The 976,803-nt window shown below is 43.5% G+C and overlaps 6 protein-coding genes across 13 annotated transcripts; 4 read left to right on the top strand and 2 right to left on the bottom strand.

The window, feature by feature from the left end:
- Positions 1-6,452: 6,452 nt before the first annotated feature.
- Positions 6,453-29,115, bottom strand: XPC (XPC complex subunit, DNA damage recognition and repair factor). The gene is made up of 16 exons (XM_048491940.1): positions 28,756-29,115; positions 26,118-26,289; positions 24,206-24,375; positions 22,690-22,807; positions 21,822-21,906; positions 20,623-20,780; positions 20,268-20,385; positions 18,846-18,935; positions 17,132-18,082; positions 15,080-15,240; positions 14,372-14,453; positions 12,379-12,513; positions 11,118-11,287; positions 8,891-8,984; positions 8,375-8,464; positions 6,453-7,656 (listed from the first exon to the last, which is right to left on the bottom strand). The coding sequence occupies exons 1-16, from the start codon at positions 28,862-28,864 to the stop codon at positions 7,444-7,446; spliced, it is 2,916 nt and encodes a 971-aa protein (XP_048347897.1). The 5' UTR covers positions 28,865-29,115; the 3' UTR covers positions 6,453-7,443.
- Positions 29,116-30,145: 1,030 nt separating this feature from the next.
- LSM3 (LSM3 homolog, U6 small nuclear RNA and mRNA degradation associated) lies at positions 30,146-35,714 on the top strand. The gene is made up of 4 exons (XM_048491939.1): positions 30,146-30,266; positions 32,917-33,027; positions 33,939-34,034; positions 35,393-35,714. Exons 1-4 carry the CDS (start codon positions 30,246-30,248, stop codon positions 35,471-35,473), a joined length of 309 nt encoding a protein of 102 aa, XP_048347896.1. The 5' UTR covers positions 30,146-30,245; the 3' UTR covers positions 35,474-35,714.
- A 240,284-nt stretch (positions 35,715-275,998) lies between these two features.
- Positions 275,999-341,647, top strand: SLC6A6 (solute carrier family 6 member 6). 4 transcript variants are annotated; one of them, XM_048490447.1, is made up of 16 exons: positions 275,999-276,200; positions 285,230-285,265; positions 289,681-289,746; positions 303,695-303,934; positions 304,339-304,473; positions 309,512-309,746; positions 315,744-315,876; positions 318,865-318,999; positions 320,304-320,407; positions 320,517-320,641; positions 323,986-324,098; positions 329,445-329,582; positions 331,731-331,833; positions 332,690-332,790; positions 333,766-333,936; positions 336,153-341,647. In XM_048490447.1, the coding sequence occupies exons 3-16, from the start codon at positions 289,692-289,694 to the stop codon at positions 336,291-336,293; spliced, it is 1,929 nt and encodes a 642-aa protein (XP_048346404.1). In that variant the 5' UTR covers positions 275,999-276,200; positions 285,230-285,265; positions 289,681-289,691; the 3' UTR covers positions 336,294-341,647. The 4 variants fall into 4 exon arrangements, with proteins under 4 accessions (XP_048346404.1, XP_048346406.1, XP_048346405.1 ...); XM_048490449.1 differs by lacking the exon at positions 289,681-289,746; XM_048490448.1 differs by lacking the exons at positions 285,230-285,265; positions 289,681-289,746.
- A 17,294-nt stretch (positions 341,648-358,941) lies between these two features.
- GRIP2 (glutamate receptor interacting protein 2) lies at positions 358,942-837,187 on the bottom strand. 5 transcript variants are annotated; one of them, XM_048488391.1, is made up of 24 exons: positions 836,974-837,187; positions 454,969-455,049; positions 449,401-449,536; positions 447,120-447,265; positions 444,413-444,499; positions 444,060-444,135; positions 440,799-440,944; positions 422,098-422,245; positions 418,174-418,343; positions 415,908-416,033; positions 414,122-414,274; positions 411,858-412,044; positions 401,236-401,381; positions 398,021-398,101; positions 382,275-382,338; positions 380,701-380,846; positions 379,651-379,795; positions 376,357-376,496; positions 372,379-372,555; positions 371,250-371,406; positions 367,358-367,478; positions 365,478-365,717; positions 363,467-363,631; positions 358,942-361,310 (listed from the first exon to the last, which is right to left on the bottom strand). In XM_048488391.1, the coding sequence occupies exons 1-24, from the start codon at positions 837,026-837,028 to the stop codon at positions 361,113-361,115; spliced, it is 3,291 nt and encodes a 1,096-aa protein (XP_048344348.1). In that variant the 5' UTR covers positions 837,029-837,187; the 3' UTR covers positions 358,942-361,112. The 5 variants fall into 5 exon arrangements, with proteins under 5 accessions (XP_048344348.1, XP_048344349.1, XP_048344352.1 ...); XM_048488392.1 differs by having other exon boundaries at positions 371,250-371,403; XM_048488395.1 differs by having other exon boundaries at positions 363,467-363,613; positions 371,250-371,403; positions 836,974-837,186.
- Positions 837,188-868,821: 31,634 nt separating this feature from the next.
- CCDC174 (coiled-coil domain containing 174) lies at positions 868,822-887,975 on the top strand. The gene is made up of 11 exons (XM_048491634.1): positions 868,822-868,996; positions 870,080-870,184; positions 872,826-872,926; positions 873,711-873,769; positions 875,833-876,010; positions 879,168-879,263; positions 883,514-883,650; positions 884,141-884,235; positions 885,740-885,863; positions 886,753-886,905; positions 887,476-887,975. The coding sequence occupies exons 1-11, from the start codon at positions 868,955-868,957 to the stop codon at positions 887,769-887,771; spliced, it is 1,386 nt and encodes a 461-aa protein (XP_048347591.1). The 5' UTR covers positions 868,822-868,954; the 3' UTR covers positions 887,772-887,975.
- Positions 887,976-897,103: 9,128 nt separating this feature from the next.
- LG03H3orf20 (linkage group 03 C3orf20 homolog) lies at positions 897,104-975,875 on the top strand. Its single transcript, XM_048487329.1, has 17 exons — positions 897,104-897,518; positions 898,472-898,582; positions 903,655-903,780; positions 907,687-907,701; positions 908,604-908,697; positions 909,477-909,671; positions 914,600-914,752; positions 916,445-916,565; positions 917,626-917,757; positions 919,057-919,177; positions 923,134-923,347; positions 926,310-926,622; positions 929,019-929,126; positions 938,946-939,088; positions 941,679-941,762; positions 952,211-952,384; positions 975,761-975,875. The coding sequence occupies exons 1-17, from the start codon at positions 897,104-897,106 to the stop codon at positions 975,873-975,875; spliced, it is 2,634 nt and encodes an 877-aa protein (XP_048343286.1).
- Positions 975,876-976,803: the final 928 nt, after the last annotated feature.

The following is a 976,803-nucleotide window of genomic DNA, read 5'->3' as shown; positions in this document are numbered from 1 at the left end:
TCGGTATCGCCTCTGTCCTCTGGATCGGCGCATCCAGAGACACAGCCAGTCCTAGGACACTCTCGGTCCGGACGGAACACCGGTGAGTATGGGGAGCTTGCAAAAGCAGGGCTTATGACAAGCACGTTGGACGAACTGAAAGCGTTAACGAAATCTGGCGGCAGGGTCCCCGTAGAAGAGAAGGGAGCTGCGCCAAAATTGGTTGAGTGAGATTGAAGCTCAGTGTCCATGGTACCCAGAGGGGGGGGACATTGAATCTTAAGGACTGGGAAAACATCGGGCGACTCTTCGCGACAAGAGCCTGATAGCGCGCCGATGTCGCTGCACTACTGGCGATGGCAGACAATGTTTTGTCGCCATCAGCCTGCAGACCCACGGGCTCCCTTTAGCTGTAGAGCAGCCCTCCTTCGATCTTTCACCTTCCAATTTCAACCCCGGAATTTTCTCTATCCACTAAATTGGACCGCCTCGCTGTCCTCCTTCTGCCCCTCGCTCCTTCACCCATTTCTAAACTCTCCCGCGGCTCAGCCGCCCCTCCCCTTGCTCCTCGGGCCTTCGCTTTTCCGGTTAGCCACTGCACCTCCGTCAGCTTACGTAATGGCGCTGGTTTAAAACTCCTCGCAGAACGTATTAGCCACGATCTGCAGAAGAAAGAAACCCTGGACGGAAGACGATGCCGATAGTTCTTGCATTGTGCCCCATCCCACTTCACAGGATACTGAGGGAGGATGGCATAGTTCGGCGTGGTTGTCGAGTATCGCCCCCTGAGCTATAATATTCCTTACCGAAGGCTCCAGAAAGCAATGCGGGACGTAAGAATCACTAGCCCCTACGTGAGAGGCATGCTGGAAGCCATCGCCAAGGGAACCACCTAATGGTTCCAGATGACTGGGAAAACCACCTTTCGCATGCTCTCCTGAGCCTCCTCGCGCAATTTGTGGTCATGGGAGAAGTGAGTTCCGCCAGCAATGCTTCAACAGAAAGCAGCCACCTCTGGCGGCGCCTACACCGCGGCTCAGCTTTCACGGTTTCGATGCTTTGAAGCCAATCCCAACGATCAGATTGTTCTTGCGCTGAGGCCACCTCTACGGTTAAGCCTCTGAGTTTCTATAAGGCATTTTATCAAAGTCCCCAATGCCCGACCAGCCAACCCAGAGTTTCTCCTCCATCCGGCAAAAACCCCAAGAGCTCCTATGCTGAATTTGTGAACAGGCTCCGAGGAAGCGCTCAAGAGGCAGGTAGATAGCCAGGAGGCTCCAAAACGAGCTCCCTCATGCGCCTGCGCAAAGCGAGAACGGCTTCCATGGAGTGCCGCAGGGCAAATCACGAGGCCTAGGGTGCAAAAATCCTGAACTGGCCGACATGCTTAAGGCTTGCCAGGACATTGGGTCCTCCTCACCACCAAGCTAGCCTCCTCGCCGCAGCACTCTCCACCGGGCGGGAGACAGTCTCAGGATGACTGCTTTAACTGGGCGGCAGACCCGAGCACTTCCGAAGGGAGTGTAGAGCAGCCCGGTGGGGGGGCCTACAACCCCCGGGATGGGAGGAGGGTCCTCCCCTAGGAGGAGAAGGCCACCTAAAACCCGGTGCCCACGTTGCTACAGAAGGGCTTCCATTGGAGAAACGACTCGCCCGGTCGAGGAAACTCCCGCCCGAAGAAGCGTCTCCCCTGTGCCCAGGACCAAGGAGGAGAGTAATTAGAGCAGACCCAAACAGCCAAGGCCCCCCCTGCCAAAACCACGCCCCCCCTCTGCGTGGCATCTCGCTGCGCATGCACCCAGCCCATCTCCTTTAAGTTCCCCACGTAGGTTCTTTTGTCGCCCCCAACCCAGTATGACGCAGCCCATCCCTACCGGGACAATTGGGCTAGATGCTGCCAAAACCTCTGCCGCTGAACAGGGACTGTTCATACCGTCCCTCGGAGTGATCGACTCCACGCACTGGGCGCGGACCTACACTCCACCCTCAGGTCTGGACAAACATCCCACAGGAGCTGCCTCCGGCCGGAGCCAGCTGCGCTCAGCTGATTCTCTCTTGCCCCATGCGGCTGCCCGCTAAGCCGACCCAATAAAGGCTACGAGCTCCCCAGCAGCCAACATGGCGCCAGCCTACACCACCGTCGCAGCGGTGGAGGCGCCTTATCGGGAGGCTCCCGTCCCATATCTGGAAGGCTGTTCGCCATAGAAGGATGTAAGTTCAAGGGCCTGGTGGACACCGGGCGCTGATGTTACCGTCATCAGAGCAGCCGAAAGTAAAAGCCCGCACTCAGTGGCCGACCGAGGCCTCGCCCGCATATCTGGGGGGTGGTGGGGAGACAAACCGTGAGACGTGAGCATCCGCCAGCTGCACGGTCAACAGCCCAGGGACTCGAAGCGGCAGCTCGACAGTCCGGGCCCCATCGTTCCTAGACATCCATGTCAATCTCTGGGGAAGAGACCTCATGAGTCAGGTTAAAACGACTCTAGTCTGGGATGGAGATGTAAAGCCGTCACGGATCATTGATTCCAATCGCGGCTCCTCTCCGAAGTTGCCTCTTAATTTCCACAGGAGATCTGTTTCCCTCTCCCTCCCCTTTTTCCTTCTGCTTTTTCGACCAGTAAAGGCGGGAGGGCCAATTGGCTGACTGGCCCTCCCTGGATTAAAATCTGGGTAGATGCCTGATATCTGCGCAGCACTGTCAGGACAGGCTGGCCAGTTTAAAAAGGGGCTGCCGCCATTATGCGCCTAATACCCAAACCCATTTGGGTTATGGCTGCCCAGCGCCTGGCAACTTTATCAATTACCACATTAAAGGCCAGGGCGGCTCAGCCGAAGCTCGCCCTTAAGGAGCGGTCTCATGGGCGACAATTCCCCAAGATAATTCCGATCGCATAAATTTAGCACCATCCAGCTTCCTGCATTAGCCACCAAGGTCACGGTAAGTGCAACTCCCTTTGTTAAAGAAACCCCCCCCTTCCTTCTCTTCCCTTTGTGTGATGCGAGGAATTTGCCTCTAATAAAGCCTGATTGCTTCATTCCCCGGATGCACCCATCCCCCCAAAAGGTGCTTCCAAAGCCCCCTTTGTGCTTGCTGGATTAAGCATGCATACCCACAATCCCCCCAGTGGACCTCGCTCTTTGCTTCCCTCCCTCCTCGAGGCTTTCCGGACCTCAGCCTTTGACAGCACTCTCTGATGACCCGGCTCTTCTGAAGCCAATGAATTCCCCACCAGGGGTCGCCACCTCCTGCCCCTCCCTCCCCTGTCAAACAACTAAAGAAAGAGGAGTGTAGGCGGCCCCCCATTTGGGAGGGTTGCATTAAAAGCAACCTTCACCAGGCTGCAAAACAAGCCTTCTTCCTTCCCATATTAAATCTAAACACTAACTTCGATCCTGCAATCTCCCGCCATCCGCTCTGAGAACTGAGCCTGGCGGGACCCGCCCCCCCCCCGGTGAACCTGGGAAAGGGGGGTGTGTTTCAGTCCCTCTTCCCTACCAGAGGTTCCCGTGGACTCCGGACATTCGCCATGACAGGCCTAACCCATGGAATGGCGCCAGGAGGAAACCAACCTCATCCCGGAGATGGAACGCGATCTCTCTAGAGGTGATCCCGCCCAGCGATCCCAGCAGTGAACTTTGCTTCAGCCGGCCAACGCCCAAAGACCCGGAATGACCTGGGGGGGAGACGTCAAGGCATGACCCACCAGCCAGGCCCTAAGGCGGCTGCTGCGCCAGCAAGACATTCACCCCGAGACACCCGAGAACCTCTGTGCCGCTCTCTTTGCGATCATCACCACCAACTCCAGCGACTCACTCATCCTTTGCCTGCTTCTGCTGCCTCCTCCTGCCCGGATGGCGGTCGGCCACCCCCTGACGAAGCTTTCACCAGACCAACATCTGGGAGCAGGTTTTGCTGCCGCTGCCAACGCCTCTTCATCTTTCTGCCTCGCCCAGTACCTGAGGAGTCCGGGGAGCCTGCTGAGCTCCTGCCTGCTCCCCCGCCTGCAAAGCACCCGGAGACTTCCCTAGAAGCGGAGTCTGGGCTGATTGCCCCTTCATGAATGCCTCATCCATCAGATACTCTATGAGCGCCGACTGGGGACCCGTCGTCCAAACCCTCCCGGCTGGCGCTCTCTCCCTTGTCACCAAGACTGTCGCTAACCACGAGTCTAACACCTGCGCCCGCATCACCGGCGCAGCCGAACGAGGAACCGACCCGGGCCCATTCGTCGGCTCGGCCAGTTGGAACTGCACACACATGGAGGACATTCCCCGTGTTCGGAAACATCCTGCTCCCCAGGGGCTGGTTCTGGACCTGCGGGGAGAGGACGTTTAACTACATCCCCGCCCGACTCCCTGCCGGAACTCTTTGCTGCCTCAGTCGCCTCACCATTGTCCTACCCCAGGCTCCACCCCGGGAGCCCGGACGCCGCCGCCGCCGCCGCCCTGCCTTTCGACCCCTCCTGTCGGAGCGACGCGGTCGCCCTCTCCGAAGCGGAGTTCGTCTCCCTCGCAACTTCCCTAGTGGGAGTCCCCGGACTCGCTTCCTACAATGCTAAGACTATTGGCCGGCTGGCCTGTGCCCTTGCGAAGTCCATCAACTCTACCTCCACCGCTCTGGATGCCCTGGCCTCCGAGCAGCAGGAACTTCGTCAGCCTACCCTAGACAATCGTGCCGCTATTGATTATTTGTTGTTGTTACATCACCAAGGTTGTGAGAATGTACATAATATGTGTTGTTTTAATCTTTCTGATAATTCCCAGTTGATCCACATGAAAGTGCGTGAGCTGCAAGAAGTTGTATCTAATCTGAAGTATGATGTTTTGCCCCATTGGTGGTCAGCCTCTGGAGCTGGCTGCCGGGAGGATGGTTGAGTGCTATTTTACAGCTCTGCATTGGTTTAATTGTGTGCCTTGTTATCGGATCTTGTTTCGTTCAATGCGTGTCTAATATTGCCTGTAACGTGTGTAAGAAACCCCTCGCATTTCCCTTACCCCGCAACCAAGTTCTAATGTTGCACAAGCAGCTTGGTCAACTTGACCAAACGGCGGAGGAGACAAGCGCCCCTTTAAATCGCCCCTTAGCGTTTCGGCCCCCCGCTTTCTAAAATGTAAAAAAGGAGGAGATGTAGTAGTGCACTGCCGACCCAGCAGTGCCGTAGTAGAACGTTGGGACGCCAACGGACCTGCGGCCTTGCCGGTCGCATCGCACCCCCACTCCTCATCCCCTATGAGTCACGGGTCATGAACTGTCTGGCTCAATCACCGGGCGCAGGGACAATGGTCTTGCCCCCAGGTGAGGATTAGGCTCAGACGCGTACGCTCCTCTCCGCACGTAGCCAGGTGAGATCATGCATCACATGATGATCTCCCGACCTCCCGCTCTCCCGGAACTCCCCCCAGTCCTCCCTCCTACACGCCCCCAATAGAGTAACAATAAAAGGTGCCAGGAACCGGCAGACGGGAGACTCGCTAGGAACACGGACCTCCGGTCTCCCGCTGCTGGCGATCTCCACCAGATGTTATCTCCGCGTCTCGTCTCGTTCTTACGCTGACCGCGTGGGTCGACTACAGGCATTCCTGTAAACTTTTTCATAAAGCATACATGCTCTTCCTAACAATGTCCAGTGCCAGCATAGGCTTGGATCCTGTGACACTTCTCTGTCTGCTGTGGACGCTGGCATTCACTGTACCACTCCTTTCCTCGGCTGCTAGTATGTCTGCATGCAAAAAGATCAGCATTTTATACAGAACTATTATGCATGTGGAAATGTTGGCAACATCAGAAGTGAGTACTGGAGAAAAACGAAAATCTCCACAGTAGCTGGAAGACCATGTAGTATCTTAGGACCCAAGGCCCGGTGTTCCAGGAACTGAAAGGTTTATAGCCTGCATTAAAAAGGAGTGTAGTAATGCTGCAAATATTAATAGGTGTTGCATTTTGCATTAAAACTTTTAAGTCTTTGTGAAAAAATACTTATCAACAACTTGGTACAACATCCAGTCAAAACAAACTACCAAATTTACTTTTTCTTCTGAAATTTGGTTTCGTATGAAATTGCAACATTTAAAGTACAATTGTTTCATAACCCAGGATATATTCACTGAGATGTTAGGAGTGTGGTATTAAACTGGGTTGAGCTATTGGACTGTGAGTACTTAAGAGTTGTTCATTCTTGTCCAAGGTGGAAATGCATCTTTTGGACCCTCTAGTCAGACTCTGAATACTGGAGGGAGGTAAAGAGCACACTGGGCATTACAAATATTTGTCTGTAACCATTGCACACGGCATAGTCCAACAGGCATATTTGATTTTATGGACAATGTGGTCCTTTGGAGCCAAGCCATGATTTGAGCCAACTATGTTGAGCCTGGAGGTGACAACGTAGCATAAATTGCTAAAGTCCCCCAATTAATCACTTGTAGTATTCACCCAACAACTACCATGAATGGAAAGAAACTGTATACTTGTATACCAGATCTTATTAAAGAGTTTAATTTTTTTGCCAAGGATTGAATATAAAAATAATTTTGAACGTATTTAAAGTGCTAAAGCTAACTGCAGTCAGGTTCAAATGGTACGACATGGTTCAGATTGAATATTTCTCCCACAATAAAAGTGCACATAAGTCAAGGCAATCTTAAAAGGCACACAAGTAATTGGATAATTTTCATTAAGTGTGAAAAAAGTTTTGCCTGTGTGCTAATAAAACGTGTTGGGGCACAAATTCATTGAGAAATGCTCCTGTACAAGCCCCACCAAAACAAACAGAAGCTGTACAAGACCATAACACAATGGTGTCACACAACTGTCATTTTATTTCAATGGAGCTGGTGTAGAAGAATGTCCTAATGAATAGTTTCTGACATGTGGAAGAATACCACCTCCTGGAACCAGAAAGAATTCTTACCAATTTACAAGCACAGAATTCTATTCACTCTACCTTGAAGCTAATTATGACACCTCTGGGGAACTTCTCCAGGTGTTTTGAACAAACTAAATCAAAAGACAACAACAGTAATAGACAATGAAAGGGAAACTAATAAATTTTAAATTACAAGAATATTCAATGGAAGAAGAATGTTCACAAGGATTTCTCTTAAGAGACTGGCCTCTTCTGATAAATGTATGCTCTTTTTCGCAGTCAAGCCATCTATGCATAATAACCCTACAAATACAAGTGGAAGAACTAAAGCTCTTAAAAGATAATAAAACATGATCCAGAGCTTTTCAGGAATATTCACACTTGGAAAAGGTCAATTTTGTGGCCTAGTTAATAAACACTCTTTGAAGAATTTTTAAATGCCACCTACTCAAATGTTGCTATATTTATATATTGACACAATTCCAGGTCTCCAGTTTTTAGCAAATATAAAAATGTAATTTGTTAAGCCTGAAACTACAGGCTGGTTTGAAAGGTCACATATGCCCTTTTTCAAGAAAAAAACAACCTCTCCTCCTGGTTACAGCTTCTCAAATGGGAACAAATGCTTTGCTTCTCCTTTCTTCTCCCGCTGGCTCTTTCTGGTTCTTTTTCCTTCCCTGCTCTGTTTTTCCACTTCCCGATTTTGGGGCCAAGAAACAGTCATGTCTTCAGCTCCAGTCTTTGAGCATGGTCCTTCTTCATCAGAGGAAAAGCCAGTCTGTGCTCCCATCATGCCATCTGCTGCTTCATTCTGGAAGAGTTAAAAGATTTAACTGACACTGGAAAAATCAGCAACATGAAAGTATTTTCAGCTCCCTGGAAAAAATAATACATAGAATTCCAATATTCAAATGACAACCTTTTCTAATACATTCAGAGCAAAGTAACAGAATAATAAATGAACTAAATAGCAATAGTTCAAGCCTGTTTGTCAGTAGCACAATGCTGTCGGGGATGGGGGAGCATGCCATTTCCACTTTCTGGTCTGTCCTGAGCCATCTCAAGCCTAAGAGCCATTTTTATTATTATTATTATTATTTATTATTCACCACACAATGTTTTAAAAATTCAAGTGATTTTCTTCCTCCTCCAATCCAGACAACTGGGTTAAGACATCAAACAAGCCATTTTATACCTAACATGCAGATTAATATTAATACAAGGCAATCCTACAGCAAACATTATCCTCCTTGAACATTAGAGATCCATCCTACAGCTGTCATATACTTTCCCCTGTTTTGAGAGCTGCAACATCTGAAGCAAGGCTTTGCTGAAATACAGAAGAGAAAAACTCTACACAGATTTTAGGGAAAGGACAGTACTGACCATTCCAGTTCAAAAACAGTTTACACACACATTTTTTCTTCCGCAGCCAAATACGGGCTTCCGATATCCATACATTTCTGAATTATCTTGGCAGTAACAACATCCAAACAGGCAAACATAGCTTATACCAAGATTTATTTTACCTTAGTGGAGTAACGTTTCCTCAGTCTCTCTCGGATCAGAACTCCTTTCACCAACAATTTCCAGTTCCCCAACACTCTCTTCTCCCGCTTCTGTGTTTAAAAATCATTCAAAATTAGAGATGAAAGGTACAACAATTAAAATAATTGTAGGCCTTATATCTTACAAGAGAACACTTAGTAAACGGAACTTCCTCACACCAAAGGGAAGAACTTACTATTTATTGTGTTGAATTGGCCTGACCTTGAAAAGTGGGGTTCCAATAGCCCAAGTAAAGCATCATTGATGTTAAGTTTACTTCCATATTTACAACCAAGTTATGACCCAAAAACCAAACATTTAGGAACCCATTCGGGTAGAGGTTAATATCAGAAACTGAAAACACTTTGCTGTTCTCCAGATTTACATTTAAGGAACTGCCTTGTTCTGCAATGTTGTTCAATTGCATCAATGCCATTTCAATTCACTAAAGATGGAGCTGGGGGAGGAACAAACTCTTTCAAAGGGATTCTTCTTACCTCATTTTCTTTCTTTTCCCTCTCTACTTCTTCATTCTCCCAGGCTGCCACAAGCACCTCTCTGTATTCTTCACAGACAATGTAGCCTTCAGTGCTGGTGAGAACATAATAATCTAGTTACCCACATATAGTCCTGTCAAAGGCTTTCATGGCTGGAGTCAACAGGCTCTTGTGGGTTTTCCAGGCTGCGGCCGTGGTTTGGTAGTTTTTGCTCCTAATGTTTCACCCGCATTTATGTCTGGCATTTTCAGAGGCATGTCATGACAAGACTTATTTCTCTCCATGGCATAGTGTGGAGTGACTGTATGATGGGGCATATATGTTGTCAACCTTGCTGTGGGAGGGGTGGTACATTTGCATGTATCTGGGTGGAAGTTAATTTGCAGTTGCATCTGAATGTCATTAGTTTTTGGTGTTGGTATTTTTTAATGCTGGCCGTGAAGTTTTGTTGATTTTCAACTCTCTTTTCATTGAAACTGTTCCAAGTATATGTGGATTTCAATTGCTTTCCAGTATAGTCTGACATAGTAGCTGATTTCTCAGGCAGTAGCTAAAAATGCTCTAAATCAAGTTAGACATAGGATCTTATTTGAAGGCACAGAAATGCTTGAAAACTCTCAACAGTTACCATGTCAGATTACAGGGGACTTTCGTGGTGGCTACTGAAATCCACAAACACCAGGACAGTCTCAAAAAAAGGAACAGTCTGAAAATAGATAAAACTTGGCTATCAGTACTAAAAAAAACCCCAAAACCAAAGACATTCAAATGCAACTGAAAAAATGAACTTCACCCATACACATATTTACTCATTTGCAGATGTAAATGCAATTTGCAAATGAAACTGCAAGTTAACTCTACTCAAACACATGTAATTTGGCCTCATTCCCATTCCTGTGAGATAAACAAAATATATACCCCACCACACAATCACTTGGAGAGAAAGACATCTTACCATGGCATGCTTCTGAAGATACCAGCCATAAATGCGGGTGAAATGTTTGGAGCAAAAATCCACCACACCCAGAAAACCCACAACAGACAGTACCCACATATTGTTTGTGTGTTGAAACAACACATCAACAATACTTTCATGGTAAGATTCATTACGACATGACCAGACATTATGGGAACCTCGATTATGTTTGAAATCAACAGGATGAGTTAGAAACAACAATATTGCTATACCTTTGGTCAGTGGCAACTGGCACCCCATTCCCCTCTGTAGTTGATCCTGATCCAGTGCCAGAACTAGCACGGTGTATGGGACAGGCTGTTGGCCTTGAGCGAAGAGCTGTGTTCACATCTCTGCTGGGCCCTGAAGCTCACCAGATGGCCCTGGGCCTAGCCACTGCTTCTCAGCCTAATCCAATTAACAGGATGCTTGTGTACACAAAATGATATAATCCGCATTTGTTCCCCTTAATTCATTTAGAGAAAGGAGAATACAGAAAAATTGAGTTCCCATCCCCACATCTGCTTATTTCAGGCTCCCAAAATATTGTTCCTTTGTTCTTGGGTTAAAGACTTCTCTGTCTACTCAATGATTTCCTAGAGAATTACTGAATTTGGCTTCACCTGCACGCAAAGAGAGGGGAACAGGAGGCACGTGAATGCCAGACAGGGTGCTTCTGAAGTGTCATGTCCTCATGAAATGTGGGAAGATGAGAGGGATTATTCCGTGGAAACAGTATATGAAAAGGGCAACACCAGAATGCTGCTCACATGAACAATATTTAGTTAAATATGCCAATTGCTGAACTAGCAGCATCTCCTGAAGAATTTTTCTACTGCCTGAATACCATGGATGAGAAGACCAAAAACAATCCCCCACCAAAAAAACCCACCAAGATGGGGAACGAAACATCAGCCAACAACATATATTGTTGTTAGCAAGGATATCCTCTAATTTTATTTTATTATAGTCCACTTTTTTCCCCAGCGGGGATTCAAATTGGCTTACAATATTCTCCTTTTCTCCATTTTATCTTTGCAAAAACCTGTGATGTAGTTTAGGCTGAGATTGGATAACTGGTCCAAGGTTACCCAGCAAGTTTCCATGGCACAGTGGGGATACCCAGGTCATCCTGGAATCTTCCAGGATGACCTTCAGCCAGACCCTCGCAGCCTAGCCATATTTAAGACATACTCTTCACCGATGGAATGTGTCAGGTCGCACACATGACATCACTGTAGGCTACCAAGCCAGAAAGCAAAACTGACATACACTGCATGTGAGTAGCCACCATGAAAATCAAATCCAGTAACAGCTGGAACACAGTCAATATCCAGTTTACGTGCCACTTTGTGAAGGTTGGGAAGCTTTAGCTGCACGCAGCCTATTGGTAACATGCTGGGCTGGAAAAGATACACATTCCCAAATTCATTTCGAGGAACCTGAAATGAAAAAAGAAAGAAGAGTGGGAAAAAACCTCAGGAGATTACTATCCTTATAACAACAGCACAACCCCCAGATCAGAGGACTTCCTTCTGGTGTTAATATTTTCACTTTAACACAGAGACATAAGAGAACAGAGGGATCCTGCCCTATGCCTGATTCACCCAATTAGCTCAAGATTTTCATGAAGGCCAATTTGCTCCTACAGTAGTCCAGACAGTTGAGTCTTGTTTAAAATCAGAAAGCCTTTAATTAACTTCACATCTAAAAATGCTCCCCTGAGATCTTGAAAAATATTTTGGTCTCCTAAATTTTAAAGAAGGCAAGGTCATTCTAAATGCATCAAATTGAATGAGAATTTCTTCATGACGTTGATCCTGAAAACCCCCAACAATAATCTTTTTTCCCAAAGGTCATCAAAAATGCCAAGGATGCAATCTTGTCAGCAATCAAGATGTGGTCCCACTGACTCCAATGAGACTACTGCATAGACAATACTAGGGCTGGTTTGGAAAAGCTCACAGGAACTACAGTTGAATCCCCAAAACTGGCTATGCATAGAATTGGCACAATAATATAATATAAAATGTGAAGTCTTGCCAATATTACTGATAGCAAAAGAAAACATCTGGAGGGTGAGAGAGAGGACAGAAACTACTTTTGATAATACTTGTTTTCCCTGTGTATGCTACAATTGGAAGTGAGGGGACATGGGAAATTACCACTTTTATTGGTAGGAGCAGTGACTGGAAAAGACTAAAGACCCTCCAGCCATGATCTCACCTTCAAAAAGAGGCAATTTAAATGCATTCACTCTGTTCGCAACTAACCTGAGGTTGTGTGTCTTACCTTTTAGAAGAAATTCAAAATAGTTTATGGTCTGGCTTGCAAGCATTTTTGTCAGGGTAAGTTGTACATGGAATGCTGTGCCATCAGTATTGTCAAAAATGATTATATTACGTGGGTTAGCAAGCAGTTATATTTATTACTTAATTTATATCTTTAGGCTTTTATACCACCCATACCCTGCCAGTCTCGAGGCAGTTTCCAAAGCCTCTCTCCATCATACATTATCTTTTCTCCTGCTTACCCTTCCATCCACTGCAATAGGGGGCTGATAAGTTTCTGTCTGCCAGAGACCAAAGAGCGCCAAGTCCTTTTTTTCCCGGTTTGCAGGTTCCATCATTCGTGCTTTCCTTGCCTGGTTGGAATAGCCTTTGACCATCTGTGCAAAGACGACAAATGAATGCAACACACACTAAGGACACATCAAAGGTAGGCACTCCATTCAGATGCAATGGGGCATAAAAGGCAGGTTTGCTTACTTGATGCAGGTAGGTATATTTTAGGCCAAACTGCATGCAGTCAAGTATCACTTTGAACAAACTGAAATGCGCACTGTTCTGTCCATTATGAGAACAGCTCTTTATACTAGACAGTACTTCATAAATAGAACTTCAGACTGAAGGGGACTTTCAGGGGTCAGTTGTAGTAAGGAGAGAGAGCTGCATATGTCAGGGAACCATGAGTTAGAGAAGAAGAAGAAGAGTTTGGATTTATACCCCACCTTTCTATCCTGTAAGGAGACTCAAGGTGGTTTACAAACTCCTTTCCCTTCCTCTCCCCACAACAGACACCTGGTAAGGTAGGTGGGGCTGAGAGAGTTCCAAAGAACTGTGACTAGCCCAAAGTCATCCAGCAAGAATGTAAGAGTGCGGAAACACATCTGGTTCACCAGATAAAGAAAGCCTCAGCCACTCAAGTGGAGGAGTGGGGAATCAAACCCAGTTCTCCAGATTAGAATCCCCCTGCTCTTAACCACTACACCTTGGATGGGAGAATGAAACAAAAATAATGTGAAGCTTGCTGAAGAGGAGACAGTTTCTAGAATAGAAAGACAAAGATGATTTATCAGAAGAGGTCAATGAATGAAGAGATTTCACATTGAAAAACAGAAGCTTAATCCAGGCTTGATAAGGAAATGAAATCCAGCAGGTAGAACATCGCAAAGGAGAAATGTAAGGAAAAGAGGAAAATCAAGCAAGCAGCAGAGTTAAGATTGAAGGAATGAGGGTGAAGCTCGGAGAGGAGCAAATGGAGTAGAAGCTCATTAAGATAAAAGAATAAGTCACTGACTTACTGATAGAAGGCTATCGGAAAGCTTGGTCTTAGCTTCAAATTTTTACAAGATGAGAAAACGAGATGAGGTTTAGCAGGACCTAATATTAAATTGTACTATAAAGCAGCTGGTCTTGTTTGAATTGTAGACTGGATTAGAAACCCAGGTCAGAGAGTATTAAAATTAGAAATGGCAGATTCAAAAGAAGGATTACACAATTGCTTTATGGACAGAAAAAATGAAAGAGGAAAAAAATATGGTGCAAAATGGGAACCATGAAATCAGAGACAGATTGTTTAAAATTTGGGAAGCCACACAAAATAGCCAATATTTCTACTAATGTTAACTACAGAGGCTTATAAGAATACGGTAATTAATACAACATTAAGTGAATGACATAATTCAAAAAGCAGATTATGCAACAAAAAGAACATCTGTCCTTTACAGTGGTGTACCACTGATTGAACATCTTGTACTAATTTTCTCTTAATGTTTGGCTGGAGTAAATTTTATACCTTTAGTCAATAAGGTTTGCCATTGTAAAAAAGATATTTCTTCCTCAAAGTTTTGCATTCAAAGACAATAAAACCTTGGAATTACAGGGCACGGGGGCAACATCAGAGGAAAGCCCTCAATGCCCTGTGTCACTGTCCTACAGAGAATGGGTTAGCCATCATGTAAAACAGGAAGCTGGACTACATGGACAACTGGTCTAATCTAACTCTTATGGTTCTATGACTGAATGTACTATTCTATCTAGTCTAACACTGGTCACCCTAAATGGGAGCAACACCTGAACAACAGCTCTTCAGGGTCGCTGGGATACAGGTCTTTCCCTCTCTGCTTATCCTCCTGACAGATCCAAATTCAGGTGAAAAGCCTTGTGCGTACACACTTCATTTTGCTACTGAGGGTACAGACATAACTATAACGCTTACTGACAGGAGCCACTCCCTTCCCTTACCTTATATGGTACTTCCCCGAGCCTCACCACTCGAGCTTGCTTCAGCCATGTGTCCTTAGAGTGCAGTGTGTGGATACAGTCTCTGAAAAGGCCCAAATAAGACAGCAACCCTTCTCAATGCAAATATGAACAATGACTCTGGTTATCATTTATTATTAATAGCATGCTTTAAAAAGAGAGAATCGGAACAGTGCTCATACAACTGAAATTCTGCAAGAAAAGCTAAACATTTTGCTGTCGGTAGAAACTGAGCAAACTTGGAAGTAGTTAGGATTTTGCATTTATTCTGCTTTTCATAAAGAAGGCCAATGAGTTCATGTTAGTAGGTTACTGAAGGCCTATGCCCTCTCCCCAACTAGCAATCTTTTTGAAACCTCACCAAGCATTGCCCACACATGATCAGAAGTGTCCTTCACAGCCACAAGGACTAGAAATTCTCTTCTAAAAAAGGAAATCTGGGATGGTTAAAATGTGGGATTTTGTTCTTCTGCGGGCTTCACACAAGAAGCACAAAGCCCTGATTATTAACATGGCTCATACAAAAGCTTCAGAGTAACATAAAAGAAGCATGTGAAGAATGAACTTTAGATCTGCTCTGTAAAAGTTTAGCTCTATTCAAGGTACCACAACAGCAAGGGATCCAAGATCTGATCACAGAAACTTGGGGAAGCCACATTTCATGGCATACACACCTAAGGGATCTCTCACCTGGAGTACACAGCCTCCCCTCGGCAGTATCCTAGCACAGCAGCTGACTCGGGGTAGATAGCTTCATATTTAAGAAGATGGCGCTGCAAGGCATAAAGCGGGTGGTTCTTGTATTCACCAACGGCTGTTGGCAGGGGCTTGTCTTGAAGCTGAGCTAGAAACTATAAGAAGCATAAAGTCAATATCACAGTTCAGAGTTTATACCACACAAATACATTCTTCAGCTGTTGAAAGACTATGACCAACTGATATATGCATGTTCATCATTTGATAAAGCAATGACCTGCCTGTGAGGATGAACCATCACAGCTTTAACACCACAAATGGATCTTTGGTATCACCCAACATTACCTCAGGAGAAATACTTTCTTGTGTGGTCAGATCATGCTTTCAGCTGTGCTGTCAAGGCCTGAATAAAACAAGCAATGAGACTGACAGCATACACCTCTGCGTGAACCAGTTCTCAAGACATTCTACACACAAAAGCTGATTATTCACCGGTGCTTCGCCCTGTAGTAAGGATAAGTTTCCTCCAGGGCAGAGATTTCTGTACTGATGTGATCCCACTTGTGCAGTCAACTACCCCAGAAGCCCCAAGATTAGCGAGAGTACAGAAACCAGGAAGGTCCCCCCCCCCCACGTTTTGCTCCTTTGGGGTGACTCCCCTGTCCCAGTAGCATTTCATTGGGCAAAGTAGGCAGTTGCCCAGGGCGCCCCCTTGTGGCAGGCACCAAAAATGCAGGTTCGTTTGTGGGGGGGGGGGGTGTAATTTCGGTGTTTTTTCTGTTTTTGGCCTACAGGGGCGCAGTTCGTAGGCTAGCTGCACCAACATTTCCGGGATTTTTCGGGAGACTGTCCTGATGATACTGTACACTGCCCAGAGCCCTTCGGGGATAGGGCGGTATATCAAATCAAATATAAATATATAAATATAAATATAAATATATATATATATATATATATATATATATATATATATACACACACACACACACACACACACACACACGTATACGTGTATATGTGTATATATGTATATATATATATATGTATATATATATATGTATATATATGTATATGTGTGTGTGTGTGTGTGTGTGTGTGTGTGTGTGTGTGTGTGTGTGTGTGTGTGTGTATATATATCATCCAGGTTTGGTGAGGTTTGGTTAAGGGAGTGCAAAGTTGTGGACTCCCAAAGGGAGTGCCCCCATCCCCCATTGTTTCCAATGGGAACTAAAATGAGATGGGGGCTACACCTTTGAGATGGGGGCTGAACCAAACTTCACTAAACCTGGGTGGTATCATCAGTAGGGTCTCATGAAGATAATCTGAAATTTTGGTGCTGCTATCTTAATAATTGCACCCCTGACAGCATTTGCACCCCTGACAGCATGACCACACAGCAACATGGATTTGTGAGTTGGGGCATATTCTATAATGTGATGGTGACTTTGAAATGACCTGGTGGAAAAAAAATCATTGTCTGGTCACAGTAGGGGAGGGTGGCCACTCATGGGGGGGCATCAAACTCAGGTTTTGCCCAGGGCTCCAGTTTGCCTAGGTACACCACTGCCCTGTCCAATGCAAGACTGAAGATTGCCAGCTTTTGTTTTGAGCCCTTTAAATTAATATTGATATTCCTTATATCAATATTGTGTGAGCTATCATTGTTTTGTTTATTTTGGGAAAAGCTGCCCGTTGATCCCTGTGATATAAGGAATACCACTGATCCATTCAACTTACAATTTGTGGAATCTAAAAGGAATGTGCTAATGTATTAGGAATGCTTAACATAGCATCTGCTGCCTCCGTGCAAGGATTGTAGATTGCAGAGCCTGCTACTCCTAAAAAGCTGTTAGTGAAAAGCCATTCCACAAAAATCCAGAGCACACTTCGCACCTCTAACTTTCATCTTCCCACTTCCTACCTCCCTTGCTAAAATATTCAAGAAAAGAAAATCAAAAATGTTAACAGGACAGGTGAGCACCAAGGCCATTTGGAATCCACTTTGGCCACACAGAAAAAAAAGGTGACCAATTTCATAGCACTGACCGCCTTTTCTTCTTTTTTCTCTCGTTCCACAAATGGGCTTCTGTACGGATTCAAAGTGTCGTCCCACCACTGGGCATCCACACGCCTTTTCCTTGTTAAAGTCATCCATGCCGGATCATATCTTTGTGTTACATCCTTTACACACCCGTCGTTATCAAAGCCAATGATATAGCACACTGGTTTAGTGGCATATCTGAAGCACAGCGGAGGCTGACCAACTGTGCCATGAACACAATTCACATCCACCCACTTGTCTTCTCGTTCAACAAAAACTTCCACCCACTGATCCACGCCTCTCTGTGTGACTGGCTCCTGACTTCCTTCTTCATCATCACTACTGGAAATTATTTTGTTACTTTTCTTTGGGGGCTTTGAAGAGCTTGAGGGGGTAGTTTTCCTCAAGTGTTCAACACTGTCTGGATTCTTAGGTTCTTTCAACATTGAAGGAGTAGATTTCTGTCTGTTATTAAACGCTATTCTTGCTTTCGGTGTTCCCCGTGAAGATCCAAGCTTCCTACTAGTATTTGCAAAATCATCGTCAGAGATGCTGCTATCATCCTGGTCTTCTTCTGAAGCATGGAATTCAGAGCCACTGCCCTCATCGCTTCCACTCTCCTCTTTGTAAGACACTTTTGAGGCCACTCTTCGTTGGCGGTCATTTTTGGGCCTCCCCAACCCTTCCCTTCCCTTCAAGTTGTTTTCACCATCATCAGATTCCTTTTTTTTCTGAGTACCCTTCAGTACCGTGGATTTACTTATTTTCCTTTTGGCTTCAGGGGTATTTGGTTTCCTGTTAGCTTCTATGCTCTTTGATGAAGTCTCCTCTTGGCCTGCTCTTTGTTTGCTCTTTGATCCTGAGCAATTTTTTGGTGCAACTCTAGGCTTTTTGGCAGAATTAGACAATTTCTCAGAGACTAAACTGACAGAACGCTTCTTGGTTGGGGGCTTTCCCTGAAATAAAGAAAAGGGGATTCCTGATGAGTGTGAGGACGAAGGAAATTTAAAACCCTCTGGGTTCTTTTGCACAGGTCAACAGCTTGAAAGAGCAACTAGGTCACCAGTACTACACTCTGAAATATGTATTGTGTACACTCACTGTTGGCTCTGTTCAGAATCACACCAAACAACAGTCCAATTAAACTATGGTGACTGTGATTGTAGCATAGCTTCCATTCAGATAAACAAATTTAGTCATTACAATCCATCAAACTAGGAACTTGGATCCACCAAACATTTCTGATGAAGGGGACTGCCACCAGCGCAACACAGCTTTTTCCCCTATTCCTTCACACTGGAGTGTAAAATGCTACTCTTGGTAGGCACAGAACTCCCCAGGAACACTATAAGGGAGCAGTGGGGTAGCGCCAAGGGAACGGGGGTTGCGTGATGCACCGGGCATGCACCGGTGAAGGGAATGGAGGGGGTGTTCCAGGGCAGGGCAGGGCAGGGGCGCAGGGCGCACGTGTGCCCCAGGTGCAGTTCCCCCTTGCTCCGGCCCTGTAAGGGAGGAGTCAAAGGCCCACAGCAAGAGGGGTGAAATCAGTGAAAATCATCCCTCGCTTCTGTTTATAGCAATCCTTTCATGGATCCAAGATTGGATCAGAATCTGTCTTGAAAAAACAAAGACAGGCAAACAAAAATAGCATTTTCTTTTACAAATCTGAACCCACCCACAATGATTCTGCCATTCAATGCTTTAATGTTTCATTCTTACCTTCCCTAATGTCTCTTTCAGAGGAATGGGCTGTAACGACAAGACAAGCCGGCACAGAAGCTGCAAAGACCTCAGAATGAGCAAAAATATCTATTTAAAACATGAACAGAAATAATTTATTTGGAATCTGAGCACAGGCACACAGTGATCTTCCCACACAGAAACATGCAAATACATTTTACTGCTTCTCCAATGACCTTCGCAAAAGTTCCTTCCAGACAAAATGGAATGAAAAGCAATAAGATGAGCACTTTCCCCACAGAAGATGTACCCCATTTCAGACTCTGACCTCCTTCATACACAGTTTCTATGGCTGTTGCCACTTGCACAGCTGTTCCAGTGCTGGTTGGGTTCCATAGAAAAGCCTCTGACCAAAAAGGCTGTTCTAGCAGCATATTTCTGCAGGTGCCACCCTGCAAATGGCTAAGCTGCCTATCCAGGTGCATTCTTTGTGGTGGTCCCCATTTTGTGAAGTCTGTCACTCCACCAACTATGTAAAACAGAATGGTTTAGGAAGGAATGGTTTAGGAAGGAATAAGTATAATGTCTATCTGAACAGCCCAAGCTAGCATTGGACTCTACTCCTGGATCTTCCTTCTTCAAGACAGATAAATATTACCCTTCCCACAATGACCTGCTCTATTCCCAACCTACCCACTCAACTCTTTCAAAATCTTATGGCTCTCAATTTCTCTGTGTGACTGTGTTTTTACCATTGAGTATATGTAAGTTTATTATTTTATTTTTTCTAATAAAACTCATCAAACTTTATTTTCTGACTCCTGCAGATTTCTTGCAAAAAAACCCCTCTGTAAAATCTGATGGAAAAATCCATTGTTACCCCCTACACAAAGCAAGGTCTGTCCTGCTAATTCCTCATCTAAAAAAGGGACAGACCCTACCATCTCAGGTAACAAGGGAATGGTTTAGGAAGGTGCTTTTATAAAAAGAACAGGACTGGGGCCTAAGCCACTGTGCATGGCATGTATAATCTGCTCATTGCATGTTCTTATTGCATTATCCTGTTCTTATTGCGTTGTTTTTTAATGTGTAATTCCATTTTCTGTACTGCTTGACATATCAAGTCTAACAGGACTAGGATTGCAAAATTAAAGGAACTTCATTGGACTATCATATTGTCTATTAGATCTCCGTTATTATTTGACTGCATCATCTTACACCAACCTGCCTTGAGTGTCAGAGAAAACATAAATCCTGTGATGTACCCTGGAGTCAGTGGAAATCAGTGTGGCTTGCATGGCATTCTAAAGACACTACTGGAGGAACCAAATGGATGGAAAACCTAGAGGTTCAAAGCATGTGATAACAGCAATCATCCATTTGAGGTCCACGCAAAAAAAAGCCTATTTAAAAAATCTACACTCCCAAAATCTTTAATTCCTTAAAAGTTTGATCTCTTACATGCACCAATTCTTCATCATCTCGTGCAGCATAAACAGCGAAACGCCTCTCCAAGGTGGACTGCCAATTTTCTTCAATATCAGAGAGCTCACTGTTGACAGTAAAGGTTGCAACAAACCTTGAAGAACAAGATAATGTTTTAATTTTTGTTTCTGCTCTCTTCATATTGCATTCCAATTCTTTCAGGGGACTTACAATATCCCATTCTTACAATTAAAATTTTAGAAAGGATAGATTACTTACACTTAGGTGCTTACACATGGAAACAAATATTTTTTTCTCTGTTGCTCTGAAGACACAACTGTTTTGGGTTTTTTATTGGAAAAAAGAACTGGTAATGGAGAGAGACTCTTACCATTTCACAAGGTTTGACAGATATAAGCGGTCTACACGATCCGTAGGTACTTTTGTAAAGTGGGCTGGGATTATGGAAAGGCCGATCGCTTGGAGATCTGGCTGACTGCAGATTCTGTTCCGATAGAAACCATTTGCTAACAAGCACAGCAAGTGAACCTGTTGGGAAAAGGAAACAAGTCTGCAATAGAGGAAGCAGCGACCTTTTAGTTTAATGATGCTGCTTTGAGTGTGAAAATCAAGATCAAAAAAGGCAATCTCGGCTGTGACCATATTCATTCCAGAGACACAACAGTTATATCAACGCCCCAATGCTGCTTCACCAGCTACTTGCTTCACCAGCCCTTCTCAACGAGTCTTCCTAAGGCAGGAACAGCAAGTCCTTTGCTGTAACCAACTCTGAATCTGTAAAATTAAATATCTACCTTTCTACCTTTTTTGTAAATCAGATTTATTTGGGTTGGAATTAACTGTTAACTGCACTGGCTATAATGTACCAGCAGGCAATAGTTTCTAGTACTTAGATCCTGTTTGATTTACCGGTTGAAGTTATTATTTTCATTGCTGGTTTATTCATGATTTTAATGCTATTCAGAGCACAGAAAGTGTGACATATAAACACTGTAAATAAACCAATGTTTAGACTTACAGGATGAAAGCTATACTAAGGGCACTTTTGCACATGTGCCCTTTCTGCATGTGCAAAAGTGCCCTAAGATTGAAACAGAAGTGTACGAGAAACAGGATATTGGTCTCATGAGTGGCATTGTGCTATCTAAAAAAATTCTACTCCCCACAAAAAATAACTATGTTATGGCATATGTAGAGTTCCCTTGCTGGTAACAAACTGAATTAATCAACTCTTCTTTTAAGAGCCAGAATAAGGTAACAGCAACAGAATCTCATCCTTGCCCCTTGCCATTTATGTTCTTCAGCAACATTCCTATTCCATTAAGAGCCAGTGTGATGTAGAGGTCAGAGTGCTAGTGTACGATCTGAGACACACATTCAAATCCCCACTCTGCCATGGAAGCTCACTGACCTCAGGCAAGTCACTTACTCTCAGTCTTACTATCACACAAAGCTGTTGTTGTAAGAAAAAACTGGAGATGGGGGGAACGTTGTTATAAGCCTCCTAAGGTCTCCATAGTTGAGAAAAGCAGAGCACAATAGAAATAAAATATATCAAGTACACCTTACCTTGTGCATATCTTCATGAACCTCTTTGTTGAAGCGTTTCATCATTCTTCGGAGATATGTCTCAAACTCAGCTTGCCTTTTCTCACTGCAAGATGCCACAGTCAAATCAGAGCTCATGTCCCAGAAGACACAAGCACAGATTCTTCATGTTATAATTTGCATATAGTTGTGTACAGAGCTCCACCACCATATTCAGACCTCACTTCTAACCAAAATTAAGCACAAATCCAGTTGGGAGCTGGGCTTCAACATGAATGCCATGCTCCTTCCGTTCTCCTGCTCTAAAATTAACTTTAATTGCCCAGGATTTACAAAGGGCAGGCAAGGAGTTAAATGCAATCCAAGCTTTGAATTATGGCTTTTGAAGGGACAATTAACTGGGTAAAACAGTGTGGCCTGCATCCTGTGAGTGGGTTCTGCACATGCTAGATAGTCTGTACTGCAGAATACCCTTCCGTTACCACTAAAACTTCTGCTTGCTCAAGACCAATGGTTTTCAGTGAACCCTTGAGCAAACAGACATTTTAGTGGAAGTAAAATGAATTCTGCAGCGCAGACTATCTAGTGATCCTATCTTGCAGGATCCAAGCCAAACTCTGTACTCATTTCATGGGTAACGGGGCTCAATTTTAAACCAGAACATCTTTACATTTTGTATGAGAAATCAGGGTAGATGGAGGAAGTTAGACAGAAGCCAGAAGCACACTGGACACTTAGACTGAGGTTTGATGTGACAGTGAGTTGCAGCCACCATGTTCTATTGGTAGTTGTGTAAATGTGGGCTTTCTTTGGATTTGATGATTCACATGGAAGAAAGAGACAGCTAGCCACAGATCTCTGCGTACAGAGCTCTCCAACCTCAGCTTACCTTCTCTCTCTTTTCTTTGCTTGTTCTGGTGTCTCAATCTCTATCTCAACCATTTTGTTGGGCAGAGCTGGCACTGGAGAAATGTCTTTCAGAATCCCTATCTCAGGCTCACAGAGTTCTGGAAATGGAAGAGTAAATCTAAATTGCACAGTTCAGATGATGCCCAGTAAGATACTAAGCATTCCAATTCTAACTCACAGATTATTCCTATATTACTTTTTTAAAAAGCATACATTTCTCAACCAGAGTCTTATGAAAAAATCACATCCTAAGGGAATTCTGAATACTTCAGTTTCACAGAGAACACATAAGTTATCTCAAATAGTTTCAGAGACTTTCCAAACAGAGATCTTGTCTGTTGAATCTGTGGGTATGCAACTCTTCTACTTGATGTTTACATGGATCTTAAGACAAGGGACATATAAGAAGACCCCAAAAATGTGAAATGAGGAGCAGACCTCCAGTCCTGTACAAACACAGCCCAGCTGCCCACAAAGGATCCAATTTTATCTATCCATCTACCTACAGCTCTGAAGACAGTCGAATAAACCAAACAGAGCATCACTATGAACCATTGTGAGGGGAAATGACCAGAAAGGCCATAACTCACCAGATTCGTGCTTCAGAATACAAGCAACTTTGTTTAAAAAAAGGGGGGGATGACAGGCCATAATGATTTCTGCCATTAATTGCCAGAGAGTGGCAGAGAACTCCATCACAATGTCTGTCTCTATAGGCTGAATTTTAAAGTTCGGCCAACTGACTAAACTAGCTCCATATTTCTAAGGCCCAAACAACTCGTTCTCTGACATACTGGAAAAGAAGTCTTCTATGTAGAATTCTTTGCCACACAGAGCAGAAATCTTTCACTCTGTCTCACATATATCTTTCACTCTGTCTCACAGAAATCTTTCACTCTGTCTCACTCTGTCTCACATATAAATCTTTCACTCTGTCTCACAAAACCTATACCCTCATGCTAAAAGTAAGTACTGGCATACTGAGGGATATATTCTCCTTCCCAATAGATCACTCCATAAGACACATAATTTGACCCCTGACAACTCAATACCACATAGACTCAACTGCATCATATTCCATAACTTCATTTCCATTTCTTTATTTAATATTGCAGGTTTGTACCCTTTGGAAAAAGTAAAATACGTGCCAAACATTTGTAATGAATAGTGCCTTATGTCATTTTAGTTCACACACTGTAAGTGCCTTATGTCATTTTAGTTCACACACTCACTCTAAGTGTACTTCTGTATATTAATATCTTCACTTTAACATTGGAATCAGAGCTGGAACGCCCAGCTGACTGAGGTGAAGGCTATGTCATTCAGTTTCACCTGATTAAAACTTACCTGAAATTGCTAAAAAATGAATGCCTAAAAAGAATACAAAACTCAATTGAGTCATCATAGAAACCCAGGGGAATTCAGCATGAGAACAAGCCCAAAAAATGATAAATCTTGATAGAAACGATTTTGTTATAACAAAAGAAAAGAGCTACCTTCCACATCTTCCCACTCATCTTCACTTTCCTCTTCATCTTCATCCTTTCTCTTTTTGATGGCAGGTTTTCTTTTTTTACATGACTCCTCCTCTTCATCCTCTATCTTTTTGATGGCGGGCTCTCTTTTCACACATGTCTCTTCCTGCAGAAAAGTGCTCTGCAAACCACTATAAAGGATGCAAGAAGGAACAATGCACTAACTAGTTTAAGGAGGCCACATTTAAGAGAGTGTCTGAAGCACAGTTTCAGCAGGCACTGCTGAAAAACCCAACAGAAAAACACAAACTCGTATATGTATGACCTCTAAAACGGGGTGGGGAAGTTTTGAAAACTGTTTAGTATATAGTAGAAGTTAAAACTTGAGCTTAAAAGTAGCTTTTTTACATTTTCATTAAGTTCTACAAAGAGGGTTTAACAACAAAGAATCATCTGCAAAACTGGGGTGTTCCACCACCCGCATCAAGAATACAGGAATGAAAACAATTGGATTTTGCTGTTTACAGCCCATCTATGAGCAGTAAGAAGTGCCTGCTAGGCTTCAGGTGGAAGGATTGATAACATGTTGCTGCTTCTGACCTGCGGAGGAGCTTCACAGCTAGACTATCAGCTGGTAGGTATAAATAACCAGCTGAGTAACCACTCTAGATAGAAAGTGATAACTCAAGATGCATTAAGAAGCTCTCCTCCTGAGTAATTTGTGGAAGCTGAGGTTTTTACAACTCACCCTGGGACTGAGGGCTGAGGCTGGAGGAAACATCACCATCTTGCAGCCACGCAGAACAGAAATGGATTTTAAACATGATCACCTCCCATTTCTTCACCATTGGAAAATAATTAATCATACAGATAAAGAGAGATTTTGTCTGTGCTGAAGAAGCAACCTTGCAAAGAGATAATCCTTTTCTCCGGGAACTATAAATCAGAATGGAACTTTAAAAGGTGGGGAAAGACAACTAAGTCCTTGTTCTAATTTGACAAAGTGGAAGAAAGGGCAAAAGATGAGATATTCCTGTGATATATTTTATCCAAATACAGACTTTTTATTCTTTAGGTGAATAATTTATTTCAGCTAGTGTTACCAAGAAAAATGGGGCAGTGTTATACATCAAAACACATTTAGATTATAAATTGGTACTGACTGATCGGTAAGATAGATATGTGGGCAGACTTCATTTGCTTGGGGTTAAAAGGATGGTGGTGGGAATCTATGTTCCAAATGAAAATCAAGGAGTCTGTCATAAACATTTTACAGATATGCTTATAGAATTTTCATATGAAAGTGGGTGCCTGATGGGAGATTGGAATCTGCCACAAATTGACAGATTTTCAGAAAACAACATTAAAAATTTGCTAGGCAAATTGCCAAAAGCTTTTGCTTTTTGATATGGCAGACATTTTGGGTTTGGTTGATATATGGATGGAAAAAATGAAAACTGAAGAGAATATACCTTTCTATATAAAGACATAAATCTTTCTCAATAATAGATATGATCTGGGTTTCAAGAGATCTCAGCTATCCAAAGCAGAAATTTTACCAAGGACTTTCTCAGATCATAACCCAGTAAGCCTGATCTATAAAAGGAAACCTAATACTTTTCAATGGAGACTTTCAGTACAATCCTAAGGGAGGAGATAGCTGCGATGTGATTGGGGATGGCAGAGTCACATGGCCTCCAAAGCTGACAGGGGCGCTCACCCAGTCCCCATGAAAACTGTTCGATGTAGTTTCATGGGCTGTGCCTACCTTTTTGACAGCACAAGTCTACACCAGCGAACGCGGCTGCTTGGGGGCTAAAAGGACTCTGGAAGCTGTCTAAAGCCACCCCTACTCCCAAGAACACCCCTCCAGACTTAAATATCCACAGATAGAACCATGTTGAAAATCTGATATAATGATAAATTCATTCACCTGCATATTCCCTCTTTATCTTCTATTTCTATGTTATAATCAACTTTGACTCTGGAGTTTGCTGCCGCCTTTGAATTCCTGCAGGGTGGATGGTAGACACTCCTCTCACAAGTTCTCTTTCTTTTTTCAGACAAAGCCTTAGACTTACTTGGTTTTGCCTCTTGAAAATCATCTGATGAAATCAGAAATAAAAACAAATGTCATGTGTCTAGAAAACAATGCCAATTTAATTTTAATTAAAAAGCAACCCATATTTTGAGAAGCCTTTCATAACAAACCAGTAATTTCTCCTATAAATATTAAAATTATGTTATTATTAACTCCAAATTACACCAGTCAATATAAAATCACTTTTACTTTGTCATAGACAGGCCTAAGCAAAAGAAAAAAAACTGAAATCAAAATACTTTCCTTAGGACTCTAGAGGATTTGTTCCAAGACACAATGTGTGCAACTCAGTTCCACATGTACAATACTTTAGAAAGCCCCAATGAACACATTTGTATTACTTCCAATTAAATGTGCATAGAATCAGGATGCACATATCTACATAAGAATAATAACCCTCCTAGCTCAGAATAGTGGTCCATCTAGTGCAGAATCTTTTATCACACTGTGGTTCATCAGTGGCCCCAGAAACTAAGAAGCCATAGAGGGCAAGACCTTCCCCTGATGTTGCCCTCTAGCACTGGCATTCACTGCCTCTAACTGTGAAAGTTTCCATTAGTCACCATGGAGAACAGTCATTGTTAGACCCTCCATAAACGTCTATTCCTCTGTTCAAGACATTTGCACTAATGGTCATCACTGCATGGCAATGAATTCCACAATTTAGAGCAGTCTCTCAAGAATGACCCTTTCACAGGGGTTGCCTAAGACTCTCTGCATCAGTGTTCTCCATCTGTAAAATGGATAAATGTTAGGGTTGGGGGTCACCACAACATGAGGAACTGTATCAAAGGGTCGTGACGTTAGGAAGGTTGAGAACTGCTGATTTAGAACCAGCCAGTGTAGTATTGTGGTTAAGAGCAGGTGGATTCTAATCTGGTGAACAGGATTTGATTCCCCACTCCTCCACCTGTGGCAGAGGGTTTATCTGGTGAACCAGATGCGTTTCTGCACTCCTACATTCCTGCTGGGTGACTTTTGACCAGTCACAGTTCTTCCGAACTCTCTCAGCCCCACCTATCTCACAAGGTGTCTGTTGTGGGGAAAGGAAGGGAAAGGAGCTTGTAAGCCACCTTGAGTCTCCTTACAGGAGACTTCTTCTTCTTAATTGCTACCAAAACAACCTGTGAGGAATGCAATAACCAAGCAAATTTGCTAATATCTAGTTCAGTGATGGCAAACCTATGGCATGGGTGCCAGAGGTGGCACTCGGAGCCCTCTCTGTGGGCACGTGCACACAGAGTTCGTCATGTTGGGGACAGAAAATCACTCCCCACACACACACACACACCTAGGCTGGCCTGTGCCACTGAGCACGATGCGCAAGCACTGCAGTGAGCAGGGAGGACTTGGCTGGCGGGCCAGGTGCCTGTGCTCCGAGTGGCTGCTGCCCAAGGGGGGGGGGCGCAGAGGAGGCAGAGATGCTAGAGAGGCACAGAGCGTTGCGCGCAGGACTTGCTGGAGACTACAGCAGGCTGGCCCCTTTTCGAGCGGATGGGGTGGAGGAAGAGGGAGCCAACTGTTTTTTTCTAAACTAAAACCTCAGCATTCAGGTTAAATTGCCGGGTTGGCACTTTGCAATAAATAAGTGGGATTTGGGTTGCAATTTGGGCACATGGTCTCAAAAAGGTTCGCCATCACTGGTCTAGTTTCATTACTTGAAGAAGCCCAGCAACTATAGCTAAGTGTTCACACTTTTTGCTCAGTTAGAAAAACAAAAGACAAAGAAAAATGAAGTCCCACTGAAAGTAAGCTCTGAAACCCTGTAATCCAGTTAAGGGACATTTCATTGGAAAAAGAGTAGCATGTAATTTTTTTTTCAAGAGCATTAGGAATATGATAATTCACTAGTCAAGCCTGTGCTAAAATTCGGGCCTCCAAGATCTTAGTGTGACTCTCTGACCACTACTGGTATTTGCTTGTATTTAAACAACAATAATCACCACACGCGCCATGGGGAGATAAAAGAACATCCACTTTCAAAGCTAAAAGAGTGCACTTTGTCCTTCTTCCTCAAGCACCAGCAGAAAAACACTTGCATAGTGCAGACAAAGGAGACTGACTTATATATATACACATACTCCACTTGCTTTCCTTTCCAACTATCAGATCCTCTGAAGATGCCAGCCACAGATGCAGGCGAACCCTCAGGAGATAATGCTGCTAGAACACGGCCATACAGCCGGGAAACCACACAGCACCCTAACTTATTTAAGAGTTTAGATAAGGCTATTATGCAAAAGGAGTGTCGGAAGCTGCTTCACCTTCTTTTCTAAGAACCTTCCGGGTTCTGCTTTACCCATTGTCCAGCAAGACAAATTATTCATTGACAGAGAAGGTGCATAAAGATCCTGTCCTGAAAGTTCCCCTTGACTTATGCATGCCTGGCCCCCTCGGGACTTTGATCCCGACTGCTTATGCAACCCCCGGGAACAAGTCGTAATCTGCGCGTATCTTTTTGCCCACTCACCCTCCTGCTCGGGAGCTGCCGGACCCGAGGCGGCCTCTGCAGCTGCTCCTCTGACTTTCTGGCCCGGTCCGTCCAGAGGGGGCAGCCCCCCTTTGCGCTTTCTGCCCATGCCGCCACCTGCCCAGAAGAGGCGTGGTGCTCGGCGCACAAAGGAAACCGGGGAGGCGCGCAAAGGCGACCGGTAGCCAAAAAAAGGGCTCGGGCCGTGGCGACAGCCCGCAGGCTTGTTGCAGGTCGCAGGAGCCAGCCGCGGCTTTCTCTCCCAGCGACAGCCCGAAAGCCCCGCGGGATGCAGAACGAGAAAGCCGGCCTTGCAGCAGCGCTTCTCTCCTCGCTCCTCCTTCCCGACGTCCCTTCCGTGCCGGGTCTGATAGGCACGTGCAACAAACTGCAGCGAACAGTGCCGTTCGGAAACGAGCGGCAGCCTTTGGAGACCTTTAAAAAGTCAACACTCTCGTAGTCGGGCAAAAACCAACCTTTTGTGGGTTGGAAACCCGCGTAGGCGCTGATCCACGCAAACTTTTGCTAGTTTTTAAAGGTTTCTGTTCGTTGTTGCGACGGCAGGCTAACAAGAGCGATCCTTAGCGTCGTCTCTACTCGGAAATAAGTCCCACTGCGTTGAGACAGACTAACCCCCTTGTGAGCATGGTTAGGATGGCTGATCTTGTTATTCAGCATCCTTCTCCTTCAGTTGATACCCTCGACTGGAACGTTTTACAAGAATTGAAACCACCAACTCGTCTCCACCTACCTGACATTAACAGGCTTTAGTGGGGAGGGACCTATAGGTTCAACAGCACATGAAAGACACATTTATTGTAGCATGAACTTTTGTGGGTTTGAGGACCCGCTTCTTCAGATGCCGTTTAGTTTCCTGCAACGAACTGAAAGGGCTACCTGAACACTTCCAGCACTATTAAGAGTTGAAATAGAAAGACAGCCCCATTCTTTCCTGACAGTTGTATTGTTGACGGGGCAGTACACACGTTAAGGATGCTTGGGCACCTGTAACTGGAGGTTACTGGGGTTCGTCTGTCATTTAACGAGCACAAGCTCCCATCACTTAAGCAAACTAACCATCGTAGGATCTTCTGACCCCATCGCCCAGTTCTCCACTGGAGTCAGTTCACGCATTCTTGCATGCACGAGTGAATCCCCCTTTGGAGTTAAACAACTGAATGTGATACGTGACTTCACCGTAAGACACCGGTGGTCGGCTGAAACTAGACGGGCAAGTTTTACTCCTAACATTTGATGGTTCATCCACCATTGCAAGAAATCAATATTGTGTTAATACGAACGCGCGTCCGGACGGATACACGGCCGAACAACCTAACTACTATTTTTATATCCGGCTCGCGGCAGCAACAGCAGCAGCTCGACTACACTACGCATGTTTCCTCGCGCTCGCGTCGTCTTTCTCTCAACTGCGCATGCGCCACCGGCGGGCATAAAGTGTCGCGAGGAAAAACTGGGGCTGGGTTTGAAAAATGGCGGATGAAGTGGACCAGGTAAAGGGGAATCGCTCGTGTAGCGGTGGCTTCATGGCGCTTTGCTTTCGTGGGTGTGAACGTACAGTTAGCTTGTCTTTCCTACTTGAATTCAATCTTAAGTTTTTAAGAATTCTGTGTCAGATAGTTTGGCTGAAAGGGAGTATGTTCCTGTTTCAGCCAGCCTTCTATCTCTTTGTAGCTTAAAATCTGGTGTCGTGATCAGAGTGCTGAATTAGGCTCTTGGTTCAAACGCCGACCTGGTCAAGCTCACTCTTTCAGCACACCCTGCTCTGCAAGGTTGTTGCGATTCTGTACTGCCACTGGAACAATAGAATCACTTGGAGAAACAGTGGGATAAAAAAAGTGCTATCTAACCTTTTTAGAGCGTTTAATTTTGTACTGTAGCTTGTACTGGGAATCTTTCTGACGGATGGTTATTAACTTATTCTTTCCTTTGCTTGTCAATTATGTATCTATACTATGTAATTATTAATGCTAAATGTTACAATAAATGTTACAATCTCAAACTTTTTTGATAAGGTAAACTCTCTCTGTAGTATAGAAGTTAATTTTAAGGAATGGAGAAATTCCCCATTTGGATAGTACATCTCTTTTGTATATACCTTTAAATTTATGCCTAATAAAGGTTTATATTATATTATATACTTTTAATTTTTTAAAAAAAAATGTAAACCCTTCCTTTCCCCCAGTGAGTGACCCGAAGTGGCTGTAAATGCTTTTCCTTGCCTTCATCTATCCTCTCAACCACCCTGGGAGATAGTTCAGGCTGAGAATGTGTGACTGGCCTAAAGTTACCTAGTGAGTTTCATTGGCAGGGTGAAGATTTGAAGCTGGGTCTCCCAAATCCTAGTCTGACACTTTAACTGCTGCACCACTCTGGCAGTCCATTTCAATTTGACAGCAAGAATCAGCTTGAAGAAGAGGAAGAGTTTAGATTTATATCCTCCCTTTCTCTCCTGTAGGAGACTCAAAGGGACTTACAATCTCCTTGCCCTTCCCCCCTCACAACAAACACCCTGTGAGGTGGGTGGAGCTGAAAGAGCTCTGAAAAGCTGTGACTATCCCAAGGTCACCCAGCTGGCGTGTGTGGGAGTGAACAGGCTAATCCGAATTCCTCAGATAAGCCTCCACAACTCAAGTGGCAGAGCTGGGAATCAAACCCAGTTCCTCCAGATCAGAGTGCACCTGCTCTTAGCCACTTCTCTTAGCCACTACACCACTGAGACAGATAACCTCATGTACAGTAAGATGTATACACACAAGGATTCCTGGGTTCATAGGCAAGGGTTCTGAGGTTGGATCCAATATGTTGTATAGGGAAATAGAGCCCAGTTAAGCCTACATGCATTGTCGGAATTATCTGGCAGTCAGTATTATGTGAATATATGTTTCTTTATGCAGTCACTATGGTGAAGAGCATGGACTCCTTGACTATCATGGTTTTTGCTGCTAGACAACACAGGTTTTATCTTGCACTCTTGAGGAATAATTGGTTGTTTTGGAGGTCAGTCTGGATTGACCCAGTGGTACAAAAAAATTCATCTCTGGAACAGGCATTAAGAACAAAGTTATCAGATGTGAAGAAATCAAGGTATCTTGATTTCATTATGCAAGATAGCTAATCCAATATGGGGGACTCTCTGTGACTAATATCAGAGGCATAGCTAGACCAGAGTGCGCCCAGTGCACACTCTGGCTTTTGCGCCCCGCCTCCCACCAGGCCCAGGCAATGCAGGAAGGCTTCCGGCCTGCTCCATTCATAAAAGTAAGTGGGGGGGGGCGCCATGGGGGAGGGGGATTTTTCCACCTCCCACGTGACTAGAAATGGTGCGCCCGGTGCATCACGCACCCCCCGTCCCCGTCCCCTGGTGGCTTCACCACTGACTAATATACAGTATGTAATTAATGGTGTGAGAGAAATGACAGCTTAAATCTGCTGTGGGTTCAATGGTCTTCATTATTAGGGCAATTCTAACAAATAAGTTCAGGGTTAGAATGAAAAATTATGAGAAATTATTGACAGGTCTATAATTTACATGAAGATTGCTTAACGGTGTAATCCCATGTACAGTTGATCCAAATCACATTTTAGGCAGAGCAGCTCACTTAGGATTGCACTGTAAATTTCCCTGATTCTATCCAAGATCATAGCCTAAATTGCCAATGTTTCTGCAATTCATTGTGTCAGTTTTTCATTACAAGGTGGAATAAAGGGTTAACATTTATACTTTCCCACTACAGTGTTTTTGAGCTTAGTCATTCATTCATTTATTTATATACCCCACCCTACCCCCAAAGGTTTCAGGGCGGCTTATAAAACCTAAAATCATACATAAAATTCATTAAAAAACCCTAAAAATAACAATCAATAAAAACAAATAATAAAACCATTTAAAACAATCCAATTAAAAACTCCAAATTGTGAGACATATTGTTTCTCTCACGTGATTTTGTAGCTGAATATTTTGATTTTAATGTGTTTAAATCGTGTATTGTTGCTGTTGGAAGCTGCCCTGAACCAAATTTGTCAGGAATCGATGGGATAAAAGTCAAGCAAATAAATAGTATTTATTCTGGTCCCATGGGCTCTTTTCCTTATGACAGTGGTACCATTGCTTTGAAGTACATGATATCTCTTCTCTTCTAGCAACAAACTACTAACACTGTAGAAGAGCCTTTGGATCTCATCAGACTCAGTCTTGATGAGCGAATATATGTGAAAATGAGGAATGACAGAGAACTGCGAGGTAGACTACATGTAAGTAAAACTGTATAGGGATGCTGGAAAACAAGATGGGTGTTTAAGATTCTTCTGCCATTATAAAAAGGAGGCTTAGGTAGCAGAACTGAGATGGTTCTAGAACAGTTTCTGATACGTAGTAATGTCAGGTCAGGTACCTATGTTGAAACCCTCTTGAGAAACTGATTTTCTTAGAAAAAAATTAAAAGGATACTGAGAATGATGAGTCAAGTGTTTATCTGGGTAGTTTTGGGAAACATGGTAAATGGGCATAGTTAAGTTCTTCTTAAGCTGAAAGATTTGCGTGCAAGAGGGCATTTCTCATTAATGTGCATAAAAGACAAATGTTGCAAACTTGACATCATCCATAGAGCAGGTATTTGTACTGTAAAATCTCAAATAAGTGCCATCTCCAAAGTGTACATTTTTTTTGTGTAAGTGAAAATGTGCAAACTATTTGCAGCTAGCATGCTGAAGGGCGAGCTGTTTTTAAAAATGTGTTTCCTGTTGCCCAGAACTGTCATTTTTGCTACTGTTCTTGGAAACCTGAGGGGTAGTTCTAATTTATTTTTACAATTCATATCCTCCTTTCCTTGTCCTAATAAATGTGAATGTGTTGTTACTATTGTGGAGGAGCTACTAATTGAGTGATGAGATCTGATGAAGAATGCGTGAAATATAAATGATGTAATTGACTTTCAGCTCCAGGCTGATCAAACAGATAGATTAGCCTTCAAATGGAAGACCATTCCCCAAGTGTGTTGAGCAATCTCATATTTTCCCAGCGGAGGAAAACATGCTGTGAAACTACATGACAGTGTAGTTGAAGATTCTGGCTCTATAATTTTTTTGAGTTAAATATCCAAGAGCAAGATTGAATTGCATCAATAATAATCACCATGATTTAAAACTACTTTTAACTTCTACAGGCTTATGACCAGCACTTAAATATGATTCTGGGTGATGTCGAGGAGACTGTGACAACAATAGAGATTGATGAAGAAACCTATGAAGAGATTTATAAAGTAAGAACCTTTAGTCCCTTTTTCATATCATGGCTTTTTAAAGCTACAGATGCTGTTTCAGAATCATGGCATTTTTTTGTTTTTTTTATAGATAGAAATTAACAAAACAGAAAAAGACACCAGAATCGTTATAGTTACATTGAGTTCCAAAGCTTGTCACAAACCCAAATTTTACATATATTCTATAGAAATCAGAAGCGGTTACCAGTGACTAATAATAGTTATTTCTAAAAATCTAAAGTATAAAAAAACCACTGATGGATGCCTTTTATTATAATGTTCTGATTTTTTTTCTTACATTAATATACTGTAATTTTTCATGAATTGATTAACCATTTGTCTAAGTTCCTTTTCAATCTAATATATCATCCAAGTTAATAATTATACATCATTTCAACAATATCTTTTTGCATTTCACCATTATTGGAATGGTTAAATTGGTTGCTTATTCACAAAGTCTTGTTAGTTTTGCCATTATTGCATATTTCGGTCGTTTATTTTCCCAATTCTCATGTCTCGAACATTGTTCTGCCTTCTGTTTTGTTGCACTACTCTGGCTGCTGTTATTATTGAAACAGTTCTGAATTTTTTTCAATATTTTTGACAATATGCCTGATAACATTGTCCTAGCATCCATTGCAAGTTTAATTTTTTAAGATTTTTTTTAAATCTGCATGAATATGCTTCCAGAATTTTTAAACTTTTCTGCATATCTACCACATGTGATAAAAAGAGCCATCCATCCACTTCTTTACATTTCCAGAATTTCCCTTTGTAATTCTTTACATCTTCTCAATATACTTTGGAGAGATGTACCACTGATAGAACATCTTGTACCTATTGTCTCTTAATGTATGGCTGGCAACGAATCCCCCCGTCCCCCCCACTCGCCCCAGGGTTTTCCATTTTTGAAAATATATTTCTTAAAGTTTTGCATCTGTCTGACTATAAATGTTTCCATCTGTTCAATTTCTGTATCAAATTGAAGTAACAGTTTATAAATATGTCCTAATGTTTTTTTGGTTGTGTAATCTCCTTTTTGAATTTGGTCAATTCTGTTGTTACATCTCTTGCTGTATTAATTTCCTTTCTTAGTCTGAAATTAAGCACAGTGTTCACATTTGAATTCTAGCCTTGTAGTTCTCTAGCAAGATCATTGTAGTGCCTTGATGTCTGGTAAATTATAATCACTGAAAGCTACATTTCACTGTACAGTGAAGTAGTTGCTATATTTTCGTTTGAATTTGCTTCCACAAAATCTTGTGCATTCATAATTACCCTGCAGAATCACAGCAAAGTTAATTTTTACACTTGCTTACATCCGTTGATATACTCTGTACGTTGCTTTTCTTCCACAGTCTACCAAACGGAACATCCCAATGCTGTTCGTCAGAGGAGATGGAGTTGTGCTTGTGGCTCCTCCCCTGAGGGTTGGCTGAAATGATTAAAAAAAAGTATCCTTTGTCACTGGCTTCTGCTGATCACACATTACGATTCCTCACCTCTTTTTACAGAAGATTACCAGAGTTCATTTCATTTGGCAAAAAAGTGTAAAAGTTTACCAGATTAATTTAAACCCCTTGCAGTCTCTTCTGTCAAATCTGTGGATTTAACCTATTTAGTTATATTTGTGGCAGTTATGTTTTTTTTAATAAATCTCTAGTTTGCTTATTTAATGTGTATTTAGTGTGAAAAAGTGATTATTATCAATAAGTGCTGCTTTTATTTAGGCAGTTCATATACCACCTCTTCACAGGACTACTCAAGGTGGCTCAGAATGTAAAACATAATAACATCATTAAAAAAGCATAACAATCATTAGCAAACCACAGAACACCCAGCCAGAGTATTAAAACAACACAACATTTAGCAGCATGAAAGGATCCCCATAAAACAGTCCTTGGGCTGGAAACAAACACTAAAACAAATTAAACATGAAATCCTCTTTGTTAAAAGGCTGTGTGAAAAGAGAAATGTTCTCACCTGGCACTTGAGAGCAGAGTAGATGCCAGGTCAGCCTCAAAGGGAGGGGCTTTCCACAAGAGAGGTGTTTGCACTGCAAAAGCAGTTAAGTTGCTGTTCATTGTCTGCTGTTGCTGATCTGCTTTCAGCCAACATTTCATCAGATGTCAATTTAGCTTGGGACTATTCCAGCGATCTGGATAGGTTGCATGTATGTAGTTCGTATGATTCAACAGTAGAACTATTTGGAGTGTGTGCTAGTTCTCAAACTCACAAGCTATCTAGCGGAGCAAAGGACCACAAAGGAAACCATAGCTCCGTGGTGGCGAACCTTTGGCACTCCAGATGTTATGGACTACAATTCCCATCAGCCCCTGCCAGAATGGCCATGCTAGCAGGGGCTGATGGGAATTGTAGTCCATAACATCTGGAGTGCCAAAGGTTCACCACCACTGCGGCTTGTCTAGTTCTCCCCCCCCCCCTTCTCTTTGGTAGTTGGATATCCAGATAAAACTATGGACACACTTGGAATTTTGCATGAGCCATAAAGAAATGCAGGGGATATACTTAGGTGAATAAATGGTGCCCTAACCCAAATGGCTGCGATAGGACTTCTCATATTGCAAAATAGCTACTTAGCAACCGGGCTGAAGTTGCCTTAGTGAGAGTCCAGCCATTCATCTGTCAAGATTTGTACTTTGATTGGAAGCATGGTCCACTGGTGGTCCAGCCAGGCTGGAGAGGGAGTGGGTGGACCTGTTCCTGAGCACTTAGTTCCCTTCATGGAACAGGGCATCTCTCACCTTCCTCTCCATTGTGCAAAATAAGCTCACCGCAACCATTGGTGAGGCCTTAGGGGGAAATGGAATAGTGTCAAGAAATATTCTCCTAACTCCTCTTTAACCAGTTTCTCCCTAAAATCCAATGGTCCCTTCCTCTTTTTAGATTTTGGAGTCAGTTTCAAATCAGTTTAGTTTTTGATGAAAAGAGAAACTGAATGAGATGAGGGCCTGGAAGGGAGGTTGTTGCAAAACATTTCATTCTGGTGATGCCAGGAGGCAGTAAATGCCTTCCCAAATCTTCCTACCCCTTTTGCTACAGCACTCTGGAATGTGTAACATTTTTTTAAAACCCTGCAAAAGCTAAAGTTACACACGAGTGATAGAGAAACTACAAAGAAAACTCTTCTTTTGAAAGAGAATAAGAATCAATGCTGTATCTTTTCAAAATCATAGAATTTCAGGAAAATTAATCCACTCCCCATTACTATGCAGTTAACTAAGGAAAACCTGGATGCTTACCAGTGCTGATCCTCCATTGTCTGTAGCTGCTATCACAGCCATAGAAAGCCCTTACATTTGTATGAGGGCAGCTCGTTTCAAGCTCTGCCTTAATGATCTGATCTGCTTTATGATAAGCTTGGAAGGTCACCCTGCTCTAGAATAAGGGTGTTTTTCTCTATTTCGTGATGGTGTTCAACTATCTCCTGTTGGGTGTTTATCATTCCCTGCTTTACTTTCTAGAGAATCTAGGATTCCAAATTGTTATCTTTGTTGTGAATGTGGCCTAGTGTAATCCTCATTCAAGAGTTTTAGAATCCTCACTGGGCACTAGGTGGTGCTGCCTGCATGAAAATCTTTTGGCTGTCTTGCCTGACAGTTATCAGTAATGTGACACTATATACTAAGAGGCCAAGTGTTTCATAAAATTAAGTCATTTGTTTCAAATGAGAAGTTGCCATCATCTGCTGCCCTGAGTGGGCAGTAGCAACATTCTGAATAGCACAGCTTTAAAGAACAGAATGTTCTCAATCACTTTGTAAATATCAGTGGCACTCTCAGGAGACGAATAATGGTTTAGTGTGTTTATCAGCCAGTCGAAGTCTTATTAAATGATACACTTCCTGGATTAACATGGTTTTTTGATAGCCCCAGTTGCACAAGAGTGCCAGGGGGAAAGTGAGTGGGAGAAGGAAAGCGAAAGCAGACAAGAATGGAATGAGAGGCTACCACTGAGTGTTCATGTTCATTGCAGGGACTAGTGCATATTAAAGACTGCAGGTGGCCATACTGGTTCACAGGGGAAAGAACACTGCAGCTTGGTAATTACATTAGGATTAACTAAATATAGCTATAGTGAATAAGATTTTGAGTTCTATAGAACTCTATCGGGCTGGAGTGTTCAGTACAAAGGAAAAAGAGAGAAGAAAATAAATAAATGTTCCGGGATAAAATGGGAAAGGCCCAGCTCTGCCCTTGTCAGCAGCCTGCATTACCAAGTAGTGCTTAAGAGGTCTGACCTGGGGGCTTTTGTTCTCAGTTTGAAGTCTGTTCTACATCCAGCTCCAGCTAATTAAACTCCTCAGTGCTTTGTCTTACAGATCCAAAGTGTAGTTCTGGGTTTCTCTGATTCACCTGAAACATCTTTTGCACTTCGTCCTGCTTCCTCCGCTTTTTGGGGTCTTGGCACTGAACACATAGCGTCATTCTGGGGGCCCTTAAGGCTTGCTCACCATTTTTGCTCTTCATTTGGTTCCAGTAAGTGGCTGTTTGTACATACTAGCTTCAGGCCTAACTATACTGAAGAGGAGGTTTGACTGAACTCAGTGGGAATTATGAGGAAATGAAAGGCCGGTCCTTGTGTTTGTACCTTTGCCACTGTGGTATAGTGATTAAGAGCAGGTGGAATCTAATCTGGAGAACTGGGTATGATGGCCAATATGGCAATATCCCTCTATGGATCAATGGTGTATCCCTCTCTGTGAGAAAAGGCTGAAGGCTTTTCATTTCAAAAAGGACTGAAAGGGTGAGACTTTTGCTTCAAAAAAGAGATGACTAAGAGGGGGACATGACAGGAGTTTATAAAATTATGCATGACATGGAGAAAGTTTCAAAGAGATTATTTTTCCCACTCCCAAAATACTAGAACTCAAGGGCATCCAGTGAAGCTGATAGACAGTAGATTCAAGATGGACAAAAGGAAACTATCTTCACAAAAGTGATTAAAATATGGAATTCACTGCCAGAGGATGTAGTGATGGCCACAGGTGTAGACAGCTTTAAAAGGGGATTAGATAGCTTCATGGAGAAGAGGTATGTTAGTGGCTACTACCCATGGCAACTAAAGAAAACCTACATATTCAGAGGCAGTCAAACTCTGAATGTGAGTGCCAGAAGGCAACATTAGGAAATGGTCTCAACCTCTACACCCTGTCGATGGTCCTCCAAAGGAACTGGTTGACCACTCTGTAAGACATGATGCTGGACTAGAATGGACTACTGATCTGATCCAGCAGGGCTCTTATGTTCACCATCTCAAACTAATCTTTCTTGTTCTCTCCCCATTCTAATTAATGCAAGCCTGTGTTTCTTGTGTCTGCTTCCTGTTAGCTCTCTAAAAATAATTCTTTTCTGTCTCTCTTCATTCAGTCTCTTCCAGAGGAAATACATTTATGCTACAGCTGAGCATAGACTTTTTTAAAACTAAACTCTCAATGATGCATCAGGTGTTTGGGGTTGAGGGGAGAGGAACATCTGCAGTAGCAGAACATGCTTTAAACAAAACTGGACATAACACTCTATTTGAAAACACTGAAATTCTGGACAACTTGGAAGGTTACTATGTCAGAATATGCAAGAAGGCCACTGAAATCCATAAACACCAAGAAAACTTCAACAAGAAGGAAGAGACTCTGAGAATTAACAAAACTTGGCTACCAGTAATTAAAAACACCAGAATCAAAGCCCAAGGGCATGCTGGGTTCTTGAGTAATGGACTCCACCCAGACATAGGGTTTGCATTCACTAAGACTGTTGCTGCTGCAGGGAATGCAAATGTGAATCACTCCCTGGACTGAGAAACCTCACCCGCAATACAATATAGTCAACCACACCTTTGCATAGCAAATTCCACCCAAACATTTACTGATTGGTTCCCCACCCTGGGACATGGAAATATATACCCCACTAAAAATATTCCCTTCTCACTGGACACAGTGTGTAACAGACCTCTCTCTGTGATACACCTCTGAAGATGCCAGCCACAGATGCAGGCGAAACATTAGGAACAAGATCTACCAGACCACGGCCACACAACAACCAGTTGAATCCGGCCATGAAAGTTTTCGACAATATGTTGGTTTGTTGTGTTTTCCAGTTCTTGTCTAGGTCCCTGTTACCCACTCCCTCCCATTTTGGGAGGTCCTTCCAGTTTGCACCATGCTAAGAGAACTCTTTTACTGCCCCCAAACTGAAGGCTGCTCCACTAATTATAGCCAGTTATTATCCTAAGGAGCTTATTGAAAGGAAGCAGGTTGTGTTGCTTTACCTGTTGCTACGTCATAGGCCTGTTTATACAGCAGCAGCTAAATCCTGGAATGTGATGGTCGGTAAGAACACAGTATCCTATAGTGTGTGGCTAATGTCAAAACCTAAATAAACAGTGCATCTCATTTGGCTGTTACACATTGTTCTGTTGCAGATTTTCTAAAACCACAATGCCCACACAACACAGAAAACCCACAACAGCCTGTTGATTCTGGTTGTGAACACCTTTGACTACACAGTGCACCTCACTCCTTGGGTTGACTGATGCCTCTGAATCATCTTCTGCTTCTTGTGTCTAGAAGTGGTGAATATATCCCTGCAGAGGAAGGCAGGATTGCTGGCTCATCTGATAAGGATTAAAGGAGATTCTAACACAGTGAACAAAAGACTGGCGTTAATCTCCTTGACTATTTCTCCCTATTTTAGCCCAGGCCTAGTATAGTTTGTGGACTGCATAAATTATGTATAGCATTTGGTACAGTCTGTGCTTCTCCTAGCTCCCTCCCACTCAGGAGCGGAGTGAGGGGAAACTGCGCCCGTGGCACACATGCACCCTGCGCCCCTGCTGCAGTGGCGCCCACCATGCCTGGAATGCCCCCGCCATGACCTGGCCATGCCTCCACCATGCCTCTGCCCAAGGCATCGCCCCCAACCATTGGCGCGACACCACTGCTCTCACTTGTAAGCCTAGGGGAAGAAACCATTTTAGGCATCAGCAAATATCTTGACAAGTCTGCTTGCTGATAGAATTTCTGTGGGTATTGCCTAGATCTCAAAAGCAGAATGAATCCTTCTACAGCCTCTTTGCAGCATAAACAACAACGAGCTTAATTCTAAAGGAGATGGTGAAGAAATGCTGTCCTCTCATTGCTTCAATGGAAGACAATCTTACACATGTTTACTTTAGTGTCTTAGGATGCTTGGATCAAAAGTGAGCATGTTTTGGAGATGAGCAGGTTTTGGAAGAGAGTCAGCATGGTACAGTGGATTCAGATCCTTTCTCAGCCACATCCTTTCCTCAGCCACTGAGCAAACGATTTCACATTAACTTATAAACTTAAAATGCTTTAAATAATACACTTAGAAGTAAGTCATAATGAATTCATTTACCTGGAAGAAAGTCAAATATTCAGGGGGCTAGCCATGTTAGTCTTGCTTAAAACAATCCCCTACCCTAAAATACTTTCTTACCAACAACAATGGGTCTTTAGACCAGACCTCACACCAATGTAGTATGTAAACATCAGCTTTTCTGTCTTGTGTCAGCAATGTGTCAGCAATGCCCTTTTCTCCCAACTTAAGATAAGCTGGTCTTTCTCTGTGTGAAAGAATAAATGCATATGAATCTGACACAAAAAATCATGATATTCAGAAGCCAGTGGAAGAATATTCTACTGGAACACTGACCTCAAAGATACTGTCGTTCAACAAAATAATTTAAGGAAAACGGTAACAGAAATGCCTGAATTGGGATTTAACCAGTGGTTTCATTCTACCTCACCTGAGTTCAGTCAGGACTGAGGACTTTTATATTATTTGTAACCAAGGTGGATTTAATTTAAACCAAACTGATTTAAAGCATGATTTAAATTATTTAAATCACTGGTCAGTTAGACTAGATTTAGATCATGGTTTTCTACATAAAGATGTCTTCTTTCTGGTAAAATAATATTTACAACCAGACAAAGGTTTCATTTTTAGAATAATAATTTTATGGTTATATCAAAAATTACTGATTTGGTTATACTGTTAGAACTGTATAGATAGTTCACCTCACAATAATTTCATAATTATCCATTTCCAGTTTCATTCAGGCCATGAGGCCTTGCATTTCTTTGTTGCGGTGTTTTCATTTTGCATGCATGGCTGCCTTACCCATAGGTAGAGGAACTTGACTAAAATATTCTCAAACTGGGTCTCTTTTACGGACTACTTCCATTATAGGTTTTCTTCTCTAGAGAGAGAACAATATAAGAAACTTCAGGCTGTACACATAAAGACTTGAGGAATATTCTGCTCAAAAGGTTTCACTTTCATTTTTACTTCTTGCCCCTTCTTCCTCCCACTTAGCTCCTTGTGCAGATCTATTCTGTTTCAAACTATTTTTTGTTCACTGGATTTCTTGAAGCTTAGCACTGGAGAAAGAGGTAAGGGGTTGATTCTGTGCACATAGTTTTGAAAAGGATCACTGGGGTTAATGTCTTTTCCCTCAGCTCTGTATGTTTATTTTATAACAGTTTTGCTCTGAAGAAGAGGCATGTTGCAGAACCAAGCGAGCATCAGTGATCACACCTTCTAGATAGAAAAATTGCCCACAATATTCCTAGGGAAGAACATGCCATTGCAAAAGGATTAATGGAATTCTTTTACCAAAAAAATGTAAACATTGCATGAATACGCAGCCTCATGGTCCATAATTTAAAAAAACTAATCCTTATGTCATGATGAATAATCTTTGGACTATAATTAAACAGAAAATTATCTCGAAATTGCTTTTTCCTCACAAAGAATTATATTTAAAAATGATTTAAATTTCAGGTTTAAATTTTAAAAATCTTTTTTTTAATTACTGATTTTTATCCACTTTATAACTGTTACTCCTCAAGGAGATCTAAAGTGTCTTTGTAGCAGCTGACATTTATTTGGAAATGTTGTGTAGGTAGGGGTTGTGGAAGCAAGGGCATGAGGAAAGAATGATAATCCCAATATAACATTAGTCATATTTGCCATAACCAAATTTCAGTTAAATTCATATAACTGCTGTCCAGTTAATCTTGCTTAGATGTTCTTAACACAGACAAGTTTTAGGCCCATACAGGTTTGAATGCCAAATGTCCATTAGTGTCCTTTGTTTTCAATGAAGAATAGGCCCTACCTGTTTTGCTGAGAGCAGTTTTTCTACTTTGCTTTTATTTATTTTAAAAAAGAAAAACATTTGTATCCTCTTCAGGGAACCCATTTCAGACCCACTATTTGAAAGAACTGGGCTCTGATCAATGTAAGATGGCCACCCTAAGTGGTGAGATTGCCAGCAGATGACCATAACTTGCCTACAAGGCAGGCGCGTAGCTGCAATGGGAACATCTAGGGCAGCTTGTCCCAGGCGGTGTCATTGCAGTCATGTAAGGAGGCAGGGGCGGGGAGGGAGCATGCAGGCAGTTCATGCCCCAGGCATGGTTCCCCTTCCCTTCATCACTGCTACAAGGACATATGGAACAAAATGGTCTCTCCAGTTTGTGGATTCCAGACCACGAGCTTTATAGGTAATAAACAGCACCTTGAATGTAACTCGGAAACAGACTGGCAGCCAATGAAGCTGTTTCAGAATGGGCAGCATATATTCCCAGCAGCTGGTACCTGACAGCAGTTGGGCTGCCACAGTCTGAACCAGTTGCAGTTTCCAGATTGTCTTCAAGGGTAGCTCCATGTGGAATGCATGGCTGTGGTTTGATAAAATTGCATGAGACCTCATTTATGCACAAGCTCCTATATCACAGTCTCTCAGCACAGTTGCAGAGTGTTAAATTCTGTGCCAGAATTTTCCATTTTTAGACAGTGGAGATTTATATTAAAAGGGAAGATTTGAACTCTTAGGGAGTATCTGGTAAATGATCAAAGAGGATCAGGGAAAGCTTAGAAAGCCAGTGTCATCTTCAGCTTAAAGTGTCAAACTACCATCTGGGATACCCAGGTTCGAATCTCCACTCTGCCACGGAACTTTGCTGGGTGATCTTGAGTTAGTCACACAATCTCAGCTTACTATACCTCATAAGTTTGTTCTTAAGATAAAACAGAGCAGAGGATAATTCAATCAAATAAATAGGAACAAGACCTTCCACTCATGGTTACTATTCCTAAGACTTTAACTGGCTGTTTAATCATCAAACTCTGCCCCTGCCCCCACCCCCTCTTTATGTCCTTGACAAAGCCTTTTAAATTTGCTGAAAAATACTGACTGCACTATGATGAATAAATGTAATCACAGAATGTGTGCATGTTATTTTTAGAATTTGAACAGGAGGATATGGTTATAGAATATACGGTTTTACCCTTACACTTGGATTTCTGAGGTAAATCATTATTGAATTGACAGGGGACTGCCTAAATTTCTCAAAAGCTCTGACATAGCATGTGCTCACCTCAGCAGAAATCCTCTTTTAGGTTATTTAGAGGCAATCTTTGGTTATTCCAAAGCCTTGGTTAGAAAGGCCCTCAGGAGGCCATGTTTACAAAAATCAATTAACCCTCAGAAACCTCATTCAGATAGAAAGCAGATGCTATTAATCCCAGTGCTGTGTCTAAATACTCTGGCATTGGGTCAATTGCAATGCAGTCCTAAACATAGTTAGGCCCATTGAAGCCAATGGGTTTAGAAAGATGCAACTGTTCTTAGGATTGCCTTGATAGAAGCACAGATGGAAACAGATGAATGCTAAAGTGATTTGCATTTGCAAACAAAGCTGTCTTTATTACAACCTTTACCTTGTCAGCTTATCTCAGCTTTGTGTTCATATCTCTAACCAACATTCCTACAGAATGTAAGTGCAGCCTTATTGTACTGATTTGTTCCAAGGGGTACAGTTTGGGATACTGTACAGAGAACAGTAACCTTTGTTTAAATATCCAAAATACCTTGGTGTGCATTAACTCTATAGTCCATTCAACAACTTTCCCAAGGTAGGCCGGTATTATTGCCATACTGCAAATAAGTGGACTGAAGCTGAAAGGACCAATGAGTATGTGGGAGGAAGTAGAACTGAAACAGGGACTTCTGGCTCCCAAGGTTGCCAACTTCCAAGTAGCACCTGGAGACTTCCCAGAATGACAACTGATCTTTAGACAACCGAAATCAGAGCCCCTGAAGAAAATGGTCACTTTGAAGTGTGCACTCTGTATTGAGGTCCCGCCCCTCCACAAACCCTCCCCTCTCCACCCCCATATCTCCAAGAATGTCCCATTCCAGAGTTGGCAGCTCTACATTCAGGCTGTAGCCTGCGCCATGTGTTAGGCCTGCTCTAGAACCCCAAAGTGTGCAAAGTGAAAATATCTAAATCTGAATTTGCAAAACTGAAGAGGCTGCAAAGTACCTTGCAAATTAAAAGTGTCAGTTCCAGCAATCCTCAGTGCGGCACACCCCTTAATGTTTCTTGGCATCAACTTCCTGCCTTGCTGGCTGTCTTGCTTTCCCAACCCATTCCGCACTCTTTCTTTATACTTCTTTTCTTTTCCTTGTCTCCCTTTTTCCCCAGGGTTGCCATGGGTTTCCCCTGGATAAAAAGGATTCTCCTCAGACTCTACTCCCAAATCTCCAGGAACTTCCAAACCTAGAGGTGGCGATTCTAGTCTTTCACCACCCTTAATGTTTCTCTCCCCTCCCCCCTTGCTTCTCTCTTGTCCATAATCCCAGTCCTATGACCCTTCTCCAGCCGGCTCTGTGGTCAGCAAAAAGAGATGAGACGATGCAGTGGTGGAGCTGGGATTGGAGAAGAGGGGAGAGCCCAGCTCCCATCACTTCTCTAGCAAGGTCCAGACAGGAGCTCAAAGGGTGATAGACTGCCTGCATGCACCATTAGTCCAGTTGTTTCTTTGCCTGAAGTGATTTTACCACAGCAATAGCTCCAGTTGCAACAGAAAGGAAGGCTGGGAAAAGAAACCCCTATGAGAAGTGAAAATGAACACAAGAAAAGCTGGGACAGATAGAGGAGGAGGAAAATGAAGGATTTGCACTACTCTGATCTCAGTCTCTTAAAACCCAGCCAGTCCTCCTAGCACCAGTCACATTCAGAATAATCTCTCTCTCCCCTCATACATGTCTACCCTACCAATAAATCAAACGTAGTAGACCTCCGTAATATTGGCTCCAATTGGATCCTGCCCCTCTGTGTCTCAGATGCCACCCAGCACAATTTACTTCAGTTAAGGAAGTATTAACAAACATGAGCTATTATGCTATTATCTAAAAGTTTTCTTGGCTTTCTATGAAAATTGAAATCTTGACATTTTATTTAATAGAATTTTTATTTGAAAGTGATGTGTAAGGCAGAAAGTTAAGGTTATGCTTCCTCCATGGTAGTCATTTTGTAATGGTGTCCTCCATTCTTTTTTTCAATCTCCAAAGTACCTGAAAGGTCCACAAGATTTTTGAATCCCTCTGCTAACTGATTGGTAAATAAATAGTTGGAGAGTTAGTAGTTTGGAGATTTACACTGGTGACGTTGTCCTGCATTGCAGACTTCACCCATTAGATGGCGATGTTGCATAACGCTGGCCAAGAAGCTTTGCCTGGTTTCAGAGGCCTAGCCTGATACAAACTTCAGCAGTCAGGAACAAGGATTTGAATAGCAGAACTAGGCTCACGAGGTAGTGTTTGCTGTGATCTTGAACTGGAATTCGCTTTGGATTGTGTAAGATGTGACCAAGAGCTCTGACATGAAGAATCTGAAGAGAAGCCAATTCCAACTGCATTGTGAAACGCTCTGTGGCATCTTGTGGTGCACCTTATCGTAGTGGCATGTGCAATGTTCCAGAGCCTCCTACAAACAAACCCAACAAAGAGCTGCTTCTGCTGCTATGAGCCTCAAGGCCTGGAATTTGTAATTGCTTGGTTCACCTTAATCTTGTGTCAGGGTAAAGCTTTGTGGCTGCTGCTGAGTCTCTTATTCGGGTAATAGCCCAGAATGGTGGGCTGATACTGCATCAGTGAGAGCCAGTGGCTAGAGGTGGCTTCTTGGAAGCTCTGTGTTCTTGAATGAAATATTTATTAGAGTTTGGGGGAAGTGGGGCTGTCTCCAGCTGAGGGAAGGGTAAAGACTTATGTGTGTGAGAAAGAAATGAGTTAATACCTTGAAGGGCATAGAGGAGTAAATAACATATTAATATGTCTGCGGATGAAACACTCGGGAGCCAGAGTATCTGCTGTAGCTTAGCAAATCTGCTTTGTAGGAGGTCCCTTTTGCCTCCACTCATACTGTCCTTGTATATTTGTATGCAAAGTAAATATTGCAAAGCCAATATAAATCTTTAGTACTGCTGCCGGTATGCACACAAGCAGATGAGTAGCAGTTTCCATGGCAGATAGCCAGAACTAGGCCTAATTTATAGGTTCATTTTATTATGACTAGATTACTAAGCAGCTACAACAATACAGCTCCTCTTTCCCCCCTCCCCCCACCCCACCATGAGCTCGATTCCTGCCCCTTTCAGATGCAAGTCCAGGATAACAGTTTTCAAGAAGCTGCAACTGAAGGACAAAGAACACAAGCAATACATAAAGGCATTGCTGTCAGTGTGCTGAAATGCAGGTCAACTGCATTATACTTTACTTAGGAAACTGGAATCACACGCACTGAAGAAGGAACATTATTTAAATACCTAGCAACCTTCACAGGTAGCACTTCTGGCTGCATCCAGATCTGGGGAACACAGCCCATTTAGGAATCTACTCATTGCTGCCATCACAGAAGTTAGTAGACTAGTAACTCATGTTGGAGCAGGGCATCAAAGAGATTAGATGCAAGAAATACTCTAGATGCTCTGAACCCTTTTGGGTTTATAATATTGGTGTCAATAAATTTGTATCCTGTACTTTTGATATTGCCCAAATTATTTTCTGATATCCACAAGGAGAAATTAGAATCAGATATGGTTGGAAGGTCCATGATTCACACCCATGATGAAGACAAGCAGGTCCTATCTGGTTATGGGAGCCTTTTCTGAATTCTATGGAAACTATGGAAACTTCTGTGAGTTCCATAGAAAAAGAAATAAAATGGAAGTTCTACCTTGCTCTTTCCCTTATGCCTTTTTGGGTTTATTTTTGTTTACTATAAAATATAGTAAACTATCAATAAGTGAGTGCAACGTGATAAATCACAAAGGAAGATAAACGTGCTGCACTACATGCTGCTCAAAATTGATATGTGAATTTATTGTAATAAGCATTCAGTATCACCAGCCACTGTGAAAAGGAAACTTAACATGCTCTATATACTATAAACTTAACAATCTAAACAATCTAAAAATACAAGACACAATAAACGTCCTATATGGCATCAAATAAGCAACTGAACTGTGAAGTCATTTTATGAGTCCCCAAAGAATATACAGGGATCATTCAAAGTCTTCAATAAATCTCTTCCTAAGCCACAGTATCGAGCAACTTCACAAACCGCAATGTTGGATCGCTTCGTAAAGTTCTTAAAGTGATAGACGCAAATTCTCTTCACCTCGCTTAACTTCCTTAAGACGTTAATGGACAGTGTTTATCAGCAGAGTAATATTCCAAGTGTAATGTACAACCTTCAGTGAGGAAAAGTATACAATAGGTGTGAATACCCTACTCTGGACACAGTGTCTCAAATACGGGTTATCCGTCGCACCAACGGATAACTGTGGTGCCACCTCACCATCTCCAGGAGGGTGGCATGGGGAGGCAAAAAACAAAAAAAAAATTCCGCGCTGCCCCAAAAATCTCCAAGCTTCCAGCCCTGTCATTCCAGCAGCAAAGCCGGGTGGAAGTCAGCTAATGTTGGCTACACCCTTGACTGCTATGACGACAGGGGCACAGGTGTGCCAGTGTGGTGCAGAAAGAAGTACATTCAGACAACTTTCCTGGGATGGTATCATTTAAGAATGTGAGAAAATAATATATTTGTGGGCACTCCCATCTAAAAAGAAACTCTTCCTCTCATATATCCAGATAACAAGTATGGGTTTGATCCAGTAATCCACCAATGGAAGATGCTGATGGTTGTGTATATTGCCTGCATTCCCCTCCCTACAGCAGCTCAATTAACTCCAAAAACTTTGGTTTCCTGGAGTCACAGGCCCTGCATGGGCTAATTGTCATGAGGGTTTGGGAGCTGCAGTATGGAGGGGAAAGGGGATAACTTGTCTTTTTCTCCCTTTCCATGCAGTAATGGGGTAGGGTGGGATGATTTTGCCCCCTTCCCTCCCCTCAGCATAGCCCTCTGACCTGGGTGACAATTCATGTAGATCCTGTGAGTCTGGGAATCAGTTTCCTGACATTAGAAAGGACGGGTGGAAGAAAGGGAATGCGGCAAAAGCACCTGATCCTTATGGTTGTGGACCGCTAAACCCTATAAACCTGAAGCTTTGAACCCAGTGGGAACTTTCTGTAGAGAAGGGGGTCATTCATGCATTTCTCACATCTTGCCTCTTGAAATGGTTCCACCTTAGGGGGACTAGGCATGAGCCTTCGTCCATCTGTGGCATTCCCCTTCCTAGATAGGTTGCTCCTATCAGAAAGTAAGTTTAATATCAGGAAGTTTGTATACAAATTTTAGGAAGAAATCCTGGAAAGCACACAACTACTCAGGTATTTAAACAACGCCCCTTCCGTTTGTGAACTAAACACAAATGTTGAACCTTTGAACCTTAGAGGGGAGAGGGAGAATTGCTCTTTCAGAGTCCATCTCAGATTATTGCCACTCATGATCTACATGACTAGATAAACACAATTGTTGAATGTTATGGTAAAATGATCTTGGTCTTAAAAAAAAAAAGACCTCCATTCTTCTGCCAAATCCTGCAGGCTTAATATCTTTGTTCCTAAGTTCAGCCTTGATTGCCAACTTCTAACTGGTCAGCAAAGAATGTTCTCCTTCATTTGCAGTCTGCAGTTGTCCTTCAAAACTTGCCTGAACTTTGAATGCACCTGTAAAGGCGCCACTGGCCTGCGTTGTGGCTGCTAACTGCAAAGATGGAGCCAAGCAGACAGAAATGAAAATCAAAATTAAAGGCTTCATTTCAGAGACTGAAGCCTGGTTTGCCAGCTGCTTTATCCTAGCAGGGCAGGAGGCACTGTAGAGCTACCGCTGCTGCAGTATCTTCTGGAAATTCCCCTTTGAAAACATCACATGAACAGAAATTCCAAAGTGCAACTCAAACATCTTATAGAAAGGATGTGAGTACTTCTTTTTGTACGAGACAGGCATAAATCCATCCCATTCAATTGCCTGCATATTTCCCTTATGGTTTTAGGAAGCTTTGAATCAATTCCCATTTCATCCTGAATTCTGAATGCTTATGTTTGGTGAACTGGACTTAGCTTCCTATCCTCAAACCAGGGGATTTTTTAAAAACTTGGTCTACTTCCAGTTTAGAATTCTGTTTAATGGGGATGAAGTGAACTTCCAATAATCCAGGTGTTTGCCAATAATCATGGCAAACTGAAGCTTGATCCAAGCGAGTCCTCCTAAACTTGGAAGCCTTCAATGGTGCTCAGCACTCAAGGAGAGAAGGAAGGAAGGTGAGGAGTCCATGAACTGAGCGTGGCAATAGGGTATGTTGGCACCAATTGTTAACAGGATGCTAGATGCATAGGGAAGCAGCAGCCACATTGGTTACATGATAAAAGTAAATGTTTATTCAGGAACTACATTTTCGATAGGAAAGCTGACAGACAGGGATAGCCTGCAGCTTCCTTGCTAGCTAGGGAAGGAAACAGAAGGAGGAGGAAATTGGACCTGAGAGTATCAGTCTAAGGACAGGCAAGAGGTAAGGGGTTGATTCTGTGCACAAAAGGGCGGAAGGGTCTCTAACCTAATAGCCCTCTCTAGCTGACCACTTGCCTGCTCCCTGCTGGTCTTTTTCTCAGTTCCTTTGCATGCTAGATATTGTTCCTTCCAACACCAATCACAGACAAACCTCTGTCGTAGCATTAAGAGTTTGGACTTGTTTTGTGAAGGGAGACTGAAAGAAGCTGGGAGGAGTATTTGAACACTGGAATTCAGGAAGTAAACATGGAAGAGACTCAGACCTCATGAATGTGGCCAGATGCCAGCAGCAAAAAAAAAAAGGAACAGCACAATGGCCCTATTTTTCCTTCTTTCATAGGCTAAATGTAGACCCTGTATTCTATAAATTTACCAGAATTATTATAGCTACTTCCCTAACAGAAACCTAAGCCGTTAGTTGAAGTTTGGTTCTTTTACATGACAGTCTGAGAGGTAACATCCCAGGCACTGTTTCCCCCAGATATCCAGGGCAACTGCCTGAGGCCCCACAATGAGGAGCCTACTGTCTCTCCCCCACAGTCCTTCAGGCAGCTGCTCCTACCCCAGCTCTGAAGCCCCTGCAATTGTAGTGACGGAGACTTCACTCAGCTTCACTTCAAGAGGAAATCCACCTTTGGGCAGTAGGAGAGCTGTGAACCAAGCAGGCCCTGCAGCGTGAGAAAAGAGGTGTCTGCCTAGCTTAGACAAGCACCGTGCTGTGTGGGGAAGAGGGTACTGCACGGAGAGGAAGGCATCTGGCCAACTTACTTGCTGCACAGGAAGGAGAGTGCCTGGACCAACCCCATATTGAGTGAAGAGGAGGGCACTCAGGCCAAGTCACATGTAACTGCGCAGGCTGACCTTTTCTCCTCCCTTCTTTACGGAGGATGGGGCCCGACTGACCTACTACTGATCTCCTGAGCTGTCTCAGTCTGAGAAGGCTCTGCTGTCATAGTGGAAGCTGGCAACAATCAACTGTGCAGTGGGGGTGGCTCCCCCCCCCCCAGTGATTTTGGGTGTCCATCCTTGACTTTTTGAATCAAAGATTCCAATCCCTACTCTGCTATGGAAGCTTGCTAGGTGCCCAGTCACATACTTTCAACCTAACCCTTTTCACAGAGTCATTGTAAGGATAAAATGGAGGAAAGGAGAATGATGAACTACTCTGTGTTTTCTTTGGGGACAGGCAGGGTATAAATGACGTACATTTTTAAAAAGTTGCCCCCGATAACTATGACCATCACTGATAACACCAGAGATTCTAACCTTGTGTTTGCGCTCACAAAAATATGATTAGAACTCCACAGAGAGGAGAATATCTTGCAAGCACGTGGTATTATTCCTTTGTCCCTAGCATTCTGATTATGAAACATACATAAACACACGAAGCTGCATTATTCTAAATCAGATCATTGAACTATCAAGGTCAGAACTGGGTGTTCTGACTGGCAATGGCTCTCCATGATTTCAAGCAGAGGTCTTTTACATCCCATACTACTTGGTCCTTGTTCCTGGAGATCCTGGGGCTTGAACCTGGGATGTTCTGCATGCATAGCCCCTCACAGTCGTTAGTGGTATGCTGACTTACTTACTTATGCCTCCTCTCTAAGGCCCATTCCACACAGACAGAATAATACACTTTCAATCCACTTTCACAATTGTTTGAAAGTGGATTTTGCTATTCCGCACAGTAAAATCCAGCTGCAAAGTGCATTGAAAAGTGGATTGAAAGTTCATTATTCTGAATTTGTGGAAGGGGCCACAGTTATGCTTATGAGATATTCTCTTCTCTGTGTTCTAGTCATATTTTTCTGAAGGCAAACACAAGGTTAGAACCCCACAGAGGAAAAGAAGCAGAGTTTCTGCCATAAAGTATGTTGCAAAACAACAATATTATTCAACAGGCTGAGGTTTTATAGTCTTTACATGTTGTTTTCAACCAGCTAAGACTGCTGTAAATGACCTCTGTTCTTTGATCTTGGATCCATAGCTTCCCCTGTTCTTGTTGACCTAAAAAGGTATTCCTGGGTTATAGTTTTGCTGTTATCTCAAAAACACCAGGCCAAATAATCATAACCCCACTATTTGATTAGTTGTAGCTGAATGAAGATAGTAGGAGTGCTTTTGTTCCAAAGAAAGGCTCCACATGTTGTTTTTGCTCTTAGAGATAGTCAACATGGTGTTGTGGGTAAGAGCAGTGGACTATGAACTGGAGAACTGGGTTCAATTCCCCCTCCTCTACATGAAGCCTGCTGGATAAACTTGGGGCAACCACCTTATCTCCCAATCCCACATCTCAAACTGCACTTATATTAAGAGATTATCTGCTATAATTCTTGTTACGGATCTTGCTGGGTATGTTTTTTGTTTGTTCTTTGCTTATAAAAGTTCCAGTTGTATTCTACTTGACTCAGACATTTGGACTTCTCTCTCTCTCTCTCTCTCTCTCTCTCTCTCTCTGGACTGAATTATTCCCCTGCTTTAGTTAAGGGGAATGTATGCTTGATTACAAGTAGCTCTAACCTCAAAAAAGTTTTTAACCTTAGGGTCAGCTACTGGTTAAATAGGAGCCCTGGTTAGCATTAACTGCTGTGACTAGGGGGGGGGGGGCTGCCATTTTCCATGACCCTGGCAAGGGTGAAGGATGGGAGGCAAATGCATTCCAAAGGCTGGCGCCAGATTTTTTTAAAATGGCAATTAAGTAAGAGCCTACACCAGCCTTTTTGTAATCTCTCTGCTGCTGCAGACTAATATGGCTACGCTTTTGGAATGGCTCCAGTATTCAGAGTAACGATAACAATGTGGCTTTTGATGATAAGATGGTAACTTCAGTTCAGGGTAGGGGATAAAGAAACAATCAAGGTCATGTGCCCTTGGCAGGATAGCTATCCTCATGTCCAGGTCTGTTGACTGCCAGAACAGTGCCCTCGCTACTTAGCCCCATTGGCGTAAGTTCAAGTTGTCAATAGACAAAGTCTACTCGCTTTATCTAGCTGGAGATTAGACTCTTATGTGATGCTGCTCCCAAATCCTGATATTTTCATTCTTGTCAATCTCTCTCTGCTTACAGTGTCACTTAAGCAGTAAAACTTTTATTGAGCAACCCTCAATTATGATGGCTGTAAGAGGTTGTCATGAAGAGGTTGCAGTGCACCTAAACAGCAAGATCTGAAAGGTGCCTGCATCCAGCATATATGATTATCTTCATGTGGTCAAAATAACCTCCCATTTAACCTGATATGGCTCACTCCCAAGTGTCTCTGGATAATAACATGCACCTATGTATCTTTATTTTAAAAAGTTATAATACTGCATCACATGGACATAAGAAGAGCTCTGCTGGATCAGACCAATAGTCCATCTACTGTAGCATCCTGTTTCCAACAGTGGCTGATCAGATGATTCCCTAAGAAAGCCTGCAGGCAAAACCTAGAAACCAAAGCCACCTGCTATTGTTGCTCTATAGCAACTGATATAGAACAAGAAGGTTCCATTTAGCAATCATAGCTAATAGCTGAGTTCTCTGCGACTTTTTTTAATCCCTTGTTTAGAGCCATCTAAGATAGCAGCTATTCCATCCAGCGGCAGTGAACACCATAACTGATTCTTCATTGTGTGAAGAAGTACTCCATTTTATCTATCCTGAATCTCTTCCACCAATGTAAGCCAAAGTATGCCCAAAAGGAAGTGATCCCCCATGCGTACCCTGATTCCCACTGATCTGTTTCATGGTGCCCACTTGAGCCTTCTCCAAATACCTCCTGCCCAAAGCAGAGAGCCAATCCTGTCTTTCCTCCATTTCATTTGAGCAAAAGGTGCTTCCAAGAGCAGACAGCATCACTTTTTAGTCTACAGGGCCTGTTCGTTCAGAAATAGCTGCTCCTATTAAAGGAGGATGCTTGGCTTGGGACCTTCCAACCTTTTGTAACTGACTCCCAGAGCAGCCATCTGATGACTGATCCTGTCTCCCAGGGCAGCCATTTTGCAATGAACAAGATATGAATGCATCTAAAGGTCAACATAGACATTAAAGCAGATGCAAGCAGCAAAAAGGGAACCAGTGTTAGGAACAGCAAAAAAGAAAGGAAGAATTTGGTCAAAACAACACTGAAGAATTTTTTAAAGAATCATCAGGCATTAAAATTAGAAGTAGAGCAATGGAATGGATACGTTAGTAGCCAAGGCTATTAGTAACTGTTTAATTAACATGCAAGGTGTGTTTTCTGAACAGAAGAATGTACGTGAAATATGTCAGATAAAAGGCTCTCTCAAATTTATATCATGTTTATACTTTATTGAAAATTAAGATCCACTTCATGTATTTGTGTACATAGATATATACTGTTCGAATACTAGTTTATGTGTTGTTTTTAAATGGTATGATGTTCTTTTTTAACTTTCTTTTTTGTGGTGTGCTTTGGCAGTGATAAAAATTAATAAAAATATGATTGAAAAAAACAGTGCTGAAGAAATTAGACAAGCTGAAGAATGCAAGGAAAAGAAATGGGCTGGGTTGGAAAGGTTGAAGCCCCAACCAGGAAAGTGTTTCATTAGCCAGTGTGGGAAATGGTGAAAAATGGATCAATAGTTGCATTGAAACCAAGATACAAGCAGATTTTGTAGATATCACCAAGTTGAAAATGTTGGAAAAGTTGGAATTAATTTATAATCTCTCTCTCTCAACCTAGCCTCATGGGCTGAAATGACATAGCCCTGAATGCATTGTCATTCCTTGGAGGAAGCTGAAGGTTACACATGAGGCAAATGTAAAGGAGATGGGGGGTGTTGTTTGATTGATTTATTATCTCTTTATAAGTATGCTAAGCAAGATCAATTTCTTGAAGAGTTTACTCTAGAACATTGTCGTACCAAGGGTTGGTTGTTACAGGGAGTACAGTTTTTCCCCTTGTGACCTAGAGTTCATGTTGTTCAGTTTAGAGAGTCTAACTATTCATAATTTGTACACTATGACTTATTGTGACAAAGGGTGGCTAAGGTCCTCCCTGGCCATTGGTGGGGTAGGGGGTAGGATTGCCAGCTCCAGACTGGGAAACTCTGGGAGATTTCGGGGTGGAGCTTGAGGAGTACAGAGAGAAAGGGGAGGTTCAATCCCATAGAGTCTGCCCTCGAAAGAGCTGTAATTCCAGGAGATCCCCAGATCCAACTGGAGGTTTGTATTCCTAATCATAGTTGATCTCATAAGTCACATACTGGTAGCTTTGCCCCAGGTTGTTCCCATGAGCTCAGGTATCTCGGGCAGGTGATTTAGGGCGTTTCCCCACTTACCTTTGCTGCCCTTTACTGCATGCTACTCTCAGCACGCGGCATCTCTGGCACGCGCCTGGAGGTTCATCCCGACCCAGCGGCTCCGCAGCTGGGTCATCAAAAGGCTGCCCGTTGAGGAGGCACTCAGGGATGCTAGCTGAGGGGGGCACGAGAGTGGCAGCATCGGGGCGGCTGCATTGTCGCCGCCCCTGTAGTGGGGAGTGCCGGGGGACCCCGCGCTACTTGAGGAGAGTAGCGCAGGGCTTAAGGTAAGTGGGGAAAGGGCCTTAGACACATTAGGGTTGTTTTAGTTCTTTTTCAACACACACATTACTATGTTTCCTGGACTAATTTAACATTACTTTCTCCCACTATCAGTTTTAAGAGCATCCAGCCAGTGTTTCAGTTTTTGAGTCCTTGGAGCCCATAGTTACAAACAACTCCAAAAGTATGAGTCATTCCAAGATACAGCTTATGGCAATTATCTTTCTCAGTGTCATACTTATCTGTAGACACTGGCAACAAGCAGAAATATTGTGCTATACTCCACCAATTGCTGTCTGCTATGGAATCTGCTTGCTCCCAGGTAGTGTGTTTTGCGACAAGTATAGGTCAAACATGCAGGGGATATGGTACTAGCATATTTTAGGGTCTGGCATTTAAAGTGCCATGCTACACCCTTTTAAGCTTGTTAATTGCAGTGTACTTCAAAGAGTGTAACTCTGCTTAGGATGCATAGTTTCATATCCGAACAAGCCATGAAAATACGAGGATGCATTTTGTTCCTAGATTGTTTTTACACATTTCACAAATTCAGAGGTTTTTTGAACTGTGGAATTTGTTTAATTTTTTTTGTAAGGCTTTTATTTGAAGAAAGAAAATTTTCTTTAAGACTGCCATCTGTCCCCATGTTAGGCTAAAAGTAACTTGGAATCACTCCTTTGTACATTTTTTTCTGCCATGAATTAGTTATCCCTACCCATTCAAGGCACAGAGTGATAAGCTGCAGTACTACAGTTAAAGCTCTGCTCACAACCTGAGTTTGATCCCAACGGAAGTCGGCTTCAGGTATCCAGTTCAAGGTTGACTCAGCCTTCCATCCTTCCAAGGTTGGTAAAATGAGAACCCAGCTTGCTGGGGATAAAGTGTAGATGACTGGAGGAGGAAATGGCAAACCACCCCATAAGCATAGTCTGCCTAGCAAATATTGTGATGTGATGTCACCTCAAGGGTCAGTAATGACCGGGTGCTTGCACAAAGGAATTCCTTTACTTTTACTCACTGTTTACAGGGGCATCTGACGCAAGTGCTAGGAGTTATTTCGTGAATCGTTTAGAGAGCACTTACCAGTTGTCACCATTGTGTATGTGTGGGGGGAAGTCCTATTCTCCTGGTTCAGGTGCTGAACCTGTAGCATAATCTTCAGGGGCTAGTATAGAAGCCTCTGTTCAGCTGCAGTGTCACAGTGCACAAAGTGTATACAAGTTAGATCCTCCTGTTTGGGAGCTAGTAGCTTGTGTGGCCCTCCTTTTCCTTCTCCGATGCCATTTGGCAGTCGCAACCAGGCATTTCAGTGTGCCCTGCTATACAGGTTGCTTCTGAACATAGAATAAATGCAACACAAAATTCTAGGGATATTAACTGTGCCTGACATACAGGCAACTCAGGTGTTAGGTTTCTGAAAGCTCAGCGCAAAGTGACACAAGAGACTCCCTTTTAAATGCTCTGTTGCTTCGCCCATTAAATTTAATTCCCAGAGGATGATGTAGAACAGCTTAAGATCTCATTAACTAACATGTGCATTTGCATAATTTCATCTTGAAGGTTTCCTCTGTTAAGTATGTGATCAATGCCAGTCCCTCAGTGGTCATTATCACAGCACTGATGTAAATACAGGTAGCTGAGTCATTCATGTGTGTATCTTAAAAGATCTTGATTGTTACTTCATGGTCCTGGAGAACTGCAAAAGGCACACTTTCAGCTGGATCCAGACAATTTTTTCCACTTATAGTGCAATCCAGAGCTGTCAAGTGGAAGGGGACAGCACCGCTTCAGCGCCATTCCGCCCACTCCAAAGGGCCTTCCCAAAGGGCTTTCCCACAGTGCGAAAATCGTGGCATATCTCTGCTGTCATTTTTGCTGGTGTACAGGGACCAGCCAGGCTCTGGAGGCCAACTAAGGTTGGTCCCACCCTTGGAACACCCCCAGAATGCCCCACCATGCCGATGCAGCTGGGAGCACCACAGGGCACTGCAGCGACTGGAAGCCAGCAGATTTGCCTCTCCCTCAGGGAGTATCTTCTAGTGTATCTTCTAGCTGCTCACAAACCAAAAGCGAGAGCTGAGGCTGGAAAAGCCAAACAAAAGAACCAGTTTCCCCTGAAACACATTTTTTCCCATTCTATGCAGACAAAAGAAGAAGAAGCTAAAATGGTTCTATTTGTGTTGTGCGGAATGGGGTACAGTTTATCTTTCTTTGTGGCACAAGGCAGGAGGTATATATAACTTTAAACATTGTCCAGTCACACAAAGGGAATCCTGTAAGTTCAATCTGCCTACCCTGTTTCCCCGAATATGAGACATCCCCTGAAAATAAGACGTAGTAGAGGTTTTGCTGAAGTGCGAAATATAAGGCATCGCCTGAAAGTAAGACATAGCAAAGTTTTTGTTTGGAAGCATGCCCAACGAACAGAACACAGAAAAATAAGACATCCTTTGAAAATAAGACATAGCACATCTTTGGGAGCAAAAATTAATATAAGACACTGTCTTATATTTGGGGAAACATGGTATTATTGTAAGGGCAGAACTACACATTATGAGGAAAACACAGGATTACTTTAAGGTGGGGGCAGAGGAGGGGCATTATATTTGCAGGGGAGCTTTGAAAAGGGTATGTGTGGTTAACCCTTCTTCTCCCCACAGATTTAATTCAGTTGCATTCCCTAGCTGTTCATGCTTTCTTTTTCTAGTCAGACTCTGAATCCATAAGTAAGTCCACCTCAAAGAAAAGAGTTTCGGGAAAGCATTTGTAAGGGAGAATCAATGTGTACCCACCCCCATTTACTAACTCTCTACTATAAACGCCCTTTCTGTCTTGTGTTACTTCAAAAGAGGAACAGTTTAGAACCCACATTTGCTAAGATGAAATTTTGCTCCGCCCTAAGAGTCTTTTCAAGCCACCATGGTGCATATTTATTTTCAGTCAGCAAATGTAAACTATGAAAGGCAGCTATATCTTTACTATATATTCAAAGAAATGTATTTACCTTTCACGTTTAAAAGTTTACATGAGAAATAGCTGCTATGGCTGCGGAAAATAGAGTCTCGTGACAGTTTACAGACAGATTTATTGACACATAAGCTTTTGTGTGCTAGATGCTTCAGATACATGATATGCGCTGTAATACAGAAGCAGCTATACACTAAATTTAGGGAGGAGAGAGAGAGAGAGAGTGAGTGAGAAAGAGAGAGAGAGGTATAAGAAGACCAATGGTGAGTCACCCTGGGGTGCAACTTCTATCTTTTATGCAAGACTGGAAGATACTGTTTCACTCTGCCTCTAGACTATTTGCTGCTCAGGATAGTGCTTGACAGAAGGAATGTCCTGCCTTCCTTTCCCACTCACCAAGATGGCTGGAGAATTAGAAAGATCCTCCCCAGCAGAAAGTGCAATCTGCAAACCCAACTGGAAATGCTGCCTATCAATTTTGCTTTTGCCCTTTCCTTGAAGTTCCTGTTGTCCATTAACTTGAGATTTCGAGGCAGAATAGGATAGAAATCTAAATTAATCTGCTCCTCTTCTCTTGTTGCCAGATGGTAATCGTGCTTTTGTATGCTGTAGGGAGCACATAAGAGCATTGTTTCCTTCGCGCAGGAATATTTGATTGATTGCATTTCTGTTTTGCTCTGCATGGAAGAGTAGGGGACCGTAATGAAACTACATGAATGTGTGTTGTAGGATTATGTATATGCAACAGACAGCTAAATGAGGGAGTACCTTGACAGGCATAGAAATAAACAAGTGCTAGAACTTTTCTGACATTGCGGGCTGCGATCCCCTATGCATTCTTAACTGGGAATAAGTAAGTCTCTCTCAATGGAGTTTAATTTTGAATAAACATGCTCAACATTGGGATGTAAGACCTTGTTCCTGCCCTCTCATATACTGAGCAGATCATGGGACAGGATTATGACTACTGTGCTGCAAGGAGCTAACCATTCCCTCTGGGCCAAAACAGCAACTCCTCTCAGGAAATGCTTTTTATGTGAAACAGGAGTCCTTCATCATAGTATGTTGTGAAGGCAGAGTGGAGGAAGTGTGCCTGCAATCTTCTTGTGATTTCAGGACAAACTCAGTTGTACACAAATAATGCAATGAGCTACAATAGCTTTTTTAAAATGAATGTGTGTGTACTATGGTGGATATAGTGTTAGAATAGGATCTGGGAGACATCAGTTCAAATCTCTGTTCTGCAGAAAGCTTGTTGGGTGAACTTGGCCTACTTCTGTGCTTTCTGTCTCCCATCAGTGTGGTGTGGTGGTTCTCCAGATTAGAGCAGGTAGACTCTAATCTGGAGAATTGGGTTTGAATCCCCACTCTTACACATAAGCTGCGGGCACTTATTTGGTGAGCCAGATTTGTTTCCCCGCTTCTACATTCTTACTGGATAACCTTGAGCTAGTTACAGTTCTGTCAGAAATTTCAGCCCCACCTATCTCACAAGGTGTCTGTTGTGAGGAGAGGAAGGGAAACAGATTTTGTAAGGGCCTTTCCCCACTTACCTTAAGCCGCGCTCTTGAGGAGGGATGGCGTGGGGTTCCACGGCGCACTCCGCAGGAGGAAGGGCGGCTGCAGCTAGTCTCAGCCCCTCAAGCGTGAGGCATCCCTGGCGCCCTTGCAAAGGGTGCCTTTTGATGATCCCGCGCAGAGCGTTGTGGGGACGCCTAGGCGCGCGCCAGGGATGCCGCGCGCTGGGAATTGCGTGCAGCGACGGCAGCCAAGGGAAACGTGGGGAAAGGCCCTAAGCCACCTTTCTCTCCTTACAGGAAAGAAAGGCGGTGGGGGGTGGGGCTGTAAATCCAAACTCTTCTTCTTGTCTCTGTCTCTCTCCTCACCCTACTATACCAGGTTGATGTGAGGATAAAACAGGGATGGAGGAAACAACACTGGAATAGGGGTAGGAACAATAAGGGGGGAATGGAGAGAGCTAAGTATCCTTTCCTGTTACCATTCCTCAGCTCAAAATGCTAGTCTGATGAGATTAGTTTTTTTTAAAAAAAATCTTCCAGGCTTCATGTGATCTTTTATGTATTTTTAATCAGTGTTTTATTTACCTTGTAGGGCACCTAGAGTGCCACATGGCAGAAGGCTGGCTATAAATAAACAAATCAATTTGTATGTGACTAGAGAAGAGAAGAGTTTGGATTTATGACTCACCTTTCTCTTCTGTAAGGAAACTCAAGGCAGCTTTCAAACTCCTTTCCCTTCCTCTTCCCACAACAGACACCTTGTGAGGTAGGTGGGGCTGAGGGAGTTCTGAATGAACTGTGACTAGTCCAAGATCACCCCGCAGGAATGTAGGAGGGGGAAAACAAATCTGGTTCACCAGATAAGGGTCCACTGGCCACATGGAGGAGTGGGGAATCAAACTTGGTTCTCCAGGTTAGAGTTCTCTTAACCACTTCACCATGCTGGCTCTCAGCGATTTGCTTCTTATCCTAAGGCCTCACGGAACAGATTCCAAATCTCCAAGACCAGCTGAGCCTGTGGCTGACTGGGGTTGTCACAAGGGCTTGCTTTTTTTTACAGCCACATGAGATGGTGTTCAGCCCACTTTCCCTCACACAGGACACTGCTTTGTACCCAACCAGCCTCAGGAGTTGGTACAGTGATAGAAACTTTCCTAGTGCGTCTTCAAGGAATTGTTGAATCTGTACTTGCATCATGCACCAATGTTGATGGTGAAGACAGCAATTATCAACAGCATGGAAGTAAAGCATTATTGACATATTTACTGTTTACAGTTAATTTGAAACCCACTTTCAGCAAAGCAAGATCTTGCTTGGCTCAGCACTTGCGCTAGATTTTGGCTCGAGAAGCTTTCAATAACACTTTGTTCATGCAAGCCTGCCCTTGTGAATGTTTTACCCTTCCAATTACTTAAAAAAGAACAGAGGAAACGGGAGACTTCTTACCTGTCCATCATTTTAAAGTCTGTCCTTCATTTAAATAATGAAATGACCTGCATTTCATGCAGATTAATTTCCTACCAACTTGAAACAAAGGGTAAGAAGAGAGATAGCAAGTCACCCAAAAGTCAAGTGCTAATTTTCTCAGCATGCTACGAGCTTGTTAGTTTATGGCTTTTCTGCTTGTTGAAAATCAGGTGGGAGAAAGGGTCAGGGTTTGAGTGGGAACATTAGACAATATTTGCAATGTTCAGTTTAAGTTCATAAAAGGACATCCAGAGGGAAGGTACTGATAAAACAAAGCCAGTGTTATTAAGCATGTGAGATGACTGCTGAAAATGGCAGCGCCATGTCATATCTACTAAAGTCTAGTGCAACTTAACCTGCGTCCTATATTTTTTTACCCAGCTGCTGGTAGTGAAGGAACTATACAGTATTGAGGACATCAAATCTCTCACACAATACAAGAATGCCATAAGGACTAGGGGCTGTAGGAAGAGTGCTAGGCCAGTCATAACTAACCATAAGATCTGAACAAATGTATCTGAAGCCCAATGGATCACTGAGCTCTCACCTTGCTTTGTCCTACTTGTGTCTCGGGTGACGAGTCTCTGCTCGCACATCCATAAATGCAGCAAAGAGTAGAACAAGATGGAGCAGCTTTGGACAAGAATATGCAGCGAGAATTCCCCCTCCCACATTCTAAATGCCAATACGGCACTCATGACTTCTTACAGAACATTGTGATCTCAGGCACCGCACCATCTGTTTTTCTCTTCCTTTTTTCTTCTTCTCCTTCCCAAAACATACAATTGGATCTGCTTGAGGGAGCCTTTGGAGAACTTATTTGTCTGTAACAGGGTCCCACTGGGAGCAGCTGGATGGGTGTACAAAGCGTGGAAAGACATGCCTCATTCCTTTCAGATAAAGCCAGGAAACTGAAGGTAACTGGCACAGTACAACAAGTTCCGAGTGAGCCCTGGCAGTTGTCTGTGCATTCTGACTCCCTTCTCCTCTTCCAGTCCTATTTGTCTACCTTCCTACTCAAACATTCTGGCCATTCCTCTCTACCCAGGATTGCGTTAATGAATGAGGATCACTGTCACATCTTATGCAATGGAATTCCTGCACTGGCAGGATCTGCTGAGCGTGTGACAAAATTTAGAAGACCTAAAACTCACACTAGGGGAAGTTTCCAAGGAAGGGACAAAGTGGAGCTGCGTGCATGGCTGAAGTATGCCTGGTAAGGAAAAAAACTAAAGAAGGGATTCAGGAACAATTCCTCCTTTTCCCCTTCTGGGTTTCACACCATTTGCAATTTCTTCATAGCAAAACTTAGCTATGTTTCTGTTTACTATGAGGTATCAAAAAGAAACAAAAACAAATACTATTCAAACCTACGCCCCAAGAATCTATCTTTGACCTTGCGATTACATTTGATGTTCTCTCTACCCCAATACTCCCCACCCCAACAAAAACACACACGTTGAAAACAAATGGCAAGGGAAATAATGTTCGTCACTGCTTGTGCTCAAATAAAGTCAAGGAGAAAATATTACCTGTCTCTTAGGATAAGGGTGCTTGATAAATTTGCCAGGCATACAAGTATTGTCGTGTGTTCCCCACTTCCCTAACGGATGGTCAAGGGCCTTTGCATTAAAGCTTTGTCTGCAATCCATGCATTTAGTTTCCTCTGGAGATTTGCAGTGTCATATTTGTTTTATTTGTAAATATCCAAGCAAAGCGATGCCAAAGAGGCACTTCTATAAGATGTCCATGTACGAGCCTAGAGAGAAACTCTTCACCTTAAGGTGCTTTGCCTTTATGGAATTCACTATTCTGTCTATGTTTCTGAGCCTGTTGACTTCAAAAAAACTGCTATTTCTTCATTAATTCTCCACACACACAATTAAAAAAAAAGTTGGGAGCATGTCACCATTTCCAAGGTCTGATATGTAAATAATCAAACCGTTCTCAAGAAGGAATTTCATAGCTTTTAGCTCCCATGGTGAAAACATCAACTTCAGCTGAAAAAGGAATAGTTAGGCAGAAAGCTCTAACTATGCAGTGCTCCAATTATATCCTTTTCAGATTATTAGGGTCAGTAAAAGTTCCCCCTCTGGCACACAAGAATTTTAGATTCTCCCTTCCTTCCCCAGTCACTTGCTTTCTAAGACATGAGACATTGTCACAAGAGCTGGCACATTCCCAGTCTGCCTTGGGATGACTCAGAGTCTGACTCAATGCTTGCTCATGATCAGGGACTTTGGACCCTTATGCTCAACAGCCAAATCTCAGGGCTGATTCTTATAACCGTCTAAGATTATGACAGCTGCAGGAAAATTAGCCTGGGCTTGTTTTCAGCTGCTGTAGCCATGTTGCGAGCCAACAGATATGGTTGCCAGTAGTGATCATAAATTTAACTATGATCACCAGTTAGGAAAGGCTATAATCTACATGATCCTAAAAATAATTATTCGAAAGACCCGAGAAAAACGGGGCCAGAGATTACCTCTTTCAATATGATGCTTGGCTGCTTCACCGATTTAAACATGTTAAAGATTGGGTTGGAAATGAAATATGTCAAGAAACTGGTCCCTTTAAGCAGTTTCTTGCTCACTTCAAACAATGTTCAGGCTGAGGCCTAGTTAAAAATTGTGGAAGTTTCTTTCCCTTAGAGCTCAGGTCAAGCTGTTTGTGCCTTCGAAAGCTGATTCTGCACAGGCCAAATAAAACAAGTTGATGCCCTTTTAAAAAGCATTTGTGGGGGAGGAGGAAAGTTCTCACAGAACTTTCCCCCCAAATGCTTCTAGCCCATTCTTTTTGCCAGAAAAATCACTAATTCTGTGACTTTTTTCCTGTGTGAACTACAGCAAGCAGGAAGCATTCAATTCCCACCTCCTTCTGTCCGCCATTATGGTGGATTCCCCAGGCGGCTTCCATTTGAGTGGATTCTCTAATAGGCAGCCACCATGCCGTGCAAGTGGGGGGATTTCTCATGTGGGGGGGGGGTCTCGGGTGGGGGGATTCTCAGCTGCACGGTTTTCATTTCCTGTTTGAGCTGTGCTGCCTCCTGTGAATCAGCCAAAGGGTCAGATAAGGAAGATGGGAGGCAACCCAGGTGCTGGTCAGACCATTAGGCCTGGCAGTTTCAAGGCTACAAGAATCCTGGAGGGTCCATTCCATTTCACTGGTGTCCAAGCTTATGGGTGGGAGAAGGTGTTTAACTGGACCTGATGCTGCTGCAGAGCATTTGGTCTAATAGGTGAACTCACCTGATTGGTTGAGTAACCTGATTAGCAATATACCGGATTGGTCGAATTACATCATTTGATGTACATTTGACTGGTTATCTAGAATCAGACCAACACAAGTCACTGAGCATAACGGAAAGATCTTTCATTCTAGTTTTGCCCTGTGTCTGGATTACATCTGACTTTGGGACACTTCTTGATTCTGTGTGGATCATACTCACCAAAACCCTTATCTTGCAGTCTGATTTTTGAAATTCTGTTGGACTCAGTCTTGTTCGGTAATATCTGGATCTTGAACCTATGCTTGTACATGTGTTTTAGTTCCGATTTACAGCTTAGTTATTTTTATCCTCACTGTTAAATGTGTTTGTTGTTGTATATATCTGCACAATCTTAATACATAATTGGCTAAGGGTTCGAACATCTGATGACAAACCCTTAGCCAATTGCAGTGCAGGACACACAGGGGTCCAAGCCCTGTGGGTCCTGCGTCCCCATTCGCAATTGCTGGCCATGCAGAGTAGTAGGCCTGGCAAGGCTCTCTAACCTTGTAGAAGCAATGGCATGCAAGGAAAAAAATGGTGGTCCTTCCACAGGCCTCTGTAAACACAAACAGTGATCAACACCAGAGAGCAATGGTCACCACATTTTTGTGAATACATGAAGCTGCCTTATACTGAGTCAGACCAGACCATCAAAATCAATATTGTCTGCTCTGACTGATAGTAATTCTCACATCATCTACTACCTGATTCTTGTAACTGGAGATGTCTGGGATTCAACCTGGGGCTGTCTGCATACAAAGGAGATGATCCACTCCTGAGCTATGGCCCTTCTGCACATTCTTAGCACTATCATGTTCACTTTTTGGCGCATGTACACAACCAGCATGGCTGGTGAAGCAACTGTGAAGCTAGCCTTTTTCTGTAGCTGCCATAGGTTGAAATGGCTGTGAAAATATGCTTTCCCTGTGGAGGAAAGAAGTGTTCTGGCCTCAAAATATTCCTTGACAGATCTGCTCAAGGTTTCGCAGGTTAAACTTTAGATTATAAATCAGTGGCACACAGAAAACCATCCATCTCCTTTGCTCCAGCTGTCAAGCATTCAGCTACCCACTCAACAGATGGTTCCTTGAAGGACAGAGAGACTGCTTGTGAAGCATAAACGCTGTGCTTTTAAGAGGACCAGAATGAAAACTTCATGTACCTGCATAGGCTGACTGGAGCTCTTCCGTTGCCTGTGTCAGCCAGAAATGAGAGAGGGAATCTGTAAGACACCAATCTGTTGCTGTTTGGTAGATGAAATTTCACATGCATTGGCTCAGATACATCAAACATATTATGGGATGGTGGTTACCCTGGCAACAGAAACCAAAGCACATATGGCTGTCAGAGAACTAGCAGGAACTATCAAGGAACAGAACAGGCTCAGAGGTGGTGCTGGGAGGAATGCTCAACCCAGGTAGGATTTAAGATTAGTAAGATTTAAGGCTACCTTCTTTTGATGTTGGGTTGACACAACAGCAATAACAAATTATACTGGTTGCAGGGTATGTGTTTCTTCTTGACATTCTGACCAGGCTCTTGAGAAACAATATGGCTATCTTGGAAGACTTCTTGCTTTCTTCTCATCTGTACAGCATTGAGTGGGGGTGGCAGGAGACAATCATTGGTGATTTCCACACAGCAGAAATAAAATATCTTGAGGATGTTTTTGAAACCATTTTGGGGAAGATGTTCACAAAGCTGTCTCCCCTAAAAAGTCCTCAGACCATTTTATTTCTCTCAACCTGGGTTTTTCAAAAATCACTGAACTCGCAATTTCTGCCCCCTATCCATGTTGAAGACATTTCCTGCCTGCTGAGTGAACAAAAGCAGGAAGAAACACTTAATTTCTCCCACCCAAACCTCTTTCATTTTTGCAATTTGTGCCCACCATCTTGTGTGCTGCAGAAGGGAGTCTCTGAAGGTTAATCACAAAGGTTTCTTCTGCTTGCAGCTGATCCGCATGCAATTTCCATGTAATAAGTAGACAAATAAAATTTGTTTTGCCTAACAATCCCATGCAGGTGTCATTTTTCCTAGTTTTTTTTAGTTTTCAGGGGAATGTTTGCGAAGCTACAATGATTAGGGAAACTTCAATATGCACATATTACATATTCATGTCATTGTAGCTTCGCAAACATTCCCCTGAAAACAAAAGAAAAAATTGCTAGGCAAAACAAACTTTATTTCATTTACTTTTTACATGGAAATAGCGTGCAGATGAGCTGCAAGCAGAGGAAACCTCCGTGGAAAAGTTTTGCCAAATGACAGAAGCATGGAGAATCTGTGCAGAAGCACACAAAATGGTGGGCGCAACTGTGAAACTGACAAGAGCTCCATGCAGCAGGAGGTGGGGCGGGGGGGAGATCTGTTTTGCCTGGCAACACTTTTGACTGGCTATTTTTGGTGGGCTGTTGTGAACTTAAAAGCCAAAACGGATCTTTTAAAAATGCCCTCAGGATGTTTATTTCTGCTGTACAGAAAGGACCATTGTTTCAGTCTTTTATGGGTTCAGTGTATCAGTTGTTCTACCATACCAGCTGCTGGGTGAGAAAGAAGACCTCTAGAACTGGTTGAAAAGAAGAAAACTGCGTGTTATATTCTATGTCTCCACAAAGTCCTGTCCAAGAGCCCAATCTCATCAGACCTCAGAAACTAAGCAGGGTTGGCCCTGATTATTATTTGAACAGGAGACCACCGAGGAAGTCCAGGGTCACTATGTAGAGGCAGGCAGTGGCAAACCACAGCTAAATATCCCTTGCTTTGAAAACCCTAGGGGATCACCATAAGTTAGTTGCAACTTGACAACACTTCCCACCACTAGGGAATCAACCTTCGAAACAAGAATGTAAACACTGAAATCCCATGGGTCCCGCCCCCGCCCCTCTCTCTTGCTTTCAGTGCCTTTTGCATTCTATTAATGGAGAAAACAACACTGGCTAGCTGATCTGTTTGGAATTTTCCTAATTGTATTTAGTTGCTTTGACAGTAATCTGTAAGAGTGGCACCGATGCCAACAGATAAATACATACATTTGGGAAGACTTAACATTTCTTCATGTGTTCAGGGTTTTTTTTTCCCTAGAGGCATACTTGTTTTATGGATTGCATTGCAGCCACCTACAGGTTCTGAGTAACTGATTAGTGCCTAGATTTTTTTTAAGCCATTGTCAAAATTTGAAATGAATATTTTCAGTGCATAATCGCTATCACCAAGGCTTAACCTTTGCAATGAAATGCTAGACCAAATAAGAAACTCTGACCATATCTGAACAGTGTTTGCCTTTCTTGGGGAAAGACTCAGTATAGATGCTGGAATACTAGTAAGTGGGCTTGTGGCAGCCTGCTAATCTTGGGCGGGGGGGGGGGGGCACAACTACATTCTGCTTCAGCTGATTCTTGCACATGGTTGCCTAGGGAAACCTCACATACAGCACACCATGGCAATCTTGCCTCAAGGATCCAAAGATGTGAATGAGGGTTGCTAGGTCTCAATCTTATAAAAAAGACTTCTCAACTTCTCCTTAGGTGGATTGATGAGTAATTCAAATCAGAATAGTAACCTGTGCTCCCTTGATGCTGCAGTGTATCCAGGTACTTCCAAATGTATGACTAAAGGAATCCGAAGTCTGTTAGTCCAAAATATCTATTAATATTGACCTCCTGGTGTCAAGGCCTACCGATTGCCATTGTTTCAATCTTTTATGAGTTCAGTAAATCCATTGTTCTACCATACCAGCTACTGGGTGAGAAAGTAGACCAGAAATGGATAAAAAGGAAAGCTGGGTGTTATTAATACATTCTTTGTGCCGTGTTCAATGTCTTCACAGAATCCTGTCCAGGAGTATAGAAACAGGAACTATAACAAAATGGAACTTCATGGCTTTTGTGGAGAAATGCCCTTCACTCCCCCCCCCCCCCCCCGCATTATATCAGTATTTGAAAAACATGGGAGAGTACTCTTTCTATGAACTGCAAGCCTGGCTGCAAGTCTGTATCTGGCAAAGAAGAAAGGAGCCAGGATCATCAAAACCAAGCCTAGAGCACTTCTGGGGTTTGTTAGGCAAATGGCTGCAGCTGGAGTACAACAAAAGGTTTATTATCTAACAGCTCTGCTAGATTGTCACACCAAAATGAAGAGACTGGGAGAGTCATCAAAATTCTATATAGATTTTTTTCCATCTTGGAACAAGAAGATTGTGAATTACTTCAGAGGTGGACAGGCCCCAAGGGAACATTACACAAATTCCAGACACAAAGAATAAGCTCTCTTATCCTTACTTTCTTATTCTGACTCTTAAGCTCTTATCTCTTGTATTCTTCTGTATACATGCCATGTAGAACTATTTACCTAAGGATTTCATCTTGATCGTGTGCCAAAGGACAGTGGGAGAAGTGCCAGTTCATGCTGCAACTTCAACAGTTACTTCAACAATCCGTTTGGTGCCAGAATCATTTCCCCATAATTTTTCCTCTGTTGTTTTTCCAATTACTTTTACCACAATTTTAAAAATCTGTTTCTGAGCCAGCTTTTCTTGAGTATGTGATCATGTTGTAATGGTCTTTATTTCTCCATCCCACCAAACACTTGGCCCTTATTCACACCCCCATATAGTTACTCAACCTCCCCTTCAGCCATTTTCTCCTTCCCCTTGTCCTCCATTTTCAAATGAAAAAAATTCTCTTTATCATATTGCATTGGCAATGTAATGTTAGGGCGCAAACCCAAGACATATCAATTGGATCAGCTTTGTCAATTTCATCTTAAATTAGTGATTAGGCTTCAGCCCTGATATAATCTTTTGGTAAATTTCGGGTATGGTGTTTTTTTTTAACTTGATAAGGGCGTGTACAGCCAATATCTATCAGCTCTATTTGGCTCTTACTGAAAATATTCAGGTTAAAAAACCCAAACCCAAAAGATGGGAGACAGATCCTGCATGCAGGGCTGATGTACATCAGTCTGGCATGAAGGATCAGGCCTGCTCTCCCCCCATCTCTGCTGTCCCAGTCCCAGAGGTCGGGGAAGGAAACTTTCATCCTAAGCTGCTCAGCCCAGCATGAGGTGTCCAGGCCACTCTTCCACCCCCTCCTGCTGTCCCAGCTGAAAAGGTTGTGACAGCAGAGGTAGAGGGAGGATCTTTCCTCAGCCCGGCATGAAGGATCAGAGCCACTTTCCCATTTTTCATTTTTTGGGGGGTGGGTGGGTGATGTGTGTTTTGGTTCCTTGAAGTGATGGTGCCTGTTGTAGTAGTTGTTGTTGCTTCTGTTTGGGGTTGGTAGTGTTCATTACCAACTGAGACATTTTAATTGCTGCTTCAAAATGCAATTGCGCAATAACACTAGAGCACCTGAGCAAAAAAAGGGAAGGGGGTACTCTTCTGCATCACAGATGACTTCCCACCCTCATCAGAAATAATAGTATGTTTTCAGCAGTAACATGTGGAATAAATGCGACTGAAGATACAAGGAAGGGGAACCCCCTAAACAATGGGGGGGGGGGGGGGGGGAGAGAAGTGTCCAGAATTATTTCACAGAAAATGTTTCCAAAGCGTAAGGTTTGGCCACTAGGAAAATCTAGGGTAAGCTATACATGCGGGAAAGGCCCTTGTTTAGAATAAACGTAGAGTTTAGAGGGCTGTGTTTTCACTGTTTCTTTATATCCTGATGCTTATACAGACTACACGTCTATTTGTTCAATAAGCTTATATTTTGAATGACCAAAGCCTGATATCTATACCAAAACCTTTCTGATTCTACTTTTGAAAGAGCAGTAAAGGAGATGGGCAGCAGTTTAGCTCACCATCCTTTGAGCACAGTAGTGGGACAGATTTTCCCCATGGTAACTAATATGATAGAAGCAGAAAGTGCAGAAACACAGATATAGAGTGTACAAGTCCATCTAGCATGAGTTACGTTTTTCAAATTTGTTGATGGCATCCCTGGGTTTAAAGGGAAGAACATTTCACCAGAGACCTGAGATGGCCATGGTGGCTTTTCCAATCTCACAAACTAATACGGAACAGTCTTTGCAAGAAGTGGCATAGTGCCAAAGGGGGTGTGCGTGATGCACTGGGTGGGCGCCACTGTGGTGCCTTCTGGGACGTGGCAGGGGCGTTCCGGGGTGGGAGCATGGCAGGGGCGCAGAGTGCACCCGTGCCCCGGGCACAGTTCCCCCTCGCTCCGGCCCTGCTTGCAAGACTCTGCCTTCATGCCTTGTTACAAGGAAGACCCTAAGAAATCTCCCTACAGAAATATATTCTGGAACCTTCTTGCCACAAATAAGGACCAGTGAAACAGCCCCATCAGTACCCACTGTAGACATTATCTCAAACACCTCATAATCAGTGGGATCAAAAGTGTCACAAAGTGTACATTGAATCAACAAGGTACTGTTTATTCCACTTATCTCTAGGTAAAGTTAATCAACCAGGGCTACAAGTGGAGTCTCATTCCATAGATAGGGTGAAAGCCAGATTGGCGGCCTCCAGTAATCAGATATTTTTCAAGGGTGCCTGAAGCTGCAAAGCAGCCACTTCTTTAGAAAGAAAAATTGGATCATAGGTTGGAGTGAAAATGATTGCCGGAAGAAAATCAGCATTAAATGCATTTTGCTTCTTTGAGGTGAAGTTGAATGGATTGGTCACAGCTTCGAGAGTCACCTTCTTCACTTCTTTAAAGATTAGCAGATCCCCCTAGCTGCAAAAGGACCCATCTTCTCTTGGATGACTCTCACCAGCCAGTGTGGGCATGCATCCACTGGGAAATGGCAGCTTGCTTGCCCCAAAACATTCTTTCTGCTTTGGGGCAATACCAACTGATGTTGATCCAAGTTGCAATGATGAGGCCTATCCATGACGGTTTGTTTCAGTTAGCACCTGCTGCCTCTTGTCAAGCCAAAGATGAATATTGTCTCTGGAGCATATGGAAATATTCACCCTGCAGGCACACCACCTTTGCCAAGACAGCAAAGGTTACTCACCAGTGCCACCATTCACTCACACCGCACAAACACCAGCAAATGCCAGCCAGACCAAAAAGTTGTTTCTTCATGGCTGCCACTATTGAAAATGTTATAATGATAATCAGTGCTTGCAGCAGTCAGCAGCCTGGAAGAATATATGGAAGGTAATTCTTGCAAGCCGTAATGAGAGAAAAGATAATGTGCGTGCACTCGCAGACACACACACACACTTTGTTTTAAGTATTTCTTTAATGCCTATCACTTTTTAACTTTAGTACTCTACAAAACATGAGTAATCCTAATACTTTCAGGAGGTGCCTGAACTTCTGCTGAACCACGCATGCCTTTCAGCTGAGGTAGTGACTTTCTGCTGTGGATTTCAGTTCTCTGAAGGTCAATTGATACTACTGAAATCTAATAGCGTGTACACATCGGGGAAGAGATTTTAGGAAAATTACAGTACAAGGCTGAGCTCCGTCAGGGAGTCTCAAATGTCTGTGCATTTCTCCTGGAGCCAACTCCCTTCTTCTGATGACAACAGTTCATCATTCACTTGCAATGCTCTGACTTCCCTCCAGACTCAGTCAGCTGCTGAAGGGCCACTGCCTGCTATTCTGTAAAAAGTATAGGAAATTTCAAGCACCTGAGCAATGCCACACACTTTATTCTGGCCATGTGGCTGGAACAGCTGATTGCCAGGCACCTGATTAATAGGCTGCCATTTGCTGTAATGCTAGATGGCCAAGCAGTTGGCTGTGGAGAGGAGGGAAGAGAGAACACAGGGGCAGGACAGCTGCTTGGCACTTAGAATGTGATATGAGTATTTCAAGATATTTAGCAGTGGGCTGCCAGTAAAGGGGAAAGGCCGTGGTTTGGTGGTGCTGTACCTGCTTTGCATTCAGAGGGTTCCAAGTTCAGGCCCCAGCACCTCCAGCTGTCTGATTGGGGTAGTAAATCGTGTGACAGAAGTGTAAATCTGGAGAGTCAGTGTAGACAATCATGACCTTCATAGGCCAATGGTTTGATTCAGGGTAAGGCAAATGTATTTACCGTATTTATTCAGGATAGTACGATGCTGTCTTTTCAGAGTCCTGCCTGAAGTAATCTAGACTTCTGAGATGGATCTCCTGCACTGAACCACACTTAGGAACTTAGGAAACTATCATTCTGCTTGGGAGGGCACAGTGAATGCCGCATGAAAATAGATAATAACAAAAGTGTATTTTATTTGGTTTCCAGTGTCTGTGTCAGGAACTCAAGATTAAATATTACCAAGGGTTGGTTTGTTTATTTATCACAAAAATATTTATTTATTTATTACAAAAAGTGATCTTTTTACCACTAAAAAAGCTATGCTGGGGATCATGTGATCTCTTTTGATAAAAGCCAAGAGGGAGAGAGGCTGAAATAAGGGAAACCCTTGAGAGCAGCAGAAAACCTGGTAGGAAGCAACTCACATTGAAGTTAGCTTTCTGGTGCTTTGAGGAGAGAGAGAGAGAAAAATCACTTTTAATGCTGCATGGTTTTCCAAATACATTAAAACATGTAGCTCATGGTTGTCATCCATGGCTGCCTCCAGTCTGACCTTTCTGGTCCTAGGAAAACAGAGATGCCATTTTAGGATCCCATATGGGAATGTTTGGCTGCGTGGACACAAACATGCTTACAAGCCAAAAGCCCAACTAAATGAACATCTATTACAAATAAATTATGACCTTACTGGGACCCCACGATATGCTTCACTGGCTCTTTGTCCCATAAGTAATAACTTCATCCGCAAACGCCCTGTGAGACTCTCTGCTGAAATGAACTGTGCTTTCACATGGATGGAGATTTCCCTTAAAGCAAAAGGTCACTGGAACAACATCCCAGCACGCATCTGAGGCAACGGATTGTGCCAAAGTGACCAAATGCCATCTCTTTGTCTTTGTCACAGGGTCATAAATTAGGAATGTTCTTTCTAAAAGTCAGAGGCATAGGAAGTGAGGTGGAACCAACCTGTTCCTGCAATAAATTCATAAACTATTACAATCAGATGTGGCCTTTTGTTTCCTGTGTAAATGCAGCCCTTATTTACTTACATTTCCAATTTTAGCCAGTCTGAATGTCTTGTGACATGAATTTGTTTTTGAGATTGCTTTGCCGTACCTATCTCACAGTGGGCCTTTCCCCACTTACCTTAAGCCCCACGCTACTTGAGCAGAGTAGTGCGGGGTCCCCTGGCACTCCCCACGACAGGGGCGGCGACAGCGCAGCCGCCTCGACGCTGCCGCTGTCGCGCCCCCTCACCGTGCGGCATCCCAGGCGCTCTTCTTAAGGGCGCCTTTTGATGACCCCGTGCAGAGCACGAAGTCGTGGGGACGCCTGGGCGCGCGCCTGGGATGCCGCATAGGGGGAATGGAAGAAAGTGGGGAAAGGCCCAATGTATCTGCAATTTTAAAAAAAATTCTCAGAAGCATGTTTAATTTTTACAACTCCTACCCTAGACAATATTCTGGTAGCCTGACATCTTTCTCTTCCTCTCCCAGACAGACATGCCCACACCCGCACAACCTTTCAGCTCAGTTTCAGAGGGAACTGTGTTGGTCTGCAGTAGAACAGTTAGGTTTGAGTCCAGTAGCACCTCTAGGCCAAACAAGAGTTTCTGGGTATAAGCTTTAGAGACATAGCTCCCTTTGTCGGACACAGCAGAATAGAAGTGAAGGCTGAGTCCTTTTATCTGAGTCTCTCCAGCTCAGAGTTCTACGTCTTGACTGACCTGGGATTCATCACAAAACACAGTGCCAAAAGAATAGCAGGAAGTGAACATGATGTCAGCATGAGACAGAATCAGGTTATGTCAGCAAAAAGGAAATGGGGAGTTGTCTCTGGTTCATAAGGCAGTTGGGGCTCTCCCTTGTTTAAAACACTGATTAGCAGTTACTTAATGACTGGCAGTGCATTTAGTGATTTTGACTGATTTTATGTTCTTTTAGTTTTATTGTTTTAGTAATATTTTATATTATTCTTATGTAATTTAGATCCATGGTTTTCAAAACTTCAGGAATCTTTTTCCACACAGAAAAGACAACTAGGCCTTTGCTGAGGATCCCCTGATGCGGATCTTCTCACAGATTGTATCCTGGGCTGATTCAGACAATATATATGAGATGGCATACAAAGGAAGAAACTGTTCACCTCCTGCCACATAGTACAATGGCTCCACTTCTAATATTACCAGGTACTAATGGGCCGATTACACACAAAACATCTGCTGTACGATGAGGGCAAATGTGCGTCACTGCAAGAGTTCTTGTGTGGGCATATTTCCTCAAGTCTCGCTTTGACTTTGTATTCTCCCCGTGGCAAGCGAGACCACTTCTAACATGACTTTAATTTTGCTTTGCAGCTGGAACAGGCAGATTTGCCAATGACCATAGCTTTGCCCTGGACCTCTTCCCTCTGTCCACAGTCAGTCCGCCTACTCTCATACCCCCCACTTCCTCGCACTGCTTTGCATACTTCCCTCTTGCCCTCCTCCCTGCTGCTGACTCCTTCCTGCTTCTCTAAATGCTTGAATTACTAAATTATTATAATAAAAACAGAGAGTTGGTGTTTGCAAAGCAACAGCACCAGCAGGGTCTCTTTCTGGCTCCATCCCAACTCCTCCACTCTGCTTCTGCCCTGATGATTGGGAGGGCATTTTTAAAACTTTCGTTCAGACAAGCCTCTGTTTTAAAAAGCAAACTTCTCTCTCTTGCAGCAAGAGTGTGTGTGTGTGTATGGGAAGGGAGAAGAGAATATCAGTGAGATCTGTGCTTTAAGTCTGTTCATGGACAGAGTTAAGAGAAGCAGCAAAAGAAGAGGCCGGTTGAGACTTCAGAGAGCAGCTGCAGGGCAGGCTCTGGGCTGCTCTCTCATGTGCAAACAGAAATGCGAGGAGAGCCCTTTGCAAGCCCACTGTACAGAGAAGAGTCCCAAGGTAAGCATTCCTTGCATAATCAGCATTGTACTACATGCAGTAGTATAATGTTTGAATGAAGCCAAAACCATGAATTTCTGTATTTAAACTGTGAGATCAACAGTCAATGTGAATTTACATTAATAGGATTTTGTTCCATTTGGACCAACCATGTGGACAATACTTGAGCTGGGGTCCGAGGGCCCCACTAATCCTCACTCTTTCCCTGGCTCCCACAGTGTGTAGGGCTGGGTATCATAAGTGTTTCAATAAGTGTCCAAAGTGTCCAAAGAAACACAAGGTTCCTGGGACATACTTTGAAAACCAATTATTTCTATACTTTATGGCTTCTACCTTGAGCGTATGTCTGAAAAATAGGGTATCAGTCAAGCATAAAATAAACCAAATGGAGAGAAACACCAGCAGAAATATGCCTGAGGGAATGCCTTTTGTGTTGGATAGTTCTCTTCACAGCAATACTCTGTTATTGTGGTCTGGGCTCAAGCATGTGGGGAGTGAAATAGATACATTTGATCAAAATTCCAGGGGACCAAAGCCTGTGCTGCAAACCCATTGCCATATTTTATTCATACCTCTTTGAAAATAAAACAGACTTTTTCCCCCCCTTTCACAACTCATGAGATTTATGTACATTTGTGACGGAAGCTATCAAAGGAACTTGTATTATGGATTTGTGCCAGAGAAATGATGCTTGGAGACTGGTTGTCCTTTGGTGCAGGGGAGACCAACCCCCTGATTTGCTAAGTGAATTCTCAAACAGCATTAAAAAGCTGGGTAAAGAACAGTAGGTGGTGCCAAATCTCACTCCTCACAAGTATTTGCTCAGCAAATGTGTAAGCTTCTCTGAGGCGGATCTAAGTGAAGTTTATATCATCTGTGACAATTCCTTAAAGGAGTTAGTCACACATGAAACTGCCTTATGCGGAATCAGACCCTTGGTCCATCAAAGTCAATATTGTTTGCACACACTGGAAGCCGTTCCCCCAAGAACTCAGAGAGAGGCCTGTCACATCATCTAGTCACGTGCCTTATTTTTTAAACTGGGGATGCCAGGGATATAACTGGAGACCTGCTGCATGCACAAGAGATGCTCTACCAATAAGCACAGGCCTCTCCTTAAATTACCCTCTATGAATATCGGCAGATCCTAAGAGGGAGGATGGGAAAGAATGAACCAGCACTCAGCTCTTGTAGCCCTCCCATACATGCCCAGGGTAATGCTGATCTCCACTTGAGGGTCAGGAAGGAATTTTCCTCAGGCCAGATTGGGCCAGGGAGTCTAGAGGTTTTTTGCCTTCCTCTAGGCCATATGTGTCAAACTCAGGGCCTCCAGATGTTCATGGAGTACAATTCCCAGTAGCCCCTGCTAGCATGGCCAATTGGTCCTGCTGGAATGGGTTGATGGGATTCGTAGTCCATGAACACCTGGAAGGCCTGAGTTTGACACCTATGCTCTAGGAATTCAGCAGGGGTCACTGGAGGGGGGGGGGGGAGAGAAGGTAGCTGTGAATTTCCTGCATTGTGCAGGGGTTTGGACTAGATGACCCTTGATGTCTCTTCCAACTCTTAAGATTCTATCTGATCTTCCATAGACTATGTGTCCAACCCTACCCATTAGACAGTATGGTGTAGCAGTTAAAGTACTGGATTAATGATGGATCCCTGGTTTCAAATCTCTACTCAGCCATGAAGGTCACAGATTGACCTTGGGACACCATGAGGTTAAAAGAGAGACAATAGAGAACCATGGTGTCCTGCCCTCGGAGAAAGTGTGGGACAAAAACATATCAGTGAGATATATAATAACAAACATATTCAGTCATTTTTAAAAGCAGGAAGCCAGTCTACAAATATATATTGAATTATACTTTCTGCAGAAAACAAGGCACACAAAGATGTTATTTATTTATAGTCTGCCTTTCTCATTGAGATTAAAGGTAGATTACGTAAACCCGTACACTTAATAGAATGAGAAGAAATAACAAATCCTGCAATAGAACTGAGGAGAAATCTGAAACAAAGCATAAGTATTAAACATGACAACTTGAACAATGCAAGAAATGGTATTACATAAACAAAAATATGCAGTGAGAGCAAGACAAAAACAAACAGCCACAGATAATACATGTTAGCAGTATGCTCCACATTCCCATTCCCTCTGCTGAAACATCTTCCTAAATCATTCTGTTATAATGCAGCCCTATCCCTTTAGTTTTTTAAAAAAATGCCCTCCTGAACTGTTGTGATTTAAATAGTTTGCAGAAAGCCAAAAGTATGGGACTCTTCCTAATTGTGGAATGTGGGTCACTAGTAAAAGTACACATGTCTGGACAATTGTGGATCTTGCCCATTTATAGCATGGCACCTGTAGAAACCCCTGTTCGGATGTTGTGGCAGGGCATAGGAAACAGCCTTGCATATGTGGGTGTCCAAGGCTTTGTCTGTGATGGCTTCTGTCTTGAACTTAGCAAGGCACCTAATAGGCAGCCAGTTGAGAGTGACTGTAGAAAGGGCATGATATGCATGCACCACCTAGTTCCTGATAATAACCCAGCTGCAGCACTGTGCACTAAATCCAGTTTCCAAGTTGATTTTTGTAGGGGAAACTTGTATCGAGTGCATTACGGTAGTCTAGTCTTGATGTTACTGTGGTATGGATCTAGGTGGCCAGATCAGCCAAATCAAGGTCAGGTAATTATTTTCCAAGTCAAATGAAGGGCACTTTCACACATGCAGAATAATGCACTTTCAATCCACTTTTAATGCACTTCCCAGCTGGATTTTACTGTGTGAAATAGCAAAATCCATTTGCAAACAATTGTGAAAGTGGATTTAAAGTGCATTATTCTGCATGTGTGAAAGTGTCCTTTGTTGGAAGAAAGTGGGTGTTGGGTTTTGCATTTGCATCAACTTGCTTCAACGATAATGCTAGGTCCAGTATAAATCCTCGGCTCTTCACCAACTCAAAAAGGGTCTGCTCAGCCCTATCAAATTGGGAAACATCCAGGCTTTCCAACAAGCATTACCTCTATCTTGTCAGGGTTTGGTTTCAATTTCTTCACTCTTAGCCATATTACCAAAGCTGTCAGGCAGCGAGTGTCTCCAGCCTTCAACTATATCCTCATTAGTTTTGGATGAAGAGATGCAGAGGTGGGTGTCATCAGCAGACTAATGGGCTCAAATACTAAAACTATTTATGATTTATTCTAAGGGCTTAACATAGAGATTGAACAGCATGGGGAATAAGAGTGCACCACTGAACCCTGTGGAATCCCTCCCATACCAAAGATAACTAGTAATCAAAAAACATTCTATGGATTACCTTGTTTCATGTTTTCCAAAAGTACACTGAACATTTGGACATTTAGTTCAAGATGAGCGGAGTGGCAGTCAAAGTCCCTTCAGTTTGCATCTGAATCATATGATATGGAATCATGTGAATCAGTATTAATACCAGTTAAAAGATCTTAGGGAGGAGGGACAGGGAAGACCTTGGAGAGCCACTGCCATTCACCACACTGGTCTATTGAAGTTACAGTTGTCTTCTCTGACTGGTAGTGGTTCTTCAGGGCCTAGGGTAAGGGTCTTTTACATCATCTGCTACTTGGAGGTGCTGGGGATCAAACCTGAGACCTTCTGAGTCTGATACGGTATTTTGATATATTCTTTTAGAATAAGGTGACCAGACCTTTGTGCCAGTCGGGGCCGGGGAGGCGTGCCGCAGCATGCATACGGGAGCTTCCTGGGAGGCTTCGCCCGTTTGCTGCTCCTGTGACAGAGGCTGACAGCGGCGAAGCAACCCAGAAGGCCATGAGCCTCAGGCTGGAACATCGGGGGAGGCTGCCGCACTGCCTTGCGCCCCCAAGGCAGTGGAGCAGCCTCCCCACAATCGGGACAATTTGTAGAACCCGTGGGATGTGGGACAAATTGTCCAAAGGTGGGACAGTCCCGCCAAAAGCGGGATGGCTGGTCAGCCTATGTTAGAAGAGCTTCCTGGTTTCTAGCTCAGCAGAAGCACAATGCACCCAAAAATTCTCCTACTGAAATGAGTGGCAGTTGCACAATAAAGATATCATGGTCAAGTCTGAAAGAATTTTTAGAACACTATGTTTTAATTGGTTTTCCAACTTCCAGTGGCAATTTAGTTTTATAATATCTTCCTACTAGTCAGTTGGTTATCAGTGTGAGAGAACCAGTGTGGTCTTAGCTATTAAAATGTTAGTCTGAGAACAAGGAGACTACATTTATATGCTAGAATCTCAAGCGTAAGAGGTGGTATGACAAATAGATAAACTTTTGACATTCCATGAGAAAAGACAAGCCACGTAGAAATAATATAGCCTATCTATTGGGAAATTTCCAAACAGAGCAAATAGTGGTTTCCCCAGACTGCAAAAGTAGTATTGGGGGGCAGGGGGACAAAGAACTATTGTCCTAGTCATACTCATCATCATACTCATACGTGCCTGTGAAGCACAGAATTCTATGTACCTATAGCATGTGACCCAAAGTCTTTGTGGCACTCACAACAATATTGCGTTGTCTACACTGGCCCCTTAGTTCCCTCCACTTTGTTTACTTAGGGTTGGTTTAACAAGCGCTGGTTGGTTACCTGTATTTCCTGTTCAGATATGGGAACATTTGGTGAGTTAAATTATTTCATCTCTTCTGACCTTTTGTTTGTCCTCAATGTGTGTGATACCTGTCTATGTATTTTTGGTTGTTAATGTGTGACATCATAATTCTGGAAACTGAAAGGCCAGAATAATTCACAAAGTGAATGTAAGGGAGAAGTTGTAAGGAATTCAGTATTTGTACAGTTAATGATGGCAGGACTCAGGATTATTTATTTTGATTTATATCCTGCCCTGTCTCAATGACATTGATCTCAGAACAAGAGACTGTGGGAGAAGAAAAATGCATCCCCATGAAACAGTCCACTTGTGGCTCCTGTTCTTCTTAACCAAAGCTTGTGTTTACTGAATTATGAAGATTGGCAAAGAACACTTTGTATGATCTGTCTCCAAGTCTGATACAAGATGTTTGCTTAAATCCAAAGGAATCCAAACACAGGACAACTCTGGAGCCTAGAAACACAAAGCTTTGCCCATTCTGGCCTCAGAAGCACAAAGCAAAGAATTCAGACAATGCTTGTACAAGGGCAGCCAAAACCTCACAGTTTGTCATAATCCAGCTTTTGCTGTGAGCAGCCTGAAAGTTTGTTAAAATCTCTGAGTCTCAGGAAGTAAACATAGCTGCTGAATATCTATAATTACCTGAGGGTCCAACAAGCAATGCTGTTTGGAGACAATATACACTGGCTTTGTATCAGACCTTATATTTTAGTAATACGTTGTTACCATTCAGTGAGGTTTAAGAATTTTGACAGAGTAGGATTAACCATTATACTATTTTGACCACAACATCAACGCTGGCTAGGAGGTCCCCCTGTATATCTGAAGACTGGGTCCAGAGATTAGGTGACCCTCATGGCATATCACATTCAGAACTATTCTGGGATGACTTTGAACATTCATAAACAAGAGTAATCTAACCACTCAGCCATCAAATGTTCATTATGTGTCATCAGACTTATTGGGAATATACCACAACTAGGAGAAATATTGATTTAAATCTCCATGTACACTTCTTTAACCAAGATGACTTTCCACTTATACTGTTTATCCTTGATACTATACCAAAAGCATCATACAGTGAAGACTGTAGGAATTTGTGCATGTCAAAGCTTTGAATAACCCAAAGGCAAAATGAAGCTGTTGAACAAAAATCTGGAATTAATTTTGAAAAACTGGAACATAATACAATAGCATTGTATGGAATAGCTGGTCCTAATGTAAGTGGTAAGTACTAAAGGACTGTTCTGTTCCCCAAGCAAACTAACATCAGGTGCCTTGCACTTGGCCAGAGCAGAGTGTAAGACCCACAGACAAATAAGTAACAGTTCAAAAATGGTTTAATAATATTGAAAGTTTCGGACTCTGACTTCTCCCATGAACTCTAACTAATAATGAATACTTGCGATGCTGGAAACGATTGGAGATGGTTTGAAGAACTTGCAGACACCAACTTTTCCTTAACTGCTTCTAAGGAAGTCTGCGCTGCTTTGCCGCTTATGAGATCTCCCGGTGTCCTCTTTTTGGACTCTGTTTCCTTGCAATTCTGTTGAAACGTGATTGCTCAAATACCATGGATCTTTAACACCTCAAACGTCTGAGATATTGCTGTCTCCAGTCTTCCCCAGATACCTGAACTAAACTGACTGTAAAACAGGAACTGGTAACTAATAAGAATGCTACAGTGCTCTTGCATATAGAGGGCTTCTTAAAGGGACAGAGTCTAACTAAGGTTCCCTCCCACAGAATGCTGTACAAAAGGCAACTAAACCCATTCTAACTAAGGTACAACTGAGGCTTAAATAAGGAAAATAGTGAGGGTGTCTCTGGGGGCATGGCAAAGGACATTGCCCTAAATTTAAGGATTACCCATCTAAACCAGAGCAAAATTGTGCTTCTTCCTCTCTAAAACATAGGATTAAAGATTCTGTAGTTCCATAGCCCAGTTCCCATGTTACAGTGAACACATATTTGTATACTGTTTGACCATGTATACACCTGTTCATAAGAAAAAAGCATATTTACTTTACAAATCAAATCAGAAACCAGTATCTCTATGAATGTGGGGTTTGTATCACCCATTAAGATGCATATGTGTTGGTTTATAACATGAGCATTACTCAACACACATACAAAGAACGATCAAGTATACACTGTACAGGGATTGCATGTGCTCTCACTGTAATTTATGAGCAGGGATCAATGAAGTAAAAATGAGGGGCAAGTCAGTAGAGGTGACAAATCCTCTCAAGAACATAAGAAATCCCTTAGTGAATCAAGGCCTGGGTTCTGCTTAGTGAAACATCATGGGCAGTAGGAGGCCTCCCACATCTAGTGTATAATGACAATGAAAGCCATCCCCTGGTACAGCTAAGAATCAGAGGTATTCTCTCTGTAAACTTAGAAACAGATCCTCTCTCAAGTTTTCTGTGAGTGAAAGATTGCACAAGTGACTTAAGGAGATATTTGCCAAATATTCTTCCTACTGTAGCTCACCATGCCCTTCCAAAATCTTGACCATAAAAGAGGATTTACAGGAATAGTGTGAAGGTAAAGTGGGAATCTACACTGGGCCAAGATCTCCCCTCAAAGTGAAAACTTGCATAGGCTGTAAGCCATAACAGTTTAATGCAGCAGTCATGGGGAATATCTTTCATTAGGATTCTTAGGTGGTCACTAGTGGTGGACAATCCTTGCTGATCCCTGCTGCTGCCCACCAACACTCACCTGATTGGTGGAAGGCCAAAGGTGGGGGGACATGATTGTTGCATTCATTTGATGACATCCCTTTCAAGGTGATGCCGAAGCGACAGCATCACACCAGAGGGGAGCTCAATCACTCCCCAAAACTTTATGGAAACCATTGGGTTTAGAGGCAAGTGCCAGAGTGTCCCCCCTGATGCAATGTTGGCATTTCCGAATTGCACCAGAAGTTATATCATTGTGTACATGCACCAATCACTACTCCCTGTACTTACCCCTCCCCCCACCTGTTCCCAGGGGTCCTGGAAACTCTTATCTTCCTTATATTTTTCAGAGCCTTTTGAAAAACCTTTACTTTGGTATTGAATCCCCTAAGTTAAGAACTGAGCCTCCCATCCCTCAGATTTGTCCAAAAACCAGAATGAGGCTAAGGACAGGAAATGAACAAAACAAGCAATGCAATCACAATTTCCACATGAATAAAAAAGCTATCCCAAACCAGGTAATATAATTCCAAAGCGCTCTCCTAAGGAGCAGCAAAGGCAGCTAGGCCCAAGGGCGTCATCCAAAGCTGGAAAGGATTCAAAACCATTTCAGAATCAGAAGACATCTCAACTTTTGAGAGCTGCAGCCACAAAAGGTATACTTAATCATAGGAGTTTCAAACCACTGGATCCTCAGGTCTAGTGTAGAAATTAATCTTGAAAGGCCGGGCACTTTTATAAGAGACTGAATGAGTACAATCTGCCTATTTATAGATCAGTGCCTAGAGAGAGGCACATTATAAATCAGGTTTGGCCTCCTGGATGACAGGAACTCTATAAAATGTCAGTCCATTTTATTTACAATGTGTCACTGCCAGCTGGGCTTGGAAGTCTATGTCAAAGAGGAGATTCCTTCTCTGTGCTTGGATCAAAGAGAGATGGAGAGATGCCAGCCTTCAGGTGGGACCTGGAGATCCCCTGGAATTACAGTTCACCTTCAGACTACGGACATCAGTTCCTCTGGAGAAAATTGTGTTTTGGAGGGTGGACTGTATGGAATTGTGCCCCAATGACATCCCTCTTCTCCCCAGGCTCCACCCCCAAATCTCCAGGTGTTTCCCAAGCTGGAGTTGTTAACCCCAGTCCCTATCTGTTGTTAGTGGCCAGGAGGGACCTGGCAACCCTATGCTATGCTATAAATATGATGGCACATTTTCACATTGGTCATTACAGATACAGAATAGCTGTCAGGATGTAAGAATGTTTGCTTGGGTTGTTTCCCAGTGACATAATCAGTGTCCTTGACAGCTCCAGATAAATGATTCTGCAATCACAAACACGAGGGTTTGGGGAGCATATACTAAAATGCTGTTTCCTCCTCTCTGTTACACAGCTGAACTCAGCATTCTAAAGCTCTATAGAAAAAGGATCTATATTTATCAGAACTGCAGAAGGACTTTGAAGGAAACAACCAGCTACCTACTACCCTAGAATCACAGAGCTGAATGAGACCCACAAGGGCCATCGAGTCTAACCCCCTGCAATGCAGGAATAGACAGGAATGTTTCGAGTCTTCTTTTTTTTTTACTTTTTGAAGATGGTGACAACATTAGCCCTCCTCCAACCTACTGGGACTTCTGCTGTTCTCTAGGAATTCTCATAGATTATTGCACGTGGTTCTGAAATTACTTCTGTCAGTTCTTTTAATACCCTGGGATGTAGTTCATCAGGCCCTGGAGATTTGAATTCATTTAAATTACCCAAGTATTCCTCTTTATTTATTCTGTGCTGAATTTCCCCTACTGTATTTTCTGTTCCATATCCCCCTGGTTTAACACTGTTTTCTGTTTGGGAGAAGACTGACCCTATCATAACTCTTTTCTTCCTTTTGCTATGGACATAAGCAAAAAAGACTTTTATGTTATTTTTAACCTCTCTAGCAAGCCTGAGTTCATTCTTGGCTTTAGCTTTTCTGTCATTCTCCCTACATGTCCCGGCTAATTGTTTGAATTCCTTTTTGGTGATTCCCCCTTTTTTCATTTCTTGTACATCTCTTTTTAAATCCCAGCTCAATTGAAAGGTTTTTAAATATCCATCCTGGTTTCATTAGTCAACTCCCATTTTTCCTCCTCATTGGAACTGTTTGAAATTGTGCCGTCAAGATCTCACTTTTAAGAAACTCCCATCCATTAGTGTTCTCAACAGTGGAATCACACTCAGTAGTTTTCTAAGAAATCAGCTTTCTTAAAGTCTAGGATATGTGCCTGACTACCCCTTATTTCAATTTCAAGCATTTGTACCATATTAGATCTACCCAAATGCTAATAGATCTAATACAGGAATATCGAAATAACCAGTCTCTCTCCTCCTGCGGCAGCAGCAGTGGCAGGAAGTATGTGAGTGTACGTGTGGAAGCAAGGGGGGATATCAGTTCTAGGACATGGTCTCCTTCTTCAACAGAGCGTGGTCTAGGAAATTGCTTTGACTCTTTCATTGGGGTTGATTATTTTTGGGCTACGATATCAATATAACTGCAATATAAAAATAACAGTAATTTAAAGGGCTTTAACAAAACCAGCAATCTTGAGACTACTGAGTGTGATGAGATCTGTGCCTTTATGAATTAGTTGATGGGTGGAGTTAAGAGAACCAGGAAGAGCAGAGACTGGAGAGAGTTCAGCAGACAAGCTGCGAAGCAGACAAGTTCAGCAGACAAGCTGCGCAGTGGAGGACCTCCTTGTGTGTAAACAAACGTGAGGAGATGCCACTATAACCCTACTGCACAGTGAAGAGCTCTGAGATCAGCATTCCATGCATAATGGGCCTATGAGAGAGAGAATCACTACCAACATTATTCAGTTGTTTCTAATTCTGATCAGTGAATTTTCTTGATATGAATCCTGAAATTAGACAGTTGGAACTGGAGCAACTATGCCTTCTTGAGTGCTGTGTGATTTCCGGGCTGTTTGGCCGTGTTCTAGCAGCATTCTCTGCTGACGTTTCCTCTGCATCCATGGCTGGCATCTTCATATATAATATGGTTTGGCCCTAACAATTCCCATCAAGCAATTGTCTTTCAGAAGCCCCTTTAGTCACAGATTAGTTACTTACTATGTCATAGGCCCATGGCTATAAGGACCATTTCTGACAACACATTTTCTTAGAGGCCACATCTCAAAACTAGTCTCATATCTGTGAAAATGGCCAATGGCCATACATAATTGCTTTTGCTGTACACCAGAGTTGTGTGTGTGTGTGGGGGGGGGGGGGGGACTGGCACACCAACTCCCCCTGCAGCGGCCCCCAGGCCTCCCCCCATGTGCCCCCACTTACCTTAGTTCAGCCAACTGAAAAAAGCAAGGCCTAGCTGGTGGGGTTGCACGTTGGTCTGAGGGTGGAAACTACACTTCCCAAGAGTCCTTGCAAGCCCCAACTCCTGCAGAGGCCTCCCTGAGGCGGGTGGTAAGGAGACTCGCAAGGTCTCCTGGAAAGTGTAGGTCCCACCCGCAGACCAACATGCAGCCCCAGCAGCCAGGCGCTGGGCCAGGCTGCTACTAAGGTAGGTGGGGGGGCATGGGGGGTGCCTGGCAGGGGGAGGGGGGGCAATTTTCTGCCCCCATGTGACCCCAATGGCGCACGCCCAGGGCACGGTACCCCCACCCCACCCGTTGCAGCTACGTGACTATTGTACCCAAGCTCAATGTATCAAGAAATTCACAGTCTTCAATGTGGTAAAAAGCATTTGGTTGGAATTCATTCTGAGAAGTAACCTTTGTGTGGGAAAACAAAATGGGACATGTCTGGACCATAAGAGTTCAGACTCTGACATCTAAAGCAGCAAGAAATAGCCCCCTCAGGACTGTTCAGATCAGGAAAACAGCTTCTCTGGTGGATCCCCTGTTTCCAATCTCCTGTTCTTGATAGTCTGAGATACTAAATCTGATGGGAACACTTTAGAAAGCTAAATATAACATTGCACCTGTTGTTATAAGTGGTTGGAAGGTGCTGCCGCCTTCCTGGATCATGGAATTTTCACAAGAGTTCCCCTGCCCACTCCCACCCCCCGTGTCCCCTTGCTGCATTCTGTGTCTGCCAAGGTAGGATCTGTCCCAAACAAAGTGTTATAAGTTTGTCCCCTCCACAAATCCAGTGACATTGGACTTGGCATGTGAGAAGTTGACAGGTACACAGAGTCCCACTGAAAGGACAAGAGGGCTTAGTGGAACTGTTTGATGCTTCGTAATCCAGAAGAAAGTGGGATTAAATTATTAAGAGTGACAGCGAAGGAGAAACAGGCCTGTCTATGTTTAATCTCGCTTGTAGGCTAATGTCTCTAAAACAATAACAGATATTTATGGAGATCATAATTCTGATGCAGTAGGGGATATTGATCTATCCCTATTCAGATCATGGGGAAAATGGAACATTATGACTTTGCCAAACCCATTAAATAGTGGGAGAACAAGGCTTGAATGTTTAAATGATAGTTTTATTTTAATCTAGAAGAAGAGTCTCTTATATCGGCAGAGATCTCCTTGTACTATAAGGAATTGCCTCTGTTAGCAGAACAGTGCTATAGGATCAAATGTAATACCTTTTGTAAATAAATACAATAAAGAAGCACTCCTGTACTTGAATGGTACAGCAAAGAGTTCAAACTTTAAAGGAAACATAAAACAGAAACTCAAAAATTGTCACAAAATGGTGCAATACGAGACTAGTAAAATTGTGCTGTATTATATGGGACTCGAGGCTTTGAAGCCCTTGAATCCTTGTCCATCCTGGCTGGTGAAGACCAGTGGGGTTGAAGTACGGATACCCTAAGGCAGGGGTAGGGAACCTTTAACACTCAAAGAGCCATTTGGACCCGTTTTCCACGGGAAAAGAAACACTTGGAGCCGCAAATAATTTTTGACATTTAAAATAAAGATAACACTGTATATACTGGGGTTTTTTACCTTTTACTCCGCTCATTCTGAGAAGCGCATGGATGCATCCGCCCTGCTGCCTGCAGGGCGGGCAAGGATGGGGCCAGCAGCTCGGCCTCGCCGGCCGCCAGGAAAGCACCCACCCCGCTCGAACAAGCCAGGCGAGAGGGGAAACCCACGGTGCGGCCTAGCCGGCCGGGGGCAATTGGTGCGCCCGCCCTGCTGCCTGCAGGGTGGGGAAGGATGAAGCCGGCGGCTCAGCCTCGCCGGCCGCCGGGAAAGCACCTGCCCCGCTCCAACGGGGTGGGCGAGAGGGGAAGCCCTTGGCACTGCCTCACCGACTGCCGGGAAAGCGTCCGCCTCGCTTGAACGGGGCAGGCGAGAGGGGAAGCCCGCGGCGCGGCGCGGCCGGCCACGGGCAATTGGTGCACCCGCCCTGCTGCCTGCAGGGTGGGCAAGGATGAAGCTGGCGGCTTGGCTCGTGGAGCCGCAGTGCAAGGGCAGAAGAGCCGCATGCGGCTCTCGAGCCGCAGGTTCCCTACCCCTGCCCTAAGGGAATGTTATCAGATACCAGTGCCTTCCCTGAGGTCCTGAAAGGAGGCCATGGTGAGACTGCTCTTGTAAGACCATCTCTGGATTGGTCAAATCCTGTCTAGTGCCCAGGATCTCATCTTTCTTTTCTGGGCAAGGGAGTTAAGAAAGTGATCACACAACAGCTCCAACCATTTCTGGAGGAAACATCTGCCCTGGACCCATTCCAATTCAGCTTCTTCCCTGGTCATGGAACAGAAACAGCTGTGACCACGCTCACAATTATCTTCAGAGACACCTGGACTGAGGCAGGTTAGTGCTGTTGTTATCATTTGATTTGACAACAGCATATGACTTAGTCGAAAATGACATCTTGACCAGCCACCTTGCCAGCACTGGGATTAAACGAACAGCCATGCAGTGGCTGTGCTCATTTCTCCATGGCAAGGGTCAGAGGGTAGCAATTGGTGAGACATCCTTTGAACACCATTCATTGATACGCGGAGTCCCACAAGGGGCGATTCTCTCACAAGTTTTGTTTAACACATACATCTTCCCTCTCGCCTGGCTGATCCAGAAGTTTGGCTTGGGTGTCATTATACTAATGACACCCAGCTATATCTGCTGATGGATGATCATCCAGATGCCACCCCAGATGATTTGGTCAGTTGCTTGGAAACAGTAGGGGAATTGTTGATAGAGAGCTGGCTGAAGTTAAATCCAGCTAAGATGGAAGTCCTGTGGCTGGGCCGGGGGGAGACTGAGTGGGTAGTGCCAGTTGCCGATCCTTGATGGGATACAACTGATTGCTGCACCAACCATCAGGAGCCTGGATGTGCTCCTTTATGCCTCCTTATCAATGGAGGCTCAGGTGAGACAAGTAGCTTGCATGGAGTATTACCATCTTTGCAAACAAAACAACTTGTGCTGTCTCAGACCAATCTAGTTACAGTGATCCATGCAATGGTTACCTCTACACTTGACTGCTGCAATTCACTGTATGCGGTGCTACTCTTGGGCTTCCTCTGGAAGCTCCACCTGGTACAGAACCCAGCAGCGAGGACCCTTACCGGGATCCTTGGTGAGTGCATATTAAACCAGTGCTCCACCAGTTACACTGGCTCCAGGTGGAGTAGTGGATCAAGTTCAAGGTTCTTTAAAGCCCTAAGCAGTCTGGGACCAGCGTACCTATGGGGCTGTCTCTCCCACTATGCCCCATGAAGAGCCCCTTTGCTTGATGAACAGAAATTTTCTGGTGGTCCCTGACTCAAACGCTAGCCTCAATAGGCCTGGTGGAACACTCTGCCTGGTGAGATCCAGGCTCTGCAGAACTTAGCACAATTCTGCAGGGCTTGTAAGACAGCTGTTCCACCAGGCATATGGTTGAGGCAGCTATGGTTTTCCATCTTGGCCTCCTTCTCCCCCTCCTGATCTTTATTGGACATCTGGCACCTCTTTTTCTCAGTGCCTGAGAAATTGCATAGTCGGTGAGGTAGATGTTGGTACAATTTTATTGCCTTGTTTTATGGATTTTATATTTATTTTAAATGATGTTAGCTGCTCCTAGTCCATGAGGGAAAGGGCAGGGTACAAATCTAGTAATAAATAAACACATATCAGATGCCCTGACTTGGGTAGTCCAGGCTAGCCTGATCTCCTCAGATCATGGAAGCTAAACAGGATTGGCCCTGGCTAGTATTTGGATGGGAGACCACCAAAGAATATTACGGCCATGATGCAGAGGCAGGCAATGCCAAAACATCTCTGAATGTCTCTTGCCTTGAAAACCTTACAGAGGTAAATCAGCTCTGACTTACCCCTCCCCACCACAAAATAGCATAGACCCCAATGGCACCCACATTTTAGATAGCATACCAAATGACAGCAGCCCTGGTAGCTGGAGAAAGACTCATATTTTCTGTGCACAAGAAAAATATCCTTGAAAATGCAGTGCTACTGAGGGAACAAGCCTGGATTTGCTACAGGTGAAAACCTACACCTTTCTTATGTACATAAACCACCGTTGTTAGTGAAGTACCAAAACCTGTACTATTACATTCTACCTATAGCGTCTGCATTAAGAAAAGTTGAGAATTGTACCCACTGATGCCTTGTGCAATGTAATGGTTAGAGTGTCACGTTAAAATCTGGAAGACCAAAGTTTTAGTCCATACTTGTGCTATGGAAGGCTCATTAATCTAGGTGACATTGGACCAGCCGCATACTTTCAACCTAACCTTTTTTACAGTGTTGCTGTGAAGACAAAATGGAGGATAGGAGAACTGTGCCAGCTGATCTGAGTCCCCACTGGGGAGGAAAGCAACATATAAATGAAGTAAATAAGTAAATAATAAATGAGCTCATGGAAACTATCCATGCTGTAGGTTTTGGGCTCAATCCATTAACAGCAATTCCCACTTTCACTGAATTGCACTTTGGGGAACGGGAAGGGTAAAGCCAGAAGCATGGAAGGCAGTACCTATGGAAAGATATACAGCGCTAAGATTTTGCATATTGACAGCTGTTACATGTGCAGAGTGCACTTCCATGTGTCTGCCATCGGACAGTTAGGTGATCAGATGCACATAAATGGGGTGTGACTAGGCAGCGATTGCAAGCTCTGAATGCAGAAGTAAAATTTTATTTTGTCCGTGTGTGTGTTGGGACAGGGTTTTCGCCTTGATCGTGAGTGTCTGTTGGGAGCTGGCCATGTCCTTGTGGCCTCCTTTGCCTGTCCCCTGCTGCCTTGATCCACTTTCCATGTCACAGAGATTTTTAAATTGGGTGAGACACAAGCGAGCTCCATCTCCATATGAAGACAGACTCCTTAGCTAGTTTTGCCAAATGTGACATGTGTGTGAAAGTCAAAGAATTCAAAGAGCTCACTGAAGTGAGATTATAGTGGACTTTTCACAACACCATCCAATTCACCACCCCAACTGTTCCTTCTCTTACTTAATGTTTCAGTCTTCCTGATGATCATGAATTATTTTCAAATGATTTACACAATAGTCTCTCAGAGCTATATTCTGTATTTTCTTCCACTTAAATAACTGTGGGGTAGATCCTGCCCCTATCCTATCACTCAACCGAGCAAAGTTTTATTTATTAATTAAAATATTTATACCCCACCTTCCCTTCTGGCCCAGGTATGAAGCTTTCCTCCTGCCTAAGGGGCCCTCCTCCAGCTTGTGGTGCGTTTATTGGAGGAAGAGCTTCTCAGATTGAAGGAAGTCCTCTTAGGCTGGAGGAAGGCTGCTTGGTGGAGGTTGGATCCACTCCAGTACTTCGTAGGTCCTAGGCCTGATTTCTCATAATACTGGCCAACCCCAAGCAGGTAAGTACAGGTGGGGTTTCCAGTTCAGGTCTGAGCACCAGTTCAGTCAGTTGTGACTATGGATGGCCATTGTTTCTTTAAAATCCAAGGAGTAGAGGCAGTGGTGGGATCCAAAAATTTTAGTAACAGGTTCCCATGGTGGTGTGGGGTATGGTGGGGCATTCCTGGGCAGGGCTGTGGCAAGGACGCAGCCACTGTGCTGGTCCTTGGGCGGGAAACAAATGCACGCAGGCGCAGGCTGCCACGCACACCGGTGCACCTCCTGCTAGACTGCTTCAAGTTCTGTGTGCTACTGCTGAGAGGAGGGGCAAAAATCACGTGGCAAAATCACCAATTAGTAACCCCCTCTCGGCACACACAAATAATTAGTAACCTACTCTCGGGAACCTGTGAGAACCTGCTGGGTCCCACCTCTGAGTAGAGGTCTCTTGGCATACATTGGGCACAGATTAATGAGCTTTCCCTTCATATTCATATGCAGTCCCCCTTCCCACAGACAAATCAGGTCCACAGCTTCCTGCATTCTGCATCCTATTTTTATTCTGACCTCCTCGTGAGATGCTCTTTGAATCCAGCAGGTCTTCCCTCAGTGAACTGCTTTTGACACAGCTCTCCTAAAGAATGTAAGACAGATAACTGCAGTTAATACTGCTGTGGCTGTCCTGCTTCCTTCCTGATGTTAAAAAAAGGATATAGAGTGCTCAGCTAATAGTCCCATCTCTCTATCCAATTTAAGAAGAGGATTTAATGACCCACTTTTATTACTTATCAGCTGCTCACAGGCTGGATCTGAAAACCGTGTCAGAACCTGCTGTTGGTTCAGATGTGGGGACGGGGGTGGGGGATGGAAACAAGAGCATTTATGCAAACAGCATCTCTTTCCAGCTTAGGGGAATAGACTCTATGGCATTATACCCTGCTTGGTTCCTTTTTTTCCCCAAGCTACACTCTTCTTAGGCTCCAGTCTAAATCTTCAGGAATTTATCACAGTGTAGGAATGCTACAGGTTGCAGATCAGGATTGGAAGGCAAGGAGTTTGTAAGTTTGTAAGAAAGCCCTACAGAATATTAGTATGGCTTCAATCTACCTTTAGCTGAATACTAAAGGCCAATCCTTTTACCATTTGGGCTGAGACTAAGGTTGAATTTGATAGCAGGAATAAGATTCAAATTCTGCTGTTGGGACTTGATATAAATGAGGAAGTTTCCTTGTTAAGAAGACAGATTCTGGAAAGTTGGAGCACATGCAATATTGCCTTTTCTTTCATACAGGAGTCTTACTTAAAAGTTCTGCCTTGTATGAGAAAATTATCATACATAATCTGAAATTGGCAATGTAAAAGCCCACCCCACAAGCTTCCCATATCCCACTGATGGTCATCTACTTAGGAACAATCTCTCTTGCTTTTGCCTTTGCTTGTGAAACCTCAGCTTCTGTTAACAATTGTTGTGAAACTGGGACCATAAAGTTACATATAAACAGATCATCAGTTCCTGGAAAGAGAATTCCAGAGTGCTATATTTAAACTGTTCTCTGAGTTATTTTTAATTGTGCTCTTTAAAAAAAAAGTTCAAGTCAGCTTCTAAAATATTTTTTCATCTTGGTTAGATGTGTCCTCTGTTATGAATAATGGACACTGAGAATTGTCCTTGACTGCTGTGTTCACGCTTACAATGGGCTAAACAAGCAACTGATCCCAAGGAATGTATTGCAGTTCACATATTAATGGAGGTGAGGGGCGGGGGAAGAGGTCAGAACTGCATCTGTGGCAGCCACATTCTTGTGCAAAGGGATGTCCAATGCGGTGAAGACAGTGGCATCATTGTTGCTACTGTTTGGAAAGAAGCAATGCGTATCTTTTCAAAGAGAGCCTTTGGCTGATAGAGTGATTTTTTTGGTGCTCATGTGTATTTCTGATTTTAATTTCCTGACGTTTTTTGTATAAGTTAGAAGTTATTTTTTTTCATAGAATACTTTATGTGGGAAGTGTTTTGAGCCATGTGGAAAACCAGTATATAAATATTTTAAATAAACAAATTAAAAGAATTTGCTCCAGATTATGCATTGTTACAGGTCAATTCCCCACGGTCAATTAATCACATGATATGTGAAATATCAAGGATTCAGGAAGAACTCCCCACTACCTGATTGATGAACAAGGATTCATCCCGGTTCTGGTGCTCATTCTCCCCCTTCTCCCTCGTCTTTGCCAAACCTGCTTGAAAGTATTACTTTTTCAAAAAACACATCTTTGATCCAGTTTGGAGGGGAGGATCAGGGATCTAGTCTTGGTTCAAATTTCCCGCCATGGAGCATGATGCAAATGCCTTACAACCAATCAGTGCATGGTGGGCTTTTGTGGTGCGGGTCTTGCGAGAGCACGAGAGAACGATAACTAACCAGAAACTTTGGTGGGGGTAGACGTGCTGATGCCCTTACATCATATCGTGAGCACATTTTTGCGGGGGGGAAAGATCCCGCCCCAACACAGCATGACAGCCAATCAGGAGAGACCTGCCAAGCTGATTGTGTGGTAGTGGGGATTATTACATTTCTTGAATCCAAGATAGGCCTAGATGTCTTCACTGGAAACATGCTGTGGTGGGGAGGTTGAAACCTTGATGAAAAGGTGCAGTTTATTTTCAAACTTGATTTTATCTAGATTGAATTTCCAAGTGGGGATTCGGCCACAGAGATTTTCAGTAAAATGCTCAACATGTTCGCTCGTAAGTTCCATTTTATTCCCTGGGGTTTACTCACAGGTAAGTTTTTTTGGCTTGTAGTTCCTTTGTAACCCATCTTCCCTCACAAATCTATCTATTCACAAAAGTTCAGTGTCTTCTCTGTAATTACAAATGTTATCAACAAGGTAATCACATACTGAATTGCATAGGAAAGTGTGCTGTGATCAGCATCTCAACTGATTCAGAGTTACGTTTCTATCCCGCCCTTAAAATACATTCCATGGTGGGTTACACAATCTAAAAATGCATCCAAAATTACAATAAAAACATTATCATAACAGATAAAAACTACCAAAACATACCTAACAGCTCTTAACCAATACCCCAGAACCCACCCACCCACCCACCTAACCACCACCACCCCCAGATACAGGTGGAGGGCCTGAAGAAGTTAGTGGTCTGGGAGTAGATGGCATCATTGAGTCAAATGCCCAGGCAAAAATGATGGTCTTAACCAGGCATCAAAACAGGTGTCAAAAGGCATATAATGTCTGTGCCTGTCAGACCTCTAATGGGAGGGCATTCCACAAAAAGTGGGGGCTGTTACAGAGAAAACCCTTCATGAAGCCCCTCCCCTGTCACCTTAGAGGGGAAAGGACCACCAGAAGTCCCACCCCCATGACCTCAGCACCCAGCCTACCCCAGAATCACAGCCTTGAACTGATCTCCCACAACTTCTGTAGTAACAATTTAAGTAACTAGTGGGGACAGTCATTCATGGATCTCTTGTCATTTTGGGGCAGAATGGAATGGAACTACATGAAAATCAGACCTAAATATTTTGGCATTCAACAGTTGCTTCTATTGTGGGATGATTTGTCAATCGCCATCTTTCAAACTAAATGCACTTCACAGAGTAGTTATCTGTACATAAAATGGGATATCCTCCAACTGGCCAACTTGAACTTCTGGAAGAAAGGGTGGGATCTAACTAACAAACCAATAATGCCCTGTTATTGTAACCAGTTGTTATTGTTCCGTACTCTTAAAGCTCCTTCATTTGGGCTGGCAAGTCCTCCCATCTTAGAAGTTACATTCTGAAAGTCTGTTCTTTATGTAACTGCAATGCCAGCTCTTCCTTCTCCCTTCCCTAAGGGGTTTAAAGATGAGGAAGCAGCTGTCCTGGCTGTTGCTTTCACATATTCTCTGTGATTACTTAGCATAGGAAGTAAACTGTCCAATCAATAGCAGTTTCATTATTTTCCTCCAACCTGCATTTTGGCCCAAATCAGCTATAAATATGGATTGCTACATGAACTTGGCAATTAAAAAAAAACCTCTTCCAAGTAAGGGATGCTCCGCTTGTTCTTTCCTTAATTATTCAGATCATGGAATATTCTCACTAAGTAGTGTCAGTTAACACAACCTTTTAAAAATACAACAATCATGCATCTACATCTGTTAAATCAGCATGTGGAACAGTCCAGTGTGTGTCCATATTGTGACTCAGCATGTTCTGAAGCTCCAGCTTTTGTTGAAACAGGATCTGATGAGTCATGATTTGGCCAGTACTCAACCCCACACAAGATTGTTCCATCATGTGCAAATCCACTGGGGAGGGGGGCCAATCTGCTGGCATTGTTGTATTAGTGACCTTGAAAGGGTCCTGAAAGAGAAACATTATGCTTGGAGAATGTCATGCATCAAATGTTGAGAAGGTAACAGATTAGAGCACTTGATTTTATTGAATGTATTACTGCACACTTCTCAGCTTCCTTAAACAGTGAAAAAACCCAGGGGCAGCACTAAACGACTGATTTTCATTTGGGAAGAGTTATGACCTTTTGGGTGATATCAGTTTATACCGTGTTTCCCCAAAAATAAGCCCTAGCATGATTTTTCGGTATTTTTGGAGCATGCTTGAAATATAAGCCCTACTCCCAAAATAAGCCCTAGTTACAGATTCCCTGGCACAGCCCCCGCCCTGCGCCCTCGCCATGCCCCCAGAACGTCCCCCCGGGCACTACGCCCCTGAGGCGCAAAAAATAAGCCACCCCCTGAAAATAAGCCCTAATGCATCTTTTGCAGCAAAAATTCATATGAGACCCTGTCTTATTTTCGGGGAAACACGGTATGCATACCCATTATTACCAATGATGGAGCAGGCAAACACCCAGACGAACCACTCTTGTCTGTACAACAGCATCCCCTTTGTGCCTTTCAAGGGTTCTCCTCCCAAAGACAAAACAGAGATATAAAAAACCAGAAGATTTTAGTCTACATTGACAGCAACCTAGCAATATCGAACAGATTTCACAAGCTGAGTTTTTCCATTCTTGGCCATGAAACATTACCCATTGATTTATAAATGATAACTGTTCCAGAGTTACCCATAAGGGGCCTACCCTCTCAGAGTTGTCTACCTTGTGCTAAAATGGGGCTATTATACTATAGTGAAGCTTAGCAACTTATTTTTCTATCTTGACTTCTGAAACAGAAGAGATCAGTGTAATGGAAATGAGAATTTGCCAGGTGAATAAATGCAGCTTACCTCTAGGCCTAGAGGGTAACTAGAAGAAATATGGCAGGGATCCTGATAAGATAACTTTGTACCCAGAATAAATTTTGCAACCCCCATCCCCCACCACCCAAAACTGGTGTATGCAAGTTTATATTTCTAATGTCCGCCTTCTCAATCCAGCACCACTAAATTAAAATACAGCATGTAAACCAAAGGTCCCACACCCATCACATCCTATTAAAATAAAATTGAAAGAACTCAAGCAGCAGATGCCTCTTTGATCAGCAACAGCCAACTTTAGTATCTTAAGTGGTGACCTTTACCTTCTCAGGTGCAAAACTACAGCACACTTCAGATAATCCTCCTGTATATTATGCATTGAAGGACATATTTGCATTGGTTAGACAACGTTACAGAGATTTGTGCTTGCTGGTGAAATTAGTTTTAGGAAGGGCCTTTTTCTATAGGCATGACAAGAGAACTGCTGATGAATAAACCCTAATAATCTTCAGTCAAATCCATGGTAGCACCTTAAAGAGATACAAGTGGAATTACTTTGCAAAACATCACTCACTTCTACAATAGACATTTGACTGCTGAGTAAGAAGGCCCACTGAATGCCTCATGCAGATGAATTGAGGAGTGTGGTAAAATAGTTTTTTTCTCTTCTCAGGTTCCCCTTGTCTCCTTTTTTAAAATGAAGGAAAATAGCAGGCGTGTATCTTCCTTAAGGAAGCTTTCCTCAGGGTAGCTGAAGAAAAATAGGATTATGGCTCCTTGAATCACCATCTTGTGGGAATGTCAATTAAAGTATTGCCAGGGAGCATCCAAAATGAAGGCCATTGCTGACAGCATAGGCATGCAAGGTAGTAGGTATGGTTGTGTGGTCAAGACTAAGCACAGCCGTTCCCATGGCCAGAACGAGGTAAACCACTCCAGCAGCAATTGTGTGGGGCAGCACAATGCAGAAGGTGCCGATGTTCCATAGGGGCATGATTTGATCCTTGCCTTTGGCAACAGGAGACTCCCAGAGGGGGCTGAGACCAGTTTGGTGTACCATACTTGGGGGGTGCCTGAGCCATTGCCTCAGTGAGTTTCAAAAGAGAAGCTTGTAAGCATGGCTGCTATCTGTAAACCAATTAAGCTGGCAATTGGAATTAAATTAATTTAGTGTGAATTGTACACTTTGAATGGCGGGAAATACCATTGTGGAAAATCGCTTTCCTGTTATTCCACCTTGGCTCATTCCTAGAACTGTGGCCTAGCACAGTGAAATCATGCCACAAACGTAACAGTCTTATTTTTTTTTAATTGTTGAATTTCTGTGGATGAAAATTAATGTTACCATGCTGGAGCACCATTATGCATAACTGCGGTGTAATAATGGGAAATGTCATCATGTGGTGACATTTTCCCATTAATTAGAAACGCATCTCGGGGTCCTTTAATTCCCAAAGCTCTTCATTTAAAGAATCAATTCAAACAAAAAAACAAATTGAATCTTCATTCAATAGCGAGGCTCTTGATACGTGATAATTAAATGGATTCTTCTGTAAGGCAGTAGGCAGGGTAGATTGCATGACCATCTGGTGATCTTTTCATATTTAAATTGTTCACTAGGAGGATGAAGACTGTCAGATTTGAGGAGCTGTATCCAACCTAGATTAAAGGATATAATCCTTTATGCCTAAATCACATTCTGGAGTCAACATCTCTCTCTAGTTTTCTTCTTGTCTTGCGCGCGCACACACACACACACACCCTTGTTTCCCCAAAAATAAGACCTACCCCCAAAATAAGCCCTAGCACAGTGGTGGCGAACCTATGGCACGGGTGCCAGAGGTGGCACTCAGTCCTCTCTGTGGGCACGCGCACACACAGTTCGTCATGTGGGGGGAATCGCCCCCTCCTACACATCTAGGCTGGCCTGGGCCGCTGGACTTGATATGTGTGCACCTCAGTGAGAAGGGAAGACTCAGCTGGCGGGCCTGGTGCCTATGCTGCCTGGGGGGGGGGGGGAAGAGAGGCAGCAGAGATGCTAGAGAGGTGCAGAGCAGTGCATGTGGGACTTGCTGGAGGCTAAAGCAGGTTGGCCCCTGCTCGAGGGTGTTATTCAGGTTAAATTGCCATGTTGGTACTTTGCGATAAATAAGTGGGTTTGGGGTTGCAATTTGGGCACTCGCTCTCGAAAAGGTTCGCCATCATTGCCCTAACATGATTTTTCGGGATTTTTGGAGGATACTTGAAATATAAGCCCTACTGCAAAAATAAGCCCTAGTTACAGATTCCCTGGCGCAGCTAATCTGCTCGTGGGGGGGGGGGGGGTGCAAAATCATGGGGGAAAATAAGACATACCCTGAAAATAAGCCCTAATGCATCTTTTGGAGCAAAAATTAATATAAGACTCTGTCTTATTTTTGGGGAAACACAGTTGAGAAACACATGACATAAAGCAAAATAAAGCTTTTATTGAAGAATTTTTTAACGATATATTAAAACAAGGCATAGAGTTTAGTGGCAATGAAATGCCCCCAAATAACAACACTGACTAGCTATCTTTGTTACTAGAGTTTTAACACAGTGTAGCAAATTCTTAAGGTAAAAAGTTTCCAGTGTGTAATACAAATATCTTCTTCAAAGCAAGGAGAGGTAGGAAAAGGGATAAGGAATCTTCCTTCCAGTCGCACTTATAGAAAATTGCTGACCATAACCTCCTGACCTCCTCAACCAATCACTGAGCGGTATCCACAGAACTTTCCAGGATCAGAGTGAGTTCCCCCTCCCATACCAGATTCACAGCTAAATCGTGTGAGTTAGTTAAATGTCCTGAGAAGATATTCTTGAGGAGCAGCCAGCAGTACGGGGGTCACTAAAAAAAGCAATCTAGATGACTGGCAAATTAACTTAACTGCAAAGCCCATCCTCATAGGTGGACACTTGGCTTGGCACCTCCTAACATCCTTAAAAACATTCTACATCTTGTGATTGGAGCCAACCCCCATGGCAACCATTTTGTTATTGGCCCCTTTCTTGTGGCAGCCATTTTGTTGTGGTACCAACTACATGTTCTTAAAATTCTAAAAATATCCAAAGCTTCAACAAGGTGGAGGACCCCTGAACTACAGGATCAGGTTGTTGCAGCTTTAGTTATTGTAGTTCCAGTTGTCAGCATCTGAACTATTTGCCACAATCACATTTTTTAAAAAAAATCTGTACTCTAAGATCATTAAGCCATGTTGTCAGTGTTCTTGCAGTGTTCCTGCTGTCATGGATAAGAGCACTCATCAGCTCAAACTGAAGAATTTTTTTTAACCAACATTCATAAACAAACCGGGAAGGTGATTTATGATCATAGCAAGCAAACAGATGAATTCAGACAGAGCACTCCTAGGCAGAACAAATTGAAGGTAACTATGCATAGGATGGCACTGAGATGCACTTAAATAATAAATCTCAAGTCAAACAGACTTTTACCTCTGTGTCTTTTAACATTGGAGACAGCAGCAGACAAGTAGTCTGCAGCCCATTAAGCTTGGAATGCTTCCCTCAGGGGTTTTCACTGCATAGTAGGGTTGTAGTAGGGTCCCCTCATGTTTCTCTGTTTACACACAAGGAGGCACTCACCCCTTGCTGTGCAGTTTCTGCATTAAACTCTCCCAGGCCTGATTTTCCTGGTTATCAACTCCACTCATCAATTCACTCTTAAAGGAATAGATCTCATCCCACCTGGTTGTCTCAAGGCTTTGTTAAAGCCCTTTATATTTCAGTTTTATCAACACTGCTGTTCTTGCAGTCTTATCGATATTGTGATCCCTTTGCCAGGTCACTGGGTCAAGTGTTCCATGGGCCCGGGCTGGGTGTTGGGGGTGGGGGAAGGCAGGAATGCTTTTCCCGGGCCCACAGATCAGTTGTTCTGTAAGCCAGGCTGGGTGTTGGGGGTGGGAGGAGGCGAAGCTTCTGAGAGCTTTCAGAGCAATGGTACCAAGGTCCTGATGCTCTGCAGCCAGGAGGGAATCGAATGTTGCCCACCAATGGGAAAGCAGCACTCACTTTGTGAGTCTTGCGCCCACATTGGTGGAGGGTTTGTCATTGTGAAATTCGATCCCTTAGTTATTTATTGTTATATACATTCAGTTTTTCTTGCCAGTGGCAATCCAAAGTAACTTACACCTTAACCTCATAACAACTCTTCAAGGTAGGTTAGGCTGAAAGATAGTGACTAGCCCAGTGGTTCTCAACCTTCCTAATGCTGCGACCCTTTAATACAGTTCCTCATGTTGTGGTGACCCCCAACCTTAACATTTATCCATTTTACAGATGGAGGGAGTCTTAGGCGACCCCTGTGAAAGGGTCGTTTGACACCCAAAGGGGTCACGACCCACAGGTTGAGAACCACTGGACTAGCCTAAGATGTTTCATGGCAGAGTGAGGATTCAACAGTAGGTCTTCCAGATCCTAATCTGAGACTCCAACCACTATACCACACTGTGCAATTTTATTACTCATCCCTTCCTTCTAAATAGTAACATGCTCCTGAGTCAAGCAAATTAAATACAAATTAAATGCAATGACAGACTGTGTGCTTGTCAAAGCACAGAGGGGAGGATCGTCAGCGGGATGTCTGATTGACAAGAGTGTTTCTATTTGAGTTCTTATTACAGGGGGGTCAAAAACCCAGAAGCTTATTCTCCATTTGTGAACTTTTCCCCCGCTCTCATTTCCTCAGATCTAGAGTTTGACTTGGGCTTCCATGATATGTTTAGCACAGATCCTGTTACTTAGCAATGCAAGATAAAATGAGAGAGACATGCACAACTGTCCACTACCGCTGCTGTGATTGGCAGCTGCTAGCCCCAGATGCACAGTTCATTAAAGGAAAAGCAAAACTGCTGACAAATAGGAAACAGTAGAACTTGAGATGTGCCATACCCCTTTTTGCTGAACATATCAGAGTTACTGAACACTGACATACCTCCACAAGCTGTCTCAAATTCTGACTGTTAATATTATTTTGGAATCTATAGCACTCTGCAGATGCTTCAGTCCATATTCCGTCAGGGACAAGCTTTTTGAAAGTGGAATGACTTCAAAATTGTCCTTTTCATTCCTAGAAGAGATAGTTTTCCAAGAAAGCTGCAGGGTTGTTTGTTTATTAGGCTCCCTAGATGTAGTAAGTACATCACAGGGCTCCTTGACCCTACCTCCTAGTTCTTTTAGGAATGGCAAAATACAGATGGCCCTGAAATAGAACACTGGTAATGGCTATCAAAGCTTTGAAAGCACAGGCATTTTCTAGGGATAGTAGTTCCGAGCGGGAAGGGGGTAATAAGAAAGGTAAAAGAGATCGTTCAGAAGGGCTGTTCATACAAAATTCCAAAGTAGAGGGAGAATTGCATGGGAGTCGAATCTCAAATGAGAATCTTAAATAACTTTCAGAATCATGATTTCTAGAACATTCACTGGGCTGCAATATTGTACAGGCTAGCAGTTGTTGGAATGGTTTTACTTATATGTTTGTTGAGTGATGCATAGAAAATCCAAGAAAACCCACTAGGTTTTATTTTGTTCTTGAATGTTGAGAGGTCTCAGTCAAGCCTCCATATTGGTTTGAGGTGGGGGTGGGGGGTGGGGTGGGCTCACACAGGAACAGACTCAGTTTTATTTTATTTATCTTATTAAACCTTTGTCCAGTAGGTGGCAATAGGTATTATTATTATTTTATTTTATGGTTCACCTTTGTTCTATAATGGAATTCAAGGCTGCTAATGCTGTTTCCATTCAGGTGCTTACCAGACCGAGTCCACATTAGCTATAGCAGTATTTCAGTATTATTATCAATGCTCAAATAAGTCTATACCCTCTGGGCCTTGAGGCTAACTGTGGCACTGTAGGGGTTCCCAAAGGTTGTATTTACAGATTACTTAGAAATAGTTTCAGACTGATCTCTCTGATATAGTGTTATGTCTCCATCATCATCATCATCATCATCATCATCATCATCATCATCATCATCATCTCAAATTGTGTAAATGGGATTTACCCTTTTTATCATCAGGCCCTGGGGGCGTGACCATGCCTCCCAAGCCCCGCCCCCGGCTTCAGTGCTTATAAAAGTTCTCTGAGGCCGGGGACGGCAGTCTCTTCTCCCTGGAAGGGAGGGAAGAAGGGACTGCTGGCTGCCGGCTGGGTTCCCAGCTGGTAGGGGGGCAGGGGGCAGGGAAGAATGCCATCCCCGGCCTCAGAGCACTGAGGCGGAGGGCAGAGCTTGGGGAGGTGTGGCCATGCCCCAAACCCACCCCATAAAAAATCTATAGCTACGTCACTGTCATCACTACTTAGTGGACACAGTTTGACTAAGAGATAGTGGTTCTAAGTTACCAGTTAATTAAATCACTGACAGAACATTCGAACACATATCCCCTCAGTTCAGGTCCAATCTGGTGTACTACCCTGATAACAGAAGTAGTCGATAAATTCCTTGCTCACACTTTACAGCTATTCATATGGTGAATAATGTATTTAACCTATAGAGAAAATAAGTGACCATTTGTAATGTCTGAGTATTGGCTGAATTGGTATATGCTGATGGCCTTTTGCTGTAGAGTAATTCTGTACAGTGATAAGCCACCATGCTCATACAGGTTTGTAGTTTCCCAAATTAATCTCAAAATATTTCTGCTTTTTTCTTTCTGTCCCCTACTTCCTCCCTTAAACATACCCCACCTCATGTTCTGCAAGTGATTCTTACAATGTGCCATTTGTTATCCAAAATAAACACTATGTACTTCTTCAGTTCCAACAAAATGTTGACTGGATTTGGTCCAACACTCAAGAATGACCCTGGAATAACACTAATTGTTCAGAGGCCAACGGCTTCACAGTCATGATGCTTCAAGAAGAATCATGAAGAATAGACAGGCTGTTTTGAACAATTTCCATTTTTATTCACATCGTGCCTATTATTGTGACAAGCAGTGCACCAAGTAAACATCCTCATCTGTGCTGTGGGAGATAAAACAGAGAGATAACATATTGACATTCTGCCTCACGCCAGCACATTAGAACAAAAGTGCTTATAAACTGCACGGATAAAAATGAAGCAGAACAAAACTGGCAGCTGAATACTGATTTGAGGTACAGAAATGCTGGCACCAAGTCACTGCAAAATGCCTAAACAATTCTTAGAAAGAACCACAAGCTTTCAAGTTGCACGGGATTCATCTTAAGGCTGAATGAGTGGGGACGCTCAGAATTTGCTTTAATGGCACTAACTCCCCACAAATCCTTCCTCAGCTGAATCAAATGGACAACCCCTCTCTGTGACACATGCTGAAGCGTACAATGACAGGGTAACAGTGTAAGTTGCTGCTGGAGTTTCATTGGGAAATAACTATATCCATATCAGCCAGTCAAGGCAGGGTCTATGGACTCTCAGTCATGATGAGAGGGTACCTGCCAACGAATTTATAGCCAAGGACTGAGAAAAAAAATGGTTGACCTTCCCAGTTAGCTGGAGAAATGTCATTATGTTAGATGCTTGTCATCTAACTCACCCTCAACAGTATGACAATTTTATACTCCTAGTATCAACACCCTTCCTACACCCATGCTATCCTTCCACTACATAATTCTTCACTGAGCTGTTGTTGAAGTAACTCACAGTGGACAAATATAAGAAGGGTGCACAGAAGAGAGGCAACATTATTTCATACTTTTATCTGAAAAACTCTAAGAAAAAGCAGGAAAAGGGTTGGTTTTTATACCCAATTTCTCTACCTTTAAGGAGTCTGAAAGCTGCTTACAACTGCATTCCTTTCCCCTCCCCACAACAGAAACCTTATGAGGTAGGTGGAGCAGAGAAAGCTTGGAGAAAGCTGTGACAGGCCCAAGGTCAACCAGCAAGCTTCATGTGTAGAAGTGGGGAAACAAACACACTTCTCCAGATTACACTCTGCTGCTCATGTGGAGGAGTGGGGAATCAAGCCTTGTTCTCCAGATTAGTTTCCACCTGCTCTCAACCACTACACCACACTGTCTCTCTATCTGGTTGCCTTCGTCTGAAGCCACTTCAAACCTGATTCCTGTCTATATCAGAACCGAATTCTTCCGGCAAAAGCCACCGAACAATTTGCACCTCAGCAACAAAAACGATTGTTCAGCAAACAGCAGCATCACCTGATTCTGTTTTTATTAAAAAGCTAAAGTACACTGTGGAACAACCTACTAGAAAACACTGGGCTGTATGGATAGTTATGCTAAACCTTTCCTCTAGTTTGTTTGCTCATCTATGGAACCTGTTTCAGTTCTGTTTCGACTTTTTCTAGTTTAAACTTGTTCAAGAGGTGAGGCTATACAAACACAATTTGAATTGTTTCTATAGAAGTGTCGTTGTGTGCGCACAAACTAGGAACTCATGACAGTCACTATATCAAAGCTGTATGAAATCCTGTCACAGGGTGGCTGCCATAATTAATGTGAACTGGATCTTCACTCTGGTTGGAAGACTTTCAGAATGCCTCTTGTTCTTGACCATGTGCAGTCCCATGAAGAAAACCACTCTGAATGGGGGGGGGGGGGGGGCTCCCATGACATCAGCTGAATTCCTAGTATGGGTAATGAAGGTCTAATCTAAATCTTCAGATTGGGGCCACACCAAAAATAAACAGATATCCCTGAATACTTGAGGAACTCCCCAGGTTTACAGGAAAATCGGAAAGAAAAATTAAAAAAATATATATCAGGGGGTTTAAATCCCTACCAAAATAAAATTGTGTTGTCTGTGCATATCATGAAATCCCCATTCTGCCATGAAAGTTGCTGGTTGATCTTGAGTCAATCACTGTTTCTCAGTCCACCCTGCCTCGTGGGGTTGTTGTGCACATAAAAATAGGGAAAAGAGAACCATGAACAGTGCACTGAGTTCTTTGAAGAAAGGCAGGATACAAATATGCCAGATAGCTCAGATTGTTCCTTTATTACCAAAGAGGACTATAACTTAGTATATGGACCTTTGAGTTGGAGGTAATATTCCTTGATCAAATGCAAGCTGTCCCTATTGAGTGTTATTTGAATTCTATCTTTTGGGGAAAGGACAGTAATAAGTAATATTGATGGGATATAGGACTGAAAAATAGTACTGAATACTTAGCATGGTTGAAACCATGAAAACTTTTTGATTGGCTTGGCTACTGCTTTGCTGTTTATAGAATAAACCAGTGCACCACACTCGAGAATTTATTTTGCACCTAACAATTGAACAAATCTCCACAATAGTTAACTGAAAGACTGGGATGTGGGCAGTCCTGTCCAATACTAATTTCAATCAGTGCATGGATATAAGTGTATTTAATCTATGATTACAAGGGAGGTGAAACCCAAGTTCCTCAGTTCAACTAGATTGTGAGTTAACCAGGAGGAAACGGATGTGCTGGCAAAATATATATTTTAAACATTTCTTTTATGGGCATTATATATGGCTCAGTGTCATTACCTAAGTGCCACTGTTACCATTAACTTGAATTATCAGAGACTCCCCATGTGAACCAAGTAGTTTGTGGTGTTTGAACAAGTTATAGCTTGTGTGGATTTATTAATGACCATACATGTTTTCTGCTATTTAACCTTGAATATATATAGTAGTTTGGCTTTTGGCATTTAATAAAATAACAATATTTACTTGGCATTTACGTAGCATTTTTGAGTGTTCAACATGATCTGTTTGTAATCCTTACAACATCAATTCAGAATTATTACCTCTGTAACGACCAAGAGACAGGGTTGAAGGGTGCGTGGTTGTTTCTGCATGAACTTGAGTCCCTGTTCTCATTGCGGCTGTGAATATAAATGTATTCACTGTGACACAGAACTTCCTCATGGGGCAATTGTCTATTCTTTCTCTTCTGACCAATATTATCCCATACACATACCTCTCCAGAAGATTTTTGCTTTGTTTTTATTGATCAATCCTTCATGTGTCACCACAGTGCTTTAACTTTGTAGCAATATACCTAAAACCAGTGATTTTTGAAAGCTGGCAAAAACCTGCTGGTGATGGGGAAATGGCAGGTCTGAAGGAAAAGGGCACTACATGTGTCTGAAGAAGTGCAGCAATCTGTAGCTTCCCCTCTATATTTTCCCCAGACATTCTGCCACGCCAACCTCCCCTGGGTATGATCTTTTAGAAAACTGTAAAAATTAAGTGAGATAAAGCCCAGAAGGGGAATGACTACATGACAGTGTGGTACAGAAGGCTCCAGAAGAACCACTGCATTATGGGAGGCAAGGTAAAGAAGGAGCTTCATATGGCAGGAAGTCTACTATGGGCTCATGGCAGAGGCAAGCTTCAGAGGAGACATCACAAGCCACAGTTCAGCTTGCTAGCCAGTGTACTCCAGTAACATTGCCCACATTTTCCCTATGGGATGGCACCCACAGTTTTTAAAAAGATCAATGTGTCATGCTTCTGGACTGTTCAATAATGAGACGTTGTGTTCAAATGATTTCCTTCATGGAAAACAGCATCAGGATAAAGCATTTCGACTTCCATTGCCAGAACCAGGGGTGTGCTGCCCTAGGGACATGGGGACACCCATTTCCCTGGGCACACGCCTTTTGGTCATGGGGGGGGGGGGTTGCTGGTCATGTGTGTGTGGGGTGATCAAATGGAATGTGCCCCAGTTGCATCCCACCAAGCCCCACCCCCAGAAGTCGGCCTGCAGGGAGGCGGGGGCAGGACTTGGTGGCAGGCGGTCATGGCGCCTGGGCTGCCTGCCACTGCCACTGCCACTGCCAAGCCCTGCCCCTGTCACCTCTGTGCAGGCCAGCTTTCCAAAGCTTTCCAAAGCCTCCTGCACGGAGGCTTTTGAAAACCAGCCTATGGGGGGCACGCCCCTGAGCCACAGCCATGGGCATGGGGGTGGCACCTGGAGAAGGAGTTGTCTCAGGGCACCATTTCCTCCCCATACGCCTCCGGCCAGATCTAAGGATTAAGCACAAAAAACAACTTCCACTATATCCCCTCTCCATGCCTCCTTCCACATCACATAACATCACCCCTCAGTTCCAGTTCTCAAGGGGAAACAGCTCCCCTCCAGTCTCACAGGAAGGAGACAGCACAGCCTTCACCAGACCAAAACAACCCATACCCCCTAATGCTTTGAAGTGCAAAAGCCAGCAAGTGTCTAATGAGCAGATTAGCCCATGCCAAAACTGAGAAGCAAGGAAGAGTGAGCAGTCCCAGAGAGAAGATCCCACATCCCAGCTGGGAGACATGACAGGATTGGGCCGGAACAGGCCAGATCCTGACACAGTGTAAAAACTGGAAGCAAGGAAGACCATTTAAAAACTGGCTCTACCTTATATAACAAAATAATAAATGTGACACATCCATGTATTTATTGTCCTTCCTTCCTTTAGAATGTTTAACACATTATAACGGACGTGTGTGTGTGTGTGTGTGTGTGTGTGTGTGTGTGTGTGTGTGTGTGTGTGTGTGTGTGTGTGTGTGTGTGTGTGTGTGTGTGTGTGTGTGTGTGTGTGTGTGTGTGTGTGTGTGTGTGTAAATACACGTTGGTCACTCGCAGGCTCAGCCTGGAAGGAGTCCGGTATTTTAGTGTAACTCCTGCAGAGTGTACCATGGCTACAATTCAAAGTGTTTTGGGAATAATAGCATTTGATTAATGGTGTTCAGTGTGGTGGAAGGAAAAATAATTAGAAAATGTTTTGTAAGCACCCCATGATTATAATCTGTGGGCAGAAAATTTCAAACAGCTTGTCAGCATCAGCAGTGTCAGAAGATGACTCATGTGGTGATGAGATAAAAAGTACGAAGATCATGACAGCAATGCTTGTCAGAATTAAATCATCGTCACCGTTTCTTTAATAAATATCGTTTTCACAGGCAAATTGCTCAGGCTTTGGATCTGGCTGCCCATCATATTTTTATCCCTCCCTTCCTTCAGGGAGCTCAGGCTGGTACATGAAGTTCTCCCCTCCTCCATTTTATCCTCTGAAATAGGTTAGACTAAGAGAAAGAACAATTGCCCTGAGGTGAGCCAGCAAGCTTCACGGATAACTCCATAACACACATCCCTGCAGTCAGGTATGGGTTGGCCATGAGGTTTGTCAGTCAGGCATGGGCCAGCGAGTTCCTCACTAGAAACTCAGTTCCTAAGTGTGCAGGTTCTGATCCAGATTCTGAACATGTCACATGGGGAGAACGCATGAACATAAAACACCACCTTATATTGAATCAGACTGTTCCATCAAAATTATTTTGTTGTATGTGTTTCATTGAAATGAGAGGTAAGTTATAGAAGGAAGTGGGGTGAAAGGGGAGGATGAGAGTGCGAAGTGCCTGGTTGAAACGGGAGAGTGACTAAGGAAGAGTCTATGGCAGCTGAACTGAGTCAGGGTGTGAAAACCTTGAGAGAGAGACAGTAGTCTGTGTTGGGGACTGAGAAAGTAGTGCATGCTTTACTGAGGGAAAGAGAAGCTGTCTATGTTAAACCTATAGTGTTACATGAAGTGTAGAATTGCTAAAAAAATAGGAGGAAACATTGATTGATGAGAAGTGGAGTCAAATCCTAATAGGATCTCAGAGATGTGAAAAAGTGAGAGAGTAGATGGATGTAAAGTGAAAGTCAGAATTTGTTTCCTCAGAAGTTGTTTCCTCAGTTTGTTTCATTTATTGTAAATTATTTCTTGAAACATTTAAGGTAAAGAACATATAAAAATAATTTTTTATTTTGTTAAATGTAGGCTGGAATCCCACACTAGTAATTTTCCTCGAGACCACGTAGCCCTTTGGAATTGCTATAAAGCTCGGACACACTACTTCAGAAATAAATAAAAAGGGGGTTTGGAATTAAATTCCCATTATTTTGCCCCTATCATGTATATTTATTTGTAAAGAAATAAGAATGAGCATCACAGTCATTATTGTCTATTTATGTTCCATAATGAAGTTAGAAGCATTCGGATTAACTTCCTAAAAAGATCTCCTTCATCAACAATTTGAATTGGCTGTCTGAGGAAGGGGAGAAGTTCTCCGAAAGCGTGGAGTCTAACCACAGACCATGTTCATATTGATGTCTCCTGGTGCGCCAGGTGGCCGGTACACTAAGAAGACAGCCAACCTCTCCTGAGACAACCACTCTAGGCCAGCACACTCCTTGGGACAGGGACCGCCCTGAAGGGATCGAATCCTGGATGAACATTGCCACGCCTCCCCCCCCCCCCAGCCCTGAGTTTGAGATTGGTGGACACACGCAAAACTGGGGGGTGAGACTTTGCCCAAGGCGACCGTCTCACCATCGCGCACCCAGGTTTCGGTGATACAGGCCAGGTCTACCTGCTGGGCCCCGAGAAAATCCCGGAGCATTGCGGTCTTATTATTGATGGACCTTCCAGGCTATACTTTTCTTTCAAAAGTATTCTAGTGCATGCGACGATTACCGACACAGCCTTATTTTCTGCAAGTGGACTGCATCACATAAGGAGTTAAGTCAGGATTGCTTGTGATTGGCTGGTTGCAAAAGACAGAATTCTAAAGGCTGTGTGAAGAGATTTTGAGAAGCAGTTCTAATCAGAGTGCCAGAGTGAACGGTCATGTGCGGACTGGGCTCTGTTCTAAGTTGATTTAGCTACTCTGCTTGAGGGACTGGAGAGTCAGATTAAAAGGAGAATCCGTACTATGTCCTTGGTGAAAAAACAGTGACACTAAATAAACACATGGGTTGCTTGGTTGTTTTACTTTGAGGAAAACCCCACTCAGATACTAAGCAGTGGAGCTTATGAGGGTGTAGGATTTTTAATACAGAGATAAAGAGAAGAATTTGCTTCAAAGAGCATGAATTCCAGCTATCCCTCAAGAAACCATGTGTGGGCTAGACATATCCAGTGGAGAGTATTTTCTAAAAGTTAGTGTTTTTGAAATACCTGAGGGTAAAAGAAAGGTCTTTTCAACCGAATAGTAAGACCAACTGAATTTAGTGTCACCAAAACTGGTGTTTGTAAGTCTATTTAAAATAAATTGAATGTAACATCTTGAAGTCAGTAAGCTAGTGACCTGAGCCAAACTTGTAGCCAGACTTGTAGCTTAGAAAGAGGGATACTGTAACTACTTGTATATAACAACCACTCAATACCAGCCTCTTGTTTATTAATAATTGTTCTTTTGCCAAAAATCATTTCTGTTTCTGTGTACCTGTAAATAAAAACTTCTTATTTCATCATTTAACTTTATCTCTGGTGTTTACTCTTTATATTTTCTGACAGAAGGAAAAGGGGTTATTTTGGTGTTCCCTTAGAGTGGTTTCTCTGCCTGACAGTAGCTGAGTAGCTGAAGAACCTTTTTACTGTTTATTATAAATTATAAAGGTGGGAAAACATGAAAGGGAGAAAAATAAAGTAAAATCACCACATTCACACTACTGGATCAAAATTTTAGCAGACCAAAGGACTGCCCAGGCAAAGCATATGCGACAGTGGGAACTTTCAGAGGGAAAATCTCCTTAGGTCACTAGTGGGCAGAGGGAAGGCACTTGGGGGTGCAACAGTGCGCATTACCAATGCAGTCTGAGTTACAATTTTAAAATTTTGCACGCGTAATGTTGCAAGCAGAAAACACATGCATATTTCATGCAAATTGGGGGCAATGCAACACTTCCGACCGTATTTTCTGCAGAATTCATTCATGAGGAAAAACATAGAAACTTATGAGTTAATTATTGTCTGAAATACCGAGAACCTGGCAGCTTAGGTTGAGCTGGCAACACTTTCAGCCAAGTTGCTTTATACTATTTACAATAAAATTCCAAGAGGGATTTCCAAAGTTTTGGCAACACAACCAAGAACAGCCTTTCTTGGGCTGCCACCTTCTGATGTTGGGCTGTGTACAGTGATTGGTTAGGTGCAGATGAGAATAGGCAAGTCTTCAGATGACCCCTAGGACCCACTCCAGTCAGTGTTCTGGCCAGGGGCACACCTACTTATCTACTGTGACTTTGTCCTCCATGAGGGGGTGAAAGCTTTTCGTTTGTGCCATGTAGTGTGACTCACTCCATCCATCCTCCCCATCATTACTGCCAACTCCACCACCATCACTTTGCTGTTCTTTTTTTCATTTTTGGAAAATAGATGCAGCAAAACAGCACTTCTGCTTCTATTTTTGGCTTGGCATTTGCCAGAAGAGAGAAGGAAAGGGGGAAAAAAACCTGTGGAATTAGTGTATGAGCTTGCATTTAAGAGGTCAACAAGCACAGGAACAGGCTTCAAAATGATCTCGTAGCTTCCTTTCAACCATCTGTTGAACAGCAACTGGATAAAATTATGTTGGTGCAGTTCATTTTATATCTTCATAACTAAACGTATGAGAGGGAAGGCGGCATGGTATAGTCTGATCTCATCAAAGCTTTGAAGCAAAGCAGGGTCAGTATTTGGAAGGGAGATCACAAAAAAGATCTTGCAGAGGAAGACAATGGCAAATTATCTCTGCTTCTCACTTGCCTTGAAAGCTCCTTGCTGGGGTCACCATGAGTCAGTTCAACATTTTTTTAAATTTAAAAATGGAAAGCTTCAGCAACAGGCCTGGTGTTGTCTTCATTATGAACCTGCCTAGCAAATAGGATGTTCTACTGAGATCTTATTCTGCAAGCCCCACTTTGACTATGGCCTCTTTTCCTCACAGATGTTCACTTGTTATCTCCTGAGGAAGGGCTGTGGAAGCCTTCCTGGGCAGCAGGATCCAGAAGGGGGTGCCAAGACTGTTTGCAGGGGGTGCAATTTCAGTGCTTGCCCAGGGTACCATTTTTTGTAGCGATGTCTCTGCAGGTTAATTTCAATTTCCAAAGAAAAGGGAAAATCTACTTGCTGTGTAATCACAGGGACAGGTTACCAAACCCATAGACATACATCTGTTTCATGGCCAACCTGAGGGCCTGCACCGATGAAGAACCTGGCTCTGCCAGTCAGTCAACTAGCAGGAAGCAATCTAAAGCTCCATGTTTTCTTTCTGTTTCATAGACTTTATAGTATGTTAAAAAGGGCTTGGACAGATTTATGGAGAAGTCGATCTTTGGCTACCAATCTTGATCCTCTTTGATCTGAGATTGCAAATGCCTTAGCAGACCAGGTGCTCGGGAGCAGCAGCAGCAGCAGGCCATTGCTTTCACATCCTGCGTGTGAGCTCCCAAAGGCACCTGGTGGGCCACTGTGAGTAGTAGAGAGCTGGACTAGATGGACTCTGGTCTGATCCAGCAGGCTCGTTCTTATGTTCTTATATCTAGGACTCAAGTTTGAGAAGGTAGCAGCAAACACCCCATGGTCTCCATGGTCCCCACGGATGTCACGTAGGGTCTCTGGTCTTAGCTCACTTAGCCCCGCTCCCTTTTTCTTCCTCAAAAGAGCCCTCCTATAAAACAAACTGCTGATCAACAACAGCAGAGAAGTCTTAGAAATCCAAGAATTTGGCCTTCCGCTGAGTTAGTTGCTTCAGTATAGCTCCATTAAACCATCTGTATGTGCAAAGTGCTGTCAAACCACAGCTGACTTATGGCAGCATTGAAGGGGTTTCAAGGCAAGAGGTGGTTTGCCATTGCCTGCCTCTGTGTAGCAGCCTTGGAATTCTTTGATGGTTTTCTATCGAAATATTAACCAGGGCTGCTTAACTTTTGCGATCTGAGGAGATCAGGCTAGCCTGACCATCTAAATCAGGGCCAGTTAAGCTCTTGCAAATGGTATTTTTCCACTTTCTTTTCTTCCATTGTTACTTTAATCTCATCCCAGTGTTTTCCATCATCAACTCTCCCCCGGGGCTTTTACTATTAGGCCAAGTCTTTCTTATGCTTGTTCGGTCAGGTTTACCATTTCAGTGAAGCAGAACATTGGTGTTCGTTTTCTCACTGGGACTAAGCAAGCACTCCAGTCAGTCATGGGAGTAGGTTGACATCACATCATTTCGCAGGCTGCCAAGTTATTCGCATGCACACAGTAACTTTCCTTTCGTCAACAATGGTGGTTGCCAAAGAGAAAGAGAGAGAGAGAGAGAGAAACCCAAGTGAAGGGCTCAAGAACAAAAAGGCAGGAATTGCACAAACAGGGTTTTACAACCAAGCTTACAGTACAATCCTATGGAGAGTTACTCCTGTCTAATTCCATTGACTTCAGTGGGCTTATATTGGAGTAACTCACCATAGGACTGCACTGTTACTGTCTTCTGCAGATATAAAAAAAATATTATTCTGAAGGAGCGGCAAGAATAAAGAGCAGCCAAAGGGCATTTGAAAGAGTAATGTTACCTTTTTGTCAAATGCATTGTATTAGGACCTCATTAGGCAGACAATAATATGGAAAAAAAATAAACAGCAGGGATAAAAGGGCATGACATAGTAAATTATTACAATTATTTCTTATATTTTTACCACATACTTCCCAACTAGAGCTGGGCTCAGGGCAGGTAACAGTGTAACATTATTGCAATTAAAGCAATATATATGGCTTTAATTGCAATAATGTTACACTGTTACCTGCCCTGAGCCCAGCTTGGGGGGGTGGGGGGGGGGGGGGGTGGGGGGGGGGGGGGGTGGGGGGGGGGGGGGGTGGGGGGGGGGGGGGGTGGGGGGGGGGGGGGGTGGGGGGGGGGGGGGGTGGGGGGGGGGGGGGGTGGGGGGGGGGGGGGGTGGGGGGGGGGGGGGGTGGGGGGGGGGGGGGGTGGGGGGGGGGGGGGGTGGGGGGGGGGGGGGGTGGGGGGGGGGGGGGGTGGGGGGGGGGGGGGGTGGGGGGGGGGGGGGGTGGGGGGGGGGGGGGGTGGGGGGGGGGGGGGGTGGGGGGGGGGGGGGGTGGGGGGGGGGGGGGGTGGGGGGGGGGGGGGGTGGGGGGGGGGGGGGGGGGGGGGGGGGGGGGGTGGGGGGGGGGGGGGGGGGGGGGGGGGGGGGGTGGGGGGGAAGCATGGCCAATTGGCCATGCTGACAGAGGCTGATGGGAATTGTAGTTCCTGAACATCTGGAGAGCCGCAGGTTCCTTACCCCTGAACTAGACTGAAATGGGTCTAAGGTTGATGGGTATTTATTTACACATTGATGGGTATTTATTTACACATTTACATGATATGTATAATGTATCCTACACTACTTTTCAACCAATTGGGGACCCAAGGGTTGTAATCCTAAAAGCACTTTCCTTGGAGTAAGCCCCATTGAGTAAAATGGGACTTACTTCAAAGAAAATGTATTCAGGATTGCTCTCAAAAAGGTTCTCAACAACACTAAAGAAACAAAGAAAACAAACAGCACAATATACCACATACTGGGATAACCCCAGTTCCACTGATCTGGCTCACTCGAGGCCTCTGGTAGCTAGCCACGGGCTAAGCTCCAAGAGCCCTTTGCTCACATCAACACTTGGGCCTCTAGCTAACAACCTGAAACAAAGGAGGAACAGAAGCTCATCCAGATCTCATTCAGCTGCCATACAGATGCTCCCAGCCATAAATATGTTCTTTTGTGCTTTGTTCTTTGCAGGAAATAAAGGAGAAATACAGAGATCATTATGTACAGTTCAGATGTAGCAAGGAAGGTACAGAGACCATTTACTATAATAGGAATGTTCGTAGTTACCCCCACCCCTAGTTTTACTAATCAAAGTAACACCCGATGTGGCTGGGGAGATCCAGCTCTTCCTATTGTAAACAGTCTCGGTACTTGTCTTAATTCCATTTGAATTTTACACAATTGTACCTCACCCTGCATTTCCTGTATTTTGTGGCTCTTTGACCCTACTGTTTATCCAGTTATTCACTTTATTTATACCCTGCCTTTCTCCCCAGTGGAGATCTAAAGCTGCTTACGTTCTTCTCCTCATCTCCATTGTTATCAATGACCCTGTGAAGTAGTTTAGGCTGAGAACATGTGTCTGGCCCAAGGCTATCCAGCAACCTTCCAAGGCAGAGTGGGGATTTGAACCTTGTCCTAGTCTGACATGCTAACCACTACATCTGCTGTCCTTCCCCCATAAGCTTGTATAAAAGGCCTTGCCTAGTGAGGGTCTGTTGCGTGCATCTGACAAAGTGGCATATATGATCTGACAGGTAATCGGTTCTACAGTACCCAAAATGTTTCAGATTAAATCAATTAGTTGGATGAGGTGGTGTGAAGTCTGATGTGCTTAGAAAAAACCAAAGTGCTAACAAGAACAGTTACAAACCCATAATATTCCAGAGGGATTTCGGTGTGAAAAAAGGTGTTGAGTAGAGAAGAAAAATTAGTTTCACTCACAAAGAAAAAAAATTGGCACCACTCAGATCTTCTGGTGTGACATTCCTCTATAGAATGCAGTTAGCATTCCATAGACATTGTGCACATTTTCAATGGATGTAAAGGGGGCACACCTTAGTGGAAATTTTTGTATTCCCTTGTCTCTTATTTAGAAAATTTTTAAAATATGGATTATTAATGTTGAGCAACAAGTGGTGGAACTATATTATATAAAGCTGTGCGTGCGTGCGTGCGTGCGTGCGTGCGTGCGTGCGTGCGTGCGTGTTTTAAGAGCAGGAACTATGGCTCAGAGGTAGAGTATCTGTTTTGCCTGCATAAGGTCCTAGGTTTAATCCCAGGCATCACCAGTTAAAAAGATCAGGTAGCAGGTGATGTGAAAGACCTCCACCAAAGATCCTGGAGAACTGCTGCCTGTAGTGCTCCTACTATAAAATTTCTGTACTTTTTAACTTGCCATATTAACACTAATGTTTATTTCAGCTTTGTTCAGCTAAGTTTCAGAATTCTGCTTGTTTTTATTGCATTGTTCATCGGGCATCCCATCCTGAAGACTGAGTTGACTTGCACTGTGAATTCCACCTTGAGTTTCAGTGCGAAAGGCGGTCCGTAAATAGCATAAACCAGTACATAAATTAGATGTAAAGTTTATGAATGTGTACATCAGGCTTCCTAGTTTGATGTCAAAATGTGGCCAGCATGTCTCACACTTTTCCACAGCTATAAGGATCATTTAGTCTTTTGACGCATTAAGTAAGCTTCAAAAAGAGGCAAGCAAATAGGATTGTCTTTCTAAGGTTTTAGCTTGCTGAAGTGTTGCCAAGGCCAGGAATAGAACTCAGGAGACCTGACTTCTAGACACTCTCCCAAATAAACAGCCCTGCGTACCAGGCCACAGCAACAAAACAAACAAAGCCAGAAAGGGAGGATCTGACTTCATTGCTTCTGGAACAAGTTGCCAATATTTCTCCCTGCTTTTTAACCTTTGCCTTATGTAGGACTTAGGTCATTCCTACAAAATGCAAACCCTTGCAATCTATTTTCTTTCCTATTTGTAACATTGCTTGAAACGGTTACACTAACATTCTAGGCTAGGACATCTATCCACTGATTTTCCATTTGTTTAAATTGTTTCATAATAAAAAAGATTAATAATAATTTCATTTGTAGTGGAAAAATAAAGTAATGCAAGTAAGCTTTGTATCTGAGACCTACAGAATATAAATAACCATTTGTATAATTTAATGTATACTTTTGTTAGTACTTTGTATTAGAAAGACTAGGCACCCAGGTGTCAAACTTGCAGCCCTCCAGGTGGTATGGACTACAGTTCCTATCATCCCCTGCCAGCATGATGCTGGCAGGGGATGATGGGAACTGTAGTCCATAACATCTGGAGGGCCGCGAGTTTGACACCTATGGGCTATAGTATAATTGTTCTTTACTGCTCGTTCGCTAGCCTTCCTGGACAGGGAAGCAGCAGCTACATGTAAACATCTAGTTGTCTCCCTCACTTTCTCTGTTGTGTTCACACCAATGATTGACAACCTCTAGGTGGGGCCTGGAGTTTTCCCAGAACTACCACTGATCTCCAGACTACAGAGATCAGTTCCCCTTGAGAAAATGCCTGCTTTGGAAGGTGGACCGTATGGCATTATATCCCACCAAGGCCCCTCCCCAAACCTTGCCATCTCCAGGCTCCACCCCCAAATCCCCAGGAATTTCCAACCAGTAATTGGCAACTCTATGGAGTTGGGTGGGGAAAGAGGTGCCATTGGAACCAAGATTCTCCTCTAGCTCAGGGTTGAGTTGGGATAAACAAGGGCTAGGGTGTAAGATGAGGCAATCAGTTTCTGAGTTCTAAAACAACGGGACACCTGAAAGGAAAAACACAGTTCCTGCCCTGTCAGCAATCCAGAAGGAAACACATTGTGATTTAGATGAACACCAAATAGTAAGACTTTTTTTAAAATAGGGTTTATAAATTATTGGTTTGCTTACTCTTTGTTTAAACTGCTGGGTGTGGAGAAACGTGTAGTGATGGCAGGAATGTAGGAAGAGAGCTAGAACTCCCATTGGGCTGTGTGAAATGCTGCCAACGTGTGAAATGCTGTTGAATGCATTGTACTCTATATGAAAAGTAAATCATCACAGAAGTTAGAGCACCTCATAAACCAGTGATGGGGAACCTTTTAGTGACCGAGTGCCAGGGGCAGAGCGAGAGGAAACTGCGCCCAGGGCATGTGTGTGCCCTGCGCCCCTGCCACACCACCATCCGCCCCCACCCTGCCCTGGAATGCCCCGAAACACCTCGCCACACCCCCGGAACACCCTCACTACGCCCCCACAGAGGAATGTGCCCAGTGCATCATGCCCCCCTCGCCCCCTTGGTGCTATGCCACTGCTGAGTGCCCAAACTGGGGCGACAGCACACATGCCCACAAAGAGGGCTCTGAGTGCCACCTCTGGCACGCGTGCCATAGGTTCACCACCACTGTCATAAACAGTCAAACTTCCAGATGAAAAGTTGGCTGCCTTCTCGCAACTGGGAAGCAGAACATGAACCAAATCAATGGGCAATCAAGAATCTCAAGTTGTACTTGCATAAATTTCTGAAGAACGTGTATGCACAAGATGGGTAACAGAAGCAATTTAAATGCTGAAATCTTTTCCCACCCAATTATTGTCTGCTAGCAGTAAAGCCTGCTTTGGTAAGGAATAAAATGGGCTCTAAACAGGGCGGGGAAGGGGTGACGGCTGCCTCAGCTTGGTTCACACAGCCAGTCATGTACCTTCAGTAATTGGCGCTCAGTGCAAGTACTGAAAGCAGCGGGTGAGCAGGCCCGGCAAATTGTGTGTGGACCAGGTGAGAGGTGTGCAGGCCGGGCAAGCAGGTTGAGTGAGTGATGTGTGGCCTGGGCAAGTGGCATGCGAGCAGGCCGGGTGAGTAGCAGGCACGAGGGTTGGGCAAGCGGTGGAAGGCGAGCTGGCTGGGTGAGTGGCATGTGGGCCAGGCAGAGGCTGGTAAGGGGATTCTTGGCCTGTGGGGGAGGGAGGGGACAGGAGGCAGCCAAACTGCACCTTCCACATGACTGACAATGGTGCCTGAGGAGAATGGGCCCTCCCACCCCCCAAGGTATGCTCAAAGGTACATCCCAAGACAGCTGAGCTATTTAATTGGCGAGATGGTTACTGTGGGCAGCAGGGAAATCCGGGAAGCCAGCACCAGTCCCTGGGCACCTTGCTGTGGCTGCCCCACAAGCCCTGCTTCTTCTTTAGGGTGGGGGGACTGGGGTGGGCTGGTGCCAGGCCAGGCTAGGTGGGAGGACACTTTGGCACCATTGCCCTGCCGGACCTTGCTTCTTCTGGGGAGGGGGCAAGGAGAGCAAGTGGGAGACTGGATGGAGCACATGGAGCAATTGGCTGGCAGTGTGTCTCACTACATTGAAAAGCGTCTTGGGATGGGGGTTCAGCATTATGAAAGTAAATTTCTTCGATATGGTTCAAATGCCATGACTTCTCCCAAGATTGTCATTTTATCAGGATACACATTTGTAGTCCTCTAATGGGTAAGGCATGCTAATTACATTATTTAAGTTTTTAGTACTTTTAGAGTCTATTTGCATATGAAAATTATCACATGTGGTGGAGAAGCAGGCACATCTATGTACTCATAGCATGTATATATGTAATGTGAATATCTGTAACTTGGACATCCAATTGTTGCAACACTGACACCTAAAACAAATTAATGATGGCCATGGCAAGGGTATCGCATAAATTTAGGTCATTGTGTGTGAATGAATACCATATAACTGCACTATTCATTGATTCATTTGGACCCCTATGTACAGAATTTCCCAAAGATATATTATTTTTTACAGTAAGACATCTTGAAAACCAACTGGGCTGACAGTGTGAGATATAAATGCTTCAAAGAAATAAAATGCTTTTGAAATAATGCTATGTCGACAATGAGAAAGATATTCCAGCTTCTGCTTGAGTACTCTGGGATTTAAAGCAGCAGAAGATGGCTCTAACTCTATGCTAAATCATGAGATAGAACAACCAGACCTCAGCAACCAAGCATATGAAGTTGATTCCTAGCGTCAGTCACACAGCCTTCTACAGGTCAGCGGGCATAACAACAGTTCATGAGCATGTATGCATGCAACTAATTGACTAGGTATGCAAGCACATGCAACTAAAGTCAAGGCTTAGTCATTACCTACAAACAGGGCAATCAGAACTATAATGTAACAGCTGCTAATTGTGTGCCCAGAGGCTGTATACAATTTTAAAGCAAGCTAACACTGAAATAGGGCAAACAAAATGAGTAATGTATTTTTCAGGCAGCTGTAGCCAGGCTAAACAGCCATCAGCTTTTTGCACATTAATTCCCGCTGCAGTCTCTTCTGCAGCTACTGGACTTGGAGTATGTCACTGCTGCCAATCAGCAAAACTGCCCAGTTGTCCCACTGCTAAACCAAGGAAGGAGAGAAAGTTGAGCTACATCCCCCTCCTCAACCTTTCTTCTTCCCTTGCTCCAAGGTACATAGCAAAGTCTTTTTAATAAGGACATGTTGAAAAACAAAATTGGGAAGAGAATGGAAGGACAGCAAGGATACCAATCCCAATATACATCGCTTCTCCAACTTCTGTGAGATATCGAAAGTATATTTTGTTATATACTGCAAAGATAAAAGAAGGATAGGTAGGTACTCAATATCATACTGCTTGATCTCCTGGTTCCAATATAATAGTTTGAATCCTACATATAAGGTTCAATAAGCACAATGAGGTTGATAGTATTTTGGGACTACATATGTGATGGATCGATAGACTTTGATTTTTTTCCCCCCAGGATTCAGAAAAAAGGCACAAAAGGAATTAGAGGCCAATGTCTGGTCATCCCTGCTGTTTTTTACTTCTAAAATCTGCATTAGGTCACAGTTTCCCTATGGGTTGGAACCCAACCCATGGGTTATGAAGCCTCTGGAACAGAGTTGAAGACCCAACTCTTCCTAATGGCGGCTACTGCCCTTTGCATCATTCCCTTTCTTTCCTGCTCACCAACTTCCCACATTCTCATCTCCCCCTCCTCCTTTGTGACAATAATAATTGGGGGGAAGCTAAAAATCCAAGCTCTTCTTCTATTACAAAAGCTGAACCTCTCCAACAGCTCTATGACTTTTTTCCCCACTACTACAGAAACAGTGGGGGTCTTCTAATGAGAAACTTCTATGGCAACAGCCCCCATTCTAGAGTTCTAGAACTGGGATTGGTTTGAAATGGAGGTCAGGTACATTTGGAAAATATACTAAGGTGCAGGTGTCTGTACCATATAGGCATTTCTGCTCTGGAACAGAATGATTTTGACTTTCATAGACAGAGTCTTTTCCCCACATCATTGGGAATCAGCCAAGGCTATCAAATAGAAATCAGAATCAATTGCCCAGGTGTCATTAGGTGTTTTCCAGGAGGGTTTTCCAGCAGACCTTACATATTTGTTGGCTTATGTAGATAAGTGTAATCCATTTATTTTGAATGGAAATAACAGCATTAACAAAGGTACAGCAAAAAGGGATAATTGAACTGCCTTATTTTGAATCCAAACATTGGTCCATCTGGCCTTTTTGTTATAGTTGGTGGTAGTTCTCCAGTAAATAGAAGTCTTTTCTAGCTCTGATAACTGGAAATAATGAGGATTGAACCCAAGACCTTGTAAACACTCTGTGTAAAAAGCTTCTTCTGAAGGCTGAGTATACAACATAAAAAGATACTACTAAATTTTGAATCCCAGAAATAGGTAATGGAAGGTACCAATGGAAGCAGGCTTTGCATTAAGTATGGAGACGTTGCAACATTGTCTGAAGTAAACCAACTGTATTTAAAAACCAGTAACAAACCACAATTTTTAAAACCACAGAAACCATTTTCCGGCTGCCGACTATAACAGAATGCAAAGTATCAGCAGGCATGTTACAGGAAAGAAAAAGAAAAGTTCTTGTTATTAGTAGTACTGTTTAGAAATCCACAGATTACTTTAGGTGTTTTCCTCAATGGCATAATTACACCGGGGTAGAACCGGGATCGTAAATTCTAGGGTTAATTTTATCTCTTCTCTTCCCTTCACATGGTTGGGATTAAATACTCACATTTCTTTTTCATGAGCCTGGGACTTCTGTATTCACATTGCAAGTGCCCCGCATGCTGATTGGCTGTTGTTTTTTTGAGGGGTAGCTGCAAGTTGCAAGCCTCTCATTCCTGGTGTACCGCGTTCTGATTGGCTGTTGTTTTTGAGTGGCAGCTTCAAGCATATCTCACAAGACCATAAGCACATTGTAATCTCTTGTCTGTGAAACAGCAGCATTTGTAGCTGAGTGATCAGCCACCTTAGTTAAGGCCAATATTCAGGGGATTTTGGGAATCGGCATTAATACTGACTGAAATACTGTGTCAGCCACATTTTGTAAACATGTGGAAAGTACAGTAATGAGCATTCTCAGTTTTGCACATTCTGATTGGCTGTTTTTTGTTGTTGGAATATGCGACTTCTGCATGCCTGGATGATGGAGGGCACTATGTATCTCTAAGCTATTCTATTGTTTGCTCTCCATATCTGGGGTCCGCCCACCAAACTTCCTCCTTCTTCAACCTGCAGCCATTTTTATTTCTTCTTCTGTGTACCGAGCACAATAATAATGGCTATCTGCTCCTGGCAGGGCTTTCCCACAGAAGCAGATCACACTTGGACATACGTGATGGCACATTAGAGTGCCCACTTGTTTTAGGGAAGTTGTCTCTCTTGACTAGGGTTTCTTTCTATCTACCTTTCACCTGGAACAATGCCTATGATCCGAAGTTACTTGAAATAAATGTAAGTTTTCCTTTTTTTTCTTCTTTGCATATATTTGTTTGGAAGAGTTTCTTTACTGCACTCACACACAGGCCTGAGCTGATCCATATTCAACTAACTCCAACAGTTTTTGAGTGGCAGCTGCAATCACCTATCAGCATGCTCAGTGTCCCGCATTCTGTTGTTTTTGTGTGGCAGCTTGAATGAATGTCAGGTGGGGAGATCAGGCAACTAGGCAGGAAAAATAAACCAGATCAGCTCCTGATTGGTTTTTGCATGGTAGTAGGCTCTAGCAGGCTCACCCTGGGATTTTAAAAAAGAATCTGCAATTTGGGGATTTTTGAAAATTCTAGGATAAGAGAAATATCACGGGGCAGCCCCAGAGCAAAGCCGATTTAGGACCGGGAACCATGCAAAAATCTTGCACAAACAGTGTTATTTCACTTGCCCATCCTGGGATATTTGGACCGTGTGGAAAATGAGAAGATAGACATGGTGAAATTTCATAGGATTAAAAGTAGTAGTTTTGTTAGACATATTATTTACTTGCTTACTTATTTACTTACTTTATACCTCACCTTTCTCCCCAGTGGGGAATTAAAGCAAGTTATATCATTCTCCTCTCCTCCACTGTAGTCTCACCATAACTCTGTGAGGTAGATTATGCTGAGAGCTTGTGACAGGTCCAACCAAGTGAGCTTCCACGGCAGAGTGCAATTCAGACTAAATCTCCCAGATCCAAACACAACATCCTCACAGCTACACTGCACAGAATGCTTGTCTCTGCTAAACTCCATAGCAGTAGTGTTCTAGTTTTCTTTATCTGCCAATGAATTTCTCCTTCAGAATTACAGAGAATTCTGAAGCATGATCTAGGGTATATTTTCAGTTTGTGAAGGATGCCAGTAGAGTTGCCAGCCCTCCTACTATAGCAGATCTCCCAGCAGTAGCTCCTGCACGCACGCACGCACGCATGCATGCACGCACACACACACAAACACACACACTGCTTGGTACACCAGCAGCAAAAAAAATAAGAAAAATCATCATGATTGCATTGGGGGTGTGACATCATTTCTAGGACAGACCTGGAAATGATGTCACAGTGCCTTAGGATTCATCAAGTTTCAATGGAATCCTAGACTAGCTTCCTGTCACATCCATGTTCACCCTGGAAATAATGTCATATCAATGGGACCCCATATCCTCCCCCCTCCCAGTCTCCAGTGGGTGACATCATATCAGGCCAGATTGTTGGACTTAACTGCTGCTCCATACAGCTTGAGCGTGGATCTTGCAACATCCCCCCAATGTTCCCCTAAGACCGCAGATTCTCAGGCTCATTCTGCACATGCAGAATAATGCACTTTCAAACTGCTTTCAGTGCTCTTTGAAGCTGTGCAGAATAGCAAAATCCACTTGCAAAGAGTTGTGAAAGTGGTTTGAAAACGCATTATTTTGCGTGTGCGGAATGGGCCTCAGTGAAGATCTGGTGGTAAACCTGCCTTCCAAAGAAGTTTGTTTATTGTGATTGAACTTCTCACCTGCTACCTGGGGCTCACTAGTATCTCGCTGCAAAGACATAATTTGCTTTTCTTAAGGTAGGTCTTGAAATTGATTCTATGATCGAGGCACTTGTTACTGAAGGTATCTGAGCTGGATGGAGTAATAGCAGTAAAGTCCGTGAAATCTGTTATCACATTGATTAAATTCACCATGCCCTTGAGATGCTTTCCTGATTTGCTTTCGATGTTCCATTTATTCTTTCTCTGTCTGTAAATCAATAACCAGGCAGACTTCTAAGAAAGTACTTGTTTATGTAGAAAGGTTACCAGGTCTGGAAGTGTCTGTGTGCAAACTGCACAAAGTGGGGAAAAAAGCCCTTTCTCTCAAGATGGCAGCATAATTTATAAATACATTCTACTCATAGTGTTTAGAGGTTTTTCCAGAAATGGTGGTACCAAAGCAGAAAGTAGAATAAAGAATGTCTCAAGGAACCAAGAGGTTACAATTAGGGATGTCTGAACGCTCAGTGATTTGACTTATGTTCTGATCACCAGTGGAGGGGAGCAAGGAAATTGTTGTTGTTGTTGTTGTTAGGGAGTTAAGCTGTTCATGAGCTGCTGCACCCTGTTCATTGGACTGTTTTTTGCTTTTTCATATTGGAGGATACAGTGCAACCAGAAGAATTTCATGCATGTGCACTCTGACAGCCCAGTGGGTTTCTAGATTTCTCTTTATAATTTGCGCAATAAAAATGCACAATATAAGCATGGATTAGAAGTTCCAGGGGAGAGGCCCCATCATAGAGAAAGCTCTGGATCCTACCAACCTTTTCTCTGGGATAATGAAGGCGGGGTAATCCTCTCAGTTCCCTTCATCACTACAATTGCATATCACGTTGGGTGGCCAGCCCCAGCTGGAATCATGGTGGGAGCATTTGAGGGGTGGAAACAAACTATGCTGCAACGAGCCAATGTGCGATGTCACTTCCAGCATGAAACGAGAAATGACATCATCATGCTAGCACGTTGCTCTAAGATCAGGGGTAGGGAACCTGTGGCTCTCCAGATGTTCAGGAACTACAATTCCCATCAGCCTCTGTCAGCATGGCCAATTGGCCATGCTGGTAAGGGCTGATGGGAATTGTAGTTCCTGAACATCTGGAGAGCCGCAGGTTCCCTACCCCTGCTCTAAGATTCTCTCCAAATTTTGTGGTTAAACCACAGGCATTGTGCTGATGTGGTGATGTCACTTCCAGGTTTGTACCAGAAGAGACATGATTGTTATGATACCCCTTCTCGTGTCCTCCCTACCACCCTATGAAGCAGCAGTAGGGAACACAGCACAGAACAGGAAGTCTATAGCAGACATGGCCCCCAATCCCACATGACCTTTTGAACACATGGGTCCACTGTCCCTGCCATAGCCTTTGCAGGAAGGGGTCTTTTTGATTGCTCCACTGGAAAACTGGTAGGATCCAACTTGTGTCTAGTAGTTTCCCACCTCATCTCATCTCTGGAAATGAGGGCACCTACAGCAGAGCCTTTGAAGAAGATCTCAATTGATTTAATGCCTCGAAGACCAAGATATGAGAATAAAAGTAGGCAGGCATGTTCAGGACAACGTTCCATGGGTGAAGAAAAAAACCTCACTTTCCTGCATGCATTTTCAGGGAAAAAGAGCACACATCACAGTGCAATGTATAACTTGAAGTGTAGGGCTACCTGCTCTGGGTTGGGAAATTCGTGGAGATTTTGGGAGTGAAGCCTGAGGAGGGCGGGTTGAAGAGGGACCTTAGAGGGGTATAGTAGCTTCCAAGGCAACCATTTTCCCTAGGGAAGCTGATCTCTGTCATCTGGAGACCAGTTATAATTCTGGGAGATCTCTATCCACCTCCTGGAAATCACCAACCCTAAGTGTGAGAAAGATCATCGTGATTTGCACATTCGTAATTTGCACATTCGTAATTTGCACATTCACAACATATTATTCTGCTTGCAGTTACAACGTAATATTCTGTTTGCTGTTTGCAAAGTAGGGTTGCCAGCTCCGGATTGGGAAATATCTGGAGATTTTGTGGGTGGAGCCTGAGGAGGGCAGGGTTTATTGCCATAGAATCCACTTTCTCAAGTAGCCCTTTTCTCCAGGTGAACTGGCCTTTGTCACCTGGAGATCCGTTGCAATAGCCGGAGCTCTCCAGTCACCACCTGGAGGCTGGCAAGCCTATTGCAAAGGCACTGGGGGAAAAGGCCAAGTATATACTAATATAATATCTTTCTTAATGACTGAGATAATAAAAGTTAGTGTGCATTCTCAAGACACCATGTTATGTTATACGGTCAAATCGAAGCTCAGACCAAACAGCCATTTTCAAGAGAGGCAGAAAGGGGTAATTTGTCCCCTTCCTTCCTGGAGCCTGTTCAGCTTGCATGGATATTGGTGCATGAGAGGTCCTGTGATCCTAGGAATCAATTTTCCCAGACTCAAAGAAACTGCTGCTGGGAAGGGAGCAAAGGAAAAATCCATGATCCTTCAAGATAACAGGATCCAATCCAGTATCTGAAGCAAAAACTCCCAAGCTCCGTCCTTACAATGGTGAAGCATGCAATAGTTTGAATGTCAACCCAAGTGTTGCCTTGCATTCTATTCAGTGTATAGCATTCCTTAGATTGAGAAAAGGTCAACTTTCCAATGGGACCTGGAGATGTCCCAGAATTACAGCTAATCTTCTGACTACAGATACTAGTTCCTTTTGAGGAAATGGTTGCTTTGGAGAGTAGACTCCATGACACTATACCCCAACTGAGGTCCATCTCCTCCACAAAACCCATCATTCCTCAGACTCCACCCCAAATTCTCCAGTTGTTTTGAGTTAGCAATCCTACAGCTGGAAGCAGGTGGTACCTGGGGATCTCCAGAAATTACAGCTCATCTCCAGATGGCAGAGATCAGTACATCTGGAGAAAATGGCTGCTTTGGAAGGTGACTTTTATGGCATTTTACCCCATTAAATTCCATCCCCAAACCCCACTTCTCAGTCTCCCTTCAAATCACCAGGTAGTTCCCAACCCAGACTTGGCAACCCTGCCTGGAAGAGACTTTATCTTAGAAGATTGCCTTTGACAAATGGAGAAAGGATCCATAAATGAAGTGTCAAAGGGTAACCAGTACGCTTGTGCCAGAGTTCAAAAGAATCAAATAATCACCAGACTCTTTTTCGTTGCTCTCATCATTCCCTTTGGGAGTGGTGTATCTTAGTGGCAAAATGGTATAATCAAATAAGAAGCACGTTGCAATCATTAACCAGCATTAGGCGACCTTTGATATCATTCTACCTAGATACCATTCTTGTTTGCTTTGGGCCATGTGGATTCTCATCTCTGTTCTCTCCCTTTGCCCTTTCTGTTATCTTTGCCTGGAGTGCTTTGCGAGGCTTGAAGTCCTACATTCTTTGGCACCAACTAAAGCTGGTTTAGTAACAGATTTTGGGCACAATCCAGCAAAAGTTAGTGATCAATTTGCACTCTGATGTGAGGATAAGCCCTCTGGAACTCAATGGAATGTACCAGGCTGTAAACATGCATAAGATTGGGTTATGAATCCCGTCAAAATCAATGGCCCATTTTTAAGTCATGATTAAATTACATTCTGTCACTTTCAATGGGAGTTTATCATGACTGACTTTGCTGGATTGTGCCTCTTTTCTGAATTGCTCGAATTTTTCAGTGGTATGTAGACGTGCATAATGTGCGTAGAGTTGCAGTCTCTTTTGGGGGAGGTTGAGGTCAATATCAACATCTTTCTATTTTGGACTGTAAAGGAGACAAACAATTTGGCCAATAATGCAGAGGAAGCCTATGTCAGGGCCAACATCAGGCAATCTAACAGTGCACTCCTATGCAGAGTTAATCCAACCTGAGCTCACTGATTTCAACTGGCTTACACTGGTGTAAGTCTGCATAGGATTGCTCTGCAAATACCCAGCCCCCTCACCCACCCCCACACACCTTTTGACCACAAGAATGTTTTCCCTTGGATCTGTTAGGTGGTACAATGGAAAAATCAAGTCTAGCATTCAACATAGCCTTTAAGTGATCCTCATATTTGTGATCAAAGTTCCTTGTGAAATTTGATCATATTAGACTAGAAACCATCAATATCTTCATTCTGTGCGCTCTACTTTACCCCCTCCTCTTTAAACTATGGAGTACATTCTGTTAGAGTCATATCAACACTGTTGATGTAAGGATATGAAGACTTCTTGATGTTAGCTCTGGATGATCATTAGATATTAAAGATGACTTGCCAACAGATTTTAGGCTACCTCACTGATAATGTTACTAACACAAAGCAAAGAAACCCTGAAACAAAGGAAATATGGAAGATAAAAAATAGAGTCCTACATAAATTATTCAAGAGAAGCCAGAAATTTACTTAACACATATTTGAATATTATCGACCTCCTTAGCCAGAACAGAGTGTAAAATCCACAGACAAATAAGTAACAGTTCAAAAATGGTTTAATAATATTGAAAGTTTAGAACTCTGACTCATCCCATGAAGTCTATCTAATAAAAGAATACTTGTGATGCTGGAAATGTTTGGAGGAGGAGGAAACGTTTGGAGGAGGAGGAAACGTCCCTGGGCAGAGCCGTTGAGGAGGCAGGGCCAGGCCATGGAGGGAGTATGGCGAGAGGGCATTTTGAGAGGGCGGGTGGGCGGATTGCACACGCAAGTGCCCTGGATGAAAGTTTTCTCAGCACCCCGCTCTCCTATCATACATCATTGGCACTTCTGCCTGTTGTATGTTCCTGGGAAATGTAGTTCCCACCAGGCTACTTTTTCAACCTGGTGGGAACTTTTTGCAACCACTTTTTTGCAGCCATCTGAACTCAGGTAAGTGGTAAAGCATGGGGGGACATGGGGAGCGAGGTGCCGCAGGGGGCGCTGTGGGGGGTGAGGCCCAGTCACTTCTGAGAAGGAGGAGGAGCGTGGCTGGGCCTCGGCACAACATGCTCGGGTGGCACGCATAAGTCACACTGAGGCAGAGTCATGCCCCTCCTCCTTCCTGGAAGTGTGGGGGCGATTTTCCCACCCCCTCGTGACTCCCTCAGGGACACCCAGGGCATTTGTCCCCGGATGTCTCTGTGACAATTATGCCACTACTTGGGAGGAAGGATGGAAATCTGAAAGGTGACAAGTCAGGCAGCTCATACTGACATCATTTTTGAAAGACATCCTCCAAATCACCCCTGCCCACAAAAACCCAAAATAAACAAAATATAGATGATTACTTTCAGGGAGAACTACCCGAAAAATAATGGTCCATTAGAACCCATACCTTTCTCTATTGGCACTAAACAAGGATAAAATGGGAAGCAGGAAGGGGTCTATCAGATTATGTAAACAGCCCCGGAGCTCTTCTCTGAATTCTTGCTAGCTTGTTAACATCCTTTTGGCACCATCTAAGTTTGAAATGTTTCCCACATGGATCTAACCCAGGATGCATTCAAACCTAAGGCAGAATAATTTCCTCTATTCAGTCCTACTGCATTAAAATCTGTTGCCCAATCCTTTTTATCTGACTACATTGCACCCAGCTCAGTCTTTCAATTTACTACTAATGGGTTTTATTAATGATTTTGATGGCAGTAAAAGGTTAGGCCAACTAAATTTGTACCCAGCAAAAACATATTTGGAAGCTGTTGCAAATAACCAATCAGCAAGGACTATTAATATAAATGGAATTTGTGGGGGGAGGAGTTGGGATGCAAGTCCAGGCATGAAATTTGAAAACAAGGGAGGCCAATAGGTCTGCCAAGAACTAAACAACTAGGCATTTTTGGTGCCTGAGCCAGTCCCCAAGATATTTCAACAGGAATTAGAGATGTGCAAATAAAAACAACACATACAAATAAAAGTAAAATTCAGATTTGAATCTAATGGATCTGAATTTTCTCAGGAATACCAAATACTCCTGAAGCTCCATATCAAGTATATCCAGGATTCCCCCTGCCCCAAAATTTGCCCCATTAGTCCAGAATCTGAATTTGACCCTCCTCATGCCATCTACTCCTCCCCTCACTAACCTTGAGTCTAATGGCAGCAGTGGCCACCTCCAAGTGTCCTGTGGAAGTCTGAGGTGGCAGCAATGGGTGCAGGTGTGCACTCAGGGGTTGGATGAGCTGAGCCCCACATACAGCCTTGAGCCTGCCATCACCTCTGAGTCCCACTGGAGGCCAGAGGCAGCAGCAGCTACCCAGTAAGTGAGGGGGAGAGGGGAAGAGGACAGGGGAGGGAGTCAGGAGAGTCTCCCACTTTACTTTTCAATTGACAGTGGGACCAAAGATGCCTCGATCATGCCAGAAAAAAATCACCACGATTTAGGATGTGTTTATCAGCACTGTTTAAATGCAGCCATTAAAAAACAAAAACAAAATATCTTATCGGTATTTTGGGGAGGGGTCGGTTCAGCTTTGCTTAACACACATCTGTAACAGGAGCTGCCACTAGAGTTGCCAGCCTCCAGGTTGTGGGTAAACTGTATGGCATTATACCCCATTGAAATTCCTCCCCTCCTGAAGCCCCATCCCTCAGGTTCTACCCTGAAAATCTCCAATTATTTCCTAATCTGGAGTTGGCAACCAGAGCTGCCACTCCTGAGCCAGCTGGTTGGTGGTATTTGGTGCAGCTCTGTGGGAGGCAGTGGCTAGATGCTATAGCAGTGATCTGACCAGCCTTCTTGCACGAAGAAGAATCATTATTTTTTTAGTTTGAGTTTGGATTTTCTCTCCTGTAGGAGACTCAAAGGGGCTGACAATCTCCATGCCCTTTCCCCCTCACAACAAACACCCTGTGAGGTGGGTGGGGCTGAGAGAGCTCCAAAAAGCTGTGACTAGCCCAAGGTCACCCAGCTGGCATGTGTGGGAGTGCACAGGCTAATCTGAATTCCCCAGATAAGCCTCCACAGCTCAAGGGGCAGAGCGGGGAATCAAACCCGGTTCCTCTAGACTAGAATGCACCTGTTATTGTGGTGTATGGAATGAAACAGTGCATTATTCTGCATGTGAGGAAGGGGCCTATGTGAAACAGGACTCTGGATTAGATGGACCCCTGATCTGATCAAGTAGGGCCATTCTTTATGTGGTGTACCTTTAAGAATTCTGGTAGACAAGGGCATTTGGAAGAAAAGCTGTTTCTGCTGAAATTATCTCTTCTACAAAGCTGTTAAAGAGACAGGAACCCCACTTACCCCTAAAAGATTGGTGACTAATCCACTGTAAAGTATGAAATGTGCTGTATTCCTGATGGTGTGCTAGATTTCAACTGGAAACTTTTTGCTTTCATACTTGTTTTGCAGGACAACCAAATAGTTTTATTATGGTTATGGCTTTGCCAACATTCTCAGACATTCTCCTGTTGAGTTAATTGCTATCAACCCTTTAAAGTCATGGGAGCCCTGAGGTGGGGAGAATGTTCCAGCCTGTTCATATGTCTTGCTAATGATTCAAGATCATCAAATGCACTTTCAAGGGCTTGATATTTTTCACATCATACTGCTGTTGTCTGATTAAACAAATTATCTGATGGCTCATTCACAAATCTCCCACAGAAACCTGCCCTGCTGATTTTAAAATCAGAAAAGTTCCATTACAACACTGGAAAATTTTGATAATGACAATGTTAATGACAATAATGCACATTTTGATAATGACAATGTTACCCAAACTGGATCGGGGTGTGGGTGTTTGGGGGTGGAAATTAGAATGTCACTGGGTCTCTAGCCAAATTATCAAGGGATGGTAATTTGCCCATGTATACAGAGGTTTTATTCCTGTTCAATATTCTAAAGGGAAAAAACAACAAATTTTGCACACGCAAAATAATGCGTTTTCAAACCACTTTCACAACTGTTTGCAAGTGGATTTTGCTATTCCGCACAGCTTCAAAGATCACTGAAAGCAGTTTGAAAGTGCATTATTCTGCATGTGCGGAATGAGCCAAAGACCAAACTGATTCAAACTAAATAAAACATTTATGTACTAGCACTGCACAGGTACTAGAAACAGACCAAAACTGCCTATAACCTTTAAGACCTCCAACTACACAAGTAAAACTCAGAATAAAATTGCCCTTTCCCTCCTATTAAACACATTCACAGAACTGAGAATGCAGACAAGGATGTGGAGGAAGAGGCAAAGACAGTGAAGGAAAGAGGTTCGTACTACCTGCCCAAAGGTGAGTGAGATGCTGAGAATTGCAGGGAGTCCATGCATCAGAATTCCAGTTCAGTGAGAGGAGCCTGCGAAGTAGTTGCAGGTTTGGTGACAAACCTGGCACACTTTTCACAGACCTGGGCTGATTCTTCTACAGAGAAAAATTCCATAAATCAAAATGCAGGAGAAATAGGATCAGAAATAGGGTTCATTCCCTGGATCAGGATTGGATCAAGTGCGTAAAGTTTGAATTTGATTAGGTAATCCAAAGGTAGTTGCCATCAAAATTCAGAGGGGAGATTAGGAAATGATGCTTGACATTCCAAGCCGAGGCAATGAATGGGTATTTTTAGAATATTGACCCCCCCCCCCCCAAAAAAAAAAAATGCCAACCAGGGGAAAGAGGTTTGAAATGAAGGTAAATTGTCCTCTTGATGACCCATCCTGGGGGGATCAGATATGGGGCTCCTTTCAATCAACAGTTAGATTGGAGGTGATACTTTTCCCATCAACTGGAAGTACTCATATTGCTTTGATCAAGCATCCCTTGAAACAGGGGATACGATAGTATTATACATGCTTTGGAGCAGGGCCTATGTAAATGCTTTAGTGACATCCTGTCTCCATGATGGAATGCGCTCTGGATATGGCCAGCCAGATGTACTCTCTGAAACTTATACCACAGATCCTCATTGCAATTTTGGCTTTTAAAGGGGAGCCCTTTAAAACAGCTATGAGGAAACTGGGGATCAAACTGGGCTTTCTCAACTAAAGAGAATTTAGCGGCTTTAAAGCAAGGGATCAAGTTTAGGTAGGTTTTATACTAGTGATTGTTCTGGCATGCATGAATGAATACTGGGAATTGTAGTTTGGTGGGGTGTGAGATTTCTGTTAAAAGATCGGTTCTCCCTAACAAAATGACAATTCTTAGAGTTCCTTGGAAAGAAAAATATATTAATGCATTGCAAATCTGTAACACCCCTATGCACTAACACACTAATGCTTGGAAAATGTTGCGATATGGCTACTGACGCTGGGTGTTTCATTGCCATGTCTAGGCTCTGGCTGATCTAGAATGAATTTGAGCATTTTGGACATTTGAAGAGAATGCTCTGGCAAGTCATAGGAGCTCTGCTTCTGAGCAGTTCTACACTTCATGCTATGCAGCAGCTACTGGACCACTGAATGAATTTTTCACAAAAGTAAAACTACTCCTCCCAATGCATTGTCATGTTTACATTTAACGAATAGTCCCTCCACCCCCTCATCCAGTTCCTTTATAAAAGTATTGAAAAGTACGAGGCTCAGAACTGATCCCTGTGGCACTCCAGTGGACACCTCCCTCCCATCAAATGAAATGCCACTGACATCTGCTCTCTGGGCGAGGTTTTCCAATCACTATCCACCTAACTATCCTAGAGTCTAATCTGCAGTGTTTCAGCTTACCTGTCAGAACATCTGTATCTGGAGACCAATTGTGATAGTGGGAGATCTCCAGATGCCACCAGGAGGTTAGCAACCCTAGGGGCTGAACTGACAGTCTCTTGCAAAACTAAATGAGATAATGGTGGGGAAAATCCTTGCTTTGATTCTATTCATTCAAAGCCACTGCATGCAAAAAATATTATGAAAATTTATGGTGGAATGAAAATGCATTACTCTTTCAGGTGCCACTAGACTCCTGTTTATTTTTGCTCTAACAGAGTAACATAGCTACTCTTCTGGCTTTGAAGCTGGTACTCTGAGCAGGTATAAATAGCTACAGGCATTGGCACTCAAGAAAAGGAACTGACACCTACTAAGGTGTGATGCGGCCTACTTAGCACCTTGAGATCCTTTAAACCTGTCTGTGAGTTGGACAGAAAGGAGAGGGGAGCTTTAGGAAAAGATAGTGTGGGATTTCTGTGACACCTTTTGCTGTGTCCCGGGAGATGGTTGAGTCAGGTCATGTGCACAGTGTCTCACAGTCAAATAGGAGGGGGAAAAACAAATGCTTATGAAACACACAATTCACATATGGTAACTTTCATGGACTTTTTTTAATGCCATCATTAGTATAAGGACTACCAAGTTTTTCTTTTGTTTTCTATCTTACATGACACCGATGAGCCTCATTTAGCACTGGAGAGACACCTGCTGCCTTTTATATTCACAAAGTGTCAATTGCTTTTCCTCTTGGTTGTCTCTTGTTTATCTCCTGCCAGTCGCTGGTGCAATTTCTCCCAGCCACAGATGATCCTATTTCTCCTGCAGTGCATCCTACATTCCTTTTTAAGACTGCCGATTTCAGTCTTTTTCTACCAGAGACACTTTTCTTTTTCTTTCTCCTCCTTCATATGAAGAAAATTCCAGAGAAGTCAAAAACTTGAACACTAGTTTGTGATCCCAATAAGATTTGTCTGGGCTTTGGAATTCACATAGTACTGTCACAACATCCATTAGAATAAAATGTATATTTCATTCACTTCATAAACATCAAACCTGCTATACTGACACCAAAAATATAAGCGTGTGGCTAAACTAAACTTTTCCAAATTAATCCCTGTTCTTTTAGAGTCTTCTTAAAAAATTAATATCAACTTCAAACTTGTTTCTGGAGATGGGGGAGGGCAATTGCCACAGTGTTTGAACAAAGCAATGTGATAATACTATTTGAAAAAAAATATCAAGAGCCTTATACCGCTATTTGAGGAAAGAAATTCTACAAGAGACCTCAGAATGACTCACTCTTCAATACAGTTCAATAATTGATCAGAGGTACTCAAATGCCGTAGGATGTCCCTGACAGAAAAAAAAATTAACATTCTTCCTAAGGTCTTCCTAAGTCTATCCAACTTGATACACAGCTGGTTTGCTCATAAAAATGTATCATCATTCCTCTACCAAATGAGTATCGTTATAGTTCTGGGTAGCTCAACAGATCTAAATCGTCTTTCCTAGAACAACAAATGTCAAGGGAGAACTGCTCTACTTTCACGAATGACCATTGATTTCCATAAGTGGACATAAGTTTATTGGTTTATTTATTAGATTTTTATCCTGTCCTTTCCTCCAAGGAGCTTAGGGAAATGTACATGGTTTTCTCTTCTTCCATTTTATCCTCCCAACATCCCTGTAAGGTAGGTTAAGCTAACAGAGAATCAGTGGCAGCTGTGAGCTTTATGTGAAAGTGAGAATCTGAACCCATGGTCTCTCCTGTCCTAATCCAATACAATAACCACTACATTGATCACCTACTTTTTAATTACTAAAACTGTCAATATCCTAATTGGCTCCTTCTTCTGAGCCTTTAATAACACCTTAAATTGCAGACATTAGCAAGTGATATTATTTATCTCTATCTTGTGAAAAGCTTCAGTTCCTGCTTTCTGTGGCTTAAAGGAACAAGAACAGGACAGACCTTTTTTTCTGGTCAGTTGGCAACTCTAAGCCAATGGTGCACTTCCACACATCATGACAAAGGTCATGACTTGAACTTGCCAAACACCATGGCCTGTGCAGTTGCAGTAGCCAAGAAGTGTTTCTAGGCACTGACATTTCACAGACATTTGTTCTTATGTAATATCACACAAGATTAATGTAGACATGAATGGCCATGCAGGCAAATGGAAAAATTCTGTGGACTAGTAAATTCTATATAAAAACTAAGGTATCCCAGTGCAGTACCTTTAAGGGAAACTTTTTGGTTTTGTAAAGTAAAGATGGGGAATAATAAATTGAAGTAGTAGGACTGGTGTTTTTGTCATTTTTTTTTAAAAAAGATCAGTACTGATACTAATATGCCATCTGCTCTGTATTTCCTGCTACCATACATCTTTAAAACAGGCCTGGAAGCTCTGAGTTTCTGACAAGTAAAAGGACTATTTATTTGGTGGCAGGATTGGGGATTTGTTCATCCATCAGTCTTTGAGAGGAATTCAGTTGTGGGAGGTGCTAAAATCTAGGCAGCTAATTGGAGCCAAGAAGATCCATGAAGTTTGGAGATAACAGAGTGGATGGATGGATGTATATATGTCTGTTAAACACAAGCTCATGTTAATCTAACCTGGCATTTTAGTAGGATTTTAAATTTGATTTTTACCATCAAGGTTTTGTGTTTTGATATCAGTTTCCCAGATTTCTGCAGAAATGAGCACAATATTTTTTTTAAAAAGCTTTGAGCAAATAGAGGTTGCCCCTTGAAACAGGATATGGTCTGTCCACTTCTAAGGAAGCCTACCTTTGATCTAGGAAATCTCAATGGTTATTGATTAGTCTCTTTTGAATGTTTTAACTGCATGCAGTGGTTATGTGCTTGTCATGTATTATATTTACTGGTCTGAGACCGTACTCATTAAATTTTATTTTATTTGACCAGTCTCTTTAACATCTGCATGAACCACTGGGTGAGGTTATCTAGCGATTTGGTCTAGGTTGTCATCAATATGTGAATGACACATAGCTCTCTCTCACACTTCTAGCTGATCCCAGAGAGGATGGAGAAATGCTGAAACAGAGTGTGAAGGCAGTTTTGGAATGGATGCAGGCTAATGGACTGGAGACTAATCTCAAAAAGACAGAAATACTACTGGTGGATGGAAGGTCTGAGCTGGGATTTAAGGCATCACTCATTCTGGATGGGGTTACACTTCCTTTAAAGGGACAGGTCTGTAGTCTGGGGGATGCTATTAGGCTACTGCTGAATAAGCAGGTGGCAGCTTTGGTGAGGAGTACTCATTACCAGCTTCAACTGGTTAGCCAGCTATGACCTTTCAGGGACAAAAAAGATCTGACCCCTGTAGTACATTCCTTAGTTACATTCATATTAGATTATTGCAATGCTTTCTGTGTGGGACTAGCCTTGAAAAGTATTCAGAAATTTGACATGGTAGAATGCTGCAGCTAGGTTGTTCTCTGGAGTGGGTCATGGGGACCATATTACTCCAGTGTTGACCCATTTACACTAACTTCCAGTTTGTTCCCAGGCACAATTCAGTATACTAGTTTTGACCATTAAGGTCCTATATGATTTGGGACCAACATAGCTGACAGACTACTTGATCACTTAGGAACTTGCCTGACTGTTATGGTCATCTTCAGAGTGCCACCACCTTCTGAGATTAGGCAGATGGCAATCCAGGAGGAGACCTTCTCAGTCATGGCCCAAAAGTTCTGGAACTGTTTTCCCAGGAAGATTTATCTATCCTCTTCTGTAAGCATCTTCCACCACCAGGTTCTTTGTTTCGTTTGACATTCCCTCAATGATCCCTCCTTCTGAATCAATGTTTTAAATGTTTTCTATGCATTTCATCTGTTTTTTAAATTCTTTTAAAACATTGTAATGTTTTATTATAATGGTTTTATAATTTTTATTTTATTTATTTTATTATTTGATTTACAGCCCACCCTCCCCCATAGGGCTCAGGGCGGCAAACAGCAATAATAAATAACAAAACACCAATAATAATAACATCACCATATAAGCAACAATCATAACATCACAAATAACCAGCATGGATACACATCAATCATCACAGTATTACAATAATAGCGTAGGTAAACAACAATAATCATAACATCACAAATAGGCAATATGGATAAACATCAATAATCATACATTATAAAGTGCACAGAGTTAAGCAACAATAACATCAATAATCACAATCTCATAATAAGGAACATGAATAAACATCAATAATCATGGCATCACTTGTCAGAAATAAGAGTAACAAGAGATGGTGACTCCTCCCTTCTACACTGCAAATTACAGGAATATATATAAAGGCCAAAACTAAACCAAGTACAGCAGCATTAGTGTAGTAAACCTAGCCCAGTAACTAACCTAAAATACAAAAACAAATGCAATTGGCCATGCTGGCAGGAGCTGATGGGAATTGTAGTCCATGAACATCTAGAGAGCCGCAGGTTGCAGACCCCTGTGCTAGATTAAGCCTAATACATCATTAATCCACTCCTAATACTAGTTCTACAAAAAAAACCCCTATAGACAATATCACAACTCACTACCTAAGAAATACTAACATCATAACAGGAGCCCAACCATGTTTGATTGTAATGTATGTTTGCATGTTTGATTATAATGGCTCTATAAACGTAATTCTACCATGCATCTTTTAAACTGTTAGTGCTTTGGAGGCCCTCATACGAGCCAAAAAGCAAGATATACATTTTGTAAATTAGTACAAATAATAAATAAATAGGATAAAATAGCTAGTTGCCCTTTAATGACACTCTGGGTTCTCCAGATGGTTGAATACGTCCTTTGCGACATCACTTCCAAGTCATCTGCTATAAATGGATTGTTTGGGGTTTGTTGTCTGCTCATTGTTGAATGGGTCTACTACTAGGAGCTTAGCTTGCTCTGAAGTGACATGCTTGGTGGGGTCCCAGACTGAAAACCATGCCATATCATTTATAGTTGCCAACCAACGTAGCCACCAAAGAAGTGTGGAAACTGTCAGGTTCTCCCAGATTTCTCATCAGACTAATTGGTGGGAGTCGAAACCTATGACTAAAGAATGCTAATGTTCCTCCATGAATGCTAAGTTTCAGGAAGTGTAGGAAGAGTTGGCAAGAGTAGGCAGTGTGTGTCTCTATGTGATGAAATATGGCACAGTTGAGTTTGGAGGTGACACAGAGTGGGAAGCAGAGACAGATCCCAGAGGGGAAGTTGTGTTAGACACAGCTGTGAGATGGCTGAAGCATTTGAAGCAGAGTCGAATTTATGTTCTGCTTTTCTCAACTGTAAGGAGTTTAAAGTGGCTCACAAAGTCCTTCCCTTCCTCTCCCCACAATAGACCCCCTGTGAGGTAGGTGGGGCTGAGAGAGTCCCGAGAGAACTTTGACTAGCTCCAGGTCATCCAGAAGGCTTCATCTGTGGGGATGACAACCTGGTTCATCAGATTAGTCTGCCACTCATGTGGGGGAATGGGGAATCAAACCTGGTTCTCCAGATTAGAGTTTGCTACTATACCACTGCATCACTACACCACACTGGCTGGGTGCAGGATCTCTCTCTGGGATCAGATGAGCATGGGCATATCTGCTGTCTTGTTGGAGTGCATGTTTTCCTCCACCACTGCTGTACTTCTTTACTGGTTAGTGGAGCTGCCTTTGGAACATTCCACCATCTGAAGAAATGTATGTATATTTTATCAACAAAGAGTTGATACGTGAAAGAAAAAGCAGGCACAAAAAGGTGTTTTTTTTAAAAAAAAAACACACTGGATTTTTCTGGTGCTACTTGTCCTCTCCATTTGTAAGAGCACAGGAATTGCATTTCAGATCTCAACAGTAAACACAAAACTGACCTGCATCTACAGTGTTTGTGGCTACTTTCCCAGTGTCTCTAAGCAACCTCAGAATACAAAGCTGTAAATGGCAAGCCCTTTGTTCACAGGTTTTCCATCTCAGCTATTTCCCTCTGATATTGTTTACTAATGTTTTCAACTGTGTTTCAAGGGTATGCTCCTTGTCTTCATTTTGGTGGATTCCGCACAGGTGTAGGACACAATACAAATTGGTTTTTTTTGGGGGGGGGGGGCTTCACACAGGTTCCATCCCCAAAATGAGCCTGCCCCTTTTAATTTCCCTTAGCCTGGGATTTTCAAAAATCGCTAAACCAGCCATCTTTTTGCAAAATCTCAGGCTGGAGTTGCTCCCGCCTGCCAGACAGGAGGTGCTTTATTTCCCTCCATTCCACTGTACTGTGCACAGTCAGGGGGAATCCACCTGCCATTGCCCCACCATTGTAGGGAGGCCCCTTTTTCTTTTCTTTTTGCATGTTACACATGCACGGCTGCACAGGCGCAGCTGATTAGATTGTGAATGATCGGCATGGCGGCAGGGGTTAATTTCTGAATGCCTGGAACGTTGCAGGAATTTTTAAAAAAGAGAAGCGTCTTTGTGCAAAGGCGCAAAAGCAACCCGGATTGTTTCAATGGGCTCCAGTCGCTGCCTGTGTGTGAATGGGAAAAAGGAAAATGGGTTTCTTTATAACGACAGCAACCCATTATACATTTGTTGTGTGGAATCAACATATGATCAAGAATTACGTATAACAAGTAATTAATGAGGAACAAGTCAAAGCTGTCATTGGTGCATCTTGGGTCTAGATGCCATGAAGCAAACGGAGATTGTTCAGGGCTTATATACACAGAACATGGTTGGTTACTATAGCTGATGCTATTGCATGCTAACACAGTGCAAGACAGAAGACATGTTAATTTAAAAGAAAAAAGTTTCATGAGCATCATACCTGTGTGGGGTGGGAGAAGCCCTGATACTTAATCTGGTGTTTCTCAATGATGGGGCAGGGCACTTTTGCACATGCTCCTAATATTGTTTTGTTTCAAATGTAGGAGCTGCATATGTATTATGAAATGCAGAAAGGTAAAAAACTATTGGCCCCATCCAAAGGGGAGCCCAAATCCGCCCATGTAGTGATGTGCACCTGCCCCAACAGATTTGTCGTCCTTGGGGCACTTGCCCTGTCAGAGAGGTAATTCTGCCAGTGTGCAGCTGCAGCAGCCCTCCCTAGCACTAGGATGCTGCACCAGACATGGCACCAGCATCTCAGTGCCCTTACTGCCGCCGGCGTAGTGGGGCAGGCCAGGAGCCTGCCTGGGAGAGGAGTCAACAGTAGTCGGCTTCCTCCTGGCCATTCACTGCTTTACACCAGCTGCTGGGACTTTACTAAACCCAAATGGGGGTCCTCAGCAGCAGGGAGACTTTTTTTGCTTTGCAAGCCTTCCCATGTTGCCAGGAAGCCCCTATGGGAGTGGCAGGGCAGTGGCACCATGGCGCCGAGACCAGCCACCTGGCCTCTTGGATGGGGCTAACTAGCATTATCAACAAGAGATTTTTTTTTTGTACTTTCATCCTCAACATTTTCCCTTAGTCATCACACCTTCATCTTTCCTGCTCCTCTGTTGCGAGCTTACTGTTTTACTTCATCCTCATAATTCATGTCAGCTTTAAAATATTTCAAATGGCTCTAGAAAATTCGATTTTTAGAAATACGGCCCTTGGTATGCCGCTCACCCTCTGTGGTTTCTGGCTCTTGGAAGGTAACAGCAGATTCTACAACTGCTGACCATCTTAAGCCACCCTGAATTTTAATTCAGTAAAGAAAACAGTCCCACCATTTTTTTTGTCTTGATGCAGCTGGCCTATGGTGATCCCATAGAACAGTGATGGCGAACCTTTTCGAGACCAAGTGCCCAAACTGCAACCCAAAACCCACTTATTTATCACAAAGTGCCAACACGGCAATTTCACCTGAATACTAAGGTTTTAGTTTAGAAAAAACGGTTGGCTCTGAGGCGTGCGTTACTCAGGAGTAAGCTTGGTGGTAGTTGGTGGCTTTGCTTTGAAGCAACCGTGTAACTCTTCCAATGGGTGAATCACGACCCTAGGAGGGTTTACTCAGAAGCAAGTCCCATTGCCAGCAACCAAGCTTACTCCCAGGTAAAGAATGGTGCTTTAGTTCTTCGCATGAAAATCAGTGGGGTTTAACAGCGCTTAACAGTGTTACCTACACTGCTTCCCCAAAACAAGGTCTTAGGTTTAATGCTAATAATTGAGCCCAGCAGCCCAGACCAGCCTAGATATGTGGGGGGTGGGGGTGACTCTATTTGCGTGTGCCCACAGAGAGGGTCTGAGTGCCACCTCTGGCACCCGTGCCATAGGTTCACCACCACTGCCATAGAATCTTCAAGGCAAGAGGTATTCAGAGGCAATTTGCCATGGCCTGCCTCTCAGTAGCGATCCTGGACTTCCTGGGTGGTCTCCTATCCAAATACTGACCAGGGACCATCCAAAAACTGACCAGGGACCATACTGAGAGAGGAAAAACGGCTAGAGTGACCAGATGCAAAGGAAGATGGATCTCTTGAATGACATTAGAATTGGCCATTAGAATACAGGACCCTAGCGATCCCTAAAGACATTTCCAAGATCATATTCTAAACTACTTAGGAAGAACAGCAGCAGTAATTTAAAGATTTCTCCAAGAATCCGGCATGAATCAAGTCTGCAAACTACAGTTCCCTAGCTCTCTCCAAATCACTTCCTTGGCATAATACTGGATACCCAATTCCATTCTCATGAAAAGACTGGCTGAGGTTTGGTGACAAGAGTCAAAGATGGACAGAACGACCCTACACAGGCTGCATATGTGGATGTGAGGGTGGCCTGCGTAGAGGAGGAACAGAGTCAAGCGCACAGACCTCTTCCAGTCTGGACTGAGCACATTAGCCTTGACCCTGTTATATACATGTATCTCATATGGGCACAAAGCCTGCACGTGAACCACTGGGTCTGTCCACTGCTGCTTTTCAAATGTTTTCAGTCATAACAATGGACTCTATAACCACAGAGTCGGCATTCACAAAGGCGCTTTGTCTATGTTATGTACATGTATTGGGGAGGGAGGGGGGTGCCACAGGGTCAGTATGCTTAGTCCTTCTCCTCCTCAGTAAATGTCCTGCCATGTCATGTGTGGCAGAAGTCCAGAAGTGGTCCAAGCCCTCATTTGGCTGCTCCAGCACTGATGATTAGGCTGTCCACCACTAAAAGAAACTAGAACATAATTAATAATAAGGCAGGATTAGTTCCCAGCAGTACCCTGGCAAAGGGCACAAATAACAAGCACTACGATGACTGTGATCAAGGCAAATGGAACAACAACACTGCAGTCAAAAAATATGAAGAGAACTTTCTCTTGGCACTTGTCACCTTGATTTCATTTGTCCCTCTCATATGGGATTACTGAAATTACTTTCCTGTAAATATACTCAACGTTAAGGACAAAAATGTGGTATCTTCAGGGAAATGCAGGTGTTCATACCTGGAATGTTAATCAGGACAGCAGCTGCATCCTGTTCACAGACATTTGATACTTTGGCCATAAAATGACCAGCTTGCCAGATCCATCCCACATCTAAGAACCTTACCAGGTTTTATTCTTCATGCTGCAACCATGCTAGCCCATCAAGCACGGATGTGCTTGTTTTCCATCTCTGTACAATGTGTGCTGGTTTTCTCAGTGTGTGTTAGCCTTGCAAACGGAGACTGCACTTTCACCATTTTATTTCAGGTTAGGACAGATGAGGAGCACTAAGAAAAGAGACACCCTTCAAGCAATGTAATAGAAGAAGCCTTCGTTCTGAAACAGCAACTTTCATAAAATGGCAGGACATGGTAATTGCCAGCTCCTCAGTCAAAGATGATTACAATTGCCCTTGCAATTGCAATCACAATAGCAATAGAGATTTGGAAGTGTTTGATGTGCATATTGCTGATGTCAGTATACAGCCCCCATCTGCACTGATGCTCATCCACATCCAGTGGAACAGGCAGGTTCCACGTTTGATTGAATGGGGATGTTCATTAACATCAAAGGCCACAGTTGTTCATCCATAATTGCTGCTAGATCACAGCCTATTTTTAATGTATGAAAGCTCTGAGTGAAACTCCAGCTACTGCACCTCCTTCTGCTGTTCCTCATCTAATCATCTTGTCTCCTTTCCTCCAGCATTTAATGGGGCAAGGTTAGAGTCTTGCAGAACCCAGAAATAGGGAAAGAAAGCATGTGGGGAAGAATATTGGGTGGTTGACTGGGATAGCAGTTATAGCTTTGCCCCTCCCTCCCCTCCCTTGCATGCCACCCCTCCCTCCCTCCCCTTCCCTTGCATGCCACCCCTCCCCCTCTCTCCCTTCCCTCCACTAGGTGGGTGGGCCATGTCCAGATGTCAAGCCCCCTCCCTCCCCTCCCTTGCATACCACCCCTCACTCCCTCCCCTCCCTCACTTCCCATCCCTTGCATGCCACCCTCCCCCTCCCTCCCCTCCCCTCCCCTCCACTTGGGTGGATGGGCCATGTCCTCTAAAGGTCTTCAATCAAAGGTGTAGCAACTCTTTCCAGGGGCTTCACTAAGAAAAAGTACCCTTGTGCTTCTACTGTCTAATGTGTTTTAAAACACAGAAAGGTCAAAAGCTAATGGTAAAATGGTTATGTGAGCAATTTTGGACTGAAGTTATGGAAAAAAGAAAAAGTAAGCCATTAACTGAAATAATTTAATTATATTGAATTTTTTTTAAAAAAAATGATGGAGTGACAGAGTGTTATGCATTATTGAGAATACAGCTGCAAAATATGCTTTCTTCCAGCCCAGCCTAGCCGTTAAGATGGCTCCTTACTTGGATAGAGGTGATCTGGCTAGCTCGACAGTAACGTCCAAGCTACACTATTCTAATGCCCTCTGCATTGGTTTCCCCTCAAAATCAGCTCAGAAACTCCAGGTGGTGCATAATGCCTTGGTTTCAAATTATTGGGAACCAGATGGAGCATGCATGTTACTCCCATTCTGCTCATTAGTAACCAGGCTTAATTTAAGGTATTGGCTATCACATGCGAAGTCCTCCATGGCTTTGGTCTCTCATATCTGTGAGAGTGCCTCTCCTCCTATGCTCCACTATGACAGCTTCACTCATCTAAGCAGGGCCTTCTGCAGGTGCCAATTTGCAAATGGGCAAAATCAACAGCTTCACATACATCTGTTTTCTCTGTTGTGGCCCTCACTTTATGGAATGATCGATCTAAGGAGGTCAGGAAGGCTCCCACTCTCCTGGCTTTCCACAATCTATGCAAAACTGCATTATCCAAGAGGGCTACTCTACACAGGTAATAGGGTTGCACCACTGGTGAATTTAGGGGGGGCAGAGGAGGCAGACAACCCAGGAACCATTCGCCTGGGTCACTTGCGGAGCACATTTTGTCCCCCACCACCTCTCCCCTCCCTGTCCAGCCGTCAACGGAACTCCCCTCCACCACTGAACTCCCCCTCCCCCCGCAACCCCCCCATCGCCATGACCACAACTACATATGATTTAGATGATGAGATCTCTTTAATCTGCTTTCATGTTGTGGAATTCCTTGACCTTAGTATAATCCACACCAGGGCTTGCCATGCTAAATAGTTGTTCCTTCACAAATGAACTGAAAAAAATATTTTAATTAAAGTAATTAGATTTTAAGAGGGTGGGGGGAGATTTCTGGTTTGGGCCAATATTGTTTTCTGTTCATTCTTCTGGAAAAAAATTAGAACTCCAGCATATTGAAGAGAGAGATGTAAACATCTTTGCTCAACCAGAATTTGATTTTTCCTGCATGGTAGGAGTGTTGACATATTTATTACTCTCCTAGTGTACTATGATGTTGACACATTTCTTCTTCCTGAAGCATTATAGCTCCCTAGGGTGGCATTCAGGTACTGAAAGATTACAACGGGTACAAAATTATTGTAATGTGGTGACACAGTAAAGGTTACCCTAAAGGAGGATATAATTAAGTTTGGTTTTTGTTACTATCATTTGATACTAGACTCCAAAATTGAACACTAAAGGATGGTATAATTATTTAAAAAATGGAAAGTATACTTTCAGAATCTGCTAAACGACCACTAATATTTGTTGCAGATACAAACTATGAATAGGGTGGCCAGAAGGCCTGGATGAAAATCTTCTTGGTTTCATGTGTGGAAATGAAGCTTTTCCTTCCATTAAGCCTCTATTAAAGGAATAGGACTTTTTTTCTCCAGAGAATTCTCATGATTCCATGATTTTATGAACCTATACCCTTTCCACCAAAAGCTACTCAAAAGCTATAAGTGTGATCAATAGTGGTATGGCAGAACAGTGGAAAATAATCCCGAACAACTATGAGCATAGCAGAAGTGGTGGACAAGCAAACAGTGAGTGGGGAGGGGAGGCAGGTGAGCAGGAACAGGGGTGGGCAAGTGAGTGGTGTGTTGGGGCAGAGGGAGTGCTGGGGGAAATGGGGAAGGTGTTGCCTTTGGCTTGCCACTGCTGTCCCACCAGACCCAGCTTGGTGTTTGCAATGGCAATCAGGCTCCTCATTCCCCACTCTCAGAGTGCAGAAGCATCTGAAACCTACCACCTGGAAGGCTGAGATATCAAAGAGAGAAAGGAAGGTTAGTTAATATGTTTATGGCTCTACTCAGGATCAAGGGAAACTGGAAGCAACATCTGGACATTCAAAGAGATCTGAGGACAGAACACAGCTAGGCCCACGATCACCATTATAGCACAATATTATACTAGCCATGTGAACAAGTTTGAACCAGCAAGGCTCTCTGCTAGCCAATGGCTAAAATAGCCTAAGAGGGTAAAACCCACTTGTTCCTAAGTCATATCCACTTTGACTGAGACCTGATCTTATGAAGCATTCTATGTGCTCAGACAGTGATCTGACTCAACAGCTGCAACACAAATAGGTAGCCAGGACACTTCATCACTATTGAGCTGCCTCTTTATGGAGTTGCTTCCTTATGGGGTTCAGCCAAGTCATCCTCAAATGAGAAGTCCCTTCCTGGATCTATGTTATGCCTTTATGGAGGGAAAGGATTAGTTCTGAAGACAAGAACTGTGTTTATTGGAACACAACAGCCAACTAACAAACCAGGCCGCAGCTAGACATCAGTTATGTGACTCCTCCTCCAGTTATAGAGACCTGAGCCTCTCCATTGTATACTCTGTCCCATCAAAAAATAAAAATGTGGTCTGCATTGTTTGGTGGAAGTGAAAGTAATGGCCGCCACAGATAAAACCAGCTGCATCTCCGGAATCCCTTGGGCTATCCCACAGTACAAAAACTCAGGGAAATTCTACTGGGAAAATTTGTTTGTTAATTTATTGGGATTTTAGGCTACTTTTCCCTGCAAGGCGGACTTGGGATGGCTTAAAACAATAAAACCACACTACTAAAATCAACAATTGCAATACAATGTGCTGGCACACTAATTACTGCTAATTATCAACCAGAGAGGGAGTAAACTAATAATACAAAATATAAAACTGATAAACAGAACATAAAAATCAAAGGAAAGGAGAGGTAGGAAGGAGAAGGGAGTTTATGAAGTCTATGCATTTTTGTTATTTGTTGCTAAGTAAAGAGAAGGCTAGTGTTTCAGGAGCACCATGTCCTCACTTTCCTTGCCAGAATACAGTCTAGCTCACTCAGACACTGTTGCTGTACTTATGATAGTAGAGTGTGTCAGGCACCACAGCTGATGAAACCCAAACGTTTGCTCGACAAGGCACAAGAGCCTGGTACCCATCAAATTCAGTTTCAAGGTCTGCAGCATAAATCTGGCCAGCTTTAACTGCACTGTCCTTGAGTTTAAAAATAGCTCCCTCAAAATGAACTCTATTCCGTCTCTAGCTACTCTGAAATGAAGTGGTAGGTGATGTTACAGAAGGTACGTGGAGCTTCACATTCCTCCATATCAGCATGAGCCAAAAAATGAGCATCCAAGACTGGGATAAAATAGACAACTTCACCTTCAGAAAAATGGAGAAAGACATGGCTAACCACACTGAATGATAGAAACAAAAATTCAGCAAATGCCAAAAAGCATCAGTTGAAACCCTCACTAGACACATCACGGACCATCATCAATCTGGCTGACAGGCAAACATCCATCTTATCAAAAGGAGGCAATTTTGCTGTTACCAGAATCCCTTGAGAAGGCACCATTGCTAATGTTGAATCAGTGATTCATCATCTCCCTGAGGAAAATGCAGAGGAAATAAGAGGAAAAACAGTAAGGATTATGCGAAAGGCAAAACTTCCCTCCAGTAAGTAACATCACAAGACAGGAAAGCCATTAAGGATCTCAATTCTGTTTCAGAAATCATAATTCTCCCAGTAGACAAAGGCAATGCCATGGTAATCATGAAAACAGAACAATACAAAGAAAAAAACAACTTCTGAAACAGGACCCTACCAACAAAATCACCAGGAAAACCAACACTTTGATCAAGAACTCCTCAATTCATCCTAACATGCCAACATCTATGCAAATCTGGAGCTCTCCCTCCTAGACTTTATGGACTGCCAAAAATACACAAGGATTCCGAAAATACACAAGAACCCATTGTGAGTGCCATCAGATCCCCTAAATATGATTTGGCAAAGTTTCTGGATGCACAGTTACAACCCATATTGGACATACCACACACTACATTAAGGACTCAGTCCATTAGAAAAAATCTCAAACTCAACCCTGATGACAAACTGATCAGCTTTGATGTGGTCTCCCTATTCACCAAGGTCCCCATAGCAGACACCATCACATTCATCAACTGGATTTTCCCTAAGGACATCACAGCCCTGTTTCAATATTGCCTTACTACAAGCTACTTCCAGTGGGTTAATGAATTCTATGAAGAGAAAGATGGGGTAGCCATGTAATAGCCTTGTAATAGCCTTGTAATAGCAATTTTTTTTACATGGAACACTTTACATGGAACACTTTGAAAAACAAGCCTTGGAAACAGCACCAAAAAAGTCCACTGTATGGTTTTGTTACGTGGATTGCACGTTCACAATTTGGAGCCACAGAGAAGAAGAACTAAACAAGTTTCTGGACCATATTAACAATATCCACCCAAACATCTAATTTACTATGGAAAAAGAAAATGAGGAGAAGCTACCATTTCTAGATGCCTTAGTCATCCACAACCAACAATCAACAAAAAGTCAACCAACAATTGGGCCACACGGTCTACAGGAAACCTACACACACTGATAGATATCTGCATTACAACTCCAATCATCACCCAGGACAGAAAAGGAGCACAATAAAAACTCTGATAGATCGTGCAAAAAGAAACTGTGAATCCCACCTCCTTCAGGACGAACTGAATCACCTAAACTGGGCTCTTCAGGTCCATGAGTTTCATGGCTAAGCACAGGCTTTCTGGGTCCATGCCCAACACTCGCTTTCCTGACTACATCACACTAAGTTTGAAAAACCCATCTAACATATATTCACCGATACACTTTTTTTTTTTACAAACTTGGTGATTCTGTGACAATATACATTCATAGGTTGCATTTTCTGAAGAAGTGGCCACGTATACCTTTAACTTGCTTGTGTTTATCTGTGGATAAACCTTGTTTTCATATTTTGAGACAGTGATTTTCCACATTTACTTTCTTGTTATGCCCAGAGATTGCTTCAGGGAACAGAACACTTAATAACAGAGTTACATTGTCTCAAACACTGTGTTCAATCCATATTACTTGGCATTGGAGCACTGGAATTAATTTTATTCCCCAGATGTCACTGTCTATTCTTTTTGTGGATATTCTTCCACTTTTCCTGAAGCTAATGCCTTTATAAATGCACTTTAAAAACTGGCCCAATATGTGTATGTGTACATAAAATATCTTCACATATATTCCCAGAGTTTTGCCTCTACTATTTTAACTATTAATAATATTCATTAAATTTTAAAGAAACATATCATTCAGTTCCCTACTAGATCACTTTCCAGACATCAGCACACAAAACATAAGGCAGCCAAAGAGACACTCCAGGTCCACTAAAAGCAGCAGATGAACTTTTTCCAGTTTTGAAAGAATCATTTAGTTATTTGAAATGGTTACTTAGTTCATTCTGGAACGATGCCATAATGCCTTTAGTAGGACTGTCAGAAAACAATGAGGTAGCTTTCAAGTTCAGCAAAACTCTTCCTCAGGACTCAGTGGATAAAAGGTGTTGGAAAGGGAAGAGATTGCAGTCTTAAGATTGTGGTTTTGGAAGGTGTGATATTGCTTCTATAAAAACTACCACATTACCAACTAAAATAGGATTGAACACAATGTTATGTTAGAAATCCATGATTCGACCTCTCAACATTTATTAAATATTCAAAAACAACTATGTGGAGAGGGGTGAGAAGATAGTGCCAATCAATGGAGGGGTGCTTTATCCCTTCTACCAACATAGCTTCCCCAGTACAATCTGTCCCTTAGCACCAATAAACAAGATAGATCCATAAAATATGTCTCCCTTCATGCTATGCATTCAGGTAAACCTGAACCGAAACCCCTCTGGAAAAGGCCATTTTGGTTTTGGGGGGAGTTTTTCCTGAAAAAAATCCAGGCTATTCGGGCAGAGTTGAATAGCCCAAGTAAAAGAAAAAAGGAACTATAAAGCATTTTGAATTTTTCAGCTTTCTGTGGCAGGGCAGCCAGCAGAACTGAGTGCGGGTTCTGGTTCAGCTGATCACTGCATCCAGCTCTTTATCGCCAACTTAGAAACTGAAGCAGGCTCCCAAGACAGCAAAGCAGCCAGCAGAGCTAGATGCAGGGACTGGGTCATCTTATCCCTGCAAGCAGCTCTCCCTGCTGCTTTTAAAGCCCAAGTAGGCGTTAGAGGCAGTGGGGCAGCCTCTAGAGCTGCATGGAGGGGTCAGGTCACCTGATCCTTACACACACAGCTTGCACACACTGTTCTCCCCTGCTGCCTCTACAACTTGGAGTTTTTCAGGTTGGGCTTTAAAAAACTCAAAATTCAAAGGAGTCAAAAAAGCCAACATAGTGGCTCAGTTTGGTTTTTTGGGGGGGTGGGGGGGGTGGCGCGCTTAAAAAAAAAACTCAGGTCTTTTAAACCCAAATCCAAAAAATACTGACAAAATGGTGCACAGCTCTAGTTTTATTGTCTTTTTCCTTAACAGAGAGGTTTAGGGGAAGGAGATGTTCACATGGAAGTGATGTTACATCCTCCAAGCATTGCTTGGAATTTCCCAATCTCTACAGTAAAGACTGTAGAGATTGGGAGAATTTCTGGAGGGTCACCTGGAAGTGACATCACATTCTCCTGAAACTCCATCCTATAGAGGCACTGTCCTCCCAACTCTCCTGTCATCTACCAGTGCATGGCTGGCAGCACTAATTAATGGAAAAGTTAGTTTTCAATCCAGTCTTGTGTGTAATTTAGCTTCAACTTTAAAAACAAGTTATTTTTGGACTTCTGAAAGCAATTTCACAAAGAACTCTAAGCAGCTTCTCTTATTGTAATTCTTAGGTTGTGTGAGAAAACCAAGACAGTAAAACTGGTTTTAGTTTGTACTGTGAACATGCCCTTTATATACAAAGGGGCTTTGTAGTTCTCCTGTTATTCAGCCTCAAAAGAATCTCCTCATAGAGCCAGGAATGTAATCTGAATGAATTTAATCAATATAAACAACATTTTTCTCTGCTTTGCTGTAATCGTGGGACAAGTAATAGCGTTAGGGAGGTCTGTGCAAGAAGTGGGAGATGTAAAGACCAAAACTTAAATCTCCTTCTGTGGGTTTTTTTAAAGCTGGGAGGTGGGTCTCCAATGACATTTCAACTCAGCGAAAACAGTAATGAATTTACAGCCAGTGCTTCACTATCACAATAAGACCAATAAGATATCCCTACATAGATTATTGATTCTATTTGAGAAACCCCAAAGTGGCCAAAATGTGAGTTACCCTGACCCTAGTTTGACCTTTCAGCATATTTTTCATTCACTTTTGACAGCGCTCTTTTTTAAGGCTTTATCAGGCCAACCCTGTCTGCCAACTGTAAATAATAGTTCCAGGGAGAGGCATAAACTGTTTCACAATTCATTATGCTATGCGTTCATTTGAATAGCTTGGGGTACGGCCAAAACTTTCAAATATAAATGGAGATTAAACTAAGCTACAACTGCATGTTCCATATATCCAAGGATCAGAGAATAGGAATTATGCCCTATACTAAGAATCCTAAACAGAGTTCCAGCATTCTAAGGGCCAAACTGGATAATATTGTATCCCTGGGTCTACCATGGGGAACATTTTAGATCTTCCTTTTAATTTTAAAAATACCATGGGGGACCAATTCTGATGGAGATCATTGTAGTAGTGCACTGCCGACCCAGCAGCGCCCATTAGTGCGTAGAGAACGTTGGGACGCTTTAACGGACTCCGGCATTGCTGCCTTACGGGTCGTGACGCACTCCCCGCACTCCTCAATCCCCTACTTGAGTCACGGGTCAAGTGAACTGTCTGCCTCAATTCACGAGCGGGCGCTTAGGGATTGTACAATGATCTACAGCCTCTAGGTGAGATTAGGCTCAGACGCGACGCCTCGCATTCTCCGCAACGTGACGCCAGATGGAGATCATACATCACATGATGATCTCCCCGACTCTTCCCCGCCTCCCGCTTCCTCCCGAACTCCGTCCGTCCTCCCTCTTACACGCCTCGGATAGAGTAGAGTAACAATAAAAGCGTGCCAGGACCCGGCAGATGTAGAGACTGGCTAGGAACCACGGACCTCCGGTCTCCGCTGCTGGCGATCTCCACCAGATGTTATCTCCGCCTCGCCTGCTCTTTACGCTTCGACCGCTGGCGGGTAGATTGCGACTACAAGCTGGTGCCAAACCCGGGGAATCCTCGAACTCTCCACCCTGCTTCCTACCGCCGCTAAGCGCTGGGGAAGGGCCGCTGACATACCGGGTCCGCTGGATCGTTATGCGCTCATCCAGGGACCACTGCTTCGGATATCGCTTCGTCCTCTGGATGCGGCGCATCCAGAGACAGATCGGCTCCCAGGGACTTACTTCTCGTCCGGACGGAACACCGGCTGAGAGTATGGGAAGAAAAGCTTGCAAAAGCAGGGCTTATATGACAAGCTTTACGCTGATCTAACCGAACTGGCGTTAACTTAAATCGCGGCAGAGATCCCCGTATTAAAGAGAAGCGGGGAGCTATAAATTGGTTCGAGGAGATTGAAGCTCAGTGTCCATGGTACCCAGAGGGGGGGACATATCGAATCTTAAGGACTGGGGAAAACATCGGGCGACTCTTTTCGCGACAGAGCCTTCATAGCGCCCGATGTCCGCCAAGCTACTGATCGCGGAGACACAATGTTTTCGTCGCCATCAGCCTCACACCAGACTCTATGGCCCTTTGCTGTAGGTATCAGCCCTCCTTCTGATCTTTCACCTTCAATTTCAACCTCGAATTTTCTCTATCCACTAAATTGGACGTTTCGTCCCTCCTTCTGCCCCCCTCATCTCTTCACCTTACTCCAGTCCTCCTCATGCTCAGCCGGCCCCTCCCTTTGCTCCGGCCTCTTCATTTTCCGAAGCTACTGCACCTCCGGCCAGCGCCATTGATAATAGGCGCTGGGTTTCTAAACTCCTCGCCCAGAACGTGGTACATAGCCCACGATCTGCAGAAGAAAGAAACCCTGACGGAAGACGATGCCGGTGATTCTGTACCAGCCCGCGGCCCACTTCCACAGATACTGAGGGGATTGGCGGGCGGCCATTCGTGCTGGGGTTGTCGAAAATCGCCCTTTAAGCTTATAACATCCGCACTGAGCTCCGCAAGAAGCGTAATGCGGAGACGCAGGGAGTCACTAGCCCCTACGCGGAGAGGCATGCTGGAGGCCATCGCAAGGAACCACCTAATGGTTCCAGATTCCACTGGAAGACCACCTTTCTGCATGCTCCTGAGCCCTGCACAATTTGTGGTCTGGGGAAGCGAAGTTCCCCAGCAGTGGTTTCAACAGAGCAGCCACCTCTGGCTGCTTCACACAGCCGGCCAGCTTTACAGCGATGCTTTGATGCCTTTCAGCCTAACCCTAACGATCACCATTTTAGACAGTTCTGCCTGAGCCGCCCCAGCCACGGTCGCCGAAAGTGCGCCTATAAGGCATTTGTTACATATGTCCCCAACGTAGCCGCCAGCTAACCCAGAGTTTCTCCTCCATCCGGCCAAAACCCTGCAAGAGCTCCTATGCCGAAGCTTCTAGAACAGGCTCCAGGAAGGCGCTCAAGAGGCAGGTAGATAGCGAGGAGGCTCAAAACGTAGCTCCCTCATAAGCTCGCCATAAAGTGAGGAACGCTGGCGGAGGCAAGCCAAAGAGGGAAGCTTATCACGGGCCAAGTAAGAATCCTGGAACTGGCCGACATGCTAAAAGGCTTGCCAGGACATCGACGATCTCTCCAGCTTCCCATCCAAGCTAGCTTCCTCTCCTCGCCGCAGCACTTCTCCACCGGGCGTGGAGGCAGTCTCAGGACTGATCAAGCTTTAATCAAGTGCAGACCCGACATCTCTCCGGAAGGGGAGTGTAGGCAGCCCGGGTGGGGCCTCTATAACCCGAGGCTGGAGGAGGGTCCTCCCCTTAGGAGGAGAAGGCCACCTAAAACCCGGTGCTCCACGTTGCCAGAAAGGCTTCCCACTGGAGAAACGACTGTCTTCATTGGAAACTCCTCATGCCCATGCCTCCCCAGCCCAGTAATTCAAGGAGGAGAGAGTACTTTCCAGGAACAGACCCAAAACACCAAGGCCCCCTCGCTGCCAAAACCACACTTCTACCCCCCCCCATTGGCATCTCAGCATTTCGCGATGCAGCCCAGCCCATCTCCCTTTAAGTTCCCTCTACTCCAGGTTCTTGTAGTTCCCTAACCCAGTATGATTTGAGCCTATCCCTTACCGGGACTATTGGGCTGGAATTGTTGCCAGCTACCTCTGTCATTGAATAACAGGGGACTGTTCATACCGTCTCCGGAGTGATCGACTAATTCCACGCACTGCTGACCCATCCATCTCCAGGTCTGGACAAACATCCCACAGGAGTTGCTTCACGGAGACCAGCTCACGCTCAGTTGATCCTTCTTGTCCTATGCAGCTGCCAGTTCGGGCTGCTTCACTCCAATAATAGCTGCCACTTTGCGCCCCAGCAGCCAACATGGCGTGCGAGCCTACACCACCTGCCGCGAGCGGTGGAGACGCTCTTATCGGGAGCCTTCCCACCATACCTGGGAGCTCAGCTAGAAGGATGCTAAGTTCAAGGGCCTCTGTGGACACCCTGGGCGCTGATGTTACCTGTCATCAGAGTTAAGCCTTTAGAAAGGGCCCACCAGGCATTTCCACCGAGACATCTGCCCGCACATCTGGGTGGGGGGGGAGACAAACCACAGATCGAAGGCCAAGCATCCGCACCTCGGGCTCCACGGTTAACAGCCCAGGGCTCGAAGGTAGGCTTCACAGTCCACGCCCATGCGCCTTAGGACATCCACGCCAATCTCTGGGGAAGGGACCTCATGAGTCAGGTCAAAAGCGACTTTTGGTCTGGGATGGGTAAGGCCATCAACTTAATCACTGATCCCAACTTCGTGACCTCTGAAGTTCACTCTCTCTATCTCCGTAAGGAAATCCCGTTTTTCTCTCCTCCCTCCCTTTCTGTTTCTGTTTTCAACCAGGTAGAGGCGTGGGAGGGACACTGGCTGGACTGGCCCTCCCTGGATTAAAATCTGGGCCCGGGTCTCTGATACCCAGAGCACTGTCAGGACAGGCCTCCCAGCTATAGGGGTTGCTATACCAAACACACAGATCCACGCACTCATGATTTGGGTGGGTGGTGTTTGCCCAGCGCCTAATGGCAATGCTGTGTACACTGGACCCAGACGCTTTCGACTTTGAAAGCCATGCCTTAAGGAGCGGGTCTCCCGCGGACGGCAATTCCCTAAGATAATTCGCCACAAAATACGTTTTAGCACCATCCAGCTTCCTGCATTGTAGCCACTACAGTCAATGCGGTAAGTGCAAATCCCTTTGCAAAGAACCCCCCCCTTTCTCTTCCTTTCGTGTATGGTGCAGTGAATTTTGCCTCTAATTGCCTTTGATTGCTTCATCTCCCCGGATGCACTCCATCCCCCCAAAAGGTGCTTCCAAAGCCCCCCCTTGTCGCGTTGCTGGATTAAGCATGCATAACACCACAATCCCCAGGACCTCGTCACTTCTGTTCCTCCCCTCGAGGCTCGGACTCCTCAGCCTTGACAGCTATTCCCTGATTGACGGCTCTGAAGCCACTCCCACCAGGGTCAGCCACCTGCCTCCTGCCCTCCCTTCTGTCAAACAACTAAAGAAAGAGGAGAAGCGTCCCAGGAGGATTGGCCATTGCATTCAGGAGGACAGCATTGTGAGCAACTCCTCTACAGGCTGCAAAACAAGCCTTCTTCCTTCTTATATTAAATTCCTAACACTAAACTTCGATCCCGACCTCCCGCCATCCGCTTTTAGAACTGAGCCTGAAGGGATTAACAGGACTTCCGTAATCCCGGGAAAAGGGGTGTGTTTTCAGTCCCTCTTCCACCACAGGTTCCTGGGGACTCCGGGACTACATGCATGACAGGGGGCTAACCCATGGAATGGCGCCTTGTGAGGAAGACCAACCCCATCCCGGGAGATGGAACGATCTCTTTAGAGGATCCCGCCCCAGCGCATTCTCTACAGAAGCGCGCCGGCATGCCAATGCCCAAAGACCCGAATGACCTGGGGAGACGCCAAAGGCCACCACCAGCTGTGCCCTAGGAGTCGCCAAGCGCCCAGCAAGACCACCCCGAGACACCCGAGAACCTCTGTGCGCTCTGCTTTGCGATCATCACCGCCAACTCGGGCGGCCACCGTCCCTTGCCTGCTCCCAGAAAGCTGCTCTCCCGCCGATGGCTACCTGGCCACTCCCTGACGAGCTTTCTCACCAGCACTCAAATATCTGGGGAGCAGTTTGCCGCCGCTAACGCCTCATCCTTCTGCCTGGGCCAGTACCTGCCAGGAGTCGGAGCCCGCTAAGCGCCTGCCTGCTCCCGCTGCCTGCAGCCTCGGAGACTTCCTAAGCTGGAGTCTGGGCTAAGCCCCTTCATGAATGCCTCATCCATCAGGTATTCTGGTGAGCCTTGACCGGGGACCTGCCGCCCAAACCCCGCTGGCGCTCTCTCCCTTGTCACCAAGACTGCCGCTAACCACGACCGCAATCTAACTCCTGGGCCCGCATCACCAAGCGCAGCCAAAGCGGAACCACCCGGCCCTTTCATCGCTCGGCCAGTTGGAACTGCACACACATCGAGGACATTCCCCATGTTCGAAACATCCTGCTCCCCAGGGGCTGGTTCTGGACCTGGGCGGGAGAGAACGCGTTTAACCATATCCCCGCCTCGACTCTCTGCCGGGATCCCCTTTGCTGCCTCAGTTAAGCCTCACTATCGTCCTGCCCCAGGCTCCACCCCGGAGTCCCGGATGCCGCCGGCCACATTCCGGCTCAGCTCTGCCTTTCGACCTCCTGCTTCGAGCCGGACGCGTCACCCCTCCCTCCCTCCTCGAAGCGGAGTTCGTCTCTCCCTCGCGAATCCCCTCCTAGTGTGGGGAGTCCCCGGACTCGCCTCCTAGCAACGCTTTAAGACTATTGGCCGCTGGCCTGTGCCCCTTGGCGGTCCATCAACTCCACCTCCACCTTCTGGATGCCCCTGGCCTCCGAAAGCAGCAGGAGACTTTCGCTGCTTAATTCTGTGACCCTAATCGTGTGCCGCTATTGATTACTTGTTGTTGTTACATCACCTGCCAGGTTGTGAGAATGTACATAATATGTGCTGTTTTAATCTTTCTGATAATTCCCAGCTGATTCACATGAAAGTGCGTGAGCTGCAAGAAGTTGTATCTAATCTGAAGTATGATGTTTTGCCCCATTGGTGGTCAGCCCTCTGGAGCTGGCTGCCGGGGATGGCTTTGAGTGCTATTGTACAGCTCTGCATTGGTTTAATTGTGTGCCTTGTTATCGGATCTTGCTTCGGCTCAATGCTGCGGTCTACATGTGCCTGCAACATGTGTAAAAGCCCTCGACTTTCCCCTACCCCGCCACAGCTAAGTCCTAATGTTACACAAGCAGCTTGGTCAGCTTGACCAAAACGGGCGGAGGAGACAAGCCGCCCCTAAATGCGGCCTCTTAGTATTTCCTCGCCCCTTTTCTAAAATGTAAAAGGAGGAGATGTAGTAGTGCACTGCTTAGACCCAGCAGCCTTCGCGGGTACGGAACTGGGACGCTTAACGGACCCGCTGCCTGCCGTCGCGATCGCGACTCCCCACTCCCTCATCATCCCCCCCCCCATGAGTCAATGTCATGAACTGTCTACCTCAATCACCGGCGCAGGGACAATGATCTCTTCCCCAGGTGAGGATTAGGCTCAGACAGCCAGACGCTCTCCTCGCGACGCGTAGCCAGATGAGATCATACATCACATGATGATCTCCCGACCTCCCGCCTCCGCTCTCCCGGAACTCCCCCGTCCCTCCCTGCACACACCCCTCGGAGAGTAACAATAAAAGGTGCCAGGGACCTCGCAGACGAGACTCATGAACACGGACCTCCGGTCTCCCCGCTGCTGGCGATCTCTCCACCAGATGTTATCTCCGCTGCCTCGCTCTCGTTTCTATTTCTGACTGCTACAAGTGTTAGGTCGACTACAGATCATGGTACAGGGGGATGTGGGGCTCCTGCCCCCTTCCCAATGGTTCTGTTTTAAAGAGGCAAAACATCTGCCATCAGATAACTCAGCTCACAAAGCTGCAGTAAGCCTAAAATGGAGAAGAGACTGATGCATTGCGCTCTGAGTTTCTTGGAGGAAAGACAGAATACAAATGTGCTAGATAGGTCGCCTTCTCCCAGTCTATTGGTTCAGTGCTGTATTCTGAACTTCCTGTTTTCCTGTATAATAAAGACTCATTCCCCATGTTTATAAAAATAAATAATGCTCTCTTACAAATCAGATTTGTTTTTTTTCCTAGAGGCATTTATACATATTTTAGTTGTACTGAATTCCTGTCTGAAGTATAGCAGGCTGTATTCCAGTCTCTTCATCCTAAAAACTCTAAACCCCAAATTGGCAATTTGTTTTCACTGAGAATGATGGATCAAAGGAGACTGCAAAGAATGAAATACGGGAGATGAATTAAGAAATGCAAATAGCAGATCATCCCCACATAACGCATTTCCTACTCTTAGGCATACCATAGAGCTATGAGGCTGTTATACTGATCTAACATGACTGCAAATTTCATTTTTGTTCCCCATTTCAGACATTGGACAACTTTTACGATTTGTGGGTTAAGGGAATTTTAGTCGAAGATACTGACTGCACAGTGACTTTCACTTCTAGCTACTTTAATAATGTATGCATGAAGTCATACATTTTGTATGCAAAATATTCCATGGCTATTAAAAGACAATGAGAATTATTCACCAGTTTGCTGGTTCCCACAGATTTACCATGCTTAAAATGTGTAAAAGAAGGGGAGAAGTGCTCAGCACACAATTGAACCATCAACACATCCCCTGGTTCATCATTATTTAAAAGATGTTATTTTGAAAATCAACTCCGCCATTGCTGGTCCCAAGCCCAGATGCGAAAGGAGGAGGGCTAGCAGCCCATCCCCATAAAACCCCAATATCGCTTATGGAAACAACAAAAGAGACTCCCAAGCATTTTCTGGTAAACCAGGCAGGAGTTTGGCTTCATATGATATGACTGTGTCACAGCAAACTGGCACTGGTGTCCAGTACCTGATGTCAGAAATGATCTTCTCTGCCAAAAACATTACAAAAGTTGGAACATGGAACATATGAACCCTAAACCAAAGCAGACAACTTGTCCAACTCCTGCAGGTATTTGACAATTACCGGATGGACATTCTAGGTGTTAGTGAGGTCAGGTGGACAACAGGATGATCATCAGGCAATTTCATAAGCACCCATCTTGTTATTGCAGGTCAGGCTAAATCTGCGATCAGTATGAATACCGGGAGGTAGGCCTTATCCTGTTTCTTTAATGAGCTGAAAAAAAGTAAGTCATCAGTTGGCAACCCATCAGCAATCGGATCATCACAGCCCACTTTGCTGATGGACATGCCAAAGCAACTGTTGTATAGGCCTGTGCACCAACAGACAGTGCAGATGATGCAACAAAGGATACCCTACAAACAGCTCCGAATGATAAGCACGTTCTCGCAATCCATCACGCCCACCTAGAGCTCCTGATTGGTGATTCCAATGCCCAATCAGTGGCAGCTGACAAGGATTTGAGAATGTGATTAGACCCATACATCTTCTGCTCAGCTCAGTGACAATGGCAAGTGATTGCTGTCTTTTCTGGTAACACATTAATGGTATTGTAAAAGTTGGAAACACATATTTTCCAAAAAATCGGAGAATCCCACAAGAAGATTTGGTGGAAGTTCACCTAGACAGGCAAAACCTTCAATGAAATCAAACTTCATCTGTATCAGCTTGAAGTGGAGGTTAGGCAATGAGGATGCAAGGATCTACAGAAAGGTGACTGTTCGAGCTCGGACCCTTAGTCAGTGAAAATCTGGCTCGATTCTACGAAACATAAGAAAGACCACACCAAAGAAACCATTCACAATAGAGAACTCAAGGACCCTACCACTGCCACCACCTTTGCCTTGGAACTGCATAATCACTTTAACCTTCTCAGGGAAATTGCAGACATAGATGATAATTGGAGAAGCCTTAGGGACACCATCACAGAATATGCCCAAAACACTATTGGGAGATGCTGAGGAGGAACAGTGGATTCAACAGAAGGAACAGTGGATCCAAGACCAAACATAGAAGCTAACTGATGAAAGAAGAGCCATAAAACTGAAACAGGAGCAGGCAAAAGGCACAGATGAAATGGAAGAAAGAAGCCCAAGATATACAGAGCTTGACTGGCTTGTTAAGAAAAGCTGCCGAAAAGACAAGAAGGATTGGCTGGAACAGAAAAGTGCAGAAGCACAAAAAGCAGCAGATCAAAATGATCCCCAAACCCTCTACTGCTTCATCAGTGAACTGACTGGAACCAGGAACAGCTCTAATGTCCTGGTTAGAGACAAGAATGGAAAGCTCCTAACCACCCAAGATGAGCAGGACGAAAGATGGACTGAACACTTTTGAGAAACCCTCAACCAAGCAGGACCGATCACCACACATGACTTCGATTCAGAAGTTGCCCAAGAGGAGCTCCAAGTGAACAGTGGCAAGATTACCATCGAAGACTGTGATCAAGACTTTCAAGAACAACATGGCAGCTGGCTTGGATGAAATACCTGCAGAGATCCTGAAACATGGTGGGCAGGCAATGGCAGCTCTGATGTCACTGTTCAACAACTGCTAGCAAAGGAGTGCAGTCCCAGCAGACTGGCAAAGAGGTGCCACAGTCAAGTTTCCCAAGAAGGGCATTCTTCATGATCCTTCTCTGGCAATTGCAGAGTGCCCTTGACCAACACCTGAGAGATGAACAAACTGGGTTTCACAGTGGAAGGCCCTGCAGTGAACAAATCTTCACCCTCCAAAACATCATAGACGAGTGCACTGAATATTGACACCTATTGGTCATCAACTTCATCGACTTCAAGAAAGCTTTTGACAGCATTTACCGAGAGTCCCTCTGGTAAATCTTGTGTTTGTAGAGAGTACCAGCAGCCTTTGTCACCATCTTCAAAGACTTGTACCTACAATCCAGCTGTTTCATCAAGACAGATAAATGGCTGCATAAACTTCCTTGAAATCACCGCATCGGGGTCCAGATAAGGGGTGCATTCTGTCTCCACTTCTTCCTTTGTTGCCCTTTGACAAGCGGCTCTGCGGAGAACTGGAACACGCTCTGGCAGTGGCGTACACTGCCTGACCAAGACTGCCTTGGTGACTTGGATTTTGCTGATGACATCGCTCTGCTCAAAGATGAGCCAAAGCTGTGATGACTGGATAGAGAAGCAGGCAAAACTGGCCTCAGGATAAGCACTGATAAATCAAAGATTGTGTATGTTAGCTCCAAAGCCTGAACACAGGGAATCATCGTTGGATCACAGGAGCCAGAGAAAGTGGAGAGGTTCACCTACTTGGGCAGTGTGATCTCCCAGAATAGAGATGCAAAGGCAGATGTCAGGTGCTGCACTGGGAAGGCTGCAGCCGTTTTTTGGAGAATGAACAAGATCTGGTGTTCGCCAACCATTGCCCTAAAGACCAAGCTCAGCCTATTCACCTCCATTATGATCCTGACAGCCATTTATGCTAGCGAGACCTGGGAGGCATAAACAAGTATCAACAACAGGCTTGATGTCTTCCAACAGAAGTGCCTATGGCAAATCTGAAGATCCGATATTATGTCCATATCACTAACAAAGAGGTGCTCCAAAGGAGCGGCATGTGCAAACTCCATACCATCGTTGCACACAGAAGACTTTGACGGGCTGGCCAGGTCCTTCGCATGGAGGACAGTCAGATCCCAAAGATGGCAATGAGGTGGATACCTCCTAATGCCAAGTGACAGTGAGGATGTCCCTGAAACATCTGGAGGAGAACATTCAAGCAAGACCTGAAGGCACTGAATATTGCATGGGATGAGGCACTTTCCCACGACTGGAAATACTGGAGAACATTTGTTGCCCGATATGCCCGATGGATTTGATGGTGACGATGATGATGATCTTGAAAATCTCTGCACCTGCATGATAATGTACACATAATGTGCAAAAACAGTATGACTTTTTATAGCTGATGTGGGAAGCACATGGAAGGTAGCTAGCTGTTCTTCAGGCACAGGTGGAATATGTATGAAGAGAGATAGGTATAGGTCATTTGCCTTTGCACGACATTTATTATGTCAAGTGGCTGTTGTGATGGACTCTTGAACACCGCTATTTGAGAGTGACATCTATTAATATGAAATGGCATGATCATGTGTAGGAGAGAGTTTGGCTTACAGTACAATTTACTTGAAACCATTTTTTAATCATAGCTTCATGCATCACCAACACTATAAACTTTAATCAGCTCAGGAGTTTATTAGTATGTTTCTATTGTGAGCTCATTTTTTCCACAATTATTCAGACACATATGAGGCCTGTCAAACATTTTGATGCATATTGGTTTCAAATGACCAGCGATAGTGAATGCACTGCTGCATCCAGTAATGTACGGAAAGGTAGAACAGCAGATAATACAGTTAGGATGCATTAGAATTAATGTGGATGTCTTTTCTCACTGTGAATATTTCAGGTTTTAGTTTTCAGGCATCATTAACTAAGTGTAATTAACTAAGTAACAGTGGTTGATCTGCATGAGGATATAGATTCAGGTGGGTAGCCACGTTGGTCTGAAGCAGCAGAAAAAAGTTTGAGTCCAGTGGCACCTTTAACATCTCAACAAAGTTGGTTATAAGTTTTGTAAGTAAGCATGCTTCTTCCTCCACATGAGGAGGATTTTATGTGACGATCATTTTGCCATGAAATTGTTGGGAAATTGGTGCAAAATTGGATATTACTAACCCGGTAAAATGCCTAATACTTCTACTAACAGATCAGATGAGCAATGTCTGATACCAAAACAACCCCCTTCCACCATTCCTGATTGTATTTCCTTATAATATATCAAGATCATGTTGGGGAGACAGGAGTGGCTTTGGAGGAAGGAGCACTTCCCAGGGTCGTCTGTAGTATGGGGGACAGCAACAAGAACAAAATATGCCTGAAGGAACAGTGAGAGACATACTCACAGGGGCCTAAAGACACTCGTGGACTGCTATACTGGGGCCCAGCACATTTCAGCTTAGAAATGTATGCTTTTCTATTGGCGTCGTGTAGTAATAACACAACAACTTTGCCCTGACCACCTAATTTAATACAAAGCAAAACACACACAAAAATTCTGGAGGCAGTTCACTGTGAAATTAAAAGGAAGAAGTTAAAAGGGGTGTTTCCTTTGTATTGTCGAGCATTAATGTCGGAATAGCTTTAGTGTTGTGAGTTTTCCTGGATTACATGGCAGAATTCTAGAAGCATTTTCTCTGACGTTTAGCCAGAGCCTAGGGCTGGCATCTTCAGAGGAATGATGATCTCCTCTGAAGATGCCAGCCACAGATGCAGGCGAAACGTCAGGAGAGAATGCTGCTAGAACACGGCCATACAGCCCGGAAACCACACAGCACCCAGGTGTTTCCTTTAATTCAAACTATGTACCTTTTTTTCTGGCCAACATTGTGAAATCATCAGGTTTTCAAACAGTGGGATGGGGTTGGTGAGGATAGAAGGAACATAATTCTAGAAGAAGAAGAAGAAGAAGAAGAAGAGGAGGAGGAGGAGGAGGAGGAGTTTGGATTTATATCCCCCCTTTCTCTCCTGCAGGAGACTCAAAGGGGCTTACAATCTCCTTGCCCTTCCCCCCTCACAACAAACACCCTGTGAGGTGGGTGGGGCTGTGAGAGCTCAGAAGAGCTGTGACTAGCCCAAGGTCACCCAGCTGGCATGTGTGGGAGTGTACAGGCTAATCTGAATTCCCCAGATAAACCTCCACAGCTCAGGCGGCAGAGCTGGGAATCAAACCCGGTTCCTCCAGATTAGATACATGAGCTCTTAACCTCCTATGCCACTGCTGCTCCTACAATACTTACTTTCTACAATATTTACTTTCCAAACTACTACTATCTCTTCATACATTTTCCCCTCCCACCTTTTTAAATGAAAATATGTGTGAAAAGCAGGTGAAAAACCACCATCTTTGTTGCTTGATTTCTCCACAGCCTGCCATTTCCTTATGAGGCTGAGGCTTTGATGTTCCTTTCTTATAATAAATTCAGATACACCTGTCGCAGATAACTGTGATCTGATAGAGGCTGGCGCTTGAGAGATTTTTTAAACTCTGCAGCTTCTCTAGTTTCTCGTTCCAGCGTGAAGGAGGCATCGCTTTCTTATCTGTTAAAAAAAGCCCAGCAACTGAACATATAAATAATGTGTCAAGAATTGCCAGCTAAATGTGTCAATGACATTCCCCTTCTGAGAACAGTTCAGTTTTGTTTTCCCATGATGCAGTTGATTGTTGGCATTCCTAGTCCGTTGCTTTCAGAAAACAGAACGTAGCTGGAAGACAAAAAAGATTTCCTCATCCACAGTGTTACTCTCATTAAAGAAACAGAGCTTTATTTTAAACATAGATCTAAATCTCACAAAGAACTGGGAGGGATCTTCAGATTAGGAGGGGTAGAATTATTATTATTATTATTATTTATTAAACTTATAGGCCGCCTCATCCCCGAAGGGCTCGAGGTGGCTCACAGTATGACTGTTCTCCAGGACAGCAAATCAAAACAACATAAAACTTAAACCCATTAAAACATTAAGCAGCAGTTACTCACGACAAATATAGATTAAAACAACAGAAGTTGTTTAACAAAGTTGTTTAAAACAGGCGCCCGATCTAAAGGCCAAAAAGAAAGGGAGGGAGTAGGCAGGGCCCATGATGGAATCAGGGAATCAGGGCCAACCAAGATGAAAAAGGATGGAGAATTTTTAATATTTAATCATACTTTTTCATCCAAAATTGACTCCTAGTGCCTCTCAAAGGATTTTTTAAAAAATACAAAATAATATTAAAATTGAAGATGAATGCCCCTTGAGGAGAGCATTCTCAGCTAAGCTAGTTCTAGGCATGAAGGAAGGTTACCTAGCTGCTTCCTGCCCTTCTCTAAAGTCCTGATCAATAGAACAGGAAATGTTTGTTTGTGCTAAAGTAACTGGAATGCTACCGGACAACCATCCCAAAAATTGGTACACGGGAACAATATTACCTTATATATTTTGTTTCAATTGAATTTTTATTTGCCCCCCCCCCCCCCATACCTGCCAGTATAATCGCCAAGAGTTAGATCCTGCTGCTTATTTCGGCTGACACAACAGAATTTTCACCAATTGTCCCTCTCACTACAAAAATGACTGATTGTCCCCCGGAATAACATTTCAGGGACCATTTGGAGTTACAGTGGGAGGAGAGAGGCAAGGACTTCCCATTTGGCTGACAAATCTTTTCCCTCAGTGGATATTTTCAGTGGGATCCAAGCTATATGTTCCATAATTGATGGCAAGAAGAGGAAAAGAAAGAGAAGCTGGAGGCAGAACAGAATGAGAGAAAAAGAAAAGCCATGGTGAAGAGAGGGTTGCATTAATGGTATGGTTGTTAAGCTAGAAAATAATTTTTTTCCCCTGAAGTCTTTTATATGGGCAATAGCTAGTGGTTTTTGTTACAGGGCACTGATACCTAGGATATGATTTCTTCATTAAATATCAGTAGTAGTTGATGGCTGGTGGTGACTGTTTGGTGGGAGCGTGTAGAAAAGCAGTGTGTCATTTGGAAACCCAAACCTCTCCAGTGAAGTTGGTAAAAGATCTGGTTTTATAGCAGGCCAGCAAGAAATGAACTTTGGGGAAAAGGATCTGCTGATGGGTGCTGTTTACGTTCTAAGGCTGCTGTGAAGACTAGCATTGCTTGCTCCACTATGCACATGTTTGTAAACAGATTATTTCAAACACTTGGTTTATTGCTCATGCAAACTCTATGGAGGTAGTTGATCAGACACCACAGATTGGTGTTTGGTTTGGTGCATTATTTTATTTGGCATTCATCTTCTGCATTTTCCCATATTTTTTCCTCGGACACACTTCCAGAACAGAACTAAAATGTCTTAGCAATATGCATAATGACACTTTTTAAAGACCCCCCAAATAATTGCTAGTCCGCGATAATTTTTCTTGGCATCAATCACCTTGCTTTTTGCAGAATTCATCCACCCCCCCCCCCCCCGAATCTTCGGAATAAACCTGATTTCAGAGGCATGATTCACTAGTCAGGCAGCTGGTGACAGGAGAGGCAGCCGAATTTCCACTGCTTCAAGATTCACTGGTTTCATATTTCTGCTCTTAGATAAGCAGCAGCCCATAACTGCCCTGTAAGCTACAAATAACTTGTGATGTAAGAATTAAGCTTATTATTTGTTAGCAAATGGCAGTCACTGTTTCATGTTAAAAGTCTGGAACGCTTTTTAACAAAGCAAGGGCTTAATCTCTATTTAGAAAATTTTGTGCCAAAAAAAGGCTTTAAAAATATGCTGGCAGGCAGCTACTATGTTATATAATTCATGTCAATACCCAGGACAGAGGGACAGTTGTGAGTTATGTCCTTTGGCCTTGCTTCCATCTGTGTACATATTAATTTAACTTGACTGTAAAACAAGGATTACAATTTCAAGCCCAAGCTGCACTTTCTCTACCACAATGAATTCAACAGTTTGAATAAGTGCGGGCACGAGGGCTGTCCAATGAACAGGGATGTGAAGACTCTTGTTTAACTTTTAGGCATTGTAGACTTTTGTGTGACCTTATACAAATCATTTTTTCCTCTCATGCTCATGTCACCTTCTGTAAAATGGGGATGGCAGAAGAAGAAGAAGAGGAGGAAGAGGAGGAGGAGGAGTTTGGATTTATATCCCCCCTTTCTCTCCTGTAGGAGACTCAAAGGGGCTTATAATCTCCTTGCCCTTCCCCCCTCACAACAACACCCTGTGAGGTAGGTGGGGCTGAGAGAGCTCCGAGAAGCTGTGACTAGCCCAAGGTCACCCAGCTGGCGTGTGTGGGAGTGTACAGGCTAATCTGAATTCCCCAGATAAGCCTCCACAGCTCAGGCGGCAGAGCGGAGAATCAAACCCGGTTCCTCCAGATTAGATACACGAGCTCTTAACCTCCTACGCCACTGCTGCTCCAGTGACCTATTTCACAATATTCCTGTTACGTTTGCCCTCACAACAACCCCTATGAAACGGATCACTGCAGATGGCAAACCATTGGTGAGAAAAAGAGATGAGTTCACTGATTGGTCCAGAAAACACAATAACAAGTATCCTGCTATAGGCTAAGCAGTGGGGCGGGGGGATGCACACGATGCACCGGGCGTGCACCGATGCAGGGGCATGGTGGAGGCATGGCGGGGCAGACAGGGTGTGGCAGGGTGCGGGGCGCACATGTGCCCCTGACGCTAACGGACCTTCTTCCAAATTAAATGGCTCTTCCGTTGGAGAAAGAACCACTTATGCTAAAGGACAACTCCTTTGGCTTCAAACTTTGCTCAGTAGAATGGTAATGATATATGGGCCCTACATTTTTGGCAAGTAATTAAGCGACCATAGCTGGGGCCAAACCTCAGCAGTGGAGTTCATGCTTTGTATAAACAATGTCCCGTGTATAAACCCTGACAATGGCAGTTTATAGAAATCTCCTTCTGAAACTTTAGATACCTTCTGCCGGTTAGGAGTTGTTAGTTCTGGGTTAGATCATATGCACTATGAACAAGAGGGGGTTAGTCAGTTGTAATGCAGATGTTTGGGCAAGATGCACACACATTCCAACATTTGGCACTTTTTAAAAATTAGCTGAACAAAGAGTTCTTAGTTGGCCAGTGTAAGCAAGATACTTCTGTGGCATCAAAGCATAAGAATTGTCTAGTTTGGCATTCTGTCTTTAGGACCGAGCCAGATGATCCTAGGAAGTTCACAGAGAGATTTATCTGGTAAATAGAGTAATATTGAGCCGGCCCAAGCACATGGCCAGCACAAAGGATTGCCTGCTCCTTTAAAGGTTCTAGCTTCCCTTCCCTTTTGACGTGGCCAGCAGGCGGCCTTTGTGTTGATGCTTGCCCTGACTTGGCATGGCCACTTCGCTGCTTCTGCCCTTATTGAGGCTGGAAGCAGCTCATGCCCTATCCACCCCAAGCAGCAACCGCAGCCCGTGGTGATTCATGGGCTGCGTGAGTAATAGTAAAATAGAGTACAATAGTAAAATGGAGTAATATTGAGTAAAATAGAACAATATTGAGCCTAATGATGGAAATTCCATTGGTAATTATTCTCTCTGTTAATATATTTTTTAAGCCACCTATGACATTCTTTGGCAAGAAATTAATTTCAACCAGTGAATTATTCATTGAGTGGAGTAATTCTTTAAAAACAAAAACGTTGAATTTGTAGTTAATCTATTTTATTGGATGACAAGATATTCTAGGCTAGGGCTTTTAAGACACCTGAGATTTTTTTCCTTCGTGAAAATTTGAGGCAAAATCTTTTTGAAACTAACTTGAGAACCGAAGTTTTCCGAAATTCCAGAAAGCACACACATACACACACTATCCAGATCTTAATATTGGTGTGTGGGGTTCAGAAATACAACAGACACCACTGCTGTTATAACCAGTTTTTAGATTAAGCAAATAGCCTAGGATGGTTGGCAGGCCAGTAATGTTAGGTATACATTCAGCAACTTGGACAACTATCATGCACTCAGAAAGAAAAGTGTTGCTTTGCTTATTAAATAGGCAAAGTATCCTTGAAGGTTATATGGCTGCACTGCCAATGATAGAACATGATTTAAAAAGAAAACGCAGAAGCAAAAAACTGCATGCTAAGATAGAACATTCACATTCTGGGATTCAAATTCATAATGGAACAGGGGGCATTAGTTCTTGACCTCTGCAATGCTTCTTAGTGTATTAATTCAAAGATCACTTTTATGCAGCTGAAAGCACATGGCTAGCTTCTCAGGCTAATCTGGCCTATAATAAGATTTGCACTGCAGTACAAAGGATCAGACATTCCAGACAAGCTATAGTAGTTCACTGAGTCACTGGCACTGGCTATCCAATACTTGAGGTCCCATCTACCACTGCAAATATGAACTGTTTCAAAATAGGTTTAGCTGTTACGGCTTCCTTCAAAGTGTTCTGGAAATGGTAGTCTGATAAAGCAACTTAAGCTTGTTCATTAGCTTAGCAATCCCTAAACCCTCCTTGGAAATAGTTTTCTATTGGTTTGCCCTTCTGCTGCCCCAGTATTGTCTTCCTTTTTTCTAATCTGGATACAATTATCATTGCCCAAGCTATCATTCCCAACAGATTTTCCTGAGTGAGGACAACACAATCCAGGAGGTGAATGATTGCTGTAGTATGACAATAGCACAGTATCCAGTGCCAAGCGAATGCAGGGTGTTATACTTCATGTCTTCCTTCTCAGCTATGAAGCATCATTGTCTCCTTGACCTCCTCCCTCTCTTTTCATTGCTCCTCTTATGCAAACAATTACAAACATTTGCAATTTCTAAAATATTGCTCCAATATTTATATATCATATCTAACATAGGCACAACCATTGCTTCCAACCACGTGCTTCCTTGGCTCCTCCCCCTCTTTTTGATCTGGGAAGTCTACAGCTGAGTACCATTTGACCATGATGTTCTCTAAAGCTTTGAAGTTCAGAACTGAACTTTGTTTCTTACCTGTTCATCAGGATTCAGAGGAGGATTAAGCTTCAGTTGACAATCCTGTCTTGTAGGCACGAAACTCGATCCTATTTGGATTGTACTGATCCATGAAACTACAGCCCAGTGTTGAATCTTCTGTTCCTGGGTAAGGTTTTGAGAGAATAGCAGCAAACCAGCTCTAGGCTTTCCTGGAGGACACATTGGCTCTGGACCCATTCGGTCTGGTCATGGGATGGAGACAGTATTGTTCACCCTTATAGATGATCTCCATAGACAGCCGTATCAAGGTGGGTCAATCTGATGGCAGGTTTTGACAAAGTCAATCATGATGTATTGGCCCACTGCCTTGCTGACTCTGGTATATGTGGGCCAATCTTGCAGTGGCTAATCTGATTTCTCCAAGGTCAGGGTCAAAGGATAGTGCAAGGGGAAAGGATGTCACTGTGGCAGCCTTTGGTGTACAGGGTGACTCAAGGGGCAGTCCTCTTCCTCATGCTATTGCATGTGCGCCCCCTCACCCAGTTAGTCCGGAGTTTGGGGCTGGGTTGTCACTAGTATGCTGATGACATCCAGCTGTAGATCCTGATGGGTGACTGGCTGGCCAGATATTGCCCCAGCTATACTGGTCAGTTGTTTGGAGGCTGTGGCAAAGTGGTCGAGACAGAGTAAAATGAAACTGAATTCACTGAAAACAAAGGTCCTGTGGCTGGACATGGGGGGCTTGGCAGTGGCATAGCGCCAAGGGGTGGGTCACACGACGTACTGGGCACATGCCGGTGCAGGGGCATGATGTGACACTCCAGGGCAGGGGAGTTCTGGGGTGGGGCAGGTGGGGGCGGGGCAAAGGCAGAGGGCGCACATGTGCCCCAGGCACAGTTCTCCCTCACCCAGCCTCTGGGGATTGGAGCGCACATGTGCCCTGGGCACAGTTCTCCCACACTTGACAGTTATCAGCATTGTCCATCAAGAGCTTGGGCATGACCCTGTATGCCTCATTATCAATGGAGACACAGGTGACTAATGTAGCCAGAGTAGTATTTTTCCATCTTTGCCTGATCTGGCTGCTATCTGTGTCGCCCACACCTTGCCACTGTGATCCATGCAATGGTCACCTTTAGGTTAGTCTACTGTAACATGCTTTGGAGACAGCTTCAGAAATTCCAGCTGGTTCAGAATGTGGTGGCAGAATGTAGGTCCTTTTGGGGATCTTGTGAACAGTACATATCCAACCAGTGCTCTGCTAGCTACACTGGCTTCAGGTGGACTAGGTTCCAGGTTTTGGTTGTTGAGGCCAGAAATGGTTTTCTTTTTGCTGGTCTCCCTCCTCTCACTTTCTTTGCCTTCCCTTTTTCTTTTTCTTTTTTAAATTGTTCAATTAGTCGTTTCCTCTTGTCTTCTGACTGGCCCTGCATTTTCTTTACTGTTAAGGTGCCATTATGTGTTATGTTTTTATGTCTAATTATTGTTGTACAATTACAATTTTATTGTTGTAAGCCACCCTAACTTGACAGAAAGGGCATGGTATAAAATAAACTAACTAACTAACTAACTAACTAACTAACTAACTAACTAACTAACTAACTAACTAACTAACTAACTAACAAAAGAAGCCCCGTAGCTCTTGGGGTAAACTGCAGTACAACAGTCAAAGCTCTGCTCACGACCTGAGTTTGTTCAGGAAGTCAATTTCTGGTAGCCAGCTCAAAGGCTCAGCCTACCATCCTTCCGAGGTCAGCAAAATGAGTACCCAGGGTTGCTGGGGTTGAAGTGTAGATAACTGGGGAAAGCAATGGCAAACCACCCTGTGAGCAGAGTCTGCCATTGTGATGGGATGTCACATGTCACCCCATAAGTCAGTATTGGCCGGGTACTTGCACAGGGAACCACTTTACCTATCAACTGGTTAAACGCTAAATTCAGATCTCATGACAAAACGTTTTGTTACAAATCAGGAAGCTTTTCATCTTAGTATGGAGTGTGAAGGAAGGAATGAGCATCCTTTTTTTCTTGTGAGATGACTCAAGCAGATTTTGGAGAGGTGGCATATACATTCTTGAAATGAATAAAATAAATTTGAGCCCAATGACTACTTGACAGATTACCATCATAAATTATTTGTGTGTGGGGGGGGGCCCTCCCATACATGCAGAATAATATACTTTCAATCCATTTTGCAGTTGGATTTTACTGTGCGGAATAGCAAAATCCACTTTCAAACAATTGTGAAAGTGGATTGAAAGTGCATTATTCTGCAGGTGTGGAAGGGGCCAGAGAGAGAGAGATGCCTGTATGCTTTTATTTTTCTTTCATAGTATGTTTAATTCAAATGTTAAAATCTGTTGCTAAGCAAATGTTTCTCCCTAAGCACAATTACATAATGACATTCATGCCTTCCATAGTTCTGATTAACAATTCAAAAATCCTGCCTTGTTAGGCTTTCTGAGGACCATGCACTGGCTCTCCTGCAATCTGCATAATTGGTTGTGAGGTTAAAAGGCTGCGGATTGTCCAACAGTGAAGGTTTTCACTGAAGGGGAAGTTTGCTCTGCTTCACTGAGAGATTTGCAGGCCCTTCAACTTTCCTGGCTATGGAGTGAATCTCCTTTTTTCCTTTGTTCCCCATACCTGTATTTGGAAGCAATAGCAGTTTGCCATTTGCCTACTGAAGATAGGGATCTGGTTTTGGAAACCAGGAGGTTTAGTCAGTGGTCACTGAGAGGCAGAACTCAGGTGCATAAACGGCCTAGTATCTCAGTTTGCTTATGCCGGGGTCCACTTGTATTGAACTTTCTGTATGTGCTCCATGAGACTGTTTTTGTAGAAGAGAATTAGAGACATTTCTAGCTGCCTAAAATGGTGATGGTGGTAGATACTGCCAGGATTTTTGTTTGGGTGGGGTGCATGATGAGAACCACTGACCTAAAGGGCCAAAAAACAGGGCATAGAGGACAATCCCCCCCCCCCCCCCCCCGACCATGTTGCCACCTAACATAGTATTTAAAGAATTATTGTATTACAACAACCCTAAGAACATAAGAACATAAGAACAAGCCAGCTGGATCAGACCAGAGTCCATCTAGTCCAGCTCTCTGCTACTCGCAGTGGCCCACCAGGTGCCATTGGGAGCTCACATGCAGGATGTGAACGCAATGGCCTTTTGCGGCTGTTGCTCCTGAGCACCTGGACCGTTAAGGCATTTGCAATCTCAGATCAAAGAGGATCAAGATTGGTAGCCATAAATCGACTTCTCCTCCATAAATCTGTCCAAGCCCCCTTTAAAGCTATCCAGGTTAGTGGCCATCACCACCTCCTGTGGCAGCATATTTCAAACACCAATCACACGTTGCGTGAAGAAGTGTTTCCTTTTGTTAGTCCTAATTCCCCCCCCCCCCCCCCAGGATTTTCAATGAATGCCCCCTGGTTCTAGTATTGTGAGAAAGAGAGAAAAATTTCTTTCTGTCAACATTTTATACCCCATGCATAATTTTATAGACTTCAATCATATCCCCCCTCAGACGTCTCTTCTCCAAACTGAAGAGTCCCAAACGCTGCAGCCTCTCCTCATAAGGAAGGTGCTCCAGTCCCTCAATCATCCTCTGTGAGCTGAACTTGGCTAAAACAGAGAAACCTGCCCAAGGTCACCCATTGAGCTTCATAGTAGAGCGGGCATTTGAACATGGAACTCTACAGTGTGAGTCCTACTGCTGTACCACACTGTCTCACCCTTTTTGGCACTGTCATACATTCTGCATTTTGCCACATGTCTGCTGTTTCCTTCCACATCTGGCTCCTGCATGGGCAACTGACTTATAATTCCATGCTCGGTTCATGTAAGCAGTTTTGCCATGGATTTTGTGGGAGTGTCAATTAGTGAGGCTACATGATTGTTTGTTGAAAGTGGTGTCATTTTGCGAGATTACATAGGATTTCAATTGTATTATGGTATTGGTGGTCTTCAGCATTACAACAAGACTATTGGATTGCCTGGACTGTAGATTCTCGTTTTTTAAAAATGTAATCCTTGGGCATTGTTTACACTTAGATATTAAAATTAGTCAATTTTCAGTCTAGCCCTAACTGTGAAATGATGTTATTGAACATGTCTTGCTTTGGTTCCAATAACTGCACAGAATTCTTAGCTGAAAGAAATCCACAATGAAGTGTGCCTCTTCTTGTTCACATTTTCTACCCGGGCTTCAACACAGCATCATCCCCTGGTTCTGTTTTGTTTTCCTCCTTTGCTTTTGCTGTGTTCTTCTAAGCTTCAAGGCTTCACTGCTTGTTTTCAAAGGCTCCCAAACACTGTCTTGGGTGGCTGCCTTTCCTTCTGGAATGTATGTAGCCTAATCTCCCTTTCTGGCAGCAACCAAAGTCAGATGCTTGACCCTCACATGGAGACTGAATCTCTCTAATATGGGATTATACCCAAACAGCTCACGTGCTCACAGAAGCTAAAGGTGCAAGAGCAGCAGACTGGGAAGGAATGGGCAAAGCTTTCACTATCTGTAACAGCCTCTTTTTAAAAATAAACAAAGCTGTGATGCTTTTAACTGTGTACAGATGGTGACTTTCACTGTACATAGGTGAATGAGACTTCTTTTATTTGTAAAAAAGCAGATGCTTATCCAGGCAAATCAGAAAGCTGCTAGCCCTTCCAATCAATGTTCCTGGTTTTCTTAAGCATCTCTTATATCAACATTTCCCATACCAACATTTGTCCTTGCCCATAATTCCCCAACAGTGTGTCAGGAAAGCTTTATGAGCGACTCTCTGAGCGGCCAGATACATGAATCTGAGGGGCTAGGCCAGCTGTTTCAGGATTACAGCAGTGGACTGACTGTGTCACTGAGACATGCTGTCATCCCTAACAGGGGCTGCCCTCTTGTGTACTTGACAGAAGATCTAAAATGACAGACAACATTTAGAGTTTGTGCAGATGTGGATTTGCTATCCCCAGGCAGCTGTTCTCAAATCCAGTCCCAGCAGAATTGGGACAATCAGATTTCAGAAGTATGCAGAACTCAATCCCTAACAGCATACTTCTCCTGAAATAATCCTCACTCGTAGCTGACCAAGAGACCTGGAAGCCAAAGCTCCTCTTTGAGTCCCCCGGTGTCATAGAGGAAAAACTAGAGGGGCTGGTTTGGTTTGTCTTACTATGCTTTCTTTATGAAACAGCCAGTATATAACCCTTTCCCCACTTACCTTAAGCCCTGCGCAAGTAGCGCGGGGTCCCCCAGCACTCCCCACGAGAGGGGCGGCGACAGCGCAGCCACCCCGACGCTGCCGCTGTCGCGCCCCCTCAGCGCGCGGCATCCCTGGCGCTCTTGCAAAGGGCGCCTTTTGGGGATGCCCGGGCGCGCGCCAGGGATGCCGCGTGCTGAGAGCAACGCGCGGCATAGGGGGGATCATGCTGAGTGGGGAAATGCCCAAAAGCGTCCTCCAAATCTTTCAGATTTGTCAAAATGAGATCAGACTCCAAACCCTCTATGAAAAATCCCTTATTTATCCTTGACAGAGGAATTTGTATCTTTTAGTAATGGCTTCAGAGTCAATATTAAAGAAAACTTGCTGGGTAGGCTACAGGGTATTTCCCCACTAATATCCGATGCTCACTTCTAATTCTACAAACACTGAAGGCTGATTAAAATTGACTCTCTGGAAGCTGCAGATGGGTAGCCCCATCCTCGCGCTGAATGTCCCCAAAGATGCTTCCTGATGGTGTGGGGAGGCTTGAAAAGTGCAAAGAAGCAAAGCCTCTATGAGCTGCAATGGACTTACACCAGCCAAAAGGCTGGCTTAAGTCCAAACTGCTGCCTGAGCGAGGCAACTCCTCCCCTGGCCCAACCCTGCTATGCCATCAGTGGCTGAGAGGAGCCCTGGGACTCTGGTGCAGCATTCAGCCCCACATTTCAGTGCTGGGAGGGCAGGGGCAGCAGCTGCCGCACACCAGTGGGATCACTCTCTGCTGGGGTAAGTGCCCTGGGGGACAGCAAATCTGGCAGTGTGACAGCATACCACTCCCAAGGGCAAATTGCCCCCCCCCCCTTGGATGGGACTCAGAGGGCCAGTTTACACAGTGGTGACTACAAGGAGTTGGTATCAAACATGAGGTTGGAGTTCTGTGTCTTCCAGATGCACATGGGCATCTGGTTGTAAACCAATCAGGTGTGGAAATGAAGCTTTAGCCTCCTTCCCCCTTTACAAATATACATGCACACAGAGACGCACTGTTTTGCTTCCCAAAACAACCCTTGGTTGCTTGGGTGGGAAACTTGAGTAAATTGATGCAACCGCACATAATTTTTCACAAAAGGCAAACAGCGCATTCATAAGCAGTCTCAGAACTCAAAAGTAGCACAGGAGAGAAAGAAGGCTGAAGCCCCATCTCCGTGCATACCACAATGGCAGCCAGAATTGGGTCCATGTTCCTCTGGGAGCAAAGAACTCTCACTGTATGTCTGATGCAAAGTCCTGTTGGTGATTACCTTAAAGGTAATCTCCTGTGCAAGCACCCATGGGGTTATATCACATCACAAAGTTTACTAGGCAGTCATCTACACTTTACCCCCAGCAAGCTGGGTACTCATTTTACTGACCTTGGAAGGCTGAGTCAACCTTGAGCCGGCTACCTGAAGCTGACCTCCTCTGGGATTGAACTCAGTCTGTGAGTAGAGCTTGGACTGCAGTACTGCAGCATACCACTCTGTGCATGGGGCTCTTGAAGATAAGGATAAGAGGGATCCTCTAACTTCTGCAGGAGTCTACCGCATACTGTGCAGCTGTGGACAAGTCTACATAGGGACCACGAATCAAAGAACATGAAAGGCACTGCAGACTAATTCAGCCAGAAAAATCAGCAATAGCAGAACACATGCTAAACCAAGCTGGGCACAGACTAATTTGAAAACACAGAAATTCTGGACCACTCTGACAATCACTATGTCAGACTACACAGAGAAGACGTTGAAATCCACAAGCACATGGACAATTTCAACAGAAAGGAAGAAACCATGAAAATGAACAAAATTTGGCTACCAGTACTGAAAAACACTAGAATCAAGACAGGACTAATGAAAACCACCCAGACAAAGGATGTCTCCAGGCAGTAAGCAGCCAAAGGGCTAGTGAACACCACCCAGAACACCACCCACCACTCTTGGCAGTAAGCAATCAAAGGGATCAAATGGCCAGGCTACTACAATGCAGATGCCCTCACTAATTGATTATGCTATTTTCGTGGTTACTCACATGCTAAATGGGTGGATCCCACTCAGCACATGCAAATCAAGCTTGCCAATTGCACCCTTTACACTTGTTAACAGGCAAATGGTTCTTTCTTCCACCCTGGACATTCCACAGGTATATATACTCTACTTGCTTTACTACCATCAGATCCTCTGAAGATGCCAGCCACAGATGCAGGCGAAACGCCAGGAGAAAATGCTGCTAGAACACAGCCATACAGCCCGGAAACCACACAACACCCCACTCCTCCAGCAGCTCCGAAATCCGGAGATGCTTATTATGCTGCCATTAGCCATGTTCTTTCTCAGAATGCTTTCGCATAACAGGGGCCAGATTCTTTTTTGCATTTTCAGTGGCCATTTATGTCTGAAGCAGAAGAATGCAGAAGGTATTCAAGTACAGCAAGGGCCTATTTTGTGGTTGCTTTGGAATACATGCTGGGAAAGCATATGGAAGAAAAAGTTTGAGGTCAGTGGAAAGAAGAAAACAAGGAAACGAGGCTGAAACTATGTAAACTATTCCAAACATCAGCATCTTACAAGAGCTACTTTTTAATCTTGTCAGGAAATGGAATGAAAACACTTAAGAGGGAGGCTTGGTACACAGGAGTTAATGACTGGTATCCTACAGTATTAAAGAAAACTTGCTGGGTAGGCTACAGGATATTTCCTCACTAATATCCAAAGCTTGCTTCTCGCAGAAAAAAAATCTAGAAATACTGAAGGCTGATTAAGTGACCCAAGCTTGGGAAACAGGACCTCCTCCATTCTTTCTCAGATTAACCCCCCCCCCCCCACCACCACTTCAGCTCCTGGGTTTCAAGGGATCCAAATGCATGATGGGGGAAGCCTGGAGTGAAGGTCTGAAGAGGGCGGGGGAATCAGCAAAGTTGCCCTCCAAAGTTGCTATAAGGTAAGTATTACTCACTTTCTCAGGTCTTTATGGAAGCTCATAGCTGTTGGGTAAAGAGAGGTTAGCTTTCTTTTGTACAAGACAAATGAGGGGAGGACAAAAAGAAGACTACAAAGTCCACTCTGTTTCAGGGTATCTGGGCCATAAAGCAAACTTTAAAACAACAGTGAATGGTGAGTTGGTTTTATGGCTTATTTAAATCACTGGAGGGATTGATTTAAGATCCCACCAGAGTGCCCATCATCTGTTCCCAGCTTTGTAGGTTAGGTACATTGCGCAATGTTATGGCTATAGAATGTCCTGATTCTGCTTCCACAATCTTGCTGAGTAAGGGGGTATGAAGTCAGAAGTTGCTCTCTGCAGCATAATTCATGTTTCTCAAGCACATTTTATTGTTAAGCGTAAAACCTGATATAAAGACAGTTTATACATCATAAAGTCTTCATGTTCCCTTGTGTCCATTCAATAGATGTGGTTTGGAATTTCTGTCCTTGGAACTTTATTCCCAGATGCACATGGACCCTATTCAGATCAGGATTGTGGTATACAGAGAGAAGAGGCTTAAATCTCCCTCAGTGCCACTTTCCCAACCTAAAGGGATTCAAAGGGCCTGCTGTTTGTCCTTCTAGGGAAACTTACATGCAGGCTATATCCCATCATACTTACATAGTCCATCAGTACAAAAGCAATAAAAAGGCCTTTTTTTATTATGTCCATAGCAAAAGGAAGAAAAAGGATATGATAGGGTCACTGCATGGAGAAGATGGAAAAATGCTAACAGGGGACAGAGAAAAGGCAGAACTACTAAATACCTTTTTTGCCTCATTTTTTCCCAAAAGAAAAACAGTGCTCAACTGGGGGGAAATGGATCAAAGGATATAGTAGGGACATCCACACAGAATAAATAAAGAGCTAGTATAGGAATACCTGAATACTTTAAATGAATTCAAATTTCCAAGGCCTGATGAACTACATCCCAGGGTATTAAAAGAACTGGCAGAAATAATCTCAGAACTCCTGAAGAAGTCCCAGTGGACTGGAGGAGAGCTAATGTTGTCCCCATTTTCATAAAGGATAAAAAAGATCCTTTCATAAAGGATAAAAAAGGTATTGATCTCAGGCTGTCCAGTCAGCCTGAGATCAATACCAGGAAAGATTCTAGAGCAGATCATTAAGGAGACAGTCTGTAAGCACTTTGAAGGGCATAATGTGATCAATGAAAATCAACATGGGTTTCTCAAAAACAAGTCATGCCAGACTAATCTTATCTCTTTTTTTTGATAGAGTGACAAACTTGGTAGATGAAGGGAATGCTGTGGACATAGCATACCTTGATTTTAGTAAGGCCTTTGACAAGATTTCCCATGATATTCTTGCAAGTAAGCTAGAAATATGTGGACTAGACAGTGCAACTGTTAGCTGGATTATTATTATAAATGTAAGATTCTACACTTAGGCAGAAAAAGTGAAATGCACAGGTATAGGATAGGTGACACCTGGCTTGACAACAGTACATATGAAAGGGATGTGGGAGTCTTAGTAGACCACAAACTGAACATGAGTGAACAGTGTGATATGGCAGCCAAGAAAGCCAATGCAATTCTGGGATGCATCAATAAGAATATAGTGTCTTGATTGAGGGAAGTAATTGTACCACTCTACTCTGCATTGGTCAGACCTCACCTAGAGTACTGTGGTCAGTTCTGGGCACTGCAATTTAAGAACGATATTGACAAACTGGAATGTGTCCAGAGGAGGGCAGCCAAAATGGTAAAAGGTCTGGAATCCAAGCCTTAAGCAAGAGAGATTCTTAGGTAGGTGTCATACGAGCCCGGCAAACGAAGGTTACTGTGGTTATTGATAGCTTAAGTGTTTAAATATTTGAAGGCATGTCATGTCGAAGAGGGAGCAATCTTGTTTCTGCTGCCTCAGAGACTAGGACAAGGAGTAATGGATTCAAGGTGGAGCATAAAGGATTCCACCTAAACATTAGGAAGAACTTTCTAACAGTCAGGGCTGTTCAACAGTGGAATTCATTGCCTCGAGAGTCTCCTTCTCTGGAGGTTTTAAAACAGAGGCTGGATGAACATATGTTGGGAGTGCTTTGATTGTGTGTTCCTGAACGGTAGGGGGTTGGACTTGATGACCCTTGTGGTCTTTTCCAACTCTATGATTCTATGATATGGCTTGGAGCCAGCATACCTTGAGGACAGATCTCCTACATTCATTCATTCATTCATTCATTCATTCATTCATTCATTCATTCATTCATTCATTCATTCATTCATTTTACAAAATGCATATCCCTTCTTTCTGCCCTCACATACACAATAAAATCACATTCACTGTACTCTTGCCATCATTGGAAGCCTTGCTTCAGGTATCCCCCCCCCCCCCAATCTGAAACTAGACTGGTGGCAACCCAAGAAAGGACCTTCTTGGTCGTAGCACCCATGGAGATTGGTCTGTTACCCTCTCTTGTTGTCTTCTACTAGTGGGTAAAGATTTTTTGTTTTGTTTGGCATACCCACAATAATTATAATTGGCCCTTCTCCCTGATGGTGGTGTGTTTGTTTATATATTATTTTAATATATTATTTTGGGGCTTTTCTACACAATTCATGTAAAATGTTTTCAGGCAGGAAATAAAATGTTTCCTCCATGGAGTTTTGCATTGTTTTTACCATGAAACATTTTATTTCCAGTCTCAAAACATTTTAAATTAATCCCCTTTTAAAATGATTCTCTGGCTGAAACATTTTGAAAATGTCTTCAGTTACTGTGCGATTCACTGACTACTTTTGCATACTTCTCTGCTTCCTTGACCTTCCTCCTCAGTGCTATTTTCTGAGCTCACCAAGTTCCCCCTCATCTTTGCATCATTTCCCTGTTTGTTCTTTTATTTGGCGGTGGGGTGGGGAGGCCAATCTTCAGAGCATCAATTATACTAGGGCTCATTCCGCACATGCAAAATAATGCACTTTCAAACTGCTTTCAGTGCTCTTTGAAGCTGTGCGGAATAGCTAAATTCACTTGCAAACAGTTGTGAAAGTGGTTTGAAAATGCACGCATGTCGCTATGTAGCGGAAGGGGCCTAGGAGTATAGAATTTAGCAGGACACTGTGAAGCACTGAACCATCAAAAAAAAGAGAGGAAAAATCATGTAAGGGCATCTAGGAATCATTTCAAGAGGGTGAGTGCAAATAAAAAGAGGGGTTGAAAATGTTTTACAAATGTTTTAGGAAATTTGTATGGAAAGGACCTATGTATTATTTTAAATGCCGTTTTAATGTTCAAATGTTTTGATGTTTACCATCCTACTTCTGTGGAAAAGTGGCATCGAACAGTTTGAAATAAATAATAAATAAAAGGACATGGTTGGAGGTGCAATGGCTACAGTCTTGCTTGCTGATTTGTGACATTAAAACACAGAGGACCTCTCTATGACCACTCTACTGCTTTTTTATGGTCATCTATGGAGCAGGGTCATGGGAAAACCATCTTCACCCACTGAGGCCCTAGAACATGCCTGGATGTCATGTATTCCAGTGGTGACTGAAGAATAGCTATGACAGATAACTGAACATTTTTATTCCAGACCTCATGCCTAGCTCTACATGCAAGTTTTGATTTGCAGGCTGTTGAGAGTTCTGGATATAAACTGCTAAACAGTATTTGATGATCAGCTTGAGGGGAGGAGGGGGACAGCATTCTGGGAGAGAAAATAAAAATAAGGCCTCATCTACTGACAAGAAGTTCTGACCATAGAGTTCTTGGCAATTCCTAGAACTACTTGAGAATAGCAAAGGGTATCTACAGGAATTGCCAGAAACTCTGTGATTTTTCTGTTGGAAGACAAGGTTTTATTTTTCTTTTTAGTTTTTTTCTCTCTCTGAGATGAAGACCACCACCTCTGTCACCCCAGTTTCCTCCTGCCAATCATGCAAGTATTGGTGGGCAAGGGTTACAATTACCTGGAGGTCTCCTGCCATACCGTGCAGAATCACAGTGTTTATTGATTGGGAGCGGGGAGAAGTATATCAGTCGCACTTTCTGTCACGCAGTCCTTCTCCAAGGAGCACAAAGTAGCATACATACTTTTCCTTTCCTCCATTTTATATTCATAACTGTTCAGGGCAGCTAAAAAAATGACTGGCTGAAGTCATCTAGGTAGGCTTCATGGCTGATTGGGGATTTGAATTCATTCTAATCAATTATACCAGACCAGGGGTGACCTTAAAAATGGCCCTGCTGAACTCTCTGTTGCTCATCCTAGCTCAGTCCAGTAACTGAAACCCAAAAAGTTTGTGAACTCTTGTTCCTCATTGTCCTATGTGCTATTGGTTGAACATAAAAGAAGCATTCACACCTCAAGTTCTGATCATTTGGTTTACAATTCTCTGAAACTGTAACAGTCATACGTAATAAAAATTCATGATTCCTGTGTCAGACACAGTCTTTTACTTTGGAGTACATAAATAAACCACTCCTAGCAACTCTTTTGAGAGAGCAGATATGCTTTGCTGCAATCAAGTCATTAAATCTCATAACAACTTTGGGAAGTCAATGATATTCTTGTTTTATAGATGGGGAACTGGGGGTAAAGTATTTTAGTGCACACCTTACCACAATACAGATCATGCTGACTTGGAAAATAAGTAGTTGGACCCATTTCAAGTAAAGCAGGTAACCCTGGTTTTCTATCAAAACCTTCTTCACTCTTGGAAAAGCATGTGGTAATATTGACTTAGAAAACAGAAACACCTGTGTGAAATTGAGTTGAGACATACATCTGTACACATAACTTAAGATCCAAACTAAAAATGATGGCTGTAGACAGGTACATCAAAGCACGACTGGGAGGGACACATCCCATGTCCCTGCCCCCTGGACTCCTGTTGGTTGCCCGGTTAGGCCTGGTAACTGATATGGCAGTCCCCTAGTTAACCAGGGATGCCAGTAATTATAACTCCAACTTTCTCAATTTAACCTTACCTTCATGAAATCATCCTCCCCACAACTGTGTTCCAATGCTGGATGCATACCTAGTAGAAAGTAAAGCACTCTGGGAAGGACCCCAATGAAAGCAGGACCAGGGGGGATTTTCAGCATGTACCTCTTATGCATCTGCACTGGTACTCTAAATATCATTCTGCCTCTCAGCCATATATCCTCACACACATTCTTTAGGTGTGACTGGGTCAAACCTTAGCTTGAAAGACATGAGTATGCCTCTGTCTCTAGTTTGGCCCTAAGCAATAACGGTAACCAAATCTTAGCCTCAACAACTGTAGTAGAAGAATTTTGGTTGAGATACCTGTGTATTTGTTAATCACCTACAACATCAAATAATGACTTGCATGTGTAAACTGTATGTATTTTCTATTCTTGGAAATCACTTCAGACAGCAAATAAACAAGTAACTGTCATGGATCAAACATCACAGAGTGTTTTGCACCACATGGAATCCTCTCAGATGTTACACATTTTTTCAATCCACAGTTTGGCTGCATGTCTTCATGTGATAAATCATGGAATTATTTTATGTAGATTGTTTTGTTTTGGCCATTTAACATCTTATTATGTTTGCAAGTCGCCTTTTTTCCGCTTTTAAATTGACTGAAAGGTGGGATATAGGTAAATGAAATGAATAAGTGAAATGAATGAGGTTTTACCTGACTGGAGCTAGCCATTACAAATCTATATTTTTTGTTTTGAAGAAACTTCACTAGATCTTAGTATGTGTCTGAATGCAATTCACAGTGCTGGTGCTAACCTATAACCTACATAATCCTGAGATCTGTGTATTCACTTGTTTGCCAACTAAGTTCCTCTACTGAGGCACTTATCTATGTATATGGTGGTCATTGTGGAAAAGACTTTTTCTGTGGTGGTCTGTTGATCACAGCACTCTCTACCTACTCAGAAAATGCCTGGGGCCCACAGTCATCATTACAGTGCCACCCTAAGCTGAAGAACCATTGAGTTCAATGACCTTAGTGTTGGATATAGCAATGTCTACTGTGAAAAGGAACTGAGAAGAAGACTTAGCAGGGGGGCAGGCAAGTGGTCAGCTAGAGAGGGCAGTAAAGTTAGTGACCCCTTCTTTCTTTTGTGTCATCTGTTGTCTGCCCTTAGACTGATACAGTTAGATCTAATATCCTGTTTCTTCTTGGAAGCTGGAAAAGAGACTCCTCCTAGCTAGTAAGATAGCAGCATGCTATCTCTCCCTCTTTCCTATCCTAAATGTACTTCCTAATAAACATTTACTTTTTGCCCTTTTAATCAGTGTGTTAGCCACTTCTCTGTGTGATAAACTCCAACACTTAGAAGGGTAAATTCTTAGGATGGTACTGTTAAACACCCAGTGAACGAAGTCCATCCTGTTTACCTAAGTTTTAATATCAAGATCCTGTACTGCCCAAGTATTTATGTTGTTTGAGGTTTTTTGCTGGTTCAATTTTATTGTTTTGTTGTCTCAACTTGGCTGTTTTATTGCTCATACTGTTAACCCTAACCCTGGGAGGTTATTATTGAATCATTCTCAACTAAATCAGTAAATTTCAAGTGGTGTGTTCATGTGTGTGATGCAGCACTTAATATATGAAGCAAATGTCAATAGAGAAGGTGAACCCATTTGGTTTTGGCAATGATCCCGTTTAGAGCTACCAAAGCACTGAGCTTTGATTCCATCCTTGCAGCCTGACATCAAGGCAGCCTCTGATAGAAACTCTGCAGCAAACCCTCCTTTCTGATTGTCTAAGTCTCATGTGATGAATCAGGTCATTTACCTCCTGGCATGTTTTATTGATGTTTTACTCTCTTGGTCAGACAATAAAAATAAACCAGTGTGGCAGAAAAGGAGTCCTAGAAGATGTTAAGTGTAAGTGAAGGTGGAAAGGGCAAAGGAGGATTCCCATAAGTTTGGATCTGCTAAATTCTACTGCAAATGAAAGGAGGGAAGTGAGGCCAAGGAAAGAAGATAGATTAGAAGACAGACTGCAGAGTGCTAAAATACATGCTGCCTGCGTTCCCCTGTGAACTATATCTTTCATTAATAGTGTTTTGCACGATAACAAACCATATAAGCATGCATGAGTGTTTTATTTCAGTGCAAACTAAGACTTACAGGAACCTGCAATCTATATCTAATTCCAGGCTCTGGACTGAGCAATGTGTGCAGATGGAATAAATAAAGCCACTTTAATATTTCCTAACCAATCAATCAGTTCCTCCTACAGTCTTTGCATATGGAACATGACTAGCTTATTTGCAGCATCAAGTATTTTTTTAAAGACTCTCTTGTATCCCTAAGCACTCATAAATTCTGTTACTGGAAGCAGGCAATAAGTTCACTTTATGAACCACTTGGGAATCCAAGTGTGGTCTAGATGCATCGGATCCTTTGAAATGCTGCAGCTGGAAACTGGACTTCTCTTAAGAAGCAATGACCTTTAGCTCACAGTCTTAAACAGCTCTTACTGCAGATGTCTTGATGGACTAAACCCAATACATGAATTTTGCAGATTGCATCCGTAATCTCATGAGGTAGGTAGGTAGGTAGGTAGGTAGGTAGGTAGGTAGGTAGGTAGGTAGGTAGGTAGGTAGGTAGTGGTGCAGCAGCAGAAAGAAGAAAGGAAAGCAGGCGCCAGTTAGAAAGAAAGAAAGAAAGAAAAGAAAGAAAAGAAAGAAAGAGCGAAACAAGCGAAAAGCAGTTAAGTTGTTAAGCTAGCTGGGGTTGTGGTGGGAATGAAGATTTCAAGACGGCGGTGGTAAGGGCTCTCGGGTTCAGACCCACCCCATTGCATGTCTGAAGCTCCACCCCCACCCCCACCCCCGTTTTTGCCTTTTTGAAATTCTTGCCAGCGTTTTTTTGATTTTTGGTCTGCAGTAAGCACAGTTTGTATTAGTGGTAATCAAAAATTTCATTATCGTCAGGGTGACATCTCCTGATGATCCCAGCCAAGTTTGGTGAAGTTTGGTTCAGGGAGTCTGTGCTGCGACCCCCAAAAGGGGTGCACCTAACCCCCATTGTTTTCAATGGAAGCTAAAAGGAGATGGGGCCTACCCCTTTGAGAGTCCTTTACCTTTTAACTCTCTGAATTAAACTTCACTCAACCTGGGTGGTATCATCAAGAGAGTCTTCCCAAAGATACCCTTTAAGTTTGCGCCAAGTTAGCTTAACAACGTACCCTTTGGATGCAGGCACCCCCCAAATTTTCCCAGATTCTCTTTTTAAATCCACCCCCTTCGGCATGGATTTAAAGAGAGAATCTGAGGTTCCCAGTTTAAAAATTGAAAGTGATGTTGTTTCAGGGTGGGGGAGAATCCACCCCAAAACAGCATCACTTTCAATATTGTTTTATCTGGGAACCTCAGATTTTCCCTTTAAGGTGGATTTAAAAGGAGAATCTGGGCTCCCTAATTTAAACACCATTGAAAGTGATGCTGTTTGGGGGTGGATTCCAGCATCACAGCAGAACCCATGGTGGGGGTGGGGGTGTGCACAAACCTCACATTTTGCACTGAGCTCCATTTTCCCTAGCTACCCCTCTGCCTGGAGGGGAGAGAGAAGGGACTGCTGGCTGCCAGCTGGGAGCCCAGCCGGTGGGGGAGGCGGGGCGGGCGGGTCACGGGAGTCTGCCATCCCTTGCCTCGGAGAGCTGCTTTTATAAGCACTTAGGCTGGGGGTGGGGCTTGGGGAGGCATGGCCATGCCCCCAGAGGCAGGTGGGGGCGTGGCCTCACACCCGAAACCTCCCCCCCATAAAAAATCTATACCTAGTCACTGTGACATCTGCATCAGTTACTAGGCAAACCATTTGAACCAAACATCCCTGGGCTCTCCAACTTGGCAAGGCTCATAATTTCTGAGTCAGCCCTGAACAAAACAGTTTTACATTTGTAAGGAATTAAGACTGTACAGAGCCATTAAGTTAGTCAACTGATGCTATCTGGATGTTTTAGCCGACTGTACAAAGGGGATTTTGGATCAGTTCCTCAGCTTGATGTGACTTGATAACTTCCCAAGATAGTTGCAAACTTCATATCCATCATGTAAGTTTGGAAGCAGCTGGGCCTGATCTGTAACATTTTAGGCTTGTCTTTTCAAGCTTCCTCCAGTATATCTGTTTAAGTTACTTGTTGCTATCTGCGCAGGCCAGCCAGTGGTAGCACTCAACTATTCCATTAGAAAAACAGCAGTGATTAAGGCAGGAATGCATTATGAGAAATTGGCAGAACACTCATCCAAGTAGCTGCAGCTTCCAAAACTCATTGCCACAGGGACCCATAAAATCATGTTCCAGGGGTGTGCAGCGTATGGGAGTTAGGCAAAAGCAGAGGTGGGATCCAACCAGTTCTCACCACTTCTCTAGAAGTGGTTATTAATTTTTTCTGAGTGCCGAGAAGGGGTTACTAAAGCAACCTCCCTGGCTGGGATGGAGGTGCATGTGCGGCGGTGCCACTGTTTGAATCCCACCACCATCGGAACTGTTGTTAAAATGTTTGGATCCCACCACTGGGCAAAAGGTACAGTGCTTCACAACCAACTGTAAGGAATTCCATAGAAGCAGAAATAAAAGGCTCTTTGGTGAAAAAGACCGTTTATTCAGACATCTTAGAAAGCTCAAGTACACGCAGTGGCAGGAATGACACTTCCCGCTAGAAGCACAGGTTATAACTCTATCCAACCCATCCCCCACCCGGCTTCCCATGGGAACGGAGACCTCATCTCCCGCGCAGAGATAAAGTCTCCGCAGTTGAAGCTGGCCCATCGCCCGGGCTGTGGAATGCACTCAAGGTTACTTTACCATCAACACCATTGAAACCATTGAAACCTTTACACTCTGCCTCCCTTAAAGAAGACCCCTCCCCCCCAGGTTTATGCGGAAAGGCGCGGTGGAAAGCAGAAATAAGGGTGGGGGCGTCAATATTTTCGGAATAAACCCATTGATTATACCCAGAGGAATATCCCACCCAAGAGACTAAATATTGCAAGCGTTTGCGATTAAAGCGAGAGTCCAGGATGGCGTCAATTTCGTAGTGCTTGTGGCCATCAATAATAGTCGGTGGGGGTCTCTCCGGCGGGTCGTGCCAGGCATCGGAAGCGGGAGCCTCCTTGAGCAAACTGGAATGGAAGACAGGATGAATGTTACTAAGAGAGTTAGGCAAATCCAATCGAGCAGTGACATCATTAATCACTTTAGTAATCTGAAAAGGTCCCACGAATCTTTTGCCAAGTTTGGAAAATTTATGCACGTCTCTGAGATTTTTGGTAGACAAATACACCCAAGCGCCCACACGCAGAGGGAAATCCGAGCGGTGCTTATCCGCTTGCAGCTTTTGGGAGTCCTTCGCCTGTTGTAAGGCGGTCTGGACCGATTTCCACCCCTCGGCTAGGGATGAAATCCATTGTTGAAACTCTGGAGGATCCAAAGCTGTCGCGGGTAGTTGTGGCAACGGCGGGAAGGAGCGACCAGACACAATTTCAAAGGGGGTTTTCTTTGTACTGCTATGAACCGCATTGTTATAGGCGTACTCCGCAAACGGAATGAGCTCGCACCAATTGTCTTGGTGGTAGTTGGTGTAACAACGTAAATACTGCTCTAGGGTTCTGTTCGTTCTCTCCGTCTCACCGTCACTTTGAACGTGGTAGGGGGCGGCGACCGCCGGGGCGGCCCCCAACAACCCCAAAAACGCCTTCCAGAACTTTGAAATGAATTGGGGGCCGCGGTTGGAGACCACCTTAACGGGGGCGGAATGTAGACGGTAAACATGTTGAATGAACAGCCGTGCCAACTTAGGAGCGGAGGGGATGGAGGCACATGGAATAAAATGGGCTTGTTTAGAAAATAAGTCCACCACCACCCACAAAACCGTGTTGCCATGACTTTCGGGCAAATCTGTAATAAAATCCATGGAGATGACTTCCCAAGGGCGGGAGGCCACCGGGAGAGGTTTCAACAGCCCATGGGGCTTTCCCGGAATGGTTTTGGCTTCCGCACAAACAGAGCAACCTTTAATATACGCCTCAATGTCCTTGCGCATTGCGCGCCACCAGAACTGACGGCGGGCCAAATGCAGAGTTTTCAGAAAGCCAAAATGTCCAGCCGAGCGGGCATCGTGGCAGGCTTCAAGAACCTGCTTGCGGAGGGGGGGAGGCACGTACCAACAGTCCCCCCTCCGCCAAACTCCATTCTCCAAACGCAATTGGGAGTCACTTTCCTCCGCTGGAGGCTCGTGTAGCCCCGCCTCCTCGAGTTCCCGCAGGAAAGGAGAGACGAGACTAGGAATGGGCGGTGAAGGAGGAGTGGACGTTTGAGATCGGGTGACAGCCAGCCCCAACTGGGAGGGGGAGAGAACAGTGCGTGGAATGTCTCGTAAGGCAGCTCCACCCCCCTCCCCGGGTAGGCGCGAGAGCGCGTCAGCCAGCTTATTGGTTTTCCCGGGGAAAAAATGGACTGTAAAAGAGAAACGAGAAAAGAAATCGGCCCAACGGAGTTGTTTTGCGGACATCTTGAGGGGGGTGGAAAGAGCGGCCAGGTTTTTGTGATCCGACCAAACCTGAAAGGGGTGTTTAGCCCCCTCCAGCCAGTGGCGCCAAGTGGAGAGTGCTACTTTGATGGCCGCAGTCTCTTTATCCCCTACAGTCCAGTTGAGTTCAGCACCAGAGAATTTCTTTGATAAATAAGCACACGGAACCAGCCTACCATCTTTATTTTTCTGCAACAGGGCTGCCCCAAGTGCTTTGTCCGAGGCATCCACGTGAACTACAAACGGGAGATCTGGATCAGGGTGCTTTAGGATGGGTTCGGTGGTAAAAGCAGACTTTAAGAGTTGAAAGGCTGTTTGACACTCTTCAGACCAGGAAAGGGGGGCCCCGGGCTTGGCGGACAGTGGGTCTTTACCCTTAGTGCGTAAGAGGTCTGTGAGAGGGAGAGTCAGTTCAGCGAATTGGGGTATAAAGTCACGATAGAAATTAGCAAAACCAAGAAAAGATTGGAGTTCTTTGCGGTTGGTGGGGGCAGGCCATTGGAGGACCGCGTCAATTTTAGCAGGATCCATTTCCAAGCCCTCGGGCGAGATCCGGTAACCCAAATAGTCAATGGAGGTCTGGTGAAAACAGCATTTGGAGAGTTTGGCAAAGAGAGAGTTGTCGAGCAAGCGTTTCAATACCTCCCGAACCAATGTTTCATGCTCTTCTATGGTTTGTGAATAAATTAAAACGTCATCTAAGTATACCACAACTCCCTTGTACAATAAATCATGAAGAACTTCGTTGATAAGGGCCATAAAAGCCCCGGGGGCCCCACTTAACCCGAATGGCATTATCAAGTATTCAAACTGTCCAAACTTTGTGTTAAACGCAGTCAAGTGTTCATAGCCTTCAGCAATTCTGACCCTGTAGTAAGCTTCTCTCAAGTCCAATTTAGTAAAAATGCGCCCTTTGCCCAGTGCATCTAAAAGGTCCTTGATCAAAGGCAAAGGATATTTATTGGACAGGGAGACTGCATTGAGACCTCGATAATCTGTGCAAAGCCGTAAAGACCCATCTTTCTTTTTTACAAACAAAACGGGAGCAGCGTGTGTGTGTTTGGTAGCCCGCCGTATGAATCCGCGAGCGAGGTTCTTGTCCAAGAAGGCACGAAGTTCCTTCTCCTCATTGGGACTCATACGGTAGATTCTACCTTTGGGCAGTTGCGCCCCTGGTTGTATAATGATTTTGCAGTCAGTGTCTCTATGGGGTGGCAACTGATCGCATTCTTGCTCCTGAAAAACTCTGGCTAGATCATGGTACGCCGGTGGGATGCCAATAGAATCGGGAGCAATCGCTGATGAAGCCAGGGAGGGCGGTGTGTCAGGAGAAGTTGGGTTTTCCCCCCAATTCATGTGTTCACCGCAGGGAGGGTCAGTGAATTCTAAGATCCGTTCTTTCCAAATGAACTTTGGTTCATGTAACAATAACCATGGCATGCCCAAAACTATGGAGTGTTTGGCCACTGGCGCCAAAATAAAACTAATTTTCTCCCAATGGTCGGCGCAACGGAGGAGAACCGGTTGTGTTTTGAACTGGGCCGGTCCTTCGTTCCCGAGGGGGCTGCCGTCCATTTGGGTGAAGGGTATGGGCTTAGCCAGGGGAATTTGGTCCAGACCTAGCTCCTCTGCCACCTGGGGCCGCATTAAGCAATGGGAGCAGCCAGAATCCACAAGGGCCGAGGCTATAATGCGAGTATGTTTAGCGGGGTTGGCCAGAAACGCTTGGACAGTAATGGGAGCGCTGCCTTCACTCACCGCGTCAGGAGTCGGACCCATATCCACGGGGGCTGAAGAAAGGCAAACAGCTGCTTCCCCCTCCTCTGGGTCGCCTTCGATGACCGCCTTAGATGAGCCCGTCGGGGGCGGCCCCGATTTGCGTGGTGGCTTGGCAGATGGGGTGCGCGTGGCTGGAGCGGTTGTTTTTTGTTTTTTCGGACAGTTGGCGGCTAGATGACCTGGCCCTCCGCAGTACAGACACAATCCCAGTCGGCGACGGCGCTCAGAGGTGGACTCGGTGGGGGCGGCTGGGCTTGTCTTGGTGGGCGCAGTGGCAGGCTTCGGGCGTGGGTGGCCTCCGGCACGAGCGTATTCCAAGCGAGACGCCACCTGGGATCCCAACTGGATCCAATCAGCAATAGTGCGAGGGACCCGAATTAAAAACACCGTTTCACGCAGCTTGCCGTCAACAGCATCCGAGAAGTATTCGCATTTCATGCGTTCAGGCCACTCAGGAGGGAGTCGAGCAGCCGCCGCACGAAATTCACGGGCAAATTCTGCAAACGGCCGGTTGCCCTGCTGGATAGTTTTGATGGTGCGGATAGCCTCATTTTCGGCGCCCGGATCTTGGAAGCGCGCTCTTAAGGCTTGGAGGAATGCGGGCACCGTGCGAGAGTCTTCATCTTGCAAATCCAAAAGAGTCACAAACCAGTCGGCTGCTGCCCCATCCAGGACTGAGCCGATGTCCCGTATTTTTTCGCGCTCAGACCGGTATAAATCATCATAGTCCTCCATGTGGGCATCAAGTTGCAAAATGAAGTAGGGAAGTTTGGAAGCGGTCCCATCAAAACGGGCAGGTATCGGGGGCCTATAGTAACCCCTTTCCACGGCTCTTGGCGCCGGCAGCGGCGGCGGTTGCACGGGTTGAGCAGGTTGGGCGGGCAGCGGTTGCACAGGGGGGGCCTGAATCGGGGGTGGTATCAATGCCGGTGCCGCTGGCGTTTGGGTGGCAGGACCCAGTAACGTTGCTCCTCTGGCGCCGGCAGTATTAGTAACAGCATAGACTCCAACTTGGGGCTTCCTGGTCTGCTGCCTCCTCAGTTCCCTCTCCAATGCAGCCAGCTCTCTCTCCTTGCGGGTCAATGCATCCTGGTGCGCATGCAGAGCTGCTTTTTCTCGTTCCAATTTAGCCAGTTCGTCCCGTTTAATAGCTGCAGTAAGCTCACTTTGCGTGCGCAAGGCCTGAACGCTTTCGCGTTGCCGCTGTAAATCCAGTCTGGAGTGTTCCAGGACCTTATCATGGACTGACAGATTCTGTGCATACTGCCGTTGGAGCGCATCTTTGGCACGGTCCAACTCGAGTTGGACTTCTTTGCGTTGCTGTTCCCGGTCCCTCTGCAGGTTTTCGCGCTCTTGCTGCAACTGTGCCCGTTCCTCCTCCCATAGCTGGCGTTCACGGGTCCATGCTTCTTGGGCATCTCGCAGTCGCCCCACTTCCTCATCCCAGTTCTCTCTCGATGGGAGAGGGAACAGATCCGGCTGGGAATGCAGGCTTTCTTCGGACTCTTCGTCGTCTGGAAGCGAGACATCGGAGACACCGTAGCCACCGGTGGCTCCCCGGGGCACCTCAGGTGCGGCCGCTGGCCCGGGATCAGGGGGGTCCGATTGGAAGACGGTACGGATACCCCTCCCAATCCCAGGTTTAGTCCCAGTGTCCTTCGGACGGGCCCCAGTGCTGTGCCACGGTGGTTCTTTGGGAGCATCACCAAAATACGAGTCCAGGAATCGTTCAATGGACTCCTGGGTTGCCGCATGAAAGGTGGTCAGGCCCGTCTCCTCCATGACAGGTTGCATCTGAGGTTTGTAATCCACACGAAAACGGGTAGAGATCCGATCCACAGGCGCTCGATCCATAGACAGCGCCCCAAACGACTCATGTAAGTCCCCATGGTCGTCGTCACGTCCCTCGTTCCAACGGAGTAAAGGAAGACTCGTGCTGATACGAGGACGGGAAAGAGTCACCAGCGAGACCCGTTCTCCTGCCGGTTCCTCCAGATCCAGAAGGGAAAGGTCGGAGCCCTCTTTGGGGGCTACCGCACCTTCCGCAGCAACATTCAACCTCTCCATGCCGAGACACCAGAGGTCCACTGCACTAGGAATATAGATGAATTAGATTCCTGCCACAATGTAAGGAATTCCATAGAAGCAGAAATAAAAGGCTCTTTGGTGAAAATGGGGGGGGTGGGGGGGGTGGTGGAGTGGGTGGGGGGGGGGGGGGGGGGGGGGGGGGTGGGGGGGGGAGGGGGTGAGGTGGGGGGGGGGTGGGCGGGGGGGGGGGTGGGGGGCGGGGGGGGTGGGGGGGGGGGGGGGTGGGGGGGGGGGGGGGTGGGGGGGGGGGGGGGTGGGGGGGGGGGGGGGTGGGGGGGGGGGGGGGTGGGGGGGGGGGGGGGTGGGGGGGGGGGGGGGTGGGGGGGGGGGGGGGTGGGGGGGGGGGGGGGTGGGGGGGGGGGGGGGTGGGGGGGGGGGGGGGTGGGGGGGGGGGGGGGTGGGGGGGGGGGGGGGTGGGGGGGGGGGGGGGTGGGGGGGGGGGGGGGTGGGGGGGGGGGGGGGTGGGGGGGGGGGGGGGTGGGGGGGGGGGGGGGTGGGGGGGGGGGGGGGTGGGGGGGGGGGGGGGTGGGGGGGGGGGGGGGTGGGGGGGGGGGGGGGTGGGGGGGGGGGGGGGTGGGGGGGGGGGGGGGTGGGGGGGGGGGGGGGTGGGGGGGGGGGGGGGTGGGGGGGGGGGGGGGTGGGGGGGGGGGGGGGTGGGGGGGGGGGGGGGTGGGGGGGGGGGGGGGTGGGGGGGGGGGGGGGTGGGGGGGGGGGGGGGTGGGGGGGGGGGGGGGTGGGGGGGGGGGGGGGTGGGGGGGGGGGGGGGTGGGGGGGGGGGGGGGTGGGGGGGGGGGGGGGTGGGGGGGGGGGGGGGTGGGGGGGGGGGGGGGTGGGGGGGGGGGGGGGTGGGGGGGGGGGGGGGTGGGGGGGGGGGGGGGTGGGGGGGGGGGGGGGTGGGGGGGGGGGGGGGTGGGGGGGGGGGGGGGTGGGGGGGGGGGGGGGTGGGGGGGGGGGGGGGTGGGGGGGGGGGGGGGTGGGGGGGGGGGGGGGTGGGGGGGGGGGGGGGTGGGGGGGGGGGGGGGTGGGGGGGGGGGGGGGTGGGGGGGGGGGGGGGTGGGGGGGGGGGGGGGTGGGGGGGGGGGGGGGTGGGGGGGGGGGGGGGTGGGGGGGGGGGGGGGTGGGGGGGGGGGGGGGTGGGGGGGGGGGGGGGTGGGGGGGGGGGGGGGTGGGGGGGGGGGGGGGTGGGGGGGGGGGGGGGTGGGGGGGGGGGGGGGTGGGGGGGGGGGGGGGTGGGGGGGGGGGGGGGTGGGGGGGGGGGGGGGTGGGGGGGGGGGGGGGTGGGGGGGGGGGGGGGTGGGGGGGGGGGGGGGTGGGGGGGGGGGGGGGTGGGGGGGGGGGGGGGTGGGGGGGGGGGGGGGTGGGGGGGGGGGGGGGTGGGGGGGGGGGGGGGTGGGGGGGGGGGGGGGTGGGGGGGGGGGGGGGTGGGGGGGGGGGGGGGTGGGGGGGGGGGGGGGTGGGGGGGGGGGGGGGTGGGGGGGGGGGGGGGTGGGGGGGGGGGGGGGTGGGGGGGGGGGGGGGTGGGGGGGGGGGGGGGTGGGGGGGGGGGGGGGTGGGGGGGGGGGGGGGTGGGGGGGGGGGGGGGTGGGGGGGGGGGGGGGTGGGGGGGGGGGGGGGTGGGGGGGGGGGGGGGTGGGGGGGGGGGGGGGTGGGGGGGGGGGGGGGTGGGGGGGGGGGGGGGTGGGGGGGGGGGGGGGTGGGGGGGGGGGGGGGTGGGGGGGGGGGGGGGTGGGGGGGGGGGGGGGTGGGGGGGGGGGGGGGTGGGGGGGGGGGGGGGTGGGGGGGGGGGGGGGTGGGGGGGGGGGGGGGTGGGGGGGGGGGGGGGTGGGGGGGGGGGGGGGTGGGGGGGGGGGGGGGTGGGGGGGGGGGGGGGTGGGGGGGGGGGGGGGTGGGGGGGGGGGGGGGTGGGGGGGGGGGGGGGTGGGGGGGGGGGGGGGTGGGGGGGGGGGGGGGTGGGGGGGGGGGGGGGTGGGGGGGGGGGGGGGTGGGGGGGGGGGGGGGTGGGGGGGGGGGGGGGTGGGGGGGGGGGGGGGTGGGGGGGGGGGGGGGTGGGGGGGGGGGGGGGTGGGGGGGGGGGGGGGTGGGGGGGGGGGGGGGTGGGGGGGGGGGGGGGTGGGGGGGGGGGGGGGTGGGGGGGGGGGGGGGTGGGGGGGGGGGGGGGTGGGGGGGGGGGGGGGTGGGGGGGGGGGGGGGTGGGGGGGGGGGGGGGTGGGGGGGGGGGGGGGTGGGGGGGGGGGGGGGTGGGGGGGGGGGGGGGTGGGGGGGGGGGGGGGTGGGGGGGGGGGGGGGTGGGGGGGGGGGGGGGTGGGGGGGGGGGGGGGTGGGGGGGGGGGGGGGTGGGGGGGGGGGGGGGTGGGGGGGGGGGGGGGTGGGGGGGGGGGGGGGTGGGGGGGGGGGGGGGTGGGGGGGGGGGGGGGTGGGGGGGGGGGGGGGTGGGGGGGGGGGGGGGTGGGGGGGGGGGGGGGTGGGGGGGGGGGGGGGTGGGGGGGGGGGGGGGTGGGGGGGGGGGGGGGTGGGGGGGGGGGGGGGTGGGGGGGGGGGGGGGTGGGGGGGGGGGGGGGTGGGGGGGGGGGGGGGTGGGGGGGGGGGGGGGTGGGGGGGGGGGGGGGTGGGGGGGGGGGGGGGTGGGGGGGGGGGGGGGTGGGGGGGGGGGGGGGTGGGGGGGGGGGGGGGTGGGGGGGGGGGGGGGTGGGGGGGGGGGGGGGTGGGGGGGGGGGGGGGTGGGGGGGGGGGGGGGTGGGGGGGGGGGGGGGTGGGGGGGGGGGGGGGTGGGGGGGGGGGGGGGTGGGGGGGGGGGGGGGTGGGGGGGGGGGGGGGTGGGGGGGGGGGGGGGTGGGGGGGGGGGGGGGTGGGGGGGGGGGGGGGTGGGGGGGGGGGGGGGTGGGGGGGGGGGGGGGTGGGGGGGGGGGGGGGTGGGGGGGGGGGGGGGTGGGGGGGGGGGGGGGTGGGGGGGGGGGGGGGTGGGGGGGGGGGGGGGTGGGGGGGGGGGGGGGTGGGGGGGGGGGGGGGTGGGGGGGGGGGGGGGTGGGGGGGGGGGGGGGTGGGGGGGGGGGGGGGTGGGGGGGGGGGGGGGTGGGGGGGGGGGGGGGTGGGGGGGGGGGGGGGTGGGGGGGGGGGGGGGTGGGGGGGGGGGGGGGTGGGGGGGGGGGGGGGTGGGGGGGGGGGGGGGTGGGGGGGGGGGGGGGTGGGGGGGGGGGGGGGTGGGGGGGGGGGGGGGTGGGGGGGGGGGGGGGTGGGGGGGGGGGGGGGTGGGGGGGGGGGGGGGTGGGGGGGGGGGGGGGTGGGGGGGGGGGGGGGTGGGGGGGGGGGGGGGTGGGGGGGGGGGGGGGTGGGGGGGGGGGGGGGTGGGGGGGGGGGGGGGTGGGGGGGGGGGGGGGTGGGGGGGGGGGGGGGTGGGGGGGGGGGGGGGTGGGGGGGGGGGGGGGTGGGGGGGGGGGGGGGTGGGGGGGGGGGGGGGTGGGGGGGGGGGGGGGTGGGGGGGGGGGGGGGTGGGGGGGGGGGGGGGTGGGGGGGGGGGGGGGTGGGGGGGGGGGGGGGTGGGGGGGGGGGGGGGTGGGGGGGGGGGGGGGTGGGGGGGGGGGGGGGTGGGGGGGGGGGGGGGTGGGGGGGGGGGGGGGTGGGGGGGGGGGGGGGTGGGGGGGGGGGGGGGTGGGGGGGGGGGGGGGTGGGGGGGGGGGGGGGTGGGGGGGGGGGGGGGTGGGGGGGGGGGGGGGTGGGGGGGGGGGGGGGTGGGGGGGGGGGGGGGTGGGGGGGGGGGGGGGTGGGGGGGGGGGGGGGTGGGGGGGGGGGGGGGTGGGGGGGGGGGGGGGTGGGGGGGGGGGGGGGTGGGGGGGGGGGGGGGTGGGGGGGGGGGGGGGTGGGGGGGGGGGGGGGTGGGGGGGGGGGGGGGTGGGGGGGGGGGGGGGTGGGGGGGGGGGGGGGTGGGGGGGGGGGGGGGTGGGGGGGGGGGGGGGTGGGGGGGGGGGGGGGTGGGGGGGGGGGGGGGTGGGGGGGGGGGGGGGTGGGGGGGGGGGGGGGTGGGGGGGGGGGGGGGTGGGGGGGGGGGGGGGTGGGGGGGGGGGGGGGTGGGGGGGGGGGGGGGTGGGGGGGGGGGGGGGTGGGGGGGGGGGGGGGTGGGGGGGGGGGGGGGTGGGGGGGGGGGGGGGTGGGGGGGGGGGGGGGTGGGGGGGGGGGGGGGTGGGGGGGGGGGGGGGTGGGGGGGGGGGGGGGTGGGGGGGGGGGGGGGTGGGGGGGGGGGGGGGTGGGGGGGGGGGGGGGTGGGGGGGGGGGGGGGTGGGGGGGGGGGGGGGTGGGGGGGGGGGGGGGTGGGGGGGGGGGGGGGTGGGGGGGGGGGGGGGTGGGGGGGGGGGGGGGTGGGGGGGGGGGGGGGTGGGGGGGGGGGGGGGTGGGGGGGGGGGGGGGTGGGGGGGGGGGGGGGTGGGGGGGGGGGGGGGTGGGGGGGGGGGGGGGTGGGGGGGGGGGGGGGTGGGGGGGGGGGGGGGTGGGGGGGGGGGGGGGTGGGGGGGGGGGGGGGTGGGGGGGGGGGGGGGTGGGGGGGGGGGGGGGTGGGGGGGGGGGGGGGTGGGGGGGGGGGGGGGTGGGGGGGGGGGGGGGTGGGGGGGGGGGGGGGTGGGGGGGGGGGGGGGTGGGGGGGGGGGGGGGTGGGGGGGGGGGGGGGTGGGGGGGGGGGGGGGTGGGGGGGGGGGGGGGTGGGGGGGGGGGGGGGTGGGGGGGGGGGGGGGTGGGGGGGGGGGGGGGTGGGGGGGGGGGGGGGTGGGGGGGGGGGGGGGTGGGGGGGGGGGGGGGTGGGGGGGGGGGGGGGTGGGGGGGGGGGGGGGTGGGGGGGGGGGGGGGTGGGGGGGGGGGGGGGGGGGGGGGGGGGGGGGTGGGGGGGGGGGGGGGTGGGGGGGGGGGGGGGTGGGGGGGGAGGGGGGTGGCGGGGGGGGGGGGGGGGAGGGGGGGGGGTGGGGGGGGGGGAGGGGGGAGGGGGGGGGGGGGGGGGGGGTTGGAAAATGGCGGTTGGGGGGGGGGGGGGGGGGAGGGGGGGGCGGGTGCTGGGGGGGGGGGGGGGGGGGGGGGGGGGGGCTGGGGGGGGGGGGGGGAGGGACTTGGGGGGGGGGGGGGAAGGCGACGAGGAGGACACCGTGAGTGGGGCGGAGACGGGAGACAGCGTCTTCCTGGCGGCACGGTTCGCACCGCGCCGCAGGGAAGACGCTGCCTCCCCAACAACAACCCTTTAAAAGGTTGTTGTTTAGGGCGGCTTGACGCCGCCCTGGGGGGAGGGAAGAAGAGTCAGGTTGCCGCTGCTGCGTTGCAGCAGCGGCGCCTGTGCAAACGGCGGCGGCGCCCCCAGGCCGTCATAAATGGGCCGTGCAGAAACGGCCAAAGACATTTCCTCTTCTGGAATCACAGTTAGGTGCCATTTCAGCGATTGAAGTACTCAAACAAACTCAGTTGTGCCTGCCAATTATGACAACGTGGTTTCCCCCTTTTAAAAAGTTTTTGGTGGTCTATCTTCAAAGCTATGAAGACTCAATATGAAAATCAGCATGCATTCTCATAACAAGTCTTCATAGCTTCAAAGGTACCTCACAGAAAATAGAAAGCATGGGGGACAACATGTTGCCATCATTGGCAGGCATTTGTGTACTTCAATCATTGAATTGGTGCCTAGTCACAATGCCAGTTGTGGAAATGTCTGTGGGAAGGAATCAGAATGTGGTGGACTGCACAGAGAACCAAATTGGAGCGGCAGAAAATGGCAGCCATGAACGGCAGAGAAAACAAGTGAAAGCTTGCCATTCAGGCGGGGAAAATAAAATGTTTCCTACTCTCCACACAACAGGCAGGAAATTGTTTTTAAAATGACTTCAAGAAAAACAGTCGCTATTTTAGCATTTTCAGAATAATCTGTTTTGAGTACAAATGAAATGTTTTCCAAACATTTTGGGGGGGAAACTGTGTGGAACTCCACCGCAAAATACTCCCTCCTCTTCCTTAAAATGTTTTATTTATGCTGTGCAGAATGGGCCATTATCTGTACCCAATTTTCTCCCCAACAGGAACCCAAAGTGACTTACAACATTCTCCCCTTCTCAATAATGTCCTCATAACAACTCTGTGAGGTGGTTTAAGCTGAGATTGTGTGATTGATCCAAGGTCACCCAGCAGGTTTCTATACTCATTTAATGTTGATTTAATGTTGAGCAATCAGTTACCTGGAAAGGTCAACACGGAACAACTATATTTAAATTCAAAAGATGCAACTTCTCAAGGAGGATAGGATTAGATAAAAGGCAGAGGAGAGTCCAGAACGGTCAATCTCCTCAGGATGTTTGGAGATACTGAAAAATCCATTTGTACAAACTCAGAATGTCTATCACTGACTGGAGCGGTGGACACACTGCCAAGAATTGGATGGCGTGGTTAACAAATGGAATCAAGGGAGCTGTAAAAGGCAAGAAGGCTTCAGAAAGTGGAAATCTGGCCAAGACATGGAAGAACTGAGGGAGGATACATTTTGGCAGATGAAATGAAGGACAGCTGAATAGAGAATATATGCACATAGTGCTTCTGAGTCCAACTGTTGCCTTAAAAGAGCAGCAATCACATGATCCTTCTGCAGTGATCCGTTGATATGATGCAATAGAGAACATTTTGCACATCTGCTGCATTAATCTTGTGTGCATCCTTTATTGTACCCTCTCAAGTTTCTGCCAGGAAGATCTGTTAGGCTTCGCTTGCCAACACAAATCAAGTATATGTCCTAACATGCCATTATTCCTTTGCAACATGTCCAAGGAAATGGCAGACAAGATTGACTGTGGGCAACTTGACTACCATTTTTCCCCCTTATTGTGAACCCTCAATCATTTTCTGTGCACTTCAGGGTTTGCTATAAAGCACGGCCTGAAAATCACCTGCAAAGGAAAGGAAAGTTGGATTGGGTCCCACAGATCCTTCTCATGAGTGGCAGCACTTTGTGTTGGAAATGAAGGACTGTGCACTGTCTCTTGCCTCAATGACAGAGGGGGATGAGACATGTGCACCCTTTCTCTACTGCTCTGACATTACCCCTTTGATATTTAGACTGCTACTCTCAACAAACTTTTTTCCTGCTTTTTTCCGCACCACCACCATTCTTGCAATCACACTTCACCATCTTGCGCTAAGTGTGGAGAGATGCAGGAAGCATCTCTCTCTCTCTCTCTCTCTCTCTCTCTCCAGTTAGTTCGATTCCTGTCTAGATTGGAGTTCTCTAATAAAGACTCCTTATATTAGTTTGAAACTATGAACTGGCTTAGACCGTTTCCACACAGTCAAAATATCCCTGGGTAGAACTGGGATCTTACCTACCGGGACTAGTTTATCCTGGTTTCTGCCTCTGAATGGCTCCCCACTTCTTCCCAGGAGTCAAGTTAGGACTGGGATGTTATGCTCCAGTTGTTTCCACACGAGCCCAGGGCTTTTGCATTTGCACCGCAATCTCATCTATACATGCGCAGTCAACCTCTATTTCCCGTGTTTTGATTGGCTGTTGTTTTTGGGTGGCAGCTTGAATGGACATCCCAACCTTGCCTTTTCAATGTTTTACACCGCAAATGCATCTGGGTCTTGGCCAGATAACAATATTACAATGTAGGGCGTTCTGATTGGCTGTTGTTTTGGGATGCGCCAGACTGTCTAGATGTCTACTTACTGTTTTTTGCATTGCTTGCGCACACCTTCACACCTTTCCAACAGAAACCTCTCCATGGTCCTTTTGAAGAGATCCCCCCAATAATCCAGAAATAGCCTTACCACTCACACGAATCATCCCCGCTCCACAAACACTACCACAACAACAACTGCAGGCTCTACCTACCACCCCCTAGCACCAACGAATTCAAACTGGCCATTTCCTGCCCAAGGGCCAACCTGGCTCGTGGCCACCCCCACAAAAATGCAGTGACTATTGATTGGTCGACCCAGAGCGGAGAGATGGGAAAAATACTCCAGTTCTGCTCCCATGGTGTTTGCATGGCGGTGGGGTCACACAACAATATTTGAAAATTACCGCCAATTTGGCGATTTTTGAAAGTCGCAGGGCAAAGGAAATATCATAGGGCAACACCTGGGCAGGCCCACTTCAGTTTTGGGAACCGTGTGGAATTCTCGGCTGCACATGGATATTTTTCCTGCTCGCCCTGGGATATTTTGACCATGCAGAAACAAGTATCTTTTGTTCTCAGCACACACACACGCCTGGGTAAGCTTCATTGTGTTTTGCCTCTGTGCATTCTCCTGTAATGGAAAAAGGTATCTCTTACCAGAGAAAAATACCAACATTGCATTGCATAGAACAGCTTCTTGTTTGGGGGCAAGGCTTCTTGCTCCAGAGGAATACACCACCAGTAGTGGAACAGATCTGCAGGATCCAACATTTACAGATGAAGCTGACAAGCCACAATAGTTACTGACCTCTCCCAGGATCATGTTATGATCAGGAGTAATAATGTTGCTCAAGGAAGCTACATGGTCAACTGCGCTGGCAAAAAGGAGCCATTGTTGCTTCAGTTTCCTTGCCACCGTTGGAAGGCCAGATGTGTTGTGATGACACATTCTAGGGGTCATATGTTACTGAAAGATGGGCTAAACGGAGACTTGCTACATGGAAAAAATTCTAACCAGGCTACACTGACAGGCTCTACCCAGACATTTTGCTCATGTATTTCTCACTTACATTTTATTAATAGAAAGGTACAAGGACAAAAGTGGTTTCACATGTCCATCCAGTTGAAACACCCGCAATTCTTCCTTCACGTTCTTCAAAGTGACAAAATTCAAACCAGCTTTATCAGCCAATTCAGCAGCTTAACATTATGTCGAGAGATGCTATCTAGGTGATTGAGATGCATTCCCGGAATCGGGCAACTGCTTGAAATAACAAATTGCTACTGCTAGAAAGACATATGTAACCAGTCTGCAGTATGCATCCACTGTCATATCTGTATTTTTACTTTATGGCTTCACATGCTTGTAGAAACTAGGCTTCTCCTGACGCTCCTGTCCCATGGGAACTGTGTTACAACTGTTATCTTGTAGGGCAGGAAGCCAGGTGGCTCTTTCTCTTGCTATCTGCCACTGACCTTGGGGTGCCAAAGACTGTTTTTCACAAACTCTTGGGAAAATAGGAGAGGGGTTCTCTATGGGGGATAAAGGGGACTGTGAATGCCAGCTTCGTCAGAACTGACTTTACCAGTGTGGTGCTTCGATGCCTATTCAATAAACGCTACTGATCGATATTTCAGAGTCCATTTATTTGCTTTAGGTTCCGAGACCCAACACATTATAATGTTAGCAGATGCATTACAGAGCAAATGGAAGTCGGGCATCAAAGATCAAAGATTCCCATGCCTGTATAATTGTATCTGACTACCCTTGGAAAGATTTCAACAAGAAAGACAGAGAAACCAAAATGTATGCTTCTTTTTTTTTTAAGTACCATGCATGGGTTAGGTAACTCAATTTTTTCCTGGCCTCTTTCAAAGGAGAGCAAGGGTTCTTGTGGGAATGACTGTGGTGTGGAATCAAAGTTGAGCTGCAGCTCAAGGAGTTCAGGGCTTAGAGTAAAAAAAATAAGTTTCAAATCCTGTTCCACATGAAACTCACAAAATGGGGTAAGCCACATTCTTGTAGCCTCACCTATCTTGCAGGGTTGTTCCAAGGATAGAAAATAATATCCTGGAAGAAACACAGTGAATTAAATCATATAGCTTTGGCCACTGGGAGAAAGTGTGGTGTAAGGCCAGAATTAGAAAGACTTAGGCCAAAATCCCTGCTCAGCCATGGAACTCGCTGGATGACCTTGGACCAATTATTTTCATTCAGCCTAAACTAATTGACAGTGTTGTTGTGAGAATCCAGTGGGGAGGGGAGAATGATGTAAGTCACCCTGAGCTTATTGGAGGAAGGGTAGATTTCAAATGGAATAGCACAGATCATCAGGAAAGCTTTTCTGCCCAGTTAGAGAGATAATGATATCAATGCAAAGGCTATCAGTACTTCATTCAATTCCTTTTCTGATAGAGCGAATGAGAAGAAATGTCAATGTTACTAAGACACTCCTTCCCACAGTTTAGAAGCAATGTAAACTGCTTCATCATCACAGTTCTACAGAGCTGTTGTATGAACAGAGAGCATTATCCTCATGAGCTCTTATTTCTCCTATGCCAAAACAGCCAAAAGCCATTGTCAGGGGGATTGTATCTAGTTGCATTCCTAACCCAATGTAACTGCTACAAGATATATGTAACCAGTCTGCTATATGTTCTCACTGCTATTATGGGACATTCTTTCCTTGATCTTTGCTTTATGGCTTCATACACTGTGTAGATAACTAGGCTGTCCCCTGACACTTTAGTTTCATGGGAAACAGGGTTGTTTCCATTGTTCTGTGGGGGTAGGATGCCAGGTGGCTTTATCTCTGTCTATCACCAACCTTGGGGCAGCTCTGCTCCAAACTAACTCTTTCTCACATTCCTTGGGGAAAAGGGAGGGGGGGGATTAACACTGTGATAAAATGGGTAGCAAAAGCCAGGTTCCCCCAGAACTGGCTTTGCCAAGCTGCGTGCTTCAATGCCGATCAATGAACGCTGCTGATCAACAATACAGCGTCTGTTTATTGCTTCAAGGTTCGACACCTAACAGCCATCTATGTGCAGCAGAATAATCCAGTATGATCTACTGAGTTGCTTTTCTCAAGCCTTCTAGCAAAATCATGTGACCAGCCAAGCATCTCCTCTTCCCAAAAGTCAAATGAGAACACTTGGATGAAAATAGCTGAATCTTCTTGAATAGTAAACTCTGTAGACAGACTGTACAAATTGTGCAGGTGTTCTTTTTAGAATTAGGGTTTCAGTATTTACTGAAATATAAGAACAGAGTAGGATATACAACTGGGGGAAAAGTCCTGGAGATTTGGGTCAATGCAAAGGGAAAGCAGAGTTTGGGGAGGGAGCTCAGTGGGGGCATGATGCCATAGAGTAGACTGCCATTTTCTCCAGATCTCTTAAGTCTGGCATTCAGCTGTAATTCTGGGAGAACTCCAGGCCCCACCTTTGAGGCTGATAATCCTAAATGCTTCCTTAGAGCCATGTGCCTAGAACCAAATACAATGAACTTTGGGAGCCCAGCAACAACACTCCTGTTATCTAGAACATTTGTGAACTACTGATGAAAGGTTTTATTCTAGGTTTGACTTCATTGCTTTGTAATGTGACTGCTATGTGTTTGTGTGCCTGTTTGTTACAGATTGTGCTTGGTATGCTGGATTTTTGGTCAGTTATGCTGTTTTGTCATTTTGTGGTGGTACTCCCTTAATCTTGTTTAGAATGGATTGTTTTTATTGTTGTAAGCCAATTTGTGAGGATTTTTAGCTGAACATCCAAGGTATAAATATTTCAGATAAAAACTATGTTCTTCATATATTTTAAATATTGCATCTGTTATATTTACTTTCCTACCACTGAATTCAGGTTAACAGATCTAACAATTACCCAGGTCATTTCTATTTCTCTGTCTGGAATACAGTGGGTTGGATCCTTCTACTCTTTTCTGTTGGTGAAGAATCTTGCTCACGAGTAAAAAATAAAAAGTCCCCCCTTCAGAGCAAGAACAAAGATCTAGCTCAGAAACAGATATTTTTCAGTCCTTAGTCATGTCTCCAACAGTAAGTAAAGTACATTTTTGGTGGTTTTTAAAAAATTTTTAGAGTGGAAATGTTTTTCATGTTTTATATCTTGGAATGGAATGTGAATGTGAAAAATATGATTTTTCCCAACATTTATTTAAATCAGGGGTCTCCAACCTATAGCCCTCCAGATGTTAATGGATTACGATTCCCATCAGCCCCTGCCAGCATGGCCAGTTGGCAGAGCTGATGGGAATTATAGTCTTTGAAATTCTGGAGGGCCATAGGTTGGAGATCCTTGATTTAAATCATTTTATGATCGTTGATGTTTTATGTTGTTTTACATTTTTGTTTTAAACTGTTGTTTTAAATTGTTGTTGTTTGCTACCCTGAGCCCTGCGGGGGAAGGTGGTCTATAAATAAATAAATAAATAAATAAATAAATAAATAAATAAATAAATAAATAAAATTGTGAGTGTACATATGTTCTTTTTGATCAATGAGCATGTTTGTTAATAGGATTCACTGTCTACCCTGAAACATAGATAGCATAAATCATTGCTAAATGTGAGCTTCCTTTAATCTTTGTGAAGTGCTGTGTAATCTCTGAATGAAATCTGCTTTATACCTGCCTGCCTTATTAGCATTACTATGAAACCTCAACCTTTCTCTCTTTCCTTGTCTCCTGATGGCATATGAATGGGAGACAGACAAAAGCAAGACCTATACAGATAACTGTGCAGCCCCTTCATACACATGATGGTCTGTGTCAAAGCTGACTCACCCACACTATGGCCCCTTCCGCACATGCAAAATAATGTGTTTTCAAACCACTTTCACAACTGTTTGCAAGTGGATTTTGCTATTCCGCACAGCTTCAAAGAGCACTGAAAGCAGTTTGAAAGTGCATGAGGTTTGCTTCTGACTAATGACACCATGTTGGTGGGCTTGATTCTATGGGCCTTCCTCACTCAACTGCCATTCTGCCTGGAAGGAAAGACTCACAGTTGGCTCCACTCTTGTGGCTTTGCTATGTGCCATGGGAAAGTAATTTTTCATTTGTTAGCCACATTAGTGGCCCTTTGTGAGGGCAGAAAGGCAGGATATAAATTGTGTAAATGAGCAAACAAACAAACAAATAAAAGTAACTCCCATACAGCTCAATATGTTGTAAAAGGTTGCCTGAGTACTTTCACATGTGAAAAGTAGGATCATAACTGAGGGCAGTGATTATCTGGTGTAGATGTGATGATTTCCCCTTCCGCTAACCACAGTAACATTTTCTGCACGCATTAAATGGGATAACATCTGCCAAAATTTGTTTCCATATCTGGATTGTTAAATTAGTAAGGCTTGCTAAAATCAAGGAGTCTTCTGACAGTCTTGCGTCATTATAATGAGTAAAGATAGTGATATAAGACTTTTATAAAGTATAAGACTTTTGTAGGTTATGTTCATTGCTCCAAGTGCAGCATATCTTGAACTGTGTGTGTGTGTTTTAATGGCAAAATGTTAATACCAGTTTTTGACTCTGTGGTCAGATGCAGGTGCTTATGTTTAGACATTGAACTCCCAAGTGTAAATAAGAACTAAAATAACTGAGGGTGGATTCCTGTAGAAGCAAAAAAGATGGCCAGTTCTAAAATATTTTGGAACTTGCTAGAATGAACAATTTTTTCACAATTGTTCTACTTGGTAAGTTAAATTTTCCATGGTGCAGGTTTCCTAAAGAAGCTGAATTCTTTTTTGAAGCATTATATTTAAAAACCTGACAAGCATCTATCAAGTGTTGAGAAATACAATATCCTACCTTAGGATAGGTTGAATTAGGTAATCTCTTAGGACTATTTCCTTTATTCTACATCCAAAGTAAATTACAAGGCAAACTCTGAGGCACAGAGGTAATTTCCCTTCATGGTTGCTCAGTAATGCCTAACAATTACCCCCAGTTACTATGACATAACCAGACGAAAATGCCCAGAGACAAATACCCACAGTCAGATTCATATCTTTGTTCTAAACACCATCTCAAGTCTTTCTGCATGGCAAATTCTTGATGCTTATGTAACCTATTTATTCTAGTCCTTAAGGTTTGTTAATTAAAATTTGTTACAATCTGTTAATTGCTGTGGACCCCAACCAAAGACACTGCAGGGCAGTCCTATGCAGAATTATACCCTTCTGAGTCAATTGAGGTCTACTTGAGTGTACTACAGTTGTATGGAGTGTACTACAGTTGTATGGAGTTGCAATCTCTTTGCAAAGCTCTTTGGGGGAAGGTTTCAAATTTTACAGCAGGGGTGTCCATTTCTGGTCCTCCAGATGTTCATGGACTATGATTCTCATCATGGTCCATGAACATCAAGAGGGCCAGAGATGGATACTCTTGCTTTACAGTATAATGGTATTTGAGAACTGTGTACTTTTCTGAACTTAATTCTGGATGCAAAATGGATCTATCACTATGGGGTCTCAAACCACAACAAAATATTCACAGTGGGGTTTTTTTTGTGAAATGCAAATGTTACTGGAGTCATTGTGATCTGAACACAACATTAATATTTTGCTCATTGGTAATCTTTGAACACTTCCTATTTAAACTATTGCCCAGGAAACCCATGTTTATGCTTTGGTTTGGACTGTATTGAAGTTTGGCAAAACATCAGAGCAGGACATCACAATCCATAATTAGTGTCTAAATCTGGCTTCTAACTTTCCTTCTTTGAATTTCACATGTTCACCTTTCCATTTTTAATCCCAGTGGTAGACCTGGGGGAGAGGGGGAGGAAGTCTGAATACCCAAGACAAATAGTTAGGCCTTTTATCAAGGACAAAGCCCTCTAGATTCTCCTATGGAAGCCTCCTTGAAATATATCACATAGTTTATAGTCTCATGTGAAATTAAGTCTATTCTAGTTTTGATGCTGGATTCAGTAGAGCAGTTGTATTGATGTTAGCATAATGCATGTGAGACTGAGGACAGCACATGCCCCAAGGTATGACTGAGGGAACACAGCATACATCCTTCAGTAATTCTTTTAAAGTCCTAGGGTAAAGCAGGGATGGTTGAACAAGGGAGGAAAGAGATGTTCTTTTCAAGGGGCAGCAAGACAGCCACAAAGTGTTTTGTTTCATTACATCAGATGCAACTTTAAATCTTGCTTTTGTTTTGCTGTTCTTAAACAAACGAGCAACTGTCTACTATTCTAAGCCCTCAAGTCACTTTGCTAAGTAGGCATTGAGCGAGTACTATGTTGCCCTCAGCACCTGTCTCCTCGGTTTAGCCAGATCTGATATAAACATTATTATCCAGTGATTACAAGTTTGTGATTTACACAAACTAAAATCAAATGCCTAAAAATTATTAACCCTTAAGATGGATAATACACAATTGCTTTACTTCACAATTGAATTAAACTGGCATAGGTGCATTTAGTACTTTTGAATCTGTTCTCAGGAGCTTACCCTCAGGATTATTAGCATTATATTAGCATTATGCTGAAATCTATTTTGCCCAGTGCTATCAAATCCAAGTCTAGCTAACCTTTGAGCAGAGAGGAAGGAGACAGTCTTGCTCTTGATCTTCACTCCTCTGTTTCAGCATAATCCCATGTGGTTGAGTATTCTACCCACATATTGCATGCTTCAGGGGCCGATTTCGCCGCAGACGTAAATATGAAAGCGTCGTGGAAACGGTAAAAGAACCGCCATAGCGAGCTGCCGCGTTCGCCACGGTGCGGCGGGAGGTGCGATTCGCGCCCGATTCGCCGTATGAAACGCTTAAACCGGCGCCGAAGACGCCGTATTCAGAAAACGCTTTAAACCACTCTTTTTCCCCCTGTGACGCATCGACGCCGCACTCGTGCGAACAGCCGCAAGGGAGCCGTCTTCAAAATGGCGACTGCCAGACGGCCAAGCTGGGTCACCTTTTCCCCCCACACACACACACGTTCGTCCCTGGTGCTTTCCCTGCATGGCCAAGCACCTTTCCCAGACCCATGCACTGGGACTGACAGTAGCTGGGAGGGGAGGCACTGACAGATGGGGGGACGGGCAGGACATCAGGGCAGTCACGTTGTCCATCGCACTGCTGCGTGGGCATGACGTCGGGCCTGCACGGCTTCGCAAGTGCGCAGGCGCAACATCGCGAGACGCCGCTTCCGCAGCGCTTCAGTGCGAACCGTCACATTTCTGCGGGGCTGCGGACGCCCGCAGCTCCGCCTGTCTGTGTGAACGCTTTTTTTCGTATGCGTCGCAATTTGCGACGTCATCGCATCGCTGCTTTTGGCCGTGCGGAAACGGCCTAGGTCTTATAGCATTCAGAAACAGCCATCATAATCATACATCATGATCAGTAGTTATGTAAATGCAGATTATAAGCCAAGAGAGGACACTGCAATTACCTATGGAATCACACAATTTACACCCAAGGAGGAAGGGCATCTTAGAACTTGTGGATAGCCTCCATAGAATGCAAGACCAGGAGATGGTTCAAACAGTCCTAGAAAGCATGTTATCAACAATATGGGTTAGCCTTCCTTTGAGAGAAAGTGCCTGCATTTATTTATGAATTCGGATGGGACAAAGGCACTATCACCACTGAGCAATTATTAGTCACAGGAGGGAAAAAAGACTGGCTAACTGTCTTTTTTTTCTTCCAGGGCTAATCCTGGGAGGATTTCACTCAAGGAACAATGCAAAATGAAAGGATTAATATCCTTGCCTGCACTGTGAAATGGCCCCAATCCAAGTCAGTAGATCCAGGAGCTGCTTTTAAAGAAAATTCAAGGTATATGGTCTTACAATCAAAGACCTTCAGTATTTTGTACAGTGGCACCCTAATGTAGGACATTTATGCATACCTTATTTACCCCCTACTGTGAAGTGCCCCTGGCTGATCTGAGCCGCCATTTTGCCCACCTGTCACTTTCTTGTTATTTCCCATGTTTGTTTGGCGGGGATTTTTTTTGCTATTTTTTGTTTAGTGTTACTTCACTAGACCACATCCAGTTCACTTCACAAGCTGCATCTCTCCAGCAATTGACCTTCAGCATTACAATTTAAAAAGCCCATCCGATCATTCTGAAGTGGTGACCCAAAGAGTGGGAAGAACTGCTGTGGTGTGGGCAGAGAAAAGGGGGAGGAGGGAAGAAGACCTGAAGAAAGCCTAAAGACTTTCTGTGCAAAGGGAGAGAAAAAGTCACACTTAAAGAGGCTTCAGAAACAGCGGGGATTCTCTAATCTCAGGGTGAAGTTTCACCCAAACAGGGGAAAACCTGTGTGTAACTGAGATCCAAACCCAAAGGTACACTCAATGTGAAGGAAACCACATGTGCATCAGTGGCCTTAGATTGGTCTGAATAATAATGCTAGACAATACATAGTGCCAGAGAGCTCCAGTAGATAATACTTTTCTAGGATGAGCCAAGCAGAACATAAGCACACTTTTAAAACTGCCAGACATTTTGAAAAATACTGACTGCCATGTGTTACATACAAAGATGTTTGGGACTGACTGATTGATTGTTGAGAAAGATATTAACTATTACAATCATTCCTTATGAACTAGAAACCTGCAATGTACTTAATGTAAGCCAAGATCTTGTAAAAAGGTCTGGAAGCGTACCTCAAAATGGCTAAATTATTTCTACATCACCTACAGAGTTTCAATGTGGACATGACACGTTAAGTATAGCATGACTGGAAAAGCATCTGTTGGCTTTATATGTATGCATGCACACACACCAGCTAGGACCATGCTTTCAGACTTTGTGTAACAAGGATTTCCTCTGCTATTTCTTCAGGCTCCTGTTTGAGCTCACCAGCAAGTCTTTTCTTTACCTGTTGAATACTTCCTAAGAACATGGGAACATAAGAAAGAGCCTGCTGGATCAGACCAGAGTCCATCTAATCCAGCACTCTGCTACTCACAGTGGCCCACCAGATGCCTTTGGGAGCTCACATGCAGGATGTGAAAGCAATGGCCTTCTGCTGCTGCTGCTCCCGAGCACCTGGTCTGCTAAGGCATTTGCAATCTCAGATCAGGGAGGATCAAGATTGGTAGCTACTTTCTCCTTGTCTTCTATAGCAAACATAACCTCAAAACAGTGAAGGCAGCTCTTACTGACCTTGCACTGCAAGGAAACTCTGAAAATATGAAAAGCCACTTTTTGAACTGATTCTGTAGATTACCCCTAGGTCATTTTGCCCAGTTGATTTTCAAGGCTTTTTCACACAATCATTCAAAGCACACCTTCACCACATTTTAATGATTGCACATGATAGGTCAGCAACAGTGGTGCAAACTCCCATCCTCATGTATTCTTTGGGGTTGGTGCAGGGGATAACTTTGCTCTCTGGTGCCAAGAGCAATGTTTTTGTTCTACTTCTTTTAGTGAGTTTCGTGCTTTCAGATTGGCAGGACATTCTGTTTTTTCATCTAAAAGAACAAAACAAAAACAATGGCATGTTATGGGGATTTGGAGCACAGTGAGAAAGACTAATTAACTACAATAAAGGGCACTTCATTTGCTGACATGAATTTTTTTTTTTGCTCAGACAAAACCATGATGGCACAGATAGTTGCCTGCTACAAAGTCGGGCACTTACATATTGATTTTCCTTTTATGACCCCCAAACTCGAGGCAGAAATAGAACTGCTGATGCGTTGCCATAAATGGGATGCTGTAGAATGAAAAAAAAAATATTAAGCACGTGCAGCTTCATTGTGATGGGAAAAGCCACACGTGCTGTATTTATGCATTCATCTGAAGGCCCAGTTTCAGTTCAGTGTTTGCAGTCCTAGAGGACAACCTAGAAACCTTGGAAGGTATTGAACCTTGTGTCGTGAATGCATCTGTGAATGCATCTGTCAGTTCACTATGAGCTACCTTTGAAGGGCCAAATGTTAACAAACTTTTAATATGCTTTCCAAGGCAAGTGAGAAGCAGAAACAGTTTGCTGTTACCTTCCTCTTCAGTCTTCTTTGATGGTCTCCCATCTAAGTGCCAACTTTGCTTATTGGCCAAGATCTGTCAACATCAGTCTCTACTGCATCATCCGTATATGAGAACAGTCTTGAGTATTTCCTGGTTATATACCGCACTGGCAAAAGAAATGTGTGAAACAGGTGATTGTGTTGAAAGCCAGCAGCAATTTAAGTGATTGTGGTGGCTGGGGAAAGCATCCAATGCTTTTTAAGCATCATTGATTCCAATAAGAGAGTTAATTGCATACTTTTAACTATCTCCCAATGGAAATAGTTGGACGTAAGAGAATACAAAGGACCTAAAAGGGATGTAATGCCATAAAGTCCACCCTTGAAAGCAGCCACTGTGTCCAGGTGAACTGAAAACTGTAATCTGGAGATCAGTTGTAATTCCAGGTTCTGCCAGGAGGTTGGATAAATTCTACTAGCTTGGTAGGATGTTTCTTTAGTTGGTTTTTTTGGTAAAATTATTATTTTAATCTTTAATTGTTGAATCGTGTGCACAGGAAATTTGGGGCACGGTATTGAGAGCAAAACAAGCAGGAAAAAATACTCATCATCTCGTCTTTTTTTGTTTAAATCCTCAAGATGTAAATAAGAAAATAAACCTGCTTTGTGGGTCAGAGAAGTAAATCACAAGAAATCTACCGTCATAGAACCTCTTTTTGGAAACAGTAAAGTATTAATTTAGAAACGCAGAGCTGAATTTATGCCATTATGAATTTCAAAAGCAAATGTGTTCAGAATCCAACTGCTGTAGAAATCAGCAGTAGCTTATGTGCTTATCATTGTTTTCTAGCTGGTCCTGTGTTATCAAGCACAAATCAACCCTTCCAAATTCTGATAGGGAACCAAAAAAAAATTAGGAATAGATCACAAGTTTCCAAAGCTCATATTCTGACTTCACTCAGATCATCATGACAGCTTCATGAACAATGTATATTCTGTAGTCTAAGGATTGAAACTTGTGGCCCACATGTAATAATTTTATTTGTTTCAGTGAAAAACAAGTTCGGGTTACCTTTAACTTCTCCATCGTTTTTCACCTAGTATAGCACAGAAACACTCCTACTTTGTGTGACATTTGGCTCATGGACATCACTTATTTCCACTGTGCCTGTTTATTTAAACATGGAGTTATCTCCAGGTTTTGTTTATATTCTGTGCATGTTCCTATCTACAGAACTAAATGAAGGAGGTTGCAGCATTTCATAAGATCAGGGTGTGTCCAGTTGTTTGAGCTGATTTATTTCTGCAGTCTGAATATCTATTCAAGCCCTTAGCATTGCTTGCCAGGCACTTTTCTTCAAAAGCATTCATAAAGCTTAAAATACATTTCAACCTCTTAACCCCAAAAAGACAATGCTACACCATGATTTACTGTGCAAACCTATTCAGAGTTGCACCTTGCCAATCCCACAGAAACTAAACCACAAAACTCAGGCAACCACAACCAGGGGCAAAGACTTCTCAATTTCCCAGAAAGGGGAGGGCACGGTGCTGAACATGGTCCAGACCCACACTTAGGAATCAATATTAAATTGTTTCAATATGAAATTATTTATATTTCCAAAAACCATATGCCATCAACAATTAATCATGTGAACTTAAAAATGTAATGTTTTTCATTCGTAGTAGTCTGAGTTTCAGTCAGAGAAAGTGGTTCGCTGTATGAGGAGATGAAAGATGTCATAAACTCATTCACTGAGATACTTTGAGTAAATATTCCATAGGGTTGCCAGTGCCAGGTTGAGAAATACCTGGAGGTTGGGGGAGGTACCTGAGGAGGATGGGGTTTGGAGAGGGGCTTCAGTAGCCATTTTCTTCACGTGAACCAGGGGTCTTCAAATTATGGCCCTCCAGATGTTCATAGACTACAATTCCCATGAGCCCTACCACTTGGCCATTCTGGCAGGGGCTGATGGGAATTGTAGTCCATGAACATCTGGAGGGCCATAGTTTGAAGATCCCTGACGTGAACTGATCTCTCTCACCTGGAGATCAGTTATAACCCCAGGAGATTTCCAAACACCACCTGGAGGCTGGCAATCTTATTAATGTATGGAAGGAAATACCTCTTCCCCCCTCTCTTTTCCTCACAACTTAAGGGGAGTGTGTGACTGGCCCAGGGTCACACTGTGTGCTTTGCTGCTCAGTGGGGATTTGAATTCTGGTTTCCCCAATCTTAGATCAACACTCTAACAGCTATACCATTCACATACTGAATACTCAGTATGAATCTCCAAATCCGTCTTAGAATCCACAGTAAATACTGGCTTCTCAAGATACTGTGACCTGAAAATATGGGAGCATGTGTTTCATTTAAGCAGGACAGCAGAATCATGTCACTTCCTATACTTGGGGAACCAGATTTCTCTCCCCTTCCCCCAGCCACAGGCAGATGCACAGATACAAAAGTGAAAAAAGCTGAAGAGAAAAATATTCCCCTCTCTTCCACAGGCTTCGTCTCTACCTCCTCCCCCTACATATATACATGGCTAAAGACAGAAATACTCTCATCTCCTTTTTCTTCTTTTTCTCTAAAGACACATGTCCCAAGATACCAAAATCACCTTAACTTCCAGTACATTGTCTTTTTGGATCATCTACAGCAGTGGTTCTCAACCTGGTGCAGAGAGTCTTAGGCGATCCCTGTGAAAGAGTCTTCGACCCCCAAAGGGGTTGCGACCCACAGGTTGAGAACCACTGTTTTAAAGGATAGCTGTTTTGGTCTGCAGTAACACCTTAGAGACCAGCAAGATTTTTGGGATACGTGATTTTGAGAGTCAATTCTCCCTTTACAGATACTATGTAGAGATTAGCACCTTTTCCTCATTGAAATGCTGCATCTTCTTTAACTGGGTGGGAAGAATTCTACATCCTCCTCCTACTGCACAGTAGTTTCAGCTGAAAGCTCCCAGGAGCAATACTTGCAGCTGTCATTGGGCTACAGGGATTTCCTACCAATTTCTTGTTTATGCAGTGGCCTCTTTTCCTGCCAAGAGAATGAGCAGTAAAACATTTTTGCAGTCGGGTAGTATAAAGATCCCCCAAGGCCCAAACATCTGCTACGAAAAATAGTGCTGAATGCACCCAAAAGGTCTTTACTCCCATACACTTCAACATCAGTTCCTTTTTGATAGCAGATCTCAAGGGTCATCTGAGAACAGAAGAAGAAAGGGGGGGGATATTAACTCTTCTCATTCCACACTGCCACCCTTCAGCTGTTATTTTACCAAATCACTATCTCTTCATTGCGAAGGTCAAAGTTCTTTGCTCAATTCCAATCCTCCTTGTCCTCGCTGTAACCTTTGACATAGTTGATCACTCCATCTTGTTCCTTCATATCTCCAGTTTCTGTGACTCTTTCCTCCTTCACTCTGATCATTTGTTCAGCGTTTCCACAGAAGGAAGCTCTTCTTTTGTTTTCTGTGTTGGGGTCCACTAGAAATTTTTCCTTGGTCTTTTAATAGCATCCTCCCTCTGCCTGATATCCCCCAATGGCCTCATCGGATCACCATTCTGGCTGTGTCATGCCCCCCCCCTTAAATCCTTACGCTGGCTTCCCTTCTGTTCCTGGATCCAGCACAAACCTCCCATCCCTTGCACTTCTGTATCTCTCCATCCTTCTTGATACATTCCTTGATAAAGTGCCATGCACACTGATGGTGTGATAGTCATCACATCATATCATCACAGGCTCTCCCAACACCTCCTCTACTTGAAACTATGCATGGGTCAGTAACATTTACTGCAGCTGTGCCTTTGGGTGAGTGAGACCGCCCAGTGCATCTAGGTTTGCCAAACTCCAGGTGGGGTCTGGAGACCTCCCAGAGTTAGGCAAAACCAATCAATTCCCCTTGAGATGATGATGATGATGATGATGATGATGATGACGACGACGACGACGAAGACAACCATCATCATCATCATCATCATCATCATCATCATCATCATCATCATCATCATCAGTGGCCAAGATGATCCACTGGAATTTATGGAAGAATTACAACATAAGAACAGCTAAGAACTGGTGGGAACAATGTCCAGAGAAAGTAATGGAAAATGAGAACTTTCGAATCCAAACGGACAAAGTGTTGAAACACAATGCACCAGACATTGAATTGTAATGAAGGCCAACAACCAGCTAAAGATCTGGCAGCTGTGAAATCTACAATAATAATAATAATAATAATAATAATAATAATAATAATAATAATAATAATAATAATAATAATAATAATAATAATAATAATAATAATTAATACATTGGTCAAATTCAGAAGGCAGCCCTGCTGGGATCCACACGAATACTACGCCGATACATTACAACTTCCAAGGCCTCTGGGTGAGGCTCAAATTGTAATGAAGGCCAACAACCAGCTAAAGATCTGGCAGCTGTGAAATCTACAACAACAACAACAACAATAATAGTAGTAGTAGTTGTTGTTGTTGTTGCTGTTGTTGTTGCATCTACCTCTTCTATGCAGACCAACGTGGCTGCCCTCCTGAAAAAATGCTGGTGGTTGTAGCAATCCCTGGTCCAACTTCCAGACTGAATGTATGTGAGATTTTTGGCCACCCCCGACAATCATTAGATTCAACAATGACAACTTGCTGTACCAGACCATGTTAGTCCCAGCAGTTATGACTTTAATTGCAGTATTGACCTTGTTGCAGGGACGGAGGGAGAAAGAACTGCATCCAGAGCATGACCTGCCCACGTGCCCCCCCGCCCTGCCCCTGGGGAGGGGGGCCTGGGGTGCAATTTTCCACCCCCACGTGAGGTCAATGGCGCATGCCCAGGGCGCGGCCCCCCACCCTCACCCCGTTGCAGCTTTGCCACTGCATTGCTGTAGTGGTAAAGGTCAGGATAACTATTAATGCAGCTAGCATTCACTGCAGACAACCTTAAGGTTAGTATTCTGCAGCCATCAATAAAAGGTGATAATATGTCCACATACTATTAATGCTGTATTTGTCCGCCTGCCAGAGGAAAAAAATAAACGTTTACCTTTTTAAAAAATTGAAAATGTTGAATCAGTGATGAAGATCTGTTTAAATCATCTGCTCTTTCATATGCACATTCAAAAAAGCATTATAGTTTACATTTTTTAAAAAAGATCTGCCGCTTCATCCAATTGGATTTATTGCATCAAATGCCCTTTAAATCATAGGCAATTTTGTAGCTGGATATTTCTTTCAGTATGTTAAGTACTCTGACAAGCTGGCCTTGAGTCAGAGGATTTGTACTGAGCATTTTTTTGCTACTGTACCTACTGCAGAGTAGGGGTGTCTACAGACCTGGGCAGGGCATCTAAACAAGTAACCTCTATACTTTCTTCTCTCATTTATTTTTGAACATTTCTATGCTGCTTCTCCACGGAACCTGCCTGAGGCAGTCCACAAAGTAAAACATTAGAAAGTTGTTAATCAAAACTCAGCATTAAAAACCCATTAAGCAGCTTAAAATGAATAGCAGTTTTCAGGCTAAAAGCAACTTTTAAAAAATGGTGTTGAAAGATCAACTCCTTAATTAAAAGCCTGGGTAAAAAGAAAGATTTTGGCCTAGTCCCTAGAAAAGGGTAACATATGCATCGCACTAGCTAGCCTCAAGGGGAAGGGAATTCCATGGGTGAGATGCCACATAGGGTTGCCAGCCTCCAGGTGAGGCCTGGAGGACTCCCAGAATTACAACTGATCTCTGAATTAGACAGATCAGTTCCTCTGAAGAATTTGGCCGCTTTGAAGGTTGGACTTTATGGCCTCACATCCCCACAGAGCCCTCCCCACAAATCCTGCCCTTCCCAGGCAGGCATCACCCCTAAATCTCCAAGTTGGTGATAGCAGAGCCAGAAGTGATTCTATTCCATTTCTGGACTTGTTTTTAATAAAGATGGAACAATGTTTTATTTCTGTATTAGATAGGTAGGAACAAACTGTATTAGATAGAAAGTAGGGTTTGTAGTTATCTTTTGTATCCTCTGTATTTGCGTCTGCATGGAACCTCCTTGGCTCAAGGCAGGAATCCACCCCTGCTCCACCTGAGCATGTCCCTTTCACTTGTAAAACTCTTAATGAACGCTAACAAAGGGGACCCCGGAAGAAGCGCCTCACTCTGCCTAATCTCACCAGAAGGCAGATAAGGGGGCCATCGTCATCAAGTTTCATTTCCCGACCCCAGGCACCCAAGGGACTCTTTGTGTTCTTCCCGCCAGTGCCTACATCATTGCCTCGCCTTACTCCAGCCGCGAAATTCAAGAAGAGGCTGCCCATCGAACTCTGATTGGTTCCCATGTATCGCAAATGCATGATTGGTTACTGTGTATTTTGTTAATGAATGGTGGTGGGCTGTCCTGTATTTCTCCCAGACTCCCGACGGGGGAAAGGGTATTTAAGACGTTGTAAAGCTGCTAGGCAGCTGCAGCTGCAGTTGCCGTGGTGCGGAGGTGCTGACACATAGATCAGCATCTCAATAAAACCTTCTTTTATTCACTATACTCGCTGTGTCGGGTCCCGTTTGTGTTCCCCTGTGCTGCCGAGAGCTGGGTGGTCTGGAGCTATTAAAAGTTACCAGGCAGCGCGGTAACATTGGCAACCCTTATTTGCTACCCCAAGTAGGCAGGCCCCAATTTAGTGCTAGAAGAATTAGCTGGAGACAGAGAGCAAGAGGGAGTAACTGGGTTCAGTGGTCTATGTATGCCAGGACAGTCCCGGGTAAAAACTCTCACATGAACAGGCAGTTGTACAATTGAAATAGGTTTTATTAAATAATTAAAAAATAAAAACAAGACATGCATCTCAAGTAATGAGCATGCACACATGAACATACAAGAGAAGGCCAAGAGAAAAAGGATAGGATTTCAGAGATGGGTGATAGTTATCAGTCTTGAAGGGAAGTCCAGGGAAAATAGAGCTGAAGAGGCAAACAACCAATGTTTCCAGGAGCAAGGGAAAGAGCCTGCACATAAGTGGGGGTGAACGCACGGATCCAGAACACACGCACCAAAGGACTAATGTTCATACCCCCAAATAGGACCTAAGGTGGTATGAGGTAAACTGACAGAAAAACAAATAATTGATTGCCTTTCCAGCAAAAAGATAGGAGAGGCTCGATGAGTCATCAGGACCCGAGAATGCCTGAGCTATTCTCCTGAATACTAATTGATTGATGGGATGGGTCCAGATAGGGTAAGTAATGCTCTGTTTGAAGTGCTTATTAAAGCACCTTATGGTGACACAGTGGGAATTAGCTAGTACTATGGTCCAGCCAGACATACCTTAGGGCCAAGAGGAAAGTTTAGCGGCCAACTGCCTTCCAGCCTTAATGCATAAGATAGAGCCCAGAACTCTCTGAGGTGCTGTTATAATTTTGTGGGGAGCAGGGTCTTGCTCTTGTGCCAGTCTTTGGCCCCTGTGTCTCCATGGGACTCCATGGGACTCCATGGAAAGGGAAGTCTGACTGCTTAATATTCCCCCACAACAAAGAGATATGACTCAGGTGTATTACTTTGTTCACACATACTGGACCGCTAATTAATTGCTGGGGCAGCCCAAGAGATGATGTGACTCCCGCAGGGGGTGGAAGAAGGATGGGAGAAGGGAATTAGGATAGTGTTACCCACTGGCATGGGCAACTTTAATAGTGATTTCAGTGATCTCAGCTTGGCAGCAAATAAAATTGAAGACAAAATTCAAATTGAAAAATAAAATAAAGTTTTAATGAGATCAAACAGAGTTTCGTTCAGTAAGAAGTGAACTCAGCAGCTCAATTAGCACCAGGCAAGGCACATGGCCAAGTCTGGCAAAAAGCACTCTGAGCACAGCAAAATACAGACTTCTTATAGTAAATTTTAGAGGTTAAATCATAGATTGAATTATACAATGACAATACAAGGCCATCAAGGGCCATTAAGGTTCTTCCTCCGAGACATCTGGGTCTTATCTTTGGTCAGGAAACACCTCCAGATAGTTGTCCTTGTGATAGTGCAGATGTTTTCCTACTGACTCTTAACATTCCACCCTGTATTTAGCTGTTAATGGGTATTTCTAACTTATAGTTTTGGGAGAGGCTTTTCAGTAAGGCTGGCTGATTAAGTTATTCTTTAGTAATTTTTCCCAAACTAGGAGGAAATTGCTTAACATAAATTCTGCCATCGGCTGTGGTCTCTTCCTAGGTGTGTGTGACAATTACTTGGGGCTATGTAAAAATGCAAAAGGGGTTTGCTTGATTCATTAACTGTCTGCATCCTGTTTCTCTGGGTCCACCTTTAGCATAATCTAATATTTTTTGTTTCAGCAAGCTTGTGACTTAGACAATGGTTTCAGGGAGTAATACATTTTACAGCAGGAAGGAAATCCTTTTACAGAAAACCAGAATAAACCCAAATTCTACTAAAACTATATGTCTATAAAAATTATATTAAAACAAAATAATTATTATCAGTCCCTCTGGCTACAATAGGAACAGAAAAGCAATTGGATCTAGATTATTTGTCAAGACACTCTGGCCCTTTCCGCACGGGCCGTATACAGCACCCTAGGGATGGCAAAAACGCTGTCCCTAGGGAGCTGTTGGCATGGGGGCACAGCTGCTTTGCAGCTGCGCCGCCCTCACTCCTCCCCAGTGGCGCAAAGCCGCCATTTTCCCACCTTGCTCCTCGAGCGAGGTTTTTGGAAAACGGCGGCTTCCAGCCACTGCCGTGCGAACGGCAGCAGCTGGAAGGCGCCGTCCCTCCCCCCCTTTCCTGATCTACTTATCTTCCCTGCAACCATCTGGCGCGTCGCCGAGGCCTGGGGACACGCCCCCCTGCCCTGCGACTCTGGAGCAGTCGTGCAGGACACGGGGGCGTGTCCCCAGGCCTCGGCGACGCGCCGGATGGTTGCAGGGAAGATACATCGATTGGGCGACGGCACTCCACGGCACCATCTTCCCTGTCGTTCCCAGGATCGTTCGTGCAAATAGTCCGAGGGGGGTTGGGTTGGCGTCATGTATGCCGACCCAACCCCCAGCGTGGCCGAGCAGAAACGGCTAAACAAAATAAAAAAACCAATGAGCCAAGTGAAATGGTAAGGTTGAAGACAGACACTGCTTTCACTGTTCATGGGTGTAAGGAAGGGATTCCTTAACTAAGCATTAAAACTATCAATTCTTATTCTTAAATAGTAGAGTAAATCAAAGTATAAAAGCAAATGATTCAAAGAAGTTGTTAAATTCTGACTGACAATTTCAAATAAATGTAATGCATAATAAAAACACACAAGATCCTATGTACACAGCAGTTGTAGTAAGAGTGAGAATCCTATCAACAGCAATTTTCAAAGCACATTACAGGGTTTGGCAGCCATCCCCCCTGCTGCAGGTTGGTGGGTGCAAAGACAGTTTGTAAATGGCACCTCCCCACCCTTCTTTACCATATTGGAGGGCATAGACAATCACAGGAGCTGTGAGGTTGTGGCTGTAAATTCATGGAGGCTGACGACTGAGCTTGGAGCAAATAAAGGCCTTTTTAACTACCAGGTGCTTTAAATAGAACACTGATGGTTACACAAACAGCAGTGCATCTGATATCAAACAACTGGGTACAACAGTAGAAGTGGCTTGATTTTTGGTGATGCTGCTGTTTGTAGTTTCCAGTCAGGAGGGTTGATGAATGCCTCTAAGGCTAGACAGGAGGATCTCCATCAGAGATTGAGACCTATAGGCAGGCATAAGTCTAGAGCCGCATTGGGGAAATGGCTTCAGGGCAACACCTGCTCGGGCTCTCACATGCCATGCCTCCCAGCCGCGACAGAGTCTCCTGTGCTATTACTAGCTGCGCGCTAAACCCGGCAGGTAACAATACAAGTGATTTCCAGCTCCAGCAAGCGAATAATGAGGCTTAGGAAGCCAGCGTTCTTCGAAGCAAAAGGTTTTATGTGGAGGTGATTTTCACAGCTCGGGCAGGGAGAATCGGGCTCTTGGTAAACCAAAGATGCAAGAACTTTTATTCCCAAACTTCAAAGGGTAAAGGGAGGTAGAAAGGGGAGTGTGAGGGCAAGAGTCCCTCCATCAAACACCAATAAAGAAAACAACAATACAAAAGCAAAGATACAAGAATTACATAACTTTGAATGGGATCACGAAATCCCGCTAAGTCAAAGCGTAGTCGCATGGAGATCTACGCCAATGGTGCTGAAAGGAAAGCCAATAAGGTCCACATTCAGGAAATCCAGGTGGGCTCGCCATACTCACACCCAGCTATCTTCTTTTATCAGGATGGCTGTTTCCTTCAGTAATGCCCTGAGGCTCTCACTCTTCACCCTTGCAACAAAGAAAAGTTCAAACTGTCCAATGGTGGTCCCTGCATGTCTCCCAACAGCTGGGGACCTCTGGGTGCTACCAACAGATTTGATTTGCAAGTCCAAAGGGGGTCTTTGTCTTTGCTAAGGAGTCGGCTGGGTGTTGGTCTAAGCTGCATTCCAGAGCCAACTTCCTTGTCCCTTAATATCAGCCTCTACAGGCTACTGTTTTTGCTAACAGACACAAATTTCAAAAATAACATTTCTAAACGTAAACATTAGGGAAACCTTAAGGGATAAACACATATACTTATAGGCAAGACTCTCCTAAATTAACAATAACAAAACCTTAAACTAACTGGAGAACCTAGTCAAACTAAAATCCTAAACAGCGGGCACATCATAAACTCAACTCTACAGGGGCTTTTATTACATCCTATATGGGCACAAACAAGAGAGAAACCATATAACATTGGCACAATCACACATTCGCAACCTTTGCAAGCCTTATGGAGGCTTCTGAGCCACACAAGTCTCCGCGTCTGGGCATGGAGCCAGTGTAGCCAGGTAACCTGACTCAGGAAAATATTTTGTTTATTTTCCTGGGTGGTAACACTGTCTCACCCCCCTGCACACCCCACTTACCTTAGTTGGTGGTTGCACCAACAGCAGTGGTCCCAGCGGCTGCTCCAGTGGTGGCTTTTGGAGGGGGGAGCTCCTGGTCACATGGTGGGGCCCGGCCTCAGCGCCGGCCAGGCACCAGGCACCGCCTGTGTACCCAGACAATGCCGGTGCAATCCCCTGGTGGGGGAGAGGCCTTCCAGCTGCATGGCTGGGCCCAACCTTGGGCACCTGTGAGCACAGGGGGAGCTGCTGGGCACTGGCCAGATTGCCACATCATGGGAGTGGCCAGGCACAGGGACCCACCCGGTGCCCCACCACGTGACTGAAAGGTGTGTGCCCAGGGACATGGGATACCCCATGTCCCTATGGGCGATACACCCCTGAGGCAGTCCCACCTTTTGTGAGACTAGTGGGACTGTCCCAGATTTGATTACCTGCAGGTTTGGAAAAAGAGATAGATTAATGAAGGTACAGAGCTGTGCATTCTGAGTGTGAATGCGAGAAAAGTGTTGAGAGCTGAGATCTTGATCAATTATTGACAAGGTGTCTGCTGCATAGTGGAAGTGACTGTCTGACATGACAAATGTTTGTATTTCCTCCAGCCCCACTTTCCAGCCCCATATTTCCTCCAGCCCCACTTTTACTTTCCATTATCTCTGTGGCAAGCGACAGAGTGGTAAGTGACAGAGACTTTAGGGTCGATTTTCCACAGTCAAAATGCCCTGTGCGATATCCAGCAGTGTCCCTGCTGCAGCACTTTTTTACCCTGCTTTTGATTCTCCACTGTTCCCCGATTCTTCCTTGGATTCGAGGAAGGGCCGGCAGGTTATGCCCCAGCTATTTCTCCATGAGCCTGGTGCTTCTCCATTTACACTGCGAGCTCTTCTGCAATATCTTCCATGCATGTGCAGATATCTTCCATTTCCTTTGTTCTGATTGGCTGAATCTACCCTGTTCCCCCCACTCACTTACACTATTTTAGTTTTACATGACATGTGCTGAGAATCACCGCCCTAAGCCCCCCTTTCTAAAATCCTTGTGTGTGCTAGTGAATCACCAGCCTCCACCACCCACCATCTAAAATCTGAATCTAAAATCCTTGCGTGTGTGAGAGAATTGCCGCCCTCCCATTCGTGGCACCTGCCCATGCCACTTTTCTGTCTAAAAACCAAGGTTTCTCCCTCTGTGTTTTTTTCCCACTGTTGATTGGTGGGGTGGGCCAGAGTGGCGAGGTGGGAAAAATGGCCCCGGTTCTGCTCTGTGGAGTTTTCCACGACAGCAGAAGGCACCAGAGCAACAAAGGAACATTTCAAAAGAACCTCAAATTTGGCGGTTATGGAAATTCATGGAGCAAAGCCAATGCTGCGGGGCGGCACTGAGGCAACAGTGTGGCAGACATGCTGCAGCACGGGGAGCCATGAAGAAGTCCTGGCTGCACTTTCCCATGGTCAGTTAATCGCATGATACTCACTGTGACTTTAATTTCCTTTGGTGTCAGAGCAGGGCAGATTTCTAATCTCCCTGCAACAAGCAAAACCACTTACAGCACAAATTAATTTTTTTTTTGCCACCAAAGTGGGGAGATTTTCCAGTGACCACAGCTTTGCCCCAGATCTCTTCCATCCATCCATCCATCCACCCACAGCCAGCCTGCCTAGATCCACCCTTTCTATTCCTCGCACTGCTGCTCATGACTTCCCCCTTGCCCCATCCCATGTTGCCAGCTTCTTCCTGTTTCTCTCATGCTCATTTCAATAACATATTGATAGAGTTGGCTTTTGCAAAAAACAGCACAAGCAGGGTCTGTTTCTGACTCCACCTCCCCAGCTCTATTTCTACCCTCCCCAATGATTGTGAGGGCTTTTAAAAACTTTTTTCAGACAAGCCTCTTTTTAAAAATAGGCCTCTCATTCGGGGCAGCAGCTAGAGAGAGTGTGGGGTGGGGGGAGGGATGGGGGTAGAATATCATCTCTATAGTAGTGGGACTACTGATTATTGTGAGATCTGTACCTTTGAGAGGGGCAGAGTTAAAAGAACCAGAAAATAGAAGCCCATTGAGACTAGTTGCAGGGAAAGGACTGGGCTGCCTCCTCGCATGTAAACAGAGAAATGCAAGGAGACCATACAATGTGCAACTAAAAGGCCTGAGATAAGTATTCCACAAGTAATGGGTCATGAAGTTCAGGATGAAGACAAAGGGGGGATTTAGCCACAGGCTATATGTTTTCTTGGTTATGCTGTACTTTTCCTCAGAAGGAACAGCACATCCCACAATGATTCAGATGTGGCATTGTAGTGGAATTTTACAAACTTGCTTTGGAAACTCCATGAACTTGTCAAGATGAGTAGGCACAAAAATCTCGCCCTCCTTATTTTGGCACAGTTAAACCAAAATCAGGTAGTGGCTTGCAAAGCTGTACTCTTGCAATTATATGCATGATTTAAAAGGCAGTGGAAATGGGAGAATTAAGTACATACTTGCTAATGGAAACTTTATTCTGTTTGGAAGTCTTATGATACTACTATCTTGTCTTGACTGTATTTTTTTTTAAGTTCAGCTATGGTAGCATGTTTATTTTCTTTCATGCTAGACTTTATTATCTTCTATTCTCAATTATCTTCTATTCTCTCAAAAAAACCCCCTCTTCCTCCCTTTTCTTTTTGAGGTTACTAGTTTTGCCCTGGGTTTTCAAGGTTGTTCCTGCATGGCACAGATATACCGGGTTACAATTGGTACCTTACAATCCAGGTCTATTTTATCCTGGTTTCTCCATTTGCATGGCTGCCCATTTCTGTGAAGGGATCGAGTGAAGACCAGGAGGAAATACTCCAGTTTGTTTCGCACGAGCTCGGGTCTTTTGTAGTTACACTGCAAGTGTATCCACTCATGTGCAAACATCCCCGGTATCCTGAGTTCTGATTGGCTGACCCCTCCTTAACACTGAACTCAAACTTGCTGCTTCTTGCCCTTGGGCCACTGCCATCCCCATGAAAAGGCTGCGCTTCTGATTGGTCAACCCATAGCAAGCAGGGGAAAATGAAGCCTCCCTTTTTCCCAGTTATGGATAGGGCCCAGTACAGGCCTCAACACAGCAAGCAGCAGCAAAAATCAATGGGGCACAGCATCACATCACATTCCCACTCACATTCTCAAATTTTTGTGGAAAATGACAGACTCTCCCTCACCCCAATATTCCCACTAACGTTTGGCCCAAAGTGCACATCTTCCTAGCTATGTGCTGTGAGCAACCAGTACATGTACAGAAAAGAAAAGAAAACAGGAGCATTTAGGGACTCCACTCCTGATTAACCCAGGTGAAATGGCACCTGGTCAATAACATGAGCAGAAAACGTGCTCGGGGGAACGTATCGGGAAGGGCGGGCTGCAACAGTTGTTGGCTCAGCAGAGTTGAAAACTGACATGACGTCAGGTGGGGAGATCAGGGGGGTGGGCAGCAAGATCAGGTGGCTGGGCGGGACAAATAAACTGTTTCTGCTCCTGTGGTGTTTGCACGGTTGCGGCTTCAATACAGGATTTTAAAAAAGAATCGCCAAATTGGCGATTTTTGAAAATCCCAGAATGAGGAAAATGCTGCTGGACAAACCCGCTTTAAGACCGGAAACCATGCAAACTTCTTAGCCAAATCGGGATATTTCCCTTGCTCAATCTGGGATATTTGGAGTGTGCAGAAACAACCAAAAACTTGGGCCCAATCCCAAAGAAGGCTGAACCCACTCAGTTCAATAGTATTTGGATATTAATCTTTGTGATGGTAGGAAGCAATAATGGGGAAATCCTTATGTTAAATAGCACCAGGCCAGCTCAGTTTTATTTTTTGTCAGCCAGGAGCACGTTCCAGCCCAAACCAGGCACTCTAGGGAGAAAGTAAAGGGTATGTATAAGTTGCTTTAACTCAATCCCTGCTCTTGTGACAAGCAAAACCATCAGGAATCAGTACAGACTTGGGCTCTAAGGAGTAAAAATACTGGCAAAGGCGAAATTAGATTAGGGTGTGCATATACATTTATGGCATGATCATGTTGTAATCAGTGATAATAAGATATGTGCATACTTTTAAACTGAGAAAGTGCCACAGAGTTTATCAGGGATGCAACTAAGATGTTGTTCCTCAGCCGAATTACTGATAGTTTCCCCTTTTTTGTAATGACCCATGATTCTGAGTCATCTGATTATGAAACTGTCAAAAAGAATAAGAGGAACATTTTGTTCCTGTTTCGTACATCTATCAGGAAATGCTTATATCTTTACCATTATTAAAACAAAATTGTGGGATTAGGTTGATTGCTGAACTGAGCAGTGGCATGGAACAGAAAGTTACATCCACAGTCCCAGTGTTGGAGATCTCTGGTTTTTCATTTGCCATTATTGCTCAACACCCCATCTTAGCACAGGCAGAATAAACATATAAAAGATCATATAGGAAGTATGGGTGGACATAAAATCAGGCCTGGTTTACATATCCAGGAGACTGAGTTTAAAGAATGGGCTGCACCTCTACAGACTGCAAGTTGGTGAATCCCAGTTTTGAAAGGTTTTGATTAAAAAAAAACTTTACACAAATAGAAAACGTGCAGGGGGAAAGTTATTCTGCCTCCTCTCTGATTTGCCATGCTGGTTTTCTATCATAGAGAATTCTCAATGGAACAAGCATTCAGAAATGAAATCCTGTACACAGCATCTGACATGGTTCAGTCATTTCTACCACCTTGGCATTCTACCACTTTGTTCCCACCTCATCCTTCTGCAAGTATAGATCAGGTCTTGAGACTTGATTAAAAGGAACTGTTTCCCAGATGTTTTGCTTTAGACCTTATTAAACTTCAAATTCAATACATCACCACTGTTTTGAAAATAACAGATTGGAGACCATGTTTCCATAGTGCATGTTAAGACCTCCACTTGGGACACCAATAGTGTGAATCAACGTACTGCAGAGTATCAAATAGCTAACAGACCAGGATAAACGAGGGATTCTGTTGGTGTAGTAATTGCCTACTGTTTACTCAAATTACCCAATCAAGTTCATGAAGTTGGTCTTGATATCTTGTTGCACTATCCAGAGTCAGCACATTTGGGCCCTTGCCGAGGCCCGTGATCTGGTTGAGGACCTGCCCTCATGTAGAGATGCCCAGATAATCCACAAGCTGGAGGAAGAAGACAGAGTGTAAGAAAACCACACATTACTAACTCCTTCCCCATATTCCTGCTAGTCACCACAGCTCTACGCCACTGTGTGCCTGTTGTACAAGTGAAAAAATTAATTGTCTATAAAATAGGGGCACATGTTCCAATCTGTATGAAATTTGACATGCAGGATTCCTTGGGGAAGGGTGATCATCACTGCAAATTTCATCCCAGTTGGGGAGGAAATACAATGTGAGAGCCAAAAATGTGTTCCCTACTAAAAATAAAGGAAACAAGTCATGGACAGGCCAAATAGTAATAAGTTTAATAAAGAAAAAAATAATAAAGAACACCGACAGAACAAAAAAAAATCATGCATATTCCTACTGGGAGAGATCAAAGTCAAATATATATCTTCTGGACATATGGATCTCTGCTCTACCTATGTTTCTGATGTGGGACTGGCTAAGTTTGATTGCTTTGACCTCTGAGAGTTTCGGAGGTAGAGGGATTCTAGAACTCTCTAAATGTTGATGGCTCCTCTCTCAATGGTCTGTGAAAAAGCTGACACTAATATTGAGCACTGACCCAAGCATGCTCTGTGATCATTTGATCAGCACTGGCATATGTGATTTAAAGAAGGTTTGGGTCATGAAATGAGTGGAGCTGGCTGGTTTCATGTCATATTTCTGCTCTGTCTTTCTGAGATCCTCAGAATGGATTCCAGGGAAGTCTCCAAGCCATGCAGCTGACATGCTTAGCTTGAACTGCAAGAACAGGCTTATGGCTAAGCATGTAACTGACATTACAAGTGCATTCTTGTGATTCATCCCAAGATTTGCTACGTCATACGTTAACGGTTGAGAATGGAATGTGCCAGCTGCAACGCCTACAACGGAACAGCATCACACACAAAAAAGCTATTGCACTGCTGCCAATTTGTTTGACTGGGGTACTCATCAAAAGTGTTTTCGTTGGATATAGTTAGAACATGCAATCCTAATACATGGCTTTATGCACAAGCTTGCTTTCCTATATTCTGGAGGTTCACAGTGCATGTCTGTGCAAATGTGCTGCCACACATTCTTTTCTGTCTTCCATTCATGGGACATGGTGAATGTATGCTGAGTATTCCCTTCTGAAAAGGATCTTTCCAGTGAACATGGCACCTGGAAAAGATGAGTCCTTGGGAACTCTCTGCCACACATTACTGAAAGGAGCAATTGCTGGGCAATTGCTGGCATTAGAGTAGACAGAGTCTGGTCCTAGCCTCCCCAGCAGCTTCTGGAGACCTTTAGTTCGACAGATGAATGGGTTTAAGTGTCTTTGCCCACTAGCTCTGATCCAAAATCAGTAACGTGCGTGTCAGCTTGGCTTTTAAATTCTGCCCTTCCATTTTTTCACCTCTCTGTTCTCTATTTTTACTTTCACTTTTTCTGGATGCTCTCTTTTCCCTAGGTTTTCTGTATTTTTATATTATTACTCTCTTTCCTGTGTTTTCCCCCTACTCTCTGTTGCTATGTTATGTTTTGTAAAAAAATAATAAATTATATTTTTTTAAATGAAAAGATCCTGTTTTAAACAATGCATGCTAGGACAGTGTCTTGAAGGCTGGTATCATGCTGCCTTTCCCCTCTTACTGGAAAAAGGATTTGTAAAAAGTGTAAAATATATCATAGCAAAATAGGAAAACAGCAATTAAAATGCAGTAATTTTCATGCTGACTTTAAATTCCCTTATTTCTTTTCTTTTCTTTTCTTTTCTTTTTCTTTTCTTTCTTTTCTTTTCTTTTTTCTTTTTTGGCTATGAGTCGAGAGGATAAAACTCTGGCTTGGCCACTGAAATGCTGGCAAATTGGCTGGCAGCTTTATGCATAAAAACGGGACCTACACATAAACACTCGCAAAAGTGTAGTCCCTGTTGCTTCCCTTGAATTATGGCATAAAATGTAGGAAATGATTATATAAATGGCATTCAATTTATATTCGTGATTGCCTTGAAGCTCTGCCCTTTCAAATGATGCTTTGGTTACCATAGCAACCAATGTACTTGAAGGGGAGAAGGAAGGGGGAGGATAAAAAACCAGAAAAAAATAAAAAGAAGACATATATGTATATACAAAATACATTTCTCTCTCTTCACCCCCCCCCTCCTAATATTCTCCTACTGAAACTGGCCCAAAGCTGTGGATGCAGTGAGCATTGCTCCAATAACACTTGCCCAAAATCACATAAAATAGTGTGTGTTGACATAAATAACAAATACACTTTAGCTGAAACATAGATTAGCAAATGCACATGCCCTCAGTGCTTCTCAAATGACCTTATCTTTTGCCTGTGTGCCATCATCAGTTTTTAAGAAAAACAAGAGGAAGAAAATTTGCAAACTAGAGATTCAGCGTTAAAAATCAAACTCCATAATACCAAGGTTTCCAAAAATTGCAACTATCTCACTGAATATTTGATGAGGTTCAGTAAACTGCTTTGATGGCATCGCTGATTTGTTCAGCAGGATAAATCATCATGACTCAGCCTATGAATGCTATTTATTTGTTTACTTGCTCACTTAATTCACATCTTACTTAATACACAATGGGGACCCAAAGAAGCTTACATTGTTCTCTTTATTATGCCTTCACAACAACCCTGTGGGAAAGATCTAGTTGAGGGTGTGTGTGTCTGGCCCAGGGGTAGGGAACCTGCGGCTCTCCAGATGTTCAGGAACTACAATTCCCATCAGCCTCTGTCAGCATGGCCAATTGGCCATGCTGGTAGGGGCTGATGGGAATTGTAGTTCCTGAACATCTGGAGAGCCGCAGGTTCCCTACCCCTGGTCTGGCCAAAGGTCGCTCAGACTGCTTCCATGGCATGCAAATGCATCTGGCTTTGCAAGTAAATGCAAAGAGGAAATGCAAGCTATCACATAGAACGGGTATGAGAATAAAATAAGGTACGTTCTGTCAGGTGAATAGCCATGTTGGTCTAAGATTCAAGTCTAGCAGCATCTTAGAGTCAAACACGATTTTCAGGGTATAGGCTTTCGAGAGTCAAAGTCCCTTTTGTCAGATACCCAGAGGCGTAGCAAGGGGGGAAAGCGTCCGGTGCATCGGTGCATCCTCCGCCCCCGCCATGCCATGCCCTGGAACGCCCCCGCCCCAGAACCCCCCCACAGGGGTGCATGCCCGGTGCATTGCACACACCCTATCCCCTTGGAGCTACGCCTCTGCAGATACCAAAAAGGAACTTTGATTTTCAAAAGCTTATCCCCTGCTTATCTTGTTGGACTCTAAGGTGCTACTGGATTTCAATTTTGCTCTTCTGTGTATGTTATTCTGGGCTTCCTGGAGGAAAGGCAAGTTAGAAAAGATCTTAACAACATCCACTGAGACAATCAATGCAGCCATCCGTTCTGGTCAGTGTACACACAGGGCCAATGTGTCACTCCATGTCATTTTACAAAAGTACTCCCTCCCTCTACACACCCACACTCACCTTATAACGGCATTGCCTGTAAACCACTGAAGTGCCAACTGGCCATAGTATAGGAAACAGAAAAGTACATTCCTTTCAGCTCCTGTCCAAATATGCCCCAAACTTTTCATGTGCACCTTACAGGTGGGCCATTGATGCTGTACATGATTATTTAATTCTTGGGGAAATTTGCAAGTTGCCTCTTTAGACCTGCTCAAGGTGGCCCACAACAGTAAAATAAGCCTAGCCTATAGTAAAAAAAAAGAAGAAGAACAAATTGTTAACAGTAAAAATGTAATAAAACAAGCCGGTAAATAATAAGAAAAAACATACCCATAAAACTATCACTAAAAGCAAGCCCATAAAACAGAGCAGTCTTAACATAATGTTAATAAAAATAGGTCCTTAAGGGCAGGAGCAGACCATAAAACAGCTGAAAAGATGGAACGCCTTAGTTAAAAGCTGAGGTAAAGAAAAATATGTCTTGGCCTGGTGCCTAAAGGAAAGTAAGCACCAGGTGAGTCTCCAGGGGGAGGGCATTCCAAAAGCATGATATGTAAATAGTAACTACTGACCCAAAATTTCTTCTATGTTAAAAACAAGTAGGGGAACACAGTAAGAAAGAAGAAGCAATAAGCGCTCTCCCCTCAAAGGAATATAATCCTATCTATAGCAAATCTATCACTTTTCATAATAACGAACAGGTCCCAGATGGGACTGTTTTCTTGTGAGAAATTTTGAGATCAGTCATTGTGTGTGAGCTCATGATTGTTTCTTTGAATAACTAATATTTGTGAGTCAACATTCCATCAGTTCTATTATACACAGCGGAACATGGCTTTGGTATGGTCTAATAATAGATGTGGAGAGGGCAATGGGTACTAATGGGCAATTGATCCTTCTCATGAAACCCCTACTGTGTGGGTCTCTTGAAAATTTGTGGTGGAAAGTGCTGTTCTGTTTTAGCCCACTTATGGTAAGCCCATAGGATTTTCAATATAAGAGATGAACAGAGGTGGTTTCACAGGCGTATCTTAAGGGGGCAGGGAGGTCTCACAACCCAGGCGCCACACGCCTTGGTCATGTGGGGGTGCATTTGGCCCCCTGTCTCCCATCAGGAAGAACGTGGGGGCCAGTGAGCCTGCTGCCCTGCCTGCCCTCATGCAGAGAGAGAGGCAGGGAGTAAGAAGTTTGCCACCATCACTAAAGCCTCTGATTGCTTTAAAATTAAACTTTACTTCTAGGAGAGGAGTGATGGTCATAGGAAGCCTGGGGATAGGGACAAGGCCATAGAAAACATGCCTTCCTGGGCCTATCCGCGCCCCCAGGTTCCTTCTGACCACAGCACTGCTTCTAAAAGGAAGGAAAGCCTAATTTTATAGCCATACCTTCCCCTTCTTCTGCCACCCTTTTTCTCTATCCCCTTTTTCTTCCTTTCCCCCCATTCTATTTCTCCCATTGTTCTCTCCCTTCCTCTTGTTCTGCCACTCTTTCTTTCTCTCCCCCTTTCTCTCCCTCCCCCCATTCTGTCCCCCCCCTACAGCCAGGGAAGTTCACTGGGTGACCTTGGGCCAGTCACTCTCAGTCTAACCTACCTTGCAAGGCTATTGTGAAGGTAACATGGACGAGAGGAGCATGATTTAAGTCACTTTGGTTCCTCTTGGGGAGAAAGGAGGGCTGGGAAACTTCTGAAGATTCAGGCATTAAGCTCTGTGTGCGAGTCTGTGTGTGTGTATTAGAGAAGAAAGCTGACCAGGAGAACATTGGTCGATTTCCCATGGTCAGTTAATCGCATGATACTCACGCAAAATAACCAGGTTTTAGCAAGAACTCCCCACTGCCTGATCACTGGACACGGATTCATTCTGGTTCTGGCGCTCCCTCTTTTTCAGAACCTGCATGAACGTGCACCTTTAAAAAAAACATTTGCCGAATCCAGATTGGTGGGGAGGATCGGGGTTTGAATCTAGATTTGTTTTTCCCACCGTAGGGAGTGATGCAGAGCCTTCCAGCCAATCGGTGCATCCTCCGCCCCCACCATGCCACGCCCTGGAATGCCCCCGCCCCAGAACGTGACGTGCGCACAGCCCCCTTTTTTTGTTTTGCACCAGCGGAGGCTACATTGAAACGTGGCTGCATGGAATGTGATTTCTGTGCCAACTGTTAACTAAAATTACACTTTTGTGCCAGCACAGCTGCATGGGTAAAATGTACCGAAGCCGCGCATTAACGTAGCTTAGCCCGAAAAACAGCTACCGTCCTATCTACGCATGCGCATGGTGACGTAGCTGCACAAAAAAAAGTTTTTAAAAAATTCCCGCCCCAACACAGTGCAACAGCCAATCAGGATGAGCAGATCATGCATTCGATTGCGCAATCGTGGGGATTGCTGAACTGTTTGAAAGCGTGATAGACATAAATGTCCTCATCACACACACACTGCAGTGGGGAGGGTGAAACCGCAATGAAAAGGTTCTTTTGAAACCTGGTTGTATCTGGATTTAATTTCTCAGTGTGGAAATGGATTATTGCCATAGAGTTCACTCTCTAAAGCCGTCATTTTCTCCAGGGTAACAGCTGTCTGTAATTTGGGCTCCACCTGGAGGCTGGCAACCCCAATTTAATGTAATTTTTCTGAGTATATGTAAATTGCCCTGGAAGCTAAAGGAACCTTCCAGAATCACTGCTGTCAGGTTCCAGTCTCTTATGGGGGTGGGGGGAGCATGTGGAGAGAGATCTTGTGCTCATGCAAGAAGTAATACTTTCTTGGGGTCTCGGTAGTGAAAATATAATGGGCACAGTGTCCTTCTGAGCAAATGTGGAATGTCTCCTCCATCATTAAAATATTGTCACAGACAAGAACTTTGTTCTCCACTTTCTATAACGTTTATACTTGGCCTTTTGCTATTTAGACCCTGCTTTTCTGCCTAGTGGGGCTCAAAGTGGTCTTCAGTATCATTTTCCTTTTATCCTCGCAGCAACCCTGCGAGGTAGAGTCTGTTTCACAGACTAACTGTGAAACTCTGCGTTCAGCGGAGGCCAATTTGCTGGTAGTCCCCTGCCCCTCGTCGATACGGCTGGCCTCTACCCGGGCCAGGGCCTTTACAGCCCTGGCCCCGTCCTGGTGGAATGCTTTACCATCTGCTGTCTGGGCCCTGCGGGACCTTGGCAAGTTCCGCAGGGCCTGTAAGACCGAGTTATTCCACCGGGCTTTTGGGGATGCCAGCCGCAGACTGCCTGCCCCCTCTGCAGCCCCCACGACAGTTTTGCCATCTTCAGCATTGCCTGATCGCTGATTCCATCCATTTTTGGGCAGTGCTGGCCCTCCTGGCCTTTGGGTTGGGTGCCATCTGTGCATGCATCTGTGCATGTATTTTTATCTGTAATTTTTGGAATTGCTGCTATAATGTATTTTAATGAATTTTAATGTTTTATTGTTATATTGTATTTATGAGATCTTATATTGTATTTGTTTTATGTCTCATTGTACACCGCCCAGAGCCCTTCGGGGGTTGGGCGGTCTATCAAGCCGAATTAACAACAACAACAACAACAACAACAACAACAACAACAACAACAACTGTCCTAAGGTGAGCTTCCTTCTCACTTTTTTACCCTGTGGGTAATCGAGGATAACAGTGCCACATATATGGTGTGGGATTGTATGATTTAAAAATCTCCATGGGAAGGGGCTGCTGAGTGGATGTAAGAAATGGGATCTGAGAAGAAATGGTAATGAATCTGGAAAATGTTTGCTGAGACATTTTAGCTGGCTGGCTGGCTTGAAACATTTGGAGAGATGTTAGTTCTACAGATCTCATTTGGGCATTCTGCTTTTGTTTGTAGCTTTGAGAGGCTGCTGGATTGGGCAGTGTCTGCTTAGGAAGCAAGGGTCAGTTCTACTCTTTCTGTTGGCTCATCATTTCCCTGAAAGCAGGTGTGCGCTTATATCAGTGTTGCAGTGTTGTGTGTCCAGAGTGTAGAGAGCTGTCACCAGGAAGGCTGCCAAGACTCTGCAGCTAAAGCAGGAAACTGGCCATTTCTGCACTGCGCATTAGTTTTCCCCTCCTCTGTACTATTCTTTGATAATTTTTGACAACTGTGTATATATAGCAAGTTCACAGAAAACTTGCATCCTGCTTCCAGCATAACAGCCAGCATGGTGTAGTGTTAGAGTCAGTGTTGGGATTCAGCAAGTTCGCAACACTTCGGCAGAACCAGTTGTTAAAATGCCTCTTATAAACAACTGCTTGTTAAATTATTTCAATCCCACCATCTGAACCGGTTGTTAAATTATTTGAATCCCACCACTGGTTAGAGTGTCTGGGAGACCCGGGTTCAAGTACTCAATCTGCTGTGGAGTTTGTCCTTTCTGTGCCCCTCCCACCCATCCCCTTCACATCTCTTCCCCCAGCTGTGTAATATATGAAAACTGCAAACAAATAGAAATTGCTGTAACATGCAGGGGATCAGGCCTGGGCTCCATTTCCTGTGGATACACCACTGGGTGGCTTGCCATTGCCTGCCTCTGTGAGCAACCATGGATTTGCTTAGTGGTCTCCCATCCCTGTATTAACCACGGATGCTTATGTTTCTGAGATCTGACTGGCCTTGGCCATCTTGAAAATCGAAGCCCCCTTAACTGCAAGGGCCCCAAGATCAGCATCAACAGTTGCTTTCCAAATGCGATTATGGCCTTTCTTTTTCCTTTGCCTTCCTTTGAATGTCAACAGTCATCTTGTTATCACTGCAAAACAACCCCTATCTATTAGTCATGCACAGAATGCGCTTGTTATTGCTGAATTGTTGCATAAGTGCTCCATGTAAGATAAAGTTTGTTCTTTATTCACTTTCACTTCCCTCACACCTCCCTGCTGTTTAGCCTCATGGAAATACCCACCTTTCAAAAGTTAAAGCCTCTGAAACTTTTCAGCCACAATGCCCATAGCGTTTGGCCATTTGAAAAAGGAGTAAAATAAAAAGCACACAAACGTACTGCATGCCGATTGCACAATAATTATACATTAGGAAAAGGGCCAGGCTAGTTGTATATTATTAAAGTGTATGTTAGAGGTCTTGCTTACTTCTTTTTAGGCACAAGACTCAACCTTCCAGTCATATGTTAAACAGCAACATTAAACATTTATATAGCACATTTATTATGCAGAACAAGTGGGGGACCCACAAGGACTCTGAGAGGGCACCTCATTTCCCCCTATTCACCTTCCCATACTTCTCTTTCCTGACTCCTGGCAGCCCCTATAACCCCTCCCCTTTTCCTGGTTTCTTTCCTTTTCTCTCCTCCCTCCCTCCATCCCACCCCCACAACCAACCTTTGTTCATCTGCCTTCCCATTATTTAGCTTTCCCTCCTTCCTCCTAAAAGCAGCTTTTCTCTTTCTCACTCATTCACTTGTCTACTTTTGCTGTTCTCCACCTCTTTTCCATTTCTTTTCTTTTTATATATCAATGGTTCTCAACCTGGGGGTCGGGACCCCTTTGGCGGTCGAACGACCCTTTCACAGGGGTCACCTAAGACTCTCTGCATCAGTGTTCTCCATCTGTAAAATGGATAAATGTTAGGGTTGGGGGTCACCACAACATGAGGAACTGTATTAAAGGGTCACGGCATTAGGAAGGTTGAGAACCACCGGTTTATATCTTTTTCAGTGCACCCCTTTTATGAACAGGGATGGAAGCATCAAGCAACATTGTTGTAATTGCCTACCTCTCCCAAAATGGCCACAACATGTTCCCAGTATAGTCGTTGATGACCTTGATGGATATACGTTTCTTAAAGCCTCAAATTTATTTGCTGTTTAAATTTCAGCTTTTCCTACAAACCTGGGCCTTCTCCCAGACTAGTCCAGAAAATGCCCCCCCCCCCCCCCCCATCTATTTTTTGGACTCACTGTGTAGAATTTTTGATGCGTACTCTAGGGTCCAGGTTAGAATTAGAAGTGATGATTTATGAGCATTATTCCAGTAAACCTTCACAACATTATGAAGTAGATCCTTACCTCCATGTTACAGCTAGAGTTCTAGGATCATAAGTTGCCCAAGGCTACTCACGCAGTCGCAGGGTCAATAGGAAGTCAAATCTCGATCACCAAGATGTATTTTTGTTGCTGCAGACACTGAGCTATTTCAGTTAAAAGCAGACAGAAACCCATCACATTAAAATACTGTATTTTCTTAGTGTGCAAAGAGGGTGCCATTGCTCTGAAAGTAAGAGTCTGGAACATTTCAGTTTAGAAGAACAATGACTAAAAGGGAAATTGGTAGAGGTTTCAAAGACTGTCTATGGTGCAGAGTAAGTGGGTTTTAGAGAACTTTTGCTGCCTCTCTCATATTAATACAATTTTCAGACACTCAACGAAGTTGATGTAGTTGTAGGTTCAAGACAGACTTCATGGAATGTATGGGCGGCCATTAGTTAACTGGCTTAAAAAGTTGCTCTGATCTATGTTGTTATACAAAAAGGAGAATGACATTTGGTGGGTGGAAGCACAATGGATATTAAAGGTCAAGCACCAGGAATGTGAGTCACACCCCTCTTTGGAAGGGTGGAAACTTGTCCTGCCATTCAGAGTTGGCAGAGGATGTGTAGAGAAAGCTGGGGGCAGACCATGCTGAGAATGCTTTCTCCCAGCACCTTTTTGTTATACTATCTTAGATCTCTGTCATGGTTTTAAATTGCTGTCAGCCATTTAGACAGCCAACTTTTGCCTGAAATACAGGGTGAAAATACAACATGCAGAATGAAGAGCTAAAACAATCACAGGGCAGTGTTTTGTCCAGCATTTTAGTGTTTGCTTCCTCCTAGAAAAGGTGGAGCTGCGCAAAGCTCTCATATGCAATTGTTCTGCCACACACAGGAAACTCACATTCCACAATTGGGCATTCTAATGCGAACAAAAAGAATTTCTTTCCTTCAACAATGCCTCCCCCTTGCATTAGTTATATTTTTAGCCAGTGTAATGATGACACTTATTAATCAGATCATTAAATTTATTTAGAGCTGTGGCTTTTGAACTCTGTCACTTCAAAAAAAAATTATTTACACATTCAACGATCTGACTGAGAAATGCCTGCTGATCTCCCAGGGAACCCCTGTCCATTATAAAAGATTCTGGGAAATGTTCTAGTAAGATCAGTCAGGTCATGTAAGATGCTGGACAGACCAATGTGGGTGTCATCATTGCTTCATTTAAATGAAAAGGGTGCTTTAGAGTATGCTTGACATTTTCCTGGGGCACTACCTTTTAGGAGATAATTGTTCGTATTGGAAAAGGTCTCTTTTGGGAATGTTTCTTGGCCATTGTTGATCTTTTCACTGAGGATCCTGTAATAAGATTTAAGGGAACCTACAGTTTAAACGCTACCAAGTTAGATGATGAACGAAACCTAATAATCGTGGTGCAGCCAGAAAATAAAACAATGTTATATTAGGGATCCTCAGTTTGGTAAACCTTCAGAATTAAAGCCAAGGACATGGAAACTGAATTTTGATCTGGGATCGTGGCATCTTAGATGTTTTCAGAATCCTGCCCTTGGATTCTGTAAGCTAAATCGCTTCAGTGGCACAGCATCTGTTTGGCATGCAGAAGGTCCCAGGTTCAGTCCCAGGCATCTCCTGTTTAAAATGGACCAGGTCACAGTTGGTGGGGAAGGTTTTACCTGAGACCCTTGAGAGCCGTTGCCAAATACTGATGTGATGAAGTAATGGTCTGATTCACTACTAAGCAACTTCATCAGTCCACGTGTGTTCACTTGTGTAGCAATGTAAGCAAATGTAGCTAGACAAACTGAAACAAAAAAAACCCACACATCAACGCAAGAGAAAAAATAGTGATCTCACTAATTGTTTTGGAAGTACCTCCAAAAATGTGTTGGAAAATTAAGTAAACATGCCCTACCTACTTATCTGAAAAGGAAAAAGGTCAAATTCCTCATTCCTGAGAAAAGTAAAACTCCAGTATCCTGAGCAAATATTAAAATCACTTTCATTTTTCAGGCTGTGATGACATGTGACAACCCATTTGTCTTTAGTGTTGACACAATGATGGTGACAATGTAAATATAACAATGTTGGTCATCTAATACTATAATTTTTGCATGCTGGAGCCAGAATAGTCATATAAATCAATAAAGTAATACACATTTCTGTATCAATCATATTAGACTATAATTTGTTTATAAAGCCTTTTTATATATTTATTGTATATCATTGTTAAGGGTTTTTTTGTTGTTGTACAGCTAATCAGTTATACCAGTTAAGAGTGACTGGTTACCATCACAATCAAATACCATTATTCATAATACTTCAGTGATCTGTTTAATCCATTATAGTTCCTGTAGAAATCAGTACATTTTTAAGCTAAGCTGATGTGGAATGCATTTTTCTCTCCAAGTTCATTACTATAAGTCATAAACAAAGTAGCGACCTATGGGTTTTCTGGGTTGCATGATCGTGTTCCAGTAGTATTTTCTCTTGATGTTTTGCCTGCATCTGTGGCTGGCATCTTCAGAGGATCTGGTGTCAGTAAAGCAAGTGGAGTATATATACCCGTGAAATGCCCATGGTGGGAGAAAGAACCATTTGCAATTGTTAAACGTGTTCAAGGTACAGTTTGCAAGTATAATTTGCAGTGGGATTAAGTGTTAAATGTTAAGTGGGATTCCCTCCATTTTAGCATTTGTATGTAACACTGAAGTTGCATAATCAATTGCATAGCAGTTTGCTTGTGCTAGGTAGTCATTTATAATCCATTTTATTGCTTCCTGCAGGGAGACATCCTGAACCTCAGTGGTGTTCATTAACGATTGTCTTGTTTTCTAGTGTTTTTAAGTACTGGTAGCCAAATTTTGTTCATTTTCATTGTTTCTCCCTTTCTGTTGAAATTGTGGATTTCAATGGCTTGTGGTTGTGGATTTCAATGGCTTCTCAATGTGTAGTCTGACATAGTGGCTGTCAGAGTGGTCCAGAAGACAATGCCTTAAACACCACCAAAGATGTTTTGGAAAATTCTTTCCTTGCCAAGCTCATCTGCTTTAATATTGGAAGGCCTCATGGTGCAGATTGCTGTAACAACAAACCAAGTGCGGCTCTAGTCAGGCAGAACTGACTTGCTTTCCAATATCAGAATGTAAATACAGTCATGGCAGAGATATTATTTCCAGACAGAGTTCTTACAGAATACACAGTTGTCAGGCCATTGTACTTCTAATGGACACGAACGAAAATAAAATAATAGGCTGTGTGATCTCTGGCAGAAGCAGAGATGACGAAAATGGGATATAATGTACTTACAGCCCAATCTAGACCTGTCATGTGGGCAGGGATGGTCCCACTCTGGCACTGCCCTGCCCACTCCAAAGGGCTTTCCCACAGTGCAGGAAGCCCAAAAAGTTACTGTATTTAACAATCTTACCTCTAATTCCCCTCTCCCCCCAATAGGCAGAAGCAGAGATACACTGCAAAAATTGTAGTGCATGTCTGAACCCCGCTCCACCGGCGCAAGGGGGCTAAAACTGGAGGTGGAAGCCAACTAATGTTTGGTTTTACCCCCAAGAATGCCCCTGCCATGCAACACAGCCGGGGGGGGGGGGAAGTGCGATGGAGAGCTTGGCACTGCAGCTGGGTGTCCCAGAGCTCCACAGGGCTCCACAGAGCACTTCCTCTGGCGTAAGCCCACATCACATCCGGGGGGGGGGATCTGCCCCCCCTCCTCTGGATTGAGCTGCCCTACTCTTAGCAAAAAAACAAAATTCCAAGACACATTGTATATAGAAAGTAATGTGTTCATCAGATTGCACATCTGTACTGATAATCTGTGAAATTACAGTTTTTAGATGTGTTCTCCAGCCTATGTCCCATTTGTTTGTACACTACTGCACCCACAGTGTGGTTTCATGATCAGGCTGTAAGCCAGGATAACCTTGCCCAACACACACAACTTACTAAAATAAAACAGGAGGCCAGTGACACCTTAAAGGCCAACTAAATTCATTCTAGCATAAAGTTTTGTCCATCAGAGCCCACTTCATCAAATGCATGACTGGCAAAAGGTTATGCTGCAATCCTAAATTGATATTCTATACTCAAGTTAGACATAGAAAAAGAGTTGGTTTCTATACCCAGCTGTTCTCAACCTTTAAGGAGTTTCAAAGTGGCTTACAATCACCTTCCCTTCACCTCCCAACATCAGAAACCTCGTGAGGTAGGTGAGGCCGAGAGAGTTCTGAGAGAACTGTGACTGACCCAAGGTCACCCAGCAGGCTTTATGTGTAGGAACGGGGGGGGGGATCCAGTTTACCAAATAAGAGTCCGCCACTCATGTGGAGGAGTGAGGAATCAAATCCAATTCTCCAGATTACAGTTTATCGCTCTGAACAACTGCACCAAGCTGGCTCTCTTGATTACCCTCCGCCTCTCCTGTGGGCGTTCAGCCCTCCCCCCCCCATCTGGATTGGATTGTTAATCTTTCTAATCTCCCTTTGAAATCCCCTTTTTAAGAGACTGCTACTCTTAAGTCAGCAACTCTTAACTCAAAGGTTAAAATGTTCCCCCACTCGTTTTTGAATGTTGCAGTTTCTGATGTCAGACTTAGTCCATCTAATCCTTGTTGCAGGGTCTGTTTGTCAAATGTAGAGATGAAAAGGCATTGCTGGCACGTAATGATATAAATCACATTAGAAGTTGACCAGGAGAATAAACCTGAGATAGTGTGGATGATGTTGATGAGCCCAGTGATAATGTCGCTAGGTTCTGTATGAGAACTAAGTTTTTTTTGGTTTGTTGCAGGTCTTTGTACCAGAGTCCATCTACCATTAAGTGAATCCATGCTACCATTGTGGGTGATACACTGTTTAGATTAGCAGGCTGTCTGTAAGCAAGAAAGCGTTGCTCCCCACTCAAGTGCCTTAGTGAGAGTAGTGCCACAATCTAGCATTGGTTGTAGGTTGTTAAAATGTTAGATTGGCTTGAGTTGTGAGCTGTATGTGACAATCAGAGGGGTTCTATTGTCAGCTTATTTGGGCTTGTCTTGAAACAAGCTGTGCCTGGGTATCATTCTGGCCTTACCAGTCATCTTTCTTACCATATCAGCTGGATGTTATAGTTGCAGTGAGTATCTCTGTCTGAGGGGTTAGATCAGATGTGACTGTAACATAGGGCTTGGCTGTGGACAATAAAGTGTTTGATATGTTTGGGATGATAGCTTGAGGCATGTAGATATATTTGCCAATGTGTCGGTTTCCAGCATAATGTGGTGCTTGTGTGTCCCTCATGTATCTATACTGTGGTGTCCAGGAAGTTGATTTCTTGTTTGAGTAATTCATAGTTAGATTGATGGTGGGGTGGGAGTTGTTTGAAAGCCTGGGGAAATCTTTCAAGGGCTTCTTTGTCATGAGTCCAAATAAAGAATTGAAGTCTGATGAAGAAAACAGTATTTAACTAAAAATAAATGATTGTTGTGGGTTTTCCAGGCTGTGTGGCCATGGTCTGGTAGATCTTGTTTCTAACGTTTTGCCAGCATCTGTGGCTGGCATCTTCAGAGGTATATCACAGAGAGAAGTATGTTATACACTGTGTCCAGACTTCTCTCTGTGATACCAGACCACAGCCACACAGCCCAGAAAACACACAATAACCAGTTGAATCCGGCCATGAATGACAATACATAAAAATGAATGGTTTGTCAAATATTTGCACAAAAATATTGGCTATATGGAAAGATTTTCCAGCAGAGAAGGAAAGCAGATATATAATTTGAAAGCAGATATATAATTTGGACCTTGAAATAGCCAGCATTAGGGTGTGTGTGTGTGTGTGTGTGTGTGTGTGTGTGTGTGTGTGTGTGTTTGTAACTAAGAAAAGAAACAAAATATGAAGTTTCAAAGAATTGTCAAAGGCTTTCACAGCCAGAATCAACTGGCTGTTGTAGCAAGATATGACTCCATACTGTGCCATGGAGAGAAACACATTTTGCCATGACATACCTCTGAAGATGCCAGCCATAGATGCAGGCGAAATATTAGGAGCAAAAACTACCAGACCACGGCCACACAGCCTGGAAACCCCTAGCAGCTATATGAAGTTGCCTTATACCAAGTGATCCTTATACAACTGATCCACCAAGCTTAATATTGCTGCTTCTGACAGCAGATATCTAGGGTCTCAGGCTGAGAAACATCTTTCCCAATACCTCCTTAGCTAAGTTTTTTTCTCTGAGTATGTCAGAATTTGAATCTGGGACTTTATACATGGAAAACACACACACACACATATATGGAAAGGGACACAAACACAGTTTCCACAGGATTCAGTTATTGATCTGCAATGTAGTTCTGTCTCATACCGAAAAGAATTGAAACATCCTTGAGTCAAGGGACACAGATCTAAGATTAGACTAACCAAAGATAGCCAGTAATGAAGAACACTGCAAAACTGAATTATTCCCAATCTAGTCTCTCAGTGAGCAATTGGATGTGACTGACAGCCACATTTAAAGAGTACTTGATTGCTTTGCAAATGGTTTCCTAGCTAGACAAAAAATGTTAAAATGAACAATGGATATTATTCTTGGTAAATAGTTCAAACGCTTCTCAGCTGGCATGTTCTGTTAAAAAAGAGATCTTGTTCTTAGTGGGATACAGTACTGGATACAAAGAACTGAACAATACGTGGAAACACAACCACAATCTATTGTCGAAGGCTTTCATGGCTGGAATCACTGGGGTGTTGTGTGGTTTCCGGGCTGTATGGTCATGTTCTAGTAGCATTTTCTCTTGACATTTTGCCTGCATCTGCAGCTGGCATCTTCAAGATGCCAGCCACAGATGCAGGCAAAATGTCAGGTGAAAATGCTACTGGAACATGGCCATACAGCCTGGAAAACACACAACATCCCACAACTACAGTAATTTACAGTAACATAAGAGGCATAGCTAACCCCTTCTAAGTTCACTGAAGTCAATGGGTTCAGAAGGGTATAACTGTTAGTTTCTCAGTTGTTATGGCTTGGCTTCTGCTTGTTGCTGGCTTCAACTGGAGCTCAGTAATTTTCAGTTACAATTCTTCCAATTTATCCTTATAACTTCTGTTTTTCTAATGCTAACATTCTGTTTCTCATAATGAATAGATCTACACATACACATTTATGCATTCACAGAACTCACTGATTTCAGCAGGATTTGTAAACACCTCTAAACCCGATTGTAGCAAATGATTCCATGTTTTCTTTGATGTGTGCTAATCCACAGCTGTCCCATGTAAGTTGTAGTATGATTAATGACGGGTGAGTATTCAGCACTGCACTTGAACTACTGTATGTTTTTCACAACATCTTCTTCAGTCCTTAGGTCAGTGGTAGGATTCAGCAGGTCCGCACCACTTCGGCAGTACCGGTTGTTAAAATGGTGCTTGTAAACAACCAGTTGTTAAATTATTTGACTCCCACCACTGGAACTGGTTGTTAAATTATTTGAATCCCAGCACTGCCTTAGGTATATTAGACCTCACCACAGCACTTCTGTCAAAAGAATGGATTGGTATGAAGAGACTAGCTTTGGAGAAATATGGAGATAATTTGGTTATAAAAGGAAGAGGTAACGGAAGTTCTACAACACATGCACATCCTTCCACCATTCCTGTGGGGATTGCAGGCAAAATAGAAGTGTATTTGCTTTGGATCCTTCACATGGTCCTTGAGAATCAACACTAGCCATGGTTTCTTGGCTAATGTCCAACATGAGTAATTATGAAGTACACTTCCCCACTTATACTTCCCTGTAGTTTCAATTAGTTAAATTGCTTTCATACTCTGTGGGGTACTAGCGCTGGTCTCATTAAACAGCTTCAGCTTTTCAGCTCCTCAGAAGCTCTGCCTTTTCTTGGTGCAGTCAAAAACACACCACACTTCACTAACCAGGAGCTAGAGTCTCCAGGGTTGTAAATTAACATTGTTTTCATTGAGTTAATGGACCTATGCCAGGTCACCTCAGCTGGGGATCTTGACCAAAGAACATGGAAGCAAATTCTTTCCTATATTAAAGCTGCTATAAATGGCAATTAATTATGTGCAATTATTATTGTTATTCATTCAGACACTTCAAGTGAGGGTTCCAAACAATGAGGTACCTCATGCTGGTCATTTTATACAGGCAGAGTATACAATTTCCTTTCACTGTCACACTGTGTGCCTGATTTCAAGAAACTCATGACAGTCCTCTGGGTTTCCTAGTTTTAAAGACAAATATATATATAGCCAGGTTTTTCAAGCTTAGAAGAGTTAGACTGAGGCTGACCCAAGAGAAAAGTTTCTTAGGAGTTGGACATGGAATAAAAACAGATTTCCTAAACCCATTCCAAGAAAAAAAAGAGATAATTTCCAATCAGAAAAATGATCTTAATGTGACACAGCTATAGTTCATTTCACCAAATTTCAATTTTTTAGGATGTTGTGGGTTTTCTGTGTTGTATTGGTCGTGTTCCAGTAGCATTTTCTCCTGACGTTTCACCTGCAACTGTGGCTGGCATCTTCTGAAGATCCGACAGCAGTAAAGCAAGTGGAGTATATATACCCGTGAAATACCCATGGTGGGAGAAAGAACCATTTGCATTTGTTAAAAGTGTTAAAGGTGCAGTTTACAAGTATAATTTGCATGTGTTGGGTGGGATTCCCTCCTTTTAGCATTTGTATGTAACACTGAAGTTGCATAATCAATTAGTAAGGGCATAATCTGACTTTGGATACATTGTGGGAAATGTGTACATGGCAGAATTGGGGACTTACTTGCTTGTTCCCAGCATCTGGAAAAATACCATTTTGAAATCTAAGCTACCAGTTCTTCTAGTCCCAAAGACCATGTCTTCACTATCAGCTTGTATATTTCCATAAATTTGTGAGGCCTTTGTTATAAAATGCGCATATTTTGATGTTTATTAAAGAAATGCCTTTTTTAAATATACAACAGAGATTTTGCCATTATTTTAAAAATACACTTGGCGAGCTCTATATGTCACTTCAATTGATCAGTTCTGGATCAACTGCTCTGATTTTTTTTAAAAAAAACCCTTTTGTTTGTTATGTTTTTAAACTTGACAAATAGACCTATCCTTTCTGACTTTTCTTTGCATGAAAGATATTCTATACTTCCGCAGTGGTGTAGGTAGGGAGGCCTGGGGGGGAGTTTGGGGTGGCATGCAGTTGAATGCCAGTGAGCATGATTTGCCCCACCCCCAATCCCCTCATAGAGGCCAGGAGCAGCAAGGGCTCATTTGAACCTGGCTCAGAGTGATCTTGGCTCATGCTGACCCTCTAGTTTTATACTGTTGGCTCTGCCCCCAAGCTCCACCTCCAATTAGGTGGAGTTTGGAGAAGGGGGCAGAAATTCAACAGCAGCCGAGCTCAGTCTGAGCTTGGGCCCTTGTTGCTCACAACCTCTGCTGGGGGATCAGGGGTTGGGTGAGCCAGCTGGCCACACTCCCGACCTCCATGTGGAGATGGGGGCAGGGCAAGCCTGCTGGCCCGATCTTCACATGGAGATTGGGGGGGTGGAGTGAGCCCTGCTCATTGGCTTTCAACTGAGCCCCACCCCAAACTCCCCAGGCAGAGAGTTTAGGCAGGCTATAGCTGGGGCAGCGGGGTGCTGAATCTGGGGCAAGTCCCAGGCATCATTTTGTTTAGCTATGTCCTGACGTGCTTTTTCAGCGTGAGAAGCTCTGACATTAATGGAGTTATTCAAGATTAAGTTATCAGTTTTTAGAAATTCCCCAAATGGAATTTTACTTGAGTTAAATACTTAAAGAATCAGATATTCTGCTATTCATAAACAATTGATCCCGTTGCCAAAACAAAGATTTTTCACAAAATGCATGACACTGTTCTTTGATATCCTAGCAGCAGCAGCAATATTTTATACCATCTGGAGTCTGTAAAATCTTATTAGGGAAGCCAGCCAGTACAGAATTACAATAATCATGTCTCACAGTAATAGAAATACAAATAACTCTATTTCAGAAACTCAGGAGAGAAACATGACAATCTGTATTTTTTCTCACATTAGTTACTGACCTTGTCATGCAGCCCAGTATGGTAGGGGAATTCTGAGGTTATAGAACAGACTTCCCATTTCCGACTGGAGACATGTGTGTTTAATGCATTCGGTTGTCTCTGCATCTAGAAACCCAGCGTAGCAAGGAACAGAAAGGGTCATATGTTTAGTTGGAGAGAGTTGTTTCACATGAGAAAGTGTTGAAAAATGACTTCTTCCATCTGTACTCTGAATTTCTTTAGTCCTTTCTGCCATTTCATGATTTTGCTAACTCATTCTACTACATGTACTGAACATATGTTTTGTCACCTGAGAGACATGTAAAGAGAACATTTACATGCACTTGATGGATAGGGTTGCCAGAACTGAACTTGTTCTGAATCTAATTGTGTAGACAGGCACAGCATTCTAAGGGAAGTCTCAGCTTATTCCTCACATATGGTGGAAAATAGTGTCTGCCAATTCACAAACTTAAACCATTCCAGGAAGCCTTTATTTGACCTGCTGAGAAAACTGATATGTACTGATAAACTATGTTTCTCCACTGGGGCAATGCTAGCAGATGTGAAATTCCTGGAGGTTTTGGGGGCAAAGCCTGGGGAGGGTGGGGCTTCAGAAGGGGAGGGGCTTCATTGGACTCCATATTTAAGTGTCCACAGTTGGACCCATATTAAGAATTTTATATTATATTATATTATATTATATTATATTATATTATATTATATTATATTATATTATATTATATTATATTATATTATATTATATTATATTATATTATATTATATTATATTATATTTAAAAGCAAACATGGAGTCCCTTCTGATTCATGTATTAATTGAGTGAAAGTTGCATTAATTTTTTAATCTCTGATGGAATCTTCTTATTTCTCCTAATCTCTTTCTTTGATTGTATCTGGGTTTTGTATACCGCTAATAATTTTGGGTGTAGCTGCAGTGGTTGCTCCATTCTTGTGAGTTAAAACCCAGATTTAACTAACTAACAATCTGCTCCTGGTCCCCCAGTGACAGGGTGAAGAGGAGCCATTGAAATGTATCTTGGGTGATAGCAACATAAGGTTTACTTAGGGATGTGAGGGAATGAACATGGGAGATAAAGCTTTTCATCCTAATGGAAAGAACAAACAAGGCAACTAGCCCCTCTGCCCTCCCCCCTAAATATTAGCTTGGGTCCTTGATCCATAAAAAGATCAGCACCTTCATCTTCTCATTGATTCCACTATTTACTGAGAGGGCTTTTATGCTCACCAGATAAGTCCCAATTGTCTGGGACCAAATTGTCTGTGAAAGACATCCTATGCTTGGCTTTTCACATTTGTATTTGTTTCTGTTTTGGAAGGGCAAGGGATGCTGTGTGTTTACATTTTTTTCTTATTTACACATTGTTTTAAAAATATCAAGAAATCACCACGGAAACCACTGGCATCATTTTCAGAGCTTCACTCTGCAGCTTGACATATGCCACCACCAACAAACCACTTATTCGGAGCAATATCATTGGTGCCTGCAGGGCTACAGATAATTATTTTATTTCAGTGGCGGAAAAGCCAATTGCCACAGGTTGCCAGCTCCAGGGCAAGAAATTCCTGGATAGATGGGAGTAAAGCTTGGGGAGGGAAAGGTTAGGCCTTAGGGAAAGGACTTTGGTTGTGTATTTGGCCATATGGTCCACTCGTCAAAGCAGCCAATTTCTCCTGGGGAACATCTCTGTGGTCTGGAGATCATTTAAATTCTGAGAGATCTCAAGGTCCCATTGGGAATCTGGCAACTCTAGTTTCCTCAGTTCCTAATTGCGAGAAGAGTCGTGTCTTTGCTCCTTTTCCTTGACAACTGGGCCAAACCTACCAAAAGCAAGATAAAGTCAAAAATAATTGCCACCTGTTATGGGGACCAACCAAGGCTGCTTCCACAAAGGTTTAATAGAAGAGGAGAGGGCCTGCTTCCACACAGAGCTTTTGGTGGGCTTTTGAGAACAAACAGCAACAGCTTATTCTGGACCATCCACATGACAATGTCCTCTGATAGTGCTCTGATTGTCTTTTCTCCATCCTCAGTTTACTCTTCGCCTCATTTGTTTTGCTATGATCTATCTAGGAAAAGTGTATTCTGAGAGGGGCCATGAACACCATCTGAACAGGAAGTGGTGACTTTCTGAGACCCCCTGCCCATATCTGCACCGTTTTCCCAGCCTCATGACTACCTTCCCTATTGCCACCGGACAGCTTTTTTTAAAAAAGAAAAGAAAGTAGTGGGATTGTACAGCAGCTCCCTTTTTTAAAAGCTGCAAAACTCTCTGTGGCAGATTTACCATATATATGTGGGAACATCAACAACTTCTGTAAAGCTAGCATTTGCCAATGAGAGAATAGACCCTCCCCCTCCCCTTCTGACTTCCTTGTCGGGTTCCAAATCTAGTCCCTTTAGTATGCAGTGTTCAAAAGGAAAAGGAGCAGCAATTATTTAGCAGCAGATTGGCAGAATATCTTTGCCTTTGGTACAATTTGCAATCTGTGCCTTTCTGCTCAAGTTTACCAGGGCTGCTGTGCTGTTTCCATGTTGTGGCTCCTTCTATTCTCCCCTCACACTCGCCATCTAATTTACTGGCGACTGTGGAGCAAAACAAGTCCATCTTGCACACAATGCTTTTTATCTTGTTAAGTTCTGTTCCACAATGGTGCCGAGAACAAGCACAGCCACAGAAATCAGTTCTAGAGCCAGCGTAGTTTAGTGGTTAAGAGCAGATGGACTCTAATCTGGAGAACTGGGTTTGATTCCCCTTTTCCACATGAGCGGCAGACTCTTACTTGGTGAACTGGATTTGTTTCCCTGCTCCAGCATTTGATGCCTGCTGGGTGACCTTAGGCTAGTCAGTTTGTTCAGAACTCTCTCAGCCCCACTTACCTCACAAGGTGTCTATTGTGGGGAGAGGAAGGGAAGTTTGTAACCAAACTCCTCCTCCTCCTCCTCCTCCTCCTCTTCTTCTATTGGGTTATAATCGCTAGTTTGGTTCCACTGCTGCAACAATCCAGAATGTACTACTGAAAATGGTTGTCTTGGCCATTATCAGTATGGCCCTGGGGAAGCATTGAGATGAAGTATGCCTTTGGAAGGGATACAGCAGAAACATGAAAGCAGCACAAATATTATAAATAGTAGGAAACCCAGAACAATGCAACAATAAAATCCATGTGGAAATAAAACCCCTTGTGGCTATGACTCCACTCCCCACTCTGGCCTGTTCTTATTTTCCAAAGTCTGAGAGATCATCTGATTGTTGTTCAGTGATGCACAGCCAGAGAGTTAAGATTTGGAGCCTTATGCAATACACTTAGGCATCTGTTGGTATGTTTCTCTTGATTTCCTGCCATGGATATTCAACTGTTCTACACCACAGTGCCAAATCAACAGTTTGTAATGGAGGTGGAGGGAGGGAGGAAAAGGAAAAACTTCATGCAGAGCAGGAGTCATTAGTCATTAGCTTTCACTTTTCATAATGTTCCAGATGTTCTTACCAATGGTTTTTTGGAACAGGTACATATACAATCTGTGTGGGCTTATTTTGCCATTGGTAGGATTACTAAGGGAGTTCTTTTTTGCTCAGTTGTAACCTAGGGAAAAACCGCCAATAATTTGAGGCAATTAAAATATGGAACTTTTTGCTCAGTTTAGGGCAATAATACTTATAACGTGTTCCTTAAGAGTGTTCAAAATGCTTCACATATGTTATATTTACAAGAAGAACTAGAGATCAAATGATTAGCCAAGCTGGGATTCTATTAATCAAGCTAATTATTCATAAAGGTAAATAGATGCATGGGGGTTGTATTTCTTTAAGAGCCTTTCTTTCTTTCTTTCTTTCTTTCTTTCTTTCTTTCTTTCTTTCTTTCTTTCTTTCTATTTTGCTGGTTTTAAGATGTCTTTTTGTAGGTATGTTAGCTATTATTTTGTTAATTTTGCTAACTGTAATCTTTTTTAAAAAGTGTAAACACCCTGAGGGCCACGAATTAATCTGAGAGAACAGATTTAAAGTACATAAAATAGTAAATTAACTGTTCAACAAAGGGATGATTAAAGAAAGGAAGAATCTCTTCAAATCTCCTGCCCTTCCCCAACCCCTTGTTTCTTGTTCTTTGTTTTAACTATGTGGCCCTTTAGCGAGGGGCCTTTGAGCCCCCTGGGGGAGGTTTACTTTTAGTTCTCGGATGCTGGTTTTGTATTTTGAAGTTGTTTTACTTGTTTTAAGTAATGACGCAGGGCATTTATTGTGTTGGGTTTAAATTATGCTCTGTTGTATTTTGCATGTGCACCACCCTGAGCCCTTCGGGGGAAGGCGGTATAAAAATCTAATCATAAATAAAATTAAATAAATAAAATCCAAACCATCAGGTATAATGGAACCAATCCTCACATGGCTCTGAGTCCTTAAGCCACAAAGACTGTGTAAATGGATAAAACTGGTATGGATAAAATCCAACTAAAACTCAGTGTGCAAAAGCAATTCAGAAGCTGCATAACCTAAAGCCTTGTTCTTTCACTTCTTGCCTCCTGATAACACCACTGTCATTTTGAATTGTGTTTGAAAAAAAATGTAAAACCCAAAGGCATGGCAGCAGCCTTAGGCTAGAGGCAATGGTAGAGACAGCAAGGAGTTGAAAGTAATAACAGCTGGAAGATCAGGGAGCAACAAGGCCCTCAAGCCAAACTCCAGAGCCATACACAGAGTTCTAATTATATTGTTCAGAAGACTAATATAGAATTGTGAATCATGAAAAATACTAAGTTTATTCTTTATACCCTCTGTCCATTTTAACTGCTCTGAGATGCCCAGTATTTTAACTATGTAAATTCTTCATTATTTATACATGCTGGCAACCATCCCTCCTTAAAATTAAAAAAGGAAGGTGACCTGATAACAAATTGCCCACAGAAAATTCTTACTATTTTTATTCCTAGGCACTCATCTTCATAGCTATTTCTTCTTCTCACCTAGAAACTCCAGACTGGGTTGCCAAGCCAACACAGGTCCATTCTTCACTGAACAAATAAGATGTTCTGAGAACATCTTTAAAGGAACCGTCTTGTTTTTTTCTTTCGGCACAGCACAAATAAAACATCTCTAGATGTAATAGTACCTCTCTATTCTGCATTGGTCAGACCTCACCTGGAATACTGTGTCCAGTTGTGGGCACCACAATTTAAGAAGGATATTGGCAAGCTGGAACAGCTCCAGAGGAGGGCAACCAAAATGGTAAAAGGTCTGGAATCCATGCCCTCGGAGAAGAGACTTAGGGAGCTGGGTATGTTTAGTTTGGCAAAGAGAAGGTTAAGGGGTGATATGATAGCCATGTTTAAATATTTGAAGGGATATCATGTTGAAGAGGGAGCAAGCTTGTTTTCTGCTGTTCCAGAGACTAGGACAAGGAGTAATGGGTTTAAGGTTCAGGGAAAGATATTCCAGCTAAACATTAGGAGGAACTTCCTGACAGTTAGGGCTATTCAACAGTGAAATACACTTCCTTGGAGTGTAGTGGAGTCTTCTTAGGAGGTTTTTAAACAGAGGCTGGGTGGCCATCTGTCAGGGGTGCTTTGATTGTCTGTTCCTGCATGGCCGGGGGTTGGACTGGTGGCTTTCGTGGTCTTTTTCAATTCTATGGTTCTATGTGCCAACCTGTGCCCACTGAGGTTTTGCCCTTAAAGTCAAAGCCAGAGGATTAAGTGGCATTAATGTCAGAGCTGGGTTTGGAATCCAGGAATTACCGGAGCTCAGTTCACTAGACGGCTTCCCTCAGCTTTATCAGAAGGCCTACATGCTGAGGAAAAGGTCCAAGTCTATCCGATTTAGGTTCAAATCTATTGGCTGTACTCATTTTTTCCCCTTTATAATTTGCCTAACGGCATGTTATTTGCTAATGAACATGGCTGTTTGTGTATAAACAAAGGGACTGCTGCCTCTTTGCTCACCCAATCCTCTTAAAGAACTCCGTACTGGAGTCATATGAATAAATTCTTGCCGTGACGCAAATGGCAACATAAGGTTAAGAAGAGTTGGTCGAGAATAAGCACTAACTGGCATCTGACAGTAAAGAAAATGTTGGAAACAAAGCTGAGGGCAAAAAGCTCTTTGCATGGCCAGTAAAATACCAAGTAGTTCTTAATACATTAAAGGATATTGCTGGTGTGTTTTGAGCTGAACAGGTCTGACAACCAGCATTTAGGCTGCCCTTTGTGGGGTTTTTTTGCATGAGATGCTTCTCTGAGCATTCCTCCTTACATGTCTAAAACAGTAATTAATGGAGAAACACAAGAGATGTGCTCTACGGAAGGTGAGCAGTTCTTTAGTGTACGTGCTTTGAGCATGTCTGAGCAAAGCATGCCTCCAAATTTAACAAAGTGTGTCTGAAATCTAAGAAGTCTGCAAAACGTTGTTTTACATGGATATCTGAAAAATGTAAAGTGCGATTGTGGTACGTTTAATGTTTATCAGACAACTTCTCCTGGTGTGCTCACAGATGCCAGCTATATTTTTCACACTGCCTTCTCCTTGCCTTGTCCTCTTTCTTCATGAAAACTACTAGGTCATGGGCTTTCTCTCCAGTAGGCCCAGTCCTTTTGAAAGGATAGGGCTGCTGGTTTCCCCAGTCCCTGTGGTGGTGGGGTTCTCCTGAAGACTTGGGGGTGGAGCCTCAGAAGGGCAGGGACCTCAGAGGGATTAGAATGCCATAGAGCCCACCCTCCAAAACAGCCATTTTCTCCAGAGAATATGATCTGTGTCGTCTGGAGATGAGTTGAAACTGTTCTGTTTCAGAGGATTTGGGAGGGAGGGTGATCTGTTTCAGAGGATTAGGCTGTGTGTTTTCAATCAGTGTTTTTCATTTGTGCATTGCTTATACTTTGTTAATGGATTCTTGGTTTGCATCCTTGCACCTTGTGGTTGCTCTGTGAGCCACCCACAGTTTAAGGAAATAAGGTGGGATATAAACATTTTAATTAATTAAGAGGCACACTCATCAGGAAGCCAAGATTGATAGGGGCTTCCAGTTGAGTGTGACTCAGGTCCGGCCTGCATGTTATACAGGAAATCTGTGATTAGATTCATCTTTAATGAACTTTACCCATGGAGGTGCCAGTTTGATCAGAGCAGCAATAGAAGAGGGGAGAGTGTTTTAACCCAATGCCATTTATCCAACAACAACAAAAAATATGTTAGCTGCATGGGAGAAAATGTAGGTATCTATGCTTTTTCCAACATGGAAAACAGCTGAAGGGGGGCAAAATATGTATCAGGAAATGGGCCTAGGAAGTAGTTAAACATACCCCCTTTGATTATACTGGCACCCTGCCCCCAGCAGTGACAACTTCATTTTGAAAGAAAAAATGTCAGGAGGTCTCATCACAAAATACCCTATGTAATGAATAGTTTGACCCTCTGTGCAAATCTAGGTTTGCTGCATTGTATTGTGTGGAACAACCTTGAGTGTTGCCAATAACTGCACACTTAATTGAATGTGCCACACATTCTTTGCTTGATAATCCTGGCTGTTCATCAAAATGTTCAGTATGCTGTACGGAAAACCAATAGATCAAAAAGTGGCAGGCTAATGAAAATCAGTAGCGAATTTAAAATGTGAAGAGAGCATTTGACCCATGAAGTGTATTCTCCACAGGTTAGAGTGAACTGAATATTTTAACTTAAATAACAACAAATAACAATAAAAGGACAAAATACTGAAAAATTGCCACCACGGGAATATGGACATCATGTTTCTATTCTGCAGCAACTTTTGAAAATGCCAGGCCCCGAAAGGCCGAATCCTTGGTATACATGTTTGCTAATTTAAAAAGTTGAAAAATTCGGTGATTTCTGCAATAAGCTAAAGTTTAGGGTTTGGAGGGTTGTTTGTTTTGTTTTTAGAATACACCACAATGAACGTATGAACCTGCATTATACTGAATCAGATCCTTAGTCCTTTGAGGCCAGTACTGTCTACTCAGATTTCAGCAGCTGGGGGTGGGGGTGGGGACTTCAAGGGCGAAGTCTTTCCCATCACCTACTACACACTCCCTTCCACTGAAAATGCCACAGATTGAACGTGACACTCTATGCATGCCAAACAGATGCTCTGCTACTGAGCCAAATGCCCTGTCCCTTGAAATGAACCAAGTTCTTTTAATAACCAGAGTAGGGAAACAGACTGTGCCATGAGATTTTAAATACATGCATGAGAAGCTAGAAACCAGCTAGCATGCTTGTCTGGACTAGGACCTGAACATAAAGTTCTGTAATAAAAGCAGTTTTATGTCATTTCTTGGCAGTTGTTTCATTAGAAAAATCCTTGGTGTTGGTGCCTCAGCTTCTTACAGGCTTGTGCTGGAATAATAGGTATGTCATACATAATAGGCTGTGTCTCAATATGTGCTACTTGCAGTGCATCTGTTACCTTGAAGTGTTGGTACCATGGGATTTGAAGTCAATAGCAGATGACTTGTGCTGCATGGATGGAGCATACACACTAACCTAACTTGGATAGAACTTGGATAGACTCCAAAAAGGAAAGTGAGTCTTGATGTTGTGCTGAAGAGTGATGGACCCTAATCTGGAGAACTGGGTTTGATTCCCCACTTTTCCACATGAATGCCGGACTCTTATCTGGTGAACCAGGTTTGTTTCCCTGCTCCTCCAAGTGAAGCCTGCTGGGTGACCTTGGGCTAGTCACAGTTCTCTTAGAACTTTCTCAGTCCCACCTACCTCACAAGGTGTCTGTTGTGGAAAGAGGAAGGGAAGAAGTTTGTAAGCCACTTTGAGAGTCATTATAGCTGAGAAAAGCAGGGTATAAATCCAAACTCTTCTTGGAAAAGAGGACAATGGTGAAAGAATTGGGTAAATAGATTTTTGGAGATGTCATGATTGGTGGTGATGATTCAAGCTTGCACTGAGCTTTTCCTTAACCCATCCGGTATGGCTTCAACTCAAATGAATCTAACATTATTTTGGGGGTCAGACCCACTCTGAATTAGGCTGTGGGATGCATACCCATCTATAGTCACATCCATATGTTCATTGTCATAATGCTAGGATGGTAACCAGTCCACTTATTCATAGTTTATATGGACAAATATGACTGGCATGCTCAGCACATGAGGTGAAAGCTATCTTTGTGTTTAAATTGTATAAGTAATTCAAAATCTCCAGAACAGGAAGTAACTTTTTAAACAGATACTTTCAGTTTGCCCTGACTGGAATAGCCCAGGCTATCCTGTTCTTGCCAGATCTTGGCTGCAAAGCAGAGTTGTCCATGGTTAATATTTGGATAGGAGACCACCACAGAAATCCAAGGTTGCTTTGCAGAGGGTTATCTTTGACCAGGGCCAGAACCTTTTCAGCTCTGGTCCCAGCCTAGTGGAAAGCTTTTTAAAGCAAGACCAGGGCCTTGTGAAATCTGGTGCAATTTTTGCAAGGCCTGTAAGACAGAGCTGTTCTGTCAGACCTATGGTTGAGGACAGCAATGGATAGCAATAGTATCTAAGGGGAAGGGGAGGATCTTAAACCCAAATCTTTACTCAGCAACAAAGCTCATCACTGGGAGACATCACCATCTTTCAGCTTAATTTATCCTATCGAGTTGTGCTGCTCAAGAGACCTGAAGTGGGATACAAAGAGAATAACTACATAACAAGTATGTGTTCTTGAACTCCACCATGGATAAATTAAGCTGAAAGATGTAATGATGACATTAAAGTCAAATAGAAGTCTCACATAAAAATCAGTGACTGATGGGGTCAATGATGACCGTAGTATGAAAAGGAGAAACAGGTGACAGAATTCAGAGGCTAGGGAAGGGCAGCATACACATTGAAATGGTGTTCAGTGCTTAAAGATGCCTGTCCACCACTCAAAGCAGATCAAACATCTCCTGTGTCTTATATCCTGCTCTGGCATGCCCTACATGGAAGAGTTCTGCATTCAGAGTGAATCCACTCTGCAGAAGAAGCAGATTTACTGAAATCAGATGGCAATGCCAGTGAAACAAAATACTCCTCTCATTACATCATAAACAATAAACAATTATTCCTTTTCTTGTGACAACATGCAACTAAATTATGCCCTCCTGTTATGAGTTCCACTTATCCTTCATAAATAACCACGCGGATTTTGAAGCACAATGAAAGAAATGGGCATGTACTTGCCTGAGTGGGTAATAAACTATGCAAGACAAACACACACATACACCTTAATCTGCTATTAAAATGTACACATGGAGCATTGTTTACTGAAGCCAACAGAGTGCAAGGTTTGAATAGATGGATAAACATTCTTGGCGCCCAAGCACTCAGGGGAGACTGTACGAACAGTAACGCTTGGTTGACACCCTGCAGAGGAGGGCCTGGAAAACCCATGACAGCCTGTTGATTCCAGCCATGAAAGCCTTCGACAATACAATGCAGAGAACGGTTTCAGCAGCTTTCTGATTCTGCATTACAGACAGGCGGGGGGGGGGGGTTCTGAAAAGGAGAAGATTACTCAGACACATTCTATGGGGGATGTAGTGTTTGAGGAAGAAGCAGATGTTTTGTTTCCTTATCATTGCAGAACCACAACAGGCAATTTTCTCTAATCTGTGAAAGGTTGACCTTGGCCGTTGTTAAAAGGGAGGCTTCAACTGTAGGTCCTCCATCTCTCTCATACATATTTCATACTTGTCTTGCTTGGATCAGAGACCAGCAGGCTGCATAGTCCAGCACTGGGTGTCCAACAGTGATCCGTCTGATGCTTCTGCAAACTCAGAAGCTGAGCACTGGGGATAGCCAACGTGTGTATCACGTGGATACCATTCCCTGTCGCTTTCCCCCAGCAACAAGATTCAAAAGTAATCTCCCTCCCTAGCCAGTGTGCAATGCTTCATCCAATGCACATCATTTGGGAACCAATGGCACACTTTGTATGGGCTTGTTTTGCTTGTTTCGAGCAAGCCAGGGCTTAATTTTAACCACAGTTCTCCAAAGTTTAGTTGTGACATGCATGGCAGGGCTTTCGTTGTGACATGTACAGACGGTTGTGTCGTGTGACTTAACAATGAAGGTAAAAGTGAAGAATCTGTCTCTCCATGAAGTACAGCCTTCTCAAATCCAGGGCTAAAGGAAAGGATGTGCAGTTCAGAAGGAGTGACTTTCAGCTGGAGCTATGGCTCTTCTCTGTGGAAATCAAACTATGCTTTGTGTTATATGAGAGGTGAGGTATATTGAAGACCTTTATCTTGGATATGGTTAATCAGCAAGTTTAGGTGGGAATGGAGTCTGTGGGTGGTCTTTGGACCCCTTTCAATCAAGAAGGGTCCCCTTGGGGAAGTTTGCTATCCCAAAAACTGAATATTCCTGATCTGATCCATCTCTCTGAGATAAGAAGAGTGGGTCGTATTCTTTCCTCCCGTTATATCAGGTTTACGTTGCCCAGAGTAGTATAAACAGTAGGCATGGTTGCTGTGATTCATGGCAAACATATTAGCTATTACCACTATGAATGGCTGCCAGCAACTGATCAGTAATATTAAAAAAAACTTAGGTTATTTTGTTTATATTTATACTTGTTCTTGATGAAGGAGTATGGAACACTTCTATACTAGCCAGTTAGTCTCAAATTGCTGTCTTGGGAACTCTATTTTGGGTAAAAGGGTGGCACTAAAATGTTTCAAATAAATCAAAACCAACACATCATTAATTTTTTCAGTTTTAAGGTTGAATTCAGATGATGACGTTGGTAAACCATTGCAATTGTATTCTCCTCCTGTCCTGCTATCGTTTCCAGATCTGGTTTATGGCATTTTCTTTAAACTGTAATATTTATTTATTTATTAATGTATTGGATTTATATCCTGCCCCATCCCCGAAGGGCTCTCATATGTCATAGTAACTGTGCCAAGATGTCCAGTGTGGACAGTCAAACAACAATTAATGTTTCTCAGGGGTACTGTCTCTACCTTTTCCTTCTGGTTCCAGCTTGATGAATTACTTCCTATTCTCTCCCATACCTGGCCACTGCATTACTGTAAGAAATGTTAATAATAGTCATGTAATGTTCCTGTGTGTTAAGCATTACTTTCGCTTTTATTACTGTTGCGGTATTAACTAACCCTGTGGCTCAGAGTGATAAGCTGCAGTTCTGCAGTCAAAGCTCTGCTCACTGTCTGAGTTTGATCCCAACCAAAATCAGGTTCAGGTAGCTGGTCGAGGCTGACTCAGCCTTCCATTCTTCCAAAGTTGGTAAAATGACTACCAAGCTTGCTTGGGGTAAAGCGTAGATGACTGGGGAAGACAATGGCAAACCACCCTGTAAACATAGTCTGTCTAGTAAATGTCTTGATGTGATGAAGAAGAGGAGGAATAGTAGTTCTGATTTATACCCTGCTTTTCTCTCCTATAATGAGCCTCAAGGTGGCCTACAAACTCCTTTCCCTTCCTTTCCCCACAACAAACACCTTGTGGGATAGGTGGGACTGGGAGAGTTCCAAAGAATTGTGACTAGGCCAAGATCACCCAGCAGGCTCCGTGTGTAGGAGCAGGGCAGGGAAGCAAATCCAGTTCACCAGATAAGAGTTTGCTGTTCATGTGGAGGAATGGGGAGTCAAACCCAGTTCTCCAGATTAGAGTCCACCTGCTCTTAACCACTACACCATGCTGGCTCTCAGTGATCTCACCCCCATGGGTCAGTAATGACCCAGTGTTTGCACAGGGGGCTATCTTTACCTGTACCCAGTGTTATTACAAAATCATCATAATAAAAATGTACCCATAGGCAAAACAAAAAATGGCCCAACATCTTCCCACATTCCCTGCAACAGAAGCATGCCATGAAGCAACAAGCTTGAAATACAAGCAGGCACACTTTCTGTGAAGCATACTGAGGTTGATGCACTGACCCTGCCATATTGCTATCTCTTCTTTCCTTCGGTGATAGGCCAGGAATGTGAACGGAGAAAAGCAAGACTGTGGAGCAGGCTCGCATTGCTGCCTCAAAATCTAATAGGAGCACCAACTGAGAGACCCTAAGCAAACATGCACCAGTGACCAGGTATAACAAGAACCTTTGTAACATGCACTTACTCAATACCTGTATAATAAAATGCTTGGTTAATCACTGTTTGAACTACCTGTATATACATTTGTTTCCTCTGAACACCCTGCTGAATCAATATTTCCCAGCCACCTAAGGCTTTTGTGTTGTTTGGTCTGTCAACACGGGCATGTTTTCAGTAGTGAACAGGTGCTTCTCTCAATGGCACAAGCTTTTGTCAATACATTCTCACCAGCACCCAAGACAACAGCCTCTCCCATATGTATTATATAACTTGAATTCTCTCAGTGGTGCAATGCCTCATTGTAGAATTTGACACCTAGCAGGTTTCCAGGGACAAGCCTTTCCAAAAACACTTTTGAGAACTGACAGCAGAATTTTTTAGAAAAAAGAATGCTGGTCATATCAGATGGCAGCTGTATACTTCACGAAGCCTGAGCAAATTTGCTGGAGGGAAGCGGGCTTAAAAGCAGCCTGTAACCTCTTAGAAATGTCTGTCCTACACATTTGCGGTTCTGTGCATGGCATTTGCTTGGCGGTCGATGCAGCAGGAGAGAAGAAGCCAATTTATTGAACAGAAAGACTATGCAGAAGAAAAAAAATCCATATGTGTAAATAATCAGAGGCACATTCCACCAAGCAAGAAACTCTTCTGTACATGCACCGGGTAAATTCATGGGAGCTGTGTCAAATGAATGAGAGAACACAGTACTCACTGGTTTACACAAGAACATAAGAAGAGCCCTGCTGTGTCAGACCAATGGCCCAGCCAGCACCCTGTTCACACAGTGGCTAAATGGCTGCTCTGGAAGGCCAACAAACGGCATAGAGGTCAAGCCCTTCCTCTGATATTCAGCACTAGCTTACTGCCTCTAAATGCGGAGGCTCCTTTAGATCACCACGGCACTGATGGGCCTATCTTCCACGAATTAGTCTACTCCCCTTTAACACTTCAGTGGGACTTGAACAGAAGTTTTCAGCGGACTGCACTCTTATGCCATGGCGTAAACTGTTTGGGTCAAATACCACATCCAAAAAGCTGACTGAAGCTTGAAAACTGCATAGGGGCACATGGTCCATACCCCACCCTCTTTGCTGGGGGCTTGCTCTTCCTGGTTGAGCTCTGGTACGACCTCACTATGGCCCCTTCCTCACGGGCGGAATACGGCGGCCTGGGGACGGCAAAAACGCCATCCCCAGGGAGCTGTTCGCACAGGGGGTGCAGCTGCTTCGCAGCCGCGCCACCCTCGCTCCGCCCGAGCGGCGCGAGGCCGCTGTTTCCCAACCTCGCTTGCCCAGCGAGGTTTTTGGGGAATGGCGGCTTGGAGCTGCTGCCGTGCTAACGGCATAGCTGACTCCACGGGCGCCTTCTCCTCTCCCCCCTCATGTCCAGGCGAGCCTACCTTCGTCCTGCCCGGCAGCCCTCTGGCTGGTCAAGCCAGTGAGGCTTGGGGACACGCCCCCTTTGCCCTGCGACTCCGGAGAGCTGTCGCGCAGGGCATGGGGGGTGTGTCCCCTGGCCTCGGCGACGTGCTGGAGGGCCGCAGGACAGGTAGGTCGCCCTGATGACGGCGCAACTCTGCGCCGTTGTCCTGGGCAGTTCTGGGACCGTTCATGCGAACGGTCCCAGAGGGGTCAGGTCAGCTTCATCTACGCCGACCCAACCCCTTCTGCCGCCGTGCGGAAACGGCCTCTTTCTCATCCCATGAAGCCCCCAGATCAGTGTTGGCAAACCTATGGCATGGGTGCCAGAGGTGGCACTCAGAGCCCTCTCTGTGGGCACGCGCGCACAGAGTTCGTCATATGGGGGGGGGGAAAATCACCCCCTACACTTACACACATCTAGGCTGGCCTGGGCAGCTGGACTTGATGTGCGTGCATCTCAGCGAGCAGGGAGGACTCGGCTGGCAGGCCTGGTGCCTGTGCTCCAGGTGGCTGCTGCCTGGGGGGAGGGGCAGAGGTGGCAGAGATGCTAGAGAGGCGCAAAGCGGCACATGTGGGACTTGCTGGAGCCTACAGCAGGCTGGCCCCTGCTCGAGGGGGTTATTCAGGTTAAATTGCCACATTGGCACTTTGCGATAAATAAGTGGGTTTTGGGTTGCAATTTGGGCACACGGTCTCGAAAAGGTTTGCCATCACTGCCCCAGATAGTACAGGATGTGATGCTGGATGCTCTTCCAATTTTGTTTAGTGGCTGATTTGAGAATTTCCTCCCTGCCTCAACCTCAACATCCTAATGCTTCAAATCTGTTAAGAGGTGCGGGGGCTGTTGGAAGAAACTATCCCTTAATTTACCGCTCTTTGAAGGGGTTTGATTCACCAGCCGCTGGAAGAAATCTCTAGATCCATTTAAATCTCTGGGCATTTTGCCATTGCCTTCATCTGCATGCCATGTGAAGTTAAAATACTATGGGGCAAAAAAGGTCTGTGGCATGACAGAGATTCTGTCAGGTTCATTGTGGTCTGAGCTTCTATAAGTCTACATGGCTCATTAACCAAGATAGTTTCTCTATTAGAAAAAATGGAGGGAGCACCAAGGGAAAGAAAAACAGTGAATAAGGGGCAGAGGCCTGTGAGAAGGCAAGGGATAGTAATCTCTAACATCAATTCATCTTTCTGATTTGCAGGAGATACATGCTAAATTTACAGTAAAAAGAACCCACCATGTTTTTACTTGGCTGTGTTGTCTTTGGGCAGAGAACTATCCTTAAGCTAATGCTCAATTCATTCCTTACTTCAGAAACTGAGGTGGAAAAATTCCCTAGGGGCTTGAATCTCTCCCTCCAAGTTAGCTATCACCTTCCCCCAAGTGCCTCTGTCTTGTGAGCTCCAATGTATCAGTTGATGGGGGTTTTTTCTTTCTCGGTATTATTTGCTGCCTGACCGCTCAGTCCCTTGGCTTGAGAAGTGGAGCTTTGACTGGACGTGAATGGACACTATCAGCAGATAGCCCCGGCTTCATCCTCTCACTCTGGCTGATTCCGCATGGGCCAAAAACAGCAGTGTGAAAACGGTGTGAAAATGGTGTAAAAGGGTTTAAAACGGTGTAAAAGGGTTTATACTGTTTTCACACTGTTTTCACACTGCTGTTTTTGGCCCATGTGGAATCAGCCTCAGATTCTGTTTCTTTGCACTTCAGGATGTTTTCAGTTTAGAGTTTTAGTATATTTAAGGTAAAATGATTTTAGTTGCCATCTGGAATTTTAAATTGTTGTTTAACTTATGATTGTATTATTTTATTACATGTTTGAAGGTACCCTGCACCTGTGAGGGGAAGGGTGGCATACAAGCTAAAATAATAGTAACAACAATAATAATATCCATTTTAATTGAATACATCGTACAGTATTTCAATTCTTGGAGTAACTGACTCTTGTAAGCTTCTAGTACTGGGCATTATTGAAGAAGAAGAAGAAGAAGAAGAAGAAGAAGAAGAAGAAGAAGAAGAAGAAGAAGAAGAAGAAGAAGAAGAAGAAGAAGAAGAAGAAGAAGAAGAAGAGTTGGATTTAAATCCCCCCTTTCTCTACTATAGGAGATCCAAAGGGGCTTACAAACTCCTTTCCCTTCCCCCCCACAACAAACACGTTGTGAGGTAGGTGGGGCTGAGAGAGCTCAGAAGAACTGTGACTAGCCCAAAGTCACCCAGCTGGCATGTGTTGGAGTGTACAGGCTAATCTGAATTCCCCAGATAAGCCTCCGCAGCTCAGGCAGCAGAGCGGGGAATCAAACCCAGTTCCTCCAGATAAGAGTACACCTGCTCTTAACAACTAGGCCACTGCTGCTCCCTGTAATTGGTATCATCTGGACTGATTTTGTTAATTTTCCAGCCAATACATGTGTATTATTCCTCTCCATAAATGTTTATCATCATTAATAATAAATTCATAACTATTAATAAAATGATGATAATGATAATAATAGCAATATGTTGTTTAATAAACATTTCTGATTACACTGTGATCAGATTCTCCAGATGTATGGAGACACGTTGACATTTTGTGAAAGAGCTCTTACAACCACTGGTGCAGGCTATTGTCTGGGTTGGGAATATTCCTTTCATTTGAGGGATAGAACTTGTTAGCAGCAACTTTGGCACGTGGCTGAGAAATGGTGTGTGGGGCAGAGTGATTTCTTCCTTAGGTTATTTAGTGTGAATCTGGGCTCTTGATGGAAAATGGACCACATTCATACTGACAAGTGTTTAGGGTAAATGTAGCTTTGACCACACATAGCAAGTAACATTGTGGTTTGTTATCATGCTTCCAAACCAAAATCTAAAGCACAGTTTAGTCATGTTTTAGAATCTTTTTTGTTCCAAACAAGGAAGTCATCAATCTTCATGGACTTTTTGGGTTCTTTCCATTAATAAATCTGCTTGTTCATCATGTCTAAATGCAGCCACTATAATCTCTAAGTGTTATTGTTTTATAATAAAATTGAAATAAGGATTGCATTTACCCATTTTCATAGTCTCTCTTTTATGATCAACAAACACAACTGCCAACTTAATTGTGTGTGCAAGTCTAAATCATTTATTCTGCTCTTGGAGGAGTATAAAACAAACCTACTCAAAGGCAGAGTTTTAATTTGTATAGAGGAATCAGCTGTGTACTTTTCTGTACTTTACCTGGAAACAAGGAATTCATGAGCAGAAGTTGAGCTTTTGGGATCGACAGTAATTGGCATACCAGTCTAGGGCTCATTATTGCTTGGGAAAAAAACTGCCTTCCCTCCCTCCCACTGCCAGTCTTAGATAAATTCCAAGTGATGCTATAAGTGAACATTTATTTCCAATAAAATGTAAGAACGTGTTATCCCAATATACTAGTAACTTCAGCAAGAAACAATTAAAAAGTAATTGTTCTAACTTGTTAGGTGCACAGAATCCATCAATTAAAATAAAAGGCATAAATTAAAATAAAAGGCACCACATTCATTCTCGATTAATTGCATGCTGCTTTTGACAATCTGTCATTTTAATATGTGTTTAACATTTTAATAGTGTTCCGAAGGGTTCCCAAGGGTTCCACTGTTATTCCAGCCTGGGAACAGGGGATCCTGGACCTTCAGACTTAGGCCGCACTTTTGTGATTTAGCGACAGTGATTTAGGTAGTTGCACCAACACAGATTTATTTTTAAAGTCTGCATTTGGATTAAATGTGTGAAAGTTGATATGAAGCACAAACGATTAAAGCAATGCAAGCAGCTACATTGAAGTGAGAATTATCTGTCAGCAGGACTCTCACTAGTTCACAGCTGAAAGCAATAGGGCAAGCCAAAAGGCCAAATGAGATTTCCCAGCATCTGAAGCAACAACCACAGGTAACTTTCATCATAAGCCCTAAACGGCCTGGGGCAGGGCCATTGTATCTGTGGGACTGCCTCTTCCGCTGTGTCCCCCCAAAAGTGTTTTTGGGTTTTTTTGCTAGCAGCAACTTGCTGATGATTCCTGGCCCGAAGGCTGTCAGGCTGTTCTCGACCAGGGCCAGGGTGGAACCCTGACACCCTCTGTCAGATGAGACCTGGGCTCTGCAAAATCTGACACAATTTTGTAGGGCCTATAAGACAGAGCTGTTCTACTAGGCCTATGGGTGAGGCAGCAACATTATTCCACCAAGCAAGCTTTCCCTTTCCTCTTCCCTTCCATCTCTCTATTTTATTCTGTTTCTTCTTTCATATGCTGCTAGGAATTTAGGGGATATACTTATTGTAATGTTGAATTTTAACACCATCTGGATGGAATTATATTAGGTTATTTCAGAGTTTATATTAAGCGATTATATTGATTTTATTGTTACCTTATGTTGGAAGCCGGCCTGAGCCGTAAGGGAAAGGGTCTATATAAACAGAGTGAATGAATAAAATAAGCCTGTAAATAGTATGACATGACAAAACTAAAACTCAGGAAGTCACTGAGTGTTGGCCTGCCCTAACTGGGGAAACAATTCTCATGGTTGCCTGGGGCTGCAATGTTTTAGGGTGACAAAGGAGGGTGTCATAACCAACTGTGTATCCGCCCTGAATGAATATCCCACCATTCCACCCAGTGAGTGCACAGTGGCTTATAATAACAAAAAGAATTAATCTAAAACCACGCTGCAGGAAACAGTATTAGCATTTTTAAAAATGTAATATGTCAGAACAATACACTATTGATTCATTTTATATAGTATACAGTCTTTCAGCCATTCCAACCAAGTCAGCTTACAATTCACAACAACTGTTCACAATATAATGCACACAGTACAAAAAGGAAAGGGAGGCAGCAGGAGAAGGAAAACAAGTACGAATTCTCAGATAATTTACAGAACTGTTTCCTAATGAAAACACTGAATGATAATTGCAGGTAATCCCCACAGAGAAGAAACCACGTGGCAGTTGATCCCAGAAGGCCAAAGTTGATAACCTCATTGTCTCACTTCATCTTCTGAGACAATCAGATCTTAAAAGATTTGTACATCTCTGAAATAGATGTAGGGCTTTTCCACATGGATTTTCTCCACTGGCTCTGGCCCCAAATGACTTCAGTTTGTCCCCTGATTGTCCCACCCACTTCCACTTTGCAATTATGGGATTATTATAATCATGAAAACACCCCCTCTGCCCCTCAATTTCATTTTTTCAAAAAAAAAAAAAAAGCTCTAAAATATCAATATAATATATTGTTGAAGGCTTTCACGGCTGGAAACACTGGGGTGATGTGTGATTTCTGGGCTGTATGGCCATGTATTAGCAGCATTCTCTCCTGATGTTTTGCCTGCATCTGTGGCTGGCATCTTCAGAGGATCTGATAGTAGGAAAGCAAGTGGAGTATATATACCTGTTGGAATATCCACGGTGGGGGAAAGAACTATTGTCTGTTAACAAGTAAAGGGTGCAATTAGCAAGCTAGATTTACATGTGTTGAGTGGGATCCATCCGTTAGCATGTGAGTAACAATGAAGATAGCAAGGTCAATAGGTGAGGTCATCTGAATAGAAGTAGCCTGTCCTTTGTTCCCTTTGATTGTTTATGGCTATATAGTCATCCTGTGTTGTGTGGAGCTGATTAGTCACTGTTGTGACTCTAGTGTTTTTCAACATTGGTAGCCAAGTTTCTTCATTTTCATGTCTTCTTCCTTTCTGTGGAAATTGTCCATGTGCTTGTGGATTTTAATGGCTTCTCTGTGTAGTCTGACGTAGTGGTTGTCACAGTGGTCCAGAATTTCTGGGTTTTCAAATAATATTCTGTGTCCAGGTTGGTTTATCATGTGTTCTGCTATTGCTGATTTTTCTGGCTGAAATAGTCTGCAGTGCTTTTTGTGTTCTTTGATACGTGTCTGCGCGCTGCGTTTGGTGGTTGCTATGTAGACTTGTCCACAGCTGCAGTAGCTAGAGGATCCCTCTTATCCTTTGCTGAACGTAGCATTTGTTGAATTTTCTTAATGGATCTGTAGATTGTTTGTAGGTTATACTTCTTCATCACTTTTCCTATGCAGTCAGTGGTTCCCTTGATGTATGGTAAGAACACTTTCCCTCTAGGTGGCTCTTTATCTTTGTTCATGCGGCTTGTTCTTGGTCTTGCAGATCTTCTGATGTCTGTAGTAGAGTAACCATTAGCCTGTAGAGCCCAGTTTAGGTGATTCAATTCCTCTTGAAGGAGGTGGGGTTCACAGTTTCTGTTTGTGCGATCTTCCAAAATTTTAATGATGCTCCTTTTTTGTCCTGGATGATGACTGGAGTTTTTGTGTAGATATCTATCAGTGTGCATAGGTTTTCTGTATACTGTGTGGCCCAATTGTTGGTTTGGTTTGCGGATGAGTAAGGTATCTAGAAATTGTAGTTTTCCTTCATTTTCTTTTTCCATAGTAAATTGGATGTTTGGTTGGATCGTGTTGATATGATCCAGGAACTTGTTTAGTTCTTATCCGTGGCTCCAAATGGTGAATGTGTCATCCACATAAAGGGCTTTTTTGGTAATGTTTCCAGGACTTGTTCCTCAAAGTGTTCCAAAGCCTATTACATGGCTAAGAGGGCTACCCATGGCTACCCCATCTGTCTGTTCATAGAATTCATTATCCCACTGGAAGTAGCTAGTAGTGAGGCAATGTTGAAACAGGGCTGTGATGTCTTTTGGGAAATTCCAGTTAATGAGTGCCATGGGCTGATTCTGCATGGGCCAAAAACAGCAGTATGAAAATGGTGTGAAAATGGTGTAAAAGGGTTTAAAACGGTGTAAAAGGGTTTATACTGTTTTCACACTGTTTTCACACTACTGTTTTTGGCCCATGCGGAATCAGCCATGGTGTCTGCTATGGGGACCTTGGTGAATAGGGAAACCACATCAAAGCTGATCAGTTTGTCATTGGGGTTGAGTTTAAGATTACTGATTTTTTCACCCTCCTAGACTTTATGAACTCCCAAAAATCCACAAGGACTCCACTACACTCAGACCCATTGTGAGTGCAATCGTATCCCCTCTATGTGATTTGGCAAAATTCCTGGCTGCACAACTACAAATCCATATTGGACTTACTACACATTACATTGAAAAAATCAGCAATCTTAAACTTAACCCCAGTGACAAACTAATGTCTGCCATCCAAATAAATTCACAGCACTAGAGTTTACCTAGCTTTTATGGAAATACATTACTGTAAAAAAAATTAAGGTTTGTTGTAATTCCAGCTCATTCTTGTATGGTTCTAGGATAAAGTGGCTCCTTCTTTCAAACTGGTAGTTGAACAGACTGCTTTTTCAAGGGAACATCCTCTGTTCTACATCATATAAAGCAGTGGTTCTCAACCTGTGGGTTGCAACCCCTTTGGGGGTCGAATGATCCTTTCACGGGGTTGCCTAAGATACTCTGCATCAGTGTTCACCATCTGTAAAATGGATAAATGTTAGGGTTGGGGGTCCCCACAACATGAGGAACTGTATTAAAGGGTCGCGGCATTAGGAAGGTTGAGAACCAGTAATATAAAGCAAAGGAAGAGTGGATAGCCATTGCCTTTCTTCTTTACATGAAACAGCAAAGAATAGCAGCAGTTTAATGTATAGCAATTCACATATCATTTACTGGATAATAACAATGTTGCCTTTGTCAGCAGTTTAAACATATGAATATTTTGGGAGTTGCATTATTATATCAATAATTTGTCGAGTTCAGTATTGTCTGCTCTGATGGGCAGGTACTTTTCTATTTCAGTAGTTAAGCAGCAGCAAAATGCATTATCAATTGCATGCTTGGATAAATAGCTGTTCATTGTTATTATTAGTAACAACATCACAATATACATTTTTAGGAACAAAGCACCACTGAAAAGATATTATCTTTTGAAGATGGGAGTATCTGTTTCAAACGATAATTTCAAAGGCAGCATCACATGGGAATCAGCCGCCCCTACTGACAAACAATTGTTTTCCAATTGTATTCTTGTGTGCCTACAGCACAGCCTGTACACACCGAAGTGCTTTGGAAAATAATTCCACAGGTCCTTAAGTAGCAAGGCAAGTTTATTACCTTCATTTTAATGATGAAAGACACATTGGATACATTTATAGGGCTCTCTGTGTGGCTCCCATCTGTGGCAGTCCATACAGAATTAGTCTAGTCAATGAATCATACAAGGACTGCAGAGAAAGAAAGTATAGATCTATATATAAAAACATCAAGAAGCTAAAAAGTAATTAAACCCATTTTGCAGTTACTATCATAATACCTGTGTGTGAAGAAGAGCACAGAGTTCCTATTTTACAGATAGATACCTGACTTTGAGAGATACCACCCCAATATTTCTCATAATGACCAGTTCACACATGGCTAAAAGCTGTTACCTCCCTCCCAACCCCAATATGCACACACAGCTCAGATGAATTTAAAGATGTGTGTGGTGTCTTGGAATAGTTTGTCTAAACACAGCACACATCGTTCAATTTACTTAATGCCCACATTGCTCTACTTCACCCAAACATCCCACAGTGCAGAATACCCTGTTCCATGATGTGATCATACATTGCTGTGGGATGTGCCAGCATATTTTAATGAGGTGGGCAGGGCTGTTCACAACTGATTTGCACATGGTCAGGAGGCGAGAAGGCAGCAAAGTGGGGGAGACCAGATGATGGACTCCTTTCCCCCTCCCCCTCTCCTTCAGGGTGGGTGGGCCACAACCAGATGACAGGCTCCTTCCCCCTCCCCCCCTGGCTGGGTGGGCCATGACCAGATTATGGGCCCCCTTCTCCTTCTCTTCCCCATAGGAAGTTCAGGTTTGAATCCAGATTGAAGTGGCCTAGAAATTGTTACTTCCATGACTACCTGCATGGCTTCATGCAACAACTTGTTTCATGTTTAGTTCTATAAAGTAGTCAGAAACAAAATTATTGCAAATGTATAGTGGTAGCTACAAATTATTAACTGAGCACAATCAAACCAGGAATTTGAAATAGATTTAATTGTAACTGGTCTTAATTATTTCAAGTAATGTGCTCATGAGCAGGAATTTTTAGGACAGTGGCTTACCAGTGTAATATGACCCACATCCTGTCATCTTGTTTTGAGTAGCCTGGTTTTAAAAAAATACAGACTAAGAGTACCTAATTTTATGTGATGCAAGAATGATGATTATTATGACTTTAGCTTGTTGCAGGTAATGTTTATAAGCTCTGGATTCCAAAACATATTTGTTTCCTCTTATATGTTTGGTGTCCAAAGGAGACATATTTTTGCTTTTGCTGGTTAGTTTCAACAGAGCAGGAAGAGATATGAACCAAAACAGAAACAGTCAGATTCCTCACAAGGGAAGTGAGGAAACATAGTTCTGCTTAGTTATTCGCATAACATGAGGAAAACCTCTTAGTACAATACTATGACCTACGCAACACTTCACCAATGTCAGGGCCTGGTTGCCCACTTAAGTGGTGAGACTAGAGTAGACATCAAGAAATTGGTGTCAGAATAGGATCCAAGAGACACACGTTCAAATCCCCCCTCTGCCACGGAAGCTTGTTATGTGACCTTGGACTAGGTACACACTCTCAGCATAGTCTACCTTAAGGGGTTATTCTGTGGATAAAATGTATGAGAGCAGAATGATATATTTTGTTCTGGATCCTCATTGGTGAGAAAGTAAATAAATATATAGATTAAAAGTCCCTTGTGCAGTGCTCCTGCAATGTGCTTGTGAGCGTCCCGTAGCAGTGAACGTAGCTATCCTAAGTACAAGAGCAAGGGACTGAGACAGACCTGTGAGTACTGAGGTTCTAGATATCTTCTAATGATATTATCCCCACTGTTTTCCTTTCTACATGTTGTGAGCCACCCGGGTCCAGTAGTCACTGAAGACTCCTTTGATGAGGAGTCAGCCAGCAGCCCTGGCTCTGACCCATAGCCGGTGGCAGAAGTGTTATGGGAAGAAGTAGCCCCTATGGGGCCAAACTCAAACCTGCAGCCAGGAACCAGCCCAGTGACCCCTCAGCCCACAGGTAGCTGTGGAAAGTCAGTTATCTACTCGCCCTCCACGTCACTAGACCCTCAGGAATTGCACAGGATAACATGCAGGGCTGTACAGGACAGGAAGTGAAGTGCTCATCTGCCAGCCCTGCACTGACTCAGAATCGACAGCAAATTGAGTGTTCACAGGAGCAAGCCGGAGGAAGCTGGCAGCTACACGGTATTAGAGGTAGTCTGAGCAGCGCTGTTTTTATAAACAGCTGGAAAGGGCATAGCTGCATGGGAGCCACACATCTAATTGTTACAGACCTTGTGTCTCCTGCCCTGAATTGTCTGTTTTGTGCTGACTTTGGCTTGATCTGAGGACTTGTGCTTTTGAATTAGCCTGGGACTTCCCACAGTGAGTTTGGGAACTTTGGGTGCTTTATTCTTGGAACTGTGTTTGTATGTGTACTGGGGAAACACAACACTACAAGGTCCACTTTCTAAACAGACATAATTTTGATTGTTCTGATTGCATTGAGTCCCAATGAGAAAGGCATTCTGTAAATGTAGATAAATATTGTCAACCACATAATGTGGCTGACCAAAGCACTGGTGATTGAATGTATCCTGGAGAAACCTGCTCTTGTTATGGAGGCAACATAACTTCTGGGAAATGCATTTTCTCCTCAGCATTTTTATATCACCTTTTTTTTTGGGGGGGGGGGGCATACTTCTCAAATTCATTGCAGTTTCCTTTTAAAAAAATAGTTGATTCACTTCTATTGTGGTCCAACACTGCCATTCAGTTACACTTTCTACCCCCTTCTAATTAATGAGAACCTGGAAATGACATGAATATCACTGTTTCTCTAGGAACTCTGATCCTCCTTCCCCTTAAAATCTTGATGTTATGCATTCCCTATTTTTCAAGAAATGAGAAGTTTCAAGTCACAGCTTTCCAAACAGCCTGGGGTCACCCATATGTCTCCCTAGACAGTGGTGGCAAACCTATGGCACTCCAGGTGTTCATGGACTACAAATCCCATCAGCCCCTGCCAGCATAGGGCCATGGGAATTGTAGTCCATGAACATCTGGAGTGCCATAGGTTTGCCACCATGGCCCTAGGACATGTGTGCTGGATAGTCTCACCCTCTTGGTGGGGATGGAAAATGCTGCCAAGCCACAGCAGACGAATGGCAACCCTGTAGGATTTTCAAGGCAAGAGATTTTCAGAGGTGGTTTGCCACTGCCTACCTCTTTTTAGCAACCATGGGCTTCCTTGAATGCCTGCCATACAAATACAAACCAGGACCAACCCTGCTTAGCTTCCAAGATCTGACAAGATCAAGCTACATCAGGTCACCCTCCCATTGCAAAGCTAATTTCAAATGCCTGTAGACAATGGTCACCCGGTACTGAATTAAATGTGAGAGGGTTCAATCAAAAGGTTGGAGAAACGCAGGTTGCAGTTTAGCATTTGTAGCATGCTCCGTCCTATACAGGCCCTTCATCCCAGAGTCTAAAATGCATGGATTAAGTGCCGTCGAGTCTCTTCCGAGCCATAACCGCACGAGGCATCAATGTCCTCCAAAACGACCTATCGTGAACAGCCTTGCAAATGGAGGGCGCCGCCTTTAAAAGCCCCGGGAGTGGAAACACGAGGCGGCCAGCAAACGCGGAGCCCCACGGCTACGCTACCTCCAGTGCCACGGCCGGCTGCGCAGGGAAACGCGTATTTGTTTTGGTAAGGTATAAAAACGACTACCCGGATTTCATCCACCCACCTGCTGGGTGCCTTTGCGAGAAGGGGTGGGGTGGGGGTAGTGCTAGGCCTGCAGCGAAATGGCTATGCTGAGCCCCTTCCCCTTGGGTGTCTTTGTGAAGGAGGAAAGGGGAACCACATGCCTGCGACGCCGGGCGTCGTCCCTCGCGTGGCGCACCGGCGACCCTCCTCCCTCCCTGCTTTTGCACCCCATGTTTCCCTCCTTCCCCCGTCCTCGCCGCCGCGCTGCAGCTGCTCCCCGCTCCCAGTGGCCGGCGGCCCCGCCCCGCCCCGCTCGGGCCCCCGGGCCGCCTGCCAGCCGAGGCCGCCTGGTTCCCCTGCGCGTGTGCCTTCCTGAGTGTGTGCGTGCAGGCAAGGCTGTGTGAGGCCGGCCGGCTGGCGGGCTGCCCTCCCCGCTCCTGCCCGGGCCCCTCCCCTTTCCCTCCCCCCGCCCCAGAAGAGGCCGAGCTGGTGTTTTTCCACTCAGCAGGATGGGTGATGCTCAGCGCTCCCTCATTAGACGGCAGACACGAGAGGTCAGGAAGAAAGCGCTTATAAATTACCCTTTCCTCCCTCGCAGCCCGCTTAGTCGCCTGGACGCTCTCCCCGGGACACGTAGCGCGGACCCTCCGACAGCTGAGAAGCTGGACGGCTACCTGGCTAGGCACGAGCTGCTGTTGCAGGTACCCCCTGCTGCCTTTTCGGGGGGTTGGCGAGAGAGAGAGAGAGAGAAAGGGGGAAGCAGGCGAGGGGGCGGCGGGTTACCTCGCACGTTTTTTCCGCGCTCCCTCCAAGCATTTAGGAACAAAGGAGGCAGGCAGGCAGGCGCGCATATGGATCTTCTCTCCTGTGGCATTGCTGAAGACGAGGAGCGGCAGCTCTGAAAAAAGGCGACGCGAATTCCCCTTGCTTGGCTAGTGGCATCCTCTCGGGCAAGGTAGGGAGGAAGAAAGCTGGGCATTAGAGGGGCTTCTTGGGCCGGGCCCCCCCCTCCCCCCAGCTGAACTCCGCCTCGGCACACACCCTGTCCCTTCCTACGGTCTCCTTTCTCGCTGGAGATGTGTGTTCGTCCTTTGCGATTTTTACCCTGAGGATGCATCGCTTGGCTGCGTTTTTTTTAGAGAGCATGGCGGAGTTGCTTTTGTCTGCACCCCCCTTTTTTTGCAGAGAAACCCCCCCCCCCCGGGTGTTTGTATGTGCCTACACCTGTGCTGTTGGCTCAGCTATAATTTCCACCTCTTTTTCTGCTATGGCCATCTGAGGCCATGTGTTAACTTTTTAATCAGAGATAACGGCTAAGTGTCATACTTGTATGGTAGTGCTTTCTGCCTGATCTAGTACATTTTCTTATGTTTCCCCGACACAAACACATATATGTAATAGGCTGCGAAACTATGTTTGAAGATGTGGTAGCCGCCTCAGAATTAGTTGGAAACCACCGGCTCATTGTTGCATAGCTGTTGCCCATTCATGTATTTTCTTAAAGGGGGGGGGGGGAATAGGAAGGGGATTAGGATCCTTTCAGAAACTTTGCTTGCATGAGCTGAATTTTAGGCACACTTCAGTGTCAATGAAGTGATTCTGATTTTGCAGCTGTGCTACTGGGATTAGAAGCTGACACTAAGGTGATGGATATCCAACTGTGTGTGACCATTGTACGGAAGCTGTTTAGAGACTTTTTGATACACCACTATCTAAATTTCCATATAAGCACAAAAAGAGGAAGCCAGTTTGCATGCATGTAAAGGATCGGCTGATAGCCAGTTAAAGACGTTGCCTTGTCTTTTCACTAACTGATAACTGAAATTATCGTCACGTATGTAATCTGTGTTTTGGCCAAGGTGTATGCGTTCTGAAACCAGATGTTCAAGATTTTATTTTTCATCCGGTTACAATCTCATCATCTACATTTGGGTGCAAGGCCCATATATTTCAAGCAGCACGTTTCCCTGCAAGCCTGTTTACGATCCATGTTAGAATTCTGAAGATAACATGGTGCAACATTCTGTGAAATGAAGAGGCAGGTGCAGTATGTAAGAAAATTCTACCTTCTTGAATCTCCCTGTGGCTTTTTGCCAAGGTTGAGAAAAAGCAGGCAAGAGAAAGGTATGGAGAAAATGTGCCGAGAAAAGGTAGTTGTGCTTAATGTGCTATTTTGGTAACCACTATAGTTTCTTTCGCCCTGGCTAGCCAGATCTTGGAAGCTAATCAGGATTGGCCCTGGTTAATACCTGACTGTTGAAGAAGATGGTCTGGGTTCTATGTCCAGAGGCAGGCAACGGCAAACTGACTCTGAATGTCCCTTGCCTTGAAAACCCCATGAGGGATCTCCATAAATTGGCTACAACCTGATGGCATTTTCCATCACCATGCTTTCTTGTTCCATCCATCAAATGGTCTCAAAGTGTTGGGCTTGCTTGCGAAATTTGAAATAAGGTTGTTCCAAGAGCCATGAAATCGGATGTGTGATTTGGAACTTAAGTGAGTTGTTGCTAGATAAGATTTTACCACTTAAAAAGAAAGAATGTATAGCAAATTGCTTCTTTAAAAACGTGTGGTCATGGATGAATAATTTTGAAAAATGAAGCCAGCCTGGGCCAGACCTCTGTGTCATTGGTAAATGAATTTGTGTATCCAGGTTTATATTTGGGATGGTCGTTGTTATGGCAGAATTGGGCTTCAGAGGAACATGGTGGAAATATTACCCTGGATTATGTTGGTTGGAAGTTGATCTTCTGTAGCAGAAAAAGGGAATGGATTGACAGCCCGGAAAACCCACCACAGCCAATGGATTGTAGTTTGTATATTAGGTGGGCTGGACATCTACTGTAATAACAATGCTTTTTGCTTAAGGAAAACAGAGAGAAAATAGGACCAAATGCAGCCCATGCTGACTTATTCCTTTCTGTACAATTAATTCACTCTCAAAATCTGTATGGGCTGCATTGTTCCTACTTTTCCATTTTTGAGGGTTATTTCATCTTCCCAAACTTGTTCAGTTTTTGTGCAATAGTTCTGTTTTGCTCTTCAAGCTTTTCCCAAAGAGCTCCCCTCTTTCTGTTTTCTTCCCAAGGCCTAAGTGTTCTTTCTTTCTTTTCCCTTTCACTCTTTGTCTCTGCACTACTCTCTAAACCGAGGGTGGAACCTTTACTGGCCCACAAAAGCCAATCTGACAAATAACATCCCATCCCGTAGGGGGCACTATGTGAGGTGAGACCAGCGTAGCAGTTCATTAAACATGGTATGTCGAGAGAAGATACAAAAAAAAAAAGAAGACATTTTTCACTTGTTGCTTGGCGACAGATTATATTGTTGGTATCTTCCAGTGTGGCAGTTTAAACAAAAGAGGCTTCAGAGAGCTGCTTATTGTATTGGGCATAAGTACATACTGATCTTGGATACAATCTAAAGAATATTTTTTATGCAAGCATACAGCGTCAGGAAGTGAACAAATATCCGGAAGTATTTGTCTGTGAGCTGGTCATAAAACGAACTGCTTTGGTTTTAGATGTGTTTGAGCAGGTTTTAGTAAAGCTGGAGCAATTTTACTAGCTGATTTACCTCTGGAGTAGACACAGAGTGAAATGAGATATTTGGTTATTAAATACCATTTCTCTGCAGTGATGAGATATATTTAGCATTTCTTTTCCCCAGCCCTCTTTTTCTTTATAGTGGGAGGAGAATGGGCTGGGTAAGAAGAGGCTAATAACTAATAAAGGAATATTTAATTGAGAAAATGATGTACATAGGAAGAAAAATGTGTGATTGGAATATTAAAAATAGATGAATAAGACACGAGTCTGTCTTTTTTCTGATGAGAGACTTTTGTACAAGTCGCTCAGGGGCTTATTCAGTGATTGCTTGCCAAATCATTTGTGGCATCTCAATTATGGCCCATTGATGTCAGGAAAGCTCAGGGTCAAAACACAGGTCACGGGAAATCTGTGATTGGATCTTCCAGGGTTTTTTTTTTTAATAAAATGAAGTGCAGGAGGGTAAGGCTGCCAGTCTGTTCATAGAGGCAACATAACCCGTTGTCCTGCATTATTTTCCCAACCCAAATTGCTTCCCAACCTGCATTTTGGTTTACGTGGTAGAGGAGACACGGAACAGTTTTGATCCCATCTCCCCATAGCCTTGATTTCCTTGCGTTACCTCCTCTAAGATTTTCTTCATTTCCTCTGAAGATGTAGAAAGTACCATAAATCGAGTCTTTCCTTGGTCAAAGTCGGTGTTCTAGAATGCCAGAGAAGGCATTGGAGCAGGCAGTGAGGACTTCTGAGACTCCAAGCTTGCTTAATCTGTGATACCTGCTCCTAGGCTCAGTCAACTAGAGGCAATATTTTTCTACAGGAGTTGGGGCAGCGTATGTATTAAAGAATGCCCTTGAGGCATAGTTGCCCTTTGGACTTGTTGCTTTCTTTCTCAAAAGATTGCCTGCCACTGTATCTGGTCGATCAGATCACCATTCTTAGAAATGGCATACAGTTCTGCCCCCAGGATAGATTGTCTTGTGGTGTTGCGGGAGAGAAGCAGTGGTCTTCCCTTCAAAAATGTTGGATCCTATGGAGCAGAAAGGATTTCTGTCAGTGTCAATTTCTGTCTTTGCCTATCTGTCAATTTCTGTCTTTGCCCATCTCCTCCTTCTGTAGCAAAGATTCCTTGCAAAAGTTGCTCTTAAGGCACAAAGGACCTTCAGGACAGTGTGAGGGGGCAGTTGGTGATAAAACCCCTTCCTTTCACAGAAATTCCCTGTGGGACATCACCCAACCAAATGTGTGGATCAATTTACTTGCTTGAGCTTTCTGTGCTTTTCCCCCTAAAACATTCTAGATATTTCTTGTGCTTGTGTTCATGTTTGCTTGTGGAATACCATGGTCTATATGATGGGATCTACAAGTTATGATATGGTGGTACGGTTGCTGTTAAAATGTTTTGTGGTGGTCAGAGCTTCACTGTGCTTCTTTAACATGTCCAATCAAATTCCTGTATGGATTACTGCATTGTGTGGTGAACTCTCACCCCGGCACCACACCCACTAATTGTTCTGTCAAAAAGCTGCTTGTCAGTTCCAGTAGAATGAGCGCACATATTTTTCTTCTGTTTGAGGTAGTGTAAATGAACATAATTGATCAAGAGGAAAATAGAGATGTGCTGCGGACAGGGTTCGTATTGCATTCTAAGGCAAAAAGAGGTTATGAAATATCTAATGATATAGATCTAGGTTTAAGTTTATGCATAACATATTAAGCAACAAATTCAGGTTGTTCACCAGAACATTATGATGCTGAAAAGGTCTACAGTCATTTTGGGAAATGCCTACAAAGTAAATAAGGAAGTTCTACACTGTTGTATAGAAATGGTTCAAAACTTATTCATCATTTGTTGCAGTGGACTGCTGCATGTCATATTGTAGATTGCAAGTAAGTTGCTGCCCATATGACTTGTGAAGTTGTGGTGTAAGATTGCTATGGCTCCTTTATTAACTTGGCAGATTTGTTGATATGATGGATTGACAATACAGCATGCAGAGCATGCAAATGTTGCATGTTCCTTGACGTGTGTTCAGCGTCTTTTGCATAGGTAACAACTTGTGATAGTCAGTTCCACTTTGAAGGACTGTGGAAAAACAAGATAAAGTAGTTTCCATGCTACAAGTATCCATATATATCTTCATGATTATCTTATTAACTTTATAATAATGTTTCAGATGTCAACAAGTTCATGCAGGAGAGTCTCTCTTCTTTTTCCTTCCAAAGTGTTTCACTGGCAGAGGCATTGATTTCAGAGAGAATTCTTCAAATGCCGCATCCCTTTAGAAAAAGCTGTCCTCCTGAAACACTTCACTGGCATGGGCAGAATGTTGAAAGGGAGAGAAAGGCAAATGACTAGGTCTAGGGAACATGTGACCTTTCAGCTAAAAGAAAGGCATCTGAATTCCATAGAGCTGTCCCCCTCATGACTACATAGGGTAGTAGAACCAGCTTCATCTTCTTTAGAGGGTGGGGAAATTAAAGTGCTTTTCTGGAATCAGCAACCATTAAAGCATCTTTTTGTACTCATCTCAGGCTTCTTGGCACAGCTAAGAAGAGCAGCAAGAAAATCTAAGATGGAGAAGCAGGAATGATGTAACAGTTGCTGATGTCACAGTTGTGTTGTCTTTTTCCTTAACTACCATTCTAACAGGGGTGGGCTGAATGGAACAAAAGGAGGGGAATGCTGGGCCATGAAGCGAGAGTTAATGTAAGACAGTGGAGAGGTGAGTTTCTAAAGGATGGAGAGGAGGAGGCAGTGGCAGGAGTTGAGAATCGTGGGCCATCCTTGATACTGTGAGAGCTGGAAGTTTAATCACTTTCTTTAATTTTATATCTGTTTTCTATTCATTTATCTTTTGGGATTTTGTGGAGTCATGACGTTTGCAAAGAACTAGAGCCTTGCCCCCTTCAGAACCCTCTTTTCATAATGTCTTTGGAACTGTTCAGTGATTTAGTACAGTACTTTGTCTGTCAGTCACCCAAATTGATTAAGCTGTGTCTTGCCTGACATCTTGTTATCATGGCTGAGCAGTGATTCAAATATGAGTCTTGCTACCTCAGGCTCTGCACCTTCACACCACTGACCACACCAGCATGGGAAATGAGCATGAACATGAAACAGGGAAATTTTTTAGTAAGAGCCACTGGCCTACATAAAAGACCTCCACAATAGCCCTGTTCTTATTCTCCAATATTCTTGACATGATATACTCTAGATAGTCATGAATTAAGTGGTTCTTGGAAGCCAAAACTTTGTGAATAAATTTTAAAGATGGCCTAGTACTCACAAGGTGAAATAGCAGGCGCACCACTCATTTTTTGTATGCTGGGATGTATTAATGGTAGATTCTTTAACCCTTAGTGCACCGTATTGATTAGAGCCTTATTGAATGATGGCAGTGAACTGCTTTGATCGCATCTCTAGGTGTTTTGTCATTCCAAACATGTTAAATCTATATGTGTTTCAAATCAGTACTAGATTGTCAAGTGTCAAAGATTGAAAAGTGAAATTTGGAGAAATCAACATGTTTGAGATGTGATATCATGCATTACTCATTGTAGATGTATTTATAAGTCAACCTTAGTGCAGTCCTAAAAAGCACTTTCCTGGGAGTAAGGCCAGTTCTGAGTAGACCTGCTTAGAATTGCTGTCATAATATATGAAAATTGATTTCTTTTTATCCTTTTGTCCTCTGTGACAACATCAATTTATTTATTTAATAGCAAATGCTTCATGTTCACAATTTATCAGTGACTATAACACGGTTGTTTTTTGTGTATCTCTACTATCCTATGTTGGTTAGGACTTTTCATCTCTGGTGTAAGCTGGTGTGAACTTTGTAGACTGTTAAGGCTTTAATATTTAATGATTCCGCTGAAGAACAAGTTTTACATAGGTTATCTTTGACATACTGGCTGGATTTTTTTAAAAAATGTGGTTACTGCTGTCATTTGAGTTTTATTTATTTAAGTTATTTAAAACATTTGTATGCCATTTTCTACCCAAATTGGGTTGCCCAAGGCCACTGCTGCCACCACCCTTGCTTTGCTGCCATCATTCTGCTTTCAAGAGGTTGAGCGCGAGCAAAGGGTTTGCAGAGGTTGTCCTGAGAGCCATGTCCCCTCAGTCTTGGGTTGGATCCTGTGTTTCATGACCACAAGGGCCACGTACATTTCTTGCATTCTCCTCCACCCAGGAGTCCTTTCCAACCCTGGGAGAGTTTATTCCCTGTGTCACAGGACCCTTATTGACTAAGCCATGCAGGTCAGTGGACTGTGGAGAGTAAGGGGAAGGTGGAAAAATCACTCCTCCCTTCCCCTTATGTCCACAGCACTTCACTGATGGAAAAGTCAGAAGGGACAGTTTTGTCCCCATTCACCTTCTGACCACAATCCCCTGACCCATGTTGCTAAACTTGGAATAAATTTTTCTGGGGTTAAATAAGCCAGCTAGGGAGAGGTGAATGTGGGAAAGATCTGCAACAGAGCCTTCTACTGATGCAATCTATTTCTCACAGTAGCCAAGAAAATTTATTCCGTAGACTACATTCAGTTGTCTAGTTTAACCATAGTTGAATTTGGTTCCTGCATGTATCTGGCTTCCCCCCCCCCCCCGCCCCCCCCATGTTGCACATAACATGATTGTTTATTTACTTGGTTTGTAGCCCATCTTTCTCACTGAGAGATGAGGCTGATTACAAAATATAGAAAACAGTTCAGTCAAACACCACAAGACATCTCATAAGCAATGAAATAACACTAGGAGTACAGAATTAGAAAACAAGTGAGAATTTGCAAACATTTGCAGAGGGTATTCCTCCTCTCTTGCTTTCTGCCGCATTCCTTATCTATCAGTCATTGCTGACTCTCCCCCCCCCCCCCCCCCCACTTCTCTAGCAATCTTTTTTTCTCCCTTTCTCCCCTTGTGTAGCAGAAGTGTTCTGGGGCTGGAATGACAGTTCCTAGGAGTGAAATCAGTACTCTGGAACTAGAATGACGGGTTACAGAGTGACAGTGCTGGGAGAAGCAAAATTGCTGGGAGAAGCAGAAGTGATCTAGAATTAGAATTAAGAATTAGATATGTAGATGCAAACACAAAGCTGTCTTAAGGCATGATTAAGGAATGGTACTTTAAGAATAATTCCAGTTAGCTGTGACGTATGAATACAGGTGTACAGTTTAACAAGTTGATTCCCCTCAAGTTAATATGCTTAACCGGGATTTAATCCTTCTTTAGGATCCTGGTAAGTGGTAGGGAAACTAATTCTGGTTAAGCCACATGTCTACATTTGTATATCATTGTAAATCAAGCTTAGTTATTGTTTTGTCTAAGGTTTTCATGGCTGGAATGAACTGGGTGTTGTGGGTTTCTGGGCTACGTTGCCATGGTCTGGTAGTTTTAGCTCCTGACATTTCGTCCGCATCAGTGGCTGGCATCTTCACAGAGCCGTGTCACAGTAAGATATCAGTTCATTCTATCACCTCAGAACTGTGTTGCCTCATTATTATTTCATTTTTCTGCATGTAAAGGACACTAGCTGCAAGTTAGTCACAGCCCACAACTTCAAACTGGCCGTCTTCCAATGAAAGATTCAGCAGGCCTTCCTGCCTTCTTCCATCCTCCCACAGCTCTGGCAGACTAGCAGGAAACCACCAACGATTTTGGCCACAAAACCCTGCATCTGTGGGACAAGAAGTTAGCTTGCAGCCTCCCATGAGCAAATCTGAAAGTTCAGATTCACTGTTATAGGCTACTGTATAGCTTTCACAGTGCTTAAACAGGCTGGTAAACAATGGAGATAGTGTTCACCTTTCCCAATGTTAGAACAGGGCCAGTAAGCAATGGAGAACCGTAAACAAGCAGACTCTGGAAGGTGATTAAGGTGGAATGGTGCGAGAACTCACATGTGTTTTATGGTGCTCTGCTCTCCATTGAGGCAGTTTGAGGTGCAATTGTTTGTGGCCTGTTAAATTTCAAATGCAAGTGGAAAGTTAGAGGTGAAGGTCTCATATTAACAAAACTAGTACTATTTTCCAGCATTCTGATTACTTTTTAAAAAATATTCATAGCCTACATTTGTCTGGTACCATTATGTTCGTATCCTTATTTTCTCCATTAGTGTTTTCTTTTTTGTTTTGTTTTATTTTGTTTTATTTCTTTCTTTTTTCTGAAACAGGAAGAGAAAATCCATTCTGGAGAGGCTCTTCTTCATGTAAGTGTTATTTATGCTCGTTAATGAAATTAGTGAAATATTAGCAGTGCAATTCAGATGTTCAAAATCCCTGTGTTCAATGGTGGATTGCTAAAAAGAAGTAAGATAAATACGGTTGCTCTTTGTGTATTAAAAAAGGGATGAGAGAGGATAACTTTTAGAAATGATCCAAGACCACAGAACAAACTAGTATAAGACAACAGCATAGAATGTATAAGGTTCCCTTCCGCTATGCCAAGATATGCTTTTTAAAATCTTGGATTCTGCCACAGAATCCAAGTTACTATGTGCAAAGTTGATTTTGGTTGTGTGTGCACGTGCGTGTGGCCTCAAATAGTATGTAGATGTTACAGGCTTTTCCAGTGGTTTTTTGCAATACTTGTTAAAAATCCTGAAGACATGAAGCATAAACAGTTACTAGCCCAAAACTCTGCCAATTCTCTGTGTACATCTGCATCCTAGGGCAGTTTTCGCTGGCAGACCATTCATGTAGTTGCCCCTGGCAACCCTGTAACTACCAGGTTGTGAAAAAGAGCTGATTTGTGCAACTATCATTGGCTAATACGTTTTGGGAACATTTGCAAAGCTATACTAAATGTCCCTCCTCTGCATGAGCATGGTACTTAGACCAGATGGAATGTCATGTTAAGGTAGACCAGCATGGTGTAGTTGTTAAGAGCGATGGACTCTAATCTAGAGAAGCAGGTTTGATTCCCCACTCCTCCACGTGAGCAGCAGACTCTAATCTGGTGAACCAGATTTGATTTCCTACTCCTACACATGAAGCCTGCTGGGTGACCTTTGGCTAGTCACTGTTTTCTCTGAACTCTCTCACCCCACCTACCTCACAGGGTGTCTGTTGTGGGAAGAGGAAGGGAAGAAGTTTGTAAGCTGCTTTGAGACTTCTTACAATTGAGAAAAGTGGGGTAATAATCCAAACTCTTCTTTTTCTTTATATGCCCCTTGTGAATTTGGCTTTCTTATAAACAGGATCTGTTTCCAAAATGCTCATTTAGGTGAGCTGAAGTACTTAGGTTCACTGGTGGAACCTTTATCCTGTTAAAAAAAATTGATTCCATTGTCATATCACTAAGCATTTTAGAGTCTCTCTCCCATCAATTTCAAAGTGTTTGACTCTGCAGCATGCAAGGTTGCTGGTCAGAAAACATATTCAAGGACCTCTTGGGAACATAGAACCATTTTTGGGGAGTATAGCGCCCCCCCCCCCCCCCCCCCGGACATGTAAAGAACAATCAAACCTTTTATAAGGCTACAGCAAAATCAAGCCTTTGAGTGGGACACCTTCATTGTTTTGTTTGTTGTTTGTGGTATGGAGTTCATTTTCCATAATTTTCTTTGTGTGCACCCTGCTTTGCGTAATGGTAACCCCGGGAACATTTGCATCAGGCAACTTTTCCATAAATTAATACGCTTTCATTTTAAAATAATACACATTAAATTACAATAGTGCATTATTCCTGCATTATAACAATTGGTTAAGGCGTAGCAAAAAAGCTATGTAGTAACTTTCTTTTGCTATTGTTGGGCTGGATTATTAGTTGAACCTTTAGAATGAAAGCAGCTTGTGCAGTTCACCCTGCATAAGTGATTATTTCTGGGTTAAGTACAGTAACCTGTACAATAAATTATTTCTGCCTTTCCCTTAAGTCATGTCCTTACTTTGCACCTTAAGCTAGCAGTTATTCAGATGTAGAGAAACTTTGGTGTGGATCTGCAAAATATTTGTGATAAAGAACGAGATGCGGCAGAAGGAAGGAGCGAGACTGTCTGCCCTGCTTCAGCATATTCCTTTTGCCACGGCCCTTTCCTACATACATCTTGAACAACAGTTGTCTGAGTGCTTACTTTCCTTCACTCATCCCCCTCCCTAGGAGGCACAGGTGTGCCTTCCTTACCAGACTGTTGTTCAACCTGGAAAATTTCAGATAAAATGGCAGTGAACTCCCTTGTATGTTGTCTTATAGAAGGTAACATGTCGATGGACTCACTGTCCCTGATTTGCCAGAAGCAAAATGTACATAGAGGCAACATGCAACGTGACTCATTTAATGTTCTTACTGGCAGCTCCTGACCAGAATAATAGAATCATAGATTCATAGAGCTAGAAAGGGTCATGCCACCATCTAATCCAACCCCCTGCTCAATGCAGAATCAGCCTAGAGCATCCCAGACTAGCGTTTGTGCATTCACTGCTTAAAGTCTGCTAGTGAGGGGGAGCTCACCACCTTTTTTGGAAGCTGATTCCACTATTTTAAAAAAATTACTATAATTTTTTTTTTACTGTAAGTATTTTTTTCCTAATATCCACTGAGAATTTTCTCCGTGTAATTTATACCCATTATTGTGGGGCCTAGTTTTCGCTACTAACAGGATCACCTCCCTGGCATTCTCTAGTTTGACTAACCTTGATTGTGTCAGTGGCAACCAAATGGGCAGTTTTTTTGACTGAGAGCATAGGAGTAATGAAGAGCAGCCCAGAGAATATTGAGTCCAAGCTTCTCCCATCTTACAGGAACCTTAAAGTGTGATGCAATTTAATGAATTGGGTGGTAGGATTGGCATTCCCCTTCCTCCTTCCAAGACCAGAGAGAAACACATGCTGAGGTTCCCTTCTCCAAGTCCAATTTCTTCCTCCCAAATACTTAAAAATGTGAAGAAGATTTTTATTTGTGTATTTATTTTTTATTGTAAAGGGCAACAGAAGAAGTTGGGAAAGTGGTAGGTCTTAGAAAACTTCAAGCCTTCGTTCTTACTCATGAAACTGTGATGAGGCCTTATACTGGGTCCAACCATTGGTCTATCAAATCCAGTTTTCAGTATTGTACTGTAACTGGCAGTGACTCTAAAATCCTGGATAGATGTCTTTCATAGCACTTATTAACTATTGTTTTTTAAATTGGAGATGCCAGGTCTAGGACTTGGAACCTTTTCATGTCCTTATCTCTGGTGTGGCATAGTGCAGGGGTCTGCAACCTGCGGCTCTCCAGATGTTCATGGACTACAACTCCCATCAGCCCCTGCCCATTGGCCATGCTGGCAGGGGCTGATGGGAATTGTAGTACATAAACATCTGGAGAGCTGCAGGTTGCAGACCCCTGGCTTAGTGGGTAAAATGTCAGTCTAGGGCCTGTATGACTGGCTTCGAATCTGCCACAGCCATGGAAGCCCACCCAGCAAGTGATCTTGGGCCCATCACAGACCCTCAGCTTAACATACCCTTATATTGGTGCTGTAAGGATTGGTGCTGTAAGGATTAAGTAGCAGAGGGGTAAACCATATGAAAAGCCACTCTAGGTCCTCAACCAGAAAGAAAAGCTTGATATAAATAAAAAATAGCATCAACTAAACATCATGCAAAACAAATGCTTTTTCACTTAAACACAGCCTCTACCAAAGCCCATTTTCCTTCCTATGGAAAACAAGCCATAGCCTCTCTGTTTGTTCTAAGAACTTTGGTTTTCAGTAGGGCAGTAACACTAGATGGGGTCTCTGGCTGGTGGGGCACCTGATTAAACTAAGGACAACTGGATATGAAAAGCAGAAGCGTCCTTTACACAGCAGGCATATTTGGATCCATGCCTGTGTGGTTGGTGAAGAGAGCTTCTGTGGCCCTATCATGGGATTTATTCCTGTAAGTTTTAGGCCCCTTCCACACTTGCAGATTAATGCACTTTCAATCCATGTTCACAATTGTTTGAAAGTGGATTTTGCTATTCCGCACAGTAAAATCCAGCTGCAAAGTGCATTGGAAGTGGATTGATAGAGCATTATTCTGCATGTGCAGAAGGACCCTTAATCCAGAAGTAAAAGCAGTCTATTTCTGCACATGGGTTGTATCTAGGAAAGTATGCATGAGTGGGAGGGGGCGATACATTAGAAGGAAAAAAAATTGCTCTCTCTTTCTCCCCCCTTCATGATATTTTTTTCACAAGGGTTTGTGATGCCTGCTGTTGAAATGCTGGTGCTTCTTTTTTCTTGCATCTGCACATAACAGAAGAAGCCTCACCTACGATGTATAGATCTCTTTCAGTTGATAATCTCTTGGTATTGCTTATTGCTTTGGCTCCTTGCAAGTTGTCTAGCATTAATTTTTCAACAGGAGCTAAGTGAACTCTAGGGAGTTACGCAATAATGGCTTGTTTAAAATGCTTGTCTAAAACGGCCCAAATAAATTTGGAATGAGATCTGATTCTTGCTTTGTCACTTTAAAAAAAAACAATCAAAACTTGTCAAAAAATTATTGAAAACCAAGTTAATTTGCATGAGCAATATGTGGAGAAAGTAGACTGTTCATTGCCATCACCAACCTCATTTGTAAAAGTAATGCTAAGCAGGATCATCTTGCTGTGATCATTTTGCAACCAATACTACCATCATTCATTACTTTCTATCAGTGCCTCACCCTATGGAGGAACCAACACTGCCCATCCACATTGAGGAGGGGACAGCCGTTCCAACGGGTGAGTGCAGTTAAGGTAGATGCTTGTGAACAGGGGGGTGGGTCATGTTGCTACATGAAACATGATGGCTCATTTATGTGTATCCATGTCACTGAAAAGTCTGTAAGTGTTACCTGCAAGCATTCTATATATTTGTCTGTCTAGCTTTATATTTCTGTTTTTCTAAACACTGCTTCTCTGGCAGTATTGGTTATTAGTTGATCAGTGGAAAAAATATGGCATGGGCAACCACATACCACTCTTCTGTTCCTCATAGACTTATCAATGCACCCAAAGTTACCAGCTCACATCATTTTATTGCCATTCTAATGATTAGTAGTAGCATATGATTGTTAACTTTACTGAGGTTTGTTTTTATTGTAATAACTAGGATTCTTAACTAGCATCACACCTTAGTTAAGAATTCCAGTTATTATGAAAAATGTGAAGGCCACATTTGGATGACACATGTAATTTAATTAGACTGAAGATGGGCCCCGTGAAAGGAATCGGGAGGGAGAGCGAGTGAAACTGAGTATTGACCAGATTCATGCCTATCAAAAATAAGTGGATTAGTTTGCGAAGTCTGGCACAGACCTTGCTGCTTCTTCAGGGACATTAATTTTCTATCATAATGAGTACCAAAGACAGTGCAATCTATGGATGAACAATGTAGGAGAAATATATATAGTTAGATTCCACAGAATAGCATAAGTAAAATGTTTGTGGTAAAATAAGCAAAGAATCCTCCCTCCCAGCCCACAGCTGACATTTGTAACTGTCTTATATTCAGCCAGCAGAATAACATCCTATAGCGCACCCAGTGTAAGGAGTAGCAAAAACCCAGCAAGCAGAATGGAAGCTGCAGAGCCACCTTTTGGGAATATCCATTGTGGCTGTGGTGTGTGCATGAAAACTGGAGCTGTAGAGCTCTCACCCCAGTCTCTTCCAACACATTGCTGTCTTTAGCAAGAAGAGTTCACATTTAAAAAGCATACCACAATGTGAGCTAGAAGGATTTCATGTCTTTCTTTCTTTCTTTCTTTCTTTCTTTCTTTCTTTCTTTCTTTCTTTCTTTCTTTCTTTCTTTCTTTCTTTCTTTCTTTCTTTCTTTCTTTCTTTCTTTCTTTCTTTCTTTCTTTCTTTCTTTCTTTCTTTCTTTCTTTCTTTCTTTCTTTCTTCAAAAGTGCTGATCAGTTCCCATTAATAAAGATTTCCATCTTGAACTGCCAGTCATTTCAGTGCCTTGGGGCAATCAAACTAATATAGAGATGACCTAAACTTCCTTTAATCTGACTTCAGTGTCTTGGGGTTAGCTCCCAAGAAAGCATGCATAGAATTGCAGCCTTGGGTTTTCTCTTTTTCTATTCATTCGTTATTCATTTAGTACCTGCTGTCACTGAGAATTTTTGAAATGGTGGGTATGGAAAATGATCAGACTTTAAAATTTCTGAAAGAAGTAAACAATCAAAAGAAGTGAATAAAAGAGCAGGCAGAGGACAGCTCTGGTGCATCTGAACTCACGGTCATGTATACATATACACAATCTTTTAAAAACCCTGTTATTTGCCTAGGCAATCCAGATCCAGCATTAATACAATACAATTCTGCAATCTATGTATTTTAAGTAAACAGATTTGTGTCGATTGTTCTTCTGCCTTCAAGAACAATGCTTTTTCTCCATACTTCTAGAACTTTTGTCTGATTTCTCTGTACCTTTGAACTTCTTTGAGAAATACAGACATATTTGAAAGTGGAAATTGGAGATCCTTACTTTGTCAGAACCACTATATACATTCAAGGGGAAATTATAACATACACATAAAATAAAAGATGTGCAAAAATTAGAGCTAGCAAAACCTGCACTTTTATAAAAGATAAAATAAACTGGATTTATTTAAAAATCACTTGAGAACATAATTCTACTTTTATATGGGTGCAGTAGTTTTTAAATGAATAGGAACTAGTGAGACTTTTACTTTCATACAGCATCAATTGTATTTTCTTTTAAAATGGCCTTAAAACATAATTGTGATTTTATATGGATTGGGAATTTTTAAAATAAATTGGTTTTATTTTTAAAGACATAATTAAACATCTCATAGATGTGTCATTGACCTAATAAGATAATTTTTTTCTTTTGTTCCCTACCACAATGATAAAGAAAATCTCTCTCAATACTTCATCTTCATTTTATGTGTGAATTTTCAGAATTCTGCAATATTTTTCCAAGTGTTTCTTTTAATGTTTATTTCTTTTTCACTAACCTTTACATTTTTCATTCATAATGTTTAAATCCTATGCAATCATTCACTGGGGTTTTTTTTAGATCAGATTTATGTTGTTGGTTTGTGTTAAAAATATGGGCTAGCTCCATTGAAATCTGATAAGGCTCCTGCCAACATGAAATCCCGTGGTTTCAAAACCCAGCTTTCAAAAGCTTTTGAGCCTGCATGGGTGGCGGGGGCTCAAGGGTGGGCCATGCCCCGAGGCATCCCCCCCCCATGCTTTCAAAAGCCAGTTTTGGAAAGCTCTGGCTTTTGAACCTGCATGGAGGGAGGGAGCAGCTCAAGGGCAAGGGCCGAGCCCCATCCCCTGGCTTGCATGGAGGTTGGGCCGTGGCCCTGCTCCCGAGTCCTGTCCCCTCCCTGCTTTTAAAAACCGGCTTTCAAAGCTGGCTTTTGAGCCAGCATGGAGGGGGGGCGAAAGTTGGGGGCAGGGCCCTGCCCCTGGCCTGCATGGAGGTTGGGGGCATGGCCCAGCCCCTGAGCTCTGCCCCTTCCATGCAGGCTCAAAAGCTGGCTTTGAAAGCCAGCTTTTAATATTAGAGAGTGGGCTGGGGTGGGGTCATTCCCCTGATCTCCGTGCAGGCCAGGGGGTGGGACTTCAGCAGGAGATCGCCCAGAGAAGGTGTTGTCTCCAGGTGCCATTTCCCTCCCATATACCTCTGCGCCTTCCTGCCTACTTGCCTGCCTGCCTATAGTGACAGTATTTCACAGTAGAGGTTTTAATAAACATCTCAGCAAATATTTATATTTTAAACCAATTATTTTTCTTGTGCAACAACCAGTTGTCCAAAATTTTCATGCTGTGTTGAAAATATTTTTTTAATTGAAAATTTAGAATCAAATGGTTTTCAGGAAAAGGATGACTTGGTTTAAGGGGCTAGGGATTATATAGAAGTCTTTCGTTTTCAGGGAATTGGAAGAATTTGAATTCATGATGCACATGCACACACACAAAACATACAGTTTTCTGCATTGCTTCTCTGGACCGTATGCAACCGACCTCCCTTTTCAAGTGCTGTGCACACCTACCTTCTTGATCCATCCTTGCACATAGACATATAAACTCTGCCCTGCTTATTCCTTCTTTTGTCTGTCTACCCTATCTGCTTCTCTTCTACTCTGTCTGCTCTATTTGCTTCTCAGGCGTTTTCTGCACGCTATAATTACCCTGGGCGAAAACTGGAATCATACATACTGAGGTGTTCGTATCTCGGTTTTTCCCTTTGCATGGCTTCTCATTATCGAGTTAAGACCGGGATGAAATACTCCAGTTAATTATGCACGAGCCGTTGGTTTATTTTCATTTTCCATGCAAACATTTCCGCGCGTGCGCAAGCGTTCCCGTTTTCCAGAGGTTTTGATTGACTGTAGCTGTGGGGCAGGGAGAGCAGGTGGCGAGGTGAGAAATATAAACCAGTCCGTGTCCTTCGGTGTTGTATGACAGCAGGATCAGTGCTGAGTTTTTCAAAAGAATTGCCAATTTAGCGATTTTTGAAAAGCCTGGGATAAGGGAAATCTTGTGGGGCGGGCCCGATTTAGAACCGGAAGCCATGCAAAAAATCATGCGCAGACCGGGATATTTCACCTCCCGATCCCAGGGAGCCCTGGTTAGTTCTTGAATAGGAGACCAGCAAGGAAGTCCAGGGTTGCTATGCTGAGGCAGGCAATGGCAAACCACGTTTGTTTTTCTCATGCTTTGAAAACCCCAGGAGGGTTCACCATAAGTAAACTGTGACTTGACAGCAAAAAACAAACAACCCCCCTTTCTCTAAAAATATTCTGTTCCCTTTATCTTTTTCTTTGTTTTTCCAGTACCTCAGTAACTGCCGTAGGGCTTCATTTCCTGTTTTAAACACGACGACTATGTACTTTCTGTTCTGTATTTTCTTTGAGTATTTTTATTTTTAAATAGAGAAACCCAAGTTTAAGGAAATAGATTTGCCAAACTTTATAAAGAGAGATTGTCTTATTATGAACTTGGCAAATGCAGCCATTCCACTTATTGGTTCTTTTTCATGTTTCTGCTCCGGGCAAGACTAGAACTAATGGGTGAAAATGACAAGGAAGTAGATTTCAGCTGAATATTAGGAGGAAGTTCTTAATGTTAAAGAGTTATTCAACAGTGAAACAGATTGCCTCAGGAGATTGTGAACTCTTTCTCTGGAGGTCTATGAGCAGTGGCTAGATGGGCCATCGGTTGGGGATTGTGAAGTGTCATGTTCCTGTACTGAACAGGGTTGGACTACATGACAACTAGGATGCCTTCCGACTTGTAAAATTCATAAATCTCTTACATTTGTGTGTGTGTGCGCATTCTGGGGGAAGGCTCAGCTGATGACTGTTTTTCTTTTTGTCAGACATCTAGGATTGGGCTGGTAAGTACAGGAAATTACAGTCTTTAATCTGATATGGTCAAAATAAAACAATGTGTAACAGGGAGGTTTGTGGTTGTAAGGTTTACTGATTTCTTCAGTCCAACAAGAGAGTTGACCTTGGGAAATTTCCCTCTGATGTGTCAGGGCGAATAAAAGAATTCTCTGTGGTCTCAAATGCCATGACGTCATTGCATGGCCGAGCTTGTTCTTGAATCAGGTGGATAAATGGCCTGAAGAACAGAACAAACTGCCCACCACTGAAGCAGAGGGTGAGAGGATGGAATGTAGTGGGTGAAGTGAAAAAGAAAGTGTGAGTCTCTTCTTGAATGATAGTTTAGTCATTCTGAATCCTTGCCCATTGTTGTAAATGCTGGTCAGTTCTACTGGCGTAGGGGAACATCTAGCAGACTCCGAAGTCATGTTCAGGAGAAGGGTGCTGGAGCACATCATCGGAGACTAATCAACCCACCCGTCGGGGACTGCTCTGGGAGGTCCCATGCAGATGTTCCCCTACTCCAGTAGAATGGCCCATTGGATACTTACCGTGAAGGGGCCTTCTGCTGGAGGATAGGGGAACATCTGGGCCCGCCCGGAACGCACATCAGTCTCCAAACACCGACCAACATCACGACTAAGACTTCTTCACTTCCTGTTCCTCTCCGACTCTACCAACTGCACTGCTTCGGCACTCAATAACTGGAGAAGGGAGGGGTGTCCAGCCCCCGCCCAGGAAGTGACGAAATTCTTCATCCTGCCCTTTTTGAGCAGCGGCTGGTAAACACCCATGCAGATGTTCCCCTATCCTCCAGCAGAAGGCCCCTTCACGGTAAGTATCCAATGGGCCGTTCTGATATGTAAGAATTGCTTCTAAGAGAGCAATGCTTAAGCAGGCCTATTCAGAATTTTACTCGGTTCACTTAAGTTGGACTTACTGTCAGCAAAGTGGTCTCAGGATTGCACTGTAAATGACCTGATAGGAAATGTTTAGAAACTTTATTTTAGCCCAACAATGAACAGCAAGTATCTGTACGGCAACTGTGTTAGTCAGTCGGCTGATAGGGTAGTTTACTTTTGTTGAACTTATTTGCAAGGCTGCTGCCTCCAGAACTGAACGATACGAGCATTAGTTCATATATTTGTTATTCTGTTTTGTTCCTTGAATATCGCGGTGCACACTGGATTAACCATTATGCACATTTACATCTGGAGCGATGACATAATGAAAGCTGCAGTGTTATCAAGGGAAGCAGCAGGGAGCTGGTGCTCCTTTCTGGATTATTTTCAATCATTAGACTTTTAGCTAGCTCCCTCCCCGCCTGGGTGCTAATTAGGATCAGAAGTTCATTTGTTGTAAACCGGGACAATTCTGCTTCCCTCAATTTACCAATGCATTATAGCAAAGTTTAATAACTTCCCTCCATTCTTTTGTATTCTATAGCTGCTGTGCTATTCTTGGTTTGCTTGCCTAATGTGCCTGTTATTGTTTTGGCTCTTGCGGAAGTCAAGTTGAAGAGAGGCCTGGCTCTAGAGCAACTGCCTTGTAGTGTGTTATGTTCCTTGTGTGTCATAACTCTGAATGTTATGTAACACATCGTGAATTTTGCCTGGCTGATTCAGCCATCGTGTTTGGGGGGTATTTGTTATGATCGCAGCGGCTTAAAACTGTGACTTCATTTGCGGAGATTTTAATTCATATGACGCATTTTCTACACAAGCATGCAAACACTGAGAAAACACTCACAAAACTGATCGTGCAAGTCGATCTAAATGGTGTTTGATGATACAACAACAAACTGAAAGAAAGTGCAGATGAGTATCCTGATCTCAGTCCCATTTTAGTAACACCAGCTTTTAACTTCTGTGGTTAAAACCACAGCCTAAACATGGCAGGCAAGATAGGACCTTACAGTTTTATGCCACTTTCAGGAAGCTGTCTTAAAATGTATGTTCTTCCCTTATCTTGGGATAACACTATTTATACAAAATGTGTAATCTCATAGGAACATAAGAAGAGCCCCGCTAGATCAGACTAGTGATCCCATCTGATCAAGGGGCCTCTTTCCCATAGAGGCCAAACTGTTGCCCTGGAGAGAGTCCAACAAACTTGGCATAGAGAGCAAGGCCTTTCCCTGGTATTGTCTCATAGCAATGTATGTTGCCTGTGAAGCTTCCTTTAATCACAATAGCTAGTGATGGATCTATCTTCCATGTATTTATTTATTTATCTGTCTAATTCCTTTTTAAACTTATTTGGGTTCATTGGTATCAGTATATCCACTGGCAGCAAATTCCATATTTTAATTTCTCACTGACTAAAGAAGTATTTCCTTTTATTGGTCTTGAATCTATTGCCCATCATCTACACTGAGTGCTTCTGAATTCCTGTATTATGGGACAGGAAGAGAAAGTTTTTCTTATCACTTTCTTCCCCCTGTATAATTTTATAAACTGCTGCGATGCTCCAATTATCTTTTTTTCTAAGCTGAAAATTCCAGACTCTTTAATATTTCCTCATAAGAAATGTTAGTCATTTTGGTTGCATTCTGCTTGATCCAGTTCATGGCAGGTGAATCCAAAATGTTGCATAAATGTTTGTGAGGTAATCCGATAAAGGGAAAAATTGTGTATTCCAGTTAGTGCAAATATGACCTTACTTCCACACTATGTAATAACTTATATCACAAATGCTTGCCTACAGAGATAAAAGAGTATAGCTGTGTTAATCCTATTCTGATGCCATTGTGTCTTTACATAAAGGCATGAGAAACAGCAGTGACATAAGCAACACTTGCCCTCTAAAAGCAGTAAGGATGAACTTGTACTTTGTAATGTTATCAGTTCGCTTAATGTGATGAAGTTTAAATGGGCAAAGGCCAGGTTGTTCTCAGAAGTGGCATGAAATGGAAAATAAATCTGATAAATAGAGGGCTGTATAAAATAAGAGGTAATCTGATAATATACATTAAGATAAACAAGGGAAGAAAAACCGGAGAGATCTTTCAAAACAGTAATACAGATTCAACCACAGACTATTACTGTACTATTCAATAAATGCAAGAGTGTGAGGCTTGTACTTAATATGTATGGAATTTAAGCACCCATATGATTTGCTTAGGCTATTGTTTCTGTGGTGGACCAACCCTGCTGACCCATGAGCATTGCTCCATTTGATCATCCAAGGCATCCAGACGCCCCAGCAATAGTTTCAAATGTCTACCTGGTGATGTGCCACTCCCCCAGCTCTCTTGAGCCTTGGAGGGTTTTCAACTGGTCATTTTAAGTGGCCCACCATTTCAACTGGCCCACCAAGAGGTTACTGTGGAAATGGCTTGGTGAACATGCACATGCCTGACGAGATAGCTGTTTTTGCAGCTGACTGCCTCCTTTACCCTGGCACCTGAGTTAAATAGTATGTTCAAATGGTGGAGATCTGTGTGGTACGACAACAATTGTCAGGTTTTTTTCAATGGTGTAACTAGGGGGCGCAGGGAACTAGAGCCCCAGACGCTGTTTCTTATGGTCACATGGGGGACTCCAGTTAGGTGGAGATTGGGGGGCCAGAGCCAACAGTATATAGTTGGAGCCAGTCAGCTTGATCCTGGCCTCTGCGAGGCTTGGGTCAGGGTTTAAACTGCAGGCTTGAAGTCTAGTTTAGAGCTGGACCCAGGTGACTTGAGGCCACCATCAAATGGTCTTGTGCCCCTTCTGAACTCCACGTGGAGTTCGAAAGGCATGAGCCCAGCTGGCCATGCTGCCGAGCTCCACTTGGAGTTTGGGGGCAGGGCTAGCCACGCTGGTCAGCATACAACTGCACACCTGTCCCAAACTCCACATGCCTGATGAGATAGCTGTTTTTGCAGCTGACTGCCTCCATAACCCTGGCACCTCCACTGGGAGTTTGGGGGCAGGGGGCAGGGCTCAGCTGTGGTGGGATAGTAGGCTATCACTGACTTTCAATTGATGTCAGAAACTGTCCCATAGAATTTAATCCACACTACTGATCAGCACCAAAAATGGTTTGCCTAGTGTTTGGAAACAGAGTTCTTTCTTTCTACACCTAAGAGGGCAGAATGGTAGCTCAGAGATCATGGCAGTGTACTCTGTATAAATGTGTAAATCTGTTCAATCCTAAACGTGTAGATTGTCTATGAGAATCCCCTCAAATGCATGCTCTTACTTCATCCTCTTACGGTATCTGATAGGTTTTTATTATTTATGTGTACATATTGGAAGCTAAAGAAAGGCATTATATACTTTCTCCCCCATATAATATAGAGAATCCTGGTTAGATGCTCTGGATTTGGTGGGATTGACAGATCCCCAGCAGTAAAAGGACAGCACTTAAAATAATTGGTCTGGAGAAAGTTTCTTTTTGTTTTGGAAGGCCTTTGGTTGCACTTGGACTCTCTTTGTGCTATAAATGGCAACTCTGGCTCAGTGCTCCTCTATCTTTTGAGCCAAGCCCTTGTTTCCTGAAGGGAAGTCAGACATATGTCTCCCAGAAACTGGCAAAGAATAGAATGACTTGTTTTAGACTTTATGAGTGTAAGTTATATTTAAATATATTGTGTCTGTCTTTTGGAGACTCTGTTTTCTGTTAACTGATAACTGTAATAATAGCTGTAGTTCTAACCCCGAAAATCATTTCCAAATACATGCTGATTGTTATCTCTTAAATGAAATTGTTGTTTCAATCAGTGGAATAAAAGAGCAGGAAATTAAACACAAACCCTATTAATGTTCAGGACAATGCCTTTCACTAAACAAACTCCATTTTCTTGGAATTCCCCTCAATAGTTCAGTACCTCGAACTGCCTCCTTTTCCTGTAGTTGGCAGTAGCTAAAAGACTATGTGATAAAGAATAAAGTTCAAGACACAAACCCAGTAAGAGATTGTGCTTTAAGAGACTAATTTATATCATGTGTTAAAAGCATAGTACTGCTCATTGCAAATATTGTGCGAGTGATTGGTACTATGAGCTACACAAACACTGCTAAAAACAATGGAGGCCTCAAATCTGGCATGTGAAGGCTACATGACTTCAAAGCCATGTTAATCATATCAAGAAATAACACAACTAGCTCATGTTTATTATTACTCCATGTTTAAGCAATTCTTTTAGTTGATGCTGTAATGTCTGAAAGCATCTGCTTACTGGCAAACTAAGCTCACCCATGGTTACTTCTCTGGTCATTTTTTCCAGTAACAACAGCCAGCTAGACAACTGGTTCCCAGTTTTTCACAAAGCAAAAATATTCAGAGGATCTGAAATCCATTCCATTTTAAATCAAGAATGGAGTTTGTACTTCATTTGGGCAATGACGTTCATTTGCTTATTTATTTCCCCCCATATGTAAGCCCAGAGAAACATGTAATAAATCAGGAGTCCCCAGCCATTCTGAACCCCTGGAGACTTTTGGAATTCTGACATGGCGCAGTGGGTACAGCAACAAAATGGCTGCTGCAGGAGGCAGGTCAAGCCACTAGGCTTGACCTCTCCTCCAGAGGCTTCACCCCCAAATCTCCAGGTATTTCCCCAACCCAGAACTGGTAACCCTAACCCCACCCCATGAGACTAAATGAACAGACATAAATATCAGAGTGGGAAGGAACATTGTAACACATTCAGTAAACTGACCACACCAATTAACATTCATCGGAATACGGTAACATGAAAAGTGAATATGTATTTGTTTTTAGACCTTAAAGCTTGAGGAAACTGAAACTGCTTTTCAAATGTTTAACAGAGACATAAGTGAATGATATACGCTAGACTGGTCTTGCTAAACTGTATAGTTTATGGAAGGCATTCAGTGTGCATGGGTACATAGATGCATATCTGTTGTGTTCCTGTTGTAGTTTTTCTGCAGAGCTAATGTCAATCCAAGTTTCAGGTCACCAGTACTCCAGCTAAGTCTGTTTACGGATCAGGAAGCAGCAAATAAATTCAAGGCTTCTAGTGGAATAGTAATGTATAGGTTTTTTCTTAATAAATAGGTACCCACGTGTTCATCAACAGGAAGAAAAATTTTGCAGGCTAAAATAAAATATGCTAGTTTGTACAAGTCCAGTGAAAATTTAGGATCTTGTCATTTAATTTATGCTGTAAAGATAAGAATTACCTAATGTATTCTCCAGTGTGTCCAAGATATAGTCTGATTATTTAAACTATATATTTTATCTGCAAATATGTACCAGCTGAATCATTTTCCTCTGCTCTATGATGATTTGTTCCACATGTGCACTTCACTGAGTCATTCCACAAATTTTGCAAAATAACGGGAGCTGTTGGGTGACCTTCCGCTCGCACAACCTGATACATCATCACTCTTCGCTTGGGAAAATCAGTGTCCCAAGTAGTTGGGAAAACCAGTTGATTGCTCTGCCTCTAAATGTACAACACCCTAAATCTGCGGAAGTGAGTACAATTCAAGTGTATCTCATTCTCAGCAATGTGTGAGCATTTACTTCCCACTTCAGTGTAAATTGCCTCTCCTCCTCAGATCTTTCTGCCAACCTACCACAGCTTCCACAGTGCAATTGTTGAACGTGGCCCTTTGGGACATGCAGAACTTCCTAGATGGTTTTTTGACTTGGTGTTTTGCCTACATTAATTTGTACATAAAATGTTTGATCTGCCGAGCTACGTAGTATGTATAAGCATTGCAGTTTAAATTTGAGAACAGTACTTATAGACAGGTAACCTAGGATTTCGTTTGCTTTGCGGTTTACTCAGAGCAGGCCTTCGCTGGCAATTTCATTGGCTACTGCTGTGGCGAAGAATGTAGATCTATTTTGTAAGAGAGTCTCTCAGAGCTACTTATTTTAAAATATAAGTGAGTTGCTGAAATGGCATTGGAGCGAGGCGGGGGCGTGTGTCAGAACTCAACAGAATAGAAAGGTTTATTTATGCAGGAGTTTTTTAAAATCAGTACCAAGATATAAAAGTGGGGGGGGGGGGGTACTGCTTCAGATTCTTCCGCTCATTAGGATAAATCACTATGTTCAAGGAAATTTCACTTTTTAGTAGAAGCATTGTGATAACTCTCTTTGTCATGCCATAATATTCCAGGCAGTGCAAATTACAAGAGGTTGGGAAAGAATTACAAGCGTAGAACAGGCACTGGAAGTGGGAATGGAGCAGAAGGAGCTGATGAAGTGTCCAGAGGCAGGTTTCCATAGTAGTCAGTTCCCAATTTATGTGGTGAGCTATATTGTTTCAAAATCCTAGAGGATGGGGCGGTATAAAAGTTTAATAAATAAATAAATAAATAAATAAATAAATAAATAAATAAATAAATAAATAAATAAAATTGTGACCAAAGTGTCATGGAGAAATCTGCTGGAAGCACAATTATGAGTTCCTAATTTTCACAGCCTGGCCCCAGTCGGGTGGAACTCTCTGTCTAATGAGATATGGGCCCTGCAGAACTTAGTTCAGTTCTACAGGGTCTGTAAGACAGAGGTGTTCAGCCAGCCAATGGTTGAGGACAGCAATAGTTATATGTCAACTGGTCTACCTTTTCCCCCCTTCCTTTCTCTTCCCTTCTATTTTCTTCCTGCCACCTTTCTATTTTGGTCCTTCCTTCTTTTCCTTTTATTCCTTTTCCTTCTTTTCCTTTCCTTCTTTTCCATGTATTTTTCTTTTATGTACACTGAGAGCATATGCACCGGAGACAAATTCCTTGTGTGTCCAATCACACTTGGCCAATAAAGATTCTATTCTATTCTATTCTATTCTATTCTATTCTTTTTAAGTTAATGTTCTCCCTCTCCTTACTGTTTTTTTTTCCACTCTTTTGTCTATTTTTGGGGCCTGTCAGCTCTTGCAGGTTGGTCATTCCCATTTATATCTGTGTACCATCATTGCACCGATCACCTGTAAAAGATAGTCCACCTATATAAGGTGGTCATGTAATATAGGGTGCCACCTTAATCTGTAAGTCATAATTTAGGATTTTATAATAGTAGATCAAATTGTGTTTGGAACGTATGGCGTGTTCATATTATATGTATGACTGTTGGAAGGCACTCTAGGCTGGCTGTGCCAGGAAAAGTACAAGGTAGACATCAAATGAAATCAAATACAAATGAAATAAATAATTTTACAGATCACCTGACTGTTTGAGAAGGAAAATGACCTTAAAGAGTGTAGCTCTAGACTAGCACATATGTCTGAGGTGCATAGCATTCCTGCCTTCCAACTCCTGTTGTTGAGATAAAAGAGATCCCAGGACATGATGTTGGGGGGGGGGGGGAGATTTTGGGCTGCTGCAGAAGTGGGGAAGTTATTCACCTTGGGCAGAAATCCTTGCACATGCAGAAATGCTAGACAGGACCCAAACCAAGGCCCTTAATGAAATAGTGGTTGTTGGGGAATTTGTCTTGCTTGGTCGCAAGTTTGGCCTTCCCCAGTTGTTCAATCCTAGTATGCGCTGCTGCTTCCTTTCTCCTCCCAGAACCTCTGCTACTTGTTCTGCAGTCACTCCCCTCTCCACACATGGACATAATCCTTTGGGACTTTCAGGCCCTTGGTTTTTCCTACTTATAGCTTATCTATTTTCCACTCTTACCACAGAGAGAGAGATGGGGAGAGAGAGATTCTTCTAAAGGTGGTTTGAAAATAAGCATGATTCAAGTTCCTAATGAGCAAGTCAGTGTCCTCTTCTTCCAAGGACTTCCTGAAAACTGGCTCTGGGAGAAGGAGAAGGCTGTTCACCATCTATTTAGCATTACCCATAAGTCTAGCTGGAGACAAATGTCCCAGCTGTTCAATGAGTAATTAAGACAGAAAAAGGTTCTAAAAGGTTTTCTGATCCTTACTGTCTTGGGGGAAAAAAAGTAGAGAACATTTTGTATACAAGTTATTGTTTTTAACACTTTTAAGAATGTCTGAATTGCAAAGACGCTACTAATTTTCCAGTGCTCGGTTTTGTTGCTGAGTCAAGACCTGACATTAATGTTATGGGATGAAGAATTTTTTGTCTGCCTTTCCAAAGACTCCAGAAACCTGGAATGCTAAAATAATATTCTGAAAAGATCCTGCTTAGGTGTCACTAGGCCTCTGTGACATTTTCACCCATTTGTTGGAGTAAGATAGTACTGTAGCCTTATCTGTGTCTTTCCTACATGCGTATAATTCTGTACCAACTTGGAAGATTGTATGATCCTGAGGGAAGCCTTATTCATGATCTGCTTTGCAGTCTTATCTATCAAAGTGGTTCATAAGCAGAGATATCTGTTGAGTAAATTTGACCAAATGAAAACTGTTCATAGAATCTACATTGTGGTTTCATTTCTTGTAGAAAACAAAAATATGGCAACAAAAGAGAAGCTGCAGTGTTTGAAAGACTTCCATAAGGATATCCTGAAGCCTTCTCCTGGCAAAAGCCCTGGGACACGGCCCGAGGATGAGGCCGAGGGAAAGCCACCACAGCGTGAGAAGTGGGCCAGCAAGATTGACTTTCTGTTGTCCGTGGCTGGGGGATTTATTGGCTTAGGCAACGTATGGCGATTTCCGTATCTCTGCTATAAAAATGGCGGAGGTGAGTGTCATCATTGGGGTTTTTTGGGGGGGGGGGGAGGTGCCAGTAGATGGAGCTGCTGCTTCTGTTCATTTGAATGTGTAAGGAAACTTGCAGTACTACTCAAATAGTAACAAAAAGATTTTATGTAATTTTTAAAAGGGAAGGTTCAGTTTGTATTAATGAAAACCAATCCCATCGTCCTTGTGGGGTTTGATTTTATAAAGTGAAAATAGATGGGCATTTTCTTAACTTCAAAAACTGCTGATTGATCTTTGTATTCAAATAACAGTTTGCGAATGCTGATGAAAAGGCACAGGAAAGGTTTCTCAGTAATATTAACATATCAGTATCAGCTGTTGTTCTGGTGTTTTATTTCACTGAATCACAGAACTTTTCTAATCTCTTTTGTGTTTTCTCTACAGGTGCATTTCTCATACCTTATTTCATTTTTCTTTTCGGGGGAGGTCTTCCTGTGTTTTTTCTGGAGGTGGCACTAGGCCAGTATACCTCTGAAGGAGGAATTACATGCTGGGAAAAGATCTGCCCCATTTTCACAGGTAAGTTATCTGCCTCCACCTAATGCTGTGGACATCTACCTACTTAAATGCTATCTCTCAGTACTCTAACATACCACAATGTGACCAAGAAACTGAATCCAGGAATGGGGGCTATGTAGAGGAGGAGTAGGGCTGTGTACATCAGAGCAACATAATTCTCAGTGGCTGGAGTTAACAAGGTTGGTTTTTTTCTCACCCTAGTTGTGCCCCCAATGTACCTCTTTGCCTTTTCCCTTCTAACTTAATAGTTACAACCCAGTTCTGTGGGGAAGAACTGAGTGGTGTTCTTGGGGACTCTGCTGCATCAAAAGGCAAAGCCTGCTCTCAATTTGGTCAGGAATTTCACAGTATCAAATAAATGCATCATTTCCGAAAAATAAAAAAAAATTGTACCTGAACAAAACAGTCAGATTGCTTGTAACACTGTAGGATCTTCCAATTATATTTTGGACTTTCTCATTTTCACTGCTCAGAGCTATTTCCCTCTACTCCTATATTCAGTGAAGTACTGGTGTGAACTGGTTTTTACTTAAGAATATTTTATTTCCGTGGAAATCAATCATGCCCTTGTATGTTTCAACGGGTAGTGATGGAATATCTCATTTTTAATAAGTGAGATTTTTTTAAAAAAGCGTCAGCCAATATTCTTCAACATGTCCTATCATTTAATCCCTACAAAATCCTTATTTTTTATTAATCAGAAAGTTCCAAGTTCATTTAAAGAATGTTTGTCTATAGGGTCCAAGCTTGCCCTATGTTTGATTTTAAGAGGTTATTTCCTGAAGTTTTGATACAGACAAGAAAAAAAGAAATACAGAGTAATATGGAACTGTTCCCCGCTCCCCAGTGGTCATCTTAAATATCTGAAGCAATGTCACCTTTTGGTGTATTTTAAAACATAATAGCTGCACTAGATCCTCATAAGTTTCAGTGTTTACCTTCTTGTTAAGTTGCACCCTTCAGTACAAGATCATCATCTCTGAAATACTGGTTTTGATGAGTATGAAATTGTCTCTCAAATGATCTGATCTGAATAGTTGCTCCAAAGAAATGTTGATTGACTGCTGCTACCCAAGTCCACACATCGGCTATTAAAAAACGTACATTCACAACTTGCTGAATTAGTAAGAGGTTGTCTTTTCCAAAATGCTTTGATGCTGAAGTCAGTAGAACTGGTTTCCCAGCGAGTAAGGGGCTAGGATTGTGATGATAAATAAATCTTTGTATTTTGATATAAGACCTTGTTAGCTTCTTTCATACTGTTTTGAGCACTGAGGGACATGGACTTATCTACCAGTGACCTTGTGCTTGAAAAACAAACAGAACAGTATTTTTTTTATTGTCAAGCATTAATTTTAGAGTTAAACATTTATCTAGTTTTAGTGACAGCAGGCATCAGTCCTCTGGTGGGAAAGGAATGATTACCTGAATTGCAGCTTTCCCTTTGCTGACCTTCCTCAGTTACCTCTTGACCTTCTTGTTATCTCTGGTACAAACTTGTTGCCTTTTCACTAAGAGTATTATTAATTTTTGTTAATTATTTTTGTTAATATTTTGCTGTTTTTAATATTTTAATATTTAGTTGCAGAGACTCCCAATGTTTTTGTTAATTGCATTTTAGATAGTCATAAGAACATAAGTCTTGTCTTGCTAGGTCAACACAAGCACCATCTAATCTTTTAGCTCTAATTAAAGCGTTCCACACGAATACAACTTGCCAAATAAGAACTCCAAGAGATGGCACGTTAACAGAATCAATTAAGGTTAATAAAGGGGTTAAACAAGGTTGCCCACTGGCACCCAGTCTATTTTGTCTATTTCTTCATGACTTCCCTGCAACCTTAACCAAAATCGATGGCCATCCACCACGTTTAGGTTCCCTACATATATCTACCCTGCTCTATGCAGACGACGCTGTTCTTTTGTCATCTTCCCAAGTAGGCTTAAAACGCCTACTAAACTGCAGTGCAGATTATTGTCATGTAAATAAGCTGACGCTCAATTATGACAAGTCAAAAGTTATGATCTTTGCAAAATCTAGGCGTAAATACAGCTGGAAAGTGAACAACCATGTCCTAGAGCAAGTAAGCCAGTTTAGATATCTAGGGCTCCTATTCAGCTACAACCTATCTTGGGTCCCCCACAGCAAACAAGTAGAGAACAAAGCTAAGGTGAACGCTGCAGCGATTCTTCGATTTTTCTATTCTAAAGGACACCAATTTGTCCCCGCTGCACTGAAAATCTTCAATGCAAAGATAATCCCTCAGCTATTATACGGAGCCCCAATATGGATTACCCAAATTAAATCACCTTTTGAGTCAGTACAGGCATACTGTTTTGCAAAGAATTTTAGGGTCACCAAGGTGTGTCCCTTATGACACCCTACGTAGAGAAACTGGACAAAATAGCATGGAATTGATGGCATGGACAAGAACATTTAAGTACTGGACCCAAATTCATTTTGAGCCCAAACCCAATAGCTTTATACATCAACTCTTATCAGAATCTGCTTCTGTGAAATGGTTGGCTGACATAGATAAGAAACTTAACAACATGGGCTTAACAGCTGACCAGTTCCAAACTATGTCTGCCATCAGAATTCAAAATGAAATCAAATCTGTTTTAGTCGAAAGAGAGAAACTGGGAATGGTGCAGGAGGGGGGGAAAAGCTGCTCTCCACAGGCCTTGGGAATTGTCCGATCAGACCATTGTGCCAACTATTTGTACATTTTGTGCAACCCCAAACATCGCAGAGCATACACTTTGGCTCGTTTTAACGCTCTGCCTAACGCTATGACTCTTGGCAGGTATAATAACACTCCATATGAGAACAGGTTATGCCAGTGTAATATGGCCGTTGTTGAGACTGTTCAACGTGTACTATTGGAATGTCCAATGTACGAGTCGTTACGCTCTATATACATCTGTCCATTGATAGAGAGCTCAAACGATGTTAGGCTACCATCTGTTATGAATTTTCTACTCAACGGTTCCTGTGATCTTGTATGTGAGAATGTTGCAAGTTTTTTTGAGGAACTATTTGGTAAGGCGCAATCATTGCCTACATAGTAGCAATGGCTAAATTATTTTATGTGTGCATGAATGTTGTGAATGTTCAACGCTGTTTTAATGTATTTTAATATTTGAATGTCTCAGTTAGTAGATAAATGCACCTTTTTACTAACTCTGTAATTTATAATGCCAATAAAGGCTTTGGAATTGGAATTACCTTCATCTGGGGTTTTATTGAGATAGACATCTCATCTTGAGGCCTCTAAACTTAAAGCTTTCACAGATGAAGAGCAAGATGTCTCAAAAATACAGGTCTGGACTCAAAGAGCTACGTCAGGTGTATTTTGAGATTAATTGCCCAGTGGGATTTTTGGTTAAATTTGCCCAGTCTTTTTCTTTGAACAGCAAATGCAACCCCCCTTCAGAACTGTTATTCGAATCTCTTCAGTTTCAAAATAGTTGTCCATGTGGCATTGGAAGACAAAGTACAAGCCCAGAGTCCCCTTTTCTGAGTGGAATGTCTTGAGCAGCTTTTTTGGATTTTAGTTACAGAGTGTTCTGTACACATAGCAATAGAACCATAAATATTAGTATCATGCACCAAGGTTGCCATAGAAACAAAAGCATGGAATTCTGTGTTCTGTCTGTATGCTTAAAATTATGTTTATACTAAACTTGTTCCATTTCAGCTTCCAGCTCCTGTTACGACCATTTCATATTGTTACCAATGTGATAGAGTATCTAATATACCCCGGAAGATCTGGTTCAAATCCCCACTAGTGCCATCCTAAGCGAAGATACACCTTTCTAAGTGCATTAACTTTAATGGACATAGAAGGGCATAACATTACCTAGGATTGGACTGTGGGTGGACAGTAATTCTCTTTCAGTTTAACCTACCTCACAAAGTTATTGTGAATACAAAAGAGAGGGGTACATCATGTACTGTTCTTTACATTGAACTCTTGGGAGAAAGGATGGGATAGAAAGGCATTGATTGGGTTGTGACAGCACTACTGGTCTTACAGCCCAATCCTGAGTGTGCCAGCAGGTGAGAATGGTTCTACTCCAGGGCCACCTGCCCCCCCGCCCCCAAAGTGCTTTCCTACATCGTGAGAAGTCCAAGGAAGTAAAAACAACAAAAAGCTTCAAATCCCCCCATTAGGGGAGAATAGAGATATGCCACGAAAATTGTGGCATATCTCTACTGGCAGCTCTGCCGTCACACGAGGCTCAGACAGTGAACACCGACTAAGGTTGGCCCACCCTCTGGCCTGCCCCCGGTCATGCTGGTGCAGCATTTTGTGCTCTCAGGCCTGGGCGATGACGGCAGTTTCCAAAATGGGCATCGCAGAGCCATGCAGTGCCTGGTTGCCAGGGTAAGTACCCCCTTGGCTGACAGATTTGCCCTTTGTGCCAGCGGGTGGGCACCCACACCAGTTCAGGGGTGCACCGGCTCCAGAGGAAGATTCGCTCTCCCTCCTCTGGAGAAAAATTACCAACTTGCACACACTGAGTCAACTGGAAGCACATAGACAAACGATGAACAAAAATATCTTGTATTGCTGTTATTCAGGTTCATAAGTCCTTTTCTCTGAAGTCTTCTTTCTGTTCACTGACTTGAGTGGAGGTAGCTGATGACTGTTGCCAAGTCTACATATGTAGCAAAATGAAGCGATGGAATGGGTTGTACTACTTGAAACGGCCAATGGGAGGTTTATATTTTTAATGCTCCATTATGTAACAAATCTTTCAAATAAAAATCACACCAAAGAGGAAGAAATAGCCATTTGCATATTGTGCTAATGTTCCGTTTAGGGGATTATGAGCACAGGGGAAACTTTGAAAGATGTTGCACTTCCCTGGTCGTCTGAAGTGGTGCATTCTGCACTCACAATTCTAGATCAGGCTTGTGCTCTTGAGTTTTAGTTGAACAACCCCTTAATGTTGCAAAACCTCATGTTCTTTTGTGACAAAGATATTTATGTGCATTATTTCATACATTTCTGTATTTTTTCAAAAACAGGAATAGGTTATGCTTCCATCGTGATTGTGTCGCTTTTGAATGTGTATTACATCGTCATCCTGGCTTGGGGACTGTACTATCTGTTCAACTCTTTTACGAGTGTCCTGCCCTGGTCTCACTGCAACCACAAGTGGAATAAGGATACTTGTGTGGACGACACACTCAGGAGGAACAAAACACTCTGGCTGTCTATGAACATCACCAACTTCACATCTCCAGTCACAGAGTTTTGGGAGTAAGCAAGTTTAATTGTTGCTGGGCATGGCACTTGATATAAAGGGCACAGGGCATAGATTCACACTGCAATTGTGAATAGTGGTAGTTTCACTAGTCTCGCTGTAGCTGCCTATTCAGCCAGGAGCTTCCCCATGGCAGATTTCCAAGCAGTTTATTGGCCCCTTTTCTTCAGCTGCATCCCTTTCCCCGGGCCTCCCCCACTGGCCCCATTTTAAAGCAGCAATTAAATATTGTTATATCAATAGAATTGTATAACGATCTGTGTTCTGGGCTCTCTATATTCCCAGATTAGGAAAAAAAGTGTCTAACCCCATATGTTGCAGAAATATGCCTTTCTCATATCTTCTCAATGAAAGGGGCTAGAGTCTAAAGTGAAAGTTGGAAATTCGGAGATCTTGCTACATAATAATGATTCTCAATTGCTGATTTTTTACAAGCCCCCAGGTTGTAGGGGGAGGAAATGTTAGTCCTGGGGACGCAGTCAGGGATAATGGTTGCCATGTTGATAGGTAAACTTTGCTATCCATACAGCTGTTGTCTAAGTCATACTGAATTCTTTCTAGAATCTTTGCAGCAAGGCAGGTTTCAGAAAGGGAACCCCTGCATGAATGCACTGTGATGCTGAGGGAAACATCAAAAGACTCGCTTCCCAACATCATCTAATCCGGGGCAAATCACCCATGTTGAAATGGCCAGAGTTAAATCCTTCTAAGCCCATTTGCTTCAGTGGATTTAGAAGGATGTAACTCTGTTTTGATTGTAATGTTGAAACAGCAACTCTAACTGAAACTATATCAGTAAGTTTGAAATATGTGTAAGGACCTGAGTCAATATTTTTTCACAAACTCTGATGGATCAGTAAAAGGATTTCCTTACTGCCACACCTGGACACTAACAGATGAATAGGCAATGTTTAATAAGTGCTAATTCCTACATTTCCATTTTGCTTGCCACATTATGATCGTCCTCATCTGAATATTCATAGGACCCAGTTATTTTTTGTTTTAAGGGAACATTAGACAGGACTGAAAATATAATAGTTATCCAAATATGTTAAGAGAAAAAAAATATTTACTTGGCTTTCCCATTTGTTTCACTATTTAGGACTTTGTCGGCATTAAAATATTCTGTTAGCAAGTGTATTTAATTTGTGGGAGCTGCTGAATGTAAGTGGCTCTGCATGAAGCTGATAGTCTTTTTCCTTTTCAAGTAAACTAGCTGTGACCAATTCTCAAAATAACCTCCATTGCCATTATTTAACCCAGGTGAACATGAAAGAATACAATTCCTATCTGCATCAGAGAAAGCAGAAGTATTTGTCCTGAGCCTTAATATCCCAAAAACGAAAGGTGATTTCAAAAGTAGGGATCAGTACACGGAAGTAAAACTCACAAACAATAGAACAGTATACGAAATGGTGATGAAATAATCAGTGTCTTTCTTAACATTAAAAACAATTTTAATATATACAGCCACACTACAATGGAAGAAAAAGTTACCATATATACTCGTGTATAAGTATATACCCACATATAAGTCGAGGCACCTAATTTTACCACAAAAAACTGGGAAAACTTATTGACTCGCATATAAGTCGAGGGTGGGAAATGCAGCAGCTACTGGTAAATTTCAAAAATAAAAATAGATTCCAATATAATTACATTAATTGAGGCATCAGTAGGTTAAATGTTTTTGAATATTTCAAAAAAAAACAGTAAACTAGCTCTGTAAGTGGAAAAGAGGGTCAACTAAAACAATATGGTCTCAACAATAACTTTAAAAGTACAAAAACCTTAGCTTTTTTGTAAAGAAGGGTTTTAAACAATGGATCTTAGAATAAAAACTGGAATGAACATGCCTGTTCACTGTGACTCAAAACTACCCTGCTTTTTAAAAGAATAGTTCATTATTTTTAGTGTACATATTTTTAAAATTGCACATGGCAGGTGTCATTTTAGAAGGAAAATTCACACAACCTGTCAGGGGAAGAATGTTAGCAGTACCAACATTTCAAAGTATCTTTTGGAGACCCTCCTGATGATACCACCCAGGTTTGGTGAAGTTTGGTTTAGGGGGTCCAAAGTTATGGCCCCTCAAAAGGGTAGCCCCATCTACTATTAGCTTCCATTGGAAACAATGGGGGATGGGAGCACCCACTTTGGGGATCCATAACTTTGGACCCCCTGAACCAAACATCACCAAAACTGGCTGGTGTCAGCAAGAGATTATCCTGATGATACCACCCAGGTTTAGTGAAGTTTTGCTTAAGGGATCCAAAGTTATGGACCCTCAAAATGTAGCCCCATCTACTATTAGCTCCCATTGGAAACAATGGGGGATGAGGGCACCTCCTTTGGGGGTCCATAACTTTGGATCCCCTGAACCAAACTTTACCAAACTTGGCTGGTATCATCAGGAGTGTCACCTGATGATACCCTGAAATTCTGGTGCTACTAGCCTAAAAACTTCACCCCCTGGCAACCAACAAAGTTAAAACCCTAAAAAAAAATTAAAATACACCTGACTCATGTATAAGTCGAAGAGGGCTTTTTCAGCACAAAAATGTGCTGAAAAATTCGACATATATGAGTACATACGGTAAATATGGTGCATATAATCGCTCTCTATAAGCCAATTAGTACCATAAGCAAAAAAATAAATAAATGCGGCGTATAATCACAATCAGATTAATACTCAAAACAATAATTCAGAAATATACAAGGTTCAGTAAAGCACTTTTATATAAAATAGCATTCAAAACTCTGAAGTAGATTTTACTAGATGAATCCTTTTGACAAAAGAATTCTCTTCTTTGTTATGGTAATTAAATAGTCTTATTGGTATTTTAACAAGTCAGCCAACCGGCCATTCCACAGGGGTGTGAGAATTCAAAAACCACCAAACTTATCCTTACAGAATGCCAGTAGTTCTATCAGCAGAAACCAATCCTGCTTTATAATATTTTCTTCCAGTGCGGCTGGGCGTACTTCACTTATTTAAGTACAAGCTTGGCTCTCTGAGTGGGCTTTACTGTTTTTTTAATAAATACATTTAAATTGATAATTACTAAAAGAATAATGCTTATGAGGAAGATATTTGGCATTTGTTCTGAATCATTTAAGTAGACTGTGGCTTGGATTATAAATATATCAGAATTGGCTGATGACTAAGTTTATACTGTAAAGTTGGTAAATATGGTATTTGCAGGAGACCTAATCATTGCTCCGTGTGAAAATAAGTTGTGTATGCAATGGCTGACACATACACAGGAGGAGGGGGTGAAAGGACTTAACAAATGACATTAATGAAAAACTTTCAGTGACCTATAAATATACTTTATGAATTAACTGGTCAAGGAAAACGTCAGAGCTAGCTAATATGTTACAGACCTCATCTAACAAGTGTGGGGTAGTACTTCTTACCCTGCAAGCATATACATTTCTTTATCATTTACAGAAGATGTAAGTAGTCATGTTGGTCAAAATCCAAAAGCAAATGCCATGTAATACCTTTATTAACCAGATTAACACAAGGACTCTCCAGTACTATTCATCAAGGTTCAAAAACAAAGGGGTGTGTGTTAAAATTTCTGGGCATGATCAATAGTCCTCTTTGTCTGATTCTTGGGTCGCTGGTTTCAATGGGTACAAGGTGTGGTTAGAATGAAGTTGCAATCATGATACGAAGGAGCGTGTCATGGGAACAACTTGATGCTTGATACAAGAGCCAGTGTAATGTAGTGGATAACAACGATAGATTCTAATTTGGAAAACCGGGTTTCATTCCCTACTCCTCCACATGAGCAACGGACTCTTATCTGGTGAACTGGATTTGTTTCCCTGCTCCTACACACAAAACCTACTGGGTAACATTGGGCCAGTCTCTCAAGGCTCTCAGCCTCACTTATCTCACAAGTCATCTGTTGTAGGGAGAGGAAAGGAAGCAGTTTGTAAGCCACCTTGAAACTCCTTACAGGAGAGGAAAGCAGTGTATAAATCCAAACTCTTCTTCTACATGACCCATCTTAGACATGGTTGACTTTATTGAAATGTTTATCTCACTTGTGCCTAGTGACATCCTCTTCCTACTGGTTATGCATTGGGGACTGTCATTATAGCTTATCGAAGTTAATGGCCTGTGCAAATCTCATGCTTGTTTGAGCAGTCACTGGGGATAAACAAATCTGGCTTTATTTCCAGAGACATATCCTTTGGGATCACATCACATGCTCCAGTTTCATAGTTATAAAGGTTGCATTTTATAGTATCTATCTGCAGACATAGTATGAATAGGCAAGAAACTGGACAATTCCTAGTAAACAAGAGCTTGGATTGCTCCCTTCCAACTGAAAGCTTGTAAGTGCTTAGGAATCAGCAGAAATGATTCCTCAAAAATCCAGGGAGGCTCATCATCTTCTGTTTTGGACATGCAAATCTAAAGAAAGCTGGACAAAGTGAAGCAAAATCTGCTGATAGGCTTATGTGCCCTTGAAATCAGTCGTACATCTGGGAGGCAAAATACCTTACCTTACCCCCTCATGTAGGCGAGAGATCCTTGGGCAAAGCTAGTTTATTATGAGCTATGCTATTTTAAACACCTCTTCCATCTCAGCTGAAATGGAAATATCCTTCAGGAGTTGTGCAACTCCTCTAGTTCTATGTTTTGTTTGTGTCCTGTCAGTGACAAAGTTGATGACTGCATGATCATGTTTCTGGGCTCTACAGAGTCATGGTAGTGCAGTTCTATATCCAGTTCCCGTCTGTGCTGAGTTTGCAGTGCAATCCTAAGCATGTTTGCTGAAAAGTAAAATCCACTGAGTTCACTGGGACTTGCTTCCTAAGAAGTATGCTTTGGATGGATGTTTCTTTAGTTTTAAATGGAGCTTGTTTGTACAGAACTTAATTTGCTTATATCCTGAGAAAATCTACAATAAATGCAGAAAAGTACAAATTCACACACTCTAAATTAGAGTCATCAACAGAAGCACTATCAGGTTCTATAGCCTCCTTTCCCCTCCTTTATTTTAGTTTCATTACAGAAGTCACTTACTTTGGCATTGGCTTGGAATAATTTAATTAATTTCAGAAGGATACTCATTACTATGTGGCAGTTCCAGATTACCATGTACATTGAAATGAAGTAAAGGCAAAACTCACACCTATAGGATAGTTTAGGACAGGTGTCCCCATCCCTTTTGAGCCTGGTGGCAACTTGGGGCGCAGTCATAAAATGGCTGCCAAAGGAGGCACAGGCAGCCATAAAATGGCTGCTGCAGCTTACCTTCAAGTCACACAGTGATGATCCTTGTCATATGTTGACATTGCTGCCAAGCAATATTTTTAAAAATCTGTGCAGTCAACCAAATGTTCCATTGCCCACCTGATTGTTAAGGACCCCTGGTTTAGGCTAAATCATACACTCTCAGCTTAACTGTCTTTTTATTGATTCATTTAAAATACTTATTCCTTGCCTTATCTTTTTAAATGCAAGGCTGCTACAAAACAGAACAACTTCATCATGAGCATCCAGCAATAACAGTAGACAATACACACAGTTAAAAGCAACTGAAGACTCCAAATGCCACTGATGTATTTGTCCCTTGTGCCAGCACATGGGGCATTCGCATCAGCATACCCTCATGGTGTTTCCACTTCTTTTCCCCCCCCCCCCCCCCCCCCCCCCATTGCACTGTAATAGACTGAATGCACAAGGGAAGGGACTCAATGGGTAGGTGACTCGATGCAGAGGAGATGTGTTTAAAGGAGCATCATCATCCTTTAGTTTCTGTAAAAGACCACAAATCACAACTTACTTTAGCCGGTGGATTCTTTCCATTTAATTTAGTTGTATTCGAAAATTAGTTTCCAAAGAACTAAACTGGTACATCAGTTTAAACCGTATTATTTACACCCTTGTCTTGCTTTCAAATGCTGGTTCTTGAGAACAAACTGTTTTATTTTATCTTTGTGTTTCTTCTTTCCTTTTACGCTTTAAGGCACAACGTATTGAGTTTGTCTCCAGGAATTGATGATGTTGGTGTTGTCAAGTGGGACCTGGCGCTCTGTCTCCTGCTTATCTGGGTGATATGTTTCTTCTGCATTTGGAAAGGAGTCAAATCCACTGGGAAAGTGAGTGTTCTCTGCCTCCTTGTAATTATGATCATGTTAGTGAATCGCTTTGATGAGCTTTATTAGCTTTGGGGATAGGTCTTTGATGTGCTTTATCTGCTTTGACGATAGGGCCAATGTGTAATGATAATGAGATATTCAGGTGCCTAAATACAAACAAAAGTTTGGGTGTACAATTACAGAATTATCTTCCTGGTCAAGGTTATGTTCCTGTTGTTATTTTTGGCTTTCCAGCATCTTCCTTATTCATCCAAGCATTGAGAATGCCTTCATTACTTAGTTTCCTCTTCAGCTAGATGCACTGAAAACACAAGAGTTCAAGAACTCTTATTAACATCTGGTTTATGTAATTTAAGCATGTTTCTGCAGTCAAATGTTCAAGTTTCCATGTTCCATCCCCCCACAATTATTTTTATTGCTGAGCAATCCCTTTTGGTTCTCTGAATTTTTAAAACACCATCAGTGCAGAGGTTGGGGATAGGGGAAATTATACATGATGTTTTAGAGAATGGTTTAAAAGCATAATTCCGCTGCCCACAGGGGTGGAAACAACATGGAAAGACTGGTGTAGTTACATGTGTTGCATTTAGAGATCTGTCTGGCTGCAAGAGTCATTATGGTGCAGCTGCCTTTGATATCTGCTGGTTAATCTCCTGAGGTTCACTTAAAAGGCAAGAAGATGCATCTCAGGAGCTTTCAGCTGGCTAAACCAATTTCACAGAAACAAAACTCTATTAAACAAAGCAGCAGAGCTGTAATTAAGGGGTATGTTGTGACCCTGTTAAGGGAAGAAAAAGAAAAGCTAATCGGGATTTCACTGGGATGTGGATGCTGAGACACCACAGGCAGGCATGTGCTCAACTCTTGGGGCAAGCGCAGCCAGAAGCAGGCAAGGAACTCCTGCTGGGAGTTTTTCCTCACACAAGGCCCATTCACTGCAGTGGGTCTCTGTATAGGGCGTTTCTGTGTAGCTTGTGCCCCCTGCACCCCTTCACCAGAGTTGATGAGGAGGAAGAAGAAACACCGTTGGAAGCAGAAGAGCTTCCAATGGAACTGATTCGCTGGGATCTCCAGTGGTTTTTGTCTACGCCATTCTGAAAACACAGTTCTGAGAAATTTTCCCACAGTCCTTCATTGCATTGAACTCAAGTCCCTGGGCGGAGGGGTGCTATTTCAATATAAACCTGCACTTGCCTCAAATCTCCTTCTGTCTACAATGGTACACCAAAATGAAAAACTGGAAACATTATGATTAGCTCCCATTGGAAAGAAGTGACAGTAGTATTTACTTATCTACTTTATGTTGTCAGGCAGTGCCTTGGCCAAAAAAACCCATAATCTGGTTGTACCTAAAGACAAAAAAAGTTATTATGGCAGGAGGTTCTGTGAAGTAGAACTCACTTTGTTGTACGCCTGACACGTTCTTATTGGTTGGCGTAGAGATGGAGAAGAAGAGACACAGTAGGAAAATATCTATGAGATACAAGAGATGCAGACTGTGATATTTCTGTTTGAAGTAGATATTTGTGAGATATTCAGTCAGAAAAATACCAGGTCTTTCGCTCTGAGACAAAAAGGGTAGAAAATAATTCTGCCCTTGTTTTTGGCAGATCACTGTTGTGCTGATGTTTTCACTCTCAACACCCAAAGCACCTTTCATCCTCTGTGTTATCTGTGCTCATACTGTGAATGTCATTAATATGGGGCAAAAATAACTACTGTAATTGGCCCATCTCCGTACTTGTCCACAGACTGTAAAATTACCTCATTCTTCAGTGCCCTTTCCAGTAAGTGTTCTCATGCTAGCATCTTTTGTAGCAGGATGTGAATATGAAAGGACATTTCTACAAATCCCCACAGCAATATGGTGTTTATTTTCAATACAGTTATATGTATTCCTGTCTCTGTGGTTCATTGCTCTAGTATGAATACTTTCCTATACTTCCAGTTTAGATCTTGGGGTTTAGTGAGATGCGGATAGCAACAGTCAGATGACATATTTGAATTCTCCAGAGTGTGCCAAAACTTAGTAGATTTTGATGCCACCTTTAGCAAGCATTTTTGATGAAAATGTAATGGCATGGAGGCTTCTTCACATAATTCAGTTCCAAATCCGTTCTGATTAGCAGTCATTGTGCAGTGAGATCCATATTGAATTGCGTTGTTTGAACTGGCCTGTTGTGCTTGGATTTTGGCAAAAAATGAGAGGCCTTGTAAATACTTGTATAGAAACATATTCTGTTTTTCTGGTGAAACCAAACCAATTCCTTTGAGAATATTTACTGCACAGAAGACGTCTGCAGCTTGGAAAGAAAAGCGTGGAGCCTGGAAGATCTTTATCACTCAACTTGGACGCCTCTTTTTGTGGTTTCTATATTTTTGAGTCTGTTTGCCTTATTAGCTTGTTCTGCAAGTAGGAATGAAGAAGGCTAGTTTGTTTGGCATGAGCAACAGTGCAGCAAATTGCTGTCAAGGAGGTCTCAGTTCTCTGTCTCATCTTTCCTATATAGAAAAGATTCCCCCCTACTGGCTTCAGAAATCCTCATTGGGAAGGTGTTCAAGGAAGAGTGGCCATTTGTGTAAAATGGTGATTTGTATTAGCCAGAAACCCCTCTGTGTGTGTGAGAGAGAGAGTGTGAGTGAGTGAGAGAGAGAGTGAAAGTGAGAGAGAAAACAAGAATTGTACCTAGCATTGAACTGGAACAGAAAAGTCCTTTGCCCTGTCCTTAGTTGCAGATAATCCATTTGCTCCAGCATGATGGATAAACACTTGTGCAGTTAAACCAGGTTTAGAGAAGCATGGTGTTCTACTGAACAGTCCAAAACAAAGGTAAACAGGAAGAGGAGACAATTAAATAGGAACAGTTCCAATTTTGACTTCAGTTTTCACGTGCATGCAAATTAATATCTTTGAATCCTGGGCCTTTTTACTAGCAAAAGAGATAACTTACCATTTCATTTTTGTTTTGTTTTTGTTATTCTTCCTAGGTTGTGTACATAACAGCAACGTTCCCATTTATCATGCTTTTTGTTCTGTTAATCCGTGGTGTCACCTTACCTGGAGCCTCGGAGGGCATCAAGTTTTATCTTTACCCTGACATAACTCGGTTAACTGATCCTCAGGTGAGTTGCTAGGAATTGGTAGTAGTGATATTTTCTTCCCATGTTGTAGAACAAAATCTAAGGAGGAGAGTCAGGTGATGGCACAATAGATTTCCTTGCTGTCTTAAGCTGTTGAAAGCTACACTGAAGATAACTTCTGTAGTTCTTCCCTCCCCTGCTATATCGTGTCGAAAGGTTATTGTTGTTAATATGTTAATGCATTTTCCATGTATGTATATCTTTTTATATTACAAGGATTCTGAGGCTTGTAGACTGTCCAAATATAGCATCTCAGCTTTTTTGTTGATATTAGACTGGACAAGGTAAGGGAGATAATTTTTGCTTCAGTCTGTAGCGCAGAAACACAACAAAATTTCGGAGCAGCAAACAGTACGGTAAGACAAGCAATGTGAGTATTTGCAACTGATGGCAACCAAGTTCTATGGATGCTTTTGGGACAGGCAGTTAAGGGCAAAAATGGGAAACTATTAATATTATTCACACAAATGCCTGGAAGATGCCCATAGGAAAGTAGGAGAGTCTCGTTCTTATTTTTTTCCCATGGAACCTGCTGCATCAGTAAGGCCATCTTCATCTCTTTACAAATGATATCCTACCTTAGGTTCTTGTCAGTCACAAGCTCCCTCCCCTTGCAGTGGGAGAATACAAAAATGTCAAATTAAAATCAGAAATGCAAATAAGAATCTGTTTATTTTTTTAAAAAACCACGATTGTGATCAGTTCATTAAAAGAGAAGGCAGTGCAAGGCAGAGGAACATACCCACTTCTTACAGTCCACCCTGAACATTTCTGTACCAGTTTTGAAGAATGGGAGATACACAAGAGGATGTTAAAAGCTGCTTGTTCTTTTCCTTTCAAAAGATTGAGAAGGGTTTTTTTCCATGTGGGTATAGTGACCGGGGGCAAGAAACAAATAGCAGGGTAGGAGGAGTACAGTGTTATCCACCATTTTTAACAGTTTGAATTTTCAGATAATTGCTATTACTGTATTTTCCACATATGTTGTTCCACTAGTGATTGCACAGTGCTGATGTTCAGGCATATATGCACACGCATATGTGTTTATAATGCTGTGTTATTATTTTCAAATTAGTCATGTTTTTATGCATTTTTTTCTGTCAAAATGTATGTGATTGAAGCAAAAGTGTCTTAGGAAATGCTTAGCCAATGTGTTTGATGGTGTTCCTGAACATGTTGTTTCCAGTGAAGAAATGCTCTTTCTTGAAGGTGAAAAGATGCTTATGATTTGCGTTGTCTGGACAAGGCCATTTTTCTAACGGTGCTCTTCTCCCTCTTTTCCTCAGGTCTGGATAGATGCTGGGACACAAATCTTCTTTTCCTATGCAATCTGCTTAGGTGCAATGACTTCCCTGGGAAGCTACAACAAATACAAATACAACTGCTACAGGCAAGTGTCCTTCCAAAGGGGTTTAGTGTGTTAGCTAAATGATGTGTAGGGAACCATGGATTCAAATTTTTCTTTAATTAACTTCCTCCATGACATATGTGTGACTTAGGGACTGTATGCTGCTGGGATGCCTGAACAGTGGTACCAGTTTTGTGTCTGGCTTCGCAATTTTTTCCGTCCTGGGCTTCATGGCACAAGAGCAAGGGGTGGACATTGCTGAGGTGGCAGAGTCAGGTACGATGGTTTTGGTGGCAGTGATGGTGGGCACTGCCACCCAGTGTGTGAGCAAAGTACTACAAACAAAAATTGACCCCAGAAAAAGAGAGAAATCTTTAAAGAACACACTTTCAATAAGCCACGTCTCATTTATGTCAAACGCCATAACAGGTTGAATTTCTTTTGTTTTCCAAAACAGACTGTAATGTAATAGAAATAAAACAGACTTGAAATGTATACATCTCATGAAACTAAAGCCTCTTTGACTGCAATCCCGCACACACTTACTTGGCTGTAAATCCCACTGAATTCAGCAGAACTTACTTCTGAGTAAATATGTTTAGGATTCTTCAGTTACTCTATTGGTTTTGGTCCTAATGTGTAGGTTTATGTGATCTCCACAGGCCCACCATGTTCATAGATGAAAGCTGTGTTAGAAAAATGTCTGATTTTTATCATTTCAGTGTGAAGCCGTGATGAAACTTATGTGATCTATAACAAACCTGTATAGAAATTAGGGGGAAGCTGAGAGAGTCATGTCCCTCTCATATCTTTCCTGCTGCTACTGCCATCATGTGCAGGATTCTCATTTACCCACTGGTCCCCCTGATGTGTGTACAGTGCTGTGAGCATTTGCACAGAATTGTTTTCTCCATATTTCCATGGGAAGGTCAAAATGGACATAGGGTGACATTTCCCACTTATTGAGGGTTTTGTAAATAATACTGAGCCATTGGGTTTTTTACAAAAATATCTCTAATTTTGCTGCTTCTCTTGGACTTCCCTTGTAGCACTTGAGCAGTTCAGGCACTCCTAAGCCTTTGAAGCTCAGACTCACTAAGCCAAACGCTCATTTTATGTCATCTGAAATCTCAGTCTATGTACTTCAACCTAGAGTGCTGTGATTAACTGGCAGCAATTTGTGCAAATGATGGCTGTTGGAAAAAAGTGTCCTGGGGAATCCCAAAAGTTGTTGCTGGCCATTATCACCCAAACTGCAAATTTGAACGCACACATGAAGAAGGAAAGGGCAGCTTTAGAAAGGGAAGAAAAACTAATTGGCCCCAATCATGAAGCCCCAGAAAGACAATAAGACTAGGTGAGCACATACCTAGAATTGCAGAGACAGGCTAATGAGGCAGGTACTGGGGGAAAGCTTTTTGCTGTGATGTCTGTACCATTTTTGTCAGAGAGATTACTTTTTCTTTTTGTGATGCTGTTACAATAGTGGTGAGGAATTTCATTGGAGATTTGTTTTTCTCCTTACATTTCTTTAATAACTAATTCCAGCACTTCTAGGCAGAGGAAGAAATAAAAATATGGGAGTGGCGTTTAAGAGCTCTTAATTTGTTGGCATGCCAACCTGTATATTTGACCGCCAGCATATTTTTCCTTTTAAAATCCTGTACCCAAGCCAGCACAGAGGTAGATTTCCTTAAGAGCTGGTTTCAGTTGGCCTAAGCAATCCTATCTAGTACTGAGTCGTAGCCAGTGGGTTTCAATTTCTCATTCCTTTTTCTCATCTATCATTTTGAAGTCCATTTCTTTGGAACGATGACTAATAACTTAACCCTAGTCACATTTACTGTGAAGTCTAGTGATTCATATTTCCAAGTATACGTTGCTGGGATCTTCGTCTAAGATATGTTGCAAATGACCAGATTAACAAATAACAAGATAGTTGGTCATATTGAGGGGCAGGCAAGCCAAACTGGCAGAACTTGTGTCACCTGTTGAACGAGCCCAATATTATTAGTTCTGTGTAGCTGTAATCTAATAGAGCATATTCAGATCAGCTGGAAATGCATGTGAAGCTAAGCCCCCACTGAACTGGGCTTTAGCAGGGAAAGGGAAGTTGGAAACCTGAATTTAGCCCTTTCCCCAGTTCCCTTCCTAACGAATTGAATGGTTGGGTTTTTTATTATTTTTAAAAAGGTCTTCACATGTGTATCTCCAGCTGTTTGATTAGGGGAATCACTAGCACAGAACCCATCTGAATATGTGGATTTTCATGCAGTTAACATTATGTAAGGGCACAAATTTGCATTAGCTGGATTATACCCCATTGCCCTGATCCACAGAAAGTTATTTACATTCAAATCTGTTTGGGTGGGTGTTATTGACTAGCATGCATCTTATTAGTTTTATTGGAACATAAGCCCATGGGTTTATGGGGTACTAGCCTTTTTAACCTTCTCTTGCACCTAAATGGGAAAGAACACGGAAGTAGCTAGAGCATCCACAGAGAGTGAGGGGTGCTGATCTATCACAAGAATTCTCCAGCTGAACTTTGTGACAGGTAGAGGAGAGGAAAAAGTGGTGTTTTAGTATGACTTTCAGATATTCCAACACTCTAATGGACTTCCTTTTTTTAAGAAAAAAAGCTTGCATGAAAACTGTTGTTGTAGTGTTTTCTCACCATTTTCAAAACAACCAAAACATACAAAAGTAAATAACGTCTTGCAGTTTCTCAGTCTTTATAATGTTATATCAGTTCTAGCACCTGATAAAGCGACTCTGAAATAAAATGAGGATTCTCATTGCAACGCAGGAATGTTTTGTGCCTAAAAACTGAGCATAGTTTTGACTTGTAAGCAGCTGGTCCACAGGAATGACACAGAATAACCCGCCCTTGACTTTGCCGTTGCTAACTGTAGTTGTAGGTACATGAACCTCGTTTCAGTTAGAGAAACTTATTTTAATTATCAAAGAAACAGGATACAATTTCTACTGCAGCTGCCCTGTATAGTGAGTAATATCAGAGACTAGCAAATGGATCTATTGCAGCAGTGTTCCACGAAACCATTAACACGAAACCATTAACACAACGTGGCTACCAGTCACATCACCTGATAAGACTAACTGTTATTCAGATAGTCTGTTGTTCCATTTGAAAGGAAACCAGTCAAGTTGTCTCATTTGCCATTTTATGCAAACGCTGTTCAGTTGCTGAGTAACAACCCAAATGGTAGAACAGGTGTTGTTGTGTGGGTTTTGCTTTGTCCAAAGAGCTCAGGAACTGGCCCTACTGTCATTGCATTTCATGCGCCAGGCACCCCTCTCCTGTTGCAGCTTTTTTGTGAAGGACATGTTCAGGGTTGGTGTGCTTGGGTGAGGGGATGAGACTGGCCATGGATAAGCTTTTTGACTCTGCATTTCCTGTTGGAGCCATGCATGTTTCCATATCAGATAAAAGATCCGAATGAATTCCATCCTGGAATCTTCAATTGGGTTTGGGTTTATCTGAATGGAACCAGGCATCCCTACTGCGGGAAATGGAGTCTCGCCTTCAAGAGAAACAGCTTAGTTACTATCTCTTCTCCCTTTTCCCCCTTTCCTTTTTTCTCTCTTTATTCCTCTAGGTCCAGGACTGGCCTTTATTGCCTACCCAAAAGCTGTGAGCATGATGCCACTACCAACTTTTTGGGCTATTCTTTTTTTTATTATGCTTCTTTTGCTTGGCCTGGATAGCCAGGTAAGTAATACACAATGATGGGAAAACCTACACTGCATGAGAAGTGTCCTCTATTGCATTTTCTGTTCTGAACTGAACACATCATAGCTGTTGCAGGGAAGGGTTGTGTGACTTTACAGGCAGGAAGAAGGTAACTGAATGTCATCCTTAGTAGGTTCTGCAGAGTAAATGTCTTTTGTTAGTCCAAAGGGAGCACAGTGTTTGTCATGGTACATCCAGCTCTGGTTAAGGAAAAGTAAATTGCAAAGTAAAAGAGTAAAAAAACTGATTCCTAAAGTTATAAAGCACCAGACTTCTTTTAGACTGCATGAGCAATTGTGTTTTCAGAACCTGTTGAGGGAGCTGTGTTACAATTCAAATTTCGTTGCCAGTTTTAAATGAGATATTAAAATGAATCAAGTACTCGAAAGGTCACGAAAATGCATACAGGGCTGCTAATTATAAAATTATACAAATATAGAAAATATGTATATATTAAAATAATCATTATATGTTAAGGGCCTATAATAGCCTACATTACAAATGTTGTATTGCACATAAATAACACCAGTGCCTCCCACAAGACAGTTTTTTGTCCTTGAGAACCAGATGCTTTTTGGCCAAATGGCCTCCCTCAGTGATCAAAGGTAAAAAATACCTAACATCCTGACTAAAATTATTGATTATTACACTACATGGTTTATGATGGAGTTAGATTGGCTGCAGAAAATTAGGGAATAAATTAAAAAAGGAAGTTATAAGTTAATAACATAAACAAATAACAATAATACATTAAATTTTCATGGAGGATCATATGTTCAAAACATTTTTTAACTTACTGCAAAAATAATCTCAAATGGCACCTGGATATTTTACAAAATTCAAATCCTCAACAAGGGATTGGTATATAAAGACATTAATATGTTCTCTCTTCCTTCCAAGTAGCCATCCCTACATACATATTGTTTGTGTTCAGACAGTTCCAGCACCATACATGAGGTTCTTAAGTAGTTTTCCATCCATCAGGTCAAGGTAAAACCGTGGTCTTCTCGGATTTAAAAACAAAGCGACATTGGTGGCTTTCAAACCATTTACCAGACTTTGCACATGCACACAATCACAGAAACTTTCCTCCTTTTGGTTGTGGTGGGTTTTCTGGGCTGCGTGGCTGTGGTCTGGTAGATTTTGTTCCTAATGTTTCGCCTGCATCTGTGGCTGGCATCTTCAGAGGTATATCAGAGAGAAGCCTGTTATACAAACAGACTTCTCTCTGTGATACACCTCTGAAGATGCCAGCCACAGATGCAGGCGAAACATTAGGAACAAGATCTACCAGACCACGGCCACGCAGCCCAGAAAACCCACCACAACCAGTTGAATCCAGCCGTGAAAGCCTTTGACAATACATTCCCTCCTTTTCTTTCCTACAAATCCATCAGTTTGCTGGGGACATGGACAGATGGAAGTAAAAACTGAGTATACAGGAAACAATTATTCTTGTTTCCAATACTTTCTTAGCATACCTTTCTTCTTTATAAACTGTATATCTGCATATCACAGCATCCAGACAGGGTGCAGCTTGGCCCAAGTAACATGGACCTAAATTAACAGGGAGTGTGGAGGGATTGCAAGAGGCCAGATTAAGCTACAACTTTTTGTTCTCCCTTGTGCTACTAAACAAAGTTATGATTCATCAGTAGGCTTTGATATGTGTCAATCACTATCCCCAGTTTCTCTGTTTGTCACTATGTGATATGGTTAATTAGGTGCCATATTTCAGCTTGTTTTCTGTGAGACTAAGTGCCGTCATTGAGATCACAAGGAGTTACAGCACATTTGAAAAACCAGCCATCCTTTCTGAAACCCACGGAACACACTGTTTTTGTATAGCAGAACTAAATTACTATACAATTCATACTTCCTGTGAAAATGGAAGGTTTGGGGTTTTTTCCATAAGACCTCTTCTTTTTGCTACACAACGCAATCTGTTAATAATTTCTAGACAATTGCTAGTTGCCCAGATGTACTGGGGATTTCAGGGGCACTTCTTTGAGGTTGTTTTAAAGATTTCAAATTAACAAGCTCCCATTCATTCTTTGCTAAAGTAGCTTTAATGCTAAATAAATCCTCTTGACAGGGGCAAACTGTTTACTGAATTCAGAACCTCTCATATGAGCAGAGATTAGTAGAGTTTTCCCTCTGGTTGTTACTCACTTGATCTGTTAAATTGTCAAAGCATTCCATTTGTTCTAAATGGCTCTTTGGTGCTTAATCTTTGAACTCCAGTGAGTGACTTTTAATCACTTCCAAATTGAATGTTAAAACATGCTCAATGCTGTGGTTCTGCAACCAAGTACTTATGTAAATGGAGGGTTGCCTAGTAATTTTAAGTCATTTCTCACTGTGTCGAATAATTAAAACTAATTGGAGCACTTAATGTTTTGTTTGGTTTTGGAGTGCTGTCAAGCAGGATTTGGGAATGCTAGAGCAGCTTAGGAACAAGCTGGACCAAGCGTTTCACTGCACCAGAAATTACCCACACACTTTTATATAAGGATGTGGGGTTAAGAAAGGAATTTAACACCATCTTTTCTGAGTGAACCACAAAGAACTAGTGGCAGCTTAACAGAGGAATATGGTGTTAATATGTGTAAATAAATTGCTTAATACAGTGTATGTATAAGAAGATAGAAATAAGAATGTATGGGCCACAGAATATAGCTAATAAATGGGAGCAGTTTGAAAATACCTGTTCATCACTCAGTCTCACAATAGATAAATGTGTGGGGTGGATTCTTTTGCTTTGGAAAGTGGTCTGTAACCTGGCTAGTGAGCGATCGCTGATTAGGGACCTTCAGAGAGGTAGCCAGCCTTGACTTTCCCACCAAAACCAATGAAGAGAGCGGGTCCACTAAACACTGCATTCTAATGTAGGGAAGTCCCGTTATATTCTGATGGAGGGTTAATTTATGGACCAGTGAAGCCTTCTCTCACTTAATGGACGCAAGTTCTACTCTAAAGGAGTGGTATGGTATGGTTTATGAACCACCCACCATGAAATTATGTGAAGAATGAGTTGGCTTTGACCCCCATTAGATCTGCTTTGCTGTTTATTGCAAATCATTAATAAAAGCTCTTGCTCACAGCTTTATTGAATTCTAATGTTACGTTATAAGCCAAGCTGGAGTTATGACTGCCTTGCAGTCACTTTATAAATGTCATTGAACAATTGTAATTAGGGAAGGAATCTGGAAGGTGACCTTTCTCTAGGCCTCTTTCTTTAATATCACTATACAAAGGCTTTACTTTTCTACTACAGTGGCTAGTTCCCAATTATTGTTATACATGGTGTTGTTTAATTATATTGACATCTATTAAATGAGCGCAGGAACAAATTGAGCAATACGTCTTAGTATTTCTCTCGCCTGTTTCGGCAGTTTGCGGCAAAAGCAATTGGTCTTACAAACAGACACATCTGCACCCCAGGGGATTTTGCCAGTACTGGGCTTCTTACCTAGAATCACACAACTGTTTGAACTTGAGGGAATGGCAGTTGATTTGCTGCCCTTATCAGTGCAGTCTGTGCTTAGCGAAAAAGTAATTGACTGGCTTGACCAAGTGGCCAGATGGCCAGACTAGTATGCTATCACCAAACTGTATCTTGAAGCAGAACACAAAGCAGGTGATGATTTCCAATCTGAGAATGGAGTGAAGCCATCACAAGGTTAACTAGCCCTTAGTTTCTGCTTAGTGTATCCAGTCTATCTGGAGATATACATGGCTGTCGTGCTAGGGCAGTGATGGTGAACCTTTTTGAGACCGAGTGCCCAAATTGCAACCCAAAGCCCACTTCTTTATCGCAAAGTGCCAACACGGCAATTTAACCTGAATACTGAGGTTTTAGTTTAGAAAAAACGGTTGGCTCCGAGGCATGTGTTACTTGGGAGTAAGCTTGGTGGTAGTCGGTGGCTTTGCTTTGAAGCAACCATGGAACTCTTTGAATCACAACCCTAGGAGGGTTTACTCAGAAGCAAGCCCCGTTGCCAGCAACCGAGCTTACTCCCAGGTAAAGGATCATGCTTTAGTTCTTCACGTGAAAATCAGTGGGGTTTAACAGCACTTAACAGGGTTACCTACACTACTTCCCCAAAACTAGGTCTTAGGTTTAATGCTAATAATCGAACCCAGCAGCCCAGGCCAGCCTAGATGGGAGGGGGGGGGGGCGATTTCCCCACACACACACACACGACGAACTCTGCACATGCCCACAGATAGGGCTCCAAGTGCCACCTCTGGCACCCGTGCCATAGGTTCGCCACCACTGTGCTAGGGAATAAGACAGCAAAACCTGCTAAGGAACCAGAGGAAGAAGTAGTTGCTCACTTTGAAACCAGTGTGACATAGGCACACTATCACAATTAGGATCTGATAGGAGATCTGTCACATAGAGCTCAGGGGTGGCATTCTTAAGTGTTCTCCTCCTTCATTTTGCCCTTACAACAACCCTGTGAAGAAGGTCAAGCTCAGAATGAACAACTGGCTTTCAAGTCACCCCATGAGGTTTATTGTTGAGTGAGAATTCAAACCTGAATCTCCCCAGTATTAGTCCAGCTTTGACCATGATACAGTTCTGACTTTCAGGACAGAAGTGTGGCCCCTCTTCTGTGATCCCATTAAGGGCTGACTCAGAGATCACTGTGTCTGCCTGTGTAAAGTGACTAACCCCCAACCCTGTATTTTACATACTGAGTTTGCATCACTAAAATTAAGAGCTAGATCGTTTCTAAATGACAAAATAATAATAAAATAAAAAAAGGTCCCCCGATGAATCCAAAGAAAAATGTCAATGGTTTGGGGGGCATGATACTTCCTTGTGTTCAGTGTTCATTCATGGGGAGATAGTCCTGCTTCTTCCATGTTCTCTCTCTTCAGTGTACATCCATGGGTAGGGGTATTCACATATGTGCAAGGGCAGTCTGAAGACTGGGTGGTCTGCACATGCCTCTCAATTCCCTGTCTATATTTCCAAAAATGATTGGCCATTTTGCACAGACTTAGATAAGCTGACCAAGCACAGACAGAGGACTGGATCAGGATGTGACATGAATGCACAGATATTCCACTCCTTGGAGTGCCTGGGGTAAATGCTCCAATTAATTACCTTTACCTGCATAATAACATTTGTCTGTAAACTATAGGGGGAAAGTCACCTTGCATCCAGAAAGCAGGACTCAAAACCATACTGGGCTGAAATCTTGACTTTTGGAAAGGCCGCTGAATGGATTATAGTCCTGTGTTGGGATTGCTGGTGCTTTGTGTGTTCGTTGTGCGTTTTTTCAGTGCATTTTCTTTTTTCTTCTCTTCCAGTTTGTTGAAGTTGAAGGACAGATCACATCATTAGTAGATCTGTACCCATCCTTCCTAAGGAAGGGTTACCGACGGGAAACCTTCATCGCTATAGTGTGCTTCCTCAGCTATCTTCTGGGACTAACTATGGTGACTGAAGTAAGTAAGGCTGTGACTGGAAGCAATTTTGCTTTGCTTTGTGCTTTGCAATATGAATCCATGAGGCAGACCCCAAAAGAACAGCAGTGCTCTCTGTAAGGAAGCAGTCTACAAAACTACACTTGCCAGTTCCAAATTTCAGTTTCCAAAATTTCCGTTTAGTTGAAGTCTGCCAGTATAGGCATATTATTAGTAACCTGTTTTATCTAGTGCTTTCCTCCTGTCTGCATATGTCCCCCAGAGAGCATTGCACTCTGCATATAACAACTTGTTGGTAGTCCCTAGCCCCAAATTTATCTGGCTGTCTCTGCCAAATGAGACCTGGGCCCTGCAGGATTTATTATAAGATGGAGCTGTTCCACCTGGCTGGCCTGCCTGCCTGCCTCCCTCCCCCTTTTTTCTTTTTGTCATTTTTTGTGGTTCTCTGTTGTATATTTTTAATTCCATCCTCAATGAGATATACATAGGGCATCATGTTTTTTGTAATTGACTGTTGGATTAGGGTGTTGTGGGTTTTCCAGGTTGTATGGCTGTGTTCCAGTAGCATTTTCTCAAAATGGCAAAAAAGAAAAAAAGGAGAGGGAGGGAGAAAGGAAGGAAGGAAGGCCAGGTGGAAGAGCTCCATCACTACACCCTAGGGATTCCAGCCGTGAAAGCTTTCAACAATAGACTGTTGGATTGTTTTTGAACAATCCCACGTCTGAAAGGGTGACCTCAAATCAAATCAATGAATGCTTTTATAAAAACAACTGTATTTGATTGTACAAGACATTGCCATGACCCAGGCTAGCCCAGTCTCACCAGATCTCGGAAGCTAAGCAGAGTCAGCCCTGGTTAGTAGTTCCACAGCAACCCACCAGGGAAGTCCCCAGGGTTGCTACGCGGAGGCAGGCAATGGCAAGCTACCGCTGAACGTTTCTTGCCTTGAAAACTGTGGGGGCTGCCATACGCCAGCTGGGACTTGAAGGCATTTTCTACTACATACTAGAAATTGGACTCTCTTGTGCTACTGGTGTGGAGTCGATCCAGCCACCTTTTTGCTCAATCTCACCCTTTCTTACTACAATTCCTGTCTCACGTGGCTTTTGGCCATGAACTTACCATCGCTCTTTTTGTGGCCCAAAACAACTCCACCCTGTTTTTCTCACCAGCTGAAAATCTGGTTGGATCCAACCTTTATTATAGAAAAAGTGAGTCAAGGATAAAACAAGTGGGACGTTATGTCCAGAGTGCAATCTAGTATGTTATATTTAAAGCCCATAAGGGAATTTAGAAGGAGCTGGAAAAATGGAAAAGTCATTCCTGTGCACAAAGGAGAAATGGTAGGCTGAGGGGAAAAAATATTGGCCCATGCATTAGGGCGCACCTAATGAACTTTGTCTGCGTATGTAAGTCTCATAGTTACTTCAGCTGAAGACCAATCTTTTTCTCCCACCTTGTTTCTAAAAATGTGCGTCCAAATGAATATCTTGTAGGAAGACATCACTTCACAGCCCCATTCAATGGGCCCGGCACCTGGCCGCAAAACCACATCATTGCTGGCCTGCCATTCCCGAGGAGGCTTCCAGGCGGTGTGGGGAGGCTTAAAATGCAAAAAAGCATCCCTACTGCCCCGTTGGGCTTAATGGACTTTTGCCACCAAAAAGGTAGCATAAGTCTGAAGCCCCAGTCCGGGTACAGAAATGCTGGTATGGCGTTCATTGGCATGTCCCAACACTGGGGAAGGTTTTGGCAGCCATGCACAGGTGGATTTGCCCCTCTGCTAGGGCAAGTGCCCCCGGGAGGGTAAATCTGCCAGTGCAACTCTACTCTGCTCCCAGCGGTGGATTTCTCTTCTGTTCCCCATCCTTTCCTTTGGATAGAGTTTCATCAAAATACACTAAATGGCTTAATGTCGGTCAATCACAATTTCTTCCAAAAACATACACATGAGTACAGGTTTTGGAAAGGATCACAGTATGTACTTGTAACTTCCAAGAACTGATAGGCACTTATGTTTGTGGATGAATAATCTTCTGCAGAGTCGGTCATATCAGCTTGCTTTCAACATTTATTTATTTTCTGTTTTAATGTGATGACAGTAGTACATTAATAGCGCTCCTGTGCTGGGTGATTTTTTTTTTCACTTTCTTTTCTTTTTTTTTGCAGGGTGGCATGTATGTGTTTCAACTCTTTGACTACTATGCAGCTAGTGGTGTATGCCTCTTGTGGGTTGCATTCTTTGAATGCATTGCTGTAGCCTGGGTTTATGGTGAGTAAATTGTAACAGTGTAGTCTGATGCATTACTTTCTGGGATGAGGAAGGGTGTTGCAGGACAAAGCCAAAGCCACTGGGGAACCAGTCAGGTAGCCTGGGAAGTGGCAGGTTGATAGGAGAGAGAGAGAAACAAAATGGTAGAGTGCAAAGTAATCAGAGCTCTGTAACAGGTAAGCAGTTCTTTCACCCTGTTCTCCTGTCTTTTGGGGATTAAACCATGTTCTACCTTGGACCGAGACAGAGAGAGTTCACTACCATCTGCCATTCATAATACAGTGCCAGAGCTCTGCTCCTACTGAAATATGTTGAGTTTCTACTCTGTAATCCTCTGGGAATGGTTCATAGCTTTTGGAGGCCTGCCAAGGGCTGGGTTCCTGAAGCTTGCGGGCAGCAGAGAGGGGACATATACTCCATGACTCAGCTGAAACAATCTCCCGGCGCATGGCAGTGAAAGGGTTGGATGGGATGTTCATTGGAATGCATATTCTAGTGGGAAGGCAATATAGGTTTGTATCTGCTTATTAACATAATCATATAGCCAAATCTGATTGGCTTTGTGATATCAATATGTGATCTCTGATTGGCGCAATTTCTTAGTAAAAGAGCAAGGAGAAGCCCTATAGATATTAAAATGTGCAGAGGCTGATCAAGGGAATGATAGTTTTGGATACAAAAAAAAGGGTAAGGTGTTTGGGTTTTGTTGCTGGAGTGTGGTTCTGGTTTTTGTTTCTCATCAAAACCACACTGTGGATATTCAGCACTGCTCTAGTTACAAGTTCAGCCCACTGAGGGAAGAAGGAATCTTTCTTTGAGATGAATGAATCTGACTTCTGCTGTGATGGAATTCTAGGCGCTGATAATTTTTACGATGCCATCGAAGATATGATTGGTTATAGGCCCGGTCCATGGATGAAATGGAGCTGGATGATAACTACACCAGTTCTTTGCATGGTGAGTGCTGAAATACACTGGTCTCTGTTGAAATGAATGCTCTGAACAATTACTTCATATATACATATATGAATTATAGGAAGTTGAAAATGAGAGAGATATTTATATATGTAAATATGTGTTATATACATACACACACATATATATATGCATATATAAAATTCACCTTCTTCTGTATTTTATGTATTTTCTATCTTCTGTATGTCATATAATAATTTTTCTATAGTGTATCACTGACAAATTGTAAAGCAGCCTTGTGGAAGACAGAGGAATGCGCTAGAGCAGTGCAGTTATAGAACTCTCAAAAGCCAAAGCATTCCTATCAAGTAGAAAACAGGCAAGAATGTATAAAAGCCTCCTTCTTGGTAGATGCAAAATTCAAAGGAGAAACCTGACAAAAAATAATGTCTTTTTGCACTTTAAAAGACTTTACAGAAAGTCACTGTGCAGGTTTGGGATGAAGGAAAAATACCTTGAATTAGAGTTAAGTGTGGCTGTTTGATCAGGGAATCCTCAGAGCACGTCTTCTCTCTTGAGCCAGAAAACTCCCCAGGGAACCTTGGGCCAGTCACTGTCTTTTAGTTTGGGAATTTTCCAGACAGCCTGAATCCATCTATCAGTTCTACCAGCATGGCCAATTGGCCATGCTGACAGAGGCTGATGGGAATTGTAGTTCCTGAACATCTGGAGAGCCGCAGGTTCCCTACCCCTGTTCTAGCTTAACCTCATAGAGAGCTGAATGGATGAATGGAGAAGGAAAGGACCGTATACCCTGCCCTGAACTGCAGTGAAGCTGAGTGGAATAGAAGTGTAAAAGACAACATGCTGTATGGTCAATTAATTATTTTGGTTGTACCTGAAGTGATAGGATAATTACTGCTGGCATTTCCTGCCCATTCAGCAAACACTGTCAGACCACTGTTCTTGTGGCACATTTTAAATCTGACGTTTGTATTTTTGGTCTCTTTAATATAGGGATGCTTTGTCTTTTCTCTGGCCAAGTACACACCATTGACCTACAACAAGGTGTACATATATCCTGACTGGGCAATTGGCCTGGGCTGGGGTCTTGCCCTCTCTTCTATGATCTGCATCCCTCTAGTTATGGTCATCCGTATACTACGGTCGGATGGGTCTCTTATTGAGGTAAGTTGTTTGTTTTTTTACAGAAACAAGAGTTGGAAACATTGACAAATAAACATATGCAAGCTGGCAGACTTTGGTGGAGCTGCTATCAGTGTTTGATGCTGCGATCTACTGCAGTCAAGGGGAGTTCCAGGCCACATATGACTAACTTGCAATCATGGGGTTTTGGTGAACTGCAAATTGAATATGAGTAGCCAGTATGATGCGGCAACAAAGAAAGCAAATTCAGTCTTAGGGTGTATCAACTGATGCAGTGTGTCTAGGACAGAAGATGTGATAACGCTGCTGTATACTACTCTGGTCAGACCCCATTTGAAGAACGGTGGACACCTTTTTATAGAGAGGATGTAGAAACTTTAGAACAGGTACAGAGGAAAGCAACAAGGATGACTAAGGATTTGAACACTATGTCCTTTTGTGCACTTACTGTTTGTGGTGTGGCTGTGTGCTGTACAGTGGGGTTTCCCTGCAGCTCTCTGTTTGAAAGGGAAGTCTCCTGCTTTGAAGCGTCCCTAGATGAGCCAAGCTGATTCACCATTTTGCCTGCCTGCTGCTGCCTTGGTGGCTTCCATGCAACCCACTCTTTTGGCCTCTTTCTCGGCCAATCTTTGGTCTAGCATTATTTTATTGGATTAAGGATAGATCTTCGCTGCTAATGTTTATAATGCCCTTCAGATGATAGAACTGGTGGAACTACTGTCCACCTGCTGCTTCCTTGTTTCTGCTGCCTACTGCCTTTGGGGGGGGGGGGGGGCTGACTTCTTTTTGCTTTTTTTAAATGACTTTGCGTTGCTTCACTGGCACAGTCCTTTGCTGCATTGATAGACTTAGACTTATAAAAAATAAATAAAATAAGCCCTTCCAAATGATCTCAAATGGCAGAACTAAGGTGGGAGAAGGTGGGGAGGAATGAGAAAACCCGTCTCCTCTTTCCCTGCGAAAGGAGGGTGGATGCCGCGCTTTCCTTGCTTTTGGAAACCACTAGAATTTTCTCGTCTGTGGCACGGTGAGTTCAGGAGCGAAGTGTGCATACTTGAGAATCTGACCTGATATAAATAAGAAAAGAGAGGACTCCCATTTTCTGTGTTTTTTTTCCCTAAAAGGGCAAGCAAGCTGTTCACAGGTAGAGAAATCAATTCGTTGCATGCAGAGGTGCCTTGGTTCTAATTATGCCAGTGTGGCATAGTGGTTAGAATCTTGGACTAGTGTCTGGGAAACCTGGGTTCGAATCCCCACTCTGCCGTAGAAGTTTGCCCGGTGATCTCGGACAGTCACATATTCTCAGCTCAGCCTGCCTCACAAAGTTGTTTTGAGGATGAAATAAGAGGAGGAGAGAATATTGTATGCCACTTAGGGTCCCCATTGAGGAGAAAGGCGGGGCTTAAGTAAACTACATAAATAATTATGGAATCTCAGACTACTCAGCCTAGTAAGGATATTAGAGTTCCGAAGGGGCTCCAATAGATTAGAGAAACCAAGGGGCACAGGGTCCTGATGCAAAGTACAAAGTCTTCTTTGCCCCTTTCAGCATGCTTCCTGAGAGATGAGCAACCCTGTTGCCCGTGTGCTGTGTGAAAGGCACTGGTAGATGCAGCTGCAATCTAAGAGAGCCACCTAGTGGAGAATGTAAATAATAATCAGATGCAGTGGGCCAAAAAAATCCCCTTTGCCAGTTTTGCCTGCATCTTCTCTCCTGGGCAATCCTCTGTGCCTTTGATTAGTCATTCTTTGGTTTGCACTTGCTACCCTCCCCTCAAGTTAGAGAATGAGATAACTTGTGTTCTGGCCTAGGGTTGCCCAGTTAGGCCTCAGCTCCAGTAATTGGTTAGCCTTCCCATTGGGCATGTCACTTGATCATTAGGGTTACCATTTGCTCATGATGGGAGACCTCCAGGGGATTCTGGCTGTTGCCTGCCGATTCTCAACCTGGTCGGTGGGCAGAACTGACTGGGCAAAGGGAAGAGGGGTGTGGTCACTGTCCCACACAACTTCTGGCATAACCTGGAAGTGACAGCATTGCTAGAAGTTGTGTGACTGTGTGGGAATGACAGCAGTGCCCAGTCTTGACAAGTTCCTTCTTCTCCCATCTGTCCAGTTAGTAACAGATAGCTGCGAGACGAGCTCTCCTTTGTGATCTGTGATTTGTGTGTGTGGTTATAAAAGCACAGTTTAGTTTTCTGAACTTTTCCAACCTTCTTCTGTCCTTTCCTTCTCAGAGGGTGAAAGCTGTGGCTGCCCCACGTGAAGTGCACCAGTGGCCGAGGGAGTCAGAAAGCGCTGTCCCGTTCTATCCTTCTGCAGTGGCCAACGGGGGGCTGATCAAGCCAACTCATATCATCGTGGAGACTATGATGTGAGCTCTCTCTATGAGAGGAAGACACCTGCTTTAAAACTGCCGTTTACTAACCATAGAATCTCTCATAGGACCAGGTTTACAGAGCTTTATATTTGCACTAGGTTTATTTTTATTTCTCACAGAGAAAGTTATTTTTTGTGTGTTTTGGTTTTTAATTTTTAATATTTTTAAAGTAAATCACGGCAGATGCCTCTCGCTCTCTTCAGAGGCAGAGCTTTCATATCAAATTAGGCACATGACAGGATTGCTCATTTTTTTTCCTCCACATAACATATCTAACTCCTATTCATCATTTCTGGCCATGTATTTTGATTTTCTTGCCAGCAATACACACAGGCATATGCACACACGCGCGCGCACACACACACACACACACAGGGAAAACTCTGCATCTACAAATCTCATATTTCTTTAGGTTGGGAACAGGGTAAAATATAAACTTGTTTTTGAAAAAGCAAATCTTTCATGGAAGGGATTCGCTTTTTTAAAAAAAGACAGATAACATGCATATGTTAGCTTAAGAAACTGGTTTTCAAAGGTGTAGAATTATCTTCCTCTGGTTCAAGTGGGTAGAGTTACAACAGGCACAAGGTTCATGCTTTTAGGCTTGCTGTGGTCCATGTTAGACTATATGTGTGTGTGTACAGTTGGAAAAGTGGCAATATAGAGTGTAAGGTGGGAGCAGTTAGGAATCAAGGGAACAATCCAAATGGCAGCCATTTCTGAGTATAGTGCATGTGTGAACAGTCACTATGAAGTTAAGAGGGAAAATTATTCATGCTTTGGAGGCATTTTTTGCCTGATACTTCCCTCTCTGGGCCACTTTCTAGATCATGAGAGTCCTTTCCCATGTCAGCCCTGTGCCTAATAATCTAACCATGGAAGGGTTACATCCGTCATTCTCTGAAAAACACGAGTTGGAAGATGAGTGTTTCTCTGAAAAGCAGATGTATATCTTTCCATGTTACATTTTTAGACATGAGAGTGACTTGACAGATAACTTATTGCTAGATAATTCCCTGTAGAAAGTGACCCACTTTTCATAGGCTCCCTACTGTACTCAAGACAAACTGGTATTGACTTGATTTTTTTTAGAACATGAGGTTGGTGTCAAAGAGCACGTGCAAAAGCTAAATTTACAAAGAAATGCTGCAAAAGTGCTGTGCAATTCCAAAAGTTGCTTAAAAAACCCCAAATTTGCCAAAATTTGTTGTTGTCAGGAAATACAAAGGATTCTTGGGCACAACGACGGCACCAGCCAGGTTCCTAATTTAACAATGAGAATGATGCTGGAACCACTGCAGAGGAAACCTTTATAGCGAGGCAGTCAGAAGAAAAGAGATGGTAGTAGCTCTTAAATCGTGATCTTTAGAAGAGGAGGAAGCACAAAGAGATGGATTGAGCTACAGAGATATTTTAGTTTGGATAAAGGTGCAAAAGTACTTGAACAAGATTTCTATAGGTAAATTAAATGTTAAGAATGTTCCCACTTAACTTAGAGATAAGATTTGCTTCTAGTAAACTCACCTCAGATTTTAACATGGCTGGGAGTTCGGTTTTTTTAAAGTGACTTCACATTCTGTGTTGGATAAAGTTTCTAATCCCTTCTATATGGGCATTGGTTTGGGGAAATATCTCCTTCTGAGTGAGTATTGGTATTATCTATAATATTGGAAGTATTAGAATCCAGAACTAGCAGCAAAGTTGTCACAGATATATATACATATAAACACGTATTGCCAGTTTAGTCTGTCAGTGACAGATACTGTAGTGTAAACTGGAGACTAGCCAGTATTTAAACATTCCTAAATGCAATTGTAAAAAGCAGCCACAATACATTGGCTATGCATTTACTTACGTAAGTCATTTCAGTTTTTTTTTAAATAAAATGGAAGGGATAACTTCAAAATAAGGACCAAAGCACAGTAGTTTCAACTGTCTTGTAGTAGTTTCTCTAGTTGGAGACTGTGATTCGATGCACATTAAAGAGCTGCACTTTCAGTAATAGTAGGTGAGGTCAGAGTGCTTTTGCTTTCCAGTTACCATTCTACTGCAGTTACCATTCTATCTGTAAATCAATCACTGCCAGGGTAGCTAAGGATCATGCAACATCCTCAGCAGACTCCAGCCCAGTGGAAATGGCTATATATCTTCCTGCTGAAAAGCCAGTGACTTGTGTTAACTAGGAAAAGGCAGATGAGAAGAAATTGCTGTTTCTCTTAATTTCTGCTAGGGCACTGAGGAACACGCAGCTTGACACTAAAGCAAGGTTCCTATGTAATTCAATGAAATTTAGGTCAGATGCTTCATCTTTCATGTGATCTGGGAATGGAAGTTCAATGAGGAGTTTGTAAAAAATCCTAATTCTCTTGACTTGCCTGGTGTGCGTTGCAATAGTTAACAGTAATGATGCACCAGGTATACATCTGGGTCAACCAGAGTGCTTTGAGCAGAACCCATTGGAGAATCTCAGCACTGCACCTGTAGAGTTCCAGCTAAGACAGAGAAGAACCCAGTTCCATTTGGGTAAGCTGTGCCATTAGGATCAGTTCCTTATATGACGAACATGAGAGGTTATTTATGCATGCACACAGTGACCTTAGCAGATACTCTGGCTGTGTAGGCTTGACCACAAAAGTGAACTTGGATTCCAGGAAAGAAGCTGTAAAATTACCATGTAACAACCAGATTCAGTCCCAGTTTTCTGTTCTAAGGAGCATATTTTCACACCACAGTTTCCAGATAACAGAATGTGGTAAATCTGAATGTCAATAACAGATTCTGCCAAATTAACGAGTAAGGGGGGAGGTGGGACAGGGGAATGTTGTAAACAACTGTTTGTATTTTCTACTTATTTATGATTGCAAAAAACAAAGAGAAAAACCTAATTTTTTCTAATTTACTTTGTAGAACTTTTGTGGCCTATTTTATCTGTCATTTGTAACTGAGAAGTTAAATATTCAGTATTGTGATTGTTGGTGAGCTGGTTTGTATACTGGGGGTTCAGGTGAGAGGGTGAAATTGCCTGAATGTTTATTCAAAAAAAGCTTTCGTTTTCCAAAGAAGATGATGGGGGAGAGAGTACATTTAATGCTTTGTGGCTTCCATGATTGATTTGGGCGAAATCCAGAACTTGCAAAGCTCATAACTAATTAAAATCAGCAGGCTATACACTTGTGCGCAGAGTAGTTGCAAGAGGGTTGGTTTTTTGTTTTTGTTTTTTTTGGAAACACCTTCCAAAACTGTCAGCATTCATTTGCAGTCTGATTGGATGGTATCAATAATATCATGACCCATAGTGCATATTCCAGTATTTATACAAATTAAATGTGTTGAGCTTACACCTGATGTTTACATCTTGTCCCAAATCTTTGCATTTGGATTCGGGTCTAGTCCAACCCACAAGGCAGAATAAGAATTGAGGTGCAAATGTTATGAAATACCAACTGAAAACTTGAATGGCTTGTTATCAGAGTTGCAGTAGCTGCAACTCTTGTGAGGCATGTCTGGGTGGGGCTAGAAGAGAAGGGGCTGGAGGACAGGTGGAACATGCAGTACTTCCAGCTGAAGGAATTGAGCACAGTAGTTAGCACAACAAAGAGCACAGCATTGCATATAAACAATGGAAACAACAGTCTGTTGCATTCTACAATTTGACCCGGACCATAATTACTTGGAAGAAAATTGCAGTGAATTCAGCGGTTTATGTTTCCAAGTGAATGCACATGAATCTGACCGCTTTTAACTTTAAAAAGTGAGAAAGGCAAAATCCTAGAAAGTGTTGAGACAAAAGGACAAGGGGGAGAATAAACCTGCAAGCAACTAAAACTGGATAAGAGAACTTGGGTGTGGGGTAAGGAAACTAAAACTGAAAAAGCTCCCCCCCCCCCACCACCAAAAAAAAGTTGAGCAAAAGATATAAGGACATCTATTATTAAAAGGCAGTGATACATAAACTTAAATAAACCTAAATGCAGTAATCTCTCAGCTGCTTATTTATCTGCGTTCTCAAATGTCTCAGAAACATAAACTTTTGTCTAACAGAGTGTTTCTCTGGATGGAAGAATTTTTACTTGTACAGTGTGACTCTTGCCTGCCTTCCCCCCCCCCCCCCCGCCCCCATCCCCAAAATGCTGGCCCTTAAACTCTGGTCCAAGAAGCCACATTTTGAGAGGCATTCTGGGCAACTGTAGGAGGGGAGGAGGGAAGAAAGTCATATCCTGTGGATGAACTCCTCCCTCCCCCAGGGATCTCAGCCGTGACCCTGAAGAGAACCGCAGTCTGGGCCTTAAACATACTGACTTGTGGATCAGCCAATGTAAATTTCTTTTCAGTAATTTTTTAGGACTGCAGCCTTATTCTGATTCGCTTTTATTGAATGTTCTATTAAAAATCTGTGGGTAGGTAGGGGGAGAACAGAGCTGGAGGGAAATCTTGGGAGCACAAACACGGAGATTATGTTTATTGGTACAGCGAGAGGTTCTATCTATGACAGACTGCTGATTTTGTTCCCCAAATGCAGAAAAGCCAGCCTGCCTAGCAACCAGTTTGGCTTGCTGTGCTCCTCTGTTAAGTGGGACCCAATAAGTTAGTTAAAAAGCTTTGTCTGGAGAAGCAGCCCACCTGATTGGCTTCCAAATCAGTTGCAGAAAGGCAGTGCAGGAGCTGACAATTCAGCACTGACTGCCAGTGTGGTCATGTAACCTGTTTTAAGTAAAAGGGTGGCGGGGGGGGGGGGGGGGGGGGGTTAAGAGAACAAAATGGTAGGCTGACATTGCTCATCAACATTGTTTTCCCCCTCCATCTGCCCCCAGGCAGTCAATACAGTGCTCTGATACCTTCGCTATTGTAATAGAACGTTGCTGCTGCTGTATTATACTGTTGCAATGTTGAAAGGAATGCTCCTCCGGGGGGCGGGGGGCTTCACAGTTATAAATAGTACAGACAGCCTCTTTATTCAGCTGACGATATCGGTGAATGTTTTTAAATTATTATTTAAAATTCACACTTGTGACTACAGTCTGTAGTAAATAGCTGCGTGAATTTGAGAGGACGCCAGACGGTCCTCCTTTTAAATTTTTTTAAAGTAATTTTTTAAAAGACATTTTAGACCTGTTGTTGTTTGTCATCATAATTGTTCCAAATAAGGAATATTTGTATAGGATTACAAATTTGGAGTGTGCCCTGAAAATTAGGTTTTTTTTGTGTATACAGTAAATGTTTGTATTTTGCAGTTTTATCTGTTTTGCTTTTTAGATAAAGAAAATGTATATTGATACTTTAAAGTCATTTTTTTGCTTTTTTTAGATGTTTGTAATCATCACAAACAAAAAATAAAAAGAATCCTTTCCTCTACAGTGTGAGCCACGGTTTCTGTTTTTCACGCCTGAGATTCATGAGCAGTATATGATTTTAAGAAACAATTGTTTTACAATAGATATGTAAAGTTTGACCACCTCTTAATTTAAGCATGTTGCTACTCCATTGACATTCATAAAATGTAAGGCAGATATCTGTTGGGTCCCTCATTTTTGAGAGCCACAGGTGGTGAATGTCCTGTTCCCTATTGTGGCCAAAAACCCATAAACTAAGGCCGTTTCCGCACGGCCCATTAACGACGGCCTGGGGGCGTTAAAAACGCCGCCCCCAGGCCGCCGTTCGCACAGGCGCCGCTTCCCTCCCCCCAGGGCGGCGTCAGGTTGTTGTTGGGGAGGAAGCGTCTTCCCGGCGGCGCGGTGCGAACTGCGCCGCCGGGAAGACGCTGTCTCCCGTCTCCGCCGCTCGCGGTGTCCTGCGATGGAAGTACAGCCTGCTGTGCCTCGCGGCCCCGCCCACACTCGTCCTCCGACCTCCAGGGGTCGGAGGGCAGCGTGGAGTGAGGCCGCGACGCCCAGCATCTACCACGAGGACACCGCGGAGTGGGGCGGCAAGTTGGAAGAAGGCGGCTCCGCGGCGGTTTCCGATCTGCCGACACCTCTGCTTCGTTGCCTGCTCGCACGCTTGCGTCGCGAACAGGCTTGTTTCCATCACGCCGCCAAGAACTCTTGGAGGCGTGAAGGAGGCGTTAAACATCTGGAGGCCGTGCGGAAACGGCCTAAATTCATCCATAACTTTATAATCTATGATATCCCTTTTGAGATAGGAAATCTGAATTGTATACTATATTCCAAATGTACTTTAAGTCTAAATGCAGACCCATCAGATATTGGCCAATTTATTTTCAGCCTAATCATCTTTAGTGCAGAAGTTGCCCTTTTCATGGCCTGCTACACAGAGTTGCACGGAGCCATATTTACTGTACATCCTTGATTCCAGATAATGTATAAACAACACTGGTCCTAATACACCTGAAAGAACACCACTCCTTACATTGTGAGAATATCCATTTATTCCTGCCTTCTACTTCCTGTTTAACTAGTTACTAATCCATGAGATAACTTGGCCTGGTCCTATGACTGCATCAAAAGCTTTTTGTAAGTTTGTAATGCTTGCTGGCTTGCCATTATCCACGGGTTTTTAGACTTCATTATTATCAGTTTCATGATAAATGATTCCTAGTATGATTCCTAGTTCCAAGGAAATGATTCCTTGGAACATATATTGAACAAACTGGCTTGTAATTTCATTGAGCCCCAAGATATATTTAAAATGTTTCTACCCTGCCTTTTAAGTGAATGCAAGGCACTTTATGATGAATTTAAAAACTATCAAAAGGTAAAAGATAATTCGAAATTCTCCTGAGCTGTTATCGTTATAACACCCTCACGCAAACCAGCCAACAACATCCTTCAATTCAAGCCTTCTTGAATAGTTCGATTTTGAAAAGTTAGCACAAGTGTCTTCTTGAACCTGTCACGCCACAACAGAAAGGGCTTTGACTATGAACCACAACAATACGCACCTGTTCGTAACAACACAATGAACATGCCTTGGTCTAAAGATTGGTGTCGCATAAGAGCAGACTAGGAAACCTATCTTGCAAATACATATAACCCTATCAGGTCCCCTCTGGTCACTGGCAGGGGATGAGGGGGTAGGTTTGCCAGATCCATGTTGGGAACTCCTGGGACCTGGGAGGAAAGGGAACTCAGTGGGATACAATGGCATACAGTCCATCCTCCAATGCAGCCAATTTCTCCTGGGGAACTGGTCTCTGCCATCTAGAAATGCAGTGTAATTCAGGAGGATCCCCAGGTCCCACCTGGCATCCCTAATCTAGGCATAAAAGGGATTTACATGTTGAAGTTGGAAGCAACCAATAATATTTCTGAATTGGCATGATAATTGAAAATTGTCTTCCTGATAGTAAACCATCAGCCATACTTTGCACACAGTGAAGTTTCTAAGCTCTATTCGAGGGCAGTCTCATGTAGCGTATTGCATTAGTCTAGTCTTCAGGTTACTATGGTGTGTGGTGTGAGTCAGCATGACCAAGTAAGCCAAGTCCATGAGTGGAACTAATTGATATGCTAAATGATGTTGGAAAATATTTTTTGCTGCTACACCTATATTCTTTAGAAAAATGGCAAGCTCAACCACCACCGTGTGAGAAGGGATTAAAAAAACATACCAAAAGTGTACAGACCCCCAAGGACTTCGCATGACCCAAATCACCTATTGCTTGTTTGGATTCAGTTTGTTCCACTTTAGCAGCTGATTGCAGCAAACCAATATTGGCCTGGAACAGAGATAGTTGTTCCACATTTTGATAAACAGATGGGTGTTGTCAGTATGCTCCAAAATGCTGAATGATCTTATTTAGAGGTTTCACATACATGTAGATCTGTAGATCTCGGCATGATAAACTCTTTCTTGTCTTTGAGTCATCTGTACAGTCCCACACTGGAATTGCACTGATGCAGCCCAGCTGTGATGAATGACTCTCAAGCTTTGTTGAGTTCTTCACAACCAAGTGTCCTAGCTACAAAGGACCAACAACCTTGGGAGGATTTGTGTTAAATGCCTATTTGGGGAATCTATTCTTTGTTTTCTTATCTACTCTTGCCTTTGCAAATTTCATTAGAACAAAATTTGTCATACCCTAATTGCCCACTTTTGACTAGACCAGTATTGGTTTTACTACTTCAGACCATAGCCAATGGCAGTATGGTCCCCCACCCCCATCTTGATACATGACAACACACTGTCCCTTAATCACACAGCACAGAACATCCACTAATGTCTGGGTTCACATGCACTCTGCCCAAAGAAACCACATGGAGGCAACTGGCTCATGTTTTTTATACGGTCTGATACTGAAGGTTTGTTACATGTTCCTGCCCCCTGCCACTTTTCCCTGAATGCCTGTTGGAGTTAAGAGACCGTGCCTTTGCTTCAGTCAAGATCCACTGGACAGCAAGTTCTGTTTTAGATAAACCTTTTTCTGGAAGATCTGTTTTTTCCCCATCAGTTGTCTACATCTTTGTAAAGTTCTTTTTTAAAAAACAAACAAACATGTTTCATGCGAAGCCTTTCATTGGTGTTAATTCCACTTGGCACATAAAAGCATCCAGACCTGTGGTCACACGTTTATTGCTTTGTTTCTTTTTGAGGTGGCTGTTACTTTGATTCACAGGTTTAGCGAGCTAGCTGCCTTACCTTCTGACCATCCCTTTGGCAAACTTATTTCCGATGCCCTTTTTCCCTAAGATGATTTCCAAACTTTGCCTATCCCAGGATATCCCAGGAGCAAGGGGGAACTTCACCCAGGGCACACGTGCAGCCTGAGCCTCCGCCATGCCCCTCCCACGGCTCCACCGGGGCACACACCTGGTCCGTGGTGCACCCCCCTTCTCCCCTGGCACTATGCCACTGCTCAGCTGCACCTATCTCATAAAGTGACTGTTGTAGGAAGGGAAAGGAGTTGGTAAGTTGCTTTGAGACTCCTTATGGTTCAAAAAAGTGGTGTATAAATCTAAACCTCTTTTTCTCATCAAGAGTCCTTTGTGCAGGCACAACTGTCCCCTTTCTGGCCCTGCTGTGGGATCACTAAGATCCTTTTACATTCATGACCTTGGGTTTTTCCTTCAATGACTACAGAGAAATGAAAGAATGGGGTGCTCTTCAGTCCAAACCATGTGGTGGTTTTAGCAGGAAGGCTCTGTCTCATGGCTGGGTGGGTCAATCTTCAGAAGACTCTAGAAAGTAAGCTTTCAAATCTGCTGTTTGTACTGGGGCTGTTGAGGTGCAGGCCAACCTTGGAGGATTCTCAGTGAATAACAGTTGCAGGCTAGTGTCACTTGGTCTCCTCCACCACAACCCCCTGAACGCAGTCAATTAGAAAAGTCATTAAACCAAGCAGACATTTTACCCTGATGCCTACTCCCTTTATTAGCTACTTTAATAATATCAAGTAGTCAACCATGTCAAAATCTGCTGAGAAGTCCAGTAATAACATCAGCAGAGCAGGTAGCCCTCATCAGCCAGAAAATAGAGGCAATCCACTAGATCAACCAAGGCCATCTCTGTTCCCATACCAGACCTGAAGCCAGATTAAACCTTGTCAAGGGCAGATGTGTCACTTAAAACACTACAAAGTTGTTCTACCAGAAGCTTCTCAATGCCATTCCATTAAAAAGGGAGGCTTCCGATTGGTCTAATAAGCCACCACTTTTCTGTCCAAAGAAAGTTTCTGTTTAAAAGAACAGGTGACGTTTGCCATCGAAGTGCTGGAAAGGTAGTCCTCACACAAAAATTAATAATCTCTCTAGTCTAGCAGGATTTCATCAGCCAAGACTCAAGGTAAGAATCAAGACTGCAAGTAGCAGGGTTCACCAAATACTCTGCCAAAAGGATTAATGTATATCAAACTGAAGTAGTCTATGCAAGGACCTGATGGTGCCGCAGACATTCTGTTACACAATCTGTTTGCAAACTGGCATCCAGGTTGTAATGGATAGTAAGAATTTATTTTAACAATCAAAACCTACCATGCTTAGTACTGTTACTCTAAGTCAGCAGTCTCCTCTCCACATTTGATTGGGGGAATTAGCCATGAAGACCATCCCAGTGAGAAGGGGTAACTGAGGTCAATACCTGGGCATACCAGGATGGTCCAGATGGAAAACTCTTAAATAAAGAGGCCATTTATAAAGCAAAAAAGGTTTTATTGACAAACATTAAAACCAAAATCTTATCTGGGTGATTATATGGATACATTCACAAGAAATTCAAGAGCTAACTGAGAGTAAAAGGATGCAAGTAGGATAGAGATTTCAGGGATGGAAGATATTTAACAGTCTAGTAGAGGAAAAGTCCAATGAAGGCAGCACTGAAGAGAGAAATGACCAGCATCTCCCGTAACATGATTGACCAAAGGACTAATATTTATACCCAAAAAATTAGTCCTAAAATAATTTTTTGTTTATTTATTGAAACTTTTACCCCACCCTATGCAAAAGTCTCAGGGCAGCTTATACAATTGAAAGCTACAGTAAAAGCAACATCAAATAGAATAAAACTACCATAAAACCCTTCCAAAGTATTACCCATCCACATACCCTCCCTCTACCCCATGAGGTAAACTGGTAGGTGAACCAGAGACAGAGTGTCTGCTTATTTGGGGTTCAAAGAAAAGAGGTGTGATCAGGGGGCATGAGAATGCTCTGAACAGTTTTATTCATTCATTCATTCATTCATTCATTCATTCATTCATTCATTCATTCATTCATTCATTCATTCATTCATTCATTGAATTTGGTAGACCGCCCTACCCCCGAAGGGCTTTTCTGGAGTACCAATTGATAGTTGTGATACATACAGATGATAGATGCAGATGCATTGAATGCTTTGAACTACTTTTTCCGGAATATCAAGAAATGACCATGATGGATGATCCTGTTGCCTACAGTACAGTTCTAGTTTCTCTTTGAGATTATAGCTGTGGAATATTTCATTGTGAATAGGTTTGTAATGACCTGGGTTCTCCCCAGCCACAGGCTGAATACTCACAAAACCATGCAGAGCCAGCCACACAGGAGGAACATAGTTTGAGACAAATTTTGTCCTAATGGGATACTAGGGGCTTCCCATTTATTGTTATTAAAGGATGTTTTTGTCAGCTATAAGTAAATTGCTACCATGTTTTATTATTCAACTGCCACCACTTGTGTTTTCACTCCTTAGAACCACTCTTGACTTGCAAGTTACATTTTACTTTACAGTGTTTGGGTTTTCGGTTAAACAATAAAATTTGCCATCTGGTTAAGCATCTGTCACCCTTCACTTTTCTTCTCTGGAAGTGTACCAAGCCTTGTGCACCTGCTTATGGGATCCGTCAGAAACCAGAGTCTGGAACAACACTGGATTTCCCCCATTGACGTTTCCCGCACAATTTCCTCACAGGGACCCTCAATTAGGCTGAGGAACAAAATTAGGCTGAGGAACAAAGTTCAGTTTAAGATCATTAAGTGTGCTTCATGGCTGAGGGAGAATTTAAACTCTCTAGCTACAACATGAAATACCTCCCCCATCTCTGGTTATCATACACTATTCTTCCCTGTCTCCTTTCACAGTCTTATAGGTGCAAAAGGCAGTTTGTAGCAAATTGCCGCTATAAACAACAGTTTGTAACACAAACTACTTCAATTGTATGCCAGACCTGTCAATGCTACCCTTTTATGAATGGTGGCATTTTCATAAGAGAGCAATTTACCTTGGCTGAGTGCTGAAGCCACATTTGCTACATATTAAGTGTAGCACTTCTGTAGTTCACTGAAAAACCGCAAGTCTGTCTTGAAAGAGAGACTGAATCAGCTGCCAGGTGCCAAGCCCCTAAAGGTCTTTGTTCGATTAAAAATTCATATCTGGAAATGCATCCAAATATCACAGATAAGAGTTTGATGGAATCAGCACTCTTCCCTGCTAAACATTAATTAGGAGACGGGAGATAGGAAAAAGTTGATTTTTACCTTACGGTTAAGGAGCCTCAAAGCAGCCTGCCTACCGCCTCACCATTACTCTCAACAACAGGCACCTTGTGAGGTAGGTGAAGCCAAAAGAGTTTGGAAAGAACTGTAACTGGCTCAAGGTCACCCAGCAGGCTTCACATGTAGGAGTAGGGAAACAAACCCAGTTCACCAGATTAAAGTCCACCGCTCTTAACCACTACACCATGTTGGTTCTGTCCGGACACGCATGGGGGCCTGTCCGGCCTGTCCGGACACGCATGGGGGCCTGTCCGGACACGCATGGGGGCATCTGGACAAACAAGGGAGCCATCTGGACATGCATAGGGGGCCTCTCCGTACACGCATGGGAGGCCTGTCCGGACACGCATGGGGGGGGCGTCCGGACAAACAACGGAGCCATCCGGACATGCATGGGGGGCGTCCGGACACGCAGGGGGGCCTGTCCGGAAACGCATTGGGGGCATCTGGACAAACACGGGGGCTGTCCAGACATGCATGGGGGGGCATCCAGACACGCAGGGCGTGCGTCTAGACACGTATGGGGGCATCCGGACACGCAGGGGGGCGTCTGGACACGCAGGGGGCCTTTCCGGACACGCAGGGGGCCTTTCCGGACACGCAGGGGGGGGCGTCCGGACAAACAAGGGGGGTGTCCGGACAGGCTTGGGGGGCCTGTCCGGAAACGCATGGGGGCGTCTGGACAAACAAGGGGGCTGTCCAGACATGCATGGGGGGGCATCCAGACACGCAGGGCGTGCGTCTAGACACGCATGGGGGCATCCGGACACGCAGGGGACGTCCGGACACTCATGGGGGGGCCTGTCCAGACACGCATGGGGCGTCGGGACAAACAAGGGGAGTGTACGGACACGCAGGGGGGCCTGTCCGGACACGCAGGGGGGCTTGTCCGGACACGCAGGGGGGCATCCGGACAAACAAGGGTGCCGTCCGGACACGCATGGGGGGCCTGTCCGGACACGCAGGGGGGCATCCGGACACGCATGGGGGCGCATCAGGACAAAAAAGGGGCCGTCCGGACATGTATGGGGGGCCTGTCTGGATACGCATGGAGGGCGTCCGGACAAACAAGGGGGCATCCGGACACACATGGGGGTGTTCGGACAAACAAGGGGGCCTGTCCGGACACGCATGGGAGGCCTGTCCAGACACGCATGGGGGCGTCGGGACAAACAAGGGGGGCGTATGGACACGCAGGGGGGCCTGTCCGGATACGCATGGGGGGCCTGTCCAGACACGCATGGGGGCAGCGGGACAAACAAGGGGGCGTCTGGACACGCATGGGGGCATACAGGCACACAGGGGGCGTCCGAAAACACAGGGAGCCTGTCTGGACACACATGGGGAGCATCCGGACACGCATGGGGGTGTCCGGACAAACAAGGGGGCGTCTGGACACGCATGGGGGCATACAGGCACACAGGGGGCGTCCGAAAACACAGGGAGCCTGTCTGGACACGCAAGGGGACGTCCGGACACGCAGGGGGTCTGTCCGGACACGCATGGGGGTGTCCGGAAAAACAAAGGTGCTGTCCGGACATGCACGGGGGGCCTGTCCGGACATGCATGGGGGGCATCCGGACAAACAGTGGGACCTGTCCGGACACGCATGGGGGGCATCCGGACTAGCATGGTGGCATCTGGACAAACAAGGGGGGCCTGTCCGGACACGCATGGGGGGCGTCCTGACAAACAAGGGGGGCGTCCGGACACGCATGGGGGGCCTCTCCGGACACGCATGGGGGGCATCCGGACACACAGCGGGGCCTATCCGGACACGCATGGGGGCATCCGGATATGCATGGAGGGTGTCCGGACAAACAAGGGGGCGTCCGGACACGCAGGGGGCATCCGAACATGCATGGGGGCGTCCGGACAAACAAGGGTGCCATCCGGACACGCATGGGAGCCTGTCTGGACACGCATGGGGGGCGTCCGGACAAACAAGGGTGCCGTTTGGACACACATGGGGGCCTGTCCGGACACGCATGGGGGCCTGTCCGGACACGCATGGGGGGCATCCGGACTAGCATGGTGGCATCTAGCATGGTCCAGACAAGCAGGGGGGGTCCGGACACTCATGGGGGCCTGTCCGGACATGCATGGGGGCCCTGTCCGGACACGCATGGGGTCGTCCGGACAAACAAGGGGACATCCGGACACGCAGGGGAGCCTGTCCGGGTACGCGTGGAGGGCGTCCGGACAAACAAGGGGGCGTCTGGACACGCATGGGGGGGCCTGTCCAGACATGCATGGGGGCGTCGGGACAAACAAGGGGGTGTCCGGACACGCATGGGGGCGTACAGACACACAGGGGGGCGTCCGGAAACACAGGGGGCCTGTCCAGACGCGCATGGGGAGCATCCGGACACGCATGGGGGGTGTCCAGACAAACAGGGGGCATCCGGACATGCAGGGGTCATCCGGACACGCAGGGGGGCGTCCGGACACACTGGGGGGTGTCCGGACAAACAAGGGGGCGTCCGGACATGCATGGGGGGCCTCTCCGGACATGCATGGGGGCCTGTCCGGACACGCATGGGGGCCTGTCCGGACACGCATGGGGGCCTGTCCGGACACACAGGGGGCGTCCAGACACGCATGGGGGCCTGTCCGGACATGCATGGGGGCCCTGTCCGGACACGCATGGGGTCGTCCGGACAAACAAGGGGACATCCGGACACGCAGGGGAGCCTGTCCGGGTACGCGTGGAGGGCGTCCGGACAAACAAGGGGGCGTCTGGACACGCATGGGGGGGCCTGTCCAGACATGCATGGGGGCGTCGGGACAAACAAGGGGGTGTCCGGACACGCATGGGGGTGTACAGACACACAGGGGGGTGTCCGGAAACACAGGGGGCCTGTCCAGACACGCATGGGGAGCATCTGGACACGCATGGGGGGTGTCCAGACAAACAGGGGGCATCCGGACATGCATGGGGGCCCTGTCCGGACACGCAGGGGGGCGTCCGGACACACTGGGGGGTGTCCGGACAAACAAGGGGGCTTCCGGACATGCATGGGGGGCATCCGGACACCCAGTGGGGCCTATCCGGACACGCATGGGGGCATCCGGACATGCATGGGGCGTCCGGACAAACAAGGGGGGCCTGTCCGGATATGCATGGAGGGTGTCCGTACAAACAAGGGGGCATCCGGACATGCATGGGGGCGTCCGGACAAACAAGGGGGGGCCTGTCCGGATATGCATGGAGGGCGTCCGGACACGCAGGGGGCATCCGGACATGCATGGGGGCATCTGGACAAACAAGGGTGCCGTCCGGACACGCATGGGAGCCTGTCCGGACACGCATGGGGGGCGTCCGGACAAACAAGGGTGCCGTCCGGAGGCGCATGGGGGCCTGTCCGGACACGCATGGGGGCCTGTCCGGACACGCAGGGGGCGTCCAGACACGCATGGGGGCGCGTCCGGACAAACAAGGGGCCGTCTGGACATGTATGGGAAGCCTGTCTGGACATGTATGGGGGGCCTGTCTGGACACGCATGGAGGCCTGTCCGGACACACATGGGGTTGTCGGGACAAACAAGGGGGGCGTACGGACACGTAGGGGGGCCTGTCCGGATAGGCATGGGTGGCGTCCGGACAAACAAGGGGGCGTCTGGACACGCATGGGGGTGTACAGACACACAGGGGGGTGTCCAGACACGCAGAGGGCATGTCCGGACATGAATAGGGGGCATCTGAACAAGCAAGGGGGCCTGTCCGGACACGCAGGGGACCTGTCCGGACACGCAGGGGGGTGTCCGGACAAACAAGGGGGCGTACAGACACGCAGGGGGGCCTGTCTGGATACGCATTGGGGGCATCCGGACATGCATGGGGGGCATCAGGACAAACAAGGAGGCCTGTCCGGACACTAATGGGGGGCATCTGGACACACAGCGGGCCTGTCTGGATCACGCATGGGGGGCATCCGGACATGCATGGGGGCATACGGACAAACAAGGGTGCCGTCCGGACATGCATGGGGGCCCTGTGTGTGTCCAGGGGGCGTTTGGACAAACAAGGGGGGCGTCCGTACACTCAGGGGGCCCGGTCCGGACACGCATGGGGTCGTCCAAACAAACAAGGGAGGCGTACGGACACGCAGGGGGGCCTGTCCGGATACGCATTGGGGGCATCCGGGCATGCATGGGGGGCGTCAGGACAAACAAGGAGACCTGTTCGGACACGCATGGGGGACCTGTCCGAACACGCATGGGGGGGCCTGTCCGGACACGCAGGGGACCGTCCGGACACGTGTGGGGGGGCGTCCAGACACGCAGGGGGGGCGTCCGGACATGCAGTGGGGCCTATCCGGACACCCAGGGACTCCTTTAACATCCCTGTTTTTCAAACAGGGTTTTGCGCCTCTGGTGCGCAGGAGAGCATGTGCCGCCTGATTTCTGTGGTCAGAGTTGTGGCTAAGGGCTTAAGGTGTGCTGTGATGGTGGTTTGGGGTGATTGTTTTGGTCACATAAATGTGTGAGAGCTTGAGCTGTGATGTGATGGTGATTTGGGGGTGACATGGTGCAGAAATCATAGTCATCCTCGAGGATCCCTTTTTAAACATGTTTTTGTTCCACTGGTGCGCCAGGGAGCATGTGATGCGTGATTTCTGTGGTCAGAGCTGTGGCTGAGGACTTGAGGTGTGCTGTGATGGTGGTTTGGGGTGGCTTGGTGCAGAAATCACGGGACTCGTTCAATATCCCTGTTTTTCCAACAGGGATTTGCGCCTCTGGTGCGCCAGGGAGCATGTGCTTTTGATTGCTGTGGTCACACATGTGCGTGAGGGCTGGAGCTGTGATGTGATGGTGATTTGGGGGTGACATGGTGCAGAAATCATGGTCATCCTCGAGGATCCCTGTTTTAAACATGTTTTTGTGCCACTGGTTTGCCAGGGAGCATGTGCCACGTAATTTCTGTGGTCAGAGCTGTGGCTAAGGGCTTGAGGTGTGCTGTGATGGTGGTTTGGGTTGGCTTGGTGCAGAAATCACAGGACTCCTTCAATATCCCTGTTTTTCAAACAGTGTTTTGCGCCTCTGATGCGCCATGGAGCATGTGTTGCGTGATTGCTGTGGTCAGACATGTGTGTGAGGGCTTGAGCTGTGATGGTGATTTGGGGTTGACATGGTGCAGAAATCATAGTCATCCTCGAGGATCCCTTTTTAAAACATGTTTTTGCGCCACTGGTTTGCCAGGGAGCATGTGATGCGTGATTTCTGTGGTCAGAGCTGTGGCTGAGGACTTGAGGTGTGCTGTGATGGTGGTTTGGGGTGGCTTGGTGCAGACATCATGGGACCCCTTGAATATTCCTGATTTTAAACATGTTTTTGCGCCACTGATGCGCCAGGGAGCTTGTGATGCGTGATTGCTGTGGTCAGACATATGTGTGAGGGCTTGAGCTGTGATGGGATGGTGGTTTGGGGGTGACGGTGCAGAAATCATGATCATCCTCGAGGATCCCTGTTTTTCAAACATGTTTTTGCGCCACTTATATGCCAGGAAGCATGTGATGCGTGATTGTTTTGGTGCTGCCTGTAAAGTAGGACATGCTTTATAGATTCATTTCATTTCAATTCAAAAATCATATGAAATCAGGAGAATCCCCGTGGATCCTCATTTTACCCAGGCCCGTTTTCTGCCACTCCAGAGACTAGGATAAGCAGTAACGTACTGAAGGTACAGAAGAAGATTCCACCTAAACTTTAGGAAGAATTTCCTGATGGTAAGGGCTATTAGACAGTGGAGTACACTGCTTTTGAGTGTTGTGGAGTCTCCTTCTTTGGAGGTTTTTAAAGAGAGGCTGGATGGCCATCTGTCAGGAGTGCTTTGATTGTGTATTCCTGCATGGCAGAGGGTTGGAGTTGATGGCCCTTGTGGTCTCTTACAACTTTCAAGAAAAGAAAGGTTTTTCTTGTGCTTACACATGGTTTGAGGGGTATGAGGGTTTTTTTCCTGTTGTCACATCTGGCTTATTGCCATGCTGGCAGGGGCTGATGGGAATTTTAGTCCATGAACATCTGGAGTGTCATAGGTTTCCATAGTCGCCACCCCTGCCCTATAGTGTTTTCAAGGCAAAAACATTCAGAGGTAGTTTGCCATTGCCTGTTTATGTGTCACAAACCTAGGCCGTTTCCCCACTTTTCCTTCTACCACCTTCGCTGCGCGCTACTCACTGCACGCGTCATTTCTGGCGCGCTTCTGGGCTTCCCCATGATGCGGGGTCATCAAAAGGCGCCGTTTTGAAGAGCGCCAGGAATGACGTGCGCTGAGGGGGTGAAAGAGCGGCAGCGTCGGGGCGACTGCGTTGTCGCTGCCCCTGTAGTGGGGAGTCCCGCGGGACCCCATGCTACTTGGCCAGAGTAGCGCGCAGCAGAAGGTAAGTGGGGAAAGGCCCCTAGACTTCCTTGGTAATCTCCCATCCAAATACCAACCAAGATAAATCCTGTTTAGCAGCTGAGATCTGACCAGCCTGGGCTATCCAGGTCAAGGACATATACAGGTAACTTTGGTTGTTTCTACTTTGACTGGACTTTGACGGTTACTGGGTTTGAACATTCAATGTCATAGCTACTGCAAAATTAGATTCCTTTATCTCATAACTCTGAGTATACTTCTCTTTTATTCATTCCTAGAAGGACTATAACACATGACCTGCTGTAGCAGCTATTGGAGCATTTGGAAGATTGTCTGTCATGGCCCCATATGATTTAAATAACATTTTTGGTAAAATGCTGACATACCAAAAACATATTGTGACTGGCCCTTTGTGCACTCACCGCTTCCTCACGGTTCTCTGCTTTGCAGCAGGATCTCCTCACATTTCTCATTTACACATGAGGACATGGTTAAGAGCAGGTGCATTCTAATCTGGAGGAACCGGGTTTGATTCCCCACTCTGCCACTTGAGCTGTGGAGGCTTATCTGGGGGATTCAAATTAGACTGTGCACTCCAACACATGCCAGCTGGGTGACCTTGGGCTAGTCAGAGCTTCTCGGAGCTCTCTCAGCCCCACCCACCTCACAGGGTGTTTGTTGTGAGGGGGGGAAGGGAAAGGAGATTGTAAGCCCCTTTGAGTTTCCTGCAGGAGAGAAAGGGGGATATAAATCCAAACTCCTCCTCCTCTTCTCTCTTCTTCCTCTTCTCTTTCTCTCCTCCTCCTCCTCAATAGAAGCCCTCATGTGGAGGAGTGGGGAAAAAAACCTGGTTCTCCAGTCCATCACTTTTAATCACTATACCACGCTGGCTCCTTTTCTTTTGAAGACACCGTTTTAATGATTTGCCACAGGAGTGACAGATCAAAAGCCTTAATTTTTTGTAAAAGGGGGAGGTCCTAAGTCCTCCAGAAATCTTTTTGTTTGAGAAGGTGGTCCACAAAGGGGAAAAAAGCCTGCCACCATGTTGCAAAAAGAGATGTTGACAGAAAAATAATTTCCCAGGCTGCCTTTTCCCTTCTGGGCCTTTCTCCCCCCCCCCCCCCCCCCGCCGCCCCAATGTCTTTTTAGTAGAAGCAATTGAAAAACATCTAACAGCACTACCACCCACATTACTGGGTTGATCATTTGACACACAGAGACAACTCTCTAGTCCTTCCTTATATTGACCTCAAGACCAAGCGTACATAATTAATGGCGAACTGTAACCACAAAAAACAAACAAGGTGTCAGTCCTTTCCCTCCAGAGGGGGAAAAGCTTTATTGGGAAAAGTAGAAGGATGTTAAAAGTTTCTCAAGAAAATTTAGAGGAAAACTTTGACACCTGAGCTTTAAAGGCATGAATAGCTTCATTCTCCATCACTTAAATGGCTGTTTCTGTGGCAAGGATGTTTCCAGCATATGAAAATCATTACTCAGAGAATATAATTTAAGGGAAAGAAAGAACTAACGAACCAACGAACGTAAGAAAGAAAGAAAGAAAGAAAGAAAGAAAGAAAGAAAGAAAGAAAGAAAGAAAGAAAGAAAGAAAGAAAAAGAAAGAAAGAAAGAAATCCCCTCATGGGGAATTTGATATAAAATGGGTGTGTCTGAGTTATTCCATTGAACCAGCTACTTTTGGGATAGAATACTTTCATCAAGCAGACTGTAGTGAATGCTAAAGCTATGACAGGAAACATGCAAATGCAAGTCTGTTAAATCTCTTCAGACTGTTACAACCAAAACACAAAAGGTTGGTTTTGTATTCCCAACTCAGTCAGGATAGCATTTTTATAAAGATGCCAGGCAATCTTACTGTGTTAGACTAATAGACTGTTAATCATTCAGGAAGGTTCGCTGATGTTATGACATTGAAAGTCAATTATGACAAGAGGTGTTCCCCTGATCATTTGAGAATTTTGCTTCAGCTTTCAGGATGCAGAATCCATGAGCGCTTCAAGGTGACATCCCCCATGAGGAGAAAAGGGAACTGCAGAAATTTGAGTTCAGAGTGAAAAAGTCAGAGACAGAGTGAAAAAGTCAGAGACTTCAGCAGTTGGCTGAAATACTTCTGGATACAGTTAGAAAAGAAATTACTTGCACACAGGAAGTACAAGAAGGGTGACATTCATTTATAAATTCAGTCAATGCAGAAATCTAATTCAAGCCCATTAGAAATTATCTGTTTTTTTCTACACACGAGGAACTAACCAAGGATGCATTTTGAAGTGGTCCATTCTCACATGTGTGTACACACTGCATTTGAAAGAACTTCAAATGAGATGCATCAATCCAGATCTTATGTCTTTTGAGGCGGGATCATTGGCTGCTCTGTCTGCTTCAACTGATAATTTCTCCCGTTGTGCTCTGTTTTGATTCTTTTAAAGTATCTCAAGTCTGTCGTAGTCCAAAAGCAACCAAAATGCTGCAATGCTGTCTTTGGAACACCTGCCTCAAAATGGGTCGTGTAAGGACCTTGTTATATCATGGGGGATGTGGAATTTCCACTGCTGGGGCAGGTCCCAAGCCATTAGATCCCACTGAGGAGCTCCACTCTTTAATCCATCCTACTCAGAGACACACATACAAATAGGGAGGACCCACACAGACTTCTCCCAGCATCCCCCACAGTTTTTCCCCCTTGACCTACTTCCTTTCCCCCCCCCCCCCCACATTTCAGCCAATTTTCCTTTATTTGCTCCCAGCCTTCAGCTTTCCCTCCTTCCTTCCCATTGCAGCCTCCTCTGGGAAAAAAAAACCCCTATGGCTCCATTGTGCAGAACCGGACTTCAAATCACATAGACTTCAAATCACATCATTTGTTTGGATGCCTTCAAAAATCTCCTTTCTTAAAGTAATCCAACTCCAGGGAGGCATCTTCCTCCTTTCCCTTTCAACCTTTGTATGTGTTTGCCAAGTTGGACATTTAAGGGAGTGAAGGAAGAGCACCTGCGCTCCATTTACAGAAAATGGGGGGGGGGGGGACACAACCCACTTCTATTTGAGCCATTAATTACATATAGGAAGACAACTGAACAAACAACATTGTCAAAAAATTGGCTGTTGAGGGTTTTCCAGCTGTGTGGCCGTGGTCTGGTAGTTTTTGCTCGTAATGTTTCACCCTCAAATATGGCTGGCATCTTCAGAGGCATGTCAGGGTGAGATATGTTATCAGAGATGTGTTCTTTTCATTCTTCCGTGGGGGAAAAAACCTGAAAGACATCCTTAAATCTCTGTAACCAAAGATTAAGGTCTTTTCTTTAACTTTGGGGGAGGGCGGTCTAAAAATCCAATTATAAAATAAAAATAAACTGTTCTCAGACCCCCTCCTTTTAAAAAATCTATTGAATGTTTCTGGGAACTTCCCTGATTTCTCATTGATTATGTGGGGACTCTGGAACCACATGATTATGTCCTATTGGCTACAACATTTCCTTTGAATTAAAATCCTGCTTGCCTGGCAGTTGAAAGGCTAGTTAGAATGTTCGGAACACATGATGCATATTTGTAACTCTGTCTTTGGAAATCCCAATTCAAATATTAAACTTGATTGAGATGGTAACATTAAATAGAAATCATCAATCACTTTTTGACAGTGGCTCAAAACTATACGAGCCCACCTTGCAAATTATGTCTGGGAGTATGGGTGAGTGATGCATATATACCTTTGCCTGCACTGCGGAACTATCTAATGGATCTTCAAAGGAGCACCGTGTGCTTTGAAATGGAGAGTGTGGCAAGAAGTAATTAACCCACATTGATTCAGAGTAAGACTTGGAAAGGCTCATTTGACAAGGTAGTTGTAAAACAGAAGTGTGTGCCTCTTCTGAGTTAAATGATAAACCAGATTGTTAATGTACTTTTCATGTATACTCGAATGTGCTGTTTCCTGTGTTCTAGTGAATGAGCTCTGTCTATATCTTTGTACAATGGAAACTGATCCGTTTCCACTGAACAGAGCACAAAAAGACACAGACAGAGCCCATAAAGACACAGACAGAGCCCATTCACTAGCACTCAGGAAAAATTGCATGCATCATGCAGCCTGAAACACTAATGAATCCCCATTAAGTTCAGCTGAACTTGCTTTCCAGACCCATTAAAATTAATGAGACTTAAGCATGCTACCTTTGACTAGATTATTCCCCAGTGACCATTTTGGTCTGTGGTGTCTAGATCTGGATCCTAGGACCTTTTACTGGTACCAGTCAGCCAGGAATGTGGCCTTAGCCAGCAGAGATCCAAAAGTAAGCAGATACAGAACCCAGAGATGCACAATTTGGATTCTAGTTTTTTGTGTAGAACTCAAAATGTCTGTTTCATTTGTTTTTATTTAATTAAAAAAATCAAAGGAATTGCAATACCATTTAAATACATAGATTTACAAATAGGTCCAAAACAGGACTAAAATATTCTTTGAATATTGTGCTTTCATAGATACATAAGAAAATCAGCATATAAAAATACTTTACAAGGAATACACTCTAATATATAGATAAAAATACACATTTAAGTAATGCATTTCATTTTCATATCATTCAAAATGCATAGGAAGGGATACAAGGACCAATTTTTTTAAAGCCTTATTAAAAGTCTTCATTAAAAACCTATTTGAAGCCACATTAGGGCTTCTGCCATTTTGAGAATATTGCATATAAAACCCCCTTTTCTGCTTAACTGTCAATGCTCTGCAGTTTTCTTTTTATGGCACATTATCTAGGTTATGGCAGCAATGGTATGGAATATTGCATACTTTGCAAAAAGAGAATGGCTACATCTAGAAACAGCCCATTGGGACTCCATGCACATCTTAACGGGATCACAGATACTTTATAATGGTCCAAGTAGTGTGAGGTGGGGGGGGGGGGGGAAGTAGACACAATCACAGCTTGGTCTGGGATCTACTCTTGACCAAGCCTTGATCTAACAGAGGAGGTTCCCAACCTGTACCACAACATGGCTCCTTAAAATGCATCACACAGTACAAAAGAAAAAAGAAAAACAAAGGAACAGTGGCCAGATCAAGGACTTACTCAAATTCCCAAACAGGGACCATCAGAAGTTGCAACAATAAAGTGCTATTCCAGAAACCCTGGCACAGGCAATTGTACTGGCCAGAAAGAGATCCGCAAGACCGGGCAATGTTTTGCAGTGAAGCAAGACATAAAAGGAAGAGATCAAGGCCTTGATTGTGTTTCAACCCTTTTGCTGCAGGCAGATCGTTCAACCAAATGTAAATATCCCACCCATTTATCATTACACGAGGATCTGGTTGGAGGAGGAAGATGCAGGATATGGGTCACAGGGTTACAAAGGCATCGTGCTTATAGGCCATGGAGAAGGTAACCATAGAAAACTTAGGGGCTGCTGCCCGGAATGGCTACAACAGAGTGTCAATCCTCATCAACATATGATGAAAACTTGTACTTCCATTAACATGACCAACAGAGGGCTCACTGGGGAACACAAAATCTATCAAACACAGGATGTCTCTCATGCCAGTGGTGACAAGGGGAAGGCCACTCCCTCACACACACACTTCGACACACAAACAAAACTAAGGGTAAGGAAACAGTAGCTGGTGTGAATGATTCATGCCCATTCATAAGGAATAAATTAGGGGCTTAGTGAGAAAAGAGCTCATTGGTACCCTGTATGTGCACAAGAAAACTGGTAGACCAGGACAGCAATTTACCTGTATGTTGTATTCTATACTAAGTGCCTTCTAAAAATGCAGTAAATAAACCGTCTTTAAGCAAACAGTGGGGAAAGTGCTTCAGTTTTGTCCCAAAGATCAAGTGGATGTGGGGGAAAAAAGGAATTTTAACTGTCTAAACTTTGACATGGGCTCAAGTTAATTTTTTTTAACTTAGAAAGTGAAAACGGTTCTTGGTTTTAAGGAAATTCAGTGTGGCACAGTGAAAAAGTGATGATGGATGAGTGAACTTGGAGATGGGATTCAGAGTTCTTGCAACTGTTTAAAAAAAGGCCATGGAGTAGTGCTGGGGTTGTGTGTGTGTGTGTCTTTCACAGAAACAAGGGGGTTATTTTAAAACTTTACTGTACATGATTTAACAAAGCAAACAACAGCAACAACAAAAATAGCACCATGTGTCCAAGCCCTTCAGATTGGGGCAAAGAGATGGCCTGTTCCCTATTAGCCCAGTGTTGGAAAAGCTCAGACAGACCGTGAATGATGGACTGGAGAAAGACGTTCTCTCGCAGGTGAGATTCTGTGGCCAGCAGCACATTCCATCATTTACGCAAGCCAAAGGCAAAAGTTCTGCAAGGCCAAGCCTGACAGGCTTCAAGACATGGCTCATCAGAGACCCACTTCATCATGGCAAGTTACACTACAAAGAGTAACCACAAATACCAGTGCAAAAAAAACAACAAAAAAACTGGAAAAAACCACAAGAGACACCAAGAAGCTCTTCTGCCGAGCCTCAAGGGCAGCTGACGACCAGGTCACCATTCAGAGGGTCTGCATGTTGGCCTTGACCTCCACCCCAACAGATGACTGGCCAGGCAGATTCCCATGGTCATCCAAGCGGGCATTGGCAGCAAAGGCTAGGGGGTTTCGGCTGATTACTAGGTCCAATTTGTCTCCGGCCTCAGATATCAGAGGAACAGCCAAACAGCAATCAAAGTCTCTCGTTCGGATGCGATTAACCTGAAGGGATGGATGGAAAGTTAATTTGTTTCGAGACAGAGTCAAGTGGAACGAATTAAACAAAGGCACCATTTCTCTCCATTGTCACGGAAAGCTAGACAAGAGAAGCCCTGTGGCATAGACTACAATATGGGATCTTATTATGTGAAAACATACAAAAACACAAGAGATGATAATGCATTTCATGTATATTACATTTGTTCTTGCTTTTGCATGACATGTTTAAGAAATGGAACTCCATTTCTTGAAACCATTTCTCTTTTTCTTATAAGTGATGAAACCGTGGCCAACCTATTTACCCTAAATTGGCTATATTTTGCATGTCTGCCAGGCAGCAGTTCAAATATTTGTAAGAAGGTGGGGGGACAGACTCATTCCAAGGCTTGTTATTTGCATTGCTTATTCAATACTTTTCATCCTATTGACTGCATTCATTTATGCTGTATACCGGTAATCCACCTTGAGTCTGACTGAGAAAGGTGCATAGATAAATATATCCTTGCTGCAGGATAAAGAGTGCAGACTAAAGAACGAGGCCATCCCAACTGGCAGGATGCATCAAAATTCAGTTCACAATAAGCTAAGATGCAGGAAATAACACTCTGATGTAGCAGCAACACCTAGAAATTTCTTTGTGGCTCTTTCACAGTCTAATCCCCCCCCAAGCAAGATAGCTGCAGAATGCAGAAAAACAAAGAGAGGTGTACCAGGAATCAAGTCAGAAGCCTTGCGTGTGCTCTACTATTTTTGCGTTGTTTCGAACCCCACTTCCCTGAAGAATCAAATGCTATTGAAGTACTAGTTCTTCGGCACCTGGGTCAGAATTAGTATTTGATTAATCCAAACAAAGCTATATGGTGGTCTTTTATCAGTTGTGAGTGCTGCCACAAAAGGGGTCTAGCCATATTTCAACTAAATAACTACAATTAGGGGTATCCAAATGCCCCTCTCTCTTGGTTCCCCCTTGGATTTTGTATTCATTTGGGGGAATACTGATGTTTGCACAAGCTGTGGGACTGCCAACCTTCAGCAGAAATGTGGCTCGGCGGCCCAACTCATGGTTTTGGGGCCCTTTTCTTTTTTGCTGGTCTTTCATTTGAGGCTGAGGAAAAAAAATACACAGGAGGCCAGCTGGCCACGGACCATAACAAGCACAAACAAGGCTCCCAGCATTGATGCCAGATTGTCAGTTGTAGACCCTACACGTGCTGATTGTGGAACAGTTGGCAAAGCTCCGTGAAGGCTGAAAAGAAAAGAGGAGGGATCAAAGGGAAATTTCAAAACTTGTAACAATGAAAAACCATGGCTACAGAGGAGCAGGAGGGTTGGACTTTTTTGCCTGAGGAATTTTAGAACAGAATTGCTGCTTTGAGAATAGGTGCCAAAGGGTCCTGCTGAAAGGACCCACCATACAAGCACCAATGGGGGAGAGGTCAGGGTGGGGGTCTTACGCCTCCTCCCATACCCTTAACTTCTTATAAGTGGAGTAGGTCAAATATCTGTGGTCAAATATCTGTTTATGAGGGCAAAAGCAAGATTTTGTCATTTCTACCCCCCTACAGCACAACAGCCCAAATTTTCCCTTGAAATCCTGTTTCTGGAGGTCAGGGGACCCCCCAGGAACAAGGTTTCAGGAGCCATTTTAGGCTTCTGCAGGAGGTAAGACATAAGGTAACTGCAACCTGTGGGTGGATATCCTTGAACCCACAGAAATGTGGCACTGGATCTGCCCTATTATATTGGAATATTGCCATACCATAATCAAAAGACAGCTCACCTAAGTATTGCTGGTAAGCCTTGTGGCGCAGAGTAGTAAGCTGCAGTCCTGCTGTCAAAGCTCTGCTTATGACCTGAGTTTAATCCTAATGGAAGTCAGTTTCAGGTAGCCAGCTCAAGGTTGACTCAGCCTTCCATCCTTTTGAGACTGATGAGTACCCAGTTTGCTGATGGTAGTATAGACAACTGGGGAAGGCAAAGGCAAATCCCCCTGCAAACAGTGTCTGGTAAACATTGTGATGTGACGTCACCTCATGGATCAGTAATGACTCCATGCTTTCACATAGGACTACCATTACCTTTAATACACAGTACGATACATTGAGAAAACAGATCGATCTCAGTCACTCAAAACTTTTTCCATTCCTTATGTTAGTTACCTGAAGGACTCTATCATAGGGCTTGAGGCCAGACTGGTCAGCTGGCCCTTCTGGACGGATCATGTTAACATAGACACCTTTTTCTAGCAAGCCATCAGAGACACTGAATCCAAAGTCTTCAGTCTCTGGGTCCTTGTAGATAGTCATCTGCAACAACAGGCAAGTCTAATGTGTTTCAGCCAACAGAAATAAAGGGGGAATAAGACATGAACATTCGTGCAAGTCTGACAAGATTCTGCTACAGATTTCGCTCTAAGTTTTTCATTGACTTGGGGCAAAATGATAATTTGAAGAAAAAAAACCTGTGTGGCGCAATGAATAAAATGTCAGATGAGAACTACGGGGAAAACCCATCCCATTCTTTCAAGTGCCAGGCCCAGTTTCTCTATGCCTATTAACATAATAGAGTTACTCCAAGTCAGTTTTCCTTTTTCTTCTTGGTGATCATAAGACAATTATCCTGTATGACTGTGTTCTCACTGCTGCTCTTTCTGGCAAAAAGTCTGAACGCGAATAGGTCCCCTAAAGGTTGACAACAAATTATTCCAACTGGGGATGTACTCATATGCACTATGTAACAATGATGAGGCAAAAATTAAAATGAAACAAACAATAGATGTGTATGCCTGTAAGCATGAAGAACTGGAATGTTTATATATGTGTGCGCGCACACGCACACACACACGCACACACACACACACACACACACACACACACACACACACACACACACACACACACACACAAATTCCAGTTCTTCAAAATCACGAAGGCAGCATTTTTAGCCAATTTTCATCTTTAATTTAATCTTCTCTTTTTAAAAAGTTGTGAAAGTAGATCTCTAATCTTAGTCTATCAGAGACGACCACCACCCATTTCAAAACAAACCCTCTGTTGAATGTATACAAGGGGCTCCTTTTTAACTAAACACTCTCAATATCAGAACTTGGGGGTACCCAATTAAGTTGCTGGGTAATAGACGCTGCACAGATGGTGGCCATGAGCATTAGAGGCGTATGTTAGGGTGGGGCAGCCAGGGTGCGAACTGTGGCTGCCACTTGAAGGGGGTGTCCTCAACCACCCGGCCCCCCTCCCAGCTAAGAACTCTGCCCTGCCCTGGCTGGGTCCAGCTTTAAACTGCGGACTCCACCAAAGTCTACGTGGACTTTGAAGGCAGAGCACACACTTTAATGCTTTGCTCAGCCTGGCCGAATCCAGCTTTAGATTGCAGCCTCCACCTCCGAAATTCATGTGGACTTCAGAGGCAGAGCCTGCAGTTTAAAGTTGGACCCATTCAGGCAGAGCCCAGCATTGGCCTCTAGCCAGATCCAGCTTTATACTGCTGGCTCTGTCCCTGAAGCTCCACCTCTGAAGTCAGTTGGACTTTGGAGGCAGAGCCAGCAGGATAAAACTGGACCCAGCCAGGCCAAACCTGCAGTTGAATGCTGCACATGGCCAGGCTGGAAGGGGAGGGTTTCCGGTGCTTTCTCTAGATGCTATTTTCCATAGATATACCCGTGATGAGCACAGATAGTTTGAAAAAGGGCTTAGATAGATTCACAGAGGAAAGCACCATCAATGGCGACTAGCTATGCTGAATTATGGAACATCCATATTCAGAGGCAATAAATCTGTGAAACCCAGTGCTAAGAGGCAACAACAGGGGAAAGCGTTAGCCTTTGTACCCTGTTTGTTGGCCCTGCCAGGCAACTGGCTGGCCAATGCATTAAACAAAATACTGGATTAGAGGAATCTTCTTATGAAGTTCTTTCAGCTTCCCAAAGCTTTGTTGGAAAGGCTAGTGCCATAGTCTGCATTCCTCTGTACAAGGGCTAATGGATTACATGTCTCTACTTAGTAGAGATTACGTATTCTTGATAACTGTGCTATATCCAGCTCCTCAGCAAGCATCTGTTGATAGCCCTCTGAGAATTAATTAAAATTTTTATAAAAACCACTCTCGCATATTAGAAATACACAGCCTGCCATGGAATCCTTTCTGAGCACACACCTTGTGCAGTTCAAGAGGAGTGGGAGACATAATTTCCTGAATCTCTTCCTTCATCATCTTGATCTCCAAATTCCTTTCATTTTTCTTGGTGGGAGTGGCATTGCTGTGGCCCTGCCCTTCACCTGAACTCTTGGAGTTCCCTGTCCTTGATGGGCTCAATCCTGATTGGTTAACAGAGTTCATGAGCAACTTGCCCCCATCAAGACCCAGATTATGTACACTCCCAGTCATGATGGATGCCTGCAGAAAAAAATAAAATAGAGTAAGATGAGCAGCGTGAGCTTGGGGAAGACATAAATCTGGTGCAGTCAGCTTTAGCTGGAGGCAATATTTTCTCACCAGGTTTCAGATCGCCTGTCATGTAATATTCAGCATGCTGAAAGGCTGATGAATATTGCATCCGCTTACCACCAACCTCCCCCCCCCCACAACTTCCAAGAAGTTGGAAAGACCAACAGAGATGGTTACGCTACTAACACTAACTTGCAGTTTGTGATTAGAGTTTGTGTCTCAGAGCTGCATCAAGGTAGATAAGCAAGGTCAACCCATGCAGTGCTTCATTACACCCTTTCACATTTTTTCTTTTGCAAAAACAAGCCTCTGGGATTGTTTGATCAAGAGAATGGCATGGGAGGAGAGGGAGACTTTCTCTTTTCCCTCTCCTGTTTCTTTTGTGCTGCAAAAAGTCACATCCAAGCTGCTGTTACGATCGCGGAGGAATCTTATGTGCGTGTCTGTGTTAAGTGCTGTCAAGTCGCTTCTTGGTTACTCACCTGCATAACTTGACTAAAGATGGTTCCATTAATCTTGCTCAGTTCTTTTCTGACTTCCTTTTTTGGGAAGGGAAGCACATCTTTCAAGTGAGGAGGTTCACTTTGTGTGTGTGTTTGTTAAGTGCCATCAAGTCTCTTGCAACTCATTGGCAACCCTAAGAATACATGACCTCCAAAACTATCTGCCTTGATTCTATCTGCCTTGCTCAGGTCTTGCACACTGATGGCCACAGCTTCCTCCAAAGAATCAATCCATCTCATGTTGGGTCTTCTGCTTTTCCTGCTGCCTTCAGCTTTTCTTGGCATAACTGTCTTTTCCAGCAACGAACTTGTGTGTACCTTTGTGCTTTCCCAGCAGGAGTAAAAGCAGTTCAAGGGGCATTTTTTTCATGGGGGGAAGGGGAAATGGCACAGGAAGAAAGAGTTAATCTTCCTCCTTCCCTGCCCCTCCTTCTTCTATACTGCACTTGTAACAGTACAGGCCACTTACATTAAGTATTTGGCAACATGCCCATCTGGTTGGCTCAACCATCATTTGGCTTGCAAGACGGTTAAGCTAGTTTGTGTCCGGGATTGTATGCATGCAAGCAATGTCAATTCCTGGAAGTTTGGATTTAATAGACAGAGGCCGCCTTGACCGCAGTGGGCTGGATTTGCCTCATGCTGATTTGTGCACCTCTGTACTGTAAGCTCAACTTGTATGTAAGACTTCCAGCCAAAGACACATGATTCGTGGGGTTGTATGTAATGGCCCACAAGCTGTTGTGCCGCAATACTTTCCTGCCTCCTCCTTCCTGCTTCAGGTCTTTGAGCTCCCTGGTCAGCTGCGTCCAAGGGCCAGGGTCCTCCTGGGAACAACATGGGGCAAAGGCTGTGGAACAGCCCCTTGTTGTCCACCTCCCCATGAGTGAGCTGGGATCCAACAGACCGGACAAGTGGCTCCAACACTCTTAATGACTCAAGGAAGCAAACAAATGTGCTTCTATTCACCTCATAGTTGGTCCCTGTCCTATTCCCACCTGGAGAGATTCAACTCAAAACACACAAAAGCAGAGATAACATACTAGAAGTGGCCACAGCATTTGAGTTTTCAAGTGTTAAATTTACCTCAATCTCCCTCAAAAGTTCTGACTGGCCGCATGTTTCCAAGTCTTCCAAAGCCTCTCCAAAAACACGCCAAAAATTATCTTCGTGTGCGGTCTCAAGGCCATTTTGGCGGTTGGGATATCTGTTGTAACGTAGGAACCAAAGATTGTCAGCACTCTTCTGCAGCGGGACGTAAGCCGCAAGGCTACAGCAAGTGGCTCGCCAGTAAAAGCAGAGAATTGGCAGAGTCTTCATATACAAAAGCAAACAATGTGAACTTTTTTCAGGCAAGAGAGTCCAAATACAAAACCTCCATGCACTTTTACTAACAGGGCAAAAGTCCTTCAAAAGGAAGAATTAAACTGGTGTAGTAAATGTCAAGTTCAAAAGGGTAAATAAAAAAGTGCCTGTAGGAAGATTGTAGGTTTAGGAAGACGTTTTGGTGAAATAGAGAAAAGAAAAAAAAGATGCATTATGGGTAAACCAGGAGCCTCAGAGACTGTTAGTACAAAGGCGGATGGGACAGAGTTCAGATCTGAGACACAGAACACCTGAGAAAAGAGAGAAAAACACAGAGGGTAACAGACATGGTGAGAAAATGATAAATACATCAGGTCTCTTTGGGAATAAATGTGAAAAAGATGTATATAAAATGATTTTCCCTAGACTCAACCAGCAATTAAACACTGTGCATGATTATACATAGGGGACTTCACAAGACCCTTAGAAAGCCCAGACACATTTCTCCTTCAACAACTAATCTTGGTTATTTCATGGATCAATAGTGATGTTCTTGATACATTTCCTTTTAACTTGTTCTATTGCTCTTTCTCTTTATGTGAAGAAGGACAATATTTCTCTTGGCACAGGAAGAGATTTAGGCTTGTCTACTGGCCAATCACCCCCTTCCCTCATGCTGGAAACCAGCACTCGAAAACTGGTCCAGTGTTTTTTTTACACCACGTAACCAAGCAGCGGAACCTATGATGGGGTATGCAGATAGAAAGATGCTTGATTCTCAACAGCTGTGGTCACTCAGGACAGCATACAAGTTTTACCCTCCTCTCGAATTGCCCTTGAGTGAACCCATTCACTTAACTTCCATATAAGTGAATGGATACCATTCATTTCTATGGGGGGAAAAAATCAAGCACTGCACTTGTGGCCAGTGCAGCGGGGAGGATAAAGCCTTTCCTTCCCCCTAAAGATTGGGTAGACTGGCCTTCACAGACAGCGATACCCCAGTTGGGAACTGTGTTCCTGCAAATATCACCATGATTGGCATTTTGCAAGTTCATTATTATGTGTCAATGCTTAAAATACACTAAGCATTGTGTATGGCTTCCTAGGCATGTGGAAAGGCCACTATGTTGGACGAGCTGGCATCACTCCTCCACACACTAAAGGGAAAACAGGAATTAAAGGTGAACCAAAGTCATATGAAATGGATTTGGAAATTCATGCCAAGGAGATGATTACTGTTTTAATGGGTCAACACTACAAAGAACTGTGACACAAAGACAAGGGATGTTGAGTTGAGGCATGTTTTTTTTAAGCAAGTACGTTTGTTGGTTCGCCTGCCTTTTTATTCTCCCATTTATGTTCTCCCTGGACATCATTCTCTGGATGGTTGCAGTACTGAGTCAGAACCACTGAGACATAAACAACCTATCATGTTAAGGAAGCCACATGAAGATTATCAGTTCCTAGTATGCAACCTGGGAGACTAGTAAAGTAAGTCTTGGTAGCAAATCCCAGGCAAAATGTTGCTGCACAGAACCTAATGCAGTTGTGACTGTTACACGCTGGGATGGACTCCATCATTTGTATTCATACTTAACAAGTGGTGGAAAATTCTAATGTTGACATAAAACAGTAGTTATCCACTATTGGTTCATTAGGGTAGCAAGTAACCGACTCTCTTTATTCACACTAACTGCAGTTATAAAGAACCAAGAAAGCTACGCAGAAGAGTTCTGATTAACTCAAAAGACCTTTACACAATTCTTTTTAGTTGGTCGTAACAGAAGAAATGGTCCTATTGCTATTTCTGGAGTAAGTCTCATGCACTTCCCCTCAGGATAATATTCCCTACTTTTCAGTAGTATCAGTCTTTGGTTACTGCAGGTTTTACATATTGCTCAAGTACAGCTGAAAGACATGCCATTTTGGAGCAGTACTTCAAGCTCTGAGCAACAGGATGCGCCTACAGATCTGTTTCTGTATGCCTCATGCCAAATCACACAAGGACGCTACACATAAAAAGGAATGTGGCTTCTTACATATAAATGCACATCCCAAGCAACATCCACCCCTGGTCTTTAACACAGCCAGTGAAAAAACATTACCCTTTGAATAAACACTGCTTGGAGATCAAATGTGACCCACAAATTTAAAAGGTTGCTTCCCTCCAATTAGTTGAATGAACTCTATTGTTAAGAGGGTATCCCCAAAGCTCATTAAACCAGTGTCTGGATAATCAAAAGGCCAAACACTGGTTTCAAAATGTTAATGGGCTCTTATTTAAAACAGAAAGCTAATTCAACCAAAAACATGGAAGAGGACAGACCAAGGCCTGCCCAACAAAATACCAGTTGTGGAAATCTGTTTTCGTCATTTTGCTGGTCCAATTCAGTTCTCAAAACACTTGTTAAAGCATTATTCTGTTTGGTTAAGTCTAGACAGATTGGAATGTTTTCGGAACAAATTCCCTGTAATACTGTGTAAACCGATATCCATCCACATCATTATTAAGATAATGTTTTCACCTATCATGGTGACCCCATAGGGTTTTCAAGGCAAGAGACGTTAGGGGTAGTTTGTCACTGCCTGCCTCCACATCTCCCTGGTGTTCCTTGAAGACCTCCCATCCGAATACTAGCCAGGGTCAGGGCTAAGAGTGTGTGATTGGCCCAAGGTCACGCACCAAGCTTCCATGGCTTGAGTGGGGATTTTAACCTGGGGTTCCCAGGTCCTAGTTTGACACCTTAACCACTACACCATGCTGTCTCTCATTTACAGACAGAAAAAATAGAATACAATGATCTAGAGGGCAGCCATGTTGGTCTGCAGTGGAAGAGTTATTTCTAGTCCGGTAGCACAAGAGTTATTTGACAAGGGGAGTTTTGAATCTTGAAAACTCACACGTCAAAAGTCTTATTGGTTTCTGACTGGCCTTGAGTCTAGCGTTATAATAAAACCGGTTTGCCATCCAGTGGCATTCAGAATAACCACACAATCAGCCCCCTTGCTGCTTTCAGTCCTAATTTCCAGTCATTAAGTGGAAGGAAGAAACACAGAATCTGCTTGAGAATTTCAAAGTAAGTACTTGAAGATGTCTTGGGAGTTCCATGGTTTGGAGAAACAGAATGTAACTGTTAATGCAATATTCAGCAATTACGATGCAATCATGAAAATCTGATCTTTCCATTTATTTTTTAAAAAATCAGATTTTTGATTAATAATTCCAAGGGAGTTACTAGTTTCTGTATTAATTGTCAAATGCTTCCACTGAATTACTTTATCCATTAAGATCATCTCCTCCCAAACATCTGTTTTTAGATAAAGAGTTGTGATATTTTGTATAATATTTTACAGTCATATACCCAACAGAATATTGCATTAACACCTCATGTCAACATTGAACATCAGTAAGCCTTAATGGTTATTTGTGCTGAATGGAGCTGATTCTTCTGTGTGGGCACAGATGGTATCTAATAGCTATTAGTGGGGAAAAACCGACCAGCAACTTCCCCATTCCCAGCCAAGATCCTATACCATATGCAGACATGCACTTTTATCAAATACATTTAGCCCCCACTTACCTATTTTTTTTAAATATCAAAGTATATTCTGACCAACATGACTGTACATTTGCTACTACCTTTCTCTACCATTTAGTGTCCTAACATACCTGCTGGGCTTCTCCCAGTCCTCCTCACTGAAAGTGCCATCCATAAACGGGTAACTCTTCCTGGGGTCTGCAGGAGGGGTGCTGCTCTTCTGTCTGCTGGATCTCCACTCATGTGGATGAAGAGCAATACCAACAGCCTGAGGTATGTAAGTACCTACTGGAATATGATGAAGAGGAGACAGACAGATAGGAAGGATCCTGTGTGTGTGCTTTTTTAAAAAGTCTGGTTGATATGGTTATAGGCAAAAAGACAGCCATACGATCACATCAATAGAAATGAAAAACCACGCTCCCTCTGTCAACTTTTATTGTTACTGCATTGAAACATTTGAATTGTTGGTCGCCTGAAGGTTCTCCAATGTTCATAAAGCGGGGAGAACAGAAAAAGATGCCTATTGTCAAGATATTTAAGGCTCTTTGCGGCTTGGGACCCTCATACTTTCGTGACCGTCTCACCCTATATGTCCCAAGTAGGCCTCTGCGATCGGCAGAGGCCAATCTACTGGTGGTCCCTGGCCCCTCCATGATGCGACTGGCCTCTACCCGGGCCAGGGCTTTTACGGCCCTGGCCCCCACCTGGTGGAACACCCTTCCATCAGATGTGCGGGCCCTGCGGGACCTTGGAGAATTCCGCAGGGCCTGTAAAACGGTTTTGTTCCACCAGGCCTTTGGTGAGGCCGGCCGCGGACTCCCCCTATGGGATGCCCCTGTGTTGCGTGCCATCCCATCATTGGCACGCCCAATATAACATCTAACCTACACTGCTACCCCCCCCGCCTGGCCTGGGTTCGGGCGCCATACTTTCATACTTTTATAATCTTACTGGTATATATATTGTATTGATGCTGCTTATTTTATGAATTTTGTAAATTGTTTTAACTTGTTTTAACTTATTTACTCTGTGTATTGTTGTTTGGCCAATCGTATATGATATTGTGCCTGGCCTTGTGTACACCGCCCAGAGCCCTTCGGGGATGGACGGTTTATGAATGCGATATATAAATAAATAAAAATACCCATCTGTTAATGGAATTAGATCGGGCAAATGTATGCTCTCAAAAAGATTCAGTTCAGGTATGTTCCTTCAACAGACCCGGGAATTTGCACGGTAAAAGGAAGGGCAGCTTACCCTGGCTTCCATAACCTGCGTCAATTCCAGAACCGTCCCATGATTCCATTGCACTGTCCACACTGGGGATCGTGGTGGAATAAATCTCAGAGAGTTTGCTAGTTTTCTGAGAGTCGGTCAGGTCATCTTCTGGGTCACTCACTTCATTCATACTTGCAGACTTATTGGGATAAATTCCTGGAAGCAAAAATAAAGTGAACAATGAGTACTAAGCGCTACACAGACTTTTTGGCACACTGCAGTTTATGACCAAAGAACGCTTGGCAAATGTTGCTTAGGGTGCGGGACTAAACTTTGCACCTTCAAAGCACAGAGGATCACCTAAAAGTGCTTTCTCAGACAGGGGTCAGATATTCTCCTTAATTTAAGGAGCCCGGGGGGGGGGGGGGGGTTAAGTGCTGTCAAGTGCAACTCATGACCAACCCTATGAATTCATGTCCTTTGAAAAGACCTTTCATGTTGGGTCTTCCTCTTTTCATGCTGCCTTCAACCTTTTGTAGCATTATTTGTCTTTTCCAGTGACTTTTGTCTTCTCATGAGGTGATCAAAGTATGACTGCCTCAGTTTAGGCATTTTAGCTTTCAGGGACATTTAAGGCTTGATTTGATCTAGAATCCACTTATTTGTTTAAAGGCAGAGAACGCAATTCTACGCACGTAAAAACAATGTAATCACTATTTCTCCTCCAGCAGCTCACCCACCGTAATAGGATGATCATAAATTATTTCACTTTCACTGAAACTAATTAAACTTATTTTCTGGTAAATGATGTCCAGATTTCAGGCCAAGGGAAAAAAGTTATTCTTTACAGAACAATTAAGCAAATATCCCCTAGAAATTTTCTCTTCTATCTCAGAACATCTTCTGGATAGTCTTCCAAAAGTAGGTTAAATTAATCTGCAACCTTGGAAAGGCGGAGGAATTCTAAATTCAGATTTGGAATTATGGCAGTAATTTCCCTTCATTCTGGTATCTGGAGAAAGTATTTTTGGGAGGACCTTAAAATATCAGATTAATGCTTTCTGAAGGATTGTTGTGGTGAAGCCTGGTTTCTGCTTTCCATAGCAATTATAAACGGTCTTCATCCACTTCCATTTTTCAACTAGATCAGAAGTCTCTAACAAGCTAGGAGACTGGAAGAAGGAACAATATTGCATGGTATATGGTTATTGAATTGGTATAGAATTGTATATCCTAGGCAAAAGTGAGGGCAATAATTTTATCCTTGCTGGGGCAAAAGGTGTTAAGAAAGCAGCAGGGGAAACAAACTCCCACAGAAGGTTAGGCTGATTCCGTATGGGCCAAAAACAGCAGTGTGAAAATGGTGTGAAAATGGTGTAAAAGTACTTAAAACGGTGTAAAAGGGTTTATACTGTTTTCACACCGCTGTTTTTGGCCCATGCGGAATCAGCCTTAGAGTCTGAGCAAGCAAGAGGTCCACTTTGTCAACACCTAAGCAGAACAGTAAGAGAAATTAAGCAAGGAGAGTTTTCTGTGTTCTTGTAAAATGAAAGACATTAAGGAAAGAATCAGGAAAGTGGATGAAACTTAAATCTTAAGGTTAAAGCGTTCCACACGAATACAACTTGCCAAATAAGAACTCCAAGAGATGGCACGTTAACAGAATCAATTAAGGTTAATAAAGGGGTTAAACAAGGTTGCCCACTGGCACCCAGTCTATTTTGTCTATTTCTTCATGACTTCCCTGCAACCTTAACCAAAATCGATGGCCATCCACCACGTTTAGGTTCCCTACATATATCTACCCTGCTCTATGCAGACGACGCTGTTCTTTTGTCATCTTCCCAAGTAGGCTTAAAACGCCTACTAAACTGCAGTGCAGATTATTGTCATGTAAATAAGCTGACGCTCAATTATGACAAGTCAAAAGTTATGATCTTTGCAAAATCTAGGCGTAAATACAGCTGGAAAGTGAACAACCATGTCCTAGAGCAAGTAAGCCAGTTTAGATATCTAGGGCTCCTATTCAGCTACAACCTATCTTGGGTCCCCCACAGCAAACAAGTAGAGAACAAAGCTAAGGTGAACGCTGCAGCGATTCTTCGATTTTTTCTATTCTAAAGGACACCAATTTGTCCCCGCTGCACTGAAAATCTTCAATGCAAAGATAATCCCTCAGCTATTATACGGAGCCCCAATATGGATTACCCAAATTAAATCACCTTTTGAGTCAGTACAGACATACTTTTTGTGAAGAATTTTAGGGTCACCAAGGTGTGTCCCTTATGACACCCTACGTAGAGAAACTGGACAAAATAGCATGGAATTGATGGCATGGACAAGAACATTTAAGTACTGGACCCAAATTCATTTTGAGCCCAAACCCAATAGCTTTATACATCAACTCTTATCAGAATCTGCTTCTGTGAAATGGTTGGCTGACATAGATAAGAAACTTAACAACATGGGCTTAACAGCTGACCAGTTCCAAACTATGTCTGCCATCAGAATTCAAAATGAAATCAAATCTGTTTTAGTCGAAAGAGAGAAACTGGAAATGGTGCAGGAAGGGGGGAAAAGCTGCTCTCCACAGGCCTTGGGAATTGTCCGATCAGACCATTGTGCCAACCAATTGTACATTTTGTGCAATCCCAAACAAGGCAGAGCATACACTTTGGCTCGTTTTAACGCTCTGCCTAATGCCATGACTCTTGGCAGGTATAACAACACTCCATATGAGAACAGGTTATGCCAGTGTAATATGGCCGTTGTTGAGACTGTTCAACATGTACTATTGGAATGTCCAATGTACGAGTCGTTACGCTCTATATACATCTGTCCATTGATAGAGAGCTCAAACGATGTTAGGCTACCATCTGTTATGAATTTTCTACTCAACGGTTCCTGTGATCTTGTATGTGAGAATGTTGCAAGTTTTTTGAGGAACTATTTGGTAAGGCGCAATCATTGCCTACATAGTAGCAATGGCTAAATTATTTTATGTGTGCATGAATGTTGTGAATGTTCAACGCTGTTTTAATGTATTTTAATATTTGAATGTCTCAGTTAGTAGATAAATGCACCTTTTTACTAACTCTGTAATTTATAATGCCAATAAAGGCTTTGGAATTGAATCTTAAGGGGCACAACAAAGCTCGCAATACTATCTAAACGGTCTTCCTTCAATCAAAGAACAGAAGGAAAGAGATGTATTCCTCAAATTTACATTAGAAAAGAGGTCAACATTTGAAAGTGATTCTAATTCCTTTCAAAAGTATTGTGATCCAGGCTGACAACCTTAGCATGGTAAGAAGGGCTGCCGTACAAGAATTTCAAAATAGTGGGGGGTACTTCACAGCTTCAGACCCTGAGGCATGGTGCTTGGCTGACAAGCAAGTTGGCAGGGAAGGAATACCTAATCAGTGTTTCACCAAATGGTTTTTCAGCAATTTTTAAAGAAATGTAACACTGCATCAAAGTAGAGGCGCTTGAACAATACTAAGGGAATAAAATAGCACGTGAGGAAGAGGTTTGTCTAGATTGACAGATCTGAAGATACTCTTTATCTCATAGGGTTAAAAAAAAGCCTTCTTTGTAAGGGAAGCAAACAGCTCAAAAATAGAATCAGCCTCTCAAAACTGAATTTCAAACGTGTACTTGAGATTACCTGCTCGTCTATACACAATGAAATGATCACAATTTTCTATAATTTCCCTAACGATCCTGTACAATACTGCAATTAAAAGGAACAAATCCGATGCTGTAGAAAGGAGACATGTTCATTATTCATGAAGGTCTTTTGTTCTTGACTGTACAAATGTAAAGGTTCTCCCAATAGTGTTTTATTGATCTGACTGGATCATCTAAGCAGGCATGCACATAATGCTTCCCCTACATACCCCAGCCCAGAAATCATATATTTCCTGCTACAGTGAATATCTTCATTCCAGTTCCAGTTTGCCAGCCACCATATAAGGATGCTACAAAGAGAGGAGAAGAGAAAGACTGAGAACTTACTTTCCGTTTGTTTCTTGATCTTTAACGTTACCGTCTCTCCAGCCATTTGGAGAAGATGAATGGCTTCACTCAGTGGTTTCCCCTTAAGGCTTACATTATTAATAGCTAATATCCGGTCTCCTACATGTATGGCTCCGGTTCTGAAGAGCAAAGAAAGAGAACTGTAGCTACCAGGCATGACCATAAATTTTACTGAAAAGTCAGGTGCCAGTCAAAGCAGGCCTGTTCTAACAATCCTAAGAGAGATCCACATTTAGTTAATATGTACACATTGCTGTGATCATTGTGTTCAGCAGGGAAAAAACTACAACAAATCTACTTAACCAAAGTGTGCAACTAGTACTGCTAAGATTTACAGTTACATTGCCAGTAAAATATAATAAACATAGACAAGCTTCGGTTGCTATTCTACAACAACTGGGCATGTTTAATCGCTTTGTCATGGAACAAATACTCAGTTGAATACAGAATCATATTTTTTCACCCCAATCCGGTGATTGCACAGGACCTGCATTAAATGAGCTGCTTCCTAATTGGATGTTGGAACGAAAGAATATTTGCTACAAGTCTACCTATAATTTGAGCAAACTTAATTTTTCCTCCAGGAGTGTTACATAAAAAGAATCTGCATAAAAGACCACATTGCACAATGGGAACTGCACAAGCAATGCTCCTTGGCACTGTAGCCTATTCTACTTGATCCAGCTTAGCAGCACGATGACACAGAGACTGCAGAACTAGCTCCTAGAGAGCTGCATGATGTGGTACGATAATACATCCCAGAGCAGCAGAAGCAAGCAGGAAAGAGTAACTTTAAAAGAATTCCAGTATAAGCTTTTCTGGACTAGAAACTATTTCTTGAGATGAACGAGATAGAATGTGTAAGTGGTATCTGTACTTCCTTTGACTCTGTTTGCATTATGTGATCCTAAGCTGTGCTATACTTGCATTCCATTGTATTTGCTTTTTGGTAATTTTCTCCTCCATAACTATGGGTGCGCATGCATGTTCACATAATCCCCATCCACTGGAAACCCATGCATCTGACGGAGTAGATTGTAGTCTACGAATATTTGGCCTTGCATAATTAATGATTAATTTTTAAGGTTCCTGCTAGTATTCACAATTATAAAAGGTTGGTCTTATCCGACATATGGAAATACCTGAGTCTTGCACCCTAGTGTTGAATCTGCCATATCTTCTATGCATCTAAAAACACAGCATTTTATTTTTGTGGATGCTAAAATTTACAATACTGAAAAATGTTTTTTAGCTGAGTGCTTAGAGATCATTTGAACAGGAAAAAGTCATAGCTAGCTTTGGCTATGGGACTTTGATGATGAGCAGGAAATAAATATGTAGGAAAACAAACAAATAAATAAAAATGGAGGAATGCAAAGACTTTTTGCTGCAGCCACCAAGACAATAGAAAACCTTCTCTGTTAATTCTGATGCTCTAGCAGCCAATCATGACAGATTTTGCAAGACTTGCCATGTAAGAGTATTTTTTTAATTTTTCTATCAGAACAGTATCTTCATTGTATCCTACTTCCTTTCATGGGTAAACTATTTTTGCTTACAGTTCCCACAGACAAAAGAAAAGAAAATAATCTCCTTTCAGCTAAACAAAAGCTTCACATACTGTCATACAATCAATGGGCAAAATCTGTTTGTTGGCAATTTGTTTGTTCAGCTTCTGTTGTCCTAGAGTTTCTGTGTGCCTGTGTGTGTGGTTAGCACACTGAATTCCCTAGCTATCCACTAGAGGTCAGTGTGGTGTCAGATAAATATCTAAGCAACACTACTGAGTCCCAAATGACAAGTTAGTACTCATCAGTGAATTATTACAATGTTCTTTGTGTTAAGTAAAGATATTGCTTCTAGAATATAAGGCTGGCACAAAGGTGGATAAACACAGTCCCAGAGGTAGATCTCTTATTTAGTCAAAACGGCAAAATGCCCCAGTCTTTCTGACCTATGACAGACTCCAGTGACTGCTATATCAGCCTTGTCTACCACACGCCTACGTTTTATCTTAGAATCAAAATTCTGGATGCGCTTCCATTCCGCCTCTCTCACAAATGAACTAAATTATTAATACACTGATGCAAACAGGATTTCCTCCCTTCTTTCTATTACAACATTAACCATTACATAAATGATGTTTCTATGGCTGTTGCTGATCATCTTGCATGACGAATGGAAACAGTGCGGGATGGGATCCTGACGCAAATGATGTTAATGCAGTTCTCCTACACTGCACTGGCAAGAGTCCCTCAAATCCTAGGGCATCACTGCCTCTATTAGGTAAACAACCTAGAAGCTTCTGATAGCAAAGCCAAATGGTACACAACAGCAGTATAAGGAGTGCAGGAATCTGAACTGCTTACTCCTATCCATAATTAACAAGGAGGAACACTAATGTATTCACACATACGAGCACAAGAAATACATCATTCCATTTAAAAGAATTCAACGTCATATACAATTGTAGGGCACCAGAGGGTCCTGAAATGAGCATTTCTCTTCTCAGGGATTGGATCACTTAAGTAATTGGAATGTCTAGGAAATTCAGTCCTAGGAGACTGAATCATCCTAAGATTTCCTTTGGAAAGAATGGAGTACATCATGGCAGTTTCTCTGCCAACTACTTAGGCGGCAGACCCAATAGCTACGTAGTTAGTCCATTCAAACATTACCATAATACTCATTGGTCTCCTATTTGAAATAAGAGCACACAAAATTTAATGAGTGCTTGTGAATTTGAACCACTGTGTTCCATATAGCTTCTGCAATAGCAGTTAATGTGCTAGAGTGCAGGAGGAGAGAGGCTGCAGCTGAGTTAGAACCATTGCTATGCAACCAGCAGGTGTCAGGTGCAACCCCCTGGTGGATCCATATGGAGAACATCAGGCAGCAGGTGCCAGTCTCTGAAGAGCTGCTGCCTGTTGAAACTAAGCTGATGGGCCAATGTTCAGACTTGATACAATGCAGCTTCATATATGACATCAGGGGGGAAGTATCACATTGTTCCACGCAAGGAACACAATATACACAGGGCTTCACGATCTCACAAAATGTGATTTCTCTTCCGGCACAGTATTCACACCTTCTCAAGATTGTTTGCAACAAACAAGAAGCACAAAACTATGTCTGTGTGTACCTGCATAATAAAGGGATTACGGAGACAAGCCTCTTAAGCAGCTCCAATTCATTTCAGTCTGACACAGGAAACCCATTCAGTGGCTTACACTTGTAGTGCTACTGACACAGGACGCAGCTGGAATCTCTCACCTTTCTGCCAGCCCTCTTTTCGTCAGGCCTGAGATGACAATGGGATCGAAAGGTTCCTCAGTCCCTGAAATGGTTATCCCCAAGGGCCCACCGTATCTCTTCAGCTCCACTGTGTAGATGATGGCACCAGTTGTTTCTTGTTCATCTGTGGTGGGGGGGGGGTGTAGGAAGGGAAGCAGAATGCTGGGTGGGAAAGTATAGAAATGTTCCAATCCCAAGGCACAGCTCAGCTGCCAACAAAATAGTCCCTGGCTTCAAATAAAAATATAAGAACAGTTAGCTGGAGCAAACCCCACAACTCATATTTTCCAGCATTCCTTTTTCCATAGGGTCTAAACTGATTCTCTGCGAGTCTGCACCTGTGTGTACGTGGCCTTTTCCGTACAAGATTCTTACAACGTTTTCAGGATGATAACAAACCATTTCCTTTAAGAAGTTCCACACAAATTTCCCCCTTGTTTCCAAGCTGTTTTTATCTCTGTGGTTTCCAAAAACGCTTTTACAACGATGCATTCGGGTGAAACGTTTCTGTGTTGGCTTTCCTCGAAGTGATCACATTTAAAGCATCTTATCTGTCTTGCTGCTGTTTTCCATGCTTCTGTGCCATCACCTCACTTATCCCTAGGTGCTATTTTTTGAATCCCTGACCTCACTCCTTTCCCCCTTGCCTCTTTGTTTTCACCATTTCCTGTGGGGGCTTTTTTGTTGTTGTTGTTTGGTTGAATCGACAAAGCATCGATTAAATGGAGCTACAGAGCACCAAAGTAATGAATCAGCGAAGAATCGTTTCAATGAATAAGCAAAACATGTTTTAAAACCAGTCATGAAACATTTGGAGAAGGTGAGTGTGGACAAATATCATGGTAGAGGGGGGAGGATGCGGGATTGAGAACATTCTGGAAACATTCTAGGTAACTTGTGCAGAAAAGGCTCATGAGTACATGTGAACACAGAGGGGTGTAACACCCTAATAAAATTAAATTACACAACATTGTCATTACTATTAAGAAATGTTCTAGTCTACAGAGAGCTGGAGCCAAAGATTTATACCGGAATTGTCCTCATCCTTTCTGATCTTCAGTTTGACCAGCTCTTCACACTGCTTTAAAATCTGTACCGCATCCTCCATGGAGCAGTTGTCGAGCCGGATGTTGTCAATGGCTAAAAGCTTGTCTCCAGGCTCCAAGGTGCCAGTTCTGTATACAAAGGTATGAAAGGAACATACTTCTGTTTAGTACATTGCAGAGAGATAAAGTTTCTTTTCTTTTTCTTCCGCCTTAAGACTGATAAAAAAATATTTGACAGTATCTCTCCTCCTAGATACGAAAGAATCTTTCCCAGTCTGTCTAAAATGTGGCGAAGGGAAATAAATGCATTTACATAAGCTCTGCACTAAGTCAAATAACTAATGAACAGCCTGGGGATTTATTTCATTTTTAAAAGTTATTCCCCAAATGGCAAAAAATATAATACTTTTCAATGTCTTGGGCCGAGTATCCCCAAATGTTCAGAAAATCCTGCAATTCCACATTATCTTACAGCTTAAAATCAGAAGCAAAGGTTGACAATTTCACCTCCCATTACCTCCATATTAAATTCAAAGCTACGCCAAACCACAATGGTTTGCTGGAGCTTACTGTTATTAGCAATGGGTTGCCCTACTCACCCACATTATTGTACAAAAGGGACGTCATGGAAATGTGAGCTAGCAGAGACCCAGCCAGACAGCAAACCCTTTTAAGGTTGGCATGCTTTACAGATACTTAATAGAAGAACTCAAGAGTAGAACCAGGTAGGCTTATTTAAGGAGATGGGGAGAGGCAAGTCCCAGAAATCAGCACCTTTTTCATTATGAGAGGAGAGAAAAACGTCATCCTGCTGTAGCCCCTGAGAATTTAGAAGACGGTTGGTTTTTATAGCTCCAAAAAGAGTCTCAAAGTGGGTTACAATCAATTTCTATTCCGCCCCCCCCCCCTCACAACAGACACCTTGTGAGGTGGGGGGAGGCTGAGAGAGTTCAGAGAAAACTAACTAGACCACAGGTGTCAAACTCGCGGCCCTCCAGATGTTCATGAACTACAATTCCCATCAGCCCTTGCCAATGCTCATGTTGGGAGGGACTGATGGGAATTGTAGTTCATGAACATCTGGAGGGCAGCGAGTTTGACACCCCTGAACTAGACCAAAGTCACCCGCCGGCTGCATGTGGAAGAGTGAAAAATCAAATCGGGTTCTCCAGATTAGAGTCCATCTCTCTTAACCAGCACACCTTGCTGGCTCTCTTAGAAAAACATGGTGGAAGCCCCGCCCCCAGCCATTCTTCATGGGTCACCAGCTTGTAAAGCCTATTTTATGAAATCTAACACTGCAGATAACGCAGTCAAATGCATTTACTGTTATGTGTGAAATTATTTTTGCTATTGACTATGATGCACAAAAAAGATGCAAAAAGCCATGAATGTCAAAACAACTGGAAAATGTTGAAGGTGATCTCACAGATGTAGTTTCTGAAGGCTCAGCCAAACATTTGACTGTCACGTCCCTACAAAATGTGAAATGGGCAGAACTTTTAAGTTTTCTATTGCAGAAGATTCACTAGTGGAGAACTGGAAAACTTTGCTCACCTGTGTGCCACACTCCCCTTCTTGATATCAGAGATAATTAAAGCCTCCCCGGGTTTTCGACTTGCTGTTTCAAAAGAGAGACATGCAGTCAAAGTTCAGCTCAGAAAGGTAGAAGTCCGCAGAACAATCTTTACCAGAGGTCTTTTAAACATACCCTTGCATTTAAAATGTAACGAAACATTTGCGCTGACAGCTGCCAATACTTCACCAAATGGAAGTACGGGGACTACGCTTTTTCAGAACAGCACCCAAGAACAAAGCTTTGCATCCTGTACAGAAGAACTGATACATGAAAATATTTTTTTAATTAGGCTTTGAACTTCTGTCATATCATATTGATAAGGAATACAATGTCCTGAAGAAAAACATTCCGCTTTCAGGATCTCATTCCGTTATAAAATGAATCACACACATGTATACACACACAAAACAAACAACTTGCATTCTGATCTGGAACAAATGAAGGTTGGGGGTAGTGCAACAATTTAACATTTCTCCATATGTTTTAGCCTTGGTTGGTGCAAAACACAAACCTACACACTAATAAGCCAATTATGCGCAAGGTGTTGCTGCGCGATGGGGCAAATGTCTTGTACGGACAAGATTTCTTGTATGGACATATTTCCTTGAGCCCTGGTTTCACTTTCCATTCTCTCCACAGCATGCGAGACGACTTCCAGCATGTTTTTAATTTGCTTCACTGCCAGAGCAAGACAGATTTTCTGGTGAGCACAGTTATGCCCGGATATCTTCCCTCCGCCAACAACCGATATTCCCACTCCCTCACATTGCCATCCATGCCTTCCTCTTCCCCCTCCTCCCTTCCATGTTGTCAACTGCTTCAAGTCACAGAAAAGACGCTCACATGGGCTAAGCCAAAACACACCAACCTCTGCATTCTCACATTGATATATTGAGATATCGATATAATGATAACAGAGAGCACTTGGAATTAACAAGCCTCTCTATCCTCTGGTGGCAGCAGAAGCAGGAAGTGTGGGGGGGAGGGGAGGGGGAGAGATTATCAGAACAGTCCCCTTCTTTAGAAGTCTGTGGTCCAGGAAATTGCTTTGCCTCTTTCATGGAGGGGTGTGTGTGTGTGCGGGAACAGATTATTTTTGGCACAATAATATCAATGTAAGTGCAGTTTAAAGGGCTAAGCCAGCAATCTTGAGATCTGTAATGAGATTGTGCCTTTAAGGATTAGTTGATGGGCAGAGTTCAGGGAACCAGGCCCAGGAGAGTTCTCTGCAAAAAAGTCCATGGCAAGGAGTGCCTCCCCCTGTGTAAACAGAGAAACACTAGGAGAGCCCATGACAAACCCACTGTGAAGAGAAGAGCCCCAAGTGCTCCATACATAGTGGGCCATATTGTGAATCTTCTGATACTCTTTCCCCTAATGGTCCGCATCTTCTATAGCACTGAGAAGTCTGACCACAGTTGTAGGCTGCTAATGAGCATGCTCCATTTACCTGAGTATGCTCAGTAACATTTAGTAAGAAAATATAAAGGTTTTATGTTGCTGCACAATCCTACAGCTAAACTTCCTTGAACTGGACATTCCCTATGTATCAGCTGTTAGGAACAGCTTTGAAAGAGATTGGAGGGGTCCAATTTGACCCAAGATTGCAGCATGAGGGAGAAAAGGACTCCTGCCTTCCCATATATGCCATTTTCTTTCACTGTTCTCATACTAAGGCAGCCAGATCACCGGCTATAGCAGCAGACCTGCTGCCCTGTACCCAGCTCACACCCAATCTCCACATGAAGCTCAGAGCAGCAAGAGCCCATTTGAGCCTGGCATTCCCCAGTCTATGACTGCTGACTCCACCCCCACCCATCCCCCAAACTCTACCTGACCGGAAGTGGAGCTTGGAGGTGAAGCCAACAGTATAAAAGTACAAGAGGACCAGCTGTGTACTCAGTGTGCTGCTGGTCTCAGCCAGCTGAGGCCAATGCCAAATGGCCGCTTCAAGCTCCCCATGGAGATCAGGGCAGGGCACCTGGCTCCCTCCTAAGCTCCATGTGGAGTCTTGGAATAGCCGGCCTCTAACTGTACTCCGGCCTTATATGAGGTGCAGTTGCAAGGGGTGACATGGCAATGTGCCCCCAGGAAGTGGTACCAGGGGGTCTAGCCCTCTTATGCTCCCCCCACTACACCAGTGCACAGGGCCAGAGAAGTGTGTTAGTCTCGTATCGATGCCATTGTCCTCATCCAAAACCACCATGAGGGTACTTTTGGCCTGCCATGAAGCTCACTCCCCAATAGCTTGGTATAGCCCAGGGGTAGGGAACCTGCGGCTTGAGAGCCGCATGCAGCTCTTCTGCCCTTGCACTGTGGCTCCACGAGCCGAGCCGCCGGCCCCATCCTTGCCTGCCCTGCAGGCAGCAGGGCAGGCGCACCAACTGCCCACGGTCAGCTGGGCTGCACCGTGGGCTTCCCCTCTCGCCCGCCCCGTTGGAGCGGGGCAGGTGCTTTCCCGGCGCCGGGCGCAGGACTGAGCCAAGTCTGTCATCCTTGCCTCAGCCTCTGCAGGGCAGCAGGGCGGGCGCATCCATGCACTTCTCAGAATGAGCGGAGTAAAAGGTTAAAAAAACCCTATATATATAGTGTTATCTTTATTTTAAATGTCAAAAATTATTTGCAGCTCCAAGTGTTTTCTTTTCCCGTGGAAAACGGGTCCAAATGGCTCTTTGAGTGTTAAAGGTTCCCTACCCCTGGTATAGCCTGAGCTCATGAGAGCTCAGAAGCTAAGCAGGGTCAGCCATAGTTAGTAGTTTGATAAGAGACCACCAAGAAAGACAAGGATTGCAGTGCAGGGGAAGGCAATGGAAAACCACCTCTGAACATCTCTTGCCTTGAAAACACCACAAAGGGATCACTATTAGTTGGTGGTGACTTAAGAGCACTTAATTGGGTCAGGAAAATGGTGTAGGAGGGGGCTGAAGTCTCCACCCCACAGCCCCACAGACCTAATCCAAACCAGGACCTGCAGTACTTTAGAAAGAAGGTCACTGAGCTGCTGGGGGAAATCGGAGTCTGGAGACCTATGACCCAACTCATTTATTTTATTTTGTTCAATTTATACCCCACACTCCCCTGAGAAAGCCAGTTCATGACATATACACATTAGATTTTGGAAATATATGGCAAAACATGTTATGTAGTTTGGGCTTCAGTGAGCGACCTTGGCCAAATTGGCCTCTCTCAGCCTACCCAACCCCACACTGAGGATAAAATGGAGGAATGGAGTATTACACACCCTACTCTAAATTTCTTGGAGTATAAGAACATATTAAAACAAATCAATGAACCTTCCCCTTTCAAAGGACTTTTACTGCAAAATGAGTAAAAAGGATGGTACAACAAGATAGCATACTCCTAGAGGGAAAGAAAAGCAAGTCCCAAGAGCACAGATGCCTGTCAAGTGGGAAGCATTTCACTTACTTTACTATCTCATGCTCTGCTCCTCTATCTGGCAGCTTAAAATATACAGCCTCTGTCTAAAACCAATCCCAAACCCATCTATGCAAAGCTTCTGAACACAGGGCAATTTAAAACATATAAATGGAGCTAGTGAAAATCTATTCCAAAAGATGCTCAAGAACTGCCACATGCGACCTGAACAAATTCATCCCTGTTTGATAATGTGAAAAACATAGCCAGTCAATATCCACACAGCTCAACCAGCAGTAATTACATCCTTGGCAAATAGAGGTGGAAGCTGACAAGAATAGATAGCCCCAGAGTTGAGGCAAAATATTCCATCCACATTCATCACAAAGCTTGGGGCTTAAGTAGATGAGATGTTAGAGAATGGATGTTTCATCTTTTTAAATCTTTTTAAGGATCAAATTGGATCAGAACCATGGCACAGGCAGGACTATTAGCAGTTGAAGCCCGCCCCCCCCCTGCACTGTTTCCTGAGGTAAATTCCCCAGGGTACTCTTTGACCTAACGACAGCTATGAATAGTAATTTTAAATGAGGGCTAGCTGGACATGATTTCTAAAGTCTTGCTTAGTTTTGTCCTTAGAATTCTGGCACAGCATTTTGAGAGAGTGACAAAACAGGCAACCACAGAGCAGCAGAGAGCTAAATATGACAGATGCGGCTTTTAACTTGAATTATGTGCAATTAGGTGCATTTCCTTTTCAAACACACAGAAATGCTGGATGAGAAGGATGTGGCTCTCACCGTATGTTAAACAGGGGTACCTACTTCTCAGCTCAGGGGAAACCACATCAGAATTTACCATCAACCAAAAAAGCCACATGGCTACTGGGTGACTCCTCCAAACACGCAAAGAATATTAGATATGATTATTAATATTAAATATATAACTTTTTGTTGTCGAGTAATGATTGACTGAACGGCAACCCAGGAGCGTTTTCAAGGTATGAGAGGTTCAGAAGTCGTTTGCCATTGTCTGCCTCTCCATTGCAACCTTGAACTTCCTTGGTGGTGTCCCATTCCAAGGCCAACCAGGGCCAACCCTGTTCATCTTCTGAGATCTGCTGAGATTGGGCTAAGCTGGGCTATCCAGCGATGACATTTTTTAAATTACCACATTACTGCTGCATATACAGGGCTGTCTTCACCACTCTTGAACCTCAGCCAACTGTTGTGAACTGAGGTAAGGGGAAGGGATTCCCTATCTGCCACAAGCGGCATGCCAAAGAGCCACATTGACTCCCAAGCGACTGAGTACTCCTGTTTCAAAGAGAAGTCGTTATTCTATTCTGACATTTTTTGAAACTCCCCCAAAATATATTTTATTCCTCCCAATATATTGTAATTTAAGGTTAGATAAGTAGAGCATGCTAGCCTGACCTCATCAAACCTTGGAAGCTAAGTAGGGTCAAACTTGGTCAGTATTTGAATGGGAGACCACCAAGGAATATCAGAGTTGTGACAAACAGGCAGGCAATACAAACCACCTCTGAAATCTTTTGCCTTGGAAACTCTACCAGGGTCCCCATAAGTCAGCTGCACTGTCTTGACCACAACATAATGCAGGGAGAAGCAGAGAGAAGACATTAAATAAAAGGTGCTTGTAGTGAAAATAGTTCTAGATAACTCAAGTAAGAGATCCAAATGAATTGCTAAATGGGAACGCAAAAAAGAAAAAAGTATATTTGCAAGTCATTGATAAGTTATTGATAGTTTGGTATGCAGACACTTGATTTAAACAAGATATACCAGGTCACCAACCAGGAGGGCTCCTTGTGGAATATGGCACAATTGTCTGATGAACTACGTGTGGTGAAGTTCATGGCATCCCTACATGTCACAACTGAGATATCACAATAATTGTGGCAGCGGCAATGACAAAAGTGCGGGGAACTTGAATATCCTGATCCAGATTACCTCCAGAATATCCCTGTGTTATTTGTAATGGAAGTGCCAGTTTACTTGTGAAAAGCCAGAAACGTGGTGGCAGTGCAGACAGTGAAATCTCCTCCGCATTTTCAAAACAAAGCTTGTTGAATAATACTGATGAAGCAGCAGTAAAATGCAAAATGCTACGGAGTATATTTGTTAGTATGCTACAAGTGTTTTCATAACCTCATCACTTGGGACATACAAGATGCATCTCTAAAGATATTTTGAATCAAGTCAGAACATAGAATCCAGATATAGAAATGACTCGTGAGCCACCCTGCAATGGGCAAAAACTGCCTATACGCTCACAGTCTCTGTTGTGTTCCCCACCTTATGGAACAGCCTGCCTGATGAGGCTAGGAAGGCTCCCATTCTCCTGGTTTCCCACAAACTATGAAAAACTCCTATCCAGTGAAGCAAATGGCCATAGTGGTGAATACTAGGACAGAATCACTTGATGGAGTTCCAGTATATACAAATGTTGAAAAGAGGGGGAACACTTTTAAAGCATGTAAGAATCAGTCCAGTTGCTCTTTTCCGTTAAATATTGTTGGAACTTCCCCCTCCCATCTCCATCTCCTGCTCTCAACCAAGAGGTAACACATCAGAGGTGCATGCGTAGATGACATTTATCCTGAAAAGATGGGTCTGTATGATGCAGATGCCAATCCATCTTACTATCCCAAGAGGAGAAAGGAGCACAAAGGATGATACCGAGTACTAAATTAAAACACTCTACAAAACTATTTATGCGAACCGCTTGAAATACACATTCCAAATAGGCTTCATGATATTTAATTCAGATGAAGTAGTATACATCTCAAAGACTATTTTGCATGTTAACTGGAGAGTAACTTGCTTGAAGCAGTCACAAGCGATTAACACACTCTCCAAAACAAAGCTTATTCATTTTAAACAAGATTCATTATCTGTAGAAAATGTTTATTAAAAACTAATTCAATATGACATTACTGCAGACAGTTCTGTGACATTTCTCCTCAGATGCAAACTAAATCTGAGGAGGCGAAGGACTGCTCAGTAGTCAATTAGTATTCATTTAACCCTATTAATACTTATTAGCCAAATTAAATTCTCACTGGCAAGCTACTGTCCCTTCTTTTCACTTCCAGCTGGGCTTTACTTAAATCAAGTCCTGAAACATAGATTAGCTGGCTTTGTTTTTTAGTACGCTGAGCTGTTTTAAGACCTTAAGCTCAATTATCTGGCCCTAGGAAATCATCTCCAATTTTTATTTGAGAGCTCACAGTGTAAAACATAATGCAATTGACTCAACTCCACACCAATTACTACCAACTAATCTTTGATACGCAGTTCAACGTTTTAATTTAGTTAACAATAATCACTTTGTTATTTATGGCTGATGGCTCTACTACAGCAGGGAGGGAAAGACTGGGAGGGACCAAACTTTTCCAGCTGTATCATGTTGAGCGTTTGTTATTTCTTACTGTTCCTGGTACTATGAAGCCTTGAGAGTTACCAGAAACATAAAACCTTGGGTACAAATGAAGGGCTCTTGTAGGTTGTGGTGGGTTTTCCGGCCGTGGTGTGGTAGATCTTGTTCCTAACATTTTGCCTGCATCTGTGGCTGGCATCTTCAGAGGTGTATCACAGGTATAACAGAAGTAAAGATGCCAGCCACATATGCAGGCGAAATGTTAGGAACAAGATCTACCACACCACGGCCACACAGCCTGGAAAAATCAACACAACCAGTTGAATCTGGCCGTGAAAGCCTTCGGCTCTTGTAGGGTTGCCAAACTCCAGGTGGTGGCTGGAGATCTCCTGCTATTACAACTGACCTCCAAGCAATAGAGATCAGTTCACCTAGACTCTAGAATGACTACAAATAAGTGCTGAGTATCTTAGAAACAAAAATGTAAATGTTTCTCAATCCCCTATAACAAATCACAACTCGCAGGCACACATACCTTTTGTCTTGCTGTTGGTTGCCTGGGCAACTGAAAGACAGATGTCACTCTTTCCAATAACTGCACCGATGAGCCTCATACCTCTGTAGCAAGCAATTAATTGACTTGCTTGCCCATCTTAGTAATGATCATTTTATCAAGCTGCATAGATCTAAAATTAGAACTACTCCACGAACTGGTGGCCAGAAGAAAGATACTCTCACAATGTTTAGAAAAGTGTAAACAGAAGCAGCCAATTCAAATAAAGGTCACGGCTTTGAGGAATGGGAGTTTCACACTTCTCCCGCACCATTTTCCCAACCTTAGCCAGGTGCCTGGATCTGCAATTAAAACCAAGAGCATAATGTGAAGGTTTCATTCTAGAAAATGGCTGCTCCAGGTGTATCAAGCTGGGTCCAGCTGCTGGCTTGGACCTTCCTGTGTTGCCCACAAACAGGCTCCATCAGTTCCTGGCGATGTTGGAACCAGGTTCCTCCCTTCTAGGAGACGCATTCAGGCACCTCGCCACCAGTCAGTACAGAGCAGCAACCAGCAGTAAAGGATAGGGCCTGCAGCAGCGGCAATTATAGCTCACTACAAAGATGATGCCACCAACTGTAGTGGTGGGAACGGGGAGAGCAGCAGGCACTACTGTGGGAGACTGGGCAGACTCTGGGCAGGAAGCCAGCTGCTGTGGACAGGTGAACCAAGGACTGGGCAGCCAGTCACCTCTAAGGGCCCCAGCAACACCCCAATTACTGTCGATAAAAATATGAGGTGGGCTCTTGGGCCAAGAGGCCAACCTGTGGGCCAGTAGGGCCCGACGGATGACCCAAGAGCCAATAGGGGGCTGGTGACAGGCTGTGGTCAGGAGGACATCAAGGGGGATAAAAGGGAAGAACAGAGAGACTTGGGGGAGGAGGAGGAGAGACCAAGAAAGTGGAGGAATGAGAGGGACAGAGAGTTGTGAGAGGAAACAGAGGAAAGATAGAGAGGAAAGGGAAAGAACTAGGAAAGGAGGAGGGCTGCTAAAGGCAGGTCTGGTGCCACTTCAGTGGCACTTGACCTAGACTTGAGCATGCCCAGAAGCCATGGGCCTGCAGGCTGGGATCTCAACAGAGCAGAAGAACAGGCCTCACAATGGGCCTAAGACCTCCTGAGCAGGGAAGGAGGGACGCTGAGGGCCCTGATCTGAGGTCCGTGAAGGGGGCATTCCACACCAGGGAAGGAGGGTATGTGAGAGCGGTAAAAAAAAGTGGCACTGGGAAAGCGTTAATCTCTTCTTCTCCCATACCATAATCTGACATATATACCAGCTTTTAAACAGCTGCACAATTTAGCAGTGCTGTCTGGTCCTGGCTGCCACACATAGCAAGATGGTCAAGAGCTCTACACACAGACTCCTGTAATCTCTGCAGGGATCCAGGTTATCCTGCTTTATAGTATGATGGATGAAATGCCTTGAAACACATGTCCATTTTGTGTTTTTAATAGAATGCATAATGACCCAGATGGGGAAATCATTTCCCTCAGAAGAATGTGAGTACATAACTTACACGCACCAGTGACTTTGCCAGTTATAAAATTCCTTCCTCTATTGATTGAGGCAAAGCAGCATTTAGGAAACATGTAATTAAACAAAGCCTAATAATGCTATAAAACTGAATTTAAGAAGACAGATGCTTAAAAGTAAAAAGAAGTGAAGAAGTGATGCAAAGGACGAAAAGAATTCAAGGATAGCTGGGAAAAGGAGATGCAGATGCACAGACACATATACAGATGCACAGGGGGAAAACAAAGTTGCACTTCTCTGTAACTGCTATTAATTGAGTGTCTTCTGCGCAGGCAGAGAATGATTAGAAGGCTTCTAGAAACTGCAGAATGCTTGGGGTGCTCTTCCCCTTCCCATCCGGAGCTGAGAGTAGGTTGGCTTCCTGCTCAACCAATCATGTGATGGAGGTTGGGAAAGGGCTTCTCCTTTCGCTGCTGTGGAAGAGTACTAAGAAGGCAAATGGCAGCCTGCAGACGGTAAAGGAGGGATCAATGTGCGCCTGCATAGACGACACTCAATCTACATCAATGGAGTAATGGTGGAAGAACATGGACAAAGAGGACCCAGTCACTGCCTTACAGATGTCCTGGAGATTCACCGTAGCAAAGAAAGTAGCTGAAGAAGCTTGAGTCCTAGTAAATGAGCCTTACCTTGAAGTCAACAATCCACCTTAGCATTGCTATATGCCAGTCTAATTGCAGAAACCACCCATTCAGAATGGTTGGCAAAGATGCAGCTTTACCCCTCCTGGTCCCTGAAAACAAATATTTTTATCTTGTCTAAATGAGCTTGAACAATTTAAAAAAGGAATGTCCTTGTGACATCAAGTGTGTGGAGTGACTGCTCAGCTCATGGCTGAGGGTTTGGGAAAAAAACAGGAAATGTCATATGGGACATATGGAACTGGGAAGCTACACTGGGTCTAAATTCCAAGACAGAACATAGCACTACCTTATCGGGGTGGAACTACCTTATCGGTAAAAAGGGAGTCAACTTGCAGAGCCAATAACTCTCCTCAAAAACATAGCCCTCTGAGGGAGGATGAGAATATTTGCTGCCAAATAAAAGGGAGGGTGTCCTTGGATGGTGGAGAAACATGGGACTCTTTCTAATACAAAGCTGAATGGCAGGAGGTGACGATGTTTGATGTTGAAGGGAGCAGGGACTTCAACAATGAGAGGGCCCTGGACTCTGACCTTGACTGTAACAAGGACTTTGTCCAGGTAGGGAGAACTCCAGTCAACCTCAAAGAGACTGCTGACTCCAAACAGGAGAATATTGGTTTTGGGGAGACAAGGTGATTGATATTGAGAGGGGACATGCAGTTGACAAACTGGGGAAGCAGACTGTGAATATGCCAGCAATGAGTCTCATCTTTGAGGAGACAATGGCTTGGATTGAAATCTTCTTCTGGGCCTTTTTAATTGAGGTCTCAGAAGTTGCCCATTTGACCACCAAAGTTGAGTAAGGAGTTGAATCAGATGAAGCCACTGGGATTGAGGAGACCGAAGTTATATGATCCAACTTTAAAGATCTCTCCATGAGAGTATCCACTGAAGTGAGATACTTTTCCCACAACGCAGCCTTGAGGCTCATTGCTGTCTGCCCTTTGGAGTAAAAAGGAAGCAAGTTGGGCATGACTCCGAAACATGAGTCTCAACAAGCCAGAAAATGCATTTATTATGCTCATTGTTATGAGACATCTTCATTCCACACTGAGAACATTTCTTGAATGATGCCATCTCAATGAAAAAGATGAAATGAAAGAAAAAAAGCTCTTGAAGTAAATGAAGCACTCAGCTGAACCCAGGAGCAGGCCCCAGCTGTTCCACTGAGAAGGGTGGGGCTGGCACAGCCCCAACCCAGCTGCAATCATAGGCCTCAGAATTTCTACAGAGTGGGGTGGGTCCAGCACAGTCCAGAACAAACTGTTATCAGGGAGGAGGGCCCAGAGGGCTCAACAGACAGCCCTAGTAGGCAGGAATAGGGAGCCCCAAGTGGGAAGGCACCCTTTTGGGAGAAATGACAGGAACAGAGAGGAGGAGGCCAGGGGGGAAGGAAAGGAAGGAGAGAGTTGAGAAGGGTGCAAGAGTGCTGTAAACTGCTTGCCATTAAAATTTGCCTGCTGGAAAAGGCTGACCTCTGTGTGCTTCTTTGCTCCATGGGTAGGTCACCAGGGCACCAGCCTGCTTTGCAAGGATGGTGGAAAGGGGAGATGCTCACAACAACCCGGAACACACTCTTCCCTTTCATAAGACGCAGGATTCTAAAGGAAGCTGAATGCCAGTTAAAGGAAAGGAATTAAAAATGAAATTGGGGGGTGGGGGAGGCTACTGGCCTGATTCTGTTTCTTGCAGCTTGTGGGACCCTAGAGGAAGGTATATACACCACCCTCATAGTTCAAAATTCTGTACATTTTAAGGGCTCCACTTATCTCCACTTTGGAGATAAGAGTTGTGAAGGGATTCATTAAGATCAGAGGGAAAGCACCTCCTAATGAACCGCACATGCAAAGGGGGCAGACCCCCTAACAGCATATCATACTTAGTTTGGAGGGGGTAGTACTAGAACTGGACAATACATGTTGTTGGACATGTTCCCAAAAATTGAAAGTTTAAAGAGCAAAGAGAAAGCCGTAAAGGAGAACTCACGATTGTGATGTTATTGAGTGTTTGTCTCAATATGACATTTTCATGCTTGTCTCTAGAAACTTAGTACATTTTTGCTTAGTGCATTTTTATGCTTGTCTCTTGAAACTTAAGAACTAGACATTTAAAAGATAATGGGAAAATCTGCAAACTACAGCCCATTCACAAAAGGACTTCTGGGCTGTCTGAGGACTGTGAGCACATCTCTTGCGAGTCTCAGTTCGCTACATATGTTTTGCTGCCGCATTTCTCTTTTTTGATTGATGGCTAATTCAGAGATTACTTTTTGATGTGGTGAAGTCAGCACAAGGTGACTTTACTTCATCAGTTGTACACTTTAGAATGCACCTTCCAGATGGTGACAGCTATATTTAATGTGTCAGAGAGCTTGTTACCTCTCAAGCTTTTCCACAGAGGTCATCAATAACTGTCATAGAGTGGGAAGAGGGGGGGGGGATATTCTAAGTGTGGCTCTATGTATACGCCAGAAAAACCGAATTCTATAATTCGCATAAATTTAGTAATTAATCACATTTTACATAATTTCCCTTAGTTTGCATAATGGAGCCTGCAATTTGTACTGCTTTGCATAATTGATTCTTGTTTTTTTTCCCTGTGGAGAAGGGGAAGGATCTACAAAGGGCACCAGAGTCCTGCCCTTGACAACTAGAAATCCTGCCCCTCCCATTTATTTAACAGATTGTATCTGGCCTTACCACTGTGCAATCTACATGGTAGCCAACATAAGAAGAAGAATAAGAGTTTGGATTTATATCCTCTCTTTCTCTCCTGTAGGAGACTCAAAGGGGCTTACAATCTCCTTGCCCTTCCCCCCTCACAACAAACACCCTGTGAGGTGGGTGGGGCTGAGAGAGCTCCGAGAAGCTGTGACTAGCCCAAGGTCACCCAGCTGGCGTGTGTGGGAGTGTACAGGCTAATCTGAATTCCCCAGATAAGCTTCTACAGCTCAGGCGGCAGAGCTGGGAATCAAACCCGGTTCCTCCAGATTAGATATACGAGCTCTTAACCTCCTACGCCACTGCTGCTAAGAGTGAAAACACAATCTGGGAAAACCAACAACGCACGCTAAACATACACATTCGCTTTACCAGATCCCCCCCAAAATAGGTAAGAAATATACCTGAATTAAAAACTCTTTCAAATAAAATGATTTGAACTTGGTGTGACTCAAAAAAGGAAGCCACAGTCCTCAGTCTGCAAGACCTGACCAAGACTGAACGAGATGACATTTTGGAGGACACTGATTCATAGGGTCACCCATAAATTGGAACTGACTTGATGGCACTTAACACACACATGTATGTGTACACACACGTGAGTGTACACAAACAAACTAACTATGAATGTGAGTCACGTGAAACCTCTAGGGAAGCTATTTCAGAACCAGGCCCCAGCACCGAAGCAGTTCTGTCTGAAGTGTAAAAGTGGGGGCACTCAGAAACAATAGGTGTGCATCATGACCGGTATTAGCAACTATGGATAGTCTTATCCTCCATGATCAGGCCCCTCTTAAAGCCATCCAAGTTGGCAGCTATCATCCCATCCTGGGACAGGACATTCCGCAAATTAAGCAGGGCTGGTTTTGCATGGCAAAATTGCTACTCTGTCGGCACAGGAATGTCCAGATGCAATCAGGAGTTCTGCACTGCTCCAGGCACTGCAGCACGTCTGTCACATTTTTGCCCCAACGCCACCCTGCGGCATTGGCTTTGCTCCGCAGATTTCCAAAACTGCAAATGCCCCTTTGTTGCTCTGGTGGCTTCCACCACTGTGCAAAACTCCTCAGTAGCAGAAACAGGGCCATCTTTCCCGCCTTCACCAATGGACAGGCACTGAGAACAGGCACCCCCCCCCCCCCAGCAGTGGAAAAAAAACAGAGGGAGAAACCTTGGTTTTTAGAAAGGAGGGAGAAACCTTGGACAGAAAAGCAGCTTGCCTGCCCCACCAAACAAGAGACTCCCTGCCCTCCCCACCCCATGTGTGAGGAGTTTGCGGGGGTGGGGGCACAGTGATTATCTCGCACACACAAGCAGTTTAAAGAGGGGGAAGCCAGTGATTCCCTTGCATGTGCGAAGTTTGCAGGGGGGAAGCCAGCAATTCTTTTGCACGAGTAAGGATTTTAGACGGGGGTCGAGGTGCGTGTGTGTGAGGGCGCCAATTCTCAGCGCCTGCCTGCATTCTGTTTTAAAAATAAAAAAGTATTGAAAGTGAGTGAGGGGATTGGGGCAAGGTTCAGCCAATCCGAATGCAGGAAACAGAGGCTGCCTGCGCATGCCTGGAAGAGACTGTGGAAGAGCTCGCGGTGCTCATGGGAACCAGCTGGGGCTTCCCACACCAGCCCTGACTCGAGTGAAGGAAAGAGCTGGGCAGCCGTGGGGAACTACAAGCAGTGTGAGAAGCCCCGCAGCAGGCACTCTCCCCAGATATGTCACGAGACATTCTGACAGTGAAAAAACGGCCTATGTGTTGCGTGAAGAAATGCATCCTTTTGTCTGTACTGAATCTTTCACCCTTCAGCCTCAGCAGATGACCTGTATTATGAGAGAGGGAGAAAAGCTTTTCCCTGCTCACCCTTTCCACACCATCTGTAATTGTATAGATCTCTATTATGACTCCCCTTAACCACCTTCTTTCTAAGCTACACAGCTCAAGCATTTTAACTGCTCCTTAGAGGGCATTTGCTCTAGCCCCCTGATCATTTTGGTTGCTCTCTTCTACAACTTCTCAAGCTCTGAAAAAGGCGTGATAATCAGAACTGTACACAGTATTCCAAACATGGTCTCATCATAGATTTGCACAAGGGCAGTATGATAGCAGCAGTTTTAGTCCCTGTTCTTTGTCTAATTATAATCAGCATGAAATTTGTGTTTTTTACAGCAGCCCACACTGGGTTGATATTTTCATTGAGCTGTCCACTGCGACCCCAAGATTTCTTTCTTGGTTTGTTGCTGCCAGCACAAATCCCGTCTGCGTATACATAAAGCTAGGATTGTTTTTTGCCCTAATACACACCACTTCATACTTGCTCACATTGAATCTCATTTGCCATTTTAATGCCCATTCTTCCAAGTTGAGAGATCCGTTTTGGACCTCTTTACAATCTGTTTTTGTTTCAACCATGCTAAATAATTTAGTATCATTGACAAATCTGGCCACCTCACTGTTCATTCCCAGCTCCAGGTCACTGAGGAACAAGTTGAAACAGACACCATAGTTAGAAGTTTCCATTCTCTTGGCGGCAAGCAACGCCACTTCTAGTGCAACTTCAATTTGCTTCACTGCCAGAGTGGGGCAGATCTGCCAGTGAGCACAACTTTGCCCAGGATATCTTCCCTCCACCCATAGCCAGCCTACCTATCTTCACCCTTCCCACACCCTTGCACTGTATCCATGCCTTCCCCCTTGCCACCTCCTTCCTGTTTCCTACTTGTAATGCTGACATCTTTGAGTAGCCAGCAAGTGGAAGTCAAAGAAATGACGTTCAACTACATGGGTTTAACCAAAACACACTGATTTCTAAATTCTCATATCGATATCTTGATATCTCCTTATAATAACATCAGAGAATGTTTGGTCCTGCCATATGTTTCCATGCCCTCAGCCCCCCGCCTTTTCTAGGGATGGTGTGAATTCCCCCCCCCCCCCAGACACACACACACATACACACTACAGGGATGTCAGGGAGCAGATGTGGAGGTAGATCTAATAGAGGAATATCAAAATAACAATGAATATTGAAATAACAAGCCTCTCTCTCCTCCTGTGGCAGTAGCAGCAGAAAGTGTGGGGGGAGGGGGGGAGAGAATATTAGCTCTAGGACATGGTCACATTCTTCAGGAGAATGGTCCAGGGAATTACTTTGCCTCTTTCATTTGGAGGATTATTTTTGGAAAAAGGCTACAGCATTGATATAACTACAATAACAGCAATAGCAATATAACAGCAATTTAAAGGGTTTTAAGAAAGCCAGCAAGCTTGCAATTATGTGCCTTTATGAGTGAGTTGGTGGGCAAAGTTAACAGAACAAGGAAAAGCTGCAGAGGTCCAGGAGACTTCAGCAAGTAAGCGGAGTGTTTCCTCGCATGTTAACAGAGAAATGCGAGGAGACCCCACTACCACCCCATTTCATAGCAAAGAGCCCCAAGGTAAGTGTTCCATGCATAATGGGTCTATATTTCCTAACTTGGTAACTGTAACTTGCACAATACTTACAACTGATGGTAATTCCTAGCTCCACACCTCGTTTCTTGGGCAGCTTCACATGAAAGGTACCGCTGCTAGGAATGACAGATTCTATAGAACAAAAGAAACAAAATGGATAAACACTTGACAACAGAAAGGATGCAGATAGCTTTGCTAAGCTATTGAGGAACTCCCCATTTGTGGAGTCATATCAAGCAGGGATATAGAGATATATACTGCAGAGGGGGCTGAAACTCAGTGGTACAGCATGTGCTTTGCAAGTAGGTGGTTGCAGATTCAGTCTCCCCCAGAAAGGATCGAGCAGTGGGTCAAGTGAAAGACCTCCATCTGTAATTCCAGAGTGCTTGTCAAGGTAGACAATATTGACCATAATGGGCCAGTTGAATTGGGACAAGGCACCTTCATTCAATTTTTTGAAATGTTTGATTAGGGGTTATAATATTGGAGTTCCTCTCACCACATGCATTGGGCTTGATGTGTGCAGAAGCTTCCATGGTAACACTGCACACTCATAGTGGCTTTTGACACTAGTATCGAGATTCTCTACACACCTGGGCAAATGCACTCTTCCAACAGTTCTGTAAACAGAAGTTGTTCTTGGCCCCCCCCCCCCCCCCCCCCCAGATTATAATGTTTGAACGACATCTGCCTCTAGTTCTCATTCATAAGAGGTGAAGACAGACAGACATCTTAAATGCAATGGATGAATCTGGGGAACAATTTCTGTCCTGAAAACTAAAACTTCAGTTTGCAGGAGATGTCAGTTCATACCATTTTTGCCATTCTTAAATTGCTATGCCTACAGAAAGACATAGCGGTTCACCTTCTAACATTAATTAATGAATTAACAAAACATCCTTATCATTAAGGCACTGTGTGTGTGTGTGTGTGTTTGTGTGTATCATCTAGAACAGTGACTATCAGTACTAATTAATGGAATTCATATCTAAAATTATAGCTGACATCTCTCTGCATTTAACTCTAAACAGCATATGGGAAGTTTATGTTATAATTAGCTATAAAAATAGCACATTGCACTTTATGCCGAGAAAGAATGCAAACAGTGATTCCCCTTGCAAGCAAGATGATTTGTTTCAGTACATGGCAACTCCAATTCTAAAAACAAAGAATGTTTTAACAGTAACACTAAGCTTAGCTATATATAATCCCCCCAAAGCCTAACCATACCCATTTTTCAATGTTCAGAAATCAGAGATCTGAAAAAAGAATTATTTGGTCTTAAGGAGGAAGGTCGCTGAAGCTGTTAGAAGGTGGGCAAGGGAAAAGCTCTTTGCAAATGGTAGCATCAAGGCAGATTTCCAAATTAAACCTTCACAATAATAATAACAGTTTGGATTTATATCCCACTTTTAACAACCATAAGTAGTCTCAAAGCAGTTTACAAACTCCTTCCCTTTCCCCACATAAATTAGGTGCAGATAGGATTTTGTAGTAAAAGGATTCTCAAGGCATCCAGAGGATTCTTAACCTAATCACAATCAGCATGATTGGTGTAGTTTCAAACTCTTACGCCTTTACTTGCTGCAGTTCTAGGATGAGGGAAACCATAAATTCTCATGCTGTATTTTGAAGATGTTGTGTCAGAAGTTGCAGCTGTAGATATCAATCATAATCCGCTGCTTAAATGGTTTTAATGGATTTTAGTGTATTTGGTCACCATTGTGATCCTTGTTATATATTGTGTATATAATGTTGTACACCGCCCAGAGCCCCCCGGGGATTGGGCAGTTTATAAATTCAAATAATAAATAAAATAAATAAATAAAATAAACTTCAAACAAGTTTTTGTGATGGGTTTTCTGAGCTGTGTGGCCATGGTCTGGTGGATCTTGTTCCTAATGTTTTGCTGGCATCTGTGGCTGGCATCTTTGTGAGAGGTGTATCATAGAGGGAAGTCTGTTACACACTGTGTCCTGGGACAGTGTGTAACAGACTTTCCTCTGTGATACACCTCTGAAGATGCCAGCCACAGATGCAGGTGAAACGATAGGAACAAGATCCACCAGACTATGGCCACACAGCCCGGAAAACCCACCACAACCAGTTGAATCGGGCTGTGAAAGCCTTCGCAATACATTCAAACAAGTCGTTCCATATACAGGCTATTAGTCTACCTAGCTGAGTATTGTTTACTCTTCATCAATGACAGCTCTACAAGTTCTCAGATAAGTTGTTTCTTAAACTTGCTATCTGCGTTACATGGACTAAGGCATCTGATATGTGCCTCCATCATCAAACTACTAAGTATAAACACTATAACTGAGCTACAGTTCTTCCCCCACTAGACATCCATTATTACCGCTGGTATCGTTGAAGTTTTCCACTAAGTTGTTTTATGTGTGCATTAAAGTGAGACAAAATAGCTGAGAAAAGCCACTGATTCTATTTTTAAAAATCTGTCTTGGTCAAGGACCCGCTAAGAACATGACCTTATTCAAGTTTATGGATCACTGGATAGCTGAAAATGAGCTGTCCTCGGCTTTTCCATGCTGTCATACCGTGCAAGATTTAAGGAATTGATGGAACTCAAGGAGGGATTTAGGGGAGGTACGGTGGCTCAGAGGAAGAGCATCTGCATGCAGAACGTCCCAGGTTCATCCCCCAGCCTCTCCAGGTTCAACCCCCAGCCTCTCCAGTGCAAAGGACCAGGCAGTAAGTGATGTGAAACCCCAAAGACCTGCTGCCAGTCTGGCCCTTTCCGCACGGGCCATATACGGCGCCCGAGCCGTTCGCACAGGGGGTGCCGCTGCTTCGCAGCGGCGCCGCCCGAGCGGTGCGAAGCCACCATTTTCCTACGACTCGAAGGCGCCCTCTCCCCCTTTCGCCCTCCACCTACCGTGTCTGTGGCCGTCCAGTGCGTCGCCGAGGCCTGGGGACACGCCCCCCTGCCCTGCGACGCCGGAGCACTCGCGCAGGGCAGGGGGGCGTGTCCCCAGGCCTCGGCGACTTGCCGGACGGCCACAGACATGGCAGGTCGGCCGGGTGTTCCTTGCTGTTTCTGGGGCCGTTCGTGTGAACGGTCCCAGGGGGGTTGGGTCGGCGTTGTATATGCCGACCCAACCCCAATCGTGGCCGTGCGGAAACGGCCTCTGAGAAGACAGGGCTGACCTTGGTGGACCAATGGTCTGGCTCTATAAAAGGCAGCTTCACGTGTGCTCAATGGAAAGTACATTTAGAACCGCAAGGACAAATTGTTTTCTTACCCGCAACGTCAAATTCAATCTCCAGCACAACCTTGTTAGTCAGTGCTGCATCCCGCAAGAGTTGGTTGGCTTCTTCCATTGTCCCATCTTCTGTTGCAATAGTGTTGATGGAAAGTACTCTGTCTCCAACTTGTAGGAGGCCACACCTGCAGAGTCCAGGACAGGAGGAAAGGAACAGGAAAGGTCAAGAAAGAGAGATGCTCATGGAAACCGTGAAGTTTCAATTAAGCCAGGCACACTGATATCAGATAATCAACTCAGACATTCAGAGCATATCCATAAGATACACAACACAGAGAAATTAGCCAACATCTTGACGTGCCGCAACTATCTGAAAGTCAGTACTGATTCATAGTGAAATCATCTCTCATTGAAGAGAAGAGACTTTCTGCATCCACACAAAGCTATGTTAATCATAACTAAGGTTAAAACTTCATAAAAGTAATAAACTGGCCACTGTCCTTGCTTTGAAACCATGCAGAATACTACAATAGTCCCATGAAGCTAGCCTCAACCCACCTGCAACCAGACTAATGACACTGAAAATTACAAACTCCAGAAGCTACAACTCAATGGATCCAGTTCAGTGTCTCAATAAATTGCGCAATCACTTATCCCTTGCAGTTTTCCTTCTTGAAGCCAAAAATACATGCACACCGCTTAACAATGCTAAAAAGCTAATATCCTAGGACATGCTAGGACAATATGGCCTTCACTCCATTTGGTATAAAGGAGCCTGTTTCTTATACAGTAGCAACAGCTGGAAAGGAGGATAGAAAATTAGAGATTGGTCAGGGCAGATAATTGTTCTGACCCCCCTCCCTCTCCCCCTTCCTTCCTTCCTTCCTTCCTTCCTTCCTTCCTTCCTTCCTTCCTTCCTTCCTTCCTTCCTTCCTTCCTTCCTTCCTTCCTTCCTTCCTTCCTTCCTTCCTTCCTTCCTTCCTTCCTTCCTTCCTTCCTTCCTTCCTTCCTTCCTTCCTTCCTTCCTTCCCCACACACTGCTTCGGGCATTTTTCTGAACTCCAGTATTAGAAGTGAGCTTTATGTGCATGGTCTCTATGCTAAAGTGCCCCTCTTAGGCAAACATGTGAACAAACAAATATCGCAAGTCTGGTCCCAGCAGGCAACAACTTTCAATAAGAAAAAATTCTACCTTCACTCAAAAAAAAAAATGGCAATCACTCTGAAGTCAAAAGACAAACAATAAAGGCAGTGATTGGTCCTTCCCCAACTGACTGGCACTAGATGTGGATGAGAAACTACAGCTTGGAACCTAGGCAGCGTGAGAGGAGTTGTGCTACAGAAAGGCAGTTTCTCTGCCTCCACCACTGTCTGCAGATGAAATTTTCTTCCTAGGGGCCAGGAGATCCCCAGAAGCTTTTTGGGGAAAGAACACAGGGAGAGGATTGACAGAAATTATGTTCTCCTCCTCTGGAAATAGCAATGCTTTGCCATTGGTGAAAGTGTTGTTAAACCAGGATCACAACCATGTGCGACCTGAGAACTGGGACACCCTGATTATTTTTACAAGCTGTAAGCAAGCGCATGCTTCGGGTTCCTGTGTATATTCGTAAAAGGGAGCACCATCCCCCAATTCCCCAGCTCCTTCCTTTTCAGTTATTATTTAGGAATGACTGGGAAAGAACATGAGGAACTATAGAAGCCGCTTTCTCAGCTGCTTCTGAAGTATCATTATGGGACCATGACGGAGCCATTACTTTAACCACTCGTTTCATAGACAAGTAAGAAAAAAACCTTGGCAACAGTTTTATGCTTTCTCCCAGTTTTATTATTACCTCTAGTAGATAGTTTTATTATCTTGAGTCACAAGCATTTCATCTATCTTATTAGAAGACTGAACAGAGTTAACAGAATGCTTCACCACCCAGGTTTATAAAATTCTGCGATGTAAAACCATATCTGGCTGTTCCCCGCCAAAGATAGATGCCACGGTCAACTTCTTTTAAAATACAATCAACACAGTGTGGCACAGGGAAGAAGGCTCTGGTGTAAATGTTTCTGGCTGCTGTACTGGGCTAGCATTGGAAAACCTTTTCTCTGTATAGAAAATTTGGAAACAGGTTTTCCACTGGGGAAAAGAAAGACTTACATGCACAGGTCTACTTGGAAGTCCTGTGCAAATCCCATGTGAATGAATGTGCAAGTTAATTTGCTGTTGTTTGGGTGACTGTTACGGGAAAGAGGGGCTACTGAATTCTTCCCTCATTTTCCCTACCAAAATCACCTGCATTTATCTCAGCTGGGGGTGCGGGGAGGAATTGTAAGTTTTCTGCAATCCTACTAATACTAGCTTGGTCTTTCCAATTTTCAGTAAGAAAATGGGGTGAGGAAACAGGGTTAAATAGCCCGCCTCTCGCTACACTGGTCTCTGCCTCGGGACTCAAACTACATCTTATAATTTCTCTCATTCAGCTCAGCTACCAGGGTGGCTTTATGAATTTGGTGGAAAGTACAGAGAAACTTTAATCTTGATCTCCCCTGCTGTTCTGTCACTGGGGGAAAAAAAAGGCACCATGAGCAACTTTTACCTGAGCTACTGGTGAAAAGGGACACATACCTACAGCTATTTTCCCCAGTGGGAGCAGAAACAGTTTGAGGATTGCTTTTTCCAATGATAAGATGGCAGGGGAGGATGGGATTAAAGCTTCCCTCTCTCTCCTCTCCTGCCCGTGAATATGCTGCATTCTTTGATTTTATATAATATGCTTCTACGCATTGCAGAAGCTGCTTAAGAATCCCACCAATACATAACAGAATAGGGAAAACCTCTTCTACACAAGTTGGTGGGAGTCCTGATGGCAGAACAGTTACCCGATTTAAAAAGTGACGCTCATTTTATTTTTGGGCTTAATTTTAATTGATTGCAAGATAGATAATCTATTCCTAAACCAAATAAAATGGAAAACACTAAAATACTCAGAAAGGTGAGGGAACGTTAAATCTTTTTTTTTCTGGCCCTCTGAAGCGGACAATTCAGCACCACCCAAGTCGGTAGAGCTATTGGGACAACTCTGGCATAGTTCATTTGACTGAGAAAGTTTGCCATAGATCATCTTGCTCTTGGACTGCTTGCAAGGTCACTATATATAGAAAACATTTTTTTAATGTTTTGGATCCCCTGCCCCCTGGCACCCTGCCTTTCTCTCCAGTAGGGACCTTTAAGGGGCTTATATAATTTTCCTCTCCTCCATTTTATCTTCACAACAACTGTGTGAGGCAGGATAGGTTGAGTTTAAACTTTTCGTATTAGTTGACGCGATACTCAGTGCAAATCCTTGCTCGTGTTATTCACAACAGAATCGTCACAAGATCACCATCATCTCGATCACTTACGTTCTTGTTCAGCTATAGAGAATATTAGGTAATGCTGTGGAATTTAAATCATATCACTGATTTGGATAAATGCCTGCACAGTGTGCCTGACTTTCTTTGGTTACACAAGTGACAAGAAGTGTGTATTCAACAGATATTCTCATCATCTCCAATAGTTGGCTACCTCAAAATGGGTTCCACGTGTTATCTTCAGAGGCACTGCAGGGAATCCCCGTCTAATTTTCCAACTACATGCATATCACAGTCGTCAATGAATGACTTGGGACTAGACTAATTTTGCGGATGTATTCCCCCAACAATGGTTGCTTGTCCCTGACAGACCCTGTATCTTTTCCACCGCTAATGAAAAAGCAGCTGGGAGGCATTATCTGTGAACAAACAGCAGAAAATCTAAGCAGCACCTTCCCCTGACAATCTTGCATCTCAGATTCGCAGCCAACTCAGTCTGATTTTTATTGAAATCAAAATGTCAAGGGAAAAATGCATGGCTGTGTATCACACAAAGTTTGGCCTTCATTTGGAAATTGGCATGGAGACAGATACTTTTAAGCTGCTTCCAGCTGGAACAGAGTCCTCAATGTACCTTTTGCTTCAACCGGCCAGTCAGAACTGGACACCAGATGGGACACAAATTAATTTCTATAGATAGTGGAAAGCAGATATTAAGTATTTTCTCTGTACTAACTGAAAAACATATTAAATTAGCTCCCCAAACGCAGCCTGATGTGAAGCAGTGACCTGAATCAGCGGATAGGAATCCAATGGCCTCTATTTGGACTCTCACTGTAGCAGCACTAATCTCTGGACTGCTTACCTTCACGCAATTTATACTGTGCCACACCATATTTAGCTTGAGTGGATGCGCTATTGACACAAGCAAACAATTATTATGATGATGATAGTGGGTAAGTACAGAAACCTTACCTTCAGCAGAGGTACTTTCAGAGAACACTTAGTTCCATTGCTCAGTGAAGAGCTGATTTCATGAAGCTGGAGCAGTATGTTAAAAAAATAAAGGAAGTCCTGTGTGCAAGAATTGGGACATTACTGACCCAATGGGGTGACATCACATCACAACGTTTACTAGGCAGACTATATGGGATCGTTTGTCTTTGCCTTCCCCAGCTGCCTGCACCAGGGGAGTCAAACTCGTTTGTTATGAGGGCTGGATATGACATGAATGTGACTTGGTTGGGTTGGGTATGTGTGTACGTCTGTGTGTGCGTGCATGCGTGCGTGCAGCTGCCTTGGCTGGCCCCAGAACAGCATTGGGGGGGAGGGGAACATGCCTGGACTGGCAAGCTGACGGTGGGATGGCTGCCTTGATTTGGAGCATGGGAGGGGGGAGTGTTGCTTTAGCTGGCTAGCAGGCCTGATAAGCAATCTCAAGGGACTGGATCTGACCCTAGAGCTGCATGTTTGACACTGTTGGTCCACCCTCTACCCCCAGCAAGTTGGGCACTAATATCACCAGCCCCAGCAGGATGGAAGGCTGAGTCAACCTTGAGATAGCTTCCCTGAACCGACTTCTATCAGGATCGAACTCAGGTTGTAAGCAGAGCTTTGACTCCAGTACCTCAAAGCATAGCCTTTATTGCCATAAACAAACAAAAAACACAGCTAACGGTGGTGATATTAAAACACACAAAAGGACGTTAAATAAATATAAACTGTTACAAACTCTGAATTATTTCCATGAAAAAAACTTGCTACCTCCTCACAAAAAACAGTCGGAATTATTCAACAAGAGAAATAATCTGAACAAATCTGCTAACTCAGGTTGAAAAAGAGGATATAAATTGACAGATTTGGGTCTAATTTTGGCAAATCTAGTACAGTGTAGTAACTGGTGAGCCAGTGTTTCAACTTGATTGGTATTGCAGCTGCATGGCCTCTTGGATTTTTCTAGGTTACTGAACCTGCCATTTAACAGGACAGACAGCACAACATTAAATCTAGCAGTTGCGAGAGCCCTCCTTAAGTGGGGATTGGTTAAAGAGTATAAATAGTGAGCCATACATCCCTGCTCAAATGAAATTAGAAATTGACTGTAGTACTGCAGCTTACCACTTTGTGTCTTAGGACTGTATTGGAGAACCCAAAAAACCCGAATATAACAAATCCATAAATGATATTCAAATGATATGAAATTCTATACAGTTTTGAGAAAAGGTCTTAGTGGTAGAAGGTATGCTATGCCTCCACACAAGACTCCACTGCCAATAAAGTAAATAACACTGGGGTAAATAGAGATGCCCCCCCCCCCCCCCCATAAGTTATTATTGGTAAGAGTGATCCTTATTCTGAGCTTGAGACTCTTCAGAAAAGCACTTTTCTAGCTTGCTTGTGGCTGAACCCCCTATCTGTTTCTGCATCTCAAAGCCTGGAGGCTCACTAACATCACATTGTATTCTGGAGGCACTCAGAGCTCATCACAATACAGCTGAGTTTCACTCCCATTTTTGACCTTGAATCTAAGAAAGGTGGGAGGACACAAGATCACCCCTTAACTCAAAATGAAGTCAGTGTTATTTGGCTATCAAACCTAGCCAAAAATCTAGATAAACCCAGAAACAACAACAGTATGGTATACAGGCACATTCCTGTATTTTCATCAAAATCAGGGAGCAGAAATGGTGACTGGCTCTGAATGAGAGAAGGAAGAATTGACATCTTGCTACTAAGATACACATGTCAAATCAAGGGTCCACTGATGATTAATCCATAATGAAAACTCACCCCCAGTCATCTGATTAAGTCATTTTTCAAACTGCTTGAAAGAAGTACCCTAAAACCTGGGCATAGGCGCACTATAAACCTGAGTAGATGCATTACACTGATCATTCACCAAATATGTTCAGACATTGTGAATTTCGCTTAGAGCACCTCTGTCACTGGGGGAAGCAGTAGTTAATATACACTGGAGTTTTTTGTATGCTACACTTAAATCATTCCAGAGTACAAAAGGAAAAAGGCCCAGTGGGAAAAAAATTTACTTAAATTATATTAATGAATTTTTCCTGATGCTTTGTCTCGTTTAATTTCTTAAGGACAGTTAAATAAGATGTTCATATTTGGACCATCTGAACAGAATTTAGAATACCTTGAGGGAAAAAAACACATAGTCACACTTTCCTCAATTAGCCTATACAACCTAATTCAGGAGGCTGTTTTTGTTATTCAAAATGGCTGCCTTGAGTTGCCTACACACTTCAGCAACCTCATGCTGACCACCCACAATGCATGAATAAGTGACTGCCAGAACAGCCTCTCGAACATGAGCACAAAACTGGGTCAACAGATTTGTTTCCACAGGCACAAATATGTGCAACGGTTGTATGCACAATGACATCAGTGCTGAACAGAAGACAACAGCTAAGTTTATATGTAAAGCAAGGAATATAAATTGAAGAGACAGTAAATAAGACTTCTGGAATTTTACCTCCCAAATACCACAGCAGCAAACCTGGAGGCACCAAAAACATGGATAAATGCATGTTGCCTCACCATTTCTTATTCACCAGGGAGCATAAGAAACCCAGGCTATCACAAGGAAAAGGAAGTAAGCAATATGTCCCCAACTGTTTGTACTGCCCAACCATGAACTTGCAAAATCATTCCAGAGTATCTGATTAATTAACTGTACGTATGGAGAGTCTTCAATGTCAAAATTTGTAAAGGGAACATTCAAGGCTAATTTAGAGGAGTAAATTCAATGCTTGCACAGTTGTACTTTTACACCTATATTAACCTGCATTTATTAATGCAAGCTGGCTGTTCCATTTTGATTTGTTATTTAAAAATTTGTTTACAGGATCAAAACTCGTAGAATGTGCAAAGACATCTCATTAAAAAGAAAAAGGCAATCCCCTCCCACAACAAAGTTTGTTGCCTTTCAAGGTCACAGAAAATAGATTATGAAGGTTTATATTAGAAAAATATCAATAGTGAATGGATTATGATTATCTTGCTGAGGAGAGGTGTGCACATAAAATCTCAGTGATGAGGGAAGTGAAAAGTGATCTACGTAATTTCTTCATCCTCAGGGAAGGATCTTGCATCCATGTAATCCACATTCATCCCATACATTCCCACCCCCCCGAGAAATACAATAAAATTCAAATTACAATAGGTGACAAATGTAAGAATGTGAGTAAAAAGTGAAAATAGGAAAAAAGCCTCATGAATAAGGTGACCAGACGTCCCGCTTTTGGCGGGACAGTCATGCTTTTGAGCAATTTGTCCCGGCTCCCGGGGTTTTTTTTAATTCTCCTGATTTTTTAAGGCTGCCGAACTGCCTTCTGGGGCACTTCCCTGTTTCCTGCCCTGTGACAGGGCGGGAAACCGGGGAGTTTCGCAAAAGGCAGTGCGTTCCTGCGGCAGCATGCGCGCACACGTCCCGCATTACAAAGGTGAAAATCTGGTCACCTTACTCATGTAGCACACCAGCCATGTCTAGAGGTTGGGGCAAACCTCTACTTTTGCAGATACAAACAAGCGGCAAAACCAGGAGCCTTCAATGAGTTGCCACAATTGGCCACTGGGGTGTTTTCATTTTGGTGGGTCACAAATAGCGCTGTCCCCAACTGGAGCTAGCAGAATTATATTCTGCAGAGTACACAAAAAGAACACAATCAGGCAAGGGACAGGCTGTGGAGGGTAAACCCCAGTTACTCCATGCCACTGTAATCTCACAAAGTACAGGCTGGCCCGACAAAACTGTGCAGGTTGTTCCCACAATCAGGAGTGAAGGGAATATTCAGACAGCAAAATGAGAGCCCTGCAGGGTAGGTATTTTAGAGGGAAAGTGACATGTATGACTCACTTGAGTCAGGCAAGCCCATGCAATGCAGTTACAGAGCTTTGATCTTGCTTAGGGCTTGGCAAGGGCATGAGCAAAATTGGACTGTTTCCAAGGCCTCTGAGGTAGCAAGTTTTGTCTCTGCTCAATGCCTATGTACATACATATTTTAAGAACTGGCAACTTCACAGCACATGTAGCTCAAAGCTGCTAACAAATACAGTAGGTCTTAGATAAATCCAAGTTTCAATAAACGAAAAAAAGGAGCATAGTATTCAGTTGCTACTTTCTATTGGGGAGAGGACAGCATTTTCAACAAGACCTCCGTAGAAAAAAAATCTGTTCTGCCCCGAACCAAATTCTAATATTATGAAAAATAAAAATATCAAACATATTTTGAATTTGCCAAGATCCTTATGCCATCTGATAAATTTGATATTCTTTGTTGATAAAAGGAAACAAATGGGGGTTGAATAGGCATTATGAAGCTCTGGCTGGCTTTAGGCTCAAATAAATTAGACTACATTAAAAGTTGCCGGCTAGTTCTGTGGCAAATGGGTGCGCAAGTGAAAACTCACGAGAAGGAGTAGATACTCTAAAAATGAAGATAATGCACTGAGACAGCATCCAGGAGGAGAGAGAATACAAAATTTCCAAATCAGAACAATTACGTCAGCACTTGTAACTGTTTAATGGAACAACATCAAACTCAGATAGGGGACATTTTGGATGAGTCAGTTTTCTGTCTAACCCACTTCAGATTGATTGATTGATTGATTGATTGATTGATTAATAATTAATTATTTATTTACGCGACTGGAATCCTGACCATTCCCAAGAAGTCAGGCTCAGAGCAGCTTCCAATAATAATAACACACAATTTAAATATATAATTAAAATCCCAGTATAAAGCTAAAGTTAAAACTAAAAAGCAGGTGCAACAAGTGTCTCAATCATAAGGAAGAGATGAAATAATCAAAAGAAATTACAGATCAATTAAAGGAAAAGGGGAAGACAGGAGACCAGCAAGATGGAAATCACCACTGCCCTCAACTACCAGCCTGACAGAACAATTCAGTGTTGCAGGTCCTGTGGAATTGCATCAGATTCCACAAGGCCTGGGTCTCACTTGGAAGAGTGTTCCACCCTTGGGTGAGGACAGCTGGATCATTTGAAGGTCTGGGACCATCAGAAAGTTCTTGTCTGATGAGCAAAGCACTCTTGGGGGGATGTATAGGGAGAGGCAATCCTGCTGACAAAGGTCCAAGACTGTTAAGGGTTCATAAAAAAAACCCTTGAACCTAGTTTGGTACTCCACCTGGAATCAGTGCAGCTGATGGAGAACTGGTAAAATATGTGCCTACCATAAAGTCCCCATAAGAAGCTGCACAGCTGCATTCTGGACTAGCTGGAGTTTCCAGAGAAGTCTCAAGGATAGCCCTGCCTAAAGCAAGTTACACTAGTCTAGCCTGGAGGTGACCAATCTATTAGTCACTGAGGCTAGGCGAGATAGGTAGAGGGCCAGTTGCCAGATCTGGTGAATGTAAAAATTGGCCATGCTGGCAACATTTGTGACCTATGCCTCCATTCATAATGAGGCTTCCAGGATCACCCCAAGAATCTTGACTGTCCATATGTTTATGTTTAACAGGGTCCCCAATCACACATGACATTCTCCATAAAAAATACCATCCATTCTCCATAACAAAATGTCATCCTTCATGGCATTTCACAACAACAAAACTCCATCCTTCACCCACTACCAGTGAAACAATCACCACCGCCATCAGCACTGCAGTGAATGCAGGCATCGTATTTTCCAAGGGACAGAACAAGAAAATCTTTTAATAGCACTATCCCCTTACTTACCACCCAACATGATGGCCTAATCATTCATTATTCATAATCAAAATGCACCACTGTGCCTTTTACAAAATGCTATCACTGTTCCAGAGAAGATGCAAGGTCTTTCTTCTCAAGCACACTGATGTAGTGCCACTAAGAACGCAGACCTGGTGCAACAGTGGGGTGGTAAAAAATGAGAACACAAAACAGAAGCATTTGGATTAACAATACCACAAACCAGCCCAAAAGATTACAGTGCAATTTAAATGGATTCTGACCATTTATTATATTATGATATTTTTGAATGGTAAAGTCTGAAATTGCAGCTTTCCTTGCTAACATGCAAGGGGGGCGGGGGGGAGGCTGCAATATTACCTGGTCCAACCTAGCAAGGCAAGTGGTATTATATCAACACAAAGAAGTAGTCCTTCTGATTAATATTTTATGGCAAGCATGAGTTTCCTATTAGAACTTCCCTAATGAATGCTGGAGCTCCAAGCCACAAACAATTAGAATTCAGAGGAAGGTAATAAAAAAGTGACCTTTGTGTGAGGGAGACACCTCTATTAACCAAAGGAAATGCTATCATCCTCATTTGACGTTCAAGGGCAAGGTCTCTAACCTTTCTGCTGGGCTGTCAGGCTCAATAAATCGGATGAGGGGGGGAGAAGAGAGTGTTTCAGTAGCAAAGATCCCCCCCTGAAGCTGCAGTCCAAAGCCATTCAAAGGATCTCCTCTTAGAATCACATCTGTTGTTTCCGTATGAACTATCTGCCCACCAGGACCCACTGTGCTGGACGTTAATGACACTGAAATAAGAGACATGTTCAAGTTAGCAATACAGTTTTTTGAGGTATCTGCAAAGACATAAGTAGAAGCACTCCCCTCCTACCTCAAAGCTATTCTGTAAGCAAAATCTTTCTCCCAACCACTGGCTTCTACGGACACTGATGGGACCCAATGACAGGCACCAGAACTGCTTCTCAGTGAGCAAGGCAGAACTTGCATCAACCGTCACCCATAAAGATCTCTTGGGCAAAACAGGATGAACAGATACATCTTTTTTGCTCTAGTTTGAGATGTACCATTATCTACAGAAAAGGTCTTTATTTACTATACTGCAGGGCAGGGAGCAGCAATGGTGTAGTGGTTAACAGCAGGTGTACTCTAATCTGGAGGAACTGGGTTTGATTCCCCGCTCTGCCGCTTGAGGGAATTCAGTTTAGCCTGTGCACTCCAACAAATGCCAGCTGGGTGATCTTGGGATAGTCACAGTTCTTCGGAGCTCTCTCAGCCCCACCTACCTCACTGGGTGTCTGTTGTGAGGGGAGAAGGGAAAGGAGTTTGTAAGCCCCTTTGAGTCTCCTTACAAGAGAGATTGGAGGGGTGGGAATATAAATCCAGTTCTTCTTCTTCAGGGGGGGGGGGGGCACAGGGACAACCTGTAGGCTGAAAGGCAGATACTGGCAGGAAAAGCAGATACACTGTTGTGGTGTTTACATTGCCTTTGTTTAGAAGCAGCTGTAAGGAAAATCAGGTCAAAATCAGAAGAGAGTAGCTTGAAAGGGCGGGGGGGGGGGAGGGGGAAGGTAAGCCCTTCATATGTAAACAATCCACCATACTTTGTCCTAGTTAAGACACACACTTTGCCACACACTTTGTCCTAGTTAAGACAGAGGATTGGATCTGGCCTGAATTTTCCACTAGCTCAGCAGAACATTTTCCCTCCATACCCTGCAGAAGTCTGAAGTCTATTAAATGCTGCTCTTTGGAAGATGTGGACAGCATTAAGGGGGCCTTGCAGAACAAGAAAGGAGAAACTGCCAATTTTGTCTAGAGGCAACTCAACATGCAAAACCATAAACAATCCTTGAAGCAGCCTCCAGGTCATTTGCAGCATCCTCCTCTCCTTGTGTTCTGCAAGTTGATTAACTGTTTCTGGCAGACCATAGTAGTTGAATGGGCAAGTTATAGCATGCACTTGCCTTACAGATCTCCAAGCTGGACACATAAGTACCTGTGAAGAGAGGGTACCAGCTAAGCTTTCATTTTATTATTCTCCCATCCCGTACAGGTATTAGCCACCCCTCTGATGCTGGTGGTTATTCATCAAGGTCGTCTATTCAGGTCAGTTAATTAGCTGACACAGATCAGCTGTAAATTCAGTATGGGAGGGGAGTTCACTCTCACTCTAGTAAGTCCTATGGATACCATCCATTGATTGTTTATATAGGTCAGCATGATTATGCATGGTAGTTTTAAAAAATAAAATATAACTTATAATGGGAAGGAAGATCCTTACCGTTTACCCTTTTTGCTTCTTACAGGCACCTTATTTTATTTTGTTGTCCTAGAAACCCAATTAGTTTATTCAAAACTGAAAGGGTGCTCCACGAGAAGGTGGATTTGTGGTGTCGCAAGCCAAATTCTGCTGAAGATTGGTAGAACCAGTTCTCTTTGGACACTGATTCTGAAGAATAGATTGTACAGCTGCTTCCATTCCTCAATGGATGTTGTGCAGTCACTGGTCCACGCAGGAAAAATCCATCTGAAAATGACTGCTAAGAAGCATATCTGCTCCGTATCTTATGGACCTTCAGAATGTACTGACAGTGGGTTCTCATTAGGGAAACATTAGATGGGGTGGGGGAGGAAGAGTGGTTGGCTTACTAGTGTTTCTTTGGGGACTGGAGGCCAGAGGGAACTTGAGAGATCCAAATAGGTAATCACAGAGGACACTGGGAAAAGAATGACAGACCTTCATTCTCCTTTTGTGATCCACAAAAACCATGAAGTAGGGCAGAATTTTTCAAAACATACTAAATTGTCTCCCGGAGTCCCAAGCACAGGAGCCCCCAATACTCTTGAAATGCCTATTCTTCTTACATGAACTTTTGTGCTCCTTCTTCCTCTGTCTTCTCCTCAGCATGGTGGCCCGTGGGCTCATGGTGTGGTTGCTCCGAGGTAGAGTATTGGAATTCTGGCAGGCAAACCCTGATGTGTTCATCGTGGGAGATGAGAAATTGGCAGCTATGAGAGCTGGACAACACAAAACAGCGAGAGTGAGAGTCAAAAGGTCAGAATGAACCCATCTGGCTGGTTCTGCTACCAATAACTTTTAACCCAATTTAACACGCTTCAACGCTCCTGCCACCTAATCAACCCTTGTATGCCACAGAATTGCCGGAGAGAATACAGAGATGAGTAGCTGACTGCAAGTTATTTCCTCTTCCCCAAATCATGTTAAGAAGTGTTACTGTGAACCTCTATTTTATGTAAGAACGCTAGCATCACAACTGACCTCAGAAAAAGTAAGCTTGTCACATTTCAAAGATGGTCAAAGATGTTCTCAACTCTATCATTCCCTGTATATCTCTGATTTTCAGTGAATCCTTGAAAAGCTCCCAGGGAAGAATTTGAGAAATCTATATAACTACTACCCACACATATTCACTGTGCTTTTGGCACTGCAGACAATATAGTTAGTGATGCAGCCTGCATCCAAAGGGATTATAATCTATATTCCACAAATACAGGACTAGCAAAACTGAAGTAAAGATTACAGGTTTTATTGTTTGATCTTGGGGCTAAAAACTTTGAGCAAGTGAGGCTGGGGTTGCCTGTCTGTAGGTGATAGACAGAGATCTCCTGGCATTACAACTAATCTTCAGATTACAAAGATCAGTTCCCTTGGGGGAGAGTGAATTCTACAGCATTATACTCTGCTGAGTTCCCTGTCCATCCAAGGCTCAACCCCAAAAAGCTCCAGGTATTTTCCAACCCAAGCTGGCAACCGGGGCAGGGGTGGGGGGGCGAGAGAAGGTTTTTTTGGGAAATGAAGCAGTGATTTCTGTTGTTTCCCCCCTCCTATTCAACTCCCCCACTGTCCTTATACCAGAGGTAGGATCCAACCAGTTCTCACCACTTCCCTAGAAGTGGTTACTAATTTTTTCTGAGTGCCGAGAGGGGGTTACTAAAGCAACCTCCCTGCCCAATAGGGACTGGAGGTGCGTGTGTGCGGCGGCACCACTGTTTGAATCCTACCACCATTGGAACCTGTTATTAAAATTTTTGGATCCCACCACTGCCTCCAGTGTTTGCTGACAGCCCCTCCCACAAACAAAACTAGAAGGAAAGGATCAGTTAACCACAGCCAGAGGGGGGAAAGCTAGAAAGCCTGCTCCAGAAAGTCTATGGGATATGCCCCACTAAAATGCAGTAAAAACACAGGTCTTCAGGATAGACAGAATCAGAGGGGGAAATGGCTCAACATGCAGGCACACAGATTTTGTTTATTCCGTTACAAATCATTTTAAAAAGACTCAATACAAAGAACAAAAAAGTGCAATAAGATCGGTTAAAAATAGTCCAACAGACATGGCTGGTTTGGGATCAAGGATTATTTCTCTGACTCCAGTGCAAATATATAGCCCCCGAATCTCATCGCTTACGAGAATCTAGTTAAACCATGAAAGAGAAGTTTCTATTTTATTGTTGAAATGACATCAACAGATCAGATAGTTACAGGAATGGGCTAGCAGCCTAGGCTAGGCCCCCCTTCCCTGCTAAAGTATATTAATTTCCCGCACTGCCTCAGCTTCTCTTAAACTTTGCTAGCTCCAGATATGGATGCGCAGATTAAATGAACATGAACAAAATCAAGGTGCCTTACATTTGCAATAATCTTGGCTAGAAGTCTGGTTCCAGGTGGGGGTCTTGCAGTGCCCTGGATGGTGAGTATGGCAGTAGCTGACACAAGGATCCCAGCAATGGTGGTGGTCACTCTTCTGCACTTTGACTGTGTCCAGCATTGTGCAGGGAATGATGAAAGCAGAAGCCAGAGGGAAAGATCATAAGCATATAGAATACATAAAGCAAGCCTTCTGGTAGACCTCCATTACGAAACCAGTTGTATGGACAAGTCACATCAGCCCACATCAAATCTTCTTTCCTTTTAACTATGCAGTATTGGGTACCTGGAAGCTATGCAGCAGGTCACATTTGCTTCAGGTTTCCTTTCTAGCAGAGATTCTGGTTGACACCCATGTAGCTGCTTCTTCCCACTGCTTGCACAGAACCAGCACAAGGCTGTACAAGTGCAGGCCTGCGAGTAGTGAATGTGGAAGTGTTCCGGGGTGAGGGAGGAATTAATCATTCTCTAGATCAGTGGTTCCCAAACTTATTTGACCTACCGCCCCCTTTCCAGAAAAAAATATTACTTAGCGCCCCCTGGAAATTAATGTTTCTACCTGTGGCCATCACCGCCCCCCTGGATCACTGCAGCACCCACCAGGGGGCGGTGGCACCCACTTTGGGAATCACTGCTCTAGATCATACTTTGCCCTGCTCCAAAGCCGAATATGTTTCCTGTTAAGGATGTGAGCCTATCATCAGATCATAGGTACAGGTATAAAGGTATTTTGGTGATAAAAATTGTGAAAGATTTATGAACAAGAGAAGAAGTCAAATGGTTAAGAGATGCTCCACAAAGTGAAGGCAACAACCTCATTCTACTCAGTTTAACAAAAAGGTGATCACAAGACATCACATTAGAAGGAGTTGGAGGACGAGTTGGTCTTTATACCCCCTTTTTCTCTACCATAAGGATTCTCAAAGGAGCTTACAATCTCCTTCCCTTCCCCTCCCCACAGCAGGAACTTTGTGAGGTAGGTGGGTCTGAGAGAGCTCTGAGAGAACTGTGACTGGCCCAAGGTCATTCAGCAGGCTTAATGTGGTGGAAAGGAGAATCAAACTTGATTGTCCAGATTAGAGTCTGCCTCTCATGTGAATGAGTGAGGAATCAAACCCAGGAGTCAGTGTGGTATAGTGGTGGAGAGTGGTGGACTCTAATCTGAAGAACTGGTTTTGATTCTCCACTTCTCCACATAAGTGATGGACTAATTATCCAGTGAACCGGATTTGTTTCCCCGCTTCTACACATGACTTGAGCTGTGGTGAATATGGTGAGGAAGTGGGTAAGTGGTGGTTGGATGTGAGGGAGGGCAGAGTGAGGTGTGTGAGGATGAGTTGGATGTGTATGACAGTATGTGTGTTGTGCGGTAGCAGTGGGTGAGCCACAGAGAGTGAAAGTTACCTGCGTATGAGGGGGGGACCCCACCTGACGTCTCACACAGCAAAGTGTGTATGTGTTTCACTTCCACTCATATTACCTAACAGTATTACCTATTTACTGTTTTTCAATGCCCATCTGCGCGAACATTCTAAGGGCATACCAACCCCTCAGGCCACAGTCATGCTGCACGAACATTCTAAGGGTGACAGTTAAACACAGCCAGCCACAGATGTTTTATCTGGCTCAGGTATGGACTTTCGGCGATTTGAAGGTCCAATTACCTGCCCACAACAGGGAGGAATGTCATGTGAAAATTTGGGGGCGATCCGTCCAGCCGTTTCGGCATTAGGGCATGACTAACAAAGTCACTGTTAGCTTTTTATATATATAGATAGCCATGGGTGATCACAAGGGGATCAAAAAGTGTTCACAATGGAGTTACTCAGGATTAGGTTATTCTCTATTAACAGGTTTCAGTCATCCACCATGTGCTTTTAGGTTTTCTGAAAGAATTTTACCTAATCTATCATGCTTCAGTATTTTCACAATGAAAGTCAGTATTTCCTCAGATATTAACAAGGGCTATAGTATGGTTTTTCAAGGGCTGTAGGATATATGTCAAAGGTTTTCACAGCCAGAATCAACTGGCTGTTGTAGGATGTCCAGGCTGTGGTCTGGTAGTTTTTACTCCTAATGTTTTGCCTGAATCTATGGCTGGCATCTTCAGATACATGTCACAAAAAACTGCCACACTATGGCCACCCAGCCTGGAAAACCCAAACTGCCCGCTGTAGAATAGTTATTGCACTCCATCATCCTATAGGAAGTAGTGGTATTTTGTATTTTTCAAAGTCCTGATCCACACCTGTGTCCGGAGGCTTGAGGGGCATTCTGCTCTGGTGAGCAGGCAGTATCTCCAACTTCACATTTTCTGATGTTGCGGCTAAAAGCTGAGTAGCCTCTAACAATGAACAGTGTTCTGTGCTGGTGCCATCAATGGAAAGGATGTGATCGCCAACATGCAAAGCCCCACATCTGTAGCAGAGACACAGAAATAGAGGAATCACCTCTGGCAATGACAACAGCAATTCAAGATCCAGCAAATTCTCTCTCACATGCAACTTTTCCACCACATCAAATCTGTTTTCTGCTGTATCACACCTTCCAACCGTACTTTCAGACAGTCCTGGGTATTCTAACTGCCCACGGAATGTTTCAGATTCTCCTTATTTTTTCAGCTTTTTTATCTTACTTCCCTAAAGTTAACTAGAATTCTTGACTCTTTTCCCTTGAAGTTAACCAAAAATTGATGCAATGTCCACCATTTTCTCTGTAGCCTCAGCACTCTCAAACCAATGTATTTACAGATATGCAGGTTAAGACCATGCCAACCAATCTGTGGTGCCCACATGGAAGGGCAGGGGGTCAGAGCACCTTGTTTAGAATGCTGGTTACTACATACCAGCTTTTCCTACGTCTTCATTTCCAGGTACTGCTGTCCAATGATCAAGGAACTTATCCACAGTGGTGTCTGTTCTACCTGGCAAAATATTTGAGAGTCCAGCCATCCAAATATCTGAAACCAACCTGCTCCTTCTCAGTTTGGGGACATAACTCCCATGATACTTGAGGCAAGTAGACCATTCCACAACTTTCTCATGGTTGGCTCAGAGTAATTATCATGACTTCCCCCACTTTTAAAAGTGATTTTTAGATTCCCCCCCCCCCATGAATAGCATAGGGGGTTAACTAACCCGTGTTTAAGTCAACCATGCATGAGAGAAAGAGAGAGAGACTCCTTTGTAAAGGGAAATCTTAAGAACACTTGTAGTAGGTGGTTGTAAGTTAAACAAAATGATACTATGAAGAGTCTGCACCCCAATAACATGAATTTACTATAAGAAATCGGTAGAGAAGAGACAAGTACAGTCGCACAAAGTGTGCCAAGGGTGGTGTCCACTTTAAACATCTCTTTTTCTCCCTGATGCACTTTATGCAAAATTTCTCTTGGAAACGCCCATGTGATACTGATGATCAGAGATTACTTAAGCATGCATTTCTTTCTCCGTAAGCGATGTAGGAGAATGAGGGTGATGAGTTCTGCATTTGGTGTACATATGTAAGGAGAACGTAGGCTTTTCCTAAACAATCTGTCCTCTTTCTGTTTAGCTGAAACTGCTCTCTTTATAGTTAAAGGGATCTCTTTAGTAATTACATACCAAGCAAAAAATTAGAAGAGGAGGCTTTTTTGGGGGGTGCAACGAAGGCAAAAGATACACCTGCTTAATTTCTTATCTAGCTATTGAGATACAGCAGTCATGCCATACAAATCAAACAATAATTTTTTATATATATATATATATAAAAATCAAGAGTAGTTTGTTTTGGATTCGGTCTTGGAAAAAAGTATACCTCAATCTTTATATTCTGTTCTCAGCTGTGAAATGTTGGAGGGTCTGCTATGTTCTTTGTTGGTTCTCAACTGAAGTCAAAATGCACAAGATTTCCAGCCCTAAACTGCTCGGCTTGGAAAGACATGAAAGCCAGGGATTTTATCCAAAGGCACATAAAGATGGCTTGGATGAAAAATTAAGATGCCTTTCTCTGTGCGGTGGAGTAAAAACGTTCACGTGTCAGACAACATACTATCTTTATTACAAGAATCAACTGGTATTTGCTGACAATAGACAACCATAAATTTTGTTTTTATTCACTTAACTATTTGGCACTTAAAAAAAATCAGGGCAGATACATGCTGTAACACTAGATAGTAGAATGGTTAAGGAGAGCTGAATAAACATGATTTTTCTGACAAGTCAAATAGCCAACAATAAAGGTTTATGAAACGGCATATGTTGGAAGAGAAGGGAGTATCATTTTTTTTAGTGCTTAACACTTTTCTCCTAAGAGGCTACAGGAGGGTTATAGAGCTTGGATGGTTTATAGTCATGCAGCCATATTTTGCCTTGGTGGTTCTGACTGGAAGAAAGGTGTGATCTCAATGTTGTAAGCAAGCAATCAGACACAAGAGCCTGAAGTAGGGCAGCTTTGCAGTACTTCAAAAATATCTTACTACTAAAGCACAAGATGTTTACATCCTGAGCCATTTATTGCACTCCAAAGACCCCACATCTGTAGTATGTGAAGGCTCCATTGCTGCAAATCATTTGAGAAGGAAATATAGCTGAAGACAGACTAAGTAGTTATTTACCCTTCATGTAACAGGTTATCCTTCCCCATCAGCCAAGATCTCAAAATAGACATCTGCGATCTCTCCAAATTAATGTTTAAATTTATGCTCATACTGCATATTCCACTGGGCCTAATTAATCTCCGCCAAACCAAATCCAGTTATCTTGGACCACATGGCAACTTAAATTGTCTTGCAGATGTCAATGTTCCTGATTATAAAAACTACTGATATCAGGCAATATTGTGGAACTCCTAGCTCATTTTTTCTGCCTTAAGAAAACACTTTCCATATTGATCTGCCTGTAAAAGAACCACTGACAAGAGGTTCCTGGGGTTGGCAGAAGATTCTTGGTATGCTAGGGCATACACTCAGTTTAGGATACTACCCTGGGTCTGCTAGCCCTGGTATTGCTCTGCATGTACCCAAGAACTTGCTGCACATTGCATGAGAACATTGGTTCTAAGAAGAAGAGTTTGGACTTATACACTACCTTTCTGTCCTGTAAGGATATTCAAGGTGGCTTACAAGCACCTTTCCCTTCCTTTCAGACACCTTGTGAGGTAGGTGGGGCTGAGAGAGTTCCAAAGAACTGTGATTAGCCCAAGGTCACCCAGCAGGAATGTAGGAGTGCAGAAACACATCTGGTTCACCAAATAAGCCTCTGCCACTCAGGTGGAGAAGTGGGGAATCAAACCTGGTTCTCCAGATGAGAATTCACTCGCTCTTAACCACTACACCATGCTTGCTAACATGTTCTTTAAGAAAACCAAGAGTGTCTCAGGACACAACTATCAAGGTCACTATCTTACATTTCTAATTGTATGCATTATTTAAATTATTTCTATCATGCACCCCAAAATCTGCCCGAGGTCATTAATAGCAGAAAACAATCAATATAATTTTAAAGTAGAAAAACAATCAAAATAATACAAAATGCAAATCTACAATAAAATCCATCCTCAGTAATCAAAGCAACATCAGCAATATAAAGAAAGAGTATAAAAACAACCAGCCTAATGGTGGGGCAAAGACAGGAAAAGGTGATTATACTGAATTAAAAGCTTAGATCAATTAAAATGTCTTGGCCTGGGGCATAAAAGCAAGATTTAAGGGGAGGTCATTGCACAGGTATGGTGCCACTAATAAGAAGGCCCTGCCTCTGCTCACCGCCACCCTGTCTTCTGCAGGCACAGGCAGCAGAGCTTGATATGTGGACCACAAGTGGACAGTATAGAGCATAGGTGTCGAAACAGTTACATACCTCTTAGATGCGCACTTCATAGTTCCTCGAGTCATCCCCTGCCAGCATCATGCTGGCAGAGGATGAAGGGAAGCGTAGTCCATAACATCTGGAGGGCTGCATGTTTGACACCTGTGGTATAGAGCAACATGCCCCTGCATATCAGTGAAAGTTCCTGAAGAAAGAATATCCATAATATTCCCTGCACAATCTCCTTTACATCTGAAAATGCCATGCAGTGGCAAATTTCCCTGTATATTTTCCCCCAGTTTTCCAGACTGAAAGATAAATTTCAAATATGGGAAACAAGGAAATGACATAAAAATGGGAAAAGACAAAGCAGTTTGGCTTCATACCTGTCCACTACACTGGCCGGCTTGATCTTGTCAATAACTATGACCTGCTTATTCCGATGGGTGCTGGTTGCCAGTGAGATTCCTAGTGCAGATCCTGGAGTCTTTGCTATTTCCACCAGCAAAGGGCCTGAAGCATTGGCTACTGTGTCTATAAAACAAAACACACGCATCAAAACTTTTTGGCTTCAGGGTTCCCAAACATGGCACTGGGCTAGAAAGAGCTAGCAATTGCCACAGCATTGCTTCAACTTGGCGTACAATCCGTGACACATATGGTCCCATACAAGAGCAGCATTCAAGACTCAGGCTTAAAGACACAACGAGCACAGACCAGAAGCTCTCTGGTGTCTACAAATTCACCCATAAAACAAGACCACAAATTCAAAAATTCAAGACAATATTACTCGTATTCATTCATATATTACAAAACATAGACTAACAGCAAAAACAAAAAAAATGCTCTATGTAGTCAGCATTTAAATTTTATCATAGAGCCCAACATTATTTCTATATCTTTATATATTATAATCTAGGTAATCTCCTCTAGTTTTTCCTCCAAAGGTTCCAATTAAGTATTTCAGTTCCTTAAATCCATTAAACCTGAACAAGTAGAGATAGCAAATGTCAATTAGAAGACCTTAGGCCTGAGTTATTTGGCTGTTAAAATTTAGCAAAGCTGTATTATATTGGAGTGCAAATTGGATACAAAGCTTGCAGAATGGCTGCTCAGTGTTTGTCAAGTGTGGAGGTGTGCTAGCAGGACAAAGGAACAACTCACAGCTTTCCAAAGAAAAACTACAACCAACATTAAATTGGCCAAGAGAACAAAGTCTCAAAACAGTGGAGAGAATAGTCTGTAGCCTGCACACAGTTGGGAATATTTGCATTCTGCTTCACATAGGAAAGAACAAGAACTACAGCTTTTCCCAGGTTTAGTGTGAGGATCAGTGTTTTCAGGGCTTCTAAGCCACATTGGTGCTGAACCCTTTCAGTCTGGGCCAACGCAGAGCCAACACCATCTCTTAGCTGTCCACACATAGCTAAAGGCAGGTGTGGAACTTGGGTGCTGTGTGGTTTCCGGGCTGTATGGCTGTGTTCTAGCAGCCCAGAAACCACACAGCCCGGAAACCACACAGCACCCAAGTGATTCCGGCCGTGAAAGCCTTCGACTATACAAGGTGTGGAACTTTTCCTCACTATGCAATAGCGGTTTTTTCGCAGTAGGTAAAAAACAACCTATCTTGTAGTTAGGCACCTTCACAGTCTCGATTTTGAAAAGAATAGCATAACTCATTGAGAAAAGTCATGATGAGAAAATGAGTTATAGCAGGACGAGGAATGAGTTATAGCAGGACGAGCAACCTTTTCTTGCCTGAGAACTAACACAGCTATCTGTGGAGATGTTGGGACTTCAGCTTTAACAAAACATTGCACGTGCTTCTCTGAGGTACATATGCAAAATTACCACCTGACCACTTTGAAACTATCCCCACACTCTTTCAACTAGTAAGCCTTTGCCATAAAATTCCCACATACATAGCCAAGGGATAGCCCCCCACCCAACCCCTGCAAGACCTCTGAGACTTAATCAGAGCCACAGACAAAGCCAATTTTAAATTATCACAGAACATGTTGTACATCCTCTCATTTTAGAAGCCAGATCGGCATAATTTCCTTAAAACTATGTTGCCTTTGAGGTACGCTCAAATTAAGGGAGAACGGCCTTAGAAATGTAATTTCCAAACAATCCGGCTACATTCATTTCAGAATGTACTTCACGGATAACAGCGACACGCTTGACTGCTATGCAATATATAGGAAACCGAGAGCATAATTTCATCACCAAGCGGCTGAACGTTCAGCGCAATACTGTGGCCCCTAAAGCAGAAGGCCATCACGATGTAGTAGGGATGATCGTAGCAGATGAAAACTGTGATCACTGTACAGTCTGCCATTAGGATAACTTGGTACATGCAACACCCACACTGGTTATCAAATCTCATTGTAATGTAATCACTGATGGATTCATTTAAAGGAAATTGTTAGGTCTTGTACCTTAAGCCAATAAATGGACTCTGTAGTGCTGATCAGTAGAGTTTATTGATGTGGCATCGAAGCACCAAAGCTCAGTAAAGCCAGTTCTGACAAACCTGGCCTTTGCCATCCCCTTCATCCCCTCCTGAATTCCCAAGAAATTGTGAAAAACAGTCCCTGGAGCTGAGGCGCCCCAAGGTCAGCGGCAGATAGTAAGAGAAAACCACCTGTCTTTCTACCCCACGAGATAACGGATGCAACCCCGTTTCTCATTGGACCAGGGTGCCTTTTCCATCCTCAAAAAATGTTTCAAGGCAGCTTAAAAAAATCAGATTTAAATCACATGTAAACATATAGAACAAATAAAAAACACCAACCAACAACAAAAAAAAATCAACCTAGACTCCACTAATGGTTGCACAATCACATCTGTATAACTAGGAGCATGGTATCTCCACCAGTTTGGGCATATAATTTTTTTTCTATGTAGGTCTTCATCATAATTACGGCTACAAAGCACATGAAGTGAAGCTTTTGGATTGTAATTTCCATACCACCAATTCAGAGCTCCACGAGAAATTCATTAAGTAATTATGGGCTACTTTGGCTTACCAAAGGATGCGCAAAGCAACTTCGCGATTCTATGATGAAAAAGAGCGTGTTAATATATTGGAAGATCACTGTGGACAGGAACAAGCACCGAATTGTTATCAGTCTATCTCCCTTCCAAAGGTCTTTCTAGTCTACCATTTCCTTGACCAATATAACTGCAGAAAATGCCATGCCATTTTTTTTGCCAGGGATCCAAATACCACTCCCCTCAGTCTCTCAGCAGTGTTACTTTACCAAGTTCGATACCTTCTACAACAAACGTAAAAGGGGCTGCCTCCAGAAACCATAAGACACTCCAATTAAGCCAAGATTCCCCACAAAAAACAGTTCCTTGCCAAGTTCATACCTCACTTTTGATAAATAGTGTGATGAGGGATGCCCGATTGAAACAAATTCCAATTCCATGTGAATTTCCCCCACAGATCTCAGGATTAAATCATGATTTAGGATCCTGGCTCATCTGGAATAAACAAACTATAATTCACCCAGGTGCCTGCCTTCATGAGTCACAAGGAAGTGGAGTTTTCTTCAAATCAGGAATACTTAATTATGCTCAGTGTGAGAAGGGGAGAGAGAAGACAGGCGTCACATGAAACATTGCAATCTCAAGTCCTGTTTGTCCTTGACTCAACTGGAGTTTGCCTTTCGATGTCTGAACCCAGGATTCTCAGTGATCTTGTTGTCACTAGTGACAAGAAATATTTCCCTCTCTTGCGTACACTTCTCAATAAGAGAGAGAGAGAGAGATTCTTTAAAGGTTGAGTGCTATACTGGTAATAAAGAAATGCAAATGTAACCCTATAAAAATAGTCAAAGCTACCTTTAGCAATAAATCATCACCTCTTATTCTTTTTCCTTGAGTTCTTTGAATCTTGCATATTTTTGAATCTTTTATATTTTCTATCTCTAGGGCTCATTCCGCACATGCAGAATAATGCACTTTCAAACTGATTTCAGTGCTCTTTGAAGCTGTGCGGAATAGCAAAATCCACTTGCAAACAGTTGTGAAAGTGGTTTGAAAATGCATTATTTTGTGTAGCGGAAGGCCCAAAATCTCTGATGCTGCAACTTTTTTGTCTAATTTAAATACAATTCACCATAGTTCCTTTTCTAGTCTCTATAGGGATGGGACTTCCTTTCTTCCCCAGTTTTCCAAAGCTCAAGCTGGTCAACTCTTAAACAAGTTTAGCCTTTTCTGTGCATCCACCAAAGTCTCTGGACTAGCTTCGAAGACGATTGTTTTGCTATTAAACCCAAGGCAAAAAAAAGGACTTAATCTAGCCTCGTTCCTGCACCCTTAAGCTCCTTTTTGAATGACAGAATTCTTTAAAAAAATGAAATTAATAAATTATAAAGGAGTCTCTAACAAAACCTAAAAGGCACCGTAGAGATATTTCAGCTGGCATTCAACGTTTTATTTATTATCCAGGACCTGCTTGGCAATGTCCTTTCTGGAAGCAATTTCCAGAGATATATTTCAAGCGTCTCGGACATTTACCACATGCGTTTATTGACCTGTGTGCAGTTTAAGCGAACTGGGCTTAGGTTTTCTCGGTCTGAGCTCCTACATGGCAATGTGCTTATTATGTTTCATCCATTCAAGTCTTCCATTGCTCAAATTCAGGTGTCGGTCTCCCGGCCCTTCAGCACAGACATTAAGCTCCCTAGGTGGCCTTGGTCCAGTCCTCCTCTCTCAGTCTCCAACCCTTGTTTCGAAAAGGAATAATCACCATTTGTGAGAATTCCAGATGGGATAATATTTTGCAGGCTGCCCCAATACTAGCAGCAGGGAAGGAGGTTTATTTTCGAAGGAGAAATTTGAACTATTTCAGTAAATTGGACAATTTTGAGCTGCAGACTTGGGGTCTCTTTCTCCTGGCAATATCCAATATGATAGCATGTGAGGTGATGACATCATGCGGTGATTTTTCTGGCCTCAAACCTCCTGCATCACATGGCGGGAATCAGGACCAGGGCCGGGGAAAATGCACATGATGAGCATATCACACCATTATTGCTCCTAAGTGAAGACATTGAGGAAACAGGAGTGCCCCGGAGTGGCGAGCCATGTTCTCGCTTTTTTTGTGCCAAGCAGTCAGGATATCCCGGCTGGCAGAAATGGCTTGAGCCGGCTGCGATGACCTTTTAGCTCAGTGGCAGAATATTTAGTCATGTCCGGTATGGTGATGACAGTCTCCGATTTTATCTCCAACCATGGACCCCACTCTGTTTCAGGGTAAACGGAAATTTGCGCTTTTGACCCCATCCAAATAACATCAGTCGACACAAGGAACTGCTATGCAATGAGTGGACATGGTGCCAGGCGAGGAGTTCATTGTTGAGTAGAGGAAAACCCGGAGCGGCGGGTAATGAACATGAAGCGTCCGCACGCAGGAACGGGTACGCACAGATTTCTTTAATAGCACTGAAAGGAAGTTGCAGGTTCACAGCCTTTTGGGCGGCAGGGTGATCCTTGGAATCCTCCAGATTTTAGTTCCATCCCGGCCCTTTCGACGCAACCTTAAATCTTCTTTCCTCTCCTGAACTTAGGGACGGTAATTTCTTCCCCTCCTCAACCGCAGCCGTGGAACTGAAGCCAGTGGGTTCTGTGGGGCAAGAACTTTAGAGCGAGCTCGGTGTTCAACCAAATCTTTCGGTTTTAAAAATGGTTTACTTTTTTTAACATAGATGAATGAATTCTGATTTCAAACATTAACATTTAAATTAATGCACTCCTTCAAGGCGTCCCCTGGGTTCGAACCTTCATTCCAAGCCTTCCAAATTTATAGCCCGATAATGCTGCCCATTCTTCCCATAGCGGTATGGCCTCAGCGAAGACTGGTTATGGGGTCCCCAAACTTTTTAAACAGGGTAATGTCCACCGTCCCTCGGATTGGTTGGAGTGTTTTGACTAAAAAAAACTATGAACAATTCCTTTGGCGCACACTGGGTACATATCTTACTTGATGTTTTAAAAAACCCCCAAACGCTTCGCCTGAATTCTGCCAAAAACTTGCTGAAGGTTCTCGCGGCAAAATACCGGAGCAATCGCGGACCCGCGATCTTTCGTTCGGACAAATATCTTTTGCTGGACTTTTGATTCCCCACTGCCCCATGGATGCGAGCAGTGATTCTGGCACGTCCTTTTCCTGCAGGGCGACCTACATGAAGAGCCTGAGAAACTTCATGATAAATCCAGGGCTGCCAACCTCCAGGTGGAGTCCAAATTACAGAGATCTGGATACGGTGAAGAAAATTACTATTTACCAACTATTAATTGTTTTCCTTTTGTCTTAGCTTCTTTCTGTCCCTCTTCAACACACACACCCACTTAATACCCGGAATCTTCAGGAATTTTCCAACCCACCTTTCTCACCATTAGGAACCCAAGTGACGATGATTTACGCTCCTCCATTTTAATTTCGTAAGGTAGGCTATAGGGACTGGGCATGGAAGATGCCAACCCAGCAACCTCTTCACGGCGCATATGGAAGGAGGGGATGGAAGCGGAGGAGAAAGGGGAAATAAAGAGGAAAAGCAAGCGGCAGGAACGAGGGGGATGGAGAGATGGAGGGGATAAATAGAATCGTAATGATGACAGAGGGGGAAAGAGGGATAGGCGAATGTATGCAAGGAATGAAGAGAAATGGGAAGGAGAGAAATAGAATGGGTGTGGTGGAAAGAAAGTGGAGTGATGCGGTGTTGGAGAAGGGCAGTGGAATGGAGTGAAATGGAACGGTATGAAGTGCCGGTGAACGGGAAAAGAAGGGAATAGAGAGGAAGGGCAATAAACAATGAAGGAACGGGATAGAACAAGGAGGGGAAACAACGCAGCCGCAGCTCCTAAGCTTTTACCTCGGTCTACCCCTTGGCTCGCTCGCCACATGGATGGATCACCTTTGTAGGGTCACAGTTATTAAGGGGCTGGCTTCCCAAGCGCCACCGGAGGCCGCAGTCCGAAGCTGCCGACCACTCTAGACTGGTGAGTGCCCCTCCTTCTCCCGGACTGCTACGAGGCTAATGCAGCTTGGATTTTTTCTTGGTCCTTCAGAACGGGTTTGAAGCGCGCACTCCCAGCAGAACGGCCGGAGGCGCACAAGTGGATACGCGGAGTTTCTGCTCTTGTGTGGGGATCTCATACTGCTGCTGCGAGTCACTCTCTTTCGCCCCAGCGTACAGCCTGCAGAACTCCCTGCCCTGCCAGTGATTCGCTGGTGGTGACGGGCGGGCAGAGAGAAGAGCGGTGACGAAGTTTCAGCAGATATTCCATGGCAGGAGGGGGACTCGCGCAGCATCCAGCCATGGGGATCTTTTGGTCTCCACCGCACCCAACGAATCCAGCCCGGAAGCATTCCACAGAATCTAGGGCCGCTGGAGTGGGTTCGTTGCCTCTTGACAGCCTCCACCTCTACCCCCGCTGCCGCCTTCCCAGCACTTTGAGGTTGTTTCTATAGTAGACACTTCTTCCCGCCAAACCCGCGAGGGGAATACAACCAGGTGCTACCCTATCCCCACACTTCTCCTCTCTTCCTCCTGCAGGCAAAGAGCTGCTCCCAGTCACTTCCGGGCTATCTGCTCATTGATGATCCTGCTCGCCTTTAGGTGAGCCGCGCGGAGCCCTCCCGCTTGAGTCCGGATGCACTCTCATGGCAGAATATCCCCGGTTCGGAACCGCCCATTGGTCTCACCAGTTCCCCAGTGCAGCCCCGGCTCCCATCCCGCGCTTAACAGGGGCCTTCAGCAGCCACCAGCGCCAGCAGATATGGAAGTGCCGTCCTTGTAGGCGTCTGGTAGAGGAATGCGCGCATGGGAGGGATGCCCGCATTTTTCCCATCTCCGGTATCGCTCTGCAAGATTTCGGCAAGGATGATAGTCTCTTCCCAGACCTTTGAAAGACCACTTCCTGCCCAGGTGGATTCCCCCCGCCTCCATCGCTTTATCGGCCCCTCTGACAATTCGGAAAGGAGAATGTCGACAGTGGCAGAGGCCCAGCCAGGTTCACCTACCTAAAAGAGGAGTAATGGAAAAGGCAGGGGTGCACATTTATCCCTTTCCGCTTTCCCGGACCAAAGCAGGGCAAGGAGGCATCCTGGGAGAGGCGGAGGGCCCGCGCAGTTCCTTCCCTTTGAGCCTGGCTTTTACGTAGCTTTAGAGGGTTGAATGCGCAGCTCACGGGTGAGCAGGTCACTTTGCCGAAAGTGGTTTAGCATGCCGTGGGGGGGGGGGGGGGAAGTGGCAAATGGACCTGAGGCGGCCGTGAGGCAAAGGAGGGCCAGGCTGCGGCAGGCACGCAGGTTCCGTTGGAGGGCTGGAGCATGCGCTGTGGGAAGGGGAGGTGGGAATGGTATTACTCGCCTGAACTGGAATGCAGGGAGGCCACAGCCGCCCCGCCTCACCGCCAGACCTGCGTCTTTAATCAATTTGAACGGCTGTTTAAATGGTTCTTCCTCTCCCTCCAGTCTCTAATGCAACGTGAACGGGAGTTGTTACGTATATTCCCGGTGGGCCGGATGAATGCGCTTCTAGGGGTCCGGATTTGGCCCCCGGGCCGTAGTTTGTAACTTTGCTCCAGAGGAAGCTTCGGTGGAACGCCGTATCTGCGATGAATGAAGCTGCATCCCCAAAAGAACTCTCGCACCGCTAATTACATACAAAAAAAATCCCTGGCTATTACACATGGTGTTGGCGGCTTGCGAAAATCAATCATGGTCCAAACAGCAGCCTTGCTTGCCTTCCAACCCTTTACGAGTTCTGGTGCCTTCTTCATCTTTTCAGATTCCGTTCTCAGCGGCCATCCCGGCCGGAGCGGTCGATAGGCTGCATGGTGCCATATCTCGTTTAGGCCTTCACGAACTTCCTCTCTGCTGTCCCTGTTCGTAGGTCCTGAAGCTGCTGACTAGGCTATGTTGATTCTCCGTAAAGCCTACTCTTGATGGTGATACGGCTGCGAGGGATAAAGCCAAATGCCTGAATATATTGTTTCGCGGTGGTGAATTCTGGCTTATTGCGGACATGCAGAAATGAAAATCTAAAGCCCCATCAAAGCTAAGTCATACTTAAACCAAATGGATCAGAGCAGAGCCTTTCACAAGTCCATAAGTACTCGAGGGAAATTCAGTCTCAGGAATTAAAAAAATGTTCAGGTTGAATATTATACTGCATCTAGCAAGGTCTTAACGTGTTACTGCTGAGCTAACAAGGCAAAAAAAAGAGGTAAAGATGTAAAACTACTCCTTGCAAAACTCCACATAGAAGCAGCTTTTATAATTCATGTAGTATTGATCAAAAAAGGAAGCTGGGCCCTGAAAGGCTAATAATGTTGTATGCAATTCTATTGACTGCACTGTAAGAATTGCAAAACACTTTGAATGAATTTGGCCTCTCAGCATTATTAGGAGGTAGGGTGACCTGTAATTTACAGCAAAGAAAAACAAGAAGAGTAGACAGTTTCAACATGCAGGTTCCGGAAATGAAAAAAGGCCTAAAAAAGAAAGAAGGCTTCACTGGAAATTTGTCCCTCCCCAAAAGGTGATCCAACTTTCAATAGGAATGAAACTGACAATTTGGGGGAGTTTAGGAATACGGGCAACTTTGTTATTCTACCCCAATGACAAATGTGCTGATTCTAATTGTGACTGATGTTACACTTCTGAAGACATATACATGAAATAAAATGTTTTTGACTGAAGATGAGACATCCGTTTTTGAAGTGCATGCATCTCCATGACAGCATGGCATCCCAAGCAGTGCTCATAGGAGGAGCTTGCAAACAAATATGAGGAACACTCCAATATGACCCCAGTGTGCTTGAATAAATCCACATATCCCAAAGACAAAAAAGGTTCTGTCAGTGAGCACAACTTAATAAAAAGTAACAGCTAACTACAGGCCCCCAAATATAACTATGTACTGTCTGGCTAAGCCTTCTCGATGGGTGGATTATTACTTAGATTGTTGTGGGTTTCCCTATAATAGGTTGGGAGTCGCAGATGTTCCAGTAGTATTTTCTCCTGATGTTTTGTGTGCATTTGTGGCTGGCATCTTCAAGGTGCCAGTCACAGATGCAGGCAAAATGTTAGGAGAAAAACACTCACTGGCTTCGAGCATGAATTTATACAACCCAGAATACTTACCACCAACATCTCTTGCGACAACTATGATATCGCTAAGCGGAAAGGGTATGCATTATGAACATCGATTAAGCCTTTTCACATTTGTTCCTTTTAGATGTATATCTTAAAATGTAATATGCCCGCTACAGGAATTAATCCATTCACAGAATCTATGGCATATGTACTCATGGGCTCAGTTGAATTAAACAGTCTGATAAATATAAACTTTCAGTGCCATGTCAAAGGAATGTTGCCCAGGTCAAATAATGTGACAATCCTATTTACAGCGCATGAATCACTTATGGTAATGCCATGCACTTGGCACAATTTTTGCAGTTACTTACATTCAATTTACTTCCCATCTTGCAAAAGGGGCATAAACAGTTTGGCATTTCCAGCAAGAAAACCTTGAATATGTAAAGGACATAATTGGATATGGGTCTCAAGGAGACGCGAATTTTAATCTGGAATCACTAATCCGACCATTGGGTTAACTCCCGAATTTTGAGATCTCTTGACATTCCTTCATAACTGCCTAGTTCTTTCCCAAACCAGCCTTAAACCTTCCAATCAAAGCATGCCACAACATTCCATTCAGGCACCATTTGCCACATGCACTTAGAACGTTGCGTGTGCTTTGGTTCATGCTACATGTGGAATGTCTACCATTTGTCCAGAGAACAAAATTTAACAAATCAAGCTTCTCAAGAAAAGTGCGAGACAGATTTACGGAGATCCTCTCCGATTTGGTGCAAACATGGTGGGACATATCACTATGGAGCAGCAGGTCTTTGAGAAAGTTGACAGTTTCAAATAAAGAAGAAGAAGAAGAAGAGTTTGGATTTATATCCCCCCTTTCTCTCCTGCAGGAGACTCAAAGGGGCTTACAATCTCCTTGCCCTTCCCCCCTCAACAAACACCCTGTGAGGTAGGTGGGGCTGAGAGAGCTCTGAGAAGCTGTGACTAGCCCAAGGTCACCCAGCTGGCGTGTGTGGGAGTGTACAGGCCAATCTGAATTCCCCAGATAAACCTCCACAGCTCAGGTGGCAGAGCTGGGAATCAAACCCGGTTCCTCCAGTGCAATCCAGATCTTCTGCGGCAGCTGAAGGTGGTGAAGCAAAGGTGGTGCCATGCCACCTCCAACTGTCTTTCTGGAGGCACGGGGAGTAAGAATAGAGCAAAAACCCTCCCTGCAACTGGAAATCCCTCCATGGGGACCAATGGACTTAAGCCACCCAAAAGGATTCATGTGTAGGAATGGGAAAAGTGTGGCATAGGTCCAGAGCCAGGGCAGAACTGTCCACAAACCTGGGGTGGAAATCATTAACGCTGGCTCCACCCTGGGAACACAACACACACACCCCATGCTGGCATCCATTTCAGATGCCAGCACAGCTCCGTGGTGGCCTGAACTTCCAGGTTCACCATCTAGCAGGGATGCCCCTTATGCAGCGGGGGCAGGGGAATGCATTGGCATAGCCCTGCACCACTCCCTATGTGTGTTTGCCCCCCTGCCCATCTGGATGGGGTTGCACATCTACCCATGCTCCAAACTAGAAAGGAATAATTTTCTGTGGGAGAAAACTTGTGATTTGCAGATTTTCCAGTTACTGTATTCCAGTTGCTCTTTATATTGAATTAACTAGAAAGCTACATGTTTTAAATACAGATGGAGGATATCACATCAGTTAAACTACTCAGTTTCTATACTGGGCATTCTGACTGGGGCATGCTGAGAATTTTGCAACAAACATGCTTGGCCAGGCAAGCATGTGATGTTAAAAATCCTCCCTCAAATGCACTAAGGGCTTGAGCTCCAGTGACCAGATTGTTTCCAACGTTTCTTGGTTGAAATCTGTCACAACACATTATCTGCATGGAATCGGAAGCTTTTGCGAACTTGGGCCAAATGTAATTCATTTGGGTGCTGCATGTCACCCTGTGGTTGCTTTTGCCAATTTCTGAACAGAATAGTCTCATTTACTAGAGAAGAGGCAATGTCTCCTCCCGCACCCCACCCCACCCCCTCACTCATTATTGTTCAGGCCATTAAACTGTTGGGCTTGTATAAAGCGCAGAAGCACTTAACCATTCATTATCTTTGAGCTTCATCTTTTGAGTGACCAATGTCAAAATGCATTGCCTGCTTTTTGCACTTGAACATCCAATGACATCTGAGAAGTGATGTCAAGAAATTATCACGAGATTAGCTGGATTCATGAGCTGATCCTGAGACACCAGGAATTAAGTCTCAACAACCACCTCAGACTCATCCTTTTCTTCATTTTTCTGTGGCAATATTCTGAGGTAACTGACCCTTGCTTATCAAACATTTTAGATATTTCTTATAAGTGCTGTGGAAGCTTCCGGCCTATGTATAAGGGCCGTAGGTTTAAAGCAGCATTCTCTTCCTGATAGTACCGCTTGGCATCTGTGGCTGGCATCTTCAGAGGATCAGAGGATGCCAGCCACAGAGCGGCGAGGCGAAAACGTCTTAGTGGAGAGAGAATGCTGCAGGAACATCGCCATACATTAAGCCCTGAAACCACACAGCACCTGTTGATTCTTGGCCGTGAAAGCCTCCAGCTAAACTATGACATTTTTGTAATTTTGTTGTGTCTTTTACAGGGGCCTCCTAAAAACAATACTGATACAACAATGTGCTCATTCGCATTGTCTTGCTATCACTAAATAAAAGCTGCAATTGGAAGATAAGAAATAGGGCACTCCTTTAAATCGCCTGTTAAAATTTCCACTTAACGACTTAGCAAATAGCATCCCTGACTATATATGAATCGAATGGGCTCCTGAGGGACACTCCTTTGTCTGATTACAAAAAAAGCAGGTCTGATAACAGAAGGCTGCCCTTGGCTGCCCCAAACATGTAAGGAGTCAACTGACCCAGTCAGCAGTAACTATTATTCTTATTGCTGCTCTGCACGCATACATTCAAGATTCATTCCTTGCTCTTCACATCCCGCCTCTCAGATGTGTCACCAAAGTTCCCTTCAGAAAAGATCCCGCAAGGCTGTGCATCCTTCCTAATAGCTTAGGACAGCCAGCTGCCATGCCTCGCTTCTTGAGGGCCAAAGTAGATGTGATGGCTGCAGATCTGTATGTTTAAATCCAGATCTGATGCAATCAAGTCCAAAGTAAAGGACAGATGCCCAGCTTAAGCAGCAAAGCTGGGAGGAGGGGCGAGGGGAGTGGTGCCCGGTTTACTCTTGCAAGAGACTTTCCTATCAATCCAGGACTCTTCTAATATGATAGCCCTACTGAGGTCGGGGGTGGGGGTGTGTGAATCCATGGAGGTGGGCTCTGGGTAAGATGTCCTCTTGCCTTTTCGCTCCTGAAATCAACCCATCCCACCCACTGCTTTCTATGGACTTGCGGTAGACCCAAGTGTCTTTAAAAAATCCACACGATGCTTCTGTTTTGCAAGTAGATTATCCCACTGCTACCTTCTTCTGACAAAGTGATCATTGCAGATCTTTGACAAGCTGCAGGATTCCCCATCTGCAAGATGTTGATATGGACCTTTCTCACTGGGGTGTAGGAAGGATTAAACGTTTACGTTTCTTGATCAAAGCCTCACTTTGCTCATCTGTTACTTTAATTCTCAACCTAGCCCCTGCAAAAGCATTCTTATTCCATCTGGATTAGGAGCTGGCAGCTGAGTGACTTGAAAAATATGCGTTTAATTCGTATTCACCAAGAGGTTGACCCACAGGAACTGTGAGAGAGAAGCAAGCACATGGATATTGAAAAAAATATTTTAAAATCAAATTAAAAGAAAATTGGAGAAAAGTCTCTCTTTGAGATCATGAACCCATTTAAGCCAAACTCCAGACAAACATGCCAGTTATGGTCATCAGCTCTGTACCACCAGGCCCGCTGCTTAAAATTCCCCAGGATCGCTACTCAATTGATAATGTGAGTTGCCAGGAAAGATAGAAGCTTTCCTTCATGAAGAACAGCTTCCTAGCTGTTTTTTTCCCTCCTGTCCCACTCAGAACAAGATCAGGAACCCTGAGCTACAGATGAAACCCTGGGACGTATCTGTCCCCACTGCCACCTCATACAGAGGGAAAGAAAAAGTGTCACAGGCTGACACAGAGAAGCAAATGGAAATGAAGAGATCTGTGCCTACAAGGCAGAAAAGCATGAAGATATTCACTCTGATGTATTTTACTTCAATAAGCTAAGCTACATCAGCATCAACCGACGGCATGCTGCAAACATGAATCAGACCTGGGTCTGAAAGTCTATTTCTTTCGTCTGTTATTTATAGTCTTCTTTTGATCATTTATGTCAATTCACATCTACTTTGCTCTGAAGCACTTCTTACTTTTTCAGATTCAGGTGTCCTTTTCAAATCACACTCTAGTTTCAAACGCAAAGGTGGTATGCAGAGTAAGAGCACCTCTGGCCAAAGGATAAGATACCGAACATATTCTGTACTCTGAAAAGAGACAACTTAGATCTTGCAAGCAGAAATCCAAGTTGGAGGAATCAGATTCTTACTACACATTTCCCTAGTCATTTACACAGGGAATGGCATTAATTCCTTTAAGATATTTCTCTCCCACTTCTCCAAAAAGCTTCCTCAAGGTCATTAACAATAAACACCACAATTGGTTTAGAATGATTAAAACAAGTGGTGAAATTCCAGAAATTTAATCCTCAGCAAAAATATTACAGTGAACAGTCAATGCAGCTTCATAAAAGATTCAGGAACACAGGGCAGACCATAGAAAGAAGGCAATTTTACATACACTTACCTGGCTGGAAGCCCCATAGAAATAACTGGGACAGGAACATACAATGGATTGCACCAGAATGGACAAAGATGGTGTTACACAAACTCCAACTGAAAATGCCCATATTGTTCTTCCAAACCTCGGTGTCAAGAAACTGGTCCTTTAAAGCAGTTTCTTGTGCATAAAAATTGTGGAAGTTTCTTTCCCTGAGAGTTCAGGTCAAACAGCTTAAAGCTTTAAAGAGTTAGATAAGGAGGTGGGAGGCAACCCAAGTGTTTGTCAGACCACTAGGCCTGGTAGTTTCAAGGGCACAAGAATCCCAAAGGTTCCATTCCATCTCTTTAATGCCCAAGCCTAGGGGTGGGAGAAGGTGTTTTGGACCTGATGCAGCTGCATGTAATATAACTGGCAAACTCACCAGATTGGCTGAGTTGCCTGGTTTATACCTGACTGATATATACCTGATTGGTCAAGTTATATCATTTGATATACCTCTGACTGTGTAACTAGAATCAGGCCAAACTGTCCCCTTGAACAGGGCATTGGCTTTAAGGTTCTTTGACAGCCATCGCTGAAAGCTTAGTTACAGGTAACTTCTGGGTAGTACTGCCAGCTCTGTGTTGAGAAATATATGAGATTTGGGGGTGGAGCTTGAGGAGGGAGGGGTTTGGAAGAGGTGTATAATATCATAGAGTCCACCTTCCAAAGTGACCTTTTAAAATGATCTCCATTACCTGGAGGTCAATTGTAATTCTGGGATATCTCCAGCCACTGTCTGGAGGTTGGCAACCCTACTTCGGGGTCTTCATTCAGGAAGCTAATGAAGAATGATTGTACTGAATATTAGAAAAAATTGTCCCTTCATACAGAAGACTACATCTTAGAGCTCAAGGAGTTTATGCAATTTTGCTGAACTGCTGGTTTTTTGCTAGTAGAAATTTTCTTTTTTTTTTGGGGGGGGGGGGGGGAGGGAAGCACCTAGACACAGAGCTTCCCATCTGCAGTCCAATACAATATAACAACTGAATAGTCTAAATAGGGTTTTTTGTCAGCCTAAACATATTACATTACATTAGCTTTAAATAAATCAACAGGATATTGCAATCTCTATTGAATTCTACCCCACCCCACACACACACACAGTATACACACCATTTGTGGCTGCAAATATTCCCTGACTTTAGTCTTGTGTGACACAGTACTGAAAAGCTCTCCCGTTCCTTCTGCACAAACACATTCATTTAGCGAAGCATTCCTTAACTTTCAATTCAGAAATCAGTTCTATAGTCCCTCGACCTCCGGAAATGTAGCCCCCTTTAATTTTGTTGATCTGGTAGTAAGTCAGAAAACAATCAAGTAAACGTTGGTCCTTCTCAGCTCCCACGCTTGGATATGTCAGTGCAGTTGACAGGTTTAAAGGGGGGGGGAGGGGTGAAGGGGATTTAAAAATAGCCAGTCCGATCTGTTTCCCCCCCAGAGGCATTAAACTCAGCAACAGTTCACTGAGCTTCTGAAGCTAAACAGCCTTGGACTCATGGCAGCCTTGAACTCATCTTTGTGTATGCTGTGCCCAGTATTTGCCATTATGAACCATTCCAATTTGCAGCACAATAACCACACATCTCCCACATGAGGCCTGTGAAATTCAAAGGCTTGAATAACTCCAGCTCCTGAAAACATTTCATGCTGCTGGCCTTTGAGCTACCACAGCAGCAACCTACCAATATGTGCAACCCAAATGGGGTTTTCCTTCTTTTCAATATTGGATACCACTGCCTTAACTGCCATCTCCCAACCAGGAATAGTCAGTTCTGACTCTGTTCTGTGATCTGCATTCTACGAAGAGCCCTAAGCTCTGGAGGTTAAATGCACAATGAATGGACTAGCGGCTCTTTTTTATTTTCAAACACAATTCTGCCAGCTAGTCTTCTGAAGCACAGAGAAGCTTTGAAAATGTGTGCTCCCGTGCTTCCACGTGCACATGTAGCACTAGGAATATTACTGAATACTCAGATTCCTCCTCCGTAGATTCCAGGGAGACCTGGATTTCTTTCAGGGCCTAAATAACAATGGAGCCCTCTTTCCCTGGGTACATCCCTGGGTCCAGCAGAGAGATATGGTCTGGAAATTCAGTGCCTCAGTGGACAGGGTCACAAGTTAGCTTGGGGTCATAGAATGCAGAAAACAAGGAAAACCCCATCATGCTCCTTTCCCCTCTGAGACTCTGGGCTACTAGTTCCACTGGTGAAACCTAATGTGTCCAAATTGTTTCACCAATAGTGTAAACAGTATCTCTCTGGGCAAACAGATGGTCCTTAAATCCCCTCTGCCTGCATGCCATGAATCAGCCTCCCTTCCAATACCTGGGAATCAAGGTCCAAGCATAGAGCTCCCAGGAAAAGTGCATCATGTAGTCAGACACTCAGATACCGATGGACACAAAGTAAATATGCGAGCAGTGAAAGGACAACCACAGTAAGTATGGAGGAAAGAGAAGGTATGGGCTTCACTGCAGCTGAGGAGAGAAAACAGGTGCTAGAAACCTTGGCAGTAGCATTAAGGTGGCTGCCACCACTTTCAATTGTTTGCTATGGCCACAACCGTAAGACAGATAACTCTTCCTAAGGAAGATTGTCTTTCTCCAAAGGGCATCATAAAGCTCTTCCTGCCAATTTCTGCACATCCGCTGCCTTGGCGTTTTCTGTAAGTTTCAGCAATGCCATTCAGACAAATGCACATGTGTTCTCTGACCTGTCACCATTTTCCCTTGTGGCGGGAAGGAACTCATAAATTTTGAATGCTGGCCTCTGCTCCTCCGGCTTTGAAAGCCGGCTTCTGGTTTAAATTACACAGGTGTTTAAGTTTTGTGAAGTTCACAATGCCTGATTAGCACTTTGCCAGTAAGCTAAGCAGAAGAATATGCAAGAATTGATGCATTCATATAAAACAGCCCTGCTGGATTTGTGTAACAGTTCACCTAGTCCAACATTATGCTACCTACTGCAGTCAACAAGATACCCTGGAAAGCCCATGAGAAGTAGCAAAGAAGTACATCATAGAAGTCTTCTCAGTAATTGGTATGCAGAAGTATACTACCTCTGAAAAGAGATGTTCTATGCAGCCATCATGGCTAACAGATACTTGTGAATTTATCTCTACTTGAGCTCATCTAATCTCCCTTGTGAGCCTTAGATTCTAGTGTCCAAGAAGTGGGTCCCACAAGCTACTTATGCATTGTGTGAAGAAGTACTTTTTTCTCAGGATGTACAAAAGAATGATGACCTATTCTACTAAGAATACAAAGCATCTAAGCATGTTTACATACATTTGGGAGTACAATTTGAATGAAGGCAAATATATTAACATACAAGGACACACTGAAGGGTGACTGGAACTTGGCACTGGAGCCTTTCTTGGATTTTTAGACTGGCATGTTATGTGTTCTTTCCCTTACTGCAAACTGATTGTGCTGTGGTAGAAAACTGACTCCTATTTTTCATTACAATATTGCTTCCACTCAGGCCTCTCCTTCTGTGTTATTTACACACTGTGTGCCCCCATAGCTCTGCTTCACAATGCCTTTAGATAGGCCATTTGATTCTGATCACTTCTGACTTATGAAATAAGTGACCCTATGAAATAAAAACCTGCAAAATGTTTTACTGTTAACAGCCTTGTTCGGGTCTTGCAAACTGAGACCTATGGGTGCTGTGTGGTTTCCGGGCTGTATGGCCGTGTTCTAGCAGCATTCTCTCCTGACGTTTCGCCTGCATCTGTGGCTGGCATCTTCAGAGGATCTATGGCTTCCTTTATAGAGTCAATCCATCTCATGGTGGGTCTTCCCCATGAGACCTATGGCTTCCTTTATAGAGTCAATCCATCTCATGGTGGGTCTTCCTCTTTTCTTGCTGCCTTCAACTTTTCCTAGCATTATTGGTTTGGTTTTGTCTTCTCATAATGTGACCAAAGTACAATAGCCTCAGTTTGTGCCTAATATTAGCTGATTACCTGTTGGGGAAATAATTCTGGTAGGCTTGGAAATGTGTTGAATTCTACAATATAGAACAGGTCACGTCCTATCACAAATACATTTGTGATTTTACATTTAAGTAGTATTGTACAGTTCTGTTGTTGCATGCTGTGATCCAAGTTTCTAGGGAAAAGCCATAACAATCTCTCTTACCCATTATGGTGACATCATACTCAATCTGGAAGAGGGCCTCCTGGTTGCACTGACGAAGAATGTTTAGAGCATCAGCATGACTCACACCATGGAGGGGGATCCCATCAACACTTAACAGCCTATCTCCAATTTTCAGAGACCCTTCCCTGCAAGAAACAAGGCATGAATAACACTTGAACCTATTAAACAATACATTTTCTCATCGAGCCATTTTCAGCATTCCTAACTCCTCTCTACATACACTTACCTTTAATGGGTAGAGTTGTTGCTGCCTTTGTGGTTGCTCCTGTGCTGTCCTCAAGAGTATACATAACCTTACCCTGAAAATGGTTTACATGATGCAGCTTACAGTCCCTGGAACATTTGTAAACTGATCAAAGAACTGGCTGTTGTGGGTTTTAGCACCTACCCAACCTCAGCCACACAGCCTAGAAAACCCACAACAGCAAGCTAATTCTGGCTGTGAAAGCCTTTGAGAATACATTATTCAAATAATGCCTGTCCCAGTGAGAGGTAAGCCACCCTTTATTCATCTCTTGTCTAAATTAAGAAGTCTCAGACTGGACTATAGGTCTATATTAGGGCATTATATTTTCAATCCTTTTTGTAATAATTGTCAGTGTAAAGTTTGCATTTTTTAATTGTGTGGCAGCCTTGGGTTGAAACTTTCATTGAACTGGCCACTACAATCCCAAAATCTATTTCCTTCTCAGGCTTAGTAGGTTCAGAGCCCATTAGCATATACCTGAAGTTGAGAGTTTTTGTTCCAGGGTGCATCACCTTACACATATTAGACTTGTCACATTATTTCCCAGCCACCCCCAATTTGTGGAGATTCTCCTGGAGCTCTTCACAATTGGCCCTGGTTTTTACCATTCTGAATATTTCTGTATCATCTGCAAACTTGCCCGCTATGCTGCTCATCACTAGTTCCCACTTATTCATGAACAAATTAAATAGCACCTGTGCCAATACTGATCATTGTGGGAACCCACTGCTTACTTCCGTTGTGAAAAATGTTTGCTTCCTGTCATTTAACCAATTTTTAATAATAAAAGGACCTGTCCTCTTATCTTATAACAGCTAAGCTTACTCAAGAGTCTTCAGTTAACCACACTGTCAGAAGACTTTTGAAAATCTGAGTATATAACACCTACTGGGTCACTGAAAAATTCCACATTTTTTGCACTGTTTATAGTATAAAACGACCTTGACAGTTTGTCACTCACACTGCATTCCAAGTCTGTAATCCTAGCCCAACTAGAATGTTCATTGAATGTCTTATGGGTCCAGCCATCCAAGAGTTTTGGAACAAAGAATTTATGGTGATTCATAAAATCTCTAATGTAAAGTTAGATTTAGATCCCAAAAGGTTATTATTGAATCCACCTTCTAGAAAGAATATTGACATTCCAAAGCTTAAACTTATTTCAAGTTTATTGACAATGGCACTTTTGTATATTGCAGCAAATTGAAAGAAAGATAAATCACCATCCTTAACTGTGGAAGCAAAAACCTTGGGGTCTTATGGTTATGAAAAAAATCTCTTGAATGGTTAATCCTATGGATTCAAATTCTAAATTATCTCACTTTTTGGATAAGTGAATGCCTTTTATTTCTAATTTGGAGGGAATGAAATGTCATAAAAGGTGGAAAATCCTCTCCAAATATAGGTCTTTTTTCATAATTGTTCAATTTATAGTCCCTGAAGTAGTACATTTCATTTGCTTGGTCTACTGAGCACAGGACTTGACATTATGTCCAAAATCTCCACTTTGTTATGTGTGCTTTGTTTTATTTGAATTGAGCATTTTAGTTTTAGTTTTTGATTTTTACAAAAATGAACATATTATGGGGCTTAATTGCTTTGTTTTATATCCTGTAATCCACCTGGAGCCTCAGTGAAAAAGATACATTATAAAGTAAATAAATAAATAAATATGAACCAGGACAGGCAAGGACATAGCCACAGATGCAGCAGGAATTATAACCATAACTGTATGTGTAAAAATGGAATAAGAGCACATACAAACATACAACTCTGTATATGGTATAGCCCTCTACAGGAGAAGCCTTTGGCTGATATATCAAACTTCCCACATCTGAGCAAAATTTTGACATGAATGAAGTTTTCCAAAAAAATGCTCATAAATGTCTTTTCAATTGGTTGACAATTGCATGAAGGACTACCCCTGAGAAACATCTGTATATTTGAGTTTTCTGTTACAAGGGATCCTACAATAAATTAGCGTGGACTGAGTCAAAGAATACACACAGCTAATTGAATATTTCATTGGTTAATTTTTAAATTAATAATGGATTTGGAATGTAATTTTTTTTAAAAAAAATGGCTTAAAAACTGTTTTTTGTCTCTTGGGAGAAGTGTTTGAAGTGAACACTTAGATACTGTATATATAGGCTCAAGTAACATATTGAGTAAACGCTACATCCAAATGTCAACTTTAGTAACACATTTGGTATGTAAACCAATTTAGGATTTCACGCTTCTGCATTCCATCTAAAAACTGGAGACCTGCAAAAAATAGGGGAGGGGAACAATCTGAAAATCCTTTTTTATCCCCCAGAATCTCTCCCTACAGGATCCTACAAGCCTTAATTCTACTTTTCCTCCTCTTGAACGAACACTGAGCTGTTTTCCACTTTCTGTGTCTCTGGGAGTATACTGCATATTCATCAAGTCCAATGGTCCCTTGAAGTATTCCAGGTTGTCCTGTGGAACTTCCAAAGTGCTGCACAGAACTGAGCCACCTGGAAGAGCTCTCCCTGCCTCATATATGTGTGTCACTAATATGGTGGCTGTGCGGCTTACAGGGAACGATGAAGTCCTTTCCTGTTTGGTTAATATACAAAGTCATTTTGTTTTGCATACTTGAGGACTCCAAGCACAAGCTTATCTGGGGGGAGGCAGGAGTAGGGGCTTTTCATTAATGGTTTCTGTACTGATTAGGACATTGCCCAAGCAAATGTTACTAAGATACACTTAATTTCTAAGGTGCAACTAATATTGTTACAGTTATGTAAAAATAGGTGGCAGATGTTTTGGGGCAGCGCAATTTGAAAGCTTTTCCCAGGCTTCCATTTTCTGTAAATATGTCCCTGAGTCCAATGAGTATGTAGAAACCCATAACCTTTTCCTAGGTGGTCTAGTTTTCCTCCTTTCATGAAATGGCACAATGGAGACTAGACATTTTACTATTAGAAAGAATTCCATTGATAAGTGTTGTTCAATATAAATGTTACCTGTCTGCTGGGCCACCGGGCCTAACATAGGTCAATACTAATGGCCGGGATTTGTGCCAGTCTTCATGGGCTCCTCCTGTAATAAAATGACAAAAGTTGAGAAAAGAAGACATATAAGAAACTTCTTTTACAACAATGGAAGATATGAAGCAGTTTTTGGCAAACAGTTGCAAGATTCAGACAAACACATGAAACTCTACTACACATAATAAAGCAAGCAGGTCTCGAGAATTGCTATGCATGTGTATTAGTTCTAAGGCTGGCTTCCATGTAATACCCATTGCTATTTCCATCTCGGACCTTCAAAAGCTGACGACATGGTTGCCACCATTGTGGGCTGAAAGAACACTGACCTCGTAGCACAAATCCAAAACTGTTGCCTTCTTTGTACAGGGTCACTTCGATGGTCTTTGGAATAATGCCAGCACTGGTCTCTGGAGCTATAAATGAGAAGGACATGGAGTGAATGATCTCTTTGACCTGCCATTTTTCTTCCTTCTTAATTGTGGCCTTTATAGAGAAGGTGCTGCATTTTATTTTGCAATGTTAGAAGATTTTAAATTAGATGAACACAGCAGTTGCCTTAAACATATGAATCTATTACATAACTACATTAAAAATAGCAGAATTAATGTTCTAGATTGTGTTGAGACAGAGTATTCAGCTGTCATGCTGAAACACGATTTAATCAAATGTCATTTATTTGTGACTTCCAAATGCAGACAATTGAACAAGTGAGTTTGCCAGTTGGCCCTGAAAAAAGATTTCGAACTAGGGTCTACAGCTGATTTGTTAATCACGGACAGTGCTGAGATATGCTGCGACAACTCAGTTCAACAGTTTGAAGTAGCACTACCTCACAGGTCTTGGCCACAAATAGGTATTTCCAGGTATAGATGGAAAAAAGGCAATGTGAAGTCAAACCAGTGGTTAAAGGTCTGTGGCTCAGTGGCAGAGCATATTGTTTTGCATGCAAGAGGTCCCAGGTTCAATCTCCAGCATCTCCTGTTGAAAGAATTAGGTGTGAAAGACCTCTATCTTAGACCCCGGAGAGATCCCTCCATTCAGACTAGACCAGGGGTCTGTAACCTTCAGCTCTCCAGATGTTCATGGACTACAAATCCCATCAGCCTCTGCTGTGGCTCTCCAGATGTTCATGGACTACAATTCCCATGGACAACCTGTGGCTCTCCAGATGTTCATGAACTACAATTCCCATCAGCCCCTGCCAGCATGGCCAATTAAATCAATTGGCCATGCTGGCAGGGGCTGATGGGAATTGTATTCCATGAACATCTGGAGAGCCACAGGTTGCAGACCCCTGGACTAGTTTATTGACCTTGAAAAACCAATGGGCTGATGGTGTAAATCAGTTTCATGGGTTCATGGACAAGCCAGAGTCTATACCTTATCTACAACGTCATAGCACAATGGGCTTCTTCAGGTCTGCCTTCTTCATGTAACAGAAGAACATGAACACTTTACATCTGTTTACTCTTTACAATCATTCATCATCTAAATTACATTCACCTTTAGGATATTTTAAGAAGTGACAAAAACACACTTCACAGCTTTGACTGGAAAAACAAAATTTCATTTGAATGTGAGAAATTTAGGCAGGCTGTCAGTTTCTAGAACAATATCTGAAAAGCAGGAAGTCATGTTTTAGTCTGTGGGTTTGTGCCTGCAGTCTTCTGAACAGCAGGGAATCTTATAAAGTCTTCTGCTGAACTATCCATAGACAGTAACATCCTTTATATCACAAGGTTCACATAATAACAATTTACTTGCTCCGCCCACCTGCACTTACACAATCTCAAGAACTGTCACAAACTTCATTTACATATAGGCAACAGCATTCAGCATGGATGGAAGGAAAACCATCTCATCCAACGCAAAAGCTTTTGTTCTAGATCGTCAAGCTATGGTGGCATTGAGAAGCTTGAGATGGCACAAAATATGTCATGAAACCAGCATACAAAGGTAAAGCAAGAGGTTGAGTAAAGGTTACTGGTGCTCTTCAGGATGGTGCAGAATTAGAGCAAGATGCAAATGGGATGATAGGGTGCATTTGAGATTCTAAGTTGCTTTCTCACAACAGGACACACTGACAAAAGTGGGGGGAGGGAGTTGACATGGTATTGGACGGCAGATCAGAGATTTGCTACCAGATCATCAAAAGGAAGAAGAGATCTAATCTGCCTGTTCCAGGACAATAGACAAGAGCAGGCACTCATGTTGAAAAAAAAGTAGTTCCCTTGAGGAGCCATTCCACAACAGTCACCACAGTTTGCTTGTTTATTCTATTTATAGGCCGCCCTTCCCCTATAAATAACAATACAAAGGATACAGTATCTCAGTATAACTTACAACAATCTAATACAACTTCATCTAGATGGTGCTAAAATTCAACAAATTAAAACAGATAGATTTTCCTATGTTCTTCATTCACCTCAGCATAAGGAAGGAATAACAGAACAAAATAAAGGAATGGAGGGGAGCGGGAGGCAAGACCAAGTGCTGCCTCAACCATAGGCCTGGTGGAACAGCTCTGTCTTACAGGCCCTGCAAAATTGTGTCATATCTCGCAGGGCCCAGGTCTCATCTGACAGAGAGATCTACCTGGCTGGGGCCAGGGCCAAGAATTCCCTGCCCTGGTTGAGAACAGCCCAACAGCCTTCGGGGCCAGGGATCATCAGCAAATTGCTATTAGTTGTGAACAGTGCTCTTCAGGGGACATAATTCCATACAAATGTTCGCAGAATTCCATGCTGTACGTCGGGAGGAGGGGAAAAGATCAAGCAAACAGGACAGCTCAGCAGCAGAGCTCCTGTTTTGCATGCGAATATCTCAAGTTCAGTTCCAGACATCTATCCAGTTCCAGGTTAGACTAATAGGGATGGAGAAACTCTGCGCCTGAGACCTAGGAAAGCCACTCCCTGTCAAAGTTCAGAGTAACCAACAAAAGTCAGTTTCACATATTCAAGGGACAGAAAGCCATCTCCATCTTGAAGATGACTGAACCATGAAAAAATAAATATTTAAAATGGAAGAACTAACCAGCCGGGGGTAGCTCATATTCTACCTCCAGTACCACCCTTTCGCCCACATTCTTCAAAAGGCTTATAATTTCATCATGTCGCAGCTTGGTCAAGTTGATCCCATTCACTGACTTGATGTAGTCGCCCACGTTTAGCTGATCACTCCTGTAAAAGACAAATCAAAATCTCTTTGTTCATTTCTCCTCAGAGCCCATTTCATATTTGATTTGATTTGATTTATTGTATTTATAAACCGCCCTCCCCCGAAGGGCTCAGGGTGGCGAACAGAACAAACAAATAGAGCACAAATAAAATCAAAGTTAAATATAGCTCTATATGCTAAAATTAACCCCATTAAAATGCAGCATCCTAATATCAAAATTAACGATGGTGACCTACTAGCAATCCCCTAAAAAGAAAAAGGGGAGGAGAAGGGAGGGGGGAACGGCAGGGTCCACAGATGTTATAAGAGAGGAGGGGGGGCATCAGCAGCCGGACCCCCCGAAGGCCCGGTGGAACAGCTCCGTCTTGCAGGCCCTGCGAAATTCTTTAAGATCCCGCAGGGCCCGCGTAGCTGGAGGTAGAGCGTTCCACCAGGCAGGGGCCAGAGCTGTAAAAGCTCTGGCCCTAGTGGAGGTCAGCAGCATCATTGAGGGGCTAGGGATCACCAGCAAATTTGCCTCTGCTGAGCGCAGAGGCCGATTCGGGACATGTGGGGCAAGAAGGTCCCGTAGGTACGGAGGTCCCAGGCCGCGCAAGGCCTTAAAGGTCAAAACCAACACCTTGAAAACGATTTGGAATTCAATCGGTAACCAGTGCAGGCGGCACAGCACAGGTGAGATATGGTCTCTGGCGGCACCTCCTGTGAGCAAATGTGCCGCCGCATTCTGGACCAATTTTAATTTCCGAATCAGACGCAAGGGGAGGCCTGCGTAGAGCGAGTTGCAATAATCTAGCCTGGAGGTGACCGTTGCATGGATCACAGTGGCCAGGTCCGTTTGAGAGAGGAGGGCCAGCCACCGGGCCTGACGAAGATGGAAAACGCATAGCCGGGTTACATGGGCCACCTGTGTCTCCATTGAAAGAGACGAAGCCAGGTGGACCCCCAGTCTTCGAACGGAGGGGGTCTGTGCCAATGTAGCCCCCTCCCACACCGGCGGCTGGAAATCCCCAGCCCCTCCCTCCCGCCCCAGCCAGAGGATCTCCGTCTTAGACGGGTTCAGTTTTAGCCTGCTCTGCTTCAACCAACCAGCAACCGCCTCCAAACAATGCTGGAGAGCCACAGGGGCGATGACCGTTCCCCTCTCCATCAACAGAATGAGCTGAGTGTCATCAGCATACTGATGACAGGTCAGCCCAAAGCTCCGTACCAACTGAGCAAGGGGTCGCATATAGATGTTAAATAATAGCGGGGACAGCAGCGTTCCCTGGGACACACCACACTGAAGTGGGCACCTTTGGGAGGCTTGGTCCCCACACCACACTTGCTGGGTCCGGTCCCGGAGGAACGAGGCAATCCACTGAAGGACAGTGCCCCGCACCCCAGAAGCGGCCAGGCGGTGGGTCAAAAGATCGTGGTCGACAACATCAAACGCTGCGGTAAGATCTAACAACACCAGCAGCGCCGATCCGCCCCAGTCAAGTTGCATATGGAGCATGTCCGTGATGGCGACAAGAACAGCACATAGACCCTTTCTGGCTAATTACCTGATGCCTCTAATAAGGTCAAATAGTATTATTTAATGTGGCATTACCAAGTGGAAATAGAACACATTCCACCAACAGCATCATCTTTGGTTCCACATTCTTCAGCCTACCCACTGAACAGTATAAACTCCATATGCAAATAAATAAATAGGAAGTTGGGGTGGGGTAGGGAAAGGAACATAGGATTTTCAAATGTATATTTAGCTGATTGTTGTGGGTTTTTGGAGTTGTATGGCCTTCATCTGTTAGTTTTAGTTCCTAATGTTTTGCCTTTATCTTCAGAGGCATACGTCTTAGATTTACATGCTGTGATCTCTGCTGGCCAAGATGTTAGGAGTGTTTAAAAACCACCCCAAGAACAAAGTTCTCAAAATGTAATTTTGCAGCCTTTGCTTTGATCACAAAAACCAGACCAGAGTGGAATGCCAAGGCCATGCCTTTTCAGCAATTCTTTTATAACTTGGCAGGCTCTGTATCAGATATCTGACACAACCCAAGGGATAAAAAAAAATTAGGAAAAACTCTCCCAGCCAATGCTTATCTCTTACAACCCCTTTCTCAGACTATAATACTTTCCACTGAGCTCGTCTCACCTTGCTGCCAGCCCTCCTGGCCTCAGATTGGAGACTCTCGGCTTCCCATCTTTATCTGTGCCACCAGATATAGTTAATCCAAGAGTGCTTCCTTCTTTTTTGATCAGCTCCACAATTGTGACTCCTCTGAACTCCTCTGGGAGAAAAAAAAATCAGGAACAGGTCAGGTTACTAAGGAATGCAAGATTCTTCAGCAGGCCTAAGAAGTCAAGCCAACCATCAGCCTAGCTGAAAAATCACAGGCAAGAATTCTTACGAAAAAAAGGTGGTAACACTGCAAAGAAACCATCTTTGGTATATGTCTCCCCCGCCTCCAGCAGTCAGTATGAAGAAAAGCTGGAGTTGGATAAAAGCTACAGAAAATGACTGAATCTTTAAAACAACCATCATGACAACAAACCAGAACAACTCTGAATGACTATTATCTATGATGGTGGAAAAAGTGTACTTTAATCATTCCATTTAGGGCTTCAAAGGGGATATCTGGGCAGTTTGACAAGAAGAGAACATAGATAATGGGGAAAGTGTTCCTGAACTGCACATAAAATACCAGTTGTCAGATAAAGATTGAGCCTAACCTTTACACTCACATGATAGTTTTTCCATTCATAGAATTTTTGCAACCCTAGAATCAGACTGAAGTGGCAATGTCCAGTGCAGAGAAAATGCTTAAGAACATAAGAAAGTGCCTGCTGGATCAGACCAGAGTCCATCTAGTCCAGCACTCTGCTACTCGCAGTGGCCCACCAGGTGCCTTTGGGAGCTCACATGCAGGAGGTGAAAGCAATGGCCTTCTGCTGCTGCTGCTCCCAAGCACTTGGTCTGCTAAGGCATTTGCAATCTCAGATCAACAAGGAGGATCAAGATTGGTAGCCATAGATCAACTTATAAATCTGTCCAAGCCCCTTTTAAAGCTATCCAGGCTAGTGGCCATAACTACCTCCTGTGGCAGCATATTCCAAACACCAATCATACGATGCGTGAAGAAATGTTTCCTTTTATTAGTCCTAATTCTTCCCCCCAGCATTTTCAATGTATGCCCCCTGGTACTAGTATTATCTATTATCCCATACATATAATGCTTGTAGGGAATGCTGACAGACTAGAGGAAATGAGTTTGACTGAGAGAGATGGCAAAGAGCAAATAAAGCACAGTAGCTAAGAAAATCAGAAACCCTTTGTTTCAGTGGGTAATTTTTATTTTTATTTATTTATTTATTTATTATTTTGATTTCTATACCGCCCCATCCCCAAGGGGCTCCGGGCGGTGCACAACAAATTAATACAAACAAATAAGAAGGCAAACCATACAATTAAAACTCAATATTCCTAGGGAAGTCACTCTTTCAGCCTCGGACCTGTTTCTGGAGACTGCAGGAATTAGCAACCTACCAAACTGTTGCAACCATCACAAGATAATACATGTGAAGCTCTTAAAACACTTAAAAGCACTTTGAGCATTTGAAAGTGCAATATAAATACTTATACAGCCCTTATTCAACTCCCAAGCAATGTCCATTTCAGGAATGTCATTGAGTCCATAAAGAAATTTCAGACTGAGTTTACCTCATCATAGAGTTATACCACCTTGCTTGATGCTAGGTTAGTAATATTATTACAGTTGAATTACATTTATATCCCCACCTACTAAGCTTTAGCAAAGATATTATTTATTCATGTATTTCATCATTTTTATTCTGTCCTTCCCTCCAAGAACCAGGGCAGTATATATAGTTCATCTTTCCTCTGTTTTGACCTCATAATCCTATAAGGGCAATTAGGCAAAAGAAACAGGAACTGGCCCAAGGTCAGTCAGTGAAGTTCATGGCGAAGTGGGAATTTGAGCCTGATCTCCTACATTCTAACCACTACACCACAATGTATCATGCACCTTTCAGTTACGCCTTGGAACCAAACTACTGTGGCCTTCCACAGGTAACCATCACTTTCCTCATGGTTGTGGCTAGATTCTCTTACACACATATCCAAGGTTACAGGTTACTGCCGTTGGATATAGAATCAAAAATTGAGTCAAACGATAATTTTTGATGCTTTCTATTTTTCTTATAGAATCTGTGCTGACAACACTTAGCATTAAAAATGTTGACCCGAATGTTAGGCAAGAATGTTTTGATTTGTTTAATGCCTTGATAGCAAATGACCATGTGCCTTGGTTGAAGCCTTCGGAGTGCTGATTGTTAAAGAAGATCTTACAAAAGAGTTTACATACATTAACAGGAGTAGAGAATAATGTGCTGGTGAAAGAGCTGGTTTAAAAGGGATTCATTCATTACTATGCTCTTGTTTAACCCAGCAACATCTCCTATTTTCCTAATGTTCTCGTTAAAATATCAAACTACGTTAATGAATGATCAAGTACAATAACGTGTGCTTTCAGTGTATTGATCGAGAATCTCAGTGAGCGCCGGAAATCTTCCCATCGTCCCCTGCAGCTCTAAATGGAATGCCATCTGGCATGATCTTTGACTTTCTCAAGAGGAAATTTGTAAGAAGTGACAAATCAACGTTGATAGTGTCGCAGTAAAAAGGTTATTAGCTTTTTCAGTGGGAGTTAACAATTGGTTTCTAAAAACTGCTTCACAAAATCAGCCTAGCACAAAGCCATCGTGGGTGAGGCTTAAAAAGAAAATCTGTTAAGAATTCTCCCAGAATGTCTGATCAACAAATGCATTTATTTTTAATGGTATTTTTATGTAATTTTCTTCTAGCCAACTCACAGCAGTTCAGTTCACCCCAATGCAGGAAACAATAGCATTCTAAAACATGTACACATGAATACTCTGATTATATTAACACCCTCAGGAATCTAAACTAGGCAGATGCCTGTCAGAAAAGTCTTATAAACTTTCCAAACCCTAATAAAGAGATAGCTTTATAATTTTAGGAGCTCAACCATAAGGATCCCATTTCTTGCCACTATCATCCTAAGCTGTCAGAGAGTCAGAATAGTGAGAGTAGCCCATTGACACAACCTTGGTGGATTAGAGGTGTTACATAGTGAGAAACTTGAGGGTATCGGTCTGTGAATGGCTTTAAATGTCAACACCAGTACCGTGATTTGGCCCTGAAAAAGCAGTCCTGACAACAATTCCACTCTGCTTCTCAAGGGACAGACAATCCATAACGGATCAGATAGTGCCATCTCTCACAGTCAAACTCATTTCCTCCAGTCTGTCAGCATTCCCTACAAGTATTATATGTATGAGGAAGGGAAGGCCAAGGGAACCCAGAGGGGTCTATACATTCTCTCAGTGTACAACATCCATCACCACCAACCTAAAGAAAACCTGACCTGACAAACCACAAGCCATTTCTAAAATATCCAATTTACATTATGAACATGGATTTTTTTTCTTTTTAATGTAAGGAAGATTATGACTGTCTATCATGGCTATGAGTTAGATATCTTGGATAATGCCTCTGTTGTGGGAAGAGGGAGGGAAAGGAATTTGTAAGCCCCTTTGAGTCTCCTTAAACGGCAGTATATTTATTTTAGTGTGCCTCGTGAGGGGAGTGCCTGTGGGAAAGAGAAATAAAAAGTCAATGGGTATCCTTCACCTGCTAGGAAGATATTGGGGGTGAGGGAAAGTGCTTCTTGTCACCAAGCCCGACCATTTCTGAAGCACCCCAGTCCCTGAGGGGGAAAATGTGGGGAAATCTGGCATGCCTGTTCAGTGAGGTTTCCCAACTTGTAGAAGGTGAGGCGGGGGTGGGGGTGGGGTACAAATAGGCCAAAGCCTCATTTGGAAGGCTTGTGATATAAGTGTTGAATCCTTAACAGGAAAGAGTGGGTACAAATTTCATCAGTTGATCTCTGAACAAGAAGACAATGGGAAACAGGCCCTTTGACTAACTGGGACAGTTCCCAATAGGCTATTGTCCTGAAGTGCCGCTGGTGGTCATAAGGAACCCCAGTCAAGTGCTAGTCCTGGTGCTGCTCAGCTGTAGCAACAAAAGAGGTAATTGAATAGCTTACAAATCCATCATAATTGTCAGTGGCTGAGTCTAAACCAAGCACCTCTTGGGCCATTTTAACAGCTTATTCTACCTCTGTTACAGAAATGTAAGAATTAAAGGCAGCATGTCCCATCAGATTCACTGATTATCAGGTGCCAGGCATAAACAGAGGATGTCTATTTCAATCACGTTCTGTTCAGAAGCCTTGGAGGGAGAGGGAGAGGAAGAAGTTGTGGCTTACTGATAAAGGATCTGCTTTACATGCAGAAAGTCCCAAGTTCAGTCCTTAGCATTTGAAGTTTAAAAATATCAGCCAGTAAAATAACGTGAAGGACCTCTGTGTGAGACGCTGGAGAGCTGCCACCAGTCACAGCAGAAAGTACAGACCTTGGTCGAATCCCCACTACCGTCTTAGCCAGGTTTCAGAACACAAACTAACCAGGTTTGAGGGACGACCTCCCCGGTCGAATCCCCACTACCGTCTTAGCCAGGTTTCAGAACACAAACGACCTCAAACCTAGTTAGTTTGTGTTCTGAAACCTGGCTAAGACGGTAGTGGGGATTCGACTCTGGACAGAATAATGGGTGGGATCTAACCAGCTTTTCAACTGATGAGGAAGAGGTTGAAGGGTCCTCTTGATTGTTCACCTGAATGGACAAAAGCCATGTGGGATGGAAGGTGTAGTGAAGAAGAGTACTGGGTGACATTGACTGAAAAAACTTACAACATGAGGCAATTTGTGTGCTCATGTGATCAGACTGACACATTTTGGAGACAGAGGTTGGGTCTAGATTCTCAATACATTTTGACTTGATCCACCAAGACAGTTTTAGAAGCAAACTGAACTAATGACAACCTACCAAGGATGCTGACACACCATTAGGGTGTGCCTTTATGATCAGAGGAGCTGATGTCATGATTCATACCCAATATCATCTCTCAGAACCACACCTCTCTCTGAGATGGATTCCAGAATCGAGATCTCTCCTGGACTTAGCCAATGGCAGAGATACAGAAAGTGAAGATGTAGCCTGAGTTACATGCCACTGTCAGTTGGGTCCAAGGTGGAATCAACTGGTGTTGCTGGAACTTCTGAAGTGTGCCTGGACTTGGCTAGTGGTGCCACAGAACATGGCAGTAAAATATGTTGGAATGATCCTGATGACCATATGCTTCTCAGGTTGGCTTCTGGCAGGCACATGCTGCCTTGTGCATTGGAGAAGAGTGACTGGTGCATAGACGCAGTGCTCCTGTCAGCAACAGCAGCAGCACTCCCAGCTGCAGGCACCACCATGTCGTGGAAGAAAGGGCATGTGTGCAGTGCTGAGAGCTGTCAGAATGGTTGTTGGGAGGTCTGGTAAGCAGGAAGTGGAAGGAGGCACAGCAAGAGAGGTTTGAGTAGGGAAGGGACTGATAGTGGGGAGAAGAACTCTTAGAGATTACCCGCCCAGGGTTCCCCAAAACCAACCCTGTGGATGACCATTATAATATGCACGTATAGTAAAAGTAGAAGTTAGTCAAACTGGTTATATGTTCAGAGCAACTGGAATATCAAACACCTGTGAAAAAGAAAGCATTCTTGCAGTTACCTGGAATACTTTGCCTTCTTGAAACTAACGCTGCATCCAGTCCTCCCGAGTCTTTGCTCCCTTTTGAATAAGGGCCATCATCTACAAGAAACAGAAAAACAGAGAGAACATTTAAGCACAAAAGGCTGTTTTTATTTTAGTCTTAACATTTCCTGAACACTTGTTTGTCCCATTCTTTCTTTCTCCAGAGTTAGTGCACCCAGTACTATGGCTACAGAGCTGGTGGTTAAAAACTAGATTCCTGTGGTGACCTCTGCACCACATCTGCAGCTACATTCAGAGCAATGCTTTAAGCTTGACAAATGCCAGTCCCCAGGACATCATAAGACCTAGAGCAGGGGTCTGCAACCTGTGGCTCTCCAAATGTTCATGGATTACAATTCCCATCAGCCCCTGCCAGCATGGCCATTGGGAATTGTAGTCCATGAACGTCTGGAGAGCCACAAGTTGCAGACCCCTGACCTAGAGGCTTCACTGGGGCTATTGCAATTTTCAGCAGTGGTTCTATTGCAGTGTCTCCCAGTGATTCTTACCAGAAATACAATTCTTATTCATCATTTCACAACAGAATATGTGTTACAGCATGACATAACATGCATGTGTGTGAAGTTCTTATCATCGCTTGTTCATGTGTTAATTTTACACTATTCAATGGCGGTGGATGCATTCATTTTTTAGCCCGCTGTTTTCTGTACTGGCTCCAAGGATCAGTTAAAAGAAGCAGTTTGAAGGAATAAAGAAAGTATGAGAAATGAGAATAAGTCAGATTAGAATTACAAAATAGCCATTATGGCGGTTAGAACAACCAGGGTTACCCCAAATAACACGTCTGTTGCAACTCTAATAAAATTACAAGAAACTGTAGAGCTTCGAAATAAGTTCTGTGGCAGCAGTAATTATAAAACATGGCAACTGAAATACAAAACATGAAATGATGAAAAATAAACCTGGTTCTACAGCCAAAGAAAATTTGTAAGGCCTGATTTAGATGGTCTTAATGCACATCTTGGTCCCACCATGTAGCAAACCACCACTCCTAGCTCCATGTTCAGGCAATATCAAAAACTAGTTCCATGTTGAGGCAATATCAAAACTATTTGCCATGCTATATGAAGCACTACTAGTTATGGCAGGGTGATGGCCAGGAAGGCACAATTTTTAGCAGCCTCCTTCTGGAAAGAGCAATGTGCATAGCAGTTTATACCAAGTGACTTGCTCATTTATCCCTAACTGGAAGGGAATAAGAAGTTGCAGTGAGTTAAAATGATAAAGATCCCATGGATCATCAGTGGCTGCTTGCCTCAGTTGCAGACATAAGGAACAGTACAGACATGGGAAGCAGCAGGAAATATATTACTAATAGAGATCCAAGACACCTATTTCCCACAGTCTCCTTTTACACTGTGGTTTCTGAGACCTTGATAGCTGCAAAGAGCAAGCCAAACTCACAGTTACATAAAATAAGCAGGTAGAAATGCACCTGGTGATCAAGGATGATAACATAGCAGTTTGCTGCACTAAGCCTCAGATCTGGCACTGGATATGGAAAACTTCCATGAACATGAGACCAATATTTTATTTTTTCAGGAGATAACCCTTTAAGGGTGAAAGAACATCCTTAAATTTAAAACGTAAGTTTTAAGGATACTTGTGAAGAAAGTCATGGGCTCTGCAAATGGAATACTACATCAGGATACCAACAGTGCACTAAATCATCATCCTTGAATTTAGTTTCCTATTCTTAGACACTCTTTTTTTCAAAGTCATCTCTTCTTGCTGCATCTTCAGTTAGTGTGGAGTAAAGGAAGAAGTGAGAAAAAAGGGTCAGAGAATGAGCTTTTGACAGAACGTTTAAAAACCAGATGAACGCTACAAAACTTATAGCTTATTTCTTACGTGCTATCCCTCAGCCCCAAGGATACTTAGATGAGGAAGAAAATACTACCAAATTTCTTCTTCCATGTTTACTGCCTGCATCAAACCACAGAAGCTTCAGAACAAACTGAATAAACAGAGGGCGATAGTTGTGATGTACCTTACTGTCAACATGGTCTGGTGCCAATGATTTACTGCAAGAAGAAATATGCCCATCAACTCCCTTTCAAATCTCTGTTCACTGCAGCACCCAATTAGTTCACTATCAGGTAGAATGGCATTCTGATCAGCTGCTAAGATCCTCTGCAGTTCACAGAGGCCGAATCCCCACCAGGAAATTCAATCTAGATCAAACCAAGTTTGAAAATAAACTGCACCTTTTCATTGAGGTTTCAACCTCCCCACCACAGCATGTTTCCAGTGAAGACACCTAGGCCTATCTCGGATTCAAGAAATGTAACAATCCCCACTACCACGCAATCAGCTTGGTGGGTTTCTCCTGATTGGCTGTTGTGCCGTGTTGGGGCGGGACCTTTTTTTTCCTCCCGCAAAAAAGTGCTCACGTTATGACATCAGCACTTCTCCCCTGCCCAACTTTCTGGTTGGTTATTGTTCTCTCGTGTGGTTCAGTGTCTTACACATTCTTCCTTACAATCAACTACATGAGATGAAGGGTTTAAACCTACAGGCTATTGCGCTAGGAGGAATCTGGGATCTATACATGTTACAATGAAGGACCAGAAGTCAGTGACAGAGCCTCAGGAAGCCCAAATGATGAAGATTTCTTCTAAGGCCCTGAACAGCTATTGCTAATTAGATCTGGAAATGAGTACAGAATCATGCATTCATATAGGTCTTTAAGACTGCATGTACAACCTAGTACTACTTAAGTGTAATCATCTTGCAAAAATTATTTCAAGACCAGCTGAGATGAGCAGTACAAACTACTCAATGTTCAGAAGATGCCAGTGTGATGGCTGCAAGTTTCTCGGAAGGAAGGAAGGAAGGAAGGAAGGAAGGAAGGAAGGAAGGAAGGAAGGAAGGAAGGAAGGAAGGAAGGAAGGAAGGAAGGAAGGAAGGAAGGAAGGAAGGAAGGAAGGAAGGAAGGAAGGAAGGAGCTTACAAATTCCCTCCCTTCCTCTTCCCACAACAGACACCTAAGGTTGGTGGGGCTGAGAGAGTTCTGAGAGAATTATGACTAGCCCAAGGTCAATCAGCAAGCTTTGTATAGGAGCATTGGAGTACTATGTACAGGTCTGGAGGATGCGGACAGAATGGAGCAGGTATAGAGGAGGGCAATAAGGATTACCAGGGGCCTGGAGACCAAGCCCTATGTGGAAAGGCTGAGGGATTTGGGAATATTTATTCTGGAGACTGAGGGGGAACATGACTGCTCTCTTTAAGTATGTGAAAGGCTATCAGAGGAGAGAAGAGAACTGTTCCTGTTGGCAGTAGAGAATGGGACTCACAATAATGGGTCTAAATTATGGGTGGCCAGGTGCCAGCTGGAAATAAAGATTCTTCTTTTCTTTTCTTTTTTACCAAAAGCATTGTTCAACAGTGGAATCAGCTACCTGGGGAGGTGGTGAGCTCCCCCTCACTGGCAGTCTATATGTAGCAGTTGGAGAAACACTTGTCTGAGATGCTCTCTCAGCCCCACCTACCTCACAGGATGTTTGTTGTGAGGGGGGAAGGGCAAGGAGATTGTAAGCCCCTTTGAGTCTCCTGCAGGAGAGAAAGGGGGGATATAAATCCAAACTCTTCTTCTCCTTCTTCTTCTAGACTGATTTTGCATTAGCAGGGAGTTAAACTAGATACCCCCTTCCAGCTCTTTGACTAGTAGTTGCTCCCCAAATGATCAGACAGAGGAGATCCTTAAATGATGATTGCAAGTAGTTGCCTCACTAGCAGAACAGCTACAGAGGACTAGACTAAATCACATCGGCACTGTGCCAGCTGAAAAGCCAGCAACAAGCCAGAACTATAATCTTGGCAAGATATTCATTTTCATCTTGAAGAGACTACAAGTGGCATTGCTTTATCTACCAAATTATTATTAGCCCACCATAGCTAACAATTTGCTTGGGTATATATGAACAATTTACAACTCCTATTTTAAAACACTAGAATTGATCAAGAATAATGGAAAACCCAGTAGACAACTTTCATTTCAAGCAGGCAGGTGGAAAATTCTGGGATTCCCTAAGGATTTAGTTTAGCTTGTCAGAACAATTCAGAACCTTCCGAGTTCTGAAAACAATGGGCTCAAAGAGAAGGTAAGAAATCTTTGAGTTAAGGGCTCCATTCTAGCTCATTTTCAAGTCAAGATAAAGGGTGGAGTTTTGCCTTTATCACAAAGAAACAAATGATACAGAACTTTGCCATGGATCAGATTGGCACACCATGTAAGCCAATGGAACCACAGAACTCCAGCTCTAGAAGCAAGGGCTGTACTGGTGAACCACAGAAGGCAGCTGAGCAGTTGCAGAAAAGCAATCAGCCTCTCATTAAAAGCTTCTTAGCAATCCCTTACCAATCACCAAAATGTTGACATGTTCTTTTGGTAACACCAGGACTATGCTGGAAACAGCCGTCTCAAAATCAGCAAGATGTGCTACAGAAAACAAACAAACTTGGCAGCTAAGCCAGCATCTCAAAAATCCTACCCTGGGCAAATCTGCTTATCACCACCAAGGAACCTCTGCAAACAGCTAAGTGGCCTGAGTCAGCAATAATAAATCCACGCTGGCTATTTGCAATTAGCCATTCACGGAAGGTGCCAGTCATCAAACTCCCCTGACATTACACTGACAGTTCAGATGGCAAACAATTAGCGCCAAGCCTTCCCTTTCTCCACCTCAACCCTTCTCCCCAGCCCAGGGGATAATGCTAAAGTGTTTGTTTTTGCTCATTAGCTGACTGAAATGTTTGAGCGGTTGAGGAAGGTGCTTGTTGAAGTATGAATTGGCATTTGCTTGTATTCATTTCCCTGCTGCACGCCTTTTGTTCATGTTTGGCTGGCTTCCCGCTTTGTCAATCAAATGTATTTTATTGGAGATTTCTTTTAACACCTCATCTACAATGAAGACTCTTACGTCATGTGTTTGGCAAGATCCCATCTTATTTCTTAGCTTGTCATGCAGAACACAGTCAAAGGAGCTTCAACTGGAACAACCATTCCCATTCCGACTACTGGAGATAGTGCAGTACAGTGGTTAGAGTGTCAGAAAAGGATCTCAGAGTCCCATGTTCAAATCCCCACTCTGCCACGGAAGCTTGCTGGGTAATCTTGGGCCACTCACACATACTCTGCCTAATCTACCTCACAGGGTTGCTTTGAGGATAAAACACAAGAGAATAGCATAAGCCGGTTTGGGTCCCTACTGTGGAAAGAGGCTGGGATGAAATTAGTTGTAAAACAATATTATTTTCCAGTTAAAAGAGTGTTGTCATATTTTGTCCAGATCAGAGTCCAGTTGGCAATCCACCACCGTATCAGGGAAGTTCCTTTTGTCACGCTTATACCTAAAGCATATACCAAAAGTGCACCCCTGCAACAGTAACGTGTTTGGCAGCTTCTCCATTATGAATATTTTCCATCAACCATATTACATTCTGCTTAAGCAAACCCAAGTATTTGGCAGAAAACTGCGTTGTCAATTTTTTTTTACTATATTACATATTGTTGTGTGTTCATAGATATAATCACACACACTATTTCTAGGCAGTAAAAACCATATTCAGTTAATTCCCTGTTTAATCAGAAAATCAAGGAAAAAAATCCCCACAAGTTGTAATGTTATTAATATTAAACCACAGAACACAATAAAAACCTGACTGAAATCAAGGCATTTAGCAAAACCTCAAAAACTAGAAAGAATACAGATTCAGATAAATATTTAAAAAGCTGGAAATATCAAAAATATGTGTCTTCTAAAGCTTAACAAAAAGCGAATAGTGCAAAACCCCCAGTACCCTATTTTACGTTCTGCTTCTGTAGAAGAGACAGATGCAGCCCTCCATGCCTCGACAGCATTCACATCTACTAAAGCTCCAACGATTCATCACTGTGACTCACAAGGATATTAGAAGGCAGTTAAAATTTTTTAGTCCTGCCTCATACAATAAGAGCTGTAAAAAACTGAACAGAAAAAGTATCAAACCTTCCAAATCCACTGTGATTAATATAAAGTAGGGTTACCAACCTCCAGGTGGTGGCTGCAGATCACCTACTATACAAAATTACTGGCACTGGAGAAGCTACAAAACATTTAACTGTTGAAGGGACACACTTCTGGTATGTGCTGTAGGTATGAGCATAGTAGCTGATCTCCAGGGGACAGAGATTTGTTTCCTTGGAGAAAATGGATGCTTTGGAAGGTGGACTCTATGGTATTTTACCCCACTGAAAGTCCTTCCCTTCTCCAAACCATCCTTCTCAGGCTCCGTTTCCAAACTCTCCAGGTATTTCACAGCCTGGTGTTGGCAACCCTGTTAATATGAAAATCGAGCTACAATATCTATACAGACAGAACTGCATTAGAACTAGAGTATTACAACAAGAATGATAAATTGCACCTTTTCATCAGCATTGCCAACCAAATAAGGGCAATGTCTGAGGTCCTGAGCTCCAAACATGAAGAGTGTTTTCAGACAGCACCTGCAGGATTTCGTTTCAATTTTATCCCTCAGTTTTGTTTCTCATTCATATGCGCTTCCTTCTCCTAAAATGGCAGGAAAACATTTTTAAAAAACATTTTCTATACTGTGCACTCAATTATCCAAGCCTCCATCTATAGTCCTAAGTAGTGTTGTTTAAATTCTGCCCTGTGAAATTCAAGCCAAAGCCAAAAATGATGTACAAGGAAGAAGGTCCCCAACCTCAAGGTGGAGCCTGGAATTCCCCCCAAATTGCAGCTGATCTCCAGACTACAGAGATCAGTCCCCCCTGGAGAGAATGGCAGCTTGGGTGGGGGAGACTCTATGGTTAACTTCATCCCTTTCCCAAACTCTATCCTCCCCAGTAATTTCCTGCCTAGAGTTAGCAAACCTAAAATGAAGAAATGCTTGGGAAGCACCTGCTGCAAGGGAGATAACATGTGTATTTAGGAAGTTAGGTTGGATCCTAGGAAGCAGTTCTGCTGAGGAAAGGATTGCCCTCATCTCCCCATGCTCCTGCAACCCCCAAATGCTGCTCTGTAGGGACAGAGGTCAATCAAGAACACAACTTGAGAGGGCCGTTTTGCATTAAAAAGGGAGGCAAGAAAGTCACAATGCAGAAATTCTCCCTTCTGCACAAATGCTGCTGTGGGATCCAGTAATTATATCCAAGGAGTAAAGATGCAGAAGACGGGTTGGTCTCCAGGGGTGAGAGAACTGAAACTTGGTCAGGAATCCGTGGTCTAAAACTGAATGCTTTGGACAAGTTCTGAGTTTCAATTCTTCCATTATTAAGAAGGAGGCAGAGTGATCTACTTCAGAAAGTTATTGCAACCGCTAAATCAGAAAGATAGTAAAACATTTTAGAAATCTAGAGTGCTATATAAATGGTCTACAGAAACAGAAAAATGCATCACATCACTTCAGCCTATTTTTACAACGGCAAAAATAACTTTACGCACAGAAAGTCAGACGCGAAAACACTCAGACAGGAAGTGGTCATTTAGGAAGAACTCTTGAGATTAAACCCCCCACACGCACATACACAGCATATAGCAATTCATTTCCCTGCCAACATCCATTTGAAAGAGAAACTGGTAGCATGCAGCTGCAATTGGCAAACCAGATAGCGTTTGATTCAGCAATGAGCCAAATTAAGCGGTTTGCCATTTGTTTTTGTACGCTCTGACATCTTCCCCATTCTGCAGGAAAGAGGACAGTCTGCTGCTCTGATATCTTCTTTACGAGTAATTTACTGAAAAATGAATCCAACTTCCCAAAGTTGCAGAGCACAGCTCTTGCGTTGCTTGACTCATGCCAAAATATTACTCCAGGTAGCTGCGACAGGAAAAACAACAACCCACAACCTGGCAATAAGCATCATTATTTTGCAAAGGAGAAGTGGGCAGGAGCCACTAACAACACAGCTTATAATACTTGTTATGAGTGGCCAAGGGACTACAAAGTTAAACCTGTATCAGATTTACTAAATATCGTTTGTTAAATCCTTGTCGGCAAGGTCACAAATATAACAAAAGTTTACCACCACCTGCTTTCCAATTTTCCCTGTGCCTTGCCTCTCATTGCTTCCTCAGCTGAAGTGGCAAGGGATCTTTCTACTGTAATGACTGTACAATTTAAAGGCATTTGTGGCAGTGTGGAAGGACGAAGATACAAAATAAGTTTAACACCATTACCCACTTGTTTGAGGGCAGAGGGGAACAGAGGGAACTGGTTTTGCAAGGCTACTTTCTCCCCCTCAAAAAAAAATATCAGAAGCTTTTTATTTCTCCTGTGCAGCTTAAAAAAAGACCACTGTTTTCAATTCGGCATCTAATAAGCTTTGAAATATACACAAAGAAATGGTCCAGGGGCTAACTGATGATGAGGAAGTGGAAGCACAGATTCTTGTTAAACCACCTTTATCTTGCACCCATTGAGACTTACATTTTTTTAAAAAAAATTGCCTGCAGCAACAGTTTCAAGACTCACTACATTTCCATGAGCTTCAGCAGTTGCTGAATTTCAATCTTTGCTTTCCAGTAGTTTTCATACCAAATGGTACCCAGCTCCAATACAAAAAATTAATTAATCCCCCCATGAGCCCTGCTTCTTACTTATAATTAGTGCTGCCAACAGGCCTAGAGAAAAAAATAGAGGCAGACGGTGTGGAAATGAGCAGCTGACACTTTTTCATGGCATGGAGGTAATCAGATGGGTTGAAGATTAAACTGGTATTAAAGGGACAGTGAGGGGATCAGATTAAGAGTCGTCAACCCTACTCGTAATGATAACTGTATACTATAAGCTTAATTTCATCGAAATAATTTACCAAATTCTGATGTTGGGGAAGAACAGTTATACTCATGGCAGATCAGGTTCAGAGGACTCTTGCCAAATAACACACTCTTGCCCCTGGCTTTTCCACTTGAGAAACTTAGTGGAGCTATTGCCAGGAGAATTTCTTTTGAATTACACTAGGCTGTGGATCGTCCTGCCTTCTCAGTTCATCTGAACTGGTCATAATGAACCATACATTTGGCTATGTTGGACTACTCAATAAATGGGCCAATCCTGGGAGACAACGCAGGAGTTTCAACAGGTGTAAATGCATAAGCTGCTTTGTGGTATTAGAAGGCATGTCCCTGTGGTAGTTGCACTGGTTACCAATTAATCTGCAAGTTAAATTCAAGGTCCTGAAAGCTCTTCATTACAAGAAAATACACACACATGAAGGACCAACTCACCTCATGTGAAACCTCAAGTCAGTTAATCTGGTCAACAGATCCTATAGAGCAGTGGTGGCGAACCTTTGGCACTCCAGATGTTATGGACTACAATTGTAGTCCATTACATTTGGAGTGCCAAAGGTTCGCCACCACGGCTATAGAGTTACCGCTAACATCTGGAGTGCCAAAGGTTTGCCACCACGGCTATAGAGTTTGGATGGGTGTATATAGCAGAGACAAGATCCTGTGCCTTTTCAGTACTGCTCAACACTGTGAAATAATCTGCTTGGGGAGTAGGTTTGCAAATCACTGTTCTCTCTTTTATCCAGCAAGCTTTTGGATAATTATCTGGTTAACTGATTGAGGTACCAATCCATTTAAATTTTATTGTATATATTCTTTGCTTTTCACACAACTCTACACACTGCCTTGCAAACCTGGCAAGTTAATGAGTACATGTATTTAAAAAATCTACCCTGATTTCAGTGCGAATACAGTCACAAACAGACAGATGCAGAGTATCACAAAACATTACAGAGTTACAGATATGTCTTAATTCCTTTTCATCACTGGAATAATACCCAGGGGTTTAACAGCAGTAAGGTAATTAATCTGCATTACCTGATTTTGAGTACTCCAAAGAGAATGATGCTACTTGATGCTGTAGCATAACTGGAGCTAAGTGAGTACGAACCTGATCAGTGCTTTGGGCAGAGATCACAGGAAGCCCATTTAAAATGCTTTCAGCTTTCCAAAATGATCAATAGAATGTTCCTATATCCCATGGAAGCCTTATTAGGACTTTCAACCTCATTTTGGCTAACGCAGATCTGCCTTCTATTCAGCACACAGATTATCCATAGGTTATTTCATTACTGAAAGCACTTGATGGCAAGAAGGAAATAGGGACTGGATCTGTCAGAGTAAGTATAGTGGTTTCCCCTCCAAGCTCCTCTGCCTGATGGATCAAACCTCAAACCCAAAACATGGTTATTAAAGAATTTACTAAAACAAACAAACAAACCCAGAAACTTCTACTCGCACACTGAACACAATACACACATTCTCTGAGGTAACGCCTTGAAGGCCAGGCTTCCCTCAACAATACAGAAGGAGATCAAGAAGAAACCCAACAGGCTTACTTTTTAAAGCTTTTGGGGAAGAAGCCTTCTGTCACACTTATCAGACCAACAATTGTGACGGAATAAGCTCATTTAAGGATGACAATAACTTGGCATTTCCTTATCTGACTATTAAAATGCCATTTCTGAAGTTGCCACTAAAGTGCCGCAGTCAGATTTCTCTGAAAACGGAATTTATTACCAACAGTTCCAAGCCAGATAAACAGGCAAATCCATTAATCCGAACGGGATCAGAAAAAATAGTAAAATGTTTCTCAAGAAAGAAAAAAAATTAAATATGGCTGTTTACCAAAGAAACCCTTCTCTTCTAGAACAACTGTACATTGTAGCTAGAATAAATAAATACTGAAGCCCTGTCAAGAAGTGTGTTTCCAAAGGAATACATTTATTGCCATCTTACATTTTGTGGAAGAAAAGCTTTAAAAAGAAAGAAACACGAATTGCTAGATTGAACATGACTCGGGTTACCCGTAACACCTCAGTTTTAAAATGAAGTTAATATTAATCTGCCACTCAGGATTTATTTATTTTCAAAGTGGATTATCAGAAAGAATTTTTCTTGTGCAAGTAGCCACAAATGATATAAGACTTTTTGATTACATTACTTGAGACTTCAGTGCCATTTTTTTTTTAAAAAAGTTACACACCTGTCTAACTAGGAACCAGTTTCAAGAAATACTGAAATTTGATGGAAAAGGCTTGGCTTTTGCTGAACATTTATGGGTAGTGGGAAGGTACAATTTTTACAGGTTCTCCTCTCTTGTTGCAAACCTTCAATTGTCCACTCATACTGGTTTTAGGGGAGGGTCTCCTGTCCTACCAGAGCAGCATTTTAGGGGGTATTTTGGGCTACAGAAAAAAGAGGAGGCAAGAAAGCTGTACTCTTCTGACTGAAATCTATCCATTGATGGCTATACCCAAGTGTTGGTGTAGGCCTGGGAAGACCCAGACCCAGACTGATTCCCAGTTTGCCGTGAAATTCACTGGTAACCCTGGGCTAATTACTCTTTCAATTTAACCAACCTCAAAAAGTTCTTAAAAGCATGAAATGGGGGATGGAAGGACCATGGACAGCACAAAAATGATCTGCATCATACATTTATTGTGAGATTATCAGAAAAGTTGTGCATGAAGGTATTATCACTACAATCAAAAAGGAATTCAAAGAAAGAAACTTGCCAAGGTGATCTTTATAAACCAGCTGGGATCATAACCTAGACCTCTCAGATCCAAGATCATTACACATATTGTGCCATGGTTGCTCTCCCTTGTCATGCAGCAATTCCCCATGGGTAGTATCTACCTATTTTAAAAATAAATTGGATTGCAGCTGAAATTTGGGGAAATGTGTGCGTGTATGTGTGTATTTCAGAGCTTGATGTAAAGGCTTTTGCTTTTAATAGCAAAAGAGCAAGTAGCGAACCCACTCTGATCCATCTCTTTGCAAGTATTTTTCACAGACCAGCATAGGACATCTAGCATAAGAGGTCAGCTAATGAAACAAATGTCTCTTTTTGGAAGGAAGACACACTGCAGGGAGAAACATATCCATATCTAACACACACAGATCTGTCACCATCCCATAGTTCTGCCCTTTGTTTAGGGCAGGGGTCTTCAAACTATGGCCCTTCAGATTTCATAGACTACAATTCCCATGAGCCCTACCACTTGGCCATGCTGGCAGGGGCTGATGGGAATTGTAATCCATGAACATCTGGAGGCCCATAGTTTGAAGACCTCTGGTTTAGGGTGTTGATTAACAGCAAGGGATATTTCACCCTCATATGCTCCTTGCATTTTCACCAAACAATACTCAGAGACAGTTAAGAATGTGGTTTCAATGCAGAAGTAGAATAAGTCCACCAACTTCACTATTAATATCTCCAGTTGGCGCTTATTGTGATAATCACACACACAAAAGAACAATGATTATATAACTTATGAGAATATTATGAACAATTTAGGACGATAAACCCAGGCAAACAGTCAAAGATGGAATAAAGAATATTCTGTGGTTGCTATATCATCAAAAGGCATCAAAACTCAGAGAACAAACAGCCAAATAAGGCAGAAAATTAAGGAGAAAGATGACTTTCAAACAATCTTTGGAAACTTAGGAAAATTTATAAAATGTTAATTTAATACAATACTGAAACAAAGCAAGTAAAAGATTGCATAAAACTGATGCAAAATTTTGGAGAAAACAAACAGATAAATCAATGGGGAAATCTGTGACCTAAAGAAGTTAAGTTTACAGAATCCTAAATATTAAGAGAGATGTGGTACAAAATGTTCTTCAGATGATATATCACACCTAAAGATACAGATAAAGATAATAATGCAAAGTGCTGGAAATGTTGGAATACACATACAATATTTTATCCTTGGGGTAGATATGTAAGAAAATACTCAATAGAGATGCATGATGAAATGCAAACGACACTAAAGCTTTAGTGTGAGATGAACCCCCAAAATGCTACTAAATATCATACCAAAAATGTTCTAAAAATATATAGGAAATAATTCAAGCACATGATGATGATGGCAACTGTAACATATGCAGCAACGTGGAAGGCAGAGAAATATCCATACATGAATGAATGGGTGAGTAAATTAACTGAATTTGCGGTTATGGCAAAACTAACATCATTTAGACATAATACATCAATTTTAAAATTCCAGGAACAATGGAATGTCTTTTTTATTATTATATAGTTGAAAATTAAGAACAAAATTAAATCCAGTCAATCCAAAACAGAAGATAGATTTAGGGAATATATGCTTCTCAAAAGACATATTATTAGGTATGAAGATATACTGAAAAGATAATCTAATCAAAAAATTTAGATAGTAGGTTCCATACAAAATGTCTGAATATGAATATCTGTTTTATGTCTATGTTTGTTTTGTGTATTGAATTAACATTTTTAAAACTTAAAAAACAAAAACAATACATACTTCATCTCAAGCCAATGCAGTGGTATTGCTGGCAGAGTCTTGGTGGATGGCTAACTCAGTTTTTCAAGATAGCCATGAAAAAGTATAAAGAGGCAAGAACATATGCAAAAAAGCAGATCCTACATAAGCAAGCTAAAATGCAGCAATCTTATGGATATGTTTTCAGTGGTTGAACCATGAAGAAAAAAATGGTAATGAAATAATAAACTGCAGATGCTAAGTTCCCTTCTTCATGAAGTAAATGCAACCAAAAGCCAGTATGGTGTAGTAGTTAGGATCTAATTAAGAACAGCAAAACTGAGGTTTAGAGCCATGCCATGGAAGCTCACTCGTTGACCTAAAGCAGCGGTTTTCAACCTGTGGGTCGCGATCTCTTTGGGGGTCAAACGACCCTTTCACAGGGGTCGCCTAAGACTCTCTTCATCAGTGTTCTCCATCTGTAAAATGGATAAATGTTAGGGTTGGGGGTCACAAAATGAGGAACTGTATTGAAGGGCCGTGGCATTAGGAAGGTTGAGAACCACTGACCTAAAGCTAGTAACTCTCTCAGCCTAACCTACCTCACAGGGTTGTTGTTGTGAGGAACAGTGAACACCAAATGCTACGCTGACCTTCTTGGAGAAATGGCAGGATGATAAAATGTAGGCATATCTTTTATTCCTAGCTTTTAAAAAAATAAATAAAAAGAAACAGGGGTAGGTGTTTTAAATGTACAGGTTTTTCAAAATCTTGTATTTTAAATCTTGTGTTACTTTTCATCAGCTCTCCAAAACATATTTTCCAGCTAGAATAGTTGTTCTGTAACAATTTAGCAGCAACACCCCCCCATGTTTCACCCCTGCATAAAGGGAAAAAAACTTATTGATGACTTCGCAAAACCATCATAGACATACCTTAATGTTGCATTAAGTATATTAAATTATCCAGTGGCTCATGAAGCTACTGCAGCTGCTATTCTGTCTATTAATTCCCTACTCATTAAATAACACAATGTTAAAAGAAATCAGGAGGGGAGGAACAGAGTGCTTTTATCCATGGGTTTATGCCTGGAGACATTTCAAGCATCGCTGGGCTGCTACCATCTCCTAAACTGAATGGTATGCAAGCATTGCACATGCAGCTATATTCAGAAGGTGATTTTGTGTTCAAAGCTCAGGCAGGTGTTTATCAGTTCCATTCTCCTCCTGGAAGATGTCCAGACCTAAGTGGTACTTTGACCAAAACAACAACAATCCTCCCTGCTGGAAAAGCCTTTCAAAAACTGAAGTTGCTCAAGCTAGAAGCATGAAACAATTTTCCAAATGAAAATGGGAAAGATAGCATCTGGTCAGTTCAGGGAATAAGGCCCCGAACCCTGCTCCTTTTTGCTTTAGATAACCATGTTAAAAACAACAAAAGGAAGCAGACCAGGGAAACGGAACTATCCATTTTAAATATGAGAGAGCTGACAATATCTGGTTGACTGGGTATCTAATGCAAAAATGTATGCTTGTTTCAGATCTATGGAAGTGTGTGTGGGTGGATGCGTTTTTTTTTAAGTCAAACGTATGATAAAGGCAACACAGTTTGGTATCAAGACAAGTTCCACAGTTGAGTGAATATCTGACCCGACTGGGCCAGTCACAAATCACGAGAGTTCTGCAAACCTGGGCGAGCCCCTAAGTTTGCAAGAAAGTCTAAATTTGTAACAGACTAGTGACATCTGCACAAACATCAGACAAACTGGCAGGAGTTCATGTGCTGGTCCAGGTTGCCATAGCAATTACAAAGCATGCCAAGGCACCTGCCTCGAGATTTGACACATGGTCTCTGAGGGGGTGATGGTGATAGTGAGTTGGGCGAAGGGAGAGCACCATGACCAGGAAGAGAAAAAAAAATGAGAGAAAAAATGGGATTGCCTCTTTTTGTGATTCTTTATGTCCCTCCCCTATGTATCTATTCTGTAAAATGGAGATCATTCCATTCCAAATTAATGTCTGAATGGGGATCACCAAATCATCAAATGCCACAGAACAGTTTACCAAGCAATGAAGTTCAACTCAAGACCAGCAAAACAAATAAAATGACTCCAGCAATGACATCTGTCTATTTTCTGAAGCTCAGCTATTACTGAGCACTCTATGAAGGGAAATTCAAATTGTGGTGAGAACTGAAGTATTATTGACTGAAATGTTCGGGAATAAGGAACCAAAAACAAAATTCCCTCACCCTGTTGCTTACATGGAAGAAAGCACTCCCTGATAGAGAGATGATGGACTGACTATATCATTTTATAGGTAATAGTAATAATCAGCTATTTAGCTTGTGCCTGGAAGCTTGCATACATAGCCACAGCTGAAAGAAAGAAAGAAAGAAAGAAAGAAAGAAAGAAAGAAAGAAAGAAAGAAAGAAAGAAAGAAAGAAAGAAAGAAAGAAAGAAAGAAAGAAAGAAAGAAAGAAAGAAAGAAAGAAAGGAGCAGCAGTGGCGTAGTGGTTAAGAGCAGGTGTACTCTAATCTGGAGGAATCGGGTTTGATTCCCTGCTCTGCCGCCTGAGCTGTGGAGGCTTAACTGGGGAATTCAGATTAGCCTGAACATTCCAACAAACGCCAGCTGGGTGACCTTTGGCTAGTCACACTTCTTCTGAGCTCTTTCAGCCCCACTTACCTCACAGGGTGTTTGTTGTTAGGGGGAAGGGAAAGGAGTTTGTAAGCCCCTTTGAGTCTCCTTGCAGGAGAGAAAGGGGGGATATAAATCCAACTCTTCCTCCTCCTCCTCCTCTTATTACTGAACCTACCTGAAGTATCAGATATAATTGATGGAAAGGATGTCTGGCCAAAGCTGCCACCTGTTCCTCTGGGGTCAAGCAAGGCCAAGAAACTCTCCTAGCAGTAAAGCCTATCCCTTTCAGGGAAAAACCCAGTTCTGTTCATGACAGGCAAAACTTTCTCCTCTAGACTGAATAGACCTTCAGTCATCATGGCCTCTGCCATCCGGATTCAGTCTCAGTTCCCCACTCCTCCACAGGAGGGGCAGACTCTTACCTGGTGAATCAGATTTGTTTCCCCACTCCTACATTCCTGATGGGTGACCTTGTCACTGTTCTCTCAGAAACTCTCTCAGCCCCACCTACCTCATAAGGTTTCTGCTGCGGGGAGAGGAAGGGAAAGGAGTCACCTTACAAAAGAGAAAGGCAAGGTATAAATCCAAACTCTTCTTTTTCACAAAGAATCATTCACATAATTAGTTCATTTTAACACATTTCTATCATGTCCTCTTCCGAGGAGGTCAGGGCCAGTATACATGATTCTCAACAACATTCTGTGAAACAATAACCTTGTGAAATAGCTTAGACTGAAAGAAGATGACCAGCCTAAGATCGTATAATTGAATGGGAATCTGAACCCAGGACATAGTCTGATTTCTGAAGTGATCCTGATTTCACAATGCCCCTTTTTATAATCATTGAACTGTCCATCATCTTCCATTCATTTTTTAATCAAGAAATAGGTTCAATCCAACCTTACAGAGATGCCTATTTACAGGACAGGTCATTCATTTTTCCACCTATTTTTATCTGTAGAGGTGGCCACCATGTTTCTCACTTTGCATAATCCAAACAGCTTCCCAAGGCTAAATTTCCCCAAGAGCAATGAGTACAAATATATCCTGCCTGATGTTTGAGAGTCCCTCTATTTGCCATTGCTACCACTGGGAAAATTGGGAAAAATTATGTTTTCTAATAAAGTTACTTAAATTAACCCTTCGCACTCTTCTACACCCTCCATGGAGCCAGAGAATGAAAAGGTATGCGTATCAATAACAAAACCACTCACTGGAAGCAAACAAATCCTTTCTTTTACTTTATTTGACATACATTTAGGCATTCATTATTACGTGAATAAAACTTCCTTTTGTTTTGGAGCCAAGAGGCGGGAGCCTCAGGACTGGACACTGTACAACACCCATTGATAAGGAGACTCCTGGGTGTGTTATCAATGGCCCAGGTTTTATGAATGGGACACTCTCCGCTTCCGGCTTCTGTGATTCCACGAGGAGACGTCCTATCGCGAGACTTCACAACTTCATTCATGAACTTGTAATTGCACCTTTTGGTTGGGTTGGTATTTTACTATTGCTGTGAGGTAAGGGACTTGCCCCCTTACCTGCCCCCTTTTGCCTACCCTTGCCCCCTCCCCCTGATGGTGGATATATTTATTTATTTATTTGTTGGATTTATAGGCCGCCTCACCCCCGAAGGGCTCGAGGCGGCTCACAACACAGCTGTTCTCTAGACAGCAACCAATACAAATAAAACTTAAACCCGTTAAAACTTAAGCAGCAGTTTTGAAAATAAATACAATTAAAACAACAGAGGTTATTAAAAACAGGCGCCCGATCTAAAGGCCAAAAAGGGGGGTAGGGGGTAGGTAGCGCCCAAGATGAAGTCAGGGCCCAGCCAGGATGGAGAAACAGGCAGCCTCAATCTCAGTGGGAGATATAAAACTTGATCCGTGTTGGGTTTGCGCGAACCTTTTGCTGAGCTGTTTTTGAGGAATCATTCGCGAATAAAGAAATTCACTTGCTCTCAAAGAATCTCCGGTCTCTCGCACCTTTCCTTTTGCTGCCATCAGCTGAAATCACTTGGGAACACCCTTGAAATCACTCTATGTTACCAGGGCAGTGGTAATACCATTGCTTTCATAATCAGGTAAGTTACTGAAAACTTTCCTCCAGTCCTGGTAAATTTCAGCAGGCGTTAAATTTTCACTGCAGTTCCCCTATCACAATATACACAGCACGTATTCAGGATTTCCCCCTCCATTGCTCTAATGCCGTTATCCACTTTCCCTCTGATTCTTCGGAGGCCTGCAGGTTTCATAACCACCTGATGCTTTATTCATGAGAAGGGGACCTGTAAGGTGCACAACAGCTCATTGTTCAGCTAAAAGCTATGTTCTTTGTGCACTCAAAACTGCTTTTGTGAGATTTTCAAAAAAGAAAATTGACTTCCCAAGCACATTTTGATTTGACAGAGCCCCCTAAGCAGCCATTTGTAATAATGAATTATAGAAGAACTCAGGAAATCAGGAGAACTTGGTTACTGAAGGACGTAACGTTGTTAAAATGGGGAAGGGAGAGGAAGTCAATTGCTCTCTTTCACACACGCACAAACCTTAAGCATATAAGAAGCACACTTAAAAATTCTCGCTTTAGTGAGAAGTTTCAGGCGATTGAGTGTAGCTCATTCACTCAGATGGAGCAGAGGAATCTGGAGACCTGGGTGGATTAAATCCTGTACTACCTCACTATAAATACAGCATGTAGGGTTTATTTTATGGATCTGAAAACAGCCCAACATAGTCACCTGCGCTGGTTGAAATTTTGTTCTGGTGGGACTGGGATTTTCAACAGAATCCCAAGATATTCAGAATTCATTTTGATAAGGAGGATTACCATGTATCCAGATCTCGCTTGCAAACAGGATGAACCCTGAAACCCTCCCATAGCAGCACAACATTTTTCAAAGTCTTTTTCCCACTACTTTGGATAGCCCAGGTTAGTGTAATCTCATCACATCTTAGAATCTAAGCAGGGTCAGCCTAGGCTACTACTTGCTTGGGAGATCACCAAGGAGTACCAGAGTTACTATGCAGATGCAGGCAATGGCGACTCATTTCCGAATGTCTCTTGCCTTGAAAAACCTACAGGGTTACCATAAATTGGCTACAACCTGACTGCAACCCCAAAAAAAATCTCACAGTGGTCCAGAGGGGCTCAAGAATGTTCTTAGTAATATTTCTTTAACATCAGCTGGTGGAGGCAGCATGGAGACCTGCTAAAGGGAGAGAAGGCTATACAAGCTGAGGAAAGCAAGTTGAATAAATGATTTTTTAAAAATTGAAATAATAAATAACTATTCAGAGATGCAGGGAACAGTTTGTTGGCCAGGAGGTAGTCCAAGTGTCTGAAAGAACCCCTAGATTTCAGACCATGTATTTAAAAATGTATATATATTGTGTGCCACTTTGGAGAAACTTATAGTTGGAAAAGCAAGTTGTATATAGTTCCTGGACAAAATATAGTTAATGGCCAAGTGAGGGCTGATAGATATTTTAATGTGAAACAAGAATATACCAGCATTCTATTGGTTCAGCCCCATGCCCAATTTTTAAATGTGTTGGGAGGCATTATGGTAGATGGACGATTATGTATTTCAGGAACGTTGGGGGTGGGGGGAATGGGGATGGGTTTTTTAAAAGTTTTTAAGATTGTTTTATGGTGTTTCATGATTGTATTCCATCCAAGGACTTTGATGATGGGCTGGAAATAAGTGCACAGAAAGACAGATAAAAATAAACTGGATGACCATTTCAAACAGCTAAAAGAAATAAAAATAAAGACTAGTTCAGTAACTGCTGGGAAGGGATGCTGGGAAATCTATTACTCTAACAGTACTAAAGAGGAAAAGAAGAAGATGGCTCAGTTCTGCAGATCAGGTATCTGGTAGAGAGGAGTGTTACCTTGTAACATGAATTCAGGCCGGGCTAAATGGTGGTTGATCCTATCTAGCTCCTAGAATTCATCAGAAGGGAGAGTTCAGTTTAGAGCAGGGTTCCCCCACCTGTCCCAGGTCCATTTCCCCCATCTGCTCGCCACCCGTTCACTCGCATATAAGTTGAGGGGGGCTTTTTTTCAGCACAAAAAATGTGCTGAAAAAGTAGACTTATACGCGAGTGTCTGTTCCAGACAGTAACATCATTTACATTGTTTAAGTCATTTTATATGGACTAACTTATTTTGGTTTCAGAACTATCCACACACTTTCTTGTGCTGTAGGTGATTGGTGGACTCCTGGAGAAAATGGATGTGATACCTATACATGGAAATTCACCTCAATGCTTTCTGTACATTGGAAATATAATAGTTTGTGCATGCATGCACACTTCCTGTGAAGTGGGATTTCTTTTTAACAATTAAAGCTATTCTGCTGCTGGCCTCACATTCTGGAATACCCAGTGGTGCAATGCCCACGGGTGGAGCAGTGGCGGAGGTGTGTCTGGGCTGTCGAGGGGGCATGGCGGGGGTGTTCCAGGGTGTTCCGGGGCTGGGCGATGCTGCAGCAGGGGCACAGTGCACACGCGCACCCCAGGGGGTGGTTTCCCCTTGCTTTGCCTCTGGGAATACCGAATTAATGCCAGATTTAGATGAAGAGAAGCCCTACCCGTGGTGGCGAACCTTTGGCACTCCAGATGTTATGGAGTCCATAACATCTGGTGTGCCAAAGGTTCGCCACCACGGTGTAAGGCCCCTCCCAATCCTCCACCTTGACAACTAGAGGAAGACAGAAGATAGTTTTAAACAAAATTGAGTAAATCTGAGGATGATTACTGAAGAAAAATTACTAAAGGATTGTTTAGAGACTACATTGCATTATGACAGTATGTGTAACAAAGTCCTATTATACACTTTGGCCAGAGGCCCACTAGACTTCAGCCTGCTAAGCCTATCCAGGGCCACGCTAAATGCTACTACAGTTTATAACCATTCCAGAATATAACATCTGAAGTCTATTATTGCATTGAAGTCGAGGCAGCCCTGAGCAGCCTTGCTTATCTAATCAACCTATCTGGTGGAATGCATAATGCAGTTTTCACTAACAGTTATTAAGTTCTCCATAAAACAAATTTTGGGAGGAAAAAAGGCAGGCTGGAGGAAAAATTACCTTTTAAGAATGGATTTGGGAATAGATTCTGTCAAGTTTAGTGAGAAAGGGGGATATTATTGATTTTTCAGATCCCTCTCCATCTGCTTCAATTTTCATCTCTTTATTAGGTTCTTTGAAGTTGTGATAAGAACAAATAAGAAAAACTAAAACTGACCAAGCCTACCATTAGCCAAGACTCTCTTCTATATCTTGACAACTGTTCTAGACAGAGCCCACGTAGGGTAGGGTGAAATAGAAAAATATATATTGTAAGAACAGAGCTACACATTTTGAGGAAAACACAAGATTCTGCATCAATCTCAAAATGTCAATGAGAGAGTACAGATCCAGCAGAGGAAAACCAGTAGACAGGGTTGGAAGGGCCTTGTTTTAGTACACAGATTGGCACTAGCATGCTGAATGTCTGCCCGAATCCCCCCTACTGGATTGATCCTTGACAGTCTCCCCCCTTAGCTGTTTACTTCCAATGCAAATAAAGGCTTTCCGTGTTTTCCTTTTACTGACTTTTAGTTCCCTGCTACTCTGGGATTCAAGAATATTTAGATGAACCTAAATATTGTAGCCTAGTTGGCCAAGCCATCAAAGTGACAAGATTCTAACTGCTGTGAAAAGGCATTTTACAAATTAAAGTAGTATTTCCTTTACCTGCTTTGAATTCTTAGCCCAATGTGGCCAAGACGCTTATTCGGTGCTGTATACTAAGCTTCCATACAGTTGCTTTAAGAAAGTGAAAATGGAAGATCCCAACTCTTCCTTTAAAACATTCAGCAATGTGAAAAGCTTTCTACTCAGTTACTGCTAGGTTACTTCATTCTTACTGTAGCCAGCTCATAACTTTTTTGATTCTCCTAGGAAGCATAATTTTGGCCTTGCTTTGGGCCCTGAGATGTATAGGAGAAATGCAGGCTTACAATAAATAAATAATTTCTGTGGATGTATGGAGTTTTACATCTGGACTGTAGGTTATAAAGGGAACATGGCTGAATTAATCATTATTTCAAACATGATACAGAATGATGTATTACTTGAGAGCAAAATATATGCAGGTGAAAAACACGAGTGCCTCTTCCAATTCTAGACTCTTCAGCACAGTCCTACAAGCCCAGAGTAAATGCCCATTGTGCCATATTCTTGCCATACAAGAAATGGGGAAGTAGGGCTAGGATGCAGCCCTCTTTGCAGAGAAAAATCAATGCACAACGTAGCATTTTTTTTCTTCCACCATCTTACATCTTTCATCCAAATTTTCTGGTATTATTCAAACTTAGACTGCTTGCTTGTATATAATCCTGCCTAGACACTACATTTGCCATAACAGGCAGTTCTCCATGTCCCCCCACATGGGACATAACTTTTCAATGGTTGCCCCTTGACTAAAGAAGGCCTTTCCATTTTCTCTACCTTGGCACCACTGCTTGACATTCTCTAGCACCAGGCAGGGGAAGAGATCCCGGGTGCAACGGCAGGGGGCACAAAATTGGAAGAACTGGGTCAGCATGGGGGAGGTGCCTAAAGGCAGAGCCGGCCTGCTGCTGTGACGCCCATCTGAGTCTCCTCCTTCCCTCCCTCCTTGGGGCAGCTTGGACAGGCACCACGGCAGCAGGCTGGCTCCTGGGCCACTGCTGTGGCGCCCTGCCCCCCCCACCTCCCTGCATGCCTGCAGGGAGGGGGGCTCACACAGGCACAGCAGTAGCAGGCCAGCCCAGGAGCTGGCCTGCTGCTGCAGTGCCCATCCGAGCTGCCCCTGCCCCCTGCCCCTTTGAGCGCAAGGCGGGTGTGTATACCCACAGCTGGTGTTGTCCCCGGGCGTCATTTCCCCCCGATACGCCTCTGGCACCAGGAAAAGATTTTTGTTTCCAACTGCTTGCACCTGCTTTATGCCCTGACTGATTGGCTGCTGAGGATACTGTTGGCCTAAATTAGGTTTTAGCTATTGTTTCTTTGGGTTCTGGATTGCTTATATGGATCTTGATGCTTATTTAGAATATTTCTACATTCAACTTTAAATCTGCTCAAGATGGCTAACAGCAGAAATAAAACAATGTAAATGCTGACAAAAGCTAATCCCATCAGGTCTCAGAAGCTGCAGGATTGGTTCTAGTCAGTATTGGGATGGGAGACCTCCAAGGAATACCAGGGTCACTATGCAGAGACAGGTAACCGAAAGTCACCTCTGAACATCTCTTGCCTTGAAAACCCTATGGTGTTGCCATAAGTCAGTGCAACTTGAGGATTAGCTAGCTGGTTAGCTAAGCAAACAATTAAATCAAATTCAAAATCATTGTAAGAACCCAACACACAGCAGTTCATGAACAAAATAAAACACACAGATTCAAAATCAGATTTAAAAATGCAGTCAAAGCTGCCCAAACAGTTTGCCTTTGATCAAATGGCCTCTAAAATCAAACCTTTAAGTACGTCCTAAATGAAGGTGCCCTCCAAACCCACTCTGGTAGATTTTTCCAGAGCCTATGACCAATTTTTTCCATATAGGCAGTTCTAAGAGATGGCATCACAAAGAAGAAGGCTGACTGAAGAATGTTGCCAGCATGTGCAAATATACCAGGAGAAATCAGTCTGAGTCATCATGAGGGCCCAAGGTCATAAAGGGCCGTAAACTAGCCTTCCAATTGGGCCCAGAAGCAAATAGAAGCAACAGAAGCAGCACTGCAGTTATGCCCTCCAAGTATGCTTGAACTTCTGTGGGTTCAGATTGCCTTGGAATCATCAGGTGTGAACATGTTACTGATTTATTGAATGATCACTAGAGTTAGTGGGGGGCAACTGTACAAGAGCACTTACACACACTCATCTCTCAGGTATGCATGTTTATTTATTTAATGTTGTCTCTGACAGAATTACTGCACACACAGCTATCTTTAAATCTATCCATTAATGCACAGACACTTTTTTCTTTAAATGTATCCTCCAAAATGAATCAGTTCTAAAATACATTCCATCATTTATTGTTCTCATTAATGAATTCTGAGTATAGCCTGCCAACATGGTATAGCAGAGAAAGTAGCTGTTTTGTAAAGTAACTCAGCAGAGGTTACCTGTAAAACTAGGAGTAGCTTTGGCAGAGCAAGGAAATGGGTATAACATGGTCTCTGCAAGTAGAATGAGGTTGGTATTGTTTTAAAGATGGGTTGGGAAGCCAAACCATCACTGGAAAGATTCCTCTCCCCGCCACAGCTTTATATTTCTTGATCGGAATCACTAGGTCATACCACCTAATTAGTCTTCTCTTTCAAGTTTTGTAATTTTCTCTTCTATACAAAATACCGATCTAGTTGGCTAATGAAAGGTGGACATTGCAAATCTAATGCATGCTTACTTAAAAATAATTCTCAAAAACATAAGAATGAGTTTAATACAGTCTCATCAAGTGAACTAGGAATGCCATTCTTCTTCCCAAGAGTAAAGTCATGGGAGGGCACTTTTCATTCATTCATTCATTCATTCATTCATTCATTCATTCATTCATTCATTCATTCATTCATTCATTCATTCACTCACTCACTCACTCACTCACTCACTCACTCACTCACTCACTCACTCACTCACTCACTCACTCACTCACTCACTCACTCACTCACTCACTCACTCACTCACTCACTCACTCAGTTTTTAAGTCACCCTTTCCCAGCCAAATTGGGCACAGGGCAGCTTACAAAAATATAACAATTAAAATTATACATTAATGGTTAACATCCTCAGGAGTATTTAAATGCTTAAAAACACTGATGGCACCATAAAACTGCCACCTAAATGGAAAGATGAGAGGAAAAGGAACAACTAAAACTCCAAATAAAAAAAGGAAATAAAACCAATGCTTTCAGCAATAAATACAGTAAAGGAAGAAAGAAAACTTATGTCCTGCCTTTCTGCCCTTACTATATATAGCCCCCAACACATGTCATTAAAACAAATTAAAAGCAGAGTTAAAATATGTACACGGAAATCAAAACGGACAATGTCAAGAAAACAATTATCAAGAAAAACATGGGACTGAGTCTAATCAAGTCTCTGCAAGCAGAATAAGGATATCCTTCTTCCTGGGCTCATGGACTAAAAGGGGACTTGGATTGGTATAGACCAGATTAGTGGTGGCCGAGGTAGCTAAAACAGCCCTCAAAAAGCACACATTCCAACCCCAGGGACCATCAGTCTTGGCTGACGGTTGCCATTTCAGGCCTTAGTGACTAAGAGTGGAGTCCAATGCCAGTTTACTCAGAAATGTGCACTTTTATTCAATGAAGTTTAAAGAGCATTACACCTTGTTCTACTTTCAAGCACTGCATTTGGTCCATTCTCTTGGTTTTGGGATCCTTTCTTGTTTTATCTGCAGTTATCAATAGTTCAATAGTCTTCAGCTGCAAGTGCCGCTGTAGGTTCTCGAGAAGATGGGGTGGCTTGTCACACTAATGGACTGATCCCCAGACTGGATACCATATGGTGAATTCACTTATGTAAACTCACTCAGGGCAAATTTCACTAGTCCCCAGACAGAAGTCCCACTCTTGCCTTTTCTGTCAGTTGAAACTTCCAGACATCTTCAAAGGCAGTCTCACTTTCAAGACATTACAGTTCTTCAACCTGGTTGCTATATTGTATAGATCAGAATGGCTGGGGTGGTGGAGTTACAGTGAGGGGTGAGCTTATGAGCTAGATCACTGGTGGCGAACCTATGGAACTCCAGATGTTCGCGGACTACAATTCCCATCAGCCCCTGCTGATTTGGCCATGCTGGTGGGGGCTGATGGGGATTGTAGTCCATGGACATCTGGAGTGCCATAGGTTTGCCACCATGGAGCTAGATGCTACTAAAGGAAGGCCCTTCTAGCAAAAACACTGACCTATTTATCCATCAATAAGGGCAGGTCCAAGAGCATCCCCAAGCTCTTCACTTCCTCTTCTCAAGAGCATCCAAGTATGGTCAAAAGTCACTTGTGCAGCACAGTTTAATAAGGCCCACATTCCACTGAGAAAGGTGCAACTGATATTCATAAAACCCCCAGCTGATGAAAGCTGAAACATTGAAGGGAAAAGTGCCTCTTCTCTGCTTAAGTGTAACAGAAAGCCTTTTGTTTTATTCTAGTAGCTCTTCTAAATGTAAATGTGCTGGTGGCGTAATATAAATGCTCCCAGGAAAATTCATAGAAAGTGTAGCTTCTGTTGGTTATACACTGTGGAGGTTTAACCAAGCATGGCAAACCAATCTGAAAGAAACCTGAATCCCTTAATTCACAAAGATTAACACTTGAATAAGGAAGAAGGTAAATTAATCTGTTGAAATCCTCCACTTTCTGCACCACTTAACAGGACAAGAATTTTACACCTGACAGTGGCTCAGCAAGTATGCTTGTTAGACCTGTATATGTATGTGTGTTAAGGACTGTCAAATCACTTCCAACTTATGGGGAACCTATGCATATCATCTTGTCAGTAACAGCTTTGCTCAGGTCTTGCAAACTGAGGGCCCTGGTTCTCTTGATTGAATCAATCCCCTTCATTTCGGGCCGTCCTCTTTTCCTGCTGTCTTCAACATTTCTTAGCATTATTGTCTTTTCTAGTGATTCCTGTCTTCTCATGTTAACTTATAGGAAAAGTTCAGACTTTATGGCAGTCCATGGTATTCAAAAGGCTCATCTCCAGTGCCGTATTTCACATTAATTGACTTTCTTCCTGTCAGCTTTCTTTATTGTCCAACTTTCAAACCCCTACATAATAATGGTGAATATTATGACATAAATTAATCAGACCTTTGTCACCAGGGACACATCCTTAAATGTAAGAATCTTTCCTAGCTCCTTCATGGATCTCCTCCTGATTTCTTGGTTGCACTCTTCCTTTTGATTGATGATGGAGCCAAAGAATGGAAAGTCTTGAACGATTTCAGTTGTCATTCTTAAAGTTGTATAATTCCTCAGTAGTCCCCCCAAACACTGCTTGTTATTTTGCCTGAGACTGTCCCTGTCCAAATACACTTTATTGTGCTTACTACAAAGTTACTGCTCTCCTTTTATTTATTTTTCCTGCCTCAGATGACCAAAAACTAATGCAGATATGCCACGATAACTTAAAGCTCTCTCCAGTACTGAGTACATGCGCAATTCTGCTTGTAGAAAACAGTCCAATACTAAACAGAGTTATACTTTTGCAATCCAATGTGTTTCAGTTTCACACATTATCAAATGATGCATTTATGTTACTAAAGCATTTTCCCACTCATGGCCTGTGGGAGTGGCACAAGGCCAAGCCAGTGCATTTACCCACCAAATTGGCATAAGGGGCACCTGGTGGAGAGAGCAAAGGTGCAATTGTGTGAAGGGGCAGGCCAGGGGCATTCTTGGGGTGGGGCTGACTTCAGTTGGCTTCCACCAGGCTTCCAGCCCGGGAACGCTCCCTTCTGCAGTTGCAGACTTATGCCATTGGAAAGTGTGGCCTAGTTCTGTATAGCCTATGCAGAAGCATAGCAAGGGGGGAAAGCGCTCGGTGCACCGGTGCATCCTCCACTCCGCCCCGCAAACCCCTGGAATGCCCTCGCCACACCCCCACAGGGGCGCGCTCCCAATGCTTTGTGCATACCCCCAACCTCTGAGCCTATGGAGCTATTTGGGTGGCAGGAGGGTTTTCCACTTTCCCTCCTACCTACACCACCTGAATCCCATTTGGAGGCGGCATGGCACCGGCTTCGCCATACCATTCCCAGCGGGGCACCCCGTCATCTGGACTGGGCGATAAGAAATCAGATACTTCATTCACAGTAATGAGTGACATGCAAATCACTCAAATTGGTCCGTATGAACCCTTATTGACAAAACTTCATTATGACTTGAACTAGGGACAAGAGACCTGAACTACCTGTTACAACACTGCTTAACAATGATGCACTCCACAGCAAACAGAAAAGGTATAATGGTTGACATGATTTTTCCCAGACACATGTCCACGTTATGCTTTCCTGTCTGATCATGTAGTTGTTATTGAAAACGACAAAGCAAAACCAACGTTTTTTTGCATCCATCATAGCATTTAGCACTGCACAGCCTTGACTAGGCCAGGGAGGTCATTTGAACTGTAGAAACAGTCTGAGGTATATTAGAGGACACTGAGACCTAGGGGGTGAAGCCACAACTAAGCAGGATGACTTTATAGGACCTGGGGGAACTGGCCCAGTTGGAAGTCAAAAAGGAGTTTAGAATGCTGCCCTAAATACATTTATTGGAGTCCTACTTTAGTGATTGCTCTTAAAAAACAACAAAAAACTTCAATACCTCCCATCCTGCTCAGCCAAATAAACCACTAACATATGTATGTCCATCTAAAATAGACACTGTTTATAGTAGTCCATTTATATCTCAATGCTGGATCTTAGAGTTTGAAGGTTCAGCTGAACAATTTTAACATCATTTTTAATCAAGCCAAATTTTAGAGTTGTGCATCAGCTCTAGTCCAGTACACCTTATTTGACATGCTCATTTTGATCTAAAGCTGCCATAATAAAGCAACCATCATGTATCAAAGTGATTACACAAAGAAGTCAGAACCCACACCTGTTCAAGCTACCCCACGAAGCTCCCTGAATTATTCTTTAAAGCTCTCTCTTAAACAGCCTCACTGGAAGACTTCAGAGGTAAATGCTTGATTCACTCTTTTCAAGGGGATGCTCCACATCAAGAAGCAGCAAAAAAGAAAAGACCCAAGCCATGATGAACCGTCTCCTCAAGATAAAAGGTACCACTGTTGGGAAGAGTGCAATGGCTGCACGGGTTTCTATCACGAGAGACGATCACACAAGTATGTGGGCCCCAGGTCATGAAAGGCTTCAAAGGAGACCACCAGCATGTTAAACTGGACCCAGAAACAGCCAGTGAAGAGACTTAAGAACAAACGTAATGCAGTCCCAAATGAATGGTTTCTGACAGACTCCTACATTTTGCACCAGCCAAAGTTCCTGAATTTTCAAAGGCAGGTCTCGATTCAATGTTACAGTAATGCAACCTCGTGGTCACTGTATAACTGAACAGCTTGTGCAGACAGGATGTCTGCAAGAACTGGGTAAACTTCCAAATCAAATGCAGCTGGAAGAAATAATCTTTCACTACTATATTTACCAATGGTTCTAGGAGAATTGAGTCGCCATCTGATGAAAGTTGCACCTTATCAATAGTGAGGACGACGACTGCATTCAATGCAGACATCTCAGCAATCAGGACGACCTCCACCTTATCTGGACTCAGTCCACTCTCCGTCAAGTCATTTTACTACCACAATGAGGCAGTGGCTCAACACAAGGGTAACAACAACTCTTATCAATCTAGTAAAGGTGATAAAAATGGGAATAATCAGCGTACAGATGACATCCTGTTCCAAGTCCACAGATGATCTTGTTGAGTGGTCTCACAGATTTTAGAGCAACATGGAAAAAAGAATCAAACCTTGAGGCACCAGTCCCCCACACTGCAAAGCTCGAGGACCTCATTCTGCATCTCTCATTATCTCCCTTTAAGTACAATTTATTAGGTCATTTTAATACTGTCTGCTCTACCTTCTCTTCTAGGGGCTCTGCATGGTATGGTCCACCTTGTCAAAAACTGCCAAAAGATTTAAACACAAGCAGCAGGGATGCATCCTCCTTGTCACTGTGCTATGAAGATCACCTACCAGTACCACTAAAGCCTGACTGAAAGGGATCAAGGACACACATTCATAGGAGGACTTATTTTAATAAATATTCCCTATTGACAATAATCCACTTAGTTTGTAAAAAAAAAAACCCTAAGCAGCAGTGTTGTTTTTTTCTATGCCAAAGAAGAAGTGGGCACAGAAAATGCACATCACAACAAATACATAAAATAATTTGACAGTGTCAGTTCCAATATGGCCAAGATAAACTGATCTACACAAGCGTATGAAAGCCATGGCAGGACTGAAAATAAAGACAGCAGTCTGATGTTATTCAAAACTAAAAATCAATGGAGAAATGCAAAGGGGAGGGGAGGGTTAGCACAAAAGGAACACCAAGAATTTATCTGAGGAGGAGCAAGTCAGAGCATGTACCTTGGTTGCCACCTGAAGGGGGTACCATTCCTGAATGTCTGCAATACCACAGGCCCCGTGCATGTACAGAGGGGCTAAGCTGGCCAGGAAAGCCCTGGAGAGGGTAAATCAAGGGACTAATGCACCTAGCATTGTCCTTTGGAAGGTCAGCTGGTGAGAAAGGGGGGTCTGAAGTGGGCAGGGCAGGCCAAGCTGGCCTCAAGCGCCTTCTGGCATTTGGGAGGAGTGCCCTCTGAGCCCTGGCCCTATCTCTTTGCCCACCTATTTCCTGGGTTGACCCTTGTGCTGTCAATTGCTCAGCTGTTCTTGCTGTAGTGGCTACAGGCACAGCTCACCTCTGCTTTTGGTATTGGATGCATTTGCTGATTTCCTTGTAGAAATCGGAGGCATTTATACTTTAAAATTTTATAAATATGCTAATTTAAAACCATCATTCAACTGTGTTAGGCATGATGCATTTAATGCTGTTAAAGCGGCAAAATACGTTTAGCTTTTGAATATATTTCGCTTTTCCTCAAAATTTCCACTTTTCTCCTGGGAGGAAAAAGAAAAAAAACGTATTTTTTTCTCATGGATTTGAAATGTCTATCAATTTTACATCCTGTAACATGTAGAGTACACAATATACACAGTGGTTCTCAACCTTCCTAATGCCGCGACCCTTTAATACAGTTCCTCTTGTTGTGGTGACCCCCAACCATAAAATTGGCATATGTAAAATATAAAAAGACCGTTTTCTGATGGTCTTAGGCGACCCCTGTGAAAGGGTCGTTCGACCCCCAAAGGGGTCGCGACCCCCAGGTTGAGAACCATTGCAATATATTATAACATGTATGACAGCATGGTGTAGTGGTTATAGTGCCAGATTAGTATCTGGGAGACCAAGTTTCATATCTCCACAATACCCTGAAAGCTCACTGGATGATCTTGTGCCACTCACTACCTTAGCCAAAACTATACCATAGGGTGGTTGTTGTGAGAATAAACCAGAGACGAGGAGGAAGAGGATGTGGTAAGTTGCTTTGGATCCTTGTTGGCGAGAGCAGAGGAATATAAATATCTAAATAATAATACACTCAGACACTTCCCATCTGTCCACATTTGTTTAATCTGACAGCTGTAACTGTTGAATGCTGTAGGGGCTACATATGAGGGAATTTCAGATGAGGCTGTTTGGTCACTCTGGTTTTGTTGTGTAGAGTATGTACTGCTAAATAATTCACTCTCCTGGCCATCGATCTTCTGTGGCCTCTGTTTATAATGCATTGCAATTACATTTAGATTATAACCTGCAAGGTGGTCTTCCATGGACAGTTAGTTTGTTGATAATAACTGGGTATGGTGGGTTTGGCTTCAGGCGTGAAGGAGGATGACCTTTGGAGAATTCTTTTCTTCACTGAATAACAGTAAAGATCTCTGGTGGCAGCATTTTAAGACTGAAGTATTATGACCAAAGATGGACTTAGGTGGTTTTGACAGACTTTGCAGTAAATTTCCAGAATACTATTTTGGAAAGCTTACCACATTAGACATATGATGGGATCAAAAATAGGCAAAAATATTTGTTGAACTGATGAAGGCAAAGAAACTCTAGGCAGAAAATGCCCCTGTCCTAGAACTCTCTCCTTCTAAATTTTAGCATCTTTAGCATCTTGCTAATATGTACACACCCCTAGTTCAAGAACCAAGAAGATCAGGGGTTCAATTTCAGCACTTGCCCTGGGCACTATCTTCTGTGTTTGCACCCCTTAGGCACACACATGCGAAGAAGCTGTATAATAAGCCATTCTGATCACTTACAGATATGAAATAGGACTAATAACATTATTAAGAAATGACATGTCATTCCAATCCCATGCACATCTTCTTGGAAAAGTGCCACTTACAGAAATTTTTTCCAAGCAACCATGTTCCAACATTACTAATGGATAAGGGCAAAATACTCTCTCTCTCTCTGTGTATTTGTATTTTAAATGCTTTTTAATGTCTGGAATCTTTTAATGCTTTATTTTAAAACTTGCTGCTTTGGGAGCCCAGAATTGGGTGGAAAGGCAGTCTAGAAATGTTTTATAGCTTTATGCCATTAAAGATTTTGGGAATGAATGAAATAAAAATAGCTGAAGAGGGCTGAAATCCTAATCATGAAGTATAATTTCTAATAGATTTCTGCAACAGCATTAACTGTATTAGCGAGAAAAACAATCACATCCAGACACGGCCCTGTATAAAAATATTCCAGTCCAAATGGTGGTGAAACTGTCTTCCAATAAACAGTAAACAAGCTCACCTGCAGCAAAGGCATAACAGATGTGCATCAAAATACACATCTGGGAAGGTCCTGAATTCTCTTTGCCTTCTATCTCTGGGCTCAGACCTTGTCTAGTACCTACATCTACCGATCATTCACCTCTTCCCAGACTGTCCCATACCCCCACCTACGCAGATTCAACAGTTGTTTCAGTGTACCAATATTTTAAAGCAGTGGAGATGATGACAGCACTGCTGTCTGGATTAACCTCATGCCTTTTCACCTTCCAGCCTATCTGTGATGTAGTTGATTTAGTTTCCCTAAGTGATCATGACATCATATATAGCCCAACTTTCCTCCAAATCTGACTTTAAAACTCTGTCTTTGCCTTGGAGCCTCTAAAACTCTTTGGAGCCTTTAAAATTTTTAGAATGATCAAACTGATGGGGTTAAAAAAACCTGTTTAAATCTACTGCACAGGTGTTAAGAAAACCAGAAATATTTTGAGTGTCTACAATAGCTACCACCTGCTTGACTGAACTGGCAATGAGTGGGTAGAACTCTATACAAGAGGTGATAAACATGAAATACTTCAAAAGGCAGAATTTGTCTAGGAGGAATAGGAGTGAAAGACTAAGGAGGTTCTAGCACATCACACAAATGGTTTCTCTTTGGGCTCTTACAGCCTTTCACTGTACATGCAAAGCTCTGCTCAGTCTCTCTTAAATCATATGAATACTTAATTCCCCTAAAGATGATTCTCCTACTACTGTTCAGTTAAGTAGCAGTATTTTAAGAAATAAATACTGATTTATGTGAGTGGGATTATGCATCCAGGCAAAAAAAGTTATTAGGGAATGAAAAGACAAGCCACAGATGTTAGCACTTCAGAACCGATAGAAACATATGTAGATTTCAGCATGGAAACCATCCCCTGCACAATGGCCCATGGATTTTGGGGGGAACCTTTCATCCCAGCAAAAACAAAGATGTTGTCAACAGCTGTTGAAATACTGATCATATCCCTGCAGTTACAGAAGAAAAGGAGGTATCACATCTGCATGTACTTTGCAGGGCCTGGAGGGGTAGGGAGAAAGATGGAGGTACAGTACAGCCAAACAGAAGGACAACAATAACCCCACACCACTCTTTGAAAAGAGCAGTAGAGTAAGACATCCACTAGGTGCCACGAGGGGCATTTGAAAAAACCCACAGCCTGAATTGTCGTTGCATCCACCATTGTGTATGATGCAGTCTGTCAAACCCAACATGCATGGAGTTTGTTTATGCCTGTTGATAAGACAACAGTAGTTGCACTAACCCTGTTCATTTCCAAAAACTAAGATACCCATCTTGCCTTTGCACTGATTGTGATAGTTAATTCCAAAACAAGGAGAAAGGGTGGATGCTGCATTTTAGACATTACCCCACCATGATGCACTTTGGATCAGATTCTTGACCACCGAGTACATTCATGCTTTTAATCTGCATTAAATCCCAGAACAGACAGCCACTCATTCCTAGTTAACCCTCAGCTGGCAGGGCACACTACTGAGTGCAAAAAAGCAGGATAAAGTGAAACATCAACGATCAATGCATAAGGAGCTCAGGGTGACCAGGTTTCCATAGGTACAGGTTCATTATGAGATAATAAAGAATAACTAAAACTATTTTCTCTCCCTCTACTTCCCAGGAACCTCTAATTTCACTAAGCAATACAATCTCATTTACTGAAATGTCTTGAGGACAATCACATGGATAGCCAATTTCAATTCCTTTTATTTGGCTACAGAAACCTGGGGAACACACACACACTACACAATTTCAACAGATCTGAAACTAATCCAAGGTATCTGCAGTAGACACTGAGAATTATAAGGAGTGGATTTGGTGGGCTCCTAGCAGCAATGTTAAAATTCTTGGGTGCGTTACAGAGGTAGAGTTCAACTCCTTTAGTTGGGAATATTGGAGTAGCACCTATTGAAACTTTTTTTTAACCTACCCTAAATATGCCCCTAACACATCATGGAAGGCTTCTGAATTCGAGGATATTCAAACACATATTTTGCTATTTGATTTGCTATTTGCTATTTGGATCTTTATTCCAACAAAGTCCTGAAATGAAAAGGGAAATGAAAAAGTTCTAAAAGTGTCAGAGTCAGAGCTTTACTATCTAATTTATCTCTATAAGTCTCCAATATTGTGTCATTATACATCATGCTCTCAGCAGATGCGATGACCATCAGGCAATAACACAACAGATAGCTCACAGATTTCCCTGAGACAAAAACAGCATTTCTTCCAGGAAATTTAAAAAAGTTATCTATGGCTTTCACAACTTAACGTCACCCACACCCACACACCTATTTTCAACCATTCCAACTTCATCCCCTTCAGTTTACAAGACCCCTTCCATATGCTGATCAGAATGCCTGCACCTTTGAGACTCCTTTGCTAATGCTTAAGTGCAAAGCATGTGAATCTTTAACAATTTCCTGTGCACAAGAGGTTATATATTGATGTGACCATCTATCAGGCTAATCAGAACCCAGCTAAAATACACTGGCAAAACTGTTTTCATGATGGTATGGTACCAGTGCATGAAAGCAAACATTCAGACTTCTAGCCATATGCAGCTACATCCTCCATAACGCCGCACGCTGCTAAGAACAGTCCAGCCCTGTGGTGCGAATCTGAACAATATGTATCAACGGGAAGCCATGTCTATAGGACGTCAACAAAAGATCAAGACATGCCAAAAGTAAAAAATGACTGTGCCAGAAGCACCATTAGACTAAACTTCATTGAGGTCTTTGCAGCTGGTTACACATGGAAGATACAAAAGTATACTTTCCCCTACCTGATCCCCTGGCTCCTACCTACCAGTGGCCTCCTTGTACTCCAGGTACTTGCTGCCTTGCTAGCTACTGGAAACTGAACCCTGTTTAATTTATTTAAAATGTTCATGTACCACTTTTTGCCACATAATTGTCTGTGCCAAACATCCACCAATATACACATCAATGTACACAAAACTGCCTTGTACTGACCAGATCCTTGATCTCCTCAGTAAACTCTGTACTGTCTGACAGGCAGCAGCTGTCTAGGGAGTCAGGCAGAAGCCTTGCATTATCATCAACTTCCAGATGGCAAAGATTGAACCTGGGACCCTCTGCATCCCAAGGAATACTCTACCACTGAGCCATAGCCTTTGCCCTAAATGTAGACCCCAGTTATTCTATTGAAGTCAAGTTAGTCCAACCCTGCAGCCATTGAGGTTACAGAAAAATGGTCGATGTGATAGGGAAGTTCTTACAGTCTGATTTTAGAAGCTAAAAAGAGAAGGTACTAGCTGTAACTCATACAGGTAATAGAATTTCACAATCTCAGGGCCACCACCCAGAGGCACTATCGCATATTTTTGATGAGCCTCTTACAGTTCACTCATCCCGAGTACCTTAATGTCTGGGTAGGCTTGTGTTCAAGGCAGCAGCAAAGTCCTTTCGGTACCCTGGTTCCAACCCATTTGGGACAAAAACAGCAATTTGAATTAGGCTTGGAAATGAACAGGAATCCTAGGGAGTTAGATCATAACTGGTATACTATGAGCATAGTGGCTAGGGGACATATTAGCAATAAAATGACTCCCCACCACCACATATGTATCCAATAGTAAAGTATTATACAGTCATACCCTTTTAAACCCATTTGGTTAAAAGGATGTTCCTCAAGCTGGATAACAATACTGTTTACAAACTATGGCCACATTTTGGCTAGCTGAAGTTTTGAAGTATTGTAAGGCTGCCCCATGCACATGATGCATTATTATAGTCTAATCTGGATCTTGTCTGCATCACAGCTCAATTTGGCCTTCGCCTCATTCTTAACTTAATTCTACGTGCTTTAAGTGTAGCATAAATGCAACTCTTCACAACATTAGGCTGCTAATCTTTTGCCCACCCTTGGGCAGTTCAAAGAGGATTGTATGCAGGCCACACAGAGCAGACTTTGGAGCTACGTGAAAAATGTATTCAACTCGACACAAGTGAGAAGAGGGCAAACCTGTAGATGGCAGCTGGCACAGCAGGGCTGTGTAGTCATTAAAAATAGTTTTGCCTATACCATCTCTGGGTTACAATGTGTGATGTCAAATAAATCTACTAAAATCTAATTGCCTATTAAATCAGTAGCACTGCTAGAGCTGGGAATCAATAACAATAAAAGAAGCTAAAATTCAGTGGAGTTTGCACAGCTAACCCCTAGCATTGCTAGGCGACCTTGTAAAAGTCTTAACAGTGCCATCCCAAGAAGGTTATACTCTTAAGTCCAGAAAAGACAATGGGCTTAGAAGGGTGTTAACTAGGGTTAGGACTGTTCCTGGAAGCAACCTTCCTCTTGCAAAGTATATAGCTATGCTGGTTATTCGACATGTGGACAAACAATTAGCACATTAATTGAGACAACTCAATCTTTACATACTCTAAATATATTTTATAGTTCCCTTTTCAATGATGACTTTGAAGGTTTGGCTTGGCAGTACAGCACCTAAAACCCAACCCTGCAAGTATTTATTTTGGCAAAATATAAACAATATGAAGTCTATTGCCACACTGTGATGGCAACTAGCTAAAGAAAAAATTGGATCACAAAAGCAGGCCATTCGGTGGCAAAGTAGGAATAACTTCAGAATTCATTGTATGGTTTATTCCATTATACTATTTTTATTGCACTGTTTTCTAAATTTTATCGTCTTCCTTGAGTCTTAGTGATGAACACACACACAAGAGGGAAAGATTTCCCCTATTAAAAATTTTCTTTAATCTTCTCTCAAATAGGCACTCAGGCTGTTCCTTGGGCTCTCCTATTACCTCAGAAGTACGATTTTGGAGGGAAATTCAGGCTGCAGAAAGAGAGGAGGGACAGAGAAGAAACACTTCCGTACACAGCAATTGTAGACAGGATTCAAGCCTATGTTTTCACATGCTTACAGGTTCGAAGGAAACTTGTTACAACTGCAACATGCAATTTTTCTTATCAGGAAGCCCTATGACTAATTGGAGAAGACTTTTACTCATCTCAATGTACCCTGAGTTTTCTTCTCTCTCTAGGCTAAAATGACTAAGTTTTATTAAAAGGCAAGGATTGTAGTTCTCATTGGTCTAGGTGAGAAGAGACAGATTACCTGTTATGACAGGAATGGCAGATGTTTGGGGGTGGTGGTGGTGTTTGCTTTGCCCGCATCTTTTCATGAACTCGCAAGTTAAGTAGCATATCAGTTGCAAGGCATGATTAAATGTGTTCAGCACTTCATATCTTGACAAGGAAAATCACTGCCACGAGTCCATTTCAGTTACCAAAATATGCAAGGCAAATTAACAGTGATTTTTTTTAAAAAAAATACATTCCAGCCTTTCATAGTTCCCAGGTGCGGGGGCCAATTTGCTACACAGCAATTTTCACTTCTTTCTTTCTAAAGGCCCACATCTGCCAAATACGTTGGCATCCACTGATGCTAGAAAATGAATTACCCTGTGAAGCAAGTTCTTCCAGGATGAATTGAGTGAAGGGTGGGCTCATAATTGTACATTTCTGCTTTTTTAAAAAAAATCTGGGGAGATATTTTTATCTGCACCACCAGCTGAAAATGGCTGGAAGAGACACTTTTTAAAAGCCTTCATTCCCAAGCATGTAATTATCAAGTCCTTGAACAAATATATTATATACATAAAATCATTCTCTCCCACACGCATGCATTCTCTCATTTTCTTGCGTACACATGTGCCCCAGCAGTGAGAGAAGCTTATTTCAAAAACAGCAAATAAAAAGGAGGGGGAAGGTAACTTGGGAAAGATTTTCCATTCCATTTAAAGAGATGAAAGAATTCTTACAAGGTCTTGCATTTAGTGGAAGGAGTTCCACTTCAGTCTGAGAGATTAAGAATCAAGTCTTCTGGCCCTGGGCAATCACCATCCCTTATATGCTGTTCTGTAAGAGTGGGAACAGCAGGTGTCAAGGATTGCCCTCAGCGCAAATATTGCCAATGACTTTATTATTAATTGTAAGCAACACATCAGTTAACAAAACAACACTAGTAACAGATAAAATTAAAAACAAACACACACACACACACACACACACACCTTCCTTAGAAATGGTACGGCATGTGATAACCCAGTTGCCAAAACACCATTCTTGCTTGGTCTGGAATGTACTCAGATTTCATTCCTGCTCTTATATTGAGATACATATAGTGGGAAACCACATAAATGGGATGATAATGACCACGTGGAAGACTAAAGTTGCCAACTCTGGCTTGAGTCTGAGGAAGGGAAGGAGCTCAGAGGAGATGCGATGCTATTGTGTGCACCCTCTGAAACTGCCATTTCCTCCAAGGGAACTGACCTCTCTAGGCTGGGGATCAGCTGTTTCCAGAAGAACTTCAGGTTCCACCTTGCTTTTGGCATCCCTATGCCTGACACAGTAAGAGACCAAAGTAATACTGCCACCTGTGCTACTGGATTAACAGTGCAATCCTAAACCAAGTGGGAGACCCAAGTTTGCATTTCCAACCTGCCATGGAAGTTTGGGACAGCAACACACAGGCTAACCCAGGGGTAGGGAACCTGCGGCTCTCCAGATGTTCAGGAACTACAATTCCCATCAGCCTCTGTCAGCATGGCCAATTGGCCATGCTGGTAGGGGCTGATGGGAATTGTAGTTCCTGAACATCTGGAGAGCCGCAGGTTCCCTACCCCTGGGCTAACCTTTCTCACAGAATAGTGGCAAGGAGAAAATGGAGGAGATGGAAACAATATATGCCACTGTGCCCCCCACCCACCCACTGGGGAGAAATGTGGGGTATAACTAAAGTAAATAAATTACAGAGGGTATAATTATACTCCGGTCTGCACTACAAAGATCCCAGAGGCCCATGATTCTTTTTAATCCTATTCTTGTGACTCTCAGACTTTCACTATGCCTTTTTGAAAAATAGATTAAGACAGAAGCAACACATAGGGTTGGCAGACACAGCATGGCAACCAGAAGGAAAATGGGGGTATGGAGGGTAGAGGCATTATGACATCTCTTCTGGGGGAAAAGAGAAGTGACAAAAGTTCTTTCTAGGAATCACCCATGACCTTTTGTTTGTATTTTTTCCCAGAAGCTTGGCAACCCTAGCAACATTTATATATAGCAGAATTTCCCCTCTGACATTCTCCCATGGATTACTTTTGTTCCAATATGTGACAAAGAGTTGCCAAGTTTTAATTTTTTAAAAATTGCATACGGTTTCCCTTCCCACAGTAACATGAAAATCATATTTTACAGATCCAAATTTTTGGGATAGGAAATTTGTGGCCATTTGTGCTTTTTTGCAATACTGTGCTAACATGCATGCCACTGCAAGTTCATTCTTAACCAAGAACTTTAGATCCTGAATTCAAGGGAATGGAAAGAATTCTCAAAAGCACAATTTTAGGACTGCACAGTATCTTTTGCTTGTGATTTCTTTCATAATGTTGACTATATTAAACCTATATGTTTCTGCTTTTGGCTACTCATTATACCTTCCTTCACCTAAACTGGCACAAAAAAAGAAGCGGGCTTCTTTTGTGCAGTTCATCTACCCTGCAGCATCTAGTCCTTATTGAGATCAAAGGCAATCGATGTGTGACATCCTCCTTAACTGGAGTTTTGTACACTGTTTTTCTGTTACACTGTGAAGAAATGACTTCCATAATCTGAACTACTAGATAGCGTGAGAGAAGCCGCGAAGAGGATGTGCATACAAAGGTGGCATGAAGTCATTTGAGGTCCAATCCATCTAAAAGGCAACTATGCACACCTATCCCACTTTTGCAGAATCAAAATCTGAGGGTGGTGGTGGTGGTGGTACACCACTGGCGTAATGCCCACTGGGCAAGGTGGGCAGCTGCCCAGGGCATCACCTTGTGGGGGGCATCAAAATGCTGGGTTCGTTTTGGGGTATTTTAGTGGTTTTCCATTTCTGGCCTGCAGGGGGCGCAGTTTTTAGGCTAGCGGCACCAAAATTTCAGCGTATCATCAGGAGACTGTCCTTATGCTACCCCCCAAGTTTGGTGGAGTTTGGTTTAGGGAGTCCAAAGTTATGGACTCCCAAAGGGGGTGCCCCTATCCTCCATTGTTTCCAATGGGAGCTAATAGGAGATGGGGGCTACAGTTTTGAGGGTCCATAACTTTGGCCCCCCCCGAACCAAACTGCACCAAACCTGGGGGGCATCATTAGGGCAGTCTCCTGATGAGACCCTGAAAGTTTTCAGACTGTACCTTCAGAAATGTGCCCCCCCCAACCTGAAACCCCCATTGACAGCAATGCAGAAAACTCAATGCAGAAAAAAGATTCTTGGGCAAATTTCGGGATGTTCTTGCAGGGAGGGCATTCTTGGATGTATCAGCACCAAAATTTCAGGGTATCATCTGGAGTCTGTCATGATGGCACCCCCAATGTTTGGTGCAGTTTGGTTCAGGGGGGCCTGAAATTTTGGTGCTGATATGTCTAAAAGTGCACTCCCTGCAGGCACCAACGTCCTGGTGCAAAACAAAATTTGGTCGTGGTGGAGTGGCCGCCCGGGGGGGTGGGGGGAGGCATCCAACTCAGGTTTTGCCCGGGGCTACAGTTTGCCCAGGGCTGCCTCGTTACGCCCCTGTGGTACACATTTACAGCTGAAGCAGGAAACTGTATTGCTTACTTAAACAATTGCTAGAAATATCGGCTAATATCTACAAAAAAAAAGAGGTTGTGGTAAATCTTGAGGATTCATAAAAGTATTGCAAAAATCAGAATTGTGTTTCAGCTACAAAGTTATTCATGGCTCATTCGAGGATAAATGGAATCATAAAACTTATTTATTTAGATACCCATACCACATTTTTCTTCCCAGCAGGGAACACCCCCCCCCCCCCCCCCCCGGCAATTCAAGCAGCATATAAATCAGCACCAAAGCTGTTCTGGCAAAGAGACAATGCTCAGAGAAGGACAATGACCAGAAGAAAGTAGATTCCTTTCAAATGTGGTGTTGCAGGAGAGTTTTACAGATGCCATTTTTCACCAAAAAGATACATCAATGGATGCTAGATCAAAAAGCCTGAACAGCCCATAGAAGCTAAAATGACTAAACTTAGGCTATCGTCTTCTCATAGTGTGACCAAAATACAAGAGTCGCTGGAAAAGGCAATAATGCTAAGAAAAGTCAAAAGCAGCAGGCATGAGATGGATGGATCCAGTCAAGGAAGCCATGGTCTTCATTTTGCAGAACCTGAACAAGGCTGCTAATGACAGAACATTGTGGAGGTCATTAACTCATAGAGTTGTCACAAGTCAGAAGCAGAGGTATATTGGGGGGAAATGGCACCCGGGGACATCTCCTGCTCCGGATGCCCCCCCGCCTCCCAGCCCCCAACCCCACACCCTTTCCTGTGCTCAGGGTGGGGCTCGAGGGGGGGTTGGATGGGCACCGTGGTAGCTGGTTGGCTTCTGGGACAGCCTGCTGCTGTGGCGCCTGTCCAAGCCACCCTGCAGGCTGCCCCTGCCCTCCCCAGGCTCTGGAGAGGGTAGCAGTTGGCCTGTGGAGGGCAGGGCATTGAGGTGGGCAGCCCAGGAGGTGGAGTGCCATTATGGCGTCCATCTGAGTCCCCGCCTTCAAGCCCCACCCCTAAGGGCCTGGGGAGGGAAGGGGGTGGCTCGGACCGGTGTCACGTACCACCCACGGGAACAGGGGGGGTCAAATGATCCCCGGGTCGGTGCAGGGGAGGAGGGGGGTGATTTTGCGCCCCGCTGGTGCGCTCATGGTCATTTGACCTATCCCCATGGGTGGTATGCTCCTTGTCAGAAACAACTTGGTGGAATTTAACTCACAAAGTATACCTTCTCACTTGAAAGGTACGCTCTTCTTCCCAAAAAGGAAGACACAAAGGATTAGGAATGACTAATGGAACCATCTTTTGTCAAGGATTCTTACCATTCACTAATAAGTGGCAAAATATTACTTCTATGCAGTGTCAACAGGGTTAATGATAGTGACCTTTGTACAGAACCATCAGAGACAAAATGGCTTAGTAGATGGTACATTAGACACTTGAAAGCGATCTAAAGACAAGGACTCTTAAAACACTTCTTAGGTAAGAAGGAACAGAAACAAATTAACTACCCCATCATGCAAAAAGTACATTTCCCCTAGTCCTGAACTTCTCTCTCCCTGAGGAACTAGCTCCAACTGTTTTGAGTCTCCACTCAACATTTGTTCATTCTAAGCATGACTTGTTGCGTTCCCCAGTCTTGTACCTTTGATCTGACTTAAAGGGGAAACAGAACAGTTGCTGCAGGCAGAGCTATTAAATATTTTATTTGCAACAGTTATATAGCATTTTAGCAAGCCCACAGCATAACACATGCATTATCCCTGCAAGGTAGGGAGAAAGGTGAGCTAAGGTCAATGTAAAGTCTACGTGCTCCCCAGGTGGAATTTCAACAGATGTGTTGTAGAAATTCCAGGCTGGAAGATCAATAAGCTTGTGTTCCTAATTCAGATTTGGACCATGATACGACTTAGGGTTTTAGGCCTTTCCAACGCAGTGTTTTCATTATGTAAAATGCCTCAGGGAGCCACTTTTCGCCCACTGGGCAAATATATATAGACTGATGGCTACATGTTAATGGGGTGACTAGTTAATGGGGACTGTTAATGGAGTGACTAGTGGTTCCCCAGGGTCATTTTGGTTCAGGAAAATAGTATGGAGGAGGCTTAACCCTGCCCCAGCAAGCCAAACTGGGACCATGCATGCTTGGGAATTAAATTCTCAGCAGGGAACTTCAGGCACACATCTACCCCCCAAGTCACTGTAAAGATCACATGTCTGCAACTTGAGCTTTGCAACACATTAATCAATCCTGAGTTTTTAATAAGCAATAAGACTGCTTTCACATGAAGATTTTTCCCACCACTATGCAGAACCAGCCTGAGTTATTGTTTACTGAAGACAGACTGCCAGGTCTTATGACCCCTTTAAGCCATGGGGGGGGGGGGGGGGGGGGATAGCGGGATCCCTCAGTATCTGAAGGTGTATAACCTAACTGAGCAGTTAATGGTTAGAATGTCAGTCTAGATCCAATGTTCAAACAGCCATAAGGTCACCTTGAACCACAAGGGACACTGGGGTATAAATGTTTCGATCAAAAAATCAGCAAAGCTGTGATCGCTAAAAGTCAGCAAAGCTTTCTCAAAATCAAGTTATGCCAGAGTGATATTATCTCTCTTTTTGATTGAGTGACAAGCTTAGCAGATGAAGGAATGCTGTGGATGTTGAGTACTTTGATTTAAGTAAGCCCTTTGACAAGGTGTCCCATGCTATTTTTGCAAGCAAGCAAGCAAAAAAATGTGGGCTAGACAATGCTTCTGTTAGATGGATTTGTAATTGGTTGAACGGCCAAACCCAAAGGGTGCTCACCAATGGCTCATATTCATCCTGGAGAGAAGTGACTAGAGGGGTGCCACAGGGTCCTGTACTGGGCCCAGGGCGATAAAATATTTTTTATCAATGATTTGAATGATGCAATAGAGGGCATGCTAATCAAGTTTGCAGATGATACCAAATTAGGAGGAGTAGCTAACACCTCAGAGGACAGGAGCAGAATTCAAAATGACCTAGACAGGTTAGAGAGCTGGGTCAAAACTAACAAAATGAATTTCAACAGAGATAAATGTAAGATTCTACACTTAGGCAGAAAAAATGAAATGTACCGATATAGGTTGGGGGACACCTGGCTTGACAACACTACATGTGAAAGGAATCTGGGAGTCTTAGGAGATGAGGCAGCAGTGTGATGAGGCAGCCAAGAAAGCTTTAGTTTGGAGAAAAGATGTGATGAGGCAGCCAAGAAAGCTTTAGTTTGGAGAAAATAAGGTTAAGGAGTGACATGATAGCCACATTTAAATAGGGATGTCATGTTGAAGAGGGAGCAAGCTTGTTTTCTGCTGCTCCAGACACTAGGACAAAGAATAGTGGATTCAAGATACAGGAAAAGAGATTCCACCTAAACATTAGGATGAAATTCCTGACGGTAAGAGCATTTCCTTCTTTGAAGGTTTTTAAACAGAGGTTGGATGGTTAACTGTCAGGAGTACTCTGATTGTGTGTTCCTGCATAGCAGGGGGGCTTGATGGCCCTTGGAGTCTCTTCCAACTTTTTGTTTCCATGCAAGCAAATCCAGGTATTTGTTTCCATGCAAGCAAATCCAGGTATTTTAGGCAAGTCTTAGGCAACTCTCCCTCAGCTTAACCTACAACATAGGCCCCTTCTGCACACGCAAAATAATGAGTTTTCAAACCACTTTCACAACTGTTTGCAAGTGGATTTTGCCATTCCGCACAGCTTCAAAGAGCATTGAAAGCAGTTTGAAAGTGCATTATTCTGCATGTGCAGAATGAGCCATAGAGTTGTAAGAATAAGATAAGGGGAAAGAGATGATATGAAAAACCCTGAGATGATCCACTGAAGGAAAAACAATAGAAACCATGGTATCTAATTCATTACCCCAGGGAGAAGCCTAAATCTTTAAGTCTAAATCTCTCTATCCATGAAAATGGGAACCTCAGAAATATTGCCCACTCACCAGATCACTATCTCCCTAGTCAGCAAAGTGCACTATTATTCTATATTACATATGTGAAAACGATCAGGAATTAACCATCATTTCTTTGTTCCTAGTATAAACTTGTATGATGGTGTTCACATAACATTGCCCCTTTCTATATGAACCTCAAGAGTAATAATTTATTTTAGTTTGGAAATGAGAGAACTAGTTTGGTTGCTAGAATCACAATTGACCATTGCCACATAATAACTAGGATTAAAATTCACATTTTCAATACTTACACGGCATCTTTATGACATTCCAAATAAATCCTACCCGTAAGTGTGAATCCACTTGAAATGCACAAAGCATAAATAGATCTTATGGAGCTCCATTTTATGCACTCTTTAAAAAGAAGTGTAAATTTACCCCCCCCAAAAGTCAGAATAAACTACTTAAGGAGAAGGAGAGCAAATTGTTTAGATTTTGAAGAGTGACGTAAAATCCTGATTTATAACTGGAGCTATCAGAAAAAACAATTTTGGTAAATCCAGCAAAAGTCATGAATAAGGTTTTAAAAAGGCATAAGTGTGGAGGTTTTAGACTTGGCTACAAGGGAAGACAGACTTCTTGTGGAAGTGGCATTTCCAAACCTATAGCATTTCAGTCATTACTAGTCAATGAAATCCTCAAATTAAAATTAAACAAAGAAAAAATCCACATTTTGGCCTGTTATAAGATCATCAGTTGGCGACAACTGATCCAAAGACAGAGTGGAATGTTAGAGTACCCCACAGATCACATGACTCATATATCTAGTAAGGTCTTGTTCATACATTCAGAGATCTGAGGTGGACTGTATTGTCTCAGGAAGTAGGTGGAGGATAGCAGGCTCTTCTTGGATAAAAACTTACTGAAAATAGAAAAACCAGCATAGCAAGTAAAAACAGGGGCTATGCCCTTGCTATACTAGTTTTCTTTCCTTGTTGTTTATATTTTAAAAAATGTAAAACTGAAATCAACCATCAACCACCTAATTTTCCTGCATTAGTGAATCAGGCATAGGGTCAGGATCAGAATGGGAGTCATAGATGGTCCTGCCTGAAGCTCAGGATACATCATTTTCTTTAGCTGAAATATAAAACATAGATGGCATTCTGTACTTTCAGAACAGGCAGTGTCGTACACTCCTATCTCCATCTGTGTGCCTGACAATGGTTCCAGGGTACCATAGCACACTATCTTTCATAATTTACTAGGATAGGTCACCTCAGATCACGACATAAGTTCTCAAGCTCTGACATACAGATCAGCAACTGAAGGCCCTCAGAATCAAACCTAACTCCCAGTATGAAATTCAGCCCTCAGTTATCAGTTCAAAGGCAAGAAGATGATATGGTGGGTGTGGCAATGGATTTACTGGCTCTACAGACCAAAGCTCTACCTTTCTCCTCCTCACAACAAGGCCGTGAGTAAAACTAGTCAGCAAACAGGATAATAAAACTGCTGTGATTTAGTTTATTGTTTATCTTACTAGAATTCAAAGCAATTCACAACAAATTCCCCAAATCCCAGTATGTGATATATACCTTAACAGCCAGCATAAAATAGATCTAATTTACTAGAGGACATATGAAAAAGTTTTTTAAAAATCTATGCAGACAATAAACCAAGAATTGGCTCCCAGTATTCATGTTGGCAACTGGCAAAATAGACAAAGTGATATCTGTATTAGGCTTGATATTGCCAACAAAAATACTTGCAAGTTACAGCAAAAGTCTGAAATTCAGTGGATGTTGTCATTAAGATGTGAAGGCCAACAATTCAAGACTGAATGTTTGGTTGTTTACAAAATGAAAGACAAGTTGATTAACACTGGGAGACATCTCAACATGACTGCCAGAATTCACCTGAATGTGTTCCAACAACAACAAAATATGTATTTTGAGGCATAAAAATTTCTGGAAATTGTCAGAGTGGAAGTTTAGAACTAGCTTCCTTTATATTTTGTACAGCCTTCAGACTCAGTATCTGGCTTATCTGAGAAAGACCACATTGTATTACAAACCCATGTTGTGTTACAAAAGCCATGCTGCCCACTTTTTCACACATAAAAAGGCATGTTCCTTCTTTCTCTAGTAATTCATTTATACCTACACAGTCAAGCAAACTTACTAGGGAAGCGGTTTCCTCCCAAAGTGGGCAACTGATCAAATAATCATTAACCCCTTTTTGCAATATACAAGCAGGATGAAGTAGAGCAAATATGCACAAACTTTGTTTTAATGAACTAACTTTCAGAGGGCAGCAGAGGTAGAGCATTTGCAACATAGATATTTGTTCCTTTTATTCAACTAGATCAATCAGTCAGGCAGAAAATAAATCACCCTTCCAGAATTTGTAATAAACCCCTTTCACCTGGCGCAGAAGTTCTCAGAAGTATGTAAAGCAGAAAAAGAAAAACCTTCACACAGTACACTAGAAAATGAAGACACTGGCAAAATTTAGTGCAACTGCATTTTATTGTCAACCACCTTCTTCTTCCAAGCGTTTTACAATCAGGTTTTCTGGGATATATGCTCAGGCTCCAAGCCCATAACATTTTTAAAATGCCCATTAACTCCTATTTCTGGAATTGAAAAGCCTGAAATAAAAGAAGTCCTTGAACGTACACGACAAGAGAGTACCATTTGTCAGGGCTACAACAAACTTTACAGCTTGTGTATGAGTACACATGGTAAAAAGGATGCACAAAAGCCATTTGACAGGTATATACGAGCTCTACACAGGTACCTGACCTTAATGTTTAGTGTGTGAGACAGCCTTTATTAAACAGGCAATTTTCTAGCACCAGAGAGCCAGCAATGTGTTACATGAGGTAAGAATGAAAAATCATCACTGCAAGCGGCACTCTGAATCAAGATACGGAATTGGCAATCTGTCTATATTTAGCATGCTTACTTACTATACTCACACACATACGCCAGGCTCTCTCCTTCCAGTGAAAACTCAGCTTTATAGTAGCAGGAAACACCCAACTACATACAAAGCCTCCGTAAAACATGTAAGCTGTAAATGACTTCTAAGAGAGCTTAGTACAAAAAAGCATAGTTTCCAAGGTTACAAAGTCAAATTCATTATATGCAAGAGAACACCCAGAGTTGCCCACTGTACCAAAGCACAACATCTGAACTGATTTCTATTAAGGTCTTTTGTTAAGAATATTAATTGTTACCCTTCCATTAAAACTATTAATTTTTATAAACCCAAAGTTTAAAGAATCAAGTTGTCTTTGTTATTAAAAAAAAATCCGAGGAAATTAAGCGGGGGGGGGGGGGGGGGTTGTTGGAGACGGTCTCACTCACCGAAATCTGACTGCAAATCCTTTTTCAGTCCACAAAGCATGTCTGTAATTCTCTATCAAAGCATTCAGCCAACTTGCAAGAGGCGCTCCGTTCTCTCCTTTGCCTGGGCTGGCACGGGAATCACATTACAGCAGTGTCGCTCTCAGGCCGTCTCCCCCAAGAGAGCAGGCAGGCGTACGCTGCCCAAATGAGGCGCTCCTCCACTTAAAGGGAACAAAGTCCTATTGAGTCCCCTAGAGTGGCACCTAGCAAATGCTCTACTACGCAATCCACGTTAATATAACCAGACGCAGACCGGGCTCTCAAGACTCAGAATGGTCCCAATAATAATGATAAAAGAATTCGGAATACATCAGATCGCTTGAAAAATAAATAAATCCGGCAATAGCTCTACCACGCAGGCACCAGGCAGAACTCGAGCGTTAAACGCCAGCATTAAAACCAGCGGCGAGCTGGAGGAGCAGCGAGGGATCCGCACGCCGGCTGCGCCCAACCCACCACACGGCAAAGGCTGAGGCTCCACTTCCAGCGGTAGTCCAACTTAGACCACGTTGCGAGAGCAGCCATCATCCCGCATGGGAGGCGAGCCCGTCTTTTTGGCGGAGCCTTTTGTTGCTCCGGCCCGGAAATTCAGCGCGGTCCCCGGCGGGTCGGGATTTCTCGGTGGCGCATCCGAACCGGGGATCTTTCCCACGCTCAATCCAGCCGCGCGCGTTGGACAGCAGCGAACACGGGCGGCGACAATCGCCCAAGTTGCAGCAACGTTTCGGAGAGCAAAAGGAGACGGCGCCGCAGTATCGCTTTAACGCTCTCGCCTCTCTCCCACCCCCCTCCGGCAACCCGCTGCACGGCCTCTAGTACCTTTCAAAGCAATGTCAAGCCGCCAGTTGAAAAGCATTACCCGCTCTCCCTCTCACCACAGACCTGGGCGCAGGAGCTTAAAGCTGCAGCTCCACGGCCTGTCTGGCACATGTCTGGGGCTCGATGAGGAGGGCAAACACTGTGTCCAAGTTTATCCTGCCCAGTTTCTGCTCTATCAAAGTCACAGGGTTTAAACTACAGAAAAGATGCCCAAGTTCAAAATGTACACACTCCACAAAAAAGGGGTGAGGGGGTGGGAGTGGGACAGGAATGCTTGCAGGGTTACCAAACAATAGCCATCCTGAGCTCAAACTATTGGGGCTTTACTCATGACCAAACCACACCCACCCACCCACCAGAATAGCCTTCTAAAATAACAGCTGGGGTTGTCACAAAAGGATTCATCCCAGGTCCCATCTCTAATTTGAGTAATACCTTAAGTAGAAGGGAGGCTTTAAATGAGTGAGACTCCTATGCCAACAAGGGTACAGGAGCTCAAGGTGGCAAGTGTGGATTTAAAGTTTGACAACCAAGCCTGCTAATCATGTTCATGAACACATTCTTGGAAGCCTCTCCTTCAAGAAGTGCCCGCAGTCTTCTTTAGACTGTAAACATTGCATTCTTCACAGACTTCCCTCTGTGATACACCTCTGAAGATGCCAGCCACAGATGCTGGCGAAACGTTAGGAACAAGATCCACCGGACCATGGCCCCACAGCCCGGATAACCCACCCCAACCAACTGCATTCTTTATTCAACACCAGTCACTGGTTCCATCTTGGATGTGCCATGGCCATGAAAAAAGGGGTGGGAAGAAGCTTTTTGGCATTATTAATGAAATTCGTACCTTCTTTTCACCCTCCACAAAGAGATGGGCAGTTCTAAAATCATTTTACAACCTCAGTAAAAAAAGTACCTAAATATTTGTCAAACACTAGGTGGAAAACACATGGAAAAGCTACAGAAGCTGTTTTGGAAAGTTACAGTGGTATCACTGATGCCCTCAGTCAATTGTACTCTGTTGTTAATGGGAAAGGTGGAACCAGGTTTCAAGAGAACAATCTTTTGCAGAAATTGGAACAACTGGAATTTGTGTTGATTACACAGTTTTGGACATTTTCACAGGGTCAGCAAAACCATTCATAAATCAGAACTTTTATTGAGTATTAGTGCAAGTTTGTACAGTTCACTTCAAGACTTTTAAACAAAATTAGGGAAGATTTTGAGGTGCATGAGCATTAAGCAAAAGTGACCTTGCCAAATGTTAACTACAAAACTGTCACAAGGAGACAAAGAGAAGGAAACAGCAAAGGAAATGATGGAAGTGCGCCTGGTTCCGCTGCTTAGGTGAACTTTCTTCAAGAGAATAGTTCAGGATTAAACCCTTCATTCCTATACTAGAAGCACTTGAAGCCATCTTAAGAAGAAAAGCACAGTGATATTAAACAAATGTTTTCCTTTCTTGCTAATCTGACAGCAATTAAGAAATTGTTGTCAGCAAGAAATTAAGCAAGGTGTTGAACTGTTGATGAAAGTACTCCCAGAAGATATTGACATGAAGTTTACCGATGAACTTTTGCACTCTCACTTTTACATGAGACAAAGCCATAGGCCTACAGAAGAGCACTCTCCATTTCATTCAGACCGTTATCTATCTATCTATCTATCTATCTATCTATCTATCTATCTATCTATCTATCTATCTATCTATCTATCTATCTATCTATCTATCTATCTATCTATCTATCATCTATCATCTATCATCTATCATCTATCTATCTACCTACCTACCTACCTACCTACCTACCTACCTACCTACCTACCTACCTACCTACCTACCTACCTACCTACCTACCTACCTACCTACCTACCTACCTACCTACCTACCTACCTACCTACCTACCTACCTACCTACCTACCTACCTACCTACCTACCTACTTACTTACTTACTTACTTACTAGCGGGCCCGGCCATGCGTTGCTGTGGCAATTGTCCTTCTCATCACAGTCCGCAACCCACACAGATGTCCATGCAGGTTCAATGATCCCCAGCATAGCCTTTTGGGGTGGTCAAATGGAATCCCTCTTTCCCTTTCCAATGCACATTGTTATATGGTGCTGTCTTGTTTTTTTAGTATAAGGTAATCCTTCCCATTCCACAATGGAACTGTCCAGAATGTGAATCCCATTGTCCATGAGGCTGGTTGACACGCACAGTTCTGGCGTGGATAAGGCAGAACGGGGCAAGCAGGCTATCCCAGTCAGGCAGCAGAGGCAGGGTGGTGAGGCGCTCAGATCGAGGCCAGCTCTCTGGGTTCTTAAAGGGCCATGTGCAAAAGAAGCAGAGTCGGTAGTGTTGGTTCGCCCCCACCCCATGGATTTTCTTAGAAGAAAAAGGCAAACTCCAGCTCGCTTTTAGTAAAAGAGAGCTGTGGCGAATATGGGTGAGGAAGTGGGTAAGTGGTGGTTGGATGTGAGGGAGGGCAGAGTGAGGTGTGTGAGGATGAGCTGGATGTGTGTTGTGTGGTAGCAGTGGGTGAGGCACAGAGAGTGAAAGTTACCTGCGTGTGGGGGGGGAACCCCACCTGACGTTCACACGGCAAAGTGTGTATGTGTTTCATTTCCACTCGTATTACCTGACAGTATTACCTATTGGGTGCTGTGTGGTTTCCGGGCTGTATGGCCGTGTTCTAGCAGCATTCTCACCTGAGTATTACCTATTTACTGTTTTACCTATTTACCTATTTTACCTATTTTCCTATTTACTGTTTCCACTGCTCATCTCTGCCCATCTGCGCGAACATTCTGAGCCCTCATCCCAAGCCCTCAGGCCACAGACAGACATGCTGCACGAACATTCTAAGGGTGACAGTTAAACACAAACAGCTTCACAGCCTGGTGCGCCAAGAAAAAGACATTTTACCTGGCTCAGGTATGGACTTTCAGTGGTTTGAAGGTCTGATTACCTGCCCGCAACAGGGAGGGATGTCCTGTGAAAATTTGGGGGCGATCCGTCCAGCAGCTTCAGAGGGAGACCATCAGGAACAAACACACTGTTAGATTTTTATATATATAGAAGATAAGTGAATTCCACTCACTGACTCACTTGCCAACGGAATTCAAAAACCGCTGAACCTACGCACTTGAAATTTGGCATGCTGGCTTCTCATGTGCCCGAGGCACTCAATAAGAAAGGATTTTCAAAAATATTGAATCCAACTGGAGATATTAGCTATTTACTGTTTTTCCTATTCATCTCTGCCTATCTGCCTGAACATTCCGTGTGTGTTAGTTGAGCACCAAGGCACTTCAGCTGGCTTCCCAGTTCCTCTGATGAGTCACTCACTCTAACAGTGATTGGTACTCCGCATTTACATCTACAGCTTCCTGTCACAGGACTTTTCAGTGATGGCCACGTTGCTGCTCTAACTCCACTATCCCCATCGATCAGCTGTGGTACTGCCCACCAAACAACAGGCATGCTTGATCCACTGGTGCGATGAATTAAATACACAAAGCAACCTACACATTGCATTACACACAGACAGCGCCAGAAAGCTGCTGCAAAATATGCAAAACCCACCCCGCCACTCCACAGGCACACTGCGAGGAAACAAGCTACATGTCACCCCTCAGTTCACAAACACACTGTACAGAACTATACTGACAATCACCCTGACATTCACAGAGACACCGCTCTCACCAACACGTAGCAAACCACAGGTGCCCTGTTATCCAACAGCAACCTGTTCCTTCTGCTGCAACCGCTACAGGGGGACTCAACAAATTCATGCAGACGCTGTGATCACCAACACGTAGCGATTCACAGGGGCCCTGTCTAACACCACGCTCCTCAGCACGTAGGAACCTGTTCCTTCTGCTGAAACTGCTAAAGGGAGAACATACTCCACTGCTGCGCCACCTGCCTTCTAACACAGCACTCCTCAACACATAGGCTGTGCTGAAGCATGCGCACTGTCACTCTGAAATTCACACGCAGCCTGTGCGGGAGCATGCTGAATGTCACCCTCAGGACAACAGACAAGTGAAAGAGAGTAATTTCATGCCAACATTCAAAGTGCCCGGACAGGTCTACCACAGGACAGGAAGCCTCAAACCGGGACTCCAGCACCATGACTGCACCATGGCTCACACAGGAGGTATCGAGGCCCTAAGTAGGACACTCCAAGATATTACTGGCCACAACCGTCTTACGGGTGGAGTTCTTTGCATTTCTTATGGGTGGGGTATTTGCATTTCTGCGTTCTGCTTTTCTCAATTCCCCATAGCAAAGCGCGGGCACCCTGCTAGTCAAATTATATATAAGGAAAAATTCAGATGACCTTCCCCAATGTGGAAGCAATCTTGTGCCATTTCTTAGCTTAATGATCACTAACTGCTCAGATCTTTTTCAAAACTCAAAAGAATTAATAATGAATTATGGGTCACAATGTCTCAAGAGAGGTTGTCCGCACTGGTCATTCTGTGCATTGCAAGTGACAAATTTGGACAAACAAATTTTGACGAGCTTTTAAATGATTTTGCTATGAGAAAGGCTAGGGGGAAAAACTTTTTAGTCTTAATATATTTGATGATTGTAGTTTATTTCTTAATATGTCTTTTAAAACAGGCTATTCAATTACAGCATATAGCAGGATCTAAAAGTGTCATACTCTCATTGTCAGCTAGTCATGATCATCTTATTAACACTTCTTATTAACACTTCTTATTAACACATCTTATTAACAATAAAATTTGTAAGCTCAAGGTTTTTTTAAAAAGGATATAACAGTAAACTCGCAATTTCATTTTCCTAAAAATTCCTGATTATTCTCCAAATGCTTACAAATGTCAATTATGACAAAAGTTTTTCACAGTGTTAATTTTAACATTTATGCATTTTAAAATCACAACAGTTTTTAACAACAGCATGGTGTAGTGGTTAAGTGCTGGTGGATTCTAATCTGGAGAACCGGGTTTGATTCCCCACTCCTCCACCTGAGTGGCAGAGGCTTATCTGGTGAACCAGAATGTTTCCGCACTCCTACATTCCTGCTGGGTGACCTTGGGCTAGTCACAGTTCTTTGGAACACTCTAAACTCCGCCTACCTCACAAGGTGTCTGTTGTGGGAAAATGAACGGAAAGGAGCTTGTAAGTCACCTTAAGCATCATGAGAAATGACATGAATTCTCCACTCATGTTTGTTAATATTAGGAAAAAATAAGCAGTCTCTATGTTTATAGGTTTAGGACTAGTGGCACACTCTATGATGGTTATTAGAACATGATTATATGTGCAGAGTCTGACCTTGCAGTTCAAGCTATGCCACCAAGGACTTATTTAGGCTACTTTTTTTGGTGTTTGGACATTGCAGAATACCACTCAAGATACTGGCACACAAAAGACTCACTATATCCCAATGATTGCCTTATGGAGCAGGGCCTCCATACAGAGGTTCACAACCTGTGTATCCATCCTATGACAAAAAGCATAAAACTTCAAATAGTGGGTCATGACTCACAGCACTGCAATACAGAAACAGTAACATCTTTATATTTGAACCAGCTCTCTTGCTTTGGGTTCAACTGTCTTGAACAGAGAGCTAAAGGGAGCAAATCAAAAACCAAAGCACATGCAGGATAATTTTACTCTGTAATTTGTTATTAGGAGGGAAAAAACACCACAGTCGTCTTTTGATAGGCTTAATTAGTAACAGAGTTGGAGTTGCAATTAGAATCCCTTCATACTACATTCTCCATGAAGATAATTGTGAGAGTTTTGGAAATTCTTCAGAAAATGGATATATCTGGAAACTACTAATTTGGGGTGGATGCATTGTGCTGTTCTAAATTATAATGAAGTTGATTGCATTAACAGTTTTTTCCTTTACAAAAAAGACCTTGCCCCCTTCCCAACAAACCTAAAGAATTCATGAAGGAATCTAAATGCTTGATCACTATGAAAATAGATTGGATTCCCCCCACCCTTCTTTTTAAATTAGATGGAAGATGGAGGCACCAAAGACATACCAATGTCAGTATCAAAAACATACTACATATCAGTTCTATGTTCTTTGAAGTAAAGTATTTATCTCAAAACACCTGCCCGAGAGAGGAACATGACTATTGTTCTCTGCCTGCCATACTCTCTTTGTGAAATGATCAGTAGGTCAACATCTGTCCTACACTGCAAAAAACCCAAAGCCAGACTCAAATGATACAGAAAGTTCCAGATGGCCAGCTGTGGTTGTCTGTAGAGAGCCCACTGGCACCTGAATGACTAAAAAAGTTTATTGAAGCAAGATTTCCTGAGTCAGAGCTCACTTTCTCAGATTCCTGTGGTTAGATTCTGTAGAAATACTGTACATGCAAATGTGGTGTGTAGTGACATGTGGGTGGGGGTCAAAGTTTGTTAGGAGCTAGAGGGACACAACATCCACAATTGTCTTATAATTATCTTCTAGCACAATAGAGTATAGGATAGTTGTATTCAGGTAGCAGTAATGCAGCCCATTCCTCTTCAGCATCTCGGACAACTCTTTAGCATCTTGACTTCTTTGTTCAAGTATAAATATTGAGGCAGAACTCAAATGCACAAGAAAAAAGCAGTGGTTTTAAAAGGGTGTAATTTTGTCTTAAAAGGCAGTGTGTATGTCTGCATCAGCCATGGCTAAACCACAATTCCTGAATGTCTTTTCTTCATCACAACTGTCCTGAGCTTCTTAAACCAGATTTTAATTGTGCCTGTGCCCTTACAGCTGTGCATTCTATTGCCACTTTTTCCCTACACCCAGCTCCCTTCAGCCTTTTGGAACTTTGATTTGGTACCCAGCAGAAACAACAGTTTTATTTCCTCTAAACAATTTCATTGTGTGCCTGACACCTTTGCTGCCATGTTGGTCTCACTAAAGGAGAAACTCCAAATTGTTGACAATAGAATGGCTTGCAGTTTTGAGACATTTTGGTTTTTTGAGTATGCCACTTCACATGGCCAATAGTAGAATCCTGAATCATGTATAACTTGGTTCACAGCCATCTTCCATTTAAGCTTGTTTAAAATGAAAAGCCTTCAGGTCTCATGGAAACTTCTAGTTCCACAAGACAATTATATATGTCATGTCCCACTAGCTCCTAAAAAACTATAACTCCTATAGAGCCAGCATAGTGTAGTGTCTAAGATTGGTGGACTCTAATTTGAAGAACTGGGTTCGATTCACCATTCCTCCATATGAGCAGCAGATTCTTATCTGGTGTGTCAGGTTTGCTTCCCCACTTCTATACATGAAGCCTGCTGGGTGACCTTGGGCCTGTCATCATTCTCTCAGAAACTCTCTCAGCCCCACCTACCACAGAAGATGTCTGCTGTGGGGAGGGGAAGGGCAGGAGTTGTAAGTGACTTTGAGTCTCCTTGTGGTAGAGAAAAGTGGGGTATGAATCCAATTCTTCATCTTCTTCTAGCATACAATAGAGGTACACTTGCAAATGCAGTATTTCTACAGAGTCCAACCACAGGATCCTGCACTGCTTAATAACCCATCCCTGCTACTTGGGGACCCTTCAACAGTTCCCTCTACTATTTTCTGAAGTGTTCTATTCACCACAGCAAAATCAGAAAGGCTTGTATATGGCCACAACCACCTCAAATCCCACCTGAAATTCAAAGATCCATTATAAAATGGAAAATATTGTTTCAGAAAAGGTATTACTTTCAAGATTGGAATTTCTAAACACAGTGCCATGATACCTTGCTGGGTATCCTTCCATGAATATGGGATTCCACTAGTCATTCTTAAAAGCTAATTCATCTTCGATAATTGGCAAGACAAGATAAATGGACCTTTTCAACAAGCAATTATAACCCTTACTTCAGAGACAGAGGCTGACAGAGAACAAAGAAGGAAAGAGTATTCTTGGGAATTATTTTTCTTAGCCACACTCTCCCCATTAACATTCTGCTTCCTTATAATTGCAATCCAATGAAAGTAACTATACACATTGGACTATGCAACATTTTAGCAAGCAACCATAAGTGAGAACCATTGGAAGATCAGAGATTTTAGAAGCATCACAAGACTTTAGATAGACTGGCCAGAGTCTGTCTTTAGATAGACAGGTGGGCCAGAGAATTTGGGTGGGGGGATGGTTTTGGCTCCTTTGTGTTGTTTCATGAGTTTTGACGGGAGAGCACTCTTTGGGCACATTTTGCCCATTTCTAGTAGACAGTGACCTGCTCGGGGTGAGTCAAAGAATCATGGAATAGACGTACCTAACAGGGAAAAAGGTGACATCTCTCAGGGATATTGCCTGTGTGCATGCGAAGAATTAAGAGGTAGGTGTTTGGGGGTTTTTGATTTAGATTTTTTTGGGTTTGGATTTTCAAAGCAGATAAAAAGGTGTAAAACAGTTACGTTGATCAGTTGTGAAGCATTTGCTAACTGCAATGAACATCTTACATTTGTTGCTTCTTCATTCCAGCATGCTTAAAATTCCCACAGTGCCAGTTGCAACCTCCTGCCTGACACTAACCACACCTTGCACTATCTGGAGTCAGCAAAAAAATGACACTCAGATTAAAAGGGAATGTATGATCAATATAACCCTCCCAATTTAACATTCAACCTGATGAAGAATTCTAGAAAACTAAAAAACCTCCATACTGCATTGTTATTTTGACCAGTTCTAGTAAAGGATATTGCAAGGTTTTTGTTTATCAATCTTAACTTTATCCATTTATTGTTTTGTTCCCTATGACAAATATTTACTCAACGGTGTGTTGTACCACCACTTCTACCAATTTGAAAACCACTGTGTAATGAATTCAGGACGCGAATAGATTTGTTGACCGGGATCCCTAACTTGGTGTTCATGGGTGCCATGGCATCTGTTAAACCCTTTCCTGGGGCCTACCAAGTATTTTTTAAAGGTGGGTGCAGCTAGGTGGGGCACTTGACCAGTAGGGATTCTGACAAAGTGGCCAACCTTCATGTGGGACCCAAAGATCTCTCAGTTAGAACTGGTCTTCAGGCAAGAGATCAGTTGCTCTGGAGAAAACAGCTACTTTGGACAGTGAACTCTATCGTATTATATCCCACTGAGGTCCTGCCCATTTCTAAACTCCTCCCTCCCTCAGCTCCACCTCCAAAATATCCAAAATATCAGAGTTGGCAACCCTAGCTTCTGACTGGCCACTTGTGATTTGATTGGCTGAGCAAATAAAATTAAAGTTGCTTCAATGGCAACTGCCACCACAGTGTGAGGGTTTCTAGGCTTCCTCCATGTGACCTGCTTTACATCCTGTGGCAGCCATTTTTGGGTTACATCTACCTCCCTGTGTAAGAATTCCAAAAGTGACCACAGATGCAAAGAATTTGGGGACCCCTTCTGTAGACATTCAAACAACCATCCGGCCAATATGGACCATGTCATTATAAATCTTCTAAATATAGGCCAGGCTGGTTAGCACAGTGATGCCAAAAATCTGCACAACTATGCTCAAGTCCCCATTTAGAATGTTATTTTGGTCATTTGTGATACAGGAAAACACCATTATATTGTTTTGGAATCAGGTTACCTATCTTCTTCATAAAAGGTATTTTTTGGCATGAGAAAAACAAACAACCTCCTACCCTTTAAAAACCCCAATGATAAGCAATTAAAATTATGTTCTACTGTGGTTAGTGTTTTGCTCACAGTGCTGTGTAGCCAATACATCAAGAATCAAACTCAAAGAGGTTGAAGCAAACATTTAGCTACAGAAAGTCCAGGGTGGCTGACCCAACTCCTTCTCAGGGTTGTTGCTACTACTATAAGGGTGGGTGGGGGGGGGGATGTACAGCCTGAACTGCCGTATTTAGGGTGGGACAAGCCATGGTGGAAACCCTGGGCACTACTTGCCTAGGGGTGCCCAGGCTGCCGCTTTGCAAAGCAGAAAGCCACTGCCAGTTGGAGGGCTAGTTTACCCACCACTAATAAGCAGTGGATAGACCTGGCTGCCACAGAGGTGATGTTTTCCAGTTCTTTTTAACTGTGGGTACACCAGCCCTCTGGAGAACAGGTTACCTGGGGTTGAAAAGAATGGGTAGATCTAGCTACCAGAGAGCTTGTCCTCCAAAATGGGGAAGACTTGTTGATGGGGGAAGGGGGCAATTTCAGTGCTGGTCCTGGATACCACTTTCTGGAGGTACACCCAGAGGTGGGATCAAACCAGTTCTCACCACTTCTCTAGAAGTGGTTACTAATTTTTTCTGAGTGCCGAGAAGGGGTTACTAAAGCAACCTCCCTGCCCAATAGGGACTGGAGGTGCGTGTGTGCGGCGGCGCCACTGTTTGAATCCCACCACCATCGGAACCTGTTATTAAATTTTTTGGATCCCACCACTGGGTACACCCCTGTGTACATGTAGGGTCTTCTCAGTAGCAAGGATCTTATGTAAGCTTTAGGTGCCAGGTGATTACTTTGCATATTACCTAGGCCTTCAGGTGCTTGCTTGACTAGTCTTTTTCTGGATTTGATGATTTCCAGTTTGAACTCTTGACTGTTAATGGCATTCTTGTGCTTATCAATATTACAGTGCATTTTATTTGTAACTCACATGTCACCTTTCCAAGAATAAAACACAGACACTATACTTCTTAAACTGCTGTATCAGACCGCTTTTATTGTTTCTTTATACACCTAGGCTTGGACCCCAAGTGCCCCTTTGTTAAGAACAGAGACTAGCAGAAAGGAGAAGGAAACTTTTGCGAATCCTCTCCCCTCCCCACAACACTACAGCAGCTCCTTACAGTCCCATAATGTTCCTGGTGGTCCACTGAACAATAGGAACAAAATTTCAAGGCAGTGGGGGGGTGGGGAATAACAGAGACTACAATGGGAGAGAGGAGGCAGGAAAGTCACTGCAATTTTGTTTTGCAAACTGCTTGGGGAGCAGAACACAGAGAGGTGACCTAAAAATCTTTTAAATAAAAGAATTAAAACGAAGAGACATTTTATACGTCTTGGAATAGATACATAATTTTTATCATCAACTCCACTGACAGCCATTTGTTGCAAACTATTAGTGCATTAGTTGAAATGTAACTATGGCAGTACAGCAGTTCCACAGAGTGTTTGAAAGAAAGCCTGCTGAAGGAATCCTCCTGGCAGCACCATCTTTGCTGGGACATAAAGCCAAGCCCAAAAGGGAAAACAGAGCGAAGAGGTCATCACTCTTAAGAGGTGTCACACAATTTCCCTTGAATGAGTAACAGTGTAACAATGCATTAACGAGAAATGAAACACCATGTTAACACTAATTTGCATAGCATTAAACCATGATGCTTTGCTTCCCCATTCTCCTTTGAAACTGTCCTGACCTGCATATGAATCAAGATGAAATTTAATTGCAGGAGTATTCAGCGGAAGCGATGTTTTTGCTTAATAAGACTTCGCTTTCCTGCTAACACATCACACACCTTTCCTCCAAGGTGCTATAGATGAACTATTTCACATGCAAACATCTCTTCCCGGGGCTTCATTTTAATAAGCGCTGCAGCAGGAATAGGATACAACTTAAAAGCTGGTCTGCCCCTTTTGCAAAAGAGGAAATATAAATTAAACTGTGCATTATGATAAAAGCCGGCAATAATCTGGTCATAATAAGGTAGCAAGATTCAAACACAAGGAGCACAGAGAGCTTCTATAATGTTATTTGTGCAGCGTTGGATGCTTCTGTTGCCTTCCGTGGGGGGGCTGCAGCTACTCAAAGAACAGGTCTCAGTTAGTTTTTGAGTAGGAAACCTCCAAGGGGAGAGAAGAGGCTAATGGAAAAGATTAATCTTTCTCAGGCTTTCCTTTGCTTGTGGTGATTGGCACCCCTGTGTTGCCATTAATCAACATTATGCAGCCATTCATAGTGGGGGATATTTTATAACATTTGAAGCAGCCAACTTATTAGGCAAACATGAATACAAGATGGTGACTTTACCTCAGAGGAGTAACTACAGTACCAGGATGGTGGGCACATGGAGGCAAGGCCCCTACAAAATTAGGCACACCATGCCTCCTTCTTGAATTAGTTTTTTAAAAATACATCTCTAAAACAGGGGTGTCCAACTGTGGCACCCCAGATGTTCATGAACTACGATTCTCATAAGTCCATCAACATCTGGGGCACCAGAGTTGGACACCCCTGCTCTAGACCTTTTCACTGGGAGATACAAAGAAAGAGGTTGAAGCAGTTTTTGCCCCAACTGCATGGAACAAAATGGGAGAAAGAAGGGTTGCAAGTCACTTGCAGCTGAGCCCTTTAACCCCTTCCTTTAATCCATTTGCTTCAATTAACCATCTTTTTCTCCTGGGCTCGCTCGCTCGCTCGCTCGCTCGCTCCTTCCTTCCTTCCTTCCTTCCTTCCTTCCTTCCTTCCTTCCTTCCTTCCTTCCTTCCTTCCTTCCTTCCTTCCTTCCTTCCTTCCTTCCTTCCTTCCTTCCTTCCTTCCTTCCTTCCTAACATCCACAGTGCCAAGTCACTGAATCCTAGGTAAAAGAGGGAGAATGAGATTTATACTATCAGGAGGTTGGCTGCTCCTGGAAAATCTGCCTCAGAAGGAAGTGGGACCCTGGAAGGGCAGGCAGGAACAAAATAATTAATACCTAGTTTCACTCAGCCTGGCTACCTGGTTTTAATTCTCAACTGCTAGCCATCTTGCTGTACTTGGCTTTGTATCAATAAACAACTCTTGAGCTTATGGAGAACACCTTTCTCTTATCAATGAACAGTTCCTATCCTCACCATCCCTGAAATCTGGGAACAGACAAGTTTAAATGCCAGAACATTCACTGTAGAAAAAATATTAATTTAGTCCAGAAAGCCAAAAAACTGAGGAAAAACAGTTATATCTGGACATTGCTTTAGAAGACAATTAGAAGAGCTTGGATTTATACCCTGCTTTCCTCTTCTGCAAGGACTCTCAAGGTGCCTTCCAAACACCTTTTCCCTTCTTCTCCCCACAACAGACACCTTGTGAGGTATGTGAACTGAGGGAGTTCTGAGAGAACTGTGACTGGCCCAAGGTCACCCAGCAGACTTTGTGTGTAGAAGCAGGGGAAAAAATCCAGTTCACCAGATAAGAGTCCACTGCCCATGCAGAGAAGTGGGGAATCAAACCCAGTTCTCCAGATTAGAGTCCATCTGCTCTTAACCTAAGCTGACCAGCCATCCCGCTTTTGGCGGGACATTCACGCCTTGAAAGAACTTGTCCCGTGTCCCACGGGTTTTCCCCAATGTCCCGGGTTTTGGAAGGCTGCCGCACTGCCTTCTGGGGCGCAAGGCAGTGCGGCAGCCTCCCGCGCGGCCGCAGGACCACACTGCCTTCTGGGGTGCTGCTGTTTCCCACCCTGTCACAGGGTGGAAAACGGCAGCGCCCCAGAAGGCTGTGCACTCCTGCGGCTGCGTGAGTGTGTGTGTGCGTGCGAGTGCGCGCACGGGGGGCCGCCAACCCGTCCCGGTTCACGAAGGTGACCATCTGGTCACCTTATCTTAACCACTACACCATGTTGACTCTTTGAGAGTCTAAATAGAAGAAGAAGAGGAGGAGGAGGAGGAGGAGGAGGAGGGTTTATATCTCCCCTTTCTCTCCTGTAAGGAGGCTCAAAGGGACTTAAAAACTCCTTTCCCTTCCCACCCCCCCACAACAAACACCCTGTAAGGTAGGTGGGGCTGAGAAAGCTCAGAAGAACTGTGACGAGCCCAAGGTCACCCAGCTGGCGTGTGTTGGAGTGTACAGGCTAATCTGAATTTGCCAGATAAGCCTTCACAGCTCAGGCGGCAGAGCGGGGAATCAAACCCAGTTCCTCCAGATTAGAGTACACCTGCTCTTAACCACTACACCACTGCTGCTCTGTGCATGTGTGCAGAGTGGTCCCCTCCCAGCCACATATACACACATCTACCTACCTAGTACTGGCAAATAACTTCTAGGTTGGAAGGAGCTATGGATGTAATTGAAGAATCTTTCATTTTTGCATATTAGATATGGGGCGAAGGAAGCATCAGCAGCAGCAGTTTTCCAGTTTGAGCCACTTAACATGTAAGAACAGCAAATAGGAATACCTATTATTAGTATAATGTCTAGTTCGGCCATACACAGTCTAAGCTTTGGGGGGATTAAAATAAAGAACCATCCAAGAGATTTGCTTGCAGCTAGTATTAGCAGAAGCAGCCCGTTTCTGGTGTTTCTAGGGTGAGAAAAAGCAATTGCAAAATGGCAACTGAACATGCTTAGTTAAGGCTAGCAAATGGAAGCAAGCCAACTGTAAAATGAAAGCAATATATCCAACCAAGAAAACACAGAACACAAATATGGAAGTTTTACATCAATATCTTTCCAGCCAAAATACATTTATTGAAAACAACTAATCTTCTGGTTGGTTGGTGAAGGGTTTACAAGCCCACTGCTCTCTCTTTTCTCGGGTATTTATGCTATGTTCTGGGGATGGAGAACAGCCTCTAACCTTCTTGCACACTCTAATTTCTGCAGACATTCTAATAAGGTGCGGCAACATAACTGGACTACTTTCTAAGACCTGCAGTTGTTGTAATAAACTGAAGTTTCAGCTGCCTTTTCAAATGAGATCCAAGTGAGATCAAAGTTCTAACACGTAATGAATCCAATCCTTCCAAACTTCGAGCTTGCCCCACACTTCAAATGAACCTTTGTTACCCTCCTGCAACACTGTACACTTGTTCCCCTGAAGGATTTCACAAAATCATTCTTTTCCAAATGGGAAAAAGGTGTAATAGGTGCTCTCTCCATAGATGTGCCATACAGTGACATTACTGCTTGCTGAAATAACCAGGGATATGAGGATGGGGGGACAATTATTGGATAGCAGCTCTAATTCTAATTCTCCTTACACGAGTATGAAAGAAATGTGGAAAGATGGCAGCATGGTTTGGAAGTGCAACCAGCAGAAGGGGAGGGAATTAACTTGCTCTTCTCCTCCATGGCTGCCTTTCAGATTTAAGAACAAAAGCATCGGGCAAGAACATGCAACTGAGCGTAATGTTCATCTCCAACTCTTGCCCCAAGGCATCTTTGCAGGATGCTGTTCAAGGGACTAGTGTAAAAACATTATTGACATCAAATCTTTTCACGACTTATTTTGCTCCCCCCCGGCATTCTATATACCTTTGGGAAAGAAGCAAAACATTTCTTATTTCTGGGGTGTTGTGTGGTTTCCAGGCTGTATGGCTGTGTTCTAGTAGCATTTTCTCCTGATGTTTCACCTGCATCTGTGGCTGGCATCTTCAGAAACGTCAGGAGAGAATGCTGCCAGTACATGGCCATACAGCCCGGAAACCACACAGCACCCCAGTGATTCTGGCTATGAAAGCCTTCAACAATACTTCTTATTTCCTTCATTTACAGTCTTCCTTTCCTCATAGACACATGAAGCAGAGTGCAAAAAGAAGAAGAAATTAAACAAAGACCTGTGGTATCAGCTGGCAGTGAATGAGAAAAACCTGCATGACTCCCTGACTGCTCAAAGAGAAATGAAAGTATTCACAAACCGTTTTTGTCTACACTTACAAGAACAATGGCTGCAAAATTAGTCTTGACCTAGTTTCTTAGACACTGCAACAGGTTAAGGTAACAATATCCATCAAGCAGCCTCGAGATTACAGTGTCACAATACAAGGCTCACATGTTTTTACGGGAAAGCTTGAACTGCATCCAAGACATAAAACTAGTGAAAGAACCCTGTCATTTCCATTAAGAAAAAGATTCTATCATGCAGTGTCTGTGGTGGTGAAACAGGAGACATTTTCCTTTCCATGAAAGAGTCTTTCACCTACTCACAAAGTCCTTGGAGTAAAAGGCATGAAAAAAAGGCTGTATTCAGCATAAAGACTTGCTGGGATGAAACGTACCCAATAGCTTTCAAGTCCGGTTTTGAAATATATGAAATAATGTAGTGAATCAACACACAAAGAACTGGCTGGAGTCTCAATTTTCTCTGGGAACTAACGCCTCATGCCCCCACACAATTACAGTTGCAGTATTTTTCAAGACACTGCTGCATTCCCTTAACCTCCTAAATGGTCTCAGCAAGCAATATGTGCCCAAGGCCCTACTTATTCACCTCCCCCCAAATCCACATCACCTGTGAGGAATATTGTAGGGGCTGCACATTTCAAACAGAGAAACGGACACTTCTAGTACATCTAAAAAAAAGGAGACATGTGTGTCACATTTTCAGGATCTGTTCATGCCTTCAAAAACAGCGCAGTGCGATTATGCTTTTCTTGAAAAGGCAGACTGTATGACTTTACCCCACCAATGGGTTTTTCAGTGGGGCGGATGGGAGAAATTTCTAGCATATTTCTGGGCTTTCACGTTTCTAGTCTTAATAGTTAGCATGTGATATTTACTGGAAGGAATGGGCACTGGGTGTATCTAGGGGGTAGAGGGGTCATAAGTAAGGTGACCAGCCATCCCGATTTTTGCGGGACACTCACGCTTTTGCACGATGTGTCCCGCGTCCCGCCGGGCTTTGACATTGTCCCGGTTAGGGAATGTGCTCCTGCGGCAGCGCGCACGTGGCCGCAGGAGCACACTGCCTTTTGCGGCGGTGCTCCCCGTCAGGAAACAGGGAAGCGCCCCAAAAGGCAGCGCGGCAGCGCAGGAGGGAGCGCCTCCTGCACTGCCGCAGTGCCTTCTGGGGGGCTTCCCTGTTTCCTGACCGGGGAGTGCCACCGCAAAAGGCAGTGTGCTCATGCGGCTGCGCGCACGCGCCCTGCTTTTCAATAGTAAAAATCTGGTCACCTTAGTCATAAGACACAGGCGCCATCCACCTCGGTCACATGGGGGTGCATTTTTGCTCCTCTCCCCACTGCGCCCATCCCTGTCAAACTCACTCCACTGCCATAAAAAACCTTCTCCGCAGCCATGCTCCCAGCTTCCTTACCTTCCAGGAAGCTGGGGAGGAAGCTGGGCGGAAGGAAGGTTGTGCTCGCTCACTCGTCCTGTGACTGTGTGCCTTGGAGTGAGCCAGAGGCACACAGGTGAGGCTTGTCCTGCTAGGCCTCACTTAGCTGAGCTGAAAGTGCCTCTGGCTCACTCTAAGGCAGTGGTTCTCAACCTGGGGGTCAGGACCCCTTTGGGGGTCGAATGACCCTTTCACAAAGGTTGCCTAAGAATCTCTGCATCAGTGTTCTCCATCTGTAAAATGGATAAATGTTAGGGTTGGGGGTCACCACAACATGAGGAACTGTATTAAAGGGTCGGGGCATTAGGAAGGTTGAGAACCACTGCTCTAAGGCATGCAGTGCGGGTGAGCAAGCGAGCAGACTGCAACAAGCAGTGTGGCCTCCCTCCCAGCTTCCTCCTGGCTTACCAGATGTTTAATTCCGGTATGCCAAGAAGGAAGCCGGGAGGGAGAGAAGCTGCACAGCTTGCTGCAGCTGGCCCACCTGGCCACCCTGCGTGGTGGTGAAAGGGCAGGAGGGGGTGGGGTGGGACAGGGTGTTGTGTGCTGGTACACTACTGGGAATGGGCTGTGCAATGTCACTTAACACTAGCATCAGTAGATTCTCATGGGAAGGAGGTATGTCCTGCTGCTGTACCTTGGTTTTCCAGAATGCTGCTCTCAGGGGTTTCTTCCTTTCAGTCAATTCTCTTCTCTCTCCCCCCCCCCCCCTCACTCTTCCTCTGTCCACCATAAGGGCTGTTCATGTACCTCTGTCCACCATAAGGGCTCTACTTTGCCTTTCATATCAAGTATGCAGCTTTCTTACAATGAAAGACTTCTATTTATTTTTTCAGTGTGAACTTATTCCTCAAACAGCCAGATGATAGAATTCTGCTGTGCAGAGATTAAGTTCTGCTTTCGATGTTAGGTGTTACTAATAAACAGAGCACAGTATCAGCAAGACACAACTCTGTTAACAACTCTGATGCCCTACTTCGACAGACACCACAGTAGGTAAACAAACAATATGCTTTGTTGAAGGCTTTCATGGCCGAATTCAACTGGTTGTGCTGGGTTTTCCAAGCTGTGTGGCCGTGGTCTGGTGGATCTTGTTCCTGATGTTTCACCTGCATCTGTGGCTGGCATCTTCAGAGGTGTATCACAGAGGGAAATTACTAATATAATGTTCATCCCCCTTAAAAAACTTATACTTTACAGACTGGTAGCGGGGAGTTTAGGTCAGTGTAGGAGTTCTTAGAGGAGACGAGGCTCTTGTTTGTGTGGTTACACATAAGTAATATAACATCTAGTGAAGTGTGATAGAAATTGAACTCATCGTGTACCATGGAACAGGTCTCACCCAACAAGAGCTCTGTATGCATCTGTCCAACCTGGCCAGTTCCAAGCTAAACCAAGGACTGGTTCACTACTAGTCTTTTCCATGCAACATTCATTCCCACAAAGCACCTGATTGCTCCTTCTCCTTTATAGCTTTCAAGCTAAACCATGATGAACAACTTATTTGTTTCAGTGCTATACTTCTTCATTAATATGGATGTCAGGCACACTTTGCTCAATAGGTGTATCTTTAATGCACACCATGGAACCCAAACTCAGGAAACGTGAGATTCAAGGAGAAAGAAGACTGAAAAGACTTCTGCGTATTGCCAGCATATAGCCCTTCAGGCAGATGTGAACACAAATCTCTGCTACTAGCTCTGCATCTTTAGCATAAAGATTTAAGGTTTGAGGGGAAAGGAGGACCCACACCTCACAGCAGGATCTCTTCTTAACCAGACAGTCTCCAGCTTGGAAGCACTGCCTGGCATCACATACCCATGTCTTCCAGTTAAGTTACTATAGCAACACAATGCAAATATAATGCAAGTGTTTACACAGCACTGCTGATTTATGCCAGCCCAGCTAAAGAACCGACAGCAGTGCTTTCCAGTGACTTATTTCAAAAAGTGGTAGCCATTCAGGGCCTCTACTATCCTATTCCTCTGGTTTCATCCATCTATCCACCACAGAGATCTTCAAAGTTTCATGGCCTCAGTAAAGCTCAAAAACTTCACTATTAACTCAGCCGTTCAGCATAGCCTTGGTCAGCTTCAGTGCTATCATCATTCAGTGTCCTTGGACTCTCAAGATTTTGGAGGCATCAAGTATTCCTAAACATCTCCATCGCATTTTTTTTAAAAAAATCTTAAAGCAGTTTTTTTTCCAGATGTTAAAATATTAATACATAATACATAATACCTTGCAACATCTAAATCAATACATTATGGGACTTCACCCAATCACTGTAGAAACTAGGGCTGCCAGTACGCCCCTGGCTGATGTGGGGGAAGAGTCACCAGCTCCAGGTTGGGCAGCTCCTGGAGATTTGGGGGTGGAGCCTTGGGAGGACAGAGACCTCAGTGGGGTACAATGCCATAGAGTCCACCCTCCAAAAGCATCCGTTTTCTCCAGGGGAATTGATCTCTATAGTCTGTAGATAAGGACCTGAGGTCCACCTGGAGACTAGTAGAAACAAATTTTTGAAAGCTCTATAACCACCACTGGAGATGGTGCAAAACAAATAAAAGAGGTTCCTCGTGCCACTAGGATATTTGTCCCTAGAGCAGACAAGTTAGGTGTTCTGCACATCCGCATTGCTATTGAATGCCTTTAATGCTCATAAATAAGCATTAACTACCTTTCACACAGTTACCTAAATTGGGGGATCTTCTAACACCCTCAATTTACAAGCATGATAAAAAGGGGATTTATATGGGAGGGGTTGCATAAAAGGAAGGAAAGCAATGAGATGAATGTTCTCCATGCGGCAAAATGAGCCTCAATTACTATAAAGCCATTTTTTGTCACTCAGTGTGCAGGAAGGCACAGACTGGAACCCCAAAATTGAACACAATTCATCTTGACTATATTGGCCTAAAAACTGCCAGCTTTTAACTTGATGCACGTTTGACATCCAGTGCTCAAGATACTGAGAGGCAACGTTGTGCTACTCATCGCTTCCTCGGTCCCCCCTTCTCAATTTGCATCTAATCTCTAAAATAATAAGCTCTAAAGTCTGATTTCTATTTCCAAGTTCCTTAGCAAACGGCATACATATTCAGAAAACTTAGGGTAAAGGTACACACCATTAGAATGAGCATTCTCTCTTGGACAAGTCAGAAACATAACCGTATTATCTGACTGTGACAGTGGTGTCTAACTCTTAGGAAATTAGGAAGATTTTGCTGGTGGCCAGCTACCATCCGGGGCAGGCTCGGATTTTTGTCTTTGCAGGTTCATAAATATTTGGCACAGCCAGAGCATGGGGCAAAGGGGCTCTCAGGCTCATATCCTTGGCCAGGGGTCTTCAACCTGTGGCTCTCCAGATGTTCATGGACTATAATTCCCATCAGCCCCCGCCAGCATGGCCCAGGGGCTGATGGGAATTGTAGTCCATGAACATCTGGAGAGCCACAGGTTGAAGACCCCTGGCCTAGGACTTCTGTTAGGCACCTGAGTCATACAGGAATGGGCCACTGTTAGGCACCTGTGTTAAACACAAATGCCCCTGGATTTGTTTGTTTAACTGCACTATTTGTTTAAGTTTATAATTTATCCTTGGGTATACATGTAAGTTACTGTAAATGCCATCAAGGAGAAAAAAAGCAGTGTTCAGAAACTATAAATAAAATAATAATAGCAATCAGAGACACACTCCCAACAGTCTGGCGAGCCACACAGAAACATTTTGTAACCTCCACAGGACATCCCAGTTGCCTGACAAATGATTGGTTCTGCAAGACCTGTTCTCTTAGCCTTGCCGATGTCTGTTGCAAGCCCTGGGGCAGGACGCTGATTAACAAGCTGTTGCTGTATTTTGTTTCCAGATCTGGATGAAAAGGAGGAGAAGTGGAAATAGGCACATGAGCGGAACGGAGGAGAAAACTTTGACCCCTTCGGGAACAAGCTAGACACTAATGGCTACAGTCTTAAAATAGCAGGACTGGATTTCCTCTCGTTGTATGAGGGAAAATTTAGTCACTTGCTCAAAATACCCATAAAAATCTGAAATGTACTAAGAGGTTTGTTCAAAGCCATTTGATTTGGAATTACCATATAGAGGCAAATAATATTTACCATTTACAGTATGTGCACAGAAATCAGTTAACAAATAATGACCCTCCAGTATCCTTGAGAAATGGTTTTGATTCCAGCGAGGCAGATGGGTTAACCTGAAGTAGCGCTGGAGTCTGGTAGCACCTTAAAGGCTTACAAGATTTGTTTTAGCATGAGCTTTTTAAACTCAGAGCTCATGCTAAAATCAGTTGTTAGTACTTAGATACCACTGAACTTTCATAATCTTGAAAAATAATAAGTCTTGTAATAGTTGGGCAGCCCTTGATACATGCCATAAAGGAATGTCACTTTGTAATGCACGCTTCTGGTTTGACCAGTTCTTTGAAACTATACTCTGCCTCAGAAAACGATGCTAGTACAGTCAGTTGAGGTGCAGTGATTGAGAAAATTGAATGCTTCTGTATTAGAATACAGTCCCAAATGAATGTGAGAATTATCATTGGCGTGGTGTGTGGGGAAAGCCAGCAAGGAGTAAAGTTGTGTAACTGAGTTGGGTGCCAGAATTGTATAATGTTGTATAATTAAACTGAATGCCAAAATGTAATTTTTACTTTCAACTGGATGGCGGGGGAGCAGAGGTAGGTAGACACTGGGATCCAGGTGGAGCATTCTACAACAGAGGACTGCCGTCTGTGACAGAAGAATATGCAATCCTACTAACAGCTTTTTTTGAGACAGACTAGTTTAAATGTCCTCAGTTGAGTGGTTTCCTCAGTTGGGTAGATTTCCACCAATGGTCACCTGACACTTTCTCTTCCCTTTCAGTCTGAGGAATGAGTTCAAATGGCAAGCAGCTACATGGTGGCACTCAAAATTCAAATATATGGTGATCCACATGTAGATCTGAAGGGGCAAGACCTCCAGTTCTTTCAGGGCACTTCCACAAAAGAGATAGGGTGAAGGAACAGACCAAAGACTGAAGATTCTGCCAAGTAGAGAGTAACAGTAAAGGAATAGGCGCCTACTTCAAACTATTTCTGCGTGGTACAACTGAAACCTGCCAAATATCACAGATACATCTCTGCCTATATGGCTGCATGGAAAAAAGAACCGGGAACCTTCTGTTTAGGGCTGTTTTAGGAAGGTGGTATTCAAGCAGATATGATTAACACATCCATACAAAGAGAGACAGCATGGTGTAGTGGTTAAGAGTGGCAGACTCATTTGGAGAATCAGGTTCGATTCTTCACTTCTCCACATGCAGTCTGCTGGGTGACCTTGGGTCAGTCACAGTTCCCTCTGAACTCTCTCAGCCCCACATAGGGGCAGGCAATGACAAAACCTCTCTTGCCTTGAAAATCCTACGAAGTTGCCATAAGTTAGCTGTGGCTCGAAAGCACTCTCCACCACCATTAAAGAAACAGAAAAAAACCCAATGTACCTTTGCGCTACTTCGAAAGTACTTCGCTACAGTAGGAAATCAGAGCTTCCTTTGCTGTTTCTTGGTTAGATCTAAAGTCTCTCCCTTCATCATACCCCTCTGCTTCCGTTTTCAGCTTCTGAATTAGGAGTTGTATCAGCCCCTTCTATTAAGCCAGGAAAGTCAGATTGATTAACTCCTGCTCAAATTCATATCTTCCCTCTCTCAGGAAAGGTAAAAGGTAGTACTACGAGCCATTTCTTAGCCTCCATCTCCACTTCCTTCCTCCAAGAGAAATGCTTAATTTGAGCTTAAACAGACCAGGTCCCTCCACTGCAATTCTCCAGCTTCAAAGAGACACACAGAAAGCTTCAGAGGGGAGAGAAAAGTTTGCCAGCTCCGGGGCTTTCCCCTCCTTAACCCCCCCCCCCATTAAATACTTTGGCTTCACAAAGGATTCCCTCTGCAAGAGAGCTATAAAGCAGGTTATACTTAAGAGAGCAACAGCAAGAAGGGTTAGCAAGGCAACTGAGCGTGGGGGGAAATGGAAGAGACAGCTGATTAACAGACTTGCATTTATGACAGTTTAATAATAGAGCTGTCACAATAGGAGAGATTTACTAATTGCACAGTCGTTTCCTTTCAGGTTCCCATCACATTACCATTTAAATCCCTAGGCAACGATTTCTAAACACCTCTTTAAAGAGGGGGAAGGTGCAGAGAGCACCTACATTCTTTATTCAGCTAAATATGATTTTCAGTCCAAATTGCTTCGAAGCAGAAGTCCTCCTTCAGTGTCCATTAAAAAAAATAAAAGTGTGAGGGGGCGGCAAGGAGTCAGACAGCGAATGCCCCCAGATAATGATGCAGATTCTAAATCAAGCTGTGATAAATGGAGGGGGGGGGGGGGATATGACAGGAAGCTTGCACGTTCAAAGCCTCTGCACACATATAAGAACACGTATAGGCCCTCAGATGCACAGTCTCAGGCTAAAGGGACAAGAGGGTGCAAAATGACGTGCACAGGAGATGTATCAATTCTGCTGTATGCATTTAGGCTAGATCCACATGGTCTTTTCAATGCAATGAGGTTGGGCTACAAAATCCAGACCCTGTACTTTCAGGGGTATCTGGTTAGTCACCGAGGCAAACTTGCCCCATTGCCTGTTTGACTGGGGTTTACCAAGAATTTGGGCACCTTGTCTAGATAGGATTGCTGAATTTACAGCTTTCATTAAAAAGAACAAATCTCAACTTTTATGGAACTGGAGACAGATGGCGGAATATTAACATGAATGTGTGCATGTGTGTGTGCGTGCGTGCCATCAACTCGCAGCTGACTCATGATGACCCTGTAGGCTTTCAAGGCAAGAGATGGTCAGAGGTAAATTCCCACTGCCTGCCTCTGTGAGGGCTGAAAGAGTTCAGAGAGGGCTATAACTAGCCTAAAGTCACCCAGCAGGCTCCATATGGAGGAATGGGGAATCAAACCTGGTTCTCCAGATTATAGTCCACCCCTCTTAACCACAGCACAGCATTGGCACCTAAAATATTAATATAGTTTGCTATATTAATATAGTTTGCATGCCACCCTTTCCTCTCCTCCCCCTCCCTCCGCTAGGGTAGGTGGGCTATGTCCAGATGCCAGGTTCCCTTCCCTCCTTTGCATGCCACCCCTCATTCCCTCCCTCCCTTGCATGCCACCACTCATTCCCCCCTCCCTTGCATGTCACCCCTCCCTCCCCTCCCCCTCCCTCTACTAGGGTGGGTGGGCTATATCCAGATGCCGGGTCCCCTTCCCTCCCCTCCCTTGCATGCCACCCCTCATTCCCTCTCCTCCCTTGCATGCCACCCCTCCCCCTCCCTCTGCTGAGTGGGTGGGCTATGTCCAGATGCCGGGTCCCCTCCCCTCCCCTCCCCGCTCTTGCATGCCACCCCTCCCTCCCTTCCCCCTCCCTCTCCCTCCGCTAGGGTGGGTGGGCTATGTCCAGATGCCGGGTCCCCTTCCCTCTTCTCCCTTGCATGCCACCCCTCCCTCCCCTCCCTTGCATGCCACCTCTCATTTCCTCCCCTCCCTTGCATGTCACCCCTTCCTCTCCTCCCCCCTCCCTTGCAGTGGGACAAGGCTTCTTCTGTCTTCCCTTTGTTCACCAATGAGGAGAGTCACAACCATGACTGACAGGCATGGAAAAGCCAAGAGAATGGTACACTTCCTTACTGCTACAAGCTGCTTCTTTTGAGCTTGCTTATGTTGAGGCCCTGCAGGAGCAAATATTAGTTCCATTTGCATTATTTTCTGTTTCTGAGGCTTTAACTGACTTCTAAAACTACATAATTTTAAGGCAAAATATTTCATGCCTTCTTGTGAATTTTTAAATTATTTCAAAACACAACAGTAATATAGGTTACTTCATTTACACCCCATCTTTCTCCCCAATGGGGACCCAAAGTTGCTTACATGATTCTTCTCACAGGGTGAAGGGAAAAGGAAGGTGGGAAAGGGAGGTCAGGTCTGGCCAGCGTCTGGATGGGAGACTCCCTGAAAATTCTCCATGGGATTTCTATAAGTCCTTGAGTATCATGATTGGTCAGTCAGGATATAATGGCAGCAACCAGAAAGACAAAACAATGAACTCCACAAAGTTCCCATGGTATCTACACCCACTATATCTACCTTCCAGGCTATCAGCTTCAAGGAAGGGCTTACCTGTATAATCCAGCCATGGATCTAAAGCACAGGTGTCAAACTGATGGCCCTCCAGATGTTATGGACTACAGTTCCCATCATCCCCTGCCAGCATGGCAGGGGATGATGGGAACTGCAGTCAATAACATCTGGAGGGCCGCGAGTTTGACACTTATGAAAAGGATTCCTAGTCTCTTATCTGTCTTCCTGGTTGTCGAGCAGGAGGGGGTCCTTTCCTCCTCCCCCACTCAAACATACATTAATTGGTTCTGGCAAATTTAACAGCCCTATCCCATCTCTGAAAGGAAGTTTTGCACTTAAAAAGAAGCACTACTTAGAAGACAGCGTTGTTCAAAAGCTGTCTGTTCCAATGAGGCCATTTAGATGAGCATGACAATGTGGATCAGTAGGAATATGGGACATTTTAATTAACATCTGCCCATTGTCTCCACATTCACTTTTATCCTCAACAACAAAAATGGGGATATTTAGCCATCATCAGCCTTCTTATGGAAATGGATTAACACTTCAACTTTAAATAGGTATGATTTCCCAAACACTATTATACCCAGCTTTCCTCCTCCCCCAACTCCTGCATTTTAGTAGATTAGCATCCAGATGATCAAAAACGAAATAATTATACTGCGAGGCAAGAAGGTTAACGGCAAGATAAATCCACTGTCACCTCATTAGAAGAAGGAATCTGAAATGTTCATCTGTTTATTATGCCTGATTAGCACAGAGGCACCAGAGACCAATTTGACAGACTGACAGCTAGATTGGTTTTTGCAAGGACTACCTACACTGAGCAACCAAGTGTACACCTACACAATGGAAATAGAACCATGACAGTTGTCACAGAAAGGTTACTCAGCTGAATTGTGGACTAGTCTAAGAAGTCATTATAGTTGTGTAAATTAAATTTTAGGAGACAAGGTTTTGTTTCGAAAATCAGTTTAGCCTAGGTGTTCTCACATATTTCTTCAGAACCATGACAAAAATCTTTGGCTATCCCAAGTGCTGTCAATATAAGCAGTTCGGCTGCTTATTGTTATGTTGGGCTTAATGAAGAGCAGAAGGCCTGTTATATTTTGGGTTGTTAAAATCACTTTACAGCAAGGAATGTCCTCTGAGAACATACCCAGAGTTGTTCTTTCTTCTTTCTGAACACAGGTGTCATTCATTCTCTTGATACATAAGACCACCCAAGACTTCATAGTAATTGCATTGCCATTCCTGCTAAGTACCTAAAGGGGAAAATCTTTTTTCCCCATTTGGACTCACACAGAAGGACAGCATTTACTTGCTGTATGCTTATGTTTAATTATATATACATATATGTACATATACACAGTGGTGGGATTCAAATAATTAAACAACCGGTTCCGGTGGTGGGAATTCAAATAATGTAACAACTGATTGTTTACAAGAACCGTTTTAACAACCGGTTCTGCGGAAGTGGTGCAAACCTGCTGAATCTCACCACTGCATATACACACACACCCTTTCTCCTTCAATACATTCTTGAAGGGGCCTTCTAAGAATAACTGCAATGAAACATACCTTCAGTTAAACATTCATAGTGGCTCCAGCTAAAAAGCAGCTAGTAACAATGCAAACAAAAACAGGAGCATCACAAAATGTTAAATGCTCACTTTCAAAAGCTTTCCAGAATAGGCAATTTTAAAGACAGTATGTGAAATATAAAAGGAAGGGAGCCCAGCCAGTATTAAGGGTGCAAAATATTCAGAAGAGTTCCACAGTACTGAGACAATAAATGAAAAGCTGGGTCTCACATATCTACCAGCCTCACTTGCAATAAGCAGGGCACCACCAGCCAAAACTAGGCAGGATAACTGGAAACTGCAAATCCTATATTTCAGGTGTATAGGAGAAGAATTCAAATCTCCCACAGCAAGTTGCACATCCATTCCAGAGTCAGCACAGTAGTGGGATTCAAATAATTTAACAACTGGTTGTTTACAAGCACCAATTTAACAACCGGTTCTGCCGAAGTGGTGCGAACCGGCTGAATCCCACCACTGAGTCAGCCATATTTCCAGTCCACAGCACTTCTGGTCTTATTTGTTTGCCCACGTCTAGCCCTTCACTGGTTTCAGATACTAATCCAGGATTTCTACATCTACCTTATCTGGGATTTGATGGCATGGATAGACAGAGATTACTGTCATCAGCACACTAATGACAATACGCTCCAAACCACCAGTTTCATACAGATATTATGGGAGACAAGCTAGAACCCTACAGCACCCTTCAATGGCAAAGGGGGAGAATCATGATCTGTCATCATAACCTTCCAAGATCTACCTTTCAGAGCTAATGCAAGCTCTATTTCATAATCCTTTCTTAGTGGCACAGGGTGGTCCACATCCAAGGCTGATTGAGAGGAAAACAGCATATATAGATTGAAAGGTCCAGGAAAACAGCATATAGGTGAACAACCTAACCTTTGACACAAGTCACTTGGAAAGCCACTAGACAAGCACATGACACAGCCACATTCAACAGAAAGCCTCTTTCTCTAGACACACACAAAATGAGTAATCAAGGGCTCTACCTTTATTTTAGACAGAACAGTTAATAAGCCTCTCTGTGGAACAGAAGTCATATCCTTTTATCCAGACCCTTTCAAAGCATTGTGTTATGTAAATTACAGTGCCATGTCAGCTGATTTCGATTGATTTAGAAGGCTTAGGATGGCACTCTTCATTAACCAAGACTTTCATCTTCACTTCAAATATTGTTGCAACTGCACTGCTAACTTTTGCTTCATGTTATACACAGTCTGGTAAAGGCAAGAGCCTATTCACACTTTTCATTAAGTGGCTATATCATCTCCTATGGCTATTCTTCTCTTGCAGTGTTGAATTGTACGCTGCATAATTTCCCCATACAATATCCACCCTCCTAGTTCTATCTGATTTTGAGATCTAGCATTTTCTCCTTTTCTCCTGTTTTATTAGTTGGTAAAAACTAGCTTTTTCTACTACTAATCCACAACTCTGTTGACTATCCTTGATGCTAACTCAGAACAGCTGACTGTTGTTTACTTAATGGGATTTACATGTTAAAAGATAATGCTCTTGTGACCCCGCCGTCCATCCTAAAAGCCACAGGAAATTGATGCAATGTACACACAAGCCATTACAATTAACTGGAAAAGCACTCAGTACTAAAAATGACAAGTCGAAAATATTTTGATTGGAAAATTCAGGCAGGAAGTTTTCCAAAGAACCCAGAAGAAATAAAAAATGTACAGGTTCCTGCAAAGCCTGTTGATGACAGAAGGCAGAGATGATTTTAAAAATAGTACATGTATCATAAGAAATAAAAACTCCTGTTGTCTTGAGAACGGAACTCTCTCTGTCTTAGAAAGTACCAAAACCTCCAATTCTAATCTACGTCATGGAGGAAAATGGGAAGGACGGTTCATATGAATGAATGACTGCAAACTGTACTGTTTTATTTCTTTTAAAAGGCTGTGCTCTGATATTTGGCTTAATAACCCACAAAACATATAGTAAAATACAAACACAACAACACTGTTATCTTGTTTTTAATCACAAGATAAGACTCACTCATCAGATCATCTGCAACCCAGAGGACACTTCTCACTGCACCACAGCTAAGTGAAAGTTTCCGTCTCTCTCTTTCTAGTAATTTGTTGCCCTAGAGACAAATTCGATTCTGTTTCCAATAAAGAAGATCTGGGGATGGGGCTCATTGAAAGTCTACTGCATGCTCTTCAGGTATACTGCACATATATATTGCATCCATTTTATACAGGAGGGGCACAGACAGTGTCCCAAATACAATCAAGGCTAAGAGTTTCTTTCCTGTAAGCGTCATGTTCTAGTGCTTCAGTTGCGGTAGAAGGCAGACAGCCAATTCATTCTATACGGGGACTCCTGATCATGGCACAGGCACCATATTGTGGCCACTCTATGCTGTGCAGTTTGATATGAGAATATCACAAAATTTAAGCCACAGATGGGCTCCTGTTGAAACTTGCCAACTGACTCAGGCACCTTTCATCTTGCCCCACACAAGTTTTACTGACTTTTAAAATTTAAATTCTCACTATTGCTATGGCATCTCTGCTAACGCCAAGCATTTTTCACCTTAATCAGAGCAGGAGAAACATGGGAAACAAGAAGAAAAACAAGAGGCAGCAGACAGAAAGATCGACTGTACCAACAGTGTACTTCTCAAAGCAGATAGGTCTATATTGAACTGATGATTAGTTGGATGATAACATTTATATTGATTACACAGTCAACGTGCAAGCCAAGATATTTTTAGATCTCTACTATGTGTTGTAGACATTCAGCCAGCCATGCAAAATGTTTTGCATTAAGTTTCCCGGCTTCCTTTAAAACTATATACTTTAATGTCCTGTTCTGCCACTTACACAGGCAAGGAAGGATGTTGGCACAGTTACACTTTTAACAGAAATATGCCCCAGCTGCAACCATCAATAAAGGTTGCCCTCATTATTCCCACAGCACAATAAGAGGAGAGGTTTTTATGTACAAAAATCATAACAGTCCTCAGAAGGAATTCTTAACTTAGCTTTATCCAGTGGCAACTAAAGAACCATATAGGGTTGCCAACTCCAGGTTTAGAGATTTAGGGATGGAGTCGGGGAAGGGGAAGAAGCTCAACAGGGATATGGTGCCATGCAGTCCACCATCTGAAGCTACCATTTTCTCCAGAGTAACATATCTCTTGTAATTTCTGGAGAATGAACTCCTGGCTCCAGAGGAGGGGCCTAGTGATCTCTTCGAAGAAGAAGAAGAGTTGGGTTTATAACCCCCCTTTCTCTCCTGCAAGGAGACTCAAAGGGGCTTACAAACTCCTTTCCCTTCCTCCCTCACAACAAACACCCTGTGAGGTAGGTGGAGCTGAGAGAGCTCAGAAGAACTGTGACTAGCCCAAGGTCACCCAGCTAGTGTGTGTTGTGGAGTGTACAAGCTAATCTAAATTCCCCAGATAAGCCTTCACAGCTCAGGAGGCAGAGCAGGGAATCAAACCCGGTTCCTCCAGATTAGAGTACACCTGCTCTTAACCACTACGCCACTGCTGCTCCCAACTCAGCTAATCTCCAGATGTCCTGGAGAAAATGGTTGGTTTGGAGGGAGGACTCTATGGCATTATGGTATTTCCCATCCCCAAACTCTGCTTCTCATAGGCTCTATTTCCAAATCTCCAAGAATTTCTAAGACAGAAGTTTGGCAGTTCTGAGTGGGAGGAAACTGGAGAAGCTGTTGACAACTCTGCCCTCTTGTGACTGGAATTGTTTAAAAAGGGTGCATTAAACCAAAGTATATGAACATCTTCCTACCTTCTAGAGTACATATCTTCCAGAGACCAAGATCTGCTATCATTAGAACAGACACTTGAAACTGTTGTGCAAATGAATTTTAATTTAACATACTTGTAAAAACATTTTTTCTGTTCAGAAGATGTATCAGTTACAAGCAGGTTTTGAAAATGGAAGACTTTCTACCATCTACTGCCACTCAGCAGGAGGGAAAAGGGTTGGAAAAGTGCTGTTTTGCTATCACTTCCCACACAAACTTAGAAGTGATATCACCACTTTGGTGGGATGCTCTAATGATTCACTCAAAAATCTACAGTAAAGCCACACATTTTGGGGGAAATCCTTGGACATCATGCCAGCATAGTGGCACCACTCTCTTGTTTGTGCCAAAAGTGACATAGTGCTCTTGGCAAGATGCCATTCCCCCTGTCTTTATTTATTTATTTATTTATTTATTTATTTATTTATTTTTGGAACTTTTATACCGCCCCATCCCCGAAGGGCTCTGGGCGGTGTACAACAGGTAAAAACAATAATACAGGTAAATAAAACATTAAAAGCAGCAACGATTAACCACAGTTATCAGAAGAGTAAAAATATAAATGTAAATGGGCCCAACATCTTAATTTTAAGATTCCCTCCCCACCCCCCACCCCAAGGGAGGCGCGGTGGTCTCGCTAGATGACATGACCCAATTGTCCGGGTCGGGCGAGGGCCAGACAGGGAAGGGGGCACCACATCAGCGGCCAGTTCCTCCAAAGGCCCGGCGGAACAGCTCCGTCTTGCAGGCCCTGCGGAACTCGCCAAGGTCCCGCAGGGCCCGGACAGCTGGAGGGAGAGCGTTCCACCAGGCCGGGGCCAGAGCCGTAAAGGCCCTGGCCCGTGTGGAGGCCAGCCGCATCATTGAGGGGCCAGGGACCACCAATAAATTGGCCTCAGCTGACCCGGAGAGGCCGTGCAGGGGCGTATGGGGTGATGCGGTCTCGAAGATACGATGGTCCCAGGCCGCGTAAGGCCTTGAAGGTCAACACCAACACCTTGAAAATGATCCGGAACTCTACTGGGAGCCAGTGCAGCTGGCGCAACACCGGGCTGGATGTGTTCCCAGGTGGCGCTTACCCGTCAGCAGGCGCGCCGCTGCATGTTGGACCAGTTTTAATCTCCGGATCAGGGCGCAAGGGAAGGCCCGCGTAGAGCGAAGTTACAATAGTCCAATCTGGAGGTGACCGTTGCGTGGATCACAGTGGCTAGGGTCTGCTTGGGAGAGGAAAGGAGCCAGCCGCCGGGCTTGGCGGAGGTGGAAAAAGGCAGCCCGGGTAGTATGGGCCACCTGGGTCTCCATTGAGAGAGACAAATCCAGGTGGACCCCAGGCTGCGGACGGAGGGGGTCGGCGCCAATGTGGCCCCCTCCCACACCAGCGGCTGGAAAGTCCCCCCTCTCCGTCACGGCCAAGCCAGAGGATCTCTGTCTTCAATGGGTTCAGTTGTAACCTGCTCTGTCGCAACCAACCAGCGACCGCCTCCAAACAGTGCTGTAGAGCAGCAGGGGTGGCGGCTGCTCCCCCTCCATCAACAGAATGAGCTGAGTGTCATCTGCGTACTGATGGCAAATCAGCCCAAAACTCCGCACCAGCTGAGCAAGGGGTTGCATATAGATATTAAACAACAGCGGGGATAATAGCGCCCCCTGGGGCACACCGCATTGAAGCGGGCACGTCCGGGAGGCCTGATCCCCGCACCTCACTTGCTGATTCCGGCCCCGGAGAAACGAGACTATCCACTGAAGGACCGTGCCCCGTACTCCGGAGACAGCCAGGCGGTGGGTCAAGAGGTCATGGTCGACCATATCAAACGCTGCGGTAAGATCTAACAACACCAGCAACGCCGATCCGCCTCGGTCAAGCTGGATGCGGAGCGTATCTGTGACAGCGACGAGAACAGTCTCCGTCCCATGCCCAGCACGGAAGCCGGACTGGAAGGGGTCGAAAGCCGATGCGTCATCCAGAAAACCTTGAAGCTGCTCCAACACCACTCTCTCAATTACCTTCCCCAGAAACGAAAGATTCGAGACGGGGCGGTAATTGGCCAGATCTCTCGGATCTAACGATGGTCTTTTTAAGAGTGGGTGGACCACTGCCTCCTTTGCCACCTCCCCCTTCCACTGGTCGCCTGCCAATGGTAACCAACAGCTGGCAATGTTATTTTGCACAAGGTACCATGTCAAAATAGTATTCCTTCCTGTGTGACAGCCAAGAAACCAATGCTTCATCCAAGTCACTTGCCTGCAGTTCCTTTTACCATGCCTTTAACACTTTCTAACAGCTACAGTTGTGTTAAAGGCATGAGAAAGTGTTAAAGGCATGATAAAAGGAACTGCAGGCAAGTGACTTCTCGCCATCCTTAGATAATTCAGTAGGATTCTAAGTCATGCAGTCTTGAGAACACATCATATTTAACTGGGTTTTTCTCCGAATAATGTGATATTTCTCTTGGGAGAAATTCATTCATGGGTTAGAAGAATTAAAACTAAACTAAAAAAAGAACCAGATTATTTTATATTGATACCATGTTTCCCCGAATATAAGACAGTGTCTTATATTAATTTTTGCTCCCAAAGATGCGCTATGTCTTATTTTCAGGGGATGCCTTATATTTCTGTATTCTGTTCGTCAGGCATGCTTCCAAACAAAAACTTTGCTACGTCTTACTTTTGGGGGATGCCTTATATTTCGCACTTCAGCAAAACCTCTACTATGTCTTATTTTCCGGGGTATGTCTTATATTTGGGGAAGCAGGGTACTAAGTCAAAACAAAGAACTCTGAACAGGTACTACATTACCTGTCCTTCTTTTCCTCCCCAGCACAAAGAATTTAAGTAGATTTCACCTTTCATGTATGCACATTTCTAACCATAGAAGTATTAATCACAGAAAAAATAAAATCTGTTTTTGTCTACTCATTTTGCCCATGCAGTAAATTCTATTTTTCTACATATTCCTGGCATTGCAGTTCTTCATGAACCACTAGGGAGCAGCATATACCTTCAGCTGGGAGGGTGTTGGCCTATGGAAGATATTAAAATTGCTAATGTTATCATGCTGGAAAGTAGCTTTAAGCCCACACATGGTTATGCTGTAATATCTGTTAGCTTTGTTTAAAAAAAAAGAGGAGCTATTGAAGAAAACAGACTGAAAGAGAGAGCAAATACACACGCAAGCGCCTTCGGGTACATATTACACACATGACGTGAGGTGAAAGGGTTTGACAGAAACAGCCATCTCATACCAGCTCAGATAGGTCACTGGGTAAAATTTCAAGTTCAAGAAAGAATTTTAAATGAAAACCAGGTAAAAAGAACAGCAATGCATCAAAAGAAGTCCACAGGATTCACATTGTTCACCAAGATAGAATAAGCAAAGTAGAGGCGAGCATTGCCATTCAAGTCAGTTTGTCTCGATCCTACACAAAAAGAAGACGATCCTAGAAAAAAGAAGACAAGACTGACTATAGCCAGAAAGGTCCAGTTTGTTTCAACTTCCTAATTTTTTAAATCCAAATAGCTACTGGTCATCGAATTTGGTGGGGGAAGGGGGGGAGAGAGGAGCAGAAACCAAACTGTTTTGCTACCAAATTCATTCTTCAGCAAGTATGAACATTACTGGTATTTACATTTTTGTCACGCAACAGAAGGCAATATATCATGCTCAGGTTTCCATTGTTAAGAAATCAGACATTCTTGTTCCCAAACTGAAAATAAGAATAAATCAAATTAAACTGATTGATTAGCCACCCCCTCTCTTATTCCAACTTTGAAAGAAAAGGGAGATTTCCTTACTCACTCCACTGCAATCCCTATACACTGTTTGTTTTCTCTCCATTATCCATGCCTTCTACAACATTTATCATATCCTTCTTTACAGAAAAGGTCCTCTTAAGATTCTATAATGTGGCACAAATCAAACAACTAAAATAGAAATTAGGTAAACCCCTATGCATTACTGACCCATAGGGTGTCATTACATCATGACATTTACTAGGCAGTCTGTCTTTATGGAGTGGTTTGCATTGCCTTCCCCAGTCATCTACATTTTACCAACCTTGGAAGGAATGGATGGCAGAGTCAGTCTTGAGTTGAATATCTGAAACTGACTTCCGTCAGGATTGAACCCAGGTCATGAGAAAAGCTTTGAGTGCAGTACTGCACCTTGCCACTCTGCACCACAGGACTCCTCATCAAATAGGAATAATGGCCATTAAAACTTAGTTAAAGAAAACTAAATCAATGTTATAATGAAAATGGTGCCGTTTGCTGGTACAGGGAAGGGAGAATCACATTCACTTCCACAAGCACCTTGAAGGAATGGTGGGATACAAATGTGCTAGATAACTAGCCGCTAGATCTATTGCTTAGTGGAGATGCCAGTTCAATACAGCACATAGCAAGCACCCTCAGACTGGTCCAGGTATTCAGTGGATCCTTTCCAAGAACTGGATTGCTATTCCCTATTACTTCTAAACCCCATCAGAGCACAGGAGAACAGTGATCCTTCCTGCATAAAACTTCAAAAACATTTGTAAAACATTTCCAATCCCCTTCTTTACCATGATTTATGTTAGCACTGATCCCCTCAAAATGGTTCCTGGCCGCCATTTTGTGATTTTCACTTCTTCTTTTTAGTATGTTGTCAATTCCTGCTTTCTATGCTTCACAGCCTCATGCTCTGATTATCTGTGTCTTCTATGCTGCATGTTGAAGAATACCCACCCAATGGCAAACAAACAACAGAAAATCCCCCAAAACAGTAGAGGGGGAAAATGGCATTGAGCTGGAAGCCCAGAAACTGCAGTGGGAAACGTCTTAAAGGGACCGCACAGCAAATGATGCTGTTTTAAAAATGTTTCAGTCAGAAAATCATTTAAAAAGGTGATTCATTTAACACATTTTGAGGCTGCAAATAAAATGTTTTGGCATAAAAACAATGTGGAATTCCAAGGAGGAAATGTTTTATTTCCTGCCTCAAAACATTTTAAAATGTTCAGAAAGTGCCAGTTACCTGCTCTACTAGCCAAGATAACAGGTACCTCCATGAGTTTCCCAGATGGGCATCACTGCATAGTAGGTGCTCTATGCCTTGCCTTAAAACCTCAGAGACGCTGACACAGATATTTATGTACACCAAAGACTTCCATCCAAAATAGGTTTGCTATGAAACAGACGCTCATACATGAGGAACTCAACCTAGTCAGCACTTCACAAACGTCAGACAAATCACAAACAGAACATCCAGTGGTGTTCTTTTAAAACTATTACCAGTTGAAGAAGAATGTTAACCCTTTCCTTACTGTGATGTTTTTTCTTTTGGCAGCTACTCCCCATCTAAGCAGTCGTGGGCATCAGAGAAGAAATAAACTAGTATAGTGCAGTGAAATCAGAAGCTCCAGGTTAAACGCTTGTGGCATTATCTCTTACTCCAGCAACAGCCACACACATACAACCTTTCCCCATCATGTCCAGGAATGTTTCAGGGTGTGTGCTGTTGTCCAAGCCCAGGAATCTTTTCCCAGAGGAAGTTAAGCATATTATAAGCACTGAAAATCACAACTCAAAAGCACTGGCTGAATAATAGGCTACATGGAAAAAACAGCATTCTGTTTATATTATTTATTCTGCTTATTTTATTTTTGGCAGCCTTAGGCCGTTTCCCCACTTTTAAAATGATGTCTGTTTCGTCTGGTCCAGGTCCTTTTTAGCGCGAGGGTCGTGTTCCCCGGGCTCCCCCACTGCCCCGCGCCCTGCGCGGGGTCATCAAAAGGCGCCGTTTTACGCAGCGCCAGAATGACCTGCACTGAGAGGGTGCAAGAGCAGCAGAATCGGGGCGGCTGCGTTGTAGCCCCTGTAGTGGGGAGTGCAGTTGGACCTCGCGCTACTCGGCAAGAGCAGCGCGCAGCAAACAGTGAGTAGGGAAAGGGCCTTAGATTCAAATCCAGTAGCATCTAAGAGAGGAACAAGGTTTTCGGGTATAAGCCAGTGGTGGGATATAGAAGGTTCGCATCATTTCAACCAAACCAGTAGCTAATTTTTTCCTTAGTTCACCGAACCGACTGAATCCTACCACCCCAGCGGAGGGTGAGTGAGGGGGCTTTCTGAGCTCTGGAGCAGCCTGGCACCTTGCCGCCAGGTCACTCTGGGGCTCTAAAATCCCCGTTGCTCGCCCTCTGCATCGCTGACCCAGAGGTATGCAGCCTACTCAGCGGCCGACCAGCCCCCTGTGGGGGCCTTCAGTGGCTGCCGCCCACTTGGGACTCCTGGCTAATGCCAGAGAAAGCCCACCCCCAAGCCACATGGCCCATTCCAAGTCTGGCTGCCTCCACTGGCCGGCCAGTAAAAGAAGCCCAGCCCCTTCAATTGCCATGTGGCCAGTCTATCCATCACCTCCCCCCCAGCAGTCCAACAATCAAAAAGGTAAGGAGGTGGAGGAAAAGGCCCTGGCTGAGCCAGCCATATTCCTCCGCAGCAGCCAGGTAAGTGGGTGGTGAGGGGGAGCAGCAGGGGGCGTGATGGGGGGTGGGGGGCTAATTGTTAGATAAATTAATGGAATCCTCCCACTGGCATAAGCTCTTAAAAGTCAAATCTCCCTTCATTAGATATGAGTAAGAATGGAGGTCTGAGTCTTTATAACTTAGTCAGAAAGTGGGAGGAGTAAAGTAGGAACTCAGGATGCAAAGGTACAATGAACAGTTTGATTTGAGCAGAGGGGGGATACTTGGAGACAGATTTGGCTCCCTTGTTCATTTTCGATTTTTAAATTTGTCTCCCTTGTTCATTACCATTTAATCATTTAAGTCAAAACACTTGCATGACACACTTATGTAGTAGCTTATGTAGTAGCCTGCATGAAACTGTTGATGTTTCCTTCTTACAAGAAGCATGTATTTTAAAGAAATGCCATTAAGTTAGAAAACATTTTTGAACTGATAACGGTCCTTATTCACTGTCTATATTTTGACATGAATTTAAAAATATTAAAACAGAGGCCACTCAGCCACCTTAAGTCAATATTGCCAAAATGTTTGCCAATAGTTTGATTTGTGTCTGGTGTCTCCCATACCCACAGAGTCTAATTAAAAGATTCATGCATCAGGAAGCTTTCGGTTGCAACACATTGGGGTGGGTGGCAAGAGAGAGAGACTGTGAGTAGTGTACATTTGTGCCTATCAGACAGAGGTATGTCATGACATCTGAATGCAGAAACATCTGGATCTGGCAAAACAGCTCCAGAACTTCTTGGTAGTCATGAAAAATGTGCCCACTAGTTTCTTTGAAGCAGCACCTTGAAAGGAAGATTGGGAACAGACCTTTAGAGGTGGCTTTGCAGGATTTCAGGAAGTTCCTTGGTCTCAGATACTCAGCATTATATAGCTCCTAGGGTGAATATTTAACTTTTTGCCAGTTATTGCCTTTTGGAACTACAGCATGTGCCTTGTCTTGATACAATCTCATTGTGTTCCAGATTTCTCAAGTGATGTCGAAGTCATATTTACTAATATTTTCATCCAATTTCTCTTGGCTTTTTCAAATACCTGCCTACCAGCTGCCTTGGCCTTTTAAACATAAAACAGAATAGCTTCATAAATCATCACTGTCTCAGGCCTGTCAAACTCAATAAGTGTTGACAAATGTAGCCTTCTACCTAATTAATTTTGCCAGGAAAGAAGAGGAAATTAAGACTGTCCAAACCACTGAAGATTTAACACAGCTCCCCCACCCCTTTCCTTCCTTGGCCGAGGAAACCTCCCACCCCAAGGCATAATTAGATTCTGAACAGATTTTTGACTGAGTTTTCCCTCCAAGAACTGCCCATTTCTATAGCATTCATTAAGCAAGCTTGAAGCAGAGTGTGAGTGTGTGAGAGATTTAAATGATTGAACTGATTTTCCATATTCCCATATGACCCAGAATACTGCCCCCTAAACTGAAAATCAGTTGCCAGGATTTATTATTGGAGGTGAAGTTATTGTGTTAATGATATGAGAATATTAATCACATGGTACTATTTTGCCAACGTGCACTACATGTGGGAAGAAATCATTCTAGTGTCCTTGAAGGCATCAAAACCTAACCCAATTTCTTTACTTCCACAGTATTTCAGTACCTGGAGCCCTTCCAAGCTGCCTTTTGTATTACTTTTAACTGCCCTATTCCCCACAAGTCATCTTCATGTTGGAGTAAAATACCGAGGTTCTAAATTCTCCTTGCATACCTAGACACAAAACCCTTTTCAAGAAAGTGTGCAATAAATCAAGCTATCTAGCCAGTTGTAAAACATAAATCATTTTTAGGAGAGATTTTATAAAAACAGAAAGGTTTTTTTTTAATGGAGATGGCTTAGACAATATAGCAAGTCAAACACATCAAGATTTTCCTGAACCATTTCACTAACATGGGAACAACGTTAAAGAACAAACGGCTGTGACTTGCACACTGGATCCAGCCAACTTTTCTGCTCGTACAAGGGGAGTTAACAGTTTCTGTTGACAACCACCACAAAAAAAAATCTATGTGAGGGGGAATCATGGGACTTCCATGACCAATAGCTATTTAATAAAAGAGGGGAATGGGGCAAGATTTAGCAAAAAGGCTAACCCTCTTCTCATTCAGTAGGGTTTTTTTCAGTGGGATGACCACATAGGCCAAAGACCGGCTTGACTTTTCAAAGTTAATTTATGTGTTGTTTGGCCCTATTTTTTAGCACGCCTACAGGGCTCACAAGAATCATTTAAAATGATGAAATATATAAAATCTTCATAGGATACAAAAAGAAGATATGATGTCCATCAATTGTTCAGTCACAGATAGGAAATACAACTTCCAGGTGAGATCCAGAATTCATCCAGAATTACAGTACAGCTCCAGACTATGGCAACAAATTTACATAGGGAAAATGGCTGCTCGAGAAGGCAGACTCCCAGGCAAAACATTCCTGCAGAACTACCTCTCTACCCCAAACTCTGCCCTCACCTGGTGCTGTTTCCAAATCTCCACAAATTTCAAAACCCAGAGTTGCCAACTCTTGAGTAAAGGCCTTTGGTGATACAAGTGTTTAGGTTTTGCCTAGTAACAGGCCAATTAGCATTTCCAACAGGGGGTCAATTTCCTGATGATCAGCTTCACTCCTAAACAATGCCAGTTATAGAACTATTTTTGTTGTCAAAAGCCCAGCTCCATGACCACCAGGTGTCTCTATGAGCCAAACTACAGTACTAGAACCCATTAAGAGTTTACATGCATTAGCGCATTTCTGCTTTCTCTGGATTACCTGAGATGAATGATTTAGAGGCCCTAAAGCCCCACCCTCAGTAAGTTTCTTTGAGTAAAGAAAAAGCACTAATAGAAGTTTAATTAGTGCAATTGGACAGCTGAAAGCTTTTATGGCACGAAGTTAAACAACATTATCTGGCAATTGCTTACAAATCAAGCTGATATTAAAAGGACACTAGACAGACCAGTGTAAAAGCTGGCAACAGAACTGCATGCAGCTAAAGTGGGATTTCTTCTTCAGTGACAGAATTGTGGCATAGAAGTCAACAGCTTTACATCACTTCCTAACTTGTCTATATAACCTCCAGACTAAACTAGTCTCGACTCATGGGGAGAAAGGGGATTAGCAATAACTACACAGAGCTGTCATTTTATAAATTTTATTCTAAACACAAAGTAATAACAAGTATGCATGTATTAAGTGCTGTTAATTCCTCTTCACACATTTTCTCCCTGAAATCCAACAGTCAGGTTCTTTTCTTCTTTTCAGGAATTTGGAGTCAGTTTCAATTCCACTCAGTTCAAAGAGAAATTCAGAGAGGAAGGGCAAGAGGGGGGATTCTGCAAAAAATTCAGAATTTTGATACTCAAAAGCAGGTCATGCCTTCCCAAACTAAGGGTAAGAAAATACAAAAACTAAGCAACATGCATCAGTATCCATAGGTATGTCAGCTTCAGCAAGGGGTAGGTTAGACGTGTGTGATTGTTTCTATGATAGGGTTGCTAGTTCCTGGAGATCTGGGGGTGGAGCCTGTGTAATGCAAGGTTTTTGGGAAGGGAAAGACCTCAGCAGCGTATAATGCCATGAAGTTTACTCCCCAAGAACCATTTTTTTCTCTCAGGGAACTGTTCACAGGAGACCCAATTATAATTCCAGGAGCTCCCCAGGTACCACCTGTCAGGATGGCTGACAGACTTTCATGTCTTTCCTACCCTATTTCTGGGGCTTCTGTGAGACAGCAAGAGCTTGACTGGCTAAGAAATAAAAATGCAAAGCCAAGAACAACATTTTACCAGGGTTGGATGGGCTTGTATTCAATACTGTGGGGAGAGAGAAAAAAACTTTACCTCATAAAGCCCCTATTTCTGGGGCTTCTGTGAGACAGCAAGAGCTTGACTGGCTAAGAAATAAAAATGCAAAGCCAAGAACAACATTTTACCAGGGTTGGATGGGCTTGTATTCAATACTGTGGGGAGAGAGAAAAAAACTTTACCTCATAAAGATGAAGAGCTCTTTAGAGCCATCCCACCCACAGAACATGAGAAGATTGCAAACAAAGTAACAGTACTCCATAAATACACAGACATCTTCCAAAACCTAGCATGCCCTGATAGATCCATGTTAGCTTGGCTGCCAACCTTTTCTTCTGGTCTTACTTCTAAAACTGAATAGCCAGAATAGAAGCAGAACTATCCCTCATTCCTTTATTTGTGCTGAAAAAAAGGCTTCAGCTGTGTAACCAAGTGTGAGAGAGATGACCAGTAGCTAGAACGATTCATCTTTTAAACTGGTCTTGCTCCAAGGGCTTCTAGTCCATTTGTGGTTTACACTGCCACACTTTGATTACTGTCTTCAGCAGTTATAGTCTCAAAGCACCACTAAACAAAAAGATGTCAGCTGCGGATCACAGTCGTTTTTACTCTGGACCTCAATGAGATTGGTCAGACAGCTCCAAAAACCAGTAGTTCAGCCTTAAGCAGGCGCGTACTGCCCAGGGAATGATATGGGGTCAAATGTCCCCGGGTTGTGGCCATTTAACCATGTGGGGGGGTGGAAAATCACCCCCATACCCCTCCTCCTTCCCCCTGGGTCCATGCAAAAAAAGTTTGGTCATGTTGGGGGAGGGCGGCTGCCATTACGGGGAGGGGGCTCAGATTTTGCACCAGGCTACATTTTCCCTAGATACACCTCTACATTTTCCCTAGATATGTCCTAAGAATGTTGTCACTTTAACAGCCCTACCAGCAGTGGTGGGATTCAAATCATTTAACAACGAGTTCCGGTGGCGGGATTCAAATCATTTAACAACTGGTTGTTTACAAGCACCATTTTAACAACCGTTTCTGCCGAAGTGATGCGAACCTGCTGAATCCCACCACTGCCTACCAGTTTTCAAATTAGTTACTCCAAAGTGACCAGTGCATTCCTAAACTATACCAGGATCAGAGCCTGAGACCATTGACCAACTAGCACCATAGTTTTAACCTATATACTGCACAAGGAGCAAACAAAAATCATTTCCCAAAGAGCAACATTTTAAACATCATACAGATGCTACTTAGAAACACCTGTTATATACATACAGCCAATATGAAGCATACGAGTGACTACCAAAATACCACGCTCACTGCTGAACAACTTGGGAATCACTGCCTTTCTTACACACCTACCCCTTACTGAAATGTGCAAAAGTATTCCTATAATTCATGGGCTATGTTCCATTATGTACCAGATGGTAAACTGAAATTTCAATAAATCCATCAAGATTTCCAACTTCCGTTCCACCAGATTTTTGCTTCTAAACAGGAATGCTCACTGCTTCTTAGAACACTTCATATCACCAATGCAAAATATTTAGATTCCAATCCCAGTCTGCCAAAATAGATACAAGAAACATTTCCACACACCCCATTATGCCTTTCTCTTCAATTAGGCACTCACAAAACATACACACCCAGAAAATGAAGGATCACATTGTTACTCGTTCCCAACAAACTCAAAAAGCACATTCGTATACCATACCTATCAACAGAGTAGTCATACCTAGGTAATATCTGTGCACCATCAGAAACCTGTTGCCAAATTACACGTAGGATCTATTAATAGGCACCAGCGGTGCAGTTTAAAAGCAACCCCCAGCCAAATTCTGAGCAGCCCTAGTTAATTAAGCCCCAGACAAAGGAAAGGGCCAATCAAGAGTGCAATTACCTCGGAGTGCCCTCCACCGGAGGAAGGTCTGCCAGAAGTGCATGCTCCTTTTTTTCAGTCCCAGAGGAGGAAGCAACATTAGCCTGAGCTGTTACTGCTCCACTTCACACCACTTGGTTACTTCAGCATCCGTCCAGGTCTGATGAAGTGCATCTGGTCTGATCAGGCTAATCATTGATATGAAAACTAGAAGCTTCACCTCCCCCCCTTCTCTCTAACTCCCCAAACATGCAATTAGCATGAATAATTACAGCTCTGATGATTGTACCCAACCAAGTTTGAGCAAGAAAGGGGGAAAGCTGTAATTAACTCTTTCTTAGAGATCAGTTAAGAAGTTCATGAAATACCATAGGTCTACTTAGCTGCTTCTTGGGATGTTTCTCTCTGAACAATCTTAATCAAGTCTACTCAGAAGTAAGCCCCATATTATTCAATGGGGCTTACTGTGAGGAAAGCATCACTAGGATTGCTGCCTACTTCTAAGAAGACTAGGTCTAGAAACCAGTCAAACTCAGGTAAACACCTCCTTCTAACCATCTGACAGGCCAAGTTTCACGTGATAATTACCAAATGCTGACTGAATAGGCTTAGAGAAAGGGGAAGGGGGGGGGGGGAAATAGCTGTTGAAAAAAGAATTGCTATAATGTACATTATCAGGATCTATTAAGTCAAATCCAATAGTTTAACCCCAAAGTGGGAATTCACAAGGCCAGCTTAAAAAAATATGCTTGAATAGAATTGTATTCCAGAACCTTGGCCATACTGAGTAGAATGAGGTTTGCAAATGCTTCAAAACATATTCATGTTGCAGACCTCTGTCATTCTGAAATGAGAAACTAATGCATTGCAATCTGAATACCCATTGAATCATTGGCAGACTTTTAAAAAACATTTGTTTTCAATAATCAGCCCCATGACACAACTTTAAAACACTGATTTCGAAGAATAGCTGTGTTGACTTGCAGTAGAAACAGCAAGATTGAAGTCCAGGAGCACCTTAGAGATCAATTCCGTCTCCTTGCTGAGGAGCTTTGACTCCTGAAAGCTTGTTCCCAAAGAATCTTGTTGGTTTCTAAACCATTACTAGACTCGAGAGAGCCAGCATGGTGTGTAGTGTTTAAGAGCAGCATACTTTAATCTGGAGAACTGGGTTCAATTTCTCACTCCTCCACATGAAGTCTTCTGGGCCAATCACAGTTCTCTGAAAACTCAGCAGGAAATGACAAACCACCTCTGAACCTCTCTTGTCTTGAGAACCCTATCGGGTTGCCATAGGTCTTCTGTGACTTGATCACACAGAGAGAGGACTCTAGCTATTAAAGTGAATGTTTCTTTCACCATTACCTAATACTGCAGGGTTTTTTAAAGTACCTGCACAGTTTAGACACATTACAAAATATAGAAGACAGATTACATCTAATGGACATTATTGAATTGGACAAAACTGGGATGAAGGATTCAAATTGAATAGTACAAATGGGGTACATGAGACTCTAGGATACAGGAGGCACAGATGGGTTGCAGTCAGCCGAAGAAAAGCTTAGCTTACAAGGTTGGATCCCACCTCCATCATACGGTAATGAAAAATTATTAAAGTTACCTTAGAACACTGTAGAACTTTATATCATATCACACTGTGATATGATATCTGTGTCTATGTGATTTCACGGACATGTATTTGCCATAGAGCTCAGGGGAACTCCTAGGATTTCTCATGATCTGGTGATGTCATCATGTTGTGTAATGTTTCCTCTTCCCATGCCCCATCCCCAAAGCTCTGGTGCTTGCCTTTCAACCTGATTCCATGTCCACTGGTGTTAACAGGCTTAAAAGAGGGCAACTCTGCTTAGAAATGCAGTATAAATGGATGTGTATCCATGCTAATATTGTGATACCACATAGGCATTTCATGAAAGTAGAAAAAATAAATTGTACTTTAAATTACTGACTTAATATATCTGATTATCTCGAGCCGTATATCTTAATTTCTCCCCATTCATCAGTTTAAAAAATACTGAACTTTTAATAACCCCCGAAGCATTAAAACATTAATTTCTATGCAACAAAATCTTAATTTTATTTATGAAGCCAAGGTATTCAGGGCATCCTACAACATAATAAAAGCAAATTAAAATGCAATAAAATATTTAGATATTAATTTGAGTAATTTCAGGTTTTTTTCATGGATGTCTCAATGTTGCTGTGGTACAGAACTACATTTCATGCTCACTTTGTTAATTTTCTTTTCTAATCTATTCAGAGCCATAAAAGCAACCACAACTGAGATTAACTCTAGCAAATGATTTCTCCAAGGAGCTCAGGGTGGTATACTGGGCCCCTTTCCCCCGATTTTGTCATCCCCTAAGCATTTTATCATCATGGCAGAGTGAATATTGGAGCCTGTATCACATGTCCCTGGCCAACGATACCACACAGTTCATACACATTAAAATATTTTCACTTGCTAACAGTCCAATTCCAATTATCATTTGTGATGTTTGGCAACCCCCATAAGGCTGGTTTTGTACATGTAACAGCATTGATAGTAATTAGAATAACCAACTGCACAGGCAGGTTCCTGTTGTGTAGAAGAGGAAAAGATGCCAAATGTGTCTCTTATGGCTACCAATCTTGATCCTCCTTGATCTCAGATTGCAAATGCCTTAGCAGACCAGGTGCTCAGGAGCAGCAGCAGCAGAAGGCCATTGCTTTCACATCCTGCATGTGAGCTCCCAAAGGTACCTGGTGGGCCACTGCGAGTAGCAGAATGCTGGACTAGATGGACTCTGGTCTGATCCAGCAGGCTAGTTCTTATGTTCTTATGTCTCTGCACAGTAACTGACAGAACAGGAGCCCTGACCTCCTTCATCTCTTCTTCTACGCCTTCAGCAGTATTTTGATGTCATCTATGACATTAACAGAGTTGCCAATAAGCCTGGAGAAAAATAACCTACCTTTTGTCTGTGTAAAGGGCCTTCAATACATGGCAATCCCACAGGGCTTTCAATGTCAAAGATGTTCATAGATGGTTTGCCGTTTCCTTCCTCTGCAGAGCATTCCTGGACTTCCTTGGCAATTTCCCACCCAAATATTAAGCAGGGCCGACCCTGCTTAGTTTCTGAGATCAGATGAAATTAGGCTAGCCTGGGCCATTTAGGTCAGGGCATCCTACTTCTTTAATAAAGGCTTAATGTGTGAAAATGGCTAACTGAACATTTGTATGGCATGGTATTACCCAAAATGCTGGGGTCTGCCTCAGCTGATTGGAGGACTAGCAAAGGGCAAACCTAGTTTAATGAGAGGGGGGCAAGCTCGGAATCTTGCCTACGTTTACAGAAAGTTGCTTTTGCCAGAAATCTGTTGGAGAACTTCTGTAAAAATTTAACAGGTTTTATTAAAAGGAAAAATAATAAAAATACAGGCACACAATAATCAAAGCAACGGAACACTCACACAGCCCTAGGCTATAGAAAGAGTTGAGTTGGAAGAGTGGATGAATTGGGGTGTGTTATACTACCTTATTTTGGAGCAGAATAGTCTGATAAACAGAGCCTAGAGCCCTCACTAGGTTCTGGTAGAAAAAGAACATTGTGTTGGGGACAGTATCAACAGACAGAGAGGTGTCCAGAGATAGTGAACACTGGGTGTTAGCAGCGGGGACTAATTATAGAGAGAAAGGGGCCCTGGGAGTTATGCAGAGTGACCCTTAATCAACCAAGACAAAGGGGAGTCTTGCCTTTCTGGGGAAAGACAAGAGAGAAATTATCAACTTGAGCAGCAATGCTCCAGTGGATGGGTTTAGTACTTAAAATTAATGTTTAGGCACTTGATGTTAATGGGCTAAACCAGGAAGTGCTTGAAGGTGGTGATATGGGTACTTAATGTCCACGTGCTTGGTACCTATATTAATACCTTCTTTCTTAGCAAGACAAACCATAGATTGGTAATCCTCATATACAGTAACAGGATAGTTAATAGTTACCCCAAGATCAACCAAGGTTTTACAAATTCACTGTATTTCCTGACGCCCCTGTGCTGCAGAAATACACTCTGCCTGAGTAGTAGGCACACTAACTATGCTCTGTTTCTGACTCTGCAAACTTACCACCCCCCAAGAAGCACAATATAACCAGATGTAGATTTTCTATCATCTAAATCTTCTGCAAAGTTAGCATCTACATAGGTCTCTGATGGCATATTCCCATCTGAAGGCAACCTCAACTTAAAGTCTTTGGTGCCTTTTAAATACCTGACAAGCCTTTTAAGTGCTCCCCAATCCTTTTCTGTAGGACAGGCTGTTTTTCTACATAACACACTTACAGCTGTACAGCAACAAACCAGGTCTGTGCACATCCTGACATCTAAATCCAGCCTTTTGTTAGAATACCATCTGGACCTATGTCACAGTAACCCCAATCTCATTCTCATCCCTTATAGAGACTGCCAGCTTCCCTTTTTACCTCAGGGTGTCTGCCAAATGAAAATACAGTGCACATTCATAGTCTCTCTGTAAACATCTTCATCCATTCTGAAGAGAAGAGTCTGACAGAAACACACTGTGATGTAACACACATCCTTTTGGTATCCCTCAAGAGTCTGTGTAGTCTTTAGGGCCTCAGGAGATGAAGCCACTGAAGCACAGTCCTGGAGGTCAGGCTATGCTCCCACAATGAATCTGACAAGAATAAGTTAGCTGGAGAAAAGAAGAAAAAAGATAACCCGAGGGGGAACTGCCAGCTCATAGGCTTTTTGACATAGCACAAAATGGATGCAGGGAGGAATGGAGCAAAGAAAGAATTTCAGCAGTGAAGGGCAGCAACGGCCATGGACAAAAAGTCTCCGGATTAAGTGATGTGAGTCAAAGATGTAAGGATACTATTTTATTAATAGTGATTGTTCAGCAATGATTGCATGCAGGAAAAAATCTCAGGAGAAAACACTCCTGCTGTATTAGCAAAATCCTGTCCAGATCGAAGAAAACATGAAGTGTTTTCTGCTGTTTGTGATCCACCACAGTGCAATGGGGAAAGGTTTAGTAATGATCTGGTCATAGATATCAATTTTCTCAACCTCTCAAGAGTATTTTTGGAGGAATAAATTGGGATAGCAGTTGCAAAGCACATGGTACGGTGAAAATACAGGTGATGAAGGAGTCAGGCAGTGTTATACCGGGGGGGGGGGGGGCCTCTCTGGGGCACTTATGCTGGCGAAGGGGCAAATCTTCCAGTGCCTGGCTGCTGCAGTGTCTCATGACACCCAGCTGTGAAACCTGGCCTTGAGCAGATGCTTGCTCGCTGCCCCCAGCTAGGCCCACATTCTAGGGGGGCAGGGCTACAGTCAGTTTCCAGACCCCTCTCGGCCCCCGTACGCTGGTAGAGCTGTTGGCAGGGACCTGCCATCATTTTCACAGAGTATCTCTATTTTCCCCTATGGGGGAGCTGGAGGTTGGGGTTTTTCTTAAATAAAAAATTTGGGCTTCCTGAACTGTGGGAAAGCCCTGTGGAGTGGGTGGAGTGGTGCTGAAGTGGTGCTGCCCGCATCCAACTCAGCTCTGGATTGAGCTGTCTGTCTGCTTACATTGTAGTGATAAAGGTACCATGGGAGTAAAGACAGGGTGGTCCCTTCCCCCCAGCTTCCTCTCCTCTAGCACTGCATCCCAGTTTTGTTCTATGACAACTTGACCACCTTTGCTCACTTGTCCCAGCACTACAGACTGTTTGTGAGAACCTTGCTAACTGTTGGGGGAGACAGCCCAATGTGGTGGCCTGGTTTTCACTATCTCTTTCCCTCCTAAAGCACAGAGCGCAGAGTTGCATAAATCAACAATGCATGCTTCAGCCTTGGTGGGCAACCTTTTCCAAAACTGCTTTCTACATCTAGTGGGAAGAAACTACTAGAGAATCAAATCCCTTTACCACAGAGACCAGGAAAGTGTATGGCCCAGCCTGGTTCTTCCAGAAATATGGTTTTATTATCTCAGTCATTCAGGTACCACCAGCATTTACCCACAAATTACCCTTTCCAGGGGTGGACTGCAAAGGAAAAGCAGCCTTGGCCCTGCCCCCTTAGTCCCTCCTGGCTCCACTTTCCCAACAAAGGGAAAGAGAAAGAGCCAGCCCAAAGAAAGGTGCCATGGCGCCCTTCTGACAATACACCTTACTACAATTTGGCTGAGCTAATTAATGCCTTTCACACATGCTATTCAACTTGGCCAGCCTGGCACATAATGATTAATCTACCCCAACTTTATCTTATTCAAATACCCATATCCTTCCTAGAAGAACATCAGTGCAATTCAGCTTCATGCCATTGACTGCTATGAACACACATGAAGCTGACTTCTGCTGGGTCACATGTCCATGAAGGCTAGTATTGGCTATTTTAACTGGCAGTGGCTCTTTGGGATATCAGTCTTCCACATCACCTATTGCCTGATCCTTTTAAAAACTGGAGCTGCTGAGGATTCAACCTTTTGCATGTGAAGCAGATGCTCCACCAACACACCACATCCACTCCCCTACATTGTATAGGCTCCAGATTTCTTTTGAAAGAATTTGCCATGCCCTGGGCCTGTCTGACCCAGTTCTCAATAGAATAGAACCTGATAAGAGAGGAAGCACAGGAACCTCACCCCATGTCCCAGCATGCTGAGGTTTACGACCTCCGATTGATTCTTGGAATGGTAGGGTTGAACTCTAAATGATTCAAATCACTTGAAGCCCGCAGATCTGAATAAACTAATTCACCCAAGATAATACAGTTTTACATAACCTTTTCTGTTACATGTAACGACACTAAAAGTGTTGTCACGCACATAAGTTTTTAGATCAACACACACAAACACACATATGAAAGGAACTGCAAGGAAAATATTACAACTGTGTAAGCTGAAAACCACTACCACCCCCACCACCCCCACCCTCCCGGGCAAATAATTTGTGTGATGGGGGAAGGGGCATTAGGTTGAAAGTTTGACTTTTTGGAATAAGGCCAAATTGTCAAATTGTCCTCTGGTTTGTGATGTCTAGGCAGTCGAAGGTCATGCAGGATTTAAACACTCAGTTTCACTGAATGGCAACTAGCATGACATGGGCTGACAGACAATTCTCCAGCACTCCTTCCAAACTTTACGTGCATGAATGACTTGGATCTGATAGGGCACTTCAGGGTGCTTGAGAGAAGAGGGAGACACAAATCCAAAGGAAAGAACAGCTTTAATGAATAAAGCAAAGAAAGCACACCAAGATTGGAGTGTGCCACCCCTCTTAAGAGCCTAATTTCAGAGCTCTCCACATTGCTTTTCATAGAGCTACAAAGGACTCAAGGGAAAAACTTAAGAACTGTGGATCTCAGCAGAAAAAGGGGCTGCTATTGTACCCCAGCAATGAGGGATAAGGAATAAATAATTAATCACAACAGCAACCGAGAGTTAACAAGCTGGATCAAACTGCATGAAAGATGGAAGATATTTTCCCTCCTCCAGTACCCCCCTCCTCTTAGATGCACTGAACACCTCATTTAAATAATATAGCTCTCTGGAGTCCAGGAGATAAAGGGTAAATTTTTTTAAAGTTCTGTTTATATATATATACATATATACATTAAGCCAGTCTAAGTTTTCCAGTTCATAAAACTTCTGCTGATACAAACAGTAGGTATCTCATTCTCTGGGGCAAGATTTTGCTCAGTTTCTGCTAGCATCGTAGCGTACAGTCTGGTGGCATATAAACATGGGCTTAGAGTTGAGGCCAGCTACAAGATGAGACAAAAACAAGTTTCTGGACCTAGCCCTGCTCTGTCCAAAGTATCTCATTAAAAAGAAAATGGTTGATACACAAGATGGATTTTTTAAATATGGAGTTATATTGCAGATGACATGAGCACAAGTAGACTTTTTTGTTTCAGTTACTCTAGTGAATTTTAGAAGCATCTCAACCTAATCACCATGTCCTAAGAGGCTTTTTTGAAACGAGCAAGGCCAGGTGTAGTGATTTAGGACAACATATCAGTGTGAATTTATGTGAAGTAGTGAAAAGGTGTCTTTAAAAAAGTTTATTGCTCCCCAAAGTCACAGTGGCTCCAGTATATAATCCCTCAGATGTAAGAGGAAACAGTTCACTATATAATGGCTCCACTATATAATCCCTCAGTTGTAAGAGAAAACAGTTCACACTGAATGTGAATAAAACCATAAAGAGGAAGAAATAATCGAATCAAAAGTTTAGTATAGGCAGATCAAGGGATGACTGCTTGACAGATTTCCTGAAACAAACTGGAAACAAATTGGAGTTTCTATGTTCACGGTCTCATCAGTATTTTACATATATGGACAGTTTGCTTCAGCCAGCCTACCTTGGTCCACATGGCTAAATAAGACTAGCCCAAGAACCACAGAGGTGTGTTATATGGAATATCTGTATAATCATGTTTTTGCCCTGACCTGGATAGCTCAGGACCTCAGAAGCTAATCAGGGTCAGCCCTGGTTAGTATTTGGATGGTAGGCCCCCAATTAATCCCAGGGGCGCTATGCAGAGCCAGGCAATGGCTAAAAACCTCTGAATGTCCCTTGCCTTGACATCCTATGAGGATCCAAAAAGTTGGCTGTGACATCATCATCATCATCATCATCAACGACAATGACAACGACAACAACAACAACAACACTACTGATACATTACCATGCCCTAGGCTTCTGTGTGAGGCTCAAATTGTAATGAAAGTCCATCAACCAGCTACAGAACTGGCAGTTGTGAAATCAACCCAAACCAGAGATGTTTGAGAAAAGGCTCTGTCCTTCCACTGATATGTTTGTTTCGATGTGCTCCAGCATTTAACTGGACTACGGACGATAAGCTGTGGGAACGTGCTCCTTGGCTGCCACCGGGAACTATTCAAGTTGTAAGCCTTGCTCCATTATGCTCACTGCTGGATCCCTCCAAATGCTTTCAGTCTGGTTAACAGTGCTGCAGAAGAATCAACGTTTCATCCACCCTGACAGCATTCTCTGGCTCTGCCTGTTTCCCCAATTCCAGATCATTTTCTGGGTGATCTATTTATCCAGGAATCATGGCAGCAACAAGCAGGGTAGAGCAGAGCCCCACGAGAGTCAAAATATCAAATACTTCCATGAGAGCCTGTAGAACACGCGTGATCATCAGCCACTCATGATGTGGGATACTCAAAGCTCATCAACTTTTATGGCTCTGTATTCATATCAGTGAAATGGGCGGTGCCCCATTTTGATTTCATCCACTCAAGAGGAAAACTTTTCTAGCTAGACTACATTTCTGATACAGTGAACCACTTAATATTATTTTTTCCTATTATTCTTGAGGCCCCCAGACCCTGATCCTAAGTGGATTGGCCGGGAAGGCAACATTAGAGAAATCACTGGGACTAATTTCCAAGTGAATGTATTAAGGACTCTGGTGTTAACCTACAACTTGAATGCTACACAAATGGAGGGGTAGTTTTCCCGCACCCGTATACAGCTACCTTCGCCACCCCCACCCCCCATATCAAAATGAGGTCATGTCCCTGATGGCAAGTAATTTACATTGCAAACTCCCCCGCTTCTGTGATTTACTTTCAAGTCCCCCAATCTGTTTGCATAATTGGAGCTTCTGAGAGGAGGAGAGAGCGTATGTGCGCATTTGTGCACATCGCTCCTAAGCCTTCATACAGCTGGCAGTCTGGAATACTCCAGTAAGCAGGGGTTCAACTGAAGTGGAAATAGTTTCTCTTTGAAAACCGGGAATTAAAAGTCCAAAACAGCTTCAGTGCTGCTAAATTAGTCCCCAAAGTGCCAGAAAGTAACGGCAAACCTCCGCCTAAATAACAGCCAATGGAATGTGTGGTAAATAGCATTTGATGTGTTGGTTCTAGGAGTAGAGAAAGAAAAGGCAGTCTGCACAAACTGAAAGCATAGGGCAGCCCTAAGATAATAGACATGGATAGATGCATTCTTTGCAAGGACCCTGAAAGTCCAAATACCATCACACCACTATAACCGCTAATCCGGTGAACAAATATGAAGGACAGTGACTCCTTTATCTGTAATAATTTTAACAGACTGTAAGCTGCATTGAGTTCTATAAGGCAGAAAGGTGGCTTTTAAAAATAAAATTACTACTATTTTTACAGATATATTGCTATCCACATTTAGAGCACTTCTAAAACTACCTTTTTCTTAACACAGTTATGTATGGACTTCACATCCATTTGCTGCTAAAATGCCAGTACAGGGCTATCTCCAGGGCTTTAGGACTTTCAACTCTTAATGGGGGGAGGGAGGGAAGGTGCCGAAGAGGGCATGAGTCTGCATAATATTCTCCAAGAATTAGTCTCTTAGGCTCATTCCGCACATGCAGAATAATGCACTTTCAAACTGCTTTCAGTGCTCTTTGAAGCAGTGCAGAATAGCAAAATCCACTTGCAAACAGTTGTGAAAGTGGTTTGAAAATGCATTATTTTGCCTGTGTGGAAGAAGCCTTAGTCTTCCTTTTCTTTCTATCCATCAACAAACTAAGACTGATGATGTCATGATAAGGTTAAAGGTCCAAAGGGGAATAAGAAGAGAGTTCAATAACATCCTTCACAACTAAGAACCATTATTATTATTATTATTATTATTATTATTATTATTGTTGTTGTTGTTGTTGTTGTTGTTGTTGTTGTTGTTGTTGTTGTTGTTGTTGTTGTTGTTGTTGTTGTAGATTTCACAGCTGCCAGATCTTTAGCTGGTTGTTGGCCTTCATTACAATTCGAGCCTCACCCAGAGGCCTAGGAAGTTGTAATGTATCGGTGTAGTATTTGTGCGGATCCCAGCAGGGCTGCCTTCTGAATTTGACAGATGTTAATTTTGTCAATTTGAAGATGTTTCAAGTGCTGCCCTAGTGTTTTCGGGATGGCGCCCAGCGTGCCGATTACCACTGGGATTATGATGATGATGATGATCATCATCATCACCACCACCATCACCAGACCAATTAATAATTAATTAATTGATTAATCAAGTAATTAGATTTAGTAGACCAGTCTACCCCCAAAGGGCTCAGGGTAGTGTACAATACAACCAACAACAAACAGTGACACAGCATAATATAAAACAATATAAATCAAGAAAGTGCATTAAAATATAGCAAGCAGCTGGATCCCAAGAGCACCTGCAGTTACAGCCCTGCCTGCCGGTTGCACCATTTGTACACAGACAATCTGAAATTGAAGCTGCATGCTGGGGCTAAATGTACCTGATTCTGAGGCATCCACTCCAAATCCCTTAATGTGCTCAGAGCGCCTTAGCCAACCTACCTAGTTACATGGATCCATCTTCTGGACTGGGCATATGCCAATTGTGAAACAACTACAATGTTTCCATCCTCACTTCAGGGAGAGGATTCTTACCTATAAAGCTTGTTGCCTGGGATCCTTCCTTGAAAGGCCTTCTCCCCTTTCATCAATCTACCCATTGGCTCAAGACTACACAATAATTGCTTTTTACTGTTCTGTCTGTTCACCAGACTAGCCTGATCTTATCAGACCTCAGAAGGTATGCAGGGCACTTGGATGAGAGGCCACCAAAGATAGCCATGGCTGCTATGTAAAATAAGGCAGAGGCAAACTGCCTCTGCTCATCTCCTGCCTTGACCAGTCCACGAACGGACTCTGGAACTTCACAGAGTCACCATGAGTTGGTTGTGACTTGGAGGCACACTTTGCCTTACTTATTTGCTTGTTAGGTGTGGTTCTCTTCAGCACCATCAAGGGTCATTTCTTCATTGTCCAAATATCCCGGGTTGAGCAAGAGAAATATTCCAGTTTGGCCAAGAAGATTGCACGGTTCCAGGTCCTAAAGTAGGTTTGTCCCACAATATTTCCCTCATCCCAGGTTTTTCAAAAATTGCCAATTTGGCGATTCTTTTAAAAAATCCCACAGTGAACCTGCTACTATGCAAACACCACAGGAGCAGAAAGAGTTTACTTTTTCCTGCACAGCAGGCTGATTTCCCTGCTCACTACCCACCCCCCTGATCTCCCCACCTGACGTCATATCAGTTTGCAACCGTTGCAGCCCGTCCTTCTTGAAACTTTCTCCCAAGCATGTTTTCTGCACATGGTACTGACCGGCTGCCATTTTGCCTGGGTTAATCAGGAGTGGAGTCCCAAAATGTCCCCATTTTCTTTTTCTGTACATGTACTGGTTGCTTAGAGCGCATAGCTAGGGAGATGTGCACTTTGGACCAAATGTTAGTGAGCATATCATGATGTGTGTGTGTGTGTGTGTCTTTTCTACAAAAATGTGAGAATGTGTGTGTGAATGTGATGTGATGCTCTGTCCCATAGTTTTTTGCTGCTGCTTGCTGTGTTGAGGCCTGCGCCAGGCCCTATCCAAAACTGGAAAAAGTGGGGCTTCATTTTCTTCCACTGCTGCCCAAAAAGAACAGCCAATCAGAATGCAGGATACCGGGGATATTTGTGCATGTGCAGATAAGCTGGTGTAAATACAAAAGACCCAGGCTCGTGCAAAACAAACAGGAGTATTTCTTCTTGGTGTGCACTACATTCCTTCACAGAAATGGGCAGCCATGTGAAGGGAAAATCTGGGATAAAATAGACCCGGATTGTAAGATGCTGATTGTAACCCAGTATAATTGTGCCATGCAGAAATGGTCATTCTTTCACAATTATGCCTTCATTTTAGCGAATGACCTTGCCAAGGAGGTCCACAGGACTCCTTCCTTTTTGCAGATTATTCATAGCAACCCTTATTGGGGCAGGGGGGGTCATGGCTAAGTGCTGGAGAATGCATCTTTATTATTGTTGATTTCTGTGCAATATTGTGATCATCTGTCATGAGTTATTGTTAGAACTATTTTCATTATTTACTAGTGGACCCAGCCACGCTTTGCTGTGGCTTACTGTGTGGAGCCACGCATGGAAGGGAGGAGGAAGGGGAGAGGCATAACGGCCTGTTCCCACGGCGTGGCTTGGAACGCTCCTCCTTCCTGTCCCTGTGTGTTGCGGGCGCTTCCAGCAGCGGGCGGGTTCACGTGGCATGAGTGCGCACACTGTGGCGATTGTGGGCAAGCCACGCCCCCTCCCCGGTATAGCAGCCTCTCATTGGTCTGCTGCGGGTTTGGGAAAACATGCGTTTTACTGGGCTCCAGTGTGATCTGCGAGCCTGGTGAAGGTAGCAAAACTTGTCTGCAATGGAAAGCCACGTCGTGTCAAATTTTGGGAGCAATCAGTCCAGCCGTTTCGGTGTTAGTGAAGAACAAACGCACGGTTAATCTATATATATATATATATTGTTGTTGTTGTTGTTGTTCATGAAAGTCACCAATATAGATTAATCATTCTTCTTGTGGAGGAAATTCTGAATGGTGTAGTAATTGAAAGCAATGGACTTTAATCTGGAGAACCAGGTTTGATTCCCCATTCATATGCATGAAGCCTGCTGGGTGACCTTGGGCAAGTCACAGTTCTCTTAGAACCTTCTTGGCCCCACTTACCTCACAAAGTTTATGTTGTGAGAAGGGGAAGGGGGAAAAGTTTGTAAGCCCCTTTGAGTTTCCCTAAAGGTAGAGCAGAGCATGTTTTAAAAACCAACTTTTCTTATTCTCCTCTTCTTTCTCTTCCTCTTCAGGTGAAAGGTACCAAATTCAATCCCCAGAATCTTTAGTTAAAAGGATCAACAACTACCAGTATGTCATGTGAACAACTCCACCTGAAACCTGGAAAACTATTGCTAGACAAAGTACCAGCCTTAAAAGATCAAGGGTTTGACTCACTATAAGGAAGCTTCATGTATATTGCATTTTAAATGCTTAAAATTTCAAAGTTGTTTCAAATTTCTGGAGGGCCAGGGTATAATTTTGAAACAACATTAATTGGTAGGAATGGTATTTTGCTTTGCAAATGCAAAAAAAAAGCATATAACATTTATTTTTAAACCTGCAGTGTTCTGTAATCTTCTCATGTATATGGATGCTTAAAATAATCAACTTTAGATCAAAGTAATGAAGAAGCAGCTCATTTGCTGTTTTTCCCCCCACTTCAGGAATAAATTTGCCAAAAACCCCCCCCAACTCCAAAAAAACAACAGTTTAGTTTCAAGAAACAGTTTCAGAGCACTTAAAGTTGTATGCTTTTCAATAAAATTATACTCTGAAAGAGGGGGGAAATTGGGGGCTGAAAGTCCATTGAAGCTGGTTCCTCTAAAACCAGAATTCCCATTAACTGGACTATATCCAAATATATTGTCGAAGGCTTTCACGATCCTCTGAAGATGCCAGCCACAGATGCAGGTGAAATGTCAGGAGAGAATGCTGCTAGAACACGGTCATACAGCCCGGAAACCACACAGCACCCAAATATATCCAAATGATTATTACAGGATGATACAACTTTATCTTGCTTGCTTGCAAGGATTGTGTTCTGCTGGGGGCGGGGAATGGGGAGGGTATTAGTGCAATTTTAAAATGGACATCTTCCTCCTGTTGTGACTCATCCCTGAATCAATAACTTAAAATTGAAGAGACTCACCCAGAAGTTTCATTGTATTCATTCTCCAGTAAGACAGACTCTGGGGAAAAAACTTCTTAAAGACATCTTGAAGAAAACACATCGGATCTTAGGCCCCTTCCGCACACGCAAAATAATGTGTTTTCAAACCACTTTCACAACTGTTTGCAAGTGGATTTTGCCATTCTGCACAGCTTCAAAGAGCATTGAAAGCAGTTTGAAAGTGCATTATTCTGCATGTGCGGAATGAGCCTAAGATTGGTGACTTTCAGATTCTTCAGGTGGAACTACCGTGTTTCCCCGAAAATAAGACAGTGTCTTATATTAACTTTTGCTCCCAAAGATGCGCTATGTCTTATTTTCAGGGGATGTCTTATTTTTCTGTGTTCTGTTCGTCGGGCATGCTTCCAAACAAAAACTTTGCTATGTCTTACTTTTGGGGGATGCCTTATATTTCGCACTTCAGCAAAACCTCTGCTATGTCTTATTTTCAGGGGGTGTCTTATATTCGGGGAAACAGGGTACGACCCCAGTCCCAGGGAACAGCACCCACTCTTGTGAGGGTGGGATGGGAGATGTCTTTATAGATAGGCAAAAGGACAGCTACTTGATGGGCTCAGAATAAGCAAAAGTATGAGCCCATGGAAAAGAAAATTGTGCATGTGTGAATGATGACACCATTCCTGATAAGCTAGAGCCATGTGGCCCGTTCCATGACCTGTTTCTAGATATATATTACACTTGTGCAATGAAAAGGAGTGTTTGGCTATCATTCTAATTTGGAAACAGGAAATAAAAGTGTTGCAGGAAAGATATGAAGAACTTCATGGATTTGTACAAACCTGATACTCTCCAGCCTGTCATTAGGCTTTAAAGTATCCTCACTATGGGGATCAGCAGTCTCCATGGATCTCCATGGATGAGCACATGTACACACACACACACGTCTGGAAGCAACTTAAGCCTTCTGTACAAAGCAGACTTAAATGAAAAGTGACAGATTGCAGTCATCTACATATGGACACTCCTGAATGAAAATATCAAAAGTCCCGAGTCTGCTCACTAGGTCCTGTTTCAAAAGCTGCTGGTGAAAGACTTGTGCCTAATCACTTTTTTTACACTTCTTCCCCAATCCTCCTCTTCTGGCTCAATTGTTCTCATTGATGTGACAGGATTTCCCCCCTCCCACCCCAACTTCTTTTTTCCCCCTGATAATACCACTGATCCGCATGAACTAAAAAGGACTCCTTTAGAAAACAGCCCACCCCTGACAATGGAAACTGAAAACCTTGGAGAATGCCCATTGGGTTTTTAAGGAATTAAGAACACTCTGTGTATGTCACTCAAATAAATGCTGATTTATATGGTACTCCAAAGTTGCTGGTTTTTCATAATTAATCTAGGAAACAAAGTAACAGTGCAAAAAAAAAAGTAGGTTAAAATAACCCTCGGGTTCATTTGTGAAATTGAAAACAAGAAAGTTCAGCATTTAATGTTGAAACTCTGAACTGAGATCAAATCCAATTTGTTAAGGCTCACATGCGGGACAAGAGGTTTAAAAAAGTGGTCACAGATACAGACAACACAATATGGCATATAGTGTCAGGATTTAAAATGTGCCATCAGGGAAGCATGTGGTGTGGGAAGCTAAAATCCTATTCCTTCGCTTCCATTCAGTACATTTTCCCTTCTCAAATACAGGGGAACTAAATACATAAAACTTTCTTGAGGGAAAAATTAACATTTGGTTAGACGACTGGTGATAATAACCACTGGACAAAAGACACTCTTCCAGTCTAAATCTGCCTGAAGTTTATATGAAATGTGGATTACACTAGGAAAATTAGACAGCCAAATCCAAAGATGAATTTTGATGGCTTTTGAATTCCTTAAAAATATAGAGTTTTTCAATCTTCTTTTAAGTCTATGAAAATACTTAGAAATCATTGTTCATGTATTGTGGTTTAATCTTGCCCTTCTCCCAAGGAGTTCAGGCAACATACACGGTTATCCCCTCTTCCATTTTATCTTCGGGAAAATCCTGTTATGTCAGTTAGGCTGAGAAAGAGTAATTGGCCCAGGATTACCCAGTGACTTTCATGTGGGATTTGAACCCAAGTCTTTTTAGTCCAACATTTTAACTACACTACTCCACAGTCTCTGATTTGGCTGTTTATTGGAGTTAAGAAGAAAAGATGAAGAAATGAAGAGTCCTCCCACACCGCTGTAGCAACCACGGGATAAAGAGATGCTGGCTTCCTAGCCTCTTCAGTAATGGAGACCATTTTGTCCAGGCACCAGAAGTAATTAGACACCTAGTGTTTTTGCACCACATATGCCATGACCTTTAAAGACTTTACAAGTGTTTGTATTGCAACACTATGTGTTTGGAAGCTGTAGTTGTGATAATGGTTCTCAGATTTCCTCAGTATTTCCAAGCACAGTGATTTCCTACCCTTAAATGCAAGGCTCAACGCAAAGTTTTTACAGAGGGTGGGGGAGAGTGGGATGGTGTTTGCTCACATCAAATTATTATGACTGTGGCAGAGCGGCCAGCTACTTCTAGAATTAGCCAAAGTCCCTAAATTTAAAGAGTTTGTCTTGTTTGCCTCAGTCATCCATCTCCAAGTTTAAATATCCTTCCTTTCACCATCTCTTCTGTTTAATTAATCTGAGTTCTTATTTAAGTTTACTTCTGCCTCAGTATATTCATTTTAGTATGCCTAGTGTGGAGAGTGTCTGATAAGGAAAGGAAAATAAAAGTCAACAGGCATCCCTTCACCTCCTGGTGTGGGATAAGGAAAGTGGCTATCTACTTCACACTATCATATTTCTGGGTCACCTCAGTTGCTGAAGTGAAAAGGCGGGAAATATCAGAATCAGTGATTTCCCTGCCTTTGTGATATAGAAGGCTGTGAGTGGATGTCTGTTGTACCATCTACCAAACGTTCCTCTGTATTGTTGAAAGCTTTCATGGTTGAAATCAATGGAGTATTGTGGGTTTTCTGGGCAGTGTTGTTGTGGTCCAGTAGTTTTTGCTCCTAATGTTTTGCAGGCATCTATGGCTGGCATCTTCAGAGAAGATGTTGCTGTTGAAAAAAAACATGTGTTTTTCTTCTTGTATCAAATGAATACAGCACATTCATTTGGTCAAGCGTATCCTCAACTACTGGAGACAACACACATAGCGACGTCTCTGTGAAGATGACAAATGGCTCTGTGACTATGGGGCCCATTTCAAGTTATATCTAAATATAAGCTGTGAAAAAGGGTGGTCACCTACTTCTTTAACAATCACCACTCAAAAAAAAGTATCTGCACTCCTTCTCATCACTACACAGAGATGATGATGAAGAATGAAGAGCTCAGCTTCCCTGATTTCATACAAGTATAACTCCAGTGTGTGCCTCAACACCCAGCAGTGGTCATACCTATAGAGGTCACTAAAAGATTCAGCACAAGTTCTGCACTTCTATAAGAAGCATAAGATTTTACTGTTTAGTTCTTGCTGATGGTGATAAGGTCACCATGGTGGGGGCTCTTAAAGAAATAGGAAGTCCTCAGATATAATGCTGAATTATGAGATGTTTTTATGTGCATGAGTCCTCTGCTCACATGGGCCCTGCTTCCCTTCCCCTCACTTATTCAGAATCAATTAATCACCTCTGTTTTGCCAAATCCCAGTTTGGTATCATATCCAAACTGACAAATGATGATTTATGCTTCTTCTGCAAACCTGTTGTAAATGACAGTTCAGTCCTATTTGAGATCATGGTTTTGGGATGGGAGTTTGACAATTCAGATGTAATTCCAAAATATGGGTTGGCCTAAAGTGGAAGTCCGTCAATGACACTCAGGGTTCATTCATGCAGTGTCAAACTATGACTTGTTGTTACGCAGAACTATGTCCAGAGGTGGCAGTCCTGACTGAGAGGAATGAGAAATGGACTTGCAGCTCCATAGCAGCTGTTAAATTTTCTAAAGAAGGGTTCCTGTGTCACACTTTGAGAGCCATCATTCTAGTAAGATTGGCTGCATTCACTGTAAGGGATTTTCTTGGTGAGGATTTTAAAAAAACAGCTTGAATGTAGCTCAGCTTCTTCGGTCTGAGGTGTTAGTGATTTACCAGCTCCTGCTGTGCTAACCCACATCTCTTCTCAAACGATGCTGAAAGCCACTTGGTTTGGCTCTCTTTTCAGCACACATTCATTTGCTGCTTTAAAGCTTACACTTAATAATGATTGAGAGTTTCAGTCTTATTCTGCTACCTGCTTTATTTAAGTAACTTGATTGCAAAAAGCAGAAAAATGTGAACAGCATGCAGGTTGCATTAGGCGAGGTAAGAATTTTAAAACTCAGACAAGAACATATTTGACAGAAGGATGCAGCAATAAGAAAAGTAGGAAAGTTCCCCTTCCTTACATCTCCTTCAGCCTTGCAGCCATAAATCACCTTTGTCTGGCTGGAGTGAATGCATTGGCTTCTGCGATATAACTGCAGTTTCTATGGGGTCATCTCCCATACCGGTAACACCCATGCACAGGAGTGAGACAAGTACGCTAATATTAGCATGGAAAGTGAACATGGCACCCATCTATTCCTATCATTCCCATTTAGAAGAAGAAGAGTTTGGATTTATATCCCCCCTTTCTCTCCTGCAGGAGACTCAAAGGGGCTTACAATCTCCTTGCCTTTCCCCCCTCACAACAAACACCCTGTGAGATAGGTGGGACTGAGAGAGCTCCGAGAAGCTGCGACTTGCCCAAGGTTACCCAGTTGGCGTGTGTGGGAGTGTACAGGCTAATCTGAATTCCCCAGATAAGCCTCCACAGCTCAGACGGCAGAGCTGGGAATCAAACCCGGTTCATCCAAATTAGATACACAAGGTCTTAACCTCCTAGGCCACTGCTGCTCCTACGCCACTGCTGCTCCATTTACCTGTGTCATTAAGGCCATCAAGGAAATTCATAAATGCTTTGTCAAAGGATGGCATCTTTCCTTAAGAAGCAGTTCCGATGTATGACATCCTTGCTCTCTAATAGTAATATCGTATAAACTTTCTTCTTTGGTATCTTGTAGTCTGAAATTTTTTTTATAGACTGCAGCAATTTCTCAATAAACATTGTTTGGAGTTCCTGACAAAATGTATTTTTAAGATTGAGATCTTCCTTAAGCACAAACTTCTGAGCTCCCCAAACTAACCATTACTTCTGTGGTATGCCAAAGGCCTTTCTGTCTGTCGTTGTTGAAAAAAAATATGTTTGGGCCTTCAGCCATATTGTTGAGCCTAATGGTTCCTCCCAGAACAACAAGACCTGAGGGGGGCAGTTCAGAATTATTAACATCACTGACAAGCTAGGAAGGGAACAGGAATGACACAAGAGAGAAATGTTTGGCAGTAATTACTGTATTGAAAATACTTATAATGGAAAAAGTCATGAGAAGAAAAACATAAACACAGTGATTAATTTTTGAGGAGCTTAAGAATCTCCACAGGATTAGAATAAAGTTCACATTATAAGAGACAAGATAGCCTATCAATAGTCTGGAAAAGAAAATGAAGAATTGTTTGTTTTTGTTATTCTGAGAAGGAACATCAAGACCTGAGGAATGAGAAGACCATGGCCTATTTTCATAAGTATTAGGATGTAGGAATGTGCATTCAGATATTTCCAGTCATTTGACAATGTTCTGTTGGGCTTCTTGGTTTTGGAGGCATTTGGCCAGTTCTTGCTCTTGTGTATTTGGCAATTGGCTTCAGTGCCCTAGAGACAGCATGAATTTTTTTTCCTTACAGGAAACAATGGAGACAATTAGAGATACCTTTTTCAGGGGCCGTCTAAATTAGTGGTTTTCCTGCAACTGTGGTGTCATTTGCTTGACAAGCAGCCACTTCAATACCCCCCCCCCAAAGAGTCCCCCCAGGGAATGATGGACTTGAAAAATTTCAGAATTCTGAAACCCCCCCAAATCTGAAATGGTATCAAGGGCCCGAATAATCCAGAGTACTAGTGCGGAAACTCTTCCTGAAATCCAAATCCAACAAACTTCATCTTTTTTCTAAGCATATCTCCCTATGAGAAAGATTAAATTGGAGGAAAGAATTTGTTTTGCATTTCTGCGCCCATAAAATGGAAGAAGCTACACAGACCAGAACGTGGATTCAGTTTTCTTTTTTCTTCCACTTTCTGTCTTAACAATGAATGACAATCACAAAAGGCATATCCTAGACTTAAAGATGCTTTACACTGTCTGTAAAGGAATTTGTACCCTACCTGGGTACACATTTGTACCCTACCTGGGTACAAATTTGTACCCTACCTGGGTACACAAGGAAGAGTAGATGGAAGAAAGACTGTCTTGGAAAGGGGGGCGGGTAAGGTACCATGAACACTAAGGCAGATTTACAACAAAATAAGAGTTCAGAACACTTTCCAAGCACTCCAGGCCAGCCTTCAAACCCAACCTGTCAGATATACCAGCAGGGAACTACAAGCTGGAGGAAGTTTGTCAGTGTCTCCCCCAAGGTAGCCTCTTCCTGCCTGTTACTGCTTGCTAGTTGCTGAGCCAGGCTGTGGGTAAGCTTTTTACCTGCAGGAGGAGGGAGCAGCAGAAGTGAGCAAAGAAGCCAGCAGGGAGGGTAAAGTCTGAAGCGGACTCAGGCTCAAGTCACCGCTGATTTATTTATCTACATGTTTAAAACACTTCAAGCCTGCTTTTCCCCCAAAGCAGGTGATGCATTTGGCAGTTCAGGTTGCCAGGTCAGCTCAGAATGCACATGGACTTTGCATCTTATTGTATATCTATCTTGGGAAGTAAGACCAGTCAGGAAGGAGGACGTCTGCTGAGTGCCATCTTCAAGACTGTCTGGAGTTATCCTGACTCCTACTCTTCCACTGGGAATGAAGAATGATAGTGTACAACAAAAAAGAAATAGTGTGGCATACTGATTAGACTGCCGGACTGGATGAGATCTAGGAGACCCACATTCAAATTCTCACTTGCCATGTCACTCAATGGTGATCCTGGGCTAGTTGCTCTCTTTCTCAGTCCAGCATTCATCACTGGGTTATTGTGAGGATAACAAGTAGGATGTGAGAGAATCGTGTAAACCAATCTGAGTTTCTTGAGAGAAGGGCAAGGAAAAATGTACTTAAATAATCTGTCTTTGGAGAAATGGGCTGGGTTTCTGTTCTTATTCTGTGCCCCATAAACATCCTCCAAATCATTCTGATGGTGATGAGGACCCACACTTCCAGGGAGGTAAATAGTGTCTGCCCCAGGACATCTCTGAGAAACTGGCTGTGTGACAATAGCATTAGTCCCTATCAATGATCTGGACTGGCATGTAGCCACTACTGGATAGGGTTTAGGAGACTGCTGGAGATCTGGGGGCAGTGCCTGAGGAGGATAGAGTTTGGGGAGGGAGCTCAGCGGGAATGTTCCTTTGACCACCAAAAAGGCTATGCGGGATATTGTGGAACTTGCCTGGATCAAAGCTGTGTGGAACAGGGTCTGTAATGACAGCTGGGAGAAACTGAATGAAAGAGACAGCTGCATTCAACCCACTGCTTACTTTGGTTCACCTGCATGTATTTCTTTGATCTTTCTTCCTATTTGCACAAATTTAGCTCTTTGAGGCATCTGTTGCTAATATGTTGTTTTGCATGTCAACTGACAAGATGCCTGTTCTGGGGTCGAAGGATGCAAAAAAGAAAAATATGCATGTGAAGATCAGAATACTTACAGATCAGGAAGCCACTTCATTCTTCCTTGGAGATAATGTCCATTGCTATTCACGCATTAAGGCATTTTGATAGAAGAAATTCCGCAAAAGATGACGGTAATGACCATTTTTGCAAGTGTTTACTTTTATTATCTGGTTTCCAAATATGCAGAAATTGTATGGCAGTTATATGCTTTCCCCTCTTCCCTCCCGTCATTTCATTTGAAAACCAATTTCATCCCAATTTAATCCCCGATCAAAGTAGTAAATTTTAGCAGTGGATTAGTAATTCTATACTTAACTCTAAGTATCATAGATGTCAGACAAAATGAGGCAGAAAATGCTGAAAGTCTATTAACCCCACCCCCCCCACCCCCACCCCCGGGTGGATCTGCACATGCCACCAGGCAAAACACTGTGGAAGATCTGTGACTCAGTGATGTGCTTCTGACATGAGACATGAGGAAGGTCCTGGATTCAAGTCCCTGCATCTTAAGCTAAAAGTATAAAGTAGCTGGTCAACTGGAAAAAACTCTACCTGAGACCATGGGGAGCCACTGCCAGTCAGAGTCAGAAGTACTGCCTTAGATAGAACAATGGTCTGACTCGGTATAAAACAGCTGCTTGTGTTTGTTGCATGCATATGTGTTCTTTGGAAACCAGCATTTTTTATGTGCATATGCCGTCAATACTACAGATATAGATGCATGATTCTGTCATCTCTGAACATCAGCTTACCAATATCCAACTATTGTAACGCAGTTGGATTCTCACTTGTACAGTATTAATAAATATGCTACTGGAATAAAGGGAATGAGTAGGTTTTGTAGCTCTCAGGATCAGACCCCTCGGCATGGTAGCCAGTTTCCAGGTGGGTCCTGGAGATCTGGAATGACAACTGATCTCCAGACCACAGAGATAAGTTCTTCTGGACGAAATGGCAGTCTTGGACTCTATGGCATCATGTCCCTGCTGAGCTCCCAAAACTCCTTCCCCACCCATGTCCCAAAACTCCTTCCCCACCAGGCTATACCTCCACATCCCCAGGAATTTATCAGCCTGGAGATGGCAACACAAATCCTCAGACATTCTCAAGGAAGCAAAATCTGGGATTTTGTATAGCCTGATCCCTTCTCTGTGCCACATCAAAACTTCTCTTGGCTTATACCCCAGTGCAGCATTAACTGCCTGTGAAAGTTGGATAAGAGCAGAAAGGGGCTTGGAAAACATTGGAAGTTTGACCTGAAGCAGATTAAACTTGTATAGACTGCCTTTCTTTCACCACAGAGTACATTTTTGTGGGGTGGGGGGAAGAAAGAGGGTGGAAGGTCCAGCTGCACTTGAGCCCTGGCAAATCACTCACTTGAGCTAATAAGCTACTTGCGGCTGCGTCTGACCTCATGTATACATGATTATCATGGGCCTCCTTTATCCTACTTGAAGTGTTCAGCCTGTGGGTCCCTTGAATGAGTTCCAAGCAGATTAGCTGTATCAAAACTCAGCATCAGGCGCTAAGAGCCACTCTAACTGAGGGAAAGAAGCTGAGCCTGTACAGTTCAGGAAATCAATAACACCCACCTACATTCAATCTCTTATTATTCTATAAGGAGCTCTCCCTATATATATTCTATAAGGGTCTCTCTGTGTGTTTAAGCCTCCCATGGCTTTATGAGATGAAGCCATGGATTTAACAGCCTGCAAACCAGTCCGCCTGGCTTTTAGGATCACAGGAAAGACTATGCAGGGGATAAAAATGTCCAATGGGTACCCTTAAGTTTTTGTTATTAAAGAACCTATTGGAAACAACTTTTTTTTATTTATAAAAGCACCCAACTCCAGTGATCTGACAACCACTCTCAGACAGGAACAAAATGAATCGGATTGTTACTGCAGTAAAAAGTTCTGAGACCAGTGTCCTTTCATTTGAACTTAACAGGTTTTCAACGAGCACTGGCATCTCTTGGCCGAAGAAAGCAATCCAGTTAATTTTTTCCCCTAGCGCAATGCCATAGGTGATAGGAAATGAACTATCTTTACTTTTGTCAGAAATCCTTTCCCTTTATTAATGACTTTCACACCTTGCCATAGATTTCTCATATATTTACTGGAACCACTTGCACATAGCCGTTGCTATGTATCCATTGCGCAACAGCACATGAAAGTCTTTCCATTCCAACCTTCTAAAAAAACCCAACTATCAAACAAGTGCCAAGGACTGTTGTGAAAGTCATGACATACAACATTGTATCTGACCCGGCAAGAACAAATAATCCTTTCTGGGGAAACTGAGTGAAAATACCATTTGATTTCTAACACACCTATAGTGAACAAGGATAAAGCTTTCAAAAGCCTCCCCCTAACTAAAATAATATTATAGGGGCAGTGGAGAGGCAAGCCTCCTCTACTCCCGAAACACATACCAAACAAAAGAATCAGAAGGCATGCAGCAACCTAGTTTCTTACAGTGTGATTACAGGAAAAATAACAGGAAAAAGACAACCACCACCTCCCATCCTTCTGCTGCCTTACTTCCCTTTGGGAACCCTCCCTCATGAAAGGCTGCCCTAACCTCCAGTCTCACAGTACCTTTATTCCGGTGTTTCACCACCCCTAGCCGGCACTTCAGGGATACAGCAAACATCTTCCCCGAATCGCAGTCTTGCTAGTGCCTGGCTCACATGGCTCTGTATAGCTTCTCCCTCAACACCTCTGCCTGACTCTGCAAGGGGCTGCCGGCTTTAAATTAATTTATGATTACTGTGAAAGGGAGCTGTGCTTCATGTTCAGGCAAAAGGAGAGAGACAGAGAAAAACAGAGGGAGAAGAAAAGGGAAGAAAGGAGAAGGAGGAAAAAAAGATAAGAAAAGAAGACCCAGATGAAGCACAGTCCCATCCGAAAAAGTCCCAGATTATATTTTATTTGTACCACCCAGTCCTCATAAAAGGGAACCCATCCTATAATACTCTATATTTTTCTTAACATACACACCATCTCTACCACTCTGGGAATCCTATACATCAATGTACTAATTAGCAACTGTAGTGTTATTTTTATGCGTGTCTGTCCATAAAAATAAACTTTAAAGGGACTCATTAGTTAAGAGAAACTCTCAATGTCACAGCCAACCGGGAAACAAAATGTTTATGGGGTCCACCATCAACTCGGTGTCTGTGCTAATAGAGGTGGATGGTGACAGAAATAGCGAGACCGCATACCCCCTGGGATTCAGCAGGGGAGCGGGGAGGAGAGAAAAAAATGACAAATCTATTCGCTGGGCTATGTCTTTTAAGCACTTGCTTAAAGTGAAAGGTATTAGCATCTCTAAATGTGATCAGGATAATGCTGCGGGGTAAATTAGCTTCACACATGGAACACTGCTACCCAATACAGTGCAAAACCACCTGACAGAGGCACTCATTTCTTTGAAACGTACTTCTGTTAAGAGACAGCAGCTAGTTTAAAGCCAAAATGAGGCCATAGGCTCAGAAGCTTCAGCAAAAGGCTTGCTGAAATAATACGGCCCTGCACGGTCAGAGGGATCTCATCTGGGTAGATGCTCTAGCTAACCAGGGACGTCCTCTGGAAAACTGTTCCAAAGGGTGAATACCACTAAAGGAGACACTGAGATTCTTCAAGACAGGCCTCCCTAAAAGAAAGGCCCTTTGAAAGAAAATGCTGATTCAGTTGAAGAGGGCAAAAAGTTCTTGTTCAAGGACAGATGGTCCTTCCCTTGTGTGGGTCTCAGGATCTGAAAGGCTAATCCTGGAAACACACAGGCAGTCAAGATGTCTATTACAAGAATGGCAGCCCAGCTGTAGAGCCATTTATCATTCTGCTCTGTTCTCCCTCAGTCCCATGGCCCCAGCCTCATGTCCTGTGCCACATTTATGCAAGGGGTGGAAGCACTTTCCCTCAGTTCCTGCCTCAGCCTTATGGGCCTTTCCCCTCCCTCTCTCTGGCCATCTTTACCTAGCTCACCCTAGCTCCTGTGTAGCTTAGCCCCATTCCTGCCTCAATCTGACCATCTCAGATGGCATCTACCAGCCTCCACTCCTGCCAGCCAACCCAATGCCCTTTGAGGGTGGTTCCTTTATTTTTGTTGCTGTGGCAACAGATAGCAACATCATTGATCAGGACCTTGTTGGTTGTTGTGGGCTTTCTGGGCTGTGCGGCCGTGGCCTGGTAGATCTTGTTCCTAATGTTTCGCCTGCATCTGTGTGTTTTCTCTCTGTGATACACCTCTGAAGATGCCAGCCACAGAGGCAGGTGAAAGGTTAGGAACAAGATCGACCAGACCACAGTCCCACAGCACAGAAAGGCCACAACAACCAGTTGAGTCCGGCCATGAAAGCCTTCGACAATACATAGATCAGCACTTTGCTCTCCGGTATTGGGGACCAGGCAACAAGGCTTGCCCTCAGCTGATGTGACTAAAGTCACCTCTGGCTCTGGACCTCATTCTGAGAGCTCTGGTTGTATCTTTGAAGGCCACCAAAAGTAGGTGGTGGGTGGTTATGGCTTGGCTTCCATGACAGCAGGGATATCCCTGGCCTCGCAGTAGGTGCCATGACAGAGGCCACACAAGACACAGGGCTTGGGCATGCTAGTTAATTATATCAGGAGTCACATGCCTGGAGTAAAAAAAAAAGATGATAGAGGCTGATTCCGCATGGGCCCAAAACAGCAGTGTGAAAATGGTGTAAAAGGGTGTAAAAGCGTTTATACTGTTTTCACACCATTTTCACACCGCTGTTTTTGGCCCATGCGGAATCAGCCTATGACTTTTCTGTAGGGGCAGCTCACGCTTTATATTTTAGCATGTGGTAAATGCAGCCATCACTTGCTTGTTTAAATATGCAAAACTGCTATCAAAATAATCACTTCTTATCTCTTTGATGAACTGGCAAAAGGACAAGAAGCAAGAAGGTAAGCAATGAACCTACAAAATGTTGCTCTTTGACAGTTGTAGGCTCACTTAAGCCCCACGATGCTATCCTGTGATAGACGCACTCAGTACGTGACAAAAACACTAGCAAGAGATTCTGCTTGGGGTGAGGGACAAAGGCAGGAACAAAAATGAACGTAAGGCAGCTAGACAATGAGATGCCCTCTCAATTACAGACGAGGCAGGATTCCTGTTTGCAGATAAAACATAATCTTGATTCCACTTTCTGTGACCAGAGAACAATAGTGCTGGTTACACTTCTGGTGGCTTGTTTCAGCATGACATATTATTCAAATCTGCAAAACCAGTATGATCAGAGACCAGGACAGGACACAAATAATGAACATGTGCACCAGGCAATGACAGTTCTCAAAAACTATCATTTTTACAAAGTGTCAGTTCCAGGGAAAAAGACAATAGATGGATCCCACTGCATTGGTCTGCAACACCAGTGGCTTCCATGATTGATTCATTCTATGAAGTCAATTGATCCTTCAGTATTTCCTTCAACTGTCCTCTGCCCTACTTTTTTACAATGGGGTAACAACGCTGACGGAACGTGGAATCCGATAGGAGCAGCTGAAACTGCCAGAAAGTTCCAGCTGAACTGCTTACAGCCCTGCCATGTGAATATGTGAGAGTTAAATTGTGCAAGTTATGCAGACTTAGCCAGACATAGAACTCTAAGCATAGTACCACACTGGTAAGATAACTCTCTGCATTGATGATAAATATGGATTAGAGCTTTGTCCCCTACAGCCATACAAAGAACGCATATTTCACATTTTTAAAAGAAAAAAATCCTCAGAATGTATTGTGGTGTTGTCAATCCTGGGTTAAAGACTACAGAACTCGGAAGCAGTGAGATATTTGAAAACATTAAGACACCTAAAAGTTATGTAAAAATCAAATAGAGGCACTAGTGAATTTTCAAAGTGGTAAGAGGCTACTCTGCAGGGCTGCTTTCAACTGCATAGATTGCCTTCCTCTCCTTCCCAAACACTGCCCAAAGGTGCGTTCATGAGGGGGCATTCTTTGTAATAACCATAACACTGGAAAGCCACTTATCACATTTGTCCCTTCAAGGGTAACACTGGAAAATGTAACACTAGAAAAGCTCCCTGTCACATACATAAACCAATGACCAGGAATCTATTTATTTATTTATTTATTTATTTAATTGTTTAGTTTTCTATACCGCCCTATCCCCGAGGGGCTCTGGAAAGGTGTACAACAAAGAATCTACCACAATAGATTTGAGGAAATGACACGAAGATGCTATGCGGGTTCGGTATGGCACACATGGCAAGGATTTCCAAAAACTGTATCTGGATTACCATTTTACAGAAACACTTATCTGCTGCCAACATGTGAGTACCTTACCAGCCTGCAGTCAAGCCCCAGTCATCTGCTGGTGACATTATTCAGGGAGAATAAACACAGCGAATGCAGACTGGGGTAATGCAGGCTGTCCCCACTGAACACCTGTGCATACGTACATGCTTATATATGCCCCCATACCCTTCAATCTCCATGAATACATTGTATGCACAGTGCTAAAGGCTAATTTTAAAAGGCGCATTTGTTAATGCATTGATGGAAAATGGAATCCAAACAAAGGAATCATTAATATTGTCTGATTTAGCTGCAAGGGGAAAGGATTCCCTGGTCAAAAGGCCAGAATTGGTTGCCCCTGTTTCCAAAACGATGGGCTAGCCTGTTGCATGTAGTTAAGCCAAGTAATGGTGCTCATTACACTTCTGAATCCTCTCAAGATGTCTGCTCTGTTGTTACAATTGACCAGCTCTGGGATTGCAGTATGGGTTGATGAGGGACAAGGAGATGAATGCTACTATTCAGTAGAGGACTGGTCTAGATGATGTCATGGTTCCCTCCAAAGCTCCAGCTCCAGGATTCAGTGACCATTTGACTCTCAACTATTTTGTCTTCTCTCACTGAATGGGACCCCTCAAATGCATATCATGAGCCCTTTGCACCACATCTATCCCCCCTAACTCCTATTTTTAGATCAGAAATGCAATACAGATAGAAAAGAAATCTTGCACCAGCCTCTTGCAAGGGATAGAATTCCACTGGCTACATTTAGCTGTTAAATAAAAGCTGCAGTTATTACTTCTGACATGTTTGCAATGAGATAGCTCTGTGAAGCATATAAATCCCTAGTTACGAAAAACAGATCTCAGATATTTCAACCATTAGGTTATCAGCATGAACACTGATAAGGGGCTTTATTAAGCCTCCACAAAGTAATATATGTTAGTAGAAACAGGATGGGATGAAACCAAATGTAGAATATTCTTGGAAATGAGCAGGAAATGAAATTAGCAGCAGGGCAAGGACTACTTCTATGATTGCTGTCAGGTTGAATTACAGTTACAGTCATCCAATTCTTTGCTTAATGGTTTTATTTCAGAATGGGCTTTCTAATCAGGTAGTCATGAACAGTGGCTTACCTGCTGAAAATGTTGCCCAGGGCAAGTACTAAAATTGAACCTAGGTGCCCCCTCCAAACTGTGCCCCCGGGGACTTGGCAAAAGAATGAATGAGGCATTGGGGGAGGGGGGCCAGCCAAGGCATGAATGAGGTAGTGTGATGGGAAGTAAACTCAATTGTGCTGGGGGGTTGTGACTGGCATGAGCCCAGACTGTACCTCCTTCTCCAATCATACCTGTAGATGTACCAGACACTCCATCGCCAGGATCCTGAGGCCAGCCAGCTGGATGAGAGGGCCCAGCTGCTGCTGCTGCTGGTTCCTGCTAGTGTCATAACAGGCCATGGTGCTGCTGATCCTGGGCTTCCAGCCTTCACTGCTACTGCCACAGGACCCAGCCACATCCCAGAGGTGCACAGGGGGATGGGGAGGTGGGCAAGGGGTACAACGGTGGCGGTGGGAAGGTTGCACAATACTCACATCACGTCACAGCGGGAGAGAGGAAGAAGAGGAGAGTTATGGCAGTGCTGGAAGAAGGCAAATTAGAGCAGGTAGCCAATAACAGGCTAGTCTCCAACTTACCTTTTCTAAGAAAGATGATGGAGGTCCATTCCACACAGTACAGAAAAGATGTCTGCGGGATGTCTTAAAAAGAGACAACTGTTTCTTTACACTCTGCACAAGATGGTCCACAGAGGCTGCCTTTGAAGACAACCCAGAAACTAATCCAGAATGTTGTATCACAGCTGCTGTCAGGGGCTAGCTGTCAGGAGCATGTGTTGCCCATTTTGAAACAGTTTCATTGGTTGCCAGTCGTATCCTAGTTCAGGTTAAGATGCTAGTTATGACCTTGAAAGCCCTTCACAACCTAGCACACACATATTTGAAAGACCATCTTCTTTCATATGTTCCTGTGCACCAACTGAAGTCATCTGTTCTGAATCTACCACATAGGTTGGCCATCTGGCATCAACTAGAGTCCAGACCTAATGGAACCTATGAAGAGAAATAAGAGGGGAGCCCTGCCTGTTTGCCAAGGGTTTTGGAGGGATTTGAATAGCAGCCATATTTTAAAGGGGAAAGGGAAGGTATTTGGGACTTCTTTTACTTTGGTTTGCGATGGAGATGTTTCAGCTATTATTATAAGCCACCTTGAACTAAGAGAAAAAGATGGGATATACGGTAAATATTTTAATAAACAAACAAAGTTATGGATCATGACATATTGAGGCTTTGGGGTTCCCTGAGCTCTATCATTAATTATTGAAGATAACAAATATATTACATCTCAGGTGAACATAGGAAGCTGCTTTATGCTGAGACCATCTAATTCACTACTGTCTACTGAAACTGGATCCAAGCAATGGACATTTTGCCATATACAATACCCAAGATCTCTTTTTATCTAAACATCTCAGTGATGAAATTGGGACCCTTTAGCATGCGATTTACTCTTCTACTGAGCTGGGACAACCCCTCTCCCTTATACTTTGATTGTGCCATCGATTATATTGTCTTACTTCTCAAAAATATCTGTGAATGATGCCCCTAATTATTCCTGTATGAATTATGGACCTTAAATGGCTAATGCAAGATCTTTTGGACCAAGGCCACAATCCCCAACTCAATTATTCATGAGTAAAGATTTATTCAAATCAATAGTATTTTCTGCTTAAGTAAGCTTGCTTAAGGTTATCTCCTTCTTGTTACTGCAATGTTATCTTTTAATTGCATTTTATAAGTCTACACAAAATGAAATACATACATTTCATAAATGCCCACTGCATAAGTTTTTGGTTACTTGGAATTATAGAAAATGTGGCTGGCATATGATTTACGGAAGCAATAAATGCAAATTTTTCCTGTTCTGAAAAGCCAGACTCTTGCAGTACTACATGAGGACCAATTCACATGTCACAAAGTTTTCATGCCCCCCCCCCCCAATATTTCCTGTTGATAGGCATGCTCTGAGAGTTCCATGCTCAGAACTTAATTTTCAGGAATTTGCAGGCCTGATAGTTGGTCAGGATCATGGAATGTCTCCTGCTATGACGAGAAACTTCTTGCTGGCAATGCACACTTCCTACTGCTGTGCCTTTGGGCTGTGAGATAACTTTTGGGGGGCTGTGAGTTAACTCTCCATAACTTCTCTGGAAAATCCAGAAGAAGAAGAAGAAGAGTTGCAATGTGACATCACTTCTGGTTTTCCCTGACAATGGTTGAAACCAGTTCCCTGTCCCTGCTCCTCCACCTCCCAGTGGATGCCAACCTTTGGCTGGCAATCCTATATGGCCTGCAGAAAGAGGGGGATTATATTTTTATACCATTACTGTTTTTCCCACCTGAAGTGGTCTCAAGGAGCGGCTATTTGTCTGGCTGGGGAAACTTACATGCACCTTATCAGTATGCATACAGGCTGGCAAGTAGTGGTCATTTCAAACTAGGAAAACAGAATGAAGAAAACAACATGCAGCACATTGCAGTTCTGATCTAAATCATATCCCTGCACAGAATGACATCCGAAGTGCATATGCATCAAGAGGACCCATGCTGGACACAAGTATTTTGCCATGTGTGCAGTGACCCTACATTTGTTGTCTCCAAAGATATTCTCAGAATATGTGTAATTCTAGCAAAAGAAAAAGAATCCGAATTGCTTGAGTTTCCGCTATGAATCTAGCCAATGCTTCCTCTATATACTTCAAAATACTGCTTTCTAGATGTTGTGTAATATCATTTATATTTTTCCCCAAACAGAACAATCTTTTGTCAGAAACAGCATCACAGAACAACATAACCCTGGGTTACAGTCTTTTCACATTATTTTTGAGATATCCTATTTTTACCTAGAATTGTTATATCTTTTTCCTGTTCAAGATCACCAGGGTATGTCTTTTAAATTGCTGTTGATTTTTCTACTTCAAGAAAACTTCATCATTCTGAATAATCTCTTACTTTTGCTTTTCTTGAGGCAGTTATTCTACCCGTAAAAGGAGGTCTTTTCCCCCAGACACAGAATCCAATGTGTTCCTGAGTTCTTGCCACTTCTAAATCCTTAGCCAAAGAGCCTGCCTATGTATGCACAAAGCAATACAGCAACAACCGAACAAAGATAATTTTTAAAAACCTATTTAGCAAGATCTCTTTCTATTTCTCAAGTCTGGCATTTGAAATGTTTCCAATAAGGTGGAGGAAATTAAATAATGATGAAAAAAATGAATGGACACATTATTTGCAGTTAAAAGAGAAACTCAATGGGTTCTTAATGAATATCAAGAACCTTATATTGAACATTGTTATTTGGACACTTATCTTCATTTCATACACAAATTACACTGAACTGATTCCAACACCCCCCCCCCCCTTCTTTGGGGAGTGTCCATAAACGATATGTATTTTTTTCTGAAGACTTTCTTTTAACCCTCTGTTGCTGGAGACAAATTCTATATACAGCCCATTAATTTTTCCATCTACTCTTCCATTGTTCTGTGCCACATAGGACACATCTCTTCCATCTCTCTTCCTAACATCAAATCTATCTGGGCACTGGCTATTTTGCCAGGTTCCCCCCCCCACCCCCCGGCCACCAGACGGGGTATAGGGAGTAGAGTCGCCAGATCCAGGATGGAAAACTCCTGAAGATTACAGGATGGAGCCTGGGGAGGGCAGAGACCTCAGTGGGGTACAATTTCATCAGACACATATTTGGGGGGGGGGGTGGCAGAGGGGGATGACACCCCAGGTACTGCTTGCATGTGTCAGTTGGGGAGCACATTGGACTGCCCCTCTCCCTCAGAAGTGTGAAGCTGCATTGGATTGTCTGCTGTGCTGCCTGCTCTTCCTGCCCCCCCCCTCAATTGCTGCCTCAGTCAAACTGATGCTGACTGAGCCACTTGCCTCTGCTGCTGGCAGCCACCTGCTGGCCTGTCTTGTCCTAGAGCTCAGAGGCACCCCATGGCCCTGCTGGGTCGCTAGTTTGTGGCAGCAGCCCAGATCGCTGCAGCACCTGCCCTCACCTGTGTACTCTGCCTCTGGTCCAGGCAGGCACCTCCAAGCTTCGGAGAGAAGCAAGTAGCAGAAACCTGAGTGGAGGAGGATGGGAGGGCAACAGGTTCAGAGATGTGCTCTCAGCTTGGCGGCTGAGATCTGCCGGAGTAGCCCAGCTCACTGCTGCACCCTGCCATTGTCCATGCCCCCAGCCAGACACCTCTTAGCTTGGGGGAGGGGCAGCCTGTTTTCCCACTTCAGCCATTCAAAAACTATCCTCATTAGAGTTGCAGAAAACCCTATAATGCTATGGCAAGACCATCCCCTGGGAGCCAGTTGTAGGATTGTTCTCTTCTATCTATTTTCGGTATCACTGATGGCCTCAAAGCAGTTCCCAAGAGAGGCTCGGGAAATTTGGCTCTGTGAAACCCACCAGCACCAGTTCATTGACACAGAGGCATACCGAGGGAAAATGGCACCCGGAGACAACTAGGGCTCCAGGTGCCCCCTCTTAGGGGTGTGGCTCAGGGGCATGGCCCCTGGGGGTATCCCCAAGCCCCCCCCAGTCTCCTAAGAGCCTGGCTGCTGCTTTCCCCAGAGCCTGGGAAGAGAGCACTTGCCGGCCTCCGGGACGTGCTTTTATAAGCACGAAGGCCAGGGGGTGGGGCTTGGTAGATGTGACCCTGCCCCAAGCCCTGCCCCTTGGAGTCATGACCCCACCCAAGCTCCACCAAAACCTTTGTGCTTATAAAAAGTATGTCCTGGAGGCCAGCAAGTGCTCTTTCCCCAGGCTCTGGGGAAAGCAGCAGCTGGGCTCCAGGGAGCCTGGTGAGGGGATGGGTGGAGGCCTGGAGTGTGTGGCCATGCCCAAAACCTGCCCTTGGGGGCATGGCCATGCCCCCAAGCTCCACCTCCTGGCCTCCGTGTTTGTAAAAGAATGTCCCAGAGGCTGGCAAGTGCTCTCTCCCCAGGCTTGGGGGAGAGCAGCAGCTGGGCTCCAGGGAGCCTGGGGGAGGGAAGTGGGGGTGTGCCAAGGGGCATGGAGCAGAGCTCCCCTTCATCCCTGGAAGCTGAGGGGCTGCTGACGCCGGCCTTTCAGTCATGTCGGGGATGCTGGAGGTACCTCCCATGTGATTGAAAGGCGTGTGCCCGGGGACATGGGTATCCCCATGTCCCTAGGAAATCCCCATGTCCCTACACCTTTGCATTGACAGCATCTAATGTTAGTCACTGGCCTCTTGTAAAGTACATTACGTTGCTTTTCTCCATTAAAAACTTTTCTGCATCTAGGCGAACAGTATTTATCATCCCCTGAGGGGCAGAATCTGGTGATTTATGATTTAACACATTGCTGTTCTTGTTTTATTTTAAAGTCACTGTGGTTAGAAGCTTGTCCTTGCTGGAATGCTGTTTACATTGTCACAGTATACTTGACTGTGAAGTTGTCAAAATCAGTCAGAGCAAGAGAGGTTAGGAAACACAACATTTCCCATACATAGTCAAGCTAAGATAAAATTAGATAAGAGGATAAAAGAACAGACATTTTGTGTTTCAATTGTCAGGGCTTTGGAGTAGGAAATTTTCTTTTTTGCATAGTTGTTTTGCGGAACACCATGGAAAGCGCTATCTATCTATCTATCTATCTATCTATCTATCTATCTATCTATCTATCTATCTATCTATCTATCTATCTATCTATCTATCTATCTATCTATCTATCTATCTATCTATCTATCTATCTATCTATCTATCTATCTATCTATCTATCTATCGGGTTTATAGACCGCCCTCCCCCGGAGGGCTTAGGGTGGTGCACAACATATAGGTAGAGCACAATATCAGGTTAAAATACAATAAAATAATATAGTACCTAGTAGTGGAATGTGCTGTCAAGTCACAGCTGACTTATGGCAACCCCTGTAGAGTTTTCAGGGCAAGAGACAACTTGAGGTAGATTGCCTTTGCCTGACTCTGCCTGGATACCCATTGTGGTCTTCCACCCAAGTACTAATCAAGGCCAACACTGCTTCGTTTTATAACATCTGAAAAGATTGAGCTAGCTTGGCCACCAAAATCAGGGCAATAAGGTACTTACAGGACCCAAATAAGAGATGGCAGCACTGTTTTGTAATAGGAGGACATATACCTCATCCCCACCATGAATAAAGTTAGTGCTATGTTGTGCTTTCATCACAGAAAGGACTGGTTAGACTGAGGGAATGAAATAAAAGAATCAATCCAATGAAAAACCCTCCCCCTACTCTCTCCAAGTTCCTCCAGGGCTAGCCCTCCTGCCATCTGCCCTACATTCTGAGCAGGGGTTGGGCGACTGGCTGTGGAGGAGAGGCTGTGCTAGTCACCAGGTGGTGACAGCCTCTCCTGTGCTCTTGCTATTGCTGCTGTCATTGAGACTTGACTCTGCCAAGCAGGACGGGGGCACTATTAAAACTGCAGGTCTGAGTGCAACTCCCTGATTGGGATCTTGCCCAGCTTTGTAGGCCAACATCAGCCACCGAGCCGCCTCCTCCTCCATTTGATTCATGGTGGCCCCAAAGAATCAAGGGAGGGCAAGAGGTGCTTCAGAGGTGCTTTACCATTGCCTGCCTCCAGATCTAAAAGTTTTGGGGGGGGGGGGGAACGTGTCCAAAAGTTGGGAAAGGAGAGAGAGATCCAGAGTTTGAGGGTGTTACAGGCATATCAGTCATAAAATTGGAAGGGAGGTGATAGGCAGATTCAAAAATTGGTTGGGGGGGAGACAGATCCCAAAAGTTGAGGGGGAGAGGCAGATCCAGAAGTTGGAGATGTGAGAGGCAGATCAGTCAGAAGTGTTTTTTTTTGGGGGGGGGGGGGATGAGAGGCAGATCCAAAAATTGGGGTGGGGAGAGAGGCAGATCCAGAAGTTGGGGATGTGAGAGACAAATCTGTCAGAAGTTGGGGGGTGAGAGGCAGATTCTGAAGTTGGGGGATATGAGAGGCAGATCAGTCAGAAGTTGTTTTTGTTGAAGAAGAAAGTAGATTGGGTCAGTATCTAGGAAATCCAGTTTCAAATTCCCACTGTGAAGGATTGGTGTCAGGGTAGAAATGGGACAGGGAGAACTGGGTATGCTACCCACAGCTCTTGGTATTTTTGAGCTGATATGATCCAGTTATCCCAAAAAATAGTGTCAAATGATGGGGGGTGTAAACTGAGAGCTTGCCCCAGATGCCATTTTCTGTAGAAACACTCCTGAATACCATAGAGTCTGCCTTCCAAAGCATTCATTTTCTCCAGGGGAACCAATCTCTGTAGTTCTGTGTAGTGTGGAGATGAGCCGTAATCCCAAGGAAATCCCAGGTCCCATCTGGAGGCTGGCATTCCTAGCACTGGCAGTGTGGGAATTTTGAAACAGGGTAGGGAGAGATATGACTATGTACTTCCAGTGTGGGATGTTATGTTATATGCACTAATAATGAAATGTCAGTCACTGCTTTCAAAAATAATCATGCAGAATTCAAAAGTGGGAAGGCAACAGTCTGCAGTTGTTTTGCATGCAAGCCTGAGCAGCATCACACCTTTCTAAGCCCATTGAAGTGTGACATCCAGCATTAGCATTGGTGAGCCCTGGGATCCTAGGAACATGGATCCATCCAAAAATAGCACACTCAATATATTATAAAGAAATGAATGGAAATCTGATCTACCCCACAATGTCCGGTTATCACAAATACAATGTCTACACCACAGGTGTCAAACTCTCGGCCCTCCAGATGTTATGGACTACAGTTCCCATCATCCCCTGCCAGCATCATGCTGCCAGGGGATGATGGGAACTGTGGTCCATAACATCTGGAGGGCCGCGAGTTTGACACCTATGGTCTACACAAACTATATAAACTACAACATGGCATTCTATTTATGAAGATATAGCTATGTTATCATCCTATGAACATATGAAGCTGCCAGAATAGCCAGAAGATTGGCCCAGCTAGCGCAGCACTGTACATGCCGACTGGCAATTCCTCTTCAGCCTTCCCTTAATCCTTTAAATGTCAGAGATTAGGTCTAAGGCCAGCCATCCACACATGACTCCTCTGTACACTGGCTGAATGCGGGGAACAGAGGTTGGGCATGAGTGTGCTGACCCTGCCCTCTGCCGCTGCGTGATCGTCCACTTCAAATTATCCATCAGAACCAGAGTGCATCTTTAGGGCAACAGCACCAGGATGATTCATTAAGGAGGCAGTAACATGGCTATGATATGTCTTGCAATCTGAGGAAAAGGGGATTACGAAGCAGCAAGCAAGCATGTGAATTCAGCTTGAAAAATGCATGTTATTATGCTGAGAAAGTGGCAAAAGCCAGTGCTGGTTTTCTTTAATAATTAAATGGTACAATGTGTTTGCTCAATCCACAAATCCATGTACAAGGCTCAACTGCTCCTACCAAGGAAACAACTGAGCTTTCTGAAGCAAGAAATCGAACGAGCCTTATCTCCACGTGCATTATTGCTGTTCACATTCCCTGCCAATTTATTTTGGAAAGGTTAGGAAATAGGCCTTCTTCTAGCCTATTGGAAACAAATGACTTCCCAGTCCATGGTCACGCTGTTTCCATGCATTACCCTTAACAGCCTCCTGTTTGCATTTTTACCTTCAGTTTACATTAATAGAGCCATATGCTAGCAAAGGTGCGCCGGAGGAAGACAGCCAAAGCTGAAAGACGTTTACCTCACAAACAGGTGCTCATTACCTTACTTTACCCCCCCCCCCCACTCACTCACAGAGAACACATTTCCACACAAACAACGTGACCTGAGGTGACAACCTAAATGTTATTTACACATCATTCTGCTATTTATTGAACATTATTGAAACTAAAGGTAATATGAAACTAAAACCATAATTGTAAACCCAAGCTCTTCAATCCATGATTACAATAGTGCAAGAGGAAAGGAACCTGCCCTCAATCAAAGCAACTCCAGAATCAATTTAGTTCTCCCCACAGAAATTTGCTGCACCTATTAACTTGTTGAGGCTGCTAGAGCAGAGTCTTTTTGTCATCTTCAATAGGAATTAAGCAACCAAGTGTAAGAGAGATTAAAATACTTGTACAGAAATATGATAAATAGCATCTTTATTCACCCGTGGATTAATGCCTTCTCACATGGCCTTCAAACCATTAAGGGACAATCCTAATGCAAAAGTATTTTTAAAAATTGCTGGAGAAGAATGAAAGAGAAATTGTGATATGTGCCTCACTTCTATACTCTAGTTTGAATGCTGAGGAATGTTTTTGCTGATGGAAGTAAATTTTGTTAGCAGAGAAGCTCTTCCTTACCCCTCCATTACAAAGTGGCAAAAATGCCCCCCTACCCAAGTTACTCCTAGGGTATAGGGGACCCACCACTAGGACAGCATAAGATACGAGTAGAAAGCTGCAGCATGAGGGGGAATCCATGAAAACCTTCCCCTTTTGTTAGAGGAAATCCTCTGCAGGATCCAACCCTCTGAATCAAATGGTTTTGCAATGTTAGAAGAATAAGAAAAATTTCCTTCCCAACGTAAGATGCTCCTACTTCACTTAACACTATGCATCAGGATAGCTTTTTAAACAGCACCCATCTGAGTAACTAATTGCCATACACAGAATTGCCTAGAATGATAGATTATATCATCTAGCTCTAATACCAAACAAAGAGGGAACAACTTTGCACTAATTAATCTCACATACAAAGAGTATACTTGGTGCACAATAGTCAGAAGAGATATTTATTACTATGGGTAAAATCAAAGAACTGTGAGTGGAGTTCTAATTGCTGAACATCTTCCAAGCCTCTCTCTGTCTTCTGCATTCCACTGTGTCCCTCTCAAAAGTCTGTCTGTCTGTCTGTCTGTCTGTCTGTCATTGCTACCTCTGACCAAACAGATTTGGTGGTCAAAGACTTTCACAGCCGGATTCAACTGGTTGTGGTGGGTGGTCTGTGTAGATCTTGTTCCTAACGTTTCGCCTGCAAAAACAGGGAGAGCTGAAATGTTGCAGGCAAAATGTTAGGAACAAAATCCACCAGACTATGGTCATACAGCCCGGAAAACCCACCACAACCAGATTTGGTGGGTTTTTTCAAGTAATACTTTCTTTTTAAATCAGAGGTAAAAGCTCTTTCAAGCTGCCTTCAACTATCTGAAAACAACACAAGTCAAAAAAAGTCTTTACCTGCTGGCAGAAGGAAATGACTAAGGGGTTTGTTGGATCTCTTTGAAGAAAGAATTCCATACATTTGATGCCACAACCAAAAAGGCCCTTTTCCTGTGTCACTATCTATCTAGGCTCAAATGGCAGGGGTGCACAAAGCAGCACTTCTGAAAAATTACAAAGTGAAATAAGTATCAATGATAATTTTAATAAAGTTAGGACTGAGCAAAATCATTGTTCAAAATATTTGCGAGTGCTCACCCAGATGTGCCGGAACGATACCTGCTTGCTTCCTCATCAGCCTCTGGGCTTGTTAAATGCACTGGGTATCTGGGAGGAGAGCTGCCAGCCAGAGCAGCAACCAAGCACAGTAGATGGGTACCTGGCTGTAGACTTTCCTCTTTCCTGCCTCAATAATAGCAATTGTTAGCTAGAAGGAGGGAAGCTCATGTTTTTATGCATTTATGTTATTTCCAATCCACCTTTCTCACTTAGACTCAAGATGGAGTGTCAGTCAATACAATCAACAAGATGAGGCCTCCAATACACAATGTATTATGGTCTGGATTGCAGACATCTGAAAGAGAGCTGAAATGAAGCTGAAACAAATTTTAAACGATGAAAAAATTACCTAATAGGAGCATAATTACAGTACATAGGAGTACAGTCCACAGTCCCTATTCTTTTACCATGCCATCTTTCAGAACTGTTACATTACAGTACAGTAGTTTGTGGAACGTCAGCAGAGTTGGAGCCTTCCTAACCTCATCAGAAATGCTGTTCCCTAAGGCAAGATCTACAACAAAAATATACACGTGCATGGGCAGTGGTTGATTTTTTCCCATTTGCAGGGTAGCACAACATATCTGTCCACAACTATAACCATGAAAATTACATCCAGTCACATTGTCTGGCTCCTATCCAACTACAGATCTTAGAATGGTTTGGAAAAGTTCACATATTGTGCAAACCAGCCTCGTGTGTGTAGCTGGTGGTTTCAAGAGCCGTCCTGAGAATCGGTACCCTTTCCAATGGGCATGATGGGAGGTGACATGCATTTTACTAACCTGCAGGAATCAGATGCTGTCACTCAATGACACCAGTGAGATAATTCTACGCCATACAATACAACTCTGCACATTTTCTACCTGGTGATATAAATGGGTGATAAGGATGGGGGAGGAAAGACTTAAGTATCCTACCACATTGTGTCTAAGAACACATTTAAACTGCATGAGATATTATTGAAGTTCTTGTTCTCAGCTCCCTGCAGTGAACTAATGCAAGCAATTGCTTTTATGTTTTAAGTGGAAAAGCATTTTTCAAAAATAAATCTCCCTTGGCAGGCTACTGTTCTGCTACTGGGCGTGTATGCTATTTTTTTAGGTTTATAACCTTGGCTCAGGGTGAGATTTTTTGCTGTTGTGGCATGTTAGTGTGTTTTATGAAGTGTCTATTAGGAATGTGAACATTTCAGGGGCACGTAGAAGATATTCTGGAATGTGATTTGATCAGGATGGAGGAGGAGGAGGAGGAGGAGGAGGAGGAGGAGGAGGAGGAGGAGGAAAATTGCAGTGGATTGGTTGGCTCGGGCATGCGTGCTAGTGTATGGGTATGAAGACAACCATGAAATGTCTGCAAGTTGGGTAGCCACTTGGAATCCTTCCCATGAGGTGCCACAGTGTGAGATTGTAAAACTCCAGGGCTAGAGAAAACACTTTCTGCTCAGCTAGATTTCAGAAGCATAGTGCTTTGTGTTGTCACTTCATAAAACCAATTACAGCCTTATCAATTAAACACTCCCCACCACCCAGCATCTTAATATTACAGTCTAATAAAACCTTCCTGGTTGATCAACCCAGGAGGAGGGACCTAAGCATAAGCATAAGCATTTTATTGTCATTGTGCACGCACAACGAAATTTACAGCAGCATTCCTCGATGCACACAATTTCAGACTCATACATCATACTCATACAATTTCATACAATACATCATACTCATACAATTTCTTACTCATACCCCATCTTCACTTTCCCCTTCCTCCACCCATCCCTACACAGCCCCAAACACATCAACACGAAGCCCCGGAGTTTAGCATAGCCACAGCTCTAGAGTAGAAGCTGTCTCTAAGCCTCTTTGTCCTAGATTTGATAGTCCTGTATTGCCTACCAGATGGTAGCAGTTCAAAAAGAGAGTGTGCTGGATGAGACGGGTAAAGCAACAATAAAACCAACCCAATGCAACCAACAGCCCCATCCAAATCCCTCAATGGTGGGATGTGGTGCTTCTGCACTGCTGTACCGTCATCTCCAAGAGAATTTTCTGGCAGTGCAGGGAGCAAAAAATGCAAAAAACCTCCACAGGGTCTACAGAAGTGGCATAAGTCCAGCCCTAATCCCTTGGAGAGAGCTGACTAATGTTGGCTGTACCCCCAGGAACACCACAGTCTGCTCCCCCCCCCATGCTGGTGTCCAATTGGGACACCAGCATAGCCCTGCCAAAACCCAGACATCTGGGTTTTGTGGTCGTGGGACTGAGAGGCAGGTGGCCACCAGTGTGTCTTCCTTCTTTGCTGGGATAAGTGCCCCAGGGAAGGCAAATGCGCCGGCACAAAGCCGCACCACTCCCTGAAGTTCTCCCCCCCAAAATGGGGCTGTAAATCCCATAAATGAACTAATAGACAAATAGAATAGGTGGTGGTGGGTGTTTAGGAAAGGCTAGAGAGAAAGAGCAATGAGGTAACCATTGTAAAAGACCCCTTCCAAAAAAGCTGAAAGCACAAGCAGGCCAGGGATAAGGAGAAGGCTCAACTGTTATCCTCAGTTTACAGATGAAATATTGAGTCCCAGAGACATTAAACAGCTGAATTCCCTGCTGAGTCTAATCGGCAGAGCTCCATTGCCTTCGGTCTGGTGGCACCAGTTACACGCGACAGAAAAATCCAAGCCTGAAGTAATTTGTTCAAGTTCACACAGTGAATTTGCAGCATAGTTTCAGTTCTGTGGAAGCACATTAACTGAAAGGCCTTCCTTTCCAACTTGTCTACAGTCATTTTCATGTGCCATTTGTTTCCATACAGAAAGGATTAATTGTGAGAGAGGAAAGTGGTGATTGCAGATTCTTCAGTTTTTCAGGGCAACCTGATGAATGCTCTCTGCCGCAGTAACAAGTCAGTAACAAGCTCATGGGCTGCCTCAAGAAGATAGCTAGAATGTTACAAAAATGGAAAGTAACTCATTTATGGATGCGGTTTTCAAGAATACTCAGTAGGGTTTTACAACTGGAGCAGAGATTTTTAAGCCTGAAGCCATTGCCGGCCTTTGAAGTTTGCCTCAGTTTGATTGCAAAACTGCTGTCAGTGTAGCCCATGTCTTCATTTTCTTTAGAGGAAAAACACAAAAGCAATTCCATGCATTTATTTATTGTTGTTTAATTTTTCAAAAGGTATGTGCTGCTTTTCACAACATTGAAGAAAGAACAGCGAAATGGAAGAAATGAAATAGCAGTAACAATAATAATAAAGAATTAAAACTGAGAACATCCTATGGATCAGGGATGCTGAAACATGCAGTAGCAACCAAATAACGAACAAAAGACGAGGGGTTCGATTCTACAGTCTGTTTTTTGCTGACACAAGGGCACTTGTCTTTTGAAAGATGTCACACTGTCAGATAATTTAAGTCCTTCTACTCTGTAGAGAGTGCAGACAAGTAACAGTGTTTGCGTTACTGAAAATATCAAGAGGGAGAATATTTACACATCACTGCTGCTGGATGTTGGCACAGCCATAATACTTACAAACTGCAAAGGCAGGGGAAAGCTCCATGGCAGGTATCTGGCTTCAACTACCTGTTAGCCTCATGGCCAGAGGGCAAAAGATGGCTGCTGTGTCAGTAGTCCAGGAAGGGAGGCCAGGGCAGCTGTCAGGATTCCTCAGTCCTAATGACCACAGATATCCCCTGATCTGGTGACAATCTACTCCAAGGATGACCTGACAAACCACTGCAGCCTACAACCAAACCCATGGTCATCAAGGAGGCATGGTTATTAAGGAGCCATGGTAATCAAGGAGGCATTTGGGCATCTGAAGATGTGTTTCCATTGCCTCCACCATATGTGAAGGAAACCAGGCAATGCAGCCCCTGGCAGATGCCAAGCTCTTCACCATCTAGTAGGGGTGGGCAGACCTGCCCTTAACACAAAATGGAGCCTGGGGCAGAGGGGGTCGGAAAACTCATTTCCTGCCCTGGGTTCCATCGGGGGGGGGGGGGTTCATTTCCTGCCCTGAGGTACATTTTGTGTCAGTATGCCACTGCTGACAGGCAGCTAGCCTCCCTGGACACAACCCTCTCTGCCCCTACCCTGAGGCAGCCATGCCTCTTTGCCTCTGATTGGCTGTGGCTTCCATGTCCAATAGAGCCTGCCACTACCCCATCAGACTACTGTGGACCATTTCAAAGTGTTTGCTGGGGACACTGAAATAGTAACATCCAGAAACAGCCTTTAAAAAATCAATTTCCTGCTGGCCTCCTTATAAATATCCCCATAGGGAATGGACTATGGCCACTTTGGCCCTGCCACCCCAGCATTTGCTGCCCATCCCTTGGCTGTTTAGATGCTACTGACATCATAGACAATAGTTAACTTTCAAAATCCCTCACCTTCCCAGCACATGCTAGCTGATTTTTCTTGGAAAAGACAGCAGCTATAGACATGGAAGACAAGTGGTCTCAGGAGGAACTGTAAATAACCTAATGCTATAACACCTCAAGAGAAAGCTCTACGTTATCTGGCTTTCTGAAAGAGAGGAAGGATTAAAGGAAATATTTCCTCCTTCTACTGGCCACCACAGGGGAAATCATTTTGAATGGATGAAAAAGCCAACTCTTTCTGGTTCAGTAGGTTTTGTGACACAACCACATAAATTCAAAAGACCTCTCGCTATGGCATTCTTTAAAAAACTATATGTGCATAGATGTTATCTCCACAAAATGGATGTTTTGGTGTGTTTCCCCTTCTTTTAATTTCCCTCTCTCCCTAAGCAGCTGTTCTACTGACTACACTGCCTTGATCTCTCCTTCTTGTTAGATCTTCCCAGAAACTAGGGCTGGGCCAAAGGCACTTCCATCAAAATGGAAGCAGCAGCATCAAATAGCACCCCTCTCTTCAGTCATGGCTTTGAAAGTGTTCCACTTTCAGGAATCATTACCCTTACTCTGAATCTGACTCCTTAGTACTGTGGCTTCATCATATTTGCCACATAATCCTCAAATAAGGTAGTACTGACCATGCAGTTAATCCAGAAAGATCTCTGTGATGATTCTTATTTACCCTTGGTGACATCAACATGTAGCATCGTGATGATGTCACTAAATGCCCCCACGTGAGTAATGTGAAAAAGATCTAACCAGGAAAATAACAACACTGAGATAGCACCATTGAGATCAGTCCCGACTGAAGCCCATTTTCTGTGCCTCTCCACTTCCTAGCTGTTCCCCGAACCACTCACATCATGTATGTGAAGAACAAGGTTTGATTCATATCAGTGTGCCAAAATGTGAATAACAGCTGTAATGGAAGTTGCCCCATACTGCTTCAGTATGAAGGTCAGCTTGAAATGCAACTTGTGTCTAATGTGATGCCACAAAACTTTGGTGAACAACAGTACAGGAGATATGAGGCGAGCTAGGAGCTGAGCATGATCCAGAGCGTTTCAGCATACACACATCCATTTTTTCAGCATACATCTCAACAAATCAGTCTGGATTGTGGGGATGTATTTTACACATGCCTCTCAAGTGTCTTCTTCCAGGAAGAGTAATACCCCCTCACGCCGATAACGATAGCCTGTGGATTATTATGGTTTGTGTTTCCTGCCAAAGTGGCACAAAGCAAGAATTGGTGGAGATAGCAGCATAGCTGCTGGAAAAGGTCCAAAGGAAAGATGAATTCTTAAAGCAGAACATTGTGGTTGCTAGATGGCTCAACTGGTCACATGAAATAAGAAGTCTGTCCTTGGAGTATGACATAATAGTATACAGATGCAGAGAAAACTTCAATATGGTCTATCCAAGAAGCCCCCCTCACCAATTTCAAAGTGAACTGCACAGATAAAGACACAAGGTTTAGGAGCTAGTCCTGTCTCAAAGCTCAACCATCAAGCATTCCTGGTTTGACCCCCATCTTACCACCTAGGTTTAGCAAATAGCAGCAATGTGATATGGTCATTAGCGACATCTAGTTGGCCTTTCCCAGAGGGAAGTTTTGGAAGAATTGAAGAAACATTAAAATCCCTTGCTGCAGTGAAAGGAAGAGGAAAGTAACATTATCATTCAGGATACTTTCCTCAATACTTTGAAAGTATTATCTCAAATACCTGCTCTGCCTCTGCCTGAAGGAGGGCAGACGTCCTAGAGACATTTGCAGTTAGGAACCACAAAGCTTTAGAGCTGTCTATGAGATTTCCTTTATCTGGAAGAGACCAGCAGAGTCTTTCTGCTCTGCTCCTTTTGGCTATAGGGTAGAAAAGTAGGCAGATACTGAAGCACTATAGCATTTCCAGCTCCTCCAAACCCATAGAAAGCAATACAACTCCAGATTTGGGCTCCCATGTGTACCCTTGTTTCATCTAGAAGAAGAAAAATTTGGATTTATACCCTGCTTTTTTCAACTGTAAGGACTCTCAAAGCAGCTGCAAACTCTTCTCTTCCCCTCTCCATAACACAAACCTTGAGAGGTAGATGGGGCTGAGAGTGTCTAGAGACAACTGTGACTTGCCTAGGGACACCCAGCAGGCTTCATGTGTAGAAGTGGGGAAACAAACCTGATTCATCAGATTAAAGTCTGCTGCTCATTTGGAAGAGTGGGGAATCAAACCCGGTTCTCAGATTAGAGTCCACTGCTTTTAACCACTACACCATGCTGGCTATAGAAAAATTAGAAATACTGGATGACTGCATAGATTTGACACTACGTTCTGTGGAGTCAGTCACTGGTCTGTCAAGGTCAGTACTGTCCACTCTGACTGACAGAAGTTCTCCAGGGTCTTAGGCAGGTCCTTCATATCACCTATCACCTGATTCTTTCAACAGGTTTGCCGGAGATTGAACCAACAACATTTTGTATGCAAAGGAGATGCTTTACCACTACCTCACAGTCCATTTTCAACTGGCCTGTTGATAAAACAGGGAGAGCAACAGCCTAACAGAAGAGGCAGCTGCAAATGCACAGGGCAGGGTACACTTGCAGGCTTACTTGGGGAAATTGCCACCATTCTGCAAACCACTCTGGAGACTTACAATGGAAAATGCAACCAATTAAGATTCATGTTATTATATAAAGGTCACGGTAGTTGACTACTTATGGATGATTGTTTATGGAATGATATACATGATTTAAACTGGGCAAGGCACAGGAAAAAGGAATCTATCTTCTCCCCCCGCACCACCACCAGTTGTGATTTATAGTTTGAAGCAAAGCCATCAGAGCAAAGCTATCAACTTTCCAGTGATCAGCCACAACAGAAAAAGACAAATGTGATATAAACAGGGGAAAGAACAAAGGTAGGGCACTACATCACCTGTCAAAAATTTAAAGTACTGCAAGAGAAAAAAAAGAAGAAAAACTAAGTAGATATAAATACCGTTGAGAAATGAGATTATGAGGCATTATTCAAAAATTGCTCATTTGCCTTAGGGACTTTGGCATAGCATCTTTTCTACTTTGTCTGCAACAGTAGCACTAGAATACTGTCTGGATACAGGGAGAGGGAGCATGGTGTGTGTGTGTGTGTGTGTGTGTGTGTGTGTGTGTGTGTGTGTGTGTGCCTGCATTGCATTCCTTGTCCATCCTCCCAGTTATTTTACTTTTCACCTGTATCATCATGACCCATCCTGCTTGTGAGATAGAAACCATGCCTCTGGAGAGCTTTGTCCCCTTTTAGATCACTTCATATGCCAATTCCATCATTTAAAAAAACCAGTCAGTTTAGGAGAGAAGTTCTACATTTGCTTATGTTATTAAAAGCATTTTATGCCATTTTTCCACCTGGTCAGAGGGGCAAGACAATACAATGGTCATATAAAAGGGAAAAAAGTATGTGTGTGTGGGGTGGGGGGTGGGGGTGGGGGATGTAATAAGCAGTCATTATTCTGAGGAAATCCAAGGGACTATGATTCTAAAAAATTTAATATCCTCACCAGACCATAATGGCTACATTGCTCTGGAGAATACACTGGCATGTGCTTACCTTGAGATTGTGCTTGTGAAGCTGGATGTTTCTGCTAGTTAGTACCACCAGATAGCAACAAAGCAGTGGAGCTATTTCCAAGTTACCTCATCCTCAAGGTAATTAATGTCTGCAGTACCCTTATAAAGAACTGAAGTTGCTGGGTTCTTTCTCTTTTTACAAAATGAGATGACAAAATATTTATAGTTTTTATTCCAAGGCAGATCAGGTTTTTCAGTAAGGCACTGTCCAGACCATTCTAGTTATGGGAAACAAACTTAGGGTTGCTAATTCCAGGAAATTCCTGGAGATGTTGGGGGTACAGCCTGGAGAAGGTGGGGTTTGGAGAGAGAAGGGACCTCAGCTGTGTATAAATGCCATAGAGTCCACCCTCCAAAGTGGCCATTTTCTCTAGGAGAAGCTGACCTCTGTTACCTGGATATCAGTTGTGAACCCAGAAGATGTCCACCTGGAAGTTGGCAACCCTAAACAAACCCCAAACTGGCATGTGATTTAGGGCCAACCTAGACAATCTACACCCACACCATTTTGCTAATCCATCCTCCCACAGAACATTAGCTATAATGTTCTTGAAGAACGAACCAAAGAAAACTGATTTTTAGCTTCTTTCAAACTATTTCATCTAAATTTTAGCCATTCAATTACATTTTGTGTTCCTAGGCATTGTTCCTGAAGAAACAATGTGATGGCAGAGAACCTCGACGAACCAACTTTTATGAAGATGCTATGCTAATCTTCTGAAAACATTATCCTGCTGTATAAGCTTTTAAAGAAAATACTGTTTAAATGTTTGCAAGCTATCAACCAGGCAGATGCAGGAGAGACACCTCCATTATGCAAATAATGGGGAAATGCTGTCTTATCTTTTCACACCACCAGGCCTTCGGGCTGCAAAATGCAGTTTTGCATTGATTTACATGTTATTTTCCAGATTCTGTTGGCAACAATAAGTACTCCATGAATGTGAAGGCATGGATGCTCCAGTTTTCCTCCCATTTTTTTTTTGCAGCAGCTGTCTTCAAACCATTTCATCTTCACCATTTTCACAATCTGGGAGGCAGCACAGATTATGAAAGTACTCTTTAGCAAACTTTTTTTCTTAAAGCAAAAATACCTTCATGGCTTCATGTTCCAGAGGGTTATGAAAAACCAGACACAGAATCTTCCCACTATCGCTGCGCCTCTATAAAGTAACATTGCCAAAAGTGCCAAGGTTAAATTAGATGCTGAAATTTGACCAGTCATTTGTGATGTATCTTAGACCTTGGCTTCTGCATTTGAAGAAAGGCTAGGATTTCTGATGGAATGGCTAATTTCTAAGGGCTGTTCATACCTGTTCAGATCCAAGTAGAAACTTTACCATGGGTCTTCATTTTTGTTTGCCTGAATTACTTCTCATAAGAAATCAAACCTCAATGGAAGCCAGGACAAAATAGCCGACATCTTTTGGGAGGAGGGATCCATGAGTTCCCAGTGGCAAGCCCTCTGGAGCTGATTAAAAATGATAGGCCAACCCATCACTTTGCTCTTTTAAAAGCCTTCCTGTTAGGCAAGCATACCCCATTCAGGTAAGTAACACATTATTATTTCATCCACTCATAGTATAACATGGTTTCTCCCTGGCTAAGTGCACCAGGCTAAGAGCCACAGGCTAAGAGCTCTTGTGTCCTTACCCTTCAGCTCATACCTTTGGCAATGCACTGCAGAATGGGAGCAAGGAGGTGTTAACTTTTTTTCCAACCTCAGTCACTCTCCTCGACCCCACAAAACAACCAGGAGTTGAGGAGAGGACTCAAGGTTAGAAAAATGGCACAGGGGAAAGGGCACATCCATACACAGCACTGTCCCATTCAAAATCAAAGCTCCCTACAACAGCTGCTATTTACTTCCTTAAAAATTTCAAGGATCTCCGACTTCAGTTTTATCGTCGTGATAATTTTTTTACATTAAAAGGAGGTAGCAGATCAGGCAGACTATATCATCCAGTGACTCCGGATTGGCTCCCTATTATCACCTGATTTCCCAGGTCAGGAGGATTATGGGTGGTGTGACTCAGTGGAAACTACCTCAGGTCCTCTTATTTAACCAGCAGCCATGGTGGACAGGATTTGTGCCATAAAGCACTTGCCAAAATTCAAACATTCAAGAAATATATGGTTATATTATCCTTTGTATTGCATTCTATTTGGGCTTCTATTATTTTTCTACAAAATGAGGCTAACCATAGTGCCCAGTCTCAAAACTGATACTGTACAATATAAGCATGATAAGGTGCTAAGGCAGGAGTTAATTATGTAGATAAAAACTGCATAAGGAAGATGTGCAAGGAGAAATTCCCCGCATTATACCAAAATAAACACTATGTGCAATATTACACAAAACCGTGTCATTAAATCTCAGTGTTGAAAAGAACCATGACCTACATATCAGGAACACTTGCAATTTCCTCTGTATTGTGTCTGTGGTTAAAATTGGTCTGAGCCTCTAATTCTAATTTCCTTGTTACACAGAACAAGGGAACGCTTTAGAGAGACATGTTTTTCAGCCTTCCTAGTTTTTCAGATGGGAACACAAAGATGTAGTGGCATGCAGAATCAGAGAACAAAAAAAGGCTGATTGTTTAAAAGAAGACCTAAACCTCAACTGCTCAGACAAGTTAGTTTCAAGGGCTCTCAGAATCACACTCTCATTAAAAACAACATAATAAAAAGTATTTAGAACCCACTATGCTACAGTTTTGCAACCATTCCACATCTCAGAAATCTATCCACACAAGTGAATATTATATTACACAGTTTTCTTAAAGCAAGGTAACATAGCAACTTCTGCACTCTACTGTGCACTTGTACAGGATTTACCTTTACAGTCCTAGAGGATTCAGGAATACAGGAAAGTCAGTGGAAAGAGTGGCTTCCTGATTTTCCTCACTATGAGATGAGAGAAAGGTGGTCCACAGTTATTTTAATAAAGAAAAAACGATCAATTTTTTTAAGACAGGGCATTTTCTCAGGGCACAGAAGCACTGCTATACAGCAGCCAGATTTTATCCCTTTAAAGGACCATTCTACAACACCCCTGACAGAACCACATTTACATAAAGAAAGTATGTTACCGGTATGTACCTGTGAGACAGCTTCTCACATTTCTAGCTGAACAAGGTAGCTTGGTGGTTCTCAAACTATGGGTTGGCCCTCAAAAGTGACTTTCTCAAAGGTAGGTTGTGAGACCAGGGAGGAGGAGTTTCAGCCAAAAGAAGAGATGTTGAGAGGTTTTATGAAAAAATTGGGTTTGCCACAACATAGGGCCTGAAATGGCCATGAAATTTAGCTTGTCACTCAAGAATTCTATGTATACTAAAAATGACATATATATTTGTTCAGTGCTAAGTAGAATGGAGTTAGTCTGTAAATTGGCCCTGAGTAAGATAGAATTGGGTCCCACTTCAAAGAGTTTGAGAACCACTGCTGTAGGGTTCACCAAAACACTTTGTCACTCCCCCCAAAAAGATGAAATGGCAGACGGTGCAACTTACACTGGTCATGATTAGTCATCTCAAGTGGGAATGTGGTTGTGGGAGCTGGACCATCCTCTACATCCTTTCAGTGGGCTTAGACAAGTAAGGGCACAAACAGCTCTGAACCAAAAATACATCACGGGCGTATACAGGTCACAATATGACAGAGTCAACTATAAATTGAATATCCATTGTGGTTAAGACACAGCAGAATTTTCTTTGTGCCAGCTTGAATAAGTTTGCCTTCCCAGGGCTGTGTATGTTGGCAGAATATGCTAACCTTTTTTGCCACATTGGCATTTCATTTGAATGTTTTGTGTGGCTTTTTCCAATGCTTTCCACTGACATCATATGGCATTTGTCTACAGGTCTTTTATAAGCACTGATTTCCTAACTCTCAGACTCGTTTCTATTCAGAATCACTTGGGTTAATGCACCCAACAACGTAAAAAGTGCTGTTAGCTCAACACGTGTCAGTACACAAATGTGATGGGTCAAAAACAACAAAAGGCATTCTGCAATTTGGTCAGCATGTTGGTGGTATCGTTATGTAATTTCCAATAATAAGAGCAGTGCGGGCAGCTTTCAGGAGAGTAAAGCATCGAAAACTGTGGCTCAAGTGCCTCTAACAGACAATTCTCATCAGCAATGAACAATTTTCATCATCAACATGTAAGAAATTTACACTCAGCTGTAATTCCAAACAATGTTCAATTAACGTTTAAATTACAGGTGGCTCACAAAGTATACCCTCCCACCTCAATTTAACCATCATCTGTAAAAGGCCTTAGAAATCCTTACAAAAAATTACTGTCTCCATCTCCCCCTGAATTGAACTCCCCCGGAATTGAACTTGGCAATTAGCAATCTCAATAATACATTTTCCTTACCCCCGCCACAAAGATGCAGATTGCACAAACCCATTTGGTCACAGGATTCCTGGCTTTCCAGCTCCTCCTCCTCCCCGGATTCCTCTTTCCATCGCCTCCTTCTTGAGGACTTTTTAACGATCTGGAAGACCTTGGTAACTTTCCTCATTTGTCCACACCACCACAGAGAGAGGAAGAGAAAGAGAAAGCACAAGATCTACAAATCTTCTGGATTCCTACATCTTAGTAATCTCAGTTCCTTTAAAAAAAAGGAATGGCATTAACTCTATTTTTAAAAAAGCCCAGTCATTTCAGTGACACCCACAAGCGTAGGCATGGCTGTAAAAAAGAGTAACACAAAATCTTTTCCTACTGAATGGAAGCATGTGGCGTGAAAGGAAAAGAAACAAGGCAGGAAACCATAGCCTGCTGTGGCGCTCTCAAAAGTGAGAGCACATAATGCTCTTTGCTGGGAACTTGCGAGAGCAAATAACTCAGAAGGGCAGCAGTTCATTTTACAAGGTTTCCAGTGTCTGTTTTCAACACTGTATACATTCTGGCAGATTTCAAATGCTCTGCGGGCATAAAGAGTCAGCGCGGGTGCAGCAGGAGCCGTGACTCTTCCAAGCGCAAGAACACTCGTTCGAAGGATTAGGAATAGCCAGCACAGATCACAAAATATGGAAAAGAAAGGTACCCCGCACAATCTTCTGCTCCCCACTAATTATACCTTTTTTTTTGTAGCCTAAATTAACTTCAGTTGTCACGTTGAGGCCTATGACTCAATTTGCTTGTTGAAAGTGACTTGCCTACTGAGAAATGCCACCCCAGGTGGCCAATGATTTGTGAAGCTATGAAACCAATGATTGGGAAAGGTTGGGAATTTATCTAAGAACAACCACTGGTTTGTTCCAAAGACTAGGAAAAGGAATGATAACAATTAGAGATAACACAAGACCACTCTTCTAGACACGCAAGGGAGAGAAACTGTGCTATCCAAAGTGAGTCACACTGGAATTCCACAACCCTTTTTAGCCTGACCCTGAGCTGAGACAGTGGTTGGCGGACTGGAATAACATCAAAATGCTAACGTGAAGTGACTTGTTATTTCTTCACACTCATGTGACGCTCCAGCAGCCTTGGTGGTCCATCAGATGCACATCATTGGCACACATGGGTGTGATGTCAACTAGGACAGCAGTGCCCGTGCACAATCAAGGTTACAAGGCACATCACCAGTCATATCCAGCCCCACGTACCATATTGGGATTTCTTTTTTGATAGTGGGAGCAGAGTCAGCCCCATCCAGTAGGCCAGCAAAGTAGAGATCATTGTTTTCTCAGCTCAAACTGGAAAAATGTTGTTAGTCTTTAAAGTGCCATCAGACTTTTGTTCATTCAAAGGATCCATGCTACTCTGCTATTTCTACCTCCATGCATGTTCTCATACTTAGCATCCAGATCTTGCCCCAATCCAAAGCAGTGTGTGACTGGTGGTAGCCAAGTCAGTAGGTGTGGCAGTACCTCCACCTAAGGAAGTACACTTCCTATAGCGCCTGGGGCTTTTTCATTCTGGAGAGACAATGTAGCAGAAAACTTCCTGGTACAACACAAAATCAAATGGTTGCCTTATCTCCAATGATATGGTGTGCCTTGCAGTCAGCACTGCTTTATACAGACATTGTGGTACTCTGCTGGAGATATGTTTTTGGTTCACTGATGTAGGCCAGCATGGTGTAGAGGAGAACTGAGTTTGATTATCTGCTTCTCCTCATGAGCAGCGGACTCTCATCTGGTGAACCAGATTTGTTTCCCCATTCCTACCTTCCAGCTGGGTGATTTTGAGCTAGTCACAGTTCTTCAGAACTCTCTCAGCCCCACGTACCTCACAAGGTGTCTCTTGTGGGGAAAGAAAGGGAAAGGGGATTGAAAGCCTCTTTGAGTCTCCTTACAAGAGAGAAATCAAAACTTTTCTTCTAGGTAAGCCTTCGAACTGCTAAAGCTCGACCATGAAGCATTGAAAAGCATCCACTTCCTGGTTGCCTTGGCTGTGGGGAAAAATGGCAAGGTCCCTGCACCTTCCAGAATTGTGCAGAAGGCAGAATTTCAGCAGACTCTTTCTCTCTTTCCTGTATGAAGAGCTATACCTGCCCAAAGTCTCTGTTTCAACACAGTGATTCAGAGCCACCTTTCTATTTGTACTGATGTATTGATGTATTTTTTCCCCCTTTGGCCAGTGGCAATAATCCTTCATAAATTCCCCATCAATAAGATTTATGAGTACAATTCCATTTTATTTTGATGGTTAATTCTAACACTAGCGCTGCAGTTGTGTCTACATAATTAGCAACGAGGCTAATAATGCCAAGCCGATGTAATAGTCATTTTATCAGCTTCCGGCTTCATTAGTTAGAGCTGACACAATCAATTCACGTTACCACTAGCGGGCCTAATCAGCAACAGCACTTTTCTCATATAATAAAAGCTGGCCCAGGGAGTTGCAGGGTAACAGGTATTTCCTTGCCAATGAGCAACTTAAAGGAATGCCTGAAGGAGTATTTCTGTTCCTAATAACATTATTGTAATGCTACAGTGATCACAATCCAATTCAAGAGCAACTCTGCATACCTCTGGAGAATGAACATCGAAAGATTAAAATTACTTTGGTTCTATCCAACTAAGAGTGCAATCCACTGGGGGTGGAAGTGGTCCGTGGAGTTGCCGTGACCCTGCCACTAGTGTTGGTGCCAGACCAGATGTTATATGTGGCACCTGTGGACACAGGTCCACAACACCCAAATGGAAAAGCTGCCACTGTGCTGGTGCTCCTCCGCCACTGAAGCCTTGCCAATGTCAGTTGGGACATTCTGTGGACATTTAGCTGGCTTCCAGAAGGCATGCAGCCTGGGAATGCCCCCTATGCACCATTAAAAGAGCGGGCATAGATCACTGGAAACCAACTATGAGTTTTGGGGGATGGCTGACTTTTCAGATTTTCATATCTTCTGTGTGCTTCCCCAAACCTTTTCAGAGCCAGTGCAGCTGTGCCATCCCCAGCCACTGCAAAACCATCCTCACCCCTTATGGGTTGCGCTGTAAGTCTCCGAGGCTGGTAGGATGTTTCCCAGAACATTATCCTCTCTTTATCAGATTCCTTCTTTTTCCTGTCTCTGCTGTCCTGTAAGAATGACCAAGCAAAGTAAGAAACTGTTTTGGCATGTCAAATTGGTAAGGGGTAACAAGACAGGAAGGATAACCCCATCCTCCCTACACACTCTCTGGTTCCTGGTTTAAGTGTAAGGGAGTTGCTTCTGCAGGCTGCCTTGCACCTAGAGGGCTGGCATTTTGAAGAGGCACATTCCTCCACCCTACTGTCAGGCTTGCATGTAAGTTGGCAAACAGTGAGACTTGCCTTGCATATGTATGTGCTGGAACTGCACAAGACAACCACACTTGAGGAGGAAATGGCTTGATATGCTTCAGTGTATAAGTGCCATATTGCTCAGGTTTAGTAGATTCCCAGGCAAGATATCTGTTGGCCACTGAACATCAGGGGGGAAAACCAGGTTTTGTTTGTTATGTACTGACCAATGACCTCTATCCTTCAGCATGGAATTGCCAGCTCCAGGTTGGAAATTCCTGAACATTTGGGAGTGGAGTTATGGGAGGGAAGGGTTTGGGGAGGGATGGGAAGGGACCTCAGTGAAGTATAATGCCATAAAGTCCACCCTCCAAAGCAGCCATTTGCTCCAGGGAATTGTCATCTAGAGATCAACCATAATTCTGGGAGCTCCTACCCAGGGGCATAGCTAGGGAAAATGGAGCCTGGGGCAAAAATGAGTTTTGCGCCTCCCTCCATATGGGCAGCGTCCCTCCCCCACCACGACCAAACAACATTTTTTGCAACCAGGTCATCTCAAAGTCACCATTGCATTATAGAACATGCCCCAACACACAAATCTGAACACACCCAGGGCTCCCTAGTTTAAACAACATTGAAAGTGATGCTATTTTTTGAAGGGGGGAATCCACCCTGAAACAGCATCACTTTTAATGTTGTTTAAACTAGAGAGCCCAGATTCTCCTTTTAAATCCACCTTAAAGAGAGACTCTGGGCTCCCTAGTTTAAACAACATTGAAAGTGATGCTGTTTCAGGGTAGATTCCCCACCCCCAAACAGCATCATTGTCAATGTTGGTTGTTGTGAATTTTTTTGGGCTGCATGGCTGTTGTCTGGTAGATCTTGTTCGTAATGTTTCACCTGCATCTGTGGCTGCTCTCTTCAGAGGTGTATCACAGAGAGAAGTCTGTTATACACTGTGTCCAGCCTTCTCTTATAACAGACTTCTCTCTGTGATACACCTCTGAAGATGCCAGACACAGATGCAGGCGAAACATTAGGAACAAAATATACCACACAGCCTGTAAAACCCACAACAATCAGTTGAATCTGGTTGTGAAAGCCTTCAACAATACTTTCAATGTTTTTTTCTATGCCAATAAAGGCTTGCTGCTGCTACTGCAATGTTTTTTTTAATCTAGGGAGCCCAGATTCTCCCTTTAAATCCACTCCAAAGGGGGTGGATTTAAAGAGAGAACCTGGGGAAAATTTGAGGGTGCCTGTCAGGGGAACAATGTTTAAGCTAACAGTACCAAAATTTTAGGCTATCTTCAGGAGACTCTCCTGATGAAACCACCCAGGTTTAGTGAGGTTTGGTTTAGGGGCCCCAAAGTTATGGACCCTCAAAAGGGTAGCCCCATCTACCATTAGCTCTCATTGGAAACAATGAGACCCCCTTTGGGGGTCTATAACTTTGGACTCCCTGAACCAACCTTCACCAAACTTGGCTGGTATCAGAAGGAGACTATCCTTATGATACCACCTAGGTTTAGTGAAGTTTGATTGAGGGGGTCCAAAGTTATGGACTCTCAAAATGGTAGCCCCATCTACTGTTAGCTCCCATTGGAAACAATGGAGGATGGGGCCACCCCTTTTGGGAGTCCATAACTTTGGACCCCCTGAACCAAACTTCACCAAACTTGGCTGGTATCAGCAGAAGAGTCACCTGACGATAGCTTGAAATTTTGGTGACACTAGCCTAAAAACCGCGCACCCTGCAGGCCAAAAATGAAAAACCCTAAAAATAGAAAAAGCCATGGACAAACCTGCAATTTTTGCACCCACCACAAGTGGGGCCCTGGGGCACTTGTCCCTGGATGTCCCCATGGTAGCTACACCTCTGCTCCTACCTGACAGTTGGCAACCCTATTCCAGCAGCCCCTTCTCATCTGTGGTCCATGGGCCTTTGTCTGCTTAGAGTGGTTTTGCCTTTTCCCCCCTTGTCTGTTGTGTGGCAATACAAATGGGTTATTTTCTCCAGGAGGAGTGGGAGAGGGGGAAAGGAGAATATCTTTGACAGATAGAGGCAAGTGTTTACATGTTATTAACACTCACAAAACAAACAGTAGTGATCTGATCTGGAATCTGATTGCTTTTCTGCCTGCCTGGTCAGGTTTTTGTTCGTTCATTTGTTTATTTAGGGGGGGGGGAAGGGGGCTGGCTACACTGAGATGCATGAAATATGGAATATAAATCCAGATCTGAATCCTAGTCTGTCAACTGCTCCTCCCTTATGATAAAGGACAGATGTTGCAAGTGTTTACACACACAGGCAAAGAGAGATGCTCACCAACACTTTTGACTGAAAGCTGACGGATCACTTTACTTTGGGAGCTGCCACTGGATCAAATATTAGGCAGAGTGCTTTAAAGTATGCTATGATGAGATCACCTGTTAAACAAGATCAAGCAGGCTGCATTCCTTGGCAAAGATTAGCATGAAAAGGCTACTCCCATGGATCAGATATCCTGCTGCCATAGAGCAGCATTTCCCAACCTGTGGCTTCGGGCCCAATAGCAGGTCCTGAAGTCTCTGAAACTGAGTCATATGCTATCCCTCCCGAATGGCCCTCCTGCCTTTTGAACAGTTTCCCCTCTTTCCTCCCTGCCAACTTCTCACATTCTCATATCTCACTTCCTTTGTGACAACAAAGGGAGGGGAGGGGGCGACAATCAGTAACTGGGAGAAAAACACTGAAGAGTGAGTGGGAGCTGTTCAGTGTGCCAGGAAAAACAGAAGAGGGGAAAAATGGCATGGGCATGCATGGGGTCTGTCTCGGTGCTGTTCCTTCAGCAGCCCAACCTCCTGGTCAAAGGCTGGAATGCGACTTCCATACACAAAGGCTACTCATTTGGGAACAGCCTCATCTTTTGTGCAGTGTTTGTGGGTTTTCAAAAACATATATCTGGCTGCTGTAGAAAATAGAAGGCTAGACAAGAGGGGTGCCAAGGTCACAGTTCACCTAGGGTGCCAAAAAAACCCCCTTAGGTCAGCCTTGGATGGGACTCCATTTCAAATAAATTTGGAACATGTGGATTGCAGTGTCAAAAGGCTTGGGAGCCAGTGTTGTAGAGGGAGGCCTAAAGTAGAGATGCCTGCCTCCAGGTGGGACCTGGGGATACCCCAAAATTACAGCTGATCTCCAGACTACAGAGATCAGTTCTGGAAAAAAATGGCTGCTTTGGAGGGTGGACTCTTGGGTAATCTACCTCACTGAGGTCCCTGCCCTCCCCAGGCTCCATCCCCAAATCTTTAGAAGTTTCCCAACCTTTATCTGGCCACCCTATCCCCTTCAACTGCCAGTAGCCAAGAGGGACCTGGCAACCTTTGTCTGGACTGCTTTCTTTGTATAGGTGCAGCATAAAGGCTAAGAGACTGGGCAGTGAAGGAGGATGGCCCCATTCACAGCTATGCTCTTCAGCAAACTGTATCTTTCAGTCACTGCTACAGAAGGGCAATACTGGCCTATTTTATAGGACTGCTGTAAGAATAATTTATACTGGTTTGGATTAGGGCTGCCAAACTCTGGGTTCAGAAGTTCCTAGAGATTTGGGGGAGAAGCCTGAGGAAAGCAGGGAGGGGAAGGACAGAGTCCAGTTTCAAAAAGTCCATCCTGCAAAGCAGCTCCAGGGAAACTGATATCAAGTCTGAAGATGAGTTGGAGTTCTCAAAGATCTCCAGGCCCCACCTAGAAGTTGGCAACCTTACCCAAGACCCATCCAGCCATCGAGGGAGGCATTTGAAAATGCAGATCTTCCTGACATCGTCTCCCTCCCCCTAGCATATGTAAAGTACTGTGAGCATGCTAAAAAGGTAAAGATAGACTCCTGTTCAACCACCAGGTCATTACTGACCCATGGGGGAAATAAATGCACCTAACTTGTGGCTTATATGGTGAGACAATACCTGCCCTTTTAACAACCAAGGACTCTTGGTTCCAGAGCAGATTTGCTTTTCTAAGCCGACTGTGATTGTTCGCAGGCCATTAATCCACAGCATGAATTAATGTCTCTGGGTGTTTTGGAGGCCTGCCTGCCTCCTCCAAACAGATCCCCCACAATGCAATTAGCACCGCTGTTTTCCCTCATTTAGGTGTATGATTCATTCTCAGTTTGCTGCCACTAATTCCACTGATATCAATATTAAAATGTCACAGGGCCACAATGAGAGCTTGTGTAATGGAAGGGTTGGAAGCAGCAGACAATTCCACAGCCTGAGTAAAGCACGCAAGACTCTAGATTATTTTTCTTTGCAATTTATTTCATTGAGAAATTCAGGGTGATGCAAAAAGAGGGAAAAATTCTCTGTGCAGCTGCTATAATGAAGTTCTCTCCTTAGACATGCTAGACATGCAAGACATGCCTCAGTACATAACTGGAGTTGGCAGCCCTTTTTCTATTCGCCTTCATTCAGTTGATTACAGCGAAGTCCTTTTCATTAGACAGCTTGCCTTTCTAGTTCTCCACATTCATTTTCAAAGATGTCATCTTCAACCTTCATTCCCAGTACGTAAGATGAAGTTTTGTGGATACAAATGGATCCTCAACTCATATGAGTAGCCTAGGGAGATATCTAAAACTATCTGGGTAATCATGTGTTTGAAAAAAAATGTTGGGGCTGTTAGGAGTGTGGACTACATGACAGAAAAGAACTGAATAATTAGGAACGTTGGGTCTGGAGAACCAGCGATCTATTACAATCAGTATTCTTGAAAATCTTTACCATTGCATCAGCTTTGTGAACTATATCTCAATGCTCCTTTAAAGCCGCTATAAAACAGCAAACCACCCGCGGTTCACATTATTCTCAACTTAACTTGTTTATTTTGTGGTTAAATGATAAGGGAATGGCAATGACACAGTGGCCATTATGTGAGTCAGTAGATTGTAGGGTAGCCTTTTGCCTGACAAGGCAAAGAGCTAACGACTAGAGAGAACTAATTATTATTCTTGCAAAAGAAAAATTAGACTTCCCTCCTGTCCTTCTGACAAAAGTTTTATGCTGACAAAAACTCTCTGACACCACTCTATAGTTACTTAGATGCTACATCTTAGGATGTAATGCTTAGTACTCTTAAATTTGAGTGAAAATGATGTAAAATTTGATAAATGCCGTGCAAAGGTTGATGGTTGACAAGATTTGAGAGGAGTTCCACCACAGCATGCCAGATGCTGCCATTCCTTCATCTTTTCCCTTCATGTATGAGTCCTTCATGTCTTCTCTAGTTACAATAACATAGTTGAACCTTCCAGTTACTGCTTCAGCAAGCATGAACAGATAAAAAATAAAAAGAAGCTGCCCACAAAACCCATAAAAAAGAAGTGAAACATTCTTTGCTTATAAGTTTTCCCTATCCCAATATCTATGGGGAAAGAACCAACCAAAACATGAATGCTAACCACTTGCTTCAAAGTAAGATCTCCCCATCAGTTCACCACAGAAGGCCCTAGAACCTAGCGCACACAATCAATGAAAACACCTTTTTGGCAAATAGCTACAGATGACTCAATCACATGATGTCACAAATTCAATCAAACCTGCCTCTCATACACCTCTATTTTCTCTATTTTTTGGCTAGGACAAGGCATAGTAAGGCATTAATTCCCCTGAGTGACCTTTAAGAGTAAGCCCCATGGGAGTTTAGCTCCTTACAAGACTAGCTCCTACTTGCCAGAAAAATATGAAATATGAAGTCATAAAATCAATACTCAGCCTATTACAGATGCTCCAGTTCCCTCTTCCCTAGAATACATTGTTTGATTAACCTTTTTTTGTTCAAGTCTGTCTGCAGCAGGGAAACATTTTAACTCATTCACAATCACCTTGGGAACAGTATCACTGGAGATGGAAAAGGTCCTCTTTAATTAGCAATACAGATACTTGACAATGTTCTGTTCAAATACATCCTACTTTGGTACTGATTCCAAAGGTCATGCATCCACCCTTTGCACAAATTTGCATAACTGAGGCTCTTATCCAGCGTCCAAAAGGGCCACAGTAATTAGAGAGTTTATCTACCAGCTTTTTAAAACAGAAAACCTCTGTAGAAAAAAGCAAGTCTCGTTTCATTTTCCATTACTTTGAAATCAATTCGTTCAATGAACCTCCTCTGGTATTTCTGCTCACTCTTATGGGTGTTTCAAATGTTCCCTTATTTACAATATAAAAAAGGGGGGGGGGGGCAGAAGATTCTTGGTTGTTATTTGCTGATCTTTTCAGGACACTGTTAAGAACTATAAAGACTGTAAGTTACTGTAATAAACCAGTAAGCTAACAAAAAACCCCACATAAACATACAATGGACCAAATGATTTTTATAATGCAAATACAAGACAGGTAAAAAAAAAAGCCACGTAAAACAAGGAACATCTACAATACTACTAATAGCACTATGTCAAATAATTATGGGTTGGATTTAATGGAGCATTTCCACAGATGCAAGGAATTCCAATCATGAAATATGATTGTGGTGGGTTTTCCGGGCTGTGTGGCCGTGGTCTGGTGGATCTTGTTCCTAACGTTTTGCCTGCATCTTTGGCTGGCATCTTCAGAGGTGTATCACAGAGGGAAGCCTTTTACACACTGTGTCCAGTGAGAAGGGAATGTTTAGTGGGGTATATATTGTCCATGTCCCAGGGTGGGGAACCAATTAGTAAGTGTTTGGGTGGAACTTGTTATGCAAAGATGTGGTTGATAGTATTGTACTGCAGAAGGGGTTTATCAGTCCAGGGAGTGATTCAAATTTCATGCCCTGCAGCAGCAGCAGTATTGGTGAATGCAAATCCTGTGTTTGGGTGGAGTCCGTTGTTCATGAACTTAGCATGCCCTTGGGGTTTGCTTTTGGTGTTTTTAAGTACCGGAAGCCAAGCTTTGTTAATTCTCAGAGTTTCTTCTTTCCTGTTGAAGTTGTCTTGATGTTTGTGAATTTCAATGGCCACTCACAGATCTCTTAGAGCTCCCTCAGCCCATGCAGAGGCAATGACAAACCATCTCCAAACATATTTTGCCTTGAAAATCCAATGGGGTTTGCCATAAGTTAGCTATGACTTGATGGCAGTTTCTACCACAGTAGAGCAGAAACAAAAGAATTCCTATACAAAGAGGCATTGTGGGGAAAACCCTACAGTGTAAATACAACAACTTTATAAGATATCATTAATTTACAGTTGTTTGGTATCTTAAAAGTATATGGTCCAAATCTGCAGAAATTCTTCTCCTTTGTGTTCATCAAATGTTCCAAAATTATCTCCCCACATCCCACCTTCCTGTAGTGTTATGTGTTTTCCAGCTAGTTCTTCACTTCCCATTAATTACCAGACTGCTTGATTGCTGAAACCCACATCTCACAGCTGGAGTTGTGCCTTGGTGAACCACTGTGTTGCTATTAATGTTCTTAAGAGAGAACATTTGGAAATGAATGTAGCAGTTTAGTGCAACTGATCAGAAGTTCTACTCTCTGGCCTGCAAGTTGGTGGGACTTTTTAACGCCAAGGAAAAGATGAGGCTGCAAAACAAGAATACACTCTTTTGAACTTTCAGATTATGACTTCCACAGCATCTTTTTTTCCTTTCAAAAAGATTAGCAAAGCTTCAATCACCTTATTAAATGAAAAAAGCAAAGTAATTGGAATGAAACATGCTCTAATTTCAGCCACATAGCACCTTACTTAACAATGTACCAGATGTAACCTGGCGTGATGCTGGGAATATTAGTTAAAACTAGCTTTCGTCTTTATTTTTTTAAAAATAAGGCTTTTATATCTCTTAAAGTTAGGGCATGTAACAACAATGCTCAAATAACATAAGTCAAGTATTACATTTTTTTCTGAATTCAAGGAACACCCAATTGAAAATGATATTTGTGTTGGAGTGAGTGAATCAGCATGCCTGGACAATTGCGGGATGGGGTGGTGGTTACATCACTCAAGTGTGTCTAAGTATTATCTCCTTGAATTAGACATTCCTCTCTTTGGCCCCCTACACTGGCCAATACACATGGGTGTAGGATGCTAAAAAAACATTTTGGGGGGAAACTTCGCACAGATCCCACCCCAGTGGTGTAACAGGGGAGTGCACTATGCACTGAGCATGCGCCAGTGCAGGGGCATGGTGGGGGCATGGCAGGGACACAGGGCAGACACATGCCCTGGGTGCATTTCCCCCTTGCTCCGGCCCTGTCCCACCCCCCTCAAACAAGTCTGCCCCCTGTTATTTTCCCAGTTTTTTTTTGAAAATCACTAAACTAGCAAGCCTTTTAAAAAATCCCAGGTTGTAGCCGCTTGTGAGTGAATGGCTTCATTCACTTCCCTTTTCCTTTTTTAAAAATTTGCAGCTTACATCTGCATAGCTATGCAGGTGCAGATGGTCGCATACTGGGAAATCGGCATGGCTGTGGGGTTTCATTTGTGCATGCCTGTGTAGCCTGCGTATGTATGGGTGGAAAGTAATTTTTTAAAAATAGACATGTCTCTGCTGTGCGAAGGAACGACAGGAACCCAGATTGTTTCTGTGGGTTCCAATCGATGCCTGCACAGATGCATGTGAATGCAAAAACAGGAAAACTGATTCCTTCCACTCTCCCCATGGCTCTTGAAGGAGTCACACATATCTACAGGTCTCTCCTGTTGAAACAATCCCTCATACTTGCATACATATGATGCCAAATGATGCTGGAGACTGAACCCGGGACCTTTTTCTCAGATGCTCTGGTGTTATGGTGAGTCTTACATAGGTGTTGTTCAAAATAGTCACAGGGTAAAGAGAATGTTTTTCACACTGTGATCACCAAAGGGTGGCCTTTAATTGCAGAGCACATGGATAGTTTTGATAGCTGACTCACGGAGTGCCCTTGAGATCTGCCATTTTGAACTAGCCTTGATGATTGACTTGAACTTTGCTAGCTTTCTTCACCTGTTTACCAAACAAATGCAAATTGCACAAAAAACAGCAGGGAGATCAAAACTACAGAAATTAGCCAGTCACTTGAGATGAAATCCCAGCTCTCTTGAATTTAATGTCAGATTTCACACTGACTTTAGCACAGGGTCAGAAACACAGCCAGTATGCTTACATATAGTGCAAGTACTCAGACTCTGAGGCTGCCTGACTGCTTTCACCACCAATGAATGAATCTGAGAAAGGAAGGGAACAGGAGCTCAAGGTAAAGTGAACTGCATTTGGTTCAAAATGGAAGTCACAAGTGGTTTTCATTGACTTAAAAGCAGTGGTACAGAGGTTGTACCAAGTAACTCCTATAAAATCCCTGTGGTACTTCCAGGGGTTGCTGCCACCACTGGACAAAAAAATCCAGAAAAATTCCCACCTAGGGCTGACCTAGCTGTGGCGCAGGCGATTCTTGATGAGTATGTCCTGGGTATTTTTGTTTTTACTTCAAAGCAGCCATGTTAGGCAGCTCATCTGACTGAGGGAAGAAAAAAAACCACTGGAGAAGTGTTCTAAAAAATCTGACCATTCTACTTGCCCTCTTTAAATAAATCCCCCCAGGTGGGAGGGCACATAGACAGCATCCTCCACAGCTAATCCTCTTGTGGTGCCACTTCCCCAAATTCATTAGCAGCCCTCCAAAACAAACTGCAGGAAAACCTGATCACCATTCAGTTTGGTTTAAGGTGGTAAATTGAGGCTGTGTCAGGCACAGGAGACAGACAGTAACTTGGAGGACCTCTGCTCTAGACAGTGGATGTTTTAATAATGGTGGTTTGTTGCATAGGCATGGAATAATAATACTGTTGTCACTTGGAACTGCCCCCGCAGTGTCTCCTTTCCATCCTGTTACAGCTTCAGTGACTCCTTTCTCCAATGACCCACAGTCTTTGTACTCCCATCCACTCTGTGCCTTCCTATATATTCCACCTCTTGCTTTGCAGACATCTATGACATAAAAGCCAGGCTGAGGGCAAAGTGCCTGTAATCTCCTTGCCATAACTGTAATTTGCCTGTCAACTTTCTGCTAATTGCCAGTAGTCCTAACAATCTGTGGAGACAAGTGGGTGATGAAAGCCATACAAATGAAGGAGCAGCAACTGTGGGGATTCTCCTCACAACTACTTCTTTCTGTAACACCTACAGCCCTGAGTCAGAGGCCCCTTCAGCACACGCAAAATAATGCGTTTTCAAACCACTTTCACAACTGTTTGCAAGTGGATTTTGCTATTCCGCACAGCTTCAAAGAGCCCTGAAAGCAGTTTGAAAGTGCACTATTCTGCATGTGCGGAATGAGCCAGACTTTTTGAAATCAAAATTTGGCAATTTCTTCCTGATAGGCTACTTTTCATCTCGTAAGACTTATACCAGTTGGTACATCTGCTATTCTAAAGATTAGCTGCCAGTGAGGTGACGATGACAATTGCCCTTGAACCAATGAGCAGTCATCTTGTTCCCAAGCTGTTTGGGAAACTTGCCTAACAGCCCTTGTCCTATAGAATGTTCTTAAACTCATCCAGTAAAGGTGTTCATCCACTGCCTAACTTTGCTTCTAGTGCTGGTCTGAAGGTAACAAAGGCATTCTTCAGGAATTCTTCAGCTGGTTTGCCACCATCTTCAAACATTAGTGCCAAGTAAAAGAGCTTGTTTAGACAGGGTAGCTAGTGAACAGGCTGCAATGATAACCTTGCTCTTTCCCCCCCTTAGCCATCAAAAAACTGGTACTATTTGAGCAAAGCAATGGGACATTTACTCATGACAAACCCCATGAATGCTGTGCGACAGAAATCATTTTAACAGACATAACCATTTCATGTGATCTATATAGCTATATGCCAATGTGAGGTGATTCCTTTCTCCAATGTGGGGTGGGGAATAGAAATTTTAGGAGTTACAGGAATAGCTCATTGTTGGTCCCTGAATTTTTGACAGCATCCCATGATGTTGGATTGCATAGCCAGGTCATATAACTTGGCTTAATGAGGCAATGAAAAACAAATGAATTTCTTGGGGAAACTCACAAGGAATTTCCTTTCCTTGGTTCCAGGATTTTACCTCCTCCCCAAAACAGGGTTGAAAAGGCTGCAAGGGTATTTTCATTCTCTCACAGGAATTTAACTATCTGCAGAGGTGGCAAACAAGACCTTGGAACCATGCAGATTTTGACAATATTATACCAAACAAGGCAGGCAGCTCAATAGGGATTACTCCCAGGAAAGAATTCTTCAGATTGCATTGGACCTAAGGCGGGTCCAGCATATGTTGGGTGTGTATAAACCCCTACTTTTGATTCTTTGCAACTGCAGGAAGGGGCCATAGCAGGGTGTTAGTACAAATCTCTTCTGTGCAGGAAGTCCCAACATCAAACCCCAACTTGTCCAATTAAAGAATTTGAAGTAGCAAGCCGAAGAAAACCTACACCCGAAGTCTGAAGAGCTAATACAAGACAGTGTTGGCAATCCCAGATTAGAGAAATAAATTATCCAAATCAATTGGTTTGGGTGTTCACATTTACTACCCTAAGCAGGGCCACATATGCTATATTCAGACTGTAGCATTTTGTGCTAGGTGCTAGATCCCACGTGGCCACAAACCTCATAGACAGCATGGAGGGGTGCTTCACTCATTAGCTATACATTCAGCTTGTTCTGCTCCCCAGGTGGTTATTTAGGTGCCCTGCACCCGGCCAAAGCAGAATGTAAGACTCACTGATTCAGTTAACAGTTCAATACTTAAAGCTTTAATTGTAACAATGTTGACAGACCCTGACTCCTCCCGGGTCTAACTAAATAAAGGTTACTTTGTTGCAGAAACTTTCTGGAGTCTGGAATTTATTGTAAACACTGTGAGACTATAACATCTATACTGTGAATCTATAAAATCTTTGACTGTTTAACTTAAATACTGAGAGTCTATAACACATCTTGGACTGCATCTAACTTTGTTGCTGTCACCCATTGTGCTTTCCGTTGGCACCTAACTGCAAAACCAGGCGGGTTGCTGGGTAATAACTTTCTCATAGAACCTTACCAATGCCCTAGGGCTTGTAAAGGGACAGAACTAAATTCCGGTTCCCCTCCACTGAATCACTATCATGGCAAACATTAAGCTAAACCCACATACTAACTGTGGGGAAACTAAATCTTAAAGGGGTCTGTGGGGGGCATGACACTCCGCTTGCAAAGCTTCCTCTGGAAGTTTTACCTTTTATCAACTTCCATTAACTATACTTATCTAATTCTTGCTGTACTACTCTTAATAATATCTATCCCTAATACATAATACCAACTATGCTAACTGTAAACTTCTATGCTAACTATAACTATAAACTTCTATGCTAGTTCTATGTAAACTTCTAAACAATCTTGATTTGCAGAATTCAAACTGCTTGTGGTTCACTAAAGTTCCAGCAGTTCTAGGAACTCCTGGAATAAAGCAGAATCTCCATCTTCATTCTTAAAAATCAGGGTTAAAGTCATTAGAAGTAGCAGAAAATGGGCGTTTTTCCACAAGACTTTTATCCACTGCTTCACAAAGAGAGGAGTCTCTCCTTTCATGTTTGTCTGTTTGCCACACCTGTAGTGGGTCCTACAAACTTTCAGAGTTATTTCTAGAAATTATGTTTGTTGAGTTGAGCTGCGCTGTCAGATCATGTAAAATGAAGGCAGCCAACTCCACTGCTACTCCTGGAAAGCTGAACTGTGGCTTATCAATTTCAGCAAAGTCTCTTCTTCACCTGTTGCTTTAGTTGTCTTTATTTTAGCTTATACTGGCACTCTGTGGTCCCTCTCCTGGAACTACTTACTACCTGGCTAATGTCCAATGGCCCAGAACTACTCCGTGGAGATTCTTTTTTTTTTCCTTCATCAAGACCACACGTCTCCTACTTGAAGATCTGGTTGAGGGGTTCTTCCCATTTGCTTCATTTCTTTTGCATAACAATGGCAAATATTCTCTCCTCCATCTCTTCCAGAATGCATTAGCCATAAAGACCGTGCACCTGTTGCCATTGTTTGTAGTGTATTCCTTTTTTAAATCTGAGGCTATAGTTATATCGGTCCCACTCTAGAGTTTTAAAAGTGCCAACTAAAGTTGCTGGTGTTGCAAAATGCTTGGATTTTCTGGGTCCGATGAAATTGGCGTTAAAGGCTGACTATTGGACTATAGAGACTACCTCTGCCATCTAATGTAACTAAGACTTCATGTGTGAGATTTGCTAACATTCAAAAGCATAGCATCCAGGAGCTCTTTATTATCCCCTATCATTCTCTCCCATGCTCCTCCCACTTATGGGACGCATGTGAGTGGATTGAAAAACCATTTACCCCAGCCTTTCCTGCTTTAGAAATTCTTGTGTGTTTCACAGAGAGGGATATTTTTCATCTTTACTTCCTGTTTAAAGCTGTTGACTCTGTTTATTTTTCTTCGAAGACTTGTCGCTAATAGCAACATTCGGGATTCTGTGACATGTCTGGAACACCTCTCAGAGTGCCAACTGTTTACTATGAGATCATCTTCTGGATTTCTGGAAAGGGTAGCTTTCAAAACATCTGACAAATTTGGGATGTCAGGTTGCATAATGGGATTAGTTTGCCCACATTGATGCAGTGGAGTATAACTGTAGAAGCTGATACTTCCCAGGTACAACTGTGTGCTTCAGGAGACTTCTGCTCCCTGTCCTAAAACTGTAGAAATTGAGAATTGGGCATCCCAACTGGATTTGTAAAGGTTTTCCTCCCTCATTCTGTTCATTTTGCTAACTGATCTTTTGCTTGTTGATTACTTGGGGCAGCTCCTTTTTGTAGGGTACTGTCTGCTGACTCTACCACTACTGGTGCAAACTCATGCTATGGCTGTGGATTTGGAACTGGACCATGCTGATTGCTGCACTCTGGACATCTGGGACATTAGTTCTGCTTGATTCTGCGTGCTGCCAGCTGTTCTGTCACGCTGTATTCTTCGAATCAGCAGTCACTTCTCCCAAAGTTGGATGTCTGTTGGATTAAATAGGAGAGATACCCTTCATCATAGGGTCTTCTTCCTCCTATTTCCTCAGAGCGGAAGGTAAAATAAACTCTCTTTAAGGCCTTGCTCCAAAACTCTGGAGCTCTCGTTATCCAGCTTTTCTGCCTTTGCTCTTTGTTTTAGTGTTGGACAAAGGCTGCTTCTACTTTGCTTGTCGGAGAGCCTCTTCCTGAGCTTTCAACTGGGCTTCTGATGTGCCTGACGGGCCAGCTTCCTGGAGCTTCTCAAATGAGGCTTGTTCTTCAATGATTTCTTCTTTTCGTTTTTAAGAAATCTTACTTGTTTTGCAACCCGCCCAGCTGCATCAGCTTTAGGCTTCCAGGATCTTTGTTTCCATAGCCAATCTTTGGGAGCGACAAGAGGCACTGCTATAATTTGAGCCCTGACTTAGTGCTTCTTTGTTCTGTGGGGATGTGTGTGTGGGAAGACGAGGTTTTAGTTACCCAGATTTACTCTGCCACACTTGCTTAGCACTTCAGGTGTAACCTTCTCTTGGAATGTGAGGTGACATTCCTCTTCCTAGTGCCCTCTGAATAGGGATGCTTAGTGTCTACAGTTGGTTTTGGTGGATTGTTCTTCTTTAGCGCTGCTGGATCTCTGATTGTTGACTTGCTTACAGCCCTGCAACTTGCTGGATAAACCACACATAATGTTGTTAAATAAGTTCTTGCCTTTTCTCTCTGATTAGTCCTTATAAACTGCCTTTGTCTTGATATTCCAAGGCTTATGATGATGTATTCATACATCTAGGGAGGGGAAATCGCATTATCTCTTAGCTGACCTTTCCATAAAAGGTACACCGTTGTTTGTAAAGGTCTCTTTACAACTTAATATTTCTTCTTCTTGTACAAGGCATTTTTCCAGATTGATAAATAGCTAGGAGGGTCTTGCCAGCCTTTAAGAGCATTTGAGCTGCAATACATTCCAACTGATCTTGCAAAGATGCTAACATTTTGGTAGTGGGCTTTTTTTATTTCTAGTATTGCTTTGTGAAATAGAGCTTGTTGTGTCTGAGTGAGTTTCTTCTCTTTCTTGCATTGCCAGTGCTCCTAGCAAAGGCTTCAATTTTCCTATGCCCAGCTACTTTGGGGCTTATAGGGAACCAATCTCTCTCTTCTGCGGTGCTCCTAGCAAAGACTTCAATTTTCTATGTAGCGCTACTTTGGGGCTTAGGAACCAATCTCTCTCTTCTGCGGTGCTCATAGCAAAGAGACTTCAATTTTCCTATGCCCAGCTACTTTGGGGGGCTTATACAGAACCACTCTCTTACTGTTCTTGAGGCAGACTCTTTTGTTCCTTTGCTGCAAGGCTCCTGCCTTGCTTCTCACCGACTGAAGAGAACTTTCAATTAGGCCTTTTGGAAACTGGAAACATTCAAGTTAGACTACAAGTTAGACTGTTCTGCTCCCCAGGTGGTTATTTAGGTGCCCTGCACCCGGCCAAAGCAGAATGTAAGACTCACTGATTCAGTTAACAGTTCAATACTTAAAGCTTTAATTGTAACAATGTTGACAGACCCTGACTCCTCCCGGGTCTAACTAAATAAAGGTTACTTTGTTGCAGAAACTTTCTGGAGTCTGGAATTTATTGTAAACACTGTGAGACTATAACATCTATACTGTGAATCTATAAAATCTTTGACTGTTTAACTTAAATACTGAGAGTCTATAACATCTTGGACTGTCTAACTTGTTGCTGTCACCCAGCTTCCGTTGGCACCTAACTGCCAAAACCAGACGGGTTGCTGGGTAATAACTGCCATAGAACACCAGTCCTAGGGCTTCTTAAAGGGACAGAACTAAATTCGGTTCCCTCCCACTGAATACTATACAAACATAGCTAAACCCATACTAACTGTGGGGAAACTAAATCTTAAAGGGTCTGTGGGGGCATGACACAGCTGCATCAGCCAGTCCTGTCTTCCTGACCAATTTATGTCTTTGCAAGCAGGTGTAAGATTCCTTGGGCATGGCTCTGAGTCTTTGGGATTCCCAGAGGGCATGGTTTGTTCTGCGCTGAAGATGAAGGAATGGTAATAGAGCTGCCAGATGTCAACTCAGAAATCCTGTATATACCTTCTGTAATGTTTCCCAATATATTATTCCACTTTCCTCCCAACCGAGAAATCCGATTTTATCCCACAGTAGACAGAGAATGAAGAGAGGCGAAACAGCTGCTGGAGGATAGAATGACTGGTGGAATACAGACAGGCGTTGCTAGGAATGAGAGGAATGAGAGAGAAGGCCTATTGATTGCATTCTTTCCTGCTAACATTGAAAGACATCAGCAGAATCTCTGGGCTAAGAGCTGGCAACTTTATGTGAGAAAATAGTGTGACTACAATCAGGACAAGTTGCATGTGGTCGCTCTTTAAATCACAATCTGTAGCTTGTAGCTCACCACACTAAACTCGCCTCCATCATGCCTTATGGCCCACCAAGTGATTGAAACACCACCCTCACCCCATTTTTGTAGCTTCAGCCATGCACCAAATTCAGAAGGCTTCTCAGCCTCCTCAGAAAGGACAGCACACATGGCTACTGGCCCAAAAGTGGTTAAAATAATAAGGAACGTCTACAGCATACTTTGGTGGTTCCACTTCTGACAAGAAGAAGAAGAGGAGGAGGAGGAGTAGTTTGGGTTTAAACCCCACTTTTCTCAACTGTAAAGAGTCTCAAGGCCCCATCCAAAAGGGGGAGGGCAAAAGGGCTTGAAGGAGCAGTACAACCCTGTGGTGGCACATTTACTCTCCCCAGGAAACTTAGAAGGAGGCAGACACGCTGGCAGCTACCGAACCTTCAACCCTGCTGTGGCAAAACCTGGAAGACCAGGCCACAGCAGGGAATGCTGGCATCTCAAATGGTGTGTGTGTGGGGGGGGGGGGGGGGGAGAGCATTCCTGGGTGTCTGGGGTGGTTGGAGCTTTTTGTGGCTCCCCGTGCCCCTCAAAAGCCTTCTTGGAGGTGATGGGGCAGTGCTGCATATGTGCCACATCCCTCCACCTCCAGCTTCTGATGGGGCTGTTAAAACTTACAGACTCCTTTCTTTCCTCTCCACACAACAGACACCTTGTAAGATAGGTGGAGCTGAGAGAGTTCTAAGAGAACTGTGATCAGCCCAAGGTCACCCAGCAGGCTTCATGTGGAGCAGTCCTCCGCTCAACCTCTACACCAGTGTTTCCCAACCTTTTCGAGGTCAGGGTACCCTTGATCTCACTCTTCATATCTCACGGTACCCCTGCCACCACCCTCCACCTTCCCCTCCTATTGCCCCTGCTTGCCACACCCCCACCTTCCCCTCCCAGGGTGAAGGGAAGCACTGGGGGTGGTGGTGGCTGCTGACCTTGTGGCAGGCCCTGCCCCATGGGCCAGCTCCATGTCCTTGCTGGTGCTGGTGGGAGACACCACAAAAATGAGGGGGGGTCGGTAGTGTTGCCGTGGTACCCCTGGGACATGCTCACAGCACCCCAGGGTACCACGGTGCCCTGGTTGAGAATGGCTGCTCTACACCATTGCTGGCAAATGGCAATTCTCATAGAAAAATGTTTCCCACTCTCACATTAAGTTCAGAATGCACAGACATTAATTTCATTGGGATTTACAGAGGAGAACTCAACAGGTAATTTAATTCATCACACATGGGGATGGGGCATGCATTCAGTCTTTTTTTCTTTTTGCCATCAAATTGCAGCTGACTTATGGGGACTCTTTAGGGTTTTCAAGGCAAGAGGCATTCAGAGGTAGTTTGCCATTGCCTGCTTTTGCATAGCAAGCCTGAATTTCTTCGGAGGACATCTATCCAAGTACCAACCAAAACTGATATCTTCCAGAATCTGATGAGATTGGGCACCATTTCCCCCTGATACGCCTCTGCACAACTCTATGGTCACTTGTATTCATCCCTGAAACTTTGGTTAGCTCAAAGGTTACTCTCCCCTCAAAAGACAAAAATAGCAGCTTTTCAGGCAAGGGTAACACCAGATGAATATTTAATATTTTTTTGTGTATCCCCAACGTAAAATATTTAAGTAATAAGGTCTGTCAGAGAGAGTGGAAGCCATAAGCTAATTGCATCTCTGGGGTCTCTCGAAGCACAAGGTTCAAACAAATGCCTCTGATACTTCAAGCATGTGATTATTGCCTGATTACAACTTCCTGAGGAACTGGGTCATTGCCAAGAAAAGGCTCCTGCCACCTTGGCCAGTTCCAGAGGCCGTGTCGCATTCCTCTTTCATTAGCCAAGCTAAAAATTACGGTGGTGACATGGAACACTCAGGGCAGCCACTAGAAAATAAAAAGGCTTTCATGATGCCCTGTCCGCCCCCTCCCTTTCCACTGTTAATGGTGTATAATCATCCACAGAAAGAAAAAGAAAATATAGAAATAATTGGTAGAACGAAATGAAACGTGAAGACTTGTTTCATTTCTGCAAGACAACCTCTGTGTGACATGAACATGGCAACGCTGTGCTTATCCCAGTTCACACGCACACTATGTTCTCCCCATCACTTCCCTTTGGCCTACTCATTCCAAGTGCTCCTCCCCCTTCCTACTTCTCAGCCCCCAAGGAAAATGGCAACAGTCTTCAAACACAGAAGGATTCCAGATATTATATGTTTATCACACTGTTTCTCCAAGGAACTCAGAATAGTGTCCTTGGTTCTCCCCTCCACTGTATTCTCACAATAACTTGGCAACATAGGTTGGGGCTTACAGAAAGAGTGCCCAGCCCAAAGATACTCCGTGAACTTTGTGACAAGCAGGGAAGTGAACCTGGATCTTTAAGACCCTAGTCCTCGGATTCCCAAAATGGGCAAAATTTGGGGGGGAGTTGGGGGGGGGGCAGCAGATAAATTTTGGGTGATAGCGCAGTGGCCCAGGGATGGTTGAGCTATCAAGCAGTTGAAAGGTTTGCATGTGCATCATCCAGCACTATGCAATTTTGTGCAGTGTGGTTGAGAGGTGAGGAGTCTACCTTGCTTGCTGCAACCCACCTCAGTTGCAACAAACAGGAGGCAAGGCAGGGGAGGCCAGTGATACGGGCCACCTCCCCTGCTGATTATGCCATGGAGAACATTATGGAGCTGCAGGTGCACCCAGTGTGAGGATGGGGCTGGGGGGAGGTGGGGAGGTGAGCATTGTCAAAAGGCCCTGCAGGCAACTGAGGTGCAGCAGAGCCCAGCTTTCTCTGAAGCACCTGGCAGAACAGCCATCACTGCTGCCGCTTGCTGAGCTATGCTTTGCAAACTCTATCTCCCCTCTCCAGTTTGGCCCCTTGTTTCTTGGCAGTGAAAGATGGCTGCAACCCCAAGAGTCAGCCACGGGCTTCCCAGGGGCCATTGGGTACAGTGCCTGCATTGAGGTGGGGGCACGCAGGTGTCTTGTGTCAGAGGAAAGTATGGAACATCTCAAAGGTGAAACACTTCTCAGCTTCTTCAGTCTTAGATGGGCTGTGATTACTTACTGCTGGGAATGGAAATGCATATGCTCAGTTTCTGCTACTTTTGTGTCCAAAGGCCAGGGCCGGAACAAGGGGGAACTGTGCCTGGGGCATGTGTGCACCCTGCATCCCTGCCACGCCCCCCCACCCTGCCACGCTATACCCCCGCACTGGCATGCGCCTGGTGCATCATGTACTCCCTGCCCCTTTGGCGCTACGCCACTGTCAAAGGCTGAGCTTGACATACAATTGTGGGGGTTAGTTTTTGCATTTGGAAAATGCAGAACCTGCCTTTGCTCATCAGGCTATCAAAGAACTAAGTGAGCCACCAGGTTTTTAAAATGTATTTTGGTGGTAAATTTATTTACTTATTCATTCATTTGGTTCAATTTATATGCTGCCCTCCCCAAAAGGGCTCAAGGCAGCTTATAACATAACATAACATAGTAAAAATCAATTTAGTAAACAATTAAAACTGATATTAATAATTAAAATCAAGGCCAAACTAATTAAAATACAACTGAAATCAAAATCTACTTAAAACGTAAAGTTAAAAACCAGAATTGGTATTAGGGCCGGCAACAGATGTAATTGTATAGGCCTCAACCAAAGGCCTGGCAGAACAATTCTGCCTTACAGGCACTGTGGAACTGCATCAAATCCCACAGGGCCGTGATGTTAGGTGGCAGAGTGTTCCACCAGGTAGGGGCCAGGGTCGAAAAAGCCCTGGCCCTGGTTAAGAACATAAGAACATAAGAACAAGCCAGCTGGATCAGACCAAAGTCCATCTAGTCCAGCTCTCTGCTACTCGCAGTGGCCCACCAGGTGCCTTTGGGAGCTCACATGTAGGATGTGAACGCAATGGCCTTCTGCGGCTGTTGCTCCCGATCACCTGGTTGAGGCTAATCCAACAATAGAAGGTCTGGGGACTACCAGGAGGTCTACATTTGTTGACCTCAAACTTCTCTGCGGGAAATATGGGTTAATGCAGTTTTCAGTCCAGGATCTAAAGATGGTCTTTTTAAGAGCAGGTGGACAACTGCCTCCTTCAGCTGACCTGGAAACATTCCTTGCTCAATGGAATGGTTGACAATATCCAACAGGTGGCGGCTCACCTTATCCTTACTGGCCTTCACCAGCCAGGATAGACAAGGATCTAGGAGTCAAGTAGTAGGTCTAATAGCAGCTAAGAACCTGCTGACATCATCTGCAGAGAGAACTGGTCTAAAAATAGACTAGAAGATGGCAAGGAGGCCTCCAGTTCAGCTACTGTATCGAAAGTGGCAGAAAGGTCGCGGAGTGGGGACGAGACTTTATCTGCAAAAAAGCTTGCAAATGCCTCACAGCTAAAGGTCAATTTCTCATGTTTTGATCTTGATAATGTTAAAAGTTGTTGAATTACCCTAAATGATTGACCTGGGTGAGAGCTAGAGGATGCAATCATGGATGTGATTGTGTCCTTTGTTGCCATCTCATAAGCCTTCATAAATGCCTTATAAGATGTTCTCGTAACTTTGTCATGAGATTTCTGCCACATTCTCTCAAGTCATCTCAATTCCTGCTTCATTCCTTGCAACTCCTCAATATACCAAAGGGTGAGGCAAGAGCAAGGTTGGAGAGGACACCGGGGAGCAACCCTGCTAAGGCCTTGGAGAATCTAGTATTCTACCCCTTGACCATGTCATCCAGAGAGCCTGTAGCCTTTGGATCCTGCAGAGCATTCTGGAAACCCCCTGGATTCATGAGACTCTGCGGGCAAGCAAAAATGCACCCGTCACCTAGATTGGAGCGGGCAGCCAAATCCTACTCTGTCTATACAGTATGGGGCCACATTCACACTCATCCTGCTAGATGTGTGGGGCCTGTGTTGACAAGAGAGAGTCCCAGTGCCGCCATGGAAGACATCAAGTCCACAGCTGCCACAGATGAGGCGTCATCGACATGGATGTTGAAGTCTCCCCAAGTCACAAGTTTTGGGAATCTCAATGCCCACTTCATGGCCGCCTCCAGAAGCTGTGGCAGGCTATTCCCCAGTGTGCTAAGTGACCAGTACACCAGGAAGATAGCCAACCCCTTAGCAGCTTCCCACACTAGACCCACACCCTCAATACCAGAGATCATTGGGAAGGGTGTTGTCCTGAAGGGGATGGAATCATGAATCAAGATTGCTTGATGGTCAACGCCAGCACAGGTCATCTTGCCTTGCCACGGGCCTTTTGCTGCTGCCGCTGCTGCTGCTATAAAACTGCTCTCACTGCTACCACTGAAACCAGCTGCAACACTCTCACTGTCATTGCTGCTATTGTCACCTGTACTGCAAATAGCTGTTAGTTCATAATACCAGCCCCGTTGCCAGCACCAAGTTCTTAGTTACCAAATTCTTATTTGCCACCCTTGTAAAGTGAAGGGTGGTAAGGAAATAGAATCACAATTGGGTTTGATCAAAATGTGCCTTTTAAATGCCGGTAATTCACAATGCTGCTTTCATCGTTTCCAAAAGGGAAATTGCATTTCGTAGCAAGACCTCCCCCGCACCCCGAAAAAAAGGCACGCAGGAAAGGGGATTCCCTTGCCAGGGGCCGTCGAGGTGAGGCCAATGGAGAGAGGAGTTGCCAGCCTTTTTGAATGCTCATGGCAAAGGCTGCAGAAGAAAGGGCAAACATAAACATACTCCCTGAGGCCCCACTCCCCAATGAAGTGCAGGCTGACCTCTCAAGCTTTCACATAGTGTTATGCTCTATGAAGAGACAGATGGGAGGAGGGAGTTTGGTGAGCTTAGCAAAGAATGGGAGCAAGGAAAAGGGCAAGGAATACCCATGGGAAAGGACTGTCTGAGAAACCCTTCCAGGCACCCCCTTTTTATCCATCTGTGCTTTTTTCTTCAGTTTTTTCCTCGAGAAAGCTGGCACAACAGAAATGCGAACCACAATCTACTCAGAGATTCAAAACATTTCAGAGCTTGAATTTGCTGCTATCTCAAGTGAGCAAAAGAGATTCCTTTCCTTTACCAGTCATCCTAGCCCACCTCGCAGGGTGGTAATGACGGTTTTCTTTAGAATGAAATTAAACGAACATTGGCTACTCAGTTTAGATGAGAGCTGCCTAAATTTAGGTAGGAATGGGGATTTGAAATTGGGAGTTTCTGACTCCTTCAGTTCTCCAAGAAGAATGGCAGGATAAATGCTTAGTAACCTTCTGGCTTGTGCAACTGATGGGGCACCATCGATGGCAAGTTGTCATTGTGGCTTCATCACTTTCTTGAAAACGCTGTACCTGGTATGTTTGTGGTGCACTGTGTCATCCACAGGCAACATCTGGTCGCAAAAAAACTTAAATGGTCAACTTCACCACTCATTGAGCATTGTCATTTCAGTGGTAAATAAAGTCAAGGTACATTCTCTCAATTTGCGACTGTTTCAACCACTCTGCATTGAGAGTGATGGTTTTGAATGTTTGTTGTTGCACACAGAAGATGACTGTCCAAGGGAAACTGCCTGAGTCACTTCTATTCACTTTTAAACACAGTTGTTGAATTCTTCCAAGACTCCAATTGTATCTTCTGATCCATTTTCTTCCAGTTTTGAGCACTGGGAGCAGAAGTGCTGAATGCTATGGTGACAGTCAGCAGTTGAGAGTGTGCTTTGCTCTCCTGCCATAGATGTGCTACTACAGTATGCTGTTTAAAAGCTAGATTTTTAATGTGACAAAATCACAGTTTTCTTTGGTCAAAATCACATACAATGTTCTGCAACCAGCTCTCAACACCAGTGCCAAAATGCTAGTCATGACTTCACAGGACTCCTAAATTGAAGATCAAATGGTATTTCTAGGGCAGATTATTAAACAGTAGTTCTCTCTAAATCTATTAATGTGTCCCATCAGCTCTCATAGTTTTCAGACTGGGGGAGGATAGGAAGTAGAGACATTTCCTTGAATGTCCCAACATCCCCAAGCACTCTTTTAGTATTAGGAATGTGTCTTGATTCCATTGACTCCAGCTGATGTCAGTATCCGCCAATTTTGAACAAAGTTGGAATCACTCGTAGACATGTAGGTCTTGGTGGCTCACCCCAAAAGATACACAGAGTTGCCAAAGAAAATATGAACACTAGTATGGCCCTTCCAGTAAGTGACTTGATTGAGACAGGAGGCAATATATCATTAACGCACTAACATCGAATTAGAACCAGAAAAGAATACTTAACCAGCAAAACCGACTATTCATGGTCATGATCAGTGCTGGAGGTAAACCCCATATATACTCGAGTATAAGTCGACTTTTTCAGCACAGTTTTTGTGCTGAAAAAGCCCTCCTCGACTTATACCGAGCCTGCTCATTTGATCAACAGTGTATACACTGCTAGGCAAACTGTCAACATGCTTTGTCTCACACTTGGGGCAATCCAAATATTTGTTTGCATGACTTATAGTTGCTTACAATGACAAGGTTCCTCTTGCAGACTAACATAAATCTAAAACAGCCAATTGATTTTGGTAGAGTCAACTGCAGACTGAAAATGTGCCTGAAATAGAAAAGCTACACCAAGAAGAAATCAGGGCGCTTGTCCAGTTTTCAGAACAAGGCACTATACAACTTCCCTGCTTTCCAAGAAAGCCCGCTTCTCTGTGCTGGAGCACAACTGGTTGTGGTGGGTCTTCTGGGCTGTGTGGCCGTGGCATGCAAGGGAAGGGAGGGAGGGGGAGGGGGCCAGCATCTGGACATGGCCCACCCACCCTAGCAGATGGAGAGGGAGGGGAGGGAGTAAGGGGTGGCATGCAAGTGAGGTGGAGGCATGGAAAGTGCAAGTCATTTTGGGATTGCAATCAATGATCATGCTTTTCCAGAAGACAAACCTTGCTATCCTTTGAGACAGGCTTCCACCAAAAAAAGATTGATCTTAAGAGAGCCCCATGCTGCTAAGTGTTAAGCTGCAGTACTACAGTCAAAGCTCTGCTCTCAATCTGAGTTGAATCCCAATGGAAGTCAGTTTCAGGTAGCTGGCTCAAGGTTGACTCAGCCTTCCATCTTTCTGAGGTTGGTAAAATGAGCACCCATCTTGCTGGGGGGGCGAAGTGACTGTGGAAGGCAATAGCAAATCACTCCGTAAATATAGCCTGCCTAGTAAATGTAGTGACGTGATATCACCCCATGGGTCAGTATGGTCCTGGTGCTTGCCCAGGAGACTACCTAACAGACAAGGTGGGAAAGGAAAGACAGGGGGAAAGAAAACAACCCAACTAAATTGGGATGAATACTTTTAAATCTAAACCCTGATTTAATCCTCCCACTGGTAATCCTAGAATACACATTTTTAGGATTTGGTATTGACAGAACTTTGGGAATTCAGAGAACAATATACTGATATGATGGAATTTTAATAAAATAAAGACTATGGTTGCAAGAAAACTTTGGGCACACAATGTGATTTTCAAACCAGCTGATGGGGTGGAGCAATAGCTGTATGGGATAAAGTTGATTACTCCATTGGGAACTGCATTGGGAACTTGACAGTACACTTCATTATTCTAATATCAAATTAAGCAGAAAAAGAGCTGCTTCTGAACATACACAAAAAGGCTGCATATGAACTCAAAGTGCTTCACTCACATAGGAACTTATAGGCTACTTTTCAAGCAAACTGGGGCCCTCTAACTATGAGTTGATAGATTTTCACATATGCTTTGTGTCATTTTACATTGGTCCCCAAAGCAATGACTCATAAAAAGTGATAAATCTGTGTCAAAGGAAACCAGCACAACAATAAAACCACTCACAGCTTCCAGAAAGCAGCGAAGCAGATTGCACACAGTGAAAAGGAAGCATTTTGTGGCCCACCCTAGATTAAGGTGTACGTTCAGATTTTTAAAACTAGCTTTCAGAGTTGTTAGATGTGGGCATGCCATCCAAAAAGGGGAAGTACAATCTGTTTTCTAAATGGACTCTTACAAAAATAAATACAGAGACTGAAGGAAACCAACTAGATTTTACAAGTCCTGCTGTGACAACAATATAAATTGCTTTATTCCTTCTAGGCCTACCCTGTTATTATTTATGGATTATCCCATTTCCTGAATAAGTTCCCATTTTATGTGGGGGACACCCAGCCAAGCATAAGCAGGTAGAGGCACTGCTTCAAATTCTTTGAGCAAAAAGCTCTCAGATATGCTCATAGACAGGAAGCAAAGTTTATACAGAAAAAAATTCACAGTGCATTGCATGAAATACAAATAGATTCAAGAAATTTGGGGGGGGGGCAGGTAAAGTTGACTTGTTTTCCCCACAACTAGTGCTTGCAACAATTATGTGAAGAATTTAGGACTGGATTCAGTAGAGTGCTGAGTTATTCCTGTCACATGCATAACATTTCCATAAGTATTCCAGACCCAACAGCATGAACCTAACCAAACATTATAAGAACATAAGAACATAAGAACAAGCCAGCTGGATCAGACCAAAGTCCATCTAGTCCAGCTCTCTGCTACTCACAGTGGCCCACCAGGTGCCTTTGGGAGCTCACATGTAGGATGTGAACGCAATGGCCTTCTGCGGCTGTTGCTCCCAATCACCTGGTCTGTTAAGGCATTTGCAATCTCAGATCAAAGAGGATCAAGATTGGTAGCCATAAATCGACTTCTCCTCCATAAATCTGTCCAAGCCCCTTTTAAAGCTATCCAGGTTAGTGTGGGCCATCACCACCTCTCTGTAGGCAGCATATTCCCAAACACCAATCACATCACCATGCGTGAAGAAGTGTTTCCTTTTATTAGTCCTAATTCTTCCCCCCAGCATTTTCAATGAATGCCCCCTGGTTCTAGTATTGTGAGAAAGAGAGAAAAAATTTCTCTCTGTCGACATTTTCTACCCCATGCATAATTTTGTAGACTTCAATCATATCCCCCCTCAGCCGCCTCCTCTCCAAACTAAAGAGTCCCAAACGCTGCAGCCTCTCCTCATAGGGAAGGTGCTCCAGTCCCTCAATCATCCTTGTTGCCCTTCTCTGCACTTTTTCTATCTCCTCAATATCCTTTTTGAGATGCGGCGACCAGAACTGGACACAGTACTCCAAGTTATCATCTATCAAAATAAAGATCCCTAGCATGACACCCAACCACATATTTCAAGGCACCCCCAAAGCAAAAAGCTAGTCTTTTTTATTCTCTACTTCAGTGGAGTAGGAGATGCTTCAGAAGAGCCCAGGGGGCATCACATTTATTTTATTATATTTTTATTTTATTTCATTGGATTTATATCCTGCCCTATCCCCTGTGGATGTCCACAGGGAACACCCCCTTAAAAACAGTTGTCTCCTTCCTAGAAAAATGCTTGTCTTGGAATCTCCTAACATTTCATGGACCGTCTTAATGTTGTGTAATTAGACTTAGCCTCCATGGCAGTCATTTTGTTACCCAAAATGCTGAGGTCTGTCTTTTTTAGAGAGGGGAATTACTGGATATGCAAAAGATCTTATAGATATGCAAAAGATCTTACGCAACGAAGATCTTATAGCTAAATAACCCTGATCTTGTCGTTGGTGGCCAAGTTTTTACTAGAAATTATACACCCCAAAGGATAGTTCTGCTTTTTAACTTTGTTGTGTCACTCTGTTATTAAGAGATTCTTTGTTATTCCCTTTGGGGACTGGTTTAAATCTGGTTTTTGTTTTTGTCTGTATTTTACCTGTATCGTCTTATATGCCAATAAAGGCTTGGTGCTAAAAATGGTGGGGAGGGGAATAGTGGGGAATTAACCAGGGCAGACGTTGCTTAATGAGAAGGAGCAACGAAGATCTTTTTCTACCTGTTTTTATGGAAAGTTTTTCTCCATAGAAATCTGCAGGAGTCAGGAATAAAAATTAACAATTTCATTCAGAAAACAAAATAATAAAATTACATGCACACCAATGATACAGACACACAAAGAGTTCACACAGTCCTTGGATTTAGAAAGGGCTGAGGAGAATGGTTTAGAATAGATCAGGATCTTGTGGGAAGAGGCAATAATTACCTTATCTTGGAGTAGCAGGGGCCAAGAAAGCAGAGTTCAGTGCCTGCATTGAGCTCTGAAGAAGTGGGGTGAAAAGGCAGTGCTGGGAACAGTATCTCTAGAACAGGGGTAGGGAACCTGCGGCTCTCCAGATGTTCAGGAACTACAATTCCCATCAGCCCCTACCAGCATGGCCAATTGGCCATGCTGACAGAGGCTGATGGGAATTGTAGTTCCTGAACATCTGGAGAGCCGCAGGTTCCCTACCACTGCTCTAGAACAAAACATAGTCTGGGAAATACTGAATGCCTAGTGCAGAGTGGGCAGGCTAGTTATAGGAAAATTCAGTCCTCAGGTTATACCTAATCTTCCCAGGACAAAGGCTGCTCTTTTGCTCTGAAGATCAAGAGGTAGACACTTAGTTTAATTTATCAAGACTGGGGAATGTCCAAAGATTATTCATTTTATCATGGAATGGATACATTTACAGTTCTGGGATATGCCAATGCAAATGGAGGTGGCCTTTTCTGAAGGTTAGTCAAGAAATGGGAGAATAGAATTAGTGTGTTGAAGAATAACTGAAAGGAGACCTTGATGAAATTAGTTAACATAACCTTTGTTGAGCCAGAGTCAGCTGTGTTGCAGTTCCTAGGCAGGAACTGGTTCCCAGGCATGGCTTTTGTCTTTCCTAATTGCTTCAGGAAAGGTGAGGCTGGCTGTTGTGCATTTCAGGGACTGACAGGGAGATGTGCCCAGGCAGGCTTTAACCTATTGGTACCACTGGTAGAGGAGATGGTGTCCATCTTGGCATGCACAGCTAGGATATCCTTTAGGGGAGATATGACAGGTAGAGATACTGCTTTCCTGGGAAAAACAGCCATCTCACTTCTGGTCTGGCAGTAACAATTTTGTGATTTGTTCCACTACTGGCAGCTATTTTATTGTGGTGCTTGCTCTAAAAGAGCCCACAGTTTCAATCAGGTTGGCCCAACTGCTACAGATGGCCGTGCCAGCTGCAAAAACTGGGCAGGCAAGAAAGGCACCCACCTTTTTCCACCGCTCTATCTTTTGCCAGCCTTCAACTACCTTTTTTCAAAAGAAGCCACAGGCTCTATATAATGCAATCTCTAGATGTGGTAATGAAATAAGGATTGCCTGTGCAGGAAGGTTCAAGTGGGCGCAGTCATGCTTTCTCCGAGCAAATGATGGATATCACGGTGGGAGGAGGGGTGTGGCCTTGCTTCACTTCGGCCCTTTCCCCACTTACCTTAAGCCCCGCGCTACTCTCCTCAAGTAGCGCGGGGTCCAGGGGCACTCCCCACTACAGGGGCGATGACAACGCAGCTGCCCCTATGCTGCCGCTCTCGCGCCCCCTCAGCGTGCGGCATCCCTGGTGCTCTTCGAAGCGGCGCCTTTTGATGACCCCGCGCAGAGCCGGGGGGTCGTGGGAACGCCCAGGCGTGCACCAGAGATGTTGCGTGCTGAGAGTAATGCACAGCAAAGGGCAGCGAAGGTAAGTGGGGAAACAGCCTTCAATAAAGGAGCGTTCAACCTAACAGATTATATAAAAAAAGACATTTAATTATGTAAGCCAGGGGAAATATTTGTTGCTCGAAGTACAAATAGTCCAAACAGCCCAAACAACACATCATGCTCTGTTTCATGTACAGGCTGCTACAGACCTCTTCAGTTGCTAGGGTGTCATGCTGGCATATGGAAGGTTTAAATTCAAACCTCCACACAGCTTTAAAGTGTACTAGTGACTGTGGGTCAACTGAACGCCCTGCCTAGCTTACTTCACAAGGTTGCTGTGAGGATAAGATGGAAGAGGGAAGAACCATTATTGTCGCCCTTGGAATGAGCCCAGGATAAAAATCCTCCAGAAAAAGACAAATTTAAGAGAAATCTTCTTCAGAATCTTCTTCATGTGGCATGTTTAAGTATAGCCGTGTGACCGTTTCAAACCCAACCTGAGTCATTTGCAGTCATGACCTCCCCCCCTCCCCCCGCCCATGATCTCGAAAGACATTTTGCATGCAGGGCATTGTCATTTGTGACAAATCTGTAGTGTTGGCTGCAACAACTGATCAGTCCAGGATGTTTCAATTAGCCAAGAGGAGCATCAGGGGGAGAATATTAAAACCATAGGGAGCACAAATTAATCAGAAACATTATGCTATGTTAGCAGCAGGTTCTCTCAGCCCATACGTGACAAAGTCATTAGAAAAACCAGTGGCTTTTTAAAGGAAAAATTATTTTCGAGCACACTGATTACAGTATTTATGGTTATGCTATCACTCTGCATGGGTTCTGCATGAAGAGTGCTTAACAAAGCAGAAATTAGGGCATCCTTTGAACAGCTATTGAAGATACCATTGTGTGCGTCTCTGCCTGAGGACTAAGAAGTTGTATCCTCCATCTCCATCTGCCCAAATGGCAATAAGCAACACACAGTGGCAACAACTGCAAAGGAGGCCGAGTCTGATTTGACATATCTACATCGAGTTCTTGACATATCTACATCGAGGGGAAAGCAAAAATGCAACATTGTGCAGGGAAAAGAGGCCGAGAGTCTGTAAACACATACAAGGGTGGGGGTGGGGACTTAGGATCTACCTGCAGCCCTGGGCTTAGTTATTGCAATGAAATGTAGGCCAGTTGGCTCCCCTGGCTAACTTCCTTGAGAGTTCCGAGAGCTAATTCAGTCACTTAATTAATGCATTCTTTACACATCAAAGCAAAACAGTCTGGGTTTATTTTGAGAGAAGGAATGGAAAGTGTTCTAAATATTAAAAGGCCTAATGGCAGAAAACAGCCTAGCTGAAATTTTATTCTTAGTTATGTGATTTGGCTGACCATTTTAGATGATGGTAAAAGGGCAAGACACTTGTGTGGTTTGCTCCTTTATTTCCATATTTAAATCCTACTTTTCTATCCATTGGGGACCCAAAGCAGTTACAATATCAATTTTTATCCTCTATTTTAACTTCCTAGCTATAATCCTGTCAGGTAGGTTAGGCTGTGTGGGTAGCCCCAGCAATTATCCATGGCACGGGGCCAGGGGAGGGGGTGGGGAGAGATTTGAATTTAGGTCTCCCATATCCTAGTCTGACACACTAACCATTACACTACACTGGCTCAGTCTCTGAATTGTTTATAGTAGTTAGAGAGTCAGATTAAATCATGGGTTCCATCTCTGCCAAGCTCATAACTGGGTAAACAGCAGTGGCGTAGGAGGTTAAGAGCTCGTGTATCTAATCTGGAGGAACCAGGTTTTATTCCCAGCTCTGCCGCCTGAGCTGTGGAGGCTTATCTGGGGAATTCGGATTAGCCTGTACCCTCCCACACACACCAGCTGGGTGACCTTGGGCTAGTCAGAGCTTTTTGAGCTCTCTCAGCCCCACATACCTCACAGGGTGTTTGTTGTGAGGGGGGAAGGGCAAGGAGATTGTCAGCCCCTTTGAGTCTCCTACAGGAGAGAAAGGGGGGATATAAATCCAAACTCCTCCTCCTTCTCCTCCTCCTCTTCTTCCTCTTCTTCTTCTTCTTCTTCTTCTAAACATATGCCAGTCAGTAGCCCTTTCTGCACACACCCTTAAAAACATTTTCAAGTAGGAAATTAAACATTTCCTCCATGAAGTTTCACACTATTTCCCCCTCTTCGGTTTGGGAAATGCTTTATTTCCAGCCTAGAATAATTTTTTTCTGAAACCCCTTTTACAATGATTCCTTTGGCTGAAATGTTTCAAGCAGTCTTCCCTTGCACTGTGATATTCTTGAAATGTTTTAAATTTCCCACTGAAAAGTCAGTCTTTTCTCATGGTCCTCCTGCGCCCTCATTCAACTTCCCTTTTAGAGCATGGCATGCCATTTTTTAAAATAATTTTTGAAATATTTCTCACACAAAAAAGAAACAAAACATACAAACATAAAAAAATGTTGTGAGGAAGAAGAATAGAAAGGGGTTTGTCAGCCACCTTGAGTTTCCTTACAGGAGAAAAGGGTAGAGTATAAATCCAAACTCTTCTCCTTTTCCAAGGATCCCGTCTGCATCCTCAGATTGAATAAACAGAAAAGTATCCCAAACAATTAGACAAACCATCCCCTACCATCATCTGACCATGTCACTGCTAATGCAATGCCCATGTTGGAAGAAATGCAAGAGATTTCATTTGCAAAATGCTGGGCAAAATGGTCACAGGGGGCCACTGAGCAAACCAGCTCCTCCTGTAGGCCAGATCTCAATAGGCCTTTGAAAATCAAGAAAAGCACTGTGCAGATGCAATGATGGGAAAGTGTCATTTCTTTGCTGCCATCACTGCCACAAATTAAGCTTTAAAATAAGCTTTCCCCACATCCTATCCGATTCAGCATGAGCCTTCGTCCACTGTTGCTCTAGCCACTTCCCTGCTTTTTCCTAGCCAACAGCCCCTCAATAAACAAACGAGATACCTACTTGAGACTGGGTGTCTGGGAGAAGTCATGTTAACTGCCTGGATCATTTCCTCATTCCAGAGGTCAACTAGAGCACTTACAGGAGTATCAACTAAAAGAAAATCCCCATGAGCCACCAGAAAACCATTTGGATCCAGGGAGGATCATCTTAACAGGTGCTCTGGGTTACTAAGAGTATGGAATGAAAAAGAGGAGAATCATGTAGCTTGTAGTGGAGTCCCTGAAGGAAAGGAGATTTTATAAAGGACATGGAAACTGAAAAGTCTCCTGGAAAGTGGCAGGGCAAACATGAGAAATAATTAATGCCACTCCCATTTCTCAGTTATGGACACATGGGCATAGCCAAATGCCACCATACTGCAAAAGTATTTGTAAAATTGTGATGAATCTAGAGTCTAAATGGGTAGGAGTGAAGAACACAATCTTGTCCAAATTCGTGTCCCAAATAACATTGGGTACTTTTCAAATATCAAGAGCTTTCAGATTACTTATCCTCTGGTCCAGCCCTGACCCATTTTTGACACCATTTGACTCTGTTTTAGGAGTTATGTTGCCCCACCCAGATTTTGTGTCCAGGCAGATTTGTCACAAAATGACCTAATTGTGGTATTTCCCCCCGTTTTTCCCACTAAAGTTTGACATCAGTTAACCTTAAAGATTTAAATTTTCATCTTGACCTAATCCAAAGTTGGAATGGTCAAACCCCCACCTACCTTGGGGGCCTTCTGTTCATAAAGGAAGGACCTCCAGGCCCAGCAAATTGTTTCTCAGGTCTTCTGTCCAGATTTCTGCTGGTCAGAACTCTGGTTTTCTTTGAGAACCCCTGCTGCACTATGCAGCCTTTTTCTCCTTGCTTTGCCAGCTTCTAGCTCTGCTCCTAGGATTTCTGCTGTATCTATCCTCTCCAGACCTCAAGCACCAGATCTGAGTTTGTATATCACTTCCCAAAGTTTCCCAATTTCTTCATTTCTACCTTCCACATGTACTTCCTCCTCCTGCTGCTGTGTGTGTCTGTGATTGCTTAGGGAATCTGTTCTGAGGTACCTCTCTATACCACAAGGCCAGCTGACCAGGAGAAAGGTTTGCCTTCCACTACAACGGAGGTAGTCAATTGCTACCCCAACTGGACCCAGGGTGGGAAATTAGCTATTAAACATTAGGTACTACCTACTGTAGGTTCTTTACATTTTCATTATGTCCATTTTATTTTGTATACAATGAAGTTGTTTGTGTTTACAACCAGTATACAACCAGTTTCTTTCTTCCTTCATAATTTTTTTTAGAGTATCCTTATGGAGATTCACCCAGGTACACACATACTACAAATTCTTGCATTATTAATTTTGGGAGCCTTTTTATACCGAATTTCACACTCTGGGTCCAGTTGGGGTAACAACTGACCACTTCAGTTGCAGTGGAAGGCAAACCTTTCTTCTGGCCAGCTGGCCTTGTGGTATAGAGAGTCCAGTGGAAGGCAAGGTGTTTTATGAGTATGATTCCTAGTTGCACTTTTTCTTGACCTTTCTGGAACTTTCTGCTTATGGTGTTTGATTCCTAGTTGCACTTTTTCTTGACCTTTCTGGAACTTTCTGCTTATGGTGTTTGTAGAAATAGAATCCCACAAACACATTGTTCTAGGTTCTAATCTGATACTCTACTCCTTGCATCATGCTGGCTTTCTGACAATTAGAATGTACCCAAGTAATCTATAAAATTAGAAGTTAGATTAAAATTCAGGGGTTCTAGAATATATTATGGTATTTATTGAATTGTATTGTTGGAAGCCGCCCTGAGCCCGTAAAGGGATTTTATTTATTTATTATATTTGTAGACCGCCTCATCCCCGAAGGGCTCGAGGCGGTTCACAGGTTCGGCAATAACCAGTGCTGTAGCATATAAACATAGAATAACCCCATTAAAACAAAGATGCATCAGCAATTACATTAAAATGAATAAACCAGGAATAAAACAGCAGAACATCACACAAAAGAACAGCACCGGATCAAAAAAAGACTGGGAGGGGAAAGGCAGGACCCACAACAAAATCGAATCAATTTCAAATCGAATCAATTTAAAATAAAATCAAGTAAATACATAAATAAATAAAATACAGTGGGGATGAAGCAGGTGATGATTTAAGGACCTCCAAAATTCAAAATATAGAAGGAAATGTTGATCGAAATATTGAAGGAAATATTGATCGAAAACATTAAATAGAACAAAGAGAACAACATGTAATGCAAATAATGGTCTTTTTAAAAATCAAATTATGTCATGCAGTTCTGTGAAGCTCCTGTACTGTAATTCTACTGTTGCTATCTCCTCCCAGTGGACAGGAGGCTCTGGCTGGATCTTTGAACTGACAGTTTGATGGGAAAGGGCATTTTACACTGTCAGGGAATCACTTTTGGAACAACAACACTGTGGCATGATGCAATTAAGCATCACGCTTCCAGTCTGACATTTGACATCTGCTAAAGTGTCTACTGAGACCTCCTGTGTTCCCAGTTAATCCTCACAGCACAAAATGATTCAACCACTAGCTGAGCGGCTTTTGGAACCAAAAGTGCATGATGAACTACTGGAGGAGGAGGCCCTCTGTAAAAAGCGGGAGAAAGCTATTCCTTCCTTGATTTTGCTTTTTATATATATATATGATGCTCAGTGTGTCACCAGTCGATAGTTTTCTGTAATCTTTCTTGCAAACAAGAATTTGGACACGAGCCTGAAAACAGACAGCTGAAAGTTGTGTGATAATAGTGTATCCTCATGTCCTGTGTATATCTCCATTTTTCTGTCCTGCTATCACATGCAGTCAAAGGTTTTTGAAGCACCACAAAACCTTGCTGAAACTGTTTAACAGAGACAATATGCACACGTGAGTGTGTATAATGGTTTCTAGTACTTCTACTGTCTTGTTTTTCAGGACTCTGAAGCATTCTCTGCCTCTAGCCTAGGGCACTGGATAGAGAACCTGTTGGACAAGGATTGGGGAGAGACCCCCCCCCCTCAAATCTCAACTCTGTCACAGAAGCTTGCTGGGTGAACCTGAGTTTGTCACACCATCCTCACATGGTGGTTGTGAGGATAAAATGGAGGAGACAAGAACAATGTAAGTTGCTTTGGGTTCTAATTGGGGAAAGGTGGGGTGTAAAAGATGTAAATAAAGATACAAGTATTGCTGTTGCTTGAGGGACCCCACACTTAGAAGACCAAAAACCTGATTAAGGAATTAAAAGTCCAGAGATTACAGCTAAGAAAATGAAGTTTTCCATCAGTAAAAAAAGGCTTAGATTTACTAAATCGCAGTGAAACCAGATATAGTCAGTTACTGAAAGACCGGGTAAGTATCAAAGAGAAACAGATAGATTAAGCAATTTGTAATTAAACTGGGCAGAGTTCAGAAAATTATTTTTGGGGATCCCTTTACTTGAATAGCTGGGAAGTTTGCCCAAATCAGAACAGAAATGACTGCTTGAAGCAACATGCAAGGATTGTTAGGAGGAAAATGGAACAGGGATTGATAGGAATTGCTGAATCTTGCTTAAACCCTTTCTTCACATACACACATGAAAGTAAACAGATCTTGAACAGAGGCGGACAGATTAGGTGAAGAGAGAGATGGAGGAAGGTGGGTACCTGATCCTTTGACTAGCCTACTGAATGCAATGGAAACATTTCCCTTTTGGTTTGCATCAACTGGCCAATAAATCTGACAGCTGTAAAGGGTGGGGGAAAAAAATCAAACATCATGCCAAGGACACAAACTTGTTTCTATGCTCTCTAGAGAAGCAGAAACAAAAATAGGCATGACTATTGGCATCCATTGCCTTCTTGTCATCCTTGAGAAGACCCACCCTTCATGGCAGATCTAGGGTGTGGGGGGTCATTTGATCCAGATGCCAGTTGCCTGGGTCTTGTGGGGGGTCATTTTGGCCCTCATCCTCTCTCTCCTCCCGTGACCTGGCTGAACTAGCATGGACCTCTGGGCAGGCCAGCCCCATGAACACCCTTCTTGGACCAGCTTGCTGCTGCTGCCACCCACATCTATGCAATGCCTCCCCGTGCATGTCTATGTCCCTGGGTAGCCATCCATGGTGATGAGCCCTCTGTGCACTGGGGAAGGGTCCATTGAATACTTACTGTGAAGGGTCTTTCTACTGTAGGTAAGGGGGACATCTTAGATGGGTGTCTTCTCCACCAATAGCAAGGAGGCAGGAAGTGATGAAATAATTTTGCCGTGTCACTTCCGGTTAGTCATCTTGAGGCCATTTTCCTTCAGTACCTCCGTGACCTAGCAGTCTATATAACCGTTAAAGAAGTGACCGGCTAACAACTGTATAAACACGATTAACATAACTTATCTATAACTCTATGAGGCTCTGAGTAAACCCAACCAAACATTCAACCTATAACTTTAGCATCGGGGACTAATGAGAACCAGGGGGGGTCAAGATGTCCCCCTTACCTACAGTAGAAAGACCCTTCACAGTAAGTATTCAATGGACCCTTCTACTGTAGGTGGGGGACATCTTAGATGGGACCTCCCCAAGCAGTGTCCCCAATTAGGAGGGTTCTATAAGTCCCCGATATTATGTTCAAGCACTCTGGCGTCCGAAGGCCTTTTCCGCTGAGTGCAGAGAGTTCATTTTGTAGTGGCGTACATAAAGATGATATGGAGGCCCACGGGTCAGCCTTGCAAATTTCCTCCACTGGATGCTCGGTTACGGAGTGCTCGCGTTGGTCGCTGCACTGCGCATTGAGTGCTTTCTGTGATTCCCGGAGGCACCGGGAGGGCAGCAGCTTTGTATGCTTCAGTGATTGTAGCTTTTAGGGTTGTACTTATAGCTGCTGTTGACATGGGAGCACCTCGTTAGGTGGGCCGATGCTGATGAAGAGGGTTTCTGTTTTGGCGACTGTTTCCGTTCTAATAATGAAGGCCTTGAGGGCCCTGCGTACATCTAAGGTATGCCATTCTTTTTCTTTTGGATGAGACGGGTTAGGCATGAAATTTGGGACCACGATCTCCTGTTGTAAGTGGAATGTCGAGCATACTTTAGGTATGAATGTTGGGTCCAGGCGGAGTATTACTCTGTCTTTGTGGAAGATGCACAATTTTGCGTTAACGGAGAGAGCTCGTAGTTCAGATACCCTGCGTGCCGAAGTGATTGCGATAAGAAACAGGGCCTTCATTCGCACCCATCGCAGCGGGATGGTTTGAATGGGTTCGAAGGGAGGTTTAGTCAGTGCCGTGAGCACTGCGTGTAGTCTCCAGGATGGAAAGCGGTGAGCGACAGGTGGTTGCGAAAGCCTAACTCCCCTCAGGAAATTTGCTACATCGGGATGTTTAGCGATTGCCTTGCCTCTAGATAGATTGGCAAACCGTTGATAAAGCAGAAATCTGTCTTTTTAATGTAGCGCAGCGAAGGCCCCTGTCAAAACCCTGTTGGAGAAAGTCTAGGATGTGACTTATAGATGGTTGTTCCGGATCTATACTTCGCACCTGACACCATTTTGCGAAGGTTCTCCAGGACGCGTTGTAGATGTTGACTGTTGAGCGTTTCCGCGCTGCCAAGATGGTTTTTGTGACCTTATCTGAGTAACCCCTTTGTCTCAGCTTTCTCCGCTCACACGCCACGCGGTCAGCTTGAGCCAGCCTGTGTTCGGATGATAGATGGGGCCTAGCGTCAGCAGGTCTGGCGTTGCCGGCAAAGGTTAGTGGTTGGCAAGTCGACATTTCGATGATCGCTGAATACCACGGTCTTCTGCGCCATTTTGGTGCCACTAGGATGACCTGGGCTTTTTCTGACCCTGATCTTTCGTATGAGGCGAGGCGATCAGAGGGAATGGCGGGAACGCGATACAGTAGTGTCCGGGGCCATGGTGCTGTGATGGCGTCGACTTGTAGCTTGCTGATGGAAGTATCTGGTCATGAAGTACTGCAGCTGAGTGTTTTCTGCTGTGGCTTAATAGGTCCACTTCGGGTTGGCCGAACTGTTGGCAGATTTCCCGAAAATATTTGTGGGTTGAGTCTCCACTCGCCCTCCTGCACCTGTTGTCTGCTCAACCAGTCTGCCTGGCTGTTGTTTATTCCATGAATATACTGAGCTTGATGGATAATAGGTGTTGTTCTGACCAATTGAGCACCTTCAGTACTTCCCTGTGCAGCCTTGGTGATCTCGATCCTCCCTGGTTGTTTATGTATATTTTTGTGGATATGTTGTCTGTTCTCACTATAATGTGTTGTTGGCTGACTTTCTGTTGGAAATGTTGTAGGGCCAGAAATACGGCTCGTGTTTCTAGCAGGTTGATGGGCAGCGATGCTTCTTGTTTGTTCCACGCGCCCTGTACATAGTCCTGGTTGAGGGTGGCTCCCACCCGGTCAGACTGGAGTCGGTGAAGAGTTGCAATCTGTGGATTGTGCAAGTAGCACCTTCCCTGTTTTAGATTGTGTTTGCAGGTCCACCATTTTAGACTTTCGGACCTGTGGTGTTAGGTACAGTTTTCTGTCTCGTTTTAAAAATTATGTTCAGCTGGTAATGTCTTGGGTATAACTACAGGTCTGGCGTGGAGTCGTGCCCATTGGTTTAGGTCTATGACTGATATGAAAAGGCCTAGTAGACTTGCCAGTTGGAGTAGGTTTGGGCGAAGCGTTGCTAAGATTTTGGATGTCGCCTTTTGGATTTTGCACATCTTTTCCGGTGGGATGAATAAGGTGTTCTTGTTGGTATCTATAATTGCCCCTAAGTGTTCTAATTTTTGTTTTGGCATTAGGGAGCTCTTTTGCAGGTTTATGAGGAACCCGTATTCGTGTAATGTCTTTTGAACCAGGGCGATGTCTTGTAGGCCGCTGGATTTGCTCTTTGATCTTACTAAGAGATCGTCTAAATAGGGGTGTATGTGGATCCCCTGCTCCCTGAGTTGTATAACGGGACCCAGTAACACCTTGGAGAATGTTCTGGGAGCTGTGGCCAGCCCAAAGGGGAGAGCGCGGAATTGAAAGTGGTGTTCCCCTACTGTGAACCTGAGGAATTTTTTGTGTGCCGTGTGTATAGGAATGTGAAGATATGCCTCCTGGAGGTCTAGGGAGGTGAGGAATTCCCTGTGTCTCAGAGCTACTGTGATTGATCTGAGGGATTCCATTTTGAATTTGGGCAGCCGAATGAATTTGTTCACAAATCTGAGATTCAGCACCGCTCTGCAGTCCCCGTTTCGTTTGGGGACTGTAAAGAAATGAGAATACGTCCCTGAGAATTTCTCCTGGGGAGGGACTGGTTCTACGGCTAAGTTGTTCAGTAGGTGTGTTACTGCTTGTATGGCCCTTTGCGCTTTGATTGGGTTTGAGGAGAGTGGGGAGGGTATGAACAGAGGTCTGGGAAGGGCAAGGAATTCTATTACGTATCCTGTGTTGATCACCTCCTTGGTCCATTGATCTATGTGTGTCCCCTGCCAAGTTGCTTGGAAGTTGGCAAGGCGCACCCCCACCGGGTGTTCCTGATAGTCATTGTTTGGTTTTATCTGGTTTGAAGGTCTTGCCTTGTCTCTGAAAGGGCCGAAAGGAGTTTTTGTTGCGAAAGGAATTCTGGTTTTGCCAATTGTTATGATTGGTGTCCCTGTTAAATCTGGGCAGAGTTTTCTGTGTTCTGAATGTGGAGCGTGAACCCCCCTGGAATCCTGTGGGTTTGTCCTGTCTGACCGATTTTGGCATGGCTTTCTTTTGATCTTTGGTTTGGATCAACACCTGTTCTAACTCCTTCCCAAACACCTGTTCCCCGTAATAAGAGTATGCTGCCTGCATTCTTAGATTGTAAATCTGCCTGCCATGGTCGCAGCCAGGTGTTGCGTCTGGCCACCATATTTGAGGCTATGGTCCTGGCCACCATGGCAATGGCATCTAGAGTAGCGTCTGCTATGAACGCGTTGGCTATGAGTACACGGTCTATGCCTTCTCTAATGGCAGTGTTTTCTGCCGGGATCATTTCTAAAATCTTTTTTGTCCAAACCATGGAGGCCCTGGCTACCGTGGAGGCCGGGGTGAGTGCCTTAATTGCTGCCGCCAACCAATCGTGAGACCTACATAGGGCGGCCTCTGAGCCGCCTATCTAGAGGGTCCTTTATATTACTTCGCCTTCTTTTGCTACCAAGGCCAGAGTGCAGCACTGCCACTGGGGCCTCCACCGTGGGAACTTTTAGTAAAGAGTGGAATTGCTGTGGCAAAAGGTAGACCTTCTTGTATGCTGGTGGCAGCCCTTTCCGGCTAGTGGGGTTGAGCCATTCTCTTTGAATACGTTTAGACGAAGTATTCCGGCACCGGAAAGAATTTTTGTGTTTCCTGATCTGGTGGAAAATAAAAGTTTTGCCTTTGGGGTACCCTTTGATGGGCTTGGTTGGGTTACTGGTTTTATCTGGGGCAGGTGGTTCCTCAGCGTCCGCCTGGTCGTGGAGGTCCAATGCGGAGATAGTTTTATTAATCAAGAGTTGTATGTCCTCTTGTTTAAAGAACTGAGGAGATTGTTCAGTTTTCTCAATAGTAGGTTCCTCATTATCAGAAAACCTAGCTATTTCCTCCTCCTCTTCTCCTTCTATTTCCTCTTCCTCCTCCTCTTGTAATGCAAGAGGGTCCCTATATTGAGACGTGGCAGCCCCTCCTCGCAGAGCTTCGAGAGATGGCTCTGGGTAGAGTTAGTTGGTCTGGCGGCTGCTGCGCTGCTCTCTCGCATCTAGCGCCTTTTCTATTTGGTCGCTTAAAAACTGGGCGAAGACGGCAGGGGGAGCTCTTTGCCACATAGTCAGGTCGCCGCTGCTAAGCGGCCTGAGAATGCGCGTAGGAACCTCCATGATTGCTGATTCGCTCCCCTCCCGCCGGAATCCCGGGGCCCCGGTACCTGCACCTGGCGTCCGTTGGTGCCGGTCAGCAGCCGCTGACGAGTTCGCGGTGGGTTGATCCAGCACTCCTCAGCCCTGGCGGGGTTGGAGGAACTGGTCTGGGAGCCGCCCGTTTGGCCCGCGCCCTTGGAAGGCGCCAAGCTCCCCTGCAGCGTTTTCTTTTTGGACTTTTTGGGCGGCGGAGGTCCCTCCGCGCCTGCGTTGTCCGGGGCTCCCGTCGCTGCCGCGAGTTCGTTGCGGGACGCGGTGGGGGCGTTTTTACGTCCCCCTTTTTTCGCTCGCGTTCCCTCCGCCGTTGCTCTGGCGAAGTCCTCCCGCGGTGGGGTAAAGGAACCCGAGGCCATGTTGAGTCGACGTCTCTTAGACTTGGCGGGAATTTTAAAACTGGGCTTTCCCTTACTCAAATGGCTTGTTTCTAGTTGCCCAGTGCTGCTGGCTTTGCGTGGTTCGCCCACACACACACCTAGCACTACTCACACACACACACACGTTGGGACTCAGGAGCCTCTCACTACACTACCACTCCCTGCAAGGCAGGAAAAACTACTGAAGGAAAATGGCCTCGAGATGACTAACCGGAAGTGACACGGCAAAATTATTTCATCACTTCCTGCCTCCTTGCTATTGGTGGAGAAGACACCCATCTAAGATGTCCCCCACCTACAGTAGAATGGAAGGCTCACAAAACCACCAAGCCTGTCCCCCGCCCCGCAGGGAGGTGGGGGAGAGCAGAGATCGGTGGAGGGTGGCTGCAGCACCCCCCTGGTCTGCTTGCCACTGCCGAGCCCCACCCCCTGCCTCCATGCAGGCTGGCTTTTGCCCTCCCTGGGCCCTGGAGATGGCAGGAGATGGCCTGCAGAGAGGCAGGGACAGGGCTTGGTCTGAGCCCTGCCCACAAGCCCCGCCCCTGAGCGCAGGGAGTGCGGGGTTTGCCTGGAGGAGGTGTTGCTCCTGGGCGCCATTTCCCTTCAATATGGTTCTGCCCAGCAACCCACCCATAGCAGGCCAGCCACCTTCTCCCCCCACTGCCAACCTCATGCCTAGGGGAAGTGTGATTTGCATGCAATGGCAGCAAGTGTGAGGTAGAGCCGAGGGGACATGGAGTTTGTGGCACCCAGCACACAAAGCAAGTGAACACTGCTTGGCTGGCCTGCTTGCTCCCCACCTGACCTGCCTGCTTTGGAAAGGTAGAAAGCAGGGCATGCCTTTGGGAGAAGGACATACCTTGAGGGGAAGTGGGGATGCAATGCCAATGCTTTTCCTGGGCGCCATTTTCTTCAGATATGCCACTGCCCATCCTGTACCCCTGAAATGAGTGACTGGCCAATTCATAGTTTTCATTTGGTTCCACTGATAGATGTGAGGTAATAGAAAATGTCCTGTATGCTTTTTACTTCACAGTTTGCTATTGCTAGAATAGAGATCATCCTTTTCCTTCCCACACTCTGGTGGACCTTGCTAAACTGGGCCAACAGTGGCATATCAGACTATGTTTCTAGGCACTCCAGGTGGTTCTTCAGTCATGCAGCCAAGGCATATTTCTAAGGTGCCAGTGGTTTGGAAGGCAGGTGGGCATAGGTATATATTTAGATACTTATTCTCCATTTTTGCTCCCAAGTGGGTTACATATTTTCCCCTCCTCCATTTTATCTTCACAACAACAATCCTGTGAGGTAGGATAGTCTGGCAGTTACTTACATTAAATCACTGTGATGGATCCCAGGTGGCCTTGTTGATTAGCAGGGGGATCCCCAGGGTTTGCACCAGTAAATGCTTGTTTGTGGAGTGAGCCTTCTCTTGGGGGAACTTCATGGAGAAGGAAAGTGTGCTCAGCAGCCATGGAAGTCAGTGGGGTGTACATATGGAAAAGCTTATTACTCTGGAGAGCTCATCTGGGTAAGGCTGCTAACATCTGAGAGCAACAGGGGTGAATAAAACTGCAGATGTGTCAACAAGTGAGCAAGTTGCAAAACGTTTAAAGGTAAAAGTCCAAAACACATTGCTTGAATGCAAGTCCACTAATTTTGGTACTACTGAGTTGTTCTGCCAACTGCAGCATGAAAGGAACATAGGCCCAGCTACTGGAATGGTTTGTAGCATTTGTAAAGAAGAACAATAAAGGAGACAAACTTTGAACATGGCATAGTTTGCCTTGCAAGCAGACTATAAACTTGCCTTAAGCCTAACGGAAAGTCCCCCGCCCTTTATTTTGAATTTATTTTCTAGTTAGACGTGCTATTCCATTTACATACCCGGCTAATTCAATTAAAATAAATTCCAGTGTGGCCCTCAAGGGATAGCTGGAAAAGCCTTTTTATCTTCACTCAAAAATGTACATTGCTTGGGAAAAATATGTTTATGATGGAAGCAGCTGCAGGCTCAAGGCTGATGCAGTCTGAAATCCCTTGGAGCTTTGCAACTGGAAAATAGATCCTGTCTTGGTAGGGTCGCCAACCTCCAGGTGGGGCCTGGATATCCTTAGCTATTACAGTCAGAGGCGTAGCAAGGGTGAAAAGCGCCTGGTGCACTGGTGCGTCCTCCACCCCATCCCACCCTGGAACGCCCCCGCCATGCCCCCACAGGGATGCGTGCCCGGTGCATTGCGCACACCCCATCCCCTTGGAGCTACGCCTCTGATTACAGTTATCTCCATATGACCAAGATAAGTTCCCCTAGATAAAATGGCAGCTTTGGAGGGTGAACACTAAGGCAATATACCCTGCTGAGCTCCCTCCCCCCCCAAACCCCACTCTTACCCGGCTCCACCCCCACCTCCCAAATCTCCAGATATTTCCCAACACTGAGCTGGCAATGTCTTGGTGCCTCAGGAAACTGATGACTTTGCCCATGTTGTTGGATCCACCATGCCCCTTCCTGTTTGAAAACTTAAATAATACCTTTTTCTGACCACTGTAGACAAGTCTTCTCTATGTTTCCAGCTTCTGTTTTACCCTTTGTCACTCAGGAAAATTACAGCATTGTCTACACTGAATGATGTACATTATGAATGTCTGTACACATTTTATCTTGACCATTCTCTACAGAGCTCAGCATGTCACATACGCTTCTCCCCTGCTCCATTTTACTTTTGCAACAACTGCATGAAGTAGGTTAGGTTGAAAGAACGTGACTGGCCCAAGGTCACCCAATGAATTTTATGGCTGAGCAGAGATAGGAATGAAAAGTTCCCCAGTAAAGGCTTTAAACTGCACTTTCTCCAGCTTATCCTTCCACTAGTCCTTTTACCATGTGGTTTTCCTATTCCTAGTTTAATGTTTTCTCTTCGTTACTTTTAAAAACTGATCTGTCCAAAGCACTTTCACTGTTGCACGCTTCAGTTTTGAAACCAGCAAAATGGAACCCCATCCCACCAGTCACCGCTGGGCTTTTTGGAGAAGAGGCTGTATTACTGGCTATTTTTGAATGCAGCCAAGAAATAGGGAGGCACAGCCAACGTATTTACTAATCTGACCATTCCTCCAGCCAAGTAGATCGATAATGTTTTGCGACTCCCCACTAGAAAGATCAGCGCTGCAATTGCAGCGAACCAACTCTGATGTAAGACAAGAGTCCGACACCCGGAAAAAAACTGCACTGCAATATGACATTGTCTGAAAGAATAAACTAATACACAAGAGACAGCTGTAGTGGGGAAAAGTCTATCAATTTATCCCCTCTTCCATGAAATAAGTAGAAACTCTTATTCCATCTGTGATATCATCATGCTAGTCTGGTAAGGTTGCCGTTCATCCGCTTATCTTTTCCAGCAGCCTGTGCTGTTTCTCTAAAAGTAAATAAGGGTCAGGGTCTGTGATTCTGGATTAGGATATTTGGCGTCACCAGGACTTTCCTCTATATCTTGCTATTCATTTGTATACTGACGTGGTGACAAGCAGTATAAAAGTTTGTTTTAAAATGTATCATGCTCATGCCACAGTTCTCATCTCTAATCTAATAACCTATAAAAGACTCAGCCCTTAAATTTCTCAACTAATCTTCTAGGCTAGAGGCTAGCAAATGGTGCAATTAACCTATGCATAGGTTAATTATGCATCATCTGAGGTTATCCAAATATTTTCTGATAAGATAACTATTCCATTCTGGAATGGGTAGCCTGCCCACTAGATGGCAAGCCCTGAATTCATCGTGCCAGTTATTGTGAATCAGCCCGCTTACAGTACCAGCTTTCATCAGGGAATGAATAGGGGATCTAGAATGAGAAGTCTCTGACTGGAATGTGTATACTAGGGTGGATTTCTGCAAGCCCAGAAAAAACCCAGGTTTGCAGAAAAGCATTAAAGGGGGATGGGGTTGTACACTTTCCCAGGGTAATTACCCAGGTGAAGGGGCAGAAATGCTGGCAGGAGGGCTTCACTGCACCCCACAATGCCCAGATGCAGCGCCCAATGCCACATCAGCACTTTCATACTGCTGCTAGCTGTGGGGGCAGTCCTGGGGGTGGAATCAATGTTCATTGGCTCCCACCCCAGGTTTGCAGTGGTTATGTTGTGGCCCTGGCCCTTGGACTTACGCCATCCTTTTGGGTGGAAGTCCATTGAGTGCAATGGAGGGCTCTCCGGCAGTAGGGAGGGGTTCTTTGTTTCTCTCCTGTGCCTGAATATACAAAATGTCTCCAAGGGCTTAAAACAACAGAAGAGTCATCTACAACAAACAAAGATGAGATAAACTGAAACCAACTATAACATGCAGGAAGAAAGAAAAAACCTTAAACAACTGAATGAGCCTGTCCCTCGTTTTTGAGTCAAATTAGTAAAGGATTGTGGTCTGCATGACCAAACAAAATGGAAGCTCTCTATGTGTGTCTGCTTCTGTGGGTGTATGAGAGAGAGAGGCATGAGAACAGGTTTGAGAGAGAGGTGGGGAATAAACTTGGAGTTGCTGATGTACCCCATTGTGTGAAAATGCATGCAGACTACAATAATGGCAGATTATATGCAGAGCTAGCAGTAAAACCAGTAACGCTCCACAATATTTTTCATTCCAAGTACCCAACTTTCAGATGTAACTTTAATAGTTTCAGTATAAATTTGTTATGTCAGGTAGCTGCCTCTGGCTTAATTTCCCTTTTAAAGTTCAGCTAACCTGCTATAGCTATTTTTGAGAATGAGGCTGTGGGAGAGATGTGTTCTGTTAGTATTTGTATTTTTTAAAAAAAAAAATGCGAAATTGCAGTAGCTTCAAGATTGCCTATAGAATCCCGGCAGCAGCCTAGTCAATTTAAGCTGCAAAGATGAAATAATTGCATGTTTTTTTATAATTGCTTTTTTAACATATAAGCCATCAAAGTGGCTATTTTACAGCTGGAATATGAAAAGGCATCTTAAATTAACAAGTGACGGAACAATCTTGACCAAGATAGTTTTGAGACGAGCTGAAATGCTGTGAGCATGCTAAGCAACAGCGAGAAAACGGCACACACCCACACACAAAAACAGAGTATAAAGGCAGTTCATTAGATACCCCCCAAAAAAACAGAATACTAAACAACAGAAATACCAGGCTTGCAAATAATCCATGCTGGTGGCTAAACTCTAATGAGGCTAGATGCAAAGTGTGAAGCCACAAGCCATGCTTAGATCATCTTATCTTTCTTCCCATCTCTCCCATCAGCCCCCTTCTGAATTGCCTTCCTCCTCAGCTTGTATTTTGCAAGAAAAAAAGTCAAGATTTCCAAGAGATTGTGTTTCCAAAATACCCCTAATTGCTTGCTTGTTGCTTACGGCCATATTTTTTTCAGGAGAACAATTGAATTCTTGCTTGAGTGAGATAAAGACTGCTAGTTAAAGCTGATCTGAGTAGCAGGAGGAAAAAACAACCTTGAAAATCTCTTGTTGTTAGGCACTTCTTACACATCTATGTATATATCCATTATATCAACTGTAAACAGAACCTTTGGAATAAAAGGCACTCCGTACAATGAAGCCAGAACAGGTGAGAAGGGAAGGGCAGACAAAACTTACAAGACTCTCAAAGGGCTGACATTCTTTACCATAAGAGAAACCAGGCAATTGTGGGAACTGATTGTATGAATCAGTCCTCTAAGAAACATTGGGCAATTATACACAGCACAAATAAGATATCCTTAGGATGTACTGTTACAACACTTACTGTATATACTCGTGTATAAGCCGACCTGTGTATAAGCCGAGGCACCTAATTTTACTGCCCAAACCTGGGAAAACTTATTGACTAGTATAAGCGGAGGGTGGGAAGCCGGGAGGCAGAGGGAGCTCCTTATTTGGGCAGTGACATCAGGGGGAGTCACTGCCCAAATAAGGAGCTCCCTCTGCCTGCCAGCTAGCTGGGCTTTGTTAAACCCAGCAGGCAGGCAGAGGGAGTTCCTTATTTGGGCATTGACTCCCCCTGATGTCACTGCCCAAATAAGGAGCTCCCTCTTCCTTCCTGGGGTTTGACCAAGCCCAGCCAGCCAGAGTGCCTGGGGTTCCCCCTTCACCTTCTGGGAGGGCAGCAACAAGCAGCTTCCAGGGGGCAGGGAGGTTGTCCTGGCCCCGCCCCCAGCCTCCTTGTGATGGATAGAAAATGGTGACGGGTATAAGCCGAGGGGGCTTTTCTCAGCCTTTAAACAGGGCTGAAAAACTCGGCTTATACACGAGTGTGTATGGTATTTTCATTTTCTCAGCAGCTTGGACCCATGGTTTTCTGCCACTGGTGACTCCATGATATCATATCACCCTTTGCTGCAAGTCTGTTTCCCACAGAGGTTTCCTCTGCTTACAGCTCATCCTGTTATTTTCTTGTAAAAAGTTCATGAATAAACTTTGTTTTCCCTGGTGATCCCACACATGTGCTCTCTCTCTCTCTCTCTCTCTCTCTCTCTTTTATTTTTTTGATTAGAGGAAGGTGTTTTTGTAGCTATGCAGACACTATCTGAGGATCTCAGCCACTTGGAGGACTGGTCTACTGCGCATTAAGAAGAATTGGGCATCCACAGAGGACAGGTCTACCAGTGATTAAAAGTAATGGGTAAACCTATTCTCTGTCTACCCAGTGTTTCTTGATGAGTAATAGACCAGCCCTCCGAGAGGCTGCAATTTTCAGATGGTGTCCGTGAAGCTATGAAGGTATCTCCCTTTAACAAAAAAGACATGTGCGTGGGATTGCCAAGGCAAACAAACTTACACAGAAACAAGTAGATTGGTTCAAAGAAGCAGATAAGCTTTCATTGCAATAATAGTGGGACAATATGCTGTAGTCAGCCAAAAAACAATGTCCAAAGAACACATTTCAAAGGCACTTTTAATACAGTCTTTCAAGCAGACAATTTAACTTTGCAAATACCAAATGGGTCACATTTTGCCACCACACAATTGTTTGAAGGTGATTGGTCTGGTGTCAGAATTGTATGCCTGGGCCAGCTGCAGGATGGGACCCCTTTTCTTTTACTGAGCAAAGGGTCTGTCTGTAGCTAGTTAAAGAATCAGTGAACCCACATATGAGTCAGCAGAGCCTGTAGCAGGGCAGAACAGCAGTCATGGTAAACAACATGTCTCATACTCCCTGTTTTCCTTGATAGTACACTTGCTTATTCAAAACATGATCATATCAACAATATGTATGTGACAGCTCCCACTTCAGACTTGTGTTTGTTTCTTCTACACATTGACACTTAGTCCCTGGCCATTTTGCCTTACAATCTAATATTTCCTACAGCAGCAGTAGAGGGGGTTTCCAGGGAGGCTAACCAAAATAATGAGCAAACAAAATTATCTTCACCATGCGTCTGAACCCATAAAGAGTGGTCACACAGCAGATCTCAGAGGGAAGACTATTCCAGAACCTGGAAGCAATCACAGAGAAAGCCCTCCCAGGTGCCCGCACCCCTCTGCAGGGAGAAGTAACAGTGGGAGTGTCTCTCTGTGACTTCAGTGCCTCGGCATGTACATATGGGCCCAAATACTTCTTCAGGTAAGCAGGGCCCAAGCCATTTAGGCCTTTGTATGCCAAATCTGGCTCCCTTCAAAGCATGCTACCTTAAGGCAAGCTAACTCACCCACCACAACTGTAACACAAACGTGCAACTATAGAAATGCCAATAGCATGTAGATCCAAGGTCATTAATATGTTATTAGTACAATATTTTTTCTACGAATATGTCTGCTGCACCAATCTCTGCTGCTTTTCTTCTTTTTTGATGCCCCCTTTGCATCTTACCTACACACATCTCTCTCTCTCTCTCTCTCTCTCTCTCTCTCTCTCTCTCTCTCTCTCTCTCTCTCTTTTTCTCAGGAATACGGGACCAATCTTTTTAAAAATAGCATCAGATTATACAGTTCCATTCTTGCACTCCCACACAGATATTTTTTAAATAAATCCAGTCAACTTTCAAGAGGTGTTTTTTTAACTGCATGGCAGTTGGAAACACAATTCCATTCTTATCTTTAAAACTGCATGAAAGATCTTACATGAATATTGCATAAAGGAAAAAATAGGGCAGATTTTGTTCAATCAGACCTATTAAACTGTACACAGGACAGGGGTCTAGGCCAAGATGTTTCCCACCAGAGCCACTTATTTCAGTCACAGTTCGGTTTTATTAATGATAATGAACGTTGCTCCATGTGCGCAAAAGAGATGAAAGGATAACCATTCCAATAAGGTCTAAGAAAGTCCTTTGCTATTAATTTAAAAAAGACATCCAGATCTCTGGTTTTTCTCTTCCACTATGGACATGCTTTCATGTGCAATGACTCTTGGTTTGATACTAACTGGCTAGATCCATGATGCAAGTGTCACTCCAGATGCTCCATCAATGTAAGTTGTGATTACAAGTGCCTGTCAGACATCCCTACTGATTATCCGATGCCATCTGGTAAGCCCAACCATTGGCTTTGTTAAATCAACTTGGGGATTGTACGGATTGGAACATCCTACACTGTGATTTCAGGAAGCACTGGAGCAGAACACGAATCTTCCAGCTGGCTTGAAGGAAATGAGTGAATAATTGATCGCCTGCCCTTGCTATATCAAGCCTATCTTTCCCCCATCCACTCACTGGTCGTTTCTTCACGCCTCTTGCGTTTTTGAAGGCCTAACTTACAAATATTGTGCCACGTAACTTTTCAGTCACCACATCAGGACAGGTTTCAGATGAAAAGCTTTAGAAAGGGGATCACATGAGCCCTTCACAGCATCCTCCAGGAGAGTACAAATCATAAAAGGAAGGAGCAAGGGTGTTTTTTTTAAAAAAAATTTCATTGCTATTCTCCCATATTGCGGATTCAATGTGGCTTGCATTTAAAATGCACAAACAAAAATAGACATAAACCAAGGCAGAGCAACTTAACAGTTGCTTGGCATACTTTTCAAGCAAATGATCAGTTATGAAGTTGATCCAGACTAGTACTGGTTCACCAGGCATGACTCCCACAGGGCCATAGTTGATCCAAGACCAAAACCCCTTTGACTCCTACCCTTTCGTATGTGCCTCTGGTAAGCTCAAGCTTAAAATACTTTCAAAATATGTACCCATTCAGGCTATTTTCATTTTTTTTTAAAAAAAATCATACATGCATTCCCATTCATACATGCATTCCCATCCAACAGCACTGGTTTGGGGTGGGGGTGTTGGGGGGAAGGGGTGCCATTTATATGTACACAGCTCCAAAGATTCACTATATATTCCTGTCTCAAACATTCACAGTATGTATTTCTGTATGTAGAAACAGCCCTGTAACTAAAGTTTTTCCCCAATGTTTTTTGTAAAAACAAATGGTGCTGGTACTCATATATAAAAAATTAAAAGATTAAAGCATATTAAATTACCTCGTTACATACATTCCACATTTTCATTATATTCTCATTGGATGCATTTCAAAGTACGGTTACTAACTTCTTTACCAGGCCCTAGCCTTGAACAGCCACTTACTCTACAGACAATGCTTATCTGAACAGCATGAGAAGCTTCCTCCATTGATTTCTGCAGATTAGTCTACTGTGAAAAACATGAGCAAGATAAGACACTTTTTTTCCTCATCGGCAACCTTACTCCAAAGTGCCCTGCTAAATCAGACAAAAAGCACTGTAGTAATTGTAACCATCATGATTCTGTAGTTTTTACACAAATCTAATTCTGTGACCAAAATCTACTGCTTAACAATATGTTTATTTTAATTGCAGTGGTTTACATTTCAGCTTAGTTCATCCTATTGGAATTCATTTTAAACTTGCCTGAAGCCAGAGTCCATGAAATGACAGGTGTAGGTGATGGAAATGGCTGTCTGGGACTGCTCACCTCACCAGCCTTCTCCTACGCTGCAAGGGAGGGAGGGAGAGAAGACCAACCATCACTTCTTCCTTCTCCTCTGCCAGGCTCTTTTGCCACACCCTTCTTCTGCCCAGCCTCCTCCCCCACCAACTTCTTCACCAGGCTCCACATGCATCCGGTTCACACTACAGCAGTATCTCCTTGTCTGCCTTGCAATGCAGAACTGTGCCCACTTCCCAGCCTGCCTTCCCCTGCATAGCCTATTTTCCCACCTGGACATCTCTTCCCATTCCATACCCCTACAGGAGAGGGAAGAAGAGTAGGCAAATTCCACCTACTGCTCTTCTGCTGGATTCTTCTCCCGTTGACCCTCCCATCCAGCCTCTTCTCCTACAAGTTGGTCCACTGCCACTGTCAGGTTCCAAGGGCATCCAACTTATTGCCTGCCTGTATCCATGACAACTTACCCTGTCACCTGGTCTGCTATCATCTGTCCTAACCCCAAGTTCCACCAAGGAGGATAGGAGAGAGCAAGGGACTCCTCACCCACCCAGCTCACAGGGGACCAGTGGCCAGGTTCCTTCTTCCCACCCAACTCAGGTTTGGTGTATGCCCTAGTTTGTGTGTGTGTGAATCCATACTACCACCCAAGGCAGCTCAACGTAGTGTACCTGAGTCCCTACATGCCCACCCTGGCAGCTCTGTACCTACTAGCCCCACTCTACCTCCTCCTCTGTCTTTCTCTGACTGATGGGGCAGACTAACACACAAGGCTCAGGTTGACACTACAGCTTCCCAATGTCTGTCACAGCCACTGCAGCTGCCTCTGGGCCCCAGCACTCAGTCATCACCTCAGTAAGGTTGAAACCTTGGGAGAGCCTTGAGAAAGGTTCCAGGATACCAGGATACATCATCACAAAAACACTCATAGTTTTTCCCATATGCCATGGGAAGGATGATAAACAACAGTATGAGTTTTGATTATGTGTTCTTGAATTGCAGGGGGTTGGACTTGATGGCCTTTGGGATCTCTTCCAACTCTATGATTCTAAGAGTTTGCTGTTCTGGGTGGAAGTTCCCCATTTTTCATATGCTGTACCTCCACTCTGAGGTGTATGCCTTAAAACACAATACATGAACAGAAAGTCTCAACTGGGGTCAAGTCTGTGATGCCCACCCACCACTTCAATATAATGAGCCCTTAAATGGCTTAATACTTTCATCAATGACTTGACTGTTGGGGTAACAGAAGTACAGAACTATTTTAATTTACAGTATCATGCCCTTATCATTGGTATAACTGTCATGTAGTTATAAAGATAGTTATATCTTCCCCCTTTGGGTATAAGTTTCATGACTTGTTTGTACATCAGCATTAAGGCCTTCTGACTTTTATACTGCACTTTGTGCTGTGGCTATTATTTATATGTTTACAGTATCCTCTGGGCATAGTTATCTTGAGAGTATCATCTATGTAGCTAGTTATATTTTCCTTGGGGTACAGTTATGCTGCCAGCAATATTTAAATTTTCTTCTACTGACGCAATTACATTCTGGGTGTTATATAAACATTGCAGGTATACTAGAAAGTCTGCACAAAGCACTTGCAGCAATATTTAATACAACAAAATGTGTACTGTTGTATCACCAGAAATATCTTGCAACAAGCATTTAGGGTTTCTACTCTCCTGTCTGGAATATAAGTTCTTTGCCTTCACCTTTTCAGGAACACTTTTTCCTCTGCCTATTCCACAGCTCTTATGACTGCTAAACAAAAAAGGAAAGAAAGAAATAGCCATTTGAAGGAGTCCAGTTCAATGCTGTTGTACAAATGACCGCCATCATAGCAACTTTGCTTGAAAAATGCATGGAGTTAAAGCAGTAAACAAAAACAAAGAAAGGGCTTCAATTTATCAAACCCTTCATGCATTTTAGGCAAGGCTGTCAAGAAACATTATGAGCAACCAAACAGATTCCTCTTAATACCAACCAGAGCCAAACCAAATATCAATATATCTAATTTTCAACATGTCCAGATTTGGAAATACTTAAATCTAGAGAGTGGAACCATGCACAGGCAAGACACATCCTTCTATACATCTGAAAAAGTCCCGGTTTGCAGAAAAATCTGAAATCTAAATGAAAGGAAAGGTATTTGGGTTCCATTCCTTTCTTCACCACTAACAAGCTGAACATCACACACGGGTGTGTGGGGTTTTCTACATGTAAATTAGAGGTGATAGCTTTTTCTGATTAGCATATGTAAATATGAACATGAAAATGAACCACAGTAATGCACGAAACAACTAAATAGAGTTCAAGAAGGTTCCCTCCCCCAATGTCCCTTTCCGCACAGGCCATATACAGTGGGCCATATACAGTAAAAACGCTGTCCCTGGGAGAGGCTTTGCAGCAGCTGTCCTGGCTTTCCCCGGGCGGCGTGAAGCCACCCCAGAAAACCTCGCTCAATGAGCGAAGTTTTCGAAAAACAGCATGTTCCCGCCGGCGCAGTGCAAACCCCACCACCGGGAAGATGCTGTTTTCCCCATTGGCTCCACTCACCATCTTGTGCAGCGTCCCTCTGGAGGGCTGCAGAGACCCACCCATACTGCCCGCCAACCTCTGGAGGTCGCTGGGCAGCGTGGGCAGGTCCCTGCAGTCCTCTAGAGAGATGCTGGATGGGACGGTGAGTGGAGGGGGGTGACCGGAGGCCCCATACGGAGCCACCTCTCTGGCTGAGGGGAAAATGCCGGCCGCTCACACGCTAGCATGCAAACGGCCCCTGGACCTCCACCACAAGGGCCAATGTCTGGTTTCTGGTCAAAATGGTTTCCACTGCAGAAGAGTTAGCTAGTTAGTGGCTGACATATCCCTTAAGCTGCCATGGTTGTGCTAACTCTGGCAGATGAGAATTTGCTTGGCAGACAAAGTTAGAATTACTATAGTGCTGTCAATTAGAACAATGTGAGTTTTTATTTTAACAGCCTTTTAAAATATGGATGGCATTTTCTGTACTAATTCAACTGGAACCTCTATAGTTCCTATATAGAAGAAGAAGAGTTTGGATTTATATCCCCCCTTTCTCTCCTTCAGGAGACTCAAAGGGGCTTACAATCTCCTTGCCCTTCCCCCCTCACAACAAACACCCTGTGAGGTAGGTGGGGCTGAGAGAGCTCCGAGAAGCTGTGACTAGCCCAAGGTCACCCAGCTGGCATGTGTGGGAGTGTACAGGCTAATCTGAATTCCCCAGATAAGCCTCCACAGCTCAAGCGGCAGAGCTGGGAATCAAACCCGGTTCCTCCAGATTAGATACACGAGCTCTTAACCTCCTGCGCCACTCCTGCGCTCACATATAATGAATCAATACTTGTGTTAGACACAAGGAACACAGTGGCTTGCACGACATTAATAGTTATATATGTTGAATGTTGATTTAAGTAAATAATTCATTGGATTTGCTTACAAGACATAGAACAGACGGAATTTGTTTATACCTGCTTTGCCTATTACAGTGATTCTGATTGTGTGTTTGTTTAATGGTCACTCTGCTTATCATTATATACATTTGGGTTTTGCCAAGGCTGTACCTTCTTAGTCTTTTATCCCCACTGTTTAGAGTATGACCTTTTTACCTATTTCTATCTGCAATGAAGCATGTTCTTCATCTATTCGATGTAGAGAGCTTTCATACAATAATAGTACCTCCTCTTAAATCCTCATAAGTCAATGAATGTTAAAGGGCATAACTCTCTTTGGGCTTGCACTGTTAGTGTGTAACTCTGTAATGTGCCACAAAGCTCCCTTTTAATTCTATTTCTTATTAAATATTGTGTTTCTTTGATCATCACATGCAGAAGTCTGAGATGCAAAGAAGTCAGGACCATGGACAGAGATCAGTCATAGTCAAGTGTGTGACCAACTTGAGCAGCTAAACGTAGATACAGTTTGCTCTCATTTAAACACTGAGACTGAGAACACTGGTATGTGTTCTGATATGCCTGTTGCCAAGCATACATGAAATGAAAATGGACTGTGATGAGTCTTATTGCTCCCATCTCTAAGGCTGTTTCTGCACAGCCAATTGCAGCGTTGTGCCGTTGGTGTTATTGGCAACGCTGCAGCAATGAAGCATTTGCATGGCCAGCTGCTCCATGGACAGTAGTGCATCGGCTGAATCACGGCGCTCTCTATGGCTGCATTTCGCAAATGGTATTCTTTTTAACTTTTGGTAACAGATTTGGAAAACTGATGTTTGGATTTTCCACCCAAACAAATTTCCCCCCCACCAACTGAAAGCACTTCTGCCAGTGGAACTGAAATTTTCTGTGTCCCGCATCCCCCATGACACTCCGTTTCAAATAGAACCATAATGCTGAACAGAAACAAAAAATTAAAATATTATTCTTATTTGGGTATGGATTATTTAATTTTTAATAATCTGAGTATATATCTCAAAGGAAGGAGATTTAACTGGTTGTGGTGGTTTTTCCGGGCTGTGTGGCCGTGGTCTGGTAGATCTCGTTCCTAACGTTTTGCCTGCATCTATGGCTGGTATCTTCAGAAGTGTATCACAGAGAAAAGTCTGTTTTACTGTGTGATACACCTCTGAAGATGCCAGCCACAGATGCAGGCGAAACATTAGGAACAAGATCGACCAGACCACGGCCACACAACCCGGAAAACCCACCACAGCCAGTTGAATCTGGCCATGAAAGCCTTCGAAGTAGATTTTATTTTGCACAAAAACTCTTATCAGCTTTCCAAATTTTCTTTCTTGGGAAGAAACTGGGCCAGAAGTAAAAGTACAGTAGAGCCGTGGAATAGTAACAGAGCAGGCTTGGACCTTCAGTCTCCCTTCTGCTCCTCCTATGCTCTATTCCATTGTGGGGATGCTCTTTCATTGCAAATGTTCTTCCAGTGCAAAGCTGTTCCACTCAATAAGACCAATGAGCTGAAATGTGCCTGCCATTCCAAAACGCAGGACTGCCCTGGAAGAACGAAGTGCAGTACAAGCAGAAGCAAAGTTTAAGATCCAAGTCTATGCAAATCTACTCATTCATATTCATCAGTTGTTGAACTAAACTGAACAACAGCAAGCATACATGGACAGCTGTAAGAAATCTGAAAAGGCATCATCATTTCTGCCACATCACAATCCACCTTCTCTCTCCAACTGATTGGAGGCCAGACACTTTCATGCATGTTAATCTGCAGGGGTCAGGTTTGCCCATGGGCTCCTTGGCATGCCTATTTTTTGTGTCAGATTTGTAACCCCATTTTCTGTAATCCTGACAAATAGAAGTTTTGGGTTTCTTTTAGCTCTTTCCTTCAACATATATTGTTTCATTAGTTTTTGTCCTACTATTTTATCCTACTGTTTTCCCAGCATATAAGTTCTTCCCATTTTATCCTAACAGCATGAGCTAACAGATAGTGAGTCGTCAAGGAACATGAGAGGAAAACGGGGATTTCAACCCAGATCCCTTAGGTCCTAGTCTGATTGCTCAGCACTGCAGCACTCTGGTTCACATTAGATGTGGTCTTTAAAAAAAGAAAAAAGAGTCCACTAAACACCTTTTAGAAATACTTTGTTGATATACCAAGCCATATGCTACATCTTAAGAAAAAAATACAATTGATGGTTTAAATTATTTCTCCTGCTTTTTGCATCAGACTCCAGATGAATAGGTCCATATTGCTTCAATTCATGTTCTTTTGATTTTCAAGTACTTGCTCTCGGGAACAAGCAAAATCATTTCATGAACAATATAAACTTCAAGATCAATACTAGCTCATTTTGTTCTGTTCACTAATCTCATTTTGTGTGTGTCTGTTTTGGAATAAGTACAATGGAGAATTCAGAATTTAGATGATATAATACCTTAATGATGGGTTAAGAAACTTCCCAATGTCGGTGTTTTAGAATATTCTTATTGGTACATAGAATTGTTGGTAACACTGTTCCCTGTTTATTTCTTCTCTTAGATCTGTGTGTCATGTCCATTAACACTTGCAACACATTCCTTTCCTAGCATTATTTCCCATCTGGCAAAATCTATGAGAATCTTAACTGCTAAGAAAATCAGCACTTAATCATTTGGCTTTCTAATTTATTTGTACTTTTTCCATAATAGAAACTAAAACAAGAATTTGACAGGTGGAACTGATTACACCTACAAAGACAAATCAGAAAGTAATTTGTTCTATAATGGTCCATGTCAATACAATTTCTGCCCATTTACCATCTTCTCTCCCTCTTTTGTAAAGTCAGTTTCAGCCCTTAACAGATTGGGGGGAAGGGGGGGTCTACTGAATTCAGGTTGTCATCTTACCAGCAGTGAAATAACCCTAGAAGTAATGAATGACTCCTGTTGTTATTAGCAAAACAGGGTATCACTCAATCTGACAAAATAATGTATGGGTTCTCTACAGATACACAGTGTGCAGAAAGAACTTTGGGTTCGAGGCAATTTCACTGTGGATTGTTAAAGGGCATATATTTTATTTGTGAGGGAAATTCTTTATTTCTTTATTGCTCAATTGACATACAGCTGCTTACCTGTTTGGACAACCACTTTATTTCACAGTCTTTCTCTCTTCTTCCCTCTGTCACTTCACATTATGTCATGCTTAGGCCATGCTCTTGTTTCAGAACATGTGGTAAGGTTTAGTGGGATAATGTGGTACATCTCATCATGACATGCCTCTGAAGATGCCAGCCATAGATGTGGGCGAAACATTAGAAGCAAAAACTACCAGACTATGGCCACACAGCCCAGAAAACTCACAACAGCCAGATCATACATTATTTCAGTCTATGTTACACCACAAGAGGGAACAAGATGCAGTGTATAAAAGGATCGGCACAACTCAAACAGGACACATGAATAGTGTGGGCATGCCAGTCAGCTGACCGCCTATAATTTGATTATAGTCAAACATCTATCTAACTATGTGGTGTAGTGCTAAGCATATCACATCTCCATTATATGAAGCTCCCTGGATGATCTTGAGCCATTCATTTTCTCCCAGCATCACCTGTTGCATGGCATTAAATGGAGGAGGAAATAATCATGTATCCCACCCCAAGGTGGGATAAAAAAAGGTAACAGGCATACCTTGGTATAAAGGTATAAAATGGTATAAAACATAACAGGCATACCTTGGTATAAAGTTCACAATGGCATTCCACAGGTAGCATTTTAACATTTCATTAAGATTTTGTTGGTTAGCAAAAACAAAAATGGTGGCTGTTTGTCTCCAAGCTGTGCAGCAGTTGGAGAAAATCTAGAAACGTACAAAAGTTTTCCCAAGGGGCCATCTCCTTTAACTGTAGGCACTTCCAAAGATGTTACCAGTAACCCCCCCCTCACGTGAATTCATTACATTCAAAATTAATTTCATTCTTTCACGACGATGGTTAAATAATTTGGGTTTTTAGTCGGCATTAAGTATCAAACCTGTTGATGGTTACAGTATACTAATTTGCTGTTTGAGTAAAGTTTCAGTTTCATATATTTCCATAATATTCAACAAAGAAAGTTCTTTTCAGAGTGGTAAAATAGGCACCCCCCCCCCCTACTACAGAATGCTTGTAGATGGGAGGGAGGCACTAACTCTGGGCAAGAATGGGCATTTTTGAGGTTGCTCTGAATTTCTTGAAACAAATTTCTCTTGAATGCCTTTCAACAATTACTAACACAGACCAGAAAGTTAAACTTCAAGTCCCCTTTCTGATTCACGAGGTCCATAAAACATTTTCCAATTCAATTCGGAAAAGGGTGGAGGAATAAGGACAGTTGAAAAATAATCAATCCACCCCCCCCCCCGAATTGACAGCCAGTTTTTCTTTTCTTCTCTGTTAGCCTACATATAGTGTCAAGAACATATTAAAACTCAAAGGGAATGACATGATTTTTCTCTCCACAAGTGCTGGGGAATAACTAATATTTCTAAAATTTAAAAATGAAGAGCTGTGGTATTTATACTGTAATGATCTGAAGTTAATTGATAGCTATGATGTTCTATAAAGTAGTGGCATTCCATCACAAGAGAGGGTCGTTAATATATTTACAACACATTGAAAGAAACCACATGGTAACATCATCTAAAGTCCACAACTGTTTTTTTTTCTGGACCATAAGAAACTGATGTGTGAGTCCTGACCAGGGATGGAGCTGGATGGATACATTTCTGAGTTGTCTTCTTAATAAACAGCATTTATGTATTGTCGAAGGCTTTCATGGCCGGAATCAACTGACTGTTGTGGGTTTTATGGGCCGTGTGGCTGTGGGCTGTTAGCTTTTGCTCCTAACAGTTCACCTGCATCTATGGCTGGCATCTTCAGGGGCTTGTCACATTAAGATGTGTTTCTTTCCATGATACAGCATCTACTTTTCAACTAACAAACTGTGACTTTACCTTCTTCTTACTTGTGCTATGCCAGGGCTATTTTTGCAAGGTTCTGTCTTAATACTGGATTACTTTTGTTCCTTAAAGAAGAAGATTATGAAAAAGTGTTCTAAATGCCATCAGGGCGAGGGAGAGGCTTACTAGTCAGCTTACTTAAACAGTGGCAATTTACAGGTTTTTTTAAAAAAACTGATTTGGAACCATTAGCTGGGCACAGAATAGACAACATACCAGACTGCGTAGAAATTCATGACTTTAAAGCACTCTGTAAATCCCCACAGAGCAACCCTCACCCCAACCACCCCGTCGCAAATATACATACCATCATTTCCTCAGTCATTTGTAAACCTTAGCATAACCTTTACAATTTTTTTAAAAAACCCAATCAAAAATTAACATCAAGCTTATCAACAAAAGGAATTTACTTAGGACTATAAACTATGTTTAAAAGTATCTTTGTAGAACTTTGAGGATTTTGACAAAAATAAACCCAAGCCATGATAATTTATTAAACCTCTACATATTTATTGACACCTTCAGAACACCTCATAAATCAGAACACAATAGTTGGCCACAAGTGTTTTGGAAAAACTCAAGCCGGAATGTATGAGAAAGATAACTTGCTGCCTAATTAACTAGGTATTTTTTTAACAATTCTGACCCTGCTTTTTACAGAGGAAGCTAGATTTTTGATTTCCTGTAAGAAGATTGCTGGAACCAAGCTTTAGACATCTTTAGTAGGCTGTGAAAAATATTCTTTTTGTAAGAAAGCCTTTTAATGATCTCTTGCTATAGAATTCAAGGACTAATGTTACATCACACTTTAGGTCCGTGGTGGCGAACCTTTGGCACTCCAAATGTTGTGGACTACAATTCCCATCAGCCCCTGCCAATTGACCATGCTGGCAGGGGCTGATGGGAATTGTAGTCCATAACATCTGGAGTGCCAAAGGTTCACCACCACTGCTTTAGGTGATCCAATGGAACTAGGCAAAGAGGAGCCCATTTGGCCTCAGTGTCCCATTGAGATCACTAAGAATTTTTCCCAGATAGCTGCATAGCAACCACAGCTACTGTTGATTTGCATTGAAAAAAAATAAAAGGTTTGTGCTGAAGGAAAGGGGAGCCATAAAATATGTTGTATGGGGAAGAAAACCAGAGGGACAGAGGTGAGGCTGCTAGTACTAGAGGAGAAAGTATCAGGCTCGGAGCAATATCAGGGGTGGTGTGGGGAGTGGGTGGGGGTGGACCCAGGAAACGTATAATAAAGACATGACATAGACAAAAGAGGAGTAGGGGGGTGGATTCTTCCTGTCCCACCTGTGAAATTTCATATGCCTTTGTCTAGTGTAATATTAAAATAGTAATATTGATATATTTTTATTCTTTTGCACTGCTGCATTCTTTTTAAATGTTTTATTTAGAAATACCTGACATTGTAATCAAGTTACAGTTTCAATGCATTTTCAAAGCTCCAGGTCAAGCATAGGGGGAGAAAATCAGGTCCCATACTTTCTATATGCATCCAGGTTTGTTGTGTAATGTTTCATAGCTTGTTGTACCCTCTGCCATACAGTATCAGAAATATGGGCTAGCAGAAACCAGAGTGCATGAAAAATATTGCACAAGTCAGTCAATAAGCCTTTATGGGCATTAAAAAAAGAGAAAATTCCATACTGTTCCATACTATATCAGATGTAAAAAAAATAAGAGAAAAAATACAATAAAATAACAGGAGTGAGCACTTTTACCAATAATAGCAACAAATAAAATGTTAGTCATTGATTAACCTTTATCACTTCTAAAAAGAAATTAGCTACTGCTTCACAACAACTGAAGTTATTGCTATTCAGCAGGAAAGCAATTTTTTGCATATCCGTCAAATCTTGGTAATCTAATAACCAAGGAGATAAATATTTAATCCTTGCTTCATAAAATCTTGAGCAATAAAGTAAGAGATGTAATATTGTTTCATCTTGGCCTAGATTACATGGGCATAATCTTTTTTCACGAGAAGCCCCTTTAAATCTGACATAAAACAAGGCAGAAGGTACTACATTCGGTCTTGCTCTAGCATAGGTTCTTCTTTGTTGTGGGTCCGTTATGATTTTTTAGAGCTAAAGGCCCTTGTTCATTGGGAATGATTAAATTCAGAGGCAGCAAATTTTATTTGCTGCGATTGACAACTTTTGGAATTCTAGTGCTAAAATTCTCTCTTTTTAAGCATTGATATCTTTCCAAATGTGATAACATGGTTAAAGAATCTATAGAAAATCCCAGTTCTTCTATTTTAGAAAGAACAGCAGCTGGAATGCTGAGACTCTGTTAGCATCAGGTGGACCAGGGATGAAGGCTCAGATTGAAAATGTATGTGGAGCCAGAATCTGATCATTCTAAACCATGCTATTTTCTCTAGCAGCCATTGACCCATTTCTAGGCACAATGTCACATAAGACGCAATTAGGAACCCCCATAATTTTATGTAGGAATTTTGAATGAGTCACCCTTAATTAACAGCTTATCACCCTCATCCAGATGGGAACTCTGTACAACGACTGTGCCCTGATCCTAACATTGAATACTTTCAAAACTGCAGGGATATACTGATTGCCCTTGGAATAGTAAAAATGCATTAGGGCACTAACATTAGCACAAGCCACAGCAGAGGAAAATTTCCATTGAGTTGCCCAAGAAAGATTGTGACTAAACCATAACCTCAAATATTTGAATTCTATTTTGTATCTTCTGATTTTCCAGGTGTATTTTTTTTTGCTTGGCCCCAAAAACAAGTATTTTGGATTTGCTGTAATTCCCCTCTAATCTGTTAAGCTCACAATATGAAACAAATTGATTCAGCAATCGGGTTAAGCCAATTTGAGTATGGGATAATAGCACAGCATCATCTGCATACAATAATAATGGTACACGATTTGTACTTAGTCTAGGGCTATGGCCGTTAACCTCCATCAGCGCTGGAGCTAAATCATAAAGATTTTAAATAACAGTGGGACTAATATACAGCCATGTTTCACCCCATGATTAACTAAAATAGGTTAAGTCAGCAATCCCTTTGGGGAGTCTTTCACATAACAGGATGTTTGCGAATATTATTGTTTAATTAGGTGAAACAGCTGGAGATTGATGTTCAGGTGAATAAGTTTCCTCCATAATAGCTCTCTAGTTACTGAATCAAAAGCCCCCTTTAGATCCAAAAAAGCTGAAAATAATTTGGATGGACCATGGTTGGAATATCTGTTAGCTAGGTGGTCTAAAACAAGAAAATGGTGCAAAGTGGATTTGCCCTTGGTGAACCCTACCTGTTCTGGACCTCTGCTGATTAACCCATTTAGCGACCTTATTATTAATCAGCTTAGCATATATCTTGCCAATTACAGATAACAGACTAATTGGATGATAATTTGCTGGATCATTTGAATCCCCTTTTTTGAGTATGGACAGTACAATAGATAACCTCCATGTCTTCGGTATTATACTGGTATAATTGATCTTGGTAAATAGGGCTGCCAATAGCTGAGCCCACCATGTTGGATCTGCTTTCAAGATTTCTGAAAGTACCACATCTGGATCAGGAACTTTATTTGATTTCAAATACACAATTCAGTACCCCATTCACAGTGATCAGGGGCCACTTGGGCCCTTCCAGGCAATTTCTGAACAAATTAACTTAGTAACTGTGTTATCAAAGAAAAAATGGAAAATAGCCTTGCCACTCTGACAGGGAGATTCTGGACATTTGTGGTTTGACATAGTAATTTACGTGATTTACAATACACCAGAATTGTCTAGCATTATTAGAATAGGAAGCTTGAAGCAACTGTTCCCATTCAGGATGAATGAAAGCCTGGTATTTCTCCTTAATAAGGATCTGAAGAGACCACTTAAGTTTTGAAATAATAGTGAAAACATAATTTGATTTTGCACTACGAAATACATTATATAAAGAACAAATCTAGTTATTAATCTGCATACATTCTTTATCAAACCAGGCATTGCATCTCAAGTTATTTTTAGTCTTTTTAGGAGGTTGATTATTAAGAGTTTTTTGTTATTAATGTTATTAAATTATCAAAAAGATTGATCCCTCCCACGGGGGAATCAACATACGTTATTCTTTCCTTGGGTGCCCTGATTGTTGGAGAGTTCAGAAGGGAGTTTGTTAGCTCCTTTATGTGATACTGCACAAGTCTTGACTGCAGGGCCTTTATGCTCCAAGGCAGTACTTCAAATCCTTCAGAAGCAAATGTTCTACAAATGCCTTCATAGGGACTGAAAACCTATGCGGATGAAAGAAAAGGCAGTTACAACCAGGGCTGACTGTTTTCTCAAATATCACAATAAGTTCTGTTCCTAACAGTTTGTACTCAGTTTGTAAATCTGAACTTTTTTGCAGTTGTTGCTTTTAATGGAGCTCAGGTGAACCTAGTTTTTATTCTGAATTTTTTGACAGTGGCCATTTCTGCACCGCTTTTCCCTAAGACATTATTTTATTTCTGCCCAACACAACTTACTTTGAAAATACCAAACTAGCACTCTTTCCCCTAAAAATGGGTTGAAGTTGTTTCCTGCTTGCTGTGCAGAAAGCAGAAAATGTCTTATTTTTCCCAACCAAGTTTAAAACTCTCACTTTCAGTTTCTCCACAACTTGTGCCCGCTATTTTCTAAAGAAGAAGAAGAGAAGTTTTGGATTTATACCCCACCTTTCTCTCCAGTAAGGAGACTCAAGGTGGCTTACAAATTCCTTTCCCTTCCTCTCCTTACAACAGACACCTTGTGAGGTAGGTGGGGCTGAGAGAGTTCCGAAAAACTGTGACTAGCCCAAGGTCACCCAGCAGGAATGTAGGAGTGGGGAACACATCTGGTTCACTGCTGCTCCAGGGACTCTCTGTGCCATTCACCATTTGTAGAAGGTTCGCATGAAGGTATCCTCTACTTGCATCCACCCATCACTTCTGTCTAAAAATGTGTGCATATTTCAAGTCATTGTAGTTTCAAAGTCACTTCCCTCAAAACAAAACAATTAAAAAAGGAAAAATGGCCCATGTACCAAATGAAAGTAATGTAAGTGAAAACTTACTTTATTCACTTACTCTTTAGATGGAAATGGCAGGCAGATGAGCTGCAAGCAGAGGAAACTTCTGTGAAAACCTTCTGCAAATGGCAGGTGTGTGGAGAATCCTGAAGCAGCAAAAAATGGCAGCTGCTCGCAAAACGGAAGTGATCAGTCTAACAGTGGGGGGTGGGGGGTGGATAAATGAACTGTTTTGGATGAAACACATTATTTTTCTGTGCTATTCAGACAACCCCCCCCCCCCCAATGCATTGTGTGGAAAGGGCCTGTGCTGCCTTCCATTTCTCATGAATTTTTCCCATCCTCACATGATATCCTCATATAGCCAAATTTGCAGTATTACAGCACCATCCTATTCATTAGTTGATCTCTGATTGGGTGGGATCACTCTTGTGACTAATCTAGGCAAGAAGAAGAAGAAACATCCATAAAAAGGGATGCTGAAGTGGTTAAAGCAATAACATCATCTTTTCCCTGTAAAAAGCAACAAAATAAACAGATTTTTTGTAAAAAAAAACACAACCCATTTTTTTTTTCAAAACTGAGGAATTCTCGGGAGAAACCCATGGCTTATTAAACATTGAAAATAGGGATTTGGGCTGGAATTGTTTTTAGGAAACTGTTAATGCTGTTTATAGAATTTTATAAATATTTTCCCAAAATAACCACAAACATCTCAGCAACATATGACTGATTGTTCAGATGACAGTTAGGCAGAGGAAGAAAGGAGAATCATAGTGAGGAGAGAAAGAAGATGAAGCAGCATTTATTTTCAAGATGTTTCTTGCAATGCAACTCATTATGGTTTACCTCTCATCCTTCTGATCACACTTAAAATACCACCATAATGCAGTAGTTAATACGAAGAGGTCTGGAAAGGAAATGAGTCTGGATGTTTTCCAAACAGGGTTCTGTACTAACTCAGCCACAGACTATTTACTTCAAGATATGCTGATAGCTGACCATTATCTCTGAGCCCTCAGATCACAATCTCGTTGGGAATCAATCACCTAAAACAACTGATTTCATTTCAGGGGGCTAGCCAGGGTTTACTGCTGGACTAATTATTTGCTGCTGCTGATAGAAGTAGATAAACACTGAGATGGATGTACTAGCCAAGCAACCAGCTGGAGCCACATGTGGTCGATGCAGAAGGAGCCATCCTTTTTCACTAGACTGACTGAAGCAATGGCTACTACCTACCTACAGGAAGTGAACGTACACATGGCTGGCCTTTAAGGGTGAATGCCCATGAAGCTGATGCACTAGCTTTCCATCCCTCCTTTTGATGATACCATCAAGAGCAGTGCTAGAATGTCTACTCTGCAGTGCAGTGAATGGGGCCCTGGGGCAGGGACGTAGGTATAGATTTGGGGGGGGGGTTCGGAGGCGGGGCCACGTCCCACCCGCCTCTGGGGGCATGGCCACGCCTCCCCAAGCCCTGCCCCAGCCTCGGTACGTATAAAAGCAGCTCTACAAGGCTGGGGACAGGAGACTCCCCTGCCCTGCCTTCCCCCACCCTCCCACCAGCTGGCCTCCCACCAGCTGGCCTCCCAGCAGCCCCTTCTGCCCTCCCCTCGGGGCAGAGGTGTAGCGAGGAAAAATGGAGCCTGGTGCAAAATCTGAGTTTTGCGCACCCCCTCCCCCCCATGGGCGGCCACTGTGATGCTGGAATCCACCCCCAAACAGCATCACTTTCAATGGTGTTTCAACTAAAGAGCCCAAATTCTCCTTTTAAATCCACCTTAAAGGGAGAATCTGGGGTCCCCTGTTAAAACAACATTAAAAGTGATGCTGTTTGGGGGTGGATTCTCCCCCACCCTGTAACAGCATCACTTTCAATGTTTAAACTGGGGAGCTCAGATTCTCCCTTTAAATCCATGCCGAAGGGGGTGGATTGAAAAGGAGAATCTGGGGAAACTTGGGGGGTGCCTGCTGTCAGGGGTGAAATTGTTAAGATAGCTGCACCAAACTTTCAAAGTATCTTTAGGAGACTCTCCTAATGATACCACCCAGGTTTGGTGAAGTTTGGTTCAGGGGGTCCAAAGTTATGGACCCTCAAAGGTGTAGTCCCCATCTTTTATAGCTCCCATTGGAAACAATGGGGGATGGGGCACCCCCTTTGAGAGTCCATAACTTTGGACCCCCTTGGACCAAACTTCATAAAACCTGGGTGGTATCAGTAAGAGACTCTCCTGATGATACCATCCAGGTTTAGTGAAGTTTGGTGCAGGGGTTATGGACCCTCAAAGGTGTAGCCCCCATCTCCTATTAGCTCCCATTGGAAACAATGGGGATGAGGGCACCCCCTTTGGGAATCCATAACTTTGGTCCCCCTAAACCAAACTTCACAAAAGCTGGATGGTATCAGTAATACCACCCAGGCTTAGTGAAGCTTGGTGCAGGGGGTCCAAAGGTATGGACCCTCAAAAGTGTAGCCCCCATCTCCTATTAACTCCCATTGGAAACAATGGGGGGTGGGGGCACCTGGGTAGTATCATCAAAAGAGTCTCCCAAAACATCCCTGAAATTTTAGTGCTGCTAGCTTCAAAATGGCACCCCCTGCAGGCCAAAAACCAAAAAACACTTTAAAATATTTTTAAAAACCACAAATGGGGGCAGAGCTTCGGACATGTAATGGGGGGGGGTGAACCTGAGAACCCCCCCTTACCTACGTCCTTGCCCTGGGGTAAGGCAGGAGTCAACTGGCAGCTGCTGCTGCTGCAAGGCCTTGCTTCGCTTGGCATTTTTAATGTTCCACGGCTGCTTTCCCCCACTGGGTTCAGCAGCTCTGCCCACCTCAGCTTCAGCACTGCCCAATGCCACTCTCTCACCTGGGCTACTGGGTGGTGCCACCAAAGCAGTGGTGATAGAGACAGATGACTTTTGGGCAGGGCTTGGAAGAGGAAAGAACAGATGAATGGTGGGCAAAGGGTGAAGCTTCCCTTCACTCTGCAGAATAAAGGTACACAAAAGTTCCTCTCATTTTTTGGGCTCCTCTCAAAACCTGAGACAACTGCCTAGGTTTGACAAGTGGTTGGATCAGCCTGCAGGAAAGCCCTGGCCACACCATCTAATTTGCCATGTATGTTTATCTAGCCATAAAGACTATGGACAGAAACTCATTAAGACTTAATTCAGATGTGAGTTAATCCTTAATGAGTTCCTATCCCCCTCCCACAAAACAGCAAGACATGAACCTGTTGGACAAGTCCTCTCTGGGGTCCACATTGCCTTCTCCTTTCACTCGATGCTAAACCTGTTTGGAAAATTGCATTTAGCCTTACATTCCTCTGGCGAGGGATTTATTTTGAATGGTTTTTTTATTCGGGAATAAATGCCTCATTAAAAAACCCACTCCTGCAGGCCACAATTTTAATTAGCTTTTGGCTGGATGAGGGTGATAAATGACCATTCAGAACTTTGTCCTGATAAGAAAAATTGTACAGCAGCTTGGCCTCCCCAAACTCCCATAGGTGGAAAGGAGCCAGGCTCTGCTAAATTCAGATGAGGCCATTTATTGAGGATTTCTTACATTGCTTGTTAGTCAATAAACATGAGGGGCAGAGCACACTTAGCCACAAATGGCTGGATTAAAAGCATAAAGTATGATCTACTGTAAATACAGGCATTCTGCTTATGTAAACAGCAAATTCACAATCCATATTCCACAACATCCAGGATCTCTTTCTGGTCCTCCTTTCTCTTACCACAGGCACCAGTTTTCCAACTTTCAGATCCATTGTTGAACTGTACTTCTTTCTCCCACCAGCTGCCCCTTCAACTAACCAATTTTATAACTCGGCAAAAAGTATATCCTTCCCGAGACATAGCAAACTTTTACTTTTTTTTAAATTACTGGTGAAGATTATAATTGGAAACTTTCAGCTGACTTGGCACTATGCAAATAGAAAGAATAGCACTTATGAATAAGTCATGCCTAAGGTAAGCCGAGAGATCCTGAGAATAACAACAAACACCGCTGCCACCCCGTGCAGATTAACCGATCGGTTCTATTCAAGACGCTTCCAGTCTTTAATTTAAACCAGTACAACTCGCTGTGATATTGTGACATTCTGCTGCACACCTTTGTCGTGGACCATCAATCAACTGTTCCTACGTACGCAGATACCAATGTACAATAAGAGAGTACTTCTATGAATATCATTAGAGGAGAAGTAGAAACACAGCCAAGGAAAATATCGAGCAAATGTCCACTTTGGGAACTGGATTTTCAGGAGACTTTGATAAGAAGGTGCTAGCTGCCCCACTCAATACCATCTCTGCCAGGTACAACTGCCATCTTGCCTACACCTGGAAGATTGCATGTTGAAAATATACGAAGTGACAACAGCAGTGCTTAGTGGGTTAGCTGTTGAAGCACTTCTGCCTTGCGCTGTGCTTCAGAGCTGAGGTATATATCTGATGCTGATTCACTTTTACAGGTCCATGCTGTGCCTCTTCTCATCCAATGCTACCATGACCGTTTGTGTCGAAGAGGAGTCTTTGGGGCAGGATCATGGAGCAATACAGCTTGGGATAAAATCTCCCATGGGGCAACTGTCTTGGTACTATTGGACACTTTTGCCACATGATTCATACTCTGACAGTGCTGCTTAATGGAGGTTGACTCTGTCAAAGGCTACTACCAAAAAACAGCACAATGGACCAAGCAACAGAGACAGGTTCTCCTCCTAGTATGTCATGCCCATGCTGAATGCTTCCCACAGCTATTGCTGGAAACAGAAGTGCTGCATTGGATGGATCTCCTTTCGTACTTCTTGCAGTAAAAGTCAAAGTGGGGCTGAACCTACACTGGTGCCCCTTAAAGGGTGAAAGGGAGCAACAATGCGGGAAGAAGAAGTGCCTGAGAATTTACTTGTCTTTCACCCAGACTGTTAACTAAGTTTTTTAAAAAAAATCTTTTTAGCTATTTTATAGTCTTCTTCAGGTCTTAGTCTGATTTAAGGATATCTTACTTGTTTTTAATGGTGGACAGTGCAGTCCCAAGAGGCATGCTGCAGCACAATCAGCAAGCCAAAAGCAGCACTCCCCCAACCTCTGTGAAATCCCCCTACACAGTACAGTGGCTGCCGTACCTTTTTCCCAGCATAAGTCTGCATTGGCAAATGGGAACTAAAACTGGCTAGACCCCTGAGAAAAACCCCTTCAGCACTGATGAGGACTCTTGCATGAGAGGAGCGCTGCCTCCATGGCTGCATTACCCCTAAGGCAGTGTGCTGCCTTGTGACTCCCAATAGCCAGTGTAAGTGCTCCTGCATTGGCATCAATGCCCCTTATGCTGGCCTCAGTGGAATTTATGCCACTGGCTCCTCAGTGGTGTTTCTGAGAGTTCAATTTTATGGGCCCCTAAAAAGGCTTATCCCCCCCCCGCCCCCACTTCTACACATGAAGTTTGCTGGCTGAATTCTCTCAGAACTCACTCAACCTGCCTCCCCCCAGAAGCAAAGTTCACCAAGACTGGATGCTATTACCAGGAGGGCCTCTTGGAGCCACCTGGAAAGTCTGGTGCCTCTATCTTCAAAAATGTGCAGCCTGCACAGAAATTCCCCATTGGGTACAATGGAGTCACTGCAGAGCACAGAATCTGCCAGGTTCTTCAGCAAGTTCTATGGTGGTAAAAATTAACTAACTTTTCCCACCATATACTTCAATGGGTTTGCTGTTATGCCCAGCTTGCTCTGTGCTGGAGATTTGCAGGGAGGGGCACAGGGGGGTTGTTTTGGGTAGGAGCGTCTAATTTCCTGCAGGGCTGCTGGTGAGAATCTCCTGAAAGGAACCAGTCAACTTTGCTAAAGTTTGCTTGGGAGGGGCAAATGCTGTGGGCATCCAGTTGAAAGTGAACCTGATGCCCACAGAATGAGTGCCCAGCCATCCAAACTTTAGCAAAGGATTGTTAGAAGCAAAATGTAGACTCTACTGAGATATTGACTTCTAAATATGCTTGACACTAGATCCAGAAGCAATACTGTTTTGTATTTAGGTGTCATAAATGGACGTACTGCGTTGTCACATGGTGTCTGACCTGCAAGATACAAAATAGCTACAACATTTCAAAATTTAGCTCAGGCTAACAAAGTTGTCAAATCGAGTCCCCAAGTGAGACAACAGTATTGGATCACTAATATTAGTTACAGGGGAGCAGGGAAAATGGCGCCTGGAGACAACTCCTTCTCTGGGTGCCCCCCCTGTGCTCCCCTGAGTTTGGTGGCATGGCTCAGGGGTGTGCCCCCCTGAACTTCCCCCCCAACACTGGCTGGCTTTCAAAAGCCAGCTTTTGAGGCCTGCAAGGAAGGCAGGGGGCAGGGCTCAGGGGCGCGGCCACACCTCTGAGCGTGGGGGGGCATGCCTCTAAGCCCTCAGGCCTCCGTACAGGCCTCAAAAGGCAGCTTTTGAAAGCCGGCCTCTGGGGGCAGGGCTCGGGGCCGGGGGAGGTGGGGCCACACCATGAGTGCCCCCTGGCCTCTGCACAGGCCTTAAAAGACGGCTTTTGAAAGCCGGCCTGCACAGGGTCAAGGCTTGGCGACCACGGGCAGCCCAGGTAGGTGCTGTGGATGCTCGCTGCCAAGCCCCACCCCCACCTCCCTGCAGGCTGGCTCCTGTGGGCAGGGCTTGGTGGCACCCCCCACGTGACCGAAAGGCGTGCGCCCGGGGACATGGGTGTCCCCATGTCCCTAGGCGGTACGTCCCTGAGTGTCCACCAGCATTCCATGCAAAAAAAATGAGAAAATAGATATTGCATTTTTCATATAACAAGAAAGAGATTAGACAGGGAAGGCATGTCCCCCCTCCCTTCCTACATGACACAACGCCTACTTTTCATCTGTTCCTTATTCTGGTATTTTGCATGTACAGTCTAAAGTGTTGTGCCTTGACTAATGAACCCTAGAAATTATACCTCCATGAAAAAGTTCTCTTACACAGAGGTCTTTGCACTCTTCTATAAAACTGGGAGAGCCAGCATGGTGTAGTGGTGTAGTGTGATCCAGAAAATCAGGTTTGAACCACTCTTCCACATGAGCAGCGGACTGTAATCTAGCAAACCAAGTTTGATTTCCTAACTATTTATTACACTCTTCTGATCCAAACCAGTAGAAATGACCATGTACAAATTGGAAAATGCAATATCTGTTAAATAGCTGAACAGCAAATAAAATATTGCACATTTGCACAAGAGACAAACTATTAATACAAAACAATTTACACTAAGAATCAGCATTTGAAGTGCTCTGGTTTTTCAATCTAAATACCCCCCCCCCTGCATTTTTTTGCTACCTCCAATGAAATCCTGCCACATTTATCTTCTAACCAAAAGTGCACACAGGATTGAGCAGAGCTTCCCCTCAGGTTCCACAATAGGGGAGTAATCCTTAATTGTCAATCACAACGGTACAATTTATAGTCTAAAATAATGTGTTGGAGAGTTTCCATGTCCTGAGAGTTACAGGGGCACACTCTGAGAAAGGAACACCTCAGAACCGACCTCTCAGGTATTCAGAAGAGAATACATCTAACCTTGCTTTTGTAAAAAAAAACTTACAATAATGAGGAACAGACAAGGCCTTTGAATAATTAGAGCAATGATAGGATACCATATAGTTTATATGAAAGAAAGATGGGGAGCAAACTGCATGTGAACAGGACCAAAGATTTGCTAATGTAATATCCCCCAGTCTCTGCTCTAGTGATTGAAAAGCTAGATCCTCTACATGCAACCTTCTGGGTGTCCTTGAGACAGTCACAGTTCTCTCTGAACTCTCTCAGCTCATGTGGAGGAAGGCAAGGGCAAACCAACTCCAAAAGTCTCTTGCCTTGAAAACCCGACAGCATCACCATAAGTTGGCTGTCACTTAATGACACTTTCCACCACCATCATAAAACTGCAATTCCCAAGTTTTCTGAAGAAAGGCATATACCTCCCACATTTTGGTAAGAGCTGAAGTTGTTGCTTTTCCCACTCAACCATTTATTGCATTTTTAAAGAAATCTGGCATACAGCCACAAACATTCGACACCCAGTTTATTTACCCTTTCCTAACTAGAGAAGGGGGGAACTTTCCTTTTTGTATGGTACTGCTTATTCTGTTAAATTTTAGGCTATGTTTTCTAGTTGAAGTTTTGTGTTTTATGTCTTTCTTAAAAGGAGTCAACTCTTAAGACATAAATTCAAAAGAACATAAACGTCAGGATTTTTACTCAACAACTTTTGTAATAAAGCTTAATCTGTCAACATGTTTCACTAAAGTAAAAGAACTATGGCGAGTTTATAAAACAAGAAAAAGCTTTCATCAAAACAACAACAGTTCAAAAGAAAGAAAAGAAACCCCCAAAGAAAGTTGAGAAACCCTCTTAACTCTGCCCCTGCTGTTTCTGATCCTGCTTGTGGTGGTTAGAATTTTTTTCAAATTTTTCCTTACAGATCATGCAAACAGGTCATAGTAAACCAGGTTTGGAAAAGGAGGTAACAGGTCATGGCTACTAATCTTGATCCTCCTTGATCTCAGATTGCAAATGCCTTAGCAGACCAGGTGCTCAGGAGCAGCAGCAGCAGAAGGCCATTGCTTTCACATCCTGTGTGTGAGCTCCCAAAGGCACCTGGTGGGCCACTGTGAGTAGCAGAGTGCTGAACTATGGGATGGCATTAAAAATAATAAATAAATGGGATGGCATTAAAAATAATAAATAAATATGCCAGGATAACAATACTAACTTTTCTTCTAGAACTGTCTCCAATGTAGTTCATTGAAAATGCTGGGGGAAAGAATTAGGAGTAATAAAAGGAAACACTTCTTCACACAACGTGTGATTGGTGTTTGGAATATGCTGCCACAGGAGGTGGTGATGGCCACTAACCTGGATAGCTTTAAAAAGGGCTTGGACAGATTAATGGAGGAGAAGTCGATCTATGGCTACCAATCTTGATCCTCCTTGATCTCAGATTGCAAATGCCTTAGCAGACCGGGTGCTCAAGAGCAGCAGCAGCAGAAGGCCATTGCTTTCACCTCCTGCATGTGAGCTCCCAAAGGCACCTGGTGGGTCACTGCGAGTAGCAGAGTGCTGGACTAGATGGACTCTGGTCTGATCCAGCAGGCTAGTTCTTATGTTCTTATGTCATATGAAACCAAATTTAGAAAAGGGGGTGGCATGAAAATGGGATGACCAGAGGACAACTTCCAAGTGGATGCTCTCCGAAACAATGCTGTTAAAATGAAACTAAGGGTCATTCTGCACATGCAGAATAATGTACTTTCAAACTGCTTTCAGTGCTCTTTGAAGCTGTGCGGAATAGCAAAATCCACTTGCAAACAGTTGTGAAAGTGGTTTGAAAACACATCATTTTGCGTGTGCGGAAGAGGCCCAAGGCAGAGCAAAGCCTCCTTGCAGAAACAGCCCCTTTTTGTTCTATTTTCTTTTTTCATACAAATGATACTAAGGCATGGACATTTGCAGTGCAGGCCTGCCACCCTATGGACCAGCTTCTGGGTCTGGTTGCCATGCAGCCATGTGGTGGCCTGATGCTAAGGTAATCAGCCCAACAGTGGTATCTGTGGCACTTTGCATAGTGCAGTGGGCATGGATGTTGGTGTAGGGCTCTTGCCACTTCCAGTGCAGCTTCAGCCCCCTCCCCCCCCCAATTTGGGTAGCACAATTAATTTCTGCAAACAGAGGCTCATTCCGCACATGCAGAATAATGCACTTTCAAACTTCTTTCAGGGCTCTTTGAAGCTGTGCGGAATAGCAAAATCCACTTGCAAACAGTTGTGAAAGTGGTTTGAAAACGCATTATTTTGCGTGTGCGAAAGGGGCCAGAATTTGTGTTTTTATGGACTTATTTTATCATTTTAAAGGTTGTTTTTAGTCGTCCAAATGTTTTAATTTTTATATGTGCCACCCTGTGGACCCTGATCAAGTAGAAAGATGGCATAAAATGTTTTAACTAAGGACTGATCTTATAATGATGCCCTGTGCCAATAAAGATGTTAATAGCTGCTCAGACGCTGTTGTTCAAGGTAACTATTACTTGTGTAAACATATGCTGAACTATGCATCTTTGTTTTCACTTTGTCACTCCAGGAGGGGAAAAATATAAGACCAGAAGCGTCAGCACAATTCAGGTTAGGCACTCTGGCTCAAATAAATGCTCAGCTACTAAGGCAGGTGCTTTTCCTGTGACTGCACAGCACTGCAAAAACACCAACTACATTTTAAAAGAAAAATCTCATCTTTCTGTTTCTTTTCAGTGTTCAAGCATTTCAATCTTTTATTTATTTTAACAGAAAGTGGCAACCTGTACTGTTTCAGCAGATTGCAGATTGACACATTTCAATTCTCAGGCTGACTGAGCATGAAAACTAAATCCAAGACAGTAGGAATGAAAATGCCGCTTTCCAAATGGCTCTAAGGCTGGTCAAGTAGCTAAGTGTGTGTGTGCAGGGTTAGAAGGGCAGAAGAAGGATCAGCATCTCTTTAGAGATTTTCTGTGGTGCAGCTACTTGTCAAATCCGCTTTTAATTATAAAAAATAATGGGTTTTTCAGAGGAGGAAAAAAACAAACATGTTTGCATTAAAATGTAATGCAAAAACATGGTTTCTTTTGCTGAACCACTGACACTTTGGATTATATTCTGATTCAGGTTCATTAGTATTCTTACAGCGCAGTCCCAAACAAAGTAACATCTTTGTAATCCTCACTGACTTCAGTGGAGGTAGAAGGGTGGAACTCTGGCTGTTTCGCACGAACGGCCCCACGGGCTGCACAGCTGGTGGAGCAGGCTCCGCACAGCAGCGCAGCCCTACAAATGGCTTCTTACCTTCTCCTGGCTTTTGTCGCTCTGAGGAAGCCAGGGAACACGCCCCCATGGCCAGAGTGACAGCTATAGCGACGGAGGCCAGGAGGCGTGTCCCTGGCCTCCTCAGAGCGACGGAAGTCAGGAGAAGGTAAGAAGCTGTTTGGGAGCAGTGCAGGGAATACACCAACTTCCACCCGCTGCCGTTTGCTTGGCAACAGGTGGAAGCCGGCGTATTCCAAAAACCTCACTCCCTGAGCGTCGGTTCAGCTGGAACTCTCAGTGGCCTTCAAATCATAACATCAACCTAGGTACCATTCTGGAGTGGGTGGCAAGGACAAGACAAGGATCACAGGATTCTGGGCCTTCCTGGAGAGCATGTTCAGAAGATGGTGCTGGGAGACCTCTTTGGTAGAGTTCTGCTTTGTTCCACTAGGTCTCTCTTGCTATTTAACTTTGGCATAAACGTACTGGGTGAGACCTGGGATTCAGTAAAAACCCATGTATGGATGTCACACACCACTGTCTAGTTTTTCCATCTGTTCCAGCAGTAGCTGTTGTCCTATGCCAGGGCTTGAGCGCAGCAAAATACTGGATGGGGGCTTGATTGAGGACACTTTCTAATCACTGTTTGTCAAATGACGAACACCACAAAACTTTAATTCCCTACTTTCCCTGATGTGTTCTATGGGGGGAAATGAACTACATTTGAATTTTCTAATAATTACAAAAACATAAAAGGTTTCATACGCACCCACACATTATAATTGAGAAATACGTGTGAGTGTGTGTGTGTGTGTGTATAGTGCATTCCTTAACTATACGAATAAGAGCACAATACATTAAAGCAGTAGTTCTGTTAGGCAATTAACTGCCTGTTCCGCTGCCCAAAGGTACTGATAAACTTAAAACAGACCTTTCACCATTGCATCCACTATTCGTTGCTGCTGAGCTTACTTGCTAATACAAATTGCACCAGTTTTGTCCCTGGAATATTTTTCTCTTCCTTGCTCTGGGCTTTTACGCCACCTGCTGAAGCCTACAGTCCATGCAAGTAACACTCAAACCAGTTCAATGGTGTGAGCACTAAAACTTCTGGGAATCTGTGAGCCACAAGAGAAAGAAACATGGGGATTCAGAGGGCAGGCGCCAACAAAATCCCACTTCCAGCTTTCTCCAAGAAATGCAACAGAGGCACTTGTGTATGCCTTGTGTTGAAATTCACTCCAATCTATGTTTATCTAGCAAGTGTGCCTGCACCAACCAACACACGCATACACGCACGCACGCACGCACGCACGCACGCACGCACGCACGCACGCACGCACGCACGCACGCGCATACGTACGTTATACTTGGTCAAAGAACTTCTGATGATCTCCCAGAGATTCTAGACTTTACGAGTTCTGTGCAACCAGAGATTATGTATTTCTATGGCTAACCTGGCCAGCAATTTTACTAGTCCCTTGAATAGTAGCTGGATGCACAGTAATCAATCAGCTAAGACTTTCCCCATCATTTTATATCCTGGGGAAGAAAGTTTCATCTGACATAGGCCATTTCCGCACGGCCCAAAAACGACGGCCTGGGGGCCTCTGCTTGGCCTGCTCGCACGCTTGCGTGCGAACGGGCTTGCGCCCCCACGCCAGCAGAACTCTTGGCGGCGTGGGGGCGCATGGCGGCCGTGCGGAAACGGCCATAGTAGAGTGCACACTCTGCCACTGCCTCCCCCTACCCAAAAACTGGAGAACCTAGATGTCCTTCTTGCCTTGTTTCCTCAGGCATCTTTATATGACAAGCCACATGGGCCCAATAAGGCATCATACACTCTCATAAGATGCACAGTGTTTACATGTCTGTCACTGAATGGAAACATTCCTGGCATGAAACCTTTTCCTTCTAGAGGAGTCTTTAGTTATCAGCAGCAAAATCTTGGGGGGGGGGCAAATGGGCTCTTGGAGCTGGCACAGGGCTGTACTGGCACTTTTGCCCACCCCATCAATATAAGTGGCACTTATGCCAGCAGGAAGGCCAAATTTGGCGGTGGACAGGTGCTGCAGAAGTCGGGGCATTCAACTGAGAAGAGAGCTCAGATTGCAAACCGTTGTTAGAATCCAGGACACCAGCACAGCTGGAGGCATTCTGGTGGTGTTCCTGTGGGTGGAGCCAAAAGACTGGCATAAGTCTGTCTTGGGCTATGGAGACCAGGGAGTTTCTGGCATTAGCTGCCTCTCCATGCCACCTGGAAGCCCTCTGGAGGTGGCATGGCACTGTCCCCAGCTGCCTGAGTCCTGGGAATTGGGCTGTTTGTGTCATATCAGGCTAGCACAGTGCTCAAATTTAAGGGTTATTCTCAATATTATGTTTCTCTGGTTGTATTTCTAAAAGATAGGCAGTGTAATTTCTGTAATATCTGAGGGGTCAGATGTAGGTATGAGTCCTTTATGAGATTATTTTTGTTTTCTCTCTCTGGGCTTCTGTACACTTCATAGATACATGATAAACAGGTGCAGATTTTCCCAGCATGAGGAAGGAAAAGTGGGAAAAGTTTCCCTTGCCATGTATTGAAGGAAGACACTCAAGCTTTCACAACTGCAGTCCACCATTTCCCAGAGGAACAGCCTTCAGAATTGAGAACAGTAGATTTTTATACCTCGCTTTTCTCGTCTTGAAGAAGTCTCAAAGTGGCTTACAATCATCTTTCCGTCTCTCTCCCCCCCCCCTTGTAAGGTAGGTGGGGGTGAAAGAGTTCTGAGAGAACTATGACTGGTCCAAGGTCCCCCACAGGCTTCATGTGGAAGAGCAGGGAACCAAACCTGGCTCACCAGAGTACAGTCTGCTGCTCTTAACCACCACCCCATGCTGACTTGATACAATTTGCAATCAGATTTCCACTGTTAAAAAGACATTTTCAGAAACATGTTTTTCAAACGCAAGCAGGGGAAAATGTTAATGTCAACGCAAATGTAATCTGTAAGGAACACAGAGGATATTTTCACCCTCAGGACAATCTGGCTGAGCAAAGCAAAACTATTTCCAGCCTTTCCGAATGATTCATAGAAGTCAACCAATCAACTCCATCCATTTGCCACCATTCAAAGTGTATCTGCGGCTTACACTTGGGAATGGAACAAATCACTTGTACATAGGGGGGTTTGGTAATCAAGTTACTTTTGATTTCTTTTTTTTTTAAAAAAAAAATGAATGTCAGCAATGATTTCCCCCTCCATTGGCACTGGGCTCATTATTGATTTACAGGCATTATTTAAGTAATGGATTTCTTTACAATGTCTCCAGATGGCCTCTCGTGACAAAATGCAGGTGCCTCTCGCCTTTCTAGTGCGACTGATTTTCAAACCCTCAATGACTGGCACTTTCCAGGGTAAAGTTCATAGTCATTCAGTAATCATACTGTTTTTGTTGGAAGGTTTATAATCTGGCAAGCAAGATGTTGAAGAGGCTCAGAGGAGCAAAATGCTGCTGACAACAAGGCGTGTAAAGAGACAGTCATAAATGGTATCTTTAAAAGGTCTATAATCAACAAGATGCACATGGAACCGGCAGTCAGATTAAGCGAGTGCGCTTTTCTAAGGTGAGCTGAAGTGCCGCAAGGAAGGCATGGAAATGAGGCAGACAAATAAAAGCCCCTTTGAGAGAGAGGGAGAGGGAGAGGGAGATTGATTTGTGTTAGGATTTGATTGAAGTTGCCCATCATGAAGGCACCTATAATAATAAATGCTGCAGAAAATCAAAGCGTTAATTTCCGGAGCCTTTTTACATCCTGTATGCCAGTGCCTCAGTACTGACAGACTGAATGCCCCCACACCAGCAAGTTCTTAACCAGGCACAGGCAAGTAGTTAGTCGCAAGCTTGAATACCACCATACTTATCCCAGACCCAAATACTATCACTTGCCTGGGTAATATGTCAGAGGTGTGATCATAACTGGAGAAGCAATACTGGAGGTGCAGGTGAGGACTGGGAGGGAGTTTTGCTAGGAAACTTGTTAAAGTCTATGGCCAAACCTTTGGGAAGGAATTTTGCATTTGTGCTCAATATCTAGTTTCCCCCTTTGGAACTAGTGTGGCTTTTTTTTTTTCAATCTTGATTGGAACAAGCCATCAAGAGCTGCCTTATCTGGTCCTTCAGGCAGTTTCTAAACAAAATATCTCCTCTGGCAAAATGTGGAATCAAAGCTACCAACAACGCAAAACCCTCTGGTAGGTACAAAATACATATATTTTATATGTGGAGAATAGAAAAGTTTGGATTTCTAACACAGTTTTCTCAACTGTTAGAAGTCTCAAAGCAGCTTACAACCTTCTTCCCTTCCTCTCACCACAACAGACACCTTGTGAGGTGAGGCTGAGAGAATTCTGAGAGAACTGTCAATAGCCCAGGGTCACTCAGCAGGCTTCATGTGGAGGAGCAGAAAAACAAATCTGGTGCACAAGATTAGAATCCACAGCTCATGTGGAAGAGTATAGAGATCAAACCTGGTTTTCCAGATTGAAGTTCACCACTCTTCACCACTATACCACGCTAGCTCTTAACCACTGTACTATGTTGTAGTATTGTCAGATTGCCTTTTTTTGGATTATCCTCCACCCTCCCTTCTTGTGAAAAAACCATGGCCCACAAAAATATGTATACATTTTAAAAAATCAGCAGTTACTGTTGTTCAGGATATGTTTACCACAGTGTGAACTCATTTGAATTTACTCTACCTTTCAAGCCCTCAACTCACTGATAGCCATCTCTTTGGCAGGCAAGCAAGACAACTCTGGTACTTAGCTGCGTGGGTGTAGGGAGAAAGGTATTTGTTGAATCAGCTACAACATTCCAGGCACTTCCAGACTGCTTTAGTCGCTATTCTGTTATGAAGAGTGACCTTTCATATTACAACATAGCCATACTTACTGTCACCTGGTAAATTCTGAGGACCTTCCAGACTGTTTTAGTTGCTTCCAGACAGTTTTAGTCGCTATTCTGTTACTATGAAGAGTGACCTTTCATATTACAACATAGCCATACTTACTCTCACCTGGTAAATTCTGAGGACCTTCCGGACTGTTTTAGTCACTTCCAGACTATTTTAGTCGCTATTATGTTATGAATTCTGTTATGAACAACTGTCACCTGGTAAATTCTGAGGACCAAGTGATCAAGTGGTGACTGTTCTCTCTGACCTGCAATGCAATGAGTTTCTCCTGTTTTCCCTAGGGTGACTGAATCAGAATGCTCCAAAGCTGCAGTGCCTGGGGAGAAATAACCCACCTAAAATGCCAGGGAGCTCTGTGACTGTCCCCTTTCTCCTTGGCGCAGCAGATGCTGAGCCCAGAATGTACCTAAAAAGAGGCAGCTTCCCCACTTCACAGGGAGGGTAGATGTGAGAGAGATGACAGATAGATGCACAGATTGACATGCGCAGCTTGTTCAGCCTGTATCTCTCAGGCATGCTGGATTTTTTTCCATGTGCCTTCCCTGTCATTCTTTCTTGGGACATCTTTATCGTGGCCTGCTGGGAGCTTTCCTTCAGGATCTCATACCAAGTGTCCAACTGTTCTTTGTAATAGCATTGATGAAAATGTTGGCTGCCCAAACCTTTGCTAGGATCACTGTTATGAATAGATGACTAATGTTTTGTCATTGGGCATTAGTTGTTCAGAGGTAGCCCTGGGATGGCTTTGTTAAATATCTATTAAAGGAAGAGAACCTTCAGCTGAAGGGACAGGAAAGCTGCATGTCTGTTCGCATAAAGGAACAGCAACAAATAGCAAATCGATCCGCCCATGTTGATCCATTAAAAATTTCCTGTATCCTACAAAAGAAAAGAATAAGAATTGCATGGAGACATTCACCCTGGGTGAATTCATCTGCAATCATATCCCTAGAACCTTGCAAAGGGGAGAGGAGAAATAATTACAAGCCTCATCGATTTACAAAGGACAGTTCTGTCATAACAAAGCAAGCCACAACACTACAGGATAATGCCAACCCATTCACAATTCTGGAAAACAGAAAGCATTAAATATTCACATAAAGAAATGGACTTTAGTCAGTTTAAAACATCTTGAACCAGACAGCTACAAAAAAAGTGACAATTAAAAGAAGGGTAATAAAAGCATAATACTAATGTGATATTTTTGGGAAAAGAACTCGGGAAAGAATGAAGCAGGGCTTTTTGAACATTAAAGAACCATAAAATAATGCAAATGCAAATGCCCATACCTCCACTACATCAGCATTCAGTTTGCTAGTGTGTTAGAGCCAGATGTTAATTAAAAAAGAAAACCGACAGCATTCATAGCACCAGGAGCTCCCTACAGATGCCTGCAAATATGGCTGAAGACGGCCTCATGACTGTAGATGCTTTGATTTATGAATCTGGAAATTTGGGGAGATCGCAGAACTGTGAGTTAATTGTAAGAAATGCTTTTAAGCAGCCACTCTCCCAAATTTATACTAATTGAGGAGTAAAATACTACTATGTTGCTACATTTATTAGTGCTCAACAATGAATTAGAATACACTTATCTAATTAAGTAGCAAATACACTGCCTGCTTCTAAGGCATACGGATCAGAGCTAGCTTCTTATTGCCTGCAATTAACATAGTCTAAAATGGGGGACTTGGAAGCCCACGGAATGAGATGGAATTTCCCGTGTTTCTGATGCTGCTCACTTGGCTACATAGACCAGTTTTTGGGTACTCATAGCCACATGAAATGAGTTTCTGCCTTTATGTTCGCACTTCTATAAAATTCAATGGCCAGACTATTCCTGCAAAAATCCTCCACACAATAGAGATGCTGAGCATCATCGGGCTGGTGTTAAAACTGGGTCAGACCTTTGTAGGTGTCAGTATAGATTAGAGACTTGCGAATGCAAAATGCAAACGTTCCTCCAGGGCTCAATCACAATGAATTAAGTCATCAATCCTAAATACAGACACAAGAAATCCACACCTTGACAGACTGATTCATCTATAAGGTGAAGATGAATCTGAAATCAGACAAATCTGTTCACTTGCCAATACAGCACATTCATTATCAGATATCACAAGGGGCCTCCCAGCTTGTTACACAACCTGCAAGGTCTGGGCTTAGTCTGCTGGTACACTGTATCTTCCATTCATTACCTGCGGGTTATTGTCAAGGACAATGGCATCTACATTGCAGGGAAGTCTTAAAGTTCTTCTGATCAAAAGAAAAGGGTAAACGGAAATCTTGTCAGCAGCAGATTAATTCTAGGAGACCTTGCTTTTGAACAAGTCAGCCATAGAATCGCCAGTCTAAGAGTACATCTAGATGCCATCAGTTCTTCACCAAGCTGTTAGAGATAAATGGATAAAAACGGGCATAGCGTCACACCAGGGCCATTTCCCCACTGGGAAATTAAAGGTGGATACAACCATCTTTCAAAAGAAACGGCACCTTTTCATCACGGTTTCACCCTCCCCACTGCAGCGAGTGTGTGATGAGGACATCGATGTCTATCATGGTTTCAAACAGAAATCCCCACGATCGTGCGATCTGCTAAGCGGTTCATTCTTCTTCATCCTGATTGGTTGTTGCATTGTGTTGGGGTGGGAATTTTTAAAAACTTTTTTTGCACAGCTACCCTGTTTCCCCGAAAATAAGACATCCCCTGAAAATAAGACGTAGTAGAGGTTTTGTTTGGAAGCATGCCCGTCAACCAGAGCATGCAGCTATGGAGTGGAAAAATAAGACATCCCCTGAAAATAAGACATACCACATCTTTGGGAGCAAAAATTAATATAAGACACTGTCTTATTTTCAAAAAACAGGGTATGTTACCATGCGCATGCGTAGATAGAACGGTAGCTAGGGTTTTTTGCGCTAAGCTACCGTATATACTCGTGTATCAGCCGACCCATGTATAAGCCGAGGCACCTATATTTACCACCAAAACCTGGGGAAACTTATTGACTCGCATATAAGCCAAGGGTGGAAAATGCAGCAGCTTAGTTAGTTTAGTTTATTTGATTTGGATACTTCCCCCTCCCCCCTGCCCCACAAGGGCTCAAGGCATTGAACAACAGACTGGGGCTGCTGGCTTGGGCTCCTCCCTTGCACGGAGGTCCCTGGGCTGGCTGGGGAAGAGGGGAAGATCAGAAAATGGGCTGAAAAACTCAGCTTATGCGCGAGTATCATGAATGGATATGCGTTTGTAATGTAATCGAAGCTTCGGCACTTTTACTTGCGCAGCCTCGCTGACACAAAGAAGTCCTAAAATTTTGGTTTACAGTTGGCACAGAAATCACGTTCCAGGCAGTCACGTTTCAATGCAGCTTCCACCAGCACAAAACAAAAAAGGGGGCTGCGTGCAAATCATACACAGCTCTGATTGGCTGGAAGGCTCCACGTCACTCCCAACGGTGGGAAAACAAACCTACATTCAACCCCTGTACTTATAGATACTTCTGAAATTCTCCACATCCATTTGCAGTTCTGAAACACCTGCTTTTGTTTCCAAAAGGAAACTAGTGAATTAGGAATCACCTACTTATTTGATTTCCTAATTGCTAAATGTTGTGCAGAGCTGTGTGAATGTGCTGTTTGCCACACCTTTCCCTTCTCTCCTATCGTATGCCCTTATTATAGTGACATTCTTGAGCCTTTGCATCATAACACAGTTCTGTAACTTCTATGAAAATGCCTTCCTGAACAATGCTGATTTATATAGTTTGTGGAATACCAGAAGCGTGAGGGCTTTCCTTGTCCTTCTCAGGCAGGTTATTCCACAAGGTAGGTGCCACAACAGAGAATGCACATGTATAGACACATAACATGTAGATTTACTTCATGAAACATTTAGGGTTGCCAACTGCAGGTTGGGAGGTCCCTGGAGATTTCGGGGTAGAACATGTCAAAGGCAGGGTTTGGGGAGAAGGACCTTAGTGGGACATAATGCCACATAGTAGCCTACACTCCAGAGCAGCCATTTTCTATAGGGGTACTTAACTCTGACATCTGGAGATCAGTTGTAATTCAGAGAGATCTCCCAGATCCTCTTGGTGTTTGGTGACCTTAACACACTGCACACCAGGTATTGTAGCCTGTCTTGATTACTGTGGTCTTTTATAATCTGAATAATTGTCACAGTTTATACAAAAATGCAAATGTTTTATTTATTTAGACTATACCACTGTTCCAACACAAAGAATTGTTCAAGGTGTAAAGCTTAGAACTGGAATATGAATGGTCAAGGGCTTTCTAATATCTTACAGTAGTGCTAATTTTGCTACAAGATGAGTTGCTTCCTGTAAGTTTCCACTTTCAAGTAGATAACACTGTCTGACACTCCTGTACTAAAATTAAAAACAGGCACCGGAACAGTTTGCTCCTGAACAATTTGATAATAAAGCACTTTCAGCAGACAGAAATATACTTTTTAAAGAAGGGGATAGTTTCACAGACACCAGCCTGGGGTTCTTGGGAGACAGCTGGGATACAAATGTGGAATAATGAATCTATATTTAGGGCAAAGTCCTTGTGTATACAGAAACTGCAGCCTATGGCCCAGGCGTCATGTCTTAACAAGACAATAGAACGCTCCCCAAATGCAAGAAAGAAACAGCGGCAGAGCCAGCTGTGCAAGCAAAAAACAAAGAAAATCTGTAACTCCCATCACATTTCGAACACCAAGTTCTCTCAAGAGAAAAATTGCTTCACACTTAAATAAGGCAGTTGGATCTGCTCAGCCATTTGATAGAGTACAATATTGTGACTTATGTATATTTCACAAATGCCTATCAAGTTAAGGCAGCATGACAGCTCAAACAGTTTCCAGAACAAGTCAGCGACATAGTCCAACCGGTTTGCATGTTCACTAAGCAATTTCCCCTTGAGTAATTAAAAAGGCTGCTTTGTCTGCACAGCTGTTGCTGTTTTTCTTTGTGCTTTTGGATCCCATTTGTTGCTTCCTTTATACAACAGCACCCTTCCTAAGAACTCAGATGAAGGCTTAGACTGACAACCGTCTGCTTCCTCTTCTATACCTTCCTTGGATCACAATGCCAGGTGAGATCCGTAAAGCCCTCCTATGAGTTATTTCCTGGATCACAGTTCTTGGACTATGTTTGTTCAAACTCCCTTAAATGTAAACCTTTAACTTTTAATATCATTACTCAGAGTAATGGAGGTGTTGAGCTCCTCAGGTTGTCAACTTCCAGGTAGTAGCTGAAGTTCTCTTGGGATTACAACTAATCTCCAGGCAACAGAGACCAAATCTGCAGGACAGCACAGCGTTACCAGAGGGAAATTATGGTTGCTATTTTGGATGGTTTGCTTCCTGACTCTTCCACATGAAACCTGCTGGGTGACCTTGGGCCAGTCACAGTTCTCTCAGAACTCACCCAGCCTACATGGAAACAGGCAATGACACTATACCTCCAAATATCTCTTGCCTTGAAAAGACTACAAGGTCACCAAAAAGCCCAATCCGGAGGGGTCCAGTGGCCAGGGAGAGTGTCACTGCTTCACCACTGCACCACCTGCAGGGGGGATACAGGCAGTGGTGGGATTCAGAAGGTTCGCACCACTGCAGCAGAACCAGTTGTTAAAAGGGTGCTTGTAAACAATCAGTTGTTGAATTATTTGAATTCCCATCACCAGAACCGGTTGTTAAATTTTTTGAATCCCACCACTGGATCCAGGTGACACAAGAAGGCAACAAAAAGAAGGAAGTCCCTGTCCACTGGACAATCCCCCATAGGGTGAAATGGACGGGTGGCATAAGCCTGACTTCCATACCGAGGCATTCTTAGAAGCCAATTACAGTTGGCCCTACCCCTGGGAACACCTCCTAGCCTGTCCTTAGCTGAACTAGCAGCCAAGTTTAAGCTGGTACAGCTCTGGAGCCAGAGCCACTTGCCTCCTTGTTTGCCACTTATGCTGGGGGGTGGGCAAGAGCCAATTCACCGCCCCCAATTGAACAATAAATCAGCTATGACTTGACAACACTTTACACATACAGACTTTAATTTATTACACTGTTTGACCCTAAGTTTTGCATTCAGCTTGGCTCTGACACAGACATATCCTGTGCATCTATGTATATTTGATGTTTTACAGGACAGCAACAGGATATTTGTCAATCCAAGTGTCACTATTGAAAGGATAAGGAATACAAGATTAGTCGCCAGTAAATTACAATCTTAGCAATTGTTGCTGGTTTTTATCCAAGTAATCAAGTAGATCTACCATTGTGGAGGGTCCTTCTCCTTTGAGCAAAAGAGGACATCTGGGTTATCTCCAGCTTCCAATCAGGGAGGCAGAATTCTAATTAATCTTCAGCTTTCTTGATCTGCTGGGGACCGCCCACTTGTCCTCCAGTTCCAGTGACTCTGACTAGTGTATCAGCAACCCTAACTATAATAACTGAAGAGCTCTCCCCTGAAACAACACTTGAAATACAGGAGAGAGAAACAGACATTGCACAGAACTTGTTGAGAAGGATGATCACCCCCAACACGCTTTACACAACTTTAACCAACCAGGAAGATTAACAAGAACACTCAACACATACACAGTTGCCTAGCATCGAGAGAGGTTAAACAACTATCTGGGAGGGCAGATGTCTTCTTTTGCTCAAAGGAGAAGGGTCCTTCACAGGTAAGTCCAATGGTCATTCTCCATTTGAGCTTGAGGACATCTGGGTGACCTCCCCTGGCAGTGTCATGGTTTTTAAAAGGGTAGAGTTGTTATCATCTCCTAGAATATGTTCAAGCACCCTGGGGCCATATCTAGCATCCACTGAACTAAAGACATTCAATCTATAATGCCAGACAAAGGTGGAGATGGAAGACCATGAGGCTGCTTGGCAAATTTCCTCCACGGGAACATTGTTGTTGAACACTGCATTGGTGGAGGCATTGTGCATGGAGTGTGCCATTTATTTTATTTATTTTTTCAACTTATATACCGCCCAACCCCCGAAGATTCCCCTTGGAAGATACTAAGAACAGGATCTGTGCTTACGTCCGAGAAAGAAAACAGTCACTTTTAAAGAAAACAGTATGATACATGGCCATAGTCACAACACTTCAGAAAGATGCCAATATATAAAAGTACAAATGAAGAATACACACACACACACACACACACACACACACACACACACACACACACACACACACACACACATCTTAGTGCCTTAGAACTATTTATCACGTTTTAGTCTTCCTCTTCTTCTAAAGAGTTCAAAAGAGCATATTGGTTCTTTGCTTCTTCCGCTGTTTCTTCACAGCAACCTTGTGAGATAGGTTAGGCTGAAAATGACTGGCTCACAGTCACCCAAAGCCCATCATGGCTTAGTAAGAGTTTGAACATGGGCTTCCTCTGACCTGGTCAGAGATAATAACCACAATATAGGCATCATCCCAGTGCTTGAGTGCATACTTATTTCTTTCTGTGCCACTGGTATCTCTAGCTAAATAATACTGCCAAGTTACAAAAACCTTGGAACGTGTTAATCAGAGATGGCAGAGAATATGTTTCTACATATGAAGTAACATATAAAGTGGGCCCTGTTTTCATTTTACTGGCAGAGGATTTAGGCTGGAAGTAAATGATTTTTTTCAGAGAGAACTAGGAAGGTGATGTGAAACAGGTCCCTTGCTTATGCTGTGTATAGTCAATTCTCACATTCAAACTTAATATGAATGGCCCAGCTTATGAGGGCATGCTTAAACTGTGGCTTTTTGTTAGCAAGTTTAACAACACTGAGGAAATCCAATAAGGGGACCAACTCTTGCACAAATGAGGAACGTAATCATAAGTGCACCTGGCAATTGTGCTCACAAAGTTCTCAGCACCCGATCTGATTCAACATAAAGCCATTAACTAACGTGGCACTTGGCGAATTTGCAAGCAGACTACTGCAACTGAGGACAGCTACAGGAGTCCGTTATGCTTATGGTGCTTTTTGGAAACTAATCACATGGTTCCGCCTCAGAGCGGTGTCTAAACAAGTTTAGATGCTTCAGAGTAACAGTCAAGAAGCAACATACCACAGTTTTCAAACCTTATTTGTGGTCAGGAGGATGATGTCTGGTATTATATAATATAACAGAATTAAAAGGCAGTGATGGGGGCAGAAAGCATCATTCAGTGCTTCAGCTCCCCGACTTCTTCAGCTCAAGAGTCAAAGCAATTACTTCCACTGTTTCAGAAACCTTTGCTCTCCTCCATTGCTGTGTCAGATGGTATTACTTTAATTGTACCTTACTTTGCCCTTGGAAACAGAACGCACTTCCCTTGGAAGGTAAACAATCCACGATTGTTTCCTCATTTTGCTCCACTTAAATTATCATCCCAAAATTATTTCATGATGAAGTAGGCTCTCAAAAATCACAGGGTTCAGCAGAACTACCCCAGGCCAATAACCCACGTTAAATAAATCCAATAATGGCTTTGTCAGAAGGCCATTGTGGGGGAGGCTTAATAAGGGCAAAGTTAAAGTAAAAAAAAAGAAGACTTGCTTTAAACCATACAGGGTCCTGAGCAACAACCTTTAGTTAATCTCATTACAGTTCTCTTTAACTCTGCGTTTTGCCACGAAGCATGCAAAACTAAAAAATCACAGAAGGCTTAAAATTCAGCAGCCTAGACTTGGTAGTCTGAACATCAAGACAACGAAAGGAATGACTACTGCAGAATTACTCAGCTTTAGGGTGGACAATGAGGAAATTGAAATTATTGAAGACCTTCTATTCCTTGGCCTCATCATCAACCAGAAGGGAAACTTCAGTCAAGAAATCAGAAGGAGATTGAGACTAGGAAGGACAGCCATGAAGAGGCTAGAAAAGATTCTTAAGTGTAAGAATGTGTCACTAGCAACCAAGAGCAAGTGAATTCATTTTATAATATTCCCTACTATTGTGCATGGGTGTGAGAGCTGGACTGTGAAGAAAGCTGACAGGAAGGAAGTAGATTTATTTATTTATTTATTTATTTATTTATTTATTTATTTATTTATTACATTTTTTACCCTGCCCTACCCCCAAAGGGCTGAGGGCGGCAACAACAACAACAATTTGAATTGTGTGGTAGAAAGAAAGTGTCACATATACCATGGACCACCCAAAAAAACCCCACCCACCCCCACAATAAGTGGGTTCTAGATCAAATCAAGCCCGAACTGTCCCTAGAAGTAAAAATGAGGCTGCCATACTTTGGTTGCTTCATGAAAAGACAAGAGTCACTAGAAAATACAATAATGCTAGAAAGATTGAAGGCAGCAGGAAAAGAGGAAGACCCATCAGGAGATGGGCTGACTCGATAAAGAAAGCCATAATCCTGAGTTTGCAAGACCTGAGCAAGAGCGTTAACAATAGGAAGCTTTGCAGGTCATTACTTCATAGGGCCGCCCTAAGTCAGAAGTGACAACACTTCACACACCTACATACTTGACAGTAAAAAAAGGCTTTCCATGATCTCCCTTATCAGATACCTGATCAAGCAGTTGCTCAATTGTGAATGCATGTATCATGTTGCATTCTCTTTAGGGTACAGCTCACCCCACAGTCTCTCTGACCACAGTGATTCTTGGATCACCTTGGATATAGCCTGGGAGTTCCCCCAAGGACAACTGGGGATGACTTCAACAACAACAACAAATGCCCTGTAATTTCAGCAGAGGTTTAATGGGATGTTATTTACCAGGTGACATTAGTTACCTCCATGCCATGAAAAGCTTTGGCCATCCCCTTCCACACAATCAGGCTCTATGAACAAGACAGGACATTTTTATTCAGGCCTATTGGCAAGACTACCAATTTGGAGCAATTTATGACAAAAATTCAAAATAAAACAGAGTGTTTCACCTTCAAATGTAGACAACTGAATTAAAAGTTATTCCCTAGTAAAATTGTAGAATACGGTTGTCAAGTCCCCCCAGGCCACCACCAGGGGATGGAGAGCAGGGTTACCAGATCCAAGTTTGGGGATTTGAAGATGAAGTGTGGGGAGGGCAGAGACCTCAGGGAGCTAAAATGCCACAGGGACATTCCAAGAGATCTCCAGGTCCTGCCTGGAGGCTGACATCCCTACTTCTGCCCCCTACAGCATCTACAGAGGGTTACCAGCTCCTGGTTGGAAAATTCCTGGAGATTTGGGGGTGCAGACTACGGAGGTAGGGTTTGGGAGTGGGAGGGAGATTGGGGTGGGGGAAGGAGTATGATACCATAGAGACCAGCCCCCGAAGCAGCCATTTTCTCTGGGGCAAGGATCCCCATAGTATGGAAAAGAGCTGTAATTCCAGTAGATCTCCAGGCTCCACCTGGAGAATGGCAACCCTAATCCTGCAATGTACAATTTAATCAACCAACGAGTGCCATAATTAATTTAGAAACAGAACAACCGCTAACAGAAGGCCCTCTGGAATAGCTGGGTTTCAGAAGGCTACGAGGGTCAGGACTTCGTACGGAGATTTGGGATAAGGCTGCTTTGTAATAAGGATGTGGGCAGTCACAGAAGAAGCCTAGTTTTTTCTCTGAAGTCAGACAAAAATCCTATGATGAAAAACTAGCTAGAAAAGACTGCTGTGCTGAATTAAGCCCATGGCCTGCACCAGAATAGGGGGTCCTGTCAAAACTATAATTTTACCACAGATGATAGGAAAAAATTACTATCCCCAAAGGTTCCAGCTGAACCCAGCTATAAAAGCAAACAGCTAAGCTTCAAACCCCACTCACAGAGGAAAGCAAACAAATGTTAAATTAAATGGTTATGTGAGGCTTTTTTCATTCCTCCCTACCTTTTCTCAGGTAGCACAGCAGTGCCAGCTTCTGGCCCAAAGTACATCCCACTGCTGTTCTTGGAAGCTCCTAAATTGAGTTTCTCAATGAACCTTTGCAACATGATTTATTTCATTAGGGAACTGTCACAGATAGTGAACTAAGCTGACTCACTGTCGCTGGGACTTCTCTGCCGCTAGTCGCTGCCTGTGCCAAAAAGAGATTATTACTGAAGAACAGGCAAAGAGGGAATTCAGTATTTTGGAAAGAAATTGATTTACTTGGGAGTTAATAATTAACAAGTTGAGAATCCCAAAAGCAAAAACAAACAAAACAAAACTCAAATCCAGCTAAAATCTTACCAGGAAATCACCTTGCTATATGAAAAATTTCTGCACTGAGAAATCCCAGCCAAAGTTGCTTTGGGACCATATGCAGACTGGGTTTGTGGCATCAATTCAATAATACTAAATTCTGCTCAGTGAGTGGAGTTTTTGCAGCTTTTTTTTTCTTTGGCAGAATTACTGGGTCTACTCTCTATAAAGCAAACAGGGACAGTTTTATGGCTTGTCTTTGCCACACAGGCTCCATGCAGGCATTTTAAGGCCAGATTTTTTTTTGAAAACTACAGGTGCATGGCCACACAGTCCATCTCCACAGGCAGCAATTCTCTTTAGTGCTCAGCTGCAATAATTCTGCATATATTCCCCCATATATTTACAGTAATGTGTGCCTACATGTTACAGTGCTTCTTTGTTCTGTTTTTCAGGGTTGATTTTGTAAAAGGAACTGGGATGCCCTATATACTTCAGGGTCATACAAATTGACCTGATGGACTGAATGCATACACAATAATCAAGCAAACTGTCCCTCCCTCTCACCATTTTAGCAGACAACACAATCACTTCAAACTACTATATCCATTCCCTAATATGGAATGGATATTCCCAGCATTGGGCTCTTGCCCAAGGTCACTGAAGCTAACACACAGTATAGCATTCTTCATATTTGCCACTAATATTTTCCCAATCCTACCTATTCAGTATTAATGCCTATATTTAGAAGCACATCCGATTCAAGCATGTGATTTTAGAGGAGGATGTTAACCAGCCAGAGCATTATTTTAAATGAAAACACACTATTGTTCAGTATTCAAAAAATTCTTTTAGTTCATTGCTCTTTCTCATCACTTGAAAAACACCATGTGTTACTCAGTAGCTGTAACATTGCCAGGTAATACTCTCTCGAGGCTGGCAACACAGATTTGCTAGGCCTGCAATATTCATATCTAATGCAAAGCTGTCAAACCATGTATCATGCCATGTTTACAGTCCCAGTCTGGAACCAAGGAGATGCAGAAGTTCTCTGAATAACCTTGGGTCAGTCACACTCTCCCAAATTATTGTGATAATAAACTGGATCAGGATGTCTTCCTGAGCTCCATGCAGGAAGGGCATTAAAAATAATAAATAAATATGCCAGGATAACAATACTATCTTTTCATCTAGAACTGTCTCCAATGTAGTTCATTGAAAATGCTGGGGGGAAGAATTAGGACTAATAAAAGGAAACACTTCTTCACACAACGTGTGATTGGTATTTGGAATATGCTGCCACAGGAGGTGGTGATGGCCACTAACCTGGATAGCTTTAAAAAGGGCTTGGACAGATTGATGGAGAAGTCAATCTATGGCTACCAATCTTGATCTGCCTTGATCTCAGATTGCAAATGCCTTAACAGACCAGGTGATCAGGAGCAGCAGCAGCAGAAGGCCATTGCTTTCACCTCCTGCATGTGAGCTCCCAAAGGCACCTAGTGGGCCACTGCGAGTAGCAGAGTGCTGGACTAGATGGACTCTGGTCTGATCCAGCAGGCTAGTTCTTATGTTCTTATGTCCTCCCTCCAGTTGAGAACCCCCATGGAGAAGAATAGAAACTGCCCAAGATCCCCAGTCCCCTCTCAGTTGTTTTGAAGGGCATTTGAAATCTTAGTGGGGATGCAGGAGATGAGCCTCAGAAAGCACATTTTGTATGGCATGACTAAGGGACATTCTGCCATGGAATCAGGATGCAAGCAATCCTGAAAAAGTGGGGTCCCATGTCCAGCTATGGGACCGTTTCCCAGATAAGGACCAGCTGAGGCCAGTGAAATCTGTGCCAAATTCTCTCGCTACCTGGATACCCCTGCAATTCCTGTCTCTCTCTCCTTGACACTGCCACCTTGGTCTTCTACTGCAAGGACTCCCTGTGATTCTCAGCCTCTCTAATGCTTTGCATCAGGTAGTATAGGTAGTATCCTCCATCTGAACATACTCCCCCCTCTGAACATACTCCCCTTCTTATACTTACCCCATCCTCATAGTGTGTGTATGTGTATTCAGGACAGAGTAATTTACTGTGGTTTAATGTAGTTCATTCTTGGTCACATAGTTCCATGATTGATTACTAATTAATAAAAAACTTCATTTATTTTGAATCAGTTAATCTGCGTTACTTTTTTCTTGGAACATTGCTTTTGAAGAAAAAGATCCCTTATTTATACATCTGGAAACCCTGTGACTAGCTAATTTTCCCTTCTCTGAATCTAGTTCAAGTAACAAGAAGGGGTGATTAATTTCCACTGATTCCCCCTTCCTCTACAGCCTCCTCAGTTCCTTCTCCCACTTTGTGTCCTCAGGGGTCACCTGACCATCAGGAACAGCATGGTGGAATTCAGCTGTGGGAGATGGAAACTAGCAGAAACTGCCACCCTCCTGTCAAGAAAATGTAAGTCTCTGGAATGTGGTGGAAAGTGACCATTGAGTTCCATGGAAATTGTAAGCATGCACAGGATTGCAACCTTAACTGTCTTCCCCAGAGTTTCTCAACCAGTCTTTTAAGGTCAGAAGAAGGAAGGAAAGGAAGAGGACTACTAGTACTGGCTGGTACTACTAGTTACAAGGTGTTTATGAGTGCTTTTCCTTCTGGTCCTCTGCACCTACAAATATTGTTAACCAGGGCCAAATCTCTTCATGTAGCTCTTTTCCACACTTTTTTAAAGAACAATTCATATAGCACCCAAAAGGTATGGAAAATATTTCTGTATGGCTCCTTCTTAAGCCTCTCCAAAAACATCTTAAAGAAGCAATTACATGGTTTGTGCAACCAACACCACTACTTTCCCCTGCCACATGCAGTTCACGTGTGCAAGGAGGCCAGTGTCAATGTCAGAGGGCATTCTGTTCTCCACCATAACCGTATGATGCAACATTACAAAGAGTCAGATCCACTGGTCCAGCCACTGAATACTGCCTATAACTCTCCATATCCCCTTTCCTAGTCCAGTAATGAAATGGAGATGCTAAACAGCTGGACTGAACCTAGGCTTTATGTATGCAAAGAAAGGACTTACCACTATTCTTATTTATGAAATACTTACATTCAGACACAGAAATGCAAACAAGTGTGCAGCATTATTCTCTTACAAATCACATGCATTTGACTGTTCTATACACATACAACTGTGAATAAACCTTTCACCTTATCTTAATTAAAACTGGACAGCCAGATAAATGTGCTTTAGGAGATGGATCTGATTCTTGGTCAGCTGTCATTGACCTGAAATACAAATCAGTCCTTGTGACCGCTCTCTGATGGGAATGAGAAACGGCAACTTCAATTAAGCAATGTGACATGGATTTAAACTGGAATTAAACATAGGAAACCATGTCACAAAAATGGAACAGAAAATTAAAATGTAAGAATTGCTGCCACTTGCCAAGCCAAGTTATTTTATTTGTTTGTTTGTTTATCAGTTTTGATATACCGCCCCATCCCCTAAGGGCTCTGGATGGTGTACAGATCAGTAAAAACACCGTTAAGTTTAAAATTTCAATTAAAACCATTCCAAAAAAAGGCACTCCCACCTTAACTCCAAAAATCATTTCAAATTCAACATTACGACTCATCTGGGTGGCTGCACAATGAGTGTGAGCTCCAAAAGATGGAATATGGAATACAGGGAATGGCACCCTCAATGGCTGACCTCCCTGAAAGCCCAGTGGAACAACTCCGTCTTGCAGGTCCTGCAGAACTGTTCTAGGTCCCATAGGGCCTGGTTGCTTGTGGGGAGAGTGTTCCCACAGGTGGGGACCAGGGCACTAAAGGCCCTGGCCCGGGTGGAGGCCAGTCATATCATGGAGGGCCCTGGAACCACCAACAAATTTTCCTACCAGAGCACTAACTGAATAAACATCAGGGCTTTTTGTACTTCCTGACTCCACCAAAGAGATTGTTCAGAGGTGTAGCTATGGAAAATGGAGCCCGGTGCAAAATCTGACCTCCCCCCCTCCCCCGTTCATTTGTGGTTTTTATATTTTTAGTGTTTTTTCAGTTTTTGGCCTGCAGGGGGTGCAGTTTTTAGGCCAGCAGCACCACAATTTCAGGGTATGTTTAAGAGACTGTCGAGATGCTATCACCTAGGTTTGGTAAAGTTTGGTTCAGGGGGTCCAAAGTTATGGACCCTCAAATGGACCCCCATTTATTAGCTCCCATTGGAAACAATGGGTGATGGGGCACCCCCTTTGGGAGTCCACAACTTTGGACCTCCTGAATCAAACATCACCAAACCTGGATGATATCATCAGGAGAGTCTCCTAAAGATATCCTGAAAGTTTGGTGCTGCTAGCCTAAAAACAGCGCCCCCTGCAGGCCAAAAACTGAAAAAACACTTAAAAATACAAAACCCACAAACCTGAATTTTTGCGCCCCTCCAGGCGCACACCCGGTGCAATGCGCACCCCCTGATCCCCTTGTATCTTCACCTCTGAGATCATCCATATAACTATCAGGATTGTTTGTCATGTTTTTTCTCTGTCCCTTTGCCAACAGTGTGCTCCTTTCTTGCTCTCCTTCCATCATCAGGTGAAGACATTTCTATTTAGAACAGCTTTTAACATCTAGATTTTAGCAAGCAGCATTTTAGGTTTTATAGGTGTATTTTAGTGACTTTTAAATGGCATAACATGGTTTTAGTGCAATCAACACCATTATGTTTTGTTCAGTTTTATTGTTCTTGGTTTTATTGTATTTTATTGCACTTTATAAGCTGCCTTGAAAATGGCTATAGAAAAACAGGATATAAATACTCACCTGTCTAACAATTCTCTTCATAGGAACAACCAAATCTACCTGTACATAATCTATTTCCCAATTTGTTGAACTGGTCTCCTGATAAGGGCCTATAGATGTCACAATTTTCAGATATTTGGAAAATTTCACAGGAGAGCATTTACAGATATACTGGTAGGAGTCATGTGGGGTTTTTTGCCACTATCACTGCCACAGAAAAAAAGCTCTAGAATGGTTCTAGCCAATCACACTTCATCAGATGTAGGCAGGCAATTCTATTGTAGTCTTAGGACATGACCCATCAATTTTCCTGCACTGGTCCCATGGAGAAGAATAGAAACTGCCCAAGATACCTACACTATGCAATGCTTTCGTAAAAACCAGTAGCACCTTAGAGAACAACAAGATATTTGGGGTGTAGTCTTTCGAGAGGCAAACCTTCCTTTGTCAGATTCAAATCTCACTGTTCACTGCAGACCAACCAGCTACTCTCTGAAACTATGTCCATAAAAGGTGGCTGAGTCAGTATTATAACAATAACACTGAAGACTCTTAAGAACTAGCAGTTGTATGAAGGCAGAAACTTTACTGTGGACTAGAGCCCACTTTGACGGATGAAAGTGGGCTCTATCCACAAAAGCTTTTGCTACAATAAATCTGCTAGTCTTGAAGGTGTAGTAGAGTCTAATGGTCTTTTGCTTAAATGCTTTGACATGATTCTATATTTTCCACTGCAAACCTAACAGACCAAAGATTGTGTATATAAACTGAAAGCTGGATGGCATTCTTGTTAGTTGAAACATATATCTAAGCTATGTTGTATTACTGATTCTTTATACAGCACCGTATTTCAGAGTAAGGCAAAAATGGTCAGGTCCCTGAACCCAAAAAGATTACCATATAAGAACAGTTAAATTCAGGTCTAGCAGTACCTTAGAGACCAACAAGATTTTCAAGGTATAAGCTTTCAAGAGTCAAAGTTCTCTTTGTCAGACTCTGCAGGGTATCTGAAAAACAGAGATTATACCTTGAAAATTTGGTCCATAAGGAGCTACTGGACTTGAATCTAACTGTTCTACTGCAGACCTCTGAAACAATCTGAGATAGATAATATTTTGTACATATCATATACACCAACCATCCTGGGGAGTGTCAATACTTACTTATTTGATGCATATTTATCCGTCTTACTTCCCCCATGTTATCCTTACAACAACCACACTGTGCAGCAAATGAAGGTGAGAAGGTCTGACTGGCCCTTGGTCAGCCAGTAAGCTTCCCTGGCAGAGTGAGGATTTGAAGCTTGGGTCACCCACATCCTAATCCAACACCCTAAAAATTACACCAGACTGGCACCAAATCTTGCACCAAAAGGCAAACTGAAATTAGCATATAGGGTGAAATTAGTATATAGGGTGAAATTAGTATATAGGGTGAAAATGACCACATTCAATTATTGGGCTCCAACTACAAGTTATATGCAAACTTGTGACAAATCACCAACAGGTACTATTTTTAAGCAGCTGGGAAATCAGAAGCAGGCACAGTAGATTTGCAGCGAAGTAGCTGGCAGGGAATGAGTTGCCTGCACTCTTCCCTCCCTGCTGCTTCTTCACTCTGCATCACACCCCTTTCCAAACCTATTTCTGTTTAGAAACAATAGCTTGTCACATATTTAGTTACGTTTGCAGCCAATCCAATGGAGTACACGGAAGGCAGAAACAATGAATTTAAGTTCAATGTGAATGGAAAGGAACAGGAAGGCAGGGCTGTGAGACAAAACATAGAAAAGCCAGCAAACTCCTGGTAACAAAAATACTCCATATTGTTTGTGTTCCTTGCTACTGAGCAGGCTCTAAATGCAGCCGAGCAAAGGATAGATCCAAGTCTCCAGCAAGCTCAACAGAATACATCAATGCAAGCCAGTGTTATCCCTGGGTCATCGGTTTCTGCCCAGTTCAAACAATGACTGATGGGCTGACTCAGCTACTCCTGCCTCTTCCTATAATGTGCTTGAATATGGCTGTACATTGATCTTTCCCTTATTCACTGAAGGATAAGCAAAGCCCTTCTAAACTGTCATGCCAATGCCAATTGAAATGCAGCAAAACCATTTCCTAAGCAGAGCTCAGCAAGCTATAAATCTGCTGCTCATAAACTTTACCCCCACATCTTAATCCCAACCATCAGTCTGGATGCATTAACTCAATGTCACCCATCGGCCCTGTCAGAAGCGAAGGAGCACATGGTCAGTCCAGTTAAAATGATAGCCTTGAAGACAGCTGCATACCTAAGAGACGTAAATTGACCCAGATCCAAGCAGGGAATTTAGCAGTACATTTTAATGCTGATTCCCCTAATAAGAATAGGCAGTTTCAGTCTATAATTATAGTGCAACAAACAGCAGAATACAGTGGGTTGGAACTCTCTGCCGTGCTGGCATCTAAATGAGAGTCAGATATGATTTCACCAGTAAATGACTGCAATGAAATGAGGCAACACAATATATTCATATCACACTTCAATCTACTCTTTTTTGCTATGACATCAAGGTGACCCATAACCACTGGGACCTTCTCTACACCTGCCTCTTGCCATTGGGCTTATCCAACTTCCACTGATCAGCATGGGCAACACATTTCTGCTTATTAGCAAATAGGTGCCCATGTGCCAACTACAGTTCATAGGGTGCCACTGATTGGCTGTTTCCTCATTTAAGGTGGCCTGACGGGCATCAACCAAAGCCTGTTTTTATTTCAGTTTATTTATACCCCATCCTTCCCAGTTAAGGCCAGGCTCGGGGAAGCTTACACAAAATGTGAAAACATCAAGAAATTCCAATAATGCAGTGTAAAACTTAACACTATAACTTAACATTAAAACCTAATATTCACAGATGGAGAACTATTGGGCCTCCAAGAACCTCAAGCCTATAATATATTTTCTCCCCCAGCTTAACATAGTCCTGCCATCAAAATTGTAAAGGGGGGGGGGGGTGGTAGGAGGAAGGTGGTGAACAAATTAAGTGATTCTGTTCTTTTCTGAGGTAGAATAGACAGAAACTGGGAGGTCAGCAAGATGAAAGAAGTCGGGCTAGCAAATGGTATATTTACAAAGGGAAAAAGCTCCATTAATTTCAAAACTCAGCAATATTGTGAAATATTAGTTGGATTACTGGCCAGATACACCTTTTCCAGAGAATGTAGCACAAAGCTGTTGTTTGTCTCAAATGGCCAAACTAAAGTACTATTAATAATAATTTATGTGCCCTTTTAGGAGACAAGGTACACTCTATTAATTACTTCATTCATTCTTGTGGGAACTTGAAGAGATGAGTAATTGTGAAGAGAAGAAAGAAACAGCAGCTCAAAGGCCTGACTAGTCTTTTAATGATCGAGGTAGAAATAGCGCCCATGTCGCCAATGCTGAAAGATAATCTTCTATCCTTCTGAATGCTCTGGCTGCCAGACAATGACAGACTGTCCAGTAGATGTATTTAGGCAATCACTTTGAGAGCCAGTCTGTTCCAGAGCTGGTGGATACCAACCAAGACTCCCACAGCATTGTGGGATTGGGAATGGTGGGTGGCACTGCACCAAGGCTCTCAATCAGCAAGTGGGATCTTCTTCCATTGCCCAGACCACAGCAAGCAGTAGCCATAGACACTGCCATATCGCTCTGATGCACCTGGATGGTGGGTGGGGTCTTCCCCCTTTGCCGCATTCAGGAGTGGAGGCAGGGGTGCCACAGAAAGTGACAGCCACAACTCCTGTGGAAAAGACTTCCTCATGGTACTGGCGGGAGGGGGGACAGAAAAAGTGCATAGGGTGCCAAATTTTTTTAAACTGGCCTTGCTGCCAGAATATGATCAGATTTGTGGTGTACCATCATGGCTACGAAAGTCAGCTTCAAAGTTCCTGGTTCAACTGTGACTTGAGCCATGAGCTCATGAGATAGACAGATTTGTCTTCTTGGGTAGGAAATATCTCACTCCCACCTCTGGCTGCCCACCACCACTTTAGCAGTAGGCAGACTGAAAAATAATCATTGTTTTACCAGAGTTTCCAGCTATTCTTAGGGAGGTTTGCTGGAGGTTTTCCCTAGAAGACATTTAATATTGATGCTCAATGGTGCACTCCCATGTCTCTGCCCCCTGCATTCCCACCACGGACTGGCAATCCTATAAACATTCAACTATTTTATCTGGTTCTGGTTCCACCCGTATTATGGAGATGTGATGTCCCAAGGGCAGGGGTCTGCAACCTGCGGCTCTCCAGATATTCATGGACTACAATTGGCCATGCTGGCAGGGGCTGATGGGAATTGTAGTCCATGAACATCTGGAGAGCCGCAGGTTGCAGACCCCTGCCCTAGGGCCTTCTGAAGAATCATTGTCCTTTCCCTGGTACCCCACAATATCATTTGGTAAACCAGACTTTCATATTTATAAACATGACTGTTATTTCCTTTTCCCCTAGCTATAAACATTTCCTCAAAGTGGCCAACAAAATCCATAAAACAATAAGAAAAACACCAAGCACAGGTTTTTTTTTTTTAAAAAAAAGATTAAGCCCATCAGATCTCAGTTGTGACAGCTCAGGACAATAACCAAAAAAACAATACAAACCAGAGAAATAACAGAATTCTGGAAGAAATAGAATGTGCCTAGCACCTAAAAGCCAATAGCAGAGGCATCAAGCGATCCTCACAGGATACACTGAGGTTCGCCAAGCTTTTCTTTAATGACAGCTACTTTGAAGTACTGAAAAATATCCACAGCTACATCTCCCTCTTTGCCTCCCCTGCCCCCATCCCGGGCATGTTACCAAGTTGTTTTCTAGCTTAGAAACAGAACTTGGACTAGGAAAGCACCAGAAATGAAGCTCTAGGGCACAGGTGTCAAACTCGCGGCCCTCCAGATGTTAAAGTCTACAGTTCCCATCATTCCCTGCCAGCATGATGCTGGCAGGGGATGATTGGAACTGTAGTCCATAACATTTGGAAGGCTGCGAGTTTGACACCTGTGCTCTAGGGTAATCAGCACAGAAAAAAAATAATAGAATCATAGAGTTGGAAGAGACCACAAGGGCCATCTAGTTCAACCCCCTGCCATGCAGGAACACACAATCAAAGCACTCCAGACAGATGGCCATCCAGCCTCTGTCAATACATTTAGCATGCCATCTCAAAAATCCACCTGCAGAGTTTCACAGTTCTTTTAACCTTGCCAATTAGAAGTTTTGCATTATATTCCCAGGGAATGAGACTTTAAGTGTCTTCCACCATGGAACTCTGATTCTAAAGGGATTATCTAGCCATCTATGTCTATGCTTCATCTTGAAAATGTTAGTGATTGTACAATTTATTTGTTTAGTTGCTTATACCCTACTTTTCTTAACCAATACAGCTTACATCATCATTCTGTCTCCTCCATTTTATCTTAACAACTTCCTGTTATGAGTATGTCTCCTTTTGGGGCTTAAAGGAATGGAAGGGTATGTGGAGAGAGCACGGAAATGGTATGTGGAGGGAGATAAATACCCTCTTCCCAAGAGTCATATTGGGTTCCTCTTTAGCCATTATTCAGACCAAATTTCACCCTCAGAGGTTTGTTCAGGGACGTCCACTGCCATGTCTGCATGAGTTTCTAGGGAGCCCTTTTGCTCGAGTGCTACTATGAAAACAACAAGGATACAAATGATCTTAAACATATGCAATCTCATTTCTGGCCAGACCTGTCAAAAATGTCTTTTCCCCTGCTTTTGCATTCCTTGCAGCAACATTGCCTGAGCTCCAAAGCTGGCAAGGATATAAACACATATATTCAGATCTGATGCTATTACAATGGCAGCGTGAAAGCTTTTATGGCATTAAACCTGCCCCGATGATCTCTTTATGGTTTTATAGACTGCATTCACTCTAATGAAAGGATGCCAAAGCTACGTTATCAGGGTAATTCACATTTCCCTTTGCTTTCATGAACACTGCATACAGATTACAAATGCTGATGCTGTACTTCATAAGAGGTTATTTTCATCCTTTTTAAAGTATAGGGATAACTTTGCAAATTCAGAACTGCTGCCCGCAAAGTTGAATACTTGACTGGAGTGGACAGGAAAGGAAAGGAAGATGAGGAATGGGAATGGAAGGTCTCCTGAGTTAGGTCCAATCTTGATACCTTCACCCTAAGAGAAGGAAGAGAAGAAATGAGTAGGAAAAACAGAGGAACAATGAGGGAAGTAACTTCCTTCAAATGTCCTGAGTGAGCATTGTTACAAATTCCATTTTGTTTCCAGGATCTCTACAAATTTCCTTTAAGTCTAAGCAGAAGGAAATGAGAACAGAAAGTATGTGACAGTTACTGGCAAATTTAATACTGAGAGGTATCTAACAAAGTATGTTGCAGCCACCTGCTTAAAATTCCCTGTGCCTATTTCATGCGATGAATATAACATTTACCATGCAAACATTGAGCCAACTGAGAGGATGGAGGAACACTAAGGAACATTTAGACTTTTCCCACAGGAACAGATTTATTTTTTCTTTGAAAGAGACTAGACACAAACAATGACCAAGCAGATTTAATGCTTCCAAAGGAAAACACCTTCCTTCCTTCCTTCCTTCCTTCCTTCCTTCCTTCCTTCCTTCCTTCCTTCCTTCCTTCCTTCCTTCCTTCCTTCCTTCCTTCCTTCCTTCCTTCCTTCCTTCCTTCCTTCCTTCCTTCCTTCCTTCCTTCCTTCCTTCCTTCCTTCCTTCCTTCCTTCCTTCCAGAAGCCAACTGATTTACCAATCTGACTCTTCCTTGTTGGTGAATAGGAATTCATATTTTCATTCAATTTAACCCTTTACAGCTTTGAGCTTATATATGACTGATTTTTTTTTTAAAAAGGCAATCCTTTGTGCAAGCAATGGGCCATTATTAACCCATGGGTTAACATCACATCACAATGCTTACCAGGCAGACTGTTTGTGAGGTGGTTTGCCATTGCCTTTCCCAATCATCTACCCCAGCAACCTCAACAACATGGAAGGCCGACAGCTCAATCCAGATGGGAAGAGCTCTGCAGCAGCTGGGGACAAAGCAAAGGAGATGGTGCAGCACAGCTTCCAATGGAGCTCCAGGGAGCACAGCAACCCCCCCTCCACTGTTGTCAGGAAAATTCCATTGAAAAAAGTGACTTATGCCACATGTTTTTGTGGCAAACGTTACAGGCCTCTGTCAAGGGCATTCCTGAGTTGAAAGCTCAGTGGAAGTCTAGTGTATGCTCCACTCCCAGGAATGCTCCTAGCCCCCAGCTGCGTTGGTATCCTCCTTTATGCTGGCACAGCTCTGGGGTGGAAGCCTCTTCGAGATCGGGTGTTGCAGAGCTCTGTGGCACCCACCCAACACCCTGTTTTCCCTCCCATTTGCTCCTTGTTACAAGACGATTTTCCATAACAATGCTACCTTTATCTTCTCATAAAGTAGGCTATTTTAAAAGTGAGACTTAAGCCGAGGCACCTAATTTTACTACCAAAACCTGGGAAAATGTATTGACTCACATATAAGCTGAAGGTGGAAAGCGGGGAGGCAGAGGGAGCTCCTTATTTGGTGCAGTGACTCCCCCTGATGTCATTGCCCAAATAAGGAGCTCCCTCCACCTACAGCAGCCTGGGTTTTCTCAAACCCAACTGGGAGGTGGAGGGAGCTCCTTATTTGGGCAATGACATCAGGGGGAGTCACTGCCCAAATAAGGAGTTCCCTTCACCTCCCCATGGGTTTGAGGAAGCTCAGCCAGCTGGGAGGTGCAGGGAGCTCCTTATTTGGGCAGTAACTCCCCCTGATGTCATTGCCCAAATAAGGAGCTCCCTCCACCTCCTGGTAGGCTGGGCTTCCTCAAACCCAGGGGGAGGTGGGTTTGCAGTGGTAAGCAGTGACTTATGTATAAGCGGAGGGGGCATTTTTCAGTCTTAAAACAGGGCTGAAAAATTCGGCTTATACGCGAGTATATACGGGTATTTTATTTGTTTTATTAAATTTTGATTATATTATGTGGCTGACACAGCAAAGGAGAAAACATTTGGAGTTTAAATTTCAACAAATAGAGTAGAATTTATATTACAAACCAGAAGCTCACAAAGCAGTTCTCCACATCATCTCACTAACTCCTATCAGGCTTAAAACAGATCAGTCAGTGTTTTTAATCCCATAAGTGTAGGAGCCCAGTAGGCACAGCTAAGACCAAGGCACAACAGTCTGCCTAATAGCTCCCAGTGAGTTCACTGCAGATTAAATTTGAAGCAGCTTGTTGAAAACCATGATCCATTCTGCTGGCAGAGGCCTTTTTCTCTGGTGCAAAAAGCCTTCCCCTAATGCAAGACACTATAAGCATTAGATCAATCTACAGTGCATCTGAAGATAGGGTGAACAGAGTTGCAGAGATAACAAAGAAAAATGTGAGCTCTTGATCAGGGTGTACCTAGCGAAAATGGTGCCCAGGCAAGAACTGAAATTGTGCCCCCAATGGAGCTGTTGCCTGCCTCAAGGGGGGCTGTCTCACCTGGCCACTTCAGGGGTGTGCCCAGACGGGCTCTTCCTGCACCTCTGCTCAGCAGTAGCTGTGGAAGCTGCTGGCTGGATCCTCCCTGGATAACATGGCTGTTTGATGTCGAGCAAGCAGCAACAGTAGCAGTGCCTCAAGGCAGAGAGAGTTCAGTGCCACCCGCTGCATCTTGCTCACATCAGCAGCATTGCTGCCAGGGTGCACTGGCTGCTGGATGCCAAAAAGATTAGCAACTAAGGACAATGAAGATAGCACTGCTTGCCTTGGCCTGGCCTGGCTTGTGGGGGGGGGGGCAAATGTGCCCCTTTCATTACCCAGGACAATGACACCTTGGAAAAATATCCCCTCCCGTCCCCCCACCGCCGGTATGCTTCTGCTTTTGATGTAGCATATTGCACTAATGACACATGGAATATAGAATCTGCCAATATTTACTGCACTTCTCTATTTCTCTATTATTAAGACAGATGCATGTGCACCCAGGGGCAAGGAACAATATGAAAACAACATAAAAACAGGCTTGGATCCAGTCTAGAAATGGTTGCACTTCTGCTTGTGGAAGGTAAATTTCTTGCTTCCTATAGCAGCCTGAAATGCCCCCCCCCCCCCCAAAAAAATCCTGTTCCTGAGAGACAAGTGAACTCCAGTGTAGAGAAAGTGCTGACTAGCCACCTCTCAAATATGGGTCAGGATTTGGGAAGCACATACGACTCAGAGGCAAAAAAAAATTAAATAACATATTTTAAAGGTTTATTGAGTACAGCACGCGCTCAATAAACAAAATAACATTTGCTATACCCACATAGTTGCATGAGGGCAAGCAACATCAGAAAATTTACTAAAGATTAAAATAGCAACATAAAGCATTGGCAGCATAGCTTTCAAAGCAAAAAGCAAGCCAAGTGAGAGACAAAAAGTATTGCTGATAAGCACTAGCCAGCAGAGTCTAACAGCTTCGAAATGTCCAAGATAGCAGGAAAAAAAACTAAGTTCAGATAAGTTGAGAGAGAATAATGAGAATGAGAGTGCAAATGTTTCTTTGAATATTGAAGGGCAATTATACAAAACTACTGGTCAGGTAGCATAAGCAGACCATATAACTTGTAATTGGAGTCCAATGACACTAATTAACAAAGTCAGTTTGGTACCAAGTCATTGTTGCTATCAGGTGCAAATACTTGAAAGGGGGTGTTGAAGTCCTCACTATGAAGGAAATATCCCACAGCTGGGGTGTGACCTTTAGCGAAAGCAGCTACAAACACATTGTGAGAAAGGAAAAAAAGACAATTTCTCCACACTCAGGAAGAAAATTTGCAGAGGCAATTGGGGTTCTATGGTGAGGTAGGTAGGAAAATCACACTGCAGTTGTAGAAATCCTTGCACATGCAGAAGCACTAGTCTGGATCCAGGTCAGAAAGTGGCATAAAAACTATAAAAGTTAGAATGGTGAAAAGCAACAGAATAAACTGCAATCCAATATAAAAACATATAATGATAGTTTTCTCTTTCTATTTAAATGATTTATTATTATTACAAACTACTGGAACAATGAGTAAATTTGACATCCATGTATAGAACATATTACATCAATGTGTAATGATTCATTTCTGCACTAGGTTTCATCACAGTGCTTTCACAATAGCTCTTCCTCTTATCTTCATATAAATTTGCTAATTAAAAAAAGCTTCTTTTAAAACATTTTTTCCTAAATCTTACCCTTTTAACTTTAATTCTCCTCTAAGTCTTCTGCCATATATGTATAAGAGACATTCCATTCTTTCCTGAAATTCTGATTTTTGTCTGTTATGTAAATAGGATCTTACGCTTGCCATGACACCATGTTCTACCAGTTTGTTTTCCCACTGTTCCAGAGTTGGGTGTTGATCTGCTTTCCACTTTGCTGCAAATATTATTCTTGCCCCTGTTGCCATATATTTGAATAATTTGTTATACATTTCTTTTTAAAGTGATGTTATTATTTTATCATCCAAGACAGCTACCAACATGGTTGACCAGCCGCCCAGCATCAAAAAGAAATCAGAAAATATTTCAACCTTTATGCCCCACAACATTACCATAAACTCATACAGTGACATTTAAAAAAATAAGTAAGCATCTGAAGAAAAGAATAAATAATAAACAGCAAAGAAAAACTAATTAACTTCCCATCTCGTTTCTACCTTGTGTATATTACTACTTTAAAAAGTAACTTTTGCTTTTAAACCAACTATTCTGAATCCCCCTCCCGGTTTAATGAAAATTAACCCGTCACTATTTACTAATACAGAACTAGATTTAGGCATCATCTCAATATATATATTAACAATTTTTACCTAAATCTTTTCTTTTCTCCTTTCAACAATTACAAGACCCTATATATTAGCCCGAGCATTACAAATTGCACATACAAAATACACATACATTTTCAGGAATACCTTTTTATACATCACAGGATGTGGCTCTTTAGCCTAATTTACAGCCCAATCCAGAGTGGAGGGGCTGAAAGGAGTTGAGGAGGTGGAGGCACTTACCCTGGTTGAGGGGCAAATCTGCCAATAGGTGGCTGCCACAGCCTCCTGGATGTCCTGATGCAGCACAGAGGAGAGCATCAGTGCCCCTGCAGGTTCTGCCAGCATATTGGGGGTGGTTTGGAGGTGTGGTTGTGGGTTGAGCTGACATTAGTCAGCTTCTGCCCTGGCATTGCCACCCAGGATTCTGGTACCCAGGACATAGGTTTACACCACTGTTTTGGGTGACTTAAACACATTGAGTCCAGTGGAGTGTTTTTTGGCAGCAGAGAGACTTCTTTATTTTTTGTCTCCCTGCATGGCTGGAAAACCCTCTCGAGGCAGCAGGGCAGTGGTGCAGCTGCACCATACCTGGCACCCCAAGGCTCTAGATTGGGCTATTAATCTCTGTCTCTCTCATATGCAAGATTACCTGAGGGTCTAGTAGTAACAGTAGTCAGCTCTAATAAATAGAAGCATTTTCATCTGCCAAAAATCTATTTGGTTTATAGGTCCAGACAGGCTATTGAAAACAGTTTCAGTTTTACAATGCTGTTCCAGCTAGATTCCTAGAAGTGTGCCCTTAATTGAGCCTTGGGGTCCTGAATTACACATTTCTGATTTCCGCTGGGACAGATATTTATTTCTCACAGCTTGTTGTTCAATCAAAACCTTTATTTTCCATGTCATTTCGGTTCAGTGAGCCATTCTCAACTGATCAATATGGGAGCAGCAATCTCTTATAGTGCAACCATTCGATCATCCAGAACTAAGCAATGGTTGATCCATCTGGAGACAGAAGTTTATGAGATGGGGCAGGTAGTTCTAGGAATATTTTCTCACTGTGCTCACCAGATCAGTGACCTCACATAAAAAGGTCTGCCTTCCTACACACCAAGATAGCTACACTATTCTCAGTTAAACTAAATACTTTGAGAAATAAACAATATGACAGTGGACTCACAGGACCATGGACAGTTCCAGCTCTTGTCGCAGTCCTCCTTTTTGCTCATTCTCTCTTATTTCCTCATGGTGCGGCTCATAACAGACATATTCCTTGCTCCCCTAACTTTTTAATATCAAAAGGTATTCTGTCTCACACCTTCTTTACACAAGCCTATTTCCTTAGTTTGATCCCAGTTCATTTGAATCTAATTCCAAACTGTGTCCCCTATCTGGGAATACTTAAATGTACAGATGGGGGCACACTTACCCGAAACAGATGTTTCTTTGAACATGGGGTAATCCCCAAGTTTTCAGAAAAATAAGAAAACTGAAAAGGGGGAAGGCTTAATTCCCTCCAAAATATATAGATGGTGTATATTCTCTTTGCAAGCATAGAGAAGAGTTCAGAGCAACATGATTGAAAAGATAAGAACATTTCTGAATGTTTTCTGGCTCAAAGATAACACTTTTTTCATATTCATGCTTGATGGTAAGAAAAAAGAACTCAGAACTGGACAGAATCAAATGCAGTCTTCTTAAAAATTATTGATCCGATAGATTCCAGAGCTGAGTGTTCACAGAAAAAACAGGTTCTGGAAACTACATCCTGGTAAGCCTTGCTTCCAATTAAACTCTGGCCTTGATCCAAATCCTACTGAGATAAAAGGGTTTATCCTGATCAAGCCTTGTATTAGTTTTACATCTTGGTTCTCCCTCAGGACAGATTAATGCTGGTTTTACCCATCCATAGCCTATGAATGAAAAGGAACACACTTCAATAACATGGCAAGAATCCCTCTTTGATGAGACTGGAGCCTTAGTTTGTTTTATCTCTGAGTCATACTATAAATTCCCAGCTACCAAAAGAAGCAAGAGATTCTGGGTGGCAAAGACCACCAGTTTACAAATATTAGCTTTCTAAAATACCATCCCAGCCTCAGCTCTGCACAGGTTTCTGACTAGAGGTTTCAAAAGCTATTAAAATGTCACATTGTTTACCTGTTTAGTTGTCCTTCCGGGTGGAACATCTTAAAGAGTTCACAGATCTGATCTGTGGCTGCTGACATATTTGTGAATTCGTCACACAATTAGAATGCTGGAAAAACCTCAATATGTGGGGAATCTGTTGCTAGGCTACTAAACTCAGAGTCCTTTGCCTGAGGGACAGAGAACTAAAAGATCAAGTTAAAGCCTCTGCTAAAAATTCTAGGCCTTGATTGAAGAGTTTGTCATTTTATTCCAGGTACTAATGAAAGTGGTTGGGTTTTTGTGTGAGAATAATGCCAGTCACAGGATGATTTTTCTTTTGAAGAAGAATACGCTTAGAACATCTTGCAGTAGCTGGAAGCAATGAATGGGGAAAATAAGTAATAATTGGTAACCGTTTCATGTATGACAAAGAGAAGGCACACAGAGACAATCTTACAAGCCACACAGTAGAGAAAGTTCTTGCTAAGACATCATTCTGAATTATTTGCACACATAATAGAACTCAGATGCTGGTTACAGATTATTTATTTTGGACAATGGCCAACTTAGAATTAACTACAGCAATGATATATAAAAAGTTATATGAATTATATTAAAATGATCAAATGTAATCCATTAGATTAATAAAGAACTGAGATAGACTCCTCCAGCTACACAAAATCTTGATATTTATCCATGGTCCAAAGTTCATGGTCTCAGAGAAGAAAGACTCTGTGTGTGTGGGGGGGGGGGGGTCCTCAGATCTCCATGGAATTTCTGGATGATTAGGAGTAACAAAATCATATTTGAGATCACAATAAAAAGAGCAATACAACAGACATGTCCAACAGTTTCAACTTTCCACTTGCACAAGGGCATGGTACTCCATGGTATTTCCTTTACAAAAGTGCAGACGGCAGGACATTGAATTGTAAAAGTTTTCCTAAATTTGGGAATGAGCAGGTGGTGGTGATGATGATGATGATGATGATGATGATGATGATACTTTATTTATATTCATATTCCCCCAGCAAGTGGGCTCAGGGTGGATCACAACAAAAATATAGAGGAAATATGTCAGCAATGTAATGTACAGTAAAAATAAGACACATTAGATAAAAACATTTATGCAACTTTAAAATACTAATAGCACTTCAGCTACTACTCCCTCAGCTTCTAGACATAACTATACACTTTTCCACTGAAAGATCTAAGTAGAATTGTATCTTCTCATCCACCACATGTTGGAATGTCTTTGTTTTAGAATACTCCACTTGGGTCCTCATGTGTAGGCATTCTAAAACAAAGATGATCCAGCATGTGACGGATGGAGTTACAATTCTACTTAGATTTTTTGTTGGAAAAGTGTAAAAAATAATGTACAGGAAGGTAAAACACATGCTCAGTATATTTAAAGTGAAACCAGGGGTAGAGGAGGCTGGGGAGGTTCAGGGAAGGACATCACAAGAGGTAGCTTCACGAAATGTCAGGTGTCTGGGCCAGTGATGGAATCAGTGTAGCTGTGACAATAAAGTCATCACTGTCCTCAACCATAGAACTGTACTATGCAATGCAGGCTTCAATTATATTCTTCCAAACTCTTGGTTTATTTTAAAAATTGTTGGGTAGATCAACAGGTGTTTTCAAGGCTGCACATCCATGAAAAATATCTTCTAAACGTGGGTTCATTTCTGTGACCATTGTTTGTCTAAACAGACTGTTTCCCAAAACTGTATTCCAGGGAATTGAGGAGGGTGGGTAATAAAGGATTTCTCAATTAGAAGGATCATAAGGACAAAGACGTATGCCCACCAGAGATGCATGCCCACCGAAACTGACTTTCTCTTGCACTATGCAAGGACAGGAAACTGTTATATGTGATCTAAGGCAGAGTTCACCAATATGGTGCCCTTGGGTACCATAGCAACCAATGATAGCTTTCCTGGTACCCACCAAATGTTTTTAGACAATGGGTGTAGCCAGGAGGATCTTTTGCCCAGCAAAGTTTCTGACTGGCAGTTGGAGATTTGATAAGCTGTGAACATTTTAATGTGCTGCTTCACTGTGTGACTGAAGGTAAGTTGCAGCAGCCATTTCAAGGCTAACACCATCTCCTGTGGCACACATCTTGTGGCTGAGCCCACCACACTGTGTTAGAAATCCAAAGGTGTCTGAAAGCTCAACAGTTTTGGGGACCCCTCAAATAAGGTGAGATGCAAGATCAGTAATCAGCCTTCTCAGCATTTTCCAAAGACCAACAGCAGCCACGCGGCAGCAAAAAGAAGGTGTTTAAACCTTTCCATCCTTGCTTCAAAACCAAACTGGCGTGGCTATTGTTAGTCACAAAGCGGGAGGGGGAACAGCCACAGCTCTCTAAGGCTCATTCCGCACATGCAGAATAATGGACTTTCAAACTGCTTTCAGTGCTCTTTGAAGCTGTGCGGAATGGCCAAATCCACTTGCAAACTGTTGTGAAAGTGGTTTGAAAATGCATTATTTTGCATGTGCGGAAGGGGCCTAACAGTGCATAATTGGCTAATTTCATTGGCTTTGAAGGATTCATTCCTACTTCCACCCAGTGCCTCAGTCCTGATCTGCTGCTATGAATCTTTAAAAACAATGGTACATTCCACACAGGACATCTTATAAAAAGCCTCCTCTCATGTTTGTCCTGGATAGCACAGGAGTCAGAGAAAAAAAGAGAGTTTTCCCCAACTGGTAAGCGCTCTGGTCAGTTTCTGTTTGCATCCGACATTTTGTGTCCTGCAGAAGGGATCATCCCTGCCTCCATTTGCTGAATGTCGCCCCAGAATGTCTGTTCTGCAGGCTCCGATCCTGGACACTTTTCGGCCTGAAAAGTACATAGTTGTCCTCAGCTCGTCCTGCCGATTCTGGCAAAACAAAGTTTTCCTTTTTTTAAAAAATCAATGAGCTGTCTGCAAGCATACACAGATACAAATACAGGCATCTTCGCCGTTTGGAAAATGGGTCCACCACCCATTGAAAAGCATTGGGTAGACCTGCCCTCTGTGGACCATCTTTTTTTGTGCAGTCAGAAAAAACTAAGATGGTTTGAGAAGTGTAGGTCTACCCAATGATTTTCAGTGAGTGCTATACCCGTCTTCTGAGTGGCTAAGATTCTCGTATTCATGTCTGTGTAGCTCCCCAAAAATTTTTTAAAAGGAAAACTGTTTATTGCTGGACTTGGCAGGATGGCCTGAGTACAACTATGTACTCTTCAGGCTGAAAAGGCACCCAGGACCAGAGCCTGCAGAGCAAACTTCCTGGGGCAACCTTCAGCAAATAGAGGCAGGGAGGATCCCTTCTGAAGCACGCAAAATGTTGGGTGCAACCTCAGAAGGAAACCAACCAGACAGCTTAATGGTCTGGAGGGAAAAATAAGATGCCTTCTGAGCTCTGAACAGCCAGGCATGAGAAGTCTTGCAGACAACTTGAGGGGGAAAAGTCCTCCTTCTAGTGTCTTCAAAATAAAATGGCTTGGGCTGAAATAAGGCATCCTGAGGGAATCTTGGGGGAAAAGCTGTGCAGAGTTGCTTTCCAAGAAGTCTTTTTTTAGGTTCCTCAGGATACCTTATTTGTACTATGTAAAACGGACCAGTGTCTCATCCAGATAGACCCTTACTTAATAGATGGTAATGATGAGGGCCAAAAGCTTGGCCAACCTGCCACATTAATTGACTATGCACCAAAGAGTATATCACAGGACCTTAAGCTGTTCACAGAGGTTTCACAAGAAATACACAGTCAGTTCTGGTTCCAGATTTTTAGTGGCTGTGCCCAGGGGCCCCATCTTCTCCACTGCATACCACCAGGTTTCCCTCTGATGCCTCCTTTCCCACCCACTGACTCACACTTCTGTGCAATGTTTCCCCCATCCCTTCATGAGCCTCTCACTACTTTTACCCAGAGTTTCCTACGTCAGCCCATTCCCTGACGATGCTGTGTAGTGTGTGTGGCTGGAAGCACAGATGGCAGAGTGCTTTCAAGCAAGCAGGTAGGGGAAGGGTGGGCAAGCAACAGATAAATTGCATGTTAATTGGCAGCGGGCCCTCCCAGAAGCCCCGGGCCCCTGATGCTGGCCCTACATATAGTATTTCTTCCCCAGATTCATCAATACAGAGAAACTTTCCTGAAGGTAGAAAGCTTGAATGTCACCACAGCCATGATGAATTTAAGACATAGTCTGCTCCATTTCTTGCAGGTCTGTCAAATTCCTGGCACGTCCTTACACACAGACACTTTATATATTTCCTAGGGGGAAAAGTACTTTCAATTTCCCTGTGGCACAGTCATCAGCAGAGAACATTCGCTAGGAGATATCAGACAAGTACAACATATTGTCTGTGCTTCTTTAAGGAATTGGAGCTTTCCATGGGGAAAGCTAATGTGTTTTGCCATGCCGGGATGGTTAGATTATTTTTAAGTGGCGGGGACTGTATTACTAATGTGATTAGGGTTTTTTAAAAAGCATTAATATTTAAAGCATCTGTTAGCCTTGTCAGCCTTGGATGTAAGTCAGAACAGAGAAGTAACTGAAACGAAACTCAGAAGGAGAACTGAAACAAGGTGGGGGGAGTGACAGAAACAATTGCTAATTTGTGGAGCACAAATTTCTAATTTTCATTTAGTCCCAAAATACATTTTTTTGGAAGAGGTTATAAAGTAGGGCAGGGGAACTTCTCACAGTTTAGGGCAGCTTTATGTGCATTCTTATCTCAGTTTTTGGTTAGGCATTGCAACCCTGTTCCTTGACAATATGTTGCTTGAAGCATGCTATCAGAAATGAATATTCAGCACATTCACTGTATATGTATATGTGGAGAGCTGGTGCCAGCGTGAACTGTACATCAAATGAATAAAAATCTGTCTTCACTGAGTCAGAACAGGGGGTTCCACTAACAGACTGTTATCTAGTCTGACAGGCAGTAGGTCTCAGGCACAGAAAAGTCTTCCCCCAACATTTGCTATTTCCCGGTTACCAGCAACTGAAAGGAAGAACCTTCTTTGTACCAGACCCAGGCTGTTCCTACAGACTTGCAACCTCTTCTCTACCAGGAACTGCTTGATCCAGATCTCACTTCTGGAGTGAACTCACTCTGCCTCAGTTAAAACACTTTTTCAATCTCAGCCACCTAATATGGGGAAAATAATACTGATTCATCTACCTAGTATGGGAAAGAGTACTGCGTGGTATAGGGGTTAAGAGCTGTGGACTCATCTGGAGAACTGGGTCCAATTCCCCACTCCTCCACATGAAGCCTGCCAGATGACCTTGGGCCAGCCACAGTTCTCTCAGAACTCTCCCAACCCTTGTGGAGGCAGGCAATGGCAAACCACCCCCAAATGGCTCTTGCCTTGAAAACCCCATGGGGTCACTAAACTATTACTTGAGGCACTTTCTACCACCAGTGGGGGGGGGGATTATTTATATTGACAAGATAACACAAGGTACATAGAACACTTTGAAGGGTCTAAAGCTTTATGCAGCACTTATCTTCCTTCCTACATGCCACAAACCTGGCTGTATTGATCCTGTGCTTACCCTAGTTTGTGATATGATCCAGCAATAGAGCATGCTGTAGCATTCTACTCATGTGTATTGTAAGGACCAAATACATTGGAACAGCATCTAGGACAGGGCCATCCTAAACAGAGTTATACTTTTCTAATTCCATTTCTAAGTCAGTGTCTTAGATGAATACTCTGCTTAGGTTAGCATTGTAAAGCAGCACTGACCCAAGAACATCAGGGGGAAAAACAGTGCTGTCTCATAGACTCTCAGTGCCAGCTTTATAGCCTCCTCAGTATATGGCTAAATTGAACAACCTAATCTAAAAAAAATTAGGCTCCCATGACCATAATCAAGAACCTAACAAAGTACTTAGTTCAAATGTGCTGAGTATCCAATAGTTCCCATTGACTTTAGTGATAGCAATTGTGTGCTCAGCACTTTGAAAAACTAGTCCATTTATTTTCATGCCAAGAATTGATTTAGGGGCCTAAGGTCAAGCAATAGATATCTATATATTCATCTATAACTAATGCTAGAATTATCTATCCAAATAATCTATAGCGCTGTTGGATTAAAAGGTACACTGTACAAAACTTTGGAAATCAGAAGACTGCATCCACAGTGGTCATGCGACATCCTGCATTTTTATGTGGACTGAAACTGAAAATTCACATGACTATCCCTCAAACTGTCTGAATATACCTCAAACTGGAAATGTGTCTTTCAGCTGTGGATTCCAAGAATGTAAAATATCTGAACAGTCAGAAATTAATTCCTATTTGCTGCTTGTTTGAAGCATTCAATGTTCTTTGTTACTAAATTGGCTGCTCGGCAATTTGTCAACCAGCCATCAACGTGTCCTTCCAGCCAGACACCTGCAGATATTTGAGAAGCCAGAAATAGACGGAATTGGGTCCATCACCATTCTACTGAGAAAAAACCATGACTAGATGCCAAATTTTGTAGGTCTGTTACTCTATGATTATTCAAAGCACCAAAAATCACCTGCAGTTGAAAGCTTAAACTGGTTGTTTTTTTGTTAAACAAAGAAGTGTTTCAGTTACATACTCAAAAGCTAGTGTAGGTAGTTATACAGATCTCCCCTTTGTTTACAGTTTGAAAATAATGAGTCGTCCTAGGCTACCTGTGAGACTTACTTTCCATTGTGACCTTATGATGCATCTCAGATATAAGCAGTGCAATTCTAAACAAGTTACACTTCTCAGCCTGTTATTTCTTACTTTAAATCCCTACGTGGTTCAGAGCTTGAAAGATGACCTCCACCCATATTTTCTAGCTGACCAGTTAAGATCCTCTTCTGAAGCCCTACTGTCTGTCCCCCAGCCTTCTGAGGCGAGATATGTGGCAACACGGAGCTATGCTTTTTCAGGAGTGATAACTTGTCTTTGGATTGCCCTCCCTCATCACGCTCACCTGGCACCAGCCTTGCTTTCTTTTAGATGCCAGGCTAAAACATTTTCCCCCACAGATTTTTAATTAAGGGGTTTTATCTCTTAAATATTTCATGGTCAGGCTTTGGCTGGAGGATTCCTTTAATCTATAATATTTTAGGCTGCTCAATGGGTATTTTATGCTATCATGCTCTTGCTAATGCTGTTTTTAGTGGCTTGTTTTAATGATAGTGGCTTTGCTTTTAATGATTTCTAATGACAGCTTTATTTTTACTGGTTGTGATTTTTGTTTTATTCTCTTGGTTGTAAGCAGTTTGTAAAGGCAGTATATACATTTTCTTAACAAACTGGTTTCAGTGGACTTAGAAGGGTGAAGTTCTGCTTAGTGTTTGTCTGAAAATGTATTAGACTCACCACGTCACAGACTTGCAGATATTTGCTAAAGTATCTTCTAAAATAATGTTCCACAGATCTCTATGTCTTCTATTCCTGAACTGTTCTGCCAACACAGGCATAACAAAGGAAGGAAATTAATACTATTATTTAGTGTGTAAAAATGCACTAGATCCATGGAGGTATTTATAGATCCAGGTGGACCTCTACCATCACCTGATCTTTAAGCTTGCAATTGCATAATGTGCAACTGTCCATGAAATATAGATAGCCCTGATTCTCAATACTGCTCCATATCTATAAATAATAAAAATGAAACAAAAATATAAATTAATCCTGTGTTAACTGATATGAAGTTCTTGCTTTTTATGTTAGGAGGCGGAAAGCAAAATGGAGTTATTCTGCAAGGGCATCCCCAAATTTATAAGTGGGATTATAATCAATGCATAACATCAATCCTGACCTTCATCTCATGCCTATTGCTCAGAGATGCTGCCCGACTCAGCATCAGACCTTGTAGTGCCCCCTGGCAAAATCCCAAAGGATAACTCAGGGCCCTTAATTGGCACCCCAACTTCAGGCATAGGTGGAGGAACTAGCTGGGGATGAACACTGGAGTGGCCCAGAGAAGACAGCAGGCTCCACAATTTCTACAGAAGCCAGGGCAGGGCTAAAAAGACGTATGCTCAGGCAAGCCAGGATAGAAGCCAAGGAGGAACCAGAGAGGCCAGAACCAGGGCAAGTAAACTTAATCACCACCCAGAGGCCTGGGTTTGGGAGAGCCAGGGAAAAGCAGGGGCAGGGATTAAGGGCTAGCATCCTATCCTACCCAAGCCTTGGTGTAACCAGTAGGAAAAAAGGAAGGCTGGGTGGAGTAAGGATCCATCTAGCAGCCAAATAAAAGGAACAGGTGAGGAGTGAACCACCATCTTCCCTCAGAGAGAGGCTGGGTATGCTCAGGGAAGGGATGGGGCCATTTTGACCTTTAAAAATAGGTTCTTAATAAAAGCAAAGAGGGAGGAAAGGACAGAACTGTGTTGGAGCAACCATGGTGGTTCTTGGGAAAAGAGAAGGAATAAGGTGGTGCATCCCCCTTCCCATTGCCATTCTGAGGCCTGGGGAGACCAACCTGGGACACCAACAAGCCGATGGAGAAGAAGGAGCCTCACATCTACTTGTCTGCCCACCAGCGACTACAGACATGAAGGCCAAGGGAAAAAGTATGGAAAAATTCTCTCCTTTGAGGATTAAAAAAAATCAAGGAGAAAAATTGGGGAAACTGGGGAGGAATCATCCCCCAAAACTCCTATGATTTTTCCCCTTAGATGCTTTTCAACACAAGCTTTTACTTGTTTAAAAATCAGTAACCTGAACATGTTTATGTAAGACAAGCTGCAGCACTAGATGATGATAATTCCTAGGTATATTGTGGAAATCATGGCTGCTAGGCCTTTCACTATAGCGGGAGATCTCCCCCTGGTAGCCTGCTTTGCCCACCAGAATGCCGAACAGTGTTGGGAGAAAAAAACCCATCAATGTCAGCTGAGTCACAATGTCATTTCCGGGGAAACCTGGAAGTGTCATAGCATAGCTCTAGGAACTGCCAGAAACTCAATGGAAAAGTAACATAGCGACGCTGCCAACATCACACACTCCCATTTCCCCACCCCCAACTTTCCCACCAGTTGCCAGGCTCCGGCTAGTACAAAAACGCAACATATCTTGAGGATATGTTTATTGTTAAATGTGAATAATTTTGGCAGCAATTAATATGCTACAATGTGTTTGATGATAATCCATTATGAAGACTTCAGTGTTTTCAGTGTTACAATGTTTACCTTGGCATCCAAATATGCTTGGCGTCCAACTGAAACTGTATCGCTCTTTGTTTAATTGATTGCCCACTTTTCTCATAGAGGCGTGAGGCAAATTACAAAATATAAAAACAATGCAAACAGATAGCATAAGACAGCAAATGAACAATGCAACAGGACTAAGATTACAGAAGGTAATGCAGGAAAAACAGACTAAGATATGACATACCAGAAACAATGTAGAAAATACATTACCAAAGCATAAGACAAGGCAGCAAAAGCAAGGAAATACATGCAATAAAGAGTGCAATAGACTCCTATCCTACTGGTTTGCACATTCCTGAACCATTTAATTATACAACAGCCCTATTTCCCTTATAGAAATGCCCTCTAGAGCAGTGGTGGCGAACTTTTGGCACTCCAGATTTTATGGACTACAATTCCCATCAGCTCCTACAATTGGCCATGCTGGCAGGGGCTGATGGGAATTGTAGTCCATAACATCTGGAGTGCCAAAGGTTCGCCACCATGGCTCTAGAGCAATTCTGTTTTACGTGATTTGTGGAAAAGCAGAAGGGTGGGGCCTTCCTAACTTCCTCCGGCAGGCGATGTCAAAGATGGGGGCCAAAACAGACGAAGCTGGGATCCAGTTGCTGTTCTTACCCGCTGGCAGGGAGCCACTCTCACAGTGTGTGCAAACAGCAGACTTTCTTTTGGTCATCACCACATTTGTTTCCTAATTTCTAATTTTATTTTTTTCCTCCCTCTCAAATGGCAAACATTAAGGTATCTGTTCTAATGTAGCATATGGTACAGCAGTGTGCATCTCTTTCATACTGGCATATTTGCAAGGGGTTTTTTTGTAAAAAAAACCTAAGACACTTACACTTTTAAATTCCATAAATATGCCAAACTGTACTATTTTATATGCTACATTATAAATGACACGTTTTATGTTTAGGTTTGATGAGGAAGCAAGTATGTCATCTATTTCAATTTTACCCAAACTTTTATTTTTTTTGCTGGGAGACCCACCCCCCTCCTTTTTCCCTGGCTTCAACATTTCTGGGAATTTTAAATCTCTACCAACCACCACGTTTCACACTGACGAAAAAGGCAAAGACCACCACATTTAATAGATGGAGACTTAAAGGCTACAATCCTAATACTACTTCCCTGGGAGTAAGAGCTATTGAACACAACGGGACTTCCTTCCAAGTACAGTTGTTCTGAGTTGTTCCCCAAGAATAAAAACCCATAGAGACGAACAATCCATTTGTACCTATTCAATATCCGACTATACTGTTTGGTTAATGTACTGTAATGTCGAAATAGGACACGAATAGGACATCCCAGGTGTTTAATATTTTAGGTAAATGTGATATCAGAATGGTAGTTTGTGAAAGGTACTTTGTGGAATGCTTTTCACTTGGAAAGGAAGAGAGCCATTGTGGTGCAGTGGTTAAGAGCAGGAGGGCTCTCATTTTGGAGGAATGATGAATTTTTTTATCTTATCACTCTTATCTGGTGAACTGGATTTTTCCCCCATTCCTACATTCCTGCTGGGTGATCTTGGGCTAGTCACAGTTCTCTCAGAAACTCTCTCAGCTCCACCTACCTCACAAAGAATCTGCTGTGGGGAGAGGAAGGGAAAGGAGGTTGTAAGCAAGCTTGAGTCTCCTTACAGGAGAGAAAGGCAAGGTATAAATCCAAACTCTACTTATTCTACTAGACAACATGGGCCTATTGTCTCATATACATTTTTCTTTTCTTATTGGCAAGCACGGAATATGACAACAAGGGATATGCTCAAGCGAGTAAGAGCAGCCTGCACTGTCTGGCTCATCAATTCTCCTCACTGTTCAAAAGGGAAGAAAAAAGCAGATCAACTCACATACTGTACATGGAACATTATTTATTTAGCTACCAGGTTATGCATGATATATTATTTATGTAACATGCATATTTATCAGAAAGGGAAGAAATAAATTGCCCGCTGTCAATTTCAGCCTGCCTATACCCAGCCTTTTCTATGACCATGAATTATCCTTCTGTGTCCAGAATACCTCTCATGTAGTATCTCATACTACCCAGAATTCCAGTCTAGTTTCATACTGCCCCTTTAAAACCCTAAAGTCGAAGCAGGCAGGCACACCTATGAATATTGCCATAACAATTATAGTTACAAATTATGCCAATTTCTTAGCAGCTGTGAGGGATTTTTGTCAGTTTGTTCTATATGATAACATGACAAATGTAATATTTTATTGCTGTAAATTTCGTTGTGCGTGCACAATGACAATAAAATGCTTATGCTTATGCTTATAACATAAGATGATGAGTTCTGTTATTTCACTGTATTAGTTTTAGTTTTAATGCACCATATTGTAAATCACACTTTAAAAAACTGCTCCATATGGCATACAGTAAAAGATAACATGGGACACATTTCAAGATCACATGCAATATTTTCATGTCCCATTGTTGGGCACTCTCTAAAATTATCCAGCACATGGACACTGTAATCTATAGCACCTTCGCTAAGCAGCAGGAAAAAAAACTAGATTGCAGAGTACAAACTTTTAATACATTGCATTACTGAAAGATTTGTGGTATTACCGTGATGGACAACTTCACTACTTCACTGTAAGCAATCAAGCTTTCCCTGGGATTACATTTGCTCCGTATAATTCTTAAAGTGCTAAGGAAATGGCATCAATAGAGAACATCAAGGAAACCCAATTAGCAGAGGATCAATTATGCACATCCAGCAACTTCTGCATAGTTCCTGCAAGCATAGAACCTGCATGATCACAAAACTGCCTGCTTGATTCAGACGAGGGAGATGCTGGTAAGCAAGACCCGTTTTCCATGGCCCCAAAGATCTAATGAGCCGGAGAGGCGGCTCCACATGGAGCTACCTCCGGTTCGGCCCCTCCACTCACCTTTCCTTCCAGGGCTGGGAGGCTGAAGCACCAGGCAGAGAAACCCCCTCTGCCCGACGGAGCAGGCAGCCACCTGTTCTGTGGGGCAGAGGAGGGATGGCGGCTGTCTGTTGCCACCGCCTCTCACGCTGTGGTAGGCAGCAGCGCCGAACAAGGAACCTCCTCTGCCCGATGGAGCAGGCAGCCACCTGCTCCATGGGGCAGAGGGGGGATGACAGCTGCAGCCTGCCCAGTGCCACTGTCTCTTGCACTGTGGGAGGCAGCGGCGCCGGGCAGCAAAGCCCCCTCTGCCCCATGGAGCAGGCAGCCATCTGCCCTGTGGAGCAGAGGGAAATGGTGGCTGCGGGGATGGCAGAGGGGGTGACTGCTCTGGAGGGACTCGCCCACAGTACCCTTCAACTTCCAGGGGACAGAGGGCAGCGTGGGCATGTCTCTCCAGCCCTTCAGAGCAGTGCTGGAAGGAGAGGTGAGTGGAGGGGACTCGAAAAGTGGTGCCCTAACACATGGAGCCGCCCTGCCCGGTTCAAAGTCTCCCTCCCACTCACCTTTTTCCTTCCACCGTATTGCTCCGAGGAGGGATCTGGAGGGACATGCCCACGCTACTCCCTCCCGACCTTCAGGCTGCACACCCTGGAGAACCCGCGCAGTATAAGGCTGAAAGAGCCGCATGCGGCTTCGGAGCAGGTTGCAGACCCCTGAGCTAACAGAATTCTAGAGGTTAAAATAAATGCTTTTCAAGTTCTGTATTTCAACTTTTGAATCTTGCTTTATGGACAAAGATATTGAGCGTCATCCAGAACAAAAAGAACTTTTCAATCAAATGGTTCCTGATCAATTTCTACACATGAGTTCCATTCACTAAAATCCAAGCCTTCCCTCTTCTCAAAATCTAACAGCACCCGCCGCTATCGACAACCCCATCATCATGGCAGCAGTCATTATCTACTTGGAAATCATTTTTTAAAAATCAAAAGAGAGAGGAAGGATGTGAAACCTAAAAAGAAAACACAAAGTGGAGCCTTTCTTCGATGAACGGCTTTTATAAAAGGCACTACGCTAAACTGCCTGAAAAGAAACCAATAGTAATTTTCCTTAAAAAGCAGAGAAATCAAAGCAACTGTCTCATATTATAGAATAAATAATTGATTGAATCGCTGGGGGAAGGCATGAACACTAATTTAGCAACCTATTCCCTTCCCAGGTACCGAAGAGAACCCATTTTCTTCTGAGTAGTACTCAAACTGCACCCTACAGGAGTTCTGAAGTTCTTTCCTCTGGAGTTTTTTTTAAAACCAGAATTGACAGGGCAGGCTGTAGTTCTGACTGCAAGAAAAGAGGACTTTCCTCCTTTTCAGCCCCAAAATCGCCTTCCCCAAATAGCTTTTTCATCTGTGAAGGAAGAGATAAGTGATTCTTGAAGCTTTCCCATATCCCTTTTCCAGCAGATGAAAAAAAAAATTGGGGGACAGTGACTTCCAACTGAAAAAGTCCAACAGCCTCCCCCACCTGCATTTCTTTCACTCAGTATAAAGAGCCCCATGTATCAGGAAGTGTAAACTTGTTTAATGAATCTGATGAAGTTCATTAGACAAGTCATGTTAACTATCAAGATCTTGTTGATAGATGGTTCTATGAGAAGCAAGGCTACAATTAATACCAATGGTGTTCTTAGACAGTGAAGACCACATGGCTTCCTGGTAAAGGAAGTGGTTGATGTTGGTTGGATCAAGTAATCTACCAGCAGAACACTGTGGTAGGGTTACCAACTACCAGGTGCTTCCACTATTATACAAAAAAATGGAGCTAGGCACACTTAATTTTAAACAAACAAGACCACGCCGCACCTCATGCTATCAATTCTCACGAGTAAACACAAGCTTATTTCTAATCAAGATAATGTGTATTGTTTCTTATTTTCAAACAGCTTTATAATTTTCCACAATTGAGACTCTCTAATATTAATAACTATATAACAGAAAAGCACAGCTTCTTGTTTAAATCCAAAATTAAGAATACAGCAAGCAGCTTCTAAATATTGAAAGGTGAACACAGTCACTTTCTCAAGAGCTTGTAATTGGACTTAAAAATGCAGCCACAATGCTTGTAAGATGAGAAAGGTAAATAAAGCTTTCTCTCAGGCTGGCCAAACTCTGGTGTAGTTTGAGCTCAGGGCTTCTTCACATGGCCCAATTACTTGCACTTGCGCTAACTTTTGCTAACCGAAGATTCTGGAGTTATTTTGAGTGTTTGTGCTTTGGGACAGCAAAAAAGCAACTCGCTCTCATGCCCAGAATCTGTCCTCAAAGGAGCTCTTCAGGAATTATAATTGATCTCCAGACTACAGAGGTCAGTTCTCTTGTAAAAAAAAAAATAGAAACTTCAGAAGACAAACTCTATGGTATACCACAGAGTCTATGTGAAATTGCTCCCCAAATTCTCGCCTCCAGAGGCACCATAGCCAAATCTCGTAGAATTTTCCAGGCCACAGTTGGCAATTCAAGACTTTGATGATCATTGAAGAGTTCCCCTGTTCTAGTTCTGGTTCCTGCCTCCCAGGTGAATGGTGGGAATTACCCAGTATGAAAGATATCCTCCCAACTCAGAGGGAGAAAGACAAAACTAAAGTCTCTTACATTGCCAGATTCTTGTGATTATGGCAGTTATTCTTCTGCATGGCCCAAGAGTGAAAGCAATAGTGTCATATACACTTACTCAGCAATTGTTTCATTTTTCTATTATTTCTGCCCCCTATCTCCTCTGGTCTTTTCCTTCCAAGCCAAAATTAGTCTTGACATGTTTAGTTTCAGCAAGTGTAGAAGTTATAGTCCATGCCAAATCATTTTCTCAATATCTTTCCTCTTTTCATTTTCTTTTTCTGGTTTGGGGGGGGGGGGGAAGAAAACCCTTCATAGATTTCAAAGAGGTCAGGATACTCACTGACCCCTTATCGTATACATGATTTTACTAACAGCCCAATCTGGCAGGGGGCAAATGTGCCAGCTGGGAGGCAGGTGGGTGCCAATTCCAGAGTTGAACTGGCCTGAAATGGAGGCCAGAACAGCTAGGGTCATTTTGGGGGTGCTCCCAGAGTCTGTTTAGCCCTGTGGAGGGCTTTTGGACGGCTGAGGGATTATGAGGTTTTCTTGCCTTCCCATGCTGCCCGAAAACATTCTGGAGGCAGTGCGAGAGCAGTGCCTTCCCCAGCGGCCTCATGCGTTCCAAGGACTCATGATTCCAGAATTGGCAGCCCTACAATCTGAGTTAAGGGTGCAACTCTACAAATTCTAGGCACTGCATGTTATGAAATAGGATGCTGTAATCAAAGCTGTACATTTTCATTTTTTAACCGTTAAGTAGATCTAAGAAATACTCATGAAACAAATGACCCAGCATTTTAAAAGCCCTTTAAATTGGATACTTTCTAATCAGGTTCCAATTCATTTAGTGAGGTAATTTGGGCACTCTGTAAACAAAGGTAATTAGCCATATTTTCTTTTCAGTCTAGGTAGAAGAGGGAAACAGAAGACAGTTTTAACTGTTGCGTGTGAATTTTGTGATAACGGTTGAAATAAAAAGAAACGTTTTAAAATAGTTTCGACTATAGAGCTTCTAGATCTTAAATTAGTTTTCAAAAAGCATAGTATCTTTAGTACCTTTTCATTTTTCTTATAACTATTTGGAACTGAGCTAATCAAACCAAAAGCAAGCTATTGTGACCTGCTTGAGGAATGCTCAGGGCCATGTGGCAAACTGTCCTCAGAATTAATCCCATTAGTGGCTTCTGAAGCCCTCACAGACAACCTCAAAACATTCACAGTCAAATGGCATAAACACATTTTTTAAAGTACTTGAGATGCAGATAACTGCATTTTTCAGTCATAATCCATAGATCCATTAGCGCTAACCCTGAGCAGTATGGGACAATATGTGTCATTTTATAACTACGGTATTTACAAATATTTATTTCCCAGGGGGATTCAACACAGACTTTAAGAGATGTTTTCCAAGATAATGCAAAGTGCGAATTGTATGAACTCACTTTCTCAGTGAGGGGAGACAGAGAGGGAATAAGCTGGGTTGTTTTGACCTTGACAGGTTAAAATAGGAGCTCCCAAGTCATAAAAGCGTGTTTGTGCATGAACAGATTTTGCCCAATCACTTATGAAGGGCCACAGAGGTGGATGAATATAATATTTCCTTGTTGAGGGCCATGTTGAGGTGGAAGAAAACAATATTTCCTACAAGCAATCAATGTGCTAGAACACTGCCCTGACCTGTCTGAAAAGCTATTGTTCCTATAGTTTCCAACCAATGGTTTTCAACTGGGGTCCCGAGGTTCTCAGAAATTTGGTGGCATTCCTCAATGAGGAGGTCTGCAGTCCTAAGAACACTCTCCTGAGAAAAAGCCCCATTGGGAAAAAAAATGGAACTTATTTCTGAATAGAATTGTTTAAGATTGCTCAAAAAGTTGCAGCCCAATCCAGGAGCAGGGAAATCCCCCTTTGGAGCCTGTGCAGCCCAGCACTGATTTGGGTGCCCACCTTGCCAGTGAAAGGAGCAAATGTGCTGGTAGAGGGGGTCCTTACCCTGTTGGCCAGATACTGTGCAGCTGCACCAGCATGGGCACAGGCAGGCCAGGGGGTAGAGCTGACCATAGTCAACCTCCATTGTCCAGCTGGGCCCTGTGCACCAGTGGATTCACTGGCAGAGATAGGCCACAATTTTTGTGACTATTTTTAATCTTCCTTGTGGAGGGATTTCTGCGTTTTTTTCCTCTTTGGTCTTTTCTGGGCTTCCAAAGCAATGGAAAAGCCATGGGGTGGTGGTGGTGGGGCTGCTTGAGGAATGCTCAGGCTTCAGAAGCCACTAATGGGATTAATTCTGAGGACAGTTTGCCACATGGCCCTGAGCATTCCTCAAGCAGGTCCAGAGCAGTGGAGACCCCTTTGGGTGGGGCTGTTAACCTAAGAGGCACTACCAATATGCAAGTGGTAGCAGTTACCTTGTAGCAATTTGTGCAGGACAACTATGAAGCCCAGCAGTCCTAGCTATGGCCCACTAGAGTGTCCTGAAACAGACCCTTACATTTTCTGTTCTATGGCAGATGCTAAGAAGTTCTTGGCAGACAAGTTAAAATTAGAGGAGAGAAGGGAGGCTAAAGCTCAAAAGCCATTGCTCTAAGCTCTTTGCATTTTCCTTGGGGAAATAGTACCCTAATTTGATATATAATTTTGTTAATGGCTGTAGCATTTAACTTTTTTTCCCCGCAATGGCCACTGGATTAATAGCATATGAGCGTCTCCTAATGATTACTGTTTCCTAATGTCTACACCATCCCGAAATGGCAAGCGACAAACCAGCTGGAAATTAAATGAGAAATTAAGAGCCTATCAAAGGTCCACCCAGCATGACATCCAACCTAGACTTTGCAAGTTCAAACGCTCAACCCCAAAGGGGACACTTATTAACAAACACGTAATCACATGCTCCTGGCTCTCACTACTGAACTTCCATTTTCTTCATTTAACAAATATCCAGCAGGGAAGCACCAAATATGTTAGATGTTCAAAACTGGCAGCCTGCCTGATTGCATTTCAAAATGACAAAAATAGAACAAAAGACAAGGAACAATCAGCACAAACTACTCTATTAGAGATACAAAAAAGCCAAAACAGAGAAGATGGATTTTGGCAAATGTATACAGCAAAGAAGCAATAGTTGAAACAGCAGTAGAGAGAGAGAGAGAGAGAGAGAGAGAGAGAGAGAGAGAGAGAGAGAGAGAGAGAGAGAGAGAGAGAGAGAGGTCACAGCATGTGTGATTGGGAGAGCCCTTTTCAATCAAAGCTTAAGGTCCTGCTTCTTAACAAAGGCCAAACTGAGATCATCCCATTGATGAAGTTAAAGTACATGGGACAACTGATAATTGACTAGGTGGAGAGGCCTTGCTTCAGATATGACATTCATTCTGTCTGCTATGTTCAAATTTGAAATCCAGAATAATATCCAGAATGTGGGTACCAACTTCAGCTCAATCGGCTCCAAATAAACAGGCACACAAAAATATCAAATAAAGTAGACAAATGACAAACAGGCATGATATGGCCAATACAGCATCTGACCATTCAGTACCTGTCCTAGTCTCAATTTTGCATATTTTCGGCACAAGCCAAATTCTACATCACTGGTATCATCATCTTCAAAAATAAAAACAGAAATGCTAACATCTACACAAAATATATCTTCATCAAATATATGTTTGAACACTTTTCTTCTTTGTAGCCCAGTTGCAAGCACCATCAGGTATCCATCTGCTTCCTTTGATTGGAGGAAATGTTCTACAACCATACTGAGGAACTGAGGAAACTTCTAAACTGTTCAGTCCAGGAATGAACCTTTTTGTTTTGGATTTATTAACCTCGAATGTAGCCCTTGGACCTGTCAGACAGCCCAGAGTACTGAGTGAAAACAGCCAAGAAAGTATGAGTGCTCCAGCAATGTCTTATGTGTGGCTTAGACCAACTGTCACTCTCTGGTCATTTATGTTCCAGCTTTTGTCTGACATCTTATGCCCCCTAGCTATTGATCCTGATTAATAAAGTAATCACTTCATGTCTAGAACCAAGAGCATTTTTCATGGCCCTGATGTGGAACTGAAAAGTGTTTCTTCCATTTCTATAACATTCAGTTAAATCTGTATTTTGAAAAGCACTGTTAACTAATAATAATAGCATTCTCTGCATGAGATCTTAAAGTACACAGTTATGTAAGTAAAGCTGATCATCAATGATTCTGGGGGAAAAAAGGCTTGGCTTGTCAGAGACAAAGATCAAGATTGCTTTAAGGTGAATGCCTTGTATTTTATTGTCTTGATTACCCCAAGGTCTCCCTGTGAAAATATGAAGCAAATAATGAATGTGGATGACCATAGTTTGCATACAATTAACGTACTTCAGGAACTTGTTCAAAGGTTTACTTCAGGCAACAACGATAAAACTATAAACTAATGCAATCAGAGTGCTTCAATCTGATGAAAACCATCATTTGGAAGATCATCAGACCATAAGTCAAAACCTCTTACATAAGCCTGCCTGCACACCAAAGGGCATACTGGCTTCAGGTTAACTGGTGGGTTCAAGAGCAAGAAATGGACCTGCTGGGAATATTCGAGGTGGGCAGTAGAATGCAAAACAAGCTGATATATATTTAAATAGTCTGGGGAAGATGGGGAGAAAGTGCCACATCCAAGACATCAATATTTTGAGTCTCATTAAAGAAACATGCTATTTTAAGAATGTGCATTCCCAATGTCACATACTTGCTTTCCTTACTAGATTTAACCTCATTGTGAAACAATGAACTTTCCTGAGTGATTTAACTGGCAATGGCACTCCTGGGCTAGTAGAGGGGGTGAACATCTTCTGCCTTTGTTACTGGTCAGGTATCCAACTATCTGTGGACTTTTCAAAACTGGTGTTTCCACTTCCCTCTCCCATTGCAACCCAATGAGCCCCCTTCCAGGGCAATGTGGAGGATCTGCAGAGGCAAGGGAGACGTGCAGAAATTGTTAACCCCCTCTCGTGAAGACTTAAGTGACAACAATAATGCCTACTCTGAATAAAGAGTGCAAACACTCTGTTAGGGTTTCCAAACTCCAGTCATGTCTGGCATAATGCAAAAAATGTATGGGGCCAGTACAACACAAGTGCACACAACAAACAAGTGCACACAACAAACCACCTTGCATTCCTTGGCTAACAAAGCAAATATGCTGTATTTCAATAAATCTGAATTCTTATTGTTTCCCAGTCCTCAGAATCTATATGTGTATGTGTTATATATCACACCAAAACATCAATTAACATTCAAGAATCAAATTCACAGTTTCAATATCAATACATCAGTTAACATTAAAAAATCAACTTCAACCCAAAATACCAATGTTGTTCACAGATTCAATATCAGTATTTGTCAGCCCTGTGAGTCTCTTAGGGCTCTGTCCCAAAGTATACTAACAACAATAACTAGAATATGTTGTCAAACACTGAGCTGATTGCCTCCAGGTAGCCTCCAGGCAAGGTCTGGGAATCTCCTGGGATTACAGCTGAACTCTAGACTACAGATAAAATGGCTAATTTGGGGGGTGGTCTCAGGGGCTTTATACCTCACAGAAGCCCCTCACCTCACTAAACCCTGCCTCCCCCAAGGCTCCACCCCCAAATCTCCAGGGATGTCCCAAACCAGGGTTAGCAAGCCTAACTGGCAAGGACTGGGCACTCTTCTTTCACTACATACACCAGCCCATCTAATAAAGGGTGCATTTCTAGGTTAGAGGGTGTGATCTGCAGGCAGGTGTCATTCTAGAATCTCACTTTTTAGTAATTAATGAACAGATGATGAAACCAGATTTTCCACATTTTCCTACACATTTTGGAATCCTATCCCACAATGTATTGTCAAAGGCTTTCGCGGCCAGATTCAACTGGTTCTGGTAGGTTTTCCGGGCTGTGAGGCTGTGGTCTGGTGGATCTTGTTCCTAACATTTCACCTGCATCTGTGGCTGGCATCTTCAGAGGTGTATCACAAAGGGAAGTCTGTTACAAGTTGTGTCCAGAGAGAAGGGAATGGTTGGGGTATATATTGTCCATGTCCCAGAGAGGGGAACCAATCAGTAAGTGTTTGGGTGGAACTTGCTATGCAAAGATGTGGTTGATAGTATTGTATTGCGGGTGGGGCTTATCAGTCCAGGGAGTGATTCACATTTTCATGCCCTGCAGCAGCAGTAGTATTGGTGAATGCAAATCCTGTGTTTGGGTGGAGTCCATTGTTCATGAATTTAGCATGCCCTTTGGGTTTGCTTTTGGTGTTTTTAAGTACTGGTAGCCAAGCCAGTACTTGCAGGCGAAACGTTAGGAACAAGATCCACCAGACCACGGCCACACAGCCTGGAAAACCCACCAGAACCACTATCTCACAATCTTGAGAGAAGCATATAGGCACAGCAAGCCTTTCCTAAAATACAGGCATCAGCTAGCTGTGACCAAATCACTTGTCCTAGAGGGCTGATCATATGCCACAGTACTGATATGCTAGCTTTACAAAGCCTATAAGCACTTTTTTGCATTTTAAGTTTGTGCTTGCTATGACTTCATAACTCGGCACTCCTGCACAAACCTAATTTATAAATATATGAAATAATTAGCAGAACATGGAATTTATAGACCAATTACAGTATTAGCTGGAAATCGTTCTTTATTGCACTGATCTCTGGTCCTGTCATCTCCGACTTGCCAAATGAAACTGCGGCTCTTCTCAAGTGGCTCCATAGGGGAAGGAATCTACAATTGCATGTTTCTTTTTCACACACACACTATAGTTGTTCTCCTAGGTCTTTAGAGACCTCTCATATCATCTGATGAAGGACTACTGTCATTCATGAGATAGTGGTTTTCCATTTGCAAAGTGTAAAGCATATTTAATTCAAGCAGGCTGAAGCAAAACTGAAACTGCAAGCACCTCATGGGACCAGGGGGATGTGGAATTAACCTAGCTGATTTGGGTCACAAGCTATTAGACATGAGTTAGGAATTTCTCTTTTCACTTTATAGCAGCTCCTACTAACAGAAGTAAGAACACTTTACCACCACCATTACCTCCACCAGAGGTTTTTAGCAATACTAGCTGAATCTCTCAGGAAAATAAATCAACACTTTTAAAACCCCTTTGTTTTTGTTAAAGACTCTTCCTCAAATTAAGAACCCTACAAAGTACATCTGATGTAGGACAAACAACAGGAATCTTACCTGTTGCAGTTATTCAAATTCAAGGAACAGTCTCTGCTCTTTCTCTTTGTATCTTGGTGTTGGATGACTCATTTAGGCATTTACGTGGTTGCAGAAAAATGACTATAACTCCAAATTAATTTTTTTTAAAAACCTAGATTGCAATTAACAATCTAACCCTGGTGACACAAAGAAAAGCTGTAGAGTTGAGCTAAAACTGTAAATCAAATGAAAAATAAGATGATCAATAAATTCAAAACTTACCTCAATATGATACTGAATTAAGAGCTAGGGAAAATTATCTCAAATTAATTCTATGTATTGTCGAAGGCTTTCACGGCCAGATTCAACTGGTTGTGGTGGGTTAGATTTTGTGTAACAGACTTCCCTCTGTGATATACCTCTGAAGATGCCAGCCACAAATGCAGGTGAAGAGTTAGGGAGAAGATCCACCAGACCACGGCCACACAGCCCGGAAAACCCACCACTATTACCAGAATTCTGTTTCATCCTTTTGTGCTATTTTTCTTAGGGTTTCTCATACAGCCATTTCCTCTTCACCCTGGCCCTATCTCGGTATCTCTCTTTTCCAGCTACTTCTAGAAATCACCATTCCAAATACTGTATTTAAATTTTTCCTACTTGCCTATTTTCAAGTGCAATGTTTGAAGTCCAAATTTTTTTTTCTAAAATTGAAATTTCATTCTGCTTTCGGTTCATCTAAAATTACAAGAAGTATGTTTTATTTTAAAGTCATTTTATTGAAAGTCAGCTATAGCTTTCGGTTCATCTAAAATTACAAGAAGTATGTTTTATTTTAAAGTCATTTTATTGAAAGTCAGCTATAGCGTTCACCACAAAAGATCTTGTGACTTAAGATCCACACCTGGCAATACCCCATAGTATGGTAACACCAAATTCATTTTATGAAAAACCATTTAGGAAACACAATCACACTTCTTGATTGCCAGAATGCTACGTTTTTTATTATGTGTCTTTCAAGCAACAGTGACATCTAGTGGGTCAAGATTAAATGAACATTCTCTGGTCTCCCCTTTCTCATCTGATCTGCATACAAGCATGTTAACACGTTTTATTTTAATCTAAAAATAAAGATGCCCACAGACAGTCTTGTACTTTCGTAATTAAAACAGCTCCAGGAAAACCATTTCATTAAACAGCCAGTAAATTATATTTCAGCCAGCTACAAAATTGGTAAAGCTGTCTACCATTTTCAGGAAGGCAAAGCACAAATTCTCTTCTGGAGGTTCTCGTATTTCACAATCTATTACTCCTCTTCATCAGAAAGCAACAAATAAAGATGATCAAATGTGACATGGAAATCGCCAGCCACAGTTGGTATATTTAACTACATACAACACAGGAAGAAAAGGAGAGCCATGCTCAACTTATATTAGCATGCTGTCCTGGGGGCCTGACATTTATTCAATGACTAGTATGAACTGACTCACCCATGCGAGTTAGCATAGATAGCCCCTAGAAATATAACATCATAGAAACTTCTTCATGTGAGAAATATATTTCCATGTCGTTTTCCCATGTCCGGTTTTATACATGGTTTATACTGTTCGACATGTGATCACAACTTACCCCTGCCCCCAAAAATCTACCTGAAGACTAGTTCACACAAATGGGTTGCCATACCAAGATTCTATTTGTGGATTAAACCCATTAAATCACAGGTGTCAAACTTGCGGCTCTCCAGATGTTATGGACTACAGTTCCCATCATCCCCTGCCAGCATAATGCTGGCAGGGGATGATGGGAACTGTAGTCCATAACATCTGGAGGGCTGTGAGTTTGACACCTATGCATTAAATGAATGAGCAGGAGACTCCAGAAAGTTCTGGGTTCAAATCTCTGTCTAGTGTGAAGTCCATTGGATGTGTTGGTATATGACTGTTAAACACCATAAAGTTGCTTCCAGCTTACAGTGACCCTATGAATTAATGACCACCAACGCTTCCTATTGTTAACAACCTTGTTCAGGTCTTGTAAACTAGGCCTGTGGTTTCCTTTATAGCGCCAGTCCCTCTCAAGTTGGGTCTCCTTCTTTTCCTTTTGCCTTCAAGTTTTCCTGGCATTATTTTTCCAGTGACTCTTGTCTTCTCATAATGTGACCAAAAGTATGATAAGACTCAGTTTAGTCATTTTAGCTTCTAGGGAGTGCTCCAGCTTGATTTGATCTACAATCCACTGATTTGTCATTTTGGGAGTCTACAGTATCCATACAATCTGTAAAACTCCTGTCCAATACCCCATTTCAAATTAATCAACTTTCCCCCCTGAAACTTGGAAGAATAATTGGTTCTTGTGGGTTTTCTGGGCAGTGTGGTTGGGGTCTGGTATTTTTTGCTCCTAACATTTCATCCGAATCTATGGCCAGCATCTTCAGAGGCAGCTTCACACATGGTTCTCTCTATGGATATGGGTGAAACATTAGGAGCCAAAACTAGCATACCACAACCACACAGCCCAGAAAACCCACAACAACCAGTTAATTCTAGCCATTAAAGCCTTCATGGAAGAATAAAATAGAATAGTTATTCCTACATTGGAAGAATAAAAAAGAATAGTTCTATGAGCGCTTCCAGAGATGCTCTGGAATATGGGTCATGTACATGAGAGAACAGACAGCCAAACTACATATGTGGGGCGGAGGGCAGATCAATGACTTTAAATTAGGTTTGCCAATTGTAGGGTGCCAATTGTAGGGTGCAATGCTACCATTCAAAACTCCCAAGAGGTACCCTGACCAGGATGGACCAGCTAGCCCAATTGGCCATGCAGGAAGGGGCTGGTGGGAATTGTAGTTCATGAACATCTGGAATGACATAGGTTCGCCACCATGGAGCTACCCTGATCTCATCAGATCTCAGAAGCCAAGAAGGGTGGGATGGATGGGAGACTACCAAGGAATACACACACACACACACACACACACAAAAGGAAAGGGCATTTTACCCAGTGCCGGAAATGACCACAGCTGGAAAAAGAGTGCCTTGTTGGAAGGGATAGTTACATTTTCTCATCACATTAGTCAAGTCTCAAGTATCCAATTCCTGATCTATAAAATGTAAATTACAATAGGCAGATACATGAAATAAAGATTTACCAAAATCATTTTGTCATCAGCCAAACTTCATAATAAAAATCCTAAAAGCTTTCCTGCTAAAATAGCATCTATGATTCATTTATAGCTGCCCTGACCCCCCAAATTCAGGCCTGCCACATCCAAATAGAATAGGAAGAGATTATTTACTCAGGGCTCTTTTGGGATTGCTTCCCTTCAAAGACAATGTTCAAATGGATCTGCACAGAGGATCCTTGACTCTGCTGTGAAAAGGCTGACCTTGCAAAGAAATCCAACCCAAGAAATCCAACCAAAAAACCCCTATTTTTATAATTTCATCCCACAACACTGCTCTCCATGACTTTTCTTTCATGGTCAGAAATTTCTTCAAGATCCCTAGCCTCCAGTTAATTACAGTGAAGAGTTCCCCCTCCTCTGCTTTGTCAATATATTTTTACCCAAACAGAGCATTTTATAGGAGAAAACTCCAAACTTTGTGGTTCTGTAAACCTTGAGACGCTACTACGCTTCGGCTAGTTTGTCTCATACGCTTTGATGAAAATGCCTGTCAGTTGCTGAATAGTGGTTGGGATGGAGAAGTGCTAAATATTACCCTGCTGTCATAAGAAACACAAAGTATGCCAATGAATGCATTTGTACCTAAAGAGAGAGTTGCAATTAAGACCTTGCAGATTGATCCCTATAAATGTTTTAAATGGTTCGAAATACGAAAATTATAGTGCATGTAATTATAACATTTTTTTGTTTAAAATTTTTAAAAGATAAATTGTGGAGGAAAGGTATATTTTGTGAATTATGGTGCTAAAAAAAAATAACTCAGCAGCAGCTATGCCACTGGTTTTGATCAGATGCATTTTTTCATGCATCATCTGCGTGAACCCAAACTGATCCAATCCCATACACTACCCCAGAACTAACAGTCAGTTGAGACCTATCATATCAAATCCCAGGGATGTGGGGTGATCCAGGATACTGGGTGCAAAAAAATCAGCGGAGCCAGTGGTCACATCCGTCACAACAGGTCCTGGCAGACAGCCTCAAGAACCCATTCCTCTTTAATCATGGATGACTTGCAGTAGCCAAAAAGGGGTTGAGATACTACACCCAGAATGCATACAAGAAATGTAGAGAGTACAAACTGCTACAGTCCTCCTTAAGTATGTAAGGACGATCAGGTACTGAGGGGACAGATGGGGAAAACAGCTAAAAGCTCTTGAAGGCGAGAGTGAAGGTTCTACACTGGAGCCATTAAATTAGCTGCATGTGTGGATCTATTACTGTAATTCCATTCTGTGATGGACTGCAGTGAAAGGTCAATTTTAAAGAGCAGTTTTGTCACAGTAAAATATTGTTTACCTTCAAAGTGAGGCACAGAAAGGTCTAGGAACACAGGAGCCACCTGACTGGCGGTGGCCTCCTGCATTCTGCTTGGGCAAGTAACTGTATGATTCAGAGAGGGAGGAGGTTAAACTCCTAGTTAGGACATTCTGAGAGGCTTTTGGTCAGAAACATTCCTGATGTTAAGTGCTAGCTGCCTTAACTGTGTGAAAGACTAAACTCTGAGGGGAGCCGATAAGTCAAAAGAGTGACTGATTCTACTGGTTATCAGCCTGAGTGCTATGTGAAAGCAATCATACACAGACACTGTATACTGGTAGGGTTGGGTTTGTAGGAGAGCCAAGTTGAAGGCTACCTAAACAAGGATAAGAACTGCTTCTAAACAGAGGATAGTTCTAGTGTACCAGTGGGTCTGGGATATAGGGATTTGCTCTAAGTTTACTTCAGTAAAGAGTATATGTTTTATTTGGGGGGATTTTACCTAACTGTAAAGGCTGTGTGAGGGTACAGTGAAAAGGAACCAAGCCAGTGTTAGGACCCTGTATGTGAATAGCCATAAGTCAGATCATCAAAGCAAAGGAATTGTACAAGCTGGGAAAGATCTATGAAACTAACATCTAAGCTAAACTGAACTAAGTAATCTTAAATGCTATGCTGAAGAAACCGAAAAATCTAAGCCTCTGTGCCAAGCTCTTCTGTAATTAGTGTAAATATATATTATTCTTGCCTCCTGCCTTATTTGCTTTATCACTCCATCTCCAAATTTATATCCCTCCCTTTGCCATTTCCTCTTAAATAAATCTGAATTACTTATTTCTACCTCAGTATATTTGTTTTAATGTGCCGAGTGAGGAGAGTGACTCGAAAGGAATAAAAAGTCAATGGGCATTCTTTGCCTTCTGGGAAATATAACAGGGCTGAGAGAAAGTGCTTCTGATCATCGAACGCTACCATTCCTGAAGCACCTCAGTCCCAGAAGGGGAAAAGGTGGGAAAATCTGACAGCCTAGTCAGTGCGTGGTTTCCCAGGCTGAAGTAATATAGAAAATGTAGGGAGTGCTTGTCACACATGCCATGAAGAATTTCCAATGTAATGACGAAAGAATGGGAGAACAATACATTGGCTCTTTCTGCACAAACCTTTTAAAAGATTTTAGGCAGGAAATATAACCCTTCTTCAATGGAGTTCTGCATTGTTTTTACCCCTTTTGGTTCCCAAAACACTCTAAATGCCCTTTTAAAATGATTCTTTGGTTGAGATGTTTTCAAAATGGCTCCACTGGGCTGTGCAACCTCTTCAAGACTTTTCTCACACCTCTCTGCTGTCCCCAGACTTTCTCCTTGGCACCATTTTCTCAGCTCACTCCTATTCCCTCGACAGTTTATTTCTTCATTTTTGCTTTTTTGTCATTTTGGAGGGGCTAATATTTTAAAAATCGAGTACATGTGGTGTAGGGATCTGCAATACAAGGTTGTGAAGCTTTGAAACATTGATCCTACAATGATCTGAAAAAGAAAAAAATCACAAAAGGATGGCCAGGAACCCTTTTGAAGGGGTGAGTGCAGACATATGTAGTGGTAAAGGTGGGGGGGGGCACTGAAAATGTTTTACAAACATTTTAGGGGATTTGTGCAAAAAGGGGGCATTGATGACACACGTTTGAATTGTGGTAATTGTGCTAAATTTCACTGGTGTGGAGTTACTGTGGGTAGATTTCATTTTCAAGATAGAAGGGAAACCTTGCTGGTAAATATATGTTGAAGAAGGGGATTGGCTAAGATAGCAGGACTGGTTTATTTAGACATTACTTTGAACTCTTTTATTGAGCTTTAAAATGCTTATTTAAAACTTGTTGAAATGAGCTTCTGGCAGCATTTTCTAAAAAGCATGCTGAGAGTTGCTAGTGCTTTCCCAACTGTCAATATTCTAGCTATGTTAATTGTTGTCAACATTCACTGGGTTTTGTTATTCAAAAAGTAGCCCATAAAAACAGACGTTTTCACATACAGAGAAAAATGCTGTCTTGACTCTGGCTACAGACCAAAACTTTTAGTCCTTTCCAGCATACCGGAATCCGTAACCATTAGTCTCCCTCATGCAATAGACCTGTCATGAACATTTATAAATCTGCACTGAAGTTCTTCGTTCTAATCCCTTACTCTTCATAAGACCATGACCTCTAGAACTTGGACAGAACTAGTCATTCAAAGACTTCCAGTTGGGAGCAATTTCAGCTCCTTTTAAGTCTGGGAATATGGCAGATGAAATCAAATTTGATGAAGCGCTTCTATCAAGAATTTCAATCTATAGAGAGACTAATTGTGTGAATTCCTGATGCAGAAAACGATTCATCTGGAAGTAACATTGACCCATCCTTGGACAAGCAAGTAAATCTGAGAAGGGAGATTGTGTGGTGAGCACATATCTTGGAAAGGCCATGAACCATTAGCCCCTTTAGACTTCAGGTTTATTTAAAAATGGAAGGAACTCTTCAGCTGCTGAGTCAGTTACTAGATGAGCGTTTCTGGAATGCTGCTGATGCGAAATTTAATTGAGAAGATGAATTATGTTTAGAGAAGCACTCCAGGCCTTCAAATAAAATGCTTCAAGCCCTTTTTTCAGGGAATATTTCTGCAAATATGACTAGTATGAAGAGACCTGAGGAGGCGCTTCTGTGTTTTACTGAATATCAAAATAACACAAGCAGCTGCGACACAAGGTTTTAGAAATGTCTGGTGAATGCAGGCAGGCACCAGGATGGAATGTGCGCCCATAACAACTGCAGTTGCAGATTCCTTCCACAAGAGTCATGCAATCCTAAAAACCAATCCTGCTTTACTCCTGGCTTTTGCAGTACCAAATGGCAGCTGCTGCATTTATCTTTGGGGACATAGCCACACCAGCTTAACAATCACTTCCTCTCCCCAAGTTCAAACTGTAACTTGGAAAGTAGAGCTTCAAGAGAGATTTTTCAGTATTTCCAGTCATTCATTAAAATAGTTTCCCCAACTCTTCTTGGGGCTCAGCTGTCATAAGAAAACAGAGATTCCCTACCCTGGAAATGTATTTAAACCCACTTCTTCTGGCCATTGTAAATGGGTTTTTTCAGATGCCTTTTGTCTGAGCGTCCACTTCACTTATAGATCAATCTTCAGTATTATTATTATTATTATACACATAACAACACAGCACAAGTGTCTGGAATTCATCTCTGAATATCGAGTCCTTCCCAAGGACCTAGGATATTACAGGTATTTGCGTAGAATATGTGCAGTTCCTAGAAGTGCTGCTTTCTGCAGCATGTGGACTGATGTTCTGTCCAAGTTTAGGCTTTCCAGATGTTTTTCAAGATTTCTTGGGATTCCTCCTAGAGCACCGACTACTAGTGGGATTACTGTTGTTCTTTTTTGCCACAATCGTTCAACTTCAATTTGTAGGTCCTTGTATTTTGTGATCTTTTCCAGCTCTTTGTCCTCTACCCTGCTGTCAACTGGCACAGCAACATCTATGATCCAAACATGTTTTTTCTCTATCACTGTTATGTCTGGGGTGTTGTGTGCCAGTTGTCTGTCTGTCTGTCTGTATTCTAAATTCTATTATTATTTATTGTTGTTGTTGTAGATTTCACAGCTGCCAGATCTTTAGCTGGTTGTTGGCCTTCATTACAATTCGAGCCTCACCCAGAAACCTAGGAAGTTGTAATGTATTGGCGTAGTATTCGTGCGGATCCCAGCAGGGCTGCATGGGGGAAGGCAGGTGCCCCAGCCATAGTATTCCCAACCAGAATTGGCCCCCTCCATACCATCTCCTACAAAATGGTGGCATGTCCCTGGGGCAGACTCAAGGATCAAGATTGACCCTAAGTGTCGGGTTGGGAATGCACTAAGTCTGAAGTTTTAAATTCATGGACTGAATCACATTTATGTTCTACTAGTGCTACCCGGCCACGCGTTGCTGTGGGTTATTGTGGTGAAATGGGAAAAGAACAGTAGCAGCAAATAAATTGCAGAGGCCAGCAGTACATGCTCATGGAAATGCACAGCCTGATACCGTGCAATGTCATTGATGTGTGTGACCGCATTCCTTGGGGGGGGGGAATGGAAAGGCACCCCCCCACACACACATCTAGGCTGGCTGGTCATGATCCTTTACCTGGGAGTAAGTGTGGTTGGTGGCAATGGGTGTCGCTTCTGAGCAAACCCTCTGAGGGGCGCAACTCAGCCATTCAAAGTATGTCACGGTTGCTTTACTGAGCTTAATACTGAGTAATGCGTGCCTCGGAGGTAACTTGGTTTCCTGAACTGTAACCTCAGTTTTCAGGGAATTTAGGCTGGCTTACCCCTCCCTCTCCTCCCTTGCATGCCACCCCTCACTCTCTCCCCTCCCTCACGTCTCTTCCCTTGCATGCCTCCCCCTCCGTCCCTTCCCTCTCCCTCCCTCCAGCTATCTTTTACACTCAATCTTGTTCAATATGGGTGTGAAATATGGGTGAGGAAGTAGTCAAGTGGTGGTTGGATGTGAGGGAGGGCAGAGTGAGGAGTGTGAGGATGAGCTGGATGTGTATGAGAGTATGTGTGTTGTGTGGTAGTAGTGGGTGAGGTATGTGTTTCACTTCCACTTGAGTTATTATCTATTTACTGTTTTCCCTGTAATATCTGGCCATCTGCATGAACATTCTAAGGGCATAGCAACCCCTCAGTCCACAGACATGCTGCATGAACATTCTAAGATGACAGTTAAACACTGCCAGCTTCATTGCCAGGAAAAGACATTTTACCTGGGCCAGGTGTAAAATTTCAGGTATGTGAACATCTAAAAACACTCTTGCCTGGCTGACTACAGTGGCTGGGAATTTTCAGAGGAGTTGGGCCAGCAGTTCCTGTGGTAGACCATCATGAACAAACTCACGGTTTGCTTTTTATATATATAGATTTGGAACAGTGTCTAACCACTGAACATTCTACCACACTGCTGAGTAATAACTAATCCTTTTAATATAATAGGTTCATAGTCAGAGGCAATGTGGCGGGTGAAAGGGTGGGGGCCAGCAGGACTAATCTTATCTGAATTGCAGAAGATTTCAAAATGTTTCCTCCCTGTTGTTTTGACCCTCAAAATCTCCATTTAGATTTTGCTTCTCCATTGTGTGTTTTAATCAGAGGAATTTTCATTTTCACATTATGCCCCATTTCCTTGTGCTGAACCTTTTTCCATTAAAACATACACGTTTCCAACACAATTTGGAACATTAATAAATTATCATAATACATTTTAGGTATTAATGGTGTTCTTTGTATGCATAAATATCATGTCAATTGCACACAAACCATTCAACTTCAAAAGACAATACAAACAAATCTATAAAACCAACAGCAAAAACCAGAGATCCAAAGCTACTGACAAAAATATAAAAACATGAAAAGAAACTAATATGAGGAACATTCGCTCATCCCTACTCTGACCCCATAGAGTCTCACAGACTCATCTGAAGACGTACGTCCTGCTCTTCAGTAGTGCTGATATTTGTCTCTATCTAGCATTCAGGGCCAATAAAAGCCTTGACAAAGGAGCTTTGATTTCATTGTTGCTATTTAAAAACTCCTTCAGAAAGCTAATACACCCCTCACTGAGTAATGGCTATATTTTACCTGTGGAATTTCATAAGATGTTGACATTCTGCTACTGGCTTGCTATTCCTATTTTCATTGGGGCCAAACAGGAATCACAATGCTAAATCTTATCTAACGTCCTTGCTGCCATGAATCCACAATATAATCCTGTGGTTCATTACAAGATAACATCACAGGCCATACTTCTCAAGATCCATCAGGATTTCTGTAACAGCAGCACCAATGCCTCAGTACCATATTTTTATCTTGCCTTTTCTCCCAACCCCATCTACTTCCTTCAATTTCCTTAAAAAACCAATATATTTGGAGGATTATCCATTTCTGGCTTGAGCAGAATAATTATGGTTGAAACTCTTCCAAGGCTCACTTGGGGTTGTTTTGAAGAAAAATGTGTAAGTGTGGTTTTGTTATAAACCCCTGAAAAAAAATACTTTTTATTAAAGCTGCTGGTCATGATGCACATGCCCACTGAGAGGAATGATAAACTTCTTCCAGAATGCATAAAACTACATTCAAATGACAAACTACAAAGCCGAACGGCGCAGGTTACTTCTACACACAATTTCCTTTATGGATAGAATCCCACAATTAGAGATTATCATGAAAGTACCCACAGGAATCAGTCAGCTCATCTATCTCACATGAACAACTACACAATACAGCACTGATGGAAAAGGTCAGAAAAGTACTTATATGGGGCATATGATGGAGGAAACCCCAGGTGGGTTTTCTCTTCTTTTCTTCCAACAACCTGCTATCACTTATTCTGTGTTTCTTACTGCACCTTGGAAAAATAACTGAGGTATATTAGCAGGAATGTTCAACTTGTAGTGGGGGAAACCTAGGTTCAAATCCAATCAGCCATGTGGCTCACTTCAGTAACACTTTGTTATTCATCTTAGTTCAATCTAATTGGGTTCTCCTGAGGACAAAATGGACTAATCCCAATGTACAGCTACTCTGAATTCCTTGACTGTAGGGCATGAGTGGTGGGAATTTAAAAAACCATATAAATAGATTTTGCAAACAAATCTGATGGCACAAACCCAGATTCCTCTTTGGTCAATTTCTCACAGGGAAATTCTATCTAGATCAAACCAAGTTTGTAAAGAAACCGCACCTTTTAATTGGGGTTTCAACCTCCCCACCGCAGCATGTATTCAGCAAAGACATGTAGGCTTGTCTCGGATTCCAGAAATGTAGCAATCCCCACCACCACGCAATCTCCACTGCGGGTCTCTCCTGATTGGCTGGCATGCCATGTTGGGGCAGGACCTTTTGGGGGTGGGAACCTGAGGTTCACTCATTTGCAAGGATAAACGTTTAAGTGTTTAGGCATTTAAGCGGGTTTTTGCTCGTTTGGAAGGGTGAACGGTTAATCGTGTAAGTGATTTTTCATTATGCTAACCGAAACCTGGAAGAGGCTGTTTATGCATCGCTCAGCACCCACCGAGAGCTGATTGGTTGCTAGACTTGCGTCATGCCCCACAGCGGGAATTTTAAACATGGATTGGGCCCCCGTTCCTCCCCACGAAACTAGATTGAAAGTGTACTAAGGAGAAAAGTTGTACATGCAAGCAGGTTCTGCCAGAATGCGGGATAAGGGGAAGAGCGAGCGCCAGAAACGAGATGAATCCCTGTTTGTCGCTCAAGCAGTGGGGAGTTCTTCCTGAAACCTGGTTATTTTGCATAAGTATCACGTGATTAATTGACCATGGCGACTTGACCTTTGACTTGAAGCCAATCTATAGGAGTTCCTGTGAATAGACCAAGAAGCATTGGCACTTTTGCAGTTCTGTTTCCCCACACACATACAAACACACAGCATTCTGGGAGACTGGAACCACCAGAGGGAATTTTTGTTTTTTTAGCAAACGTGCATGAGTGCTTGCGCATGCATGCATGCATGCATGCAAACAATTTCACATCCCAGTGTTTTGGTTATTCTGGAAAAACGCTGTAGTTGCTAGATCTACCTCTAGCCCAGAGTGGGAAGGAGGGAGCATAAGCACTTGCAGAAGGCTGGGAAGGAGTCAGGTCTCCATGTCCTCCCACAGGAATAAAGATATGGAGCTCTAGGTATGATCAACACTGCTTTATTTTACCTTTCCTGCACCAACCACCTAGTGTCCTCTCACTGCCCTGTGCATATTATGTCTGCCTTGTCCTCTACCTTTCAGATCCTGAGCATGGCCACCTTTGAAATCCCTTCCCAATAGCTGCAGTGGTCTGGAATACTAAAGAAATGGCCCCTCTCCAGCATCACTCCCACTAGCCCAAAGACAAGCCCTCTTTGTTTAGGGCTGCAGCCATGCCCCCTGGCCAGCTGCATCCAATAACGTGGTCCTCAGGCCTACTGTCTTAGCTCTTGTGCCGCCACCACTAATGTGCCCCATTGGTGGGATCAGTGGGCAATTTCACCTGCCACAGGCACATCCATGCGCTGCAACATAGAAAGACAGAAAATGGGGGTGGGGGATTTCAGTAAATGCCTTTTGTAGGCTGAAATGCTTTTTAAAAATTAGCATTCCAGCACTCAAAGGGCTAGTCTTGACAGGCCGCCTATTATTTTCTTGGGTTTTGTTTTATATTGCAGAAAGCACAATTGCTATTTCCAGACACTGGAAAAATTAGTAAGAGCATTCTCCCTTTCTTCCCCGGGTTCCGCTCAACAAAGATCCATATAGTTTAATAGAAGATCATCAGGACAAAACCCCATAAGTAAAGACAGGATGAAACACAATGAGGATGATTGTTCTAAGGATGATGCAAAAGTGACAGAAATGAGAAAGGGGGGTAGGTAGCCATAATCCGGGCTGCCCAGTATCTAAATTTCTGGCAAAAGCAAGGATGGGACCAACCAACCCCCCTTATTTCTGTTTGCAAACCATTCCCAACATTCATGCTGTGACTGCACAGTTCCAATCACCAAGCCTTCCTGTTCATTTTGACAATATTCTAGGGCAAACATTACCTTCAAATAATCACTACCTTCAAATACTTCTCAGAAAGAACAATATGAAGAGCCTTCTGGGTTTAATGCCAGCTGATTTGCCTCTTTACATTAATTTTCCTTGGCCAAGAATAAAAGGGTGGATGAAAGGGGGCTTATAATGTGTGCAGAGGATTTCAGCCAAACCTCTGCCCCTTGCAGAGAGATTTCGCAGTTGCTTACTGTACCATGTCACACACACAGCAGTGGAGCCTCTGGCAAAATGCAGGAAAAGCTTGTCCTGATTTCCAAATGTCATCTGCAAGAAGATTGCTTGCATTTTGTTATTTTGGACTGCAACCAGAACAAGGGTTTTTTAAAAATTGGATTACAAGACAGGAGACTTCCTACCTAAGGCTGCCAGGTTCCTCCTGGACACAGGAAAGGGGTGGAGGGGTAGGGTTGTCAGATCCAGACTGAGGCACTCCTGGAGATTTGGGGATGGAGCCTGGGGGAGTCAGGGGTTTCAGCGGGGTACACCCTCCAAAGCAGGGGTGTCCGACTCTGGCACCCCAGATGTTCATGGACCCATCAGTCCCTGCCAGCATGGTCAATTGGCTGATGGGAATCACAGTCCATAAATATCTGGGGCGCCAGAGTTGGACCCCCCTGCTCCAAAGTTTCTCCAGGGAAACTGATCTCTGTGGTCTGGAGATGGGCTGAAATTCTGGAGGGTGTCCAGGTCCCGCCTGGAGGCTGGCATCCTGATTCCCACTCTTTCCTGATAAACCGTACGGGACATGCAAACATTGTACATGTTTGGGATCTAGTAGAGGCTGATCATTAACACATATATGTATGCTAATCGTCTATTAGTATTCCTAAGTGTACCAGCAATGCAGAACTTTTTGCTGTGAGAAGTCAAAGACAGCTGCTAACAATGGTACGCTGCTGCCCTAGTATGCCTTGAAATAATTTGGGGGACAATGTATCATTCTGTCGAACTCCTGGGAGATGTTCAAAAAATAATCTGAACTCTACTGTCTAGAGCTAAGTAGACCAATAGCCCTTAGTTGTTGAATCAGGGACCCACAGCAGTATTCGGACATACTGGGAACCACAGGAAAAGTAGTCCAGGTCCAGAGGTCCAATTAGACCTTACATTAACAAACTTAAGTTTACCCTCTTGTTTCACTAGATTTTTACCAGTAAATCTAGGACATAATAAATTGTGATTTTATTGTTGCTGAGATCTGCATCAGCATTACTACAAATCCGCAGTTCAATTTTACCTAAGGGATGTGCTGGTATCCACATGTCCCCAGCATAGTCCTTTAAGGCATTACACACCATTGTGTAAAGTGCAGCTGTTTTCCCCTGATACTTGTGCTGAGTCAGGATGGGGTTAGGTCTCGTTGATGACTGTACCTTTCCCAGTTTAAGAGATGCAGCTGCCACCATGTTTATTTATTGAGAAACTTTTTATGACACCTCTCCAGAGACCTGCTCGAGTTGGCTCATAAACTCAAAAGCAGCACAACAAAATGGTAACAACATGAAAATGATCAATATTGACACAAGCAATCAAACAAACTCAGAGCCAACCATGAGCATAAAACAATATTCAGCATTTATTTCCTATCAATATTTATTTCCTATCATAATACTCCAACGAGAGCTTCTTGTACATTCAAAAATCATTGCTGCCAGTCAATGGAATCTGGGGCTGGGCAAATAGCAGCAACCCAGAAATGGCAGGGTCGTCCCTCCATCCAAGAGCCACCCCCTCCTCCAAGGATGAAATTGAACCATCCATTGCAGACACTCTGTCCCTTTCTGCTTCCTCTTCCTTCACACCCCTCCTATTTATTTGATTTTATTTGTATTTATTTAAGACATTTAGCAGCTGCCTTTGTAATGTGCAACACTCAAGAGCACAGGTGTCAAACTTGCGGCCCTCCAGATGTTATGGACTACAATTCCCATCATCCCCTGCCAGCATGATGCTTGCAAGGGATGATGGGAACTGTAGTCCATAACATCTGGAGGGCCGCAAGTTTGACACCTATGCTCAAGAGGATAAATCTTGTAGGGCTTTAAAGGATAAAATCAGCACCTTGAATTGGGCTCAGAAGCAGATTGATAGCTAGTGTAATTGATGAACTATTAGGCCGAATTCCCACTGAAAATTTAATCTAGATAGAACCAAGTTTCAAAAAAATCGGCACCTTTTCAACCAGGTTCCAACATCCTCACTGCAGCATGTTTCTAGTGAAGACATCTAGGCTTGCCCCTTGGGGGAGTGCCTGCTGTCAGGGGTGCAATTGTTAAGCTGGCAGCACTAAAATTTCAGAGTATCTTTAGGAGACCTCCTGATGATACCACCCAGGTTTGGTGAAGTTTGGTTCATGGGGGCCAAAGTTATGGACCCTCAAATGAGTAGCCCCCATCTCCTATTAGCTCCCATTGGAAACAATGGGGATGGGGGCACCCCTTTTGGGAGTCCATAGCTTTGGATCCCCTGGACCAAACTTTACAAAACCTGGGTGGTATCAGTAGGAGACTCTCCTGATGGTACCACCCAGGTTTGATGAAGTTTGGTTTATGGGGGCCAAAGTTATGGCCCCTCAAATGTGTAGCCCCCATCTATTATTAGCTCCCATTGGATTGTTTTTTCAAAAAGGTGCATATACAAGCAGGTCCAGGAAAATCCTGTGATGGGGGGGGGGGAGGAGTGCCAGAAATGGGACTGATCTGTGTCCACAGTTTGGCTGTAGGAGATCTTGAGGGAACCTGGATATTTCGGGTGACTATCCCAGGATTAATTGCCAGTGAGGATATCACCTTAGAGACATATACTCCTGATAGTTGGCTCTGGCCACCAACCTAGCCACAGCATTTAGCACTCGCCAGTCTCCAAACACTTTTCAGGGACAGCCCTAAGTAGAATACATTGAAGTAGCTGAGGTCAGATGTAACTAAAGCTATGGCTACATCAGAGTGACCCAGGAATGGATGCAGGTGACACACCAGCTGAAACCAAGGCACCATGTTGACCTAGTCTCAAAGGTGACCACTGTGTCAAGTGATACTCCCAAGCTGCAAACCTAACTTTTCAAGAAAAATATAACCCCATCCAAGACAAGTCTTTGGTCTATTTTTCTATTAACCCAGAAAACCTCTGACTTGTCAGGATAACGTTTCCTCTTGTTCACCTTCATCCAGACGATTACTGACTCTAAGCACCAGCTCAGAACACCAACAGCATCCTTGGAATTAGATGGAAAAGAAAGGCAGAGCAGAATACAATCCACATATTGGTGACACTGCAGTTCTTATTTCCTTGTGACCTCTCCCAGTGGCTTCATATAGATCAGGGGTCTTCAAATTATGGCCCTCCAGATGTTCATGGACTACAGCTCCCATCAGCCCCTGCCAGCATGGCCAAGTGGTTGGGCTCATGGGAATTGTAGTCTATGAAAATCTGGAGGGCCATAGTTTGAAGACCCCTGATATAGATAATAAATAGCATAGGAGATAAGATGGAACCTCGCATGGAACCATGGAACAGACCAGGAATCTACCGACACTACCTTCCGAGAATAACCCCCAGACAAGACTTGAACCATCAGAACACAGTTCCAATGCTGAGAGGCAGCTCTGTAAGATGCTATGGCCAATAGCATCAAAAGCTGCTGAGAGATCCAACATAACAAGCAAGGTAACATTCCCCCTTTCTTCTTCTCAATAGAGATAATCAATCAAGGTGACCCAGGCCTTGTTGTATGACCATCCTTTGCACAATCCCTTCTAAGTCATATAGACCACACAAATGGCAAATACGGGTCCCTTCAGAATTTCCTCATAGGAAGCTTTTTACATGTAGGAAATGGTGTGAAACCAGACTACAGGGAGTCATGTGTGGCAACTGCACCCGCACATTATTTGTGCAGAAGATACAAAAACTAGAAATCCTCAGTGAATCAAGGCTTCCCAGTGCATACCAGCAGCATGCATAATGTGTGACTTGTTTGTAATCTTGATGCCTCTAAGTGCGCCCAACTTCATCCAGATGCCAGTGGCTCCTGAATGTCTTGAATTTTTGTACTCCTAATATATATTTGTTTGGCCTTATATTAAACTCTATGAGAAGTTTCTTCTTTTTCTTCTGGGTTATCCTAGGATATCACTCTGCTGGGCTCAAAGTGATCAGCTTTATTCATGTAAGACCCAAGCTCTGCTTTCTTTATTGCCAAACATCAGCATTTAGAAGGGTTATTCTAGCCATCCCCATCATAATCAATCATAACAGTAGGCTACTGAGCACAGTCAGGGATACCAGATTGCCTCCTTAACAACAAGCACATATTTCTCTTGTTTTGTTACACTTGAAGAAGAAAGTCAGGGAACTCATCTTAAGGTACAGCCTGCAAAGAGGGAAAGTGATTAATTAAACTGTAAACAGAAAAGGCTACAGCTGGCTTGTCAGTCGGATCAAGGGGGAGGGGGTTGGTTTGTTTCTTTAGGGTTTGTTTCCCCCGCCATTGCTCTGATTCATTAATCAGCCAAACAAAGCATGAATAAAAGTGTAGGGGGATTCTCTCCTAAAGGCATTCTTGCCTACTTCTGTGATCCATATTGTACTTCAACTAGATTAAAGATTGGGTTATTGTGCTTTAAAGGGGAATTTCAATGGGAGCAGATTTTCTTACTCACGCAAAATATGCTACCCTGGGCAAATTTCCCTCTTCACCTTTGTATCTGGTCAATACACTGGGCTTGATTCTCTATCCTTTGTTATATCTTCCCCATAAAATCATATTTCAATGTTGGGATGAGTCAGTGGGGTGACAATGCCAGACCTCATCTCTCTGGCCCAGTGCTTATCTGGTTCAGTGAGGCTGTGGAGGCACTCTAAAAAGCCACAACCTAGTGAGCTTCTCAGTGACTGTTGGCCCTTTAACAGCTAGCCATCTTATAATCAGCTGTTTAGCAGCTTCACCCTGAAATCAAGAAAGGGGAGCAGACTGGGGAAGATTGCTCTAAGACTGCTATTGGTCCCTCAATAGGTTTGGCCTCATTCCCTTGTGCTTCTGGGCATACCCAAGGCATGGCTAGGGCCTTTGAAAGGCCTGAGAAAGGAGTCTGAGAAGAATGTATGAGGTCCAACTCCCAGCACAGAGAAAATAGAACTAGGAAGGAGGATGTGAAATTGGGCGATACCCAATCTCTGTCCTCCACTCCCCATCTGAGGTGAAAGACAGGTGTCTCATCCAAGTTGGGCCTGGGATATGATGTCCATAGTCTAGGACCTGAAAGTAGTTCTAAGATATGGAGAAGCAAGTCCTTCTACCAGTTCTCCAGATTCTCTGTCTGATAATGCAGAAATATATAAAGTGGCATGTAAGCGCCAGTATTTTCAGCTTCCCTTTGAGCAGAACTATGGCCACTGATCACTGCCTGCCATGCAAGGGATGGGCAGAGAGAACAACCCCAATGTACACCCATTTCACAGGACCCTCCAGTTCCTTTAGTCCTCTGGGAAAACACAATTAGGAATCTTTTAAAAGTGAGCAAGGAACTCTCTCGGTAAGTAAAGTAATGGTATCACTATTAGAAGTTCACAATATATTTCAGAACTGTTGACGTAACTCTAGTGTACCTTGAATGAACCTTGGACAATGAAGTTGAATACACCTAGAGTACATTTAAAGGGAAACTGGACAAAAAAGTACTCTAAAAAGAGAAGCAAGTGCAGGGACGTAGGTATAGATTTTTTATGGGGGGGTTCGGGGGTGGGGCCACACCCCCACCTGCCCCTAGGGCAAGGCCACGTCTCCCCAAGCCCTGCCCCGGCCTAGCGCTTATAAAAGCAGCTCTCCGAGGTCGGGGATGGCAGACTCCCCTGCCCTGCCCTGCCCTGCCCTGCCCTTCCCCTCCCCGCTGGGCAGAGGCATAGAGGGAAAATGGAGCCTGGTGCAAAATCTGAGTTTTGCGCCTTCCCCCGGGCAGCCGCTGTGATGCTGGAATCCACCCCCAAGCAGCATCACTTTCAACTAGAGAGCCCAAATTCTCCTTTTAAATCCACCTTAAAGGGAGAATCTGGGGTCCCTAGTTAAACAACATTGAAAGTGATGCTGTTTTGGGGTGGATTATCCCCCACTCTGAAACAGCATCACTTTCAATGTGGCATAGTGGGTAAGAGCAGGTGCATTCTAAAATCTGGAGGAACTCGGTTTGGATTCCCCTGCTCCTGCCACTTCTGATGGTGGAGACGTATCTGGGGAATTCAGATTAGCCTGTGCACTCCCACACATGCCAGCTGGGTGACCTTGGGCTAGTCACAGCTTTTCGGAGCTCTCTCAGCCCCACCCACCTCACAGGGTGTTTGTTGTGAGGGGGGAAGGGCAAGGAGATTGTAAGCCCCTTTGAGTCTCCTGCAGGAGAGAAAGGGGGCATATAAATCCAAACTCTTCTTCTTCTTCTAAACTGAGGATCTCAGATTCTCCTTTTAAATCCATGCCAAAGGGGGTGGATTTAAAAGGAGAATCTGGGGAAATTTGGGGGGTGCCTGCTGTCAGGGGTACAATTGTTAAGCTAGAAGCACCAAACTTTCAGGGTATCTTTAGGAGTCTCTCCTAATGATACCACCCAGGTTTGGTGAAGTTTGGTCAAGGGGGTCTAAAGTTATGGACCCTCAAAGGTGTAGCCCCCATCTCCTATTAGCTCCCATTGGAAACAATGGGGATAGGGGCACCCCCTTTGGGAGTCCATAACTTTGGACTCCCTGGACCAAACTTCACAAAACCTGGGTGGTATCAATAAGAGACTCTCCTAATAGTACATCCCAGGTTTGGTGAAGTTTGGTTCAGGATGTCCAAAGTTACGGACCCTCAAAGATGTAGCCTTCATCTTCTATTTGCTCCTATTGAAAACAATAAAGGATGGGGCATCCCCTTTGGGAGTCCATAACTTTGGCCCAAACCTGGCAGGTATCATCAGGAGAGTCCCCCAAACAATCCCTGAAAGTTTGGTGCTGCTAGCCCAAACAATGCATCCCCTGGAGGCCAAAAACCAAAAAAAGCACTAAAATGTTTTAAAAACCCACAAACGGAGGGGCGGAGCTTCGGACATGAATGGGTTTTTTTTTCAAACCCGAGAAACCCCCCCCCCCCTTACCTACGTGCATGAGCAAGAGGACCTTTATAAATCTCTGAATTGCAAGCGAACACAGGGACCTGCCCAATTAATATTACTGAGACATTATTACATTTTAATCTGGTTTTTGAAAAACAACGGTGCACAATGACTTATTTCAGCAATGCCTGAAATAAGTCAAGAGATGTTGATGCTGTTCCGATGTTAAGAGAGCTTACACAGCTAGACAAACTGTTTAGCTGTCAAATATCATCGTTTTGAGAAAGAATACATAAACAGCTTCTGATTTGCTTTTTTTCTGAAAGCAGCCTGCAAAAATTAACTGGCAAACGGCCACTAAAAAGTCACATCATGCAATAGGGATACTTCAGATGAGTGCTCATCAAGTTTCATTGCGAAGAAACAATTTTAAAATTCATTTTGTCAACCTTTTTGAAAAGGAAATTCTTAAGAAAGTCTTTTGTTAGAGTGTGATGTTGAAATGTAAGAATCGCACACTCATTTGCAAGGCTGCCAAGAGCCACCACGGGTCCTTGAACACAAATTCAACCTGGTGCTCCCTAGGCCCCTGATCCCAAACAAATATAATAACAAAAGAAAAAGTCACTTGGCTTTCTGTTGCTGTGAACAGAATGATAATTATTACCTGGGATTAAGTACCATTGAATTCAATGAGACATCAATCTCTCTCAAACAGTACTAAACTGTAAAAAGGCTTTAAAATATATACCTACTAGTCCCCCCCCCCCCCGCCCCCCAATTAGATTCATAGGATGCTTACTGGGGGAAGGAAAATTGCAGAGGTGTGAGAGGTCAACTTCATTATCCAGGGAGAGGAGGCAGATGGGCCACGTCTCCAGATGGTGTTGTCTTCTCACACCTACACTACCTTTACAAAACAATTCTTATTCCCAGATGCTAAAATCCAACTAGATCCAGTGGTCTCTTCCCAATACAAACAGAAAATGCAATACAAACGTACGAACGGGAAAAAAGATGGCACCTAGTTGCAGAGGCTCTGGTGGCTTTTTGTTCTGATGCTTTGAAGTTGAGGACAGACGTAGTGTAGGAGAACCCCAGACTTGGAACATCATGGAATGGGGTTGCTGGACTCATTCGTGTTTGTGCTCCCTTCGTTTTGGTCTGCTTGAGGTTTCCGACGGGGGCTGTTGGCTGACCTCCGAGTCATGGCCAAGTGGAGAGGCTTCCCTGGGTAAATGCCTACATGAGTCATCCAACACCAAGGTACAAACAGAAGGAGCAGAGACTGTTCCTTGAATTTGAATAACTGCAACAGGTAAGATTCCTGATGTTTGTCTTACATCAGGTGTAGTTTGTGGCGTTCTTAATTTGAGGAAGAGTCTTTAACAAAAACAAAAGTGTTTTAAAAGAATTGATTTATTTTCCTGAGAAATTCAGCTAGTATATTGATAAAAAACCTCTGGTGGAGGTAATGATGGTAGTAAAGTGTTCTTACTTCTGTTGGTAGAAGCTGCTATAAAGTGAAAAGAGAAATTCCTACCGCATATACTTGCGCATAAGTCGAGGTTTTCAGCCTTTTTTTTAGGCTGAAAAATGCTCCCCTCGACTTATACGCGGGTCCCACTTACGGTAATTCTTGTGTGGTGTTCCCCCTGTCCTGTCTTCGCTCTGTCCTGCCTTCTTCTCTGCCTTCTCACTTTCTGTGCTTAGTTTTCTGCTTCGCTCTCTCCTGCCGGCTGGCAGGCCCCGGCAGGCTGTAAGACTTGGTTTCAAGCAACCTTTGGAGCATTGGCCTTTTAAGAAAACCACAGAGACAGGCTGCCCAACAGGCATCTCCTCTGAAACCAAGTCTTACACCCTGTGGGGGAAAGGAAAAAAGGGTGAGTTAGTGACTGCTTTCTCTGCTTTGCTGTCTCCTGCCTTCTTCTCTGCCATCCCTTTTCAGCCGCTTTCTGTGCCTCGTTCTCCTCTGCCTTTTCCTCCACCACCTCCCGTCCCATTCACCCTCCACGGCCCCTAGCTTATTCCCTCTCCCCAGACCCACCTCGCCCCTCCTTAAAAAGCTTCCCAAAGGCTTCTGGGGTGCTCCTTTCCCCCAACTGCGGCTCCTTTGCCTGCTCAGCGCCCCACCTCCCCATGGACCTTTCCCACCCTCAACTTATACGCGAGTCAGTAAGGTGTCCCAGTTCTTCAAGGCAAAATTAGGTGCCTTGACTTATACGCAGGTCGACTTATACATGAGTATATACAGTAATTCATGTCTAATAGCTTGTGACCCAAACCAGCTAAGTTAATTCCACATCCCCCTGGTCCCATGAGGTGCTTGTGGTTTCTGTTTTGCCTCAGTCTGCTTGAATTAAATATGGTTTACACTTTGCAAATGGAAAATGACTATCACAGACCACAGTAGTCCTTCATCAGATGATATGAGAGGTCTCTAAAGACCTAGGAGAATAACTATAGTGTGTGTGTGGAGCCGGCACACCTCGATCCTGCCCATGTCGATCAAAGTGGGAAGCCCTCCCTAGGCAAGTACGCCACTGACAGTACCTAACTACCTTCTACAGGCTGTGACTGATGCCAGGTGGTGAAGTAATAAGATGCCGGGATGTCCTTCTCCTCCTGACTCTGGAGGAGGTTCACCTATAGCAGTGGTGGTGAGCCTATGGCACAGGTGCCAGAGGTGGCACTCAGAGCCCTCTCTGTGGGTACGAGTGCCTTCGCCCCAGTACAGACTCATAGCCTCTCCCTTCCCGCCTCTCCCCGCCCTGCCAGACGATGTTGCCGGCTGGGGCTGAGGTTCAGGGAGGTCCTCTTGAGTCAACCTGATTTTCTGTAAGTACCATCTACCGTCCCACAAGTACCCCCTCTCCCCCACCTCATTACCAGACCAGGCAGCAGGCCCAGTAACCCTGAGCTCACTTGGGCACCATGCCGGCTCCACAGAGAGAGCGCCTTCCGCCACCACCTACGCCGCAGTCCGAGTGTGTGGCAGAGCACAATACCTTTTAAGACAAAAGATGGTAATGTTTGAGTTGTTTTTTCTAAACGAAAACCTCAGTATTCTGGTTAAATTTGTGATGAATAAGTTTGGGTTTGGGTTTGTGATGAATAAGTTTGGGTTTGGGTTGCAGTTTGGGCACTCGGTCTCAAAAAGGTTTGCCATCACTGACCTATAGGTAATGTCTAAAGGCCTTCTTCCCCACCTTGTTCTATATTTATGCATATGTTGTTTACAATTTTGTTTTTCTACCTCTTCCAATATTGTTAGCTAACTTGAGTCCCTTGCAGAAGGACAGGATATAAATATTTTGATAACAATTCTCACATTCTGTAGCACTGATTTTAATAGCTTTCAATTCCAAGGTAAAGGTATACAGCCTGTTTCTTTTTTCTTATGCAATCTGAAAAGGGAACTTCTCTTTATTTATATGGGGGTATAGTATTAATTAGGTCTAAATCTGATACATAATGTAAAATTTTGGTTGCATTTTCAGTTCCAGGTTTCTTAAAGAACACTCATAATTCTGATCAGGGCAACCTGAGATATTCCACATTATCTGTGACTTTTCCATAGAGTATATAAGTCTGCCATAAGAATAATTTGCTATTTCTAAAAGGATACACAATAAATCACAAGTACCTTACTTGCACAATGATTTATCATGTATTTAAGGTGTAATGTCAAAAACATTTTCCCACCTCATCCTTTATCACCTATTTTTAAATGTATCTGCCTTTGTAAGCCAGTAAGGTAAGCAGCAGTATCTTCCTATCTCGATCAAATACCTGAATATCATTATTTCCATTATGTAGATATCAAGATATAGTTTATTGCCCAAGGTCACACAATAAAGACAACAGAGATTTGAATCTGTGTCTCCTCTGAACAAATCCAACACAGATACTCTTAACGCAAAATGGTTTGCAGCCAAGAACAGAAAAATAAAGGGGCTATATGAAATAACACAATATTCTGACCTTGACTTCCAAAGTTATTGCACGTGTGTTTATTCCAGGTGGTGGATAAAAGGTTATTTCCATCCAGCTACCCTCAACACAGGAGTTTATGGTCTTCAGGACAAACAGTTTCATGACCAGTGGACTCCACAAGTACTGATGCAATACCTCTTAAGGCATTCTGCCTTTCTGTGGAAGATTCCAATGAGCCAACAATCAAACCACACCAAAAGAACCTGTTAGTCATTCTCTGCAAATCCCCAGGATGCTGCCTACTGGCATGTGTGATAACACATAACTGATCTTTACAACTTGCCTAAATTTCAAAGTCAGTATCTGCAATGTATCCGAAGCACCATCAATCCTGAGTTATACCAATACCCTTCTGTTTCTTGAGTAAATTATCTTCTAGGACAGTTCAGTCCATGATTTCACCAGCTGAGGCCACAACGCTAGATACAGAAACTGAGTACAACCAGAGGTGGGGAAAAACCTAAAGCAAAAGGCAAAACATATCCAAGCACAAGACCTCTGGCTTCTCCAACATTTGGAGGCTTCTTTTCATATTGCTGCATATTTGCTGCTGAAGAAATATCAACACAGCACCACAGAGATCATCTGCCGCTGAAAGAAAGTATATTATTTAAATAAAATAGGTGTATATACTGCTTCTTTCCCAGTCAAGTGGGCTCCAGGCAAGATGGGGTTTTCAATCTCCACGTAGGACCTGGAGATCCCCTGGAATTACAGTTGATCTCCAGATGACAAAGACTGGTTTCCCTGGAGAAAATGGCTACTGTGTAAGGTGGAATCTATGGCATTAAACCCTGCTGAGATCCATCTCATCCCCAAACCCTGCCCTCCCTGCCCTTCCCAGGATCCACCTCCAAAATCTGCAGGATTTTGCCAGTCTGGAACTGGCATCAAAAAGGGGGTCAAAATGGGTGCTGAAGAAGAGAAGGATTTGGTACAGAAGGGAAGGCTATTCTTGCCACGAGTCCAGTAGACACATAATCAGTGTGGGAAGAAACAACCAACAGGAGGAGCACACCGTAATAGCCTCCTAAGATTATCCAATACAACCACTTTGCTATTCCCCTGCTTTTGCCACTAGCTAGTCTTTTATCTGCTGGTCTTTTGTTCTTGGGTCTTTCAACTCCACAGGGCTGGGATCAATGATCTGCGAACTCCACTCAACTTGCAAAATGGGACCTTTTTATACTCCTCTCCCTCCTGTAAAAGCCCCTGCTTACATTCACACAAGTTTAAGAAGAAATACAGTATCACATTGAGAGAAAGTACAGACAAATCCAAGCAAGCCACAACATTCACTCATGAGCAACTGAGGACATGATGCAAGAGCTCTACTTTGCAGAGACTCTGAAATCTAAAAGTTGAGGGCCTTCCTCATAGCTATGGGAAGCCTCATGCATAGCCCAGCTGCAGCCACCAAGGAAGCATCATCCTGAGGGCTACATTCTTACACACCAAAATGGAAGAACAACAGCTAATACAACATGATCTAATCATTGAAGCTGCCCCTTCTGGTCATATATGATTGGAGGCAATCTCATAGATATCAGTCTTAGGTCACAAATGGCTTGCCACCAGCATCTTGAACTAAGTCTTCTTTAATATCTGCTCATTATGGCCTTCACCACATTCCAGCTGTGCCCCCTCAAACCCAGCATGTCCCTTCTCTGCTGTGTAGTGAACCTAGCAACAGTGTAAAGGAGAAGGGATAGCTGATGATTGGAACCTGTGATAGCAGCAGATGCTTTAGAATAAGAGGAGGAGTTTGGATTTACACTCTGCTTTTCTCAATCATGAAGGGTCTCAAAGCAGCCTACAAACTCCTTTCCCTTCCTCTCCCCACCTTGTGAGGCAGGTGTGACTGAGAGAGTTCAGAGAGAACTGTAATTGGCCCAAGGTCACCCAGCAGGCTTCATGTGTATGAGTGGGGAAACAAACCTGGTTCACCAGATTAAAGTCATCTTGGTCTTAACCACTAGACCACACTGGCATTACACCATGCTGAAAAGGAAAGAATTACTACATTGAGAAAATGTTGAGACCCTTTTCTAAAATAATGCAAAACAGGTTCAATGAAGAATCCAAAATCTGCTCATTTTTCTCATCAACATAACTTCCTTTTTGCTTTCCTTTCCAAACCAATGTAGCCTGTTTGCTGCATCCTGCTACATTCATTCACTTAACCAATTATCAACACCACAATGTACCTGCACAATACTTCTTCTATGTGCACAGCTACTGTAGTTAATAATTCATGTTGTCCATAGACAAGATGGCCTCTTGCCTCTAATGTCACCCAAAACAATTTGGAGCTGCTCCTTCACAGCAGGTCTTTTTTTTTTTAATTAGAAGATTCTTCTGTCAATAATGGAAATGCTAAAGATTTGGCTAGGGAAAATCCAGATGCTGCACATCTTAGTTTACCTTAGCTGCATTTTGGAGAAATGCTGAGTTTTGTGTGCAGTATTTGTTGCTGTTGCTTTTGAGGGAGTTGCATCACATATTTCAAACAGTATGTGCCTTGTGCCACAGAGAAGCTCCCAATAATTCAAAACGTATCAGACAGAGCTTTTGAATATACAAGTTTAAAGAATCTAAAGCAGTCAATGCATGTTCCTCAAGTCTCTCAACATCTATTTTATCTCACCTCTTTCTTAAATGTGCCTCTGAAGGGAATGTCAGCTTGTCTAACTTTAATTTTATCAACGGCTGCAACATCTCAGTGTGAAAATTTCCTTGGCAACTGACCCCTTTGAAAGAACTTCAACTTGACCTGCTCATTCAAGTCTGACCTTCTTCAGTTGAACTCGATTGAGTGGGATGGTTGACCACAGAAGAGCTTTAGAGCTTGCTGCAAGTCTGAAACCCAGCCACACAGAAACAAATGCTGTGCTTACTTTTTCAGTGGGATTTTCTGATGTTTAAAGGGACTTCGGTTTCTAAAAAAAACTTCAGAGTCTGCTGGATCAGTGGTAGCACATTATATATGTTCTGTTTAGGATTGCCATATACCAGTGGGGGCAGGAGATCGCCTGCCCACAATAAGTATTGCCCACAAGCACCCCAGCAGGCAGAGGAAAAGGCACTCCATCAACAACAGAAAAAAGGACCCTTGGATACTCATCGTGAATTAGTCTTCTCTTATGAGTGCAGGAGGACATCTTGACTGGGTGATTCCCACCCTTCTTTAGGGATACAGGAAAGAGATCTTGAACTTCCTGTCTCTTTGGTGTGGACAAGGCACCTTCAGTGTGGGTACTCCTTCCACCCTGGAGAAAGACTAGGACAGTTGGAATGTTGGGCTTCAAGGAATCCTTTTTCTTCCTCTGGCACCATCTGGCAAAAGCCTTCTAGGTGAAATTGTATATACGGATGGTAGCAGGCCATCTAGACTTTAGCATGGTGTTGATCACTTCCATGGAAAAGACTCTGGTTGTCAGTTTTCTCCTCTCAACCTCCATGCAGTCAAATAGAACCACTGCAAATTGGGATGGTGCACCGATCCCTGTATAAGAATGTCTTCCTCGAAGGGCAGGTGTAAAGGAAATCTTACTGCCAGTTCTTTGAGGGTCAAAAATCATGGTCATCTTGGCCAATATGGAGCTATGACAATGATTTGGGCCTTCATCTCCTTGATCCTGAAGTAACCAGGGAAGAGTTAGGATGGGAGGAAATGTGTAGAGCAACTCCTTTGGCCAGATGGTGGTGAGTGTGTCTGTGCCTTCTGCCTGAGGGTGAAAATACTTGGTGTAAAACCTCTCTAGTTGGTGGTTAGTTGGGGGCACAACAGATCCAATCATCCAGGGTCAAAATGGCCACGGTGATGTTTTTGCACCCTTTTCTGGCACAGTTCTCTTCCCTTGATGAGAAAGCCTCAAGTAAGCCATGGGCAATTTGGCACTTTCTCTGCTGCCTGTTCATTGGGGCTGGCTGTGAGAGGGGTTCCCAGCTCCCCCTCCGACAGAAAATCATTGACCCTCTGGACTGCTATTGTTTTAATTGCACCAAGTGCCTCTGTAGCAAGCTCTGTCCCAACTGACAGGTGGAGCAGGGGGGAGGAGGAGAGGTAATTAATATAGTTCAAGTTGTGGAAATAGAAAAAGGACTAAGCAGTAGGTTAGACTAAAACAGAAAAGAAAGTATGAAACCTAGGTAGAAGGTGTAAGGATAGAATTAAAGTGAAGGGCCTACTCTGAACGCTGCTCTCCCATATGAGGCAGGAAAAAAATAGAAGATCGAAGAACAGGAAGTTCAAAATCTATTTCCTGTGTCTCTAAAAAAAGAGTGAGAAGAGATGTCCGTCTGCCTCATTGGGAGGACCCTGAAGTGATGTCAAACCCCTCTAGAAATATATATATATATGTGATTATAGGACAAGCAGTCCCAGTAATTCAAGAAGTAGAATTCAAAGTTAAACCCACAAATCTTCTAGCTAGAGTTTAGGCCCCTGCAGCACCTACACACAAAAACACATCTTTCTGCACACATAAAGCTAAACAGACATTTATTCTACTTATTTCAAACAGAAATGTGGAAACATGGAGGGAATGGAATGATTGGAATAATAGCTCTATACTCCCAAGGAAGAAAGCTTGGCAGACAAAGGCACCTCCTAAAGGAAAGGAAGATTAGATACTCCAATGCAACAGGACAAAAATGGAACTTCTACTAACATAACACATGAAAACAGAACTTGTGGATTTGTCTTGCATCATGATCCAAGTGATCCCACTTTCCATATTACAAGAAAACAAATCACAGACCTTTTTTGTTGTATATTAGAATATTTTTACGCAAAAGCCAGTGCAAAATTTGCTCTGCTGCAACTTAAACACATCCCCATTTGCCCTTCTTGGAACAGCAAGAGGAACTTGTTCCATTGATAACAGGACTCCATAACAAACTGCTCATGTCTCCTATGGCATTATTTCCCCATTCAATCCAGAGTCCCGTTATCATCTTCTTGAACAGATACCTTCAGCCTCTGTTTACTTTAAAATTGTGGGTAAGGAAACAAACAGAGCCTTTGACAAGCAAGTTGAGGGAAAAACCCACTGGCCAACTGGTGTTTTGCAAATATGCTCCATACAATGTAATAACCATCTTGATCATTTAGCAGTCGAGCAGCATCCAACGGTTGGTCACATCGATGAAGAAATGGGATTGAAGCTAAAAAAAGAAGAAGCTTGCTAGCATAAAGCAAAGAGAAGGCAGATCCAAAGGCACCATGAACAGAATGTAAACATTTTGCAAGAACATAGGGGGAGAAACAGAATGTGAGAGGACTGGAAACAACAACAAAAAAAGGTCAGAAGAACTCTGCCTTCAGCGATGATCAAAGCATAGGAGCAAATCAACAGACAGCCACTTTCAGTAATATGCTGGGATTGACTTGTGCTTAAAAACCAACTCACATGACAGGCTTTCTTGCAAAAAACAAAAGCATGGAACTCATGGAAGTTCTCACTCATCTTTTGGAGATGAGCCAAAAGTTCGTGTTTACAGCCCCCACGCTACACTACACTCCACTCCAGGGGAAAATAGAGGTGGTTTTCCCTCAGGCAGCTTGCTTAGAAGATTGTTACAACCAATTCTCACTGTTTCTTCTCTTTGGCCTTGGTTTAAATATCAAATGTTTCAGCTTCTCCTATTAAAGGTAACTAGAGATTTATTCCATATCTATGGTGTTGGATCCAGTGAGGTTGTTCACTCAGTGTTTCCTAATTTTTCTCCTTAATGCAACCCTCATCCTACATGATTTTGGGCCAAGCAAGACCCATAATCCCCAACATAGCCATTTTGGCTGTATAAAAGGGGGCCCTAAAGGGGGCCTTTCTCCCTTTTTCACCAGTGTAAATGTTGGTTGCATCCAACCATAAAGTGTTATTAATGCCTTATAGAAAAAGGCCTACAGGGGACAATAACCAGCTGAGAATGTACTTAACTAGTTATATTTACAGGCATTGTATTTGGAATGACTAATAATCTTCCATAATAATCTTTCAGGGCCTATGAATCTGTTAGAACTCCATGAAAACCACTACACTTGCAGAATTAAGCCATAAAATAAACAAAACTATTCCAATGTCTTGCAAGGCAAGCATGTTTATGAAACACACGAAAAAGAACCAGCCTGCATAGTAATATAACTACAACCTGAAGACTCAGACCAGTGGGCCATTTAATCCAGCATTCAGCAGCCAACCAGATGGCCTGAGGGCCAAAAATAAGGCCAAGGTACTCCCCTGATGCAGCCTCCAAGAACCAGTATTCAGAAGTTTGCTCCTCTGTATATGGAAGCGTCTTTCAGTCTATCTTTCAGTCCATCAGTGACTGGACCTCTTCTCCATGAGTCCATCTAACCCTCTTTTAAAGCCATCTATGCCTGTGGTGATCACTTCCTCCACTGGCAGTGAACTCCACAGTTTAATTACTCAGTAAATAAGTGTGTTCTTTTGTCTGTCCTGACCCTGTTCCTCCAAAATTTCATTGGGGGCCTCCAAGTTCTGGAATAGGTTTATAAACTTCGAGATGGCATGTGGAGATCTCCTGGAATTACAAGTGATCTTTAGATGACAGAGATCAGTTCCCTTGGAGAACATGGCTGCTCTGGAGGGTAGACTTTATGATGTGTCAGAGGCCAGTCCTGGGAGCCAGCGTGGTATAGTGGTTAAGAACAGGTGCACTCTGATCTGGAGACCTCCATTTGATTCCCCACTCCTCCACCTGATCAACAGAGTTTTATCTGGTGAACCAGATTTGTTTCCCCACTCCTACATTCCAGCTGGGTGATCTTGGCCTTGTCACAGTTCTTCAAAATTCTATCAGCTCCACCTAACTCACAGGGTGTCTGTTGTGGGAAGAGGAAAGGAAAGGAGTTTGTAAGCTCTTTGAGTCTCCTTACAGAAAAGAAAGGGGAGTATAAATCAAAAATCTTCTTCTTACTGGAATTATGCTGGTGACCTTCAGCTTTCCATCTACAACTTCTAAACCCTAATCTTTGCCAGGGATCTCAGTATATGGAGTGCCATGGACCAAGAACACATTTCCCCATCTAATCAACACTGAATAATACAAGGGCATTGTAGCATTTTCCCCAGTTAAGGAAGAGATAGAAGTTAACAGCAAGGAGAAGCATAGTGTTTATTCAAATGAATATAAACTTCGTTTTATATCATATAGTGTCAGCATGATATATGGTGAGTCAAAGTAATCACAGAAGTTAAAAAAAACCTATGATTCTTTCAAAGTCAATGGCCTTGTTCCAATTTGTTCTGCTTTTCAATGTCGTGAATCTCTATATACAAAGGTATCTCTTCAAAAACTTCACAGAAAATCTACAAAAGGTTCTGCATAACTTTCTAGTGCTCAGATACTGCCAGGAAACTGACATCTGCCAGGAATATGTTCTTAATATCTGCCAGGAAACTGCCAGGAAACTGACCATGAGATGCAAAGGAACCTTTTTAAAAAACTCTTTCCGGTATACCTCAAAAGCCCACATTTTAGAACTTGATGCGAGAGGCTATGTAGATAAACAAGTACTAGCTGCCATTTACCATGTACTATAAATGTTATGTTGGATAGCCAGCACTTTGTATTGTCCTTTGTGAAGGAATGAACCTGGAAACATTCCCTCAGGACAAGGAGTCTGGAAAACCCTATGGCTGCCCTGGATCTCTACCGAATACTGATGACCATATTTCTGGAAGGCATCAAAATCAAACCAGGTAGAATCTCTAGTCACAGCTTTAGTCCTTTCTGGCTTGACCCTTCCTGGCCAAAGAGCTTTTTCTTATGTCTTCACAATGTATAACCTCCTTGGGGTCGTTCATCTTCCTACCCCAAGAGGAAGAATGACCATTGGTACTTACCCATGAAGGGTCCTTATCCACTGAGTAGAAGGAGAACATCTATGAGTGCTTCCCACCATCCAACTGGAGAGGCAAGAAATGTCAATTGCAACATGTCCCAGGTGGTTGGAAGTTCCAATAGCAGTGGAACTGCCAGCTGTTGAAGGATCATGTATCAAAGTATTCTCAGCCATCTGGGGGCCAAGACTATCACTTCCTATTGCAATATGGCTACTTTCCACAGAAGCCTTGCAAGGGCTGGGAGAGGGGGAAAGGCATATGAAAGAGTATTGGGTCAGGGGGAGGTCACGGCATCCATTGCTTCCGCCTCCCTGTGGAAGTACCAGGTGAAGAAGAATGGAGTCTTGGCATTGTCTGGGGTGGCAAATAGGTCCAACCTAAAGTCAAACAATTTCTTCTTGAGGCTCCACTCAACCTCCTGGATCTCCTCCAGGCCTTATTTATCTTGGGCATGGTTAAAAGTATTGAATAGACGCCATACCGTTTTTCTGAAGAGGGCACTATTTCGATTGCCAGGATCTTGAGAAGATATCAAACTGCACAGAGGGTCCGAGATCTCTGGTCCTATCTCTTGTTCAGAGATAGGGGAATGCTAGCATACAGTTTGGAGGAATCCTGGAGAATTCCATTTTGTATCCCATGGAGACCACTTTTATGGCCCAGCTGTTAGTCTGGGATTGAATCCTCGTCTGAGCAAAGGATGCTAGTCTGCCCCCTATTGGGAAGGCTCTGGTGTCATGCCTTGTCAGATTTGTTGTTGTGGTCAGCTTTGTCGTTTCTGGAGGGAACTTGCACCCATATTGTCCCTTCTAAAATTGCTGTCTGGGTTGGGTCCAGGAGGTCCTTTTGAAGTGCTAATGATACCTGGGAAGGATGTAGTGCGGACAAAAGGACTGCTGTCCTGAGGATTGTCTATCAGAGCAATGTAGTCTATCATCTTTCCAAGCGTCTCCAGACGTAAGTACAGAAAATCACAACCTCAGCTTGTTTACTCCAAAAACAAAATAAGAATGCTGAACAGTTAGCTACAGATGGTACGATAAAGCATTCTCCGTTTGAAAACTCTGTTTTGAGTGACAGAGCTTTCTGTTTCCTTTGCTGAAATTGTATGAAGAAAAGAAGGTTGTATTTGCAGTTTCGTGTGTCAGTAACTGGAAGAAAGGCTCTCATGCTATTTCAGTCCTGCAAACTGTGTAAAATAGTTGTTTGGGGGAGCACTTTTACCATGCTAATAGAGAATAGAACTTCAGTCTATGCCACAGTGTATGCTATCTCATCAGGATCTTACAGTATTGTTTTCATTTTCTGTGATTCCATTTTCTGCATTGCTTGACATTGCAAAGAACTTGCACTTGTTGAATTTTTCAACCCTAGCCCTGTTGCATTGCTTTAGAGATGTTGCATGCTATCTGACTACATTGTTTTATGCCATGTAATCCACCTTGAGTCTCAAGTAGAAAATAAGTCTATAAATATAGTAAATAGTGAAGAATGCCCCCCCCCCATATACTAATTTGCCACCCTTGCAAAAAAAGAATTCTGGGTACAGGCTTGCCTCTGCACTATAAAAAGCTACAGCTGCCTATTCCCACCTATTAAGCCTCTCTTAAAGGGACTTTTTTCTCTCTTTAGTTTGTTGGCAACCCTAAATGTAAGACAAATAGCCCATATCTTTAAAAGGGCCTTTTCAGCCAAACTAGTCTTTAAATAAAGGGATTAGTGGGTTTAGAGACACAGGATGGGTAAGTGAAATTACATGATTATTTGTATTATAACTAATTAAACCTCATTTGCAAAAAAATGCAAAGTGCAAAAAAAAGAGGTGGAGAAGAAGTTTAGCCACAAGGTCTTCCAACAGGCTGCTGTTCCAGGCCCTTCAGAGCACCTGCTACCACTTTATTTGTAACTTTTAGGAAAGAGGATTTTAACCTTGGTAGCCAGGTTTAATATTTATCCGATTGCCACCATGTTTGATTTATTTTCCTGTTGCCTTACTTCATAATGCAATCAGTTTCTCATATGACCAACACCAGGTTTATTTGAATGTTTTTTCCTGAATAAGCCCTGTACTTGTTTCTCAGTCTTTTGACAATACAATCCCCCCCACCCCACCCCAGTCATCTTCCTAAACAAACTGCCCTTACTAAATGAATTGCACTCCAAGGCCACTCTCCAATTCTTGGCCTAAACAACTGCGGAAATTAGGCATTTGTGAAATTAATGCAATTCTGATCATAGTGATCTTTGAATTCATAACCCCGAAGTCTCAGACAATAACTGTTCTCCCTGACATACAGTTTCTATGTGTAGAGTTATTTATTTAATAATAGGAACATTCAGCACTTCCACTCTTGCCTGTAGCCTGAAGTAAAGGTCCAGGATCAGCTTTCAGTATGTCATCTGTTGCTTAGAAGAACCATTTTTCCACATGCACGCCATGGGCACCACTGGATAAATGGTAATTTGTTTGCAGGCTCTGAGTACAAGTACACTGCTGGTGACAACTGATAAGTAACATCTAGGAATTACAATGCATTAAAAATATTATGAGAATATGTATCAAAGAGGCAGAAAGTAGCCAATGTGTAGCTGCTTTAAATGCATGAAAGAAGAACATAAACTATTCCATTGCAATTGTGCAATCCCTTTAGTTTCAGCCTGTGTAATATGATCACTTAATTGTCTCTTCCAATTGTCATAATGGTATTTTCCTTGACAGGCAGAAACCTCTGATGCATGACCTTTATGACATACAAAACCTCAACATCCTCTTGTGGTTTGTGAATATGATCTCTTTCATGTAGCTAGTGGTTTTCAAGAATACAGATTTTTAAAAATCCTATTAAATCAAGAATGTTGATGTTTGTATTCAGAGTTTATGTTGGCTCTATGAAGCCTATCATTTGTGCAAAAGTGAAAAGCTTCTACATAAGGAAAATTAAGGTTTTTTTAAAAAAGGAGCGAGCTTACTGAATAACACACTAACAGGAATGTACAAGTTTCTAAACTGAGATAATTGAAGAGACTCTTGTATCTTTTAGTGGAGATCACAGTTTCATCAACTGCAGAAAAAGTATAATTTGATTTGAAAACTCTGCACAGCCTAGATTAAAAATGTTAAGGAGGAATCTGCTAAAATGTTGGGGTGCCAGAGACATGCAGGGAGGTTTAGGTGACAAGAGAGAAATAACATCTTTTGAAAATCCATTCCACTCCCAAGATTCCATGTTCCAAATGGCTACTGAACAAGAGTCCAAGAATCCATCTCTCATTATATTTGGAGGGAAGGAAGGTTCTTCCAAAAACTCCAGATTGGCAATCAGATTGACAGAAATTAGATAAATGCTAAATGTCCACAATTTGTCACATCACATCAGAGTGAGAGCTGGAGCAGTCCCAACATTTGCCTGCTTTCCTACAGAATTCAATATCCTTAGCCGGCTGACTTAAGAATGAAGAAGCGCACATACATAAAAATCTAATTTTTGCACTGCTTTCAGGCCATGACACAGAAATCCCAAATAGCATAACCCTGATGCATGCAGATAGCATCTGTAATAAGCATAAAAGCTTCCTTAGGAAACATGGCAACTCCAAAGCGCAGTGAAGCAAAAGGGAAAGCTTCCCATCCAGTAAATGCAGATTGCTATGAATGGAGCTGATGGCAGCTGACTGAAAGGGAGGCAGTTACTCTCACAGTCGATGAAATTGAAGACTGCCATCAAAAGCTATTTCCTCCCATTCACAGCATTCCCTCCTTTAACAATAGGCCTAGAAAAAGACTGAAGCATCTGTCAAACCCAGATGGCTGAAAATTGCTGCATATATATGGATGTTTGTAAAGACAAGCAGATAAACAGAATTGGGAAGGGGAAGAGTTTCCCCCTGAAAAGCAGGAGACATACTGGAAGCGCTGAGGAGTCACTGGCTTGATCCAAGGAAGATTTCCACCGTTGAAGGGTAGTTAAGTTTTACATTCACTCGTTAGTGATATTAAGCCCTAGGGAGAACTCCAGAAGGAACATGATTCATGTGGCAATGCATACTCTTTCCCTGTGGAAAGCCCCATGTTTACTCCTTGGCATCACTAGTTAAAGGATCTCAGGTTGCAGCTGAGACCCTGGAGAGCTGCGGCCAATCAACAAATAATGCTGAGCTAGATAGATAGATCAGTGGTTGGTGTCAGTATAACATAGCTTCATGTGTTCTACTTAATCCATTTTATTACGTTTTTTTTTTTAATGCTAGCAAAGCTGGCCCTCAACACCAGCAGGAGTTCTAGAAACTGGGGCACCACATAATGGTGCTTTTCTCACACTTTTACTTTCAACATTAGATGTCAGCTTGGGTCTGACATATATATGCAAGCCACACACTCTAATACTGAGCTATGGCTTCTTGCCATGTCTGTCAGGAGGACTTAAATATTTTCAATCTCAAGCTCAGACTGAGGCACCTAAGAAGAGCATCAATTTTAAAATAACAATGGCACCAGAATTATAATTAACTGGTTCTTCAGCTCAGATTGTTCATTTGCATTATAAACGGAGTGTCATTTCCCCTTGAAGTTCTAAATGACAAATCAAGATTTCATTTAGCCAACAGCCAGCCAAATTTCCAAAGCCTGCAGGTAGTACACACTCTTTAATGTGACTCCATGAAGAAATGTTGATTGTTGCAACCTACTGGCTCATGAGGTGAGCTCCTGACCAAGAAGTAGGAGGCAAATCTTGTCAGTTTCACCACTGTCTGGATCAACCATTTTCAAATATGACAGAATTGAGAGTCACTGAGTTACAAGCATGTAAAAGGAAGTTACATGATATCACAGTCATGTGACAGGTAAAGAGAGAGCCAGGACCTAATTGGTTACAAGGCCAAGATAATGAGCAACAGATGAAAAGAGCACAAGCCAAGCACCAGGAGGAGTACCATACTGAGGAATAAGTCAAGGGTCAGGGTCGGAGCCAGAAAGGAACCTTTTCTACCACTGTGAGACTTTGCTTCACATTGCTGCTGTTTTTCTCAACATGCAGGCAAAGGCAGATGGGAAACACATCTTTCTTGCTCTCTACATAGCAAGTCCTTCCAAAAAGCAGCAAAAATGAGTTATTCAAAACACTCATGAGTGTCCCATAGCAGTGCGTGGAACTCTGTGGAAGTACAGGGATAACTCTGGAACAATCGTAGTTTACATCACATTAAGAAATAATTACCAAACAGTAACAAAATATTAAATACAGTAGAAGTTTTGTTACCTGGCACTCATGGGGAATGGAACTTGCTGGTTAATCAAATGTGCCGGATACTAAACTGCTCTGCTTCACCTTCTATCCAGATGAATCTAGAGCAACCATTCCCACCACACTGGGGATGACATGGTGACAGCTCCTCATCCTAAGCTGAAGGTATACAAGCAGGCCAGCTGCCTAGGACTCCTTGAGAAAAGCTGGCTCCCTGACAGCTCAAGGCAGGCTGAGGGGGAAGGAGGCACCCAAGGAGGATGTCAGCTGGTAGCACCAGCTGTCATAAATCCAGCAATGGCCAAAGGCATCAAGCTAGCTGGCTAGCTGGCGAAATATGAGTGAGCTATGTGTGTACCTGAAGATGAGGAATTACAGTGGCTGAAGGTTAGGATCTTGGCCTCTGGGTGATGCCAGTTAACTGAGCATAAACAGTTGGATAATTCACTGCCAGATAGCAAAGCTTTTACTCTATCAGCTCAGAGCACATCTGCGCTTTTTTTTGCTCCAAGGTGGAGCAAGGTGGCTGTGTAATTCCACGATTTTAAACCAACTTTTGTACTTAAGCGACAAGTTGTGACAATTGAGAGCCCCTCTGATCCTAGATGCAAGTTTTCAAAGTCTGCAAAAGTGCATTTCCACATTTCTCTGGTCATGAAAGATGTGAAAGATTCAGGACATGTTTGTTCTTTTATTCAAAACATGAAGTGCCAAATGCTTTAAAAACCTTCTATAGCTGCAACCCTGATCACAGGGTTTACAGAAATTGATTGCCTTTCACAATTTTTACATTTACAATCTGAGCCTTGAATTCAACGTTTATGAGCTGGCTTCACATTTGGTGTAATTTAAGTTGTTTTTCTGGATACATGAAGAACTAGACAGGCTACTTTGAGTAGATCAGGGGTAGGGAACCTGCGGCTCTCCAGATGTTCAGGAACTACAATTCCCATCAGCCTCTGTCAGCATGGCCAATTGGCCATGCTGGTAGGGGCTGATGGGAATTGTAGTTCCTGAACATCTGGAGAGCCGCAGGTTCCCTACCCCTGGAGTAGATCCATATGCCTTAGAAGCATAGGCTTGGCTGCAATGGGGACATGTGGGGCGTTTGCCCTGGGTGGCCCCATTGCATCAAGTGGGGAGAAGAAAATCACCCCCACACTTCCGGAAGGAGGAGGGGCATGGCTGGGCCTGGGCGCGATGTGCGCACACTGCCCGGGACAAGTTCTGTGCCCATAGGCCAGCCTGGTGGGCCATGGGAGTGCTCTCCGTCTCTCTGGAGAGCACAGCGACAGCCAACCAGGCCAGCCGATGTTGCGCCCAGACCCAGCCACGCCCCTCCTCCTTGCCCCCCTGCCCTGCCAGGGCCGGCAGCCAGCTAAGGTAAGTGGGGCGGGGGGCAGGAAGCCCATGGGGGGCAGAAAATTCAGAGTCTGCCCCAGGCTCCATTTTCCATAGCTACACCACTGCTTAGAAGCATCCCCAACAGACCACAGATAAAATATAATCCTGTCGAATAAATGAACAAGCAAATAAAAGAATGGAAGTAAAGCAAAGGGCAGCCAACTCTATTTTCAAAAATGCAATTTCCTTGTGCTGCATATTCTTGTTTGTTATTGTGTCTGCTCAAGATATTAACCTCCGTATTCCCACTGAAGCATTGAAAATGATTATCATGCTAGTGAATGGGGTTTTCAACCAAGAAGAAAAGTCCATTAATAGAGGAAATAAATGCTCACATCTGAGCAGCAGCTTCTAGTCTTGCTAGCCCATGATATCCCATCAAACCGAAATGTCATCATTTAGGTGGGAAAGCACGGTGTGGATTCTTGAGGGGTGCTGATGTGCTGCATCCCAGTGGGTCCAACCTACGGACAACTCTCACTTCCAAGGAATCAGTGAGGTCAGTGTCAGAGATCAAAGCACCGAGCAGAATGCAGCGTGTCACTTTTCCACACAGGAAAGAACAACAACAATTCCCTTATATGGAAGAAATTGAAAGACTGCAGCTGGAAACATAGGAACCAGCCATATGCTGAATCACATCCTTGATCCATCAAGACCATTGTTCTCTACTCAAACTGGCAGTGGATCAGAGGTCTTTTACATCACCTCCCGCTTGTGTGTGAAGTGCCATCCAGTCACTTCCAACTCATGGAATCAATGTCCTATGAATCAATGTCCTCCAAAATGTCCTATCGTTAACAGCCTTGCTGAGGTCTAGCAAACTGTGGGCCATGGCTTCCTTTATAGAGTCAATCTATCTCATGTTGGGTCTTACCCAATCCCTTTTTAGCTGGAGATACAAGGGATTGGACTTAGGACCTTTGGCATGACAAGCAGATGTTCTACTCGAGATGACCTGCTCCTGACTCCCATATTCCCAGCATGGGAATGATGTCTGCTGTTTCTGCACAGCGCATTCTGGGATCCTAAAGCACAATATAATGTTCTTTCTATATAAAGACAATAGCAAGACATGGAGAAGAACATCGCTAAGATCCTCAGAACCTAGCTTAACCTAAGAACATAGCTGATGTGGCTAGATGGCCAAGCTCAGGCAGCGCAAAAGGCTCAAACCAACAAGGCAGTTTCAGCAAACACTGCCATTGCTCTGCATTTGCCTTTTACCAGCGGTTGCCACCAGAAGCTCATGACAGCAGCAGTGGGCATCACTGTTGCAATGAGTCACTTTCCTCAAATCCATTGCGAAAATGTAATAAAACTTGTCTATCGCAAGGTTATCACAAGAGTCTTAGAAAGTAGCAGGATTGAAGTAATGACTGGTTGGTACCCACCATGCCTGTCCTAAGTCTACTCGCAACCTGGCTGCTCCCAGGGAAACAGAGGAGTGTTTACAATGCTAATGAAAAGAATGGAGGCTGAATGCAGCAGCTGAGTTCAGTCTTAATGGGCCCTCAAAAGGGTTCAGGCCATCAGGCACTTCACTCGTTTGCTTGCAATGTCACTGTAAATTAAGTGGAATCTGGATTTTGAAAAAAGGCCACCAGGTCAACAGCAGAAACTGTCCACCTAATTTGCTTTCTGGAAGCTGCGGGAAATGGTAGGATCCCTTGGAAATACCCATACGCTGACAAAATCAGGTTAACGAGAGGCAACAAAGGATTTAGCTGTTTTGCCATTAACAGACACACAAAAATTGGAACAGGTGCAATTTTTCCTGGGATATGGATGAGATAAGCTCCACCTACTGCCATTCCAAATGCACAGATACTAGAATCGTAAAATCATAGAGTTGGAAGAGACCACAAAGGCCATCAAGTCCAACCCCCAGCAATGCAGGAACACACGATCAAAGCACTCCCGATATATGTTCATACAGCCTCTGTTTAAAAACCTCCAAAGAAGGAGACTCCACCACTCTCCGAGGCAGTGAATTCCACAGTCCAACAGCCTTGACGATCAGGAAATTTTTCCTAATGTTTAGAAGGCAAACCTCTGCACCCTGGGTCTCTATGCCCTCTTCATTCACCCATCGCTGTATAAAAAAGGATGCTAGACTAGATTGACCAGTGGTCTGATCCAGCAGGGCAATTGTTCTTAAGATACTGGAATCATCTATTTCATCAGCCGTGACTTTGCCTGTAGCGATTTCACCATGCTTGTTCACCTTCTCATCGACCTCAGACACTTGATGGCAAGTTTTCCTTTTAAAAATCCAATTCACCAGGGGGAGAAAAAGTGGAGAGTTCTCAGTGAGAAAATGCGGAGAATTCCCCATGAGAAAATGCCCCCTGTCCCACTAGCCCTGTGCCTTGAAAAACAGCCCCACACTGACAAACTACATCAGCAAGGCTTCCTCCATGTGAGGAAAAGCATCATCTGCTTATTTTCTGTGGTTTGGTTAAAGGTCCAGGAGAATGGCTAGTGAGAAAGGCTTGCATTCCTAGTCAGAATAGGAACACCAGTGCCTGGAGGCAACAATAGAAAAATCTTGGCTTATGTGCCCAATCATTGGCCATCTAGAGTAACTGGTTGGCCACTGTGTGAGACATAATGCTGGACTAGATGGAGCCCTAATCTGATTCAGCAGGGCTCTTTTTATGTTCTTATATTATGTTCATCATGCTTGAGAAAGAAGAAAAGAGAAGAATTTGGAGTTGTACCCTGCTTTTCTCTGACTTTAAGGAATCTCAAAGCTGCTTACAAACTGCTTCTCTTCCTCTCCATACAACAAACACCTTGTGAGGTCAGTGGGGCTGAGAGAGAGAACTATGACTAGTCCAAGGTCATCCAGCAGGGTTCATGTGTAGGAGTGGGAAAACAAACCTGGTTCACCAGATCAGAGTCCGCTGTTCATGTGGAGGAGTGCAGAATCAAACCCAGTTCTCCAGATTACAGTCCACTGCTCTTACCCAGTACATCATGCTAAAAAGTTATTTACTTCCCCCACCCACTACAGCCTTCCATTCTTCCTCAATATTGTTTTCTTGTGGGTTATGGTACAGAAATAGCATGGGGCAGAGTAAAAAAATGAGGCGCAACTAGGATGAACAAAGGGTCAAAAACTGCTTTCCACTAATGGAAGTGCTGTCCTGTCAGAGGTAATGCTGATGTGCCAACGGAATGGCATGGCACTATAGAACCTAAGCCACTGCTGACAACTGTGGCAGAACTGTGGCAGAACTCTCTCTTTCCACTTTCTATGAAGGTAAAGTTTCAGGATTTAGTTACAATTGCCTGCCTCCAAGTGCTTTCTTTATAGGTAAATAAAGAGATAGCTTCTGTGATTTCTATCGAAGGCATGAGGAAACAGGCCCTTCATAAGTGTTCTCTTCCCTCCAGGATTAACAGGCCCCATGCACAATGGATCATTAGTCAGTGAGACAAGTCCCAACAAGGTTTTGGTAGCCTGCCATCCCTGATAAATTTCTATGATGTTTCATTGTCTCCCAACGGCACAGTCTGTCACTGAGCTGGTGATGAGTGGCTGGAACCTTTCACTCCATCTTGCCATCTTGCTTGTTGATTACAGACAAGATAATGGTAAAGAGATAATTTTAACTGCTTTGCTAAGGCCAGCACTGCTCCTAAGGGCTGTTCCCTTGAAGTCTCAGGGTTCAGTCAACATGAAAAGTGGAGTTGATATTAAGAAGGCAAGAGCAAAACATGCCGCTGGAAGAATTCTTTTGTGCATTTGCCCTTCCCAATTCTAGAAACAGATTTATGACACACATATCTGAAATCTAGCTTTTAGCTGGAACTCTGGTATGTTCTACACACAGCAGTTCATCCAAAGATCTTCCCCAAGTTTTTTGCAATTGAGTTGTTTACTTCAAGCAGGGCAAAACTATGAACTTTGAGGGGGAGGTGGTGATAAGAGGATTTGAGGGCATAATTCCTCACCCCACCCCCAAAAAAACTGAGAGCAAGTTTACCGGGGGGGGGGGGGGGAGGGAGAGAGACTTGGTTTTAAATTGAAGGTACTATGTTCCCCATCTATTTTACTCCTCTGATGTCATGATATTACCTCCCCCTCCTCACCTTAGCAGATCATGCTTGGTAAGAGAATTATGACCCCTTCATCCAGAGAACACTTTACTTCCTCTAAAGCTCTTCTTCCTATTTATACAATCACAAAAAAAGTGAGTATGGAGATTTATTGGAGGTATGAAAACAATGCAAAGATCAGCACATTTCAGAGAAGTCCTACACTTAAATAAAAATGGGAAATTTCCATCAGACTCAGTACAGATATAGCAAGTTTAAGTAAATTGGAGAATTCTTGGATAAGATTCTCAGCCAACAAGTTTTGAATGCCTACTAGAGCCATATTCCTGGCTCAAGTATCAAACTCATAGCCAGTGCTAACAGTTGCCAAGATGGGATGTATGTATGAGTCAAACCTGATTTCGGATAATTATGAAAATCATCCTTCTAATCCAATCCAAGTCTCGTATCATAAACTCTAGCCTTGACTTTGCTGGGACATTTGTTCGAGAACACATTCCAGATCATCTGCACCACCACACCAGAGGGAGAAAAATACACACTTGCTTCTCTCTGGGTTTAATCACATCAGGGACAGAATATGCTGTTCCCAACCTGCTCTGAATGAAACTAAGAAGATACATAAGAGTCACAAGACACCCCAAGCTGGTAGAAGCAGTATACACTAGGGTCCATACAAAACAGGAAAGTGTCCCTTAAAGATTCAGGGACACCTTCCATGTAACTCTCCCCTCCCATCCGTCATCCACAAAATCTCACAAAAACCTGGAACCTTCTTTTTTTTCCATTTACAGACATTAACATTCAAACATATGCATTTTAGCAATGGTTGATTTTTTTTCTCTTAGACAAATGGCAGCTTGGCCTGGCTTACATAGCAAGCTGTCTACAAGAGAAAGTTCAATCAAGTAAACAGAATAGTTAGTGAATGGTTGAGAAGAGTATGTTCTTAGGTTGCCAGGCTTTGGGGATCACCCATCAGGATGCAGATGGTTGCCAAACATGTTGCAAGAACGAGAAACATGGCTAAGTCAGTGGCTGTGGAATAGGTGTAGCAGCACAGGAGGAGATATTACTGTCATTGTAAGCAGGAATTGCTTAGGAACAAAATTTAGGAATGGGGAATGGGGAATTTGAAGCTGGAAGCTTAGAATCAAATCAGCTGGTCATTTTAGTTAAACCTCTGGATTTCTTCCTCTTTCCTAGTTAGTATCAGTGTGGGAATCAATGTGAAACAGTTTTGCTTCAAATTGTATGAGGAAGCATAGGAGAAAGTTCAGATACCAGGAAGATATCTTAAAGATTCTGTGTGGGACTCAAGATATCCCCTGTGATTGCTCCCCATCTTAACTGGGGTAGAGATAGTCTTCCATTTCACTTCACTTTCAGAAGTGGTCATTTGCATCACTTGCATCCTTGACAACAGCATCCCATTTTCTTGTGAACCATTTAATATCTGGTCAGAATAGGGGTTCCCCCCCCCCCCACAATGACATGAAGAATTCAGTCACATCATCCACCCTTAGAGAGTGCTAGCATTTAATCAAAATAACTGTCAGGAAAGAATTAACTATTTCTCCTGAAATATGGTTAAGTTATAAACATATGAATGAAAGAAGTCCTTTGATTCTTTGCAAACTTTTGTTTGCAACTTTGTAGTATGTGACAAGTTATTACACTTAAGCCATTTCAGCAACTTTGCAGTATGTGACAACTTAGCAACATTGTAGTATGTGACAAGTTATTACACTTAAGCCATTTCAGATGGGGTGAGGGTGGGGTGGGAATCCTGTCTTCTTATCTAAACCTTCTATTATTTTAATAGCTAACTTCAAAGCAATGAGAGGGTGAACAGATGCCAATATTTCCACTGCAGGGCTTCCATCAACAAGAGAATATGCATTTATCAGACTTCTCCCTGCTGCACAGTTACACCAAAGGAATTTTAAAGTCATAAATATTCATAACCATAGAGGGAAGAAAAGCACAAAACTCTACAAGGAGATTCGGGATATCACCAAAGTCTGGAACCAGTTCTGTTTTCATGCTCTGCACAGTATACGATCTCAAGAGATATATCTGCAAACAGCACAAAATGAGTGCTTCCTTCTTATTTGTAATCAGGCATTAATTGGTACTGATATGCAAATTCCTTCAAGTAATGGCATCGTAAGAGCTGTTCTTTAAAGAGGTTTGTATCTGGTCAGCTGAGATACAGCTAGAAATTTTTGAAGCAGTGTGGCCTGAAAATGCAATGGCTCTCTTCTCTGAAACTCTTCCCACTGGGCCCTCCATCGTTAAAGCAGGTTTGATGCTAGATTCTTCATTTAGTTTAAAACACAGGAAGTTGGAAGAGGTTTTATATGTTAGAACATGTGTAAATGTTTGGATGGACAAAATCTAAATGACAGTTGTACCCTCCTCCAAACTGGTGCCGTGTGCAGTATTGGTGCTGAGTGCACAGGGTGTGCCATGTGCAAACCGGATAAGGCAAGAGTAACTGATTGGCACCAGACATGTATATAGTTAGCACAGACAACAGAGAGAGGTGTGCCAGAAAACACCTGCAGTATTGACAATTAAAATCCTGAGGTAGAAAACTTGTTCAAACCTGCCGAATATTCCTAAAATTGTAGCACTTGTGCTTGGGTCCACGGACTTCAAACACATTGTCCCTTCCCCGTCAAATTAATATGCCTGGCACAGAATCCCTCTAAAGCGAGAAGTGAAAAATTCTATTAGCTAATCTAATTCACCCTGTTGTGTCTGAATTTCATTAGCTGCCACTGCACTGGTGACTTACTAACAAGCCTCTTGCATTGGGAACCTGCCCATCTCTCCAACACAGCCTCTGAACCTGTTGCAGGCAGCTTGAAATGCCCTAATTAGTCACTGCGCCTGCAAATGAACTGCACCTGCACCCAAACACCAGCGGGAACTCAAGTAGCCATACAGCAATCTCCTCAGGGGAAACATTCGTCCAGGCTCTCATGACTGGGAAACCTTAAGTTGTGGAGTCATCCAACCCATTGCTGCTCTTTTCTGCTAAGGGGTCTGTCTGTTTTAATACTCAGGCCTGAAAGCAGCCAACTGAGATAAGGCCATCTACAGCTATCGCACCACCCACATTTAAGCCAAAAGCTAGTTCTTTGTAACCTTTCTTCAGGACTTGAGCTTTCAGTGGGAGGAAATCATGCCAATCATTGCTCCGGAACATATGTTAATTTCTAAACAGAAGTAAACTGAAAATTGCTAGTTCATTAGCACAGAGGCTGAGGAATATAATAAAAACAGAATCAGAGAACTACCTACTCATCGGAGTGGGAGGCAGCAAGTAAACAACTGATGAGCAAGAAGAATGACCTGCTTTAAACCAACTACCAGCCTGGTTTTATCACAAACTCCACGAGCCAGTAGCCACTGATCTACTGTTGCCACCACACTTGGAGAAAAAATGTCCACAGTGCGCAGAACTTGCCAGCGAGAACTTTTCATGGTATAGAGCAGGGGTAGGGAATGGCCAATTGGCCATGCAGGAAGGGGCTGATGGGAATTGTAGTTCCTGAACATCTGGAGAGCCGCAGGTTCCCTACCCCTGGTATAGAGGTAAACAACATCTTTGCGTAAGAAACATCTTATTAAATGGGACAGAATATTTTCTTTCTACAGGCAATTGACAACTCTACACAGATCTATGGTAAAAAAAAATATTCAGCTGCTGTCTGGTATCAAGAAAAAACCTCATAAAAGATTTGCAGCTTATTGCTGGCCGAAAGGCAGCATCAGTCCTGATTTGTGAAATTCAGATACCACATGTAAAAAAATGCAGACAAGTAGAGTAACTGTACAAGACATCGCATGTAGCTGATGAGAATATATGAGAAGGAATGGGTCCAGCATATCTAAGCATCATCAAGGCCATGCTTACCTCATTTATATTTGTTTGTCCACAGGCTGATGAAGCCTCTGAATCAGATTGCATGTGCTGGTATAATGGGACACATTTCTCATTAAACAGGAGAGAGGAAAGTTCTCAGAAGTAGTGTGACTGGAGGAAAGGCTAGTGAAATGCGACGCTTAGGACTAGAAAAGGGGAATATCTGGGTTCTAATGCCTGCTTAGTCATGGGTGACCTTAAGTATTTATTTATTAGACCACTCCTCCCTACTTACAGGAGTTCAATCATCACTTGTTCATGATTCTTTCTCATCCTATCCTATCCTATTTTACCCTACTCTACTCACAAGAGTTTTTCTGATGGAAAAATGAAGGTGTAGAGAACAATGAACACCCTTCTGAGCTCCCTGGAGGAAGGCAGGTTAAAAATGTAACATCTTTACAGATATGGTGAGGAGGAAAAGTGAGCAGGGGTCCCTAAGTGGACATCAGCCTCTAAACAAAATGGTAGTAGAATGGGTTCAGACTAAGCAGTGGATTGAGCATAGAGGAGGCGTGAGGATTCTCCCAACATTTCTAAGGCTAAAGAAGAGCCATAACTTGGCACCTTCAAATTGGTTTACTAAGGCCGACTCTGTATGAACTGAGAGAGTTGTGATTGACCTAAGATCACTCAACAGACTTCATGAGGAGAGGTGGGAAATTAAAACTATAATCTCCAGATTAGAGTCCGCTGTTCTTAACCACTGCATCATGCAGGATCTCTCTTTAACTCTGACTCCTTGAATAATTGTTCAACCAGAAATCCCACACAAGCACACAAACTGTTTGTTTATTTCCCCTACCACTATTAAGGGAACTAGGGCTAAGTCTGCACAATTAAGTCAAATTGCCACTTACATAAACATACAATGGATTTCAACTGCTGTGTATTGGGTTCATTATTGTTTATTGCTATCATTGGTTGTTTGCTTGGATTTTTAATGAGAGCTGGACAAATATGTGGAAATATATGACCAAATTATTGAATGAAATCTCCCAAACTACTGAAATCTACCAAAACTCCATCACAATTCCTCATTAAAAGATTGAGATGCTCAAGCAAAAAGTTAAAGCTTCATGAATTGTAGTCCACGGAATGACCCTGATGAGATCGGAACCCTTTCTTATGTGACAGGCTAGTACCTTATCTTTGAGAGCTTTGTAACTTGGTTTTTAGTCACTGTTGGGACACAGAAGGAGCAATTTACACCACAAACAAATGTAGAAGTATAATTGTGAGTACACATGAGAACATAAGAACAAGCCAGCTGGATCAGACCAGAGTCCATCTAGTCCAGCTCTCTGCTACTCGCAGTGGCCCACCAGGTGCCTTTGGGAGCTCACATGCAGGATGTGAAAGCAATGGCCTTCTGCGGCTGTTGCTCCCGAGGTATGACATAATCCATTTCCTCTTTGTCAAGAAGAGGTGCAAGTTCTTTTTTGAAAGAAAGGTCAGTGACATTTTTGAGTGAATTTTGCTTGTTTACAATATATGCAAAAATCCCATTTAGTTTAGCAGCAGATGGGAAAACAATGACAGTGCTTACTGAATGGAAATTCCATGAAGTAGCTACTTTGACATCCTATGCACCAGTAGAAAACAAATGTTCCTTTTGTCCTCTTTCTCATATCCCAAGCATGCTCCCGTGCAAAGATACCTACCTTGCTTTACATGTTGACAATTTCTGGTGCAGACATAAAACATAAATGCAACTCATGTGCAACTGCAAACACATAAATCATACAGGTATACACATCAGGGATCCAGGATTGGCCCTGGCTTCCTGCCAAGTGTACATTTGGTGGCCTCATTTAGTTTGCTACCTTGTCAACACATAAATCACCCTCCTTCTCATGCACTCTTGGATTCAGGGTAAAGCTTCAGAAACAAATGACATTACGAGTATGAATCTGCCTAAGTGATTGTGAACTATTCTCCCTTCTTAACCCAGCCATTTTACAAAGGAAAGAGCTTCTTGCTTTCCCAGCTGTAATCAGGACCATGTCCCAGTGTGTTTCTATTCATAAAGAATTAACTGGTAGCTTCCACAAGTAATTTAACAGCTGCAATGCAATGGACGTCTCATGTATTGTACTACTATGGCTGATTATGCACAAGTTTTTTTGAGGCATGGTAGAGACTAATGTAATCACAGCAAGATTTCTTGTACAGACCTATTTCCTGCAGCCCCGCTTTCACTTGCCATGCTCTCTGCCGCAAACAAGATCACTTTTAGAACGATTTTAATTCTAGCTTCGTTGCCAGAGTGGGGAGATTTGCCAGTGAGCACAGCTTTGCCCTGCAGATCTTCCCTCCACCCACCACCAGCCCCTCTCACTTCCTTGCAATCTGAAATAACATTTTAAAAGCCCTCCCAATCAATAGGGAGGGTGGCAGCAGAGTGGGGAAGGCGGGATGAAGCCAAACAGATGCCCTGCTTGTGCTGTCCATTGCAAAAGCCCTCTCTGTTGCTTTATACTCTTTCCTCTTTGTTGTCTCCCCCCCCCCATGCTGTCATCTCCTGCTTCTCTAAGCGCACAGATTGAGAGATCGATCTCTCGATTTGTGCACTTAGAGAAGCAGGAAGGAGCCAGCAGCATGGGAGGGTGGGGAAGGGCGAAGGGGAGGGCATGCACAGCAACAGAGAGGGCTTTTGCAAGGGACAGCACAAGCAGGACATCTGTTTGGCTCCATCTCACCTCCCCAATGATCAAAACTTTATTTTGTGGGGGGGGGGGAAGGGAGGGGGAGAGAATATCAGCTGAGATCTCTGTGCCTTTAAGGCTGTTGATGGCAGAGTTCAGAGAACCAGAGGTCCATGCAAGCAACTTCACTGCAAACTGTTGGGTGTCTCCTTGTGTGTAAACTGAGAAACATGAGGAGAGCCCTTTGCAAGCCCAGTGAGCAGAGAACAGCTGCAAGGTAAGTGTCCTATGGGTAATGGGCTTATGCTTGCTATCCTACCAAAGATACTGACTGGTCAGAGTTAGGGCATGGTTCTGCCAACTTTCCGATGCTGCCTGTGGAAACCTGCCTTCCACTCTGACTCAAGACAGACCATTATTTCTGTCAGAAAGTTGACCATGGGAGCAATTTTTGCCCATGTTGTGTGCATTCATTCCACTACCCCCCTTTGTATAGGTTTTGTAGTACTTCAAAAACCAGCCAACACCGGTTTCAAAGGAGGGTAAAAAATGTTGTCTACTGTCCACAATGGCTCTATCACACCCCTTCTAAATCTCTTCAAAACTACTGTATTTTGCCAGACTTCAGTGGTTTCTGGAAAGGAATGCCTAAGGGAACATGAATGTAAAAATAGATGAATTTGGTGCCAGTTACAAGACTCAGCTCTTTGCAGAAAGCAGTGCTGTGTATAGCAAGATTTCTGGGGCTTTAAGCATTTAATCATTGCATGTTTGGTTAAGCATACAGCTGCCATACTAAGTCAGTCTTATCAAGCTCAGTATTATTTACTTTTACTGGCAGCAGCTCTCCAGGGCACCAGGTAGGAATCTTTCACTTCACCAACTGCTACGTGATCCTTTATGCAGAAGATGTGGAGGGTTGAATTTGAGACCTTCTGACCACTGAGCTTCAGAGCATCTCAGCCGGCTTTGTCTGACTCCAAAGTATACTGGCTCAAAAGTTGTTTTTCTCAGCGAAAGCTAAGCTTCTCCAGATTACCCACACCACTTGAAGCCACACTAGTAAGTCTGAGCTTAGTAGTGACGTCTCAACCAAATACAACAACAACTTTTAGGCAGGAGTGTTAGATGGGAAACTGCAGATAATGAACTTGGGTAACCCCAGAAAGGCAGAAAATTCTTTTTCCTCTGTTGCAGGAACAGTCAGTTTAGCTTAGCCACCTCCATTCAGTTTGGATAACAATGATTTCCCAATGCAGACAGGAGCACTTTGAACTACAAAAGTATTTATGATTGAACCTACTTGAATTGTTCATATGCTGCAGCAAAGTCACATTAGTATTGATTTCAGAATTACCTTTGAATTACAAGGATCTGCAATAAAGTTAACTGCATGAATTTGAAGCGATGTTATACTTCTCCTGTGACTTCAATTATCGACCAAGTGCCATGATAGAAACATTAAACTCTACAACCACCACAATAATGATTGTAATATGGCTGCTGCTGTTTTCTAACCTTTTCACATTCACACCTTTCTCATGCTGTGCATTCTGGGGGGTGTAGTTCTCAAGTAGCAGCTCCTCAAAAAGAATTCAGCATGGGAACTCTAGACTGGTTTCATAGCAACCAATAACAAACAAACTACGAGCAGGGGAAATATTCGTGCCCTTTCCAGGAATGTCAGTGTTTAGATGGCATATCTCAGTCGTGTTTATACCATGCCCAGGAGACTTCTCAGAACAGGTTGTCTCAAGGGGAATCTTCCTGGAGATCTAAAAAGATTCTGCTAACATTTGATGGCAACCATCACTCTCCCCACTCAAAGACCCAGCCACACTTGAGGATATTCCAGTCCTCTACCATCAAGGGAACTGTTGATGGGCTTTGGATCCTGCAGGACATTCTAAAATCCAGTTGGATCCATGAGTCTCCATGGGTGGGCATAAATTAGCATAGATGAGATGGGGGCATTGATGTCCACCCGGGCCTTCAGAACAAAGTGGTCTTATCTATCTATCTATAGATGTCAAGGCAACTTCCACCCCAATCCCAAAGATCAAATCCAGTGTGTGGCCTGCTTGATGGGTGTGGTCCATCTCAATCAAGGAGAGTCCCAGTGCTGCCATGGATGACACCAGGTCTGCTGCCTGTGATGATGTAGCCAACTCTACATAGGTGTTGAAATCACCCAAGACAAAAAGCCTAGGATGCCTCAAGGTCCATTCAGAGATGATCTCAAGCAGTTTCGGAAGACTGCCCATTAGCATGCTAGGTGGCCAGTATAACAGCAAGACAGCCAAATTTTCCACAATATCCCACACAAGGCCCACACATTCAATGTCGGAGATCATTGGCACAGGGAGTGCTCTGAAAAAGAAAACCTCCCAGATAAGTATTGTCACCCCACCCCCCTAGCCCTTTGTCCAAGACTGATGAAGGACTGATAAGCCTGGTGGGGCAAGTTCTTTTAAGGTGACTGTTTTGCTCTGCCTAACCCAGGTATTGGTTACACATGCCAGGTCAACATTTTGTGATACAAAGCAGTCCTGCAGCACTTTGGTCTTATTATTTAATGAAAGCAAATAATTGGTTCAGACAGATGACCTTTGAATAACAATACAGTGCTGTTTTGAGAACAAATAGTTTCTGCCACTTTTAATGGGAAAAACCATTGTGCTATGAAGGTGCCTAACCTGCCACCATAAATACAGGCTCTGTTTTGCTACTGCCTATTAGCAAAGAGGCTAGCATTTGCTCTTTGCTATTAAAGCATCAATTAGAATGATCCAGCAGCCGTCAGTTCAATTTCCTCTCTCTCCTTATGTACTACAGTCTTTCTGAAGAGGTGGAACTATTCATGTCTTCTACCCATTTATCATTCTGGAGCCAACTCAGAGCTAGTCCTGAAAGATTAGATGCCCAAAGACTTCTAGCTCTTCATGAGTGCTATCTTCATTTACCAGGACCAGGAAACCCACTGCTGGTTCTGGCTGAAACCACACGGCTTGTTAAAGTCTCATTATGCAAGTCTTGTAAAGTTCTTCCTTATATCAGGTCTCCCTTGGCAAAGCTGGCACAAACTACTTACCTTTGTTTGATCTGCCCAATGGACCTGTACATTAGCTCCACTGCCGTGAACATTGAATATTAAAATACCAACAGAACTCATTTAAAAAGCAGGGCACTCCAAAGGCAAATCTTAAGTTTTCTGCTTTAACTGGCAACAGAAACTTGGGCAGTGCATTCCGAGAGTGGAGGCCAGTTGCAGTACAGTTCGGGTTGGCACAGCCACTCCACCCCCTAAGAGACTTGCTGTGCCTTAAGTGTGCAACAGCAAATGGGGGCATTCCCAGCCCAGAAGGACTCAGGGAACTGACTAAAGCTAGCTCCGCCACCAGGAATGTCCCCTTCAATGCTGGCACAGGCTCCTACACCAGGCGTCCCACTGCTGTGCTGCTCCTCAGTGCTGGCATACATTCCTCTGCATTGGCGTAAATGCCTCTACACAGCCATGATACCTTTATTTCCTGGCAAAGGGTGTATAATAAACAGCTGTCCAATGGGCAAGAATTCAACAGGTGCAACTTTGCTTACTGCTGTTTCACCATGTCAAAGCATATCTACTAAACTGCTATCATGCCACTCATAAAGGCACCTCTTCTGCTGGCAAACAGAAAGGATCCATGAAAGGATCCTCTACACCACCCACACTTCGGACAAGAAAGGGCAGAGGGCTAACCACATCTCACATCTGGCAACATTGGTGATTTTACACCAAGTTAGTTCTCATTGGTTATTATACATATTTCTGCTGTGGGGAGACTTTCTTAAACCTAGTATAACTTGATTTATATGTATATTTTTGTCATCCTGATTTTTTGTGTGAGCAAGTGTCCATGTTGCAAGACCAATGGTTTGTGTTAATATATAACATTAGGCTACATAAGATATAAGGTATATGTGGTCTTATATTTAATCATTTTTCAAAACATTTCTTGTTATCGTAATAATATTGGTCATACTAATTAGGGGTTTTTTTGGTTTTTCTCCCTCCTCTTAAGGTTTTCTACTTTCAGATAAAAATACCTTGTCAAGTATATTTCTGGATGTGTTTTTAATAACCATGTTTTGTATCAATGACTACTGAGGAAGACCCAATGGGTTGAAACCCATAAAGCCCTGTATTGATAATTTATAATGAATGGATCATCAGTTTTGTTTGAGATCTTTGTAATAGTTTGTACTGATGTTTTTAATACGTAGCCTTGTATTTTTAACACTGTGTATACCATATAAGAAATATAATAATTTTTATACAGATTTTATAGTTTCCAGCTTAACCTTTGAAGTTCCCTGAACTTATCTGGTTGAGTTTCCCACTTTTTGGTTCTTGTTTAATGGCATAAGGATGACCACATCCCAAGAAAGATGCTAACTTCCTCTTTCATGATAAGCAGGCTTCATGATTCCGCTAGAAAAGGCAGGCTATGCTTGATCACAGGCGGCACAATCCTATACATGTATCTTGTGAAGTAAGACCCACTTCTTGGAAGGGCAGATTAAAATATAATTGATTGACTGTATTCAGTGGGGCTTAGTGTCTATTGCCTGTGGCTAGATTTTGCAACACCAGGCATCTAAAATTCTTATGTTCACTTTCAAGATTTGTTGCTGGAGCTTAGGAATTTAAAATATTTTTGGACATGCCTCAAACGCCACAACAGCAATGGAATTAACCCCGTGTATGCAAAGGGAGGCACCCTTCCATTTATAGAAATGAGTCAGTCTTTGCACCCAGCAGACTTTGATTCCAAGCTCTGGACATTTCTGGAACCCATTTAAAATGTATTTGTTTTCCCAGATATTTTGTTTGTTTTTGTTTCAAAATAGATTTTATCTGTATTAATACAGGCTTGAGATTTTTTTTACCAGTTTTAAGAGACTATTCCAATAAAGGTATGCAAGGGTTTTGCCTGTACATGCCTTTATTATATTTATTAGCACTTTTAGGCTGATTTTGCACAGTAAAAACGCCCCGTGCTATATCTGGGAGTGCAGCTGCGGCGGCGCTCTTTGCCCTGCTGTTGACTTTGCACTGCTCCCCGGCTCTCCCCCACTTGCACTGCGAGGCCTTCGGCAATGTCTTCTATGAATCTCTCCCCCTACTCACTTTCACCAATTTAGTCAACTCTGCACAAAGCAGGCACTGGGAATCGGTGCCCTCCCCACCCCCAGTCTAAAATCCCTGCATGTGCGAGGGAATCATGATTCTCCAACTCTCCATTCCCCAAACCCCTATCTAAACTCCTTGTATATGCAAGGGAATTGCCATCCTCCCATTTGTAGTGCCTTCACACGTCACTTCTCTGCAAGGTTTCTCAAGGTTTCTTCCTCTGTGTCTTTAATTCCACTGCAAGGGGAGAGGCGGGCCAGAGTGGGGAGGAAGGAAAAATGGCCTCATTCTGCTGCCAAGGAAGCCACCGCAGCAACAGAGGGGCATTCCAAAAGGTCCCCAACCTTTGCAGTTCTGGCGCCAGGGCAACAGCGTGCCAGACACACTGCAGCACCGGGTGCTGTGGAAAACTCCCCATTGCACCGGGGCATTCCCCATGCCAACAACAGGGCACTTTTAACGTGCAAAATCAGCCTTAAATAACTGTAAAATCCTCAAATTTCTAGGACCCATCAACATACCAGGACTTAGTTCTGTTGCAAAGGGCAAAAAGCAAGGGCAAAAGTGAAACAGCAGTCTGACTTTCAAGGCAGAAATTCTACTGGTTAGTGGAAGGTCTGACTAAAGATCTAAGGATCCCATCTTAAATGGGGTGGCACATTCCTTGAAGGAACAGGTCCTTGGTTTGGGAGTAGCTACGGACCCAGGCTTAGTGCTGGATAAACAGCTATGCCTTTCATCCACGTCAATTGGTTAGCCAGTTGTGGCCTTTCCTGGGCAGAAAAAATCTGGCCACTGTTGTACATGTCCTGGTTACATTTAGATAAGATTACAGCTATGTTCTCTGCATGGGGCTGCCCTTGAGATTCGTTCAGAAACGTCAATTGGTGCAGCCCTGAAGACCCCATCATTCCAGTCTTGGCCCATCTACACTGGCTGCCAACCTGTTTCTGGGCAAAATTCAAGGTGCTGGTGTTGACCTCTAAAGCCCTATATGGTTTAGGACCAACATATCTGAAGGACTGCCTACTTGCTTATGAATCCACCCACCCATTATGCTTATCTTCAGAGGTCCAGCTTGGGGTAAGTTAGGCAGGTGAGGTCCAGTGTTTATAGCTCTGTAGGATCAGTGATCATGGCATCCTCATCCTCCAAGAAGAATGCATCAAGCCCCTCCTGGACAATGTCAGAAAAGAGGCTCAGACAACATCTATGATTCAGAAAAGTGCAAAACTCAGTCAAGGTCACTATGCAAGATAGGACTTCATAGAGCTTGAGACATCTTAATTAGTCCCAACTGTCATGTGCTGAGGCCCAGTCAGGTGATACCTGAAGTTGGGGACTGCAGGCCAGATATCTCTATCAAGCCACACAAGCTCCCTCCTTGACTTTTACATTGTAGTTTGTCCTGCTGCACATGTTGTGAGGTGCTACAGCCTGACTGGTAGATCTTATTTGAGACCCACAATAAGAACATAAGAACATAAGAACAAGCCAGCTGGATCAGACCAGAGTCCATCTAGTCCAGCTCTCTGCTACTCGCAGTGGCCCAACAGGTGCCTTTGGGAGCTCACATGCAGGATGTGAAAGCAAGGGCCTTCTGTGGCTGTTGCTCCCGAGCACCTGGACTGTTAAGGCCTTTGCAATCTCAGATCAAGAAGGATCAAGATTGGTAGACATAAATCGACTTCTCCTCCATAAATCTATGCAAGCTCCTTTTAAAGCTATCCAGGTTAGTGGCCATCACCACCTCCTGTGGCAGCATATTCCAAACACCAATCACACGTTGCGTGAAGAAGTGTTTCCTTTTATTAGTCCTAATTCTTCCCCCCAGCATTTTCAATGAATGCCCCCTGGTTCTAGTATTGTGAGAAAGAGAAAAATTTCTCTCTGTTGATATTTTCTATCCCATGCATAATTTTATAGACTTCAATCTATAAAATTATGCATGGGATAGAAAATGTTGTAATAGGACCTTACTGAATGTATGTATGAGGAACTTTTTGTTTTACGATTGTTTTAAATTTTCTTTATTGATTTATTGAAGCAACTCTACTGAATCCAAAGTAATACAAGCCAGAGAGCTCCATTTGCAGAAAGGAACTTTCCCATCTGGTTCTTTCTTTCCATCAGGCTCCCCAATGTTGGCAATGAGATTCAAGAGGCCACAAGGAAAAGCAAGCCATAACTGAGATTCCATAGTATGTGTGGACGGGGATTGGAAAAAAGGGCACATCTGCCAGTGGAAAACAAGCATCATGTATAATCCTTAGATCTTACCTGTAATTCACTATAAGAAGACAGAACGTGTAGCGTCCAAATATCTGGGCTGAACAATACAGCTCCTATAGCCCACTACTGACAAAATGGTATGTACTGGTATCAGTGCACACAGAAAGTGCTGGCTTTGCTGGCTTGCAGGTAAATTCTATGCACGGAAGACCCCATAATCAGGTACAGTATTTCTTCAGACTTTCTTGTGCATGTACACTTCCTACACACGCGCACTCTGTGTTCACATGCTAGAGACTGCACAAAAGTGGGGAAGAACAGACTTATGCCCCCCCCCCCCTTTTCTCTGTGTATTGATTTCAGTTTCCATATTGCTGTCTGTATGGGACGTACAGAGGGAGAAAGTCTAGCAGTGAACAGGTTTCTCGGCTTAAAAAAACAGAGAAGGAGGTGTGGATGTGTGTGATGAAAACATGTGGGACATTCAGGGCTGTTCTGAACAGTTGCATAATTAATATGGTAATAGGCGGGGTTGAGTGTTTTTCAGTGCAAAAAGCAATGAAAATGGAAAGGGATAATACCAGCTGTGCCTGTCATTGCTTTGCTAAGCCTATTAACTGAGTCATTTTGTAGAAGCCAATGGACCAATTAAAAGCCACAGATCTCATGAGCTGACAATCTACAGATTCCCAGTCTTATGGGACTTCTTCACAACATTCTGTATTTGTACACATGGGCACGATTAAGTCTAGTGGGAGGGATAATTCTTTAAAGAAGTTAGTTATCTGAGGCCTTGGGGAAGTTTTAACACTGTCATAAAAAATAAAAATAAGTTCAAACATATAAAATGTCAGTATCAGAAGCACAACTTATAAATGCTTGAAGCCTAACACACGCACAAATACATACACACCTACTATCTTAGGTAAACACCAGCCAATGTACAGGATATGCAGTAGCCACAAAAGCACTTCACCCTCACACTCCCCCTCCATCCCGACTGCGGATCTGATCACTCTCCAACCCTGCCCCTGAAAGGGGGAGATCACAAAAATGCCACAAGACGGAAAAGGTCAGAACATGATGATGCCCTGTCATGTATGCGGCGAGGAGGGGGAATTATGCAAAAAATCCTTTTTCTGCTGTTGAGAAAAGCTTAGAGGGTGGAAAAGAGAGAGGGGAAATTTCTCTTTTCCCTGGCCTCATTGCAATATCCTCTGACACATGGCACTTTCTTCACTGAGCGCCCCCACATCACTGCCTCCATGAGCTCCTTATGGATGTTCATAGCATCCAACCCCTTTCGCTTTTCAAATTCCACTACCTGAAACCTTCTGGGCTATGGCTATGCTGGGAAGCTAGACTCATAAAAATGCTGCCGTTCCTAATCCTTGCCTGCTATCTTGCAATATTAAGAGAGAATAGCTAATGTAATTCTCACCTTCCCAAGTTTTCATGGTCACGTGGTGTCAGAGAGAGAGAGAGCGAAAGAGATGCTAACCTGGTCAATGTCCCAGCCTTCGTGAAGCAATGCAGAATTAAGGCTACAGTGTTGACTACTGAGGACAGGCATTGCTTTGTGTTCAGTTTCCTTGCTTCAAGGCATTTAAACTGTCCTGCTTGTCTTAATTCTTCACTTAATGGAGTTTCCTTTGCCATTTGATACTCTTTAGATTTGATTACTTTTATTACTAACTCTGATCAATTCTATAACTTTCCCTTTAACTTTAGAACTGGCAGGCATTGTCCTGGTCATATGAAATGACAGAATCTATACAATTTAGAATTCCCCTAGCCCAAATTCCATGATAAACTAGAGTTTTAAAAGGCATAAGTGTATTTTTTGAAGCTGAGAAAATTCCTAGAACCACCAGCTACAGATTGGATCATTAGAGGCAATCTCCTTCATTCTTTAGTCTTGGCCTTGACTAGACTGTGACAGGGTTCCAGAGACAGAGCGAGGGAGTCAGACAAGAAGTCATGGCCAGCATCATCCTCCCAAAAGCTAAACTGCACCTTTATCTCTTCTCTCCTCCCTCCTGACTTGTCTCCCCATTACCTACCCTCCCCAAGTAATTACAGTCTCTAGGGAGGGGAGCGGCAGACGCTAGTTGATCAGTTCTGCAACCTCTTGTGTGGAGCGAAATTAAAAACCAGAGGCATCCAGCATAATAGAGGGAAGACATCCTTCATGGCTAAGCTTCTGCATGAAGGTTAAATGACTGTGCTGCAAATTCTAATTTCAGTTCAGAAATGGGAGAAGTCTGCAGCAAGGACTCTCAACCTTTCTGCTCCCCGTCTGCCAGGCCCGTGGAAGGCACAAGATGCCCTTTAATGCTACCGACAGAATTATTACAGCTTCTTGGCTCTAGGACACAGAACTCCACACTACATTAATCTGCACACTCTATTTAGACCTCAGCATAAATGACAAATCCATGTTTCTCCCAGGGACAGTCTAGACATAAGGCTCTGAGGGTGAAATTCCTGACCAACCTTGTTCCCCGTGCAAAATACAGCAACAAATGAATAAATAGCTACAATAATGATAAGGTCACATTTTTACAGCGCGTTGCAAGTATTCAAACTGCTTCTCATATGTTATCTCAGTAATGATCAAAAATTGACCTAAAAAGTGAGATGATATTGCAGTCCTCATATTGCGGAAGGGAGGTTAATAGGGTACCTTGCTGATTTATGTCTGAAGTGAGATTTAACTGGCTACTTCTCAGCTCATACACTTAGCCACTATATGGCACAGCATCTCTCATCGTTAGGACTGTCTGTAATTCCTCTACCCTTATACAACAGACTTACAGTGTCAGTCTTATACTACGGTATCTCTCAATATGCTAGCTTTATGGTTAGATGGAATCTTAGTGATATTCTGATTTCTCTTCAGATCCTGTAAATTTTCTCTGTTCACTGGGCATGTGTTCACAAGATACCTGTTCACAAGGAAGAGTGTTCACAAGGAAAACATGTACAATCCATGTAAAAACCCTGTTCACAAGTTACCCTGAATGCATGCTCAATCTGTGTTCAATAAACACTTGATTTTTTTATTATAGACTGGCTAATTCTCATGCTATGTGTTGACAAACCACACATTTATCCAGGTAGTCATTGCCAGTTTCAGTCGCAAAGTGAATGTGTATAAATGCATGTCCACTCTCACATGAACAGGGCTACAGTAGACACTTGATTTTTCTTTACATACTGTATGCGCTGAGTTATTCTCATGTTATGTTCAAGGAATTCTTATGTTTCAAATGAAACCCCATATTTATCTCGTGTTATGTTCAACGCAAGGAATTCTTATGTTTCAAATGAAACCCCATGTTTATCTGGTGTTATGTTCAACGCAAGGAATTCTTATGTTTCAAGTGACCCCCATGTTTATCTCATGTTATGTTCAACGCAAGGAATTCTTAGGTTTCAAGTGAAACCCCATATCTATCCAGGCACTGGTCCCCAGGTTCATTTGTAAAGTAAATGGATGTTGGTTCTTTCTCACGAACAGATATATATATATATGTATAAGAAGGATGCGGGTGAATTCACTGTAAGATGGGAATACCGCTATTGCCTACTGAAAGCACACCTACTCTACTTTCTTTGTTCCTCCCCATCATCTTCTAAATGGATGCTTCTGACCCTTTTCTACAAGAAATGTATCCCCCTCAGTTCTTTCTCTCCCTGTCCCTTAACAATTTGATACTCGTAAGCTTAGACTTCAACATATGTTCAGAGAAGAAAAGGAAGCAGTACCCAGTGAAGAGAATATGTCCAGTGATGGTAGCAGCAGAGAAGAGTGGCCAAGAAAAAAAAGAGGGAGTGCCAGGAACCACACCTTTTTGCTACTAAATATAGAAGTTTTCATATTTCTATTGGCAGCTTCCCAGGTATACTAAGTAGAGCCACGCTACCAATTACACCTGCAAATATATGCAACATGGTATATGGGAATCCTGCCACAAATGGTCTGATGAATGTACAAATGTGGTGGATGCTGTCCTCATGTGAGCACTGACAGTCCCAGATCAATACTGTGAATGACCTGGATCTCAGAGACACAACAGTGAATATTGTCAGGCACCTAAATGTAACTGTCTGCATTTACTCATACGTTGTAAAGTGAGATATATATATCCATTAATTCACCAAAGGTTGGACATTGACTGTAATATATACTTTTTCAAATGGCACTCACCCACAAACACAAAAATAATATCTGTAAAATGGTTTGTAATGGCTTAGATCCAATGGAGGATTGCCTCAGAAGGAAAGGGGCGCAATTTTTGCCAGTTTTCACATTTCCGTAATAGTCATCCAACTCACCTACCCGTGGGTTCATTTTTCCCTAGAGAGCAACATTTGGGGGGGGGGCATTTTGGGGTTGGAGTGGGAGGGTGGAGGTGAGGAAATCACACTCTGCAAATGAAAATACTTTCCTTCTGAGGAAACTACTAGTGGATCCAAGCCAATGGTTGTCACACATTTCGTAGTGGGAAAATGCATGCTGACCTGCAAAGATTAATATTTCCAGGAAGGTGCATTACAGGTTTCCAGGGTGGGTGAGGCATTTAGTAAAGATAATTTCCCAGTTAAGTCAAGACTCATGCTTGTTCTTCCCTTTAGGGAGCCTAAAATGCATCTCCAACTCCTGCTCCTGGGGGCTGCTTTAGGAAGGGGATGTAGGAAAATAGCACTCCATGGACAAAAATCCTTGCATCCCCAGAAACCTCCACTCTGTATCTAAGGCTATATATGCAACCCCTGTGCACACTTACCAATGAACACTAAGTGGAACTTGCATCTAAGCAGACATGCACTGGATTGCCCCATTAAAGTAGTTTTGACAAAGTAGTTTTGACAAAAAGTAAAGTTGTTTTAAATTACAGATGGAACTACTGTTTTATATTTTATTGTATGTTTTAATTATGATGTACACCATCCTGAGCCTACTGGGGAGGGCGGTCTAAAAATATATTAGATAGATAGATAGATAGATAGATAGATAGATAGATAGATAGATAGATAGATAGATAGATAGATAGATAGATAGAATTGTTTTTTTAATAATTTTTTTATTGTATCATTTGAATATTACATTTATATTAATGCTTTTCTTCATTTGTTTTCAAACAATACATTTTCCCCTTTTTTCCTTCCCCCCTATATTTTTCATATTTTTATCAAACAAACAGCAGTAAGTTCATTCTTTGTAATCTTTTCTCCCATTTCTCTTCATTGACTCCAGCTTCTTTCATCCAGTCCTCGTATATAGTCCATATCTTCAAGATTTCGCTCTGTTTATCTTGCCACAGTTTATTCTTCGTTATTATATAGAAAATGTCCAGTGTCACTTGTTCCCAGATGTAATCCAACCATTTCTGGAGTGTCCATTTTTTCTTTTCTTTCCAGCCTAAAGCTATTGTTGCATGTGCTGCTTTGATCATTATTTTGTACATATAGCTATATTTTTTATCTACCCTTCTATCCTCCATTACACCCATGAACATTAAGTCGTTATTTATCTCAATATTAATCTTCACTAGTTTCTCGATATATAATATTACAGTTGTCCAAAATTTTTTCACTTCTATACATTCCATCCACATATGGCTATAATATGCCTGCTGATCTCCACAATGCCAGCATTTAGGGCTGAGTCCTTTAATCATATATGCTAGTTGTTTTGGTGTTCTATACCACTTCAATATAACTTTTCTTTCCAATTCCATATATTTCTCAATCTTTATATTTTTTTTCCAACTATCAATTAGATTTTCAGTTTTCCCAGTGTCTAGAGAACCTTCCTTCTCCCATTTTTGTTTCAATGTTCTTATCATAAAGTCTCTATCATCAACCATATACTTATATATATGTCCCAAAATTTTCCCTTTACATTTTTCATATAGTTCTAAGCATTTAGCCATTATACATTCTCCTCTTATTCGTGAAACCTTTATCTTTTCCCAGATGCCCCTCAGGACCAACCAGCTCTCATTACCTCCTAACTCTATAAATTTTTGTACAGTCATAATTTCTCCTCCTTCTCTTATCAGATTTGCAACAGTCTGAATCCCTTGTCTTTTCAATATTTTTATCGCTTTTTCCCCATCTTTTCCGGCCACACTTGCCAATGGTGCCACATCCAGTGTACCGGGCATCCATTTACCTCTCCATTTTCCCCATATATCTAATAACACCTTTCTTGGTCCTATTGCAGTTTGGTTCCCTCTCTTCAACTCATTATTAAATATTCCATAGGCTCCAATCCCTTCATTTATTTCATTTTCAAATTTAACCCATCCTTCACTATTTTCTTCATTTATGTTCATCAGATTTTTAATCTGGAATGCTTCATAATACTTTTGCATTTTAGGTATCCCCCATCCTAAATAATTTTTCGTCATGTAAATTATCTTGTTCATAATTCTAGGATTTTTTTGATTAAACACCCATGCTTTCAGCTTTCTGTCCCATTCCTCAAATTGCTTCTTCTTAATTTCTAAAGGTAGAGTTCGAAATAGATAAAACATTTTTGGCATTATACACATTTTTAGTGCTTTGATTTTCCCTGTAATCGATCGAATTTTCTTATCCCATTCTTTTAATTGTTTTAATATTTTATTCCATCTTTCCTCATAATTATATTTAAACATCTTCTCCTTTCTCTGTGTTATTATAATACCTAAATATTTAATTTTCTTTTTTACTAGTTTTCTATCTAATTGTCTTTTTTCCACATTAACCCCCATTATCTCTGTTTTTTCCATGTTTACTTTTAATCCAGAGTAATTTTGAAAATCTTCTAGAATAATTTTTAGTTCTTTCATTGTATCTACCGGATTCACCGTTATTATTCCTGTTTAAAAATCATTCCGGTCAGACAACAGAACTACATTCTAAATCCGTTTCTGCAGCAAGCCTGATCCAGTGACAGGGTGTTGGTGTTGGAAAGTGTCATCAAGCCACAGCTAACTTATGGCAACCCTGGAAGTTTTCAAGGCAAGAGATGTTCAGAAGTGGTTTGTTATTGCCTGCCACTGCATAGCAATCCTGGACTTCCTTGGTGGTCTCCCATCCGAGCACTAACCAAGAACTGGCCCTGCTCAGCTGCTGAGATCTGATGAGATCAGGCTAGCCTAAGCCATCCAGGCTGAGCCCCTAAACCAGTGGTTCTCAACCTTCCTAATGCCGCAACCCATTAATACAGTTCCTCATGTTGTGGTGACCCCCAACCCTAACATTTATCCATTTTACAGATTGAGAACACTGATGCAGAGAGTCTTAGGTGACCCCTGTGAAAGGGTAATTCGACCCCCAAAGGGGTCGTGACCCACAGGTTGAGAACCCCTGCCCTAAACAATAATCAAAGACTGGGAAAGGGAAAGGAATACAGATTATCTTTTTACCACTTTGATTTTTTAAAATTATTATTGTAAGCCCCCTTAAACAACAAGGAAAGATGGGATATAAATGTTTCAACCAAACAATAAATAAATGATTCCCAAGCCTTGTTCAATATGAAAGATCAACTCAGGCCCATCACCATGCCCTGTACATTTGTCAGTAGCAGCCACCACAGACAACTGCTGGAAACCAAGATCAGCCTAAATTGGTAGACTCCTAGTCAGGGGTCCAGAGGGGGGAAAAAAACCTTCAAGTTAAAGAACAGTTGAAAAAGTAAATGTGTTACAAAGAAGTGTGTAGCACAGAACCTTCCAGTAGCTATTGCTACCACAAAGTCTATACAATATCTTGCAGCAGTTAGGGAAGGATGAGGCACAGCTGCAGAGGAAATACACATAAAAAAGCTGTACACTCAGGTCTCCTGAAGAAAGAGGCTGTACCGTGCAGCGTCATAGATGCACAAAGGAGAAAATAGGTATTTTCCTTCAGAAAAGAATTAAGATGTTGTCTTTAAAAAGATATTATTAGTGGAAGATAAGAGCAATTTTTGTGATCAGCGACAGAGCACTGTGACTAAGTACATTTCATAGTCTACCAAGCATCAAAATAGGAAAATGCCTCCTGCTCAGACCTTCTACTGCAGAGGAATGTAAAGCAGAAAGACTTTACACTTAATGGAATGGAAATTGCATCTAAAGTTCAATTGCTTTTGCATGCTTGCTTGCTCCTTGCTTGTTTGTTTGTGTGTGTGTGTGTGTATATATATACTTGTGCTTACATTTGGTTGGCGGATTATCTCCTGCCCAGTTTGGATTCGTTCGTGGGGCTTTGCTGATCTTTGCAATATTGGCAGCCAAACAAATCACAGCAATCCTGGAACCATCCCTAACTCTTTGACCACAAAAAGTACAAACCAAATCCTCTAGAAACACCATCTGCCCCAGAAGAAACAGTCTCTTAACCAAACAGTTGGGAGCTGAAGTTTCTCTTGTTATAGGCACGGCTCAATTTATTTTTAATAGGCCAGTATTAAAAGTTCCTTGTCTTGAAACACCTTTTCCATACCAAGAATTGTATATAGGGTTTAGTTACAAAAGCACTTAAACCCCTTTATGATGCACACAGGGGCGTCAAATGTTCCCGGGCTGCGGAAAATTGCCCCACACACCCCTCCTTCTTCCCCCAGGTCCATACACTGACTTCAAGACCAGGTGCAGAAAAAGGTGTTTGGTCATGGTGGGGGAGGGTGGCCACCCATATGGGGGGGGGGACACAGAAAACTCAGATTTTGCACAGGGCTACATTTTCCCTAGATACACTTTGTTGTGTATCTTCACATATTCTAACTCTAGTCATTCAGAATGAATTTCAGAGTTCAGCTGTTGGGTGCTCCAGAACATATTATTGTGGTTAGCTAACATGTGCCAAGAGTGTCCCAAACAAGTATTTTAGTATTATTTCATTACTATCATTATTCATAGTAATAATTAGCTCTATAAGCCTATCATTTTTAAAACATTTAAAATATTCATCCTTAAAAGGGTCCTCGAATATTACCTTTTTGCAAACAGAAACCACTCTACAAATGAGATAGTGGATAAAGCTATGGGTCCAGTCACCCACCCCAATTTAGATCTGTTCTGCAGAATGGTAGGGGGAAGGGAACTTACCCCCACCCCACCCCCACCCCCAATTATCTCCCCCTAATTGCTATTAGAGAGCCAGCGTGGTACAGTGGTTCAGAGCAGTGGGCTCTCATCTGGAGAACCAAATTTGTTTCCCCGCTCCTCCACATGAAGCCTGCTGAATGATCTTGGGCCAGTCACAGTTCAGTCAGAACTCTCTCAACCCATGTGGAGGCAGGTAGTGGCAAATCATCTCTGAATGTCTCTAGCCTTAAAAACTCTATAGGGTCTCCATACGTCAGCTGTGACTTGACAGAATATAACACACAATTGCTATTAGCCTCACCAGAGAAGCGAGTAATGTCTTGTTTTCCTGTCTAGTAATAACACAGAGTTCCCAATTTAAATAGCACAAGGAAAAAACTTTTTTCCTATCACAGCCCAGCAGAATTGCCAACTTCTAGGGCATGGAGATTTCCCAGAATTACAGCTGATTTCAAGACCACAGAAAGCAGTTTCCTTGGAGAAAACAGCCGCTTTGGAGGGCAGACAGTATGGCATCCTATCCTGCTGAGCCTCCTCCACTCCCAGCTCTGCCCTCCCCAGATTCCACCTCCAAGTCTCCAGGAATTTTCCAACTCCAAGTTCATAATCCTATACCTGATCTGAATTTTACGCACGCACGCACGCACACACGCAGAACACCCAGCAGTTCGTTTTAAACATTACAAAATACTGTCATTTCCTAAGGTGTAGCCCTAAGAGAGAGTGCTGATTTTCTTCATCTCACAAACCACACTCATTTGTCTTGGAATCCTAGATCAGGACTGCAGTCCAGATGAAATCCTGATGGATTTTTTTCCTTTGCAGTTAAACACTGTCCCAATTATCATCCCGTTTTTAAACCAAGATCAGCTCCACTGGCTTGAGCAAGTATTCAGCCCTCATCACCAATGTTCCAGCTATACACATTGATTTCTCTACCATGTGCCTACCACACCATCTTAAGCCATTCCTCCATCTTCTCCTTGTTAGGCACAAGCCAACCAGCCTCCTAAATTATTGCCTTTTCACACCTAATAAAACCTAATTAAAAAAAACCCTTCTAAGTCTGTCTTTGCCTTTAGCCAGTGAACAGAAAGAGTGGTGAGCTATAGTTTTCCTCATCCTTGCCTCTTTGCTTTCTTCCACTGTTTATACCTCCCTTGATTTATTCAAGCTCTTGATTCCTTTTGATAGTTTCTCTGGGCCAAGCTTTTACGAAATGCAGAGGCCACCCTGAGATAACTAACTGCTTAAACATTACTGTTATGCTTGCAATTAATCCAGGTTACAAGATTGCAAATAATAACAAGAAGTAGCTATTAATTAAAGTTATTAATCTTATTTATTTAAAACATTTCTATGCTGACTTTCCACCCAAGTAGGGTCTCCAAGGGAGTTAACATCAAAGATGAAGGCATTCCAGCATCCATGCAACATCTGGGCTTTCCTGTGACTCTCCTTTTTCCAAACCTGAGTTGCTGAAATGTTTTGGGAAAGACCACAGCAAAGCCAGAACAGCACTCATGAGAATGGAAAGTCTAAATCTTCCAGCCAATGATGCTATTTCAGTGTGGCCCTGGAGGTCTGCAAGAATGAGGAAAAGGGTAAGATCAGCACCATGGTCCGTATCACACGGAACTCACATCTGACTGTAAATCTCTGTGGTGGTTATGTGTCAAACATAATGCGCAGATCAAATTCAGGTTTCCCAGACGTTAGTCTTATACTCTAATCACTCCACAAAAGTAGTTCTTGGGCCTGCTAAGGCTTGATCAGAAGGAGAAAGTCCTTTTGAACGAAAGGCCTTTTGTTGTCCCCACAAGAAACCTGAGGAAAACCTTTTCATTTTCCCCCTGAGAACTGTATCAAAAGCCCTGGAATATACACCCTGCTGTGATCTGCATGTTTGTGGACACATTTCCCAGAATGTTTTCTCTCTTGACAAATTCCACTTGCAGGTGCTTAGAGTCCCTTCAAGCCATTCTCTACCTGGCTCTAACACAATCCATCTAGGCCTGGGTCATCTCCTAGTCTTTTTTTTCCAAGAGGAGACATGTGCCACTGACTCTGCTTTTGTCAATTCATTCAGACATCTAGGTTTTCCCTAGCAGCCTTCAGACATTTGGCTGCTGTGATCAGCTGTGCTAGTGTGACCCTAATTTTCCTCGCTAACTCAATCATGCCATAGAAAAATCTGTTCCTGGCATCTGCCCTTCTTCCTCTCAGATGAACCATGAAGCAAAGAACCTTTGATTTTTTAACTTATTTTTCACTGTCCATCTACTCCGCCAAACTGGCCTCTTGAACTGGCTTTCAGAGGCTTTGTTTGCCTTTAAGGGATGTGCTTATTTTAGCATGGTAGTGTGCACTAGGAATAACCATGTTCATTCCCCACACAGCTGTCATATTAATACATATATACACATTCATAGTATAGCTGTGATTGCAACTCAACATTACAGCGGTGCTGGCAAAAAAAAGATGCAGCATGGGTGGAGTTATTTCACAGTTACAAACCTGGACTGTGAACAAGGTGACGATTTAAATCCAAGATTCACTCGGAACCTCCATTTGGACCTATTCAGATCTTAACCTAGCCCTGTATACAATCTATACTGCCCCTAGACTGAGCTTCATTTTCTTTGCTTTTATCCTTTTTTCACTTTTACTAACCATTTTCATAGCTCCATAACAGAGTACATAAAGCTGCCATGGTGTAGTGGTTAAGAGTGGGTGGACTCTAAGCTGGAGAACTGGATTTGATTCCCCGATCCTCCACATGATTGGCAGACTCTTATCTAGTGGACTGGATTTGTTTCCCTACACATGAGGCCTGCTGGGTGACTTTGGGCCAGACATAGTTCTTTCAGGATTCTCTAAGCCCCACCTACCTCACAAGATTTCTGTTGTGGGGAGAGGAACTCTGCACACTTTGGGGCATTCCCAGCTCCCTGCAGGGGGGGGGGGGGCACCTGGAGGAGGCTTTGTCTCCATTTGCCATTTGGACCCCGTACACCTCTGTGTGCTTCTCTGACACTTCCCACAAAATGAGACACTATGGCCACTGACAACAATGGTATTACAGAGAAGATAAAGTGCAGTGCAATTTTAACAGTGACAGCGAAGATAGGGACAACACAGCCTTGCCTTCAAAAGCCATCCAACAAGTTCACAACTAAGGCAAGATTTTAAGTGGGGCTATTTTCTAATTAATCTTTTTTCCCCCCTGTAAATGTAATACAAAAACAAGAACAGTACCGTAGGTGTGATTGCACATTGGTCCAGGGAGAGCCTAACCTAGTTTGGTGTTAGAACAGGAACTGTAAGAAGATAGTTTTCCCATCATTTGATATATGTCTGCCCCGCCCACCCCGTGTCTGGGGGCTCAATCTTTCTGAAGCAGAACCAACCTGAAGAGTGTGGTTTAAATTTTGGCATGTTTTTAAATTTATTTATTTATTTGGCAGCATTTTAGCAGCTCGTCTGCAGATGGCACTTTTTATCTTTGAGAAAATATTCCCATAAAAAGTGAAGGGAACTTGTTAGAAAGAATGCAAACAGAGCGTGAAACTGTCATCAGAGACTATTAATGTCTCCCTAATGCATGAACTGAACTGGAAATGTATCGTGGAAGAAAGGGGGCAGGGGCATTACTGCGGGCATGCAACTGCCTCTCCCTGCCCTCTTCGCTGCCCTGCAGCCAATAGTGCTGATGTCCAATAAACTTCCTCTGTCCCCAATTCAATACCACTGAGAAGACCCAATTACACTAGAAGGAACACTAAAAGGCCAGTAGAAAAGAACAGCCTTTATTTCTATTTCCGCCTCATTTCCATTTAAAAATGAAGGAATCTCTCTGAGTGCAGGACTTCATGTGGAATTAAGGCAGATGCACTGGAGATCTGTCCCCAAATTGCAAAGTCTCAGAGCTCCTCCACACATTTGCTTCTGAGATCTCATAGCTTTAGCATGTATGCCAGGACTCTAATGTTCACAGGAAATTATGTGCATCCAGCGGCTATCTTGTCCTAGTCTCTAATATAGGGAACATTTCATGAATCCGGTAGAGTTCTTCATTGTGTATGTAAAGGATTTCACAAAATAGAAGAGACTAGGGGCAGACCCATGCATATAGAATTGACATGCTCATTGGACAGCTGCTGAATTCTGTAACAGCCCCATTTATTTGTTACTCAAACACCCATTACCAAAAGATTAATTGTCCTGATTACCTCTACATAGCTGAAACCTTTAGCACTGATTAAAGAAAATTTAGCAGAGCAGTGATTCCTAATGTGGCACCCAATGTGTTTCCCATTGTCCACTTCCTTCTTTCCCAAAGCAAAGAGGCAATTCTGACTTTCCTTGCCTCATTGAGACAAAAGTTACTTTGGAAGAGCTGAGAAGACATTGCCTTTGTGTATGTAGGAAGCACTTATCCAGATCTAGCTGCATCAATTACAGGAAGACATTTGGCTTGGAATGGGTATATCCCCATGGCAGCCATTTTGTAGTGGCATGCACTACCTGTTCTCAAAACTCTAAAAGTGCTTAAAAGCTGACCAATGCACCATAAATAAGCAATATAAATGTCCATCACCAACTTGTCTGTAGCACAAAATCAACATATCGACTATCCATATCATGGAAGTTTTTGTTCTTCTCCATTTCCACAGTACCTTCTGATCTTCTAAAAGATGGTTCCTGGGTTCAATGCAGAGAAACAATTATGTGCTCCCTTGGACTAGAACAGGGGTAGGGAACCTGCGACTCTCCAGATGTTCAGGAACTACAATTCCCATCAGCCTCTGTCAGCATGGCCAATTGGCCATGCTGGTAGGGGCTGATGGGAATTGTAGTTCCTGAACGTCTGGAGAGCCGCAGGTTCCCTACCCCTGGACTAGAATGAGGTGGGTCAAGGGGATGAAATCAACCCTGTTGCTTGGTGGGACTGTTGGCAATGTTAAAGTTTCATCCCATTGATAAATCCTGTGGAAAATGTCAAACTGGAAAATGCTGAATGTGGACAATTTCTGGAATTGAATTTGCCTCCACTTCGGTCTGAGTTCTGCTTGCTTATAATTTCTGTGGAGAGGGCTGTTGCCATCATACTCTTTCAGCATCATTTCCAAGTGGCTTCAGACTATCTGTATAGGCCTGAGTGCCAAAATAAGCATGTTGACCTGTGAAGATGCAGGTGCACCAGCAACAAACGAGGGCTGTGCTTGTCCAGATCAAGCTGAACCTCAAATAGGGCTGGAGCGGCATGAGTCCAGGAGGCAAGCCAGGAGGGCAAAATATCCAGCAGCCTGGGCCAACATTCCATGCCTTGGAGGCAAAGGGTCCTATGGCCAACAGCAAGAGAGGAGAAGATGGAGGCAAAGTTCTCTCAGACTGATGCCACTTAATAGAGTTGGGGACAGGAGTGGGGGGAGTTCAATTTCTTCTTATTTGTTTCTTAATTTTATTTGCAGTTCTTTCTCTTTGGAAAAATAATTGCTGATGCAGCTCAAGGCTCACTCATGTTCCACAGGGGAAGCAGGCTGACTAAATGAGAAGAAAATGTCCTCTCCTTTAAGAGGAAATTGTTAGTGTATTCTTGTTTTCTGTCATCTGGGACAGTATCTTCCCAGTCATTTCATCCTCATGCAGATTGAGACTTGTCCTCTTTAACATTCAGCTCTTCCCCTAAACTGTAGTGTGAAAAAAAAACATACACATAGGAATCTGCCCTTTTCTTGTATATTCTGTAGATAGACTTGTTTCTTCTTCTTTGTCGCATACGATTAGTTTTTATCCATGACTTTCAAAATGTTTGCCCAACAGTGCTCACAGCGCAATTGACATTTCTCATTTTGATCTGTGCGCTCAGAGTACGCCTGCTCTAGGTCATGGTTTTGGAAAGTCGTTCCCCGCCACACGGCAGCGGGCTGACTGAATCGGGAAAAGCACCACAAATATTTTATTAGGATGATTAAAAGCATTGTGGTTTGGCAAGCATTAAACAACTTACCTCAAATTAACTCTGAGCTCTGTGACCATATGTAATTCTAATTGGAAGCTTTTAGTACTGTGAAATTTTCTGCACAAAAGGGAGCACATAGAGACCCCAGATAATGGACGGCAAGCTTTTCACAGGCAATTTTTGCAAGAAAATCTTCTTGTTGCATATCTTCTACATACAGGCAGTGATTTCAGCAGAACCAACATACTGCTTTCTGCTATTCTTTACATATTACACAAACAGTGAGGTCAGAATGTAAAGTGAAATGTTTGGGAAAAGTTACCTAGAACATAGAAATGTTCGAGAGATTTGCCAACTTTGGGGTCAATCAATCAGAAAGAAAAATCTGTCATGTTTCGAAAGATATGTGCTGGAGAAATTACACTTTTTATTCTTGCTACGGGTCCTGGGAAGCTGATGTTTCCTGCCTTCTCCTTCCCACAGCAGCCCTCTGAGATTCCCAAAAAGGCACAGCTAGTGCTTAGGGAGCTTCCACAGGTAAAAAGTCACCAGGTTTGGGGAGATGTAGAAAGAATAGGGTGAAATCATCCTTCCACTTCTGCAAGCCAAGTCTTCGGCACCAGTAGAAATCTCACTAGTAGAAGAGGGTAATTTCTCCCAAGGAATGGTGATTTTTTTCCAGTTTCTACATCTTGTCCCCCCCATACACACACACACTGGCTTTTTCTTCATGGGGGTCCACCAGCCACTGGGGATGCCTTTATCAGAACAGAAGAAGGCAGAAGAAAAACTTCTTATATTCAAGGCTTGTGCAACTGTCAGTTTCCATGAAAAAACTTTGGTCAAAACTCTGGTCAAACTCTGGACGGTGTACTATCTTTACCAATTAACCCAAGTTTGAAGGTTAAAAGTAGGAAATTCAGAGTAGAGATGAGATGGAAGAAGTTGACATACTGAGCCATTTTCACTGGTGGCTCCTATTTTGTGGAACAGCTTTCCTGAAGTTATTAAACAGGCTTCCAGGTGCTAGCTTTTTGCTAATAATTGAAGTGCTATGTTCACTGTGCTGAGGGCTTATTTCATCGGTCAGGAGACAAACTTGGATGAACTTTGAGCATCGACTGCAGACAGAACCATATGGGATTAAAAGAGAGTCATGACCTCATGCAAGTACCGGAGCCAGGTACACAACAGACTGCTGCGGTGGAGGGGCCAACTGGAGACCATCAGAACCAATGGGATCAGCAGAGAACTTCCCTCATCTGGCGCAGTTGTACAACCTGGTCACCCCAACAGAGTGTTTTTGCTGGATCTGGAGCCCCCAACAGAGCTGGAGTTTTTCCAAGGCTGGGAGCTGGGCCAAAATAGTTGGAGTGGCCAGCTCATTAGCAGAAGTTGAAGATCATGGGTTAGCAAAACTACCGAGACTGGCCATGAGCCAGGATCTGGGGCTGAGTGGAATCAATATCTGCAAGATAGACCAGTAGGATAACTGATGGCATTCAGCAGATAACCCAATAACATCCCAGCAGTGGGAGCCCTGGCTTGCCTCCATCATTGCCCACCACCACTGCACACAGCTTGCAATTTACTCTGTAAGTCAGGAAAGGGTGGCTTACATGATCATCGGAAAATCTCAGAATGACCTTGGACTGGCTCAGCTCTCCTGTCAGCTACACAGAACCAGTGGCTTATTCATCAAAGATAACTAATTACCAAAAAGGTGTTTCTTTCAAAGTTTTGATAACCTGATGACAATGGAGGCTTCTCAAATAGACTGTGGCAGGACATGCCATTAAAGCACTTTTTTATAAGATTGTGATTGGGTCCGGTAAGTTAGGATGGTTTAGGTCGACTAAGTTAGAATAGTTATTTGGGGTCACTGGCCTTTCAATTTGTTAGTTAGTCCATTATGTGGCTACTCCTACCAAAGCGTTTGTGATTGATTACCAGAATGCTGGCAGAATCCTCAAAGACCCGGTAAGAGGTTTTAGAAGGTTGTTATTTGACTATAATGCCCGGGAGATAGTGGACTATACTGTCAGTTAAATAGTGGCATAAAGGAGTTAGGTTAGTTCAGCCAGGGGGTTTTGTGTTTAAGTTTAGTAAACTGTAATAATATGATGGGAGGGGGGAATTACTATTCCAGCTAGAAGGGGCCAATATGAGGCTGGAGGTCCCAGTGATTGTTGGGCGAGGGAGATATAGCAGTGGGATAAGGCCATATGAGAGAAGTCGGTTGAGATAGTCAGGCTCAACCTCCTTCTAGCTTTCAACCCTTCCCAAGATACAGTGGTAGGGGGTCTGGAAGGAAAACCCCTCTCTGACTCTGGGGCTTGCAATGCCAGTCCATGAATCCATGCAATAAAGTCCATGAATAATAAGGCCACAACTCTACAAAATTACTTTGTAACTCAGAACTTGGACCTGGTGTGTGTGACTCAGACCTGGACTAGGGAGGGCAAAACTGTCACCCTGAAAGAACTTGCCCCACCAGAATTCTTAGTCCTTCACCAGTCCTGGACAAGGGGTCGGGGGAGGGACTATGGACTTAATCTCCTCTGAGGAGGTGCCGTGGTCTGAATACTTTGCCCTGAAGGCCCGGGTGGACAACGCTGCCCTGCCCTACTTAGGTGGTTGACTTATTAATGCCCACCTGCAGAGACTTATGAATCCACTTGGTTTCCAGAATGCTCTGTGGGCCCCTAGATCCTCTGGTGTTTCTCTTGATGAGCTGGTGGACTGGAATGTCTGACTCTCTAAAGTCAATGTCCTCTCTGTTTGTGGCCTTACCCAGCTGCCTTCTATACTGGGAAGCTAAGGGTGATGAAGTGGGAGATTTGGCGGCATCCAGAGCCAGTTTGGCGGCATACTGACCACAAAGCCACAAGAGCATCTTATAGGATGTTTATGAAATCCTATGAGATGGCAGTGCTTGCACAGGGGACTACCTGTACCTTAAAACAGAACAAACAACCTTTACTTTAAAACAGCAAACCTAGATGTGACTAGGTATGAATTATCCATTATTTTAAAACTTAAAGCAGCAGAAGTGGAGTCCTTGGATCACACAAGGCAACATACAGCTTCATTGCATATATAGTAGCCTCCAGTTCAGACAATCACTATGGAGGCCAGCCCCGACACCTACATAACCATCATGACAGCATTTTCAAGCGCTTCCAACATCTGACAGAGCAAGGAAGACAAGCAGCAGGACATTCCCTTTTACAAGAAAATACAAGATATTCCCCAAATGTGAATGGGCAGGGGCACAAACATTTGTTTTCTTTTGAAGCAAAGTGACAGCGGGAGGAGAAATATAATGGCCTACCTGTACATGGGGTGACTTAGGGCAGTACTACTTGTTACATTTCATTCATGATAATTTTTAAAGACTTCATTCTTTTCAAATGCAGCTAACACATCTGGTTCCTCCCCTCTTCTCAAAAGGACAAAAGGGCTCATTAACAACTTCATTCTCAGCTATTTTCCTGGTGGAGAAAAAGACAATTCTTAACTTCTTTTGTTCCCACTGGGAAAAACACATGGGATCCCTGCAACTTTTCCCTGATGGGGGGAAAAGTATCTGGGCATGGTCTTGTTCATTGGGAGCATGGCAGAAGGAGAAGGAGCAAATATCTCTAAATCATCTCTCTCCACCACCACCACCACCACCACCCCAAAAAACCCAGTTGATCCAGAAACTGTATTAGGAAAAGAAAAATGGTTTTAAAATGATGAACTAAACATAAATGGTAGGTCTGCCCTTATCAAGAAGCTAACCAACCCTAGGAAAACCACTTGCTCCATAACAGGAAACAAGATATGAATTTAGAAATATGAAGAGCCATGCTCACTGGAACTTTAAAATAGCCAGATGTATTTCTGCATTCTGCATTGGATCATTCTTTTGAATTTTGCAGAAAAATACACATGCCTCTTGGCAGCAAAGCAGTAATACGACGATCACAAGGCCAATGAGAAGTTAAAAGAGTATTTCTTTGCTCTGTCATCTTGAAAACTTTATTGTTCCCTCCTTGTTAAATTACACAATTTATCTTTCTGTTATGTTGCTTGCCTTTAATAACCTGTGAGGCTCCTGACTCCAGGCTGCACACGAAGCCGGTGGTCCTGCCCTCTCCTACGTTTGGTATTTTAATACGCACAAAGATTTACATTCCAAGAGAGACCGAGAATGCAAGAGAGCTCAATAAATGTATTCCTTATAAGGACAATCTAAAAAGCTGGCATCCTGATGGTATTTGCAAATATTTATAAATACCTTGTGCAGAGTTCACCTGCCCACTTAGTGCTTAACTGTTTTTACTTGTGACTGTTAAACTAGAGTTTGTTTGTTTCAACACTCACTTCCAAAGCTCAGTGAATGAAAAATGTGATCCTTTTGGCTGTTTAAAATGCCACAAAGAAGAGACTCAAGTGGTCTTTCAAAGCACATTTCCCAAATCAGTATCTGAATGCTTACAGACACAGACCTGCAGACTGACGACTGGTTTAATAAGACCTTTTTATAAACTGCTATAAACTGTCTTTACAATCCCACGTCTGCCAGGGATGAAGCCAGGTTGATTTTTCTGATCTTACGATGGCCATTATCATTGCTGAGCTATTATGAGCTAGCCATAAAAGATTGGGGGGCATCTGTATCATCCAGCACCAGAGAATCTGTTAAAGAAGAAGTAAATCACAGCCAGGGTAAACCTACAAGAGCCTCGTCCCAGGTTTTGGTGGGAGGGGGATAAGACATGCTATATTACTCATTCCAAGCAGGTCTTATTCTTGTGCATTTGGTTCGCAGCCAAGTTCACAACATTGACCCATTGCCTTCTACTTGTATAGCAAACACCAGCTTCATGGTGGCTGCAGTAGGACTTCCTGCAAAGTACATTTACTGTTTCCCCTCTTGCTGTATGTATGCACCCCAAAGGCCATCTAGTAAAGTGGCAATAGGGGGAGAGAAACAAAAATGTGCTAGCCCAATGGCATAATGACAGAGAAAATGTGATTACTGGACATTACCTTAAAATAGCATCATGAAGCCCATCCTGGTGCTCAGTCACTCCAGCTAGCCCAGACTCCAGCTAGGCAAGAAGGGCCCAAACCATCCTGCCAGTAAACAAGCAGACACTTTCACCCACACCAGGCAGGGAGTTATTAGCTTAAGTCATCTTTTCCCTGACTCATGCCCATGCTCTCAGCTCTCTGGTTCATGGTATATTATGATACTTGGTATGGGGTTATCCAGCAAAATCCAATTTTAGTGCATGGCTCCCATCTGACTATCATTTGAGCTTAGAGAGAGAGTTATTACCAGCACAGGGGTGGGATTGGGCCTGGAAAGGGAGAATGAGATATCTGATTTCCTAATTCTCGAGTGTACAACATCCCTTTTAAAATTCAAAGATGGGGGAGGGGAGAGAGAAGACTAAAGATATCTCTGTGTCCTTTATCATTTTAGGTATCTTTAAGTTACAAACGATTGTAGTGCAAAAGATAGCTTGGTCGCTGAGTTTAGCAGCTCCATTTTCTAGCACTATCCATATTATTGCAAATGGTCCTGCCCAGGAATAGTGGGAGATGACATTACCAGGCAGAGAATCAAAAATGAGCTGTTAACTGCTCCATCTGGTGTCATACATCAGTTCACAGGATGAAAAACTAAAATGAGAGGTTTGATATTCTCTTTGTGGAAAAGAGTCAAGACGGAAAGGGCAAAGAGACCCTAAAATGCTGCTAACACACACACACACCCCGTTTTTGCTTCATGAAGGCTATAGTAAACCTGAAAAATTACAAGCACCAGAATCTTGTCATCTGTTTTTCACAGTCTGGGAACTCTTCTGCCGCAAATTGTCCAGGAAGGGCAAGAGTATTTATGAAATACTCACATATGAGCCTATTACTATGCATAAAGGGGCTGATCCTCATCCTGAGTAAATAATACGGATGTTGCAGTACCCACGAAAGACAGGGGTGCAATCTTAGGGTCCCACTCAGGTTCTAATATTGGTGGAAATGCAAAATTACAATTCTAAGGCCAACTTGCTCTACTATATGCAGCATGAGGAGGTGACAGAGCACAGTGGTATAGTGGTTAAGAGGGGTGGAGTCTATTCTGGAGAACTGGGCTGGATTCCCCACTCCTCCACATGAGCAGTGCACTCCAATCTGTTGAACTGGATTTGTTTCCCTGCTCCTACACACAAAGCCTGCTGGGTGACCTTGGGCTGGTCACAATTCTTTCCAAACTCTCTCAACCTCACCTACCTCACAAAGGTGTCTGTTGTAGGGAAAGGAAGGGAAGGAGTTTGCAAGCTGATTTGAGTCTCCTTATGGTTGAGAAAAGCAGGACATAAATCCAAACTCTTTTTTCTTCTCTTCTTCTGCACAATAATACCACTTCGGGCTGCCAGGGTGGTCAACTATGGTCTAGGGGTGCAGCCTATAGAGGGGGTATTTGGGGCGTCTGCCCTCCAAAGCTGCTCTTTCCTCCAAGGGAACTGATCTCTGAAGTCTGGAAATCAATTGTAGTTATGGGAGATCTCCAGGCCTTACCTGGAAGTTGGCAACAATACCAGCTTGCAGGTCCTCCTGCAGCATGAAAGGAACCTCACGATAAAAAAACTGCCCAAAAAAACAAAACTAGGAGGACTAGTACTAGTAACATTATACTAGTACTAGTAACATTAGGGATTAAAGGCTCAGCCAACCCTCTCCCTGATGTGCCAGTTTTCCCACTCACACTGAGGTTTATTTACCCTTAAACCCTTAAAAAAAGAACCCTCTAAAAATACCCCACCTGAGGTACCATTTACATATCAGGACTCTATTCCCACACCACCCATTCATCGTGTGCATATCCAGACTAACACATGGAAGAAAAACTGCAATGAAGGTTAAGGACTTAACTGTTTGGGCCTCTGCAATCTCTGCCCATTTTTTTAGCAGCACGATCAGGACTAAAAACTCATCCCGTTTTTCAAGATGCAAACTAGCCACCTGCAGGGTTTCGGAATGAGTTTTTATTTCTCCTGCAGTTTTACATTCCATTCCCGACTAAATTAAACTGCTGTAGCACTATTTGTTGTCTTCCACTGAACGATGTATTACTTTTGCTTGCTGCAAGGTGTCAGAGCAATGGGGTCTTAAATCTCATGTGACAGAACAAATCTTTCTGAGGGATCTCTAGGAAAGTCCTCACTCTGACTGCAGGCACAAAAAGCTAGAAGGCAAACAGCCACAGTTGTATAATACCAGGAGCAACAACTTTGCGCACCAGGAATGAATGGCAAAAAGTGAACATACAATAATGGTTTCTAGAGGAAACACTCCATAAGAAAGCCTTCCTCTTCTTTTCGTTGACTGCTGTCAAACTCTTCAAATGCTTTGGTCTCTTTCTGCTCAGAATTCACAGGCATAAATATGATCAGAGAGCTTTGGCATGGCACTCTACAACAGACCTCTGCTGGGAACGTTTTCAAACACTTCAAGGTAAAGGTTGCCGACCATGTCAAAAACATTGCTACCTAACGTTTACATAGCACTTCTAATTTGCAGATTATTTAGTTTTGGATCTTACAAATGGTGAGCATAGAAAGAAACAGCTCTTTCCCACCTTGCCCTGCCCTCTAGCCCCCTGACTTCCAAAAATTTAATGTTGGGGGTTAAAGGAATCTAATGGACAGAATGTACCATGTGCATAGGTGAATTGTAGTGAAGAGGAACCTCCCTTCGTCCATCTTCTGCTAGCAGAGGAAATTCAGGGAGCAAATTTTTTGGTAATGCGAGTGGGAGAAACCAATTTGTACAGTCCCCCTTCCTCTTTGAATCTCCCACCCCACCGTACACCATGCAGCATTTCATCCATAAAAGTCCCCTAACTCCCAGCACTGGCTTTTCATGGGTCACAGTGGTTTCCAGGGGAAGGGGAAGAGCTGACACCCCTAATGCAAGCCCATAGGATCTTAATCTACAACATATCCCCCTTCATAAAAACTTTATATTGTGGGTTGTTGCCATCTAGTGAAGCTGAGATAGCAGCTCTCAGCTTTTAGTGACACTAACCTACATTCCAAAATTGAGGTAGCTCCTGGGGCCACACAATGAGCCAATAAACCCTGGTTCACACACTCACCGGAACCATGAGCATAGATTCTTACACTCCCCCACAACTCAATAATATAATGAGTGACAAGGTTATATACATACACATATGGTCAAGCTGCACGTTCAGTCCTAGAAGTAATAAGGTTGCATGAGCAATACCACCAGACAAAGAGAGTCCATTCAGATTGCTGTCTACCAACATCAATTATTTAAATAGTCACTATTACTTAGTAGTCACTCAATGATCCATCCTAGCAATTCTACTCTAATCTGATTTATTCTGTGACTGTTTCTGAATGTATTTGTATCCTTCAGCCACAGAAACAAAATTTGAAACAAAACTTCAATAATTCCATCACTGTTAACACTGTAACAATGCAATCCAGAGCTGTTGGGTGGGCGGGGACTGCGTAGCTTTGCCGCTGTCCTGCCTGCTCCAAATGGCTTTCCTGTGGCACAGGAAGCCCCAAAAGTAAAACAAAAAAGCAGGTCGGTTCTGCCGGTGCAAGGGGGCCAACTGGGCTCTGGAGGCCGACTAAGGTCTGGCCCTGGGCATTGCCGATGGAGCCAGCTTCCACATTGGGTGGTGCGGAGCTGCATGGCACCCAGACAAGTTGCCTTTCTGCTGGTACATGTGCCCCCTTGCGCAGGGGTGTGCCAGCTCCAGATGGGGACTTGTCCCCTCCCCCGGATTGGACTGCCCATCTTTTCTGAGCCAACCAGAATGACAGAGATCTACGCTACTGTCACAAATAGCTGTAAACAGAAATCACAAGGCTATCAGAGAAATCTGAAAGCAGGTATGCCTGCACTGACCATTTCCTGAACTGACCTGAAAGAGGGACCATCAGATCTTGAAGCAGGTGCTTGCCGCTGTGTGACCGGAATGTTACTTCCATGGCCGAAACAAGGTCAATATGCCAAAAGCTGAGTCAACAGTCAAGGAATATGGTGGTTGCGAAGTAATAAATGGAATGTCACTCTAGGCCAAGACACCTTTTCAATACACAAATCGAATGACCTCATCAGATATTTCAAGAGAGACAGACAGTCATTTCAGCAGCATTTCTAGATATTTTGTGAGTGACAATTATTGATGTATTTGCCAATCACATCAGAATCCTGCTCTTTATCCAAGGATCTCCTGGTGTGATCTATATGGAGCTATCCCCTTTATTATTACAGCAACCTTATCAAGTACGAGACATTTGCCCATGGTACCTGCAGGGGGTTGCCAACTACGGCTTCGAGATTTGTCAGAGATGTAGAGTCAGTGTCCAGGGAGGGCTGAGTTTGGGGAGGGGATGGAGCTCAGCAGACAGCACTAAATCTACCCTAAAGCTGTTATGTCCTCCAGGAGAGTTGATCTCTGTAGCCTGAGAATCAGTTGTGATTCCAGGAGAGCTCCAGGCCACACCAGAAAGTTGGCGACCTCATAGCCCAGTGAGTTGTTTGGCTAAGAAAAGATTGGAACACAGCTGTCTGCCAGCACAAGCCCAGCATTTCATCCTCTACACCTCACTAACTCAACCAGATGTCTAAGAAAGAGCAACTAATGTGATCTAACTGGCCTTACCAAAGTGACACCAGCTGGACTTTATTGTACTTGTTATGAAAATCAAACAAAATCAAGCAAGCAAAATGTTCTGTTTTATTTCTAACTGCTGTCTTAAATTTAAACAAAAGATTATCCATAGTAGCCTGGATCCATGCCTGATTTGTGCTTTCATTCAGGGAGAGGGGCAATTTCTGCCACTTTCCTTTTCCTACTGCCATTCTGCAAGCCACATCTCATACTGCTTTCAAGGTTTCCCCAACCAGGGCTAGTTCAAATCTTTCTGTTTTCCCAGTCAGTGGGAGCAGCATATGGGAAAGCTGTGTCCCTCCACACATGCCAGTGCTGCATGGTTCTAAAATGGCCTATCTTGGAGCTGAATAGCAGCTGCACAAGTCAAGGGAGTGCCTCCTCTCAAGCACCCTCACCTGCTCTCAGGTGGGCTGTACAGCATTCTCTCTGCAACCTGCTGGAACAGGGAAGAAGTGGTATGAGCAGGGAGGGAATGTATGCTCCTCATCACTTGAGCTCCTCGTGATTGAAGGATGCAGCCAGAGATGTTATCTCTGCACCCTATTTAGGATAGGTTCCAGGCAGAAGGAGAGGAGGAATATACCTTCTTTGCTCCTGCCTTTCTAGGACCCTTCATTGGAGTTAGGAGCTTCTTCTGCACCCAGCTTTTAACGGACGCTGAGAAAGTGATAGGGACAATGGAAAGTATATGTCTCCTCTCCTGCTACCAAGGCAGGGCCCATAGTGACATCTACAGGAAGTACCCCCACAGTCATTCCTGGACCCCTCGTGGCAGCAGTGATGTTGACCCTTAAATCTGTTTCACATAATGCACCCATTGAACCGCAGTTGCCAGTCCATATGCTTAACAGAGAGACACAGCCTATTCCTGACTCTTGGATGAATTTCTGGCTCTGCTGTACTCTGCCTAAAGCAGATCGCTGAAGAAGTAGCATAAGAGTTTTCCAAATTAGTAAATTAATGCCTTTATGAATCACCCATTTGTCACGCTACACATTTTAGGTATACATTGCTTTGCGATGGCTGCATTTTCATCATGCATCTTATAATTTCTGATCATTAATATTTAGGAGAACCTTTGGGTCATTTATTGGCAAAGGCTGAAACTGCTTAGCTTAGGTTCAAGGTAATATGACTCTAGATATTAATCTATGAGCTCAGTGCATTCATTAGATGGCTACGCTTTACCCCCATTTCATAGCCCTGAGAAATGAGAGCCTGAGCACAGAAGATTATCAGGCAGCTCCAGCACTGATCCTCTAGCTCAGCCAACCTAGTTTCTCTGACAATCTATTTCCCACCTTTCCTGCTGTCTCTAATGGGCTGGCATCACATCTCGCTAACTCAGGCCTGGCAGATCAATAGGCAGGTCCAGCGCAGATCAATTTTAAAGGGAATAACACTTCTTTCCCGTGCCTCAGTAAACAGCTTCATGCATACCATTTGCATTTGCTGCCAAAATTCTAAAAGATCAATAGAGAATACACTAATCAATTTTTATTTCTCATTAAACTGATGCTCGCAGCATACGGAAGGAAATAGGCACAGAAGGTAACACAGCACATAAGGACTTAGGGAAACCGGGGCGGAGGGGAGGGAAGAGTTAGAGGATGTTATCGGTCATAGAAATGGGCAAGAAAAGGCCAATAAATCCAGACCAAATTCACACGTTACAGTTATTCATTTAGTCTGCGTGCCTGCGCCATTTTGCGGGGGAAACAACTTCAGTGCAACAAACCTGATAAATAGGGCAGTAGAAACACATGCAAGGAACTACTTGGAATTAAGTTTCTTAGGTATGTGGTATAAAATTCCATGGAAAACAGGAAAGGTTACAGTTGTTTATTCATTTACTCATGTACCATACCTCTTTGTTTTAATGTTTCTATCCTGCCTTTTCTCCCAAAAGGTAAGAGTGCTACCCAACAACCTTTGTAGTCTAAGACAAAAGTTGTTGGTTTGTTCAAGAGCTGGTGGAACACTCTGTCAAGTGAGCCCTGAGCCCTACTGGGTTGGGCACAGTTTCACAGGGCCTGAACGACAGCTGTTCTGTCAGGCCTAGTATCGAGGACAGCAACAGGATACAACCAGTTGGCCTCCCTTTCCATATTCCCCTTTTCCCTACTCTTCAACTAGTGGAGGCATGAATGACAGATTACCCACTGCAGGCATTCCACGTCCTTGCCCCCCTCCGGCATGAAAAGTCATGCCAGAAGTACTCTCACTTTCCCTGAAGAGAGCAGGAAGCATGCATGGGGCAAGAGGAAGTGCGTTGAGACAAGCAATCTTGCCTCGATGCGCCTCCTCTTTCAGCGTGACACAAACAGGAAGCACATCGGGAAAAGATTTCTTGCCTTGATGCGCCTCCTCTCTCAGTGTGCCACGAATAGGAAGTGCTTTGGGACACGATTTCTTGCCCCAACACACTTCCTGTCCCACCATGTGAAAGTGCACCAGTGGGTAATCAGTGGATGTGTTGATTTAAGGGGCATTTTGGAGTTTTGGCAAATGCTACATGGTAATGATCTAAAAATAAAAGAAAAATGGGGCTAATCTAGCTTTGTGCTGGGTCAGCACAAAGGGACTCTGACACGTAGGGGCTTTACAAAACAACGAAGCTGTCCCCTGGTATATTTCTCCTTTTTCGGTTTACAGGGTAGTGATCTACATTTCTCTTCTTGCCAGAAAAATCCCAATAAACAAGCTCCCTAGCTTGGAGACACTTTCTCTGTGACCTAGTGCAATCTTGACAGTCAAGTTGTGGTTTCCTGTTGAAAGTGTACAAATTCTAAAAATACCCACAGAGGCAGTCTGGAAAGTTAAATGTGAATTGATCAATCAGCATGGTGTGATGTATATATAAACAGTATACACATTATGTACAAAAAGTGAATATAATACAAATAAATGTACAAAAGAAAAAAGAAAAAAACTGAACAGAAACAGAAAATTAATTAAATATTTGTTCCTTTTTATTCCATTTAATGTAGTAAATGAATGTAACAGGGGAAATGAAAGAGGAAATATTCATTTTTCAATTCCAGTTCACCTTCATCCTCAAGGCACAAAGAGAGTTGCCAGGCTCCTGCTATGGTGAGAGACTCCTGCTCTGAGTAGCAGTGGGAGGGAAGAAATGCCAGCATCATCCCCAGCACAGTGTTACTGCCAGTGACAAACCAGAAGTGACAACATGTCACTCTTGGAATTGCCAGAATGGTTAAACTCTATAGAGTCTGTGGAGATTCCTAGAACAATGAGATGTTGCTTATGGTTTTCCCCCAAAGTGGCATCACACCTCTGACAGCCCCCATGTCCCCATCTCCCAACCTTGTGCCTTAGTAACAAATGTGGCAAAGGACTAAACAGCATGCCTTTGAGAGTTCTATGTCTTAGAAAAGATGTTAGTACAATCAGTGCAGTGGTCAAGGAAGTTGTATGCTTCTGCATTACAATATAGTCTCAAACAAATATGGGAATTATAATTCATTTTTACACACTTTCTCTGTCAAAACCATTATTCTGCCATTACTGAACATGGTACTTTCAAATGGATGGGTGGGAGCAGGGCTAGGTAGGCACTAGGCCTCAGGTGGAACATTCTACAACAAAGAAGGCCTGACATGTTGAATTCAATAGTGGAGAAATATACAACCCTACTAACATCTTTTTCTGAGACAGACTGTAGTTACGCTTGTGCGTAGGGTTGGTTTCACGAGAAAAAGTCCCTGGAATAGAGGCTTAATCGGATGTTATTTACTGGGTGATGTTATTTGCCTCCATGTCATGAAAAAGATGTATTCACCCATTACACACATTAGGTTGCTAATAAAGAGATGGACCATTTTTCTACAGGCAGTGGTGGCAACCCTACTTGTGTATAAGCATGTTTCCTGAACACATAATGAAACAAATGATTGTGTAATGGAAATATTACCAGTAACAGGACATTTCTTTTCTCCCTGTGTTGTCCGTAATATCTAATATTCATGTCGGCACACAGGTTGAGCCATACAGCCTTGACACATGTGTTCATTAATCACACAAATCAGCAAACACTGATTACATACTGAATTCAGTGTTTTAGATAGACTTTGTGCTCATATATAGTAGTGATGTCAAAGGTTTCAAGTACATCTTTTCATTTCAGAGCATTTGTACATTAGAGAAAACCCATGTCTAGTTTTTCTACAAAGCTTTTTAATGAAATGTTATCAGTAGCCGCCTGAAAAAAAAAATCTACAAGTGACATATCCAGTAAAACTGGTCAGGTTATTGCCAGGGACTTGAGGGACTCTAGGGCTCTTTGACTCCAAGGGGATCCAAGGTGTCGCCCTCTGAATCCATTCACCAAGGCAACAAAATATATCATGCCTTGAAGACACTGCCTGCAGGTCAGCTGTTTGGCAGGGACTGGTCTTTTAACAGCTCACCTTCTGGCAATCAGCTGGAAACAGTCTTGAGTCAAGGATGAAAAAACAAGGGAATGAATTACAGCTCAGATCCAGAGGTGGGATCCAGCAGGTTCTCACAGGTTCCCGAGAGTAGGTTACTAATTATTTGTGTGTGCCGAGAGGGGGTTACTAATTGGTGATTTTGCCACGTGATTTTTGCCTTAGTTATGCCCCTCCTCTCAGCAGTAGCGCGCAGAACTTGAAGCAGTCTAGCAGGAGGTGCACCGGCATGCGTGGCAGCCTGCGCCTGCGTGCATTCATTTCCCGCCCAAGGACCGGCGCAGCGGCTGCGTCCTTGCCACAGCCCTGCCCCCAGAATGCCCAGCCACGCCCCCGTCATGCCCCGCCCAGCCCCATTGGTGCTACGCCACAGTTTGAATCCCACCACCATGGGAACCTGTTACTAAAATTTTTGGAGCCCCCCACTTCTCAGATCCCATGGGAGTTCCCCAAGGGTAGAAACTCCAAAGGGCCTGGCCTCAGGATGAGGAAAACCTTTCATGAAGCAAAGACTACACATGGACCCTTATTCCTCAAGTTGAAAGGAGCATGGTTAGGAGGGAGGCAGAGAACAAGAGGAAAGTAACCCCCTTTCTTCTAAGTCTGAGGCCAGTGGGAGTGTACACAGTGCCCCCTGCTGGAAAGGCTCAGGTAGGGCCTCTACAATTATTAACTTCACTGTGAAATTTGAAAACTGCTTCAAGTTCAGAAGAATTTATATGGGATTTTATGTAAGACCGAAAAAGGAAAACTTCAAAGGCATTATAAGTGTTAAGTAGGATATGTGCCTAGTTGGACATCCTTAGCCAGAAATATGAAATCCAAAGAACCTTGGAATTCATTCTGGTTTAATGTAGTTAGTCAAGAAAAATAACTATTTGGAGGTTCTAGCAGGGGAGCGCAGCTATCGTGTACCCTTGACCGAAGAACGGTACACTCCTTCTATCTGGGATGGTTGTCCTCTTCCACCAAGCATGCAGCTTTGGGAGGGATGCACATGAAACGGTGAGGGAGGGAGGGGACACTTGCCTGGCCAGCCAGATCAGCCAAGTGAACCCTGGCAATCAATGAGGTGACAGATGTCACAGCCAGATCGCCCTCACATTGATAAATGATATGTGTTTCCAGCAATCAGCAGTGTAATCCTAAACACAGTTAGGCCACACTTAATCCAAATGAAGGCAGTGAACATAAAAGGGTGTAACTCTGCTTGTACTTCCTTTCAGAAGGCGGGGGGGGGGGGGGGGTTTTCTTTTGTTCAGGTTGGTAGAAAATTAACACCAACTGCATTTATATGACATTTCCAGAGGTAAATGTGTTTCACATACACTGTAATCCTCATGACAGTCTGTATCATTGCTCCCATATTGGAGAAGGAAGGGGTGAGGCTGACCAAGACTGACTTGCTTAAGGCTGCCTAGGAATCTGGGGTTGAGATGAGGCTTGCATCCACAAACATCTGGATCACAACTCCTTCTCTTAACCACTAGACTACTTCAGCCCCAGTTAGAAGCGTCTGATAATATCTGAACCTTCCAATAGATATACTGTTTAGGTTCGAAAATCTACACTCTACTGCACAGACATAAATACTAACATGGCAGCAAGCCCTCTATTTAGGAGGTTTCTATTAATTTATAACTTCACTTGCTCTCCTGGAGAACTACCCAATATTTAAAATACAGCTCCATCCAAGCACCCCTACATAAAAGAGTTCATAAAGACATTGAAAGATAACAATCGTAAAAAAATTGAAAACATAAATTACAGACTCATAATGGGAGGTTTAAGATGCTGTTCCACTTGGAAAGGAAGTGAAGCTATAAATAAGCAATACGTGCTCTCGAAGGCTACCTTCTTTCTGAATCCCACTTCACAAACCTGGAATAAACCATCATCTAGACCAGGGGTCCCCAAACTTTTTAAACAGGGGGCCAGTTCACTGTCCCTCAGACTGTTGGAGGGCCGGACTAAAAAATATGAACAAATTCCTATGCACAAATGATTGTAAAATGTTTGATTTCACCTTTCAGCCTTTCTGTCATGGTCTATTTTTAGAACAGTGACCAAAGTATGTCAAGTACAGGGTGGGCTCCAAATAGGGTTGGGGAGGCTGGGGACTCCCCTCCCCTGTAAAAAAAAAAACAGCAGAACTTCTTCCTCTAAATGAAACATTCCATCTAACCCAGGATCAGGTATCTTCCTGGGTTCTTTCCTCCCTAGCAGCCAGCGAGCGATTCGCCAGCTGGCTGATGCCAATAGGAGTGCGGTGGAACAGAAAGCCTGAGAGCAACACACATGGAGAAGGCTGATGAGGGGAAGGGGGGCTGAGCAGGCGCTATGCTACACATGTAAGGTTTCCAACTCTGGGTCAGAAAATTCATGGAGATTTGGGGGTGCCATCATGTAACTGCAATCAACAGCCGTTGGGGCCGGTTCCTCCTCTCCCTCGAGCCCCCACTGCACATGAATGGAGCCATCGCCACCATGCCTGGCGGGCCGGATAAATGCCTTCAGGGGGCCACATTTGGCCCCCGGGCCGTAGTTTGGGGACCCCTGATCTAGACAGAGACTAGGGCAGAACTGTTTATTTCTATGCAAAACTGATACCACAGAATAGATACATTGGAATAGACAACATAGTTTTAACTGGATTTTTATAAGCATACAAACACTCTCATACAAAGATATGACGGCAGTGTGCAGAAATACCAAAACAGGAAATTAATATGGTCAGTGAAGCCCTGGGAGGCTGTTTCTTCTCCAGAATTTTTAAACTCCAGATAAAATCCTGATGCAGTCGTTCATATGGAAGACGTGTTTCATAGAAAACAGAAAATAGCTAACACTGTCTGACATTTGTGACTGCAGTTAGGGGACCCGACAAAATGTATGCATATTTAGTATCTCAGTGGTGAAAGGTGTGCTAGGAGGTCTTTGCTGAAAACCTAAATGGGAGATTTTTTCAAAAGCAGAAATCAGCACTGAAGGGATGAAATCTCCTGGTAAGAATTATACCTGTAATGTAGGCCAGTATTAGTAGATTGCAGATTGAGAAAAAAAATGTAATAATGTAACAAGAGCCCTGCTAGATTGGACCAATGGTCTTCCTCGTCCAGCATCCAGTTTCCTAGAGAAGATAGTCATTGTCCCTGGAAAGATTGCCAACTTGGATACATAGGTCAAATTCTCCCCCAGCACAGTCCCCCAGCACAGGTATTCAGAGATATCTAGTCCCTGAGCATGAAGGTTCTACTTAGCCATCATAGCAAATGAACACTGAATGTGTCTTATCCCCTTCCAAAGTACCTAAGGTGGTGTTCAGTTCTATATGTTTATTATGCATTGTGGGAAGAAATATTTATTTTGCCTGTTGTAAATAAGACTACCACCTGTTACCAACTGAAATTGAGGCCAAATTTGAAAAAAGGGCCTCCTGAATCACAGCTCATTATTTTTATTGCTTTGCAGCTCTATCGCCCAAAGGAGTGATCAGCAGACAATTTTTTTAGAATAACATTTTTTAAAAATCTCATTAAAAAATTAAGAAGCTGGGTCCAGCCACATTTTTACACCAAATTTCTCTCCATCACACATGGTTTTTGCGCAAACAGATCCCATGATTCTCAGAACAGCCTTCCTTTCTCTCCAGGAGAAAACCTGATTGGATCCAACCCAACGTAAGTTTTGTAGTAATATGGTGTTCTGCCGCCCACACTCTAAAAACTGAAACAGCTGTTCAGGGTAATAAAGGACTTCGATGACCATGACATTATTTTTTCCCCATTCCACATTTAATAATTAGAGAACGTGAAGAGCTGGCCTGGTATCATTACATTGTGATTACAACAGAGGTCATATCTATTTTATCCAACTGACAGGGTAAACAGCTAGACTGTCCATAATTTGCCAGACTGAAAGGATTCTGTCTCAATATGAAGCAGGCCTGAGGCTCTAGAAGTCAGGACGAACAGAAAAATGAAAAATCTCTGAAAGATGAAAACTAGTCCAGAGAATGAAGTCCTATGCGGATGGCAATAATGTAAAACCAACCAGAGACGGTTCTTGCAGAAGTGTGTGACTGCATAATACAATGGCCTCAAGAATTCAATTAGTGCAAAGGGACCAAGGCCAAAGTAATGCTAATTTACATAGGCAATATTTGGTCTAAATGACCAAATTGTTGTTACTACTTGGAAGAAAGCCTCTGAGGGCATTCCAAACAGTTCACTACAAATATCAAATTGGTGTGCTTAAGCTGTCAAAGATACTGCTCCTTTCCAAGCAGATCCATGAGGACTTCAGCCTCCCAAGCAGAGAAAGCTGGATACTGTGATCTAGTTCAATGTCTGCAGAATTGGACAGAGGCTTTAATGCAAGACTCTGTGATGCAGCATCTTAATTCAAGTCCACCTGGAATACCCAGTTTCTTTCTGTGGCTCTTGCATACCATGGTTGGATGATGCCCATGGCATAGCAAACCAGATTTTCTGACATGAGTCTGAAGTCAAAATATAGTGCATTGCATCCTTGGTTCAGGCTTCCAGACATACAATGTTTGAGTTTCTTTCCTTGATACTGCTAACTCTTGAAGCTGCCAAGTGAAATCCTAACACAGAGAATTTCATCCACACATACACACACAAACAGCAACTTCAGTGATAGTAGAAGACAAGGAGATTATCCAGTTCTCTTTGTTCTTATGCCCAGTGTTAAAATCAGAACACAGTTGTGAAGGCATTTATTCCCAAGGAACTATCCCACAGAAATCAATGGATTTGAAACCATTTTACCACTTTTGTCCTCTGGAGAGCACCTTAATGAGAATAAGTTTTTGTTTGGTTTTTGTCTGACTCTTGAATTGGACCTGAAAAAAATGAGATAGGGGCAAAGTTGGTACAGCTGTAGGAATTCTGGGTAGTGGTGCCTCATGAAGAAGGCCTGGTCAAATGGGAGGCCACCAACCAGAAGAGCTCTGGGGTCAGGAGGAGGACAGGGAGGAGAACCTCTGGATTGGTCACCTGGAGCAACAAACTGCTCAAGGTGGACTCTGGCAAAGAAGACGACTCCAGCCTATTCTCCTGCAGTGTACACATAAGGGGCCACAGCTGCTCTCAACAATGATGTTTATGGCAGTTAGCATCTGAGATGGCAGATGGAGTGGCAAAAAAAAGCCAAACAAAACTAAACTGTTGAGGCTGCTGTAAAGGGCGGCATTCCTCTCCTCTATTAATTATTTAAAAGCCATTAAAAGGCTGCTGTTTGTTGATGTTTTGTCAATGTCTGTTACCACTGTGCTGCACACGGGTCCCTGGCAAATATCACATACTCTATAAAGAAGTGTGGCAGTTGGCTGCCCGTGTAAGATGATCTCTGAGAAAAGCATCTGGAGTTTCAACCACCAGGAGAGATTGCAGACGTGCAGAACATATTCAGAAGGCAAAAGAATGGCTATTTGTATCAAACATTTCTCACACCAAATAAAATTAGTTATGGAGATTCTATATACTACACAACAAGACAACCCACAGGTACCTCATGGTTGGTGAAGTGAGTTTCACAAAACTTGATTATATCATGCTTGTTGCATTTTTTAAAAAAATATTTGGCATGAAATTCACCTAAGGCTCAATTTGGCCTCCTAAAAGGCAACCTACCTCACCATCAGCAAAAAATTAATAGTATTATATAGTAAGTATAAAATTAGACTGCCATCTTTTAACAATATTTTTAATTCAATGGGTTTTTTTTAAAAAAAAATTATACTGTATTGTATTGTTAAATTGATTGTCAGCAGCCTCCCTGAGCACAACCTGGTTGGGAAAGGGCAGGGTATAAATAAAATAAAATCTTTTAAATATTACAGAATTCACAGTGGACCCTTTCTGCTTGCACCCAGCGTGGCTGGAAAGTAGAATACCTGAAGCTAAAAGTGTCAGAGCAGAGTGCATTTCACTGAATGAATTCCCTAGCAGAAGGCAACATGTTAAATACTGTCACTGGAATCACTGAATTTTACTTGAGCAGAAGACAGTTCTGGCTACAGATCCAAAGGTAGTAATTATAGGCTGCCAAAACCATCTAACGATAATGAAAGGAAAAGTCAGGTAAATGGGAATCATCATAAAACCTACAATTTGAAGGTGTTACATTTATCCAATTTGAGCATCATCACCTTCCGAGAAGATGAGGAGGAGGAGGAAGTTGGAGATAGGTTCAGCTCCCTTTCACAAAAGTAAGATGAATGGAGAAATATTATGATTTCCAAAGTCTGAAAGAGAAAGCTTCATTAATCTTCTTTCCCAGGGAATATTTTAAAAAAATAAACAGGAATATAAAAATAATACTAACTGGACACAAAGCAAACTCTCTGAACAATATGTTGTAGTGTAGCTTATGATTCAGCACTGCTGAAAAGGAAACTCATCAATCTCTGCAAGAACCAGCGCATTAGTGCAAAGCACAGTCCCTTCAGGAATTTCTCATCATAACCCTCTGGCAAAATCAAAGTCAGCTCCCATCTCACATATACTGGCATAAATCTAGAGTAACATTTTTTTACTCCAGTGAAGCTCATACCTGATTTCCACAGCCATGACTGAAAAAACAGTACTAGGTTGGTTATTTTGTCAAAGGAATGGTTTCTAGAGGAGTCTGTGAATGAGACTCAGGGCTACCTTGAGCACTAATGTTGCTCCCCCTCCAGGTCTTAAAGTTTGGCAGTAGCAGGAATAAGGCAATGCAACTTCACCAATTCCTCTCCTGAAGGCTCTTCTTCAAGCCTGGTGATAGCACAAGTCTGACGGGAATGCTTACTGCTATGAGGGCTGTTTCAGGCCCAAGTGGCAGTGGTGCAAGTCTAGTGAGATGTGATGACTGGTACAAACCATGTCAGTTACCTCCTCTCCTACTATGTTGATTCCCCCTGCCAGTTTGGTGGCTCAAGCAAGTGCTTGGACATCGTACCAGCTCAAATGAGGCTGCCTATGGCAGAAACTCTATGGTGAATTCCGAGAGCTACAATACATGGCAGATACAACCTCTTCAGGAGAGACCGCTTGCAACCCTCTGGCAGGGCCATTACCATGTGTTCACTTTCTCACCTTTCATGTAGTAACTAGCAACTTTTTGGACCTGGAACAAGAAAAACATGTTTGAGGGAGAGTAGGGAGTGAGGAGCAGCAGAATCGACAAAAGGCTTCCCATGCTTGCCTGTAGCAGTAGTTGAAACTGCTGGCTGCTACCTCTCATACATGGCCTCCAGTAAGACTTGGGTTTCAGAATGGACCCATGAATATCTGAAATGTTAAGTACTTATGAGCAAATGTAATTCGTATTTAACAATTATTTTACACCCTTCTTCACCTAGCCATTTGTCCCATGTTAACCAAAAAGCTATCCCTTGTTCATAAAAACTCTGCTACCATTCCCCAACAAATGGCATATTGCTACAATCTTCAGAAGAATTCAGAACTCAGAGAAAACAATTTTGTGCCATACTGAGCTGCGTTTCAAGTAAATGTGAATTGAACCCAAGCTTCAGCAATGTAATCCACTAAAATCTCACTGGGAATTTGGCTACATGCCCATTAGTGTTGTTCCCCATTTTTATGGAACTCCAAATTGAAAGAACTCACCATTTGTAGGACAACAATCTCCTGTGTCCTCTAACTGTTTTATGCCCAGTTAGGGCTATCTCTTAGGACATATGAACAAACCAATTTAGGTCCAAAAATGCCTACTTTGTCCTTATTGTTTACCAAATAAATATCACATATAATGTTTTCTTTAATGTAAACAACCCCTGTATAACAGAGAAAACTGAAGACAGGCCAAGCCTTTAAATTGTCCTATTTATAAAAGTACTTAGCATCCATATAGTCATTTCTGAATGTTCAAAATGCTTTCTATGCATTAATAAACGACACAATAAGTATCTAGGTAGTTGAGCACTAGTGTCCTCTTACTGCAGATGTGGGGCTGATGCTGAGAGAAAATGTCTAGTAAGTTCTTGAGGGAGATCAGATTCGAACTTCATGATTCACATTTCTCTTTCCCAGCTATGAAGCTATTAAAATCCACATAGATTTGGAAGATAACAGCAACTTTCAAACAGGTACAATAGGATTACTTGTGCAGCCTTCAGATCCCAGCAGTGCATTTTTCCTATGCAAATATTCAATCCACACTGGGAAAAATTGTGAGGGTGAAATGGCTAAGAGAGAAGTAAATGCTATACAACAAATCCTCATTTATGCATCTACCCATCCATATTTTAACAGACAGCAAAGCAGGGGGAGTACACCAGGGTTTGGGGGGCTACCCTGTCAGTCTGATGAATGAATATTTTCCTTTAAGTATTACCAGCTGAGACTTGAAAGCCATTCTAATTCCACACCATACATTGCAGGAGTTGCTGGAGGTCAGAGCCTCGATTTTAACATGTTATTTTAAAAGCAGTGGCCTGTATAATTAGCATTAGCAACAAACAGCAGCCCATAAATTCTCTTGCACCGTCTGAGTCGTTTTCTTCCCAGGCAAAGCTGATGTGTGCTGTACAAAATTCAGGATTAGCATTTAGGAAATTATGACGAAACATGACAGCATATACACAGGCAGCCATCAATTCTTGCAGCAGTCAATCATATATTGCTGGACCTTTGAGGAACAGCAATCTGGGTAAACAAAGTCTTTGCTGAGGAAAAAGGTGCTGCTCTGGTATCATACACTGGAATTCCCTGCCAGGAAATCAGAGGCAAGGAATTCTGCAAAGCAAAATTCCAAAGCAGCGAGTGCAAGACTTCACAGCCATTAACCACGGCTAGTTATGCAACAATTCCTTACCTTGAAAGACAGCATCTTGACCTGGATGGCCCAGACTAGCCTTATCTCGTCAGACCCCAGAAGCTAACCAGGGCTGGCCCTAGTTAGTACTTGGATGGGAGACCACCAGGGAACACCAGGGTTGCTATGCAGAGGAAGGCAATGGCAAACCACCTCTGTCTCTTGCCTTGAAAACCCTACTGAATTGCAGTAAATGAGCTGCAATTTGATGTCACTTTACGGACACATAGATTCTGAAGCGCTAAACACACACCATTCTAAGTCCTTTGAAGTCAGTGGGTTTAGAACAGTACAATTCTCCTTTGGACTGTACTGTCAACCAGTTCTTTGCATCAGCCTTTTCTGTGAGCATTGGAAAGGCATCGGAACCATTGCTTTTAGGAAAACATCTGAAGAATTACATCAACCAATGGTGACAAAGAATTGAATTTCAGGCTTAACTGATAAATTACAATGACAATCACCTGAAAATTGTTAAAGAACTCCAATGTGAAATTGCTTTTCTGTTAACAAAAATAATATGCAGCTTCGTTCAGTTCATTTTCCTCATCAGAGGGTTGCAAGATTGCCGATTTTTTAAAAAAAGGAATGGAGGAGTGATCCAGGAAACAGCAGTCCAGTCAGCCTAATTACTCTCCCAAGAAAACTGGTACAATACAGTGTTCAAATTAAACACAGAGAAGAACAAGTCTTGCTGAAGACAAATCAGGTGGTTTCTATAAAAGTTTGTCTTGCCTCACACTTTTTTTAGAATGCTTTGAGAATATTACTCAGTCAGAGGATGGCCGCTTAGGTGGGGAAAAGACCTTGGATTTTGCTAAAAAGAGTGGTAGGAGACAAGTCCATGGGTCTGGAATTCCAAAAATCACCAAAAGCTCCAGCGTAAATTTAGCAGTCAACAGATAAAAGGACAAGGCGTCTTACCAGTTCTTAGCAGAATGGAAGCAGAGCACTAAATAAAGGTTTTTGCAGTGGAATGTGGCAGGCTCCTCCCATAAAGATTATAACTCTTTACCTTCTATATCTAGTCAGGGGATGAGCACCAAGGCAGCCTAGTTTTGTATATTCCACAAACTGTGAAGAACCCCAGATGGATTTCTGCAGACTACACGGGCAATGATATGGTAGGCCAGATTCCTGCAGCCCAATCCTATGCAGAGTTGCTTCAGTTGAAGACCACAGAAATCTGAAGGTTTACAGCAGATTAAACTCCATAAAGAACTGTGCTGTAAGTCAACACAAAAGTATTGCACACTGGAGCAGAACATCCAAACTTTAGATATATGCTGCCAGGGTTTGAATTGGCTCGGATGAACCGGGAAAGAAGATTCTATATGGAAGGGTAGTGAAAATGGTAAACTCTGTTTCATGAATTATAAGGAAAGGAACAGAAAATATGATGCCAGTTTTCATAAAATCTTTATGTAAATCTACAGTGCATTTGGAAAACTATGCACAGTTTTGATCTTCCCATCTCAAAAAAGTTACTGTAATATCAGAAAAAAGATACACAAAACAGTAATTAAAATGACTTAGGGCCCAATCCAAAGGGGGGGGGCAAATCCACTGCTGGGAGTAATGAGGGATTTGTCCTCCCTGGGACACTTGCCCTGGTGGAGGGGCAGATCAGCCAGCAGGTGGCCGCCAAAGCCCTCTGTGGTGGAGAGTTGCGGTGCTCAATGCTGCTCTAGCATCCTTGCACCCCCGCTGCTACCACAAGGAAGCCTTGGGGAAAAGATGCTAGACTCGACCGATCTTCGTTTTGATTCATCTGCATGTTCTTACTTGACATGTGTAGCTGGATTTGGATGAAATCCAAGCAGCATTTTCAGTGCAAACTTACGTAGAGTTGCTCTAGTCTAATTCCACTGAAACATGCTGAGTTCGATTGGAGTCACTCTGTATACAACTACACGCAGTGGTGGGATTCACCTAATCCCACCACTGACTACATGGTTAACTTATGGGAGCAAGCCTACGCAGGTCTACTTAAAAGTGAATGAATGTAATCACAGGACATCACAAAAACATCAACAATTATATCAAAAACATTATAAGTGTATATGATAAAATAAAATATATAACATTAAATAGAATATACAACAATATGCCAATAAAACATAACCAATTAAATCAACTTTTAAAAGATTGCTCGCTTAGCAACCATATTGGACCTTATTTTCTTTACTACCAGGGCATACAAAGACATTCAATAAGAAACATGCCCATTTGAATTTGAAAAAATATATATTAATTTCTCAGTGTCGGAATAGAGGTTTAAACCAGAGACTATCCCAGCAAGAAATTTAGTCCTGGATTCCATGTACAATGGACAGTCAAATATATAATGGGGTAAATCCTTCAGAGCTAGGAATCCATGGATATGATGCATTGTTCTTTTGGTGTTTGACAGTAGCGTCCGGCCAATATAGCCAGTGGCTACTCAAAAGTAAGACCTGTTATATTTAATGATGCTTATGCCCAGGAAAATGTTCTGAGGACTGGAGTCTATGTCAAAATATATGATTTATGCTTAGATTTTTTCCATCTGAAAACAGGCACTTGAAAATGTTCAGTTCCAAGTTAATCCATTCATTAGAAGGCAGATCTGTCTTCCATCTCTATGTTAAAAGACTAAGTGCAATCCTGAACAGAGTTACACATACCACTTATCCTATTGATTTAAATGGATTTAGAAAAGTGTAACTGTTTAGGATTGCACTGTGGGTGTCATATTTGCAACTACATCTGTGTTGCTGTAAAAGAACCAGTCATATACAACATCCTTCAGCTTTTATTTGGATTCATTTGTTTTCTCAGATTCCCCCCTCCCCTCACACATACTCATACTTGGGACCCCCACTTTGAGAAATCTTGCCACAAATGTTAACTATGTGATCAAGAGAAATGAGCAATCTTCATTAAATGTCCACTATATAGTCCCTATGTTGAGATATGTTACAATTTGTTTTAATCAGTAAATTAATTGATTGGCTGGTTAAAAGCAAGCCTGCTAATTTTTGGCTAACAGCCACTAACAGTAATGTGGTACTTTACAGCATCCAGCAGAGACTTCAGGGTAATGGATAAAAAGATCTCATTAAAGTTCATGAATAAACTAGCAGCCCTATTAACCAAACCAGATCAACCAAAATACTAGGATTTAGTCCCATAGCCTAAACGAGGCTAACACAGCTTAAATTCAAATTTACCAAGTTGAACAATCAGTTGAATATAGGTTATGCAGAATACTAATTTAGGTCTAGTCCTGTAAATATTTGCACATCAATTTAATCTACATCGATTTAGCTACAAATGAGAATGAACTATTTTTCACATTGCTACCTTTTTAATATTCTCCAGTTCACACAATGGGTTGGATCCAAAGCAACCACAGAAGGTTGCTTTACCTTCTTCCTCCAGTCTACTGAAAATCCAGAAATTCTGAAGTGGGAATGGGGGTGGAGGTCAAAGAACACTCAAGTACAGTGCAGAGGGAGCAAAATAGAAGTCCATATTGGGGAAAAGACATAGGCAAAATTGCCCTCCCCTCCCTCACCAGTGGAAATGCTGTTCCTCTGGCATCACTAACATTTCACTACCGCAAACAGCATGTTTGGATCAACTCACAAAAGAAGTGCTGGTCACCCCCGAATACATATTTGTTTGGACAAACCACATCCAGCAATCAGGGATATGCTTAGCAGCACAGGAATGGCTTATTATATCCACAGTCATCCAGCATATACATTTTGCCAGCATATACATTTTGCCTTACAGTATGACTTGATCCCTGTACTTTTCAATGTAGAAATCAGTCAAGCCCAGTTATAAAAATATATGACTTCCGCTCAGAGGATTTTGTACATACCTACATCTTCAGCACCTGGAGCAGATTCTTTTGAAAATACATACTATTTTTTATTTGACCATTACAGTTTTTCAATGATGAGTTAGATCCAACCAGATTTTCCACCAGTGAAAATGGGAGATAGACCCCTTCGACCACACAAGATCACCCAAAAGATTATGCTGGGAGTCACGTGATCTACATGGATAAATACTATGTGGGATGGAGGCTGTAGTGAGGACCCCTCCATACTATGGAGTGAGATCAAGTAGAAAAAATGGCTGCATCCAACCCAGTAGTTTCATTGTTCTGTTCTCTTTAATGACAACTGATTAAACGAGTGGTTCTCAACCTTCCTAATGCCGCGACCCTTTAATACAGTTCCTCATATTGTGGTAACTCCCAACCATAAAATTGGTATATATAAAATATAAAAAGACCGTTTTCCGATGGTCTTAGGCGACCCCTATGAAAGGGTCGTTTGACCCCCAAAGGGGTCACGACCCACAGGTTGAGAACCACTGGATTGAACAAAGTAGAAAACACACCCGCTACCAAAGACATATCAGGGACCATATATCCCACCAACAAGTGTGATGAGCTCCTTTTTATGTCTGCATAAAAATTGCACCCTCTGATGGAAAGCAATTTTGTGTTTGAAACTAATGTGGTATATAAGACCCTTCTTAAACAAAAATCCATTATTGATTTAATTTCTCCTGAAATTCTCTGTTATTCTAATTTGGTCTCTTAATGTGTGCTATGGCTTACAGAGCTAAAATTATGTTAATGGGATACTCTATTAAGGACTTAACAGCATCCTTTCATATTATAAATCAAAACACATAATAAATAGTTTCCTTTTCCGTGCTTCACTTGCACAAACCTACCAATGGAAACCTCTGCCCACAATTCTAACAGTCAGCCTAATGATACAGCCAATAAAATTCCATTGAACACTCCTACAGCTGTTTCCTAGGTAACCATCACCGAGCCATATAAACTGGATAGATGCCGAGGAAAAGAAAGGAACAATGCAGCAGCAACCCCCATCCTACAGTATCTTCCTACTTCTGAAGATCAGCTTTAACTTGCTCCCCTTTCTCTGCTGCCCGGATTTCTGGCTGATTCATGCAGACAAAGTTATTCACAAAGTTGAGGTATTACATTCTCCTGTTAGTATAATCACTGGCAGAGAAGGGCTATGTCCCATTTGTACAAACCAGGCTTGAATGCTGCATAGCACAAAAAAAAAAGTCAATCCATACAGTTGCCTTGATTTTAGCCAGGAGTGCTAAAGTCACTGCTGCTGTGCAATATCAGGACATCACATGTAGGCAAACACTATTCAGTGAATGTCCTGATGATATTCTTCAGAAACAGTGAGTCCAATGATAACATAGGCTTGAACCAGTGGTGGGATTCAGCAGGTTCGCACCACTTCGACAGAACCGGTTGTTAAAATGGTGCTTGTAAACAACCGGTTGCTAAATTATTTGAATCCCACCACTGGCTTGAACCCTAAGCCTTCTTTCTATTGTGTTTTACTCTTTCCCACTGCATGGGGTAGTTTTCCATTGTGGAGTATGTTTCTTCAGCACTAGGTATTTCACAAGACCTGTGTCTTTCAATAGCAGAAAAGCACCTAATGTCTAAGTACTGCACGGCACAGCAAAGGGCTGCCCTCACAACTGACACAACACAGGAAGAAGCAAATCTTACAATCCAAGTCATAATCTTTGCCATCATTCACACGATAATATCTAGAATAGTGCATGCATCTGAAAAAATGTACCCCTGCATGGTGGGATTCTTGCAAACGTTTTTGATTATGTTTAGCATTTTCACTATACAAGTGTGAAATTATCTTGGGGGTTGAATTGCAGAGAAAAACTTGGATGCAGTTCATGGAATCTCCCCTGGAAGTCTGTCATGAGAGTAGGAAATCAGTCAAAATTGCCCCCAGCCCTTGCATATGTGGAAATGATCATTGGGATTAAACCTTTTTATCATGGTGGGGAGTATCCTACAGACAGAAATAAACTCAGGTTGTGCCGATCACCCTTCATGCACAGATAAGGCTTATTTCTCTGCCCAAAAGTGAAATTGTGAGTCTTAGGGCTCCAAGCCAAGGAAGACTGAACTAAACATGCCCTATTTGCTCCACATGTCAAAGCAACAGGCAGAGAATACTTGCTCAGAAGCAAAGAGTATAGGTCGAGGTTGTCTTTAAACAAAAATCTGAGCAAAGCTGTGCAGAGAACACAAAATGCAATTGTACCAAGCACGATGTGGAAAGTTACTCTGGGAACTAGCTGAACAGCACACTGCAATATTGGCAGGAGTTGTTTCTGTTCTCCCAGTGGGAGGGCACAGTCTCAGCCTGCAATATCAAAACATATTGCTTACTGCTCTTTTTTTAAAAGGGAAACAATGTGATTTCAAAAGTTGAGAGACAGAATTTTTGCCCCAGATATTCAGCACATAATCTTAGATCAAACCAATCCCTTTTGCCTTCTAACTTCAGATTATTATCATCACGGGCCCAAAAAGCTTTTGCATCTGCGGTGTTGGGAATGTCTTGTCTTTAGATACATAGCTGACCACATAAGTGGTTAGACATATTTCTCCAGAGCATTCTTTGGAAAGCAAGGCAATGTTATCAGAAGAAACAAAGAGAACCCTGTCAGGATAGCCTTGCCTTCTCCAGGAGGCAATTTTCTTTTATCTTGATGCCAGCAGTCAGCACAGAATCAGCAGACCAAAGTTTCAATGACACTGCAAACGCTCATTCTATAAGAGTACAACAATTCTGACACTCCCAGTTGAGAAATGCCTGCAATGTCTTGCGGACCTGCAAAGTTCTGAAATCAATGAGCCTTAATCTAAATCAGCAACACCTAGCACTTTATTGGGTTCCAGTCCTACTTTCCAGCTCTGCTTTCCAGAGAGCAGCTCTGCAGCGTATCTGAGATCCAAATGAATTATCGAGGTCCTTTACTTCTGGACATATTAAGAAGCTGAGCGAAACAACAAATATGCAAACAACAGATCACCCAGCTATTGATGGTACAACTAAAGATAATGGTATCCAATTAAGTTGCTCGTCAAATTCATAGAGGACAATGTGCTCAACACTCGCCGAAAAGTCATGAAAATGCAATCTGAGTGGAAACACAACCATAAAAGCAGCACTTTAATTCAGTCAACAGTTCGGAATTGCCAACATCCCTGTAGAAATAGCATCTCAATAGCCCCCCTTCCCAGTTCAAAGCATAGGAAGTCAAGACAGTATGGCTGAAAAGTGGCCTTCCATGGTGTTGCATCCAGATAGTAGGCACAAGTTCAATGCTGCAAAAGAGTTTGAAAGAAGGTTACATCAAACAAAACTGCCTCAACTTAGCTTTTCAAAGTCGAGATCTCTGCTTAAAATACCTGGGCTACGGATGGCATCAAGCAACTTAAAAATATACAGTTCCCACAAAGCGGCAAAACCATGTGGAAGATCAGATTCCTCAGAGTCATCCACTTATCCACACAAAATATAGGTCCTTCCTAACCTAACCCATGCAGGACACAGAAAAGCTACAAGCTTTGGCTCCCAGCCAGAAGTGGAGCAGTCTTTGTTGACAATTATTTTTAACCCTCTTTTGCCAGGACATTTTTAGTGGTCAAAAGGGAACATAAAACAATGCGTCTGAGCCACTGGCAATTCCATGGGACGAAGACAAACTGTTCTCAGTACACCACCAAAGTCCAAAACCCAAAGTATCCCACCCCCTTCCATCTCATCCCTTCTAAAAACACCAAGCAAAGCCAATCGCTAAGCCAGGCTTTCAGCATCCATCTCATTCTGCCACCTGGTGGGACATTTCCTCAAACTTTTATGAGCTGGAGGTCCTGCACTAATTTGATGTCCCCCCTTCTGCAGCTCATGCACGAGCATCCTCAATCCCTGGCTAAGAAGCCGGCCTCAAGTCTTGCGGGACCACTAGGCCATTTCACCTGAGCCTGTCCTTAACCCACTTCTCAAGCTAATCCTGGCACTCCACAATTTCTAGCGGAAACGTCAAACATGAAGGTCCTGCTCCAGTCTCTACGCTGTCCCAAACTCAAACCACCTTCCCAAGAGAAACGTCCTGGCAGAAAGCGACCCAAAGTGGCCACTGAGACACGTTAGCCACGGGGCCACCTCGTCAACTGTCTGAGGTGTACTTTCTTTTACCAAAAAAAAAAAAGCAATCAGGGAATCATCCAGTCTGCAAAGATGACTTCCCTTCCTTCCCGATGACATCAAACCCGCTCGAAATGCAACGGAGCTAATACAAATCAAATAGTAACAGTCAGTCAGTCAGTCAGTCATTTTCAAGCATGCCCCCAGGGACTGGAGGGAAACAGACCAATGCTGAGATCCCCCTTCTCCTCTCCCCTCCCCTCTTTCTTTGCAAAAACAACAAAAGCAAAACAAAACCGACGCGAAGCTTCACGACACTCTCTCCCAGCGCCGGGCGATGCAGCGCAACAGACATGCCCTCCGGGGGTAGCAGTTGCCCTGCAGGGCTTCTGCAACCGACCTTACCTTCATCCTGCATTCTCTGCAAACACAGGGTCAGATTCTTCCTCCAGCCCGGCATCCCGGCACAGGGTCCGCCCGCCGCAGATGAGAATGAGGGGTCGGGGGAGGGAGCTTTCCTCCTTTTTAATGCTTAACGGAGAGTCCCCCCCCCCGCCAAGCCGAAAGTGCCCGCGGCTCCGCGCCCCCGACCTGCCGACAGAGAGCCAGGGAGGCTTTGTAAGACTAGGCATGGATGCGTGCGGCGGGCTCCATCTGTGTTTTGGACCGGGAGGAAACCACGGAAGGTGGGGAGGGGCGGGGAAGGCGGCGAGGCGAAGAAAGCAAATAAGGCTGGCCGTGTGCGTAACGTAGGGATCTCCCCGTCTAGTGCACGGCACCAGCAGCGGGCGAAGTCTTTGGGCTGCTGCTGGGAGCAGCAAGCTGCAGTTTCTAGTGTGTGTGTGTGAGAGAGAGTGTGTGTGGAGGGGAGGGGAGGCCGTACTAAGTGGCAGGCGACTCCAGGGGAGGAGGAGAGGAGTTCACGCCGGCGACTCCAGGTTTCCGAGGGAGAAGCAGAGCCCCGGTTCTGCAATCGATGCTGGGTGGCCGGCCCACCTGCCTGGCTGCACTCCCCAAAGTCCCCACTGCCCGCCTTCGCTTTTCATGCCCGGCGGCAGCCCTGCCAGGTAGCACAGCCCGCCCGCTCAGGCGCCCCGGTGGCATCTCTAGGCCAGGTGAGACCAGTTCCAAGGCGCCGTTCGCCAAGCGGCTGGCGGGTATTAACAATACCGTATTGTTGGGGGCTGCAGCGCATGGTCCCCCTTCCTCCCGCAGCATATGTGAGTGTGCCTGAGACCCGGGTGCGAGCAGAAAAGTCAGACAGTTGGGCGACACGGTTTGTTTATTTATTTATTTTTAATTAAGGCATCTGGGTAGGAGACAACTCACCCACACACCCTTGAGGGGGGGTGTCATATAATAGCAAGCACATGGACGATGTTGTGATTAAAGGACATCGGTGGTGCACTTCATTGTGTCTCCTTGGGGCAGGGCAGTAGAAAAGAGGTTTTTCCCTTTGAGTGAACCATGGGGAAAGTTGGGAGGAGGAGTGGGAAAGCTGGCCACAGTTCCAGCCAGCTGATCGAAGCGAAGTGTTGCGGCTGCCGCCGCCTCCTCTTTAAGCGTGCGCACTGGCTGGGCCTCGGGGGCTTTCGAGCCACGACGGTTGCATCTCATTACATGGCCACGCAGTCTGTCTGCAAGACCAGTCTGACACGCAGAGAGAAATCTGTCACTTGTGCCGTGCTGTTGTGACCCCCACCGCCACCCCAGAACAAAATAGGAGGGGGCAAAGTAGCATAACGCATTGTTAAGTCATATACTTTTGGTGGAGAGGGTTTCAAAAAAGGACTTGTGCAGTGCAGGCTTAAGCATTACTCCGAAACTTTTTTACTGCCTTCCTTCAATCATGGTAAGTTCAGAGTGATTCTGTACAGGCCAAACATAACATGTTCAGTCCTTTTTAAAAAGGTTACGGGGGAGAAGTTCCCACAGAACTCCCCCCCCCCCAACCACCCTGTTTCTAAACCCTTTTATTTGCCTGAACCCAGGTGAATGCAAGTTGCTAAATCAGTTACTTTTCCCCCCCTTCAACCCAGGCTCAGATGGTTCCTGCGTGCCTGTGCAAACTATGGCAAGCAGGAAGAATTCAGTTCCCACCCCCATCCGTCCACTATTGTGGTGGATTCCCCAGTTGGCTGCTATTAGAGCAGATTCTCTAATAGGTGGCTGCCATGTTGTGCCAGTAATTGGGGAGGATTTTTTTGGGTGGGGGTGAATTCTCGGGTGGAGGGATTCTCAGCTGTGTGGTTCACAGGGAAAAACTGCCTTTCCTGTGCCAACAGAACTGCCTCCTCCTGCTGCCAGGATCCCAGCAATCCCAGTTGGCCATGCAAGTGACAGCACAGGCAATACGGGTTCATTTAACCCATTAGTGTTGCCTGTGCAGAATCAGCCTCAGTTTATATTTTAAAAACCCCATCCAAAAGTAAGACATGGTCATTATATAATGCAGCCCAAGGTATGCACCAAACAGTCAAAAGGAACTTATAATCAGCAATACCTCACTATGAAGAGTGGCAGAAATCAACCAAAGAATAGCACCTGCAACATCTGAGCCAGATGTGAAAAACCACTGAATTCTATGCTTCCCTTTTGTTGGAACTTGTAATATTCTGACTGAGCAACAATTACAGAAGAAGAAGAGTTGGTTTTTATATGCTGCTTTTCTCAACCTTTAAGGAGTCTCAGAGTGGCTTACGATCACCTTCTCTTTCCCACAACAGACACCTTGAGCCACTCCCCGCTTACCTCTTCTAAGTGCAACGCTGCAGCGACCCCGCGTAGAAAAGCCTCCGCGGCTTTTGACCACAGAGACATTTGTTCCCCACTCATTTGCCATTCAGGAAATAATGCGGGGGAGCAAGAGGAGGAGTTCCGTGGCAATCGAGCGTTCTGATTGGCTGGCACGCGTGTGCGTCATGGACACGTGGAAGTGGTGGCCAGCCGAAGGCGGGCCTCCATTTTGATTGGCTGACACGAGAAGTTGTTTTTGATAGGCTCGCCCGCAAAGCCGTAAAGCTCGAGCAAAGGGAGCAATGTTGGCACATCGTGTTGTGCACACGTCTCAATTTCTGCGAGCGTGCATTGTAAAAGAGGATGTCGCCTCGTGTCTACATCATCACGTAGCTTCATGTCGCCCACTTTCTGACGGGGACATCCTCCCTAAACAAAATGGCGGTTCCTGTTTCCTGATTGGCCGGAAGCTGTGCGTAAACAGCCGAGGTTCCCCACCACCCCGCGGCCCGCGGGGTTTTTGAAAATGTTGCTCTTTGCAGAGGACCTAATTTGCCGCGCGGCAAGGAGGTAGGAGAGCGGCAAATTCCGGGCAGCTGCGCAGTGGGCGCTGGTGACATGGGGAACGTCCAGGATCCTCGTGTCTTTTAAAGAGGTGACCCCGCGGCTTATGGTGAGTGGGGAGTGGCCCCTTGTGAGGTACATGGGGCTGAGATAATTCTAGTCCAATGTAATCCAGTAGGCTTCATGTGTAGGAGTGTGGAAGCAAACCTAACTCAGCAGATTAGAGTACAGCACTCTTAACCACTACACCACGCACAACAGAAACTGGAATGGCTTTTTAAAAGATTTCCTTTTCCTCAGGTAATATGCAACATTTCTGTACTTTCAGAGTAATTAACTGAATGGCATTGAGCCACAAATGATGCTTCTCTGATCAGGTCTGTCAAAAGGAGAAAGAAGAACCAGTTCAGTTCACATCCCCTCTTCAAAACATAGCTAGTTGTTACCCAAGCGCCATAATGGCTGATTTTAAGCAAATAAACATTTCTCAGCTGTAACTGGGAGCCTGAAGTGAAACACTCTATAAACAGAAGTAAAGCACGCATCATTGGTTTTGATGGTCCAAGCTGAAAGGAGCAGGCAGTGTTGTGGGAAGGATACAACGTAATCAAAATTCCTTTCCCTGAATTTAAAAGGCATTGAGATTCCTTTACCCCCTGCATATAGTTAAGTAAATGACAACCTTGGAGTTCACTACTTTGTCTCGAGGGTGACAAACACACATCCTCATGCGTGCACACCCATTTGTGTGAATATAATTGCAAAACTAGGCCACAGCTTTTATATTTTGTGTTCTTAAAATGGCCCATAAATAGTTAAGCATTTCTGTCTGCCAAAACAAAAATATCTCAGCGATTTTATATTATCCTTCCAGAGCCTTAAAACAGGGATAACAAAGAAGGCATTTATTGCACATGCCACAATGTTCATGTTTTTAATTTCCTGGGGGCAAAATTTCTTAGCCTTGACTGGCAGATCTTTCAGTACTTTGCCAGGCCTTTATTAACAGACTGGTAGGTCTCGGCATGGATCTGTTTCCATTGAAGCAGTGATTGGATTGTGTGTAGTGACAGATAACCTTTGCAAGGTTATGGACCAAATTTTGTTCTTCTGGCAGTACAAAGAACTTAGCACATTCATGGCCTAATTTCATTGAAGACCCCTCTCCTTTTCCTTTGGACAGCAGGGACATTATGGGGCTCGGCTAACAACTAGCTGCATTTTGAGGAGGGGATGTGAATCACTGAATCTCCCTTTAAATAAATACATGTCCCCCAAATGCAAAGCCAAGTGATTCCATCTCTCTTTTCCACAAGGAGGCTTGCAATCAGGGAAGGGAACTGGTCTATTCTTCCTTATGCGTACATCTTTAATTTAGATCTTATTCTGTACTATGCAATGTGGCCAATCAATTTGTAGGCCAGATCTGACATGTTCCCACCATTATCTTCATACATGACATTTCTGGCTGTTTGAACACCTTTTAAAAGACAACACATATGGAACCCCTACTGTTTAGTTTTTGCTAAGTAGGGATCGTGCATAAGTAACACAACAAAACAGTATTTTTCTGCTCATTATTTAACTTATAAAGAGAGAGATCTGTTTTCCAGTGCTAGTTCCAACCTACTAATGTCATTAGATAGGCTTTGCTAAGGGATTAATTTACTCCCTTGATGAGGAACCAGAGTCACAAAAAAGTGCCTTTGAAGCTTCTATTTGTCATTTGTCTGGCCATTTCCTGGAAGCAAGGGTAGATGACACAGTTGTCTAACCAAGCAGAATAATCCTTAAATTCTTCTAATGCAGAGATCAGTTCTTGAGAAGCCATTGTGAGAGGCTCCGGGCCTGCTCATGTGGCACTTCAGCCATGTTTCATGACTCCATAATGTTTAGCCATGCTTCCATAGGCTGATTTGGTTATGTGCCCGCAGCATTCAACATGGTCCACCACCTCACCTTTTGGTCCACCACCTCACTGAGATCAGAATATGGGGGAAAGCCTTGCACTGGATGAACTCATTTCTCTGAGACCGGGGACAGGGGGTGATGTTGGGGGAGGAGAGTTCCGGGGGTATACCATTGATTGTGGGGTACCGCAAGGGGTGATCCTTTCCCTGATGCTTTTTAGCATCTATATGCACCCTAGCTTGGCCATGGTGGCAGGGGCTGATAGGAATTGTAGTCCATGAACATCTGGAGAGCCGCAGGTTGCAGACTGGAGCTCATCCACAATGGAGACCAAGACCATCTCTGTCCCATGACCAGGGCGGAAACCAGACTGGAAGGGATCCAACACTTTGGTATCCTCCAGAAACTCCTGAAGCTGACTCACCACCGTCCTCTCAATTACCTTACCCAGGAATGACAGATTTGATACTGGGCAGTAATTGGGCAGATCCTGAGGCTCCAAATTTGGTCTTTTTAGAAGGGAGCAGACCACTGCCTCTTTCAGCTGACCAGGGAAGGCTCCTTGCTCAAGAGAGCCATTGATGATATCCAACAAGTGGCTCCTTAACTCCTCTTTACAAGCTTTCACTAACCGGAGGGGCATGGGTCAAAAGGACAAGTGGTAGATCTCACAGCTAACAGAGGGACTCAGAGGGACTTAGCAGGTTGAAATGGTCAAGACTAGGACCAAACGATGGGCAAGGGACCTCCAGTTCCTTTACTGTATTAATAGTGGCTGGAAGAGCCTGGTGGAGAGACAGGACCTTGTCTGCGAAAAAGCTCGCAAAAGCCTCACAGCTAAATGCCAATTTGTTACTTTTAGGACCGAGTGATGCGGTTGTTAACGTCTGGATTACAGTAAATAATTGAGCCAGGCGAGAGCTTGCAGCTGCCATGGAGCAGGGGTAGGGAACCTGCGGCTCTCCAGATGTTCAGGAACTACAATTCCCATCAGCCCCTACCAGCATGGCCAATTGGCCATGCTGACAGAGGCTGATGGGAATTGTAGTTCCTGAACATCTGGAGAGCCGCAGGTTCCCTACCCCTGCCATGGAGGAAGCAAATAATGCTTTCTTCGCCTCCTTCATGGCTTTCTCATAGGATTTCATAAACGTCCTATAAGAGCATCTTGTCTCTTCATCACAAACTCGCCACCACACTCGCTCAAGCCATCTCAGCACTCATTTCATCTTCCTCAGTATACCAGGGAGCTAATTTGGGATGGGTACAGAGAGGACGTCTCAGGGCAACCTTCTTGATGGCTTCAGAGAGTCTGGAATTCCAGCTCTCTACCAGATCAACAAGAGAGAAGCCATGGGAGGAGCATCCCGCAGGATATTCTGGAATCCCACAGGATCCATAAGCCTCTGCAGGTGGCCCCAAATATACCTGTTGCCTAGATGGGGGACATGACAGAGCCCATCCAGGCCCTCAGGACGTAGTGGTCAGATCATGGCACTCTGGTAACAGAGGATAGGACCAAACGCACACCCACTGCAAAGGTCAGTTCTAGAGTATGGCCCCCTTGATGAGTGGAAGTCCTGGTATTTATTAAGGAGAGGCCTAGCGTCGCCATGGATGACACCAGGTGTGTGGCGCCCAACAAGGAGACTGAATTGACATGGGCTATCAAGTTGGGGGACTTCAATGCCCAGTCCACAACTCCAGGAACCACGCCAGACTGTCTGCCGGTGTGCTAGGCGACTGGTACACCAGCAAGACAGTCAACCTCTCCAGGGAATCCCAAAGAAGGCCAAGACACTCTATTCCCTCAATCTGAGGGACGGGGGATGTCCTGAAGGAGAGTGAATCCTGACCATCGCCATGCCCTTCCCGGCCCCATGTCCACGGTTGGTGGATGACCACAGAACCCACTGGAGTGAGTTCATTGAGGATGACAGTCTCACCCTCCCTCACCCAGGTCTCCATGATACATGCAAGGTCCACTGCTTGTTCTCCAAGAAAATCTCAGAGGTTAGCGGTCTTATTATTTATGGACCTTGCTTTTATCAACACCAACTGCGGAGGAGGGTGTACTGTTCCATCCACATCACGTGGGATAGGCTGCAGGTCAGACAGAGAGCAAGCATTCCTGTATCCTGCTCTGTGTCTCTCATATGACCTGGGCCTACTGCCATACCTTATGATACAAGTATGTTGTTTGGTATCCTTCTGTTAAATTTATTAGACCAACAGTAAGAAATTATTTTATATAGAAAGAGTTTTGTTGCCTTTTTCTTGGAAATGTGAAAGAAGAATTGTAAAGATAATATATTTACATGTGGCTAAAACTGATTAATTTTATGAACAGAAGATCTGAATATAATCCAAAAGTAGAGTGGGAATCTCATAATAATCTTTTCTTTATGCATACTAATATTAAGCTTATGTTCTAGTAATAAAACTGTGAAATATTTGAACACAAATTATTGTTTCTTTGATATACAAAGCTTTTTATTGGATATAGATGATCACAAATAAATCTAAATGAATTATTTACATGAGTATGATAATATGTAGAAGTTGGTAAACAAATGTCTTAAGCTACTTTTTTCTACTTTGAATGTAATTGATTTTTTTTCTCAGTTTTATAAGCTATTAACATAGATCCTCTTATTCTTACTGTACCTTTTCTTTCTTTTTTCTTTTCTGTATTATTTCTTTTTATATATGGAAAAATATTTTTAGAAGTCTATGTGAGATTTTTGCTTAACGTTAAAGGCACTGTAATTTATGACATATTTTTGCTTTCAGTTTTATTTTGCTTTTATTGCTGTTTTGCTTATTACTGCTTGGGCATTTGTTTCTGTTACACTGAAACAGCCTTTGGCCATAAACAATAATTTTTTTCTACTTATTCTTTTGTGTGGTAGAAATCTCACATACTTGTGGCTGTGTTGGTGCAGAGGAAGTACATTTTGAGCAGGGGATTATCTTGCTGGACCAGATTGCCTCCATTTCTGCTACCAGGCCTCTGTCTCTTTCCCAGTTGCTCAACTGGTGGTGGGATGGACTTTTCTTGACACGCCTATGGAAAAAGCATCCCCCGGTGAATTTTTGTTGGCACCTCTCCTCTTAGCAGCTGAAGTTCTTTTTGGGAAAAATAGTTCTGTACCAGTGTTTCACTCCACCTGGTCAAAAGGTTCCAGGAAATTTACCACGTGAACAATAAAGACAAGAGAATGGTAGGAGAAATACACAGGCATAATAAACTATACGCTCAGCGGAGTAGACAGAAATGATTAAAAATAATTAAAAACAGCCCTGTTCACCAATTGAAACCCAAAGAGAAGGTTTGCAAAACCTATTCAGTATCACTTTTAATATAGTTTTATTGGATATTTCATTTTTATTGTTTGAATTTTATTTGGAAAGGGTCCCAGGAAGCCTTTGGGTGAGGTAGAAATCTTAAATAAGATTACTACAGTACTCTGTGGATTTTAATGTAGATGGGTTCAGAACTACTTGCTGGAAATGGATTGAATAATTAAAGAAGCTATACTAAACCTGAAGAATAAGTTAGCTCACATGTAAGGTCTTGCAGGGAGTGGATAACTTTGTAAGAACTGAGGTTCCATTCATTTAGATGCTTAACTAAAGTGGTTGTCATTAGCTTTCACACAGCTTACACATGTGCAGAGAAGCTGAGCTGAAGTCTGTATTGATTTTGCAAGGTCAGCTCCGCCACTCTCAGCCAATTTTACCCTGATTAATGTTTTGTAAAAGTATGTACTTCATTTATAGTCTACCTTTCTTTCTAAGACTCGGGACAGATTACAGAATTAGAAAACAGTGTTTAAAAGTTAAGTATAATATCTTACCCTATATGAATCACTAATACGCAAATAAGCCCGACAACGAACCCTCAACCAATGGGCAAGCAGGAGACTGTCCTGTGCGCCCCTTGGGTGATGGTTTGCCTTTGCACTTAAAAGAGAGTGCTACTTGCCACACTAATGGCCTCCCCCACCTTCAGATCAAGCACCTTCCACACAAAAGCCCTTCCGCGTCTCCCACCATCTTCTCCCAACTCCCCACCCAAGAGCAAGCTGCCCGTGGTGGGGCAAAGGCGGCAGGCTGCCATTCCCGCCACTCTAGTGAAAACCCTCCCACTTCCTGCCTGCCCTCTCCCCGGTCCACCAAAAGTCTTCCCACGTCCAAAACACCCTCTCTCCACCCCCAGACCAAGCCTCCCCTGGTGGTGCAAAGATGCCAAATTCCCCTCTCCACCACCCACACAAAAGCCCTCCTACTTCCCCCATTCTCTCCCAACACCTAATCCAGGAGCAGGCCACCTGTGGTGGAACAAAGGCATCAGGCCACCATCCACACTGCCCTGAACAAAGCCCTGCTGCTCTCCCTCACTGTCTCCAACCCCCCACCCCCACCCCAATCCAGGAGCAGACCACCCACAGCTGGGCAGAGGCAGCAGGCTGCCCTCCCTGCTGGCCCAGACAAAGTCCTCATGCTTCCCCCACATCTACTTCAAATCCCTGAGCAGCCTGCCTGTGATGGGGCAAAGGTGGCAGGCTGCCCTCCCTGCCAGCCTGGGCAAAGCCCTCCTGCTTCTCCCTCCACCCTCTCCAAGCCCGCAACTCAGAAGCAACCCACCCATGGCAGGACAAAGGCAGCAAACTGCCCTTGCCTTCAACTCAGAAAAAGCCCTCTTGATTCCCTCTCCCCCTCTCCCCACCCCCAGACTGAGCCTGGCCCGCCAGGCCAAAGGCACCAAAGCCCCCTTTCTGCCAGCTGCACAAAAGCCCCTCCACTGCCCCCCCTCCAAAAAAAGCTCTCCCACCACCCCTGGCACCTCCCTCGAACCCAAACAAACAAGTCTACTCACCTGGCAACAAGGAACACCTGTGACATGCAATTAGTCCAACTGGGACTGACCCAGAGCCTGGTATGGTTGCGGACACCGTGGGGGGGGGGGCACAAGGAAGGGGGGAGGGATCCCTAACTCAGCTTCACTGTTTCATTTTAAGTTGAAATGGACTTTAGCGCTTGTATACAAATAATGCAATAAAACTAGATTACAGAACTAGATAAAACAATATAATAATAAGCTATTTGTTTAAAAAACTACAACTCTACAAATAACTTGAGTAGAAAACTAAAATGAAGAGGAACCTGGCTAAAGCAGGGAAAATAATTTCTTTCATCTTTTCCTAAGTAAACCTGTTGGCAAAACTAGCTACCTTCTCACATATTTGTCTCTTGACCTCTTCAGAGAGAAGGAAGTTATAAATATGTTGAGTTCTAAAAAATACGGAAGCCCATTTGGCCCAATTATTTGGGTCAAAATCAAGAACATAAAGATATATTAATTTCCAAACCCTGCAATATAGGTAAATCAGGTAAAGACCATATGAACTGTCTAAAAAGAGGTGTGCTTGTTGTTGCCTTTGCCAATATCGGCTTGCACACAGTTTCTCACACAAGCACTGCATCATGGGAGAAGATGCTTGTCCAATTTGTGAGACCTCTTCTGATTTTCTTAGAAGAGCGCTAGAACGTCTGCCCGCAGAGCACAATTTTCTCCCCCTCCTATCTCACCACAAGTCAACATATCCCCTCAAATGCTGCATTCCGTGAGTGTGTGTGTGGGGGGGGGGGGGGTCCCTTTTCTTCCAGGAGCAGCATTGCAGGAGATATTTTGGGCTTCAGTAAGAGGGGGAGAAAAGAAAGTCACACTCCTTAAGTAGAAATACTTCCATCTCTGCAAATGCTCCAGTGGCTCCTAGTCATTTGCAGTAAATTGTATAGTTCACTGACTTTGTGTTCCATCCACACAATCAAGAAACTAACAGTGCAATCTTTGTAGAAATACTCCAGTCCATTGGAATAAATTGGCTTGCAGCCTGTTAAATGTCTGTTGATGCGTTTCTTCATGCAAATACTGTGGACAGGCATTCCTTTACTAACTTAGTTTAATTTCAAGATGGCTCCTGTGTTCATTTTGAGTGGTCAGCAAGGCAAATCATACTCTTAACATGCATAAGGAACAAGCACAGCGTGCAGTGACTGGCCATTCCCAGTCATGAGTGATATCAATACAGTGTTTCCATTGGCTCAGTGGGGATTCTGCACTTAGATTGCTGACTAGATACTGAACCTAGATTGCACTACAACTGAGCTAGCAATTTACATTGATTTGTGAATCGCTGGAGTGTATAATTTGTCAGTAAATCCTATAAACCCAAGGGTTTTTTAAAAAAAAATTGGACATACTATATGCTCAGTACCAACTATCTCAAAACATTTTTGAATGTAAATATCAATACAGATTACTGCTTTTTTGGTGGGGGAAGAGAGGTCAGATGTTGAGCCTCTGTCTATAATAACCACAGAACTTATTCTGAACGTTTGGTATTTCTCTGTATCTGAGCAAGTTAGAGAGGGGTTGGCTATATCAGTACTTGTGGGGCAAGATACAGGTTGATTCTGCACAGCGAATGCATAACGGGTTGCAGTCGTGATAAAGGAACCCGTTTCCCTGTTTCCCTGTTTACATGCGTTCCGTGCAGGCAGTGACTGGAGGCCATGGAAATAATCTGTGTTGCTTTCACATCTTTGCATGGAGACACATCTCTTTTTAAAAAATATCCAGTAAAACGTGTGCAGCTACACAAACATGCAGAAATGAACCCCCACAGCCATGCCAATTGTTGCACAATATGACCCACTGCACGTGTGAAGCTATGCAGATGCAACCTGCAATTTGTTTAAAAAAAGGAAAAGGGGCCTTCTGCAATGGCTAGTGGATTCTCCTTGATGGTGGATGGTGCGCTGGAAGAGAGGGAAATAAAATGCCTCCTGCCTGGCCATTCACATGGGAACAGCTCCAACCCGAAATTTTTTCAAAAATATTGGTTGTTTAGCAATTTTTGAAAAACATGGGTTGGGGAAAATAAAACAGGGCAGGCTCATTTTGGAGGTGGGACCTGTGTGAAACCCCCCCCCCCTACACACAACAGATTGTATGCCGCCCTATACCCGTCTGTTTTGGCCCATGCAGAATCGACCACAGTGTGGTTTTTGAACTTTGCTGACAGGCCAATGTCGTGTCCACTACAAGGGCCAGTTCAGAGGAAGAGGATGTGCCAACTCAGGTATAAATATCCACACTACCACATCAGTCTCTACAAGGATGGCAATATGTCTGAAGACTCAGGCAGACAAGATGAAGACCACTGGACTAATTCATTCCATAACATGTTCACTGCAAGTAGTCTGTTGTAAATTTGTCTCAGGGGCCCCACAGAAAGGAGGTGTCCAATCCTTCAACCTCTCCTCAGTTTTGCTATTTGAAACTGGCTCCCCCACTCTGCTATCAACACTTAAAGGAGATACTACAACCATAATACAGTTACTACAGTTAAACCATTGCCTAGTATGAGCTCAGCTATGCTACTGTATCCTTTAGGTTGGATTAAGGGGCTGGCCACATGAGGGGTTGCCTTTAAGGACATCTTGGAAGCCTGGATGGGGACAAAATGCAACAGCACGGCTCCTGTCTGGGATCAGCTGTGCCAAAGCTGCATCAATTGTACTGATTACCTATTTGTTAATAGTTCTGCCTCACAGCACAGGGATTTCATACTTATTGAACATTGTTTTCCAGTATACTTGCATACATCACATATTTTCTTCAAGCAGCCTTCCCACAATGGTGCCTTCTCTTAGGATTATGAGAAAATCCAAGTCATGGCTTTGCTCTAATGTAGATCCATCCAGTCCTCTGGAATGGCCACTTACCTTAATCTCTATTGCTCATTCCTTGAGATCCTTGAACTACACAAGTGTGCCGGTCTAAAACCAAGATTTTCCTGTATTCCTTCATGTCCCCTCTTCCCTGTATCCATGCATTACTGCTCTCACTATCTGCCATCTTAGCACCAACCTATCCACTTTACTGATTTGCAAGGGATGGATATTGACATAGGCTAACACTGGTCCAGGACTGCAATCAGACTAAATCAGGAGTTGCCATATCACTGGCTATTTTAATTCGATATAGTATCACTTTCATTGAAAAGGAGTCTTAAGTTATTTCATACTGTCAGGCTTTTCTTGGCAATACAGAACGTTCCACTTTAAATGTAAAAACATGAGTCATAAAAAGGGCCATTTCAATACAGGGCACTGGTCAGTCATACAAATTGGGATCATGATGAACATCAGCAAGGGTCGTAGAAGGTAATGATAATAACAATTATTGTTATTAATAACAATAACAATAATATTAATCTAGTGCTTCTGGAAGCAACATTGCCGCAAGAGCTCAAGATCAAACTCATTCTTGTTGAATTGTGTGAACAAAAAGATAGCTGAAGTGTAATGATTTGATTATGGGTTAGCTAACTAACCTAAGCTGTGATCTTGAATACATTGTCTAACAGAATTTTCACGTGTAATTAAAAAATGTATTCATTATAGTGGCTCCTGCAGCTGCATGAAAGATTCTGAACCAGATGGTGTGTTTCTCAGATTACCAAAATCTAGTTTTCTGTATCTTTATGGATTACTCAGGCGTTCAGAACACCGAGGAAGGAAGCATATAGAACAGCCAGAGTGTATAGTGTTGCGTGCTTTGTCACTTAACAGACACAATGGACTCTCTCTCTCTCTCTCTCTCTCTCTCTCTCTCTCTCTCTCTCTCTCTCTCACACACACACACACACACACACACACACACACACACACACACACACTATCTTATTGCCTCTATTGGAGAAACAATTTCTTCCAACAAGAGCTATTCAGTCTGGTTTGTGTAGGGAAAAAGAGGAGTGACCCTTTCCATCTGCACCAAAATGTCCAAATGAGGACTGGGCGCTGGTGTCTTTAATATAAACGCATAGAAAAGGACATTTCAGTGGGTGCAGCATCACACACTCGAGGGTGGCAAGTTGCACCTGTCAATTTTTTTTCACCTCCATACTTAGGTTTAGCACCTTGTCTGTATTCTGCTCTGCTAAAATTCAGTTTCTCCTGAAACTCTGAAATCTATGGTAAAACTCCCACTAGGTTCAACCCGTCATCTAGTTTATATAAGTTTATATAAGAGAGTCTCAATGGCGCAAACAGAACCCATTCCTGGGTACATGTGATTTACTGTTGGCAGCAACACTAGTCCGTTCAGCTTTTAAAAATTAGCACTGTATAACTGCAGCATGTTCAACACTTTCCATATAACTCAATGTTCACTACAACAATCCTGTAAAGTGGGTCAGTATTGTATTATTGCCATAGGATCTCTGGCAATGCTAAGACTGAGCAGCTTGCCTAAAGCCACAGGAGACCTTTGAACCGTGATCTTCCTGATTTACAGTGGACTGTGGAGTCCTATGCCCATTAAGTCAGTGGGCTGAGAACTTATATCATGATAGTTTTTGAGTTCTCACGCTCTGCAAATAGTACTCCAGAGTAAACCATTGCCCCATTCCATGAAAGTTTGATTCATGTTATATCAGATATCTCTGGAATTTTTACAAGGAAGAATAAGTTTTTGTTTTCTCCCTAAAGTATGATAGTTTCAGGTAACATTATTCAGTGGTAATAGTTAAGTGGCTGGTTCTACCTTCTGGATCACCATTCCTCTGGTTATCAAGGGCAAACTGCAGCACTCCTTAAGTTAAGAACAGGGATATGTAACTGAAATCAAGATGAACTGCACTGCTAGTGCACCGTATCCTTCCTCTAACACAGTAGCATTTTGAACAGGATTGCTTTCAGGTCCCACTGCGGCGGCTGCTGAGTATCGATTTCTGACCTGCCAGTGGAAACTCTGGCTCATTACTCAATATACTGGGGCAACTGACCATGTTCTGTGTGATCTGAATAGTCTCTTATTCCAAGTCATCACAGCAAAGCATTGGGAGATCTAGTGGGCTGGACAGCCACACGTTGCTTCGTGCCGTTAACATTTGCTTGGCATTATATAACATAGAAGACAGCAGCTGTTCCTCTATTCATTCTGAATGGATTAATTCTGAGTTCCTGTCTTGGCAGTTGGTGTCTTAGTCGTGGGTATTCTGCAGAGGCGATAGGAGTGTCTTCCACAGTTAAGTCAGCTCAGATTTATTCATCCTCTTGCAGAGAAACCCTTTGTAGGACCAGGACAAAAATTTACACACTTTAAGATGGTTTGGAACATATCAGGTCAAATGAACAAATCTGCTTAGAAACATTTGACCCAAATTCCACAACACCTCCTGGACCAGTTGCCATGTAAAATATCAAATCCCTTCCATGAGGGATCTTAAAAACAAACAGTCCCTTCCATGAGGGTCCCTTCCATGAGGGATCTTAAAAACAAACAGATTTATCAAGGTGTAAGATGGTGTCAGATTGTGAGGATGTCTGAAGGGATGGATGTCTGAAAAGGTGGATGGTGCATTCTTGGAACAGATGACCAAACTTTCAGAAAGGAAAGAAGTAGTAGTCATGGGAAATTTCAATTATCCTGGTATTTGTTTGGAGTCAAACTCTTCCATGACAATCAGGTCCAACAAATTTCTCACTTGCCTTGCAGACAATTTCATGTTCCAGAAAGTGGAAGAAGCAACAAGGGGAACGGCTATTTTAGATCTGCTACTAACCAATAATTATGACCTGATTAGTGGAGTGGAAGTGATAGGATCCTTAGGTAGAAGTGATCATGTTCCCCTGGAGTTTGTTATACAGTGGAAAGGGGATGCCAAGTGAAGTCATACATGCATTCTAGATTTTAAGAAAGCAGATTTCAGGAAGCTTAGGAATCTACTGGGTGTGATCCCATGGTCAAAAATACTAAAAGAGAAGGGAGTGCATGCTGGCTGGAAGTTTCTTAAAAATGAGATCTTGAGGGCACAATTTCAAACAGTTCCAATGAGGAGGAAAAATGGGAGGTGTCTAAGGAAACCAGTATGGCTGTCTAAACAACTTTCAATTGAACTAAGATTTTAAAAAGACAAGTACAACAAATGGAAAAGGGGGGAAATCACCAAAGAGGAATTCAAATAAATAAACAGGATGTGTAGGGAGAAAGTAAGAAAAGCTAAAGCTCACAATGAGCTGGGGCTTTCCAGAGAGGTTAAAAACAACAACAACAAAATGCTTTTTTGGTTATGTCCATAGTAAAAGGAAGAAAAATGATAGGGTAGAGTCACTGCATGGGGAAGATGGCAAAATGCTAACAGGGAATGGAGGAAAGGCAGAACTACTCAACACCTTCTTTGCCCCAGTCTTTTCCCCAGAAGGAAACAGTTCTCATCCAGGAGAAAATGAAATAGAAGATACAGTAGGAGAAATTCAGCACAGAATAAATAAAGAGGTAGTGGAAGAAATTCAGATCTCCAGGGCCTGATGAACTACATCCCAGGGTATTAAAGAACTGGCAGAAATAATCTCAGAACTACTTGCTATGATACTCGAGAACTCCTGAAGAACAGGAGAAATCCCAGTGGACTGGAGGAGGCTAATGTTATCCACATCTTCAAAAAGGGAAAAAAAGAGGACCTAATAATTATCATCCAGTCAGCCTGACATCAGTACTAGGGAAGATTCTGGAACAGATCATTAGACAGATGGTCTGTCAGCACTTAGAAGGGAGTACTGTGATCACAAAAAGTCAACATGGGTTTTTGAAAAACAAGTCATGCCAGACTAATCTTATCTTTTTCTTTTTAATAGAGTGGCAAACTTGGTAGATGAAAAGAATGCTGTGGACGTAGCACACCTTGATTTTAGTAAAGCTTTTGACAAGGTGCCCCATAATATTCTCACAAGTAAGCTAGTGAAATGTGGACTAGACAATGTTACTATTAGATGGATTTGTAATTGGTCTCCTTCCTGCTCACCATGGTGCACGCACATCGTGCTCAGTGGCCCAGGCCAGCCTAGATGTGCCTGTGTGGGGGGTGATTTTCCACCCCCACATGACAAATTGTGTGCGCGTGCCCACAGAGAGGGCTCCAAGTGCCACATCTGGCACCTGTGCCATAGGTTCGCCATCACTGACCTAAGAGGTGCATGCTGTGAGTGATATGAGCAAATCCAGCAATGCCAAGCTTGAGTACAAATTTGCCCTGAGGACTTCATTAAATCCAGTGATGTGCACTGAACACCTTTGCACCATGCTAAAATTGACTTATGACTGAATTGTGTGCTGCTCTATAGAGTCCTCAGTTCCCAAAAGAAACCCCAAACACTTGTTCCCTAATGGCAAGGTTATTAATGATTGTTAGTCAGATATTTGATTCCAACTGTTGCAACCAGACTAGCTCAAAAACATTTCAAAAACATGTTCAGCAACAGTTTTTTCTAAAGTGGATCTGTGGTGACATATCAAGTGTGTCTTAAAATTGTATTTTTCTGTTTTGATTCTTAGGTCCACTCTTTTGCAAGAGTGATCTGTGCTATTTACAGCCAAGGGTTTGTCGGCTGTTGTTGCTTCTATGTTTGTTTATTTACAAAAATCTATATGACACTTTTATGTCTCAAGAGAAATTCAGGGCCACTTATAAGGAATAGAGGAGCCTCACAGTGAAATGCAGTACTGCAGTCAAAAAGCTTTGCTCGTGACCTGAGTTCGATCCTGATGGAAGTCAGTTTCAGGTAAGTGGCTCAAGAGTGACTTAACCTTCCATCCTCCTGATGTTGGTAAAACAAGTACTCAGCTTGCTGGGTTAAAGTGTAAACAACCTGGGGGAGCCAATAGCAAATCACCCTTAAACACAGTCTGTCTAGTAAATGTTGTGATGTGATGTTACCCCACGGATCAGTAATGACCCAGTACTTGCACAGGGGACTTCCCTTACCTATAGCAGGGGTCTGCAACCTGCGGCTCTTTCGTTCTCGTACCATGTGGCTTGGGTCCTCTCAGCCTCCTTCGGAGAGTCGCCCTAAGGGTTAATGAAAAAGAGTCCCCTTTCCTAGCGAGGCACAGCCCGAGATGGCTATCCCAAGCTACTTCTGGCTTCCCTGTCCCAGCTGCCTGGTTGGCTGATACTGGTGATGACGGCACGGGGCAGGGGCGGAGCACTGCTGGTGGATCCTCTTGAACAGGTGAGTGGTAAAGGCCAGGAAATGGGAGGGAGTTGCAGGAGCACAGCTTTTCAGTTTAATCCTAACTTCAGTCCGCTCCCCTTGGGGGTCGACCCTGCTTTGGGTGGCCTCATTTCCCCCTCCCCCGGGTCTTTCTTGGGGGGCGGGACCATATGGGGGATCCCAGCAGCGCCACCTTGGGTTGTAGACTCAGCCCCGCTGAGCTCCAGGGCTTTCCTGGCGGATGGCAGTCTGGCTTAGTCCAGATGAGAAAGACAATGTCAGGTTTTAAAGGAGTTATTACCTGCAGCCCTGCAAGGTTGCACTTGTCAGGGCTGTTTGATGGGGAGGCGGGGGTGGGTGGGAATGGTTTGCTTCTGCGTTGCCAAGGAAGGCAGGAGTGCATGCGGAAAGCCTTGCACGTGGATCTTGGAAGGTTTACTTCAAAGTAAGCCAGTGGAGGGTAAGCTTGTAGATCATGGAAGGGAAGAATGCCGGGATCATCCTCAGCCATGGTTGTCATGGGTTGCCAACTCCCGGTGGGCAAATCCCAGGTCATTTGGGGGAAGATTCTCAGAAGCTGTGGCTTTTGGGACCAGGGCAGGGGCCATGCTCAGTGAAGAATAAGGCTGTCAAGTCCACCCTCCATGGCAGACATGGAGGTCTGTTATTATTTTTTAAGAGTTCAAAATGTTCAAAATGTGTTCTTTACATAAATAAAATATAATTTTCTCTGTAGCACTTCATGGATTTTATAAGCAACACACTATAATTGTCTATACAAAGTGTAAAGGTAAAAAAATATATATACAGTGTTATCTTCATTTTAAATGTCAAAAAGTATTTGCGGCTCCAAGTGTTTTCTTTTCTGTGGAAAATGGGTCCAAATGGCTCTCTGGTTGTTAAAGGTTGCCAACCCCTGACCTATAGGAATAAAAGTCTGCCATAGTGAACTTCATAAATACAATAAAAATGAAACAAAGCAACAGCATTACAACAGAAATAACAAGAACACTCCAAAACAAACAAAACCATAAAATGTTGAATAGGGCAGATTTTTGCCTTGTTTCTAAAAGATGGCACCAGACAAACATTCCTGCAGCAGGAAGTCTCATAAGTGGGTCACAACCACAGAAGTGGACAATTAGCACTTTTCTATGACTACCCTTATTGGTTGAATGAGCACATGCTTTTCTGCTGAGTATTAGAAACACTTTCATTCCATTTTTAGGAACAGCAGTTGATTCAGGACTATACAATCTCCTCTAGCCTCACCTATTGGCAAAAGCATTGGAAGGGAATATTCACAAATCCATCTTGCTTCAGGCACCTTGAATTTGAATTAGCAACCACTCCAGCCAACCCCCTGTGGGTAAGGCTGTCAACCCCCATGAAGGGCCTGGAATTCTCTCAGAATTACAGTTGATCTCCCAACTACAGAAATTAGTTCCTCTAGAGAAAATGGAAGCTTTGGAGGGTGGCATTATGCCTTGAGAGCCTTCCTCTACCTAGGATCCATCCCCAACATCTCCAGGAATTTCTCAACCTAAAATTGGCAACCGTACCTGTGAAGCTGGCCATTCCTGTTTCATGTGTATGATACCAGCTCTGTCACTTTCCCACATTTTGGGATTACCTATTTTTAATGCACAAAATATGCTTATGGCACTTTGAATACAAAACAATGGATCAGCCTATTTCTCACAATACAGTATACCAATTAGGCGACAGGAGCAGAACCACGGTCTTGTTAATAAGCTGCATGTTTTGTTAGATCACCACCCCACTGAGTTCGGTGAAGGGCTTATCCCTAACAATAGTCTTTCACTGCCCTCTACTGAGGGAACACCAGTTTGAAGCAGAAAAAAATAAACCTATTTTGCAATAGGAGAAAGAAACCAATATTCCCTCTATTCACTCTTCTTTCAGGATTCCTGGAAATTCTATGTGGAGTTTCATCACTTCCACATCCTGTGGCCCAGACATGCAGGCTCCACCCATGACTGCCTGAGGCCAGGTAGGCTGCACAGGATGATTTCTATGTTTACAATTGTGCAGTGCTTTTAGCTGAAGTTTGGCTCACAGAATCAATCTTTTCCCATCACTTTCCAAGATTGAAGGGGGGGGGGGGTGTCACTTGCTTGATTCCTGCATGTTAGTTTGCTCTTAAAAGCACAGGAGCAGGGTTGATCAAAATGTTGGTGACCCAACGTCCTTCATAGGTTGACCACCTGCCATTTTTTTTTCTGTAGAGCAACAGCCCCTATGATTCTCTCCTGGGTATGTGATTTACCGTGCACTAAATTTTAATGTATGGTGTGGAAGAGTGAAGCTGTCAACATCTGAATATGCAGATAGGGGAGAGATTACAGACATGGGAGGAAGTGTTCCTTGTAAAGGTAGCTTGAGGCTGCTCCTTCATCTTTTCTCTCTCTCCCCAGTGATTGCATACACTGTTGAACAGGTCTTTGTGATCTTCATCTAATGCTGCACAGGTAGTTCAGCATCACTACAAAGCCTGTCCCATTCAATGGCTAGATAATTAAATCCTGAGCACCTGGATATGATTTATTCTTGAATTTATATACACATGCAAAATCTGTAAAATAAAATCTGGACCTTGGTGCTTTTATTTTATTTTACAGATTTTGCATGTGCATATAAATTCAAGAATAAATCATATCCAGGTGCTCAGGATTTAACTACCTAGCCACTGAATGTCTCATGAAACATAATTTGGAAACATAATTTCCAAACAGCTCGTACAAGGAACTTGCAACACTAGAGAGAGGAGCAAGCCAATTCATCATAGGGCTCCTGGCATAGTGTCCACAAGGGTTCCAAAGTCATAGTTGCACTCCCAAGATCACTTTCCTAAGCCTCACTGGATAAAACAGAACTGACTTCTGAGTAGATCTGCTTAAAATTGCTCCCCCAGAATTTTTTTTTTGAAAGACCCAACTCCAGAAACTCTTCACATTAGCAATACGTGGGCTCTAACCAGATCTTCACTTGCTGCAACAAATAATGCTTTAGAAATAAATTCCATGTTGCACTTTCAGCTTTTGAAGAACTATGCAGCCTAACGATGGAATGCCAAAGCCAGTCATCACAACAGCTTCAATGTTTGTATTTTAACATTTCTTGCATACTTCACCAGTCATTCCAGATCTGATAAAGCCACTTATGGTGTCTCTGAGTTTGAGTTAATTTGTAGATCATTTTCATGGTCGAAATAGATACCAGTCAAATGTTTCGGGCATTTCTAAAGCATTTTAGGCATCAGTACCAATGATCATAGTCCTACACTTTTTTTCCCCACAACTCAAGCACATAATAATTCCACAAACAGTTTTCTTGGCAGGTACTATTTTGTGCCTTCACTCTGAAACTGAAAGAATAGGACTGGATGAGTTTCAGTGTTGTCAGATAAGAAAGCAACCTCTTTGCCCAGATCAAAATCAAGCCCTTAAGTTACAATACCAGGTACAATTTCGTTGAAAAGGCAACCGGACTGCAAATAATTATGTTCTAATACTGTGAGACATGTTCACTTCGAATAAACACAGATCTGAAGAATACACCATATACCGGCTTATATGTATTCAATAGATTTTAATAAAATAGCACATATTTCTCATTATCTGTTGGGGGCATATCGTGTTCTCAGTGCTGAAACTTACCTGCCAAACACATCTACTTGGGTCGGTACAACACCATCATTCGTTCATGTCCCATTTTGTTTTATAGCCCAGAACTGCATGGGGTGGGGGAATAGAGGGAAAAGATTTATGTCTTCATAAAATGATGAGTTGGGTCTGTGTGGTGTGAGGGAGGGAGTAGAGGAGGGAATCTGGCTTTCACTAGCCCTGTCAGTCACTGCCCCATCAACCCATTTCACCCTATGAGTTGGCAGCTGATGAGAGGAGGACTATGGAGTGCTTATTTGACCTTGGGTTTGCTTAGTGTCGATCTCTCTTTTATGTATTATTCATTTTTAACATCATCAAAATTTTAGTATTTGGAGGGGGGCAATCTTTGATAGGAACATACTACCAAACATGTGAATTCAGTTGGGCTCCCTTGCTGCCATTCTATAAACCCAAATATGCACTTAGTAATTGTAAGCCATTCGATATTCTTATCCTCCTCTCAGACATGCCTTATTCACAAGTAATAGAATCATAGAATCATAGAGTTGGAAGAGACCACAAGGGCCATCAAGGCCAACCCCCTGCCATAATGGTTATGGGGAAAAGCTGGACACAGCTGGCCTCTCAGAACTAGCAAGGGAAAAATGGTGTCAAAATTGATATTCACGACTGCAAAATGTTTTTCATGCACTGCAGTTGTTTCTAGTCTTACCTCTATCCTGCATTCTTTGCTGACAAAAAGCGAAGCAGTTCTTCCAGCTTGACATGTTGGCACTGGAGAGATGAAGAGCTGTGAGCCGTCAGTCTCCTGAAGGAGTTTGCAGAGATGCAGCTGAAACTGTAATCCACCTTAGTTTACAGGGCTAGCCAGTTGTACCTGGGCCCTTTAGGCAGCTCTGTAAATGCTTGCAAAGGCCAAAGACTGTCACTTTGGTTTAAAGTATACTAAAACTTCACAGCAAAACATCAGTCAGATCCTAATTTTGCTGTCAAGATAGAGCAATCTCCCATGCCCACAGTAAAAAGAAAGAGAAGGCCGAGAGTGCACAGAAGAGAGAGGAAGATAGGTAAATTTATAAGACTGTACTGTTCCTTCAAGAACAGGCTTACTTTATACCCATAGAGCTGCAGAATAATAATAAAATAATATAGCTTATGGTTACATAATACATTATACATAATACATAGTGCCATACATATTTCAGTGGTCTGTTCATTTCACAGTTATGCTGAAAACTGCAACACGATTTTGGCAATTTTGACTGGTATTTTATCATGCAAAAAGGAGGAAGAAAGGACGTTAGTTTTAAAACAGATCAGCCATGAAAAAAATGCTTCCTAAGGGAGGCGAGTGCTAAGACAGTGATGGGGAGGGGGTGAGTCTGGAAAATTGGGTCACTCTGATGAAGTGTTGGTTATGACACTTAAATTTAAATCTGCCAAAACGCATGTTGCTTTGCATTAGGTTGCCCTTCCATTCTTACAACCGCATCAGTTAGGAACACGATTCTGTGTATACTCATGCAACGTAAAGGCCGTTGAAATCAATAGGACAACATCTATTTAAAATTGACTTAAAATGTACATTAGCTTCACCAGTGATTATTTCTTAAACAAAAAACCCCAAGAAACCCCAGACTGTATATCTTTCTACTTTATATATATTAACAGTCTGTCAAAACATTCTGCTTTCTAGCTACATGAACAGCTTTCTAGCTATATTAAGTACCAAATGTGCATGTGCATGGTTTGCAAAATGCTTTAAAGTTCTATATAAAACCTATACAAGTGACTGACAATATGACATATATATTCTAACTGGTATGCTTATGTTAACCAAGTGTACTCTAACATTCTACAAAATAAGTACTTGGTAATAAAGTATTTGGACTATCTTGAGATTTTTCTTTCACATTTTTATTCCACCATTCCTTCAAGAAACTCACACATGATTCTCCCTTCTTCAGTGGTGTAGTGGTTAAGAGCAGGTGCATTCTAATCTGGAGGAACCGGGTTTGATTCCCGCTCTGCCGCTTGAGCTGTGGAGGCTTATCTGGGGAATTCAGATTAGCCTGTGCATTCCCACACATGCCAGCTGGGTGACCTTGGGCTAGTCACGGCTTCTCGGAGCTCTCTCAGCCCCACCCACTTCACAGGGTGTTTGTTGTGAGGGGGGAAGGGCAAGGAGATTGTAAGCCCCTTTGAGTCTCCTACAGGAGAGAAAGGGGGAATATAAATCCAAACTCCTCCTCCTCCTCTTCTTTATATCTTTGCAATAATCCTGTGAAATAGGTTTGCATAAGCAAGAGTGTCTAGCCCAAGGTTACCCAGCAAGCTATGTTGCAGAATGGGTCTTTGAACCAGTGGCTCTCCAGTCTTAGTGCAACCCCCTAACCATTCTGTCACATTGGCTCTCAAATTATCTCTAGTGCAGCTGTAACCTTAGCTTGTGGGCTCTGTGGGGCAGAACCTGGAATGAGTTTGCAACAACAATTTTTAAAAACAAAATGGTTTACTTTCTTAACATATAACATCAAACATCAACATTTAACATCACACATCAAGGTCCGGTTCAGGTTGCATTTTCAAGTCCTTATATTTACAGTCTACTGATATTGCCAAGTCCAATTCTTCTTTGCAAGTGGGTTGGCTCCTGAAGACTCCAAGGGCTTGATGAACAGGATTCAACATGATGAAGGTTTCCAGGAGAACTCTCACCCATTACAACCACAAAAAGAAACCCTTAACAAGGTGTTAAGGGCTTATAGAAATCAAGGTCCGAGTCTGGTAGCCTTGTCTCCTCCAAAGAGCTCTGCAGCCTTCTGCTGCTTTGAGTCTCCACCCCTTTCTGGGTCAACCCATTCTGAGCATGGGGGTTACACAGCCACTGTGAGTTCACCAGCTGGGAAGAAAAATGTAAATGCTTTAATTGTTTTGGGGGGAATTTAACCCCATTGATGTATTTTTAAGGATGTCAGATTTTTCAACAAACCTGGAGTGTCCCCCAAGTTTGCAGAAACATTTGTTTTGGGTAAGTGTGACCCTGATCCATGGATTCAGATATCTGCAGATACAGGACACACTTGGGAAACAGTAAATAGATGCTAAAAGTTGGCCCATTGTTTATTTCCTTGATCTGGTATGGCTAATAGCTGGTAAGCATAAACTTGTAACTACAAACTGAGATTTGTGTGATAGGCTCAATGCCTTTACCCCTAAACCTCACTGGTGAGTTTTTTCCCCAGTTTGAAATCCTATTATTTATGACATGTCAACCATTTATTCTTCTGTAATTCTCATATGAGGGTGAAAATGTCACCGTTTTTCTCCAAAAAAAGGGTTTTTGACAGGTTATCCTCAACAAGCTGAAATGGAAAGCAGTAAATTCCAGTTCTCTACAGTCAAGGAGAGATGGTAAGAGATTTTTATGACCTATCAAGCACACGAATCATTTACTAATCCTATTTCTCTTCCTTCTTTCTTTTTTCTCTCCCTATTAGTTTACAGTAAATACCACAAACTACTCATATCTATTGTGCAGACAGGTCATTTTCTAATTCTTCCTCCATTGACCTCAGGGACAAAATACCACTTTTACTGCAACAAAACTAGCATCAAGCCTTTCAGAAGCTGTGTGAGGCCTTTCTCAAAAGGCAGCATCCAGTTATTTTAAAGAACTTCTCATAAAGGTTACCAATCGTATTAACAGCAAATCTTGCCTCCATTAAAAGTTAGAACCTGGTCTGTTCAAAGGAAAGTCTCTCCACAGCCTCAGGTTGAGTTTTGTTCCAACTCTGTTATTTGAAGCCCTTCTTACTTTACACAAAACAGACACTTTCACATTTACTAACAGGGTGAGCAATGTTTATCCTGCCTTGAAAGTGGGATTTGGGATTACGCTTTCTTTTGGTTCTCTTCCAACATTCACTTCTGCTAACCTTCATTCAGAGGTCTACAAAACTCAAGAGGTGATATGCTACAGGTGACACTCTGGCAGCCCAATCCAGAGCCCTCAGGAGGCCAGGGACAGTGCCACTATGGCACCGTCCCACAGACTCCAGAGGGCTTTTCGGTGGTGCGTGGAGGCAAAATACAAAAAACTCCTCCCTGCTGCTGAAAAGCCCTCCATTGGGCTCAGTGAGCTTACGCCACCCAAAAGTTGTGATGATTGTTCGTCATGATCAGCCCATGTTTGATTCTGCCATGTCTCCTGCCCGAGATGTAGGATTCTTTCTCTTCTCATTCCCCCTTCCTCTTCATTCTTGTGGCTGTATTTTCTCACTCTTCATACTGTGCTTTCTAAGCAATGCCTTATCAGCTCATTAGACATGTTTTAGTTCTGTCAGTAGGGCGGAATGTAGGTTGATTTCACCCTGAAGGAGGCTGCATCATGTCTGGACCATGGCACTGGAGGGGTGCCATTCATCCCTTAGGAACTGGTAGTCAGGGGTGGTATTATGTGACGTGGAATATGACATGATGTATAATGGAGGGCGCTTTGCTGTTTATGCTTAGTTCTGGCAATAGAAGTCTAAATGCTTATCCCTGAGGCTGTTTCATAATAAAGAAATCATCTGAACACACAAAAAAGTTACTGAACACACAAAAAAGTTACTGAAAAGTCCAGCGGCACAACATTGTTAGTGCTCCAAAGAAATCAGGGGAAAAAGTAATTCATCATTATAAATGCAAAGATGGTCCCTTTCTGACTTTCAGCCCTCTGATAATTAAAACACTGATTAATTGCATGAAGCTTAAGGAGCCTTCAATAGCAGCGCTAAAACTATCCCTTCTTGAAGAAACTTAAAAGCTTGCCAGTTCCTAGACACTGAACGTCAAAACACTGGACTTCTAGTCAGAAAGCATTTAAAACTCATCTGTCTCAGCACATTCTCCGGATAAATGAATCGCACATCAAGAGCAGAATAAGAACAATGAAAAGGCTAATTTCCATAGCCCCTGCTCACTTGTCAGTTGTACAGGCATTCATTACTGCCTGTTGGTTTTTCTCCTGTTAATCAGCTAAAGGTTATTCTTACGGTTTGAATGTGTAAATTATGCAGTATCACAGTCACAAAGTCTCTTTTAAAAAAAAAAACTAGAAACAATTGTACATTTTTGAAAGAATGGAAGCCAATGTTCCATCCAGAACAGAGTTTATAGTAACAAGCTATGTTGTGCTTTGAGCATTATTTAGTTTTCAGGTGATATATGTGATCCTTCATGGTTCAGCGGGGATTTGAACTGAGGTCTCCTCAGACCCGGTCCAATATTTGAACCACTACGCCATACTGGATTGCATCCAGCAAGCCACCAGCAAAAGGGGAAGAGAAGGGGAACTGCCTCTTCAATTGCTGATTCTGCCTTCCTCTGAAGGAAGACAGACACGGATTGCAGGTCTGGCAGGGGAGAGGCGTCCAGCGTTCCTTTTTCTCTGGAGCTTATCAGGGTAAAAGACAATGGGACCAGTGGGGAGCGGGGCGGTTACAGCAAAGGCTTGTACTTACAGGAGCCAGAGAGTCTGCTAGTCAGCAGTTTTCTGTACAATACACAGTAGCCATGAGGAGAGGGTGGGCACGTGAATGACCCTTGAGCTTGGTATGTCAAGCTGAGAGGGGACTCTGGCCAGGAGTGGCTCACCGGGTAGGGCTCCTCTCGGCATCCATGTTTCCCTACATTCCTCCCCACTGCAGCTTCCCTTCCCACATGGCTAATATACCATGTGAACCGTGCATCCCTGGGAATAAAATTTCCTGGGGTTAGAGAAGACTACTGGGGAGTGAGTAGGCGGACAGCCACAGATCACTGGATCCAAGCCACTGTCTCTCATATTAGACATATATTACAGAATGAACAGCAAACTGGAATGGCTTGCTTAAGGTTCTCTAGTGATTTCATTGCCAGCTAAAGACTTTGGCTCCTTCCGCACATGCAGAATAATGCACTTTCAAACTGCTTTCAGTGCTCTTTGAAGCTGTGCGGAATGGCAAAATCCACTTGCAAACAGTTGTGAAAGTGGTTTGAAAACGCATTATTTTGCGTGTGTGGAAGGGGCCCTAGTTTTAATTTCAATCAGTCTTTTAAAATAAATTGTCATCCTGGTTTTCAGTTCCATGTTAAAGCATTTTTATTATGATGACTACATTCACAATGAGCCACCTCAAACAGCATTCTTACAGTGAAAAGGGAATATATTGATGACCTAAATACAATAATAAAATTGCAGTGATTTGAACTGGAGATGTCCTAGATTATAGTTCATGCTTTTAGTCAGTACTTACACTAGCTCTGTGAATAAATATATTGTTCCAGAATCTACATCAAGAAAAGCCTGTGTTTTATTTTAAGCTAGCAAAACAAATTCTACAAACACCAAGCGGTATCTTTCCAGGGAACTGAGCATCATTATCAGAGAATCCTCTTCAGCTCCCAGCTCCCGTCCTGGTTTCTTATTAATTCTGGTGTTTCATCAAGCAGTGACACACATGTAGGTTAACTATGGAAGCCAGCAGATCTAAAAAGTGAGATTCTTCAAATCTTGTGTTACATACTCAATACAATATTTATCAGTAGTGTATATTAGACCATTAGCTTGACCATTAGCTAGAACAGGGGTAGGGAACCTGCGGCTCTCCAGATGTTCAGGAACTACAATTCCCATCAGCCCCTACCAGCATGGCCAATTGGCTATGCTGACAGAGGCTGATGGGACTTGTAGTTCCTGAACATCTGGAGAGCCGCAGGTTCCCTACCCCTGAGCTAGAATAACTACAATTGAAATCTCCATTTCTACAATGCTTCCGTATGTATTGCAACACTGCAAGTATGACACCAGTTGACGGATCCTATATGAACTCCTACGCCAACGCGGTGGCTCACACCTCAGAATCAGATCGCAAGTTGACTTGGAAGTTTCTACACATAAGAAAAGGAGCTGTTAAAAGCACACACACAAAAGAATCCCAGCAAAGATCTTCCACAAAATTAAATACATATATATGGCGTTCAAATTTAGACAATAGATCCTAGTTATTGTTTCTGCTTGTACTGCAAAGCTGAGTTTAAGTCTGCTCTAATTGTCATAGCTTCCCTTAAAGGTCAACAGATGTATGATTTTGGTAAAGGTGCTACGTTCAGTTGGATAGCTGTATTGATCTGCTGTAGAGGAGCAACATTCAAGCACAGTAGCATCTGAAAGACCACTAAGACTTCCAAGGTATGAGCTTTGGAGAGTCAAAGCTCCCCTCATCATTCTTCATTAAGTATCTGCATCTTCCTCCCAGAATAACAGTTGGCAAGATTTTTTGAAGGCGAAACCAAAACAGGAAGATTCAACTGTTTTGTAGTACACATCCCAAAGTATTTTACAGTGCAATCCGGGGGGGGGGGGGGGGCTCTAGATACACTGTGACTCTGCTTCTAGTGTAAATGCCACTCAACATGGCGACGAAGCATCTACATTGACAGCAAGTCATTTACGCCAGTGCTGGGAAGCTGTATCATGGCTACACAACAGCCAGGAGCCAATGTTGGTGTGGTACCCATGCCGATGATGGGGGGCATTCCTGATTTTAGTCAACTTCCTGAGTCCTTTCAGTCAGGGAATACCCCCTTTTGCTGGCATGGACATACACCATTAAAAAGGGTGGCTCAGCCAATTGGGCTCTGTAGGGGCTCTTCACTGCCCTCAGAGAATATTCGTTGTTTTCTTGATAGGCATGGTACTGCAAACCGCTTTGGAGGCAGCGGGGCCTAGCTGTTGCACATCTATTCCCTCCCCCACCCCCACCCCCACCCCCGGGCACCCATTCCATATTTTAAAGCACTGTATTCTAATACAGACCTCTCTATGATGTGGCTGGTCTCCACCCAGGCCAGAGTCTTTATTGCCTTGGCCCCTGCCTGGTGGAACTCTTTGCCACCATCCATTAGGGCCCTGCGGGACCTTGAGCAGTTCCACAGGGCCTGTAAAACTGAATTATTCCACTGGGCCTTTGGGGGTGGGGGGATAGCTGCTGAAATGGCTGCCATCCCCTGTATTTCAACTGGATATGGTTATGTTATCTGGACCAACCCTCATGATCTGAAATGAAATGTGATCTGTGCCATCTGATTTCTGCATATCAATAGGTTATTTATGGTTTTATGCTATTTATAATTGGGTTTAAATTGTAAAGTTTTATTATGTGTATTGTGCAGCGCCCAGAGCCCTTCAGGGGTGGGCAGTATACTAAATCTAATAAATAATGGGGTGCTGTGTGGTTTCCGGGCTGCCTGGCCTTGTTCTAGTAGCATTTTCTCCTGACGTTTCACTTGCATCTGTGGCTGGCATCTTCAGAGGATCTGATGGAAATGAAGCAAGTGGAGTATATATAACTGTGGAATGTCCAGAGTGGGAGAAAGAACCATTTGCCTGTTAACAAGTGTAAGGGGTGCAATTAGCAAGCTTGATTTGCATGCATTGGATGGGATCCACCCATTTAGCATGTGAGTAACCATGAAAATAGCATAATAAATTAGTGAGGGCATCTGCATTGTAGTGGCCTTTTGATCCCTTTGATTGCTTACTGCTTGGAGATATCCTTTGTCTGGATGGTGTTCATTAGTCACGGTCTTGATTCTAATGTTTAACCACCAGAAGGTTATTATTTGCAGAACAAAGGACTCTTGGGGGGCGAGGAGGGGGGCGATATTGAATGTACAGTAACCAAAGACTCAGATGAAAACATTTGAAAACAAACACATAATATAAATGTGATTACATACCTGCCTTTAAATAAAAGAAAAGGCACCCAATATCATCCCATCAGGTTTGGTTTTTTTGAGCAATGCTACATCTTACTGGAAAGCGAGCACCACAACAATCAATTTATGTATTTAATTAGAACATTCATGCCCTAATGTGCTATTTAGTTACAAAACATCTTACAATGAATATAATTTTGCAATACAAGTACACAAAAGTACATCAATAAAATAATGGAATATAATAAAACAATAAATACAACCTCACTGGTACGCTAGGCTCAAGTCACCATGTCTGTCTAACCCACCTCATATGGTTGCTACCAGGTAAAAGTGTCTATGCTTCCTCTTCAGAGACAAGCTTAAGGAAGCTCACAGCTAAAACATTATCAAAATAATTAATTAAAAACAAGCTACAGTGTAAAACAAGAGCACAAAACAAACATAGAGTAGCTTAAAGATAATTTTCAGAAAACAGATCTAGAAGTGGGGTGTAAAAAAATAAACTAGAATGTAGTCCATTGATTAAAAGTCAGGGTAAAAAAAAAAGTTTGGTCTGGTGCTGAACTAAAAGTTAGCCTCCGGGGGAGAGTATTCTGAAGGCAAGGCACCACTACTGATAAGGCCATGTCTCTGGTTATTTATCCCCCATCTTATGCTGAACAGGATTTAAGAAAAAGAAGAATTAATTTGCTGGACAAAAGGGAGCAAAACTGCACTGGATAGAGATTATTAGAAACTAGTAAAATCAGCATTATTAAAAATAATAGTACAACCACCAGCATTATTATTAAAAAAAAACATGTGAAGGGAAATAGGAGCTGAAGTCAATTAATCCAGGTATTGATTAAAATAGATACTTATTAGCAGAGATGCAGAAGCAGCATCCAGTAGAAAAAGAAGAGAGCCGGAGGTACTTTGAGTTGCTTTGTATAAAAGTTTTACTAACTTAAAAGGAAGGGTTATATAAGGAATAAAACAGATAAATACTGTACTGCTCTGTTACATATTTACAGTACTAACTATACATTAAAACTACACCTTGCTCTTCCTACTTTTCTCTGTCCATGTGCTCTTCTTCTGAAACAAAGAAAATAACTTTATAACTTCTGATGTACGTGTTCACTAACATGCAAGCAAGTGTTATCTACTGACAAATAGCTAATCAATAGCTCATTACAACATCACCTTAGCATCCTATCACATACAAACAGTTAACAGGGGTTTTATGACTGACTGGGTTGTGACAGACACGTGCAAATACCAACAATTCAAATAAGATCCACATACTCTGCTGAAGTAATTTAATTCGGAATCGACATAACAGACTTTTCAGCCAGCGAATTTAGATAGGATGAGACTCATAGCCTATCACGGTAATATTAGAGAGACTACGGTAATAAATTTCTCTGAACTCGCTATGTAAAATATTACGGTACAAGCACCTCCCCCGTTTCGTTTTATTGCGCAGCCGCAGTATCCCCTTTCACAACTCTGGACGAGGAACCTATAGGCATGAAGGAAACTCAACGCTGTCCATTGGGAGCGCCTTGCTTTCCGGCACTGTCGCAATCTTGTCGCAATTATAGAAACTGTGCTTTACGACTATGGACGGAAGTAGTGGGGGAAGCTTGTTTTTAAGGGCTGTTTAGCTGTTGGCTCGTCGCTCGTTTTACGTTTGTTGTTCGGTCACAGCAGCTGCTGCCGTCATGGATCGCAGGAAGAAGCCGCTGGACGTGACTGTTGCTTCGGTGAGACGGGAGGGAGGGATAGTGTTGTTGCTTCGGTGAGACGGGAGGGAGGGATATTATTATTAAATAAATAATAATACACCGCCCGGAGCCCTTCGGGGATCGGGCGGTATACAAATTAAATAAATAATAATAAATAAATAATAGTGTCGTTGCGCCCTCCCTAGCTTTGGCCCTCTCCTTGTGAAATGGGCTTCATTTAGTCCATGGAAAAGCTCCTGATGTAGCCTTATAAGGTGCCCCGAGTTGTTTTGGCCTTTCCTAAAAGGAATCCATGGCTGTCTGGGGGTCTCAGTGTCTGTTAGTGGAATGTGGTCCTTTGGTCGCGGGCAGGATGCTTTCCAAATCGAGTGTGGCACAAGAATGGGGTGGCACTTTAAACACTGAACATTTGTAGCATAAGTGAACCAGAATGTGCCTCGTATGCGCCAGGGTTGAGCATTGTATCGAGGGTTGATTTTGATCACGTATTGATCCTGGCTTCTCTGTTAACCCTTGAGGGGCTGAAGTAAGTTCCTGGCAGTGAATCTCTTGCTATCAGGACTTTCAACACAAAGCTACATCTGCTTGTCATTGAAATGATCGTCAGAGGCCCTACTTAATCCCTATGATCATAAATTAGTTGGATGAGCACCAGGCACAGGAGCTTTTCAGTTAAGGTGCCAAAACTCCTCTGAGGAGGCTTGCCTGGTGTGAACCTTACAATTTTTTAGGTGTTTGGCCTTTAAGAGTTGTATGATTTGTATCTTTTCCCAGATGTTCTAGGGAGGATCACAGTTGTTGGGTGAATTGCACATTTGTTGTGTACAGGTGAAGCTCAGTCATTACTTTGTGCAGCAAAAGCAGATTTCCAAGACCTTTACTGTTCCTTGCCACGTGAAAGGTTTTATACCATCTCCTGAGTGTGACACATGATTATCTTAATTTTATCTTTAAAAAACACATGTATGGGTTTGAATTTCCTAAAGTTGTTAGTGTTGTTGCTGTTAGTACCTGACTGTATTGGAAACATGTAAAATTTGTGTGACTCTTGTTCTGTTGTGAGTGACCCTTTTTTCCCTATCTTCTCTGTTCCTCATCCAGCTGGTCGACTTGAAAGCTGAGCTTTTCCGAAAACAAGAACAATTTAAAAAAGAAAAACTTCTGAAGGATGCTGGGACCTTTGTAAAAACCAAAGCGACAAACAAGGTAGATAAATAGTAATTACTGGTTACCCCACATGTCTTGAATTTTAATCATTTTCTGTTCAACTATATAAAGACCAGAGACACTAACAGATTTGGTACAAGTATTGTTTTAAATGAAGAAAACCAGAAGTGACCCGGTTTCGTAGACTCCCTCAAAATAAAATTTTTTCCAAGCAGAGAAAACTGTTACAAGTTTACTTCTAGCATTTAAAACATTTTTGATAGTGATACTTAGGCTCATTCCACACATGCAGAATAATGCACTTTCAAACTGCTTTCAGTGCTCTTTAAAGCTGTGCGGAATAGCAAAATCCACTTGCAAACAGTTGTGAAAGTGGTTTGAAAATGCATTATTTTGCGTGTGCGGAAGGGGCCTTAGTGTGTCTATTCCACTGTCAGGTTTTAGATACTTTACATACATTGTCACAGAAATCCTTGCAGTATCCCTGTAAGGTAGGTCAATAATTTGTTGCTAGAGGAGCTGAAACTTGCCTACGGTAATCTTCCAGATCACAAGTCACTCTCACAACAATTATTTTATACCAGCTCCTGATAAATGGACTTGTCTCACTTCTTCGGCGCATCTGAAGTTCCTATAGCTATGAACCACCAAATGAAGAAAGAGAACATTTTAAAATTTAGCAATATATAGTGTCTGTAGTGTACATATCTGAATATGTTGAATATACAGGCTGGACAATATAAAGTAGTAGAATTTTTGTTAAATCAAAAATTAACAAATTAAATTAACAAAATTAAATTTAAAAAATAACAAAATTAATTAATATAACAAGTATTAGCTGAGATTTTCTGACCAATAACTTTTCTCTTAGCTACATTTGTGCAAGCCCAAATGTTTTACTTTATCAGTCAACTCATTTTACACCTAATTAAGATTGAATTATGTTTTTGAATGCAGTTGGCTGCAGTACAAGAATAGCACTTTTCCCTTAACAACTTATGAGAGGTAGCTGGTTTTGTGTTGTGTCCAAAAATGGAACTAGTTATCAGCTAGTGAGCTGCATAGTAATACAATTTGAAATGTTGATTAATCTGGAATTAATGTTTTTTTCACTTTGCAAAAGGGTATCCCATACTTAAATTGCAATAACTTATTCATTAATCTCTTAAATCTAATGTTTCACAAACATAGGCATTTTTAAAGAACAGTTTAGGATTTTGTTGTGGATTTCCTTCATAATCTCACATACCGTTTGTTATGGGCGAAAAGCAATGACTTTCAGTTTATTACTGCTAGTTTCCTTTTATATAATGAGAATTTCAGAAATCTGTCGAATCACAAATTATGGACAAATAAAAAATACTTCAGTGTAAGAATTGGCAGTGAATATAGTGGTAAACTTCAATGTTTTATATATTTCTTTAATAGATTTAGTATGTTGCTCCTCCCCTTCTGGACTTGGGGCAGTGTACATCATTCATACAAACAATAAATAATGAAACATTTAAATTGATGCCATTAAAGGTCTTGTTATTTGTTTTGAAACATTTAAACATCCAATAAAACCCAAACTATCCAAGTGGTGATTAATTTCAAAACCAGTACAAGAATAAATACCATACTGAGGGGTCCTTGACGACTTGCTAAAATCAATGAGTCAAGGATGATGATACTGATGTTGAGTGATTGGTGGTTGATGAGGGAGGCCTAGATGTTAACTGTAACTGCCTCAACCATGTGCCTGGCAGAACAGCTCTGTCCTACAGCCCCTGCGGGACTGCATTAAGCCATGCAGGGCCCTGGTTTCCTTGGACAGAGCGTTCCACTTGGCTGGGGCCGGGGTTGAAAAAGCCCTGGCCCTGGTTGAGACAAGCTGGAGCCAGGGACCACCAGTAAGTTGGCGTTCACTAATCAGAGCACTCTTTGTGGGGGTGGGGGGGGGGCATACCTGGAGAGATGGTCCCGTAGATACTCTGGTCCCAGACCATTTAGGGTTTTGTATGTTAGTACAAGAACCTGGAATCTAATTTGGTGCTCTACCTGAAACCAGTGCAGCTTGCAGAGCACAGCTGTGAGTGATTTTCCACTCCTCCACGTGAGCTGTGGACTCTGCTGGTGAGCCAGAGTTGTTTTCCCACTATTACACCTGAAGCCAGCTAGGCGACCTTGGGCTGGTCACAGTTCTTTCTGAACTCTCTCAGCCCTATCAACCTCACAAGGTGTCTGTTGTTGGGGGAGAAAAGGAAGAAGTCTGTAAACTGCTTTAAGGCTCCTTACGGTTGAGAAAAGCGGGGTATAGATCCAAACTTCTCTTCTTTATCTAATAATATTCAGAACAAATATATGCCAATTCAAAGAAGATACTGAAAATAAAAATAGCTAATCTATGCTTCTAAATGAACCTTCTTTTAAAGTAAGCCCCCCTCTGCCTGCCCCTCCTTGCTGCTGCTTTGTAACTCATTTGTAGGCCTGTTAATGTAGATGGGAAAAGCTTTGCATGGGAAAAGCCTCAGGAGGCTAATGCAACCATAAGATCATATGTTGCCTATTGCTGCTCTGATAGGTCTAGCACTGACTACTGTTTTGGGATGAAATAATAAGATAAGCATAGAATGCATATTGATCAGGCAGTCTGTCTTACCCCAGGTTTGTGTTTTGTTTTGAAAACTGAATATTTCAGAAGCCAAGCATCTGGACTAAGCAGAACAAAGGTGTTTCAGATCGAGCTGAGAAAGATGCTGAGCAGAAGATAGAAGAGCAGCAAACACTGGATAAAGCAAGGTAATTTTTGATTTGTTTAAATAGTAGGTATGAATTTTCATGATCCAATTTGCACGTTGTAAACTTGACTCCTTCTGGAACCAGTTGTGTTCCATGCTTTGAAATATACATGGCCATAGCTTTTGATCATGCTGGCACTAGAAGGATAGCAGTTCAGGTAGGGGATATTGGCAGGAATATCTTGATCACTGTTGCATATCTGGAGACCATTTCTAATCGTGTGCTTGAGACTCTGAAGGCCACTTCGAATAGCACGGCTCATCTGACTGTTGCACTTGAAGGGCTAGAGTTCAGATGTGTACTTGTTCGACAAGATGCTTTGGAATAAATACAGACTTCTATGCTGTGTAATTAAAACCAAACTGGAAATCAGTTCAGTTTGGTTCAATGGGATTTGCTCCCTGACAAGTACTTAGGATTGCAGTCTTGACTCTCCACTCTGCATAAGTGTGTCCTTCTTATTCCTGGTGTTTTCTAGCTGGAACTAAGTGTTTTCTGTTCTCTCTCACTGTGACAGCGAATAAGTGCCTCTAGGATCAGGGTTTTCATTACTAATGAACTAGGACTTTGCTTGATGAAGGGTTATCCCCGGAATCCATCATGCAGTTAGAGGCATGTGTGTGCTGAAGGCAGCATGGGTCGTCTTGTGGAGTGATGCTTTTGGCTATGCATATTGGCTCCACAAAAGGACGTATTTCTCATGAGATCGAAATGGTAAAAGGCTTCCTAATGGTAAAAAAGGCTAATTCAGATTTAAATGGCTGTTTTGGGGTCTATTTTCTAGGCAGAAACTGGAAGAGAAAGCAAAACTCTATGAGAAGATGACAAAAGGAGACTTTCCAGGTAATTAAAACTATGTTTCTGTTGGTCTGATGTTACATCTCATTAATCGACGACTTCAGCCCACTACTACCAGGGAGCTTGGTGGAATTTTTGAGTATGGACTAGGTTTACACCCCACCTTTCTCCCCAGTTGGGACCCTCTCCTCCACTTTATCCTCAAAACAACCCAGTGAGGTAGGTTCAGCTAAGAATGCCCAACTGGCCCGACGTCACCTGGCAGTGTTCCATGGCAAAGTGGGAACTCAAGCCTGGGTCTCTCAGATGCCTGATGCTCTAACTGTGACACCACGCCTCACAATTTCTCCGGCAACACAGTTTTGTCTACTGGGACTGTTCTGAACGTTTGAAATACGTTCAAAATCTGCTTTTATTAAGAGAGGTATCTTTTATTTTGAAAACAACAGGGATTTTTCATGATTGTGTTGAAAGAAAGCTTTGGTGATTAATACTCCTGAAAGATAATTATGTGGGCTTTCAGTTCTGTCTTCAGATTTAGAAGCTTAAGAAAAGATTGCGATTGATACATGGCTCGGTGACTTGGGGGAACCTTGTATTTGTCTCTAAGCAAGGCAGCCATAGAATGTTTATCAAATCAATGTAGCAAATATTGTGGAGTGACAGCGCTGAGGGGCAAATCTGCCAGTTCCCAGCTGTTGTGAGGCCCTGGGACTTCTGACTGGGGGATCACTTTTCGTCAGTGATCCTTCTCTGTCCTGAGCTACGCTGGTGTGGCGAGGACATTCCTGGGGGTGGAGCAGACCTTAATTGGCTTCCACCGTCCATTTAATCCCCTAACACTATCGGTCCCAGGTGAGGATACATGCTACACTTTCCGCAGTGTATCTCCGCTTTTCCTTATTGGAGATGCTCACCTATGTTTTAAAAAATCTTTTTGAACTTTCCGTATTCCTGGACAGCCTTTTGGAGGGGGTGGGCTGGCACCAGAGTGGCGTTATCCCTGCCCGCCAGCCCAGTACGGATTGGTCTGCCCGGCCCTGTAAATTGTAAACAAAGTTTTTGTTTTTTGCTTGAATAATGACTGACAAGAACTCTTATGGACAAATGGGTCTTCGTATTCCGATGGGGAAATCTGTGGATAGATTAGTTGCATAGATTTCTGGATTTGTGGATAAATTGAAATTCATATGACCAGGGGAAAATTGAATGATATTGGACATCGGAAGAGTACAGTTTTCTTGCTGATTACTGATAGTTTAACACAAGTAATCAGACTTTATTGCATTCTAATAATGTTCCATAGCATCACAGGTACTTCAGAAATAGTGTGCAGTCCACCTGTCAAGCCTTGAAACTTTTGCATCGTATTTAAAAGTATGCTAAAAGCTTCCCTTCATCTCAAGGCACACTAGGTGTGAACAAAAGTTATGTTGAGCTGCAGAGATCAATTATAATGTTTGTCAGCTGTCAAATATGCTACTAGCTTAAGGAGAGCAACTTCGGGCTTTTCTGTGTGATTTGCAGGCTATGGATGTATGGGAGTTGCATGACACAAAAATAGCTTTAAATCTCTCTTTCAGCTACATCTAGTATGTAAACCTCTGGGTGCAATATAAGCTGAGCATGAGTTTTTCTTTCTAGATCTACTTCATTGGCTATTTCTTGTAGGTATAGGGACATTCACAGCATCAGGCCCTTGGCTTTGTATTACAAGATGTTACTGTGGAAGAGACAAGGAGGAGATGTAGGGCAAATACATTCAGTGGCAGCTGCACATTCCCCATAACCTTTAGTTGTAGCTTAAGGAATACTTGATTGTTGAGTTGGATTTGCAAATCATGGACCATAGAAGAAAATATTCCATTAGCTCAAGGGCTCTTTCCTTGACAAGCAGCACAATCCACAATTATGCTCGGCTACTGTTGAACTGAAGAAACACGCAACGATTGCTTAGGTAATTTTACTGTGTTCTGCCCATCGTCCTGTATTGTAGTCAAGGGCATTGTCAGCGGCAATTGTGCTGATTGCTGGAATTTCATATTGACTCCCATCTCAGTGGGGTACTTTTCAATGCCTGTTATTTAAGAATTGATTTTCTGTTGCAGATGAAGAAACTGAGGATTTGTACCTTGTGGATTTCACTCAAAAGATCATAGATAAGCGGCGAGAAGTACAAGAACTGCGTGCAAATGAAACTGCCAGAGAAGCGGTAGAGAAAGAAAATGAAGATGAGAGGCTCTCTGAAATGGAGATTCCACCGCCGCAGGATCCCACTGAAGAATGGTCAGTGGTAACATTTGTAGGGGTACAGTCAGGTTCTATGTGATTTTTTGTGGAATCTTATTGTTATATCACTTAGCATTCAAAAAAGCTCCCCCACCCCCTAAATCTCTGTAGGAAGATTTTCTGGCAATTCCTTACCTTCTATGATAAACATTCCTTCCTACGAAGAGAGAATCTTCCATGTCATTCTCCCTGCCTTGCAGGAGAGGTTCCAGTAGAAGATGAAAACGGCAAAGAGTCTTAGGACACCTTAAAAGGTAGTGGATTTATTGGGCATGAGCTGTTTTTAATGAGAATTTTTATTTATTTTACACATCTAAATAGCATTTTCATAGAAAGATAAAGAAAAGATCCCGATCTAGTCCCCCCTCCCCTCTATAATAATAATACTAAATGAAAATAAAATAGAAAACCAGCTACCTCAGTAAGGATCCAAGCATAAGTCTAACTCAGTGCTTATAATTATCTACATTTTTTTCACTTTTAGTCCTTCTTATAAAGTTGTCTTAATCCAATACACTGTTTTCACTTAAATCTTGAATCCTGCCATTGTTTCTCTGTTTGTATATATTTTCAATAAGTAGTCCACAAAGGATTTCCAATCTTTCAGAAAATTGTCCATATTCTTATAACCACCGTCAGCCTTGCCATCTCTGCATACTCTGTGACTTTCAGGATCCAGTCTTGTTTCGTTAGAATTGTGTTGTTCCTCCATTTGTATGCATATAAAATCCTTGCTGCAGTTGTCATATATATAAAAGGTGTTCTGTATTGATCAGGAATACTTTCCCCCATCAACCGCAACAGAAATGCCTCAGGTTTTTTTCCAATTATTATTTTCAAAATCTTTTGCATTTCTTTTAAAATCATATCCCAAAACAAATTTGCATGTATACATGTCCGCCACATATGAAAAAGAACCATCCTGTTGTTGACATTTCCAGCATTGTTTGATATTCCATTATACATTTTAGACAGTTTTTTTGGTGTTAAATATCATCTGTACATCATTTTATAATAATTTTCTTCCAAGTTATAACAAGCTGTAAATTTCAAGTCTTTTTTCCATAATCTTTCCCATCTCAACCATATCCAGAGCAGACTCCTTCTAACATAGTGATTTGTAAATTCTTTATGAATCTTTGCTTTACTGTACCACAAGTAACCATGCCACCCAAATCTTCTATCAAACCCCTCCAGATCCAGCAGTATAGTATTCGTCAACATCACCCATTCTCTGATCCACACCAATACAGTTGCATCAAAATACAATCTTAGATTTGGCAGAGCTAAATCTCCTCTCTCTTTTGCATCTTGTAAATTCTTATATTTTATTCTTGGAGTCCGGCCTTGCCAAATGGAATTGCTGATATCTTTTTGCCATTGTGTAAAACATGTTATGGTATTCATTACTGGCAACACCTGGAAGAGAAATAACATTCTTGGAAGCACGTTCGTCTTTATCACAGATACTCTCCCCAACAAAGATAAATTCATTCTGTTCCATCTCAACAAATCTTTCTTTACTTCATTCCATACTTTTACATAGTTATTTTGAAATAGTAAACCATTTTTATTAGTCAACCACAGGGCATGAGCTGTCTTGAGCTATATAGTCTTTTTGGTTGTCTGTACAAAGTAAGCTGTGGTTTCTCATTAAAGGTGAAGTTCTTCTGTAATAACTGGAAATTGCCTTCTACTTCAATTTTAGACTGATGTTCTGTTGTATTATTATTTTTATAAATTAGCATCTGTAGAAGCTACTTAAACTAACCAGCTGAAATTGGGTTCTCCAGCCCCCTACTTGTTATGTACAGGATTCCTTAAATATACCACCAGTTATCCTTTTTAGCAGTAATGATCATCTAATGAGCTGGGCTGCAATCCATGAAAGCTTAGGCTAGGAAAAAAGGTGTGCCTTTTAATTTACAACAAGGCTGCAGTGAAAAAGGGCATACCTTTAGAAGTGTGTATGCCCATTAGTCTTTCCCAAGATGAGCTGCCTATGGAGTCCCCAGGCCACGTATCTAGGCCGTCGTAAGCATGTGAGTCCTTTCCTTACCAAATTAAACGTCTTTGGGTAGAAAATGCATAAATTATTTGGGTTTTTTGAATAACTGGAAATATATTTTGGGGGGCAGCATTAATATTAGCAAGAACAAAAGTTTTGGAAAGGCTGCAAGTTTCAAAAGATCTTCTTTGATGATTGGAGGGGGAAAAAAATCCGTAAACAGAATTATTTAATGCAGGAGCCCCCTCTCCCCCCCAAGAAGCAACAACCCATTTTCAAGAGCTAAAAAGAAAGCAAATGGCCAATCTTGTCTCTTTCACATTCTCATAATGAGCAATTTAATGGAGGCATAAATCATTAACTGTTAATCATTGCCACTGCCTGCTGGGCCATCAGCACTTGGACAGCCGTGTGTCTGCGCCACTGTAAATAATTGGGGGGAAAGTTCAATGCTCAAGAATACTTGCCATTGTTAATGGGCAGCAAGTGCTGCCGTTTATCTGAATCTCTAACCGTTTTCAATAACAACGTCTCGAGCGTGGGGAGAAACAGTTTTACATCAAAAGTACTTTGACAGAAGTCCCGCTTTGCATTTGTTTTTGGCTTTTGTTAAAATAGCGGAGCAATTGCTGAAGCAATCACTAAATGAGACTTGGCCTGATCGTTGAAATCTATTGTCGCAGTCTAATGTTAGGATGGAAAGTCAATGCTAGATCAATATTCTCACCACAGGGAGAAGATCCTCTGTGCCAGTAAAGTTAGAAAGTGAAGAGTCATTATAACTTGTTAACATTTCTCCAGCTCCCTTGTCTAAACAAATAGCTGCATCACAATAGCTGCCTCCTTAAAAAAAAAATCTGAACCTAAACTGTTGGCAACTGTTTATGGGGCACTGGCTTTAGTCTATTCCATATGGTCATGGAGATAGCTTAGTACAGTTTTAAGCAGAATTGTATTTTTCTATGTCAATTGAAGTCAAGAAAGGATATAACTCTACTTTGTTACCTCCATCCTTATAACAACCAGTGACTGAAAGTAGTTCCTTTCTCAAGGGGGGGTTGACCTGTTACTGCTTTCTGTAAGCAGTGTCCATCCAGTGAATAAAATCTGGGTTCTGTATGAAGTGTTCTTTGCTTCTGATTCTAGGGTTGACTATGTGGACTCCTTGGGCAGATCAAGACGTTGCATGAAAAAGGATCTACCGCATCTACTTCAAATGGATAAAGAACTTCAGGGGAAGAGGTGATGTTGGTCCTAGTGTACAGATTTACTTTTGACGTCTTTTGCAAATATGCAACAGTAGTGCTGATAATGCACCTGAAAGTAAAAGAAGTGCATTCGTTGTGCTTAGTCCTTTGTCAAAATGAGTGTGGAGAATGTTGAGGAATCTTGTTTCCCTGACCTGACCCATCCTTCAGGCAATCGATAGAGCCCTAGATCTGTTCAGAAGAGGTAAGGCTCAGAACATCTTCACAGATCCATTATCTGGTTGGGCGTAAGATATGCCGATGGTTCCTTCCCTGCATGTTTCTGCTAAATGTGCAAGTGAAGACATGTGTATCATCATTATGATTGCTTGTCAACCTCTATTGATTGACAACTTGGGCAGCATTTAGTTTGATGTCTTTGCTGAAGGTGCTGATAACAAAAAATCCTTTGTTGTCAATTAGTGTATTGGTGCTGTTTGGTGGCAGGTGCACATGATGGAGGTCCCACGCATGAACAAAGTGTGTTGGTTGTGTGTTTTGTTTTTGTTTTGGCTGTCTACCAATGTTACCACCACTTTTCTATCTCTTCTTTCCTGCCCCTCATTCCCAGACTTTCTGCCATTTTTTTATGCTAGGAAAGAAGTTGTTTTTAAGACTTGAGGCTTTCATTCCCACCCACCTGCCTGCCATGCTTCAAACATCCCTTCAGGTTAACCTCTCCATTTCATTTCTTTTCTTTCTTTTCTTTGGTTTTAATTTGCTTTTTTTCTGATGTACCATTCCTCCACTGTTCACTCTGAAAGCAGCTACTGATTATTATTTGCCATGGCTTCCTTCTCTCCTCCATTTCCTCTGTTTTCTTGTTTTCATAATCTGGAGGAACCGGGTTTTATTCCCTGCTCTGCCGCTTGAGCTGTAGAGGCTTATCTGGGGAGTTCAGATTAGCCTGTGTACTCCCACACTTGCCAGCTGGGTGACCTTGGGCTAGTCACAGTTCTTCTGAGCTCTCTCAGCCCCACCCACCTCACAGGGTGTTTGTTGTGAGGGGGGAAGGGCAAGGAGATTGTAAACCCCTTTGAGTCTCCTACAGGAGAGAAAGGGGGGATATAAATCCAAACTCTTCTTCTTCTTCTACATTCCTCTTTTTGTTAAAACTGCTTTTTCTTTCCATTCCTCCCATTCCTGTCTTTGAATGCAACCTGGCTCTCCCTTTGCCCTGTGTCTTTGTGTCTTCATCCTGCCTCCTGCCTTTTAATTTGATTTAGGGTCGGGGGGGTGGGTCTTATTTGTGCTAAGGGAACCATCTAGGCAGGACCATGAAAGCCCAGTGAGATACTGCACGAGCAACTGCCCAGGTCACTATGACACCCAGAGGTGCTTGTCAGGCCAGGGGTGAGCCAGCAGCAGCTGACCCCCGAAGGTGAGAAGCAGAGTCATGAAGTAACAAGGATAGCTTCCCCCACTCCCCTGCCAACACACAAAAAACTATCAACATGCTTAGGTAGCAATTATTGTTTAGGTATTTTCTACAATTGGCTAATAGATGGTGGCACTTAGCTATCAGACTAGTTTGTGTTCCCCTTTTGAGGAGGAAGCCGGTGTGCGGTAGAAGGCAGGAGGAAGAACGGTAAGGGAAGACTTCTGGGCTGCTGAGAGAGAGTCTCTTTATTCACGATCTATCATGTGCAGCTCTGAATCCCCATTTGGTCACCATTCTGGAAAAACAGAAGGAGGTCTCTGGTGGTTTCCTTCTTTCCTTGCTCCTGATATTGTGGGCAGTCATTCTCCCTCCTCTTGTGAGCCTTTTGTTCTTGCACATGTACCAGTCGTGGCAGTTCACCCCCTAGCAGATAAAGCTGGCAAAATCTCGGGTTCTTTGCCAGCTGCACTGGCTGCCTGATGAGTTCCAGATCAGGTTCAAAGTATTGGTGTTGACCTTTAAAGCCCTGAGCAGTCTGGGGCTCTCATATCTATGGGACCACATCTCCCAATATTACTCTGGAGGACCTTATGTTCCTCCAGCAGTAACCTAGCAATCTCCAACCAAAAGAGCATCCAGCTGGCCTCAACTACAGGGCCAAAAGGCCCTAGCCCTGGTTTGGTGGAATTCCCTTCCACTTGAGATTAGGGCACTGTGGGGTGTGATTTAGTTCCACAGGGCTCCAAAAACGGAGATGTTCTGCCAGACCCATGGTTGAAGTGGCCATGATCTATCATCTAGTCTGGCCTCCCCTTTTCCTGTTCCTTTTTCTTCCTTTCTTCCCTTCCTTCTCTCCCCCGCTTCCCTTGTTATATTAGAAAAAAAATTATGACTCTTGGTGGGGGCTTTTGGGTTTTGTTGATTTTTAGGAGAGGGTCCCCTGTAGGGTCAACTTCTTTAATCCAAATCACTGCATCCTATGATGTGTGTGGCAGTGGTAGATATTTATATTATCCATGTTTTAATGGCATTAGGCCATTATCCATTTATATTATCCATGTTTTAATGGCATTAGGTTCATTATCAGACTGACATTTTATGGAGTTAATCATGCTGCATGGAGTATACTGCCCAATACAGAATAGGTAAACTGTTGGAGAAACCAGAATTTGTGTCGATGTGATTGTCGTGAAAAGAAATGATATCTGGGTAACTTCTTGTTGTATTGAATTTCCGGGAGGTTGGGCTGGGGCTCTTTGGAGCTGGGGGCCCTTTGGTGTCATTCTGGCGCTTTCTCACTGTTCTTGTTTCCTGTCTGTCAGTATCTGTGACTTCATCCTCCATCTGGGCTAGTAACCCAGATTTGTTTCTCCTTTGCATTCACAAAATGTGTATATGACACAGGAGAATGTACCATTGTCTTTTCCACATCAAGTTCCAGATGCAAGGTTGAGACTTTCAAGTTGTGAAGTCTGTTTTCCTTAAGGCAAAGTATTATGCTTTCCAGTAGTGATAAAATCTTATCTGACTGAAATATCTCCCTTTTCTCCTAGGAGGTGAAATGACAACTATAGTGTCTTTTCAGCACATGTTATCAAATTGGCCCTGGGGGCTTTGCATTCCGTTTAAAGAACAGGGATATAATTTGAGGAAATGAAAAGGATGCCTCCAAAAGAAACACACAATGATGACCACTTACGTGGAGCTTCACTATTACTCCTTAAAACCCTTTGTACTTACTTGAAATTGGGATGATAATGCTGACAAAATCTGAAATGTTCTGTGTAAGGGAAAAAGGCTGCTAATGTGTTCTTCACAGACCTATTAACCATCTAGAGAAATGTTGTTAGCGTTCTTAGAGCAATGGCCCTTTTATTAGATTGAGTTTTAATGTATCCCAATGAAATCCAGGAGAGTTTTTTTTAAAAACCCCTCGTTCAATCAATGAAAAGAACTTGAGGCTTCTAATACAATCAAGGATGTGATGTTAAGTGCAGACCACTTGTTCACGCCATTTAATTTTTCACATGCCCTGGCAAAGCTGGGCATGATGGGGGAACTGGTTCCAACAGAGTTCTTACTGTTTGAACAGTTAGTTCATAATTCAAAAACTGCCTGTTCCTGAAACGCACCTACAGTCCTATGTAGAGTGACTCAAGAGCTGGGACTGGAATAACTCTGCATAGAATCACATTGCTAAATTGCCAGTATTGTCCTATGCAGTCTTACTGGGGTGTATTCTGCCTTGAACTTGCAGCAGTAAAGTGGGATAGAAGTGTTTGAAATTGCTATACTGAAACTTGCTTCTGAATAAATCTGCATGGTATTTGCACTGCAGAAAATGTAAAGGATCTTGAAAGGTATGAATGGCTTGTGCATGAATTTACCTTGATTTCTCTTTCCCATGAGGCAAGTGTCTTCTCTCTGTGTCCAGTTAACATATTAAAGATCAGCTGAGAGCACCCTGTTAACTGTTCTAAGACCACTTAATAAGGGCATAGAGGGAGACATTCTTATTGGGTGATCTATAGAACTTCTAGAACCGGGGTCTGCAACCTGTGGCTCTCTAGCTGTTCATGGACTACAATTCCCATCAGCCCCTGTCAGCATGGTCAATTGGTCATGCTGGCAGGGGCTGATGGGAATTGTAGTCCATGAATAGCTGGAGAGCCACAGGTTGCAGACCCCTGTTCTAGAAGTACATTAAGACTTTTCTGTTCAGGTTAGTCTTCTGGCAACTGTTCTAAATGCAGTTATTGAGTGCTTTTACGTAAAATCCATTAGTCTTGTTCAGGTAATTTTTCCTTCCTTACCAGGTATTGCTTCCCAGTTCTCAAACAGTGCCTCTGTTCAATTTTAATTAGGCAAATGGGCGAAGAGAAGACTCTGTTGTCTGAAGATATGAGAAGGGAACTTCAGCGTCAACAATGGGAACGTGAGGAAGAAGAGGCCATGCAGAGACCTGTGGGACCAATACATTATGAGGACATTCGTGAACAAGGTATGCACGTTTTCTGCTAGAAGTGTTTGTCTTGGGGAGAAAAGAGTAGTTTTATTCCTACTGTTTGACGGCCACCCTGTTGAAGCCCAAAGATCAAGATTCCATTTCTACAGAATTCTCAAGTTAGGCATTCAGGGAGGGAAAATGTTTAATGTAGCATGTTTTTTTAACATCTTACTCTGGAAAATTTGGCCTGGAATAACCTGTAGTTCCTTCATCACAGTCGAAAGAACAGAAGTCTTTGGCCTGACCTGTAAGTAAGTACTAAGTGTAAAAAATCCATCTGAAATACAAAAAAGATGACTAGAAATATTAATTTTGAAGTGATGGTATATTTGAAGGCATGATGGACAGAGTTACCCTCTGGGTCCTTTGAAAATCAAGAGAATGTCCCTTGGACTGAAAGAAGTGGAGTATCTGTCTACTAATGTACATCCTGGATTTGTAATGGGTAGTGATCTCTAACATTGTGCAAAATCTTCCCTTTCAGAGGCCAGACAGCTCGGTGTTGGTTATTTTGCCTTTGCTCGTGATCAAGGTGTGAGGAAAAAACAGATGGAAACATTGGAAATGCTAAGAGATCAGGTATGATGTTTTCAAGGTGGTGTAAACCTCTGGAAGGGTATTCAGTATGGATGCTTTCCTTAGTAGGTATTTTAGAAGATTTTTTAAAAGTGTCTCCCCACCCCCATCTCTACTGAGCTATGTAACCCTGAATAGCCTAAAATAGTCACCCCCAGCATTTCAAAAAGCCATCTGAGTGATGCATTTTGGACAACTGAATCATGTATACAGGGCAACCCTTAGCATGTATACTCAGAAATAAACCCCGTTGAGTTCAGTGGAGCTTACTCCCTAGAATGTGTGCTTACGATTGTAGTCATAGACTGCACATTAATTGCTGAGGTATGTACCGTATATACTCGCCTATACGTCGACCCGAATATAAGTCGAGGCACTTAATTTTACCACAGAAAACTTGGAAAACTTATTGACTCAAGTATAAGACTAGGGTGGGAAATGCAGCAGCTACTGGTAAATTTCAAAAATAAAAATAGATACCAATAAAAAATGTTTTAATATTTATTTCAAAGAAAAACAGTATGGTATCAACAATAACTTTAAAAGTTCTGAAGTGGAATATATAACTCTCACAGACAGTATCTCTTCAGAGTGTCATAGGGAAGATGCTCAACAAAATCCCCCTTTTAAAAAGTCCCTATAGGTTCTCCTTCAACACGGATAGTTTATCATTACACAGTGAAGATGCTTGCGTGGTGATGGCAGCCGCTGCCCCAAAGCAAGTCTTTTTTGCAGGTCTGCAAGCTCAGCTGGACAGAGGTCCCACCTGCTTTCCAAAAACACTGGGTGGGGGCTGAGAAAGGTGCTGGCAGTGGCTGCACCCCAGGGCACCCGGTGTGTGTGTGTGTGGGGGGGATTCCTGCCATCATGGGCTCCAATGGTGCGGATTTCCCAATGGGTATGGCTTCTTAGCATTCATGGAGCTTCCTGGCCTGAACAAAAATTCTGTAACATATAAATGTAATATTTAATATTCAGACCTATTCACTGAATATTCACTGTAAATGAAGCTACTGGCCACCTGTAGTGCAGCGAAGCAACAGCCCAAGGCTTACCTGGGAGCTGCCTTTGTGTCCACATAGCAGGGAGCAGGTGCAGAAAAACACCCTCAGCTCCCAGCCTTTTTTCGCTTGTCACCCATTTCCTCCCCCCCACCCACTGGCCACCCATTCACTCGTGTATAAGTTGAGAGGGGCTTTTTTCAGCACAAAAAATGTGCTGAAAAAGTAGACTTATATGCGAGTATATAAGGTACACATATGTATTCAGAGATGCTTTAAAAAGAGCAAATCAGTTTTAGCTGGGGAACCTGTTTTTTCATTAGTTGAATATTTTTGTACTGCGGCTACATGAAAAATGTGCTTTCCTCTAGCAGCGTTTATAAGGTTTGGGCTCACAGTTCAGTAATGTGGGAGGAAATAGCTACGCCATAACGATGGGTAGCACGTGTACGTGAGTATTGTGAGCAATGTGATTTAGGGGCAGCTACTGTTGTTTTGTTTCTAAGACCACAGACCAGAGAGCAAAACGTGAGCACATAAAGGAGAAACGCAAGGCTGTTCTGGAGGCCAGACTGTCTAAACTTCGGGCAAAAAAGCGCTTGAAAGACGGCAACACAGTAGAAAATACAGGTATGCTGTTTTTGAAGGATTTAAGGGCCACAAATATAAGATCTGTGTGTGTTCATGACACAGAAGCGCAAACAAGGTCTTTTGTTCAGAAAATGGTGTTTGATTCAACATGTGAAGCAACCTACAAGTCTTCTTTGTGCCAAAGCATTGTGGATATGCTTTGCCATCCATAATGATACGTGTGCAGCTTTGGTGAGAAGTTGAGCTATGGTATTCCACTAGTAGCTTGTGACTAGCAAGGAAGGAGTGAGGAGGTACCTTGTTAGAGAACTTCTGAGAAGTGATCAGACTAATGCAAGCAGAGCCCAAAACAAACTGAATTGAATCCTGCAGGATGTTGTGGCCGCGGCAGCAAATATCTTTCTGCAGCCTCTTTAGTTCCATCGTAGTCATTCTAAAGTTTGTTGTCAAACAGTATCTTTTGACCTGTCCTTTTGTGCCCATTGATAGCAGTGGGAGAGCATATGATATTTATTTTATCCTGCGGGTGGATTATTTTCCAATTGTATAAATTTTTTTTAACACAGCAGACGATGCCATTTGCAGATTTGTGACTTGCAGCTTTGCATATTTGCAGCTCTTGGTAGTTTTGCTATGCACTCTCCAGCTTGTTCTTACTCCTACCACATTGTCACCACAGGAAGTGTGGTTGTTTTGGTGCTGGGAGGCAGCAGACCGCCATGCCTCCCAGTATTCATGGATTTTGATGTTTGTGGTGATCTTGGGGACATATCCCTGCAAATGACAAGGGTCTACTGTGTTTTGAAAAAAGCGACTATCCAAGACAGAAACATTGGCTCTAATTGGGTAACAATTGGCTTGCCTATGAAAAAGCAAAGTGTGGATTTTGCATAACATCGACTATAATAATTGTTTTCTCCCAAAACAGAGGAAGAAGCTGTTGAGCCAGTGCCCGCTGAACCCAAACCTAGTGAAGTGGCAAGATCTGCTGCGGAAAGTAGGAAAGTGGAGGTTGTCATTCAGGAGCGGAAAGATACAAAACCCGGGGTTCCATATGTTCGTGAATGGGACAGAGGCAAAGGTAAGTGTGTAGACAGTCCCCTTGAGTTGAAAAGCTGTTACAGTGGGACAGAATTCCCTAAGCATAAGCCCTCTGCGGCTTGAATGTACCATTTCAGGAGTGGGAACATAAATGTTAAAATATTCCTACGTATAAAAAAGCTTACATAATGGAGAGAGGACTGTGCAACAACCTAAATGCATAGAGGTGGGGAATGGGTTCTAGTCTAATCCCCCCCCCCCCCACAACATAGCTGTTCCCTTATTTTCTTGAGGATACATGAAAAGGTTGTATGAAATAAGAATTTAACCGTCTTAACTAGTGACTCACAGATTTTTTTTTTCATTGGGACCACAAGAGGGCACACCAAGCCCAACATTACCACAGGACATAAGGCCGTGGTTTGGAGTTTCTTCAGAAGTGCCTTTTCAATTAGCTGTAACCACATGCTTGAAAACACTGAAATAAAGCTTCTTCACAAAAGAGGGTCAGGAGAAGGAAATCTGGTTAAAACCATCTGGTTTTCACTACACTGCTCAATTGTAAATATCAAAATTTTCTATGATTTCTCCCCCTCCTTTTCTCGAACAGCATTCACTTTTGGACTTTGGTCAAAGAAGCAGTCGGAACTCAGGGATGAACGAGAGCCAGAATTTGCACCTCCTTCCAGTTATTATACGGGTCAAAAGAGAGTGCCTGACTTTAAAAGCGAGAATTGGAGCAAAGCTAGATCCTCATATGAAGAAAGAGAACATAATCCAACGGAGAGCTTCCCTTCCACATCTGCAGGGACTGATGGTGGGTGTTCGCAGAGCAGTTGGTGCCCACCCACGCAAGGCTCCAGCAGCTTAGATGACATGCTCTCTTACTACAAACAAGTGACATGAGCATGCACAAGGTGGATTCCTCGACAGCTGAAGGGGAGTCTTATGTTCAAACAGCAACAGAAATGAAAACCCTTAAGACTACAGGAAAAAATGCTAGCATAGATAGTAAATGCCTTTGTCATGAGGTAGTATGGACTGTTCATGTGACAAATGATTGATGTCTCTCGTTAGCTGGTTAACATTAAAGGCTTCTATTGTAATAACTCCATTTGTGTCGTGTTTTGATAGTGCATTTGTTATTATACATCACTGTTTCCATTTGCCAGGTCTTCGCCATGGAATAGGCAGGTATACAAGGAATTACCACATGCTCCGTGCCCAGTGGGGCCCATTTTTAAAACAATGGATCACTCACCCATCTTTGGCACCATGTAGACAGTATCTTGAAAGTCCCTTGAATTCAGCTGTAGTTTGCCGTACAGTGGGGCTGTTCTTGCTAAAAGAACATAAGTCCATTCCTTCTTGCGCACAGCTAGTTTATTTTGCTTCGAATCCTAGCATTAAAATAGTGATAAGCACTAACTCACAGGAAGCATGAAAGCCCATCCTTCTGGACTTTGTTGTCAAGATCCCTTTAAGACTAGCAGGATGGGTGACCTTCTCCTTAGTCATCTGGATTTCTGCCCATGCTGAAGAAGTAAACGGTTCTCGTGGGTCTTTGTTGCCAGAACCTTCCATGGTAATGAGAGGAGATTCTTGAAGCACATGGTATTTTCCTGCATGATGAACAGCTGTGGGAGAGCTTAGCAGCTAGCAAATGATTTTGTTCTGGCAAGATCTGTATTGCTTGCTTTTGTGCGTCTCCAGTAATGCCAAAGAACATAGCTATATTTCAAGAGAGCTAAGCAATAGATATTCTCAGACATTTGCCAAGGTCCTCCAGATCCTAAATGCACATCTCATCCATCTATCTGCCTCTCCTTTTCTTCCCACCACCCTGAAAAGATCTAATCAAATTCAACACATGCCTGTAATTTAACAAAACCGTTTTCCATTAGAGGGCAGCAGATTACTTAAATTCACTATCCCAGAGTCTTTAAGTTGCGGCAAGTGTAAATTCCGTTTATCATGTCGATTTTCGATATTTTAAAGTGACTTTATTAGGCTGGTGGGCATTAAAATCCAGGTAAAACATTATCCACGTTTAGACTGTCTTCTAGGCACTGTAGGATAGAGAAAGCACATTAACTGAATCTATGCCTAATGCCCACACTTCCACATCTAGGTATGTAGCACGGTTGGAAGAATTTCTGCCTTTGTGCTATTTTGGGCATCACATTGTGCTTGTGACCTCTGGGCTGCAGGGGAAATTTACGGGGAGTCTTCTGGTAAGCAGTAGGCAGCAAAGCCAAACTGAAATCCGCTTTTTCAAATGTTTAGAAACTGCTGCCCCAGCATGTGTTGCATGAATAACCTAAATCCCAGAATCCTTTAAAAGGACACAATAAGGAATAAAGTTGCCCCGTGTGTATCAAGAACCATTGTGACGCTAAGAGGTGCATCGTCTGAGAAGAGCCGGATAAACAATCCTCGCCCATGCTCTCTGGTCTTGTTTTCAAGAGGATGGCTGCCTGTGCCTGCTTTGCACGCAAAAGCATGGATTAGTGTGTATCTCCTGCTGCGGCCACACTGCAGGGCTTTCAGGTGCAATACAGGTGTAAGATTGCAAGTCCTGAATCAACTGCTTTCAACTGGTTATCATTTCTCCTAAATGTGTTTTTTTCCTGCTTGTTATCATGTGAGGAGGGAGGCTTCTGTTGGACTGCACAGAGGGATCAGTAGAGCTAGTAAGGTAGCTAACTTTGTTTCAGCTATGGCCTCATAACATGACATCCATTCCCAAACTCCACCCTCCCCAAGATTCATTTCCAAAACTCCAGGAATTTCCCAATCCAGAGATGACAACTTTATTGCAGTTTCAAGCCTGTTAGCTCCAAAGTAGCATTTCCACAGGTGCAAGGATTTCCACCTGAAGAGTGCGATTCTTCCTCCAGGAGTAGGATTTTGAGAGGAATTTTATGTTGCCACAGGTGAAAGGAAATCATACTTCTCTCTCAGTTTGTTTTCTGAGTGAAGCACTGAGGAAGTGGCAAGCAGAACTTCTAAAATGAGCTCCCTTCTTCAGGTCAACTAGAAAAGGACATGATAGGCCTGAGTGAACAAAATAACAGGTCTTTACGATAGAATCTGTTCCAAGGAGCACTCTTATTGTGACACAAGAAAGAATGGTCATGGTGTAGAATGTGCTATCTTTTCCACCCAGTAGTAGTGGACTGCTGCTGAAACATCTCCAGTCAAGAGGTAGGCAGTTCCAAGTAACGGGTTTGTGTTGAGTGTGAATTCTCAAACTTAATATCTAATCTTTTGTTAAAAGACTCTTGTTTCAGTTAACTAAATACTGAAAAATCTGCACAACCAGGCACAATGCCTGTATATTGTGACAACAGCACTTTTTGCGTGGAGGGTGATTAATTTAGTTCCCTTTCCCCTCTGAACAAGTTTTTATTTACTTTAGTGCATTCTTTTCTTGCCGTTATTTCAAGGCACTCAGAGTAGCTTATAAATCCAAACTTCTTCTTCTTCTTCTTCTTCTTCTTACTATGCATAATATAACAGAACGCTGCCACCAAATATAACGTTAACGGTCACTTCTCCCCAACACCCCACTCACACTCAGCCACTTAAGGAGTAAACAACAGAGCCTCTTTAAAAATGGAGGGAAATTCTGTTGGGGCTTAGAGGTAATACATACAGGCACTACCCCATTCAGACTAACCAAAGACACACTGGCTCTTGTGGTAATGTGAAAAACAGATTTAACTTTATTATTTACAGAATTGAACTGGCTTCTCAGATGGTACAGAGGTTTCTTAAGCATGCGGTTTTAGATAGAGCTTTTACTTCACAGATTTTTCAAGCAGTTTCACTGACACACACTTGGTCACACACAGGTGGCCCACTGAGAGTACTCTTTCTTCTCACTAAAAGTCTTCAGCTTTTTAGCTTCTAGCACACCCACTGTTCCACACTACCAGCTGGAGCTTAGAGGACTCTTGGCTCCCTAGCCTTCCTCTCTCTCTAGTCCCTATTTGGGTTTCACTACTCCTCTGGACTTCACTCCCAGACTGGATGGAACTGTGCACTGACAGATACACTCTGCCTGAATGCTAAGTTGCGGGTCACCTTCCCCAGACTTAGATCCACCTCAGCTTAACAAAGCTTTTCTCGGCTCAAAGAGCTCTTGCTGACAAAGTCAGACGTCTCTTCAGATCAAGATCCAAACAATTCAGATTTCAAGTGTGTCTCTGACAGGCTTTCTCCTGTTTTTATACAACCAGCACTTCTAGCTCCCCCTACCTGAGGCTCCAGGCGAACTGCGCCTCTTGCCAGCCAATCACGTGGTATCTCCATATAAGGAGCGTGCTTTACACTTTGGCTTGCTGTTGCTAAGGCCAGCTAATCTGCACCTTAGAAAACACATTAACCCTTCAGTGTGGGCTAATCTGGCACACATAACATTTCTCCCAAGGTCATCTCAGGGACAGGTAGGAGTGTTAGCTCTGGGTTAGGAAATTCATGGAGATTTTGCGGGTGGAGTTGGGAGAAGAGAGACCTCAGTGTCATATAATGCCATAGAGTCCAACTTCCAAAGCAGCCATTTTCTCCAGAGGAAGTGATCTCTGTAGTCTGGAGATCAGTTTTGAAAGGTGGAAACCTCCAGCCCTCACTTGAGGGTGGCAACCTAGTCAGGTAGAGAGTTATCTTCTGAAGGGCTGTCTTTTATGGATTGCCCAGGCTCAATTTAGTTTGGGATCTTGACCTTTAGAGGGAAGAACCTAATAACTCCCTGATCTGTGCTGTGAAATGGTCCTGGGGCTGCTATTTGTCCCAATGGGGAGGATACACATCTACTGTTGAACTGTTACATTGCCACAACTGGTGTCATTGCTGATCTTCGCAGTGGGCTTTGTGCAGTGGCGTACCACTAATGGGCACATGGGGTATCCCATGTCCCTGGGCGCACACCGTTTGATCATGTGGGGGGGGGGGTGCTGGATGCTGGCTGGATCACTCCATGCTGGTTAGGTGGGCACTGTAGCCGCAGGCCGGCTCCTGCACTCCCCAGGCTCCCTGCTGACAGAGGCCGGCTGCAGCCACAGCACCCCACTGAGCACTCTGTTGTTGAGCCATAGGCACAGGCTGGCTCCTGCCCAAGACCCGGCCTCCCTATCAGCAGGGAGGCAGGAGCCGGCCTCAGGCGCCTGCCTGAGATGTTAGCTGTGGCCAAAGGCTAGCTCTCAGGCAGGAACCGGCCTGCGGCCACAGTGCCCACCTGAACCACTTGTCGCCAGGCCTGGCCATGTCAGCTAAGGTAAGTGGGGGGGGGCACACACACAGGGGTGGGGGTGGGGGCTGAGCAGGTGTTGTGCCATGTTCCATTTCCCCTCAGTATGCCTCTGGCTTTTGCAGCTGGATTGGTGCCTGTGATATTTAAAGTTTTAAATACATGACATTTTTTGTATAAGCCTGAGGTTAGTAATAGGCAGTATGTGATTTATGACTAATGAAAATTAAATTGAGGTAAGCTGTTCATAGACAATTTTTCACAGTGAGTCACTGATTCCGAACTTACATGGCAACCTCCGTTATATTAACTAAATGAGGTGATACTTTTTTCCCTCTGTTCCTCCCCTCATTGTAACCCATTTATCTTTCAGAAAAGGCAAAGGCAAAACTGGGAAATAGGCTTGAAATCCTTATGCAAACCAGGGCCTCCATTCCTGAACATATCTTGTACAATCAGGCTAGCTGGCCATTTGACAGTGACAATTCTGTAAGCTTAGGCCGATCATGAGAGGGAGCACAGGAAGGGTTGTATAAGGGGTTAGCTCCCTGGCCCTTTCTTACATGCCCAGGGAAATGTCAATCATCACTTTGGGGTTAGAGAATAATTTCCTCCAGGCCGGTTTGGCCAGGGATCCTGGAGGGTTTTTAAAAACATCTTCTGGGCATGGAGTGGGGGCCGGGGGATGTCACTGGGAGTGTGTGAGGCGGGGGGGGGGGGGCGGGGGAAAGACCTGGTTGCAAATTTCCTCCCTTGTTCAGGAAGTTGGACTAGATGACCCTGCAGGTCCCTCCCAATTCTATGATTCTGTGCTTTAAACAAATGGACATGTTGGGTTCTTTCTATGTTCTACAGAAAGAAACTCAAACAAGATCTTCTCTAAGGTCAGTGTACTGGTGTATACTGAGAGCGAGAAACCTAGAATAATTTATAAAAGATGGTTAAAAACCACTGAGTAATTATAAGTATCACCACAGTGTCCGTGGAATCAAACTGTCATATTCCAGAAAAAAAAGTTCCCCCTTCCTATCTGCTGTTGCCAATTCTATTCATGAGTTATTTTTTTAAATCCAGTTTTATGATGGGAGAGACACCAGGTATGGAAATATCTAAAATTGAACTGTGTGTGGCAACTTATGTGTTTGTGTTACAAGGAAAACAGTGTCTAAGGAGAGTGTTGTGAATCCAGCCAGTTTCAGCTATCGGACTAGACTTTTTGGAGGCCTCTCACACCATGATGTTTTTATTTTGCCTAGCAAAAATGGCTTGAAGGCACCAAGACCTAAATGAATGCAAAAACAAATCTAGGCACTGGCAGCTTGGCACTGGATGAGGAGGCTGAAATTAATTAGCCATCTCTCTTGGCCTCCAGCCAGCCATAGAAACTTCGACTTACATAAAACTTAAGACTGACAATTTATTTGTTCCAGCTGAAAGTTTACTTTGTGATTAAGAAAGTGCTTCACTTGCTTTTTATAATTAAATCAAAAGTAATTATCTGTTTTCCTCCCCCAAAATGCCTGGGACTATTTTTTGACTTCTGAACTGGTGAATATAGGAGCAATAAAAATAAGCATGGCAGCTGATGCTGGAAAGCATTAATATCTCTTTAATCCCATGTTTTAGTTTTCTGGATCTTTTCAATTAAACACTGCAATTTATTTAGCATCTCATTCCTCAAGCATTCAGTGTTTCGCTAGTTTCTCTCTCCTGCCCGGCTGCAGACAATTTGATGTAACATGTGCTTTCAAGGTTATCAGGCACAATAGTAAGGAAAAATAAAACTCAAGGACAGGTTCTTCAGAGGCAGACAACTAGAACTAGTTCTGCAATTCAGAAATCTTTTATCCAGTAAATTTCCAGAAGGAAACAATAGAAGATTTATAGAGTTATTTTCTTTGTATATAGTCAGTATTTCTTTCATGTTTTATTTTTTGCATCTCGTATTGCAATCTTCAAAACCAAAAAACTGAACTCCAAAGCTGACATTGTCGGGGAGCAGCAAGACCAAGAACTTACCACAGGAAAGAAGATAAACAGCCACCCAGAGGGAAAGTGTTCTTACCATACATCAAGGGAATCACTGATCGTATAGGGAAACTGATGAAGAAACATAACCTCGAAACAATCTACAGACCCACTAAGAAAATTCAGCAAATGCTACGTTCAGCAAAGGATCCTCTAACTTCTGCATGAGTCTACTGCGTACCGTGCAGCTGTGGACAAGTCTACGTAGGGACCACCAAACGCAGCACCCAGACACGAACCAAAGAACATGAAAGCCACTGCAGACTAATTCAGCCGGAAAAATCAGCAATAGCAGAACACATGCCAAGCTGGCCACAGAATATTATTTGAAAACACAGAAATTCTGGACCACTCTGACAATCACTATGTCAGACTACACAGAGAAGCCATTGAAATCCACAAGCACATGGACAATTTCAACAGAAAGGAAGAAACCATGAAAATGAACAAAATTTGGCTACCAGTACTGAAAAACACTAGAATCAAAACAGTGACTAATGAACACCACCCAGACAAAGGATGTCTCCAGGCAGTAAGCAGCCAAAGGGCTAGTGAACACCACCCAGAACACCACCCACCCCTCTAGGCAGTAAGCAATCAAAGGGATCAAAAGGCCAGGCTACTACAATGCAGATTCTCTCACTCATTGATTATGCTATCTTCTTGGTTACTCACATGCTAAATAGGTGGATCCCACCCAGCACATGCAAATCAAGCTTGCCAATTGCACCCTTTAGACTTGTTAACAGGCAAATGGTTCTTTCTCCCACCCTGGAAATTCCACAGGCATATATACTCTACTTGCTTCACTACTATCAGATCCTTTGAAGATGCCTGCCACAGATACAGGCGAAACGTCAGAAGAAAATGCTACTAGAACACGGCTCGGAAACCACACAACACTCCAGAGTATGGCTGGTTTGGGGATTTTAAGAGGAGACTAAACCCAAAGATCAGTTCATCTAAGATGTATACAAATACAGAAGCTTCTGGCTGGTTGTTGCAGCTATTGGTTATAATGGTTGCTATGGGTACCTGAAGAGTTCTATTTCTCTTCTTTCAGAAGCACTCCAGGCATTGCCAGTCAACAGAGAGGAAAGACACCTTTCTCTTCATCCTTAGAGGTAGTTGCAGCACAGCTCAGGGATCTGGAAAAGGGTTTTCAGGGCATCGTAGCACCTCTTATAGCTGATAACTGACTCAGCTGGAGACTTCTGTACAAAGAACCAGCCTCCTGTAGTGGTTAAGAACAGGTCAACTCTAATCTGCAGATTTTGTCCCGGGCTCCATTTTTCCTAGATATACCTCTGGTTGTGGGGAGAGGAAGGGAAATGAGTTTGCAAGCCCCTTTGAGTCCCTTGCAGGAGAGAAAGGGAGGATATAAATTCAAACTCTTTTCAAATGTTAATTGGATTGTGTGAACGGGCCCTTATAATTAGACATATCATTCATTGTAACCCTATAATCTGGAAGATCATGTCAGGATTGTGACTCCACACACTAGTGCAGTGTTCTCTGACAAGAGATTAATTCAGTCTTGATCAAAAAGACCGAGGCTGCTGCAGCCCAATGTGCCAATTTTACTTGAACTATTACTTTTTAAACTGAGGGATGGGGGGAGGGGGGGATCCAGTGTTCTGTGTTTTGCCTGGTTTGTTACAGATTAGCATAAACAAAGCAATAGTAATTTGTCATCATTATCCAAAATTGTCAGCAGCTTTTAATGTAAAATGTACAATGCAATAGTACAAGGCCCTTTCTAGACACTGAACATAAGAACATAAGAACTAGCCTGCTGGATCAGACCAGAGTCCATCTAGTCCAGCACTCTGCTACTCGCAGAGTGGTTTTTCCTGTGTATATGTGATCGTAACTATATGAACCAATGTCTTTGCCTCGACAAAATGAAAGAGGTTAGGATTGCCTCTACTGTTGAGGAACAACCTTACTCTGGGGGAGACAGCCATTTTTTGATTTGGTCTTTATCAGTCTCATTGGGATACCAACCCTTCTTCAAGGGTGGGGGTTTGAAATTGTCTGAGATGTTAGCTGGAGAGGAGGAAGAGGCATCAGCCTTCCTGGTTGAATGCACAGCCTTGAGAAATAAACAGAAATAAATGTTATTGGTAGTGTCATTTGCCCATGAAAGAGATACCTTTTGGAAAGGATTTGCATCCATATGAAAAAAAAATCTTTGGGATTTTATATGCTATGGTCATGTCAGTTTGGTCCAAGTTGAATAAAACAAAAAAAGTATCTTAAATATAAGTATCCTAAACATATATGTACCTCTTCTCTGTCAGTCATGTCTTTTGGAATCCTTAGGCTCCTGTTCTTCAGCAAAACTTATCCTGTGGTAAAGGTTAAGGTAGAGGTAGTCTTCTGTGCAAGTACTAGGTCATTACAGACCCATGCAGTGACATCACATCACGACATTTACTAGGCAGTCTATGTTTATGGTTTGCAATTGCCTTTATCAGTCGTCTGGGTACTCATTTTACTGACCTCAGAAGGCTGAGTCAATTTTGAGCCAGCTACTTGAAACTGTCAGGATCGAACTCAGGTTGTGAGCAGAGCTTTGACTACAGTACTGCAGGTTACCACTCTGCCCCACAGGGCTGTTGTCTTACTCATCCTTTTCTTGTCTGCATTTCCTCTGCTGGCTGCTTTTGCCATAACCCTTCATATTTGGCAGTTTCTTTGCTCTCCTTTTCTGCTTACTTTGTTTGGCTGGTATTGATTACAAGTCCACTGATATATTGCTATGTAGTTCTTCTATACATGTGTTAATGGATGGTAGTGTACATTTATGAAATGATGCATTCCTCCACTTAGCAGAATGGAGACATCTTTTCCATATTTGCCTCATTCAGATCTCCTGATATTAACTACATCCCATTCACTTCATTGAGATCTTCTGATTATCAATTACAGCCCATCGGTTGAGCAGCTTGGAGAGATGTCTACACGCAAAAAAAATCCTGAGTATGAACACATGAAAGCCAAGGCACCAGGCATTTTGGCTGAAATGGCAAACATGCTTGTCGCTTGGCGGAAAATGGGCTTCCACGTACCACGAGGGGTGAGGAACGTCTTTGAGTTTTCATGGGAAGAACTCTCCATGCCCTTGCCAAGGAAATCTTTCAGTGGTATATATTGTCCCGTTGTCAAATTCTCTCAGCTTGAAGACTCCTTCATTACTCCTCCAAAAGTTCAAAAGCCTGGCATCACAATATCAGGGCTAAAGCCAACCTATGTGACCCCATCAACTGATGATCAACAACAGATGCTCCTCAGATTCCAGCAACGGTCTGTACATCTGCTGTCTGAACTCCTCAAGATGAAGATGAAAATAATGATTGATGCAGTTGCTGGTAAGATCTCTTCAATAAGGATGGTTACTTGCACACTACAAACAAAATTCAGGGACTCTGCTTTACCATAACATTCACATCTATATATGGCACAGCAAAGAACCTTTCAAGGTTCTGAGGAAAGAGGGCCCACCTGAAGTGGCTTTTGATAGCCTTCAATAGCTCTCAGTCTCTGGCCCTTTCAGCACAGCGGAAAGGGTGCCTCTCCACCGGCAGAAATTATGCCGGTGGAGGGGAGAAGGGCGTTTGCATGGGAGCATGCGAGCGGCCCCCGCAGAGGCTGGCGCAGAAGAGGAGGCTCCGCACGGAGCCGCCTCTTCTGCGTCCCCCCCACTCACCTCGTCCTCCAGCGTCGGTCTGGAGGGCTGCAGGGACCCGCCCATGCAGCTCTCTGACCTCCAGGGGTCAGAGGGCAGCGTGGGCAGGTCTCAGCAGCCCTTCAGACCAACGCTGGAGGACGAGGTGAGTGGTGGGGCCCCCGGGAAAGCAGCACCTTCACCACGCTGATGGGAAGGCGGCGCTTTCCAAAAACCTCCCTCGGGAATGGAGGGGGAAAGTGGCGCCTTCACGCCGCTTGGGGCTGCACAGGACGGCCTGTGCGAACAGCTCCCCATGGACCGGTGTTTTTCCGTCCCTGGGCCGCTGTTTTTGGCCTCTGGATGGTGCACAACATAATTTCCTCTTACAACCCATACAAACAAACCCCATTAAGTTAAAATTAAAACACAGCGAGAAAATCAACAAAGATGACGTCACGCAATAAACCCCAATTTAAACCCACCCAGGGCGGGGGGAGGCAGGACGATTTGCTAGCTTAAAAGACTCATGCTGGTAATTGACAAATACATCCTGCTGTAATGAACACACACACAAAGTACAGACTTTTACAGAACAAAATTTCGCATCTTAAATAGCCCTGAAATATGTTGTTTCTAACCTGCATCTCTTTCCAGGTCCTAGTGCAGAAGAGATTGCCAGGCGGTTTCTGGAAGGGGGCTTGAAGCTAAACCCTAAATCCCAGGAAGAAGCTGCTGACCTCATGACCAAAGATTCCAAGAGGAAGGGTAAGCAAAGCCACAGTCATCTTCATGCGTGTTCAAATCCTTGGCAATAACATTCTCCTGCTTTTTAAACCGAGGTCCACTCTCCAGACTACATGGAGTCTTGCAGCTGGAAATGCTTTCATTTATGCAGAACATAAGAACATAAGAACAAGCCAGCTGGATCAGACCAGAGTCCATCTAGTCCAGCTCTCTGCTACTCGCAGTGGCCCACCAGGTGCCATTGGGAGCTCACATGCAGGATGTGAAAGCAATGGCCTTCTGCGGCTGTTGCTCCCGAGCACCTGGTCTGTTAAGGCATTTGCAATCTCAGATCAAAGAGGATCAAGATTGGTAGCCATAAATCAACTTCTCCTCCATAAATCCTCCAGAATGTTCGCACATTGAGAAAGTAGGCTTTAGTGCACTTCCTGCTTTGCTGCACATCTGATAAGCAGTTGATCCTGTCCCTGTGAGGTTTTCCTGTGGGGATCACCTCCCTCCTCCCTGGTTATTCTGACTTCACGGAGCCCAATCCACCATTTTGCTTGCCAGTCTCATTTTTCCTCCCTGTGCATAATCGGAAGTTGCCTGCTTAAAAAAAAATTGGGGGGGGGGGGGGGAGGGAAAAAATAAGAGGGATTGCAGATTTCATATTGGGTGATTGTGGGGGGGAGGAGGGGGGACTGGTGTGTGTGTGAGAATCTGGTGCAATTGGCCCTTACTCCGATGTAGAAAGCTCTCTGCTTCCCACACCTCCCCCTTCAGTGTGTCTTCCCATGCTCAAGTGGCTTGGGTGCACTTTTGCAACGACCTGAGCCTTGTCAATTTCATCGTGTTCACTGCAGCATCAGCATGTAACCTACTTATCCTTGGCCACATCAACCTCCATTGGAGACCTAGGAAAATTACAAAGTTAATATAATGACAGCACCCTGTGGCTTGACAAACAAATATTAAATTGCTTGAACAAATTAACAAACCTTTAATTTTAAACAGAACAACTTTCTATCATTTAGGGATAAATAATAGTGAACATATATACAGCACAGCTCAATGATACAACTCAATGATACAAAATCTTCAGTGCCTTTCAAGAAAAGCACTCAAAACAATTACAGCTACTAACAGTGCCCAATAAATAAAGAACAGCAAGAAAGTCCAAACTATTAATAAAGCAGGGCTTCTTTATCTCATCTGTTCTTCTGCATAGGATGTAGCTGCTGCAGGTCTTTCTTCAACTTGGGCCTGTAAAAAAATAAGTAATTCTCTCAATTGAGCTGTAGGCCTTCCTTCTCCTGCTGCAGGTCAGATCAACTCAGGATAATTACATAATTAACAAATTAATACACCCTTTCATTTTAATATCCTTTTCTTTCTTATTGAGCCCAACACATACCTTTTAAAAAATAAGTAATTCCCTCAATTGTGCTGCAGGCCTTCCTTCTCTTGTTGCAGGCCACATTAATTGAGGAGGGTGGGGTTCTTGCAGTTGGTAATAAGTAACAAAGCTTACCAACTGCACATGCTCATTGAGCTCTTATCCCCTGGACCGTAATATCCAAACAAAACACAAACACTAAAATGGCATGGCTGCAGTTTTAATGTTCAAATAGAGGAATTTTGCAGCATGAACCTCCCAGGGAGGGAGGCCAGCAATCCTGTGGGTGGAGGAAGTCAGGGGGTGGAGCAGAAAAACCAGGGGGAGTCATTATGCTTGATTATTTCCCTTGCTTTCCCCTTGGGACAAACAAATCACATTTAAAGAGGTTTTGGAAAACACTGCAGTTCTCAAGTCTGAAGCGCAGTCAGTTCAGAAGAGGGGGAAATGAGCGCACAAATGAAAATCTGACCTGCCAGGAATGTACACTCAATACACTCAAGACCGCAAGTGCATAAAAGAGTCAATGTGATACGGCGATAGCCTGGTTTGTTACATACTACCAGTTTGCCAGTCTCTAATACAGGGACGTAGGTATAGATTTTTTATGGGGGGGGGGTTGTGGGCGGGGCCACATCCCCTACCCACCCCTAGGGCATGGCCACACCTCCTCAAGCCCCGCCCCTGGCCTAGCGCTTATAAAAGCAGCTCTCTGAGGTCGGGGATGGCAGACTCCCCTGCCCTCCCCTGCCCCTCCCCTCTGGGCAGAGGCATAGAGGGAAAATGGAGCCCGATGCAAAATCTGAGTCCCCCCCCCCCCGGGCAGCATCTGTGATGCTGGAATCCATCCCCAAACAGCATCACTTTCAATGGTGTTTAAACTAGAGAGCCCAAATTCTCCTTTTAAATCCACCTTAAAGGGAGAATCTGGGGTCCCAAGTTAAACAACATTGAAAGTGATGCTGTTTTGGGGTGGATTATCCCCCACTCTGAAACAGCATCACTTTCAATGTGGCGTAGTGGTTAAGAGCAGGTGCATTCTAATCTGGAAGAACTGGGTTTGATTCCCTGCTCTGCCACTTGAGCTGTGGAATTCAGATTAGCCTGTACACTCCCACAGTTGCCAGCTGGGTGACCTTGGGCTAGTCACAGCTTTTCGGAGCTCTCTCAGCCCCACCCACCTCACAGGGTGTTTTTTTGTGAGGGAGCAAGGGCAAGGAGATTGTAAGCCCCTTTGAGTCTCCTACAGGAGATAAAGGGGGGGATATAAACCCAAACTCTTCTTCTTCTTCTTCTAAACTGAGGACCTCAGATTCTCCCTTTAAATCCATGCCGAAGGGGGTGGATTTAAAAGGAGAATCTGGGGAAATTTGGGGGGTGCCTGCTGTCAGGGGTGCAATTGATAAGCTAGAAGCACCAAACTTTCAAGGTATCTTTCAGAGTCTCTCCTAATGATACCACCCAGGTTTAGTGATGTTTGGTTCTGGGGGTCCAAAGTTATGGACCCTCAAAGGTGTAGCCCCCATCTCCTACTAGCTCCCATTGGGAACAATGGGGATGGGGGCACCCCCTTTGGGAGTCCATAACTTTGGACCCCCTGAACCAAAACCCCCAGAACCAAACCTCACCAAACCCGGGTAGTATCATCAGGAGAGTCCCCCAAACAATCCCTGAAAGTTTGGTGCTGCTAGCCCAAACAATGCGCCCCCTGCAGGCCAAAAACCAAAAAAGCACTAAAATGTTTTAAAAACCCACAAACGGAGGGGCTGAGCTTCGGACATGAATGGGGGCGGTTCAAACCCGAGAATCCCCCCTTACCTACGTGCATGCTCTAATATCTCCTTTCCATCATCTTACCATCTCCTTTTCCATGAATTGGAGAGCCGTAATCCTTGTGAATAGAAATCACATTGTTGATTTTTTTACAGCAGCTACAAAACAAGGAGCTACTGACACTCCTTCAATTTACCAGGATCAATAAGTTTTGTGTCAGAAGGTTCCCTAAAAAGTTAAAAACTCATGTAATTGGGGGAAATAGTAATGTGGTTTCATGAATGTAAGAGGTGCCCTGCTAGGTCAAATGACTGGTCCATCTAGTAGGCCATCCTGTTTCACACAGTGACCAACCAGTTGCCCTGCATTAAGCCCTTCTCCTGATGTTGATGCTTAGCACTGGTATTCGGAGGTCCATTGCCTCTGGATACGGAAGGTCCTTTCAGTCATCTTGACTTCTATCTCCTGAGAATCTGTCTAGTAGTCCCACTTTAAGCCCATGTTCTGTATCTGAGTCTGAACCCTGGCAATTAATCTGGCCCATGGATTGCTGACTAGCCCTACATGCGTTCCCATCCCTGGAAAACAGCTTGAACATTTAGTAGGCTCTTGGCTCCCTCTTCTGGCCACAAAAATGTTGGTTGACTTTTCATAACATTTCTGCCATGCACTCTACAGAGTGAACTTACCGGTGGGCTTCAAGCCATTTTCAACTTTCTTTAAATGTTTTGTCTTCAACTTTGTGATAGCTGCCTAAAGGAACAATGGAAGGGCTCGATCAGGCTTTCCCCTTCTGGGCATTGTGACCAAACTGGTAGCTGAGAGAAGGAGGAAGGGACTTAGACATGATGAAACAGCAGGGGGGGGGGGGGCTCTTTGGAGTTTTAACTATGTTCTATTGGAAGCTATTTTTTCAAGTGTCAAATTGATAACAGTCTATATAATGTCTGGCAGTGGCAAACTAACTCCACATATCTGTTGCCTTGAAAACCCTACGGCAGGGGTCTGCAACCTGCGGCTCTCCAGATGTTCATGGACTACAATTCCCATCGGCCCCTGCCAGCATGGTAATGGGAATTGTAGTCCATGAACATCTGGAGAGCCGCAGGTTGCAGACCCCTGCAAGGTGTCAACATAAGTCAGCTGTGACTTGACGGCACTTTCCATCACCATACAGCATGTTGTTACACCTGAGAACACCTGATAGTAGCCAGGTTTGGTGATGTTTGGTTTAGGGGGTCCAAAGTTATGGACCCCCAAAGGGGGTGCCCCATCTCCCATTGTTTCCAATGGGAGCTAATAGTAGATGGGGCTACATTTTGAGGGTCCATACCTTTGGACCCCCTGAACCAAACTTTACCAAACCTGGGTGGTATAATCAGGATGGTCTCCTAAAGATACTCTGAAATGTTGGTACTGCTAACATAAACATTCCTCCCCTGACCAAAAATCCAGTTTTGAAGGATTTTAACTCTTGTTTTTTAGCATGATTGCTGGTTGAGCTAAGATTTTTGTACTTTTAAAGTTATTGTTGAGACCATATTGTTTTTGTTGACCCTCTTTTCCACTTACAGAGCTAGTTTACTGTTTTTCTTTGAAATATATATTCAAAAACATTTAACCTACTGATGCCTCAATTAATGTAATTTTATTGGTATTTATTTTTATTTTTATTTTTGAAATTTACCAGTAGCTTCTGCATTTCCCACCCTCGACTTATACGCTAGTCAATAAGTTTTCCCAGTTTTTTGTGGTAAAAGTAGGTGCCTCGACTTATATGCGGGTTGACTCATACACGAGTATATACGGTAACCTTTTCCAGATATTTTAGTGCAGTTCTTTCTAAGGCAATTCTTATTTGGGTCACCACAGTTTTCTCATGTAAAAAACAGTTTGAGGTGTAAAATAATTTTGTTGACCTCCAATTTCTACTTGCTTGCAGGTGGGCGTGCTTTGGTGCCAGTGGTGCCGGCAATTCCAATTACCTCGACCACACAGCTGATCCAGCAAATGTCTTTTTCCTGCCTCTGTTTCTCATTGGCACTGAAAGACAGCAGGCAGAGCAAAGGTACATACAATGCCTAGGAAATTATGGAAATATAGGACTCCCTACAAAGTCATTTATAGTTGCAGCAGGACTGGGTGGAAGAAAGGGGGGGAAATATCACCAAGGTAAAAAAAAATGCACGTATGCAAGGCCAAATTGCAAAAGAAAGTTTCCTTATTTTTAAATATCTCATCATAATAATCGTAGGAGCTGCATGACATAGAGTGGTAGGCTACAGTACTGCAGTCCAAGCTCTGCTTATGACCTGCATTCGATCCCAACAGAAGCTGGGTTTCAGGTAGTTGACTCAGCCTTCCATCCTTCTGGGAATGGTAAAATAAGTACTCACTTTGCTGGGAACAAAGTGTTGATGACTGGGGAAGGCAATGACAAACCACTCTGCAAATATAGCCTGCCTAGTAAATGTTGTGATGCGGCGTCACCCCCTGAGTCAGTATTGGCCCAATGCTCGTGCAGGGGACTGCCTTCACCTTTATAATCAAAACTGGATTTTTCTTATGAAGTGCTTAAAATTACTAGGCACTACAATGTAATATCTTTTTGAAAGGGAATTTCCTGTTCACAGAGTCACAACGAAACCAGTTTGGTGCAGTGGTTGGACTAAGGGTCTGGGAGACCCAGCTTTGAATTTATACCAAATTCTCCCTTCCCACTGAAGACCCCCCCTCATATCATTCCTCATGGTCTCCTGTGCCCCAACAGAATCAGAATGTGGAGATCACTGAACTGGGTGGGTGGGGGACGGCGGGAAAGTTCGGTTCTACTGTTGGAGAATTCAAGTTGGATCCGACCCTTAATGTGCCCATGAACTAGTTTAATGAAATGCCTTTACGATGGGTTTTCTATGGGGCGGAGGATGTATCAAGCTTGGTTCTGAGTGAATGTGAGGACTGGGGGAGTGCAAACTGTGTAATAGGCTGTGATGGATTGTTCAGCTACAGAATAAAATTTCAGAAATCACCACTTCACATTTGAATGGTGAACTGGGTCATGGATTTCTAATATTGGACTACAACCGAGCAAACTGCAAGGCATAAAAAAGTGACGAGGGTTTATTAATTGAGGCTTTGTGCTCATCTGTAAAGGTACCGTGAAGGGCTACTTGAGGGTCAAAAGTTACATTTTGCTTTGTGATTCTATTTCACAGAAGACCTGTGTCCAAAATGTTGTGGCAGCCCTGCATCCCATCCCCAACACCCTTGAAAAAGCTTTGCAGCCATTGCTTGAAGGAGCAGCAGTGGCATAGTGGTTAAGAGCAGGTGTACTCTAATCTGGAGGAACTGGGTTTGATTCCCCGCTCTGCTGCCTGAGCTGTGGAAGCTCATCTGGGGAATTCAGATTAGCCTGTACCAGTGGCGAAGCTACAAGGGAAAGGGGGGTGCGCCATGCACCGGGCACACGCCTGCGGGGCGCAGAAAATCGCCCCCAGACCCCTCCCCTTTTTCCGCTCTCTCAGCCCCACCTACCTCACAAGGTGTTTGTTGTGAGGGGGGAAGGGTAAGGAGATTGTAAGCCCCTTTGAGTCTCCTATAGGAGAGAAAGGGGGATATGAATCCAACTACTACTCTTCCTCCTCCTCCTCCTCCTCCTCCTCCATCATCATCATCATCATCATCATCATCATCAAGTGGGGAGGTCTTTTAAATGTGATAGAGTTTTAGTGGAGTGAGATGCCACCAGAACAATGACCTCAAAGCATTTTGCCTAATTGAGGGAAACACTTCACAAAGGAGGGCTTTGCTTGCCAGATCGTATCTCAGGCCTCCAAGAATACAACCAAAGCTTTCTGTATTCTTGTAAACCCATCCTTCTTTTCTCTTTCCTGTTCTGTCAAAGGATTGAAGACAACGTTAGAAGTTAAGCTAGCATAGAAAAATAGGCTAGTACTTGATATCCGATTTAAATTTTGAGATTTGAAATAACAATTGGTTGAAGTCTAAGTTTGATTGAAGTATGTTGAGTTAGTATATTAAGACAATTCCCAAGTAGGGGAAAGTATTAAGTAATCTATTCAACTGCCTTTTTAAAAATGCTATTAGTACTTTTCTGTATGTGTATGATATGAAAAATTTAATAAATATTATAATTTAAAAAAAAATTCAGAAGAAACCGTATCTAATCTTGATTTAGGATCTTTTTTAAAATTTGGAAATGGCTTACTTAATATCTTCCATGGGTATTTCTTGGTTCAGGAGGAGCTGAAAACCCCTTCTTGGCAGCTGACCGCCCTGCTCGACCAGGCAAGTATTGATATTCTCAGTGGGCTGGAGGGATATATATATATATATAATATGCATGTCCATGAAAAGTAACAAAGAGTTGACTGCCATCTTTTACATTCTTCCTTCCATGCCTTGCTAATTGGATTTTTTTGTTACCAAATTCATAGTAGATTTCATTTAGATTTCATTGTTTCTTGAATTTTCCCTTCGTCTTTACAAACTAATCCCAGTCTTTGGCTTTCATAGTGCTTTTTGTCTTTTACAGTGCTGTTAAATCTTACATGCCTCTGTTCCAAATGGTAGGTTTCCTTCTACAGCTTTTCCTACAGTCTTATTTTGCAGCTTTGTTCACAGAGACTTCACTAATCAAAATATCTCCCCCATGGCATCCCAGAGGATAGCCTGAAGCACATCAGGGTATGATGTTAGTCTACAGTATTGTTGTATCATCAGTTACTAAGCTTGCCTGAGGTGGATTTTTTACTGGAAGCATAGGATTCAACCTCCAGGAGGAAGATGGACCAAAGCCCACCAAGCTTTCTCCTCACCCCCACTACCTCAGGATGGTAGAAAGTGAGGTTGCTGCCTGTCTCCTCACCTCCCCATACCTTTGGGGGGAAGAGGTGAGTCTGTCACTCTCATCAGCCTCTGTGTCATGGGCCGACTGTCAAGGACAGACAGAAGACAGGGTGCAGCTGATAGATATTTACTGCAGGTTAAACACAGGTCAGAAATGTCTCTTAAGGCACCTGACAAGCCACTGGTTAGAGTTCAGTCTGAGAACTGGTAAACAAACTCACCAGTCCACCAGGTTGTCACATTCCAAAACACAAATCCAAAAAGCAGGTCTAGGAGACAAAGTCCAAGGGTCGTTACCGGAAAGCAGGCTTTTCTGAGCAATCCACGGAACCAAAGCAGAGTAACCGTCGAGGTGATGAATTGCCTTCTGCAAAAATGCACCAGCTGTGAGCTGTCTCTTATCAGAGTGAGGGTGGAAACGCTGCAGGAATGTTGCTTCAGGGAGCTGGTCCTGCTAGTAACTTACAAATGCCGAGCAGTCAGTCAAGCTACGCTCAGCTAATTCAAGGCGTAACCATTGGCGGCGCTGCTCTAAAGGGGTGGGTGAACCGGGAGGACTGTTTGCTTGTGGTGCTGAGGGTGGACTCTGAGAAAGTCCTAACTTCGAGGGCCCCGCAGAGGACTCTGGATCAACAGCTGGTTCATCCTCTTCTGATGAACTGCTGCTCTCAGGCCTCCACTCCTGAAACATTCCTTCGCTGTCAGTAGGGGGATTTACAAGGGTGTGTGGTAGGCTGCTTTTGTCTTCACTGTCCGATACAGAGGGAGAACTGATCATGACACCCTGCATCTCAGGGAGGCAGGAAGCCATTGCTTGCCTCTCTTCTTCCTACTGCAAAGGTGGGAAAAACAGGCTTCTGGCAGGCCACCCACTTCGGCTAGGCTAGGGAAACCTACAATGATACATCTACCAGAGGGACATGTGGGGTCAATTGACCCTGGATGCCAATGTGGGGGTGCCAATCGCCCCCACACCCCTCCCGTGGAGAGGCACCACTGCCCAGCACTCCCCCATCCACCAGCCAAGACCACTGTTGTCGTCCTCCATTGGCTGAGCCAAGCTTGGTGAGGCCAGGCCAAGGGGCACCCAGTGGACCCACGGCAGGCTCCGGGCTTGGCTGTTTCTTTAGCTGGTGGAGGAGCGTGGTACCCCCCTGCACCCCACTTGCTTCAGCTGGTGGGGCTGGGAACCTGTCAGGCTGCCTGGAACCAGAGGTGTACCAGGGGAAAATGGCATCCAGAGACATCCGTTTTCTGGGCGCCTCCCGCGATGCCTGGGGCGTATTCCCCCATCCCCCATCCCGGCTCCAAGCCGAAAGCCGGCAGTCCTTTCTACCCTCCCCTCTAGGGAAGACAGAAGCAATTGGAAGGCTCCATGCTGGGGCCTTTGCTTTTATAAGCTTGTGGGTGGGGCCACGCTCCTGAGGGCAGAAGGGATTGCTGGCTGCCGGCCCCGGGAGGGCCTTGCAGGGGGGGAGGAACCAGCAGCTGGGAGGGGGCAAGTCTTGGGAGGGTCCTCTGGTTTTCTTGGCTCCACCCATGTCGATGACGACATGGACGGGGCCGAGGGTGCCAGAATATGACAAGGCAGCAGGACTTCCTGGTCACGTGGGGGGCCGATTTTGCACCCCCAGGTGACCAGAGCAGTGGCGCCCAGGGACAGAGAGTACCCTCTGCCCCTAGGCAAATATGCCACTGCCTGGGACTGCCCTCTTTTGCCAGCTGAGGTAGTGGGGCATGGGGGGGGGACGTGCCCTCGGCAGGTGTTGCACAGGCACCATTTTCTCCCGGTATGCCTCTGAGGGTCTGCTGTGGGCGGGCTGGTGGGGCAACACCAGGACTGACTGACACCCCTTCACCTCTGGTGCCCTCGGCAATTTCTAAAGTATGCCAAATGGACAGGCTAGTGGCTTGGTAGGAAATGCCTGACGAGGTAATGAACATCTGGCCTTCTTCACATATTGCCAAGTTACTGGAAGGAGCTGTTTTCTTGAATCTTTGTTTCCAAATCTATTTTTGCAGGTTCAACAAAACGTAGAGCTAGTGAAGATGTCGAGGGAATGCTGGACCCCTGTCCACAGGCCAGGGAGAAACTCAGAGAAATTTGCCGACATATGTAAGCATCCCCAATGGTTCAAGGACTGGATACATCCTAATGACAGGCCAGTTCAGAGGGCCTTAATACACTGAAAGGGAACGATACTATAAGTAAGTTTGAGGCTAAGGTTACCAGGTAGAAAGGAAAAAGAAGTTCTGTCCCTTTAATAGAAGTTTAATGGGAAGAAATAGACAGCAGAATCTTTTCATGGCATGAAACTAAATAACATCACTTTACAATTGCTTGCAGGTCAAGTTGCTATCAAGGGACATCTAAAACAACCAGTTTAAAATCTGGTTACTCTATTTGTGACTGAGATGAGATTTGAATTGAGAACTTCCCAGCTACATTCTCACACAATTCCTTTATCAATTCTACCTTGTGAATATATCTGTGTGTATACTATCAACTAGAAGCCCACTTTCTGAAAATGGTAGAAGAGTTTGGATTTATAGCCTGCCTTTCTCTCCTGCAAGTCTCAAGGTGGCTTACACACTCCTTTTCCCTTCCTCTCCCCACAACAGACATCTTGTGAGGTAGATGGGGTTGAGAGAGTTCTGAGAGAACTGTGACTGGCCCAAGGTCACTCAGCAGGAATGTAGGAGTGGGGAAACAAATCTGCTTCACCAGACAAGAGTCCACTGCTCATGTGGAGGAGTGGGGAATCAAATCCGGTTCTCCAGATTAGAGTCCACCCGTTCTTAACCATTCTGCCACCCTGACTCTAATGCACAATGTACTCAGAAATTGCAACCCTCCTCCCTGACGGAAAATGCAATGATTTCTGTTGTTTCTAGAGAGCAGGAGAAGGCTATCTACAAAGCAAAAGGCCACACAAAGGCCTTAACGCTGAGACATTACCCGATTCTCACCAAAACACCATCTGGAAGCTTGAAAAAAGGTGCATCATCTACAGTGCTCCCAGAAGCTAAGCAGCGCAAGAAGTCGAAGAAGTTCCACTATGGCTTTCCTGATGGGACATCATTTATCTTGTATCCTTAGTTCTGGTAGAATCCAAAGGGTTGGATTATTGTTGAGGTGATTTACTGTTGGCTGGGCTGAGGGCATGTGATCAGCTGCTGTGCCTTTGATCTACTCCTGTGTGGGATCAGCTCAGCAATATCTTGTTGAGCTCTCTACAGATGTTTATGAGTCAGATCACAAATCTCAGCTTCTGTCAGCCTCTCCCCTTGCTCTGGCACTGGGTCCAGTGGTGGGATTCAGCCGGTTCGCACCACTTCAGCAGAACCGGTTGTTTAAATGGTGCTTGTAAACAACCAGTTGTTAAATTATTTGAATCCCACCACCGGAACCGCTTGCTAAATTATTTGAATCCCACCACCGGAACCGCTTGCTAAATTATTTGAATCCCACCACTGACTATGTTCCAGCTATGAACTCTATAGTGTTTTCTATAGTGTTTAAAAGTCTGTGGCAGTCCCAGTATACAAAAACCTGGGGCAATTGCAGCTCAGATTTTGCATGTGTCTGCGGTAGTATAATAGTTTAACTTGTAACTTGTAAATCCAGCTTTAAATCCTCATCAGCCATTCCAGCTTACTGGGAAACCTTGGGCCAGTCACTTGTTCTCAATTTAATGCACTACACAGTTGTAGTTGTGAGGACAGAATGGAGGAAGGGAGATTCGTATATATTGCCTTGAACTTCTTGGAGGGAAAAGCAATATGCGTGTCTCACTCCATACTTGGGCTTGGATCCCACTTCTAGTTGCTACAGAAAGATTTTCACCTAGAGAAATACAGCTTCCCTGTCTCCCTTCTGCTGCAGTCCTAGCCAGCCCATAAAATGCTGCCCTAGGAGAATGTGGGGCCCTGAGCAATAGCATAAGACTGGACCCAGCCAGTTATCCATGCAAGATTCCATAGACCTAATGCTATATTCCTGTTTCTTCCTAGGGATAGCAGTTCTGGGGTGGTAAATTCCCAGTGGTTTAGCAGCAGCAACTGGGGAGGAAGGAGTTATGGTAGGGGAGGGACCTCAGCAGGGTGTACTTCCACAGACTCAGCCCTCCAAAGCAGCCATCTTTTTCCCCAGAGAAACTGACCTGTGTAATCTGGAGATTATTTGTAATTCTGAGAATGCCAAGTGCCGCCTGGAGGTCGGCAACCTTATTTGATCCAAGTTGTTTTGTTAAAAATCTTTTGCTTGCTTGCAGTGACCACAACTCTGCAGCCTACTGTTCCTCTGAAATACCTTAAGTGGGTCAGATGCAGCTGTTCGTGGTAGTGCTCCAGAAGTCAGAAGAATCCTGGCAGGATTAATTTGTTTCCTGTCCAGGGGTGTCCTTGAGGTTGGAACAGGGTAAGCTTGCATAGGGAGTAAAGCAGAGGTGGGATCCATCAGGTTCTCACCAGTTCCCGAGAGTGGGTTACTAATTATTTGTGTGTGCCGAGAGGGGGTTACTAATTGGGTCTGCTTTTCCGTTAGAAATTCCATTAGGTCCAAAAATCATAAAGTCCTGTTGTTTCCTCTGTGGCTGGTTAGCGAAGGTAGAAAACGGGATAATTCTCCCTGTTGGGCTGTTTTAAAAACATGTTTTAGAAATATGGTAAAGTTCCTTGTTTAAGGAAAGTATCCTTCTTTTGATTTCTAGAAACAAAATTAAGTATTTGAAAGTATTATTTGACAGGCAGTCAATTTTCTGTTGGCAGTAGACGATAGGACTTGCTATAATGAGTTTAAATTATGGACAGAACGATACCAGCTGGAAATGAGGAACTTTTTTTTTACAGTAAGAGTTTTTTTACAGTAACAGAAAAATTATTAATGCCCCGCCCCTGGAATTCCCAGCCACGCCCCCTGTCGTGCCTCGCCCAGCCCCATTGGCGCTACTCCACTGTTTGAATCCCACCACCATGGAAACCTGTTACTAAAATATTTGGATCCCACCACTGGAGTAAAGGATGTGGAAGCTTCCTCCTCTCATTAGAAGCAGCACAATTTAGTACACAGATGGAATCAGACAGCATCTCACAGCGGTTACAGCAGTGTTACTCTGGCTTGCGGAGAGTCACACTGCAATCGCCATCGATTGCAAGAGCCATGTGACTAATGTGTGCTCGATGTGGCACTGCACTCATCACAGGCATGCAATAATATGAGGTATAATAATATTAAATAATCAATGATGACCTTCTTAATTGTCAGAGTACTTTAGAGCAGAGAACTGAGACTATGGCCGTTTCCCCACTCACCGTTTGTTGCGCGCTACTCTCGCCAAGTAACGCAGGGTCCAGCGGCACTTCCCACTACAGGGGTGGCGACAACACAGCCGCCTTGACTCCGCCGCTATCATGCCCCCTCAGCGCGTGTCATTTCTGGCGCTGTTCGGAACAGCACCTTTTGGATGACCCCGCGCAGAGCGCAGGGCAGTGGAAAAGCCCGGGTGGTTACCCAGGTTTCCATTTTCCCACCGCTTGGTGACGTGGACCCCCCCATCCAATCAGGGCATGGCGGGATGTGCGCGATGCGCGTGCAGCTGGTTTAAAGTTTTTTTAATTTTTAACCCAAGGGATCCACGTCTGCATGCTGTTTTTAGTGCACATAAGCATAGATGTGTCCACAAATAGTTGTGGATTCATTGGGACGTTGATTCGTCCAGTTGAAAGTTTTTTAAAAAATTCCCGCTGCAGCACAATGCTGCAGCCAATCAGGATACCCCCTGAGTGGATCGTGGGGAGTCCTGCCTGGCTGCTGTGCGGCTGCTGTGCTCATTGGATGAAGGGACGGAAGCTGTGGTAGGGAACATGACCCTGCGCTAAAAAGGTCCTGGAGCAAACAAAACTGGTGAGTATCGAAGTCATTTTAAAAGTGGGGAAACGACCTATGTTTCTTCCCATTAGAGCTGAACCTTAGCCAGGCTTTTGGGAGAGGCATGCAAGTCAGACTTGGGATACAAAACAGTGTGCAAAGTTCCGAGTTCTCCAGAACTCCTTACTAGGTTGAAGGTTAAAATAATAATAATAAATGCTTCCCTGTGTCAAAAGTTCCCTTCAAGCTGAATTCCAGTATTGTGGGAGAAGTGGTAACTACAACCTCTGTGTGTGTGCTGTTTTCTGCTTACAGTGACTTTAACTTGCCCACTTTTTTGATACATGGAACAGGTGTCCCTCTGGTGTTTGGAAGAGCCACATGTAATTCCTGAGTCTGTCAGTGAGTATCTCTGGGTCAGCATATCAGACTAGGACCCAGGACACTTATTTCAAATCCCCTGACCACCATGAAGCACACTGTGTGGTTTCAGGTGAGCCACCCTCATATTCTCACCCACCTCACACAATTGTTATGAGGATATAATGGAGGGAGAGAGAGAGAACGTTCTCAGAGGAAGGGAAAGATGAAAACATAATAGACAGCAATGAGGGATATTTCAAAGACTGCTGAAGGCCCTCTTTTCTTTGCCCAAGGTATCTCTTCTTGCAGCCAAAGCCTCTGCCCCCCCACCACCCTGCAGCAGCACAGAATTGAACCATTAGAATCTCTTGCTCTGTTTCTCTTCCTGTGCCCCCCCCCCCCCGCCCTCCTTTAACTTCCTTGACAACCACTTGGCTGTGGTTCATTTGGAATTGTTTTACAGAAATCACATGCTCTGTTTGATCTTCCCACTGAACTCCGAATTAAGTATGAAAGGCTCTTAGTGCTAAATTTCATGTTACTTCGGCAGCTCCAATGACTCCATTTATCAGCCTCTGCTTCCTAACGCAGTGTGTTAAGCACAAAGACCTCCTTTCAATGGCCTCTAGATCATCACTTTGCCTAATAGATTCATTTGCCGCCATGGTGCTTATGAAGCTGTCAGGGCAACGATTCCTTAGATGTGGTTTCTTCAGAGACAGAGTCACCCTTTGCCCCAGCACACAATCTTTATTCAGTTGCCTTGAATGAAGCTTCAGTGTTTCTTGGATCTGTGCCCAAAAAGATACAATGGAAAGCAAGCAGAAGGATGATTGCAGGAAGGAGAATATATCTCCGAGAAGGCTAGGATGGTAACACCCCCACAGAGGGTTAGATTTCCAAGTGCAGGGGATTTTCAAACAGGTGTGATTTCCTCCTCAGTGTATTCTGAGGTACTACAGTCCGGTGATGTAGTCCAGCGTGGTGTAACGGTTAACAGCAAGTGGAATCTAATCTGAAGAAATGGGTTTGATTCCCCACTCCTCCACATTAGCAGTGGACTCTAAAGTGGTGAACCAGGGTTGTTTCCCCATCCCTACACAAGACGCCTGCTGAGGGACCTTGGACCAGACACAGATCTCTCAGAACTCTCTCAGTTCTACCTACCTCACAAGGTGCCTTTTGTGGGGAGAGGAAGAGAAGGAGCTTGAAAGCTGCTTTGAGGCTCCTTACAGTTGAGAAAAGCAGGGTATAAATCTAAACTCTTCTCCTCCTTCTTCTGATAGCACTGTATCAGTGTGCTTGAACCAAGAAGTCCCATGTGAGGTAGTCACTCAGGATTCCTACCTGACATTGGTCTCCTGGGCCAGCAAGAGGTAAACAGCTGCCCAGAAGGGATGAGACTGAATTCTGGACAGCACTGAATCCTGTAGACCAGGGGTAGGGAACCTGCGGCTCTCCAGATGTTCAGGAACTACAATTCCCATCAGCCCCTACCAGCATGGCCAATTGGCAGTGGTGTCTCTACCTGCAACTCTCCCAGACCTGAAAATGCAGACTTCTGCAGAGGACCTTGCAGTTTGCTTCACATAATCATCGCTCTTGTGCTGTGCTGTCAGACTATGACTTGTGAGAACCCTTCTGTATCTGACAGTCTCAACACAGAAGCTGTCTACGTCAAAGATTTGGTAGAGTGAACCTGAACTGTCACAATTTTTGAACATATCAAATGAAACAGCTAGATGAATGCCCTTTTCCACATGTGGTTTTACTTGACCTGTCAAAGTTATCCATCAGGAAATATTGCGATATACCAGTTTCCCGTATGCTGCACAGAAAAGACAATCACCCTTCTGTATCACGATGCTCGACGTTCGGCTCTTCTTGGTACATTTATGTCCTATGGCCAATCATGTGTACACTACGCGGGTAAAACCAGGTGAGTGGCACTAATGAATCCATCCTGTTTCAGTTGGGGAAATCTTTAAAGCATCATGGAAAATGTGATGTCACTTCTAGAAGACATTCCAGGTATTCCTGATCTTTATGGTCTTTACCATCAAAGCTATCCTTCCCCCCCTTTTTAATTCCAGTGTTCAAATCATGAAAGGGGTGGGGATGAGGGTGAGGGATTGCCCACTGTCAGCAATCAAATAGCAAGCCTAGAATAGAAGATTTTCAGCTGAAAAAAGTAGGTAAAATTAGAGATGTGATGTTTTATTAGCTAGATCAATCAAGAAGAATATTTTGAGAGAGAAGAGGAATCGTCTCCCAAGAGGATGCCTGTGGCTCTAAAGATAAGGCATACTTTTCTCATTAGAGCTATTGTTGTTCCTCATATGCCAATTTATGCAAGATGTAATAGATCCATTAATTGATGAATTGACTGAGATATCTTTGATCAGAAGACAGCCCAATCATATTATGATTGCATAATATTATGCTAATATGTGCCTTATATTAATCCAACCCTATCTCAGCCAGATCTCCTTTGCCCACACTGCTTGATCCTCCTGATTATAACAATGTCAGACTCTCCTATGAATAGAAGATTCCAGACAGTTTATGTAGAGCTTCACTTGGTGGCAGTAACCTCAGAATCCTAACCGTGCAATCCAAAACAAAGTAGTACCCATCTAACACCATTGTCTTAAGAGAGTTAGAAGGATTTTATAGTCAAGACATTAATGTTTATAGAAAGGGACCACTTGTAGAAATTTTCCCTTTCTTGCCCTCTTGGGTATCATGAGAGAGGTGTTAGCTGAGTTTTACAGATGAATAAACTGGGAAATACAGGCTAAGAGACTCTTCCAAGGTTAGAGAGTTAGGCAGTGTGACACAGATATTAAGCTGGGTTGTCACTCCAATCAAATCAACTGCATGTTATCGTTTTATGGCAGGCTTTTAAAAACCAAGTTGTCTAGGACCATTTACTTTGCCGTTACTGGCCATTTATTGTTATGATTCCCATCTATCACTCTTTTTATATGAGTGATAATTAATTATCCCGATTCTCAGTCTCTGAAGCGTGTGGTATGCTGTTAATGGCAGATGTTAAAGCTTAACCCCATTGGGTGTAACTAATGAGTGTACCACATGCTGCAGCTCAGGGAGAAAGAAAGGTCACTGTCATAATAAGCCGTGCATATGGAAGGGGATTATATGAAAGAGCAGGACAGGAAATGGCTCTGGAGCCATCAAGAGCTTAAGCCTGAACTAGACTCTGGTTTATTTTTCCATTTCTGGAAAAGGGGTCCACTGATCTTCTCTTCCCAGTTCTAACACATCCCAAGGCTCCCATCTCAAACAACTTCCTAACGTCAGGCTGCCTTACTCGTCTGCGTCATCAAAGCAGTTTCATTAATGGCAGCCAGAAGCCCACCTGAGGTCATTGACGATCAGGTGCTCACTGGGCAAGGGCATTAAATCAGCAAGTTCATGTGCAGAAGAAAGGGACAAGGAAAAAGGAAAAAAAAAGGTTCTTGTTATAATCCTCCAATATTTGCATTTGAGATGTTAGTGTTGCACTAATAATGCGAGTCATTTGAACCAGAAACGAGGGTTGTGTCCCATGTAATGCTGCTTTCCTAGTACTGCAGTGAACGGTTTAATGGCTTCCCCCTTTACTCAGTTGCTCATTGGCGCTCTTGATGACTCAAGAAGGAGGAACAGTTAGAGACCAGAATGGTGTTTTGACCCACCAGTGGAGCTGGCGTTCGAAGCAACAAGTTCTGCAGTCATTAGACTTTCAGGTATGGAAACAAAGCCCTTGGGCCAGGAGAACCAGAAAGGCTAGTCCCTGTGCTCTGAACAGCTTCTCTTCCTGCTTGATCTGCTGCTATGTTCGGGATAAAAATGGGACAGATCATTCAGCGTTAAAACCTAAAGCCTACAGATGTAGTCAAATAGTGCTGTAGTAGAATGTTTATGGACAGGAAAATGAGTGAGGGCCATCTGCACATGAGGGCTACCAACTCTTGAGTAGTGAGAGAAGAGAGGAAGGAAGGAAGAATAGGCCAGCCTAGCATATGCCCTCTTCCTTGCCCCTACTCCTTAGATGCCCAGCTTGAGGCAGCAAATGTCTCAGGCTCCATTGCACAGTTGTGCTTACTCCCACCTCTGACAGAATCATTATATGCAGCTTAGAACACCATTCTCCCTTTTTCCATTTTATCCTCACAGCACCCCTGAGAGGTAGATTAAGCCAAGAGAGGACAAAAGACCCAAGATCACCCTGTCAGCTTCTATGGCAAAGTGAGGAATTGAATCTGGGTCTTCCAGATCCTAGTCCAGTACTAGAACCACTAGACCATGCTGGCTGTATGTCAGGGTCAGGTGAAGCTTGGGAGGTGCAGCATCCCCATGCTCAGTCTGAGCCTGGTTGAGGTCAATTTGGATCAAGCTCCAAGTTATAGGCTGGAAGCCTGCAGCTTAAAGCTGGATCCAAGCCTGGTCTCCACATGCAGATTGGGGTGGGGCGACCTGACTGACCCCACTTTCCAGCTCCACATGGAGATTGGGGGTGGCCTGCTGGTCGCTGGAGTTTAGCTGTGCCCCTGTCCCGATTTCCACATGGAGTTTGGGATTGGAGTGCATTTGCAAGGGAAGGACCACAGCCCTGAAGTGCACCCCTAGGAAGTGACTTCTGGGGCTCCAGACCCTCCCATGTCCCCAGCTAGCCTACGCCACTGCACATGACTGCACCCAACATGTATGTCATTTGTGCTCTGAGTGAAGGAATCTTTACACCTGGGAAAAGAGACCAGTTAGGAAATACAAGTGGTGTTAATTGTTTTTTTGTTTGAATCTCAGATAAATGAACAGATAAAACTAAAGGTTCTTGGCCTACATTCCATGGCCCTTAGTTTCACTTCTTACGGTGAAACCATCACTCTCTCTTTAACAAGTGCTGGATGTCTGCATGAATCCAAGGCTGAGAAGCGGGTAAGAATAATAGAAATAATGCTGATCTTGGCTACATCACACAAGTGGAATGTGATCTTCACAAATTGCTGGTCTTTCTAGAGCACTGGTGTGGTGCCTTCGACGTACAGCTTTTGCTCCACCTTTCCTCCCCAGCTCCAATGATTCCAGTACTGGAACAGAGTAGTGCTTTAAGCCTGGTGCCTTATGATACAGTGCCCTTTAGCTAACATATCCCCTCAGCCTGGTTTTATGCTTATCAGCCAAAGCAAACTCTACTGTAAAGGCTCGTTGACAAACCATACCTCTATCTCTCACTTTGTCTGTGGGGGCGATGGGGGGCAGGGGCGGGGGAGGAATAAAAACAGTGTTCCACATTGGGCTGTTTTTCAAATTGCTTCCCTAGAGTTTCATTGACCTTTGAAGAATAACCCCCAGGAACTACACTGAAACCTACATTAAAGGGAGCCTCTTCTTGTTAAGAGCCAATTTCCAGGTCTTTTTCTAAATATTTATATTGTGGGTGCACTTTTGAGGAAAGACAGCCTTCCCATTAAAATGCTTTATTACCCCACAGGCTGCTTTTGTAAGCTGACTGAATGATATATTTCCCAGCCACTTGGTGTTAATTGGGCTATTCTTTAGATTAAGAATTCACCATTGTCCCAGCTGGCCTTTTCCCTTCCCTACTGTTTGCACTTTTTAGCTACAGAACACACATATGCAGAAATAATACAAAAATACACATTTTAATGGTACTAAAATAAAAATGTGGGTACAAATGTTAAGAAAATGAAAATGTATTGTAATCCACGTAGATACAGTCTGGTATATTGTTAATGCATATGGCATTAAAGTCAGTAACTAAAGTGACCCCGATTCCCAGAGTGGATATCTTCTTATCAAACACAAGTGGCTCCCATTGTCCACCACTATGAGTGGTAGTGGGAAAATAATAAAAACAATGACCATCAGCTTGACAGTGTGACGTCACTTCCAGGGAACAACCCAGATGTGATGTTAGTCCTCTCTACGAAGTGCAAGGAACACTATAGTTTCACTATACAGTTTTTGGCAATTCCTAAATAGAACTGACGTGACTGACGGTGGCCATACCCGACAACCACACTTCTTAGCAGGAAGGACTTCATCAAATCTGTAATAGGATACTGCAGAATAGATACAATATCATTGAAGACATGGATTGTGCCATAAAGAAGCTATTATCAGAGGTGTATCTTGGGGAGTGTGGGCCACCTGTAACTCTCAGATCAAAACTGGCATAAGCCTTATTTCATCTATCATTTTCTATTTATAAAGATATTTTCAAAGACCAGTGAAACTGAGGAAGATGATCAGTGGACCAGAATCTTAGTTGACAGCAAGAGGAGGTTTGAGAGGATTGTGAAACAATTTGTCAATGCTGTTTTGCTGACTGCAGGTAGTCATGAATTTTGCCTCTCTTAAAATGTCCACAATGTATAGAATTTACTTTGTGCCTGGGTGGTTCTGCCCTACACATAAATACAAGGGGTGATGGCTAGAGTTGCCAGGTACCAACTGGCAGAGGCGGAGCTATCAGAGGACGGGGGACGCGCATTGCACTGAGTGCGCGCCTGGGGGGCAGAAAATAGCCCCCCATGGTGCCCCCCCTCGCCCCATAGTGCGCTCCCCCACACACTTACCTTAGTTCATCTGGAAAGTGCAGGCTGGAAAAAGCAATCTGTTCACTTGAGGCTGAAAATGGCCTGGAAGGAGGAAGTGTAGTTCCCACCAGGCCATTTTCAGCCTCAAGTGAACGGGTTGCTTTTTCCAGCCTGCACTTTCCAGATGAACTAAGGTAAGTGTGTGTGATATGGGGAGGGGGGTGGGGCAGAAAACGCAGAGTGCACACCACAAAGTGCGCACTGGGTGCAGTATGGCCCAGCTATGCCTCTGCCAACTGGGGGCAGGAGGTCTTCAGTTTTCAGTTCCCATTGACTGCTGCTGCTCTTGTGGTTGGCTAGAGAAAAATAAGGTAATGAATTGCCATTGGTGCAGTGGTGTTACATCATTTCCAGGGAAATCTTAGAAGTGATATCATGCCACTCTAGGAATTGTCATAGAGTCTTTGGTAAAGCCACAACGTTTCTAGCAATTCCTAGAGCACACTGATGTAATTTCTGGATTTTCCCTAGAAGTAACAAAGTTTTGATGCAGCGATAGTGTCCCCCCAGCCTATTGCTGGTTGCTAGCTGCTGGCTGGCAACCTTAGTGTTGGCACACTCTAAAAGAGAAATGAGGGTTGTGTAATTTGACTAACTTTATTTGAAAAAGCTGAAATGGTCTTGAAAAAGCTTGAAATGGTCAGGCATTGCAAAATGGTCTTTTATCAAGTGAAACCTGGGTACATAACAGTGCCATCACCCCTGTCTAAGGGACGAATTAGACTTTACATCTGACGTCATCAGGATTGCCTGACCTATGACAGGACACAGGGAAATTAATATTCCCAAGACCTCCATGGCCCTATTTGGCTTGGGAGTATGGCAGGGGAGGAGCTTCAGCCTCCCCTCATGCCCCTTTGCAGTACACTGAGATATGGTATGCCAGTTCACTGAAAGAAAAGAAATAGGATTGATGAAAAATTATGAGCAATACCCCCTACAAGGTCCTGCAAAGGAAAGCACGATAGATCTATCACTGCAGGTTCCTGTACCTTTTCTGAGGCATCTGGTCCTTGAAGAGGAACTGCATAGAAATTCTGATGAGTCAGACATGGCAGTACAGACAAAGGATAATATACCCAAAGCACAGTCACTTTGGACCTAGCATGTCCTGAACCCCAAAGCTCAGATATCAATGGAATGGGCTTCTCTTTTGAATACAGAACTCTAACAGGAAGATAAACAGAAACAGTTTTAGTCAACATATGGGACATTCTTAAATACTGGATTGCCCTGATCTGGATGCCCCAGACTAGCCTAATATTATCAGATCTCATAAGGTAAGCAGGGCTGGCCCTGGCTAGTGTTTATATGGGAGACCACCAAGGAAGTCCAGGGTCATGATGTAGGGGCAGGAAGTGACAAATAACCTCTGAACAGCTCTTTCCTTGAAAACCGTGCCAGAACTATGACTTGTTGGCACTTCTCATCACCAAATATTAGATTATATGTTTAATTAAAGGAATAGGGTGAATTGTGATGTTTCTTTAAATGCATGCTACAAGTGGGTGGTTGCCCTTCTGGGCATTTTGGTGGGTGCTATATTGTTTTTAGTGGTGGTTCTCTATTCTGGGTTGAGTTGACTGTTTAGCTGTCCTTTAGCTGTCTCTGCAGGAGGCTATGCTGTTGATCACTTGAAAACCTTTAGTAAAATTGGTTTCTTGAACAAGTGTGTTACAATCTTTGTTCCGACCTGTGTCTAGCAAAGCCAGAATAACGTCTATGGAACAGTCATATTAGCAGAATAAATTATACAAATAGATCATGCTAATCTGCTCTGTTTGCATAATTTATACAAGTTGCAGAGCTTCATTTTTTCATGGTGCAGAATTACCCACAGAGCATACCATGCCCTGACTTTAATGTATTTCAGCGCTGCATAATTAATTCTCATATAGGTCACTACTGTAGTTGAGTTTGCACAATATTTCCACTTTCCCTTTTGCTCATCCCGCTTAGCATTGTAGGAGAAAAGAGATTTCTAGTCAGCTGTTCATATTTCAGACACGGCAAAGAATGAATTCTAAAGTGGCCATTGGCTTGGAAGTGTTGGCGCTGTAGTGGAAAGAAAGGAGAAAAGCTAGAGGAAAGGTCTTGAACAGACAGGGCCTGATATGGATATGTTTCTATGGCTGATTACCCACTGCAGTCTGGTCCCTGCCCTTGCTGCAATCTGGTGCAAAGTTTGCGCCAGAAGTGCTCTTGCTTTCCCCACGGAAAGTGAGAACCATGCACAGGACAAGAGGAAGCACATCAGGAGAAGATTTCGATCCCACCTCACACCAGAGTTCCAGTGGGTAAACAGCTAATGGGGAGGGAAATGATTAGTTACAAGCAGGAGTATACCGCCCAGGGGGACATATGGGGTCATATGTCCCCAGGTGGTGCCCATTTAGTCACGTGGGGGGCAGAAAATCGCCCCTCCTCCTTCCCTCCATCACACCAGGGCCATTGGAGGGTAGCTGCTGTGGGCCTGCTGGGGACAGGCAGTATGCCCCTCCTCCTTCCCCCTCACACTCAGGGATGTCAGAGGGGAGCTGCTGCGGGCCTGCTGGGGACCGGTGACATGCCCCCCCCCCCGCCACCATGTGTGGCTTCCCATCACCCAGTCAAGAGAAGCCTGACTAAGCCCCTCTCCTGCTTCTGTGAGAAGGTGGAGGAGGACGGCCGCCCTTGGGGGGGGGCGCCTGGAAAATTCAGTTCTTGCCCCGTGCTCCATTTTCTGGTGATATGCCACTGGTCACAAGGCACAGAAAGGTCTAGTTCTCACAGCTTCTTCCCAGCCATCAGCAGCATGACTGGTGTCTCCTCCTGGACCTGTGCTGTCACTGGCCAGATGCAAATTAAGCCCTTGGGGGTGACAGCAGAGGGGCTTGACTTGGGTTTGGCTGGCAACAGCATGAAGGACAGGTGTGCCTTGCTGGGGGTGATGAAATATGTTAACCTGGCCCTGGAGATCAGCTCTCCTTTGAACATTGTTTGATAGTACAAATATCCTTCTAACCCAGAGTGACCCATGAGTCTATTTAGCTCCTCCTGTCCACCAGCATTTAAATAGAACTCCATATATAGAGAGGCCTGATGGGGCAGGCAATAGAAGGAACCAGCAATCTTCTTAGTAAAGTTAGAAGAAGAGTTTGAATTCTTGCCCGCCTTTTTCACCTTTAAGGAGTCTCGAACTCCTTTTCCTTTCCTCTCCCCACAGCAGACACCTTGTGAGATAGGTGGGGCTGAGAGAATTCTGAACGACCTGTGACTAACCCAAGGTCACCCCAGCAGGTTTCATGTGGAGGAGTGGTGAAACAAATGCAGTCCACCTAATAAGAGCCTGCTGCTCATGTGGAAGAGTGGAGAATCAAACTGGGTTCCTCAGATTAGAATCCACCTCTCCTAACCACTACACCACAGTGGTTCTTTGCTGTTTATTTGTCAGGATGATCAATCAATGTATGCTTTTCAGCTGTGACAAATGTTGTCAGTGCACTAATCTACTGTAGTTCTGTAATGCTTACTGTGGGATGACTTTTGGTTTCCATTCCAAGGCCAAGAAGCCCAGAGTTAAAGGACATTCTGAAAGGAGCCATCTAGTGAAATAAAACAATCAAAGTCTTGGTTGTTGATCACTTCTATAACACTCCATACCTTAAAAAAAGAGAAAAACTTGACAATTGGTCTTTCACTTATTTGGCAGGTATATGTTGCATAGATTATCCACTTGGAGAAAGTTCAAAGCAAGCGAAGTTTAAGACGAACAAACCATCATTAGCTCATGCCTGGGAGTGGAAATTGCGAGAAGAAAGTATTGCAGTTTCAGAAGCTGAGGGGAAACCAAGAGCCAAAATGCCCGTGATGAGAAGCCCTATCAGTTACAAATTCATCACAGAAAAACCAAAAGTTCCCTCACGGTCAGTGGGATTATATTTTGGAACAATCCCCCCCTCCCCTTCTAGTCAGCTATTATGTGGCTGGTTTAGAGAAGCAAGACTAATCCCTTGGCTAGGGAATTCTTGTAAAATAAAAACTGGAGTAGGTCAGGTATAAGAAGGAGACTTTAGGATGAGGAATATTCTAATAAGGGTTATGCAGGTGGCAAACCAAGCAGAAGATTTTTGTTTGAACCTGGAGGGAGGTATGGAGGGTCAGTGGGTCTGGTGTTGAGATGAAGTATGTATAGTTGAGTATACATGTCTGGGGTTAAACAAGATTTCCATAATTATATGTCTCATTTGTATCGTACCTTAAAGAACTTAGAGTAAGTACATATGGTTTTCCCCATGGCATGTGCAGCAAGCCCCTTGCCCTCCGAACTATTTGCAGTAGGTTCAGACAGCTACCAACTATGCTGGGGTTTTCCCACCTCTTCTAAGGATTGAGTTTAGAAGATTGGTAGTGTATAAGGTGCTTAGCCTTAGAAACTCCAGAAAGGTGGAAGGAGCCTGTTTTTTCCTTATGATAACCCCCCCTTTTCAAGGCACCATAGAACTGAGGGAAGTTTGTCAAGCAGAAATAAAATTTATTAAACAAACTAAATGGGATCAGGAGATAGTTCAAAAGGATGGCAATCAGGCAAGAGATAACTGTACAAATATCAGCTTTGGGACAGGCACGGTTCTGAATTCAGCTTCTCAACCTGTGGGTCGCGACCCCTTTGGGGGTCGAATGACCCTTTCCCAGGGGTCTCCTAAGACTCTCTGCATCAATGTTCTCCATCTGTAAAATGGATAAAAGTTAGGGTTGGGGGTCACCACAACATGAGGAACTGTATTAAAGGGTCGCGGCATTAGGAAGGTTGAGAACCACTGGGTTAGATGTTATGAGAGTCTTTAAATTTCTTAAGTTTCACAGTTAGCATCGAAGTAACTGTGAAACTTATAAAGCTTGAAGTAAAGACTCCCATAGCTTCTAACCAACAGAAGAAACTTTTTTCCAAACAACTGAGGAAATATCTAACCAACTGAAGAAGCCAAGTTTCTTTAAGATGTTTCAGTTAGATGCTACTGGTCAATGGATTCACAGTGTCTTTGTCTGGTACCCTTTCATGCACATGTATAGCCTTGACACTATGAGCTACCCACTTCACACAAATCTCCCTCCTGAGGTAACCTTAGCAGAACCCTGATACAACAGGCTGGGAATCCACCTGTGTGTATAATTTCCATACTAACTGATTTAGGAGTCCATCTTCACCCTGAAGATATACTCCCTTCCCTTTACTTATGGTCACCTGTGGAAAGTCTATCGCTGCAATTCCACCTTCAGATCTGACCACTAAATAAAATTCCCAGTTCTCCTGTCTGCGTATTGTCTGCTGTCAGTACAAAGTGAACTCAGTATATTTCTAGTGTCAGATCCATACCTTGATTGAAATTTCCTCAGAGTGGATGTTTAACACATGTACTTGATGTTAACTGACAGGAATCCAGATCCAAAAGCTCACAAAACTCTTCCTCTCAGAGAGATACCTCTTCCGTCTCTAAGTTACCAGGTTGCTCCTCCAATTAGAGCATAGGTCAGCTTACCCAATTTCCTATTCCTAGGAAGATTTTTCCCCACTCTGTTGTGATGGCACCTTGTTTCACTGACTGACTTGCACTTAATAAACCTTGATTTTTGTGCAGTCTGTCACAGCATGTTTACAACTCAGGGAAGCAGCCCTCTTCTACCCCTACTTTTGGAACTTTCTGCTCTGTGAAGTTTTTACTTTGATTTTACGATCTCAGGAGATTCTATTAGTGCAAGAAATAAATGGGACAATGTCTCTTGATTTCTCTTTCATCACTGTTCCTGCTTCCCCCCTAGCCCCACCCCAATCTCATGTCACTTTGATCATGAAACTATCACAGTTCCTGGCAACAGCTTTTTGAATGTCTCAGGGAGACCCAGGAGTCAGGAAAGTCATACTGTATTTGCAGGGCACAATCCTTTGCCTACCATATAATTAAAGCCACACAGCCCACATTGTATTTGGGGATTTAGCTTTAAAAGGGGCTTGGACAGATTTATGGAGAAGTCGATCTCTGGCTACCAATCTTGATCCTTCTTGATCTGCGGTTGCAAATGCCTTAGCAGACCAGGTGCTCGGGAACAGCAGCAGCAGAAGGTCATTGCTTTCACCTCCTGCATATGAGCTCCCAAAGGCACCTGGTGGGCCACTGCAAGTAGCAGAGTGCTGGACTAGATGGACTCTGGTCTGATCCAGTAGGCTCTTTCTTATGTTCTTATGGGATGGGCTGTGGCTTAGTGATAGAGCATCAGAGGTGTAGCTGGGCCAAACTGCGCCCAGTGCGCATTCTATATTTTCTGCTTCCCATGGCCCCCCCATGGTGCCCCCCCACGGCGCCCTCCTCCGCAGCTTCCCCCCTTCCCACACTTGTGAGCCCAAGGTCTCCTGGGAACTGTAGTTCCTCAGGCCATTTTTACAGCGAACAGGCCTTTTGCAGCCTGAAAAAGTTCAAGAAAAATGAAAAGGAACTAAGGTAAGTGTGGGAAGGGGGGGCACCATGGGGGAAAAGGGGAGGGGCCTGGGGGCAATTTTCTGCGCCCCCTAGGCGTGCGCCCGGTGCACAACGCACCCCCATCCCCTTGTAGCTCCGCCACTGTAGAGCATCTGTTTGGCACACAAAAGGTCCCAGATTCAATCTCAGGTATCTTCAGTGAAAAGGTCATGCAGTAGACATGACCTTTTCATGTGAAAAGCCTCTGCCTAAGACCCCGGAGAGCTGCTGCCAGTCTGAGTAGATGATACTTAGATGTATTAAGGATCTGCTTCAGTGTATGACAGCATCATGTGTGTGTTCATATTTTTCAGACTTTCCATTTTTTCCCCCCCCCCCCCCCCCTCTCAAAATGTTGGCTCATTCTTCACAGGGACAAAGCAGAAGCAGATGGAGAAACAAAACTTGCAGGTACCTGGGCAACATCTCCCGCAGACTGTCCGATTGTGCTACGCCACATAATGGCCAAGGAGGATGAAGTTCTAGGCTGCAAGTGTGTTGTGAAAATCCCATCAATTACAGACTTGGAACTTGAAAAGTTTATAGCGGCCCCGAGAGAGCCTCATCAGATCCTTGTGATATGTGTGTTGTCATCCAAAAACCAGTCCTATTCTCCGTTCTTCGAGTGGTCTTTAGAAAAGATGTATATAGAGATGCAACATGGCCGCCCCTCCCCTTGTGTTCAGGTAAGCTTAATTTGGCATTAAGGACTGCAAAACCACGGCTCAGTAAAGCAAACGCTTCGCCTGCAGAAAGTCACACTTCAGTCCCCAGGGTCCCCAGTTAAAAGGATCAGGTGATAAATGTTGTCAAACAGATATTCTCCAGCTGCATTGGCAATTACCTTCAGAGCCCTAAATGGTCTCGACTGCCTCTCCCAATGTGTCCCCGGAAGGATGTAACAATCAGCAAATAACAATCTGCAGTGTTCTCTGGCCCAAAAGGTATCTGCCTAGCTTCGGTCTGGGCGTTTTCAGACTTGGCTCCAACTTGGTTGAATGCTCCATCCATTGAGACCAAGGCTCTGTGTGGTCTGATGTAATTCTGTAGGGTCTGAAAGACAGAGCTGTTTCACCAGGCATACGTTTGGGGCAATTAGTTAGTTGCCCAGTAAGTTTGAAAAACTGTACGAACTGTACTGTTTTTATTTGTTGGAAGCCACCCTGAACCTTTGAGAGGTAAAGCGACATATAAATGAAATCATCAACATTGCTTGTCCCAGTGGTGGGATCCAAAAATTTTAGTAACAGGTTCCCATGGTGGTGGGATTCAAACAGTGGCGTAGCGCCAATGGGACTGGGCGGGGCACGACAGGGGCGTGGCCGGGCATTCTGGGGGCGGGGCATTAATAATTTATCTGTTACTGTAAAAAACTCATACTGTAAAAAAAAGTTCTTAATTTCCAGCTGGTATCTTTCTGTCCATAATTTAAACTCATGATAGAAAGTCCTATCGTCTACTGCCAACAGAAACAACTACTTCTCCTCTAATTGACTGCCTGACAAATACTTAATGCTTTCAAATACTTAATTTTGTTTCTAGAAATCAAAAGAAGGATACTTTCCTTAAACAAGGAACTTTACCATATTTCTAAAACATGTTTTTAAAACAGCCCAACAGGGAGAATTATCCCGTTTTCTACCTTCGCTAACCAGCCACAGAGGAAACAACAGGACTTTATGATTTTTGGACCTAATGGAATTTCTAACGGAAAAGCAGACCCAATTAGTAACCCCCTCTCGGCACACACAAATAATTAGTAACCCGCTCTCGGGAACTGGTGAGAACCTGCTGGATCCCACCTCTGCTTGTCCCTCCTCTAAAACAGACTAAATTACATAAGGTAAATAAATATATGGGCCTTTAGATCTGTCATTTATTCATTCAGGGCACAAAAATAGTATTTTAAATTACAGGAGCAGAAATATAACACCCATGGCAGACCCCTTGGATGGGTTTTATTATCCTCAAACACAGCTAGCAATAGCTGTGGTTTAGGGCTTTGCAAACTGAGAGGAACCTTCAGGGTTACAAAAAAACCTGGCCAAAACTTCCAATCAGGATAACCCGCCCCCCCCCCCAAGTTGATTAGTGCATGTGCAGACTTCCCCCAAAAGAAAAGTGGGGGGAACCAGATTTCAGACATAGCAACCTAAAAGAGTGCATAATATTCATGGAACTGAGGGAGCAGAGCCAGTGGGGGAAAAAAGGGTCAGAGGAGAGAAACCTATGGCAAACAGAAGATGAATTCAGTGGGGAGTGGGAATGTAATATTTTCCCCTCTTCTGCAAGTTGTTGTGGTTTGTCCCCCTTGTTAATTTCTGTTTAGTTACCACAGTTAATAGTCATTTACAGACCTATTCTTTGTGAGACACAGGAAATCTTGTCTCACCTTTTTCAGCTGCAGTGTAGAAATCCATGCCTTCCCCACTCCTGTCTCCTTCTACCCTTGTAGGCAACTTTGGTATAAAGCAATGTAAGGCAAATGTCCCTTACCTGCCACTTTACTTCCTTGGGAAGAGACAAACCAAGTAGTTTCCATGGAGAAACGGACATTTCTGCCTTTCTTATCCTCTGTCAGTCACTATATTATGTGACCACCTGGCAGAAGACAAGGACAGCTTTCCCTTTTCTTGCTTTTTTGGTGGGATCATCCTTGTTTTCATTACCAGAAGCAGCTTGGCTTGCTGTTCCCTTGCCTTCCTTTACCATCTAGTGCAGGGGTCTTCAAACTATGGCCCTCCAGATGTTCATGGACCAAGTGGTAGGGCTCATGGGAATTGTAGTCTATGAACATCTGGAGGGCCATAGTTTGAAGACCCCGATCTAGTGTTTTAAGAGGAATAGGGTAGGATATGGAAACCCAGTTAACCCAGATGAAGAGAAAACAACGGGACTCTTGAGTAAGGCTTTTCTAACTCCTTCCTTTACTGCTGAGGCAAAGTCCTCTGGCAGTTTCTAGTTCATCTGTCTGCATGCCAGAGATATAGTTTGGCTTTTGCTAGTGCCCACACTATCCTGCAAATTTGCTCAGAGTGTAAACCTCATGACCTTAAGGCTGAATGTTTGGCATCTCTTTCAGTGCAAACATGATCCCTACCGGTTGCTGAAATATGACCTAGACAACCCAATGAACAAGAAGCCTCCTCTTCTTATCCAGAAGCATGATGTCGTTCCAGGAATGGTAGTGGTATGTAGTCAATAATTTTCCTGCTTGCATGGCCCTTTCAGGTTCTGTGCTATTGACAGGATCTGTATGGTGTATTACACAAGATGCTGGAGGAAAGGTCCATTATCTGAGAAGGATCCAGTAGCAGTAAGCAAACCTTCATAAGAAATGAAGAGATGAAGGGTGCCTATTGCTTCATAAGTTAGATCCTTCAGAAGAGATGAAGGGTGCCGAATGCTTTTTCTGTTTTTTGAGAGGGGATGAGAGGGGATGCCCAGGGACTGCTTCTACACAGGCCAAATAGAATGGTTTGAGGCCCATTTTAAAAGTGTTTTTTGGGGGGAAGTTCCCACAGAACTCACCCCACCCCCCACCCCACCCCAAACACTTCTAACCTGTTTTATTTGCCAAAACCCAGGTTAAACTAAAGTCGCTAAATTAGAGACTTTTTTCTTTAACCCAGGTTTCAAACGCTTCCTGCTTACCTGTGCGAACTATGGCAAGCAGGAAGTGTTCAGTTTCCATCCCCCTTCTGTCCACCATTACGGTGGATTCCCCTGATGGCTGCCATTAGAGTGGATTCTCCATGCCTTGCAGGTAGGTAGGGAGGGATTCTTGGGTAAGAGGATTTTGGACTGCATGGTTTGCACAGAAACGCTGTGTTTCCTGTACAAATAGTGCTGTCTCCTGCCGCCAGAATTTCAGTGATCCCCAGCTGCCTTGCAAACAGTGGCACGGGCAACTGAAACGGGTTCCATGAACCCGAGCTGCCTGTGCAGAATCAGTCAGAGTTTCATACACTAGTACAGAGCTCCCATCCTCACCAGGCCATCTTCTCTGCAGTTCTTGCCCAGGAATCTTGGCCACTATGTTTTTAGCGATGTAGCCCTGTTGAGCAAGCTACATTGCTTTTTAAAAGAATGGGACATTTTAAAATTTACATTCCAGTGTCTTAGTTTTAGTTATAATTAGGAAATTTGCATACCACTCCTTCAGAGGCCTGTTCATGTCCCTTGCGTTCTTGTTTCTCATTTTATTTGTTTCTTGTGTTCTTATTTCTCATTTTCTTTGAGTAAGGAGAAAAAGGATAGTCTTGATTAGAAAATGTGAGGCACCCATGGGCATCCCAGCGTTCCCACTTTTCACAATGACCTGGCATATGGGCTCTTTTAAGCTCTATGAGGGATGGATCCACAAGTGGGCATTGTGACTATACTGAGCCTATAATTTTTGTTTGTATTAATATATGGAATCCCAGTTTGTTAAGGCTAATGAGCATTAAAATAGCAGCACATAAATATTCATAGTTCTCAGCTTATAGAGTAGCCGCCACCCCACCCGCCTCCTCAAAATAAAGAATGGTCTGAGAAGGATAGCTCATGTCTGCTTCATCTCTTCCTCACTGCTGCTATCGAATCAGCAGCATCAAGGTACCACGAGGAAATTAACAAATCCTGAATGAAATTGGCAAATGTCCTTGCAGATTTCACAAGCTGCTTGTTATGTTCCACTATTAATTAACACTTAATCAGGCACATAGGGCCTACGTACTAAACCTAGTCATTGCAACTTCTATAAAGGAGAAAAGGTTACTATTTGAAGCCACTAGTTATCCAGTCTAGTTCATTATTTTCAGTGACAGCACAAAGCTTAAATAACACACCAGATAGGTCAAAGAGGAGAGAAAGTACAGAGGGGAGAAGAAATAAGCAAAGCAGAAGGTTCTTGTCTCCTCGTTTAGTTTCCTTTCACAAATGACAATCAAATAACCTAAGAATAAATGGTGAAGTATCAGTTTGGGCACATATGGCAACTGGTACTAGGAAATCAACATTTCCGGATCATCTTTCAGGTGTTGGTTATAACCTTTAAGGAGCCTCTAAGTGACCTGGGAAGCCACATACAGGCATCTTAGGGACCGTCTTTGTCCCCATACATGTCCCTGTTAGAAGCCTCTGGGCTTGGCAGAGTAGAGACCAATCTGCTGGTGGTCCCGGGCCCCTCCATGATCCGGCTGGCCTCTACCCAGGCCAGGGCCTTTAGTGCCCTGGCCCTTGTCTGGTGGAACAACCTCCCCCCAACTTCCTCAAAGGCCCTGCATGGACTTGTAGGAACAATCTCCAAGCGAGGAGCCTGTAAAAAGATGGAGTTGTTCTGCTGGGCTTTTGGGGAGGTCAGCCATTGAGGTGCCGTCCCTTATATTCCACTACACCCTTGGAATTATATTTGAGATCGACCGCCACTGAGTTGAGCTGGGCTGAGTTGAGCTGGGCTGAGCTTTCTGAGCTGGGCTACTGTTACTGTTATTGACATTGATATGAATATCTGGATATGTGAAGCTATGGAGTTACTGGAAGTTAAAATGTTTTAATGACGAAGTTATTTATGATTTTATTGGGGTTATTGATTATTGATATGGTTGATATTAAATTGTACACCACCCAGAGCCCTTAGGGGATGGGGCGGTATATCAAATTGAAATAATAAATAAATAAATAAAACATTTGATTCTATGACTTAACTCCATAATTAGAGTTCAGCATATTATGCACCATTGATTCTAATTTACCATTGTCTGTTTTGATGCACCATTGTATATCTTATTCGTTGAAATGTTTGCATTTTCTGAAAGTTCCAAGGCAGTTTACAATGCTTTAAAGACCACCACTAGATTTTTTCTTTTTTTAAAAAAAGATGCCATAAGCTATTCCAAAAGAGAGACAAAAGCCAGGAACACTTAAAATCCGAACATAAAAAGCATTCAGAATTTATAAGCAAAATGCTCTTTTGAATAGCATTATTCTCAACTGCCACCTAAGCCTGCTTGGGAAGGAAGAAAGCAGTTCTCTCTGTGAAGGCACTTCCAAAATTTCAGTGTCGCTGCTGGGAAAGATGCTAAGCATGTGGATGTTCAATTTTTTACTCTCGCTAATTATTCCCCAAAGTTCTCATGCATTATGAAAGCTATTTTTTATTGCTCATTTCCCTACTGAAAGAACAGACGGGGCTAGCTATTCTGCTTCACGTTGGGCCGTTGCTGATTTTTCCTCCCCATATACTGCTCGGCTATTGCATATGTTCCCTACTCTAATGAATATCATTACTCGTCAGCTTGTGCAATTAGTCACTTTTTTCTCCTGTCCGATTAGCTACCCTACTCAAAAGTGTGATAGCTTTTTTTAAAACAAATGAAGTAGGGCTGCTGTAGGATGCGACAGGAAAGGTTAACGCAAAACACCTAGCATGCAAAGTTTTGCGCATGTGTAAGGCTGAAATTATGGGTAATCATGCTTAGAAGGAAGCCCCGCTGAACTCTGAGGGGTATTATGAGAAGACAAGAGTCACTGGAAAACAATGCTAGGAAAAGTTGAAGGTGGCAGGAAAAGAGGAAGACCCAAGGGAGGCAAAAAAGGATTACGAGGAACATCAAGGCCAGCAACAAACAGTTCTTCAAGTGTATCGAAAGTAGGAAGCCAGCTAGGGAAGCGGTAGGCCCGTCGAGATGAGCCAGCGAGCAACAAAGTAAAAAAGCTAAAAGATGACAGGGAGATTGCAGAGAAGCTGAATGAATTCTTTGCATCTGTCTTCACCCAAAAGGAGGTGAGGAAAATTTCTGCACCTGAACCATGCTTCTTAGGAGGCGAATCCGAGGAACTAGCGAAGATAGTGGTAGACTAGTTCTGGCAGCCATTGATAAACTAAATGCTACCAAATCCCCTGGCCCAGATTGCATTCACCCAAGAGTTCTTAAAGAGCTCAAGCATGACATTGCTGATCTTCTCACTTTAATATGCAACTTATCCCTGAAATCAGGCTCCATCCCTGAAGACTGGAAGATGGCCAATGTCACACCAATCTTTAAGAAAGGATCTAGGGGGGCCCCGGGAAATTACAGGCCAGTCAGTTTGACATCTGTTCCTGGTAAATTAGTAGAATCTGTCATTAAAGATAAAATTATAAAACATGTAGAAAAGCAAGACCTGCTGAGAAAGAGGCATACATTGAAAATGCTAGGGGGAAGAATTAGGACTAATTAAAGGAAACACTTCTTCACGCAACGTGTGATTGGTGTTTGGAATATGCTGCCACAGGAGGTGGTGATGGCCACTAACCTGGATAGCTTTAAAAAGGACTTGGACAGATTTATGGAGGAGAAGTCGATCTATGGCTACCAATCTGGATCCTCCTTGATCTGATATTGCAAATGCCTTAGCAGACCAGGTGCTCGGGAGCAGCAGCAGCAGAAGGCCATTGCTTTCACATCCTGCATGTGAGCTCCCAAAGGCACCTGGTGGGCTGCTGCGAGTAGCAGAGTGCTGGACTAGATGGACTCTGGTCTGATCCAGCAGGCTAGTTCTTATGTTCAACATGAGATGGATTGACTCAGTATGGGAAGCCACGGCTTTCAGTTTGCAAGACTTGCTAATAATAGGATATTTTGCAGTTCATAGGGTCGCCATACGTGGAAAGTGACTTGATGGCACTTAACACACGCACACACAAACACGCATGGTATTGGTGTGCAAATGGCCTTACTGCATCTTGGCCCACATCTTCATTATTTGCTTCAGTAAAGAGATTACATAAGAAACTGCAGAAGGCAAAGGGTCTGAACCTCATGAGACCCTGCCAGGGAATCATGCATCATGCTATTTACATATCTTTAGAAGGCTGTCTATATACTGCCTTATAAAGGGACAGCCAAGCATTCTCAGCCATGGAATATTCTTGGTGCTCTTTCTCATTACCTCTTTGCCTAAGGGCTTTTCCAGGCTACTATTGTTTAGCATGACAAAGGTATAGTTGCTATTCATATATTAGAGGAAGTCCAGATCTCCTCCAGCGAGGTTATTCTTCTCTGATGAGCAGGTATCATATTTCCCAAGGACCCTCACAGCATGTTTTGTACTGGGGGCAGAGGTGGGGGAAGCTCTCAAAGTACGTCTTTAAGTATTGCAATTGGCACGTGAGCATGATGGGCACCTACTGGATATGGTCTTTGACACCAGTTGCGACAGGTGGTGCAGAACCCACCCATCATGCCCTTTTGTGCTCTCCAATGCTTTGCCAGCTGAGCACTTCCTAATGTTTCCCTCAATGAAGGAATGATCATGTGGACTAAAAACCTAAGCATGAGTCAGACTGTGCCACCAGTTGCAATGTCCCGTGGCTTCATGAATCCTTTGATTTTCAGAAAGGCTGTGCCCTCAGAGGGCCACATTCTGTGTTCTGTCCAGCACAGCTGATGTTTTTTCCTCTGAGAGACTGAGGAAAAGAGTATGGCTGTCCTGTGCACAGCAGTGGTCTCCCTCTGGCCATTATCTGTGGCTCAGATATATTGTGCCTTGACCTTTGGATTTGGAGTGGGGCTGGGGGTGCTAGCACCATCACGGTTAAAAGGCAGCTGGAGCACATATTCACTGGACAGACCCACAGGCTTTGTGGGAATTAGCATCCGTGGGGATTAAATTAAATACAAATATTAGGATTTGGCATCAAATATTAATGTCAAATTTCTACATTATTAATACATCAGCAGAGCAACGCTCCTGCCTTGGCTATTCCTAAATCACTTGAAGATTATGAATTGCACTTCTGCTCCATACTAATTTGGTGTGCGACACCTGCCTTCTCTCTTTTAATTGCCCTTCTAAAGAAAGATGAAAAGGCACAACTGATCTTTGATCTATTTTACCACCCAGGCTGCATAAATGATATGATGATCTCAGTTTTAGAGGACTGGAAAATGGAGACAATGACAGAAGAAGGCCTTGTCTAGAATCTGATTCATTGTCCCAAATCCCACGTGTTGTGGAGAAAATAATTACTTAATTGAATTGCTTGGAATCCCACCCCTTCTAGTTATGCCTGGAAAATAAAACACCCTTCTTGGGAGCCTTGGCACATCAGAAGAGATGTTTTTTTTAATTTGGTTTTGTTGACAGAGGCGCCAAGTCAGATAGGAAAGACAGAGATTTCTAATGAAAGCCCTCCTGTGTTCCAAAGCAGTTCTTTGAGGTGCTTGTAAATTCCCTGAGTGAAGAAATGTTACACTTTAGTCTCATTGGGTGGGCAAGCTCAGAGTTTCCAAGGGTTCCAGTTCATTCCCTCCAACATGCCAGAATCCATTGGCTGACCTTCTCCCAATACATTTAACCATATTGTTAACATACGATCCTGAGGCTGCCTCTGACATCTCTGCCTTGAGTATCAGAACAGCCTTTGTTAGGCATGAAAATGGGGTTGGGGGAGTTATAAAGGGCGTGGGTTGCCTGAATATTTTGATTTGCCTCAGAAACTAGCTAACACCCCGGTGTTCCCATGTGTGGAACATTAAGTTGAATAAAGATGGGGGGGGGGGATCCTTTCCCCTGACAAATATTGTTGTGGTCACTCTTTTTCCCCCCATCATGCCACAGCTGACTTATGACGACCCTGGTCTTCAAGGCAAGAGACATTCAGAAGTGGTTTGCCATTGCCTGCTTCAGGTCACACCCCTGGTTTTCCTTGGAGGTCTCCCATCCAACTTCTTGTCAGGGTCATGGCTGAGAATGTGTGACTGATCTCAGGTCACCCAGCAAGTTTCTATGTCAGAGTGGGGATTTGAACCTGGGTTTTCCAAATCCTAGTCTGACACCTTGACCACTAACCAGGGGTGTCAAACTCGTGGCTCTCCAGATGTTCATGAACTACAATTCCAATCAGTCCCTCCCAACATGAGCATTGGCTTTACTGGCAAAGGCTGATGGGAATTGTAGTTCATGAACAACTGGAGGGCCACGAGTTTGACACCTGTGCACTACACCACACTAGCGCTCATCACATCTAGCAGTAGTCTATTTATTGTCGAAGGCTTTCACGGCTGGAATCACTGGGTGCTAGCCTGGCTTCACGTGGAGAATTATGTATGGAATACTTAGACGGCATCTTCCTATTCTGTGGCATGGGCAAAACCAGGACTATCATGTGACTGAAAGGATGGCTTTAAAAAGATTGCCTTGTGTCTACTATTAAAATTACCTGGAAAATTATTTCTTTGTAAATGGGTCGTGCACTTAAATCTGTGCCTCCATCTCAAAAGAACAGGACAGGTATTTGCTGAATGTATTGCTCCACTGTTAACTATAACACACAGGGGAAGCTAATGAATGCACAAAGGCTATTTCTGTTCTGTTATCAGAACTGGGCAAGCCCAGAAGCTCTATATAAGGTTGCTTATTGATGTCCTATATTCAGGGGATTAATCAATCAAGAAAGACTACATGTACGGCCTTTAGCTGAGTCAAAGATGGGAGGAATTGTCTGCTTTTTGAGCAAAACTGCAGAACAAGAATTTCAAGTAGCAGAGATGGAACAAAGTAAACTGGACAAGAAATCCTGATTTTGCGGGGTTCAAGGCCCTTTTCTCTTGCTCATTACACAATAAGTGTTTGATCCACTTTTGAAATTCATAAGCCAACGGGCTAGGATAATGAAATACACTGTAAATACATTACACATGGTTCATGATTAGAACATCTCATTTGTCAGGAGGGGGAGCCGTTTTCTCAGGCCAGTCTTATCCATGTTTACTTAGAAACACCCACTGTATTGAACAAGGCTTATTCTCAGGTGATTAAGAATGGCACTTACTTTTCCCCCATCAAAAATGTATATCTCACAATTCTGCCTTTGTCAGGGGACCCAGAGGATTAATAATACCCCCTATTATGCAAAACTACAAAGTGAAGATTTGGAAATAATCTACTTAAAAGCACTCAAACCAAGGTGGGCAGTGGGGAATATAAAGTATATTATTAACTGTGTATAGTACTATGAAAGCATAGCCAGATGAAAACACTACACTATTCCTGAATAAGCATTGTATCCTTTTTTCCAGACTTCAAAGCTGGGATGTAGAAACTGAGCGAGATCACCACCCTTGGGCCTCATATATAGGTCTTTGTAAAGATACATCAATAAGTAGGGGAGTAGGAAAAAACCCTGCTTAGCATTTATAAATGGGCAAAATCAAATCTGAACTCTCCTTAGAAGCTAAAATGACTTAAGTAAAGCTATCGTACTTTGGTCATGTGAGAATACAAGACTTGCTGGAAAAGGCAATAATGCTAGGAAAAGCAGAAGGCAAGAGGAAAAGAGGTGGATTGACTAAATCAGGGGTCTGCAACTTGTGGCTCTCCAGGTGTTCATGGACTACAATTTCCATCAGCCCATGCCACTATGGTCAATGGCCATGGTGGCAGGGGCTGATGGGAATTGTAGTCCATGAACATCTGGAGAGCCACAGGTTGCAGACCTTTGGACTAAATCAAGGGAGCCAAGGCTCTCTGTTTGCAAGTCATGAACAAGGCTAATAAAGATAGGATGTTTTGGAGGACGTCCAGGAAAATCCCGTGATAAGGGTGGGGGGGAGCGCCAGAAACGGGACTGATCTGTGTTCCATGGTTCGGCAGTGGGGAGATCACGAGGAAACCTGGATATTTCGGGTGACTATTCCAGGATTAATCACCAGTGGGAAATCGCCCATTGATTCATAGGGTCGCAATGAGTTGAAAGCAACTCAATGGCACAATACAATAAAACACCCAGCAAAATATTCATTACTGCCCCATGAAGGTTGAATTTATACTTGCAAAAATACTGCACCTTAACAGTGGGATTCCAATTTTCGAAAATCTATTTCGGCTTTTATGAACTGCGGAAAAGTTGGCTTTGCATCCCAGGTGAGTCAGCCATGCTGGCAGCTTTTGCAGCAATGGTCCACTAGAGGGAGCTGTTGATGCTCTGCACTGTTACAGCTGTGCAGAGGAAGACTGCCAGAGCGGAGGCAGCTGTAGAACTTCAGATTTGCAATGAGCTTTTTGGTTTCTTGCACGAAAGAGGCACTACAACATCCAGGGCAAGCATATAGTTGCCAGTTACTCTGTTGCCCAGGTTTACCTGTACAGTTTCCCTCTGTCCCATCGGCCTGTATCCTCCCCACTCCTTCTACTTACATCTTCTTCCCTCAACGCCCCATCTTGTTTTCCTCTCTGCATCTCCACTTGTTTCCGTCCCCCATTTACTTGTTTGTCTGCTCTCTTATCCCACCCTTTGCCCCTCCTGTGCCTTGCCCCCACCCCCCCACCCCCAGTCTGCTCTTTTAGCATCTCCTGTTTTGTTCTGACTTCACATCCTTTCACTCCCTGAGCCTTACAGGCATAAGAAAGCTGGTTTCATGCACTTCCTCCCCTTCATTGCAACCATGGCATTTTGTTCATTCAGGCCTCCCCCCAAACCCCTGGCATCACCTTTTAGCACTCACAGCGGATTGCTCATGAAGGGAAAGGTAGGGATGCCTCTGGAAATTCATAGGATCTTTTCCTCATCCTTGTTGTATTGCAGAGAAGCTTTAAAATATTTGAGCATTGCCTTTCACAGATAGTTGTGTAAGGGGCTGTAGCTTATTGTTGGAAAACACACTGAACATACTGCCAGGTTTTCTCCGCACCATCTCCAGTTGAAAGATCTCAGGTAGTAGCTCTTTCTTTTGCCTGAAACCTTGGGGAGCTATTGTTAGTTGGAAAAGTTAATATTGCAGCTTCTAATCTAATGCCTGGCTGTAGGACCTGCACCCTTTCTGCATCCTAGTAGTGAATGGCAGCAAAGACATTGAATCATGTGCTAGAAGAGTCTATGTGTATAACTGTCACACACCCTCATGTTTCAATGAAAACACTGAAGAGTCCTGGGCAAAACAGGAAAAGGAAACTGTTTGGCCAGAGCTCTCAGACTTGGCTTTATTATTTTTCTAACCTAAAAACATTTTTGTCCTTCTCCTTCCTGTCTGTTTGTCAACAGATGTACTCTGGAGGGAAACCAATCTTTGGCGGCTGTGTTTTCAACGGATACAGCTACAGCAAGAAGGACTTTCTGAAGCAGGTCAATCAAGCTCACCTCGACTGCCAGATGGGTCACTTCCTGCCTCAGAATTTCAAATTTAGGTAAACTAGGAAGGGCAGTCAAAGAGGAGAATGGGGAGAGGGGAAGGGTGAACTGCTATGAAGGGAGTGTTGACTGTTCTAAGTTGCCAACAGAGGAATGAGAGGAATGGTTAAATGGCCAGGACTGAATGGTATTCTTCCCTAAAGTGTTCCAGATTTCTGAAGATTAGGATTCTCCATTGACTGAGGATTCAGTCATCCAGCTTTTAATTAGACAATTGATTACAACTGTACACCCCTCCTTTTTGTGGGTGGGTGGGTGATATGGGTGTGGGAGACTTTAGATTGGGTCTGGGTTTTTAGAATTGGGGTTTATTGAGTTTTTAGGATGGGTTTTTATTGTGTTTTTACTGTCAGGATTTTAATGGTGCATGTATTAGTGTAACCCGCGCTGAGACTGTGGTAAAGGTGGGAAATAAATAGAAATAAATAGAAATAAAATTTAAAAATAAAATTTAAAAACTACCCTTCCAAAGCATATTACCAAAAATTCAGTGTAGATGCATCTTGAGTCTATTACAATTATTGTAATGGTAAGGAAAATTATGCTTTCATTAAACAAATGTATTGTTCCTTATTATAAGCTAACAGTGTTTTGTTTTCCTTTTTTTTAACCAATTTAAAGTTAGAGTATTTCCAATGCAACAGACCCCAAATGACTTTAAAAATGAAAATATTTAACTCCCACTAGTATTTTAGAAGCTCTCGATTGGAAATATGTGGTAAAATGGATTTCAACACAGGTGAATGTCCCTTTGTTGGAAACACTGACTTGCATTTTCATCCTGGATAATGAAATATCTGCTACCTTGGAATACAAACTGTAAGGAAAAGCCATTCAGAAGTTTCTTTGGAAGCAGATTTGACAAGAGAAGAAGGTAGTTCCTATCTGCATTGGAATTTATCATTTATTTTTAGCCCCACTTATAACATGAGTTAATGTGAAGATTTCAACCTGCTTTAAAGCATGAGTTGATTAATCTGCCAACTGAATCTGTTCACATACCCTGACTAAACAATCATAGTGACCAAAAGGTCAAGCACAGAAAAAAGCTGTATATCAGCCCATCTGAGGTGATCTGAACACACATGGGCAGCACTTAAAACATCTTCAAATAGTCAAAATCAACATCTGTCAGATTCAGGTACATTACAACGTTCTAGGCCTCTGGGTGAGGTTCAAGTTGTAATGCATGGCCAACAGCAACCAGCTAAAGAACTGGCAGCTGTGATATTAAACAAAATTACATAATAATAATAATCTGATGCCATCAAGAATACCAACCCATGGTGCTCCCAGAGGTAGTTTGCCATTGTCTTTTTCTACACAACAACTCCAATCTTCTTTGTGGTCTCCCATCTAAGTACTAAGCAGGGCTAGCCCTGCTTACCTTCTCCGCTCTGACAAGGTCAGGCTTGTCTGGGGTATTAAGCTGCTGTGGCACTGTAAAGCAATGCAACAATGTAAAGGAAGACAGTTTCTGTTTCCTCAAATTGAACCTGCTCACCACCCACTTGCCTCATCATCATCAGTAACTCTTCCACATCCTAGACTGGCATGGAGACTCATTGCTTGAGATGCCACCTCCTCTCCTCCTCACCAGCTAGATCTTCTTTCCTCTGCTCCACTAGTACCTCCTGGTTTTCCCCTTCTTTGTAGTCAGGCTTGAAAATCAGAAAAGGCCAAGGCACAGGAAGCCGTAGCCCACTGGACAGTGCAGAGCTGCGCGGACAAAAGACTGCTGTTCAATTGACAGAGGAACAGATAAGGACATGGAAACAAAGATCAAGCATGAACACTTTCTCTGTGTGGTGTAAAACATTTTTTTACCTAAGCTGGCTTTTTATGACTAGGGATAGAATGGAGTGCAGATGGCTAATCATTCTAATGGAGTTTATTCTATAAATGTATATGTTACCTGCCTTGAGCTTTTGGAAAGAAAAAGACAGCAAAACAAATCATCACGCTCCTCTAAGAGTTTAGGGCTACTAAAGAATATCAGAATCTATAGTGCTGAATTATTCCATAATCCAAATTCTTTAATGTAAATGGCAATGGACCAACCTTCAAGAAGTTTATGAGCTGGTCAGTTCTTTTGATATTTTAGTCTACAGGAACCACAACGTACTAGGGCTTTAGTCAGTTTTGTGGATTCTGCATAGCAAAGTTGTAACAAGTTGCAACTGTTATAAGTGAATTTGTTTTCCATTTGGGAAAACGAGTTTGTTTATAACAATTGCAACTTGTTATAAATAGGCTGTGCAGAATCTACTTTTGAGTTCCACCGATATGACTCTAAAATCCCAATGCAAAGGCTTAACTGGTTTGGGGATCATAGCCAAAGGCTCTGATTCTGAAATTACTTTGCCCATTTATTTTCGGAGGACGGAGAGTCCTCACAAGAGACATGGTTTTGTGGATTGTGGTCAGGGTCCATCTCCTTCAAGAGAAGAAATGGTGATCTCAATTCACACTGATCATTTGGTTAGGCAACTTTGCAGCATCATTTTGAGTCTAGTAGGTAAATCAGTATTACACAGAAATGGTCTTTTAAAACAAATCTTTATATGTTCTTTTATTTTTCTATAGCTGCTCAGGCTGGTTGGGTGTGGGCACTCGCAAAGTGCACTCTACAGTCGCCAAACCAAGTTTTCAACATTTTGCTGCACAGAGGTAAGATACTCCTGTGAGAAGTTGAGGAAATGTAATTAATCAGTTTATTAGTACATGGATTTGTGTCAGTGTCTTTAAAAGTGTTTCTGATCAACCTTGAGAAATGGTAGGATGCCATTATTGGCTGGCATTTAGGAACAGGATGCAAGTAGGGTCTCAGGAATGAGAAAATTCAGTTCATTTTCAAATTTACTACATATATGACTTTTCCTAGTTTATTTTCAGGTTGCTGTCATTCGGGACTATGATGGATAACTTCTATAAGATCTGGTTTAGTAGTATTTTGGATCTGCTGGATTATTTATTAAGATTTCCTTTGACTTCTGATTTGCTTTTCCAGAATCTTGCAATCTACCCTGTTAAGTGTTCTGTTAACTTGTTCATCCAGGTCTGGGTGGGGGTCTACTTTCCATCTTGTTGCAAGTATGATTCTAGCTACTGACACCATATATTTAAACAATTCATTATATACTTTTGGTATATTATTTGGGAAGATATTTAAAAACATACACTTAGAATCTAATACAAACTTTACTTTCAATATCTTTTGCAACTCGCTGTGAATCATTATCCAATATTTTCTTGCTTTCGGACATCTCCACCACATATGATTAAAAGTAGCATCAGCGTGTTGGCATTTGTAACATTTTGCATTATTATTTTTATTTACTTTGACTATATCTTTACATGTTTTGTAGCATATAAAATCATTTTATACCTGTTTTTTCTTAGCTTCTGACATTCTCTAAATTTTATTTCTTTAGTCCAAAGTCTCGCCCATTGTTCTGTTTATTTTTCTAATGAATGGGAAAATAGCAGAAAAACTAAATAAAGTGATTTTTTTTGGAACATGTAGCTCAGTCTTTACTGATGCAATTTCTAAGGCTCAGTTATCTTCTTCCCGCTCTTCTGAGCATGGTAGTCAGTGTATAAGCTAATAGGATGGATAGAGTATTTGACTAGGATTGGGTTACCCAAATCAACCACAAAGTTCATTGGGTGACCTTGTGGCAGTCACTTTTTTTTAATCCTAATCCACCTTGCAAGATTATTGGGGATGTAGTGGAGGAAGACAGGATTGGGTATGCGGCCCTGAGCTCCTAGGAGGAAGGATAGGGCAAAAATACAATTGAGTCTCTCCACAGGTGTTCCCACAGATGTAGCTGTAGAGGCGGGTGCAATAGTTGAGTCTGTTCTGTACTTTTTAGCCCCTTTCCATCTCTTCTTCTTTCCATCACTCTTCTTCCTCCTCTTTTTGATAGTGGAGAAGGGTTGCAAAAACTTCCAAGGGCAGAAGCTGATGTTTAATTGTGGACAAAAGCAGCATTTATTTTATTTTATTCAGTTTTTATACTGCCCCTCCCCTGTTGGCCTTGGGCCAGTTTCCAACAAATCATATGCACAGTAAACTCATACAAATAAATACAATAAAATTTAAAGATTAAAAAAACCAAACATTTCATCTACAAATTTGTTCACTGATGGGGCTAAAATATCAAGAATTCACTAAAATTAGCAATTCAGAGAAGGGAGCGGGGGTGGGGGCAAAGATGGTAACTGTCACTGCCTCAGCCATATGCCTGGTGGAACAGCTCTGTCTTGCAGACCATGCAAAACTGCATCAGATCCCACAGAGCCCTGGTCTCATTGGACAGAGCCCTCCACCAGTGTGGGGCCAGGACCGAAAAAGCCCTGGCCCCGGTTGAGGCAAGCTGGACTTCCCTTGTGTCAGGGACCACAGATAAATTCTGACACAATGAATGGAGCATCCTTTAGGGGACATAGCAGGAGAGATGGTCCCATAATTATGTTGGCGTTGTGCATTAGTACTAAGACCTTGAACTTACCTCAATACTTCACCTGGAGTCAGTGCACTTGGGGGACAGAGACTGAATATGGGCCCACCACAAGACTTCAGTAAGGGCCGTTGATGCTGTGTTTTGGACAAGCTGGAGTTTCTGGAGCAAGTTGAAGCGTAGTCCAGAATAAGCGAGTTACAATAATCCAGCCTAGAGCTGACAGTTGCATAGATCACTGTGGCTAAGTTGGTTTGGGACAGATAAGGTACCAGGTGCTTTGTTTGGCCAAGATGGTGAAATGCCACCTGAGTGGCATAATTCACCTGAGCCTCCATTATTAGGGAGGCATCAAGGAAGATGCCTAAATTCTCAATGATCAGAAGCTGTACACTGTCATGAATCAGCAACTGCCACTCTTCCACTTGCCTTTTTCAGCTCAACCACAGGACCTCCATCTTTGCTGGATTTAATTTCTCATTCATCCATTTCATCACAGCCTCCAGGCAACAAGCCAAAAACAATTGGGGTAGCATCCAGATGACCATCTAGCAGCAGATGTAACTTGGTGTCATCAGCATACTGATAATAGCCCAGTCCAAACCTCTAGATTAACCCAGCAAGAGGGCACACATAGCTATTAAATAATAATGGTGACAGAATCACCCCTTCTAGGATGCCACACACTAACCCATGCTGGGTAGAGATTCTCTCACCAACTGCAACCCTCTATCCTTGGTCTTGAAGGAATGAGTACTGCCACTGTAATTGATCTACCTGGTGAAATTATTGTAAGAATTACTGGAATAATGTATGTGAAGTATTTTGAACAGAGAAAGAGCTCCATATATTTCATTATTTATTCATAATACTTATACTCATCGGAATTGCTGTTAAGGTAGTGATCAACAGGTCATAACCTTCACCAGATGCAGCCCCATATTTCCAGGTAGGACTTCAAAGAAAGGGATGGGGTAGTGGCGTATCTGCCTAGGGAAGGGGGGTACCCTCTGTCTCAGGCGCCACTAATCTGGTAATATGGGGGGCGCAAAATCGGTCCCCCAAGTAACCAGGAAGATGGCAAGGAAGCAGGAAGTCATCTTTGGGCGCCCTCATCCCTGTCTATGTAGTCATCGATGTGGGTGGGGCCAAGGAAGCCCGAGGACACTGCCCCTCAAGTCTCACCCTCCCCCCTCCAGGCTCCCAGCTGGCAGCCAGAAGTCCCTTCTGCCCTCCCCTCTGTAACTGCAAGGCTCTGTCCTCATCTACTTTGCTTTCATAAGCATGGGGCGGGGCTCACGGGGATGGAGCCCTGCCTCCATGACCTGCCCCGTGCATATAAAAGCAAAGGAGACGAGAACGGAGCCTTGCAGTTGCGTCTGCTTCCCCCAGAGGGGAGGGCAGAAGGGATTGTCGGCTACTGGCTGGGAGCCGGTAGCTGGGAGGGAGGGAGGGGGGCGAGGCCTTGGGACATGGCTCAGGGGGGGCTGTCTCTGGGCGCCATCCCCCCCCCCCCGATACGCCTTTGGGATGGAAAATTAGAATTTTTTTCACAGCCATCAAAACATCAATATTCTTTGCTCAAAGTTCAGCCTTGTTCTGTATTTTAGTGGCTATGAACTTGTTAGCTTCAAAAAGTATATGTGTTATATGTTACTTGCCATCACATCACTTCCAACTTATGGCATGAATGACCTGCAAAATATCATATCATTGTATGGTTGAAGGCTTTCATGGACAGAATCACTGGGGTGTTGTGTGGTTTCCAGGCTGTATGGCCGTGTTCTAGTAGCATTTTCTCCTGAAGTTTCACCTGCATCTGTGGCTGGCATTTTCAGAGGATCTGATGGTAATAAAGCAAGTGGAGTATATATTCCTGTGGAATGTCCAGGGTGGGAGAAAGAACCATTTGCCTGTTAACAAGTCTAAAGGGTGCAATTGGCAAGCTTGATTTGCATGTGCTGGGTGGGATCCACCTATTTAGCATGTAAGTAACCATGAAGATAGCATAATCAATTAGTGAGGGCATCTTCATTGTAGTAGCCTGGCCTTTTGATCCCTTTGATTGCTTACTGCCTAGAGGGGTGAGTGGTGTTCTGGGTAGTGTTCACTAGCCCTTTGGCTGCTTACTTCCTGGAGACATCCTTTGTCTGGGTGGTGTTCATTAGTCACTGTCTTGATTCTAGTGTTTTTCAGTACTGGTAGCCAAATTCTGTTCATTTTCATGGTTTCTTCCTTTCTGTTGAAATTGTCCACGGGCTTATGATTTTCAATGGCTTCTCTGTGTAGTGTGACATAGCGATTGTCAGAGTGGTCCACAATTTCTGTGTTTTCAAATAATATTCTGTGCTCAGCTTGGTTTATCACTATGGCTATGTTGGTTTGGGACAGATAAGGGTACTAGGTGCTTTATCTGGCCAAGATGGTGAAATGCTGCCCAAGTGGCATGATTCACCTGAGCCTCCATTGTTAGGGCTCAGACTTCTCAGACTACACAGAGAAGCCAACACATGCAAATCAAGCTTGCTAATTGCACCCTTTACACTTGTAAACAGGCAAATGGTTCTTTCTCCCACGCTGGACGTTCCACGTGCATATATACTCCACTTACTTTACTACCATCAGATCGTCTGAAGATGCCAGCCACAGGCGAAACATCAGGAAAAAATGCTACTAGAACATGGCCATACAGCCCAGAAACCACACAACACGCTGCTGTCATGTCATTGACAACCTTGTTCAGATCTTGCAAATTGAAGGGCATGGCTTCTTTTGTTGATTCCATCCATCTCATTCACCACAGAAGCATATGGTGAATATTCCCTCTCAAGGTGTGTGTGCATACGTGTGTGTTAATTGTCATCCAGTTGTTTCTGACCTGTAATGACCCTATGAAATCATGACCTTCACAACATCCTGTCATTGACAACTTTGATGAGATCTTGCAAACTGAAGGCTATCTTCCTCAGCCATTGTCCCACACTACATCCAAAGTCCACATGGCCCAAATAATGCAGATGAAGCAAAATTAATAACAAAATAGCTTTGCTCAGAATTTTTCCTAGATAAATACAGCTCAAGCTCCAATTCACCTTCAGCAATGAGAAATCCCCTCTCCTGTGTCACATAGGTCCCATTAACAGCAAGTCCAGCACTGAAAAGATTTACAGACTTTTAAAAGGAAATGTGTATTTTGGAAAAGGAAAGCCCTATCAAAATGTGGATGTGGTAAATACAGCAACCTCTCCAGGATGGTCTGCTAAACCAATTGCTGTGGGTGACTAACAGTGGTTCATTCCTTTGGTATTCTTTGCACTTATGTTCAGGAGGCATAAAGCCATTGGATATCTGGGAAAGGCATTACTTCATTCTGTCTCTCCTTCATAAAGTAATCCCTGCTGAATTTAGAACCTTAGCAGAGTGTTAGATAGATTCAACCAAAGACGTGGAATCTTTCTCTGCTAGAAAACCATTGAATTGTTGTGTAGGAATTCTAAGGATGAATCCTTAAGTATTTCAGTCCTTAAGAATATGGCACCATGGTTGTGATACTGAGAAAGTGATACAAATCTTACTTTACTGCATAGTATACATTAGTTTATGCTGAATATGGAAACATTGACAAGCATCCATGAGTCTCTAAACGCAGAGTATGGCAGAAGTTATTTGGAAAAGTTCCACTGTCCATAAATGGGTTTCATTACTCTTAAGAAAGTTCCATTGCTTTCAATGGGATTTAGTCATGACTGGATTTTTTTTTCATGGATTGAGTCCATGGACTTGATCTGTACCATACTGGTAGCAAACTGTCTCTGTGTGAGACCAAGGGACCAAGAAGTTCTTCGTGCAACACTGGAGCTTGCTTGTGATTTCATTGGTGTTTATTCTGAGATAAGGGAGAGATAAGAGGAAAAATCAGGAAACGTTGGGAGCCTGTTTATTCTCTCTGCAGCACAATCTGAATGCACGAAGAAAGGAAGTGGGTTCTGATGCTTTCACAGTAGCATTTCTCAGGGTCACGTTTCTGCCATGAGATTTTGTGAGGTCCAGATCCTATCTATTCCCCCACCCCAAAACACTCCCATAATGATCAATCTGATCTTATTTTTGGAAATAGGTTGGATCTTACTATTGCAGTCAGCTAAGCACAAAGCCTTCCTTCAGCAACTGAGAAAGGCTCAGGAAGAAGGCTACTTGACTTCCCTCAGGAGGAAGACTTCATATTTAATTGAGCAGAGTGATGAGATCTATTTCATAGTGATTAATGTATTTATATATCCCTGCCACATTCCATAATACTCACCAAGATGTGGTTGATCGTTCCCTTATTTTAAAGGAAAGCTATTATTCTAGAACTTCTGTAGAACACAGAAACCGAGGTTCGTTGTCTGAGGCCATGTAACCACTAACCCATTTTCTGAAGCTTTGTTCTGTACTGATAATCAAGCACAGGTCAGATGAAGTTTGGCAACAGCCCCAGGCCAGTAACAGGATGCATCCTCCTTCCTGAACTTTGTATTGCAGGCATTCAATCAATCCATTTCCAGTCATCAGCTATTAAAATACCTACAAATGTGGGATTGGATAGCTATGTTAGTCTTTTGCAGAAAAGTCTGGAAAGAGTCTTGGCACTTCAAAGACCAGCAGATTACCAGATGCACAAAGGGACTTCTCAGTCAGCAGGAGTACTGCACTAACACTACCTCATCAGTATAAAAATCAGTTGGTAGCTGCTCAGTGAGTCCTGAAAGTGACAGTTGGAACTTTCAGAACGAAAACTTCTGGGAGCACCTTGCCTGAACAGGACAGGGGGAAGTTGTCGTAAGTAGTGTCTGGCTAGAGTCTTCATTTAAGTGTTCTCTGTTGGCCTAGAATGGAGACTTTCAGGTCAGCAATAGAGCGTCCTTCTAGTCTGAAATGTCCTCTTGCTGTCTGAATGTTTCCATTTTGTCATATTTGTGCCCCCCTCTTTTTTTGCTGGCTTGTTTGTCCTACATAGGTAGCAGAGTGATATTGTTAACAGATGACTGTATGTATCACATTTTATTTGTTTGTTTGTTTGTTTGTTTGTTTTTGTTTGTTTATTAAATTTATAGGCCGCCTCATCCCCGAAGGGCTTGAGGCGGCTCACAACATAACTGTTTCCAGAACAGTAAATCCATATAACATAAAATCTAACTCATTAAAATTCAGCAGCAATTAAAACAATAAATACAGATTAAACAGATTAAATAGATTTGACAAATAAGCAAGTGAATGAGCCCCTGTTCTTATGTCCTTCAATAGAGTAGGCTGAGTAGGCTGACAGGACAGAACTGGCATCTGGACTTGTGGGGGTGGGTGGGTCTGGTTCTTTGCTTTATGACTATTGGGTGGTCCAGCTGCTGCTGAGTAATAGTAACAAGCAAATAAGCGCCTACCATCCAACAATTGTGAAAGACTATTACAGATTTTGCTTTACTCACACATTTGGTAATGACATGCTTTCTGTTTCATCAATTTCCATCTTTCCCTCTGTTGACTTGAAATGGTCACTCTCTTCAGCCTTCACAGAGGTCCTGATTCCAGATGTGGAGATGGGATCTGTGTCACTGATCCCACCAAAGCTGAACCCTTGGGAGAATAATGGAGAATTAATAGGACGGAAAGCAGAGAGTTATAGGAAAGGACAGCCAAGAGAAGATAGTTAAGATTAAGGAGGGCCAAGTGCATGAACAAGAAAAATAAAAAAAACCATTTGCCTGAGAATTTGCAGCTGTTTGGGGAAATGTGTGGCCATACGGAAGGCCTGTTGCAGTTTCTTTGTGTTTAAAGGCACAATGATTTGGACAAACTGGTGATAACAGAGCAAGGACACATAACAGCAAGCAGGACTTAACCTTTCATCATGGCAAACTTCTTTTGGCAGTTCGGTTGAGTTCCTGGATTGAAAATAACTGCAGGTGTGAGATCTGACAAGAAGGATAACTTGTTCTTTGAAACAGAACAGTGATCATATCCGGACACTAAACATGGAATACAGTCAATACTTTGCAAATCCCATGGAGTTATTCCTGTTTGTAATGATAAAGCTACAGTAAGGAGAATGTCTGAGTCCAACCAGTAACTCAGAGGTATGAAAACACAGCAGCTGTGTTCCTCTCTGTGCCTGCCCTTGTGAACCGTCCGGGATAGGGAGCAGGAAAACAGGCTGATGGCCTCTGTAATAGGATGTATTTGACATAGCTTAGGAATGCTAGAAAATGGCAGAAAGGGAAATCTGAGTGTTTAAAGGTCAGTAACACAAATCTGTGGCACTGAGTATCAAGAAGAGGTGAAACTGCTGATTGAAAAGACACTTATTCAAAAGACACTTATTCAAACTGCTGCTTAAGAAGACACTTATTTAAAAAAACAACCACATTCCACATCCTGTCCTGTGCTCAGATTGCAACATGCCGGTATTCATAGTGAATAATGAATATACTTCTTGTTGAAACAACTCAGATTGTGGGACATAGGTGTACAAACAAAGGCATACAAACAGTAACTTTGTCATAATGTAGACTTCTGAAATGGTGACAGCAATAGGGTTTCATTATCTGTCTATCTGTCAACAGCTTTCAGAACCATATTTCTGTAGTAATAGAATAATTAATTTGGAAGGAATTTGATGGAGGTTATCAATATATCTAATTCACTTTATGGCTCCATCTGTGGATACTTAAACCATGAACAGATAAGACAGATCTTTCTACAAATCTGAGAAAAGCCCCAGGTTTGCAGAGAAATCTGGAACCTGAAAAAATACATCTAGGGGTTGCATGTGTGCTAAGTGTCAAGTAGCTTTTGATTCATGGTAATCCGATGAATCAGTGTCCTCCATAATATCCTGTCATTAACAGCCCTGCTCAGGTATTGCAAACTGAGGGCTGTGTCTTCCTTAATAGAGTCAATCCATCTCATGTTGGGTGTTCATCCTTTACTGCTTCCTTCAGCTTTACCTAGCATGGTTGCCTTTTCCAGTGACTCTTCTCATAATGTGACCAAAGTATGATAACCTCTGTATTGTCAAAGGGTTTCGTGGCCGGAATCACTGGGGTGTTGTGTGGTTTCGGGGCTGTATGGCCGTGTTCTAGTAGCATTTTCTTCTGACGTTTCGCCTGCATCTGTGGCTGGCATCTTCAGAGGATCCTCTGATCCTCTTAATTTTCAAAATTAAGGTTACTTGTTTACCAGAAAAGTATTTATTAGGTATGGTTAACAACATTAAGAAAGACAAGATAATAATATTTCAGTATATGGCTACTGCAGCTAGAATAGTTTGGCAAAATATTGGAAAATGAAGAATTGTAAATTACAGTTAAATTACAGTTAAAGAATGGCAAATTAATTACAGTTAAATTACAGTTAAAGAATGGCAAATTAAGGTAATGGAATAGCAAGTTTAGCACAATTGCTTCCATAACACAACATAAAATGGATTCTGACCTCTAAACTGAATGGAATGCTTGGATAGAATATATTCAACAATAATAGAAAGATACAGCAGAAATATGTGGAAGTTTTTATTTTTTTTTCTTTTCTCATTAATATTTATATTGATGGCTGTCTTAGTTATTTGTTCGATTACTGGTTTTGTATACAATACTTGTTTTGGAAAAATATTGTTATGCAACAAAATGTATAAAATAAAAAAGGAAATACAGTTCATCCACAGAATCATAAGTATAACAGAAAAACTCAGAAACAGACCATGCCATTGGGTGTATTGAGAGAGACTCCCCACCTTTTGTAGGTATTTATAGCATCTGTATTCATATTCTCTCTAAGAAACTCACAGCAGCATACTGGGGGATTTTTCTATTGTAGCATAACAATAACTCTGTGAGATAGATCAGACTGAAAGATAGCCACTGTCTCACAATCTCCCAGTGAAAGTCATAGCTGAAAAGGGATATGAATTTGGAACATTCTGAGCCTTTTGACTCTTCCCAATAATTATTATGCCATATTTAATTACCTTTGCAAAATTTGGAACATCACAACCATTAATTGGTATTAACTAGTTTAGCATCATTAGTGAATGGTCTCTTTATTTTTCTTGTTCAGGCCTGAGTTTTTTTAAACGAATAAGTCAAGCAGAAGTATTTGCCATTGTCTACCTCTATGTAGCAACTCTGGACTTCCTTGGTGGTCTCCCATCCAAAAACTAACCAAGGGTGACCCTACTTAGCAGCCAAGATCTGATGAGGTTTGTCTATCATGGACTGTCCAAGTCAGGGCATATGTATTCATGCCTCCTACCTAAAAGGTTGCCTAATGAAAAAGCTACTCTTTTCATCTGAATAAGTGGACTTTGGTCCATGAAGGTTTCTGCTGGAATCTAATCCAGTCAATTAGTTTTTGTGAGTTTTCTGGGCTGTGTGGCCATGGCCACGCAGCCTGGAAAACAGGCAACAGCCAGTTAATTTTGGCCATGAAAGCCTTTGATAATAAAATCCAGTTAATCTTTGGCCGTTTCCCCACTTCCCGTTTCATGTGGGCTACTTACGGCAAGTAACCCGTGGTCCAGCGGCACTCCCCATGGTGGCAGCAACGGCAGTGCAGCCACCTCGATTCTGGAGCTCTTCAACCCCATAAGCACTCGTCATTTCCACTCCTGTTTGCAAGAGCATCTTTTAGAAAAACCCTTGTAGAGTGCGGGCCGCCGCTCCTAGTGACATGGACACTACTGTCCAATCAGGCCACAGCAGGGCTCCAGCCAATCAGAAAAGAGATCCGCATTTCTGATGCCGCGGAAGACAGTGAAGCTTTCAGAAGGCACAAGCGGGTCAAGCAAGACCGGTTTGTCTTAGTTTTTTTCTTTAAGTGGGGAACTGGCCTTTGTAGGAGGAGAAGGAAGAGATGTAGTGATTTTTATACCCCACTTTTATCTACCTTTAAGGAGTCTCGAAGCTGTTTACAATCACTTTTCCCTTCCTCCCACAACATATCCCTTGTGAGGTAAGTGGACAGTGGTGTAGCTGAGGAAAATGGAGCCTGGGGTGGACTCCCAGTTTTCTGCCCCCCATGGGCCCCTGTGCTGCCCCCCCCCACTTACCTTGTCCGGCGGCAGGGGGGAAAAGTGGTGGCCCACCCCTTGGACAGCAGTTGAGCCAGCCAAGGCCTGCCCGGGCGGCGCCTGGCTCTGCTCCGCACCATACCTGGGTGGCAGAAGTGTGGGGGCGATTTTCTGCCCCCCACGTGACTCAACGGGGGCCACCCAGGGCAGTTGTCCCTGGATGGCCCCATTATAGCTATGCCTATGTAAGTGGGACTAAGAAGAAGAAGAAGAAGAAGAAGAAGAAGAAGAAGAGTTTGGATTTATATCCCCCCTTTCTCTCCTATAGGAGACTCAAAGGGGCTTACAATCTCCTTGCCCTTCCCCCCTCACAACAAACACCCTGTGAGGTGGGTGGGGCTGAGAGAGCTCTGAGAAGCTGTGACTAGCCCAAGGTCACCCAGCTGGCATGTGTGGGAGTGTACAGGCTAATCTGAATTCCTCAGATAAGCCTCTACAACTCAAGCGGCAGAGCTGGGAATCAAACCAGGTTCCTCCATATCAGAGTGCACCTGCTCTTAGGTGCTAAGAGAGTTCTGATAGAACTGTGACTGGCAAATCCCCTGGCTTCATGTGGAGAAATGGGGAGAGAAACCCAGTTCCCCAGACTTATCTACTACACCCTACTGGTAGACCTTTTCATTATTTTTTGATGCATCCGACCTGCCACACTCACTATGACAAAACCTTTGATGCTTGAGAGTGCCACTGCTGTAGCCTCTATGACACTGCTCTGTGTAAGCACGAAGCAATGAATGCTGCATGTGTGGCACTGAGATTCCCTTCTTGTGTCAGAAAGCCAGAAGAGACAGCCAGAGAACTGATAGTTGCAGCAGCAAGAATAGTGGTAAGGACACAGGAGGTGCTTAACCATGGCTTCAGTATAATTATATTTAGTATAGTGGTTTGGACATTAGACTTGAATGCAATAGGCCCATTCTGCATGGGCCAATAAACACAGGTTTAAAATGGGGGGGGGGAAACGTTTTGGGGGAGCACTTCGCTCAGATACTACCCCTAAAACAAGTTGGCCCTGTGTTATTTTCCTCAAACTGGGTTTTTTGAGAATCATACTATTTGTGAGTGTTTTGAAAAATCCCAGGTTGCAGCTGCTTGCAAGTGAACAGCTGGGCAGGAGGTGCTTCCGTTTTCCTTTTCAAAAAATTTCACAGCTTACATCTGTGTAGCTGCGCAGGTGCAAATGGTCATATCGTAAGACATCAGCATGGCTGTGGGGGTTCATTTATGCATGCCTCCATAGCTACGCATTGGTGGAAAGTAAATTTTTAAAAAGAGATTTGTTTCCGTGTGAAAGGAATGACAGCAACCCAGATTGTTTCCGTGGGCTCCAATCGCAGCCTGCCCGGACGCATGTGATGCAAAAACAGGAAAACGGGTTACTTTATCCTGACTTCAATCCACATTTGCTGTGTGGAAAGAGCTGAAGAGCTGAAGCGATAGATGTAAATTCAACATTAGCCTATGTGGCATCACTAAAACACCCTTTCTGTAGGAATGGGGTATTTAGTTGTTAGCATGTATGTTTTATGATATGCCTTTTACTTTTCTACTTGCATTTTAAAACTTCTGTAAAGAAGGTAACTGGAAACCTGTTTAAAACAAACTCTCAGGATCAATGTGGACTTTGAACAGAAGTCTGCTTCAAGTGTAATGGGGGCTGAATGTGCCTCATGGGTCTGTTAATACCTACCCCTGTTTTACATTGGCATGCTCCAATAAGAAGAAATGCAATGAGTGTAGTTCTTGTTAAATGTCCTGGACAGCAGACTGTAGCTGGAATGAAACTACCATACTTTCAGCTAATAAGGCCTTAAATCCCAAAGAGGTTAAGGAACTGGGGTGTCCAGGGTCTGTTTCAGGTAGTGATGGATTATGGATTGCACATTTATTGTAAGTAAGTCCCCGACTTTCTCCTGGTCTGCATAATGAGCCGTAATAAATTATCAGGGAGCCAGCGGCCCCCAGTTCTAAATTGTATTAATGCCTGTGCAGTCGGTCAACGTCGCTGTCCATTGCTGTGAATAATTGAGTGTCGTGACACACACTGGAACTTTGCTAATAGTTAAAATGCTTTTTGAATTAAAGCAAGTAATGAGAGGAAGTAAGGAAACTGCCTGTAAATCATGCCTCAATCCCAAGACATTTGGGGATTTGTAGCTGCCTGCTGGAAGCTTGGGGGGAAAAGCCCCATAGCCATACTGTTTTTGCAGAAATCCCCCTATACAACCTCTCTGTCCTTTCTGAAAGAAAAAAGCAGAACTTGTGTTGAGTTTCATGAGCTGCTATGCTGAAGATTTGGCACAGGGCGCGGGCACCATAGTGAAGGCAGAATATATCCCTTGGCACCAGTGCCAGGATCCAACCCCTCCCCCCATCCTTTGATGTTGTGGTGGTGATGTGTCCATCTCAGCCTTTTTGCAGCTGTTCAAGAGGAACTGGACCCAATGCAGCCACGGATTACAGATAGGAAATCCCAGCATAGGATCAGTAGCCAGTATCACTGTTTAAGTCATTGCAGCTTAACCAAATGTATATGACTTTGGCAATAGGCTTTCTAGAATTGCTTTGAGAAAATCAGAGGGAATTAATCAGTGGCTCTGTGATGCTTTCCTTATGGTGCTCATTTGCTTAGCTGCCTTATATTAGGCTGAGTTTTCACAGCTGAGTTTTCCTGTGTAAACAAGACCATGCAGTGACAACTGATTGCTAACATATATGGCCAGCAGTGACTCCAGTGCCAGCTGACAGGTGGGACCATGTCCCCAGGCAGGCAAAACAGGCTAGCAGAAGCCCAGAACAAGCTCCAACTACAGCTACGCTGATCTTCTAAATGCAGCTGAGCATTTCTGTGGCTGATGTCACGGCAATGAGGCCCCCTCGGGAACTAGGAGCTGCCTTGGATGTGGAGTTGGGGGTGTGGAGAAGAAGGCAAGGGGTTCCAGGACCTATTTAAACTCTGGCAGTCAGAGACTAGGGAGGATGTGCCTGGACTGACTGCTCTCCTTGAGAATGATAACCAGAGAGAGAGAACAGGGGAGCAACAGTGCCTCCCAATCCAAACATCTAGGGCCGTGGTGGCAAACCTTTGGCACTCCAGATGTTATGGACTACAATTCCCATCAGCCCCTGCCAGCATGCCATGCTGGCAGGGGCTGATGGGAATTGTAGTCCATAACATCTGGAGTGCCAAAGGTTCACCACCACTGATCTAGGGCAAAGGAGAAACTAGATGTGATGCAGCCCAGGCTGGTGGCTGAGGCAAGCCTTGCCTCCTGGACCTGCCTTCCCACTATGTGATAAGGTAGTAGTTAATGATGTGTGGAGGCAATCATAATCTACATCAACTGACACTTCCAAACCATCATCCAAGGCAATTTCTATGTAAAGCATTGGGGCAGTTGAGATTGGCTCTTGTATCCCTTGAGCAGGAGGTTGGATGGTCAAGAGACAAAACATCATTAACATTCCTGACCAGGCCCTTGCTCTGGGCCCAAGTGAAGAGGCAGAACCATGTTAATCTTTGCTTCGCTCAGGGGGCCCCACCAAATCTGCCAAAGTGGGAAGGGACTCAGTGGAGCTTTCTTGGTGTCTTATAGAACTATATATAGAACTGTATTCTATTTGGGGAAGTAGCTGCCAACTTTGTACGTTCCCAATGCATATTAACAGTTTGTTGTACTTAACTTTACGATTGCTACATGCTGGGTTTGGGGAGCAGCCAGGTTTACAGTTTAATTGGCCTTTAATCCCAAGTATATGTGAAGGAAAGAGAATGTGGCTGACTTGAGAGAATTGTAAGTGAGCAATCAGCCTTAACAAGAGATCTGGGCCCAGGTGGGCTTCATAATGACTCTGCTGATCACTTCATTACGCAAACCCATCATCCCAGTTTGCTATAATGAAGTTTTCCCTCTTTACTTCACCCTTTCAAAATTAGTTTCCTGGTAAAGCTGTGTTGCTTTGTCTTGAGGCAACTATCAGTGTAAAGGGTCATAAAAAAGGTGCTTAACAGAAAAAAAAAACTGCTAAGGTTCTTAAGACCTGGATTTGGAACTTGTTTCTGTTGGCTGTCTTCACAAACCTTTGATTTTTTAAAAAATGTACCTTTCACTTGACATTCTTCTAAAGAGTTTCCTTTCCCACTGCAGAAAATGCACTGAGACCATCACTAAACAGAGGTCTTATAGCTTGTTGTGACAGACCCCCTCATCTCCCTGACTTTTTCAGGCAAGGAAGCCACTCACTGATCTGTCATATTTTTCCAGTCTTTTTTTCTTAAGGAACTGGGGTGCTTTAGAAAGGATAGTGCATGGTAAAACTGAGGCATTTTCTCTGTAACTGACCGAGAAGGTGAGGGATGCCCATTATTACAAACTTCTTGCAAACCTCTTAATAAAACTTACAAAATAATGCTGAGGCAGATTTAAAACTTAAACAGAATCAAATATTTATTTAACAGAGACAAGTTGGGAAAGCGAAATAAATAACTTGGAGAGAAGGAATGGATAAGGCAGTAAAAATATATATACGCAAGGGCTTTGGCACAGAGGTTCAGTATTTGGTTTTCAGACACAGGCTTAATAGGTTTGTTCAGTTTCCACTCTCAGCTTAAATGTTCTAAAGACGTTTCATAGATGGTACAGTTTCATATACTTTTCAGATGGTAATGGCTAATGGACTTACACTGACAGTAGGAACCAAAGTGACTTAAATCATGCTCCTCTCCTCCATTTTACCTTCACAATAGCCCTGCAAAGCAGGTAAGGCTGAGAGTGACTAGCCCAAAGTCATCTAGTGAACTGACATGACACAAGTGGGGGCGGGGACAGAATGGGAGGGCAAAGGAGAGAAAGGTGAAAGAAAGAGTGGCATGAGGTGAATGGAGAGAAAGAAGGCTGAAACAGAATGCGGGACAGGGAAAGAAATGGGGATAGAGAGAAAGGGCAGCAGCATGAGAGGAATGGAGAAAACGGGGAGGGTGAAAGAATGGGGGAGAAAGGGTGATAGAGAGAAAGGATGGCTGAATGAGGGGAATTGAAAGAATGAGAAGGGAAACAGAATGGGGAAAAGGGAGAGAAAGGAGATTAGAAAGGGCAGCAGAACAAATCCAATGGACAGAAAGAGGAGGGAATCAGAAAGGGAGAGAAAGGACAGCAGAATGGAGAGAACGAAAGGGAAAACAGAATGGGGGAAGGAGAGTATGAGCCACAAGTTAGCTGCTTCTGCCACTGCCCTCCCTCGCAGGACTTTTGTCAGAGTCCCTCTCTCCAGAGGCCCCATGAAGCCATATGCGGGAGGCTGTAGAGGCTGCCCTGACCCATTGCAGTTCCTAGAAGTGCTTGGGGAGAGAGGCAGTTGGCCTCTCCACCCATCCTGGAGGGAAGAGTATTGAGGGGGGGAAGGGACCTATCCTGTGGGAGAGATTACTTCTGTGGGAGAGATGACCGTGTTGTCTCCTTTTCACTTGCGTGAAAAGTGGAACTGGGTGAAAAGTGGAATTGGAAAGGAATTGATAATGAAACTGCAAGGATTGTTATGCCCTTATATAAAGCAGTGGTGCGACTGCACTTGGAGTACTGTGTTCAGTTCTGGTCACCACATCTCAAAAAGGATATCGAAGAGATAGAAAAAGTGCAGAGAAGGGCAACAAGGATGATTGAGGGACTGGAGCACCTTCCTTATGAGGAGAGGCTGCAGCGTTTGGGACTCTTTAGTTTGGAGAGGAGACGTCTGAGGAGGGATATGATTGAAGTCTATAAAATTATGCATGGGGTAGAAAATGTTGACAGAGATACATTTTTCTCTCTTTCTCACAATACTAGAACTAGGGGGCATTCATTGAAAATGCTGGGGGGAAGAATTAGGACTAAAAAAAGGAAACACTTCTTCACGCAACGTGTGATTGGTGTTTGGAATATGCTGCCACAGGAGGTGGTGATGGCCACTAACCTGGATAGCTTTAAAAGGGGCTTGGATAGATTTATGGAGGAGAAGTTGATTTATGGCTACCAATCTTGATCCTCTTTGATCTGAGATTGCAAATGCTTTAACAGACCAGATGCTCGGGAGCAACAGCCGCAGAAGGCCATTGCTTTCACATCCTGCATGTCAGCTCCCAAAGGCATTTGGTGGACCACTGCGAGTAGCAGAGAGCTGGGCTAGATGGACTCTGGTCTGATCCAGCTGGCTTGTTCTTATGTTCTTATGGGTGTTGTCTCCAAGCAACCATTACTCCTTGGATTAAAAGGTGCTATTACGGAGAAAGGCACTGTGCTCCGCAGAGATGGGCGCTGGAAGAAAATCAGAAGCTCAGCTCTTTCGCCTATCTGTTTGTACGAAATAAATTCTTGCTGGATGAATTTATTTCTTAGTAACAGATAAGTACAACTGAGTTATGAGCCTGATTTATAAACCGCATCATAAATTTGCCATTTTGGAATGAGAGTCTTTGTTTAGTGATCTGTTAGTGTTGTATTGCTGTAATGCTCCTCCACAATTTAAAACAAATGAAATCTTTAAAAGCTTGCTTGCAAAAAGGTGTTATAACTCACCCAGACTTAAAAAACCACGCAGAGTAAAAAAGACTTGATTTTAATATAGCTGGAAACTGAGAGAAAAGAAGGAAATAATGGCTGATTCCAAACTCAAAATGAGACTGTTTCAGACCCAGCTGTTCTAGTTTCACCAGACCAAATGCAGAGAATTGAATCTATGCTTGCCTTTGTACAGAAAGATATAGTAAAAATGACAAATAAGATTGATAAAGTTGATAGTGTTAGATTTCGTTTAGAGTCATGGATATGCCCAGTAGTGTGTGTGACTGCAGTTTATAGAAAGTTCTCCAGAGACATAAATGTAAAAGGTAAAACTTACATTTATTCAATCATCTTCAGTTCACAACTTTGTTCCAAGAAAAGGTAGATAGAAAGAACCCTAGACTAAAGAGATTACTTTCCCTATGACAAGTGGGCACAACTAACGCGCCATCACGTGTGTGGAAGTGAGTGGATGCTGCAGTGGCAAAGGCCCCACTGAGCAGGCTGCCATTGACCATGCGCTCGGTTCAAAGGCTAGAGCAGAAGTGAAGCTAGCATGGGGAAGAAAGGAAGTTAGTGGGCGGTCTCCTGGCCCAGACAAGGAGGGCAAACAAGAGAGGCAACATCACAGTTAGAGTGATATACACAGCACCCCCCAGTGTCCAGGCATGCAGAAGTCGCTTATTCCAACACTCCCTCTCGACACTGCATGCTTTCCAGGTATACAATGTTCAGTTTGTCACGCAGGCTTTGGAACTTGTCTCTTGGCAGTGGTTTGGTCAAGATGTCTGCTGTCATCATATCAGTAGGACAGTAGCGAAGTTTCACAGTTCCTTCTGCCTGTAAGAGTCTTACATATTGATCCTTAATTCCAATGTGTTTAGTACGTGCACTGTTCTTATCTGAAAGAGAAAGAGCTATACAACTCTGGTTATCTTCTAGCATTTGTACAGGTAAAGGTTCATCAATACCAAAATCTTCTAACAACATTAAAAGCCATTGTAATTCTCTACATGCCTCAGAAACTGATACTAATTCTGATTCAGTAGATGAGTGAGCAACAACACTTTGTTTCACGGCTAGCCAACTTACAGGACTTCCTCCATAGAAAAACACATAGCCACTGGTAGATCTTAGATCTGTTCTTTCTCCAGCCCAATCTGCATCAGCATATCCCAATAGTGTGGGATCTTTAGTTGCTGGCAGTTTCAGTTTAAAGTCTAAAGTACCTCTTAAGTACCTCACCACTCGTTTAACCGCAGTCCAGTCTCTTGTGGTGGGTGTGCTAACCCTTCTAGACAATATACTCACAGCTGTAGCAATGTCAGGTCTGGTTGTCATTGCTAAGTACAAAAGCTTGCCTATTGCAGTCCTGTAATCATTGTTGTCAGGTAGCAAGTCATCAGGTAGTACTTGTCTGTAGAAATCCGAACTCATTGGGGTAGGCATTGGATTGACACCTTCCAGGTTCAGACTCTGTAGCAGTTCCAATATTTTCTGCTTCTGGCTAAGAAGATAGCTTCCATCTGGTTCACGTTTGATTTGGATCCCCAAGTAGAAGCTGGCATCTCCCAGGTGCTTGACTTCTACTTCCTTGTTGAGTTGGGATATAATCTCAGCACAGTCAGTTTCATTTTCATGGCAAATAATCAAGTCATCAACATATGTCAGGATAAATGTCCATCTCCCATTTCTGTGCCTGCTATAAAGACAGGGGTCTGCATTGCCTTGTTTGAAGCCCTGACTTAGTAGCATCTTGGCTAGCTTATCTGACCAAGCTTTAGCTGCTTGTTTCAATCCATAAAGTCCTTTCTGAAGTTTACAGACTAAACGTTTATTCTTTTCATCTATGAACCCTGGTGGTTGCTTCATATAAAGCTCTTGTTCAATTTCGCCATGCAAAAATGCGGTTTTAACGTCCAAATGCTCAGTTTTCATGTTTCTAGATGCAGCAATGCTTAAGAGCATTCTAATTGTAGAATATTTTACAACAGGTGCAAAAGTCTGATCATAATCTGTTCCATAGATCTGAGAGAATCCTTTAGCAACAAGTCTGGCCTTATATCTCTCAATCTGACCTTCCGCATCTTGTTTAGCTTTAAAAACCCATTTACAACCGATAACGTTCTTACCCTTAGGTAGTTCAGTGAGAGTCCATGTTTGGTTTTTATGTAGTGCAGTGATTTCTTCTTGTGCTGCCTCTTTCCACTTCTTTGCTTCTGGTTCAGGCATTCGCTGTAACTCAGCCCATGAAGCTGGTTCATGCAGTGACGGCGCCCTTGCAAGGTAGGTAAGTTTCTCGGCTGGAACTCCCTTGTTAGGCCGCAATGAGCGCCTGAGGGCCAAAGGTCTGTCTGCCTCCGCAGTAGTCTGTGACTCCTCTGCCTCACCTGTCAGGTCTGGGATTTCCACCGCTGCTCCCTCTTCAGGTTGAGCATCTGCTGGCATTTGCACGGTGATGTCATCCTGGGACTCTGGGCGATGTAGGATCAGCTGGTCGCTATCGCCATCTCCCTTTGAATGGTCATCCATCACAGCAGGCTTGCCATCTCTGGGTCGCTCGTCAAACTGCACAACTCTGCATATAGTAATTTGGTTAGTTTCTGGATCAAAAATCCTGTATCCTTTACTTTCTGGAGAATAGCCCAAAATATACCTGCTTGCGTAGTAGGGTCTAGCTTGGATCTCTTTTCTTTTGGTATGTGAGCATAAGCTTTACATCCAAAGACTCTGATGTGTTCTACATTTGGTTTCCTGCCATGCCATAACTCATATGGAGTTGCTTCTGTGGCTTTGGTTGGCAATCTATTTTGTAGGTAAACTGTAGTCATTGCTGCCTCTCCCCAGTGCTTGCGGGGAAGGCCTGAATCAATGAGCATGCACCGAATCATGTCCATTATATAACGATTTCTTCTTTCGGAAATTCCATTTTGTTCTGGCGAATGGGCTACAGTAAGTCTATGTTGGATCCCATGTTCCCTCAAGAAATTGTTTATAGATATGGAATTGTATTCTCCGCCTCTATCCGTTTGAAAACACTTGGGTTTCCTATTAAACTTATTAGATACCATAGCAACATAGTCTCTTAATTTCTGTTCAGTCTGAGACTTTTCTTTTAGCAAATAACACACAGTGTATCTTGAGTAGTCATCAATAAAAGACAACAGATAGGTGTTATTACCAGTTGATGCTGGTTTGATTGGTCCACATAGATCAGAGTGAATTAAGTCAAGAGGCTGCTTAGAGCATCTTTGGCTTTGCTTTGGGAATGAAGGCCTAGTTCCCTTTCCTCTTAAACAACAATCACACAATTGGTTATCATTGGGGCAGTCTTTTATGGAAATACCTGTTACCAAGTCCTTGCTTTTCAGCTTCAGGATGGCCTCTTTATCACGGTGGGCAAACCTCCTATGCCAGAGCTCCAAAGACTGCTGGGTAGAAGTTGCCTTGGCTGTGCAGGCTTGTGGTTCCTCACAGTCCAGTTCAAAGACTCCATTTCTTAGGGTACCTGTGGAATATAGCTCACCATCCCGCGAGATAGTGCACACATTATTCTCAAAGTGAACAGCAAATCCTTTTTCTGATAATGTAGGGACGCTGATCAGATTAGCCGCGAGGTCTGGAATATACAGGACATTTTCAGTCACAATCTCAGTTCCATTATCATCCAGTCGGCAATGTAAAGTAACTTTGCCCTTTCCATTCACTGGAATCTGTTTTCCATTGGCTAAATACACATTGCATCCAGCATCTCTGTCTAATTCATTGAACAAAGCAATATCTGAAGCCATGTGCCTAGAAGCACCGCTATCAATAATCCAAGGCTTATATTTTTCATTAGTTTGTATCATGTGGGTTGTGCAAAAGTTGAACGAATTTTTAGGAGTAAAATCCCTTTGTCTGTGTGAATAAGCAGTGTGAGATGGCTTGCTGCCAGTCTCAGCATTCTTATTACGTCGACACTCCCTCTGGAGGTGACCAGGTTTATTACACTTGAAACAGATGGGTGGGCTCCTCCTTTCCCCTGTGGGATTGGATTTTCTGTATCCAAATGATTTAGTTCCCGCCCCCTTGCCTCTGGCTTCTTGGGCAATGTAACTTGAGCCATTCTTCCCTCTGCTCACAGAGAGATACTCTTGCTGCTTACGAAATTCAGACCTAGTTAGTCCTAGAATTTCCTCAAATGTGCAGTCTTTGCCATTCACAGTAGACACAAAAGCTGAATATTTCTCAGGCAATGAGCTTAAAAGCAATCCAATTTTCAGTTCTTCCTCCAGAACTGTGCCAGTGGTTGCTAACTTATCAATCAGATTCAGCAATTTCTCTATATGGCAATCAGCATCTCCATTTTCTTGTAATTTGATTGAAAATAGTTGTTTGAATAAACTCACTTTGCTATTTCTGTCTTGCTCTCCAAAGACCCTTTTTAATGCTTCTAGCATGTCTTTGGCAGAATCTTGTCCTTTAACATACACCAGTTGTGAGTTTGTGAGAGTACTAACAATTACATTCATGGCCTTTTCATCTGCTCTTTGCCATCTAGTCTCTTCATTTCCACTGTTTGGTTTTGGTGTAGTTAAAACAAAACCTATGCCCTCTTCCTTTACTTGTGATTGAATCCTGTAGAGCCATGAGTTAAAATTCAGGCTTGTAAGCTTCTCAAGAATTGCCTTACGCTGAGCCATTTTAATGCAAAAGTCTTTCTCTGCAATCTCAATGAGTCACACACACAAGAAAGAGAAAGCAAGCTTTTCAGGCTATGCAACCTTTTGTTACTCGCTGGCCTGTTAGAGCCAGGTGAGCAAGAAAACACAAGAACCAAGGCAATGGCTGCTAAGCCATGCAAGGGGAAAAAAATCTGCTCCAACTTTAAAATATCTGGGCTTCAAAAATAACCATCAGTCTCTGCTACCATGTTAGATTTTGTTTAGAGTCATGGATATGCCCAGTAGTGTGTGTGACTGCAGTTTATAGAAAGTTCTCCAGAGACATAAATGTAAAAGGTAAAACTTACATTTATTCAATCATCTTCAGTTCACAACTTTGTTCCAAGAAAAGGTAAATAGAAAGAACCCTATCTAAAGAGATTACTTTCCCTATGACAAGTGGGCACAACTAACGCGTCATCACATGTGTGGAAGTGAGTGGATGCTGCAGTGGCAAAGGCCCCACTGAGCAGGCTGCCATTGACCATGCGCTCGGTTCAAAGGCTAGAGCAGAAGTGAAGCTAGCATGGGGAAGAAAGGAAGTTAGTGGGCGGTCTCCTGGCCCAGACAAGGAGGGCAAACAAGAGAGGCAACATCACAGTTAGAGTGATATACACAGCACCCCCCAGTGTCCAGGCATGCAGAAGTCGCTTATTCCAACAGATAGATGCATGCAAAATTTGGTAGAATTGAAAACAGAGTTTAAAGAACCAGCTAAAGATTTGCAAAAAGTCTTAGATTACAACAATGGAAACAGAAATAGAAGTTAATAAAAAAAGAAATACGCCAGGCTGAAAAATGAATCGTCTGGAGTTAAGATAGAAGGAATTTCTGTTGCAAATTTGTCCTTTACCAGAATCAGATGGAGAAAATTTGCGTAAGGATTTCCTACCAGAGCGGCTCCAGAAATACAAAGGTCAGTAAAATAAAACATGTGAGATCACTTGCTGCACAAAAGAAAAAGATGCCCCAAGACTGTGTGATGTATCTGACATGAAGATCAATGAAAGAAGACATACTTTGCATGCATTTTAAAAAGAGAATGCAGTACTTGGGGCAGGACTTGATAATCATGAAGGAACTGCCATGGGGGGTATTGGTGAAGAGAAAAAAATACAGGTTTCTTTAAAAAATGTTAAAGAAAAAAATCCCTTTTGATGGTGGTTACCAGAAGGACTAGTTTCTACCTTTAATGGAACTCAGCAGAAGCAAGAACATTTATTAGCAAGAACAAAAAAGATGTTTAAAGTCCTTTAAACTATAGTATATTGGGGAGGAAAGGCCAAAAGTTTGGAATAAATGAAGGGAGGGAGAGTTACTAAAATCATGTTTAAAACCATGTTATACTTTAAAATAACAGAGGCTATTTAGAAGGATAGGGAGAGCAAGAGGAAATATATATGTGTGGATTAATAATGGCAGAACTCTGGATAAAGAAGTAATAGTTTAAAATAGATTGTATATGTAAGTATTGATAATCAGGTCATAAAATGAAAGTTTTTTTTCTTGTTGTAGGAGGAAATAGAAAGCTGGGATAAGATTTTTTTAATTTTTTTATATAGAATGTAGGGTATGTGATGAAGATGAGGTGGGAGTCATGCAGTTAATATTAGTCTATACATCTGTTTATGTTCTTGTCTCTTTTTTCTATGATCATAGAACATTTTGGGGGTGACAGTCTATTTTTTATTTTTTTCATTCTTTTTAAAATAGTTTTTGCAGGGTGGCTGGTTCACCATCTGGTTGTTGTATAGTTATATAATAATTAAAAATATTTTTTTAAAATGCCCCCGCCCTCCCGAAATGCCATTGTCTTCAAGTATCAAAGTTTTAATTGATCGTAACTATCATAGGCATCAAGGCACAACTCATAACACCGATCTATTCTTTGTTTTCTCAGGTCTGTCAAGGTTGATTTGGCTTATTTGGTCAGACCTAACTTCCTATTGTGTTTGACATTTAGTATGCCATTTCTTTAGATTTTGTTCCGGATTGAGCACATTTTGTATAAATTCTCTGTCTTTGAACAAAGGAGATGATACGAAAATAAATTAATGGGAAATAAGTTAAATTTGGCACGCAGAGGATGATGTCATGCCTGCCTTTTCGCAGTCCTCCAGCCCACAGTACAAAGCAATGTACAGATAAAGTTATAACATGAGCCCTTCAGGGGAGGGTGGTATATAAATCCAATAATAAAATAAAATAATAAAGATATCCACATTCCTTTCAGCTGCAGTGCTTTTGTGGGTAGTCCCCACAGTTAAAGTGTTTGGCTAAATGTTAATATGTGAAATCCAGAGTTTCCAACCTCCAGGTGGCACCTGGAGGTGTCTCCCTATTACAGTTGATCTCAAGACAACCAAGATCAGTTCCCCTGAAGAAAAGGGCTGCTTAGGAGGGTGGAATCTATGGCATTGCAGCCTTCTGAGTCCCTCCCCTCCCTAAACTCCACCCTCCTCAGGCTCCACATACAAAATCTTCAGGTATTTCCCAACCAGAGCTGGCAGCCCTGGTGAAACCCACAGATGCCTCTTCATCTGAATATACTGTGTGTGTGTGTGTGTGTGTGTGTGTGTGTGTGTGTGTGTGTGTGTGTGTGAACTTCCCTCTCAAAAGCAAGGAGCTCCCTGTAGAAAGGCCATGGCCTCATTACCAGAAATGATGAGCCCGTCTTCCTGTATCCTCACCAAAGTGAGCATCTGATGAACTAACCCTTTGCAAAAGTTATTTTCTCTTCTACACCAAGGTCTAGAGCATCAGAAGAGGATAGGTCAGGGGAGTGAATTGCTTTGCTGACCTCCTGAGATTTCTTCTGGTTTTTATCTAACCCAATTGTAAATGAAATCTTCCTTAGACTTGTGCAAGGGATAAGAGCAAAGAAATTAATGGTGTCTCCTTAGATCAAGGTGCAATCCTTCTCCCTTCATTCAGGAGACAGCTTGCTTCCCCAGGAGCACCAGTCTGAATGAAAATGAGAGCCATGGTTGTAATCTTTCTCCTTTTAAGAGTAATGGTGAGAATACAGTTGTGTATAAACCGTCTATATTTTTCTGGGGTCCAAAGGACATGGGGAACATTTCTAAATAGGTGCCACAGTTGCCAAAGGAGGCATGAAGATCTTGGATGAGCCTGCAATTCCAGAGTAAAAACAGAACAAAGCTTCTATAAAAGACACTTACTTTGAATGGGAAAATTTCAGCCAGTGCATCTTCTACCCAAGTTACTGTGCCATGTACTTTCTGTGCAACCCATAAAGATTCAGAATATCCTCTACAGTCCTTATTCGTTACCATTCCTAGTTTAGCTTTTGGGTGAGTGACGGGTATTCGATTAAAAGAGATACTTATTAGCAGAGATGCAGAAGCAGCATCCAGAGGAAAAGAAGAGAGCCAGAGATACCTTGAGTTGGTTTATATAAATGTTTACTAATTTAAAAGGGTAGGGTTACACGGAATAAAACAAATAAATGCTGTACTTCTCTGTTACATATTTATATATACACTTAAGACTACATCTTGCTTTTCTTTCCTACTTCTCTCTGTCTACATGATCTTCTTTTTTTGAAACGAAGAAAACTAGTTAACTTCATACCTTCTGATGTACGTGCTCACTAACATGTAAGCAGTGGCTATCTGACTGACCAATAGCTAATCAACAGACCAAGTCATAAACGTTGGCCTCAGCAACTTGTTTACATAGAAACAGTTAACCATTTTATAACTGAGTTTTGACAGACACTGGCAAATACCAACAGTGAGCCTTTTGGGGGATGTTAAGTAGAGAACTGAATACCTTGGCCTTGTCTTTGGAAGCATGAGGCAAGACTTCCTGGGAAATCTTGAGATCCTGCAAAGGGATTTGCAAGCATCTGCCTCCTCTCAGCCCTATTTGTCAGTTGCCAGGGGACTACCCATCCTCCCTCATCATCACGTAGTCCCTGCACCACGTGCATTTATGTAGGCAATTTGTTTCCTGATTATCGCAAAAATTGGAAAACCAAATTAAGAAAAAAATGTTTATTTTAATCAAGTTATGAATTAGAACGTTGTGTTATTTTGTTTTTCTGAAGACCAACATAATAAGAACCCTCAGACCCTCAGTGATCTATCGGTGGCCTCTGTGATTGCTTTAGCAGCCAATACAGTGTGCACACAGAGACTCTATTTTTGCCTTTCTTACCTTTCAAATGGCCTTGTTCCAGTTTGAAAAGCTGAATGAATGTTTTGATTGTGCCCGAATTAATGTACCTTAGTGGAATCCATGGGACGTATTGTTTGCAGAGATGCAGTCATAGATTTTTTCCCCCAAATGTGAGAGCACTCTTATAATTTCTAGTCACCTCTAGTTCATCTTCTGTAAGTGATAACTCTCCTGATCTTTTCTTCTGGAATAGTTTTGGCTGTGACTGCAGAATTGCATTCGTTTTTAAATCCTGAAAATATCTTGCTGTTACATAACTTTGTGAATCAAGGGCAGCAATTACTAACCCAGATCGGCACAATTTTTATCTGTCTAATATTTTTCCTACTTTTCCTCCAAGGAGCTCAGTGACATTTTACTTTCATAGTAAGATCCAGCCGAGAAAGTTACACAGGGATGTTTCATGGCTGAGTTGGGGTTTTAAACATGGATATCCAGATCTGAATCTGACACGAACCATTATATTATACCAGCTCCTCAAATTTATGAGCCCTGCATCATGTCTTGCAAAATGCTTGTAAAGTTCCAAAATGGCAGCCACAAGAGTGGACTTACAGAATCATTCCTTGGTTGGAGGGTTTCATTCAGCTTGGTGAGTTACTGTTTGCACAGGCCTGCATTAATGGAAGAAATATTTATAAGTGACATGGTAGTAAGCAATGATACCCTGCAAATGGGCAAGATTTATTTTTATTTATTTATTTATTTATTGGGTTTATAGACCGCCCTCCCCCGGAGGGCTCAGGGCGGTGAACACATATAGATAGAGCACAATAACAATTTAAAACCACAATTTCAATAAATACAGGCTCTAATAATTAAAATATAAACCCTATCTCGTCTTGAAGCAGCATTAAAATTAGCATTAAAACAAGAATGGCATCTGCTATCTGTTCCCTCTAACCCCAAAAGGGGAAGAGACGGTAGGATCCACTTGATGTTGTATATGGAGGGGGCCCCTATCAACGGCTAGCCTCCCCAAAGGCCCGGCGGAACAGCTCCGTCTTACAGGCCCTGCGGAATTCAGTAAGATCACGCAGGGCCCGGACTGCTGGTGGGAGGGCGTTCCACCAGGCCGGGGGCAGGGCTGTAAAGGCCCTGGCCCGGGTGGAGGCCATCCGTATCATTGAGGGGCCAGGGATCACCAGTAAGTTGGTCTCTGCCGAATGCAGAGAACGATTTGGGACAACTGCTCATACATATGCATTATCTTTTGTGGGCCCCACCTTGTGGAATGGCCTGCCTAAGGAGATCAGGAATACCCCCACGCTTCGGTCATTCCACAAGCTATGTTGAACAGCATTGTTCAGGAGGGCATTTGTATAACAGTGATTGGACTGTGTTATAACTAAAGTTGCTATCCCCCAGCCATCAGTGGGGTAGGAGCGTGAGGGATCCGACCAGGCTTAAAATGATGTCTAGATCTTGACAGTACCAATGTTTTGCCATATACCAGAATGTTTCCCCTGTGATTGCCTGTGTGGTGATGTCACTTCCACAAGTGATGTAATCATGCTGGTGTCTTTGAGGCCTACATCTCATTTTAAGCCTGGTAAGATCCCCCACCATCCAGCTTGATGACCTGTGATGAGGGGATCCAAAGCGGAAGATACTCTGCCCCCAGCAGCAGTCTATGAACTCTAATTATAACTTGAATGGTTCAGGAAGGTGCATTTATCAAAAGAAAGGGACTGTGAATCATACCCATGTGTATGGTATGTATTTGTTTGCTGTGTGCAGCATCCTACTTTCACTGCTTTTTAATATATTTATGTACCATTTTCCGCAATTTTAACATGTTATGTCTAATTAAGGTTGTCAACCACTCCTTGTCAACTGGCGGGTGGGGGGGGATGGGGACTTACCAGCAGCAAACTGAGGCCTAGACCTCTATTGCCAGTGAGTCATCAACACCATTTCCAGAAAGTGACGTTATCACATCACTGGTGCTGTGGGGGTGCTCTGCTGTTTGGGCAAAAACAAAAAAGGTTTTGCCAAAATACCAGAGCATCCCCATGTCGCTAGTGATGTGATGACATCTCTTCCAATGAAGGAAGTGACATTGATGCTTCACTGGCAACAGAGGCCTAGACCTCAGTTTGCTGCTAGTAAGTTTCTCTACTGACCAGCTGAACAAAACCAGTGGGGAGGGTGGGGAGGGGGAGGACCAAAAAGTAGGGAATCCCCTGCTCCTAGTAGGGGTCTGGTAACTCTGTGTATAGTACTAATGCTGTGCTTCAGATTCATGTAATCCAGTGGTTCTCAACCTTCCTAATGCCGCAGCCCTTTAATACAGTTCCTCATGTTGTGGTGACCCCCAACCCTAACATTTATCCATTTTATAGATGGAGAACACTGATGCAAAGAGTCTTAGGCGACCCATGTGAAAGAGTCGTTCGACCCCCAAAGGGGTCTCGACCCCCAGGTTGAGAACCACTGTTGTAATCCTAGCTCTATGGCCCATCCTTTTAATTGCACTGACCTACACTGTATAATCTATCTTGAGTGTTAGTAAGAAAGAATGCAAATAAAGAGTAATGAAATGAGACTTATTTGATAAAATAGTTTTGCTTTTACACCAAAGATAACATTTGTTCTAAAATAGATCCACACAGGTTTGATGGTAAGTACTAGCTCTTTCCTGCCTGTCCCTGTATGAACTCATGTGCAAATTATGCTTGTCATCCTGTCTTCTTCTTGTCCCCTCTCTCTGTGACCTTAGAATGCCCTTAAGACCCTTGATAGGCCCTCTTGGCCGTAACCTCAACCTTATGGAACATTCTCCAATTAGGAGTTTATCTCCATTTCAAGCCTTTAGGATAGCATATAAAACTGTTTTCTGTGTGGGCTTTTTGTTAAATGAAATGTCAAGTATGATTGTGAGTATCTTATGCTTTGAGAGGGATATGCCCTTATTGTGGGTTTTTAACTTCATTGTTAATTGCTTTTTAAAAATTGCTTTTACTTCAGTTTCTATAATAAAATAACCTGATCCAGCTCGGGGTCTCTTTATGGAGGGGGAAAGAAGGGATTCATGTATTTTAATAAATGAACAAATGAGTCCGGGATAATCTGAGCAGTGGGATGGGTAGTTTGTGTCTATAATAAAATAAATGGTGGTTTAAGACATAGTAGAAATTGTAATGATTCAGTGAAATATCAATGATGGCATAAAATACCTAGACATGTTCATTAAATATATTTTGTTCATTTCTCTCCCCCTTCAGTTTCATTGCCGACAATAGGAAGGTGTCTGTTATCCCAGTTGCACAGAGCAGGTTAGTAATCATAGCATGTGGTTTGAAAAAGGGATGCCGGACTCCACGTAAGACTTGGGGGACCCTCAAAATTACACGTACCCAATTATGGAGATCAGGTCCCCTGGAGAAAATGGATTATTTGGAGGATGGGCTGTATGCCATTGTAACCCACTAAAACCCCTGCCCTCTCCAGATTGCATCCCCAAATCTTCAGGGGTTTCCTAACTTGGATCGGGCAATCTCCCTGCCCCCCGCCCATCCTCCACCAGTGGCCTGGGGGACCTGGCAATCCAATTAGAGATGGGAGATTTTTTTTTCAATGGAGAGCTTGGGGATTAAATACTGGTGTGGCTGCACATTGGTCTTTGGGTGGGAACTACATTTTCCAGGAGACCTTGCGAGCCCCAACTCCTGCAGAGGCCTTTCTGGGGCAGGTGGGAAGGAGGCTCGCAAGGCTGCTTTTTGCAGCTGGCTAAACTAAGGTAAGTGCGGGGGTGGCGGCGAGGGGAAGGGGGAGGGGTGTGGACAATTTTCCGCTATCAACGTGTGGGGGTCTGCCTGGATGAAGATGACAGTCTGGTCTCCAAGTTTTACACCATCCAGATCTACCTACGTTATTACCCTAAAGGATCTTTCTTTAGTTAGGTGGTCACCTGCCTTCCTCTTTCGTTCCTCCTGTCCTCCAAGACAGTCTCTTGCCATATTCCAAGGGCTCAAAGTCTGACTTTCAAGCTGAGAAAAAAGTGCCTCACTAAAATTTCCCTTCTATCTAGGAAATGTCAGAATCCAAAAGAACCCTTGTCCCAAAAAAAGTGTTGATAAGTTCAAATTGAACAGCTCTCAGAAACCACAGAGATAGATAGGGTTGGCTATATTGGGTTGGAAAATTCTTAGGTATTTTGTGGGAGCGTAGGTAAGGCAGGATTTGAGGAGGGGAGGGACTTCAGCAGGGTCTAATGCAACAGTGTCACCCTCCACCAAAGCAGCCATTTTGTCTCCAGAGGAACTGATCTCTACTGTATGTTGAGTTGTAATTTTGAGATATCTCCAGTCCCCACCTGGAGGCTGGCAACTCTACACACAAAGGAGGGCTGAATTCTGTCTCTCTGGGCTGGGGGAGGAGTAGACTGTACTCTGTACTCTGTATTTGTACTCTTCATGTATATTCTGTGTTCACTACTCTGAGCCCTTCGGGGGAGGGCGGTATATAAACTTACTTACTTACTTACTTACTTACTTACTTACTTACTTACTTACTAATAATAATAATAATAATAATAATAATAATAATAATAATAATAATAGACATCTGCTGTAGAAGAAATGCTTATATCTAGTTGATCTCTTCAGAAGAATGAAGATGAAAGCAATGAACCTTCTTTTCTGGAATTAAAAGCATAGTAGAAGATAGGTTCTAGCCAAGAACAAGATGAGGCATCTGCAAATATTATTTTATCACAAGACATAGACTAGTCAGAAATTTCATGGGGGAAATCAGTGAGTGAAAAGAATAACTCCCTATGCATCACTGTACCATCCATTCTGTATCTTCAGTTGATGTCAGTTAGTTCAGGGAGCCTCTTTTAAGTGAGCATAGCATTGGGAGCTATTTCTCCAATGATATCCTACTTCTCCCAAGTACAATGAGAACAAAGAGAGAGAAGGTTATTGCTACTAGAATAAGCATTTCTGCCCCCCCCCCCCCTTAAAAATTTTGTACAATGGTTTGTAGCATCCGAGCTGGGGCTTATGAGCACTAGTGGGAAAAGCTAGAATTAAGAGAAATTGAGGAGGGGTGGATTCCATTAAGGGCCCCCACTCCACTTCCGAAATACAAGCAACACAGTGTACACTGTAACATGGGGAATTTACTCATTCAGCATGATAGAATATATATGATGCCTGCAGTAATCAATGATCATTCAATGAATAATTGTAACCTGAAGATGGGAAATTATATAAAGTGGTTGCAGTTATCAGGTGAATGGTATAAGTTGCCAATTAATTAAGTGTTAATGTGTTTTGTGCTTTTGCCTGATGTGACATTTAGTTCCTTGGGGGAACTGATATACCAATCTAGAATGAGAAGTGAGAAGTCTGAGAATCAGGAATCCTTGTTAATGGAGTTCATTTCCCTCCCTAAACAGTACATTGTTGTTTGGATGCTGTAGTATTTATCACCAGGAGACAGATACCAGCTTTTTCAATTGTCAGCTTGTCAGGAACAGGTTAATTTTTCTTTAGGAAACAATAATTTAGCAAGCTCTGCGCCTGCTAATAGGAGAGCTTGGTTGAGATGCTGTGAAATGATAATCCCAGGTGACATCTGTCAAAACACTGGAGATGATTGACGCACCTTCTGAATTTACAAGAAAGGTATAGTGGATGGATTTGAACAGCCAAAACTCCTAAGGCTGGACAGAATCAGCCCAATGCTCCTTCTGCTCTTCTCTGAAAACATTCTCTTCTCCATGTTCACCACCCATATTATATGTTTTACATGTGGGCTAGTTCTATGCATGTGGACACAAACTTCCACAGAGGCCACTCCTTGGTATGCACGGCCAGCACTAGAGACATGGCTTGGGAGGTAGAGTACCTAGAGACACCAAGTCAGGGCAGAAAATAAAGCAAAGTGGTACTTGACATGTTTGTTCTGCACCCAATTGGCTGCTGGAAGGAAGAAAAGATGTGGCAGGAAGTGCAAGGTTTTACTTCCTGCCCCAACATTCCTTCCTTCCTTCCTTCCTTCCTTCCTTCCTTCCTTCCTTCCTTCCTTCCTTCCTTCCTTCCTTCCTTCCTTCCTTCCTTCCTTCCTTCCTTCCTTCCTTCCTTCCTTCCTTCCTTCCTTCCTTCCTTCTCCAATAACCAATGAGGTCCAGCCCAATCATTTTTCTATTTTATTCCTTCCCCTGGCTTCCAGAGGTGCTGTGCTTCCTTCTTCTGAGCTCTTCCTTCTGCTGAGGTCTCACATCTAATCCCTAATATCTGTGACTAAAGAATTTGTGTGACTTTGAAAAACTACTGCTGGTCAGAATAGAAAGTCTTGGGATAAATAGTCTGATTCAGCACAAGGCAGCATCTGATATTCCGTTACTTCCAAGTCATGTGTTTAGAACCAGGCTCTGTGAGAGGCTGCAATGAAATAATAGAAGCCAGCTCAGAGCTGTAGAGCTCCAAATAAGAATCCATACTGCATTTGTATAAAGAATCATGCAGTCATTGTACCAGTCCTCTTTCCTGGAAACCTAAATTATGCAAATTCGATTTCCATATATTTATTCCACTGAAATTACTTTACTCACAAGAGTTGTCCTTCATTTCCACACACACATACCCCTTTTATGATAACCATCAGAGGGCAGGAAAAAGAAGATATGATTTGAGAGAAGATGACGACCGTGGATCAGCAGTATGCACGTGCAAGAGTTTATACACATAATAGTACAACTATAACTTCAGTGCTGGTGTTGACCTTTTAGGCCCTTCGCAGCCTGGGGCTCTCATATCTTCGAGACCGTCTCACCCCATATGTCCCTAGTAGGCCTCTCCATTCAGCAGAGGCCAATTTGCTGGTGGTCCCTTGCCCCTCCATGATGCGGCTGGCCTCAACCCGGGCCAGGGCCTTTACTGTTAGGGCCCTGCAGGACCTTGCAATAGAAGTCTCTAAAACCCTGCTTTTTGGAGGAATGAAAGCCAATGTCAAGATGCTGAATTCTGCACTCAAATCCATGACTGAATTGAGAAATTATGTTACTGACAGTTTTGGGTTTATATTACTGTGATTAAGAACATGCCTTAGTCTGGTTTCAGTGGTCTTCAACTATAATAGTTGTAATAAGCTCAAAGCCTGCAGAGCCATGGTGATCATGTGGCTAAAGGAACAGAATGCTATAAACATATGCTGTCCCCAGTTTAAATGTTTTGAGATAAGGTAGTATTAGAAATTGGGATGGTGAATGTTCATTTATTAAGAGAGCCCAAACATGCTTTTATTGGAACCTAGTGATATAGACTTGCCACCAATTAATGGAAGTATGGTTTTAGATTGTTTAACAGCAGTGAAAATGCTGATTGCAATGAGTTGGAAGAACACGAAATATTTAATCTTAGAGTCTTAGATATTAACAGCATCTAAGATTGAGATTATCTTGTTAAGAGAAGGAAAATAACCCTTCAAGCATCCACGGTAGAGTGGGGATTCAAACCTGGATCCTAGTCTGATATTCTAACCACTACATTCTGGTTCTCAGCTGCCATGTTCAGCGTACTGACTCTTATGGCCCTGGATACTGTTTGCGACATGCAATACTTGTGATAACGTATTTGGCCAAAAGAAACCTGAAATACACCCTGCTCCATTCATTTTTCTCTTCATTTGATTTGCATACTAGGATCAAGGAGTCTTTTGGTGATGGAGAGCTTTTGGACGATGCGATGAAAAAGGAGGGGGAGAGGCCAAAGCACGCCTCCAGTGCAAGAAAGAAATCAAAGAAACAAGAGAACTGAGACTGGAAAGATCTTTTCAGCAATATATGCAAATATTTAACGCTCATAGAGAGGTAGATACAAATGTGTAAGTGATTTTTTTAAATTATAAAACAGATATTCGATTTTTAACATTTATCATTCAAAATACTTAGATGAGAACCAGTCTTGTTTGGTTTCTATGGCCGTTTTCACACAGCCAAAAAACAGTGCCCCAGGGACGGGAAAAAACGGTCCCTGTGGTGCTGTTCGCACAGGAGGCAGCAGCACCGTCCTGGTTCCCCCCAAGCAGCGCGAATGAGCGAGGTTTTTAAAAAGTGGTGTCTTCAAGCCAGCACGGTGCGAACCGCAGCGGTGGGAAGACGCTGCTTTCCCCCTCACCTTCCAGTGTCGCTCTGGAGGACTGGAGGGACATGCCCATGCTGCCCTCCGACTCCTGGAGGTTGGAGGGTAGCGTGGGCGTGTCCCTCCAGCCCTCCAGAGCCATGCTGAAAGGAGAGGGGAGGGGAGGGGAGGGGACCGAAGGAGAGCCGCCTCTCTGGCTGGAGAGAAAGTTTGGGCTGCTCGCACGCTACCGTGCGAGCAGTCACCCAAGCCTCCACCAGCATAATTTATGCTGGTGGAGGTTCATTTCCGCTGCTGTGTGGAAACAGCCTATATTACTTTCTAGGATATGCAATAATGGTTCCCCTGAACTGCTGCCTTTGCCCAAGAGGCAGAGAGAAATCTGTATGTGTGACAGAGACAGACCTTGTCCCTTTTGCCTCCCCCACCTTATTTCAGTAGCCATCTAAGCCACCAGCACCCATCTCTGCCCTAAATTTCTGTAGCTTGAGGCACAGATAGAGCTATGGGCATGTGTGTGTTTGTGTACTGCTTCACACTTGTCCTCCTCACTGTCTTTAGCCCAGTCAGGAGTCTCTTGGCTCGGAATGCTGATGCGGATCAA

Source organism: Sphaerodactylus townsendi, linkage group LG03 (assembly GCF_021028975.2).
Source record: "Sphaerodactylus townsendi isolate TG3544 linkage group LG03, MPM_Stown_v2.3, whole genome shotgun sequence".
Classification (NCBI taxonomy): domain Eukaryota; kingdom Metazoa; phylum Chordata; class Lepidosauria; order Squamata; family Sphaerodactylidae; genus Sphaerodactylus; species Sphaerodactylus townsendi.
This window is presented reverse-complemented; position numbering and strand designations above follow the sequence as displayed.

Excerpts from the sequence above, each read along its gene's own strand:
- GRIP2 (XM_048488391.1), bottom strand. The coding sequence starts at position 837,028 with ATGCCGGGCTGGAGGAAGAATCTGACCCTGTGTTTGCAGAGAATGCAG. Across the intron at positions 418,344-422,097 it reads CCGGCCAGTGTAGTGGACAG|ATGTGGGGCTTTGCATGTTG; the intron begins GTATGAAGCCAA and ends TCTCTGCTACAG. Across the intron at positions 361,311-363,466 it reads CCTATGATAGAGTCCTTCAG|GTTAATCGCATCCGAACGAG; the intron begins GTAACTAACATA and ends CCATCCCTTCAG.
- LG03H3orf20 (XM_048487329.1), top strand. The coding sequence starts at position 897,104 with ATGTCTACACGCAAAAAAAATCCTGAGTATGAACACATGAAAGCCAAG. Across the intron at positions 923,348-926,309 it reads AAACCAAAAGTTCCCTCACG|GGACAAAGCAGAAGCAGATG; the intron begins GTCAGTGGGATT and ends CATTCTTCACAG. Across the intron at positions 929,127-938,945 it reads TCGTTCCAGGAATGGTAGTG|ATGTACTCTGGAGGGAAACC; the intron begins GTATGTAGTCAA and ends GTTTGTCAACAG.
- CCDC174 (XM_048491634.1), top strand. The coding sequence starts at position 868,955 with ATGGATCGCAGGAAGAAGCCGCTGGACGTGACTGTTGCTTCG. Across the intron at positions 872,927-873,710 it reads CAAACACTGGATAAAGCAAG|GCAGAAACTGGAAGAGAAAG; the intron begins GTAATTTTTGAT and ends TCTATTTTCTAG. Across the intron at positions 873,770-875,832 it reads GACAAAAGGAGACTTTCCAG|ATGAAGAAACTGAGGATTTG; the intron begins GTAATTAAAACT and ends TTTCTGTTGCAG.
- XPC (XM_048491940.1), bottom strand. The coding sequence starts at position 28,864 with ATGGGCAGAAAGCGCAAAGGGGGGCTGCCCCCTCTGGACGGACCGGGC. Across the intron at positions 15,241-17,131 it reads AGAAAAAAGAAGAAAAGGCG|TTTCTAGCTCAGCTTCAAGA; the intron begins GTCAGTGCTATG and ends TGCTTCTTATAG. Across the intron at positions 8,985-11,117 it reads GGTGGCTACTCACATGCAGT|CACTGAAGGCTACATTGTCT; the intron begins GTATGTCAGTTT and ends TGTTCTCACCAG.
- SLC6A6 (XM_048490447.1), top strand. The coding sequence starts at position 289,692 with ATGGAGGAACCAACACTGCCCATCCACATTGAGGAGGGGACAGCCGTT. Across the intron at positions 329,583-331,730 it reads GACTAACTATGGTGACTGAA|GGTGGCATGTATGTGTTTCA; the intron begins GTAAGTAAGGCT and ends TTTTTTTTGCAG. Across the intron at positions 331,834-332,689 it reads TGCTGTAGCCTGGGTTTATG|GCGCTGATAATTTTTACGAT; the intron begins GTGAGTAAATTG and ends ATGGAATTCTAG.
- LSM3 (XM_048491939.1), top strand. The coding sequence starts at position 30,246 with ATGGCGGATGAAGTGGACCAG. Across the intron at positions 30,267-32,916 it reads TGGCGGATGAAGTGGACCAG|CAACAAACTACTAACACTGT; the intron begins GTAAAGGGGAAT and ends CTTCTCTTCTAG. Across the intron at positions 33,028-33,938 it reads AACTGCGAGGTAGACTACAT|GCTTATGACCAGCACTTAAA; the intron begins GTAAGTAAAACT and ends TAACTTCTACAG.